Source organism: Halictus rubicundus, chromosome 14 (assembly GCF_050948215.1).
Source record: "Halictus rubicundus isolate RS-2024b chromosome 14, iyHalRubi1_principal, whole genome shotgun sequence".
NCBI lineage: Eukaryota > Metazoa > Arthropoda > Insecta > Hymenoptera > Halictidae > Halictus > Halictus rubicundus.
In genome coordinates, this window is record NC_135162.1 from 7,562,248 (window position 1) to 8,582,486 (window position 1,020,239).

The 1,020,239-nt window shown below is 45.5% G+C and overlaps 27 protein-coding genes and 2 long non-coding RNA genes across 58 annotated transcripts in view; 18 read left to right on the forward strand and 11 right to left on the reverse strand.

Moving 5' to 3' along the window:
• Eh (Eclosion hormone) overlaps window positions 1-4,708 on the forward strand; it is a 5,953-nt gene extending 1,245 nt beyond the window's left edge. For 3 of the 5 annotated variants that reach the window (XM_076800327.1, XM_076800330.1, XM_076800329.1), the window contains exons 2-3: window positions 2,867-2,965; window positions 3,356-4,708. In XM_076800327.1, the coding sequence (XP_076656442.1) occupies window positions 2,869-2,965; window positions 3,356-3,522 (264 nt within the window). In that variant the 5' untranslated portion in view covers window positions 2,867-2,868 and the 3' untranslated portion in view covers window positions 3,523-4,708. Of the gene's footprint in view, window positions 1,530-2,866; window positions 2,966-3,355 lie in introns of all 5 variants that reach the window. The other 2 variants (XM_076800325.1, XM_076800326.1) reach the window with 2 other exon arrangements.
• On the reverse strand, window positions 3,522-15,659 carry Cep290 (Centrosomal protein 290kDa). 2 transcript variants are annotated; one of them, XM_076800324.1, is made up of 24 exons: window positions 15,407-15,659; window positions 14,921-15,005; window positions 14,502-14,548; window positions 14,347-14,421; window positions 14,102-14,237; window positions 13,891-14,027; window positions 13,586-13,824; window positions 13,351-13,483; window positions 13,095-13,285; window positions 12,605-12,746; window positions 12,294-12,534; window positions 11,682-11,847; window positions 10,156-11,496; window positions 9,504-9,801; window positions 7,988-9,189; window positions 7,361-7,559; window positions 6,893-7,098; window positions 6,520-6,667; window positions 6,038-6,433; window positions 5,771-5,937; window positions 5,500-5,701; window positions 4,644-4,901; window positions 4,472-4,552; window positions 3,522-3,648 (listed from the first exon to the last, which is right to left on the reverse strand). In XM_076800324.1, the coding sequence occupies exons 1-23, from the start codon at window positions 15,584-15,586 to the stop codon at window positions 4,484-4,486; spliced, it is 6,258 nt and encodes a 2,085-aa protein (XP_076656439.1). In that variant the 5' UTR covers window positions 15,587-15,659; the 3' UTR covers window positions 3,522-3,648; window positions 4,472-4,483. The 2 variants fall into 2 exon arrangements, with proteins under 2 accessions (XP_076656439.1, XP_076656438.1); XM_076800323.1 differs by lacking the exon at window positions 3,522-3,648 and having other exon boundaries at window positions 4,183-4,552.
• A 10,938-nt stretch (window positions 15,660-26,597) lies between these two features.
• On the forward strand, window positions 26,598-42,899 carry LOC143360893 (uncharacterized). 2 transcript variants are annotated; one of them, XR_013083366.1, is made up of 3 exons: window positions 26,598-26,823; window positions 31,107-31,245; window positions 42,283-42,899. It is a non-coding gene; the product is annotated as an uncharacterized LOC143360893 (long non-coding RNA). The 2 variants fall into 2 exon arrangements; XR_013083365.1 differs by lacking the exon at window positions 26,598-26,823 and adding an exon at window positions 27,034-27,302.
• A 5-nt stretch (window positions 42,900-42,904) lies between these two features.
• Window positions 42,905-58,517, forward strand: LOC143360889 (insulin receptor). The gene is made up of 6 exons (XM_076800061.1): window positions 42,905-43,380; window positions 43,931-44,342; window positions 46,305-46,458; window positions 47,011-47,188; window positions 47,317-47,485; window positions 48,211-58,517. Exons 1-6 carry the CDS (start codon window positions 43,106-43,108, stop codon window positions 51,253-51,255), a joined length of 4,233 nt encoding a protein of 1,410 aa, XP_076656176.1. The 5' UTR covers window positions 42,905-43,105; the 3' UTR covers window positions 51,256-58,517.
• A 1,534-nt stretch (window positions 58,518-60,051) lies between these two features.
• Window positions 60,052-64,058, forward strand: LOC143360892 (maternal embryonic leucine zipper kinase). Its single transcript, XM_076800072.1, has 13 exons — window positions 60,052-60,327; window positions 60,403-60,553; window positions 60,641-60,750; window positions 60,816-60,969; window positions 61,036-61,142; window positions 61,255-61,422; window positions 61,487-61,681; window positions 61,753-61,882; window positions 61,959-62,036; window positions 62,567-62,633; window positions 62,704-62,854; window positions 62,932-63,035; window positions 63,097-64,058. Exons 1-13 carry the CDS (start codon window positions 60,184-60,186, stop codon window positions 63,365-63,367), a joined length of 1,830 nt encoding a protein of 609 aa, XP_076656187.1. The 5' UTR covers window positions 60,052-60,183; the 3' UTR covers window positions 63,368-64,058.
• Window positions 64,059-89,731: 25,673 nt separating this feature from the next.
• On the reverse strand, window positions 89,732-90,888 carry LOC143360838 (uncharacterized). Its single transcript, XM_076799989.1, has 2 exons — window positions 90,777-90,888; window positions 89,732-90,048 (listed from the first exon to the last, which is right to left on the reverse strand). Exons 1-2 carry the CDS (start codon window positions 90,886-90,888, stop codon window positions 89,732-89,734), a joined length of 429 nt encoding a protein of 142 aa, XP_076656104.1.
• Window positions 90,889-125,850: 34,962 nt separating this feature from the next.
• Window positions 125,851-362,066, forward strand: Sv (paired box protein shaven). 5 transcript variants are annotated; one of them, XM_076800067.1, is made up of 12 exons: window positions 125,851-126,987; window positions 179,179-179,492; window positions 188,212-188,241; window positions 312,786-312,951; window positions 322,053-322,250; window positions 345,774-346,030; window positions 355,240-355,325; window positions 355,662-355,980; window positions 357,460-357,555; window positions 358,468-358,698; window positions 359,864-359,959; window positions 361,603-362,066. In XM_076800067.1, the coding sequence occupies exons 2-12, from the start codon at window positions 179,291-179,293 to the stop codon at window positions 361,833-361,835; spliced, it is 1,914 nt and encodes a 637-aa protein (XP_076656182.1). In that variant the 5' UTR covers window positions 125,851-126,987; window positions 179,179-179,290; the 3' UTR covers window positions 361,836-362,066. The 5 variants fall into 5 exon arrangements, with proteins under 5 accessions (XP_076656182.1, XP_076656183.1, XP_076656184.1 ...); XM_076800068.1 differs by having other exon boundaries at window positions 358,471-358,698; XM_076800069.1 differs by having other exon boundaries at window positions 179,179-179,465.
• A 5,066-nt stretch (window positions 362,067-367,132) lies between these two features.
• Window positions 367,133-377,090, reverse strand: LOC143361077 (cysteine-rich protein 1). Its single transcript, XM_076800338.1, has 3 exons — window positions 376,959-377,090; window positions 367,511-367,663; window positions 367,133-367,424 (listed from the first exon to the last, which is right to left on the reverse strand). Exons 1-3 carry the CDS (start codon window positions 376,996-376,998, stop codon window positions 367,381-367,383), a joined length of 237 nt encoding a protein of 78 aa, XP_076656453.1. The 5' UTR covers window positions 376,999-377,090; the 3' UTR covers window positions 367,133-367,380.
• Window positions 377,091-378,840: 1,750 nt separating this feature from the next.
• On the forward strand, window positions 378,841-383,507 carry LOC143361085 (transient receptor potential cation channel subfamily A member 1 homolog). Its single transcript, XM_076800344.1, has 9 exons — window positions 378,841-379,255; window positions 379,945-380,200; window positions 380,317-380,519; window positions 380,604-380,822; window positions 380,914-381,242; window positions 381,302-381,575; window positions 382,089-382,379; window positions 382,792-383,054; window positions 383,149-383,507. The coding sequence occupies exons 1-9, from the start codon at window positions 378,872-378,874 to the stop codon at window positions 383,324-383,326; spliced, it is 2,397 nt and encodes a 798-aa protein (XP_076656459.1). The 5' UTR covers window positions 378,841-378,871; the 3' UTR covers window positions 383,327-383,507.
• Window positions 383,508-388,573: 5,066 nt separating this feature from the next.
• LOC143360890 (protein pangolin, isoforms A/H/I/S) lies at window positions 388,574-753,555 on the forward strand. Of its 4 annotated transcripts, none has more exons than XM_076800063.1 (12): window positions 388,574-389,151; window positions 389,345-389,423; window positions 435,708-435,811; window positions 715,993-716,230; window positions 726,557-726,647; window positions 728,586-728,681; window positions 729,381-729,518; window positions 735,501-735,586; window positions 735,689-735,819; window positions 737,416-737,581; window positions 743,932-744,001; window positions 752,844-753,555. In XM_076800063.1, exons 1-12 carry the CDS (start codon window positions 389,002-389,004, stop codon window positions 753,310-753,312), a joined length of 1,818 nt encoding a protein of 605 aa, XP_076656178.1. In that variant the 5' UTR covers window positions 388,574-389,001; the 3' UTR covers window positions 753,313-753,555. The 4 variants fall into 4 exon arrangements, with proteins under 4 accessions (XP_076656178.1, XP_076656179.1, XP_076656181.1 ...); XM_076800064.1 differs by lacking the exon at window positions 737,416-737,581 and adding an exon at window positions 740,319-740,478; XM_076800066.1 differs by having other exon boundaries at window positions 715,993-716,140.
• Window positions 753,556-761,811: 8,256 nt separating this feature from the next.
• LOC143360839 (uncharacterized) lies at window positions 761,812-767,274 on the reverse strand. The gene has a single exon (XM_076799990.1). It carries the CDS (start codon window positions 767,272-767,274, stop codon window positions 761,812-761,814), a length of 5,463 nt encoding a protein of 1,820 aa, XP_076656105.1.
• Window positions 767,275-768,499: 1,225 nt separating this feature from the next.
• LOC143360904 (uncharacterized) lies at window positions 768,500-772,305 on the forward strand. The gene is made up of 2 exons (XR_013083368.1): window positions 768,500-769,554; window positions 769,684-772,305. It is a non-coding gene; the product is annotated as an uncharacterized LOC143360904 (long non-coding RNA).
• Window positions 772,306-774,719: 2,414 nt separating this feature from the next.
• Window positions 774,720-800,014, reverse strand: LOC143360902 (phosphatidylcholine:ceramide cholinephosphotransferase 2). 10 transcript variants are annotated; one of them, XM_076800082.1, is made up of 7 exons: window positions 799,041-799,309; window positions 781,228-781,486; window positions 780,665-781,038; window positions 778,329-778,539; window positions 777,803-778,077; window positions 777,099-777,274; window positions 774,720-776,768 (listed from the first exon to the last, which is right to left on the reverse strand). In XM_076800082.1, the coding sequence occupies exons 2-7, from the start codon at window positions 781,299-781,301 to the stop codon at window positions 776,613-776,615; spliced, it is 1,266 nt and encodes a 421-aa protein (XP_076656197.1). In that variant the 5' UTR covers window positions 781,302-781,486; window positions 799,041-799,309; the 3' UTR covers window positions 774,720-776,612. The 10 variants fall into 10 exon arrangements, with proteins under 10 accessions (XP_076656197.1, XP_076656198.1, XP_076656199.1 ...); XM_076800083.1 differs by lacking the exon at window positions 799,041-799,309 and adding an exon at window positions 798,678-798,939; XM_076800084.1 differs by lacking the exons at window positions 781,228-781,486; window positions 799,041-799,309 and adding an exon at window positions 799,862-800,014.
• Window positions 800,015-801,635: 1,621 nt separating this feature from the next.
• Window positions 801,636-802,780, forward strand: Elob (transcription elongation factor elongin B). The gene is made up of 3 exons (XM_076800039.1): window positions 801,636-801,920; window positions 802,011-802,104; window positions 802,296-802,780. The coding sequence occupies exons 1-3, from the start codon at window positions 801,918-801,920 to the stop codon at window positions 802,568-802,570; spliced, it is 372 nt and encodes a 123-aa protein (XP_076656154.1). The 5' UTR covers window positions 801,636-801,917; the 3' UTR covers window positions 802,571-802,780.
• Window positions 802,781-803,199: 419 nt separating this feature from the next.
• LOC143360877 (esterase AGAP003155) lies at window positions 803,200-805,163 on the reverse strand. Its single transcript, XM_076800037.1, has 5 exons — window positions 804,958-805,163; window positions 804,731-804,890; window positions 804,430-804,624; window positions 804,223-804,363; window positions 803,200-804,158 (listed from the first exon to the last, which is right to left on the reverse strand). The coding sequence occupies exons 1-5, from the start codon at window positions 804,976-804,978 to the stop codon at window positions 804,016-804,018; spliced, it is 660 nt and encodes a 219-aa protein (XP_076656152.1). The 5' UTR covers window positions 804,979-805,163; the 3' UTR covers window positions 803,200-804,015.
• Window positions 805,164-805,369: 206 nt separating this feature from the next.
• Window positions 805,370-807,004, reverse strand: Mora (cysteine and histidine rich domain containing protein). The gene is made up of 4 exons (XM_076800036.1): window positions 806,814-807,004; window positions 806,152-806,714; window positions 805,899-806,087; window positions 805,370-805,826 (listed from the first exon to the last, which is right to left on the reverse strand). Exons 1-4 carry the CDS (start codon window positions 806,890-806,892, stop codon window positions 805,635-805,637), a joined length of 1,023 nt encoding a protein of 340 aa, XP_076656151.1. The 5' UTR covers window positions 806,893-807,004; the 3' UTR covers window positions 805,370-805,634.
• A 632-nt stretch (window positions 807,005-807,636) lies between these two features.
• Window positions 807,637-811,424, forward strand: Tace (ADAM 17-like protease Tace). 3 transcript variants are annotated; one of them, XM_076800028.1, is made up of 14 exons: window positions 807,637-807,918; window positions 807,996-808,146; window positions 808,277-808,377; window positions 808,434-808,555; window positions 808,627-808,777; window positions 808,861-809,042; window positions 809,115-809,309; window positions 809,365-809,503; window positions 809,646-809,800; window positions 809,901-809,981; window positions 810,047-810,255; window positions 810,320-810,558; window positions 810,696-810,811; window positions 810,872-811,424. In XM_076800028.1, the coding sequence occupies exons 1-14, from the start codon at window positions 807,861-807,863 to the stop codon at window positions 811,178-811,180; spliced, it is 2,208 nt and encodes a 735-aa protein (XP_076656143.1). In that variant the 5' UTR covers window positions 807,637-807,860; the 3' UTR covers window positions 811,181-811,424. The 3 variants fall into 3 exon arrangements, with proteins under 3 accessions (XP_076656143.1, XP_076656144.1, XP_076656142.1); XM_076800029.1 differs by having other exon boundaries at window positions 808,864-809,042; XM_076800027.1 differs by having other exon boundaries at window positions 807,638-807,918; window positions 808,852-809,042.
• A 139-nt stretch (window positions 811,425-811,563) lies between these two features.
• Ilers (Isoleucyl-tRNA synthetase) lies at window positions 811,564-816,019 on the forward strand. The gene has a single exon (XM_076800026.1). The coding sequence runs from the start codon at window positions 812,091-812,093 to the stop codon at window positions 815,829-815,831; it is 3,741 nt and encodes a 1,246-aa protein (XP_076656141.1). The 5' UTR covers window positions 811,564-812,090; the 3' UTR covers window positions 815,832-816,019.
• LOC143360875 (transmembrane and ubiquitin-like domain-containing protein 1) lies at window positions 816,012-822,459 on the reverse strand. 5 transcript variants are annotated; one of them, XM_076800035.1, is made up of 4 exons: window positions 822,426-822,459; window positions 818,052-818,282; window positions 817,634-817,940; window positions 816,012-817,560 (listed from the first exon to the last, which is right to left on the reverse strand). In XM_076800035.1, the coding sequence occupies exons 1-4, from the start codon at window positions 822,442-822,444 to the stop codon at window positions 817,107-817,109; spliced, it is 1,011 nt and encodes a 336-aa protein (XP_076656150.1). In that variant the 5' UTR covers window positions 822,445-822,459; the 3' UTR covers window positions 816,012-817,106. The 5 variants fall into 5 exon arrangements, with proteins under 5 accessions (XP_076656150.1, XP_076656149.1, XP_076656147.1 ...); XM_076800034.1 differs by having other exon boundaries at window positions 822,399-822,459; XM_076800032.1 differs by lacking the exon at window positions 822,426-822,459 and adding an exon at window positions 818,685-819,199 and having other exon boundaries at window positions 818,052-818,401.
• Window positions 819,782-828,167, forward strand: Rod (kinetochore component rough deal). Its single transcript, XM_076800025.1, has 23 exons — window positions 819,782-820,055; window positions 820,439-820,680; window positions 820,754-820,855; window positions 820,912-821,035; window positions 821,108-821,259; window positions 821,334-821,530; window positions 821,606-822,078; window positions 822,146-822,334; window positions 822,406-822,830; window positions 822,895-823,063; window positions 823,128-823,223; window positions 823,290-823,481; window positions 823,557-823,687; window positions 823,760-823,865; window positions 823,931-824,171; window positions 824,244-824,388; window positions 824,454-824,605; window positions 824,812-826,795; window positions 826,889-827,074; window positions 827,136-827,367; window positions 827,441-827,743; window positions 827,824-827,907; window positions 827,974-828,167. Exons 1-23 carry the CDS (start codon window positions 819,918-819,920, stop codon window positions 828,019-828,021), a joined length of 6,111 nt encoding a protein of 2,036 aa, XP_076656140.1. The 5' UTR covers window positions 819,782-819,917; the 3' UTR covers window positions 828,022-828,167.
• LOC143360878 (uncharacterized) lies at window positions 828,164-829,197 on the reverse strand. Its single transcript, XM_076800038.1, has 4 exons — window positions 828,889-829,197; window positions 828,673-828,812; window positions 828,472-828,544; window positions 828,164-828,371 (listed from the first exon to the last, which is right to left on the reverse strand). The coding sequence occupies exons 1-4, from the start codon at window positions 829,081-829,083 to the stop codon at window positions 828,183-828,185; spliced, it is 597 nt and encodes a 198-aa protein (XP_076656153.1). The 5' UTR covers window positions 829,084-829,197; the 3' UTR covers window positions 828,164-828,182.
• Window positions 829,198-835,583: 6,386 nt separating this feature from the next.
• Window positions 835,584-839,574, forward strand: LOC143360840 (uncharacterized). The gene is made up of 3 exons (XM_076799992.1): window positions 835,584-835,595; window positions 837,959-838,067; window positions 838,312-839,574. The coding sequence occupies exons 1-3, from the start codon at window positions 835,584-835,586 to the stop codon at window positions 839,550-839,552; spliced, it is 1,362 nt and encodes a 453-aa protein (XP_076656107.1). The 3' UTR covers window positions 839,553-839,574.
• A 3,416-nt stretch (window positions 839,575-842,990) lies between these two features.
• LOC143360841 (uncharacterized) lies at window positions 842,991-847,899 on the forward strand. The gene is made up of 5 exons (XM_076799993.1): window positions 842,991-843,092; window positions 844,904-845,021; window positions 845,132-845,383; window positions 845,463-845,760; window positions 846,303-847,899. Exons 1-5 carry the CDS (start codon window positions 842,991-842,993, stop codon window positions 846,973-846,975), a joined length of 1,443 nt encoding a protein of 480 aa, XP_076656108.1. The 3' UTR covers window positions 846,976-847,899.
• A 4,024-nt stretch (window positions 847,900-851,923) lies between these two features.
• Window positions 851,924-854,435, forward strand: LOC143360905 (uncharacterized). The gene is made up of 3 exons (XM_076800092.1): window positions 851,924-852,014; window positions 853,483-853,558; window positions 853,677-854,435. Exons 1-3 carry the CDS (start codon window positions 852,003-852,005, stop codon window positions 854,093-854,095), a joined length of 507 nt encoding a protein of 168 aa, XP_076656207.1. The 5' UTR covers window positions 851,924-852,002; the 3' UTR covers window positions 854,096-854,435.
• A 15,260-nt stretch (window positions 854,436-869,695) lies between these two features.
• Window positions 869,696-880,531, reverse strand: Tll (nuclear receptor subfamily 2 group E member tailless). Its single transcript, XM_076799975.1, has 4 exons — window positions 880,453-880,531; window positions 870,970-871,206; window positions 870,645-870,868; window positions 869,696-870,367 (listed from the first exon to the last, which is right to left on the reverse strand). Exons 1-4 carry the CDS (start codon window positions 880,517-880,519, stop codon window positions 869,696-869,698), a joined length of 1,200 nt encoding a protein of 399 aa, XP_076656090.1. The 5' UTR covers window positions 880,520-880,531.
• A 20,834-nt stretch (window positions 880,532-901,365) lies between these two features.
• Window positions 901,366-946,061, reverse strand: LOC143360830 (uncharacterized). The gene is made up of 2 exons (XM_076799982.1): window positions 945,828-946,061; window positions 901,366-906,028 (listed from the first exon to the last, which is right to left on the reverse strand). The coding sequence occupies exons 1-2, from the start codon at window positions 945,882-945,884 to the stop codon at window positions 904,109-904,111; spliced, it is 1,977 nt and encodes a 658-aa protein (XP_076656097.1). The 5' UTR covers window positions 945,885-946,061; the 3' UTR covers window positions 901,366-904,108.
• Window positions 946,062-969,756: 23,695 nt separating this feature from the next.
• Cpr27 (cuticular protein 27) lies at window positions 969,757-974,119 on the forward strand. The gene is made up of 4 exons (XM_076800332.1): window positions 969,757-969,849; window positions 970,580-970,674; window positions 971,158-971,556; window positions 971,908-974,119. The coding sequence occupies exons 1-4, from the start codon at window positions 969,838-969,840 to the stop codon at window positions 972,167-972,169; spliced, it is 768 nt and encodes a 255-aa protein (XP_076656447.1). The 5' UTR covers window positions 969,757-969,837; the 3' UTR covers window positions 972,170-974,119.
• An 8,679-nt stretch (window positions 974,120-982,798) lies between these two features.
• On the forward strand, window positions 982,799-985,466 carry Cpr97ea (cuticular protein 97Ea). Its single transcript, XM_076799916.1, has 2 exons — window positions 982,799-983,103; window positions 984,289-985,466. The coding sequence occupies exons 1-2, from the start codon at window positions 983,086-983,088 to the stop codon at window positions 985,180-985,182; spliced, it is 912 nt and encodes a 303-aa protein (XP_076656031.1). The 5' UTR covers window positions 982,799-983,085; the 3' UTR covers window positions 985,183-985,466.
• An 8,328-nt stretch (window positions 985,467-993,794) lies between these two features.
• On the forward strand, window positions 993,795-1,015,414 carry LOC143360958 (uncharacterized). 2 transcript variants are annotated; one of them, XM_076800176.1, is made up of 3 exons: window positions 993,795-993,893; window positions 1,011,546-1,012,731; window positions 1,012,816-1,015,414. In XM_076800176.1, exons 1-3 carry the CDS (start codon window positions 993,876-993,878, stop codon window positions 1,013,229-1,013,231), a joined length of 1,620 nt encoding a protein of 539 aa, XP_076656291.1. In that variant the 5' UTR covers window positions 993,795-993,875; the 3' UTR covers window positions 1,013,232-1,015,414. The 2 variants fall into 2 exon arrangements, with proteins under 2 accessions (XP_076656291.1, XP_076656289.1); XM_076800174.1 differs by having other exon boundaries at window positions 1,011,546-1,015,414.
• The last annotated feature ends 4,825 nt before the right edge of the window (window positions 1,015,415-1,020,239 follow it).

Below are 1,020,239 nucleotides of genomic sequence, written 5' to 3' on the forward strand. Positions count from 1 at the left end.
GAGTCACGTCTGAGTCTGTAATTCGCGATTTAGTGGAACCTCTGCTATCCGAACCGACGATAAATATTCAATTTAAAACGATGCTATTACGATTTACTGTATCAATTAGTACAGATTTTAAATTGTTTTCGTAGATAAGTGACTGTTCCGTTATCTGACAGCTTGTCGTTATCCACCAATTGCAAAAAATAAGAATAAAATGAAAAGTTTGTTCCTTCTTTAATCATTTCTGGATAGACAATCTATTTGGATTCGCTATTCTCAATTTTCGTTCTACTTTACATTTCACTCAACTCTGTCACAAAATGTACAAAATCTCGAATCTACACTTATATGTCACGGATTAGTTCGGATAATCGAGGTTCTACTGTATCGCGGATTAAACAAACAAATGTAGTTCGAACCATGTCATGTTTGGGCTCATTTTAATCAGAAAATTGTGACGAATATGCTGGTATATGTTTCATTGAAAAATCATTTGGCACAAAGAAGTTATATCATTGAATTAGTACTTTCTCACCTACGAATAGTGTTTGAACATGATATCAGTGATATTTCAGTTCCGAATTGTTCGCATACATCGAGGCATTACTGTACTTCTGCGTAACCCCTGGCAAAACATTCTTTCGCCGTGCTAAATATATCAGTGATAGTGTTAATGATTAGCGTCACGCGATCAATTATATTATATTGGCTGAGAAGTAAGTGATGCTGTATGCAAACACGAATAGGAAGTATAGTGTGCCAGTCTTTATGCGAAATTATATTGTAACTTCAAGGAGATTCGGTTTGGTGCAATGAACCGACGATACGTTCATATAGTGATTGCATTGCTGCGCATGGAAAGACAATATTTATCAATTTTTTGGATATAATGTATAGCGAAACTTACACACTTATTGCGCATCTATTCTATTTAAAAGTGCACAGACACAGTTCCATAACAACACTGATTAATTATAATAGTCTCAATGGTAGTCTCTTTTACACCACCAGTGATTCAATGTAGAGTCCGTGCACTAATCGTGAATCTGTAGTGCACCTAATCCATCTGAATGTGCACGCCACATATGAACGAACTATAATGAGAGAATACTTTTCCGATCAATTTTGCTAAAAGCGAGGCTCGCAGCGAGTCTCGCGATAAAATATATATGTCCAATGAATGATAATTGTAAACCGGTTGATCCGTTTGAAGAATGCTTCTTGCCAGGGGGTTATAACCGACGCACACCGAAAGTATAATTAACACGTACCGCGATCAACCGCCTCGACGACTTCGACGTATCCGAGTTATCCCTGAAAGTTCATGGATTTCTCTCGCCGTCTCTTTCTTATCTGCCGCACGAGACCGGTAATTAATTGAGGAAAGTGAATATGATATCGATGCGGCTTCGAGCCATATACGCATCCTGCCAGAGGCTAGTCAGGCATGCTTGCATCCTGGACACTTTACCTTCACCAGGACTCGTGTTGCGTTGGGAACGCGCTCGCAAAGTTTTCCATTAATCTTAGCAGCTGCTAAACTGGTGATCAAAGTAGCTGATGAACTGATAACCTAAGTAGCTGAGATTCAAACTAGATGAACTGGTTATCAGAGAGGCTGATGAACTGATAATCTAAGTAGCTGAGGTTCAAACTAGCTGATGAACTGATGATTAGACTAGCTGATGAACTGATAAATAGACTAGCTGATGAACTGATAACTACACTAGCTGGTGAACTCATGATTAGACTAGCTGATGAACTGATAATCTAAGTAGCTGAGGATCAAACTAGCTGATGAACTGATGATTAGACTAGCTGATGAACTGATAAATAGACTAGCTGATGAACTGATAACTACACTAGCTGATGAACTCATGATTAGACTAGCTGATGAACTGATAATCTAAGTAGCTGAGGATCAAACTAGCTGATGAACTGGTTATTAGACCGACTCATGAACTGATGATTAGACTAGCTGATGAACTGATAAATAGACTAGCTGAGTAACTGATAACTACAGTAGTTGATGAACTCACGATTAGACTAGCTGATGAACTGACAATTTATGTAGCTGATAAACTGATAAGCTAAATAGTTGTAGAATTAGTAATCTAAGTAGATGATGAACTGATAATCAGACTAGCCGATGAATTAATGATCAAAGTAGCTAATAGCCAGAGCAGCTGATAATCAGACTAGCTCATGAACTGATAATCTAAGTAGCTGATAAACTGATAATCTAAATAGCTGTAGGACTAGTAATCTAAGTAGTTGATGAACTGGTAATCAGACTAGCCAATGAATTAATGCTCAAAGTAGCTAATAGCCAGAGCAGCTGATAATCAGACTAACTGATGAACTGATAATTTAAGTAGCTGATAAACTGATATTCTAAATAGTTGTAGAATTAGTAATCTAAGTAGTTCATGAACTGGTAATCAGACTAGCCGATGAATTAATGATCAAAGTAGCTAATAGCCAGAACAGCTGATAATCAGACTAACTTATGAACTGATAATTTAAGTAGCTGATAAACTGATATTCTAAATAGTTGTAGAATTAGTAATGTAAGTAGTTGATGAACTGGTAATCAGACTAGCCGATGAATTAATGATCAAAGTAGCTAATAGCCAGAGCAGCTGATAATCAGACTAGCTGATGAACTGATAATTTAAGTAGCTGATAAACTGATATTCTAAATAGTTGTAGAATTAGTAATCTAAGTAGTTCATGAACTGGTAATCAGACTAGCCGATGAATTAATGATCAAAGTAGCTAATAGTCAGAGCAGCTGATAATCAGACTAGCTGATGAACTGATAATTTAAGTAGCTGATAAACTGACAACTATTAACACTAGATTTCTCTATTTGTTGCAGCCATGAACGCATACATTCGCATCCTATTCGTTCTCCTCGCAGCCTCAGCAATGATGTTCGCACTTTCTGCTGGAAGTTCGCCGTTCGACCGAGCCATTGGTAAGCTTATAGTGATAAAGAAATTACACACTTGTTAATGAAAACTGATCACATAATCTACCGTCGTCCCTCATACGACCGGATTCAAATTTTCACTTTTACAATTAGCGAAGTCACGTTTTCCTAGAAATCGACTGAATAATTTTGCAAAATCGAGATCAATTGAATTTTAACAATTGTGGCGCTCGCTTCATATGTAGCGTCAGAGCCAAATGAAACAAACAAAAAATTAACAACGATTCGCCAACGATGCTGAATTTTGAACGCAAGCGAGCACAAAAGTAAACGAGTCCAAGTGAAAGTTAAACGCACCAGGCTTCCCTTCGGAGGGAATTCGCTCCACTTTTTTCCCGGTCGACGGAATCGTGAATTTTTTCGCATAATTTCCAGGCGTGTGCATACGGAACTGCGCCCAGTGCAAGAAAATGTTCGGACCGTACTTCCTTGGGCAGAAATGCGCCGATTCCTGCGTCAAGTACAAAGGAAAGCTGATCCCGGACTGCGAGGACGAAGGATCCATTCAGCCCTTCCTCCAAGCACTGGACAGCGACTATTAGAGCAATCATCGTCCGCGAAAAGTTCCTAGCAAATCTATGCTCGCGTCGAAAATTCTGAATGATGTCCGCTACGTATACTATCGCTGTAATCTGCAATGGTCAACGAGGATCGAAGACGCGATTCGCCTGCAACAGTATTCTTTTTTCTTTTATTTTTTTTTTTTTTATACAAGTATAGAGGCATATTTAGGTGAAATCTCGATGGGAATCTAACGCTGTGATTGATGATATCGCTTTTGTGACTGTGACAGATCGTGAATGTGTGTGTGTGTGTACCATGTGTGCGTTTCGAAATGATATTTTAACGCTTTGTCTACCCAAAGTGTTCAATTAAGAAACTATTTAATATACTGGGGGTATTGGGGAGGTCTACATGAGATGACTAAAATAGAAATTAATTGAAACTTAATTAATTGATAAAATTAATTCAGCTAATTGAACCTCACGGTATTTCTTTTTCTGAAGAAGTTTCTGAACCATATATCCCCATATAATCTACTGCTATCACTTCTGAACTAGAAAATTAGTCTTAGTTCAAGAAATTCTCAACTATTAATAATCAATTTCAGAAGACTCAGAATTGTTGGAAAACTGATTTCGAAAATCGAGGGTAGATAAAGCGTCGAAAGATCTGTTCTTGAAGATTCATTAACGCTCAAAAACATTCTAGAAAATCCTTTTATTTCGCATCGCATTTCAACGTATTTATAAAACATACTCTAATACACATACTCTTAAGTACGAAAATATTCTCAAAACGACGAATAGAAAAAGGAACGAGAGAGGGAGTAGTATAAAAATCTCGTTGCCGGATTCGCTATGAAAAAGTACCAAAAAAAGAAATAACACTATACAACAATCAACCAAGTTCACATAATCATAAAATCGTACACGCTAGATGTTTTGTTCATGTATCACTAGATTTATCAGTAGACTGCGGATTACTCACCGGAAGGGGATTTTACTCGGGAGTCGTCAGATAACATTCTGGTATTGCCGACAATGTTTGCCTCGATTCCAGTTGCTGTACCTGAAAAAAAAACACAATAATCGCACGAATTTTGTTATGTTCCTTTATTGTAGCCTTGTTCGTGTTTCTTCCTTCAAGCGTATATATTTACACGTTGCCGAAGAGTTTTCTCGTTGATGGCTGCTCTCGATAATAAATGTTTCACTTTGTCTAAGAGCTCGGTTTTGTGAATCAATTGTTCCTTCAATACCATAATCTCCCCGTTTTCATCGTCCTTCTGAACGTTTTGCAACGCTGCCAGTCGTTGCTCTGCTAGTTGCAAATCCGTTTCTAAGGCTACGACGCGCTTCTGCGCTTCTTCGTACTGTTTTTGGAGTAAACAATCATTTTGTTTACCTGACAGTTTTCCCTGAAAATGAAGAACACTTTCATTTAGAATAAGTAAAAACATTTTTTGTTTGATGAATTGTTTTAACAGCATAAATAATGAATTGCGTAAAGCAGCAGTGCCTCTCTGGGTGATACCTATTAGTCACACTTCTCAAGAAAGAAATAGTTGGATAAGTGGATAATTAGATAATAGAAGCCTGCAATCATTGAAAGAGAATGAAAATTACCAAGTGCTGTTTTAGTATTTAAAGAACGTATAGCGATCGTTCTTTAGTCCATTATAATTACACGACGCCATGTTCTTATGCAAAACGTAACAATGCTGCAATTATTCGCTGGTTTTCCAGTATTAAAAACTTCTTACTATTGTATAATAAAATATAATACATAACATTGCATTCACTTTATTTACCATCATAATAAAACTATTAATACAGAAACTTACGTATCTGTTTAGTTCTTGTTTGAAGAAATTGAAAAGTAAGTTTACATCTTTGAGATTTTAGTGACTAAAAAATCTTAACTGGTGAAACAGTAGAAACTATCGAGTATACTGCATCGATAAAAATTCATTAACTATTAGAGAGGCATTACTGAAAAAAATATCAATTCCATGCCTGATAGACGACGTGATTCTTCTTCGAACCCATTCGGAGCCGTTTGTTCTCCATCTGCAATTTTTCAATTATTCTTTTCAAAGTAAAGATTGTCTTCTCCATTTCAATGTTCGATTTCTTCACACTGTACTCTTGCAGCTCTTTATCTGATAATCTAGACGTCGAATCTGACGATTTCTCTACCTTCAGTAACTCTATGTACCTAGTGGAAAGAAGAGATTTTTAAACAAAATACACAATTAATTTTCTCAATTGTACAAATCAAACCTACTTCTCTAAATGTTCAACTTTCTCCCGCAATTTCGGCGTGTCAGTGTTTGTTTTTTCCATTTCGAGTCGGAGCTCGAAATTCTCACTTTCCAAAGCCAGGTTCATTTTTTCGAGAATGTCTTTGGTCATTTCTAGCTTTTCTAATTGGGTAGTGACGCAATTATTACCCTGCAGTAAATTTACAAACATATCAATATTGAAAAATTTTTTAATAATTTCTCTATAATGTCCTATCATATTAATGTGGAAGAACGCATTGCCATCTCACCTGAGAGATGATTTCCAAAGCAGCAATACGTCTCTTCTGCTCCTCGATCTTCAACAACAATTTCTCGTTATCCTCAGTCTCAAATCTATCAGTCAACTCCTTGATACGTTCCCTAAGAACTTGGCATTCCTTCTGGAGCTGCTCCACGACATTCTGTTGCGCTGTGGTCGCCGACCTAGCGGACAATCCTCCAATGATAGTGCCATTTTCCGTTTTCAGTTTGCTCTTCAAGTACCACTTCTCCCTTTCCATACAGGTCACCACTAATCGAAGTTTCTCGTAGCTCGAAAGCAATTTAGTATACTCCTCAGTTTTCTCTTTGAGCTTCTGTTTCAATTTTTCTGCAGTTTGCTGCCATTTCTTTTGCTTCTCCCATAGCAAGAGCTCTTCCGCGGTCTGAGCAAAAGAATCATTCAATTTTACTTTGTTCAATTATTGTAGAAAGATCGTTTATTATTTACTGGTGAAATTTTGAATTATACTTTAGCCTTTTTCGCTTCCTGAGCGAAATACTCGCGGTCTAATTGAGCTCGGGCTTTCTCCAAGTCTGCTTCTAGTAGTTTGACTTTGTGTTCAAGTTGGGTTTCGCGTTGGGAGGCTTTCCTTTCTTGGGCCTTTACTGCCATGTATCTGTGAGAAACATTTATCTTTATTTAGCATTAACATTCGAACACTGATCGAATTATTACTGTGTACTAGAAGAAATGATTAAAATTAAAATTGTTCAATTTAAAATGTAAAGGTTGAATTTTATTTTCAAATTTAATTTCACTCTTTCTCAAGATGGAAGTTAGAGGCAGGGTGCAATTCATTTATTGACCAACCGTCGCTCGTTTGTTTATAATAGTGTAGTACCTGCGACTAAGCTGTTGCTTCAGGTCAGAAATTTCCTGTTTATACGTTTTCTCCTTCTCCATCAACGACTGCAACTGTTTGCGAACTGCATCTGCATGTTGGGACTGATCCCGATGCAAAGTTTGTGTAACTTCATGCACTTTTGATTCCGTTTCTCGCTGAGTTATTGCTCGTTGCGACCTCGTCTCCATTAGTTCTAGCTCATTCTTCATAGAAACATAATAAAACATGTTCAACTTATGCAACAAGATGCGTTTCAATTGTTCAAAAAATTCTTGGACGTGCATTACGATATAACAATTGCTAAAATCTGAATAAATGCATTCCTGCTTTTTTCCTAATTTCATCTCGACTTTAAAGTCCATTTTTATGTGCTCGAAGGATCCAAAAAATCTTTTTATAACATCAACGAAAAATACGAATTCCTCCATAATTATTTATGCATTTCTCGGCAATAATTTGCCATACCTGAAGCTGTTGACAGGTGAGACCAAGCTCGTTAATTTTGTCGTCCTTCTCCTGCAGCTCCTTCATCAAAGAAATGTTCCCTTTCGTCACCAACATTCGATTCTCAGACAATTGTTTCCGCAACATGTCGGCCTCCGATTGCCACTTTTTCAGTTCGCCCCGATAACTTTCTAGCTCACTTTTATGCTGCTCTTCGAGCCTGATGAAAAGCAGCTTTATTCAAATATATGGACCGTCTATTTTGAAAGTGGTGTAAGTCCATTTTTTTTTTTTAAGTGAGATATCACATAATTTGTATATTTGTATTTTTTTTTGGACTTGCACAATTTTCAAAATAAACTCTCTCAAAGAAACTCTCAACCTCTCGTATTAATAATTTTCGAAAACAATATCGCATAAATCAGACAAAACTGAAAGCAAAAAGTCTGCAATCTAATTGAAAAAAAGTAAAAGTCAACAATTCCAATCAATACCAAAATTTAGTTTTTCTTTAATAAACCAATTCCTCCAACACGTTGGAAAAGTCTCGACTGATTTGGTTCAATTTTGAGAAAATTCTGCGATTTTTCGACGCGATCGGAATACTTTTTGCCGCGGTTTGTACAACTCCGCGAAGTAGCAAGTTACCTTTCCCTCATGCGATCCATATGCTTCAGCCTCTCCTCAGCCAACAAATGCCATCGATCACTCAGCTCCTTCGTAATATTCAGATCCGCTTCAAGAGTCGACACTCTCTCATTTAATCTCGCAATCTCTTCAGTCTGCATAATACTGTTCTTGCCATCAGTTCTTGTCTCTTCCACTTTATCAATTAAATTCTCCGTCTCCGCAACTCCATTGCCCCTTTTTACTGCAACCTTCTGAGCCTCGGCCTCCATCGCCTGAAGACGGCAATGCAAGCTTCTGATTTCCTCTTGCAACCGAGCTGCAGCTTTACTGTGCTCGTCCCGGTCCTCCTTCAGAAGACTCTGGTACCTGGTTATGGTCTCCTCTTTCTGTTGTATCAATTGTTGCAAACTGTTTATCGTTGACTTCAATGCTAGCTTCTCACTGCTCTCTGAGCTTGCCAGTTGCAATTGAGGAGCTAGCCTGGACTCCTCCAGGAGCTTCTCTTTCTGCTTCAATTGCGAATCCTTATTTTCTATTGTTCTATTCAATGTTTCTACTTTCGCACGATACTCGGACATCTGTACCTCATATTTAATTAACGTCGAGGATCTTTCAGAGGCTAATTTCAAGGCGTGGTTTAATTGATCTCGGAGCAAAGACACTTCTTCATCGTTTCCCCTCGTTTTCCTCATTAACTCTTCTATTAATTGCTCTGTTTCTTTACTCCCATTCTTCGAAGTAAACGATTTCTCTTTTTGCATCTGTTCCGTCTCTTTACTTTCCATTTTGTGGGGTTCTGATTTTTCTTTCTCATCTGTGTCTTTATATTTTTTTTCCTCCAACTGGTCCAGTTTCTTCTCTGTTAATTGTGATTCCGGGTCGAAATTAATGTCCTTTAATGTCAAGGTCGTCTGCACCTCCATTTCACTGGTACTCTTCTTCTCCAGGCAACAAGTGTACGGATCAGTCTGTACTTCCTCTGATTTTGTAGAAATTGTTGTTTGCACTGATTCTTGTTTCGTTGTCGATGGTACAGTACTCGTTCCTGTGTTTTTAGTATCGACTGTTAATTGTTGATCTTGACCCTTACCCCACGCTTTCTGGATCTGGATCATTTCCTGCTCCATGCTGGTTATGAGCGACTCGTACTCCATGAATTTATTGTTAGAAACTTGTAGCTCGTTCTCTAGTTGCGTCACTTTCCTTTTGTATTTGAATTCCTGATAAATCATTACTTGGATTGAGTACCGTTCACTTGTAGACGAAATCACGATAAATAAAATAATGGATTATAGAAGATTTGTGTAACGTTGATTCTTCAATCCTCTGTATATATTTTCTAAGAACTGAGAACTTATACAGAAAATGTTCACTTTATTTTTTATCAATTTATTAGTATCAATATTGACTGTCGATAGTTAAAAAAAAGGAAGGGTTGAATGAAAATAAAATAATATAAAGCAGTAACATGAATTGATAATTTTGAAAATTGGAGAATACATTCTGTAAAAGATTAAATTGATTATCAACGTACATTTAAAGTGTACTGCGAGTACTCTGAAAAACGCTGCATAATATCCTGAACGCTATTGCTACCAATTTGTTGCTCCAAAATATCTTTCAAGCTCTCCACAATTTGCAGTCGATTTACAAGCGTTTCCTGTTGCAATTTGGCGCTCTCGCGACTCTCTTTCGCGTTCGCTAATTCAGAATCAATACTCTGACGGTCGTCCTTCAATTTAGAGGATAACAGAGTTATTCTATCAAGAGCACTGATTGAAGTGCAACCTGCATATTGATTCTGTAGAAACCCTATAACGTCTACGTACGTTCTGCAATGAAATTGTAATTATTATCCTACGATTGCAATTTCGAAAGTTCCATTAGTTGAAAAGTGAAACTCCTAAGTGATTGAGAAGCAAATCATTTAACAGAACAATTTTGTCAATTGAAAATCGAATCTGTATTCCTGCTTTTGGTGGTTCTAAATTGTATATTTAAATTTTGCCCTGGACCCTTAACTTCCAAAATAAATCGAAAGCTTTCTGTACAAATTGATGGATTTATGTGTTCATGACGTTATAAAAAATATATAATTATATTTGGGAGGGTCTACAGAGTCGTTGTATGTAACAATTATTCGACCATCGCTTAGGAGAAGCTGGAATTCATAAAACTAGCATCACCTGCATCGATTTTCGCACTGTTTCCTACAGTCCTGAACATAACTGCGCAATCCTTCGCACGTAGCTCTACACTTCTCCAATTCCTCCTGCGTGCAGGCAACTTCCTTCTCAAGTTGTACTTTCCTAGCATTCAATTCCATCTCCAACATACTTTTACTCGATAATTCAAAACTCAGCCTGGAGATTGTAGCTTTGTCCTCGCTGGCAGCTTGCAAGTCAAGAATCTGGTGTCTCAGATTGTCCAACTCCATAGTCTTCATCGAATTCAATGAGTACTGCTTCTCAGCCTCTTCCTGAGACACCTCCAGCAGCTTCTTCAGACTCTCAACCTCCAGCTTCAACTCCTCGTTGTTATCCTTCAGTTCCTTTATTTGATTATCATCTAGTTGTTCATACTTCTCGAAAGATATTTCTTTCGACAGCCTCTTGTGAAGTATAATCAACTCCTCTTGCAATTCTGATTTCGCTGCGACGACGTCTTTCATATTTTCCTCGCACTTTGCTAATTGAACTTGCAAAATTTCGTGTAGGCTAGTTACATGATCAGCTCGTTGCTTTTCTAATAATTCATTCGCATTAGCTTCCTTCAACTGACGTAAGATATCCTGTTCATTTTCGCAAGCTATATTCTTCTTCATCAGATCCACGAGCTGACCCTTCTCTTGCTTCACTAGCTCCAGCTCATTCTTCAACGCCTGCACTTCTTTATCATTTTGCAAGGCGATGTTGTTCTCAAATAAATTCCTAACTCGTATACTAAGTTCCTGATGCTTCTCCTTCAGCTCGTTATAAATTGTATTACTGACCGAGTTCAGCAAATTGCTTCTCAACGTGGAAATTTCTCTCTCCATGATTTTATTATGTTTATTCACATCAGCGAGTGACTTTCTTAAATTGGTCTCATTCTTTATGGCTTCCTTTTGCTCCTGGTAGCCTTTCACAGTCTCCTTGTTCAACAATTGCTGAAGAGCATTGTTCTTTCTGCTTGTAACGAGAACTTCGCCAGCAGCTTCAACATACTCCTTAGTTTTAACAACAAATGCTTTTTTGACCTCATCATCACCCTCTTCCAAAATTTGTGCACTCTTCTCGTAAACTTCTAGCTGTAATCTCAACTTCTCAATGTCATTCATTAATTTGTCATTTTCCTGAGACAACGAGTCCTTTTGTCTACTCCATTCCTCGGCATCATTCTCATAGGCTTCCTGCAATTTCTTCATCTCGGTCAGATAAATCGCCGTCTTTTCATTATCTGATTCCTCTGCGTATATTTTTTCAATGTTCGTGTCTTTGTTTAGGGCCAAAGTTTGGAGTATGTTGTCCTTTCTTTGCAGTTCTTTTCTGCAATTAGTGTAATTCTTTGAATCGAGTAGCTCTGTTAATGTATTATATACACCATTTAGAGGCTACTTAATGATGTCATTCACCATTGGATCAATTGTTCAATGTCCTCGAGATATTGATCCCCCATTTTCTCCAGAAATAAGGATCAATATCTCAAGAAAAATTGTTATTTCAATATTTACCTCAATAATTTTACTTGACCTCTCAACTCTGTGTTAGTGCCCTGTACAACGTTTAGGTGTTCCTGCAACCTCATAGCTGGATGATACCAGCCAGCCAAGTGTCTCACGTCTAGAGCTTCTAGCAGTCTTTCTAATGTATTAGAGTGTATTTCGACTAAGCTTTTACCTGAGATATTAAATAATTAAATACTAAACTGAAATTGTTCGTACATGAAACAAACGACGAGGACCCTTATTCTACTGTATCTGTCTGAGAGAAAATCCTGTCGCAAAAATATTTGTCTCACTTGTACAGACAATAAATACAAGATAAATTATAAAATACATTTACATAAAGTCACAATACATCGTGCTCACTGCAGATTTACTTAAAATGCATTATATGAGTTTTTCAAAAGATGATAATTGTTCAAGTATTCACGACTTAACAATAATAATAGAAAGAAAGTCGACAGAATTTTCCACCAAAATTAATTTGTAAATGTGGTTAATATACGAGTGTCTCATAGCAATCGTGAGTTAAAGATAGCTGGAAATTAGAGAATTTTAGGGTGAAAAAGGGGAAGAAAACAGTGCATCATTAAAGTACCATTAAAACTAGTGAAAATTCACCATCTTGGGTACGAATACAATCCAGAATTTCGTGCATGCCTGTTCTCAAGGCCTCGTTTTCTTCTATGACTAATTGCAGATTCTGTTGCAATGTAGACATTCTTGATTTACTGTGTGGCAATTTTGTATCAGATTCGAACAATTTAGTTGAATGTAAGAATTCTTCGCTACCGTCTATTGTACTGCCCGAAAAATCAAACTCTTTGGAAGTTCTACTCAGTTTGTATTTTAGTACCCTCATCTAAAAAATATTAATCTTAATTTCAGTCAAACAATAGAAATTTATTTATTGATTAATGTCTCAGTCTCACGTCAGACTTCATATCCAAATTTTCTTGAACAAGCATTTTGTTTTGTTGCACGAGTTCTTTCAATCTTTTAGCTTCCTGGTTGCGTTTCTTTAAAATATTCTGTATCGATACTGATTCATCCTCTGGGATTCCCAGCCTTTCTCTGAGAGTTTCGATAATTACTATTATTATAATTGATTTATTTTTAGCATACACCTATCTCCCGACTTACACGGTACTTCCTACCAACCAAGAAGAAAAGATAGTAATTAAACCTTCCGACCAATTTTTTATGAATTTTGTATTTCTAGTTTCTATAAAATGAACTACACTTCTTTTATTTTGCGCCTTGGTACAAATAAATATAATTAGAGAACTGACTAAATTATGCGCATTTTGATTTTTTTTCTATTTATACAGCATTCTCAGGAACTGATCTTCCGTATAAATCGGGTAATAGCTGTAGATTTAGTTCTAGCATGTTTATAATTCTTAAGCAATGTATAATTACCTAAGAGTTATAATTTCCATTTCTTGATACGAATTTAACATTTCCAATTTATTGACAACATTAATCAATTCTCTTATGTGTTCAATTTTATCTTTCAAAGCAGTCTTTAATTCCTTTATTTCGTTTAGGGCGTCTGTTAATCCTTCATTTTCATCCTCATATTTTTTTAATGTAGCTAATACATCACACAACTAAATAAAAGTATGATTAAAAATTTGATTAACAACTGTTGAATGCTAATATATAGGAAACTGACTTTACTACTTCTCGAATTAGCATCTTCCTCTGCCTCAATTATCTTCATTTGCAGTTTCGATATCTCCTCATTTGCATCATGCAGCTTTTTCAACAAATCTTTGACTTCTCTTTTCTTACTACTCTTTCCAACTCTACACAAAATGTTAATGAAACACATATAAATCGATCAAAATAAATCAAATCGATTATTCAACTCTATCGTCAATATTATTTTGTAATAATATTGTACGTACTTCTGAGCATCTGTTTTTAATTTCTCAATCAATGCAGCACCTTCATTAATTTCAACTGCAGCCTCTTGAAGCTTCGTTTTTAATTCAATTATAATTTTATCACGACAATCTATCTCCTCATTTAAATGAACTATTTCGGATTTGTCCTGTTCTTGAACAGTAACTATAGACTGCATAACCGACTGTGATAAATTTTCTTGTAGTTGTTGAATTGTTGTATCTTTCTCATCCAGTACAGCCTAATTTAATTTTTATTAAAACGAGGATACAATTAACATTGAGTAGTCGATAAGAAAATCTTATACCTTCCATTCATTAATTCTAGTATCAATTGCTGCACCAAATTCATCTATTGCTTTATCCCTGTCTATTTGCTGAGCTGTTACTTCCTCAATTTGAACAACTAATGCAGCGTTTTCTTGTTCTAAGCAACGTATCTTTTCTGGAAGAAAGATTTCCTTCAGTTTAATTGAGAACGCGCGATTATTAACATTAAACAGAGTAATGTCTCGCTACCATTGTATTCTACAGATTTAATTTGTACCAAAGACAATTCCTCTGTCATCTCGTTCATCTTTTGTGTAGCATCTCTCATCTCTTGTGTCAATGTTGTTAATTGTTCTTTTAAAATAGCATTATTTTTTTCTAAACTCTACAAATAATACAAATGAAGAGTATTAAATTATATTAGGTCACGAACTTTTTTAATGACCTAATAATACTCTCTTTTCTCTTAATAATTTCTTTTCTATTACACTTACCTCTAATTCAGACATCAAAATTTTAATTTTTGTATTTTTGCCTGCTAATTCACTGTTTTCTGACCCATCCAAATGCTTAAAATGATTACGTACATTTTTTATAAACATACATTATATAAACATACATTTATTACACAGTTAGTAGAATATCTTACTTTAGGCAAATCATTGGTTTCGTCTTGTGTAATAGTAGCATCGTGCTCTACACAAAGAAATTTGCACATGATGTTTCACGATATTGTACTTATAAATTAAAGTAAATTAAGTTTAATACATAATTAACTCTTCGAGCATTTAAATTTTCTTAATCTGCCTCTTGCTTCAAATTGCACTTACTTATTTTTACCATAAATGGAAAAAATCCAAAGTCTAGTCATAATACATGATAATATATAAAATACTATTGCAAAAAATACTGAGCATCAGCCCTACAAGTATTACAAATAGAAGATACACAGAACCAAGTGATACATATCATTTATATACAATTCTCAGTGGATCGCTATAACCGCTGTACGCAAACAAAGGATTAAAAATATTAACAAGCAGCAGGTCTTATCCCAAATATAGTTACCTTTCTTTTTACGCTTAGCAGGTTCAGGTTTCATAGAGGAAATACTCTGTTTTAATTCACTGCATTCTAAAAGCAATGATTCTACCTAACAAAAAGAAAATATTAATGTATTAAACAATCCTTACCTTACAACTATTCTAGATAATCTGTTATAGTACTTCATTACAAACAAGAAGAAGTACAGTTACATATTGTCTACTGCTTAGTGTTAGGTTTAAGGAGCACTAAAAGTGACTTTATTACAATACTTTATGAAAATAACGAGAATGTGTCTACCCAAATTTTTAGTCATTTTTAAAAATAATATATACCCAAAGGAATAAATTTGTTGAATACATTTTTAATTGCAATAATCGTAATTCGAAATGTTATTTAGAACGCGTCATTTTGACGCGTACCTAGTGTTAAATAACAATGACGTGAGTAGCAATGGATATAATTTATCAATACTATTTCAAGAAAAAGAAATGGAATATTTATTCTTACTTGATTATCCTTATACTGCAGAATCTCTTGAGACAGCTTCATCAGAGTACGTAGGTTATGTACATCACTGATCTCGTCGACATCGCAGCTAATTAACGTAGGATAAAAATCTTCAATGTCATCATCGGTTAATGATGATGGATCTGACGTCAATATTCGTTCCCAATCTGTTCGACCCATTTTATCACTTTATTTCACCAGTTATTTCCACTGGAAATCACGTAACCTAATCACTTGTTTGACGTTTAAGGACGCCACCTGCTCCGTTGTCATGGCGACTGTGTTGTTTCGATGAATCTACTTGAAGTTAGCGTAATGATATCACCCCAATCCGCAATACGGATAAAACCAGTGAATACAGATCAAATTATATCGTGTTTAGTGTCATTTTAATCAGAAACACTCCACAAATAGGTTGATAGATGTCCTATAAAAAAATAATAAAAAATAAAGAAGTTTTGTAATTTGATTGGTAGTATTTTCACACCGATATACCTGGCTCGAAGCTGCTTATCCGAGCTGACGAAAATGATTCGAAATTCGGAAGAATTAGTCGTAGCTTCCGAATAACAGTACAGATAAAAAATGAAAATTTATTTTGAAGCTTCGAATATAAAAAAGTATTTTTATTCGTTGGATAAATTCTCATCTAATGAAATTATTTATTCGATACTCGTCCAATAAAGATGCTTTTTTTTTATTCGAACGTTTAAATAACAAATAAAGATAAAGTATCTTTTATTCGAATTTTATTTAAATAATTTTTTATCCCAAATAATGCCCAACTCTGCGAGGGCCGCTAGCAGCGTGAAAGATTTACTTAATATTTAATTTAATTTAATTATTGCAAAGAGTGTATCATGAACAAAGAGTATGCACTTGGAACTGTTACAGAAATACGTAATATCACCCTTTCGATGAAGTATCGAATGCGGTTTATGACTCGAGCGACTGGAACCCACCTCATTCTAGTAGTTTAGTGCACACTGCATGTTTAGCCTTCCTTTAATGTTTTGGTGGCAGGTCTCTGGAAGTTGTGAATGCATTCGCTTGTACGGTCTGACTTACGACATAATCGCGATTGTTAGCGTACCATAAAACTTCAGATGTGGCACAGAACACAGGTAAAGGACTGAAATGTGGAAACAGTTTTGGTTTTTCATTGATTGTCGCAAAAAATTGTTCTTCTTTAAGTATGATGGTACTATGGTATTGAGTTGTAAAAGAGTGTTAAACAGAGTTGCAATGCAGCCCATAAAAAATTAGTAGAACGGTGAAATAAAGAGTAAACTAGAATGTTTTCGAGTAAAATTATTAAAAAATAGTTCTAACATGTTTTTAAAGTCATCTAGTAAAAATCTTATGGTTGCAGAGGTGGAAAAAATATTCATTCATGAAAGAAAATTTTTTTAAATTAATAATAACAGTAGCTAAATATATGAAAAAATTTAAGATAGTGTTGATGATAATAGCTCATTATTAAATTAATATTCAGGATGGTCGCTTTTAAACTTCGATATGAAATCTGTTCTTTGGAATTGGCGGAATCGCGATTGGGGGGGTCGCGGAGAGCAGCGAGATCGAGGATCGATTGCCGGCTCGCGTCGTAATTGGCCACACCGACTAGACGGATTACTATCGATTATCTACGTCTCGCCGGCACTGATCTATCGGCCAGTTCGTTCCTAACGTTCGTCTTAGCAGCTTGCAAGTCGATCTCGATCTCTGTATCTTACTCGCTTGAACGCCTCGCGTCTTTTGACCGGTCTCTCGAGTAAGCGCTATCTCCGGATCCCTGAAATACGACGGGATAAATCTCTGTGATCTAATTCTAATTACGTTGTTTGGAGTGTTCATTATACCAGCCTAAATACATAGAGTTTTGTACAAAGTTACTGTTACAGTCGACGATCCCTACCGGGAAATAAAGTTGTTGTTTTACGTGAAGGGGGCCGGCAGGCATTTGGCCTTGACTGTCACGCCAATCCTCGAACGGTCCTCGAACGGTCAGTAGGGAAAACTGATTGTGGAATGGTTAAAATTTTTTCGTGGAACTACGTCGCGTCACCGACGAGATATATATAAAGACTGCCAGCCCCCGTGTTAAACTGCGAGTCTCAAAGTGGGTCCCAGGTGGGTACTGGGAGCGGTCGGTAACAGCCCCAATGTCGAGATACTCTCGTCGGTTGTGGAACTAAAAGAACGTGGAACTATCACTGATCTCAAATACCAACATCGCTAAACATGCCGCGCTCGCTACCTAAATAGAACATTTGCTCGTGAATTACGGAAAAAACGACAGTGACAGAGGCAATAAATAAACGTATAATGCGTAGAATGAAAATAATTATTTTTTATTGTATAATTTCATTACACTCTTATGGCCTTCTTATTTTCCATATTGTTCACCACTGTAATCATTCTTTTATAATCGATAGTTTATAGGTGTAGTTAATTAATTTGGAACTTATTGCGATATTTATAAAATAATGATTATTCAACAAAATATATTCTGCAATAGTTATAGAATAAAAAAAAAGAATAAATACTATATTCAAGTATTGACAAAATTCAATCGTTCTTATTGTGATCCGTAGTAAAAAACAGAAAACTAACTTTTTACTTATTTAATCGATAATACCACTTCTAATGCTCGACTGCATTGACTGCAATTATTCAAGTAGAGGTAGTAACGAAATAAAAGTGTTAAAATTCTATCAGCAACAGCGCCATTGTAGAATATTGGTTCCACAATATTAGTTCTGGATGATATGGTAGGATGTGACACGGAATGGTACGGTGGCTCTAGACGGCTCTAGAGCCCCCTGACCGTGAGACAGGAAAATACATTGGGTGATTGGTCTATCCTATACCTCGTCTGTGATAGAATACATTGAAGTGAAAATCAGAGAAAAGAAAGAAGATCGTTGACCTCTTGACCTGTGAAAATTGAGAATAATAAAAATTTATAGAAGAAGAATGGCCGAGAGTAACAGTAAAGACAACCAGCAAGTTCCCGTGGACACGATGGAAGATTGGGAGGTTTGGCAGATGCTTTAATATTTCATTGTATCAAATATGTAGGCCCATAATATGTATATCAGTAATATTTAGGGAAGCGGAGAAACGTACGACCCTTGGAGAAGTACGGAAGATAAAGATATTATACGCTCCATATCAGGTGTTTCTAAATCGAAAAGAAGAGCGTTCAAAATAGCTGAGCGCAAAAGATTAGAGTCTATTAGGAAGAAAATTAAATTCAAACAAGAAGGAAAACCCTGATCTGGAGAACGTTGATACTTTATTAAAGGAAAGAGTAAAATGAACAAACTCGAAGAATTACATATCGCAGCTTCCAGAAGGGGTAAGTGATGTCATTTTACGCTTAAAAAAAAATAATTCAAAGTAATAATACAACCCATTTGACAGATGTTGACACAGAAGCTGAAGGAATTGGTGTTTAACTGTAAGAAGAAAGAAGAGCAGAAGAAACAAAAACCATATGGCCAGGGCTGCTTAACTTGTTTTCCGCTGGGAGCCACACAATGCTCCCACCATTCCCCCTCTACAATCTCTTTGGAATGACAGCAAAATTCTAAACAAATGCCGGGAAATCTTGTTGTCTCATTCTGTCACGCTTCGCCTCGCTTGCTTTCTTCTTTGCGCCCAATCCCCTCCACCAACATCCATCGCGTAGAGAAGCACATGAGTGAAACGGAGTGCAGCAGAATGAGACAGCTACGATTCTCCTTTCCCCTGTGACTGCCTAGCTTGTGGGACGACGTCGTATGCAGTGGTGGTTTCTTGTTGAAAAAGGAAGATAGGGGAAAGAGCCAGGAGTGGCTCATGAGTAGACTGCAGATGTTTATGCAAATGCATATTTATATAGAAAACTGATAAAGCAATAGGACTTAAACAGAAATATGTTTTGCGATTAGAGGGTTCTAAAAATATGTTTTTTATTTTGCACTTTTTGCATACTGCATATGTTTTTCAAAGAGAAATATCTAAAACATATTATTTTTCGTGTATATGCATATCTCATGCTCATATGAATCATTTATCTTGTTAAAATGTAATCCAGGGCTGCTGAACTGGTGGCTCTTTCCTCTATCTTCTTTTTTTAACAAGAAACCCCCACTGCGTACGACGTCGTCCCACAAGCTAGGCAGTCGAAGGGGAAAGGAGAATCTTGTTGTCTCATTCTGCCGCACTCCGTTTCGCTCATGTGCTTCTCTACGCGATGGACGTTGGTGGAGGGGATTGGGCGCAACGAAGAAAGCAAGCGAGGCGAAGCGCGGCAGAATGAGACAACAAGATTTCCCGGCGTTTGTTTAGAATTTTGTTTTCGAGGAGATTGTAGAGGGGAAATGGTGGGAGCGTCGTGTGGCTCGCAGCGGAAAACAAGTTAAGCAGCCCTGTGGTATATCCTAGGCTACTCTGCTATATTCTAGTATATTCAAGTATATTCTAGTGCCTATATATTCCTCTATATATGCCAAGTATATTCCTCTATATATGCCAAGTATATTTCTCTATATATGCCACGTATATTCTACTCGTATAGTCTAGTATATTCCATTCAAATACTCCGCTAGTTTCCATATACGTCCATATACGCATATATCATTATATAGATCTCGAGATATTTTCAAAAAATGTCTTTATTCGGAGAACACGTACCGTGTAAAATCAGGGCACAGGGTAGAATAAAAAAAAAATATTTGTGCAGAAACAGGAACAATGTACACAGAATATTCTGTGTGCAAACAGATAAAAAAAAAAATAAAATTAATTTTTTTTTATTTTTTTCGCAGGACTCGAGAAATCGTCAATGAAATGTGATGTGTGTAATTATATCATGTTCGGTGTCATGTTTATCCGAAAAACGCCACGATTGTATTGGTGGAAGTTTCAAGAAAAAATAATAAAAAACAAAAAAATATTGACACTGCATTAGTGTTGTCTCCCCGATAAACCTGACCCCGTATCACGTTACAGTCTCGTCTTATTGTGACGAGCGAATTGATGGGATTTTCCTGATGAAAATGAGTTCAAATTCGAGTTTAATCGAACAATTTTCATTGATACGTAATGTTACGATAAAAATTACAATCTCATTGAAGCTAGTCCAAATGATGTCGTGTTTGGACTCATTTTCATCGGAATAAGCTCTACAACTTATTTGTATTAACAATATTATTCTGATTAAAAATATAAAAGTTTAAATTGCCAGTAATGCTCGATTCTCCATCTGTTTCCATTGTAGGCTGTTGGTCGGTCGCTGGTCTTTGACGTTCCGAGCTCGAAGAGTCGCGAAAAATATGTAAGAGGAATTCTTATAATCGTTAAACAAGCAAAGACAATAAATTTATCAGTGTACATTTATCCATGGTTCAAAAGTTATTCTGTACCTTGAGTTCTATCATCTATCTTTACTAAAAAAATTAGATGACAAGATGGTCAAGGGAGTGCTTGTCGACATCATTGGCGAAAGGAATTGTTGTAAACATTAAACAGCCAGAAATAATAAATATTACAGTGAATTGTATACGACAAATTAATGCGTACGAATGTTCAAGGTTTAAAAGTTATTCTGTATCTCGAGTTCTATTAGTTATTTTTACTAAAACATTAGATGGCAAGATGGTCAAGGGATTACTTGTTGATACCATTACCAAAAGAAATTGTTATAAACATTAAGCAGCCAGAAATAACAAATTTATCAATAATTAATATCGCGGCGATCGAAATCTAGCGAAGTTAGTTTGGGGTGGGGGAGTTGCGCACCGCGCACCTGATTTTGGCGGCCGCGCTCAGTCCGTCAGTCGTGGTGCGCACTCAGGAGGGAGCGGAAGGGCTCCGGGACCAGAAGGACGAAGGACTTTGGAGTTGACCAGAGGTTCTTCAGAGCTGCCCTGGCCCACCTTGACCACCCTAGCCTACCCTCGCCTACCTTCGAGTGGACCAGGGATCCTCCAGAGCTGCAGTGGACATCACTGGTCAACCCTGGCTCGCGGTCGGCCCGCGGTTCCTGGAAGCCGTCTCCGCTCACCTTGATCAACTTTCAGCAGCTGGTAAGTAACAACACAAATATACATTTTCTGTTTTGGAATATTTCTGTATTTTTAATTCGAATTTGCTTCGGAATTTTTCACAAGTTCCTTTTCTTGAAATTACATTATATTATATTTTTGACATAAAATTGGTATTCCTCCGATCGGAGGTCCCTGAGGGGTCACTCACGGCCCGGGCCGATCCCGGGGGTAGCGAACCCGGGGCGATCCGAAGCGCCACCTCAATAGATTGAAGTTCCGACTTCATCTACTCTTCTTAGTTGTTTGTCGGTTAGGCCGTACTTGTGTACGGGGTTAGTTTGGCTCTCGTGAGCTGGTCGTAGATTGGCTCTTGTGAGCCGGTTAGATTCGCACTCTTGTGCATATTAGGTAGGCCGTACTCGTGTACGGGGTCATCATTTCTTCATCGAATACTTCGGTGTTCCTTCATTTTGTGTCTAATTACACTGTCCAACAAAATTAAACTTTTTTCGAATTTTGCAATACCTGTTGGGTGATTCTTATACACTTTGTCATCCTAAAACCGAATCTGAAAGTAGAATTGCTCCATCACGCAACGTTTTCGAAAAATTTTGGTTTTTGTAAAAATGCCCGATTTTGATACGAAACGACGTGTTACGCAAAAACTAAATACGCGAGAAAGTTCAAATTTGAGTCAAGAGATAGAGGGGACTCTCCTCTACATATTCATATAGTCAATTATATTTTTATGTACTTCCTAATAGTTGTAAATGGTTGTTAAAGTTTGAAAATGTGCCGACGCGGGTACTTTGTACGCTCTATTTTTGTATTTATGTGAAAAATCCTTTATCTAGCAGGAATTTACTATACAGGAATGCATTCTACAGACATTTCTGGTAAAGAAACCATTCACGAAAAGTATTTGGTTCCCTTAATGTACGAGAAGGATCAGAAAATGTTAATTGACAGCGTGTGCGCGACGCGTTCGCGCCAGACGGCCATTGCAGCCTTTTCGCGACTCGCCAGGGCCGTCGCTATGCGTAGTCGACGTTGGTACCACTCAAGTATGTCTTTGCTTACTATGCTCGGCGATCCCACCGAGTACCCGAGGTACCCGAAGCTCGTATAGGTCATTGCGTCCACATTTCAATAGCTTTAAGTTCGATTTGAACTTAAACTAGTTGGTTTAGGGCGCACTTGTGTGCAGGGTTAGTGTGCGCGATGGGTAGGCAGTACTCGTGTTTACAGTCGTATCTTTATCAGTTATTGTAGTTGTGTGGTCTAAGCTTCTTGTGGATCTAGTTGCTACATTTATCGTTCGTCAGAGCAGAGGGCGTAAGATATCTAGTTGTTGTTAACGATGTCGGTATTTCAGATCGTGAGACACGAAACCCCAGATGGTGATTGGTCTTCTCCTATTAGGCCTGCAGCCAAGCTCGCATATGCGAGCCGAGCTCGGGTCGAGTCGAGCCGGGACTCGCTTTTCGAGTCGAGTCGAGTACTCGCACGATGCGAGCTGCTCGCACCGATGCGAGCTACTCGCAACGATGCGAGCTACCCGCACCGATGCGAGCTATCCGCACCGATGCGAGCTGCTCGCAACGAAGCGAACGGCTCGAAATAAAATCAGGCGTAAAATGACATGATGCGAGTTACAGCGGGAAGATCAGCACATCGATATTATCAAGCATTTTAGTATATTGACAATGCTAAATGTTTGCGATGTTTTATTATATATTTTGATAGTGAAATGTTGATTCAGAATTTGTATAACCCTTATTGAAAATAATTATGCAATAACAACTATTTCCTAGATTTATGTAAATAACTAGATGTGAAGAACGGTATTTTATATATTCCTTTATATTATACTCCGGTTCAGTGTACAGTCGTAAAAATGTATTGTCGCAAAATTGTTTATAATGTTGAAAATTAACGTTAAACTTCGTTAAATAGTTTTTGAAAGGAATGGATATATAAATATTGTATAATATTGATATATATTTGTACGCATTCGTGCCAATATGTGCCAGTATACAACCTTTCACACAAGTTGGAAGTTCCAACAGCCTGTCATTCGGTACTGTGCACGTATAGGTGATAAGATTTAAAAGGGCATAGCCGATTAAGATGGTCAAAACAATTGGAACCGCAAAAAGATTCCATTTCAAACAGTATTGATTTCTTGATTTTCTGGAAATGACAGAAGTGGATTTCAAAATTCTTTTGACGGAATCTTACCAATTTTCACAAGCAATTTCATATCTGGCGGAAATCGTGGACGAACACAATAATATAAATATTCATTGCCTAATCAATGTTACTTCAATATTTTTAGAACATTAAAAAAATATTGTTAAAATCACATGAATAAATAATATAAGAAATTGAAAAAATAAAAATGATGTATGGGAAAAAACATTTACCACCGACGGGATAAGAACCCCAGCATATCCGCTCCTTAGTTCGACGCGTCTGGCGATGTTACAAAACTTTACGAACATTCTGGTATATATCACACAAAATACAATTTATTCTTTCTCTTAAATCACATTTCTTAGGTCAAACAATTACTTGTTTCAATTTAATAATGCTAAAAATTACTTAATATATATCTGCGATAAAACCAACAAATGTAACTTTCCTCCTAATAGCAAAAACGTCGAAAAAATTTGGTTTTTATTGTTTTTTGACGATGATGTCTCACAACAAAAAATCTAAAAAAAATTGACGACACTGCCTGTTATAGTACTTTAACAAGGAACTAAACAGTAGAATAGTATGTTTTCACATTTTTGAAGAATCTGCATTTTTCCGATTTTTTGGAGGTTTTTCATTTTTTTACGACCACAGTTTGTAACAAAAAAATCTGAAAAAATTATCAAAAGTCAGCCTTAGAATCCAAAATATGTCACATTTTTTCAGAATTTTAGGAAGCATCAGAGTGCGGAAAATACGCGGAGAAGCGCGAAATCTAATTTACCCTGTAACCAACCTCATGGGCAAGATAGGGGGTTGAAATTTTACTCAGAGGGGTTTTTCTTAGTCAGCTTTCGAATTGTTCATTAATCATTGAAAAACCTCTAAGGGCAGTTTTGAACATAAATCGGCTAGGTCCTTTTAAAAGGATCTGATGTCTACGTTCAACACTCGTCATACTTTCTGTTTAGTTAATATTTTAATGTTTGTAAAAAGTTTACCGATTTTCATCTCGAAATCATTTTTCAATTTGCAATTGTTGGCTCTTCTCCGTGGATAACAGTCGATCTTTTATACGATGGTCCAAAATCATGCTAACTACCAAATAATTCGTAGTGGCAGCAAAGTTCAATCTACTTCCTAGCTAGACAATTAACGCAATTATATAACGCAATTTTTCCTGAGTTTTCATTACATGTCATCTAGTAGCTGTCACGCCGACCAAAGATCACGCCGATCAAAGAGCACGCCGACGAACCGCCAGCATACATTGTAGACGCGGCGGCGACCTCGTATAAATACACATCAATATTATACAATATTTATATATCCATTCCTTCAAAAACTATTTAACGAAGTTTAACGTTAATTTTCAACATTATAAACAATTTTGCAACAACAAATTTTTACGACTGTACACTGAACCCCGGAGTATAATATAAAGGAATATATAAAATACCGTTCTTCACATCTAGTTATTTACATAAATCTAGGAAATAGTTGTTATTGCATAATTATTTTCAATAAGGGTTATACAAATTCTGAATCAACATTTCACTATCAAAATATATAATAAAACATCGCAAACATTTAGCATTGTCAATATACTAAAATGCTTGATAATATCGATGTGCTGATCTTCCCGCTGTAACTCGCATCATGTCATTTTACGCCTGATTTTATTTCGAGCCGTTCGCTTCGTTGCGAGCAGCTCGCATCGGTGCGGATAGCTCGCATCGGTGCGAGTAGCTCGCATCGTTGCGAGTAGCTCGCATCGGTGCGAGTAGCTCGCATCGTGCGAGTACTCGACTCGACTCGCACAATCGAGCCGAGCTAAGCTCGGCTCGCATTTTCGGGTACTCGCACAGCCCTATCTCCTATACCTCATCTGTGATTCTGGCTTTAGGACAAAGTTGGCCCAGAAGCAGAGATATGATACAAAAATATATAAATGATTTGATGACTTAATTGCACTATTGAACTTATATACTAGCTTTGTGTCACAGTTTTCCAGTTTTTCATAGGAAACCGACTACCGGTAATTTTGACCAGCTGTCGGTAAATTTAACTGCCAGTTTGAGCGTTTTGCCACTACGACGAATGGCGCTATTTTCAAATTTTACGGAGCAGATGATTCGTGTCGCCAATTACATGGTGTCTTATGAGGTATTTGACAAGAATCATTCGTTGTAGTTATTAACTACCATTCGTAAAGCAGGTAATCGTGGATTACATTTCTACAATGATCACCTCCTTCATTTAGACAATTAGGGGAGAGGGTAAATAAACCGATATGAAGAGGCAGACAATTTGCATATAAACGTTCCATCTCTGAAACACGCTAGTAAATCGGCCGCACTACATTCGACACTCCAAGCTTTACCATCTTCATTATCGGACTTTATTATCGGGCGTCATCGTCGAATGTCATTCCAAGTCATGAAAAATATCATTGCAGACATAAATTTGGCGTACGCAAAGCCCGTCAAAAGTAGCGAAAACAAAAGAAACGGTTTCGTAATCATTTTGAAAAGCAATAGGGGGTGGTCAGATCCACTCACCACCAATAGTCTTCAGGAATGAATGCGGACGTAGGCTGTAAAATTTGAAAGCATCGGAGGGACGGGCATTGTAATTTGCAACAATTAAACAGAAAATCAGAACGTTCAGGTTACATCAGTATCATTCCCATTGACCATTTCGAAAAATCCTATCTTCTTGGCCTGTGGCGGACGGATTAGAAATCGGGACAAGAATGATAGAAGCGAAACGCTAACAGAGGGCTCTCTCGAGCTGTCTACGACCCTGAGATTAGTGTAGGCTTTCGCACGAATGGCGGCGTCTGTATCGGATTTTGGTGGGGACAGTTGGGCTCACGTTTCCTGTCTAAGCCGTGGCCAAGTCAGCGGTTGCGATCATGATGGGGATCAGTACCAGCTGACTCGTTCGTCGGGATGTTGGTGCGCGTTCGGTTCGCGTCGCGTCTCTGAGACGTTCGCTATCGTGTTTCCTTTGCCGCGGTTATCGACCACCGAATTGTGCACGGGTAGTCGGGTCTTGGCATAGTCTTCGAGCTTAGGATTGCGCAGGATGGAACGCCGCGTGGCTACGGTGACGAGGACCGTATTGTTTTGAAGGGGACACGTTTACCCACGTGGAACGCGGTGCCAGTTTCATTCGGTGAGTCGACGTTGACCTCGGTGTACGGTGATAAGTGAAGAAGCGTATTATACTAGACTGAGAAAAAAAAAAGGAAAACCGTGTCGACGTGTGTCCTCCTCTCTTCCTTGGCGTGCGGAAGAGACAGGAGAGCACACGTACTCACGACGATGCGGCGAGTGCTCGTGTGTATGCGTTCGACTCTGTGTAACGCGTGCATGTGTGTGTGTGCGCGCGTAGAGACGTGTCGCGTGGAGGGATAAAGAAGTCTAGAAAAGATAGAGCGAGATAGAACGCAAACGGTAACGGAAGAAGGGACAAGGAGAAGCGGAAGGGAGAGAAGGAATAAAGAGTCGCCGGCGGCCGAGTGTGTGTATGTGGAGACGAGAGGAGGGACTCTGTTGTGTTTGATCATCGTGGAAACACGTGGGGTGCGACGTGGGAGAGGGTACCTCCCCCCGACACCATTTAACGAACTTTTTCCTTCCTTCGACAAAACGGTAGGACATTTCCCAAAACAGTGTCTCTCAATCTTGACGATCGATCGTTTCCTTGCCGGACGAGAACGGACCAGTCAGCACTATAGAGAGAGAGAGAGAGAGAGAGACAGACACACAGACACGCGAGGGAGAACATGGTGTGTCTGGGCATCATCCTGTCACGCAAGAATATGCGTGAACGGTAAAAACATGCTGCGCATATACTACATAGCTGTTGTGGCTTGGCGCGCGCGTGCATTGTCGGGCCCTCGTATACGGCAGTGGTAGTGACACACGTTTCCTGTCAGCACGGAAAGGTCGGGGCCGAAGTTCTCGATGGAAAACAATCGTTTCGCGTCGCAACAAACAAACGTTTCTAAGCTGTGGCTTTCCGTCTACGACGCTTCTACCCTCTCGTGGCTGTGCTCTCTGCCTCCGGCTCTGACTATGGGTTCTCTGCCGCGCGTGACGTAATCCATTCAACCGTTTACTACGCAATACGACCGACGATCTTCTCCGTCTCTGTCCCGCCTCGGCCCGATCGCGTACGATCCTCTTTCTCTAGTCTAGTTTCGTCCGTCTCGCTCGATCCCTCTCGATCCCACTCGATCTCGCCCGCGACAACCCTTCTTTTTTTACGATAATGGCGACTCGAGGCACACTCGCCCACGACGTTGTTATTGTCGTATATACTTGGACGCGTGCGAATCCGATCCCTCGGCGGCACATTTCGTGCACGGAATCGACAATAACTCGTCGACCTTTTCGCCAACAGATATGTATGGCGCGTCCTCCGTGGGCGCGCCTTTTTTTCCTGACACGTGGTGTCATACTTTGCGGAAGACGCTACGCGAGCTGCGTCACGCGTGTTTACGAAAATTAGACTCGGGCTTTGGTGGTACGACCTGCACCGATTTGAGGAGAAATTGTTTTAACCCTTTGCCCTCGAAGCCATTTTAACTCTGAAACGAAACATTTCTTACGACCTAGAATATTTTCCTTCTATATATATTTTGTTCATGGTATACATACGGGAATGGTGAAATTTACTCGTACAGTACTGTAATGTTTAGTAATTTATTAAATACGAAGAAATTTAATAATGTGAAAAATATTTTGAAATGTCCGACTCATGAGTTAGTGAAACTTAATGATGCAATGGTCGGGTGTCAAAAAATGATTTTCGATTATATTGCGTCAGAAGTCGTCATACTCGAAACACTGCGTGCGCCATTTTCATAGAATTATGAAATACTTCGAAATCGAATAGCTACTATACATTATAGACATCACTGTGTTCTTGTGTTATTGGTCAAAAGTGCTTAGAATCGGCCATCTTTAAAAACGCGTAATTTTTGAACCAGTGAATTCCTCGCATTATAACTTCGATTTCCGGCATTTTCTCGTCCAGATCTACGGGATTGTATTGAAAAAGATAAAAAATTTTGGTCCCAGAAGGTGAAGTTTAACTGTATTTAAAAATATGTTAATTTGAGTTGATTAAATCCATTTAAGAAAGAATCAAATTAAGAGAATTTAAAAATGTCCGATTTCTATTGGGCTCCAGTTTGGACAATTATACTGCGTCAGAAGTCGGCAAACTCGAAAACTTAAACACTGCGTACGCCATTTTCATAGCAATTAGAAAATACTTCGAAATCGAATTGCCACTATACATTATAGACATCACCGTGTTCTTGTGTTGCCATCCAGTGTCTCCGCACTACGGACGGTACCCTTATTTGTCAAAAATTATTAAAATCGTTGATCTTTAAACACGCATAACTTTTGAACCAGTGAATTCCTCGCATTCAAATTTCGACTTTTGGCATTTTCTCGTCAAGATCTATAGGATTGCATAAAAAGAAGTTACAAATTTTTGGTCCCAGAAGGTGAAGTTTAACCTTCAACTTTTGTAATCGTTATAATTTGTGATCATATTCTCATTACATAGCAAAGAAAAATATTCTAATCATTTTCGGGGGTTAATGGTAACCCCTTTGACTGAATTTGGCAAAAAGATAATTTTTGTACGCTCTGAATGTTTCTAAAATCTTATAATCTTCTTTCGAGTCGGAAGCTTGTTCTGTGCGATATCGTAGATTTAACTCTGCTCCGCGCGGAGACGATTCCAGATCCGCTTTACAATTCAAACCGTTATTATCTTGTTCCCTCGGAACATTCAGATATCCCTAATTAAATGGAGAAAAGACAAAGCCCTCTCTTTGAGGTAGGATAATCCCGTTCGCGGGACGCGCACCAACAACCTGTTTGAGGTGCGATAAGGTAAACACTCGCGGCGCGTGGTCTGCAGCCGGTATAACTCGACGGTTTAGCCTTCGACGAGCAGTTTCCTCCTTCATTGAATTTTTTACTCGTCGTTCGATCAACTGCGCCTCGCAAACACGCTCGAATTATCTTCTTCGCAAAATACCCGTTCATCTTCGGCAAAAATCGATCGAACGTATCTCATAAATATTCTTTCAGTTAATGTTCAGGAACATTTCTAATACGATCACGACTACACTGCGGATTGTAAGCATTCATAACAGAAATTCATAGAAGAAAGAGAAAACTGTGGACTACAGTCCTCTTAAACAATTCTTCCACCACGAAATTATACAGGCTTTTGTACGGTGGTGGAGCGTCCATTTGCATTTAATTTCTGTTTCTTACGATCGACTTAGGCAACTTTCATTTCGCAATCGACCTCAGTCGCTTAGATCCTTCTGATTTTCGAGTCTCTCGATGTCGTTTTTGAGATTCTGGTCACGTTCTAAATTTAAAAAATTAAAAAGAAAATAAAATTATTTTAGGTCCAGCCAAGCCAGGAGAAATAATATTTTTCATCTGAGACGCCTCACCTGGCTTTAAGGGTCATTTTAGGATCAATAGTTTTATGAAAACATTTCTCATAAAACATTTGTTTAGATTTGTATCAGTACCCATGATTTTTTTTGTTAACAATCGGATCACTATACTTTATTTTTCGTTCAAGAATTTGGTATTTTCACGAACTTGATGGTCGCTTCGCTTCAACTCGTGAGTAACCAACTGAACCGGTCAACCGACTACTGCCGATAACAATTATGACGCGCAGAGTCTCCTTCCGAACAATGGAAGTGAGACTCGTAAACAAAATTCAAACTTGCCGTAAACTATCGGCCTTCGAAAAACACATTCGCGTAATGTCGAATATATTTGAGAAAAACACGGAGAGGGTCAGGTGTCCGAAACAATCCCCGGGGCGAATTAAGGGGTACAATTTTCGACTTTGAAAAATGCGTTCATTATACGCCGAATACATTTGACAAAAACACGGAGAGGGTTGGCTGTCCGAAATAATCCCCGGGGCGAAGTAAGGGGAAAAGAACGGGATTCGGAGGGACCGCTGTCGCGGCGAGACACCACGAGGTGTCTTGTGAAATCCTCGAAGCCTTGAAGAAGTACCGGCTAAGCGACGACGAGGAAAAAGAGAATTAGCGTGTTGCGTGTTTTGCAATCGACCGCCGTGATACGATACACAAAAGCCACGCATCGATCGCGCAGAGAGGCGCTCTCCTGTTCCCCTTGCGACGCACTCGTTCAATTACACGGAGAAAAAGTTATTATAGCTCCTCCACCGCGCGATTTCATTCGAAAACTAACAATTTTTGTTGTGGTTGTTGTTTTGGTTTGCATAGCAAAAGTTCGACTCTCCGCGAGAGCACGAAACGATTCGGATAGGAACTTTTTCAATCAAATCGAAAATTGGCGCGAATAGCTTTCATCAATTTGTTGAAAGTCGCAGAATTTCAATGGGAACGATTTCTGATTTTTCAACAGATCGTCCAGCTACGTATTCAGGAGTATGCCGACCGATCTGGGATGTGGCAGCGGTGCTCCCATAAATGATTGCGCTGCCGATGTGTCATCGTCGCGGCACGAATCCGCTGCCAGGAATGCTTCTCTATCTGTGAGACATGTGAGTAACTCTATGTGAAAGCTCCAGCATGTAAAAGACCGAGACCAGCTGGACAAAACTGTATTTTGTCGTCCCGTTGTATTCCCTTGTTTCGAATTTATTTCAAATTATTCGAAAATCCGAAATTATTTCGAATGTAATCTGATTAATTTTGACTGTACCGGATACCGTAAAATACCTGATCGTTATGTCAATATTAAACTGCGGATTGTATGCATTTAAAATTATTTTACATTATCTGTCAAAAACGCTTAAAATCGCTCATCTTAACGCATAACTTTTCAACCAGTGAATTCCTCGCGTTACAACTTCGATTTCTGGCATTTTCTCGTCAAGATCTACAGGATTATATTTAAAAAAGTTCAAAATTTTCGGTCCCAGAAGGTGAAGTTTAACGGAATTTAAAAATACGTTAACTTTAGTCGATTAAATCCATTGAAGAAAGGAGCAAATTAAAAGGGGATGTCCAATTTCTATTGCCCGTTTTGTACACTGTTTTTATTTCGCACAAGCAGCCGGCTCATTATGTTGCAGCAGAGAGTAATCAGGTGTTTCAATGTATCTGGAAGCGGAACGAACGAATTTCCACCGGCGCGGCATACACGACCGGAGCGCAGCGTCTCGGAAATATGTCTTGCAAGTTCCGAGTTAATCCGAGCAAAATTGACAAAGTTGCAAGCGTTTAATGGCCTCGAAAACCTCCTTCGCAGTTTTCGAGCACTTCGCCGCGCCTCGTCGGGGCTGGAATTGTTCCTATCTGATGATGCAGAGAAACACGGCGAGCAAGAAATAATTCAGTTTTTAATTTGATTTTCACCGTTGATAAAGCGCGATTGCTGGCGCAATCGTTCCGAGGCTTTTTGGAACCGTAGAAAATAGAACTGAGATCATGACCGATGCATTTTTGATGTATTCCGAGCGCATTCCGACCTGGCACTTGACATCGTTCGGCGCGGTGCTTCGAAACCGTACCCCTCGTTTCGCACGGGCAATAACAATTCAATTTTTCACCGCGAAAAGTCCCGGACGGCCCTGCCGTTTTCGATTCGCGAAACGATTTGTCCAGAAATAATTTCTCGCGTCTCTTCGGCACACTTTCCTCCTCGGTTTGCTTTCGTTGGCTCTGCCCCGAAGGCTATATAGTTTGATTCGGGAAGCACATATATCAATCACGTGCTCGAGGACGGAACCACGACGTGTCGACTTTGTATCGCTTCTTCTGCGTATCGCAACGACGTTTTGTCTGGCGGTGATTTTTTGCACACATGCGTACCAACTCGCGCAATCAGAGCTCACTATCTCTACCACGTGCGCCAACAACTGTGACATCTCATTCTTCAGGACACAATTCTCTTTAATCACTCGATCCGAGCTTCCATTTGAAGTTTCATTACCAATGAAATTTTCGTATTACGCAGATTCGGAGATCTTTATTCATAATAAAATGTGTCTGCATCAAGTGCAAGAGTTAACACTAGGCTATTTCTAATATTATTAATTTACGATTATTGGAAAGATGCATCCATGAGGAATTATTCAACATATTAATTTCTTCAGATGTATGTTATTTTAAAAAATGGCTAAATTTCTTGTTATTTGTATAATGTGGAGTAGTCACTTCTAGTGCTGCAAAAGTAATATATTGATAATATTGAATGATCACTAGGCTATTTCTAATATTATTCATTTACGATTATTGGAAAGATGCATCCATGAGGAATTATTCAACATATTAATTTCTTCAGATGTATGTTATTTAAAAACACGGCTAAACTTCTTGCTATTTTTATAATGTGTAGTCACTTCTAGTGCTGCAAAAGTAATATATTGATGCTGTGAATGATCACTAGGCTATTTCTAATATTATTAATTTACGATTATTGGAAAGATGCATCCATGAGGAATTATTCAACACATTAATTTCTTTAGATATATTTTATTAAAATGTATGGCTAAACTTCTTGTTATTTTTACAATGTGGAGTAGTCACTCCTAGTGCTCTCCTAGTGCTGTAATATATTGATGCTATTGAATGATTGAAAAATTTCTCTTGGTTTAAATCGCACAAACTCGTTTTTGTGGATTTCGGCTGATCGAAGACAACGAACGCGCGAATTTCGCTACAGCTAATCAGCGTTTGATAGCAGGTTACTCGGTTTATGTAACGCGAGTCGATTTCGAAAAATCAACGCAACATTCGCGTAACAGATACCTTGGTCGCGATAACGTTATCGTGTGCCACCGGCCGTGCAATCTCTCGGCTCTTCGCGATGATTTGTTGCTCTTCTCATGAATGAAATTGGACTTCGTTTTCTTTCATTCGTGACTTCGAACCGCGCGAACGTAATCGCCCCGACGTTCGCGCTAAATCCACGGAAAGCCTTCTTACAGGAGGATAGCCCTCTAACTCTCGGACGGCGGGAACATTCTTATAACTATAATGATTGATGATGTCTAGGATCATTCACTGCTTCGTTTAGCAATTTTTTAAAACGTATTTTGGACGGCAGAAACATTTTCGAGGATACGCAGGAATGTATAACTTGTGTAATTTTGATTATTTTTATTGGAAAAAAATCAGACTTGTACTCCAAATACCCACGGACATGCGTGAAAAATTGTGATGCAGAAGGTTCGACAGTTCTGCTAAAAAAAATTCCCAAATATTGGGAAACTTGGCACTCGAAGTTTCCCTGAAAACGTGTTGTATAAAAATATTTATAACTAATAGAATTTTTGTTGTTTCCACTTTAAAAAAATCACGAATGCACCTCCAATACCGATGAACACGTGTGCAAAATCCCAATGCAAGAGGTTCGTTAGTTTCTCCGAAAGAAATTCCCGAAAATTGGCAAACGTGGCACTCGAAGCCATAGTACCCCCTTAAAACGTGATCTATAGAAATATTTACAGCTCATACAGTTTTTGTTGTTTCTATTTTAAACAAATCACGAATGCACCTCCAATACCCCTGAACATGTGTGCAAAATCCCAATACAAAAGGTTCATTAGTTTAAAAAAAAAAAATTGCCCAAAAATTGGCAAATGTGGCATTCCAAAGCCCCCCTTGAAACGTGATCTATAAAAATGTATATAACTCATGCAATTTTTATTGTTTCCACTTTTGAAAAATCACGAATGCACCTCCAATACCCCTGAACGTGTGTGCAAAATCCCAATGCAAAAGGTTTAACATTTCTCGAGAAAAAAAATTGCTAAAAATTCGCGAAAAAGCGGCCTTGAAAATACGAATGCCCCCTTAAGGGCTCGTGTCGCGGCGACGAAACAGAGGCGCGTGGGTGGTCGATTCTTCACGCATTTTCTCACGGTGATTCTTGCTAGACTCGCTTCCGCATTCCCAACGTCTGAAAATAGATCGGCGATCGATCCATGGGGGTCGGGAGAAAATGGGAGGGAGACAGACAGACAGAGAGAGAGAGAGAGAGAGAGAGAGAGAGAGAGAGAGAGCCTCCGCCTTTGATTTACGATTTATATCGACAGAGGGGACGTGTCCAGGTTCCTCATCGCTCCAGACCAAATCCCAAAGTCATTAACCCCTCGCGCGTGCATTTAACTGGCCACCTATTGTGCGCTGGACGATCTCTCAAATCAGCATTCCGGTTATGTAGATGCACCGCGTACGCAAAATCTCGGGTTCGAGATTTGGTGTCTGGTTTCGGGCGATTATTGGCGAGAATAGGCTCGTTTTCCGACGTCCGTTACCCTCAACCCGACACAATGTTGCTTATCGCATCTGCCATGCACCTGGGACAGCTTTACGCGAAAAAAAGTCGACCAGCTTTCGTATAATTATTATCCTCGGGCATCTCCGATCTCCACTTCGAGTGTGATTCGACACGTTTTCCTCGTCGATACTCTTTCTAACCAACCTTCATGCATAATTCCACTATAGATTCCTGAGTAACGTTCGTCCATTGTTGTTTTACTCTGAACAATGAAGCATTCCCTCCCTTTTTATTTCAGGCGGTGGTTCATCTGATGGTACAAGCTGCAGAGGCGAATCCACGTGACAAAACAAGTCGAGAAAAAAGAATAATGTTTTCTCGTTTGACGCCTCGTTTTCGAGAAAATCGAGTTCGAAAGTTCAACGAGTACGCGCGTCTGGGCATGACCGACTGATTCTACTTACTGCAATTACGAAGGCTCGCGAACCCGTTAATCTTCAAACTCGTCTGTCTCGAAAACCAGGCGTCATACAAGAAAATGCTATTCCTTCTCTTCGACTTGTTTTCAAATGTACAGTCATCACACAGCTGCTTGTACCATGATTTCTGTAGAAACCTGTATAACGCAATCACGGCCCCATAAGTAGCTTAGCTGGCCCATGTGGAATAGCTTAGAAACAGTGCGGTTACATACCGGGAAATCGTTGCAACGGTTAAACTTCACCTTATGGGACCAAAAATTTTCTACTCCTTTTTATATAATTCTGTAGTTATTGACGAGAAAATGGTGCCCTGTCCCGCTCTACGGGCGGAGCCTTTATCTGTCAAAAACGCTTATAATCGCTCGTAACTTTTGAACCAGTGGATTCCTCGCATCAAAACTTCGACTTTGGCCATTTTCTCGTCAAGATCTACAGGATTGTACAAAAAAAAGTTACAAATTTTTGGTCCCAGAAAGTGAAGTTCAACCCGCGTACATGTTAATGAAGCGTGTAATGCATAGACAGCGGATCTTTGTGCAGAACAGAAATGTTCTAACCGAATTGAAACAAACTGGAGTGAAATAGAAATTATCTAGTGTTTTTATTGTTTTATCGTTGTTGTCATTGGTGCACTGTCTAGCGATTTATACATAAATTTCGACGTTGCATCGAGTGTAGCCAATTCGGTTAGTATCGGCGAATAGGTTCAGAGAACGCTTTGAGTGTCGTAGTGACTTTTTAACTTTTGTTTCACTCTCGGGGCGGCCGCCTGTTAATCAAAGCGTTAATTTCGTCGATTGCGTTCCGGAACTTGGAACGAAGGGAGGAGAGAACGGCTCGGGATCGATTCGCCGGTGGATGTTTAAACAAAACCATAATTTCAGTTCGTTATCGCGGTTAGCAGAGGATAGAGGCAGGTTCATAAACATATCCCTCCGCTTTCAGAGCTTTCGATTTGTATGCTCATCGTTCGATTGCCCGGGAATCGATGAACGGTTCGCAAACAACTCGAGATGAGACTCCGGAGCCCCATGTGTGCTCTCCTCCGTTCTGCTCTTTTTTGACCGTTTCTGCTTTGTGGAATCCTGTGCCACATTTTCGTAGCTCGTGCCACATTCCTCGCGACAGCCGAATGAATATTCCACGGTGAGTTCGTTTCGCTAAAATCATGGGTCTACCGAGTGGAATTTGATCAGGTTGTTCGTTTCGCCTGGGAATACCCGAGTGTTTCGCATTAGTCGACGAATCTTTCTGCATTTGTGGCAAACTTACAAAGTACTAGTAGTGTCGTCAAGGTCACCTTCATTCTTTCAAACGGCACTTTGTATTTTTGACTCGACAGTATTATAGCCCGTATCAAGACGAATTTGGCGACCCAGTATACCATGACCTTCGGATGACCTTGAAGGCAGAGAAATGAACATTTCAACAAGAAATGACAGTCTTGAATGGGTGACAGTAACTTGCGTTTATTATTAAGACACGAAATTACATTCAATTCAGGAACCTTGACTAAATGAGTGCAAAACGATTTCGTGAAAAAGTTGCATCAAATGTTCGAAATGTGATCCATGTTGTTGTAGACACAATCCCGTTCTACGTAGTCAGTTTCCATTGGTTGCTCTTACGATACTGTCGTAGCGAAGTTCTTCGCATCGTGTACGAATTCGCTGCTTTAAATGTTCCTTATTTTTTACTGGAACAGCATAAACCATCGACAGTAAATGACCCCGTCAAAAAAATCCAGTGATGACAAATCAGGTGATCGTGATGGCCAAGCTAGAGTTATTATCACCCATTCCAGCAGACTGTCATTTTCTGTTGAAATTTTCATTTCTTTGCCTTCAAGGTCACCCGAAGGTCATGGTATGCGTCTCGACACGGGCCATAATACTGTTAAGTCGAAAATACAAAAAATGAAGGTGACCTTGACAATACTAAAACAAAAAATTTGTTTTCGAACTTTTTTTATTGCGATCTACAGCCAATCGAAAACTGATCAACTTTTGTTGAAAATATTTGTTTGTCAGATTATCGCAGGTACTTGAGAAATCGTGGGACACCCTGTCTAATAAATAAACAAATAATAATGTAAATAAGGATCTGTAGTTTAATCCCTTCTGCAGGCTAACGTTGAATAAGGCTTAATAATAATTAAGGCCACATAATTCTTCGAATCAGCGAAGCTTTACGATCGCAATCGGATCCGCAATTGTACAGTGCTTCGCCATTAACGTTTACAAATTGATCCGCAACTGTGTCGGATTTGCGTTTCCGCAAAAATTTCAGCTGGTTCGCAGCAGGTTTTAATCCGCGGATCGGATCGGATCTGATCGGCGGAGCTCTGAAATGACGAGTGATTCTCGCGGCGTTTGTTAACGAGACGATTGTGATTCAGTTGAATCCGACGGATCGAGTAGTCTGGCGGTCGTTATCCCATCGAAATTTTCCAACGGGTCAGACGGAAAATTCGCTCGAACAGGGACACGGTCGCGTGACGAAGAGGAACGCGAACGCTAACGCGGCCACGGGGGGAAGATAATACCGGATTATTTCTAGATGCGTAAATTATATTTGCCCACGTAAACAACAACGCGACGCCGACGCCGACAGAGCCAAAAATTGCATCGTGTTGCGTCAGCCTCAACCGCTTGCGTCACCAGGCTTGTTTGCTCCTGGAAGGGCTTACGGTCATAGTCGCCAGATCGAGACTCGTGTCCCCCACTCCAACTTCCCCTTCTACCGCGCTACCCCCCACCACGTTTCCGCCCAGTCACGTGACGCGTTCCGTCGTGCATTGGTCACGTCACGAGACTGAACCGGTACTGGCAGGGAGAGGGGGTAACCTTTGCCCCTCGTGCCACCTCCCCTCATCTGCCGTCTATGTGTCGTCAGAACCTACTGGCTGGACCACTATCAAATTATGGCTCACTGTCGGTTATTCTTTTTTGACAAACAACTGTGAATGAAATTCTTCATTTCATGGGGGTTTTTATTGTTTGCATGGACGGAGAGCCCCCCCCCTCCCCCTCACGGTTTCTCGCAAGGGGAACGAAGTGTTTCCTCCTGTTCTCCGACGTCGTCTCGAATTCCTGTGCAGAGTAAGCGATAAGAGAAAAGGGGCCAGGCACGAGCCAATCTCCCGCTTATCCGCTCGTTATCAGCGCCGCGTCGAATTATGAATGGGCGGAATCGTGCCAGTTCGAATTTAAGATCCTGCTGCACAGCTTGTCGTATAAAAAGGAATCTCCATAAACTGGAAATCCGGTTCTCTCTAATTCACATTTTATTAACTCTGCGATCGCGCGCTTGTTTGCATCGCGTGCTCGGATATCTCGCAATGTTCGGTGCACGAAAAAATTTTAATAATAAATAAAAAAAGAAAATATCGTTGTGTAACGTGATACATATCTGAAATCGCTTTCGCTGTTGATGTGCATCAAGAATTCTTTTTCACGGAAAGTCGAGCGAGTCGTTTTAGCCCTTTGCACTCGAAGCTATTTTAACTCCGGAACGATACATCTCTTCCGAGCTAGAATATTTCCCTTTTATATATATATATTTTTTTTCATGTTGTATATATGAAAATGGTGCAATTTCCTCGCACAATACTGAAGCGTTTAGTAATTTTATTAAATACAAACAAATTTGATAATGTAAAAAATATTTTGAATAATGATACAGCAATTTTTAGCGGCGCCTTGCAGTCGCCATTCGAGCGCAAAGGTAAAATAGATAAAATAAAAAAAGAAAAAATAGATTCTCGAAAGTTACGTTTCCACGGGACCCCCTCGAGGTCTCCCCCTTGTAATTCGACATGCCTCGGACCGTTTCAATAACAAATTGAACGACGGATACCAGGAAACACGTTCGTTACCCGTTTCCTGTTCACTCCCCGCCTCTCGATTTCACCGATTATTATTGATTGCCGTCGGATAATGAAGAGAACGCGGCGGAACATTCAATAACAAGACCAACCGCAATTCATTTTCTCCTTCGCCGCGTTCGTTTAATGGCAGCCGAGCGAATGGGTCCACGATCTCCCGAAATATTCCCCGTTGGTCCGTTAACGCGCAATGAAACTCGCCGCGTTCCACGTAACGAAGAACATTAACGATCGTGTTATTCTTATCAAAATGTACCGGCGTCGTCTTTCTGTAAAAATGTGCGTACGCAAGTCAACGGCCGACTAATTAAGTCTACGGGTCCTGTTAACCCTAGCACTCCCAAGCCGTCACGCGGATTCCCGGGGGAAGGGGGGGGGGGGGTTCCCCGAACCCATACACTTTACTCATTTCACCTAAAAAAAAATTGTTTTCTAAAGAAAAATTTTGTGATATTTAAGTGTCTGATACTTTATGAACGTTTTACATTTAGATGAGTATTTATAAAATAGAAAGTAGATACAACGAGTGCTCGATATATGTCAACAACACGGGTCTTGCCAGCGACGTGTATCGTACAGGAGACATACCCGAGTCATGCTTACACTCCTCGGCGTCCGAGGCCTCTCGACCTTCGCGGCCCTTCACAAGGTATACCCCGCGGTAGTGGGGATAATTCCGCGACGTTTATCATCCAGGCCTCGGCGACATATATAGAGAAATCACTGCATATCGTGTTTAGTGCCATTTTAATCAGAAAAATGTCACGAATAAGTTGGTGGAAGTCCCATAAAAAAATTAAGAAATTTTGTAATTGGATTAGCAGTGGTGTATAACTCACCTCTCTCGGAATGAAAATTCTGTGATTTAATTCTTACTTCTGGGATTATTTGTTATTCTTTGGAGGTAACAGGAGCATTGGGGTCCGAAAATGCCATACATCTAAGGGAAAACTTTGGTTACTATTTGTTAATTATTTATTAATTAATCGCACCCCTTTGGAACTCCACTGTCGTACAATTTTATATCATTTTTTGTTTTTATTATCTCGATATTTAATTACGATTCAGTCACGAGTGACTCAAACATAGCATACGGTTAAAGGGAACATAGTTATGATGATTGACTGAACAACATTTTATCGAGCATTTTTAAAGGATCGTGTCGATTCGGGGAGCACACTTCTTCAAATATTTTTAAATTCTGGAATTGTTTTCACCGCGTCGGTCGGCAGCTGAACACCCGTCAGTTGCACGTACAGAAAAAAATTTGTTCCGCTGTCGGTGGAGCCACATAAAAATCATAAAATGATCGCAATAACGACTCTAACTATGTTGCTCGTATTCGGGAATCGTGCGCACGCACGTTCGTGACCGACACCGGGACGGAAACAGTCGCGGTCTTTTTGGAACTTTCTGTGAATTTCTCAGGCCCGGGAGACAATATTTTAACTTCAACTTCGTTCCCGGAATTCGTTTCCTTCTCCGTTTGAATCGCTTGGGTAACATTCACTTTCGATATTCTGGACCCCGGGGGAGGGATAATGATCATGACTGTTAGATTCCAAGGACTCTGACCGTTACAGGCGTCGTACGCCGTGTGGTGTCCGACATTTTTCATTCATGAAGTGTAGGGTTTGAGGATGAGAATTCATTCAGAATTTTGTGGTCCTTCGTAAAAATATTTAAACTGGTTATTTAGACCTCTGTTTCGGGATTGAGCAGTGTTTGTAAATGAAGCGACGACAGAGAGCACGCATCATACGTCGTGACACACGTATCCTACCGATTATTGAAATTCATTTTGTGTCTAGCATTTGTCCAAGACGACACGGCGTGTTCCACAAATAGGTCGTCGGAATTTAATGGGTTAAGTGATCGTTTAGTGCCACGGGTCTGACAATGACTACTACGGTCACAGGGAGTGTGACCTAAAAGGAATATCGCTCGAGCGTAATGCACCCATTATAATGCAATTTACATGCGAGATAGTTTCTAGAAAAATATTCGAGGTCATTCGTATTTTTAAAGCAATCAACTCTTTCGTTGGAATCCCCATCGCGCACAGATTACCCCAGCGAGCAATTTCCTACGAATTTGCCGCCACAATTTGTCCACAAATTCCGATCCATCTGCTCGGTATTCGAGTGGAAAGTTTGCACGCAGAACTCCATGCCAAATCAAGAGCAAATCGATGCCAAACCTTGGCTTCGTTGTAGAGGGCAGGTCGGTCGCACTAGGAACCTAACCTTGCTCTGAGAGTAAACCTTGCTGTAGGAGGGGGAAACGGAATTAAATTATTGAAAATGTATGGAACTTGAAATTATATAATTTAGAAGTTTAAATAAAATTCTGTTTTTCTCCTGCAGCCAGGTTTAATTCGATTTTGCCCGATGTGGAGTCGTGGAGCAAAGTCTTAGTGCTGCCCTCTACGAAGCCAAGGTTTCGCCTCGATTTGGCATGGATCCTTGGCACCGAACTTTGCAGCCAAATAGGAATTAAATTCTGCTGCTCCTAAGCAGGTTTTGGTACCAAATTGACCGCCTTCTGCTCGCAAACTACGATGCGAACGTTGCGCAAAATTTTCTCGAAACAGATTTGGCTAACTGGGACCATAACGACATTTATCTTGGCAGAAGAATGCTGTAGACCGGGAACCTTTACGCGAAATCAAAATTATTATATTTTTAAATGTGTTCAGTAGCTTGAAAATTACGTAACAATATTTTTAAATTCTTCGGATATTTTCACCGTTTTAAATTACAGTCTACTCGTTTTTGTCGTGAACGCGTAAAACCCCGTCTAATAATCACCCAATCATAAAAAATAAAAGCTGGATCATTTCGTTCATCATAATCACGATCTATATAATTGCCAGTGGTCTGCCATGTTCACTGACAACATTCCCGTAAACGCGCAATAGATCTTTTAGAGCGAGCTTTCACTATCGACAAATCCACCAAACCGTCTGTTCGTTTGTTTCCAGGCCGACTGCAGCCATGAGGGCCAAGAAGTTCTTCATCTTCAACAAGAAGCTACTCTGAACGATGCCGCGATGTGAGCATCGGTGTTGCTTCGAGAAAGACTTAGCTAGAAGTCGTTCGCGTTTCTGGAGCAATCGAAGTGTCCCTCGGCAGGACTCCGCCGGGATCCTGAGGAATCGTTCGATCCACCACGGTCCACGGAAGGAGAGGAAGAGTTACACACGAAGAGCTGCATAAAATCTACAGGTCCTCCTTAGACTATCAATTTCTGTCCCCTTCCAGTGGGGAATCGTCAAATCTCGTCACTTAGCAACCTCGGTTCACGGGAGAAGAGGAAGTGTTAGACGCGAAGAGCTGAATGACATCTAGAGGTCAAGGACCTCCTCAGGGCGTCACTTTTGCTAGATAGCTAGATAGTCAAGATCCTTGCGAAGAGGTCAAGGTCCTTGCGAAGAGGCCAAGGTCCTTGCAAAGAGGCTAAGGTCCTAGCAAAGCTTGCAGGGTCCCTTCCCTTGAGTAATCGTCCACGGCGCACAGAAATCTAGAGATCCCCTTGAAGCTTCCTTCGCGAAGGGTTTCTTTCGCAGAAGAAGGAGAAGCTTAGGGGATCGGGGTAGAGGTCCGCAAGCCGTACCCTCGAGGTTGGCAAACACAAGTGGCGCGCCGTGGCCCGTAATAGAGGTCTGCTCGGACAGCCAGCCTCGGTGACGATCGATCGGGTCCGATTAATCGGGAGTGCGGAGGTGGAAGCACCAAGGGGCGGGATAATTTAGGAAGGTTTGACGATAGCCTCGTCAATAGGAACAGTGTCGATGAGACAGGGAGATGAGGATGAGGTGGTCGCTGCTGATTGTCTTACTCCTCTGCTGCGTCGCGTCGCGGCTCACGCGGCTGGCCCATTGCCAGGGCACGGCCTGGCTCAGGATGCCGGAGAATTACTGGGGCGAGGACCTTCACGGCAAATACGATCATACCGATCATGCGAACGGGAAGGACGAGTGGAATCCACGGTGGAACGGAGACTCCTTCGGGCCGGACGATCCAAGGTTTTACAGCCGGGTCGTTAACCACAGGAGTAACAGGGCCATCGATGCCTCTAGGTACTTTCATATCCATTAACGATTTCCATATGGAACGTCCGGCATTTGAACAGTATAACGGAATCTCTTTCGAAATAAACATATTAACACCAGGTTCACGGTCCAAATAACGCGCTCGAAGATTTTTAACTTGCGATTATTGAGAGTGTAAACACGCATTCTTTGGGGATATATTATTTTCAAAAAGGTAGACTCACTAAAAAGAAAACAGTCACTTTTAGGGCTCCGTGAACCTGGCGTTAATGGGCCCTTTCTTCGAACCAGTGCCCAAAATTGCACGCATTGTTCAACTTGTATTTTTAAAAACTCTGTAAAACGCTCGAGTGGTAGTCGGTTAAGAATGCGCAGAAAATTTTGCAACTGAGCCATTCGATGCAAAAGTGGGTGTAGGACTTAATACCATGACTGTTTTGACCTGCACCATTTTTTGTCAGACAGAAGGAATACAATACTTTGGTCCTTCTACGCGCAGCTCGAACCGCTCGATTTTCTCGTCAGGGCCAATTGTCCTAATTCCAGTCGTCTAAACGTTTGTCCGGCATTGACACAGATCGACAGAGGCGGAGACGAAGACGAACCAGCAGCCAGGACAATTGACCAATCTCCCGAGGCCGATCACGAAATTCACGGTGAGGCCGAAGAAATTGAAGAACGTGACGATCGCGGACGGCATCTGCCAGAGCATCGATATCCGGAACAGCGTGCAGTATTTCCCAATCCTGAAGGGCTGCCGGGTAATAGAGGGCTACCTGCAGGTGGTCCTGATCGAGAACAGCTCCGAGGGAGAGTTCCAGGACATTCAGTTCCCCGAGCTGCGCGAGGTCACCGGTTACGTCCTCTTGTACCGTGTCAACGGCTTGAAAAGCCTCGCCAATCTATTCCCGAACCTTGAAGTGATACGCGGCAATATTCTCCTGACCGACTACGCCTTCATGGTCTACGAGATGCAGAATCTCCAAGAGGTGAGTCTTCAGAGTTGCAAACGTTCTGTCTAAGTTTTGATTATGTAGTAACCAGTTCGAATTACAGTGTTTACTCTGTATATGTCCTAAATGTCTGCTGGATAAGTGTCCCAGAACTATACCCACTGCTGCGAGGCCCGTGAGGGTCCAAGAAGCTTGAGAGACCTCGGTCTCCGAGGAGTATAAAGTCGCCTAGACACGTGTTTTGGACATATATCGAGTAAACACAAAGTACGTACAGAAATATGTCAGGGGCGTGTTGAGAGGGAGAAGGGGCCAGTGGCGGCCCCTCCATTAGCCCAGGTGGATCCTAGCCCCCTCCTATTAGCCTAGGTGGATCTTGGCCCCCTACCATTAGCCTAGTTGGATCCTGGCGGCCCTCCTATTAGCCTACGTGAATCCTGGCCCCCCTATTATTAGCCTAGGAGGATCCTGGCCCTCCTCCCATTAGCCTAGGTGGATCCTGGCCCCCCTTGTATTAGCCTAGGCGGATTCTGGCCCCCCTGCCATAGGCTAGGTGGACCCTGGCCCCCCTTGCATTAGCTTAGGTGGACCCTGGCCCCCCTCCCATTAGCCTAGGCGGATCTTGGCTCCCCTCCCATTAGCCTAGGTGGATCTTGGCCGCCCTGCCATAGGCTAGGTGGACCCTGGCCCCCCTTGCATTAGCCTAGGTGGACCCTGGCCCCCCTCCCATTAGCCTAGGCGGATCTTGGCCCTCCTTCCATTAGCCTAGGTGGATCGTGGCCCCCTCCCTTTAGACTAGGTTAGCCTAACGCGGTGGATTGTGTGGCGATACTTGTTGCCCCCGGACCGTCCCTTCGGGCGTCCTAGGGCCAGGCGGAGTCCCACAAATCCCCGCCTTCCCCCCATGGGGCGGGGAATCCGTAATCTCAATTACCATCTCGTAAAAAATAAAAAAAAAAGCTATGAAATCATCGATAGCGTCCGCCTTTGAAGCCATTGAAGAGGGAGAGAAAGAGAGTGTTCTCGTATTATTTCAGATTGAATAATCATAGGGCAATATTTTCGCCGGTACGTCGATGGGAAAAATGTGAAATAAAAGTCCTGTTGACACTGCAAATATTTTACATCCATCGGGAAGCCGCCGCGAAACGGAAGGGTTGTTTAACCTGCGGTCGACGGGATTTCAGTAGCGCGGTTGTGTTGTTCCTGAAAATAAACGTGGATCAATATTCGCCTGTTGGATCGCAAACATTTGTCGCGCGTCACTTTCTGTCGTTCGCGGGAACGACGCGTGGAAAAGCAAACTTTCCCGTTTCTTTGCACACGGTACGTCAGCGGAATATGTTCCGTGCGAAAACTGAATCGTTTCACGAGTTAGCCTAAGGATTTCTCGTTGATTTGAGGTGCTGCATAAATGAGCGATTAAACGCGTTTGTTTATTTGCATATCTCGTGGCGAAAGTACCGTAGCAACGAGCCGATCCGTTTACTTTGACACCGTTGACTGTCGTATCAGTCATTGCACGTTGTATGTCTCCAAACGTCTCGTTAAGCTGTGTCCACACCGAAGCATCAAACTGCTTCTTTTCCTTCACTAGAAGTAGAAGAATAAAATTACTTCTAATTTTATTAACTTCCAATTTTATTTTTTTTTTTAACAAGGGACCACAAAAATTCGCTTCAGTGTGTACGCAGCTTTACTCTCACGCGCGCAATACCGGGTGTAACGTAAGAAAAGTCACGGAGAATCGATCGGCAAGCAAGCCGATCGGTTTGCGGTGGATCGAACGCTAAATTTCCGGATCGATAATTCCCACGGCGGGCTCCGTGCCGGGAGATCTTTGCCGGTCTTCGTGGTTGTGTGCTCCAATTCGTCTGGCTCGGCCAGTTGACCCCGCCGGTCAAGTGACGTTAATTAGCCAATCGAATTAACCGGTCGTTCGACCTCTGGCTGCCAATATCACGTCTGAATCGCGTCCACCCGGTCTTCTTCTTGCAGATCGGCCTGAGGAAGCTGATGGAAATCTCCAGGGGCAGCGTCAGGATCGAGAAGAACCCGACCCTCTGCTACACGAACAACCTGAACTGGGACCTGATCGTCGCCGCTGGCGAGAACGTCATCAAGGACAATCGCGAGGAATCCTCTTGTCCAAGTACTTGTCCAAGTTCACTTGCTCTCTTTCCACCATGAAAAATGTCGTCCCAGAAATGTTCATGACAAAATCAGTAACAAGAGATTTGACCATTTAACTCCTCCGGGATACTTCTGTTTCAAGTGGACGCGGCTTGTCTCCGAGTCAGACATTTATTTAGAACAAAACACGTTAGATTACTTTTATTGAATAAAATTACAAAATGTTGGAGTTGTTTAACCTGGTTTAGCTCCATGTCCAGCAAAACCTTGGTAGCTTGCACCCAGCGGTAGAGGTTACTGGAATATAAGAAATAAAAAATTGTTGTATTAACTTGAACAATCTCCACATGGTACAACCTCCATTTTGTAATTTGTGCCATCAAAGAAATATGAGAATAAAGCTAAAATACCTCCTTAGCGGGTTTCTATTAGGAAACTAATGTAAACGCAATAATAAATAAGGGGTTTCGTCAAGGAAAAGAAACGTTAACCGCGATGATCTGTCATTAAAGTATAGTGTCTGATGACGGTAGCGTGCATAGTGTGCTGCAGTGAATGCTTCGTATTCCAGGCTGCTCGCACTGTCCGCAAGGTCTTTGCTGGACCGCGCAGCACTGTCAAACTTTGGAGAAGCCAAAATGCCACAAGCAGTGCCTCGGCGAGTGTCGTGGTCCAACCGAGAGCGACTGTTACGTCTGCAAGCATTATCGACACGAGGGAAAATGCGTGGAGAACTGTCCCCCTCATTTGTGAGTAGTACAATTATGTGCACCAGGTCGGGGCGAAAGTTCGTGCCCGATACCTTGTTGTGTTGTAATACGTTTAACTGCTTCAAGCAGCAAAGAGCACTTTCTGAGTCGCTGAATCGACGTTGCAGGTACTCCTACCTCTCGAGACGTTGCATCGCCAAGGATGAATGCTTGAAGTTCAATAGTCGTCTGAGGAGGATGTACATGCTGGAGGAGGGACTGGCTTGGAGGCCGTTCAACGGATCCTGCTTGACCCAGTGTCCCGAAGGATACGAGGATGATGTAGATAAGTACAATGTAAGATCCCATTCGAGGTTTTCAGTTGTTCAATTTGTCATTCATCCACGAGAAAAAGGCACGAACTTGTAGGTGACGATGCGTCCCGCTGGTCCTCCTATTATGCTAATTCCCTTGCTCGATCAGTGGCCCGATAAACATCAAATCGACCCTGGTAGTTCTTACGTATCCCACCTATCTGGGCCTGGTAGCAAGAGGGTTAAGAGATCTCGGAGGCCATTTCGCCTGTGCCATCTTCTCGCGAACGATACCTGGATTGCAAGGGTCCGGGATTCCGCAGACCATTTCTCAATAACATGGGCCCTTTCCGTGGGGAAAAGCGCTAGATAAAAGAAAAGTCTACTTTCGAATATAGGAGTCAAGAGACAAGGCTGGGCTCTCCGACGATCGTCACGCCATGAACGGCCGCTAGGAGAAGCTCGAGTGTCGAAACGCTGGAATATTGCAAATTACGAATAGAAAACGCAAAAGTAGGACTGTTGAGGGGTCAAGCGCTCCAGATTTAGCTTTCATCTAGCGTTTTTCACCACGGGAAAGGCCCATCTTTGCGTTTGGGCCAAGATTCCGTATATTCGCGATAAGGTAGAGTTACCACGTTACCGACAGAAATAGGTGAAAAATGGTTTCTAATCCTGGACCCTTGCAATGAGTGTGTCACACACTCGCTCAAGCGGCAGGGGAACGAAGCCTTGATAACACGTATGTCCCGGCGATCCCCTTTGCAGATGACCACGTGCCGAGTCTGCGTGCGCCAGTGCCGCAAAGTGAACCACGGTGCCCTGATACGTCACATCTCGGACGCGCAGATGTTCCGTGGCACGACCGTGGTGAAGGGAGCTCTGGAGTTCCAGATCCGGAACGGCAATCCGAACATCATGAACGAGCTGACCGAGGCGTTCGGCCAGATCGAAGAGATCACCGAGTACCTGAAGATCACGCACTCGTTCCCGATCACGTCGCTGAACTTCTTCAAGAAGCTGAAGGTGATCCGCGGCGAGAAGCTGGACATCAACAACGCCAGCCTGGCGGTGCTGGACAATCCGAATTTATCGAACCTGTTCCCCCCGGAACAGAAGATCTCGATCGACAACGGCCGACTGTTCTTCCACTACAATCCGAAGCTGTGTCTCTCGAAGATCGTGCAGTTCAGCAAGATGGTGAACATCACGAACTTCACGGACATGGAGGTGCAGCCGGAGTCGAACGGCGAGAAGGTCGCCTGCAACGTGGTTAACATCAACATCACGGTGAGGGACCTGGGGCCGGACTACGCGGACCTGGTCTGGGACAGCTACAAGCCCACCGAGGGCCAGCAGTTGCTCAGCTACCTGTTGAACTACATGGAGATCGAGAACGAGAACGAGAACATCACCTACGAATCGAACGTCTGCGGCGGCTGCTACGCCTGGCAGATCCTCGACGTCGACATCCCGAAATGGAAGAACAGCGTGTCCAAGTACATCACCGACCTGAAGCCGTACACCATGTACGCGGTGTTCGTGAAGACGTTCAACGCCCGGAACAGCAACAACTTCGTGATGAACCAGGTCGGCCAGTCCGAGATCATCTTCTTCAGGACCAGGAGCACGATACCGTCACCGCCTGTCAACGTTCTATCCAGTTTCAAAAGCGACTCGGAGATCTTGGTCACGTGGAAGCCGCCAATCTTCCCGAACGGTCCGATAGGCTACTACATGATCTCCAGCTCCAGGATCCTGGAAGAGGAGGAGCTGATCTCGTGCCGGGACTACTGCAACCACCCTCTGCAGAACGAAATCGAGGAGACGGTGCCCGAGGTGACCATCAAGGCTCCCGCCTTGAACACCGATGTCTGTTTCACGAAGGACAACCAGAACGTGGACATGATAATCTCGAAGAAGTTCGAGATCTTCTGCCACGAGAACACGACCATCAGCTACATCTCGCCCGGTTGGAGGGACTATTGCGTGTACAACAACTACAACTCCGTCGACGAAAAGTTCTACGAGCTGACGTCCTCGTTGCAGCAGAACTCTGAGAAGCCCGAAAACCCGAACACCGCGGGCCTGGTAGAAACGGCCGCCGTGACGTACAACGTCAGCGGAGGGAACAACTCGTTCCTGATCAGGAACCTGCGACACTTCACGCGGTACAGCATATCCATCGCCGCGTGCGGCGTCAAGGTGAACGAGTCCCAAATGTGCTCTTCGATCCAGTACACCAGCGTCAGGACCAAGAAGCTGGACCACGCGGACGACGTGCAGAACGTGAAGGTCTACGTGACCAATAACACCATCGTGGAAGTGACCTGGGACTTGGTGAAGAACCCGAACGCGATCACGGTCTCGTACATCATCGAGTACATTAATCTAGACGTGAAGGACGCCAGGAAGATCACCGAGTGCATCTCCAACACGGGCTCGGGGGAGAGTTTGAACAGCTTCTTCGTGAAGAACCTGACACCCGGCAGGTACAGTCTGCGCATGAGATCCACGTCTCTGGCCGGCAACGGCCTCTTCTCCGACATGGTTCACTTCTCCATAAACGTGTCGAACACCGCCCCCGTCACTCTGATCTCGTTGCTGACGCTGGGTATTCTGTCCGCGATCTTGATGACATTCTTCGTGTTCCTGCGGATCCAGAACAAGAAGAAGAAGCAGGAGCGGCTGATAGCCAGCGTGAACCCGGATTACATCGAGACCAAGTACGTGATCGACGACTGGGAAGTGTCCGCGGAGAACGTCGAGATCGTGGAGAAGCTGGGCCTCGGTAATTTCGGCATGGTGTACCGCGGGATCTACGACAAGAGCACGCCGGTGGCCATCAAGACGATCTCGAAGACGTCCAGCCAGAGGGAGAAGAACGAGTTCCTGAACGAGGCCTCGGTGATGAAGAACTTCTCCACGTACCACATCATCAAGCTCCTCGGCGTGGTGTCCATCGAGAACCCGCCGTACGTGATCATGGAGCTGATGGAGAACGGCGACTTGAAGACCTATCTGCGCAAGATTAGGGACAGACCGGACCTGGTCCCCGACGCCTGCGGTATCATGCGAATGGCCGCGGAGATCGCCGACGGTATGGCTTACTTGGAATCGAAGAAGTACGTGCACCGGGACCTGGCCGCGAGGAACTGCATGGTGTCCAAGGACTTGGTCTGCAAGATCGGCGACTTCGGCATGGCCAGGGACATTTACGAGACTGACTACTACAAGATCGGCCGGAAAGGCTTGCTGCCGATCAGGTGGATGGCCCCGGAGAACCTCTCCGACGGCGTGTTCACGTCCGACTCGGATGTCTGGTCGTTCGGGGTGGTTCTCTACGAGATCCTGACCCTGGCCGAGATGCCCTATCAAGGTTTCTCGAACGAGGATGTGCTCAGACACGTGTTGCACAAGGGGACGCTCAGCGTGCCGCGGAACTGTCCCGACAATATTCATCAGATCATGGAGAAGTGCTTCAAGTGGCGGCCCAACGATCGTCCCACCTTCATGGAGATCGTGGGCGACCTGGAGCCATGTCTCAGGCAGGACTTCTGCGAGAAGTCGTTCTATCATTCGGCGGAGGGCGTGGAGAGCCGCAGGTCGGGCCTGAAGAAGCCCTACCACCCCGCGGCGCCGATCAGGTTCCACTGGGGCAACGAGACCGCCAGATGGGTCAAGGAGTTCGAGGACAACGTGACGCTGCTCGATCAGACCAAGGCCGGCACCAGCCGGGGCCGCATCTTCAGGAACGGTTTCCAGCATTTCGGTAACGTAACCAACCTGGAGAACGTGCCTCTGGATCGGTGAGACCGACCTCGGCCTACCAACCCGCCTGTCGAAGACCTTGTAAATAGTTGAGATTCGCCCGAACTCTGACCTTGATATGGCGAAGTTTATCGACACTACCGCGCGCAAGAGGAATGCGCAAACTCGGCGCATCAAGGCTCATCTATACATATCTCTACGAAGTCTCTCTTTCTCGGTTGGAATGTTGTAAATAACGCAACGGACGTCGTTGCTTCATCTTTTAGAGACAATTTTTGTTCCTACTTCGGGATTACCAGAGAAACCCACCGTTCGAAGATGATTTTCCTCGAAGAAGTGGTAGCTTTCCCACGGAGCCTAAGTATTCGAAACGCGTAGGAAAATCGGTAGCAGACAATTTCGAATTGGCAGACGCTTGTGCGTTTGGCACACGGGAATTCACGCATACATATATATACACACACACACACATGTCAGAGTTCCTTATCAATAGACTGCGGACCTTTATGCCAACCGTGCATCAATCCTGAGAAACGAGTAAAAGTTGTTTAATAATTTAAAGTGACCTGTACACAAAGATGTCATTGAATTCTCTTATGTCTTTTTACCGTTCGAAATGGCGGCGTTTTGTTCTTCGGTACGAGTGCATAAAATCCACAGTCTACTCATTAAACGTACACCGTTCGCGCGGGCCGCAATCTCCTGCGCCAGATTATTAATTAGTGGACATTGTTCTACGGGAACGGCTCCGGCGAGGTTCGAGCTCGCGCGAGTATCCAGGCAAACTCGCAATAAGTAGGGCAAAAATCTTTGCAATAAGTATAACTTAAGGTAGACGGTTTTGAAGCGGGGAGAACCGGAGAAGAAGACGAAAAAGAGAGTATCCTCTATTTGATAGTAACGGTTGTCCGGGATAAGTATTTTTCTTGGCCGTATTTATTCTTAATCGATCGACTGATGCAACGGGAACGTACAGGGGTGACGGGATGCAGGCGAGCAGAGAACGGGTCTCGAGGGTGGAATCGATTCCTACCCCTCCACGGTTTTGTCGAGGTGTCGCGCGGACGAGAGAACAATCGTATCGAACCGTCGCGTCGGTTCAATACTCCGGAAGCTTTCGATTATCTGGAAACCATATTCGATTATCCATTGGACGATTGCGAAAGTTCGTGCCCCATTCTGAAAATAAAATACAAGCGAGTCGATTTTCAGACGAACGGTGTTTGTTAGTCGGTGTGCGCAGTCACCGCCATTTTCTTTCACGACGTTTTGCTGGCTGGTGGATTTCTTTCTTGTGAAAAAACTGACTTCTTCTTCGAAGAAAGTCTTTTGGGGTCTCTGAGTGAGTTAGGTGTCACGAGATGTCCGCGATCGTCCAACATAGTTGCTACGTTCCTCGTAAATTATTGCCCCCGTCCGCAGTTTAATTATTAATGTCTGCTTAAGTCGGCTAGAAGTTCCTTTGGTTTAGCAACGTGGCTGTTTCCTTCTTTCTCTTTCGTTTCTCTAGAAGGATACTGACTTGCAGCAATCCTATGCCTTGCCTCCTTCCGGGAAAAATGCCATGGACAGTTAGGTTTGCACGTTCAGTGATTATTAGACTGCAGCCCTTAATGCAAATGAGAAATGTTCAGCATCGATCGCAGGAGACAGGAACCATTCTTTCTTCGGTCGCCTTAAGAAATTGCAAATAATGAATGGACGAGTTTAAATTCTTGACTGTTTTTACTCTTTTAAATCGTAGCTACTCATTTTTGTAACGAATTCATAAAATCCGCAGTCTAGTAATTATCGTGAACCGTAGCAGTCAAGATCTGTTTACAGGCCTGGGCAACTGGTGGCTCGCGAGCCAGGCGCGCGTCCTCTCCCCACTCTTGAGACCCCCCACCATGCTCCTATGGAGTGTGGGGGAATGGGGCGGGGGCTAGGAGCATAGCATGCCCCTTAGGGCATAGGAGGTTTTCTCCAGGAGAGATAAAAGCAAGGGTAATGCGAAGTGGCCAGTGGTGGGGGTCATTGAGAAGAAGTTGTCCAGGCCTGATCTATTATAACCAGTACAACACTTCCGGAAGCAGTGGCGGATTTATACTTCTGTGCCAGAGGGTACCTCTAACCTCTCCTTAAAGAGCTAACGCCCTCCTCTCCCCCCCCCTACTTTTTCACCCCATGGGTTTATCAATAGCACAAAGCACAAAATCATTAATACTACTCTAATTTTGTTCCAGCTATTTTTCAGATATGGGGGAGTTAGGTGTACCTCCATTTTGCATTCTCCTCCACCCGTTTCTCCATCCCCTTCCCTTCTTAACATTCTTATTTATTTGTTTCTATTGTTGTCACTTGTGACTTTGGTATTTTTCCAACAATTTGCCCTTCTGGGCTATAGCTCCTATAACTCCCCTCCCTCCGCCCCTCCCACCCATAAATCCGCCCCTGGCCGGAAGGCTTATCGTCGAGTTCGCGGCAGCAGTCTATTCAATTGAACGCTGACGGTCCACGTAATCGAAAGTCCGACGACACGCGAAATCGATTTTCTTGCCCAGACGGGCGACAAGTGGTTGAGAATAATGGCGGAGGAGAGCGTTGGTGTACAGTAAACAGTCCGTGGTATTAGAAGACATTACCGCGGTCGAATAGTAACAGAAAAAAGAGATTAAGCGTAAAATAGCTCTCGTGGACTGGGCTTGTCTAGGACGGACGACAATTCCCAGAAACTAATTATCGAATTAATACCGATTCGTTTCTGCCTGGCTGTCTACTGAAAATTCTGGACCATTGATTGAACGCCGTGTTGGCCACCGTTGCACTGCGAGTTTTATGCGTTTAAGATCGAAATCGGTAGGTAAAATTGTCTAAAATCTCGTTTTAAATTGCACCTACTCACTTTCGCAATAAATGCATAAAATCCGCAGTCCACTAATAACGAAAGGAGTCCTAATTAATTTCATTTCGACGGGAAAAAATGCGTTTCGATTCCGCAGTTCTCAGTAGAGAGGACCCCGCCCCGCGTCCCGGGATGTTCGACGATCGCACACGTTGTACATATTGTGTAACGATAGTAGCGTTAACGACGAGAAAATTAACAACGCCCAGATAGAACGGGGCTCCGGCATAGAGACCGTTGGCCCGAGGTAGCTCGCGATAATACAAATTTCGGCGATCGTGCGGATCGTAGACCACTGACGAATTTAACGTGGACTCTGTGTTTCGAAGCTTCCCGGTAAGCAAAATTCCGCCATGTTGGCGCAAGATCGGCGCCGGACGACCGCGGTCCGTTGGCGCCGGCTTGCCATGTCTAACTTGCAACTGAAATGGCTGGGGTTGCAGTCGCTGAAAGCGTCGCTAGATGGCAACACCAACACCAACGTGACAGGCACCAATCTGCTGCCTGCGTCTGCTAGCGGATTGCAGGTTTTCTGTCATGGCGGATTTTGCTAACCGGGTTGATATTCCGAACGGAATGGGAATCTTTTTCCCAACCGATTCGGTGTTGTTCGTCGACCAACACGCGCGCTAAAAGAATGATTGGATTTCACCGACGAACGCGTAAAATCGGAGAGGAGAGACTGGAAAGTAGAATATTATACCGAAATCAAAATACTCTTATGGGCATTAACGTATCTTCCGCGAGCTTCGAGAGAGGGGGGGGGGAGAAAAAAAAGAAGAAAATACGAATATTTTGTTACTGTGGCAATAATAGAGTGTTAAATCGTGTGCGTGTAAATAATAAGGGTGCGCTCGTTTATCCGGGGTCTAATAAAATAACGGGCGGCGGGGAATTATTGAACGATATTAGGCGATATAATCGACAAAAGCATAACCGAGTGAATCTTCGGGCGAACGGCGCGGATCGATCCGTCCCGTTCTATCTGGGTTGGTTAATTTAGTATTTATTGTTGCCGTCTGAAGGCAGGAAGAAAGTCGTTCGGAGAAATATTATTTTTTTTTCGTTGGCGGTGCCGAGTGCCGTAACTAGAAGGCGTTTCCTCGCTCGCTAAGTCACTAAGATACATACTTACTAGTTTTTATTCTGTTTTATTTAAACGAGAAACAACAACCGACCTGTATATAACACGCGTGACAAGTACTTGTACCGGTTCGTTCATTGTAAACGCTGCATAAGTGGTCCAATCGCGATATCGCAGTGTTTACTCTATATATGTCGCAAATGCCTAGCAGATAAAAGTCCTAGAACTATCCCCCCTTCCGCGGGGTACACCCCTTGAGGGGTCAAGAAGCTTGAGAGACCTCGGTCACGAAGGAGTGTGATATATCTCCTGTCCGATATATGTCCCTGGCTAGACCCGTGTTTTGGACGTAAATCGAGTAGACACTGTACACATATATTAATATATGTACTCGTCGACCCCCGTGTACATACAGAGAGAGAGAGAGGACCTGAGGATTCCGGGATTGCGAGGAACACGGTTTAAATCTTTGCGAACCGTAAACAAACTCGCGCAAAAAGAGAAATTCATTATTGCAAAATTCGAAACTGCGATCGATTCTATCGGGAACTCGAGATTTTAAATTAGAAGCGTAGACAGGCCATCCGGGTTGCAGGGGAACGCCCGGATACCTCGCATAGTTCGCAAAGAGTTAAATCACAGCTGTCGATAAGAGCCGTGGAACTCGTTCGCACGGTTCACGGTAACGTAATTTATTGAAACTCCCCGAACCGTAGCTTTCTTCGCTACGATACCTGTACAGCACCTTAGTTGCCTAAGTGACTAACCTAAGCAGCCGTGCCCAACTGAGACGAGTGGACCAAAGTCACGATTTATCGAAACAGATCTCATACCGCGGGCAAAGCGTAACTTCAGAAATTCATAATAAACAATTTGACCGTTTCAAGCACACACGAGCTCAATCTGAAATTGAAAACGATGAGAAACTCAACAGCAAACCTACGCTAGTTAGATTGCTATTTTCGGGAAAATTCAGAATACTATTACTCGCAGAGAACTCTGTCCCTCGAAAGTATGGCTTCCGTTGGCAGAGTCGCCAGGTCAGGGGAATTGACTCGAATTGAGGGGAATACGGTTACCCTCTCCCTGCCAGTACCGGGTTGGTCACGTGACATTGTGACACACGCAGAGGCGGAACGCGTCACGTGACCGGGCCGTGGCAGAAGCGTGGGGGAATAGCGTCGTGGAGGGGGCAGGTACTGTGCGTCCATCTGAAGATGACAATGGTGCGCAAGCAGGTTTGCGAGGCTCCACTCTTACGCTTAGACTCTGGCGGGAACGGTTAGGTGCTGAGCGCCGAGTCTAACTTCCCCCACTCTAACTTCCCCTTCTACCGCGCTATTCCCCACTCTTCCGGTCACGTGACGCGTGTCGTCACTGCACACTCCGGCACTGGCAGAGAGGGGGTAACTTTTTCCCCTGAATTCGTGCTCCCTCCCCTGATCTGGCGACACTGCCGCGAGCTCCTGGTTGGGCACGACTCGACTAATCGGTTAATTAGCTTGTAAGTGTCCTGTCTAGGCACACCACGTCTTCGTTTCCCATTCGAAAATAATACGCCATGGCTACTGAAATATTCCCGTACATTATCGCATCACACACGACCGTATCACCGATTCGTTCTGAATTTCTGTTACATGATATTAGAGGGTTTCGAGCGTAGTGGTGGCGGCTCAGGTATACTGTATAAGACAGACGAAAACTCGTTGCAGACCAATTCCATTCAATAATTGTTCTAGTTACGGTACTGCAAGCGTGGGACGTGCGCTCGCGCGTACAGTTTCGACGGACTGACAATGAAGACTTAGTTTTTAATCGGGCGTGTCCTCTCGTTTCGTTTCGGTAGTCTCGGTTTCGCTCGATCCGAGAACCAGAGAGCGATCGCTATTATCGAATTTATTATGCGTTGCAGAGTAACAACATGTCGGGGGAACGAGTTCGGTGTCTGTTCGATGCTTCTCTCTCATCGATTGCCGACGATGCTCGCGAGTGGACGGATTTTATGCAACCGCGACCAAAACTGGTACCCGTAATCTAAAACAGTAGAAACGTTAGGCGAATTGTTGTTATCAACCTACTATCACTCCCTTGCACTACGATTTATTTTACGAATTTAAATTTATTTTTACTGCGAATTGAAATTTATTTTTACTACGAATTTAATTTTAATTTCTGTGGTTTTCAATAATTCCCTAGAAAAAGAGGTACAGCAACAATAGAATTTTATTTCGGTTTAAAGGAAATTTGTAACATACATGTTTAATGTATTCTGTTTTCCGCTACGAGTCCGTAAATATCCGCTGAACAAGACTTTCCCCTCAGAGACGCGATTCTTAATGAAAAGAAAAAATCCTGCCATAGCGTGTCTCCCAAGACAGAGAATAAGCGAGTTAGTTTAGTATTTGTGTGGTCGTACGTCGTCGTCTTTGCGCCTTTTCTCGACAGCGATGTCTTGTTCCGATATAAATTGGGAGGGACGCGACGACGGAGTACGACGCGATACCCCTAACCCATGCTAATTTGAATAAGTTCCAGTTTCACCCTGAGGAGGAACGCGACCGTGTGCGAGCATCGAGGGCATCGATGAGGCATGGAATCGGGAACGCCGGTGACTGATCGATTGGAATCCCTAGCCCCTAGTGACTTTTCGAAAAGCTATCGTCTGGCAAAGGAGCACAGATGTTTCCGTCTGACTCGTTTTGTCCGATAACGTTGAGAGTCACTGAGAGAAACACGTGCTCAACTTCTAGGGAGAATCAAACGATTTTTCCACGGCGAACGACATTCATGCACGTAGATTTGTCAGATTGTTTATAATTGTATTTTCATTGAGTAAACACATATCCGAGAATCGAAATGAGAACGAAGAAAAAATGGGCCTATATTTGCTGATCACCGTATCTAAATTCGGCGTAAACGATTGGTAATTGAAACGACGATAAAATCTCTGAACGGTTCTTTATTGTAAAGCGTTAAAAGCATTGTATATAGTCTATGATAAACGATCCCGGTACAAAATCGACACGAAAGTCAGACACACATGATATTGCTTCGTATACACTATATAAGGATGTTCATGATATTTGAATTGAAAAAACATTCGGTCGCTTGTTACATGTGATCCACTGTCGCTGGAAATCGTTCGACTCTTTCGATCCGTCGCCACGGCCTTCACCGCGCTCGCCACATCTAATTATACAAATGTACATACTTACATTGCACTAATTTAGTATTGCCGCTGAGTATTACAACTAGTCACATAAGCCAAAAGTTTGTTACTCTCGCAAAGTTTTCTTTTTTCTCAGTTTTGTAATAAAGAACGATGACAAAAATCTACGAGTTCTATTTTTTAAATCGATTCTCTCCCTTTAATTTTAGCCCAAGGAAGCTCAGCAATTCCCACGGGAATACGTTCTAAAATCATCTGAAAGAATCCCTTTATCGCGACGATTTCGTAACAAGCGCGGATGTGACGTTATACACGAGGTTTATTCTAGTACGAATGATTCTTGCCGAATTTCTCATAAGGCGCTGTGTATCTGGCGGCATGAATCATCTGCTTCGTAAAATCTCCAAATAGCGCCACTTCACATAGTGGCGAAACGCTCAAACTGGTAGGCAAACTTACCGACAGTCGGTATTCCATGTCGGACGACAGATGGCGCTACCGGTGATTTTCAAAAGAATACCGACTGTCGGTAATTTTGTCTACCAGTTTGAGCGTTTCGCCACTACGTCGAGTGGCGCTATTTTCAGATTTTCCGGAACAGATGATTCGTGCCGCCGAATACACGGAACCTTATAAGAGATTCGGCAAGATCATCTGTACTGGAACAAACATTTAATATTTTCTACTTTCTAACATAATAAATTGATTTTTTAGAACACTATACATGTATTAAAGTCTAATAAACGTTCCATGATGTGCAAAGTATCTTTACATTGAAGATTAAATGAATTCTCGATGACTCATGATGCGTGTATAACGTGCATGCATTGCACGCTCCTACGGAATTTTAGAAAGTATTCTGGTAGGACTTTTGAAGCGTTTGAAGGCTCAAATTAAAGGTGGAAGACTCCACTGCGTGATAGGATCAGTTTCATTAAAAAAAGAAATACGAAACTGCATCGAAAAATTGATGAAACTCAACAATTAGTTAGGACATGTTACTCGATTTTGAGGGGAATCTTTCGAGTCTCTTAGAATAAATTCCTATTGAAATTTTTGGGCATTGAAGGGGTCAAATTAAAGATGGACGATCACATTTTACGATAGGACTATTTTTCTTACAAAAGAAACATGAAATCACATCGAGAATTAGATATAATCAAGCCGTCAGCTCGCATGTCGAATATTTCTATCCTTGAGAAATGATTCTTGCCGAATTTCTCATAAGGCGCTGGGTATTTGGCGGCATGAATCATCTACTCCACAAAATCTCCAAATAGCGCCACTTGCCGTAGTGGCGAAACGCTCAAACTTGTAGACAAAATTACCGACAGTCGGTATTCCATGTCGGACGACAGATGGCGCCACCGGTGATTTTCAAAAGAATACCGACTACCGGTAATTTTGTCTACCAGTTTGAGCGTTTCGCCACTACGTCGAGTGGCGCTATTTTCAGATTTTACAGAACAGATGATTCGTGCCGTCGAATACACCGAACCTTATGAGAGATACGGCAAGAATCATCTGCACTAGGAGAAACATTTAATATTTTCCATTTTCTGACACAATGAATTGATTATTTCGAATAGTACGGATGCACTAAAGTTCAATGAATGTTCAGGAATTAGTTGATGAGGAATCAATTGTGTTCTGTTTTAATCCTTTCCCTCAGATTGGTAGCATTGACGATCGGAAGTTGCCGTGTAAAACGCTCCGTGCTGATTGGCTCCGAAAGGATATTTACGTTAGAAATTGAGAGTTCAAAAGTTATGTGATTAGCAGCACGTAATTAAGTACAGAGTTATTTGTATATTTGCTTGGAGGATTGTCACAATGGTGCGATATGCTGCGCTTAAGGGTTTGTACGAATTGGAAAAGACTATTGGAAGCGGAGGTTTCGCGAAAGTTAAACTTGCAACGCATGTTGCGACCGGCGAAAAAGTTGCTATCAAAATAATGGACAAAACGAGACTGGGCGTGAGTAGTTTTAAAATTTAATATAAATGTCTAAACCCTGTTCGATTCGATCGGAACATTTGTTTGTATTCTTAGGACGACTTGCCAAGGGTTAAATTAGAAGTGAAAGCACTGAAAACATTGTTGCATCAACACATTTGCAGGCTGTATCAAGTAATAGAAACAGAGAGTCACTATTTCATGGTGATGGAATATTGTTCAGGAGGAGAATTATTTGACCACATAGGTAACATTTAAATCACAATACTTGTTTGTTCTTCGAGCTTTAGTTTAGAAGGTAAATTAACAATTAGAATATAATTTTGATTTGCAGTGGAAAAGAATAGATTATCCGAAACAGAATCAAGGAAATTTTTTCGTCAAATTGTCTCTGCTATAGCGTATCTACATAGTTTAGGATATGCACATCGAGACTTGAAACCGGTAAGCAAATAGTTTCCTGGTCTGTGATTATATATAAATGATGAATAATATTATTTTGTACTTAGGAGAACGTTTTGCTGGACAGGAATGAAAATTTGAAGCTCATAGACTTTGGATTATGTGCAAAGCCAAAGAATGGAATAGAGTCACATTTGCAAACATCTTGTGGCTCGCCGAATTATGCTGCGCCAGAACTCATATTAGGAAAAAAATATTTAGGCATGTATACCTTTTCATTAATGTATCCTTTAGCATGTTGAAAATAAATTAATTCTGTGTTTATAGGTTCAGAAGTAGATATATGGAGTATGGGGATACTTCTTTATGCGTTACTGTGCGGTTTCCTCCCCTTCGATGATAACAGTATAGAGAATCTTTACAGAAAGATTCTTGTAAGTCTTCTGCTTCATAATCGATTAAAATTACAATGATTGATTCAAATCACACGCATTGTACTTCAATGATTCCACAATGTAAAGTATCGATAACATTTTAATTCTCCAGAGTGGCAAATACGATGAACCAAGTTATTTATCAAATAGCAGTAGAAGACTTATACGAGCAATGTTACAAATAGATCCAAAAAAGAGGATAACTATACAAGAATTATGCAATCATGCGTGGATTACATCTGGATTTCTCAATCCTGTTTCATTTGTGCACAAAACCAATGTAAAGAGCTTTTATTGTTTAGTGGTATCCATAAAACTATTTCATAAATGTCCTACATTTACAGTTCGAAAAGGATGATGATGTGTTGAGCACCATGTCTGCAATATGTGGAGAACATTCGTTAGACATATGGAAGAAACTTCTAAAAAGCGATCGAACCGATTATAAGACTGCAACATATCTTTTATTATTGGACAGAAAACTTCGTGGACTCTCGCTTCGAATATCATCTTCGGCAAAGTCTCATTTTAAGTCAGAGGTAAAGCTGTTGCTTTACATGAAGTAAATATATTTTTCAAGCTGTAATATTGCCTTTCTTACTGTTTACAGAATGAGGGAGGAATGAACAATATTATAACAAAGCTCGATCATTCTCCAAGGAGTAAGCATAACAGGAAGTCACCCATATTATTAGGAACAACTTACAATGTTTTGCCAAAAACGCCTGAAACAGTTAAAAGTAAATTGTTATAATTTTTCAGCGCATCGTCGGTATACGTGTAATATATAGTTCGTGTTTGATTATGTTTTCACAGATGACAATATCAAGGATTCGAATTTGTCTGGACGAAAAAGACTTCGAAGTAAAGAAGTGGACGATGTATGCTCTCCCGGTATGTTAATGAAAATTGTAATTTTTTTTCTACTATTTTTTTAACGATTTACATGAGAACCTCGAATTATAATCCATCGGTTCTCTTATGTTCGTGATAAACACTTCACACCAAATAAAACTATCCTTATCCCCTTCCATTGAAAGTTAGATGTACTTTTGTTCTATTACGACCACGGCACTTAGTTTTGTAATATATTTTCTAAAGTTTATTTCTAATTAGGTGATGGTAGCTATCTAATTAGAAACTTTAATGAAAGTTCCCAAGTGCCATTAATTGCTGTGGTTGTGTGAAAAGCAGATAATTTAGCGAATAAGCCAGCGGAGAGCAACGACTTGTGAACAAACACAATTCGGAGTTACAAATACCTATCTGTAAGAATTCTTTATCCTGTTCCTTTCTCAAAAGGTTCAACACCTTTCACGCGTCTACTCCTTATCCGATCTACTACAGTCCCTTCAAGCTCGCGTGTCATTGCGTATTTCCAGTTAACTAAGTTTCGCGTAACTTAATAATGAAAATGTTTACAGTCCCTGCTAAAAGAACCGCAACAAAGGATCGAACAGTTTCCACTAATACTCCAGTATTAGAAAAACGGTAAATTTTTGCGATACATAAAATAACGCAATTGCTATTCCGTTAGTATGAAGGGGGCAATTGTTTTTAGGGAAACGCAGACGTCCACACCAGGAAGTGCAAGAAAAGTAATGATGGGTCTAGAACGCGGCTTGAATCGAGTACGGTGCGTCCTCACGCCTAAGCGGCACATTAAGAACGAGAATATCGATCCTGACCAACCCAACGTTCTCTCCGGCAAAGTTTGTATCGAATAGAAGCGTAGTGTAAATTTTAAAATCCGTTTCACTGTGTAACAATTACTTCGTCATTGTTGCAGGGTCTTTTTAACGTATCGTCGACGTCCAGCGACGATCCGAAGTACGTGCTCTCGCAACTACGCAGAGCGCTGCGGCGCAAAGGGATCATGTGCCATCAAAAAGGGTAACTAAGTAATTCATTTTAAGAATCTCGAAAGTCGAATTACCCTCGAACATTCCCGCAGGTTTATCCTCCACGGCGAAACGGAGGATAGTGCAGAAGCGGTTAAAGACACAACGCGGCCATTTTCCTCCAGGAACGCGTGCTCGTTCGAGTTGGAGGTTTGCTTGTTGGAGGGTGTGTCGAACGACAAATCGTTGGTCGGAATTCGTAGGAAGAGGCTGAAAGGTGACGCCTGGGTTTACAAGCGCGTGTGCGAAGAGGTTCTCGCTCTGGCAGCGAAAGATCTATCCACGGAGTCCGAGGGTTCCACAGAATCGAAGTGTCCTATTTGAAGTGTTACTGTTTTCCGCATTAGTGAACAATACAAACGTTTGTCCAAATTTGTACGGCTCGAAAAGTCCGCGGGATGATTTCACTGTCCTTGGACGTCTACTGAATAGATTATACGAAACAAAACCAAAAAAAGAAGATTGTCAAAGTAGGGCAAGAGGAGAACTTCACAATTTTTCCGAGTACAAACTTTCGGTAGATATCTTCCACGGCAGCTATGCGACCAGTAACGCGTGCGCGCGAAGAGAATACTCCACTGCCATTGAAATATTTCTTCGTAGAAGAAACAATTCCGGGAGAATGATTGTATTGATTTCAGTTCCATTGAGAATTCGAACCGTCCATTATGTAATATTATTTATACAGTATGCCGCGGCTGAAATAGGTGTGAAAAGGTAACATTTTCGTTCTGGGCTCGCTAGAGGACCCTGCCTCGGGCGCAGGGATATTTGAGGAACAGTCAAGGACGGTATATACATCTATGTGTATAGAAACGGGCGACGGAATCGTGTAGCAGCGAATGTTGGGAGACAGTCGCCGCAAATATAAAAGAAGTAGAAACAAATTGTATACTACATCACGTTCTCTGTATCCGATATAGTCTTGCGATAATATAAATATTTTCTATTTTTCTAGAGTGTATATCATTATATTTACAACGAAACTGAAGCAATAAATATGAGAAGCATATTTTCACAGACAAGACCGGCCTTTTTCATTAACGCATCTACACCGACGACTCGATCAACCACCTCCGAACGTACCGAACACAAAGAAACGGTTTTTTGAAAAATCGCGAGACAGCCGATCCTTTTGCCCCTGAATATGTAGAGCTATATTTTGCGTTTACACCGCGGATATAAAGTATCGCGGCTTGTTTGAACCGCGGCGTCTTCGCAAGAACCAGCTACGGACAGGCGAAGTTATAAAATCACCACAAATCGATCAGCATAAAGTGAAGCCGCGTGCAGTTCGTTTTATGGGAGCCAAACCTTTTATCTCTGCCCGCTCAATAATCGGCGGGGCCCTTGCTCGTTCGTAGGTATCCTTGAATAGCCTATTCCGGCTGGGTTCGATCGGAACGGTCCTTTTTTCTGGACATCGATCGAGACAAAGCGGATCCGCAGAAAGCCGAGGCGTTCCGCTGAAAGACGTAAACCGAGGAATGAAGATATTAAGACGTCAGGCCCCGGACATTTAACGCCTGAAACCGCCGTGCACGTTGCAGCATTGTTAACACGTCGACTGCCGGCGTCGGCCATCGTGGCGACGCAATTCTTCCTGTATTTTTGCGAATTAATTTTCCTCTGAAAGGATCCAAGAAGCAATCCCTGCGATAAGCTTAAAAAAAAACGCAAAAATGTTGTTTTATGCGAAAAAGAGTAAGGTAATTGCACCTACTTCGCTTAAATTTTTTCGGGTCAGAGGAAATATTGTCTAACGAGTATATTCTGTTGTATTTATTAGGTTGGCAAGAAAGTAATTTCGGTATTTTTAGGTGAAATAAAATCCAATTTTTTTTGTCAAAGCAATGAACTTTAATCAATAAAATATTTTCCATTTTGTTCTATGATCTTTTGCCATCTTTCTGGTAGCTTGATAATTCCGCGCTCATAAAACTTCTGATCCTTTTCGGTGAAAAACTGATCCAAGTGCGATTTCAGATCATCATCATTAGTGAATGTTTTACCATTCAAAGAGTTTTGTAAACTTCGGAATAAATGATAATCTGATGGTGCAATGTCAGGGCTATATGGTGGATGTGACATCACCTCCCAACCAAGCTCCAATAACTTTTCACATGTTACCAAAGATGTGTGTGTCCTAGCGTTATCATGGTGGAACACGATTCCTTTGCGATTTGCCAATTCTGGCCGTTTTTCTTTGATTGCTATGTCCAGTTTTGATAGTTGTCGATAATAAACATCTGAATTGATGGTTTGGTTCCTTGGGAGCAGCTCAAAATACACAATACCTTTGTAATCCCACCAAATTGACAACATGATCTTCTTTTGGTGCAATTCAACTTTCGGTGTGGTTTGGGCTGATTCATCACGCTTGGACCATGATCGTTTTCGAGTTGTGTTATTGCAAACAACCCATTTCTCATCACCAGTGATGATTCGCTTCAGAAAAGGGTCGATTTCATTTCGTTTCAGATGCATATCGCATATGTTGATGCGTTGCGTGAAGTGAATTTCTTTCAATTCGTGTGGAACCCAAATATCGAGCTTCTTAACGATTCCGAGACTTTTTAAACGATATTCTATAGTTGTATGCGAAACATTTAACCTGTCTGCAATCTCTCGGACAGTTATATGACGATCCGATTCAATAATGGCTTTCATTTGGTCATCATCAACTTCAGATGCTCGACCAGAACGTTGGTCGTCTTCGAGTGAGAAATTTCCAGAACGGAATTTTTTAAACCAATTCTGGCACGTGCGTTCTGTTAAGCAATCCACACCATAAACTTCACATATATATTTGTAAGCCTCTACAGCTTTTTTACCTCTACGGAAATAAAAAAGCAATATGTGCCTATAATGTTCGTTTTTGCACTCCATGTTCAAATCGACACAGAACTAACAATTTTAATCAAAATTACGTGTAATTTGCTCCAAAAGTAACCTAAAAGATGCAGTTATGAAATGTCAGAAGGAAAACAAACGCAACGTTAACAGAAATCAATAAAACAAAACATAAAGTCGTCTATTAGTGAAAACCGAAATTACTTTCTTGCCAACCTAATATATAGAAAATTGCAGGTGTCGCGGGAAAAAATCGTTTTCATAAACTCGACTTAACTCGGGCGAGCGCGCTAAGAGGTTAACTCGGCAATTTTGATTACAATGATTAAATGATTGTTGAGATTACTTCGGATGGAAATAGGACCACAGGTTTGTTCGCGATCTCGTTCTAGATTTTGCCAATCCGCGAAATGCCCTGATATACCAAGTTTGTCTCTAGGATTTGTTGACCATCCTCGATAACAATATTTCAGGTGTTGGAGCTAGGTGGGGCATCCGGTGCGAGAGAAACCGTAATCGAAACACTGCGCTGGTCGGTCATTAAGTAAATCTGAGCAATCAATTTTTTACGGGGAAGGAGGAAGCCGGCACTTAACGGAGGAGGTGCACAGTCCTCGCGTTTGGCTAGGCAACGCGAGAGAGGTGAATAATGTCACGGCCGGGGCACGGTGTTTCGCGAGTTAGTCGCCGATTAATTAAACGGGTTGTTTCGCGAAATTAATCAAACGGAGAAAGCGGGGACAAAAAAAAGCGCGTAGAGTATATAAATGAAGTAACCGGCGCGGCGCGAGATGTAAACCTAAGTCGTTGCCGAGCATAAATTACAATTAACCGTAGCATGCGTGGCTGTTGCGTGTGCAACACGCGCGTGCACGTTACGGTATTAAATTCATCCTGCGTTTTATCGGTAGGAAGACGTTAGAAGAACGCCACGTTCGCGAACGTTACCCGTGGAGCCTCCGCGCGTCGTATAACATTTTTTCCCCGTGTACAATCGGAGACGTTTATCCAGGCCAATAATTAAGCTGTCTAACGATTATTACGACTATGTTTGCATATGGAAGGGGAGGAGGCCCCCATGCAGCAACGTGTAATTTCTGTGAAAGGGAATTTCGAAATGTTCGATTTACTATATCGGTTTTTCACGGAAAAATTAAACCAGTTTCAGCAAACGCCGCGTTAGATGGACGACGACTGTAATTGCGCTTGCTCGTTTGCTCCTTTGTTCTGATATCGAAATCGATTGCAGAGCTCTGTGAACTCCTCTGTGCAGCCTAACGTATTATTAGACCGCGGACCTTATGCGCTCGTGACAAGAACCAGTTGGGACAATTTAACACGGTAGGAACATTAAAAGAATGTCAATTCATCATCCGCAACTTATTTAATTCAGTTTATATATCTACGACTAATTTTTTTTACTGTTCTAGGCTTCCAACAAATCGAAACAAATTCTCGAGCGCGCGTTCGAGTCCCTATTTCAATATATAATAACGTCAAATATTTGAAGCATCATTGGGAAAATATAAATATTGGAAGAAAAGTAATTTCACGGCCGGCGATCCAGATTGCCAACGGAGAACTGTTAAACAAAGAAAGACGAGACGGAGAATTTTTGTTTTACATAATAATCTACACGTTATCGCATAGAAGGTGGCCGGTATTTTCAGCGCGATGGAATGCTTGTAGCGTCGAATTTGTCACAACTCCCAATCTTATCGAAATACCTGGTCCGCGCAATTACGTATCATTCGAGCCATTAAAAATGTTGTAGATGTCCGCACGCAGTGTGTATCGAACGTATTACAAGGCTGAGCCACGTAATTGTACACGAGGAAAGGGGGTAACAATTTTGTTATCTGGAGTTACTTAAAATTCCGTCGTTACGCGTGTTCGCATAAATAAAGCCCACAAAGAAACAAACGTATTCCGCGGGCCTGTACGTGTACGTTATTCACCACGTGCCCTTCGTTCTCGCCAATGGATCGAGTGTCGTGCACCGGCTCGTACCAATTATCGTCTGGCCGCCAGTTAATTAAGGATTGGGGCAATGAGGCCCGGCGATGCAGTTTCCGCGATAATGATTATCTGCGATGGTAATTGAGCGAGCTGTTGCGCTGGCAAGCAATGCCGGCGGCGGGGAAGAATGAAGAAGACTGCCACGGTCTTCTGTATTTTGATTGCGTTCGCGTTGTCCTGCGCCCTTTCTCTCCGTTTACTATGGAAGACGCGAATTGCAATTGGACATGAAGCCAAGCATTTTGCATTGTAGACATTTATTTTCTTAATGTGTTCGGTAGGTCAAAAATATTATAGGGACCGGAAAGTAATGTCGTTTTTGCGTATTTGACTGATAATAACAGCTAACTTCGTACACCTACGTTGTTCAGTACATGGCTGCAGGTTCAGTTGGTACTGTTTTGTACAAAAATATTGTTTTTCTAGAGGCTATGCTCGAAATAAAATATCAATAAAACATTGTTCTACTTTAATTTTACGGAAAATACATTACTTTTCGGCCCCCCTAATTCTACCATCCAAAATATTTGTTAGATTATTATATATATAGATACTTTTATTTTGCCTCCCCTAAGGGTTACAATTTCTTTTTCCTTACATCACCTTCTTCTTCTATCGCCGTCTTTCCATCTTCACTTAACCTACCTTAATCCTTACCTATCTTAACCTAACTTAACCTAACTTATACTTATACTTAGCTTATACTAGACTTAAATACTATATAGCGAGAAAGAGAGAGTTTATATACAACAGACCTTATATTTATGACTTAACCTATCTTATACATAACTTAACTATGCTTATGAACTATATAGAGAGACAGAGAGAGAATTCTATATACAAAAGACCTTATATTTGTTAGATTATTAAATTTGTGTTTAATAAATTACTAGGCATTGTACGTGTCACAGGAATGGAACGAACAAACTCGCGTGGAAATGGAAATATTCCGGAAGGAAGATTTCGTTTTAGAATGACAATAGCTCCGAGTGCAAAGGGTTAATGATCAGTGTTGCACGCGTTGGGGTAACTACCTCCAAATAGCTGTGCATTTGAAATAGTTCCCAACCCCGTTCTCTCGAACCACCCTCATCGTTGGAATAACGTTGCATGAGAAATTCCGCCACCGTTTTCGTTCTCACGTTTCAAAGAATTGATGTATTCATGTTTTAATTGAAGGCAAGGGTATCGGGTTGATAGGTGGATAGGGGATGTTATGCTAATCGGCATCTGCGTGTTTTGATCGCGGTAGTATTAGCAGTCGGACGGGAAGGGCTACAAATGTTAACATTTCCAGCAAATGGTGTAGCGCAACGCAGCAAAATAAAAGTGTTAATAAGCCGCGAGGCAAATCTAATATTCATTTCGCCTGGCTACGAGATTTATCGTGAGTTAATGAGCATCAATCTAAAATTCCGTTTTCCGTAATTAGAAACATGAATTCTCTTGAACATCCGCAATGTACGCGCAATTTACAAGACACAGAGGAACTTCTACTGACGCGTTTCTCCCCACGTTTGTAGGGTTTCGTAATACCTTATCAATAATCTCTCGCGAAGTTTCCATAACGTTAGATTACTTCAAGACCTGTAATCTCCGATGAAATTACAGAGCATATCTGTTTGCATTATGCTGCTATCGTTTCACAAGAATTTTCATCTCGAATGTATCCGGGTTTCGAACGCAGACGTCTCGGGATTTCATTGCTCTTTGTCCTAGATTAACAACTTTACATTCAGCTTTTAACACTTTATTTATCTATCAACGCGTTCGCCGCCATAGTCGCGCACGTGTGGCGTTCGCAATCACGCAATTTACTCAATTACAGTCAAACTAATTATTTTAGATTTCAGTACACAGCAGAATGTTCAGACGCTCCAAGAGTGTGTTCTATCAAATTGTTTTAATATTTTGTGTTTCAACCCTCGGACACAGCGGACCTTTCTCGCAATTATAAGGTTGATTGATATTTACCAATTTTTGTAAAAAATATTTTTAAAGATGTTATTACATTTCAATTTAATCGCTAGGAATTGAGTAGACCCGGGCAGCGCTGTCGGAGGGTTAACCCTTTGCACTCGGCACTATTTTCAATGTAAAATTAAATTTTTCTTCCGTCTCACAATATTTTCAATTTATTCAAACGAAACTGATCCGATTTCTACATATAGTATTTGAATGTTTAGTAATCTATTAAATACAAATATTGTAATGTAACAAATGTTTTGTAATATTTTTTGTAATTTCTTTGAAATAATGCCACAACAATTTCTGGTGGTGCTTCAGAGTCACCATTCGAGTGCTAAGGGTTTATCAAATATTTGAACAATGATGCCAAGCAACGAAGCAAATGGCGAACGTGGCTGAAAGGCTATTTAGCAACCGAAGAGAAGCTTAAAAATCTTGTACACAGTAGTCCCAATGCAATAATCCGGATGACGTTGTTGAGGGTGAGTTGTCGGCTTATGCTGGAAGTTTCTGTCGCTGTTGGAGGATCCAAGAAATCCTGGATTTCGAAAAATGATGGAACAATGCCGTGAGTCCTGCTGATCAATGTACCGAGCTGATTTGGCATTTTTCTCCAGGTGAAGCGACGTTCGGCAGTGGCGCCGGGGCAGCTTTCTAGAAAATCGAAAATCCACTGTTAGGCAAGAGATGATGATCATAGTAGAACCTCCGATTCCGTTTCTTTCGGCGTCCAGTTTTCCTCGGTGTCTAAGAAAAGCAACGCGCCCGCTCGCTCGCTCGCTCGCTTGCATTAAAGAGCAATTAGCCGCGGTTCGCGAGCACGCTGATGCCCGGAAGCGATAGAAGCAGGCCGCGCGTGCCACCCTTACCTTTTCTTCGTCTACCGCGAGCACGTACACAGCTACAGGCACAAGCACATCTTCGGATACAGGCACAGGCGTGTCCGTGTTCGCACACATTCGCGCATCCCTGCCGAGGCGAGGCGTCTTACCTGCAGGCTTGCCTCGCAGGTACCAAGACTTGCTGCCTTAAACCTGCCTCGTGGAATTATTCACCAGCGTTCCCGGCAAACCAGAGAAGAAACTGTTCTCGCAAGCTCCCGCTGATTTCAATCCTCTTCACTTCAGCATACAGTCGGCGACAAAATTCACTATTGCTCCAGTAGACACCTGAAGCGTTGCTAATATTCTCTTCTCTAAATGTTTTGTAACATGGAGACATCAGACTGCCATATTGGGACCGAGGAAATCGCTAATTGGCTCATTCCGCTGCAAATCCTTCTACAAAATGAAATGTTTATGCAACATTTTTCCAAAAAGAAAGGAAATTAAATAGGAATTTATTTCTTTAATGTGTTTCCGTTATATTATTAGGGGGGCCGGAAAGTAATGGCGCATTTTTCGTAAAATTAAAGTAGGATGACTTTTTATCGACATTTTATTTTTAATCTGTGACATATAAATGCTCTTGCATGGTTGACCAAGCTTCTCCGAGAGTCCTCCAAACGTCTGTCGTGGCAAGATGTGCAACTTTTCTGGATTTGAATCGGTCATTTCGAACATAACCTCTAAAGAAACAATACTTTTGTACAAAACAGTACTAACTAGTCTCCTGAACCTGCAGCCACGTACTGAAAAACGTAGGCGAAGGAAGTTATTATCAGTCAAATATTGACTTGCGCGAAAACGACATTACTTTCCCCTAATATAACAATTTTCATTGGCGCCTCAGAGTCCCCCCCGAGTGCAGAGGGTGGAGTCATTAGCAGACTTTGCGTATGTTTCAAAAAATTTATAAATGAAGTAGCGAATGGTCCTGAACAGTATGTATACATAACTATGGTTATAAGAATAGTTAATGATAGTAGTTATAGGAACCCCCGGTCCGAGGGTGATGGCTGCCCTGCCCCGCCCTGTGTCAGACTGTCTTCGACACCGTTCAGGCAGAGTTACGAATACCTGAAGCAACTCGAAATCGAGCATCGTTATGCAGCTTGCACAAGGAAGGAAGGAAGGAAGGAAGGGGGAAGCGAGCAGTGCTAATCATCCGGTTTGCCCACCCTTTTTTTCGGGGTCAACCCTGTTGTTTGTTTCCGTGGAACAGGGGAGGGGAGGTAGACACGGGGCCAGCAAGAATAAAGGGCAGAAAGCTCGCATTCGCCGAGGCATGACGAGCCGAGTCCACCAGAAGCTCATACATATGTAGACGGACTTCGGCGGACACCGGGAACCGTAGGGAGGACTTTCCGGAAAAATGAATATGCAGCCCCGGTCGAGGGTATTATTTTATAAAATTTACTATTGCGGCCCGGGCATTATGTGCCTTCCCGCCGTCCATTCTCCTTAACGAGGCTTCATGGTGGATGCGCCGACGCGGAGAACTCAACTTTTAGTCTTATCTCCCGCTGCCTGATGACTGACATTATTTTTCCATTTTCCACGCGTGCTACCTCCCCTCTCTCAGCGTTCCGAAGTGTGCTGGTTACAGAGCCGAAAATATTCTCGAAGTAATACATGCGTTTATGGCAAAGATGGCTAGGTACAATACCTAACAGTCTCAATAGAACTTAAAAATATCAATGCATTATTTTCAGCTAGTAGAATTATCAAAGGAAGACCCCTGACTCCTCAAATTGGGACACAAAATTTTTATTTTGCGCATACAGTGTTTACTCTATATATGTCCGAGGTCGCTAGAGCTTCATAGAATAGTATCTCCTGGCCGATATATGTCCCTGACTGGGTCCGTGTTTGGGACATAGAGTGAACACTGTACTAGGAATTTTGTCTTGGTTCCACTTTTAAATTGCAGTGACTCCGCGGAATTGTCTCGTTCGGTTTCTGGTCAATGTGTTCACTCGTTTTGATTTTTAATCCAGTCGTCCGGGTCTACTTGGGTCGCGGCGTTGAGGAGGGTCTAATTGCGAATCGTGCGGGCGCTCTTCCTTTTATTTTGGAGTCAGGGCGGTTGGTTCTATAAAATCGTAGCCCCTTATCGTCGTAGAGGAAACGAAACATTAAATCGGTCCCGACGGAGAGGGGGGGGGGGGCGGGCTTGTTTCGGTGGGTGCGTCTGAGATTTCCTGTGTGGACTCTGGATGCTAGGAAGGATGACTTCCTACCTAGTGCACAGGGCGCGTCCATCGTGCACGGTGGCGTCATCGAGGTAGATTTATTCGATATAACGAGGGAACAGAGCAGGGATCTTGCTGGTCCCCCTTCGAGCAGCGTTCGAATTGCTTCGTCTACAAATTTGTCCCGGATTAATGGTCTGAGGACGATTACGCGAGTCGGTGATCATCGAAATAGAAAAGAATGAAAATTAATACAATTAAAAATTAAAAGAGAACCGAACGTACGTACGCACTCGAAAACGCCGTCGAAATTCGTTGGATCGAAACATGTATGATATTTGAGAACGATCTGTAATATGGTACACGAATGTTTTTTGTAAAATAGCGTTTCTCTTTAGCGGTAATTTCACCGGGGATTACAGCTTTTGCAGTGACCTAATGGCGAGCGTTTCTTTTCTCCTTCCTTTTTTTCAGAAATAACTGCAATTTAATTCCGCTTGATAATTTCTGTTATATTTCTGTACAGCTCCGAGAATTCGTATCTCATTTTTAATTACACCGCTCACGTGCGAAATTGAATACAGTTTAATTCACTGCAACGCAGTTTCTCCTGTATTAATTAACAAAGAAAGTTCATTTAAATTGTACCCTCCTCGTAAATTGAACAGAATACACGTTCCTCGGCAGGCCTTGTTTACAACCGGCAGTTTATCATTATACACACCGTATTTTTCAAGCCGTGGAATATACATTTTAATGGAGTACGGTTGATATTAAAAATCATTCGAATACGAATACCTTAACGAGAACGTTTTCGACTGAAATTATGATCGCAATGCTGCTTGAAGATTGATCAAACTTGTACCATTTTTCGTCAATTTGCCCACAAACGTGTCCTGGCAGAATCCAAGAATGATGTGGAGACTTGTATTGTTACAATTTTGGGTCCTATAGGGAGTGTGCGTGATGATTGCAGCACTGCCAGTAGATAAAATGTGAACTATTGGCAGTGAAAATCGCAAAAACCGCAGCAATATTCAACGACATTTAAAACGTAGCCTTACGATTCTCTGTAACCTTCAAGCTCTACTGACCGAAACCCAAATTTTATAATTTGTTCACAATTTCCCAAGAACCGCATATGCTGTTTTCGCTGCCAATTGTTCCAAAAAATAACTGCAGGCGTCGCTAAGAATACTATTCGCAGCGCCGTCTATAGTTCACGCACGTTCCCTATGTTTTCCCGCTTTTCCATCGCGCTGGTCCGCGGATGTCCCCGTAACATCACAATATCGGGACAACTTTATCATTAATGCAGCAGTAGTGCCGCATTACTAGGAATTTGTATATAATGGTGCTATGTACATATGTAATGCACCGGCCCACACATAATGGCGATATCATAAGATACGAACCAATAGCGGCAATTGTATGGAAATATGTATCTATGAATGAAGACACTTTCATTTATGAAACCAGATACTTATGTACCGGACACGGGCGTTGTAACATCCTGCTATTATGTGTCCTTACCTACTCGTCCCATCCTTGTCTCTCTCCCGGCAAACCCCTCCCCCCTCTCTTTCTCTCTCTCTCTCTCTCTCTCTCTCTCTCTCTCTCTCTCTCTCATTCTTTGTCTCCTCCTTTCATAGAGCTACCGTTTGGCTACCGTCATACATTTTTATAGATCGATGCTCGCTACGGGCCTGGATCATTATATCGATGACTCGCCGGTTCTTCATCGACAGAAATTACAGACTTGAAAAGTGGCGATTAGTCGAATATAATCGCTGTCTTGCCGAACAACTTTCTTGCCTATTGTGTCCGGAGGAGGAAGTTCCAGCTGCCCGGTCTTTCGGATCACTGTGAAGGGTATTGTTGTTCCTGAAACGCAACTCGTGAATCTACTTGTTCTCAGAATTAGTATATGCATCTGCGAATTACCGTATCTGTTACATAATTATTAATTTTGCAACCTTTCAGAGTCTTGAGCACCCGATGCCTGGTTAACAATCCGGAAGGACCGTGATCTTTAGGAATTTTTTCTGGAAATACGAGTGGAGCCTTTTTAAAAATAAATACCCTATCTAAAAGTGTATATATTATACAACTTGTAGGAATTTCTTTATAGTAAAACCTTACAAAATGGCCGGGTGGCAGCTTGCCTTATAGGAGTTTGATTACCCACTGCTAGGTAACAGTCTGGAAAGATGTGATCTTTAGGAATTTTTTCTGGAAAAATGAGTGGAGCCTTTTTGAAAACAAAAACCCTATCTAAAAGCGTATATGTTATGCAACCTGTAGCAATTTTGTTATATCAAAATCTTACAGGATGGCCGGGTGGCAGCTTGTCTTATAGGAGTTTGATTACCCACTGCTAGGTAACAGTCTGGAAAGATGTAATATTTAGGAATTATTCTGGAAAAATGAGTGGAGCCTTTTTGAAAATAAAAACCCTATCTAAAAGCGTATATGTTATGCAACTTGTAGCAATTTTGTTATATCAAAATCTTACAGGATGGCCGGGTGGCAGCTTGCCTTATAGGAGTTTGGTTACCCACTGCTAGTTAACAGTCTAGAAAAATGTGATCTTTGGAATTTTTTCTGGAAAAACGAGTGGAGTCTTCTTAAAAATAAATATCCTACCTAAAAGTGTATATATTGTACAACTTGTAGGAATTTCTTTATAACAAAATCTTTCAAAATGGCCGAGTGGCAGCCTGCCTGATAGAAGTTGTTTTCCTGAAGGTGTTATGTCGTTCCTCGGAGTAGGATCATCAGAATAAAAAATTCATGAAGATTCATACGGACTGGTGAGTTGATGCACGGCCGCAGGACTGTTTTGGTTTGCAGGCTTTCGTTCCACGAGCCATAAGGGACGAGAGCAACCCTTCGTCGAAGGTGGAAGAAGGTTGGCAAAAGAGGCGAAGCTCGAGGAGGAAGGGAAAGGAAAGAACGAGGCTGAAAGCGGTGACTGTGACGCTTTCCGGTCAGGTGCCGCCCTGGGCGATCCGTCTCTTTCCAACTTCCAGTTCGATCCACTCATTCACTTATTTTTACCCTCCTCGCTTCGTCCTCCCTCTGGCTATCTCTTCCTCCTTCGGTCGCATCCTCTTTGTCGAAAGAAATAGAAGAAAAACAGGAAATTAATGCCTGCTATATTAAGAAACTGGGAAGAGGGAGCATCGGGGCTGATAACTAATAATTTACGAACACACTTGCCCTTGGATATTTCCACCCTCGAAATGGTCATCGCATGAGAAACTCGTTGCACTGTAACAGAATGCAAAATTAATCCTGGTAGTAACAAGAACTGGTTCAAAATCAAATCATAATTAACGCTATTGTCAGAACTAGCACTTAACAATATTAAATTTTCGTCTATTCGGTACTTTCAGTTTTATAACAATAGATGTCTTTAAAAGTAGACGACAAACGCCGGACAAGTTTAATTTCGAACGGTCAGTGGAGCAGGATTCGATAGCCAGCGTCTAGAAGAAGATAGCCAGCGCTTCTTTCTATTTTGCCGTGTTATTACCGGCGTAATTATCGCGCCGCCGCGGGAGGCCATTGTCACAATGGGCGTCCGGAGTTTCCCTACGATTATCGTACCGAAAATCTCTTCGTGGCCAACCTCCTCGTCAGCTTCCTGCCTGCGACGGACAGCGATTATTTGTCGCAACAACACCGTAAATTCTTTCAGAACGAAACCAGTGGAAGGAAAGCTACCTTTTCGCTGTGGCCATTTCTACAATTAACGTTTTTTTAAACCGGTCCCCCAAGGAAGTCGGCTACAACTTCATAATACCCAGACATTTTTCAACATAAATAGTACGAGGTACTAACTACCTGAACATTCTTAATAATCAAGATAATCACTAGCTTATATAAAATGAGAACGCACAGCATGGCACTCGGTGGACTGACTTCACTGTGACCATTTTTATTTTATATATTATCGATTCTAAAATGAAATTAGAGACGAAAGAAGGAGATGAGATGAAAATCAAATTACGTTTGTGCTTGTGCTTATTTATGATTACAACGCACAGGATGGCACTCGGTGGACTAACCTCACTGTGACCATTTTTATTTCACATATTATAGATTCTAAAATGAAATTAGAGAAGAAAGAAGGAGATCAGGAGAACATCAAATTAAGTTTGTGCTTGTGCTTATTTATAATTACAACGCACAGGATGGCACTCGGAGGACTAACCTCACTGTGACCATTTTTATTTCACATATTATAGATTCTAAAATGAAATTAGAGACGAAAGAAGGAGATCAGAAGAAAATCAAATTAAGTTCGTGCGTGTGCTTATTTAAAATTCTAGCGCACAGCATGGTACTTGGAGGTTTAAGCTCACTGTGACCATTTTTATTTCATATATTGTAAATGGATACCTTGCAGTTTGTAAAATATTGTGACTATGAACCGTCTCGCAATGTCTTAAACGAAACTAATGTCATCTACAATTATTTTTAGCTCGCAACGAGATGACGAGTTACTATAATATAGAGGGTTCATCGAAGCTAGAGGACTCGAGCCGGGGATTTGACGGGAGCTGGAGTCAAGAGTCATCGTCCTGTCATCGTACCCAGTACGATAATCGGCGGTCGATAGTTCCTCCTTGATTATCCTACCGAAAAATCTCTTTCTCTGTGTTTCTGCCCCCTCGGTGTCGGTCGTCGTCGACTTCCTGTGTCCGCCGGTGGACAATGACCAGCACTTGCTGCAATGGCAACGGGGCAGACGCGCTCCTAATATCTGCTCGGCCGATCTAGTTCGCGGAAGCCAGCAATACCTGTGCATAAACGTACGTGCACGCGCTCGAACGTTCGCCCCGTACACACATGCACCCTCGTCCATAAGCATCTTGTCCGTGTGCATGCGAGCAGTTGCTGCTTTTTCTCTCTTTCTCTCTCTCTCTCTCTCTCTCTCTCTCTCTCTCTCTCTCTCTCTCTCTCTCTCTCTCTCTCCTTCTCTCTCTTCTCCTTTCCTTCCTGTTCCCTTTGATTCACCCTATCGGGCCCCGTGGCTTTCCATTATCTTTTCGTGACCGTGAATTTTGCACAACATGCCGAACTCAAATGTTATCTTCCGTATCTATCGGGTCGTCTTTAAGTAACGATAACTGCGAATGGTGGCAGGACCCTGTTGGTGGTGTGCTTGGAAGGCTTGCCAATCTGCAAAAGAATTAGCACAGTTATTAGTGCAATTAGTCTTAGATTCGTTATTAAAATAAAATATTGAAGCAGTTTGGCAAAAGATCCTCGCAGGATCCCTGAATATTCTGCGCATTATGACTGCAATTGCGGACGTCACATATCCGTGACGTTAACCAGTTGGCTGTTGGGACCTCTTTGAAAAATGTGTACCTCAGTTGCGTCGCAAAAATTAACCGCTGTTTGAATTATACCTTGACGAGTATACTCGTCACGACACAAACTATTGCCGTTTCTTCATGACGAGTACACTCGTCAAACACAGTTAACTGGTTAATTAGCAACTAGGTTTACGGGACGCGTTCTAATATTTTTAATCCATGATTATTCAGATTCTGAAGGTGAGATTTCTTTGGGTATTATTAAAAAGAACGGCACGGACGCGTTAGTTTCACGTGAGCCTGGTAGTTAAGGATGCGCTAGCTGGCGCGAGGGTCTAGCATTTTCAAAGAGGATCTCGTCCCAGCTTATGATAGATGTCTAACAGTCCGGTGAACTTTTCTTTCCTAGACCCGCGTCGAATGGCCGTTTGCATGCGAGTTTTTTTTTTCCACTTCCTAGAGGCCCACCCCCACACGGAGCATGATCGTGGCACGGACACGCGTGACGTGTACACGTTCGGAAGGACTCGTGCTCTACAGCTCTTCGGCAGAGGCAACGGGGGAAAAGCTGTTGCTCGAACGAACGGAGAACGGCGAACGGGGGACGAGGAACACCTTCGCGGAGGGTTTCTGGAAGGAGGATATGATGGCTCGTGGCGTTATGCTCCGCGAGCTGTTATGCTCCTCGGGCACCACCGGACCATAAGCGAGGCTACTTCGCTCCCGTACGCTCCGCGCAACAGCCGCCGTGTTTCTTGTTATATTAGCGCAGCGGCGTCGCCCGGGCAAACCTGGCCAATCCATTTTGCAATTTGATTCCCCGACGCTGTCAATCCTTGCTGTCCTGGATCAGTGAAAAAAATCTGATACACCATCCCTTCATCTTCGTCTCACTTGGTTTTCTTTCTTCGGATAAAAATGCTTGGGTCCTCCAAAATCTTACAGCTTAGGCGAAGCTGGCCGAAGCATTGTCCCAGGATCTTTCGTGCAAGCATTTCCAAGGAGGATTAGTACAACTCTAAGAGCTGTAATTATTCTGCCACGGAGGTGATCCTTCCAAGACCGAGCAGTTCAGGACCCTCTTCTTTCTCACGCAAGCTCCTGATGCGTTAGGACTCTGCAAAAGTTACAGATATTTCAGAGTTATTGAAAAATTGTAAAAATCCCTTCACGGGAACGTAGAGAAACTGAATAGATTAAATGTTGTTATTTTTATAGGTAGTGGGTCCCTTGCCCTTCAGACGTCCCCTGTGAAATTTGATGGAAGTTTGCGCGGTTCTTTCGAGAATATTCGCAGCTGGATTTCGCGTGTCGGACGCCAATGGATCTAGGCACGAGCCACGAGTCTGCGTCGAATATGCCTCGCAGTCTCTGACCCGCAGTTCCTCTCGGGGTACAGTCTTCCGGGGAAGCGGAGGTGGAGGAGAAGACGAGGAAGAAGGAGGTGGAGAATATGTAGGAAGAGGAGGAGGAGGAGGTGGTGGTGGAGGAAGATGGGGAACGAGCGACGAAGCGGAGGAAGGGGTGTATTTGGCCGTTCAGCATGCGTAAGGAGCGCTGGGGCATTATGCACGGGCCCCGTAAGGCTGGCCTGAAACGAGCGAATAAGAAAGTAGTTAAGACTTCGGCTCTGGCGGAGGTGGTTGCACGGATGGAGGCATTAGGCGTCCCTCGAGAGGAGAGGAGAGGAGAGAAAAAGAGGAGGAGAGAGAGAGACTGCCAGCTTCGAATGGGGGAGAGGCCTGCCACGCGCTGCCTGTCTCTCCTCTTCCTCACCTCTTACCTTCGCCGTCACTTCCTCCCACCTCCTCCTGGGGGCCTACGCTCTTTCTAATATTTTTTCTTCTTTGATTATCCAACCCGCCGGTCCTTCTTTCTCTCGTCGACCATCTTACCGGTTGCGGCCGACTTTTTTCCCCCTGGAGGTTCCATCGAAACGGCTCCTTTTGCTTCCTTGCACCGTGCCTTTCCACCATTTCTTCGTCGCTTCCCGCGGAATCGGAGATGACGAATCGGAAATATGTTTTAAATACACTCTAGTCCCAGTCTTACGAGGGTACCTTGTCAGTACAGCAACTTGTCACTGTGTTGCAATACCTCGCGTCTGTGCGCTGTGTCCGTGACTCTGGAGAGTTCTCTTCTCTTTTTAATTTGAGCACTGCGGACTGGAACCAACTGAAAATTTATTTCCCTCCGTAGTATGTTTCACACTAGGTTCACGGGCCACTGGAAATAACAAGAAAACAATGACAATTATTATTTTATGAAAATAACGAGAATTTATCTGTCGACATTTTCAGCTACTCCTTTTTATAGTTTACACCCAAAGAAATATATCTGTTGAATCATTTCTCATAGATGCATCTTTGCAATCTCGGTAATTGTTAATTAACAATATTAGAGCCCGTCATTTTCACGTAAACCTAGTGTTAATAGATTGAAAATGGCATTTTTTAATGCTACTAATGTTTTTACCGTTTTAAATTACAGCTACCTGTTTCTCGCTGCAGCCAAACCGCAGTTTGTTCATTCCACAAGATCTCTGGAAGACGGCTATGAACAACGTGCAGAAGCATAGTCCAGGAATTATGGTAACATCTGCAAAAAAAATATATGCACAAAATAAAAATATGAAAAGAATATAAAAACATAGATACGTAGTTAGAGTTAATATTTTAGAGTATAACATTATTAATGTCTAATTAAATCCTTTCAAGGTAAACATTGCTACTAGGTCGTCGTTCATTATTAAACATTGTACACGTTTGCAAGGTCTGCAAAGGCAAAACCTCACGCATCAGTGCAATCGGAGAAAGAAATGCAAAGCTGCAGGTGACCAAGCCGAGAATATTGTTAAACAATTTGTCATTCTTGGCAAACGCGAGGACCATTGGAAGCAACGCGGCGCGATGATCGAGTCGTTTGAAAACGCCATGTTCGCGAGGCGGCGGCGTCGTTCGGATTTATTTGCTGCGCAGCGAGAACAGCAACATTTGCGTCTGAAGCATCGGCCTAATTAGTCGTTCGTGACTCGGCGGCTATCGCGAGCGCAGATGGAAAAAAGAATCACAAAATAATGGGGTATCTCTCGCGATCCAACACGGAATGGCTCGTGCGGTTCGCGACGGAAAATCCCCAACCCCTATAATCTGGCTCAATTTATCTCGCGGGTGCGTTTAATTCCCCAATTACGGGAAAATTTTCATTACACATGATAATTACGGCACCGGCCGGCTAATTAAACCCCATTAATCTCTTATTACGTAGACTGCCCGTTGAATCATCCCCGGTTTCGTGGCCCCCACCCCTACGGCGGAGGAGGAGGAGGAGGAGGAGGAAGAGAAAGAAAGAAGATCGGTAGATTAATAAAGGAATCACGTGCTTATCTCTGGAGAGAGGCGTTCGAGCCAGGACGAGCAGAGAGAAGAGCCGACAATTGTGTGTTCGTTCGGAGCCTCTAAACCGGAACAATGGCCAGCCGGATAATGAAAAAAGGCTGAAGAGAGAAGAAGAAGAAGAAGAAGAAGAAGTAGGAGAAGAGAAGGGCTCGATTCTGGAGGGTGGAAACGCTGGGAGAGGGGAGGGCAGAAGTATGAAACTGCGTATGGTAACGCGACAGAGTTACGATCTTCGCGCTCGCGACCGTACACATTTTTTCTCCATCCTCTACGCCTATTATCTTCTCCCCGCTTTTCGACTATGGTTCTAACCGCCTCCTTCTTCGTCTTCGCTCGTTCGTTCTTTTACCCGGACGCGCCTCCATCCTTATTAATTCGCGCTCGCGAGCGCGTGCACACGTTCACGTGTTCCTCTATCGCGGCTCGATCGACGCGCAGGAGGCGGCAGCGCTTTTTAAATAATTATAATGAGGGCAATTATCGTGTGCGCCGGCAAGCAGAGTGTGACGAGTCGTTGTTACACATTGCGGCACGGAGGATCGTCGCTCGGGCTGTTCACGGAGGAACAGGAGTGTGTACCATGATTCTACGCTCCAGACTCTAGAACCATGGTGTCTAGACTTCGGGCGATCCTGAAGAAGGGATGGGAGGGATCGGGAGAGGGAATACGGAGAAGAGGAACAGGCCAGAGTCGATAGGATGAAGATCAGAGAAGGTGCTGGCGAGCTGAAGGGAAGGGGATTTTCAGTTCAGTGATTTCTCTATATATGTCGCCAAGGCTTGGATGATAAACGTCACGGAATTATCCCCACTACCCCGGGGTATATTCCGAAGCTCGAGAGGCCTCGGACGCCAAGGACTGTAAACATAACACGACGCTGGCAAGACCCGTGTTGTGGACATATATCGAGAATCCAGCGCAATTATAAAGTAACGACACCGTAGAACTATGGAGCTACAAGCATCCACAATTACAGTCCAGTGTCGCATTAATTAATGTTGGGATACAATATTTCTTTTATTTGATTATAGGATACATGTTGAAGAAAGAAATTGTCGCAACGGTGCTGGGGCGTTTCACGAAAAATATTTTACAGAATAGCAAGGTGAAGAACGTCTGTTCTGCAGCTTTTGCGGAAACTGCATCGAGGGAGAGGCGAACCGGGCTGAAAACGCACGGCAACGGTACCGCGGCCGTCCGTTATATTATAAATTAGACACGAATGCAAGATCCGCTTGAAGAACTGCGCGAATAATTTATGCGTTGACGTTAAAGATCGGGGGGCCAGAAAAATCGCCGGACGGTTCAATAGCCTATCGAATATCGCGTTCTAAACGTCAATTATCAGAACGCATGCATCAACGTTCTGCGCCCTTTGCCGGCCGTTGACAGTGAGAAACCTATCGTGATCTAGTCGGGCACAATATGGCCGAAGTAAATCGTCTGCCGGAAGCGGATTCGAGAAGCGGCCGACGAGGAAATCAACGCGCCTCGACTAATCCAATTAAGCAAAATATAAATTTTAAAAGGGAACAGGGACGGCCAGAGGCGCGCACCGTCCACGAGATAGTTAATCTTGCGATCAAGATGTGTGCACGGTAAAACGAAAGACGGAAAAGTTGACCTGACGATAACGTTTAATTATCCGTTCGGTATATAGAATTTTGCTCGGGCTTGTTTTACCGTTACCGGTGCTCCGTGTGTACATACGGCACGGCTCCGTGGTTCGCGAAACTGTTAATACGCCGACTGTTCAAAACTGCTACATTTTGCCACCATTGTAATTAAATTATTTTAAACGGACCGTGAAATCGGAGGCATTGCCGAACTTATGATCCACGCGTTTCATTCGGGCTGCTGCAGTAAACTCACGGACGCAAGCAAACTGTGCAAGCCCGCGAAGGTCCATGCAAGCCCGGGTAAGCCCATCCAAGCCCATTCAAGCCCGTACAGAATATGCAAGCCTATGCAAGCTTATGCAAGTCTATGCAAGCTTATGAAAGTCTATGCAAGCTTATGAAATGCTATGCAAGCTTTTGCAAGCCTATGCTAGTCTATGCAAGTCTCTGCAAACTTTTGCAAGCTTATGCAATTCTGTGCAAGCTTATGCCAGCCTATGTAATTCTGTGCAAGCCTGTGCAAGACTATGCAAGCTTATGTAAGCCTATGCAAGTCTATGTTAGCTTATGGAAGCCTATGCTAGTCTATGCAAGTATATGCAAGCTTATGAAATTCCATGCAATCTTATGCAGGCCTATGCAAGCCTATGTTAGCTTATGTAAGCCTACGCAAGTCTATGTTAGCTTATGGAAGCCTATACTAGTCTATGCAAGCTTATGAAAGCCTATACAAGTCTATGCAAGCCTATCCAAGTCTATGCAAGCTTATGTAAGCCTATGCAAGTCTATGTTAGCTTATGTTAACCTATGCTAGTCTATGCAAGTATATGCAAGCTTATGCAATTCTATGGAAGCTTATGTAAGCTTATGCAAGCCTATGTTAGATTATGGAAGCCCATGCTAGTGTATGCAAGCTTATGGAAGCCTATACAAGTCTATGCAAGTCTGTCCAAGTCTATGTTAGCTTATGGAAGCCTATGCAAGTTTATGCAGGCTTATGGAAGCCTATACAAGTCTATGCAAGCCTATCCAAGTCTATGCAAGCTTATGTAAGCCTATGCAAGTCTATGTTAGTTTATGTTAGCCTATGCTAGTCTATGCAAGTATATGCAAGCTTATGCAATTCTATGCAAGCTTATCCAATTCTATGCAAGCTTATGTAAGCCTATTCAAGCCTATGTTAGCTTATGTTAGCCTATGCTAGTCTATGCAAGTATATGCAAGCTTATGCAATTCTATGCAAGCTTATGTAAGCCTATGCAAGCCTATGTTAGTTTATGGAAGCCTATGCTAGTCTATGCAAGCTTATGGAAGCCTATGCAAATCTATGTTAGCTTATGTTAGCCTATACTAGTCTATGCAAGTATATGCAAGCTTATACAGTTCTGTGCAAGTCAATGCAAGTCTATACAATTGTATAGAATCATGTACAATCTTGTACAATCCTGTACAGTGGAGGTGTAATATATCCAAGGACGAAATTAGGACGACTATTATTTATATAAATTGGAGCTTCAGACCGTAATGTGATGGTGGAAAGCAGCAAAATCGGTTATAATTCGTGAAAATGGAGAGCAAAGTGTTCCCACGAAGATGCAACGACTTAGATAGCCGACAAATGGCTTCTGAGCGTTACCGTTTCCGCCTATAAACGGTCATGCGTTTCGTTCAAAGCTTATCCGGCCGTCATCGACCTCACGATTTCGACAGAGACGCGCGATACATTTTTACAGAATCCTCAGCTCTTTCGGAAGAGCGGAGAATTTCGCGTGAAAAATTTGGACAATTTAAACGAGTACAATTGTACGTCATTGGTCGATGTATCGGGAATATTCGGATTATATTCGCCAGCGATCTCCGGGGTGTTGTAGTTTGCTATGCCAGTGATACCGAGCTAATTCGTAGAAGCCCGAAGGACGATTCCTCCGGTAAAGGATTTTTCCGGTAGGGCAGGCGGCCCTTCGATTGTTCGCGGTGAAACGGCGCAATGAAAGCTCGATAGTACGAACAAAAAGCCGTGAGGTAGACATAAATAAATAGGTGGTGGGTGTGGTTGGTAGGCCGCACACATGGCGTCGTGACCCGTCTCTTCTCTTCGTGAGCTCGGGGCTCGCTTAAGTTATGCCCGCCGGAATGCTGCTGCTCCCGCTTCTTTTGGTGTCGTGGCTAAACGTTGTTCACCGTACGTTTACTCCCGTCCACTCGTCTTTTTATGCCTCTTAATCCCCGCAGATTCGAACTATTAACATGAACACTCTATGCTAAACTTGGCGAAAAACTGCCCGGGTCTGATAGACACACAACGATTCGCTCCAACACTCGAACACCCTTCCATCAGCTGATAGATACAATGATTCATCTCAATGTTCAAACGCTCTTTAAAACAAAACTTTTCTGAGACTGTATCGAATAGAGATCATCTGACAAGTTGGGAAGATCTGTGCTCACCCAAAACCTGTGCCAATGACTGAACAATAAATTTTCTGATAATGGTCCACCAAGCTCCTCCACTTAAGTATTTTAACGCTAAACCTACCGAGCCTTAAAAGTAACTGGTTGTCTTATAAAAATGACGAGACTGAATTTATTTGGATTTAAAAGCATCTTAATTTTCAGCAATTGTAAAATAGAAAATCTGGAACAGGTCATTCTGACCGGCGGTGGTAGGTTCAGTGTTGAACCATATTTAGGATTCTTTTGAGTGACTCAAACTGGGGGACACAGCATCTTCTGAACGGAATCCAGGATCGTTTTTTCCGGTACAGTTTCGAGGGTCAGATCCTCCGGTTATCCACCGCAAACCCGACGTTTCTCTAACCTGTGTGTAACGCCGTTCATGACTTAACACGGTGCTTGGGTTCGGCTGTGCTTTGGCGGTTCAGGCTGCCGGGACAATGCCGCATTGTTTCATCGTCGTAGGCTATCTAGTCGGCACGGTAGCAGGCCCGAACGATGTTTATTATCCTCTTGCGCAACAAAACAAAATGCCCCGGTGTTATATTATCCTCCGCTTCGTGGTCGAATCAGTTTCCCATATAAAATCCCCGGACGCCGATGTTCCGTCGTAACTTCGAACCGTGCACGACGCTTCTTCAGGGTGTCCTTCGTAGCCTAGAACCTGTACCACCGGGTGGACCTCGTGGAAAATCCGCTCCAACTTGTAATTCGTTCCGTTGCCTCCCAGCAGCTTCTCGGTTCTGCTATTTTGTGCGGGCCTATACAAGCTTATGCAAATCTATGCAAGTCTATGCAAACTTTTGCAAGCCTGTGCATGTCTATGCAAGCTTATACAAGTCTCTGCAAGCTTATGCAAGCTTATGAAAGCCTGTGCAAGCCTATGCAATCTTATTCAAGCCCATGCAGGTCAATGCAAGCCTATGCTGGTCTATGCAAGCTTATTCAAGCACATGCAAGTCAATGCAAGCTTGTGCAAGCTTATTCAAGCCCATGCAAGTCATTGAAAGCTTATGAAAGCCTATGCAAGCCTATGCAAGCTTATTCAAGTCCATGCAAGTCTATGCAAGCTTATTCAAGTCCATGCAAGTCTATGCAAGCTTATTCAAGTCTGTGCAAGCATATGGAAGCTTACGCTAGTCTATGAAAGCTTATGCAAGTCTGTGCAAGTCCATGCAAGCTTATGAAAGCCTATGCAAGCCTATACAAGCTTATTCAAGCCCATGCAAGTCAATGCAGGCCTATGCTGGTCTATGCAAGCTTATACAAGCCTATGCAAGTCTATGCAAGCTTATTCAAGCCCATGCAAGTCAATGCAAGCTTGTGCAAGCTTATTCAGGCCCATGCAAGTCAATGCAAGCCTACGCAGGTCTATGCAAGGTTATGCAAGCCTATGTAAGTCTCTGCAAGCTTATGCAAGCCTATGCAAGTCTGTGCAAGTCTATGCAAGCTTATGAAAGCCTATGCAAGCCTATGTAAGCTTATTCAAGCCCATGCAAGTCAATGCTAGCGTTTGCAAGGTTGTACAAGTCTATGAAAGCTTGTGTGTTACTGTTGTGTACCGTGCAGAGATCTTCAGTTGTCGATCATCCAGAAACTGTATTGATGTGTTATTGTAAACGATGTCGTAGATGAAGCATCGTAGAGAAAATTAGGTGATGCTGGCATCCTAGTTCTCTAGTCCTCATGCTGTTGATTTTATATAGCTATGATTTCTATGTGCTGCGATTTTAAATAGCAAGGTATATAAAATAAATTTGACTGTGTATTGCGGGGTTGTGGACGTCACTGATCTGTGACCAATGGTCAGAGACGTGCTAACAGAAATGTGAAGATGAATGTAAGTTCTGTAAATCCGAGTGCGTAATCCTCTTTTGTCCTGAAACGAGCATATTGATCATCGACGCGATTAGAAGCAATGGCGATGATCAGGGCGCGTGGCAAGGAAATCTGCCGCTATCGGTCGAGGAATCCGATTGTCTCTCTCACTCTGTTGTCGACAGGCAACAAAATTATTCCGGCTGACGTATGAGTCAGGCAGACGATCCATTGTAAAAGCGGCATGGGCTCATAATCTGGCGATGTAGGATCTCCAGGCCGAGCTGACCGGAACTGCGCCTATGCTCTCTCACCGGAAGTGCCGCTGCCACATGTAGTAATATAAATTATAATGCCCTTACGGTTTTTCCTTTCGCGGATTTGCATTTAAAACGCCGGGATGGCCATTGTCGTTGAAATCGGGGCCCGGCTGATTTTCATGGAAATAAGAAAATGGCCACCTCTTTCTCTCTTTCTCTCTGCGGTGTTTGCACACCCCTCAGCTTTTTTTTCGCCGCGTATCAAAGGTAAAATCCGGCGAGAAGCGAAGATAAAAGTGTGTAGTAGCACGAAGAGGGGCTCTACCCCAGCCCCGTTCGTTGATTTCCATCGAATCGTGCCAAGGCTAATCGGAGATCAAATCTGGAAACGGCTCGCTTTCACCTACTCGGACACAATGGCCTCTCAAGCTTTTCTAACTCCTTTTTACTCTGTCCCAATTCTTTTTCTCCCGTGTTCCATCCTCGATGCCGAAGATCGTGTGCGTCCGAGGATCCGCGAGACTGTTGCACTATTTCCTTAATTAGCTCAATCGCAAAACGGAGAACGTGCCGGGGAGAATCCGTTAACAGTTTATGACTTGTCAGAGGCGATTCTGAACGAGACTTTTCTTTCTATACCTGTCGCCTTCGTTCACAGCAGACGAACAATCTGTCCCTGCAACAAAAAGAATGCATATTTTTATTAGTCCCATTCGAACGAAACTATACTTTCCAGAAATTTTTCGAACCAGTTTGAAATCCTTTTAACTCCTTCGGCACTTAACCTCTTAAGTACTGCACGCCACTATAGTGGTTCCCGTGGAAAGCATCAGTTTGAACGGTACGGACCACTCTAGTGACTTTTTTAGTGGACGAGCGCCGTCCTTAAGAGGTTAAAGGAATTATTAATTAAACAGCGTTACATTAATCGTTCCAGTAGCCGATTAGACGTAATTGACCGGCAGAATGTTTTGCTCTCCGTGCTGTTAAGAAATTAGCGGAATTAATTTTGCGTACTTTCTACCACGTGCAACATAGTCTGCACAAATAAACCCGTGACCGCTGATCAGTGTTTCTCAATTGCAGCAATTAATTCTCGTGGACCGAATTTTCCGTCGAACAGGTTCGGCATTCCAGTCGCCGCTGTATACTAGTTAACTTTCTTTCGCAATTTCATTATTTTTCCTACAGGCTCGCTCTACTAACCCTGCTGCGACCCTCAGTTTAAAACTTCGAGCTAACGACATTTCTGATTATTATGACTGTAAAACTACTATTACTTATTACTATAAAATGTGCGTTAATGTTCATATAACATGTACAGTATAACTAGTAGTACATATTATGTTGTATAATATTTAGAGTACAGTGTTTACTCGATACATGTCCAAAACACGGGTCTAGCCAGAGACATATATCGTCGAGGACATACTATTCTTTGATCCACGCGACCTTACACTCCTAGGCGACCGGTGTATACCCCGCGGAAGTGGGGATAGTTCTGGGACTTTTATCGGCTAGGCATTTGGGACATATATAGAGTAAACACTGTATATGCACATATTCCTCGTAATCATTCTCGTACATTTTTAGTAGTGTTACAACAAATTACAAGCATTCTTTTCTAAAGTTAAATTGATTCAAGTTCAGTTTATTCGAACAAAGCTTTTTATTTCTCCTGACTTATATTGCAATTAAAATATGAAACCGTGAACAAGAGATCATGAATAACAATTTGCTGAATTAAAGTGCAGAGTTAACTGGGTGAAGCAACATTAGTGGATCCCCTCTGATTTCATATTGTCAAATAATATCTTTACTGTGAATAAAATCGTCAACAATGGCAGTAACGTAGAAATCTTGACTATAGAGTCACGTCCTGGATCGAGGATCGTTCAGACCACGAACTGTCCGCGCTTTATGAAGTCCACGATCCTCTGCACGGTGTCCTGGAACCTGAAGAAGTTGGTTCTGGCTTCTACAGAGGTCTTCGACTTGTAGATCAGGGTTGTGTAGGCTGCGGTCAGCTCGGTGACCAATCGTTGAGCCCTTCTAGCGGCCGCGTCGAGGGAACCCGTCGGTGTCTTGATACTTTCAGCTGTCCTAACGATCTCGTCCTTCACTAGATCAACCAAACGATCATCGTCTTCCTGGGTGGACTTGCCGCTGGAGATCGTGCGGAAAATCCCCTTGATGGCCTTGTCAGCTGCTCCTGCAAATTGGAATTAATTGGTTATTGGAATGTCGATTAGACAATACAGACGCATTATAGACAGCACTATTATTTATTAATATTGTTATTAATGTTGTAATGTATGTAGGAGTTATTGTCTTTTATTATTCCTCCCTTTGTCTCCATGAAACCTTTCTGGTATTTATATTTGCTCCATAAATACATTTGTTACTAGTTATTGTGTAAATATTCTGCGTCAATTTTGTGAAATATTATTTTGTAGTAAAATATTGTTGCAAAAGTTCGTGCCTGATTCTTTGTTGCGTTTCAATGCGAAATCGGGCAATGGACACCTGGTTCGATCGTTTATCTATGCGATACTCGAACTGAAATTATGCCATACGCGTGCAATACAGTAAAGCCTCGATCTAAGCCGAACGAAACCACACGATCTTAGTTCGCCTATCCCCTCCACTGGGGGGCATACTCGAGCTGCGAGCAGCGTAAAGTGTAAACATAATCCGATACCGGTCGGGTATATCGGTGTGAACGACTACTAATCCAATTACAAAACTTCTGTATTTTTCATTATTTTTTTATGGGACTTTCACCAACTTATTCGTGGCATTTGTCTGATTACAATGACTCGAACTTTTGTACTGACGTGTTGGACATTTTTCTGAGGACTATCTCTCGCAAAGCTTAGAACTTGCTTGACTATGTTTGACTATGTTTGACTACAGGACGAGTTAGTGTGTTTAGTTCACCTGGCGCCGCTCCTGTCCTCCTCTGGATCGATCCCCACGGATCGTTCTCGCGATCGATCCCGAGCGATCCAGCAGCCAGAAGGACGATCGCGATCGCCTCGAGTATCGGCATCCTTGTACGTTCCATCGGGTGAAACTGTCGGTCGTGAGCCCGCCGATTTTCTCTTTTTATACTACTCCTTTTATGCTAGTCCGTGGACGGGGACCCCGAGGATCGCGCAGGGACATTATGTAAAATGTAATTTGTCGTGCGGGCTCGCGCACCGATCATTACGAATGATCTTGATGCGTGTCATTAAAATGAAAAGACAGAAGGGAAAGTGGAACAGCGTGACGCGCACGCCGCAGGAAAGTATACTGTTTCGTGGATCACTTTGATTTTCACGTTTCGACGTTTATGGGAGCATCCACGGCCGCCGGGAAATTGCATTGTGAAAGTGCAAACCCATTTTTCATACTCGGTCGAAATGTAAAACAATTGACATTCGTGGACCGTTTGATGATGTTTGTGCGTGGTCATTTTTGGCCACTTATGCCGAATAAATAACATGGAATAAGTTGTTCGTTATATTTATTAATTGATTCAATTATCATGTTGGGAAATTATTTTTCACGTCAGGAAGGTATCACGTTTCAAAACAGCAGAGCATTGCATAAGAGTGCACAAGAGAGTTGCACATTGTACTTTCCATACGATGGTGAAATTTGTTGGAGCAAGGTGATCAATAATGTAGGAAATGCTGATGATGATGATATCTTAATTTTATTCCTAACCTCAAAAATTGCTAAGAGGAATAGAATAGAATGGAAAATATGCTACTGAACAAATCTGTGGACAAATATTTTATTTTATCTTTGAATTTTTATTTGAAAACGCTCCTCAAAAACTAAAATTTACATCCATTGCAAATGACCAAAGGACAAAGAATTTTTCTCCATCAAAGGTCAAGGGATTCAAACACAACACTTATCAAGAACTAAAATTTAAATTTATCGCAAATGACCAAAGGACAAAGAATTTTCGCACCATCAAAGAGCAAGGAATTCTAGCATAATGCTTCTCGAGAACTAAAATTTATATTTATTGCAAATGACAAAAGAACTTAGGACATCTCCTCAAAAAAGGGCAAGGGTTTCCGATTTTTGCCACCACAGCAAATCAGCGTGCTGTTGTAGCACCGAGCGGATTTTCTGGAGTGTTTCCCTCGGATCCTTGCTTCCGTAGGAACACAATGTATATCGAGCGATTCATGCGATTCTCTTCGGCGTAACAACAGGCTCAACAGGTCGTCGCGTCGCTTTGGTTCCCCCTCGAAAAATGGAGAAGCGACGCCGATGCTGGCCGCCGGTAAAAGTGCGTGAATATAGGGAGGGAGTGCATCCAGCCATGATTCCTCTTCACCGATTTTTACCCCTTTCCTGTCCCCTGCACCACGCTCCCTCATTCAAACACGCCGACCCGATGGTTCGCGATTAAAGCCCGACAGAGGTTTCCAGAATTCGTGTTTCGCAAAGGATGCGCCCACTTTCACCGACGGTACACTTCAGGGAACGTGCCTCGACCGTCTTTACACGCTCTGTTATGCGATCGACCCGGTCCATTCCAGAGCAAAACATCTCTCGAATTACTCCACATTGTACATTGTATTTCTCGCGAGTGTACCGTTGACTTAGCGAGCTCAACATAACCTCAATGTTGTCGGAGCAGAATTCTCCTTTAAAAATGTTAAACCTACGGTCAAAATGACCGGTTTTACATTTTATAATTGTTAAAACTATAAAAATTGTAAAATTGTAAAATAGAAAAATAGAAAATAGAAAATAGTAGAGTAAATTTCAATAAATCCCAATTTTAGGCTTGCCATTTTTACAAAGCCCTATTTACCAAATACTGTTACCGCTTGGTAGGTTTAGTATTAATCTCTTTCCGGGAGTTTTGCCGCACCCGAATGTTAGTTGAAACTTTTGTTGGGCAACTTTTTAGCTTGAGAGGTTCGCTGGCAGCGTCGAATTTGATCGGTGGAGAGCAAAACGGGGGAACGCAAGAAGCGAGTTTGCTCGTCGCTGTTTTTCCCGAGTTGTCCGAAAGGATTCGCGATTCCGAAGCATTCGCCTCGGCTCGGTTTTTGCGCAACCGCCGGACAATTCCGCGGCTTGGTGGGAAAAGGCGAAACGCGGGGCGCACACCGTCCCGATTAGCTGTCGCAACCGAGCCCGGGCATCTAGGAAAAGCGGTGTATGCGCGAAAGGAGACGGTGCCGCAGGATGTCGGGATAATACACATTATAGACCGGCCATTATTACGCAGAAGCTCCGCGGCTGCCTGTTCCTCAGCCGGAAGGCCGACTCCCGCGTGTCTGCTTTTCCTGCATGAATGAAATGTAATTTAAGCTTACTCAAGTACCCGTATTTCCATTCATCCCACGAGTGAACGTGCCCGGGAGACTCCTACGTCTGTCTGTCCCGGTCGCGTCGCCGATTTTTCGAAAAAGTCAAACGAAAGTCGGCGGAAACCATTTATTCGCGAACGATACGATTTAATCTCCCGTGGATGGGTATATCATTCTTGTCAAGCAACGACTTAAGGTTACTTTTTAACCAACAACTCCAATTGGATTACTCATTCGAGATAAAATTTTTTTTTGTTTTTAAATTGTTGAAATTAGGAAAATAGCCTTTCGGATTTTCACACACAGTGTTTGCTTAATTAATTTGATTTCAACACGAGGCGTGAGCTCGCATATAGTATAAACAGTGAGAGATTACATAGAGTGTGAATAATAGACAGGGGACCTTGTCTGTACAAAGAAAAGAGCCCAAAAGAGCGCCATCTCTTGGGTCATGAATAAAGTGGGGGCGTCGCGATTGTTATTCCAACATCAATAAATGGATGATGGGGATGTTTTAAGAATATTCCATAGGAAATCCGAAAAAAATTATTTGTCCTCCTCCACGACCCACAGGAGGCCGGAAAAGTTCGAGTTAAGAACGTGAAATTGTCTCCTTTCACATGATTTACCCAGTGTTCAAGTGCAATTTAAAGTAAAACTATTAGGAATGGCTGAGACGGGTTTAGACAGTACGAAAGATTAAGTCTTCTAGGCTTTAAAACGATGTTAAAACAAGTAATTGATATTACATTTTGAAAATTGTAGTTTTTTCAAGTGAGCACAAGTTTTTCGCCTGAATTTGAACTTCATGCACATCTCAGCCGGAACCGAATAGAACCTAGCACCGACTATACTGTGATAAACTATGACTGTGTTCATTCGCGATAACTTGCAAAAAGGCTACCAGAAATTACAGATTTACTTCAGGAATGTTAATGCGGAGGAACAGGTATATTAATTCCACTTATCCTACAGTTATTCTATAATTTGATTTTTATTGTAATTTGAAGCTATAAATGTTACCTTCTAACCTATTAAATTTCGTTCAATTATCTCTAACGGCTTAGAAGTTATTATTTTAGAACACCAAAATGGCATTTTCGCCCACTGTGCGTCGCGGTGGGGGTAAGCTCGAGCGACATGTACAATTTTATTCCGATATAAGAAATACGACGAAAGCCGGTCCCGAGCCGTCGTCTTATATCGAAGGAAACCTGTGCGTTCCTAAATCATTTTAAAAGTGAAGATAAGCAGAATACTTCAGCGCAGAGAAATAAAATGCTGACAAATAAATATCTGAGAAAATAAATAAATATTTTTCAGGAGAATCGAAGAAAAAGTGTTCGAACTTCCAAAAACACGAGGGAAAGCTCGCAGTGCTGGAACGGTCGAAGACCACGGTGCTTCCTGTAATCTTAATGGATTCGCGCGAGAGGGAGTATCAATTAATCGTTTTTCCCGGGTGAATTAACAACGGAATGCCAACGGAGGAAATTTCACTGCTCGCCCGTCAAGCTGTTGTAAAACCAACTTTGATCGAACGTGCAGCCCGATGGACAGCAAAGTGGCTGTTCGGCCGATGGAAATTACAATCTTACGCATTATTAACCGCCGATTAACGTGTCGCGATGCCGAACTCGATGTCTATCTGGCGAACCAGATGAAATCTGCGTTGCAAAACACAGGCAAAAGATAACGCGCCGAGAAAGACGCGTCCGAGGAATAGAGCAATTACGGGCCAAGATGGAAAGTGGTTCTCCCGGGGCGGACGAAAAAGAATGGCCACTTAATGTTATTTTATATGAGAAATAATATCGCGATATCGTCGCGGCGGTAACGGCTGCATGGAAAAAGGAACGGGACGAAGGAAAACTGGATCGGATCCAGTTCGACGGAAAAGCGTTTTGTCGTAAATGACATCCGCGTTGCGGCTCGATCGTCTGGTTGAAAATCGCGGCGCCGCGCACGGCCAACAAATCGACGGCATTAGGCACCCAATTAACGACTATTAGGTGGGACAAATTCTGTTAGGCGAACCATCCTTTCGTGTCGAGAAACCAGACTTTGTCGCACCGCATTGGAATCCAGTTGGACACAGTCTCCTCTTGAAAAGTGGGTAAATTCAGCACCGTTTATCATCCAGGCCTTGGCGACTTATATAGAGAAATCACTGTAATTAAGGAGCTTGTGGAAGTTAATTAACACGTGCCGAGTAGCAACTGCAAGAATTACCACAAAATCAAAATAATCAGTTAATGGAACCGAAAATGAAATTAAAATTTATCATAGTGGACGCTATTTTGAGTTTTCTGCATGCTAAGAATTCAAAAGTGGCCCCAAACCAAATTAATTTTTGGTCACACCATTCGACAGGGTTCCCAAAGAAACCCCTCTGTGACAAGTTTCAAGTCGCTACCCCCACCACGAGGGTAGTTACAGGGTAATCACGGTTTAGTGAACTATGCTTCATTTTTTCTACTCGGCTCAACAAAAAATTACGAAAAAATTCACGAAGATTCTGTCTAATAGCACACACGACAGTGAATAATTTCAGAATTTTTGGTTATAGAATCGATTTTTTAAAAAATCCGGAAGCCTAAAATTGCCGATTCTATTACTATGTCAGTTGTGTTTCCTCGTGAATTTGTGGAATCTTTTGAGCTGCTAGTGTTAATATTGTGGTCCGATGTTAGACAACGTCTTTTCGGATTTGTGTGTGCACGGGGCGATCGCCTGATCGTGATCGGGTCGGAACCTCGTCGATCGGAAACGGTCGATAAAAAGGCAGCTCTTTTTTCTTCGATTCGGGTTATTTACATTGGCGCGGTCCGCGCAGCTTCCGGCAAGAAGTTACTCTTTCAATAATTTCTTTGGAATCCGGTTAATTTTTCCGGCGCGACGGAGAACTCGGATCGTTTTCTGAGCCACGTCCACGTCCACGTAATCTGGTGGCCAGGCTTCTTCCTGTAAGCATCGGAATCGGGCGTCCCCGCCTTTCATCTCGCCACTTTCTTGCTTGCATTCCGCTCCGAGACGGGACGATCGACAAAACCGATCTTTGCGAAGCCGGACGCATACCAGCGTGACTCGTCCTGCGAGTGGCGGCCTTCAAAAAATCTGATTGAAAACCAACATTCAGCGCGGACGTGCCTGAAATCCGCTCGTTAAACTCGTGTCATTAAAATATTAATATCTGTCCGCGTTAACTTTCCCCGATATTAATATACTGCCACTCCGAGTCTTCCTGCTCCGATTTATACAGGGTGTTAAATTAATCTCCGAATATTGTCGCAAAATCGTCTGAATTAATTCCGAGAAACGGGAGTTACAAAATTTTATCATTAAACTATGTCCTAGCCTCTTAAGCACGGCGCGCTTGTCCGCAACTCTGTTTCTCAGGGACGGCGTGCCTGGCCGCGAAAGGTACAAAAGCCACTATAGTGGTTCGTTCCGTTCAAACTGATGCTTTCCACGGAAACCCACTATAGTGGCTTGCCGTTCAAACTGATGCTTTCCACGGAAGCCACTATAGTGGCTTAAGAGCTCAAGAGGTTAAAATTAACTTGTGCATGTTATAACAACGAGCAAAAGTTGTTTAGCACAAAGGGACAAGCATCCCCAACGTGGAAGCTTGACGCTAGGTTTACTGTCAAAATGACGGGATAGAATATTTTTAATTTATTGAAAATGTAAAAATGCTTCCACGAGGAATTATTTACCAAATTTATTTCTTTGAATATATAATAGTCAATATATATTCATTTGAATATATAATACCTTGTATATACTCTCGAAAACATTGCTAAAAATTTGGACGCATTCTTGTAATTTCTATAAAGTAACATAACCTAGTCAAGTGTTGGTGTTAATGTGTCCGAATGTTTTTCAGACTTCCTCTCGGTTGCAAAATCTGAGGTCTCCGAGGTCGCAGAAGGATCCGCCGTCATTCGCAGCAAGTTATCTGTGTCAACTCGAAGCTCTCCAAGCATTGATACAGCCTGATAGTTCAGCTCTGATTCGCAGTGGTTCTCGGTGCGCCAGTGGTCAGCCGACTCTACAGGAGGCTGTAATACACTTTCTCTTAATTTATAATACAAAGACGACTGATAAGAGTACCGACCGGCGCGGCTGCGAGATACTTCGCTTCGTTTTCAGTTTGCCAGGCGGATTACGTATCGAAAACAAGAGTCGACCGACTGACCGTTGATCTACAACTCGTTCCATCTCCGGCATCACTGGAAATTAGTTAACACACTTCCGACATCTGGCTCGATCGTTTATCTGTTCGATACTCGAACTGAAATTATGTCATTCGCACGCAATACAGTAAACTCTCGATCTAAGCCGAACGGAGCTACATGATCTTAGTTCACCTATCCCCTCCACTGGGGGGGGGCATACTCGAGCTGCGAGCAGTGTAAACTGTAAACATTATTACTAATCCAATTACAAAACTTCTGTATTTTTTATTATTTTTTTATGGGACATTCGCCTACTTATTCGTGGCATTTTTCTGATTACAATGACACCAAACACGAGATAATTTGGACTGTACTCAGTGGTTCAATTGCTCTACACGATCTATGTCACAGATCGGTCCCGAGGACCACTGAAACGTGACATAATTTCGTCGTAGGTTGAACGTTACGTTGAAGCATAGGGTTGGTGTCATGCACATGGATTGCACTAATGAGTGGCACAAAAGTATACATTCTAAGCTCAGCCATTCCCAGATAGTGGTAGTGGGGTTAATTCCGCGACGTTTATCATCCAGGCCTTGGCGACATATATAGAGTACTAGATTCACTGTACTGAGATTGTAAATGTGCATCCATGAGGAATTTTTTGACAAATTTATTTCTTTAGGTTCATATCATAAAAAGAATAGCTAAAATTATTTTTATAAAGTAATGCAAAACAGTCGATTTAAGACCTCCGTCAAGCTGGTGTTAAGAACTTTCTATTTGAAAGAAAAAGTCTGTGCACGACTGTCTGCTTCCACTTCCTCTATTTCCTTTCCTTCTGGAAAGGAAATGTCAATCAGCCAACCAAATAAATTCGAAAGTGACACACTCGCGATTCGGGCAGAAAATGAAAATCACGTTCAGCAAAAATTTCGAAATTCGTCCCCGTGGAAGACAGCGAAACTATCGGGCATTTCAGCGGTAACAACATGAAACCCATTGGACTGAACGCAGCGAGAGACAGAGAAACGTTGGCAGTAAAGTAGCAACGACAAGCATTAAGGTGTCGTAAAAGCGATAATTCAGGGGCTTTATCAACCGATGCCGAACACGGTCGCACACTGTCTTTACGACTGATCGATATTAATACCCATTGTTAAAAACAAGCGGCGATACCGATCAACGAGCCTGAACACAAGTTGCCGGCACACCACCGTTCCCCGGTTTCGACTCGAATTAATATGGCGTCATGGTTGACCGTTTCCCGAATGGTTCTCTTCTCGAGTCGATCTCTCGCGCTGTCTGCTAAATAATCATGGCTATCAACGAGACCGCGTACGTGTGACTCCGTTTCAATACGTTTTGAACATTTCTCCTCGAAAGATAGAGACAATCAGATATAAACGTTTTTTAATATAATTGGAAATTAACATTTTGGACGCAAAGAGAATCTTTTCAATGTTTTGCGAATGTTTATTCCAAATAAAAATTGTTCGCTTCTATTGCGGGAGACAGGAGCCAGATCTGATTTTAATAATTTTAGCAAGTCGAAACTAGCGCGTTTAATGCGAATTTTGATTTTCTGACTATTCTATTTTTTAAAAATAATTTGAAATAGCCAATTTTAGCGCTCCGAAGGTAAACCCTGAAATTAATATTTTTTGGTCACCCGGAACGGAATGGCGTGTGCACCGAAATGCAAAACATAAAATGGAAATTGGATAGAAACCAGTAGGCAGTTTTATTTCGCATCTGACGCGGTTAAACTCTTAACAGAGGATATAATTTATTGGAGAGAACTCGCGTCCGATAATTTCCAGCCTCTTCGCGACGAGATTAAACGAAGCTGTATCGCGACATTGATGAACAGCTTAGAAATCGGATCAACGGGACTTCGTAGGCGCACGACAATATTTCGCGATCGCAAATCACTGGTTCGCGGATGCTTTCTCGTCCCAAAGAGACCGCGACGAAGGCGCGAGAAAAAAGGGGGAGGGGAGATGGCAAAAAAGGGGGCAAATAAATGTCAAAATATGATACGATCGCGGAAACCAGTCGAGGGCGCGTATACATCAATTTCTGTCAGGGCTAATAACATAGAATCGGCTAGATAAGACCAGAAGCTGTATTGAAAAGCTCTTATTTAATCTGCCGGAGCGGGCTCGTTTACGAGGCAATTCAGGGGCGAATTATGGGCGTGTGTACGGGGATTAATCACCGACAGCGCAACCCGTGCTGGTCCACCGACACAGACACACCAACGCGGTTGCGCCGCGTACAGATAGAGAGGACAGACAAGATGCAAGACACGGGAGAGACAACGCAGTGTAACATGTCCGTGTTCCTCGACACTGTGATTTCGCGCGGCTGTGCTCAACGCACTTACGCGGCACGTACATTGATCGACCTAATTCTCCGATTTGTCACGCCTCTTATTGCGCACCTAGCTTTCACTGCTTCCGCAGGGATAGGGCGCTGAATTGTTTGCACCGTTCCAGAGGCCAGTTTCCAGAAACGTCCTCAAACGTCCTCAAACGTCTGCGAACGTCCTCAAACGTCCTGAAACGTCTGGAAACGTCCTCGCACGTCTACGAGCGTCCTCAAACATCTGCGATCGTCCTCAAACATCTGCGAACGTCCTTAACACGTTGAACGCCACATCAGCCATATGTGGCTGACGGAATTATTTGTGCAGGTTTTAAAATGAATTTTTACGTTGATATATTCATTTTACTAAACTTAATTAGGATCTGTAACGTGCAAGAAAGTTGGAGGATTACTCAGTATCGTACATTTAATTTTTTGCAATTTTCATTTCATTAAATAACTTACTTTGATTTTATGGAATTTTTTGGGTTTCTAGTTTGGCGTTCAAAGTTTTAAACGTCTACGATCGTCCTCAAACATCTGCGAACATCCTCGAACGTCCTCAAACGTCTGCGAACGTCCTCGAACCTCTGAAAACGTTCTCAAACGTCTGAAAATAACTCCAAACTTCTGGAAATAACTCCAAACTTCTGCAAACGTCTACAAACGTCCTGAAACGTCTGCAAGCATCCTTAAACGCCTGGAAACCTCCTGAAACGTCTGCAAACATCCTTAAACGTCTGCAAACATCCTTAAACGTCTGGAAATGTCCTCAAGCGTCTGCAAACGTCCTCAAACGTCTGCAAGCGTCCTGAAACATCTGCAAACGTCTGCAAACGTCTTGAGACGTCTGCATCTTTTCGCAGCGCTTGAGTAAAGTTAGAATGTGCGATCCTAGAAAATGTGAGAAGAGCTTCGACAAATAAATGTGTGAAGAATGACTGTAAGAAAATGGTACGTGAACAAAGATCAGCTATAAAATCACAGAGAGTGAAACAGCCTTGTAATTCACAACAAACGGACTGTACGCGTTTATGATAAAAATTGGTTGGTGCGACTTAAAACAGGAGAGGAATTAAGGACTATTTGGAACGTGATGAAATTATTCGAGAATGAATTGTCACGATCGCGCTTGGTCTTTCGGAAAAGGGCAAATGTACTCGTTCATTTGTCGAGTTTCAGGAACGCGAGTTTACCCTGGAAACACATTTGAACCGCGATCATGCTGTGGGCCTGCACGAGTGGCGCATTGTGGCGCACATCATAGACAAAGCCGGATTATTTTTCACGGTTGCAAAGGAAGCGTGCAATGGCATTGTGCCGGTATACCTGGTAACAGGAACTAGTAACAATGGTTGTGCTTTTTGCCTTCGTTCTTCGTGTTACACTGGTTTGACTAGAACTCTTAAGAGAACGGCCTATACGAGATGAAGGATGGCCGGGGAAGGTGCAGCCGTCAGATTAAGCAAATTTACGTCGCTTCGTTTGTTAGACCATGCTTCTAAATCACTTGTTCTCCTTTCCGGAATTCACTACCTTCTTGCTCGCAATGATGGTTTGAACATTTTCATTTAATCATCGGTCATTTTCGAATTGTCATGTGGAAAAATACAGACCCCATTAGGACCATTCGGGAATTTTTAGGCATAGGTGAACAAACGGTTTAGTTTAACGTTGCTCATGATTATAGGGTTAAAGATTACAATTAATTAGAAATAGAATGCAATTCGTTCGTAAATACTTTCATCTGATCAAATTCGACTGTGTGTCGATGCCTCCGCAATTCAGCATTGTTTCCGAGTTTCGCCACAGGTTCTAATAAGAGAGAACGACGACGTCCATAACGAATGCTCGCCGGTGTGCATCGAGGTACGTGAAAACCTTCCAGATTGCACCTGATGCGACGTTATTAATTCGCAACGTACGAGACGAATCCATCGTTGGTTATCGAACTGCGCTAACAAACTCCGGGCAGACTTGAATTGCTGACACAGTGGAGTCCAGTAAAAATTTCCTGAACATTCTTCGGCCCCCGTGTTCGTAGCAAGCGTTGCCCGATGTGAATACTATAGGATCGATCTGGTTCTGCGGAGAACAAAGATTTCTACGCCTAGGAAATCGCAGCAGCTTTCGATTCACCGTGAAGCAAGCAAAAAACCCAATGACTCAGCTCCGCAAAGAGAAATCAGGCGACAAATCGATCCGTGGACTTAATTCTGCGGTTTCGTACACCTGCTGCCATGATCCGTTTTCTTCGATTTGCTGCACTCGTTCGATAACTTATTCCGCCGATTCTAATAGCGATAACTTATTTATTGCTGGTCTTCGTACAATCCATAAGACGCGACGATTGCGATAAGCTGAGCGTAATAAAGAGCGTCACTGCGTAGCAACATGGCGGCGCCCTTGCATGTCAAAAACACCGGACATCGCACATATTTGCACACGCATAACTTTTGAACTGGTGATCTCCTAGCATTGAAACTTGGATTTTCGAAATTTTCTCGCCGAAATCCACGGGACTACATAAAAAAAAAGGTAGAAATTTCTGGTTTTCCGAGGTAAAGTTTAACCGATTATTGGGCATTACTTTGGAAAAATAACGGAAATGTGTTTATTCAGATTTCTAGCGATTTTTGTTGTATGCTTAGTGAATAATGGTGAATTAAATTGGTTAAATTGCATGTTTATTTTTGTCATGAGGTCTAGTAAATAATGACAGAGGAAAATGTAATACTACTAAAAAGCAGAACTGTCTATTATAATTAGTAGTAGGTTTCAGTCGACATTTATTTGAATTTAAAATTCAAAATGGGTTCCTTCCATTTAACTTCTATTTCAGCTTTCCATTTAAAATTGGTTCCTTAAAATTTCTAGCATCAATACGCTACGCATAATTGATCCGCCGCTCTCGATAAAGTTGCAGCAACTTAGGTGGGCAGGAGCGAAACAATTTCACGAATTTCACACCGTGTTTTTTCTCGTCCCGTGGACAGAGAGTTTTTTTGTCGGGATTAGGCAGCAGTCGATACCCATGCCGAATCTCGTCTTCCTGTCCCACTATTTTGTATTAACTCGGCAAAAGTCCCGTTTCTGGCGGGCATACCCCTACAGCCGCCGTTCGTTCCCCGTTCTAATGCCTCCCTTTCACTTCTAAATCTCTCTCTCTACATTGTTACGTAATCTATATTGTATAACCGGTTATCCAACGTTCCACAGAATTATGAATATTAATCGTCGATGGCTCATTTGCGAAAAATTAAATTACGCGCCCCGAAACGATCGTCCCCGCGATTACGCGTGCCGCATGACTGGCCAAGTTGCGCTCCCGCAACACTTCGGAGTCGCAAAATTGGTTCGGAAAAATCGGCTCGCGATTATTTCGAAGAACCAGCGCGTCAAACGGATTTGATCAAGCGCCGCTTAATTTTTCTTCAAACTGTCGAAAAACGGAGAAACCTAAACATGGCTTATATAGTCACCTCTATTTTCTCAAATTCCAAAAAATCCGCAACTGAACATTGACTTCCGTACCAATAGTTCGTTACTTATAAATGTCACAAGTAGACGGTACGCGGACAAAATTGTTTCCCGTCTGCTCTGGATATGTCAACAGCGACACCTATGGAAATATAGTTGAACTAAATAATTTGATAAGCAAGTTCTGAAGCGAAACGGTTAATCACGATTTCCGGGGGACGAAATGAAAAAGGACGAGCAGGAAGAAAGAGGAGTCGGAACGGAGGAATGAGAAAATCGGCCGACGGGGTCAAGCCGGCCGAGGAAAAGAATGGCAGCATTTAAACGGGGCTTAAAGTCATCGCGGACGTAATCGGCCTTGTCGATCTTCGGTGGCCCTCTCCCGGTGCCATAATCCCAAAGAACAAGGGACGTCCCTCTCGATTCACCGCCGCTGCTCAACGCCGCGGTTGGCATTGATCATTGTGTCTCACGCGATCGGCTCATAATAGGCCACGTCGTCTCCGTCGTTGCCTGTTGCCGATACCAAAGAATATAAAGAGTTGGCCAGGTAGGCCCCCTCGTTTCTCGCCTCTTTACTTCCCTCGGTCTCGCTTCTGCACAATCATTGTGTCCACCGATCGTGGATCACCAACGCGTGGAACGCTTTCCTCGTCATCCAGCGCCTGCAACCCGGGCTCCGATAAGATCGTGATCGATGGTACGCGAGATCGATATTTTGTCTGTCTTCGCTCGCCAGGATTTGTCGGCCGGAGACAACGATTTTCGGGCCGACGCTCGATCTTTGGACACCGCGGCTCCGCTCAAACGCGATGCCCTCCTTAAAATCGCATTGTTCTCGCTTTACGACCTCTCGTTCGCTGCGAAATTCGTCCCCGTGTAAAAAATCTCGTGGTCTGTTAACCCTTTGCACCACGAATTATTTTACAAGTGATAAGAACTTTTTCGTAATTCGTAATTTCCTACAAAAAAGAAGAAAATTTATATCTGTTATAATTCTGCGTCATTTATCGTCCAGGCCTTGGCGACATATATAAAGAAATCACTGTACAGGGTGTATAAAAAGTAGTGGTCATCCGTCCTAGGGGTGAATCCACCCCTCTGGATCGGTGGACATTTGTCAAAGAAACTTGCCGCAAAATTGTTTATAACAAAGAAAATTGTTGTTGAAGTTTTTTTACATCAACACTTTCTACACATCGAAGTTTTTGCAAAATTTGATTGTGCGGAGTTATACGTATAGACAAAAGCCTACTACTACAGTCCGCCTGACCGTGTCGATGACACGGAACATAATCGTGTGCCTGCCTCGAGGCAAATCATTGTCACCCTGCCCATTCGGGTCATAAACTTGAAGTTGCAGAATATGAAAGAAAACCTTGTGTCCAATGTTATACACACGAATACTAAGCCTACATTATAAAATACTAATGTAAAGTACATATACAAATCTTTCAGAATCATCTGTTCCTCTGTCGGATCCACAGCACACTATTATTGACTCATGCGAATACGTCCGAATAATTGTGCCTGTCTTTCGGAGCCTACACTACACAACACAGTTTAGGAAATCGCGACAGCGAACGAGAAGTTACTCCGACCACGGATAAAATAATACTGTGATTTTAATCGCTTCGCTCCCGCGGACGTGTTAGGGTCAGGTTATACTTGGCAGGTCAGACGCTGTGGGTCTATAAACACTAGATACAAAACCAAGGTAAACAAATTCTGGCGGCAGAGTTGCCGACCCTGTTTCCCGGAATTCCCCGTTTTCGTATCTAGCGTTTATAGACCCACGGCGTTTGACCTGCCTAGTATAACCTGACCGTCACACGTCCGTGGAAGCGAAGCGGTTGAAATCACAGTATTATTTTATTCGTGGCCGGAGTAACTTCTTCTCGTTCGCTGTCACGATTTCGTTAAGTGTGTTGTGTAGAGTTTAGTGATTGCGGTCCAATTATTCGGACGTATTCGCCTGAGTCAATAATAGTGTGCTGCGTATCCGACGGAGGAACAGATGATTCTGAAAAATTTGTAAGTGTACTTTACATTAGTATTTTAAAGGGTGTCCCAAAATGACCAGACATTTTAAATTGCGCGCCATTTTTTGTGGCGAGCACAGAGTACTAATCTTTGACAACCGGCATCAGGAAGTATTGAGGTTTAGTCATGGAGAATTACACGATCGAGCAACGCATAGAAATTCTGAAAATTGACTACGAAAATGGTGAAGACTTTGCAGAGACGGTTCGAAAAGTCTGTTTTTAAAAAGAAATCCGCGGCGATGTGAATTGGCCACCAAGATCGTGCGATTTGACGCCATTGGACTTTTTCCTTTGGGGTCTTCTGAAAGGAAAAGTGTATGCCAATGATCCACAGACCATTCCGGACCTCGAGGAAGCAATTGGAACCAGCATTACTGAAATTAGTCCGCAATTATGCCAAACTGTTATCGAAAGTTTGACCATTACTTTTTATACACCCTGTGCATCATTACTCGAAATATTTGTACATTATTAAATTTGTGTGTGTAATAAATTACTAAAGATTTCAGCATTGTACGAGCAAATTGCACAACTTTCGTATGTATAACATGGAAAAAGTAATATATAGAAGGGAAATATTCTAGGTCGGAAGAAATGTTTCGTCTTGGAGAGTTTGATATCAATACTTTACAGAGGTCATGGTTTATTAAAAAGCCCAAGATTATTATATTTTATAGGATATTGCGTTACACAAAATTGTATAAGAGCGAAGAGAAATACATAATAATATATTAATACCAAACGAAATAATACTTTTTCGCGACAGGGAAGGTCACATAAATGTGTAATCCGTTCCTGTATGCGTTAATGAATCAACATGACGAAAATTCTCCGTCGAAAATCATTGCGCGGACACAATGCCTCGCTTTTAAAATTGGTTAGCTGTTAAAAATCGATTGCCGCGTTCGATGGATCCTCCGTCGAGCCGCAAGATCCTCGAAGAAGCCACGAGAAGGCCTTTAGGATCTGTTTCGATCCTTTTATACCGTATTTCCGGTCGCGCGGGGGCCGCGCGTGACTTCGATACTCTCCGATACTCTTCGCTTATACCTTTCTCAGCTACCTGTCCCAATTTAATCTACCCCGAGGTGGTGGCGATTATTCGAGCTACGACCACAGCCCTCGGCCCCTCTCCGTCGTCGTCGTCGTCTACACGTGTATAAATAATACACCTGCAGGCGAGAGGGGAATGCTAATACACGGCCCACAGTCAGTCGGCTCTCATAGTAGCGCTCCGAATTATACCGAACGAGGATCCCGAACGAACATCTCACACCTGAAAATCACTTTCGGCCCTGCCCGCGTAATTCGTGATTCGATCAGCATCCCACCCTTTTTTCTCGGTTGGTTTCGGTTACTTTTTACTACAGGAACTGCCCTCCCCTCCCCTCCCCTCCTCTCCCTCCCCCCTCGCAGCAGTCTTCGATCGATGCTCGCAATTTTCGGCGCGCCTTGATGCGTTAGCTGCGCCGATAATCCGCCGGCCAAGGATTTTTCAAATATCTTTCAAACGTCCTTGATTTGTCCTTGAATTTATATTGCACATTTCAGTCCACAGATTTACAGATTCGGAGCTCTGGATTTAATTTTCTCAAATTTGTTTCGACTCTAACTTTTGTGCACGATGGGGTTCTCGGTCGATGCGTTAAGAAGGAAATTACAAGGTTCACGGGGATCCCGGAGCGTCTTATGACACAGGACCGTTTAATCACTATGCCGGACCATCGTTTTCACGGGCGCAAACGCGATTCCTTTGATCGCCGCTTTAATTATCGACCATCGATTCACTACACCCTTTTTGCAGCAGGCCTCGACAGGAAAACAGGAGTAAGACAACCGGACGATTACCTTGTGTGGAACACCTGTTGCACAGTGTCATTAATAGACTGCGGATCGTCGTGCCAAATAGACGTTTTATTTTAAGGTAAAAAGTTCCCTCTAATAATTTTAATAATTCGAAAAATTGATGTTTCTACATTCTCATAGTCTATTTTAACAATTTAAAATATATTTATTGTACCATTCCATAAAATCCGCAGTCTCAGACTGGAGTACCATTTTTTGGGAATTATTTCCTCGAGAATTACAAAACATCACCAAATATATTTCCGTATTTACAAAGGACCACCATCAAAGGAATTTCTGAAAGCCACAGGACACCCTGTATAAATGGGAAGTCGACTGGAGGACGTCACACAGGAAAAACGGCAACCCCAGGAAAAACGGTACCATTACGTTCCCGCAGGTACGTATTAAAATTTGATCCGAGCGTCAGTGCAAAAATTCGCTCTGATTCTCGTTCGATCGGGAAAAATGGCCGAGGAAGATCGTTTATAAAGGACGGAATATTATAATTTTCCGCGGACCATTTTTCCCGTTGGAACGCGGCAGGCCCAGCCGGACACATCCCGCGCATATCGATACGATCGAAGTCGATCCGTTAAAGATGATTATGCAATTTGTGGCGGGGCAATTTACATCGAGAAGCCGTTTAGCCGGTGGCAAGGCAGCAGGGATAACGGTACGAGAGGACGCGCGGTGTCGCCGTGGGTCGTGACTATGCTAATGACAGATCTCCGAGCTCATTCATAACAGAAGAAACGCGTTGAATGAACAAGCGAGATTGAATCGGTACTCTCCGCGCAGAAAAGAAAAACCCGCCTTGTTCGTTCGAGCACCTCGAGTGTTTAATTGTCTTCGACGTTTACGCGAATTTGTAGTTTTTTTTTTTTAGAGTACTATGGACTGATCGCCGGCTTGGCTAAAGACTCCATTTTCTGTTCGCTCAATTCCAACGGTTCCAACGTGTCAAGCTTCGGATGAAAAGTAAATTGAAAAGACAGTTTCGGGATTCTTTAATTGCCAAGTTTCTGTTCATTTTCTGGATGATCAAGCAACCGTGCCGTGAGACTTCAAGCTAATTTCATGGTGAAATAGAGACATTACCAGGTACCAATCGTCAAAGCCCGTCTAGAAAATAGAGTTCAATTACGTCGGTTTGATTATGCAGATCAGAGCTGTTCAGCCTCTGCCCTGGGCATACACAGAACGGCGGGCACGAAGCCACGCCCTCGCGGGGGCGAGGCCACGCCCCTGCGGGCAAGGCTGCCTGTATTTGTCGCACGCATTGTCACGGCTACGTGGGCAGCTACGGCCGTGCTACGGCCTACCCCCACTCCGCTAAGTTCCTTGCCCGAAGCTGTGCGCAGTGTTGCCGGATCAAGACTTGTTCCCCCACCCTAACCTCCCCACGCTTGCGCCGTGGCTTGATCACGTGACGCGTGCCGTCTCTGTCGTGTATACTCCGGTACTGGCGTCACTGGTTGTGCCTGCTGCAAAAATCTACAACTATCAAGTAGGGACATTGTTGCTATTACTTTTTAGACGTATCTCCAGTATGCGAAACCGTCGGTCGGCATTTTCACAAATGCTCCCATTTATCTTCACGGTTTCGAGCACACGTTGCACTTGATGGTTCTTCGGGAACGATATCGAATTTCCCAGAATCCCGATAGAGGCACCCTTCACGGCAGTTTCGAGATCGTTTCGAGCATCGATCGCGCGTATTCGATCGTTCTCCTTCGCAGGGTAGGATCATGACGTCGACAACGTTTACCTAGAAACACCGAGCGGTTCTTCATGGTCCAGAGATCACAACCCCCGGTGCTGTGGCCGCGGAAACAGCGAAACTGAAGACAGGTGTGACCAGGTGCGTTGCACAGGCAATTTCGTTTCAGACTTCATCGTCCCGCAGACACTGGGAATCCCCAGTACCACCTGCAGATCTTTTTCCATAGATCTTCCGTCCACAGTCGTCCCTGTGATCGATCAACGAGAATTTCTAATTTGTTCTGCATCTAGTTAGAAAAAATTAGAAGACAACAAAAAGATATTTGTAAAGATTGTTTCAAGGCTGAAACGAAGCAGTTTTGTTTTTGGTAAAATTTTTAGTGTTCCCAGATAATTCGGGCACGCAGTATATGCACTCAGTAGACTGCACGGTGCATATTTACCCTGATGCATAATTACCCCTTCTGTTCCAACAGCAATGAACAGTATAGATGACCACGATTATCAATGCAAACGTTCATCTTCCATCATTAATGATCGTGGCTAAGGGTGCAATTCTATAATGCAGTTATTCAAATCGGGAAATTCGAATAAATCGATATAACTCAAATAAATGATCGAACATAACGAAATTATAAAGCTTACCGCACAAAAATGAGTCCACGATTCTAGAGGAGCTTCGAGATTACCTGATCTATCACTCGAGAGCCACACACTGAAAACTATGATTGTCTAAAAAAACCCGAGAGGCTACAGTTATGTTAATCGTCGTTCGTCGATACAGATCTCCCAAGCACTATAATTAGAACGTATTACACCGGAGCAACGTCTACCAGACGTTCGATCGATTGATTGATAGAAATCTGTAACGGCCGCATTGACAATAAAACTGAACGTTATGCCGGTATAGAATGTCGCGTTCAAAGTTATTATCCTATAGGTATAAATTAAATACGATGATTGCCGATAGGCCATGGCCGACATCTGCTCGATCTCCACACAATAGTATCTCTTTACAGGACACTTTGATCGCAGACATTGAAATCTCCGAATTCGATATCATCGATATTCCCGCTAAACAAATACATCTCTTTCTGTGAAATTGCTTTCTTCGGGGGCATCGTTGACGTGTCCCGATCGTATCAGCGCGGGACAGGTGCGACCAGGTGCATGGCTTTTCGGAAGCGTGCCGACGATGCTTCCTAAACTCTATCTCATTTAAAAACGAGACCGCCGCGACGATCCGAACGATCGCTATCGAGACTTTGTTGCAATAGCCCTTATCGACCGTCCCGATCCTCGATGCACCCCTTCGACAATAACTTTGGCCCCTTGAAAACAGAGTTACTACGTTGCACTAGCCTCGTTTCATTTCACAAAAAAATTACAGATTCTTTTGCGTAACACCGTTGTTGCTAGATTGTGGATCTTTGTGCAAAATTGTATCTGTTGCACAATGCAACTCCCACTCTGCTAAGTCACTTGCCCATAGCTGTGCCAGTATGTGTACCCGTACCTGTGCCTGTACCTGTGCCCTTACCTGTGCCCTTACCTGTGCCTATAGCTGTTATGCCCGTACCTGTGCCCGTACCTGTAACTGTGCCCTTACCTGTGCCCTTACCTGTGCCTATAGCTGTTATGCCCGTACCTGTGCCCGTACCTGTAACTGTGCCCTTACCCGTGCCCATAGCTGTTATGCCCATACCTGTGCCCTTACCTGTGCCTATAGCTATTATGCCCGTACCTGTGCCGGTACCTGTAGCTGTGCCCGCACCTGGGCTTGTACCTGTGCCCGTACCTGTGCCGATAGTTGTTATGCCCATACCTGTGCCCTTACCTGTGCCCTTACCTGTGCCTATAGCTGTTATGCCCGTACCTGTGCCCATAACTGTGCCCTTACCTGTGTCCATAGCTGTTATGCCCGTACCTGTGCCCATAGCTGTTATGCCCATACCTGTGCCCTTACCTGTGCCCTTACCTGTGCCTATAGCTGTTATGCCCGTACCTGTGCCCGTACCTGTAACTGTGCCCTTACCTGTGCCCTTACCTGTGCCTATAGCTGTTATGCTCGTACCTGTGCCCGTACCTGTAACTGTGCCTTTACCTGTGCCTATAGCTGTTATGCCCGTACCTGTAACTGTGCCGCACCTGTGCTTGTACCTGTGCCCGTACCTGTGCCCGTACCTGTGCCCGTACCTGTGTCCACTGTATAAATTGCAATTGTTACCCGAGTGATGGCTATCGTAATCTGGAATTAATGAAGAGTCAAGCTTATGGGAACAATCCTGGCACAGGCATGACTCACGTTGAATCCTGATGGACTATTTTCCTAGTAGAGGCAATTCGGTCGGCGAGCTCGGTCTTAAGTAATTTTCTCAGATAGGCAATAGGACGTCTGTCGATTTCTCGGTACGACCATAACCACTCGGTTTTGCATCATTGTTTACCGGTTTGTCGCGGTCATCATCCGTTAGAGGAATTACAATTCGCTAAGTCGTCGCGCCGCCACGCCGTGGGAGAATCGCACGATCCGGATCGCCACGAGAGAAATCGCTCCAGGTGAAGAGCGATCCTCTTCAGCTGGTACCGGGCAAGCCGGTGTCACGGTCACTTGGCCAACAAAACGTTTAACGCTCGACGAAATCGATGAAAACACCGTCGATTGTGTTCCCGAAGTTGTCGGCCCTCCGAGCCGGAAAGAATAGAACAGTCGATCTGTCGTCATTCCGAGAAATTAATCAGTCACGATCGATTCCCGCGTCTTTATCGTGCTATTACGCTGAAACAATGGTCCACGGAACCTTTGAATAGCAACAGAGAAACCATAATGCGCGAGAACTCGTTCTCTAATTGGAGAAACGATTAGGGACGATTGTTTGGGCTTTGAACACATTCTACAGATTTTATTGCTAACTGTTCCTCGTGCTCTTTGGCGCTATGATTCAACAAATTAATTCAGTTTGCATGTCGAGGTTCAATTGTTGCCACTTAACACTATACTTTAAACATTCCGTAATTGTATTCTCGGTACTTCAGACTACAGTGCCATTTTAAGACATTTTTTGGGATTTTTTTTTAAGAAATGGAAAGCTTGCATTGCCTTGCCTTTTTCGCACACATATTCACCATTGTTTGTGGTACATACTGTATTTTTTCCAAGCCAAAATACTTAAAATTGTAGCAGCTGCAGTTTCTTGAACGAAACCCTTTTTGCTACCTTTTGAAATCATTGAATCCTTTTTGTAAAACCATTCGAAACAATTTCGAACTTAAGACATTTTTTGGGATTTTTTTTTAAGAAATGGAAAGCTTGCATTGCCTTGCTTTTTTGCACACATATTCACCATTGTTTGTGGTACATACTGTATTTTTTCCAAGCCAAAATCACTTAAAATTGTAGCAGCTGCAGTTCCTTGAACGAAACCCTTTTCGATACCTTTTGAAATCATTGAATCCTTTTTATAAAACCATTTAAAACAATTTCGAACATTGATATTTGAATCGTGCGACGCGTGGAGCACTCTTTATACAGATAATAATTTTGTGACAGAATCTGCTTTCGCAAATTCGGTCGCGTTCGCAAAAGTGTCTGGATTCGATTACCGGTGGCAAAATTCGAGGTTCGGTTTTTTCCTCGGTTGCGAAACGCCAGAAAATTTCGTTCGAGTATTTTCCAACGGAGAGAAACAGAGAGAGAGAGGGGAGAAGAGAGAGAGAGAGGGAGAGAGAGAGAGAGAGAGAGAGAGAGAGAGAGAGAGAGAAGGGGATAGGAAGTGCGAGGCGTTCGCGAGCTGCGAAAAAATTCGCGAGTTTTGCACGCTTCCGCCTGAAACGAAAGTAGGGTGATGCTCTAACGGCGGGGCTGGCTATCATTTATACTGAAACGGAGGCGCTCGCGCTCGCGACCGCGTAATTTTCACTTCGTTACGGGAGTGAAATTCCGTTTGCATGCGCCGGCCATTCCATGGAATCGCGTGCAAAAGAGTCGCGATGCGACCCGATAAATCCGCAGACGCGAGTGCCGTAACACGAACACGCGAGCACCGGACGCAATTTCACGTACAGACCATCGAACGTATTTTTATTTATTTAATCGCTCCATATGCGCCGAATAATACTGCTTGATGCGTCGATATTAATGCCTAATAGGCGATGTTTTATCGTGCGAATACGAGATTTGCAAGAGTAATCGGGGAACGCAAAGATTCATGTACGGGATTGCTATCGAGTTGAATAGGAAATTATTTCCGTTAATAATCATTTTCTGTATTGTCATTATTAGATCTCTACGCACTTATGACAACAATGATTAGAAAGAACAGAGAATAGTGAAAATCGGAGAATTAAAAATATCTTTATACTATTCTCAGTCCACGGAAGAAATGAATTTCTATTTTACCCCAGTTTGTTGCAATCGCAGTAGAAGATTTTTATTCCGCATTTATGCGCGATCTAGTTGTTGGGCTCAATAATTGCTATTGTATTTAAACCTTTGCGATCTAGAACTTCCTTTATTTTATTTTCAGTAACAGACTCGTAAAACATATCCCCCTTTTGATATTGCAGTTTGTTCCTTACAGATTGTTTTCACTGACTGAATTTTGTTTTAAATGCATAATTCCGCAGGCTAGTGATTAGTCACGGTAAGATCGTACGCGTTTAACAACGAGCCACAAGTATGTTATTATTATAATGAGAAATTCTCGTTCACGTGTTCACCACAGATGCTGTTGGTACTCTTCAGGGTTAAGTCGACTGCCTAAGAAGTTTATTAACACTAAACCTACCACCGGCGATCGAACGAATGGTTTCATGGTTCCTATTGTATAATTATTGAAATCATCAGGATGCTTCTATTGGAAACGATTATGCGGTTTATGCAGGGAACGTATTATCATAAAAATTGCGTACAATCTGAATAAATTCAATCGTGCCGTTTGCAGAGCAACGTCCTACGTGGAACACGTAATAATTCGAAGTTAAGAAGGTAAACCAATTTTTGTTTTCCTGGAGTTTGTTGCAACCGAGATAGAGAATTTTTATTTAGCACAAAGATCCGCAGTTTGGTAGCAACAGCTAAACGAAATATTGTTACTGATGATTTAGATTTACCGCGAAAAGGACCTAGACGACAGCAGCGAGGACAACTATGCAGATTTCGGAGGACGGAAAGGGCACATTCGATGCTCGTGGCAGACGAGCAAATCATGGCAAAGCGGAAGCGGAGGGCGGCCATGGCAGCGGGGTCCAACTCGGCGGGCCCCGCTGACAAAAGCGAGCCAAGGTGAACGAAACTCTGTCGGAAAGAAAGTAGAAAAATGGTCAGCGCCGATGGTGAACAGAGGACACCGAGATACAGCCGGTGCTGCGGAGCGACGGGAACGCCGCGCCGGTGCGTTGCCCAGTGAAAAAAGACAAAAAACCGTTTGTGGAGGGGAGAGCAGCGCGATTCTCAAAAGCGAGACGGATAGAACGGGGGGCCTTGTCGGAGAGGAGAGGAGAGGAGAAGAGAGAGAGAGAGAGAGGCGATGAGAGGAGAGGAGAGGAGCGAGAGTGTGCTGCGTGTCTCGGCAAGGAGCCTGGCCAATCGGAGCACGGTGGGCGCCGCGGGTAGGAGGAGACAGTTCCGCGCCGACAGGCGACGTAATCACCCGCGGCCGTGTCTCGGGCCCCTCCGGGCCCTCTTCCCTCTCTCTCTCTGCTAGAGACCGGGTGAGTAAGGGGTCCCCCCAGGTACTTGCTGGCTTCGGGCCCTCGAGTGACCCCACCACGCAGCCCTCAGCCCTCGAATAACCCTATCACAGGCCCGAGTACTCATTCGGCTTTCGCCCCGGGCGTCTGAGGGCGTCATTGGAAGATTTTCCCAAAAAGAAAAGGCCCCCTACACTCGAATCACCCCACCACAGGGCCCCGAAAATTCAAATGACCATATCGCAGGCTCTAGAAAACTAGAGTGGCATCACCACGAGACCTGAAAAATCGAATGACCCTGATACAGGGCCCCCTGCACTCGAATGACCCACCACAGGGCCCCGAAAATTCAAATGACCCTATCGCAGGCTCTAGAAAACTAGAGTGGCATCACCACGAGCCCTGAAAAATCGAATGACCCTAATACAGGGCCCCCTGCACTCGAATGACCCCACCACAGGGCCCCGAAAATTCAAATGACCCTATCGCAGGCTCTAGAAAACTAGAGTGGCATCACCACGAGCCCTGAAAAGTCGAATGACCCCGCTACAAGGCCCCCTGCACTCGAATGACCCCACCACAGGGCCCCGAAAATTCAAATGACCCTATCGCAGGCTCTAGAAAACTAGAGTGGCATCACCACGAGCCCTGAAAAGTCGAATGACCCCGCTACATGGCCCCCTGCACTCGAATGACCCCACCACAGGGCCCCGAAAATTCAAATGACCCTATCGCAGGCTCTAGAAAACTAGAGTGGCATCACCACGAGCCCTGAAAAGTCGAATGACCCCGCTACATGGCCCCCTGCACTCGAATGACCCCACCACAGGGCCCCGAAAATTCAAATGACCATATCGCAGGCTCTAGAAAACTAGAGTGGCATCACCACGAGACCTGAAAAATCGAATGACCCTGATACAGGGCCCCCTGCACTCGAATGACCCACCACAGGGCCCCGAAAATTCAAATGACCCTATCGCAGGCTCTAGAAAACTAGAGTGACATCACCACGAGCCCTGAAAAATCGAATGACCCTGATACAGGGCCCCCTGCACTCGAATGACCCCACCACAGGGCCCCGAAAATTCAAATGACCCTATCGCAGGCTCTAGAAAACTAGAGTGGCATCACCACGAGCCCTGAAAAGTCGAATGACCCCGCTACATGGCCCCCTGCACTCGAATGACCCCACCACAGGGCCCCGAAAATTCAAATGACCCTATCGCAGGCTCTAGAAAACTAGAGTGGCATCACCACGAGCCCTGAAAAGTCGAATGACCCCGCTACATGGCCCCCTGCACTCGAATGACCCCACCACAGGGCCCCGAAAATTCAAATGACCCTATCGCAGGCTCTAGAAAACTAGAGTGGCATCACCACGAGCCCTGAAAAGTCGAATGACCCCGCTACATGGCCCCCTGCACTCGAATGACCCCACCACAGGGCCCCGAAAATTCAAATGACCCTATCGCAGGCTCTAGAAAACTAGAGTGGCATCACCACGAGCCCTGAAAAGTCGAATGACCCCGCTACATGGCCCCCTGCACTCGAATGACCCCACCACAGGGCCCCGAAAATTCAAATGACCATATCGCAGGCTCTAGAAAACTAGAGTGGCATCACCACGAGACCTGAAAAATCGAATGACCCTGATACAGGGCCCCCTGCACTCGAATGACCCACCACAGGGCCCCGAAAATTCAAATGACCCTATCGCAGGCTCTAGAAAACTAGAGTGACATCACCACGAGCCCTGAAAAATCGAATGACCCTGATACAGGGCCCCCTGCACTCGAATGACCCCACCACAGGGCCCCGAAAATTCAAATGACCCTATCGCAGGCTCTAGAAAACTAGAGTGGCATCACCACGAGCCCTGAAAAGTCGAATGACCCCGCTACAAGGCCCCCTGCACTCGAATGACCCCACCACAGGGCCCCGAAAATTCAAATGACCCTATCGCAGGCTCTAGAAAACTAGAGTGGCATCACCACGAGCCCTGAAAAGTCGAATGACCCCGCTACATGGCCCCCTGCACTCGAATGACCCCACCACAGGGCCCCGAAAATTCAAATGACCCTATCGCAGGCTCTAGAAAACTAGAGTGGCATCACCACGAGCCCTGAAAAGTCGAATGACCCCGCTACATGGCCCCCTGCACTCGAATGACCCCACCACAGGGCCCCGAAAATTTAAATGACCCTATCGCAGGCTCTAGAGAACTAGAGTGACATCACCACGAGCCCTGAAAAATCGAATGACCCTAATACAGGGCCCCCTGCACTCGAATGACCCCACCACAGGGCCCCGAAAATTCAAATGACCCTATCGCAGGCTCTAGAAAACTAGAGTGACATCACCACGAGCCCTGAAAAATCGAATGACCCTAATACAGGGCCCCCTGCACTCGAATGGCTCCACCACAGGGCCCCGAAAATTCGAATGCCCCCACCATAGGTCCCCAGGGAACTACATTGAACTCACCATGGGCCCAGGTCGTCGTTGGAAGATTTTCGCCTAAAAACAATGGTCCCAAAGGCTGGGTGACCCCGCCTCAGGCCCTGGGCCCTCGAATGACCCCACCACAGACCTCAAGAGAGGAATCTCGGTCTGGCCACGCGACAAACGTGTCCGCCGCGACTTCCGCCATCTACTCAACGATCTATTCAACCGACTGGTTGGTCTACCGTTCTGCTGGGACCACTGGGACCACAGGGGGATGGCTCGAGTGTGGGTATCTTAATGGCGGGTCAATGGGTTTGGTACTACGGTGGGAGTGCTGGGTGTCTTGGATGTGTACACTCCCTGCCAAAATGCCTCTGCGCGTGTTCGCTGTCTTTGACACGTTCACAGGCGGCCTGGAGAAACATTCTGCAACAGCGTTTTTTTTTTAAAGAGACATGAATCATTCACAGAAAGTTGCTTCAGTCCGAACACCACACAACCAACGATACGCTAATAATGAGAGTGTGCAGATCACTGGAAACCAGTCGCTGCAATATCTCTACTTTTTTTCTCGGGCAGAACAAAGAGAATAGCACGTCTGCTTCTAGTTGCGACTCGAATTTTGCAGCAAACAATACGCAATAAAATGTAACAATTAACATACGATAAAATGTACACAAAATACATTGTTGGACTGTTCTAAAGCACATGAGCAATCGTTTAACGTGATTTCGGAGTAGCCTATCTGGTTCGTTCGGTTCGTCAGCGGGAACGACGTCTGATAGGACGATCAAGGGGGCAGTTTAGAGTCATGAAGACATACGCTTCTTCGTGTACGTCTTGTTGTCCTGCGAACCACCCGAGATCACTGGCAGTGTCAACTATAAACACAGCCGCAGGCTCCCGAGTGTTTGGACGATACGGTGAAGCGGTAGACCGGTTGAGTAGCCGTTAAGAGGCTAACAACTTCTTCGTGTTTGATCCTTTAACCGGGATAAATAGACGAAGATCTTACGAAGACGGTGTCATCGATAAATTATTCAGAAACCGGCTATTACACGGCTCTGGCAAACAATGTTGGATGACCCGGAACAATCGTTTAAACCGTCCCCCTTCAAGGTATAATCTGTGGTCTCAAAATCTTTTAAGAGGAATTTAATATTTAATAAAACTGGTGTGCCATCCAGGTTTAAGATTTTCCCAGTATAGATGAATTTAAACAATTCATAGATTCAGAATTATTAACCCTAGCACTCCTAGGGGGGGCTCCTCGAACCCATACTCCTTTTCACTCATTTCTCCTAAAAAAATTGTTTTTCCAAAAAAGTTTTGTAATATTTAACTTGTGATACTTTACGAACATTCTACGTTGCATTTCGATTATATTTATAAAACAGACAGTAGATATATAACTCTCTTCTCTCAGAAGCGAATACAGTGAATTCTCGATATATGTCGAAAACACGTCATATACCGTCGAGGAGACATACCAGAGCCGTGTTATGTTTACACTCCTCGGCGTCCGAGGCCTCTCGAGCTTCGCGGCCCCTCAAGGGGTATACCCCGCGATAGTGGGGATAATTCCGCGACGTTTATCGTACAGGCCTTGGCGACATATATAGAAAAATCACTGTATTCACTTCTGACTGCATTGAACGCTTGATTATACCTAAGAATACTGCATCGTCCCTTGCCAATCGATTCGATCCTTAGTTCCGGGATTATTTTTCTTATTCTTCGGAGATAAAAGGCGCGTTGGGGGCCGCTTCGCCGTCATTGTCGCTTTACCGTCGCCGCGACGCGTTGTCTGTTTTTTTCTCTCTGTGCACTGTAATATTTCCTGCAGCAACGGAATATTGAACTTAAATGTACAAACTACGATAAACAAGTTTTTGAGAATGTATTTAAGGGTTGTGGAGGAGCTGGCGTCGGAGGGCCGCGGTTGGCCCAGTATTGCTGTTCGAAGCGGCTAGGATACACCGCAGATTCGTTTGACCTTCCACAACTTCCTCCTGGTCGTGGCGGTTCGAATTGAAGACCAAACGTGGCAGACCGGTCGGGGCACGCTCGGTCGGAGTGTGTAATTTCGTGTTATTTTCTCATTACATTCAACGGCACGATGAAGATGGGATGTTGCCGGCGGCTGCGTAATCCGGTGCCGAAAGATACCAATGAAGGCGTTGAAACGATAAGTAGCGTACCGTCGGATGGGAGCATGAAAGAACTACGCGCGCCCGTTGCCGATACGTTCCGTTGAACCCCTTCACCGGAGGATATTGTTTTCTCGATCGAACGGCCCTTATCAATCCCGCACTCGAAATTCCGCTACCGTCCCGATTATCATTTCAGAGAAGTCGCTCGACCTCGTCGGAGCAACAGCACGCGACAGAAAAAGGCAAAGTGCAATTAATTATTCCTTGATAGGATCATCGTTTAACCCCTTGCACTTGTCGCCTCCCGCTAGAAATTACTATGGGGGGAGGAAGCAAAGTAAGTTTGAAAAGTATTATTCCAAATTGACGAGTTTTTAATTTTTTTGTTGTTTACATTGCCCAGAGATGTGGTAGTCGAAGATATCTTTTTATAAATTTTTCCACTTAGCTGGATATGAAACTACTATTTTGTTTCATTATACTCAAGTGACCGTCATTACTCTATCCTAAATGTCGTTCTGTTCTGACCCTCAAATGTATGTACAATTTTATTTCGATATAAGAGGACGCCTTTTGTTTCTAAATAAGAAAATATCCGCTCGTCTAAAGTCGCAAAAGTTCGATATAAGACGATTTCCGGAGTAATCGTCTTATATCGAAAGAACACTGGTGACATATCGGCGTGGGTCAGAAATGACTCCGGCATGGGCCTGCAACTTGCATATGTCCTTAATAAATTGCTGAACGTTGAATCGAGGCACAAATAAATACTGGATCTCGACAATATGGGGAAGGTCATACGTCAAGTTGACGAAGGTCAAAAACATTCGAGACGAAACGTCCGAATTCTGGAGACGTTTTCTCGGTAAGTCTTCCCGATCCGAATACGGAAATTTATATCCAAGGCGGTATCAGCGTCCAATTATCAGAGCTAACCGAATTATGCCGTGAAACAAGCATAATTAATAAACGCGTCCCGTAGAGAGCCCTTCAGATCTTGGGATAAGGTTCTCGCGCGCCGGCAGACGTAATGAACACACGCGCGTCTCGAAAGGTAGGACAAAAAAAAACAGAAAGAATCGAAGGGGAAGGGGAGTGGGTTGGAAAAGGAGCAGACCTGAAAGACATTACCTACCCTACGTCCGGCGGGGCTCGAGGAAACCTGCACCTGCTGGCGGTGCTATATTTGCTGACCTACGATTACATCGACATTTGCTGCGAAATCGTTTCCTCGACCGATGATACCTATCTATCAGCCGCGATCACCGTCCATTTTCTATTGGTCAGCTCTGTCCCGCATTTTCTCGAGCCGTGCAACGTTCCAGACGCTCGACGTCCATCTTTGCTGCGTTTAAAACAATCAAGATTCTCGTCTCAGCCCTTGACGTACGAACTCAATGAAACTAATGGTACCATTTATTATTTAACACTAGCTTTACATTAGAAATGACCATTTTATATTTCTGAAAATAAAACTTTTAGCCACTTTCAAGAAATGTTGAATAATTGAATGCATCTTTACAATCACAATACAGTGTCTACTCAATATATGCCTAGCCGATAAAAGTCGCGAGTGCGAGGTCGCGTGGATCAAGGAATAGTGTCTCCTGGCCGATATATGTCCGTGGATAGACCCGTGTTTTAGACATATATCGCGTAAATACTGCAATCGTGAATTAACACTAGGTTCACGGAGCACTAAAAGTGAGTATGTTACATTACTTTTCAAAAATAAGAAGAATATTTCTATCCAAGTTTTTCGCCATTTTTGAAACAATATATACCTAAAGAAATCAATTTGTTGAGTGAATTCACGTAGATGGATCTCCACAATCTGAATAATCGTAAATATTAGAAAACGTCATTTTGGGTCCCGTAGACCCAGCGAATAATTTTTCGCATAATAATTGCTATTGATGTTAAACATGGCGTCTCTGAGACGTCTTTAACGTCAAGGGATAATTCAAGTTAAAATCCAACGCGAACGAGAAGCAGTAAACATACTGTGCTTTTCATAATTGAAAGAATTTTCGAAATTTTGAACAATGATCTCGAGCCACCAGGTTTCTAAAAAGCCGGAGGAACTCGTGCATCGTGCAAGGCAGAGTCAACTGCAAGAAAACCGAGCGGTTCGCGGGCCGTGACTCGTTCATTAAAACTGCGGTAAGCCTCCTGGCAAACAAAACGGTTTGCTTTCACTCCAGTTCGTTCGTCCATTTTCTATTTTCTATTTCTCGAGTTGCAAGCCGTTCACCACTACGACCGTAAACTACGCTCTCGAGGCGCATTAATCGCGCACCGTCTTTCGTCCCCAGATCGCAGTCTTTATCATAGTAATCAGGACAGATAAGCCGGAGTCCTTTTAAAGTCCCCGAGGTTTGCGTTATCGGTCGATTTTCATGGCCGAGAAACGACACGTTGCGCGTGCGTTTTCTTTTTTCACGGTGTCGCTTAAATTTTCATCTCTGGAAGAAGGTTCGCTCTCGGCTGGCAATTCGCACTTGCCGGTTTCGCCACAGGCGTTTATTTCGATCCTCGGGATCGATCCCTTCGGCTTATCCTGCCGCGTTCAAGCGGGAATTACCTTCTCCCCGTGTATTATCTCCGCGATGTGCCGTTTAATGGATACGCCTAACTGGTTAATTTGGTATTCGCGCTCGTACCGATTCGATCCATTACTCGGGCCGAGGAGATTTACACTTTGTAAAGCATCGGGATAAACGCGCATCGGGCAAGCATATTGCTCGATAAGTGGTCGCGCTCGCCCCTCTGTTTGTTTCCTTAAACCGTAAATCTTCCTCGAAAACTCCCGCTGAAATCCTACGTTCCTTTTATCTCTATATTCTAGAATCATTCGTATTTTCGAGATCATTCTCTCGAGGCTCTGGTCGGCGAGGTATGCTTCATAAATACATTTCTCGCGGCTCAAGATGACTAACCGCAGATTTAATGTAAACTTCACCTCGGCAACCCAGAAATGTTCAACTCTTTTCCATATAATCCTACACATCTCGCCGAGAAAATACCAAAAATCCAAATATTAAGGCGAGGAATTCACTGGCTGAAAAGTTATGCATTATGTACAGAAGACTGTACAGTAAAAAGTTGACAATTTCTCGGTTGGCAAGGTGAAGTGTCATGTGACATGTAAAAAATATTTTTGCGCCAAGAACATTCTCCCGAGGCTTTCTTTTTCCCGATCACCGAGGTACGTTTTACAAATGTAGAAGCAGACAATAAAGGCAATTCGTTTCCACCGAATTGCAGCAAATTGACATTTTCCATGTATCATGGGGACAGTGTTACCACGTGGCCCGTACAAATTGGCGTGCAATCTTCGGGGCAGAAATGGTTGATACGGCCGTCATAACTCTCTCACGGGCTCGTAAGGGCCGGGCATAATTAGCTCTTAACATATTCAAGGAAACACTGGCCTCGTTTCTGGCCCCAAACTCGCAACGAACGGTGCGTTCGTTGCCGCGGAGAGCTGTTTAACCGTGCAGGAATATAAAAGCGTCTTTGGGGAGGCTATTTAACGATAGCAGATGAAAAGTCGAGCGCACGGCATCCTGTCCGGCTGGTTCAACGGTCGTGCCATAAAAAGGTATGCTCGCAACACCTTCGCCCCTTTTGCTCGCATAGCTTATGCACCCCTTTTGCCCTGGCCCGGCCCGGCCCGGCCCGGTCGGCACAGCAACAGTTCTAATAGCCGAGTCCAAGTGTGTCTGTGTCTATCGTTCGTTGCACTTGCTGAAACAGCTGTGGCACCTGTTACTAGCTGGTGGTTCTCGGTGGCGTAAGGTGCAACGTTCCTTTGACTGTACCGCATCAGTTTCGTCCACTCCACACGTACCTGACCCTATTATCTCCGCCCCGAATAGATCATCGGACCTGCTAATCCTTTCCCCGCCTACTTCTTTCCGTTCCGAAAATTCAACACTCTCTAATTCATTAATAGGGCCACTCAATAACCCCTTAGCTCTACAGCTCAATTATTAAAGAATTGAAAATTGATAGAAAATTCAACCATTTTCCCAGTGGGCTTTTCACAGGAATTTTAATTTGTCGAGGAAATGGTAATTAGCAGACTGCCAAAAAGCAGAAGGCAAAAGGAAGGCTCTATCTTTGTTTAATAGTTTTAATCAGCTGGAGCTAATGCGTTCTCAACATTAGGTTTGCGGAGCACTAAAAGCGACCATTTTGCGTTATTTTATAAAAATAACGTGCTACCCACATTTTTAGCAATATTGTAAAAATAATGTATATCCAAAGATATAAATTTGTATCCTTAGAATCTTGATCATTTTAAATTGAAAATATTAGACCCCGCCATTTTGACTGGTCCCATGTGTTAAGTTCTTTTGATCTGCCTACTGCCTTCGATTGTAACGCATTAATTCCGCAGTCTAACTGTTCTTGTCTTTGTGATTTTTGTACATGAAGCTTCAGGGTCTCGAGGAACGGCGTGGAGCGTGGAAATCGTCTAGTTTCACTGTGCGAAGCGATCGAGCATTTCGGGTATGTCTGACCAATAACGGAACGAGATCGTGGCCCGAAATTCCACGATATTCCGAGGTCCACGCGGACTCGTGTTCACACCGTCACCGTTATGGGCGGAACCGAGCGGAACCACGCTTCCTGCACAGAACAAAACTGCCCTCCCCCACCACGGTTAAATTGGAGTTTGGGCAAAGTTGTTGCTTCTCGTTTATATTCCAGCACTTGACTATAAATCAACGCGGTCGCCCATCGAGCCTAACGAAGCGCGTGGGCGTGTGAAACAGATCGAACAGGAAGGCCATTGAATTTTTGTAGAAATTTCCACGTTCCGTCGGACACGGACGTGACTCGCTTCGACGGCGGAAGGACGACGGAGCGTTTCTATTTCTCATTCGGTCGTCTAATTTGGTGCCGCCATTTTGGTACAATTCCTGTGCCACTCGATGAACGCCATCTGGTGTTTCGGGTAATTTTTATTTCAATACCTGCGGTCTAATAATAAAATAAATTGATAAAAGTCCATAGTATTTCTCTCGCTCACAAATGATCGAAGGATCCTTTAGCGGCGCCAGAGCCGATCGACGATCCTTTATCATCGGCGGGTATCGGGCACAAGCTCGACAAGAAGCGAAGAAGCTACCGGAGTTGTCTGGGCCGTGCCCGGGCGACGTAATCGTGACGAAAAGGCCGGAGAAGGGCCCCGCCTCTGGCACAGGGGCCTTCGGCAAGGGCCCAACTCGTTACAAGGCGTCAGGTGCCCGGGACCGTTGACGCGGCCGTTACTACCATCCCCGTAATAATGTATGCCATTAATAAGAACACGGCCGAAGGAGGAACGTGCGTGTCTTCGGAGGAGCCCCGGCGTTCCCTTCTTCGTGCGGGCCATGTGCTCACCTTCGCGAAGGGTGAAGGGTGAAGGGCGTTTAACGGTCGAACGTGCACGAGTTCTTCATATCGACGACGGACACCAGCTGATCCGCGTTTCTCCCTCGGTGTTTCGACCATGTGTTTCCCGCACTTTTTCCCCCGTGGCCTCTCGACGAACCTAATCGGTGCCGTTTCGCTCTTTGTTCGCAGTCGCATGGACGCTTCGCTAAACATCGGTCTGAATTTGTTGTGTCCACGGATTGCAAATTGCAGACGGTGCGGATTTTATGGATTTATGAGAAAGACAAGTTGGCGCAATTCGAAACAATAGAAAGATTCACACAATTTTTCCGAATGGCTACTACGTCTCGCAACTGATGCAGACAATTTTTATTTTGCAAGATCCGCAGTCTGATTGCTATAGACAAGTGGATAGGGCTCTCCAGAGGAGGCAGCGTCCTAACTCACTTGTCCCAATGCTAGGCAACTTAGAATCTCTGTATCATCTCTGTAGCCAGTCCTAGACACAGCTCCATAAAATCTGGCAAAAGGAAGACACCTCGTCGACTTCAAAGCAGTGACTCCCCGAGTGCCTGCAGTCTTTATTATTATAAATAATGTAGTAGATGGTGCTCTCTAGACTAGGTAGAGCTAGCACCCTACTGTCCTAGTCTCTATGCCCAGCAACCTGCGAACATTATCATGCACAGCCCCCTAAAATCTGGCAACAGGGGGACACTTCGTCGACTTCAAAACAGTGACTCCCCGAGCGCCTACAGTCTGTATTATTATAAACAATGTAGCAGATCGGGGTCTCTAGAGGAGACTAGTTAAAGTTAGCACCGTCTTTTACGATCTCAGTATCATTGACAGTCCCCTAAAATCTATCGCCCCGTTCGTCACCTCGTCAACATCGGAGCAGTGTCTCTCCACACCTCGGAGCACCGTGGGGGCGTCGTTACTCCCGTGCACGAAAGCACTGCCAAGAAAGTCAGAAGAGTGGGTCCCGTGTTCGAACTCTCCCCGGTCCCCCCGTAGAACAATCTCTCTATCTATCTCGATTCGCTCTGTCTGTCCCTCTCTCTCATTTTCGTTCTCCTCGTCCTGATCCGCGTGTTCTCCCCCTCTGGGCTGATATCAGGAGAGGTCGGTCGCGGTAGAAGGGGAGAAGCAGAGACAGGTAAAGCCTCGGTTGCGAGGCTTAGGAAGGAACGTAGTGCCCAGGTGGAGAAAGAGAGAAAGAGAGGGCCAGGCCTGGCCGTGCTGTGCTGTGCTGTGCTGTGTGCTGCTGCTGTTGCCGGAGAGTGGAGGGAGGTCGGTGAAGCGGAGGTGAAGCGCGACCGGCCCTCTCTACTCCAGGGGCCCAGGCTAGTCCAGTCCGGGACAGCACGCCTCCTGCTGCACGCTCCACGAGGTAGAACGGCGAACCGTAGACACCAAGACGCAGGACGTAGAGGCAAGGGGTCAGGCTCGCTCGTGTGCTACCACGGTGGCTGCTCGTCCTCGGAAGGATAACCGTCATCCTTCATCGAGATTCTACAGTTCAACGGTTCCTGGTCGAACACGTGCCACTGTGTGACCAGGGGAAACGACCAGGGTGTACTACTCGGTAGCCTCGCGAAGCCTTCACGCGACACGGTACACGGAGATCACGGATGATCACACCGGACATCCACCGGGATCTGAAGACCACCCGAGGATCCGAGGACCACTGTCAAGACGCTCGCGCCAACCTCTGCTTCACGCGGACATTTACTCTTCCGGTTCTCTAGCTTCGGCAAAGGATCAATGAAGACGCACACCGTCCGATCCGGTGTTCTGGGATGGTAGAGCTGTGATCGAGGATCCCCGAGGATATCTCGCCGTAATCTTTGGCGTCCAACACTTCCTCTTTCACCTAACCACCCAGCCCCCACCCTTGACATCACACGCGTCCAGCCACGCGATCAGCGGGACCAGCGATCCGGAAGGTTTCGCGCAGCGGTGACCAACGAGCCGGTTAGTCTTAATGGACACCTGATCCACGGTGACTGAGCATCTCTCTCGCCTAGATGCGTCTGTGAAACGTCCCCGGTGTGCCGTCGATGCTGGATAACCGCGGGACCATGTTCAGGGTGCATCGTCTGAACATCCGATCCGAAACGGATTAGGGCTGGTCGCAAACCGGGCATGAGGATTTCGAGCTTCCGGTGAACCGGGACCCAAGGGATTCAGGATTTTCCAAGTGAGATTCGTTTGCGAGGTCGTCGAGGTCCGAGGATCCGAGGGATTTCGAGGTCCACGGGTAAACTGAGGTGCACGGTGACTGGCGAAGTCGATCGCGAAGGGGTTATTATTCTGTGACGAAGAAGATCGTGCGGTTATGATAAGGCACTGTGAACGGTGCGACGGGATGCTCGAACGGTGAAGTGTTGCCTGTTCAGTGAATATTCAGAGACTTCAACGCGCGGACAAGCGGTGATCGAGGGATATAGGCAGACGACGGCGGACAAGGCCGCAGCGATTCGTTGCGAATTCGGGTGAGTTTTTAGCCTAATCCCTCCGTGCTCTCGGAGCCATTTCCACCATTCCTCTGCGTGTCGAATTTCGGGCGAATTCGGCCATAGATCTCGCGTGAAACAATCGTCGCTGCGCACAGTGTCCCGTTCATTAGACATTCCCTCGCGTCGTTTTGTCAATTTTCCCGCGAACGAAATGGTGTAACAGTTCCATAAAAAGTTCCTCCAGGTTCTCCAGGGTTAATGGTTGCACGCGACGGGCTTGAAACGATCGCCTCAACGCACAGTGTCTGGTTCATTAGCGATTGTCTGGATCGGTCAGTCCTCTTCCAATAAAAAGGTGTCATCCGATAAAAAGCAAAGAATTCTCGCGCAGCAGCAGAGATCTATCCGCGCACAACAGGCTGCTGAATGGTGTGACGATGGTTACGCGCACGCAATTCACACGCACACACAAACCGGCACACGCTGTGTTTACATTCGCCAATTATAGACGACTGCTCGTACGTAATAATGATAGATACGCCGGCGGAGTTAATGACTGGCGAACGGCTCGCAAAAAGCGGTAGGAATAATTTTCGAGGTGACGGGTACGGGGGCGTTGTTCCGGAGGCACCATTCGCGGTATTCCGACGGGATTTCGTTTAATTTCGCGAACTTGCTCCTCGTGATCCACTGTAGGATCGATTTCCAACCTGTCCGACGGCGATCGGAAGCTTCTTCTGAAATACTTGATTTTAACAAGGAGACAGGGAGGTCTCGCCAGTGAAATCCATCATTTTATCCAACAACTGGCGTTCGCAACCGATTTCTTCACTGGATATATGTCACAAATATCTGGCCGATGAAAGTCCCAGAACTACCCCCACTGCCGCGGGGTATACCCAGTGAGGGTCCAAGAAGCTTTGTTCTTCTTTTCTGTATCAAAGAATAGTATCTTCTAGCCGATATATGTCCCTGAGTGTTCGGGACATATATCGAGTAAACGCTGTATAGGCGTCGCACGGGTTTATCCAAAGATCTGCTCGAATCGTCATTATAAAATTCATGGGTTGCATGTAGAAACAATCCTTCCGTTTCCTGTGACAAATAACGCAACATCTTCGTTATCTTTTGATCGAGCTTGACCGATCGACGGACTGATAAGATCGGTCTCGTGCAGGTTAGGGCTAAGTGGTTCTTATTATTTCGAGAAATTCGTTTCTAATCGCGAGCTACCGGCATCTGCCCCTTTTCCACCCTTACCTGCTGCCCTAGCCTTGCTTTTGAAGACAACTGCCATCTCGGGGCGAGACAGTTGTTGCGTCAGGTGGCGGTCGCCGCCGAAAAACGCGCCCGAAATCGTCGGCAGCTAAGGGAACAAGGGTTGACAGACGATAGGGCTGAAGGGTTCGGCCACTTTCGATGCACCGGGTTCCGGGCAAATTGATAACAGGAATTAACGGTGATCAGCGTGCCCGGGGATGATCGATGCTTCCTCCGTGGACGCCATTACGTCTTTAACGCTAGGTTTACGTTGCTCAAAGATGATTATTTGACATTACTTTATACAAAATTACGCGAACGTATTTATCAAAATTTGTCGGCATTTTTTAAAAAATAATATTATATACCCAAAGAAATCAATTTGTTAAATAATTCCTCATGGATGCATCTTTGCATTCTCAATATTCGTAAATTCAAATGCAGAATGAAAATTGTCGAGGTCGATTGTAAGCAGCCGAAGTTAAATGGAGATATGTGTTTTCTCATTTAATTGTCTTGAAGAAAATAATGCATCTTGAAATTCCTCTAACCTCTGAAATTCACTCTTGCGTTAGACGTTTTTGTCATGCGTTCATCAAATCTGCAGTTTAATGATTAAAAGACTGGAGAGAAGAGGGAAAGAGAAGATTCGAAGTATGGAGGATTGAGAGATTATTCAGAGAATTATTCGGAGCTTCGAGGCCGCTGTTCCTATTCAAGGAATTCGTATTTGCTCGGGAATGACAAACTATCGCCATCAATTTTCGGAGTCCGGGGCGTTTCGTTTGATTCTCTTCGCGACTGTTGAACGCTCGTAATAAATAACGCTCGTCAGCACGGTGGTGCGCCTTAAGTTGCTGGAAACTCGAACCTATCATACGGCAAACGTTCGCTTGACTCGAAGACCATTATCTCAGCTGGACATCCGAGTCATTTTCTACTGTCATTTCGCATCGAACCGTACAATTCAACCTGGCCAGTAATTGATCGATCGGAGGTCGCTGCCGTGTGTATCTACCACTGACCCGAAAGGGCTAATTAGATTCCTTAATCGCCGTTGTCATCTTGGTGGGCTCGGACAGATCTCGAAGAAAGCAAACAGATGTCCCATTGGTATCAGCGTGGAGCACGCTCGTTTGAAACCAGGAATAATTTCTTCATGAACTTCAATCGCTTTCTTCGACTGTACGGTAGTTAATGATAATTGCACGTCGCCGCCTGTGAAGAATATTTCCGTTCCGAGCGGATTGGTTAAACAATCTCTGTTTTAATTGATCGAGCTTGGATCGCCGTTGAGATTTGATAGAGATAGAGAGAAAAAAAAAATTGGATCGATCGGACCAGGATCGGTGGATCCCGGTAGCGTAATTCCTCAATAAAAGTGGATGCCTGAAATTTACAACGCCGCCGGAAGGCTCGTTCTCGCGATGGGACGCGACTCGGCTTGACACAGCCCGATCGTTATTAGAAAATTTACAGCTCGGCTCTGCCGTGCGCCGGTTTTTCCCGCGCGTCTGTCTTTCTCTTAACGATTCGAACAGATCTCCTCTCCAGAAATCTCCGGCTGGCCGGCGAGAATTACACAGAACGGCTTCACCATGGTATTACGCGGCTATTACGTGTCGTGCACGCAAACAGGAATGCGGTCCCGAGCTGGCAAACCGTTTCGAAAAGTTCGACCCGATCTAATCTAACGCCTATCAGAGCCGTTCGTACGGCTCATTCATAGGCAACAAAGTGATATTACGCGGCGCGGCTGGGTATGCGGTTAAAGAAGCGATCAACACCGAACAACGGCGGCCGTTGCGCTCGGTTTGCTGTTCCCGTGTCTTCGATCGGTCGCATGATTAAACCGAGATTAAAAGCCCTACGATGTATACTGACACGGTTTATCGCGCGAATGATTGCCTGCCGGGGCACCGCTTAACTGTCCCCTCGTATATCCTACTTCGCGAATTCTTTTCAACCAGTCGTTTTGACTTTGTTCGGTAGTTCCGGTGTCGATGTCCCATCTTCAGGTTCTAATTAGACGATCGATCTTACGGGTAAAATTTACTTCAATGTCGTCCATACTTCTCGTGTCAGACTTCGTGGAATTAATTTGCTTCTTCAGCTACTTGCGACGAAGAGTAAAAAAGGCTAGTTAGATTTGCTGTGCGTATCCTCTCGTTCTGCATGCTCGTTTCTTCTGAAAGCATCGAGTGAATGGATCTGCTCTTGAAGAGAAGATTGCAAAATTAAATTGACAAATTAAAATTAAACATTGACGATCACCGCAATCACGTACAGATTTGCTATGTCCGTCCTCTCGGTCTGTAAGAAGCGTCGAGTGAATTGGTCTGCTTTGGTAACCTGCAACGGAGATTGAAAAAATAAATTGAGAAATTGAAATTAAAAATTGACGATCACCACAATCAGCCAGCTAGATTTGCTATGCCCGTCCGTCTCGTTCTGCAAGAAACGTCGAGGGAATTGGCCTGCTTTCGTAACCTAACCTGCAACAGAGATTAAAAAATTGAATGAAGAGATTAAACTTAAAACTTGACCATCACCAATGTAGGACTCTTCCGTAAGATTGTAATCGCGACATCTATTGGCAGTTATTATATTCTAATGAGCATGCCACTCTATATGGAGAGCATGCTAATTCGCGTTCGCGTTGTATCGTATCGTCCTTCTCTGATAGACCTTCAAGCTGAACACACATTGAGCTCACTTATGATAAACATACTGTATATCCAGATTCATTATGTAGTTATTGAATATATATTATATAAAATGGCCTTTGGTTTGCTATGTCCATCCTCTCGGTCTGCAAGAAGTGTCGAGTACATCGGCCTGCTTCGGCAACTTAACCTGCAACGAAGCTTAAAAAATTGAAAGAGGAGATTAAAATCAAAAATTGATCACAACCAAAATGACCTCTGGTTTGCTATGTCCGTCCTCTCGATGTGCATTCTCTTCAGTTCTCCTAGAAGCGTCGAATGAGTCAGCCTGCTTTGATAACCAGCAATAAAGATTAAAAAATTAAATGAGACTAAAATAAAAAATTGATCACCACCAAAATGACTCTAGGACTAGCTAGATTAGCGGTCACCCTCTTCCGCGTTCGTTGTCCCCCGGAAACATCGTCGTTGGGGATAATCGTTGAAAGGATCGATCGGACCACAGGAAACGAGGTATCGTCCGATCCTCCGATCCCGAGGGCGTCGATCTCGTGAATCGTCACCGTGGATCTCCGGGTTGTCACCGTCGGATTGGAATGCGGTCTAGGTGGTGGCCGATCCGATCGCGGCCATGTCAAGGATGCGGCGCGGGTGAATAGCTCTGGCCGCCGATGTCCTCCTCCTCTTCTCTCTCGCGATCTTCTTCTTGCTCTTCTTCTTCTTCTTCTTTCGTTTATTAGTTTGCCGAGGGACCGGCGTAGTTGTCCGGTGGTTAATTGCGGTGTGCCACGCCGCGTTGCTTGCACGCGGTTATACGGTTAACCATAGCTTAAGCTCGTCGCGTGTACTCTCCGCATGTGGCGTGGTACGCTGGTGCACCGCCTAGCTCGCAACTGTACCGGACCCGACGAACGTCTACAGGTATCTACAGGTAGCTCGAATCTATTTACAGGCGGTCGTCCGCACCGGTGGTCGCCGCACGCTAATCTAACCGGGCGCTTTGATCATGCTTTTTCCTCCGTCCGCCCAATTTCCCCTTTCCCCGGTTCGCATTGTCTCGAGAAAGGTCGCATCGGTTCGCGCGGTTACACTCCGCGTAGAACGGGAACCGCGCCTAGTCTCCCTTTGCCTGATTCGAAGATTGATGTACCATTTTGGCGGCTCGTGGCTAAAATTAGTGCGCTCCAGAAAATTTCGGGTTCCTATGTGAAGCGCACAGTTCCATACTTTTTACTATATTAAGTGTTATCGATAACATCATGTGGAAATAGGGGGCGCTGCAGTTCCAGAGTGCTTATACACGAGCCGCCACTGGGTTTTAGACATATACTCTAATTCTGATAGTGATTTTGCTTTGCTTCGCGGGAATTGCGCCATTGTGCGCGGGGAGGACAGTGGAGCGGGAACTCGTTCAAAGATCTATGCCAAAAAGGACGATAGCGATCGGAGATTCAATTGTGCCGCGTCTTGGGAGGATGAAGTTCGAAGCGGTTTCGGTCGGAGGCGCTCGGCAATAAGCGCTCGGTGAGCCGAATGAGCGGCGGGGTACCATTAAAACCTCATGATTCGTCCATCAAGCTACATTTATCTCGCTCGGGCCCGTAAGAACAGTAATTCCGTGCTGAAAACGCGCTCGCATCCGCGAAGAAAAGTTGCCTGGGCCGAGCTAGGAACACGGCGAAGAAGCGCTCCACGGAGAGAGAGAGAGAGAGAGAGAGAGAGAGAGAGAGAGAGAGAGAGAGAGAAAGAGGAATCTAATTGGTGAAGAACGTGGCAACGAGGCGATCAAAGAACGGGGAGATAAACGGCTCGTTTTTGGAAACGATAGTAAACACGTTTTATGGGGGAAAAATCGTTCCAGGGGGGAAATACTGTGCGCGGCGGCTACCGGCGCGGCGCAGCGATCGCCGCTATCTTTCACCTGTCCCGTTCGAGGGAAGTTAACGACTCGGAAGAGGGTGATCCGAAAGAGATGCCTCGAAGTTGCTCTCTCCGGCGGAGAGCGCCAATAAAACCGATCGTGCTCCGCAGTAAATCCATCTGGTGTACTCTCCGCGTCGCAGATACCGCGAGCAACCGGCGAGTACGCGACCAGATAGCCTCGGCCAGCTGCCTGAACGAGCGCATAGTTGAGGAGGTTTGCAAGTGGAATAGATATATAGGTGGGACGCAATCGGGGCCAGGTGTGGCTCGGCCTGATGCTGATGCTGGAACCGGAGAACAGATAACGCCGGAGCGTTTCTAGCCTCGCTTCATTTCTGACGCTGTTCAACTCTCGCACTTAGCTACCTCCGAACCGAGCAAAAATCCGTTCCCGCATGGATCAATCTTGCGAATCCTTTATTCTTTCCTGGGTGGGACAAACGGAAAATGTTGCTCAGCCACAGGATTCGCAAATGTCAAACGGCTCGTCGACGATGGTGTCAAGTAACCCTTTGCATTCGAAGCTATTTGCACTCCCAAACATTTCTTCCGACCTAGAATGTTTCCTTTCTATGTATATATTTTTTTCATGTTATACACAGGAAAATGGTGGAATTTACTCGTACGAAATGTTTAGTAATTTATTACATACAAATTTAATAACGTAGAAAATATTTTTAATAATGATATAGCAATTTTTTGTGACGCCGTGATGTCGTATTTTTGGTAAAATTAAAGTAGACAAATTTTATATTGACATTTTAGTTTTATTCCGTGATATATAAATGCTTTTGTATGGTTCACTACGGTGAGCTGCCCGTAAAATGTCGTTATCGAGTGCCACAGGCCTTTCCGATTGAGGTGCGTCAAAAAGACAGAAATTGCTCAATTTGAATTTAGCAAACCATCGTTGGCATTTACGTACAGCCAATGCTCCCAGATAATCCGGACAATAAATAATAGAATGCGCAACTTCTCTGGATTCGAATCGATCATTCCGAACATAACCTCTAAAAAAACTAACCAGTCTCCTGAACCTGCAGCCTTGTACCGAACAACGTAGGTGTGCGAAGTTAGCTGTTATTATCAGTGAAATGTTGACTTGCTCAGAAACGACATTACTTTCCGGCCCCCCTAATATTGTGGAGACCTCGAAACGGCGTTGTTTCCACGGAGCTCGAATCGAAGCTGCGAGCGATCGCTCGACAGGTGGCTTTCGAGCCACGGATTTTTCCGATCCGACGGTTTTCGTTAACGCTCGCTAATGTCACGGTATTACAGATCATGAATCTTTATTGCACTGGTTTCCCGCTGACTGAGCAGACTCGGCTTAGAGGTTTTTTTCTCTCCGGCGCGGGAACCCGTTTTACCCTGAAAACAGTGACCGGTCCCGGCTACGACCGGCCACCTGCACAATATGTAAATGCGCGACAGCTAATTTCTAATTCGCGACCGATTCGATTGCGCGCGGCGTCCCGTATCGTTTCTCCCCCCATCCCCGCCCCTTGTACCTGATAAAACGGTACAATCGCGCAACCTTTACCGTCTTCTTCGCCAGATAACGATTCCCCGGAGGCCGGATACCTTGTTGTAATTTCTCTGGCTACTTTTATATGCGAACGTGATTTATCGGAGACCTGGAGAAAAAATGCTAGGTATCCGCTGGCACGCACTTGCGGATTTGCTGAAATAATCGATCACCCATGAAGTTGTGTGCGTTTATATTTTTGAGACTGCGGATATCTGCGTGAAAATTGTCTTCATCAATTGCCGGGAGCTCGAATTGAATAGGAGATGATTTCTTCTGCTAATTTTAATAAATTGGTTCTCTTTTTTTTAACCCACGGTCGTCCGATGAAATCTGTAGGGAAATTAGGTGAGAAACAACAGGGGTCCATTCAAAGCAAAGCAATTTGATTTAATGGGATGCTAGCACTGTATTATAGCTTTTAGGACTAGAGAAGACAACGTCGCCAGATCAAGTCTTGTCCCCCACTCTACCCTTCCCCTTCCACGACGCTCTTCCCGGCAGATCAGGGGAATTGACTCGAACTGAGGGGAATACAGTTACCCTCTCTTTCCGCCAACACCGGATTAGTCACGTGACATTGTGGCACATGCGCGACAGAGGCCAAACGCGCGTCACGTGACCGGGCTGTGTGCGTGGTAGAAGGGGAAATCAGAGTGGGGGAACGAGTCTCGATCTGGCGACTCCGCCTCGCACCTAGCGTGCTTGCGAATACATATAAAGTTCCCCGCAGTGCAAAGGTTAAACGAGGGAATTAATCGGTTGTCTGAGCATGGCTGACACATACCGCTGCGACATAAAATACCCTAACACCGGTGCATCACAGAACAATGGCGCCTGATTCCCACGGTGCAGGTAATATATTTAAATAAACCTCAACATGTGAAAAACAGCAACCTGAATGCTATTTTTTTGTGTCCCCCGATGAAGATGAATATTCAAATAGCAATACCGTGCACGACCGTAACCGTGCAACGGTGGGAATAGATAAAATAACAATTATAGGCGTAACGATCCGCATATAAAGTTGTTGAATTTTCCAAAGTTCTCGAATTTCCATTGCAAATTCGGGATCCAGAAAATGTTGGAAATCTGTCGCGTCGGCGAATGAGGCGAAGCGAATTTTCACGGACGTCCACGCGAATGCGAGCACTGTCAACGAGACGTGACAGCGGGTCGGTGTCATCAGGCGGTTTTTCCATGGTTCTCGGAGGATTCGCGGGAATGTTTAAACCTGTTCTCGGGCGCCTACTTCTGCCGGGGCCCACATATCACTCGGATGTAGTCATCTGTATCAATCAGGGAGCCGGTACGAGCTTATACACTTTCTTGCTCCGGCTCGATATGTACACGCGCGCGGCGCAGTTAACTCCAATCAGGCTCGATTGCATCGGACAAGTGGAATAATTGTTGCCGCGCGTCGCTTATTGAATTATTAGGAAGCGACCGTGCGCCGCGCCGCTTCGTAAATAAGCGTCCCCCCCCCCGGTCCCGATATCTTTCGCGCGCCGCCATTCGTAATTTCCCGCTGATCGATCCTGGAAAAACCGTCCCGGGACTAATGAGGCGGAACAGGACACCGATATCACGATATGGGATTTCTTTATCAATCCGTATCATTTTTCTAATCGCCTCCGCCGCGAATAGACGATCTTCATCGCTGAAGTTACGGTAGTTTTAATCGAAGTAGAGCGAAACGTTTAATATTAAAACTTCGTCTGATGTTTAAAAAATAGGTTACGGTATCGTAGATTTTTCAACACGTCAGCACGTTCAACACATATCCTTCATTCATCATAAACGCGATATAAATATATTTATAAAGAAATTGTAAGCATATAAATTGCGGCGTGCTTTGTATAACTAATGTACACGACAATTAACCCAGTATCGAAATAACCACAAATTATTTTACAGTTGGTTTTACACAATAAATCAAAATTGACTATTTTAGGTTATCTTCAAATGGCGCTACTCTAACATTTCTTTTTTTCGACTTATGTCACTTTTCTTAGGATTGAACGGTATACAGTGAATTCTCGGTATATGTCCTTCACGGGGTGTACTGCGCGGTAGTGGGGATAATTCCCGCGACGTTTATCGTCCAGGCCTTGGCGACATATATATAGTTGGATTATTTTCAGCTCGTTAAGATTACTCAGTCGAGATACAAATGTTTATGTAGCTCCTGTACCCTGAATTTGATATAGACAATTTTTATTTCCTGTAAAATTCCGCGGTGTAGTTATAATATTTTATCAAATAAGTATCTGCTTCAAATATTGTCATAGAGAAGTTAAAAACTTCTGACACATCATTCATGATTCGATGAATTTTAATCGTGATCCAATAAGTCACCCCCGGTATAATAATCTAATAATTTCGTTTGGGGTTATTTTGTGGAAAAATTATTTTGTAAGTTTCCTTTTGGCACAGTTATTGAAAATCCCATTGATAGGCTACCTGGGTGGGTAAAGTGTTGAGTAACGATGTGCACAAAATTAATGCGATTTTCTTAACATTAAGTAGAAAATCGTGATCGTTTGATTGGGAACGAATTCTGAATAGCACGGAGAACGATACTGATTGCCCGCTATTACGGCACACCCAATATTGCGAACGCGAAATAAATCAAGAGAGGGATGCACCCGAAGCTTCGGCTCTCATAAATCACAGTCTAATGCGACAGAAGGCTAATCTTTCATCGAATATGTAATAACTAATTAACCGGCGGCGCTGTGGCACGAGTCGCGACGATTTCTTCGGAACGATCATCAAGCCGATACTAGATCACCAGAACGAAGCGTCGGGTATAAATCTACCACTAATTTCTCGCGGATTTAATTGGTTACGGCTCATTGAGTGGTAATGAGGAGGTGTAGAGGCTTCGCAATGGATTTAGAGGCGGCGAGCCTCGCCGCCATCTTTCAAAACGGATGCGCGAGAACGATTCGCGTCGAATCGGCGATAATGCGAAAACCGATTCATCCGTCACAATCCATTCGGCTCGCTTAATTTTCCACCGAATATATTAAATTGTCGGGAAATATTGCAACAATCTGTCGGAATAATTTAATCGTATTCTTACCTTCATCATTAGCGTAAATTATGAATAAACGCAACGTTAAAATATTCCTCAAGAGTCATAATATCAGTCACAACGACCAGCATTTGTTTTAATTATTCACACTAAACGATCATTAAAAATAGTTGATATCTTCTGCCTTGTGAAAATGATGCAATTGTATTTAAATACATTTCCTACGATTTTATAATTGTATACAGTGATTTCTCCGTATATGTCGCCAAGGCCTGGACGATAAACGTCGCGGAATTATCCCCACCACCGTGTACTATACCCCGAGGGTCGAAACGCCTCGGACGACGAGGAGTATAAACATAACTCGGCTCGAGTATGTCTCCTGGACATATATCGTGTTGTTGGCATATATCGAGAATTCAGTGTAATCATTTCCAGTGGAAGCATCTCTGTGACTTCAGGAATTGCAGAACAAACAATTTGGATCATTCGACGCAGTAGAGTTGGTTAGCATGAGTTTAGCGTCAGCGTGAATAATTACAGGTGCAACGTTAAAATAAATAGCATGAAGTTCTTTACTTTCGTTTCTGTTCGCTTGAACGTCGATGGAAGTTTACAGTGAAGCGCGGGATTTTCGAGGGAAAAAACGGACGATCGCCGGGGCTGGCATAATCGAGTTTACTTTCCCGTGCGGCGCGCGTTATTTAAGCATGACAAACTCGCAGCATAAAACCAGCGATGCGTGTCAGAAGTCTCGTGAGCCGGCATGGGATTGCGTTCTCGTGCACATCGTCAAAACACGAAAATCGCGCTAATTTTAGAGTCGCCGCCGGTTTTAATTAATGTCCTCTCTAACTCGAACTCGCGGTCGCGCGAGAGCACGCCGCGCCGGTCTCGCAACGTGCAGCGAGGTGCAGCGCGCAGGGCCGCGCGGTGCAGCATGCGATGCAGCATGCGATGCATCACGCGGTGCAGCATGGAATGCGTGCGCGTCAAACGTGATATATTCCTGATGTTTCGATTTAAAACTGTTTACCGCGCCGGGATAGCATGCTCGGTGCCCCCTTGTTGCGCGCCACGGAGCGCTTCATGTTGCATCGCGTCGATCGGGTCAGTCCATTAGGAATCATAAAAGCGTGTCAATCATCTTGCGTGTATTAAAATCAACTTCCTGCGCGCCACGCTATGCCGCGCCGATCGCCATACCGATCCTCATGCGAAATTCAAATTCTCCGCTTGCAAGAAACAGGACCCTCTTTACGAAGTCGCTTCTCCGCCGTCCGAATCTTCCAACGATCGGTTCGGATAATAGAGGCTCCGCTCGATCGCCGATTACACGAGCAAACGAGATCCGAATCGGGTCGTGTTGGGTATCGTTTTAATCGGGAAAACGTCGCGAACGTTTCTGCACAGGTTTCACACAAATAATAATTAAAAATGGAAGCGTGACGTTAACTTTTTTACAAATGTCGAGGCGTTATTGGAATAAAATTAGAAGACTAAGAACTTCGAATTGAGGAGACTGTGGATTTCATGCACTTATGGCAAATACGAGCGAGCATAACATGGTAAAAATGTTGGAGAATTTTGACACTAAACCTACCACCGTCCTAAATGACCGATTTTATATTTTACAATTATGGAAACTACAAAAATTCATTTATGGAACATAGTATAATAAATCTCCTTGTCCAAGCATTTATTATATTGATAAATTTAGGGTTACCATTTTTATGGGGCAGTATTTACTAGATACCGTTGATGTTTGGTAGGTTTAGATTAGACATTAAAATTATTTAGAAACGATATAAATTTCTTTTAGAACAGTCCAAAAAAATTACTATAATTCAAACACTACACAAAATGACTATAATTTAAAGAAGTGGATATACTAAAAAGATTTAGTTAGTCCCAGCTTGACAAGATGATTTGTGGTGTGTGTGTGTGTGTGTGTGTGTGTGTGTGTGAAGAGGTAAGAAATTTTGATTTAGCGCCGGTGTCCTGCAAACATTTTTCAGGGGCGCAGGCCAATGACGACCGGGTCGAACAATATTGCAACGAGCGCTCGCAGAAGTAGCACGTAATCGAATATCCCAAGCAGTTGCGTCGCGGGGACAGTTTTCTGAGGAGATCCGATCCGGTTTGCTTTGCATATCCGTGCAAACAGCGATAGGGTATCGTTTTTCCCGTGCATCGAGACGAGTCCCGGTCACGTGCCGTGGTCGATCTTTAACGGCCCGTACTCAACGTACCATGTTCTTCCAATGGTGCATGCACCTGATACCTACGAGTCGCACTTGTTGCACGGCCCCGGCATTACACCGCACTAATTCGTACTGTGACCGTTTCCTACGGTAACGCACGTACCGACATAGAAAATATCCGGTCATTTATGGGGGTGAACGCTACACCTGCCTGTCGGGGCTACAAATGGGGGTTTCCGAACGGAGACGCGTGACCAGGAATGTAAATTATCGCTTCCTGCTGCTGCGAATAATTGCACCCTTGCACGCACGTTTTTTTCTTCTCCGTTTCTTTTTTAACGCACGATCGTCCGGTGAAATCCCGGACTGTTATCCTGCAGGGTAATTGGGTGAGAAAGGGTCGTTCGATTAGTCTGATTTGACGAAATGACAGCGCAACGTTCTAGCTTTGGAAGTAGAGAACGGGGAGACTTGGGGAAGGGGAATAAGCAACAGAGGTCAATTTAGCACTAGGTTTACGGTGCACTAAGTATTTTTTAAATAATATATACCCAAAGAAATAAATTTGTTGCGTAATTCCACGTAGATGGACCTTCGCAAGCTCAATAATTGTAAATTAAAAATATTAGTTATTTTAATGGGTTCAGTAAGCCTACTGTTAATGGAATCCTAGCACCGTGTTATAGTTAGCTTTTGGGGCTAGAGAAGACGGCGTCGCCATATTAAGACTTGTCCCCCACTCTAATTTCCCCTTCCACGACGCTATTCCCCCACGCTTCCGCCACGGGCCGGTCACGTGACGCGTTTCGTCTCCGTCGCGCATGTGCCACACTGTCACGTGACTAACCCGGTAGTGGCAGAGAGAGAGGGTAACTGTACTCCCCTCGGTTCGAGTCAATTCCCCTGATCTGCCGACACTGGGAGAAGATAGAGTGGAAGGAGAACGAGCAACAGGTCGCAAATAAAATATAGATGTTATCAATAGCAGAGCCCTTTGTTACAGCAATACTATAGCAGCCCTCCGAGGCTAGAGTACAGTGATTTCTCTTTATATGTCGCCAAGGCCTGGGTGATAATGCGGGGTATACCTGAGGAGTGTAAACAAAACACATTTCCTGGCAAGACCCGCGTTGTTGACATATATCGAGAATACACTGTACTGTGTAAGTCGTAAGAAAACCAGACGGCTGCGTTATTTGACGCGTTCGACAGAACAAAAGAATCAGAAGATTGACATGTCGCGAAACGTTTCTGGCACTCGGAGGCGGTTTTTCGACGACGGCCAGTTGGTTTTTCGAAGACGGTTAGTTCAGCAGGTTTCGAAGCCGGTGCAAATGGCCGGGAACTTCTGCTACATATGGTACGTGCGAGCAACAGGAGGTTATTTGCTAGATAAATCTTGACCCGCCTCCTTGCATGCCGCGCGATATCCGATCGACGTTCGGTCCCGATCGTGTACCGGCAGTACGTTAGAGAGAGAGAGAGAGAGAGAGTGGGCCTCATTCACGTGTCTCGCCGATGCAACGGCTGCATTCGCTTTGCATCGGCTCGCATAGGCTATCCTACGCCCTGCACCTGATACCGTAGCCGTTCAATCGGCCCCGCTCGCTCTTCTGTAACGCCGATCATCGTTTCCGCACTTCAGCCTTATCGGCCCTCCTCATTCCGGACTGCTAAAACTGTTGCGTCAATAATTACGAGCGCGATAACGGCCAGGAGGCGGTCGCTACTATATCAAACCCCTCCTGCGGTTTTGTATGCAATCGCTGCGCAATTTTATGCGTTTCATGCACTCTGTCCCCCCGACCTGGACACTTCTTCGAAACCATAGTTCTGCATTAACCTATTACAGTCGAGGAACGAGTCTGGGACATTAATCTGGAATATTAATAAAAAATATTAAAAATTGCTACATTATTAAATTACAGGTCTGTATTAACCCTTTGCACTCCTATGGCGACTCAAAAGGTACCCAATTCCGCCATTGATCAAACCCCCACGAATTCTTGTCGATTCAGACAGTCTGCGAAGATTGTACAGTATAGTCTTGATCTAAGCAGAACGGAGCCACACGATCTACTCGGTTCGCCTATCCCCACCCCTCGGGGGGGGGGGGGCACACCCAGCGAGGGGCCGAGAAGCTCGAGCTCGGTCCGTGTTTACACGCGCTGACCTCTTCTACGTGCACAATACATAGTCATAGACATAGCTACAAGAAGAATAGTAGCCCTACACGATCTATGTCACAGCACGGATCCGAGGATTAGGCTTAGATCAAGACTGTATTTTACATTTTCGATTCGTCGGTCCATTAGGTTGAGGGGAACGCTTCCATTTCTCGAAAGAAGCATACTGAAGCGCCTCGAGAAAGTGTTACGACGCGTCGTGCGACCTTGGCACGGCGTGGAGACGCGCGTCGGAACGTTTCGCAAATTGCCGGAAATTTCCGTGGGAAAACTGCGTGCACTTCGCCTGAGAGTGTATGGCGACGTACCTGCCGCAGGTAACAAGCGCCGACTATCGGGTGCACACCACTATCCGTCGTATCCTCCTACATGGTCCGCCACTTACCACGACTAAATACTTTTCTGCCGATTTCTCGGACACCTAGACATTCTCACGTCTCGCCTAAGAAAAGCCATCGACAATCGTCGATGGGAGCTGTTTTGAATTTTTTTTTCGGACCAAACGTTGAACTTGGCGCGAACAATTGAGAAAAAAGGGGCTCGATTCGTGGAGAGGAGTCGTCAATGACGACTATACATAGGGTGTTCCAAAAATATCGGATGACCTTGAGAGAGGTGGCTACTGAGGTCATTTGAAGGAACTTTTTCCTCAGCGAAAATTTCCGCTTCGGCTGTGTTGTGGAGTTATTAACGGAAAACACGGACCAATCGGAGCGCCGCTATAGCGAACGGTCCCACTGGGCGTGGCATTGCCGTTGGCCAAGCCGTGTTCTGATTGGTCCGCGTTTTTTACTAATAATTCGTGAACTAAACCGAGGCGGAAATTTTCGCCAAGGAAAAAATTGGTTCAAATGACTTCAGGAACCACCCCTTCCAGGGTTTCCCGACATTTTTGGGACACCCTGTATATGTGACGCGAACGCGTTATAGCATCGTCCCGAACGAAAGTGCAAGGACGGTGCAATTAAACAACCTCACAGGCAAATGATCGCAATCGTGATCCCATCATCGAGGAGCCCTACATTCGTGGGAACATTTTCCAAATGGGTCATCGCCCGATCATTGTGCTAACAGTGGAAGCTTTTCGCGGATCCCTGGCAAGATCGCGAAAGAAAGCGAGAGCGGGAAATTCTCACGGGGCGGATTAACGCCGGTTAATTGGAAGTGCACGCCTCGATAATGCGATGGCCCCGATAGAAACGCTCCTCCTTTGATGAAGACCGAGGACCCAACCGAGGGGACCCAATAATGACTCGCGAGTCTTCGATACGATTCGATCTGGTGCAATGTCCCCTCGAAGAGACCGACAGCAGTCACGGCGCACAGGCTAAAAGGGAACCGAAAGCCAGATTATCTCTCGCTGCTATATTAATTAAGATCCTTTGTTCGGCTCTCTTCTTACCTTGTCTCTTTACCTCGTACCATTCAGATTAATCGTTCGCGAACTCCAGCAGGCTAACATGCCGGGGAATCCAGTTCCGGCGTAGATAGCCAATCGACGGCCACTTGCGATGAATTATGGTCTTTCGGTGAGCTGGTCGTTTAAAAGTTCGCCAGAGGTACACTGACAGTTCGAACTTTCGGTGGACGAATTCATTGCGGCCCGCGCAATTAGCGCCATTCTCTTTCATGAAAATATAAAATCAAAAATGGAAATATAAAAATGTTGAAAAAATATTTTTGCAAAATATTCTGGTGTGTCAATTCGTCATGCTGCTACTCGGCTTAAAGTAACGAGAATAATCTGAAAAATAACGTGAAAGGAACAGCATCATTCTCATAGCGAAGCTAATTCCATATTTCAAGGGCCAAGACTCAGATTTTCGATAAGGTAGAGCTACCATGTTACCGACACAAATAGGCGAAAAATGGTTTCACAGGAGGAAAGTTTCCGTCCTTGTATGACAATATTTATCGCCGGGGAAGGGCTCATTAGTCACGTGCCCTTAATCAGGCTTGTAAATGCACAGCCTAACAAATTAGCATCTGAATTCTCAATTCTCGTTTTCAAAGATTTTCGATTATTATTAGTAAGAATTAGAAGCCAAATGGGAAGTTTCTTCCTGCTTTAATACTTGCGATCGATAGAAAATAATATATTCACATTCCTGAATTCTTTTAATCTCACTTAAATTTCATCCGCGCAATTTTTGTGGATTTTACTAATCACCGAACTGATCTTGTTCCACAAGCTAGGAACGGTGCAACTTTTTGGGGAAAAAGGCGTGCGGTTTTCGTTAACTGTAAATTATCTTGGCAGTCCCGTTGAACAAGGCGTTCATTACTGCATTATTAATATTCCAGCAGATTCCCGGCACGCGTGGGTGATCTTGCTCGGCAGAGGGGCGATAAGCGTTTCCTTCGAAGATTTTCTGAAGCGGTTTTAACGAGGCGCGATCTTAACAAGGTTGAGGGAAAATTTAGTGCTTGTTGCACCGGCAGCAGCCGGCACATGCAAACTGCCGCCGTCATCGTCGTCGTCGTCGTCGTCGTCCGGATTGGCAGCGAGAATCCTCCGACGCTGCCTTCCTCTCGCGACTCTGCCATCATTAGAACGTAACTCGTTTTGCAACCTGCCGTTCCGTTCTCATTTTTTCCCCCGGTTGCTCGAAACGTATATGCCAGACGTATAGACTTTACCATCTAACCAGTACCTCGCCATTTCCTTCGCAACGCTATTTCGCGGTTTGCGCGCCTCGCCGAGCCAAAAAACTGGATTGGTTAATTTCAATATCTCAGTATGCCGTGCACGGATTCGATCTGCTTATCGGCGAGAAGCTGCCGGCTATCTACGGAACGGGCGGATAAATCATCCGTCTTTAATCCGAGGTTATATGAATAAAATTAAGATTGCTATTTATCTTCGTTCGCGATCTGCGCGACACGTGTCCAACCGAATATGTATACACGAAGAAAAGTGTACGTTTAATGGAGGAGTATAACCGTGTAGCTTATCGACACGACGATCTGTATCGTACCGTTTCAATTTCGATAAACGTTCGATCGATTAGTGTGTATTCCACATTGAAATTCAATGAGCGAACTTGGTGTTTTTCCGACGTCGTTATTAATGCGCGACGGTACGTGTATCGCGTCTGTGAATGAAGTGTTACGGATGTGACCGAAGTATACGGAGACTTCGTATGATCATTCTGATCGGTATACATTATATGCAAGATTTTTTGATTCAAGGATTGCTAATAAATAAGGACTTAATCTAATCTGGTGACGTTAATACCGGTCTCGACGCTTCCCGTATTTCAATGTTTCAACATGTTCTCCGCGAGTTCAAAATGTCAGACTGGCTGCATTCAGGAAAGTCTACGCATAAATTTTGCGCGAGTTAGAACCGTATTACGGTAAAGCCTCGATCTAAGCCGAGCGGAGCCGCGCGATCTTAGTCGCCTATCCCCTCCACTGGGAAGCTCAGACGCTCGAGCTGCCTCGGTTCGTGTTTACACGCTTTATTCTTTTCTATAGTAGCCCTACACGATCTATGTCACAGCACGGACCCAAGGATTGGGCTTAGATCAGGACCTCACTGTAATATTGCCGTTGAAGCGTGAGAGGTCTTGAAAATTCTTTTTAAAACTCGACGATGTAGATTCAGCGGATTTTTGTGCGAAATAAAAATTGTCCGCATCAATTACTAAAAATGGCAGCCAAAAAATGAATTCATTGTTCCCTTAACGATTTGAAAAGGTCGAAAATAGTCGGGAAATAATCGTCCTAAATTCTCGTATTGTTTTTCCTGTTCTCAATTTTTGTCATAAAATCCGCAGTCCTACTTATCGCAACGGAAGAAGAATTATTGCAGAATTTTGCACACGGTTACCGAGAAAGCGTAATGCGAGTTAACCAACAAGCTTCTCCTCCTCCTCCACCTTGTAGGGGGTTGTATATCTTTCGCTGGAAATTCTGTAGCGGTCTTAACGAGGTGCCCGCTCGACGGAACTTTAGCACTTGTGGCACGCACCATTGCGCCAAACGGCCGCGTATAGAACGCACCGCTTGTTTAACAATCATTATTTGCGAGAGCCCGTAGGTATCCGACGGTATCGCGGCCAGATCAGATCGAATCTCTTTGCGGCTCGATTCGACCGTATTGTGTTCCTCTCCGTCGTCTCCTCCCCGTGGACGACAGCCACGGGGTCCGAGAGAGAGAGATCGGCACACATAAACCACCCTGGGCAACTTTTCGACACGACTATTTTTCCCACCACCGGAAATTCTCCGTCGCAACGGGAACACCCGTTACTCAAACGTTACAGTATTAATCGTTTGCACTCGGAACTATTTTAACTCGATAATCACACATCCTTTCCTTTCCTTGAATATTCCCATTCTACATGATTTGAAGAAACAAATTTAATAATCTGACCGCCAGTTTTTAGTGGCGCCAGGGAATCGCCGCTCGAGTGCAAAGGGTTAACCCTTGAACCCTGAACTTCCTCCTCCTTCGTTCCCTACAACTCTCTATCGCTTCGAGTGTTTCATTTAAAATCCACTTCGAAAGAGAGTTCCATCGTTTCAGAGCAACTACAGTGTTTGCTCGATATATGTCCAAAACACGGGTCTAGCCACGGACATGTATCGTCCAGGAGATATTATTCTTTGATCCGCGCGATCTTACGCTCACGGGGTATACCGCACAGACGTGGGGATAGTCCTGGGACTTTTATCCGCTAGGCATTTGCGACATATATAGAGTAAACTACAAATTTTTCGTTCTATTTAAAAAGTTATCGTCTTCTTAAAAGTGTCCGAGTATGAACAGTGTTCTCAAAATTTCGGTTCTGTTTCAAAGAATGGTCGCAGTGGGTTCTCGGTGCAGAGAAAACGCGCTGCAAACGTACGGATCGCGTTTATCCCCGACCTTCGACGCTATCACGACGTCTATCATCTTCCGCGACAATGGACAGCGGCGTCACGCCGACGAAAACCGTCAAAGCGACCTGATTTTCCCTCAATTACCCTCGGTAGCCCCCGGACACCGGGCGGATGCAAGTCGAGTGGAAAAAAAAAAGGAAGAGGAGTTTGACGTCCGTTCGGTGCATCCGGCACACGGGGAACCCGTGACGCAACCGGGCCCGAGAGTGAAAAGGAAAGGCAGGACGAGGGTTCGACAATGCAGAACCGATTTGCACGAAATGGTTCCGAGAAAATCGGCCGGCTCGAACTGGACTGCGACTCGTGACCTCCAATTTTTCTCTTCGCTCCGACACTGCAATTTTTGTCCTTGCTCCAACACCAGATTTCTCCTATGGACTCTCAAATTCTTCTTCATCTGAAACTATGAATTGCTGGAACGGAAAAATTCATTTCAGAAATTCTGTTGTGACTAGAAGAGATATGAAGTAGAATCTGATGAACTAGACCAAGACATTTTTGTACCAATTGAGACAACACCGTCCCCACCATAGCGCCCACTGTCCCCGTGCAGTGGGCCCCTTACCGCGGGACAACGAAGACGCGAGACACCAGCGAAAGAGGAGTTGGTGGGGAGAGCAGGCGTTTGAGGGGCCCCTACAGCGCCCATCGCTGAAGCCGACTATAATAACGATACAATTAATCCGTACAGCATTTGCAACTTTTAGCACTCGTGACTGTAAGCTGTGAAAATTGTTACACATTTTCTAACCCAGTATCTAAGAAATTGATAAAAATTGAAGTGTCGTAAGTAATGAAAATTGTATATATAAAATAAGTCATGTACAATATTCAAGGTCGGAAGAGATATCTTGGTAAAGGGTTGAAATCTGCAGAAATGAAATATTTAATATTAAATATCGTTTCTCGGCTGATTCTGTATAATTTTTAATGAATTTTTGCAAAGTTGGAGCCAGCTCTGGGACATTTGAGGAATCCAGGGCGACCCGTTTGGTCGTTCGCTTATTAGCCTGAGTAACAATGACTGTCGGGTACGATAAAAACCTTGTCGACTTCCTGTGCCACCCGCTTCCGACCAAGGTCGCCTTATTACGTGTTAGATACTCGTATCTTCTGGGCTAATCAACCGGCCAAGGCTACCTGAAATCTATTCTTCTTCGAGTGGGTATACCGTACTAAACCAACAGAAAACAAGTCCTGTCGAACCGTGTGTATGTTCTCTAATCCGGTAATGGACGCCCCGACGATTTCTAGTACGAACTCTCGAGTATAGAGTCCTATTAGATAGTTGCCGGCGAGGTACGTATAACCGAGTAACTTTTCAACTGAAAATGCTTACGGGTTGAGTCACGCCACTTACGTTGCGTAGATCGAGGTGTATACGATCGGTAATTACCGCGATCGAGATCAACGCTATAACAAAATGTTCGAGCAATAACGGAACTCGCGAAGGAGCAAGAAACTATTGATAAATTCTTGCGGTACGAGTGTGTCTTGTTCGAGCAACTGCGCTCCTCCGGTCTTTGTGTCATCCAAACCCATGTTAGGTATCTCGACTGTTCGCAAAGGCACAATGTTTTGTGCACAATGTTTCATTTTTCCTATGTCCTTGCCGTAAGCCTACATTATAAAATACTAATGCAAAGTACACTTACTTTCAGGATCATCTGTTCCCCCGTCGGATCTGCAGCACACTCTGCAAATTCTTCACCATTTTCGTAGTCAATTTTCAGAATTTCTATGCGTTGCTCGATCGTGTAATTCTCCATGACTAAACCTCAATACTTCCTGATGCCAGTTGTCAAAGATTAGTACTCTATGCTCGCCACAAAAAATGGCGCGCAATTTAAAATGTCAGGTCATTTTGGGACACCCTTTAAAATACTAATGTAAAGTACACTTACAAATTTTTCAGAATCATCTGTTCCCCCGTCGGATCCGCAGCACACTATTATTCACTCAGGCGAATACGACCGAATAATTGGATCGCAAACACTAAACTCTACACAAAACACTTAACGAAATCGTGACAGCGAACGAGAAGTTACTCCGACCACGAATAAAATAATACTGTGATTTCAACCGCTTCGCTTCCACGGACGTGTGACGGTCAGGTTATACTAGGCAGGTCAAACGCCGTGGGTCTATAAACGCTAGATACGAAAACAGGGAATTCCAGGAAACAGGGTCGGCAACTCTGCCGCCAGAATTTGTTTACCTTGGTTTTGTATCTAGTGTTTATAGACCCACAGCGTCTGACCTACCAAGTATAACCTGACCGTAACACTTCCGCGGGAGCGAAGCGATTAAACTCACAGTATTATTTTATCCGTGGTCGGAGTAACTTCTCGTTCGTTGTCGCGAGTTCCTAAACTGTGTTGTGTAGTGTAGGCTCCGAAAGACAGGCACAATTATTCGGACGTATTCGCATGAGTCAATAATAGTGTGCTGTGGATCCGACAGAGGAACAGATGATTCTGAAAAATTTGTAGATGTACTTTACATTAGTATTTTATAATGTAGGCTTAGTATTCGTGTGTATAACATTGGACACAAGGTTTTCTTTCATATTCTGCAACTTCAAATTTATGACCCGAACGGGCAGGGTGACAATGATTTGGTACGGGCCTGGCGACGAATGTCCCTTTAAATTCCGTTTGGCTCGAGGCACGCACACGATTATGTTCCGTCTCATCGACACGGTCAGGTGGACTGTAGTAGTAGGCTTTTGTCTATACGTATAACTCCACACAATCAAATTTTGCAAAAACTTTAACAGATTATATCTCGATAACTATTTGTTTGCGACATATGGTTCCTTTCAAACTTTTTCGTTTCTCGATGCATAGAAGGTGTTGATGTAAAAAAACTTTAACAACAATTTTCTTTGTTATAAACAATTTTACGGTAAGTTTCTTTAACAAATGTCCACCGATCCAGAGGTGTAGATTCACCCCTTTTTACACACCCTGCACAATGAAGAGCTCACTGGGCTATGTTAAATAAATGGCTCTAACGCTTCCACTTTAATAGCACTAATCGTCTACAAGTCCGCTCGCGACATCGCTTATGCGAGCATTGAAGTCACCGAGTCACCTCGTAACGATGCGAATTCAAGAACATTCCTCTGTGCTCGAGCAAGCCACACCTCGATTCAATAATTCATTTCTACACTTAATACAGTGATTTCTCTATATATGTCGCCAAGGCCTGGATGATAAACGTCGCGGAATTACCCCCACTACCGCGGGATATACCCCTCGAAGCTCGAGAGGCCTCGGAGACCGAGAAGTGTAAACGTAACACAGCCCGGGTGTGTCTCCTCGACGATATATGACGTGTTGTTGACATATATCGAGAATTCACTGTACGCCGTACAGTTACAGCGTCGGAATGGTATTTTTAGTATCTTTTTTTCCTGGAATGTCGACGTTGATGCTCGCTAATAAATTGTTCGATGCGACCAGCGTGCGGATCAGTCCCGATATCATCGTTTCGCGTTGCACCGCGACGATGCAACGAGCGTAATCGAATAGTAATTGCTGTCTCGATGAACGGTAATCGCGTGGACCGAGCATATTGTCAAGAGGACGAGACGAGATCTCGTCTATCGATGCCGAGGACCATTTCCTGGTGCCGACGGCGAACAGAACACGGGGCACGTGCATTCACGCATTCGTGCATTTGTACGCGAACCGATCGGCAACCCATACTGAAACGCAGGCGTGTTGCCGATCTTCTCGCATCCGTGTTCCTCCGCGTGTCCATCAACCGGCTCGTGCGTACGCCGACTCTTGTCCTTAGATCCTAATTGGTAAATTGATCGAGCGATCAGGATAATCGAGCCAGGATAATATCATAATTCTCGGAAATTTCATTTTACGCCTCGTTTCCCGTGTTCAATCCAGAACAGTTTCAAATAAAGTTCCTAACAATGAATAATAAGAAAAAATAAATAATAGATAATAAGAAAATAGTGAGAAAATCTTTTGTGAAATTATATTTCACGTAGACTTTATTTCCAGGATGTAGAGAAAATTAAAATTCTAACTACGCGGATTTCTCCGTATATGTCGTCAAGGTCTCGATGATAAACGTCGCGGAATTGTCCCCACTACCGCGCGGTATACCACGAAGCTCGAGAGGCCTCGGACGCCGAGGAGTGTAACGTAATACGACTCGGATATGTCTCCTGGACGATACATGTCGCTGGCAGGACCCGCCCTGTTGACATATATCGAGAACTCACTGTATACGATGATTAGAACGGGTTCGAACGACACAGAAAGACACCAGCGAAACCAGTCGTTTTCCGCAGCCGTTCCAAAAAGAAATCTGAATTTTGAAAGTAGTGCGCCAAGTATATCTTCGGCCGCGGCCTCAAAGTTGTCCTATAAACGCCAATTATCAGTGAAAACTCGTTCGTTATGGGATTCTCGCGGGAAAGTAGCTCAAAGAGAGAAATTACCGGCGGAACGCCCTCGCAGCGGATAGAAACACTTAGTTTAGCCGCGTCTCGCGCTTCGGGCTGTCAGACGCAGTACGAATGGCAGTAAGGAAAGAATTGAAGAAGATAAAGAAGGCAGAGAATGAAGATGGAGAAGGAGGAGAAAGACGAGGGCGGAGATAGTGTGTCTGTAACTAGGCTCCGAGTCGAGTGAACGGACGGACGGACGGACGGACGTGATCACAAAACATCCATTATTTTTCCGCTTTAAAAAATGGAACGCGAACGACGCAAGTGACTCCCACTAATATTCGGACGCTTTTAAAAGTCGTATAAGTTTGTTAATATTGGACCATACGACTTGCATTTTTTCACAGAAAGTAGCACAATTGGTTTGCTACATAAACGGGAAAAAATTGTTACAAAAATTGCAATTGGTCGAAATTGCAGGGAAAATACTAATAGTTGTATGTTGCAACTTTTTAACGTGGACTTGTATTGAAAATTTAGAAAGTAGGAAAATATGAATTATGCATATTCTGAGAATTTCATCAAAATTTTTAATATGAGCTCGCATGAAAAGGTTGCAAAATTCAACTTTTAGTACTTTTCTGCAATTTCGACAAATTGCTATTTTAATCAAACATTTTTTGTCACGTTATGTGGCGAACCAATTGTTCTAACTTGTCAAAAAAATTCAAGTAGTATAGTCCAATATTGACAAACTTATGCGATTTTTAAGAGCGTCCGAATATTAGTGGGAGACACTGTATATTCTTTTAATAAATGCTCGAGCTGGTTCTGGGCTCGGAAAAAATTGAAAAACGATGTAATGTACTCCCTAGAAGTTTAAAATGCAGTAACGAAATTGTTGTAAAATCCGGAAACTACCTGACCCCTCAAAATAAAAATTAGGAGTAATATTTGTAATTTATGGTTTAATTTAACCTAGTTTTTTGGTAATAAATCTTGCGCTCTATATTTATTTTCTTCTGCTACCATTATTATGAGACCGAGGGAGTACATTTTTTGAGAAAATGCTCGCGCTGGTTCTGGGCTCGGAAAAAATTGAAAAACGATGTAATCTACTCCCTACAAATTTAAAATGCAGTAACGAAATTGTTTAAAAATGCGGAATTTACCTGACCCTCAAAATAAAAATTAGGAGTAATATTTTTAATTTATGGTTTAATTTAACCTAGTTTTTTGGTAATAAATCTTGCGCTCTATATTTATTTTCTTCTGCTACCATTATTGTGGGACCGAGGGAGTACACATTTTTTGAGAAAATGCTCGCGCTGGTTCTGGGCTCGGAAAAAATTGAAAAACAGGACGCGAATGATGTAAGATTGCGTAACAAGAGCGTTGATAATCGCGACGTTGAAACGTGCGAACCGCAGAGCAGCTCTTTACAAAGGTAACAAAGGTGTTGAGTTTCAAGTGTACCGACTGAAGACTTTGTCGTCCGAGTAGGTATAGTCGGACAACTATTCCGAGCCCATTATACGACCCGCGTAAATTTATCACGCGAGAGGCGAACTGCCACCGTCGCCGGTTTCCTTCCAGGTGACAATTGTTCCACATACGTGTTTTATATCAACGTTACCGCGCGTTATCTGATCGCGTCCCCTTCCTTCTTTTTCATTCTACGATTCGAATTCCATTCTATTTTTGCCTGTTCATTGTTTACCACTGGAAATAGATTCGCATGCTAAATCTCCGATCGTTTTAACGAGCCATCGACTGACAGGGTATTGACTCGTTTTATTGTTGCCTGCGAATGATTCTGGATCTTTATATACGATAACAATTGTCTGCATCATAAGCAGAGTGCAATTATACTTTCATACAAATTCCTATTTGGTTCCTGCATTTTTCCTATTAATGCGAACAATTTTTATTTTCCGTCAAGATCCCCAGTCTAGGGAACAATAGACGCTTTTGTTCGATTCTAGTACCTTGTAATTGACGCAGAATATTTTAGTTCGATTCTAGTACATTGTAATTGGCGCAGAACATTTTTGTTCGATTCTAGTACCTCGTAATGGATGCAAAACATTTTTATTCGATTCTAGTACCTTGTAATTGACGCAGAACATTTTTGTTCGATTCTAGTACCTCGTAATTGACACACAACATTTTCGTTCGATTCTAGTACATTGTGATTGGCGCAGAACATTTTCGTTCGATTCTAGTACCTCATAATGGATGCAGAACATTTTTGTTCGATTCTAGTACCTCGATATGGATGCAAAACATTTTTATTCGATTCTAGTACCTTGTAATTGACGCAGCACATTTTTGTTCGATTCTAATACCTTGTAATTGACGCAGAACATTTTTGTTCGATTCTAGTACCTCGTAATGGATGCAAAACATTTTTATTCGATTCTATTACCTCGTAATGGATGCAAAACATTTTTCTTCGTTTCTAGTACCTTGTACTTGACGGACAACATTTTCGTTCGATTCTAGTACCCTGTAATTGACGCAGAATATTTTCGTTCGATTCTAGTACATTGTAATTGGCGCAGAACATTTTCGTTCGATTCTAGTACCTCATAATTGACACACAACATTTTTGTTCGACTCTAGTACCTCATAATTGACACACAACATTTTTGTTCGACTCTAGTACCTCATAATTGACACACAACATTTTCGTTCGACTCTAGTACCTTGTAATTGACGCAGAACATTTTCGTTCGACTCTAGTACCTCATAATTGACACACAACATTTTCGTTCGATTCTAGTACCTGGTAACTGACACGAACTGACAAGTTCATGGTGAGATCGATCGCATTGGATCTATAGTTGGTGAAAATGCGAAGGAACGCAGGAGTGTCGCTGGTCGCCGGTTCCCATGGCCGCAGCCCAGCACATCCGGCGATCGAATAAATCCGAGAATAGTCTAAACGATCGATAGAGCGGAGTCGATATCCTTCCTGGTGCCGCAGGAAACGATCGCGGTGTATCGGCTGCCCTCGAAGTCGGTCATCATCGTATCCATCGGCGAATCCAGTTACTTCTCGCTCGGGACTGACAGGCAATCGATTCGTCTCCGTCTTGGCATAACCGATCTGCCAATATCGGTCTTTCCTGCGTTTAGGCACGTCCAACGATTTCACCTGTACACACCTGGGCCCGGAGTGATTGTCGCCGCGGCTGTCCGCCGTGATCCGTCGATTTGCGAATGAGACGTCTGAATTTGTCCCGCTCGCGACTATGCTCCATTACTCGCGAAATTGCATGCGACGCGGTGCAACTATAGTGTTGCAACTGTGGTCGTTCGATAAGCGCTCGAGATCGGGGCTCTAGGGGCGGGGCCTTCGAATTGAAGTCGTAGAACGGGGAACGAGAGCATTCCTGGAGATTCTAGCAACCTATTTTTTTATCCAGACTTCTGCTTATGCTACTGGCTTCTGTAAAAGGATAAACAGAGGTTAGAAACTTTTTGATGGCTGAGTATTTTTTAACACTAGGTTTACGGAGCACTAAAAGCGACTATTTTGCATTACTTCATAAAAATAACAAGAACGTGCTACCCACATTTTTAGTAATATTTTTAAAATAGTACATACCCAAAGAAATAAATTTGCTAAATAATTTCTTATGTATGCATCCTTAGAATGTTAATAATATTTAATTAAAAATATTAGAACCCGTCATTTTGACGGGTCCCGTAAATCTAGTGTCAAATAAGAATCTCAGATGAAGTTGTTACGTTATATTAATTCTACAAATATGTTGCATCTTGAGTGAAATTGCTTTTGAACAATTCACAGTGATTTCTGTATATATGTCGCCAAGGCATGGACGATAAACGTCGCGGAATTATCCGCACTACCGCGGGGTATACCGCGCGAGGACTGTAACCATAACACGGCTCGGGTATGTCTCCTGCTGACATATATCGAGAACTCTCTGTATTTCAATTGACTTGAAATTCTAAAAAGGCTATTAGAAATTTTGCTGTTGCAAATTGCTACTTCGTTAGCTCGATTCAATTCCTAGTTGGTTAAGGAATCGAATGGCGATTGTCATGATCAATCTACATTAACCACGCCACGGGGATCTAATTCCTAGTGCGTGTTTCTTCAAAAGTTCGAGATGTTCCAGAAAACAAAAAAAAAGAAAGAAAGAAAAAGCAGAAACCGTTTTCTCGAGGCACACACACGAGGATTCGACCTAATTAGATTCCGTCGGGTTCTAGATTTCACAGTTGTTACTAATTCGCTTCCAGTATCCACAACATCACAGAAGGTACCGCTTTAACATAATTTGCTCGAACCGTCACGCGAACAAATAAGAATTTTCGATCTCCGCATACCGTTCGCTCTTTCTCTCTTTTTTTCTTCAAATCCCCCCTCCTTGCTCTATATATAATCTGCTCGAACATTCTCCTAACGAAAAAACCGAAATCATTGGTGAATTCGTCTCGAGAACAGGACTTGTTAATTATTTGTCGCGGAGACTCTGGTCTATCCCGATAGAAAGAGGCTTCCCTCCGATTGTTAATTGATTAATCTCCGCGTGAATCGGAGGGAACGGTACATGTCTCGCTCGACATTAGGCTCGTCCGTCGAGGGGGGTATTTCGAAGGTTTTCTCACCTCGGAGCGAGAAGAGGCGGACAAGAGCACAAAAAGCGACGGAGGTCTGCCGGTGGACGACTTTCCCATGAAGCCACGGGGCAGGATGTGCCAGGACCAATCAATTGTACACGCCGGTCTCCTTCTTCTTTCCCCCACCCAGCGGCTTTTCTATTTTTTCCCCCGCCTTCGCCGTTTCTTTTTCTACCGACGATTCGACCGGAGCGACGCCGTTTGGAACCAATCGACCAAATTTTCGCGAGAACAACCTTGAAGAGACGTCCCCGAGAGACTGACTCACTAATTATCGTCCTTCGAAAGGAATCTGCTTCGATTCTCAAAGACATTCCTAAATCCCGGATGCCCGATTGTCAGTGGTGCGTTGATTATTCCGCTAACTCGAGTGCATTATTGTTGGGAGAAAGTTAAGGAGAAATTACACGATAATATGGGGCAGGCGGAAAGTCTTAAATTTTTTAGCAATACGAGCGGAGCAATAAATTAGTTGCGCGATGGAAGTAGGGTACATCTGGTAACGCAAAATTGAAAACGGAGCAAAGAAAAATTGCAGAGACTTCGGAGAAAACATTTAAAATATTTAAACTAGCCTCGAACGTTAGAACAGAACGAGACTATACTGATTCAGTGAAGTGGCTCTTCTGTTTTGAATTATTTCGTTGGAAAACTTTCGACAATAGATTCCCGACATTTCGCCGATCAAAATCAGCCCAAACACGACACAATTTAGATCAGATTCGCTCGTTTAAACCACGGACGCTAAGATACCACAAATTTTCGCAGATATTGTGCACATCTTTTGCACAAGTGTCGAAGCATTTCTGTGCTTTTCCCAATAGATTCCCCGCATTATGCTGATCGAAATGAGCACAAACACGACACAATTTAGACCGCATTCGCTCGTTTAATCCGCGATTTAGTGGAACCTCGATTATCCGAACGCACGATTACAGAGCTGCGTGTATTTGCAGACGGTATAATATACTAGTATTTATCAGAATAGCCTTGGATATACCAGAATATACTTGAATATACTAGAATATAGCAGAATAGCCTTGGATATACCAGAATATACTTGAATATACTAGAATATAGCAGAATACACTAGAATATACCAGAATATACGTGAATATACCACAATATAGGAGAATACACTAGAATATACCAGAATATACTTGAATAAACTAGAATATAGCAGAATACACTAGAATATACCAGAATACACTTGAATAAACTAGAATATAGCATAATACACTAGAATAAACCCGAATATACTTGAAAATAGGAGAATACACTAGAATATACCAGAATATACTTGAATAAACTAGAATATAGCAGAATACACTAGAATATACCAGAATATACTTGAATAAACTAGAATGTAGCATAATACACTAGAATATACCAGAATATACTTGAATATACTAAAATATAGCAGAATACACTAGAATATACCCGAATATACTTGAATATACTAGAATATAGCAGAATACCCTAGAATATTCCAGAATATACTTGAATATACTAGAATATAGCATAATACACTAGAATATACTAGAATATACTTGAATATACTAAAATATAGCAGAATACACTAGAATATACCAGAATATAAACTAGTATAATAAAGGTAGCAGCTGAATAAAATTTCCGTGCGCATCTTTTGCACAAGTATCGAAGCATTTCTGCGGTTAGGGGCCAGTCCAACGTGTTCTACGCACAGTCGAGTTCATTTCGCACACGTCCGTCAATGTGTGTTCCCCGAGCGTACGGTAACGAAGGTCCCGGGTATCTCACAGTGAAACGAAATCTTTTCCGCCGGAGGTCGTGGATCAGCTGACGATCCCTGTGACAGGGATCTCTCTTCTCTCTTCCGACATTCAACGTTGCGTGGCGCCTGTGAAGAGATCGGGCCCTGCCACGGGACACCGTGGCAAGTCTTGCCAGTCCAGTCCGCAAGTCCAGTTCAGCCGCCTTCTACTCGCTAGTCCGCCCACCCTGGCTGCTTTGCTTTCCTCGCGCAGCCAGTGAAGGTCCAGGCCGCGTGCCACCTTGCATTTTTATCGATCCCGGCCCGATAACCGACGCCAACACCGGTGGATCTCGCGCCGCAGTATCTCACACTTTCACGATCCTCAAACTCGGAAACTGGACGACTGTGAATCGGCCCTCGCATACCAAACGCTTCCCGTCGTTCTTGAACGATCACCGATTGGACAACGGCCCGTCAATGCCCATAGAAGCCGGAAAACGCTTTACGGTGGTCTCAGGGCCCGCTCTAGCGGTTACGACGCCCCGGGCAAAAAAAAAACAAATTGCCGCCCCTTTTTAAGCACTAAGCACCGCGCTGAACAAAATGACCTTTTTTTTTAGCAAAATTGTCTGGCAAGGGTAGTCTGAAATTTTCTATTAATTGAATATTTAAAACATCATTATTTTTCTCACACTTACAGCCAAAGCCAAAATGGCGCCCCTAAATTTTGGCGCCCCGGGCAAATGCCCGGGTTGTCCCCACGCCCTAGAGCGGGCCCTGGTGGTCTGGATTCGACGATTCAGTGAAAATAGTTTCCATTCTGTCGAAATGGCAAAATTCGGATCGATACGCACTGGATCTCCATTGCTGTAGCACACAATGGACAACATTTCACCTGGGAAAATTGTTCATCTTCTTCCGGGTGCTCTGATCGTTTAAATATTTAAGCAACATGTCGGGTATTTATTGCGAAAAGCACAGAAATGCTTCGATACATGTGCCAAAGATGCGCACGAAAATTGATCTTAGGTACTACCATTTGACCGCTCGGCCGGTTCGTTCGGATAATAGAGGTTCCACTAAATCGTGGATTAAATGAGCGAATGCGATCTAAATTGTGTCGTGTTCGGGCTCGTTTTGATCAGCAAAATGCGGGGAATCTGTTGGTAAAAGTACAGAAATGCTTCGGTTTTTGTGCAAAAGATATGCACGATATCTGCGAAAATTGATCTCAGCCACCATTATAAATCGTGGATTAAATGAGCGAATGCGATCTAAATTCTGTTGTGTTTTTGGCTCGTTTTGATCAGCAACGTGTCGGGAATCTATTGGCAAAAGCACAGAAATGCTTCGGTTTTGGTGCAAAAGATGCGCACGAAAATTGATCTTCTACTAAATCGCGGATTGAACGGGCGAATTTGATCTAAATTGTGTCGTGTTTGGGCTCATTTTGATCAGCAGAATGTCGGGAATCTATCGTTAAAAGTTGTCCAGCGAAATAATTAAGAACGGAAGAGCCACTTCACTGAATTAGTATTGTGTCGTCCTTTTCTACGTTCCAGGCTATACATCAAGGAATAGTACACGCTCTGATCGTACTCCCGAGACGTTACTCTAAAAATGCAACTGCTTAACGTTTCTGTTTATTACAACGTTCGATTCTCACGCGTCGAAGGGATAAATTTAGTTGAAGAAAAATCGTGGAAACTAGATCGGTCGGCCGGCGAGTAATTAACTTGGAAGGATTTATTCCGTGGATAGGCGTGTTAGGGTTGCAACAGAGAGGCTGCTGTTGAACGAAAAACTAGGTGGTTGGGCGACAGGTATCGAAACGAATCGCGCAGTCCCCGACCCTCTCATTTCTCTCGAGCTAGATACGTAGTCCGACCGGCGCGGCGGCGAGCCGGAGCGGCCGGGATAGATGCGACGATCGTGCGTGAAGATAGAAAAGTTGTAAAGCTGGTCGGGTGTCTAGGAACGGGTCGATTTGTTGCGTGCAGAAACGCGGCGCTCGCATTAGAATATTTCAATCTCTATCGAACGGCTCCGCCTTGCTTGTGTATCTCCGGGCAAACGCGTTCGTTGTGTCTGTGCGATCATTTTCATCGGCCTGGTATCGTCCGCTGTCGAGGAAGCAAGGTGTCAAAACATTTGCGAATACGCTAGCCAAAGTCTCCGAGCAAGCTCCTAAGTAACATATTAACTGCCAATAAAATTAACAGTGGAAATAAAATGCTCGACGATGTCAGTACTTCGATAGGGATCGGCAAAAGATTGCAAAATGGACTCCAGTCACGGTGATCCAGGTATCGTGACACGGATTTTTTCGTTTCCCCGTGTCTCGCGTACATTAACGGTAACACTCCGCTACAAATTCATTGTAGTCCCCGGGGAGGCTTCGATCGGCAGAGAATACAATGCTCGATCGGCCGGGGATCAGGTGGATAATCACAGATTATACTGGCGACTAACTGTATACTACTGTTTTTTTTTTTCTACCGTCGAAAGACTGCTGGTATCTGTAATCTCCTTTGCTCCCCAGAATTCGCCCGAAGTGGTAGCCGCCTCTTGCGAATGAAAGGATGTCGGAATAAAGGCGGCCTCGCCGCAGTGCATAAATCATTGTACGATCGGGGGCTCATTGTCTTCCGTTCAATGGCGAATTTTAAACAGAATTGGAAACAGCGGGACACTCCTCTTGTAGCCTCCTCGTGCAATTCCTCTGAAACGCGGAAACGATGTACACTCGTACAATGTACGATGCACGTTCTCTCGATATAAGTCGCCAAGGTGTGGATGATAAATGTCGCGGAATTATCCCCACCGTATACCCCGTGGGGGGCCGCGAACCGAGGCCTCCAGAGCTTTGCTGTCCTCTACGATACACGTCCCTGGCTGGACCCGTGTTGTGGACATATATCGAGAGAACACTGTATATCGAAATTGGATTGATTATTACACAAGATCAGTGGTGAAAAGAGTAATTATTATTGCACAATTACACCGCGGATTTTATTTTAAATTTTAATTTATTTTTATTTTAAAGAATTATAAGAAGATCTGCATATTGCTGCTGTCTGCTGCAATTGAGGAGAATTTTTATTTCTCTTAAAGATCCGCAGTCTAACTGTAATAGAATTAGTCCGTGGTGAGATGAAAAATGGCCCGGGGTCCGGAGGGGATCCCCAAGCTTCCAGAATTGGTGCAAGGTATTGATTATTCCCCCCACCTGTTCCTCGGAGGGTCCTGCTTCCGATTCCGGTTTTCTGTGAAATGAGAGAGAAAGAGAGAGAGAGAGAGAGAGAGAGGGGGAGAGAGGGAGCGAAGTGGCCGAAGAAGGAGGCGGATAAGTAAGTTTGAAAGAGCCACCTGTGGAACCCATGGCACGCGCCACACTCTGTCTAATCCCAAGATGCTCCGTTCGGTCCGGTCCCCATCATGCAACGGTTGGTTGCAGGTAACAGGTACAACCGAGGTGCATCCCACCAAAGATCAGCAGCCGCAGCAACTGGTTGAGGCCACGGGCCCGGTCTCTTCCTCTCGGTCCTCTCGCCGGTGATTATATCTACATTCTATATAAACGCCGGTTCCGTGATTATCTGCTAGTCCATCTGCCGATTCCTTGACCCCGAACGTTTCTATCTTACTCACGGACACTGTTCGATCCTCTTTTTCGCGAGCCCCCGGTAGCCCCGGATGGAGGATCATCCGATGGAGTCGTTGAATTTATTGACGGCTCTGGAATCTTCTGATTCGACGCCGGGCATTCTGACGGTTTACAATTTTGCATGCTGCGTGTCCGTTCGATTAGGATTCCGGCAGTTTTGAAACCGCTACCGGTGGAACCTCTGTTATGCTGACTGGTCGGCTGGAACGTTGTGCGGCAGCCAAAAAAATATACTAGAATATAATATGGTATATTAGAATACAATATAGTATACTAGAATATAGTATAATATACTAGAATATAATATGGTATAGTAGAACGTAATATTAGAATATAATATATTACAACATAATATTTGAATATAATAGAATATAATATACTATACTAGAATCTAATATTTGAATATACTAGTACAGTAGAATATAATATACTAGAATATAATATTTGAATATAATAGTACAGTATAATATAATATACTAGAATATAATATTCGAATATAATGGAATATACCAGAATATAATATTCGAATATAGTATAATATACCAGAATATAATATTCGAATATAGTATAATATACTAGAATATAATATTCGAATACAGTACAATATACTAGAATATAATATTCGAATATAGTACAATATACTAGAATATAATATTCGAATATAGTATAATATACTAGAATATAATATTCGAAGGTAATATACTATAGTAGAATATAATATACTATACCAGAATATAATATTCGAATATAGTATAATATACTAGAATATAATATTCGAATATAGTATAATATACTAGAATATAATATTCGAATATAGTATAATATACTAGAATATAATATTCGAATAGAGTATAATATACTAAAATATAATATTCGAATATAGTATAATATACTAGAATATAATATTCGAAGGTAATATACTATAGTAGAATATAATATTCGAATATAATATACTATACTAGAATATAATATTTGAATATAATAGTACAGTATAATATAATATACTAGAATATAATATTCGAATATAATGGAATGTACCAGAATATAATATTCGAATATAGTATAATATACTAGAATATAATATTCGAATAGAGTATAATATACTAAAATATAATATTCGAATATAGTATAATATACTAGAATATAATATTCGAAGGTAATATACTATAGTAGAATATAATATTCGAATATAATATACTATACTAGAATATAATATTTGAATATAATAGTACAGTATAATATAATATACTAGAATATAATATTCGAATATAATGGAATGTACCAGAATATAATATTCGAATATAGTATAATATACTAGAATATAATATTCGAATATAGTATAATATACTAGAATATAATATTCGAAGGTAATATACTATAGTAGAATATAATATTCGAATATAATATACTATACTAGAATATAATATTTGAATATAATAGTACAGTATAATATAATATACTAGAATATAATATTCGAATATAATATTAGAGTATACCATAATATACTAGAATATAATATTACAGTATAATATAATATACTAGAATATAATATTAGAGTATAATATAATCTACTAGAGAATAATATTAGAATATAATATAATTTACTAGAACATAATATTCGAATATAATATAATGTACTAGAATACAGCAGAACGTCATACAGCATACAAGTATTGCATGCACCGCGTAAACCAAAGAAGGTCCATTGCAAAACTGCAGGTATCAATCATTGTTATCTCTTCTTTCCGAACGACATCGGTTTCTCTCGGTGCAATTAGTCCCGACATGATTGAAATTCGACTCAGAGCCGGTTCATGGGTTAATAGACCAAGTTTCAGCTTCCATTCCGGTTTCCGTAAATCGGTCCACGAAGATCTGTACTCGCATAAACGTCCGTGTTGCAGTATACGGGACATTACCTAATAATTTCCGACAAAGTTGCAGGTTATTCCCGGTGACATGCGAACGGTTTTACGGAGGCGTATACGGATCAGAATCGGAATTATCAAATTTATTAAAAGGCATTTCAACTTTCTAACTAAACCGTTTGATAAACGGCAATTAATTTTCTTCGGGAGCGAGATTGCAGCGAAATATCCGATAAATATTTAGGAATACTTGTCGGCGGGGCAAGACGCAGGAATCGGAATTAATAACTCGTTAAGCGGGCACGTAACGCGGGTGCGAGGGAAAGTCGAATTAGCAAAGGCAACAGTCGCCCCGGCGTGTCACTTAACGTAACCAGAAACTAGTTTCGCTAATGGAACAATAATTAACGCGATCCGTACGGTCGATTAAGCCGGTGGCCGGCCGATTTTGAGGCCGATCGGTTTCGATAAAAAAAAGAAATTGTACATATTGAATCACCGTTACGGGTCACGAATGACCCCGGCATAGCATACGGAGAGTTAATCAAACGCGAGCAAGTTCACCTATTTTAGCAGTATTAACACTAGAACAACACTGAATGCAACTGGCACACATTGCCTTATAATAACAACAAAATTGCATTTGTTTAGATTTGTCAGCAGTTTTGTTTAAATATCTACTTCGATAGAGAAGTTTATTAAAAAATTTTCTCATGGACACGTATTTATAATTTCAATATTTCTAAAAGAAAAAATTAGGAGCAAGTCATTTCGACTAGGTTCTAGTGTTAATTTGCAACAGATCCAGCTTTCTCTAAAATTATGTAGTCGAATGCTGTCACTGTGTTACGGTGGTTGGAGCCAATTTGCTATGGATTTGCCACCAAAATTTGTCTACAAATTCCGATCCATCTGTTTCCGCGTTAGGCTCGGTATTTGAGTGCAGAGTTTGCAGCAAAATTCCATGTCAAATCGAGACCAAATCGACGCCAAACCTTGGCATAGTTATAGAGGGCAGGTCGGTCGCGCTTATAGCGAACCTAACCTTGTTCTAAGAGTAAACCTTGCTTGAAGGAGGGAGAACGGAATTAAATTATTGAAAATATATGAATCTTAAAATTATATAATTTAGAAGTTTAAATAAAATTCTATTTTTTCTCCTGCAGCAAGGTTTACTCCGATTTTTGCCTACAAAGTTTGCTCTCAAATTCCGATCAGTTTCCGCATTTGGCTGGGAATTTGTCGACAAGTTTTGGTGCCAAATTGATACAAAATTGGGACCAAACTCCGAGCAGGGCTTGTACCAAATGGACAAGCCTTTTGCTCGCAAAATAAAAATAAAAATTGCAAGAGACTCAGACCGAGGAATTTCATTCTTTATTTAACAATTTCAATAAGCAATTCATCGTACACTGTTTTAATCTTTCCACTTTTTTTAAATAACACCTACTCGTTAGTGATGCACTTCAAATTAGAAATGAAAGAAAATAAAACGCTGGAAAGAGTGTTAGAATAGGAAATAAAGATAAAGAAAACAGACATGATCTTACAGTAGCTTGTTATGTCTGCTCCAGTGTCCAGTGATGGAAACCAAACTCTTGACAGATGAGAAGGGTTGTTGCTGTTTTGTATCCGCTTCATTTTACCTGGATAGATGATTAAAATTGTGATCGAGTAATTAGAATGTAGTGGGATGGAATGAGAGTGCGTTGAGTTAATGTGTAATTATTTCTGATCGATAGAAAACGAGGTGTAAAACGCGCGGTGCACTCTGATGGCAATTACTCGATCGTTGATTGAATCTTTTAGCCTGAAAAATGCTCCGCTTCGAATTAAAAAAAATGACGTTCTTTGCAATCACTTCTTATCGTCTCTTTAACAAATCAATTTTAATTCGTAGCCATTCGCTGTCATCGTAAAACTGTAATACCTAGATCATGGTTTATCTGTGTGGTCAAAGTGCAAATTAGAAAGACAGCTAAAGGTTGAAAATAAAATCTAGACAAAATAAAAAATTGCAGTCACCAGATTATGGTTTACAACAGTGTTGGCAAAGTGCAAATTAGACTGACAGTTAAAAATTGAAAATAATGTCTAGAGAAAATAAAAAATTGCAATCACCAGATTATGGTTTATATCAGCTGTCAAATTGCAATTTAGACTGACAGTTAAAAATTGAAAATAATATTTAGAGAAAATAAAAAATTGCAATCACTAGAATATGGTTTACATATACCAGTGGTCAAAGTGCAAATTAGAGAGACAGATAAATATTAAAAATAAGATCTGGACAAAATTATAAAATGGTGACTACACAAGAAGAAACAGGTTTGTGTCAGTGATCAAAGTCAGAATTGGAGAAACAGTTGAAAATAATTGATTAATATTAATTTCTTTTGGTGCGCAGGGGTAAAACAGACAATCTTCAGGGTTCTGCCGACAAACTTAGAGGATCACTGACTTATGCACCGCGACTAGTGTTCAAACAAGGCAAAACCACGATAAATCGAGCATCGCTGCACGGTACAGATCCCATTAAGCTTGAATAATTCCTGGAAGAGCGTACAAATCGAGTATCCGAGCACCTCTACAAGCACTCTGTTGCACAAAGCGTGTTTCCGGGCAAAATGCGCGAACCAGTTCGCGTAACCCGACATCATATTTAACTCCGCGAGACTGGGACAGGTACCGTGTTACGATATCACAGCGGTTTATTGATAACGCGGTGAACGTAGGAAGTGTTCCCGGTCGCTTATAAAATGGCGGACACATTAAATTCCTCGAGTTCGCCGCCGACGATATATAATCGAACTGAAAATCCCCGAAAATGTTTCACAACTAAATTTTAATAAAACTCTAAACCATCTAAATATCAAAATATGCATTTTGTGTTTGCCTAATCAGAAAAATCTAAAAAAATACACAATAATAAGACCCAACTACAATATAGCAATATAACATCAGATTTGACATGAAATCGGCAATTTTAGGTTTCTACAATTTTTTACACGTTAATTTACAGGTCAAAGATTCGGAAAAAATTCGCAATGGTGTGTGTTAATGAGTAGAATGTTCCTGAATTTTTTCGTAATTTTTCGTTGAGCAGAACAGAGTGGAAAGAGAGCATTAGAACCATGTTCACCCTATAACTACCCTTGTGGTGGGGGCACGGCCTCGGGACTTGTCACAGAGGGTTTTGTTTGATCGGTGGAAGATAAACATTTGATAAGCTTATCCTTCACGCGTGCGGATTTCCCGCGGCTACTCTCGATCGTCCAGTTTGCTTATTACATAACGACGTAACGGTACACAATGAAGCACCGTGTAATAATGTCGGCTGCTCTCGCAGGGGTCGCTGATTTCTTCTTCTTCTTCATCTTCGGGGAAAGAGAGAGAGGAGAGGCGTTTGATCGGTTGATTGGCTGGCCAAAGAAATTGGTCTTCTAAATTCCAGTTTTCCTCGGAGAAATAAAACGAACACACTATCCCCTCTCAAGAGGGGAACCCCTATCCCCTCTTCGAGACAGGTAGAGATACAGCTGCTTGTAATAAACGAACCGCGTGCCGCTTATTACACGCCGCGTCCGCGAAAACATCCGAGATTTCATTCCAGACGCGGAAACGGCTTCTCGAACCGGCCAGCGCAGCGCGCACGGACGCATCAAAGACATTACGCCCCGTCCTCGCGCGCACTCGCCACGACCGTGAAATAATTCCCTCGGTGATTAATCGCGTGGATTCCCGTCAAACCCGTGCAACTATTTTCCCCCGGTTATCGCGCGAGCCGAGCTGAATACTTTGTGACCGGGATTAACGATCGTAACCGTCGCCGTTCCCTGTAATAGCGTTCTACACCGCCGTTCCCGATCGAAAGGCTAATCGCATTCCGTTTAATTAGATAGACGGAAAAAACATATTTGCGGGGAAAACCTGCTCGCCCTATCGCCGTTCGATTTTAAACAATTTCTGTGCCCGAAATGTTCGAATCCCGATCACTGTACCGCGGAACCGTCTGCGACATCCTGGGACTGTGCTGACAAAATGAAAAGTGAGGTGGAACTGGAAGTGGGGATAGCTCTGGGACTTTTATGGGCTAGACATTTGGGACATGTAACGGCTAGAGGATACTATTCTTTGATGCATTGCCGAAAATAGAAAAGGACAGGGAAGGTTCTTGGCCCCTCAAAGGGTATACCCTGCTGCGAAGTAGAAGGTTCTTTGTTCTTCATAGGGTATACGCTGTGCCAGTGGGGATAGGTCTGGGACTTTTATGGGCTATATATTTGGGACGTATTTCGGCTAGAGGATACTATTCTTTGACACCCTGCCGGACGTAGAAGAGGACAGCAAAGCTACTTGGCCCCTCAAAGGGTATACCCTGCGGCAGTGGGGATAGTTCTGGGACTTTTACGAGCCAGGCGTTTGGGACTTATATAGAGTATACACTGTGCTTTCAACTCGCCGGGCTGGATTATGCCACTGAATCGCTAGGATGAAACCGTCTTTCGGTGGTATAATGTAGCGCCGCCAAGCAAAAGGAGACGAGTGATCAGGATCGTCTCGGAAGCGGTCGTAAATCACTGGATCCACTTTGCAGCTGGTTTTCCGTGAACGGGGGCCCAATTGACCCCGGCGTCGGTATCGTTCGGCAATCTGCCACGTTCGCGGGTTTATCACGGATCGGCTCGTAAATCGTGGGCATCGTTATCGGGCCGTTGTACGCGCGTATACACGCTTCTGCGCAGAACCGACACAATCCTCAACAATCCGAGGCGGCCTGTGTCTTGTTAATGAACAAAAATCGCGCGAGCCTACTGGAGCGTGACCGGCCCACGTACGGGATACGGCGTTCTTCGTGGCTGACGACGGGTTGTACATATCTGACGATGTAACTGTTGCGCAGTGTGTTTGACGAGGATCGAACCGGGCCTGGGTCAAGTAATTCCAGTTCTGCGTTCGGCATCGATACTTCCTATCAGGCCAGTCGGGCCGAGTAAATGGGAAAATACGCGCGAAGAGTCGCGAGAGCTTCGATGAGCCACCTGTGCCACGTGCCATTCACGGCCGTTCTTGCGCGACCGACAATTCTATAGTCCCCGTTCGAGGTTAAACACCGTGTAGAAAGTCGAATAAGAAACGGTGAAAGGATCAACGGGAACCCGTGTGGGTGCCTCAGGATGTCCTGGGACACCTGTGACACGCTGCCGGATGATCGACGCGCAGTTCGATCCGGCGCTCGTCACTGCCCCATCGGTAATTCCCGTGTTTGCGGCTACATGTGGCCGACAGGTGAACGATTTCATTGCACACACTCCGCAGAGTGTACACAGTCCACAGCCGAGCTGTTCAGCCCGTACGGGCAGCGATTTTTTTCCCCTGGGCGTACACAGAACGGCGGGCACGAAGCCACGCCCCTACGGGCAACGCTGTGTGTATTTGTTATACGCACTGTCACAGTTACGTGGCCAGTTGTGCTATGACCTAACCTCGCTTCGCTAAGTCATTTGCACTGTAGCTGTGTCCCAGGGAATGTAGACTTCCGTATATTTTCTGGCACTGTTTAAGGCGCCCTCTCAGCTAAAGAAAACCCTGTCAATATAGCGAGCAAAGATAGCCTAGTCACACATATAACACCTAACCTCGCATGTATGTGTAATCGTATTCTTCGCTCGCTATTGAATTAATGAATCTGTTTTACCTGGAAGTGAGGAAACCGACGCTGGCATATTTTTTTCAATTTGTTTAGTATGGGATGCTTAGTGTGACTAAACTGAACGACGCCAAGCGCAGCCAAGCGATAGTAAGTGGTCCAAAGTTTACGAAAGACGCGATCACGGACGCCATATTGGATCGTGCGCATGCGCGGGGCGCTACTGTGCTGCCACCATACCTAACGATGGAAATCAACTGTAATTCGGGTACACTTTTTAACAAAGGAGTTGACACTCTATACTGTGCCCGTAGCTATGCCCAGTATCGCCAGATCTAGACTTGTTCCACCACTCTAATTTCCCCTTTTACCGCGCTATTCCAGATAGTTCTGCCACGGCCCGGTCACGTGACACGTTCCGTCTCTGTCACGTGACCAACCCGGTTCTGGCAGAGAGAGGGTAACTTTTTCCCCTCAATTCCTGCTCCCTCCCCTCATCTGGCGACCCTTTGATAGGTATGTTGAGCAGTTCTGGTCTACAGAATTGGAAGGACCAGTACATGTTCAATTTCAATGATCTTCTTCAACATTGACTCCATCGAGCATTAAAAAAGAACAAGATCTCATCATTGGACATTTTTCATTTTTTTTTTGTAGCTTTTTTTTCGCCGCCTCCGATCCGTATAAAGGACGAATGTAGTTCAATCTTAAAACTAAAAAAAAAAAGACGCGGGTCCGCATTCTTCAGATGCATCGTTTCATTTACGAAGGGGAGGACTATAGCCATTCCGACTGCATTGCTCACCTCTTCTGTAAATGTACATTTAATAACTGACGCATTAAAACCGAACTTTTATATCCGGCAGCATTCCGCGAACGAAAAGATTCGAAATGGGAATCGAGTACATAGAGGTGCACGTATAACAGGATAATTCACTTTCAACTGCTGAACAGATTAATTCTTTCCGCCCATAATAAACATAGCAAGTACCCAATAAATACTTAAAGACCTCTAAACGCACTACGAATAACTCTGTCTTGCGTTTACGACTGTACGCGCGGCTCGCACCGTGCGTTCGTACGTTCGTTCCTTCGTTCGTCGGTCTCTGCATGTACAAGGCGAGCGAAGAAACACAGCGCCCACCACGCATCGATATCTCCCTTGCCGGCGCCACGCAAGGTCCATCCAATAAACATAATAATTTTCGTCGTTAAACTCCGTTAAATCCTTGCCCATTGAATATTTCGACTCGATTCCCAGATTGACTCGATTGCCAATTGAACAGTAAGTGGCAGATGGGGACACCTAAGCTTCTTCGCAGGATACACCTACAATAATTCTATTGAGCATATTTTATATGAAAATAAATGAATTTTTTAACACGTTTACCGTTTGTTCAATCGTCTGCCGGCGTTCAAGAAGTTTTCTCCAAGCAGTGTTCATGAAATAGTAAAACAATTTAGCAGGAAGTCCTTGATTCTCTGAATATTATCTCAATTACAGTGAATTCTCGATATATGTCAACAACGCGGGTCTTGCCACCGACATGTATCGTCCAGGATACATACCCAAGCTGTGTTATGTTTACCGAGGCCTCTGGAGCTTTGGGGCCCCTCACGAGGTATACCCCGCGGTAGTGGGGATAATTACGCGACGTTTATCGTCCAGGCCTTGGCGACATACATGGGGGAATCACTGTCTTATCTGAACAAAATTCGTTTGACTGTCTTCAAGCGGGCCGTGGGTTTGTGGACGTGTCACGCGTACCTGCGACGATGGCAGCGAGCGTGTTAAAGTAAAAGAGACTTTACTCGATATACGTCCCAAATATCTAGCCCATAAAAGTCTCACAACTATCCCAACTGCTACAGGGTATACCCACTGAGGGGCCAAGAACCTTCGTTGTTCTCTTCTACTTTTGGGCAATGTATCAAAGAATAGTATCCACTATAGCCGATATACGTCCCAAATACCTAGCCCATAAAAGTCCCATAACTATCCCCACTGCCGCGGGGTATACCCTGTGAGGGGCTGCGAAGCTTTGCTGCCTTTTTCTACGTTGGGCAGTGTATCAAAGAATAGTATCCTCCAACCGTTATATGTCCCAAATGCGTAGCCCATAAAAGTCCCAGAACTATCCCCACTGCCGCGGGGTATACCCCGTGAGGGGCCAAGAACCTACCCTGTCCTTTTCTACTTTCAGTACTGTATCAAAGAATAGTATCCTCTAGCCGATATATGTCCCAAATATCTAGCCCATAAAAGTCCCACAACTATCCCCACTGCCACAGGGTATACCCACTGAGGGGCCAAGAACCTTCGTTGTTCTCTTCTACTTTTGGGCAATGTATCAAAGAATAGTATCCTCTATAGCCGATATACGTCCCAAATACCTAGCCCATAAAAGTCCCATAACTATCCCCACTGCCGCGGGGTATACCCTGTGAGGGGCTGCGAAGCTTTGCTGCCTTTTTCTACGTTGGGCAGTGTATCAAAGAATAGTATCCTCCAACCGTTATATGTCCCAAATGCGTAGCCCATAAAAGTCCCAGAACTATCCCCACTGCTGCGGGGTATACCCTGTGAGGGGCCAAGAACCTACCCTGTCCTTTTCTACTTTCAGTACTGTATCAAAGAATAGTATCCTCTAGCCGATATATGTCCCAAATATCTAGCCCATAAAAGTCTCACAACTATCCCAACTGCCACAGGGTATACCCACTGAGGGGCCAAGAACCTTCGTTGTTCTCTTCTACTTTTGGGCAATGTATCAAAGAATAGTATCCTCTATAGCCGATATACGTCCCAAATACCTAGCCCATAAAAGTCCCATAACTATCCCCACTGCCGCGGGGTATACCCTGTGAGGGGCTACGAAGCTTTGCTGCCTTTTTCTACGTTGGGCAGTGTATCAAAGAATAATATCCTCCAACCGTTATATGTCCCAAATTCGTAGCCCATAAAAGTCCCAGAACTATCCCCACTGCTACGGGGTATAACCTGTGAGGGGCCAAGAACCTACCCTGTCCTTTTCTACTTTCAGTACTGTATCAAAGAATAGTATCCTCTAGCCGATATATGTCCCAAATATCTAGCCCATAAAAGTCCCACAACTATCCCCACTGCCGTGGCGTATACCCCGTGAGGGGCTAAGAAGCTTTGCTGTCTATTTCTACGTTGGGCAGTGTATCAAAGAATAGTAACTTCTAGGCGATACATGTCCCTGGGTAGACCCGCGTTGTGGACATATATCGAGTAAACACTGTATTCTTTGTTCCGAGGCGAATTTGACTGGGAAATCCCGTGCCCATGGGAACGTCGAGAGCCAGGGAAGCTACTCGGATTTCCGCGGGAATGCAACGGTCCCCTTGCGTGAACAGTAATAGTCCGAGGGCGATGCTGGTCAGTTTAACTAGTCAGGCAGTCGATGCGGTAGCGATGCGCCCGGTAGCTGGCAGAACGTGCAGCTACCTGGTGCATCCTCCGCGTCTTTCTCCGCAGGTCGGTGCATCGACGCGGTGGGACTCGGACGCGCCGTGGTTGCAGCGCGGATCCCCGGGTCCCGGGCCCGTAATGGCGGTGCTCTCGGGGCTTAACAACGCGTGACAATATGCATCAGGAAATTGCTCGAGCGAGGAACAACTCTCCGGCCGGGTCTGCTCTCGGTGGTTGTCGGTGTGGCTGCACACGCCTCGGAACGGCTCGCCTCCACAATGGAATTGGTCCTTGCACGGACAGACGGCCCCGGAGGACTTGTGTTCGTCCGGAGATAACACTCGAAACCGCGCGCGTCCAGTCTCACGCGAAAACGCCGATACATTATGCAACGTTCGACGGGCCATAAAGGAACGCGTTCGGTATTTTCTGATGGGATCCTCGGAAAGGATTCGCTTCCCCGATCATCGGTCCCCCGTGGGATTTCGAAGTCCCGTGGAATCCTGCGGCGCGTCTTCTTTTTCTTCATCTTCTTCTTCGTCTTCTTCTTCTACTTTCCTTTCCCCCTCCCGATTCGGTCATGTTTATTAATTTATTCGAATCGGCCGGGCGGAATGCGAGGCATCCCGGTGATGATCAATATGGGGAGCGTAGCGAGGATTTTCCAGCTTCCGTGTTGCATTCTTTCTCACGTGGCCGGCTCCGATCGTAAAGACGGAAACCGGGAATATCGTTGTTAATGGTGATCGTCGCTCTCGCGTACCTTCGCTCTTTTTCCATTTAAACGGCCAGCGCGTGTATCTGTGTGTCCCCCCCCCCCGTTTTATTCGCGGTCGGGGGATTTTAGTGGCGATACAATTCTCGCGGAACGATCTCCCCGCAAAAAGATTATTGACCGACGGAGGCGTGAGTTATCCGGACCCGTATGGACTACGCGTATCTATATTTACGAGGGAAATTATTCGAATGTCTCCTAACCTATACCGGAGAGCTTTCTTCAAGGACAGCTGCGCAGACCATCGAAAAACGTTGAACACACGAATCGCAAAAATTCGAGGAACGTTGGTAATAACACGGTCTCGCGGCGCCGTTACAAATTACACTTTCCGCAACATTGTCAGACCTTTATCACAGCCCTGCCGGCCTACCGTTAGGTTAACGATAGTTCATCAACACGCTAGTTTCGACGGCTGTTGGCCGAACGACCGTGTGGATAAATAATTCATAATAATCTGTAGATTCGCGGACCGACAGGTCCAGTTTTTCCCGGCAATCGACCGGCAATTATCGCGCCCGACTACGTCTCCGAGCCTCCTCGGTCCGCTCCGTTCTGCTCCGGTCTGCTCCGCAAGCACGCGAACAGATCTCCGCATGAATATTCAACCTCTCCCCTTCGTCAACGCAATCGGCGGACCGGGGATTAGCATCGGCGCTCGATCGGAGCTTTCAGCGAACAAAAAGATCACTTACGTTGCTCATTAACCCCGTTACCCGTACTTGGCCACCGCGTGAGCGCACGTGGTACCGGTACCACGAGCAATTCACAAACGCATATATCTACATTAATAGGAGCCGAGCCGCGCGGTGCGTTGTCTACAGAACGAAAATGAAAAAGAAGCGTTCCTCTTGGTACTTGAACGCCGCTCGGAAACACTTCGGGTAATTAAAACGGACGTTAACGGACGAGCCTCGGACTCAACCCGAGAAAGGGTGTCCCAAAATGACCTGACGATTTAATTTAGTAATAAAACGTATTTTGTTTTGAAAAGTATGAACGTTTCTATTTTAATAGAACGTGCAAACATGGAGGTTATGTGTGGAACAGAATATCTGATAAATGGCCGCCTCGTCCCTGTTTGCAAACGTTCACTCTTTTGAGGAAATTTTGGAGAACTGTTTCGCATAATTGCGGACTAATTTCAGTAATGCTGGGTCCAATTCCTGCGTCCTTGAGCTGCAGAATGGTCTGTGGATCATTGGCGTACACTTTTCCTTTCAGAAAACCCCAAAGAAAAAAGTCCAATGGCGTCAAATCACACGATCTTGGTGGCCAATTCACATCGCCACTTCTCCAACCCAAAATCCGCACCAAACAGTGACTCGTAGTGGATGCATGGGAAGCTGTTTGTGGATTTTCGGTCCCCCAAATACATCACTCATCGCTGAAAATGATTTTGCGAGATGGTGCGATATGATGACCAAAATCCATGCTGACTTTTCGAACCGTCTCTGCAAAGTTTTCACCATTTTTCTAGCGAATTTTCACAATTTCTAATAACTAAACTAATGACAAAATCTAATGACTAAACCTCAATACTTCCTGATGCCAATTGCTAAAGATCAGTACTCTGTGTCCACCACAAAAAAAAAAAATGGCGCGCAATTTCAAATGTCAGGTACATTTTGGGACACCCCTTAGAAACGTCGGATCGATGCCGGTTTATCATCAAATTTTAATCCTGATGTCGTCGGTACGGGACGGTCGTTTTCGGTATTCTTCATCTGTTTCTTCTTCCATGTCTATGTCGAAATACTACGAATTCTCGATATATGTCAACAACACGGGTCTTGACAGCGTCATATATCCTCCAGGAGACATGTTTACACTCCTCGACGTCCTAGGCCTCTCGAGCTTCGTGGCCCCTCACGGGGTATACCACGACGTTTATCATCCAGGCCTTGGCGACATATATAGGGAAATCACTGTGATCCCTTTTGCTAACTTCGAACCAGCTTTCTGAGGAATCAGCGACGTGTTTCGTTGCTGTTCTGAAATATTGAAACGATTTAGAAGCCATGGAATATCTCTGAGTACAGTGACTTCTCGTGGGGATAATTGAGCGACATTTATCGTCCAGGCCTTGGCGACATATATAGAGAAATCACTGTATCATGTACCACAACTTTAGACAACGAATTGTATAGAATTAATTGGACTTTCTTTGAGTAGCTAAGTAGACTGCGAGCTTGTGGACTGTCGTCACTTATCTGTGACGATGGTAATGGAATGAAATGAAGAGTAACCGTTAACAACAGAAGAGGGAGAAGACGAAGACGTTTCAGCCTCGCGCATCAAGTGACACCCACTACAATGAGTCCCTTTACCAATTTGATTTGACCGAGCAAATTGCTCCGATTCTGTACAATGACCAGGTTGCTGGGATCGTGCTAAGATTGAACGGTTAACCGTCAACAACAGAAGAAGAAGAAGAAGACGAAGACGTTTCAGCCTCGCACATCAAGTGACACCCACTACAATGAGTCCCTTTACCAATTTGATTTGACCGAGCAAATTGCTCCGATTCTGTACAACGTCCAGGTTGCTCGGATCGTGCCAGAGCAAACAAAGAACCCTGGGGAGTCCCCAGACAGAGCTAATCGCTCGCCCGCGAAAAACTAGTTCCAGAGCGGAGTCTCGGACCTGGTTCTCCCCGCAGTTGCCGACCACACGCGAGAATCCTTCCGGCCGCTTACGCAAACAGCGGCGCGTCGGCGCGGCGTGTTCCCGCGGCCGACTCCTCGGCTCGTTTCCTCATCCAGCGCTGACAGTTAGCTCCGGCCGGTCTCTAAACAGCATCGGGCACCGGGAGGGAGGCTAGTTAGTAAAGTACGCGAACGTTCAGCGTTGCCATAAACAATGGTTTTAGCGAGTGCGTACACAGAGAGCTGCTCGGGCAGACCGGGGCCCGACTCCCACGGTTCTCGCAGACGGAACCAACCCGGAGAGTTTCCGAGTCTCTCTCTCCGGCGGTGAAGTCTCCTCTCTCGGAACGACCGAACGCCGGAGCCTGGTCTTTACGTGTACTTTGCCCGTCGACGACTCACCCACTTTGCTTTACTTAAGGCCGTTCGGAGTCTTGCACCGGGCCGCCTCCTTCCTCCCCTCCCGCATCGAATTATCGTCCGGCTTTTACCTGACGTTTACTCGGCGTTCTAGCTACATTCCAGGGTCCATTAGGGAGAGCCCGCCGCTCTCTGGTAGCACGAGCCCCCTTTCGACTAGAATACTCCACACCAGAAGCGAACAGAGACAGACCTCGAACGTGAAGCTCACCCGGCTTCAGGAAGAACCGCCGGGTGGGGGGTTACGAGCTAAACAATCATCCTCGCTCTCATTTCCGATAAGTTCCCGGCTTTTTGCTAAACCCACGGGATCGCCTTCGCTTTCCTTTCTTGCTCCCTCTCCGTGTCGTTCCGCCGGTCCCCCTTTCGGTTTTTACGGACGGTGCAGCAGAATAGACAAGTTCCTCCAGCCTCACGAGCTCCCAGGTCTCGCTCAGTCTGAACTCTGAATTTTGGAGCTGTTCATGTATCAGATCTAGAAGGTGCAGTCTTCACAATATTGTCCACCGCTTTGCTCCAGCTTGCAGCTGAGTGTAAACATTCAGGGGTGTAGATGTTACAATTTTTATGGAGTCCTCAATTAAATTGTTCCTTTTGACCTGGCCTGTCTTCTCCTCCGAGGAGGAAATCCTCTGCGAGGAGCTACGGCACAAAACGGAAACAATTAGAATTTAGTATTGATTAAGAAAATTGTATCCCGCTTTGCTCCAGCTTGCAGCTGAGTATACAAATTCAGGGGTGTAGATATTACAATTTTTATGGAGTCCTCAATTAAATGGTTCCTTTTGACCTGGCCTATCTTCTCCTGTGAGGAGGAAATCCTCTGCGAGGAGCTACGGCACAAAACGGAAACAATTAGAATTTAGTATTGATTAAGAAAATTGTATCCCGCTTTGCTCCAGCTTGCAGCTGAGTATAAAAATTCAGGGGTGTAGATATTACAATTTTTACGGAGTCCTCATTTAAATTGTTCCTTTTGACCTTGCCTGTCTTCTTCAATCCTCCGAGGAGCAAATCCACTGCGGGGAGCTACGGCACAAAATGGAAACAAAAATTAGAATTCAGATTACATGGAAAATTTGTATCCCCCACTTCAAGATTTCTATTATTCGCTAAACTCGTAATGTCTCGCAAAAGGAGTGCAATGGCGCCCTTTTCAGCGGAGCCCGCGAGTGTAAAAATACCTGAGCTCGCGAAGCAGCCTAAGGAGACGAAGAAGATGACTAAGAGCGGTGTCTTCACTCCCACAAGGGAGGCCTGCGAATTTCCCGCGGAACGCGGGAGCCACTTCGAATTTCACGGATGACCGGCGAGCGCTCAATGACGATTGGCTCATCCTCCGATACGCCCGCCCGGGAAGACATTATACTTTGGCCGTTCCTCTCGCGCAATTCCGGCCGCGGGAACGGAAGACTCTGCGGTGCTTACCGGCCCTAACTGTGCCGTAGTTTTATTAGTTTTATTAGCGCAACATGGTAAATCGGCGGGCACTCGGGTTCCCGCGGAGATCCAATTCTTAAGTAAACACGCGCTTCAACGGCGCCGAGTCCGCCCGGGAAATATCGGCGTAATTTGCGAAGAATTCGCCAGCCGGGATCTGGGCTCGTTCGATGCAGCTCTTAGTTCGACGGTTCGCATCTTATCACCAGAATGCCAGTAATTTCTGCAATATGAAAATTGTTTGGGTCAGTTCCACGATACTGAAGCGGAATAGAAATTTGTTTCCTCCTCTAACAACTTCTCAAGTTGAAGAGAATGTATGCCTTGAAATATATTCAATCCTAAAAATTTGTAAGAATAAAATATCAAATTTTTAACAGTGAAATTAAGGACTGAGAGAAAAGGTCCAGTCCTTAGTTTATTCTTAAAATATAATAATATTTTTGCTCCCATATTAAAGACTTAAAATTCTACTTTGCTGTTAATGTGTATTCATCTAGGCACACAATAGGCATACATTCTCTTCTTCGTCTAGGAGACTATGAACTACAAAGAAGTTCTAATCACTGCAACCATAAAATAAATCGCAGTGCAGGGGTTGAAGAGGTTCATGAAGGGTTGCAACTTCTGTATAAATTCCGGAATGAACATAAAGTGTACCATAACATATAGATGGAGCCACGAGAATACTCGGACTGTGTACCCAAGGTGCCAGAATGATTTTCCAAGAGCAAATAGCCGGAGCAACGAGCTCGGATGGAGGAATTCAATTTAGGTCCGGCGGATGTACGAATCATCGGTGGGAATCGATTCCTCTGCCGGTCACCATTAAAAAGAGACGAGGAGGAGCATCTGGGTCGAGAAACCAGACTATCGTAGCCCGAAATGACGCTCCATTCATCCTTTCATTCATCCGGGAATCGCTCGTGGCTAGCCTCGAGCCTGTTCTCGCGGCGTGGCGGACTCCTCACCGGCGTAATAAGCAAAAAAGACCGGGCCGCCGGGCCATTACGTAGAAAGGAACGAAGAAATCATCGACCGCGGGCGTAAAAAGCGTGGCAAAGCCGATTCCACCATGGCTGGACCACCGAGACTTATTTTTCTGTCGCTCTGCACGCCCGCGATACGCCGACTTTCGTCGCTGCCTGCCAGAAAGCCCGGGCACCATTGTCTGCGGCCATTCTTGCGCCATCTCCGAGAATCTCGACTTCAATCTTCACATTTTCTGAACAGAAGGAAATTCAAGAAGAGATTAATAGGATTTCCAATAATTGTGCTAAAAAGAACCTCAAAAATTCCCTTTTATATACAGGGTGGGGCATTTATAAGCGTTTATAATTCGTTGTAAGCGTGTTTACAGTCTTTAGTCAAGGTTGAAGAACATCTCTTGAAACCCTAGTGGGATCGTGTCATCGTTATTTCACTGTTTACATCGAGTGTTCTGCTTTTATGAATTTTTCGTACTCGGTCACGTGAAGGTCGTAATAAATACAGATCGTTGGATTCGTCTTGACGTCGGCTATCACGTAGCGATAGTAAAAAAATATGATTCCATTTAAAAAAATATCGATGACCTTGAAATCTTGTAAAAAAATGACCTTGAGAAAAAGTTTTCACCATCATCAAATTCGCCCCTTGTAACAGTACAACTTTATTCTGTGGAGATTTTTTGTACGACTAATAATAACCGAGATAAATATCTAGGTGTCCCCATTTAAATGCCCCACCCTGTATATTAACTCTTCGGGGTTTGATCAGACAGTTTGCTACCTGTTCTTCTCTATATTAATGCGTTTTAAAATTTTTTGATTGCAGAAGGAGACGGGGGGGTTGATCAGACGCCTCGTCCACAGCTCGACGGGGTGTTATCCTCGGCGGAGGAGGGTGGAAGGAAGGACGACGAGGGTTGGAAGAAGGGTGGCGTGCTATGATCAGCATGGAGCTTCCGGCACACGCGACGCAGCATGGTGCTCTTCACCTGGGTGTCGGGGTCGCGGTGAACCCAGGTGACCCAGCCGGAAGTGCCCTGACCGCCATTCATCCGCATCCTCAGGACCCCCTGGCGCTCCACCACCATAATCACGGAGCTGCAACTCCCGGAGGTATGCACGAGGACTCCAAGAAAAAACGTATGTTTCTTCTTACGAATCCAGTGGGTAATCTAGCCTAAGAGCCTCGCAGGGAAGAGTCGCTAAACGATCTGTGCATTACAATTAAACTCAAGTCTGACAACAGGACAACTTCACTCTATTGAGACACTAAAACGATGACACTTTCCTGCGGTCCTAGATTTATATAACATACTACTTATCCCGTGACACTAACAGAAATCTAATGAAGCGAAAACAATCCATCTAACTTGTTCGTAATTGCTTCTAAAAATTGCGAAAGCACGGGAGCGACCTTTTAAAATATTGGAAATATTTCAGAGTACAGTGAATTCTCGATATATGTCATCTTCTTATGAATTCTCGATATATGACATACCTGAGCCGTGTTATGTTTACACTCATCGGCGTCCGAGGTAGCTTCATGACTTTGCTACTTCATGGTAGTGGGGACAATTCCGCGACATTTATCGTCCAGACCTTGGCGGCATATACAGAGAAATCACTGTATTCAGTTCTAGGGCACAACTTGTGTCCCTACAGTAATTAAATTATGCAACTAGAGAAATTAAAGATTATACGCTTAAAAACTCGTCGAATCGACATTCCGACGAAGTTGAAAAATTTGTGCTTGGTCCTTTGGAGTGGCGTTCCTGTATTAAGGCGCCTAATATTTCCTTTTCTTCTTTAGTGAAAGTACTTTTCTAGCAATAGCAATTTCGTCGAGTTAATTAGAGCCAGATACATGGATGTTGCGAATGTGACGGGATTCGTCCTTGATTAACAATTTCCTAGCTTTGTAGTCCCGATACCGGCCGTCCAATTGTTCAGCGTTTGCAGAGTGTACTGTGGTGGGTAGGTGAATTATGCGTGTAAATGATTGATGGACGGACCGAAAATTCCGGCGTGTCCCGGCAATTTCAATCAGCAGGTTACCGGAACAAACGAGTTTCGGCACTCGGCATCCGATCGGTGTTTTGTCACCGTAATTGATCTTCTTCTTGTCCGCGTGGTCGGGCCGGTGTCCACCTTGTAAAAACGATCCACTGACGATGCCGACACTTGTTCTTCGCCGCTCGCCCCGTGTATCAGCACGCTTCTGGACATTCCACGAATTCTTCTTCAGCTTCTTTCTTCTCGTTCGATGCTAGGCTATTTGATCGATTCACTTCCATGCATCTGACTCGCGTGCCACCATAATATCCGTGACTAGAACAAGAAAAATTACCTGCATCGGTTGCAACACGGAGAAACTGTACAGACATTTTTCTGTTTTCTCAACTATTCTGACCAGCTGAAAATTATACAGCACTTTTAAACCCTTCTATTTCGCATTTGATCCACTCTTACGCTGTCTAGACAACTAGACTGTGGATTTTTATGTGTAAAATAAAAATTCTATCCATTAATTTAAGTGGACATATATAGACAGATTTCTTTCTTTCGGTAATGCAATTCTAACCAGCTGAAAATTATACAGCATTTTTAAATCCTTCTATTTTGCATTTGGTCCACTCTTACGCTGTCTATTCACAACTAGATTGTAGATTTTTCTTTGCAAAATAAAAATTCTATCCATTCATTTAAGTGGAGATATATAGACAGATTTATTACTTTCGGTAATGCAATTCTAACCAGCTGAAAATTATACAGCATTTTTAAATCCTTCTATTTCGCATTTGATCCACTCTTATTACACTGTCTATTAACAACTAGACTGTGCAACAACTCCTCTGCATTAATTTCAAGCTACTGCAGCTACATAGACAGATTCATTTCTTTCGTTAATACAATTGTAACCAGCTGAAAATTATACAGCATTTTTAAAGCCGAAAGGTTTTGCTCATTTTGAATTTGGTCCCTATTTGACTACAAAGTTTCATGCCAAATGGAGGCCGAACGTTGGCTTCGTTATAGAGGGCAGCACTGAGACCTTGCTCTACGAGTACATATCGGGCAAAATCGGAGTAAACCTTGCCGTAGGAGGAAGAATAGAATTTTCTTCGAATTTCTAAATCATATAATTTTAAGTTTGATGTCAGTATTTTATAGTTTCAATAATTTAATTCCCTCCTACAGCTAGGTTTACTCCGATTTTGCCTGCTATTTACTCTCAGAACAAGGTTAGGTTTTCTCTCAGCGCGACCGACCCGCCCTCTACAACGAAGCCAAGGTTTGCTTCCAATTTGCTCTGGATTTCGCACGGAATTCTGCCTGCAAACTAATGCGGGGACAGACGGATAGGAATTTGTAAACTTTTCGTGCAAATTCATTGCTTACCGGGTCAGTTTTCGGATCTCTGTAATTCTGCCGGCGGTTTCTGAACAAGTTTGCAGAGAATCGAAGGGTCTCGGAGGCTCGAGGTATTTCTAAATTCCGAGTTGACTCAGCGAACACGATGCACCGTCATTGCTGCAGGTCGTAATGGAAGCATCGGCGAGCATGGACGAAGATTTATCGTGGCTTTCCGCGAAGCACGTGCCTCGAGCTTTTTGCAGGTGCAACATTCCTATTGGGATCAGGTGAAAAATATGACAGCGATATTAGCTGTCACCGAGTCCGCGGACAGCGAAAAATCTGCCACTCTCTCGCCGGTGGTTTTGCCAGTAATTATCGACGGTCACGAAGATCGACGATCTTAACATTCTATTTTCCAATCCTGCGTTTATACGGTGTTCTGCTCTCTTTCGCTCCTCCGCCGCCTTTATTAACGCATCGGTTTTATGCGTCGCAAAAATGACTGGATTCCCGCAGCAACCGATAAAGTGTCGGTGTAAAAAAGCCCGATGACATGTTAATGTTTCCGAAGCTTAACGAAGCTCTGGCCAATCAACTATCCGTTTAAATAATCTACAGAGAATGCAAATAGTTTCCTCCGCTTTTTATTTGATACCGTATCAGGTGGCCGTAATATTGACACATTTATCCAGGAGGGAAAGATTGCTGCGGTTTTTGCGCAGCTTTATTATCGAGGAAAAATGTACTCTACATTCCTCACGCACACCCTACTGTTAGGGTTCTCGCACGGAGATGATTTATGAGGCGTGCGAATACCTTCTATCGCAATATGCTCAGAGACAGCATGTGCAATCGCAGGTTCTTCTGAAATCTCTTCTTTTCTGGTACTTTTTATATCTCCTAGTACTTTTTCATTTCTTTTACAATAAATATTGAGAAAGTTCTGCCGAGTTTCGTGTTCAACACTGGCACTACCCAGCCCCTCAAAATGGCGGATCTCAGACTTTTTCTTAAATTCATTCCTGTTATTATTGTAAAGGATTATGTGTCGCGCTTAGGGCTCGGTCGTTCTAGTGTCAAGTAGCGGTGATTAGGAGTGTTCGGTGGCTGTGATGGCGAACGAAAAATGCGGAAAAATCGGCGGCCCGTGACGACGAGACAGAAACACTTTCATACATAAAATTTCATCGTTAAACCGTAACGATACGCCTGGCGTATTGAGGAGCCTGTTATCCACCTGTGCTTATCGTCGCATCAATATCGACTTAATTGAATCTTATCCTCGCGGGACATCAAGACAGGCGATACGTGCTGATCCTTCATCAAAGACAGAACGAGAGCCACGTGAAAGGCCGCCTTGTTCCGTACGGAACAATCGAGTTAGCTGAAGTTGCTCCGAGAGTTTCTCGTCGACGATCTTTTCGAGCGTGCGTACACGGCTACATAGTGCTCTTGTCTGCCAAAGTTCACCTACTTTGTGGCCATCAAGTTACCGCCGAAGACCTAAACTGGCAACCCATGCATCTTCCGGGAACCGATCAGCAATCTTGCCTGGTGAAACTTTGAAAATGATCTGCAAAGAAAACGCCAAAATTAAAAGATGTGCATGAAAAAATCTGTAATACAAAAAAATTATATTGTAACATGAAAATTGTTCCGTAGTGAATTATTTTGTTGTATTTCTTACAGTCAAAACGAGTTGGGAGCTGTTCGAAATATCATATGATCATTGAAAATAAATATGATTCGCTCGGAAATGAAAACATTATACCTCTAAGGTGTCATAGATTACTATCAATGTAATCGGCTGATAACGATCCCGGCGTCCATTCCAATATTCCAATTACGATTCGAGTTTCATTACTTCTTAGACCGCTCTCGCGGCACGGTATCAACAAGACGCTGATTGAATATACCCGTAAACGAATCACAATCATCCTTCAATAAATTCGCCGGAATCATGATCATCGAATAAATGGACAGCAGCCGCGTATCGAGTAATGAAGACGTTTCTCTCTCGTGGCGATCGTAACGGAATATTTCATGGTAACAGTCGTTCATTAGCATCGCTGGAACAACGGATGAAGAAGTATCTCATGAATACGTATGCTTGGACTTATTATCATTACACGTGAATCGCCCGACGTAAATTCTAATCTTCGATTAGGAAATTATAGCTCTTCGCGATCTTGAAAATTGTTGATCTTAACAAATTAAGCAGGTCCTTGGACTCTTGCGGGTTCGGAGTCAGTTCTGATCCACACCGATATTTCACTATAGTTTTCTTTCGATATAAGACGATGGTTCGGGACTATACTATACTCTACATGATTTCACTATACTGTAGCGATTTTATTTCGAAATAAAGAGCGTCGTCTTATATCGAAATAAAATTGTACATATCGACGGTCGCTCGAGGTTATCCCCACCGTTAAAGGTCACAAATGACCCCGACATAGCATTCGGAGAGTTAATCAAACGCGAGGAAGTTCGCATATTCTAGCAGTATTAACACTAGAATAATAACAACAAAATGGATTTTCTTATGGAAACATATTTATAATTTCAATATTTCTAAAAGAAAAAATTAGGAGCACGCCATTTTGACTCATCCGGTGGTTCTAGTGTCAATTTGCAACAGATCTAGCTTTCTCTAAAATTATGTAGTCGAATGCTGTCACTGTGTCATGGTGGTTGAAGTAAACCACCCAGTAAACAATTTGCTATGGATTTGCCACCAAAATTTGTCTACAAATTCCGATCCATCTGTTTCCGCGTTAGGCTCGGTATTTGAGTGCAGAGTTTGCAGCCAAAATTCCATGCCAAATCAGGACCAAATAGACGCCAAACCTTGGCATAGTTATAGAGGGCAGGTCGGTCGCACTGAGACCGAACCTAACCTTGTTCTAAGAGTGAACTTTGCTTGTAGGAGGGAGAACGGAATTAAATTATTGAAAATATATGAAACTTAAAATTATATAATTTAGAAGTTTAAGTAAAATTCTATTTTTCCTCCTACAGGAAGGTTTACTCCGATTTTTCCCGATATGTGCTCGTAGAGCAAGAAGTTAGTGCTGCCCTCTATAACGAAGACAAGGTTTGGCCCCAATTTGGCATGGAATTTGCCTGCAAACTTTGCTCTCAAATTCCGATCAGTTTCCGGATTTGGCAAGGAATTTGTCGACAAGTATTGATCCTAAATTCATACAAAATAGGGACCAAATTCTGAGCAGGGTTTGGTACCAAATGGACAAGGCTTTTGCTCGCAGAGTGTCACATAAACTATTGCGCAAAATTTGCTCGAAACCGTTTTGATCGTAACGTTTGACCGATCGGTCATTTATTTAATGACAATCGGAGCGCCGCGATCCGTACCCATCATCCGGACAATATATCAGGAAATTGTATCACAGTCGGTAATAATTGCATTTGCCGACGTTAACGTTAATCAAACCTAAGCCTTTGTTAATGCAATTCTAAATATTTGTCGTCTCACGCTGAGCGACGTCCGGCTATTCGAATTAAATTGATTGCGCAGGACCACCTCGGGGCATTGTGCCTATATCTCGATCGTCGGAGATCGATAACGTTAGTCTTGCGGCCGATGACGAGTGCCGGGGATGATCGAGCCGATACCGGGGAACAAAGTCTATAATTCACTGTCGATCCACGGGTGACGATCCACACCAATTTCCTCGATCGCTTCTCTTCCCATACAAGAGAAGGTCTACGATGCGTTTAACCTCTCGTACACGATAAACAAATCGACGTGCGTTTCGGTGTGACTCGAAAAGCACAATGTGAAAGTATTTTCGATTTTCTGCTGTCGATCGTCGCGACGGTGACGATGCTCTATTTGGTGAATCGAGAACTCGATTGCGGCGCGTAGTTATCTAGTCGCATTAATTCGTAATTAATACCTAGCTGAACGCGGTGACCGCCGACGACCATTCGCGTAATACCGTCGAGAATTATACGCTTTACGTATCCCTTCCGATACTATCATTTCGCCTGATGGAAGCTGTCGTTCGGTCTCGTGATTTTGCAATCACTATTGCCCGGTTCCCCTCGGTCACTGCAACCTAGGAAACATTAATACGATAAATACTGGAAGAGAGATTTTAAAATAGTACCGTAGATTTTTATGCAGAATAAAAATTATAAAACAAAGATATTGTTATGACAGTGTTACTGTGCCAGGAAAAATGGCACGGGCAAGCAGTGTTGCCAGATCAAGACTTGTTCCCCCACTCTAATTTCCCCTTCTACCGCGCTGCTCCCCCATTGCTCGGTCACGTGACGCGTTTCGTCTCTGTCGCGCATGTGTCGCAATGTCACGTGACTAATGCGGTACCGGTAGAGAGAGGGTAACTGTATTCCCCTGATCTCGATGCTGTTACCCTGATCCGGCGACACTGCGGGCAAAGGAATATTGAATCTGATTAGGGCAGATTAATTCCGTATGCATCGAAACTGTCCGGCAGTGTGAACGAACGCGACGATGAATGCAACGTTGTAAAACCTGCCCCGTGAAACTCGCCGTCCCCTGAAATTAACAAGTTCATTTCACAACTCGTGCTTGAGACGTACTCGCACTTTGTCGGCTGGAATGAGAAATTAGCGAGCGGACGTATGTCAAAGGAGATCGGGAAGAACGTCCTCCTTTCAAGCTCGGGACACGCTTGCAACTTTTGCGGAAAGAGTGTCTAATCCTCTTTGGTTTACCACGTTGAAAACCTCGATGATCTTGACGTTTCTCAATTGGCCTGAGAAAGATTGCTTGCCTTGTCGTTTCAGTGATCATTTTCCTTACATATTCTTTGGTACTTGAATATGTTGAATAAATTGATCGACGAATATTCTTGTAGGTCTCAGATAATTGATGCGGTACCCATATTCCTTGCCTATATGCCTTTCCCATTTCGTGTAGGTGCCTTTGTATAGTTGACCATGTGGACCCAAGGCTTCTCGATAATTCTGGTATACTTAATTTTGGATCAGCTTCCACTAGAGATTTTAGGGTGTCATTATCAAATTCAACTGGTCGTCCGAAACCTTTTGAACCAACGTTGACACTTGTCGACCTTCAATACGTCTCCATAAACATGGCAAATTTTCTTTGTTGTTTACGTTGCATTAAATCCCGCATGAAAATGATAAAGTATGCAACGACGAATATGATCCTCGGAAGGTACGGACGCCGCCATTTTGTTACAGGGTTATACTTATACATTTTAGAATATTTTGAACACAGGCTGCTTTACCGAAAACTGTAAAAGAATACGTGTTTCCTCTTCAACGATCGGTACAGAACTAAAGGCAAGACAAATTCTTTGCAAACAATTGATTACTTACGGGTACCCTTAATATTCAAACTGATATTTGCTGTTCATCCTGTGCAGGTGTAATGTTCCAATTATAAATTGTGGAGTAATTGAAATGGAAAACAGGAGCACAGGAAGGTCCAGTAAAATTGAGTTTAGGAACTCGTTCCGTGAGTAGTGGCGATTTTCAAAAAGAAATTGTGCGGTATCTGAAACAGAAAACGGAGCACAAGAAGGTTCGGTAAAACTGAGTTTGCCTAAATGTAGGCATGTTTCAAATCGTGATTTTTCGCGGCTCGGCCGAGATTCCGGTTAACCGATACTAACACCCTAAAAAGAGTATGATAACGAGGCATTCTTTCCGTCGGCCGGGCTCACGGATAGCTCGTGGGGATTCCCATCGTGGCAACCCCGTAGCTGAGTGACTGGCAGCACGTAATATTTCGTTGCGCTCGTCTGTGTTCGTCTTTAGCAGGAAAACGTTCGGGGTTGAGATAGCGGCGGGTTATTTATAGGGTTAAATAAAGGAACACAGTGCGATCCAGCGATACCGGGCACCAGTACAAATAGGTTGCAGCCTAGCCGTTCGAGAGAGCCTGCTATCGTTCCCAGTCGCGGAGTCGTCATGATCCTCAACATTAGAACCCCATCCTTTTTTCTTCGGACGGATCGCAACAGCGGATCGACGATTGAGTATCGGGTGCTCGATCGATCTCCGAGAAACGATTGCCACCGATTCTCCCATCGGACAGAACTAAGTAGATGTTGCCGCGGATTTTTGCTACTGTCTCTCGATCCATGGATCGACCGGACGGTTTCGCCAGTGTTCGCGCTGTTGCTCCTTTTCTGACGATCCAGCCGTCCGATTTCTATTTTTCTAGGTCCTTTTGGGACGTCCCTTATTGAACCCGACTCGAATGGCAGCCGGCGGAATGTTGATTTATCTGAGAAACTTTGTTCCTTTTTTTTTGTTATGTACAATGTAGATAATCAGTTATTTTGACAATTGATGTATCGAACCGAATTGCCACGGTGGGAGTAATAAAACGAGGTTCTCAATGTTCCGATAATCGATGTTCGTCCGATAAATAAGATCGATACGTTGAAACGGCGATCATTGACTCGGGTAACGATGTCGAAATTTGTTTGTAAACACTTGTTTTCTCTTTTCTGTGCAGATGACGGCGGCCACGGAATGAATCAGGACGGTAAGTGGAACTATCACAGTAAGATCATGCGCGGTCGCTGCACCAGACTGTCGGTGCAACTATACCTCTCTAGAAGCTAGTGGTATGCGACTGATAACGAGCTCGAAGCGACTTTGTCTTCGCAAACATTCCCATCAGTTATTTCACAAAAATAAAGAACAGGACGACAATTCTGGGTAATTATTAGACTGCGGTTTTTATGCGTTCATGGCAAAAATAAGTAGGTGCAATTCGAACCAGTAGAAAAATTAAAATTGAAGAAAACCGGTGTATTCTCTTTGAAATGATTAAAGAATGAAATTTCTATCTGGCTCTTGTCAACACTAGAAAGACTTGTTGCTTCTGTTGCAAAAAGTCACTTAGACATGTTTTCCCTTTTTTAATCATTTTAACAGGTCGAAGTTTTTCCACTGTTTCCAATTAGAGCTACTAAGTTTAATGACAAATGCATGAAATCCGCAGTGTACTAATTAGAAAGCAATACAGCAGCTAACTAAACGAACCTTCGGAGCACACTATTGCCACCAGAAGTTATGATCGGAGAAAACCAACCATTGCAGAAAACCGGTGAATGTCGGGTGGGGAGGCGACCTTGGGCACTCCAATTCGCATCGTCGCTAAATCATCAGCTCCGTTAACGCGAATCCCGTTACCTTTGATCCCGTTATAGTTAAACGCGCGGCTAATCGGGAAGCTTATCCAACGCGTCGATTGCTTTATCAGGCCGGCGATCGATTGCGAGAAATAACCAATTATCCCAACACCAGTTCTTATCGGCGCGTACGCGTTAGGACGCGGAGCTTCCGCGACGATCTAATTGGCCCGACATCCCAGGCGAGCTTTATTTTCAGTTCGCTTCCTGGCAACACGGTCTCCCCCGATGAATTATATCGTTGCTCGTTCCCGATTCGAAGAACGCGGGCGTTATTAATCGTTCCCGCGACGATCGTTCGTTTTTTCAAGAGAACCGCCCGCTCGGCACAGCCTCGCGGATCTGTCGCGGGTCGTATCTTCGACCGAGATCGATACAAAGTTATCTTACGACCGTGGAACAATTAATCGAGGGCCTCGACACACGCCTCCGTCGAGCGCAACGCGATAGGAGCCGCGATCCCTCAAGGTTTCACTCGGGGCATGGATCCCGAGAGTATGTAGATCCGTTTGTTTGTAGATCAATCGTTTGCTGGTTTCCTCGTGTTCCGTCGAGGGGAGCCTCTGATCTAGAAACTGTTCTCCGAACGATTTGAGTTTTGACCACGTCTCCCACAATTCGACCAGACCTACAAAACAATTCTGACGTTATTACGTTGAACATTGTGCGTTTGGTCAGGGCGCAATTGGGGTTACATGTCCCAATTTGAATCACTTTAATCTTACGGAATTCTTAGGCTATTCAGCTGGCAGGAATGCTCGTTTTCCCAAAAGGGCCTAAACGAGCCACCGTCCAAAGTAAAAGTTGAGGACCTGGAGTTAAGGCTTGAAGCCTTATCTGCAGCCTTCAGCCCCAAGCTCCAATTGCTAAGTACTACAAAGATCTATCGGCGAAACACAAATGGTCGATCGTTCTGCTCGATCGCATTCCGCCAAAGTCCGCAAATAAAGGAGCAACCCCCTCTCTGAAAAGAAAACGGAAAAAAAGTGTAGGGTCGTGCGAACCACGGAGGAATCACAGCCGAACAAGTCCAGAACAAGTTCGCCATTTTAAATGTGCCAGGCGTGTGGGAGGGGTAGGGGAGGGGGGAGGGGGAGTAAAGGGAGGATCTCTCACGAGTTTATCGAGGCTCTCGATCGGCCGCGTGGTTGCGAATCGCGCGAGCCGGACGGATAGGTCTGCGATACACGTCTCGTGGATCCTCGCGCCGTGGCAGCACAATGTTCGCATAATTTATGCCAATGACGTCGGTCGGGTGGAGAAGAGGATACACCTCTCGGTGTGTGTACACGTGGTTCGCCGCGGTAGGTGGAAGGTGGTGGATGTAATCACAAGTTTAAAGGGTAAACGGTCGTAAGGTGTGAGGCCCCTCGAGGTCTCTCGCTCAATATTCAACAGGTATTTACATTCGCAAATTGTTTACGTCAGCCCACGATGAAATCTGTCAGGATTTCGTTCCCTCGGCAGCTTAACAGCCTCCACCTTCTCCGCCTTCTTCTTCTTCTTCGCCTCCACCTTCTCGCGGCAACCTCGGACGTCCTCTGCTATCTCGCGCGGACACGTTTGCACGCTCTCTTCGCCTTCGAAGCGGCGCGGAGCGGTGCGGAGCGGCGTGAGCTGCGAGCTGCCCATTCCTCTCTCTCGCGCCCACCCTTTCCTCCGCTTCCTCCGACCAGTAATTACATCTGGGTATTAATCAACCGTACGTCGGGAACGAGAATCGCGAGATCTTGATTTTCGCCACTCGCCCGCGCCAACCCCGTCTCACGTAATCCCGAGATCCGAGCGGTTATTAATTTATCGGAGACGGCTGGTTAGCCAATCGACGAGCCCTCCGAGCCCTTCCCGAAATAACTATTCACAGCCATTACACAGGGCCGAACATCCAAACAGTCAGCGGCCGAGTCCTCCTGGAAAAATAAGAAGACAAAGCAGAATAATATTTGTTCATCAACGACCTCAAATTCGATTGCTGATAGGTACACTAGTGTGAAAATGGGTGGGGGGAACATTAGAATTTGTGGCTATTGTTATACCATTTTCAATCTATCGAACCGACCAACACTTTGATATGTGTCAACAACACGGGACATACCCTAACTGTGTTGTGTTTACACTCCTCGGCGTCCGAGGCCCCTAAGGGGGGAAACCCCGCGGTAGTGGGGATAATTTAGGCCTCTGCGTCATACATAGAGAAAGCGCTGTATCGACAGGAAAGAAAAATAGAATTTTATTCCGGTGTATAGGAAATTAATAACATGCACGGTCAATTAACACTGTTCGAGATCTTCATCTCGAGTCCGACTCGATACTGCAGGACAAGGGGTTGAACGGTGTCCGAAATGAGCGGAACAGCAATTCCATTCTACTCCCATTACGTCCGGGATTTTTGAAGCCGTAGATGCCGGAGGCGTCGGGGAAGCAATGAAAGCAGCCGGCACGGGCTACTTAACGATTCGCTAATAAATACAAATGTGGCGAGATAGGAAACTATCGTCCGAGGAAGACGTTCGAGATGAAGCATCGAGTTGCACAGTCGCTGATAGCGGTCCCGGTAAATGATGATCGAGCGAGGAGACTAATGATCGACGATTATTCCGAATGCATTCCGGGTCGGGCAACAAAATGACGAAAACCGAGATGTTTATTCTTGTTCCTCGAGAGACGTGAAGATCGCGAGAACTAGAGAGAGAGAGAGAGAGAGAGAGAGGGAGAGGGGGTAAAATCGTGGCAGAAGGGGGGAGGAAGATTCATGGTTGATTTTACTGGGATTAACTATTTTGTTACCTGTAGGCTGGCATGCCTACCGTATCTGTTAGACCACGCCACCGGGCTCCGAGACGATTCCGGAAGCCAGGTCTCGGCCAGTGCTGTTTCTCTCTTTCGCTCACGCTGATTAGCAACAGCATCCTTGATAACATCGATCTGACCGACGACCCGTGCGATAACGTTCTTATCCCGAGGATCTCTCCGCCGCGATGAGTCATCGAACAAGCACCGGGGATATCGTGATGCTTCTACCGCGTCTCCGGTGCACGCGGAAATTTTGTACACCGAAAGATCGTTTCGAGGTTTACGGCTGGATATAATCTTCCCAGATATGCCGTTTACGAGGTTCGTAACATATTTTATCCATTTATTTATTTGTTTGCCGCTGCGCCCGGTTCGAAGGACGAGCGGCCGATAGTTTGTTGTCCTGAGTTGCAAAATGCATCTCCTCCCCGGGCTAGACTCTGTGCAAATATTGCTCGTTTATGAATCAATGTCGAAGCTCTGCCATCATCATTAAATTGCAGATTTGATGCGCTCGTGGCATAAACGTGTGAGCGCAATTTAATTATAACTAAATTATCAGGAGAAGCAAGGATCTTCGGCTCCTGTTCATTGTAATCGATGCAAATAATTTTTACTTAAAAATCCGCGGTCGTCTTGGGTAACTCGATTAGTTCAACAAAATTTCTTCCTAAGTGGCAGCCTCAAAAAATCTATAAAATCAAAGTAATTATTTAGCGAAATAAAAACTGAAAATCTCAGGTATACCGAAAGTACTCTTCCGACCTGCTTGCATAGATCCTAACCGTTCAGTCCAAAAAATAGAGAATCCGAATACATAACCTCAAAAACATGTTCGCCTGCGAAACCTTAGACTAGAAGACCATCTGAACAATAACAACGTCCAAGATGGCCGACTACGGGCCGTAACAATTAGCAGGAGACGTTATCCGCCACGTTTCGAAATCGTCTGGAACTTTTTCGAGCATTATAGACAAAGTAACCTCGCAGCAGGAAATGTTGGGAACAGTGCCTAGTAGGAACGTTCGTAGAAATTCTCGATCGTGGTCTCATCGCGTCCCGTCGACTCCTGCCGCTTTCCTTATCGATTTTCCGGGGTTGTTGCATGCGTTCACGGTCTGATCTAATCGGCGGCAGGATCTGGCGGTATCGAGAGCCAGCGATATTTTTACGACCGCGCGCGAATCGTCGTGGCCGATATCATTATCCTAGGCGAGTAGATAATGTGGCTCGCGAATGCCTGCATCGGCAGGCGAGGCATGCGGCGCAGGAGCTCGAAGCCGCATTATCGTGAGATTACGTAAGCGCGGCGTACAGTACGCTTGTGTTACGCTATAATTAGGACTGGCCTGGCATAACCACGCCGCCACTACCATCTCGCCGACGACGACGACAACGTCGCCGACGACGACGACGACGAGTAACGCAAATACACGGCCGACGACGCCGCGCCGCCGTGTAATTCGCGTTTGTATTAACGACCAACGATAAACCTTGACGATGGGTCCTGGCCCGAACAAAAAACACCGGCTCGTTCGAGATACTGCCACGCCGAGAGCCACGCCATGCTGTGTAAGAGCCACGCCGTCCGGTGAAAGGGCACGGGGTTTTGATCGGAACACGCAGAACGCCGCGCGCTTTTACTTTCCGACGTTTCCCGAGGGGATTCCAGCTACCTCGAAACCGAGAGGAATTCGAGTACCTAAGGATTTTGCTGGCTTGCATACTCATTTAATGCTTAACTCGCTTCGCCGTTCAACCCACCCTCCTTTTCTTTCTTCTCACCTGTTCGACCAGAGTCGCTTCTGTTTAGAACTTTTTAAGTCCCCAAATCTTAAATCTTCAGTTGTCAAGATTACTTCTTTAATTTTAGACATCGACGCGAAAGTTGGTTGTTGATATTCCTGGTACGATTTAAATCAACTTTATTCATCTTAATGTGGCAATACAAACAGAATGAGGTGTTCCTGAACCTGTGCGATCGCTCTCCAATAAGCGAACATAACCTTATCTCGTTCTTCCCAGTGCCGACCTCTATGACCAGTAACGATAATTGAATAAGTCTGCTAACTCTATCATATATGTATGATCTATTCTATGATAATTGATACTATCATTATTACTTATTTCCATAATTATCATACATCGCAATTACGTATCTATGTGCTCTAGGTCTTCTTCGGTCTATTTCAGTCGAATCCAAAAAATTCGAGAAACAAGGCGATTTAGAATAAAGTAGATCGTTCGAATAGTAGATGTACACTGCCTATAGTACACTATAGATGTAGACTACTATAGTACACTGTTTAGGGCTATCTGGGACTACAACAACTTTTAGGGTTGAGCGAAGAGTATGTTAGGAAAGAAAGGGTAATTATTTTTGTCTCCGAAATTCTTTATTTATTCATCAATGTTGATATTGTCTTCTTCAAAGTTATCCCTCTCGGATATAGTACACTTGCGCCATCTTTTTGCCAATCTTCAAAACCAGTGTTGCCGGATGAGGGGAGGAAGCACGAATTCAGGGGAAAGAGTTACCCTCTCTCTGCCAGTGCAGGAGTAATCAGAGACGAAACGCGTCACGTGATTGGGCCCCGAATAGCGCAATAGAAGGAGAAATTAGAGTGAAACAAGACTTCCCGAACGCCCCCTTTACATGGTTTTCAACTCTTGCTCCAATTCTTGTTTTATCATCTCTATGGTGTCTAAACGTTGTCCTTTCAATGTTCCTTTTATCTATGGAAAAAGAAAGACGTCGCAAGGAACTAAATCAGGCTAATAAGGTAACTGCTGCAGCACGAAGGTACCGTTTTTGGCCAAAAGTGAACGAATTAGTACTGGAGCGTGAGCCGGTGCGTTATCACGGTGCAAAATCCAATAGTTGTCGGCCCACGATTCTAAATTCTTCAAGATAATACTTCCAATTGACCGTGCGGACTGTTGGTAAGAATTAATGATGCAACTTTGTGACCAAAGAAAAAGTGGACCTTCACATTCGATTGAACTCGACGTGCTTTTTCCAACCTTGGCTCATCAGGGCTCTTTCATTGGGAAGATTGGACCTTTGCTTCAACGTCATTTGAAGGCGTATCTAGGTTGAGAGCAGTTCTAGTTCGAGGACGTAGCTTAATTATTACACTGCGGATTGTTTACAAGAAACATGAGTATAGGCGCAACTTAAAACAGTAAAAATATCTAAAAAATTCAAGAAGGTTGACATACTATTTTCAACACGTTAAAATCATTAACATTAAGATGCTTAAAAATTTTATTTTGTATAAGATCCGCGGTTTACCTAGCCAGTTTGAGGACGTAGCTGGAGTAAGTTTCGATCACGGACGCATCAAGGATAAAAATCGAGTACACGAGTAACGATCAGGAATATATAATGATCACTTAGTGGAACATTCTGCGATGGCCAACTTGCTAGCGATCAGCAACGGCAACACCCAAAAACGTACACGCGTCCGACATTGGCAAGCGCGTTTTCACGCAGACCGGCGGCCGTGAATCGTCCCGCAGGCCCATAAATTGCGAAACGCACGAGCCCCGGCATGTAACTATGCCGATTCCTCCCCCTACTCCAGTTTTCCAGGAGTAAGACCGAGTTCGCGAAAGACCGGCTACAAATTCCCGCTCTCGAACGGTCTCTTTTGTCTCGCATAAGCGCCGCGCCGCGCTCGCGCGAAGCCGCGATAAAGCGGCGACGATATTTAAGTCTCCGATCCGCCATAACTCTCGCGAGCTCAGCGTTTCTGAGATTCAATAAAGTAATACGGCCGGTTCAACGAGCCCGCTAATCAACAAAACTGTTTCTCCCGGTCGCCGGCTATCTGATGCATACCGTCGCGGCCGGTTGTGTACCTGCACGCGTGTTGCTCGCGTGTCTGTACACATGCACGGGGTGTCCCATTCGAAGATTCGAACGCGATTGTTTTATAAACGTCCAGGTGATGTAGGAGTTCTATGATAGGCGGCCGTGCTGTCCGGGATTTCAAGGTACACTTCAAGGTATCCTTTATGCAGGCTGTCTCGAGAGGGGTGGTGTGAACAAGGGCACAGGCTGATTGTAATTGCAAAAATGAGTCGGAAAGAGGGAATACGATTTTTTTACAAGACGCTTCGTTTTCGAGAAAATTCAGTTTGAGAGTTCGCTTGGTACGCTGACCAATGAGGATCGTGTCTGGCGCGTCTGATCGTGGCTGATCGATCCTGCTACTCGCGAGCACGCACGTAGACGTTTGTCATGGTGATCATGCCGCCGAACATTTATCCAGCCACTGAAAATCGTAATTAACATCCTTTCTGTAAGTGAAAATTTCCACGCTATTATTTCAAACAATATTTACACCGCTAGGAAACTGCTAAAAATTCAAGCGTTGCCAGTGAACATAACAGGAAATAAATCATGTACAATGGAAACATTCTAGGCCGGAAGAAATGCCGTGGACCTTACATTAAAAACACTGGAACCCGCCATTTTGGACGAGTCTCGTGAACCTGGTGTTGCAACGGCTCCGAGCGGCAAAGGGTTAATTGTGCGCACGAAGAGGTACAGTTTAGCGGCTAGACGTGCGCGAAACTTGAACCGGACACCCAGTATAGCGTGTGTCGGTGTGTCCGTTCGTTTCTCGCACGTAAGTGGTACGTACCACGCCCGCGCACGCGAGAACCCGCTTGGAAACGGTCCGGGAGAGAGAAGGAAGGAGCGGACAGACGCGACGCGACGAGCACACAGAGATAGCGCGGCCGCTCGCGGAATGATTTGTATTGCTAAATAATCAGCGGCGGTTGTCTAGGATATACTGGTTTAATGACACTCTCGGGCAGAGGGAGGAGGAGGAGGAGGAGGAGGGGGAGGAGGAGGTAACCGTGGCAGAGGGAGAAACGCGTTCAGGCGTCCCTCTGTTCTCTCGTGGGGAGAGCACACAGCCGGCTCAGCAGCCGTGCCAATTTCGACGGGATAATCGTGTAATTTTCTGTTACGCCGTTCGCCTCGATTTTCTACTGTCACGAGCCCGTAAACGTAAATTATTCGCCGATGCAAATCGCGGACACGATCGAACACGCTCGGCAACCGCGCCGCTGACTATTATCATTTTACGCCGGGCCTCGGCTGACGTGTGCGAATTCTTCGTATCCGCGGATTCCCCTATACTATCTCTCTCTCTCTCTCTCTCTCTCTCTCTCTCTCTCTTTCTCTTTCGTTACGCTATAGATTCTTTCGCGAATTTAGAATGCTCGCGATCTCCGAGAGGAACCGGCGCACTCGCGGTCCGGAATTCCATAAGGATCTTCTTACCCTTTCCACCGGGGTCTAGTACCGGAGATACAATCGGTACAACGTGTGTGGAGACGTGGCCACGTGTGTCTGCCTCTGGTTCCATCGACTATGTACGGATGACCGTGTGGTAGAACGAGGGTGTGGCTCGCGGTTCGCAACGGGATCATCGGAGGTGCATATCTGGCCATCGAGAACGAATTTCCTCGGGATTTCGACGATCCCGGGATCCGAGCTACTGCTTCCAATTTTGCCTGTAATTGACCCCGTGCAATAAACCAGGTTGCAACCAGCGGGGTCCTACTGTACAGCTTCCCAAGTAAGTCTTAACTTCACTAGGTGTGCTACCGAGAATTCAAGGTAAACTTTGTTACAGACTGTGTCTTGAGACGGGTGGTGCGAGCAGGGGCATAGGATACAGTGTTTATTCTATATATGTCCCAAACGCCTCGCCGATAAAAGTCACAGAACTATCCCCACTGCTCCAGGACATACCCCGTTAGGGGCCAAGAAGCTCGAGAGACCTAGGTCGCTGAGGAGTGTAAGGTCGCGGGGAACAAAGAATAGTACCTCCTGCCCGATACATGTCCGTGGCTAGACCCGTGTTTTGGACATATATCCAGTAAACGCTGCAATTAAAATAGCACGGGCTAGGCTTAAATCTTGGATTCTAAGAAAACTGTGATGTTTATATGTGTCCCAAATGCCTAGCCGATGAGAGTCCCCCCTGCCGCAGGGTATACCCCCTGAGGGGCCATGGCCCGGGGCCTCTAGAAAATTCAGATTGAAAATGATCACGACCCACCTGAGGTTCTATTTCTCGCTAGGACGCTTCGCCTACTTTTCAAGCTCGATTTTCCCCGAAGCAGAGCCTCGAGCAAAAGATCGTGGTCCCACATGTTCGATTCGGTTTCTCATGTGGAATCCGCCGGCAGCCGATTTTCCCGCCTAAACTGAAACACCCGGTAGCAACGGAGATCAGAAGGTCGAGTGGCCAGCTTCGAAAAACAGTAATCGATGCTGGCCGATACTCCGGCAAACGGGGTTCGAGCCATTACAACAGCGGCAGCAAGAGCAGCGATCAGGCGAACTCGTTGCAGCAACTGCACTTCCTCCGACTGTTGTTTGCGCAAGTATCTGCGTAGCGACGACGTTTACATTGGCAGAAATGCGCAGGTACCTCTCCGAGGGAGCTTGTTAGGCTCCGCGATCGCACCCGGTGCTAACGCGGGTTAAACGCGGAACCCTGTTAGAGACCGCGGGCCTCGAATTAAGTGGAACTCGTTCCGCGAGGTGAGGTGCGCGCACCGTGTAGCAGGCCATCGTAGATTTCGAGAGAGAGCCCAACGGGATTTACGAGCAGCAACTTTATTCCCTCGATCGCATTGTTCTCTCTCGATCAACAGATTGCCGACCATCGTCTGCAATGTTCGATTCTTACTTCATTCCGAACGCGCCCTGAGGCGATTAGGAAGACCCTTGTAATTTCTTCGGCGACGGAAATCAACTATCAACATTCCTGTAGCCGGGGGCCTAAGCCGCCACGGTGTTTGCGTTGTTCATTACTTATTCTATTGTTTAACGAGCAACCCGTTTCCTCAGAGCTTCTCGTCGAATTTTTACTTTCAATGAGGCTGAAGCCGTGTTGCCAGATTCAGACTTGTCCCCCACTCTACTCTACCCCTTCCGCGCGCTATTCCCCACGCTTCCCCCACGGGCCGGTCACGTGACGCGTTCCGTCTCTGTCACGTGATTAGTCCGGTACTGGCAGGGAGGGGGTAACTGTATTCCCCTCAATTCCGCCAGTGTGGCGACACTGGGCTAAAGTCACTGTCTTGAAAGTGAGAGTACAGGGAATATTAGAGAATTTTTTGAGATTTTTCTACAACCCAGAGCAATAAAAAATCCAGGCCCGAAATTAATAGACTGGATTTTATATGACTGAACAATTATCGAATAGGGAACTTTAATTAAGAGAAGAAACACATTGGCTCGCGTTTGCCGCAATCGGTTTAGGAAATTAATCGAGTCGGTTACAGCAGACTCCGCCGGGATTCATGGGTGAAATTTCTAATGACAGTGCCTAATCGAAAGACAGTGTCGGTCCACGCAGCAGGATTTCGCGAGCGTCAGCTGCGTTTCGCGTCCGCGGTTTAATTGAAAGGAGATTCGTTCTGTCACGTTAGTGGGAAAGATACGGCGCGTTAGCCTCGTTAATTACAGAAAGCGGCGCGCGAGTGAATTTTCAATCAGAGAGCATCGTTCCGCAGGATCTGGCTCGCCTTGAAGAAACTCGCGCGCATCGCGCTGTCCCGTTACGAGAGGAGCTGACCGGGAGAGGAGAAGCCTCGGCGAGAGGCTCAAACTCGTATGAGTAATATGAGAAACTCGAGGCAAATCGATGACACGCAGTCAGAGGCGGTGTCGTTGCCCACCGCGACCGTCGACCATGCAATTAGTCCCGTCTCGATGTTACGGCTAATTACATACGCGCTCGGCTGTCCTTTTTCTTTTCGCCTCGCGCGGTACACATTATTATTAATAAGTCGGTCTTCGACGACGGAAGTCGACCAAATCGGCTACCTCTGTTGCGCACCTTGCGGACCATATACAGGCAGAACGGCTGCCGCATTGCTAACCCTTTCCACTCGAATTGTTTCTCCATTTTTCTACCAACTACTCCCCATTGTTTTCGCTTTCTGGTGCAACTGCGAAAAGAAATCAATTTCTTCGTGACTGCGAAGTTGCTACGTTACTTGGAATTAGCAGAACAAGTATTTATAAATGAAAAAGAATTCCTTAATATATTAAGGATTTCTACAGTAGTCACACATATTATCTATTATCTCATATTTTATTAACAGAATATTTTTTTACTGTCCATGGCTGAGGATTGTTTAACGGATCTTTCAACAGTAACATTAAAGTGATCTCGTTTGGTATGGTACTATTATTAACACTAAACCTACCGAGACTTTAATACAGTGAATTCTCGTTATATGTCAACGAGCTGTGACATATGAGCGGATGTGCTGTGCTCATATGAGCCGTGTTATGTTTACACTCCTAGGCGTCCAAGGTCACCCAAGCTTCGTGGCACCGCACGGGGTACAAACCGCGATAGTGGGGATAATTCCGCGTCATTTATCATCCAGGCCTTGGCGACATATACGGAGAAATCACTGTATATGTTGGGATTGAATTTATTTGGATTTCGTGCGGTTCGTATTATAATGCATGCTCTACTAAATATATTCATTTAATTGTAAAATGAAAAATCTGGAGCCTCAAAAATCTTATTCATACGCTTCCGGTGGATGAAGCGTTCGGAAAGAATTAACATGGCGGAAATTCGATTGATGGACAGACACAGCTCCGTGCACGGTTAATTGTGTTGTGTCAAGTTGCTCGATTGGCGCTATAAAATGCGATGCATACTTGTAAGGTCGTTTGAAAAATGTCGACGAGTACTCTACGGAGGTATTTAATGTTTCAGCGGCAGGATGAAGCGGTTCGTTGCGAATTTCGTTGTGCGTCGGTAGGATCGATCGATCGCGACCATGGAGTCGGTTAATAATACAGATCTCAGAGCCGGCTGCCGGAGAAAGTAGTCGGTGGTCGTCTCTAGACCAGGCCAAGTACCTAAGACGTCGTATTACCCGTTAACGATCACGATCGTCGGCCAGGGATCAGCGTGGGGCCTCTCTCGACGAACGAACCGTCCTCGGTATCGATCGCGGCGAGCCGATATGGGAAGCCTCAATTAGGGATCGAACTTTATGTTTGCTCTATGGAAATAATTCATGTCCCCTTGGTCTCTTTGGTGTGCGCGTCGGGGCCCCGGCCACGGCTAGGCGCTCGTGGCCGGACATTTTCATGTCGTTGAAAATTCCACGGTATAATTTAATGTTTCGCGTGGCTATGAGTTTCACGGCGGCGATGTCCAGCCGATAATCACCGATGCCTACTCGCCGGTCAGTTCCGCGATTATTTTAATTATCCGGCGAAACGGTATCGCCGATGTAAATGTCCCGATCAATTGGATAAGAACGTCTCTCTCGCGGACGGATCGTTTGTTTATGGGCCGTTTCTGGGCGGTCGCGGGTTTTTCTTTTTCTTTTTTACCGGGCTGCACCATCGGAGAACGTTGAATTTTGCCGGATCTACGTGATTCGGTGGAACTGCTCGCGGGCTTCTTCTTTGGCATGTTACGGCGAGTTATTTAGAGTGGCGGCCGACGCAAAACAGCATGGAACTAAAACGCCCGGCTGTTCGAGCGGCGTTTCTTTCGCAGTTCAATCGCGCTTTTTGCTAGTCCCGCGATCGGAGTTTGATGAACCATTATTTTATAATTGTTGCCATCCTGCCGTAGAAACTGGCATAAATTTCAATTCTTGTTGCGAGGAACTGTTACCAAGTTCTTTTCTTCTTCGATAACGTAATTTTTCCAATCTTTGCAATCTCTCGAGTTGCACCTGTTTATGCTAATTATCGACTCCTCGGGATTAATTCTTCTCCGAGAAGACCGCACGAGGTTCGCTTGTCGCTGAAAGCTGATTAAAAATCGACGCCGCGGGCCGAAAAATCGTGGTGCAATTCGGAAGCTCATCCCTTGCGGCGTCTATTACCGCAAACCGAAGGGTTCCATTGACTCATTCGAAGCGGGCGTTGCTTGTCAGACCGACTGGTCCGTAGAGTAGTCTGTGGGGCGCCGGAGCATGACGCCATTAACGTAACGAGGCTACACGTTGCACCCTCCCGAGCATTCGACTATATCAGCCCCGAGTTGTGTTCGCAATAGACTCCTAGACCTAGACCTCCATCCCGTGGCCAATGTCTCGCAATTTTCCCCTGATCGGACGCGAACCTTTCGCTCGCTTGTTTACGCACCGTTGCGACAGTCAACAATCAATTCTATCTTTTTCCAGCAACCGGCACTATGATCACGGTGGACCACTTCCCCATTCGCTTCACTCGCCATTTTCATTATTCGACAAAAGTCAAAATACAAGACCGGAGGACTCGTTCAGCGAAAAAAGATTAAAAAATAGTTTAAACATAGTTAAAAAATGTTTTTACAGTGGTGTAACAACAATCATACGGTTAGAAATCAAAGAAACATCTGAGATTGACCTCGGCGGGATTCGAACCTGGTCCAAAAAGCCTTCAGCGGTTTCGAATATACCCTGCATAGTATAATTTTCGTTTTTTGTACTACGCAGTTTTTAGTCTGGACGATGTTTCTCTGAACGAATAGTACATAATATATCTTTACGATAATTATAACTTAGTTTTTCACGGAAAAAGCGACCAGAAAAGGGGTTTTTATTTTTTTCAACTATGCCGCGCCAAACTCCGGAATTTGAAAAAAATTGATTATAATACTTAGCACAATATCTCATTGCTAAATTAACTCTGTTCTAGTGTCTCGTCAATTTCCATATGAAATCTGCATTTTTTCGACTCTTTTCGTGTTTTTCGCTTTTTGCAACCAGAGTTTACAACGGAAAAATCTGAAAACGATTCCAACTATGTGGCTTGGTATCCGAAATGTGTCAGATTTTTTTCAGAATTTTGTATTGTCATTAAATGGGGGAAATGGGCCAAAAACTGGATTTTCGATTTTCCTGCGTAACTACCCTTACAGATGAGGTATGGGGATGAAACTTGGCTGAAAGGTCTCTTTTTTGGTAGGCTATCGAATGGTTCAAACTAGGTTGAATATAGGGCCGGGGGCGAATTTGACCCCCAAACCCGGCCATAGCCTTTACGGAGATAACGGCTGCTCGATCCATCGGGGAATTGGCGCGAGTTGCGAGCGTTCGCTGCAGTTTTCCACATTTTCCAGACGGAATGTTTACGTTTACGTTCGGCGTGCACGTGCACACGCCACGTGAAACGCAACGGCTGCCCCCCTCCCCTCCCCCCACCGCGCCGGTTTTCCGGTTGAACTGATTGCGAACTGGTTCTTGGCCATCGAACCGTTCGATTAATGACCGACGCGTTTCTTCCGCAGTTCGGTTGTTCCGCTCTGTGGCAGATTAACGCACACGATCGTCCCGAGCGGACGCGTCGCCCGAGCGCCAAGATTTCCCATGCAACACCTCCGAGTTAACCGAAATCGTGCAGTCAATCGTGCGGAGTGCAAAATTGGAATACGTGAGAAACGAAGATGTTTCTGAAATCCGACGGGACCATCGAGGACGTCGAACACAGTGATTTCTCGACATATGTCGTCAAGGTCTCCACGATAAACGGCGCGGAATTATCCCCACTTCCGCGGAGTATACCCTGTGTGGGGCCCCGAATTTCGAGAAGCCTCGAACGCCGAGGAGTGTAACCTGTCTCCTGGACGATATATGTCACTGACAAGACCCTTGTTGTTGACATATATCGAGAATTCACAGTACTCCTTGAAATTTTTCAAAAAATCTGATTTAAAAGAAAACTTCCTATTGGTTATGTTCCTAGTGGCCCGTGAGGGGCGTCGAAGCTCGAGAGGCCGAGGACGCTGACAAGACTCGTGTGGTTGACATATATCGAGAGAATTCGCTGTACTCTATTTTGGCGGCGCGCAGAGGAAACAGGATGGATTTAATAAAACCATGAAACTGGAGACGGTCGATTTTATGCCGGATTGAAGTTTAACACTGCGCCTGAACAGCTTTTATCTGTCGATCTCCGCCGCTCGAAATGTCGAACGGTTTTTTCTTTTTTTCTCGAAGCGGAACGAGCAGGATTAACTAGCTAATACAGGCAACAGTGCAGCTAGGAGATGCAACGTAGCAGAAACGGAAGATAGTATCGCGGCAAAAGGTGGACGACGAGTATACGCCGATCGTCGAATTCCCTGGGGACCGTTGTTCTCGTTTTATAGGACCGTTGAAGTGCCACCAGATGATCTTTCGGATCTCCGGGATCATCGAGATCGATCTGCGAAAATGCTCGAAGGCGCTTCTCCCGGCGGCTAAATTAAGCGGGCCCGTCGACGGTGCCGGAAGAACGTTTATTATTTTACACGCGCACGAAAGCGTAAATTACGGGCCGGACAGAAGTCATTAGCGAAAGCGGCGAAGACGCGTGAAATGAGGGTCGCGCGATCAGATAAGCGATCCGGACATCATAATCGGGGGCTCAGCGTGGCGAACAGCCTGGCGATTCGACCGATCGATTGCTGGCATCGATCGCATGCTAAAGCGGCGCCTCGCTTGGATCGTCGAGTCCGGTGCGTCGGGATGTCGTGCGTTCGGGAAACGCGAGTCCGAAGGTGAACATGAAATTGTAGCCTGGATTGGCTCGGTCCTACAGTGACGACCAGGTCCTTAAGATTTTACGAGACCACGGCAACCTGTTCGCCAACTGTTCAGCTGATCTAGCTGATCCAGCGAACCTGCGCGCCAAGGTCAACAAACTACCGTCTGCTATCGTCCGAACGGAATCGCCGATAATGGCGAGCTATCTGCAGGCTGTTCAATCTCGCGGATCGAATTCGTTAATGCGATCTGTTTGATGACTTCCGCCGGCCTCTCGCACGAACACCCGTCTTAGGACTGGCTCAGAAATTTGGATTCATTTGCACAGGCTGATTCGGCTAACACGGGGAGCACCCTAATCTAACGAACTTGCGCACAGGAGGTCATCGAGTCGAGTATCGGGTGTTCACGATTTTTTCAATTTTTTCTCTATTATTTCAATTATAATTACGGTGGAAAATTATGTATAGCAAAATGTCAGCATTCCCATGAAATCCTTGCAATCGGGCCCACTGATCATTTTATGCCGTTACAAACATGTGTACCACCACTGTGCAAAAGTACATCAAAAGTCCCTTGGAAGTGTGCCAACTGAATTACATGCGAACTATTCGATACTTGACAAAATTATTGAAACGAAAGTTGTATGGCTTCAACACCAGCGTACATTGTACTAATCAGATTTTTCCGGTTTCGCTTTTGTGCCGAGATACGCAGGTAACCTTGAGATTCTTTATCGTGAAGGGTGAATGTTAATCTTGTGGTTGGAGAGAGAACTGAATCCCGAGTAAAAAACTATAAGGGCATATGAGATGGGAAACAAAGGGTAACTGAGATATTCTCTGTACACGATTTTTAATGCAAGGAGCCTCTCGCGGGGTATGCCCCGCGGCAGTGGGGATAATTCCGCGACGTTTATCACCCAAGCCTTGGCGACATATACAGAGAAATCACTGTATTCCTCGTACTCCTGTCCTGTTCAGTTTGTACGTCAGGAACTTACGAACTCTGTACGGTACACACGTTTGCACACGTCGAAACGTAACGAATTGGCAAACAAGAAGAGAAATCATTGGCAATCGTCACCGAGATCGGTGGGGTCTGGCTAGTTGGCTCCTCGGAGATGGTATCGGTACTCTGACAATACTCGTTTGATATTCGCTGAACTATGTAATGCAGGAACAAAGATTAATAATTTGCAGTTCCCACCCCGGCATTATCGGGGCACGAGGCAGGCGGATTGCGAACATCATGCACCGAGAGAGCAAGCGGTGTGTTCAGCAGCCGCGGCTGCAGGGTCGACCGGTCACGATGGCTCGGGTAATGATAGCCTGCCCTCGCCTCATAATCAGTCCCCCATCTTAATTTATGTTTGCCCCCGCCCGTCCGTCCATCCGTTCGTTCGTTCGTTCGTTCGTTCATCCGTCCAACTCTCCTCTCTTCGATGTAGGTACCTGCTGCTCACCGTTGCCTCTTTACTACCGCTAATTTACCGTAATTCGACCGCGGGACAACCTACGTACTTTTGATTCTGTCGCTGATTTGTTACCACCGGACAACCTCGGGGAGACGACCTATTCAACGATTCTCGTTTCCGGCCAACGGTTCGTTTTTTGTCAACAGGACCTGTACCATCGCGACAATCGTTCATGTTCTCCCGGGGTCTTCAACCTTTTAGGGCTGCATGGCCCTCTGGTCGCGAGAGCATCAGGCGTTAAAAGTAACCAGGGTCCGGAAGGAACAGTGACGCAAATATTTTTCTAAGAAAAATCCGAACCTTGATTATTGTCCTAGTTCAGCATATTAATGCTACCGTCATAGGATCCAGCCTCCATAGGGCCCATCCTCCATAGGGTCCTTCCTTCATAGGATCCATCCTCCATAGGGTCCTTCCTTTGGGGGATCCTTCCTTTTGGGGATCCTTCCTTTGGGGGATCCTTCCTTTGGGGGATCCTTCCTTTGTGGGATTCTTCCTTTGGGGGATCCTTCCTTTGGGGGATCCTTCCTTTGGGGTATCCTTCCTTTGCGGGATCCTTCCTTTGGGGGACCCTCTCTTCATAGGGTCCTTCTTCCATAGAATCCTTCCTTCATAGGGTCCTTTCTTCATAGGACCTTTCCCTCATAGGGTCGTATCTTTATACCACTCATTTTTCATCGTCTTCTAATAGAACTAAAACATTTTGAGGAGCCCTGAGCTCCACAGTCTAGCTCCTATAGTGAAAATTTCCTGAAATATGCGCACACAAATTCCACTCCAGTCCAGTCCACTGACCTCCATCTATCAACATTTACCGAAAGGCATCCTACTGACAACGCAGTTGCAGGTGTCGTTGGATAGTATCTCGCCCGAGCACAATAGCTCTGTAACGCCGGAATAACTTGTTCATCCTCTACGCTCCTCAAGATTTTCCCTTTACCATTTCCCTCGACGTTGCTCGTTGCTCATGACTCATCCACCGAGCTCCTCTATCATAACCACTGCTCGGAGGATTCGCGATGGCCGGGAATTAAGGTCGAATTTCCTCAACAGCTGATCCCGTGGACGAACTTTCATATCGCAGCTGCTCGAAGACCGCGCAATTTCCCCGACAATACCTCACAGTCATACGTAGACCGTGATTAATCCCTCGAAAAATTGAATCGCCGGTCGTCCTGTGTGTTCCCCTATCATCAGACCGTTCGGCGTTTCGCGAAACCTTCCATTTGTTTGTTGCTTGAGAGAGGAGCTGGTTGCCAGTAGCTGTAAGCGGAATTTTTGTTTAATTTTGGTGGGACCAATTTTTGGACATTTGTCAAAAGAATAATTTTAGAGAATTTTAACTTATCGGTTATACTTTCTGAGAAAAGGAACATTGAATGGGAATTTGAGGGGCTACAGTGTCCGACCCCTTAAATCGACCGAATTTAATTGGAGCACCGTAGCTGCAAGTTTGGCCTAATCCTCCCCAGGTAGCCTCTTCTGCTGGACTGTTCGTGAACGGTAGCTAACAGGCGAATAGCCGAAGTCGCTATCGGCTGGAATGGTGGTATTCGCGAATTCCGTGGAACGGTGCACGGTTCGCGATCATTGTGCAGCAGGTGCGAGCACGCCCACGGGACGAGGTCGCGACGAGGACGATCGGAAAGGACTCGGTCCGCAGCGTTGGTCGTTGGCATAGCTTCGGCTCTCCGTGGCTAGACCCACGGAGAAAGTCTCCCGGTATTTCCTTCTCGGCAATGGCCGAACCGAACCGAACCCGAGTTGAACAGAAGTGAACACGCAGAGAGCAAACCGAGCAAACCGAGCGGCAGAGACCGGCTTCTCTCTAACTTGTCCAGGAGGCGATCAGGGGGACAAGATAAGGCCCCCGCGAGCCCACGCAATTTCTACGGCTACGGTATTGCTTCTTTTTGGTCGGCGGCAGCGCCTCCCGCGGCGACCAAGTAGGTCGCTGCTTCCACGTCTGGCTATCCTCGCAATTTCCGGTGAAACCCAATTACGTTACTTTGCACCTGAACGCCGGTAATTGGAGGAGGATGCCGAGACAAGTTTGACGGAACAGTTCCCCCTGGAATTCGACTAGGCTCCCCGCTTCTCCCCTAACTGGAATAGATGCAAATCCAAGCTCCGGGAACCTGCACATCCTATTCGACGGGTAACTGTACAGGTGGTTATAGCTCGTGTTTTAGCTTTGTTTTCGCTCTTGATAGAACCCGTGGTCTTGCGCGCGCAGACCGAACGATGTTAGGTTATGTTTTGCTGATGCGCGACATCTGAGGTCGAGATCTTACCGAAAGAAGAGGATTTTGATCTATGGTCAATCTCTGACGAAGCCACCAATGAAATTGGGGGAAATTGTGATCATTTGAGTTCGACAGCTTACCCAAAGAAGAAGACTTTGATCTATGGTCAATCTCTGACGAAGCCACCAATGAAATTGTGGGGCTAGCAATCATTCGAGATCGACAGCTTACCCAAAGAAAAGGACTTTGATCTATGGTCAAACTCTGACAAAGTTACCAATGAAATTGTGGAATTTGCAACCATTTGAGTTCGACAGCTTACACAAAGAAGAGGACTTTGATCTATGGTCAATCTCTGACGAAGTCTCCAATCAAATTGTGGGACTTGTCCTATCCGATGGACAACTGTGCAATGCAATCATGCGAGTTCAGAAGTTTGCCAAAAGCAGAGGAATTATGTATAGGACATTTTCGTTAACAAATTATCTACCTTGGTCCATCCTACATTCCGTTGAAGTGATTCAGTATGAGGTGGCTTTTAATTGCTTAGGGCCTCTTAATCCGGCACTGGATACCACGGAAACAAACGGGGAAAGCGAGACAGCATCGAAACAGAGAGAGAGAGAGAAAGGCAAAGGGAGGGGAGGGGGAGATCGAGGTTCGATAGGATCTTTAATTGTTCGCGCAGCCCGGCGAAAAATGGCGAACTGAATCAGGGGACCCCACACAGGGTCCGGTTACGGTTTCGCGAGTTAGGCTCACGGGGTGCAAGGTGAAGGAGGTGAAAGATCATCGAGCTACCACTCTCGAAGAACCGACGCGACGGGCGGGCCCGACTTTGTTTCGCAATAATCGGGGACCGGTGCGCGGCTGCAACAACGCCCTGCAAACGCTTTGCGGACTGTTCGTATGCAAACTGTTCAACCCATGTGTACGCGCGTGTGCGCGTGTATGTGTGTTATGGTTGTATGCACGCGTGTTGAGACACACGGGCTGTGACGTACGCGAGAACGTGACCGCGGCGAGCCGCGAGCACGCACGGTTGTTACCGGTCTGTCGAACGCCACGATCGATCGATCGATCGCTTTGTCGATCTTTGAATGTCGATTGAAACGTTCTTTCTTGTTGGTGGTAAAAGTGGCGTGGCCTGGTAACGCGCCGGCACGGTCGCCTGGGACTTTGGTCTCTCTTGCTGGTCAAGTTTCGCGGACTTGAATTGTTCGCTGTACCGCATAAATAATGATTTTTCCCGGCTGTATGCTTCGGCGGAACGATCTCTAGATCGCGGCAGAATTTCTGCATATTTGAATAATTGCTCCTCGGTGCCGGATCTTTCTGCAGATTTAACACTAAACTTACCGTTGTCAAAATTACCGGTTTTCTGTTTCATAATTATTGAAATTGTAAAAACGATTCCATGAACACGTATTCTCCCTCCTATAAGACGTTCCAATTTTACATGTTTTGTGCTTGGTACCCAGTAAACAATTTGGTTTGAATATGGCACCGAAATTTTTCTCCAAATTCCTATCCGTATGTTTCTGTATTAGGTATTTGAGCGCAAAGTCTACAGCCAAAATTCCGTGCCAAATTGAAGCCAAACCTTGGCTTCGTTCAACTTCGTTATAGAGGGCAGGTCGGTCGCACTAAGAGGAAACCTAACCTTGTTCTGAATGTAAATATCGGGCAAAATCGAAGTGTAACACATTTATACACATATTTTATATTTATAACACATTTTTTATGACGCTTTTGCGGGTTTTGGGAAACTTAAATAAAATACCTCTTTCCACCCTACAAGAAGATATACTTCAATTTTTCCCGATATTCACTATTAGAACAAGGTACCTAACCTCACCAAGGTTAAGGACCTGCCCTCTGTAACGAAGCTGAACGAAGCCAAGGTTTGGCTCCAATTTGGCATGGAATTTTGACTAGAAATTTGTCGACAAACTTTGGTGCCAAATTCGTACAAAACGGGGACCAAATTCTGCTCTGCGCAGTGTTTGGTACCAAATGGGCAAGCCTCCTGGGTAGTTTAAGTCAAATGTTTAAAACAAACATTTAAAAACACAGTTTCTTTTATTGTTTAAAATTCTCTGAAAAGTTTGTGCTATTGCTTACCATAGAGGATGTACGTTATTTTTCAAACAGTTTTTTCATCCTGTCGAAACTGCCCAGCAACACAGAACAGGATTTATTAGCATAATTATTTGTAGCAAAAACGTCGGGCTCATACCAGTCCGCCGTTTGATGGATCACCGGCATAAAAGCGAGGCTAACAATTTAATCAGGAATATTCTAGCAAGTCGGAAGACGTAAAGAGGCTAATTACGTGTAAAATACAGTAACATTCCGGGAGATCGGTATGAAATACCGTCGTGTAGGTCCAGCCGGTCGCGCCGGCATAAAAATGATGCTAACGACCGAATCAGAACTAGCGAGATAGGACAATAAGGCATAAAACCGGGCCCCGAATTCGCTAATTGCGCTCGCAATCGTGTAAATTTCCGTAAAGGGAACGAGCCAATCGGGATTCCTCGAAGGCATAATGGCTGCGGGTATGGCGGAGCCGCTACCGGTATCGTGCTCGAGTTTTATATTCAGATTACACGTCCATAAGAGAGGAACTCGATCTGACTCTCTGATTTTTTATTTCTTTTTGGCTGCCCGGCGGTATCACGGCTCGAAAATGCGTTTTACTCGGAGCGTGCCGAGGCGTAACGAAAAATCTAACAAAGAGCGACGACGATCATGCTCGACGGACGAGTCCCTGGCATCATCGAGTCGTGATCGGTCCGCGCGGCTCGTGCAAGATTTACGTTCCTGCGGTTTTCGCGTGGCCGAAGCAGGTAGCGACATTTATATGCACGTTACATCCTCAATTATAGTTATTAGCTCGCTGTTAATGGACGATAAAGATTTTATGGGATCTCGCAGCCGCCGCCGGTCGTGGCTGGCAAACATTGAGAGTGGCCACGCCAATCGGCGCTGTCCCGTTAGCGTACACGCGCGAAAGTATTATGCTCGCCTGCTTTTATAAAAGCTGTGCCAAAAAACAAAGAAAAAAAAAAAGAATTGAGACTGTAACGCGCTCGCTAATCCCCGCGCGAGCGTGTCAGCGTTAATTGGCGCGAAGATGAACGTTCCACCGAACTATAAATTCATAATCATACCGATTGTTCGTCAGCGAAGTTATTGACTTCACCGAAAATTCGAAGATGCCTAATGTTTGTTGAGCTGAGTAGAATAGTACGCATCTTGGGGACCGATAATCTGGAATAGGTATCAAATTATAGAAAGTGGAGCGTCACCTATAAATAGATGTTATCGGCACCGCAGATCTGCAGAGTTGGCAGACATATTTCCCGGGGTTGATATATAGATTAAAAAATCTGTCTCTATCACGCCGAGATACAGGAAATTATCATAATCTCGCCGTGGATAATGCGGCTGATTTCCACGAATGCCAGGAGCGATGCATCTGCGTAGTTCCTCGTGGGCGTCTCCTTCCGGAAAAGTGCCGTAAGCCCGTTAACAAATTACCTACCCCCGTTAGCCGAGAGTAAAATTGATTTTGCGATGGTAACTGCAATCCTGTTGGCACAACAAATCGAGTAACTCAATAACTCGAATAATTCTGTCTGAGAAGTTCACTCAAATGAATTAAAACTCAACGATCGATACACAATTGATACGCACACGTTATTCCGAATCGGTAAAATTCGGTAATAGCGTGCTCGTTTGCAGGTATCGAATTTTTCCAGCGGCAATTCATTGTTTCGTTTCCGCGCAAAAGGGTCGCTAAGACATCCAGGAAATAAGTGACTGGGAGGCGAGCATACACGTTCTAAGCCCACAATCGTTCCGTCTAATTCGACTTCGCTAGGCTCGAGCATCGCGGCCATATGTTTAAACGAGACTGGTTGGCAGAGGCGTTCGCCAGAAGGGCCTTACGGTAAGGCCCAGCCACGCCGTGAATGTTTTCTCTATAAAAAGAATCGAACCAACGGATGGAGGAAGAGAACGCGAGCCAGGCCAGCTGGAGAAGAGACAGACAGAGCGAGGGTGAGAGAGGGAGAGAGAAAGAGGTCTATTTGCATAACCGCCCCGACTCACAAAAGTCTATGATAAGTTGGCCCGATAAAGACGACCACTTGTAATCCTCGGCTTCCGCGCTCGCGGGACCGTGCACCAAGTATATATCACAATACTACGAGCTCGTGGCTATTCCTGAGTTTGTTTCGCGTAACGATTCGACACAAACCTGTTTCATTCACTTCGGCCACGACCTATTCGATTTTACTTACCGATGGAACCAATACTGGAACCACCCGGTTGACCCATTTCTGTGGTCGTGTTTTATCGTTTCAAAATTTCCCGGGCATGCTGTTCCAATATACACAACTGTTGTTCATCGGGTTGGGCACACGTGTGCTCTTTTCATTGGGCTCCTAGGAACACTGCGCAAGCCTTTGAACTTGCTTGTGACTTCATCTTCGCGTTTAGCACACAGTTGTGCTATTTCTGTTGAGTCCCTACGAGCACAATGCAAAGTGTTCTTTGTTGCATTAAGTACCAACATCTTCTCTTTTAGTAAGTCGATGCTTGTGAATTGATCTCGATGTTCAGCACACAGTTGTGCCATTTTTATTCAGTTCTTATGGGCACAATGCAAAGTGTTCTTTGTTGCTTTAAGCACAAAAATATGCTCTTTTAGTCAGTCGATGCTTGTGAATTCATGTTCAGCACACAGTTGTGCTATTTTTATTGAGTCCGTATGAACACAATGCAAAGTGTTCTTTGTTGCATTAAGTACCAACATCTTCTCTTTTAGTAAGTCGATGCTTGTGAATTGATCTCGATGTTCAGCACACAGTTGTGCCATTTTTATTCAGTTCTTATGAGCACAATGCAAAGTGTTCTTTGTTGCATTAAGTACCAAAATCTTCTCTTTTAGTGAGTCGATGCTTGTGAATTCATGTTCAGCACACAGTTGTGCTATTTTTATTGAGTTCGTATGAACACAATGCAAAGTGTTCTTTGTTGCATTAAGTACCAACATCTTCTCTTTTAGTAAGTCGATGCTTGTGAATTGATCTCGATGTTCAGCACACTACTTCGTTGCATTAGTGCAAACATGATCTCCTTAAATAGTCGATGCTTGCGACGATTTGTGGTAACAATTAAGTACAATTGGAGTCCACAACAACGAACGAACAGTAACAATATTATTTGTAACGATCATTGCGACTTCGTATGCAATATACAATTGATGTGACTTGACTCCACGAATGAATTCGAGAGGCTTCAAATCGGGACATCATCGTGGTGAAAAGAATGAGATTACGGGAAGAGGTTGGTAACAAAAATGGCTCCCCGTACTGTGACGTATCCGCGGGACATAGTTGTGGTTGGTTCGAGCCTGTGCCTCGTCGAGCGAATTTTCACCGAAGAAAAGGAGCGAACCGCGGTGGTATGCTCGCTACAATCTCTGGTGAACGGCCGTAAAACAAGTCAGACGTTCGTAACAGCGGCGAAGCGGCGTTTATCATGTGAACACAAACGAGATTGTCACCTGCACACGCGTCAGCACGCGCCCCCGAGTTCCCCGCGTTCCTTCGTTCCTTTTCTCCACCAGATGTCCACGATTGCGAGATGGAGTCTGAACGGACTGTCCCATCAAGAACGAAACAACCGAGATTTTGAATACCGATCAAAATGGGACTATACCAAACCTTCATGCACTACTCTTCTTTCTTTCTGTTGGAAACAGCAATATCCAAAAATACTTCTAGAGAATCATTCAAATACAATGATTCCTCTATATATGTCGCCAAGACCTGTATGATAAATGACGCGGAATTATCCCCACTACGTATACCCCTCGAGGGGCTACGAAGCTCGAGAGGCCTCGGACGCCTAGGAGTGTAAACATAACACAGCTCGGGTGTGTCTCCTTGACGATATATGTCGCTGGCAAGACCCGTGTTGTTGACATATATCGAGAATATAGTAATCGTAAATAAAGAGAGACTGTAATTAAACTCACTTGGAGCCGATACTTCACTAATCCAGATACTTCGCACCGATATTTCACTAATACAGTTTTATTCCGATATAAGACAGTGGCTCGGGACCGCCTTTCGTCGTATTTCGAATGTAGCGGCAAATTATACAGTGTCAATGTACCATACGTTGGAAAAGGATGGAATATAACATACCCTGTGGCACTAAACTGTGTCGAGTGAACAACTTCAAAAAAAAGAGGGGATAGCGATCTTCTTATTTCGAAGTAAGCAGTATCGTCTTATATCGGAATGAAACTATACATATTGATGGTCGCACGATCTTATCCCCACCGCGACGGGTCACGAATGACTCCGGCATAGTACAGGATTGTGAAGAACGCTTACCACACACGTACGCCGGTGGCACGGGACACGCAATTACGCAGCGAGTTAATTAAACCGAAGCAAGTTGCGAATATCGCTCGGTTATTAACCGGATCGAATAATCCGCGGATTACATCGTGCTAATTTCATTGTTTACGATATCGGTTAGGCGTGCAGATCGCAATACTCCGAACTGGTTCCCCGGGGAAAAATGCGCAACGGTATGGATCGTCAGTTTCGTTCTCGGTTTTGCTTCTCTTTGATGCGCCGCTCTCTCTCTCTCTCTTTCTCTCTCTCTATCTCTCCGGGGCGAGCATGAGCGCGAGCATGAGCGTGAGCACGAGCTCCTCCCTGCGCCACCGAGTTTTACAGCCAACAGATCCGCGTTCGGTCTGTCGTATTAACAAACAATCTCGTAAACAATGACCACTGTGTTTCGACCGGTAGGTGATAGGTGGTCTAGACGTGGTAGCCGCGTATGGAGAACAAGGAGAACACATCCGCTTAGCAAATGCATCCGTGTGCAGTGTGCAGCGTGCAATGCGCAGCGTGCGCTGTTACATATGTACCGGGTGACGGAATGCGAGCCCGCAGGAATCGCAACAAATGCTCCACAACATCGAACCTGTTTAACTCTGCAATAGTGCCCCGGGGACTCTCGTCGTCCCAACAAAATTACACTAAATTTTGCCACTACTACTGCATAAAAATTCCCAATACCAAATTTAACAATGAACCAAGGTCGACTGATTTATATTCCAGAATCATCGAAATTATACAAATTCATTTATGGAAAATTGTGGAATAAATTTGTCCAATATTGCAAATCCCGGAAAATCTTAACAAATCTTGCCATTTTTTAAAAGGCAATACAGTGAATTCTCGATATATGTCAACAACACAGGTCTTGCCAGCGTTGTGTATGTTGTGTTTGCGAGAAGCCCGAGGCCTCTCGAGCTTCAAGGTCCCTCACGAAGTATACCCCGCGGTAGTGGGGACGAATCCGCGACGTTTATCATCCAGGCCTTGGCGACATGTATCGAAAAATCACTGTACTTTCAATGCTTGGTAGGTCTACTGTTAACTTCTATGGGATTTTGGTGAAAGGAGTCTTTGTTAATCTTAGTAAATTTTTTCTAGAAAAGCCTATGGTCACTTCATAGTCTGTGTGAACATGGCAGCACCCGTTAACGAAATAAAAGCCGAGAAATCCCTACCAGAAAATTGCCTGCAGGTGTTAATCTGTGATTGCAATAAAATAGCAGTAAGCACAGTCCGAGAAAGCACAGTTTTCAGAAGCGTAAAACGATTTTGATCGTGCGATGCGTATTAATCACGCCCCCGTCGTTCGCCTCGTTTTTGGCTTTCGCGATCTGCCAACGACCGGTCTGGATCGACGATTTTCCGGCATCTATGATTCAGCGGATTCGAATCTCTCCGGGTATACTCGTTCATTAATAAGATCGCGTCCGTTCTTCCTCGCGGACTGTCGATCTGGCGTAACGGTAGCCGCGAAGCAAATCGTCGATAAGAGATCGGCAGGAGTTTTTCTCAGCATCGGGACACAATGTCATTAATCGGCTGTCGCCGGAGTGTCCTGGCACGATCAAGCATCCGCGTGCTCTCGTCGAAGAGATTAATCGAAATCTTTCGACAAAGAAAGCCTGGGAGCGAGACGCGTTGCGTCGATCGGAAAACGTGCGATTTCTACTGCGCAAATGATCGGTAGTTGGTTACCGGTATGTCCCTAAATAAGGGGAACATGTGAGCCTTTTATTATAAAAATATTGCAAGTCAATTAATCAGGAATTCAGGAGAAATCCTCGGGTCCGTGCAGTGACATAGATCGTGTAGGACTACTAGCTAGCTACAAGGGGTTACTAGGTAGGGCTACGCTCGAGCTTCTTGACTCCTTTGTATATGCCGCCCCCCCCCCAGTGGAGGGGATAGGCGAACTGACTAAGATCGTGTAGCTCCGTTTATAGCTCCGATCAAGACTTTTCTGTACATTGATTTTGTACAGTGCCAGGCGAAAATTATATTGCAATTATTTTGTCTAACCTCTTGCACTATATCAACAAGAGAACAGAATCTACTAAATAGTTATTAATAGTTATTAATTTCCCTGAACCCACGTAAAATTTTATTTTTTGGTTGTCGATATACAAATTGGAGAATATACTATTCAATGAATATAAACCTCCTCGTTCTAAGAAATTATGAACGGCCAAGAAGTTCCATTGCAACCAACAGAAGTTCTACTAAAACACATCGTAGTGGTCAACAAATATTTAAACAAAAATATTTTTGCATCGAATGGCTCACGCGTAGAACGACGCCGTGATCATTTTTAATTTTCATTTTTTCGAAATTCCAGTAGGGTATTACGACATTCGGATCTTATCCAAGAAAAAGGACATGGCGGCCAGCAAAATTGTAAAATAATTGCCAATCAATGGCGCAAACAGCGGCGGAGATATCGAGCGGCCAATCAGGCTCGCATTCCTCCGGCATAGCTTGTCATACCTCCGCGTAGCGAGCGAAAACGAGTATGGCGATTATCATCCCCTAGAGTATCGGCATCCCTCGGTCTGTCCGTGCTGTCGCGGCCGGTTTTTTCTTTCTATAGTTCCCGATCGAAATGCCGATAAATCGCCAGGCTCGAGGCAACTATGGGAATCGCCTATGGGGAACCCTATGGGGGAGCCCCGGGTCTGCGAATTCCGCGATCGTCCGAGTCAAAGGACGGACCGACGGGTAGAGGTTCTCCTCTCGCCGATAGGACGTTGCGCCGTTGCGTGTTCACCTGGGGAGAAGAGAAAGAGAAAGAGAAAGGGTTAAGAGGCTCGAGTGGTATTCCGGATCAATTAACCGAACGGCGCCGAGGTTAACGCGGATATGAAAAGGGACGACGGCGTTACTAAGCCGGGTGAACGAGGCCTCAGGTATGCGTGTACGCAGATGCCACAGGCCGCTTGCTATAGCGAAACATCCGTAATACCCTCGCCGGTTGTTTATCGTGTGAACACGCACCCGGAGGAAACGAATTGTCAGCTTGTTCCCTCATTTTACTACCGACGCTTTTCCTCTGATTCCCTCGCGAAAATGGTAGCCCTGCTCGAGACACCTAACTGTTTCCTTGCGAAAGTAGAGGGCAGAGAATTTGGTTCCCCGAGCATAAGCGTCTCGGAAGGCAACGAGCCACGCCCCCTTTCCATGGGTCAGCCTATGACAATATTTTTCCCGCAGCGTCACTTGCCCTCAGCTATGCCCGCGGGCGCCGTTGCCCGAGGCTTGCCGAACGGAACTGGTATATCAAGACTTGTTCCCCCACTCTAATTTCCCCTCCCAGCGCGCTATTCCCCAAGTTTCCGGCGCGTTTCGTCTCTGCGTACTTAGGTACCGGAGGGAGGGGGTAACTGTTTCCCCTCGATTCGTGCTCCCTCCCCTCATTTGACGACACTGGTACATGGTAACACCGATAACTGATCACTTCTCTGCATTCTAGTACACTTAATATTCCCAAATACAGTGAATTCTCGATATATGTCAACAACACGGGTCTCGCCAGTGACATACATCGTCCAGGAGACGTACCCGTGTTATGTTTACACTCCTCGACGTTCGAGATCTGTCGAACTTTGTGGTCCCTCGTGTGGTACACCCCGCGGTAGTGGGGATAATTCCGCGACGTTTATCGTCCAGGCTTTGGCGACATATACAGAGAAATCACTGTACTATTCTTTGATCCGCGCAACTTTACTCTCCTCGGGGAGTGTAGGATCGAGGACTCTCCAGTTTTTTGGCCCTCCTCACAGAGTATGCCCCGCGGTAGTGGGGATAATTTCGCGACGATTATCGTCCAGGCTTTGGCGACATATATAGAGAAATCACTGTACTATTCTTTGAACCACGCAACTTTACAATCCTCAGGGAGTGGAGGACCGAGGACTCTCCAGTTTTTTGGCCCTCCTCACGGAGTATGCCCCGCGGTAGTGGGGATAATACCGTGACGTTTATCGTACAGGCTTTGGTGACATATATCGAGAAATCACTGTATCTCATTTTCATTTATGACAGAGAAAGTGCGATTTAACACTTTGAGTGTTCTCAGAAATGGAGAACCGAGTTTTTGAACGAACTTAAAAATCGATTTTCGCATTGATACATCCGGAGCACGAAGTTAGGTTAGAATCTGCAAAACGTAGAAGAGGTTTGAGTAGAGTAAGGGACCCAATTACTGCGGGGGTACCAGTTACTGTGCCTATATTGACACGTTAAGTGCCAAAATTCTATCCCAGAGATTCTGACAACATCAGTGTAATTTAATTAGTGAAAACGAAACTAGAAATTTAAAATGTATTACTGGGGAGGCTGTCTTAACCCTTCTGAATTCTAAAGGTCCTAACAAAATTCGGCTTATCTGGATATGTCGCAATAAAAATTCATTTCTAAACCTAGTCAAAAATCACTGTCAACATCACTGTTAACGTGTTAATTACGCTTATTTTAAAGCATAATGAATATTAAAACAGAGATATATATATATATTAACTGATTTTAATGAAACATATCTCCTTTTTAAGATTCATTATGCTTTAAAAATAAGTATAACTAAAATAGGCACAGTAACTGGTACCCCCACAGTAATTAGGTCCCTTACACAAAAATCATTCAATTTTTATTTCACGAAATAAAGTTTCTGTTGGCGTCAGTAAGAACCGCAGTCCCACGGGTGTCTTCGCTCCGCGAACTATCATAAAGCGAGAACTATTTCCAAGGTTAGAAGCTGATCTATCGGGTAAAAAATGTTCGGCAAAACTGTGAACGAATTCTTTCGTAAAAGGCCTCGTTTGATGCGGCATTAATTCGAGCGGCTATCTCGCGGTTTTGTTCTTCCTCGTTCCATTTCCTAGGGTCCCATTATTCAGCCGATCCGAGGGCCCGCGGATCGAAGAATCTCGGAAGATCTCCGTCGATCCTTTAAGCACCATACGCTCGGACCACTCTGTGACCGGTCTATAAATCTAGTAAATCTTTGCGCGATAGCCGTTTTATCGGGCGACGAGCAGGTTACTAATGCCCCGTCCGCCAATCGGAGGGCTCGCGTGACGCGTTGCACCTCTCGCGATGCACTCTCGTTGCACTTCTCCTCTTTTCGGGCCTGTTCTTCATTTTTTTTTTCGCCTGTCCGTCTTTCCAGCGCGTCCACGCAGGCCTCCTAATCTGTCGACTTTCGTTTATTGACGCCGTCCCCTCGGCTAATTAATGCACGCCAACGAAGAAAGTCCGGTTAGGCGATCGATCGTGTTTATCGGAGCCGCCCGATGAATTTCCATGTAGATTGGTTGTTAATCGGGCCGCGGATACATTACGAATGATGTAAACAGCGCGTAATTGCGGCCGTTCGCGTTCTCCACGAGAAGAACCTTTTATACGTGGCACAGTTTATGGTCCCTTGAAAACTAAACGTTACTGACGGACGATCTCGCGAGCCAGTTTATTGCGATGCTTTGCCCCTAATCGGCTGCGACGTATTAAAAATCCTATCGGGACATTCGTCCATGCTTCACCAGCAAATTGCCAATTTTACGGGTTTATAACATACCGGAATCCGTGATAGGTAATAAACTAGAAATCATAGTTGAAATTAATAATTCAATTTGTTATGGGGATGTGTAAGGGCGCGCGGACACGTATGCGGTGGCTGGTCGCGTTTATAGGATCCCATGACGTGTGAAATGCGCGTAATAAGGAAAACATTTTAATAAAATCGTTAATAGTTTTACGAGCGCGATAAAACGCGGTAAATGAAATCGCGGTCGCTCGATTTTTCCGAATTCATTTTCCAAGTGGCAACTTCGCCGGGGAATTGCCGTCTAGTGTTTATATTATTTGGAAATTTCATTATGACGCGCAGCAGAGTAGATTACGGAGAAATAACGAGCGTGTAGCTGGCGGCCATTAAACCCGTGTCGTAAACAAGTGTTATTCGAAAAGATAGAAGAAAAATGATCGGCCAGTTAATAATATTCTCCGCGTTAAAAATATTGCGGAAACATGCTAAAAATCTTTCTAAATGTTCAAATTGCTTCATAAAATGGAATCTGCTACATTTTCGAATGAAATTATTTGCTCTGCTTTGTTGGACACAAATACATTATTATATACATATATACATAGATACATTATTTTCAACACCGTAAAACGATGAATTTTTATCTTGCAGAAAGTCTAATTATGGAGAAAATGATGTCTAGGTTACACTTCACCTTGGCAACCCGGAAATTTTTAACTTTTTATTATATAATCCTGTACATCTTGACGAGATAATGCCAAAAATCGAAGTTTTGGGGCGAGGAATTCACTGGTTCGAAAGTTATGCGCGCTTAAAGTTGACCGCTGGCATGGCAGCACAAGCACGCGCTGATGTCGATTACGTACGTTCGCCGGCGTGGTCTCTCCGCCCTCCAAAAGACCTAATCCCTTATATTAAACAAAGTGCAATCGCTCAACTTTAAACACGCATAACTTTTGAACCACTGAATTCCTCTCCTTACAAATTCGATTTTTGGCATTTTCTCGCCAAGATGTACAAGATTATATAAAAAAAAGTAAAAAATTTCTGGGTTGTTTAGGCGAAGTTAAGCCAATAAGAGTCCTGGGCGGATAATTTCGCAATACTCAGTGGATTTGGAAGCCGCATAATTCTGATGTCCGGCATGAGTAATCCCGAGCACACGACGATTCAATTACTCGTCATTATTTTCCGGTCAGTTAAGTATCACCGCGAGGAAATTGCCGCTGAGAATATTTTGAGCAGCTCGTTACACTTTGTGTACGGATAATTGCGGGTATTATTTAACGTCTCGCGCGCAGGATCACGGTTAAGCCGAGGGCCGGATAAAAATGATCGAGCCGAGCGATCGATTTCCGGCACGTAGCTCGGCAAGCGTGTAGGTAATCGCCTAATTATTAATCCCCTTACGGAGGCCGGGCTGCGATTTATCGCGACAATTAGTAGAGGAACGTGGGTTTTATGATAAGCAGCGACGGTGGCCGGCGGGGGATTCGTGCGAAATTGCAGCGCGACAACTTTTTCGCGTCGGCGAAACGCAGCTTGGAAAATTCATAAACAAAAAACCTGTACCAGAAGCTGTTTGGGAAAAGATGCTCGTTATTAAAAATTCGCCCCAAACTAGCTGAACCACTATCTAATTTGACCCTTTGCACTCGAAACCGCTTCGCCTCCAGGATTCGGACATTTTATCTGAATATTTTCTTATATTTAATAATTAAACGTGTTCAGCAATTTATTACACACAAAGAAATTTAGCAATGTAGAAATTGTGTTTAATTCTTGTAATACATAAAAAGACATGGCACATGTTATTATAAAAATTGCACGAGGATCTAAATAATAATTGAGTGAGCACCGGATCGTCCGGATAATCGAGTGTGCGGTGCGCATGGGGGTTCAGGGGTTGCGAAAAAAAGTAACGTGGCGGGGGGTAATTACGAAGGTATCAGATTTAAATGTTCATGGTGTTCGGCGGCAATTGGACACGGGGTTAGTGATCGTAGTTTAGAAACACTTGACCGGACGTGGATAATGGCTGGCGTGGCCACAGAGTCGAGTCCACTGACCCATCCGTACTGGTACGCGGGTGTACAATAACCGGGATTGCGGTTTCAGGATGATAGGCTGTCACGCCGCGTTGCAAATGATTTTCGGTGGAAGCCGCTGCTGCATTCTTCTTCCACCCAGGAAGCCGAGATTTTCGCTTGCGCACCGATCCGACCGGTAATTCGTTCGCGCGATCGATTTAACGAGATCGTCCCGAAAACGGAAACGCCAAACACATTCAACACAGATTTCACGCGTTTGTGCCGAAAATTAGTAGGGGTCATTTAGAACAGTAGAAACATAACAAGAATTTTAAAATACCCTTACATTATTTTCAACCTATTGCACATTTCCTGATCTTATGAATTATATTATGTTCGAACTTTCTACTTTATTTTTCAATGTACCTAATGTAACTATTTTTCATGTTAGAAACGTTTATCAACTGAACAGCTAAGTGTGACAGTTAAATGGAAGACAACAGTGTTGAATAAAAATTTGTTGTACATATTTGTGTTAAACTTTCCCTCAGGAAACCAGAAATTTTTAACTTTTCCTTGTGTAATCTTGTAGATTTTGGCGAGAAAATGCTGAAAATCCAAGTTTTAAGGTGAGGAATTCACTGGTTCAAAAGTTATGCGTGTTTAGAGTCGAGTGATTTCAAGCGTTTTTGAGAGGCAAGGGCGCCGCCATGTATTCTAAACTGTATGCTGTGCCAATTAAATGTCAGAGATTGTATAATATAGCAAACGTACCCGAGATTGAAATTATGGCAGACGAAACAGGAAGGAACGATGACCGCGCGATAACGAACACTTTCCTGACAATGATCGGCATACGAATGTACGGTATTCATATTCGAATGATTTCGAAAACACGCTGTGAATGAACGAACGTCACGCTGCTCGTCACGGTCCCGTTGGGCACGTGCCCCGAAACAATCGCTCGCTGCCGACCGCGCTTGTTAAGCCTCCGTGATCGGTCAATTATCATTCTGCTTGAAATAATGACGTTGCGCGGCATTAGAAATCAAGTAGCATCGTTTCTGCGTCAAAAATGCCCCACGGAGCGAGCCGTCGCGTCGTTTAGAACTTGCGGATTCAGCGGGACTCGAAAGTTACAGGTTCTCGAAAGTATGTGTTATCGAATGCAACGCAAACCCTTTACGAAGACTGCGACTTTACATAACAAACTCTATAAAATTAATTTGACCATCTATAACTAAATTAAGAGGTCTTTCGTGCCACGTGTTTGTGTGTGACGGTAGTACTGAACGTGTTGAAAAAAACTGCAAAGTCTGAGAATTGCAAGGTTTGAGAATGGCAATGACTGAAAACTGCAGTGACTGAGAATTGGAATGATTGAAAATTGCAAGATCTGAGAATTGCAACGACTGAGAATTGGATTGACTGAAAATCGAAATGACTTACAGTTTCAATTACTGAAAATTTCAATGACTGAGAATTGCGAAGTCTGAGAATTGCACTGACTGAAAATTGCAATGACTGAGAGTTGCAGTTACTCTGAATTGCAAATTCTGAGAATTGCAATTATTTAGAATTGCAATGACTGCAAACTGCAGTCACAGAGAATTGCAATCACTGAAAATTGCAAGATCTGAGAATTGCAATGACTGGGAATTGTATTAACTGAAAATTGCAATCAATGAGAGTTGCAATTACTGAGAGTTGCATTGACTGAAAATTGCAATGACTGAGAGTTGCTTCGTCTAAAAATTGCAATCACTGAGAGTTGCATTGACTGAGAGTTGCTTTGTCTGAAAATTGCAATTACTGAGAGTTGCTGTTACTGAGAATTGTAAATTTCGGGAATTGCAATGACTGAGAGTTGCAATTACTGGGAGTTGCATTGACTGAAAATTGCAATGACTGAGAGTTGCTTCGTCTGAAAATTGCAAGGTCTGAGAATTACAATCACAGAAACTGCAGTGACTGAGAATTGCAATCACTGAAAATTGCAAGATCTGAGAATTGCAATGACTGGGAATTGCATTAACTGAAAATTGCAATCAATGAGAGTTGCAATTACTGAGAGTTGAATTGTCTGAAAATTGCAATGACTGAGAGTTGCTTCGTCTAAAAATTGCAATCACTGAGAGTTGCATTGACTGAGAGTTGCTTTGTCTGAAAATTGCAATTACTGAGAGTTGCTGTTACTGAGAATTGTAAATTTCGGGAATTGCAATGACTGAGACTTGCAATTACTGGGAGTTGCATTGACTGAAAATTGCAATGACTGAGAATTGCAATTACTGAGAATTGCACTGACTGAAAATTGCAATGCCTGAGAGTTTACCGAGAATTGTAAATTCCAAGAATTGCAATTACTGGGAGTTACAGTGCCAGAAAACTGCAACGCCTGAGAATCGCAGTGACCGAAAATTCCAAAGAATTACAAGAAGAATGCAGAATTTATTCAGCAAGCAGCAACGAATCAGAACGTGGATATAACAATGATAAAGGGCTCGTCAAAGTTACTTTCGCGAGCGTAATTGTAGAATAATAAATTCTAGTTGAAGTGGACCTTTTGTTGTAGCTGGTAGCCATTCCAGCAAGGCACTGTCGGTAGAGGAGTTAATCCTTCAACGTGATGTTTTCGCTGTCATAAATGTCGCGTGGTCCGAAAGGAGGAGCAGCGGGTAACACGGAGATAGTGATGAGCACGCGGTGTAGTTCGCTGATAATTCCGCACCTTGGCAGAGCGAACAAGCCGTACTCGTAAAAGACAACAGGAGCTGCACCGAGAGAGGCTCGTACACGGACGTAAAAAAACCCCCTGTGGAAATAAAAACCAGCCGTAATTGTGTTTACGAGCCGCCGCTGCGACAATAACCGGTGGAAAGAGGGCGACAGAGTCGAAGGATGGCCGGGCGCAAGGTGTTGCGCCGCCATCTTTCCTTCTCTTTCGGCCGTCTCTCTCGCTCTGTCCCTTTTCCCGTTCGAATTGCTCGATATTACCGGCGAGACAATAAAAATCGGCGCTACGTTGTTGCCGCGAAAAACCGATCGCTGCGAATCCGTATGATTTACGAGTTTCATGTATGCCCTTGAGAAGATTGGGATGATTCAGGGCTGAAATTAATGGAGCGGCCAGGGCGGGGGAGAGATCCTTTTGTCGAGGGATCGATATATACAGCGAGGCGTGTTCGGGGGAATACTTAAAACGGCAATTCGGTGTTTTATTGCGGTCGTTACTTGCTCTTTGCCGCGACCCTGAACGAGAACCTTTCGAAATAAGGCGATCGAGATCGATTCCCTTTGTCTCGGCGTCTTTCGCGACTCCGCCGGTTTTCTGCGATACGAGTAATTGCTATTGACGGGAATTAAGATCGACGGGCCACTTTGCCGGAGATTTATCGACGCCGCGAACATTTCTGAATCCCCCCCAAAATACCACAGCGTTCGCCAAAAATCTACTGCACACTTCTACTTCCTTCAATTACTTGCTTCGTTAGAGCTTCGTTATTCTCCGTTGTCCTATGGCATTTTGAAATGCAGTCAAATATTCTGTAAGAATCTAATACCTATATTGACTATTAATGCACAAAGATATACACTCTAACTGTAATCCTATCAAGTACAGCGATTTCTCTATATATGTCGCCGAGACTTGGATGATAAGTGTCGCGGAATTATCCCCACTACCGCGGGGTATACTCCGTAAGGGACCCCGAATCTCGAGAGGCCTCGAACGCCGAGGAGTGTAAACATAACATGTCTCCTGGACGATATATGTCGCTGATAAGACCCTTGTTGTTGACAAATATCGGGAATTCATAGTACTCCTTGAACTTTTTCAAAAAATCTGATTAAAAAGAAAACTTCCTGTAAACTGGATTTTATGCATTTACAGTGCAGCATAAGGCATTGGAAGAATTCAAGAACGTTGTTATATAATTTTCGACTTAGTGAAATTACCGAACAACTTTCACCGCGCACAATCGAATTGTAAAACTTTTATTTTCCACAAAACTCCGCACTCGTTAGCATGGAACAAAGCTTACGTAAAGCCAATTAATTGGAGCGATACATTCGCGACTTTGTTAGAGCATATCCCCAAGGCCGGACAGGATAATTGTTTCTGTTTAGCTCCCGTTTTCTGCGGTAACGTGTTTCCCTCGTTGCTGCGGCCGCGGCGTTTAGAATTCGTCCGAGTAGGCTCGTAAATCCTCGGTGCACGATTCCTAGACAGCTACCCACGAGCGCAGGTGTCGCAGAAGCCGTCATAAAGCGGCAGATCATAACGCGGGACCATAATAACGATCGGTGGACCATTGTTGGTGGCTGTTAAGGAGCCGTGAATGCGCGTCGTTCGCGTGGACTCAACGAGCCATAGCGAGAACTGCATGCGCTCGCTCTCTCGGCACACTTTAACAATCGGGAATGTTAGTTCTGCCGTCCGCGAACCGGCAACTATTTGTCTTCGATTTTTCCCGAGTGACCACGTCCTGTGCCTTTAACCAGTGTCAACTTTGTTACACTGGGTGTCCTGAAAATGTTGCACTTCCTCGAACTGGGCGATTCCCGAGGCCATTCGAAGTAACTTTTTCCTTTGCGAAAATTTTCTCCGAGGCTTCGTTAACGAGTTATTAACGAAAAACGCGGGCCAATCAGGGCGCGACAACAGCGGGCGGACTCCGCACCGACTGTGAGCGTGGCGTTGCCATTGGCCGAGCCGGAATCCGTCCGCTGTTGCCACGCCCTGATTGGTCCGCGTTTTTCGCTGATAACTCTTTAACGAAGCCGCGGAGAACATTTTTTCAAAGGAAAAAGTTTTTTCAAATCACCTCAGGATTCACATAACCTCATAACCAAGATTAATCGTAGAGATCTCATAACCAAGCCCACGTCGCTTTATTCAAACATAACCCCAACAGAGATAACTCGTAGATGGCGTCCTAGGCAATAACGCAAACTACGAGTTATCTCGTAGTTGGCAATCGACGTGTTAAGGATGAAGAAAAAAATTCAAAAACAACATTGGGCCGTGCTTGAAAATCCCCTTTAATGTCCAAGTGTTCCCCCAAGTGTCCAAACATAACCTCAACAGAGATAACTCGTAGATGGCGTCCTAGGCAATAACGCAAACTACGAGTTATCACGTACTTGGCAGTCGACGTGTTGAGGATAAAGAAAAAAAAATTCAAAAATTACATTGGACCGTGCTTGAAAATCCCCTTTAACGTCCAAGAGTTCCCCCTTGCGGTGCGTGGATCGTAAAGCATCGATTAATTCGAAATACAGTGAATTCTCGATCCATGTCACCAACACGGGTCTTGCCTGTGACATATATCGTCCAGGAGATATACCCGTGTTATGTTTACACTCCTCGGCGTCCGAGGCCTCTGGAGCTTCGTGGCGCCACACGGAGTATGCCCCGCAGTGGGGATAATTCCGCGACATTAATCATCGAGGTCCTGGCGACATATATAGCGAAACCACTGTAATTCCGGGGAAAGCAATATTATGCAATTATCCTTGGAGTCGTTTCTTTGTCGAGATATTACAAAGTTGCATCGTAGCCGCGTGCACCGCGTCCCGTGGGGCGGTCCGCTCGCTAAAATGTAATATGGCGGCGGCAGTTCGCTTCATTAAAAAGCCTTGGTTACGGCGGAAAAGTCTCCGTTGTCGAACGCCGACGACGCAGCGTAAAGCAGCCGCGCGGACTTTATAGTTCATTAAGGGTTAAGCGGTTGGCGGGGCCAGCAAATCTGCCCGCGCAAAATGTATTTTGAAGGGGGCACACGTTGCCCGCTGGTAATTGCTTCGTGCGAGGTGGGCCCCACGAGGAATTGATATTTCCCGAAGCGGAAAAATTCTCGAGCTGAAAATGAAGATTCGGGCCCGGTATTAATGAAAACGTCTGGCGAACGGCGACAGATGTTACCGACTTTACGGCATGTAAACGCAGAATATTATCGGAACGATGTCCGTTGCGTGCCTCGGAAAAGTTACGAGGATCTTACCGGCTGGATCCCCGGTCACTCTCGTAAATAACGTCGCGGCCGCGAGGCTCCGCGCATGCGCGGACGACACGCGTGTTTCAGAGCCAAGCAGAATCCGGAGGAAAACGCGAGGAAAAAGAGCGACTTCCGTGGTTACGCGACCCGTAGATCAGTATTAACGAGACCGCTGCTAACGCCTGCTTAATGCCGTCGCGTAATTGAACATTGGTCTCGCGGTCGACCTTCGGGGAATATTATGTCCCTAAGCCTCTTTAGAATGCGGTGGTCTCCGGAGACTTTCCTGGAGATTCTTCGCGAGCAACTGATCTACCCCACGGATTTTTACCATTCGAGAATGAACAAACTACAAAATGGAGATGACAATCTTGAGATTGAAATTCAATTTTTGACACAATCAATTTTAATGCAATAGAGGAACGTGAAATTCATTGAAAGAATACGCTGACTGCAATGGCGCTTACTAGCAATTGTTAACCTTTTAGGTTATGTACAGCGTTTGCTCGATATATGTCAAAAACACGGGTCTCGCCGGGTCACGGTCCTGGGACTTTTATCGACTAGGCATTTGGGACATATATAGAGTAAACACTGTACATAATACACCAGTAATATTCATCTGATGTTTCTTCTATTTTTACCTACTCATTTTCCCCATAATTGTACATCTGGTATTAGGTACAGTGGTGGCTCTTAGCTGAAATTAGTGAGGGTGCGCATGCGCACAACAGTCAAACCCCACGCCGCTGTAATAGTGAAGATCACAGCTCCATACAAAGATTTTTGTATAATTTTATTACATTAAATGTTATCGATAATATCGAAATAGGGGGCGCTGCAGTTCCACAGTGCCTGTACGCGAGCCGCCATTGATTAATTACAAATATTGCCGCACAAATTAATTTGTGGCCCCCACGATTGGCCAATTGTAATTTTGTTTTATATTCAAACTTTTTACTGGGTTCATCAGGCACATGCATAAAATGTATAAACCACGATGGGGATAATTTTTATTAGACGACTAACAAAATGAAGATCACGAATTAATTTGTACGCGTACTAATTATAATATATATCTAGTGTAACCACAGGGACAGATCATAACCATCTCGCTCGATCCATCGGCGTAACGTCTCACTCGATCATTCCCGCAAATCGATCGCACGATCGACGAAGATCGGGCCTGATCGCGCATCGTCTCTCTGCGGCGTATCATCAACTTCTCGCGACAAAAGCGATCCAGCTGTAGCAGATAGATCGTGGGAGGATAAACCAAGGACCTCCATCGATCTCGATCGATCCTCGCCACAGGAATTGCTCGTTGATATAGCTACCAGTTTCCTACACTTCGATCCTCGCCCACCTAAACGAAAATGGGGAAAGATGAAGAGACCGGCTGCTGCTAAACGTCGGTTGCGATCCTGCCCGCTAGATCGACGGATCGATACACGTCTCGGTATCGCGAAATTGGTATCGCGCGTCCGCGAATCATCTTCATCGTCCACGATTTTCCCAACGCGCCGACGAAACCGATGGACAATCTGATCGCGAGATAATTCCAGCCGGGCGTTACACTAATATGCAAAAAGTTACGACATCGAGAAAACATAAGCCATAAAACATAAGATTTTTATCTGGCGCGTGTATCGTGCGAAATTATTTCGGTTCGATGTTCCAACATGTCGCAACTCGACGAGAATCGATCGAAATCGGCTTCAACGAGTAAGAACGAAGAAACCTACAATTAATCCCCAGCATGTTTTTCTGGAGAACCAGAAGTATTCAGGAATCGGTTAATTATGTTCCGCAGCTTTCGTAATTGAGATCCGGAAAGTTTAATTAACTCCGGGTCCGTAATGTCGGCTACTGTGCATCGCGCGCGACGTTCGTCCAGCCGATCGGTAGGGCCGGACCCTTTCATGATTGTCCGGCAGCGGGCAATCATTTTGCAACCACCTGTAGTATAGGCGGGTAGGCATATAATCAGCCAGATACAGAGTATAGCGCGCATGTAGCGGGTAATAAGAACGTCGATAAACAACCGTTCTAACGAGGCGTCGTAGGCAGACCACGGCCCCGTATACAGAAATATCAATGTTATTTTATTGAACTGCATCGCATGCTAGGCGAGTTACCCTATGCCGGGGAAATATGCCGGAGCGAATATGCGTAATGCTTATGCTATTCACCGGGCTGGGCGATCCTCCCATCGTATCAGGTGGAAAACACTTCCGCGAACAGTTCCTGTGATTCGAAGTGGTCTGCTCAGATCTACTAAAGTCTAGATCTTATCTGCTACTTATCTGCTAAAGCCTAGATAAGTTGGCGCTCTGATCAGTCAGGATCTAGCTCAGTCAGAGCCTAGACCAGTTGGACCCTGTAGAAACGGGTTCAGTTAGAGCTTGTAGAGTCTAGTCCAGCTAGAGCTTATAGAGCCTAGTTTAGCGAGAGCTTATATAGATTAGAGCCTAGATCAGTAAGTTCCTAGCTCAGTGAGAACCTAGATCAGTTGGACCCTGTAGAGACGGGTTCAGTTAGTGCTTGTAGAGTCTAGTCCAGCTAGAGCTTATAGAGCCTAGTTTAGCGAGAGCTTATATAGATTAGAGCCTAGATCAGTAAGAACCTAGCTCAGTGAGAACCTAGATCAGTTAAAGCCTAGCTCAGTTAGAGCTTAGCTCATTTAGAACCTAGATCAGTTAGAGCCTAGCTCAGTTAGAGCCTAGCTCACTTAGGACCTAGCTGATGTAGAAGCTAGCTCAGTTAGAGTCTATCTCACTTATAACCTAGCTCACTTAGAACCTAGCTCAGTTAGAGCCTAGCTTATTTAGAACCTAGCTCAGTTAGAACCTAGATGAGTAAGAGTCTAGCTCAGTCAAAGCCTAGTTCAGTTAGAGCTTAGCTCATTTAGAACCTAGACCAGTTAGAGCCTAGCTCACTTAGAACCTAGCTCAGTTAGAACCTAGCTCATTTAGAACCTAGACCAGTTAGAGCCTAGCTCATTTAGAACCTAGACCAGTTAGAGCCTAGCTCACTTAGAACCTAGCTCAGTAAGTGCCTAGCTCAGTTAGAGCCTAGCTCATTTAGAACATAGCTCAGTAAGAGACTGGCTCCCATAGAACCTAGATCAGTATCTGCCTAGTTCAGTTAGAGCCTAGATCAGTAAGTGCCTAGCTCAGTAAGTGCCTAACTCAGTTAGAGCCTAGCTCATTTAGAACCTAGATGAGTAAGAGTCTAGCTCAGTTAAAGCCTAGCTCAGTTAGACCTTAGCTCATTTAGAACCTAGACCAGTTAGAGCCTAGCTCACTTAGAACCTAGCTCAGTTAGAACCTAGCTCATTTAGAACCTAGACCAGTTAGAGCCTAGCTCATTTAGAACCTAGACCAGTTAGAGCCTAGCTCACTTAGAACCTAGCTCAGTAAGTGCCTAGCTCAGTTAGAGCCTAGCTCATTTAGAACATAGCTCAGTAAGAGACTGGCTCCCATAGAACCTAGATCAGTATCTGCCTAGTTCAGTTAGAGCCTAGATCAGTAAGTGCCTAGCTCAGTAAGTGCCTAGCTCAGTTAGAGCCTAGCTCATTTAGAACCTAGATGAGTAAGAGTCTAGCTCAGTTAAAGCCTAGCTCAGTTAGATCTTAGCTCATTTAGAACCTAGACCAGTTAGAGCCTAGCTCACTTAGAACCTAGCTCAGTTAGAACCTAGCTCATTTAGAACCTAGACCAGTTAGAGCCTAGCTCATTTAGAACCTAGACCAGTTAGAGCCTAGCTCATTTAGAACCTAGACCAGTTAGAGCCTAGCTCATTTAGAACCTAGACCAGTTAGAGCCTAGCTCACTTAGAACCTAGCTCAGTAAGTGCCTAGCTCTGTTAGAGCCTAGCTCATTTAGAACCTAGACCAGTTAGAACCTAGCCCAGTTAGAGCCTAGATCAATAACAACATAAATCAGTTAGAGCCTAATTCAGACAGACCCCGTAGAGCCCATTTCAATTGGAGCCTGCAGAGCCAACTATACTCAAACAAACCAACGCTTTCCAATAAACGAATTGTCGATTTAGGCGTCTAGCAATTTGACACGTTTGACAGATTCTTTTGCCAACGATTGACCGCCAGTCTTGGCCAGTACGTTCGACCACCGTGACTCGAAAGGAAATCGGACAACAGCTCGATCGGCCGTTGTCAGAGAAATAATCATTGTCGGCGGCGGCATCATCTCCCGATCATTATCGTCGTACAGACAACGCCGACCAACAACGTCGAGGGATCTCACGCTGCGCCTCTCCGCGAGAATCGATCCTAGGAAATCGAGGAATTACGGAAAAGAAGCGAAACCAGGAGAAGAAGAGGGGGGGGGAGGAGGAGGAGGAGAACCAGCGGGAAGGAAGGGAGGAGATTTTGCCCCGGAGGATCTCTTCGTTCTGCCTTGATCCTAAGATGGACATCTTTTGCGGTCACAGCCGACTGTTATTGGTTATTGCGCCCCAGCTACGGAACTGTTCGGCGCTTCTCATGGGAACTTCTCTTCGCCGGCGATGAGAGATCATTTCCGCGTTTATTAGGCATCCTCGGCCCTAATCCTCTTTTCCGATCGCCGGACGCGGACCCCCGAAACCCCTCGAGCGATCCCGAAGCGACCAGAAGAAACCTGAACACTGAATCACCGGGCTCGTCGACAAATTAACAAGGCATCACGGGATGCGCGGTTTTTCATCGCGTTCCCGGTTCAAAGAAACTTATCCTCTCCGATACTGCAGCGTGATTAGGCGAAGTGGACTGCAACACTTCAACACATCTCCATAAACATCGCAAATTTTCTTTGTTGTCACCGTTGCATTAAGTCCCGCGTGAAAACGAAAAAGTATGCGATGACGAATGTGATCCTAGGAAGGTACGGACGCCGCCATTTTATTACAGGATTGTAAATGATACTTTTTGGAATATTTTGAACACAGGCTGCTTTACCGAAAACTGTAAAAGAATACGTGTTCCCTTTTCAACGATCGGTACAGAACTAAAAGCGAAACAAATTCTTCGCAAATAATTGATTGCTTATGGTTACCCCTAATATTTTACTCGGCAACTCAGTGCCACTTGTGTAACTGTGAGGATCAGGTTCCTTTAAGCGGCACGTTGCCGCTCAGTACCGGAATGCCACGTACGAGGGAAACCTAAATGAAATTTACTATTTATCGATCAACGAGTTCCAACGAGTTCTGCGGATTTTTGTTGCTGCACGAGATCAACGATATTTTTCCGTGAACGATACTGGACCGCGATTGAGGGACTTTGTGGATTTATTGGAAGAGAAAGTGAATGAATTAAAATGAGCGGTGCAGAATTAATCGGTATCACGGTGTCGAGTTATTTACGAACCTTTATGGGTCAATCTTGATAGAAAATCTTGTTTACACGGGACGATGTGACGCCGTGCTCATCTGGCAAGCTTCGTGATCATTCTATCCAGGTGAAAATCGACGGACAGGTTCTAGGAACGATCTCGTTTCGAATCGGACAACCGGGAGACGTCTAAATCGACACAGGGCAGAGACCAATGACCGAGGAAGAAGAAGAAGGACGAAAAAAGGATTCAGCTCCTCGCGTGACTACGTCCGAAGGAGCCGACACGTTAGGTACGCGTCTGGGCCTGTCCCGCGTTTATCAGCCATCACCCTCGGCGGAAACCGTGGACGAATAGCGGCCCTTCCAGGATCACTTCGAAACCAGTCGCCCTTCTCGACGACGTACGAGATTCTGCGTTTCGAGGAAACTCTGCCGCGTCGAAATCCAAGTCCGAGATAAATGGGGCGCTCACAAAAACAACACTCAATCCAACGAGGGCCTCATATGTGACGTCCAGAAGTGGAGCAGGGTCCCAGAGCTGCACCAGAATACTGATCCTAGGAACACACTGAAACTAGAAGTAAAAGATCAGAAGAGAGTTCCCAGAGTCTTACCTGGGCAGTAATCCTGGAAATAGAAGATGAAGAGATGATTCCCAGAGCTTCACCAGAGTACTGGTCCTAGGAATAGAAGATGAAGAGAAAATCCCCAAAGCTATACCAGAGCACTGGTCCTAGGAATAGAAGATGAAGAGAAGATTCCCAGAGCTATACCAGAGCACTGGTCCTAGGAATACAAGATGAAGAGAAGATTCCCAGAGCTATACCAGAGCATTGGTCCTAGGAATAGAAGACGAAGAGAAGATTCCCAGAGCTTCACCAGAACAGTAATCCTAAGAGCATACTAAACCTAGAACTGGAAGATGAAAAGAGAGTTCCCAGAGCTTCATCAGAACACTGGTCCTAGGAATAGAAGATGAAGAGAAGATTCCCAGAGCTATACCAGAGCACTGGTCCTAGGAATAGAAAATGAAGAGAAGAATCCCAGAGCTTCACCAGAACAGTAATCCTACGAGCATACTAAACCTAGAACTGGAAGATGAAAAGAGAGTTCCCAGAGCTTCATCAGAGCACTGGTCCTAAGAATAGAAGACGAAGAGAAGATTCCCAGAGCTTCACCAGAACAGTAATCCTAAGAGCATACTAAACCTAGAACTGGAAGATGAAAAGAGAGTTCCCAGAGCTTCATCAGAACACTGGTCCTAGGAATAGAAGATGAAGAGAAGATTCCCAGTGCTATACCAGAGCACTGGTCCTAGGAATAGAAGATGAAGAGAAGATTCCCAGTGCTATACCAGAGCACTGGTCCTAGGAATAGAAGATGAAGAGAAGAATCCCAGAGCTTCACCTCAACAGTAATCCTAAGAGCATACTAAACCTAGAACTGGAAGATGAAAAGAGAGTTCCCAGAGCTTTATCAGAGCACTGGTCCTAGGAATAGAAGACGAAGAGAAGATTCCCAGAGCTTCACCAGAACAGTAATCCTAAGAGCATACTAAACCTAGAACTGGAAGATGAAAAGAGAGTTCCCAGAGCTTCACCAGAGCACTGGTCCTAGGAATAGAAGATGAAGAGAAGATTCCCAGAGCTATACCAGAGCACTGGTCCTAGGAATAGAAGATGAAGAGAAGATTCCCAGAGCTATACCAGAGCACTGGTCCTAGGAATAGAAGATGAAGAGAAGATTCCCAGAGCTTCACCAGAACAGTAATCCTAAGAGCATACTAAACCTAGAACTGGAAGATGAAAAGAGAGTTCCCAGAGCTTCACCAGAGCACTGGTCCTGGGAATAGAAGATGAAGAGAAAATTCCCAGAGCTATACCAGAGCAGTGGTCCTAGGAATAGAAGATGAAGAGAAGAATCCCAGAGCTTCACCAGGACAGTAATCCTAAGAGCATACTAAACCTAGAACTGGAAGATGAAAAGAGAGTTCCCAGAGCTTCACCAGAACACAAATCCTAGGAATAGAATAAACCTAGAACTAGAAGTTGAAAAGAATATTCTCGGAGCTTCGCCAGAGCACTAGTCCTGGGAATAGAAGATGAAGGGAAAGTCCCCAGAGCCTTACCGGAGCCCTAATCCGCCAATGACCTAACTACCAGGGCTGATCATAACCTGGCAACCCGCCAGAGCCATCGTTTTGAAATCGTACGCATGGTCCTCAGCGCGAAAATAATATGCGGAAGCGTACGGAGAGCCCGGACGTCACGAAGAAGCTCGCGAAGGGCTAAAAGCTGTGAAGGAGGCATAAGTCGACCGCCTCGAGAGTCGATTCTCAATGGCCAAGCACTGTGCAAAGCGGCTACATGCGAGATCCAATGCGATCTCATGTTTAACAACGGCGTATCCGAGGCTCGCCACGCCGCGATACTGTTACGCTTACAAATTCTATGAGCCGTGCGAGAGGGTGAGCCTGGCATTTATATTATCACACGAAGCGGCGGCGAGCCCGATGGCTGGATTACCTCCGCGAAATTGATGAAAACCGTGCACAAACGAGTGGGAGGAATTGGCTATACCGGACCAAAGGAAACCCGCGAGATCTCGGATGGCTCGGAGGTGTTACGAAGATTCCATTAGCGATAAACCTAACGCGACCTTCCTATTTCGGTGATTTCGAATCTGTTGCGCAACCGGGATCGCGTAATCAGATGGTAGGCGAACCGGGTGGGCGTGTCTATTCGCACCGTCACTTTCTCGGAATCTCAAAACCGTTGTCGTTCAATTGCCCTCTCTATTCCAGCTCGCCAAGTGCTACCCAAGTGGGTAGCTTTTTCCTCCCCTACTTTCCCCCCACCACGAGCACACTCCAACGTCCCCCACTAACACCGTAGACTGGTCACGTGACGTGCCATAAGATGCGGCGCACAACTGAGGCGTCTCTATACGATTAATTTAATGAAGTAGGTAATAAGCACGACACGCTCCCATAACCTAAAACTTGCTACATGTCATGCCATTATTGCCGTCCCCATCGAGCACGCGCAACGCGTCATCGTTCGCTCCACTCAATCCCCGTCGCGCACGCGCAACGTGTCACATACTACTCTGGTCATCAGAGAAGGGGTACATTGTATTCCCCTCTCGATGTTCTCAACCTGGCGATACTGATCGGAGTAGTGTCGCCAGATTGAGACTTGTCTCCCCACTCTAGCCTTCCCCCACTACGACGCTATTCCCCCACGCTTCTACCACGGTCCGGTCGCGTGACGCGTTTCGTCTCTGTCATGCGCGTGTCACGTCGTCACGTGGCTAATACGGTACTGGCAGAGAGGGGGTAACTTTCTCCCCTCGATTCGAGTCCGTTCCCATAATCTGGCGACGCTGCGTCAAAGTAACTGTCGTCGGACATTTTTACAACATTGCTCCGTTTTGCTCTGAGATATAGCACGAACAATTTCTGTGAAGTCTTTCAATTTCACCCCTCCCCTCCAGACAATCAGCAGAAGAGGTCGACTCAAAATCTGCCGACGCTGAAGAGTTCAGGATCAAGGGGTGACCCGTAGATGCAATTATTCGAGGACGAGATGCAAAGTAGAAAGAAGAGCACGGAAGGCGTGGAAGAGTAGCTGAAGAGTCCCGGGAATCCGTCGTCGAGCGAACGAGAGATACGCTATTGCCGAGTTCCCGGTGCTCGGATTAATTGGCGTGTACAGTTAAGAGGAGGCATGGCGGCGGTTCTTCATCGATCGCCCGCGGCCCTTTCGCGATTAATTTATTGCGCCGGGCCACGGTGGACCGTGTCGCGGTTGTCTTCGTTGCGATCGCGACACCGTAAATGAAGACTTTTATGCTAAACGCCTGGGCAGGTGGAAATCGCGAGCGGAGAGCGTTCGGATCCATTAATTACCATACCCGGGAATGCTCGCAACAACCGGCTGTCCGTACAGTTTCAGAAAACTCTCGGGAATGCTGGAGCAAAAGGACCGAATGTTATTGCAAATCACCGGAACGATTCGGCGAAACCACTTATTGCAAGGTGACGCGTTTCCAACGGGGGCTGACCGGAAGCCATTTTGGTTTTACACGCACGCGTCCAGCAAAGGCTCTACGAAAGAACGGCACAGCTCTTCCTAGAGAATTACGATCACAACGGCAATCACTTTGATTTTTCAATTAGCTCACGCCTTGTTGCGTCCATTATCGCGCTTTCACTTCCCCGGCTATGGTTGCTCGTGAAAATATTACTTCGGCTGATCGATCCGCTATTAATACAACTTCTACCAACCGTTCTCACCAGCCATTATTATTTATAGTATCCCGGGTGCCAGTCATTCTCAGCTCGCAGAATGATCGCGCAATTATAATACCATTCTTGTCAATTACTGCGCGGCGATCGTTGTTTTTGCGCCTCGCCCCACCGCTTCTTTGCGCGTGCGATATTCGTTGGGATATTAACTCCTTATCCTACAACAACGAGGGTGACTCGTGGTAAAACGATTCGGCCAAAAACAATAAGCACGAGCCCGGCTCGTGGTACGTTATTCGTGACAAACATAAACAACACGAGTCACACCCGTCGTTCAGTTGTTCTCGATATTTTCCTATTTTCGTCGCGCCGAAATATATTTTCCATAAGACGCATACATTTCCCGGAAGTTCGTGCACACAGTGATTTCTCTATATATGTCGCCAAGGCCTAGATGATAAACGTCGCGGAATTCTCTCCACTACCGCGGGGTATATCCCGTGAGGGGCCCCGAAGCTCTAGAGGCCTCAGTTGCCGAGGAGTGTAAACATGTCTCCTGGACGATGTATGTCGCTGACAAGACCCGTGTTGTTGACATACATCGAGAATTCGCTGTACATGGCTCGACGCGTGACCGACCATCTTGTTTATTGTGGCCCGAGAAATCGAGAGACAAGAGGTGAATGCCGTGTAGATACATCAAATTGAGAGCCAAGACTCCGTAGATAAGGTAGAGCGACCACGTTGCCGACAAAAATAGGGGAAAAATGGTTCTAAGTGCGCCAACTTTTCGCCCTTATATGAGAATATTTTTCGCTGGGAAAGGGCTCGTTCGAAAGAGGAAGGTTCAATCTAGTTGACCACTGCATCGTCACGCTCGATCGGGCCGGCTGTGCAGCCTCGTATCATGCGTCCGGCACGAATTATCCGCGATTCCCGAGATCGGCCGCGAAGACGTCGGTGGAAACGATTTATCCGGCGCCTGTGTATTAGCATAAACGGTTTATTTTAGGCTCGTCAGGAGCAAGCGTAATGGCCCCGCGGTCGCCAGTTGGAAAGGTTCGATGGATTCGCGCTCGAGTGATCTTACCGCTCAATCAACACCCCGTGCACGCCTCCATTGAGTCACTCGGCTGAATCTTATGTCACGACATTGTATAATCCCATGTTCGGCCGAGAACACACACTCTCCCGCGTGTACATGAATAAGTAAGCGAAGCGAGGTGTATCTGCTCGGAGAGTGTCGATCGCGACAAGATCGCTGCGTTTCGCAATCGCTACCGCCTGCTTCCGCGCCCGATAACGGATATCCGCTTATCGTCTTCCGAAAACGATCCCGCCAACCGCGAAAAATCATGGCGAAAGGTCTCCGTTGCGAAAGGTATTGTTCGAGAGACAAGGAACAATGCTCGTGACCCGCCGGAGAATATTTTACGGCGTAGAGCCGGCCAGACGAGAGGATTTTGTACATGACACACGGAACGCGCGGCTCTTCTGTGTTGCTTGAAGTCGATTTCGAAACCAGGCTTCCCGTGGGAATTCCTTAATTGTTTCTGCCCCGGCCTTGGCGCTGGAAAGTGTCTGTTTGATGTCTGGCTAATAGACACCGTGATCTTTAATTCAACCGACTTATCGTCCGATTTTTATGCGCCCCGAGCTCGCGCCGTAGAAATTGCATCAAATTTTATTCATGCGTCAGCGTAAGTACGCTTATTGTATGGGAAAGTTGTGACACGGTCGTCCTTGCTACCAAGAAACTGAGTTTAGCTGGTTCGTTAGGAGACCGCTGATCTTTATGTGACAGAAATCGGTAGACCTGATACAATGAAAATATTCGAGCAACTTAAAAATGTTGTTGAATTAGTCACAAATTATTAAGACTATTAAGAAGCCTCGATCAATTTTCATTTTTCCTAAAACGATGCATTTATGACAAAAATGAGCTGGTGACACTTAAAACAATGGAAGGACTGACAGAATTTAAGGATATCGATGCACTGTTGTCAATCTATGAAAATTACAATGAGGAATTTAACTGAATTTATTGCGCTTGAAATCCGACAGTCTAGGTCACAGCTGCGCTATATGACTATTAGCGGACGTGGGTGCCCGCCGATGCCCGTGGGCACGCACGCGGGCAAAGCTCCGGGCAAGTGACTTAGCGGAGTGGGGGTAAGTCATAGCACAGAGCAGTAGCTGGCCACGGAGCTGTGACATTGCGTGTGACATGGGTCTTCCCCGTAGGGGCGTGGCTTCGTGACCGTAGGGGCGTGGCTTCGTGCTCACAGGGCGTGACTTTGTGCCCTCAGGGCGTGGCTTCGTACTCACAGGGCATGGCTTCGTGCCCACAGGGCGTGACTTCTTGCCCTCGGGGCGTGGCTTCGTGTCCGTAGGGGCGTGGCTTCTTCCCTTAGGGACGTGGTTTCATGCCCAGGGCAAGAAAACCGTTGCCCGTACGGGCAGACACTGCACAGCTCCGGTCTAGGTACTTGTTAATAGACTGCGGATCATTATGGAATTTCTCATTTTGATAGTTCACTCCATGAAAATTGAACTAAGAGAAAAATCTCCTTGGGCGATTGGAAGATTCATTACAGCAAGGCTGAACTAAGAAATGTTATTATATTTTAATCGACGCTGTCTTGCATTTCACGAATTTGCACTTGCCATAACTGCATAAAGTCTCCTAATACGGAATGCTGCTCTCTGTCTCGCGTTAGCGGGTAAAGAATTGCAGGGTCTATTGCATGCAATTGCAGACGGATTCCTGCGATCGGTTCGCAAGTGTCGTTCAATTACAGTGCGATTATCGGAAGGTCGAATGGTTCAGAATGGTGCATAAACGGTGCGCTGACATTTTCAGCGTATAAAACTTGAACTGAATATATATATCTGTCGTGGCTTTGCAAACGGAATGAACGCGGTTCGAGGAGACCTTGCCGGTGCGCACCAGGGAACGCGTTCCTTTATTTCCCAATAGCCGCAGCACCAAGTGCGGATATATCGCGTTACCCGTAATTTCCCGAGTGTCCGGTCTGCACGCGCTGCAAATCCACTCCCGAGGCACCGTGAGAGGTCAAGGAAATAGTTCGACGCGCGATAGTTACAGATACACGGCGATTGTTTCACGCGTAATTCGTGTTTTACGAGCGCAATTAATCCGGCCGAACCACGGCGGACCGCAGATTTTTAATTACTGCCCGCAGACACCGCTCAGGGCGGATTCCGTGAAAAATTGAAATTATTTCCCGTTCGAGAGAGAACCGGTGACAGGTTAAATATTGCTCTGTCTTAGAAGATATTAACCCTTGTATCGATAACCAACTACCCAGACAATTTAAATTTACTGTAAAGTCTTGATCTAAGTCCCTATCCTCGGGTCCGTGCTGTGACATATATCGTGTAGGGCTAATATTTTGCTTGCGACCGCGCCGAACGTAGAAAAGGACAGGCAGCTCGAGGTTCATGGCCCCCCGTGGGTTATGCCCCCCAGTGGAGAAGATATGCGAACCGACTAAGATCGTGTAGCGTCTTTCGGCTTAGATCGAGACTTTACTGTGCTTCTACCCACCGTTATGTCAAACCTGGCTACTAGGAGTTGGAACTGCTTAGCCCCTCTGTGGTATGCCCCCCAGTGGAGGGGATAGGTGAACCGACTAATACCGTGTAGCTCCGTTCGGCTTATATCGAGGCTTTACTGTACTTTCAAAACTGCTTTAATACTTTTGCTGAGAAATAGCAAGGTCGGCTGAGGTCCCTGAAGAGTTATGTCCACACTGAAGCAATATCTCTTCGCTTATTGTTCTCCTCTCTTTTTACCGAATAAAAGAGGAAGGATGTCGATTCAGTGTGGACATAGCTTTAAAATAACAAGGATATTTCCGGTGGGTCCCGCCGGTGTATTTTTGGGACCGTTCTTGGCGCTCGTGCGAGGCTGATATCGTGATGTCGCGTGGAATAGAGCCAGGTGAGGTTGGCCAGGTGGGAAGGACGAGAGGGAACGTGCTGGGAGGGGCAGGAGGATCGCGTAGGTAGCATTAGTCGGTTGGTCGGGTTGCTCTTGTTGCTGGTAATGCCGCTCGAATAGCGGAATGCGCGAATTCTTTGGAAAGCAACAGGCTGGTGGACGGCCGATGCAATGGTTCAGGTGGTTCAGGTGGTTCAGCAGGCAGAGCACGGGGCCAGAGCAGGCTATACGTGCAGGCAGATGTTGGAGAAGGTGAGGGAACTGCGGGCGTCCTTGCCCCAGGGGACGGGCACGCGAAGGACCTCGAGGGGTACGACCTCTTAAACACGCTCGTTTCATCCTCGTCCTTATCCTTCCGGGATGGGGAACCCATTTTACTTTCTCGCTCGCGCCCTGTCCTCAAGATGACCCCGTGACTCCTCGCTGCCTTCTCCCTCTGGCGCCACAAATCCACTTGCAACATTCATCGATCGATAAAAAATTGTTCAAAGCAGTCTGTCCAAAACGCAAAAAATTCCCACTCATTTTAGTGTAGCATCACAAATTTTTGATCCTACTATAGAGGCATCTAACTTTATACATTCCCACTCCAAGTCAGTCCCACTTGAAGTTTTTCCGAAGCGACTATATCCTGAATAAAACTTTAATAAATTGAGTAATCGTTGCAATAGAAACTACAGGGCTACAGCTGTTAGTATGGGGATTATAGTGAATTCTCGATATATGTCAGCAACACGGCACGCCTTGCCAGCGACATATATCGTCCAAGAGACATGTTATGTTTACACTCCTAGGGTTTTCGAGCTTCGTGGCCCCTCACAGGGTATACCCCAGTGGGGATAGTTCCGCGACGTTTATCATCCAGGCCTTGGCGACATATATAGAGAAATCACTGTATACTTTTCTACGATAAACGCAAAACATCTGCAGTCTATTAATCAGGAGCACAGCTCAACTTTGCGTCTTTTATTTCACCGAATCAGTCCCTGTGACGTCATGGGGTATTTTCGAGGCTGCCAGCCGAACCCTTAAAGTTGTTAACAAGATCGGAAGTTCTGCAGTTCTCGAAGCTCGCAGAAGAAGAGAAGAAGAAGATGAAGAGGCCCCCGATGAACCCAGGTCAGGGTTCCTGAAGACAGGTAGAATGGTAGCATGGTAGCATTTCGTCGAACCGGGTCCGCTATAATTTGTGCAGCGCTGCTTCGTCAAGGTATTCGTTCTTCCCAGAAAACCAGCAGGTTATACCGGCGGGTCTAGACTAGGACACGCGATGGAGAAAGCAAATAATTGCGTAATCGGATCTAATTAGCATGAGTGAGTCTCGCGGTTTGCAAGTTGTCGAACGAATTTTGAGCTGATTTATTGAAATTACATGGCCGGACTGGTCCGGTAATAACAGAGCCCGGGTCCCTTCGACATGTTTCATTTTAACTCGGGAGACGAACGTGTTGCGAAACTGGCTGCGACGTTGACAACGACGAGCTCATTACAGGGCACTTCTTCTATGATTTATTCGCCTGTAAAATCGACGATTAAAGTCGCACTGGAGTGTCGGTTTTATCGAAGTACGTTTCTCTGTATATGTCGCCAAGGCCTGGATGATAAACGTCATGGAATTATCCCCACTAGCTCGAGAGGCCTCAAACGCTAGTGTAAACATAACACGACTCGGGTGTGTCTCCTGGACGATACATGACGCTGGCAAGACCCGTGTGACATATATCGAGAGTTCACTGTACCAACAAATTCTTGGTTTATTCATTTGTAGCAGAAGTAGCCTTTCTTATCTTTCCATGAGCCATTTGTAATGTACAATGCATTATACTACGTACCCATTTTTGTCATAAATGCAAAAAGTCTAATTGTCACTATTAATATAATAGTACTTAAATGTAGATTGTTTATTCTGAAACGACTCACATACAGTACGATTTATTGTACAAGTCGGTAAAGATTTAATGTAGCACTGTAGCTAGGTATAATTCCTCTAAGACAGTCGTTTCACGGACCAGTTCGGATAATCGAGGTTCCACGGTATCATGGATTGCACGAGTAAATATGAACCGAACTGTATCGTGTTCGGGCTCATTTTAATCAGAAAAATGTGACGAATATGCCCGTGCAGTTTTCACAAAGAGATCATTCTGCACAGAATAGTCGCACATATAATTTCCTCCATCGTGCGCCATACAAGCGACGCGTCGATGTATCATTCATTATGAAAATCGAGGAACGTGTTACCCTTTTGTCTGTTGTCTTCCGCGCAGTTTAATAGATCAGAGTCGTTAGCCCGCGGGCGAGCGCACCGAAGAGCCTAATGACGATGATGCGCGCAGCTGGCGAGCGTGGATCGTGGTGTACGACCCCCGTTACGCGTGCGGCACACGAATCGCGCTGGCATGATTTTATTATCGATGGTATTGAATAGTGCCTCGACTGGTATAGAGGCTCGGGACCCGGCGAACCTTCTTCCGGGCTTTAAGGCTGACTCTCGACGCTGCGCAAACGCTATGCCGCGCCTTTATGTAGCGGATGCGGCTCGTTCCCGTTTCTGGAGCCTGGTTGCCGCAGAACTATGATCGAGATATGCAATCTGGCGTTATCGCGCGGTCAGACCTGAAATTCCACCGACTGATCCCTGATCCTACCTGTCCGCGGATCTCTCGATCGTCCCAATGCCGATCGTGTGCCCGAGCCCCGATAAACGCTAAAGAGACCCGAGGCCTTACACACCGACACCAACACACGGACCAGGTCCCCGGCTTCTCGGCTAGGCCCTCTTCTTGCCTCGTTATCTCGTAATCGCCGTGACGGGCTCACCTAACGCCCGATAAGTGCGTCGGGTATCTCTAACGGTACCGCTAATTACTATCCGATGGACGAGACCGACCATGGAAAACCTCGAAATGGCCCATGTCGCGCGGTCGATCGCGGGCGGATCCCCACACGACGTCTAGACGATTTCCGAGCGTCAGCGGAATATTTACGAGGCCTACGACCCGGTATCATTACCACCGATGCTTAATTGATTTTTACATCGGCCGTTCCACTATTTATACCCCACTCGAGATATCCGTACCGATCGTAATTTCATCCCGCTTCATGTCATTTTAATTAGCGGCGTTAGTGCTGTTCAAACACGTGCATTACACCAGCAGAAATTATTTATTTGCGCAATCAGCGAAATTTCGCTCGTTCTCTAGGTTAATAGACCTTCTCTACGTTAATAGACACTCTCCGGGCAGTGGCAAAATTTTTGTGAACGGGTTGCTGGATTTTGTGCTGTTCAACCGCGTGCATTACACCAGCAGAAATGATTTATTTACGTAGTTAGCTAAATTTCGCTCGTTCTCTATGCTAATAGATCTTCTCTACGTTAATAGACACTCTCCGAGCATTGGCCAAATTTTTCTGAACGGGGTGCTGGATTTTCTGCTGTTCAACCACGTGTATTATACCAGCAGGAATTATTTGTTTGCGTAACTAGCGAAATTTCGCTCGTTCTCTATGCTAATAGACGTTCTCTACGTTAACAGACACTCTCCGAGCAGTGGCGAAATTTTTGTGAACGGGGTGCTCGATTTTCTGCTGTTCAACCACGTGCATTACACCATCAGAAATTACTTATTTGCGCAATCAGCAAAACTTCGCTCGTTCTCTATGCTAATAGACGTTCTCTACGTTAATAGACACTCTCCGGGCATTGGCAAAATTTTTGTGAACGGGGTGCTGGATTTTCTGCTGTTCAACCGCGTGCATTACACCAGCAGAAATTACTTATTTGCGCAATCAGCAAAACTTCGCTCGTTCTCTATGCTAATAGACGTTCTCTACGTTAACAGACACTCTCCGAGCAGTGGCGAAATTTTTGTGAACGGGGTGCTCGATTTTCTGCTGTTCAACCACGTGCATTACACCATCAGAAATTACTTATTTGCGCAATCAGCAAAACTTCGCTCGTTCTCTATGCTAATAGACGTTCTCTACGTTAATAGACACTCTCCGGGCATTGGCAAAATTTTTGTGAACGGGGTGCTGGATTTTCTGCTGTTCAACCGCGTGCATTACACCAGCAGAAATTACTTATTTGCGCAATCAGCAAAACTTCGCTCGTTCTCTATGCTAATAGACGTTCTCTACGTTAACAGACACTCTCCGAGCAGTGGCGAAATTTTTGTGAACGGGGTGCTCGATTTTCTGCTGTTCAACCACGTGCATTACACCATCAGAAATTACTTATTTGCGCAATCAGCAAAACTTCGCTCGTTCTCTATGCTAATAGACGTTCTCTACGTTAATAGACACTCTCCGGGCATTGGCAAAATTTTTGTGAACGGGGTGCTGGATTTTCTGCTGTTCAACCGCGTGCATTACACCAGCAGAAATTACTTATTTGCGCAATCAGCAAAACTTCGCTCGTTCTCTATGCTAATAGACGTTCTCTACGTTAACAGACACTCTCCGAGCAGTGGCGAAATTTTTGTGAACGGGGTGCTCGATTTTCTGCTGTTCAACCACGTGCATTACACCATCAGAAATTACTTATTTGCGCAATCAGCAAAACTTCGCTCGTTCTCTATGCTAATAGACGTTCTCTACGTTAATAGACACTCTCCGGGCATTGGCAAAATTTTTGTGAACGGGGTGCTGGATTTTCTGCTGTTCAACCGCGTGCATTACACCAGCAGAAATTACTTATTTGCGCAATCAGCAAAACTTCGCTCGTTCTCTATGCTAATAGACGTTCTCTACGTTAACAGACACTCTCCGAGCAGTGGCGAAATTTTTGTGAACGGGGTGCTCGATTTTCTGCTGTTCAACCACGTGCATTACACCATCAGAAATTACTTATTTGCGCAATCAGCAAAACTTCGCTCGTTCTCTATGCTAATAGACGTTCTCTACGTTAATAGACACTCTCCGGGCATTGGCAAAATTTTTGTGAACGGGGTGCTGGATTTTCTGCTGTTCAACCGCGTGCATTACACCAGCAGAAATTACTTATTTGCGCAATCAGCAAAACTTCGCTCGTTCTCTATGCTAATAGACGTTCTCTACGTTAACAGACACTCTCCGAGCATTGGCCAAATTTTTGTGAACGGGGTGCTGGATTTTCTGCTGTTCAACCGCGTGCATTACACCATCAGAAATTACTTATTTGCGCAATCAGCAAAACTTCGCTCGTTCTCTATGCTAATAGACGTTCTCTACGTTAACAGACACTCTCCGAGCATTGGCCAAATTTTTGTGAACGGGGTGCTGGATTTTCTGCTGTTCAACCGCGTGCATTACACCATCAGAAATTACTTATTTGCGCAATCAGCAAAACTTCGCTCGTTCTCTATGCTAATAGACGTTCTCTACGTTAACAGACACTCTCCGAGCATTGGCCAAATTTTTGTGAACGGGGTGCTGGATTTTTTGCTGTTCAACCGCGTGCATTACACCATCAGAAATTACTTATTTGCGCAATCAGCAAAACTTCGCTCGTTCTCTATGCTAATAGACGTTCTCTACGTTAATAGACACTCTCCGAGCAGTGGCGAAATTTTTTTGAACGGGGTGCTCGATTTTCTGCTGTTCAACCGCATGCATTACACCAGCAGAAATTACTTATTTGAGCAATTAGCAAAACTTCGCTCGTTCTCTATGCTAATAGACGTTCTCTACGTTAATAGACACTCTCTGAACATTGGCTAAATTTTTGTAAACGGGGTGCTGGATTTTTCTATCGTTGGTTGGTAAAAATGATTCCACTGACTGGAATAAAAATAGTTTGCAAAAAAGAAGACTAAATATCCCATGTGTTCCATAGCCCCCATTAATTCTCGCCGTCTCATTGGCTGTCAACCCGTTCACACCAAATAGGGCTCCCGATAAGCGGGCTTTCGATAAAGCCGGAATAACGGCGCCAGTAGAACATCTTCAGGGTCGTAAAACACCGTATCACGATCGAAAACGATCCCGAGATTTTAGGGCCGAAGATATTATACCGAGTGGTCCCCGTTTCTCCCGGATCGTCGCCTCCTGTAAGACATTCGAAATATATATATATATATCGCGGGACAGGCTACCGTGCTGAACGGGGCCCCGCGCATTCAAATGGGAAATCGCGGCCTGGCCCGATATATCATGTAAATAAGCTGTTCGAGCGGTTATTAGCGGGGCTCATAGTGACGGGGAGAAAAATCCGGTTGGCAGCGGTGAAATACCGCGTCGGCGTGCCGTTCGACCGCGGTTTCGTAGCGAAAATCGTGGAAAGGACGGCAGAGAGGCCACTTAACGCGCGCCCAGAGATTCGCCTAACGAGCCGCCGCCGCCGCCGCCGCCGTTGACAATTCAGTATTTCTCGCGACCCATATCCAAACGGCCGTTTAAGGACTGGACCCGTTTATGGCGGTACGCGCGACGCGTTTTATTCCTGTTTTCGCGGCATCAACGGGAGCGTTTTCAGCTTGAAACCTGTCGCCGCCTAACTTATAACTTAATCCGGCGACCGGTAGCCGACGACCATTTTCTCCTTTCCCCTTGGAGATCGGATCGGCGCGGACCTTTTGATCGACGAAGAAAATTTTTGTCCTTTCCCCCCTCTCCGTCATCAGTTTCGATAATTCAATGAGTTGGCTCCTGCAGGCTGACCTATCTAGATCGCCGAGTCTGACCAGAATCTGTATAGAGTCTGTCTAGAGCCTATCTAGAGCTCATCTCAGGTCTAGAGTCTGTCTAGAGTCTATCTAGACCCCATCTGAAGTCTAGAGCCTGTCTAGAGACTATCTAGAACCTATCTAGAGCCTACCTCAAGTCTAGAGTCTGGCTAGAGTCTATCTAGAACCCGTCTCAAGTGGAGAGCCAGTGTAAAGAGTATCTAGAACCTATCTAGAGGGCAAAGTCTATCTAGAACCTATCTAGAGCGCAAAGTGTATCTAGAGACTATCTCGAGTCCATTTAGAGTCGATACAGAGTATAGAATATATCTAGAGTCTATTTACAGCCCATATAGAGTGTACAGTCTGTCTAGAGTTTGTCCAGAGTCTATCTAGAGCCTATCTCAAGTCTGGAGCCTGTCTAGAGTCTATCTAGAACCCGTCTCAAGTGGAGAGCCAGTGTAGAGACTATCTAGAACCTATCTAGAGGGCAAAGTCTATCTAGAACCTATCTAGAGTCCATTTAGAGTCTATATAGATTTTTGAGTGCATCTACAGTTTATCTAGAGTCAGACAGACTCTACACTCTATATAGACTCTAAATAGAGTTTATCCAGAATCAGTCTAGAGTCCGTCTAGAGCCTATCTAGAGCCTGTCTCAAGTCTAGAGCCTGTGTACAGACTAACTAGAGCCTATCTAGAGCGCAAAGTGTATCTAGAGACTATCTAGAGTCCATTTAGAGTCGATGTAGAGTGTAGACTCTACCTAGAGTCTATTTAGAATCTATATAGGAGTGTAGAGTCTGTTTAGAGTTTGTCTAGAGTCTGTTTAGAGTCTATATAGAGTGTAGAGTCAATCTAGAGTTTATCTAGAGTATACCTGGAGTCTATTAGAGTCTATATAGGAGTGTAGAGTCTGTTTAGAGTTTGTCTAGAGTCTGTTTAGAGTCTATATAGAGTGTAGAGTCAATCTAGAGTTTATCTAGAGTATACCTGGAGTCTATTAGAGTCTATATAGGAGTGTAGAGTCTGTTTAGAGTTTGTCTAGAGTCTGTTTAGAGTTTGTCTAGAGTCTGTTTAGAGTTTGTTTAGAGTCTATATAGAGTGTAGAGTCAATCTAGAGTTTATCTAGAGTATACCTAAAGTCTATTAGAGTCTACATAGAGTGTAGAGTCTGTCTAAAGTTTATCCAAAGCCAATATAGAGTCTGTCTAAAATCTATCTAGAGCCTGTTGCAAGTCTAGAGCCTGTGTAGAGACTGTCTAGAGCCTCTCCAGAGCACAAAGTCTATCTAGAGTCCATTCAGAGTTTATGTAAAGTGTAGATTCTACCTAGGGTCTATTTAGAATCTATATAGCAGTGTAGAGTCTGTTTAGAGTTTGTCTAGAGTCTACTTAGAGTCTATATAGAGTGTAGAGTCAATCTAGAGTTTATCTAGAGTATACCTAGAGTCTATTAGAGTCTATATAGGAGTGTAGAGTCTGTTTAGAGTTTGTCTAGAGTCTGTTTAGAGTCTATATAGAGTGTAGAGTCAATCTAGAGTTTATCTAGAGTATACCCAGAGTCTATTAGAGTCTATATAGGAGTGTAGAGTCTGTTTAGAGTTTGTCTAGAGTCTGTTTAGAGTTTGTGTAGAATCTGTTTAGAGTCTATATAGAGTCTGTTTAGAGTCTACATATAGTCTGTTTAGAGTCTATATAGAGTGTAGAGTCAATCTAGAGTTTATCTAGAGTATACCTAAAGTCTATTAGAGTCTATATAGGAGTGTAGAGTCTGTTTAGAGTTTGTCTAGAGTCTGTTTAGATTTTGTCTAGAGTCTGTTTAGAGTTTGTCTAGAGTCTACTTAGAGTCTATAAAGAGTGCAGAATCAATCTAAAATTTATCTAGAGTATACCTAGAGTCTATTAGAGTCTATATAGAGTGTTGAGTCTATCCGGTGTCTGTTGCTTGAATCTACGTAGACGTACACTTGGTTAAAGATCAGCGCTGTGCAGCCATTAGGAGGCAGTTGGCAATTAGCGCAGAAGAACTCGTCAAAAGTGTAGCGGAAGCATCGAGGTCCTTCTCGCTCTTCTCTCTCTCTCTCTCTCTCTCTCTCTCTCTCTCTCTCTCTCTCTCTCTCTCTGTCGAGGATCGATACCACTTCCTGATCGTACTTCTTCACCGTCTTCTTGCGGCCGAAGAAATCAGCTCGGAGAACCTCGGCGATGGTGTTTTCACTGTGTATTTACGGAAATTGCGGAGCCCGCGGGCAGCTACTTTTCTGCCGACAGTGATTCGTGTACTACAACAACTGCAACGGGCCCCGCCGGGTGAACGATTACAGTTCTCTTGCACTTCTACGAACCGTTGTCCTTAAGGACTCTTCGAGAAGTTCGTCTTCGGTACTTCTTCCTCTTCTTCTTATCTCGCGCCGGGATTGCCCCGTACCGAGTGCTGCAGCCTCTTCGCAGTCCCGTCCTCTCGTCAAAAGGACGATATTCGAGGCCAGGGGAAACAATGTTGACTGGCGTGCAACTTCTATTCTCGCAACATCCCTATAGGCGGGAGACGAGCGCCGATCGTTCGCCGATGCGAGGGCAAATTGCCGGCTCTCGTAAATTCATCTACTTTGTTAAGCTGATTATCCGAGTGTAGGTAACGACGACCGTGAACGCCGATTCCTTCACGGTAATATTCCGTAATCGTCCCGAGGATCGTACCAGAGGGTGGAGTGCTGCGAGGTTGCTATACTCTGTCCGCGATGAAGCTACAAACAGCAACTCTTCGGGGCCCCCATGTTTCTGGAAGGAATCTTTCTCCAGAACGACTCCGATGTGAATGGGATCCTTAGAAAACGAGACAGTGTTTACCCGATATATGTCAAAAACACGGGTCTAGTCAGTGACATATATCGGCGAGGAGATACTATTCTTTGACCCACACCAAAAGGAGAAAAGGTGGCATAGGTCTTGGACTATCCCCCCTGACTATTATCGGTTAGGCATTTGGGACATATATAGAGTAGACACTGTACCACAATTTTCTTAGAATCCAACATTTACCAACCTAATATAGTCTGTGCTATTTTAATTGCAGTGTTTACTCGATATATGTCCAATACGCAGGCCTAGCCAGGGACATATATCGCCCAGGAGATACTATTCTTTGACCCACACCAAAAGGAGAAAAGGACAGCTAGAGGCCTCGGTTCATGGTTCCTCACGGGGTATACCCTGCGGCAGGGGGGATAGTTCTGGACCATCCCCCCTGACTTTTATCGGCTAGGCATTTGGGACATATATAGAGTGGACACTGTACCACAGTTTCCTTAGAATCCAACATTTACCAACTTAATATAGCCTGTGCTATTTTAATTGCAGTGTTTACTCGATATATGTCCAAAACGCAGGTCTAGCCAGGGACATATATCGCCCAGGAGATACTTTTAATATTCTTTGACCCACGTCCGAACGTAGAAAATTATTTTTCTTAGAATTAGAAAAATTATTTTCTTAGAATCCAACATTTACCAACCTAATATAGCCTGTGCTGTTTGAATTACAGTGTTTACACGATATATGTCCAAAACACAGGTCTAGCCAGGGACATATATCGGCCAGGAGGTACTATTCATTGATCCCTGCGACCTTACACTCCTCAGCGACCTAGGCCTCTAGAGTTTCTTGACCCCTAACGGGGTACACCTTGCGGCAGTGGGGGGGGGGGTAGTTCTGGGAGTTTTATCTCCCAGGCATTTGTGACATATATAGAGTAATCGCTGTAGTTTCTCTTTCTAAGTATGAACCACTCTGTCCGTGAAGGCTACCGTTAAAGGAGAGGTGGTGACGTAGTCCGCATATGATCCGGGCGTTACAGTTAAGTGTCCACCGGCGGACCGGTTCGGTATTTTCGCGGGTACGTCGGGTGTCATCTAGGGCAGCGTAATTTCACGCGATCGTCGTCCGAGGGAACCTGTTCATTTCGCCATGTGCGGGTCGCGTGGCCCACGCAGCGCAACAGATCGTCGTGAGGAAAGTTTTCGCCGGTCACGATCGTCACGGAAGCCAGCTTCCGTCTCATTGGGCGGGCCGGCATTGCACTTCGCCAGCGACAAGTCCGCGGGTCGAGAGCGTGCACCGACAGTCGACGTATGAACGATAATTTATTCGGAATGGGATGCAAGGCGAGCGGCGCAAAGTCGTGCAGCCTGATCGGCGACCGTATGACTTTCTTGCTCGGCGCCGCTCCACTCCGCTTCACTCCGCTTCGCTCCGCTCGGTTCCGCAGACCGAGAAATCGTTTCTCGGATCAGAGGAGAGGAGAGGAGAGAGAGAGAGAGAGAGACGTGGATGCTGGTACCGGCCGGCTGCCACGACACGTGGACCGATTCCTTCTTGAATGAGCTGAAGACTCGATCGAGTCCTCTTCGTGGAACGCGTCTTTATCTGAAATTGGCAGTCAACGGCCAGAACACAGCCAACAAATTGGACGCCTATTCGTTCACACTCTCTTTCGGTGCACAGTTTGATAAGCCGTGAAATATAGGGGTCCGCGGAAACCGGAGATTATTATTTTATTGCCGGGGAAACAGAGAACCCGGGAGAGATGAATCGACCGCGATCAATCACTCGAGCGGCGACGAGAGCGTAACGAGGAGAACAATTAATCGGTGCGCGCCCGGAGAAAGTGTACCTCTCGCGAGACAGATGTGTTAGAGGATGAACCGAGAGATTTGTTCCAACGATGCAGTCCATTGTGGCTCTTGTTAAGGGTGGACCATTTTACACGGTTGCGAACTCCTGCAAAGTCAGGGCAGGACTTAACACTACCGATCTTCATGCGACATTTTCTGCTTTTGTTGTGAAACTTGGGAGCCACTCAAACACGTTTCCCCTTCCTTTAATAATTTTTCCAGCTCGACAGTAACAGACGTTTGTAATTCTTGTCACAAATCCATAAAATCTAGCCATTTATAAATCTTTTTGTTGAAATTTTCATTTCTTTGCCCTCAAGGTCATCCGAAGGTCATGCTATGCTAGGTCGTTGAATGCTTCTTGATACGGGCTATGATACTGTTAAGTCATACATACAAAGTGCCATCTAAGAAAATGAAGGTGACCTTGACAATGCTAAAACAAAAATTGTTGTTTCCGGACTTTTTTTATTGCAATGTATAGCCAATCGAAAACTGATCAACTTTTGTTCAAAATATTTGTTTGTCGGATTATCGCAAGTACTTCAAAAATCATGAAAAGTGCACATGTATTTTACATATGTATAGTATGGTAGTATAGTATAGTATATATACATAGTCTGTGTTACAGGGTCTGCTTGTACGGGGTGTTCATCTGAAGACTTTCCCGCCGAATATCTCGAAAAGTATGAAATCTATTAAAAAAGCGTACTACACGTGTCCAACTATTTCGAGGATGAAAGAGGGTCGCGTTTTGAAGGTCATTTGAAGGTCAACTTTGTTTTTCCAAATGGAAACCTATATTTTTTATTATGGGATATTATTGTACGCAAAGAGACCATTAATTTTCCTAGGATACTTTTTTTAATCTGCGCACTAGTTTCGGAGATATTTAAAGGGGGCCGGCAGGCATTTGGCCTTGACTGACACGCTATGTTACGCTGTGCCTTTTTTTCTAGACATTTTACGTCTTAAATAAGTAAGTAATCAATGAAAAATGCATACCACCGTGTTTGCACATCTCTTTGCTACGTCTGTATAGAGCCTCTTTTTCTATACGAACACTAAATCTCTCGAAATTAAGAGAATCTCTCAGCGGCAGCCATCTTGTGACGTCATAGTTGCTTCAGAATTCGAATTTTCTGCCGAATATTACAAATTACTCCACGACGAGGTAGAAATTCGCAATTTGGGCTCCATACAGACGCAGATTGGACTTTTAGGAAACACAATTGACCACTTCTAAACTGTTCATTGCAATATTGAAGCGACAGTTTGTCTAGATTTTGACCCTTGCATACGTATATGGATTTCAAACCATGCCGGCCCCCTTAAAGAGAGAAGTATAGCGGGTCATACTTATACTGCGGGAAAGTTTGTAATTTCTTTCCAACTATAATAAATTTTCCAAATCTTCTCCGCTCGACGCCAAGCGACGTTTAATCAAATGATGCATGATCCGATCCGTAAACATAATGTTTCAACGCTGTGAAAAAGGAGCGACGATGACAACTGGATCGTTTAAAAGAACGGACACATTCAATCCCGCGAGGTGATAAGAAATCTGGGAGTGCGAGACACTTAAACCGCCGATTACGGATCAGACAGTCATTAGCGGATGGAAACGGGTGGAGGAAGTTTAATGACGATCGGTTGTCTCTGTGGGCCGGTTCCGGAGCACAGAGAAACAGCCATTAGTAGGGATCGTTGTCGTTACGTTGTTACGCGGTGAATTCATCTGGTTTTTGCCGGCGATTGGGCGGGATCAGCGAGCCTGAATCCAACTAGCTTGTTCGATCGGCCCCGGTCTGCGGGCAATGACTAATGATGAAGGATACCGCTTTCAGCGAGCGGCAAAACAACGGCCAATCGGATCGGCCGTGCGACAAAAACCGTCTGAAATTGCTGCCGGGGCTGCGAATCGTCCCCTCTGCGCCGAAACCTGTCGAATAACTGTCCGCGGAAACTGCACGGAAAATGTCGCTCTCGCAAACCAGACGCCTATATTCTATGTTAATCATCAGTAGACGTCAGTCAAAATAAGCTTAGACACATCAAGAGAAATTAAGAACATAAATAGTAATAACTCATTACTTACTAAGGTGGTTGAAGAACAAAACAACGATCCACAGAAAAGTCTCGATCTAAGGACCTACACGATCTTAGTCAGTTCGCCTACCCCCTCCACTGGGGGGCATACTCCGCTGGGGTCCTAGAAGCTCGAGATGCCTCGGTGTTTACACACGCTGTCGCGAGAAAATAGTGGCCCTGCACGATCTATGTCACGGTCCCGAGGATTGGACTTAGATCAAAACTCTACTGTATATGGTTACCGTTTCTTGCAACGGATGCCAACAATTTTTATTGTGCACAAACTTCCGCCGTCTAATTATTGTACTAAATATTTAGATTATCGATGGTTCATAAGGTCACGGGCAAGTCATCAAGTTACAGAAATCTTCCGATGGGAGGGGTTGCCGTTCGAGGGGCACGATTCGCCGTAATCGAAAAATAGATTACGTCCGGCTAACGATCGTGTAATTTCTTTGATTGTGAAACCGCGCCGATAAGGCAACGGCCGATTTTTTCGGATCGCATTTCACGCCATTTAATGCCGAGGGGAACATTAGCATAGGCGGTCGCCTGTTGAATGTCACTTTTTCTGGCGTGGCCACGTGAAACGTAGCCCGGTGAGATCTTGTCGTGCACCGGCTCCGACAACGATGGTGTCTTGGGCGCTGACTTCACACGATTAGCATTGCCATTAGCATAAATAGTTTATGGGATCAAAGTGCAAACAAACCCGGAGAAAGGGCAGAACCCGATTCGACCGAGTTCGTTCAGGGCTCGGCAATGACACCGACGCGAGCACTATGATCCGTGCGTTTGCCGCGACACGCGTTCAACTATACCGATCTTGATCCTCGGGAAGGTAGAAAATCACCTAATTTATCGGAAGTGTACCGAGTATTTACAAATCGTCGCAGACGATGCTGCATTGCTTACCATTGCAGCAGACCTTATACTGTTTTCGCAGTAAAACAGAGATTGTTAAATGACCGTATAATGATTCTCAAACCTCCAAGATGCAAGAGGAATAATAGTTAAAAATCTTAATCAAGTGTACGCGGTGTCAGTGTCGTTAGATGAGGGGAGGGGGCACGAGTTGAGGGGAAAAAGTTACCCCCTCTCTGCCAGGGTTAGTCACGTGACAGTGACGGAACGCGTCACGTGACCGGGCCGCGGCGCAAGCGCGGGGACTAGCGCGATGGGGGAAGTTAGAGTGGGGGGACAAGACTTGATCTGGCAACACTGCGTAGTGTGTACGTCCTACGATGGTCTGACTTAGTCTGTCACATTCTACTTCAGCCATAACTGAACTCGACTACTACATATTTGATAGTATTGCTAGCCGAACCCACGTTCCCCTGCGTTCTCGCACACACGAAGACGACTACCTGAAGACTCTGAGCGCTATATTTGTCCCCCTGAAAAATGGCAGCTCCTCCATTGAACTTCGTGACGCTTGTATCGAAAATTCATCTCCTCTTTTCCTCCGACTTCAAGGCAACCTGCGAAGCCGAGGAACTTTCTAAGACAGATCGAAAGTGCCCTCTCATCTGGCACGGTCTGGCCAGCAATTATAACACTTCTGGGACCGCCACACAACAGGGACAGTTACACAAAGATAACGCACCAGAAACGCGTGCCAGTTAGCTGTTCCCACTTAGTCACCGGCGGTTTCTTGAAATGCGCAAAACATTGTGTATCGAACAATGAGCACCGTGGCCAGGTTTCAGCCAGCATTTTTCCACGCGCGGCCCCTAATCGGCGAGCGGTATCACAACGCTTTTCCCTCGTGCGCAATTGAGCCTGAAAGATACCGATCGTCGCCGCGCCGCGCCGGTACGGGGAAGAGAAATGCTGGAACGAGATCGGACGTAACACGCGCGCTCGCTTCGTATCGTGACGTCGCCTGTCCCGGGAAAACACGGGATGACGACGACGTGGGATCGTCCTTGCGTTTGCTCCCGCGGCCCCCATTGTTCCCTCCTCGCTGGCTCATTTTGCTTGCAGCGGGCCGGCGCGATCATCGAAAGTGTCTTATTTTTCTCGGGGAACTGCTCAAACGACTCGCAAGGCAACTAACATCGTCCGATCCTCGTCATCATCCCTGCCACCGAAGCAATCTTTCGCCACGTACCTGTGGACAGTTGAAAAATTTTTTTTTACATAAAATTATGTCTCTTTTGCAAAGCAATATATCTTATTTTACGATGTCAGAATACTGCAGCCGAATATTGATAGCAAGGCGTTGTGGCACATACCAGTTGGGTCATAAGAGAGTAATTTTGTCTGTATACGAAATTGTTTCTTTAAACAATCAAGATACACGTCTAATTCTGCGATACTTGAGTAGTACGTCCTGCAAGATTGAATAAAATATCTCGAACTGGAAGGACGTGGCAGCCATTTCTGCAGGACATTTTGACACACACCTTTGAACGCTTGGATCATAAAAGTGGTTCAAAAATTGTTTCTATGTACAAAATTATGTTTCTTGAAAAAGTGAAGATATACGTCTTGTTGTACTATGTTTGAATAGTATTTGCTGAAAATTTCAGCTGAATATCTCGAACTGGTAGGACATGGCAGCCATTTTTGCAAGACATTCTGGCACACATCTTTGAACAGTTGGATCATAAGAGAGAATCAAAAGTTTTTCTATATACAAAATTATGTTTCTTTAAAGAATCAAGATACACGTCTAATTCTACGATATTTAAGTAGTACTTCTTGCAAAATTTAATAAAATATCTCAAGCTGGTAGGTCATGGGATCGATTTCTGCAACACATTCTGGCACACATCTTTGAACAGTTGGATCAAAAGAGAGATTCAACAATTTTTTTTTGAAAGATAAAATTGTTTCCTGAAAAATCAAGATACACGTCTAATTCTACGATGTTTAAATAGTACTTCCTGCAAAATTGAATAAAATATCTCGAGCTGGTAGGTCATGGGATCGATTTCTGCAACACATTCTGGCACACACCTTTGAACAGTTGGATCAAAAGAGAGATTCAACAATTTTTTTGAAAGATAAAATTGTTTCTTGAAAAATCAAGATACACATCTAATTCTACGATGTTTAAATAGTACTTCCTGCAAAATTTAATAAAATATCTCGATCTGGTAGGTCATGGGATCGATTTCTGCAACACATTCTGGCACACACCTTTGAACAGTTGGATCAAAAGAGAGATTCAACAATTTTTTTGAAAGATAAAATTGTTTCTTGAAAAATCAAGATACACATCTAATTCTACGATGTTTAAGTAGTACTTCCTGCAAAATTGAATAAAATATCTCGAGCTGGTAGGTCATGGGATCCATTTCTGCAACACATTCTGGCACACACCTTTGAACAGTTGGATCAAAAGAGAGATTCAACAATTTTTTTGAAAGATAAAATTGTTTCTTGAAAAATCAAGATACACATCTAATTGTACGATGTTTAAGTAGTACTTCCTGCAAAATTGAATAAAATATCTCGAGCTGGTAGGTCATGGGATCCATTTCTGCAACACATTCTGGCACACACCTTTGAACAGTTGGATCAAAAGAAAGATTCAACAATTTTTTTTAAAGATCAAGTTATGTTTCTTTAAAAAATCAAGATACACGTCTAATTCTACGATATTTAAGTAGTATTTCCTGCAAAATTGAATACAATATCTCGAACCCTACGTACGCGGCACTCATTTTCCCAAAGCCAATTCCGCAAGACCTCGTTTGTGGCGCGTATATCATCGTGGGGTTTGATTTTTCGAATTTTCCATTGGACTAAAGCAGCCGGGGTTTTGTCGGAGGGACAGAGCAATTTCGCGGCTTTTAATTAGCTTTGGTTGCGCAACGTCTGTCGAAAGAAATGGAGATTCAGCCGGCAAAGAGGATATCCACCTGTTGCGCAACCGGCGCGGCGCGGCGCGGCGGCCAGATGGATTTATTGGTCAGGAGGAGATGCAACGTTCGATTTATCTTCTACGGCTTGCTCAACGCCGAGACAATGGCCCCTGGAAATCGATATCTAGCGCGATCGGTCCTACGATCGATAACACTCATGGACTGTGTCCAACGACGAGCGCTTGCTTGCGATTAGGTTCGCGAGCGTTTTGGTTAAATGGGTAGTCACCGGTGGCAGCGGCGGCGGCTGCACTCTGTCATTAACAAGGAATTCCCGGGTCGGCAGACAAAGGGGATTCTCATACGATTTTTCCCTCGCACGTGTATTCGAAACGAAAACCCGGTCACGTGTAATCGCCATTATGATCATCATACGCCGGCTTGTGTATCACGGCTGCTACTTATCGCGCGACATCGATTTCGCAAGGCGTTCCCAAGGAGAGGCGTAGATTGCGCATCTACTTTTCGCAATTGTTTTGCGTTCGAAAAAAGGATGTGATGATTCAACGCCGCGAAACGCATGAAAATCGTCGGGAGCCGAAGAAAGCCGCCGACTTTTTGCTGGCAAATCTCGGTGTCGCCTGTACGCATCTCCTGTTGTCGACGTTTCTTCATTCGTTAGGGGTAACCATAAGTAATCAATTATTTGCAAGGAATTTGTTTTGCCTTATTTAAGCAGATTTCTTTTAGCATTATTTAAGAAAGAAAACATTCACTTCTGTAGAAGATGTAAGGAGGCACCTCGAGTCATATTTTGCGAACCCTGGATTTCTACTAAAGGGGGATTTGAAAATTTGCGGGAAAGATGGATAACTGACCTTGATAATGATGGAGATTATATAATAAATTATATAATAAAATCCTGAATTTACTATAAGGTTTATTTTAGATTTTAAAATATCTGATTACTTACGGGACCCCCTAGTATAAAGTAATATAAAATAGTCACTTCTAGCGTTCTGTGAACCTGAAATAAATATGAATGCTACTGTACTTTTATCGAGCCTTTGATGCGTTAATGTAGATGGCGCTGAGTCAAGCAACGAGTGTGGAAAGAGAGCGACATTGAAATTATGATTCGTGCAAAAATTATATAAGATTATATAATAGAGATTATATAATAAATTAATAAATAAAAACTTGAATTTACCACAAAGTTTGTTTTAGATTTCAAAATAATTGATTACTTATTACTAATATTACCGTGCAGTTATCGCAGCCGTGTCGGACGCAAGTTGAACATGCGGACCAAAATGGCTGCCACGGGCCAGGCTCCATGGTGTCACCCTAAGACCGAGGAAAGCCGACAGGAATGCAGTATCGTCGTGAGAACAAATTCGGAAGAACGGCCGAGACTTCCTAAATAAGAGGCGGCGCAAATGAGTATGAATGCCTCGACTTCCCTTGGCGGGGGCCCTCCCTCGGTCGCCGAGGTTTCTCAAGGGGGCCCAGGGAGCAAAAGCGAGAGTCGAAGCCGCCACCGGCGCGATGGGAACCGCGAGATAGCCCTCCGCCGCACATTGATTTTCAAGAACGCCAAATTGCAGGAAGCGAGAGGTCAGATCGGCCCGGCGGCGGTGCAGTGTGCAGGCCGTGGGGAACGGGCCGAGCGTACACCTGTATACACAGCTCCTAGGGAGGATGCACGGATGCACCTGTGCACCTGCAACCGACCCGTACCCGCTCGACCTCGTCCGGCCGTCGAAGAACGCGAGACTTCCGGGAGCAGTTCGTGAGCAGACTATTTTTCTGTCCCGGCCCACCTAACCCAGACCCTTTACCCGGTCCGACTCGGAATTGTGACAAACGACACCGTGCGCCGCCATTAACGAGCTCGAGACGCTGCACGCGTCCTGACGAGCCTCGCCGGCAACGGGATCGCTTCATCCGAGTTCCATGATTTTCGATCAAGATAGAACCGAGGGAGACTTTTATCGGCGTGTTCGTGACAATTTTCCGATTAAAACGAGTACCAACATGACATACTTTGGGTCGGATTTGCTCGTTTAATCCACGATTTAATAGAACCTCCATTAACCGAACCAATCCGTACGATACGAGTCTCTTGAGACAATAGAGTCTCCAAATCTTTACTGATTTGGGCAATGAAAAATGGCTGCTGTTTGAAATATTTACATAAAGGAGAATCCAAATATCCGTTCGGATAATCGAGGTTCTATTGAATCGTGGATTAAACGAGCAAACGTGGTCCAATTGGTGTCGTGTTTGGACTCATTGCACTCGGAAAAACGTTGGGAATGTTTTGGTGACGTTGCAGGGCTAAATTGTTCACAAGTATTGTGTACAACTTTTTCGCATACACGTTATGTTTTTCAGTTGTTCGGATCTGACGTTGCGGTTGTAATAAACATTGAGCCCGATTCGCATAACGCGTCGCAAAGGCAAATCGAGAGCAAGATTGCCGAGGGCCAGCGGGATGGTGGGGCACGAGGACGAGTGGGGGAGGTCAGATGAGGTTGCGGCGCGCGTTGTGTAGCGAAAGTGTACATAACATGCCCGCCCTAACCGCGGCCGTAGACTGCGGAGCGCGTGCTACCACCACCAGCTATCTAATTGCATTAGCCAGCACGAATGGCAGCCACGATACGAGTGACACCGATTTACTAGACTTCGGCGACGATACGATCTCGCGGGTTTCGCAAACCCGTGCGCCGCCGCTTTGGATCCAAACTAGAGCCATTTTCAGACCTTGTCGGATCACGATATCGTGCCTCTCCTGGCTGGCCTAATAAAGGACTAAAACGCCCCGGTGATAATAATAAACCGGTACACTGTTACCTGACCCGAGTCCAAATACTAACAGCTCCCAGGGTAAATGCGCCTTACTCCAGCCCCCGTAATCAGCCTTACCGAAAACAATCTGTACTACAATCTGCAGATACGCGTCCCGGAATTTGAAAAAAACATTTAGAAAATGCGAGTAACAACGTCTGAGATGGCCTCCAATTTCTTCAAACTGGTGCCATGTCCTCGGCTGGTGGACAGTCCATCGTAGAGTACTCCTAGAAACAAATTATCAAAGAGAAAATTAACAGTGGATCAAACATTGTCTACATTTTGGAACCACAGTGATTTCTCTATATCTGTCGCCTTGGCCTGGATGATAAACGTCGCGGGATTATCCACACTACCGCGAGGTATACTCCGTGAGGGTACGCCGAGGAGTGTAAACATAACTCGGGTGTGTCTCCTGCACGATACACGTCGCTGGCGAGACCCGTGTTGTTGACATATATCGAGTACTACCAAAAATAGTGATTTCTACTAGATTATGATCCTACCACTTTGATTGACTCTGCAAACGAAACAGCTCGGTTTTATTAGACCCGGTGGACCCGACCGAAGCGAGGGTATTAACCTAATCGTTCCATAGAAGCGAAAATCGAACCCAGTGGCATCGTTAGATAATAGTCCCATTGTCCCGGGTGGAAGGAAAACAGCGGCGCGTAATCAGCGAAGGAACAGGGTCACGAGAGCGAGCGCTAAACCCAGTGATTATTAAAACAATCCTCCAATTACCCGGGCTCGCCTTTCATTACCCTAACGAACTAATTTACTTTTTCCACGGAGACGCTAAAGGATTCCTCTACGCGACGCGTTGCACGCATGCCGGGAGACGCGGAAAGCGAAATGCGAGGAGAGAGAGAGAGAGAGAGAGAGAGAGAGAGAGAGAGAGAGAGAGAGAGAGAGAGAGGGAGAGAGAGAAAGGAGGGGCAGACGTGTACACTCTCGGTACACTCTCGGTACACTCTCTGTATACACACCGGCTCTCTGTGCAAGGCTCGCTTGGGAACCCGACGCGGAGCACGTCCTTGACCGGGTCTATCGTGTGACCGATCTCTGCACATCACAATGCTCTGCCCCTTTCCTCGTGGCCCCTTCTTCGAGCACCTTGGCCGACCCTCTGCACCACACCGGACCCCCTAACCGCGCCAACCGTACGCCACTTCGTTTCGGTTCGAGCGCAACCCTGCATACGCTCGATCCTGCCGCCGTGTGCCCGGACACAATGCTGCTGATTTTCAATTTACACACGATTTTCTTGGCCATTGTTCTAACCTCACCCAAGATCCCAAGCTAGAACCTAGCTTCAATCCTATTGGAAAAAATCATTCAAGAGACAACCATTTTCTTCTTCGGCTACAGTTGCCACCAGTATCATTTTGCTGAACACCAAAGTATCAGGGACGGCACCTGAACAAATTCACATTTACTGTTGGAAACCCTTGAACTCATCCTAACTTTCATCTTAACCTAGGTGATTATCCCTAGGTGATCATCGATCGGTAATGTAGGTAATTTTAATAGAACCGAGTGGACCGCATTCCAAAATTGTGAAAACGTTTGACGATTTAAGAACGTGTGTCATCTTCGCCTGTTTGGAGTCTAAACAAATAAAAATCCTACCACGATGGACGTACCGAATAGACGACGGCACGAAGCAATTAAACAATTACACGTGAAAATTCCCCGGCCACGAAACAGCATCACCTAGATACGCGTCTCTGTTTGGCATGCGACGCGATGGAACGTTCGCGGGTAATGGTTGTGTCCGATGGTCGTCGCGTGCTTTGACGAAACAGCAATCATAAAACAGCGACACAGAGAGTGGCTCGCTGTTCTCTATGACCAGGCTGCGGCCCAGTGTCCCTCTTCGCAGGAACTATTATCTAGCGGTGACGTATCCGCCGTAAAGTGTTTCCTGGAACGTGCTGCGTAGTAAATGAAGATAGGATCATCAGAGAAACGAGGCCGGCATTCGCAAAAAACGGTGAAACGAGCCTTTAGAGATTTTAGCGCGTAACGACACGGTATCGGGCGCGATGGCACGACAGTGTTAACGCGCCGCGGAGAGGCGTTGATATTCTCCTGTGCAATTAGGGTGGAAATCGGTATACCGCTCGAGAGAAAGAGAGAGAGAGAGAGAGAGGGCTACAGTTTTATTTTCCTAGATGATCACCGAGCAGAAAACACCGTCGAATGAGAGCCGCTGTCCATAGTTAAAATAGTGGGAGTAAACTGGGAGTAGTACGGTCCGCAGTCAGAGTGGAGCTGGGGGGAGGGGGGGGGGAGGGAACCGTAGCTGAGACAATGGAGCATTAAAGCCACGGCGTGGTTCTCTAGACAGGAAATTACAGGGATCACGTGGAGATTGACAGAAAAACGGCTCCGGCGAGCTCGTAGATAGCAAGTGCGCGCGAGCGCACACCGATAAACCCCCGTTCCGGTTTCCTTTCGGCCCCGTGCACACGTGAGAACTACCCCTCGAGCTTTTAGGCGAAGAGCCCCGGAGAACTCCGACATCCCCTAACCGCTCCCGCCACGGTTATGCAGATACCCTATCTGGTCTGTTCGATTTTGTCTTGTAACGCATAAGAGGAAACATCGGATCTGTCAAAACTTGGTGCACCTGGAAATATCAAGTCTGCGCACTCTCTTCAGCAATTTTGGCCCCCACAGACAATCTTCAGGCTACTGATACACTTTTGGGAACTGAGATGGCGGTCTTGAGCTAAATCGCTTGTTGCACGGACTATAGAAGCTCCGGCGCAACGTGCTATAGCGTTTGCCCATCAGCTCGGGCAAAAAGCAATACTTCGTTTCTTTACGATCATCTTGGCCCGACGACTTTGGCCTAGATGCGGACGCCATTAGCGACAGACTCATCAAAAGGACGACCTAGTCCGGTTGCACATATAGATCACGACATCGGCGACACGAGACGGTAGAATGGGACGTTCACAGATGGACTTCCGCTTGGCCAGTCTACACACTAGCGCACGGAAACGTTAAGAATGATTGTCGGTACACGGTGGATTAAAAATTCGAGAATTATTAATAATTAATAATTAATTATCATTTCGAGTGTCACTGGTCAGATTTTTTGAGCCATTATTAATTAATGGCTTGGTTGTATTTCAACCAAGAAAACGAACCTGGAAGAATGAGAAGAGTAGCCAATTTTGCCCCCTTTTCGGGGAAGAGGAAGACGAATGTGCAGCACGAACGAGCATGGTCGTTCAGGGTTGGATCAATCAGAATCATTGGCCGATCCTCGAACAGGTGTACAGCTATTTCTAGACCAGGAACCGTGCGCAGCGGTTGCAAGGAAGTTCCGATAAGTAAATCCTCGTGGCAGCGGGGTCGTTCAAGGTCACAGCCAAGCCGAACATGCCGAACATGCCGACTGCCGACGTGCCGTGTAGAATTCGTGCCGAGGGACCTGGCAGTGATGTAGTTTCATCCTTCATGTGGATCGTGCTCGTCCACTTTGGGTGATCTCCACGCTTGATCCTCTAACAGCGCTGCAGCGCGCTCCGGCTAGGATACGATTCAGGGTATCCCGAACACGGGCGGGATATTCTCTGCTCGCCGGCATTATCACCGTATAACCTCCGGAATGAACGTTACACTCTTGACCGGGCGATAAATCCGCCGGCAGAGTTTAAATCATCAAGCCGATTCTACGGCACTGGTAATTTGAGAGCTGCATCTCGGGAAAGAGAGGAAGAGAGAGAGAGAGGGAGAGAGTCTGTTCCTCTCCTGGCAAATGGGTCTACCGAATCCTCCACTTCCGGTAAACCACTGCTTAAACGATGCGTGGTCCGTTTTGAGTGTCTTCAGGACTCTGGATGAGAGAGACATCCAGGCGACATCCGTTAAGAGACTCAAGCATGAAAAAAACATCATCAATTATTTTAAACATATTTTCAATGGTATTTTATGTGAATCTTCATATTGCACCCAATTGCACTTTAATTGAAATTCATCACCAGAAGCTGAATAGCTAGACCTTTAAAATGCTGGGTCCAAATTCTCGATACATGTCAACAACAGGGGTCTTGCCAGTGTCTTGTATCGTCCAGGAGACATACCCGTGTTATGTTTACGCTCCTAGGTCTCTTGAGCTCCGTGACCCTTCATTGGGTATACCCTGCGGTAGTGGGGAGAATTCCGCGACGTTTATCATCCAGACCTTGGCGACATATATGGCGAAATCACTGCGTCATCGGCAAAACCATTTCCTAGAGAACTGTCCTCCACCTGCCAAGAAGTTTGACCACATCATCGAATTTGAGATTGTAGAAGATGAATATTGTCCTCTGACTTGTTCAGCGACTCCTGTGGATAGCCTCGGAATGAGATTGAGGATGCCAAATGTGGGCAATGAAGAGGGAAAGGATGCTGTCCGGGTTGCAGGATCTTGATCGGCGAAGGATTTTAGCTGAACAATCTTGCACAAGGCTTCGATGACGTACGGCATCGTGGCTATCCATTACCCAGGAGACGATAAATTCACCCTCGCCAGGGTTGACCGGGTGAACCTGAAGAGCAGCGTGTCGTACTCCTCTCGATTCCGCCGGGTGGTGGGTCTTTCGGCTAATAAAGAAAGCGAAGAGAGAGAGACAGAGTGAGAGAGAGAGAGAGAGAATGGGGAGGGGGGTCAAGCGGGATATTGGCAACATTAAGTATAAATGCAACCTACCGAGATTTATGTTCACCGAGGAGAGGAGAGAGCGCCGGCGAGAAGAAGAAGACTATGAGAAGGAGGAGAAAGAGGATGGTCGTGGTGAGCAGAAGGGATGAGGTCGCCGCGAGGCGTAGCGGAGACCACACGGAGAGCCGGGCCTGCTCGTGGCTCGTGGGGGGCCCTTCCTTCCACTTTCCTCCAGCTCTCTTGCCAAGAACTTTACTCCCTCTTACGCCTTTTCTGGCCTGGATGCGACTTTTCTTCGCCGCGGTGTCCGAGGACCCTACTGAAACCCCGAAGAAATCAACGACACAACTCGTCTGGGTCCTCTGGTTACTCTGTTCCTTTGAAGCACCAAAAGAAGCTCGAGGGTACCCTGATAGCTCAGAAAACAGTCTAACAGGCCCCTAACAGTCTCAGTTAATCATTTACTGTCCAGATCTTCTACCCTCTTCACAAGATGAAGAGATCTAGAAGGATTTAGAGCGGATCCGTATACTTTTTTCCTCGCATCAAGTGAGTATTGCGTTGAGCTTGTCTTCAGCAGGTCAGGAAGCGGGCCCAGCATTTTGAGTCCCCTAACATTTTAGGAAAAGGCTTCACGGAAAGGCTAGGATCCTTAAAATGATGAGAAATTGAGAACCTTGGCCTTTTGAGAACAGAAGCCTAGCGTTTTGAGAATCCTAGACTTTGAGATACCCCTAGCCTTTTGAGCTGCCCCTAGCCTTCTGAGACGTCCCCAGCCTTTTGAGAAGTGCCTTTTGAGAACAGAAACCTCGCCCTTTGAGAATCCTAGACTTTTGAGATGCCACTAGCGCTTTGAGAAGCCTGACCTTTGGGAATCCTAACATTCTGAGAATCCTAGCATTTTGGGAAGCCTAGCCTTTTGAGAAGCCTAGCATTTTGGGAAGCCTAGCCTTTTGGGAAACCTAGCCTTTTGGGAAGCCTAGCCTTTTGGGAAGCCTAGCCTTTTGAGAAGCCTAGCATTTCGGGAAGCCTAGCCTTTTGGGAAGCCTAGCCTTTTGGGAAGCCTAGCCTTTTGGGAAGCCTAGCCTTTTGGGAAGCCTAGCCTTTTGAGAAGCCTAGCATTTTGGGAAGCCTAGCCTTTTAGGAAGCCCAGCATTTTGGGAAGCCTAGCATTTTGGGAAGCCTAGCCTTTTGGGAAGCCTAGCCTTTTGGGAAGCCTAGCCATTTGGGAAGCCTAGCCTTTTGGGAAGCCTAGCCATTTGGGAAGCCTAGCCTTTTGAGAAGCCTAGCATTCTGGGAAGCCTATACTTTTGAGATGCCCCTAGCACTTTGAGAAGCCCAATCTTTGGGAATCCTAGCATTTTGCGGGAATCCTTTCGAGAAGAGAAGCGAACCAGAGCTTACAATATTTTCCAGCTCCCCCATCAGACAGCTTCATTAAATAATAAGGGACCCCCTGAGCCATATACTTTCCCACTTCTGAAAAAGGATCAGCCTCCAATAAATCGTCGGAGGTTGCTCTAGCAGTTCTATTCGATAATTGCAAATTGCGCGATCGTTCGACGATGCTCGGGCCCCGTACGAAGGTCGCACTGGATTCCTTTCGAAGGTACTGCAATATTCGCGGCGGCGGCGGCGGCGGCGTTGCGACGCGACGGTGGGGATAATTACTCCGACCACATCGGGAAATAAACGTTCTCTCGAAAAGCTGCGGCGAGATGTCCGCCATTAATGAAATCGTTTTGCAAAAGTCCCGCGATCGCCTCTACCCCGAAGGATCTCCGCGATATGATTTCGTTCGTGGCCGGGGACTATGGTTTTGTCCCGTTCTCTTTCGACAGGCGGATCGACGTCGAACGGGGTCGTAAAACAGTTCTATCTCGGCGGTCGACATCGAGCGCTCTCGTGGCTCCAGGGCCAGGAAGATCATTAGCGAACCGACTACTTCGCGATCTCCCCTCCCCTTCTCCCCCACCCCCTATTTTCATCTCTATTGCTCCGTTTGCCATTAGATCTCTCCTGCCCGTTCCATTGAACGGGACACCCGGCGAAGCCCATGTATGTCAAAGAAAACGAAACACTGGCCAGGCTCTCCCGGTTGCTCAACACTGGTGGTAGTACCTACTAATAAATTCCGCGCATGTTTATGCGCAGTAAAAGTGACTGAAAACAGGATGGAAAGTCTCTGTTTACATCGACACCGAGCGGATCAGGTCTCAGATGCATCTCTCCGGACGATCTACGACGATCGCTTGCCGGATCCGATTTTTCAAATGTACACGAACATGTTACCCAATCGGTGTTCGATGGAAAATGGAAATGGTCAATGAAATATTGAATTCCGTTGGTTTTAATGCGGCTTTATATTAGACTCAATTTACTGGGTCTATTAATGTAAGCAGGTAATAATGTTTCACTCGGTCTCGGCTCTAGAAGCTTATCACTAAACTTGTTTGTGTCGAGACCTGCAGCTTAATCGTAACGGTATCGGCTGGTTTCTTGAAACTGCTTCGATTGGAACGCGCGTACCATGCAAAAATGCGAGAATTAGCAGTATTTAATATTCCGATATTTTCTGAACTTTTTTCAAATTCATTTAGGTTTGTCTATTGCGCACGTTGTATGACTCAGTCTGAAATGTATTTGTTTCTGCACTGTTTAAATAATTCGGGGTACGAGCATGTAGCGGGGGTATCTGTGTGACAAGACCGATCAAAAATGTAGAACACAATTTTATTGTCAGAGGCTTCTGTTTCGAGAAAATCGAATTTCAACGTCCCCCGGGTCCGCTTCTTGCAGACAGTAGATTTGGCCAGCCATAACCAGACATGGTTATGATATAGCCAGACATGCTAGACACAGCAAAATTTTATAACATTTCTGGCTGTAGCTCTGTATTATAAACACCTTGTATAATTTTTAACAATTAAGTAATGGATTTGCAGGATTTTATCCGTTCACGACAGGAATGAGTGTGCTTGTTCGTTACAATTGACACAATTTTGAACAAATCCACAGTCTAGTAATAAAACTGCATACTTACCATTATTATTGTAACACTGTGAGTGCCAAGCGATCAACCTCGGCAATTCCACAAAATCAAAGTAATTTATTTAACGAAGTAACTATTGAGTAGTGTAGCATTGTTACACCATATTTTCAACCTTGTTGGCGCATTCTAAGAAAATTTGGTACACCGAATGCATTAGCATAAAAGTTTATTTTCAGATCTAAACAATTCTGTCTCCCAATTTTTGGGAGATACAAATGCACCGTTTATCTTGAAAGTGATGTAAGTCCATTTTTAAAACAAAAACGTGATATCACTAGACTGCGGATTTTATGTATTTATGACAAAATGGGTAAGCACAATTTAAAGCAGTGGACATATTAAAAACATTTAAGGTCACCAGCGTATTAGTTTTAGCTTAATAAAATAACTAAAGGAAGAAAGAAATCTTTAATTCGCTCCTGTGTCTCGCAATCAATGCAAATATTTTTTGCATAAAGATTCGCAGTCTAGATGTCACATAATTTGTATACACTGATTTCTCTGTATACGTCGCCAAGGCCTGGACGATAAATGTCGCCGAGTTATCCCCACAACCGGGGGGTATACCCCGTGAGGGGCCCAGGAGTGTAAACATAACACTCGTCTCCTGGACGATACATGTCGCTGGCAAGACCCGTGTTGTTGACATATATCGAGAATCCACTGTAATCCGTGTACTAACAGCTGTAGCCGTGCAGTTTCTATCGCAATGACTACTCAATTTATTAAAGTTTTATCCGGGATATAATATTGTACTGTATTCTTTTCTGATCAACAAAAATTAATTTGCACCACTTTCAGAATAAAAAACGGTCCGCACACGTATCTTGAAAAATGCGTTAAAGCCAACGGTGAAATATCCGCGGGACCGAGATTATGAATCGCCCGGTCGAGGACCCTGACGAAAAATCGAAGAAACAAGGACCTGCTGCGAAACGAGCTAACCTGCCCGCTTATGCGTCCGCGCAGAACGCGCGGGACGTTACGCAACAGTTACAGATATTGCGTCTGGTGATGCCTGCTCGGAACGATATCAGCTGTGGACAGAATGCGATCGTTTACGGGAGGCGAACCGGTTTCTCGGCTATTCAATATTCCTCCGCGATCCAGCGTGATCGTTCAATTTATAGTACCGGCGCGGCGGAAAGCCGGGAAAATGGAGCGTCGGCCGGCCGAACGATTCCTTAAATAATCCTCGGGGAAGCCTCCGATGGAGCGTCGATGTTTTCCGCATTTTCCGGAGGACTCTGAACAGGATAGGACAATAAAAAACAAAGAAAGAAACCCAAAGCGGATTCTATATCGTCCGACGCGTGGTCCGCGATGAAGACATTTAATGGGTCCCATCAGCGATCCAGATGCCGTCGGGGCCACTCCCACCGGAAGCTCTTCAAAAACCGACACCCTCCTTGCTCCTCGCGTGCCTAGCTTCTCCCCTCCTCCCCCTCCCTCTCTCTCTAGATCTTTGGATCGATCTGGTTCTCTCGGTTTCTCCCGGTGAGAGCCGCGAGGAAAGCATTCCTCATCCCGCCGGTACCAGGAGACGTTTCTTCCGTTATAATGCACCGCCTCGACATAGTCATTTTATCCCCCGCGACCGGGCTCTATCGTGGGCAGCCCCGGCTACTTAACAACGAGCGTTTTAGCGTGTAGCCTGCATACCGGCGGTCGTATCAATTAGATTAGAGGATTTATTCGCGGTTAGGAGCCGGGCGCAAAAGTTTTCTGTATCGGTATGCCTACTCGACCGGTACCTCCTGCAATAGTGTGTTGTGTTGTGTTGTGTTGTGTGCATGCTCTCGCGTGTGCTGCCACAAAGAACCGCCGCGCCGGTACGTGCCAGTATCTTATTAGGGAAAGGTCCCTTCCCCCCTTCTCCCCCTCGACTATCCTCTCCTCCCTCGCTCTCTCCTCCATTCGTTGTCCTCTAACGACCCTCCTCCTGGGGAGGAGAGAGAGAGAGAAGGGTCTCCCTCTCTCGTTCTTCTTCTTTTCCTATCCGCCTTGTTCCGTACGCGTAGAAGAACGGCACGTATCCTAAGCTCGACGGAAAAACATGGAACGGAACGCGTGTGCGGACGGTGTGCAATCATGTCATTACACCGAGCTGTCCGCCGAGGGGAAGGGACGCATGCAGACACCACCGGTGGTTATTTATATGGGACACCGTGGGCCGACGGCCGCGGTGCCCGCCGGGATGAGGGACACTTCCTCGAGAGCCTTCCCGGCTTCGCCAAGCGAATTCGGAGGCGATTGTGAGAGTACCCTAATCTCGAAACCGAAGGGCGCAGGATGTAGCGGAGGAAATATCGGGGACCCTCCTGGCCAGCTCAGAGGGTATAGCAGATTCGGAACAGGCTGCAGAAGTATGACCTTGGTCCCAAAACAGAAGAATGCTAGCGGGATTTGTAAAAAAAAATATTTCGAAATTTCTTGGTGAGCTTGTCCACCTTGGTGAATGTGGAACAGGATCAACGAAGATCTAATTGTCGGGGAGAAAAATATAGTAAGTTTTTTGTGTATATGTCGCCAAGGCCTCGGTGATAAACGTCGCGGAACTATCCCCACTACCGCAGTGTATACTCCTCGGCGTCCGAGGCCTCTCGAGGTTAGGGGCCCCTTACAGGGTATACCTCGCGGTGGTGGGGATAATTCCGCGACATTTATCGTTCAGGCTCCGGCGACATATATAGAGAAATCACTGTACTAACCCGGTTAAAATGCAGTAAGGGAATTATTGAAAAGTCCAGAAACTATCTGAACACCCAAAATAAAAATTGGGAGTAATATTTTGTAATTCAGTCTAGTTTTTTTATAATAAATATTGCGTTCTATATTTATTTTCCTTTGCTACTGTTATCATAGGACAGCTTAAACTCACCAACCGCTACTATTTTCATGGGACAGGGTGAGCAGATAACTGTTAACGCGGTTAACTGGTTAAAATGCAGCAGGGAAATTATTGAAAAATCCAGAAACTATCTGAACACCCAAAATAAAAATTAGGAGTAATATTTATAAATCAATATAGTTTTTTTTATGATAAATTTTGTTTCCTATTTTTTATTTTCTTTCGCTACTATCACCATGGGACAAATTCACCAACCGCTACTATTTTCACGGAACATAGCGAGCAGAACAGAATCATTGGATAAACTAGGAATCCATAACGAAATTCCTGAAGTTGATTCCTACTAGAAACCATACGCACCTACGATTCACTCAATAAAATGTCCAAATAAAATTCAATACTCAGTGACTCCGAAAGATAAGATTCCCCCGTGAGTCGATAAAAAAGGAACCTGTCTAATTTCGAAAGAAAGTTATCACCACCGTCGAAAGATCCCGTAGTTTCTATCGCGTGGGCATTAAAGCGACCTGCAAACTGCGGAACAATTTTCCCCGGATCGGCCATAAAAATACCCAACATTAGACCGCTCGCCCGCAACATCGAGGTACGCAGGTCATCGATGCCTCCGCACGCACGCCATTATAACCGACGCTAAATTAAATTTAATAAACGCCCGCGGAGCTACCCGGTGGAAAATAAATGTCCCATGAGAAACCATTACCGCGAGCTCCGACGCGCGTATTCGGTACCCGTCCTCCACATAACTGTCACCGGGACGACCGTCGCTTCTATCACCAGGCCGTTCGGCCGAGCATCGCTGTTAACAGATCCTTCATAAGGTCCCCGGAGCGGAGCGGGGCTCTCTCGGTCGATTTGCATCGGCGCGAACCGGAGAGATCGTCGAACGTTCCATCGGGAACAGTCGAAACGGCTGCGACGCGGGAATCGTTGTCTCGCAGCGCGTCCCGAAACGGAGCCGACTTCATAAATTCGCTTAATCTCCGTGGAGATGCGAATCTCGGAAGAGGAGCAAACAAGAAGCCGGGCGAGTTCGTCGTCGTCGTCGTCGTCGTTGTCGTCGTCGTCGTTGGGGAAGAAGCAGCGTTTTATAACTTCATAAAGCGAAGCAATGAAGCGTGCCGCGTCTCCTTCGACCGCGAAGAATATTCCGCGACGACGAGGGACGCTTTTAACGTATCATTGCGGCCGCTGGATACATCGCTCTCGTGTGCGAGAGAGACCCTCTCTCTCTCTCTCTCTCTCTCTCTCTCTCTCTCTCTCTCTCTTTGGTCTCCGAAGCAGAGTCCCGCGCTGGAATGCGGAGCCGCCCGTGGAAAAATAAAATCGAACGAGAGAAGCCTCTCGGCAACACGGTGAGGAGAGAGAATCCGACGAAACGTAGCGTGTCCGTTATGGAAAACGAGCATTCCTGCGGACAAACAAATTGGCCGATACCGGGGACAGGTACGCGCAACCTAGTAATTAATGTCCGCGAAAGGATGATCGTCCGCGGAGGAAGCGATTCGTTATTGGGGCCCCGTTATCGAGCACCATCGCTTCCTCAATATAATTGAATTAATAGAATCGAGACACGGCCGCGCTCGGTCCACGGATATATCAGCCACCTCCCCGCCGCCATTTTCCGCGCGCGGAGACCCGCCGGACACTTCAAGAGGACAACGATCCCGAACGCCTTCGCGCAAAATACGGAAATGTTGCGTCGGCCATTTTGGTCCCCCACGTGGCAATCGATGATGCACGGCTCTGAATCGAATGGCAAAATACGAATTTTCTCTGTTACAAGACAGAGGACCCCTTTCATTCCCGAATCGTTTCAATAGTAGCAAGATTGAACCAGCTAATCATTTTTCTCATAAATCTCACAATTATGAAGCACATACCCCGGGGAAAGTATTCAGAAAAAATCCCCCATCCGTGGAGAGGGTTTTCCAAAGTACAGAGTGACTTCTCGATATATGTCACCAACATGGATCTTGCCGGCGCCATGTATCGTCCCTCCCATGTTAATCGATGATGCACGGCTGTGAATCGGACCTTTATGGCAAAATACAAATTTTCTCTGTTATAAGACAGACGACCCCCCTCTTTCCTGAATCATTTCAATAGCAACAATATTGTACCAGCGAATCATCTTTCTCATAAATTTCACAATTATGAAGCACATACCCCGGGGAAAGTATTCAGAAAAAATCCCCCATACGCGGAGAGGGTTTTCCAGAAGTACACAGTGTCTTCTCGATATATGTCACCAACATGGGTCTTGCCGGCGCTATGCATAGTTTCCCCCATGCCAATCGATAATGCACGGCTGTGAATCGGACCTTTATGGCAAAATACAAATTTTCTCTGTTATAAGACAGAGGACCCCTTTCATTCCCGAATCATTTCAATAGTAGCAATATTGCACCAGCCAATCATTTCTCTCATAAATCTCACAATTATGAAGCACATACCCCGGGGAAGGTATTCAGAAAAAATCCCCCATCCGTGGAGAGGGTTTTCCAAAGTACAGAGTGACTTCTCGATATATGTCACCAATATGGATCTTGCCGGCGCCATGTATCGTCCCTCCCATGTTAATCGATGATGCATGGCTGTGAATCGGACCTTTATGGCAAAATACAAATTTTCTCTGTTATAAGACAGAGGACCCCTTTCATTCCTGAATTATTTCAATAGTGGCAATATTGTACCAGCCAATCATTTTTCTCATAAATCTCACAATTATGAAGCACATACCCCGGGGAAGGTATTCAGAAAAAATCCCCCATACGCGGAGAAGGTTTTCCAGAAGTACACAGTGACTTCTCGATATATGTCACCAACATGGGTCTTGCCGGCGCCATGTATCGTTTCGCCCATGTCAATCGATAATGCACTGCTGTGAATCGGACCTTTATGGCAAAATACAAATTTTCTCTGTTATAAGACAGAGGACCCCCCTCTTTCCTGAATCATTTCAATAGCAACAATATTGTACCAGCGAATCATTTTTCTCATAAATCTCACAATTATGAAGCACACACCTCGGAGAAAGTATTCAGAAAAAATCCCCCACCCGCGGGGAGGGTTTTCCAGAAGTACACAGTGACTTCTCGATATATGTCACCAACAGGGGTCTTGCCGGCGTCATGTATCGTCCAGGGGACCTACCCGAGCCGTGTTATGTTTACACTCAGGGTGTGTAGCTCGCGGTAGTGGAGATAATTCCGCGACGATTATCCCCCAGGCCTTGGTGACATATATATAGTCACTGTATTTTGGATCGGTATAAAATTGTTTAAAGAATTTGTGTGCAGCGAGATACGCCGTCCAGGCTCCTGAGATCCCGTATCTCTGCGGCAATAAAAGTCCCGGGCCGAGAGAGGGCCGTTTAACGCCGGTCGATCGACAAATTAACGCCGACAGATCGAGCTACCGATATACTCTGCGAGAAGAGAGACCCCGTCCGTCGATCGGCGATGAAGAAGCGCGAACATTCGACCCGATCCGAGGAAAATATTACACGACCAGACGCGGAGGCCTGTTCGAGAAATCGCCGGCATCTATTAGCCCGAGCGCCTCGCGTCGTGTTCTTAACACGGCCGGCCGGGACGATGAAGAAATTACGCTGGAAACGCTCCTGGATCGACGATTTATTCAACGGCAACGGTATTCGCATAATAGGACGCCTCTGAACGAGTCCTTTTAATCTTCTGTTTTCCGAACGATTTGCTTGCATTTGTCATTCGTCTGCGTTCTAACGTCTGCGCTTTTCACTTGACAGGTCCTCACGGGCACGGATTGTGCGTAATTATTTTCGGGAAGGGGAAATTTCTTTCGATATGAGACGATAGCTCGGGACGGTTTTCGACGTATTGCGGATCGGGGTGCCTATTCGGCTTGCCTTTGTTCTTGAGTGGCCCGAGAGTTTATGGGTCCCGTAAAATTTGTTGGGACACCATAAGTTGTGCAACGATGTATTTTATTGGCAAAGGGTCTACCCTTTCTGATATATTAAGTACTACCCTTTCTAATATATTAATATTCTAATATACCCTCTCGTTCTGGCACTAAGCGGGGATAGAAATTTCCCATTCTGAAAACGAATACAGTGTCTGCTCGATACATGTCCAAAATGCGGACTGGCCGGGGACATAGATCGGGTAGAAGATACTATTCTTTAAAGGACAGCGAAGCTGTAGTGGCCTACATGTTTACACTCCTCGGCGACCAAGGTCACTCAAGATTCGCGGGGTATAGCTTGCGGTAGTGGGGGTAAATCTGGGACTTTTATCGGTTAGATATTTCTGACAGATATCGAGTGAAGACCGCATCGGTACCGTTTTTCGAGGCAGGACTGTATTCATAAATTCAAGACAGCAAAATTAAGTTTGATATATTCTCTTCAATCCATTAAGATTAATAAATAAGTAGGGAGCTTTACATGTGAGTTGAATTAACAGATTTGCTGTTAAAATCTTCCGAAAATATTTGAATCGCAGACCTGGCTATCGAAGTCTAAGAATCGAATCGCGGAATTTCGCGCGAAACCTGGCCGTTCCCGTTGTGAATCACGCACGCACCGGAGGCGTGGATTTATTTTGCGAGTCCATTTCGTAGCATCGGCTCGCAGAGGATGAGTCATGGTGGTATTGTTCGGCCGGACGGGGAGATACAACACAAATCATTTCCTGCCGTATCCCTATCTATCTGCCTTCGCGTTTACGCGGCTGCGGCCGTGTGCGTATCCGCGTGTCCCGTGCACACGCGTACCGATATTCGCGAACCTCCGACCACGTAGGCTGTACGTGCACACCTATACAGTTACCCGGGGCACATAGGTGCAACGACGCACAACGCATCTCACGCTCGAGTGCGCGCGTCGCGCAATCGTCTAGCGTCGGACGCGCGTGCACGCGACGCTTTGCGAAAACCGTTTTCTTTCGCGAACGCGATACGCCGGGGCCCCCGAAGCTTTTTGTTCGATTTAAGAAAACGCGGCACGCGCAACGCTACGCAACGTCAGCTGCCCGCCCCTCTCCTCTTCCTACAAACGTCCGTCTGTCTCGCGCTCTTCCCCTCCCTTGGTCGCTTCCTTCCGCGTCCTCTGTAATCGATGCATGCGAATGACGCGGTACGCAGAAATTGAGGGCCCCAACGGCTTATTAGTACCACGATGTGTACAACTCTGTCTGCTGTCGCTCGTCCTCTGAACGCCGTTTCGTTCGCGACGCTTCCCTCTTCCGTCTGCATCTTCATATAGGTCGCGCCAGTCCCACTCGGAGTTTCTCCGAAGCGACTATGTCCTGAATAAAACTTTAAAAAATTGCGTAGTCCTTGCAATCGAGACTGCAGGGCTACAGCTGTTAGTCTAGGGATTACAGTGAAGTCTCGATATATGTCAAGAACGCGGGTTTTGTCAGCGACATATATCGTCCAGGAGAAATTACTCGACTCGTGTTACGTTTACCGAGGCCTCTCGAGCTTCGTGGCCCCTCACAGGGTATACCCCCCGGTAGTGGGGATAGTTTCGCGACGTTTGTCATCCAGGCGACATATACAGAGAAATCTAGAGTTAAAGCTAGACGAACAATCGGGACACCTACAACTGCAGCATGGCGACATCGAAGCCCCAGCAAGTTAGGTCCCCGGCTAGCGAGCGAGGTATCCTCAAAGATGGAAGTATTGTTGGGAGGGGGAGGGGGGGGGGGTATCCTCTAAAATCGGTATGTTCTGCGGTCCGGTCGTTGCACGTGCGTCGGTCGGGCTCGGGTTTTTGCCGGGCCGTAGGAGTGAAATCGTTCTCACCAAATCCTTTGAGTGCGGTGCCACCGGTTTTTGCCGGTCAGTTGAAAATCGGTGGACACTGGAACCGGGTCGGTCCGCGTATCGGGAAGCAACGCAGCGTCGGCCGGGGAGCTCTGCGGTCGTGTTCCGGCCAATAATTGACCCCGACGCGTTTCGGTCCCGGCGCGTACATTATAAATGCGTGCGCGGCTACCAAGCAGCAACCAGGTATCCGTCCCGGCCTAGCGGGTAGTTAAGAAGTGGCTGCAGCTTCGACGTGACGTGTTATGGCTTTAACCGCAACAACGCGCCTCCGACCGCAGGAGCCCTTTACTTTGCTCTTTACTCTTGGCCCTCGCAACGCGCCGTCCTCTCTCTCTTTCTCTCTCTCTCTCTCTCCCTCTCCCTTCGTCTCCTATCCTCTGTGAGCCGAGCCGCATCGCGGCGGCTGCCTCGCCCATAATTACTCCGCGATGATACCAATGGTATCGATCATCATCCGGCTACCCCTTCGTTCTTCGATTCCTCGCCCGGTTGTAATCCCCATTAGCCAGCCGTAATTACGACCCCGTATTATGTACGGATGCTGCGCCGCGTTTCTACGGACGTCACTACCGCCGGCTCTTCTTGCTTTCTTTCTTTCTTTCTTTCTTTCCTCAGCTCCTTTCTTCCCTTTCCTCGACAAGAAAACTGGATCTAGGTCGACCATGCCTCGCTTCTTACAGACACACAGGACTCTAAAAACATCGACACGAATCTAGTCAGAATATGTACAGTAAAAGAAACACATCTGTCTGGGGATGATATTGTAGGTTAGGATGGGCGATTGCAAGAAGGATAGAAAATTTGCTGGGATAAAAGAAAAATAGTTTAGTAAACAGAAGGAGAAATACAAATAAGCCCCATGCAGTCTCTCATTATCGCACACACATACTCTCTTGGCAGCTCCGCTAGCACACACAACTCTCGACCTTCTCATGCGACTCCCAGTTCCGAACTGACTCTTCCAAAACAACTCGAGTTACTTCTCCCCTGTCCCTTCCCCTCGGACCATCCCGACTACTGCCTCGCACTTCCGCGAACCTAGAAAAAACGGACAACGAGCGCAGGTGTCCTCTTCGGCTCTCCTAAAAAACGGCAACAAGCGTACATTTCGACACTCGGTGACGTCATCGCCCGATCGGCTGTTCCTACAGTCAGTGTCGCCTGATGAGGAGTAGGGGGACGAATCGAGGGGGAAAAGTAACCCCCTCTCTGCCTACTGGCTACCGGGTTAGTCACGTGACTAAGCGTCACGTGACGAGCGTGGGGGAATAGCACGGTGGGAGGGGAAGTTGGAGTGGGGACGCAAGTCTTGATCTGGCGACGCTGCTTACGACATAAATTACACTGCGAATGTGTATGCTGAATAATAATTTTCTTTGTTATAACTGTGGATATTTATGCAATTTTTGTGGACAAATTTTCGAGAAGGTACCAAATGTCTATTTTCAATTTCAAAATGAATAAAAATCGTACTAAATTCTGTCGAATTTGATGCTCCATCATTTTTCGAAAATTTGTACGAGCCACAAGTACAGCAGTACAGTTACGAGACGGAGGAGCCATTAAAGAAGGTTTTCCTTTTAGTCATTTTCCGGGCCAAAATTCGCGTAGCATTTCCGGCGGGAGGAAGGTTGCGCGTTTCTAATACGTGTAATTACAATGCCACCGAAGTAAACCGTGGTTACGACGGCAAAAACTCGGATAATCGGCACCAGCAATCATCACAGTACGTACGCCTCCCGGGTTTCCGAGAATCGTTCGCAATGAACTCGATCTCCGAAGGTGTAGAAATAAAGAATCGGCCGTCGGTTTTCCGTCGAGAGGAGTCCTTGCGATAATCGATGAAACCGCGTCCCGATTTTTCTCGATTCGTCCTCGCCGCCTGTCCTTGCGCGGTTCGAGTGAAAACAGGCCGCTCCGTTCAGAGGTTCGATCGATTACCACGTTTCCTCGGGTATTTCCACATTTTCTTTCGAAATTTTTCGCGAAGGATTCCCTACGTGCTTACAGATTTTCTAGATCCTTATCCTTGCGTGGTGGGGATAAGCTCCAGCGATATTAACAATTTCAATTTCGAAATAAGAAAATCGTGATCCCCCCTTCTCCTTCATCCGAAATACGGCGAAAGCCGGTCCCGAGCCATCGCTGTGTATCGAGAGAAGACTGCAGTGAAATGTCGGCGTGGGTCAGAAATGACCCGGGCATAGGAACTCGCACCGTAGTTGAAACTTCTTCCGTTGCTCTGTGATTACTAAAGACGATCAATAAAGTATCTTGTACGGTACTATCTTCGGCGAGAAATATTTCAGATTCCTGACCGAATACATAGTTGCATTTGAAAAAACAAATAATACGTCCTGCATGCAAGTATATCATGAGAGATAGGATCGATTAAGATCCCAAGTAATCGACAATTAATCTCCGTTATTAATTCCCCGGTTCCGTGTAATTCCAGACCATACTCCGCGTCGTTTAAAACAACACGTGTACGCTGAATTCAGAAACAAAAAATAGTCGAAGCCAAGACAGGAAACGATTTACCGAGCATGCGTTTAATATTAGTTCAATTCATCGCGCGGATAGCTCGTTCGATACTGTACTCCATTCGAAACAAAACGTTCGAGTCTGTAGAATCTAATTAAGCCTTGTCTTCTGATAAGAAATCTAGCAAAAAGGATGATTACTGCGTCGGGGCTGCTGTTACATAAAGTGCAGTACGGAAAATCAACTAACAAAATTGCGTTTTCTACATTGGAGGCCTGCTCGTTCGATCCTTTCCCTATCCGAAGAACATTTTCACAGAGAAAAATTTCGTTTTCTCGACGCAAAACCCTGACGATTGTTTTCATCACGGTGTAATTACAAAACCTCCAACTTTCTCAAAACTGGAGCACAATAAAATATTGAAATAATCGGTAAAGAAGTGAACCATGTTTAACGGCACGTCAAAATGACGGGTTCCAATATTTTTAATTTACGATTATTCAGACTGTAAACATTCCCGAGGAATAATTCACTCACTTCTGTAGAAGATGTAAGGAGGCACCTTGAATCATATTTTGCGAACCCCGGATTTGCTGAACCCCGCAAACTGTCCTTGATGACGATGGAGATTATATAATAAATTAAGAAATAAAAACTTGAATTTACTACAAAGTTTACTTTAGATTTCAAAATAAAAGATTAAAATAAATAGTCACTTTTAGCGTTCTGTGAACCTGAAATAAAAATGACTGCTACTGTACTTTTATCGAGCCTTTGATGCGTTAAAGTAGATGGCGCTGAGTCGAGCAACGAGCGTGGAAAGAGAGTGACATTGAAATTATAATTCGTGGAAAAATGGAGCTTTACTCGCGAAACTCTTTGGCGACAACCCTCTGCTGCCATCTGTGCCACGCCGGCACGGTGGCTCCGAACTTTTGTCGCCGGTAGCCTCGGTAGGTAAGAACGGGACCGAATCGCTGCACCGGAAGCCGCATCGACTCCCGGAATACAAGATCGATGCGTAAATCAGCCTTAGACATCGAGCAAGCTCGATGATCAATGACCGACGACGCTCGCTTGTCGAAGTTCAAAGGCGGCGACGCGTGGAAAAACGGGACGGCCGTGTCGACGATGGTCCGCCGCGTGTTCTCGTTAATAACGCCAATTAGGCGAGGGGCTACACCTACTCGACAGATCGAGGAAGCTTTCCACGATCCCATCGTCGATTACGGCTAATGTTGTGATCGTGCTCCCGACTTATCAATCGCTGCTTAACCTTCTAGCCAGCGAGATTTCAATGGTGCACACCGATCTTGTCCTTTCACTGATCGTTTAGAAAGTTATGCGTAAACTGGGAAAGAATGTGGTATTATGTATATAGATATAGCACACCGTGGACGCAGTTGTATGCAGAGATTCGATAAACCTGCAGCATTATGGCTGTGGTAATGGCGAGCACCGGCGAAGGTGAAGCTGTGACGAAATTCGTGCTGATGTATGTAGGGTGTGAGTTGTTATAAATATTTCCGTGGCGCGCGGTCGCCGTTTCACAACAAACGAGCGTTTATCGAAACAAAATAACTCGGTGATAATTCCTTCGTGTTTGTCAAATCGCAGCGAGGGGAATTCTGAAAGCATTTTACTCGTAATTCCAATTGTTTCAGGAGTCTTCTTTATTATATAATTCTTTAACGGAATCTGGAAATATTTTCACAAAAATGAAACCATTGAACTACAGTGAATTCTCGATATTTGTCAACAACACGGGTCTTGCCAGAGTCATGTATCGTCCAGGAGACATACCCGAGCCGTTTCATATTTACATCTTTACTTTTATGCTGTGTGGCCCTTCACGAGGTATGCCCCGCGACAGTGGGGATAATTCCGCGACGTTTATCATCCAGGCCTTGGCGACATATACAGAGAAATCACTGTACTCTGCAGGGCCTAATTCGCACGGGGTCTCTTGAATGCAGTTTGGCCTGGCAAAAGTACCATAGTCGCCAGATCAAGACTTGTCCCCCCACTCTAATTTCCCCTTCTATCGCGGTATTCGCCCACGCTTCCTCCATAAGCCGGTCACGTGACGCGTTTGGTCTCTGTCGTGCTCACGTAGCAATGTCACGTGACTGATCCGCTACTAGCGGTGGGGGAGGGGTAACTTTTTCCCCTTGATTCGAGTGAGTTCCCCTGGTCTGGCGGCTCTGGACCATAGTACTTAGAGAGTTGACTTGGAGGGTCTACTTTCGGCAAGAAATTTTTGTATTTCGTGCCCTAACCGTGATAAACGAAGGGTTTAGGTTCGCGTTCGACGTTTGATGGCAATGGTGGAGGATTCGCAGGAATTAGAAGGAAATCGGCGGCTGTTGACTAGGGATCCAGCAGGCTCGTTGCCGTTCGCCCGGCATTTCTCGATCGTTTCGAGAGCGATCGGGACACGGGCGTGTTTGTGTCGACGTGTGTTGCACGTGGGCGGCACGATATGAGAGATCGCCTCGTTACCTTCTAGCGTCTATACACCCGCTTCCAGAACAGGGCACACACCGCACTGCACAAAACCGTCCGGGGGAAACAGGTTAGCCGGATACACGGTTTATAAATGTTTCTGCGTGCGTTCTGAGATATTGCTTTTCCTGGTTAACTAGTTGGGTGTCCGAGATATCGGCCGCGGCCGCGGAAAGTTGACGTCGAATTGCCATCGCGTCAGGCCCCGGTAATTAAAATGGCTTTTCCCGCGGGCGGTGCGTATTTCAAACGCTGATAACGAGAAAAGAGAGAGAGAGAGAGGGAGGGGTGGAGGGAGAGGAAGAGAGAGATGCTATTTATAGTCCCTACGGTAAGTATCACCGGTCGTGTGTACACACTGTATATGCGTTGCGCAGAATCTATCTAGAAAACACGGTTCCACGGGTAACACGATATCGGGCAATTCCGGCCCGCGCCGGCCGCTTGCGTCAATCGCGAGAAAAACACGATCGGCGTGGGCCGTTTCGCGGATCGCCATAGTGAAAGACAGCATCGAAAATCGGATCGACTAGTTATGCCTGCGACCTACAATGCAGCACGTCCGAACCCACTGTAACCGAGGTGATCAGTGCCCTTGCGCTAATCCGATTGACAATTAACCGATCTGTTCTGTCCTTTTGAAAAATCAAAAAGTGGAGGACCGGTTAATTGTCACGGAATCGGCCCGCGAAAAGATTTGCACGGTAGTTGGCGGTGGTTCCTGGCGAAACGAATCCGCGAAGAAGCTGGATGGGGCTGGTCGTCGATTAATAATGGTTCCCAGCGTCTAATTCCAGCCCTTCGGGAGGTATGACGAATAGGCGCGTTATCCACGCGAGTCCGTGCTCGGGTTTCGGCTTGGTGAGACCAAGGGTTTAACCTATCTCTGTTTCTCTCTGCTCCTCTCCCTCTCTCCCTCCCTGTCTCTCTACCCTTCGGTCTCTCTCCTCGCAACAGAGAAGGGGGTTGAAGGGGGTGGCAGATTGATCCGTCACGGAGCGCGAGCACAATCACCCCCATTAGACATTATGTGCCTCCCGGCCACACGTACACGCACTTACGCCGAGCTCACCTACCCTGCGGAACACGCGCGTTTCGGTGTGAGCGTGTGCGTGCGTGAAGCGTTACCGTGCCGGCCACCGAAATGCATCCACTCTGTACAACAGCGGCTCTGAGCTATGATACTAGTTCTGATCTACGGTACTGGCCGCAACGGCGCTGCAACAAATCCGGGATTCAGGCTGGTTGCCGTCTTTAACGCCGGATCGCTTGTTCCAACTCCTACGCCCTCCGGGGCTAAAAAGCAACGCGTTTTCTTCAGGGGCGCTTAACCCCCGCACCTCATTTTAAAACATTAAATGAAACGAAACGATAAATTGACTCTGCTAGAATGAATCTATTGTCAGAATTTTTCCAGGATTTTTAGTATGCGCTCAAATGGGGAAGACAGGGGCAAAAACGGGTTTGCCACCCTTACGGACGTATAGGTACCGAACATTCCCAACCAAAATCGACTGAAGCTCGCTAACCGGTTAGGCGCTTTGCAGCGTCATGTCCGCTTTCGATTCTTCTTTGCTGGGAAGCCACAAATCACCGTTCTCCAAAATTCCAGCGGCGTGTCCACGCTGGCGGCGCGCGGCCGCGTCGGAGGATACATTGTGGAATAAATTCAGGACGGGGCATCGGAGCATCCTCTCCAATCCAGCGGAACATTCGTTCGATTTTGCGAGGGGGAGGGGCCGGGAGGGAGAAGAGCCGCGCGCGGATTCTATACAGGGTCCCAGATACGCGGTTGTTCGAATTCAGCCCGCATCCTCGCTTGATTCTGAAAACCGAACGACACGAAAGCGCGTGCGGCGACACGGAGCGCTGCTCACCATTTCCCGCGACTGGGCGAAGCCACCCACGTAGCCCGACGCTCGTTTGTCATCCGACAAATAGCCTTTCTGCCGACCGCGTTACACGAGAAGAGTCAAGTACGTGTGTCGACACGAGCGCGAGAGCCGCGCCGTACGCGTGTCCCCCTCCCCCTCCCCCTCCCGAAGGATTCGCACTCGTAAGATTATTATTATCTTAACGGCCACGGCCGGGCCCGGCCCGGGCCGACGATATTTCTCCGCAACAGAAATACCTTCCTATCCCATTAATTCTCGCCGGGCAGCCGCGAGCGCACTGTCGATCCTGAGCCCTGTATCCTAAGCCCCATTACGACAACAATGCCGACGCAAGACTAGCAAACCGTTCAAACTTTTACTTTCGACTGAATAAAATTATTAAAGGAACGTTCTTGACGCTAGGTTTACGGGGCACTAAATATGCCTATTCTACGTTACTTTATAAAAATAACGACAATTTCTTTTACAATATACAGTGAGTTCTCGATATATGTCAACAACACGGTTCATGTCACTGTCGTGTATCGTCCAGGAGACGTACCCGAGCCGTGTTATGTTCACACTCATCGGTATACCCCGCGGTAGTGGGGATAATTCCGCGACGTTTATCATCGAGGCCTTGGCGACATATATAGAGAAATCACTGTATTCCCAAAGAAATAAATTTAATTTCTCATTCTTGCATCTTTACGATTTTCGTAATTGTGCTGTAAACCTAGTGTCAAGTGGCTCCCACGTCCTATAACAAATACGGAAAATTTTTAAGTTGCATAAAAGTCCGCGGGCCAGCAGTTCCACTCTAATTCGTGATTTCTCGCAAGAGAAGTCTAAATTCGTGTAGGGAATTCACGGAACAGTGACACGAGGGTGCCACGGCGAGAGGTAAGGGTGAAAAGTAGGTGCCACGTGTTTTGCTGTTCGTTTTTCGTCGTCGAGATCCTGCATCGACGCGCTTGCAACGTCTGGCCGAGAAGCAGGGCGAGGTGGCAAAGTCGCGCCGAAGAAAAAAGCAACGTGGTAAGCGATACGAGAATTCACTGATGGATTAGACGCTATTCGAGGAATGCTTGAACGGCGACCCCGGCATCCGGCTTGATTGATGCTTTCTTCTCCGAGTGGTCTGCTGGCAATTATTCCTGCCAACGGACGAGTCACCGGTGCATCCGTTTAAGGGTGGATCGCAGGGTTCCGAGAGACAACGGGGACGAAGGAAAATTGGTGGAAAGTCGCGAGAAAACGCAAGAAATCCCAAGCTTTCGCAGAGAGCGGCAATTACTCTTCAACCCTTGCATCCATCCGTTCCTCGTCCAGTTTCTCTTTTTGCCTACGTGAAAAATCTCTTGACACGTTTGGTTTCTTCCTGATTATGTTCTAGGACGTTTCTGAGATTTTTATAAAATAGTAAAAAACCCCTTCAAATTTTGTTATATATATAAGTGACAAAATCACCCCCAAATCACCCCCTCTTTTTATTCTCCCTCCGCAATCGATTTTAACTTCTCGGAGGTTGTAGACAGTCATTATTCGACCGCAGATATGCAAAACAGGGAGTCAAGTAAAAAATAATTTCCTTCTCGAACAATTTTAATACGTTGAAAAACAATGTTTTTAAATTCTCGTAATTTACCATTTGAATTTCCATTTCTTCCAACAAACGCATAAAATCCGCAGTCTGGTAATTAGCCGGACTTTTAATCTGTACGAGAATCAGTACGGCCCCTCCCGAAGGACACTCCCGTAGCTTCGGCTATTAATCACGGCGACCACGGGGCCTTCGAAAATTTTTTTCCAACCCCGTAAAGATGGAAGCAGCCGAGATTTTCTGCGCGGGGGATGAAAGGGCGCCCGAGGAGAAGGGAGAAAGAGGCAGGGATGGAAGGGAGGAGCAAGGACGAGGTGAGATGAATAAATAAGAGGGTTTTGAAAGGCGCTCGCTGTGGTCCAGGAGGTTATTACGTGGCGTCACGCGATGATGTATCCGCGCTGGTTCAGATTGTCTCCGCGAGATGGGACCACCAACCGTGAAATATGCACCAACCCCCGGGTTAAACCCCCTTGAGGCACAACCGCCCACCCCCTTATTCACCACCACATCACCACCTTCGGATGCCGAAAGAGATCCTCCTCGCGTCTTCTTGTCAGAGGCAATCTGCGTTGTATCCCCTGACCGAATTTCCATATTAATCTTGCCGAGGCTCTGTCCCGAACACAATTAATCTGTTATCAGCCCGACCGTGCAGTGCTAATTTTTACAAAACTTGCAAAAGTAATCATTCTGCTTCTTCGTTGTGCTATCTGTTCCCTCCTCAGCAGATGAGAGTATTCCTTCGACTGTAATGTTACAATAAATATTACAAGAAATATGTATGTTAATAATTTCTCTTTAAGCCGAAATACATTTTTTCTTTAACATTTTCAGTCAGGAAACTGGCGGCCCATGGGCCGCACACTTTCTTTCCCCCGTTCTCAATGCCTACCAGCGCCCCCCACCATTCGACTGGTATCCTATGGAAAAATTAGCGTGCCGCCCGCGGGACCCAGTTCCCCGGCCCTGGAGATAAAGTCAAGCTGGGAGTGGTGCTGACGAGTGGAAGAACCGGCTAAATTAGATCGTGTCTAGTCTCATTTTAGTCGGAAAAATGCCACGACTAAGTTGGCGAAAGTCCCATAAAAATATAATGAAAAATAAGGAAGTTTTGTAATTGGATCAGTAGTGGTTCACTACCCATATGTCCGACTCGCCTACGCTTACACTGCTCGAGGCAGCTCGTGGAATATGCCCCCAGTGGAGGGGATAGGCAAACTGACTAAAATCGTGTAGTTCCGTTCGGCTTAGATCGAGGCGTTACCGTACTATTATTTCCCGGGGAAAGCGCGGAAATGAATGCTACGAAAATATTGTTGGCAACGTTTCGTTTGTATTAATTGGCTGTCATGCCTGGCTTCGCGAGGGAAGCTGCACAACTGGTGAACATTTTTACCATAGACGAATGACTCTCGCCATTAAGGGTAGACCGCCGGTCGATAGCTTTTAAAATGTTTTGGCAAATCGAAGCGGCGACCCTCCTCCCAAACTGGAATATCGCGATGGTACATTAGAAGGGATATATTTGGCCGATGTAGCAATAATTTCCATACACATATACATATATAGGTACGTAGGTGGTACAGTGACGGCACATAGATCACAAGGGCTCGCCGACACGCGACAGCACGTGCCCCATCTCTCTCTCTCTATTCTCTATTTCGCTCTATCAAGTTCCACGTGCCTCTGTACTTAGGGTGAACTTCATGAGCTTTCCACCCACTACAAACGACAAACCACTCGAGTGGATCCCCCTTCGTTTCGTATGTGGCATAACCCTTCTTCCAGCCATTATGCTGACGCTATTCATGCTTAATACAACGGATCTCCGGAGTATCCGCTCGGCCCGTGGAAATTCCAGGATGCGGCACGCTTTCTCGGAAAATATCGTCCCGACATTAGTGTATCCGGGGAAACCGAAAATTTGCATGAAAGCTTCTGGAACGCCTCGATAAATTCCCTAAAATCTAAATCCGTTTATGTCTCGTCACGGCTGTTAATCTCCTTCATATAATTCAATTCTGTAACATGCTTCGCGTTAGAAAAGAAATGTTATTAATCTGAATTTAATAATGCGACTTAATCATAGTTACACAATGCTAATCAACGTAGGCCTACGTATAAAAGTTGTGAAAACTCAATTTTTGGTACTTTGTCTGCAATTCCGGCCGGCAATTTTCTAAAAATGTTTGTTCACGTCATCCAGTAAAATAATTTCTCTATTTTCTCAAAACATTGGCATGGTCCCGTGTTCGAAAAGTTATCGTCTTTTTAAGAGTGTCCGAATATTAATGGGAGTCACTGTATGTATGGGAATGTACGTTTGTCTTGACTTCTTTTTCTGCAGAACACAAGTGCAAGGTTTCTATAAAGGCAATTATATATTTTTCTTTTGTGATTAAATATTATATTTATGTTTTGAAACCGAGGTGTTTCCTTTTTTTTTTTTTTTTTTTGGAAATGCTACCAAATACAGATTGTTCACTGGTGCGGTATAATTGTAAGAATTTGTCACAAAACATTAGTGACTTATAGAAATTTCGATTACCGCAGTACCGAAACGCGGTCGCTCGAAAGACGCAGAACGTAAATAGTAAATATCATTCAGGCTACGATCTATTCATCAACGGACGCCGATCAACGGCTACAACAGTCGGAGGGATTAATCGATAGTAAACAGCCGTGAGGATCGGTCGTCTCGCAAGATTTTTCGGGCTGTGCCGAAGGGTGATCCGGTATTTTAATTTATAACAGTGACAGGCTTCCGTTGAACGGACAGTGACATGTCGGTGATACTGGACGTGATTGATTTGTGGACCAGCGATTATGTGACAATTCAATCGAACTGCGGAAACAAACGAAGCTCTGAATCGCTGCTTACACAATACAGTAAGTCCATCCTTTTTCTGAGTTGTTAAACAATTCGTAAAGCTGAAATTGGCATCTTGGTAGTCTTGGTTATTTAAGCAAATTTTTGGAAACTCAGAAAATATTCGCAGTTATTTCTAAAAATAAATTTATATTTTACAAATAAACTATTATAAATTGTCTTGACTTTTTAAATAATTGATACTTGAAATATGGTACTGGGATCTTTAGGAAAATCGGTGCAAACTCTCAGAAAATATTTACAGTTATTTTTAAAAATACTCTTCACTATTTAAATAATTGATACTAGAAATATGGTACATGGATATTTAGGAAAATAGGTGGAAACCCTCAGAAACCAATTATTTCTAAAAATAATTTTACATTCTATAAATAAACTATTATAAATTCTTTTGACTTTAATAATTGATACTGGAAATATGGTACTGGGATCCTTAGGAAAATTTTTGGAAACCCTCAGGAAATATGCACAGTTATTTCTAAAAATAATTTTATATTCTATAAATAAATTAGCATAAATTCTCCCGACTTTTTAAATAATTCATACATAAAATATGGTACTTGAACATTTATAAAAATCGGTGGTAACCCTCAGGAAATATCCACAGTCAATTCTACAGTAAATATATATTTCTCGGTTTGTTAAACAATTGGTGCTGGTGCTTGAATGTTCCGGAAAATTAGTGGAAACCCTCAGGCTCCGCGTCGCAGGTGTTTTTCTCGATATTTCGATGATATCGACGATCCGCGCGTTCCCGGTTAACGAAACCGCGATCGGTGCCGGATCATTCGATTTAATTAAGCGGCGAAACCCGACGGTGCTCATTAAGCTCCGCGGCTGACGGAACAGGAGGTAAACCAAACTGTTCACCATCTCGTAAATTCGTCGACGAATTGTAGCCCCGTGCACGCACAATAATCGCGTCTAAACAAGGGGATGACGGACAGCGCGTAATCATATTACGATGGCATGGCCTTTAGCTCTCTTGGGGATCGAGGAGGGCTGCGAGTTTGACATTTAGCATTTCCCTGTAGAGAGAGAGAGAGAGAGAGAGAGAGAAAGAGAGACTTCGTCTATCATCAGGAGGATCCCACTCTCGTAACATTTGCCAGATATATGGCGCGTTTTCCCGGCTAGAAGGAGAACACGCGCACGCCAGTCGGGCTCAATTTGATTCCCGGGCTCGTATTTTCATAAGAACAGCCTTGCGGGACATTTCGAACTCGAGATCTAACGATTTCCTGCTGTACAAACTCGTTACACAATTGAAAAGCACGTCCCTCGTTTGCCGCCTTTTGTGCGCGAATATACAGTACTTACTCGATATATGTCGCTAATGTTTACTCGATATATGTCGCAGAACTATCCCCACTTCCGCGGGGTATACCTCGTGAGTGGCCATGAACCGAGGCCTCTAGAGATTCGCTGTCCTTTCCGATATTTGTCCCTGGCTAGACCCGTGTTTTTGACTTATATCGAGTAGAGTGTATTTCGCCTTTTGTACTTTTACATTTTTTAAAGTTCTCCACAGAGGACTAGTTTGTATATCAGAGTCTTAAACAATGGGGAAAACGAACACTTTTCCACCTAGATTGTAATTTTTCCAGTAGCCAATTTCCATCGTTAGCTATTTGCATTAGGTAAGACGAGGTAGCATAATTAGCGTGGTTGATGGAAAGTTGGCACAGAAAATCGACACACGGAGTCATCGTTCCCCGGGACCAGCAGAAAACCGGCGGATAATTGATCATGTCTGCGTCCTTAAATTTCAGCCGATCGATCAATCTTCCTCCGGGGTTCCATTAAAGCATTGACATTCGTCTTTTCCTCTCGATTGCCGAATCTATCTTAATCTTAACGCACGCCATTCAATTTCCACGGTTCCCCGACATTCCTGTCAGAAATCCGAAAATGCTTCCCGACGTTTTAACACTTTTTCCAAAAAGCTGTGTCAAAATTCTGCCAATTTTCTTGCGCGTGTCGTCATCAGTGCGCCCGTGCAAGAATTCGTGCCCTACACCTGATTGCATTTTAAAAACAGGAAAAATAATGGGACACAAACTTTTGCGCTGACCTAACCTGTTAGTATCGGACAAAATTTGTGTACAGACTGTAAAGAAACGTTTGGTCCGTAAAATCCGTACAAAAGAGTTTCCGCAAAATTGTCCTTGACTTCGCATTTCAAGGTCAAATTAATTTTCATTGCATTATATTCTGCGCGTCACGACAGTAAACACAAAAATTTTCCTTCAATTTCAAGGTCAAATTTCTTCTTACTGCATTATATTAGACGCGTCAAGACAGTAAACACAAATTTGACCTTGAATTGCAAGGCCCAATTATCTTTTTACTGCATTATATTCTACGCGTCGCGACAGTAAACAAAAATCTGACCTTGAATTTCGAGGTCAAATTTCTTCTTCCTGCATTATATTAGACGCGTCATGACAGTAAACAAACATTTGACCTTGAATTGCAAGGCCCAATTATCTTTTTACCGCAGTATATTCTACGCGTCGCGACAGTAAACAAAAATCTGACCTTGAATTTCGAGGTCAAATTTCTTCTTACTGCATTATATTAGACGCGTCATGACAGTAAACAAAAATTTGACCTTGAATTGCAAGGCCCAATTATCTTTTTACTGCATTATATTCTACGCGTCGCGACCGTAAACAAAAATCTGACCTTGAATTTCGAGGTCAAATTTCTTCTTACTGCATGATATTCTACACGTCACGACACTAAACAAACATTTCACCTTGAATTGCAAGGCCCAATTATCTTCTTACCGCATTATATTCTACGCGTCGCGACAGTAAACAAAAATCTGACCTTGAATTTCAAGGTCAAGTTTCTTCTTACCGCATTATATTCCAGTCATGACAGTAAACAAAAATTCGACCTTGAAATTGAAGGTCGAGGACAATTTTGCGGCAACCTCTTTTGCGGATCTTCATGGATCCGAAGACGTAGAATAGCGCCTAAACATTTCTTTGCACCCTGTAGATCGCGGGGCAGCAATGATTGAAATTCGGGGAAAATGAAGTGCTCAAGGGCTGCTCGAGCAACCCCACGATAAACGAGATTAATGCAGCGGTTGGCCCACGGATTAGGAAGGATAGGAGGTCGTCTAGGCTACTGATTAGGGAGTCAGGAGCACGATGCAGCCGCATTAGCCCAATGATCGATGCACCCGGAGAAGCGGGCTCATCTGCATCTGCCCCCGCCGATTCTGCCACCGCTACAGAGTGAGAGTGAGAGAGAGTGAGAGAGAGAGAGAGAGAGAGAGAGAGAGAGAGAGAGAGACGTCTCTGTCTCCCGAACCCTCGCAGATAGAAGCCACGGGACACCGCGTCCACCAGAGCCCAGAGCAGCAGAGTAGCAGAGTGCGTCCCCCATTCCCCATTCGGCTTGCGAATGTGTCTCGCGTCTAGCGCCCGGTGCAGTCATGTAGAGGACATATTGCCCGTCAACGCGGCCAGAGCCGGTCGTTCGTTCAGCCAAATGATATGCCAAAGTGTAATCTCGCCCGGATCCTCCAGAGATTAGGTCGCCCGACGCCGTTAATGACGAATGATCCTCGCGATCTTGGCCTTTGTTCAGGCAGGTGAACCCCCCACCCCACGAGAAACCGAATGAAGAATCGTGACCAGAAACGAACTCGTCGTTGCCTCGTTATTCTCATTGCTGTGTACATCCCTGGGCAAGATTATGCCTTGGATCATACGCGACAGCTGCTCCCAGAACAAAGTGTAGACGCTCGACTTTGAACACCCGTCACTTTTGAACCGGTGAACTCCTCACCTTGAAACCTCGATTTTTCGCATTTTCTCGCCAAGATGTACGGGATCGTGTAGCGAAGAGTTAAAAATTTCTGGCTCGCCAAGGCGAAGTTTAACCACGCTGCGAATTCCAGTTCCAACACAATAGATCCACGAACTATAGTAGGTCCTCGTCCACTCAAACGGATTTAGATTATCCGATCTTTTGAGGATTGCACAGGTACGATAAACGTTGTTAGAATTTCTCGGAAATATGTGGCGGAGTGTTCGACAGTCCCCGGAGAGAGAGATGATCGTTCGATAATGAGAGAGAGAGGGTCGTCGTCCGAGAGACGTATCGCGCGGCCTCGCAATTTATTTTTGTATCAAGCGGATGTGTCTAACTAGTTTGTCCCGGGCGAAAGTAAGAGCCTCTCCTCCCAAGATTAACGATACTTTAGTGCTGTTTTAAAGAGGTCCATCCCCCTATTCCCGGACTTTCGCTCGGATACTTGCACCCCCTGCAGAAAATGCTCAGGATCAACCTGCTCCACCTCTCGCTGGTTTCCTCCGGCATTCTCTCTCTCTCTCTCTCTCTCCGAGAGAGATCCCACCCTCCCCCGGCTCCTCCTGAACTCACCACTTCGTTATTTCCTACCGCCGCACTACCCTCGAATGGCAGGGTGACTCGGAGAGGTCAGAGAGTGTGCGGTGGGAGGGGGCTCGGAGGAACCAGGAGAAAGAGGGGAAAGAAGAAGAAAGAAAAAAAGAGTAGCAATCGTCGGAACTTGAAAGCAGGGCATTTTATGATGACTACAAAAGTGGTCCGGCCACTGTTAGGGTGGCGAGAAAGAGGGTGGCGCGAGGCGAGAGTGAGTTACTACCCCTACCCCCGCGTTTTTTCCGCTCTTAGCTGGATCGAGGTGAGAGAGAGAGAGAGAGAGAGAGAGAAAGAGGAAGAAGTTGGAGCGCGATTCTCCCTTAGCAAAGGACGCTATAGCCGGGGACTTGAATTGATTGCTTTCATTACGCAAAAAAGTCACTTCCTCTCCGTCTCCTTCTCTCTCTCTCTCTCTCTCTCTCTCTCTCTCTCTCTCTCTCTCTCTCTCTCTCGCGTCTCTTGGCTGTTCCAGCATCCTTCACCTTGGCCTCCGTATTTTTAACTTGTGCCGTGCGACATTGGCGCATAAGTAAGTGTGCTATTTACATCAAATCCCGTAAGTTATCGCCGTCCCTACCCCCTTCGTCGCTCCATTTCCCCCTCCACCCCCGGTAATACGGTTAGAGGGTAATCTTTTGCGGAACAGTTCCCGAATTCCGCACTCGTCGGGCTCGCGGTTTTTGCGAGCGGGAGCAGCCAACGGAGGGATAAATTCGTCCGGCGTGGCCGCATTTTTGTTCTCTTTCTTTCTTTTGTCGTTTTTTTCCCCCCCCCCCCCCTTTTCTTTTTTGTTTTTTCGTTCGTCTCGCCACGAGTGTTTTGCCGCGAACGAGATTTTCATCAGAGACCCATTATCCCCGACCGCGAACGGGCAAACAGAAAAATAATTCTTGCCACCGTGAAAAATGCGTCGCCCTGCTTTCGAATCCGCTAATTGATACTCCACCCGATTCCCGGGCCAATCATATTTCACGCGATTTTCTGCACCGCTGTTCCACATCGGACTACACGATGATCATTGTGCGCCGTGACGTTTCCCGGCGACGACTCGACGCAACATTTTCACAGCCGAACCTGCCACGGTCAAAATTACCGGTTCCAAAATTTTTTTTTTTAAATTACTGACATTATAAAGACACTTTTGTGGGAAATGATTAAATAAATGTGTTCGGTATAGCATGCATTATAGTACGAACCGCATAAAGTCCAAATACAGTGATTTCTTTATATATGTCGCCAAGGCCTGGACGATAAACGTCGCGGAATTATCCCCACTACCGGGATAGCGCGACCCGTGTTTTTGACATATATCGAGAAGTCACTGTACATTCAATCCCGTCATTTTTAGAAGACAACAAGTATCAGTTACTTTCAAGGCACTGTATTTTACGTTACTTTATAAAAATAACAGGAATGTGCTGCCCAAATCATTTTTAATAACATATATCCGAAGAAATAAATTTGTTGAACAATTCCTCATGGATGTATCTTCAGAATCTTAATAATTGTAAATTAATGAATTAATTATTAGAAGCTGTCATTTGGACGGGTTCCGTAAACCTGGTGTTAATTATTGTGAAATGTATATACAGGGTGTCGTCATAGTAGAAACTAGAAGTAAACACTCTGATAGTGAATGATCTGATTCGTATGAGTAAGGAATACTTGTAAACACATTGTTATGAAATATTCAATGTGTTTCTTCCATCTCTGACCTTGCATGACCTCGAAGGTCGCTGTGCAGTACACGGATGAATTCGTCTAGACACACGCTTCGTGAGATATAAAAAAAATATACAGCATTTCATTTAAAAAATTAAAGGTCACCTTCGTATCAAACAAAATAGTGTAAATACAAAGAAAATTACATACGCCATTGTGTTGCGTGTAAAAAACTGTACTACTTTTTCCTCTTTCATTTTTTTTTTACTATTTATAAGAAAACATTTAATATTTACTATTTACAAGAAAAACGCCGGATAGTGATGGCGCGAACACCCTGTGTAGTGAAAATAACTTGTTCTCAGCAATAAATCAACTAGGGTAAGGGACCCAATTACTACGAGGGGGGCCAATTACTGTGTCTATATTAGTTGCTCTTATTTTTAAAGCATAATGAATAATAAAAAAACAGATATTAAATTTTTTCATTAAAATCAGTTAATATACAGGGTGTCCCATGTAACACTTGTCACGATTTTTCAAATACTTACGATAATCTGACAAACAAATACTTGAAACAAAAATTGATCAGCCTTCGATTGGCTATACATTGCAATAAAAAAAAAAGTTCGAAAACAATCTTTGTTTCAGCATTGTCAAGGTCACCTTAATTTTTTTAAATAGCACTTTGCATTTTCTATTTAACAGTACTATAGCCCGAATTCAACGACTGAGTATATACCATGACCTTCGGATGACCTTGAGGGCAAAAGAAATGAAAATTTCAACAAGAAACGACACATCATACATCTCTGTTTTAATATTCCTTGTGCTTCAAACATAAGTATAATTAACATAAACGCAGTGACTGGTACCCACACAGTAATTGGGCCCCTTACCATACCCAGGGGTGCGCATCTGATTCCTCAAGTTCCAAGCAGGCGATTCAGTTGTGCGTCGAATAATTTCGCCTCGCGTAATATTAACATTATACGCAACGCGTTTGTTCGCGTTCTGAGGGGTTGGAAGGGATCCTGTAGGAACAGTTCCGCGAGCGCAGACGACCGAGCGTGTTATCCTGAGCGGCCAGGTTTCCCAGAGACCGTGGAGTCGGTCGAAAAGGATGCCGCGGCGCAACAAAGTCTCGCCTCCGCGAAGGCTGATGTGTAGCGGCGTAACAGGATGCGGTGTCAGGTGGAAATCGATCTCTCTCCCCCGTCAATTGAAAACGCAGAATCGGCCGGCTAGGAAATTACAACGAGAGGACGGACCCCCTCCCCACCCCTCCCCTCCCCTCCCCTCCCCTCTCTACTCACGGGTTGCGAGTGTCGGGTACACGTACACCGGTTGCGCAACGACGCGGCCCGTTTGACGACAAGACGCCCGCGCGTCGTTTCCCGATCTCATGTATCTAATGTCACCGTGTTCCCTGAGAGGGGCGGAGGGGTGGGGGCCAATGGGGGAGGGGGAGGGGGATGGTAGTACGAAGCGCGGAGGAGGAAAAGGAGGAACGAAACGAAGAAAGGAGTCATGAAAGAACGCACTCGAATGTAAACCGGACCCTTGTGAGATTCGCGGCCCGGCGACGGTCCCACCGACGCCGATGGCTGACCGCACCTTCCGGGCGATCCGGCCGATCCAAGTCTCTCTTCGAACCTTCCCAGTGCGACATTTAGATAGGTGGGGGACCCCACTGTGGTCTCACCGGGAGCCCCCACAGGGGGGCACCAGCTTTTTTCCACGGATCTCAACACACCTTCCGTCTTTCACGGGGCCCTCGCGCCGAATTGTGTATCTATTTCATGCACCATTTGAACAGGCCCACTTTTTTCGCCGTTCACGGCCCTTCGCGGCCCTAGCATCGTTGCCATTTCGACTCCAGACTAGCCTCATCGTCACCATAACATATCGCTGGAGCGTGGATTTTATGCGTTTATTATAACAATGAATAAACACAATTGAAAGCAGTGGACGTATTAGGACATTGAATAAGTTCTCGCTGTTTCTTCAAAAATGACAGTAGCAGTACCCCGTTCGTGGAATTTCGAATGGTAACACACATGCAAGGCAGTAGTGTATCTAACCTTAAATTTCAGTGTACGGTAGTTCACTTTAGTGTAAACAAAGTAATTTTTTCTTAGCTCTGAAAATGTCTACTTTTGTGCCAAATCAAGTGTATTTGCAGGGAATTTTATTGCACTACTTTATTCAAAAGAAATCTGCAGCTGAAGCACATAGAATTCTTGTTGAGACTTATGGTGACAATGCTTTGTCGGATACGACATGCAGAGACTGGTTTCGACGCATCAAAAATAATGATTTTGAACTTGAGGATAAAGAACGTTCTGGCGCACCGAAAAAATTTGAAGACGAAAAGTTGGAGGAATTACTCGATCAAGACCGATGTCAGACGCTAGCAGAACTTGGAAAAACATTACAAGTAGATGAGTTAACTGTTTCATAACGTTTAAAAGTTTTAGGAATGATCCAGAAGCAAGGACATTGGGTAAAAGCTTTTATTTTGTAAAAGAAACAGCGAGAACTTATTCAAGGTCCTAATACTAAAAAGATTTCAGGATATCAACGTATTGGTTGAAACTTAATAAAATAATTGAAGGGAGAAATAATTTTTTATTTACTGCGTCTTGCAATCGATGCAAATATCACAAACACACTTATGACAGCAGTGAGCAAGTACAGTTTAAAGCAGTGGACGTGTAGAAAAGATTTAACCACGCAGATGTATTGGTTCAGCTTAATTACACTCGAATAACACTTCGACCTAGAATATTTCACTTCTATATATATATTTTTTAAATTTTATACCTACGAAAATGGTGCAATTTACTCGTACAATACTGAAATGTTTAGTAATTTATTGAATACAAACAAATTCAGTAATGTAAAAAATATTTTTAATAATATTATAGCAATTTTTAATGACGTCTTACTTTCGCCATTCGTCGGCCAACAGTTAAAAGATGAACCGCATTTTCATTTGGCTCTTGTGTCTTGCAAAATACAGTCTTTACTCGATGCAATGTTTTCTCCATATATGTCCACAACACGCGTCTACCCAGGGTCATATATCGGCTAGGAGATGCTATTTTTTGACACTTTGAAGTTTACCTCGCGGTAGGGAGGATAGTGCTGGGACTTTTATCGCCCAGATATTCGGGACATATATCGAGAAAAGACTGTATATGTCCGCAAACGGGCCTACCGAGGGATATACGAGTTTCATAAAAAAAATACGCGGAATATGTAAATTTCACGGGCTGTATAAGTCCAATTGCTACAATGTTTACTTGTTGTGTCGGTATAGTTGTCCTTCACGTATGTTGACATAGGTGGCCATATTGGATGCTTAGTCTGTTGTCGGTTGTCGAAAAGGTTACACGTGTTTACGTGTGTTCGGCGATTCTTTACTTGCGAAGAAAATTGAACAAAGAATTTGTATTAAAGTTTGCTATAACAATGGTACGAAGTGCAGCACCGTATTGGAAATGTTGAATATTGTTTTTGGCAAATATTCTATGCATAAAGCAAGTGTTTACAAGTGGTGCAAACGTTTCCAAGAGGGCCGTGAAGACGTTGAAGATGACGAGTGCCCTGGACATCAACAATCGATGACAAAATAAAAAAAGTGAAGAAAAATGATTACGGACAATCGCCGAATCAGTATCAGAGAGGTTGCTGATGTCGACATATCATTTGACTCATGCCAATAAATGTTACCGGTTGATAGTGACTTTTGTCGCCAAAGTATTTGTGACATATATCGAGCAAAGTCTGTATTTTCGCACACCTCTCATTCAAAGCTCCATAGAACGACTCCAAAAAGTCGCAGATCAATTTTCAAGGTCCCGTTGCAAAGGGGAGGCTTCAATCTCCAAATCTGTGCTAATTTCAGTCACGGAAAAAAAAATGTTTCAAAATTCCCACGGACGTTTGAATGCACACCATGTTCCAGCAGAAACGGGTCCTCGGTTTCCCACTTGCTGCGGCGAGCAAAAATTTCGTCGGCAAAAATGAACAACGGGGTGCGAAAGCAGCGGCATCAAGCTTCGAAACGAGTCGAGGTTTATTGGCATACGACTTTCCTTCCCGAAATTACGACCCGCCGAGCGTCGACAAGTTCGCGAAAATCGTTGCCAACTTTCGGGAGCGTTGTACGCGAAGCGGAGACGAATTCGACAGCGAATTAAACGCGGGGAGTCGAATCGGACACAGAGTTAATACTCGCTCCGGCCGTTTTGCGAACTGTCTCGCAAATCGCCGTCGATTCGCGTAAACCGCATCGGCGTTTCCGCAACGAGCAGATACCGCGTTCCGCAATCGGGTCCGCGGATCCTTTTGACACAGTGCCGGTTTTACGAGCGAAACTTGCCGACGCGGGATTTTTTGAGCCGCGATCCGAAAACTTTTCCATAAATCGTCGTGCGAGCTTCCGAGACTTTATTGCCGGGCATCGCCATAATCCCGGGACGAATGTACCGCCGCGATCGGGAACGCGTAATCTCGGCCGGCCGCGGAGGGCCAATTAGAATGCATCGGTCGCATTGCCTAACTTTCTCGTGGCCGCGGTGCTCCGCGTGTACTTACATAAAAGTGATAAGTTTCTTCCGGCGAATGAGCATCCATGGATCAACCGTGGATGTTTATGCCCTCCTCGGGATAAGTTTCCCAAGGAAAAGTATACCCGGTGCCCGGCAGTTTGCAAAACCAGTATATCCTCCCCACCTTTCTCGCGCCCCCTCCCCCCTCCCCGCCACCGCGTGACACGCATAACTTGCCCGGATTCCTAGCCCTTTCCTCCCTCGTCCACCTTGGCCGTCCCTCCACCGTGTTCGCGGACGGTCGACACTGCCGACAGGTAATCAGTCTCGTAATTAGCCGCGACCCGGCCTGATAGGCCGCCCGAACTCTGCAACTCTGAACATTGCTGCAATTTTACGGGACGAGTGACGGCACCCAAATTCGAGAATTTCAAAATCATAGAATTTTCGGGGGGAAGACAAAATCGGCGGATTGTTCCCGGGAATTTGTGACATACATCGAGTAAAGTCTGTATTTTCGCACACCTCTCATTCGAAGCTCCGTAAAACGCCTCCAAAAAATCGCAGATCAATTTCCAAGTGCTCGTCGCAAAGGGGAAGCTTCGATCTCCAAATCTGTGCTAGTTTCAGTCCCGGAAAAAAATTTTCCCGGGAAGATAAGTGACGCGTGAGCTGCAAGTGGCCGAGGAACCTCGGAGGCCGAGGATCTCGTGGATGATCGAGGAGGAATGGTTCCCGGGAATTTGTGACATATATCGAGTAAAGTCTGTATTTTCGCACACCTCTCATTCGAAGCTCCGTAAAACGCCTCCAAAAAATCGCAGATCAATTTCCTAGACCTTGTCGCAAAGGGGAAGCTTCGATCTCGAAATCTGTGGTAGTTTCAGTCCGGGAAAAAAATGTACCGGGGAAGATAAGTGACGCGTGAGCTGCAAGTGGCCGAGGAACCTCGGAGGCCGAGGATCTCGTGGATGATCGAGGAGGAATGGTTCCCGGGAATTTGTGACATATATCGAGTAAAGTCTGTATTTTCGCACACCTCTCATTCGAAGCTCCGTAAAACGCCTCCAAAAAATCGCAGATCAATTTCCTAGACCTTGTCGCAAAGGGGAAGCTTCGATCTCGAAATCTGTGCTAGTTTCAGTCCGGGAAAAAAATGTACCGGGGAAGATAAGTGACGCGTGAGCTGCAAGTGGCCGAGGATCTCGTGGATGATCGAGGAGGAAGATCGGGATCGCGAGTGACGGAAGAAGCCGGCCACGCGAATGGTTCCCGGGAATTTGTGACATACATCGAGTAAAGTCTGTATTTTCGCACACCTCTCATTCGAAGCTCCGTAAAACGCCTCCAAAAAATCGCAGATCAATTTCCTAGACCTCGTCGCAAAGGGGAAGCTTCGATCTCGAAATCTGTGGTAGTTTCAGTCCCGGAAAAAAATGTACCGGGGAAGATAAGTGACGCGTGAGCTGCAAGTGGCCGAGGATCTCGTGGATGATCGAGGAGGAAGATCGGGATCGCGAGTGACGGAAGAAGCCGGCCACGCGAATGGTTCCCGGGAATTTGTGACATACATCGAGTAAAGTCTGTATTTTCGCACACCTCTCATTCGAAGCTCCGTAAAACGCCTCCAAAAAATCGCAGATCAATTTCCTAGACCTCGTCGCAAAGGGGAAGCTTCGATCTCGAAATCTGTGGTAGTTTCAGTCCCGGAAAAAAATGTACCGGGGAAGATAAGTGACGCGTGAGCTGCAAGTGGCCGAGGATCTCGCGGATGATCGAGGAGGAAGATCGGGTTCGCGAGTGACGGAAGAAGCGGGTGGAGGGGGAGCGAGGTCTCGCGACAAAGGGGGACTCTTAAATAAATAAAATCGATAAGGCGAGACATCGTATCCAAGGAGCAAGGTAGAGAGTCTCCGGTGTGCTGGGGACAGGGACAGGCTCATGAATAAGCAGTGCTCACGGGGGTGTGCGCCGCGTGATTTCGCGTGGGACTGTTGGCGGTAGACCAGCCGGCGAACGTTTATTTCGCAACCTTTGCCTCTTCCATCCCCGGATTCCGCCTCTTTCTCTCCGGCGTGCCGGCGCGGCGTCTCGGTCCCTCCAAAACCCCGATGCCAATAACGACGTTATCCCGCGCGACGCTGTCGCCGTTTCCGTAGAAACCCCGCGTCGCAGTGGCCGCCCCACTACGGGCTCACGTGACCCGCGACCCGACCAATCGCCGGGCAGACTCGGCCCGGTTAGGCGACCGCCGAGGGATGAAAAGGGCGGAGCCGTCCGGGCACCGCGTGGGGATGAAAGCTCGCCGAACGAGGCGGGGGTCGAAAAGCTTCGCGAAGTCACGTGTGCCCGCCGTCAGAAGCCTCGTTCGTGCTTCCACGTCGTTGTTACCCGCACCGGCCGTGCCGCTTTTTGGGGTCCAGCCACCGTGTCACCGCCGCTGATAACGATAACGAGAGTTCGACGTGACCGACTACCACCTTTTTACCCTGCATCGCTGACGAACGCACACCGATTGTGTCCCTCTACCCCCCCCCGGTCGCAGCACCGTTCGTTCGTCCTCGAACACATTCTTTCGCACCGGGAATCACGAGCGTAATCGGTGTCAATTACGGGCGATCGTTCGCGTGTGCATTTAAAAGGGAGTTGTTCAGTGACGGCACGATCGCGCGCCTCTTGGATACGGTGAAGTGTGCACAGTGAACGGGTGACTACCCTCGAAACTGATCCCCCAGAAACCGACGAATCCGTTGGCCACGAGGAATTCGGGGAACGGTGAACAGTGACAATTAACGAGTTCCATCCGGTCCGTCTCGTTCGCGTTCGGACATTGTCGAACTCGGGACCACGGTGCGAAGAATTCCGGGAACAGTGGACAGCGACGATAGTTTTTGTTTATCGAAACTGGTGGCCCGGAATCTCCTCCAAATTTAGGGCCGGGAGAATTCTGGAAACGCTGACAGTTAAAACAGTGACAATTAATTTCGGTTGAAACCGACCCCCGCGAACCGAGTTCTTTTCTTTTGCTTTCTCTTTGGGAGCTGTTTCTCGTTGGGGAGTCGTGAAATTCCTGGAGGAAGCATGAGGAATCCCGTGGACCATTCCCGCGTCACGATTCGATTACGGTGGATAACGTGCGAAAGTGAGTCGTGAGAGTCGAGTGTGATGTGCGCCGTGAGAGAGGGCCGAGGATTCTAGCTGTCCCATAGATAGTTCCCGCGGATTCGGTTCTCCCAATTCACGAAGATGAAGAGACGGTCGACGACCGGGTGCTCGAAGCCACCCGTCGTCCGGCACAAAGACGTTCCTGATGACAGTCATTGTACCGCGTCGCCATAGACGTCGGCCGACCGCGTTAAAAAGAGACGAGAACCACTTTCTGGAAGCGTGCAAGAGGTCTTCATCGGCGGTCAATAGGGCGGACCGTCTCTCTTGGATACTAAGAAAATATTATATACATAAATATATATATATATATATACATATAAATCTGTGCGGCGGGAGGAACCACCTGGATTCGCACAGCCGACGGCCGTCGGCTAGGATCAGCGATGGACCTCAGCACTGCCTACCGATACAATCAGAATATGATGGAATATTACACCTGTAAGCCCTTCAACCCTTCTTCTAAAGAACCGCCCAGTAGAATCGCCGATATTCGTTAAATTAGCTCCTCGAATTTCCGAAGAATCTTGCCGCCCCTTCCGGAAACAATGATCTCGAATTTACGTCTCTTGTTAGTCAATCCTTTGCGCTGTTCATTCCGAGGGATGGGCTAAAAATGACCACACTACGATTCAAAACAATTGTTAACCCTTTGCCGACACACGTCTGCTGATTATGTTTGACTACGAATCGTTTCTAAAGAAATTTTTACTAAACACTCCCCCATTTAATTATTATCCCCTGCTTTTCATGACGTAATTCGGTTTCACAGGGAAAATTCGATCCATTGAGAAATATGATAACTAGACATTTATGACAAACATTAGTAGATAACATACAAAATAGTACGAATACCTACGGGACTGTTGTTTTGCTTCCGACTCATTACAATTATTGAGAAAAGAAACAAATGTCTGTGCAGCCTCTGTACCCTGCAATTAATTCAGCGCGAACATCAGCAGTACAATCATAATTTCCGTCCGCAAAGGGTTAATAAATTCGTCGAAGTATAATTCTTTAAATCAAATAAAATACTCTAAATACTCTAAATAAAATAGAATACTCTAAATCAGATAAAATTACCGAGTGCATCAAAGCAGCTCCGAGTGCTTCAGAGCAGTTTCGAGTACTTCGAAGCAGAATCGAGTGTTTCAAAACAGAATCGGATGTTTCAAAGCAAAATCGAGTGCTTCCAAGCAGCTTCGAGTGCTTCCAAGCAGAATCGAGTGCTTCCAAGCAGAATCGAGTGCTTCAAAGCAGTTTCGAGTGCTTCGAAGCAAAATCGAGTGCTTCCAAGCAGAATCGAGTGCCTCGAAGCAAAATCGAGTGCTTCCAAGCAGAATCGAGTGCTTCAAAGCAGAATCGAGTGCTTCCAAGCAGAATCGAGTGCTTCAAAGTAGCTTCGAGTGCTTCGAAACAGAATCGAATGTTTTGAAACGGAATCGAATGTTTTGAAACAGAATCGAATGCTTCAAAGCACCTTGGAGCACTTCAAAGCAGCTTCGAGTGCTTCAAAGCAGCAAGGAGTGAGTGCTTCGAGTGCTTTGAAGCAGTAAGGAGTGAGTGCTTCAAAACAGCTAAGAGTGCTTCGAGTGCTTTAAAGCAGCTATGAGTGCTTCGAGTGCTTTAAAGCAGCTATGAGTGCCTCGAATGCTTCGAGTGGTTCAAAGCAGCTTCGAGTGCTTCGTGTGCTTCAAAGCAGCTTCGAGTGCTGCGAAGCAGCTTCGAGTGCAAACACTTAACTCCTCACTGTCCAATCCTCGCACATAGTCATCTTCTGTCCTTCGAACGTAACAATTGAACAGAAAATTGAAGCAAAAATGAGTGTCTTCACTCCCCTTCTTCCCGACTTGAACAAAGTTAGTACAAGAAGAATTGCTGAAGACAACAACAACACGATTTCCGTGGCTATCGATAAACAATGTGAAAGACATTGAAACGACTCTCCCCGTAGATACATACATACGTTTGAGAAGTCATAATTATCTCTCTCTCTCTCTCTCTCTCCCTCTCTTGGTGCAATTGGTACGATTCAAAACGATGGTACCGTGTCGAAAGGGTTGATTCGCGGCGTACATTCTGCAACTGGTTGACGGGCTCGCATTTTTTTCGATCGGCAAGAGTTCTTACAGCCTCGGTGTACGCCGAGCAGTCGGATAATGGGTTTTCGAGCGGCGACTCGACTGGCTGATGAAGAACGAGAAGCGAAACAATTCGCTCATTTCCCCCCTTCGGATCGTGAGAGCCGGGCTCTCTCGGTGCCGTGAAGATCGATTTCTCTCACACTTTTCTGCCGATCAACCGGAGCGTTGAATAGATAGGAAAGTCGATCGTCCGGAGACAAATCTGCATTGTCCGACAAACTAGTCCGCCACGGGCAAGAAACGCGAACGACCTTCATTCGCAGTTCGATCCGGTAGCGGTACCGTGACTCGAGGAAAAACCGAAACCGCAACGGTGGCAGGCCTCTGTCTCTCTCTCTATCAGTCTCTCTTTCCCTCCGTCGGTTCCCTAAATTCGCAGTGAAACTCGACGGAAATTTTCCGCTGAAAAACAGACGCAATCCTCCGCACTTTCGTTTTCTTCCACTTTCTTTTTCTCCCCCCCGAGTAAAAACCGCCGACCGGTTTCTCGGTGAAATTTCCGGCGGTCCCGATCCTCCGGTGGAGGGGGTAGAGGGAGGAAACGTGTATGAAAATAATCTTGGAGCGTGAAATTTGCGGCAAACCTAATCCGATTATCCGCGCGCGGCGATCGCGTTCGGTCTCGAAGCGGAAACCTGTAAAATTAGAAAGAATCTGCGGCAGCGAAAGGTCCGGGCTTCCTGGACACCGGCTCTCCGTCTAATTACGCGAGCTGACTGTATTAATTAGGCGGATCTGACGTATTAGAGTAGCAACGATCGAAACCGCCACGCGTCCCGCACGCTCGTTTACCTGGCACCGACGCGGTCCCGCTCGGACTAATGGGACGATAATAATTATGATACATTAACAAGAATGGCGCGGTCACCGGGTGCAACGTAGTTGAATCGTTTTGCAACCGGGCACGTCAATCCCTTTCCCAGAATGCACGAAATTACCGGCGAAATTGGCGCAATTGAACGCTGCGCTCCCCGCTCGAACGTTTTAAATGGACACTGTTGCGATTTATGACGGAGGGTCTGCGTTTCCGATGGTAGCCTGATTTTGGGGACGTTTAATTGCTAAAAATCGCCGCAACTAGCCAATTTTTACGTCTACGTCAATTTCAAGTCTTATTGAACATACTATACCAAGTTGCATATACTGTACTGTACCAACATGGCAATTTTTGTGCTTAAATTAATTTTTAAGTCTTGTTGAACATACTATACCAAGTTGCATATATTTTACTGTACCAACATGTCAATTTTTGTGCCTATGTCAATTTTCAAGTCTTGCTGCACATACTATACCAAGTTGCATATACTGCACTATATCAACATGTCAATTTTTGTGTCTGTGTCAATTTTCAAGTCTTGCTGCAGATACTATACCAAGTTGCATATACTGTACTATATCAACATGTCAATTTTTGTGCCTATGTCAATTTTCAACTCTTGCTGCACATACTGTACCAAGTTGCATATACTGTACTATATCAACATGTCAATTTTTGTGCTTATGTCAATTTTCAAGTCTTGCTGCACATACTATACCAAGTTGCATATACTGTACTATACCAACATGTCAATTTTTGTGCCTATGTAAATTTTCAACTCTTGCTGCACATACTATACCAAGTTGCATACACTATACTATACCAACATGTCAATTTTTGTGCCTATGTCAATTTTCAACTCTTGCTACACATACTATACCAAGTTGCATATACTATACTACAACAACATACCAATTTTTGTGCCAATGTCAATTTTCAAGTCTTGCTACACATACTATACCAAGTTGCATATACTGTACTACACCAACATGTCAATTTTTGTGCCTATGTCAATTTTCAAGTCTTGCTGCACATACTATACCAAGTTGCATATACTGTACTATACCAACATGTCAATTTTTGTGCCTATGTAAATTTTCAACTCTTGCTGCACATACTATACCAAGTTGCATACACTATACTATACCAACATGTCAATTTTTGTGCCTATGTCAATTTTCAACTCTTGCTACACATACTATACCAAGTTGCATATACTATACTACACCAACATACCAATTTTTGTGCCAATGTCAATTTTCAAGTCTTGCTGCACATACTATACCAAGTTGCATATACTGTACTACACCAACATGTCAATTTTTGTGCCTATGTCAATTTTCAAGTCTTGCTGCACACACTGTACCAAATCCCATTATATTACGTGTACCAATTAACTCGCGTCACTCACAGTTAATCAATTGTAATTTTACAATTCATATCTTTCGTCCACCAGATTGAAGATTCATCTGAGATTATTTTGCAGAAGGTGTTTTAGTTGTTCGTAAATAATTAGCGAATCCAACAGAAAATCACGCAACATTAACCCTCTTCTCTCCAAATATTCTACTGGTTCGGCGTGTCGGTGTCGCAACGAACGGGATTTGGTATCAACAAATTCCCGGAAACAAGTAGAACAGGGTCGAATTGTTCGTCGATTTTTCAAACTGCCGGAGTAATAAAGCCCGTCGTGTGCCGGAGCAATACGTAACGCCCGGATCGTAATGCAATACAGAAACAAAGCTGGTGGAGAAATATCGAGTGACTGCACGGGGGAATCTATATCAAAGTTCTTGGCTGGTGATGCTCGCCCGCGATCCTGTGCGAACGGTAAACTTCTTTCTCGTAACAGAAACACCGTGTCTTCTTCGGGGTGGGAGTTTCCCTTCCGGCGGAAACTGGAACGCCGTCGAACGAATTCGCCGTGGCGTTTCGCTCGAATGACGCGCCCGCGCGATTAACAAATCGACGATTTCTAATTGCTGCGAGTCGATTGTCTTCGACCGCGAACTATCCGTACCAATACATCGCGAACTCTCCGTACAAATTCACCCATTCCTTCATTTCATGGTCTTTATTAGATTGCGGATTTTGTGCATTTAGGACAAAACAACATATTTAAATTATCAGGGAGAGAAAGAACTTTTTATTTGCCAACTATTTTTAATAATCGATGCAGAATATTTTTATTTTCCATGAAGATCCGCTGACAAGGTGTTAAAGGCTCCGCGGCCATCTTCTTTGCGACTTGCATATAACTTGTGATTAAGATCGGAATGTTAAAAATTAAATTGTAGTAACTTAAAAAATTGGATGTAGCTGCGTCAGGATAGTAAGCAGAGAAATTCGTATGAAACGCGAAAGAATTGGAAGAGACATGTATAAATTAGTGAAACGCAAGCAAACGTCGATAAAAATGGATTTTAGGGTCCACCAATGGACAAAAGAAGTTAATGCTTGTTCTGATTCGTCAGAGATCACTTCGCGCAGTTAATTCGCATAAAAGTTCCCAGCCCGGTCGTCAATCCCCGTGTCGAATTTTTGTTTCGTTAAACGAATCGGTTCGATTCCACGGGGTTTTTATGCCCGCTATTCGGCAGCGAACGCATTAACGGATATCGTAAATGAAAACCGTGGCATCCCGGAAATGAGTTCATGCCAGATCGCCTAGCCAGGTCACCTTGTTTCGCATTGTTTTTCTCGCTGTCGTTGAAATCGCGACGAATTAGGAAAGAGTCGTAAGGCTTTCTCTGTCGTGAAACCGAATCGAATCGCCGATAAACAGTTCGATCCGGAAACGATCCGTCGATCGATACGCGCATATCCAATCGGCGAGTAAATAAATCTGTCGTGGGAAAGAATAGTGATTCCGAAGCGAAACGTACTCGGTCACTATGAAACCTCCGAAATTATGGAAAAGATTTTCGGTCGAGGAACAGTCAAATGAAAATGCTACTCCCGTTTGATGATATTTAAATCATTTTTAATATCATATTTTTAATTATTTTTAATCAACACTAGGTTTACGGGGCACTAAAAGTGGCCAGTTTGGATTATTTTATAAATATATCAAGAATATGTTGATGCAGATTTTTAGCAGCTTCTACCATGATATTTGTTCCAAGGAATAAATGTGTTAAATAAATTTCCTGTAAATCCATTTTTAAAATAATTGTAAATTAAAGAATGTAGAACCCGACATTTTGACGGGTCCCGTAAATCTAGTGTTAATATTGTCAATTTAAAATTCAAAATTTGTCTCAGATTTCTATAAAATCAAGGATTCTAAGCGACATAAAAATCGAAAAATTGAAAAATGACTGGAAACCCTGTCACCCTTTTAGCACTTCGCTGATCGAATTTTCTAAACAATTAATTCTATAAAATTAATTTATTGAACGACATAAAAATCGAAAAACGATTGGAAACCCTGTCACCCTTTTAGCACTTCGCTGATCGAATTTTCTAAACAATTAATTCTATAAAATTAATTTATTGAACGACATAAAAATCGAAAAACGGCTGGAAACCCTGTCACCCTTTTAGCATTTCGCTGACCGAATTTTCCGAACAATGAGTTCTATAAAATTAATTTATTGAACGACAAAAATTTGTTTGCGAATATGATTAATTCCGTCTTGCATTTTTGAAAACCGTGGCACTGAAATGTGGATCATTTCAAAAATCGTTTCGGGCGAGTTCAATGGTACATTCCCACGAAGATCCGATCGAAACAATCGCTGCTAATTACCGCGATGATCCGGCCATTCGGATCAGAAGTTTCATTGTCAATGTCTGTTTTTTTTTTGCGCCGTCGACGTATCGCATTGCGATCTCTCGGTTGGTCCGTCGCGTCGGCAAGACAATGAGGGATCCGCGATCATTACTAGAAACGATACTCGCTTTCCGGTCGCAAATCAATTCGGTCTCGCGTTTATGGTCGCATCCCCGCGGCGCGGCCGGTAGTCAGGGGGATACTCGGTTGGGAATCATGGTGGCTCTGCCACCGGCAAAAGCACCATGACTAGCCTGCTCGCACACACGCCGTCACGCCTGCCTGACCACAACTATACGAGAGCCCTGAATCCAGGACCACCCCCGGGCCGAATTCGGAGCTACTAGTGCTACGAATCGTCGTGCCCGTTCCTCTACCCACCGCTGCGTCAACGAACCTTATTACTATAGCCAACTATAGTCCACTATAATCTTCCTCGATCGCTGTTCGCCTAATCGCCACACGCGTCTCTTGCCGTTTCTTCCCGGGAACCTCAAAAGTACTCTCCTGGAATAATTTTCCACCCTTTCAAATTTATATAAAATTTATCCATCAGCATTGTCTTCTTAATTTCTGGATTACAAGTGGCAGAAGTACTATCAAAAAGCATGAAAATTCATGCACCATGCAATCTACATTGTGTCCCAAAAATGAGTTTCCTTGAACGGGGTAATTCCTGAGGTGATTCGAAGAAACTTTTTCCTTTGCGAAAATATCCTCCGCGGCCTCGTTCAGGAGTTATTAACGAAAAACACGGACCAATCAGGACGTAGCTAGAGCGGCCGGCCTCGGCCAATGGCAGCGCCACGATCAGCGGGACCTGCCGTCGAAGCAATACATCCGCGCCCTGATTGGTCCGTGTTTTTCGTTGATAACTCCTTAAGGAAGTCGTGGAGAATATTTTCGCAAAGGAAAAAGTTAGTGCAAATCACCTCAGGTATCGCCCATTTCAGGGAAGTGTAGAATTTTTGGGACACCCCGTGGATTTTATGCATTTACAACAATCGGTAGGCCACACACGAGACAGTGAAGGTATTAGAAGAATGTAAGAATATAGCCACGGTATTTTTATAACAATGAAATTATTAACAGGAGAAATAAATTTCTATTTAACTTCCCCTTCTTGCGAGCTATAACAATTTTATTTTGCGTAAAGATCCGCAGTCTAATCATTTAATATTTTAATGTGCCGGGGCGGAAATGTTCGCTAAGACAGTTATAAAAAAACAATAATTTTAATTTTAAAGATAAAATTGTTTTAATTGTTCCCGCAGTTTGAGTGACTCTAGTAGAATAGCTGCGCACACGTCAGACACAAAAAAGACGTCGAATCGGTCACACTCGATCGCATAATTAACCCACGCCGAATCTAAAATTATTATAGCGATTCCTCCTTTTCCCAGCATCTCGGACACTCTCGTCTGCATTATGGTTGCGGAGGATGTTGATTGAGAGGAAACACAGACGAGCGGGGGATGAATCGCAGGCTTTTGTCAGGGTGTTAGAAACAACGTCGATCATCGAATCATCGACGCACTGGCACGAACACGAGGACATATGTCGTGGTCCAGAACACCCTCCATTACGATATTAGATCGAACTGATCGAGTTAGGCTTTAACGCGCGCAAAATAAACGAGACACTCCTCGAGAAAATTAGGCGATGATGGGGTGAAACTGAATGATGCGAAACACACTTCCATTATCATCAGTCCACTAATCTAATTAACGAATGCTGGAAACACTATAAAATATTGTCGATAAACGAGAGGTATGGAGTCTGTCGTGGGTTTAGAATTAAAAACTGGACTGCAGTTATTGTTTATAAATGAATAATAAAATATGAAAATAGAAATTGATTGAATGATTTCCTGCAAATGCATCTTCAATTGGACTGCACATTTGAGGATGACGAAAATTAATAAAATATTCCAAAAATTTTCAAATACTGTTTTTTGGACTCACTGCAACGATTGAGAAAATAAATGAATGTGTACCTCCCGTATTGTGCGACAATTTTTATTTTGCATACAAATTCGGAGTCTATAACAATCGTAAAGTGACTGGTATTGGATATATGTCGCCATATTTACTGAATGACACTCGGGTGTCAGACCTGTCAAGTCAAAATATAATTTAACTATTTAAATATCAAGTTAGCAGTATGCATCATTGAGTCCTGAATGTGCATTTAATTTTTTGAGTCAAAAATTTGAAAAGAAACCTCGTTGTCAAAGTTCGTAGTTTTTTTTTTATATTAAAACTCAAAGCTAAAATTGAGATAGTTCCTCATATTCGATGAGATATTTTCCATTCTGCTCTACTACTTTTTGCTATTTCTTACGTATCTTATTCCAACCCAATACAGTGAATTCTCGATATATGTCAACACGGGTCTTGCCAGTGTCAGATATCGTGTAGGAGACATACCCGTGTTATGTTTACAGTCCTTTTCGTCGGAGGCATTTTGAGCTTCGTGGCACTTAGTGAGGTATACCCCGCGGTACTGGGGCTAACTCCGCGACGTTTATAATCGAGGCCTCAGCGACATATATCGAGAGAACGCCGTATTTCGTCGTTTCTATTCCAAATTCGACTGATGCGAGGCCTTCGCGTTGATTCTATGAATTAGGGGAGGGAGGAAGGTAGTGAAAGTATCAAGAAATTCGGGGAAAGAGCCGAAACAGTTAATCGTCCGAAGTTGTTTCGCGAAAGTGGCGTGGAAGCGAGGGGGGTCGGGATCCACGCGACCGAATCACGATTTCGCGATTTCACGGCGGAAGATCGTCGCTCGGGTCTCTCGCCCTCTTCCTGCAGAAATGTTTTCTCTCTCCCTCTCTCTCTCTCTCTCTCAGTTCTCTCTCTCTCGGCTAATGCACTATCGATTTCCATTTTCCAGGCCACGGTGGAGTTAACCAGCTCGGCGGCGTCTTCGTGAACGGAAGGCCCCTACCGGATGTAGTCAGGCAAAGGATCGTCGAGCTAGCGCACAGCGGCGTCCGACCGTGCGACATTTCCAGACAACTCAGGGTATCTCACGGCTGTGTATCCAAGATACTGTCGAGGTGAGTACCGACACCGTTCCGGCGCCATCCTGGTCTCCACCGTATCCGTTACAACCGCAGCCCCTGGTGATGTCTCCGTCGTCCGACGGCAGGCAGCAGACAGCAACAGACTTCGCCTGGCTTTTCCCTTTTTCTTTTTCGGACCTTTTTCCATCGTTTGGCGCTCCAACGATTCCCGCGATTGATTCGCTCTCGGCCCCCGTCGGCCCGGGGATCGATCCCAGACATAGATCCGGATCGAAGAGATCATCCTACCGCCAGCTTCCACTTGCCGTAACTTCAGAACGCGAAAGCATCTTCGTTAAGCGGTCACGGACATTTAGATTTCATTCTCTGGGAAACCCTTCACCCTAAACATGACTGAGATGTGCTGCTTTATGGGAATGATAATGTTTTATCCGGATATTTTGCAATTTTTATTATTGGCGATTTTTGTGCGTTTAGTAGATGGAACACGAAACAGTGAAAGTGTCAGATTTGAAAAATTTTGTATTTGTCGTAGCTTATTATTGTCAATATGCACAATTTTATTCCGATATAAGACGACGCTTTTTATCTCGAAAAATCTCTGAAATAAGAAATAAGTAAGTCTCTGAAAAGACATTGTTCCTGAAATAAGAAAATCGCTATCCCCGATTTTTCTTCTTCGTCCGAAATAGGGCGAAAGCCGGTCCCGAGCCATCGCCTTATATCGAAAGCCGTAGTGAAATATCGGGTCAGAAACGACTCCGGCATAGGCCTAGAACTCGCAGGGGTCCTACGATTCCATCTAGAATTAAAAAATTCGTTGGGTCATGTCCGGTGAAATTTATAATTCCAACAATTCCGAAATAAACGATCCGTGACCGGTTCGAAACAATCCTCGAAACTCGATTGCCCGTTGCAAGTTGGAGATTCTCAAGTTCAGCGGCGGTCGAACTCCCCTAAATTTCCCCGAAGAAACGTTTCACCCTCGGGGTCATCTAAATCACCGATTCGAGACGAAAATCCGTGACGCGGAAGCGCGAATGATTTAGTGGAAGATCAAGCTCCTTGCCAAACGTAACACCGTAATTTCCGCGCGCTCGGCAGAGTGGTCGAGGCAATCGGGGTGGCAAGAAAAGAAGAGCACGAGGAAAAACAGAAAAAGAGAGGGAAGAGAGGAGTGCTCCCCCCCCCCCCTCTCTCTCTCTCTCGGCGCGGACAAAAAAGGAGACTATTCCTGGCCCCGGGAGTGATTTAATTAAAGACGCTGTTAGGACCACGGAGGCGAACGAAGCAAACGAATATCCCGGCACCGGGACCCCGGGATATACGAAAACTGCGACGCCGGAAGGAAGGAACCACCCTTCTTCCTCCCCGTGGCAGGGGGTGCCAGCGGGTGCGACGATATGCGGTTTCCATGTTTTTTCCAGCCCTCCACCCCGCGTTACATAACGGGTGGCCTCGTGCCGTTTTGATGGCCCGAATGTCATACGTACCCCCGCGTACGTCCCGCGCCCCTCGAATATCATTGTCATACGCTGCACACTTCCACGAACTGCCCCGATCCATAATAGAACCCGACGGATTATTTACTACTTTGCCGCTCTCCGAATACGGGGGTTGCATCATTTTCCACGATGACGTCCACTCGTGGGATTGTTATTCAGATTCGCCTCTTTTGCAATTCGAGGTTCCTTTAAACTGCACGCTGGAATACAGTCATTTCTCGATATATGTCGCCAAGGCCTCGATGATAACTGCCCCGATCCATAATAGAACCCGACGGATTATTTACTACTGTGCCGCTCTCCGAATACGGGGGTTGCATTATTTTCCACGATGACGTCCACTCGTGGGATTGTTATTCGGATTCGACTCTTTTGCAATTCGAGGTTCCTTTAAACTGCACGCTGAGATACAGTCATCTCTCGATATATGTCGCCAAGGCCTCGATGATAACTGCCCCGATCCATAATAGAACCCGACGGATTATTTACTACTGTGCCGCTCTCCGAATACGGGGGTTGCATCATTTTCCACGATGACGTCCACTCGTGGGATTGTTATTCGGATTCGACTCTTTTGCAATTCGAGGTTCCTTTAAACTGCACGCTGAGATACAGTCATCTCTCGATATATGTCGCCAAGGCCTCGATGATAACTGCCCCGATCCATAATAGAGCCCGACGGATTATTTACTACTTTGCCGCTCTCCGAATACGGGGGTTGCATCATTTTCCACGATGACGTCCACTCGTGGGATTGTTATTCAGATTCGCCTCTTTTGCAATTCGAGGTTCCTTTAAACTGCACGCTGAGATACAGTCATTTCTCGATATATGTCGCCAAGGCCTCGATGATAAATGTCGCGGAATTATCCCCACTACCGCGGGGTATAGCCCGTGAGGGGCCAAGAAGTTCTTGAGGCTCAGGTATGTCTCCTGTACGATACAAGACGCTGGCAGGGCTCGTGTTGTTGACATATATCGAGAATTCACTGTAGACCGTTCTAGGACAAACCTTGGCGCGTTGAGAAAAGGTTTTGTTTTCATCCCTTCCACCTTCGGACTCCTGCGAGAGTTCTAGGCCTATGCCAGAGTCTTTTCTGACCCACGCCGATATTTCTTTCGATATAAGACGACGGCTCGGGACCGACCTTCGTCGTATTTCGGATAAACAAGAAGAGGCGATTTTCTTGTTTCGAAATAAATTGTTTTCATCCCTTCGGTTCAGGGGTGAAGTATTGTTTCGAACGATAAATATCGTGTAGATCGTGTGTACTTGGATTTTGGGTTTTGAAAATGTTTAGTGAAATCTAATGAAATTCAGGAACAGGCTCTAATCGAACGCGAAGCTCCAAGGGTTTACTGTAATTCGACGGTCTGACAATTTATGATGGCAGGATATTAACAGCAATGTGTTATGGGCAGAAATTAACAGTTCTATTAATTGCCGCATTTATTTTCGAATGAATTTACAACCAGACCATTTGAACCGTGCTCATGCGCTTTTATTGCTACGCGCAATTGAAGTGCAGTGGAAAAAGTGTCGTTCCATGATCGATTTTTTAACAGTCTATTCAGAACCGTTTGCGTGAATAACTTCACCTAATCCCGATTTCATGCTTTTAGAACAAAAATTAGTAGACGGCACATAGGACAGTAAAAGGATTGACACTAATTACGGACAAAACGAAAATTACGGACAATCTCAATCGATTTAGGGTTTCCATTTCTATAAGGCAATATTTACCAGATACAGTGAATTCTCGATATATGTCATCAACACGGGTCCTGCCAGCGACAAATATCGTGCAGAAGACATAACTGTGTTATGTTTACAGTCGTAGGCGTCCGAGACCACTCGAGCTTCGTGGTCCATTATGGGGTATACCTCACGGTAGTGAGGATAATTCCGCGACATTTATCATCCAGGCCTTGGCGACATATATAGAGAAATCACTGTAGTATTAGTGCTTGGTAGGCTTAGCGTTAAAAATATCAATATATTATTTCAAGCCTATTATTGCAGAAAGAGTGACAATTTCAGCTCCTGTTATAAATATTAGATATAAAAAAAAATTATTATTAAAAAAATGCTAGAATATAAAATTCGACAGAATTTTTACGATATTTTATTCAAGATCTCCAAAGGCTACTGCCACTAAGAATAAGATTTTACATGGTTCAACTTTCGCAAAATTTGTCTACAAAACCTGAAAATTGCATAAACATCCGCAGTCTACTCATGACTGTTTCTGACAATTTTTATTTTGCACAAAGGTCCCCAGGTAAAAAAAATAAATCCCCCATCCAATAAATTATCCCCAGGTTAATTCACAAAAATGTAGTTGAAAACCAGCCCGGAACCCCATTTGTCCAACAAAGTGGTAAATTTATTTATTCTCGGACAAATGGATGTTGCGAACCAGCCAATGAGCGAGCAGCAAAATTGTTTAGAGTCTATTCGAACAGGGTGCCGCGTGTTCGGTGGCCGGAGAGCCGCTGATTGTTCCGATCATCGAGCGACCGTCGCAAGCGAGTACATTGTCGCTATCGGAGCTTTACAACCGTTAAGTTTACTACCCGAAAAAGCGAAACTGTGTCGAAAACGGCGCGATACCTCGACGACGAGACGCTGTTAACGCCGCGGCGAGGTTTACGCAGTCACGCGTCGCTGACACGCGGCGACGGTACGCGTTCCTTCGCGGAATCGCGACGATTCCGGCACGCGGCGGATGCGAACGATTCCGGCGAGTTCGTAAACTCGTGAAAGACGCCGCTGAAAGACCCTTCGAACCTGGAACCTTCCTCGGCCCTACGGACGGCACAGAGAAGAGTGCCTTTTCGGAAAGAAGTTTAGGGGAGCGTCCGGAGAATAGCTCTTCCTTCGCCTTTGTTCCATGTGGGATCTCTGCGCGTTTGGACTCCTCGTTCTCAATTCCTCCGTCTTCAAAGTCTCCCGAACGTGTAGAAATTTAAACTGCATACCAGCTTACAAAATTTGTTAATTTTTTAACGATATCCCGTCTGTCGAAAATCGCAACATAATCTATGGCAGTTCGATGGTGCCCTGCTGGACTTTGTGCGTACGCCCCTGGATATTTATGCGAAATAAAAATCGTCCGCGTCATCAAAGACTAGAAGAGAAACAAAAGATTCTTCCGCCCTTTGATAACTTTAACCCTCGGACTCCGAGTTCCAGTGGGTCATTTCTGACCCACGCCGATATTTCACTACACTTTTCTTTCGATATAAGGCGATGGTTCCGGACCAGCCTTCGTCGTATTTCGGATGAAGAAGAAGAAAAGGTGATTTTCTTATTTCGAAGAAACAAGCCTTGTCTTATATCGGAATAAAATTGTACAGTGATTTCTCTGTATATGTCGCCAAGGCCTCCATGATAATCGTCGCGGAATTATCCCCACTGCCTCGAGAGGCCTCAGACACCGAAGAGTGTAAACAGTTTATGTAGCTCGGTTGTGTCTCCTGAACGATATATGTCGCCGGCAAGACTCGAGTTGTTGACATATATCGAGAATCCACTGTACATATTTACGGTCACCTTTATCCGCGCCGCTACGGGTCAGGAATGACCCTCCGGCATACGGATTTTATAATTTTATTTAATTAGCTCATTTATATTCGAGATTAACCAATTTTATATTTAAATTTTAATAACTCCTAATACAAAAGGTGCAAAAATTAATTTTATTAACACTTTGAACGCCAAACTAGAAACCCCAAAAATTCCATAAAATCAAAGTAAGTTATTTAATGAAGCAAAAATTGCAAAAAATTAAATGTACGATACCGAGTAATCCTCCAACTTTCTTGCATGTTACAGATCCTAATTAAGTTTAGTACAATGAATATATCAGCGTAAAAATTCATTTTAAAACCTGCACAAATAATTCCGTCAGCCACGTATGGCTGACGTGGCGTTCAACGTGTTAAATATCTTTCACAGTACTCACTTTACGAAATATTAATTTATTTCTTAAATAAATACTGAAAATAAAAATTCTTAAAATAACGTTCGGAAATTTTCCAAATTCTTCGATTAGTTCTCTTTCTATGGATTCCCCATCTACTGTGATTCCCGATCGGAATCACAGCAACCCGCAATAAAAATGATAAACACGAACCATATTATTGGTAACACGATTCGGATTGGTCCAGCCGTCGGGGAGCCGATTTCTGTTTTAGCCCGGGGCCGTTTAAAATCGGAATTAATGCACCGCGTATGAACGATGGCGGGTCAATTTAAAAAATCGCGCGGGCTTAATGGCCATTTCATGGCGGAGCACGGGGGCGGAACAATGGGGGCGAAATATCAACGGGTGAGCATCGACATGTGGACCGGGAATATGGTGTTTTACGGCAGATATAATCGTAATCATTCCGGGATCGGGGTGACACGGCCTGTTTAAGGAAACCCTTCTGCTTTCGGCTGCAGGTTCGACTGTTTTTTTCCCCGTTCGGGCTGTTATGCGACTATTGTCGAACGGTGCATTGTTCGCGCCCGGTAACGTAATTTAACGCGTTCGGTCAACGCCGTCGACTGGTGCAGTTTCGGGAAGCTGTTTGCGACGGGGAAACTGCGTTAACCCCTCGCAATACTATTTATTTTGTGATTATGACGATTAGAAATTCTTCGTCGGCTAGAATTTCATAGAAAAAAAAAAGATAGTTTATGTCCATTACCGATGATTATTTGTTGGCTATTCTTTCCTATTAATTTTATATACCGTTAGATGAAAGCTACATCTGTATTTAGGCATTCTACAATATTTATTTGAATTTATAGTATAAAGGGAATTTTAAAAAACAATGTACATTAATTCATCGCATGTCTCTATTTTTTGTTTTATGGAGTTAATCGATTTGTGCAATGAACGGCTCATACATCAACTACAATAAAATAGAATTTTATTTCGGTTGAAAGGAAATTAATAACTAGACTTTAGATCTTTATGCATTTATGGCTTCGGGAAATGTTCAAAAACTGCTATAGTATAAAATTTCACAGAATTTAGTACGATTTTTATTTATTGCAGATCTATAAAGAGCGACGCTACTGAAAATTAGATTGCATTTGTTTCCACTTTCCTAAAATTTACCGACAAACATTGAAAATTGCATAAACATCCACAACCTATTAATAACACACATATTCAAGGACAAGGGGTTAAGAACACAACTGCGTGTACAACAGAAAATGACTTTTGTGGACTCGCTAAAAATTGTCAAAACCAGTGAAAATAACTGGTCCCTGATTTGTTTCTTTCACAATTACTGAAATCATAAAAATATTGTCATCCGAATTCTTTGAACGAACTTTTTCATCGAGGCACAACATGTTACAATAAAAATGGTACTAGGTTTGAATAGATGTAGTCTTGTCGTTACAACAAAGCAGTACACACCAGTAATTCTAGTGCTAAATAATTAATAATTTCACACGTTCGCTCGACCTGCATTTATTTACCCCCTAGTTGCAATATTAAATGTAGATTTTTATTTCGCACAATGACCCGCAGTCTAATCGTTAATATTACTATAATCTCTAAGACAGTGAGAGAAGGGTGCACCTACAATGTTTAAGTAAATCGGTACCGGATGGGCCAGTGCCGGATTATGACCTTCAAACGCCCTTTCGCTCGCTCGACACTAATTTCCCTCGTGCCTGCTGTTCGCTCACGCGTGCACATAAACGCACAGCAATAATATCATTGTACAAAATTCACAAAATCTCTAGGTGCCCTAATCGCGTGGTTCCTTCGCGTATTGGTTAGTGCAACACCGCGTTTCCTCTAGAAAGAGAATGTCAACTGGAGTCGAGACGGTGGTTATACAACCAAATGGAAATACGATTCCCGCGTATCGTTCTCAGACACGTCGGCTTCCGGCGGCTCGGTCCCAAACATGATATCGAAAGGAGATCTACGTTTCCATCGTGCGTGGATCGTTCGAACGGGAATCAAAGGGAAAGGGGGGGAACGAACGGGTTAAAGAGGGACACGGTAGCGATCGTTTTTCCCGCGGTGGGCGGCCAACGTCGGAATAACGAATCGCCGTCCAGCGGCGCGTCAACGACCGGCTGTTTTAAAACAAACGGGCCTGTGCCTCCCCCCCCCCCCGTCGTTGCCCCCTACTATTCTCTCTCTCCCTCTCTCTTTGTCTCTCGTTCTCTCGCTGTCCGCCTCCGAACCCGTACGTGCGGCGTCTCTGGCACAGCCTCCCACCAGGTTTACGTGGTGTGCGCGCGCGATGGCCAATCGCGATTGGCCCGCCGTGAACGCACCCTTTGTGCCTAATTAGTTAAATAATATCTTCGCTCGTGCTTAAATTCAATTACGGCAGAAAGCCCGCAATAATGGCGCGCTTGTGGGCCGCCTTGATGGATGTGGGTCCGCCGCCACCGCCGCGCCGCGCCGCGCAGCGCCTGCTCGGGATATCTCGCCAATTTTGTACGCGCGCTCAACGCCGTGACCGCTTTGCCGGCGGATTTTAAATCACTTGCCCGAAACGATGGATAATCGAGGCCGTCCTCCCTTTGACTCGGATCTTGGACCGAAACCCCGGTCACCCCGGTTACCTCGCTCGTCGTGCACGCGTTTGATCGAACCCCGTGAAGCCGTCTGTCTGTCCCTGCCCGGAATGCTAGATCCTACGGCTCGGCGATCGACATTGTTTCTATCATTATTTCAACAGGCAGTTTCTATTTCGCGTGTCTCGACAACGAGCCGGACTCGTCGAAACGATAATCGAGCCTGTTGTTCCTTTGAGTCGGATCTTGATCGGACGGATCGTCCCCTACGCGTTTGATCGAAACCCGTGAAGTGGAATGCTGGATCCTTAGGCTCGATGATGGACATTGTGTACACGGTTGTTGGTACTCGTCCCATTTTATTTCGTTACTGCGGATTTTTATGTATTTACGACCAAATAATGAATTTATTTATGCATTTGTGACAAATTATGAATGTTGAAAGAATTTCAGAATTGTCAGTACATTGCCCTCGGGTTGTTAAGATTGTTAACAGTAGAACAACCGAGCGATAAATGCGACTGACGTGTATTGCTTTGTAACAGTGACAAGACTGCGCCCATTCAGACTTCATACAACTTTTATTGTAATATGTGCTTCAATGAAGAGGTTCATTAAAAAATTTCCGATGAAAACATTTTTACAATTTCAGTAACTGTAAACGAAAAAATTAGGAAGCAGTCATTTTGACTGCTCCGGTCGTTCTAGTGTTAAGGAAGAAGAAATGGGAGGTCTACATGGAACATAAAATTGAATTAATTGCAAGGCATAGACGACCACGTATAGTAATCTATCTGCCTCTGTATTGGTTTTGTCAAGTGTGAAACGTGTTGATATTTTTAAATTCTTTTAGTCTCTCCATTGTTTGAAGTTACACCCACCTATTGCTGTCACGAGTCTATTCATTACGTTCGTAAAAACATTGTTTAATTGTTAGTGGAGGAACCGAGTGTACTATTAGGTAATGTGTTAAGGAGATGAAGACGCGATAAACGACGCCGCTGGTGTAGGGACCCTAGTTCCATGATCCCAATCGTGACAGAATCTTTTCAACGATCTATCAGTTTGATCTTTCCTGTCCGCAGGTATTATGAAACCGGCAGCTTCAAGGCCGGCGTTATAGGCGGCTCCAAGCCGAAAGTAGCAACTCCGCCAGTCGTCGAGGCGATCGCGAACTACAAGAGGGACAATCCGACAATGTTTGCCTGGGAGATTAGGGACAGGCTGCTCGCCGAAGGCATTTGTTCTCAGGACAACGTGCCATCCGTCTCCTCCATCAATCGGTAAGTTCAATCATCGTACAAAAATTCTATATTCGTGTTAGTAACCAAAGCAACCAACGCTGAAGATAAGGTCTTCATTAGTTTTTATAGAAACCTTCTACTGTTTCGATATTACGTCAATTTCTTTTTTAAATTAGGAGTTCAATGTCTGAGTGGTGCGTCTGAAATCGCATTAATTAGATCTTATGACGTCTCGCTCCAACGTATGGGAGTCTCCGAAAGCTTAGTGTCTCCCAAAGCTTGGAGTCTCCAACATGCAGGAGTCTCTGAAAGCTTAGGGTTTTCAAAAGCTTGGGGTCTCCGAAAGCTTGTGGTCTCCCACAGCTTGGAGTCTCCAAGATGTAGGTGTCTCCGAAAGCTTGTAGTCTACGCCATCTCGGAGTCTCCGAAAGCTTGGGGTTTCCAAAAAACTTGGGGTTTCCGGAAGCTTGAGATCTCCCAAAGCTTGGAGTCTCCAACATGTAGGAGTCCCACAAAGCTTAGAAGGTCTTCAAAAGTTGGGAGTCTCCGAAAGCTTGAGGTCTCCGAAAGCTTGAAGTCTCCGAAATTTTGTGGTTTCCCGCATCTGGGAGTCTCCGAAAGCTTGAGGTCTCCGAAAGCTTGAAGTCTCCGAAATTTTGTGGTTTCCCGCATCTGGGAGTCTCCGAAAGCTTGAGGTCTCCGAAAGCTTGAAGTCTCCGAAATTTTGTGGTTTCCCGCATCTGGGAGTCTCCGAAAGCTTGGGGTTTCCGAAAGCTTGAAGTCTCCCAAAGCTTGAGGTCTCCCAAAGCTTGGTGTCTCCGAAATCTTTGTTTCTCCGAAAGCTCGGGCTCTCCGACAGCTCGGGGTCTCTGAAAGCTCAGGGTCTCCGAAAGCTTGGGGCCTCCCAAAGCTTGGGATCACCAAAGTTCGAGGTCTCTGAAAGCTTTAGGTCTCCGAATGGAGCTTAAGGTCTCTGAAAGCTCAGAGTCTCCGAAAGCTCGAGGTCTCCGAAAGCTTAGGGTCTCCCAAAGCTTGGGATCACCAAAGTTCGAGGTCTCCAAAAGATGCTTGAGGTCTCCGAAAAAAGCTTGAGGTCTCCGAAAGAATCTTCATGGTCTCCGAGTTCTTGGGGTCCCCGAGAGTTTCGTTTGCTTTCTTCCTGAAGCAGTTCTTACAATTGGAGCATAAGCAAACGGGACGTACAAGTGTCCGCGTGCCATGTGCTCGTGGGCGAACGATGCTCGATGATTTCTGTGGGATCGTATCGATCAATCGGCGTGAACAATCACTTAGGGTGCAAGCACGTTTTCCCGTGAAGCGGTTTCCAGCGCGGAGGAGGATCAGCCGTCTCCTCTATCCATTGCTCGCCGAGCGGAAATACATTTACGCGCGCGCACAGACACGGGCGTCCAGAAGGTTGCGGGTTCGGTGTACGTGAGTGGGTGAAGCTAGGTTGGATAGGTGAGCATGTAGATAGCGAGGTGGGTAGGTAAGTATCCGCGGGGTAAGTTTTTCCAGGCGATCTGTTCTCCGGATTCAGATCAATACCCGCCATCTGGGCCTTCGGTCGGGGGATACGGCCAAGAAGGAAAAGGAGAAGGTAGACGACGGGAGGGAACGAGAGGAACGCTAGCCTGGGGAAGAGAGCGAGGGAGAGAGATAGAGAGAGAGAGAGAGAGAAAGAGAGAGTGAGAGGCTGTTCGAAGGTGGAGGAGTCACTCGAGCAACAAGCCACCGCCGCACCCTCCACTGCAATCCTAGACACATCGAAAACCTCGGCCAGAAAGCAATTCCTGTAGCTACATACGCCCACGTTTCACGCTACCGTACCTGCCACGACACTGCTTCATCTGCTCGAGATACTAGGAATTCGCGTCAGATGAATTGTTCGGTCTACATACTTTGTCTGATCATACAGGAGTTCTTCACCAGAAAAACCTATCGCTTAAAGACACTGAAAGCGACTGATGCGCGCCGCTTCATGAAAACGACAAAACCGAACGTATTTAGATCTATTTAGAAATGAGAATCGCGACACGAACGCGAGGATCAGCGTGATACTTTCTGCGGGCGGGGGCTAACTAATTTGCGTGCGTTTCCATTAACGCGGTGGCCTCCGGAAATCACGTTAGCGGATTTCACTTGCAGGCCAATCCGATCCGCATTACGCTCGATTACATTATCAGGCCTGCGGCCTGTAGGGTTGTCGAGATGAGGGAGGCCGAAGTAGGTGCGTACAAGGGAACTAAAATGGGAGATAAGGTCTTAAGTAGCGACTGATTAAATCTCGGGACATATGTGAGTCGATCAATGGATTCGCTCTTCTCCCACTCTGTCTACCTCTTTGTCTCACCAGCGTTGCTCTCCTTTCGAATGCTCTTTCTCTCGTTGGCTTTTCTGTCGCTCGAAAGGGGGATGATCCACTCGTTCAGTTTGTGCGGTGCTGATACGCTGTAATGCTGTCCCGTGGGACCTCGTGCTCCCTGTTAGAGCATCCCTTTACCGTGGATATACTTGTGTTCTAGCCCTGTACACTCTGCACCCCTCCCCGTCGCGTCGGTTCGATCTACCGGGCGACGTAAAAACACTTGAATTAATCGGCCCATTCCCGGAGGAACCTGCGAAAGGTCAATGGGATCGGGGTGTCGCCGGGTGTGCACTTATCTCGATGCAAGTGCAGGGGTGTGCCACCACGTCTCCTGCTCCGCTGGTGTTAGATAACTAATCGGTCCCATTGGCAATTGGTCCCAGCATATGCCGGGAGCACTTAATTTCTTCAGTCGTTCCTCACGATAGATTTCGCTCGTCCGACTACGCGCACAGTGAGACGCGAATAGCCGATGATTGATCGGATTGATCAACGGTTGCTTCACGAGCGACGGACGTACAGATCTCGTTGCCAGACAGAAGTTTACAAGACCTCCGAGTCCATTTAATAGATAGATTGCAGGGTTCAATCACTGATCACAGAAAAATAAGAAAAACATCGATTACTTGGTCGGGACGAACTTATCGGGACGGAGACCTCAAGCTTTTGGAGACCTCGAGCTTTTGGAGACGTCGAGCTTTTGGAGGCCTCGAGCTTTTGAAGACCTCAAGCTTTTAGGGGCCTCAAACTTTTGGAAACTTGAAGCTTTTAGGGGCCTCAAACTTTTGGAGACCTCAAGCTTTTAGAGGCCCAAGATCTATGAGCCCCAATCTTTCACAAACTCCCAAGCTTTCGGAGACCTCAAGCTTTCAAAAGACCACAAGAACTCGAACGCCCTAACATCTCGGTGACCCCAATATTTTGGAGACCTCGAGCTTTTGGAGACCTCAAGCTTTTGGAGACCTCAAGTTTTTAGAGAGCTCAAGTTTTTGGAAACCTCAAGAGTTTGGAGACCTCAAGAGTTTGGAGACCTCAAGAGTTTGGAGACCTCAAGAGTTTGGAGACCTCAAGAGTCTGGAGAGCTCAAGCTTTTGGAGACATCAAGCTTTTGGGGACCTCAAGCTGTTGAGGACTTCAAGCTTTTGGAAACCTCAAGAGTTTGGAGACCTCAAGAGTTTGTAGAGCTCAAGAGTTTGGAGAGCTCAAGCTTTTGGAAACCTCAAGAGTTTGGAGACCTCAAGAGTCTGGAGAGCTCAAGCTTTTGGAGACATCAAGTTTTTGGGGACCTCAAGCTGTTGAGGACTTCAAGCTTTTGGAAACCTCAAGAGTCTGTAGAGCTCAAGAGTTTGGGGAGCTCAAGCTTTTGGAGACATCAAGCTTTTGGGGGCCTCAAGCTGTTGGGGACTTCAAGCTTTTGGAAACCTCAAGAGTTTGGAGACCTCAAGAGTCTGGAGACCTCTAGAGTCTGGAGAGTTCAAGCTTTTGGAGACATCAAGCTTTTGGGGACCTCAAGCTGTTGAGGACTTCAAGCTTTTGGAAACCTCAAGAGTTTGGAGACCTCAAGAGTCTGTAGAGCTCAAGAGTTTGGAGAGCTCAAGCTTTTGGAAACCTCAAGAGTTTGGAGACCTCAAGAGTCTGTAGAGCTCAAGAGTTTGGAGAGCTCAAGCTTTTGGAGACATCAAGCTTTTGGGGGCCTCAAGCTGTTGGGGACTTCAAGCTTTTGGAAACCTCAAGAGTTTGGAGACCTCAAGAGTCTGTAGAGCTCAAGCTGTGGAAATCTCAAGCTTTTGGAGACCCCAAGCTTTTGGAGACCCAAATTCTCGTAAACCCTCACACCTAATGCTAGCGAATAATAATCCTAATCGCTCGAGACGTTCGATTATTTCGATTCGCCAGAGAATCCGAAAATGCCAAAGAGAGAGAGAGATATTACGTTTAAAAGTAAGACAATTCGAACAGTCTGGTCCGAAGGAGTCCGGTCGGTTGACGCGAAACGACCCGACGTCGAGATATTGGGCAAGATTTCTCTGTGTGCTAGCAGGAACCGGGAATATCAGCGGCGAGGCCGGGATTTCTTCCATTATGAGCGTGTCTCGGTTTTTCTAGCTCCGGGGCTGGTTTTCGGTGCGGAGAAATAATGATACGGATAATATAATGTATTGTCTCGCTTGGCCGGGGCACTCCGAAATGGGACCGTCCGCGAAGACCAGAGAGACAGAAGCCCCGTCGGAGAGAGGAAACGGTGAGCCGGTAAAAAAGACCGCGGCGATGGAGGGCGAAATAATGGAGTGGCTTTCGCGAAAAATAACAGTTATATATCCTGAGCATGAGACACAGGATCGAGGATGGCGGAAAAACAACCGGAGAAACGGGGATAAGATTGGACGCTAACTGGTCCCGGGGCTTACATTCTGCTTTCGGGAATCGCTCCGACCGGGCAACCCTTTCCAGCTCGTTTTTCCCTGGTCTTTAATGAACGCGGACGCGTCGAATCCGTGTCCCGGTTCATTCGTTCCGGAATCTGTACCTGGAACCACACTTATGCGAAGATCACGCTGCATTTTGCTGACGCACAGTCGTTTAATCCTGGCCGCACCGCAGTCGGCGCGATTTCAAACGCACAAATATCCTAAATTGCGTTAATAGCGTAAATTGGTTGTGCTATATCTAGGCATTGTACCTTTCAGACCAGCTTTAACCCTTAAACCGAAAACGTTTTACGGCGCCCTCGAACTGTAAAGGTAATTCTCCGATAATCTCGGATAATACAGTGATTTCTCGATATATGTCGCCAAGGCCTGGATGATAAACGTCGCTACCACGGGGTATTACTTCCGAGGGGCCAAGAAGCTCGAGAGGCCTCGGACGCCGAGGAGTGTAAACATAAGACGCGTCGTTGACATATATCGTGTTGCTGACATATATCGAGAATTCACTGTAGTTCGTCCGTCAAAATGGCGGACTCGAAATTTTCAAATTTACAATTATTAAGAGTGCAAGCACGCATTCGTGAAGAATCGTTCAATAGATTCGTTTCTTTGAGCGCATATTACATTAAAAATGGTTGAAAATAACTACAATTTTGTTATTTATACAACACAATGAAGAATAAGTCACTCTCAGTGCTCCGTAAACCTAGCGAAAAAGTTTGACGAATAATTTATCGAAATGTTTGACATTCCAAACGAAATACGTGATATTTGCAAACATGTTCGTTGAACATTGAACGAGCCGGTTTACGGTCTTCGTCATACTCGGTGTCTAACACTGGGCAAGGCGACGGTTTAGAAGAAGGAGAAATCGTGGCAGCCATCTACAAGATTGTCCAATTAGCAAAGACGAACGAGGAGCGTTCCCGCCATTCGTCAGGAGCGTAAAGATGGAGGCCAACGGGTCCAAAGAAGTGGAAAATAAGAAAAGAGAAATTGCCAATGGTACCGCGGCGGATTTCGGGAGGAAATATTGATAGGCTCGGCTTCGGCTGCGGAGTCACGCTCGAGTAGCCGGCTCTCAGTCGAGGTCTATCTTACACGTACACAAACGCGCGAGGTTCGCTCTACTCTCTGCTTCATGAGTCTCTCTCTCTCTTCCTCTCTCTCCCTCTCTCTCTCTCTCTCTCTCTCTCTCTCTCTCTCTCTCTCTCTCTGGTCGGGTTTCCTCGTCGCGCTCTCGGCTTCTTGGTCGCACAAGTCTCAGGGGCAGATCGATAAGGAGCGAGGTTCGCCGAGGGCTTTACGCCGGGTTCACAGCCTCCTTCTTCTCGTTTCCTCGACGCAGCCACCGAAGTAACGGTCTCGCGTGTGCCTAGGCCCTTCTTGCGGCTTCAATGAAGTCGACGGGGCCAGGGGAACGATCCCCCCACCCCCCACCCCCCTCTGAACTTCCCCGTCGTTCAACTTCCGAATCCACTCGCGATTCTGGCAATCGATGCAAAAAGTCTCCGACCGATCGGATTGTCTCTTCGACAATGTTAGGAACCGTCGTCCGCGTTGTCCGCAAGTTCATAGAGAGGGCTCTTCCACCTCGACACGTTCCTGGAAGGTCCTCGACAAAGTTGCGATTCCCTCCCTTACAGTGATTTCTCTATATATGTCGCCGAGGCCTCGATGATAAATGTCGCGGAATTATCCCCACTACCGCGGGGTATACACTGATTTCTCTATACAGGTTCAGTCACATAACATTTTCGCCTCAGATATTTTTGTTGTTTTCAAAGATACATTATATGTCTTGAAAACAAAGTTGGCCACGATCGTCTTCCTTACAGTGATTTCTCTATATATGTCGCCGAGGCCTCGATGATAAATGTCGCGGAATTATCCCCACTACCGCGGGGTATACACTGATTTCTCTATACAGGTTGAGTCACATAACATTTTCGCCTCAGATATTTTTGTTGTTTTCAAAGATACATTATATGTCTTGAAAACAAAGTTGGCCACGATCGTCTTCCTTACAGTGATTTCTCTATATATGTCGCCGAGGCCTCGATGATAAATGTCGCGGAATTATCCCCACTACCGCGGGGTACACAGTGATGAGTGACACTCTTTTTTAGACACCTACTGTGATAGTCCCTTTCATTAGGTATTCAGTGACTATAATTACTCAAGGTCATTCAGGGTCACGCGCAGGGGAAACGTATAAGATTTAAAATATAAGAGTAGAATACCTGTATTTCATAAATGTTCGAAATTACGGCTGTTTACATCGATACATTTTTATAAACACTATATATGTACATATGTACATGTACTCTGTATTATATATGTACTCATGTACTATATATGTATTCTGACAAGCACATGCTGTGAAGACACGCTAATGCATATTTGCAACTGTTGTTGGAGCACTCATCTGTACGCTATCTTTCAGCAAAAATAATCTCTTTAAATTTTACACGTTTCCTCTGCCCGTGACCTTGAACGACCTCGAGTAATTATAGTCATTGAATTCCCAATGAAGAGGACTATCATTGTAAGTGTTTAAAAAGGGGTGGTCCCGTTTGAAAAAAATGAAGGTGACCTTGATATCCCTAAAAAAAATGACATAAAAACAAAAATCCTTTTGGTATCGCGCGAGCCCCATATTACCATGCAACATTGTCCTCAAGACATTCACAATATATCTTCGAAAACAACAAATATATTCGAGGTGAAAACGTTAGGCGACGCACCCTGTATATGTCGCCGAGACCTGGATGATAAACGTCGCGGAATTATCCCCACTGCCACGGGGTATATACCGTGAGGAGCCACGAAGCTTGAGAGGCCTAGAAGTGTAAACATAACACGGGTATGTCTCCTGGACGATACATGACGCAAGGCCCGCGTTGTTGACATACATCGAGAGTTCGCTGTATCCAAGATCAGTGAAGTTCACCGCGATTCATCGGGTCCAGGCTGTCGGTATAATTCGCCGTAATGATCACCGGAGCAACAACAGTTGGCAGGAAATCTGTCGCGCGGCGACTCTCGACGGAATTGTATCAATCTGTCATCGCTCTGTCCGGTGAACAGCAACGACTCGATTCTCGGCTCTCTCTCTCTCTCTTTCTCTCTTCTTGTTCCACAATCGCAAGGGTCAATCTTCTCGCATAGGCGCAACCGGGTCTGCTTCGCTCTCTCCATTACTTCCATATCATTTCGCACCCCCGGAACCACCACGGCAGGCAGCAGGAGCAGAAGCAGCAGCAGCAGCAGTAGCAACGAGAAGCCATATGGCCGGCTGTTCTCCAGCATCCCGGCATGCCAGAGGCAGAGGGGGACAGCCAATAGGACGACGCTGCTACTTTCATGCCACTTTCGGCTTTCCGCTCGGCGTCACTGCTATCTCTCCCTGTTCATCTTTCGGTTATTAAATTACATCCCCATAAATAACGCCTGCCTACCGACTGCCTTATTTACCATTCCATCGACTCCGCGGGAGGAACCTTGCCTTGGGGATCCTCATCTCCTTCATCGGGGTCTGACGAATCGGTATTCCGCGTTGGTCTCACGAAGGGATGAGGACCGGAGGAGACGGCCCCTTTCTCTTTTCATGGTGGCAGGACGGTTTATGAGTGCGATGCACCCTTTGAAATATCTCTTCTAGCAGCCAGAGGAAATCTCTTCGCTATTTCGAATGGAGGTTCGATCGATTCGGTGTTATTAAATAGACCTGTGGGAGGCCAAGAAACTCCTCAATGCCAATTCCAAATGTGAGTCTCCTGCTGACTTAGCGGTACCTCGCAATCAGCTTCTAGGGATTTTTCATCTGGACAATTAAGGCGTACGGTGGTCCTGTAAAAGAAACATCCTTCGCAACAGAAAGTTGACTCAGTGATTCAAGGTGACAGTTAAGTAGAGCTATCTCTATATGGACCACCCTGTACATATGAGAGGGACCCTCTGTCTTGAGGACTATAGGTACCAAATTGGTAATCACTAGAAAACGTTACCGAAGAAGCCAGTTAGCTGGCTACCATGACCCTAACCTGGACAATTAAAGTGTACATCGGTGGTCTTGTAAAACGAATATCCCTTAAGAAGGATACGAATATCCCTGAAGGTCACAGTTAGGTTGCTACAGAGATTTCTCTATATATGTCGCGAAGGCCTCGATGATAAACGTCGCGGAATTATCCCCACTACTCCGTGAGGGTCCACGAAGCTGGAGAGACCTCGGTAAACATAACCCGGCTCGGGTATGTCTCCTGCACGATGCACGACGCCGACAAGACCCGTGTTGTTGACATATATCGAGAAGTCACTGGTAGATCAGTGCACCTTGCGCCTGGGCATCATTGGCACCCCCTTGAATCTAAAAATGAGTTCTCGCAGCCTCTTGAAAAGTGTGTTCTCTATTTCTTTCTTTAGAAAATTATTTATGCATTTATTATCATTGCAAGATAATTTATTTATTGAGAAATAAATTTTCCACCGAAAATTTCGAAACGAAGCACCGCTCCAGACCACCCTGTACAAATAAGTTTTCGCCTAGAATGAGAAATGTCTATCGCCATAGAATTTTTCTGATCCAGTTGAGCATTGATCGCGTCTATCAAGTGATTATAGATGAAGAGGATGATGAAGATGGGAGGACGAAGAGTGCGGGTGTTGCCGCGGTGGTTAAAAGGTGCACACGCGATTGGAGGGGAACAATATGGTGCACGGTGCCGTTGAAGTTTCGTTAAAGCAGCCATATTTGTAGAACGAGGAAGCGAGAGAGACAAAGAGAGAGAGAGAGAGAGAGAGAGAGAGGGAGAGAGAGAGGGAGAGAGAGAGGGAGAGAGCGGATAAACCCCTCCTACCTTATCGTCGAGCACCCTCGGGGGTTGGTAGGAGGATCCGGTGGTGATGACGCTCCGCGTTGGGAGCAACGACGGTGCTGGTGGCGGCGGCGCGTATCCATAACCGTCCTTTGTCTGGATAACACAATTATTACCGGGTTTCATCATACCCCTCGGCCGAAATTAGCCTCAAATGAAGTTACAATTACGGGTCCTCCGTATCCCTGTTCCTCGGCAAACGGAGGGGAATGATACCAACGAAGCCGCAGACTGAGACAGAGTCAACTAGAGACAGAGAGAGAGAGAGAGAGAGAGAGGAAGAGAGAGAGAGAGTAAGATAGAGGTAACGAGAGAGAGTATAAAAGGGAGGGGGGTTGGGGGGGGGGGGATGAAGAGAAGAAACCGGAGGGAAAAAAGACATTCAGAGGTTGAACGTCGATTCGACAAGCAGGACGACGACAACCACAACAATGACGGGAAAGACAACGATGAGGACAACCACGCCGGCCGAGATACGCAATCCAGGTTGCCGTGGAAACGTCAGAGGACAGACAGAACCGCAATGAAACCGGATGGCCGCCTACTCTGCCGGCCTATAATACTCCATCCCCCTTTTGTTCTTGGCCGAGAGCTAGAATACCGAAGTTACTCGGCCAGCACACCGTCAAAATCATACCGTCCCGTCCCGTCCCGTCCCGTCCCGTTCCGTCCCGTCGGGCGACCGTCAGCATCGATTCCGCTGAATATTTCCAAAGGATCCTCCAGAAACTGGAGCGCAGAAATTCCGATTCATTTCCATACGATTGTGTACCGATTCGAATATTCTGTAGCATCTTAGACGAACCGAAACAGGAGCCAGCGAGAGCTATCAGAAGTTATTCTTGTTCCGAGCAATTTTCTACTTGCTTTCTGGTTGTAACAGAAGTGTGCCAGATAGTGTAGCATACCAGAATATACTAGAAGATACCAAAATATCCCGGAATATTCTGGAATATACTGGAATATACCAGACTATACTTAAATATTCCGGAATACCCTAGAATATACTAGAAAATACCAGAATATAGCAGAATATACCAGAATATACCAGAATATACAACAATATATATGAATATACAAGAATACACCAGAATATACTAAAATATACTGGAATATACCAGAATGTACAAGAATATCCCACAATATACTAGACTATACTAAAATATACTGGAATATACCAGAATGTACAAGAATATCCCAGAATATACAAGAATATACTAGAATATACTAGAATATACTAGTATATACTAGAATATACCAGATTATACTAGAATATACTAAAATATACTGGAATATACCAGAATGTACAAGAATATCCCAGAATATACAAGAATATACTTGAATATACTAGAATATACTAGAATATCCCAGAATATACCAGAATATACTAAAATATACTAAAATACTATACTTGATAATTGAATATTTCAGAATATACAAGAATACACCAGAATATACTAGAATATACTGGAATATACCATAGTATACAAGAATATACCACAATATACTAGAATATACAAGAGTATACTTGAATATACCATAGTATACAAGAATATACCAGAATATACTAGAATAACAAGAGTATACTTGAATATACCATAGTATACAAGAATATACCAGAATATACTGGAATATACAAGAGTATACTTGAATATACCATAGTATACAAGAATATACCAGAATATACTAGAATATACAAGAGTATACTTGAATATACCAAAATTTAATAGAATATACGAGAATATCCAAGAATATGCCGAATTTTTAATTTTTGTAGACAAATTTTAGGAAAGTGGAATCACGTTAACTCTAATTTTCAGTGGTAGTAGTCTTTCCGGTTCTGAGATAAATAAAACCAGTTCCAAATTCTGTGGAATTTCACATTCCAGCATTTTTCGAAAATTTTCAGGAGCCACAAATGCACAAATATCAGTCAAGTATAGTATGTCAGTGGCAGTCCACGGTGTTAATTATATTTTGCATAGAGTCCAGTTTCATCGGTGAAAGATTGTGCGCGTATCACCGCGACGCAACAAACGCTGCAACTAACAAGAAGGACGATCCCGCGATGGTTAACGATACTACTAACGAGGGAAAAGACGTGACTTCTATACGGCGCGCGATGACTCGCTGGAATAGGCGTTTAATAGCTCGATGACGCCGGATGATTGACAGTTAATGAACCGACGAATATTCGAAGATTAATCGGCGATCTGCAATAAAGTAATCACACAGAGAGAAGTTTAATCGAATATTATTGTGTAGCGCACAGCTAACGCGATATGCCTAGTAATCGAGCGTGGCACAAAATGGCGACGTCAGCGGCCACGGCTCATACGCCGCCGCAGATTACGCCATACATAATCTCGCAACGGTTGCCATCTGGGATTGCTAAAACTCCTGAACCTTCGACAATCAAAATACCAGCGGACATTATCAGCTAGCATCAACATAGTGATCGCATTAGCTGTCGTAAATTGCGTTGGCGCTCTTTCTAAAAATTGCTAAGTTAATTGCGACGTGGTTTCGACTATTTCGCGGCACACCACGAGAAAAATATTTTTATTAGTTGGAAAACACAATAAAATCACTCTGTGTGTGTGGATCAGAGCTCCACGACCGTTGTGTTAAATGACAACAAACCTGACCTTTGTTTAACCCTTGGCACTCGAATGGCGACTGTCACCAAAAATTGCTGTATCAGTATTCAAAATATTTTTACATTATTATTATTTTCATTAGTTTCATTAGTATTATATACAGCATTATTACATTTTACATTATTATTAATCACATTATTAAGTTTGTTTTGGAAATTAGTAAATTTCGAGTGAAAATAGCTCCGAGTGCAAAGGGTTAAAAACGAAAATTCAGTGAAGACCGAGAACCGAACGATTCGAGTGGACGTCCCGGGAAAAGTTCGAAGGATCGATAGATCCACGGGAGGATCGGTGCTGGCATAAATCTGTTCGTTTCGGGACGCATAATGGTTAGTAGATAGCCTACTCTCGACTCGATCCGAGGGGTGGTAGGTGTCGGCAAAGGCGATATATTATAAATCGCGTGTTACATTGTGCTTAGAGGATCCTCGGTGACTGTTGACTCGCCGGTATCATTGTTCGGAGGGCATCTTTTGTTGTTGGTTCGCCGAGAATCGCAAACAAACACACGCATACACGCGCGCACAGACTGCGAACGGTGCACGTGAACAGTACACTCGCAGGCAACGCGTTATGCTAGCGGCTTCGTCGCAGTTAATATAGTTGTGTGTACGAAGCAGGCAGCTGCTGTTTGACAATGCGAACTACGTCCCCGGATATAATAATGTACTCGTCTCTGGCACTCGAGAGCGAGGAGAAAGAGCGAGAGAGAGAGAGAGAGAGAGAGAGAGAGAGAGAGAGAGAGAGAGAGATCAGAGTGGGGACACTTCATCAAAACGTCTAGGATGCGGTCCTGGGGTGTGATACCGTGATGCTCTGCTTTAATACAACTTCTACCTGGCTTCCTAGGGCGCATTAGACACACCCTCTGTGCCGGGGAAAGCTTTGACACGATGTTCTCCTGCTCTGCGGCCCGACAAACCTAACGAAATAATCCTACAACTGTTATTCCTCTATTTAGGCTGGTTCGCCGTTGCACAGTCGACTGGAAATCCGTTTTTCGTGGGGCCGAAATCGAAATTTTGCACATTTTATATAAAATTTGTACATAACCCCCTCCGAACCTTCAAAATATCGGCCATTTTATTTTTGCAAGTGTTCTGCCATTGTAAGCGACCCCACTCCAAAAATTCAGGAACTCTAAGTGAAACCGAGAACTGATTACAGTGATTTCTCCATATATGTTGCCAAGGCCTCGATGATAAACGTCGCGGAGTTATCCCCACTACCATGGGGTACACCTCGTGAGGGGCCACAAAGGTCGAGAGACCTCGGTAAATATAACACGACTCGGGTATATCTCCTGGACGATATTTGTCACTGGCAAGACCCGTGTTGTTGACATATATCGAGAATTCTCTGTATTGAGCATGAAATAACAGGTTCGAATTGAATTAACTCCTAAGCACTATATTTCATCCGTGTACAAATGTTTGCACCGATTTAACACTAATGCAAGCGTTAACAGTGTCTGGTGAATATTGCCTTGTAAAAATGGCAACCATAAATTTATCGAGATTGTCCGTAATTTTCAATACAATAAATGCTCGAACAAGGACATTTATTCCCGTATTTTCCATAAATGAATGTTTATAGCTTCAATAATTCTAAAATATAAAATCGATCATTCTGACCGTGGTAGGTTTAGTGTTACACTTTCGATTTATGGCAAAAATGGGTGGACGTAGTCTAAAACAGTGAAAACATTAAAGCAATTTAGGAACACCCTCACTTTCAATTTATTACAATTGTTGAAGATGAAACGAGATTTATATATGATCCTTGTAATCGAAGAAAAGTTTCATTTTGCAAAAATCTCCTCAGTCTGATAATTGACTTTACAATATGATATTCGTAAAATAATTTTGGCCACGCAAAAGATAGGTTTGCAGCCCCCGTGTGCGCTCGCTGAAAAGTGCGTTCGACTGTTCGGAATTGGTTGGCCCAGCGGTCCAGTTGACGCAGGATGTTTTTAATTGATGATTAGCCCGCCGGGCGAGGATTTACGGCAGGAAAATAATTAATCCCAACGCGAAAGACAACGCGGGGGCAATGGTAACGGTCGGCGTTTCCTCGGGAGCAGCTTTTGTTCAAGAATCACACCGTGCTATAGCGAGAAGCGGCAAGTACAGCACGCTCGGGGTATATTACAGCTTCTCTCGAGAGGTGGTGGAATATCAGGATACACCTTTTCCAGCCATTGTGTGGCTCTGAAGGGCGTACAATGGCCGTGGAGCGAGTCCCGTATTGTGTCTACAGCTCGACAGAATAGTTCTGCGAGTCTCTCTCTCTCTCTCTCTCTCTCTCTCTCTCTCTCTCTCTCTCCCTCGCGCCCTCTTTCTCTTTCCCCTTCCCTCTTCTCCGCCGGTATTCGCAGGTTCGCCTCTCTCTTTTCTTGACTTTGGGTTCAAGAGAAAAGGGAGCACCGACTCACTGCTACACGCTCGCAGCATCTGCCCCCGAGAATGGTAAATCCTGGAAAGCCACCTGAAAATCCCCCCGCAATCCTCCTCGGGACGTATAATGGGACGTAATAACTTTAAAGTCCGCGTTAGCACCGCGAATGAGCCGGATTAACGTGATCAGACCGCGATCGAGCGCGCTACCTACAGTACGATCCTGGACCGGTGAGGGGTTGCTCCGGGACACCCTATCGCATCAGATGTATATTCTATGATTTTTTAAACCGTATCCCCCCACTTTGAAAAATCTAAAGAAATTATATGCTAACTAAAACTGTAAAAATGTAAACTCAATACACTGAATTCTCGATATTTGTCAACAACACGGGTCTTGCCAGCGACATATATCGCCCAGGAGACATATCCGAGCTGTGTTATATACCGGAGATAATTCCGCGACGTTTATCAACCAGGTCTCGGCGACATATACACCGAAATCACTGTATCTCGGAACTTCTGCAAGAAATCGGCATTTCAAAACTTCTTTTATTTCCTAAAATTCGATTTCGAAGCTAAAAATTCTGAAAAAATTCATGGATGTGCATTGTAACAGCTAAAATATGCCTGATTTTTTTCAGAATTTTTAATCGAAGAGGGTAGGAGAAATTCCGGAAAAACCAGATTTTCCTCCTTACCCCGTTACTACCCCCCATGTCGGCGAACAGGGTTGAAAATTGGCACACAGTATTTTCCTCGGATAAGCTATCGAATGGCAAATTCAATTTGGCTATGGGGGCAGTTTCCTCATCCTGCTACACCCTTTCTGTACACCAATTGTCTTAGAATCGAACTTTCCCTTCTGAGGAGCTCGAAAAATTAGGGTTGCCGATTTTCTGTAATCGTGACACCGAAGCGTACAGCAATAAGCGTCATTTCACCGGGAGCGTGTCATTGGAGCCCGAGTACAATCGTGATTTGCCGACAAGCAGCTCCCCCCGAAAGACAAGAACTACGACGCGATTGGGATCTCGGTATAATATCTGAGAAGACGTAGGAAAAAAGTGGGGGGGGGGGGGAACAAGACGGGCGCTTAATCCGCGGAAATTAGCCCGGATCCAGGGTAGAAAATTTAAGTCGGCGTCACCATCCCCTACGCTGAACTGTCAGAGGGTGGCCGAAGCCGGGAGGAGTAGTCTACCGGGCGAAATGCGATAAAGTTGGCGTAGAGGTAATTTGAGTATAAAGTTTTATTCGCAATAATTTAGCCTCGCGTTGGAACGGGGGAGTGTAAGAGCGTGATGGTGGGGGGGGGGAGGGAAGAGCAAGAGAGAGAGAGAGAGAGAGAGAGGGAGAGGGAGAAGGTGCTCGGCCCTCCCGGGAAGCGTGCAGGAGCGCAGGTCATATATTTGATGGGATACTTGGCATAAAGTCGCGCATAAAAGTAATGCCAACATTAAAGTTTGTGGTTCCAGAGCCGTGGCACGAACCCACCCCCTCTCTCCCTCTCTCTCTCTCTCTCTCTCTCTCTCTCTTTCTCTCTCCGGCGACTATTCTGCCCGTACACTGTGAACGTCTTCTGCTATTCTGCTGCTCGACGCCGCGATGGCCCGGAGAGGCAACGAGACTCGAGGAGTGTCTTCAAGTATCGACCTGAGATGTTCGATGGTCGTTCATGCCTCGGCGTCGCGCTGAACGTCGCGACCTCGGTGACGAAGATCATCGTAATGAAATGACTGTTACAATTGCACGGTAAGCTGCTGATCCGCGCCCGCGAAGGTGCGCACGACAATCGTTGAATATTCACAGGTTCAGCTTACACGGGAAATTCATTTCGCAACGGAGCCGACTGGGCAAGCCCGGGGAATTTGTGGAGCGTGAATCGAATCGCATTCGGAACGGACGGAACGTGAAAGAATGTTGCATTCATTCGGATTAATTATTGTTTTATGAGCGACATTTGCGCGCTCGGAAGGACGCCGGCGGAAGGTCGACTTCGCCGGCCGGATTGGTGGCACTTCAGGGTAGATAGTCGAGCAGTTTAGTTCAGGAGTGGCCGTTGGGGAACGATCTGATGGCGCCAGGGGAGGCATAGCTTCTTCCCACGTGGCACCCTCGACACGCTCTACCCTCATAATTCTGCCCAGCCATCCTCCGGGCGCCACCTCTGGCTTCTCCGAGGCGTTGCAACCGTGAGAGCGACACGGCAAACCCGAAGGAGAGACCTGCGGGAGAAAGAGAAGCCGAAGGAGGATTCTCCTCTTTCACCCCCGCGAAGGATTGGCGAGGATCCGAGCCCATCCCCCTCGTGAATGGAAACCGCCATGTGATTTTCCAGCAGCGACAGTTTCACCCTCTTTCTGTTCCACGAGCGGCCGCGAACCCGCAATAAAATCCACCGTTGCTCGGAACTCCAGGATCATGTTTAAAAAGCAGTCGAACAAAATTCCCTAACTGGGACCGCTGAGACGTCTTCGAGACTTGTGGTCAGAGATTATTAATTACTAGAAACCTTCTGTGTCTTATAGCTTCTTATTCGGTTTATTCTCTCTGGTTGTTTCTTTGATAGGTCTCTGATAGTTCTGTTTAGTGGTTTCGAGCATTCTCGAGTAATTTTCGAAAGTCGCTGTTTTCACCGTCTCCTTGTTGATTTGTCATGTGAACAGTTTAATTCGTAGCCGTTCTTTCTTGGATTTGGACGATTTTAATCGTAGCCCTTTTTCTCGAATTTGTGCAATTTTATTCCTGGCCCTTTCTTGGTAAATTTTCTGCAATTTTATTCGCGGTCCTCGATACATTTTGTGCGATTTAATTCGTAGCCTTTTCACCTCAAATTTTGTGCAATTTTATTCGTAGCCCTTCCTTTTCCAATTTGTGTACAATTTAATTCGCACCCATTTCCTTTTGAATTTCGTGCACTTTAATTCGTAGCCCTCATCGAATTTTGTACAATTTCATTCGTACCCCATTTTCGTTAAATTTCGTGCAATTTAACTCACGGCCCTTTCTTCTCGAATTTTGTGCAATTTCATTCGTAACTCTTTCTTTTCGAATTTGTGTACAATTTAATTCGCAGCCCTTTGTTCTTCAATTTATGTAATTTACTTCACAGCCCTTCTTCCTGAATTTTGTGCAATTTTATTAGTAGCCCTTTTTCTTGAATTTTGTACAATTTAAATCGCAGCCGTTTTTCTTGAATTTTGTGCAATTTGATTCGTAGCCCCTTCTTCTTGAATTTTGTACAATTTAATTCGTAGCCCTTCCTGGTTAAATTTTGTGCAATTTATTTTGCAACCCTTTTTTCGAATTTGTGCAATTTATTTAGAAGCCCTTTCTTCTCGAATTTTATGCAATTTAATTCGTAGCCCTGTCTTGTTCAACTTTTTGCGATTTAATTCGCGGCCCTTGTCAAATGTTGCACTTTACATTTGTAGCCCTTTCTTGTTAAATTTCGTGCAGTGTAATTCGTAGCCCTCGTCGAATTTTGTCTAACTTCATTCGTAGCCCTTTCTCGTTAAATTTCGTGCAATTGTATTCGTAGCCCTTTCTCCCCGGATTTAGCCCTTCCTTCTCGAATCTTGTGCAACTTAATTCTTACCACCTTCTTTTCTTGTTAATTTTTATGCAATGTAATTCGCAGCCCTTGTGGAATTTGCACAATATAATTCCTACACCTTTCTTCTCGTATTTATGGATCACTTTTCCAGCATTGAGTGTAAACGTGCGGGCAGTAAGAGGTAATTTTTTTTCGAATATGGTTCGTAGAAATGGCCGTACAAGCCCGGCGAAGTGAAATAGAGTGTGTCCGGTATAAATTTCGCGGGGTTGCATAAATCATGCAACGCGTTGCGCCGAATCGGCTAACGGTCGGTTAATACTTATAAATGCATCGATAACGAACAAGCACATCGAACGCGATGCTAATTAGAAGAGGAGGTACGAGAGGCTCTGCTCGCGACGCGCGACCGTCTTCAACGAAATGCTCCCGTTTGTTCGAATACGCGCCGTATGGCAACGGTTCACACCATCTGTACGCTGATAAAATCTGCACCTGTTGTACGGACACTCTCCGCACGTTGCACTTATTAGACCTGCTGATCGTGCTCATTATGCTCGACCCGTTACATTCTGCAAAATTTCGCGGAAACCATGCCTAACCTAATTTCCAACATCCCGGCTCGGTTTTTGGCGAAAACTGCAATTCTTCTTCGCCCTATTATTATTAAAAAATCGTTTTATTCGTCAATCATTTAACTCGCCAAAAAGATACGGCAAAGATTCAATCTAGTCAATTGTTTATTTATTTTACGTCGATTTATTTTACGGTTTCAGTAATGAGAACCGTTTCATTTAAAATATATATTTATTGTATGCCTATATGTTCTTCAATAGCTGTACATTACCAGCGCCAAAATAGAATTTTGTTTCAGTTTAAAGGAAATTAATAACATAAATATTTGTTAGACTCTCTTCAGAATCATTATCACGAGTACGACTCGATATTGCAGGGCAAGGGTTTAACATTTATTTTTTCAATCGTAAAACTGTGACTGCGAATGGTTTATAAAACACTGAAAAACGGGGAAACAGGTTTAAAATCGATCCAAATTTCCGAAAATATAATCGAGCCAAGTGTTTGCGCAAGGGGTAGTTATTTGGCTAATTATTCCGGTATTTTCGATTTGCTGCTAATCAGCGTTGCGGAGGAGCAAGAGGTCCGAGATGGCCGGGCAGAACAACGATTTAGGATCCCCGGGTATCCACCCACCCCAGAGCCCTGACCCTGATAAGGATCGTTGCTAATTGTTGCGAATTGGCGAAGGTGGCGAACGAGCCAGGGAGATTGGGCAACAGGTGTCATCTGATTGATCGCCGTAGCTCACACCCCCACGATTACCTAGCCCGCAAACACATCCACGACAGAAACGAAGGACTTAATGTCGATCCGTTACGCGCCGGCTCGTCCCGATGAGAAATCACTCCCCCATTGCACGTGTACGTAGGTGGAGCTCGCCGAAGAGTTACCACTGGGACCACTAAATCCAGAAAAACGGCAAACATACCGCAACATATTCCCACCGATCCTCCATTTTCAACTCATCAAACAGGAAAAACAAATTCATCAATTGCCCCGAACCTGTATGCATTTGTTTCACATTTATTTATTTATTTCTCTGTCTATTAACACGTCGACTGCCGTGTCACCCATATGTGGGTCGCGGAATTATTTGTCCAGGTTTTAAAATCCTGTAATTGTTTAATTGCAAGAGCCACAAATTCCTTCGCAAACAATTTATCGCGTTAGAATTGGCCCGAATGAAGCACCGCATATTGAACCTAACCTCTTTTCATTTTAAAGATCGTCCACCCCAGAGCCCAATGAGACAAATAGAGATTTTTAAAATAAAATTACACTCAAGTAGCGCCAAACATACTTTTGCACAGTTATCAATTTATCGCGTCAGAATTGGCCCCGATGAAAGACCACATATTGAACCTAACCTCTTTTCATTTTAAAGACCGCCCACCACAGAAAACCAATAAGAGTTTAAGAGACCAAACCAATAAGAGAAATAAAAAATTGCTAAAATAAATTTACAATTAAGTAGAGCCAAAAATTCCTTGGCACAGTTAACAATTTATCGCGTTAGAATTGGCCCGGACGAAGGACCGAATATTGAACATAACCTCTTTTCATTTTAAAGATCGTCCACCTCAGAGCCCAATGAGACAAATAAAGATTCTTAAAATAAAATTACAATTAAGCACAGCCACAAATTCTTTTGCACAGTTAACAATTTATCGCGTTAGAAATGGCCCGGATGAACGAATCGCATATTAAACCTAACCTCTTTTCATTTTAAAGACCGCCCACCACAGAACCCAATAAAATAAATCAAAAATTCCTAAAATAAAATTACAATTAAGTAGAGCCACAAATTCTTTTGCACAGTTAACAATTTATCGCGTTAGAAATGGCCCAGATGAACGAATCGCATATTAAACCTAACCTCTTTTCATTTTAAAGACCGCCCACCACAGAACCCAATAAAATAAATCAAAAATTCCTAAAATAAAATTACAATTAAGTAGAGCCGAAAATTCTTTTGCACAGTTAACAATTTATCGCGTTAGAAATGGCCCAGATGAACGAATCGCATATTAAACCTAACCTCTTTTCATTTTAAAGACCGTCCACCACAGAACCCAATAAAATAAATCAAAAATTCCTAAAATAAAATTACAATTAAGTAGAGCCGAAAATTCTTTTGCACAGTTAACAATTTATCGCGTTAGAAATGGCCCAGATGAACGAATCGCATATTAAACCTAACCTCTTTTCATTTTAAAGACCGCCCACCACAGAACCCAATAAAATAAATCAAAAATTCCTAAAATAAAATTACAATTAAGTAGAGCCGAAAATTCTTTTGCACAGTAAACAATTTATCGCGTTAGAATTGGCCCAGATGAACGAATCGCATATTAAACCTAACCTCTTTTCATTTTAAAGACCGCCCACCACAGAACCCAATAAAATAAATCAAAAATTCCTAAAATAAAATTACAATTAAGTAGAGCCGAAAATTCTTTTGCACAGTTAACAATTTATCGCGTTAGAAATGGCCCAGATGAACGAATCGCATATTAAACCTAACCTCTTTTCATTTTAAAGACCGCCCACCACAGAACCCAATAAAATAAATCAAAAATTCCTAAAATAAAATTACAATTAAGTAGAGCCGAAAATTCTTTTGCACAGTTAACAATTTATCGCGTTAGAAATGGCCCAGATGAACGAATCGCATATTAAACCTAACCTCTTTTCATTTTAAAGACCGTCCACCACAGAACCCAATAAAATAAATCAAAAATTCCTAAAATAAAATTACAATTAAGTAGAGCCGAAAATTCTTTTGCACAGTAAACAATTTATCGCGTTAGAATTGGCCCGGATGAAGTTTCGCATATTGAACCTGTGATGCGAGAAAGTTTCGTCGAAGCGTCGGCGCTGGAGGACTTCCGGTGCAACCCGGAAGGGTCCCCAGCATCTTCCGCGACTTCAACGGATCCTACCTCCTGCGAGATTAACAACGGCACAGTGAACATTCGCCGGGATAATTGATACCGACGTCCAGCCGGCTGACCATTGAAACCGCACGCACAATATATCATGGATAATAAGCATAGTCGGTGCACGATGTGCCGGATGGCGGCTTAAAGGGTGAAGGGAGATGGACTTGCGGAACTTCGTTATAGCTGCTTGATGTCCGCGGACTACTCCTTGATGTGATTATGATACGCGACCGTTCCGCAAAGTCACGTTAGGCTATTCTATATCGGAGGCGGGGAGGCCTGTGTCCCGTAACAATGGCGAGAGAGGGGGAGAGAGAGAGAGAGAAAGAGAGAGAGAGATCCTCTATATACACTGTACAACACTATACACAGCGAGCACTCGCGAAGAGTGCTGATGCGTACTCGAGTGCGTGGCCACTACAGTAAGTGCACTGCCCATAGGAGAATGATTCGGCGCGAACTGACCCGCGTAATCGTAATTAATCATCCCGTAACCCCTGACTCGAGCACCGAAGTCTAATCATTCCAGAACAGGTTCGGAATTGACTACGACACGAAAAACTGCCGGCTTGCCATTTCTACTCGGCAGTTCAATCGAAATCCAAGCGATCTTCTCTGTGATCCTTGAAACTTTGTACTCGATCATCCTGAGGTGTGCAGAGTCGTCCTCGTATGCTGCGGTGTGTTGGTCCGCAAAATGATTCCTGTGTTATCGTTTAATTTGAGGAGTTGGTTGCTAAGCAACGGTGAAGACGGAGAACCTGACTTTAAAATGATTCCATTTTGTAGATAATCATGATGTAATATTTTCTTTTAGTTCGGGCCACATTTATACTAATTAACGAACAATTATCCTTGTTTTCCGATCAGTAGAAAGACCGGAATCGTGGCGACCGTCGGGCCATATTTTTCTGAATATGCTCTATATAAAAATGTATAACTCACGCAAATTTGATTATTTTTACTTGAAACAAATCACAAGGTTACTCCAAATGCTAATGCATATGTGTGCAAACTCCTAATTTAAGAGCTTCAATAGTACTCCGGAAAAAAATTCCGCAAAATTGGCAAATTTGACACTGAATAGAACATGCTCTATCAAAATGTGTATATATATAACTCATGTAATCTTTATTACTCACACTTATAAAAAATCACGAATACGCCTGAAATACCCATAAACGTCAGTGCAAAATCGCAGTGCAAAAGGTTCGATAGTTCCCTCGCAAAAAATTCCCAAAACTCAGCAAACTTGGCACCCAAACCCACTGAATACCGCTGGAAAACAGGCTCTACAAAAATATATATAACTCGCGCAAATTTGAATATTTTTACTTGAAACAAAATCACACTTACACTCCAAATGCTAATGAATACGTGTGCAAAATCCTAATTTAAGAGCTTCAATAGTTCCCTCGAAAAAAATTCCCAAAACTTCGCAAATTTGGCACTCAAACCCACGGAGCACCGCTTGAAAGCGTGCTCCATAGAAACGTATATAACTCGCTCAAATTTGAAAATTTTGACCCGAAAAAAATCACACGCGTGCTTCAGATACCGGTAAACACGTGTGCAAAATTTCAAAACAAAAAGTTCGACGATTTCCCTGGAAGAAATTCCCGAAGTGTGGCGCGGAAACGTCCTCGAAAATAAGAATGCCCCGTTAAGTGGGAGCGAACCGTGAGCCGCGTTTGGTCGTTTTTCCGATGACCGGTAACTGTATGCAGTGTCCTGGGCCATTGTTCGCAGGATCGTGAGGAACAAAGCGGCGGAGAAGGCGAAGCACGCGCATCAGCAACAGCAGGCGCAGCAGCAGCAAGGTCAGCAACAAGGTCAGCCAGGATCAGGCGGTTCCGTGTCGGTGATAGCCCATGCACCTGCAACGGCGGCGGGTCATCCTGCAGCGACCGCTCCCAACGCTTACAGCATCAGCGGCATCCTGGGAATCCCTGCCCACCATCAGGACCCGAACGGCAACAGCATCAAGAGAAAACGCACCGACGACGGTGAGTCATTGAAAATCCTCCGGTGTCGATGATCCTCCGATAAAACGTGTACACTCTCTTCCGCCGTAGGCACCGACGATGACTCTCTTCGCGATCAGAAAACGTCACCGCGAAAACGGACACGGTCTTTTAGCTAGGAAACGAGAGAACCGTGTTCGCATCGACACGATAGTGGAGGGGGCTAGAAAAAAAAAAAAAAGAAAAACCGCCGTAGCTCGCGCTTATATAAACCCGAAGATCGGATCGGATCGCAATGCATCGCGGCTACATTTCACTTACAATAGTTAGCGCGCGGCGTTATATAAAGTGAGGCAAGAAACAAGATATCACTTGTTGGATCGGGCCCGGTCACAGCCGAGTAATCGGCACGAGTTTCGCCGAGCAGCCCGGAGAGGATAACAATGGAAGAGTTGAACCGTTTTGCCGACGGAAACCGGGCCGACGATGCTCTCGTCCTGCTGAATTTCTAAGATCTCATTGTCCCGGGATTTTCGTCTTATTTAACGGGAGACAAAAGGGCCGCGATGATCGCCTACCCCCCACCCTCGGTCTCTTTCTCTACCGTGCAAAGATACGACCCATCGATCCCCAAACAATGCTGTTTATTTCAATCGGTGGTTAGCTTATCGCTATTATTCCCGGGGTAAACAGTTTCTAATCTGATCGAAAGGACGCCCGTACGATCATCTTATTTGCCAGCGATCGAGCCGCCTCGAGTTCTCCCTCTACTCTCGATCCGACCAAGATTAGCCACACGCACGGGCAAGGTTATCAGTCAAATGTCGGGCAGCACGTGCCGCGATTCATTCTCCTGTCGTTGCGTGAATAACGCGGCCCGAAATATTCCCGACACGTGCCGCGTACACGTGACTGCGACCGCCGCGAGCCCGAAGCGACCGAGGCTCTAGATTTTCTGCAGCGCGAACCTGACGCGATCGGCTATTAATTTTTCGAGGTGCGAACGGGTCGCGAGGGCTGCTTCTGCGACCCGACCGTGGCCAATTCACTTTGCTTTTGTTCTTCCGTGAACCCACGACCCGTGGCTAACCCGGGACTCGAATCGTTCTTTTGCGTCTAGGGGAGAATAGTCTAGTTTGCCATCTAGGTTCTAGCATCGGCATATTTTGAGAGAGAAAGAGAGATACAGCGATTTCTCTATATATGTCGCCAAGGCCTCGATGATAAATGTCGCGGAATTATCCCCACTACCCTGTGAGGAACCACGAAGCTCGAGAGACCTCGGTAAACATAACACGGCTCGGGTTACGTCTCCTACACGATACACGACGCTGACAGGACCCGTGTTGTTGACATATATCGAGAATTCACTGTACTTGCAGATATTGATGGTCTCGATTCTTTAATAATAGGTTTACGGAGCAGTAGGAGTGGCCGGGTTGGATTGTTTTGTAAAAATATCAAGAATATATTCAGCCAGCTTTTTGTCATAATATATGTCCCAAGAAATGAATGTGTTAAATAATTTTATAATAATTGTAAATTAAAGAATATAGCACCCGTCATTTTCCCGTAAATCTAGTGTTGAGAATTCTGCCCGAGCCTGGTCCAGCTACAGTGAGGGCTTGATCTAAGCCCAATCCTCGAATTTTGTGACATAGATCGTGTAGGGTTACCGTTTTCTTGTGACCGAACGCAGAAAAGGACGTATAACCGCGGACTGAGGCAGCTCGAGCTTCTGGGCACCTCGCGGGTATAGTGGAGGGGATAGGCGACTAGAATCGTGTAGCTCCGTTCGGCTTAGATCAAGACTGTACTGTACAATTCTTTCTCGCGTTATGCAGTCGTACCTTAAACCCGACCTCTGCCACTCCAAAAATAAATTTCTCCTATTTTGCGCCAGTAGTAATATCCAAAAGAAACTGGAGTGATCAGAGAAAGATAGTGATCAGCAACAAGACTGCTCCTGGAAAAAGAATGAGACGCGTGCGCTGAAATACGGTGAATTCTCGATATATGTCAACAACGCGGGTCATGTCAGTGTCATGAATCGGGCAGGAGACATACCCGAGAGCTGTGTAATGTTTACGTTCAGAGCCCAATATTCAGAGAAGTGCTTAATATTCAGTAATCAATATTCTTAGCTCAATATTTAGGGCTCAATGTTCAGGGCTCAATATTCAGGGGTCAATATTCAGAGCCCAATATTCAAAGAAGTGCTTAATATTCAGTAATCAATATTCTTAGCTGAATATTTAGGGCTAAATATTCAGGGCCCAATATTCAGGGCTCAATATTCAGGTCTCAATATTCAGGGCTCAATATTCAGAGCCCAATATTCAGAGAAGTGCTTAATATTCAGTAATCAATATTCTTAGCTCAATATTTAGGGCTCAATATTCAGGGCTCAATATTCAGGGCTCAATATTCAGGTCCCAATATTCAGGGCTCAATATTCAGAGCCCAATATTCAGAGAAGTGCTTAATATTCAGTAATCAATATTCTTAGCTCAGTATTTAGGGCTCAATATTCAGGGCTCAATATTCAGAGCCCAATATTCAGAGAAGTGCTTAATATTTAGTAATCAATATTCTTAGCTCACTATTTAGGGCTCAATATTCAGGGCTCAATATTCAGAGCCCAATATTCAGAGAAGTGCTTAATATTCAGTAATCAATATTCTTAGCTCAATATTTAGGGCTCAATGTTCAGGGCTCAATATTCAGGGGTCAATATTCAGAGCCCAATATTCAAAGAAGTGCTTAATATTCAGTAATCAATATTCTTAGCTGAATATTTAGGGCCAAATATTCAGGGCCCAATATTCAGGGCTCAATATTCAGGTCTCAATATTCAGGGCTCAATATTCAGAGCCCAATATTCAGAGAAGTGCTTAATATTCAGTAATCAATATTCTTAGCTCAATATTCAGAGCTCAATATTCAGGGCTCAATATTCAGGACTCAATATTCAGAGCCCAATATTCAGAGAAGTGCTTAATATTCAGTAATCAATATTCTTAGCTCAATATTTAGGGCTCAATATTCAGGGCTCAATATTCAGAGCCCTATATTCATGGAAGTGCTTAATATTCAGAGAAGTCCTTAATATTGAGTGCTCAATATTCAGAGCTCAATATTCAGGGTTTACTATTCTTCTCGAACTGTGTGGCTCCTCGCGGTGTATACCGCGCGATAGTGGGGAAAATTCCGCGACATTTATCATGTAGGTGTCGGCGACATATATAGAGAAATCACTGTGTGTGGTTTCCTTTTCTGGGAGATTTTTGCTGAGCGGAGTCTAATAGAGTATAATAGAGTCCACCGCAGTAAAGAGTGATTGCTCGTTGAAATTCCAGCCGGTTAAAAGGTGCTCTCGCGGATACATCGATGATCTCCCAGGAGGACACAGGGAGACTAATGTGTCGTTGGGTTCGGTATATAGAAGCTTGCTGTGGTCTGTGAAGTTTATAATCTAATACGCGTACCCTCCGCGGCCGCAAAACACTGAATGCTCTCGCCGCGAACGCGACCACTTTTGCGACCGCATATCGCCGCTCTCATAATCCGATTATATCGAATTACTCGTGTACCATCGGCACCGCTCCACTCGCCACGTACGAATCGATACACCTCTCGACACGAAACGCCGTCCATGGGTCTCCTCTTTGATCGAGGACACGCGAACGATCCACGGAGCACCGGTTTTTGCGAACCTCGCGGGAACCATGCTATTCCAACCACGCGAAATTCGCCCTAACGTACGAGTCGCCATTTATTTTATTTCTTCAATCGCATCGCTGTGCCACATTCTTGACCAACCAAACCTGATATTTTTTGCTTGCCAGACTAATCTTTCATTTCATTTGGCGTTGGACTGTACAGCTTAGTGCAAATTCATATTTTCATAAAGTTTTATGAATGCTAAATTCAAGGAAAATTGCTTTCACTGTTCAAAGGAAATATATTTCATTTAATTTGCCATTGGACTGTGCAGTTTTGTGCAAAATTCGTATTTTCATAAAATTTTGTGGGGAGTTGTAAAATCAGGGAAAAATTCGTTCCATTGTCCTAAGGATTCGTCCACTATTTAGTTTAAATGTATTTAATTTTTTTTTGGTATTGGACTGTGCAACTTTGTGCAAAATTCCTAATTTCATAAAATTTTATGGAGGCTGGAAAAGTCAGGGAAAAATTCCTTCTATCGTCCCAAGGATTCGTGCACTATGCAGTCCACAGGATCCAAATATCATTAATTTTATTTAGCATTAAACTATATAGTTTTGTGCAAATTCGCAATTTCATAAAATTTTATGGAGGCTTGAAAAATCATGGAAAAATTCCTTTCATTGTCCAAAGGATTCGTGCACTGTTCGGTCTACAGGACTTAAACATCTTTCATTTTATTCAGCATTAGACTGTAGAGCTTTTTGAAAATTCCCAATTTCATAAAATTTTCTGAAAGCTTCAAAAATCAGGGACAAGTTCCATTAATTTTCCAAAGGATACAGTACGCAATACTGCTTCGGACCTCGTTGATGTCCGAAGTCTTGGAATTCGGTTTTCGAGATTTTCCCTGGGAATGATCTAAGACACGGAGTGGATCGAAGGATCCCCAGGGCTTATTACGAATTTAGCTCCCGAGGGAAGCATTGCAATCTATCGGGGCTGTTTGTTGTCGCGTTACATCTGCGCGCTTTTGCCCCATGCGGAATCCAAAAGGCCCGGCCGTGTCCCACCCTATATTCGTGTACGGGGTGTAGGGGACGCACGCACACAGGCACACCGGGACCAGATTCACCCCAGAGTCCATTATTACCCGTGTATTGTATTGCTTAACATTGACTCAATTGCTTTCGAATAACGCGGATGCTCGGTTGCCGGCGCGCGTACGCTTTTGCCCTCTCGGGCATCAATCGAATTATTCGATTTACTGCTCTTTTCGGAGGGGGAGAATCGCTGACCTTCCTTCCGCCATAACTCAGCCTCTGTCAAATCTGTCAAGGACCAGTGACTGGTCGCGGAAACTACAAGAATTTGCATTAGACAGCACATAACCCCGAATCGATACACCGATCCCCCTCTTCTAATCGATTTTTCCGATGCTCCATCGATTCATCTTCGTCGTCGCGTTTTAATTACAGAAACATAACCCACCGTGATCGAAATACTTCGATGCGGTCACGTATACAGGGTGTTCAAAAGAAGCCATTCAATATTTACTTGGTATACAGGACACACTGTGCTGAGTAAACAAAGCTGTGGTGAACATAGGTCAAAAGGTCAACCGTTTCGGAGATATGAACATTATTGTTTGCTAGCGGTATGATCAACTTTTACAGTGTTTTCTATATATATGTCGTCAAGGCCTGGACGATAAACGTCGCGGAATTATCCTCACTGCGAGAGGCCTCGGACGCTGAGGAGTGTAAACAATGTCTCTTGACGCTGGCAAGACCCGTGTTGTGACATATATCGAGATGCTTACTTCAGTGTCTATAAACAGCGTTCTGAATGTCATTCAAGTGACAATAGATTTCATCCGGAATCAGTCAGTTGTGTATCGAAGGAAGAGGGCCACATGGAGAATCTTCTGTAAATGTCAAAACGCCAGTAATAAATGAATCGTGATGTTAGTAAACAAACATGTTTGTATCTCAGAAACGGTTGACCTTTCGACCTATGTCTACTAAGGCTTTTTTACTCAGTACAGTGTGTTCTATATAAATATTGAATGGTTTTTTTTAACACCACGTATGTTATGACAAAAATTACTAGATCAAAAATACAAAATTAACATTGGAAAGAATTCAAGGACACTGTTGCCCCAAAAGGGAAAACACACCTTTGTTTATTTTCAGCTCACACAATCAACTTGGACAATTTCTACACAAATTTGACTAATTATTAAATTAATTTTGTGCGTGCCGTGATTTTTTATTCTACCGTGTAGTATATTTGGAGGACCTGTAACTTTATTTTACAAGTTACATATCATTTGACAAGACAGTTACCGGGACTATTGAAATAAATGCGAACGATCCGGCATTAGGCGACACTTAACGCAATCGACGGTCCACCCGGCCAGTTTTCCGTGACGCGTCTCGATCGTCGCTTGTCGATCACAGATCCCACGGGGATCCCGGATGATCGAGATATTTCGAGTGCGCGGGAATTATATCGGGTCGCCGGTAATTCCGATTCTCAGCTATTAAACGAACTCCGGTGTCCTAAACTCTAATGAAATCTGCGCGTTACACGAGAGCCAGCCATCGCCCGGCTAGGTTAGCTACCAGAGAGCACGATTAACTCGGCCGATCGAATCGTAAAATTCAAGCAAGTTCATGGAAGCGGGTACACCGGTGCTACCGTGTTTGAAACAGCGAGGAGGGGTCGGGGGCGAGGGGAGGGGGTCGGTGGTGCAGAGGGGGATGGACAGAGGGGGTTTATAGCGGTCCAGGAACAAACCCTGCCGGTCGAATGGTGCCGGGACCGTCGGCCGGCTGGACAATCACAACTGGACAGGGAGGTTTAACGAGCCCTATGCTAGGTACTCCACCCATCTACCCTCGGATGGTCATTTAATTATTCGAGATACCCGAACGTTGGCCCATCTACCCCCACCCTCGAAAACTCGTTCTCTCCTCCTCCTCCTCCTCCTCTTCTCTTCCGCAACCCCCGTGCTACCCTTCTCTCGAAACGTTGGTCAGTTTCCATCCTTTCCCCTAACCGACCACCCCCGCGAGTAGCCACTAAAAGGGTATAGCGGTGTGGAGCGTCCACCCTCTCCATCCCCCACTCCCCCCCTCCCCCGACATACCGTCACTCGTCCCACATGCTTGTTTCTATATTAAACCGCTGGGATGGCCGAGAGATAATAAAGACATATAATGGAATCGAAATTGTTTCTCTATCTATCAATGCCATACACCGGCGTCTACGGCCGCGGACCCGCGCCACCGTTCAACCCGTCCGGACAGATTCAATTTAGCTTCATCCGGCCACGTTTAATTTGTGTCTTGATTCGTGGTCTAACACGCCGACGTTTGACCATACACGTATGCTACACAGACACCGATAACGCAGATCGCGCTGCGAGATAACACCGGCCCTGTGTTTTCACGTTGGACCCCGTGTCCACGATTATTCCAGGACACGATATTTCAAGAGGACCAAGGCCAGGCTCGATTACGCCACCCTGGGGAGGGCATGAACGTGTGCGAACACGCTAGCAAGAATTTGCGAGATTCGTTCTTTTATTTTGCAAGTCGAAGTTACTAGCGACAGTTGCTCGCCGGTCAGCGAAACGATGTACGGTGACTTCTCCGATATATGTCAACGACACGGGTCTTGACAGCGTCTTGTATCGTCCAGGAGACATTGTTTACACTCCTCGGCGTGCGAGGCCGAGTAATCAGTAAGAGCGCTCTTTTTCTCTTCCTCGAGATTGACGTTGGTCTTATTGGATCTGATCGAAATACGACACTAATTGGCTCAATAGTCACGGCTCAATATTCAAAGCCCAATATTTAGAGAAATACTTAATATTCAGTCCTCAATATTCTGAGCTCAATATTCAAAGTTGAATATTCAGGGCTCAATATTCAGAGATCAATATTCAAAGATCAATATTCAGAGCCCAATATTCAGAGAAGTGTTTAATATTCAGTACTCAATATTCAGAGAAATGCTTAATATTCAGTACTCAATATTCTCAGCTCAATATTCAGAGAAGTGATTAATATTCAGTGTTCAAAATTCCGAGCTCAATATTCAAAGCTCAATATTTAGAGAAGTGCTTAATATTCACTACTCAATATTCTGAGCTCAATATTCAGAGAAGTGCTTAATATTCAGTGCTCAATATTTTGATCTCAATATTCAGAGCTCAATATTCAAAGCTCAATATTCAGAGGAGAGCTCAATATTCAGAGCTCAATATTCAGAGATCAATATTCGGAGCTCAATATTCAGAGAAGTGCTTAATATTCAGTGCTCAATATTCAGAGCTCAATATTCAAAGCTCAATATTCAGAGGGGAGCTCAATATTCAGAGCTCAATATTTAGAGCTCAATATTCGGAGCTCAATATTCAAAGCCCAATATTCAGAGAAGTGTTTAATATTCAGTACTCAATATTCTCAGATCAATATTCAGAGAAGTGCTTAATATTGAGTACTCAATATTCTGAGCTCAATATTCAGAGCTCAATATTCAGAGCTCAATATTCAGTGCTCAATATTCTGAGCTCAACATTTAGAGAAGTGCTTAATATTCAGTGCTCAATATTCTGAGCTCAATATTCAGAGCTCAATATTCAGAGCTCAATATTCGGAGTTCAATATTCAAAGCCCAATATTCAGAGAAGTGTTTAATATTCAGTACTCAATATTCTCAGCTCAATATTCAGAGAAGTGCTTAATATTGAGTACTCAATATTCTGAGCTCAATATTCAGAGCTCAATATTCACAGCTCAATATTCAGTGCTCAATATTCTGAGCTCAACATTTAGAGAAGTGCTTAATATTCAGTGCTCAATATTCTGAGCTCAATATTCTGAGCTCAATATTCACAGCTCAATATTCAGTACTCAATATTCTCAGCTCAATATTCAGAGAAGTGCTTAATATTCAGTACTCAATATTCTCAGCTCAATATTCAGAGAAGTGCTTAATATTCAGTACTCAATATTCTCAGCTCAATATTCAGAGCTCAATATTCAGAGCTCAATATTAAGAGATCAATATTCAGGGTTCAATCCTTTGCATTCGAATGGCGACCGTAAGGGGCCACTAAAAATTGCTGTATCATTATTCAAAATGTTTTCTACATTAATAAATTTGTTTGTATTTAGTAGATTACTAAACATTTCAATATTATACGACTAATTTGCACCATTTTAGTATATATAACATGAAAAAAAATGTATAGAAGGGAAATATTCTACGTCGGAAGAAATGTTTCGTTTTTGGAGTTAAAATAGCGTCGAGTGCATAGGGTTAATATTCCTCTCGAGCTTCGGGGCCCCTGAGGGGGGGAGGTATACCTTGCGATATTGGGGATAACTCCGCGACGTTTATCGTCCAGGCCTCGGCGACATATATAGAGAAATCACTGTATTCAGAATATTTGCGAACACATGTACACGCGAACTGCTCTCGTGGAAAACGAGCGTTGGGTTTGAGTGTATGCGAGGATGGAGAGAGCCTATGAGCGTACCGCATCGTGATCATTGTTTGTGTGATTGCAGACGACAACCGAGACCTGAACGACCACCCCGAGGACGACTTGAAGAGGCAAAGGAGCACCTACAATGGCGACCAACTTTACTCGAACGTAAGCATTTCGATTTCGACGTGACAGTCTGTATGAAAATAAAAAGTAACATTTTTTGTACAACCGGTAAACAATTGATTGTGACGCAAACAAATTGGGTAGCCTAAAATAATGACTATATCACTGATGACTATATGATTGACTAATCGTAGAAAATTTTGGTTATTGACGTAGCATCGGAATCTTTCATACTAAGACATGAATTTTCTAGGGGTGACGGGGGTAGCCTAGGGAAAAATGGAAGTGAAGCCTAAGTCAATCGAAGCTGTTCGGAACAAGTAGCCGGTTCTCCGGGCACTCGAACTTTGCCTGAAGCGTCTCCACCTTCTGTTACAGCTGTGGTCGAGTAAATGGAGCATCAAGGACGAGCACAAACTCCTTTCGGAGCTTGGCGGCGGAGGCGGCGGCACGAACGGCGCTGGAACCGGCGCTGGAACCGGCGGCGGAGGTGGCGGTGGCGGTGGAGGAGGTGGTGGAGGCGGCGGAGGTGGTGGAGGTGGTGGAGGAGGCGGCGGAGGTTACTACGAACACGGAGGATTCCCCGGGAACGCGATTGCCACCTCCGCCGAGCTCTACGACTCCCTGGGCACCATCAGCACGATGACGCAGGCGCAAACGCCCCATCTCTACACCCCGCCCATAGGGGGCACCATAGGTGAGCAGGCGGTTGGATCTCTCTATCTCTCTCTCTCTCTCTACATCTCTCTCTCTCTCTCTGTCTCACACACACACACACACTTTTCAACCCTCTGGCACCCTCCTTTCTGTCAACCCCTCCTTCGGCACAGGACTCTCCGGACACTGTGCACCACAGCCTCTTGTATATAATGCCCCGTGTACCAGGACTCCTTTCGCGTCGTCCTACCAAACCACCATCGTCTCCCTCTCCCTCTCTCTCTCTCTCTCTCTCTCTCTCTCTCTCTCTCTCGACTTTTCCTCCCCTTTCTCTCTTCTCTCTCCATCTCGTTCTCTGTCTCTCTGTCTCTCTCCACCGTTTTCTCCACCTCTTCTCTCGGGCCCGACCCTCTTCCCTGTACGCTTATTATTGCGGCTTACGTCTGGCTTTGCATACCCATATCGGCTAAATACATGGCTTTAATAATGCATGAGCTGTGCTGAGCAGCGGCAACGACGCCAGAAGAGGTGGCGGATACACACCACTCGGTGGTCGGTCTACTCGTGGACTCTTCAGGGTGTTCTCTCTCTCTCTCCACCCCCTAGGTTATATCCTCACTGTATATCTGGTCTGTGCTCTAGACCTCTCGGGGACATAATTTCTCGCTTGATCCTTGCGTAGTCTGGTGGTTAGGGTATCCCCCTTGGTGTTGTCACCTTCTTGGTCCAATTCTCTAATCTCTCACCGGTCTCTTCTCCTTGTCAATCTCTCGCAAGGTTCTCCTCACTTTCTCAACTCTCTTTCTTTGTTTCTCTCACTCTTCCTCACTCTCTCTCTCTCTCTATCTGTCTCTCTTTCTCTATCCTCGAAACGGCGGACGATCAACGGCGGAACGTGGGGAAAAGACGCACCGAGAAAATAAGCATCGAAGCAACACACACACACACACACAGACGCGCGCGCGCACACACTTGGAGAACTTTCTCCAGAACGGCGGGCACGTGTTGCGAGCAACTCGGTCACGCCGTTCCGCGGATTCTTTTCGTTCGGTGCTTCTCGGAATGGACGAAGCGAGGCGTGTAACGGCCGCTTCATCTCATGAAATTCAATCGGCGGATCTTCGGGCGAGATCGAAGAATTTTTGAAGGACGACCCGGGGCCCGGGCCAAGTCGATTCCACGGCTTGCTGGCTACCCGTTAATACGTACCGGGAGCCGGCCATCCCGACGTCGAGATTCTTTGATCGAGTTTCCCCCCCGGAGAGTCTCTAAACTGTTCCGGTAGCAAGTCTCTGTGAAAGATCCGACGACAACAACAACAACAACAACCACCACCCCTGAATTCCCTCTATCCGATCGAGCCGATAGAGGGTTTTCAAGCCGAGTCGAATAAAATGGACAAGTAGAGGTCCCGCACAATAGAGCCCGCGAATCCGTGCGCGCGAACGTTCCGCCTTGACCGCCCAGCCAACGATACCAGAATCGCAATAACGGAGAAATGGGGATCCCTTAATGGCAGGTGGTACTTTGACGCCGCTCGCTCCACTGACGATGCAAGAAGTTAAATTTAGCCAAACATTGGACGGGGCTAACATGTCTCCTTACCACACCAGCGGTGAGTTCGCCACCTCTTTAGTTCTCTTATGGCAGGACACTGCCGGGCAATACGAAACCCCCGCCATGATCCAGACTTAACCATCGATCAATGTTCTCTAACCGTGTGCGCCCCACTCGCAGCAAAAGCGTTCTCCTCTCCGCACTCCATCGAATGCTTCTCGAACAATTACACAAATCGAATCTACGAAGGCCCGATTAACATCCAACAATATTTAACGACCGACATATACAACATAGGACGAATCCATTTTCCTTGGTTGGAGCGCATCCGCTCGCAATGAGAAGGTTATCCCGATCTTCCTGTCCCGGCTCTTACGGAATAGACTGCGAGATGGTCGATACAGTGTTTTCTCGATATATGTCAAAAACACGGAGACATATATCGTCCAGGCGATGCTATTATGTTTACACTCCCCAGCGTCCGAGGCCTCAAGAGAGATATACCCCCCTGTAGTGGAGATAATTCCGCGACGTTTATCATCCAGGCCTTGGCGACATATATCGAGAAAAGACACTGTTCGATTATCACGAGAAGATTAACACCCTGGTTCGATTCCGAAGAACGCGCGCCTAGAGCGTTTTAAGAACAAAAGGAAAAGGCTGGTGTCCCTCTCGCAACGGTTCGAGAAAGTTCAGATTCGTACAGCCTAATTGCGGCGATTATCCTCGTTCGAGGAATCGCATGTGGGTAATTATGGTCGGGTGAAGCAACTCGCCGAAGAAAAAGTCCGCGCGTCGCGTGTCGTTGGGTTTCACCAGCCGAGGCAAAATTCCGTAGGATCCTCCTTTTTCCCGCCCCACCACTCGTCGTCCAATCCCGACGAAGAATTTAATTAAGCTTTAGACGTAAGGCGCTGATCGTTAGCTAGTGCTTGACTCGAATGTCGTGTTGTGTTGTGCATGGCCATAGCAGAGAGCAGTACCGTCGCAGTGTCGTATGTGGGGGTGGGGGCCGGTGGGGGCGAGCAAAGTCCCCCGATTTCGTTGCAGAACGAGACAAACGCCACCCCCGCGGCCCCAAACACCCCCGGAGGCGATCCCGGACTGACGGTCTTGCAGCCGCCAGTTTCCCAGCCCCAGGTAGCGTCTGCGATACCACCGTACTCCACGATGCTTCCCAGTTTCGGACATTACGCCACCGGTGAGTACCACATGGAAACACTGCTCTCCACCACCACCGCCATCCCCTCTCCCATCCCCCAGATCTGAGTATTCCAAGTCTGCCGAGCAAACGCACCCCTTTACCAAAGGGGCGAGTCTAGCTTGTGACCCTCCGCGGGACCAGCATTCGCAAAGGGTAAGTCAGAGCTCTGCACAAAGGCTCCTGACTTACCAGCTTCGCAGCTAGTTCGACTCCTGAGAGCCCTGTCGATAAGCGGCAAGCGGTCGCTTACCGACCGGGGAAATCACTTTTTTAAATTTCTTCTATCGATCCAGCGGAAATTGTAATGTTCATCGGGTACTAAAGGAGCTGGCTTGAAAATGAAGGAGTTGTGTATAATTTTAATAAGTTGACAATACGTTTTAAACTCCCTTAGTCTCTTTACTATTTTAAATCGCATCCCCCCATGAGTGCATAAGATCCTGACGAAAAAATTAGTCGGCTGAATCGTGTCTTCCACTTTCAGAGATTTGTGCAAGCTGCCACTCTTTTAGAACACCCTCTACATTACAAACTACACTTTTACAAAAAGGAGTGCCATTTTATTTCACTTGTCAATAATATATACAGGGTGTCCCGAAAATGGTGTTCTCCCTCGAAAGAAGTGATCAGTGAGATTATTTGAAGTAATCTTTTCCTTTGCGAAAATGCTCTCCGCCGCTTTCTTACGGAGTTATTAACGAAAAACACGGACCAACCGGAACGCGGCTACAGTAGACAGACTCCGCCTCGACCAATGACAACGCCCCGCTGGGCGGGACCCGTCGGCGAGGCGGAGCCCGTCCGCTGTAGCCTCGCTCTGATTGGTCCGTGTTTTTCGTCGATAACTCGAAAACAAAGCCGCGGAGAACATTTTCGCAAAGGAAAAAATTACTTTAAATGACCCCAGGAATTACCCCTTCCAAGGAAATACCATTCTGGGGATGTACATAATGAACGCACTCGCTAAATAATTAACACTCGAGGAAAATGTTCGCGACTGTTTCGACACGCTGTGAATCAGCAACCCAGCGATTCGGCTTAGAAAGAATAATTCAGCGAATACCAACGGCAATGATAGAATCAACCTGCACTTTCTAATTTCGCGGCTAGTCCGAGATACCATATATTCTAACACGGCTACTATCAATATTTTTTTTTGTAGGTGGCGGTGACTACGCGTACAGCGCGGCGTACTCTCAATACTCGAGCGCGCCGTACAGCGGCTACGGTTATGGAGCAGCGACAAGCGGGTTGCTCAGTAAGTAAACAGTGAGTATGAGTGCCGATTAGATTAGGGTCAAGCGAAAATGTCAAGTGTTAACTCATCGATACCCGCGAACACCGTTATACAATATATATATGTGTACACACGCCGATCGCCGCGTTCAGATAACGGAAACGCTTCCGATAAAAATCGAATCGGACTTTCTAAAAGTGAGGAAACCTATTTCGTTCGGTTTCGAGACAACGAGGATAAGCATCGATGCTGCAAAAAGCTCGCGGAATCACGGACAGACGCCCCCCCCCCCCCCCCCACGCGATATATAGAACACGTCTTTCATAATGAAGGATTGCGGGTATACTCCCCCCCCCCCCATAGATCGCGATACCTTCCAGTGAAATGTGCTCCGCCGCGTAAGAATGAACGGAATAATAAACAATTTTTTATCGGACACGCGATACGTTACCGGGCTCGTTCCTGGCGCGTGACGTAACGGCCGACGTTGGTGGAACTGAAGTTTCGCAGCAAAGTAACTTTTCCCCTTTCTACTCCGCGATTTCGCAACCGGCGAACACGCCGCTGCCGGCCCAAAAGCGGTCTCGGTCTGCAAAAATTCGAATCGTATCCTAAACACTTGAACCAACAATTCGAGATAGCATAATTGCACTGGTTGAGTCACTTAACTGTGCCGCCTAGATTGCAGGTAAAAGTTGCACGGTTTCAAGTCTTCGTAAAAGGTAAATTTCAATCTCATGCTTCAAGAGGCAAATCTCGAGTAAAAAGAAACGGGGATATGGGCCGAGAAACTAATTGATAATTAGATCTTCTCCGTTTCTGATTAAAGTAATGCTCAACCTGTGCGACTAAGCGTGGAGCCAAATTAAGATTTCGTTTCCGAGAAAAACGAGTGCCCCAAAAATGTACTTCCTTGATAGAGGAGATGCCTGAGGTAATTCGAAGTAACTTTTTCCTTTGCAAAAATGTTCTCCGTGGCTTTGTTTTCGAGTTACCAACGAAAAACGCGGACCAATCAGAGCGCGGCCACAGCGGACGACTCCGCCTCGGGGACGGGTCCCGCCCAGCGGGGCGTCGGCATTGGCCGGAGCGGAGTCCGTCTGCAGCGGAAGCGTTCCGATTGGTTCGTGTTTTTCGTTAATAACTCCTTAACAAAGACGCGGAGAGCATTTTCGCAAAGGAAAAAGTTACTTGGAATCACCTCAGGAATCACCTCCTTCAATATTCGCGGCTCAATATACAGAGTTCAATATTCAGAGAAGTGCTTAATATTCAGTACTCAATATTCTGAGGAGCTCAATATTCAGAGCTCAATATTCAGAGACCAATATTCTGGGTTTAATATTCCTCTCGAGCTTCGGGCCCATGACAGTGTATACCCCGCGGTAGTGGGGATAATTCCGCGACATTTATCATCCAGGCCTCGGCGACATATATAGAGAAATCTGCAACCGGTTGCTACCGAATAGAGTTTACGAAGCGAGGGTTAAAACTTGAGTCTAGTGTCCGCCCCATTGTCGCGCCAACTGAAAAAAATCGCGGTTTCACGGGTACATGATCCGCCGGGATGACATGATTAGCACACTTGTTAGTTAAAACCGCGAAGTAGAATACGGTGGTGTAGCACGAGATTAAGGGTGTCGCGTGCGCGTTGTTTGTTGCAGACTCGACGTACTATTACTGCAACGGGGACACGCTGGCGTCTTCCCACAACAATTCGCAGCAGGGCAACAATCAATGCAACAACGGTGGGCCAGACAACAGCACGGACGTGGCTAGTCGCTCGCCTTTGGCGGCAACCAGGGCGAGCAGCGGCGCGAGCGCGGCCTCGCCGACCGGAAGTGCGTGTACCAAACCGGATCACACTTCCACGCCGACGGATCTCTATCTGGCCTGATTGATCGACGACGAAGACGACGACGAAGACGATGACGACAAAGACGGTACGGAAGACCAGCTCCGAGCGGAGTGTTCTCCTGGAACGGGGACATCGACCAGCAGGAAAGACGGACGCCATATTTCGAGGAACCACGCCGAGGACAAACAATGATCTCTTTTTCTACGGGCTCGAGGACGAATTCTAAAGGAGGATCAGAAGGACAGACGCACGCACGGTACACCGTGTGAAGTCCGCCGGTGTATTACAAAGCGAGTGGCCAGACACACGGGGTGTGCGACACTTTGCAAAACGATCGCACAAATTATCTCCTGGACAAACACGATCTCGCCGAGACGCGTTCGATTACACAATTGTCGAGCACGACAATCCCGAGAGAGATAGAGACTTGGACCGCTTCACTCGACGGTATTACGGACGACTCTGCGTGGTGCGCAGCTGTGAACGCTCGGTGGACGACGATCGGGTGTATGCATACATACTGTATTGAGAACTATCGGCGACGGAGCATCCGGGATCGCATTGTCCGGAGTCATTGGTTAAATCGGCACACAATCGGGGACTATCGTCCGACCGCGACGATTCGATACGAACGGCGACTCGACGAGTGTCTGGCCCGGGACTGTTCGAAGGACGACGCTGTCGCGACTTGCTGTCAGGTCTGAACAGACAGTGTCGATACTCTGTAGAGTGCGCGTTAAACCGTAGGTAGATTAATTTAACGATCTTCGGTTAGAATAATTCTAAGAGTCGGTCGCCCCTCCAAATATGCCCGCGCATTCTACGTGTTTTATTCCTTGACAGAGAGAGAGAGAGAGAGAGAGAGAGAGAGAGAGAGAGAGAGAGAGAAAATGGAGACGGTAGTTGGTGAAGAGACGATGCAGTCGGGCACATTTGTCGTCGACGGTATTTAGAACGTGTGTGTGTGTATATATATATATATAAAAAAAAAGAAATTGAAGAATCACATATATATATATACATATATAAATATATAAATAATACTATATACTCGCGTAAACAGACAGAGTCAACTGCCGGAAAACGATGGCACATTCTTTCTCCTAAATAAGCACCAGCCCTACCACCACTCTCCCTAATTACCCCAAATCCCCACCCCCCCCCCACCCCCAAAAAACGACATAGAGTATATGGTAGATGTAATCGATAAGTTTATTGAGACTTTTAAATCAGGAATCGACGGAACGATCATTAACTGTTAAGGATATTATATATATTTTTTGTAGAAACCAAAGACCACAGACACTGATTGCCGATATGATGGTTGCGTGCGTTGCGTAGCTTAGACGGGTGCACAGTTTTTAAAATGGCGGTTTCGAGCGACACGTTTACAGATGTACAGGTCCGAGATATACAGTGAGCATTTTAAACGCCACCGTGCGAAGCGTACCACATTCTCTTCCGGTTCGATCAAGCGACTATCGTACACAGACGAACGTTTTCCGCGCGACACTCGGTGTACGCAACCGTCGAATCGTTTCGGATTTATTCGACGGGGTTTGCCGATCAAACGGCGCGAGCAATGGTACCTTGAAAACGGCGCAGAGATCTGTGCAATGTGATTCGAGGAACACAATTTTACAGGTCAAAAGACGCGAGCGACGTACCTTGAGGACAGCGCACAAACCTATGAATTGATTGCAGGCAATGTAATTCGAGAAACACAATTTTACAGATTAACAGACGCGACGAAATTTCGCGAGCAACGTACCTTAAAAACGGCGCACAAATCTGTACATTGAACACACAATCACGCAGGTTAAAAGACGCGACGAAATTTCGCGAGCAATGTACCATCAGAACAACGCACCATTCTGTGCATTCATGGCACGCGTGTGATTCGAGCAACGGCAACTTTGCAGATAAAAAGACGCGGGACCGAATTTCGCGCACAATGTGCCTAACAGCACAGAAGTGTGTGCGATTTGCGCGCGTGCCAGAACTGCAGTTTTGTGCTCGCCTCGCGTGTGTGCTGAAACCCAGACGAGCGCTATGCAGTGATAGCACGCGTGCGATTTGAGAAACGGCAACTTTGCAGATGAAAAGACGCGGGACCGAATTTCGCGAACAATGTGCCTAACAGCGCACAAGTGTGTGCGATTTGCACGCGTGCCAGAACCGCAGTTTTGTGCTCGTCTCGCGTGTGTGCTGAAACCCAGACGAGCGACACGCTGGATCGACGAAAACAATGAAGGGAATTTAAATTTTGCGATCGGGAAAGCGTGAAAGGTGAAACGGAATAACGAGTCTCTCGATCGGTTAGGGGGAAGATTAATGGCTCGGAGAGGAGTTAAAAAGAGTTTTCTATCGCACGTTCGCCGGCTGACAAACATTTTCATCTGCGGCACGATCTCTGAAAAGCACGAAACGTATACACAAACTAATCGTGTTTCTAGCGTTCCGTTCGACGCCTCCGACGCGAGCACGCCGGAAGTGGCGTTGCTTCCGGCATAGCATTATGCGGAACGCTCGAAAAACGCGAAAAAGAAGAAAAAAGTACGAGCCGCGAGAGACCGTAATTAACGTCCGGCGAACGGCCCGCTTTAATGAGAAGTTACGTGCTCGCAATTTCTCGATGATTAACGGGCGAAAATGTTAATTTGTAACCTTAATAAGGAAATTTACGCGCAGGCGAGCCGGAGCGCTCGAATTCTCGGCGAACGACGAACGACGCCTCGTCTTTTTGCAAATTGGAGCCAAATTGTGTTCTCGTCTTTTCTTTTTCTTTTTTTTTTCTCTTTTTAAACGTGTATTTATTTATTCGGTGTAATTTATTCGTCGGTTTGTCGGCGAGCCTGACCCGTTCCCGGTGCGAGCAGTGCAATTTTCAGCGCGTCGAAAGACGGCGGCGATTTTAATTAATGATTTTCATAATCAGCGCAATCAATTAGAAGTACTCGGTCGCGTCCCGCGTTCAAGAGATTATAAATGGATCTGCGCGCCTCGCTTGAGAAATTCACCGTGAAATGGGTTTCCGAGCTCTCGCATCACAGTTATCTCATAATTAGCGAATTATTTTCGAGCGCAGCACGCGTGAACGATAACAGGCCGTTGCTCGACATTCCCTGTTGTTATATTATTTAGTTTAATCGCGACTTCTTTTTTTTTTTTTTAACAGATTTTTATCCGTGTACATTATTTATTCGCGCGTTCTCCGGATCACCTGGACACGGTATCCTCATCTTTTGCAACGCTGTGCTTCAATCAATAATCGAACAACGTCGATCCGAAGCGTGCTCGCAACGATTATGCGAAATCCGTTGTTCGTCGCAGCGATCGCGAAATTATAATAGTTTGCCTGTTGGTCCAACGGTCGCGATGTATGCAGCTGTTATGGTCCCGTTACCGGTGAATTGCTGATCGAAAGATTGTCGCGTCGAAACGTTGCGTATCGCGAGGAAACGTTTGCGGGAAAAGGTTGGTGTGTGTATAGCAAAGTGGCGGAGAGATGCGAGCGAGAATGAATGGGAGAAACAAATTGCAATCCTGTTGGATACCGGTGTCGCCAGATCAAGACTTGGTTCCCCCACCCTAATCTCCCTCTCCACCGCGCTATTCCCCACGCATGCGCCGCGCTGCCGGGTCACGTGACGCGTCCCGTCTCTGTCGCGCATACTCCGGTATTGGCAGAGAGGGGGTCACTTTTTCCCCTCGATTCGTGCTCCCTCCCACCCCCACCACCACCCCCCCCCCCTCGTCTGGCGACACTGATTGGATATCCTCGAGTCTGCGAAATCCGCTGTTTCGCTAATCGTAAATCGCAGTCTATGCCCTATTGCAACGAGGAAGCAATGGCCGTTCCTCGTTCGAAAGGCGTTAACTCATAGGAGCAAAGCTCAGCCGGAAGTAAACTCGATCCGACTCCGTTCTCAGTACGATTTACGATCACCGGGATTGTAATTGTGACTAATGCGTACTTTCACATTGTTACTCTATTACCTATTATCATAACTGATGATTCTTATTATTCTATTTGCTATTATCGCTACTTTCATTATTATCACACGATTATTATTATTATTATTATTATTATTCTAATTATTATTATTATTATTATATTATCATCATTATTATTATATTATTATTTAATTGCCTTTATTATTTATTAATTTTAACGACGACCTATGTGTAATAAGTTTTGCCAAAGAAACCCATTGAGAGAGCAATATCGCAGTAAAACGTTTCCGAGTTCCCCCCATAGGATGGGGGCGGTATTTTTTTTTCTTTATGTATGTTTTTTTTTTTTTTGTAAACGAAGCGTAACGAGGAACAGCACGACGATGTAATGTCAATTCGTAAAATGGAGAAAACCAATGCATCGTTACGAATGGAACTGAAGCACATTTTTTTCGCGCAGCATTCAAACGAAGGGAATGTTTATCATCCCCGTCCCCGTTCCCCCTTCACACACACACACAGAGTACATACATACATACAAACACGCATACGCTCGTGCGCATACGAACAACCTGCGAAACGGTTGCGAAGAACACGTACATACGAAATCGAGACTTCGGCTTGGATGCTGCGCCCCGCGGACCTTTCTCATCGAGACAACAAACATGTTTCTGCCTATTATTTCTCTTTCACTTCGTACACGTGTGATATTCTTGTTCCGTGCGCCGCTCTTGCCGAGTCTCGCTGTTGATACTTGCAAACAAAACTCTGTACATCCTTTTTAAATAAATATGAGGTTTATATGAATGTTACTCTTGTCATTACTCCCAGACTGCGAAAAGAGGAAACGCGGGGCTTACGATGAGCTCGTAGAAAACGAATGTGGACATTAATGTGACAGAAAGAGGAATCACTTGAACTTTGTTCAAGTTCGAGATGTAGAAAAAGCACTGTTTCTTCGCGTACTTAAATGCAAAATGATTTAGGAATTAAACGTTTTCAACCCACGAAGAAAGATTTAATATTTTTAAGAATCACTGCTATAAAGCCTGAACTCACTGGATACTAATTGTAACTTGCAATGTGTACACCTACTAGGTGTCACCTAGCGATCTTGCGCGATGCAATCAGTATAGTGCTGCAACCTAGCAGGAAAGAGCCCAACTATTTCCTCTGTAGCATAAACTAGAACCACACACGAGGTATAGGAGTAAACCGGAGCACTGACCGCCCCCTATTAGTCTTATACCTCGTTTGTGCTGTGCCCCGGTATAGTGCTGCTCCCTTTCAGCCCGGATGAGAACCTCCATCTTTTTAGCATGGATCAGAACCTAAATTAAGCAAATCAGTAGCAGCTTTTATGAAGAAAAGTGACGTAATAAGATGCCTACTTTTATTCAATGGCTCATACGTAGTAACAATATACATAATACAATCTTATAAAAAATGGAATACTTGCATTATTGCATATGTTTCGCATTATCTACGAAGGCATTGTACTTCGTACATATAACATATATATATATATATATTCTTAGGTAGTCTGTTAATGATTTAGTAATTCTATAGCACAGGTAACGCGGTCCAACTTAGCAATAACTTGTCGCCTTAAATTATTAGTTGATGCTCATTTCTTGTAAACGTAGCTCTCTGCACCACCCCGTCCGAAACCTGCAACGAAAGCAGACAAAATTTGTTAGTAAAATGTGCTTGAAAATGGAGAACGTTTCATAGTATTTTCCACAATGATCGCTCACCTCCAGGGCCGAAAAGGGCTGCATAACACGGATGATTGCAGTAAGGTTTGCCTTCGTGTTCAGAATGGCTACCGGGTGTCAATGTCTTGTTACACTTCTCGCAGCGTAGGCAGGAACCGTGCCAGTCCTTCCCCAACGAAGTTTTCCTTTCAGCTGCAACCAACAAATAGACAAAGCATAAATACTCCATACGATTCTTGGATGTACAAAAAATTGACAATTAATCAAATTACGTAATGGCTCAGAAAAAAACGACAGATCAGGTTTGTGCGTATGACCTGAATCCCCCCTGGACAAACGCAGTCGCATTCTGGGTAAAGAAGTTAAAAGAATTTTCATCAGGGCCCTGCTATATTTTGTAGAAACCATGTCCCTATCGTTGAGAGGTAATGAGTTGGCCCAAATTAATCTAAACCCTCCACCGCAGTGTGAAACAATCGTTTAACGGCGAATTAACACGGCTAATGCCCCTTGTCAGCCCTGAAAGGGTTCAGGACGACGCCATCATCGACGAGACCGGATCGATCCCTGGGAACAATGTCCCACGCTTGGTGGTTCCGTTTAAAAAAAAATCCAGAGTTGATCAAAATGCAGAAGAGCATCCCTCATCCGGGACTGCAACTCGTCGCAAGCATCCTCGCAGACGTCTCCCCCGCCCCCACTCCGTTGACAGCTCCATTAGCAATTTCGTAATTATGGAATTCAATGGGCTATCCTCGGAGGAGATCCGATCGGTGATCTTCATTCAGGCAAGGCGCGAACGCGATGCACCCTCCGGACCGTTCGCGTCGACGCAGGAAAATAAAAACAAAAAGAAGGCCGTGTCGCCGCTTTACAAAATTCCGTATTCCGACGCAACACTGTATTGTTCGCGACACCCCGATGAATTCCCGCAGGCGGACGAATCGCGCCAGAGGATTCTCCAGGAACGGCAAGAGTGAATGATCGCGGCAAGGGACGCGAAAAGCGCGACGCTCCAGACAAGAAGCTACACGCTTTTGTTCGAGGTTGCGAGTGAGGTGTGCAAGTTGCTTGATTAACCGAAAGCATTTCGATCTCTGCTGGCAGAGGACACCCACTGGCGCGACGATTCCCGGGGATTTTTTCTAAACGTCGCAATAACTAACACACATAGTGTTTACTCCATATATGTCCCAAATACCGAGTCTATAAAAGTCCCAGAACTATCCCCACTGCCGTATACCCCAGGACCTCTAGAGCTTCTCTGTCCTTTTCTACGTTCGGCGTGGATCAAAGAATTTCCTTGCCGATAAATGCTAGACCCGTGTTTTGGACACATATCGAGTAAACACTGCATTTAACATCGAACAACTTTTGAGTGCCCCTTATTGCCTACTTCCTCATGTACAAAGTTTCTAGATGTCGCTTCGGTATGGACACGAGCTTTACACGTTCTAACCTCGCAGCTCTAGCTCTCAAACCCTTTTTGAGTACGTTTTATGGAGGTAATCTTCGTCTTATGGGGGTAATTGATGGAAGCCTCTGGAAAACAAGGTGGAGCATGGATGCACCAAAGATATTAGTGCCCCCTCGAGTGTCTTAACCCCTCGGGCCCGACATCGATCGACTGCCGATCCATCGTGGTCCCCGAAGTGTTAAAATGAAGTTATGGTGGGACAAGCGATGATCGAAATTCTGAGTGGTCCGGATGCGAGGAATAATGCGAGGTAATGTTTAGTGGGTTTCCGGTGGGAAAATCCGAGCAGCCGCGGCGGATTAACCCAACGGCCGGGCGAGGGGCATCGACGTCGTAAGTTCGCGTTAACCGTGTATTCATCGGATTTTCCTCGGCGCGGTGGCACTCGGATGTCGCGCCGCGCCGCGGCGCACACGCTCGGCCGGAAAGTCTACAAAAGCGAGTCGAGCTCTCGGAATCAGAGGAGCGCGCGTACGTTTTTCTTCTCCGTGGGTGTGTCGGGCTGTGCGTCATGCCATTACGGCATATCAAACCTCGCGGGGAAGACAAAAAAAGCCACGGACCGTGGCGGGCTGGCGGTTGGCATTCAAACGTTCCTCCGCGTCTAAGAAGGAGCACAAAGGACGCTGGTGCCAGTGAGGGGAATTGGAAAATGACGAGAACCGGAGAGACAGAAAAGGGGGGTCTAAAGGGGTCGACAGTGACGGCAGGGAGGAGGAGGAGGAGGAGGAGGAGGAGGGTGTGTGGACGGACACAAGATGGAGAAGGAGCGGAACGGGGGGAGAGAGCGAGAAGGGAACGGAAACGAAGAATGGAACACCGGAGCCGTAGAAAGAGGGAAAGAGAGACGGGGGCGCGGTGGGCTACGGTGGGCGCGGAGGCAAGAAGGGTACGGGTATAAAGGGCCATTAGTTAATTAACTCCTAATTATCTGGCGGCAGAGAAGCGAGTGCATAATCGTCAAGCATTGCTGCTGTGCAGTGGTAACGCGAAAAAGGCAGACAGTGCTGTGCACGGATCGTTGCGCTCGGGCGCCAAACAATCGGCGGCTGCTGATTGCATAGGCTCGGTACATCATCCCCCTTGGTCTTTCCTGTTTCTCTTCTCCTTCGTCTTCTTTATTTCATCGGTAGACCGTTTTCCACCCTAGCCGCCGACGCCGCCACCGCCGCCCACTCTTCATCCCTTCTTTCAAAACTGCCGACCCAACCACCACCAGCACCACCACCACCACCACCTACCCCCGACTACACAGAAAGTCCCAAGCGAAAAAAGAAAACCCCTCATCGTAGCTTTCTTCCGGCAGCATCCTGCGTTACGATGCAACGAAAGAGAAAGAGAAAGAGAGCCTCGACGTTCTTCCCCTCCTCCTTGGTCTTCCTCTTCGCCTTCCCGTTCGCCAACGCGATCCGGCCATTCTTCTGCAAACCTGTTTCTCCTCTCGGTTCTTCTTATTATTAATACCCTCCCACTCAACCCCCACGGCAAGGCTTGTTGTCGCTGTCCCCGACGCTGGACACTTTATTGTTGTTCCTTTCGATGCAACGCGACTCGGTACCGTCCCCGCCGACGACCCCTCGCCGCTTTTTTCCCTTTTCGCGCGGCCGACCGTAAGAGCACGAAGCGAGCCCCGTTGCATTCAGAGGGATGACTGGATCAAGCTGGTTACGCTGGGCTTATTACCCGTCTTTTTTTCTGTCTCTCTTTTTCGACGAAAAAGATTAATGACTGATTACCGTACAAACAGCCTCCCCCCTCCCCTCCGCCCCATAGAAACGCTTCCTTACGCGAAAGAATTTCTGCGTCCCCTTCGCTGCAACGCTTTTTTTTTCAGGTCATCGTCGACGGAATAATGGCCGCTTTGAAACTCGCGGAGATATAAGTGGGATGCGGAGGAACACGATAACATTGGCACAGTGAACGGTATTCAGTTCGTTCCTCTTTCACCGATCGAATCGATGCACAACTCGATCAACTCGATGCACGACTCGCCCCTCCCTTGGAAAATGCTAGGTAGAAAATCGACGCGCATTGTTTCGAAAGTTACTGTCGCTTTTTGACGTTGTGTTACATCTTCTCCTTAGAATACAGTAAAGTCTCGATCTAAGCCGCACGGAGCTACGCGGTTTTAGGCGATCCGCCTATCCTCTCCACTGGGGGGCTTACCCCGCGAGGGGCCCAGAAGCTCGAGATGCCTCCTGATCTTTTCTACGGTCGACGCGGACGACGCGGCCGAAGGAAATAGTAGCCCTACCCGATATATGTCACAGGAGGGAACGGAGTATTGGGCATAGATCAAGATTTAACTTTCCTCTCTTTTACGGGAGCTTATGGTATTAATATTAATTCTTTCTCTCTCTCTCTCTCTCACTCTCTATCTGTATTGTGTGCTGTATTATTTCCCGAAAGATCGATTTCAACGTTCTCGTTCCTCGAAAATGGGGTTGCCCGTAGCAAATCTATTGTTTTTTAAATTACTGTCGCTTTTAGTCGTTGCATTAGAATATAGTGGTTTAATAAGATTGAAGGGTATCGTTGGAAAGGCAAAGTTTCACAGAGCATTCGTAAAAATTAAGAGAGCATACCACGCGCTTCGGCAAATGCTAAGAAATCATTTAAACGCGGCTTATTTCAAAGCTTTCGGTTCTCATTTCTCAAAGGGTACCCCGGGATCTCTTGCGACCGGCTCAAAAAGCACTCGGCTTTGCGGCGTGCACCCGTTGCTGCGGGTGTACTCCGGTTCGAAACAAAGAAAACGCAAGGTGAAAGCCACTGGGTGGGTGCCTTCTTCGCGAACACGGCCTCGCGATCCAGCGCACGCGTTCCTGCAAAAATTACTTTGCTCGAGGAAACGAGTCAAAGATCCGCGTCGGCGATTAATTAAATGCGTCGATGAAGTCGAGAATTCCAATTAACCCGGTTAGCCTGTACGTCACGCTAACGAATATTAGCGGTAAGCGTGTGCGATGGTGGTCTTTGATATTCGTACATATTCTATTGAACGTGTAGTGCGGTTGAGAGACCGTTCAATTAAGACGGTGTAACATAAATCCTATACAGGGTGTCCCAAAATTTTGTATTCCCTTGGCAGGGCGATTCCTGACGCGATTTCAAGTAACTTATTCCTTTGCGAAAATGTTCTCCGCGGCTTTATTGACGAGATATTAGCGAAAAACGAGGACCAATCAGAGCGCGGCTACAGCGGACGGACTCCGCCTCGGCCAATGACAGCGCCACGCACGGCGGGTCCCGCCCTCGAGGCGGAGTCCGTCCGCTGTGGCCTCGCACTGATTGGTCCGTGTTTGTCTTTGACAACTCGAAAACAAAGCCACAGAGAACATTTTTACAAAGAAAAAAAGTTACTTGATATGACCCCAGGAATTATCTCTTTCAAGGAATTACAACATTTTTAGGACACCCTGTATAATATGATCTTGTGCTTTTTAGTAAACTATACCCACTACAAGCTATCAACTGATTTGAAACAAAACTGAACTGAAAGAGTTGTAGAACTTAATTGTATTCCATTGAAGAAACCGGTTTAATTTTGTCTCATTGTTCTGGAGAACAACAGCTGCATTGGGATGAAACAGCATCGGAGGAATCGATAAGTCAGACAAGTATCGAAAGGCAGTCGATGCCCCCGAGTCGAGTAATGTACAAAAATAGCAGCAATCGTATCGCATTAACGACGCGAGAGCCTCGAGCGGTTTCCGTTATCGTCGCCGATTTCGCATGGCTTGCGAAACGATGTACGCCGCACAACGAAGATTGAGGGACTAAAATCCACCCGATACCTTCCTCGAGTATCACTGTATCGTACCACAAAATTCCGAAACTCTCGACCGTCTGTACTTCCGGGAATCTGACCAGGCCCGACTCGGCCCGCCCAGGCCCGAGTTCCTCGCGCGCCACGAGTTTTCTCTACAATTTTCCGCCATGCAGACGCTGCGACCGACGTGTCCAGGAATCTATCTTAGAATCGTGCCTGACTAGGTTCCCCGTCGAAATTATGCGAACGCGAGGCCCGGGAGCATCGGCAACAGCGTTTCCCTTCGGCGCGCGAGTGTAGGCTCCGTATTAAGAGAGGTTCGCTTTTAATTGCGCGCTTCCTCTTTCGAGCAGCCTTTTAGACGGCTGTTAAAGCACTATTAGTGCTGAAAGCGGATTTTTCTGAATGTGCTGCTGCTCGCTGTACCCGGTTCCCGGTGCTCTTTTCCGCGTGCGCGCACGCGAGCGAGCGAGTCCTACGGTTGCGTTACACGGGGCTTTCAGATCGATGCAAGTAGGCGTGCGAGAAACGGAGATGCCGAGGCTCGGGGGCGAATTAGAGGGACGACACTCTCTTCTTCTTGTATGTATCGCGGCAAAAAAATGTCGCAAACAGGAAGGTGACTGACCTCTAAACGCCGCCACGGAAGCGCGGGCCGCGTTTAATCCGCCGGCGGGACCCGCGTTAGGGTACGTTCAATTGTTGCAGCCGCGATAAACGATCGGAGCGACGCGACGATGAGAACGCTGCCTGAAAATACTCTCCATTATGCTAGAACGAGAGCGTTCCGGGGCAGCGCACGGCGGACTGGAAAGCCGTTCTTTCCGGGCCAACATTGTTTTAGCAAGGTTTACAGTAGGTCGTCGAATTCGTCTTGACAATAGCTAGAATGCTGTGGAGTCAAAAATATTTAATATTTAAAAGAACGGGATCGCCCCCACTTTTCATGATAAAAATTTTCTCTTTCAATCCGTAGAATGGAAGACTTCATTGGGACTTTGAAGTCCACTTCTATGAAGTTCGTTCTTCAATTATTGGATGGCAGCACATGCTCATTTATACTTGGAAGCGTGCTAGAGACGAGCATATAAGATGATGAGAAGCCAAGATGGATGCTGGGATAGATTCTAGATGATTGAGAATCGTCCTTGTGTTTGCTTATATAAAATACTTATTTGTTTTGCATTTTGGTGAGCTGTTATTACTAATTATATATAATTAAAGAGAAATAAAGTAAAAATAAAATAAAATTGAATAAAATATTTTTAAAAAATTATATATCATAAAATATAAAATTTGATATGTTATGAACGGACATGTTATGAACTTCGAAGTCCCAAATTATTTTCCATGACATTGGCGTTGACTTATAATGAAAATTGTGCTACAGGGAGTTCACTTGCACCTAAATTAAGTATATAAAGAAGTTAGCACAAATTGACAAAACTTTTACGAAATTCAGTAAATGAAGGGTTAACTGAGACAATGCTTCAGTCAAATTTATATTTGCAAATAGATATTTGTTTAAACAAATACGGACTGGATTGGTGGAGATCCAATTTGAAAATCATTTGAGGATTTTGGTACTGAAATATCGAAATATTTGGAGTTGGGTTATTTCGAGTTAACAATGGCGGTTTCGCGGGAGCTTGGAATAGTTCGAAAAAGGGCGGCGGAATCGAATGCATGTTAAAATAGTCTGGAATATAAAGAGACTACTTTTCAGGTTGGTGAAACCGGGGTCACGTGGAAGGTAATCAAGACCGCTAAAGGTTTCTTTGTAAGTGACGACTGAAGTTAGTAATAATAATATTCATAAGTGTTTTAACGTTGTTTTACATCTTCGCCATTGTGTTATTCAGTGACCGGCGGTGTAATCAGCGTGTCTCTCTCATGCGAGTTGATATTCTGCAACGTGTACCTACAGTGCATCTACATAATCACGACTGCCGTGCATGCACGAAAAAAAGAACAGCAAACTGATGAATATATTTCTGAATAATCGAATGGATCGGACTTATCAGGCATACTGTCTAATGGACACGTGATGACTTGAAACTTTGGAAAAGCATCGCGAACATGAAAATTTGTTTTTGAGTAAACTATTCGGAAACTTAATGAAAGAAGTAAATACGTAAATGTCCTCGCGATAATTCGCACGATGGCAAAATATGTATCTCAGCCATTGCAGTTTTACTAATCTTTATCGTCTGCAGTTCAACCATGAACGTACCAATTTTACCAAGTTTTGCTTATCGCTGGTTCGACCGTGACGGCAATGGCTGCCGATTATTATTGTAATCAGCACTGTAGTGCACGTTATTGTTACCAGGAATTTAGAAAAATGGCTGGCTTTTAACGCGACAGATATTCCGACTTAATAATTGGAGATACACGCAAGTCAATTATATAGATCACGTCTACGCGCTATAGTATAAAATTTCCTTCCTTGCGACTCGTATTACTATACTTGTGCCGCACAGCCACGCCGTTTGTACACAGCCGAGGCTCACATAATGTTTGTCAAGGTGGACCACGAGGACGCACAATGACATCATTAGTGTCGTCATTCGAGAACTCGCCGGTGACAGGTTGTCGTTGCGACACGAATTTTCTGCAACATACGCGAACCACTGCCCCGAAAAAATTGACTAATACGCTTTTTTATCTTAATCCAGTGTCAGATTCGTCATCTTAACACTAAACCTACCACGGTCAAAATGGCAGATTTTCTACTTCACAATTATTGAAAATGTAAAAACCGTTTCATAGGTAATTACTGAGTTGGCTTCTTCATCTAAGCACATGTTATAATGAAAATCGTGCAAAGTTTAAGTAAATGCAATCTTCTACATTTTATAAGACGTTTCACTTTTATATGTTTTCTGCTTGGTAGTAATGTTAATCCACTGAGATGAGTTAGAAACTAATTTTGAACGAATCGTGCGGTTCTAACGTGAGAATTCCACTAATTATCTATGTAACTTTGGATTGTCCAATTTTTAATAATAGGGTAAAGAACCAATTACTGTGGGGGTATCAATTACTGTGCCTATATTAATTCTACTTATTTTTTACACTAGATTTACGGGACCCGTCAAAATGACGGATTATAATATTTTTAATTTAGGATTATTGAGATTGCACAGATGCATCCGTGAGGAATTATTTAACAAATTGATATCTTTGGGTATATATTATTATGGCTACAAATTTTGATACATACATTCATGTTATTTTTATAAAGTAATGTAAAATAGTAATTTCTAGTCCTCTGTAAACCTAGAGTTAATTATACTTATTTTTAAAACAATAAAAAAAGAGATATATAACATGAACTGACTTTAATGGAAAATAATTGGATATCTCTTTTTTAATATTCATTAGGCTTCAAAAATAAGTATAATTAATATAGCCACAGTAATCGATACCTCCACAGTAATTGGGTCCCTTACCCTAGGAGTTAATTATGGACTCTCAACGGCAGTATTAAATTGAAAGTAAGCCGAGACGTCTGCGGTGCAGGAAAGTATTGAGTAACGCAAATATCTGCTCGAATGATTGAATATTTATCCGTGTCTCGCCCGAACGAAATCGACACGCCTCATGTCCATAAACGGAGTAGCATGAATATCTGCAATAACTTTTTGTCTGTGTCCCGATTCAATGAAAAACAAATGTCGAAGACGAACAACGGACGACGAAAATGTTCCCTAGGTGTGTTCATGGTTTCCCTTGCGTTTCTGATGTTATTCTCTGTCGGTTCACAAAGTCATGGTGAACGTATGAATATATGAATGACGTGGCTGTTTGTGTACATCGGGCAATAAAAAGGAAAGTACAAAAACATACACGCAAATCGAGTACTGTCAAAATCAAATTCTTCGCCATTTCGACTAGAACTTTGAAGCGAAAATGTTTCTGAATTTTCTTACAGCAGAAATATAAAATTGTCCAAGGTCATCGCACTGCTCAACACCGGCAACAGTCGAAACATTCGCACCGGAGCGTTAAATCGTCGGCTAATTAAACTACCCACCAATTATCACTCGACGAACACTGGACGGATGATTTGTTTGTAAATAAAGATGTCTACGAATTTAATTTTTTCACCGCAGCCACGTCTGCCCTAAAAAAAGTATGACCGAATCCGCTAGTCCCAGAAAGAGTAATCTGACTCGAATAATGGGGAGACGTAATTTCCAGTGATAAGAGGGGGAAGGGGGGGTTTCACTCACCGAAATAAACGGGCTTATCGCACTTCGGACAGTTGGGCATGATGAAGCGAGGTTCCTAGTCCTTCGAACGGTTCGTTGAAGCCACGAAGAAGATCCTCTCGGCTGCGTGGTCAAGCTCGTACTGAGCCCGAGTTCTGCAAGGTAACGCGATATTATTCTCCAGTTGATTGAGCATGCGGACGTGTCTTCAACCGGCCTTACATGTGTGTGCGCGCGCGAGCAACCCGCGTTAAGGTCGCGTTACCTCCGGACTGGTATCCAGAGTGGCCTACCTGCGCACACCTGAACTTTCAGTCGAAATTAGGACGGGAAGATCGTTCTTTTTGAGGGCTCGGAATAGTCACGTGACTTTTTCAGAGTCAGCAGGTCGGTAACTGCTGTATAATTTTCATTCACAGCCTTCGGACGTTGATTTAAGATCCGTCTTGGTCTTGATCCGACGGGTCTTAAGTCTGTGACTAAACTTGTCACATTTTTTGCTCTGTATTATCGACATTATGAACTCTGACGCCAGAAACGTGCTTCAAGTTTTTGTCAATTTGTAGCCGGAGATATTTTCTAGCACGCGCTACTCTCGATTTCATCCAAAAAACTCATCCAATGGCATAAAAATGCTTGGATTCCACGGCATGCACACCGTCAATTTTTGGCCTACTTCTAACGCTTATATCACCAAATATCTGCATAATCTCGTCAGTTCATGACCAGCGCGCGCTAGATTGAACCTTCCTCTTTCGAACGAGTCCTTTCCCAGCGAAAAATATTCTCATGCAAGGACGAAAAGTGGAGGCACCATTTTTCGCCTATTTTTGTCGGTAACGTGGTCACTCTATCTTATCGCGAATCTACGGACTGCCAAACCCGTGGAAACTCAAAGTGTCACCGAGAAATCCGAAATATGGTCCATCAATTTTTATCTCACAATTTTTAGGTTAGCTTTCACAGAAAGATAGTTCCATTCGAACGAACGAGAGCATTACTCATTGATCGCAGCTAATAAGATTACGCGCGTCAGCAAAGACACTGGATTCGTGTCAAATCGCGTGGGTCAAGGATCCGTCTGCGTTCTCGTCTGCGATAGTAACGGTGGTCCGATGACAATGAGAGCTAACGAATCAGTCCCTGCCGACGCCCGTGACGAACCGTTAGCCATTGTTGACAGATGCAACGTCGAATGTGCATACCCAAGCGCCGGCTCCTTCATGAGTATTCAGCACGATAGGTTAGCACGCAAGTAACGGAGCAGCCCGCGAAGATGCAAATGCCGCACCAAACGTAACAGGATAAATACTATTATGCCATAAATAGTATTATAAATAATATAGATAAACAAGTACTATACCCGTTCAGGAGCGTGGGATAACAAATGAGTTCATTGACAACAATCAGTAATGTGATAGCGGTACAATAACAACAAATGGAAAACTTAATAATATTAAGAACAACAATGGTAACAAACCTGGGGCAATGATCTATATCTGTAATATATGTATATCGAAGATATGGAGGTCTGTGCATTTTGATGCTGTACCGATTCATGATGCAAAAGGTGACCTTGTGTCTTTCAAGGTGACCTTGAAATCCCCGAAATGCTACCCCGCGCACAGAAAATGTTTACATCACAATATTTCCCCGTGTACACCATGCGACTTTTGTCTACGTCATTTTTCCATTTTCTTTTATTTGTAATGAAAAATAAATATTCGAGGTGGATAAACCACCCTGTATCAAAATGAGGACAAGTCTGCAACGAAATGACTAACACGGAACACGTCTGAAACTGATAAAGAGCCTGTTGACGTGCAATTAAACCGACGCCACATCCTGCCATTTTTAAGTTCGACGTTATCAGTTACCGAAACGTCGTCGCGACGAAAGGATCCAACGCCTGCGAGCTTATTAACTGAGTAAAAATGAATCCTCCCGATCAAAATCTCTACAATCTGATTAGCAACATGGTGGACAACGACGTACAATCGGTGATGGACATTCTGACTACAAGATTCGATAAGAGACTGTTGCAACCGTTCGGCCGTCTGCGAATCATGGTGGTCCATATAGCAGCTTGGCGAGGTAGAATGGATTTACTGGAGCTGTTCCACAGAAACGGGGCCGACATTAATGCGACGGATGCGATCGGAAGATGCGCATTGTTCTACGCCGCCAATCGAGGAGACAGCGAGATGGTGAATTGGTTGTTGAAACAAGGGGCGTACACCGAGCACAAAGTTCGTGTCGAGAAGTGGTACCGGAACATCGGCAGTTTGTTCTTGGCTGAGTGTCCTATAGGCAATAATGTTAGTCCTCAGAGTTAATTAAGCGTTATGTGTACAGTAAAGTCTCGAACTACACGATCTTTGTCAGTTCGCCTATCCCCTCCGCTGGGGGGAATACCCACAAGAAGCTCGAGCTGCTTCGGTCGCTAAGCCAGTGTCGCCAGATGAGGGGGGGGGGAGCACCAATTGAGGGGAAAAAGTTACCCCCCCCCCCTCTGCCAGTACTGGAGTATGCATAACAGAGACGGAACGCGTCACGTGACTGGGCCGTAGGGGACTAATAGCGCGGTAGAAAGAGAAATTAGAGTGGGGGAACAAGTCTTCTTGATCTGGAGACACCACAGTCGCCAAATGAGGGGAGGGAGCACCAATCGAGGGGAAATGTTACCCCCTCTCTGCCTGCACGACAGAGACGGAACGCGTCACGTGACTGGGCCGTGGGGTATAATAGCGCGGTAGAAAGAGAAGTTGGAGTGGGGGAATAGTACGGTGCAAAGGAAAATTGGAGTGGGGGAACAAGTCTTGATCTGGCGCCACTGCGCCGAGCAGTATAGAGTGTAAACACGCCATGCTGTTTTTTTCTTCGGCGCGGTCGACGCGGTCACCAGAATATGGTAGCCCTACACGATCTACGTCACAGCCCCCGAGAATTAGATCAAGACTTTACTGTATCTGTTTAGCACCGATTTACCCGAGCATGCTTTTTCCAGCTACCTTCTCCGGAGTGTCTAGACAGAACAGCTCTGCATCAGGCTGCGAAGAACAATCATTCGGAGGTGGTGAAATTGTTGGTGGAAGTTGGAGCCGATGTTAACGCCAAAGACGAGCGTGGATGCACCCCGTTGCTTTTGGCAGGCTCTCGCGAGGAGATTCGAAAGGATGCCACTGAGATGTCCAAGTTCGTCGATATAGTCAAGACTCTTGTGTCAGCGAATGCCTCGGCGACTGTCTATCGTCCAAACACAGGTGCGAATTAGTTAAAATAATGGGCAGGGCCAGAGTCAGAAGTAACAATTTGCCTCTGGGCTAGCAATTAGAGATTGCGAGAAGGAGAAAGAAAGATAATGAAAATTTTTCTAAAGGCACCACCATGTTGCACCTCGCAGCAGAACTGGGCAACGCCGAGGTGGCAAAGATACTATTGGATGCTCGCGCATCTCCTATTGTGCCATGCAGGGTCTACGGCAACACTCCTCTTCACACGGCTGCCTCGGCTGGCAACCACGACGTTCTGCTACTTCTTCTGGAAAAAACGCACTCTTTCAAAGTAGACATCACCAACCGCGTACGTACGCGTACCTTCCACGTACCCTGGAAGATAGCCCATTTGAAAATTGACTTCCAACGCTCAGTTTTTTTCCTTAATCAGATGAAACAGACAGCTCTTTATTTGGCCGCTTGCGAGGGCCACGACAAGTGTGCCAAAGCTTTGATAAATCACGGTGGCAATTTGGCCGCGACAACCGATTACGGGGAGACCGTTATGGACGTGATATTCACGCACGTGAGGAGACCGGAAGTGTTCTTGACCGACATCTTGGACTCGGGGGTGCAGATAGTGAGCAAATCGACAGGCAAAAATCTCCGAGTAATGAGAAAGAACGCACAGGAGTTCACTCCTTTACAGAAAGCTCTGAATTTTCTGTTGTTAATTGTCTGCTTTGTTGTTCTCTTCACAGATTATAGTAAATTTCAACGTCCTCACGCCGGAAGTCGAGAGGCAAATGGCGGTGGTGATGTCGCTGATCGCTGCAGCGCCCAACGTGGATCAATTAGCAATATTGCAGCATCCTTTATTAGAAACGTTCCTGTTCTTGAAGTGGTCAAGGCTCAGGGTGTTCTTCTTCACCCTCATCTTCGTCCACGCCATGTTCGTCTTCTCGCTTTCCGGTTATACGATAATGTTGCTGCAGTACGAGATGGACTATACCCCATTAAAAGTGATCCTGACGTTCACTTCGTCGACCCTTCTTCTTCACAACATGGCGCAGGTGTTGATGGTGCCCAAGTAAGCATAGCGAAACGATCGATGCCAAAATGGACGCTGAATGTTCACTTTTATTGCAGATACTATTTGAGACAGTTCGAGATGTGGATGTCGTATGCGTGCGCGACCGTGACGCTGATGATCTCACTTGGCGGCGTTCCTACGGGAGAGTCCCAGCCCGGGGAAGAAGTATTAAAAGCCCCTGAGCATCCTGCCCACTCGGAATGGAGGCTGCATTCCATGAGCGTGGCAATCCTACTCGGCTGGATACAAATGATGCTGATAGTCGGCCGTCTGCCGATCTGCGGATATTACGCGCTCATGTTCTCCACGGTGCTCAGAAACTTCCTGAAGGTCAGTCCAGGATCGAGACGCGCGGAGGATATCCGACGTTAACGAGTATAACGAGCGCACCTCGAATCTCTCCCTCCGTGACGCGAGACGCGACGGAACAGACACCGGGTGAATAAAAACCAGACGCATTCGAGCCCGTAAAACGTTTTCACGACGAGCCCCTAACAGGGACAACGTTAACCCTGATTTAATACCGGCGGGGGTGGGTTTTAATTCCCGTCTCTGTGCGACGGGAAGATCCGCATTTAGTCGAAAGGTAAGAGGGACGAAAAAGAACTCGTCCCTTCGACGAATATCGTTAGAAATGAAAAGCTGGAGGGACCAACGGGGTTCTAAATGTCTGCTCTCTCTCTCTCTCGCGGCGATACTCGGGCTCCCATCAGGACCCACTTGCCTATCTCCGACACGCAAGCCACCCTCTCTCACTCTCTCTCTCTCTCTCTCTGCCCACTCTCTTTCTCTCTTGCGATTATGACAACGCGCATCCGCGGGGGCTTTTTACTTCCTTTTCAGGTCCTCGCGGCGTTCATCTTTCTGATTGTCGGATTCGCGTTGAGCTTCACCGTTGTGTTCCACCAGAACGACCAGTTTCAGGATTCCTGGACCGCCTTCGTCAAGACCTTGGTAATGATGACGGGCGAGTTCGACTACGAGGATATATTCACGACCGAGAAGGGTGGCACCTCGCCGCTACTATTCACGGGCAAGGCCGTCTTCCTCGCTTTCATCATGCTTGTTAGCATCACGCTGATGAATCTGATGATCGGTCTGGCGGTCAATGATATACAGGACCTCGAGAAGCAAGTGAGATACTCTATCAAGCACCCGAACAATTAATCTTCCAATTGGAAATCTATCTAGAGGCCACAGTAAAAATGCCACGGAAAATTTGTAAATTTGAGCCTGGGCAACTTCTTCATTATCCCCACCACCATATTACCCCCATATTACCCTACCGTGCTTTTATTTCTCCTGGACAAAAACCTCCTTTGCCCTAGGGGGGCGTCCTATGCTCCTATGGTCCTAACCCCATGCCCACTTCCCCCACACTCCATGGTGGGGGGTGTCAGGAATGGGAAGAGGACTCGCATGTGGCTCGCGAGCCACCAGTTGCCCAGGCCTGCACTAATTTATGCTGCCAAATTCTTGAAAGTTATACGCCTCAAATTTAGTTAGAGCTAACCATTACATTGGTCTACGATGATTTCCATTGCAGGGACACATTGATCAATTACTGAAGCAAGCAGAGTTCGTCAGTCATCTAGAAGGGTTGATATCGCACCCAATCTTCCACTGCAGTTGCCTCCCGCTCAGGATTCAATCGTTCCTCAACTTGAGACGCAACATTCCCAGCACATTTCACTTCCATTATCACAAATGCAATTCGAACCGTTCGAATAATTTGTCAGCGGACATTTCGGCGTACCAGAAAGAGACACTGAGCTTGTTGGCTTTCAGAAACTCGCGCGACAATAAAAGGTGGGCAACCTGTCGGCGAACCAGAAACACTTTGCGCATTAATTAATGATTCCGCCTTAACGACAAACTCTAAGGGAGTACCTTTTCTTTCCAGTTTGATAACGAGCGACAAGTACAAGTGCAACGACAGTGACGGGGAGCTGACATCGTTGCTCAAAGAAGTGTTGTCACTATTAAGATCAGATTACGGTCCTAAAGCGATGGGGTCGACATTTTCGAAACCTCCGGAAAGGAGAAACACGCTGTATCGGAGGAAAACCATGAATGTGTAGATTATTGAAAAGGTAAACGATGTAATTAATCGATATTGGCGAGATTACTTTGAAAAGTGTGCTTGAAAATTTTTGATAAATATATATTTGTACTCTGATAAGATACAAGGCAGATTCTGCTCGAGCTTAAGCCAATTTATTTCAACATTTAATTTTGATTATCAGTAAAATTTATTGCACCAATTACGCAATTTTTTACGCTTTCACAAAAATATTTTACGTTTTAATTTATTGATGGTTGCAGGTATGGTCGCCTATCTTTCGAGTCTTTGTTATCTCGGTTAAATATTCGAGAATTATTCATTTTTTATTTTATATTGTTGTCTAAAATAGTAGTAAATATACAGAGCATATTGTTTAAATAACTCTTCAAGTGGTTGAGGTCTTCAAGGTTGGGCCGCTGCAATCAGTCTAGAACTTTTAGCTCATAATCTGTTTGGGTTGCAAAACTGAATTTCATCTATTCTCAAAATTCATCTATAGGCTTCGTTCATCTACCCGTTTACAAAATTTCATAATTTTTACAATTTACACATGACATCAAGTGTTGATAATATCGGTCTCCAGCAGTACCGACGCAACACGATGCAGATTTCACTACACAATGCACTAGCGACTCGATAGATGTCCCTGCAAGATCGTTTTCAAAAAGTACTCTTCAAACTAATATTTGAAAAACGAAATACCAACAACTAATTTAACATATTCACTAAAAACAATGCCATATCTTTTATTATCGTATTAAAATATTTCTCCTTTCTTTTAAAATCTTAAGCCTTGCTATTGTATTACATTAAATTCCTGTTTATATTTTAAACCTATTTTTTGTTATTTATTCGTACGCTTAAAGTTATAAATATACTATTTCTCTGTTAAGGATAGTACTATCAATCTACAATATTATAATCTACGATCAATATACGCATTTTAAGTACTGATAAGTATGACGGGAATGGGCGCACATGTTACCCACATTGTACCGGTGAAATTATCAGTTTCAAGAGTATCCATTTTCAATGACTTTAATCCGTTTTCAAAGATACACATTTCTAAATTTACTTTAAAATAATAAATTCAGTAATATCGAATACACTAGTACATAAAACAATTGTACTTTCATAAAAATCAATATGCAGTGGCAAAAACCTTATGATAATACAATATCTACTTTAAGCAAGATTACTTTTATTTTATAACAGATTGTTCGAATAAAATGTTACACAAACGCAACAAACTATAAAATTCGTTATTATTCGCAGATTTTCGAATCCGCAACATCTAAAACGTTTTCGCGCGAATACGGGTACTATGTTTATTTTGTGTCTGAACACACCATTGTAATTCCCCTTCCACGTGTTGCCATACCTTGTACGGTTCGCCCTCTCTTATTTTCTTCGTTTAGTTGATTATTCCACAGTGACTGATAACGACGTGTTTCGCACATAAGGATGAGCATAATCGCAATTTCTCCTCAAGATGGGACACGTCGGATTCGCGGACAACAAATTAAACTCAACAGAGGTACATCTATCTATCAAAATAAAACTGGAACAAAAAGCAACCAAATTGCAACAAAGATACGATTTATATTTGTCGATAAAAATCTCAGTCAATATCAGTGACTCGTTGCTCAAAACAATAGTAGTGTGGACTTTAATGGAAGCCTTCGCTCAGTTAAGAACAATAAGTGGATGGAATTGAAAACATTAAAAGAATTTAAGAATTTGCCTGTACTGTTTTCATCTCGTTGAGATTATTGAAGAAAAAAATTACAATTTTCTTTGTCACATATTTCTTACAATTGACGTAGACAAATTTTATTTTGCATAAAAACCTGCAGTGCAGCAATAAGGTTGCTTTTTGTTTGCAAGTAGTTATGATTTGACAAGATGGAATATTTTTACAGTTAACACCAGCCCCTGTACCACGAGGCAGCAACAGTTTCAGTGGAATTATGGTAGCGCCATGTTTAGTGGTGGCAACAGGGTCGTAGTAGCGGCAAGTTTTGTGGTGGCAGCGGCGATAGCGTTCACGGTAGCGGCGGGTGTTGAGGTGGCAGTAACGACAGCGTTAATGGTAGCGACAGGTTTTTTTATGGCAGTGGCGGTAGCAACAATATGCTTCACAGGGTGCACAGCTTGTGGAGTATTGGCGATAATATCGTTGACGTTAGGATTGGCAGTAGCGTTGGCAATAGGGTTGACAATTCTAGTCGGAGGGGCATGTCTAATGGGAACGATAATGATAGCGTTTCTAATAGGAGCAACAATGTTAATCGCAGGGGCGGTAATGGTAGTCACAATGGTAGCGCTAATCATAAGTCCTAGGAAACACGTTAAAGGCAACGCTCAGTATTACCTTCGCGATTCCACCCACTAGTAACCTAACCTTTCTAACTCTCCAAAAGTATATGGTGCACCAAAAGGAAAGTATTGATGGTACAATCGTGAATGCGGGCGATTCTACAATGAAAAAAGGAGTCGAAAATATGGGATAAAGTTTTCTCATTTGACGCCACGTTTTCGAGAAAATCGAGCTTGAACTCGAAATCGAGCTTCATGACCTTCCGTTTGTACTTGCAAATACTAGAGCACGCGAACCTCGATTTCCTCGAACACGAGGCATCAAAAAATGGTATTCCCCTTTTCGACTTGTTGTTGCATTTGGAACCACCATGCGCTTGTACCGTATACTTTCAAAACGTAGGAAATAATCGCTGTTAGATAATGCTTTAACCCGTTAGTATGTACAATGACTCCCACTAATGTTCGTACGCTCTTAAAAATCGCATAACTTTGTCAATACTGGACTATACTACTTGAATGTTTTTGAGAAGTTAGAACAATTGGATCACTACATAACGTGAGAAAAATGTTTGGTTAAAATTGCAATTGGTCGAAATTGCAGAGAAAGTACTAAAAGTTGTATTTTGCAACTTTTTTATGTGGACTTACATTGAAAATTTAGAAAGTAGGATTTGTAGATCTGTATCAATTATACATATTCCGAATATTCCATCTAAATCGGCCAACATTGCACTGAGCTACAAACACATAACGATGAAAACTTAAGGGCGAAAGTCGCAGAATTTTGGCCTTCTCAGGAAATTTCGCCCTTATGTGATCGTTTTGGAACATCTGCAGCTCATTACAGCGTTGACCGATTTTGATGAAATTCTCAGAACATGTATAATTCATACAGATCTACAAATCGTACTTTCTAAATTTCACAACACAACTTTTAGGATTTTCTCATTTTAGACCAATTGCAATTTATGTAACAAAATTTTTCTCACGTTATATAGTGATCCAATTGTTCTCAAAAAAATTCAGGTAGTCCAATATTGACAAAGTTATGCGATTTTTAACCCACTAACGCCCAAGAATTTTTTAAAAATAAAATTAATAAAACACACACACCAGTACTTAGATATTTATTAGAAGTAAATCCATATATGACAGTAATAGAAAAAAAAAGTAACAGGAAGCGATATATATGCACACACATATATATGCTCAATCGAGTACAATGGGCTTATGAATGGTGTTGGACGAAACAGTCTCTTTCAGTACACAACGTAACCTTAAACTTAATGCATGCCCATCTCACCCTCATATGACTATCGTTCCTACACTGTACTGAACGGATATCAACATACCGGACTGCAGAATCAAAATAAGTGCTAATATCTCGTTTATGGTCGGTAAAAAAGAGATAACCATTAGTAATACAGCTTTCCACGTGTTTAGCGAGTACTTGCAAACGATGGTCAAAACATCTAGTCAATCTCAGATGGCGCTAGAAGCAAACAAATACAATCTTGTTATCCTGTACTCATGCGAGTACAATGGGCGCTAATGGGTTAAGAGCGTACGAATACTTATGGGACTGAGTGTGTACATAGACATAGAAATTGAGCACGGGGCAGGAAAGGTAACGGGTCTGTAGGATCGGTAGGAAATCGGGGCCAGGAAGGTGCATCGGTTGCGGGGTGTGTGATGCGATATTAGGTAGCGTCGGCGGTAGCGATGTGCGTGACTGCGAGGATAGGGGTTGCCGGTGGTAGCGGCGAGAGAGTTGACAGTGGCGGTGAGGATGGCGGTGGTGGCGAGGATGGCGGTGGCGCGGTAGCACTGTCGGTGTAGTATCTGCGAGGCGACGAGGAAGTCTGAGCCAACGACGGAGACGAGGCTAAGAGGTTCGGGCAGGGTCGTCGGAGCTCGGGCGTCGTCGTATCTCGCCGCCTTGCCTGCCATGACTGGCCGGCCTCGGCCTCGCGGGGGGTGAGGTGCCGCGTCTACGAGGGAAGCATCGCCGGCGAATACGGCGCGCTGATTGGTCGGCGCGTGGGAGAGCCGCCCGCCCGAGCTCTCTGTGGCCGGCAGTCGGCACCGAGCATCCAGACAGAGCACATCGAGCCATCGGAGTCGGTGTGATAGACGGAAACACGCACCTCGGGACCTTATCACGGGCACGATGGCCGTCCGGCGCGTGCACCGTCAACATCAACAACCGACAAACAACAACGTCGTCACCGTTGTCGGGGTGCGGTACTTGTCGCGCGTGTAATCCCCATTAATACATCTCGTCCATTAACACATTACACATCTCACACGACACAGACACACATACACATACACGCACACAACACGAAAAGAAAACACACACACACACAAGGGATATATAACATAGAAGCCGCATTATCGTGCGCGCTGCCCAAAACGACCGTGTGTGGCCTACCATCGTGCGGATACCGTGGCGCGCAGATGGTGCACGCAATAAGAAACGAAAACAGAAAACGAGATCGCGCGACTCACGGGATACTCGCGATTTTCGCCGCACGCTACGACCGCATCACGTTCCACGACATCACCTCCTTGTTGTTGCCCTCTCGTTCCTATTGGCCGTGAACGCACACACCTATCCTTCTCGCGCGTCGGCCTTCCCACGCGGTCCTCTCGTATCTTCGGCGAGATTACGGTTTCGGTCAGAGTATACGAGGCACGAAACGCGACGCGGCCCCGTGTTCGAAAGCTGGTCGTCTCGTCGAAACGCGTCGCGTCCGTTCCCCGTTGTGTTTTGACTGGTGGTGCATTTTATTCGTTGTCTCGCGCGCGCGTTCCTCGTCCGGTGCAACGTTCTTGTGTCGTCGTCGTCGACCCCCGTCCCCCCTTCCGGAAGTGTGTTGCCTTATAATCTCCTCTGTCAAAACGACGACGGTGGCGACGGTATCAGTGCGAAGGCAGAAAAGTGACAGTGACGGTGAACCATTTGTATAATTTGCTCTGTGTTTCGTTCGATCGCCGAGAAATATTGTCTGTGCGGCTGAATCAGTGAGACAGAAAAGGGCCCACTGCCACTGGTGTGTCTTTTCTGACGGTGGTAGCATAGCATTCGCGGGGTCCGACGGATCGCTCTATCTCTATCCTTCTTTGCGGTAGTCGACGCGAAACACGTCGTCGTCGTTCTATACTCTTTGTCACGGTCCGTTGACGAAACGGTGGCAATAGTCTCGCGGCCGGTCGCGGATCCGGGGACCGGCATTCGAATTTCCCGCGTCGGCCGGCCCCGGCCGCCTAACCTCTCGTTAGTCCGGCGGACACACCTCTCGCGTTAAATCAGCGGACAACGAGAGAACAGAGAGGAAGACGGTGGCCGTCGCTCGGCCAGCAATAATGCCGCACGTGAGCAGCAGCGGCGGCGGCGACGATCTCGGCAGCGAGGACGAGGTCAAGGTCTTCAAGGATGAGGGCGAGGACGAGAAGAGGTCCTCCGAAAATCTCACGGAGGAGAAAAGCTCCCTCATCGACCTCACGGAGTCCGAGGTGCGTCTCCAACCCCCCCTCCCATGCAACATTGTTTGTTTACCCGCCAATCTGGTCGTACGAGTTTTGCGAACGCCTAGCGTCGCCTACACGCGACCAATCAACGTCTTCCTTTATCCGACCGAGGCTTCTCTACGTCTTCCGTGTGACAGCCTAAGGACGTCGCCATTAAGTGCGTGCATGTGTGTTGCAGGAAAAGGGCTCGCTCGCCGGTGGAACTTATGCGACGACAGGCAAGACATCCACGAGATCCGATCTCAGCCCCGTTTTCGGTGAGTACCACTATCTTTTTTCCCCTCTATTGTAAGCCTTGTTCTAATCGGGGACCGACAGGGTCGTTGCGCGTCATCGATGCTGATGACTTCCGGAACACGCCGGAGACTGCGTGCGTGCGTGCGTGCGTGGTTCATTCGGAAACGTGTAGTCGTCAATGAACTCGTAGGCATACGTGTGCACTTGAAACGCTCACGGATTTTTATGAAATTACATGTTGACGGGTTGATCTGTGAGCCAGGTTATTGCACATTGCGTTCAGAAAGGCGTCATTTTTAGCACATGCGAAGATCCAAAAGTCCCAGAGACGACTGAATCTAGTCGTCAATGAACTCGTGGGCATACGTATGCACTTGAAACGCTCACGGATTTTTATGAAATTACATGTTGACGGGTTAATTTGTGAGCCAGGTTATTGCACATTGCGTTCAGAAAGGCGTCATTTTTAGCACATGCGAAGATCCAAAAGTCCCAGAGACGACTGAATCTAGTCGTCAATGAACTCGTAGGCATACGTATGCACTTGAAACGCTCACGGATTTTTATGAAATTACATGTTGACGGGTTGATCTGTGAGCCAGGTTATTGCACATTGCGTTCAGAAAGGCGTCATTTTTAGCACATGCGAAGATCCAAAAGTCCTAGAGACGACTGAGTCGGGTTCACGTAATAAAAATCGCTGTAGTTTTCTGGATCTTCTGCAATGAAGACATTTACTGATTCATTTCTCATAGAACCTTCTTTATAATTTCGATAATTGTACTGGGGGGTGGTATTAGATATGAAATTAGGAAATAATTGAACACCTCCGTACACATATTCACAAATGTATTCTCACAGCTTTAACATTCGGAAAACTGTAGAATAGCGTTCGGGTAGCATTGGCCACGAAATGTATTCTTCAATATAAATATGCAATTCGTAGTTGGCAGACCAATCAGAAGTGCAAACAAATAAAACTAAATTGATAATTGTACCAGAAGTTCGGCAGTATCGTGGCCCGCGTCTGTAACGGTGTTCGTTGCATAAAATCGGGAATTTTTTGCACACGCTTGGCAAAGAAGTCCGCGGAAAATCGCGATAGCAGATAGTCGATGGTATCGCCGATAACGAGATCAGAAAAGTCGTCAAACGTACATATATCTGCCGTCGGCCGTTTATCGTTTGGCTCGGCTATGAAATCTGATAACGTGTTATGATATCGTATGCTCGTCGCAGAGGCCAGCTCTGATTCATATAAATTAACGTCATTGTAGGCGGTTATCTTATGATCTTGTAACATAATCTACTCATGGCAAATCGCTTTTATGTCCTAATGATAATTTAGACGGGTCGCGTCGGGTTCGATTCACCGTCGTTCCAAAACGTTTTCCCTTCCCCGCGATCAATGATGTCGCACACCGACACACACGCACGCACACCGTGAATAAGATTATCGGCATCGCGTTATCGTTTGTTGCACCGTATCTCTCTTTAGAAAACAACGGTTTTCCCGCGTTTTTGTCGATTCCGATTTCGTCTCGGGCTCCCGTCGAAAACGCAGCGCCGGCTGCAGCTTCCGGTTGTTCGACTCTCGTTAAACACACGCCCATTTATCGCGGCGACAATTATTCTACCCGTGTTGCGACGAGTAATTGGAATTTCGCGATGGAACATCGATAAAATTCCGCTCTCGTATAGTTTTTTTATCCCCCTCGTTGTTCTCTTGTTCCGACGGCGTTACCTTGTTACCGGCATAATATTTTTGCCGCCAGAAAGTGTTAACCGGGAAGAGTTCCGTGATTTTATATTGCAATTCGTTCGAATTTAATTGCATTTTTAGCGCGGGTCGCAGAAACGGTGTTGCAATCTTGTCGCATAATCGTTCGAACCTATCCGTACAACCGGCGAACCATTTTGCATTATTTTAATACAAAGTACAGTAATTTCGTCCGCTTCGTTTACAAAAATGTACAAACATTAGCAACTATATCATTAGGTGAAGAATGCGGTATTTGCAGTGAAGTTGCCGGAAGGACTCAATAGTTCACCGCGCAACTAACTAAATGAAAGTCCACTGTTTAAGTTGACGCGCGAATTGTTGCTCCCGGCGAGAATTTTCATTCATTAAATTGTAGTCGAATCGCACGGACGCGTTCCGTGGGCCGCGCCAACAGAGGTTTAAAAAAATGCAACAGTGTTTTCGATTTCCGGGAAATATCGCATCGGGGCGCAGTTCGAAGGTATTTTCAAAGAAAACTAGGCGCCACTGTGGTGGCCCCGCTTCTGCTTTTACAAAGGCACACAATACCGTTTCTTTCTGTCGCTTCCAAATATGGCGACGCTCGGGTTCGCGGAAACGGCAATAAAATGCTTGGCTCCCCGATGTATCGCTCACAAAAATTTCGAAGCCGTTTTATTGGCGTTCGAACTACAACGGTCCTTTCTGTTCCATTTTTTTCTTCCCCCCCGACAAGCTTTCGAAAGTTTCACGTTTCTTTATTTTCGGCGAGGTTCGAACGTCTAGGCATTTCGAACCTCGAAAGTCAACGGTGGTCGGTAAAAATTCAGTTTCAATTTTGCGTCGCAATTCAGGGGACGCGAATCATTTAATTAATTCAAGGGACAGTTTCAAATCCGGTGGATTTCGGTTCCCGGCGGGATAATGTTTCTTTTCGGAATTTTAATGCGAACTCGATTAAAAATTCCCGGACCGACGTGTTTCCGCTTTTGTAGCGTCGGGAAACATTTTCAAAATTCATCGTGACTCGCCACGGTCGTTTATTCGAACGGGGGGGGGGAGGAGGAGGAGGAGGAGGAAAAACAGCCGAAAGAATGGAAAAGTAATGGCGCGGGCGAGAGGAAAATCGAATTGGCGCGGTTAAAAGCGAAAAGGGTTTTCGGCGAGAAACCGCGGGTGAAAGTTAATTCCAATTTGCCGAGGGAAATTGACCGAAGTTTACGGAACGCCATTATTCTCGCGACAGGTTTGAAACAAATTGTAACTCGTTAGCGACGGGGCTATACAATGAAACACTCCGGATCCGCCGCGCCGGCCGCTTCTTCCTCTCCCCGTTGCCGACTTTGTCACTGACAAATCGATGTCGTGCCGGCGAACACGCTGTCACCGTGTTGCCAAAACACTTTAACAAGTTACGGACTGTTACGCCGACGATTTTCACTTGAAACGCACGATCTACGTGCTCGGAGGAGTACATACTCCAACGATGAATCAAAAACTCCTCCCCTCCCCCTTGATTGATCTTCGACTGACGCAAACCACAGGGTTAACCATTATCACTCGAATGGCCTCTAAAAATTGCTACATTATCATTTAAAACAATTTTTACACTGGTGTCTAAGAAATTCGTAAAAATTTCAGTGTTTGTTTAACACGTTGACTGCCATGCCATCCATATATGGGCGACGGAATTGTTTGTCCAGGTTTTTAAATGAATTTTTACGTTAATATATTCGTTGTACCAAATTTGATTAGGATCTGTAAAACACGACAAACTTGGAGGACTACTCAATGTCATACATTTAATTTTTTCAATTTTTATTTCATTAACCCTTAAGTGCATAGGTAAACTAAATATTAGGAACATGAATGCATACATGGGGTCCATTGAGGAGACCCCACTTATCTAATTCCTTGCTAACTTTGATTACAGCAACAATTTATTTCTGTAAACACATTAAACATAACCTAAATATTGACAGGAGCAAATAGTTGAACTCTCAGTTCACAAATGGCGCGGCAAAAAATGTTAACACAAAATCCAACGCTGGGGTCCTTTGCAGACCCCACTCATGCATTTAAGGGTTAAATAACTTACTTTGATTTTATGGAGTTTTGGAGGTTTCTAGTTTGGCAAAGTGTTAATAGACGTCATATGCATAGAAGGAAATAAATTATGCGAAATATTCTAGGCCAGGAGAAATGTTTTTAACACTACCACCTACCACCGCCGGTCAAAATGACCGGTTCCAGATTTTGATCTTACCATTACTGGAATTATAAAGATGCTTTCGTGGGAAATGATTGAATATATTTAGCAGAGCATGTATTATAATACGAACCGCTCAAAATCCAAATAAATTCAATCTCGCCATTTTCATAAGACACCATGTCACTTTTAAGGCTCGGTAGGGTTAGTGTTAAAACAGCTTCGAGCGCAGAGGGTTAACATTCGATTCAATAATAATTTTTCTGGCGGTTCGGACCGAGATAACGACTGTCGGAAACCGTGGACTATACTTTTAGACCAGGGTTCAGATAACAAGCCCTGTTCCGAGATTAGATCATCTGCCAGATGACGCTTGCGGGCAAAGTGCTATAGTCTGTTGAGAAGTTGCAGTGTTTGAGGGGAAAGGGGAGTCTCATCTCATTCTGTACAAATATTTTATTACTCGGTCAATTTCACTTTACTTTTATCATTTTAAATAACCCATTTTGTCAATTATAACGTGGAAAAGAGTTAAATTGTAACGTACATACGTAACGTATTACGCTTCTACCGTAACACGTGGTCCGTCTCGTGCACTATCCACCATTTTGGATTATCTTGTGACGTCAGTTGAGGCCACCAGATCACCGTTCCTGAGCACATACTGTACCTATGCTGGATTCTACTATGGTCCTAGGTCGGATAATAAAGTTTGAAGATTTTGAAGAGATTGGGTATTTCAATCGGAAACTGACGGCTGTCGACGGGTCATTCTGGACCCGTAAATTTTTGTCAGCGATCCTTTCACAGCATCAAAACTTTTTCTACTTTCCAAGCATTTTACACATACACGATTGCTAGGGAACTTATTTTCTGAATATTTTCAAATAAGGACCACAATATTGATGTAATGTTTTACAAGAACTAGGAGCGGAACAAAAAAGATAGCAGTTACTTATGGCAGAATCAACGCTGCGCTTGGACGCAGTCGCCTCATCGGTTAGCGCAAGAAATTGTTTGTCAGACTCGCAGCGCGGTCTCGGTTTTGTTAATAATTTTCCACCAATACGTTCCTCGAATATATTCGGAACCGTTTGTTCGACGACACGTTTGTCGCTGTTTCCGCAACATTGTAGCCTCCTCGATCATAAATTGCTGCGAAAGAGGTGCATCGAGCATGTTCGAGCGTCACGCGGTCGAAAAGGAAGATCATCCGTCTTCGAGCGCAACAAATTGCGCCGCGGCCTAAGTGATTCCCGACGATGTATTTTAGGAAAACCATATGTTACGTTAAACGGCGGCCGCGTACATTGTCACGTTCCATAAAAGCGTAAACGAAACCGCGGAGTGTTAAATTATTGTAATTTGTCTTGTCCCGGACGGTAGCCGGCCCGCCACGCGAAAATCACTTTCTGTGACGTACAATTACGCGCAAATAACGCGCGCGGATCAGAATTCGTTGCACTCGCCGTCGTGGGAGGGTAAACGCGAGAGAGAGAGAGAGAGAGAGGGAGAGAGAGAGAGAGAGAGAGAGAGAGAGAGAGCATGATGGAGGGGAAAGGTAGGGGGGAGGGAGGGAGCGTACAAAATATTACGTCGGGATCCGTCGTAATCGCTTAAGTGGTTAATTATGGTGCTTCGAGGAAGGCTAGAGGAGGCTGGAGGTGGGATTAATCTTGGCATCAATTACTTCACTGGACCCTTTTTTTATGCAGACTGAAACTAGTTTCCCGGCTAGCAGTATCCTGAATGGCGCGCGTGATACCTCCGATGGACCTTTTTTCCATTCATTAGACAGCCATATACCGCGCTACACCTCGTTAGTACCTAGCATTATTTCCCCGACGATTGTTCGGCGAAACACTCCGCTCTTCCCCGTAATAGTCATCTCCTTTCTAACCCGATGTCCTTTCAATTAAAACCGGCAACTCGCACAAATCGTTGCTGGTCGATTAAAACAGTCCCGCAAAACTCTCTAATAATCTCTACAGAAATTTCGAGTCTCGAGCTTGGACGCAAGTTTCAAGAAGTTTTTCGACGAAACACTCCGCTCTTCCCCGTAATAGTCATCTCCTTTCTAACCCGATGTCCTTTCAATTAAAACCGGCAACTCGCACAAATCGTTGCTGGTCGATTAAAACAGTCCCGCAAAACTCTCTAATAATCTCTAAAGAAATTGCGAGTCTCGAGCTTGGACGCAAGTTTCAAGAAGTTTTTCGAACTAACAATTTTATTCGATATTAATGACGTCATTTCGAAAGAAAAGAAAATCCCCGCTTTTTCTTCTTCTTCCGAAACACGGCGAAGGCCGGTCCCGAGCCTTATATCGAGAGGAAAGTGGAGCATCGGCGTGGGTCAGAAATGACCCGGGTATTGAAATTCGCTGCTTCTTAAAATTGGTCACAGTTTTCAGGGAATGTAAGATGATTTTCGCTTTGAATAGTGCACATTCCAGAGGATTTTTTCTCCTTCATCCAAAATACGGCGAAGGCCGGTCCCGAGTCTTATATCGAGAGGAAAGTGGAGCATCGGCGTGGGTCAGAAATGACCCGGGTATTGAAATTCGCTGCTTCTTAAAATTGGTCACAGTTTTCAGGGAATGTAAGATGATTCCCACTTTGAATAGTGCACATTCCAGAGGATTTTTTCTCCTTCATCCAAAATACGGCGAAGGCCGGTCCCGAGTCTTATATCGAGAGGAAAGTGGAGCATCGGCGTGGGTCAGAAATGACCCGGGTATTGAAATTCGCTGCTTCTTAAAATTGGTCACAGTTTTCAGGGAATGTAAGATGATTCCCACTTTGAATAGTGCACATTCCAGAGGATTTTTTCTCCTTCATCCAAAATACGGCGAAGGCCGGTCCCGAGTCTTATATCGAGAGGAAAATGGAACATAGGCGTGGGTCAGAAATGACCCGGGTATTAAAATTCTCCACACCTTAAAATTGGTCACAGTTTCCAGGGAATACAAGGTGATTCCCACTTTGAATAGTGCACATTTCAGAGAAATTTTTCTTCATCCGAAATACGGCGAAGGCCGGTCCCGAGTCTAATATCGAGAGAAAACTGCAACATCGGCGTGGGTCAGAAATGACCCCGGTACTAAATTCTCCGCATCTTAAAATTGGTCACAGTTTCCAGGGAATACAAGGTGATTCCCAGTTTGAATAGTGCACATTTGTTTAAAATATCACGGCCTAAGTTCGCACATTTCCGAGAATGTTTCGTTGGAGTCGTCTCCGGCATAAATATTCGGCAAGTTCTTCTTTGTAAGTACGCCCGTTTCGCGAGGGTCGAAATTTTCGGGCCATAATTTAGCAGCATTGCGTGTTCCGCACCGAAGGTGCACTAACGATGTATCGGTATAATAGCAGAAAATGCAAAGAAGAACGTGCTCTCTCTCTCTCTCTCTCTCGGGCGTCGTGACAGTGCGTGCTCCTCGCTGGCAAAGTAATTTCAAAATACACGAACGCGCCCGAAATTGCGTCTTTCGGCGATGCGCGGCTATCGACACGGTAAACCGTGCCCTCGGAGAAATTATTATTGCACACAAACGAGAGCTCGACGACGCCCCTCGATCCTCGTAAATTTCGTGTTTCTTAGAATCCCAATGGGAGCAATGTTTTCGCGTCATTATCGAACACTCCCGTGTGCGCCGCGAGAGCTTCCAGATAATTTCTAGAATTCTGACGGGGTATTAAAATGATCTCCGTTCGCCATAATGGCGGTGATACTTGCGCGGTTCTAGAAAGCCATCGGCAGACCGCGGACCTTATGCAGCTTCAAGCAGGAGATAAATTAAAATAACTCTCGAGTTATATATTTACTGCCGTGTCTAAATTTTCTTGTTAATTGTTCTGACTGCTGTTTGTCGTAATTGGTGCAAATCGTTTTCATTCTGCGTAACAAAAAATGTTGGAAATTTCTCCTGTACTGACTCTTGTTCTTTGTAACTGATGCAGATCATTTTTATTTTACAGAAATTTAGCATTTTCTTTTTTGTTGAAAGATTCTTTTTCTTTTTCTTTTTTTTTGGTTTCCATAAAAATCCGCAGTTCAATTATATGTGCAAATTGTCTGCTTCGTGGACGCGCATAGTCTCCTGAAAATATGTTTCCGGGAATTCTCGTGACTGGCCGCCTCGAGCCACTGACTTGACAAACGTTTCCAATTATTATACTTTTCCGCAGTCACTCAGATTCGCCAGATTAGCTTGGTTCGTTGCGCTCTCGGCACAGGGGTCTAACAAACCACTGATAATTATCGGACATGCCAGGTTTGACGCAACGATGGGTCCAAGCGCATGTCTTGATCTGAGCCGAACGGAGCTACACGATCTTAGTCCACTGGGGGAAATACTCGATGGTCATCACTCGAGGAGCTGCCCCAGTCCGTGTTTACACGCGCTGTGTTTTTTTTTTGCGGTCGACGCGGTCACAAGAAACCAGTAGCCCTACGCGATCTATGTCACAGAACGGACCCGAGAATTGGGCTTAGATCGAGGCTTCACAGAACGTTCGAAATCAGAGCGTACCGTGAGAAAATCGTCGTCAAGTATCTTCTTTAGGATTACGAAAGATCGAGAGAAAATTCCGCGGTCTGTGTTATCTGCATTGACGACACCAGTAAAATAAATATTAGAGAATTACATGACCGGGTAAACTTCCGCCAGTTCTAAGCATATGCTTAGCGATTCCTTCTGTCGTGTTTCTCGAAGCTCGCTCTGGCACTAGAAAAGAAACCATTAGCCTCAATGCCTACGTACAACTTCGTAATTTATCAGTCGTGCATTGTTTCGTAAGCAACAAAATACGATTCCCTCGAACTTTGTATTTTCTGATTCTTACTTGGAAACGATTGTGGTTAATATTCTCCGAGTTAAGAGTCCGTAAGAGTCCGTATAATGAGAGCAACTGAATTACTCAATGACGGATCTTTATGCAAAATAAAAATTGTCTGCACCGGTTCCAAGACGCGGGAGCCACTTAGGAATTGTTTCTCTGCCTTTAACAATTTTCAAAGATTGAAAATTACGCGGATTTGGCATACACAGACCGGCGGGCACGAAGCCACGCCCCTTCGGGCACGAAGCCACGCCCTTACGGGCAAGGTTGCGTGTATTTGTCACAGCCAGTGTCACCAGATGAGGGGAGGGAGCACGAATCGAGTGGAAAAAGTTACCCTCTCCCTCTGCCAGTGCCGGAGTATGCTTAGAAATGTGGAAAATAGCGCGGTAGAAGGGGAAATTAGAGTGGGGGGACAAGTCTTGATCTGGCGACACTGGTCACAGCTCCGTGGCTAATTATGGCTGTGCTACGTCTTCCCCCACTCCGCTAGGTCAGTTGCCCGTAGGTTTGGCCGCAGCTGTGCCCACGGGCAATATTTTCTCAATAATTAATTTTTGAAATCTAACTTTCTGGATAAATCGTCTCGAATCTATAAATACTAACAATTGAGAAATAAAAATTAGTTACTGTTCCTCCACCGTTTGAAATTAAACGCACAAAATGGGTCTACTAGTTACAGGTTCGATGTTGATCGACTTCGACAGCGAATAGCGTAGCTCGAGGATGCAACGTTCTCGCAAGACTCGCATAATCCGAGGGAAACCGTGTAAATAATGAACGCCGCGGGTACAGCAGCGCGGATTAACGCAGACTTTCGCGGGGGTTCGCTGCTCGTCGAAGTTCGCTAAATGAGATTTTTAACAGCAGCATCCGCGCGTGTTCGCCGGAAATTTCGCGCGCAATTTCAGCGCGGGGACGGGCGTGTTGTGTTCGGGCTTGAAACAAAAAAAAAAAAAAAAAGGAAAGAAGAATTAAGTTCGAAAACGCGCGGCGGCGTATCGCGTCGGGACGCATTCGCAAGTGGGTCGCTCGTTTTCCGGAAGCTCGAGCTCTCGGGAGCACACGAGATTTTCCGTGCTCTCGTGTATCCCTCGCAATCCTCTGGTAGCAGCCGAGCTGGCAAAAGCTTGCTCGCCGGCCTGATATACACTTTGTCGCTACTTGGAAAGTGCCTCCGCCTCCGGATTGCACCTCGCCGCAAATATCCTATGCAACCCGGTCGCGTCGACGACGCACACTGGCCTGTGGAAAACCCGTTCTTTTTTTCCTGGCGAAAATTATTCTAGCGTTATCTCAACGTTTAAGGTTCTACCATAGTTGGCCATTCGACTCCAGCTAAGAATGTTATTACAGATGTTTATTAACGTTTCCAAAATCGAGGTGTCCTCCATTTTGTATAGAAAGGAAAAATTGATCTTAGAATTTGCAGAACCAAAATTTTGAAATTTTCCATTCGACTCGAGCTAAGAATATTATTAAAAATATATATATTAACGTTTCAAAAATCGAGGTATCCTCCTTTTCCCATCGAAAGAAACAATTTATCTTAAAATTTGCAGAGCCAAAATCTTGAAATTTTTCATTCGACTCAAGCTAAGAATATTAGTAAAAATATATATTAACCTATCAAAAATCGAGGTATCCTCCTTTTCCCATAAAAAGAAACAATTTATCTTAAAATTTGCAGAGCCAAAATCTTGAAATTTGCCATTCGACTCTGGCTTATTAAAAATATATATTAACGTTTCAAAAATTGAGGTGCCCGCCATTTTCTATAAGAAAGAAAAAATTTATTTTGAAATTTGTAGAGCTAAAATCTTGAAATTTGCAATTCGACTCTAACTAAGAATATTATTAAAAATATACATATATTAACGTTTCAAAAATCGAGGTATCCTCCATTTCCTATAAAAAAAAGAAAATTTATCTTGAAATTTGCAGACCCAAAATCTTGAAATTTGCCATTGGACTCGAGCTAAGAATATTCTTCAAAATATACATTAACCTTTCAAAAATCGAGGTAGCCTCCATTTTCCATAGAAAGGAAAAATTTATCTTGAAATTTGCAGTCGACTCTTCAATTTTTATTCGGTACATTTTCTTGCCAGATCATAAAAAAATTTTGACGAATAAAGAAATGCTCAAAACAATAACTGAAAATCATACAGCTCTACTATTTCAGGCATCAGTTCCTTGAAAGTGCAAACTAAAAAGTCGCAGGTTGTTGCACTTGAAATTTCCGGTTCATGAAATTTCTTATTTCATGCTCTATAATGAGCGGACTGCGGATTTTTATACAAAATAAAAACTTCCTACCTGAACTGCAACAAGCTGGTATAAAATAAATATTTAAAAAGTTAAAAATAATATAACACTCTACTTAAACTCGTCAAATGATTTTTTCTGCCTCGCATTAGACCTCAAATGTTTTATTGAGTTCTTAAAACAATTATTATCTATTAACACGTTCGCGGACGTGAATGCTATAGCATTCATTTTCATAGTGATGCAAAATGACATGAATGCTATAGCATCCAAATTTTATACAACCTTAAGTTTTTGTAATTAATATACATTTCAAAGTAATGACCAACTGTCATTACTAATGACAGTTAACTTATTATTATTGTTTATGTCTAATCAGATTTCGGATAGTACCACTAGTTTCAAGAAAAATTGTCGATTTTTGCAGCTCACTGAAATTTTTACTATCCGTGAACGTGTTAATAATAATATTGGTTTTCACTTCGAATTTCTGAATTTGGTCTTCGGAGCGATGTGTCCTCGCAAGGCCTGGTTGAAAATGTCTGTAATTTTGGATTTTCGAATATTTGGGGGCCTATCGATGTGTACAAAATTTAAGAAAAAATTCAATTTTGGCCTTGGCCGTTGTAAAGAGGAGGATCAAGGGAAATAGAGAGAGAAAACGTAATGACAAGAGAGAGAGACAGAGAGAGAGAGAGAGGAGGGGCAGGGGGATATAGGGTTGGTGGTGGGGGATTAGAAGGAACGAGGACCGTAAAGGAGGGAACGTAGGACCGAGGGGAGAGCCATAAACGATGTGTCTCGTTGTGCGAAGTAATTGACGAGTTCGCGTGTAGGCGGTTGGGCGCCTAGATCGCCTCGAGCATACCGTAGGCTTATCCTCGGAGACGAAAAACGAAACGAAACGAAACGAAACGAAATGAGCAGCTCTGATACCGGGCGAGAGAGGAGCCCGAGAGCTGAACCGAGCCGTGTCGTGTCGGGAGAAGCGGAAAGGGCAAGGAGGCAGAGGTTCGGGTCGACACATACACTATAGGCTACACTATACGCTACACTCTGAACGCGCGAGGAAACGAGACGAGAGAGAGAGAGAGAGAGACGACGGTGCACGTCCGTGGAAAGGGGACGGAGAGGAATTGATAGAAGAGTTGGTTAGCGGGCGAGAGAAGGAGAATAGAAATTGAGAGTGGGTTAGCGAGGAGGTGGACGAGGAGCGAACACGAGCGTGTGCGCGCGATAGAAAATTAGCGAAAGAGACGGACAACGGAAAAAGATAGAGCGAGAGAGGAGAATGCGAGGGGCGAGGGAGGGGAAGAGAGCTGCATCACCCTGAACTTGCCCGAATACCTTCCTCCCTCCGAACCTTACAGTGTGTATCCGCTCACCAATGCACATGGCACCCAAGCGAGTTCTTCTATCGTTCCCTCTCGCTCTCTCTTCCCTTCTCTCCTCTCTCTCTCCTACCCTCCTCTTCACGCCTTGTCTCCTTTCTCTCTCTCTCTCTCTCCCTCGTTCCTCCTGGTTCCCCGGTCCGCTCTTCTCGCTCGTTCCTCGTTCCTTCGCCTCGAATCTCGCTCTCGCCCTTTCAGACCCGCTTCCTTTTCTCGTCTTACTCTTCGCCTTCTCTCGCGGAGTTAACCCACCCATTTCTTACGCTCTGCATCGTATACCGGGTGTCGCTGTGTAATACTCGGGGATATAGATAGCAACGACGCCCGGCTACTTCCGGCGCGATGTCGACCAGACGCCGGTTATTGCTCGTCGACCCTATATCGTCCTGAACCCTTCACCCCTCCCGCCGGTAGGTCGACGATTTAACGAGGATACCGGGAACACGTCGAAATAGACTCGTTGCCACATTTTTCGAACCCTTTTTCCAGCCGCATTGCGCGCTCGCGTCGGCGAAATTTCTCGAAATTAACGCGCACGCGCCGCCATTTTTTGCCGCCGTCACGGAAAAACTGTGTTCGATAGTCCGCCGGAAGAAGCAGGCCCAATTTATGGCAAATAGACCGTTATGGATCTTGACCGTCCTCCGTGCACGTTTCTTGTTCTCAAACGTTTTAGAATGGCCCCTTTGTCTCGCCATTTCTGACGTCATTGGCCGGAACGCGGTGTGTTAGGGTTTATCTGCCGGAGGAACTGGCCTGTATGTATTTTAAATGGATTGAGCATCTTCGTGCGAGTAGAATACACTGATTTCTCGATATATGTCGCCAAGGCCTCGGTAATAAATGTCGCAGAATCATCCCCACTACTCGGACGCCGAGGAGTGTAAACTCAACACGGCTCGAGCATGTCTCCTGGACGACGCACGACGCAAGACCCGTGTTGTTGACATATATCGAGAATTCACCGTAATTGTCCATTCCACTCAGGAATTTCTTTATTTCTTGTGAACCATTGATCTTCGATTTTAAAAGGACTATAGACCCCCTTATACTGCGGTCAAGTTATTGAATGGAAGCCTCGAATACTCATTCGAGGGCCCATTCAATTATTTAAAAAAAAGACTGTATGCATCTTTGTAAGTGCATCGTCTTTTTAAACAAGCTTTTGCACAATTACTGCCACATTGTATACTTTTTCATACAGCGTTGTGCGAAATTGCCGGTACGGCAAGTGTTGAAATATTTGTATAGTTTTCTTCCGAGTCTGCAAAGCCCATTTAATATTAAAAAAAATATTTGGATTAGACTATACAATGAATCAATCGAATATATGCTAATTTTCGGTACGCTTGGAATGTAGCTAGAATGCAAGGAAACACTCTAATTCCGTAGATAAATAGTCTAAGGAAATCGGTTGGATGCGTCGACGAGGAGGACGTTTACGAGGAACGCGTTAAACGGGATCAGGATAAAATAAATATCAGGCAAATAGAGATAGAGAGATGGAGAGAGAGTAAACGAAAGTGTCCGCTGAAGGTTTCACGGGAATTGTGGGAACACCCGGTACATGAATACAGACACACCGACTACAGTCAGCATTATACACCTACCCTGACTCGCCTCTACCTACCTACCTGCTCGCTAACGAGCCTACCTGCCGGACTTCTTGCATTCGAAGAGGTTGCCCAAGAAGAGGGCCCCAACCCTGGCCCCCATCTCCTCCATCCCCCATCCCCCATCCCGTGTATCCCCCATAGGGTCTCCGGGCAAACCAACTACACCCCGCGGTGGTGCTTGCGCCTTCCTTTAGAAACGGTTAAACAAATTTCCTCTGTAAAACGGGCGCGTTCCTAGAAAAGAATACGAGAACTGTCCAGAGGAGGAGGGAGGGGGAGGAGGAGGGGGGCGAGGGGTACGGAGAGGAATACACGAAAACCTCTCGAACGGTGGAGACAGCCTCCGCCAGGAAATATGTTTGCTTTTGCCACGGCGTGTTTGCGGTCATGCTCGGGTTCTCTCGCGAGAGATCGGGGATTTTCGAAATTTTATAGCCGAGCATAAATTGAATTTATTGACACCGAATTTCGGTGCTCTCGTGCTGGCGTTTACGATCTATTTTCGTTCGACGATAGCCGTCGTTTCCTCGAAACGTATGGCGTTTGTAGGTTTCTACGGTGACTTTTAGAATTGTTTATAACGCCCGGACCCGGTGAACGTTGCCCGTCGAATCGAACGTGAACGCTCCGTTCGAACGCGGGTAAAACACGCCTTTTCGAATCTCCTGCGAATGCCATTCGAACGCGTTGCTTATGCATTTCGAATCATTCGTTTCGACGTGGGTCTGCCGATCGTGGACCGCACTGCGGTCGAAATCGGCTGGAAACTCGCAGTTGCATGATGCAGAAGTTGTTGCGACTCGCGGCTCTTTAGAATGGATGGCGACGATTGTCCTCTCAGAGCACGACAATTTGCAGAACTTGGAACTTTGAAGTACAGTGTTTACGCGATATGTGTCGCCAAGGTCTGGACGATAAACGTCGCGGAATTATCCCCACTACCCAGGTGGCCTTCTTGGCCCAAGGCAGTGAGGAAAGCTCTGGGATTTTTATCGGCTAGGATTTTGCGACAAATATAGAGTAGGCACTGTAGTTACCATTTTTCAGAACTCTCAAAAATTTACGGGACTTTTGTAGCACTTGGGGGCCATTTGTCTCCTTTCGACTCAAATTTGAAAATCTTCCTGTTTCTGCTCATCTCCAAATTTTAGCTCATCTTTCAGATTTAGCTTATCTTAGAGATCATAACGCTCTCCAAAGTTTAGGGCATTGAAATGGTCCAAATCGTTTAGAAATTTGACTTCTCGCAACTCTAGAAAACAAAAATTGTTACCACTTTCCAAGCCCACAACGCCTTGCACAATTTGGAACTTTGAAGTCGTCTAAAAGTCTGACAGCAGTTCCATAAAACGGAAATACAGCCTTTACACGATATATGTCGCCAAGGCTTGGACGATAACCGTCACGGAATTATCCCCACTACCCCAGTGGCCTCGTCTCTAGCTTCTTGGCCCAAAGCAGTGAGGAAAGCTCTGGGATTTTTATCGGCTAGGATTTTGCGACAAATATAGAGTAGACACTGTAGTTACCATTTTTCAGAACTCTCCAAAATTTAAGAGAATTTTGTAGCACTTGGGGACCATTTGTCTCCTCTCGATTCAAATTTTCAAATCTCCTTGTTTCTGCACATCTCTCAGATTTAGCTCATCTTTCAGATCACACGCTCTCCAAAGTTTGGGGCATTGAAATGGTTCAAATCGTTTAGGAATTTGATTTCTCGCAGTTCTATAAAACAAAAATTGTTACCACTTTTCAAGCCGACAGAGCCTTGCAAAATTTGAAATTTTGAAGTCGTCGAAATTGTCTAAAAGTCTGACTGCAGTTCCATAAAATGGAAGTACAGTGTTTACTCGATATCTGTCGCCAAGGCATCGACGATAAACGTCGCAGAATTATCCCCACTACCTCTGGGACTTTTATCTGTTAGGCTTTTAGGACATATATAGAGTAGACCCTGTAGTTACCATTTTCCAAGCTCCAGAACTCGAAAAACATTACTAAACTTTTTTGAAATTTTCTGGAAATTTAAAATTGTTCAACACTCTGACTGCCAAACTAGGAACCTCAAAAATTCCATACAATCAAAGTATGTTATTTAATGAAATAAAAATTGAAAAAATTAAATATATGATATTTAGTAGACCTCCAACTTTCTTGCGTTTTACAGATCCTAACCAAATGTGGTACAATCAATAGATCAACGTAAAAATTCATTTCAAAACCTGGACAAATAATTCCGTCAGCCACATATGGCTGACATGGCAGCCAACCTGTTAAAATAGGAAATGTTCGAAATTTAAAATTTCTTGAAATATACTCAAATTTTCAAATCCCCTGTTCCCGCTCATCCCTCAGATTCCGCTCGTCTTTCCCCGACAGCATCGTCGTCGTCCCGCTCGAAAACGAAGAGCAGCAAGATCGTGCAGTCGCAGTTAGGTTCGCGCGGTGCACGTTTTCGCCTATCGGCCATGAATCGGTCAACAGAGTTATCTCGCGTTCCCTCGGAGTGCGTCGACAAACATGTTGAACATTCGCGGCCGTTGATAACGCGCGACGATACGCGCGCCGTGGACAAACATTCCGTAGGAGCGCATGAGGATCCACGCGCCGGTTTCACGCAAGAAGATCGGTGTCGAATCGCTAGAAAACCCGTGCTAGACAAGACCTAACGCTTTGCCAATGCTTCGCCCCGACGATAATCCCCAGACGCGCGACGGTAATCGCGTGATCCGATCAACGCCGATAACAAGATAAGCTCTCGGATACGCTCATACGTCGGCTAGCCGCCGTACGGTATCGTGGCTGATCAATCTTCTCGCGGAGGGTCCGATCTTTGACCATCGGGTCACGTAGGGACGTGATTTTCCTGGTTTCCGAAGGGATTTGCCGCCGATCTAGCCCTAACCTTCGTATGTGACCTGGTAGCGAGATCTGGGAAGATCTGGATCCTCTGCCGTACTTGTTTAATCCTTGGAGAACTTGGGCAATTTGATCTATCGGATGCTTGTTGCTATTGTGTTGTACAAACACAGTAGAACAGGAACTGAACGAGAAATTAATAATAATTTATTGATAATTGATTTGCTACCTTTTCGGTCGAGTTTCTTCGGGTTCGAATGTCTTCCACTAAATTTCGAAGTGCGATCCCCGCGATCGCGTGGTTATGGTCCAGGATATAGCGTTTAATAACGTTGAATAGCGTGATCTCGCAATATCGCGTCGCGCGACGCACGGCACGCGCTGTTTACACGCGATCGGTGTACTTTGACAAGATTAATAATAGCCGGAATTGAATAACTTATTACGCGAACGCGTACGCGCACCTGCGACCGCCTAGTTACATCACGGATAAACATTAACGTTATTTAAAGGTCGAGATCCATTCACTGTTGACACACGCGCGCGCTGCCACGGCGGCGGTTCCCGGTTGACAGTGAAGTGGATTCCTGTATGCGTGTGTGTGACGTTCGTCGATCATTTTCAAAATTTCCTCCAAATAGTAGAGGTCAGTTGGAAAGGTCGTTATTAAGATACGGGACATCGGGTCACGAACTTTCGCACCAGTTTGTCGCGAATTGGCAACCGTGGACTTTTATGGTGGAAGAAAAATTTTCGCGATTGCGAGGAGCAGGTTGTAATATTTTTAATTTAGGATTATTAAGATTCTAGAGATAGAGCCGTGAGGAATTGTTCAACAAAGTTCTTTCCTTGGGTAAATGTTGTTAAAAAAAATGGCTAAAAATTTGAGCAGCGCATTCTTGTTATTATTATAAAGTAATTTGAAGTAGTCAGTTTTAGTGCTCCGTGAACCTAATGTTAAATAACAATCTGCTTATTTTTTTAATTTTTTTTGAAAAGCCGAACAGAGTGTAACAGTGCTCTCAAATTCTCCTGTCTTTGCAGTTATCTGTTATGCTGTTTCAGTATTATTATAAATTTTTAGCCACGAGTTGGAATGCAAGATCCCAATATGATCCAAATATTAAGTTTCCTCATAAAATAATTAATACTCTGTCCCATAACAATAGTAGCAGCTGCTGAATTTAATTTTTGTCCCGTAACAATAGTAGCAAAAGAATCGTCAAGAAGCTAGATTAAATGAAACAATAAATTAAAAATATTACTCCTAATTGTTGTTCCGAGTGTGTGGTTTCTGGATTTTTCAATAATTTCAACAATTGTTGCATTTTAAACTTGTACGTAGGTTAAAGGAGCTTAAAATTATTCGAACCATTGTTCTTCAAGTTCTCTTTTATCCATCTTACTTTTACAACTGGTGGATGTTCAACAGAAATGAAACAATTGATTTCTATCAGCGGAGGAGATTACAAAAGTAGTTACAATTCGTAATAGTTAGGTTAACCTAAAAAAATAAGTACCACTTAAATATGCACTTGTTACTATTATTGTGGACCAGGGAGGAGGGGGAGTACTTAGAAATTGAAAGAAACATTGTCGTTGAAAAATTTCGCCGTAAAACAACAAGAAGGATTTACAGTGCCACGAACTTTTGCACTGACCTAATCCACTGATAATTCCGGCGAATCTAATTCTAATTGATTTTAACTGTAGCGACAAGTGTTTTATTATACACGAGCGGGACGGAGGGGAGGGAGGGGAACGGGTCTCTAAAGAGCATCGTCGCGTGTCGTAAAGTTCTATTCGCGAGGCCGATGATGACTCCCCTTTACGCTTTTATAATATCCGCGATCATCAAATTGCCGGCTATGGTACCCTAATAAACGTATTAGCGTTACGATCCGCGTTTTATTCGAAACACCGTGGAGAGAGAGAACACCCCGTGAATCGAAGCGAGTCTGTGGAACACAGAGAAACGCAGGGAGAGTGAGAGAGAGAGAGAGAGAAAGGGAAAGAGAGAGAGAGAGAGAGAGAGAAAAAAGGGGAATCATGCCAGCGCGCGCAAAAGAATGAAAAAGCAAAGAGGCGCATATGATAATCAGGCATGCCCACCGAAAATACCGGTTTCCCTCTCGGACCCGTGGTTACGATTCAGGTTTGTCCCGGGCTGTTTCCGAGGCTCTGTCGAAACGATTTTCGTCAAACAAAATCGTTCGACCGTACGGCTCTTCAGTCAATTAACGCCAGGAGACCGTCGTCGACCTGTTGTCCAGCCCCGGGACGACCAGCTTCTCCCGAGAAACAAGAAATTTCGGAGGGACAAAAAGACCGGGAACGCCCGCGTTCTGATCAATCTTCGAACGTTAATTGCTCCACTTCCGTCGCTCGACGGTCCCCGCCGTTCGGTAATCATCGAAACCAACAACCGCCTGGAATTGATAGTCGCAGAAATGTACCTTGATGTCGACGGGGCTCGTGATTTTCACCGAGTTGTTGGCGATATTATTATGACAGCAATTTTCAAAAAATTCAGATATCGAGCTTCGACGTGGTCTGCATAGAAAGACTGATGCTAGTGAGAGGACTAGCATCGCTGAAAGGAGGACTAAGTTTGACAGAATTTTGGTACTCAGTTGATAGCGATGTTAGAAGCTTCTATTGCTATTGAAATAATTTTTGAAAAATTTGGAGATGGAACTTCGACGTGGTCTGCATAGAAAGACTGATGCTAGACAAATTACTAGCTCTGCATAGAAAGACTGATGCTAGAAAAATTACTAGCTCAGCATAGAAAGACTGATGCTAGAAAAATGACTAGCTCTGCATAGAAAGACTGATGCTAGAGGGAGGACTAGCTCTGTTAGAAAGAGGACAAACTCTGATAGAATTTTGTTACTGAGTTGATAGCGATATTAGAAGCTTCTATTGCTATTGGAATAATTTTTGAAAAATTTGGAGATAAACTTCAACGTGGTCTGCATAGAAAAACTGATGCTAGAAAAAGTACCAGCTCTGCATAGAAAGACTGATGCTAGAGAGAGGACTAGCTCTGTTAGAAAGAGGACTAGGTCTGCTATTATTTTAGTACTGAGCTGATAGTGATGTTAGAATCATCTATTGTTATTGGAAAAATTTTCAAAAAATTCGGAGATCAAACTTCGACGTGGTCTGTATAGAAAGAATGATGCTAAAAAGAGGATTCAGTCTGTTAGAAAGAGGACTAGCTCTGCTATTATTTTGGTACTGAGCTGATAGCGATATTAGAATCTTTTATTGTTATTGGAATAATTTTCAAAAAATTCGGAGATCAAACTTCATCAACGTGGTCTGCATAGAAAATCTGATACTAGAGATAGGATTCAGTCTGTTAGAAATTGGACTAGCTGAGGTATTCTTTTGGTACTGAGTTGACAGCGATATTAGAAGCTCCTACTGTTATTGGAAAAATTTTCAAAAAATCCAGAGATCAAAATTCAACATGGTCTGCACACAAAATCTGCTGGAAAAGAGGGAAAAAAGGATTCAGTCCGTTACAAATAGGACTTATCTCTACTAACATGTTGATAATAAGTCGATAGCAACACTAGAAGCGTCTAATGCCCCACCAGAAATCTCGACGGTGCTAAACATTTGATTATGGTTGAGCTCCAGCGTGTTCCAAATAGAAAGGCTGCTCCCAATATGGAAGACAACCCGAAGAAGAAAGTAATTCGTCGAGATTGTCACCGCTACTACAAAGATAAGCCAGCTAGAAGAAGAAAGTGATCGAAATGGCTGTCGCTTGAACCAACAGCAAATTTCTGTGCTACTAATAGACAAAAACTGCCCCATCCGCGAGGACTTGCTTTCACTTATGAAGACTACTCGAGTGCAATATTTTTGCGAAGATCAAGGTTGACCATCGATTGGGGAAAACACGCCGAGCCGGGGCTAGAACGTCGGAGCGTGGCTGAAGAAACCCGAGGCAGTTGGAGGCAGCAGGGACACACAGGTATGGTTTAGGAGCGGGCAAGAGGAGCCCAGCAGAACGGAACAAGGAAAAAGGAAAGAGGCGAGAGTAAAGGAGCCCGTTGGATGGAAGAAGGAAGCACGGGCACAGACGCTGGAACGAACGGAGGAACACCGAAGATGACTGGCGCGGGAGGAAACAAGACGGGGAGGGAAGAGCCGGAGAGTAACGAGAAAGGACTAAACGAGGACAGTGAACGAGCCTCGGCATACACGAGCGTAGAGCGAACAAGAGAGAGAGGGAGAGAGAGAGAGAGAGGGAGAGAGAGATACAGAGAGCGCGCGGGCACCCGTTGAACGAAGGTTAGCAATCTGCGTAGTGTTTTACGACAACTATAAATATGGCTGTAAAGCTCTTTGTTTAGAGCAGCTAGTCCGGCTTTCGAAACTGTGCCCTTCTCGCGGCCATTTAGGCTTCTACGCCTCTCAGACCTCTGTGTAACCGATATTCGCCTTCGATCGGGAGATCCATCCTGGAGAAGAAATTCGTTCTAGCTGGAGAATAGAGCTTCTGGGTGATGCAGGAAGCTCCTGGATGAAGGAGAATGCTTATAGATTAAGATGAGAACCTTCTAGATGAAGAAGAACGCTTCTAAATGAAGATGAAACACCTTCTATATTAATCTAGCTGAAGAAGAGAGCTTGTAGCTTAAGAATAAAGCTTTTTACTGAAGAATAGAAAGTTTCTAGCTGAAGAATAAAGATTCTAGTTGAAGAATAAAGATTCTAACTGAAGAATACAAATTCTAGCTGAAGAAGAGAGCTTCTAGATTAAAAGTAAAGCTTCTTGTTGAAGAATAAGAAATTTCTAGCTGAAGAGTAAAGTTTCTAGCTGAAGAATAAAGATTCTAACTGTAGAAGAGAGCTTCTAGCTTAAGAATAAAGCTTCTTACCGAAGTATAAAAATTTTCTAGTTCAAGAAAAGAGACTCTAACTGAAGAATATAATTTCTAGCCGAAGAATTAAGCTTCTAGCTAAAAAATAAAAATACTAGCTGAGGAATAAAAATTCTGGCTGAAGTAGTGAGCTTCTACTTTAAGAATAAAGTCTCTAGCTGAAGAATAAAAATTTTCTACCTGAAGAATAAAAGTTGTATCCGAAGAATGGAGGTTCTAGCTTAAAAATAAAACTTCTTGTTGAAGAATAAAAATTTTCTAGCTGAAGAATAAAACTTTCAGCTGACGAATAAAAATTCTACCTGAGGAAGAGAGCTTCCCCAGCCAACGAAGACGGTTGCCAACGGAACAGTAACGTCACTAACTATGGAAGATGGTTTCAATCCGAAGCTGGGCACGTTATCGAAAGGATTCGAGCGGGAAAGATTTGCACAGGGATCCTCCCGCGGCGGTTCGCGGAGAAACGCGCCGCGTTTACACGTGAAAATTATCGACGACTGGTCCATTAAAAAGGAGGAAAAGAAGCTCCGGCTCCGTCCAGTGGCATCTGCTAACCATATGCTAAAATGACTGAGCCCGGATAACACCCTGTCACGCTAATGTCAGGTTAAGCGGCGGGAATGATTTACAAGCGGCGAGTCCGAGCGAACCGGCAACGTTACACCGTTCTTTCGGAACGCTGTGGTTCGGTCGTTCGTTGCCTGGTTGGACGCCGGTGGTGTGTTGGCTAGGCCGGGCTCTAGCTCGTAGCCCGCGATAGTCGTTACAACAACGTTATTGCCCGGGCGCAATTAACGTCCGCTAGATACGCCGCGCAGATAGGTTAAACGCGCGAGACATGTCGCGTGGACGCGACGCAACGCGACGCGTTGAAATAATTTATGTCTTCTCCGACCCTATCGATCCCCCGGCCCCCGGATACGCCTGTTTGTCGATATCGTACGAACAGGATTCTGCCGGTCGTTTCCTTTTTCAGTGAAAAATAATCTCCTGGAAATCGTGAAACATCCTAGCATGAGAGATATCGGATTCGTTCTACCACCAGAGCGAAATAAATCCTGCGAGATCTAATTTTGTCTCGATCTACAGTGTATTCTCGATATATGTCAACGACACGGGTCTTGCCAATGTCCTGTATCGTCCAGCAGACATACTCGAGCTGTGTTATGTTTACACTCCTAGTGGCGGTAGTGGGGATAACTCCGCGAAATTTATCTTCCAGGCCTTGGCGACATGTATTCAGTAAACACTTTGTTCAGAGAAGAGCTCAATATTCAGAGCTCAATAATCACAACTCAATATTCAGAGCTCAATAATCACAGCTCAATATTAAGAGCTCAATATTAAGAGAAGAAATCAATATTTAGAGCTCAATATTAAGAGGAGAGCTCAATATTCAGAGCTCAATATTAAGAGAAGAGCTCAATATTCAGAAAAAATTCAATATCCAGAGCTCAGTAATCACAACTCAATATTAAAAGAAGATCTCAATATTCAGAGCTCAATATTCAGAGAAGAGCTCAATATTCAGAGCTCAGTATTCAGAGCTCAATATTCGGAACTCAGTATTCAGACCTCAATATTCGGAGCTCAGTATTCAGACCTCGATATTGAGAGAAGAGCTCAATATTCAGAGAAGACCTCAATATTAAGAGAAGAGCACAATATTAAGAGAAGAGCTGAATTTTAAGAGCTCAATATTCAGAGAAAAGCTTTATATCCAGAGCTCAGTATTCACAGCTCAATATTAAAAGAAGATCTCAATATTCAGAGAAGAGCTCAATATTCAGAGAAGAGCTCAATATTCAGAGAAGAGCTCAATATTTAGAGAAGAGTTCAATATTCAGAGCTTAGTATTCAGGGCTCAATATCCGGAGCTCAGTATTCAGAGCTCAATATTTGGAGCTCAGTATTCAGAGCTCAATATTAAGAGAAGAGCTCAATATTCAGAGCTTAATATTCAGAGAAGAGCTCAGTATTCAGAGCTTAATATTCAGAGAAGAGCTCAGTATTCAGAGCTCAATATTAAGAGAAGAGTTCAATATTCAGAGAAGAGCTCAATATTAAGAGAAGAGCTCAATATTAAGAGAAGAGCTCAATATTAAGAGAAGAGCTCAATACTCAGAGCACAGTAAGGCTAAAATCTGCTGCTGTTGAATCGATATGGACTACCTGAATAAACGAATAAAAAGAAAGAAAGAGAAAGCTTCTAACGAAGCTCTTGCTTTCGATAGCTTATCGAGCCGTCTGTTTATCATGGAACGGGAGTTATGTGGCGGCGCAGGGTATCGTATATCATAGTATCCAACACCCGGAAGATTCGGCGTGCATCGGAACCGCGTTCCGAAAGCTCGGAAAGCATCGGCAAGGAGTATAATAAAGGGTCTGCCGGTAGGATGTTCCGGCGCGAAAAAGGTGATACGTCGGGTGGAACAAAGGCGAGGACGGTGAGGAGGGCCTGATCAATCGGATCCTGTGCCATCCGGCGGTCAGTTAACTAGGACTAAATAAGGTAGCCGGCCGGTCTCGGTAAATAATTGTATCTCGTAAAGCGACTAGGTAACTGAGGATTTATATGGGCGTAGCCGACGGGGCCGACACTTGCTACTTCGGTACACGAGGCGCACACAGCGGCCTTCTGCTCCTCCCCTCTTCTTCCACCTCCGCTTCTTCTACCTTCGGCGCGTTGCTCTTCTTCCCTCCGTCGTCTGCTCCTCCTTTTCTTTCCTCCTCTCTTTTTCCTCTCCTCCGGTCAAACATAACCTGCGAGTAGCACACGTGGCACGAGACGGTTGCCGAGGGGACCTGTTCTCTCTCTCTCTCTCTCTCTCTCTCTCTCTCTTTCTCTCTCTGTCTCTCGGAGCTCCTCTCCTCTCCGCTGAATGTTGTATCAAAGGCTTAGCTTCACTCATGCAAATGAACCGACGATAACCGAACCAACGGCTAATTATATTTGCGAGATTTTATCGTTTTGTTGTGACTCGCCGATTTCTCAGCCTGGCCCCGTTACGCTCCACAGATTAGATCAGGTGGGGGCGGATGTTTCTCGTTACCGGATTGGAATTCGCCCGATAAGTGTTGCTAGTTGCATGGAATTTCGTATCGGTCGACGTGTTATGTTTGCACGGGGTCTCGGAACTTCTGATCCAAGAGTTAAACCGAGGAAAATCACGGGATGTTCTTCTCTTGTGTCCCTCTGCTCGACTCGGTAACGAATTCTGTAGAACCTCCCGACGACTGTGCATCGTCGATGGGGTTGTGTTCGTCCGAGCACACCTGTCCTTCGTTACTCGTGCATTTTAAGCAGTTTTCCATTGGGAGATTCGAATAGTCATTCTTCGTCTACTTTATCATAGTGTTTCTAAGTGGACCGTGCGCATGCAAGGGGATTCTTAAGTCTCGATGCATTTCTGACCGGCGGTTCGGAGAAAAAACCAGTCGGACATATATCGGCCAGGAGATACTATTCTTTGATTCACGCCGAACGTAGAAAAGGACAGTTAGAGGTCTCGGTACTCTGAGGCGTTTGGGACATATGTTGAGTAAACGCTGTGTTCAGAGAAGAGCTCAATATTCAGAGCTCAATATTCAGAGCTCAATATTCAGAGCTCAATATACAGAGCTCAATATTCACAGGAGAGCTCAATATTCAGAGCTTAATATGCAGAGAAGAGCTCAATATTCAGAGCTCCACAATCAGAGAAGAGCTCAATATTGAGAGTTCAATATTCAGAGAGCAATAGTCAGAGCTCAATATTCAGAGTTGAATATTCACAGCTCAATATTCAGAGATCAATATTCAGAGTTGAATATTCACAGGTCAATATTCAGAGCTCAATATTCACAGGAGAGCTCAATATTCAGAGCTTAATATGCAGAGAGGAGCTCAATATTCAGAGCTCCATATTCGGAGAAGAGCTCAATATTCAGAGATGAGCTCAATATTGAGAGTTCAATATTGAGAGCGCAATATTCAGAGCTCAATATTCAGAGCTGAATATTCGGACTTGAATATTCAGAGGTCAATATTCAGAGTTGAATATTCAGAGATGAGCTCAATATTCAGAGCCAATATTTAGAGCTCAATATTCAGAGATCAATATTCAGAAAAGTGCTCAATATTCTGAGATCGATATTCAGAAAAAAGCTGAATATTCAGAGCAATATTCGCAGTCTAACACGGGTCTAGTCAGGGACATATATCGTCCTGGAGATACTATTCTTTGACCCACGCGACCTTACACTCGTCTGCGAACTAGGTCTCTCGACTTCTTGGCCCCTCACGAAGTATACTCGGCAACAGTGGGGATAGTTCTGGGACATTTATCGGCTAGGCATTTGGGACATATATACAGTGAACGCTGTACAACTTTATTCCGATGTAAAACGACGCTTTTTATTTCGAAATAAGAAAATCGCTATCCCCTCTCATCCGAAATAAGACGAAAGCCGGTCCCGAGGCACGGTCTTATATCGAGTGAAAACTGTATTACTGAAATATCGGCGTGGATCAGAAATGACCCCAGCACAGGAACTCGCAGGAGAACTGAGAATAGCTAAAATCTTCAAGATTGCTGTCTTGTCAGGGAAGTGTCTTCTTTTCATCCGAAGTTTAATTTCTCGAAAATTTTTTTCTTCCATCAATTGCAAAACACTAAAATCATTTAAAAAATTTAGAAATACTGTCGCGCCATTTTGGACTCGTCGGAATGTTTAAAAAAAAAAAACGAAATAAACGCGTACGCAGCTCGTGTATCTTGCAATTCCCGCAGACAATTTTTGTTTCGCATAAATGTCCGCGGTTCGAGAGGACTAGTGGTCAACACTTTCGCAATGAGTGATGGGAATTGGCTACCTGCGCGTCAGGAGCTAAGCTCGAAGCGGTTGTAAAAGCGTCGATCACGAAGTTCAGGAAACTTGAAGACGTCGAAACGCGGCAATTTATTCTGACAATTTTATTTCACGATCTTCCTCATCTCGAGGCTCGGATTGATCCGAGGCTGCGTCATTATACTCTTGCTTTCGATGCACGTTGCACGCGTGCACATCGGGGGCCCGCATCAATTTCTTCCCTGAAATGCAACAAAGTGAAAAAGGTAGGCTTCGCCGCGCATCGTTGCGCCCTTTACTCCCACGCGTCGGCAAAAAATAGCTCACGCGGGAAAAAGAACTGCCCCGATCGTTGATCAACGATCTGGGAAATTAATTATCGTACACGAAGAAGCCACCCGGAGATTATTAGTCACGGCTTGTCCGCGATCCGCTCCGGCTGCGAGAGGGTCCTTCGCGTGCTCTCTCGCCGGTGAGTTCACGCTCGTGGATCCGCTAATCTCGTCTATGTCCAGATAGCGTCCCATTCCGCTGATAATCATCGCGGCCCTCGATCCCTTTTAAAGGTACGTCGCCCCGCCCCCCTTTTCCAGGAACGTTAATCTACCAGGCTGTAGATCACGGATTTTGCAACCGGCCGATTTATTCAGTGGAAATGTTACGACGCCTAGACCAACCGGAAGTCACGCTTGTGCGTGTCCTGTGCCACGCGTGACCATCCTCTTTTCTAGCTTCTAGCGGCCGATTATGTTTCCAGTGTCGTCTTGATCACGCTAGGCAGAAAACAATGGTTCCGATAGGCAGAGTAAGAATTTTCGAAAATTCCCTGGGTATATCCTAGGTAAACGTAATTTTACAATTAGTGAGAATTATGTTTTTAGTGCTTTGCCGCAAAAAAAAAAAAAATGTCTCCACTCAAAATCCGTCTAGCTAGACGTTAAACATGAAATGTGCGCTGTGCATGTCTCCGGTTTCTCTGTGCAGTACGCCATTGAAGTTTTTATCTTTACTATGTCCCGACAAGGTAAAAAATGTCAAAGGAAAGAAATTCATTGATTATCGCGGCGGTAAAGGCTTGAGAAGATAGGTGAATTGTTTTATAGAAGCGAGTAGATATTGCGAAATCGTTAGCGAGACAATGGTGGTGGTATCGTCGGAGGCGCGCGAACCTACGCGCATTCGAAATTCCGATTGGAATTCCTCGGGCCTCTCCTCTGGAAACTGGTTAATTCTAATATGTCCATTCCCGAACGGTTCAGAGCGGAGGAGAGCTGTGGGCCCCGGGGGAGTCCGCGGCGCCCGAGGAAGGAGGCCCCTAATTTGGGACTTTATCGTCTTGTTATCCTTGCACCTTATGATGCTGATGACCGAGCTCTGGATACCGTGGTGTCACTGTGCTCGCCACCTTTTGGTCCCGACGGTCGACGAGGGGCCCGGTGCTGCGGGCCCCGGGAATGCACCGATACACGACCGGCTACTAACGCGAATACGTACGCGTGAAACAGGCCGAGGAGGAACGGAGTGCGAGGGAGGAGTACACAGAGATCGAAAGCGGGAGTAGAAGAGAGAGAGAGAGGGTGGGAGAAGGGGTGTGAAGGGGGCCCCATGAGAAAGAGAGAAGAAACGGAAAGTGAAGCGAGAAAAGAGGGAACGAGAGAGGAGTATTCTGGTAAGAGTGGGTGCCCGTGTGTCTCCTTGCCCCTTCCCCGGCACACTCGGGCCCAGTGGGGCCCACTGGGGCCCTAGCCCCGTGCCCCCTCTCTCCGCAGGCTGCCCGAGGCCAAGAACGCAGGGCCGTAGGCCCCTGCCTTGGCACCGCCGGTTACTCGGTGCTTTGCAACGTTGCCGAGTCCTCGTGCCCTCGCACTCTCCTCTCGAAGGGCCCACTTTTGCATAACTTGCTCCACCGCGAGTCCCACTATTCGCAAGCATTTTGGCGGGAAAAGCTCGTCTCGCAGTCGACATTCAAGATCTACATCTTCAAGACTCCACTGCCCTCGCACTCTCGTTTCGAAGGGCCCGTTTTCGTACAATTTGCCAGATAAGGCCCAATATTGGCGACCTTTGGCGGGAAAAGTTCATTGCACAGTGATCATACGACCTAGTTGTTCAAGACGTTTCAAGGGAACCCTCTCAAGGGCCCACATTTGGGCAATTTACTCCACCATTAGTCCCAATTTCCGCGAGCCTGGGGGGGGGGGGATTCGTCCCAAAGTGACCATTTTTCCGATTCAAGGGAAAACTGTTCAGTTCTTCATTTCCATCATTTGTCTTCGCGTTCTCGGTTTCAGGGGGGCCCATTTTTGTATAAGTCGTTCAGTCGTGAGGCCCGCAGATTTTGGCGGGAAAAGTGCGCGTTGCACCGGGGAGAAGAGCCGCTGGTCGGAGACGTTTCGAGGGAACGTTACCACTTCTCGGAACGCTTGACGCGTGTTTTCTTAGGGAATATGGGCGGACGCTATAGTATCGCGAAATTTATCGAGGACGATCTTGTCACGAGACCCGGTGGCGCACAGCTGCCAGCTCCAGCAGGTGGATTTGTGTGCTCGTTAGCTCGTAATGGAGATTGCCACCTTAGATTTCAACGACCACCCGGGCTTCCCTCGAATTCTACGTTTCTACGGACTCTCTTCGACTCGATTCCGTCACTCTTCCCGAGAACTGCACCCATCCCCTGACAGTTCGACCACTGAAGTCAGTGCGCACGATCATCCGAAGTTGCTCCCACCACTAAACTGCAATTCTGACGTATGAATGATCTCTGATCACTACAAACCATCTCGAAGTCAACACAGTACGCGAGGATTGTGAAATCGACGATATTCGAACTGCCGTAATTTCGTAAAAAACAATCGTACGACAATAAACTCGGACTCATTTTAAAGCTTGGAGACTCTACTTTCGCTCGCCGCTATTCATTCTCCTCTAGGATATATGCACACGATGCAAGAGACGAGAAACTGAAAACCGTTTTCTCCTGAAAAATGCTAAAAACTCAAACATTTGTAAAAATGTTGAAAATATTTTTTTCTGAACGAATCTTCCACAGATTTGAAGATTGAAACCTCCCCTTTAGAACGCCACTTTGAAAATTTATGTGCGATTTTTTTTCACTCTTTTATGGGACCAAAAGGAGGACCAAATTCGGGGGTGTATATCATCTCTCTCTCTCTCTCTCTCTCTCTCTCTCTCTCTCGAATAGATTATTTCTTCAGATCAAACACACGCTGTTGATGGATCTAACTGTCGTCGAACGTATACAGTGAATTCTCGATATATGTCAAAAACACGTCATATATCGTCGAGGAGACATGCCCGAGCCATGTTATGTTTATACTCCTCGGTGTCAGAGGCCTTCACGGCCCCTCAGGGGGTATACCCCGCGGTAGTGGGGATAACTCCGCGCCGTTTATCATGTACGCCTTGGCGACATATATAGAGAAATCACTGTACCAACCCCTTCAGGAAGGCTGTCTATCATGAGCAGTCAAAATAAGATATTTCGGTGCTTACAGTTACGGGAACTTATTATTGCATGCCTTATAAAACTGCGCAATTTTTGTTAAAATGGCGCCTTGCGAAATTAGGAGGATTTCTTTATTACGCGAGTCCCGGTCGTTTTATCAATTTCGTCAACCGAGTAACGCGACGTCTCCAACAAATTTGGTGACGTTCGAAGGGATATTTTCTTAGCAGTAATTTTTCCAGCGACCAAAATTCAAATAAATAAATAATTCGGGCACTGGTTGGTCGAGATCCGAGCGGATGCGGGTGCGCGCTACTCCTTTCCGGAGGGAAGGTCGTCAGACCGAAAATATCGCGCGTGCACGGCCCGACGGGAATTCCTCGGTCGGTTTATTTCTTTCTGCAAAAATTACCGTCGGTCGCGTTTCTGCACGGACGCGTTCGCCTAAACAAGAAGACCGTGCGCGCCGCGCCGCGCCACCCTTTCGCGCGCGTTCTTTCTCTTTTTAGTACGCCCACGAGGCACCACCCCGGTCGTTGGTCGATCGGCTTCGATCCGCGTCCCGAGGCTTCGTTTCACGTTTCCTGTCAAACTCCATGCTCGTCAGACCTGGTAGCCCGCTACCTGCGGCAAAAGACGATCCGAAGAGGGGGGGTCCTAAGAGTGGTTTGACGCTCTTCGGAGGTCCATATTGTGAACCGGATGACACGGATCCGTATAGTCGCAGAAAGTTGAATCGTTTAGCGCCGATCTTTCGGGCGGAGGAATGCTGGGGAACTTCGGGGAACAATCGGTGCCACCTTAATCGGTGTGTATCGACACTCGAAACCTTCCCGAGATCCCGTTCCCTTTTTTTCTTTCTTCGATTTTGATTGTTCGAGGCCAGACCACGATCGAATTACCGATTTCATTCCCGCGCGAGCGAAAGCTTTCCTGTTGGCGGCTCGCGCCGGAAAATAAGGAAAACTGTGAACCTCCCCCGCCCTCTCTCTCTCTCTCTCTGGCTCTCTTTGATCGGCGGACTGTCCAAAGAGATCTCGCTCGATTAAAAACTCATCGCCGAGCAATAACGGACGCGGGCACCGGCTACTTTCCTTTTTTAACCGTTATCACGGATAACGTCTCGCTCTCGCTTTCTTCCCAAGGCATCCCCCCGGTTATCTCGGCTTTATCTCGCCCCATTACCATCATAAAATTCTCGGCTACGGGAACGCCGGGAAGAAAACGATTCGCTTTCCGGTGTTGTTGCTGCGCTCTCCTTCTAGATCCTCTTTGTTGCCGAGAGTAGGCGCCTTAGCGAACCTGGCCCGCGGACTTTCGTAGACTTTCATCCCCGACCTACGTTGAATCCTCCCCTAAAAAGGATTGACTAAAGGTCGAACAATCAAAAACACGGGTGGGATCAATGATGTGTATTCAAGCTGTCGAAATTGTCTTATTGTTAGTGCTAAGTGATTGCATTTTGAGGTACGAAATCGTTTTGGGACATATTTTTCACCACTTCTTTATTAATTCGCTTAGAAAAGCGAGTTAGCATATCCTAGCCTATCCTAGCCTAACTTAACCTATCCTAGCCTAACCCATTCTAACCTAGCCTATCCTAACCTAGCCTATCCTAACCTAGCCTATCCTAACCTATCCTAGCTAACCTAGCCTAACCAAGCCTATCTGTTTGTCGGTACAAATTTTGTATAACCTAACCTAACCTAACCTATCCTAGTCTATCCTAACCTATCCTAGCTTATCCTAGCCTAACCTAACCTATCCTAGCCTATCCTAACCTAGCCTATCCTAACCTAGCCTATCCTAACCTAGCCTATCCTAACCTAGCCTATCCTAACCTAGCCTATCCTAACCTAGCCTATCCTAACCTAGCCTATCCTAACCTAGCCTATCCTAACCTAGCCTTTTCTAACCTATCCTAGCTAACCTAGCCTAACCTAGCCTATCTGTTTGTCTGTACAAATTTTGTATAACCTAACCTAACCTAATCTATCCTAGTCTATCCTAACCTATCCTAGCTTATCCTAGCCTAACCTAACCTATCCTAGCTTAACCTATCCTAGGCTAACCTAACCTAACCTAGCCTATCTGTTTGTCTGTACAAATTTTGCACTTGATTTTAAACTACCTTCCCGACGAGCTAGAGACTTGAAAGTTTAAACACAGCTCAGAACTGCACGCCAACACACACAAGACTGAACAGCAGGAAATAATTATTTAAATAAAAAGAAATTCTTAACACAATACCTACCAAGCATGAGAAATATCTGGTAAATGTTGCTTCATTGTAGAAACGACAACACAAAAATTTATCGAGATTGTCAGCAATTTTTTACAAGTAAATTGCAAGATTGTCGTGTATGTACACTACCGCTCAAAACTATTCGGACACTCGGATACGTCGATGAATCTCGTATTTAACACTAGATTTAAGTACGGGACCCGTCTCGTTCGAATATTTTTAAATTGCGAATATTGAGATTGTAAAAATGCATTCATGAGCAATTATTTAACAAATTGATTTCATTGGGTATATATTATTAAAAAAAAAAAAAAATGGCTACAAACTTTGATAGATAGATTCATGTTATTTTTGCAAAGTAATGTACAATCGTCATTTTTAGTGCTCCGTAGACCTAGTGTTAATTTTAGTGTAACATTGGTAAGTTCCACATACGTTTCATTTCAAAACGTTAGCTATTTCATGAGAAACTAATAAAAATCGACAACACCTTTTACGCAATGCTAATATTTCGCAAGTGGTTACTTTTGAGCGGTAATGCGTGAAGCTATACCCACACTGGAGCAACACGGAGCAAATTTTCGTCGCCTCTTATCGCAAACAAAGCGACCGGGAGCAAACGTGGAAGTACAATTAGATGGGTCCGTAGGGTCCATTGAGCCAGCAAGGGATTGTTAACGTGGATTTCAGTGTAAGGGACGTGTGGAACGATTTATGGTTGAAAGGAATCGGTCAGAGAACCGCGTTGGTAAGGTGCCGTTTGATTGGTTTTGCGATCCATGGAATCCCGAGGAAAAGTTTAGGGTGGATTCCGGTGGGAAGGCTCTGGCGTTCGAGGATTTAGTATGGGATTGGTGAGAGGCTGGAAATATGCAGGTTTGGCGGGAATTGGGCGATTCCGGCAATCGTAGATGGTGTTTCGAAGCTGCGTGGACTGGCCCAAGCAGCCTTGGCAGAAGGCGCTGGCACGGCACCCATTGTCCGCGCCATCTCTTGTTACGAGACGAGACGAGCCACGCGGGAGCGACGGAGAGAACCGATTCGGAAAGAAAGGGAGAGAGTGAGAGACAGAGAGAGAGAGAGAGAGAGAGAGAGAGAGAGAGAGAGAAGGAGTCTCTCTCTCGAGAGAGGCAGTCAGGCGGCGGTCAAACAGGCAGACCCAGGCTCTTTCCTCCTCGTTCTCTTCCCTCTTGCTCTTCTCCTTTGGTCCTGCTCGTCCTCTCTTTCTTTTGTTGCTTTCCTTCGCGCGGGTCTTGCCAGGGGACCGTGCCGAGTCAAAACCACCTATGTGTGCCTGGCGAGCAGGCCCCCGGCAGTAGGTCTGCTGCCTCGAGGGCCCTGGCCTCTCTTCCTCTCTTGATTCTCTCTTTTTCCTACCTCTCTCTCTCCCTGTTGGCTCGCGGTAAGATTGCAACGAGGCCCCGACGGCCGGGCCCCGAGACTTGACCTCCGATCAACCCGGGGCCCCCTCGACTTTTCGTACGCGCGCGGTTTCGACGCGGGGAACGCCGATGACAGAAATTGAAAACTCGAAGGCGAGAGAGAATGAGAAAGAGAGAGAGAGAGAGAGAGAGAGTGGAGTTCAATTCCGCTCGGGGCCCACCCGAAAATTTATGCGCCCGCTTGTCCGCCGCGAGTGGGCCCAGCCTCAAGGACCCCTTCGTTCGATTTATGGAAATCGTCCGCGTTTTGTAATTCCCCTGGAATACGAGAATCGTGTTTCTCAACGTGTCCCGACCGACGCTCCCTCTTTCGGCTATCCTTCGGGCGAATCTCGCCGGGGATTTCGTTTCGCTCATAATCCGCCGAACGACTTCCGGTTGGCCCTAACCTCTCTCTCTCTATCTATCTCATCGTGCACGAGAATCTAGAAGGAATTGCTCCGGACGAAGCAAACGCGTTTGATTGCTTTGATTTCTCTCTAGGATCGCAACCGGGCACGTCGGCCGCTCCGGGTCCCTCGTACGTGACATCGGGGACCGTCGTTCGGGGCCCGTCAGGAATCTACTCCGGGGCCCCATTACGAGGGTGCGCCTTTTGTACGGAGAAAACCCGTCCCGTTGTCTCGACCGAGGCTCGCTCGCACGTGCACGCTTTTCCGACACCGTCTTTCATCCCGTCCTCGCCGGGAACTAGTTTTCGCGCCTTTATATTATGCTAATCCCGTTCGCCGCGATAATGGGATTCCAGTCTGCGCCTCGCCGAATAAATAATTGCCCGCGCTTTCTAATGAACGGCCCCGGCCTGGCAATCGCCGCGCCATTGTCCCCGGCTGGCCCAAAAGTTTCTCTGGCGATCTGCATGCCGAACAAATTCGATCGTCGCGTTTTATTCGAAATCTCTTTGTTCCGTAAGTAAGCTAGATACACAGCGAATTCTCGATATATGTCGACAAGACATAAGACATAACCGAGCTGTGATATATTGGGTACAGTCCCCCCTCGGTAGCGGGACAATTCCGCGACATTTATCGTGCAGGCCTTGGCGACATATATAGAGAGATCACTGTATTCTTAAACGCTTTTCGCCTTTCCGCTGAATTTCTACTCGCTTTTGGAAAACTAAGTAAGGGATTTAACGAAATTGGTTACGGAGCGCTAAAAGTCACTATTTTGTGCTGCACACATTTTTAGCAGTATTTTAAAAATAATACGTACCCGAAGAGAAATAAATTTGCTAAATAATGTCTCAAATATGCATCCCTGGAATCGTAATAATTTTAACCCTTTGCACTCGGAGCCATCGATTCTGGCCTCATAATGTCCCCTTAGAGGGGACATCCGAGTACAAAGGGTTAAATTAAAAATATTAGACCCGTAAGAGCCTAGCCTGTTAAAGTCGTTGAGAATTCTATTTTGGTTTCCATTTCTTGCGGATAATTTTGCACAAAAATTCGCTTGTCGTAAACCGTATTGGGACCTTTGGAAATCCAGGCTCCGACGAAGGGCGACAGTTTTCCGAATATTTGTACTTTCTAATGAGGCACCAAGGAAAACGGCGTGGCCATTGTTCCCATAGCGTTTTCCTCGGTCCGTCGATCCATCATGGTTCAAGTGTACGGGGGAGGGGGGGACCCCTTCGAAATGCTCGGCTCGAACGGGGTGGGGGTACGGACAGATTTCCTGGGAAATTCATCAGAGTCAACAAGCACGCCGTGACCGCGACACTTGTCGCAGAAACCAGCCTGTCCGAGGAGCCGAGTCGTCCGAGTCCCTTCGGGTGCCCCCTCGGATGTCTGTTCTCGAGTCTTCTTCCTCCGCCTGGTACCCTCTAATTTCTCGTACACGGACCTCCCGCGTCGAGGGTCACCAGGTTACACGCCGCCGCGCATTCCCATTTCGGTGTTTCACCAAAAGCGTCTTCCGCGCTAGAAACCCGACTCCTGAATTTCTCGGAGCCACCGCTCCTCCGGGCCTCCGATCGCAGAGATACTCGGGCAAAAAATTCCAACGCCCGAGACACCCAGTCTTCGCGAACCGCTCAATGCCACCGCAGGCTTGCCACCGAACTGCTGCCTTTCGATTTCACGTGTACACCGAGCTCTCGCGCTCCAAGTCCCTTGCGCCGTTCCGGCGAGGGACATTTAGATGAAATCTGCGGTTCTCGTCGAATTCGAAACGCACAGCGCACGCTCGAAATGTAAATGACCCTCGCGTTTATATATATGCTGTACGTGTCCGTATACCTCGCGGGGATCTGAGTAGCCAGGGACCGCAAAACGCGAGGCTTGTAGGGACTTATAACGGAAATTCGCTGTATCGCCTCTGCTGTTGCGATTTTTAGAGATAAATTGAGGAGTATGTTACATTGGACCACACCGTGCACAGGGCGTAGAGAAATGTTTGGCCTAAATGTTACACCTCGGATCGATGAAGATTTGTAAAAAAAAAATTAGCAGTATAATTGTCTTTGACCTTGAATTTTAAGGTCAAATGTTTCTATCGACATGACGCGTGGAATACAACACAATGGAAAGAAATTTGACCGTGAAATTGATGGTCGAGGACAATTTTGAGGTAACTCCTTTCTTCTATGGCAGCCAGGACCAAAAATTTATAAAGGGAAAATAATCGTCGTGCTGTGAGCAGAAGGGGGATTTTTTTACGAAACAAAAATTTTTTTTCAAGAAATACGACCCAAATTTGATTGTACCCTTAATAATTTTAGTGGGCCGCAACAAATGCGAGGATATTTACATTGTTTTAATTTATCTGTCGTTCTTGTTAGAAATGTATAATTTTCAATGAATTTTGTCGCCGATTTAAAATTCTTCGTGGCGTTCTCGCCGGCAATGGCAGCCATTGCAGCAGCGAGCGTTCATGAGACGTCGGGGAGATTGTTTGGCGCAAACATCTGCAGCCAAGACGAGGCACTTGTTGCACAAAGGGTGCCCGGGGGACGAAAATTCCTGCCCCCCCTGCCCTCTGATTTCCGTTCGACCAGGAACAAGGCCCCCCGCGTCGAGGGGTTACGGAAACGGCCCTCGCCGAGAGACATAAGTACAGATTTCTATTGACACAGGCCGATAGGTCGGCTGGCCTTCGGTCCTCGCAGGAATCTGTGTCCCTTTTCGGGGGGGGGGGGGGGGGTACTGGTAATCCTCGGCCCTTTTTCCTTCGAACGTTTTCTCCCGCGGGGAACTCGTAGAATCGTCGCAAAAACGTTGGGGAAATCGTATTCTCGACGCGTAGGCGAATAAATCCGACGAGTTCGCGGAGAAATGAACGTCGCTGGGAAATTGCATTGTTGGCGCAACAATACGAGCGTTCAGACTTTGTATAATATTCCTGTATAATATTCCTGATTGCGATGTATGCAAAATCAAAAGTTCTTTAAACCTTCAAAAATTGTGAAATTGTTGGATCTATATTGTCTCAAAATTTTGTTCACGGCTTAAATTGCACTGATTTTTGTCATAGACATAGTCTTAAGAAATTTTTATTAGTAACCACGTTTGAATAGAACAAAATAAAAGTCCTCCGCGTCAATTTCAAGAGATGGGAGCAAGATGCAGTGAATTCTCGATATATGTCATCAACACGGGTCTTGCCAGCGTCATGTATCGTCCAGGAGATATACCCGAGCCGAGTTGTAGGTGATAATATAGGTGATACAGGAGATAATTTCGCGACATTTATCATCCAGGTCTTGGCGACATATACAGAGAAATCACTGTATGCATTTAATTTTTTTAAAATAATTTTAACACGTTGAAAATAGTATATCTTTACTCCTCAATTATCTTAATTGGTCTCCCGTTCTAAATAGTACCAATTTTTAACATATTCTTAACAATGCGATTCGCCCTCGGACCGTAGCAACAATTTAACGGTTCACCATTCCAGCTACTCAAAACAATTGCAATGCTGGTCTCGAAAGAATTTTAGGATGCGGTTAAAGGGTTAATTTGATATTTTTCCCGCCATCGTCGAATCGATTGAGATTAGGGGAAAAAGTATTATAGCGATGATTTGGCCGGGTAGACTGGAGAACCCGTCGGGCTGCGGTGTCGGCAGGTCGGTAGGCAGGCGTACAGCGTTGATGGACCAGAGCTAATCTAAAAATCGCCGGAACTTCACAATTATAGTAATTTACCAGCCGACAACAAGCTGTACACACAAGCTTGCCCATAATGGCATTAACGGCACGCTCTTTCGCTCCGTGTCCTTTTTAGCTGGAATCCAGCCCTGATTCCAGGCCCGAAACCGACCCGACTTTACGATCGTGGGTTCGACGGGATCCTTGATCCTCGCGCGACCACCCTAAATCCTCTGCCTCGTTCCTTCTAGATCCTCGCGGAATATAATCGTTTTCCCCGTAAGAGGCGTCGTTTAATCGGGGTGGGGTGGGGGGAATTTTGCTCGGTCTTCTCGGTGACCATGATCGCGAACAAAAGTGACTCGTTATCCGCGCATTACGATCGCCGCGATCCTCTCCGAGGATTACAAGAGCTGAAGCGAGAGACAGCGGATGGATCTATCGTTTGTAGTTCGGTGCGCGGGCGAGTTTTCGCGTTCCCATCAAACGAAAACGATCCTCGGCGAAGCAGACAATGCTCTCGCCCGTCGTAACACGCTCGGCTCGGAAGCCACTCGCCAGAGAGCAATAATAATCTCTTCGCGGCTTCCGGCTCTTCGCAGGACCTTTGCAGAATCTGCTCGGCTAGAAGGATTTAATTCAGCAATGATATATGTACAAGACACGGGTCTGGCCACGGACATATATCGGCGAGGAGATACTACTCTTTGATCCGCGCGATCTTATGCTCGTCGGGGACACCGAGGTCTCTTGAGCTTCTTGGCCCCTAATGGGGTATACTATGCGGCGGTCGGGATTGCTCTGGGACTTATATCGGCTAGGCATTTGGGACGTATATTGAGTAAACACTGTGATCAGAGAAGATATATTTAGAGCTCAATATTCAGAGCTCCATATTCGGAGCTCAATATTTGTACCTCCATATTCAGAGCTCAATATTTCCACCTCCATATTTGCAGCTCAATATTTGGAGCTCAATATTCAGATTTCAATATTCAGAGCTCAATATTCACAGAAGAGTTCAATATTCAGAGCTCAATATTCAGAGTTCAATATTCAGGGCTCAATATTCAGAGCTCAATATTCAGAGCTCAATATTCAGAGCTCAATATTCAGAGCTCAATATTCAGAGCTCAATATTCAGAGCTAAATATTCACAGAAGAGTTCAATATTCAGAGCTCAGTATTCTCAGAAGAGTTCAATATTCAGAGCTCAATATTCAGAGCTCAATATTCACAGAAGAGTTCAATATTCAGAGCTCAATATTCAGAGTTCAATATTCAGGGCTCAATATTCAGAGCTCAATATTCAAAGAAGAGTCAATATTCGCAGCTCAATATTCAGAGCTCAGTATTCAGATCTGAATATTCTGAGAAGAGCTCAATATTCAGAACTCAATATTCTGAGAGAAGCTCAATATTCAGAACTCAATATTCTGAGAAGAGCTCAAAATTCAGATCTCAATATTCAGAGCTAAATATTCACAGAACAGTTCAATATTCAGAGCTCAATATTCAGAGTTCAATATTCAGAGTTCAATATTCAGGGCTCAATATTCAGAGTTCACTATTCAGAGCTCAGTATTCAGAGCTGAATATTCAGAGAAAAGCTCAATATTCAACTCCTCGGCGACCGACTCGTACACCCCGAGGCAGGCGGTATGATTCTGCAAATTTTATTGGCTAGATATATAGGACATATATAGAGTGAACACTGTATATGAGTCGTTCAGTGCAAAAGTGCTGCAAATCAAAACAGTTGAAAATGCTTCTATAATTTTAGGAATTGTGAAAGAGAAAAATGTGAAATCCGTGAAATTAATAGGTTTGGCAGTGTTAACCAGTTGCGACCTCCTTGAAAAATGTGTATCTAATTTGCGTCGCAAAAATTAACCAGTTAGCTGTTTTCGACGAGTATACTCGTAATACAAAATATTGCCACTTCTTCGTGACGAGTATACTCGTCAAAAACGGCCGACTGGTTAATACTAAACCTACCACGGTCAAAATGACTGGTTTTCTGTTTCACAATGATTGAAATTAGAAAAACGTTTCCACAGGAAATTGGTAAATTAATTTCTTCATATAAACACTTGTAATGAAAATCGTACAAAGTTTAAGTAAATTCGATCTTCACCCTTTTATAAGACGTGTTTCACTTTTATATGTTTTGTGTTTGGTAGATATTATTGTTAAATATCTGACACGTGGTGTCAAGTGAAGCAGGAAAATTTTGTCTCGAATCCGAATGTTTGAATGAAATTTTTCACTGGCACCACTTTTAAACGGCTCCAGCGCCGTAATGGTTCGCAACGTGGAAGCTTCTCGGCAACGATCCTGACGCATAGAGAATTCGACGGGAAGGCAAGAGCCTGACGGGGGTATAACAACCTCCGCAGCCTTGAACCTGCTTCCTAAATCAATTAGCTCCGACGGGTGCGCGGGTTTTCGCGCAGTTTCTCGGAAAGGGATCGCACCGAACGGTTCGAGCTTGTAAAAAGGAGGCCGTGAAACTCTATCCAAAATTCGGCCGGCCAGAAAAAGGGAAGCGTTGTCTCGGCTGCAACGGACGGAAAGGCGGGCCTCTCGTTCCTCTCTTTCCGAATGCATATCCTGAGCGCGCACATGTGCGCCACACTCCTCGCGCCAAAGTTTATTGCCAGTTCTCCCCCTCTCTGCCCCCTCCCCTCCCTCTCCGTCCTTTCCATCACGATCGTGCGCCTCCTCCTCCGCCTCGTCCTGCTGCGTTCCATTGGGCTTTCATGCAACACGCATTCGCATTCGACTCGAATCTTCTCGTGTTCTCTCTCTCTCTCTCTCTCTCTCTCTCTCTCTCTCTCTCTCGTTCGATTCTCTCCTGCAGGTTTGTTTACTTCGCAGTCTTGTTGGAATAATACTTCACCACGGTAATTATAGACACCCCGGGCACACAATGCGAACTTCGGTCGCGCGACTCGACTCGAGCCCGAACTCTTCTTCGGGTTGTTCCTCAGGGGAAGAATGAAAATTTCTATTTTCGACGCACGTGTTCGCGGGAAATCCGCTCGAGAGTCTCCCGCTTTCCATTTCCGGTGGAAGACCCGAAAAGATCTTTTTCGCGAGGTTGACACAGAGCTTTTATTGCTTGCCTGACTTGTTGAAACGTTCTCGTCCTTCGTGAAATGTCGGGTCCATCTAGCAGAAGAAAGGAACCTCCGGATAGTGCGCCGAGTACCATAACTTTGAACGACACGATGCGTGCGAAATTAATCCAACAATCTTCTCAATTCTCGATAATTGTCCACAACACGTCATATATCGTGTAGGACAAACTATTCTTTTGATTCAGGACAGAGAAGCTCTGGAGGCTTCGGTTTCCCAGGAGTATGTACTTACAAGAACAGAAAAAGAGCAAGATTTGTTATAGTCAATATGTAATTATAGATTTGTTTATAAACAATTTTGCTTCGCTACATGTAGCGAAATTGCGTAGCAGAGGTTTTCAAGTTTGATTGCTAAATTGTCCAACGTGGCAATATACAATCCCCCAACGAAATGATCTATTTATGACTAAAAGACGCTCGGCTGGAGACTGCGGAATGAAATAAATGAATAAATTTGTTAAATAGATTTTCATTTGTAACGATGGAAATGGCTAGAATCCTAGTAAACGCACTCATTTGAGCCACACTTGTATAACACATTAGCAACGAGTTGGTTTCAATGTCCGTTCTAGTGTTAACTGGTGGACAATTTAATAAATCGTTTTATGATTCAGAAAATAGCGCGAAATTGTCAGTGCACGCAGTGCGATAAATCTTCATTCCCACAGTTTCTTGGAGATGAGGATTTAGTATTCGCTGAACCTTCTGGGACACGATGATTTGCTGATTTGCGTTGAGTCAAGTTCACTGCGAGAAACGCATCCTCTCATCGCCAGACTCGCTTCTGGCAGCCATTTTAATTTCGGAAACATGGCTCCTAACTTATAATGCTCGCAATAACGTGGATTGGTCCATGAGGTATTGCCGACCGCATGAGCGTCGGGCTATGAAGCATTTCGCGGCGTTCGATACAGATTTAAAGTCGATACAGTGAATTCTCGATATATGACAAAATCACTGGTCATGCCAGCGACATATATGGTCTAGGAGACATTCCCGAGCCGTGATTTTTTTGTTCACACTCCTCGGGGTCCGAGGCCCCTAAAGGGTATACCCCGCGGTAGTGGGGATAATTCCGCGACGTTTATCATCCAGGCGACATATATAGAGAGGTCACTGTACTATTCTTTGACCCTCGCGGCCTTACACTCCTCTAACACTGTAGGACCAAGGTCTTTCGAGCTTCCTGGCCCCTCACGGGGTATTTCACGCGGTAGTGGGGATAATTCCGCGACATTTATCATCCAGGCGACATATATAGAGAGGTCACTGTACTATTCTTTGACCCACGCGGCCTTACACTCCTCTAACACTGTAGGACCAAGGTCTCTCGAGCTTCCTGGCCCCTCTCGGGGTATTCCACGCGGTAGTGGGGATAATTCCGCGACGTTTATAATCGAGGTCTCGGCGACATACATAGAGAGGTCACCGTACTATTCTTTGACATACTCGGCCTTACACTCCCCGAAGAGTGTAGGACCAAGGTATCTCGAGCTTCAGGGCCCCTCGCGGTAGTGGGGATAATTCCGCGTCGTTTATAATCGAGCCCTTGGCGACATATATAGAGAGATCGGTGTATTCCGTGGCTCGGGTCGCGGAATCGCAACGACACTTTTATCGCGCGGCGTCGTCGAGCCGAGCGGAGCCGAGCCGAATCCGCGGGGCGTCGACTCATAAACAGATAAAACTTTCATTAAATTGGTCGCCTATTTGCTCGCGGCGCGGCGGTGTGCGTCGCGACGACCGCACGGCTGCTCCGGCTCGCGGTTTTCATCGGCGCAGCTCGCGATTAAACGAGGAACGCTCGCGATTCCGGCGAAACTCGACGGAACCCGGTATGCGTGCGTGTGTCGCGTTATTTATAGAGTCGCGTAGCTGACAATTTAATCGTCCGCAGTCGTGTGAATTGCGCCGATCCGTACGGTTCGTTCGGCTACGAAGGCGAGCGCAGATCTCGGCGTGTTCGTGTGTTCGTGTCTTAATAAGTTGAGCGAGAGAGCGAGAGAGAAAGAGAGCGGCGAAGAACGGAGGCGCTTCGACGAGAGACAGAGAGAGAGAGAGAGAGAGAGGTGGTATGTGTCTCGCTACTCGGAAAAGGTCAATGGTCTTGCGTCGGGGGACGATCGAGATCATCGCGGAGGAGCCTCGAACGGAGAATTAACTCTTTCATGGTCGGTGATGCTCGCACGATTCCACTCGAGTCGCAGAGTCTCGCGGTCAACTTCCATGCACCCGCGCGCGTGCAATCCCCCCTCCCTACCGCTCTCTCTTTCTCTCTCTCTCTCGCTCTTTTTCTTTCGTTTCGTCTCTCTCGTCCCCTCTTTTTCTCTCGCCGCCGAAGTATTAATTAAGCACGCGGCTCTCCGACTGATTTATCACCGTTTACCGCTAGCATCGGTCTCGCGTTGCTTTTGTTGCGGTTCGTTACGCCGCTATTACGACCCATTTTCGAGACTCGATAAGAAATCAACCGATGCTCGCCGAGGAATCTCCGATCGGGAGAGAGATCCCGGCCGAACAGAGAAAAAGAGGAGATCGGAAGGGAAGAGGAGAGCAGAGTCGAAGAGACAGAGCTGCGGCTGAGAGCTGGGAAGGGAGGAGAGCAGAATGAGAGGAGATCCAAAGAGAGAAGAGAGTAACAGCGAGGGAGTACAAGGAGTGCTGAGAGTAGAGAGAGAGAGAGAGAAGAGTGAGGGAGTGTGAGATTAGAGACAGGAGAGCAGAGAGTATAGAGCAGGGAGTATAGAGCAGGGAGTATAGAGCATAGAGTATAGAGCAGGGAGTATAGAGCAGAGAGTATAGAGCTAAGAGTATAGAGCATAGAGATAGAGCAGAGAGTATAGAGCATAGAGTATAGAGCATACAGTATAGAGTATAGAGCATAGAGTATAGAGCATAGAGTATGGAGCAGAGAGTATAGAGCATAGAGTATAGAGTAGAGACTATAGAGAGAGAGCAGAGAGAAGGGAGCACAGAGTAAGAGAGTATAGAGAGAATAGAGGGAAAAATGCAGAGAAAGAGAGAGAGAGAGAGAGAGAGAGAGAGAGAGAGAGAGAGAGAGAGAGAGAGAGAGAGAGAGAGAGAGAACAGAAATAGAGGGGGAGAGTAGAAATAGAGTGGGAGAGTAGAAATAGAGTGGGAGAGTAGAAATAGAGTGGGAGAGTAGAAATAGAGTGGGAGAGTGGACATAAAGGGGAGAGTAGAAATAGAGTGGGAGAGTAGAAATAGAGTGGGAGAGTGGACATAAAGGGGAGAGTAGAAATAGAGTGGGAGAGTAGAAATGGACTGAGAGAGTAGAGAGATGAGATTCTCAGAGAGAAGAGAGCAGAGAGTATAGAGAGAGTAGAGAGTAAAGAGTAGAAATAGAGTGGTCGAGTAGAAATAGAGTGGTCGAGTAGAAATAGAGTGGTCGACTAGAAATAGAGTGGTCGACTAGAAATAGAGGGGCCGAGTAGACATAGAGTGGGAGAATAAAAATACACTAAGAGAGTAGATAAATGACATTCTCAGAAAGAAGAGTGCAACGGGTATAGAGAGAGAGAGAGAGAGTAGAGAGAGTGAGAGAGTAGAAATATAGTGAGCGAGTAGAAACACAGAGTGAGAGAGACGAGAGATCCCCGGAGACAGAAAGAGATGGCGGCTTCCCGCGTCAGGTGTGCAGGATAATGCTCAGGCGTGGCTTCGCAGAATCGCTTATCGTGTGCACGCTGTGTTCCCCCTCCTCTCTCGCTCGGAATTTTTCGAGGTATCGAGACCACAGTTGTTGCATTACTCCGAGTTCTATAACGTGATTGCGGCATTCGATCTATCGCGGTCGAGCTTAATAGCCGAGACTCGACCGCGAAAAACCCGCTACCGGCGGCTCTCTCTCTCTCTCTTTCTCTCTCTCTCTCTCTCTCTTTACACTCTCTTTCTCTCTAACTCTGTACGATACTTCACCCGCCGGAATAATGGCGTTGCCGATCACCTAAAGATCCTCGTCGGCAGGTGATAAGATCTAGACCCCGGGGGTGGTGGGAGTCGCACGATGGCTAACCTGGTTGGCCAGATCCGGAGACGATACTTATCAGTTCGAATCCTGAAAGCAGGTTTCTGCCGCTTGAAACGATCGAGTTTCGCGGAACGGACCGTCTCCTCTCCCTACCCCCTACCCCCTCTTCCCCCCCTCTCTCTCTCTCTTCTCGCTGCTCTTGCTGGTGGTTCTCTAGCGGGACAGGATCCGCCTCGAGTAGATCCGAACGACGCTAACCGAAGATGATCGGTATCACTCGGAGCTCTTCTCCATGCGGATTCTTGCTGATCCAGTTTGGTGAACAAACTCGAAAGATTTCCTCTGGATGACTGCGTTCGTCCTCAAAGTTGGAGGTCGTTGCCGAAGAATGCGTCGCAAGACACTGGGACGATCTGTATCGCTTGCTGTCCGACGATTTATCGACACAAATCGTGTCTTCGTCGCCACGAATTCTCGATATATGTCAACAACACGTCATATATCCTCGAGGAGACATAACCGAGCCGTGTTATGTTTACCGAGGCCTCTCGAGGTTCCCGGCGGCCCCTCACGGGGTGTGTACCCCGCGGTAGTGGGGATAACTCCGCGACATTTATCATGTAGGCCTCGGCGACATATATAGAGAAATATTTCTTTTTACCTTGATAGATCTAGGCTGCGGATCACGATGCAAAATAGAAATCTCCGGCATCAATTTTAGAAAACAGGAGCCAAAAGTTCCCGTTTCCTTAAATAAGTTGAAAATAATGCATTTTTGTTAAATTCTCTTAAACCTACTACTGTTTTAACTTGTACCATTTTTGTCATAAATTCTTAAAATCCACGTTATTGATAACAGCGGATAATCTTGTAAACATTCCATCTTGTGGACATTTTATACACTGCATGCACGCACGCACGGTAAATACATGATCCGCATGGATTGAATAGAAAATTATGCGAAATTGGCGCTCCGCTCGACGTAATAAAGGGAATTGTGTTTAACGAGGAAAATTGAATGACGCGTACCAACGCGAACTGTTCAATACCATTTTTCGAAAAGTTTGTTTAAGAACAACTCGAACGAGCAACGCGAAGATTTGTTTAAATAATTGCGGTGTGCTTTCGCGAGCGAGCGATTAATAATAACGGTGACGCGATCCGCAGTATAAAAAGCGAAGGAGAGCCGAGTGACTGATATTCTTTTTTGATTTTTCGATGAATGGGATGCTTGACGTGTTTTCTTGTTGGTTTGATAGGTAAGGTGGATGCGGCGCCGCATACTTCGTCGTTCAACATGGGCTACCTCGTCTCGCCGTACCCCTACACGAATGGCGCCGGAGGACCCATTCCTGTTTCTATGGTGAGTCGATTTTTTCCCTTTATTCTTGTTCCGAAATTCTCGCTTTCTCGCTAACGAGGATACATCTGGAATTAGGTAATGCTCACCTTGCTACACGATTCTTTTCGAATGCAGAAACGGCTCCGAAATTCAAAAGATATGGTCGCTTTTCGAGGTTATAGGCTCCTACGTGTGAGCAATTTTAGGGACTGAGATAATTTTAAAAAGTTAACGCAATAATAGAACTGGATTTTTAAACCAATTTTCAACGAGCTTCTGAAAAATTAAGGAGAATAGTTTCAACTTTTAAGTTGAATTGAAACTTTTAAGTTTAAGTTTAAGTTGAAGTTACAGTGGTTACTCGATATATGTCCAAAACACGGGTCTAGCCAGGGACATATATCGACTAGGAGATAGTATTCTTTGATAATGGAAAAGGACAGCGAAGAGACCTCGGTCGGGACACTCCTAGAAACGTAGGGACTTTTATCTGCTAGGCTTTTGGGACATATATACAGTAACCACTGTAGTTTATTTAAGACCGCGTCAACATTTTAGGTTATTAGCGACCACGTTACATTACGTTACCTAATGCTACGTATGTTTTGGGTGGTGTACTTGGGGGTACATTATCAATTTTTGAACTACAGTAAAGTCTTGATATAAGCTGAAAGGAGCTACACGATCTTAGTCAGTTCTCGTATTCCCTCCATTGGGGGGTATACCCTGCGAGGAGCCAAGAAGCACCTTTTCTACGCGGTCACAAGACAATCGTAGTCCTACACGATCTATGTCACAGCACGAGAATTCGACTTAGATCAAGACTTTACTGTACCTACTAGTCCCTTGCAAAATGAATGATCTTAAAAGAGAAAAATAGAAGCGAATGAAGATAATAGAGAAGTTGGAAACATTTTCGTCAAATAACTAGGTTCGTTTTATTATTCCAAAAAAGTTGAATACCCATCCGTGGAAAGACAGTGCGTGAAAACAGTCAAAGGAAAATGGTTGAGCAACTCGCTTATCGTTAACAAGCTTTCAATGTCCAAAGCACGAGCAGGCAATTCAAATTCCACGGTGGAAGATTGTCGCGCGATCGAGGACGATCCATTAATCCTTTCACGAACGATTCGCGGCGAGATGAGCAAAGTATTCGCGAGGTCCTATTAAAATTTTAATTGTGAGGATCGTTTTCGAAACGGTAGAGCAAGAGAGAGAGACCGCGCACGGTCTCGCGATCACTCTTTTGTTTGCGGAGAGAGTCCAACTCTCCGAGGCGTTCACTCCGCACCCTTTGAATCTTGATTCCGGTATTGATTTATGATGCCCGCAAATTGGATTCACGATTTATTTACGAGCGAGCGTTCACGCGTTCGCGCTCGCTCGCGCGCGCGCGCCGCCCCATGACAAAGTGCCGCCTGTGGAAACTGCGCTGGAATTGTTTCTCTTTCCGCGATGCTCGCATCCGCGAGCTTTTAAATAATTAACCGCCTTGCGAGAGAGAAAGAGGAGCTTGGCGCCTCCTAACAACCGGGCAACCGGGATTCCTCTTTGATATTTCCATTGCGCGCGCCCCTTGTTAGCGGGGGCGTCGAACTTTCCGTAAATTCTGGCCGATTTTTACAACGAAACCTTCAACACCCTCCTGTGTACAGTGTTTACTCGATATGTGTCAAAAACACGGGTCTAGCCACGGACATATATCGGCCAGGAGATACTATTCTTTGATCCACGCGACCTTACATTGCTCTCGAGCTCCTTGACCCCCCACGCGGGGTATACCCCACTGCAGGGGGGATAGTTCTGGGACTATTATCGCCTAGGCATTTGGGACATATTTTGAGTAAACACTGTGTTCAGAGGAGGGCTCAATATTCAGAGATCTATATTTAGAACTCAATATTCAGAGCTCAATATTCACTGTTCAATATTCAGAGAAGTGCTCAATATTCAAGGCTCAATATTCAAGGCTCAATATTTAGAGAAGTGCTCAATATTCAAGGCTTAATATTTAGAGAAGTGCTCAATATTCAGAGGAACTCAACATTCAAGGCTCAATATTCAGAGGTGCTCAATATTCAAGGCTCCATATTTAGAGAACTGCTCAATATTCAAGGCTCAATATTTAGAGAAGTGCTCAATATTCAAGGCTCAATATTTAGAGAAGTGCTCAATATTCAAGGCTTAATATTTAGAGAAGTGCTCAATATTCAGAGGAACTCAACATTCAAGGCTCAATATTCATCGGTGCTCAATATTCAAGCCTCAATATTCAGAGGATCTCAATATTCAAGGCTCAATATTTAGAGAAGTGCTCAATATTCAGAGAAGAGTTCAATATTCAGAGAAGTGTTCAATATTCAGAGAAGTGTTCAATATTCAGAGAAGTGTTCAATATTCAGAACACAATATTCAAAGCTCATTATTCAGAGAAGAGCACAATATTCAGAGAAGTGTTCAATATTCAGAGCTCAATATTCAAGCCTCAATATTCAGAGATCTATATTTAGAACTCAATATTCAGAGCTCAATATTCAGGACTCAATATTCAGAGAAGCGCTCAATATTCGGCGCACAATATTCAGGGAAGAGCTCAATATTTAGAGAAGTGCTCAATATTCAGAGAAGTGTTCAATATTCAAGCCTCAATATTCAGAGATCTACATCTAGAACTCAATATTCAGAGCTCAATATTCAGGACTCAATATTCAGAGAATTGCTCAATATTCGGCGCACAATATTCAGTGTTCAATATTCAGGAAAGAGCTCAATATTTGGAGAAGTATTCAATACAGTGTTTCCTCTGTATATGTCCACAACAGGAGTCTACCGAGGGACATGTATCGGCCAAAAGATACTATTCTTTGATTCACTGCCTAACGTAGAAAAAGACGGTCGATGTCTTTCGACTTCTTCTTGGACCCTCGCGAAATATACCCTGCGGTAGTGGGGATAGTTCTGGGACATTTATCGGCTAGGCATTTGGGACATATATAGAGTAATCACTGTGCCTCATTCGTAGCTGAACGATGCATTTCTTTTGTCCAAATTTAAACATTAATGTACACGTTGATAGACAATTCGTAGAAAATCAAAAATAGGTTTGCCTCAATAGATCTGATCGATACGGATTAATCAGGGAGTGTGCAAGTCTTCAGCTTCTGCGGTATTATGCTATTTGTGAACAATCATTCTTCCTCTGTGATCATTGTCGAATTTAGCAACGTTGCGAGGCGAATCCCAGTAAATATTAGTCGAGCAAGATTTTATAATACTTCGGTACTCGCGTATACACGAAGTCGTCATACTTCCTACATAGCGTTCACTCGTCAAAGCAAGCTATTTCCGTCTCGCACATGGTAGCACGGTGTGTAGAGACCGTGAGGAAGGAGGAGGGAATGTGAAATAGAGGCTAGGCTGCCCCGGGGTTCACGGTGCTCAAAACCGATCCGAGGAAAGTAGACTATCGCGGCGTGTCAGCCGCGCAATTAGCGCCATTAGCGATTACGCGAACGGAATTCGCTCGGCGCTCGAGCGTAGCCCACCTTCTTCTTACACTTTCCATATCACCGACCAACAAAGAACGAAACTGATCGCTCTCTCGGAATCGGCTCTATAAAAAACTTATTTTTGCGAAAGATTTTTACCATGGCTGAAGGCTTTGCAACTGCAACAGCAATTTCAATAGTGAATAGTCTCAATAGTAATAATTTCAATAGTAGAATAGTTTCAATTTTGAATTAACACTTTGACCGCCAAACTAGAAACCTCAAAAATTCCATAAAATTTTTAGTGAAATAAAAATTGAAAGAAATTAAATGTGTGATATTGAGTAGATTTGGTGCAATGAATATATTAATATATTACAAAAATTCATTTCAAAACCTGGACAAATAATTCCGTCACCCACATATGGCTGACATGTTAGCCAACGTGTTAATAGTTTTAATTGTGAATTAATAGTTTCAATTATGAACTAATACCATCAATTGTGAATTAATAATTTCAATTGCGATCCCTGTAAAGTGAATACACTGTTTACTCGATATATGTCGCTAAGGCCTGGATGATAAATGCAGCCAACGTGTTAATAGTTTTAATTGTGAATTAATAGTTTCAATTGCGAACTAATACCATCAATTGTGAATTAATAATTTCAATTGCGATCCCAGTAAAGTGAATACACTGTTTACTCGATATATGTCGCCAAGGCCTGTATGATAAATGTCGGGGAGTTATCCCCACTACCGCGGAGTAAGCCCAGTGAGGGGCATCCCACGGCTCGGGTATGTCTCCTGGACGATATGTGTCACTGGCAAGACCAGTGATGACATATATCGAGAATTCACTGTAATTTTCTTCGAGATTTTGTGACGTAATAGATTTCTGCCGGCGTTGATAAATAGTGGAAAAAAGCAGGTTCATGCGAGGCGATCTCTCTCGTAGTATGTTCGGTCGCGGCGGCACCGCATGAATGAAATTTGCAGATTCACGTGCACGCGTTCCGCGAAACGAGCCGCATTGTCGCATGTGCGCACATGCGCCGCAGACCCGTTTCGATGGACGGCTAATTTGGCTGCGGTGAAGCATGGCGTTGCTAAATAGTGGGCAAAATTGGGCCGATCCGGTGTTAAAGAGAGTGTGATCGACTGCGCTGTCGCGCTGTGTCCCTGTTTGTCGCTCTTGCGCGCAATTTCCTGCGCGATTCCATCCAGAAAGAGAGAGAGAGAGAGAGAGAGAGAGAGAGAGACAACATTCGCACGGGTTCACACTCTTCACGGTCGACGAGCATTTATCTTGGAACCGGCGTCGATAGATCGTCGAAGTTCCCGTAGATCGGATCCGGTTCGGTGCAATTGATCGTCACTCTCTTGCATTCGTAGCCGCTCATAAATTTGTTCGCACGTTATGTCAGAATGAAAAGTAGGTGTACGTGTATCTATTACCGAGCTAATAGCTTAATTGGATGGGTGGTTTTATGCAATTACCCGCGTGTTGGCTAATAGAGCGAAAATTATTAACTGCTTCGACGATCCTCCAAGACGAGGAATTTTGCAATCGGGAATCAATTTCGAAAAATGCATAAACACTGTTTACGAACACTGAACGCGTTAGGCGATTGTTCCCTAATTTTTCGAAAGCTAGGGATTTTCTAATAACTCCCCCGGTAATAGGTTTGCTTGGGATTAGTATGATTTTTAAGCTTCCTCTCGGCACAGCACAGTTATCGAAAATCCCATTAGGCTTCCGATAAATAATGTCTTGAAATTCGATTGAAAAATCTCTGGACTTTAGTTAGATATGTTTACCCCTTGCACTTTGCGGTAGTAAAAATTTCCAAACCATTCAAAACAATTTTTGTACTGTTAAACTCGTCTGTATAAATTGTTAAAACTGCGTTGCATGCAAAAACGGGTTCAATTTCATGTTCAGAAAAAAGATTGAAAAAGGTTGAAAGAAATTCCTTGACTCCGGAATTAAAATGGCTGTAAAGGGTTAATAGCCCTACGAGGGCGTATGTAAAATTGCAGTCGAAGGGTTAAAAATAATACTAAAAACAATCCCACCTCGGAGGGAAGATAGACGCACAAAATATTCGCAAAAAGGAGTCTAACACGAAGCAATAAAAGTAACCACAGTGTTTTCTCTATATATGTCAACAACACGAGTCCTGCCAGTGACATATATCCTCCAGGAGACACTATTCCTTGTTCCAAGGTGAACGTCGTATCGTGTTTACTCTCCTCGGCGTTCGAGGCGTGTACTTGGCGGTAGTGGGGTTAATTCCGCGACGTTTATCACCCAGACCTTGGCGACATATATAGAGAAATCACTGTATTCGAAGAAATAAATTAGCTAAATTATTTCTCACGTATGCATCCTTAGAATCTTGATAATTTTAAACTAAAAATATAAAAATCCGCCATTTTGAGGGTTCCCGTGAACCTAGTGTTAACACATCATTTCCAACGATAGTTACGAATTTTGAGATGCACCCCTGGCTGTAGATTAACAGTCGGCAAACAGCAATATTCAGAACGTAGTGTACAGTAGAACGACGTCGACAGGCTCGTCCGGAATTACCATTTCTCACAGCCGATAAATCCCGGTGTTCCAGTCGAAAGGGATCGATTCGGGACGCGTGACGTAACGGCCGCCTGGAACCGATTAACCCGGGGCCCCATAAGACAGATTATCCAATAAACTGCATCAATAAGCGTGAAGCGTCCTGTGCTGGCCGCTCGACAAAAGTCACGCGAGTCTACGCGAGAACCACGGTTACGGATATCATTCGCAATCTTATAGGATAGTGTGTGCGAAAGTAAGCATAATTGCCGGTGTAGAGCCATAGGGAGGGGGGGGGGGGGCAGCTCACGGTGGTGTGTGCGCATCGGTTCCAGAAAACCGGCAGCCAATGCTCTTTCCGCGAATTTTCTAATGGAATCGCAGACCGATCGTTGGCGGACGGTAATGAACCGTAAATAAAATTAGACCGCGTTGCCGATAAAGGGTTGCGTGACGTAGCCGAAGAACTCCGGAGAGTGCCTATTGAGGCTCTCTTCAACTCCTCGGGACTTGATGAACCACCGACCTACCCGGGATGGTCAACGCTTCCGACTCCGGTATCCATTCTCTCTTTCTCTCTTATCCTTCTCTCTTTCTGCTCTCTTGGATACATCCTACCCAAGACAGGTTTCTCTTTCCTTTGTCCTTTTCTCCGTTTCTCTCTCTTTCTCTCTGAAGCTTCTCTCGCTCGCTCGTCCCGTACCTTACCTCGGATTTACCTACCTCGGGCACTCATCTTCTACCATGTCATTATGTCGTTATTTCCGACAACGAGCGTGTCTCGGCTAACCCTCGTACGCTTACCTCCAACAGAAATGGGCGCGAAAGCAGTTTCGCCCGAAATCCGACTACAAACACGGCTCCGTGAATGAACCCCGCTCTCTCTGCCCGATCTTCGGAACCACGGGACCACGTCAATGGGAACGGCGATTATTCTTTTTTCCCCCTTTTTTACCCTCTTCTTCTTCTTCTTCTTCTTCTTCTTCTTCTTCTTCTTCGTGGTCCTCTTCTTCTTCTTCTTCTTCTTCTTCTGCTGCTTCTTCTCGTCTTTTTTTGCCAGCGACGCTAGAAACCGTGCTTCTTGCCTCGCTAAGAGGACCCCATTGTTCTCGCGAGATTACTCGCCCGCCCGGTTTTTTGGCTTGGTAGCTCCTACTCCTCGGTAACGGACTGATAATTCCTCCTTTTCCCTCGGCGAAAACCTTTCGCACCGCGAAAACCCACCGCGCAATTTCGACCGCGCCGATTCGCCGATTTTGCAATCTTCGCGTTCACGCTCTTCGGCGTCGGTCGCGCTGCATCGAGCTTTTATTTGCTGTTTTGGGCGCTCGTTTATGTGCGTTTTTATTCACTTCGATTCGAGGAACTATGTTTGTAATCGGAAATACGTATGTGCAATTTTGGGACCCGTACCGATCTTGCGATCTTCAAGATCGCGCTTTTCAACGGCCGCCGCGTTACGAGGTTTTATTTACCGTTTTATGCACTCATTCATTCGTATTTTTATTTACTTCAATTCTTGAAACACAATTTGTAATCTAAAACAACACGCATGTGCAATTTTGAAACCCGTACCGATTTTGCGATCTTCAAGGTCAAGCTTTTCAACGGCCGCCTCGTTACAGCGCGCTTTTATTTACCGTTCTATGCGCTCATTCGTTAGCAATTTTATTTACTTCAATTCCTGAAACAATATTTGTAATCAGAAACATGCACATGCAATTTTGGGACCCGTACCGATTTTGCGATCTTCAAGGTCAAGCTTTTCAACGGCCGCCGCGGTCAGACAGCTTTTATTTACTGTTTCATGCGCTCGTTTATTCGTAGGTTTGTTTACTTCAATTCTGAGAAGAATATTTGTGATTGGAAACAACACGTATGTGCAATTTTGGGACCCGTACCGATCTTGCGATCTTCAAGGTCAAGCTTTTCAACGGCCGCCGCGTTACGAGGTTTTATTTACCGTTTTATGCGCTCATTCATTCGTATTTTTATTTACTTCAATTCTTGAAACACAATTTGTAATCTAAAACAACACGCATGTGCAATTTTGAAACCCGTACCGATTTTGTGATCTTCAAGGTCAAGCTTTTCAACGGCCGCCTCGTTACAGCGCGCTTTTACTTACCGTTCTATGCGCTCATTCGTTCGCATTTTTATTTACTTCAATTCCTGAAACAATATTTGTAATCAGAAACATCCACATGCAATTTTGGGGCGCGCAACAATTTTTCGATCTTCAAGGTCAAGCTTTTCAACGGCCGCCTCGTCACAGCGCGATTTTATTTACCGTTCTATGCGCTCATTCATTCGCATCTTTATTTTTCTTCAATTCTTGAAAGAATATTTGTAATCGGAAACACGTATGTGCAGTTTTGGGATCCGCACCGATTTTGCGATCTTCAAGGACACGCTTTTCAACGGCCGCCGCGTTACAACGAGGTTTTATTTACCGTTTTATGCGCTCATTCATTCGCATTTTTATTTACTTCCATTGCAACAATATTTGCAAACGGGGCACTCGCTGGCTCCGCCCATCCAATGTTTAGGTTTTGACGTCACACGCAGTATAGTATGCGCGACCGCTGTAGCCAATAGAGCAGCTGGAGGCGTGCCCCCTCCACTTTGACCAATCAGCTCCGGCATTCCTTTCACGGGACTCCTTGTGCGGCACGCACAGTACAATTTTATGCGCTCATTCATTCGCAGTTTTGTTTACTTCAATTCTTGAAAAAATATTTGTAATCGGAAACACCTACTGTCCGTGCCTCAGAAGATGTCTCGCGGGACGGCTCAAGGGCAAACGGGGCACTCGCTCGCTCCGCCCATCCCCACCGTTGACGCTCTAGCAGTCCAATGCTTAGGCTTTGACGTCACACGCTGTATAGTATGTGCGACCGCTGCAGCCAATAGAGCAGCCGGAGGCGTGCCCCTTCCACATTGACCAATCAGCTCCGGCATTCCTTTCACGGGACTCCTTGTGCGGCACGCATTGTACGTGCTATTTTTTTGACGCGCACCAATTTTGCGATCTTCAAGTTCTATGTGCTCACTTGTTCAACCCAGATATGGAAAGTAAATTTACTACATTGCTCACGGATATAGAAAGTGAATTTACAAAATTGCTCACGGATATAGAAAGTGAATTTACAAAAATGCTCACGGATATAGAAAGTGAATTTACAAAATTGCTCGCGTGTATAAAAATTCAATTGAAAGAATTTTCTCCCAGATATAAGAATATCCGTCGTTTCTACAACAAACGAAATGAATAGTTTAAAAATTGTCCGAAGCATCATTGCGCATCGATCGGGTGTTTGCGCCAGATGTGCATTCGGTTTCGCGACTTGTTGTTTTTAGTGGCGAAGCGCGTCGCCGACAAAAAGGCAACGAGCCCGCAGCGTGGTCACGAGGAACTAGCATTTCTCGGATGTCAGAAGCCGAAGTTAGCATTCCGTGGCTGCGAACAAGCCCGCTGGCTCGCTCCGCAGGCCCGTAGCAGCCGATTAAAAACCTGTTAACGATTCGACGCAGCGATTCGGACTTGTTTCGCGAAGAATGTTGGAACACGCGCTATCTCGACCACGTGCGCTGCTGCTTTTGACCGGAGTTTTGTCACGGGAGGATCCCGAACCGTTTCGAACTCGACTATCAAACAGCGTGGTGGCGTACGGGTCGGTGCTGCAGGTGCGATCTCTCGGGGCTGATTAAGCGGACCGCGGGGGCAACGACAATTTGCTAAACAACGCGCGTGTCCCGTGGCACCGGTGCGTTCTTTGCGGAATACAAAGTGCCTTGGCAACGCCTTTGAGAGTGGCATCGCGGGGGCATCTGAGGTTTAGTGGCCGGGGGCTTTCATGATAAAAGACCGCGCGTGAAATGGCAATTAGGTGACCAAGAATCTGCCCGCGGATTCTTGGGAAATCGCGCACAAATTAGACGCTGCGGTTTTCCCTCGGACGTGGGTCTCCCGCGCTTCGGTCTTTTTTCTTTGTTTGCGCGCTGCACAACTCTTGTGGTCTCGTTACTTCGGGAATTTGCAGATTAAACTGTTTTAACGACGCTAATCCTCTTCCGTGCTTATCGCGTTCGTTTCGACTTTTCCGACCCTCATCTGAAACCATAGATTTTAGTTCTCGACGAATTTGTGGTCAATTATTTGTGACTGCCAGCACTGTGTAATTTTAAACGATTTTTATTTTATTTTATCTTAAAATCCGCGGCGCATCCATCACATAAAGTGACAACACGCTATACATATACAGAGGATACTATACTTGTATATCTCAAAAATGAGTTTCCTTGACAGGGACGATTCCTGAGGTAATTTGGAGTGACTTTTTCCTTTGCGAAAATGTTCTCCGCCTCTTCGTTGACGAGTTATTAGCGAAAAACACGGACCTATCAGAGCGCAGCGGGTACAGCGGGTACAGCGGACTCGACCAATGTCCAACGCCGGCGCTCGACGGGCCCCACCCCCGAGGCGGAGTCCGTGCGCTGCGCTCCGATTGGTCCGCGTTTTTCGTTGATAACTCCTAAACGAAGCCGCGGAGAAGATTTTCGTAAAGGAAAAAGTTGTTTCGAATGATCTCGGGAATCACCCCTATCGAGTACAACATTTTTTGAACACTCTGTACACATATTATTTGACAACTAATTATAATTACAGTTTATTATTGACTGCAATTCCACCAGTTTATGGATACTATTTTCAGTTCTCACTGATCTCTGTCTGTGGACACTATAGTTTTCCCGAAGTTATTCCGGATGTTCTCACCGATCTTCCGAGGCTGTTCGGCGTGCCAAGCTCTCGGTCTCAATGAAAGAAACGATCGCGTAACAGGTTACTTAGCGTGTCGATCTTCTCGCCAACGATCAACTATATACGGATACCGATTCTCCCCGGTGACCGCACCGGGGCGGCAATAAAACGATCTCTCAATCGTTTCTCGAGGGTAATCGATCGGAAATGGGCGACGCTCGCGGGGCGGGGCTGAAAAAGCGAGAAAATAAGATAGCCGAGTGGATTCTCGGTGCTCATCGAGGACGAGGTGGCGTTATTCGATAAAACGTGTGGCGCTCGCCACAACGTTCTCTCTCTCTCTCTCTCTCTTTCTCTCTCGCGACACCTTTTTGTTGGGATTCTTTGACGCAATCATTGTCGGGGACAAAAACCGGGCAGCCTGAAACAATTGATCCGAGAAGAGGAGCGCCCTGTATGCTACAACGTGGGGACATGCGGGGTGTGGGGGGTGAGGGGTGGGGGGTTCCTCTCTCCGCCATTAACGCGCGCCTGCATTCCGAGTTTGTCGAACTCCCGAGCCTCGAGAATCGACGAATGCTCCTCTGCATCTCCGCCTCCAGCTCCGGGGGGTGGAAGAGTATAGTTGCATGCTAGTCCCGGGTGACAAAGGAACGATGCCTAGAATTCGTGCAGCCGCCGCCGCCGTCGAAAAAACAACGGCCTACAGAGAGATAAAGAGAGACAGATAGACAGAGAAAGAGAGAGAGAGTGAGAGAGGGAGAGAGAGGAGCGGGGGGTAGCTCTCCGCGGAGAGCGCCAGGAAGAGAAGGGCGGAAACGAACACGCTTGTACACAGAAAACGAGAAAAGAGTAGGAAAAAAATCGTACGGACGCCGGGGTGTATGCGCACGGAAACGCGCAAACGTCCCACCAATTAAAAAGAACTCGATTCGACGGGGTTGCTGAAAATAACAGGCGTATCGGAGCGCAGTTTCGCGGGAAACGGGAGAGAAAACGAGAGAGAGAGAGAGAGAGAGAGAGAGAGAGAGAGAGAGAGAGAGAGAGAGAGAGAGAGAGAGAGAGAGAGAGAGAGAGAGAGAGTGAGAGAGAGAGACGAATAGAAAAATGGAGGAGAGGTGAAGCGAGCGAACGAGCGAACGGTGGAGGAAAGGGGTGAGTAAACAGAGAAAGAGAGAGACAGCGGACAAGGGCTACGAACGTGACGACCTATAGGGCGGCGAAGGGAGAGGAGCAAGAGGAGCAGGAGAAAGAGGAGTAGGAGGAGAGGTTTGGGGTCGGTGGATGCACGTGAAATCCAAAACCCTTATATTAAAACACAGCCCAGCCAACCAGTCACGGCGCGCTTAATTCAAAACAATATAATGGGCGCAGCAACATAGCTGTTGTCGCTCCTCTCTCTCGCTCTCACCCTTGCTACTCTCCTTCTCCTCCTCCTCCTCCTCTTTCTCCTCTCCTTCCCACCCCCGTCATCGTTTTCTCCGTCGGTCGTGCGTGTGTGTGTATGCGTATGTGTGCCCGCGAACCACCGGCGAAAATGTTCGTATTAAGAGAACGCTTATAATGCTCTCTCGGGTTGCTCCGGGGATTGGTCCGGTTCCTTGGCCGGACCCAGAGGCCCGAACTCCAGGCAATGAGGATGGCGACGACGATATGGTGACGATGGTTTTGTCGTGTTGGAACCACCCGGGCTTTGTCTGTCCGTTCCGGCGGAAGACCAACGCCATTGTTCTCATTGTTTCGTGACACGAGCGAGCCGGAGAGAACCGGGAGGGTTTGGCCGGGGACTCTCTTTTTCCCTCTCTCTCTCACTCTCTCTCACTCTCTCTCTCTCTCTCTCTCTCTCTCTCTCTCTCTCTCTCTCTCTTTCTCTGAGGACGGTGAGTTAGGGGGTAACTGCAAAGAGAGGGGGGAGAATAGATGTCCGCGTGATACACACGCCTGTCCCCGTGTTTAGTACTTGATCGTGCCCTTCTAGCACCGTCAGCACCGTCCTCTTTGCTAATTGTTTGCCAATCAGTCCTGCGAGTCTAGCTCGTGGGAAGAGAGCCGAGGCCTGGCTTTTCTTAGCCATATTGGGTAGCTCGTTTTCTGCCAGCTCTACCACTGACGACTAGCTTTCAAAGAACCACGGAGCGGCTGCCAGGGATTTCCACGGGGTCGTCTATGCCTTTCTCTCTTCTTCGCTCGATCCTTGTCCTCCTTAGCCTCCTCTCTTGATTCAGCTCGCAGCGCATTGGTCGAACGGCTGTCTTGATCTGCGAAATTGCGTCCTCTTCCCTTCGATTTTGGGTATTGGACCCACATTGAACCCGGTATTGGCCTCACACTGACCTTGGGTAGGTCAGATCCCCCCTCTCTCTGTCCTCCTTTGCTTCTCTTGGACTAGCTCATGGTGCATTGGTCGAATGACTATTCTGTGATCTGCGAAATTGCGTCCTCCTCTTCTCTTCTTCGGGCACTTCCTCTTGAGTTCAATATTCAGAGCTCAATATTCGGAGCTCAATATTCAGCGCTCAATATTCAGCGCTCAATATTCAGCGCTCAATATTCAGGGGTCAATATTCAAAGCTCAATATTCGGAGTTCAACATTTGGTGTCCCATATTCAGATCTCAATATTCAGAGCTTAATATTTGGCGGTCCATATTCGGAGCTTAATATTCAGAGCTCAATATTCAGTGCGCAATATTCAGAGCTCAATATTTGGAAATCCATATTCGGTGCTCAATATTCAGAGCTCAATATTTGGAGGTCCATATTCTGAGCTTAATATTCAGAGCTCAATATTCAGTGCGCAATATTCAGAGCTCAATATTTGGAAATCCATATTCGGTGCTCAATATTCAGAGCTCAATATTGAGAGCTCAATATTGAGAGCTCAATATTCAGAGATCAATATTTGTAGCTTCATAATCGGAGCTCAATATTCTGAACTTAACCTTCAGAGCTCAATCTTTAAGGTTCAATATTCAGAGCCTAATATTTGGACCTCCATATTCAGAGCTGAATATTCAGTGCTCAATATTTGTAGCTCCATATTCGAAGCCTAATATTCAGAGCTCAATATTCAGTGTTCAATATTCAGAGCTCAATATTTGGAGGTCCATATTCGGTGCTCAATATTCACAGCTCAATATTCAGAGCTCAATATTTGGAGGTCCATATTCGGTGCTCAATATTGAGAGCTCATTATTCAGAGATCAATATTTGGAAGTCCATACTCGGTGCTCAATATTCTGAGCCTAACCTTCAGAGCTCAATCTTTAAGGCTCAATATTGAGAGTTCAATATTTGGAGCTCCATATTCACAACTGAATATTCAGTGCTCAAAATTTGGAACTCTATATTCAGATTTCAATATTCAGAGTTCAATATACAGAGTTCAATATACAGATTTCAATATACAGAGTTCAATATTCAGAGTTCAATATTGAGAGTTCAATATTCAGAGCTCAATATTCAGAGAATTTGGACGCGACCGAACGTTGGACGCGAGCAGCCGGCCAAAGTTAACTAATAACGTAAACTACGAGTTTCACGGAGTAAACAGTGAACCGTAGGAGGAGAGTATGAGCCGAGATTTCGAAAGTCGATATCCGGCCGCAGGATTTGCCGGCGCGAAGGCGCCATTAGGTTTCAGTGTTCGTGTGGTTAAGTACTTTTGTGTTGGAAGGGCCTGACCAAGAGAGCTCCTCCATCCCCCGCGCAGCTTGAAACCCGTGGATTGTCCTTTTCCGAGGGATAATACCGCGTGGCCCGTTAATGCCAAGATGGCTGCGCGATACGCAACTCCATTACGCACGGCTACTACCTAGCCTTCCATCTTCGGGACCCTGCTAATTGTTCTTCTGTCCGTTCATTTAACGTGGGAATATCTGCGAGATGCGCGATCCCTGATGCCAATCGCTCGACCGAAAATGGCCCGCGGGGCACTGTGAAATCTGGGGAGATCTGCGATTATGCTTTTCGGTAAGCTGACATTTAAAAAGGGTTGGCGGAACGCGTTTCACAAATATTTGTTTCTAACCCTGACAATTTATTTATTTCGTGAACTGGTCAACACTTTGTGTGCCGCGTCTCCGAAAAATTACGGAATTTGTTATTCTGTAATTTTTTAAGTTATTTCGTTAAATAATTTTATGGACGTTTTTAGGTCGATTAATTTATTTGTTCCAACGTTAAATCTGGCGAATCCCGAAAAGTGACGGAATTTATTTAGGTCCTATAGAATTTCAGGTACACGTGCTCGAAAATGAAATTTATTTTCCGCGGAAGCGCGTGTTCGCTTAGAATATTGCAAGGCAACGCGATCAAAGACGAGGAAATTACACGGTGTGACAACTAATGTTGCCATGCGTGAAACAAACAGCGTCATTGATTGCTCCCGTGCGAACATGTAAAATATTATTTTCGGAATCTCAGGACACGCTCAAACTATCCGGCAAACTTATTTCCTCTCCGTTGCATACCTCCGTCATTTACGCAACCAGTCCACGAACCGAGCAGTTCAAAATACATTCTACGGGAACCGGAAGTCGCCGGTGAATTTATTTAACTTCGCCCCGAGTTTATGTTTCGCTGCGAGTGCCAAATTCTCCGCGATCTCCAACAACCAATAAACAACGGTACGAAACAAAACTGAATAGAGAATGGTCGGGGAGAGTGAAGATCGTTTACCCCCTTCCGGGGATCGTTCTGATATCGTGAGATTATTTTTATTCGTGAAACCGTGTTGGCACCTCGACAAATCTCTGTCGTTACCAGCCGAAACTTGACCGTGGATATGCTGAAACAGTCTGCCAGAACTTGTTTCGTTCCTTTGCGTTATGCTCGACACTCGTACATCTCGCCGCGAAATTCTCCGCTCGGCTAGAGGTCGTTTGACATAATCGGCGAGTCGGATTTCAGGAATCTCGTTCGGTCGACGATATTATGCAAGCTTCTCGCGATCTTCCGTCTTGGTGGCTGATCGTTCATCTAACCGAGACGACCTGGCTATTACTTTCCACCGAGTTTCTCGATCTTCGAGCGACGCTTCTCTTTGACGGTCCTCTTTTGACTGCCGGCAGCCGAGCATTTCACCAGCAACCACGCGACTCGGAAAAAGAAACCGCGTTTTCGGTGCCGAGCATTAATCCTCCGATCATGAAACTCCTCGTGGTAGACAGACTTCCAATACGACTTCATTGCCCTTTCAAATCACAAATATTCCCTCGCGCAGGAGAACTAAACCAAAGGTACAGTGTTTACTCGATATATGTCACGTACGACATATATCGGCCAGGAGACACTATTCTTTGATCCACGCGACCTTACACTCTTCGGCGACCGAGGTATCTGCAGCTTCTTACTTTCTCGCAGGGATAGTTGTGGGACTTTTATCGGCTAGGCATTTCGGAAATATATTGAGTAAACATTGTGATCAGAGAAGAACTCAATATTCAAGGCTCAATATTCACAGAAGTGCTAAATATTTAGAGCTCAATATTCAGAGCACAATATTCAGAGCACAATGTTCAGAGCTCAATATTCAGAGCCCAATATTTAGAACTCAATATTCAAGGCTCAATATTCACAGAAGAGCTCAATATTTAGAACTCAATATTCACAGAAGGGCTCAATATTCAGAGCTCAATATTCAAGGCTCAATATTCACAGAAGAGCTCAATATTTGGAGCTCAATATTCACAGAAGAGCTCAATACTTAGAACTCAATATTCACAGAAGAGCTCAATATTCAGAGTTGAATATTCAGAGCTCAATATTCAGATCTCAATATTCAGAGCTCAATATTCAGATCTCAATATTCAAGGCTTAATATTCACAGAAGAGCTTAATATTTTGAGCTCAATATTTAGAACTCAATATTCAGAGAAGAGCTGGATATTCAGAGCTCAATATTCAGAACTCAATATTCAGAACTCAATATTCAGAACTCAATATTCAGAACTCAATATTCAGAACTCAATATTCAGAGTTCAATGTTCGACATATATCGAGTAAACACTGTAAAACGGCTGGGTAGGTCTGGATTATAAAAATCAGCGATCTTTTCTAAGCCTTATCCTTCGGGACCATAATCTATTAGGTTGATGCAGAAGTTCCGGGCAAGCACTTTCTCGTTGTCAGCTTCCGACTTTTCCGATGGTATCTTCTCCCCAGAATTTCTGGACGAGCGGATTCCAACGCGGCGTTAAAGACGTGCCCCACTACACGTTTTTAGTTAACACCTGAGGCCTCCCCAGCGATTAGGCGTGTTCGCGAAGGGGTCGGAAAAGGTTTGCCTCGAACCGAGACTCTATCCCTTCTCTCCCTCGAGGGACAAATGAGCCAGAATAAATAGCCGGGGTTGGCTCTGGTGAATATCGGAGAATGTCCAGAACTAACCAGCTTGAAAAACGGAAGCTGAAATGTTTGCGAAACGCCGGGGTTACGGAACACCGAGGGCAAAGGGAGCGAGAGAGACAGAGAGAGAGAGAGAGAGAGAGAGAGAGAGAGAGAGAGAGAGTGAGAGGGGGGGAGAGAGGCGATCGTCTCTCTTTCCCCGGTGACTTTTTCTTTGTAAACGGTGACCGGTATCTCTCCGCAAATAGATCGTTCCTCGCGTTTCCGTCCCGATGGATTCTTTGGATCCGTTCCCCTTGGCCGATCCTCGAAACGATTTGTGACAATTACCGGGTAAATCACGCGCGAAGGACTTTCTTCAGACCGCTACAAAGCGGGCCCCTCGGCGAGGATGATTTTGCGAGAGAAGACACCCTCTCGGTTCTCTTCCGTAGATCCACGGTTGAAACAAATGAGCAGCCGATTGCCCAATTTCCAGACTGCGGTCTAACCTCTTCCTGCAAAATAATAATTGTTGACATCTTTGACAATCTTAATAAGTCGAAGACAGTATATCGATTGCTGAGTTAATATTTTTACTGTTACAAATTGCCCCAATTTCTCTCGCAAACGCATCTAATCCGCAGTTTACTCGCCCCGTTCGATTTGATCTCAATTCCATTATTTTCTAAGGCGCCAATATTAATAAATTGTGTAGCAAATTTTCACGGAAATGTCCGAGGGTTTATAACGTCGACAGAATCCTTAGTTTAGCTAGATTATAGACGATTCATTATGGGAACAAGCAAGCACAAATAAAAATCCAGGGGGTACAAAATCGCGAAGACACTGTCACAAGAAGTCGAGGGGTGGGGGGTGAGAGTTTGGTGGTAGAAGGAGAAAAGAAGAAGAAACTAGTGTATCTAGATAGTGGACAATATATTCTAGGGACACACAAGCTAAAATAAAAATCCAGAAGGTACAAAATTGCCAAGATTATTCCACAAGAAGTTGAGGGGTTGGGGGTGTGAGTTTGGGGGTAGAAGGAGAAAAGAAGAAGAAACTAGTGTATCTAGATAGTGGACAATATATTCTAGGAACAAACAAGCTAAAATAAAAATCCAGATGGCACAAAATCACAAAGATTATGCCACCAGAAATTGAGGGGTGGGAGTGAGAGTTAGGGGGTAGAAAAAGAAATAAAGGAGAAACTAGATTATCTATATTGTACTCGATATGTCCCAAGGACTTACAAGCTAAAATAAAAATCTAGAGGGTACAAAATCACAAAGATTATGTCACCAGAAATTGAGGGGCGGGGGTGAGAGTTTGGGGTAGTAGGAGAAAAGGAGAAGAAACTAGTGCATCTAGACCGTGAACAATATATTTTCTAGGAACAATCAAGCTAAAATAAAAATCCGGGGGGTACAAAATCGCGAAAATTATGCCAGAAGAAGTTGAGTGGTGGGGATGAGAGTTTGGGTGTAAAAGGAGAAAAGAAGAAGAAACTATTGAATCTTGACAGTGGACAATATATTTTCTAGGAGCAAACAAGGTAAAACAAAAATCCAGAGTATACAAAATCACGAAAATGATGCCAGAAGAAGTTGATTGGTGGGGGGTGGGTGGGAAGAGTTTGGAGGTAGCTGATAATTCATTTATTGGCCCATCTACTTAGCCGACGAATTCAGAAGCATGGTCTCCCGACCGGACATTATAAAACTCGTTCTATCGGGTCGGGGGGTGCCTGGGGTATGCGCGTTCATTTCCATTTAATTGGGAAATCAATCTAGCGCGAGGCATCGTTACGGAATATTTATAAGGGCCGAGGTATGCGGGTAATACGGGTTTCAATTTCGCGCGCTCGTTCTTCTTCGGCCGATCTTTCCGCGGTACTTCTTTAATCTCCTGCGCCGGGAACACGTTCGCGCCCTTTTGCCGTTTTCTGATTAATAATTCAACATACGATGAAGAATTACCATCGAGACGACGCACACGGTACCGCGTGCCCACACGGACAGAGGACACGGCGAAAGAGATACGCTGTGTTATCCGTCGTCTCTTCGGGTTCTAACACGCGACGCTATCTCTCTCTCTCTCTCTCTCTCTCTCTCTCTCTCTCTGTTGCTCTTCGTGCACGTCGTCATCGATGCGTATGCATATTAGTCCATCATAAAGCTCCTCTCCCGGGCCATTATATCGGGTCCGCTTCAAAGCGGCGAGCCCCTGCCATTATTGCCGGCCGATACGTGTATCACACGACGCTTGGCCGTTCTGCGTTTCGCTCCTTTCCACCCGAAGAAAATAATCGTAATTCACGTGGTGGCGCGTTTACGCCTCGTTAACCGGTGACATACAAGCTACACGCGAAAAACTCGCGTACGGTTGCCCGCAGACGAGAGATCCACCGTAAATCGTATTGTTGTCGCAACGTTCGCCAGAGAGGAGAGAAGGGAATGCATCCCCGTTCGTCGGTGTGTCTCGTTGTCGTCGATCGAATCTGGGACAATGTCGACCATAATTTCAACGCTCGCCTGACATAGGGAATGCACCCGTCTCGTTCTCTTGTCGCTCGGCCAGCCCGTTACCGCTTCGATCCGCGCCTGTACACCGTTTATTTATTAATCGATCCGGCTGTCGATCGGATCGATCCACGGGCTGCTACCACCGCCGCTACCGTTACAGACCACGCGTTATAGACAGGATCAAGTGGGTCACGTCACCCGTGGAACTTGCCGCCACGTGACCGAGAGATAATCCGAGATCGACAGCTGCGAGAAACACTGTCGACTCGATCGTGCCCCCGGTTAGGCTTGTCTCATTTGGCGCCATGTCACTCGAGCAAGTCGCGTTTTTCGAGGCCCCTTTCGCTACCGATGGTTTGCGCTAGTCTTCTTTACCGTTTCGTCGATTGTTCTATCAGTTATTCGATGTGCAACGTGCCTGAGGATGTTGGTTTAGCAATGCACTTTGGGTTTTCAGTCTCTTGGACGAAGTCTAGTGTGTGGCAAAAGCATGGGACAATTTGTTGATAGGTGAAACTGATAAGGATAAGTTCATTTTGGAAGACTAACGTGACCTGGACGTGTGCTCGATGGGTCCATCTTCAGGAGATAGACTTCAGATACAAGTTTAGCTTTCTGTGCTTAAAGAAGGTTTAGAATGGTCGCACGAAAAGTAAGAAGAATTCGAATGGACAAAATATTGGGATTAGAGAAATTTGCCTTGAACACCAAGTAGGAATTCTTCTTGGGCTCAAGCCGAATCAGGAATTCTTATTGGGTTCAAGTCCAAGCAGGAATTCTCGTTGGGTTCAAGCTCAAGTAGGAATTCATGTTGGGTTCAATTCCCAGAAGGAATTCATGTTGGGTTCAAGCCTAAGTAGAAATTCGTCTTGGGTTCAAGCTCAAGTAGGAATTCATGTTGGGTGCAAGCTCAAGTAGGAATTCATGTTGGGTTCAAGCCGAAGTAGGAATTCTTTTTAGGTTCAAGACAACGTAGGAATTCTTGTTAGGTTCAAGCCGAAGTAGGAATTCTTATTGGGTTGAATTCCAAGTAGGATTTCTTGTTGGGTTCAAATCCAAGAAGGAATTCTTGTCGGGTTCAAGCCCAAGTAGGAATTCATGTTGGGTTGAATTCCAAGAAGGAATTCTTGTTCGGTTCAACCGGAAGTAGGAATTCTTGTTAGGTTCCAGCCCAAGTAGGAATTCTTTTTGTGTTCAAGACAACGTAGGAATTCTTTTTGGGTTCAAGCTCAAGTAGGAATTCCTATTGGGTTCAAGCCCAAGTAGGAATTCTTGTTGGGTTGAAGCCGAAGGTGGAATTCTTTTTGAGCTCAATTCCAAGAAAGAATTCTTGTTGGGTTCAAGCCTAAGTGAGAATTGTTGTTGGGTTCAAGTCCAAGAGGGAATTCTAGTTGGGTTCAAAAGCCGAAGTAGGAATTCTAGTTGGGTTCAAGCTCAAGTTGGAATTCATGTTGGGTGCAAGTCCAAGTAGGAATTCTTGTTGAGTTCAAGTCCCAGTAGGAATTCTTTTTGGGCTCAAGCCCAAGTAGGGATTCCTGTTGGGTTCAAGCTCAAGTTGGAATTCATGTTGGGTGCAAGTCCAAGTAGGAATTCCTGTTGGGTTCAAGACCGAGTAGGAATTCTTTTTGGGTTCACGTCCAAGTAGGAATTCCTGTTGGGTTCCAGCCCAAGTATGAATTCTTTTTGGGTTCAAGCCGAAGTAGGAATTCTTGTTGGGTTCATGCTCAAGTTGGAATTCCTGTTGGGTGCATGTCCAAGTAGGAATTCTTGTTGGGTTCAAGCTCAAGTTGGAATTCATGTTGGGTTCAAGTCCAAGTAGGAATTCATGTTGGGTTCAAGTCCAAGTAGGAATTCTTGTTGGGTTCCAGCCCAAGTAGGAATTCTTTTTGTGTTCAAGACGAAGTAGGAATTCCTGTTGGGATCAAGCTGAAGTAGGAATTCATATTGGGTGCAAGTCCAAGTAGGAATTCTTGTTGGGTTCAAGACCGAGTAGGAATTCTTTTTGGGTTCACGTCCAAGTAGGAATTCCTGTTGGGTTCAAGCTCAAGTATGAATTCAAGTTGGGTTAAAGTCCAAGTAAGAATTCCTGTTGGGTTCCAGCCCAAGTAGGAATTCTTTTTAGGTTCAAGCCCAAATAGGAATTCTTGTTGGGTTCCAGCCCAAGTATGAATTCTTTCTGGGTTCAAGCCGAAGTAGGAATTCTCGTTGACTTTGACCATTTCTGTACACGACTGTTACTGTATATTTGTGTACATGTTCTCCACGATTATGATGTTTATAAAGAGAATATATCTCGCTGCACTGCCGCTGTTTTCGGATGCAAGAGTATCAAATGAAATGGATTGGCACGTAACAAGGAATAGATTTGTCGCCTGTCGCGTTTCAGACAGTCCTCGGCGGAGCTAACGAACGACGTACATCCGAAATAGAAAAATTGTGCGTCGACTGATTACCGGAGGGACACGTTTCCCGTTTGAAGAGCTGCTGTCTGTCTTCTTTCGTGTCTTCCCACTCGGGCCCGCCTCTTCGTGCCCAAAATCGTGCCACGCTACAAACTTCCTGCGGCGAGCAGCTTAAAATAGCCACCTTCAGAAATGTAGAAGCGGAAAGGGCGAGTCTGGATCGTTCTCCACTTCGATTAAAGGGTTCTATCAGGGAGTGGAGATTCATTATTCAATTACACGCATTACTCCTAACCTGTTTCATTACTCAGAGATTTTTCTCGTCTCAAGGATTTTTCTACTCGACACGTTTCCTACCACTGTCACGGATAAGTGGCGTACAGAATCACAGAATTCCCTTAAACTTACTCAAGTCAATTTTTATACATTTTGTGTATTAATCGCGGTATAATGTTTCTAGAGATTCTGTGGCTTCGTTTTGTTAAAGTCGTGAATATTTTATAAAAAATTCAAGAGAACATTTCCACCAAAATTCCACCGGGTCCGTATTCGTTTAAATTAGGCTACGAAGAGAAATGCACCGAGAAGGGGAGAAGAGCTGGTAGACGAGAACGAATCCGAAAGCCGAAAAAATTTCCGAGACGCCTGCAGTTCAATTTGTTCGCGGTTCACGCTTCGTTATTGGCTTTAAATCACGAACGGCAATTTCGATCTGCGGGTGGTACCAACTTCTGTAAACAGGTTTCCTCTTCCACCTCGTTTTGCTTTTCTTAGCGGACCTGTCCCGATGGGAGTAAATTGAATTTTCTGCCCGAAACAAAAGCCCACGCGATGCTGTAAATTTTCTTATTAAACGTCCGCAGCCACCTGCCGAACGTATTATCTTCCGTTACTTTATGTTGCCTCGCTTGTACTCGTTGCTTTACTTTTATAACTGTCCTCGAGGACAAGCTGCAAGCTTGAGAAATCGCTTCAGGATTTTTTGGGCGACCGTTGGGAAATTAATACCTCGCTTGGACGGAATTTTATGCTGCTATTGAAAAATTCAATTTTACTCCAAAACCAATTTCTTCTAGAACTTTTCCATAAATCTATTTTACGTCAAGTTTGTTACTATTACTCAAATTTTTATGAATTATTTCGATACAAACATAGGGATGAAAAATTGTTTTAGAAAACAGTGTGGCGATTTTTGGGAAGAGTTAAGAGGGTTAAAAATTGTAGACTGTGGATCTTTATGTAAAACTGTTTGCAAAATGGTAGAGAAGCTGCTCGGAAGATTATTTATTTCTCCAATAATTGTAACAGGTTGAATTCTTTTAATCCTTCTCAACTCGTTCATCGAACTTGTAGCTTGCAGGAAAAATTTCTTTTGTTCAACTTGAACAAATTTGATCAATTCAATTGTTTTTATCAATCTCCAAAATTCTGAGAACCAGTTTTTCGCTTCAAAATTGGACCTACGGCACGCAGGCAAAATTATTCTAGTTCCACTAGAATTCGATCAATTCTCAATACAGTGAATTCTCGATGTATGTCAACAGCACGTCATATATCGTCGAGGAGACGATACCCTAGCCGAGTTATGATTACACTCCTCGAGGCCTCTCGAGCTTCTTGGCCCCTCGCGTGGTGTATCCTATGGTAATCCGAATAATTCCGCGATGTTTATCGTGCATGCCTCGGCGACATATACAGAGAAATCGCCGTACATTCTTGGACTTGTAGCTTATGTTTTGAGAGTCGATGCCTGCAGTCATAACGTGTCCAATCCCGCTCTTATGCCTCAGACCTGCAGCTATTATGACTGCAGGGGTATCTCTTTCAAAAAAACCAGTCGGCAGTTGGGATCTCGAGACACCTAACATCCGAACACGAATCGCATTCGTTCCTGGGTTCCAGTGAAAAGCAAACAAGAGTCCTCCCCTCGAACATCAAACATTGCAGCTCGTGGCCATAGATCACGGTCCGAGGATCCAGAAGGTGGTTGGCTCGTTTCACGGAAGCAACAATGTCCTTCCCGGTGGATTTCTTCACGGTTCATCGGGAGCCTCGGCGAGAGAGAGAGAGAGAGAGAGTGGGGGGATGGATATTGGTCAGTTTCGAGAAATCGTAAAGCAGAGTTTTTACGATGAAGGGCAGGTGCGTGAAAAGCGACGGGTAGGTGGGTGGTAGTCTCGGGTTAAAGGGAAGGTAGGGGGAAGAGGATTGCCAGAGAGGGGGTGGGAGTGGGGAGGGGGGAGAGTAGGGGTTTTACGCGAGGCTTTGGCATTTTGCCTTCTTTAAATTGTCGGCCGACCGTCGATACCTAGCCGGTGGACACAAAACATGCTACTCGCTTTTTCATTCGAAAGGACAGAAAAAAACGACGTGGAAGAAGAGAAGAATACAAGAGAGAGAGAGAGAGAGAGGAGAGGAGAACCGGGAGCAGTCTCGTCGGTGGAAATGCTACTCGACAAGTACACAGGGAGGCGGGGTTGATTCCCTCCACCCCCTGGGCGCCTCTCTCTTCCTCCCCGGTTCCTCCTTCTTTTTCCCCGGACGTTTTGGCTCCCTCTTTCTCTCTCTCTCTCTCTCTTGCTCCCTCTTCATGTTCCTCCTTCTTTTTCCCGGACGTTTTGCAATGGAAACGGCTCCGACGAGGCTCGGTTATTACAGCGCGAACTCCGAACAGGCCGTTTCGACTACGCGCCTTGCGCACAGAAGCGGTTTAAGCCGCAGACACTCCCGAAGAGAGGAGGCTTAAGGGGCTGTCGCGACCTGCAGGAATTTCGAGGCGATACCGGGCTGTCGGATCGCATGATCGATCATCCTTTACCCAACCGGAAAGACCGGGCACAACAGACAGACAGACGAGAGAGAGAGAGAGAAAAAATGGTGGTAGTATCCTCCCGTAACATAATTTCAGTTTTCCTTGTCGCTCGCACGGACCGCGACGAGCATAGACGGAAGGGGTTCGGAAAGTAAATGGAAACGACGCGTTCATTATCTCGCGGGACGGAGATTAAGTCGTTAGAAAGGCGGGCTAATGAGCCACGTTTCTCCTCCGCCCGGGTGTGATTAATCGAATACGGTTTTATCCGTCGTCGCGACCGGTCGCGTTCGCGCGACGACCGGTCGCCGTTGCGACTCGTCGCGATTAGATAAAAATAGTGTGTGTGTGTGTGGCTGTCTCTTTCTCTGGCTGTGTACGTGTTTGTCGTTTGCGTTTATTGGGCACTCTACTACGCTCCGCGCGGCAGAAGTGAACGGATGCAACGAGCCGCACGCGGGCTGCAAAAGACCGTCGACCGCATTGGCATTTGCATCATTCACCTTGAGAAGTGAATATAGTACGGTGGAAAGCCTTGTGTCGCGCACCGCGGATTACGTTTGAAGGAATTTATTGTGCGGTTGGTAACGGCCGCGACGTTTTCCCCCCTCCCCTCCCCTCCCTCCGCCTCTTCTCTCTTTCTCCCTGCACTATCTCTTTATCCCTATCTCGTAGGGCCGTTGCTCGAATCCTACGCTGACGCTTATGGAATACGTCGAACGGAGCGGAGTAATTTGAGATCAACGCTCCTCCCGTCGACAGATACGTCGGATGTATCCTGGATTCCGAGTCGACGACCCTGACGACACTAACCCGCGGCTGGATTTAGCGAAATTTTCCCAGCGGTTCTCAGCTCGAGCTTCTCCCATTGACTCGCGACCTTCGAATAATTGCTCTTCGGGAACGAGTTCGCGTCTACTCCGGTACCTCTTAGGCAATTGCAGATTTTCCCACTCGTTCGAACCTCGCGGGGGATGCGCACGACGATCTCGTGCCCGCCACAACTAAGTCCATTCTAATTCTCCTGCAAATTCTACTGTGTGTTCCGGAAATGTATTTCCTTCAGAGGAGTAATTCCTTAGGTGATTTGAAGAAACTTTTTCCTTTGCGAAATTGTTCTACGCGGCTCCGTTGAGGAGTTATCGAGGAAAAGCACGGACCAATCACGGCGTGGCTGCAGCGGACGGATTCCGGGCTCGGCCAATGCCCAATGCCGTGCTCGATGGGACCCGCCCCGCCGAGGCGGAGTCTGAAGGCATTTGTTTTCGTTGATATCTCCTTAATCATCTCAAAATCACCTCAGGAATCTCCGATTTCAAGGAAGCGCGACATTTTTGGGACACCCTGTATAGTTTCCTGCTTCCTCGAGATTGACGTTGATCTTCTTACTGGATCTGGTAGAAATACGACACTAATTGGCTCAATATTCAGAGCTCAAAATTCACAGAAGAGTCCAATATTCAAAGCTCAATATTCAGAGCTCAATATTCACAGAAGAGTTCAATATTCAGAGCTCAATATTCAGAGCTTAATATTCACAGAAGAGTTCAATATTCAGAGCTGAATATTCAGAGCTCAATATTCACAGAAGAGTTCAATATTCAGAGCTCAATATTCAGAGCTCAATATTCACAGAAGAGTTCAATATTCAGAGGTCAATATTAAGAGGAGTGCTCAGTATGCAGAGTTAAATATTTAGAGCTCAATATTCACAGAAGAGTTCAATATTCAGAGCTCAATATTCAGAGCGCAATATTCGCAGAAGATCTCAATATTCAGAGCTCAATATTCGCAGAAGATCTCAATATTCAGAGCTCAATATTCACAGAAGAGTTCAATATTCAGAGCTCAATATTCAGAGCTTAATATTCACAGAAGAGTTCAATATTCAGAGCTCAATATTCAGAGCTTAATATTCACAGAAGAATTCAATATTCAGAGCTCAATATTCACAGAAGAGTTCAATATTCAGAGGTCAATATTAAGAGGAGTGCTCAGTATTCAGAGTTAAATATTTAGAGCTCAATATTCAGAGAAGTGCTCAATATTCAGAGCTCAATATTCACAGAAGAGTTCAATATTCAGAGGTCAATATTAAGAGGAGTGCTCAGTATTCAGAGTTAAATATTTAGAGCTCAATATTCAGAGAAGTGCTCAACATTCTGAGCTCAATATTCAGGGCGCAATATTCAGAGAAGAGCTCAATATCCAGAGCTAAATGTTTAGAGCTCAATATTCAGAGAAGTGCTTAATATTCAGTGCTCAATATTCTGAGCTCAATATTTAGGGCTCAATATTCAGAGCTAAATATGTAGTGCTCAATATTCAGAGAAGTGCTTAATATTCAGTGCTCAATATTCTGAGTTCAATATTCAGAGCTCAATATTCAGAGCTCAATATTCAGAGTTCAATATTCAGGGCTCAATATTCAGAGTTCAATATTCAGGGCTCAATATTTATAGAAGAGATCAAGGTTCAGTAGTGGAGCTCAATATTAGTAGACACTAATTGCCCGTAGCAACGAAACTAGAATTTAGACGGTACGTGTCCAATACTGGGGTCAAAATTGACCCCGCCGTTCGCGGGTTAAACCACGGCCACATTGGGGTTGGCGGTGGGGGATTTCGTTTGTATTCGTTTCAGGGTTAATTGAAAACGGTCCGAGGATTAAAAGCATCTGAGAACGTTAATTATTTTTAACTCACCGAGAATCAGGGGAAAAATCAATTCGCACGTCAACGATTTGCAGAGTCCGACAGGAGTTCAGGTTCCGGCGTTATCAAAATCAGGTTCTCTCGCGATTTTTAAAAGAATCCGCGCTCTCGTTTGCTCGCTTTGTGGTCCGGGATAAAGGCGCGACGTTTGATACCGCTCGAGTAATTTCATCGCCGCGCGCCGTTAAAAAACAAAGAAAGACGAAAAAAACAAAGAGAAGACGAAGAAATTGAAAACGTGGACGCACATGCTCTCCCATACGAAGAGAGAGAGAGAGAGAGAGAGAGAGAGAGAGAGAGAGAGTGAGAGAGAGAGAGAGGGATGATTGTCGGGCGGTAGAAATAACGGGGTTGCGTGGAGAGGGTTGCGATGTCCACTTTGTTTCCACGAATCGCCAGATACGAGACGCGGGTGCGCGCTCGCGCGCGCGCACGCACGTCATGCCACGCCGGAATTATATAAGCGGCTGGTAATGCAATCGGGGACGATCTTCCAATTAAAATATTCTGCCTGGTGGCTTTAAACAGTTTTCTGGGAAGGGGTTGGCCCAGCGTTGGAGTCGTCGCGTTGAAAACGGCGGCGCGCGGGCATTACCGGAGGCGTGTTTCGCTTCCACGCAAGAGCAGATTCTTTTTGTGTTGGCCGCGGAACCGAGGAAACGGAGAAAGAAACAGAGAGAACACTATCGCCGGTGTCTGACTGCTGAAAGAGGAGGAAGAGAAAAAGGAGAAAAAATTCCGCTGCTCTCGGCAGCCCTCTAACTACGGGAACAAGTTTTCCCTCGCTGCCTCTGCTACCACCCACCCCTCTCCCTCTCTCTCTCTCTTTTTATTTTTCTTTCCGTTTCGCAGAGAAGAGCGGGTTTGCGGCGAGTAACGTTTCAAGATCGGGAAAAGAAACAGAAAAATGCGCGGGACAGAAATTTCCCCAGCTAACGGGTTCGTGGGGTGGTAGGGGGCGGAGAGGAGGGGAGGGAACACGGATTAATCCAGAACCCCGGGTGATTTAAAGAGTTCAAGTCATTTAGTCGCGTAACTACTTGCTTAATAACTGTGAAATTGTCCCGGGGGGGGGGGGGGGGGCGTTTTTTGTCCCATTGAAAATTACACGGTATCGGGAGCGCGACAAAAAGCTGGCCCGGGCCGGGGGCCGCGATAGCGAAAATTATTCAGTGTCGGGCGCGGCCGAGTGGCATCAATCCAGTTAAATGGTCCTCGATACGCGTTTCATCGGACCTGTTTTTATAAGCACTCCGCGGAAAACAAAATCGGCTACCCGGAACTATACTGTTCATTCACCGTGTCCACTGGATTTCGGTCCACGGCTAGTTATCTGTCCGCTAATCGACTCTACGCGACCTTACGCAACCCGGACGTTTTTCTACGCGAACGAGAATCGCGTCAAAACTCGTCCGACCTGTTCGCTCGATTCTTAACCCCTTGACGCACAATGCGCGAAAATCTGCGCAAAAACCGACGCGATGTAACGAGCCAGCACAACACGTCGTTCGGTATTCGATTCTGCTCTTTAAGCACGGAAATTAATTACGAAAATTCGTACAAAATGGTACTGCAGTAAAGCCTCGATCTAAGCCCAATCCTCGAGTCCATGTTGTGACATAGATCGTGTAGAACTACCATTTTCTTGCGAACGTAGAAAAGGATAGTGGAGGCAGCTCCAGCTTCTCTTCTCCCTAGTGGAGGGGATAAGCGGACTGACTAAGATCGTGTAGCCCCGCTCGGCTTAGATCGAGACTTTACTGTAACTTCTGTTACTCCGAAATAAGATTCGCGTCGCTAGCCTTCAGAGAACACATCGACATTTTCTGGTTCTTCTAGGAAATTACAACAGAACTATAGTCACTGGAACAGTGACATAAATCGCAGTGGGTTGTATTCCGTTCCACGCTCGTGAATTCTAGATTTTAGTGAATACGTGTGCGTGTAATTTGACTTTCCTACAGATTTTGATGCACTCATTTCATCCGTGTACAATTTTTATTTTTATTTGATCACGAAGGAATCAGAATACAGTGATTCCTCTATATATGTCGCCAAGGCGTGGATTGTAAACGTCGCGGAATTGTCCCCACTATCTCGTGGTATACCTCTCGAGGGGCCACAAAGCTCGAGAGGCCTCGGATGCCTAGGACGTCTTCTGGACAATACACAAGACCCGTGCTGTTGACATATATCGAGAGTTCACTGTACATGTCTAGCTTTCAGAACAGGTATCGAATTTTTAACGAAACATTCCCCAGTAGAGATCAATGTGTGTTTTGAGCAAGTCTCACACCAGGGTGCTCCGGTCTGTCTTCGAAAGTCGAACGAATAATATATCGTTTACTCTGTATATGTCGCAAATGCCTAGCCGATAAAAGTCCCAGAACTATCCAGAGATTCGCTGTCCTTTTTTTTACGTTCGGCGTGGATGGAGGAATCTCCTGGCCGATATATGTCAGTGGCTAGATTTGTGTATTGGACATATATCGAGTAGCAAAAATCCAGCAGTTTAATTTTTGGGACTCGTTCGAACGCCGTTCGAGTGCGTCGCAGCTGGCATTTGTTCGTGAAAAAGAATTAGCGAGTTCGTAAGGTGCAGGGGTAAAGGGCGAACAAAGAAGGAGAGACGACGACGGTGAATGGGAAAGAGCGGGAGACGGATATAAAGAGAGGGAGAGAGAGAGAGAATGAGCTAGCGGAGAGAAATGTATTAGCGTGGTGGTGAACGATGAGAGGGGCGTGCCAGTCACGGTAATAGCTGGTAAGCTGTGCTATTATGAGCAGCCAGCAAAAAAGTGACGTCACGCTAGGCCACTCCTGTGGTTGGCCAAAACGAAAAAAGTGTATTACAATTCGTCGCTTCTTATTGTTTACCGCAATTGGCTGGCGCACCGCTCGCTCTCTCTCTCTCTCTCTCTCTCTCTCTCTCTCTCTCTGTCTCTCTCTCTCTCTCTCTCGGTTATTGTTTAGGCCGCGTTTTCCGTTTATTATGCCCTTTGTCCGTCTGCGGACCGCTTTCCGTCGTCTCTTTAATATTTATTCCTTCATGACGCATCCTCCGGGCGCATGTGCTGCGCTCTCCACAGCTTGTCACCGTTTCTAATAAATTCCAAATTTTGTATACTCAACTTACCCGAAACTTACGAGTGAAAATGAAACATCACTAGACTATTGTGCGACATAAAAGTGTTCCATTATTCAAAATGCAGAAAAATAAATTTCCTCTCAATAATTTTAACATGTCCAAAATGGTTTCAAACTCTGCTTTCTATTTTTTTTCTTGCATCATCTACTAATTTTGATCGTACATACATAAAATCCGAGGTAATAATTTCGATTTATTACATTAATTAAATTTCAATTTTATTCCGATATAAGACGACGCGTTTTATTTCGAAACAAGAAAATCGCTATATTATATCACTTATTCGAAATACGGCGAAACCCGGTCCCAAGCCGTCGTCTTATATCGAAATTGTGAAATATTGATGTGGGTCAGAAATGACTCCGGCATAAGTTTAGAACTCGCAAAAGTCCTGGGGTTAAACAGTGATTAATCGAGTCGTTACAGATTAGGATTAGGCCAACGGATAGTCGATCGTTTCCACTCGATAAGAGTACGCCTAATTGTCTTAACTTGGTTGACGCATCGCCTCGTCTGAACCATTCGCGTAAACGACCCGCGAGACTCGCAGACGCCCGATAACTATTACACACCTGCACCTAACTAGTTCCGCTCGGGTTAGCCAACTTCAAATATGTCACGCGGAAGTTTTCCGAGAGTTGTTTCGCTTTCAGTGAGTTGGCTGACACCGGTGTGTGTCGTCTACGATCATTCTCGTCGCATCGTAAACTTCTCGATGGAAGCGAATACATTAGATAGGTCACTGTAACTAACTTATAATCCCATTTAAATTCACGTAACTTCGCATCGGCCTCTAGGAATTGATTTTTTACTTCTACCTACTCGCAGCTGTGCCTTTTCCTAGGCCCTTGGATTATTCACGTTTGCTTAACCCAAAAAGATGCTGATCCGAATAAACGCGCTTCTGAGCATATTCACAGAAGAGTTCAATATTCAGAACTCAATATTCAGAGCTCAATATTCACAGAAGATCTCAGTATTCAGAGCTCAATATTCAGAGCTAAATATTCACAGAAGAGTTGAATATTCAGAGCTCAATATTCACAGAAGATCTCAGTATTCAGAGCTCAATATTCACAGAAGAGTTCAATATTCAGAGCTCAATATTCAGAGTTCAATTTTCAGGACTCAATATTCACAGAAGAGTTCAATATTAAAAGCTCAATATTCACAGAAGAGTTCACTATTCAAAGCTCAATATTCACAGAAGAGTTCAATATTCAGAGCTCAATATTCACAGAAGAGTCAATATTCAGAGCTCAGTATTCAGAGAAGATCTCAGTATTCAAAGCTCAATATTCAGAGCTCAATATTCAAAGAAGATCTCAGTATTCAAAGCTCAATATTCAGAGCTAAATATTCACAGATGAGCTCAATATTCAGAGCTCAATATTCACAGCTCAGTATTCAGATCTCAATATTCAGAGAAGATCTCAGTATTCAAAGCTCAATATTCAGAGCTCAATATTCACAGAAGATCTCAGTATTCAGAGCTCAATATTCACAGAAGATCTCAGTATTCAGAGCTCAATATTCACAGAAGATCTCAGTATTCAGAGCTCAATATTCACAGTAGATCTCAATATTCACAGAAGATCTCAGTATTCAAAGCTCAATATTCAGGGCTCAATATTCAGAGCTCAATATTCACAGAAGATCTCAGTATTCAGAGCTCAATATTCACAGAAGATCTCAGTATTCAAAGCTCAATATTCAGAGCTAAATATTCACAGATGAGCTCAATATTCAGAGCTCAATATTCACAGCTCAGTATTCAGATCTCAATATTCAGAGAAGATCTCAGTATTCAAAGCTCAATATTCAGAGCTCAATATTCACAGAAGATCTCAGTATTCAGAGCTCAATATTCACAGAAGATCTCAGTATTCAGAGCTCAATATTCACAGAAGATCTCAGTATTCAGAGCTCAATATTCACAGTAGATCTCAATATTCACAGAAGATCTCAGTATTCAAAGCTCAATATTCAGGGCTCAATATTCAGAGCTCAATATTCACAGAAGATCTCAGTATTCAGAGCTCAATATTCACAGAAGATCTCAGTATTCAAAGCTCAATATTCAGAGCTAAATATTCACAGATGAGCTCAATATTCAGAGCTCAATATTCACAGCTCAGTATTCAGATCTCAATATTCAGAGAAGATCTCAGTATTCAAAGCTCAATATTCAGAGCTCAATATTCAGAGCTCAATATTCAGGGCTCAATATTCAGAGCTCAATATTCACAGATGAGCTCAATATTCAGAGCTCAATATTCACAGCTCAGTATTCAGATCTCAATATTCAGAGAAGATCTCAGTATTCAAAGCTCAATATTCAGAGCTCAATATTCAGGGCTCAATATTCGGAGCTCAATATTCACAGAAGATCTCAGTATTCAGAGCTAAATATTCACAGAAGATCTCAGTATTCAGAGCTCAATATTCACAGAAGATCTCAGTATTCAAAGCTCAATATTCAGAGCTAAATATTCGCAGAAGATTTCAATATTCAGAGCTCAATATTTAGGGCTCAATATTCAGGGCTCAATATTCAGAATTCAATATTCGGAGTCTTCTATTAAATTGTTTTAGCATAAACCAAGTGCTCTATATTCAATGAAACATTTTGAGGATGGAGCCAGGCAAAATATTACGGAATGTGTTCGAAACACTTTAAAACAGTGATGGGCAGGGTAGGGGCCCCTCAAACGCCTACTTTCCCCACCAGCCTTTCTTCGCTGGTGTCTCGCGTCGTGGTTGCCCCACTGTATGAAGCATCGGAGCAATACGCCTCAGACGAAGCGCATCCTTTTTCCAAGGTAACGACGCTTACTGGAAGGGTACAGAGGGCGCTATGGTGGGGACGGTGTTGTCTCAATCGAGACAAAACTGCCGATCCCTGTTTTAGAACATTTTTGACGAAGTTTGTGCTCGTTTTCGAATAAAACGGACCAGCGTGAGGGTGGGATGAAGCTGTTTCGTCAGAACGGATGACACAGTAAAAATTCTTCTTGCGTCGCGTTGCATCTGCACCGAAGGGTGCGCGCTATAGCGGAGCGTTCGCCCACGTAAGTCTAATGTTAGCCTCGGCAAAAATTAGCCATTTCTTTGAGACGCTTACGCGTTCCTTAACGACGCCGCGGGAGAAGATTATGATGGGCTCGGGCTCGGAAGAGGCGCGGGAATTAATATTTATAGAGTACCTCGTCAAGCCGATCTCCTCTCCTCTCCTCTCCTCTCCTCTCAGCGTGCGTGCACGCTGTGTCCCCCTTTCTTTCGAGAAACCGAACGCGCGCGCGACAATGTGTGCCACGTCGCGGGGAATATAAATCCCTCGGTCATTTCTTTATACTGGAACGGATCGGGACGCGGCCTGCGGCCGGGGATCTATTAAAACTGAATGTGCGAAAAATCGATCGACCCGAGCGCGCGCGCACGTTTCGCAGTCCCGCCACGATGTGCGACCGAGCCAAAGAAACGCGTCGACGACGACTATGCGACCAGAATCTCCGGGGGCTTTCGATGCATCGGCGTTCTCGGAGCTACTGGAAAAATACGATTTTCTTCCACAGAAACGAGTCTCCCTTATTTATTCCGACAAAGGTGACGCGGTACAGCAAGCAAAACAGTACGGCACACTGTTCTTTCAATCTGATCGAATTTTTTGGCAATAACTGGACCGTGGATTTGAAGAAATCGCTGCTGCTTTCAGGGCTGCCGTGATGTACAGTGATTCCTCTATATATGTCGCCGTGGCCTGGACGATAAACGTCGCGGAACTGTCCCCAGTTTTGGGGTCAGTTTTGACCCTAGAGGGGCCAAGAAGCTCGAGAGGTCACGTGGAAGAAAGAAGAAAGAATCTCCTGCGCGATATGTGTCAGTGGCCAGACATATATCGAGTAAACAGTGTACATGGATAGTACAATTGTGAACGAGATGAGAACAGGGCAGACTGTCCAGAGTGGCATTAATTAAGTGGAATTAGGATTGGCGCAGGTACTCGGACCACGAAGCGACCGACTGGGGGCTTTCCGAAATTCTGCAAAAATTTTCTGAGACACTTTTTAAGTACAAAAGGGAGTAAAGGTAGCTTGACATTTGCAATTATCGCGTCAAATAGCGAAAATTAGAGTAAAGAAATTTGTTTGTGCCCAGGATGGATCCCAGGACACCATCCTAGGATTAAGTGCGAGTCCGTTTCGATCGCGAATCGGCGGACATTGGAGTTCGATTATTAGAGAGTCGGCGGACAACGCGATCGTCGAGAGGAGAAAGATGGGAGGTCCTTTAAGCGGTGTCCTGGTCGCGTTCATTCATGAATATGTATCCCGGGCAAAAGGCAGGTGCGAAGTATCGCGAGGCCTTCTTCCTGGTACGGGATTCGCCCTTAATGGCCACTCTCTCGCTATTATCTACGCCCCGAAAAGCCATACTCCCTCCCGTTCGGGGTCGGTTCATTCGCTCGCCTCATCCTCTGTTTCACTTGGACAGAAGATGGGCCGTAGTGCTTCTGAGCATCAGACTAATAGCGACCATATCGGTTGCTCATCGGGAACACGCTCCGAGAACCATGGAACGATACACCACCACCACCACCACCACCAACATCACTCTAGCATCATCACCATCACCACCAGTCACCGCTACGCTTGTCCAGGAATATTGCTAAATTTCAGCAATAGCTCTTATCTCCGGAGCCGCGTTCCCTCTCGGAATAGAGGAGCCGCGGCGCAAGGTACAACTTAAGTATCGATAAACAATCTGAAATGAGGGGTTTCGGGGGAGCGAGATTTCTTTCCGAGGCGTTTAACTTCGCGTTACCTCGAAGGTAGAACGACGCTGAAGAGGGGAGTCTCTCTCTCTCTCCCTCCCTCCCCCCACCCCCCGCAATATACGCCTCGGTTTCAATATTCCGCCGGCAAAACGGAAATTAAGACGCGCCCGGACACTCGCATTCTAACTCCCTTTTCATTAGGCCCGACCCCACGTAATTATCCCCGCTGTAATGACTCCGCCGATTTGCATACGGCGACGATAATTATACCTCTCGGCGTGGAGGGGAGGGGTAGGTAGAACGGTAGCGAGATCGCTAACCGTTTGCTAATGCGAAAATCCGATTAAACACGAATTTATAATCGAACCGCACAACAACGGTGTGTCTGTGTGTGTGTGTGTGTGTGTGTGTTCCGACTGGTTCGAGCGACACCGGAAGCTTCGATCGAGCGAAATACGCGCACGAAGAGTTTATTAGAATTTATTAGAGCACCTCCTCGTGCCTCGGGATGCTCGTGCCCGAATACTCCGGCGGATTTTAGCGGGAGAGTATGCAAATTCAAATACGAAGGGAAGTAGTCTAATTGAGACCGGCTCTCAGACCGAACCTAATTTGTAATTTCTGATTAATTAATGCCGACCAACGCTCCCTACGGAGACGCTGCACCAATCTCGGAACTAACTCCGAAATTCTTCCTCGGGCGTGCCAGTGGGTCACCGAAATATTTGAACGCTACATTTGTTCGTTTCGAGAGGATTTTTCGCGATGAAGCTGGGCAACCGAGGGGTACCTCTTTTCTCGAACACGGGCGGAACTTTAAACGCCTGGTGAGAGACGTTAAAAATTTTTTCCGGGATTGAATGTACCAAGGACTTGAAGATCGAAGCTTCCTCTTTGCAACGATTGCTTAAAAATTGTTGTACGATTTTTTCTAGTCGAGTTATCGGGCTTTAATGACACCTGTCCATTTTGTGACGGTGGTAGAAGGTACACCGTACGTCAAACTTGGCTCTCATTACTGTTGCATAAAACTGTCAGAAAAAATCGTAGATCAAGTTTTAAGGGCTCGTTGAGAAGAGGAGACATTGATCTTCAAATCTATCCTGGATTCATTCCCGGAAAAAATTTATTAACGATTCCACAGACGTTTCTATGTGCCATAGTTTGTACGGCCCTACTGACTTTAAGTGGCGCACTACCTTGCACTCAAAATTCGATGGATTGGACAAAAAAAAATCGTAGATCGAGTTTTAAGGTCTCGTTGCGAAGGAGAGACTTTAATCTTGAAATCTACGCGGGATTCATTCCCAGAAAAAATTTATCAACGATTCTACAGACGTTTCAATGGGCCATAGTTTGTACGGCCCTACTGACTTTAAGTGGCGCACTACCTTGCACTCAAAATTCGATAAATTGGGCAAAAAAAAATCGTAGATCGAGTTTTAAGGTCTCGTTGCGAAGGGGAGACATTAATCTTCAAATCTACTCTGGATTCATTCCCAGAAAAAATGTATCAACGATTCTACAGACGCTTCAATGGGCCATAGTTTGTACGGCCCTACTGACTGTAAGTGGCGCACTACCTTGCACTCAAAATTCGATAAATTGGGCAAAAAAATAATCGTAGATCAAGTTTTGAGGTCTCGTTGCGAAGGGGGCGCTTTAATCATGAAATCTATTCTGGATTCATTCCGAGAAAAAATTTATTAACGATTCCATAGCCGTTTGAATGTAGCATAGTTTGTACGGTCCTACTCAATTTAAGTGGTACCACACTTCGCATTCAAAATTCGATGGATCGGCCAAAAAAAAAAATCGTAGATCGAGTTTTGAGGTCTCGTTGCGAAGGGGAGACTTCAATCTTGAAATCTACGTGGGGTTCATTCCGAGAAAAAATTTCTTAACGATCCCACAGGCGTTTGAATGTAGCATAGTTTCGGGGGTGCCACGCGATCCATAAAGAGATCGTCGCGGAAGCGGGCGCAGCGGCCGAAAGGAAAGAAATTCGAACCGGTTACGATTTTGCGATACCGCGAAGGGGCGGTTGTCACGTGAGGACACGTAAAATAGTCGCCTAGATGGCCGCAAAATAGAGGTTCGAGTCACGCGACAGAACCTAACCCCTCGCAAAACTTGCCCCGTCCTCGTCGAGGCCCTCCCTTCGACTCGGAGGCGGTCATTAATTAAACACGTCCGAGTTGTCATCTTTGTGTGACGGGAACGGCTATATATCAAGCGTTTAGGCGAAATTCTCATCGCTTCGGGAAGAAGCTACCCGAGCGGCTTTACCCGGCTACGAAAGCTTCTCGATTCTTGCGGCGCGGCTATTCAACACGGGTGCGCTCGCGCGCGCGCGCGCGCGTTCAGGTCATTTGTCAACAACTCGCTGGCATTTCAGTAATTCAGCAATGCGCACCGTTGAAACTGTTTGTAGCAACGTGTTGAGTCGCCGGGCCCGGCGATTTACGCATCGCAAGAAAATATGCCGCCGCACGCCCTTGGTCTCCGCGAGCGTTTAATTTGTCAGCGGCCGCGCGGAATTCCCCGGTTCGCGCACGTATCGGAACCTGCATTTGTCTGGCAGTTGTCTGCGCGCACGTTCGTTAAACGATCAACGCGAATAACATTTCGAGAATTTTATTGGTGCGCACTCTTTCCTCGATTTCAACGCTGAACCTGCCATCGCCCGTCAAAATGACCCGTCCCAGATTTTTTATTTTACAATTACTCAAATTATAAGATGCTTTCGTGGGGAACAATTAAATACATATATTTAGTAGAGCATGCATTGTAATACGAACCAGTCCCCTCATTTTTATGTGACAACGTGTGTCACTTATGCGTTGATACACTGAATTCTCGATATATGTCAGCAACACGGCCATTGGACGCGGTAAATTTTTATTTTGCATAAAGATCCTCAGCCTATTTATTATTAGAAGATTTCATGGAGCTTTGATGAAGGTGCAATACACTTTACATCTTACTTGTGATTAAAGAAAATTCGAAATGATTAGACTATTAATTTGTAAATAGTGAGAGGATAAGAAGAATTTAGTGACATTAACAAGGAGTAACAATTGTTTCTGACAATTTCGCCTACAGGTCCGCAGTATAGTGATCGGTATACAGTGAGTTCTCGATATATGTCAGCAACACGGGTCTTGCCAGCGTCTTGTATCGTGCAGGAGACATGCCCGAGCCGTGTTACGTTTACACTCCTTGGCGTCAGTGACCTCTCGAGCTTCGTGACCCCTCGGGGCTAACCCCGCGGCAGTGAGGATAGTTGTGGGACTTTTATCGGATAGGCATTTGGGACAAATATTGAGTAAATACTGTGTCCAGAGAAGAGCTCAATGTTCAGAGCTCAATATTCAGAGAAGAGCTCAATATTCGGAGTCTAACACGGGTCTAGCCACGGACATATATCCACTAGGAGATACTATTCTTTGATCCAGGCGACCTTGCTCGACGACCGAGGTCACTCAAGCTTTGGGAGCCCTGACGGATATACCTCGCGGCAGTGGGGATAGTTCTGGGACTTTTATCTGCTAGATACAGTGTTTACTCGATATATGGCCGAAATACGGGTCTAGCCACGGACATATATCCACTAGGAGATACTATTCTTCGATCCACGCGACCTTACACTCCTCTCGAGCTTCTTGGCCCCTGACGGGGTATACCCCGCGGCAGTGGGGATAGTTGTGGGACTTTTATCGGCTAGACATTTGGGACATATATAGAGTAGTGTACCGAATCGCACAGCTCTTAATTTCGAATGCTAATGCCGGACCTTCTGCGGGGCTCTCCGAGTGGTCGAGAATAATGATATTATTGCGGAGCCGCTTACGGCTTACGGCAATTAAAACTTTGGTAATTGCTGTAGCGAATTACGTAATTACGTAATTACTACGTCCCGAAGTCGCCGGTATGCAGTTACAATGCCGTGTAATATCTCGGTTTTTGCTCCGGTCTCTCTCCGCGGCCGTCTCTGCCGATGCCCATTCTTGATTACCGGCAACGGTCAACGATGCCTCTAATTAAGACCGGCCAGCGGGCGGTTTTACAGTTCTGACAAAATGAGATTTCGTCGTTTTTCGCGGCGCGGTGTATGGCTCCGCTCGATCGTCCGCGCAACGCCATAACCGGCAGCCACTTTCGACCGCCGTTTATTCCCTCGGCCGCTCCATTTCGTCCGGATTAACGAGATCGCATTGTCGAACGGGCCACCGTTTATGTCGAACTTCCCCCACCTCGGCTCGACCTGCAATTTTTTTTTCGGCTTCAAGGCCACAGACGAAATCCTCCTGCGACGGTAACTAATCCTAATCTACACGACAATGAATCAAAATTATAAAGGGTGTTTCGAAAATGTTTTATTTCCTTGAAGAGGGTGATTCCCAAGGTCATGTGAAGAAACTTTTTCCTTTACGAAAATGTTCTCCGAGGCTTCGTACAGGAGTTATTAACGAAAAGCACGGACCAATCGGGGCGCGGCTACAGTGGACGGATTCCGGCCCGGCCAATGTCGACGCCGCGCTCAGCGGGACCCGCCCCCGGGGCGGAGTTCGCTGCATTTCCGCGCCCTGATTGGCCCGCGTTTTTCGTTGATAACTCCTCAACGGAGCCGCGGAGAACATTTTCGCAAAGGAAAAAGTTGCTTCAAATCGCCTGAGGAATCTCGGATTTCAAGGAAGCGCGGCATTTTTCGGACAAATTTAAATAATTTCCAACGGAAGTATCATCCTGATTTTGATAATTGCAAAATTAGTGAAAATTAGGAGAAACTTGTAGAACAGAAATGTGCAGTTTGATTACTACACCCGCTTAAAAAATCCTCGGGATTAAATATTATCGTAGAAAAATCTAATCGCCGTTGCAGTGTTCCGGTTTCTTTCCCGATACCCCGAGAGCTCCGTGGCGCTCGCATATTCCCGCACGGTCCAGTTTGCCCGAGATCATCCAGTTTTCGCTCAATTTCCATCTAAATTCAACGATAAGCGTGTGTACCCCGGCTCGAATTTCTCGTCTGGTTCGCCGACAATGCCGAAGAGGGAAGACAACGGTATCATTGTTATCAGGAGAACGTAGGACGTGTGCCCTCTGGCCGGTACGTCATGAAACGCCCACAGCTTTAAATCGCCTCGCCTCGACGAGAGTCTGTTAAGCCCTTCATGGTTAACCGAGGCTCGCCCTATACAGTCGCCTCTTTGTCGATTAGTGCGGCAACTCGCGCCGGGGATATATCGAGACCAGATTTCTGCCCTGTTCGAGATAGCCTTTGCTCCTCTTCTTCTCCTTTTTTTCTTAAATTGCAAGAAACGCAATTCTTCCTTCTTTTTACGAGGTGTGGGGACACTCATTTCTCATTCACATTCCTCGGTGTATTGCTCCGGAATTTCATCGACCTGCCCCTTCCACTCGGAATCATCGCAAACCACTGCAAACCGCTCTGTAAAGATATTTGTGTGATTTATCATTACTTTTCTATGAACGATTTAAAAAAATTCCAATTTATTAACGCAAGATATTCTCGACGTCTTCGGGGCTTTAAATGTTGGATAACGCTTTCACCTTTTTGTCAATGTCTTTTTATTTCACAAGTCTTGACCGTACTGTACAATGGATGCGAATACAGTTTTCTCTCGATATAAGACGATGGCTCGGGACCGGCTTTCGCCCTATTACGGATGAGGGCACCTCTTCGGCTTGACATTGTCCCAGAGTGGGCCTAGAGTGTACGGTCCCGAAAAATTGTCCGGCAGACCATAAAGTGGAAGAGGATATGACGCGTCCTCTCGTTCTGGCGCTGAGCGGACAATTACGAAAGAAGAGGAGGGGACAGAGAAAGAAACACCGTCGTCTCATGTCGAAAGAAGACTGTATACCAAGTGTTGTCGACTTCTAAAGTACTCGGAGGTGTGATAGAGAAAATTGAAAACAGAAACACAAACGTTGAAGGTCATCTGGAAGGTCATCCGGAAACACACGTTTCGGGCAGCCCAAGCGTCAGATGTATTGGAACGCTTCGTGATCGCGATCGAAAATTGATCGTTTGGCGGTGCGCGAGGCGGAGAGTGGGTTCAGGGAAAATGGGAGTTGACCGGAGCGGGTTGTTTGAGGCGATTCCGAAGGAAATTCGCGCGTCGATTCCGTGGCGAGGATGGTTCGTGTCCACCGGGCTCCCAGAATAGACCTCGACCGGCGACTTTCGACCTTCGATTCGCGTACGCGAACGGCCTACCTATACCCTAAGGTAACAGCCGTACAAAATCGTCTGCGAGGCACACGCACGCGTGCATGATGCGTGTGCACGCGGAGGTCTGTTTATATCGGCGCCCGGCGAACTTCCCGGCCACGGCTTTATCATTATCGGATGTGACTAATGTGGCGTTTAACGCAACCTCATGTTAGTTATTATTATAGCCCTTGGCAACCGGGCCGCGACTCTCTGCCTGCCTCTCCGTCACCCCTGCCCTCCCCCCCTCTCTTCTTCGTCTCTCTTTGGCTCTCGGTTTCTCTCTCCCGGCACCCCGCACGCACCGGGCCCTTTTCCGTCCCATCGCGGACGAAACGCTCTTTCGAGCCGAGGCCGCAACGGGCCCCAGGCGGCTACGACGGTCCCCGAAACTCTCTCCTGGACTCCGGACACGCTGGTTTATTCATTCAGTGAACTAGGGACCGACCGATCCGCAGGTTTCGGTTATTGTTTCTCGGGTTCCGAACACGGGGGACCCGAAAAAAAAAAGAACGAACCTCCTCGGGGCCCAGGCATCCACGAAACCATCGGGCCCCCGGGTCTCCGTGTTGGTTTTCGACGAAATCCACCGAGAGAGAGAGAGAGAGAGAGAGAGAGACTGCTCTTTGTCTTTTTATTTTTATTCTATCGGCCCGGGCAGATCGTTCCCTCAACCATGGTTCCGCGCGCGGTCCCCAAACCTGCGGAAACCGAACCGATCTAAACGCCGGCCATTTTCATCTGTTAGCTCGATCTTCGACATTCAGCTGGTCAAAAATTTCACACTTATGTCAGGATGTTCCAACATGTTCCCCTCCGAGAACTGCAAGGTCCCCACCATTTCGTCAAACCACTCCCCACCACTATTGCGTTCGACAGATGAGGGGTGGGAGCACTAATTGAGGGGAAAAAGTTACTCTCTCCTTGACAGTAATGGGGTACGCAAGACAGAAACGAAACGCGCGTCACGTGACCGGCCAGCTTTGTCAATTTTTTTTTGTCAATTTTTTGATCACGAAATCCGAGGGTCCTAAAGCTGGCCCTGAACCTAATTCAGACCCTGAGTTGCTAGATGAGGGGAGGCGACTCAAATTCAGGGGAAAAAGTTCACCCCTCTCTGCCAGTATGTACCGGAGTATGCGCGGCAGAAGGGGAAATTAGAGTGGGGGAATAGCGGGGTAGAAGGGGCAATTAGAGTGAAAAATTAATTTTTTCTTTCGCTAATTTTAACAAATCGAAGCTAGTGTGGCAATGTTCTTCGCAGTTTCGTATTTCATCCATTAATTGTTAATGTAAATGTTGAAAAACATTGCTACACTATTTTCGACTGATTAAAATTACTCCCTTTTACTTAATCTCTGTTTTTCTCACAATTAACCTAGACAATGTTTGTTTCACATAAAAATCCAGATCGCCCAAGAATATAGAACCTACGATAATCTTGCCAACAGAATCATTAAATAATTTTTAAGAAGAGATTGAAAGTGTAGCTCACTGATGTTGCTTATTGTTAACCCTCGTGCCTCGGTAAACATCTTTAGAGCATCAACCATAGTTATAGTCTCTCGAACGAGAAATCGCTAGGTAAACAGTTTACGAAGAGTTACAGATAATACCTGTTCGCAGTGTAGGGCTCATAACATATGGATCGGTTGATTGGAGTGCACAAGTGCGGCGGTTATGGCTTTTTCAAGAGAAGCCATGGTGGTCGCGTAGGTATTCTTTTCGCTGATCGACCAACATCTCGTTCCCCGCGACAGCAAACTGTGCAAGCTAAATTGCAATAACATGCGGTTTCTCCATGCGACGGGGGTAATAATTGAATATCCAAGAAACACCTGGCGGCTCGTCTGACGGAGCTCGACCTGGTTCCCACTGTGCATCGAGCGCTCGTCGTCGTCGTCGACGACGGAGGCTGTTTGTTCGACCGCGCAGACGTCGGGACGTCGCTGCGTTATCGAATACTAGCCGCTACTGTTTACGAATATCTTCCGTGTTATCGCCACCGGGTACGAAACTGCGACCGCTTATCTCCGAGACGAGTTCTTCGAACTTCTGTCTCTCTTTCTTCTCGGTCTCTCTGTCTTTTAGGCTTCTTTCTTCGTACTGGCCTATCTCTCTCTCTCACTCTCACTCTCACTCTCTCTTTTTTAGGTTACTCCCTCTTCTCTCTTTGCTGGGTTTCCCTCTTTTCTAGATTTTTCTCTTCTAGGTTTCCTTCTCTGTTAGATTTATCTCTTCTAGGTTTTCCCCCCTTTTCTAGATTTTCCTCTTCTAGGTTTCCCCCTCTTTTCTAGATTTTCCTCTTCTAGGTTTCCCCCTCTTTTCTATATTTTTCTCTTTTAGGTTTCCCCCTCTTTTCTAGATTTTCCTCTTCTAGGTTTCCCCCTCTTTTCTATATTTTTCTCTTTTAGGTTTCCCCCTCTTTTCTAGATTTTCCTCTTCTAGGTTTCCCCCTCTTTTCTATATTTTTCTCTTTTAGGTTTCCCCGTCTTTTCTAGATTTTCCTCTTCTAGGTTTCCCCCTCTTTTCTATATTTTTCTCTTTTAGGTTTCCCCCTCTTTTCTAGATTTTCCTCTTCTAGGTTTCCCCCTCTTAGATTTTTCTCTTCTAGGTTACCCTCTCTTAGATTTTTCTCTGCTAGATTTTCCTCTTTTTAAAATTTTTCTCTTCTAGGTTTCCCTCTCTGTTAGATTTATCTCTCCTAGGTTTCCCCCTCTTGTCTAGATTTTCCTCTTCTAGGTTTCCCCCTCTTTTCTAGATTTTCCTCTTCTAGGTTTCCCTTTCTTAGATTTTTCTCTTCTAGGTTTCCCTTTCTTTTAAATTTTTCTCTTCTAGGTTTCCCTCTCTTTTAGATTTTTCTTATCTAGATTTCCCCCCCTTTTCTAGATTTTCCTCTTCTAGGTTTCCCTCTCTTAGATTTTTCTCTTCTAGATTTTCCTCTTTTTAAAATTTTTCTCTTCTAGGTTTCCCTCTCTTAGATTTTTCTCTCCTAGGTTTCGCTCTCTTAGATTTTTCTCTTCTAGGTTTTCCTCTTTTCTAGATTTTTCTCTTCTAGGTTTCCCTCTCTTTTAAATTTTTCTAATCTAGGTTTCCCTCTCTCAGATTTTTCTCTTCTAGGTTTCCCTCTCTTTTAAATTTTTCTAATCTAGGTTTCCCTCTCTCAGATTTTTCTCTTCTAGGTTTCCCTCTCTTTTAAATTTTTCTAATCTAGGTTTCCCTCTCTCAGATTTTTCTCTTCTAGGTTTCCCTCTCTTTTAAATTTTTCTAATCTAGGTTTCCCTCTCTCAGATTTTTCTCTTCGAGGTTTCCCTCTCTTTTAAATTTTTCTCTTCTAGATTTTTCTCTCTTCTAGATCCCTCTCGCTTCTAATTTTCTCTCTTTCCTAGTTTTCTCCGTCGCCTAATTTTCCCTCTCCCTCCCTCCGGCATTTCTCTCTCCCCTCTTCCGGCCCGACGTTTTCGTTGCGGACACCCGGTACACGATCAGCGAGTCCGAGGCAGCGTGAAGAGTCCTCACGCTACCGTGACTGCTAACACGGGTTAATCTTGCTTAATAACACTGGCAGCGCCGTGTGCGCTCGCCTCGCCCTTTGGCATTGTTCATTATCGTTCGCATAATTTTTTACGGTTCTGCCTCGAATAAACGATATTAATAATACCGGTAATTAGACCAAGATAATCAGCCGTGGGGAGTATTTGTTAATTATCGATTGGCGTCGTGTGATAACGAGGATGGCGAAAGGGGAGGAAAAGCCGTGGAGGCACGGTTATTTGTTTTTCCTTTATTTATTTATTTATTTCTTTTTTACGGGTCAGGTTGAAACTCGCCTCCCGCCGGCTACCGTGTGGGTCAAGTTACATTGTAAATGAATGTTAATTATACGGAACGGCCGGGTCCGTTCACCCTCGCGTTATCTTTTTCAATTAACCTGAAGCGAGCCACCTTGTTTATTTTCAACGCGATCCCACGCGTTCGATGTCGCGTCAATTTATGTTAGAAACCATGATCACATTTATCCGCAGGCTTGGAACATTCAAATTTGTGTTACGAGATCGTGTAATGCTTTCCATGTGGAAGTGCAGAATCGTGCGACGCATTGTTTCTCCTCGCAGCGCGCAAAAGAATTTCCTCGGAAATCGTCGGTGACAATGTAAACCACACGCCAATTAGTTGAAATTACTGCAAATTAAACCTTGCGGTCGCCCATTTACTTCGTTACGATTGTTCTAGCGCGCGCGTAAGACGCGCTACTGGCAAAACGTACGACAGGAAAGCTATTAACTCGATCCGAGGATGCTCTAGGTTTCACGACCTTATTGATGCAGGAAATTCCACCGGCTACTAGCCAAAAAGTATATCCTCAAGATTGTGCGACCAGAGACTAATTTAACGAGTGAGGATATGTACAATTTTATTTCGATGTAAGACAGACAATCGCTATCCCCTCTTGTTCTTATGTCGACAGCAAACTGTAGTGAAATTTCGGCGTGGGTCAGAAATGACCCCGGCGTAGCCCTAGGACTGACAGGAGTTTCAGGGTTAAAAGGGGACCACAAGCAATAATCCACATTGCAAGCATTCAGTGGAAACTGAAGAAGTTACATTCACTAAAATAAACAAAATGGAGAGAGAGAGAGAGAGAGAGAGAGAGAGAGAGAGAGAGAGAGAAAGTGAAAGAAAGAAAGGGGGAAGAAAAAAGGTTTGTAGTAAATAAGAAATGGTGGAATAGTGAAATTTCGGCGTGGGTCAGAAATGACCCCGGCATAGGCCTAGGACTGACAGGAGTTTCAGGGTTAAAAGGGGACCATAAGCAATAATCGACATTGCAAGCATTCAGTGGCAAATAAATTGTTCGGTGAGCAATGAAAAAGATACATTCAATTAAATTAACAAAAAAGGGAGTGAGAGGGAGAGGGAGAGAGAGAGAGAGAGAGAGAGAGAGAGAGAGAGAGAAAGTGAAAGAAAGAAAGGGGGAAGAAAAAAGGTTTGTAGTAAATAAGAAGTGGTGGAATAGTGAAATTTCGGCGTGGGTCAGAAATGACCCCGGCATAGGCCTAGGACTGGCTAGATGAAAGGGGACCACTAGCAATAATCAACAGTGCAAACGTTCAGTGGAAATTGTTCGTTGGACAACGAAGGTGTCGCATTCGATAGAACAAAGAAAAAGGACAGAGGGAGGGGGAGAAAACGGGGGAAGAAAAAGGGTGACTAGTAAATAATAAATCGCGGAGGGTTTATTAGCGGGCGCGTGACCGCGGCCTAACGCGGTTTATCGATATTGATTTATTCATAACGAAAAGCGAGTTCGTTTTAGCGTCTCGTTAATCTTGGTTGCGGTTGATTACCGGCGCGGCGCGGCGCGGCCGGTCTGCGAAAACGTCGAACCTCCTACACGGGCTTCATCCTTAAGCCTTAAATCACCACCGTCCCGATAATTGAGGGGGTCCTTGCGCTCTGCGACGGCACCTCGTTTTAGGCGCACCCCGCGAAATTGGGAGAACGACCGGTGGCCGCGCCCTTGTCCCGCCCTTCGTGCGTCGGCGCCAAGCTTCCGTGATGCCGGACCTTTCGCCATCATCGCCATCGCCAAATCGCTCCTCCGCGTTTCTCCAGACGCCCACTGTCCCGTCAGCATCCCCAAAACGTCCACCACCTTCTCGTTCGATAAACCCCTTTCCAAATCGGACAATTTTACCCTTGCCCCTGGGGGTAGCTTATGCGATCCGTTAACACTTTGAACGGCCAACTAGAAACCCGAAAATGTGATAAAATCAAAGTAAGTTATTTAATGAAATAAAAATTGCAAAAAATTAAATGTACGATACCGAGTAATCCTCCAACTTTTCTGCATGTTACAGATCCTAATCAAGTTAGTATAATACAATGAATATATCAACGTAAAAATTCGTTTTAAAACCTGCACAAATAATTCCGTCACCCACATATGGGTGACGCGGCGACGAACGTGTTGAGCTAAATATTAACCCTTAGCACTCGAATAGCGACTGCAAGGCGCCACTAAAAATTGCTGTATCGTTATTCAAAATATTTCTTACACTATTAAATTTGTTGGTATTTAGTAAATTATTAAACAGTTCAGTATTTTACGAGTAAATTGCACCATTTTTGTATGTATAACATGAAAAAAAAAATATGTAGAAGAGAAATATTCGGAAGAAATGTTTCCTTTTGGAGTTAAAATAGCTTCGAGTGCGAAGGGTTAATCTCTCCTTCATTTCTCCTGACAAAGACTGTTCCAAGAGGATCATGAAAAGTAACTTCTTCTTCGATTATACGATATTAGACTGCACGTAATTTTATATTACTGTACAAAAATTGCAAGAACGTGCCCATACACATTTTCACCCGTTTTAAAAATATTATAATATAAAAATAAAGTTGAATAATTCCTCGTCGACGCATCTTTACAATCTCGATATTCCCAAATTAGAAATATTAGAATCCGTCGTTTTGACGGGTCCTGTGAAGCTAGTGTTAACCCTGCGTGTGCTGTGCCGGGGTCATTCGTGACCCGTCGCGGTGGGGATAAGCTCCTGCCGACTGTCAATATTTATTCCCATACAAGACGATGCTTTCTATTTCGAAATAGGAAAATCGCCTCTTTCTTCTTCATCCGAAATACGACGAAAGCCGGTCCCGAACCATCGCCTTATATCGAATAGAGAACTGCATTAGTGTGATTCCGGTGTGGGTCAGAAATGGCTTCGTATTAATGTCACGATATAAAGACCTACATCCATTTAGTATCTTACTCGCTCTAACTAGTAGAAAATAATATTTTTAATTATTTGCTATCTTTAAATATTAACCCTTTAAAAAGTTCCCTTGGAGGGGGACATCCGAGTGCAAGGGGGGTTAAATATTAAAAAATTTTACACTCGATCCCCCATTTTTCTATGAAATAAAATCCAGCGATGGCGGGGCACTCTCGAGAGAAAATCCAATCGTACCGAAAAACAAAATGGTTCCGAACGGTTGACGATGACTCCAGCGCGAGTTGGGACGCTTCAACTTGTTAGTTGTCGACGCATGTGAACTGCTAAGCAGCCCGGGACAGGGGATCACGGGGTGGGAGGTTAGCCGTGGCAAAGTGGGAACGGAGCGGAGAGGAAACGGGGAATCGGAAGGTCGCGACATAATTATAGTGGTGGCAAGGCGCAGAGAGGCGCACGGGTTCCGGTGCGCGGTTCTCCGCGCCTCGCATTAGCATTTAATGCGAGAGAAGCCCGCCTGGTAAATGAAGCTTTTTCTGCGTCCGAGTCATCCGTCTGTGGTTGACGGGCGCTCGCGCTCGCGCGGGCTTTTCGAGCGGGTGTGCTTCTGCTCGCATGCTCGGCTCCTCGCATGCTCGCGACCCACGTGCCGATGGGATCGGCAAAAACCGACGAGGGAAATGCTCGCGAGGAAGAAGAAGAAGAAGAGCACCGGGGGACCAACGATACGAACAAATTGCGAGGGGCACCGATGCCATTAAAGGAGCGAAAGCGGCAAAAATGTCTGCCACGCGGTTCTCTCTCCCTCTCTCTCTCTCTCTCTCTCTCTCTCTCTCTCTCTCTCCGGCGGGGTCACTCTCTCGCTCGCTTAGCATCTTCCTGCTCGAGCAACGCTCCCTCTCGGCGAGAACCCTCCTTTCGCAATTTGTTTCCGCCTCGTCCCGACAGCCGCGACGGCGGCAGCGGCGACGGCAGCGGCGACGGCTGCGACACCGGCTGCGACACCAGCCGAAGAAACGCATCGCCAGGTAATGACACGTGAAATTCACCGGTACACAATCCCGCGTGTCGTCCCGTCTCGTCACCGTTGTATTATCCGTTCACCGAGTCGCGGAAAAGGGGGAGAAAACGCAGCCCAAGAAGAACGAGAACCGCTGAGAGAGAGGGGGGGGGAGAGGGGGTACAAGTGGTGATCGTTATCGGGATGATATCCAATTCAGCCGGGCGTTTAGCGACATGCAACCGGAGTAATTCTGCCCTGCTCCGATGAACGGGCCGCGGTGAGTGAGGACGGTGCATTAATTGTACCTGCTAGAGAGCAAAGAGAGAGAGAGCTTCCTCGAACGACTCGCGCAGGATGTATCGCCGCGTCTGCGATACGCGCGCGCGTTCGTTCCGTCATTGCTAGGCTGCGGATTTTATGAGAAAAGAAATGGTTGAGCACAGTTTGAAGCAGTGGTTAATAAGATTTAACGGCAGCAGCGTATTAGTTTAATCAAATAATTGAAGAAGAAAGAATTTTTATTTCGCTCCTAGGTCTTGCAGTCGAGGTAAATAGTTTTTATTTTGTATGAAGATCCGCGGTATAGTTATTACGGTATGTGTAATTACTAGACTTTGGGACTTTATGCAAAATAAAAATTTGTTTGTATCGACTGCGACAAACAAGGGTCATATAAGAATTTGTTTTATTCTTTAATAATAAGCTGTGCAAGTAATACATTGACGTTCTTAAATTTTTTAAATTTTATCTACTCATTTTTCGCATAAACGCGTAAAATCCGCAGGCTAGCGATTAATTTAGGCTGCGGATCTTTATGCAAAATAAAAATTGTTTGTATCGACTGCGACAAACAAGGGTCATATGAAAATTTGTTTCATTCTTGATTAATGTTCAGAAGCTGCAAGTAATATATTGATGTCCTTCAATTTTTTAGTCTGTCTACATCCGCAGGCTAGTGATTAATTTAAACTGCGGGTCTTTATGGAAAATAAAAATTGTTTGCGTCAACAAACAAGGGTCATATAAAAATTTGTTTCATTCTTTAATAATAAGCTGCAACTAATACATTGACTAATACATTGAAAATTTGTCTACTGTTTTAAATTGTGTCTGCTCATTTTTATCATAAATGCGCGAAATCCGCAGGATATTGATTAATTTACATGGCGGTTTTTTATGCAAAATGAAAATTTTCTATCTGAATCGCAACAGACTGCAGTGAAATTGAAATTGATTTGCTTTCGTGATATGTTTAATAGGTTGAAAATAATGTAACAGTATTTTAAAATTTTTCTGATGTTTTTACCGTTTTAAAATACGCCCACCCATTTTATGCATTTATGAGAGAAATGAATAATAAATGTGCGTATAAGTACGTGTAATATGGTGTAATTTGAAACAGTAAAATCATTACAAGAATTTAAAAATACTGTTACTTTATTTTCAAATATATATTATATTTAAAACAGTGAAAGCATTAGAAGAATTTCGAAATACTGTTACTTTATTTTCAAATATATATTTAAAACAGTAAAAGCATTAGAAGAATTTAGAAATACTGTTACTTTATTTTCAAATATATATTATATTTAAAACAGTAAAAGCATTAGAAGAATTTAGAAATACTGTTACTTTATTTTCAAATATATATTTAAAACAGTAAAAGCATTAGAAGAATTTAGAAATACTGTTACTTTATTTTCATCCGTATTAAACATATTAAGAAAGAAAACAAATTTCTATTTCACTCTACTTTGTTGGGATTCGGGTAGACAATTTTTATTTTGCAGTTTATTAATCATTATTATTTCCTAAGCTCCTTTATTCGACCGCTACACGTCCCCAGTGCAACAACTAGTTTAATTTGTACTATTTCCTCATAAAATAATTTCCGCATAAAATCCACAGTGTAATAATTACTCTGTCGATTTCTATGCAAAATAGAATTATTATTCTTCCCTTTAATAATTTTATCAAGTCGAAAATAATTCGACAGTATTTTTTAATCCTTGGTTTCTTTTCTCTGTGTTGAATTTGACCTATTTTTTGGCCCGAGTGCATAAGATCCGCTGTCAAGTAATTGTTCAACACTAGATACACAAAATGACGGATTCTAATATTTTTAATTTGTGAATATTGAGATTCTAATAATGTGTTCATGACCATGTCCATATTGTCAACACTTTGACCTAAAAAATTCCATAAAATCAAAGTGAGTTATTTAATGAAATAAAAATTGGAAGAAATTAAACGTACAGATATTGTTCCCCAACTTTCTTAAATTTTACAGATGCTAATCAAATTTGTTACAAAGAATACATCAACATAAAAATTAATTTTAAAACCTGGACAAATAAATTCCGTCACCCACGGGTGTCATAGCAGTCAACGCGTTAAACAAATGGCTACAAATTTTGTAAAATAGTAATTTTCGGTGCTCGGTAAACGTAGCAGTGCCCGACAGATCGACTAAACGATCATCACAGTATCGGCACGGTTAGGGTGGTCCGTTGATCGTTGAACGAGTCAATTCGGCGCGTCGGGAGCGATTCGAAAGTTGAAATCAGACTTGGTCACGCTATAGCGATAGATGCTCTCGGTCCCGACGGTGAACCTTTAATGCGTTAATGACAGGAAACGAGTTGACTATGCGAGCGGGCTCCGGCGTCCGTTTATGGATGCGACCGGCAAATTGTCTAAGGAGGGGCAGGAATCCTAAAGAGTCCACCGGTTACAAAGGAACTGGGGACTCTTCCAGCAAAACTTTTTTGCGAGCCGTAACGCATACAAATGGCCCTGGGGACGTAGTGGACGAGTTCCGCGCGCGCGCGCGCGCGCGCGGGGGCTTTTGCTCGGACGATCGTTGAAATCTAAACTCGACATCTTCGTTCCTACCGTTCTCACATTTTTGCCCGAGCAGATAGCGATCAATTCGAGCGAATTCACGCACGGATCCACCGGTATCTATCCATGTATGTATGTATGTATGTATGTATGTATGTATGTATAATTCGAATACAGTTCGCATCTGGGTGTGCTCGACGGATCGAGCTGATTACCGCACGGCAGTATCGCGTAAGATCATCGGGTTAGGTAATACTAATTGTTCAGCGAAATTCCGGGGTCGGGACGCTAATTTCTTTTCGCTCTAATTAGGAAATGTTAACGCCGGTATTACTCGGCGATTACTATGCTCACCTGCTTTCCTTGTACGTTCGTGGAAACGCGAGAGAGGATGCCTCTTGTCGCGACTTCCTGTTCGCCGACGACGCGGACGCGTTTTATCGTATTTTATCAAACGACAGTGGAAGACCTGTTTCTTGAATGTTCCGCGCGCGCGCGCGCCAGGGAAAACGAAGAACAAAGACGTTAGACATTATCATACTCGTTGACGTTTGTGTTAGGAACGGCGCGTCGGTATTAAAATATTATCCGAACGCGTCGCGGAAGATACGGAAAGATAACGCGCGGCATAACGATCGCCGGCGATTTGCATATATGCATGCGAATGTTTACATGTGTCCGACGTGTCGGGAACGTCTCTGTCCTCGTCGCCATGCTGACATTCGATACACCTAATCTAGCCTTTTGCGGATCCGACGGGATTCCTTTCGAGCATCTTTTTTCCCAAACGAGGGACTGCATCCTTTTATTTGTTGTTTCTCTCGCAACGCTGAAACGCTCGTTTAGCTTTTTGTTTGTAATTATCGTGAAACGGTGATACGGGAATTAGTGGGACACCGGTGGGAGTCTAACGTTTCGTGAGTGGGACACGCGGTGGCTATGGGGTCCCAGGGATCCTAGAAGATTTAGGGATCTCGATCGCACTGGGACCTCTAAAAATTCTTAAAAAATTCACTGGAATACTCGATATAAGACCGCGAAGGGTTAATTATAATTATAGAGACCACAAAGACTCTATAAACACCTCCACAAACTAGTTCGGCTCCTCAGACTATGGAGGAGCTTAGGGGTCCCAGGGATCCTAGAAGATTTAGGGATCTCAATCGCATTGGCCCCTCTAAAAATTTCTCAAAAATTCACTGAAATACTCGATATAAGACCGCGGAGGGTTAATTATAATTATAGAGACCACATAGACTCTATAAACACCTCCACAAACTAGTTCGATTCCTCAGACTATGGAGGAACTTGGGGGTCCCAGGGATCCTAGAAGATTTAGGGATCTCAATCGCATTGGCCCCTCTAAAAATTTCTCAAAAATGCACTGTAATACTCGATATAAGACCGCGGAGGGTTAATTATAATTATAGAGACCACGGAGACTCTATAAACACATTCACAAACTATTTCGGTTCCTCAGAGTACGGAGGAACTTGGTGGTCCCAAGGATCCTAGAAGATTTAGGGATCCCAATTGCTCTGGGACCTCTACAAAATCCTCAAAAAATTCACTGAAATACTCGATATAGGACCGGGGAGAGTTAATCACAATTAATCATAATTATAGAGACCACAGTGTCTATAAACACCTCCACAAACTATTTCGAACGTCAGCCTATGAAGGAGACACTTAGGGGTCCCAGGGGTCCTAGAAGATTTAGGGATCCCAATTGCTCTGGGACCTCTATAAAATCCTCAAAAAATTCACTGAAATACTCGATATAGGACCTCGGATGGTTAACCACAATTAATCATAATTATAGGGACCATAGTGTCTATAAACACCTCCACAAACTATTTCGAACGTCAGCCTATGAAGGAGACACTTAGGGGTCCCAGGGGTCCTAGAAGATTTAGGGATCCCAATTGCTCTGGGACCTCTACAAAATCCTCAAAAAATTCACCGAAATACTCGATACAGGACCGTGGAGGGTTACAATTAATCATAATTAGAATTATTTTTCAACAGCCTGTGAGGGAGAAACTTAGGGGTCCCCAATTTAGGCACACAATTAGGTAGCACAGATATTCCAACGAAGCTACAAATAACTTCATATCTACAATGACACCCTGCAAGGCTGGTACAAAGGTCACTGTACCCACAGAAAATGTCCCTAGGCTGGTACAAAAATTAGTGTTCCGGAAATTGTGGGATCATTAGGGGTCCTAGGACACCATTAGAGGGCCCCCATCTCGAGGACGCAGAGACAAGGTGTGCTCATCTCTAGATTCATCTCGATCCACCAAGACCCTATATGGGTAATCAAAATGGCGCCAAGAGCAAGGCGATGACGCCTCACAACAATGATCAATGGGGTATCCTTAGACACCTCCTAGTCCCAGAAACCATGCAATAAAATTCTACAAAACCCCAAAACAAGTTCCAAAAAATGTCCTACGGTCTCCGGGACACCAGATCTGAAGAATGAGGAAATGGGGGTGTCTTGAAAAACCGACGGGGAAAATGGCGACAGTTCGAGAGGCGCCGCGAGGATAGACTTGAAGTAGACGCGCGGGAGTCGCGCGGCACGGCTCGGGTAGCTTTTCGGCGTTAGAAAAGCAACTAATTAATTAGTTTGCGTGGCGTGGCGTGACGGTATCGCGCGCAGCGTGTATCACAGCGGTGGCGGCGGCGGTGGCGTCGCGTCGGAGGTGGCGGCAGGACGCCCGGTGGGGTTGGTGTAGAAGAGAGAGAAAGAGAGAGAGAGAGAGAGAGAGAGAGAGAGTGAGAGGGAGAGGGAGAGACGTGGCGTGGCGTTGGCAAAACTGTGCGTGCGCGTGTGCCCGCGTATCGGTGTGTACAGTGTGTACGATCAGATGGAGGCCGTCGGAGTGCGCGGCGGCGTTGCCATACCTCGCGCACGCACCAAATATTTGACGCTAACCATCGGTGAAACACGCTCTCGGTCCCCGGGGCTTACTATCCGGTACGAAAACATCGCCGCCTCCTGTTATTTGCATTCCTATATCCTCCGCGCTCCTCTGCGCACTGTGGCGGAGGCACGGCCGTGTCATTGTCTCTCGGTCTGACCGTCTTCTTCGGTCCTCTTCCTCCGTTTCTCGCGAGACCCCTCTTCTTCTTCTTCTTCTTCTTCTTCTTCTTCTTCTTCTTCTTCCTCCTTGCTCTATGGCTCCGTCCTTAACTGGCCTCTTCCCGAGCCACGGGTCTCTGTAGAGCACGCCGGAGAAGGTTTAACCATGAATCAGCTACCTCCCGGAGACAATCAGCGGCCCGCAAGAAAGTTCGCTGTCTGCGAAAATTTGTTGCTTCGACCGACTAACAAGGGACGTCGCTTAACCGCCCCCCCCCCAGCACCTCCTCGATTTTTCGGGATTTATGGGATAAACGATTTTTGGCGTAATCATCTAACCGTCCCTGCGACATCGTTCTCGCTTCACCGTGCTCTTCAAGTCTGAGAAAAAGTTGTCAGTCCTCTTCTTATTCTCATCTCTGCTGAAAGTTAGAAATAAAATTTATAAGAATATTTTTGTTCAATTTATGGGGTAAATTTAAAAGAATTATTTGGGTGTGAAATTTATGAATAAATTGTATTTGTAAAAGAAATTTTATTGAAATTGGGAAAATTTATTTGAATATCAAATTTGCGAGTAATGAAATTTTGAAATTTGTCAGGAAATTTGTAAGGAAATTTTAATTAAATTTATGGGGTAAATTTAAAAGAATTATTTGGATATGGTATTTATGAATAAATTGTATTTGTAAAAGAAATTTTATTGAAATTGGGAACATTTATTTGAATATCAAATTTGCGAGTAAGGAAATTTTGAAATTTGTCAGGAAATTTTAATTAAATATATGGGGTAAATTTAAAAGAATTATTTGGATGTGGAACTTATGAATAAATTATATTTGTGACAGTTTATTGAAATTGGGAAAATTTATTTGAATATCAAATTTGGGAGTGAGGAAATTTTTTAAATTTGTCAGGAGATTTTAATTAAATTCATCGGGATAAATTTTAAACAATTACTTGGATATGGAATTTATGAATAAATTAAAGGCTATAGCCGGTTTTGGGGGCCAAATCGGCCCTGGAAGGGATTTTATTCCAATTTGCGCCATTCGATAGCCTACCAAAAAAGATACCTTTCAGCCAAGTTTTAGCCCTATAGCTCATCTGTAAGGGTAGTTACAGAGGAAAAACGAAAATCCAGTTTTTGGCCCATTTTCCCCATTTAATGACAATTTAAAATTCTGAAAAAAATCTGACACATTTCGGACACCAAACCACATACTTTGAGTCGTTTTCAGATTTTTCCGTTGTAAACTCTGGCTGTAAAAATCGAAAAATACGAAAAAAATCGAAAAAATGCAGATTTCATATGGAAATCTAAAAGTGACCCAATCAGAATTAATTTAGCAATAAGATATTGTCCTAAGTATTATGCTCAATTTTTTTCAAATTCCTGCGATTGGTGCGTCATAGTAGGAAAAAATAAAAACCACTTTTTTTGGCGTTTTTTCCGTGAAAAACTAAGTTATAATTATCGTAAAAATATATTATGTAATATTAAACATCTCTAAGTTCAGGGAAACATCGTCCAGACTTTAAAAATTGCGTAATACAAAAAACGACAATTATACTACGCAGGATATATCCCAATATTTCGAAGGTATTTTCAACGGCGCCGGTTGGTGCAGTAGCTATGGTCTCCGACTGTGGAACCGCTGAAGACTTTTTGGACCAGGTTCGGATCTCGCCCCGGTCCAATTTTTTTTTTTCTTTAATCACATGTTTTTTCGATTTCTAACCGTATGATTGTTGTTACGCTGTTGTAAAAACATTTTTTAACTATGTTTAAACTATTTTTTAATAATTTTCCGGAAAAATATTTTTGGAGTACTTTCGGCCTTTAGTCATCTACGGGCTGTATTACTTATCTACTTAACATTTTTTTACATGGAATAAGGAATTGATTATTTTTGTGACAGAAAATATATACATGAAGTATTATTAGGAATAATCTGTAATAATTATAGGTGGATTGGTATGCAGTGGAATCATGTATGGCGTTTTCAGTCTTCGTCGCTATCTTCGTCAATTGTCGGTGTTATTTGGTCGTTATTGAAAATTCTGGTGAGCAACTCTGCTGGCCGAACTATGTCTGTGTCGTATCGAGCATAAAATAAATATTAAATGATAGCAGCTACATGTGAGCAACATCCAATAGTGCGATTACCATTGGCACATTCACAACAATACCGTTTTATACCGGAATGACCAGTTGTGTTTGGTATATAATCTATGTAGCATTTGTACGTTTTGCGGTTGATATGTCGCGATTTTACTTCCAATTTTACAATATTATTATTTTCTATTAAATAACGGACATTAATTTTATTATCGTGTTCATCCATTATCTCGGCCAAATACGAAACTGCTTAAGATAATTGGTATGATCCCGTGAAAAGTATCTTCAAATCGTCTTCTGTCATTTCCGGAAAATCAAAAATATCGGTGGAAGATATGTTTTTAAACGGCGTTTTTCTGCGACAGCTGCTCGTTGCTTGTAAAAGATATAATAAAAAACAGCAAAGACTATTGGAACACCTCAATAAAGCAATGTCCACGGCTCGATTGTTTCAGTTAAATGCCCAAAGTCCTGAATCGAAAATGTCCTTCATCAGGAATTTTTCCAGACAACAATGGTTATAGTTTTCCGAAGCATAAACATCGTTTTCATAATATCCCTAATAATATTTTTACTTGACAGAAACAGATACAACAATACCTCCCGACCCCAATATAACACTAGATTTATTATTAACAATAAGTAAAGTACCGACTAAAGATAAAAGATTTAATAGACAAGTCAATGCACTTATTCTATGTAAAAAAAATGTTAAGTAGATAAGTAATACAGCCCGTAGATGACTAAAGGCCGAAAGTACTCCAAAAATATTTTTCCGGAAAATTATTAAAAAATAGTTTAAACATAGTTAAAAAATGTTTTTACAACAGCGTAACAACAATCATACGGTTAGAAATCGAAAAAACATGTGATTAAAGAAAAAAAAAAATTGGACCGGGGCGAGATCCGAACCTGGTCCAAAAAGTCTTCAGCGGTTCCACAGTCGGAGACCATAGCTACTGTACCAACCGGCGCCGTTGAAAATACCTTCGAAATATTGGGATATATCCTGCGTAGTATAATTGTCGTTTTTTGTATTACGCAATTTTTAAAGTCTGGACGATGTTTCCCTGAACTTAGAGATGTTTAATATTACATAATATATTTTTACGATAATTATAACTTAGTTTTTCACGGAAAAAACGCCAAAAAAAGTGGTTTTTATTTTTTCCTACTATGACGCACCAATCGCAGGAATTTGAAAAAAATTGAGCATAATACTTAGGACAATATCTTATTGCTAAATTAATTCTGATTGGGTCACTTTTAGATTTCCATATGAAATCTGCATTTTTTCGATTTTTTTCGTATTTTTCGATTTTTACAGCCAGAGTTTACAACGGAAAAATCTGAAAACGACTCAAAGTATATGGTTTGGTGTCCGAAATGTGTCAGATTTTTTTCAGAATTTTAAATTGTCATTAAATGGGGAAAATGGGCCAAAAACTGGATTTTCGTTTTTCCTCTGTAACTACCCTTACAGATGAGCTATAGGGCTAAAACTTGGCTGAAAGATATCTTTTTTGGTAGGCTATCGAATGGCGCAAATTGGAATAAAATCCCTTCCAGGGCCGATTTGGCCCCCAAAACCGGCTATAGCCTTTGTAAACAAATTTTATTAAAATTGGGAAAATTTATTTGAATATCAAATTTATGAGCAAGGAAATTTTTAAATTTGTCAGGAAATTTTAATTGAATTTATGGGGATGAATTTTAAGAAATTACTTGAATGTGAACTTAATGGGTAGATTAAATTTGTACTAAAATTTTACTGAAATTAGAAAGAATTGTAAATATACATTTTTATATAGAATTAATTTTTCAGAATAAATTTGACGTATTTTAATTAAAAATAATACTTTTATAAAACGTATGATAATGTCTTATGTGATAGCAATGTAAAATGCTCACTTTTAGTGTCAAAATGAATTTTGAAAAGTGCCTGTAAAATGTTTTCGTGGGTCTCGAAGGTGTCTCTGACACTGTGGCTTGAAATTGTCCGAATTGACGAAATTATAATTGGGATTTGAACAATCTCCTTTCCAAGAACGATATCGAAACTTCCGCCGAGTTTCTCTTGAAAGTATGTTCTTAAAATTGCCCGTCACGGTATCTCAAGATCTACTTATCTGATTGACTTGATCCTTGGCACATGCCGTCAGTACACCTGTCACTGTGGCCCGTATTATAATGAAGTCATGAGCCCCTGCTGCAATTCCTCAAGCCATAAAAGCGTCCCAAAGGGCCAAAAAACGTTATCTTACAAATTAATTCATTCATTCATTCTTCTACCATCCACAGTTAACAATTGGAAAAATTGTTGAAACATTATCTTACAAATTAATTAAATAATTCTTCTACCTTCTATGATTAACAATTGGAAAAATTGTTGAAACATTATCAAGAAGTTTAACAATGTCGATATACCATTTTTAACATATCAAAATTATTAATGAACGAAATAAATTTTTACTTACCTCCTACAGATTGCAATTGCTGTATAAAATTTTTATTTTGCATAAAGATCCGCAGTCTAGTTATTACAAATCGTTGAGAGAAGAATTCGACGTCTACGCCTCTGCATGGGATAAATTTGAATTTTTCATAAAAATCCGCAGTCCAATGATAACGAAGATAACCGATCCCCGAAGAAGCGGTGATTAATGGGAGTAAACGCGTTGATCACGGTGGGGGTTCATGCTGTTGTACTTAGATAAAGACCGCGATCATTTCGTTCTTAACGTCTACGAGAGACTTAGCCTTATCAACTCGGCTAACGAGTATCTCGAGCATTACAATATTTACTCGATATATGTCCACAACACGGGCCCACCCATATATCGGCTAGAAGATGCCTCGACACATTGCCAAATATAGAAAAGGGCAGCTTCACAACCCCTCACGGAGTATACCCCGCGGTACTTGGGGATAGTTCCGTGACTTTTATCGTCTAGGTACAGTGAATTCTCGATATATGTCAACAATACTGTTTACACTCCTCGGCGTCCGAGACCTCTTCGCGGCCCCTCGCGGGGTACACCCCGCGGTAGTTGGGGATAGTTCCGTGACAATTATCGTATAGAATGAATTCTCGATATATGTCAACAACACCGTGTTATGTTTACACTACTCGGCGTCCGAGACCTCTTCGAGGCCCCTCGCGAGGCACACCCCGCGGAAGTGGGGATAGTTCCGTGACTTTTATCGTCTAGATAGAGTGAATTCGCGATATATGTCAACAATACTGTTTACACTCCTCGGCGTCCGAGACCTCTTGAGCTTCGGGGCCCCCCATAGGGTCTGCCCCGCGGTGGTGGGGATAATCCCGCGACGTTTATCGTGGAGGCCTTGGCGACATATATAGAGAAATCACTGTATTTCTATAGTAAAGACTGTATCTCGCGCAGAAACGTATCTCCGTCTATCCCAAGATCCCAGAGTGCCGTGCGCAAATCACATTCGAGTGGTTCGCTCGATTCGTTCCTGTTCGTTCGATTGCACATCGATCCCTCTCGATGCGTGCTCCATCGAACTGCATCGTCCCACTTCGCGGCTCATCGTCTCAAAGATCGAACCTGCCCTAACGACGGCACCGGCGAGTGTTCGCCGTGGTTCAGGTGTTCAATCAATAATCGTCACGCGCGTTTTCCCTGGCTCCCGTCCGCGAAGACCAGGTGTGTCCCCCGCGCGACAACACACACACGTACACACACGTACGCACATACACGCACGGGTTTTTGATTTCCGTTCGATTGCACGCCGGGCGCGTTTGATTCAGCGGGGCTGTCGACGCGTTCTTGAATCAAGTGCTGGCTCAATTAAGTATATTCGCGTTGGATATTCGCGAGCAGATAAGCGAATCGATCCCCGCGTGTTCACCACCGCCGGGCTGCCCCGTGTCGTTTCGCGTCAATTGCTCTCCGGGGCTCGTCGAAACAGCCCAATTAGTCGTCGAACAAAGTTGTTACGTCATTATCGCGAAAACGTCAAGTAGTCATTTACGACTGTTCGGTGTATCGCCGCCGCCGGGCAAACTCAATTTCTCTCTCTCTCTCTCTCTCTCTCTCTCTCTCTCTCTCTTTCTCTTTCTCTAACGTGTCCCTCGCGATTCTTCTCTCACCATCCATAGTAATCTTCGAATAGTCTCCGTCCTCCTCTCAACACGTCAGATCCGTGTGGTTCAAAGAACGAAAAGGTGCAACAGAGGCCGGTGTGCGTGTGCATCTCTCGATGCACATCAAGGATTCGTGTGGCCGCGCGCGCGCGCGAGAGAGTGCGTTTTTCGGTGGAGAGTGGGAATATTTCGCGCGAGCACACGCACACACTAGTGCGCACACGCGCACGTTCGGAGGCCCCGGCCCTCTACAGTAATTTATGAGCGATCGTTCGTCGAATTCCCCGATGATATTTTGCCTCGCGGGGCACAAGCGAGGCACAAACTCTTGCTCAGCTCCGGCGCAGCTGCATCGCCGTATATCGCCCGGCTCGCCGATTTCGACACCTTTCGGCGATCGTTCAGCTTCTTCCTCCGCTTCGTACCGATTCCCCCCCGTAAAACACCGGGGAACCCGACCGCGGGTTACCGATCGGAACGATACCGAGCCGATATCTTCTCGCCCGTTCCGTAAACTCTCTTCCCATGGACGCACAACGTTCGGTTACGACGTCGGTGCTTGCCCGGGTTACGTGTCAAGTACCGCGAATTCTCGATATATGTCAACGACACGGGTCTCGCCGGCGTCGTGTATCGTCCAGGAGACATAACCGACCCGTGTTACGTTTGCACTTTAGTCGCGGCAGTGGGGATAACTCCGCGACCTTTATCGTCCAGCCCTTGGCGAGATACATTGAGACTGTGTTCACTGTGTTCAGAGAAGAGCTCAATATTCAGAGCTCAATATTCAGAGAAGAGCTCAATATTCAGAGAAGAACTCAACATTCAGAGTTCAATATTAAGAGAAGAGCTGAATATTCAGAGCTCAATATTAAGAGAAGAGCTCTCAACATTCAGAGCTCAATATTCAGAGCTCAATATTCAAAGAGTTCAATATTCAGAGCTCAGTATTCAGAGCTCAATATTAAGAGAAGAGCTTAATATTCAGAGCTCAATATTAAGAGAAGAGCTGAATATTCAGAGCTCAATATTTAAAGAGTTCAATATTCACAGCACAATATTAAGAGTATAGCTTAATATTCAGAGCTGAATATTCAGAGGAGCTCAATATTCAGAGCTCAATATTCAGAGAAGAACTCAATATTCAGACTAAAATATTAAGAGAAGAGCTGAATATTCAGAGCTCAATATTAAGAGAAGAGCTCTCAACATTCAGAGCTCAATATTCAAAGAGTTCAATATTCAGAGCTCAGTATTCAGAGCTCAATATTAAGAGAAGAGCTTAATATTCAGAGCTCAATATTAAGAGAAGAGCTGAATATTCAGAGCTCAATATTCAATGAGTTCAATATTCAGAGCACAATATTGAGAGTATAGCTTAATATTCAGAGCTCAATATTCAGAGGAGCTCAATATTCAGAGCTCAATATTCAGAGAAGAACTCAATATTCAGAGCTCAATATTAAGAGAAGAGCTGAATATTCAGAGCTCAATATTCAAAGAGTTCAATATTCACAGCACAATATTAAGAGTATAGCTTAATATTCAGAGGAGCTCAATATTCAGAGCTCAATATTCAGAGAAGAACTCAATATTCAGAGTTCAATATTAAGAGAAGAGCTGAATATTCAGAGCTCAATATTAAGAGAAGAGCTCTCAACATTCAGAGCTCAATATTCAGAGCTCAATATTCAAAGAGTTCAATATTCAGAGCTCAGTATTCAGAGCTCAATATTAAGAGAAGAGCTTAATATTCAGAGCTCAATATTAAGAGAAGAGCTGAATATTCAGAGCTCAATATTCAAAGAGTTCAATATTCAGAGCACAATATTGAGAGTATAGCTTAATATTCAGAGCTCAATATTCAGAGGAGCTCAATATTCAGAGCTCAATATTAACCCTTTGCACTCGAGTGGTGACTCTGAAGCACCACTAGAAATGGTTGTGGCATTATTTCGAAGAAATTACAAAAAATATTACAAAATATTTGTTACATTACAAAATTTGTATTTAATAGATTACTAAACATTTAAATATTATATGTAGAAATCGGATCAGTTTCGTATGAATAAAATGAAAATATTGTAAGACGGAAGACAAATTTAGTTTCAGATTGAAAATAGCGCCGAGTGCAAAGGGTTTAGAGAAGAGCTTAATATTCAGAGCTCAATATTCAGAGCTCAATACGTTTACACTCCTCGGCGTCCGAGGCCCCCGACTGGGTACACCTCCCTCGACGTTTATCGTCGAGGCCTTGTCGACATATACAGAGAACTCACTGTACATCTATGTGGTTAGACCGTTTTAAATTGCGCTCGTTTTTGCCATAAATGCACAAAAGTTTCCGCTCCTCGGCGTCCGAGGCCTCTTATACCGCGCGGTGGTGGGGATAATCCCGCGACGTTTATCACCGAGGCCTTGGCGACATATACAGAAAAATCACGGTACCGATGTAAACCCGGGGTGACGATTGTCAATTGTATTGGCTCGGATAATAACTCCGCACCTTCGAAATAAACGTAATCGAAATGGTTTTTCCTGGAGCAACGCAAGTTCTTGATTTCGCCGCGCGAGAACAGTGGCTAGGCTGCTGCACAGCTGCATTTTGCTCCGGTGTTTCGGCGCAATTACGTCTGTTAATGGCATCTCGCGGCATTATGGCGTCACACGGCTCCCCGCGAGAGCACGCGAACTGCTCGGTGAGAGAAGTGAACAGAGAGAGAGAGAGAGTGAGTGGTGGAGTGGGGCGAGGGGGAGGAGGGAGAGAGGATGCCGCATAACGAAAAGTGCGAAGGCACCAAAGTTACAAGAGGATAAAAGGATGCATGCCTCGAGCTTTTATGGACGGCCGATGGTGAAGTGTGAACAGAGACGGAACACGGACGGAGAGAAGAACAACCGTGGACAGAGAGAGGGGAGACGCGCACGCATTATCTAAATGCACGACACTCTGCCGGTACACGCTGCCTCGCACGGTGCACACCTCCTCCTTCGCTGACAGAAGCTACCAGATTTCCCATCTCTTTTTCACCCTTTTCTTTTCTTCTCCCCTCCTTTTTCCGTTTTTTCTCTCTTTCTTTCTTTCTTTCTTCTTTTTTTGTATCGTCTCCCCCTGGCACTCGTGTTCCCCTGAAAAACCTCGTTCCCTCGTACCGACGGACTAAGAACCGCTTTCGAGTGCTGTCCGACGACCGTCAAGTGGACAATCTTCCGAGTTGTCCTGCGGTTCGGACCGGGAAACAACCCTCTTTTCCATCCCCCGACCGATCCTGGCGTTCACGGATCTCCGGAGGATCTCGACGGCCGCGAGCTGGCAGTCTGTCGCGGATCTGCCGCGAACTTGACGAGGATCTGTCGCGGATCTGCCGCGGGATTCTCCACCATTTGGTCCCATCGGTCTTTTCGGACTCGCAAGTTACTCTGGTTATACTTTTGGAACTGGGAAACGAATTTCACGCGGCCACTTTCGAACCCCTGTTAGTTGTTTCGGATAACTCCGTGCGAATTTTATGTTCTATTAAACAGTAGCCGATCTTCACAAATTTGCAACCGAGTTGCCTCGGAAAATGAACTGCATCCTGAAAGCACAAGTTTCGACGCGCAACCGGTAGGAAACTTTTATTCCCCTCAGGTTTTCCCCTTCCGCAACTCTGCACGAGTTGCGAGCGATGCACACAATTTTCCACTCCCGTGATTTACAGCAGACTTCTAAATCATTTAACGATATTTCTTTCTTCGGGAAACTCTGAATTCCAGAATTTCTAATTTTCCTTCGCGAATAGTTTACATCTCGTTCCCCCTTTTTTATTTATTTTATTGAATGTACCTTTTTAATTGCCACCGAACAATTCATTTGCCACTGAATGCTTGCAATGTTGATTATTGTTCGTGGTTCTATTTTAATCCTGAAACTCCTGCCAGTCCTAGGCCTACGCCGGGGTCATTTCTGACCCACGCCGATATATTACTATTCCACGATGTATTATTTACTACACACCCTTTTCTTCCCCCTTTCTTTCTTTCCCCCCTCTCTCCCCCCTCTATCCTTTTTGTATATTTTATCGATTGTAACTTCTTCATTTTTCGCTGAATATCTGCACTTGTGATTATTGCTGGTGGTCCCCTTTTAACTCTCGGACTCCTGCCAGCCGTAGGCCTATGCCGGGGTCATTTCTGACCCACGCCGATATTTCACTACAGTTTTCCTCCGATATAGGGCGACGGCTCGGGAAGAAGAAGAAGAAGCGTTTTTCTAATTTCGAAATGATAAGCGTTGTCTTACATCGAAATAAAATTGCACATATTGACGCAGCGACTTCGTTAAACGGACAATATTTAACACTCGCGAGAGCAGTCCAATTACCGGGGGATTAACATAAAAATACAATTCGCCGGGTCGTATACACACGGCCAGCGTGTGCTTATTAAGGTGAAAGAGAATCGGATTTAAAAGGTTCGGGAACATTCGTCGGAAGCGTTTCCCAGCTGGCGATGCTCGTCTCATTATCCGGTGCCCGGTTCTATAAATCGGATCCCTCTCAATTTATCTGTACTGGTTCGACGGGGCGAACTTGTCGCCGATTCGCTTTTTGCGATCTCGATTAAACGTATCGAGGCGGCGCGGACACCTGGACTCTTTGTGCTCTCTGCCGACTCCCTCTCTCACTGTCTCTCCCTCTCTTCGGTGCCTCTTCGATACGTCGAAAAATTTATTCGCTCACCTCGCGAAGACGAATGCTACCTCCGATACACCCCGAAGAGAATACGCCACGTTTCGCTTCTTATTTCGTGCGGCGCCGATGCCGGTCGCCGCGGCCACGAGAGTTCAGCTCTCCTTCGACGTTGTCTTCAAAGTTGCCCGGCTTGTTACTCGAGGGAGCGACCTCGGTGAACGGCACGATTTACGATGGGTAATTACCGACGGCAGTAGTCCCTTTACTAGACTCTCTGCCCAGCTTGTATATCAGCCCGACCAGCCTCGCACCGAAACGCCTCGATAGTCCTCACCATTGTTTCCGCTCGATGTGCTCTGGTCTCTCCCGGCCTTGAACCGGCCTGCCAACATCCGCTAAAATACGCTCGGACGTCCCTCAAATTTCCTCACGATTTTTCGTCCTACGAACCTACTCGAAAAGCTTTGCGAAGCCCCCTGCGAACGGCGATTGAGATAGTCAAGTATACAGGGAATTCTCGATATATGTCACAAACACGGGTCTTGCCAGTGACACGTATAATACAGGAGACCAGTCCGAGTGTTACGTTTACACTCCTCGGTGTCCGAGGCGGGGGTAGCGGGTAGCGAGGATAATTCCGCGACGTTTATCATCCAGGCCCTGGCGACATATATAGAGAAGTCACTGTGCTTCCTGAAACCTAATTGACCTTTCATGATACCTTGCGATAGAGTCCCCGAAGAAAACCCTGTGCGGTGACCTCCGAGTCCGGTACCCCTCCAAGGGTAGTTACAGGGTGATTTCTTCTCCGTTCTGCTCGACAGAAAATTTCGAAAACATTCACGAACATTCTATCTAATGGCGCACAACGACTGTGAATTTTTTCAAATTTTTCCCACTGTAGAATCCATTGTTAAAGAATTAGAGAAAGTTAGAATCGGATTTGCCATGAAAATAGCTAGATGAAAAGACAGAGAAAATATTTGAACCGTTTCAAGGTGTATTATTTCCAGCTTGTTGAAATTGTCAAAGAAAGAGATGGACGTCTATGTGGTCCCCGTATCTTACAATTAATTCAGAAAGTTTTGCATAAAAATCTACAATCTTCTTATCGTGATTACTAGACTGCGGATGTTTATGCAATTTCCAATTTTCGTAGACGAAAATCGTACTAAATTGCATCAAATTTTATGTGATAGCATTTTTTTCAAAATTTTCATAACCCACAAATGCATAAAGAGCCGCAGTTTAATCATTACTGATGCTTTTCCTGATTTTTCTCATAGAAGTTTCCCAGTTACCGGTTTTCTAAGAACTCGGTAGGGGGACGCTGTTGAAAGCGTACCGACCTCTCTATATATGTCGTCAAGGCCTGGACGACAAACATCGCGGAATTATCCCCACTACCGTGGGATACAACGAGTCTCGGACTCCGAGTGTAGACACAACACGGCACTGTTGTGTCTCCTGGACGATACGTGACACCGTCCAGACCCGTGTTGTTGACATATATCGTGTATTCACTGTACCGAATTTCAGCAGGTTCTGAGAGTTTAGCGAAAATCGGCGGCAGACTGTGCGACGGTTGCAGCGGGATTTGACGTGGAATGGCGTTCCCGGTCGATTACCGGGCAGGCTCGCTTCCTCCCTTTTCGTTAAATCCCCGGGCAAAGAAAATACGCGTCGTATTTCCGTGCACCGATAAATCCCGTTTTAACGAAGTAGTCTCTCTCGGCTTTCCTCATTATCCGCGATCGAGTGGCGGCCTTTCGATGCAGATCGCGCCGGATGAAAAGCGGCGGTATCTCTAAACATGGAATAAAAACGAGCTGCCCTCTCTCTCTCTCTCTCTCTCTCTCTCTCTCTCTCTCTCTCTCTCTCTCTCTCTCTCGGTGAATACGTATCCATTATCGGGGCAAAAGGAAAACGGATCTTTTCGATCCTACAAAGACAGAGAGAGGGAGAGAGAGAGAGAGAGAGAGAGAGAGAGAGAGAACGGCTCTCAATTATATCGGGGCCGTCTACTTGTGGCTCGGGCAATTGCGAAGACCACCCTCCGTCTCGGAATCGTCGGATTGTTAAACTTGAAGAGGTCCACTTTTGCCTGATCCTAGGAGATTCTTCGCGGTGATGTTCCGACTCTGTCGGGGAGCCAGGACGCAGACCGGCGCGGAACGTTAACCTCCCCGGTCCTTCAGGAATTTCGAAATTGTTCCGACGTACCACCTGCTGGTCCTGCGAGCATCCCGACGGACGACTCCATTAATCCTCCGCAAACAATCGCTCCGTTTTATGAAACCGTGGGCGCGCACCGGGAACCTGTCTTCTGTCTCGCAATAAATCCACGGATCCCTATGCGAAACAAAAACTTCCCCGCTCTTCGATTTTCAACAACTTCGATCGCAACTTCGAAAATATTCCACACGGTTCGATGTGACAATACCGCGTCTTCTCGATACGTATCGACAGTACGGATCTTCCCAGCGACATATATCGTCGAGGACATACTATTCTATGATCCACGCTGAACGTCCTACGGCTTGGACCTATGGCTTGCAGGCAAAACTAGTCTTGTTCTACTTGAATTCGATCAATTCTCACCCGGTACAGTGAATTCTCGATATATGTCAGCAACGCGTCATATATCGTCGAGGAGATACTATTCTCTGATCCACGCTGAACGTCCTACGGCTTCGACCTATGGCTTGCAGGCAAAATTAGTCTTGTTCTACTGGAATTCGATCAATTCTCACCCGGTACAGTGAATTCTCGATATATGTCAGCAACGCGTCATATATCGTCGAGGAGATACTATTCTCTGATCCACGCTGAACGTCCTACGGCTTGGACCTATGGCTTGCAGGCAAAACTAGTCTTGTTCTACTTGAATTCGATCATTCTCACCCGGTACAGTGAATTCTCGATATATGTCAGCAACGTGTCATATATCGTCGAGGAGATGCTATTCTCTGATCCACGCTGAACGTCCTATGACTTGGACCTATGGCTTGCAGGCAAAATTAGTCTTGTTCTACTTGAATTCGATCAATTCTCACCCGGTACAGTGAATTCTCGATATATGTCAGCAACGCGTCATATATCGTCGAGGAGATACTATTCTCTGATCCACGCTGGACATCCTACGGCTTCGACCTATGGCTTGCAGGCAAAATTAGTCTTGTTCTACTGGAATTCGATCAATTCTCACCCGGTACAGTGAATTCTCGATATATGTCAGCAACGCGTCATATATCGTCGAGGAGATACTATTCTCTGATCCACGCTGGACATCCTACGGCTTCGACCTATGGCTTGCAGGCAAAATTAGTCTTGTTCTACTTGAATTCGATCAATTTTCACCCGGTACAGTGAATTCTCGATTGATGTCAGCAACGTGTCATATATCGTCGAGGAGATGCTATTCTCTGATCCACGCTGAACGTCCTATGACTTGGACCTATGGCTTGCAGGCAAAATTAGTCTTGTTCTACTTGAATTCTATCATTCTCACCCGGTACAGTGAATTCTCGATATATGTCAGCAACGCGTCATATATCGTCGAGGGGACATACCCGACCCGTATTACGTTTAAATTCTAGGCCCGTCACGGGTCATAGCCCGCGATAGTGGGGATAGTTATGCGACTTTTATCGCCGAGGCCTTGGTGACATATATCGAGAGAAGAATATATTCGCAATTTTCTGTTTCGTTTCAAACTCGTGTTATCCCGAGACTCGTTGAAACGATTAGGAAAGGAACTGCACTTTTGTTTGACTCCCGTCGCGTGCAATCACGGTGAATTTTTCTTCCGCGGCCGATCGGCACGCTTAGGCGACCAGGATGCAGAGAGGCACACTGTCGCGGCCGGGTACACTTCGGCGTAATTGCATTTCGCCGGGCCACACCCTCTTTCTTCATTCCCTTTAGATTTCTCGACCTCGACTCGCCTAATGGTAATACACGCGGGGTCCCGCGCGCGCGTGATCATGCTCGTGGATCGGCGCGGCGCGGCGGCGCGCTTAGGCTCTCCCCGCGTCGGATCGTTCGTGACGCCGCGCCGGGGATTGCGAAATCGGTTCGCGAACACCGAAACCAAGGTTACCGACGACAGCGACCGGTAACGGCAGCCATGACAGCAGCAACGGGGCAACCGCTCCCAGCGCAAACGGCGTGTGTTCCCCCGGAGTCAAGGTTGCGCGCGATCGAAACCCGAGAAACGAAAAGATCTTCCCGAGATACACCGGGGGATTCGGCTTGGTAATGGAAGGGATCTCTTTGTCAGGGTCCAGGTACCTTTTTTATTCGGACTCGTAACGGTTAAATGATTTATTGCCCCGCACGGTTATGGGAACGTCTTCGAACTGTCCCTTCCCGCCTCGTCCCATCGAGCCTCCGAGAGGAAACGTTCATTTCGAAGTGTAGTTAATTAGGGACTGGTCTACCGACACTGTCCACGTATTATTACGAACGTCGCTCGATAATTCAACGTTTCCGAAAGCGGTTTAGACGGTGGCGCGCACCTCAAGATTTATCGTTTTAGTATGCGGTATTGTGTACAAGTATCGTGCGGGCCGATGGAAATGGGTTACCACGCAACTCGATTTATCCAGTGAGAAGTTGCTCGGAAAACTGAATACAGTTCCATGACAAAATTTTAACGAATTCAGAAAAAATTTTGAAAATTTTAAAGGAAAATCGAATCTCTGTCTTCGTGTCTGCCTATTTGTGCCTGTCTCTGGATCGACGAGAATTTAAAAATATTTTCAGAAAGAAGTACAGCAATTTCTCTATCATATATGTCGCCAAGACCTACAGGATAAATGTCGCGGAATTAGCCCCACTACCGCGGAGCATACACCTTGAGGGGCTATGAATTAAAACATAGTACAGGTCGGGTAGGACGTTCGGCGTGGATCAGAGAATAGTATCTCCTTGACGATACATGTCACTGGGAAGATCCGTCTTGGTGACATACATCGAGACAACACAGTATGCCGCGGGGTATTACCCTTGAGGGGCTAAGAATTAAAACATATTACCTGTTGGGTAGGACGTTCGGCGTGGATCAGAGAATAGTATCTCCTTGACGATACATGTCACTGGGAAGATCCGTCTTGGTGACATACATCGAGACAACGCTGTATGCCGCGGGGTATTCCCCTTGAGGGGCTAAGAATTAAAACATTTTACCTGTTGGGTAGGACATTGGGCGTGGATCAGAGAATAGTGTCTCCTTGACGATACATGTCACTGGGAAGATCCGTCTTGGTGACATACATCGAGACAACACAGTATGCCGCGGGGTATTACCCTTGAGGGGCTAAGAATTAAAACATATTACCTGTTGGGTAGGACGTTCGGCGTGGATCAGAGAATAGTGTCTCCTTCACGATACATGTCGCTGGGAAGATCCGTGTACATATATCGACACAACACTGTATTGTCGCCATCGAACCGTGGGGACTATCGAGAAGTTGCAAGGTAACCGACCACAAGGAAACATGACACGGCTCGGGTATGTCTCCTGGACGATAAATGACGCGGACAAGAGCCGTGTCGTTGACATATATCGAGAACTCGGTGTACTAATGCTTCGCCGGCAATATTATGACATATCTGGGTCCCCGGGCCGGGACCACCGGTGTCTGAATGAAAGCCCACCTGGACAGTCCCAATTTCCTAGCGACTGGTTCGGATGAGTGACGTCGACCTTGTCTAGGAATGGCACCTGCCTACTCCCTCGATTTCCTATTGCGTAACACGGAAACTGGAGTAGAGTACAGGTGGACGAACGTGGCAGGGAGCGAGTAAAAGGGGGATGGGGCCATCGGTGACGAGAGTCGCAGAGGAGGAGAAGAAGAAGATGAAGAAGGAGGAGGAGGAGAAGAAGAAGAGGAGCGTAGGTGTCTCGTTTCGGGACGAGGGGCCCCACCGGTCGAACACTATTATTTGGGCCGAGGGTCGAGGGATTCGCGTTATAAGCGAGAAAGAAGCGAGGAAGGGTCCCGTTAGCAAAGGGTCAAAACTCCTCCGCCCTCTTTTTTCGAGGATACATACCTTCCTTCTCGTTCCTCCTACTTGTACGGTTCTCTCCTCTCTCGGGCGAAGAGGACGGCTCTCCTCTCCGCGCGGTTAGAGGGCCGATGCTTTCTCATCTCGTTCTCGAAGGCGAAGACTGAAGGCCCTAAGGCAGGTATAATATAACCTCGGTCGTTCTTCTCTTCTCTTCTCTTCGCTCCCTCCCCTCCCGTCCCCGTGTGTTTCCATCGCGCTTCTGCCCTTCTTTCTCCGCCTTGCGAGCCTCGAACACCGTCTCTCCGCCATCGACCGGCCGAGAGGAGGTTATTTATTACAGGTTTGGCGTTTATATTGGATTTACACAACTTAAATACCGAGCGCGCAGCGCCCACGAAAATATTGTATTTCCTCCGCGATGGATCCCGATCATTTTTTCACTATTTCGAGAACCCTGCCGCACAAATTCTACCCCGTGACCCCTCATCTGGCTCTGCTCATTCATACGTCGACTACATAACAAATTAAAAAATCTTCATACTTCCTCGTTACCGGAGGATTTTTACAAAAATTGGCTGAACTAGATATATATTTTCTCTGTTTTGGTTTCCTGTCAACTACGGTGAATTCTCGTTACGAGTCCCTCCTCCTGTTCTTTCTACTGACTCTTATACGAACTCGGAGGTTCTCGCCGAGCGACGCATTTGAACTACACTGGCCGCGCTGGAAACCTAAGAGTCATATCCGTCTACAGGTCATAAAAAGCCTATGACCTTAAAGAAAAATTTGTTTATAATTCTAATAAGTTGACAATACAGCGAATTCTCGGTACGAGTCAGTCTCGCCGTTCTTTTTACTGACTTTACTTTTTACTGGGTTTTTCCACTGACTCCAAATTGTAAGATTGGCACTGACTCGTAATGAGAATCTACTGTAGACCTTTATGCAAAGGCACTGGAAGCGAAGAAAAATTTCTTAATAATTCTAGTAAATTGACAATACAGCGAATTCTCGGTACGAGTCAGTCCCGCCGTTCTTTTTACTGACTTTACTTTTTACTGGGTTGTTCCACTGACTCCAAATTGTAAGATTGGCACTGACTCGTAATGAGAATCTACTGTAGACCTTTATGCAAAGCCACTGGCACCGAAGGAAAAATTTCTTAATAATTCTAATAACTTGACAATACAGCGAATTCTCGGTACGAGTCAGTCCCGTCGTTCTTTTCACTGACTTTACTTTTTACTGGGTTTTTCCACTGACTCCAAATTGTAAGATTGGCACTGACTCGTAATGAGAATCTACTGTAGACCTTTATGCAAAGGCACTGGCACCGAAGGAAAAATTTCTTCATAATTCTAATAAGTTGACAATACAGTGAATTCTCGATATATGTCACCACGGGTCTTGCCAGCGTCGTGTATCGTCCAGGAGACGCACGTTGTGTTTACTATCACGGGGTATACCCCGTGCGGATAATTCCGCGACGTTTATCGTCCAGGCCTGGGCGACATATATAGAGAAGTCACTGGATTTTGTTTCGCCTACCCAATTGTGTCATAAATCCATGAAATCGCTAGTAATTTTCGCGTGATCCCAGGCCAAATTTTCGACCCCCCCTCTTGTAATGGGGGTCCACCCAGCTATGGGGGTTGGCATAGTCCCGCACCCCAACGCTATGTTTCCCGTGGTCGATCCCGACAAAGGCAGCCGGCTAGAGTCCTCGGCGAAGATCGGTCGAGGAGGATTCTGGTCTTGAAGCCGGGCAGCCCTTAAACGGCTCCGCTAACATATTCCACGGGGGCCACGAAGCGTCGCGTCGCGTCGGATCAGTTTTTGCGATAAGTGGTAACAACGACACCGGCTACCGCTGCCGGGGGACATCGTAGTCAGTGTAGGAAGAACAGAAGGCGTCGTCGTCTGGTCGGCGGCGTGGCACGTCGTCGAAGCAACCGAGCAACCCGGCAAGTCAGCAAGTCAGCCAGTCATCCAGTCATGCAGCTGCAACGAGACCGCTGCACGGCGGACTCGAGAGCGTGCGCTCGCTCAGGCGCGCGCGCGCGCGCGTGCACGCCAAGAGGGCAGCAACTCCCCTGGCGCGCGTTTAGAGCAAACCAGCCGCGTATAGCAATCATTCGTCTCCTTATCTAGCGATGGAGGCAAACGTGTAGGCATTCATCCATCATCCAGTAGCGTGGAAAGCACTCATTTAGCTGCTGCTCCGCTTTCAGTGGCCCCGAGTCCCGCGAGGGTATCCGGGCACGAGGCGAGCGCGCGCGAGCTCGCGAGCTCGCATTCAACGCATTTCATAGGGCCGCCGATGCGATACGCGCGCGATATCCTCTCCGAGACGAACCCACGGGAGAAGAAACACTCTCTGCCACACCGATAGAACCGACCGAGCGAACGATCCGACGTACCGTTGCCTGCCGACGAGCTCCCTCGCGCGATTACCAGATCGCTAGAGCTGCGAAACTTCTGGAACCCCCCACCACCACGTCCCCCAGCTGTACCGATCCTCTAGGATTTCCCTATGAAATGATTCTCCTCTGTCCAGAAATTTCGAATTACAAGGAATTCTCGATGTATGTCACCAAACATGTCATATATCGTCGAGGACACATATCCGAGTGTTTATGTTTACCGAGGCCTCCATACCTCGTGGTAGTGGGGATAGTTCCGCGACCTTCGTCATCCAGGCCTTGGCGACATATAGAAATCACTGTACCCCCTAAAATCTAATTGATCTTTCATCATACCATGCGGTAGAGCCCCTGAAGAAATTGCGGCGACCTCCGAGTCGGCACCCCTACAAGGGTAGTTACAGGGTGATTTCTCCTCTATGTTCTGGTCGACAGAAAATTACGAAAAAATTCACATACATTGTATCCAATGGCGCACAGGACTGCGAATTTTGTCAAATTTTTTCCCACTGCAAAATCCATTGTTAACACGTTAACTGCCACGTCAGTCACATATGACTGACAGTGATTTTCGAGTGGGCTTGGAAATTAATGTTTGTTATAAGATAAACCGAATTTTAGTGGACTCTCTCGAATTCAAAAGGGTTGAGACACCATCCCCTATAACACACATTTTAAATTTCTAGTTGTGGTTTCATTAATTAAATTACTCTGAGCTTGCAAGAATCTCTGTGGTTGATATGCGGCACTCGTTAAACAATTCGAGAATCTTAAATCGCCAGATCGGGGGAAATAGTTACCCCCTCTCTGCCAGTATCGGATTACGGTGACATTGCGACACTTACGCTGTAGAGCGGGGAGACTAGAGTTCGACTCTCGATCATTTTCTATCGTTTCCGAAATCTATTAAACTAGGGAGTCCGATGAATGAACGCTTAATCCCTTCTGCGCCTACTGCTACCCTCTCCACCCCCATGAACGCATAGTTCCCGAAGTGTATCGATAAAGTATTATAACAGGGCACGTGTCGTTTGCTGAGCAGAGTCGTCGCGGCGTCGGCGTGTACAGTTGTTCATTGTTTCCCGAGGTGACGTCGCAACGAACGTACGTGCGCAAGGTGCACGCACACGAGCGAGCGCCTAGCGGTCGCGCGCGCGCGCGCGCGCACGACAGTCGGTCGCGTTTTCGAGAGCGGCGTTATCGACGTCGGCCAAATAAACCTCGGATTTATTTATCGAGTCGAGTAACGTGGTTTCGTGTTCCGATAAACTGTTACGAAGTGGCGACGCCCACGCAGAGAGACCGGCCACGCTGCATCTGACGCTCCAGAAACTGTTCGATGCCCGCCGCCGGCCAACTACTGTTCTCCTCCGCGGTTCGATCATGCTCTCTCTCTCTCTCTCTCTCTCTCTCTCTCTCTCTCTCTCTCTCTCTGTCTGTCTCCGTTTCCCCGCGATCCCGCCGAGAGCGCATTTTCGCTAGAAAATGTAAATGAACTTTAACCGTTACTCACTCGCCCACGAGTCCAGCCACGCGAGTTCCGCCTCGGGAAACGATCATCGACAAAGGACTGTCGCATCGAAAGAATCTCGGACGCACGTGTATCTAATGATAACGTCCCTTGGACGGCGCGTGGGCGCCGCGGATTTTTGAGTGTCGGCCTTAATGGACGCCCGGATCAATTGGATCGTTGGCTGATAGATTCCTCGTTTCCTCTGGTTGCGGCGTAGGAAATTCTGTAACACGGTTAACCCTTAGCACTCGAATGGCGACTGTGAGACGCCATTAAAGATCGCTGTAATCTTACATTATTACATTTGTTTGTATTTGATAGATTACTGGACATTCCAGTATTGACGAGTGAATTGCACCATTTTGGGAAATTGATTGAAGGGAAATATTCTATGTCGGAGGAATTGTTTCGTTTCGGAGTTAAAATATTCGGAGAGGATCAGTTCTGCAGAGGAATATTTCAAAATTGATTAGTAGAAAAATGAGTAGGCGTAATTTAGAACAGTAACAATATTAGAAGAAGTTGTAGGTGCTGTTGTATTATTTTCAATCTATTAAACATAATAAACAAGAAAATGAAATTTTTATTTCAACCCAATTTGTTGCAATTCAGATAGATAGTTTTTATTTTGCATAAAGATCAGCAGTCTGTTGGTTACAGAAGGTGTGGGCTAGGTCATTATTCGATCGGCCGAATGATAGTTCGTTGGGCGATAGATTCTCCGTTATCTCTGGTTAACAGGTTAAATGTCTACCAGAAGTTGGGGAATTATTTATCGAGATTTGTAAATTAATTTTGAGCGCTTGAGCATTGGGTGTAATTTGGTAAATATCAATAAATTCCCAAAAGAGTATTCTCAGTGTTACTCTTTAACTTTCTCATACTAATATAATTTTACGTAAACTATTGCCTAATATTTACAACTGAATACTAAATTTTATAACATTTTCACGGTAAATTCGAGGTAATCAAATTAGAGCAATCAGAGCTTTATGCAAACTAAAAATTGTCTCGACAGCAAGAAATAGGAACCAAATTATTTCTTCCCTTAATAACTATATTAGCAGCGCATTGGAATTAACATTCTCGACGCGGTCACAAGAAGCTAGTAGCCCTACACGATATATGTCACAGCAGTCTCGGATTGGACTCGGACCAAGACTTTACAAGTTCAACAGATGTAAATAGATGAGTTCACAATTGCTGGGGGTGGCAATTTGTAAATTGGTCAAAATGGTAATTGGTAAAGGCCGTTGCAGGTTAACCCTTAACGGACCAATGCCACGTGCATGGCAGCAAAAATAAAAGAAAATATAAATACATATATAAAATAAAATATAAATATTTTACTTTCTATACTTGATGTAAAAACGTTGACTCCACAGTTTCTCTTCGTATGAAAACTATCTTGGCCCTGATGGGAAGTAAACTTGAAATACTTCCGGACCGTTAAGGGTTAATTGAAACGGATCTTTACGCAAACTAAAAATTGTCTCGACCGCGAGAACCAGAAACCAAATGATTTCTTCCGTCAATAACTAATATCAACAGCGCATTGGAATTAGAGGTAACTAAACTACAGGTAACACGGTAAATTACAGTAGGCAATTAGGAGCGTTGCGCACAAAAATGCGTTACTTTCTAAAAACCAAAGATTCCTATGAAAAATGTCAAATCCATAAAATTGTCAAAATCCAGGTCCACCAATCCCCGGCGCTTCTCGAATGACTATGCACGTCGAGGCAGTGACCGGAAGATTTCCCCTAATTTTAATGATCCAGATTTGACGATAGGATCGCGCGAAGAGGCCGATCCCACCGATCCATCGGAGACGACACGTCCGAACAAGGGGGACCGGTCCGTGTATGGAGCGGTCTCGAGACGCGTTCACGGAAGAAACTCGCCTCGGTCTGGTGTGTCTGTGTCCCGCTCTCTTTCTCTCTCTCTCTCTCTCTCTCTCTCTCTCTCTCTCACTCTCTCTCTCTCTCTCCAGCGGCGGAGCTATTCAATTAGCCGCGCGAGCGCAGGCGTTGCAAATCGCGAAGCACGCGACGAATCCGTGAAGTGGCTCTAACGGGCTGCATATACGCCCCTGGGTTCGCGGCGGTGCCGCTCGTCCGGACGCGGCAACATTGTAAAACGGGTAGAGTATCGGGCCGGTCTCTCGCGGGCGAGAGCAAGATAGGGAGGCGTAGAGAGCATAGAGAGAGAGAGGAGAGAGAGAGAGAGAGAGAGAGAGAGAGAGAAAGACGACAGAAAGAGGAGCGAGAAAGAGGGCTTCCGGAGAGGAGCGAGGCAGAGGAACAGAGCCGAGCAAACCGGAGAGAAGAGGACCTCAAGGGCCGCTCGCGCGCGCAAGCGGAAAGAGAGAGAGAGAGAGAGAGAGAGAGAGAGAGAGAGAGAGAGAGTTCGCGATTTCGCGAACGGGGCGAGCCAGAAATGAGATAAATGGTAACGTACGAAGAAATATGGCTAGACCGCGCGGAAGATGCTCGACGAGCGAAAGAAGGGGACGAAAAAGGAGAATGTACGGGAACTCTCTGTGCCACGCTGAGTCTGCGACGTGTGCGCGCGCGAGGTTGCGAGTATGTGCGGTCACACACATACGCGCACTCACGCGTCGTAGTGGGTGTCGCCTCCGCCGCCGACGTCGCTGCCGTTCCTCGTTACCGACGCAGTTGCCGGACGCCCTCCGCCAGCCCTCGCGACATGATCTATCAGCCTTTTCTACAACTACTCCCCTACTCTTCCTCTCCGCCGCCGCGTTCTCTTTGTCCTCTTTCTTGCGCGCGAGAGTGTGTACGCGCCGCTCCAGGCGGCGGCGGCGGCGGCGGCGGCGGCGTGTGCTTCTCTTCTCGCCTCTAAAGCACGAGCTCTAACGCACACACACACTCTCTCTCTCTCTCTCTCTTCACTCTTGGGCCAGGAGAGCAGCCGAGAATAGGGAGAGAGAGAGCTTGATAAGCTCCCTCCACTTCGAGATTTTTTTCGGATCTTGGGAACACGCCCGGGGATCCCTCGGGAGAGGCCGTAATTGGAGTCGAGGACCGGGGAGAAGAAGCTGGGGATTATGAAATTAGTTCGATTTCGGCTCTGATTCGCGCGCGACATCTTGCTCCGCGACGGGCCCCCTCGGCTGACAAAAGACACCTGCACCGTTCACTTCGGCCCTCTTCTTGCTCTTCTCGCTTCGTTCTTTCGCGTGCGGCACCGATTGTGCGATGCACCACCGAGCGATTTAATTGGGCGATCTGTACTGCGCATTTCACGCGCTGAAAATTAGTTGCAGTTGGAATCGGGGGAAAGATTGATCTCTTTTGCACGCCGCGCCTGTCCGCAACTCCGGCTGCCAGGTACGGTGCGCTTGTCCGCAACTCTGCCTTCCAGGGACGGCGCACTTGGCCGCGGGAGGCACAAAAGCCACTGTAGTGGCTGGTACCGTTCCTACTGATGCTTTCCACGGAAAGCCACTATAGTGGTGTACTGTTGAAACTGATGATCCCCACGGAAGCCACTATAGTGGCTCACAGTGCTTAACACTGGAACGACCGGAGCAGTCAAAATGACTGCTTCCTAATTGTTTCTTTTACAATTACTAAAATTGTAAAAATGTTTTCATCGGAAATTTTTTAATGAACCTCTTCATTGTCTTGCACAGTCTTGTCACTGTTACAAAGCAATATACGTCAGTCGCATTTATTGCTCGGTCGTTCTAGTGTTAAGAGGATAATATAGTACTGATAATATAGTACTGGATAATATAGTAATCTCGACCTGACAAAATTATTACTGAAAGGAGGAAATTCCTGGGTGACTTCTATTACAGCAAACAATTTTTATTTCGCATAATGATCCGCCATGTCTAGCCATCAGCGGTACTTCTGAAAAGCGTCTTCATCATTTTCAATCTCTCAATCTTAGATGCACATTTGTCAGGAATATTTTTAGAAAACGTGTTGGATCAGTTCGGATGCTCTTCAGACATATTTCTTTGCTATTCTGTGTCATTATATTTGCAATAGTTTCACGGACGAAAACTGAAGCTGTGGGACCACAATTGATTGACCGATTCACGAATATTTGACACAGCGTATGACTCAATTCTTCCCGGTATCTTCCCACTGTCTCTCGAGCGCATCGCTGTCCCAAACGTAAACCCGGCCAATTCCGAAAATAAAAACCGCAGAGTTTAATTCTTCTTAAACCGAACTGATGACCGTGGTTGCTGAGAAGAATGCCAATGACGCCGGCCGTTGTCTTCGGCAATCCAGCCGAACGGGAAGTTCGAGTTCTAGGAACGATCGCCCGTTTCGATTTCACGAGACCGGTAGGCGAAACCGCATTATATATCCTCCTGCCGATGCAGCACAGTCGACGAAAATTAACCCTCTGAGAACAAATTGGCTCGATACTCCGCAACCTTGGACCGCGGTCTCATACTTCGGCAAAAACGAAGTTCCGAAGATTTTCGATCTGCCGAGGAAATTTGACTCCTTGGCCGCCGGACGGATTATTTGCCTTCCAGGATTCCCGGTGTCCCCATGAAACTTCATGTAAACGTAGAATATTGTTCAATGATTAAACGTGACGGGACAATTATCTGAAAAAAGTTCGCTTAGGCTTCCTCAAACTCGTTGATTTTCTCTCGGTCACTGGGGACCATGTGCCTCGGAGACATAAGTCAGCAAAATCAGTAAACATATTAAATTAATATCAATATCAATATCAACATCAACATCGATATCAATATCAATATCAATATCAATGTCAATGTCAATGTCAATGTCAATGTCAATGTCAATGTCAATGTCAATATTAAGCTGAGCTGATGAGGGCTCGCAAAATTTTTGTGCCTGTCGAAATATTAAATTAATATCTCTCACAAGAAGTGTGAGCAGGGAAGAATTCTCGCAAAAATAGTTCACTTCCTGTAGAAAAAGTCTTCCAATTAATAGTAATATTAATATTAACATTAATATTGACATTGAAATTAATATTGATATTAATCTAATATTTTTTCAGCCACACAAATTTTGCGAGACCTCATCAGCACGGTTTAATATTAATATTACTATTAATATTCATATTGACATTACTATTAATATTAAATTAATACTTCTCTCGCAAAAAGTGTGAGCAGGGAACAATGCTCGCAAAAATAGTCCACTTCCTGGAGAAATAGTCTTCCTATTAATAGTAATATTAATATTGATATTAACTCAATATTTTCACGGGCACAAAAATTTTGCGAGCCCTCATCAGCTCGACTTAATATTAATATTTCTTGTAATATCAATATTGATATTTCTTGTAATATCAATATTGATATTTCTATTAATATCAATATTGATATTTCTATTAATATCAATATTGATATTACTATTAATATTAAAATAATATTACTATTAATATTAATATTTCTCGCGCAAAAAGTGTGAGCAGGGACTAATTCTCTCAAAAATAGTCCACTCGTAGAAAAGTCCTCCTCCGAGAAAGGGCGAAGGGAAGCCAGAACGTCCGCAAAAATAATTCCTCTGAAATAAATGTCGCGCGCAGTAAAACTCGCGTTTCCCGCCGAGGAAGAAGGAGGGAATGTTGGAGGCTCGCAAAAATCCGGGCACGGCCCTGCCGGCTTCCTCCCGCGTTGCCCTTCCCCTCGCCCGTCGTCCTTTGCCCCTCCGCCTTGGCTCCCTTTTCCCAAGCCCTCTCCTCTGTTGCGCGCCGTGAACGTCGTCTCCTTCGTCCCTGCTTCGTCGCGCTCTCCTCTCCGTTCCCCTCACGCCGGACACGAATCTTTCAGCGGTTCTCAAACCGGGCTCGTTCCGTTGCCCTCGGAGAGAGAGAGAGAGAGAGAGAGAGAGAGAGAGAGAAAAAGGGTGTCCCTTCAGGCTCGCGGAGAAACGGGGCCCGGCCGCGTTTAAGGTCTCGTGCGTCGGAGAGATCTCGAGCGCAACGAGGCCGATCGTGTCACGTGCCGGCGAACTCGTTAACTACCCTAACGACCAGGAATCCTCCACGTGGCCGGCGTGGTCTCGTCGATAATTGGCGGTGGGCCGGTAGATTGCCGCCTTTTCGATATATGTTAGCGGGCACCGGTGGTACACCTCGCGACACGCGAATTCGCGGACGTGTCCCGACGCTCGAAAAACCTTGCCTCCAATTATCCCTAATTGAGCTGCCACGCCGTGGGGAAAATGTTACTCGAGACGACGGATAGTACGCGTCAGTTTTAGACTCTACCTTCGAACATAGAATACACCGATATATATATATATATGTCGCCGAGGCCTGGATGATAAATGTCGCTGGAACTACATATCTCCACCATCTCGGGGTATACCCCGTGAGGGGTCAAGAAGCTCGAGTCGACTCAATCCTCTCTTGTGTATCAAAGAATAGTATCTTCTAACCGATATATGTCCCTGGGTAGACCCATGTTCTGGACATATATCGCGAGGACACTGTGTTGAGCTCTTCTCTGAATATGGAGCTCCGAATATTGAGCTCTCCTCTGAACATAATGTTTGCTCAATATATGTCCCAAATGCCTAGCCGATAAAAGTCCCAGAACTATCGCTACTGTCGCGGGGAGTACCCCGTGATGGGCCAGGAAGCTGAAGAGACCTCTAGAGAGTGTAAGGTCGCGTGGATCAAAGAACAGTATCTCCTTGCCGATATATGTCCGTGGCTGGACCGGTGTTTTGGACATGTATCGAGTAGAAACTGTAATCTTATTCGCTCGAAATTCACCTCGTCCGGTCCCTTCGTGTTCTCCGTTTCATTTCCGTTTCATTTTCCGAAATCAAGTTGGCTCGACGGTGACGAGAAAATGTGATGGACAAACGCGCCGCAAATCTTTGAAAATGTAGCAATAATTGAAAATTCGCGCAGTCGAGTCGAGTCTGGTTTTGCGGGAACGGTCGGTTTTTGAGGCATCATGGTTGCGAGTATCCCCGATAGTGCGTCTCCAGGCAACGGGTAGTATCGGTGCGAGGTCGCTTATATTACATATGCGAGACGCATAAATCTTGCAGCGAGGTAATACCGGCGACGCCGGCATACTATGTCGGTGAGTTCTCTCTCCCTCTCTCTCTCTCTCTCTCTCTCTCTCTCTCTCTCTCTCTCTCTCTCTCTCTGTTGCTCTCTGCGACGTTCTCTCGGTCTCGTTGCGCAGCCACCGACACGGAGCAAAATCTATGGCGCAGGCGTGTTAATTCTTAATGCTTAATCAGTGCACCTTATCGCGAGGCGAGCGAGCGAGAGCCAGCTAGGCGTTCTCGCGACCATGTGCCCGCTTACGCGCCGCGTATACCCTCTATCTTCATGGACTGGCAAGTCTGGCTGGTAAATAGAGGAAACGCGTTCGCCGCCTATCTGACATCAAAGGGGCCCGACGCCGCGACTGTTTTATACACTTAATTTACGAACAATATATATACCGATGTCGACCTACCTCGATTCTGGCACCTCTCCCTCACCCGTTCCCTACGCCGTTTCCTTCTCCCGTCGTCGTCAAACACTTTAAACCGTGGAGAGACCCGTGGCGGCTGCCGATAAGAAATCCTACCCTTTATCATTTAGCGGTGTCCCGAGCGGCGCGTTATACCAGGCCGCGTTATCTCGCTGTCTGCCGCGTTCCTTTCGTTCGAGCGTGGCCGATTCGATTGCCATCGCCACGCGCCCCGACAGTCCTTGACCGCCCCGCGTTCGCCGCCGTTCAGGCTCCGGGATTTCTCACAAGTTTGACCCATTTCTTGAAAGCCCCGAGGCGACCAATTAGCTCCGTCACTCCGGACCCAGAGACATTTATAAAATAGGAGTCCCTTAGCTTTGTCAATTTTTCGATCACGAAATCCGAGGGTCGTAAAGCTGGCCCTGAACCTAATTCAGAGCCTGAGTTGCTTGATGAGGGGAGGGGGCACGAATCGAGGGGAAAAAGTTGGCCCCTCTCTCCCAATATCAGAAGAAGGGGAAATTAGAGTGGGGGAATAGCGGGGTAGAAGGAGAAATTACAGTGGGGGAATAGCGCGGTAGAAGGGGAAATTGGAGTGGGGGAATTGCGCTGTAGAAGGGGAAATTAGAGTGGGGGAATTGCGCGATAGAAGAGGAAATTAGAGTGACGGATTTGCGCGGTAGAAGGGGAAATTAGTGTGGAGGAATTGCGCGATGGAAGAGGAAATTAGAGTGGGGGAATTGCGCGGTAGAAGGGGAACTTAGAGTGGGGGAATTGCATTTTACAAGGAGAAATTAGAGTGGGGGAATTGCGCGATAGAGGAGGAAATTAGAGTGGGGGAATAGCGCGGTAGAAGGGGAAATTAGTGTGAGGGAATTGCGCGATGGAAGAGGAAATTAGAGTGGGGGAATTGCGCGGTAGAAGGGGAAATTAGTGTGAGGGAATTGCGCGATGGAAGAGGAAATTAGAGTGGGGGAATTGCGCGGTAGAAGGGGAAGTTAGAGTGGGGGAATAGCACTTTAGAAGGAGAAATTAGAGTGGAGGAATTGCGCGGTAAAGGAGGAAATTAGAGTGGGGGAATAGCGCGGTAGAAGGGGAACTTAGAGTGGGGGAATAGCGCTGTAGAAGGAGAAATTACAGTGGGGGAATAGCGCGGTAGAAGGGGAACTTAGAGTGGGGGAATAGCGCTGCAGAAGGGGAAATTAGAGTAGGGGAACAAGTCTTGATCTGGCGATACTGCTCAGACCCTGAGTTGACAGATCAAGACTTGTCTCCCCACTCTACCTTCCCCCTCTACGACGCCATTCCACCACGCTTCCATCACGGCCCGGTCACGTGACGCTTTCCGTCACAAGGTCACGTGACTAATCCGGTACTGGTAGAGAGGGGGAACTGTTTCCCCCCAAATCGAGGCAATTCTCCTAATCTGACGACTCTGTTCAGACCTTACCGAGACCCTAACTGGTGAAAAATGTTAGGGGACCAATCAGCCCCGTAGCAATCTACTGGTACCTTTACAATGATCGATCTTACCCTCTTTGGATCTCAGTGTATCGAGATCTAGATTTCTTTGGAACCTCGGACAAGTGGACCGAGATTTTGTAGCTTTGTAATTTTTTAATTTCGAATTCTACGAGTTCTACGAATCAATCCGTTTGGATCTCAGTGCATCGAGATCTAGATCTACAGTTTTGCAATTTTTTCATGTCGCACTCGTTCAGACCAATCGCGGAGGATTTCCGAATTAATCCGGGAAACTTTTGGATCTGAGTGCGCCGGAATGTAAATTTTGCAACGGCGGAGACTAGGATCAAGAAGTCCCCTAGAAGTGGGGATCTTTAGGATTTTTTTTTTTTACTTCGTAACTCGACGAGTCCTAAAGTGAACGCCGACGAGCGGATTAATCCGGGAAATAAAATCACGTTGAACTCCCGGTTCAATTTCGCGTCAAACGCTATTCGATCGTCGATTTTATGGCAAAAAAAAAAAAAGGACTCGGATCGCAAACAGCGTGGCGCACGCACGCACACACGCACACACGCGCGCACAAGCGCCACGCACCTATTCACCGTGTCTCTGAAACTCCGTGTCAGCATGCTTTGCGATATAGACGATAATTGGGCTTAATTGGAAGGAAAAAAGTTTTTTCCACGGTGAAAAAAGGGTCGGCGGGACACGCGAGCAACGGCGGGGCGCGGGCGCGGGCGCGCGCCATTTAAATCTGCACCGCGGGATAATTAATTAATCTCGTATCGTCATTTCCATCGGTGCGCGTAAAGCGCGGCAATGCATTATTTTAAAATTCTGTTTGCATAATTTTTCAAACGTGAATAAACGAATTCCACGCTAGACTCGTTTTTTCCTCGGTAAAAAGCCCGCGCGCGATGCATGCTGGTCGGCTCGCTGCTACTGCCGCTTCTGGTGCTGGTGCTGATGCTGATGCTGCTGTGCACTCCGTGTGTGTTGCAGTCAGGGGCCATCGCGATTTTTCCCTCTGCCTACGCCATTGGCTTTTATCAAGGGGCCGCGTCGACTAACTGGCTTTTTGGAGCATTTTATTATATCGTGTAATGAGTCCCTGCGCCTCATCACCGTTGCTGCCCCGCATCTCAAAGGGACGCTCGCCATTCAGCTCTCGCAAAACGAACATGAGCGGGGGGCGCGGGCACCTGGGTAATGACGACGATAAAATGTGACGTGTCTTGCACGGATCCTCGGCGCCTAGCCTCGCATCACCTCCGAAATCCTGGTTCTACGCGTACCTAACCTAACAGGCTAAATCACGTGACGTCACAGGTCCTCTTCTACTTCAGCTTAGCGCTAGCTTCCGTTCGATATTCGTCCTTCAAGGGTCATTATTGAGCTGTAAATATTTTTCATTTTCTCCGGGCCACTTCGCACTGTTACTGAATATTTTATTGCAAAGGAAAGGCGTTAATACTCCACGTTATGTGCACGGTATGGTTGTCCAGAATCAGTAGAAAAGAAAGGGTTGTTCAGACTTTTTGTGCTGCAGCTCAGGGCCCCGAAGGACCCCCTCCGCGATGATAAAAATAATTTTAATTGAAAACTGGAGAAGAGATAAATTATTCTAAAAATAAATAGAAATGATAAAAATAAAAATTGTTGGTACTTTAGTTAATATGGGTTAATTGTCCAGGCCCCTAAACAGCGTTAGCCCAGGGCCCCGAAGGACCCCCTTCGCGGTGAAAAAAATAAGAATAAAAATAATTTCAATGGAAAACTTTGGAAAAGATAAATTATTATAAAAATAAATAAAAATTGTTGGTACCTCAGTTAATTTGAGTTAATTGTCCAGGCCCGCAAATAGCGTCAGTCCGGGGCCCGAAGGACCCCCTTCGCGGTGAAAAAAATAAGAATAAAAATAATTTCAATGGAAAACTTTGGAAAAGATAAATTATTATAAAAATAAATAAAAATTGTTGGCATCTCAGTTAATTTGAGTTAATTGTCCAGGCCCCCAAATAGCGTCAGCCCGGGGCCCGAAGGACCCCCTCCGCGGTGAAAAAAATGAGAATAAAAATAATTTCAATGGAAAACTTTGGAAAAGATAAATTATTATAAAAATAAATAAAAATTATTGATAACTCAGTTAATTTGAGTTAATTGTCCAGGCCCCCAAACAGCACTAGCCCAGGGCCCCGAAAATCAACGGTCCGCCACTGCATATAACTCGTGAGAGTTATTTGCTGTGTGAAATAATTTTTCAAACACATGTTGCGCAGTTTCCAGAGGGGCGTAATCTGTAATCTGTTTTCCGTTGCCTCGATTTTTCATCGAGATGCGAGGCAATTTTTTAAAACAGAAAATACTGCGTAAAAACAGTATTCTGTCAAATATTGCTAGTAAAAATGTTTCGGGGATCTCCGAAATTGCTGGCGTCTTCGTTAATAATTGCCACTAATCATTCTTCCCACTTTGACGAAACTAATGATCTGCCCACCTGTCAGCTCGAACCCGTCGAACACCTCGGCCCACAAAAATGGAGCTCGATCGCAACCGGAGAGATTAATCGATCATTCCCGAAGTACCGATGAATCCGGTTGTGCGCCGAGCACCATTTTTCAGGGAGATAATCCTCGAAGACGAACGAAACGATACAACGCAGTCCCATTAGTCATCGGACGCGTCTAGCAACGGACCATTATAAATTCCATTCATAGATCTTAGCCAGTATGGCACGGAATATAAACTGTATTTGTGTTTAGCTGTTAAACAATTAGAATTAACACTTTACACAAAGTCAGTGACGTTTGCACCTCAAATAACTTTGTTGTTTTTAAAGACACATCAAATATCTTAAGAACAAGGTGAATGTTTCAGTGCGGCTCACGCTATGATATAAAGACATTCGTTTATGTTATTTATTTTTTTTTCAAATCTCAAGGTCACCTTCACTCTTTTTTTAAAGGGGCCCCCTTTTGGGACGTCCTTTCAATCACCTACGATGACAGTCCCTTTCCCTAGCAATTCAGTGACAGTAATTACTCAAGGTCACTCAAGGTCACCGGCACAGGAAGCGTGTAAAATTGAAAATTTTATGTTCCCTTCGGTGTGTGTGCCGTATGCACTCGATAATTTTCTTATTAAATTAACAATGTCGGAAGAAGTCGCTGCACCATATTAATTCCAAAGATTTCTTGATTTACGAATGGAGTATGAGGGGAAACGTTCTGTTTGCGGGTATGTAGTGATTGTACAGTGTCTTTCGGATGGCGTCTGAGGACTTGTGGACGACGGTGCACGTGGCGTTCATAATTTACGCGTTGCGCAACGGCAGTCTCTGAGATCTCCGAGTCCCAAATGTTTACCTACGTATCGCGTGCGTAACGAGCCGCTCCCAGCAAATAATAGAGCCGACGGGAAGAGCGTCGTTACCGTGGCTTCCAGATGATCGTGACGGGGAAGGAGAGGGGAGGGGAGGGGAAGAGAGATATTCGGTTATCCCACGACGAGAAGAGAGAGAAAGAGAGGGAGAGAGAGAGAGAAGGGTATTAAAACTATAACCGTAATACGACTGTGGGGGCCTTTGTCCAAGAGTCGATGGACTCTTACTTAGCCTCGATATAGGTTCGTCAGACCATAATAGAATGAGAGGCCACGAGAGTGTTGGCCGAAGCACGGGTTGTGGGAAGGGTGCATTAGCCTAATCCGACGATCCTCGTCGACTGTGAGAAGTATCGTATTCACCCCACCGAATCAATCAGCATCTATCCGTAACGTCTACCTTCGTGGGTGGCCCAGAGTGAGGAGGGTAGGGGGGGGAGTAGAACGGGTAGTTTTCTGCGGACTTGCTGTAACGGCCGTTAAGTGTAACCTACTGCAGTTACGAGCCCGTGTTCCGTTTTCTGTGCACGAGGCGCTCTCTGCTCTCCTCCGAGGCTCTACGACCCGATTTGCATTCACCGGTCGCTCGTATCTTCAGCGAACACGAGAAACTCGCCGGCAGCTACAGCCGGCTTCCGGCACGCGCGTTCGTTAATCGATTTCCCGATCGATCGACCGACCGATTCCTTCCGATTTCTATTTTTACCGTAGCCACTTTCGTGCTCCGCTCGATTTTCAGCCCCCGATCCATTATGGACGTTCCAGTTGCTGCAGACGCTGCAGCACGTGATCTACTTTTTCTTGTCCCCGGGTCGTTCGCGTTAATTGTAATTAACACTAGGTTTACGGAGCACTAAAAATGACTATTTTACATTTCCTTCTAGAAATAACATGAATATGTCTGTCAAAATCTGTAGCCATTTTTTTACATAATATATACCTAGAGAAATCAATTTGTTAAATAATTCCTCGTGAATCCATGTTTGCAATCTCAATATTCGCGAATTAAAAATATTAGAATCCGGCATTTCGACGGGTCCCGTAAATCTAGTGTTAAAAATTGTTGAATTTTTATTCAAAATATTCTTCACGTTACTCAATTTAACCCTCCGCGTTCGAGAAAAAATTGTTGGTTTTCGAGTGCACAGGGTTGACAGCGTGTGTGCCTCGTTTCAACCCCTGTCTGATCATTTTTGTTGGATTTGATGCACTGGAAAAATGCAAGACAGTAAAATCATTTTAAGTACTTTCGGATACAGTGTTTACTCTGTATATATGTCACACATGCCTAGCAGATAAAAGTCACAGAACTATGGGACTGTCAAAACTATGGCAGTCCCACTGCCTCGGGATATACCCCCCGTGAGGGGTATGTAGCTCGACTGACCTCGAGGAGTGCAAGGTCGCGTGGGTCAAAGAATAATATCTCCTGGCCGATATATGTCCGTCCTGTCTTAGACTCAGAATATTGAGCTGTCCTCTGAATATGGAGCCCTAAATATTGAGCTCTGAATATTGAGCTCTGAATATTGAGCTCTTGAATATTTTGCTCTTCTGTGAATATTGACATCTGAATATTGAGTTCTGAATATTGAGCTCTGAATATTGAGCTCTGAATATTGAGCTCTTGAATATTTTGCTCTTCTGTGAATATTGACATCTGAATATTGAGTTCTGAATATTGAGTTCTGAATATTGAGCTCTGAATATCGAGCTCTGAATATTGAGCTCTGAATATTGTGCTCTTGAATATTGAGCTCTGAATATTGAGCTCTTGAATATTTTGCTCTTCTGTGAATATTGACATCTGAATATTGAGTTCTGAATATTGAGCTGTGAATATTGAACTCTGAATATTGAGCTCTTGAATATTTTGCTCTTCTGTGAATATTGACATCTGAATATTGAGTTCTGAATATTGAGCTTTGAATATTGAACTCTGAATATTGAGCTGTGAATATTGACATCTGTATATTGAGTTCTGAATATTGAGCTCTTCTCTGAATATTGAGCCCCAAATATTGACCTCTTCTTTGAATATTGACCTGTGAATATCGAGCTCTTCTCTGAACACAGTATTTACTGAATATATGTCCCAAATGCCTAGCCGATAAAAGTCCCAGAACCGTCCCCACTGCCGTGGGATATACCCCGTGAGGGGCTAAGAAGCTGAAGAGACCTCGCCTAGGAGTGTGGATCAAAGAATGGTATCTCCTGGTCGATACATGTCCGTGGCTAGACCCGCGTTTTGGACATGTATCGAGTAGAAACTGTACTTTGTTGGTGGTTCGAACGGATGATAATTGCGACAATTTTGTACGAAGAAATTGCTCAGACAGGGTGGTCGGTGGATCCACCCCCATAGCCGGTGGTTTTATATTGTGGATTGTGGCGGGTGAGTACAAAGGAGGGGATACATATATATATATATATATATGTGTGTATGATAGACAGCGTGCAATTGATGGGGTGCAAACGGGGTCGACCGCGCTTCACGGCCTTTCCTAACAGCCGTATTACGCTTGTTATATTTATTTAATACACGCATCGGGGGCCGACGGGGGTTCCGTGGCCGCGCGAGTATTACACGAGTTATTATTTCTGCTTGTGGCGAGGGGGTGCGTTCCTTCCCCCATGGCGTGGTTGTGCCATGGTGTGCCGGAGATGTGCGGCCCCATTGTGCCGCAGCCGAAGTGGGCCGTTTTCACGCCCGCTGGGGCGAACACGATACTTCTCACAGTCGGTCGAACGGGAAACGATACACGTGGGGAGGGAACGATTTGCTCGGATTAGGACAAACTGCCACGCAGCCCGTGGAAATGACGAGCCTCGAATCTGTCGATCGCCGAGCTTCTTCAATTTAACGCTCGTTATACGACTGAAGATGGGCTTTCGTTAGTACGATCGGGGTGGGGCGGATGCTGCAGGGGTCGATGGAATTGATACGTCTTCCATTGATTTAACCCTCGGACTCCTGCCAGCTCTAGTCCAATGCCCGAGTCATTCCCGACCCACGCCGATATTTCGCTACAGTTTCCTTTCGATGTACACTCTTTACTCGATGTATGTCGCAAATATCTACCCGATATAAGTCACAGAACTATCCCCACTGCCGTCGGAAAAGTATACCTTTACCTTTACCTTTGCCTTTTGAACGTTCTGTAGTGCATCAAAGAATAGTGTCTTCTAGCCGATGTATGTCACTTGGTAGACCCGTGTTCAGGACATACATCGAATAAAGACTGTAAGGCGATGAAGACGAATTTTTATACCGAAATAAAATTGTATATGTTGACGGTCGGCTCGGGTTCATCCCCGCCGCGACAGGTCACGAATGACCCCGGCATACGGAGGGTTAAATGTCATCTTTTCTTCAACACCCACACGCTCCTAGACCGGCCTATTCATTTTCCCGTGTACAATCAAAATGTGTCTTTTCGTTCTCTGTGATTACACTGCGGATTTGACGCATCCACGAGCAGATTGAATACACATTCCAATTTCACGCGGTCCCTGTCACAGATACGTGTCACCCGCAATCCCGGAATTTACTTGAAGCTAATTTCACGAATTTTCTTGCCTCGTAGTATAGGGTACTATGCGATATAGTGTACTATGAAATTCTTTCGATATTTTATGAAGGAGGTACATTTGATAAAATATTTTAATAAACAAGATGGACGCCGAAAGACGAGGCAGCGAACGTGTTAGTCGCATTACTTTCAACTGGTTACGATCATAATTAATTAATGTTGATCCTATATCGTGCAATTTACTCGGACAAATTTTTATTTTAAATAAAATTCCACCGTCTCTTGCGACACATGGACCAGGACAGTGGTGTACAATTTACTTGCTTTATTTTTAATATTTTTGAATAATTATTTTAATAAACAAGATGGACGCCGAAAGACGAGGCAGCGGCCGTGTTAGTCGCATTACTTTCAACTGGTTACGATCATAATTGATTATTGTTGATCTTATATCGTGCAATTTACTCGGACAAATTTTTCTTTTCAATAAAATTCCACCGTCTCTTGCGACACGTAGACCAGGACAGCGGTGTACAATTTGCTTGCTTTATTACGTGCCGCGCAGGTTAGGTTGATCTTCTCCGCCCGTGGCGCATGGTGCACCGTCTCTCAAGTCCATGGGAATTTCGTAGTTCCGAGTAGCTTCGTTGCGGCTGTATATTGAGGCTCGCGTGATTAGAGCTGTGGTATCGACCGGGTCGTTGACATGTCGCTTGTGATGTATGCCGTGGGTGATACGAAAGGTCGATACGTGTATGGGTCGCCGTTCTTATTTTGTCATTCGCGCGGCGAGCGCTACGCCAACGTTATTTATCGCAAATCTGAACCGCGAATGTTCTTGACACTCCCCAACGTTCTTCCCGGTATAAAACAATATTTCAACATTGCAAAACGGTACGTGAAGCTTTAATTGAATTTCAGCGGACGGTTAAATTGTAGTTGAATTTCACTTCACTTGAAATTTATGAGAAGCAAAAAAGTTCTCTTCCAAAAATAAATATTTGTCATACCAGCTGATTTTTTCAATGTTGCATCGATTAAATTTTATTCAGTAATTAATAGACTGTGGATTTTGCATTTATGGGAACTTAGAATTAGAAGTTACAGTAACTTAACATTATTAAAATTTAAGGATATTTCTATACCGTTTTTAATTTTTTTAAACGATTAAAGGAGAATTCTTGTCAGCCTTCTGCCCGTGATTATTTTAGTAGCAGCAATCATGTTCTAATTGAAGTTTTCGTTTGTTTCCCGACTACGGGAGTTGGAGAGGCAAGTCAATGACTATTACGAAGAATTAATTGGTTTGAAGAACGGCAGTTCCGGTGGCACTTAGGGGAGCGAAGCGGGCCGGAACGGTGGCCGAAAATCATCGGGGCGCAAAATGGCGATTGTGTGTTGTGTAGCTGGCCCATTCGACGCCCGTCACGATTATTCTCGGTGATCCGTGATCCATGATCCGTGAATGGGAGTCTCTCGGTAAATATGGCGTGTCGGGGTGATCCACCGGTCCCGCCACGACGAACCGTGTGGTTCCCCTCTCTTGCGTTATAGTATGAATATGATATCGCACCCCGCCACTTACGAAATGATTTATCAATTGAGCACCAGCAACCCCGGGGTACTGGTGTTGAAATATTATAACATCGTCCCCCCACCCCCCCTCCTGAGCTCACCCTAATATTATCCCCCCGGACCGTCCGCCATTAACATAACAATGGTCGACCTAATTGCGGCCTAATCGGCGCCAGGGGCTAAACCCTGATCGGCTACACTCGAATCCTCTTATTCCTTTTCTCCGTCTTCCCTCCGCAATTTTTCTAAACTGATTTTCTTACTCTCTCGTTCCTTTTTTCATTTCTTTTTTATCTTTCCATTTGGTCGGGTGTCAACCACCAAGGAACGCGTGTCACGTCTAATTATGATTGCACGTGCTCGACACCGGGTCTACCAGTTTCCACCGACAGAAAACTGCCAGTGTTTATTACCGGTTTGATAACGACAGCTGATCAACCAGCGATTTATGCAGTCGCGTTCTTACCTGTGCGCAAACCATAGCTCGTTTCTAGTACTCTGCGTTCATCGTCTACAGAGCAGCCAAGGCACAGCGAAGATCTAAGCCCGATCCTCCGGTCCGTGCTGTGACATAGATCGTGTAGGACTACTATCTTCTTGCGACTACATATTGCGCACCACATACCGCCAATTAAACCACCAAATGCAGTCCAAATAATACCGTGTTTAGTGTCGTTTTAATCGGAAAAATGCCACGAATATGTTGGCGAAAGTCCCATAGAAAAATAATGATGAATAAAGAAGTTTTGCAATTGGATTGGTAGTGGTTCACACCGATGTACCAAACCCGGTATCGGATGACGTGGCACGTTTACACTGCTCGAGCTTCCGGGCCTCTCGCGGGGTACCCCCCCCCCCCTAGAGGGGTTAGGCGAACTAAGATCATGTAGCTCCGTTCGGCTTAGATCAAGACTTTACCGTAGTTCGGATTTTCTGCACTTGTGACAGAAACGAGTACGCAGGATCTTAAAATTACTATGGAAAATTATAATCGTGTATGCAGCTCCTGCGCTTTGCACTTAATACTAGCCTGGGGATTGCTTTTATGGCAATAGCGAAAAAAATAGAAAATTGTAGACATTATTATATACAAATTATAAAAAGGAAGAGTACATTTTTGTTCAACTTCCGTTCCCCAACAGTTGATCTCGAACATTTTTAATTTGCATCTGTTCATCACTATTGACTTTGAATATTTTCGGGAAACATTTGTTTAATCGCACAGGGATTGTTTGTCGCGTGAAAATTCTAGGAGAATTTCAACTATTCAATGTGATCTTTTTTCAACTCACCGTGACAGTTCAGAAAAGAAGTAAACGTCAATTTATTATTTCTACGATAAAAATCGGCGGTCTAAGTCTGTCGCAAAAAGGGATTCGCAAACCGTGGCGGATCGTTAGGAGCGGCAACGGCAACGGCGGCGCGGCGCGGCGCGGCGCGAGCGTTACTTTGCAGATTAACGTTTAAATTGATTATTTATTGGACACCGTTGACAATAGCCGCAATGATTACATGGCCGCTGCCCGCTCATTTGTCCGTATGCATATAGTATATCTCTCTGTCCATCCGGGGCTCTTGTTCAACGGACACGGAACTGTTTTTATTTGCTCGTTCTTTGTGCAACTGAAGCGGTCAATGAACAAAAAAACCCCCGGGGGTGGTGGAATGGGGGTGGGCGGGGAGGGGCGAGAGAGAGAGAGAGAGAGAGAGAGGGGAAAGAACCAGAAAAAATAAGAAAAAAATCGACGAGAGGCGAAACACACATTGGTGATCACTGGACAATAATTAACTTAATGACGTTGCTTTGCCGGCCGCTGCGCTTCGCGCGCCTCGCCAACGGCCGGCGCGGCCCGAAATTTTCTGCGCTGAATTATTCAAGTGTTTACAACATAAACGCGCTCCGTCGGATATGCGCGCTACCCGTTTCCGCTCAGTATGAATTTTACAGCGATTTATCGAGCGTAAAGTATGCCGTACCAATGAGCTTTGTCTTCGCTAATGAGCTTTCCCGTCGAAAGGTATCGCGAAATCGCTGAAAAATTCAACGCTGCCACCGGCACTTCTACTTCGCAAATTAACTATACCTACACCCACACGCAAACCACACCATACTTGTTCCCCGGTCGATTTCAGTCCCGGCTCTAAACGAGATTTAACAAGAACAATTTTTCTCGTTGACAAGTGGCAGAATTTTCTGTTTAAAAAGCTACTTGAAAACTCCTGCTATAATAAAATACAGTGATTTCTCTGTATATGTCGCCAAGGCCTGGAAGATAAACGTCGCGGAATTATCCCCACTACCGCGGGGTACACCGACGCCTCGGACGCCGAGGAGTGTAAACATAACTCGGTTATGTCTCCTGCACGATACATGTCGCTGGCAAGACCCGTGTTGTTGACATATATCGAGAATTCACTGGATTGTACTCGGGAGAGTCTACAGAAGCATTCTATGTGAACAGCACTCGCACAGCTTTTACAGTTAGGTTAGAATAAATTGTCAAGGTTGAGAATTTGATCCTTTTCTTCAGAATTGAATTCCTCGAATAGTGACATGATGGCGAAAAATGGCGTCCGGTACGAGACGCGTCAAAATCTATAAAAAAAAATTATAGTTAGCTGGGCTGCTAAAGTTGTCAATAATCTGGTGCTTATCGAAACGCAATAATTGAAGGTGGATTATGTTCTTTTCGAAGCTGTCGGAGGGGGGGGGGGTCTGTTTCAATTAATTTGCACAAAGTTGATCGTTCGAAGACCAACGAGACCAGATCAGGATCTGGAGGAGTTAGTATCGGCATTCCAGGGATCGAGAAAATCCGTACGATCGGAAAGCGGGCTTACCGCAGTTACCGAGTCCCGGCAAAAAAGCAGCAGAACCTGGCTGGAATTATTACCAGCCAGATATCTATCCGGTGGCGGGCAAACCGAGAAAAATCCGAAGTTATGATTGTCGACCGAGAGCCTAGGGAAAAAGGTTTCGCGGCGATGCCAGCTGGAATTGCGGTAAGTGGTCTCCGGGGAGCGAATAAATGAAGAAGAAACGCTGCTCTGCCGGGAGTGGACGAAGAAAAGGGCTGCGAAAAGATTCTTAGTCGGCCTGGCCGCACCGCGAGCGCAGGCGACCGCAAACTCGTGCCGATGCTCGCGAAAGATCGTTACACTGCGTTCCATTTGTTACCGTTTCGCCGCCGGAGATTCGCGAGATACTTCGTTCCTCTACGAGCTATCAATAACGACGTTAACTGCGCGTTGGAATTAACATTAGAGCCCACTACGGTAAAGCCTCGCTGTAAGCCGCACGGAGCTACAGGATCTTAGTTTGTTCGTCTATTCCCTCCACTGGGGGACGTACGGGCCGAGAAACTCGAAAGTAGCAGGCCTATACGATATATGTCACAGCACTCGAGGGTTGGACTCGGATCAAAATTCTACAGGTACAGCAAATGCAAATGGATGAGATAGCAAATTCTGGGGATGGCAATTTGTAAATTGGTCAAAATGGTAATTGGGAAAGGTTGTTACAAATTTATTGAAACGGATCTTTATGCAAACTAAAAAATTGTCTCGACTGCAAGAAATAGAAACCAAATTATTTCTTCCTTTAATAACTGTAGTAACAGCGCATTGGCATTAACATTCTACAAGTAACATTCTCGACGTGGTCACAAGAAATTAGTAGCCCTACACGATCTATGTCACAGTGCTCGGGGTTGGACTCAGATCAAAATTCTACAGATTCAGAAAAAGGAAATAGATGAGAGCGCAATTGCTGGAGATGGCAATTTGTAAAGTGGTCAAAATGGGAAAGGCCATTACAAGTTCATTGAAACGGATTTGCCGCGGATCTTTATGCAAACTAACAATTGTTTTCGTCGACTGCAAGAAATAGAAAGCAAATTATTTCTTCCCTTAATAACTATATTAACAGCGCGTTGGAATTGACATTCTCGACGCGGTCATACGAAATTAGTAGCCCTACACGATGTATGTCATAGCACTCGGGGTTGGACTCAGATCAAAACTTCACAGGTACAGCAAATGCAAATGGATGAGATAGAAAATTCTGGGGATGGCAATTTGTAAATTGGTCAAAATGGTAATTGTGAAAGGTTGTTACAAATTTATTGAAACGGATCTTTATGCAAACTAAAAAATTGTCTCGACTGCAAGAAATAGAAACCAAATTATTTCTTCCTTTAATAACTGTAGTAACAGCGCATTGGCATTAACATTCTACAAGTAACATTCTCGACGTGGTCACAAGAAATTAGTAGCCCTACACGATGTATGTCATAGCACTCGGGGTTGGACTCAGATCAAAACTTCACAGGTACAGCAAATGCAAATGGATGAGATAGCAAATTCTGGGGATGGCAATTTGTAAATTGGTCACAATGGCAAATGGGAAACGCCGTTGCAAGTTAATTGACACGGGTCTCCCGCGGATCTTTATGCAAAACAAAAAAAAAAAAATTGTCTCGTCTGCAAGAAATGGTTACCAAATTATTTCTTCCCATATTAGCAGCGCATTGGAATTAACATTCTCGACGCGTTGACAAGAAAATAGTAGCCCTACACGATCTATGTCACAGCACTCTCAGATTGGACTCGGATCAAGACTCCACAGATTCATCAAATGCAAACACATGGGATCGCAATTGCCGTGGATGGTAATTCGTAAATTGGTCGAAATGGCACCCAGCATGTTTTTCAACAAACTATCATCGCATGGTCCCAGAAAAATCGCCGTCTCGTTAAACCGTGGCGGGATCGGCACGGGGCAGATAACGTGCGTCGAGCGGTCAGAATTTCCAGAACCCCGTTCGGCCGAGCGTCATTAAATCACGTGATACACCTACGTGAGCGGTCCCGCAACTATTACCACCCGTACGGTATTAATCACCGGCATCATTCTCATCAGTATCCGCGCGGGCACGCCCAGTTTCTCAGGACGAACGAGCCGAGCGTCGCGTTTAATCTCACTTAGCGTGCATCCCCGTTGCAGCTCGCTTTCGCGGCCATCATGGTGGTTAATCCGAGGTCCGCGCGCTCAAAAGAGACAGAGAGAGAGAGAGAGAGAGAGAGAGAGAGAGAGAGAGAGAGAGAAAGAGAGAGAAAGAGTGAGCCGGTCCGTCGTCGATTCCAGTGTGCCAACGGTGGATAATCCCCGATCGTCGATAACTCGATTAATCCGGCGTTAAGCAGCCCGGTTTGCGCAACAATCGGGCTCCTTGAGCCTCCTACGAGAGCCGTGGCTCTCCGGTAATTCATTATTTCCGCGCGGATGCGCAGCAACCGCGTCTACAACCAGCAGCAAAAGCTTACACAGCCGCAGCAACAGCAGCAGCGAGCGAGGTCCCCCCCGACATTTACGATGACCATTCGACGGGATCCTAGAAAGAGGGCAAGGGAGAAAGAGAGAGGAGAGACAGAAGGCGAGGCCGAACGCGAGAGCACGTTACGCTCGCATGATGTATCCCCGGTATGTATGCAGATAATGGATGTGGGGGAATACAGTTGGACGTATAAAGACCCCACGCAGGAGATACGACGGAATGGAGGCCATCTCTTCACCCTCCGTCTCCTCCTACACGCTCCCAACTCTCTCTCTCTCTCTTTTTCTCTTCTCTCCCAGTTTGCTCTCTTTCTCCTCCTCCTCCTATCTCCATCTCTCTCTCTCTCTCTCTCTCTCTCTCTCTCTCTCTCTCTCTCGCGGGCGCAGCAGCTCCCGTGTTTATATATAGGAAGCAGAAGATCAAAGAGCGAACCTTCGCTTAGCTTAGCATCAACGCCGCTCCGCTTGGGGAACCGGCCCATCGTCACCGAGATAGCTCGGGATGATGACGATGGGTGGTAGAGGCTGCTCCGCGCGACTCCTCTGCCTTCTTCCGAGGGGTCCGCAGCGACTGAGTTACCGATATAAATGTTATGCCGGCCGCGGCGGAGCGAGCGCGCAACTCCCGCGACCCAGCGCCGAGCGAGCCCCAAAGAACCACGGGTAAATGGACGCGGGCGAAACCCATTGATCTAACGAGTCGCGTACGTATTTACGTCCGAGAGCCAGCGCGGAATTGAACGCCCGGGCTCGGGATACCCGCGGCGGCGGCGGCCACTTCGCCGTTTCTAATTTTCTTCGAGCATCGACTTCTAGGCGGCTATCGGCCCCGGGACTCCTCTGATCTTCCGGCGATTCTGCGCTGTGGTGCCGTCTCGAAACTCCCTCAAGTCGGATGAAAATTGTGCAAGGGATTTTTTGGCCACCCGGTAGTTACCGAAGATTGTTGGTAACTGCGGAAATTGTTGTCCAAGCGTTTCTCTGCGAGGTAAAGCAGAGATGGCAGTTTCTCTGCCGAGGTGGCAGTAAATACAGTGGTTTCTCTTTATATGTCGCCCCAAGGCCTCCGTGATAAATGTCGCGAAGTTGTCCCCACTACTGCTGGGTATACCACGAGAGAGGCCACCGAGCTCGAGAGGTCTCGGACCCCGGGGAGTGTAAACATAACACGGCTCGGGCATGTCTCCTAGGCGATGTATGACGTGTTGTTGACATATATCGAGAATTCACTGTATACAGCTTGGTTGAACCTGCCATGGTCAAAATGACCGGTTTTGTATTCTACAATTATTGAAACTAATAATGATATATTGCTTTATTCAGGCTTACAGCCAAGAATTGGCAATTATTGAAACTATGAAAATTCATTTGTGGAAAATAGTGGAATCAATTTCCTTGTCCGAGCATTTATTGTATTGATAATTACGGACAATCTTAATAAATTTGTGATTGCCATTTTTGTAATGCTATACTTATCGGGTACTGTTAATGCTTTGTAGGTTTAGTATTAACAAGTCGCGAGAATTAGGGTACCGTGTACAGTGAATTCGCGCTATAAGTCCCTCGCGGGGTTCTGGCGAGGGACATTTACACGAAATCTGTGGTTCTCGCCCGAACGTTGCATTTGGAATGCACAGTATATGCTGGAAATGTGCCCCTCGCGTCTATATGACCAAGACCAGGGACATATAGACGGATAGGGACAAGAACGCTGAGGAAATGTCTTTCTCTGACAAAATGTTGCACGGACAGCGAAGCTGAAGAGCTTGGTATACCTCGCGATGGCGTGGATAGTTCCAGGGACCGGAAAACGCGATGCTTTTAGGGACTTATAACGAAAATTCACTGTCCTAGATTGCTAGACGGAGCGAGGCTGACATACCTCTGCGAATTTCATTATGACTTGTGAAACAGGGTGTCCACTGTGACGAACTCCAGCTTTCTAGTTTCAGTTTCGTCGGATATATTAGTGTTTACACGATATATGTCCAAAACAAGGGTCTCGGCACGGACATGTATCGGACAGATGTCAAGTGTGAGTGGAAAATAAAAATTGCGCTCGATCTTGTTTCTAATTCTTCTGCAGGGTACAATGCTGTAAAGTTACGACCCTGAGGGCGAAGCGTAAAGTTATGGATCGTTCTTTGCGATGGCGTCGCGCACAGTGATTATTATGCCGTCGATGCGGTTTAACCGTGTGTGAATTTCAGCGGGGAATTAGCTTCCCATCGCAGTTGGATTAGCGGATAATAGGGTTGTAATACACGCATTCCTGCCCTTCCATTGTTTATGCAGATTGCCCGGAACGGTGTCGGTTACGTAAGTTGGAAATTAGCGTAAACTTGCGCCGGGTCATAATCGGCCTTCCGCGGGCTCGGACAGTAATTCGACATCATCGAATTGTCGACTGCGCAGCGTTTTTCGCGTTATCCCGAAACCCAGAAAGAGAGAGAGAGAGAGAGAGAGAGAAAGAGAGGGGGGTATGGTGGGAGTAAATCAGTAATTCGATTCGTCAATCCAGGAGAAAAATTCATTTACACCTGCGCCCGCAAAAATGATTAAACCAGCTGGACGGGCCGTGCTCGCGAAAGCAAAAACTACAAAAACGGCCGGCCGGCCATGAAATTGAAAATCAACGTTTTAAATCACTCTGCAGAGATCCGGCTTTTTGTCCGTTAATCTCTTCACGCCGGAAAACATTGACGTTTCTCGATTTGGACAGCGGCGAACACGGCTTTTTTTTCCTTTTTTCCTTTTTTCCTTTTTTTTTTTTTGTTGTCGCGATTTCGCTTTTACTGCGATTCGTTGTCTTTAGAGTCGTTTTAAAGGCTCGAACCATTTTTCAGCCGCGCGAGTGATTAGAGAGCCGGGATTTCTAAACGGATGTATTCGAAAATTCCGGTTATCCTAATTAGCCGATTACGTCAATTTGACGTAACGCCGAAAGCAACTAGCATGTGTGTGTGTGTGTGTGTGTTGCCCTATGGAAACGACAAGATTGATTTTATTTAGATTTCGCGGGATTTTGTGCGAATGATCTTCATTATTCTAATGCTTGCGAAACAGAGTACACACTGAATTCTCGATATATGTCAACAACACGGGTCTTGCCAGCGACATATATCGTCCAGGAGATATACCCGAACCGTGTTATGTTTACACTCCTCTGCGTCCTAGACGTATCACCGGATATACTCCGCGACACTTATCCTGTAGGCCCTAGCGACATATATAGAGAAACCACTGTATATGGAACTGATTTTATATATTTACAACAGGCCCTAGAAATTATTTAAATTCTAATAAATCAGACGTCCACCAATAAGTGAAACAATTGTTATTTTAAAATGCAACTGCTTGTGTTTTATTCTCAACACTAAGTTACCTACAATGTAACTTGTACAATGACTCGTTTCTAAATTGTCGCGACAGCAATATTCTAGTTTGACAACTCGAAATTCTGGAAACAGTACAGTGATTTCACTATATATGTCGCCAAGGCCTGCACGATAACTGTCGCGGAATCATCCCCACCACGGCCTCGGGTATGTCTGCGGGACAATACTGTCGTTGCGTTGTTGACATAAATCGAGAGTATATAAAATTGCGCGGATCGACGTCAAATAAAATGGTGGTGATGGGGGCAGGTTCTAGAAAAATGGATCCACTAATTCGAACGTGGAACGGGTGTTATCTTATGGCCAATTAAATTCGGCTAAACCCCAGGAAAGAGGTGGGAGAAGGCAGGCCGGAATCTGCAGGTCGGTGCAACATCAAAGGATTCAATTATACCGCATTTCCGATCGAACCGCAGATCAAGTTGCACGGACTCGCTGGTGGCAGGGGAGGTGCGTATCACGCACCCGACCAAGAAAACTGCATCGGCGCGTCAGTTTGGCCGATAATCACGTTAACCCTCCGCCGTGTGCTATGCCGGAGTCATTCGTGACCCGTCGCGACGGTTATAACCTCGAGCTGGCCTCGAAATCAGTGAAACATCGGCGCGGGTCAGAAATGACTCCGGCACAGGTCTGGAACTCGCAAGAGTCCGTCCAGTGAAAATATTGAAACTAGAAACGGACCTCCGGCTACCTCGCAGGCTGGTCGGAACGACGTTACACCGATCGCGCCTGCGTCGCCGGCTAATTAATGTAATCACGCTGAAAAACAACTCGATATCGAATTTGACGCAGCGCAAAGAGGGAAGCGTGGCGTGCGCGACGCGGAAAGAGAAACAGAGAGAGAGAGAGAGAGAGAGAGAGAGAGAGAGAAGAAGAGGGAGTACGGGGGTGGAAAAGCGAGAGAGGGTGGTGTCGGGAAACGTTGCAAGCGACGAAGAGGGCGGATATGCGGGGGTGTGATCGCGAACGCCGGCAACAAAATACGAAAAGTTTGATCGGGTCACGCACACACGATGACACACGGCGGGGTACGCACACCATTCGCTGTAATTCGATATCGTTAAACAATGACTATCGAATTCCGTTTCCCCGCGTGCCGCGCGCCGTTAGCATTGCGTTTTTGTGTCTATCTCGGCGGTTGCGGTTTTCAGGCCGCAAAAAATTAATCGACCAACTCTATCGAAACCCTGCACTAGCCTCCTCTAGACCCAGCCTCCATACTACGTTCAACAGAAATCAACTGAAACCCACGTGAAGAGTATAACGCCCCGGTGTATTGGTCCGATGCGGATCAACTCGAAATCTACTTGTGGCGGTCATGTCATTTTTTGGGGCCGTAATAAAATTAATTCAGCAACTCTACGGAATCTAGGCTAGATAATAGCAGAAATTAGGTAGGATCTTCGTAAAGAGTATAAAAGCCCCCGATGTATTGGTCCGATGCAGGTCCACCCGTAAATCTTCTTGCGGCGGTCAAGTAAAGTTTTTGAGCCCGTAATAAAATTAATTGACCAACTATACAGAATCTAGGCTACCCCCCTAAAAATTCCTGCAATTCTTCGCTCGCTAGAAATTAGCGGGGACCTTCATGAAGATTGTAATAATCCTTGGTGTATTGGTCCAATGCAGATGAACCCGTAAATCTATTTACAGCGGTCAAGTAAATTTTTTGAGCCCGTAATAAAATTATTTAAACAACTCTACAGAATCTAGGCTGGGTACCTAAATGTCCCTTCAAGTCTCTGTACATCAGAAATTAGCTGGGACCTTCGTGAAGTGTATAACAATTCCCGGTGTATTGGTCCGATGCAGATCAACCCGTAAATCTACTTCCGTCGGTCATAAAATTTTTTGGGGCCGTAATAAAATTATTTAAACAACTCTGTAGAATCTAGGCTAGGTACCTAAATGTCCCTTCAAGCCTCTGTACATCAGAAATTAGCTGGGACCTTCGTGAAGTGTATAACAATCCCCGGTGTATTGGTCCGATTCAAATAAACCCGAAATCTACTTCCGTCGGTCATAACATTTTTTTGGGCCGTAATAAAATTATTTAAAAAACTCTGCAGAATCTAGGCTAGGTACCTAAATGTCCCTTCAAGTCTCTGTATATCAGAAATTAGCTGGTACCTTCGTGAAGAGTATAACATGCCGCGGTGTATTGGTCCGATGCAGATCAACCCGAAATCTACTTCCGTCGATCATAAAATTTTTTGGGGCCGTAATAAAATTATTTAAACAACTCTGTAGAATCTAGGCTAGGTACCTAAATGTCCCTTCAAGTCTCCGTTCACCAGAAATTATCTGGGACCTTCGTGAAGTGTATAACATGCCGCGGTGTATTGGTCCGATGCAGATCAACCCGTAAATCTACTTCCGTCGATCATAAAATTTTTTGGGGCCGTAATAAAATTATTTAAACAACTCTGCAGAATCTAGGCTAGGTACCTAAATGTCCCTTCAAGTCTCTGTACATCAGAAATTAGCTGGTACCTTCGTGAAGAGTATAACATGCCGCGGTGTATTGGTCCGATGCAGATCAACCCGTAAATCTACTTCCGTCGGTCATAAAATTTTTTGGGGCCGTAATAAAATTATTTAAACAACTCTGCAGAATCTATGCTAGGTACCTAAATGTCCCTTCAAGTCTCCGTTCACCAGAAATTATCTGGGACCTTCGTGAAGAGTATAACATGCCGCGGTGTATTGGTCCGGCGTGTATAGATCGCCTCGCGGATTGATTCGAGTGAAGTAGCCGTGAGATTAATTTCGCGCGAACCTCCCGCAGCTCGTTAGGATCGTGTCGGCACTATTCCGGGGCTGGTTGGGAAAAGGTCCGAAACGGTTGCGGAGGGCGTGGGGGTTGTGGAGTGTGCGGGGGTTGGTTACTAAAGGCTCTCGCCGTTTAGAGCATCGCGGTGCCTGAAGAGGCTGTATTCGGAAGATAAATGATTACGGAAGGGATCCCGGGGCCGGGGGGGGGGGGTGGCCCGGCCGTTTTCCTACAAAATGGAGAATAAAATAGTTACGCGTTTGTATTTATTCATCCCGCGCGGCACGCGGCCTCCGGATTCTATTCCGAGTCGATTCTCTAGTTGATGTATTCACCGGGTTCCGCCGCCGGAATGAATGGCCGTACACATTCTGCCGCATGAATCGGCCCTTTTACCGACCGCTGAAACTTTTCTCGCTTTCACGGGGCCGCGAGTACTTTTTCGCACGCATCTACGAGCCCGTGGCTGCGAAACCCGCTCGGGCCCGCCGCGGTGCCTCGCTCGGCACGTCGTTAAAAATACCGTTCCAAGCGGTATTCATTTAAAGACCTCCTCCCGCACCACCACCCCCACCCCTCCCATCTCTCTCTCTCTCTCTCTCTCTCTCTCTGTCAATTGTTCGATCCCGTCGTACGTTAATAATACTTGACTAATGAGTACGAGAATGGGCCGGGCGGGAGCTAAACGCACGCACGGCTTCTACGCGATCCTTCTGAATAGAGTCGCGAAAAATGTCGGAACTCGTTCGCTGTACGTCTGAGTTTCTATGAGCCGGCGTGTAGTAACGATCCCGACGAATTAGTCGCAGACGCGATTCGTAATTCGCGCCATTAACAACCCCGTCGCCGACGGAAGCTTCAGTTTCAACCTCGGCGGAATTCTAACCCCTTCTTCGGCCGACCTAACGATTCTCTGTTTTAATTGCTCGACTGTTCCCCACTTGTGGTCCTACAGCAATCATTTCTCCCAGGAACTTTTTCGTCGAATTAAAAAAAAAAAATAGTTCTTCTCTGATGGCCCCTTAAGACAGAATGGTAACGGAATAAATAATTGTACGGGGTGTACGAAAATTATATGTCACCACCACCATAGCGTGATTCATACACCTTTGGACCGGTGGAGATCCAATGCAGCGCACAATTGACCTTGACCTTGATTTTTGGACCACGATTGTTGACGCACAGGTCTTGAAAAATTTTGTTCCAACTAGGCTGCAAGCATTCGTGAATTTTGTCAAGTAAACTACTTTAAGTAGAAATGATGTTGCTATTATTATTACAAAGGGTTAATTATTGTGGACTGCATACTATAAAGGCGCTAGAAAAATATGTCTTGCGGTCCCCATTAAATTTGCAAATAATCCCCTTGGTGATTAGCAGACTGTGATGGTTTGTGCAGTTTTCAATTTTTGTAGACAAATTTGAAAAAGGGGGTAACAAATACAATAGAATTGTAGTAGACCCAAAATAAAATACAGATCTCATAAAGATCCGCAGTCTAGCGAGTACTGCGGATAAATACAGTGATTTCTCTATATATGTCGCCAAGGCCATGTCGATAAACGTCGCGGGATTATCCCCACTACCGCGAAGTATACACCGTGTGAGGTCACGAAGTTCGAGAGGCGTCGGACGCCGATGAGTGTAAACATAACAGTCGGCTCGAGTATGTCTACTGTATCTGTTAAAAGAATGCAGCGCACAATTGACCTTGGCCTTCAAATCAAGGTCAAAGTGTCGAAAAATATTTTCTTACTGCATCGTATAGTGCTCATCACTCAAATACTTTTCGACACTGTGACCTTGATTGTCAGGGTCAAGGTCAATTTTGCGGTGCATTTTTTCAGAGATGCAGTATCACGCTCTGGAGGTCATGACACATAATTTTGGTACACCTTGTAGAAACATACAACAGTAAGGAATCCATGCAGCGCGAGAGTCGCCATCACAAAGAGGACCTGGTCTTTTCAGGGCCGAATGGCGCTAACATATTTTCCTTGCAATTTTCGCCTAATTCCGAACGATCCCACACACACACACACACACGCGCACACGCATGCACAGAAGGGCGTGCGAAAGTACGCGTGCGCAGGCGGACGCCTCGTCTAAAGTCCCCGGATCGCAACGACGTGCTAATTACACGATGTTCCGCGTAACGAGATGCGGGTCCCGAGGGGGTTGCCCTTTTCGAATTAGATGCCAGGCAGACGGAAGGAGGAAGGCCAGTCAGCAGCTCTAACAGTTCCCGGTATATATCTCCCTCTTTCCCCCTCCCCGGCGAACCTAGTCGAGGAGGACGCGCCTCCTACGTCTTTCTCCGCTGCGAGCAGCCACTTAGCCGACATCCTTTTCCTGTGGTCCAGGTTTCTCACCGTGTGTTCTCGACCGTGGCTGCCGTGCCGCCAAAAATTCGCCAATTCCGGACCACCGAAATCACCGGCCGGGGCCTCCGAAGATCGACCTGGGCCCCGGGAGAACCCCGGGCCCCGCGGGCCCCCACGGGATCCTTCTCTCTGTCTCGTAGTCGTGTAATTTATAGCGGAAGAGGCGGCTGCTCTCTCTCTCTCTCTCTCTCTCTCTCTCTCTCTCTCTCTCTCTCTCTCTGTCTCTCTCTCTCTCCTCCGCCTCTAGGCTCCGCTTGTGCCTACATTCTCGATCCTCTAAAATGCACAATTAATGCTGCCTGTCACGACTAGTTTCGTGGCCTGCCTCGAACCGTTCTCCGTAGATCCGATTCATCCGATCTCTTTAAGATCCTCCCTCCACTCCGTCATTCGCTATTGCCTTTTGCCGTAGATTGTACCGAAAATATGGCCTGCTGGAGAGACGGTCGCCTTCGGACCCGAGATATAACAGTGTTTAGGGTGTCTTTATGGTTGTCGGATACTCCACGGTAGTCTCGTTTCGTCCTGAGATACGTCGGGAACGATCCGCTCCGAGATCTCCGTCAAGCCGTTTGTAATATCTTGGTCGAATGAGCGCGAACAAAAATTAATTAACCTTGCGGTGAAATGATAGGAAAAATGAGGAATTGCGCTGTTACGAACCAGCTTGGTTGCTCAAAGTCCTCGGTCTGGTCATTGGTCGATCCAGGATTGACTATGCCACATATGTCGCCAAGGCCTGGACGATAAACGTCGCGGAATTATCCCCACCGTGAGGTATATTCCCCGTGAGGGGCCTGGGTGGCTGAAGAGGCGCACGCTAATCCAGCTGTTTTACTCCGCAAATTCAGTCTCTACTCGATAAATGTCACAAATATCTACGCTATAATTGTCCGAGAACTATCCCCATTACCGCGGGGTATATTCGCCGTGAGAGGCCTGGGTGGCTGAAGAGGCGCACGCTAATCCAGCTGTTTTACTTCGCATATACAGTCTCTACTCGATAAATGTCACAAATATCTGCGCTATAATTGTCCGAGAACTATCCCCACTACCGCGGGGTATATTCCCCGTGAGGGGACTGGGTGGCCGAGGAGGCGCACGCTAATCCAGCTGTTTTACTTCCCAAATACAGTCTCTACTCGATAATTGTCACAAACATCTACGCTATAATTGTCCGAGAACTATCCCCATTACCCCGTGAGGTGCCACGAAGCTCGGGAGACCTCGGACGCCAAGAAATGTAATGTGTGTCTCCTGGACGATATATGTCACTGGCAAGGCCCGTGTCGTTGACATATATCGAGAATTCAGTATATGAACCGCAACTGTGCGACTGCCCGGTTTCAAGAAACGTTGATTTTGTGGAGAACGTGGTTTTCCCACGATGTTGTTGAACGTGCGTGCAACTATTCGAAAGGCAGGCGACTTTTGGCGCGGCAGGGTCCTGCATGACGGATCGTCAGCCGCGAAGAAGCCTAAGGATGGCAGCGGAGGCCCCTTTGTCCCGGTTCGGGGGAATTCTTCGAGCCGATTAATCGGCGATACCTATCCGAGACACCGGGGCGCTTCCGTTCAAAGCACCCCCGGCGTGGGAGAGAATATCCAGCGAATCGGTTCAATTAAAAACGGCCCCGTCTCGTCTGCAACGCGGTGCTCAAAGGAAACCCGCAACGGTAAAGGACGCGATTCGATCGGCGGCATGCAATTTCCCGTCGCAACGAGATTGCTTTTCCCGTTGGATCCAGGGAGAGAGAGAGAGAGAGAGAGAGAGAGAGAGAGAGAGAGAGAGAGAGAGAGAGAAAGAGAGAGATAGGTGGCCGGAGAAAGGGAACACGGAGGAGAGGGTAACAGAGTAGCAGCGATTCCGAAGCCCCGGGAAGAGGAAGTATTTTCGGGGGGACCTAGAGTCCGGGAGGAGCCCTAGGGGACCGACGTACATACACGATACATCGTGTGTACGGCCCTGGCCAGTCCTCTCTCTTTGTCTCTCTCTCTCTCTCTCACTCTGTCTCTCTTTGCCCTCGCATCCCTGGGTGCCGACAAACAACCTGCTGCTACCGACGCTCTGCCGATGGAGGTCGTGTATTACCCTCTATTAATATCATAATATAAACATAACTCGTATGTGCGAGTCAGCGAGCCCAACGAGCAGCCCGGCCCTGCACGATGAAGCGAGACAACGTTACCACCGCAGGGAGACGAGCGTGTACAGCTTGATTTTCTGGGGTCGATCCCAGGGGCTGAAGGGGCACAGGAGGGGAGCAAGTGGCGCGTGATGAGTAGGGTGTGTTACACGCACATTATGCGAGGTCCTGGCTCTCTATATGTCCCCTGCCAACCCGCCGTAACCCTGATCCTGCATACGCCTGTACCCCTTCTCTCTTTCACCCGCGCCCTCGCTGTACCGCACGCCCCAGCCCCACTCGTGTGTCGGCCCTGCATTTTATATATCGATGAACCGTCGAGGGTTACAACTATATCGGGTAATCGGTTCTGCGTAGCGCCAACCCTCGAGAAAACCGGTCGTCGACTTCCCGCTTCCGGGGTAGCCACGGATTCTTCGAAACCGTCGAGACACAGGCCCCTTGTTCACTTGTTCTATCGCGAACATGTCTAGGAAAGCTACGTTCTTCGCCAAGGAAATCATCGTTTCTTGAAACCAAGAAATTACACAGAGGTTGCTACCGGTGAATCATGCGCCGAAGATACTGTACTCAAAGTGGCAAGCGCTGGGCCAATCGATGAGGAAGGTACGTGCTTTGGGCATCAAGAGAACGGGACACATTCGGCGGGAAGAAACGATCTTTGAAGAAAGAGTCTAGGAGAACGATGGCTCCTTGGAGTCCAAAGACTGATGGATCCCCACGTAGCCAGGCACGACGGACCCTAAGCACGATGGACCCTAGGCACGACGGACCCTAGGCAAGACAGACTCTAGGTCCGCAACTTTGGGGACAGGATTGCCGGAGGACAGAGTGTAGGAAGACGGTGGCTCCTTGGAGTCCAAAAACTGAAGGATTCCCACCTACCTGAAGCACGACGGACCCTAAGCACGATGGACCCTAGGCACGACGGACCCTAGGCAAGACAGACTCTAGGTCCGCAACTTTGGGGACAGGATTGCCGGAGGACAGAGTGTAGGAGGACGGTGGCTCCTTGGAGTCCAAAGACTGAAGGATCCCCATATACCCTAAGCACGATGGACCCTAGGCACGACGGACCCTAGGCAAGACAGACTCTAGGTCAAAAGAAAGAGTCTAGGAGAACCAAAGCTCCTTGGAGTCCAAAAACTGAAGGATCCCCACGTTCCCTAGACACGCCAGACCCTAGGCATGACAGACCCTAGTTCCCTAACTTTGGGGACAGGATTGCCGGAGGAAAGAGTCTAAGAGAACGATGGCTCCTTGGAGTCCAAAGACTGAAGGATCCCCATATACCCTAAGCACGGCAGACCCTAGGTCCGTGACTTTGGAGACAGATTGCCAGGGGAAAGAGTCTAATAGAACGAAGGCTCGTTGGTGTCCAAAAACTGAAGGATCCCCATACTTCCATAGACCGTAAGTGTCCAAAAACTGAAGGATCTTGGCGTACCCTAACCACAACAAGCCCTAGGTCCGTACTTTTGAAGAAAGTATTGCCGGGGAAAAGAGTCCAGGTGAACGAAGGCTTTTCGGTGTCCAAAAACTGAAGGATCCTCATATACCCTAACCACGACGGACCCTAGGTAGCCTTTTCCGTTGGCCAAAACAATGTCCCCGCGGGTCAACGGTATCGTTTCGATCAGGATAATTGCTTGGGGCACTTGTAGCGCCAGGACTGACGTTTCCAGTACCCAAATAAGAAAACACAACGGACAACACGTAGTATGTAGTGGCTCGATTCGCACGCAATCGCGTGTCGCCAGCGTTGCTCGCCTTTCCGATTCGATGTCCTTCGAACAGCGTCGAATCGAGCGCGCGCGCCACTCCAAGATCGTCGAACAATCACAGTCAATTAAAACTGGCAGTGAGTGTGCGCGGGTGCGAGGACATATGTATACGTAAGACAGAGAGAGAGAGGGAGAGCGAGGGAGAGAGCGTGCGCGCGTAAGCATGAGCACGAGTCACGTGCAGAAACGCACCGGCGTAATTCGCGCGCACGTACGAGCCGTGACACGCACATGCTAAATTGCGGAGCCGCGCCGTCGCTTTTGAGATAACCGGAAACGTATCTCGACGGTAACGATCGTCTCGTCTCAAGAACCCTGAACGAGGGGATTTGCTCGACGCTCGCGCGCGCCGCAACGAGCGAGCATAATTCATTATAATTAACTTCGGCTTCTCTTTAGGATGATGGCCGTTCGACCGGCGCTTTTTGGGCTCTGACGCTGATAAAATGCCGGCCGCTCCTTCTATCTTTCACGGGGCCACTCTTATTAACGACTGTTTTCGAACCTCATCTATTGTTGCATCTTTTGGTCTTGAAAAATTTTGTTCCAAATTGAGGCTGCAAGTATTCCTGAATTTTTTAAAGTAAACTTTTAGAGTAAAAATGGGTTAATTATTGTGGACTGCGTACTATAGAGGTGCTAGAAAAATGTGTCTCATAGTCCCCCTTAAATTTGCAAATAATCCGATTAGTGACTGGGGATCAGTAGACTGTGAAGATTTAGGCAGTTTTCAATTTTTGTAGAGAAATTTGAAAAAAGGGGTGCCAAACAGAATCCTATTTTCATTGGTAATAGCCTTCGTTGACCCGAAAGAAAATAAAGATCTCATAAAGATCCGATGTCCAGGGATCAGTATACTGCGAGTAAATACAGTGATTTCTCTATATATGTCGGCAAGGTCTTCACGATAAACGGCGCGGAGTTATCCCCACTATCGCGAGGTATACCTCGTGGGAGGTCATAGGTCTAGGACGCCGGAGAGTGTAAACATAACACACGGCTCGGTTATGTCTCCTGTACGATACACGACACTAAGATGACCCGAGTCGTTGACATATATCGAGAATTCACTGTATTGTCAATTCCCTTTAAATTGAAATGAAGTTCTATTTGATCGTAGTCAATATTTCGCGATCACAGAACACGTGGTTATACAATAAACATAAATTTTCTATTTTTCCTAGCAGACTATAGTCACCAAAGAAGTTGTAATCATTGTAATCATAAAATAAATTATAGTACAAGGGGTTAAACTGCGAGCTTGGTGAAGTAGCTCCAGCAGACGGAATTTTCATCAGACTCCTGACCGGTCCGCGCCAACAACAGGTTCGCGGTTGTTTTGGACAAGTGCGAATCACCGCGAAAAAACATAGCGATTCGTTCGGCAATTCCTCGTCACGTTTCACAGCGTTGTGTCGACAGTTCTGGTTGATCCGCCATGGCGGATGAAACAGTACGCAAGTAATGCAACCTCGCGTGTCTGTGTTGCAACTGCGAGAAGTATCATCGAGGGTCCGGCGTTCCCGCAACGCGCCCGTTGTTGCACACACTCGACAAATTTTTTGATGATCCTCCCGCCCCCCCCCTGCCCCTGCCCCTCACCTCCTTTCCCGCCCCTAGCGCGTGTGTGCCACCCTGTCCGCGAGGCGCATTGTTTTAACGATCCTTTAGAGTCACCCGGTACATGAGCTCGCGCAGTGGCGCACTTGACTGTAGCACGCTCTTCATGCACGCAGGGGTTGAGGGTTGCATACGTTGCGGTATGGATTAGTTAGGCGGACACAATAATTTTGCCAGCACCCACCGGCGATATTCTCCCTCTCTCTCTGCCCTTCTCCCTCTCTCCTCGGTCCCTCTATCTTCTCTATCACTCTCCATCCCTCCGCCCTTCACCTCTTGGGCGGTCTCTTCGCGTAGCAAAGCCACAATGTTTCGAAAAGGGTGTTGCGAATCTCCTCTGCGCCGGCTTGTGCAACACTCCGCGCCTGGTCACCGACAATCCCAATGAATACAAACGCGGCTAATCGCTGAAATTCCCATGATTCCACACATTAAAATCGCGGACACGTCTTGCGACGGTCATGTAATTTTTTGAGGCCGTAATAAAATTATTTAAACAACTCCACAGAATCTAGGCCAGCTACCTAAATGTTCCTTCAATTCTCCGTCCACCAGAAATGATCTAAGACCTTTGTGAAGAGTGTAACATCCTCCGATGTATTGGTCCGATGCAGGTCAACTCGCAAACCTACTTGCGGCGGTCATATAATTTTTTGAGGCCGTAATAAAATTATTTAAACCACTCCACAGAATCTAGGCCAGCTACCTAAATGTTCCTTCAATTCTCCGTTCACCAGAAATGATCTAAGTCCTTCGTGAAGAGTGTAACATCCTCCGATGTATTGGTCCGATGCAGGTCAACTCGCAAACCTACTTGCGGCGGTCATATAATTTTTTGAGGCCGTAATAAGATTGTTTAAACAACTCTACAGAATCTAGGCTAGCTACCTAAATGTTCCTTCAATTCTCCGTTCACCAGAAATGATCTAAGACCTTCGTGAAGAGTGTAACATCCTCCGATGTATTGTTCCGATGCAGGTCAACTCGCAAATCTACTTGCGGCGGTCATAAAATTTTTGAGGCCGTAATAAGATTGTTTAAACAACTCTACAGAATCTAGGCTAGCTACCTAATTGTTCCTTCAATTCTCCGTTCACCAGAAATGATCTAAGACCTTCGTGAAGAGTGTAACATCCTCCGATGTATTGTTCCGATGCAGGTCAACTCGCAAATCTACTTGCGGCGGTCATACAATTTGTTGAGGCCGTAATAAAATTGTTTAAACAACTCCACAGAATCTAGCCTAGCTATCTAAATGTTCCTTCAATTTTATGTTCACCAGAAATGATCTAAGACCTTCGTGAAGAGTGTAACATTCCCCAGGTGTATTGGTCCAGTGCAGATCAACCCGCAAATCTACTTGCGGCGGTCATACAATTCTTTGGGTCCGTAATAAAATTAATTGAGAAACTCTACAGCATCTAGGCCCGCTATCTAAATGTCCCGTCAATTCTCTGTACACTAGAAAATAGCTGAGACGTCCGTGAAGAGTGTAACATCCCCAGATGTATTGCTCCGACGCACATAAATCGCCTCGCGGATTGATTCGAGTAAAGTAAAACGACAGGAGTCCTCGGGCGATTTCTAGCGCCAATATTCTCCGATCTAATCCCCTGATCTGTGTTCGGTGCTCGGCATCAGCGAAGCTGAAGACGCTGCTCGGTCCAGCGGTGGTCGAGCCAAAAATACCGTGCGGCAGAGACAGCAGCTGCGGACATTTGGTCATATACGAGACAAAACTTCCGCTTGATAATCTTCATCTGGCTGGACGTGTTCGCGGGTAGAAAGCGGGTAGGGGAGGGGGCGGGAGGGAGGGGGAAAAAGAAGGACTAGAAGGTGGTCGTCGGTGGAGAAGGGCGACAGTAGTCCCCAACGAAACGCGACTCGGTAGAGAAGGGAGCGTAAGGACACGGTTAGCGGTCGTGGAGGAGAGAAAGGAGAGAGAGAAGAAAGAAGAAGCGGGGGAGAACCCCTGGCCACCCTTATTAAGATTCCAGCTGTGGAATTCTACCTGCGCCGAGCTCGCTACTGGTCTTAAGTAAATAAAACACGACCGAGCCACGTCGCCTCCGCAACGGCTCCGCTCTCGCTCGACCGGGTTTGCGTAGCTGCTCTTCGTCGTCGTCGTCGTCGTCTGTTCCTTCTCTTCTTCTTCTTCTTCTTCTTCTTCTTCTTCTTCTTCTTCTTCTTCTCCTTCCTCCTCCTCCTCGTTCCTCCTGGGTTCTCCGTGTCTCCCTTTCACCTTGCCCTTCCCGTCCCGGGTGCCCGGGCTTCTCGTTCCTGTTGCTCTTGCCTCTCTACCGGCTCGCTTCGACTCGTCCACGTCTCGTTTTCTCGTCCATTATTACGGCTGCTTTGCCTACGGTTTCGCTGCAGCCCCCACCCTCCCTCCCCTCTACACTCCACCGATTCCACTTCGCGTCCTCTTCCTACTTTCATCCTGCCAGCCAACCAGTCAGATCCTCCTTTTTCGTTCCCCTCGGCCCTTCTCTCGTTTCTTCCACAGTTCCTCCACACCCCGAACCGCGAGAGCGCGCGCGCGCGCGCCCGTGTGTATGCTCGACTCTGACTGGGAATTCGGGACTTCGATTCGGCTCGATCGGCCCTCAAGGACATACCGGAATTCCTCGGGATCGACCTCGGTGCGCCGGGGGAACCGTCGGAAGCATTTTCGGCGACCCAACCTTTTGAACCAGCGGAACCTCTGAATATTAGAACGCGAACCACTACGTTCACCCCTCTCTACACACTGAGCGTGGGTGTACGTCGATTTCGCCGAGAACAAACGAATTTGGGCGGGTTTAATTTCGTACAGTGGTGGCTGGGTCTGTCTTGACTCAGGATTTCGAAAATTATCGGATCCTAAATTGCCCAGATCCGACGACTCGTTTTAATTAGGAGCTGCATCGAAGGAGACTCCTGGTTAGCCTCTTAAGCACCCTACGCCACTATAGTGGCTTCCGTGGAAAGTAGCAGTTTGAACGGTACGCCATTATAGTGGGTTCCGTGGAAAGTAGCAGTTTGAACGGTAGGCCACTATAGTGGGTTCCGTGGATAGCGTCAGTTTGAATAGTACGAACCATTATAGTGGGTTCCGTGGAAAGCGTCAGTTTGAATAGTACGAACCATTATAGTGGTGTCCGTGGAAAGCGTCATTTTGAACGGTGCGCCACTATAGTGGGTTGCGTGGAAAGCGTCAGTTGGATCGGTACGCCACTATAGTGGGTTCCGTGGAAAGCATCAGTTTGAGTAGTACGAACCATTATAGTGGTGTCCATGGAAATTGTCCATTTGGACGGTACGCCACTATAGTGGGTTCCGTGGAAAGCGTCAGTTTGAATAGTACGAACCATTATAGTGGGTTCCGTGGAAAGCGTCAGTTTGAATAGTACGAACCATTATAGTGGGTTCCGTGGAAAGCGTCAGTTTGAATAGTACGAACCATTATAGTGGTGTCCGTGGAAAGCGTCACTTTGAACGGTGCGCCACTATAGTGGATTGCGTGGAAAGCGTCAGTTGGATCGGTACGCCACTATAGTGGGTTGCGTGGAAAGCGTCAGTTTGAATGGTACGCCACTATAGTGGTTTTCCGCGGAAAGCATCAGATGGACGATTTCCACGGACACCACTATAATGGGTTCCGTGGAAAGCATCAGTTTGAATAGTACGAGCCATTATAGTGGTGTCCATGGAAATTGTCCATTTGGACGGTACGCCACTATAGTGGGTTCCGTGGAAAGCGTCAGTTTGAACGGTACGCCACTATACTGGGTTGCGTGGAAAGCGTCAGTTGGATCGGTACACCACTATAGTGGGTTGCGTGGAAAGCGTCAGTTTGAATGGTACGCCACTATAGTGGTTTTCCGCGGAAAGCATCAGATGGACGATTTCCACGGACACCACTATAATGGGTTCCGTGGAAAGCATCAGTTTGAATAGTACGAGCCATTATAGTGGTGTCCATGGAAATTGTCCATTTGGACGGTACGCCACTATAGTGGGTTCCGTGGAAAGCGTCTGTTGGAACGGTACGACCCACTATAGTGGTTTTCCGTGGAAAACGTCTGTTGGAACGGTACGAACCACTATAGTGGCTTTTGCGCCATACGCGGCCAGGCTCGCCGTACCTGGGAGACAGTGTTGCGGACGGGCGCGCCGTACCTGGGAGATGTAGTTGCGGACGGGCGCGTCGTGCTCAATCCCTTGCACTACGATTTATCTTACGGTTTCAGTGCTAGAACTGTTTTGTAATTAAATTTTCTAAAAAAGGAGAAAATTTATATCTTTATTATTGATATTTATTAGACTCTGTTCGGAATCTTCGTCACGAGTATTACTCAATATTGTAGGGGTTAGGAGTTAAATATTCGGCCAGTCTTGAAACTTCTTCAGCATCACCAGTTTTCTTTGAGAAGTCAGAGCAGTTGCTCTGGGGGGGAGGGGGGGGGGGAAACAAAAATTGTTCCAAAATTGCAATTGGTCGGAATCCCAGGGAAAGAGTCGTGAAACGCATTTTCTCCGCAATCCATTTTCCGAAAAATCGTGATCGTGTCGGATCCGGTCCGAACTCCCCGGTGCCCATCGGCAACTCGAAATACCGTTTCGAACTCGGGCGAACCGTTTAACTCATGGCGCGAACACGCGCGCATCAACTTAGCCACCTCGTGCACCGGGTCCGGCATCCGTTTATCGGTCCCCCGGGAGATTGGCAGTCTGGCGCCTTCAGCTAGGAAGTCCGCGTGAACGCGTCAGGTGGGTTCGTTAGGCGAGTACGACGACGGACGATGAGGAGGACGACGGGGTTGGGGGGGTGTGGGGGTTGTGTGTCCTATCTCGTTCGTCGCGGGGAGTGGTTGTTGCGAGCCGATGGGCGATGACACAGAACCCGGGGGCTTGTTATTCGTCATGCTTACGCGGATGCCAGCGTATCCCTTCAGCCTCATACTTCTTCGGGCCGACAGTGTCCCACGGAACGTTTTTAATATTCCCCGGGGCGGTGTTTGCGCCCGTTGTCATTCAAGGTTCTCCTCGGCGCGAGCGAGAATGACGTCTGCGGGGAAAGAGAGAGAGAGCAAGAGAGAGAGAGAGAGAGAGAGGGGGGGATAGGTAGGAGCAACAGACACGTCCTCCGCGCACAATGCATCGGTCCGTGACGGTGACGAGGCGGACGGTGACGACTGTTGCTGATGCTGAAGCCCTCCAACAGCTTCCACCGCTACCGCGCTCTGATGCTCTCTGCCATGGTCGGTGGTGTGGTATCCTTTAGTAATGCGCCGGTTGCTGCCGGGGCTCTTCTCCTAGGCTGATGTGCGTGAGGATCGGTGTGTCCCGATCGCTCCGGGCTGCGTGATAACCACGCCACGCCACGCCACGCCACGCCACGCCGTTTCGCGTCGTCCTCCTTACACAGCCCGCTGCTGCTACCGCGCTCTCTGCTAGCACTCGCGTCCCTTCTCGCGGAATCAGACACCGAGGACACACGAATACCCGGCCCGGAGATAAAGAGAAGACTTCCGGGCATAATCCGAAGCGTCGCGCGGCGAGCCCAGGCGCTAGAACAATCAAGCCGCTTCATTGTTCCCAGCCCCCGAGCTTGCTTCTTCCTTCCTTCTTTCTCTCTCTCTCTCTCTCTCTAGGTTCTTTTTTTTTTCAACGACGATTGGCGCGAACGGGGCTGCTCTCCCAACCACCACCGCACCGCCAACCGTGTCCGCTCTTTCCGCCTGTTCGTCGACGACGAGAAATTTCGCGCTACCCGTTGTCTTCGCCTCGGAACGCTTGACGCCTGATTTCGTTCGATTCTTTGCCCCTCGGCTCGGTTGCGCACGAAATCAATCGACTGAAAACGAAATTAATCGTTACACTATTAATCGTGGCCCGTTTGCGATCTTAAGACGTTTAGTCGCGTTGCCAGAGAATTAAACCGAACCGGAAACCCGGATTACGGTCTTTTACAGCGAATTCTTGATATTTGTCAAGGACACGTCATATATCGTCGAGGAGACATGCTCCTGTCGTGTTATGTTTACACTCCTCGGCGTCAGAGGCCACTCGAGCTTGGTGGCTCCTCATAGGGTTTACCCCGTGGTAACGAGGATAACTTTGCGACGTTTATCATCGAGGCCTTGGCGACATTTATAGAGAAATCACTGTAGCACCCCGTGCGAGCTTCTTCATTCTTAACCCCTTGCACTGCGGCGCACTTTATGGTTGTAGCGATCGGTGGACTGCGGTTTTTTAGGCGGAGTACAAATATTCTGCATCGATTCCAAAAAATTGTAGCCTTTTTCGAAAATTGTAGAATTTTCTCTCATCCTTTAACACGTTGACTGCCAAACTAGGAACCTCATTATTTTGCATAAAATCAAAGTAAGTAATGAAATAAAAATTGAAAAAAGAATTAAATATGTAACATTGAGTAAATTTGGTACAGTGAATATATTAACGTAAAAATTCATTTTAAAACCTGGACAAATAACTCCGTCACCAAATATTTATGGGATGGCAGTCAACGTGTGACATGGCAGTCAATGTTTATAATAATGATATTGGTACGTTAATTTTATTTTTTTAAGTTTCTCTTGTCTACTGCTTTTAATCCGACCCACTCATTTTTGTCATTAATCTACAGTCTATTAAGGTCGAGAACTGGATAATTTAATAGAAAATTTATATGTGTATATTCTTGCACTTTGCTCTGCACTCTGGAGTTCTGCATTGAGCCGGACTGAACCGACTGCGTTGTCTTCTAGCAACGCATCTCCCGCAATAGATTACGCATTTATCCTTGACAGAAAGAAGAAAGCTGAACGCACAGATTGTGCCCGGTCGCGTGCAGTTTGCGCAGCAGTTTTTGCATACACGTCTGGCGCAGCGGTTTTTGCGAAATCACTGCGCCACCGGTCCGAAGAAATGTCGTTTTCAGAAGAACAAGTTCCGTTTTTCTGGCCATTAGTCCCCGAATAAGAACTTCGGACATAATCTTTGCAGGTCCATCAATTTTACGAACTCCGCCGCGATATATTGCGGACACATTCCTCGGATCTTGTACGCGATCAGTGAACGGATCTTTGAATTAAAAATTTGTAAAAGCTAGGATCCAACTAATAAATTCGTCCTTCAACAATTTTAATAAGTTGGGAATAATACTCTTGAATCTTTCACTATTTTAGACAGCACATTTTCGTCGTTAGACTGCGGATTCTATGCATATTTAGAATTAAATTGTAAATGGAAAAAGAATAAAATGGAATGCAAAATTGCGAAGACAGTGAACGATTTTTGCCCGTACTTATTTCAACCATATTTTAATATTAAAAGCGTTAACAATATTTCACTATTTCAGTCATTAACCCTCAGAGGCCCGCGAGTTCTAGGTCTATGCCGGGGTCACTTCCGACCCGTACCGATATTTCAGTTTTATTCGAAGACGATGGCTCGGGACGGGATTTCGTCGTATTTCGGATTAAGAATAAAAAGAGGGGATTTTCTTATGTCGAAATACAGTATTTACTCGATATATGTCCCAAATATCTAGCCGATAAAAGTCCCATTACCGCGGTGTATAGCCCTCTATAACTTCTTCTAGGTTCGGCAGTGTATCAAAGAATACTTCTAGCCGATATATGCTCCTGTGTGGACCCGTGTCGTGGACATATATCGAGTAGAGACTGTATATCTACCCGATAAAAGTCGCAGAACTACCCCCACTGCCCCAGGTGTACCCCGTGAGGGCGTAAGAAGCTGATAATGTATCAAAGAATATCTCCTAGCCGATATATGTCCCTGCGTGGACCCGTGTCGTGGACATATATCGAGTAGAGACTGTATATCTACCCGATAAAAGTCGCAGAACTACCCCCACTGCCCCAGGTGTACCCCGTGAGGGCCTAAGAAGCTGATAATGTATCAAAGAATATCTCCTAACCGATATATGTCCCTGCGTGGACCCGTGACGTGGACATATATCGAGTAGAGACTGTATATCTACCCGATAAAAGGCGCAGAACTACCCCCACTGCTCCAGGTGTACCCCGTGAGGGCCTAAGAAGCTGATAATGTATCAAAGAATATCTCCTAGCCGATATATGTCCCTGCGTGGACCCGTGTCGTGGACACATATCGAGTACAAAACTATAAACAGCGTTTATCCTGCCCGCCGACGGGTCACGATTGACCCGTCATTACGAACGAATCAAAGAAGGAAACGCATCTGGACTTCCATGAAAAAATGTCTGTTTCTTGAAATTGTTATTGACAATATTTATCTCGCAGAAATTCCCCCAGCCTGTGCCTCGTAAATGCGTAAAATCCGTAATCTAGTAATAAGAAGATGCGCAAGGATATCGGATCCGGCGCCTCGAGCGTGTCTTCGACTGGCAGCAGGTCGGTAGGTGAAATAAAGAAGACAGTGTTGCGCCGGAGTAAACGATGTCCCTAACGACTGGTAGAATTCGCCACGGTGCGCGAGACGGATGATAAAACCCTCGAACGCGATAAAAGACGTCGTCGCAGTCTCCGGTTCAGCTCGGACTTGGCCGGATGCGAAATTTCCTCCTGCCCGACGTTATTATCCCATTAAATCCAGCTCGGGAAATATGCGATGCAGATTAGAAGGATTTATTTAAAATTCCCCCGTGCATTCTCTCTCTCTCCATCTCTCTCTGCTTTTTACCTTTTCCTTTTTGTTTCCCTTTCGCATGCCGGATAATAGCCGAGGGTAGAGCGAGAGAGGTGAAAGAGATGAGAAATTTCCGGAGATTTATTATAGGGAGCAGAGCGGATTGAAGCCACGCAAGGTGATGCCCAATCAGTCTCCGGCGCTGCTCCATCACGATCGAGGGTGATCCTCTCTTTTTCTCTCTCTCTCTCTCTCTCTCTCTCTCTCTCTCTCGGCTCTCTCACACATACAGCACGGAGGACAATAAAAGTCTTGCCCGGCCCCGACGTATCGTGATTCCTTGTCGTACGAGAGACCCCGGCACCCTTGCTAGACCATCTCCCGAGGAGCCCCGCCTGCCTACTTTTCTGTTTGTCGCGATTCATCCTTAATTCATAATTGCACGGTCTACCGTCCCGCTCCTCGTCGTTGATTGAAGATTACAGCCGTCTTCTCCGAGCGTTTCGCTACCCTAGTCCTTATTAATCACCGGTTCTTCTCGTAGAACGGATCGCCGGGGGAAAAAAAAAAATAAAGAAACGCGCCAAACGATGCCAAACGACATTCGACCAGAAACCGGAACACCGCTCTCCGCTCCGGCCCCTCTCACGAATTCGCCCTCGAAAAACAATTCCCAACATGCCCCACTACTCGTTTCAATTTCACGTAAGCGCTGAACGCACGGGCACATTATTTCCCGTTTCTTGGTCTACTCGGATTTTTAAAGAAAAGTGTGTCCATTTCAGAGTTTAAATTAAATCTGTCGAATTTACTGAACTTCCAAATTAAAATTATTGAACATATTTAAATTAAAATTATTCAACTTCCCAATTAAAATTATTGAACAGGAGAGATAAATTTTTGGTGAAAGTCCGTCTCTCGGAATTTTTATTTTGCAGAAGTACCCCGCTGTCTAGTTTCGTCACTGACATCAAGGTATAAATTTTAATACGGTAGTTCTCGATATATGTCGACAACACGGGTCCTGCCGGTGACATATATCGTCCAGGAGACATGTTATGTTTACACTCCTCGGCGTCCGAGGACCATATGCCCGCCAGTAGTGGGGATAATTCCGCGACCTTTATCATGCAGGCTCTCGCGACATATATCATAGAGAAACCACTGTATCGGCTGTCCTCGCAGAGGAATGCTTGGAGAACAATATAGAGCTGAGGACCATAATTCGGGTCTAATTCCGCGACGTTTATGATCCAGGACTTGGCGACATATATAGAGAGATCGCTGTACTCTCTGTCTGCATCGGTGATTCTTAACCTGGGGTCTCCTTGGGGGTGCGAGGAAGTTTCTAAATTTTCGATTGAAAAAATTGATTTCTCGATAAACGAAATATCTTGCAATAAATTAAATTTTCCAAATGAAGAGATAGAGACATATTTTTCGAGGGGGTGCGTGAGCTTGTGTATTTATCGATTCGAGGGGGTGCGGATCACAGAAAAGATTGAGAACCACTGACCCACATAATTTTTGTCTCTTGTTTTTGGTTTGCATTTTTTTCTTTTTTTAAATTTTTGTCGCCTGATTAATTTCGGGAGCAAATGTGCGCGCAGTTCTGAGTGCATCGTGGGTTGTTTGGTCTTCGGAATTTTGCGATAGGATGCGAGGTTCGACGAGAGTGTGCAGTCTTTTTCTAAAGTTGTTTCCCCGGGTAACTCGAAAGCCCCATGTGGTAGTTTTACGAGGAATTACCAGTTGTCCAACTTGCGAGTCGCCGTTTCGAGTCTCCCGAGCATTACGTCGCGATTCCTAGAAGCCCCCCCCCCCCCCACCGAACCTTTTGGTCTTCTTCTTCTCGGCCCCGCTGGCAAGACACAATGCATGCCGGTCCCTCCACGACCGACTCCCCCACTGTTTGGCAAAGTCCTTCGTCCTACGCATTTTTTACGAGACAGTTAGGCAAAGGCTGGCTTTCTCCCGGCTCGGAAAGTCCTGGTCTCAACAGGACAGTCTCTCCGATCCTCGATAATAGCTTCGCCGAATCCACCGGACAATTCTACCAATCGATTCATTCGAACCGGCTTCTGTGGAAAATAATCGAACTTGTTCACTTTTACTAAAATTGCAACGGGAACAATTTGAAACTTAGTTCTGTTGGTACGGTTTTTAGTTGAGTTGTGTTGGTACGACTGACCAGTTGGTACCGTTGCTCGGCAAGCCCAAAATTTTTAATTAAACTTTTATGCATTTATGTTGAAGACAACTGCAATTGAAGTCAGTCTGACCACGTCGATAAATTATGTCCAATTTGTTAAGATTAAGTGTGTCGGTTTAATCGGTTGGCACCCTTGCTCGGCAAGCCCTAATTCTTAATTAGACTTCTGTGCATTTATGGCAGAAACGAGTGCTATTTAACCCTCCGTATGCCGGGGTCATTCGTGACCCGTCGCGGTGGTTATCCCCCGTTTTTCTTCTTCATTCGAAATAGGACGAGAGCAGGTGCCGAGGCATCGCCCTATATCGGAATAATCAAATATCGGCGTGGGTCAGATATGACTCGGGCATAGGCCTTGAACTCGCAGCATTCCGAGGGTTAAAACGGTCTAACCATACTTCCAATAAATTAAAATTAAAATTCATGAAAATTCATTGTGCTCGTTTCATCAATTGGTGCCCTAGCTCAGCAAGCCCTAACTCTTAACCAGAGTTTGGTGCATTTATGGCAAAAACGAGTGCAATTTAGAACAGTCTAACCACGTCGATATACAGTTCTCTGTATATGTCGCCAATGGCTGGGTGATAAACGTCGCGGAGTTATCCCCGCTACTGTATACCCTATGAAAGGTCTCGGACGCCGAGGAGTGTAAACATAACACTGCTCGAGGATGTCTCCTCGACGATATACGACGCAACAGGACCCCTTGTCAAGGTCATTCAAGGAGAAAACGAATTTTAATCTGCCTTCTGCTTTCTGCAATTGATCGGTACCATTTTTATTTTGTGGAAAGATCCACTGTTGCACATGTTTACCGCTACACTGCGGTCGTTAATGGAAAAATTGTTTGCATCGATTGCAACGAGCAGGGGCCAACCGGAGACATCTTTTCGGAGGTCTGAGACGAAGTTGAGCGTACGCAGCGACGAAGAATATCGAGACAGGATACGTGCTTGTCCATTTGCTTGCGTTAGAGTCCGCCTTATACAGGCCAAAGAGAAGTCTACGGAGACTTGTCGCAGGCCTCTAGACAGAATGGCAATTAGCTCCCCGAGAAGAGACACGCATTACTGTGCCCCGGCCTCTCGGTTCTATCGCTTTGAGCTGTCAGGCAAGGCCCGTGCGTCGCGGACAACGCTCTCGGTGGACAGGTCCGATTGACACTGACGAACAGTCCCTGATGAGCTATTCGCGGAGACTCGAGTGACTCGAGTGACTCGAGTTTGTTCTACGAACGTCTGTAAAAGGTTCATCGGCTGGCGCTGCTCGGGGAGAAACATCTCAAGGAACCTACACGATTAACCCTTGTCTCCGATGAAACAGCAGCCGGCAGGAGGAGGAGGAGGAGGAGGAGGAGAGCGGTGCCCTGGCTTCTCTGAATTCACTGTTTGCCTTCAATCTTTGTCACGCGAGCTTGCTTGCGAGCTGTTGCGTCTGCGAAACGATCGGGGACACCAACAGAATTCCATTGTGTCCCGGTGTTCGCACCGTCGAATTCATACATGCGAAAACGTTGCCGATGAACGTTGATCAGCCGGTCTATGAGCTTCCTCAGGGACGATTTTACGCGGAAGCTCGTGTTGGCACTGCAAATCGATATTTAATAGTCGAGTCTTCATTCAAGAGGAACCCTCGGGTCCGTGACGGGACACACAGTGATTTCTCTATATATGTCGCCGAGGCTTGCATGATAAACGTCGCGGAGTTATCCCCAGCACCGTGGGGTACCCCGTGAGACCACGAAGCTCGAGAGACTTCGGTGAACATAACACGGTTCGGGTATGTCTCCTGGACGATAGGCTGGTTGATGACATATATCGAGAATTCACTGCAGATCGCGCAGGGTTATTATGTTCTCGTGACCGCGTCGACCTCTCCGAACGTGGAGAAGGACGGAGCGTGTAAACACGGACCGAGGAGGCTCGAGCTTCTTGGTCCGTCGAGGGGTATGCCGCCCAGTGGAGGAGTTAGGCGAACCTACTAAAATCGTGTAGCTCCGTTCGGCTTAGATCGAGGCTTTACTGTACTCCCAATAACCACGTTCCATTCTACGTTTTTGAACCTTCGGAGGATCGGTGTGGAACGTTCACGGACGTCTACTGGCCTCTTCGAAAGTCAAAAGGTGAAAAGGTCATTGGTATATAAATGTTTCATATAAAATCGTGTTCGGCGAGTCTTGCCAGGCCAGGAAGGAAGGATTATCATCCGTTTAGGTAGTAGAGGCTTGGTATAGTGTGTCGACCAGTGGGGCCAGTATTTTTGCCGGACCACGGGACTTCGGGCATCAGTTTTGAAAATCAATTCCGGCCTGCGGCTCGGATATTGTGTAACGAGCGCACACAAGGGTGGAACAACGTGGTAGAAGAAAGACGTTGGTGGTGTGTTAGGGGGCACGGCCGGGTGTATATCGGGCTTGGGGTACTCGAACGAGAATGTGCACCAATGGCGGGAGGCTGGGTCAGGAGGGGCGAGAAGAAGAAGAAGGAAGGAAGGAAGGAAGGGGTTGGCAGGTCGTTGAACATAAAAGTGGGCACGGAACGAGTCACGTGTACCGGGCGCATTCAGACGGATCGACAGGAAAACCGTGCGCGACGTTGGCAGCGGTAACAGAAGCTCCTGCACACCGGTAGCTATGAACGAACCTAGGCTAAGCTGGTTGACTGGTTGGTTGACTGACTGGCTTGCTTACTTGCTTACTTGCTCGCCGTTAACTTCTCTCTCTCTCTCTCTCTATATTACCCTCCCTCCCTTATTTCTCCCCTCTCTCTCTCTCTCTCTCTCTCTCACCTCTTCCACCTTGTCCCCCCTCCCCGACCTCCCCCATCGCCTCTTCTGCAGCGATGTTTCTCTCGCTCTTTCCCTCGCGAGACTCACGAGAGTCCCCCTCCGGGTTGCGCCACCAGTAATTGCTTCCTTTGAGTAGCTCCGGAGGTGTAATTTAGTCCCCGACCAACAACCTTAACTAATTAACACACCGAGTAGCGAACGAGTGACGGAGAACGAGCCGCGACGGCTTGACTGACGGACTGGCTGGTTGACTGGCGGGTTGGCTGCCTGACTGATTCCTTCTTCTTCTTTTCCCTCTCCTTCTTCATCGACTACCAATCCCCCCTCTCCCCCCTCTCTCTCCCTCTCGTTCTCTCTTCAGCAGGTTGCTCTCTCCTCGATAATCGAACCCAGACGAAACACCGTCGCCGACCGCCCGTGTGTGTGTGTGCACCTCGGCTTTGCTGCCACCCTCCTCTTCCTCCGACCGGAGCCGCCTTCAGGGCTCCTCTCCACGCTACTCACCACCTTTTCTTTCATAAGCGAGCCTCGTGACCTCGCGAGTCGCCTAACCGTGCCACTCGAGGCTAATCAGTCACTCGTCGGCCTCCGATCGAACCGGCAACGCCAACGCGCTACCCATGCCCACGATAATTATGGCCGCCCAGCCCCGGGTGGCTTTTCATTCGGACTCCGCTTTCTGAACCTGCTTCCTTCGTTCAGGGATCCGCTACTTCTCTCGGCCATTCAATCAGACCGGGATCCGGGCCCCGGCAAACAACCCGTGCCCACCGCTGTCCATGAAAACAGCTCTTCGGGGTGTAGAGCTTGAAGAAATGTCGAGCTGTGATTTTCGTTGTCACGCGTAACGGCGTCGCTTACACAAATGACTTTCCGAAGAACACTCTAGCCACGGATGTCCGAATTTCTAATGCCGTTGACAGTCTGTCATTGTTAACGACTGCAGTGACTTCTCGATGTATGTCAGTAACACGGGTCTTGTCAGCGACGTATATCGTATAGGAGACATAACCGTGTTATGTTTATATTCCCCGGCGTGCGAAGCCCCTCACGAGGTATACCTCGCGGTAGTGGGGATAATTCCGCGACGTTTATCACGTAGGCCTTGGCGACATATATGCAGAGAGATCACTGTACTCTGTATCTACGTCGGTGGTTCGTAACCTGGGGTGCGTGCCCGCTCGGGGTGCGAGGAAGTTCCTAAATTTTCGATGGAAAATTGAATTCTCAAGTAAATAAATTGTCTTGCAATAAATTTAATTTTCTAAACGAAGAAATGGAAACATATTTTTCGTGGTATGTTTGCACTCCTCGGCGTCCGAAAGTTCTGGAAAATGGTAACTACAGTGTAAACACTATATATGTCCCAAAAGGCTGGCCGATAGAAGTCCCAGAACTGTCCCCACTGCCTTGAGCCAAGAGTGGGGATAATTCCGCGACGTTTATCGTCCAGGCCTTGGCGACATATACACAGAAGTCACTGTGCCTTTAGCAATTAATTTTGTCCATTGAACCGAACGTCATTGGAACTTCTACGATCTAAAAGAGGTCAAGAAGTAATCCCTGCGATGAGCTGTGACCCTGAAGTTTTGATTAGATCGATTGAATTGCTTCGATCCTGTGGGACTTTTGGGGGACGATGAAGACCGAGGACGGATCTCGGTGCAGTTTGGTGAGCAAACGTCATTATCTCCGGCGATCATTTGCAGTGGCCAGAGCGCGCGGGAGCAGTTGTCCTTTTCGCGTCGAATGTCACACCTGTCGCCCAGCATCTAAGTCTCTTCTTCCTCTGTCTTCGGCAACGAGTTCTGAAGTTGCTCGGTTTCGTAGGAAGGTGTGTGCGCGTCAGAAAGTCGAGCGTCCGAAGGCTGCCTTACGTGGAGAAGGAGGATAAGAAGAGGAGGATAGAAGATGAAGAAGAAGAAGAAGAAGAAGAAGAAGAAAGAGAGAGGTAGTACACGGTAGAGCCGTGGCCGATACGTCGGTGGTGGGAATACCGAAGGTGTGCAACGATGCTCGTATTTAACACCTGATTAAAGGTGGGAGAGAGGGGTAGCGTTGGCGTGACCAAAGCGATTGCTGCGAGATGAGCCTTGGTCCCCCACCATCGGGGCCCCGCAGGCCCACCGGCCATTTCGTCTTTTACCCGTCGTCCTCCTCGCACCTCGCACAGTCTCCCGGACTGCTCGTCCCTCTTCACGGTTTGAGGACATAAGGTGGTCCAGTCGGTTCATCACGGTGCTATAGTGTGAGGCCCCCCCCCCCCGTACGTACACAGACGTGGGGCCCCGTACGTACACACACGCCGGTGCCCCGTGTTCGTTTCTACACTGGGATCCTGTGGCGAGACCAAACGGGATACGAGGAGAAGTAGAGGGGCGGTGAAGGAGAGGGGGCCCGAGGGCCCACGGGGGATGGGACGAGCCCCGAGCGACAGCGTAATCACCTGGACGAACTACCACAAGGCACCGGTGTGGGCCCCGGCAGTGGCGTAGCTGGAACGAAACGGGCGTGTGTGTCACCTGAAAATTGCGGGGCCCCTTACTCTCTCTCTCTCTCTCTCTCCCCTGGGCCCGACGATTTACGAGGGGTCCACAGGATTTCGTGGCCGTCGAAAACGCGACGGGGACACGCCGCGCGCGTGATTCAAATGTAAATTGGACGTCGATCGTGCGGAGACAACAGTCTCCGGGGCCCGTTTGGTATGACGTCGGCGCCACGTGGATCGTGTTTCGACCGACGCCTCCGGCAAGAGTTATCGGCCGACGTTTCTTTCTTGCTTTTCCATCGGGCGTGGGTGCAACACCGCGCGGAATGGCTGCCGTCTCTGACGATCCACGTCCGACGAATAGCAATCCTCCGATTCGTTGGAAACCTGCCCTTCGAGCTGAAACGACCTTTTTTTCGTAGAGACGATCCTCCGGGACGAATTTTCAGCGTTTGCTGTCACCAGATTTTTTGATTTTTGGTTCTCGATTGTTTCCTGTTACCAAATCACCGGTTGCATATTTTTCATTTCACAATTGTCGGAATTTTATTTTATTTTTTCCTCTGTCATTCTCGTGAGTAGACTGCGTCACACCCTGAGTCAAATCCAAAAAATTTAAGAACAACGATATACTTTCGAGAGGTTCGAATTATTAATGAAACTAGTACAAATTAATTTTCAGACCTCGCAGATCTATTGGCAGTAACTTTATTGTAGGACATGGAGATTATTCCGTAATTATTTGTGATATAGCGAAAATGCAGAGAAACTGGTGGGGATTATTTCTGCCAGTTGTACTTTGTAAATACAGTGAATACTCGATATATGTCATCAACACGGGTCTTGCCTGTGTCGTGTATCGTCAAGGAGACATAGCCGAGCCGTGTTATGTTTACATTCCTAGGTGTCCGAGGACTATATGCCCCGCGGTAGTGGGGATAATTCCGCGACCTTTATCATGCAGGCTCTGGCGACATATATAGAGAAACCACTGTATCAGCTGTCGCCGAGGAATTCTTGGAGACCAATATAGAGCTCGGGACCACTCGTTCACGGAATATACTCCGCGACCTTTATCATCGAGGTCTCGGCGACATATATAGAGAAATCGCTGTAATCAAGAAATTGATGGACAGGGGGCTACGGATTAATTTGTACACCTGACAAACTTGTGTCTAACCCCTAGAAAACCCTAAGCCCAAGCCTAAAAAATAATTAAAATCAATAATTTCCCACAAAATGGATTCTGTTTTTGAGACGAAAATTCGTAGAATTCCGGGAAAGTTGATTTAAGCGCGTAACTTCGCGGATTGGAGGCAAATTCGAAAAGTGTCGGGGAGTTGCGCGCGCGGTTTTGCCGCGGACTATACCTCCCATTCAAGCCGTAATCCGTCGATCGCGATCGTCGACGCGTCGCGTGGTCGTTTCGCATTCGCGTTAAGCTTTTCGCACAGAAGCGGCGTTAACCGAAGAAAGTACGTCGTTAACGAAGGTGGGGCCCCGCGCGGCGGTGTGGCATACTTGCGCGTGAAAAATTAAAGGCTGAAAGCAAACGGATTTCCCGGGTGGCGTGGCGCGCGCGGGCGCTTTGACGAGGCGCGGAAGGACACACGGTCCTGGTTTCGTCGTCGTCGTCGTCGACGTCTCGTGTCCTTGTGTTTCGCGTATTTTTCCCCGACGACGCTTTTCTCGCGGAAATTAACGAGGGAATATTTCATTTTCAAAGGATCGGGTGGAGCAGCGTGCGCAATTCCGCCCTGCTGCTGCTGCTGCTGTACGAAAGAGAGAGAGAGAGAGAGAGAGAGAAAGAGAGCGAGAGAGAAGGAAACGTTGAAGAGAGAACGAGAGAATGGGGAAAAAGGTTTTCGAGCGAACGAGCGGTTTGCCACTTTGTTCGAGGCTCTCCCCTCCTCCTCCTATCGCGCGTCTCGTCTCCGTTTTGTAATCATGAATTTCGTCGACGACGTCATTAACGTGGATTAACGCCGGCGTTAAGGGAGGAGTGTGTGCACCCTCCTGCAAGATGGATATGCATCATCGTAATCGTTTACGAAGACGATTCTCGAAGGGTGCGTTTCTCCCACTCGTGTGTCGCCGGATCCTCGCGAGTATAATGATGCAACGACGGGCTCCTAGCTCTCTCGAGAACCCTTCGAAAATACGGAGACAACAACCCCCTTTCGGAATTTCACTTTTCTAAAAGTTCCTCCAGCTACGACAGAGCGGATTGTCCTGAACGTACGTAAGCTTCCCGAGGAAGATGCAGCTGGCCTCTTCAAAATACAGTGTTCACTCTGTATATGTCACAAATGCCTGGACGATAAAAGTCCCACAACTGTCCTCACCGCCGCGGGATACACACCGCAAAGGGGTTGTTAACCGAGGCCTCTAACTATCCTTTTCTACGTTCCGCGTGGTTCAAAGAATAGTATCTCCTAGCGGATATATGTCATAGACCCATATCTTGGACATATATCGAGTAAACACTGTAGTTCGGAGGGGGTAGCTGTTCGAGTCACCGCACAGTTGCACAGTGCATACTGCATAGAAGTTATAGCAATTTTTCAGCAAATAAATTACCGCTCTGCCATAAGTCCTTCGAAGCTTGAAGGTCGCCTCGGCGTCGGTTTCAGTGTTGCCAGATCAAGACTGGTCCCCCCACTCTAACTTCCCCTTCTACCACGTCATTCTCCCTCCTTGGCGGCGAGAATCCCCACTCCTCCGGCCCGGTCACGTGACGCGTTTTATGTCACGACTAGATTACTTGTGACTATTCCACGATAGAGAGGGGGTAGACGTATTCCCCTCAATTCCCCTCTGGCGGCTCTGGTTCCGCTTAGAGTCGCCGGATCAAGACTTGTCCCCCCACTCTAACTTCCCCTTCCACCGCGCTAGTCCCCACTCTTCCGCTACGGCCAGGTCACGTGACCCGTTCCGCCTCTGTCCTGGCAGAGAGGGGGTAACTTTTTCCCCTCGACTCGTGCTCCCTCCCCTCATCTGACAATACTGACCCAGCCCTCGCCTTTGCTTAACTACACCTACACTTAGGACACTTAGTATGGTATAATAAATGACTCAACTAATAATGAAATTAACCGTTTGCAATTTAAAAATTGGTAAAAATTTCGTGAACACGTGTAGTGACAAAAAGGAAGTTGGGTTTGGGTTAAGTGGCATCGGTTCGGGCGACGGCAGAAAAATCGTATAATTTGATTCGTTCGGAGGCTTTGTTTTTCCTCGGCTTGATTCCGGGGGAGATTCAATTATGGTCGCCGAGGGGGTCGATAGTTATCTGTCTGAGCGATCGGGCCCGTTAATCCCGGCGATTTCGAGTTTTATAATTTGTTCTTATCATCCGATGGTGGTGGTGGTGGTGGTGGTGGTGGCCCCGACCTTCGTCCGAGGCTAAACTATCAACGAAACGAGGCAAGAAGACGCATTAATAATATGATCTCGTCGGTCATTCCACCGGGAGACGGACGGATGGACAGACAGACGGGAGGGACGGTGTTAGGAACCACATTTTTCAAGTCATGCCTGTTAATGCAGTGAACAAGGGGCTGAGAGAGAGTCCGAGGGCCTCTCTCAATGGCGTACGCATCGAGGGGCCCCCCCATGACAGACGCGACCGTGAAGAAAAAAAAGAAAAAGAATTAATTACGCCCTACTCTCTGACTCTATAATTCCTGATAATCGATGATTGACACCTCGGCCGAGTAAGACTTCTTACCGCGCTTTCGTTACTGTCTGATCAGGGGAGCCCCGAGGGCTGTCCTTAGGCACTGGCTGACTATGCTAATTAATAGTCTTCGGGATCTGTTGATCTAAACGATAATAAAAATAAGAAGCCTTGCTTGCTCGAAAGTTCTAGAGATCATGAAATATTTTTAATCGACTCGCAGGACATTTAGGAGAGGAGGGGTCTAGTTCTAAAACAATTGTTCCGAAGATTCGAAGACCGAAGAAATTGTTTATTAAAGTAAAATTGAATTGTTGGAATTGTTTATTATTGTTTGTTAAATTGTTTATTGTTTTCATATTTGAAAGTGTTAACAGTTGTTATCTTCGGTAGATCATTCTTTTCCTCATTCAAAGTCCAGAATGTCTTGAATATTTAATTCGTACAGTTGCTTACTCGATTCATGTCCAAAAGACGGGTCTAGCCAGTGACATAGATCGGGCAGGAGATATTCTTTGAACCACGTAGACAAGGACAGCGAAGCTTCTTGGCTCCTCACGGGGTATACAGTACTTACTCGATATATGTCCACAACACGGGTCTACCTAGTGACATACAACGGCTAGAAGATACTATTCTTTGACAAGCTTGTTCTTTATTCGATGAATACTTCAGTTTTCACTCTTCTGTCTATAAAAGAGGAACACGGTTTACAATAATTGCGCTATTGTCTCGCACACTCCGTTGTTCTCGATTAATTAGTCGCGAGCGGAAACGGTTTAAAATACATGTAGAATTTTCTAGTACTAATTTGTTCATTTCAACGGTACAGCACACACCCACTGCTCCTCTCAGGAGCACGGAAATGATAGAAAGTACGAATACGATGATCGCGCCCCATTGTCTTCCACTCTCCGTTGTTCTCGATTAATTAGCAGCGAGCAGAAACAGTTTAAAATACATGTAGAATTTTCTAATACTAATTTTTTCATGTTAAGGCTCCGGCACACACACACACACACACTGCTAGACTCTTCTCAGGAGCAGAGAAATGATAGAAAGGACGAATACGATGATCGCGCCATTGTCTCGCACTCTCCGTTGTTCTCGATTAATTAGCAGCGAGCAGAAACAGTTTAAAATACATGTAGAATTTTCTAATACTAATTTTTTCATGTTAAGGCTCCGGCACACACACACACACACACTGCTACACTCTTCTCAGGAGCAGAGAAATGATAGAAAGGACGAATACGATGATCGCGCCATTGTCTCGCACTCTCCGTTGTTCTCGATTAATTACTAGCGAGCAGAAACAGTTTAAAATGCATGTAGAATTTTCTAAGGACCCTGGAAATGATTCCGTTATTGTCTCGCGCTCCCCGTTATTCTTTAATTGGCAGAAATGGATTAAAACGCACGGGAGACTCTTCCGGTACTAATTTCTTCGTTTCGCCGGATTTCGCGAGCATAAAAATGATGGAAAGGACGAGGGGAAATGGGTAAAATATTAATCAGATTGCGCGCGAACATGGTGCGCTTCAGCCCCCGGTTTGACCTTCTTTCGGAGCATAAAGGAAACAAAAGGACAGCGCACAGAAGTCCAGGTTCTCTTCATTAATTCTTTCACGGGGAACAAAGGCAGATCGATCCGGCCGTCGATCCCCTTATCGAACCGAAAGAACCGCCGAACCAGCTTTGTTTCAGCACAGTGCTCGGAGACCGAGAGACCGCGTCCAACTAGGCGGCGCATGGATCCCATTACGTTCCCTCCCGTAATCTTTTCGGGCAACATCTGTCGCGGCTTGCTGGCTTGCTCGTGAATTCAAGGTCGCCGCGACAAAACCCTGCAAAAATACTCGAAAGGAAAACATCGAAGGGACACGATGAAACTGGGGCCGAAAACGATCAATTTCCTCCGGGCGACAAATATTCGTACGCTACTGACATCTGTCTTGAAGCTGAATAAAAGATTTACCTTCTACGCCTATGCCGGAGTCATTTTTGAGTCGCAACAGATCGGGGGAACTGACTCGAATTGAGGGGAATACGGTTTCCCTCTCTCTCTGCCTGTACGCGGATTAGTCACGTGACCTTGCGAAGAGTGGGGGAACGTTAGAGTGGGGAGACTAGGCGACTCACGCCAATATTTCTCTAACCATATTATTGGACGCCTTCTCGGGCGCAGGCGCGACCAAATCCAGCACTGTATCTATTTATGCTGTGGAGAAAGTAGTGGATATATATGAAATTTAATATACACACATACACATGGTATATACTCATTTTTCAAAATCAAATTATAATAAATTTTGTTCCTTGCTGATGCAATCTTGTTGCAATATCTCATCGTAGGCGTATTTTAATACAATAAACACATAAGAAAAATTTTAAAATACCGTTACATTATTTTCAACCAATTGAACGTATTAAGAGAGAAAATAAATTTTTGTCGTACCCCAGCCAGCTGCAATTCAGGTGGAAAATTTTTATTTTGCATACAGATCCGCAGTCCACTCATCACTGGTCCCGACCGCTCCGGGTCACGAATGACCCCGGCGCGGCGGAGGGTTACTCGAGGTACTCAGAACCGTTAAAAATTGCTTGGAACAGTTAAAAATTTCCGTAGAAGCGTGAACAAAGACCGTAATCTCAATTATTACTATTGCTTAATATTGCGTTAGAATAGTTGTCTCTGTTTAACACCAGGATTTGTTTAAGCCACAACCCTCATAGTTACCGTGCAGTATTGTGTTTTAAACGCGAGTCCTGATTAAACGGCACTCCCCCTCGTAAAGTATGAAAGAGAACATCGTCACAGAGTATCGTTGCAATTTCAACATTCGCAATGTGACACTAGGATTTATGTCAGCAACAACCTCCACGGTTACAGTCCCCGTGCAGTGTTGCACTCACATAAACGCGTGTCCTGATTCGCGTCGCGAATTTCGAATAACTGCGCGAAATAAATTTAATAATAAGCTGGTGGAAAAGCGTGGTCATCGGGGGTGGGTTAAAAATGGCGGAGCCGAGGCAATGAACTTGTTCCGCAATTTCCGTATCGCGATCCGGGCACGGGATGATTTACGACCCGGCAACGAGGAAACGGTTAAGTATCTGGGACGAATATTCGCGCAGCGATCCCCGGTATTGTTTCCCGGAGATGCACGATCGATTACTATCCGATGGCAAGGGGTATAGTGAGGCCTGGCCTCTAGCTCCCCGTGGCAGACCTTGTCCGGAGACAATAACCGAGGTCGAGGCGGACGGAAGAATAATCCGGTGCAGCAGCAACGGAGCAGCGTGATCTCCATTTCGAGGCGAGGCAGAGAGGCGAGGCGAGGCGAGGCGAGGCGAGGCAAGGCGTGGGCCTCTCTCTCTCTCTCTCTCTCTCTCTCTCTCTCTCTCTCTCTCTCTCTGTCTCTCTGTCTCTCTGTCTCTCTGGCCCGGTGAAACAATGCATCGCGTGGGATCTCGTTCCCCGTAGATCATCGCCGTGCCACTTAATACTTCTCATTTGTCTTCGCGGCCCGGAGCAGCGACGCTTCTTCTTCTCTTCTTCTTTGTGCACCGTCGTCCGCGCTACTCTGACCTTTTCTCGTAATTAAGGATCGGTCTCGCGCTCGTTAGAGATATTGCCCCTCTCCCGAGAAGACACTGCGCTCTTCCACCGGCTACCAAACTCTCCCCGGCAAAAGCTTCGCGTAGCTTTGTCCGTTTTTTTTTTTTTTTTTGTTGTTTTTGTTTCGTAAGCTGAGGATCAACGGTGCGTTTGAAGCTGCTAAAGCTGCTGAATGGTCACAAGTAATTATTGTTAGTACTCGCTCGCTTCTAACAGGTGTACGTGGGACGACGGCTTTAACAGGTTGCCCGTGAACAATCCCGAACAATCCTGTAAAATAATTCAGTTCCCGAAAGATCCTGTAAAAGTTGAAATAATTCTGTTCGATCCTGATTTGGCCGTTTTCGAAGCCGAGCTTTTGTGCTTAAAGGTATTAATTGTTAGTGACCAGTAATTATTGCTACTCTGTTCTGACTGGTTCCAAAATATTCCCCAGAATCAAAATAATTTTCAGTTCCATCCTCTTAAGGCCGTTTCAAAGCTAGGTCCAATTTTTTGAGGTTATGGAAGCTGCTGAATGGTCAACAGTCATTTTTGTATCACAATTCTTCCTTCTATCGGGCGTGCCTTTTACAAAACAACGACTCTGACTGGTTGCAAACAATTCCACACAATCAAAATAATTCAGTTCCATCCTGCTCGGGCCATTTTTAAGACTGGGTCCAATTTTTGAGGTTACCGAAGTGGTAACTGTTGTAAATGGTAATAAGTAGACTGCGGATCTTTATGCAAAATAAAAAATATTTGCATTGACTGCAAGACACAGGAGCGAAATAAAAATTCCTTCCTTCTTTTAATTATTTTATAAATACCTTTAAATCTTTTTAATATGTCCTCTGCTTTAAATTATGCTTATTCATTTTTGTTATAAATGTATAAAATCCGCAGTCTAGTAATACGTAATTTTTGTCACACTTTTCTCTTTTCTATCGGGTGTGCCTTTTACAAAACCACGATTCTGACTATTTGGCAGTGAAAAACCGTCCCCAAAAAATTCCCCAGAATCAAAATAATTTTCAGTTCCATCCTCTCAAGGCCGCTTCTAGACCTAGTTACAAATTTTTGAGGTTATGGAAGCTGCTGAATGGCCACCAGTAATTTTTGTCACACTATTCTCTTTTCTATCGGGTGTGCCTTGTACAAACCCACGATACTGACTATTTGTCAGCGAAAAATCGTCCCCAAGAAATTCCCCAGAATCAAAATAATTTTCAGTTCCATCCTCTCAAGGCCGCTTCTAGACCTAGTTACAAATTTTTGAGGTTATGGAAGCTGCTGAATGGTCACCAGTAATTTTTGTCGCAGTATTCTCTCCTCCAACCAGAGTGTCTTGTACAAAACCAGGATTCTGACTGTTTGGCAGTGAAAAATCGTCCCCAAAAATTCCCCAGAATCAAAATAATATTCAGTTCCATCCTCTTAATACCGTTTCTAGACCTAGGTCAATTTTTTGAGGTTATGAAACCCGCTGAATGTTCGCAAGTGATTTTTGTCACACTATTCCCTCTTCCATCATTTTCGCAGTGAGCAATCATCCCCAAACAAGCATGCTCTTATCTCCGAGCGCGGCACCGGGCCAGATCGATTCGATTTCCATTTGCATCGGCGAGAAAAGCCAGCGGAAACCTGGCGGGGGGGGGGGGGAGGAAGCCTAAGCGTCGAGAACGGCGAGAGGTTGTTCATCGTGCCAAATTGCGCGCTGAATAATTCACGGTCGAAGGTTATGTGTTCGGTTCCTTTCCGGGTACAAATCCGTCTAAAACGGCTTCTTCGAGTCGCGCGGGGATCCGCGAATCGGATTCGCGGCGGGAAAATAGCCGGTGCGGGTTTCCGGTCTCGGCCGGAGAGAGCGAGAGAGAGAAAGAGAGAGAGAGCTGACGCAACTGTGGCGGCGGCGGTTTTCCACCGTGGAAAAAGCGTCCCCGATAATGGCAACGTTCGCGCGTAAGAACTACTTAAAGTTTAAACGCGCTCGCGGCACGGAATACGGGTTCGCTTCGATCGGGCATCCATTATTCAAGCCGACCGATCAGGCAGAATTTTCCCCGGCGTTGAAAAGTCGTCGTCGCCGCGGAATCGCGGACCCGTTTTCACGTCGTCCCTCCTCGCGGACGATCGTTTCATAATAAATGCCGCATAGCACTGGGTCTCTCCCTCCAATCCCATCCCCCGCCCCTCAATCGGCTTACGCCGCGCAACCCCCGCGGTATCGAAACCATGATGCAAATTGTCCGAAGGGCAAACACAATTCTGCAGTCGTCGTCGTCGTCCTCGTCGTCGTCGTCGTCGTCCTCGTCGTCGTCGTCGTCGTCGTCGTCGTCGATAAGGAATTCACGGGACTCTGCACGAGCACCACGGCAAGGTGGCAACCTCGATCCCGGGGGGCAAGGGCAGGTCAGGTAACAATACCTCTTGAAAATGTGCCCCGGTGACTACCGGGACTGCCTCAACGCCGGGGAAAGAAAGAAGAGCTTAACGCTGTTACTCGAACCGGCAACGGTCGTTCCGTTTCCTTTGCGCTCGCGAATTACCCTCGCGGGGCTCAAAGAAGCCGAATTACCGTTCCCTTTCTTCCGGAAACGGTGGGCTTAACACCTACGTGGCCCCAGGCGCGTTTAAATCATCGTTCCACGACACACACGCCCCACAAGAACCGGCGGCAGCCGCAATAATTACTTGTCAACAGCGTTTAGCTACTTCGAACGTGGACGCCTGAAAAACGGGAACTAAATTATTTTTCTGTGATTCGTTGCGATTCTTTGTCAGATGCTGTTGACACTGGCCTGAAGACAGTAGCAGGATTGAAATTGAACTAACTTGAATCAAACTAAATGAACATTATATTAATTAAATTGAATGAAATTAAACTTATTTTTCTGGGATTGGTCGCAATTCTTTGTCAGATGCTGTTGGCACTGGCCTGAAGACAGTAGCAGGATTGAAATTGAACTAACTTGAATCAAACTAAATAAAAATTATATTAATTAAGTGAATTAATTATATTGAATGAAATTAAACTTATTTTTCTGGGATTGGTTGCAATTCTTTGTCAGCTGCTGTTGACACTGGCCTGAAGACAGTAGCAGGATTGAAATTGAACTAACTAGAATCAAACTAAATAAAAATTATATTAATTAAAGGAATTAATTAAATTGAATGAAATTAAACTTATTTTTCTGGGATTGGTTGCAATTCTTTGTCAGCTGCTGTTGACGCTAACTTGAAGACAGTAGCAGAATTGAAATTAAACTAAATTAAATCAAATGAAATAAGAACTTCATTAAATTAATTATTTGAATTCATTAAATTAAATGAATTAATTAAATTGAATGAAATTAAACTAAAATAAATTGTTAAGGGAAGGAAGACATTACCAGCTCTTGCTTCTTGCAACAAATAAGCATAATTTGTATTTCAAGATTTTAGTAATAGAGTAATCACTCGATATATGTCGCCAAGGCCTGGACGATAAACGTCGCGGAGCTATCCCCACTGTCACAGGGTATACCCCATGGCGAGCCATAAACCAGAGCCTCTATCTGTTCTTTTCTACGTTCGTTGTGGACCAAAAAGAACAGCATCTCCTGGACGATATATGTCCCTGGCTAGACCCGTCTTTTGGACGTATATCGCGTAAACATTGTACTATGTATTATCACAGTGAAACTAATGTATTTCTTTTTATTGTTGTTTCAGGTAAGTGTCAAGGCTGAGCAGATTTCACAGATTCCACCAATGTTTATATTCTACCTATTCTGTAAGTACTGAGAAAATAATAACAAATATTGATTTAGCACCAATTACTTCAACAGCTTGTAAACGACGCAGGAAATGTTCACTTTGCACAAAGGTCCATTAAGTTCGAGTAAATCCTTTCCACAGAATTGCATTTGAATAATTTCCAAACACAATTCAACGTAACTTATTTTGATAAAAATTTTTTAAACAAAATTCACTACAGTAAATCTTGAAAACGCAAGCCTCATCTTCCACGGTATAACATAGCAACCACTTAAATTAAGCGTATATATACGCTAATGATGCGAATGGGTTAATACAGTTCATGGATCTACAGGGACTGAAATTCGTAGCGTGGTTGAACTTCGCCTTGGCAACCCAGAAATTTTTAACCTTTCGCTACACAATCCTGTACGTCTCGACGAGAAGATGCCAAAAATCGTAGTTTCAAGGCGAGGAATTCGCCGGTTCAATAGTGACGCGTGTTCAAAGTTGAGCGACTTTGTTCTGGGACCAGCTATCACGTATTACAATCCAAGCCACAATCTTGCCCAGGGATGTACATAGCAATGAGAATTACGAGGCAACGACGAGTTCGTTTCTGTGATAGTGACCTGGAAAATTGAGCGTATATATATACGGTAATGATGCGAATGGGTTAAGGGTTAAATGGCAATTCTCCGAGACAAAATGAACGAAAGCTGTTCCTCCGATAAGTCGGAACGCGTTGGGTGCTTCAACGGTGATTGATTGTGGCCGTTGGATTACCCGAAGGGATTCCACACCGCAGGTGGAGAGTCGGTTCGCCGCGGACCTTCCGCAGCTTTTATTTCCCGTGTGTGCGTTTCCCGTCCCGCGTGTCTGTACACGTACGTGTGCACTGTGTGCACGCGCGCATCGGCGCCAGCCCCCGCGTGTTTGTCGTCGGCGCGCATCCTCGAAACGTTGCCGTGTAATCCGGGGCTAGGAGCATTAATGTTGCATCGCTCGCAGGGGATGACTTTGCGTCCGCGGACAACGCGACAACTAAATGGGCATTATCCGTTGGTCCCCGACCGAATCTCGACGCTTGCTTCCGTGAAAGCTCGCCACCACACCACCCCTACCCTGTTTCCTTTCGTGCGTCACGAGGCCGGTGATTTCTTCGATTTTTTTTCATCCACCCTCCATCCCTGTGCTCCCTTCGACCCTTCGTGTCTCTCTTCAGCGTCCTGGATTGATCTTGCAAAAATAACGTATACGGCTTTTCGTGGAATATATGCAAAATATATTTATTGTTGCCACGGTACTCAGATTTTAGACTCCATTTTTTTTTTAATAATTTTAATAAAGTCTATTCCGGATCTTTGTGCAGAGTAAAAATTGTCTATACCAATTTCAGGGAACGGTAGCCATGTTTCTTTCCTCCTACCTCCAGAAGTTTAAAATAATCTATTTTTATTTAAAAAAATGTTTGTTTTTCATCTTTTTACTATTTTTTTATTTGAGTCTACTCATCTTTGTCATACACGCATGAAATCGATAATTATTTCATTTCCACTCGAGTGTTTTTGTGAATCAAACGGTTCAATAATTGGTCCTGGTAACAATTATGGTCTTGAGGCCTCCTTCAATTTCAAAGCAGTATGCATAATTGTAACTGAAAGCGTCTTGTGTCAAGTATTAACTATAAGGCGTCACTAAAAATTGCTATATCATTATTCAAAGTATTTCCAAAATGTTACGTTATTAAATTTGTTTGTATTTAATAAATTGGTAAACATTTCAGTATTGTACGAGTAAATTCCGCCATTTTCGTGTGTATAAAATGAAAGAAAAATATATCAGAAATATTCTAAAAATATTCCAGGTCAAAGTAGCTTCAAGGGCAAAAGGTGAAATGTCAACAGGATTTTTCTTCTTGTCGATGTAGAAATAATTTTTCTAATATCGAATACGAAACGATTTTTCTAATATTGAGTAAAATCTTGGATCTTCTTAATTTTTTGATTACTCATTAATCCGAGAAGATAGGTCCAGGGGTTGCCGTAATTTTTCTAGATCCGATGCCGGGATTCGTAACTCGCGAATCGCGCATACTTCCCGCCACGTTAGCGTTGTTTGCGTTCATTAGTACACGGGGCATGCACGACGTTAATCGTAACCTAACACGGGCCACGCTTCTGCCAGTAATTAAATCGTCAGCACGCGGACACTCTGCGCTTTCACATTAATTATGTAACTTGGAAATTGAATCCCGCTCTGCCGCGAGTTTTGTTAATACCGGTTACAAAGTAACCGGCCGTAAAATTATTCCGCGACGCCAGCTGTCATTTGAAATTCGACCGTGTTTGCGTGCGCCGACGAAATTAACGGCCGACGGACGCGCGACGATTTTTAATCCGACGCTTCATTTTCTGCCGTGCGAAAATCCCCGATACACCCGTGCCCCTCTACCTGCATCGTCGATCCGATCGATCCTCGATCTTCCTTTTCGATCTTTGTATCGAACATCTTTAACAATTTGCTCGATACAATTTGTTCGGGTAGCTCCATCTTAAAATTATAGTACCGCCTTCTATTTATACTGCTCTATAAATCATTTGGGACCTATAATTTGTTTATTTGGTCGAGGTGCTTGTACATACAATTTAAAATTATGATTATTTTCTGTAAATAAATTGTTTAGGATAATCTCGTATCGTTGTACTGTGGACCTTCATAAAAATTGTCTGCATTAATTACAAGGTACAGGACACTCGTAGAAATCGATTCCTTTTGTTAACAATTTTTGCTAGACCGAGAATTTCTTACATTTTTCGATTACTTCCACGGCTTGGTCTCCGATCTACTCGTTTCTATCGAGAACGCATAAAATCCGCTACTTATAATGCACAGGAAATGAAAGAAGGTTAAACTTCACTTTGCGAACCCAGAAATTTCGCAACTTTTTACTATATAATCCTGTCCATCTTGACGAGAGAGTGCCAAAAATCGGAGTTTCGAGCGGAGGAACTCACCGGATCGAAAGCTATGGGTGTTTAAAGTTGAGCAATTTTAACAGATTAATCGCGGAGCTAAGCCTTCGCTTATCTATTCCTGCAAGCTTGCGCCTAAAGAGAAGTGAGAAAGCCGAGAGGAATATCGGAACGAAAAAGTACAAAACGCGACTCCCTTAAAATTTCTTGACCGTTTTAAATCTGGGTCCTCGGGGCAAATCGGAAGCGCGGGATCGATCGGCGCGTCGGATGGATCGCGTCAAAGGCGGCCGGTGTCATAATGCGGTCGGGTAAATTACACGGCAGAGATCGGCGGGTCGCGTCCGAAGGAAAAAAGCTGCGTTTGAAGAAGCGATGGCGGCCGGGGAAAAGAAATTACTCGTCGCACCGGCCGGAGGTCGCGGGCAAAAGACAGAGCTCCCTGCCGGTGAATTAAAGGTGAACGATGGAGGTGTGCCTATGTATGTTTAATCGCGATCGAGTATTCCGTTTGGAGGGCACACGTTCAGGCCCCCTCCGGTGGACAAGGGACACGCCGAGGCAAGGGTGGGAAAGGGAGCCGCCGGGGGGCCCTTGGTGTGTCCTGCGAGCTCGATATGTAATTTTCCCTCCTGCACCCTTATCTGACTCTCTCTCTCTCTCCCTCTCTCTTTGCATCCCTTACTCGTCTGCTGGCCCCGCAAGGGTGCAAAACGTTCTCCACACCCCCGACCGACCAGTGTACGGTGTTTATCAGCTACTGGACTAGGCGGACAAGCCTAAACGCCGTCGCTTTACGGAATTAAAGTACCAGATTAGATCTGGGCTACAGGGGTACAGTAATGGCGGCTGTGAGTAATGTCTTCAGCTGGCTGTTATGCTCCACACTACAGTTTTTAACACGTTAACTGCTACACATCATTCCCAGAGATTTTTACAAAGGTAATTTAATTAATCAAAGCGAAACTAGATATTTTGAGTGTATTATAGGGGATGCTGTTTTCACCCTTTTGAATTCTAGAGATCTTAATAAAATTCGGTTTATCTGGATATGTCGCAATAATAACGAATGCTTAAACCTAGTCAAGAATTACTGTCGGTCAAGCTTCAGAGTTAGGACATCTGAATCTTAGGGTATGGGTTGGCCAGATATGGGTGCACAAGATGGAGAATTTATGGGAAAAATGAGGGGGCGGAATTTAATAGGACAGTGAAACGAAAACGATTTTTAATGTCAAAAAGAATACAGTGAAAATTATTTCTGGCTTGTTGAAGTTGTTACTAGACCACGTGCAATTTTTAATTTTTGTGGACAAATTTGGAGAAAGTGGAATCGTGTAAAACCTTGTTTTCGCGGTGGCGGTAGTCTTCGCAGTTCTGAAATGAATAAAAACCACACTGAATTCGGTGGAATTTTATATTCCGGCATTTTTTGAAAATTTTCAGAAGCCATAAATGCATAAAGTTCCGCAGTCTAGTTATTTCTGAAATAATGAAATTTGGGCCCCTGTTTCTTGTAAATGCGGTGGAACATCTTATGTGCTTTTTATTAAACTAAACCTAGAAAAAGAGTTTATTCAACTTTTTATTTACCAACTTTATTTAACTAAAAAAGAAATTGCAATGATGGTCGAAGCAAATCAGGTTCAGTGGCCTGTCTTCAGGAAACCAGCGCAATTAGGGAGAGGTTAAGTAAATTGCTGTACTCTTGCGAGATTTTCTTAACACTAGGTTTACGGAGCGCTAAAAATTTTACATTACTTTATCAAAATAACATGAATGTATCGATCAAAGTTTGTAGCCATTGTTTTAATAATATATATCCAAAGAAATGAATTTGTTAAATAATCGCTCATGGATGCATCTTTACAATCTCGCAATTTAAAAATATTAGAATCCGTCAGTTTGACGGGTCCCGTAAATCTAGTGTTAAGCTGCTAGTGTCTAATAAACGGTAAAAAAGATTTGCAACGACCGTCGAAGCAAATCGGGTTCAGCGTTCGGTGATCTCTTCGGGAAAGGGGAACGTTCGAGGTTTAGTAGATTGTTGTTCTCTCGTGGGCGGTTCTTTTGTTTGTTGGGCCAACAGTCGCAGAACGAAACGGGAAAAGTTCGGAAGGAAATCGTTGTTCTCTCTTCGTTTCGCGGAAGGGGGTGGCGGGGGTACAGCAGTTCAGAAACCAGGACAATTGGGTGGCAGCAGGCAGGGTTTTGCGAGGCAAGAGGACCGTAGTCAGAAGCGTGTGGCGGACAAACGGAATTTTTGATGGGGAACGATCCGTTATTCACGGATCTCTCTCTCTCTCTCTCTCTCTCTCTCTCTCTCTTCGTGCCATTGTATACGATCGCCATGTCGGGGGGCACTCTTGGCCAGGCGAAGCAACCTGTCCTCCAGGGTTGATCGATGCTACCTCCCGGAAAAAGCTCGTTGGAAAGGGAAGGCTGGCTCTGGCTAGTTAGCTTGCTCCAGAACTAGCTCCACAGGGCTGATCATCAGGATTTCAGCACGTCGATCCCGGGGCTCATTTAGGAATTCTCGACGCTGCTGTTTCGCCCCTGTGCCAGAGAGGAATCTTTGTCACCTTTTAACGATCGTTAGGCTCCCGGCACTTTTAGGAGCCTTCTTTTTCTTTTTTTTTTTCGACGTACTCTCGTGGAATTCGATCTATCGCGAGTCAGAGGCGTCGTATTCGCCCGATCGGCCCGACGCGCGCCGTTCTTTTTCTTCGCTTCGTGCATTATATTTGAAATTTCGAGTGGCCGTTCAGTCGAAAATTTTGCTCGAAAGGCAAACGGAGAGGGGCTTGGAAAACGGCATTTTTATAATTTTATAGTGCCACTTTGGATCTTCTTTCGGGCTTCTATCGCGTGTAGTTTGTAGAGTGCGCGAGCTTGTTTCCAAAGGAATGGCACTTTTGGTACGTCGAAAAATAGGCACCCCAGATTTATTAAAAAATTCGGATTCAAATTTCAGATTTGAAAAATATCGCTTCTGAGCGAGGAGCAGTTTAGGGGAGAGCGTTTTTGAAGGTTTACGCGGAGAGCGTTCAGAATGGCACTTCTCGGACCATTCATTTTGATTCGTTCGGTTTAATTTAGGTGAATATTTTTCGAGATTGTTTGTTTTGAGCGAGAAGGAGTTTGTAGGTGAACGTTTTAGAGGATGCCGTAGCCTGATGTTGATGAGTCTGTAGGAATGGCACTTTTTGGACCATTAATTTTGATTTATTCGGTTTAATTTTGGTGAATATTTCTCGAGATTGTCCGTTTTGAGCGGGGAGAAGCTTGGAGGTGAGCGTTTTAGAGGATCGGGTCCAAGCCTGATGTTGATGAGCCTGAAGAAATGGCGCTTTTGGCCCGTTAAAAAATAGACCTCCCAATCGAAGTAAATAAATAAAAATTGAGATCCCCTTTTGAACAAGGAGGAGTTTTGGGGAGAGCGTTTTTGAGGGTTTGTTTGAGAGAATGCGCAAGCCTGTTTCTGAAGGAATGGCACTTTTTGGACCATTAATTTTTATTTATTCTGTTTACATTCGGTGTCTATTTTTCGAGATTATTCTTTCTGAGCGAGGAGGAGTTTGAAGGTGAACGTTTTTGATGACGTCGAAGCCTCACATTGACGAGCCTAAAGGAAATGGCACTTTTTGGACCATTAATTTTTATTCATGTGGTTCAATTTTGGTGACTACTTTCGAAATTATTCTTTTTGAGCTAGGAGGTTGGAGGTGAGTCCGACGTCCCTACAGAAATGGCACTTTCTGACCATCTATTACCTTTTCACTTCAATTTAGGTTTGCACTTTCGAGACTTTCCAACTCTGAAGTTGTTATATCGTACAGTGTCCAATCTTTTTTACGGTACTAATGCTGCGTTATGGGGGAGGGGGTGTGTGCATCATATTTTTCACCTAACACTAAGTTTTCCATTATGGCCCCGGAAACGTTTCCCGACGGCTGCGAAACGATTCGCGGAATCCTGCAAACGCTTTCAGACACCGTCGAATGGTTTTCGCATGGCATCCGCAATCAATATTTTGCGCCGGGCTTTATCAAGCTCCGGCTCTCGAATTCCGCGTATGTAAATGGCAAAAATCGTCGGAAAAAGAGCGGACAGAGGCGACAGAGAGAGAGAGAGAGAAAGAGAGAGAGAGAGAGATAGTAGAAGAGGAGAGAGAGAGAGAGAGGTGATCATCGAGGAGAAATAAAAACGTCGAACGGTTCCCGAGGAGATTTACGGGCTTGCCGTCGACTTCCTCGATCGCCTGGGCCCGAAAGAACGGAGAAAGGAGGCCTCCGCGTTCGAGGCCGCGACTCGTCGTAGCTTTTCTGGAAATCCTCGAGGCGTCCTACGTGGAATTTGTAACGTTGTGAAAGAAACAAGCCCCGGCGGAATACTCGGGCCGCGGCGGCAACGCGGGAACGCGAAGGAATGGCGTTGGGAGCGGCGTCCGTAGAATATTAATAATGATCGAGCGCCTATCCACCAGCCACGGGGACACGGTCTCCCCTCCCCTCTCTCTCTCTCTCTCTCTCTATCTCTGTCCCTCTTTTTCTCTCTCGCGTATACACACGCTAATCGTCCTCCATCCGGACCCCGGAGATCGTAATCACGCCGCATAATTATTTCATCGGGCACCGCTTTTTGTTCACGGCCCCCGCAACGACGAGCAGGGCGCTCCTGGAAAACTTTTCATACCACTGCACCGAGCGCGAGGAATCGTTCAACGAGACGCCTGCGTGAATCATTTTTGCCACCACGAGTTACGAAAGAGAAAAATTGAATGCGAAAGATGATTCGATGTAGATCTCGCAGAACTTTTCATTTTTGTAACGTTAATTGACCGGGAGCGTGCAATGAAATGTTCAGCAGCATATTCGTCACGTTCTTCCGATTAAAACGAGCCCAAACACGACACCGTTAGTTTCGCGTATGCCCGTGTAAAACGCTATTGAATGCCCTCTCCATTATCCGAACCGATGTTGTCCAAACTCTCCACAAACCCTATACAATACAATCCGGCTGTACAAATCAGCGAAGACTTGATCTGATTGTTTTCACAGCCAGGTGATTGTTCCACTATCCAAAAGCACTGATATCTCACTAGTTCGGATAATCGAGGCTCCATTGATTCCTGGATTAAACGAGCAAACGCGATCCAAACTATATCGTGTTTGGGCTCGTTCTAATCGGAAAAATGCGACAGATATCCCAGAGTCGGTTTCGTAAGGAAATTAAAAAAAAAGAAATTAAATATTGTTAATTATGGGCATACATACAGTGACAGCTCGGAGAGCGTTCGAGTTCAGAGCATCGCGGACCGGTATTTATGCCAACGACGCGGAGCTTGCAGACCGGCTAGTTAGCTTTCTCGCAGGGCCTGTACATATCGAGCCGCGGCTATCCGAAGCTGAAATGAGCCTCGCCCGCGGTTCCAGATGTGTAACAAGAGAAAAAGGAGAACCGCGAGGTCAGCCGAAGAGGCTGGGTGTCAGCTGAACGAGAAACGATCACATGCGACGGAACACGTTTGCGTCGCGCACCACCATTCAGGATATTTGTCGCGGTGGGGTGCCCCTCTACGGAAACCGTACGAACGTCGGCCGGATTTGATTTTCTTTCTGTTCGACGGTTGAACGGATTAACGCTTGCGGGGACGAGCGAGTACTCTCCTCTCATCTCTCTTTCTCTCTCCCCTCCCCCTCTCTCCTCTCTCCCTCGGGATCGGCCGCGTAAAACCGGTACACACACGGTCGGCGTGTATAATCCGGTGGTTTTCTTTTCCGTCGGCTTGTCCTTTCCACTTCCTCGACGCCGGCTATCCTCCGTGGAGAATTTTAAGCCGCGCCTTTAGCAGCAGCTCGAGTTTTTCCCGGGACTCGGTTTTCTTGGATCAGCGAGAGAGAGCTGAGCGAGCTCGCTCTCTCTCTCTCTCTCTCTCTCTCTCTCTCTCTCTCTCTCTCGTGCTTCGCCGCCTCTCGCGGTGCATGCTAATGCAATCGATGATCGCGCGTCACGCCGAGCATTTCACGGGACGCATTAGCGATGCCTGCCGATAAATAACGAGCAACGTAATCGGTCGACTATTTTTAGCGTGGTGTGTGCGGATTCCATAACGGCCGAGGTGCCAGAGAGAGAGAGAGAGAGAGAGAGAGAGAGAGAGGGAGAGAGAGAGAGAATATTCTGTTGTCACCTTGCGTGGGATTGCGCCCATGATCGCGAGGGGACGAGGGATCTATGGAAGGCTAGGAAAATAGTAGAGGACGTCTAGAGATGGAAAGATAGGTGGGGAGATCTAGGGGAGCGAAGGGGAGGTGAGGATTTAGGGTAGAGGAGCAAGGTTCGAGGAAAGAGAACGGGAAGGGAGATCTAGGGACAGGTTTGAGATTTCTAGGGAACCTAGAGAAGGGGACGATCTAGGGAAGGGGTATCTAGGGCAGGCCTGGGCAACTGGTGACTCGCGAGCCATAAGCGAGTCCACCTCCCACTCCTGAGACTCCCCACCATGCTCCTATGGAGTGTGTTACAAGTGGGCTAGGCTAGGAACCTGTATATGAGGTTACCTTCAGGACAGTTAAATGCACGGTAGGGTAATATGAAGTGGCAGTGGTGGGGGAACCTGTGCAATGGTGGTGGGAGTCGTGAAGCGTCGGCGGGGAAGAAGTTGGACAGACTTGATCTAGGGGAAGAGGGCTCTAAAAGAAGGTGGAAAGACAGTGGGGGATCTAGAGGAAGGAAGGGGATGGAGGCTGCAGGAGAAGGGGAAGAATGGGTGGGCATCTAGGGGAAGGAGGCTGTAGGAGAAGGGGAAGAATAGGAGGGGATCTAGGGAAAGGAGACAGTAGAGATAGGGGGATCTAGAGGAAGCAGGCTCTAGGGGAAGCGGGATGTTGTGGGTAGTGGACATCTAGGAGCAGGGAGGAGGAGGGTGAGGGGTCTAGGAAATGAAAGGGCTGATTTAGGAGTAGGGGAAGAGGATCTAGGAGAGGAGGAATGTAAAGGAGGGGATCTAGGGAATGAAAGGACTGGTTTAAGAGTAAGGGAAGGGGATCTAGGAGAGGAGTAAAGGATAGGAGGTGATCTAGGGGAAGGAGACAGTAGGGGAAGGGGGATCTAGAGGCAGAAGGCTCTAGGAGAAGGGCGATATTGGAAAATGGACATCTAGAAGCAGGGAGAAGGAGGGTGGGGGATCTAGGAAATGAGATGGCCGATTTAGGAGTAGGGGAAGAGGATCTAGGAGAGGAGGAATGCATAGGAGGGGATCTAGGGAAAGTGGGATGTAGGGGAAGGGGGATCTAGATCTCTCAGCAAACATGATACCGTAATTAGTTTCCGATCTTTGACTAATAGACTATAGATAAGTCTATATCCGACTTCAGTGAACTGTACGACTAATCCTCCCAGCAGATGAACAAGTAAGAAAGCATCGGCACCTTCAAGTTCGTCTGATTAAAATATTGAACGTGTTATTAAGAAATCCACGGTGCAATTCTGGCTGAAGACAATAAACGCTGATGGCTCGGAGCGGTCGCAAGGTTAAAGGTAATCGCTTGCCGCGCCACGAGGAGCCTCATTATTTTCTAATGCAGTTGTTAATTGTCCAATCGCGGAAACGCGCCTCCCACACCGAGTGGGAGGCCTCTCTGCCGCTTCCTAGTGTTAACCGGGGCCGGAACAATTTAATGATCGGCTCCCGTTACCCTTCGCCGCTTCGTCGGAGATTATTACGACGTGCCCGAGCCTAGCGCGCGCGCGACGGTTTCTCCTATACGGTTATGCTCCTCGGGCCCAGACTTCTGCACGGTCCTCATGCTCGCACGATTTTCTCTCTCTCGAGAGAGAGAGAGATCTCTCGCTCTCGCTCTCTTTCGCAAGACGACCACGGGCAGAGCCTTTAAAAAAATTCAAGCTCGAATCGTCCGCGGGAACGCGAAGCGGAATCGAGCGAGTTCGAGGCCGGATCACGAGAGACGGTGCGCTGACGCCCCTTACCTGCGCGCATCATTTCATTCGAATGGCCGGGAACAGACCGGAACCAACCACTCCGGTTTTCTGTACCACCATTTCGAAGTAAATCACCGTGATTACCGGCGGACTGGGTTTTCCCTTCGACCCGGTATTCGAGAGGTTCGTTTTTCCTTTTTTTCTTTTTTTTCTTTCGGAGGAACCCGGGGTGAGCCACGACTATTTCCTCAGGTGTGTCCCGGGATCCCAGGTTGCACCGTCATTTTGCCCTGTTTAGCAGTCACGCGCCGATTACCGTTACCAGATCGCGATTTTTACCGATTCGCGAACGAAATTAGAAAATTATGATATTAATTAGATATAAGATGATATGATATATTTTGAAATTAGATTTTTGGATGGTTTGATGTAAAGTTGCAATTTTGGGGGGGGGGGATATAAAATGTTTCAGTCGGGACGAGCAAGCAATTTTTTTCTTCAGTTCAAGGTTCAGATCGGGAAGAACGGAGCCCGAGGATTTATTCGGTGGAATGCAGTTGTGGCTGCAATCTGCGTCCACTTCCAAGATCTCGCTCTAATGAAACGGGAATTGAAGTCGGAGATTTACGAGAAAGATTTCCCTTCTGGGAACTTCTAAATTAATGTTAGATGCGGTGATAAATGCCTGCTAGTTAGACCATTCTCTCCTCTGACGTGTTCGATCGCCTACAATGGATAACGCAGTCCTCGTAACCGATGGAGTGGAATTTTATATTTTTATGATTTTTATTATTTAGGAAAATAATCGTATCTCTCATTTGCGCGGTCTTAATTTCGGGCCTTAATTTCCGGCGCATTCATTTCTTAATGCTTGTAATGACTAACCGGCGGATTTTCTGCATTTACGATGACAATCAACCGGTGAGATACAAACACTGAAAGAGGATTATACTCGTGAGAAATTCGACGCTACTTCCGCAGAAGTGTTAAAATCATTGTAATTTTTATACCGCGGATCTCTCTCCGCGGATTACGAAGAAAATTAATTTAGAGAAATTCTAATAACATTTTAATCTTGACTTAAATTTTAGGGGGATTTTCAAGTTTCAATTAAGTTTTAGAATTATTATGGAGAGAATTAATTTAGAGAAATTCTAATAACAGTTTAATCTTAACTTAAATTTTAGGGGGATTTTCAAGTTTCAATTAAGTTTTAGAATTATTATGGAGAGAATTAATTTAGAGAAATTCTAATAACATTTTAATCTTAACTTAAATTTTAGGGGGATTTTCAAGTTTCAATTAAGTTTTAGAATTATTATGGAGAAAATTAATTTAGAGAAATTCTGATAACAGTTTAATCTTAACTTAAATTTTAGGGGGATTTTCAAGTTTCAATTAAGTTTTAGAATTATTATGGAGAGAATTAATTTAGAGAAATTCTAATAACATTTTAATCTTAACTTAAATTTTAGGGGGATTTTCAAGTTTCAATTAAGTTTTAGAATTATTATGGAGAAAATTAATTTAGAGAAATTCTAAAAACAGTTTAATCTTAACTTAAATTTTAGGGGGATTTTCAAGTTTCAATTAAGTTTTAGAATTATTATGGAGAAAATTAATTTAGAGAAATTCTAATAACAGTTTAATCTTAACTTAAATTTTAGGGGGAATTTCAAGTTTCAATTAAGTTTTACAATTATTATGGAGAGAATTAATTTAGAGAAATTCTAATAACATTTTAATCTTAACTTAAATTTTAGGGGGATTTTCAAGTTTCAATTAAGTTTTAGAATTATTATGGAGAAAATTAATTTAGAGAAATTCTAATAACATTTTAATCTTAACTTAAATTTTAGGGGGATTTTCAAGTTTCAATTAAGTTTTAGAATTATTATGGAGAGAATTAATTTAGAGAAATTCTAATAACATTTTAATCTTAACTTAAATTTTAGGGGGATTTTCAAGTTTCAATTAAGTTTTACAATTATTATGGAGAAAATTAATTTAGAGAAATTCTGATCACATTTTAATCTTAACTTAAATTTTAGGGGGATTTTCAAGTTTCAATTAAGTTTTACAATTATTATGGAGAAAATTAATTTAGAGAAATTCTAACAACATTACAATTTTAACTTAATAATTTTTCTAGCAAGAAAATGGCGTGGTTAAGGAAAAGAGAGTTTAGGAAATAATAAATCTTTGAACGAGCACATGCTCGTCGCATCTAGTAACACTCTCAGTAACGATGCCAGAGAAAAATATCTGTGTCGATCGAACAGAATGACCTCGCGCAAAGCGACCGTTTAGGCTCTTCTCTGACCGTTCGGTTTGCCGAAAAGGTGAGCAGGTCGCGGAGAGATTCTTTCGATTCTGATCACGGGCTGTCGACCCGTGTGGCATTCTCCTAAGCCGTGAAACAGAATCGTTTCCCGTCGTTCGTCATCCGTTGATTCGCGGAATGGTACGAGCCACGATCGAAAGAAGGAACGGTAGGAACGGTAGTGGTCGCGAACGGACTTAAGAGTTAGCTGCGCGACAGACAGCGGATGGAATAATGACCCGCGTCCCCCAAATGACGCGAGATGCATATTTAATGGCTCACGAAACGGCCGGCTAACGAAACGACGGAAACGGAGAGGAAAGACGGCTGGGAAACGGTGCTGGGGACGTTGTCGCTGCTCTACGATGAAAAACACACGATTCAGGATGAAACAAAAATCACACAGAGGCCCTGATACAGTGAATTCTCGATATATGTCAGCGACATATACCGTCCAGGAGACATATCCAAGCCGAGTTACGTTTACACTCCTCGGTGTCTCGAGGCCCCTCGACCTTTGAGTAGGGGGGATAATTCCGCGACATTTATCCTCGAGGCTCTGGCGACATATATAGAGAAATCACTGTAATTGATAGAGCTTAGGACCACTCGTTCACGGAGCCCCCCTTGCGGTAGTGGGGATAATTCCGCGACATTTATCCTCGAGGATCTGGCGACATATATAGACAAACCACTGTATATCCTAGAAACGTTGCGAACAGTGCGCAGAAATTAACTGTCCTTTTATTGTACTGACTGGGAAATTCAACGCTACTTCCCCAGAAGTGTTAGAATGATTGTAATTACTATATTTAGGATTTTATGCATTTATGGTAAAAATCAGCTGCTGAGATATAAAGACTGAAAGAGGATTATACTCCTCAGAAATTGAATGCTACTTCCCCAGAAGGGTTAAAGTGCTTGTAATTACTACAGTGATTTCTCGATATATGTCGCTAAGATCTGGATGATAAGCGTCGCGGACTTATCCCCGCTACCGCGAGGTATACACCGTGAGGAGCCACGAAGCTCTAGAGTCCTCGGACGCCGAGGAGTGTAAATATAACTCCTGGACGATATATGACGGTGGCAGGACCCGTTTTGTTGACATATATCGAGAATTCACTGTATACTGCTGATTTCATGCATTTACGACAAAAACCAGCTGGTGAAATATAAAACAGTGAGAGAATGAAAAGAATTTGAAAGCATTGTTAGTTTCAACTTATTAAAATACTTGAAAGAAGAAGAAAATGTTTGTGTACAGTTTCTCGAAATTAGTGCAGCGTTTATTTTGCGCAAAGATCCGCAGTCCAGTAATTAAGGATTTGGAAATGGCCAGGAGCAGAATTACCGATTGTAGCAATTACCAGAATTGATAATGTCTTTAATTGATTCTTTCCAATTGTCCCAGTAAGCTGCACTCGTTTCTGTTCTTTCTGGTGTCTATTTTTTGATGTTTGACGATGTCGAAAATTCCGAGAATCAGTTTCCTAATTCCGAGCGATGTAGATTAGCTGCAGATAACAGCACGATCCGTGAAATCGATTCGGAGAAAGAGATTTAGTATACGATAACGCAGGTGTATCGTTTAACGATCCGAGATTACTATAGTCGCATGATTAAACCCGGGGGATCTAGCGTCGAAAGTGGTGCTTTATCTGGGTGCTCGATAACGAGGAAATCAAAGTGTGTATCATAGTGTATCAAAGAATTTGGGGGTCTCGCTGTGTCAACAGTCCTCAATATGTCTAATCTCATTCTTAGAATCTTCACACTCTAATCTGTGGAAACCTTTGAAGAGAATTAGCGGTAATGGGTATAGCCAGATAAGGAGGTCAAAAGTGCCCCTAAACCAAATTGAATTTGCAATAGGCCATTCGATGGCTCATCCAAAGGCAACACTTTGTGCCAATTTTCAACCCTATTTGTCGACGTGGGGGGTAGTAATGGGGTGACGAAGAAAATCAGGTTTTTCCGGAATTTCTCTCGTCCTCTTAAATTGAAAATTCCGAAAAAAATCAGGCATAGTTTAGCCATTAGACTGCACATCTATGAATTTTTTCAGAATTTTTAGCTTGGAAACCGAATTTAAAAAATAAAAAAATATTTGTTCCCCCCCCCCCCATTATTTTTGTCTCCTCGCTTTGAAAAATCTGAAAAAATTATATGTTACCAACGAGATGCTAAAACTGTAAAAATATGAACTCAGTATTTCATAACTTCTACAAGAAATCGGCATTCCAAAGCTATTTTTATTTTTTAAAATTCGGCCCCGAAGCTAAAAATTCTGAAAAAATTCACAGATATGCGTTCTAATAGCTAGAATATGCCTGATTTGTTTCAGAATTTTCAATTGAAGATGATAAGAGAAATTCCGAAAAAACTTGATTTCCTTCGTTACCCCATTACTACCCCCCATGTCGACATAAAGGGTTGAAAATTGGCACAAAGCACTTCCTTCGGATAAGCTATCGAATGGCCTACTGCAAATTCAATTTGATATGGGGGCACTTTCGACCTCCTTATTATTAAATCAATTTTCCATTAAACAAATTATCTTAAACAACTTCGTGCAGAGCCAAAGTAACTGTGCTTCTTCTGAGCTGTAAACTTCTTGGCTAAGCTTTTTCAGAATTCCCAGGTGATAAAACTGTTTTGCACGCACCTGGGGGGGGGGGGGAGAACTCTCGTCCCTTGTCTGTGATAGTGCCGATTTGTTTCTCGTGCACACACACACGTACACACAGAAAGTGGTCTTGTGGAAAGGGCTCTGGCTGTCGGTGTGGGTACATCGTCACGCTTCTTTCCCGCAGCGTTCTTTTCCCTTTCTTTCTCGGTGCCGGGGGGGATATCGAGTGGCCTTAAGTGGTTTATCGCTCCCAGGCCGTCTTGTTTTTATTGAATGACGAGTCGTGATGCGATTTCGCTCCAGCGAATAACCAATCGATTTACCCGAAGACATTAGGAGGGCGTCTTCCGGTAAACGTCTTTTAATTTCCTCGATCGTTCCGGTCGGGGAATCGGCCCGGAACCAATCAGAACCTAATTCCTCCCTGTTCATCGATTACTCTGGTCCATTCTGCTCCATCGAATCCTGCACGAAGCCTAACCCTTCGGCAACAAACCGCCCGCCCATCTGACTCGCGCACCTGCTTGCTTCGCGACAAACAAATCTCAAAATTGGGACCACGGTGCACGAAAGGTTTCCCAATACACAGAAACAGGTACTGGACAATTTGAGTGACCTTCCTTTCGAGGTCGGCTCGGAAACGAAAAATTTCATTGTTCAGCACGGTTAGTGTTTAATTTTAGTTGGATTTTAGTCAGAACTTGATTAGCGACCCGTAGAAATATGGTTAGAGGAATATTAGCATGAGTCGCCCTGTCTCCCCACTCTACCGTTCCCCCACGGGCCGGTCACGTGACGCGTCCCGTCCCAAGGTCACGTGACTAATCCACGTACTGGCGGAGAGGGGGTAACCGTATTCCCCTCGATTCGAGTCAATCCCCCTAAGCGACTCTTGAATAAAAATTTCTTAGTTAACTCTAATAAGCTAAAGACAGTGATACAGTCCGCTGCTTTAATCCTAGGACTCCTGCGAGCTCTAGGCCTATGCCGGAGTCATTTTTGACCCCCACCAATTAAGAAATTTTTATTCGGTTTCTATTTCCTACGGTTGACGCAGACAATTTTTATTGTGTAGAAATATCCGATTGTGAATCGAAAGTCGATGAATCTGTATGAGATAAATTCTTCGGTTACATTAATTTTTGCGAAGATTCCCGGGCAAAAATTTGAGGCTCGAAACGGCATTTAAGATCGGGGAAGGAGGACTAAGGATTAAGTTGCGGCTTCGAGGATCAATGAGAGAGCCACGGGAATTACAATGGGGGTTCCTTTCGGTGGTGGTGCTCGACGGTTCATGGTGGAAGGCGGCAATACGATCTGATTTTTGCGAAATCAGCGAAAAACCGAGTCGAATTTGCAGCGCAGAGAGAGTGTGAGAGAGAGAGAAAGACAGAGAGAGAGTGATGGCTTTGCGTCGAGGATGAGCTGGTTTTATTAATCTGCCTGACAAAGAGCTTTCGCTTTTTTCGTAAATACTCGCAATATCGGTAACTCCCCGCGACCAGGGTAGAAAAGAACCCGTCACCCCCGTTCTGCAAACCCCATTGTTGTACGCGCCAATATATCTGAAGATGCGTCGCGGTCGTCATTGCGTCGACCATGGGGGGGATAGTATTGCGCAGAAAGTATTCCCATAGAGAGCGTCCTAACGACAATGACTTACGTATTCACGTGACGAGCGGTTAATATTTTTCTCAGCCGGCAACGTCCCTGTTAAATGAATTTTATTGCCTCAGCTTTGTTGCGTTCGGTCATAACGCGTATTGTGCAGAAAACCAATCACGTTGTTACGTTATCTCTGATATTTCGCAAAGAAAGATCGATGCATAGTGTTACCACGAAGAATATAAAATGGTGGTACCGAACCAGTTAATTATTAATAAATCGTGTAATAATCCATTGTCTTCTCCGTTTGTTCCAGGTGAGTCCCGACTATCTTAACAATTTGCGTGAATCCTACGATCTAAATGTCGTAAGTACCTATTGTATGCTTGAAAAGTTTCTAAACACAAAGAGAATTGAGTGTGCTCAACTAGGTAGCTATAGTTGTAGCCCAGTGTCGCCAGATGAGGGGAGGGAGCACGAATTGAGGGGAAAAGGTTACCCCCACTCTGCTTGTACCGAGTGAGTCACGTGACTAGGCCCTGGGGGACTAGCGCGGTAGAAGGGGAAATTAGAGTGGGGGAACAGGTCTTGATCTGGCAACTCTGGTTATAATTAGTATTCAGTTAAACATCGACTACTCAAACAGAATTTCACCTATACAGTGAATTCTCGATATATGTCAACAACACGGGTCTTGCTAGTGTCATGTATCGTCCAGGAGACATAACCTAGCCGTGTTATGTTTACTCTCCTCGACGTCGTGTATCGTCCACGTTTATACCTCGCGGTAGTGGGGATAATTCCGCGACGTTTATCATATATGCCTTGGCGACATATATGGAGAGATCACTGTACTGGTGACTATTTCATTAACTCCTGACGAAAATGAGTGAAAGGCGTGAGAAGATGAAAAAAATTTGAAAAATTTCGTCAATTTCAATTTACCGGGACTATCAAAAAATGAAATTTCGATGCGTTCGCGGAATGTATAGCCAAAAATTGAAATGCAGATTAAAAGAATTAGAAGAATACCCATGAATTTCAATTTATCAAGAGAATGACGTTTTCGTTCGCTTTCAATTTTCCAAAATCGACGCAGACCAGTTCGAATTCGTTAGAATCTCGATTTTGACGTCAGTCAGGTGCCTAAGTGGCCTGTCGCGATACCATGCTCTTCTTTAACACCTATTTCGTGTTTCCCTCGGTCTCGCGTGTCACAACGACGACTGTCGAGGTTCCCGTTGACAATGAAACTCGTGTTCCCCCGTCCCCATCGATGAATACTTGATGGCCCGGTGTCAGCGTGCCGCCGCGTACTCCACCTACAAGATTATGCGGCAGCGACGACGATTTCATGCGTGACGAGGCTGCAATTTGCGAAATGCCACGTATCGAAGGCGAATGACCGGCATTTGCACACTTCGAACCGGGAATGATGGACAGGTTCGACCGACGGAGAACACCAACTATTCCGCCAATCCACCTCCTCGGATCGTTCCTGCAAGAAATATTTTGGTCCTTCGTTTATAATAAATCCCTAAATGCCGATAATACCGCGTATTTTCCGACGGTGACTGCCGCGTTCTCCGCAGAACCGAAAGTACCTGCTTCGATCGAGGCGACACGATGGATATCATCAGACTGCGAATTTTTATGCAAAATACAAAAACTTCTGAGTGGTCAATAGAAAACAGAAATTTAAGTAGATATAGATTAGAAAGTAATATAGCAATATTTTTAGTCTTCGAACGTCCTTGAAAATTTTTCGAGGTACCCCTAATGTTTCGTTAAAAAATGGTAAAAAGTAATCTTAAAAAAATAATGTTTAATATAATTTAATATAGCAATATTTATTAATATAACAATATATAATATGTAATACGCTGGAGAGCAAAACTGAGTCCCCACTATCTGAAACAACATAACTTTTTTAAAATTAGATCAAATTACTTGAATGTTGTTGAGAAGTTAGACGGATTAGTTTGTTAGGCGAGGCGAAAACGATTGTTGAAAAAAAAATTGTATCAGTCGGAACCGCGAAAGAAATAGTAAAAATTGATTTTTCCAACTTTTTCATCCGAGCCTGTATTGAAAATTGAAAAAAGTTTGAAAAGTTTGTTCGTTTTTGAAAAGTTTTGTATTTAATTTTTTTTTTTTAAATTTCACGAATTTTGGATAATTCGTTTAGGAGTTATAAACGATTAAAATTGCGATTATTAACGGCAATTTTTCTCACTTTTAATCGTTTATAACTCGTAAACGAATTATCGAAAATTTGTGAAATTTTCAGCATGGATATAATTAATTCGATCGAATAAAACATGTTTTAAATTCTCAATATATATTCATTTATAATAATATGTAACATATAATGCACATAATCTAACATTTAACAAATTGAAAATAACATTTAGTAGTGCAGAATCGAGGAGAGACGAATTAAAAAAAGCCCAGAATGATAAAATTGTTGACTCGAAGCACAAAGCTCGGTCTGCGCACAAAGATTTTCCAAAAGCTCGGTCTGCGCACAAAGATTTTTCGAAAGCTCGGTTTTCGATCGAATGCGAATGTTTACGAAACGCTGCGGAAAGTCGCGAATAAAAATGGCCACCCGCGAGCGTCGCCGAAAACTGACGATTCGCTTCGGAAAAGTGAAACGAAGCGTTGGCCAATCGGAGTGACTGTAAAACGGCGGTTAGCCGTGCCAGCAGCGGGCTAGCCATTCAATAAAATCGAAGTCACCAAGCACGAAGCGTTCCTGAAAACGGTCCGAGCCTCGAGAAGAACAGGTGGCACTAGTCATTTCGCCGAGGCAACCTGTCAAAAGCGTCTCCTCACGAGCCTCTAGAAGACGCACGGCTGATTAGTCGAGCAAGAGGCAGTACCCCGGTGCGTTTGAATCGGGAAAATCCCGAATCCTGGCGCACGCATCGTTGCTTCACCATAGCGGGTCCTCGGCACAATGGTGTCGGACCAACCGGAACGACAACGCTTTTCTACGAGGGTTCGAAGACGGTGGAGAATCTCAAGAAAAAGAGAGAGAGAGAGAGAGAGAGAGAGAGAGGAGGGGGCTCCTCGTCTTTTTCGCACGGCTATGCGGTTTATAAATTGCGGGAGTTGTGCACACAATGGGGCCAGGGTAACTCTGTTATCGCGGTCCGGTAAGCCGCCGGACAATGTCCTTCTGGCCAAAAGCCTTCTTCTCCTTCATGCACGTCCAAATATTTGCCCCGAAATCTATATCGCTCCCCTAACTCGTCGAAAGATCGTGGGAGTCTTTATTATGCCGGAGTAATCGCTGCACGCTTCATCAGCTCCGCGAGAAACCCCGAACTCAGTGTACGGTAAAGTCTTGATCTAAGGCGTACGGAGCGACACGATCTTAGTCGGTTCGCCTAACCCCTCCACCGGCATACCTCGCGAGCGGCCGAGAAGCTCGAGCTGCTTCTGACTGTGTTTACACGCTGTCCTTTTCTAGGCTCGGCGTCGATGCGGTTACAAGAAAATCTCTATACGATATATGTCACAGGACTTTACTTCGTTTATTCTGTACCTACCTCGATGCACCTTGTCACAGGATTGATTATTCATTGCTTCTTCGATTCGAGACGCCGATGGACGATGGATTTATGGAAATTATTTGATTCGAGTTCCGTTCTATTCTTGATATTTTATTCGTTCCTCTCTGAGATTTCGCACGGGGTGTAATTGCTGTATAATCTCTGCCGATCAAAGAGTTCTTAATAATTGTATAGAGGGCGGCAGAAAATTTATATTTATTTTAAGCCTGTATTTAGTTGAGTGTTTCGACATTGACGACAGTGGGATCAAGTTTGATGCAAATTTAGAAGATGTGAGTAGCATTCAAATTAATTAAATACACAATTCGCGTGCTTCTTTTGTAAGATTCTTTTATAAGATTATTAATACTTATAAAAATAACAAGTACGTGCTACAAGAACATTTGCAGCAATATTTTAAAAATAATATATACCCAAGGAAATAAATTTGGTAAATAATTTCTCATGTATGCATCCTTAGAATCTTAACAATTTTAAAAATAATTCAGAACAATTTTAGATAATTTAAACGATTTCAAATAATTTTTATAATAATTTCAAAAATATAATTTCTCATGTATGCATCCTTGGATTCTTAATAATTTAAACAAGGTTTAGAGAATTATAAAAATAATTTAAAAAATTTCACATAATTTTGATAACAATTTCAAAAATATAATTTTTCATGTATGCATCCTTAGAATCTTAATAATTTTAAAAATAATGTTAAAAAATTTTAGAGAATTATAAAAATAATTAAAAAATTTCACATAATTTTAATAACAATTTCAAAAAGTTTTAAATAATTTCAAAAATATAAGGACCCGTCATTTGGAGGATTCCCTTAAACCCAGTGTCAAGGACAAAGTGAGTTTCGTCAGAAGAGGTGAACGGGGTCCCGAACGGATTAAAAAACTAGAAATGCGTTCAACTCGCATGCATGCAATAAAAATCCGTGGCGATTAGAGTCGGTGGAAGGCAGGTTTGTCTTTCCGGAACTATCGAAGAAGAGCGGTCCTCGGATCAGCAAGAGGCGTTTCGACAAAGGCGTGTGATATCGCGCCGGTGAAAGTCGATTGAGAGAGGCCCATATATCCTGGCCAACGACCGTGGGTCTAAATATTTATACGGTATGCCCATGCGTCGGTTCGAACATCAAAGACGAGCCTCCGATCCCTCCTGCATAGTTCGTAAAAATAAATTCCCGGTCGGTCTGCACGCGCTCTAACCCCAACGCGTGCGCGCGCGCGCTCGCTCGCTCGCGCGTTCATCGGGGTTCTCTCGCTACGTGATTCAACGTCACGGGGTCGTTGTCGATGCTCTGTCGTCAAACCTTGGGCGCTCGTCGTCTGTGGCCCCCCCCCCCCTGCTCCGATATTCAACGGGACCGGGAGGAAAGATCCCCCCCACCCCACCCCCTCAGGATAAGGGTGCCTAAAAAAGCCCCACGGCAGAGAAACGCCGATACCCACCGCGGAAACACAAGTTGTGTGCGATCGGCAAACACCGCGGAGGAAAGAAGTCGAGGAATCCGCTGAGACGTTAAAGCAAACATCGAGTCACACGTTAGGGTGGTAGCGCGTCCTGGGGTACTCTTCTCTGTCCTGAGCTCCTCTTCGTCGGCGTCCTCTTCTTGGGAGGGGTGGTTTCTCGCGACCACCCCGCACGGGCAACGAAAACGTTTGTTTCCGAGAAACCGCGAAAGAGTGGTGGGGGGGGGGGGAGCCGCGCGGCTACTCGGCAGCCATTGACTTATGGAAATGATACAAATGATAGGCTCAGTCGTGAGCGGAAATGATACAGGCGTGGGTAACTTCGAGAGTGCAATTAACCCGCGGTGGTTCACGCCTCGAGATGCATTTTCCGTCCCGATTCCGTTAATAAGCGTGCATTAGGCGCCTGTTTCCGGTGTTTCTTGCAGACCCGAGACGCGTTCAATTCCAGCTCTCGTCTTTTTGCGTCTGCTGCCGAGCGAAAACGGTCTTCGCGATCCCCGGCGTACTGCCATTAACACTCCGGAAATCCAGTTTTGCGTGACCGTTCGTTTGTGCTGCGATCTCTGCCATTCCCCTAACGACTCGCGAAAGTGTTCGTACATCGACCTTGCCTTACCTGCGCGCGCTCCTGTTCCTCCCGGGAATTTTGGCTACAGTGTACAATTTCTTCCTCCGGAAAGATCTACGGAACTTCAATGATAAGCGAAGCGAAATACAGTGGTTTCTCTGTATATGTCGCCAAGACCTGGACGATAAATGTCACTGAATTGTACACTCCTCGGCGTCCGGGGCCTCTCGAACTTCGAGGTCCCTCACGGGATATACCCCGCGGTAGTGGGTATAATTCCGCGACGTTTATCGTCCAGGTCTTGGCGACATATATAGAGAAATCACTGCATGTCGTGTGATTCTGTTCGATTTGCAGACAAGGTTTCCCTTTCTCCCCTAACCCGTCACCGTTGGTCGAATGACCGATTTCATGTACAGTAATTTCTCTATAAATGTCGCCAGGACCTGGACGATAAATGTCACTGAATTGTACACTCCTCGGCGTCCGGGGCCTCTCGAACTTCGTGGTCCCTCACGGGATATACCCCGCGGTAGTGGGTATAATTCCGCGACGTTTATCGTCCAGGTCTTGGCGACATATATAGAGAAATCACTGCATGTCGTGTGATTCTGTTCGATTTGCAGACAAGGTTTCCCTTTCTCCCCTAACCCGTCACCGTTGGTCGAATGACCGATTTCATGTACAGTAATTTCTCTATAAATGTCGCCAGGACCTGGACGATAAATGTCACTGAATTGTACACTCCTCGGCGTCCGGGGCCTCTCGAACTTCGTGGTCCCTCACGGGATATACCCCGCGGTAGTGGGTATAATTCCGCGACGTTTATCGTCCAGGTCTTGGCGACATATATAGAGAAATCACTGCATGTCGTGTGATTCTGTTCGATTTGCAGACAAGGTTTCCCTTTCTCCCCTAACCCGTCACCGTTGGTCGAATGACCGATTTCATGTACAGTAATTTCTCTATATATGTCGCCAGGACCTGGACGATAAATATCACTGAATTGTACACTCCTCGGCGTCCGGGGCCTCTCGAACTTCGTGGTCCCTCACGGGATATACCCCGCGGTAGTGGGTATAATTCCGCGACGTTTATCGTCCAGGTCTTGGCGACATATATAGAGAAATCACTGCATGTCGTGTGATTCTGTTCGATTTGCAGACAAGGTTTCCCTTTCTCCCCTAACCCGTCACCGTTGGTCGAATGACCGATTTCATGTACAGTAATTTCTCTATATATGTCGCCAGGACCTGGACGATAAATGTCACTGAATTGTACACTCCTCGGCGTCCGGGGCCTCTCGAACTTCGTGGTCCCTCACGGGATATACCCCGCGGTAGTGAGGATAATACCGCGACGTTTATCGTCCAAGCCTCGGCGACATATATAGAGAAATCACTGCATGTCGTGTGATTCTGTTCGATTTGCAGACAAGGTTTCTCTTTCTCCCCTAACCCGTCACCGTTGGTCGAATGACCGATTTCATGTACAGTAATTTCTCTATATATGTCGCCAGGACCTGGACGATAAATGTCACTGAATTGTACACTCCTCGGCGTCCGGGGCCTCTCGAACTTCGAGGTCCCTCACGGGATATACCCCGCGGTAGTGGGTATAATTCCGCGACGTTTATCGTCCAGGTCTTGGCGACATATATAGAGAAATCACTGCATGTCGTGTGATTCTGTTCGATTTGCAGACAAGGTTTCCCTTTCTCCCCTAACCCGTCACCGTTGGTCGAATGACCGATTTCATGTACAGTAATTTCTCTATAAATGTCGCCAGGACCTGGACGATAAATGTCACTGAATTATACACTCCTCGGCGTCCAAGGCCTCTCGAGTTTCTTGGCCCCCCACGAGATATACCCCGCGGTAGTGAGGATAATACCGCGACGTTTATCGTCCAGGTCTTGGCGACATATATAAAGAGATCACTGTATCTGAAGTCGGGCATTCGATCAACGGGTTTAGAATGAAAATCGAGGATCGTGTGATCGCGCGTGGCGTGTCGGCAAGTTCGAAAAGGGGGCACCGGTTCTAGTAATCGCCGGTGGCCAACCATGATCGGCGAAATCGGCCACCGCGTCGTGTTTCGCGACGATGCACACGCAGGAATCCTACTCTCGGCAAGAATACAAGGGGGCTAGGAAGGCGATAGAGCCCCGCGGAGGGGAGGAGAGGGAACAGAGGGACACGGGTCTCGTGTATGGAAAGTGAAAGAGACACACACAAGCGTCTCTCGCCGGCTAATGCAGCGCGGTGAAATATTCATCAGTCTGCCTGCCTGCCTCGGTGGCGCGGGCTAACCCACCCTTTATATTTCGTAATTACCCTCCCAGCCCCGTTCTTCCACCTCGAGCCAGCCGCTCTTCTCTCTTCACCCTCCTGTTCCTCCTCCATCACCTTCTACACCACCGTCCTGAGCCCCTCTTCGTCATCGTCGTCGTCGTCGTCGTCGTCGTCGAACTACTCGTCTCCGGGGCCCCCTCTAGCTTTTCTCTCTCCTTGCCCCTTAAACCCCCTTCCACAGAAACATCTCTCTCTCTCTCTCTCTCTCTCTGCCTCGTTTTCTCCGGTATTTCCAATCCCTGGTCTTCCGCCACCTCCCCAATGAGCGACGCTCTAATTTCCCCGCCGACAAATATGGACCATGTGCCTGGAAACTAACTCTCTGGGCTAGGTCTGGATTTGGGCCGCCATGCTCGTACGCGATTCTTCCGCCGGTTCTACCGTAGGAAAATTCTACGGTGGAAAAACCAGCCGAAAAGAGGAGCACAATATCTTTCGGTCGGGTGCCCCGTTCCCGAGAAAATCGAGTTTTAGAGGTCCGTCGATTTCCCCTGCGCTGGTAGAAGTAGAAACGGTCAGCCAGCGTCAGACGCACCGGCGATGACAGCACGAGTGACAATATTGTGTTGAGTAAATATTGAAAAAATGGGTTCAAGATTTCACGCGAGTACATCTTATGCAGACTGTACCGCAATAACATACTTGTCGAACTGCTTCACTGCTCCGCTCAACGCTTTGAATCAGCTGTGAAACACTGTGAAACACCTTATCAACACTGTTCAACACCATTAAACGCTGTGCAACAGCTGCTCAACGCTCTGGAACTGGCGTTCAACACTGTTCAACGCTGTGAAACAGCTTTTCAACACTGACCAACACCATTGGACGCTGTCAAACACCTCTTCGACACTGTTCAACACCATTCTACGCTGTGAAACAGGTGTTCAACACTGTTCAACGTTGTGAAACATCTGTTAAACAGGTGTTCAACACTGTTCAACGTTGTGAAACATCCGTTAAACGTTGTTAAACCTATGTGAAAGAACTGTCCAACACTGTTCAACGCTGTGAAACACCTTTTCAACACTGTTCAACGTTGTTAAACCTCTGTGAAAAAGCTGTTCAATAATGTTCAACGTTGTTAAACCCCTGTGAAACAGCTGTCCAACACGGTTAAACGCTGTGAAACAGCTGTTCAACACTGTTCAATGCTGTGAAACAGCTCCTTAACACGGTAAAACGCTGTGAAACAGCTGTTCAACACTGTTCCACGCTGTTCAACACGGTTCAACGTTGTGAAACACGGTTCAACGTTGTGAAACACTGTTCAACGTAGTGAAACACTGTTCAACGCTGTGAAACGTTGTAGAACGATGTTAAATGTCGCCAAACGCTCTTCAACATCTCTTGAACAGCTGTTCAACATCGGTTCAACACTGTTCAACGTTGTAAAACAGCTGTTCAACACTGTTCAACGCTGTTCAAGGCTATAAAATGTTGTTCAACGTTCTCCATCGTCGTTAAACAGTGTTCAGCTGTTCCACACTGTTAAACGTTGGGCAACGTTATCGAACGCAGTTCAGGGCCGTTTAGCATTCTCGAAATTTGTCTTTCACGAGGGGCAGTTCACCGGGCACAATACGCCGGAATCCGGAAACGTCTTGGGCTGCGTCGAAGCAGCAGAATTTGAATAACTTCGAGACGGCGCGGGTCCCGATGGGGTGGGTATCGGACAAAATTCCAATGTTCGCTGGAGGAAGGGGGTTGAGGAGCTGTCGGACAAGAAGAGGGAGGTGGTGGGGGGTGGGAGGGTGGCTCCATTTTCGACGGTGGTTAGTCGTCGAATACGGAGCGACCCCCACGGTACCTGGCCCTCTTCACCGCTTCGAATATAAGCGAGTAGGCGCACACGCGCACCCATACAGCCTCCGAGCGGGGGTAACGCGTGCACATCACCCTTTTGGCAAAGCCCTAGCGGAGCAACGGGCGAGCCTATCGACGGCAAACGGACTACCACTTCACGTCTGGCGACCCTTCCGTCGTGCACATTCGAATTTATTGGCGCGTGTTCGAATATTCATAAAAAAAAAAGGGACTCCGTCGACGGAGCAACCGGGTTTCGTGCAACCCCCTGCGCACCCTCTCCGCACCCTGTCCCGGTTCCTCTGTCGATCTCTCATCTTTTTTATTTTTTTCCCACCCCGTATTTGGTCCGGTGGTGCTCTCCCTCCACCCCCTCGCGTCGCCCGCCCGCCCCCCACCCCACCCCCTGTCGCCGCGACGAATATTATTATACGGATTTTTTAAGTGGCGGGAGACGGTTGGCTGCGGTAACTGCAACCGGCACTCGTTGTTATGATCGAGAAATCGATTGTTCGCGCGGACAAAGTGCTCACTGACTTCGCAGTCCCCGCTGAGGGCTCCTCTCTTCTACGCTCGCCGTGCTCGACGCTTTCAGAGCGAGCCACGCTTATACACCCCTGCGAGTTTTCCGTCTGATTATCGGTGAATGAATCAATTTTCCAAAATCTGCCCGATCCCATTTGCTCGATCTCCCACTCTCTTTGTATTTATAACGCTTTGAGGGGCTGTTTACGTGTCACTGTTAGGCCTTTCAGAATTTTTTCCAGGAAACTAGAACGCTGCTTTGAGTTGGGTTTTTGCAAATCTATTCACTAGTATTCGAACTGCATTGCATACTTTTTATATGTCAGAATACTTAAAATTGCAACAGTTATGTTTCACTGCTGCCATTAAATGCTGTTCAATGTCGATGGAACGAGTGGCCCCGAAGTCTAACAATTACAGAGTTTTCTCTATATATGTCGCCAAGGCCTGGATGATAAACGTCGCGGAATTATCCCCACTACCCAAAGCCCGAGAGGCCTCGGACGCCGAGGAGTGCAAACATCGGCTCGGATATGTCCCCTACACGATACATGACGCTGGCCAGACCAGCGTTGCTGACATATATCGAGAATCCACTGTATACAGTTACAAGAAAAATTTTGATTTTCTCCCCGAGCGTTCGCGTTTCATGTTCACCCTTAGTTCGACCGCTATCAAACTTTTTCCGCATTTTGCCAAAAAATAATCGACGCCACTCAATCTGTTATTAATTCATTAACAACTCTACCCCCCCCCCCCCCCCTCTCTCTCCGCGTGTTTTCGATAACGATCTCTCGGTCGACCCTTCGGCGAAAGGGATTGAAAAAGCAACGAGATACAAAATTGGCAAACGCTGAATTCGTTTAGAAGAACCGCGGCCCGTTTTTCGGCTTTTGAGCCAGCTTGGCCGTGAAATTGCGACCGGGTATTTTTTCTTTGGACGACCATACGTCGATTTATACGCGAGCGAACGTGTCCCTCGTACGTGTTCCGTATTGGTTCTCCCTCTCTCTCTCTCTCTCTCTCTCTCTCTCTCTCTCTCTCTCTCTGGCTGTCTGTGTGTGTGCGTGGCGCGTGTGTACGTTAGAGCCCGAAAAATACGAGCGGGCCCATCTTTATAGTTTGCGAATTTATATCGTAACCGGGGCCGCCACTCGTGAATGATCACGAGTCAATTACTGTCGCGAAACCTGTTCTTCCTTTTTCCCGAAGGTGTACACGCGAGCCGACGCCATCACCGGCACGTCATAGCTTCAAATTAATCGACCTGCGATCATGTTATGGCGATTACGCCGGGCAATTTTGCAGCACGGTTTTCGCGAAGTTAATGGGAGGATGGTATAGTGTTTACCGGGTGGTTACATTTTGTCGCCTGCGCAGCTACCGTCGCGATCCTTTTGCATTCTCTTTATGCTAAAACGTGCACTCTTCTTTTTTTTTTTTTTTTAAACAATTATTCTTCAAAATTCGTTTTAATATGCAGAATCAGCCTGTTTATCATTTATGCAAGTTACGATATGACAATCATTCCTGTTGCATGATAATGTTGCAAATTATTTGCCGTTGCAGAGATTTTTGCCATGTAGCAATACACGTCTTCAAAATTTGTTTAACACGTGTGTCTACAATTTATAATGAACAGGTGCGAAGGCAGGTTGTTTAATAGTCGTTTGAATCTCATTTGCAATGTCCTTCAAGTAAATTTAATTTTTGAAAAATGTCCTCGCGAAAGAAGCACTTCTTTTGCTATAGAATATGCACGTGTACGTACCATTTCAAATAACTTCGACTATTTGCTATTTTAACACTAGGTTTACAGACCTCTACAAATAAATATTTTACATTACTTTATAAAAATCACATGAATGTATCCATCCAAATTTGTAGCCATTTTTTAAATCATATATATATCCAAAGAATTTGTTAAATAATTCCTCATGGATGCATTTTTAGAACCTTGATATTCATAAATTAAAAATATTAGAATCCCTCATTTTGACATTTCATTTGCAATGTCCTTCAAATAAAATATAATTTTTGAAAAATGTCCTCGCGAAAGAAGCACTTCATTTTCTATAGTACATGAACATGTACATACCATTTCAAATAACTTCGACTATTTGCTATTTTAACACCAAGTTCACGGAGCACTAAAATTCACTATTTTAGATTATTTTATAAAAACAACATGAACGCATCCATAAAAATTTGTAGTCATTTTTTAAATAACATACACCTAAAGAAATTTGTTAAATAATTCCTCACGGACGCATCTCCACAATCTCGATATCCGTAAATTAAAAAATTTGCATCCACTTTTTAAATAACATATACCCAAAGAAATTTGTTAAATAATTCCTCACGGACGCATCTGCACAATCTCGATATTCGCAAATTAAAAAATTTGCATCCATTTTTTAAATAACATATACCCAAAGAAATTTGTTAAATAATTCCTCACGGACGCATCTGCACGATCTCGATATCCGTAAATTAAAGAATCGGACATTTCGTCTTGTCAAGATTAAAAATGGGGACATTTTACCCATTCCCTCGCCGAATAAAATAAAACCGATCGAATCGAGAAGAAGCTTCTGGAACAGCGGAGAAGTTATTGTTGTTCGAGTATCGAAACAATTCGATTCTCGCGCGGAATTGCGAGAGGCTGATCGAAGGTACACCAAAAGATCGGATAGACGAGGCCGTCTGGTTTCGGGCTGAGGCTGCTTACGAGTGTTTGAATAAGGGCGTGGAAGGGTGCGTGTAAGGGCACGCCGTGGAATAGGTGTGCTCCTGGTGCTCGCGTGTGTTTCTCCCCGGTGCGGCGGCGGTGCGCGTGTATGCGAGCGCAAGCTTGACGGTGAGTCACCTAGCGCCCGTATTTTGCCAGTGGAATTCAAAGGCGAGCAGGGTATTGTTTTTGGCAAAGATCAGTGTGATCGGTTCGCTGGTCTTCCGCATGGAAAGCCCGACTAGGCTCTCCTGCTGCATTATTTGCTCCGCTAAACCTGAAGAGGTCCATCCCTGTGCGACTGCCTTCTCTCTCTCTCTCTCTCTATCCCTTTCGCACTCCCTCCCTTTTCCCTTTTCCTCTCGCACACACGCTACCTCCATTTCTCTCTTTCTCTCTCTCTCTCTTTCTCTCTCCCGTCTGTTTCTATCCACCTTCTTTGCCTCCTCGAATAAAACCACTGTTCCGTCTACCGCGTCTGTTCCTCCGCGTCCCTAATCATTCGTCTCACCGATTAGTACAATCTGCCCAGGGAGATAGTAAACGCCGATGGCCACGGGAACACGGCGAGCCTAGAAATTTTAGCAGTAATTATTTTTCCACCATCGTTTACGCGTCCTCTCTTTCTTTTTTTTTCTCCCCTCCCCTCCTTCCCCTTCTACTCTTTTTCCCCCCACCCCCCACGGGTTTCTTCCCTCTTTCGCCGACAACATATCCTGCGCCGAGAGCGGTTCAGAGGATTACGCCCGGGAAAAATCGTCGGACCCGTGGAAATTTAAAGTGTTTGACCAAAAACAGTTTCATTCCGATGAGCGGCTGAATATTCATGCAGATCCTTCTGAATTTGTTAGCGCGGCCCCAGCCGACAAACCGATCTCCTCACAAACGGATTTTTGTGATTTTAAGCGAGCGTGTCTCGCGTTCCCGAGGATCCTGTGATCTTCCGTAATTTTTCGCTAATTCGTTATTCTTCCGTGATAGCGATTCAGCTTCATTTTTATGAAATAGCTTTTCGCGCAGTCGGCAATTCTGTCTGCGTTTCCTTACGATATACGGCGATTTCGCTATATATGTCGCGAAGGTCTCGATGATAAACGTCGAGGATTTAGCCCCACTACCGCGGGGTGTACCCCGCGAACGAGTGGCCCTGAACTGTATCAGTTACAGTGACTTCTCTGTATATGTCTCCAAGACCTGGACGGTAAACGTCGCGGAGTTATCCCCACTTCTGAGGGGTATACCTTGTGAGGAGCCACGAGGCTCGAATACGGCTCGGTTATGTCTCCTACCAGCAACTAGGAAAAATTAGGAAACGGTCATTTACATACAGTGACTTCTCGATATATGTCGCCAAGGCCTAGAGGATAAACGTCGCGGAACTATCCCCACTACCACACTAGAGTGAACATAACACTGCTCGAGTGTGTGTCCTGGACGATACATGTCGCTGACGAGGCCCGTTTCGATGACATATATCGAGAATTCACTGTAGTGACTTGATGTAGTTGGAAGCGCCGAGGACAAATTGTTTCGTTTCAATTTAATTTTCAGTCAGCTCAGCAGCCTCGGAAATTGCATAAAAGTAAATTATTGAGGGAATTAAAAATTGAAATACTAAGATTGCTACCCAACTCGAATGTTCATTTATAAATATAGAAAACTAATTTCCAGAAGGTGGATTTTACACTTTTGTGAGAGAAGTGGTCGAACATAAAGACCTCAGAAGAATCAACTAATGTTGTTCTACTATTTTCGACTTTCTAACATTATTAAAATGCATATTTCTTTAATCTCTGTTTATAACAATTGGGATATTTCTTGCGAGGTATCCGCAGTGCCAAGGGAGAAATTGCAAGAGGGCTGAAGGTGGTTGAAGGTTCCTCCAGCTCTAGCCGTCCAGCAGCCTGTATACTGGATTTTCTCGATATTTTAGCACGGCTGCGATTCGGAGAACAGTAAAGTGATCGATCAACCCTAACCTTCACGGTGTCCAACGGCATCGAAGTTTCTAGTCGCCGGCAATTACCCAGCCGAAAAGCTAGATCGCCGTTGAGAGAAGGGGACGGCCGCGCAAAAACTACCGGAAGTGTACTGGTCCACGTAATCGGGCTACGCTCGAACAAGAAGACGACGAAATTTGTCGGTGGACGATAGCCGTTTCTCTGGAGCAGGGGTGTATAGTTTGCGAGGGGTGGTGTCACGGGGTTTGAAAAGCTCGGTTGACGTGGAAGGGATGACGAAAAGGTGAGGGGGTGGGGGTGGTGGTGGTGGCAGGGTAGGATCCGCGAGAAGCGTGGAAACGTGCTGCGGCGGTGTTCCGCGCGGCCTCTTCGTGGCCGGTAGAATTCTGTAGCGTTAATATAGCGAACGCTGAGCCGAACTGCCGAGCTCTTTGCCACTCCACCGAGCAGAAATTGATAGGATAAATTCCGGGTCTGAATTGGCTCCATCGAGCTGGAAACCCTCCCTCTCCTACGCCATTTCTCTGCTCCTCTTCCGCTTCGTCCTCCTACACCGACGCTCTTTCTTCCCCCTCGACCCCTCCGCCAGCACCCTACACCCTCCGCTCTCGTCTCCGCCTTCTCGTCCTCTTCCAGTGCGCGGCTATAACACATGCTGGACACTGAACGCGTTCGTCGCGTTGCGATTTCAAACGTTACGCCACCGGAATTGGGATGGAAATTCTAATTTAGGGAAACGGTGACATTACCTAGGTCTGTGCCAGGTCGCCATCTTCTGATCCTCTTCTGGAGCCCATTAGGGTCATATTGTACCCGGAATTCTCGATGTATGTCAGCAAGATGGGTCTTGCCAGTGACATGTTTCGTTCAGGAGACATACTCGAGCCGTGTTATGTTTACACTCTTTGGAGGAGGTGCCTCATATATATTCCGCAGTAGTGGGGATAATTCCGCGACATTTATCATCCACGTCTTGACGACAGATATAGAGGAACCACTGTTCTAGGCAGGTCAGACGCTGAGGGTGTATAAACGCTAGATACAAAAACAAGGTAACCAAATTCTATCGACAAAATTTGTTTAAACTGTTTTTGTATCGAGCAAACTCGGGATGGGAATTCCAATTAGGTAAACAGTGACGTCACCTAGGTCTCCATCTTCTGATCCTCTTCTGGAGCGTATTAGGGTCATATTGTACCCGGAATTCTCGATGTATGTCAGCAAGATGGGTCTTGCCAGTGACAAGAATCGTCCAGGAGACTTACTCGAGCCGTGTTATGTTTACACTCTTTGGAGGAGGTGCCTCATATATATTCCGCAGTAGTGGGGATAATTCCGCGACATTTATCATCCACGTCTTGACGACATATATAGAGGAACCACTGTTCTAGGCAGATCAGACGCTGAGGGTGTATAAACGCTAGACACAAAAACAAGGTAACCAAATTCTATCGACAAAATTTGTTTAAACTGTTTTTGTATCGAGCAAACTCGGGATGGGAATTCCAATTAGGTAAACAGTGACGTCACCTAGGTCTCCATCTTCTGATCCTCTTCTGGAGCGTATTAGGGTCATATTGTACCCGGAATTCTCGATGTATGTCAGCAAGATGGGTCTTGCCAGTGACAAGAATCGTCCAGGAGACTTACTCGAGCCATGTTATGTTTACACTCTTTGGAGGAGGTGGCTCATATATATTCCGCAGTAGTGGGGATAATTCCGCGGCATTTATCATCCACGTCTTGACGACATATATAGAGGAACCACTGTTCTAGGCAGGTCAGACGCTGAGGGTGTATAAACGCTAGACACAAAAACAAGGTAACCAAATTCTATCGACAAAATTTGTTTAAACTGTTTTTGTATCGAGCAAACTCGGGATGGGAATTCCAATTAGGTAAACAGTGACGTCACCTAGGTCTCCATCTTCTGATCCTCTTCTGGAGCGTATTAGGGTCATATTATACCCGGAATTCTCGATGTATGTCAGCAAGATGGGTCTTGCCAGTGACAAGAATCGTCCAGGAGACTTACTCGAGCCGTGTTATGTTTACACTCTTTGGAGGAGGTGCCTCATATATATTCCGCAGTAGTGGGGATAATTCCGCGACATTTATCATCCACGTCTTGACGACATATATAGAGGAACCACTGTTCTAGGCAGGTCAGACGCTGAGGGTGTATAAACGCTAGACACAAAAACAAGGTAACCAAATTCTATCGACAAAATTTGTTTAAACTGTTTTTGTATCGAGCAAACTCGGGATGGGAATTCCAATTAGGTAAACAGTGACGTCACCTAGGTCTCCATCTTCTGATCCTCTTCTGGAGCGTATTAGGGTCATATTGTACCCGGAATTCTCGATGTATGTCAGCAAGATGGGTCTTGCCAGTGACAAGAATCGTCCAGGAGACTTACTCGAGCCGTGTTATGTTTACACTCTTTGGAGGAGGTGCCTCATATATATTCCGCAGTAGTGGGGATAATTCCGCGACATTTATCATCCACGTCTTGACGACATATATAGAGGAACCACTGTTCTAGGCAGATCAGACGCTGAGGGTGTATAAACGCTAGACACAAAAACAAGGTAACCAAATTCTATCGACAAAATTTGTTTAGACTGTTTTTGTATCGAGCAAACTCGGGATGGGAATTCCAATTAGGTAAACAGTGACGTCACCTAGGTCTCCATCTTCTGATCCTCTTCTGGAGCGTATTAGGGTCATATTATACCCGGAATTCTCGATGTATGTCAGCAAGATGGGTCTTGCCAGTGACAAGAATCGTCCAGGAGACATACTCGAGCCGTGTTATGTTTACACTTGTCGGTGGCGCTGGCTCATATATACCCAGAAGTAGTGGGGATAATTCCGCGACATTTATCATCCAGGTCTTGGCGACATGTATAGAGGAACCACTGTTCTAGGCAGGTCAGACGCTGAGGGTGTATGAACGGTAGATACAAAAACAAGGTAACCAAATTCTATCGACAAAATTTGTTTAAACTGTTTTTGTATCGAGCAAACTCGGGATGGGAATTCCAATTAGGTAAACAGTGACGTCACCTAGGTCTCCATCTTCGGATCCTCTTCTGGAGCGTATTAGTGTCAGATTACACCCTAAATCCTGGATATATGTCAGCAAGATGAGTCTTGCCAGTGACAAGAATCGTCCAGGAGACTTACTCGAGCCATGTTATGTTTACACTCTTTGGAGGAGGTGCCTCATATATATTCCGCAGTAGTGGGGATAATTCCGCGACATTTATCATCCAGGTCTTGACGACATATATAGAGGAACCACTGTTCTAGGCAGGTCAGACGCTGAGGGTGTATGAACGGTAGATACAAAAACAGGGTAACCAAATTCTATCGACAAAATTTGTTTAAACTGTTTTTGTATCGAGCAAACTCGGGATGGGAATTCCAATTAGGTGAACAGTGACGTCACCTAGGTCTCCATCTTCTGATCCTCTTCTGGTACTACGCATTATACGGGCAAACTCGGGATGGAAATTCTAATTAGGTAAACAGTGACGTTACATAGGTCCGGGGCAGGTCCTCATCTTCTCATCCGCTTCAGGCACTCGCCTACATCGCATAGGTGGACAGTGGACTTGTTCGTGAAGCTGCGTCTTTAGGCATCATGCGATTGTAGGAGGTTCTACCATAATTGAGTAAACAGTGCTGCCATCGATTAGGCGGTTCCATTAATTCCCGCTGTCCGGTGGTTGTAGCTCTGCGTACTGTGCGATTTCTGTATACTTTTCTAAGAGACAGATTGAATAAATTAATAAATAAAATAAAGTTTTAAAATTTTTATAAATTCTTTTCTTCATTTAGAGTTTAGTACAATTTTCACACTAGAACTACTAAATGCAACTGGCACACATTGCCTCGTAATAACAACAAAATTGCATTTGTTTAGATTTCGTGTCAGTTTTGTTTAAATATCTACTTGCATAGAGAAGTTTATTAAAAAATTTGCTCATGGGAAACATATTTAGAATTTCAATATTCCTAGAAGAAAAAATCAGGAGCAAGTCGTTTTGACTCATATCCAGTAGTTCCAGTGTTAATCAAAAATAAATTAGTTAATGGAATTAACATTAAACCAACCACAGTGAAAATGCCCGATTCTATATTTTACAATTATTGAAACTATAAAATTTCATTCATGAAAAATAGTGGAATAAATTTCCTTGTCCGAGCATTTATTATATTGACAATTACGGACAATCTCAATAAATTTAAGGTTGCCATTTTTATAAGGCGATATTTTCCAGATTCTGTTAATCCTAGGCGGGTTTAGTCGAATTTTAATCGATTATGCCAGTGCCGGTAGAGTTTAGCACGTTGACCGAAACTGCGGATTTCAGATCGATTTGATCCTTTCGGATCCATGCCGGATCCAAATCACGAATCTCCGACCAAACATCGAACGTGTTCCACGAGGTCCACGAGGAAACTGTCGTCCATTACGCCGCGTAGAACACGCTCGATCGTGGTGGAATGATTGAGTGAATGAAGCGATCATCGGCATGCGACACAGAGATTTATTTAATGAGCCGGCTCGGTGTTAAACTGGTTTAAGGCGGTGCGCGCATACATTACGCGAATCCAGGAGAGGTTCGGCTATTTTTCCTTTCGCTGAACCGCCGGGAACGATCCCCCGTTCCCGATCGACGTCAGAGAGCGAGAGAGAGAGAGAGAGAGAGAGAGAGAGAGAGAGAGAGAGAGAGAGAGAGAGAGAGAGAGAGAGAGAGAGAGAGAGAGCGAGAGAGAATAAGTCGACCGGTGCTCGTCACTGTGCCCGACGTGAATAGAGATTGATCGTCGATTCGGTGACCGATAAAAGCCTCCGGAATGCCGAGGAAACGCTTGTAAACCGTCCCGGGTACCGAGCGAGTGACAGCCGGCTGACGTTGTCTCGGTTACTCGATACTCGGACAAGTTGTTGCTGCTTGTAACCACGATACGGTCGCCCCTTATCAACGGAAAGCTCATCAACACCGTCCCGTTAGGCGCGCCCTGAAAAACGATTCTGGTGGCTCTGCGCCTCCATCACTGCTCGGAATCCACATGCTGTACCATGTGTGTCCGAGGACATAACGTAGGTAGCGTCCCTCGGCAGATAAGCTGCGATCTTCAATGACAACATTGACACAAAAACCTGAAGAACAACACCAACTCCGTCAGCCTTCGACGTTAGACGTTCTCCCCTGAAGAACACTCACTGACAAGCGCCCGAAGAACACGACACGCCATTTTAATGAAATTGACGCGGGATACACAGTGGTTTCTCTATATATGTCGCCAAGACCTCCGTGGTAAATGTCGCGGAATTATCCCCACTACTGCGCGGAATACCCCGCGTAAACGTAACACGGATGTGTCTCCTGGACGATATAGGTCGCTGGCGAGACCCTTGTTGTCGACAAATATTGTGTCATTGACATATATAACAACGACGTATATATATATACATTCACTGTAGTTTGTTGAAAAATATTTGACACGTATTTTCTTTTTCATCTGCAATGATCCATATCCAGGGGGTGTAAAAAAAAATCCACCAGAGATATTTGCAAAAATGGGGTTTTCACCGCCATCTTTTAGGGAAATTTCCACCTGAGTCATTGCAGGGAAGAGAAAAGTACGTGTCACCTATTTTCCAACAAACTACAGTGATTTCTCTATATATGTCGCCACGGCCTGGATGATAAACGTCGCGGAATTATCCCCAGTACCGCGAGGTATGCTCCGTGAACGAGTGGCCTAAACTCTATCAGTTACAGTGATTTATCTATATATGTCGCCAAGGCCTGGATGATAAATGTCGCGGAATTATCCCCACTATACTAAAGCTCTCGAGGCCCGGGACACCTAGGAGTGTAAACACAACACGGCTCGAGGTATGTCTCCTGGACGATATTTGTCGCCGGCAAGACCCATGCTGTTGACATATATCGAGAATTCACTGTATGTCCGTGTCACAGTTTGATGATGTCCCATGATCGAGCAATTCCATTTACCACGATTTTATTTGTCAGGTTGGTCCCCAGACAGGGTTCGATTTTTCCGGTAGAACGAAGGACGTTTTGAAAATGTTGAGTAGGCCCGTCTCCCATTGGTCGCAGGCCCGTCTTCGTGGTCGGAGTCAGCGCGAGCAAATATCGCGCGCAGTTTCGAGTATTCGAGAAGCCCGCGACAGTTTCGTGCAGGAAAGGGGATGATCCTGGTACAATGCGGCCAACTGTCGTGCGTCCATTATGCGCACTTAATTAGGCTACGGGCGTGTCGTGCACGGAGTATTAACCGGGGGGACACGCGGGCTCATCCGGAGAGACATCGGTAGAAAGAGAAGAAAGAAAGAAAGGGACAGCATATTTGTTAGGGGGTGGGTGGGGGGGGGAGAGGTAGGAGACAGTGTTGGTTCGGTTAGTCAATAGCTGAACAAGATACACACAGTCCGGGTACCTAGCGTGTACACAGATAGGGTGAGAGCAAGGTGAGCCGAGGACACGAGGCTAGACCGAGGATGACACGGGACACAGGGGTGGAGAAAGCCTCTACCCCTAGGGGGTAGACAAGATTATAATCGGCCCCATTATTGTGCCATCGACGTCCCGGGGGGGATTTTTCCATTGGACAATGCAGTTACACTTTTGTGCATTTAACATCCCGGCGTGCACTGTCCCCACAGCCCCCTCGATCGGGCCAGTTTTCACGGTGCTCCTCTCCCCTCTTTCTTCAACGTGGCCTCGTCTTCGTCCGATCCACGATGATCGAATCTCGGCCAGCCAGGGGCGGTGGGGAGGGGGGACACACAGAATGGAGATCGGGACGAGTCAGGCAGAAGTTCATCGGGTCGCTAGGGTGGCTCATCATCATCCTGCTAAACCGAAAAAAGGGGTCGCCGGCTATAATCCTACCTGCATATGATGTTCTCAGCTTTGTTTGCCACGGCGGACATGTCAGTATGACATACGCGGACCCAGAAGGGCCACCCGCCCTCTCTCAGTTGACAAAATGTGCTTAAACGGCGCTCGCATACTACCCTTAGGGGATCAGGATCCACTCGGGGATGACCTGTCCCCGAGTGCACGGTGATGTTCTTACGATCTCGAATTCGGCACAAAATGGAGGAACATTTTTGCCCTTTTAACACGTAAAGGGTCAAGCAAATTTTTTGGATTTTTAGTGTCACCGTGATTGCGCAACGCGCAATTAGCAGAGTGGCGTTCTGAGCGTTTCGAGACAGGCGATGCTAATCAGAGTCGATAACATTGCGATCGACAAGATCGACGTGTATCCGGTATCTATGACAGGACGATAACCCGCGGTTCTACGACACTCCGCGTGCATCGGAGACACGTATACGCGGCTGGCACGCATGTATGCGCGCACGGTCTCGCGCACGCGGCTTGTATGTCGCCCCTATTACACGCTACATTACCACTGTCAACATACGCACGCACGCACAATAACGGTTATTAGATATAGCCTGGCCGGTTACGGGGTTTGCCCTACGCATTACCCGCGTCACCCACGGAATCGAAGCGTCTGAGCGAGTTTCCTAGGAGCAGAGCGCCGCGCGTTGCCTCCGTCGGCCATGCGGGCCCACAGGTGTTTACTCGAGTTTGGTTTACCTTTGAGAGGAACAACGGGGAAAGTTTGCCGGGTATCTGGGTCGTGTGCAACTAGTAAAGCGATTTTGTGAATGGGATTTTACAGCGGCGGCTCTTCTTCACTCGACAATCGACGCCCGGACAACCATAGACTTAAGATATCACATAGATTTAAGGCGACACTCTGGTTTCAGACATTTTTTTTTCGGAAAAACTGTCGTACCTTTTGCATTGCGATTTTGCACAAATATTCGTTGGTATCTGAGGTACATCTGTGATTTTTTTCATGTCAAAATTATCAAAATTGCGCGAGTTATATTTTTTTTTATAGGCCATGATTTAAATCATGTGGGCGGTCTGGTTTTCAGTGCCAAATTTTTCCAATAGTTAAGAATTTTTTCCGGAGGTACTGCCGAATCTTTTGCATTGCGATTTTGCAGGAATATTCGTTGGTATCTGAGTTACATCTGTGATTTTTTTCATGTCAAAATTATCAGAATTGCGCGAGTTATATTTTTTTTTATGGGGCATGATTTAAATCATGTGGGCGGTCTGGTTTTCAGTGCCAAATTTTTCCAATAGTTAAGAATTTTTTCGGGAGGTACTGCCGAATCTTTTGCATTGCGATTTTGCAGAAATATTCGTTGGTATCTGAGGTACATCTGTGATTTTTTTCAAGTAAAAATTATCAAAATTGCGCGAGTTATATTTTTTTTATAGGGCATGATTTAAATCATGAGGGCGGTCTGGTTTTCAGTGCCAAATTTTTCCAATAGTTAAGAATTTTTTCGGGAGGTACTGCCGAATCTTTTGCATTCGAATTTTGCACATATATGCATCGGTGTCTAAGGCAGTCCTGCGATTTTTTTGAAGTAGAAATTACCGAAATTATGGGAGTTATATGTTTTTTTATAGAGCCCGTTTTAAGACAGTGGTCTGGCTTTGAGTGCTAAATTTGCCAATTTTACCAATATTTAGGAATTTTTTCGGGAATAACTATCGAATCCATTGCATTCGGAGTTTGCACATATATTCGTCGGTATCTGAAGTACTCCTGCGATTTTTTTGAAGTAGAAATTACGAAAATTACGGGAGTTATACATTTGTTTATAGAGTCTGTTTAAAGGGAGTAGTCTGGTTTTGAGTGCGTTTGCTATTTTTCTCAATATTTAGGAATTTTCTCCAGAAAAAGTATCGAACCTTTTCCATTTGGATTTTGCACATATATTCGTCGGTATCTGAAGTACTCCTGCGATTTTTTTGAAGTAGAAATTACCAAAATTACGGGAGTTATATATTTTTCTATAGAGCCTGTTTTAAGGGAGTGGTCTGGCTTTGAATGCCAGATTTGCTAATTTTCTCCCAATATTTAGAAATTTTTCCGAGAAAAACTGTCGAATCTTTTGCATTCGAATTTTGCACACATATGCCTCGGTATCTGAAGTACACCTGTGATTTTTGCCAAGGAAAAATAATCAAAATTACGCGAGTTATATTTTTTTTTATAAAGCCTGTTTTAACGGAGTGGTCTGGTTTTGAGTGGTAAACTTTCCAATTTTCCCAATATTTAGACATTTTTCCCGGGAAAACTGTCGAATCTTTTGCATTCCAATTTTGCACACATATGCCTCGGTATCTGAAGTACACCTGCGATTTTTTTCCAAGTAGAATGAGAGGCTGGTAGGATATGCAGAGATTCTTTCAACGAATTTTTCTCACGGTGAAACAAATGTCTTGACCATGTTCGTCGCAGATTGCCCAATTAGCGATCGGCGAAACAGGTGTTCGCAACCGGAGCAGGTCGGGTTGTGGCGCAACGCTAAATCGCGACGACGACGCCTTTGGTTTTTCGGATTTCGACAGTAATGGATACCTGGCGGCACGTGAGGACAGATGAGGGCCAGTCGGCATAACCTGTATTTTGCGACGTAACTGCCACCTATCTACGGTCGGGGGATGAAAACAATGGGACGTGAAAGGGAGACCTGGTCACTCCATACGGAGAAAGAACTTATGATTGTCTCGTTGATCGTTGCACGCTCTGAAAGCCGAGTCCTCGGTCCCTGGAACTGCGATTCGTAATCACCGTGTACGTGTCGGTCTTGTTCGCAGAGAAATTTAGACTCCCGACGAATGATCTTCCTGGAAACATGACTGATCGTTCTTACGATTCAAATGTTCCTATCTAGAAACATTAATTACAAATCGACTGCCGCTCTCTAAAACAAAAAAAAAATGAAATAAAATAAAATTACAAAAATCACAATTGTACGTGTGCTACGTGTAAAAATGTAATTACATTTTTCATCAGTACTGTCATAAACGCATTTTTCTCGAACCCTGGCTCCCCGTAATTGACAATAACAATTTTCCCGTAAACCAAGACGTAAGAACCAAGCAGGAATTTGTCTCTCTCCTCGGCGGTTTAATTATTTTCCAAAAATCTGTCTATGTCTTTTCGCAATCTAATTATGAAAAGAATTATTTCATTGCCAGTAGCAGTCGCTGCTGCTCTAATTTCGTGGTTGGAGGGAAAATGGAGTCGGAAGAGTTCGGTTCCCGTGCGATATATTTTTCTTCGAGGGGAGGAGAGCGACACGATTGGTTGGTCGGCTAATGATCCAGCCAATTAATCTCTCGCCGAGCACTTGGAACATTTTGTTCGGCGGGGGATGACACGGGGGATGACAGCTTTATGGATACACGGGGCAACGCGGCGGTGGCTCTCGCATGGTGCAGTGTAAACCGGCCCATACGTGGGCAAATATAAACGTTTCATCGTGCTTAGTCCGAGCGTAGAACGCCTGTCAACATGGGAACGGTAAACACGGGATCGGGCCACGGATATAGATAGTATTGCAGCCGAGTAAATAATCGGAAACTCACCCCCCGTCTGCACACGCGTGTTATGTAAGCCCGAGCACGCGAGACGCTCGAAGATGACTCCCCTTTGGCCATCGTTGCCCTAACCGGTCCCGGACGTGAGCCCTGCCCGCAAACGTCCCGCCGCTCTCTCGAAACTGTCCCACACAATTCCGGATTTATTTCCCGCGGAAATGGTTTATACGTAAAAATTATTAACCCTTAGCACTCGAATGGCAACATTATTCGAAATATTTTTTACATTATTATATTTGTGTGTAAACATTTCAGTATTGCACGAATAAATTGCGCCATTTTCGTATGCATAACACGGGAAAAAATTTATAGAAGGGTAATTTTCTAGGTTGGAAGAAATGTTTTGTTTTGGAGGTGAAACAGCTTCGAGTGCAAAGGGTTAAAACCATCTAGGCTCACCGTATACGGTTCACTAAACAAAGTTTACTCTATTTACAAATTTACTCTCAAAATTTAATTTATTTTCGATGTCAGCTCACTGTACCATACGTGGGACTCTCAGTGACCGTTATTTAACACTTACGGAGCACTAACAGCGACTATTTTCACTTTATAGAAATAACAAAAATGTGCTGCCCAAATTTTTAGCCGTTTCTTTAATGACACATACCCGAAGAAATAAATTTCTTGAATAATTCCTCGTGGCATGTATCTATAGAATCTTCTGTATTTGACAGATCTACATACTGAATTTCAAAATGTACCCCTCTATCGATAACTTGTTTATAACATTCTTACGTTTTCCGTATGTATGAAACAAGTGTGCATAATGTATAGTAAGTTTTCTGTATTCTGTATTCAACAGATGTACACACTGAATTTCAAAATTCTATAGAATCTTAACAATTGTAAATTAAAAATATTAGAACATTTTGACGGGTCCCGTAAACCTAGTGTTCAATTAATTATTTATCTTGTATTTTTCCGTACAAGCACATTTGTTTGTTCGATCGATGCCCAATCTCGTTCAGTAGAGTCGATTACGCCCGGAGCGTTCGGATAATAGAGGTTCCATTCAACCATGAATTACACAGGCAAACGTGATCCAAAGTGTATCGTGTTGGGTGTCGTTTTAATCGCGAAAGAGCGAGGCCGACGAAGCTTCTGTTAAACATTAATTAAAACCAAAGACAGAATTAAAATATCCGACTCGGTACGGCGTATCCGTCGGATCCGTGAAACAGCGACGGATAACGACTGCCGCATCGTCGGATCTGTTTTTTAATAAGAAAGTAGTGACTTTCATTTCGAAAGTAGAAAGTGTCTCCCTCGAAGCTCGGCGCACGGGGGAGACCTAATCACGAACCCTATTCACCAAGATTTTCCGCGTCGAGCGATGTTCTAACGTTGGCTTTCGTCTGCTTTTCAGGTGAGTCCGAAAATATTATCTGAACGAAACTCCGAGGCCAGGTAGCCACGTAAGTAATTCATACGGCCCCGGTGGAAGGGTTGCATTCAACGGGCGCGCACGGTATAGTTTTATTTGCGCGCACACGTGGCTCGGCGGAACGCGGGTATCAGCAACACCGAGCCCGCGCTCGACTCGTCGCGGAATAAGAGTCGATAAATCCGGCTTTGCCCGCTTAATATACAAATTCCAAGCGGCGACCAGGCCTGAATGGCCCCGGCGCCGCGATTAATATCGTTGAACCCGAGCCATCTGCGATACAGAGAACTATGCCGCCCCCCACCCCACCCCCCTCCCAAAGCAACGGGTCAAAGCAACCGGATTAACACGTCGACTTTCGAGCGCGGTTTCTACTATTAAGGTAATTCACCGCGGGTTCACGACCCGCGACGGCAGTCGCGTTTCGATTTTCACGGTGATTTCGCGCCGGGCAAATTGCGAGCACGGTGCCGTGCCAGAGACCGACGCTCGTTGATTTAACGCTATCACAGGCGCCGGTCGCTCGGGAATACAACGATTTTCTCGATATACGTCGCCGAGTCCTGCACGATAAATGTCGCGGACTTATCCCCCCTACGTGTTGACACACAGGGAGCACGTAACACTTCGCACGATTTTTCAAGTACTTGCGATAATAATCAGACAAAGAAATATTTTCAACAAAGGTTGATCAGTTTTCGATTTTCTATACATTCTAATGAAAAAGAAAGTTCGAGAAAAATTACTTTTTAGCACCGTCCAGGTCACCTTAATTTTTTACTTGTATTATATCATTTGTATTATAGCTCGTATCAAGGCGCGTTCAACGGTCTAGCATAACATGACCTTCGGACGACCTTGAAGGCAAACAAATGAAAATTTCAACAAAACTTGACAGTCTGCTTGAATGGGCGATGATAAGTTAATCGATAATAAGTTGTTAAGTCAGAAATAAAAAGAGCCATTTAAAAAAGATGAAGGTGACCTTGACAATACTGAAAAAAATTTTTTTTTTCCAACTTACACCCTGTATATCGAGAATTCTGTGTTCCGGAACTGTCGGCCATATTCTCCGGCTTCTTCATTATTTCTGTTTATGAAACACAACATTTTGAGTACATTAGTAAAATTTCGGATCGCTGCTATTGTCGATTTCCGGCTTATTAAAATGATCTAATTTAACTCGAGAGTAGTGAAATGACAGTGTAACATGAAATTTGTGTTTTTATAAAACTCGGACAGCCTGACCCACGAATTAAATTGTGTTCGTGTGGAGCAGGTTCCCAGAAGCATAAATTATTACGAACGGCTAACGTCTAATTTCTGAATGACACTGGGGAGAAGTTATTTTTGAGGATCCTTTCCCGTGATTCATGGTCAATCTCCGAGGTTAGAAACGGAAATAGGATACTGTTTAGGGAGGGGCGAGAAGACAGTCTGCCCCTATATACTATGCCGGACCACCAGCAATTTTGGGCCCCACTAATTTGAAAGGATGATGGGAGAACCAGGAAATACCAGTTTGTTCACATTCCCGGGGACCCAATAATTCACACTTCATTCACGAGAACGGTTCCACGACGAGGAACGAAGGAACCGGTGTTTCTAATCTTTTGACTTAGGTTTTTCTCGGACCCTCTGGTGATTTGAACCCGCATCGAAAAGTAGGGTAATAAATTGTATCTATTGGAACGCGAAATAGCTCGAGTGGCAATTTAGAGTTCATTGATCTTACAGTCCAAATAACTAGATCTCGGTGATCAATAGGATTTTATGCACTAATGGGAAAAAGTGGGCAGGTGTGATTTCAAATAATAAAAATATTACCAGAATTTAAAACTATTAATACGTTTCTCACAACTCAATGAAAAGAGACAGAAATAAATTCCTATTTCAATTCCTGTCAATATTTAGGAATTTTCTCCAGAAAAAATATCGGACCTTTTGCATTCGGATTTTGCACATATATGCACATATTGCTAAAGTACACCTTCGATTTTTTCCAAGTAAAAATAATCAAAATTAGGCGAGTTACACATTTGTTTACAGAGCCTGTTTCAAGGGAGTAGTCTGGTTTTGAGCTAATTTTCCTAATATTCAGGAATTTTTTCGGAAAAAACTGTCGAATCTTTTGCATTCGAATTTTGCACACATATGCATCGGTATCCGATGTACACCTGTGATTTTTTCCAAGTAAAAATAATCAAAATTAAGCGAGTTATATACTTTTTTACAGAGCCTGTTTTAAGGGAGTAGTCTGGTTTTGATTGTCAAATTTGCTAATTTTCCTGATATTCAGGAATTTTTTCGGAAAAAACTGTCGAATCTTTTGCATTCGAATTTTGCACACATATGCATCGGTATCCGAAGTACACTTGTGATTTTTTCCAAGTAAAAATTATCAAAATTACGCGAGTTATATACTTTTTTACACAACAATTTGGAGTTCATAGATCTTTCAAATAAATTCCTATTTGGCCCCTGCGTCTTGCAATTCAATTAAACGTAGGTTCACGGGAAACTCGTTTTTGTCAGTTATGGGGAGCCAAGCTTCGAGAAAAATGCATTTACGACAGAATCGACGAAACACAACACTGCAAAGTCATAGGAAAAATTTTATTACATTGTTACAAGCATCATGCGTCCGTCAGATGGCGGTCAGAAACTTGTGTGTACCACGTGACGTCCCCACTTCGCGGCCACACGTGCTATTGGCCGAGTCGTTCGACGAGGACAGCAAAGTATGTATCGAGAGTGACAGGAACAGAGCGATATGGTGACGTTGAGCACCTATGTCTGCCGTTCCCGCCAAGCCTAATCGTAAGAGTGGGGTCCGCCGCCTGGCGTCGAGAGTAGGGTCTCGCGGCCTCCACTGTCGAATATAGTATACATTATTTTCCTTCAGAAAGTAAGTATAGTTTCGTAGAGAGAACCTGGGCAATTTTTATCGGAAAATTCCGTTCGAATCTTCAAGATGTAAAATTGAAATTTAGAATTGAATTAGAATCTATTAAAATTATGGAAGCAAGATGTTCTAATTTCTCTTATAACGAGAGGTCCAGTGGCCGTAGTCCAGTCCACGTGGCGTACGCGAACGAAATAAACGCGGGCACGCAGTATCCGATACACGTATGCGACGCCTGCGTGGAACCGACGGGGGCGTACCGAGTGGCAGCGCAGGAAGGACGCCACGCAACTAGTCGCGATTCGCGATTAGCGTGGCGGAGGAAGAGCGAAACATAGCGACAGAGGGGAAAAGAGAGGACGCGGCACTGGTAGCTGCGCCGCCAGCACGATAATGAGCTAATGAGCGGTGTCTGGCGCTCCGCGGCGCCGCAATTTTCCGCTTGCAAGGACGCTAGATCGTTTCCAACCATTTACACCGATGTCTTTTACGCCTTGTCGTCGATCCTGTTGCCGTTCAGTTAGTCGATCGTGCTTCCTCGCTTGTCCTGGGCTGTAGCGGATTTCATGCGAGTTTAACGCCACGCCGCCGCGAACAACTTGCCGGTGGAAAAGTTCGACTCGCTCGGGAGCGACATCTTTAATTGGGGAAACGTGTTTTCGTCGGATCGGTCGTTTTGGGTTTTCGATGGCGCGAGCTCGTTTTAACGCTCGGCTATAGCGATCGCAGATTCTGGGGAACCTTGCGGTGTGTACATCTTTATGTAAAGTCACCTTTAATCGCGAGAAATACGAGCCCGTTTCCTCTGTTAATGACTTTAACAAATACTGTGAGAATCGCGCTCTTCGCGCTCTTGTATTTTCCTAGCGGTTGTTACATTTGCATAGAGTCCGCTGACACGATTAGGATTATAATTAGAGGTTCGATCGGAACGCGTTTTCCATCTTCGATAACTTCGAATGGTGTTGCAGTATCTCTGGAAATGCTCCATCCTGATTACAGCGAGTAGGAGCTCAATGGAAATGTATTTTCTGCCTTCGACGATTTTAATGTCTAATATTTTTAATTTAAAATTATTCAGAGAAATCATTTAGCAAATTTATTTCTTTGGGTATATATTATGTTTAAAATGTCGTTACAAATATGGCTAGCAGGTGCTTGTTATTTTTATAAAGTCATGCAAGAAACCTAGTGTTGATAGCCTGGAGATAATGTAGCAGCCTCTGCAGAATCTTCTGATATTTTTACCGTTTTATCCTCTACCGATTTTGTTCTAATTTAACTATGTCACAGTCCACGTGAAATTAGGGGCGGTTTAAGTCATCATTTTGCCGGTTCAGAATTTGTTTAAAAATTACAGGTCTTCGAAGTTTGCAATTTTTGCCCGCTTAGCGAAAACTGGGCTTCACTTACGAATTTTTATCTCCGAAACTATTTGTCCGATCTAGCTAAACTTTTTTTTCATTCATTCAGAAAGGATTGGGCTATCGTAAAATAATTTTTCCAACCTCGATAATTGACTTTATAATGTCGAATGCTCCTCGGCGACCAAGGTCACTCGAGCTTCTCGACTCCTCACGGGATATACCCCGCGGTAGTGGGGATAATTCCGCGACATTTATCCTGTAGGCCTCGGCGACATATATCGCGAATTTCTCTGTAGTATAGTCTTCGAGGAACCCAAAAGATTGTGCGAATTTTCAGGATCGTTTGAGAATGAAGGAATTATAAGTTGAGAATATTCGCTCGGTGTTCGACGGGATCCCGCGACGACCAGAGTGGGAACAGGTCGCTCGTTGTTCTTCCTGGTATGGAGGCGTGTAACGCGTGGCATACCGTACAAGTATACTGGTTCGCCGGGGTAAAAAGCGTTGTTCGTCAGCCACGAACGTTTCCCTTCTTCGTGATCACCGGCAGGCAAGAAGCCCGCGTTGCTCGAGTTGCGTGAGAACAAGTCAGGCCCGGGACACAGGAGGCGAGGAAAGAAATTTTATGGCTCCCCAGGGTCTGCCGATTGGCATCGCCCAGAAAAACCAACCCCTTCCCTTTCGCGTCGTGTGCCCTCTTCAGCCACTTAAATTCTGCTGGAAACGGGCCGAATCATGCTCCCGCTTCGTGCCGTCCGACACCGACGTGTACCATTCAAAGTCTCCACAAGGTGAACAAACAACCTGCAATGTCGACAAATGAATTAACCAACATTTACCAGAGATATGGCCCTTTCCAACCCCTCTGCTTTGAAAATACCTTTCCTCAGCTTAGGACGACGGTATAGATTAGAAATGGTACCTTTACCATCGCAGGTGGGGAAACGTTGAAAATAAGTAGACAATTATTTATTACCAGGGATATTATGCATTCCTGGTAAAAATAAGTGGATGCAATTTGGCACAGTAGACGAATTGAAAGAATTTGGGGATCACGGGTCCCGTCAAAATGACGGATTCTACCATTCTTAATTTAAAATTATTAAGATTCTAGGGATGCATAGATGGGAAATTATTTAGAAAATTTATTCCATTGGGTATATATTACTTTAAAAATATTGCTAAAAATGTGGGTAAACCTAAAATTATAAAGAGAAGAATGGAGCTTCTGTTTCTCGCAATTAGTGTAAACAATTTCGGATAAGGATCTTCAAGGATTTCCAAGAAACATGTCCAACAAAATGGTACCGAAGAGAAGAACCTGCTACCGGGGGACGCGGCAACCTGGAAATTCTATTTCCAGAACCGTCCGAAGAGAATCTGAAAGACGTCTGGTGGTCGGTAAAGGAGAGCTCGCGGTTACCAGCTCTAAAAATGGCACGCAAATTGCGCGAGAACAGCGGGCGAAATTCTATTCGCGGCGGTCCCAGGAACGCGATGAACGTTCCTGAAAATTCTCCGGGGTCTCGCGAGGTAAAAGCGGTGGACGGTCAGGGTGGTGTGGCGGTTAGGGTATCGCCGGCAAGAACTCGAGATTCTCCATATACGCGGGCAGGCTCGTTTTTACCCGGCTACCGGTCTGCCCGGGTTCCGAACTGGGTTGACCCAGTTGTTCATCCCCGACGATGGAGTCTGCTTTTCACCTCTCTTGTTGCCGATCTCTCGCGTGATGACGAAGAAGAAGACAAGGCAGGAGCGATGTATGTGTGTGAATGTGTGAGCGAGTGTGAGTGTGGAAGAAGCAAGCCCCGCCGGTTGTTGGGACTCGTGGGTGGCCCACTCCGCGTTCGCGGCACGCCGCCCGTAATTATAGGTTCCTTATTTACCGCCTGTTACACACTTCGTTAGCACATCACTTATAAAGTGGTCGTGTACCACTTAGTAGGATCGTCGTCGCTCTTTCTCGCTTTTCGCCTCTCCTCTCGTCCCAGCCGCCGAGCTGCTCCTTCGAGCAGGCGACCACCCCGAAGAGAACAACGAGATCACGCTCGGACAATCATTTTCCTCGCGGAATGACCGATCGTCTCGCTAATCGAGATTTTTTTGGGGAGATTCAACTCTTTCAGGTAGAAACTCAACGTTTTCACCAGGACTGTACACGCACGGTGAAAATCTTCACCTATGCTTCACCTATGCTATGGGCCCGCCTTGTGACATAGATCGTGTAGGGCTACTCTTTTCTTGTCACCGAACGTAGAAAAGCACATCTAAACACGGACCGAGGCAGCTCGAGCTCGGGGCACGCCCCCAAGTGGAGGGGATAGGCGAACCGACTAAGATCGTGTAGATGGAGACTTTACCGTTAATTCTTGAACTTGCAAATCAGTTTAATTATGTACAGTTCATTTTTTCCAGTATTGAAGACCTCGATACGTAATCTAGTTCTTTGAGGTATTTGACCTTAGTAGTTTATAAAATCCTCCTCGGGCAAGGGTCAGTCAATAGCAGGCAGACTATCTTTGCAATAGAAAAGGAAGGATTAGTTTACCAGATAATATGAAAATTACATTTTTTAGAATCGTGGAGAACATAGTTTCGACAAGTCCTTTCAGCGTATTTGGTATTAGTACTTTCGTAAAATTCTGTAAGCATTGATAAAAACTTTCTTTTAAAAATTTTATTAGAGCACAAGATAAAGGGTTAAAAACGCTATGAACAAAGCCTAGCTACAAATCGACTGATAAGGGTAATAAAATTAAGTTATAAAAGTCCTAGAGGCCTAATATCTTGAAGGATACAGTGAATTCTCGATATACGTCAACGAGGGTCTCGCCAGCGTCGTGTATCGTCAAGGAGACATGCTCGAACCGTGTTATGTTTACACTCCTCGGCCTCTCGAGGTTAGAGAGTTCCGCGACGTTTATCATCGAGGCCCCGGCGACATATACAGAGAAATCACTGTATTATGGTCGAATGTTGCTCGTGCCTACAGCGTTGAATATAAGCGGGCAGTATTCCCGGGACGGATGGTCCGAATTTAGGGTAGTTCTTCGACCGTGGACAAGATCGAGTGTCCCGGTTGGTCGAACGCGATCGCATCGATTGGCGCGGTCAAGATTCCCGATTATCGAAGGCACGGCTCGACGCGGAATGCGATCGAGTGACGCTGCTAGAAAGCTGATTTGAATAGAATGAGAAGCGTTCGGTGTCTTGTCGAAAGGGATCTGGTTACGTTCGCGGTGGCCGAAACGTTGGCCGGTGTCGATGGGACAGGCCCCGTGCGTCATTCCCAAAATTGTATTCCGTCCGAGCAATCCTCAATGCCGCGTCGTTTCGGCGGATTTGTATTCCTCGCTCGCAAAACCCATTTGGCCGGACCTGTGGCCAGGAATATTCCTTCGATTCCAATTGGGGGCCGGCTCTTTCACTGTCTAGAGGTCGCTGGTGCCATCCTAGGGAATACTTTTCGTCCTCGTCTATTCATTACCCCGTGTCATTTGTTCTCGCAATAATTCATTTTATTTCGTTTGAGAGACACAGTTCAAATTGTACCGTGTATAGTGTCGGTTTGATCAGAAAAATGCCAGGAATAAGTTAGGAAAAGTCTGGTAAAAAAATAATTAAAAATAAAGAAGTCTTGTAATTGGATTAGTAGTGGTTCACACCGATACACCAGACCCGGAAACGCGGCATGTGTACGAGGTATGCCCCCCCAGTGGGTAGGCGAACTAAAATCGTGTAGCTTCGTTCGGCTTAGATCGAGGCTTTACTGTACATACCTTGTACCTTGTGCATATACCTGCTCGTTACCAACGAATTCCGATGAGTAGATTGTACTTTATGAATCTATTATATAAAATTAGGTGCAATTTCACAAAACTTCTACAAAATACTTTTACAAAACTTCAACGCACTAGTTTTAGAATATTAAAATCGACGGACGTAATTTCTGTTTGGCTGCTGTTTGTCGCAACGGACGGAAACAATTTTTATTTTGCACAACGACCGGCAGTCCAGCGATCGGTCCGGTGTGCTGCGAGTTTGTACAGCGACGAGTTAGGTCCGCCATGAGTGTCTCGGAGTGAATTTGCTCGACGTTGAACTTGACGGATGCACGGTGAAGGTACGGGTGCATTCGATCGAGGAACGTTGCACCGTCGCCTCTGGACTTTATGAATGAATCGCGTGCGTGCCAACTGGCCTATTAGTGGCGAGACCCTGCCAACGGTAGCCAAGTCGTGTTCGAACACGAGAACGTTTCTCAATTACTCCGCAAAGCCTCGCAATAGGTGTATATACCTACCGCCGTGATTATTACCGAACCGTGACGCGCCCTCTCTCTCTCTCTCTCTCTCTCTCTCTCTCTCTCTCTCTCTCTCTCTCTCGCTCTCGCCACAAGCGCAAGGCTTTACGAAGGTCTCGGCCAAGGTGCACACACCAACCGCCATCACGATTCGCTTTACGCTTCTGCCGGATATTTTCTACGGTACATGACGCCCGAACAAATTCAGATTTTATCGACGATTTTAATATCAGCCTCGACGCTTCTTTAACTTAACTTTATTAACCCTATCGGTTCATCTCTGGTCTTCGGCGTACCCTCGTAAATCCAGGAACAACGCTTTCCGTCTTGACAAGCCTTGTCGAGAAGATTCTTCACTCTTCAGCTTCTTCTCACCATGAAACCTGTGGGAAACGTGTCTGCGAATGCGTGATTTCTCTGTGAAACTGTTAGCTGGGTGTTGGTGACATTTTTCTGAGTAAAAAGAGCCCAAACACGGTTGGATTTTGATCATTTTTGCTTGTAGCAATTGGTAATTTAATGGCACCTCTGTTATCCGAACCGACGAAATTGTTGCCTGGGTGGTGGTGACGTTTTTCTGAGTAAAATGAGTCCAAACACGGTAGGATGCTGATCATTTTTGCTTGTAGCAATTAAATGGCCATTTTTACTTGGTGCAATTTAATGGCACCTCTGTTATCCGAACGGACGAAATTGTTGCCTGGGCGGTGGTGACGTTTTTCTGAGTAAAATGAGTCCAAACACGGTACGATTCCGATAATTTTTACTTGTAGCAATTGGTAATTTAATGGCACCTCTGTTATCCGAACCGACGAAACTGTTGTCTGGGTGGTGGTGACGTTTTTCTGAGTAAAATGAGTCCAAACACGGTAGGATGCTGATCATTTTTGCTTGTAGCAATTAAATGGCCATTTTTACTTGGTGCAATTTAATGGCACCTCTGTTATCCGAACGGACGAAATTGTTGCCTGGGCGGTGGTGACGTTTTTCTGAGTAAAATGAGTCCAAACACGGTACGATTCCGATAATTTTTACTTGTAGCAATTGGTAATTTAATGGCACCTCTGTTATCCGAACCGACGAAACTGTTGCCTGGGTGGTGGTGACGTTTTTCTGAGTAAAATGAGTCCAACCACGGTACGATTCCGATAATTTTTACTTGTAGCAATTGGTGATTTAATGGCACCTCTGTTATCCGAACTGACGAAACTGTTAGCTATCTATTGGTGACATTTTTCTGATTAAAATGAGCCCAAACACGGTACGATTCCGATCATTTTTACTTGTACTAATTGGCGATTTGATAGATTCTCCATTACCCTAACCGACGTCATCTGAATCCTCATTTTCTGACTGACAATATTCCAATCTCAACCTAGACAAATTACTATACAATACAGACAAGATATGCTCTATCACTAGCTAACCAATCCAGCTCCAATCTAGGTAGCTAACTGTATAATCGCCGAAACACCGACGTCCCGCCGATTAGTTCGGATAATCGAGGTCCCCTACTATCGTGGATTACGCAGCCAAACGGAAACCGAACAGTATCGTGTTGGTACTCATTCTACTCGGAGAAACGTCACCGACGTCCCCATAACACTTTCCCAAACAAACGATCCGAATCCCGAGCACCGGAACCAAAAATCCCGATTGTGTCGCGGTTGTCGCGCGCGTTGCCGCCACTTCCGGCATCGTTCGGACAGAAATGAGTCTCCGCGGGGCACTTGATCTTCCCCGGGCGTCAAGTCAGCGCGATGTCTCGAGTCTTTTCAGACATCGACGGGGGATACCGCTCGATCCGAGACCTCCGCGAGCGTTTCTTTCCGCTTCCGTCGCCGCTGTGCCTAGTGTCCTCCTCGCCTTTCTTCCCGGGGTCCTCGCCGGCTTCCGTCTACCGGTAATGAGGTTTCGAAAAAGCGAACAGAGACGAAGGAGGTGAAAAAAAAAACAAAAACGGAAGAGGGTTGTACGCGGTGGATTAGACTCGCGGACGCATGGCACGAGAGCCTGCATCAGCATCGTCGTCCTCTTTCTCGTCTCCGGGGCCATTTGTCGTCGTCGTCGTCGTCTCCGTCGTCGTCGTCGTCGTCGTCGTCGGTGGAAGGATGATCACCGACGGGTAGTACGTGTCGTCGGATTGTTAGTCCGCGGGCATTCAGGCAAAACTTTCTTGGGGGGATAATTGCGATTGTAATTAAAATTCTCCGGGGTGAAAAGAAGAGAGCCAGCAGCCGCCCCGTCGGTTGGTCGGTATCCGCGCAGAAATGAGCAAGAGAGGAAGCAAGAGACGGAGCGCGAGAGAGAGAGAGAGAGAGAGAGGCCGGGCTGCTCTGGCTTCTGGGGGATGAGAGTGGAGAGCAACCCGGTTCGAGGCTCGACAAGCCGGAGTGCCATAATTGGAACGGTCGCGTGCGCCTGCCGCAGGACAATGGACTCGTCCGAGTGCAAATTATTAACGCGCCCCTCTCTCTTTCTCTTTTCGTCTGTCTCTTCGAAAGCCCCGGTTCCTTCTTCCACCAGGCCCGAGAAAATCTCATTCTTCGCGCCCGAGATGCCGGAGTTCTCTCTCGCCGATAGAAAATATCCGAAGGTTCAGAATGATCAGCGGGTAGAATGATTTCCAACCGGGGTGGGCGGAGGGGGAGGGGGTGGTGGTGTGTATATTGTACGTATACTATAGTCGTAGGGGAGATATGTAGTGAGCTACTTGAGGATCGAGTAGGGTGTTGACATGCTCATTTGCAGCCTGTGTGGATGATTCATGCGCACCGGATACGGCCACGGGGATGCGGAGCTGATTTGAATGGGGTGGTGTGTATGTGTGGATGTGTGTGTGTGTGTGTGTGTGTGTGTTCGGAGATCCGTATTTACATGGGGAAGCGGTTTCTTTGTACAGGAAATGATCACATTATGCGAGCGTAATAGCTGCGTTATTGCGACAAACTGATATGTCCGATATTGTCATCCACTTTCACGATGCCTGTTCTGCGTCTGCGAATCGTGACGGACGCGTTAGGAAAAATTTTATTATATTTTTGGAAATGTAAAGACACTTGAAAATTGCAACCTCGCGCCGTGTCGTTCGATGCAAAGTTGTTCGGGCGCGGAACTTTCTTGCGAGCACAGTGATTTCTTTATATATGTCGCCAAGGTCTCGATGATAAGTGACGCGGAATTATCCCCACTACTCGAAGCTCGAGAGGCGACATGCCTGAGCTGAGTTATGTTTTCTCGGCGTCCGAGGTGGTCTACACGAGGTATACCTGGCGATAGTGGGGATAATTCCGCGACGTTTATCGTCCAGGCCTCGGCGACATATATGGAGAAAACAGTGTATATTGAGAATTCACCACTGCGGATTTTTATGCAAAGTCGATCGCTTTATGTTCGAAGTCGATCGTGAAGACCTGAAGTTAGGTACAAATATGTCATTTTTGTTGATAACTTTAACGTGTCGAAAATAATGCAAGAATATTCTTAAATTAGTGCAATGTCTTGCAAGGAACTGTTGTACATTATTTACAAGTTAGCGACCTAGATCAGCAACTAGGAACCAACAGTTGCCCACGCGATCGAACCATTAAACAATCAGAAAATATTGCATAATAAATAAACCCTGCGCCAACGTCTCGCGTCTTCAGACCTCGATCTCTCGTTGTTCCGGCCCTCGAAAAAATCGGAAAAAATCCTGAAGTACTCCCTGAAGTCCGTGCTTCAACGTCCAAGCGGTATTCCCTCCCAATGTTTATCCTCTTCAGCAACCAGCATAAAAATCCGCCAGATAATGCACGGAGACAACAAATGCTTCTCCTCAAATGAATTTTCCCGTGGAAACGCGAAAATGAGTCCGCAAAAATTCTGAAAAATCCAGCGATAGCTATTTCATCGATATCTAGTGCTCAATCATTTCTGATAGGGGCGAGTCGGGTCGGGTTTCCCGAAAATTTCGAGATTCTCGGAATAATCGGGTTTCCCGAAAATTTCTAGATTCCCGAAAGAATCGGGTTTCCCGAAAATTTCGAGACTCCCCAAAGAATCGGGTTTCCCGAAAATTTCAAGATTCCCGAAAGAATCGGGTTTCCCGAAAATTTCGAGACTCCCCAAAGAATCGGGTTTTCCGAAAATTTCGATTTCCCTTTAGGGAATCCCGATTATTTCGAGAATCCCGACTTTTTCGGGTGCCCGTCCCGAACCCGAAAAAATGTCGGGTTCCCGCACACCCCTAATTTCTGGGCATCACGGCGCCTTCGGAGAAAGGCGCTGGGCGTCCGCGGGTTAATTGTTTTCGCTCGATTTATTAACATAATCCCAGGCCCGGCGCAAAGGCGAAGAAAAAAGGCGCGGAAGGGGCGGGTAATTGGCGTCGGCGTTCGGTAGGGGAGGAGATGAAGAGTATAGGACGAGGATGACGAGGACGAGAAGCAAGGGAGGGAGGAGGAGGGGGGGGGGCGTCACGCGTGTGCCCGCGCCGCGGTTAATTCGAGCCGGTCTGGTTCGGTGGCGAGGGTAGAGGATATTATGAACGCGTTCGCTCACGCAGGTTGTGTGTCTGGGGAAACGCGGTAGGCGAAACGCAGGCGCGTATACACACAATGGCCCGCGAAAGCCGTAATTTTTTCATTATATCCCGGCGGCGGAACAAATAACGCTGCCGCGCGCTCCGTAGCCGCGCTCGCGAGCTGAAGCGTCCTCTTGGCGCTCTTCCGTCCCATCGCCGGCACTGCCATACTCTTTCTCTGTCTTCTCCTTCCGTCTTTTCACTTTGCCCTACCCCCCCTCCCCCGCGCAGTTCGCTTGAACTTTTCAAATCCTCTTCCTGTTCTTCGCTTCGTTTCTCTTTCCCTCTCTCTCTCTCTCTCTCTCTCTCTCTCTCGTTTTCATCCTTGAACGGCACCTCGAGGACAAGCACAATACCCGGTGAGGCAGAGAAGAGGCTTCGGGCCACGGCCCATTAAAAACTTGCAATTAGCATTTAAAATATAAACCTTCCGCGAGCCGGGAACGGGGGTTGCTAACGGCGCACCGGCCTAAGAGAGAGAGAGAGAGAGAAAGACAAAGTGAGATTTCTAATGAAAGAGAGGAGGCTTTTTGGATTGGCTAAATGCCTTTCAGCCGCGGCTGAGCACCCTGAGCCCGCGGTTTAAATGGAACTCACCCCTGATTGGCCACCCGCAACCACCGGGGCACCATTAGCTTACCAGCGTCGAAACGGGCGCCTACGGTTCTCTAGGCTCCTCTCTCCTCTCTCTCTCTCTCTCTTTCTCTCTCTGTCTCCTCTCTATCCCCCGGTTAGTTTTGCTCCTTCGCATTCCTTCACCTTCGCCCAACGCCATTCACCCGCTTCCTGTTCAACAGAGAGAGAGAGTGAGAGGGACGCAGGGGAGAGAAAAACGTTCTCATAAACCTCGCTCTCTCTCTCTCTCTCTCTCTCTTGAGCGCGCGCGCGTGAGAGGCCCGTCAAGGGATCAGAAGGATTTTCTGCACTTGGATTCGTGCCGCCATTTCTCCGCTTCGTCTCTCTTTCAGCGCTCCTGGCCCTCCTATTTCCTCCCCCCTCTCTCTCTCTGCTGCTGCTCCATCCCCCGGGTTTCTTCTCTAGAGGCCACCCCCGAGCTTTTTTGCGCGCATCCATCGCTTTTCTCTCCTCGCCGTTGATCCCGGATAAACAAAGGAGCGGCCGTTTCTAAGTATCGAGAACGCGCGCGCGCGCGCCTCTCTCCGGTATTTTCGAGCGAAGCTCGTCGACATTTTTTTATTTTTTTTTTGTCCACCCCCTCGCTCTCTCCCTTGCCCCGTTTCGTTTCGTTTCGTTTCGTTTCGTTCGGTTTGCTCTCGCTACGTCTTTTCATCGAGGCAACGGATACACGCGCCACGCGCCCCGTATTCAACGGTGGCCGCGCCACGATTTCCGGGATTACCTTGGATACATTGGGAATTTTAAGTTCCGGGCCGATGCTATCGGACCCGCGGAATAATCCGAGTGCCGGTGATCGGGGGCTCGCGAACGCGAACTCGGTTTCCTCGGGCTCGGGCTCGCCGGGCGATGCTTTGAAAAGAGGTGGTGCGCTTTTCTATGACAGCAGCGCGCACCAACACTGCCGCGATTTCCACGGGATTCCTTGTTCTGTGGTCGCGTTCGGGCTGGTTAAGTTAAGCTTGCTCATTTAGACGTATCTTTCAGAAAGAATCGAGACCTTGGAGTGACCTCGAGAGACCCTGTTTGTTACTTTCCGGGTTCATCCGTCAATTTTCTAAACGTATTTTTTAACCCTTAACGCGCCAATGCCGCGTATATGGCGGCAAAAATGAAATTTCAATCATCTTGTTACCCTATTACTCTGAATATATATTCAGAATATATAAATTCTCTGTCTCTGAATATATAAATTTTCACGAAAATATGAATATTTTCGTTTCAATACTTGATATAAAAATTCCACAAAAATTGAGTCCACAGTTTACGAAGAATAGCTTGGACCTGGTGGGAAGTAAACTTGAAATACTTCCGGGTTAATTTCCGTGGACCTTTACATCTTATTTGCCAATCTCTCTGTTCATCAACTCATTTGATTTAATCGTCATGCATTCAGTGCAATTGCATAACAATTTCTATGCCGGGTCAAAATGGACCCGGCCACCGCCCGGGTAGAAGGTAAGGTCCGAAGGGTTAGAAGGTAATGAAACTAGTCAGACAGTTGTTCTAGTGTCTTCAAATCGCGAACGTCTGATACAAACGCATTCCGACGGGGTTGTCTGAGGTTATTGAATTTAGATAAAAAATTGATTATGGCACGGGGTGTGTACAAAACCCGATACAACCGACAGGGGATGATTCTACGTGTAAAGATGCGTCGAAAAGAAAGAATAAAATTTTTTCATTTGACGCCTCGTTTTCGAGAAAATCGAGCTTTAAGTTCGGAGTAGAATAGGTTGGCCATGACCAGACACGCCAGCCACTCCTATCCGTACTACTTGAACTTTCAAATTCCATTTTCTCGAGAACAAAGCGTCCGACAAAGAAATATTATTCTTCCTTTTTCACTCATTTTTGCATATAGATTCATCGCCTAACCGCTTGTTCCATGATCTCGAAGATAGTCTGTGTTTTTGTCTATTTCTCCGTACAATACCGAACAAAAATGAACAAGCTTCGATTCTAAACTCTGAAACGACACGATGGAACTTGTAAAATACATCGGACCTCGACGAATTCCTACAAGCATTCGTATATGCATTTATGGCAAAAATGGTACCAATAAATTTCGACTTAAAACAACTGTAAACAATTATACAGCGGAATGAATACTTGCAACCAATACAACTTATTATTTCGCATAAAGCTCCGCAGTCTACCCATCACCCAAATAAACAAGCCTCCAAAACAGAGAAGAGGGTCCCCAGCAGCGATAGTAATTAATTCCAGCCACAGCCCAACCTAAAAATCTCGAGTGCGGCACGTCTCCCGCGATCATGCTGCACGTTTCTTTTCACGTATCACGCGGACGAGTCGAATAGAACTGCAGAAGACGAAGAAGAAGAAGAAGAAGAAGAAGGAAGCGACGAAGAGAAAGAAGTAGCATGATCTGAATGGAAGGAGTAGAAGACGCGAGGAGGAGCAAGGGAGCGGAAGTCGGCGTAGGAAGCTCGCGAAAAAAAAAGAAAGAAAAAGAAAAGAAGAACCGCGGAGGACGGTCGCATTATTAGCACGTCGAATGCTCGGAAACTTTAGTTAGAAAAGCACATGCATATTTCAGGCTGAATGGCATTATGAGAGCGGAGGGACAGGGCCGCGTGAGCTCACGATAACGAGGTTGTCACGACGTTTCCCGCTCAAGGAACAGACGACGGGAGAAACGAGATGAAGAGAGCGAGAGAGGGATGAGATGATGGGACACACAACGGCGTGTGCAAGAGGCTTGAAAAAGAAACGAAAGAGAAAAAGGACAACGACATTGACGCGAACCACCGGCAACGACATCGATGGAGCAGGAAAAACGCCGGGAGGAGGAGCAGAAGAGAGAGAGAGAGAGGCTTCTTCAGGATCCTTGGTACCACCCCGCGGCACCGGGACGCACTACTGAAAGGAACAACTCGCCGTCGAGGAGGAAGAGGATTGAAAAGTGCCGCGGCTGAAAGCCCGATTATTTTCCGCTCCTTGTCGTTCCCGCCTAATCAGCGAATTAAAGCAAGCCTGCGGGGGCTAGCTCTGTCTTCGTCGAGACGAGTCTTCTTCCTTCCTCCTCTCCTTCTGCGACCATCACGGCGAACACGCAACCGACCCTATAGACACCGACCCCACCCCCATGGAACGGGAGGAAGTCGATTGTGTCCGTCTCCGCAACGAGACGGATCGACTTCGGAGGAAACAGGGACGCGACCCTTCTTCGGCAAAAAGTCACCGAGGATGACCATTGTCGGACCATGAACCTACACTCCAATTTCGTTTCGGCGCCGGATGGACCAGCATCCTTCGACAGCTGCAGCGGTCTTCAGGGTTTTCGAAATTATATCCAGCACCCTGTTTTAACATTTTAGAGGACGCACAGCGGAACAACTGTCGCCGAGGATCACCATTGTCGGCACGAACTCTGATTTGCTTATTCTTGAAGAAGCGGATACGACTTTTTGGATTTTCGAGAGGATCCCTGGCGAGGTAGATTGTTTTTCGGACCTTGAAGAGGATCCTTGGACATTCTTGAAGACCTGGATCGGCTTTTTTGGATTTTCAAAGGAATCGTTGTTGAGGTAGATCAGTTTTCAGACCTTGAAGAGGATTCTTGGAGAGGCAGATCGTTTTTCGGACCTTGAAGAGGATCCTTGGACATTCTTGAAGAGCTGAATCGGCTTTTTTGAATTTTCAAAGGAATCCTTGGAGAGGTAGATCGGTTTTCGGACCTTGAAGAGGATCCTTGGACATTCTTGAAGAGCTGGATCGGCTTTTTTGGATTTTCAAAGGAATCGTTGTTGAGGTAGATCAGTTTTCAGACCTTGAAGAGGATTCTTGGAGAGGTAGATCGTTTTTCGGAACCTTGAAGAGGATCCTTGGACATTCTTGAAGAGCTGGATCGGCTTTTTTGGATTTTCAAAGGAATCGTTGTTGAGGTAGATCAGTTTTCAGACCTTGAAGAGGATTCTTGGAGAGGCAGATCGTTTTTCGGACCTTGAAGAGGATCCTTGGACATTCTTGAAGAGCTGGATCGGCTTTTTTGGATTTTCAAAGGAATCGTTGTTGAGGTAGATCAGTTTTCAGACCTTGAAGAGGATTCTTGGAGAGATAGATCGGTTTTCGGACCTTGAAGAGGATCCTTGAACATTCTCGAAGAGCTATATCGGTCTTTTTGAATTTTCAAAGGAATCCTTGGAGAGGTAGGTCGGTTTTCGGACCTTGAAGAGGATCCATGCGCATCCTTGAAGAACTAGATCGGTCTTTTTCGAGTTTTAAAAGCATCTTGTTGAGATAGATCGATTTTCGGACCCTAAAGACGATCCTTGGATATCCTTGAAGAGCTGCAACGGTTTTTTTTTGGTTTTCAAGATAATCCTTGAAGAGGTAGATCGATTTTCGAACCTTGAAGACGTAGGTCGAGTTTCAAACCTTGAAGAGGTAGGTCGATTTTCAAACCTTGAAGAGGTAGGTCGATTTTCGAACCTTGAAGAGGTAGGTCGATTTTCGAACCTTGAAGAGGTAGGTCGATTTTCGAACCTTGAAGAGGTAGGTCGATTTTCAAACCTTGAAGAGGTAGGTCGATTTTCAAACCTTGAAAAGGTAGGTCGATTTTCGAACCTTGAAGAGGTAGGTCGATTTTCAAACCTTGAAAAAGTAGGTCGGTTTTCAAACCTTGAAAAGGTAGGTCGATTTTCGAACCTTGAAGAGGTAGGTCCATTTTGAAACCTTGAACAGGTAGGGCGATTTTCGAACCTTGAAGAGGTAGGTCGATTTTCAAACCTTGAAGAGGTAGGTCGATTTTCGAACCTTGAAGTGGTAGGTCGATTTTCGAACCTTGAAGATGTAGGTCGATTTTCGAACCTTTAGAGATAGGTCGATTTTGGAATCTTGAAGAGGTACGTCGATCTTCAAACCTTGAAGAGGTAGGTGGATTTTCGAACCCTGAAGAGGTAGGTCGATTTTCGAACCCTAAAGAGGTAGGTCGATTTTCGAATCTTGAAGAGGATCCTTACACATCCTGAAAAAGCTGGTTCGGGCGTTTCTCGGATCTTGAAGTTCATCGGAAGACCTTGAAGAGGTATTTCTGCTAATTTTTCTTATAAATGCATACTCCCCGCAGTCCAGGGATGCCTGCAGAAATTGCTGAAGTTGGCCCGTGTCGATTTCGAAGTAGAGTGACTGGCATACTTGGTGAAACGTGAGAATCCAGCGAAATATGGTTGTAAGAAATTGCAGGACTGCGTAGATTTTTTCATGGATGAATGGAGGAGGCGCAAAAAGGAAGCGGAGGAGACCTGCGCAATTCGCGAGTGGATAGCGGGCTTAACGGCTCGTGGGAGTTTTCGCGCGATAGCCGGGGCCACTCGTGTTTAATGTAAATTCGCAAATTGGAGGGGCCTGGGTAATCAACTAACCGCCAACGAGTAACTCCGGTAAACTCATTGAAATAGTTCATAACTTCGCCGCTAGTTTTGGAGTTCTGCCCGGGCCAACTTCCGCGGAATTTCCCACATCATACCAACCGACCGACTGGCCCGGCATTGTTACGACGTTCCTGCCAACTTCGCCGCACCGTTTTCGCCACAGTTCGACGATACACTCGCGAAATCTCGGGGAAAACGCTCCGAACCTTCGATCGATCGCGTGCCGTCCTTCTTATTGCGTTACCGGTTCGAAAACAGCTCCCCTCCGCCCCGGGACGCTGCACCATTTTTAATACGTAGATAAGTTTATTTTATGCTAAATAAACATTCCTTAACAATTTCACAATTTAAGGTATAAAGATCCTATAACAATTTTAACAGATATTCTTAAACTCCTTCGATGACTCCAAGTTTCATCTGTCCTTGGAAATGCATAAAATCTATTAACGAGAACACACGTTTTTTTTTTATTAGAAAATTAACTAGTCAGGAATGTGTACTTTTAGCACTCCTTACTACACACACGTGTGAACAATGTAGTGATTTAATATTGTTAGCCGGGTAACTTTTTTAATCTCAATTTAATTGTTTCAAGCTCGGTCCACCGAGCCGTTCGGATAATCGAGGTTCCGCTTTATCGTGGATTAAACGAGCGTGTGTGATTCAAATTGTATCGTGTGGGGTATCATTTTACTCGGGGAAGTGTCGCGGATATTCTGACTATAGTTTCATAAAAAAGTAGTTAAAAATAAAAGAGTTATGTCAATAAAATTGATAGTGCCTCGTCGATCCGCCGATATCGATGTTGCGTTTTCTGGCGATATTTTTCCAACGATCGGTGCGAGCAATGAGAGATCAATTAATACTGTTTGTAGATGATATTAGCCGCATTTTGATCCAGTATACGTGATATTCAGAACGGCGTTCCCGAATAAAATTCATTAAGCTGTCCCGGGGAGGGATTAAGCGTGCGATTTCGGGATATCAATCAGGATCGTTTATTGGTGGAAGGAGAGAGAAAGATATCGGTGGTGTCGGGACACCTGACCTCGGAAGCGAAGCCAATCGAATCGATTCGCAATGCCGTCGCGAGATTCCTGGCACGGATCCAACCGGGCCCGAGAGAAGAGGAAGAAGAAGACGAAGAAGAAGAAGAGCAACCGTGTAAATGAATAAAACCGTGGTCTGGATAAAGAAACCGAACGCCGCGGGAAAACAAGAAGATCGGGAGGTGTGTTCAGGCATCGCGAATCGACCGACGGGAAAACAAACGAGCCAGCGGTGTTCCGAGATCAAATCGAGACGTTCGAGACCCGTTCGACTGGAACTTCATGATCATTCATTCGTTCATTGTCCCAATAGAGAAACAACTGAACGGCGCCAGAGGGGGCAGAGAACATTTCTTCAACGAGCACCTATTTTTATTTTTGACATGGCACTCAATTTCCTTGGGACAAGATCTTCAGTATTCCAAAAATCCTTTGTTACACAATTGCTCAACCTTGAAATTTGCTGTCGTAAAAATCCTCACGAAATTTTATGCGTTGGCAAGAAGACGAGTTGGTGGAACTAAAAAATATTATTAATGAATGAAATTTTGAAATGACTACTAGAAATCGATACAAGTTTTATTTTGCATCAGCCTAATGATCCCTGTAGCAGAAGGCATGACTCCCGGACTGGAGTGGGGCATGGAGGGAAATTTGGTCCAAGTTTGGATTTTGAAAAGGATTTTTGGACAGGTCGATTTTGGACCTTGAAGAGGATCCTTGCACATCCTTGAAGAACTAGATCGGTCTTTTTCATTTTTTAAAACCATCCTTGTTGAGACAGATCGGTTTTTGGACCTTGAAGAGGATCCTTGCACATCCTTGAAGAACTAGATCGGTCTTTTTCATTTTTTAAAAGCATCCTTGTTGAGACAGATCGGTTTTTGGACCTTGAAGAGGATCCTTGGATACCTTTGAAGAGCTGGTTCGGTCTTTTTGGATTTTCAAGAGGATTCTTGGAGAGGTAGATCGATTTTGGACCTTGAAGAGGATCCTTGCACATCCTTGAAGAACTAGATCGGTCTTTTCCATTTTTTAAAACCATCCTTGTTGAGATAGATCGGTTTTTGGACCTTGAAGAGGATCCTTGCACATCCTTGAAGAACTAGATCGGTCTTTTTCAGTTTTTGAAAGCATCCTTGTTGAGACAGATCGGTTTTTGGACCTTGAAGCGGATCCTTGGATATCTTTGAAGAGCTGGTTCGGTCTTTTTGGATTTTCAAGAGGATTCTTGGAGAGGTAGATCGATTTTGGACCTTGAAGAGGATCCTTGCACATCCTTGAAGAACTAGATCGTTCTTCTTCATTTTTTAAAAGCATCCTTGTTGAGACAGATCGGTTTTTGGACCTTGAAGAGGATCCTTGGATATCTTTGAAGAGCTGGTTCGGTCTTTTTGGATTTTCAAGAGGATTCTTGGAGAGGTAGATCGATTTTGGACCTTGAAGAGGATCCTTGCACATCCTTGAAGAACTAGATCGGTCTTCTTCATTTTTTTAAAAGCATCCTTGTTGAGACAGATCGGTTTTTGGACCTTGAAGAGGATCCTTGGATATCTTTGAAGAGCTGGTTCGGTCTTTTTGGATTTTCATGAGGATTCTTGAAGAGGTAGGTCGATTTTCGAACCTTGAAGAGTTCGGTCGATTTTCGAACCTTGAGGAGGTAGATCGATTTTCGAAATTTTGAAATGACTACTAGAAATCGACGCAATTTTTATTTTGCATGAGCCTAATGGTCCCTATAGCAGAAGGCATGACTCCTGGAGTGGAGTGTGGCATGAAGGGAAATTTGGCCCAAGTGATTCTTTGGATTCGCTTTTGCTGTCTTCGCCAGGATTCGGTGAAAACACCGATTCGCCTGAACGTATGTGGCACAATACGTTGCGAGGTACAATGGGAACAACCACTTGCGATCAGTATGCTGCCGGTCCATCAGCATATTAGTAGAAATATCCTCCGGAGTGGTCGAGTGTTTGGTGGCAGAGCTGGAGTGCGCCCGACAGAATTAAGGAAACGGAGAGCAGCCGGCTATCTCATCAGATTAAAAAGTTTCAGGAACGTAAATAAATGGGCTGCCGTGCACAATGAGAGGACGCATCCTCAGGGATACAGAGAAGAAGAAGAAGAAGAAGAAGAAGTAGCAAACGAAGAGGAGGAGGAGGAAGTGTACGAAGAACTGGTCGCAGAAGAAGAAGAAGAAGGAGAAAAAGGGGAGCTAGAGAACGTTGGTTAGAGTGGCAGAGAGGCAGCAACAATGGCGAAGCAGCACACCAGCGACAGGCGGCAAGCAACAACGATGCCAAACAGCGGGGGACTGGCCGTGGACTCTTAGTATATTGGAATCAGCTTCCCTTTAGCATCCATACCGTGTTCCCTGTCGTCTCCGCTCGTCGTCGTCCCTTCCGTCTTGCCTTACCATTCTCTCCCCCCTCCCCTCTCTCCTCTCATGGTTCCTCTCCCGGCCCTCTTGACAGGGCCAAACTCATGCCTCTGCTTTTGGATTCCCCCTACCACCACTCTCTCCTTTTTTGTTGGTCCTCTTCTTGCGTCGTTTTTCGTATTTCATTATGCGGTCCCCTCTCCTCTTTTTCTCTTCTTGACTTCTCCACCAGCCCCCCCCCCCTCTCTCTCTCTCTTTTGCGTTCGCCTTTTTCTTCCACGGGACGTTTTTCTGCCCACCCTTTATTGCCTTTTGGTCTTATACCTTCCACTCATTTTACCCTTAGTTACCGTTTTTTTTCTATTTTTTTTTTTTTTTCGAGCTTGTGACCGCACTTCGGTTTGCGATGGTTTACTGTGGCCCGTTCGAATGCTATCTTTTAATCTTTTTAGCCCCGTGTTTGCCGAGCTGCCCTAACCCTTCCTCGGGATGTATGATCAGCTCGTGTCACCTCTCCTCCGCTGTTTTTTTCTTTTTTTTTTTTTTTTTGCATTTCCTTCGGCATTGCCGCTCGTCTTAATTACTTTCGGGGCCTGGCTTCTCGCCGCCGGTGGATCATTGAAAATGTTCGTGCTTCGGTTGATTTTTCGTGTGACGCACATTTTTCGTGTGGGTCGGATTTTTAAATAATTATATCGATCCACTGTGCAAGCGCATTCTACGATTGTCTGTCAACGTTTCGCGAGCTGACGGCGCGATTCTCGAGCCCTCCTTTCTAAGACTGCAAGGGTTTTCTTCAAAGGGCTCGAGGTCTCTGAATATCGAGCAGCAGTTTTTGCAATGCAATAGGTTTTGGGAACAGTAGATCTGGAATTTTTTATGGAAAATCGTTGTGTGGACTGAAGTCAAATGAAATTGTATTAAACTTTGCTTCAGGAAACCAGAAGTATTTAACTGCTTTTTATGTAGTCCTGTAAATTTTGGCGAGAGAATGCCTAAAATCCAAGTTTCAATGTTAGGAATTCACCGGTTCAATAGTTATGTGTGTTTGAAGTTGAGCGATCCTAAGCGCTTTTGACACGTAAGGGCGCCGCCATGTTGGTTTGTAATCAGCGACAATTGGAGTCGCTAGATGGCAGCATAAGCTCACGGTGATGTCGATCACGTAGATTTGGCGGTCGTACCTGTCAAAACTTTTGCATTACTTTTGAACTACTGATCACCTGGGATTAATACTTCAATTTTCGGCAATTTCTCGCCAAAGCCTACAGGCTTGCATTAAAAAAAGTTAAAAATTTCTGGTTTCCTCAAGTAAAGTTTAGCCATATTTCCCTTTTAACGACCTTTAAAAGTCGAAAATCCACAGCCCAGTTATGAAGAATGATTCTTGCATCACAAGCTAGTACATTTACAATTTCACTAATAAATAAATGAAGACCGTACAAATTTCAACCGGGACTCGTTCCAGGGTGGAATAAAGTATTCCGACGGAAAAATGCTACCACAATACCAATTTACTTTCGCAAGAGCCACACTATAAACACAAACAGAAGATAAAAGGGAGGAAGACGCGGAATGCCAGAGGGCAGTAACATAAACGTAATTATCGACACTAAAATTCGTCGGGGAATTTATAGGACGACCTGATATAATTTCTCGGGGTTCTCCGCCACTCGATACACTTCCTCGGCTCTTCATTAAAATTCTCCGCTCATTATTTGCAAACCGCTTGTCTTCGTTCTTTTCTACCGGTGTGTGTGTGTGTGTGTGTTTGTGCGTGTGTTTCTGCGGTATCTGTTTCTCATTTTGTATAGTGCGTTTCCGTTCGTTTCTCCGCAAGACCTTAAATATCTTTTGGTCTCCCTGCTCCCGTGTCCCCTTTCTTTCCTCGCCCCTGCCCCGAAGAGCTATCCAGGACCCTTGGCCACGTACACAAAGCCCATCGGGTCTCCGGGCTTATATTATACGAGGAGAGAGATACGGGAGATAGCCGAAGACCCATCCCTCTGCATGTTCCTTCCAGCGAAACTCGACGATGTGACGTTCGAACGCGCGCGCCACTGTGCAAGGCCTATTGGCAAACTTTGCGAATCTTGGATCACGACGGATTAGCTACCTACAGCAATATCCTCGAAGCCCGTGGAATTCTATGAAACGGGTCCTCCCCCATCGAGAGCTCTCTTTTCTGCCTCCATTCAGATATTCGCCGAACACGCGCGATTCTTACTCCTTGGTCTCACTAATTTCCTGAAAAGGAAATATATAAATTCGAATTAATAAGTAAACTGCGGATTTCTTACTTAAGCATTTGAAAGTGAAACAATATTTTCAGGTTCTTGGAATATTTTTATTTTGACCCGCCCATTTCGATCATAAAATTCGCGGTCTGTTAATAAGATATGTCCCAAAAATTTTTTACTTCCTCGAAAGGAATTCCTGAGATCATTCCGAGCAACTTTTTCCTTTGCGAAAATGTTCTCCGCGGCTCCGTTCAGGAGTTATTAACGAAAAACACCGGCCAATCGGAGCGCGGTTAACAGTGGGCGGAGTCCGGCTCGGCCAATGCCAACGCCACGCTCCGCGGGACCCGCCGCCGAGGCGGAGTCCGTCCGCTGTAGCCGCGCTCTGATTGGCCGGTGTTTTTCGTTAATAACTCCTGAACGGAGCCGCGGAGAATATTATCGCAAAGGAAAAAGTTATTTGAAATGACCTCGGGAATCATCCTTTTCAAGGGTACAACGTTTTTGGGACATCCTGTGTATTTAGCAGGTGAAATTTCAAGGTTAATTTTTGAACTTTTGAAAATACGAAGTCGTGCCCGATTTCTCCGCAGACTTAAATCGATTACGGGATAGCTCATGAGATGGGATCGGGTATGGGAATCTGATAAAGCAACGAGATTGGATAGAATGGGAAGCTGTGTAAAGTGGATGAGAGTCGAGAGCACACGGCCCTCTCGTGCCCCCCCGTGAGAATGGGCTACGAGAACTTGCCCAAGTAAATTACACTTTCCTTTTTATGCGATCCACCGAAATATCTGATCAATCCATTCCTTAAAAAATCCCTGAGTGATTCCCTCGGCATTCAAAAAGGAATTCGTTAAACATTGGAATCGAGAAACGAATATAAATCTCTTCCCTGCATACAAATCTCCTTCCTACAATGATTTTAAAAAGCAGAAAATAATTGGAGAACTCCAGTAGATTTTTTTCATCTTTGTAAAATTAAAATAATGAAAATAAAAATAATTTGAGAACTCCAGTACACTTTCTCCAACTTTTTAAAATGAAAATAATGAAAATAAAAATAATTTGAGAACTCCAGTACACTTTCTCCAACTTTTCAAAATTAAAGTAATGAGAATAAAAATAATTTGAGGACTCCAGTACATTATTTCCAACATTTTGAAATTAACATAGGAAGGAAAAAAATTCTATTTCAATTCTAGTACGTGGAAAATTTTTTTTTCTACAGAGAAAAATTAAAAGAATTTAAGAACTTCAATATATTCTTTCGATTTTTCTACTACTTTAAATGACACCAGTTTCGTCACAAATTGGCAGTGATGGTTGGACAAAGCAGTAGCGACATTGTAAGAATTTAATATTACTAAACTTACCAAAATTATACAGAAAGAAATTCATTTTTATGCAACTCCCCTTTTTTGTAACTGTTTACCTAAACATGGTTAGTCTAGCGGTGACACTACAGGCCACAGACAATTTCTGAACAAGAGGAATTGTTTACCGTACCGTTTGAAGCTTGCAGCGAGTACACAACCACGGAAGGACTACGAGCGACAGCAAAAATGGCGGACAAATCTTCACGGGCCGCACTGTTCCGAACGGTTCAGCGACGTTTCCAGCACCAGTCACCTGTAAATAACGACACACGGTCGCTCACTTTCTATTTACATAGTGCTGTTCGTCAAGGTGTACGTGCTCGGTGTGTGTTCATCAAACCGTCTCTCCTTTGGAGGCCGAAAACGGTTCGAGCGCGCGACCGATACGAAAACGTCGTCGCTACGTAAAAAATTCGATATGCGGTTTTCAGAAGTTCCTCGTGCAATTTTCATGGGGCTAGGGACATAGGTGTGAACAAAGAGGGATAGAGGGAGGGAGAGGGAGAGAGGGAGAGAGAGAGAGATACAGAACAAACACGGGAGGTAGGGAAGAGTTCGAACGCGAAGCTGTCGGGCGCGAAAGCCAAAACCGCAGAATGAAATTACTCCTGCTCAATCGTTTATAACTGTAGGATAAACGGATTAAACTGTCGGCGCACAGCTCGCAGTTTATTTGTCATCGTGCGCAGAGTTCCATCCGGTGATCGTTTGTTTGTGCGCCGAAAGTCCCGTGACCTTGACATCGAACTGCACATTCGATAGTGTTTGGCCGAGCACGGTCCATCATTCTTTCGACATCCGTTCGTGACAATTCGCTAATTCAACTCAATTAAAATGTTTCGAGCCCTATCAAAAATTGCATTAGAAGGAAGCCTCCACGGTAATGCCTCGATCTAAGCCGAACGGAGCTACACGATCTTAGTCGGTTCGCCTATCCCCTCCTCTGGGTAGCATAGGCTGCGGAATACAGTGATTTCTCGATATATGTCGCCGAGGCCTGGATGATAAACGTCGCGGAATTATTTCCACTACTGCGGAGTATACCTCGTGAGGGCCCACGAAGCTCGAGAGACCTAGGATTGTAAACGTAACACTTGGCTCGGGTACGTCTCCTGGACGATATATGTCGCTGGCAGGACCCGTGCTGTTGACATATCGAGCATTGACTGTACTATGAATTTATGCGTAACTTATGTGCACTTTAGTCGGTTCGCCTATCTCCTCCACTGGAGGACATAGGCTGCATCATTGCTAGGAATACAGTGATTTCTCGATATATGTCGCCGAGGCCTGGATGATAAATGTCGCGGAATCATTTCCACTACTCCGGAGCATACCTCGTGAGGGCCCACGAAGCTCGAGAGGCCTAGGATTGTAAACATAACACGGCTCGGGTACGTCTCCTGGACGATATATGTCGCTGGCAGGACCCGTGTTGATGACATATATCGAGAATTGACTGTACTATGAATTTATACGTAACTTATGTGCACTTTAGTCGGTTCGCCTATCTCCTCCACTGGAGGACATATGCTGCATCATTGGTAGGAATACAGTGATTTCTCGATATATGTCGCCGAGGCCTGGATGATAAATGTCGCGGAATTATTTCCACTACCGCGAAGCTCGGGGGGCCTAGGAGTGTAAACATAACACTTGGCTTGGGTACGTCTCCTGGACGATATATGTCGCAGGCCCGTGTTGTTGACATATATCGAGAACTATTACATTTATGCGTATTAAATTTATGCGTTATCAAATTCATGCGTAACTTAGGTGCACTTCGAAGACACTGTTGCATTATTTGGAACCCGTTAAAATTGTTAAGAAAATTGATGGTGGATTTTCGTTTCGCATAAAAGTCCCGCGGTTCATTGGTAACTGTCCCGCTTGCATTCCGGATGGTACGTGAAAAATTGTGCAAAACGCGGATCGGCGGTGCGCATCGGTGTAAGTTTAATCGTCCTTTCGGGGGACATTAAGCGTCGCGCATATCGCCGGTTATTTTCGTTAATTACTCCTTAGACCGCGGTTTCCTGGGATCTCACGGCATTCCTCGGATCTCCCCGTCCGCGCCGTTCACGAGAAAGGAATCATTTAGCCGGCGGCCGGTGAAGTATTGAAGGCATTACACGTGTACGTAACGAACCTACCGGCTGAAGTGAAATATTACAAAAGCCGGCACGAGGGCTTTTTCATCCCGAAGGGGGAGGCTTTCCGTTTGCGAGCCACTTAAATGGCCGAGGAGAGAGAGAGAGAGAGAGAGAGAGAGAGAGAGAGAGAGAGAGAGAGAGAGAGGGCGGTGGTATATGCATTACAGAACCCCACTCTGTGGAAAGAGTCCTGCGTACGATAACGAAACCGCGGCAAGTTGTAAATCCCCAAAGTAATCACCGCGAAGTGGCGTGTTCGTGCGCTGACGCGACTATAGCTTGCGACGATTTCCGATTTCTCCTCGACGTCGATAGTGATCGACCAAGTATTCAAAATCTCCCACCTCAAAAAATCCCCCACACTTCCAAGCGATCGAAAGCGGAAAATTTCGGTCCCGGTCAGAAGGGTACGGGGGAACGTCAATTGAAATTAAACAAAAAAAAAAGAAAAAATCCGAAAATTGGTTGGTTCTTGGCGTTTCGGATTTCCGCGGGTCGCGTGTCGCTGCTCACTTTCTCGAGCCAATATTCGCGCGCCGGTAAAGAAAACTCGTCGGCCCTTTCCCCGTGTAACAACGGGGCGCCTCGGATGTAGTAATGAAAAACGCCACGAAGGGATGGCTGGTTGATACGAAAAGGTTGGATAGACAGCGGCAGAACGGGGACGGCGATGCCCCTGGACCGGGGCGAGACACGGCGGAGGGGTTGCGGGGGGGTGGCGGAGAAACGTGGAAGCCGAGGCGCAGCTAGGTGTTCATATCTGCGAGGGGGCCGCTGGAACAAGGGTGCAAGAGTAGCCTGGCTATTGTTTGAAATGCGAACACTTAGTAAACCGGCGAGCGAAAAGAGACCCAGATGAGAGAAGGAGAGACACGCTTCGAATACGTGTGCTCTCTCTCTCTCTCTCTCCCCACCCCCGCTCCTGAACAGTAGCAAGAGAGAGGAGAGATAGGGGTAGGGGGTGGGTGGTAAAAACGAGCAAGAAAAGTACCGTGTGTATCCCCCCATCTAGCCGCCCCCCCCCCCCACCCCCAAAACGAGTGGCCATGGCAAAGGCTTTTGCTTTACGCATTGCAATTTTCCCGTCGGAGATTCCTCCTCTTTCTCTTTCGCTCGCTCGCCCTTCCTCTGGTTTTCCCTGAAATGTTGATGGACAAGCGTTATCGCGAAATATCTGTAATGCATCATTCGAACGGTTGCCACCAACCGCGAGGCTCGACCTCGTTGTCGCTGCGGGGTGCGATAACCGCTTCGTTCGCAACCGTCAGTGCGATCCGAGCTGGGTCTCCATCTTTCTTGGGAATTTTTATTTGATCGAATTGGGACAGATTGGAATTTAATCCTCTGCGATCCTTGATCCCATCTGTCGCCGTTCGTTGCACCCTTGAGCATGAGCTGGGTATCTAAAGTCTTGATCCAAGCCCAATTCTCGTGCTGTGACATGTATCGTGTAGGGCTACTATTTTCTTGTGACCTCGCCGAGCGTAGAAAAGCGCATGTAAACACGGACCGAGGCGGCTCGAGCTTCTCGGCCCCTCGCGGAGTAGGCCTCCTAGTCTAGGGTTAGGCGAACCTACTAAAATCGTGTAGCTTCTTGCGGCTTAGATCGAGGCTTTACTGTACTCGCTTTCCAGCGATCTTCGAGCAGCCTGTGTTCTTGGATATTTTTGAATTGAAATTCTTTGCAATTCTTTCTCATCTCACTGATTTATTGCTCGATGGACAAAAAAAGGAATTCGTTCGTATAAAATTTTAGGTACCACTACAGCAACCCCTCCCGTCAGATTGTCTGTGTTATTTCATATTCGAACAATGCATTTTATTAACTAGGAAGGTTGAAAATTGCGGTATCCTCGACCTCTCGCGAGGTATGACTTCTCGCGAGGTATGACCCCAGTATAGTAGGGTTAGGCGAACGTACTTAAAATCGTGTAGCTTCTTGCGGCTTAGATCGAGGCTTTACTGTACTCGCTTCTCAGCGATCTTCGAGCAGCCTGTGTTCTTGGATATTTTTGAATTGAAATTCTTTGCAATTTCTCATCTCACTGATTTATTGCTCGATGGATAAAAATGGAATTCGTTCGTATAAAATTTTAGGTACCACTACAGCAACCCCTCCCGTCAGATTGTCTGTGTTATTTCATATTCGAACAATGCATTTTATTAACTAGGAAGGTTGAAAATTGCGGTATCCTCGACCTCTCGCGAGGTATGACTTCTCGCGAGGTATGACCCCAGTATAGTAGGGTTAGGCGAACGTACTAAAATCGTGTAGCTTCTTGCGGCTTAGATCGAGGCTTTACTGTACTCGCTTCTCAGCGATCTTCGAGCAGCTTGGGTTCTTGGATATCTTTTAATTGAAATTCTTTGCAATTCTTTCTCATCTCACTGATTTATTGCTCGATGGACAAAAAAAGGAATTCGTTCGTATAAAATTTTAGGTACCACTACAGCAACCCCTCCCGTCAGATTATCTGTGTTATTTCGTATTCGAATTCGAGCCTTTGCATTTTATTAACTAGGAAGGTTGAAAATTGCTATATTCTCGGCTCCTCGCGGGGTAGGCCCCCCCAGTGTAGGGTTAGGCGAACCTACTAAAATCGTGTAGCTTCTTGCGGCTTAGATCGAGGCTTTACTGTACTCGCTTCTCAGCGATTTCCGAGCAGCCTGTGTTCCTGTATATCTTTTAATTGAAATTCTTTGCAATTTCTCATCTCACTGATTTATTGCTCGATGCCCAGAAAAGGAATTTGTTCCTATAAAATTGTAGGTTTTACAATTCTATTAACCATGAAGGCTGAAAATTGCGAGTGGCCCTAATGTTTGTTACCAAGGGCTGTATTCGCACTATGCAACCACACTAATATAACCTGCTTAAAATTTACATTTTAAGTGAACCGTAATAAAATCACCTGTTCTGAACAACAAATTCTATTGCAATTAAAATACGGGCAAGCTGCAGAGGGGCTAACCCGTTCGCTCCAGATTCGTCGATGCGTGGCGAAGGGCGGCGATCGAAGAGAGGGTTGTCAACCCCTTAGGCGAACCAGCCGACGTAGCGAAAATCCACGTTTATGGCTTTCGCAGGCAGACGAGTATGGTCCTCGCGGGTGGGATGGGAGGGGTCCATCGGGAAACGTCTTGCGAATCGAAAATTCGCGACTCTTTCCACGGCTGCGCGGGACGAGCGATCCCGTCGTCGACGCAGACGATCGTTTTAACAATAACTCGGGTTCCTTAATATGCCGGCCGGTACGCCGGGGCTGTTCTTCGCGCACGCACATGCAAACGCATGGGATTCTCTGGGAAATGAAAAGAGCGAAGAAATAAGGAGCTTGGGGAGAGAGGGGCCAGCGATCACAATGGGGGACCTAAATCGTTGGACGGCTTAACCGCTTTGATTTTCATCCTGGAGACAGCATTGTGAATACCGGATGCTCTGCAATCTCGTCGTTGCCGATATTGGATGTGCCAGCGAATCGCTTTTAAGGTTTGATCCGCGGATTAATGGGATCGAAGGGGATAATTGTGGGGGGGATGGTGTTTTCAAGGAAAGGGGACTCCTTGGAAGATTCGGAGGAACGTAGAAACCTCTTGATTAAATTACCTAACGAGTTAGAGTGATTTCTCTGTATATGTCGCCGAGGCCTGGATCATAAATGACGCGAAATTATCCCCACTGCCGCGGGGTATACGTGAGGGGCCACGATCCTCGACAGGCCTCGGACGCCGAGGAGTGCGAACATAAGATCGGATATATCTCCTGGACGATATATGTCGCTGGCAAGACCCGTGCTGTTGACACGTATCGAGAATCCACTGTATTATGTGTTTGTGCGTAACTTATGTGCACTCTAGTCGGTTCACCGATCGCTTCCACTGGGGTGCATAGGCTGCGGAATACAGTGACTTCTCTGTATGTCTCCTGGACGATATATGACGCTGGCGAAACCCGTGTTGTTGACATATATCGAGAATTCACTGTATTATGAATTGATGCCTAACTTATGTTCACTTCAGCCGGTTCGTATCCCCTGCACTGGGGCGCATAGGCTGCGGAATACAGTGACTTCTCTATATGTCTCCTGGACGATATATGACGCTTGTGAGACCCGTGTTTTTGACATATATCGAGACTGTATCATCACGGTATTTGGTCCAGGGCCCTCCTCTTTGCGTCAAAGCGTGATCTATTAGAAATTTTTAGTTACCGAGGGAAATTTTGTTTTAAATAAGATTGCAAAACTGAGGAACTCGAAGCGAATAATTCTGATTGGTCCCGATTCGTGTCGGACTCGGTAACAGTCGCTACCACAGTGATCTCGGCGAAGGGGGCGTGCGTGAGGCTGCGCGGGCAAGCAAATCATCCCCTAGCAGAGGGTGGGAAAGGAAAAGCAACATATCGCACGTCCCCGAAAAATAAAATGGCGTTCTCGATGACTCCGCTCCTCCGCGCTCCCGCGATCTCCTTCTTCGATCCTCCGTTCGCCTGTGCCTTCTCTCCACGTCCCGGAGCACACTTTGCTATTAATCCGCGACGCTTCTTTGTCTCCTTGCTGCTTCTTCAGCCGCGTCGGTCCCTCTCTCATTCTCTCGTTCCCTGTCTCTCCTCCTCTCTCGCGCCCGCGTCTCTTTCTCGCGGTTAAACGGGTATGTAAATCGTGTGTGAGTGCGTGCGTGCGACGGAATCGTGTGTCACGGTGAATTTAACTTGAGCACGACCGGGGAGGTGTTTTCGAGGCGTCCCATAACTTCGTTTGTAACGTCGCGTGAATGGGAAGAGCTACGAACTTCTTTTTTTTCTTCTGTCTCCCCTCCCCTCCCCTCCCAGACATTTAGACGAGGAGGAGGAGGCGACCATTAATTTCTGTTCTATTAGGCTCGAAATTCGAGGAGATGTCCGCCCTCGTAATACACGAAACCTGACGGTCATAATATATATATATATATTTTTTTTTAAGTCACTGAGATCGCTCATTATATTATTGAATAACGAGCAACCTAATGGCCGTCGTTCGGAATATTTATCGGTGCATTCTCGGAATTAATCGAACCTGATTTCGGATATGTGGACATCATTAGTTATTATACTAAACATATATTTGCGACGTGCAATATTAATATTGCAACTGTTTGCCACCGTGATGTCAACACGTTCGTGCAAACGGTTAAATATTAGACCAGCTATTCCCGAGTTTCGTTCACGGCGAAACCTGACGGTCGATTTATATTTACCGTCCATTGACATCCGATTACAGTCGATTCTCGATATATGTCAGCAACACGGGTCTTACCAGCGACCTGCACCGTCCAGGAGACATACTCGTGTTATGTTTACACTCCTGGACGTCCGAGGTGTCTCGCGCTTCGAGTAGTGGGGGTAATTCCGCGACGCTTATCATTCAGACCTTGGCGACATATATCGAGAGATCACTGTACCAATGTCTCGAAAAATATTTTGCATCAACGGGTGCGAGTTTCGGACATATATAACAATTTTTCAAGCACCCCTGGGACGAGGGATCCAACGCATTGGCGTAACAATTTGCAAACTTCGTTAAAGACACCAAGGTTTTTCAAGAAGAGCGTCCGGGCAGAAATCGCGTTATCCTCGAGCCACGGTTTGAATCGGTCGCCTAATCGTTCGGTCGCCGGAAATTCGCGAGTTGGCCCGACATCGGCGTCGGCCGAAAGGTTGCTAGGATCAGCTTGTATCCAACGCATTGGCAGTGACGTAGCCAGAGAAAGGGAGGGGTGAGGGGGGAAGGAGGGGGAAGCCGCGACGGCGGCGTCGCTGTGTCGCCGCTAATGAGCGGGACTTGCAGACACCCACACCACCAGCCCCCGGTAGCGTCGAAACAGCGTCGTCCATCGACCCGAACCGGAGCAACCAACCCTTGGAATATGAAACCACCTGCCCGACCATTTGCATTTGCTGCCAGAGGATTCAGGTTCCCGCTAATTCGGCAAACGGCCGCTTTCTAGCTCGGGCGTTCCTCTGGCCAGAAACCGGGCGCTGATTGGGGATTAAGGCGGGGAACCAGGGAGAGGAACGATCTGTCTAACTCGTCGAGGATACACGGGACGGCGCGGAGCGGCGCGACTCGACGCGACGCGACGCGACGCGGACCGGCGGCGAGACAATCAACCGGATACGAACGCAAAATCTCCCTCCGCGCGGACGATGCTAACTCTCTTTTGTACCGAGATCGACGAATCACTGACAGCCAGCCGCGACAGCAAGTACCAGCGAACGAGACGATTATCTGTTTCTTTGTTTTCGGGGGATCTGCATCGATGGGGATGCTGGTGGAACCGTGGGTCCCGTGAACCTCGCGATCCTTATAGATTCTGTAGAGTATTCTTTAGCCTCTAGACTATTATAATATTTTTGAGCTTCTAGATTTTTGTTAAGCCTCTAGACTCTATAGATGTTTCTTGAGTCTCTAGATTCTTCTAGGTTCTCTAGATTCTCTAGATTCTTCTAGGGCCTCTAGATTCTCTACATGCTTCTAGGGCCTCTAGATTTTTCTAGGGCCTCTAGATTCTCTACATGCTTCTAGGGCCACTAGATTTTTCTAGGGCCTCTAGATTCTCTACATGCTTCTAGGGCCTCTAGATTTTTCTTGAGCCCCTAGATTCTTCTTGATCCTCTAAACTCTTCTTAAGCCACTAGAGTCTCTAGATCCTTCCAGAGTCTCTAAATTTTTCTTGAGCCTCTAGGTTTTCTAGACTCTTCTTCAGCCTCTGGATTCTCCAGATTCTTCTTGATCCTCTAGATTCTCCAGATTCTTTTTGAGCCTCTAAATTCTTCTTAAGCCTCTAAATTCACTGGATTATTCTTGAGCCTCTAGATTATCTAGACTGTAATTTCTCTAGATTATTCTTGAGCCTCTAGATTCTCTAGACTGTAATTTCTCTAGATTCTTCTTCAGCCTCTAGATTCTCTAGTTTCATCTTGAGCCTCTAAATTCACTAGATTATTCTTGAGCCTCTAAATTCTCTAGACTATAATTTCTCTAGATTCTTCTTGAGCCTCTAGATTCTCTAGACTGTAATTTCTCTAGATTCTTCTTGAGCCTCTAGATTCTCTAGTCTTTCTTTGAACCACTAAATTCTTCTAGATTCTTCTTTAGCCTCTAGATTCTCTAGTTTCATCTTGAGCCCATAAATTCTCTAGATTCTTCTTGGGCCTCTAGATTCTCTAGTTTCATCTTGAGCCTCTAAATTCACTAGATTATTCTTGAGCCTCTAGATTCTCTAGACTGTAATTTCTCTAGATTCTTCTTTAGCCTCTAGATTCTCTAGTTTCATCTTGAGCCTCTAAATTCACTAGATTATTCTTGACCCTCTAAATTCTCTAGACTATAATTTCTCTAGATTCTTCTTGAGCCTCTAGATTCTCTAGTTTCATCTTGAGCCTCTAAATTCACTAGATTATTCTTGAGCCTCTAGATTCTCTAGTTTCACCTTGAGCCTCTAAATTCACTAGATTATTCTTGAGCCTCTAGATTCTGTAGATTCCTCTAGATCCCCTAGATTCTGTAGATTCCTCTTGATGCCCCAGATTCTTCTTGGGCCTCCAGCTTCTCCAGATTCTTCTTGAGCCTCTGGCCTCTAGACTCTTCTTGATTCTCCACTCCCTTACGATACTCGCAACAGAGTCAGCCAGCTCTATTGTCAATTTGCTTGCTTCTTACTTCGTTCGTGGGCAGTAGGAATCCTAGCAGCAGCTCACATAAGAAATGCCAAGTGAAATGTTCGATGACACTAAGTGAACATGCCACTCTACGGAAACAACAGGTCGCAAATGGATTTTACGAGGAAATTTGTGAGTCAGAACTATTCCGAGACTCGCCACAGTGAGCCTCGCTCTAGTGTCAAAATTCCTCCTGTACGATCGTCCGAAGAAACCTTGATAGCTGCAGCAAATAAAGAAAGAGAACGATGAGAAAAGAAGAAGAGACAGAGAGAGAGAGAGAGAGAGAGGGGGGGGGAGAGAGACGTTGTGCTCAGTTTCAAACAAATGGTTCGCCGAGGCAGTTTAATACGCGAGAAAGGGGTAGGGTTAACGACCCGCGGTGGAGGACTGTCGTTTAATTACCGGTCGGAATTAAATATGGCATCGATAATGGGGGCCATCGTTCCCCGGCAAACACGCCTCTCCTTTGAAGAATCGCGAAGCACTACTTGGTGACCAACTCTGCGGGGGTTGTTCGTATACTATACATACCGGAGAGAGAGAGAGAGAGAGAGAGAGAGAGAGGGAGAGAGAGAAGAACGAAGCACCGCGAAATATGCATCGTTCGCGGCCGTGCCGGGAGAGAACGTTCCGTTTGACGGTACGACGAATTCTGCATTAAGAGTAAGTCAATTATGCCGGGGAATCGATAATTACCGAACTAATTGAACGAGCCCTTACCGGAGGAGGCCTCTGGCCGGGTTATATTGATCACCCGGAGACGGAGAACTCGAAGAGAACGCCCACTGTTTTTCCGCGCGAGTGTCCTCGTCCATAAAAACGCTCCTTAATCTTTCCCTTTTCTCCATCGAGACTCTCCACCCCCACCTCCTCTCTCTCTCTCTCTCTCTCTCTCTCTCTCTCCATCTCTCTAGCCTCATCGTCGTGTACAAGCTGAAACTGGTGGTCGCGGGCAGAAAGCGCGGCAACTTAATTGCCAGGCCGTATCAAACGTGGCACAACGTTCACAAACGCAGGCACACCGGGATCGTTCATAAAGGCTGTGCCAGCCGCCGTTGCTCGGTCGAGAAGCTGAATTCAATAGGCGACACGAGGAAACGGCTACGGCGACGGCGGCTACGGCGACGGTGGCTACGGCGACGGCTACGTTTCACCGTAGCTATACTCTCTCTCCCTCTCTCTGTCTCTCTCTCCCTCTCTCTCTCTGTCTCTCTCTGTCGTTATTAAAAGATTCGTGAATAGGGAAATACGTGGGCGCGGGGGGCGAAAGGAAATATAAAACGGGCCCATTGTAGCCAGCAATTAAAGTAGCTGCGGCTCCGCCCCTCCTCTCCTCCACAGCCCTCGACATCGACGTTATTCAGCTGAAGCCACTAATTTGTGTTTTAACGCCGCGAAATACCCGGTGAAACAATCCGCCGCTGCCATTACCAAGCTCTTTCGCGCCCCGGGACCCTTTGTATTCGATGCGTTCGCGTTCGCGCTCCCGCGACACTCCGCACCGTGTGCTCTCTTTCTTCTCGATAATGCGAGCATTATGGCGGCAATCGTTCCTTCTCGTCGCTGGTTAACTCTCGGCTGCCTGGCGGCTTTCGGCGTGCTCGTTAGAGCCATCTCGATCCGTCGCTGAGAGATTCGGAAAATTAATGAAACCAATGCCGTTCGGTCAAACCGCTTCGGCGAGAATCAATGAAATCAATGGGGGTGTACAGGGTGTTCGGAAGAACCTTTCAATAGTTATGTGGTGTGTAGAACACACTGTGCTGAGTAAACAAGCATTGGTAGACGTAGGTCAAAAGGTCAATCCTTTCTGAGATATACACATTTTTTATTTGCCTATTTCCGTGGATTTTTACAAACCTCAGATTTCTACACCCCCCGGATTTCTAGACTTCCTAACCTCCTGCAGCCCCTAGTCACAACGCCTCTTAGTCACTACGCCCCCTAGTCACTATACCTCCTAGTCACTATACCCCCCAGATTTCTACACCCCCCGATTTCTACAATTTCTAGTCTCTTACACCCCTAAGTCACTATACCCCCAGAGTTCTACACTTCCTAACCTACTGCACCCCCTAGAATCCTACACCCCCTAGTCACTACGCCCCCAAGTCACTAAACTCCCTAGTCATTATACCCCCTAGTCACTATACCCCCTGGTCACTATACCCCTTAGTCACTATATCCCCTAGTCACTATATCCCCTAGTCTCTGTATCCCCTAGTCACTATACCCCTTAGTCACTGTATCCCCTAGTCACTATATCCCCTAGTCACTATATACCCCCTAGTCACTATACCCCCTAGTCACTATATCCCCTAGTCACTATATACCCCCCAGTCACTACGCCCCCTAGTCACTATACCCCCACATTTCTAAACTTCCTAACCTCTTCCACCCCCGAGAACCCTACGCCCTCTAAAATCTTGAACCCCCTAGAATCCTGAACCCCCTAGAATCCTAAACCCCTTAGAATCCTACGCCCCCTAGTCACTATACTCCCAAGATTTCCACACTTCCCAACCCCCTAGAATTGAATTTTCGGACGTCGCAGGCCGGACGTCGCCCCGGATGTCGCCTCGGTCAAAATAAAACGGGGACGTCTCCGCGAAGAAGAAGATCAAAATAAATCGGCTTTCGCCGAGGCTTCCGGGAGCTGGAGGCCACGTAGGGTGGACGTCGAGGGGTTGTTCTTAATATTTGTAAGGTTTTCATCTCGAGGGGGTGGGTCTCCACAGTCTCCAGAGAGGGTAGAACGGGGGTCGCAACCCTCGAACGTCGCTCGAAATACGCAAATCCCGGATTAGAGGGCCAGGAGGATCATCTTCTCGCGTTCGGAGCGTTTCAAACATTTGTTACATACGTTTCCATCAATTCGGTCGAACTTCTCTGTGGTGGAAAGAGGTGATGACAGTGACGATGATGACGATGATGACGATGAGGCGAAGGTCGAAGGATGATCTTCTCGTGTTTCAATCATTTGTCCACACGTGTGTCCCGATCAATTCGATCGAATTTTTCTCTGGTGGAAGAAGTGTGCAGATGATGATGACGATGACGATGACGATGATAACGACGATGTGCAGCGACGGAAAGAATTAATTAACGGTCTCCGGGGATGTTTGATCCAGCTCTGAAACTCGGCGATTCTCCCGCACTACTTTGACAATTCGAACGTTAATTCGTGGGAAACCGGATTGAATAATTAGCGAGGGTCGCGGGATCACGAGATCACTCGAGATTACTATATTAGTATGAATTAGACCTCACGGTGGCAGGTTCTATCCCCAAAGCACCTTTCTTCCCTTCTCTGTGCACGATTGCGTTCAATAAATGACGTACAGCGATTTCTCTGTATATGTCGCCAAAGCGTGGACGTTAAACGTCGCGGAATTATCCCCACTACCGCTGGGTGTACCCCGTGAGGGGTCACGAAGCTCGAGACGCCTTGGTAAACGTAACACGGCTCGGGTATGTCTCCTGCACGATACATGACGCTGGCAAGACCCGTGTTGTGGACATATATCGAGAAGTCACTATATGGAGCGATCAGTGGACTTCGGAGTGTGCAAAATGAAAATGTCGCACGTCTGTTACAAACAAAAGCTATGTAAGCATTTTTTGTAATCATACGACTCCGTAAATTTTTGTTAAAATAATAATTGTCTGAATTAATTGCACGGCGCAGGAGCCAAAAATTTATTTCTCCCTTCAGTGGTTTTATTAAATCCTGAGGAACTTGTTGACATTGTTAAATATTTTTAATCCTTCCACTGTTGGTAATTGCTCTCAGCCATTTTTGCCACGAATGCAGCATTGCAAAATGAAAGCGTCTGTCCAAGAATTTCTTCTGATCATTCAATTCCGTAAATTTTTGTCAAAATAATAATTGTCTGCAATCATTGCACGACGCAGGAGCCAAAAAATGATTTCTCCCTTCAGTGGTTCTATTAAATCCTGAGGAACGTGTTGATATTATTGAATATTTTTCTCTCAGTCATTTTTGCCACGAATGCAGGAAATCTATTGTAGCGACAACTCCTGACAATTTCGTGGATGTTAGACGATGTTCTTCCAGACACGTGTCTTTCGGCGACTTTCCGAGGGGTCGTACGGTGCGCGATCGATGCATCAGAAACGGTTTCGGTTAGCATGATCTCCGGGGGTGGTGGTACACGGACGATTTTCCAGGTTGGGGGTGGAAATTTCGTGGACGGGGGTTGAACGCTTTGTAGCGGCCGAGTCCGCGAACGTGACAAATGGAAACCGGTGGCTGTTGGCAGCTCGTTCGTCGGTGCCTCGGCTGCCCGAGAATGACGCCGGTGGTTGTAGTTGCCGCTGTTGCTGTTGCTGTTGCTGTTGTTGTTGCCAGTAGACGAAGAGGTTTTCGGCTGCCCTGGGCTTGCTGCCGCACACGGCTCACGGCTACGTAACTAATTACTTGATCCTACCGTGAACAAGTGGGCGAGTTCATTGGCAAGAGAAGGGAGGAAAGAAAGAGAGAGAGAGAGAGAGAAAGAGAGAGAGAGAGAGAGAGAGAGAGAGAGAGGAGATTTCGCCGAGGGGGAGGGAAAGGGGCGCATTGGGCTGCTGTTGCTGACACCAAAGACTTCTCAACTTCCAACCGACGCTCGACTCTCTCTCTCTCTCTCTCTCTCTCTCTCTCTCTCCTGGTGCCAGCCATAATACAACTTCGCCACGTTATACGAATATTTCGCCGGAAACCACGGTCGACCTCGACGCCCCCCGGTATCTCGATCCTGATGACCGCCGCACCGGGGAAAACGAAATAACTCCACGTCCGTTTGTCTTCCTTTATGTTCAAAATGCGAATGTTGCCCGACTTTTTTCCTGGGGAAGTGGAACCGGTAATTAAATGCTCGAAGAACAATCGCAATATTGCGGCGCATCATGCGAGCACGTTATAGAACATTTGCCTCGTTGCAAGCCACTTTTTGATCGACCCTTCGAGCCGCCCCACGTCCGAGTAAATTAATTTAGCCGAATGGTCGCAATCATTAATTGAGTGGACGCTCTTAACACTGACACCAGCGAGCACGGAACGTATGAAAGTGAAACGTCTTATAGAATGGGGAAGATCGAATTTGCTTGAACTTTGTACGAGTTTTATTATAATATGTGCTTAAATAATGAAGTCGCTTCAGTAAATTCGTATGAGAACGTTTTTATAATTTCCGTAGTTGTCAAATAGGAAACCGGTCATTTTGACCGTGGTAGGTTCAGTGTTAAAAGTCGCATAACTTTTTTAAAACTGGTTCAAAGGCCTTGAATTTTTTTTTTTTAATGTTAGACCGACTGGTTTGGTAGAAAATTAGTAAACAGAAATATCTTTAAATTGCAATTGGTTGGAATGATGAACAAATTAACGGGTGATGATTTTACAACTTTTTTTATGTGAGCCTTTAAGGACAATTTAAAAAAACGCGTTTTGTAGATTTCGGTGACTTATACGCATGCTGATAATTTCATCGGAATCATCACGCACCGGTATAGTCATAAACGCATAAAATCTACTGATTGAGACAGATCTGACTCAAAATTTGAGACAGATTGCTGCGGAGTACAGTGAATTCTCGATATATGTCAACAACACATTTATTTGATCGAATCGGGACAGATTGGAATTTATTTCTCTGCGATCTTTCATCTTATTTGTCGCCGTTCGTTGCACCCTCGAGCGAGATCAAAGATGGCTATCACTCTACACTAAAGTCTTCGTCTAAGCCCCGTGACATATATCGTGTAGGGCTACAGTGAATTCTCCATATATGTCAACAACTCGGCGTCCGAGGGCCCCGAGCTTCGAGGCTTCTCCCGGGGTTATACTCCACGGTAGTGAGGACAATTCCGCGACAATTATCATGGAGGCCTCGGCGACAAATACAGAAAAATCGGAGAAAAATCAAAAAATCCCCGAGAAAGCGTTCTCCATCCAATTTCTCCGTCCCCCTAACCCAAAACGAAGCAACCCCGAGACGTTGTCGTAGCCGTGTGTCCCCGCAGCACCGTTCCAATCTTAAAAAACAAATCCTCGACCTTCCCGCGGGTGAACAAAAAAAAAGGAAAAAGACGCGAAAACCTAGCATCACGAGCTCTCAGGCCCCGATCCCCAGAAACATCGTGGGCTTCGCGGCAAGAAGCATGATCGGGCGCGGCGATTCTTCTCCTCGTTTCACTCTGTCGAATTACTACTGGGACACACGGCGGAGGGGGGAGAGGGGATGCCGTCGCGTCGCGTCGCGTCGCGCGAACGGTAATTCGCGAAAGCTTTCATCCGTTAAACTCCGTGACTCGTCGCGCGGGGCTCTTACAGCGGGAAAGAGAAGAAGAAGAAGAAGAAGAAGAAGAAGAAGACGAAGAACAAGAGAGAGAGAGAGAGAGAGAGAGAGAGAGAGAGAGAGAGAGAGAGTTGGCAGTCGTCCGGTGTGTAATCACATCACGCTCTCCTCGAGCGAGCGCGAACGAGAGGCGAAACGGCGTCCTTAAACCGGAACGCCGTTTGCCACGGATTGAAATCACCGCAAATGGATCCGCGGCAAAGGGAACCGGTCTGCGAACCAGGAGAGACCGAGCTCGCGCGCGAGAGAGACAGAGAGAGAGAGAGAGAGAGAGAGAGGGTAGGAGGGGTGGGTGTGTAGAGAGAAGGGGATGGAAAAAAAGAGCAGCAGGAAATTCCTTTTCAATGACAAAACCCCGTCGGTGGCCGCGCGCGATGTATATGGGAACTCCTCGTTTCTGGCCACATCAGACTGACGTGTTGTCATATCGACCTCCTCTCCCTCTCTCTTGCTCTCCCGGCAAGGTATTTATACCGAACAGGTCAGAGAGTCGAGGGTGAGGACGCAAGGACTGCAGGAGGTGGTCGGAAAGGACGGAGAACAGGGAAATACAGGGAAACGAACCAGCGGGACCAGCGGAGGTTTGGGGAGGGAATGGGGATCGATCCAATTTTACAATCTCGGGCTCTCCGAACCACCTCTCCACCCCCGTATCCTACCCCTCCTTCTACCTCGTATTTGAATTCCAATGCAAGCCTTCTCGCGGTTCTCTCTCCCTCTCTTGCCCGTTTCCACGTCTCGCCCTCTAGCTGGACACTACCCTCTAACCACCCTATACCCACCCTCTAGCCACCCCATAGCGTCGTGTACCTGTCCGGACGTTTCCTAACCCCCGGCGAATTTGTACACGACCGTGTCGCGACAACCTGCACACGGTAAATGTTTAAGGTTGTCGCCTAACGATCTGGACCAATGTTTTCTTAGCTCCGGCGCTAAGCTAAGACGTTCCGTTTGCGGACCGTGGAGGTCTCTGACGTGCGTGGACAGGGGATGTTCCCGATGTTCGTGGACAGAGGGTGAATCCGATAGCACAGGTCTGTTGCGGATGTACGAATTTTATTGGCAAAGTGTCCATATATTTTACTTGTCGATGTGTATGTCGCCTGGACGATAAACGTCGCGGAGTTATCCCCACCGCCGCGGAGTATAGCCCGCGAGAGGCCTGGGTAAACATAACACCGGTATGTCTCCTGCACGATGCATGACGCTGGAAAGACTCGAGTGGTGACATACATCGAGTGGTGACATATATCGAGAATTCACTACGCGACCTTTTCGTGGACGTATAATATGTCCTATGGAATATACCACCCTCGAGCGTTTCAGTCCAGTTACTGTGCAAACATTACCCCGGATAGCATGATACTCGCCATCTCATCAGCAAATAAGAATAAATCGTACCCACCCTTCGCGCTCGGAGCTATTCCGACTCCAAAACCAACACATCTCTTCCTGGGACACCTCTATTGTACATGACGTCACGTCCTTTTATGAAGTTCATTGCTGCCACTTGTGCAATAATGTTTAGAAATCTCTCAGATTAATCTCTAAAAAAATTCTTTTAATCTTACGTTCGAGGAACCCGCAGAGAATCCTCGGAACATCATCACGGTATTCCTCGCATTAAACCCGAACCGCAAAAAAAGCCGACTAATCCCGCTTGCTCATCTCTTCAGTCCCAGAACAATCCTCCAATCTCTCAACATCATGATTCAACGATCCCCTACTACCATCCTGTACGAACGCGTATCCCGGCCAGCCCTCTCGACCATGAGAGAGAGAGAGACAGAGAAAGAGAGAGAGAGAGAGAGAGAGAGAGAGAGAGAGAGAGAGAGAGAGAGAGAGAGGAGGAGGAGGAGAGGAGCATGTTACGTAAAGCTCGCATCGCCGTCGAACCGTCAAGGTTCCTCTATCAATCCGCGCAACGCGATATATAGAAAGACTGGGGAATAAGAGCGAAAAGAAAAGAGAGAGGAGGCGTTCGACGGACGAACGGAACGTAACGGAAAGCAGAGGAGGAGGTGGAGGAGGAGGTGGAGGAGGAGAAGGTTGTTCGGGAGGAGAGGGTGGGATGGATCGATCGTATTTTCCAATCTCGGCGGAAACCTATCTAGCCTGGAAAGCCCCGGCGCAACCCTCGCAGTCACTCTCCCCGACGACTGTATTTGAATTCCAGCGCGTAGCTTGGACGCGAGGCTGCCGAGCGCGTACAGAGCATAGAAGCTGCAGCAGCTGGTTACTCACCCTGTCGACGTTCATCCTAGGGGGGAGGAGGGGGTGGCCAGGAATATCGGCGGTGGCCGTGGCGTGTCAGACCAGCCGGGATATCCTGGTGCCCGAGCTTGCACCCCCTAACCTCCCACACCCCCAGCATCCTACAGCCCACACTCACTACACCCCCTAGTCCTCTATAACCCCTAGCCTCCTACACACCTAGATTTATACGCTCTCTAGCCTCCTGCACCCGCTAGATTTCTATTTCCCTAGATCTCTGCAACCCACTGATTTTTACACCCCCCAGATTTCTATAATTCCTAGTCTACTATACCCCCAAGTCACTATCCCCCCAGATTTCTACGTTTCCTAGTCTCCTACACCCCCAAGTCAATATACTCCCATATTTCTACACCTCCAAGTCACTATACCCCTCATATCTCTACACCCCCAAGTCACTATACCCCCCAGATTTCTACGCTTCCTAGTCTTCTATACTCCCAGATTTCTATACCGCCCAGATTTCTACAGTTCCTAGTCTCCTACACCCCCAAGTCACTATACCCCTCATATCTCTACACCCCCAAGTCACTATACCCCTCATATCTCTACACCCCCAAGTCACTATACCCCCCAGATTTTTACACTTGCTAATATCTTACACCCCCAGATTTCTACACTTCCTGGTCTCCTACACCCCCAAGTTACTATCCCCTCAGATTCCTACGCTTTCTAGTCTTCTACACCCCCAAGTCACTATACCCCCCAGATTTTTACACTTGCTAATATCTTACACCCCCAGATTTCTACACTTCCTGGTCTCCTACACCCCCAAGTTACTATCCCCTCAGATTCCTACGCTTTCTAGTCTTCTACACCCCCAAGTCACTATACCCCCAAATTTCTACACTTCCTAGTCTCCTACACCCCCAGTCACTATACTCCCCAGATTTCTACGCTTCCTAGTCTTCTATACCCCCAGATTTCTATACCCCCCCCCATTTCTATACCCCCCAGATTTCTACATCCCCAAGTCCCTATACCCCCCAGATTTCTACACTTCCTAGTCTTCTATACCCCCAGATTTCTATACCCCTCAGATTTCTACACTTCCTAGTCTCCTACACCCCCAAGTCACTATAACCCTCATATCTCTACACCCCCAAGTCACTATACCCCCCAGATTTCTACACTTCCTAGTCTCTTACACCCCCAAGATTTCTACACCCCCTAGATTTCTACACCCTTCAGGTTTCTACATCCCGAGATTTCTACAGCTCTTAGCCAGGTGTATCCCCTAACCTCAACATGGACAACTCATCTCCGCGTCCTCCAACCCCTGTCCCTCAATCTCTACCTCCAGCTCTCTCTCTCTAGTCCTCAATCTCTACCTCCAGCTCTCTCTCTAGTCCTCTATCTCTCGCTCTCTATAGCTCTCTCTCTCTCTCTCTCTCTCTTTAGCCCTCTGTCTTGCGCGCGCTCTCTCTCTCTCTCTCTCGCCCGGTTCCTCATCCCCCCGCAACCAGTCCTCCCACCGGCTTTATGTGGGTAACTGCGGCCGGTGCTGCGATTGAATGCTAGGAATTTCATCATGAGTTGAGTCGTGGAGACGACGGCGGCGGGGCACGACGTCGGCTAAGCGAACGGAGGATGAGAATCGCGTGGATGCTGGCGGAGAACCGCCCCCGGGGGTTACTACCAACCCGCTCCCCCTCCCTCCATCTCTCTTGCATCTCCTCCTACTCTTCGTCCCCTGCCCCCTGTTCATCCCTCGTCCACCACCCCCGCAACAGCGGCAGCAGCAGCAGCAGCAGCAGCACAGCGGACACGAACCAACGGGGCCAAGCAGCAGCCCCTTGCTTAGCAGCCGGCCGGTTCCAATCATGATTCCACGCTCCACCGTTTGAAGTCTCGATTGAAAAGGGGTGGAGGTTTGACTAAAGAACGAATGCTACGGCTATCGTTTATTCCTGAGCTATCTCTCGCGCGCGCGCGCGCGCACACGGGACACGTGTGCGTTAGCCCTTCTCTCTCTCTCTCTCTCTCTCCTTCAATCCCTGTGTTTCTCTATCTTGTTCCATCTCTCGATGCGTCCAGGTCCGATACACATCGACCTGGCTCGTGGCTCGGCGAGGTAATACACGAAGTAGGTCCTGATGGATCTACCGCGATGGATCTCTCTCTCTCTCTCTCTCTCTCTCTCTCTCTCGCCCTCTCTCTCTCTCTCTCTCCCCTGAGCGATCAGCGCGCAATGGACAGTCTCGTTAATGAGTTCGCGATCCTCTAAGTTCGTGTCTACCGTGGAAAGTGGGCTGGCGCGATTCCGTGGCTCTTGTTTGCGCCTCGTTAATTGGAGAATGTTATTGATGCTGTTGCGCGCAGGCGATGGAGAGAGGGGAGGGGGAGGGGGAGGGAGTTTGTTACGCGCCCAGGGAATTACGGAATGAAACGCGGGTAATGAAGAGAGCGCGAACGTTATTAAAAGTGGGTAACTAGCCGCCGCCGCCGCCGCCATTGGTCAAAGGAATATCGTTGGACTTAGTGTTTCGTGACCCCCCGGAAATGAGATACTTCCATCGGCCGGGGTTGGAGAGAATTAGGTGTACCTGTTACGCTGGTTTAGGTGGAATAGAAATGTTAGTAGTGAAAGACAGCGACGGAGATCTGGTTGAGTAGTGGCAGACTGCCTGTGGTCAGACCTGATGCTTCCTCTCTTTCCACGTGCGATATTAAATTTGAAATTCGAACTATACTTGTGCAATTTGTTCCACGTTCAACTTGTCCTGTTGTTTATAGCTGATCAATCAACTTTATCAATTTAGCGGATCCATACTTCGAGCTATGAGTCAAGATAGTGTGGACATTCTCTGGACCTTTGGACAATATTAATATTTTGTAATTATAATTTTTAAAAAAATTAGGTTAGAAGATCTTTCTTTAATTTATATAACTCGAGAGCAGAATTTCCTTTCGGAAATTTTATTGCTCATTGAAGTTTACTGATAAGTGAAGTTATCAGTATAACAATTTAAATCATTTGAAAAATTATTGAGATATTGAATTCATGAAAAATTAGATCAAATTTTATTGACAATTTTTAATATCATGTATTCACTGATATATTATATTACATGATAGTATATTAATGTACTTTATATTTATCATGTTGTTACCAATATTCGAAACGATACTTTATACGGGGTGTCCCCAAAAAAAAACGTATACACCGTTTGAATCTTTGTCCACTCATTATTCCGAATTACTTACCCCCCGAAAAGAAAGAAAATTCAGAAACTTCTGACCCGTTGAAAAGTGTATACATTTTTTGGGACACCCTGTATCACTAATTCATATTTGTAACGTCCAGAAGATTTCCGAAAAAAAAATCTTTTCCACCCGTAGACCGATCGGTTCAGAAGAATTACCAAAATAAACATTGTCGATCCTACAACTGTAAAAACAGTCCGTTTCAAAGGGAGCAAAAATGGCGATGTCAGTCGACACATTAACATAATCGACTTTCAGCGTTCGCAACGCCAACGTTCGAGCATCTCTCGCAGCCTTCGCGAGTCAATCGCGAATCGAAACGGTAGTCTCGGTGACTCGTCGAACCTGATCACGACCATGCGAGCCGCACAGTATCAGGCCCGTAATAACACTGGCCGTGCAAAAGCCGTGTGCCACCCCATTACCGATCAAAGGTCAAATCAATCGGGCAGGCTTGCTGCGCGAACGTTGGCATATCAGTGAAAGCAACGAGCGAAAAAAAAAAAAAGAAATGAGAGAAAAAAAGAAAGAAAGAAAAACAGAGGAAGAAAGTGGGAATAAAAGGGATCGCAAAGCTGGCCTACGCGCTCTGGTTGGTCGTGCAGCTCATAACATCCGGAACCCACTCTATTAATCACCCATACCCGGAAGCGAATCAGTGCCACAGTTTCGATCATGCTAGAGACCGGGGGGGGCGATTCTTCCGCTTGACCCGGTGCTGCTTGTTCGCGATTCATAAAGCGAACGCTCTCTGGAACGCCTTATTAGCGAAATGGGCTTGGCCAGAGGAGTCCTTGGAAAATAGGGGGGGTCTTCTGGGGGGGACCTGTACACACTCTCTCTCTCTCTCTCTCTCTCTCTCTCCCCTCCCCCCTCAATCTCTCTCTCCATTGCGCTCCGAACGCATCGACACAGAGAAGCGTGTATCATTGTACCGGATCTCATCACAAAGAGTAGCGATAGCATCAGGCCTGCTGTCGATCTCACGTCGCGAACCCTCCAGAGTCCGACAACCCCTCAACACACACCCCCTCCTTCCGTTTCTCCTTCGAGCATTCAACCACGTTTCGGCGAACCCTGCCCCGGCTCCGTTCTCGCGATCGACGCGCACCTAGATCATCTAGGGGCTGACTCCGCCCCGGTAATCCCTGCGAAATTACATATTATTATGACGTGTTATTAAACGAGTAATAACCGGGCCGAGGACCGATTGCGCCAGGTGGCCTAGAAACTCCGCTTGATGGATCTCTGTTTACCCGGGGTCCAGATAAGATCTACGCTCGGACGCGCCGGATTTAGGGTGCCCGAGATTCGCTGAGAGGTCTCGTCCCGGTGAGAACGAACTATGAGAACGGCGAACATTCAATTTTTCCGTCACCGTGACGATCGAGATCAACTTTTACCGATCCTCGAACAATGCAGCGAGCTGGCTCTGATCGAATTTGATCTAGAAACGGGAAGAGGATCGCGAAAATAATCAGTAGATGACGTGGACGAAACATTTCCAGAATTTAAGCGAGAAAACACTGGCGTAGCAATCAGGCCAATTTTATTAACATAACTTCTCCGCTCCGAATGATTTTGTTGTGAAACTTTGGGCAACATATTCCTGACGTTCTCCTGATTAAAATGACCCCCAACACGACATGGTTCCTGTAAAGATCGTGCAGGACCCTTAGAAAGGCCAGTGAGAATGCGAATTTTGTGCGATAACTTTTTCATTTAGAATGATTTCGCGACGATACCTTCACCAGGATATTCCTGACACTTTTACGCTTAAAATGATACCCAACGCGACCCAGTTTGGATCTCGCGTTCTCGCGAAATCCACGATTTAGTGGAGCCTCGATTATCCGAACCGCAGGCGGTGCCCGATTTTGTGTCGGCGCGTTGCAATTAACGCGGGCAATAAAAAGCGAACTTATTTCTGCGACGACGCGACTCGAGAAGAAAACTGAACAAGAAAACGAGTCGTTCGCGTTACTTGCCTTCCCCGAAGAAGGACAAGAAGGAGGAGCGGGAACGGAGAGGTGTATCGAGGGCCACACAAAGTGCCGGAGCTAGTTTGCGCTATAATCTACTATCTCGTCGTTTGCAATTAACTTCTCCTGATGATGTCACGTTTCGTTCGCGCCTCATTTCCAGCCGTGCCGTATAACAATCTGCCCGGTCCCCCTCTTCTCGGGACGATCCTTTTAACGCTCGCTTCTAAATTTCGTAATCAAGTTTTTCCTCGTCGAGGAAATTTGTGAATTTCTCTCTCTCTCTCTGTCTCTCTTTCCGTCAGGTTCTTTCTCTCGCGCTTGCTCTCCCTTCGTTTCTTTTCGTCTCTTTTCTTAACCGATCTCTCTGTCTCTGACGCTCTCCCGCCGTTACCTCCCCAACGATGAATACCCCCTCCCCTCCCCAACCCCTCTCTCACTCTCTCGTACTTTGATGTCAAGCCGTGAACGTCACCAGCCGACCGTTTAATTTATCGGTCGATGTGTTTGAAAGACCCTCCTCCCTTCTTGACGCCCATCCGACATCCGTTTTTGGATCGTCGGACCGCCTGTTCCACTTCCTTCTACCGTGTTTGTCACCCTTTCGACCTTTCACCTGAACCGCCACCTGCCGAGAACTCATTTCCCCGGTAACGATTTCCAACCTGCAATCTCCGTATCATTTCTTCTCGAAATTCATAAAGCCTCTACCAACTGCGCGAACGTTCCTCCACATTTTTGTACGAGTTAATCAGCAGAAATCTCCGCGAGCTCCATGGCAAACCCCTGTGGACGCATCACTGCTCCGGACTTCGTCACGAAGAGCCATCCTTTACCTTCAATTCGAGCCCTCGAACGTCGAAAAATTCCTACCGGAACACATTCTAAAATCGTCTCGAAGAACACCCTCGAGACCGACACTACCGGTTCGGATAATCGAGGTTCCGCTATATCGCGGATTACGCGGACAAATATAATCCGAATTGGGTCGTGTTGGGTGTCATTTTAACCGGGAAAGAGCGAGTCATGTTCCGGAAAAACTTCCATTAAAATATCATTACGGACCAAGAAGTTATGTCAATAAAATCGACATTATATCACCGATACGGTATCGTCGATGCGTTTATTTTCTCTATTCACGCGTTTCTCCGACCTAAAACTTGAAAATTTCCTTTACGATCCTACAATGCAACGTTTACTTAAAATTCTCAATTATTTAGTAGCACGAAAGAAAATTGTTTAAACGTCAATCGAGTGCAATTTCTTTCGACGGGTTTCGAGAATCGAGGGACTCGTTGCGGATGGAAGTTGGCCGTCATCGGGGCCTAGATAAGTGGTATCAGAAGAACGAATCGAGCGTGGAGGGCTCGTCCGCGCGCATCAACAACGGCGTCAGGATCGCAGCATCAGCATGGAGCGTCCGCGGGCGTCAGGCGAGTGGTCGTAATTGATTTCCACGGCGCGTCGTCGCGCGTCGCTCGTTAATCATAAATCCAAGCCTCACGCCTATCCGAGTAAATTATACGCCGGTAGGACGAGCCGGAACGGACAGGCGAGAGCCTAGCTGGCCGGTATCATTGATTCCTCGGACGCGGATGAATGGCGTGGCGAACCGGCGACATTGAAAAGTTTCGCAGCCAGTTATATATCCTCCGGCCTGTCGACCGCGGCTACCTGCTAATATACCTGTTCTGGACGCGAGTAAGTGATTCCCGTTCGATGAATGGATATATCGGTCGGCTCCGGATCTTGCCAACGTCGCCCTACCTACCTGTCGTCGAACCTCGAATGCCGAAGAACATGCTGAAGACCCTTCCACCTCCTAACACGATCGATCCTGGACTCGTTATGTCCCCTCAGAGGGGACATCCGAGCGCGAAGACTTAAAATCAGTTAATAATTTCAATTTTGGATGTCAGAGGTCACCTCAAGGTCGTATTATCAAAATGGCCGGTTCCAGATTTTTCATTTCACAATTATTGAAATTATTAAATGAATAGATTTAGTACAGCATGTACTGCAATACAGACCGCACAAAATCGAAATAAATTCAATTTTGTAATTTTTATAAGACAAGATGTATTGCTTTTAAGGCTCGGTAGGTTTAGTGTTAACACTAGGTTCACGGAGCACTAAAAGTGACCATTTTACATTACTTTATAAAAATAAGAAGAATGTGCTCCCCAAATTTTTAACCATTTTTCTTTTTTTTTTTTAATAAAGAAATAAATTTGTTGAATAATTCCTCATGGATGTGTCTCTAGCATTTGAATAATTGTAAATGAAAAATATTAGAACCCGTCATTTTGCCAGGTCCCCTAAACCTAGTGTTAAGGATATGTTCTGATCTAGGTCTGGACTCAATAATTGAAATAATTATAAGACCGAGTAACAATGTATTCTCGACTAACATCGCAATTATTTGTTTGTTTCAGGTGAGTTTTTCCCCGAGCCAGTTTCGTTTCCACGCGGTGATTGTTGTCGCTACGTACCGTGAGTAATTTTCACGACACAGTGAACTCTCGATATATGTCACCAACGCGGGTCCTGCCAGCGTCATGTATCGTCCAGGAGACATACTCGAGTCAAGCTATGTTTACACTTCTCGGCGTCCGAATAAGTTATACCCTGCGGCATAAATGGGGATAATTCCGCGACGTTTACCATCGAGGCCTTGGCGACATATATCGAGAAATCGCTGTACCTTCAAACATAGTCAGCGGGGCTCTAACCAGAGTGACTTTATACCTACAACAATTCCTTGGGGACTGAGATCGCGGGAGTTGCTTCGTGAAAAATTTGTTCGGCGGCGCCGATCGGGCAAAATCGATAGTAAAATTCATTATCCAGAACCTATACACATTTCTTCTTTTTTTTCCGGTTCGGTTTAATGGAACCGTTCGTATCTGTACAAGAGTAACAACGTGAACGAAGTTTAGCGTCGAAACTTCCGCCAAAGTGACGCTTCCTGCCCTCAAACGCTTTGAAATTTCATCGAGTCGTAGTTCGATAGAGTTTAGATTTAAAAGAGTTAGTTCGACGAAAAACAGTTCGCCCGGAGTATTCGATTAAACCGTGCAGATTAAGATGATAATGGAACACACACACACAGAGAGAGAGAGAGGGGCACACAAACACACGTGGATAATACGGTATATCGATGAATTCGAGCTGTCGAAATCGAAATCCTTTTCCGATTCTTTTAACGCGCGATAATAGACTTCGATAGAGAGAACAGAGCGGAGAGAGAGAGAGAGAGAGGGAAGGGAGGGAGAGAAGCTCTCGAGTTTTATTAACAGATTCTGTATCCTTGATCGGCCTGGGAATCGCGCTTTTTTCGTCCCCGATTGGATGGAGCTTTTTAATTTCGTTTTCGATGGTTCGCCCCGGAAGTAGCGTCGTCGTGTCGGGATACTCACGCGGAAATTGATTTCCCGTTAAGGGCCGTATAATTCGTGCGCGAGATATCGGTTCCATTTCGATTTCCAATAATTAATCTGTGGCCTTATTTGCCCGGTGCCGCGATTTAACTCTGCTTCAGCGGACGCGCCCGATTGTCAAGAAATTAATACCAGACCGCCTCAAACCGAACGGTCTTGCGACGCTTCATTTTTCTCGCCGAAGTCGCCGAACTAGAATTTGTTTAAACAATATTTTCAGAATGCGGCACTCGCGTTTTTAAATATCTGTAGATATGCAAAGTACTGGATCGTGTTGTGAAACAAATTCTTTTTAGTGAGCACTCGTTCTTGTGATGTTAACACTAGGTCAAAATTGACGGGTTCTGATATTGTTAATCTAAAATTATTAAAATTCTACGGATGCATACGCGAGAAATTATTCAGCATTTCTTCGGGTATATGTTATTTTTGAAATGTTGCTAAAAATGCGGGTAGCACGTTCTTGTTATTTTTATAAAGTATTGCAAGAGAGTCACTTTTCCGTAAAACTATTGTTAAAGCGACTGTTTTATTAGAAAGTGTACAGGCGGCTTCTCGGTCTTGTCAGTCACGAATTTTGATGAGTAGGATTTTTGTGGAAAATAAAAATTGTCAAAAAAAGGGGAGTTACATAAAAATTGATTTCTTCTCTTAATAGTAGGTTTTAAATGAGGTACCGGTAATATTCAATATATTTTTGTCATAAATGCAAGAAAGTCCCCGTCTAATAATAAATAGACTGAGGACGTTTATGCAAAATGCAAGTTCATTGGAGGGGGCAGTAGCTAAACGAAGATACACTTCTTCTTTTAATAATTTTGGGGCGTTGACAATAGTGAAATTAAAGAAACAGTTTCACCTATTCGTCTTTTCGCCACGCGTGGCCTAGCTCCCACGCGAAGTAGAATCAGTCGATCATGATCAGACGCGTCAGACTTCTATACAACGGCGCGCCTAATTTGGATCTAGAATTTTATTAAATGTAATCTGTTATATTCAACCCTTCAGGGACGACGAGTGTGCGAATGTATTATTTTATTTATTTCATTCAGTTTCCAAGATGAGGAAATATTATTTATTATTAATTCCATCCCCCAAAAAATTACTTGATTTACAATTCCCCAATGCTCAACCCACTTTTCACCCTTCCATTCATCACACACGTACATCTAATACTCCTCTTTCACTTATAGGACCGAGTTTGCCAAAAATTTGATTTTCCAATTCGATTAATTGTTTTAATGCCCCCCCCCCCCCAACTTCAGCGGATCCAAATTATCGCAGCATTTGCAACATCGTACAACGTTTCTACGAAAAGAAACCAGAGGTGATCCTCGAAGTGTTGAGACACGGCGACACCTTTTCTGCTCGCCGTCAGCTGACCTTCAGCGCGACCTTCGTCCTGCGGATCCAGGTCTGGCGAAGATGCTAACACAAACCGGAGAAAGTTCGTCGAAGTTTCGACATCCGATGTAGCTCGATATGCATCGGGGCTTGTGCGGCAAAGTATGCCAAAGTCGAGGGCAAGCTGGCTAGATAGAGGAACGAGAAACAGAGAGAGAGAGAGAGATAGATAGATAGATAGATGGACGAGGAAACGACGACGGTGGCTGCGGAATCGGCGAGGAAAAGCGAAAGGCGGATTACTGGCTGGGAGGTGGCGGATGGAGGGGTTGGGAAAAGAGGGTGGCGAGGCAGGCAGGCAGGCCGGGGACCCAGAGGCATAGCAAGTGGAGCGAAAATCAGATTTGCTCGTTGTCGCCTCCACCCACGAGCATCGCCACCCACCCACCTCCGGTCCGCCGGCTCCATTCGAACCCCCTACAACCCCCGTGCAACCCCGTGCGCCCCACCATGGCCCCGTTACCCCCGTCGAACCCACGCGTCCCTCGCCACGAAAGCTCGAACGAGCACCGCCCTTTGATCCTGCCGACAGCCACCCTCCTCGCCACCCTCCGCCGCCGACCTAACTCCATCCCCTATGGTCCCCAGGCCCTCGAACCAAACCACCCTTCTTCCCCTGCGTCCTTTCGCCTATACTCTCTCTCTCTCTCTCTCTCGCGTTCTCGCTATCTTCCTCTCCCTCCGATCGGACATTCTTTCTCCACGGTTGATTTTCCAAGCTCTCGCCGAGAGGACTTTCTTGCCCGCCTCGTTTCCCAGCCGATTTTATCCAACCCGCCCCCGCACCCACCCCCGTTTCCACCCACGCACCCCCACGCCCACAGAACTTACTTTTCGCGCGAACCGTAATGGAGATCGCTTGGGGATGACGCCGACTACCGAACGTATGCTCGCTAGTTTCGACGATTTTCCGGGGCGGGGGTGCGTTTAGGTTCGTTGCGATACTCTGGGCCGAGGTGTCCTGCTGTCCGGAAACGCCTAATTGTACTTCTCTACCGGCGATTATCCTATGATTCTTATTCCAATATTTTCTTCCCAAAAATAATGGAAACTTTAACCCTAGGCACTCCCAAGCCTCGAGCCGTCATTTCCAATTTTGGATTCCCAAAGGGGAGGGGCTGTCCTCGAACCCATTTTCTTTACTCATTTCTCCTAAAAAAAAGTGTTTTTTAATCAAAGTTTTGTAATATGTGTCTGACAGTTTATGAACATTTCACGCTGCATTCAGATGCACAGTGAATTCTCGATGTATGTCAGCAACGCGGATCTTGCCAGCGACATATATCGTCCAGGAGACATGCCCGAGCCTTGTTATGTTTGCACTCCCCGGCGTACAACGCCTCTCGGGGTATATCCCGTGGTAGTAGGGATAGCTCCGCGACATATATCATCGAGGCCTCGACGACATATATAGAGAAACCACCGTATATTTACGAAACAGAAAGTAGATATATAACTCTCTTCTCTCGGAATGAATATTCACTTTTGACTGCACTGAATGCGTGACTGCAACTGAAAATTCTAAAAAAGGAAATCAGTTCTGTGATTAAATTCTTAGGTCCGTGATTATTTGTTATTCTTTGAAGATAAAAGGATTGTTGGCGCCCGCTTCGCGTCGTTGCCGGTTTCTCCTCTCGTCCAACGTCAATAAATAATTGTTTGAGAATTTTTCCAAGAAAAATACCAAAGAAAAATGGTCCTAATTGAAAGTGTTCCCTAGGATTAATCATAGCTTACCCATATCACTTACCCTCGATAACGTAGTCATTTCGCGTGGGATTGAATAGGTTACCAGAGAATATAAATTATAATTATTTGTTCCGAAGCGAAAGAGACCGAACAGAGATGCAGAAATGGCCAAATTTCGGAGTCGGGAACACAGCTGGCCCGATATTGGTGTCGGTTTAAATTTCGATCGGGCAAAGACTCGGGGGAAGAAAAGGCGGGCGAAGTTATTTGCGCCGCAGGTCGCGTCAAGGAAGTCTCCGGGCAAACGAAAGTGCAGCCGGTCCTGCGCCGAGCCCGTAATTGCTACGAACCTCTATTAACTCCCGCGTTTGATCCGCGCGGCTCCACTCGTTCTTTGTGCAAACTAACGCGAAGTTCGACGGCGCGGGCGCAACAAACATATTAAACTTTTCTTTCCGCCGTGGCACCGCACACCACCGTGCGACCCTGCCGCGCCGCGATCTTCATGTAAATTTTACGCGCACGCGTGTGCGTGTGCGTGTGGGACCTTGATTAGCCACAATTTCCCACTTCGGCGGGACACCCGAGATATCGAAACTTGGCACGTGAATCCGACATTTTGTGAGGTCCCTGCGAGTCACTGAGTGGGAGGTGCAGTTCTCAGTTGTTTACAATTTTATTTTTAAAAAATTTTGTGGGACTAAGCGGTCGCGTGGCCCCCCCCCCCTTCTTTTATGTTAAGTTTATGAGAGCAACTTCTATTTCTAACTTTAATTTTAGGGCCCCCGAGTTTTTAACGCTCGGGGCCTCCCCTTGACTTGAGCCGTCACTGGCTCTGTTCTGCTTGTCTAACTCGGACCTCCGCTTCGTTGGCTGTCACGTTTACAAATGTTAATGTTTGTTCACGAAACTTTAGGGAAACTTACTTTCGGATGTGTGCTATAATATTGCTATAAAGAATTTTTGTAAAAAAATTCAATATCGTTAGAAAAAATAGGTTAAAGTTCGATTATCAGTTCGATTATCACCAGCCAGACTTTCTGCGCAGAGATTTGCCAGCAGATTTCTCGCATTCGCAACCACTTCGGGACAGAGAGGGATGGAAAATTCGGTGGGAAAAACCATTGTTTTTTCCCCGGCAGATTAGCCGACAAACAGAAAGTATCTGATAATGTTTTAAATGCCGGGAGTTTTCGGTGGTTTCGTAATGGTGCCATGTGATTTCATCACGCGGATCGCGCCTCTTCGATTCACGGCAGCCCGTTTGCTCTCACCCTTTCTCTCTCTCTCTCTCTCCCTCTCTCTCTCTGGTCTGCACTCGATCGTTCGATCACCATGCCTCCCTCTCTCTCTCTCTCTCCCTCCCTCCCTCTCTCGCTCCGTCTCTCTCCCTCGGCTCTCTGCACGAGCGGTATTGAGTTTTCGCGGTAACTCGTTTAACTAAGCAGCGCACCGATATCGGTAATCTGCCAATGGCCATTTAAATACCCGTGTACTCCCGGACCGCCCCCGCCCTTTTTTTTTTTTTTTCTCGCGCTCGCATTTTCACCGGCAAATGTCATTGTTGACTCTGGCGGAACGTTTAAAAACCGGTCACCACCGGTATTAAAAGCTTCCCACCGGGAAAAGAATGAAATTATTCGGCCACTCGTGGCCCACCCCCGACGAAACTTTAACACAAATTAAAGAAATTATCGTGTCCGCCCGGCACGTTGATCTCCACTCCTTTTTTTTTTTACCATCACATTACTCTCTGTGTGTGTGTGTGGCGTAAAAAAAGAAGAGAAAAGAGTGTCACAGAGAGACGAGAAAATTCGAACGCGCAACATATTTTCGCGAGAACGCAGCGCGTAATGCTCGGCATAATACGCGCGACGACTATGGCGACGGCGACGACGGCTGCTGCTCGCGACCCTCCGTAGTTTTTCGCCGGAGCCGTGCGCGCGCGACTAAAGGCCCGTTTTATATTTATTCGAAAACAGAATTAACGTAATTTGTTAAACGCGACGGTTCCCCGGGCCGTTTCGCTGCTCGTTAAAAACCAGTTAATGCGACGCGCGCCAAATTAATATTCCCTCGGCCCGGCTTGCTCGCGAAATTGCGGATCGCGTCGGCCGAGATTCGAATGGGAAACGTTTTAACGGTGGAAATCGGTTGTAACGGGGTTAATTTTTGCGATGGGACGAGGCAGAACGCCGGCATATACACTACATATATATATATATATATATATATATATATATATATATATATATATATATATATATATATATACACACACACATACATGTATATACATACATATTTGTTTTAGTCATTTCGCTCGCCGTATGATAATTTTATAATTACGAAAAATCTATCGTCGCGTAATGCGAGCCGCTCGAACGAGGACACGCGCGCGTCGCGAACATTATCCGATATATATTTTTTGCTCGTTCCCCTTCCATTTAATTGTGTCGCAAAATTCAACGATTCCGTTCACTTCCGTGAACTTCATTTGTATCGCCACACACGATCTCATCTTTGCAAATGCTGCAAGTCGAAACGGTAGTCATCGATGATTACAGCCTTTTCTCGATATATGTCGCAAATACCTGCTTGATAAAAGGCGTAGAACCATCCCCACTACCGCGGGGTATACCCTTCACGGAGTCCGCGAAGGCCACGAATATGGGTCGGGTCCATTGTTCAGGATCAAAAATAGTATCTCCTGGACGATATATGTCGCAAATACCTGCTTGATAAAAGGCGCAGATCTGTCTCCACTACCGCGGAGTATACCATGCGAGGTGCCATAAATACGGGTCGGGTACGACGTATAGGATCAATAATAGTATCTCCTGGACGATATATGTCGCAAATACATGGCTGATAAAAGGCGAAGAACTGTCCCCACTACCGCGGCGCATACCCTTCACGGAGTCCGTGAAGGCCACGAATATGGGTCGGGTCCAACGTTCACGATCAAAAATAGTATCTCCTGGACGATATATGTCGCAAATACCTGCTTGATAAAAGGCGCAGATCTGTCTCCACTACCGCCGAGTATACCATGCGAGGTGCCATAAATACGGGTCGGGTACGACGTATAGGATCAATAATAGTATCTCCTGGACGATATATGTCGCAAATACATGGCTGATAAAAGGCGAAGAACTGTCCCCACTACCGCGGCGCATACCCTTCACGGAGTCCGTGAAGGCCACGAATATGGGTCGGGTCCAACGTTCAGGATCAAAAATAGTATCTCCTGGACGATATATGTCGCAAATACCTGCTTGATAAAAGGCGCAGATCTATCTCCACTACCGCCGAGTATACCATGCGAGGTGCCATAAATACGGGTCGGGTACGACGTATAGGATCAATAATAGTATCTCCTGGACGATATATGTCGCAAATACATGGCTGATAAAAGGCGAAGAACTGTCCCCACTACCGCGGCGCATACCCTTCACGGAGTCCGTGAAGGCCACGAATATGGGTCGGGTCCAACGTTCACGATCAAAAATAGTATCTCCTGGACGATATATGTCGCAAATACCTGCTTGATAAAAGGCGCAGATCTGTCTCCACTACCGCCGAGTATACCATGCGAGGTGCCATAAATACGGGTCGGGTACGACGTATAGGATCAATAATAGTATCTCCTGGACGATATATGTCGCAAATACATGGCTGATAAAAGGCGAAGAACTGTCCCCACTACCGCGGCGCATACCCTTCACGGAGTCCGTGAAGGCCACGAATATGGGTCGGGTCCAACGTTCAGGATCAAAAATAGTATCTCCTGGACGATATATGTCGCAAATACCTGCTTGATAAAAGGCGCAGATCTATCTCCACTACCGCCGAGTATACCATGCGAGGTGCCATAAATACGGGTCGGGTACGACGTATAGGATCAATAATAGTATCTCCTGGACGATATATGTCGCAAATACATGGCTGATAAAAGGCGAAGAACTGTCCCCACTACCGCGGCGCATACCCTTCACGGAGTCCGTGAAGGCCACGAATATGGGTCGGGTCCAACGTTCACGATCAAAAATAGTATCTCCTGGACGATATATGTCGCAAATACCTGCTTGATAAAAGGCGCAGATCTGTCTCCACTACCGCCGAGTATACCATGCGAGGTGCCATAAATACGGGTCGGGTACGACGTATAGGATCAATAATAGTATCTCCTGGACGATATATGTCGCAAATACATGGCTGATAAAAGGCGAAGAACTGTCCCCACTACCGCGGCGCATACCCTTCACGGAGTCCGTGAGGGGCCAAGAATACGGATCGGGTCCGACGTTCAGGATCAAAAATAGTATCTCCTGGACGATATATGTCGCTGGCGGGACCCGAGTTGTTGACATATATCGGGGAAACACTTCTCGCTGCTTCTACTTACGACACCGTGTACATCAGAGTCGAGTTTCCCTTCGCGCGGGTTTTTAGCAGCCCCGGAAGCGTCGCGCGCGACGCAAAGGGGGTTTCGCGCGTTTTCGCGCGTTTCAAGAACGGAAAGAAAGCCGTGCGACATCGACGACGCGACGGTGGCCCGGATGCCGGAGCAATCAGCCACCTAGCGCGGTGCGTTTGATCTGCGAAATCGCGGCTCGTCGTAAACGAGGTTTCCATCGTGCCAGTTTCGACCTCCCTCAACCTTTCTCCCCCTCCACCCGCGTTCCACCGTGTTTCCCTCGCGCGAATTTCTCTCCGCTTCCTCTCGCCATCGCGCCAACACCACCGCGCGCGCACCGTCCTCTTCTTCTCTAAATCCGCGACGGGAAATTTTTGCCTTTGTTTCGCGCCTCCCGACTCGATTTTTTCGCACCTCCACGATCCTTTTCCACGAAGTTGAATTTTCCTTTCGCGTTCCCCGTGTCGTTTCGCGCGACTCGAATTTTTTTCGTGGTTTTCACTGTTCCTTTTCTGCAGCATCATCTGCTCTTTCTTCCGCTGTTCCCTTTTCCAGGTTTTAAACACTGACTCCCTTAATTCCTCTTCTCCCTATTCTCTCTTTTCTCTCTCCCCCCTCTCTTCTCGCTCGGGTTTCCCTCGTTCGCCCAGTTTTTCCCTTTTCCCGGAAACCTCCCTGTCGGCTCGTCTACCGGCTCCTTTAGCGGCGCGAGTAAAGAGCCGTGGCGCTCGAAAAACCGAGAGAGAGAGAGAGAGAGAGAGCCTCCGCGTGTATCTGCAACGCGCGCAAGGGCGCCAGTCGAGAAAATCTCTGTAAACGAAAATGTATTAAGCGCGGCCACCTAAGCCCGTAATTGCCACGAGGCTCAATTAACTTGCGCGTTTGATCCGGGACTCCTCGTTGCGCCGCGCCGCTCCACGCGTTTTGCGATCGCGCGTTCCTTCCTTTGGAACGCCCGGCGTCGAATCTCGCGGAGAGACTCGGAAATTTACAGGAGAAACCGCCGATGCAGATTACACCGACGAACCTACTCGACTTTGCCCAATTATCGGCCGACTCCGAGTCCACGCGTTTATCTGGGACACTATATTCGTCGACAGATCGCGAAACTTCGCCCTATCAATTTTTAAGCCATCCGTGTTAATCCCGGTTCACTGAAGTCTAAACTTTAGCTGAGGAAACCAGAATTTTCTCACTTTTCTTTATGCAGTCCTGCAGATTTCGGCGAGAAAATGCCGAAAATCCAAATTTCAATCCTAGGAGATCAGTAGTTCAAAAGTTATGCGCGTTTTAACTAGGGAGAGGGCCCAGCGAATCAGTGTCAAGCACAAGCGTTGCCATCTATCGACTCCGCTCGATAAACGACGCGCAATGTTGAGCACAACATGGCAGCGCCCGGTCGAAAACGCTGAAAATCGCACATTTATACGCATAACTTTCGAACTACTGATCCCCTAGGATTGAAACTTGGATTTTCGGCCTTCTCTCGCCAAAATCTACAGGATTACATTAAAAGAAGTTGAAAATTTCGGGTTTGCTGAAGTGAAGTTTCGTCACATTGAGAAATAAGAAGCAATAGGAAACAATAGACACAATTTTCACCATAGTTTTCACAATGGAATTTTGTACGTCTGTTGATATTGCAAATTTGAGACCAAAGTCAACGTTAAAGGTGACTTCATCTTGACACCACCCACCGTTCTCCAATTTCTGTTTCCGTGGCGCGCAGCTTGCTCCGTTCTTTTCGGAAGATTTCCGCGTTCCCCTTCCGCTTTCTCTGCGTCGGGACCAAAATTGAGAGCGAGCAAACCGGATTGTTTGTCGCGGGTTCGTGTTCCTTTGCTTCACGCGCGACCGGTCGCGCGAAAGAATGGAATAAACGCTAGGATCCGCGGGATCCTATCTTCCTCAATTTATCCTCTTCCCGTCCGTAACGAACGACGAAGAACCGCGGACCGAACGGAGGACACAAAAAGACAAAACGACGAGCCGGGGACTTCGTTTCTCCCGCAGAGAAACATCGTAGCGATAAAAATTTATGCGCGTCGTGTCTCCTTGTCGCTCGCGTTCGGAACGCTACGAATGAAAGAAAGAGGGACAAATGGGGGTGGGGGGTGGAAAATGGCTGTAGCAGCCAGGGCCTTTGATGCCATTCTTACTCATCATTCTCTCTTTCTCTCTCCCTCCTTTATTCGGCCAAATAGGTTTTTCAGATTAAATAAACTGTTTGCACCCTCGAAGGCAGCCCACTTTTGCCCCGGAACACTTACCAAAGTGAGCGAGCCGCCACGCCCGGTGGCCGAATAAAAAGCTTTCTCCGCGTTTGAAACCGCGCGCGCGGTGCACGCCCGGAAATACCTTTTCACCCCGGCTACTTCCTCTTTTTCTTTTCAATTAAACCGTGCTATTGCCCTCCCCCTCCGCCCCTCTCTCCCACACCCCCCGCCGCCACATCTCTTCCTCGCATATCCAGAAAGCTGCAAGAATGCGTATGACATTTCATTTAAAACTGAACGGGTTACATTGCTGCCCCGCTAAATGCGAAATTTCTTACGGAATACTCGCTCTAGTATCACGTGATTGGCTATTGAATGTTTATGGTATCGCTGGATCTCTGTGTAAATGCGGATTTTTGCAGAGAGAATTGCACTCGTAACCCCTTGCGCGTATTCTTTTAAGCACGTATGCGAAAGTACATTACATATACTTTTTCTTCATATTTATTACATTATAGTATACAGTAGCAGTCTGAAATTCTATATTATTATATCTATGCTGTGATCGAAATCGAAATCTCGTTAAATTCAATGACACTGACACTTAATGTACAATTTTATAAAATACGACATAAAATAGCTAAAGAGGAGAAATAATCTGTATTCGTCAAGGTGGCCGAAGTTGCAAAATACTAATCCTAAGATATAAGATACTATTAAATAAAGTAACGCCGACAAACGTCTATTATATAAAATAAGCTTACCAAACTTCTTATATTTACTTAAATATACTCAATTAACGTGAAATAGGAGACACACTCGTTATACACGTGGCGTACAAGAACAAAGAAAAAGAAGAACAACAGATGCGTGCGCATCACTCACATGCAAACTAGCGTGCATGGCGTCTTACAATGCTTTGACAGATACTAACGTAAAGTACACTTACAAATTTTTCAGAATCATTTGTTCCTCCGAGGAATCCACAGCACACTATTATTGACTCACGCAGTTTTCGAAGTAGGAATTCTTGACTCACACTGTTTTCGAAGTAGGACACACCACAGTTCTACACAATCACTAAACACTTTACGAAATCGTAACAGCGAATGAGAAGTTACTTCGACCACGGTAAAAATAATACTGTGATTTGAACCGATTCGGTTCCATGACGTGTTAGGATCAGGTTATACTGAGCAGGTCAGACGCCGTGGGTCTATAAACACTAGATAAGAAACCGAGGTAAACAAGTTCTGTCGGCTGAATTGCCGACCCGATTTCCCGGAACTCCCTGTTTTCCTATCTAGTGTTTATATACTCGGCGTCTGACCTGCCTAGTGTAACCTGACCGTCACACGTCCGTGCGAGCGGAGCAATTAAATTCACAGTATTATTTTGTTCGTGGTCGGAATAACTTCTTCTCATTGGCTATCACGATTTCGTTAAGTGTGTTTGTGTAAAGTTTAGTGATTGTGGTCCAATTATTCGGACGTATTCGCGCGAGGCAATAATAGTGTGCTGTGGATCCGACGTAGGGACAGATGATTCTGAAAAATTTGTAAGTGTACTTTACATTAGTATTTTATAATATAGGTTTAGTATTCGTATGTAGAACATTGGACACAAGGTTTCCTTTCGTACTTTGCAACTTTATATTTATGATCCGAGTGGGCAAGGAGACGATGAGAGGGGATAGCGATTTTCTTATTTCGAAGTAAATATACATTGCATGCGAAGGGTTCAAAAGAGTATACAAATATTTTTAAAACGGCGTTTTTAATGTTTTCCCCTTTCAAACTACAACTAAAAATTGTTGCAACAAATGTTCGAATTTCTCCTGCGTCTCACTCGACAAAAAGTACCTTCTAATAAATATGGTTTTGGGTAAATCGATGGGTTCGTGTCCGCAACAGATTGGCAGCAACTTGCCGAAATTTTAATTAGCAGCCGGTCATCGCATTTTCAACGAATTAATTACGCGAACTTGTGCGTCGCTCGACTCTCCCGCGTGCGTGCGAATTATTGCAATTAATTACATAGTTGCCCCGTTCCTTTCCCTTTTTTTTTTTTTTTTAATTTTCTGAAAGCGTAAAATAAAAATTCTGTCCGGTGAAACGGAGGATACTTGGATCTGCTCGGAGTGCGTTCGCTAAACGGATAACTTGTTACCTCTCTCAGGGTTACGCGGATGGTTGATGCACGTCGTTGTAAAATGAAGCATAAAGTTGTTCGTGGAGAGCGGGGGCGGCAACGAGAACAGGAAGCGAAGTGAAAGTGGGGAGCCCGAAAGTTTCTGTCCGACGCCGACGCCGACGCTCGTGGAAACGCGATCCTCGTGATCTGTTTACGATCGTTTGAGAGCCGACGACGATATTTGAGCAACCATTTATTCGCCTCTCGGTCGATGGTCACGTTTATGCAGTTTCTGCACACTGGAATCCACGAGCTATTGTCAAATATAGTATTAAGCAATTTCGCCCACTCGTTTGTTCATTCATACGTACATCCGTTCGAGCATTCATTAATCAACCGTTTATTTACTTCCGAGTACAGTGATTTCTCTATATATGTCGCCAACGCCTGGAGGATAAACGTCGCGGAATTATCCCCACTACCGCGGGGTATACCTCGTGAGTACGCCGAGGAGTGTAAACATAATATGGCTTGAGTATGTTTCCTGCACGATATAAGTCACTGTCAAGACCCGTGTTGTTGACATATATCGAGAATTCACTGTATACGGCTTTCTGTAAATTTCTGTCCACAAGAAAAATATACACAGCTATTGGCAAATACTTTACTAAGCAATTTTTCATTCATTCAGTTACTCGTTGATTGTTATTAGTCTGAGAGCCGAAAACGATGTTTGAACAATAGTTTACTTCTGAGTAGACGGTGGACGTTTAGGCAGTATCCACGGAAGACTGTGAAACTTTATTGTAAAGTAAAAATTGTCTGCATTGATGACAACAAGCAGGAGCAACATAGCAATGTCTTTTCTTCTTCAATAATTTTGAACTGTTAAAAATAATACGGTCATATTCAATTCTCTTAGTTTGTTAACTGTTTTGCATTTTATCTACTCGCTTTTGTCGTAAATTCATAAAATCCGTGGGCTAAATATACGACATGAAGTACGGCACAGTAATTCTAGGTTTGTGGAAGTAGAATGAGACCGCTATGGTCAGACCAAGAAGGAACTAACTGCGTCTTCGTCAGAGCTTATTGAACGGACGAAATATTGTTTTAATGCCTATAACTATACTGCTTATAACCCAGTCTATAGTCTATAGTATATTATATACCAGTCTTTAATAGTTTATAATAAAACTAATACAATTCCTAATACAATTCGTTTCGTCTACTGAAACAAAAATACTGTTCACGTTAAATTCGAATGAAAAATTCCAGACAGTTTCTGCAATACTATCAGTAACGAAAGAATAATATTGTCTATTAGCAGTGAATTAATAATATTACTGTCAATTTCAAGCAGAAAAATTTTCAATAGCAGTTTCATCACAATTTTTATTTTCCCAAGGGTCTATTAAGATTTTTAATAATGTCGATAAGTGACCGAATATTGTTTTCTGACGTTGGCTTTTTAGTTGGTCGATTTTTCTAACAACCAGCACGCCGCACAGAGAAGGCACATTGCATAATCCTCGTGTTTAGGGTTAGCAGGCAGCACAATGCGCCTGCGCTGACGAGGGAGTGTCCGCCAACCCTCTGCGAAAGAGCTCTTTCCCCTAAATCTTCTCAGACTGGCATTACGTAATTATATATTTCATGGAAATGCAAGGGCAAATCTAATGGCCCGCGCCATTGTTCCACAATTGTCCAAGGCCTGGACGTTTGCGGAACCCGTAATTTTTCTGTTTTCACTTTCTCGTGGCGTTCATTGTCGGGCATTTACGGCGATGACATATCCAACGTTTATGGGACAAATGCCGTGTTATTAACGTCGGCACACGTTCCCTATTAACAATTCACACAGGATTAGGACGCAACACAATTATACCGATAATTGTACCGACTTATTAGCTTCACAAGTAGCTCAACTCTGCGACTTGAGTTTATGCAAAATCAACACGTTCCTGTTAATATTACAAACTAAAATAGTCCCCCATTGAATTCACATCAATATTTCACTAATGCACCCTTATTTCGATATAAGACGATGACTCGGGACCGGCTTTCGTCTTATTTCGGATAAGCGTATTTCGCCGTATATCGGAGAGTCAATAGACTGCGAATTTGATGCATTTATCAGGGACAGACAAACTGGTGTAATTTAAAAAAATAGACACAGATTTAAACAATTTAGTAATGCTGATATGGTTGAAAAAATTTTTTAAATTAAAATTGATGAGATGTTTATTTTTTACTTTCCGCCATTTCTGAGGCAACCTATTAAATAAACCTGTGAACAAATATTTTATCTTTGTATTTCAATCTCAAAACGCTGTTTTGCAGGAAGAATGGGTCTGATTAACTACTGAGCCTCGCTACTGTATACAAAATGGTCGCTTTCTCAGTAGACCCAGTCGAAATAACACCGCCAGCAGGGGCAGCAAAGCGGAAAATTCCTTCGAGCCAAATTTCCACCGAACTCGAAACAGTTAAACTTTCGGGACGGGTGAAGGGTGGGGGGGTTGTGACCCATATTCGGTGTGGATGAAGTGGGGCCGATAAATCCGGCAAATTCGATTGTTGACGTTCACCGAGGGCAAGGAGAGTCCTCAACAAAGCGATCGAGACCGTCTCTCTGCGGGATCGAGCCTTCCGAAACTGTCGGCCGCAATTTAGACGCACTTATCCTGCTACTTTCCGGTGAATGGGCTTCTTTTGTACTTCGCGGCGAGAAGAATAGGGGCAAAGGGAAGGTAGAAAGGGAGGGGCAGAGGTTGTTGCCGGTGCTTCTGCTGCCGGGCAAAGCAGAAGAAGAAGAAGAAGAAGAAGAAGAAGAGAACCGCCACCGGGTAGAAGCAACAGCTAGCTCTGTGCTGGCAGTGGCGCGGCTGTTGGCGCATTCGGTTTTAAGTTTGTCACAGTTATACTCGTCCCTCTCCCCCTCCCCCGGAACCACCATCCCCCTTCCCCGTCGGGCGAAAGTGGGTTAAACGAAGTTCCATGATACTTCGCGGTGGCACGGTTCGTCGAGCAGAGCCGCTGATTCAGTTCCTGTGCCGCGCGAGAGGAAAGAGATCACAGAGGATCCGAGGAGATCGTCGATTAAACTCTTTCACGCTCCGGGGAGAAACTAAGGAAGCGAGCGTTGCTCTTTTCTGTTTCGCTCGCTTCTATCGGCCAAACGACCCGCTGTTATACTTCTCGTCACACCGAACTCAGAAATCTCTGCTCCAACAGCTGATGCTGGGACACTTTGTTCAGGAACCTCGGGATCCTCTTTGTGGGCAAATTATTTTGTAAAACTGATTTTGAAATGTTCTTTGATTTTCGTGACTGGGACAAGCTCGAGCGACCGTCGATGCAGTGTCTACTCGATAATTGTCACAACACGGGTCTACCCAGGGACATATATCGGCCAGGAGATATTCTTTGCTCAGCTTCTTAGACCCTCACGGGGTACACCTGAAGCAGTGGGGATAGTTCTGGGACTTTTATCGGCTAGATATACAGTCTCTACTCGATATATGTCCTAAACACGCGACATAAATCTGGCAGGAGATATTATTCTTTGATATACTGCCAGCGAAGGACAGCGAAGCTTCTTGGGCCCTCACGGGGTACACCTGGGGCAATGGGGGTAGTTCTGGGACTTTTATCGGCTAGATATACAGTCTCTACTCGATATATGTCCTAAACACGGGACATAAAACCGGCAGGAGATACTATTCTTTGATATACTGACAGCGAAGCTTCTTAGGCCCTCACGGGGTATACCTGGGGCAGTGGGGGTAGTTCTGGGACTTTTATCGGCTAGATATACAGTCTCTACTCGATATATGTCCTAAACACGGGACATAAATCCGGCAGGAGATACTATTCTTTGATATACTGACAGCGAAGCTTCTTAGGCCCTCACGGGGTATACCTGGGGCAGTGGGGGTAGTTCTGGGACTTTTATCGGCTAGATATACAGTCTCTACTCGATATATGTCCTAAACACGGGACATAAATCCGGCAGGAGATACTATTCTTTGATATACTGACAGCGAAGCTTCTTAGGCCCTCACGGGGTATACCTGGGGCAGTGGGGGTAGTTCTGGGACTTTTATCGGCTAGATATACAGTCTCTACTCGATATATGTCCTAAACACGGGACATAAATCCGGCAGGAGATACTATTCTTTGATATACTGACAGCGAAGCTTCTTGGGCCCTCACGGGGTACACCTGGGGCAGTGGGGGTAGTTCTGGGACTTTTATCGGCTAGATATACAACGTCTACTCGATGTATGTCCAAAACACGGCTCTACCCAGGGATATATGTCGGCTAGAAGATACTATTCTTTGATAGAGTGCTGAACGTAGAAAAGCACAGCGAAGCTTCTTGGACTGTTATCCGGTAGATGTTTGTGACATATATCGAGTAAGAACCGACACACACACACACACACACATCGGTATACATCGGTGTATGTCGTGTCTGTATGTGCAATTTTATACCGGTACAAGACGACGCTTTCTATGTCGAAATAAGTCCCCTCTTCTTCTACTGTGGTTGTCTACGCTGTCTACAAACGAATTGTTTAAAACTTGTCAAGAAGCGAAATCCTGAAGAAACCGAAAGAATTCGGAGAGACCATCTGACACCTTGAACAGTAGCCTACAGGGAGAACTAGGTGAAGAGACATAGCCTCGAGACTGCGCGGAGATCGTCGACAGAAATTCGCAACCCTTCGAGGATGCAGCATCGGGGAGGAGAAGTCTGAGAAAGAAAAGCTTCCGAGAGAGAATGGTTCTAAAGCGGCAAAGATAAATCGCATTAACGCCTATCTTGCGGCACACAAATCCGCATGCACGTTTATATACCTCGCATTCGGTGCACATGGTGTGTACATAAGTGGCCCCCTATGTAAACGGTACGTGTACCCGATGGGGGGAGGTGTGCGAGGAGGGTAGGCAGGTGTAGGTGTACGTACATCAGCGCACCCCATATGTACGAGGTATTTGCACATTCCATAGGTGCACAAACACGGCGATGGTTCTCGTGTGCTCGCGCGCTCGTCTACTTGCTATATATTTAAATACATAGAAGCGCGCGCGCGAGAGAGAGAGAGAGAGAGAGAGAGGGAGAGAGAGAGGGTTGTGCAGGTGTGGGAAGAGAGAGGGTGGTGTACGTTTGTGCGGAACGTCTGCGTGCAACCCGGTGGACGCAGGCGCCGGTAGCCATGGCGACGATTCCTTCGGATTGGCCGCAGCTTCCACTTGAATCCCCGGCGTCGACCCCCGCAGCCGGCCTCCGGCTCTGACGTACTATCCGCCACCATCGATAACCCCTCTGGCTCGTAGCTGTGCTCTCGTCCACCCCCGTTGCTAGTCGAGTCTACGAGATTCACCCTCTCCCTTTCCCCAGCCCCGTTTCCTCTCGAAGATATTCGGTGCTGCTTACTCGCGCGAGGCTCCCACCAACTTGTCTTCCACGTTGTCCCCCCTCTTACGGCGTTCTTCCTCGTCGAACTGGTCTTGAACTTCCCCCCCCCGGGGGGGGGGGGGGGGTGATTGCAGTCCTCTTCCGGTTCTGATCGACCAGGATTTTCTTCCGCTCTTAGCCGCAACGATTGGTCGTTAGGCTCTTCGTGGCAAGATACCTGCTACTGCTACTGCTACTCATCACCTGGGGTGGTCTTGTCTTGTCCTCCATTCGGGGATGATTTTGCTTTCTTCAACTTCTTGTTGTACAGCGAAGCACTCTTCCGGTTCTGATCGGTTAGGATTTAGGCTTCACGGGTTTCATCTCCGTGCAGAATTGAAGCACACTAAAACTGCTACTCCTCAATCTGATGATCTTCTCTTCGGAGGAGCTTGTGCTTTCGTCAACTTCTTGTTGGGTGGAATCCCCGTTCAAGTTCTGATCAGTTAGGATTTTACGTGGGAGGATCTGTTGGTAGCTTAAGGGGTTCCATCGCCGTGTAGAATACAAGCACACTATGCCAGAACAGCTACTCCTCCTCTGATGATCTTCTCTGTCCTCTATTCGGAGGAGCTTCTGCTTTCTTCAACTTCTTGTTGAGTAGCATCCCTCTTCCAGTTCTGATCAGTTATGATTTTACGTGGGAAAATCTATTGATAGCTTAACGGGTTTCATCTTCGTGCAGAATAGAAGCACACTATGCCAGAACTGCTACTCCTCCTCTGATGATCTTCTCTGTCCTCCATTCGGAGGAGCTTGTGCTTTCTTCAACTTCTTGTTGAGTAGCATCCCTCTTCCGGTTCTGATCAGTTAGGATTTGACGTGGGAAGATCTATTGGTAGCTTCACGGGTTTCATCTCCGTGCAGAATAGAAGCACACTGTGCTAAAACTGCTTCTTCAACTTCTTCTTGTGTGGCATCCCCCTTCCGGTTCTGATCGGTTTTGGGATCCTGTTGCGTTTCCATGGGAAATGGTTGGTCTTCAGGGCCGAGGGAGATCTATGAAGGTCTAACGTTCAGTAGGTTTGACCCCTGTGTAGAACAGGGTAGTGGTAGTGGTACTGGGTTAAGGGTAGTTCTCGGACCATCTACCAGCCTCGACCCTTGTCTACCTCGGTCCGCTCTTCAACTTCTCTTCTGGTGACCTTCTCCACAGTCTCCGGTCTTGAACTTCGTTTTATGGCTATCTTCTTTTCCCTTTGGCTAGGATTGCCCTATTTACTTAATTGGGTATCAATAAATCACTTCACTTAAGTGATCAAGTGACTCGTGTTCCTTGCAAGTGTAGCAGGACATTTTTGCATAAAAATCCGCGGTGTATTCGTGAGCAGCCCGCGTGTTCGTTGTGTGTGAGGGTAGTTGAACAGATTCTACCCTTGTGTAAACTAGGAATGCACAGGGCCAGGTGCTCGAGCCCTCGCCCTTTAGTCTAGTCTTGGTGGAAGTCACTGTTAAATTGTTTAAACAAAAAGCACGATTGTCGTCCAGATGGCTGGTGATTTAATTTCTAAATTTCACTGGAATAATAATACTGCTGCGCAGCACGGTTACTCGACTATATGGTCTAACCGCATATGGTCGCGCCGTAGCCACAATCAATTAATTGGCGAACCACTTTCCAGCTGTTTTGCAGAGGGCGTTCCAAAAAACCCTGGGTTCATTCACCGACCGAAACTTATCAATATCCACTGACAGAAATAATTTCGAAAACGAAAGATAAATTCGGAAAGAATTTTGCAAAACATAAGCACAACGCTGGAACCCTGGGTCACTCATGACCCTAGTAAAATTAATATTTTACAAGTACATTCTTTTTATTAGTATTTCTTTTAGAAGCATAATTTGAAGAAACAGCATACAATTTCAGGGTTAATTCACAATAAACAGCGCCCACTTTGGCTCGTCAATATGAATTGTTACAAAGGAACTTTCTACACTATACTAACCGCGATTTGCAATTTCAATGTGCTGCGATCTTAATAACAAATTACCCCAGTCGGCGGGAAAGAAAGCATTACAGCAGTTCGAAAGGATCGAAGCCGGAAATAAAAGGACAGTTGCCCCCCCCCCCCCCCCCAACTATCCGCAATTAATTAGCTTCCCGGTGCATTACCAACGTTATTAGTGTCCTGCATCCACGACACAGCGGCTGCCACATAAAGCTAGAGATCGCTTCCGCATTTGCGGGCCACGGCTAGCACGCGGAAATGCGTGCCCCCGACCAATTAGTATCCTATTTAACGCCGAGATATCCGATTCGCTTCTTTCCATTGTCCCTGATCGTCGCTCCCGTAAATCTCACGCCCGTCCATTCTGTCGATGGACAAAACTTTCGCCCGTTGCACGCTCGAACACAATTAACCGCCGCGCGCCAGGCAAATGCCGATGAAACAATACTACACCGTTTACTCGATATATGTCCAAAACACAGGTCCAGCCAGGGACATATATCGGCCAGGAGATAGGTACTGTTTTCTGATCAACGCGACCTTACTCGGCGACCGAGGTCTCTCGAGCTTCTTATAGAGTTCTGCGACTTTTATCGGCTAGGCATTTGGGACATATATGGAGTAGACACTGTATAGCATAGTTGTTCATACATTGTTAACCCTCGACTCCTGCGAGTTCTCTGGAGTCATTTTTTACTGACTCCAGAGTCGCCAGATCAGGGGAACTGACTCGGATTGAGGGGAATACAGTTACCCTCTCTCTGTTAGTATGCGGATTAGTCACGTGACCGGCCCGTGAAAGCGCAGGGGAATACCGTTGTAAAAGGGGAAGGTAGAGTGGGGGGACAAGTCTTGATCTGGCGAGTATGTTCAATGCAGTGTCGCCAGATGAGGGGAGGCAGCACGAATCGAGGGGAATACAGTTAGTAGAAGGGGAACGGTAGAGTGGGGAGACTAGGCGACTCACACCAATATTTCACTAATCATATTGACGGCCCATTTCACTAATCATATTGAGCTTCTCCCGTCCGCTTCTGCGACGGGTCAGGAATGACCCATTGATAGCACAAAGAGGGTTAAAATAGATTGGTAGAAAGAGGAGGTGGTTTTAATTCAGTGCACAGATTCTTCTAACAAGTACCTCGCTTCAGGTACCTTGTAATGGGTACCTTATTAATAGTTATAGCTAATAGGTACCTCGTTTCAATTAGGATTTTTTAATTAGTAGTAATTTCGTTAGGGAACTAAAATGTGACAGTTACGTTATAAATTGCAAAATGGCAGATAATGACTGTGGGTTAAAAAAAAGTCCGTCCCTGAGCTTTGTCTGAAAATTGGACGATTCCCGTTCGGATAGTAGAGGTGATACTAAATCCTGAATTAAACGAGTAACAATGCTCTCAGGTATGTCGTGTTTGGTGTCATTTTAATCGGAGAAATGTCAGCAATCGAAAAGTCATTCACACATTACAAACCAGCGAATATTTAAGAATTTTTAAACATCTATGGTCTGAAAAACTGAAGACTTTTTAATGTATCCCTCAACAGCCACGGCAATGTTAGTTGTGAACCACCGCGTCACAACGGGGGATGACGTCATTAGATGTCGCAAGTGACGTGTTAAGATGAGAAAAATTGTGTGAAACATTGTGTCATAATCGAGTAGCTTCTGGCGAGGACTGTCTCGCGGTGAAACTTGGACACATGTACCGGTGCGTTACTGTAGTTTGCAGCTGTCGGGCCATGAAACTTTGCAGAAAGATTCGGTTTCTTGGGAATTTTCGACCGGCTATGCTCTAATTGCAGTTCCACCGGGCCAGGAAACTGCCGCGGCAATTTTGCGGCACTCGGTCTCGGGAACGGTGACAAAGAAGCGAAAGAGAGACACGCTGTCGCGGCTGTAAACGTTTCGATGGCGATGAACGTTGCTCGTTAATGAACGCGCGTGCAGCCGATAATTTCAAGGAAGGGAAGACACGGAGCGAACGTACGAACGGTTTGAAACCAGTGCGCTCTCTCTCTCTCTCTCTCTCTCTCTCTCTCTCTCTCTCCGTGGCTCTCGCCCGAAAATCGAGTTCCCGTTCCGAGGAACGACGGGAACGAAATTTTCCCGCATTTCGGGCATCGCTCGCGATTCCGCCAACCTTGTAACGCGAGCTCTAACGACGTTCGTGGAACGGGAGCGTAACATCCTCGCTGATTAGAAAATTAATACGCCATACCCTCGATTTTTACTTCCATTTCTATTTTTTTCATTCTCCCTCTGGGAAAAATAATTCACCGTTATCTCCGTTTAAACTTTAACCCACTCCCGTTTGCGAAATGTCGACGCAACAAATCGGTACAGTGATTTCTCTATATATGTCGCCAAGTCCTGGAGGATAAACGTCGCGGAATTATCCTCACTACCGTCAAGGGTAGGGAGTAAGCTCGCCAGGTTTAGGGTCGTCTCATCTTCACGGTTTTCGAAAATACAGTGATTTCACTATGTATGTCGCCAACGCCTGGATGATAAATGACGCGGAATTATCCCCACTACCGCCAGGGGTAGGGAGTAAGCTCGCCAGGTTTAGTGTCGTCTCATCTTCACGGTTTTCCAACATACAGTGATTTCACTATATATGTCGCCAACGCCTGGATGATAAATGACGCTATCCCCGACCGTTATCCCCACTACCGCGGGGTTGGCCACGCGAAGAGCCACGAAACTTAAGAGGTCTCGGACACCGAGAACTGTAAACATAACACGGCTCGGGTACGTCTCCTCGACCATATATGACCTGTTGGTGACATATATCGAGAATTCACCGTACAGAGGAAAATAAGAGAGTTTGGAGCTTAAGAGGCTGGGAGCAAATGCGAGGTCCAAGTCCAACTGCAATCTTCCTGCAAGGTCCTCCAGCTTTCTCGCTGCACTCTTTTCAGCATCCCAACAATATGATCCCTCCCCCCCCCCCCCTCTCTCTCATCCTCCTTGGAAGAACACGTTCGTCTTCCGTTGAATACGGCCCGGTATCTGGGAGACACTTTCACGCTGATCGGCAGCTTCCAGCATTGGTGGGCCGCGTTCTCCACTCTCTTCAGGTATTACGAGCGAGCCAGGGAGGATTCTCATTTCCGGTATTGAATATTCTCGGTCCCTGGCAGCAGCGCGCTCGTGTTACACGATTACCGATTCCCCGGCACGATTGTAGTCTCTCTTTCCTGCTCGCTCTACGCGGATTGGATTGGATTACCCGGGCACGGTAATTCTAGAAGTTTGCAACGCGCTACCGGTTTTCACGAGGAACGCGCACCGATGATCGATAGTTTTACTGGAGACGAGCTGCGACGGCTCACCGACCGTGGACGGTTCCGGCTCGAACTGTCAGGAGCCTGCAAGCTTGACAGATTTTTGGGCATGGTTTTTAAACGTGGGGCAGCTGCAGCGGCTCCCGTTACTCTGTTATTTCACTGTACAAATTTTTTGGACTCGCTTTTGGCCGCGAATGCAATGTTTTAATGGTGACACTCCGCACAATTGCAATAAATTGTACAATTTTAAAATATGCACAATTTTATTCCGATATAAGAAAATCGCTATCCCTCTTCATCCGAAATACGACGAAAGCCGGTCCCGAGCCATCGCCTTATATCGAAAGACGTAAGGACATATCGGAGTGGGTCAAAAATCACTCCGGCATAGGCGTAGAACTCGCAGGGTTAAAAAATCGATGTCCACAAAGACTCAATGCACAATCTACAGTGTTTACTCTATATATGTCCCAAATGCCTAGCCGATTAAAGTCCCCATTGCCGGGGGGTATACCCAGCGAGAAGCAGAAGAAGAGGAGGGAAATCTTTTTTATTTCGATATAAAAACCAGAATAAATCTGTCTTATACCGGAATAAAATTGTACATGATATATGTCCCAAATATCTAGCCGATAAGAGTCCTTCGCTGTCCTTTTCTACGTTCGGCGTGGATCAAAGAATAGTATCTCCTTGCCGATATATGTCCCTGGCTAGGCCCGTGTTTTGGACATATATCGAGTAAACACTGTAGCTTGTTTAGTAGAGCAACGACGCTACAAATGTTGATTCCTAATAAATATAGAACGACAAAATTGACAATGAGATCTTCCAAAGGGGTTCAACGCGATTTTTTTCTACGTTCGGCGTGGATCAAAGAATAGTATCTCCTTGCCGATATATGTCCCTGGCTAGGCCCGTGTTTTGGACATATATCGAGTAAACACTGTAGCTTGTTTAGTAGAGCAACGACGCTACAAATGTTGATTCTTAATAAATATAGAGCGACAAAATTGACAATAAGATTTTCCAAAGGGGTTGAACGCGATTTTCAAATATAGTTTCGTTGCAACCATGACGACTGTCACCGACGTAAACGGAGGCACCGAGTGTGTCAACGATGATGTAAATGGGTTAAGCACCGATGCCCATGGATCTCAGAACAATAGGAACAACTTGTAGCGGACTATTTCCTCCTCTGCGATTGAAACCACCACTATGTCGCCACTATTATACCAACCAGCATCGGGAACACGAACATCATCGATACCACTGTAACGATTGCACACAAACAGACAGAACACGACCGACTTTCAAACAATTGATACTTTGACACACTGAGATCGTTTGCAGCTGATCAACTTTGTCAGAATTATTGTTCCTGTTGCTTTTGGAGCCGTCGAATTCGATCGTACCAACCCCCGACTATTATATTCGATTGTTGCATTCGTGCAACATTTAATTCACCAATTTCAATATTTTCTGCGTATTTATGTCACCTTTCACAAATAGCGACAATGTTACACAATTACAATATTCCATATTGCCCTTGTTGCGCCTATATTAATCTTTTCAACTGGGGAAAACAAATTATTCCTTCCATTTCAACAAATACTTCTGTCACCAAATAATATTTTGTCTTGTACAGTGAATATCTCGATATATGTCAACGACACAAGTCCGGGAGACACACCCGAGCAGTGTTATGTTTACACTCGAGCTTCGCGGCCCCTCACGGGGTATACCTCGCGGTAGTGGGGATAATTCTGCGACGTTTATCATCCAGGCCGTCGCGACATATATAGAGAAATCACCGTATTTTCATAAATTAATGTAAAATAGTGATTTTTGGAGCTCCGGTAAAGCTAGTGTTAAACTCCTTCAGACTTTCCGCAATTTTTTATTACAACTACTCACGCCATTCGTTCAATGCCCCCCCCCCCCCGCAAAGGAGTCTCTATAATTTCAAAAATTATGAAATACAAGTTTCGCGTTGAAAAGGTTGATTTAGCAGGACCGCCCGGCGCAGTCGATTTTTTTTTTTGAAAATTTTTTCCCGGAGCTGCAGCTTCGGGGTTTTATGCACGGTCGTTAGTTTACTCGATCCGTCATCGACTCTGCGAAAAAGGTGGTGTGTCTGCCTCGGAGGAGGATAGGCGCGCGGATGCATATACAAGTAGGGAGACGCTGCGTGGGCGGATTGCACAGGTGGGCGGCTGTGCGTACGTGTGCACGGTCGAATACGTATGTACGACGGTAAATATGTGGGCCGCAACGAGGAAGCCGGTGTGCACGCGCGGCAATCGTGTCCGGGATAGTAGTCGTCTTTAAAAATGAAAAACGTTGGATGCGCCGCAGAGCGACGAGACCCAGGCCTGATGCTTTAAATATGAACGCTCGATTATTTCTCGAGCTGCGCCAACATCAAACAGTGACGAACAACTTTTCGACCGACCCTGTATACATCGTCCCGGAACAATTTTTCGAGCCGGATTGGATAAAGTTTGCCGCGTCACGCTGTCGAGGAATGCCAGCCCCTAAACTGCACCGAACTCCGTACACCAGTCAACGAATTCAATTAGACTCAATTTCGATCAATTAGAGTCTCGCGAACGAATTTTACGAAAGAACGAACTTATTTTCCCGGGAGATTTCCGTTCGAAACTTTCTTGCTTCCAATTGGTCGTTTGTGAAACTTTCACTGGCACGTAGGCGACGCTTTTCCGATTAAAATGATACCCCACACGATGCAGTTCGGATTGTAATTGTTCGTTTAATCCGCGATACAGTGGAACCTCGCTTATCCGAACTGCCCGGACACGATGTTTTCGAAACGGTTTTAGAATCACTTCGAGTAGGAGTTTTTCAATGTTCGAGGGCTTAAATTAAAGGTGATGAACGGCACTGTGTGATAAAGGTAATCACGTTTCGATAGAACAACCATGGAAGTCGACAGAGGCTGCCCATTTTTCGAAGTGTCGCCCAATTGGAGTATCAATTTGCAGACCGCCACAGGGAGTAACTTAAAAATTCGCGGCGGTTTCGCGGATTGGATCGATGCTCAACTATGATCGTAATACCGTGAAAGGACCGGGCCACAGGTGGACGCGCGATTAATCCTTTCTGGGTAACCGGTTTTCCGGCGAAACCAAGGATTTGTGTGTCCCTTTTTTCGATATATATATATATATGTGCTTTTTTTTGTCGATTTCTAGTGTCCCTTTTTTTTTTATTTTTCCGCCGGTGATATACGGCGTGTCCCGACTCGATATTGGTAGGGAAAATCGCTGCGGGAAGCGCGCCTCCATTGTTGATTTTGCAAAATCCTCTCGGCGCAGGGGAACAGCTGTCCCAACCGGCCGGGCGCAGGAAGGGATGAAAATACTCGATGGATCCCGGCGAGCATCGCGGTGCCGCTGATAATTATTTATTTTTCCGAATTTAGAGCGCACTGCATTTTTGCGCGAATTTATTAAAAGGGTGCGGCGGGAGGGTGGAGAGGCGCGCGTGGCCCGCGTTTAATTGAAAAAGCTGGCCGCCGCACGGACCCGTGGGTTCAGCGTTAAATAATTGTTGTGTTTCCCAACGCGACGGAAGAACGTAATTTCGAGCGCAGCGCGGCGAAAAAATGCACTGCCCGGGTCTGCATAGCTCCGCGGGATGCGGACGTGTCGCCATAATAATTCCAACCCCTAACTTCCAACATTCACTTGCCCTTCGAGATCCAACCCTTCCGGGACGAACTTTCTACAATTGCAAATAGATTGTTCAACGTGTCAAGAATAAAATGCGTTTTCCCCACCATACGAACCACTAATGAATCTCCAACATGGTGGTCGATAGATTTAATTTCGAAATAAAGTTGCAATTGTTTAACTGTCACAAATGAATTTGTACACCTAATATTGAAGGAATAAATAAGTTCCAATCTAGCTCCTGTTTGCTGCAATTGACAGAGAATGTTTTGCCTAACGATCCCCAGTCTACTCATGATAACAGCGTTTACTCGATATATGTCCAAAATACGGGTCCAGCGACTGACATATATCGGCTAGAAGGTACTATTCTGTGACACTACCTGTAAAGCTTCTTAGGCCCTCACTGGGTATACCTGGGGCAGTGGTGATATTTCTGGGACTTTTATCGACTAGATATACACCATTTACTCGATATATGTCCAAAACACGGGTCCACCCAGGGATATATGTCGGCCAGGAGATACTGCTCTTTGATACACTGCCAGAAAAGGACAACGAAGCTTCTTGGCCCCTCACGGGGTATACCCCATAGTGACAGTTCTGGGACTTTTATCGGCTAGGCAATTGGGACATATATCGAGTAAATACAGTAAATACCTGATATAGGGGTGAGATAGAGACACAGGGTGGAAAGAGAGAGGGTGGTTACTGAACGATGATATTCGCAGGAGGGTGTCCACGTCCGGATCGATCAAGGAGTCCCAGTGTCTCTGAAGTAACAGTCATAAATACCTGACATAGGGGATGATACGGCGAGAGAGGGGGGTGGGAGGGGGTAGTAACAGAACAATGATATTCATAAAATTGTGTTATCTAAATTTGGATACACGAACGGATCCCAATGTCTCTGGAACAACCGTGTGGATGAATACCTGACGCGAAAGAGAGGGTTGAAAGAGACAGAGGGTAGTAACTGGACAAGCAAACAAAGTACGGGCACGATGTCCGAAGTGTGCGCCGATAGCCGGTGGTTCTGGAACGGTCTAACCAGTTGTTGCACCCCTCCTCGGACTTCTTGCACCCCGCCACCGAGTCGCGGCAACCACCCCCAGGCTCCCTGGGAAGCTCCCTCTCTCTCTCTCTCTCTCTCTCTCTTTCTCTCCTCTCTGAACCCTCGTGGCATGGCCCTGGTCGACCGAACGAACGAACACGAACGAACCCTTCCTCTCCCTGCTCCGGGTAGAGCGCCTACGCCTCCCACGTTGCCCCGGCAACCCCAGCTTGGGGTTGGCCACCGCCTCCTCCGTGCACCGCGGCTCCATTCACCAGCAACCCCCTCTCCAACATCATCAGCTTCTCCTCCGGGTTCTCCTCATCTACGTCGGAGAAGCGTCGTCGTCTCGCTTCCTCCTCTTCTGCCTCGCGCGCTCTACCTCGCCTCCCCCTCCCCCCTCATCATGGTCTCCGCTTCTCCTAGCTTCTACTCATCTAGCCTCACCTGGCCCTCCACCCTTGCAGAGAGCTGCTTCTCGATTCGACCCCCACTCTCTCTCTCTCTCTCTCGTTCTTCGTCCTCTTCCTCTTTCTCTTCAGCGTTCCTCTTTCTCCCTTTCGACGTGTTCTCTCGCGAAAGAGGGGGAGGGAGAGAGTGAGGGACCAGGAGGAGGACAGGCTTTCGTTCGTTCGTTGCTCTTCTACTACCCTCCTTCCTCAACACGTTCCGAGGACCGAGACGGAAGATCACTGTCCTCCTTGCTCTTCATCTTCTACCGTCCTCTTTCCTCCTCCTGGTGGTCCATCTCTCTCCAACTGTTGTGACCAGGTTGGAGAGAGAAGGGACCAGGACAAGCATTCGTTGCTGAAGAGGGTGCGAGGAAAACAGCGTCGCGGAGGGTGGCAGCAGGGGAGGAAGGTCGATGGAGGATTTCGGCAGCGCTGGAAGCCAACCGGATTAACGTATCTCGAATAATTTATGCACATTCGCCGAGAAACGAACAACGCCACGGAAGACGTAACACGGTGGACCAACTTCAGCAACACCCCTGACCCTCTGACCCCCGTCCGAAGGACGTTCTTTTAGGGACGTCGACACAATTGCTCTGTATTGAGAAAATAATATCGATCCGTCGAACCCCACCCCCCTACCCCACCCCCCGGACACAGAGGTGAGAATTTCATGTACTTCTCTGCCACCGTCTCGTTCCACTGGCACGGTTGTCTCTTCCTCCACGGTTGATGTCGTTCTCTTCGGATGCGCAGTTCGGGGGCGAGTCGTGGGGAGAGGGGGATGTCACTCGGGGAAGAAAAGTTGAAAGGGCAAATTGAGATTGTTAACGTGCGACGAATGCGTCAGTTGGGGTGGTGTTTTTCGCGGGGGTGGAATATGTTCCCGGGGTAGTAATGGCAGTTTTAAGGGTGAGTCCCGTAGCTGCGCAGACGAGGAACGCTTTCTTCGGGGTGCTCGAGGCGTAATGCGTTTATCGCGACACTCGGCCGCAAGAAAAATTGATTCTGCGGTCGGGTATCTCGTTACGTTATCAACAATTTCATTCTGTAATTCCTTCGTTAGTCAGTACTATATTGATCGGGGCGCAATTGGCAACAATTGTTTACCTAAAGTCTTCAACATTCGCGTGACCGATATCCAGTCTTGTATTGATTCGTTGTCCAATTTTTTACCTGAAATCTTTCGTACTCGTGCGACCGTCAATTTACATAAATTTTTGGGTAAATAAATATTTTTGTTAGGGTCTACCAGATGCGAGGATGTTACAAAAATTATTCACTTTTATTAGCAGCGGTGTGGCACTCCTTAATGCTTTGTCGTACCGAACAGAATTGTATACAGTGAATTTTCGATCTGTGTCAACAATACTGGTCTTGTCGGCGACATATATCGTCCAGGAGACGTACCCGAGCCGTATTATGTTTACACTCGGCCTTCGACGCCTCTTCAGCTTCGTGGCCCCTCGTGGGGTATACCCTGCGATAGTGGGGATAATTCCGCGACGTTTATCGTCGAGGCCTTGGCGACATATACAGAGAAATCACTGTAATATTAAACCGCAGATTTTATTTAGCGATGAATTTATTTTAGTAGGAACTTGGGTTCGATATTATCGGTACATTATTTATAACCTGCTGAACCTATTAAACAATCAATTTTCATGTAACTACACGTTGTAATCAATTTTTATTCTGCACAAAGGAGTCTACGTTTCTTAAAATAAAATATGTTAACCCTTGGCACTCGAGTGGTGACTCTGAAGCACCATTAGAAATTGTTGTGGCATTATTTCAAAGAAATTACAAAAAATATTACAAAATATTTGTTACATTACGAAATTTGTATTTAATAGATTACTAAACATTTAAATATTATATGTGGAAATCGGATCAGTTTCGTACGAATAAAATGAAAATATTCTAAGACGGAAGAAAAATTTAGTTTTAGAATGAAAATAGCGCCGAGTGCGAAGGGTTAAAATATGTTCGTCCCGTAGCCTAAACTCTCAAACCTGGGCCCGTGCGCGATGATACTTCGCTATAGCAATCGCAAACTCTCCCACGGAAGTTGCTCGACGCTTTGATTCGTTCGATTGAGCGCGGCGCCATTGAGTCACTTAAAATCCGACACTTCGACGTGTCCGAATCATTTCGAGCGATCAAATTCGAAAACAGAAGAGTGTGTCAACCTTTCGATTCTCCAATTCGATTTGGTTAAGCAACGGTGTTTCCGCAATCAACTGGACAAATTAAATTAATGCAAACATTTCACTGAAGTCGTGTAAACATGTTTTCTTTTTCGTCTGTGTTACAATGTGTGGCTAGGTAAATAAATTTATCGAATCAGCGAAAATGCGTTGGTGTGCAATTTAATACAGTGAAAATATCTGAAAAATAATATATTGAAAAGAGAATTAATATAACCTCCCCCTATCTCTCGCAATTAACGCAGAAAATTTGTATTTTTCATTTTAATTCAAAATAAATTTTTATTTTATTATTTTTTCAAATGATAAAATACTTTTATTTTGCATCCGCAGTCTGTTCGTAAAAGATAGCGTTCACGGTTGCTAAGTCGCCTATCCCCGTCGCTCTTGCTCCCCCCCCCCCCTCGTTATCTCAGAAACTATCGTGCCGGCTCGTAATAATTTCCCTCGTGAAAGAAAACTCCGTTCCGCGAGAGGAAGAAAAAGAAAAGAACAACCGACAGCCCCTGCGCGCGTTTAGCAAGCATGGCCTCAGAAGGAAACTGGCCGTACCCGTTTCTGACTAAACTATTCGAAACCGGGGAAAGTGGTAAACGGGAAACGTTCTATCCGAATGACGTGTTTTCTTTGGGCCGGTGTGCACGGCCGTGTAACTTTTAATTGGGTTATCTGTCCCGGAACGCCGTCAATCCGCCCGCCACGGTTATAGCCCCGATACATAGAGAGCTTTTCCATGTACCGCCGCGCCGGTGACCCGAATAACAACGTTTTAAAGACGGCAATCGCGTATACAACCGGCTGAGCCGAGCCCTTTTCCCCATTCTGTCATCGACAGAGAAATTAATAACAGACCTAGCTAAATAATCCAGCATTACTTTGTTTGCAACGTTCACCTTGCACAGACTCGTCCTACAATCCCCGATTACCGTGCTAAATTGCTTCTGGACCTGCTATAACACGTGTGTTACATCCGGTCCTTAAACTAATTTATTGACATAACTTTTTTCCTTTCAATTATTTCTTTACGAAACCTTCACTGGCATGTAGGCGACGCTTTTCCGGATAAAATGATACCCCACACGATGCGGTTCGGATCACGTTTGTCTGTTTAATCCACGATTTAGTGGAACCTCGATTATCCGAACCGGCTCAGACCCGATGTCTTCGACACGATTTTAGAATGTGTTCCAGTAGGACTTTTGCAATGTTCGAGGGCTCGAATTAAAGGCGAAGAATAGTACTTTGCGATAAGGGAGATTAGGATTAGAAAGAACCGCGTGAATGTGTGGAAAAATCAACGAAACTCTGATGGCTGACGTCTGCATCGTAAGAAATCTTGTCACTTAATTTTCTCTTCGACCAAAGCCTTCAAAAATGACCCACTTGGTACCGATTTCTTGGACCATGGACTCCCCACTGCTTCAGGATCGCAAAAAGTACAATAGCAATTTTGCAAAGGATGGCCGGAGGAATTTGCGCGTTTGAATAAAAATCGTTTGACGATCGAGAATGTACTTTGAAGAGGCTCCAGCGAGAGAAACGGTCGCCGTAACTTTCCACATTTTTGTTGTCCACGGGCATTGTTGGAACCATCGCCGTCAGAATGGTCTCGTGTGAGGCGGACGGTTTTGAGTCCCCGTTTTATGGAGTTTCCCGTCGAATTAACCCCCTTCGAAGACGAAGACAACGTTTCTCTTCCTCGGACGGAGAGTCCTCCATCCGGAAGATCGAATCTGAACGTTCAGCCTCTTACGCGGCGTCAATTCGATTCACCCTCTCCTCGGAGATAGAAAAATGCGTCGACGGCAGCCCAGGTTACACCCTTCCGAGGCTCTGCCAGGCCACGTAACATCGTAAGAGACTCCACGGCGACGACTAAGAGGGTTGTCGCTTTTTCGGGGCTGGGGGGAGCAGGGGGGTGGCGGAAAACCCGCCCTCTTTTCGCTTGCAGTCGACGCACGTGGAAACTCAATTCCACTCGGGTTGGTCCGTCGTCGCTGCATTCGAAACTACTGTCTACGATTTTCCCGTAATGTTACGGGTTCATCGATCTTCCGTTAGGTCACGGCTTGTACAGCAACGTCTCAAAAGTTGCGACACTCATGTCCTCTACAGACGCCGGGCCTTTTTATTGATCAAACTATGTTGCTCCCAGTTATTTCTTTACTAAACTTTCACTGGCGTATCGGCCACTCTTTTCCGGTTAAAATGATACCCAACACGACGCAGTTCCGATCATGATCGTCCGTTTAATACACGATACAGTGGAACCTCGACTATCCGAACCGATTCTTCGAGACGATTTTAGTACGTGTTCCGGTAGGAGTTTCTCGACGTTCGAGGGCTCAAATTAAAGGTGAAAGGTGGCACTCTGTGATAAAGGTGATTAGGTTTCAGTAGAATGACGAGAACGTGTGAAGAAATCAAGAAGAACCCGGACCGTCAGCTGGCATAAAGGATTCAAAGCCTGCTAAATAGTCATGATCGAATTCAAGCTAACAGGAACATTTGAAGAATTTCAAAATACCGCTGCAGTGTACATGGGAATTAATGCAGACAATGTTGCACAACAATCCGCAGTCCAGTGACGAATGTTGTACGTTTTTAGCATGAAGACTCGCCTATATCTGGCATGGCGCGTCATCCTTCCGGGACGTGTAGCGTCCAGGTTATTAGCCAAGCTTACGAAATGCCCCTGTTCGCCGGTGAAACGAGGTTCCATATTCCACGGACCTCAACAAGGACGAGTTCTATGGGGGTGGGAGGGGGAGGGGGAGAGGGGGCCTCAGATCAAATCAACGCCGAGGCCCGACGGTATGCGAGCCTCGAATTCCGGACGCGGCGGAGACAATGTGCAACCGGAAAGTAATCACGCGTACGGCCGTACAGAGGACCCGATCGATTATCCTGCATCCGCGGTGTGCACGGTGCACGGGGATGATGGTGCATAGTGTGCTGCACTGCACACGGTGTATACGGTGTACGTACGTAGGTACGTACGCGCGCGCTGCCGCCGCGCACCGCAACTACGTGACAAATATTATCGCGATCGACCAACCAGCTGCGTTTGATGTGGACGCGTTTATGAAATGCCGACACGCCGATAATCATGCGCGACCAGCGCCCAAGGCTAAATCCGATTTGCAATATTAAGCTGCCCCCTATCCGTCCTCCACCTCCTCCTCCTCTTCCTCCTACTCCTACTCCTCCTCCACCCTTTCTCTCCCTCCCCGAACCTCGACGACGCCATGTTCGCTCTCTTGCGCAACCCGTGTAAACCAGTCGATCATTTTTCGGCCCTCGCCTAATTAGCACGCTCGATTAAACCGGCACAACCAATGCCGGGGAACTTACAACCTCCTCTCCGAAGTGTTGATCAATCGGGAGCTTCGACACTGACCTCTAAAGCATTCGTAGATCCTCAGGCGTAGGGACTAAGTTCCCCAGGTTTAGGGTTGCTCAGGGTTCTTTTTTTTCTTTGTGTCATTTTGGGGGAGAGTGAATGGGCATTGGAGCCCATTGAACTTCATCTCATCTTCACGGTTTTCCCAAATACAGTGGTTCTCTCTGTATATGTCGCCAAGGCCTGGACGATAAATGACGCGGAGTTATCCCCACTACCGCGGGGTATACCCCGTGAGGGGCCAGGAAGCTCGAGAGGCCTAGGAATGTGAACATAACACACGGCTCGGGTGTGTCTCATGGACGATACTTGTCACTGGCAAGACCCGTGTTGGTGACATACATCGAGATGTCACTGTATTGATCAATTGGGCGAGCCTACAGACTGCCTGTAAGCTTTTCGAAGATCGTTAGGGGATAAGCTCGTCAGGTTTAGGGTCGACGATGTCCAATCTTATTTTGCGGAGGACGTTTTCAATTGGGACTACCGAAATTGCCCAGAAACTCTCGCTCGTTAATGTTTAGCATACAACGTTGCACGGCACGGAACGGAACCTATTCTAAAACTCTATTTTCAGTCCCATTTTATCATTTTCCATCGAGCATTTCTGTTCCATGATCGACAATGGTTGAGCGCAGCATCTGTTCCGAATCGTTCCCAAACGGCGTCTGATCAGTCAGGTCTTATTCCCCTGAAACAACATTACGGGAGACACACGTCTACGGGGGCGCTCGGGGCGCTGATCTTTCGCTCCAGTTGCGAAAAAAAGTCGAGTCACATGCATACACACACACACCCACAGACACAGGCATACACACACACACAGGTGAAGCGTGCCTCTGTCCCGTGCAAATTGAAACACCGATAGAGAGAACACCGTGGCTCGATCGTCCCCCTTTTCCAAGGGGAACACGTCTATTCCGGTAACTGCTCGTCCCATCCTCGACGAGGTACCCTTGCCGGAGCATTCTCGAACAGAGAGAGTGACGGCACCGTCCGCGGTAATGATTTTGCCAGCGTTTTGCTATCTTTTCCGACGTAAAACACGTTTCTGATACACGCCTTAAAGGCGGGACGTGCTGTCCTATACTACTGACCCACTGCACCAGACTTTAGGCGTCAGTAGTATAAGAAGACGTTTTCCCCAGTTGGAGTTGTTCGGTGCGATAGCGGGGATGATGACTTGAACAGCCAATGATCATCAGCGGGATATGCAAAATAAAAATGTACATCGATTGTAAAAATTAGGAGCCGTGTGAACAGTTCTTTCTATTTTTGTTAGCTTTATTCAGTGTAAAACGGCACATCGGTGTCTCTACACTCTGTTAATCTTGTCACTATTTCGTAAATGTCACTACGTCATAAATGTCTACTTGTGAAAAAAAAAAAGAAATAGAAATATAAAACTGTGAGAACATTCACGAATTTAAGAATGTTCTGGTATCGACACGTTGGAATGATTAAGAGAAAATATTTATTTATGAAAACTGAAATATTTATTTTAACCTAGAAAATATTTATTTAGCCCAAGGATCCTCTAATCACTTATTGCCCCCGACTTGTTCTAAATAAGGAAATACAGCTGTCCACTCCTGGCCGATATATGTCCGTCGCTAGGCCCTTTTTCGGACATATATCGAGTAAACACTGTATCTAGCCGATAAAAGTCCTAGAAGGCCCTAGAAGTCCGTGAGGGGCCAAGAAGGTCGAGAGGAGTGTAAGGTCGCGTGGATCAAAGAAGACTATCTCCTGTTCGATATATGTCCGTACCTAGACCCGAGTTTTGGACATATATCGAGTAAACACTGTATTTCGCATTTGCTACTTCCTATTATCCCTTTTCATACCTCCATGTACAACCGTAGAAAGAAAGAAACAAGTATGAAACATTAGGAAGTGACACCAATCGATGTCACAACAATCATGTTACGAAGTTACGTCGCGTTTTGAAGTCACATAAAGCGTATTCCCATTCCCAGGACTCATTCTCGACGGATCGCGGTACGCATAACCTCCAGGCGAATTTTATCTTACGCGGAGGACTCTGTGACGCATAGTCATCGCGCAAGAACACTCTCCTCTGACCTTGACTCGCCGCTCCAGGTACTTATCTCGCCGTTTATGCGACTCCTAGAAGTTCGAAGTCTCGCCGTTTCGGCAATCTCTAAAGTACCTCTCCGCGCTCGAACAGTTCTCCGATAGCTCGAATCGAGCCTCGAGATAAGAGAGGACAGTGAATAAAGTTTTAAGAAGCCGATATCAATCGATGCCACCGCGCGGCGTGCTTGTTTTGATGCATCCTCCTGAACCGTGCGGAGCCGCGGCGCGGCGCCTTTCATGCTGTCACACTTGACATTTTTACGACCGCTTTGAATGAGCCGCGTGCCGATCATGACCCAATACAGTGCCATCAATTCCGATCATATTAATCGCTCGGCGAGAGATGACTAATGAGAAACTTGCGCTTCGATCCTCGAGCCCGCAGCATCGCCGTACGCCCTTAACCCCTTAACGCACAATGACGTGTCTTACATACATCATGCCACTGCACCATTGTGCACGTTCAAGCAAAACATTGTTCGAACATTAACAACAAATATTACCAGCAACTTGTCACATCATTCATCATTGATGTAACGGGAGTCTGTAAAATTTGAGACTCGGGTACGTGTGCCTCATTGCGCCCTTAACCCTTTAACCCTTGGACTTCGAGTTCTAGACCTATGCCGGAGTCATTTCTGACCCACGCAGATATTTCACTAGTTTTCTTCCGATATAAGGCGATGGATCGGGACCGGCTTTCGTCCTATTTCGAATGAAGAGGAGGAAAAGGGGGATCGCGATTTTCTTATTTCGAAATAAACAGCGTCATCTGATTTCGGAATAAAACTGTACGTATTGACGGTCGCTCGAGCTTATCCCCACCGCTACGGGTCACAAATGACCCAGGCAGAACATACAGAGGGTCAACGTACCAATACATCTCAGATGCAGCATATGGTTCCTGGTCGAACCAAAACATTGTTTGGATATTAACAGCAAATATTACCAGGAAAAAAACGCGTAATTCAACAGTGTACCATCATTGGTATAACGGGTGTCAATAAAATGGAGGACTGGGGTAAATGTACCTGATTTCGACCTTGGCGCTTTATCGAACCAATACATCTCAGATGGAGCATACGGTTAAAATATTGTTTGAATATTAACCACAAATATTACCAGGCACATGTCTCATCATTAATCAGTGTACCATCATTGGTGTAACGGGTGTCGATAAAATGGAGGACTGTGGTAAATGTGCCTCATTTCGACCTTAGCCGTTTATCGTACCCATACATCTCAGATGCAGCATATGGTTCCTGGTCGAACCAAAACATTGTTCGAATATTATCAACAAATATTGCCAGGAATACCGCATCGTTCGTCGCTGTGACATTATTGACGAACATAGTGGGGGTCAATGGACTGAGAAACCGGAAGAATATACAAAATTGTATTTTTGTGGAAGGGCTGCGTAATTGCGCGGATTTCAGTTCTACAGTGCGTGCCCCCAACCCCCGCGTGGTTCGAGGAAGCGGTGTATATCGGTCCGGTAATGGAGCCTGTCGTGTTGCGTGGACGTCCTCGAACCCGGTGACCATACGTCCGTCGTGATACGTCATCTCCTTCCATCGTTGCTCTCCGGTGACGCTCTGTTTCTCTCCGGGATTTCCTCTCCTTCCCGCGTCCCATCGGTGTCTGTCTCTGTTGGTTACGGGTGGCGCTTGCTTGGCCGTGTTCCCGTTCCTCTCTCTTCATCCCGCGAATCCCTCCTGCCTCTCCTCACTCTCTCTCTCACTCTCTCTCTCTCTCACTCGCACTCTCGCGCTCTCTCTCTCTCCGTGGCATGCCAACCAACGAGTCGGGTCCGCTTTCGTTTTGTGCGCGCCGGGGCGGCGGTACATCAAAGCCTTCTAGTTCCCGCTCCGGCCTTTGACGGCTGCGTCGCGGCCGTTCGCTCAGTCATCGCTCGGTAGGCGAAGCCGGCACGCCGTGGATGAGCGGTCGCACGCGCGCGCGAATCCTCCCCGAAATTCGCGAGACACGTCGTCACCCGGAGAGTCGGTCCCGGGGACACGGAGAGGCACCTTGAGGACGACGGAGTCACCGGGTGGTGATTCGTCGCTCGCGAAGGGCCATGTCCCCCCGCGGCAAGTGTACCTGCGGCGCCAGCAAGCTCGCGGTTCCAAAGAGGGGCGGACGCCTCGTCGGAGGACACAACAACAACAACAACAACAACAACAATCATAATCATCGTCATCATCGATTCGCCGAGGACCCGTCACGGAACCCGTCCAGCAGAACGATCGCCAACAGCACAGCCAATAAGTCCGTGGCGGCGTGCGAGGGTCGATCGTCGTCGGAGCCGCGCATGCGCCGCACCGAGATTATTCAGCCCCGTGAAAACGGCTTCCGCCAGCATAGATGCCAGACCAAACGCTGTACTGATCACGCCAGCCCGTCCAACGACCGGGTCAGAGACACGGCACCATGTCTCCGCCAGAACCATGGCGACGTGTCCTCCTCGACGCATCTGTCCTTCTCGTCGGACGCGTGCTTCGGGGGCTGCGCCTCTCCGCCTTCGACCGCCTCCTCGCCAACGTACGACACGGCGTACATCGCCCGGGAGAAACCAGCCTCCGACGAACCCAGATACGAGGTCAGGTTCGAGGCGAGTCCCGAGGACAGGTCCGCGGAGTCTAGACACAGTGACCAGGACAGGCTAAGGAATCGTAGGCTCGAGGGACAGCGTGCCACCAGGTCAAGGTTCGACAGAGACTCCCCGGAAAACTGTTCCGCCATCTGTGCTCCCTCGTCCACCATATCCTCGTCGTCCTCATCCTTCTCGTCGGTGTCGACCACGTCGGAGACGATCGCCGACTCTGCTCACGCGAACCCCAGAAACTCCTCCCAGGTCTCGGAAGTCGAGGCTCTGAGGAGCGTCCTGGAGGGTTACAGCCGTGACCGCATCTACCTCGCACATGTGTCCTTCCTGGATTGGCGGGACCTGCCGGGATGTCATCGGGGCGCCACCGTCGGCCCAGCTGGCAACGCCGAGAGAGTGTGGGTGGTGGGGGCCGCTGATCACGAAGGACACCATCGAACCAGACTGCTGGTGACCGGCCGCCACTGGCGGCCCCGTTGCCTCAGACGTGTAAACATGCTGAGCCAACCGGTTATCTACGCTGGCGGCGGAAGAGGCTCCCTCACCGTCGATCTCTTCCTATGGTGGTTCCACAAGGAGTTCGCGGTGACAGCGATGGCGATGCACCCGGACGGCGCGGTCCTCGTCGCGGAAATCGCGGACTACTTGCCCCCGGAGGCCGACTGCGTCGCCGCCGGCGGGCTGGTCCGGTTGTTGATCGTGCCGAAGGATTACCTGGAGACGAGGATCGTGATCAAAGAGCTGAGAGTCAGGCTGGCCACCGGTGTCCTCTCCAGGGCCTCCTACGGTGTCTACCAGAGAACCGAGGACGAGTCTCTGTTCGCCTACCTGAGACGGTTCACCCTGAAGGAAGCGTTCGCCGACCTCCACAAGGCCTGGCTGAGCGTACGCTCGGAAACGTTCGCCAGGAGTTGGATCCTGGAGGACAATTCCGTCGGCTGTACGAATCCCGGGCTGAGTTTGTCGCCGAGGGTCCAGGTGTTGGCCGACCACGAGAAGGATCGGTTGTTGTTGATGAAGTTGCAGAGCCTGGCGCGGGAAGTGGGTCTGGAGGTCAGCGAGAAGGAGTTGGCCAAGTGGATCCTGGACGAGGAGAGCGAGCTGGCACGTTCGCCGAGGATCAAGGAGCTCGAGGAGGATCGTTGCTGCGTGAAGATCGAGGCTGAGGAGAGGTCGACCGATTACGAGGACGCCGACGAGGCCGAGGATGAGGACGCCGAAGACGAGCCGACCGCGAAAGAGACGGTCGGTCTGCTGTCGAGGGTGCTGACTTGGATGGAAAGGGAGCCTCTCGATCCAGGACTGTTACTCGCCGTCAGATCGATGCGCGATACCGCCGCACTCATGGTAAGCACCGACTGATAAGAGACAACCACTCGGGCTATCGATCGCAACCTGGAAGAGGGGGTAGAGAGAGAGAGGGGACCGACCTTGTCTCGGCGTGGTGGCCAGATTGAACTAATTCTCATCCGTCGCTCAGACTCTCAGGAAAAAGGTGGAAAGGGTCAAAAGGACCCGGGAGATGGGTCGCGCGAGAACGCTCGAGGGTCACTTGAATTCGGCGATACACCCCCGCAGACGGAAAAGCCGAACGAACCCCTCGAACCGGTTCGAGGAGCACGCGCGCCGCCCGTCTTTGCAAATTAATGCTACCAGGCTCCTCGTCCTCGATAAGCTCCCCCCAACCCCCACCCTCGAGGGTTTATTGAATTGTATAATATATCTCCTCTCTCCCGAGGGCTTTTTACCCTGTCTCCTGATCCTGGTCCAGGCTGCGGAGACCGGATGGAAATGAGGCTAATGTCTATGTTAAACAGCCCCGAGGATGGCGAACGGTACTACAACGCGATCAAAGAACTCGATCCCGTGGCAGATCGTTAAATCCGAGTCGCTCTGTTTATTTCACGGAGATTGCTGTCGTTAACGTTTCCGTCTAGGATAGATGACGTCTCCACTGCGACAGGCTACAGTTCCCGTAGACGTTGCATAATCGTCTTGTCGTGAAAGCGGATTGCGATCGAGTATGACATGTAGACATTAGAAGAATCGAACGATGTCACATTGAATGATGGTACAAGATGAGCTGTTTTAATTTGGAAAAATATTTATTTTTTTGCCTGACGATTCTATTTCGCGTGAATACTAGTCGAATCCACGGTCTAATTAATAATGAAATACGCCTAGCAACTTAGGTTTTTTGTTTTGCGAAGCCCCCAGGGTGTCCCAAAAATGTATTTCCTTGGAAGAGGTAATTCCTCAGATGATTTGAAGCAACTTTTTCCTTTGCGAAAATATTCTCCGCCGCTTGGTTAACGAGTTATTCGCGAAAAACGCGGACCAATCAGAACGCGGCTACAGCGGACGGACCCCGGCTCGACCAATGCCAACGCCACGCTCAGCGGGGCCTGCCGGCGGGGCGGAGTCCGTCCGCTGTGTCCGCGCTCTAATTGGCTCCTGTTTTTCGTTGATATCTCCTGAACGAAGCCACGGAGAAAATTTTCGTAAAGGAAAAAATGATTCCAAATGACCTTAGGAATGACCTCTTTTAAGAAAATACAAAATTTGTTGGCCACCCTGTATGAGTACGACTAGAAGATTGCTGGTTAGTGAGAAATAATAATTTGAACGAGTGCACGCAATCATTCTAATGAAAATACGATCCGATTGTCAGTGGTTAGCTCTGATGAATATCTCGGCGCCGAGCGAATTAGAGGCGGTTTTATAACAACGCTATCGATCATGCTGCAGAAGGAAAATATTAATTCGTGTCACGCAAACACCTGTCGACGCCGCCTCGCTCCGAGGCTTCCGAGGCATCCGTTAATTAATTGATAATCCTCGGCGGACTGCTAATTAGCTGGTCACATTAACGGAGCATTAATAAACGTGTTATTAATTACTTGATAACGATAATGCTAGGCTATCACGCGACTCTATAATGTCCGAGCTATTCACCTACGGTAGTTAAAACTATGAAAAATTGTTGCAATCTATAGCCTCTCCAAGACAAATATAATGAAGAAGACATCAACATGCTTCCTTTGTTAACACTGAACCTACCACGGTGTCGCATTACCGGTTTTATATTTCACATTTATTGCAATTATACAAATTCATTTATGGAAAATAATGGAATAAATTTTATACAGCAACATTTACCAGTTACTTTTAATGCTTAGGTTTAGTGTCAACTATGTGGCAAATGGAACTCTGTAGCACTAAAATGGCTACCACGTGCGTTTGTTTACTAATAGCGAATAACTTTGATTCAAGAATCTCTGTAAATAAATCTTCCTTTAATTAAAAACTTGTAATCATCAAGTTTGATATACATAGACTGCGGATCTTTATGCAAAATAAACATTTTCATGAATTGTGAGAAACAGGAGCTAAGTAGAAAATTGTTTTTTAATCATTTTGACTAATTAGAAAATTGATACTGATGGTATTCTCTTCGAGTTTCTGTGATGAATTGTTATAAGAAACTTCAGTAACATGTCTAAGTGGGTTGCAAATTTACAGTGATTTTGATAGTACTGTCGCCTTCATTTATGACAAACTGCGTTCTCTTTAAACTTCTAGGACCCTGATAACCTGCGGATTTTGTTATGCAAAATAAAAAGTCCCTGGAACAAAATAAAAATTGATCTCCCTCCTTAATAGATTTAACAGATGGAAAATAATATTCCATAAATTCTGGTATTTTCACTGTTCTGTATGTCTCCTACCCATTTTGTACAGTGATTTCTCTATATATGTCGCCAAGGCCTGGATGATAAATGACGTGGAATTATCCCCAGTACCGTGGGGTATACCCTGGGGCTCCGGACGCCCAGGAGTGTAAACATAAAACGGCTCGGGCATGTCTCCTAGACGATATATGTCACTGTCAAGCCCCGTGTTGTTGACATATATCGAGAATTGACTGTATTATGCTGACTGAACGCATGGAAAATATATGAGTTCTAAATTCTGGTATTTTCACTGCATTTCTCCCACCGATTTTTGTCATAAACGCTGTCATGAATTTATTAGACGAAGAGAGGGGGGATTGGAGCAAGGACTGATGATTATTTTGATTTTTGTTCGCAGGCGAGCAAGATGGGCCTCGCAGGGACGCATCCGAGCGGGTTGCCGTTCTTCTGTCCAAACGGGGACCATCTGACTCAACCACCACCAGCCCATATGGGGATTCCACCTTATGGGACGTTGGATGCGGGCAAAGCGGCCGCAGCGGCCGGTGAGTACTGGTCATCAGCCACCCCTGGACAACCATCACCCACCCACCCCGAACACTGGAAACGTCTTCTAGCTGCGGCAGCCTCCACAGGTTAGCTCCTCCCCGAGGTTCCTCGATTGGTCCTTGATCCTCTGATGTAACGTCCTGCTCTTCTCCGCGGTGATCATCCCCCTTCCCTGTTGAGCCACAAGGATGGAGGACACTCTCTATGGTCTACGATCTTTTCGGCGAAAAACCTGCCTCTTTCTCGGAGATCAATCTCGATTATCGTCCACCGTTAATCACTATACTCAGACCTCTAGACTCTAAGGAGCATTCAAACGCTTCGCATTCTTGCTCGACAGACTTCGTGTTATTGTTTCTGGTTTTTTCTTTTAGCCCCTTGTTTTTCAGATGGACATTCATTCGTTGATTATTGATCGATATTCATTTTTGGGGGAAACTCCCTCGGGCGATTCCAAAGTGCAGCAAAGTCTTGATCTAAGCACAGTTCTCGGTGAGACGTATTCACTCAGTGACATACATCGTGTAGGAATACTATTTTCCTGTGACCTCGTCGAACGTAGAAAATCGGGGTGTGCTCCCAAACGGAGGGGATAGGCGAACTGACTAAGATCGTGTAGCTCCGGTCGGCTTAGATCGAGGCTTTACTGCAAATGGTTACTAATTTTGGAAGTCTCTTTCCCCCCTCTCTCTCTCTCTATCTCTATCTCTATCTCTCTCTGTTTTTCTCTCTCTCTCTCTCTCTCTCTCTCTCGCTCGGACAATTTAAATGGTTGAGTATTATTTGTCTCGGATGTCTTAATTTTGTCAATGACTGCTTCGAGCGCAACGGAGTGTGTCTTTGTTGTAATATGACTACAGAAAGAGAGAAGAATTGGTGACACGACTTTTCTTATTGTTGCTCATGGTTTCTCGAATTGCTCGTGTCCTACCTGTTCTGTTAATTTAATTATGCATATAGGTCTAGTGACGATTTTATGGAAAGAAGCATGTTTTTCAGTGGTGTAAGGGTTGATTGGTAAATTTAATTGGTACACTTTGAACACGCGGGTTGGCTCAACAAATGGTGGTAGTAGCTAAGGTGGAGGTTGCTCTCGCGTTCCCTATGTTGTCTGCGCTGACATGTACAGTGAATTCTCGATATATGTCAACAACACGGGTCTCGCCGGTGTCATGTATCGTGTAGGGGACACACTCCTAGGCGTCCGAGGCCACTCGAGCTTAGTGGCCCCACACGGGGTATACTCCGCGGCAGTGGGGGTAATTCCGCGTCATTTATCGCCCAGGCCTTGGCGACATATATCGAGAGATCACTGTACATTCGACTTTCAGATGGACGAAACGTGCAAGGAATCGAATACTCAATGTTCCAATCGAGTGAAAGAGTTGTCGGAAAGCGTGCCTTAATTTCGACGAATATTGTTGCGATGAAAATAGCTGAATGTCGAAACCTGCCGACGCGAATTCGAACCTCCCACGCGTTCTTGCGAAAATTCAAACAACGAGATCAAACAATAAAATCAGTCGGGATAAAATGGCGAGTGTACACTCGACATTCCGATATTTTCCGTCCACGAAATTGATCAAAATGTAAATGTTAACGAAATGAATCTTAAATATTGGAATTCATCCGGGGTATTACTGCGCCGGGTGCCGGTTTACACTTTAATCGATTATGATTGCTCAAAGGGTCCAACGCAGTTCGCGTATGTTTCTGCAAAAAATATATGCGCGATACGTTTTGCTCTCTCCCCTCCCCCCCGCCTCCCCCTCTCTCTCGCTCTCTCGATGATATCACGTTTGAATCAATAATTCGTTCGGGAACTTGAGCCGCTGGTGTCGGCGCAAATATTGACAACCCTCTCGAATTGTAATTGATGGAATACTTCTGGTCTCTTCTGGTATCGTTTCACCGATCCGCGCAAATATCAACACCCACGTCATATTTTATACATGCGAGGAATATCAACATGATTTCGTCTATGGCGGAACAACGACCCACTGCAGGAACGTTTCCAATAATTCGGAATAATCGAAGTTACGTTTCTCTTGCTACGGTAGACGTTCCAAAATACAATTCCAAATTTACACAAAAGAACGTTGGATTACATAATTCTGTGACGTAGTCCTAAATTTTTTAGCTTACGAGGACATCCTACCAGCAAATAGAAAAAATTAGGAAACGGTCATTTAGATACAGTGATTTCTCGATATATGTCGCCAAGGCCTGTACGATAAAAGTCGCGGAATTATCCCCACTACCACACTAGAGTAAACATAGCAGCGCTCGTGTGTGTGTCCTGGACGATACTTGTCGCTGGCGAGACCCGCGTTGTTGACATATATCGAGAATTCGCTGTAAATGACGACCGGCGACGGTATAAATTTTCATCTGGTTTCAGCGTAACTCGAGTAATCCCGGGTTCAAGGGTTCAGCAATGCTACCTTGGTCTTGAATAAGCGTTTCCATTGACCGTGCTCTCGCCGCGAATTAAAAAAGAGTCCTCGGTGGAGTCCGTTGTTGGTAGCCGTGCAAACATTGATATTTCAGCAGGCTCCTAATTGAAGGAATATTTCTTATCGAGTCAAGGGTCTGAGCCGATGCCGCGGCTCGAACGAGGGATGTGAAGAGGCCGAGGCGTCCCCAGAGGGTAAAATACAGGGAAAACGAAGGAGAGAGAGAGAGAGAGAGAAAGGAGAGGAGAGTGGCGAGGGAGGGGAGGAGGGCGAGAGAGAGAGAGAGAACGGAAGTGGCGGTGGGATAAGAGAGAGAAGAGAGGCTCGCGAACTGGCGTCAAGTAGGAGAATAAGAGGAGGACTCACCATTAGGCTAATCAGCCAGGCATGCAGCCTCCCTCTGGCGCCGGGTCAAGGGGGTTTCAACCTGCCTCTCTATTTCTACAGCTTCTCTCCTTCCTACGAACGTTGCGCACGCCTCCGAGACCATCCTCCAACCCTGAGGAAACCCCTGACTATCATCTTTGTGCGTCGGTGTGGATTAACAATCGATCGACGATCCGCTTCGGCGATTCATCAGCCCGGTACCGTGACAGGTCACGTGGACCCACAGTCTTCATTATCCTCATCTACGCGAAAGCCGGACCGTAATTACTAGACCGCGGATCTTTGTGCAGAATATAAATTTTCATAACATCCACAGTCTAGTGATTACGTTGACGATTGAGATAGACTAGACATCTGTACAAGTTGGAGAAAGCAGCTGCAATCATCAGCAGTAACACGGAGCTTATAGATCCGGACCAATACGACTTAAGTATCTAATGACAAATGTTATTTAATGGCAATACTCTCGTGGTTTTATTTATTTCTTCGTGAAACTTGCATGGGAATGTTCCTGACACTTTTACGATTAAAACGATACCCAACACGATACAGTTTCGTTTACGAGTGTTTGTGTAATCCACGGTATAGTGGAACCTCTACTATCCGAACTTATCGCCTCGATTTTAAGGAGATTCTTGGAGACGCTTTTAGAATGTGTTCCGGTAGGAGTTTTTCGGCGTTCGAGGGCTTAAATTGAAGGCGAAGAGAGGCACTTTCTGATGGGGGCAATTAGGTTTCGATATAACACTGCCTGTCTATATTTTTCCGGCGAATAATACAAATTGGATTGAAAAATTGGGCTACACGACGAACTAGTGTATGCCACAATAAACACCGCTGAGTCAGCCGACAATTTTTCCAGCGAATAATAAAGATTGAATTGACAAATTGAATTGGTGTCTACCGTCTGCCGTGTTGAAGAGGTAGCTGATGAACCAGCGTGTGCAAAAATAGGCACAGCTAAGTCAGGCTAGATCGTTTGCAACTGTGCGTTTCGTCTAAACTCGTCGCTTAGATAATAATTCGTGCCGCGGACGCAACAAAGGGACATCCTCATCGTGGAAAGCCGTAGTCCCCGTCGACTTTCAAAGATGTCCGCCGTTTCCGGCGTCGATAACTCTAATTACGGTCCATTAATCCGCCAGGCGAAGGGTCTCACAATAAAATCCTTGAAACTGAAGAATTCTAATTCAGTTCGGGTGGTGTAGTCGTCGTCGGAGCTACTTCTCGGAGGGTTCGGGGTATCTTTTCACCTCTGCGGAGTCACGACCAGGAAGAGAGAAAAAGAGAAAGAGAGGAATGGAGAGGATGAAGAAGAGGGGTAGTTGGGACGTATTTGCGCGCGCGCTATCTTTCTCTCCTCTCGTTCTGCCTCGGGCCTGGCCGCCCCCCGCCCCCCTCGTCGCCCCTGTCCCTAGAATATGTAGATGGGGTTGATAGCGTTTATGCACAACTACGAGTTCGTACGGCGGCTCGGGTTCTTTGTCTTGCAAACGAGCGAGCATTTTACCCCCACCCGTGTCCCGCGGACCCTCCGGCTTCCTTCCTCCATCCCCCTCGGAGTTTCACCCTCGGTTTGCATCCCTCCGTCGCTCTCCGAACGACAGTCTTCCCTATCTTTCCCTCCTTCTGCTACCCCTCCACCCCTTCCCCAGAGAGCAGAGGTGGCGGCACCGACTTCCATCCCTCTCTCGTTCAGACCCTCCCCTAACTTCTCCGCCTATTCATCTTCTTCCGTCTTTCCCGCTCCAACGTCCACCTTTCTCTCTTTCTGCTCGCGATTCCGAATGCTTCTCTCTCCATCTCACCCTCTCTCTCTCTCTCCCTGTCTCTCCGAGAGTTTCCACGGTGGTTCCAGCCCCCTCGTGTCTACCCACCCCCAACCCCTTGGTGCCGCGCACGGATCTCTCCCGCTTCCACGAATATATTTCTAATTAGCTCCACTTTTCGATCTCCGCCGCGTGTTTATTTCAGGATTCCGTGGAGAAGAGCAGACGCGAGAAGGGAGGAGGAGGTAAGGGAGCGAGAGGGAGAGGGAGAGGGACCGCGATTCCCGGTATGAAACGCCGGCAGTCCGCCATTGATCCGCTTAATTTTTCTCTTCTCTAGTCGGCCGACCCCCCTTCCCCTCCTCCCCACCCCCCTCCCCACCGCCACCCCTACGAAGCCCTCTCTCCACAGCCCCCGGCGATCTCCTTTTTTCGCGATTATGAGGCGTTCCTCCTTCTCGCCGATTTTGCTGCGATCCCCCCCCCCGCCGTACATTTTTTAATCTACCCGCTTTTGTGCCGGCTCGGTTTCCCTCGAAAACACTTACCAATTACTGGAATGCCTCGCTCTGTGTCACCGAGAAACGGAAAATTTGTCCCCCGTACCGTAGGCCCGCGAATCTCGAAGATGGCAGCTTGATTGCTGAGCACCGGAACGCGATCCGATCGCGAGACAATAGTAATTTAATGACAATGCTTGGTTTTATTTATTGCTTTGTAACACTTCGCTGAAGAGCGTAGACTATCCTACGAAAGAGTACTGCTGTATGCCAGCCGAAACTTGTAGACGAAGCTTTGAACATAGAGAGAAATGGGTGTCAATATTTTCGAAAATGTCATAGAACTTTTTTGTTTATAATTATCTTTCGATGAAACCTTTCGTCAGCATATGCCTGACACATTTCCGGTTAAAACGACACCAAACACGATACAGTTTGGCTCAGAAATGTCCGATTAATCCACGGTAAAGTGGAACCTCTGCTATCCGAACCGACCGTCTCGATTTCAAGGAGATTCTTCGAGACGATTTTAGAATGCGTTCCGGTGGGAATTTTTCGATGTTCGAGGGCTCAAATTAAAGGGGAAGGAGAGCGCTCTGCGATGATTGCGATCAGGTTTGAAAAGCACGACGAGAACCTGTGGAATCTGCGTTTCAAGCTGGATCACTCCCTCGGGCGTCCGAATGGAACACTTGAATGTATCTTGATTATCACCGGTACCATCACCATAATTCGAACTTGACTTTCTCCCCACGTTGCCGTCGACGATCCCACGATTACACGGCTCCCCGTAGATCGGTTAAAGTCGCCAATCTGGTTGAACGATGATGCAACAAATTCCGAAACAGAAGGGAGGACGCTGTTGAGGGTGGCAATTTCCCAACGCGTCGAGGTCCAATTCCAGATCAATCGTCCTTGGGGAAACGGGCCTAAAGCCACAACCGTCCCTTTCTCAAAGGGGTGCAACAAATCCCGATATTTCTTGAACAACTTCTCTCCTCCGGGAGGAATTACTTAAGACATCATCCCCTCTCGGTTCCCCGTCGTAGGACGATTCATTTACATTCTACCATGAAAGGGGTGGCACAGAGAAGTCTCGGGGTGGGGGGGGGGGGAGTATCCCGAAGTAACTAGGAAGAATCGAGGTCCCGGAAGAGGAGAGAGACGACGAGAATCGATATCGAGAGGGACCGGTTGCCGGATCCGCGACGGTTAGACGAGGGGACGCGGACGGGGGGGGGGGATGGTTTCTGAAATGCTCGCAGGAAAGGGTCGTTATCTGTCCAATATCGTGTACGAATAAGGTAAGGGACGAGAATTAGAAGCACGACGATCCCACCGTGTTGGATGGTAGGAGGAGAAGAAGGTGGATGTAAGGGAGAGGTAAAAAGGGGGTGGTCGGGGGTGGGAGGGAGGGAGGGAGTGAAGGCAGAGAGAAGGTGGAAGGACGGCGGAGGTGGATTGAAAGGGGTGGCTCGTAATATCCTGGCGAGTCCGCGGGCTCCGTCATGTGTGCTTAATCACTTTCCAGTCGACTCGGCAGTCTGCAACCCCATTATCGGGGTCTCACCACCCGGAAAATTACTCTTTTATTCTCGAACAACTCGAGCTCCCGGTGTTCCGTACACCGCGATCATTCTCTGTCTTTCCAACCTGCAGCCTTCTCGTCCTTCATCATCCCTCTGCTCCGACGACTTCGATGGTTTTCGACTTTTTTCCCTCCGAGGGAGAGAGAGAGAGAGAGAGGGGAGGGGAGGGGGGAGAGAGAGAGAGAATCACGGTTCTGTGTCTATTTCGCTCTATTAGAGACTATCGTTAGCATTTACTCGGCCGTGGTTTCTCCGACGTGCGTGTCTCGATGAGGGAGGAAACGCGCGCAGGATTTCGACAAAGGGATGCTCCAACGTGAACACGATTCACCGGGCGGCCCCCGACTATCTTCAAGTTTTAATTGGTCTTCCGATTGGTCGCGAAACCGGCGCGGTTTTTCTTAGTTCGGGGAGTGGTTTGCGGATTTTTAGGGAAGCCATATTTTTTATTCGGTCGAGCGGGTTCGCCGGTTTTTTCTTTTTTTAGGATTAATTGCACGTTTTTATGTCATGGTCGGGTGACTTTTTTAGACCGGTTGACGCGTAACCGATCTTCCGACTCCAGTCCGGGTAGTCGAGAGATCGAGAGAGATCTCTTGGCTCGATTTCGGCCGATAGATTGATCGATAGGCGAGCTTGATTCTCGCTTGATTTGTGTTTAAATGGCGGATTTGAAGTAAAAATTGTTTGCGTCGATGGCAAGTGTACCGGGGCCAATGGGGCGAACAGTTTTCACAAGTGGCAACTAGACCGCGGATTTGAAGCATTTATGACAGAAATCTGGTTCGAGCTTGTCGACATCGTTGAAGGAGGAAAGAACCTATTTTCGGGCGCCTAACTCATTTAATCCTCTGAGCACGGTTCGAGTGTCGGTTGTGTCAAGAATGTGTATCGCCGGGAGCCTTTCTTCCTCCTCAGAGAATATAACCTGGAATCCTGTGTTCAATCTGGCCACTCGAGGGACACTCGAGATACTCTCGCAAGGAGGACACGTTCGAGTGGTATTTTAACACTCGAGCCGACGGAAAAGTGTGTTTACGAGCCACCCGATATAAAGATACCGCGGGCTGTCCCCCTTATCTGATTGCTCTGTCCATGCAAACCAAAATCGCGTTTATTTGAATCGATTATCTCGCTCGGGGACCGTTTTATCAGCCGAACTGTTGAACGCCACCGAACCGTTCGGATAACAGAGGTTCTACTGAAACGTGTATTAAACCGACAAATAAAACCGGACCTGTATCGTGTTGGGTATCATTTTAATCGGAAAACTGTCGGGAATACGATGGTGGAAGTGTCGTTCGAAAATAATTAACGACAAAAATGTTATATAACATTTTCGAGAGTGTTGTCACCGTTTTCCCTCGTTTTCTCTGTTTTCCAAGCTTCGTCCACAAGTTTCAGCTGGCGGACAGCAAGATTTAAGCGTTTCGCAACATAGTGTACAGTTTTGAGAGTACGTCACCAAAATTCCATCGAATTTGAAGGAGTTTGAAGATTGGATTTGCCAACTTTTGGCAATTTCGGTCCAGCGCGGAACACGTGCGGTGTTGTTTCACAAACAGAGGGTCGTAGACGGGGTATAGCGATCGGCTGGAGGCCGAGGACCGATCTCTTTACGGTCCAGGAACAGAGACGGTCGTTATCCATGGGGGTTGGGGAGTGGCCCTATCGCGGAAAACCACGCGTTGACCGATTTCGTGCAGGCGAACAGAGCCGAGGCTGGTGATTTGCGGAGAAACACGCCTCCCGGACATGTTCAACCGCGAAAAAGGAGTCTGAAGAGTAGTGGGTTCTGGGATAGGGTGGGTGCAGCAGGCGGAGGGGGCGGGGGTGTGTTGAAAGTGAAAAAAGAGTCCATCTATCCAGTCCATACGCCACAACGAGGACGATATAGAAAGAGGTGGCGGCGCAGAGGGGGCGGTCGAAGGGGGTAAAGTATTGGCCTCGTCAAGCGGTTTCAGGCTTGCCGATATTCCGGGCCGCTTCTCGTCGACTCTTATGAAGCCAATTACACTTTGCCTCGCCAAAGGCACCCCACTTATACCAGCCAGCCGACGTTTCTGGGGTTCTTCGGGGCCGATTCCGCAGCACGTACCCGGTCCATATTAGATACCGCTACTATAAAAGCTGCTGCCACCCCCTTTTCAATCGCTCTGCGTGTGTCTCCTTGCGTAATGACGATCGGACGCGCCGGGGTTGCAACTATTAGTGATCTTGGGTAATCCTGCTGCTGGAATTTGATACAGACACTGAACAAACAATGACGATGATCACTGGCAGCTGGGAATCCTCGCGAAGGCGATATTAAAAGGGGCTACTTTACTTGGGACATAGGCTGTCTTCAGATGTCCTGTTCTCAGAATCCACAGCAGCTACCAATTTTAGATTTCTTAAGCATTCGGTATCATGCTAGATGTGCAGTTTAGCCAAAGAGGGTCCTGACACGAACGAGATATCGAGCAGAAGAAATTATGCAAACCTATCAATGTCCTTCTTTGCTCAGCTTTAGCCTGCTGACAAAATGCTGTGCCAATCCGACGGTAGCGCAAATTTCAAAAAACCCTTTGGCTAAAATACGCGTTACCCTCCCTACTGAAAGCTGAAAAAATTCCAACCCTATCGATCCACTGCTTACCGAAAAAAAATGATCCATGTCTGTGAATACGCATATGACTTCTGGGTACGCATATCTTGAGCCTGCTGACAAGATACTGTGCCAATCGGTCTGTAGCTCGAATTTCAAAAAATCCTTCGGGTAAAATACGCGTTTCCCTCCCTACTGAATGCTGAAAAAATTCCAACCCGATCGATCCACTGCTTACCGAAATAAAATCATCCGAGTCCGTCAATACGCATACGACTTCTGGGTACTCATATCTTGAGCCTGCTGACAAGATGCTGTGCCAATCGGGCTGTAGCTCGAATTTCAAAAAATCCTTCGGGTAAAGTACGCGTTACCCTCCCTACTGAAAGCTGAAAAAATTCCAACCCGATCGATCTACTACTTACCGAAAAAAAATTATCCTAGTCCGTCAATACGCATATGACTTCTAGGTACGCATATCTTGACCCTGCTGACAAGATACTGTGCCAATCCAACTGTAGTGCAAATTTCAAAAAACCCTTTGGCTAAAATACGCGTTACCCTCCCTACTGAAAGCTGAAAAAATTCCAACCCTATCGATCCACTGCTTATCGAAAAAAAAATTATCGAAGTCTGTAAATACGTATATGACTTTTTGGTACTCTTACCTTGAGCCTGCTGACAAGATGCTGTGCCAATCGGGCTGTAGCTCGAATTTGAAAAAATCCTTCGGGTAAAATACGCGTTACCCTCCCTACTGAAAACAGAAAAAATTCCAACCCTATCGATCCCCTCCTTACCGAAAAAAATTATCCAAGTCTGTCAATAGGTATATGACTTCTTGGTACTCTTACCTTGAGCCTGCTGACAAGATGCTGTGCCAATCGGGCTGTAGCTCGAATTTCAAAAAATCCTTCGGGTAAAGTACGCGTTACCCTCCCTACTGAAAGCAGAAAAAATTCCAACCCGATCGATCCACTGCTCACCAAAAATGAACGAACACGAATTTGCCCAATTTTCAATGTACCCAAAACGTGTGGCCGTTTCTCTCGGTCGTTTCGATGAAAATGTTTTACAGCCGATCCAAGGTGTATATTCAACGAGCATCCTGATTTCTGTTACAGGTCTGACGAGGGCGCCGATGTATCCCTTCTCCGCGGGTCAATATCCGTACCCCATGCTTAGCCCGGAAATGACGCAAGTCGCCGCTTCCTGGTAAGTTCAATACACGCTTTCGCCGATTGAAAAACGTCACCGGCAAACAGCTCCGATGATGAATCTCATCTTTGTCTTCCGAGAGGGTTTTACGGGGATCGATCTTCTCCCACCCGGAACGCTTCTTCTGCTCGGATAAAAGGAACGATTAAAACCCATACACGTGCACCGGCATCAACTCTCTTCCTTTCCTCTCTCTCTCTCTCCCTCTCTCTGTCTCTCTCATGCTCGCGCACGTGCAGACTCGAATTAACGATTCCGCGAACCGTTCCGCCGGTGGGAGTTCATTAATCTCGTTACCGCGAGATAATCCGGCAGGTTGATTGGAATTTTTATTCCGAAGGCTAGACACCGATTAGCCAGATTCCGCGATTTTTTGTATCGGGAAAACTGTGGAACGAAGAACAAGTATTCGGACTTTGAGTGGAAGGGTAAAAATGGAGAAGCCGGGGGGTGGGAAACGGGGGATGGGGAACGTCACAGGGCGAACCGTTCTGATTTCAATACACTTTTGCAGTAATAAAGTCCGCGATTGGATGCCAAGTGCCCCGATTTGCATCGTAAACGCTCGGTTTTGCGCGCTCAGTCGTTGATCCCCCCCCCCCCCCCCCCCCACAAACTAACGACTGCTACCATCTTTGGCACGCGATTTTTATTATTTGGCCAGCGGTAATTCTTCCTCCGTCAAAGTTCCCTTCCTGTCGCGTCGGGAAACCTGTGGAATAAATAAATACGCAATTATTCTTCGGTCAAGCGCACGTAAAAATCGTGCAAGCTCTAATAAATTCGGTCCCATAATTCCTCTTCGCCTTACACGTCTTCAGCAGTTGGTCAGACGTTACTTTCCGAATCATCGTGTGCGCTCAGACTGCGGATTTATGACAAAAATCAGTGGGTGTAATTTGAAGTAGCAAATATACAGTGATCTCTCTATATATGTCGCCAAGGCCTGGACGATAAACGTCACGGAATTATCCCCACCGCGGGGTGTACCCCGTGAGGGGCCTCGGACGCTGAGGAGTGTAAACACGGCTAGGGTATGTCTCCTGGACGATATATGTCGCTGGGAAGACCCGTGTTGTTGACATATATCGAGAATTCACTGCATTCGAAAAATTTAAGCGTACTATCGTATTATTTTCAATCTGCTAAACGTAATAAGAACGAATACAAGTTTCTATTTGTCAAACAATTTTATTTTGCATAAGGGTCCGCAGTCTACGATTGAGCAACATTTGGCACGCGTTTGTGGCACAAATCAAAAAGCTTCCGAAGTGTCCAAGCGTCTGATGGCCGAGGGTTAATAGCCAGGGGTGGGATTCCCTATTCGTATCCCGTTTCTTCGAGGAAAAAATCAGAACGGCCATCCCTCTCTCTGATTTGGCCGGCCGGTCATCCTCTCAGTTCCGGTCTATTAGAGCTAACCACCGTCGTCGTTGGTGTTCGGAGACGCTATATAACACACGCCGGCCGCAGAAAATTCTCCTCGAGCGAGAGCGGATGGATCCCTCATCCTGCCCTCCTTGTTATTTGCTTTCTGCCCGAACCGCCCCGAATTGAGATTTTCCACAGATGATTAAGCCCGTTCTCCTCAATTAGGAGGGCGGAACCGTGGTTTTTTCTCCGGCCGGAACGGGGAGTGTGACGAAACCGCGTATCATTTGCATTCGTCCGAAAAAAATATTAAATACGTCTCTTCCACGAACGATGCTTTAACCCTCGCGTCAATAACCGGGGGCTATCCGCTTCCAATTTTTTAAATATTTTTTTCGAAAAATGGCAAAATTATTCGTGCCGATTTCCTGGTAAAATGCAACAAGGGGTCAGGCAACCAATGTTTGCACTGACCTGCGATTTTTCTGTTCTTGGACAGTTACAGATTAATTACTGGTTCTTGCCGTAAGTTAGGGTGATTTTGACGGCATACTTTCGTTTCAGGCATACACCGAGCATGTACCCAATCTCCCCGGCAAGCGCGGGCTTTCGAAGTCCGTATCCGACGAGTTTGCCCATCACAAGTTCTAGTTTACCAAGGTTAGTAGGTGATCGAAGTCGAAGTTATCCACCATGACACGAAAATTCGAGTTACATCGCTCGAGGATCTATCCGAATCACCGAACGTTCCAACGTTGACCTCGTAACGCCCCTGAGAAAATGTGTACACTTTGTCTCTGGTCCTAGTACGGTAGAGTCTCGATCTAAGCCCAATTCTCGGGTCCGTGACATGTATCGTGTAGGGGTACTATTTTCTAACGACCGCGCCGGGCGTAGAAAGGACAGCGAGTATAAACACGGACCGAGGCAGTGTGGTATGCCCCCTAGTGGAGGGGATAGGCGACCTTGACTAAGATCGTGTAGCTCCGTTCGGCTTAGATCGAGACGTTACCGTAGTTTCTACAACGCTTAACTTTTGAGTTAAAAAGTGTATAAAGGCTTGCCTCAAAATGGGCACTCGAAAGTTTTCCGAAAAGAAGCACTTTTTTACAGCGTTTTCCGAATCGCCTCAGAATTTGAGTCCCAAAAAATTCAATTTCCAGTGAACGCAAAGAAATCAATAGGTCTGTCTATCGTCTCGGATGTTTTTCAAATTGATCTGATCTGGAGCCTCAAAATAAAATTTAAAGGCTACGTATTTCTTCAGTAATTGTGGTGCCATTTTTTCGCACCGCGTTGGAACGTTCGTAAAATGATCTGTTGCGACGCGAGAGTTCTAAGGAACGCGATTATTTCCAGTGATCTCTACCGGTTTTCGCCGACGGGCCTGATGCCCCCGCATCCGGGCCTGAGTCCGCACGCACACGCGCTGACGTCACACGCGCTGGTGCCATCGACGCCGAAAACGGACCATTCTTCCTTGGATCACAATCACAGGTTCGTTACTCTCCCCATTTTCTGCCTATTAGCGACACCTGAATCACCGATTGCGAATCAAACGCCGTTCTCGTTCAGTAACTCGTTCAGATTTATTCGGAATTGTCCCTGCGTGCACCCCGGAGTCCACGATTTACCATCAACCAAACCGTCAGACCATCAACCACCATCCAATGGACCGTTTACTCTAAAAACGGTGCAAGTCCATTAAAAAAAAAAAAAAAGAAAGATATCACATAATTTATATATTTATATTTTTTTTTTTATCAACAAAAAATGGACTTGCACCACTTTCAAAATAAACGGTCCAAATGTCCCATTATGGTACACCCGGTACCGGCGTCGAATAAATTCAACTAAAAGAAGTCATTTGCAAATTAATTAATTCTTTATTACGTACACGAAGTGTAAGAACAGAAAATGGAACACACTTTCGAATGGACAGAAAAGTACAATTAATAATCTGTAACAATGGCGGCACAGTGTTTGTATACACACGTGGTAACGAAAGTACAATGCTCCTACACACGTGACAATAAAAGCACAATGTTCCTGCACACGTGATAATGTCAGCGCGCGTTCGAGTCCATCGAAAGTGCCATCAGTTTGTTGAGTGTGCCCAGCTTGTGTCAATAAACGTGTATCATACGTGCACCGTATATGACCACAACCAATCGGACGGAACCGATTGTGATTAACAGAAGAAACGGATCCTGAAGAAACACAAGAGGCTAGAATTGCTGGAATCAATACTGCGCGTCCACCTACAGTGTATAAGTCACAAACTTCAACAAACAAGCACACAGCAAGAATGTACACGTGATAATGTCAGCGCGCGTTCGAGTTCATCGAAAGTGCCATCAGTTTGTTGAGTGTGCCCAGCTTGTGTCAATAAACGTGCATCATACGTGCACCGTATATGACTATAACCAATCGGACAGAACCGGTCGTGATTAACAGAAGAAACGGATCCTGAAGAAACAGAAGAGGCTAGAATTGCTGGAATCAATACTACGAACTGGATACTGCACGTCCACCTACAGTATATAAGTCACAAACTTCAACAAAGAAGTACACAACAAGAATGGGCAGTAGCTGCGTACAAAATTCGATATCTATTGCTAGGTCTTTATGCAAGACATGCAAGCTATACAAGCTAAAAATTAATTTTTCTATTTTTCGAAAATCGTATATATCGAGATTAAATTTTTTCACTGCTTCGAACCGCACCTGTACCGGTTACAATTGCACGAGAGCAGTGTAATATCGTCGTCGGTCGATTATTCGGACGTTTGTGGAAAAATCGTGTGCAAAGATATTAATGAACAGTGGCCGGATAAGAAAAGTTCTATGATTCTGATAAGTTGGTGACGCGGGAATCCGACGGCAAAGAGGAGCATCTGCCGGGGCGGACGGATCGATCCATCTATTGGATAACGAGCCACCGTAAGAGGATAATAGAAAGTCGGAAACGGCTTCTTTCGCAGCCGGGTGGACGCGGAAGGAGTCAGCGACGGTAGGCAACCGAAAAATTGCAGTGCAGTTAGGTTCTGTTTTCTCCCATCGATAAACCGTCGGGAGTGTCGTGCTCGCGTCGCGAGTCATCGTCAGCGGTAGATAAAGAAGGCTCGGGTGTATCGGGCGACGGTTTTGACGGGCTAGTTTCAGGGCCGACCATAGGGGGTAGCACGTCCCTGTGAACGGTGCTTTCAAGCCCGTCGTTGCCAGTCGTGTTTCCCCTTCGGCGTTGCGTCGCGTATATAACACTTATTGAATGACTCTCTTCGCACAGCGTCTGCGCCTGTCGGCCGCCACCGCCGCCACCGTCGCCGCCGGTTATGTATTGATCATTACCCTCTTAAACAGATTTCTAATTTGCATTAGTAGCAGGCCGATCGGCTGGCCCCCGAGAGCACGCCGAGAGAGTATAGTATACACAAGAGCCGCCGCATGCACGCACGGGTTGTTCGAGGCACGCGTCGAACCATGGCCGATCAGCTGGCCCGTTCTGCTTCTTCTCGCGAGCCGTGCCAGACACGGGACTATCGGACGACGCTGACGACGGCGACGCCGACCACCACGTAAACGACGTAGGCGACGCCGAAAACTACACGGACGCGACCTAGACAACGAGGGCCGCCTTTCTCGAGTCGTTGCCACCCAGACGATCGTATTGACCTTCGGGCGTTCGGCCACGTGCTCAAGACCTAACCCAGATGTGCGAACCCGAAGAGCATCGAGGATTCCTGGGGAGAATCCTAGCGAATTGAAGCGAGCATAGTGTTCCGGACACGTGCCGGTCACAGCCCGAAGACAATTATCGAGGGAGGTTTCCGGTCAGAGCATCGCGTCCATAAACTGTAGAGGATCGTTCGGACCAGAATTCGGAACGTGCGCCAGCTGATCGAAGGTTTCTGACGCGAGGAAAGAGCCGGAAGAGGGTGAGGGGTGCAAGAGGTTAGAGTATCGCGGACGTTAGGGGATCGCTTCGGGGTGCCTGGAATCGCGAACGTGGACCAGCTGATCGAACGGTGCTCGATGGTGTCCGACGCTGTTTAGACGTGTTTGAAGGGAAGACGCCGGGGACGGACGGCGGGCGACGGCAGCGCCGCGCAGCCCGCCAAAAAAAAAAAGGTCCGCCACGCAGGGAAAGCAGAGAGAATGCAATCTTCACCCCCCACGCGCGAATTATACATCGGCGGATGGTAGGGTGTCGTTGCTGCGGAGCCATGAATCGCGATGATGGCCCCACGGTGCAACCCTCCTCCTCCCCGCCGCCCCTACCACACTCGCGGATAATCAATCGTCGTAACACCGCTCGGTGATTCCGCCGACGCCGCGAACGACGCGTTTTCCGACCGGATAAGGAACAACAGGGTACACACGCAGGCGAATTTTCATACACGAAGAGATCCCACGGTTTTTATTCCTCGAAACGGGAAGTTGCATTTCGGGAGGAAGACGGACTGACGACGACGACGACGACGACGCTTCGGTAGAGACGTGTGCCGCCCCTGGGGACATTTTACGGGCGAATTGGCCATGAATCTTGAAGAACGTCCAACGATATGGAGCCATTAAGATCGAACAGGATAACCGCGGACAGTGTCTCGTCCCTCGGATACGTGTCCACCGGCGTCCAGCTTCTATGAACGCTCGCGCTCTCTCTCTCTCTCTCTCTCTCTCGTTCCGAATCGTGCGGAAATCGCGCGCGCGTGTCGCGCGAGTACGTGCGAGCACTCGCATGAGCCCACGGTGCGCGTGCGGGTGTGCATGAGCCTGTCCGTGTGAGTGCCAGATTCGTGCACGCGCTCGTTTCGTTGTTCGTGGGGACTGGCACGAGATGATAGAGCACGATGAGTCCTCCGAGAGTTCCCGAAAGGAACGGACTGCTTCCGCGAGAACTGCCCTAGGGCTGACACCGACCTTCGAGGCCGAGGACGAAGACGTCGGGCGGAAAACGAGGATCGGCACGGTGTGCGCGAACACGAGTGTGTCGATTAGCTACCAACAATTGTCCTGAGAGGAAACTGGTCGAGGGTTTCCTAGGTCTGGAACAGGTTGTAGGGTCCAAGGTTTCGCAGCACGAGGACACTGTGTGAGATTAGCTACCACTTGTCTTGAGTAGTCGAAGCGGAGGAAGTAGTTCTTGAGGAGAGGATCCCATAGATCTGAAGGTGTGCTCGGGGCCCTGGGTTTGCAAGATGAGCACAGTGCGCGAATTAGCTACCGAGCTGAAGAACCTGATCGAAGAGATTGACACCGTGGATCCGTCCGGATCGTGCCTGTTCGCGCCAACATGAGGCCACCAGCGCGAAGATTCTCGACGAATTGCCTGAACTAGCAGGACCGAACGATTTCCGAGAGTGATTCCATGGATCAGTGGGTGTAATTGGGCCCACATAGCGTGTGTGCAAGCACACGTCGACCTCGCGCACCGGCGATGGAGCCCGAGTGTCTGGAGCCACTGAACCTGGTGATCAAGAAGGACGACGCCGCGGGGATCGAGGGCGCGACGATCGAAGCTTCGAACAGGATCGAGGAGACCCTGACCGGCATCGACGAGGAGAAGACGCAACAGGAGAAGCTGGAGGACAACATGACGATACTCCAAGAAGCTGTGAAAGCCGGCGAGGCTGGATTACCCACGGCTGATCATAAGATCCTCACGGCGCTCTACATGAGCAGCCTGATGCAGATGTCGAACATGAACGTGCCGAGGAGCGTGACACCGCCGCCGTACGGCGCACAGCATAATTTCGTGCAGTTGTTGGCCATGGTGGAGGCCAGACATCGCATGTGGCAGCAGATCAACTGGCCCATGCCGCAGAATTTTCATAGGAACCCGCTCGCGATTCCGCAGCCGTATTTTGATGGACCCGGCTCCAATCTTGCCGAGCAGCTGTGCAATAGTCAGAACTCGGCGACCGGGTACTCTATGCCCTGCGCGAAGCCCGAGCAACCGCTTAATCATGAGACCAAGCAAGGCTACTTCAAACGGTAATGAGGGTGATTCATGGTCTGATCGGGGGGAGTCCGGTCCTGGACCATCCCGAACGACTCTGATCCTCAACGACTCTGATCCCGAACGACTTTGACTCTGATCTGGAAAGCACTTTGATCCTGATCCACTCTGGCCCTGAAACACTTCTCATCCTGAACGATTCTGATCCTGAAAGGTGTCTGGTCCTGAACTACTCTGATCCTGAAAGTTGTCTGATCCTGAACAACTCTGATCTCGAATGACTTTGACTCTGATTTGGAAAGGACTTTGATCCTGATCCACTCTGGTCCTGAAACACTTCTCATCCTGAACGACTCTGATCCTGGAAGGTGTCTGATCCTGAACAAGTCTGATCCCGAACGACTTTGACTCTGGTTTGAAAAGGACTTTGATCCTGAACCACTCTGGTCCTGAAACACTTCTCATCCTGAACGACTCTGATCCTGGAAGGTGTCTGATCCTGAACAAGTCTGATCCCGAACGACTTTGACTCTGGTTTGGAAAGGACTTTGATCCTGAACCACTCTGGTCCTGAAACACTTCTCATCCTGAACGATTCAGATCCGGAAAGGTGTCTGATCATGAACGACTCTGACTTTCAAACACTTCTCATCCTGAACGACTCTGATCTTGAAAATATTCTCATCCTGAAAGGTGTCTGATCCTGAACAACTTTGATCCCGAACGACTTTGAATTTGATTTGGAAAGGACTTCGATCCTAAACGACTATGATCCTGAAACACTTCTCATACTGAACGAGTCTGACCCTGAAAGGTGTCTGATCCTGAAAAACTCTGATCTTAGAACATTTCTAATCCCAAACCGCTCTGACCCTGGAACAGTTCTGATCCTGAAACACTTCTCACCTTAAACAATTTTTGGTTCCCATCCTGGACCACTTCTGGTTCTGAAAGATTCTGATCCTGAAAAATTTCTGATACTGCAACATCTCTGATCCTGGAACATTTCTGATCCTGAACGACTCTGACCCTGGAACATTTCTGATCTTGGAACATTTCTGATCCTGGAACATTTCTGATCCTGAACGACTCTGACCCTGGAACACTTCTGATCTTGGAACATTTCTGATCCTGGAACATTTCTGATCCTGGAACACTTCTGATCCTAGAACATTTCTGATCCTAAAACATTTCTGACCCTGGAACATTTCTGATCCTGGAACACTGATGATCCTGAACGACTCCGATTCTGGTATATGTGTGATTCTGGGACAGTTCTAATCCTGGAACATTTCTGATCATGAACGACTCTGATCGTGGAACAATTCTGATCCTGCAACTCCTTAGAATGTGCTTAGAATTTCTTTGTGCCTTGATCATGAATTTACTGATTCCATGCTAGAAGAGGTTGAGCGAACTTTAGAGCTGAAGGACTTCAGCTAGGTTGCGAAGAATTTCAGCTAGGTTTGCGGTTGTTTTATGCGACTTGATGACTAATCGTTGTTCATTCTCGGCAGGTCTACGGTGGAGCAGAAGAACTCCGCGTCGCTGGTGAACCCGGACAACGGGAAGTCCGTGGACTCGTCGCAGCAGAATAACCAAGGTAAGGATCGTTTAATGAACCTGGGCATCCGTGATCAGTTTATCCTATGATTTTCACTGTAGAGGCCACCTCTCATACCATACATCGATGATGTTTGCACAGATAAAAAGAAACCCCATATAAAAAAGCCTTTGAACGCATTTATGCTGTACATGAAGGAGATGAGGGCGAAGGTCGTCGCTGAGTGTACCTTAAAAGAGAGCGCTGCGATCAATCAGATATTGGGAAGACGAGTGAGTAGCTGACATACTATTTCCATCTGAACTTATTATATATATATATATATCTATACAAATCTTCTAGTTTTCGGACGCTTCTGCTACCGGGCTGCCAGAGACTATTCCCTCTTTGCCATATTCACCATAACTTTGCCGACGCCGAGTTCAATGACCTTGTTCAATTATTAAAATTGATAAGAGTCCGAGGTGTCAACAGAGTATTTAACACTAGATTCACGGAGCACTGAGAGTGACTACAGTGAATTCTCGATATATGTCAACAGAACGGGTCTTGCCAGCGACATACATCGTCCAGGAGGCACACGATAATTCTGCGACGTTTATCATCCAGGTCTCGGCGACATATATAGAGAAGTCACTGTATTCCACTTAACAAAAATCAGGAATTTCTAGCCATTTTCTAAACAGCCCAGAGAAAGATATTTAGAGGCCGTAAACCTAGTGTTGAAGTTGCAAATAATTTAATCAACAAAAACAAAATCAGTGCGTATTCTCAGGTTCTCCTGGAACCGAAGTTCTTCCCTGGTCGAAATGTTTCATCCGCAAAGGGTTAATTCAGTCTTTCCGAGACACGTTGTTCTCTTGTCCGGTGATCTTCGCGATCACAGAGTTCAAACTAATTTGAAAATGTAGAACCACTGCACAGCCCGGACGCAAAAGCGACAGACACATGCCAAAGTCAAGATTTTCTTCTGTTTCACCTTTTTTCTGTTTTCAAACGCGTTGCCGTCGTTCGATGGATTCAGACTTCGTCGACAGAGCCACTTCCTCTGTGATAAGTCACGCGAACTCGTGCCTCCGCGGGGGCGACGATTAGCTTACGCATTGTGACGAGCCAGTGGCGTCGACCCAGTCTACGAACATTCAAGACAAATCTTTGAGACGAAGGATTCGAGGAGCTAATCGACAAACTGCGGACCTTTATGCGAAAATCAAACTCGAAATTCAATTGTAAGATCCTTCAGGTGGTACATGCGAATGTATACCTACATTCTTGTGCATTGACAATGATCGTGCAGTCGATGTCAACGAGAGAAAAGAAGAATCATAAAATCCGCAGTTCGCCGATCAGCAATCCCAACCGATCCAAAGGACCATTCCTCGGATTGCCTTGACGCTCGGAAGCAAAATGTTGACTTGGCGCCCCTCCACCCCCGAAACTATAATTACTTCTGATCCCCCCAGCCCCTCTCCAGATGTGTGTATAATCTGTATATGTATAAAAGTTGCATGCGTTTCAAGTATACGATTCGAGGCACTGCGAGAATAAACAGAGTAAACGAAAAGAGAGCATCGATAGGTGGGATCTATGGAAACCGAAAAATCGCTGATAATCGTAGGAGGGTTGGGGCCGTCGATTAAAAAGAGGGTTTTACGGCGCCGTCCGGTCGAGAAATAAGTATCGTTCGTAACTTGTTTTCCGGAATGATAGAAAACATGCTAATAATCGACGGCGAGAATAGTAAAGAGCGGAAATTAACAAAAAAAAAAAAAAAAAAATAATAAAAATAAAAAAGCGTGGATAAGGGACACGGTGCACGGCTGGAATACTGTGAAACTGAGTCTGAATTTTGGGGGTATGACACGCAGTGGCACTCGCTAAGCCGGGAGGAGCAGGCGCGGTATTATGAGGCGGCCAGGCAGGAACGCCATCTCCATCAGCAACGATACCCCGGCTGGAGTGCCAGGGATAACTACGGATACGGCAGCAAGAAGAAGAAGAGGAAGAAAGAGCGCTCCGCAGATCCCACCGGAGGTACCACTTTCCAGTGCTAGAACAGCAGGCCCTTAATAATTCATTATCAATATACATAAAAATTATATATATATATATATATTTATATATATAATTATATAGATCACACCTATACAACTGGTTTAATATTTGAAACGATCAAAGTTTCTTTGTGCGTTTTCTTTCACTTTACAAATATTTTGTGTTCATCTATTTTGTTGATTTTTTTTTCTCACATAGATTTTGTTTCTCTTTTTTTTTTTGGTATACTTTTTCGTTTTTTTTTTTCTAATCTCATCCGTTGTTCGTTACCGTTTGTTGCCTTTTTTTTAGTAAAATATATATATACGCTAGTCACTTGTTTCTCTCGACGATACAACATATATGTATGAATTCTTTTTTCGTTACGTTCGCTCGGTTCCGTCGTCACTGTCGTTGATTTGTCTTTTTGTTTGTTGTTTTTCAATTTTGTCGATTCTGGTCGAGGTTCTCGAGAAAAGAAAAGAAACGAAAGCAAAACGGAACATATAATTGTATGTAGAGGAAAAGTAAAGAAAGAAAAGGAAGAAAGAAAAAAAAAACGAGACCGCTTTCTTGGCGCGTCGAACAGTTGTTTTGTCCGAGCCAACAGTGCCGCGCGCGTCCTGTACGCGCGTCCTCTGTGACCTCTACGCGTACCGCGCGCGTCGCACTGCGGCGTTCTCTTGTAGATTGTTTCCGATTTTTTCGATCTTCGATTTTTGTACCATTGGATTGTCTGTTGGGGAAAAATGCATTGTCGTTAAAGCACTGCGGAGACGATGCGTCGGCCGCAGGGAGAAACGGACTCTGACCGCGGTTAATCCATAATGCGAGACCATCGTTTCACGATGATTGATATATGATCAATTTTTTTGTTTGTATTTGGCCAAACTCCCTAAAGCGGTATCCGTTCACGTATTTTTGAAAAAAGTATCGTGCATACGAAAGAAACGATCAAGTATACGCGGGGCGAGAGATATATATGTGCTTCAAGAGCGACGAGTCCTGCGACGACTCGATCAGAGACCCAAGAGTACCGAATGTCTGATAGAGCGAGATCGAGGATCGCTCGCGACCATACTCGGGACCGCTGATTCATTCTGATTCTCTGATTACATTTTACAGTCTGACGAAAAGCCTGCGTCGATTTCTTTATTCTTTGTTTTTTCCTTTTTTTAATGCTTTCTTCTCGATGTGACTTTGCGATTTTTAGCGTCCCCTAAAACTTGACCTTGAAGGGTAAGTGTGATCGATGCAGCTTTCTGTCGACTGTAAATCGCCGGTTGTGAGCATGAATACACTGAGAAATATCTTACTGTAATTATCTGAATCGTCTAAGGATTTAATTATCTAAGAATTTTTTCACTAGACCTCACCACTGCACAGAGATTTTGTGAGCTACCGAGCACCTGCAGACCGTGTTAACACGTTCGCAACCAGATTCGTTTCAGCGGTAATAAAATGTCACGGAAAAATTATAAATTCTAGTTAAATTATAATTTTGAAATGCGCATAATTAATTTTATTCTGTACGCGACACTGGTGGCGAACGCGTTGACGTAATATAGATCTAACAGACGTTGCTGTGTATTATTATAAGTAGACTGTGGATGTTTATGCGGAAGAAAAATTGTCCAAGTCAAGTTTAACAATTTTAACCTCTAAAGCACTGAGCGTCAGTTTTAACCTCTAAAGCCACTATAGTGGCTTCCGTGGGAAGCGTCAGTTTGAACGGTTAACGCCACTATAGTGGCTTTCGTGCCTTTCGCGGTCAGACGCGCCGTCCCTGGGAGACAGGGTTACGGACAAGCGCCGCCGTACCTGGGAGATAGTTTCGCGGACGAGCGCGCCGTGCTTAAGAGGTTAACAACATCTTTCAATTAATTAATGCATGAAGATCCTGCAGTCTAATTATTCTAAACAAGTAGGTGTCTCTGTTGGTAGCCGTTGTACAGTTGTTCTTCAAGATGCTAGGCGTCTCGTACTTGCAAAACTCTGTGTCGCCAGTTTGTCGGAAGCCATTTTGTAGTCTTGCTGGAGATGCTGAAGACTTGGTTATGAGAGTGTGTAACGTGTTTCGCAAGGTACCGATGCGGTTGATTTCTATTTAGCGATGCATTTACAGTATATTTTTCCAGTGTATAGACAAGCCAAGACACCAGACGGCGGTCCTCCGGGCGACACGGCCGCCATAGTAGCCATGCTAAGAATACGTGCGACATAGCGATCGATGGATCCTCTATCAGACAAGCTGTACAAAATCGAAAGTTCATTTGATAAACGACGAATAGCGGTGCGACCGAGGGGGAGGGGAGAATCTAGGCTGTTCTTCTAGCACTTTAAACGGAAAGTAGGGACCCCAGTGTTACCGAGATGCTAAACAAAAAAAAAAAAAACTATGAGAGAATGCGTCGAACGCATCGATACGTTGTACCATGCTACATATATACGTATATAAATATAAAGTAAAGAAAAATAACCGAATTTTTATATTTATATATTTATATATATATATAAGAGAAAGGAATATATCTTTCGAGTAATTCCGAGCAAAAGCAATCCCAGGAAAAAAGAAAATAAAAAAAAAAAAATACACAGAATTGTTCGAGTATATCCAATTAGGGTGGCGGCAGTAGCGTTTAGTGAAACTCTCTTTTTTTTTGTCTTCTTGATTAAACTGTTGTTTAGCCCACGGTTCATGCACAATTACAAATAGTGTTTGGTTCTCTCTCGGTAGTGGCACGCGCTAGGGCGAGAGGAACAGGCCAAGTATTATGAGTTGGCGCGACGGGAGAGACAGTTGCACATGCAGCTGTACCCTGACTGGTCTTCCCGCGCAAATACCAACCGAACTAAGAAGAGGAAGCGCAAACAAGACACAAACAGTGATCCTGGAGGTACCCACATGCCTCACATCCACACATTCTTACAGAAAAATACTCCTCCCCCCCGAACCCCCACCCCCCAATCACCCCCAGACCCCTTTTTAAATTACAACAGCAACAATCAAGAGATCTTTGTCGACAAACAACCCCCCTCAGCAGCCCCCCCTACCCCCTCATTATTACATATACTATATTATAATTATTATATACATTCTTATATTGCTACACTACATTATGTTGCATGTTTTCCCCCCGTCTTGGGGTTTTGGGTCGATATTATTATTATTATTATACATATATATATATATATATTCTATATATATAAATTGTCACATGTTACTATCATATACGTGCACATACATATATATGTATATATATATGTATAGATATATATATATATATATATATATATATATATATATATATATATATATAGATATATATATCAATATATGTAGACTGCGGATCTCTATGCAAAATTTTCTGTCATTATTTTAATTATATTGAAAATAATATAGTGATATCTTCAAGTTAATTTAAACTTTCTATTGTTTCGAGTTTCACTGAAACTATAAAATGCAGTAACCATGAGCGCATAAAATCGGCAGTCTAAATATAAATATATATATATATATATATATATATATATATATATATATTATATATATATTATATGTATGTATATACGTATACGTATGACTATATCTATTATCCGTACTTTTTCTTTTGTTTCTCCGTTCCATGTGTGTGTATATATATATACGTATATATGTGTGGATATATGTATGGATATATATATATATATACCTTTTCGTTTTACTTTTTCTTTTTTGTCAAGATAAAGAATATCTCGTGGCTGAAGTACAATCGACGAAAGAAGAGAATAATTTATTTCGTATATATATATATATATATATATATGACGGCGATAAACGAGAAAAAAAAAGAATCGCGCGGGCGTGCACGTACGCATGCGCACGTGCGTGTCCCGATGTGCTTTGTTCAGAACAGATTTTTTCCATTATATGTATAGATTTCGAGGATATATATATATATAACGGGAAGCATCGAAAAACACGAGCGCGCGTATTCGGTACACACGTACACGCACATGAACACAGCATTTATTAATTATTAATTACGTATACAACTTTGGGGACGCTGGCCATCTTGCATTTTTACAGGGACCTACTCCGCAATCAGACAATCCTGAGCGTTTTTAATTTCCACTCAGTCTGTTTCTGTTTTTCTCTCGCTTTCCTAGATTTTTCCATTCCTGTCTTTCTCTCTCTCTCTCTCTCTCTCTCTCTCTCTCTCTCTCTCTCTCTCCATTTCTCTCTTTACGCGTGCGTGTGTGTATGTGTGTATGTTTGTGTGGGCGAGTGTGCGTATGTGTGTCTCCTTTCTCTTGTCAACTTTTCTATTCTTCTCTTTTGATCATTTCACTCTGTACTTTTCCAATTCTTGTCTCCCCTCTCTTTTTTCTGTACGATGCTGGTTGGTTTTCGAATTTATTTCTTCACCCCCTCCACCTTTGATCGTTTCAACGTTGCCTGTTTTTCCCACATTGATATTTTTACTTCTCTGTCTCGCTATTTAGTCTTGTACGTACCCAATTTGAAAAAAATTTTTTTTTAATTATAATTTTACTCTTTCTCTTTTTCTCTCGACTCGGATTACTCATACAATTATTCTCAAACTCCCCTATAGAATTTCCCCTTCCCCCCCTCTCATTCTCTCTCTCTCTCTCGCTCTCTCTCGTTCTCTATTTCTTCTGATTAGTTTGTTTTTTATTTTCCTCTTTTCGTTTTTTTTTTTTAATTTTTTTCTTCGACATTCGTCTTCGATATTTTTTCTAGAGGCTTGCGTTTTAATACAGAATCACGACATTAATTGAGTAGATATGATCTTTGATCGTGTTTTTTATACGCCGTTTAACGTTTTTACGCTGCATGCCGTTTTATTACTCAGCTTGACAGAATATATATATCTCTTTCTTTTGTTTCATCGAGGCGGCGGACCCTTCTCGGAAGCCCTGTTTCTCGGGGTTATCGGAGGGAGATCGTTTTCTAATCGTTAACAGTGTTGTTTAACCCTTCAGTGAACAATTAGCGCCCCACTGAAATTTGTACCGTTGGTAATACAACTTTTTGGCGGATTTAGTTTGGAATTTTGCCATCTCACTATTCAACCGACGCAGGCGATTATTAAATATGCAATTTGTTTGCATTTTTTAAGTAGATTTTAAAATTATTTTTCACGGTCCGCTTAAGGGTTAACGAGCAGAATTAATTAAACCAACGTCGTCTTCCGAGAAGGTCCCTCGTTTCGTATATATTGTCAGATTTCCGGACCGTTTGAGCTTGGACACGGGAATTTGTTTAAGAACAATGTTTAGAAGTTGCGCTCCCGCAGCGGCCATTAATTTACCGCGGAAACGAGCCCGACAGCCGCGTGGAAATAATGTTTCCGGTGAGATGAGAGTTCATCGGCGAGCCGGCTGTCGTTAATCGGAAAAATCACCGGCCGTCATTAATCAGATCAAGCTCAATCGGTCGCGATCGTTCTGTTACACGCATGACTAGTTGACAAACGTCGAAATGCGCCCCACGTTCTCAGTATTGTCCGTCCGATGAACATTGCTCTTTTCCAAAATAGCTGATTTCATACAGTCCTGTACAACTTGACCAGTTTTTCTGTCATTAGCAACGAACCAGTCCAAAAAAGTCCATAAACAATTTATGACCGTTGTTTAGGAACAGTTTCATAATTTATTTTTTTATGGGAAAAACAATTTGCCACCATTTTGGAACAGGAGAGCAATTAAAACAATTTAAAGACGTCGGATATGCTATTTTCAATTAACAAATCGACGTCAATAACGTTGGAGAATAATAGAAAAATGTCTTCCGGTGTTTGCAATTGATCCAGATGATTTTTATTGCGCATATAGATTCACAATCTAGTCGTAGATCATTTTGAAAAGTTCATTTCCAACATAGGCGATTTTTAACAAATGTGACAATAATCCAGCAGTTGATGTTAGAACAATTCGATCAGGTTGTACAGGATTAGTATAGTTGATTGACCGGTGGTTCTTAACCAGAGTCGCGTGCACCTCCGAGGGTGTAAAGTTTCTAAATTTTCGGTGGAAAATTTATTTTCAATAATTTCCTGAATAAACAAATGGATACATATTTTTCAAAGGGGTGGGAGAACTTATTTTTTGAGATTCAAGAGGGTGCGGATCACAGGAAAGGGTTAAGAACCACCTGGCATTGACCGGTTTCTCAAGTTCAAAGAAATGATGAAAAGACGACGGTCCTCTTCGGGGTCGATGTTTGTCAATTATTCGTCAGACAAAACGAGTGAAACGCGACAATGTATGGACGTGTATTCGCCACTCCCCCCCTCTTCCGAAACACGTATGCTGGAGGCTAATCGACGGAATTTCTCGTTTTCTAGGTAACAACATGAAGAAGTGTCGCGCCAGGTACGGATTAGATCAGCAAAGCCAGTGGTGCAAGCCGTGCAGGTACGTGTGCATCGTGTAGAGGGTTTGACTCGCTGCTTCTTGAGAGGAGAATTACATACCGTCTTGTCGACAAGCTGAGCACGCTGTTCCGGTCGCGTGTATATACGTATTCGATCTTGAGAAGTGTTGAGAAGGACCTAGAAGTCTCACGTCAGTCATGTAGTTCCACTAGAAGAAGTTACTTTTTATATGTGGTGAATGATTGGTCGACTTGCGAGATAGTTGAGCTGCTCGATCCCCTTCCTTCCAAACGATTCGTTCCAATTCTCGAACTGGACCTTCGAACTGGATTCAAACTGATACCAACCTTGAAGGATCAAACAAATCGTCTGGGGACTCTCGGACCCTGAAGTGCTGTCAGAAAATGCTACAGATTTTCTGCAGATCAAACTACTCTCTGCACAGGAACTGCAAATGTTTCCACGCAAGTTTAACACTAGGCTTACACTGTCTACTCGATGTATGTCCAAAACACGGGTCTGGCCGGGGACAATTATCGGATAGAAGATACTACTTTGAGCTACTACCAAACGTAGGAAAGGAGTGTAGACATAACGTCAGTTGGGTGTATACTACTAATCCAATTACAAAACTTCTTTATTTTTCATTGTCTTCTTATGAGACTGTCACCAATATTTTTGTGGAGTTTCTCTGATTAAAATGATACCAAACACGGTATAAAACGAATCATACTTACACTAATTTTCGAAATTGTGTCATATTAGGTATCAATGCCATTAGAAAAATGCCACGGTATGTTGGCGAAAGTCCCACAAAAAGGTAATGAAAAATAAAGAAGTTTTGTTATTGGATTGGTAGTGGTGTCCTGGTCTCACACCGATATACCCGAATTATGTTTACACTCCTTCAGTTCTGGGACAATTATCGGCTAGATATTTGGGACATGTATCGAGCAGAGACTGTATTTATACTGTAAAAATACACAGCCACGAGGAACTATCCAATAAATTTCTTTCTTTCGATATATATATTATGAAAAAAATAAGGAGAATCTAAATTGTTAACCAAACTGATGTAAAATAGTCACTGTTAGTGCCACGTAAGCCTAATGTTAAGACGCAAGTATGAAATTTCCTGAACTTCCTTGGGACATTTGTGGTTTCCAGTCTTAAAGTACAACGGTTTCTCTATATATGTCGCCAAGGCCTGGATGATAAACGTCGCGGAATTATCCCCACTACTCAAAGCTCGAGAGGCTCGGTTTCCTGTACTATACATGACGCTGGCAAGACCCGCGTTGTTGACATATATCGAGAATTCGCTGTACATGCTTGAAGCTGGCTCAGGGAATTTTAGAATGCACCGATATCGTGCAGTGATTATGGCACCATTGAAGGGTCGAAGTTCACTGAGAGAATGTTTGACGAAGGTGTTCGAGCAGGCCAAGCGACCGGATCAAAATGTAAAATACGTGGTGAATCGGGCCGTCACGTTTCGAAGTAAGATACTTGCAACCCGGGCACGAACATAGTATTCTCCGATGATCACCACTTCTTTTATTGTAATCGTCTACTCCGTTCCGTCATCCACATGTTATCGTGGAACTTCTGCACGTGTACAAATATACAGTAGCTGAGAGACTGTCTCGAGAGAAAGGTCGTCGAGAGCGCAAGATAATCAAACGCCGGAGCAATCGATAATGATTATGCACCGTTCAGAAAATGTGTCTTCCAAAAAAATGCAGAGCGCAACACGCGTTAGGAACAACACCGTAGAGATCAGAGAAAGAATTCAGGAGGAGGATCCTCCTCTTCCCGTTGGAACGAAGTCCAATTATCCGCTGTACTTTGCTTGTAAATATATATCTATACTCATTAGATGAACCACGCTGTAGTGTTTGCCGTGGCGGCGTCGAATAAACAATTTTGTTCACTTTGTACATTGCCGCACTTGTGCGCCCGAAACGCCCCGACTCCTGGGTTTGTGAATCACATGGACCTCATTAAAGGGGCGAGAACGAATCCCAGCCATGATAATATAGCTGTCCACCATTGGCTAACATTCATCTAAACCGGTGACATTATTCCTAAGCTTGAAAAAACGCTGATGTGCTCCGGGATACCAGATCCTGGTTGGACTGCGGATTTTAATGCAAATTAAATACTGTCTTCATTGATTGCAAGATGTAGGAGTTGCATAATCTTTTCTCAGTGAGTCTAATGAGTTGAAGATAGCACAGAAGTATTTTTAAATTCGTTGGACGGCTTGCTCGATATTGTACCTATAAATGCATCAAATCCACAATCCAACCATGATACTATATTCTACTATTGATTAATTTTTACGAACGTTAATATTGAGCATATTCTTGAACACTGAAATACAACGATGTTGTTATTGTTGGCTGTCTCCGCTGTTAGAGCTTAACAGAATCCATTCACAGTCACCAAATTTTCAAGTAGAGTAGCTCTTTGATCATTTGCGACACAGCGGCGTGCCGGGGAACGAACATTGCCCGGAATCTGATAATTGCGGACATTTGGGAGACATATTTTCTGATACCAGAAAGACCGTGAACACGTTCGGTTACGGATCGGCCAGATTTCTCTGATAACGACTCGACGTCGTGCGACTAAAGGCACCAGGAAGATCCCAAACCGGAACTGGACCGGTTCAGTTCAAGCTAGATCAATCAAACTCAAGCTAGATCAATCCAGCTCAAACTAGATCAAATCCGACTGAAGATGGACCAGTTAAACTCAAGCTAGATTAAATCCAACTCAAGCTAGACTACTCAAACTCAAGCTACATCAAATCCAGCTCAAACTAGATCAATACAGCTCAAGCTAGACCAATCAAACTCAAGCTAGACCAAGTCCAACTCAAGCTAAACCAGTCAAACTCAAGCTGGACCAAATTCAACTCAAGCTAGATCAAATCCAACTCAAGCTAGACCAGTCAAACTCAAGCTAGACTACTCAAACTCAAGCTAGATCAAATCCAACTCAAGCTAGACCAGTCAAACACAAGCTAGATCAAATCCAACTCAAGCTAGACTACTCAAACTCAAGCTAGATCAAATCCAGCTCAAACTAGGTCAATACATCTCAAGCTAGACCAATCAAACTCAAGCTAGACCAAGTCCAACTCAAGTTAGACTTGTCAAATTCAAGCTAGATCAAATTCAACTCAAACTGGATCAAATGTAACTGATGCTAAACCAGTCAAACTCAAGCTAGACCAGTCAAACTCAAGCTATGTCAACTCCAACTAAAGCTAGACCAAATTCAATTCAAGCTAGATCAAATCCAACTCAAACTAGACCAGTCAAACTCAACTTAGACCAGTCAAACTCAAGCTAGGTCAAATCCAACTAAAGCTAGACCAAATTCAATTCAAGCTAGATCGAATCCAACTCAAACTAGACCAGTCAGACTCCAGCTAGAGCAAATTGAACTCAAACTAGACCAGTCAAACTCAAGCTAGACCGAATTGAACTGAAGCTAGATGAAATCCAACTCAAGCTAGACCAGTGATACTCAAGCAAGATCATTCCAAGAACTGCAGACTTCCTGGTGCCTGGACGTGACGAATCGTTCATGTAAGATGTTGATGAGAGTTTGCTAGAGGTCCCTCGAAGATGATCGCGATTGCGTGTGGGTGACGAGGACACGGTTGTGGGATTGAGGTGGGATTAAAGTGATAACGTCGATGCGACGAGCGCCCCTTTAATGGCTGGTGGTTGGTTTTGGCAGCCCAGTGGAGCATGGAGCGGGGATGGGCATCCACGCGAGCATAATCCATCACGGTGTGGGAAGTAGCGCGGGGGCAGGGGTCGGGGCTGGAGGCGGTGGAGGGACGGTTGGGGCACCGACTGCCCCCCCAAACACCAACACTGCCTCCAATGCCTCCTCGCCTCAGCAAGAACCCACTTATGTTAATCTCTAGTCAAGCCTATCGCCTCCCTTCTACTGCAACACTTCTTCTTAAACAGTGGTCAGTCCCGACTTAAACCTACGGGGTCGCTAGCCCTCGCTATCCCAAGCCAACTCTGCTCGTTGGCCCCCGTAAAACTGTAATAGTCCTCGAAAAGGAAAAAAAGAAAAAATAATCAAATTGCCAATGGCGGAAACTTAGCAAGCTTGCAATCTAATAAAATTTAGCAAAATCTGTAACAACTGAAAACGCCTACTGTACGCGAAATAGCGAATAACAATCGAAATCTTGAAGAACAGTTGAAACAGAGGTTTTAATAGGGACACCATTTTGACAGAGACAGAGGCAGAGAAAGCGAGCGGGGATGGCATAGTGAGCGGCCCAGCGACGCCCTAATGCTCGCATTGTTTCTCATTGTTGTGGCTCTTTGCAGCTTATTATTGTTCTTTGATTTACCCTCGTTTAGTTGGACTTTACTCAGTGTTGCCCTTAGCATGGCTGGTCTGTAATACATATATATGATCTATATGTATATATTCTATATATACCGTGTATGTTGTTTCTATATATAAAATATATATATATATATACTTTTTGTTTAAATATGTATGTATATATAAATATATACATGTCTTTTTACGTACGTCTTATATACATTATACTGTTTAACGTGTAACCAGATTTGTTCTCTCTTTTTCTTTCCTTTTTTTTTTCGTTCATTTTTCTTTTTTTTTTTTTTTTTGGTTACATTTTACCATTTCAGTTGCATTTTTTTCTCCTCGGTTCGGAACGTTTGGCATACGTATATATATTATATTACATAGTATTGAACGATTAATATACATTATATACTTTGTGACTCTGATTTTTTGATGGCATGGCAGAGCTCGTCACGGTTCACGACGACCAATCTATGTGTTGTAACCGTTTATATACCTTTTTCTCTAGTAACGTGGACATTGTTTTTTGATTTTTACGTTTTCCTTTCTTTGTTTTCTTTTTTTTTTTTTTTTTTGTTACTCTATTTCTTAATTGTTTGTTCCTTTGATATTCGACTATCTGTCACTATACGACTTCTCGTTTTTGGTTTCGCTGGCAGTTTTTTGATCATTGTGGTTTTACTTGTAATTGTTACCGTACGTGGCCGGGCGTAGTCGTTGAAAATCAATGGTACCTTCCAATGGAAAGGAGATCTTGACCTTGGTCAGACCAAGTCTCGGAGGAGCTCTCATAATAAGTTGACAGTCTTCGATTACATCTTCCCCCGCGAATTTCGCTTTGCAGAGGCTTGGAAAGTCATCGCGTTGATTCGTGCTGTTCTAATCAGTAGAGAGATAGAGAGAGAGAGAGAGAGAGAGTTTATGCTAGCAATGGCGTTTGTCCTAACCATGATCGCAAAATGACCAAATTAATTGTGAACAGGATACGTGCTTATTTCGGTACCATTTTTATTGAACTTTGCTGGATGGAAAAGTAAGAGAATATTTAAACCCTGTGCAATTTATTTCCAGCATTCATCACATAATTTTAGAAATGTTTAATGTTTAGGTACTGATATATAATACGTTGTTAAAGGATAAGCATTAATTGCGATGATACAGTAAAGTCTTGGTCCAACATCCCAGTCCTCGAGTGCTGTGACATAGATCGTGTAGGACAACTATTGTGACCTTGAAAACCAGCTCAAATTGTGTCGCGTTTAGTGTCATTTTAATCAGAAAAATACCATGAATAAGTTGGTGAAAGTCCCGTAAAAAATTAATGAAAAATAAAGAAGTTTCGTTATTGGATTATTAGTATCGGACCTGTATCGTAGGGTAAATTAGGTGAACTAAGATCCTGTAGCTCCGTTCGGCTTAGATCAAGGCTTTACTGTACTTGTTTGTTCCTGCAGACCCGACGCCTGGGATCCAAATCGATCAAGTAAAATTACTCGTTCTGCCCGCAATTTTCATTTCTTTTGAACCTATCGATTTTGTAATCCTGCCAAAAGAAAGAACAGTGTACTTTTCAAGATCTTTGCATACTCTTTCGTCTCACGAATTCGCAGATAAAACACATTTCTGGGACAGATTACTGTTGAAATATTCCCGACAAACAATGAAAGATATTCTATTAAATTATTATCATAGAATACTGCTCGTCCGAGCAGTAAGGTACGCAGAAGAGGTTGCGACCGTCAACGCGATTAACCCTTTGCACCCGGCCCTATTTTAATTCTAAAAATAAATTTTTCCGATCCGATTGCCACATACAATATTTAAATGTTTAGTGATCTATTGAATACAAATATTTAGTAACATTTTTTGTAATTTCTTCGAGATAATGCCACAACAATTTTCAATGGCGCATCAGAGTCACCACTCGGGTGCAAAGGGTTGAAAAGGGGTGACCTCTACCGACGGATGTCGAACAGCACGAATCATTTGCAGTACTCGAAGTTAGCATCAGTATAACGGGACAACCCGGTGGAACCTTCGAAAATCGACGTGTGTCCGGGGAAACCGTGTTCCACGATAACCACGCAAAAAGACAGTCTACTAATCACCTGGCTAAGAGATGAATAATGAGAGCCAATGGCAGAGCGATTGAATGTCTCGACTGCGATGGCAGTTGCCACACGAGGTCGGTCGGGAAAACACACTTTTCGGGAACTTTGTGCAGTAGCTCTCCTTCGTTTTTTCTCGCGATGAACCAAAAAAAGAAAAAATAGAAAAAGGATAGAACAATCGTCACGAGTCTCTCGATTTTACCCCAATTTATTTCTACTCAATTCGGCCATCACACCAGAAGAGAGAGAGGAACTCTTTTTTTCCGAATCAAATTCCACACGTAACATCCAAGTCGCAAATCGTTTCCAAAAATCTTTCACACCGATCGAGTAATTTTTTTCACAGGCCCGTGACTTCTTTTTTTTTTTTGAGTCTTTTTTTTTTTTGTTTCTCGAGACACCGTGTAGTTCTCGCCTGCGGAACATGATAATGAACAACGTTAATTAACACCCTTCCACAACCACCCCCCACCCAGCCCACCTTGTGCCCCGGCATACATATATATATATATATATATATACATATAAATATATATATATATATTTCAATTGTTTTGATTCAGACTTTGGTTTTCCACGTATACGTTTATTACACAGTTATTATTGCTTGTTACGTCCGAACGTTTTGAGCATGGCATTTGCAGCGAGTGATCCGTGTCGAACAAGTTGAACCGCGCTGGTTGTGCAGAAACACTTGAAACCGATTGCTATGGCGGAAGATCGTGGATTTCACTATATATGTCGCCAAGACCTAGACGATAAACGTCGCGGAATTATCCCCACTACCGCGGGGATGCGCTGTGAACGAGTGGCCCTAAACTCCACCAGTTACAGTGATTTCTCTGTATATGTCGCTAAGGCGTGGACGATAAACGTCGCGGAATTATCCCCACTACTCAAAGCTCGAGAGGCCTGTGTAAACATAACACGGCTCGAGTATGTCTCCTGGAGGATACACGACGCTGGCAAGGCCCTTGTTGTTGACATATATCGAGAATGCACTGTACAATCTTTACTTCTTAATTGTCCACGCGAAGCATTAATCACCTGGGAGTTACCATTAGACCCTTGCACTGCGATTTGTTCTAATGTTACAGATTTATTAATATTAATTTACTCTACCGTTACTGTTACGATCAATTCATACTTGTCCATAGTTTTCGACAAGAACAACTGTTACAGATTTACTCTACCGTTACTGTTACGATCAATTCATACTTGACCATAATTTTCGACAAGAACAACTGTTACCGATTTACTCTACTTTTACTGTCACGTTCAGTTCATATATGTCGTCCATCATTTCCTACAAGAATAACTGTTACAGATTTACTCTACCGTTACTGTTACGATCAGTTCATGCTTCTTTATTGTCCATAATTTCCTACAAGAACAACTGTTACAGATTTACTCTACCGTAACTGTTACGATCAGTTCATACTCCTTCTCCGTCCATAATATCTCACAAAAACTGTTTCACATTTACTCCGCTGTTACTGTCACGATCACTTCATACTTGTCCACAATTTCCTACAAGAACAACTGTTACAGATTTACTCTACCGTAACTGTTACGATCACTTCATACTTGTCCGCAATTTCCTACAAGAACAGATTTCCTCTACTTTTACTGTCACGATCAGTTCATACTTCTTTATTGCTGACAAATTCCTACTAGAAGAACAACATTCACAGCACACGCCTATGTCTTACAAACACCGTCAATATTTTCGTAAACGAAATTAGTAATCAACATAATCGGTAGATTCGTTAAGAGACCCGCTCAATCGCGACTACTCTAACTGCATATCACAGTGCAAGGGGCTAGAACGGCAAAATGGCCGCGCGCAAGAGTACACTCTCCCTCCGAGTTTGCGTACACTCCAATGCGAAACCACGCCAACCGGCGCATGGCTCCAATGATCACCCGGTGACCTAGAACACCGGTAAGACTTCCGCCACGAGTTCCCCCAAAGACGACGATCTCTTCAGCAAGTGCATAGATTCGCAAGCGATCCATAAGCAAAGTTTCAAGTAGCCACCTCTGCGCAGCCAGGCTTGCAACGACTCCGAGTGAAAGCATGTTCTTTTAGTTGGTAATCATTCTGAATGTAACCTTACTCGTCGGATGGAACGTTGCTCCCCGATCCCGCGCGATGAAGACTCCCGAAACCCTACCACGAAATACCCCGAAATAAGAGCTACAGACTCATCCTCGGCTGATCCTCCATCGGCCAGAGACGCTAGATGTCCCTGGTCTTCACCTAGTCTAGGGGTGCGGAGTCTTCATGAACTGGGGAACGCAGGGGTGAACGTTCACTCCCGCTAACCATCAGCTGAAATAGATGTAGGGTTGAAGTGGCAGAGGGTCTAACTGTTCACCGCTTGTTCGCAGACGTAAGAAGAAATGTATCAGATACATGGGGGAGGGAGGAGACGGCGATGGCGAAGGTGACGGCGAAGGCGAGGACGATCACTCGGAGGACAACCTGGGCAGCGTCGGGGAGGCAGGCACTCCCGAAGAGGACGAGTCTCTGAGCAGTCCGGGTGGTTTGTCAGCGTTGTCTAGTCTGGCTAGCCCGTCGCTGGTGTTACCGTCGCCCTCGAGCCTGGCCAGCCCCTGTCCGTGCCCTCTGACGCCCCCGGTGCCGCCTCCGCCGTTGTCCAGCAACCCTAACAGCCAGCAGTCGATGAACAACCAACAGCCGGGCCAGCTGCCGCCGCCGCACCGCAACCCAGTCGGCACGAATCCCCACGACATCAACAATCCCCTAAGCGTGAACCAACTGACCGGACAGTGTATAAAGAGTGAAGTGGTCCCAACACCATCGGGCACCTCGAACCCGGCGATCAGTGTTACGTAGCCCCGGCCGGACCCACGTGACAAGACTGTTGCAATACACCGTGTCATCCGCAGGGTCCGTGTACGTGTACAGACGGGAATTACGGTGGTCAAGGCCATTTGGGGAACAATGCCGAAGAAACTCGCGGTGGCCTGGCGGCTGGTCCTCCTCCTCGGGATGTCCTGGACGCGCTGAGAGAACCCGAGGAACTCGTCCACAGTCTACCTCCTGACCTCTCACGGTCCAAAGGAGTAAACCCCCCCCCCCCCCCCCCCCCAGGTCGTCTAGAGGCTGCAAGGAGAGCTGCTGCACACTTCCGTGTCCTTGAAGAGGCAAGCGACCGAAGAACGAACCGGACCGAGGTCCCGAGGTTCTCAAGACTGGGAGAGCCGGTCGACCGGAAGAGAGTTAGGGGTCCAGGACACAGTGTCAGAGCCTCGCCGCGCTCGTTCGCCAGGTTTTTACGGGCCGGGTAGCCGGTTTATGGCTGCCCGGGAGATGGACGTTCATGCCGTGTGACGAAGAACGAACAAATACGAGAAACACGAACAAATTCGAAGATGAGAAATACTCAGGACCAAGTGTCTGGCTGTAGTCACCCGCTCGAGGAAATTCTGCGTGCTAGAGGATGCGCTGATGATGATGATGACGATGATGATTATGATGATGATGACGATGATGATAGTGGTCCGGTTGCGTGGATGATCTTGCGCGATTGAAAGAGAGAATGAAAGAGAGTGTGCAAGACAGAGAGAGAGAGAGAGAGAGAGAGAGTTAACGAGAGAATGTTAGAGAGAATAGGCCGACGAGAAAAGAGAAGGTGCGCGTGACACAGCTTGTAGTCCTTGTTACGTTGTGATGCCAATGACTGAGAGGTCATGTTCCTGTGCCAGGTACTATATTCTATAAAGTAATTATACCGCAGACGTATAAGCTAAAGGTAACACGAGCAGAATACAAGAGAGAGAGTGAGATCGTGAACATGTGACGCATGATAGGGGAGGAGAGAAAGAAAATGAAAGAGAGCGTGCGAGAGAAAGAGGATCGAAGACGATGATCAGTAGACTGCGGACCTTTATGCTCAAGACAAATTCTCTGCGTCGATTCTGAGTAGCAACAGCGAACATTTGTTTCCGCTTCGAATCATTTCGATACGGTTCTTACTCGATACATGTCGAAAAGTCGGGTCTAGCCACGGACATATATCGTCCAGGAGATACTATTCTCGAGCTTCTTGGCCCCTGACCGGGTATACCCCGCGGCGGTGAGGATAGTTCTGGGACTTTTATCGGCTAGGCATTTGGGACATATACATGGAGTAAACACTGTACATCGAATGTCATATTTGTGCAAAATTGTTTGCATCCGTTTGCAAAATAGGGGGAGCTATACGGACACGTGCCTCCTTAACGATTTTCAACAGTTGTAGATCATACAACGGCGTGTTTGAAATTCTTGAAATGTCTTCGCTGGTCTTTCCATTGGCATAAAATGTCTTCGTTTAGGAGTGTCCTTGCCGCTCGGTCGCATAAAAGCCGCAGTCTACGACGAGTCGCGGAGCGGGACATTTGATTGTCATTCATTTATTCGACCTCACGGTGTCAAGATACCTATCTTCTGTATGTAATTTGTTATTTTTTTAAAAGTCTATACACAGTGCGATTAATTAGCGTGTAAGATCTCTTTCGTTTAAGCCCCCCTCTCCCCCCAGCCCCGTCCCCGTAACTTTGAGATCGCGACCCCTTGCCCGCTACCTAAAAATCCTCCAACGTGTCGTTGATTATACTGTCTTCGTTCGACGATCATGATCGCCAGGGATCGGACAAGTCGTCGTCGTTCTCATCGCAGCTTCCAGAGAAGAGGCGATGAAAAGACGGTGACCTTGAGGATCTCGAATCGAAGAACGATCCCGGGTTCTTTCCACCGTGCATGATCAACGAGAACGCGATCGTGCAGGATCTAGGAGCTCCGCGATCTTTTCGAGGATCATGGATCTCCGTGGATCTCCGTTGCATAATAGACTGCGGATCTTCGTGCAAAATGCTTTCTGCGTTGTAACGCTAAATCTACCGGGTCCTGAATGCGACTGACTTGTACAGTGATTTCTCCATATATGTCGCCGAGGCCTCGACGATAAACGTCGCGGAGAAATGTAAACGTAACACGGTATGTCTCCTCGACGATACATGTCACTGGCAAGACCCGTGTTGTTGACATGTATCGAGCATTCGCTGTACTTGTGAAAATTAAATGATTCGATTTAGTCGATCATCTTAAAAAATGTAATTTCTTTCTGCAGCGATTTTAATCAGATGAAAGCGACATTCTCAAATTATTGTAGACCCTCTACTTTTTTTAATTTGACCCGGTGACGTTTATTACGAGCGCATCGAATCCGCAGTCTATCGATGAACGTTTTTAGGTAAAATCTCAGGAATAATCTGTCCAAACTCGAATTCTTTCGTGAACGATCACCCTATCGAAAGTAAAATCCGGCGATCCTCGTTTCGTTCTTCCCCGCTCGATCGACGACCCGAGAGAACGATCGAGGGGCGATCGAGACGAACGTACTTTCGATCGAGGACAATAACCACGGGGAAAAAAAAGAGACTGTTCTGAAATCCGAGCGCAATCGAGAGCTTCCATTTAGAAATCGTGTGCGTGCCGCGTTCGATCGGATCCGTCTTCGTGATCGTTCACGATCGAGGGAATAAAATCTGCATTATTTATCGGGCACGATGATACGCTTTTCTTTTTCCACGGCGGTATCACCTCCCCCCCCCCTTTTCATTTCCTCGATCTTCCCGCTGTAAGTCCGTCTAGATCGCCGAGAAATCTGGATAGATCTTCTCTATAAATTCCTTCTTTAAATTTTCTCCTAAGATAAGATCGTTAAGACGCGCGGAAATGGGCAAAAAGTCTCGAATAGGTGGAGCAAAATATTTTATGTAAATAAAAGGAAATTGTGTTTGTATTGAACGTGGAAATTCATTCGTAGCCGTCGAATTTATTGATTATTTCAAATCAAAATAATCTCCATAAGTTTCTATGGATTTTCTGTATGTTACAATTGATAAATAAATCTCCGATATAGGGGGTGAAGCGTATAAAAAATTGTTTGAGCTACGAATTAATTTGTACACCTAACGAAACGTTTCGTTTTACATATGTTTAGTTGAAAATTGCATGCCTAGATAATTACCTATGCGCGTATGAAATTGTTGTAAAGGAGCATATTCGAGCTGTTCAACTTTCTGCCCATATCCAGCTGTTCAGAAACTTTAATTTGTCAGAAGCGTGCGAAGCGTGTAGCGAGGAACGAGACGAATCGGACTACGGATGTTCATGCAAATCGAAACGAGCGTTATTTTTTTTATCGAAGTGCAACAATTTGCCGAGATGTTATTTTCAACCGAGAAATTCGATTCCATTTTGAAAAGGTTCTGTTCTGTTGCACGCAAGAGCCGACGCGTTAGAACTGTTAAGATTTTAATCGATGTTTTACGTTATCCTTGCGTAAATGTCCGGAAGTCCAGCGACATTTGGCGATTTCTAAACATTATGAAAATTCGGAAAGAACAGCGCCTCTGGGAACTCGAAGAATTCGATTCTTTTCCAAGCATGGTCCTTCGACTTATCTTTCCTTTTGTTTTTTATTTTTTTTTTCCCTCTTTTACGAAATGTTCATTTATTACTTCGCCCTTTTAATCGGCACGTCGCTCGTTTGGGACGACCTTGCAAATTCAACCGGAAGCGGCAATACCGTTATTATAATAAGTCGGAATCGATTTCAATTGTCCTTTAATGTGCATTTTATTTTCTTCATTTTTATCTTTTTTTTTGGAACCTTGTTGCTGTAAAATAAACGACGAATCGGAGATTGTAGTCGCTACCACGGTTTCTTTTTCAGTTGATCACTGCAAAATTTCGTTCAATAGAAAATCGTAATTGTTGCGTTGATTGTTCTCTAACCGTCTCTTTGCCGTAAATGTCAATTCATCGGGGCGTTGAAGAATATTAAATTTCGGCACTTCGTTTCTATTTTCACGTTTCAAGGACGTCTCAAGGAGAATCATTTAAGGAGAAAGCGCGCGCAATTTGAATTGTTCAAGAAAATTAAGATTAGCATTCTCCTGCGTCGTTTAAACGAACAATTGCCGTTTCGTTGCACGACTCCGGCGGTTCACCCCCAACCCCCCAACCCCCTCCGTTCCTCAATTAGTTGATCGACCAAAAATCAGCCCCACACAATGAAAGAAAGAGCAAGCAAAGAGATCGAGCAGTCGTGAAACCCGAGAAGAAATCGTTTTGGTGCGTTTTTGCGTTAGGGTGCAGCTTTTGTACATAAAATAAATACAATTTTAAGGTGCATTTGTTGCGTCGAATGGGAAAGTGCAATGGAGGACTTTGATAACGATGATACGCTGACGGGAACGATGTAATTGTCGGAAAAAAGGAAAGAAACAAACGAGCATGGAATAGACGCGAAAGAGTATGTTGTAAAACGCGAGAGAGAATGAGAGAGAGAGTGTGAGAGAGAGGGAAGAATCAGAATGAAAGTGACGAGCGGATGCGTGCGTGAGACAGAGAGCAAAGACAAGAAAGAAAGAACCTTCTTCTTTTTTTTTGTTTAGCGATGCATTTTCCTCTTTATTTCATCATAGTTTCTTTCTGTTATCTCTTTCATCTTTCGAGACGTTCATTCACGACACCCTCTATCCCCCTTCCCCTGAAAAACCCCCCCTCACAAACACGACTGAGCTAAACCACGATGTCTGTATAGCGAGAAACTTAAGATAAACCTGTAAACGCGTCAATGAAACAGTAAACTAAACGTGCCATAACGACATCATGCCAATATTATTGATAATACATATTTTTTACAATTAACGCTCTGTTCCCGAGTTCGTTCTGTCAGCGACCACGGCGTACCGAGATTTACGCCTATTGTCGCCTGGTTCTTTCGCCGTGTTTTTACGTGTTCTCTCCTTCATTTGCCTCGGCGCGTCTCGATCGAGGACTCCATCGATGACGTCATCGACGATCATCGAACAGACAGTCAACGGAACCATTCCTGAATCGCTCTGATAAACGCCGGGGATAGAACAGAAATTAGGGGAAGACGAAACGCGGGAGAAAATTATTTAACACTCTGCACTCCGGAATTTTGTGAACACCTGTTAAACGTCGCCTCGACATATAACTGCGAAGGGTCAAAGTAATCTTCTGTTCAGTTAGGTCCAGTTCACAGCAATCTTCTAGCTTTTCTCTGCTAATTTAGAGTATCAATCGAGGACACGTTCACCGCAAAATATTTAAACAAATGTAAGCTCCGGAGTCTGCTGGCTCGACAAAGTTCTTCGCAAAGAAATTCATTATAATATTCTTGTCACATTTTCCAAGATATTCTGCCAAGTGTATGTCATTATATTTTTGTGAAAACGTCTGTTTATTAAACATTGTTCCAAGACGGCAAGTGTTCAGCGACCAATGTCCTAATGCAAAATACTTGAGGAGCACTAGATCGGAAATGATTTTCGAGACACCCAAAACAAATTCACCAGAAATATGAGAAACATGATTCATAACGAAATCTCCTTAAAGAACTTACCAATGTGCCCCACGGGCTTAGAACTGTCCTAATTTGTAGAAATCTCGAAAAGTTATTGTAAATCTTGCGGAAGCGAAATTACTTGTTCCACCGCCATATTTGATCTCTGTGGAGAGTCTTCAGGAATCGTTCGCTGCTAGTTAAACGTCTAAAAATTTCCGGGACGATACGAATGATCTATCGATCGAGAAGCCGAGGCAACAAACGAGTAAGTACGGGGCAAGGACGACCATCGGTTTCGCGGAGATGAGCGCGAAAGACAACAAAAAAAAAAAAAATAGGAAAAAGAAACGAAAAGAAGGACTACCGGATAGTACTGACAGACGTTAAGCCACAAAGAAAAAGACTCTTAAAGCCGTGCGATGTATTATTCCGAGTGTGATTTTGTATGCGTGCGAGTGCGATTGCAGGTGTGTGCATGGGACACGACGATCACTGTTGTACGAGGATTGCCGGGTTGCGAGGGCAGAGGTGCAACGCCGAGTGCATTTAAACGCATTTACGCTGCCGGCCATTGCTTCGAGTTGCCGATGAAGAATAGCAATAGAAAGTTCGACAGAAACTTCGCTCGACCTTGTACGTCTCTTCGACAATTTTACCAACGTATTTTCAACCGTGTCCAAGCCATTTGCAAACCAAATACTTTTTAGACGAGTCCTGACCTTCCTTAGAGGATGCTTGCAATGTTGTAAAAAGGATTCAGAGGTTAGAAATGTTCTACAATTTTTGTTTTAATTTGTGCGCCATTTTGGAACCTTCAGAGTTCATCTTCGTTGATGATGACCCTAATTTAAACCTGGAAGGATGAATTCTTTCACTTCTTCCTTCAATCTGAATAAAATTTAATTTTCTCTAATACATTACAATTTATAATAAGTGCATCAATTGTTAATATTATTTGAACTCCTTACATGGTTCAGAGCAATAAGTAAACAATAATAGTATTTGAATTAGAATGAGTAAATAAGGGTCCAGACTCGTACATTTCGAGCTTTTATATTTTTTGTCCCAAAAATGTATTTTCTTGAAGAGGATGATTCCCAAGGTCATTTGAAACAACTTTCTCCTCTACGAAAATGTTCCCCGCGGCTTCGTTACGGAGTTATCAACGAAAAACACGGACCAATCGGCGCGCGGCTAGAGCGGACGGATTCTGGCTCGGCCAATGCCAACGCCGCGCTCGGCGGGACCCGGCAGCTATAGCCACGCTCCGATTGGTCCGTTGTTTTTCGTCGATAACTTGTGAACAAAGCCACGGAGAAGATTTTTGTAAAGGAAGAAATTGTTTGAAATGACCTTGGGAATCACCCTCTTCGAGGAAATACAACATTTTGGAATCCCACGGCTTGAACAGGGTTGAAATGAATTGGCAACGGTACAGGGAGTCCACCCAGAAGTGGAGCCATAAAATCAATAAGTCAATTTTTATCAGATCAATGTTTAAAATTCCCTCTTCTTCGTGGCTCCAGGGCCTCCCGTATCGTCGCGTACGCGTAGTAGTCCAAGTTTTTATTGTTCTCGACAATGTCCAGCTTCGTTAACAATTCCCAACCGGATTTTGAGTGTCCTCTGCCCTGGCAACTCGGCGCATTAGTTCACTTTTGCGAGGAATAAGACGACGTCACGAGGGTGGTCCGTTTCGGTCCCCACCGATGGTCAAAAGAACGAGGAAGCTGTTCTCACGATCTCCGCGAAATTGTCGTGCGAATTTTCATTGTAGATGAAACAGTATAGACGAAGAAGAAGAAGAAGAAGAAGAATAAGAAGATGAAGACGAAGAAGAAGAAGAAGAAGAAGATGTTATTCAGCGTGGTACAGCTTCCGAGATCCGGTAAACACGGCCTACAGACCGCGCCAGACGTCATCGAAATGTCGCTCGAGTATATAAGCCTAACCGCGACTGATCATCGCGAAATAAAAGTAAACAGAAAAATCTATGTATCTTTTGCAGGACGACAAAGTGCATAATAATAAATAAATAAATGTTGCAGTCGCGGCCGGGCTCGTGACTCTTGTCGAAAGGGAGTACGCTTGTAACATATTGTAAAGTATCATCGACAGTTTTCAGCTGCGTTGTACAGTGTTTTCTAAGTATCTAGTTTATAGTGTGTAATTGAAGACACATTGTATTTACACTAAATAAGTGATCTGTATCAAATTCATTCTCGTATAACCTGTATCTCCTACTCATGTAGATGCTAAAAGTGATTTGTGTCATAAAGAAACCTATAAATAAAATTAGCAATTTGAGAATGTTGTCGAGCGCATCCATTCATTTCGCACACACGACCATCACCCCAAAATGACGGAGGCTGAACAACAGTTCGCATGGAACACGGTAGTCAGCTCACGAAAAAAATCAAAACTGGTACGCGAACTCTTATTGTACGAAACCAAGGATTAACACGAGACAGTAGATTAGGTTTGCGAGAGCTGACAAAAGTATACTGGATTCGTTCATAGCTAGCATTTCCGAGGACTAAGCACTCCTAGTTCCATCAATAAAAAGATCTACGTTCAGAAAATGCAGCTTCAATTATCCCCCTACTATTCGATCTTTAAGGTACAATTTTTTAACCTGCGGCTAAACCAGTGAATTCCTAACGTTGAAACTTGGATTTTCGGCATTTTGTCGCCAAAATCTGCAGGATCCCATAAAAAAAAGTTAAAAATTTCTGGTTTCCTGAAGTAAAGTTTAACCAAACATCCTTTTCAACACGCTTTACAAAGCTGGCCAAAGATACAGACCCAGTTTGCTTAAATACATGAGTATATATTTCCAAAACAGCTTGTTCATCCAACAACATGATGCACCAAGAACAAAAGACATTATCGAATAACACCATTATCGTTTAACATCATCCTTAGTCACTCGGTCTTGACAACAACGCACAGAACAGTTATGCTCGTTATTGCTCGCACTTCGGTGGGCAGCCAGTCTTAGCGTCAGAGAAGAAGAACAGGCTCAAGACGTTGACAGCGTTCAAGGTGTAAACGTTCGGGGTCTTCAAGTTGCAGTTGGTCACGAAGACCTTGGCCATCTTCATGATACTCTCGCACTTCATCACGCAGGCAGCCCCGTCGAAGTTGGGCCGCCCTTGGTCGTCCCTGGCGCAGGGGTCGAAGAGATAAAACTTCCCGTAGTGCTGCATCACAGCAACGGCGATGTTCGTCGTATGAAGAATCCCAGCGCAGTTGGACTTGAAGAACATGGCCAGCGACTCCGCCAGGTCGAAGGTGAGAAGGAGACCAGCTGCGGTATGGTTGTGGACGTGGATGGTGGCTCGGAAGTCTCCTACGATGAAGACGGTGAGGAGTTCGCTGGGCGAGAGGTTCCTGGAGCCTGGTCGAGCAGCCCTCACGGTGTCCAGATGCAAGAGGTTGCCGTACTTCAGTATGGCGTCGATTAGCTCAGGTGTCCAGGTGGAAGGGACATGGAGGAGGCCAACGACGATAGCAACAGCGGCTATGGCAGTGCTCTGGTAGCCTCTGCTGGTGCTGCTCCAGGTACGATGGTTCATGTGCAGGGTTCCACGCAGGACGCTCAGCTCCTCGTCGACGTAATTATACTCCGTCACAGTCTCCACGTCCAGGGTGGTATTCTTGTTCCCGTGTGTGACCGGAATCGGAGGAGCGACGCAATCGAAATGGGGCCTGAACCCAGCTGGACAAGGCAGAGGCTCGATGTTAGCGGTCTTGATGATCACCCTACAAATCTGGTAGCGTCCATACTTCTCCTGCTCGTCGATATTCGTGAAGAGAACCTCATACAGCGGCTCTATACAAGCAAACCACATCACGCAAGAGGTCCCATAGAAGTCCGGCAGGCCCTGGTCACTGCGGGCCCTGGGATCGTACATGAAGTAGATCCCCATGTCTTTCCAGATCGCCACAGCCCCCCGATCAGTGACCAGGACACCCGCTCGATTGTTCTCGAAGAACTTCTGAATCCCCTTCTCTAACAGGATCGGTGGAGGAGGTGGTGGACGGACTCTGGTGGGTCCCCTAGCCTTCTTCGACCTCCTGCCACCTTTGGCCCTTCTGGCTCCTCCTCGCCTCTTCTTCTTCTTGTCCTCAGGCTGTGGAGGTGGAATAGCCACTATACCGGTCACCGTGCTGGCCTCTATGTCAGCAGTTAAGATATTCACGCCCACATAAAACACCCGGATGATGTCCTTAGGCTTGATCCTGACGATGGTGGGCTTGGCCTTCTGGGTCAGTCTGTGCACGTTAGCTCCAATCGCGAGAATCTCATCCATGGTCCTCTTGGTCCAAGTGATTGTATTCTTCACGACGGACATGCCGATAGCTACCACGCAATTTGCTGCCGTCTGCTTGTTCCTGAATGACTCCGGGAAGATCCTGTCTCCCTGATGGTAGGACCCACGCAGGATCGCTCTGGCCTCGCCCTGGACTCTTCTGTAGGCGTTCAGGGGAGGAAGATTAGAGGGTCGAACAGCCGCACTGGGGTCAAACTTCCATGGGGGAAACTTGTTCCAGTTGAGGACGTCTATGACGATCATCTCGTAATCGCTATCGGTGCCCAGGTGCTCTATCAGATACTCCACCAGGATCTCCGTGTTAGCAACCCTGAGAACCTTCGAAGCATTCGACGACTCCTCTCCCGAGCTACCCAACAGATCAGGTATGACGGTGTAGTAGAAGTTATCGAACTTCCAGACGGGTATGTTCCTATTCCCGCTGACAGTCAGCGCCCCTGAAGAGTATCTCGCGAAGAACTTGTCGATCCCATCCTGCAACCCTTGGACCTTGGGCGGCTTGGCTGTTAGGCTCCCGGCTTCGACGCAGTCCTTGATACTGAGGTTGATGCGTCGGGTGGAGAGGAAGAACTCCGTCATGATCTCGTTGATGCGGGGAATAGCTCCCTCGCCGAGTCTGTCTACGCATTTCGAGTGCAATTTGTCCCCGGTGACGATCACCTCGTCCAGGACCGCCTGGGTCCAGTACCTAGGCTCGTAGACCTTCGCGAACACTATGGTCATCACCGCAACAGCGGCGGTCTGCTTGTTCCGGTTCTCCTCGTCGAACCTCTCGTTGTCCATTCTGATTGTCCCGTCAATTGCCCAGACTCCGTCCTTCACCTTGACGAAGTGGTACCAAAGACTGTCCCCTGAAGTCAGCTTGGCTGCTCGCTCCTCCTCGGCTACTCTGGTCTCGTAAGCGTTGCTCAACGTGACGGAGTCTATGATGAACTCGTCGCCAACCGCGACTTGGGCGATCGCTGCTGCCAGCGACGGGATATCTGTGAACCACATGATCACAGCAGCGCCATCTTTCTCCCTAGGCTCGCCTCTGGAGTCCCTGCCTTTCGGGTCCATCGTGAAGAACGCCTCTCCCTCTCGCCAGAACGGCATCATGATGTTCTCCTGCCTGAAGATGCCCATCATGTTCGCCTCGAAGAAGGTCTCCAGCTGGTTCTCCAGATCCGACATCCTGCCGCTGGAATTTTCAGGTTCCAGCTCCACGTACATCCTGTTCACCCCCACGTTAAACTCTTCTCCAATCTCATCGGGTAGCAAATACGTCCTGGGTGTCTCCTCCTCGTCGGTCTCCTCCACTGGGATGTTCTCCAAGTTCTCGGTAGCAATCTTATCCCCTATCTTCAAGATGTCGTCGACGACTTCCCTGTACCAGAGATGAGGATTGTACAGTTTGGTCATGGCCAGAGTGGCCAAGGCTGTGGCGGCTTGCTGCTTGTCCCTGGTCTGGCGTTTGAACATGGTCTCGCTGGCCTGGTTGAAGCTGCCCATCAAGATCGCTCCGGTCTCCCCTAAACTCAAGTAGTTGTTCAGATCAGGCTTCACCGGGATCAGCTTGTCAGCTTCGATCTCCTCCTCGGTCAGCTCGGTGCCGATTTGTATGCTCTTCATGGCGTGAATAGCGAACTCGTCGCTCGTGGGAGCCTCTTCTTCATGTTCCGCGTTTGCTTTGATCAGTTTAGCTAGGACGGGAAGAGTCAGGGTCCTAACCACGCAAGCCACAGGGATGTCTTCTTCATCGGTCTCCGATAAACCACGCTGGTTCCTCGGGTTAGGGTCGAAGCAATAATAAACAGGCTGCTGGACTATCTCCTCCTTCTCCTTGACGTCCTCCTCCATCTTCCACACGGCTACGCTCATGTTCTTCACGTCGACAATCCCGTACTGGTAGTCCTCGAAGAACTGCGCCAGGGCTCTGTTCAAGTTCAGAAAATCGCTATCGTCCGCCGCGGACAGGTTCCCTATCACCGTGCCCTCCTCTATGTCGATCTTCACTTTTCTGTTCTTGTAGTACAAGTTCTTCTTCAAGTTCGTCACGAAGAAGTACCTCGTCTCCTCCTCCTCGACGTCGATCGCCGGGTTGCACCAGGTATAATAAGCGTCGCCTTCGTGAAGAGCAACGTCGATGGTCTCGCTGGTCCACTTAGTAGGCGGTGTCTCCTTAGCGGCGATCAGGCCAACCACCGGCATGGCTAGACCCTGGTTCCCTCTATTCTCATCCTCGAACTCTTCATCGTCGTTCGCAGTAGTGCCCCGAAGAACCCAACTCTCTCCCGCTGTTCCAGGCTGGAAATCGTTCCAGGTCCTGGTCCCTGGAACGTCATCGAGTATGGTGATGTGCCTGATGGTGAACCTATCGTTCTTCTTCAACAACTCCAAATCCTTCCAGAAGAGGATGGCGAGAGTCTCGGTGCTGGGGAATCTCATCACGCAGCAATTCCCTTTCTTCTTGTCCTCCTCGTTCCCTTTCCCCTTCCCCTTCTCGTCCCGAATCCTAACGCCGTTAGAGTCGCACTGTCGGGGATCGAACATGTAATAGCAATCGTCCTGGCTCCAGATGGCGACAGACATCGACGAGGATTCGATGATGCCTTCGGTATTCACCAAGAAGAACTCCTCCAGAGCCTGTCTCAAGTTGAGGACTGTGGGGATCTTGGAGCTGACGGTCCCGGTGGCAGTGATCAGATCCACGTCGATCACCAGCTTACGACCCTCCAGCTGAATCTTCACGTCGGACAAGTCCGAAGCGGTCATGGACTTGATGGTCGGCTTCTCTGCCTTGACGTCAGCGTAGAGATTGTCCCCTAACGATAAAATCTCGTCCAGCTTCGGCCTGAACCACGTCCTCACCGGGTGGACCTTCTTCATGGCGATCGCCATCACGCAGTTGGCCACGTTCTGCGCCCCCTTCCCCTTGTAGACGTCGCTGCCTTCGTGAGTCAGACCATGAAGAATCGCCATGTAGCCTGGCAGCTCCCGGAACGTCGAAGGGACGTTCGCGTGCATGTTCTCGTAGGTGTACCCGGTGTCGAATTTATTCTGATCCACCAGAGGATCGGTGGCGAACTTCTTGTCGATGCTGTAGTTGGATATAGTGATCGATAGAGGTTCCCTGTGGATCTTCGCGGTCGTCGTGCTCTTCACCTTGTCCCCTTTGGGAACCGGCTTCGTACAGTCCATCTGGTTCTCGTCGATGTCGACGGGATTGATCGCTCTTAGGACACTTTTGTCGACAGTCAAGCGACCGCTGCTCGGAGTCCGATCTATGTATCCTTTGCCGACCTCGCTGACCCGTTGAACGGTGACCTTGTCGATGCAATACCTCGAGTCGTATCGCTGGTCCATGCTCTTCAGGAAGTGATCCCGGAGGTCGTTCATGCACTTGAACCTCATGGCGCAGGCCACCCCGCTCGCCTCGCGGACGCCGTCTTCGTCGCATGGCGCAGGGTCGAAGTACAGAAAGCCCACTTCAGGTTGTCTCCACATGGCGATCGAGGTACCTTGAGCAGTGATCACCCCAGCGTCGGACGACATGAAGAACTTCCGTAGACCATCGGCGAAGTCCGGACAGCCCACGGTCTCGCTGAAGAGGTTCCCGTAGATCCCAGTCTCTTCGACGCACACCATCACCTTGTAGTTCGATATGTAGAACTCTGGGTGGATCAATCTGGCCTTCATGTACTCGTCGTCCTTCACGCGGTTCCTCATGGCGCTCGTGCGGTACACTTTGTCCGCGTTCTCCAGAATCTGGTCCACGTAGTCCTTGATCCATTCTTTCGGCTCGAACAGCCGACCATAGACGATTGACACCACCGAGGCCGGGGCTGCTTGGCGACCTCGACTTCGGTACTTGAAGTGGGGATCGTTCATCGCGAAGGACCCACGGAGGATTGCGGAGTTCGCCGTCAGGGCGCGGAACTTGTACCATCTCTTGCCGAAAGATCTTGTGGGGTACCTCTTCGGGACATTGTCTCCTTCTCCGACTGTCCCTGGAGCGTCTTGCATTGATGCGTTTTTGGAGACATCCTTTTTAGGACCTTCCTTTTTAGGACCTTCCTTCTTGGGGACTTCCTTCTTAGAGGTGGTGGCCATGTTGTGTCTGGGCTAACAGCATCGTCGCGGAGAATTAGGTTAGGTTCGTTGGTGATTTTGAAAATTAAGGACATTGTTTTGGGAAGTGGGGGGCATAGTCCGGAAAGAGGATGCAATGCTGAAGAGAAGGATTTCTTTGGAAAATTTTTAGCCTCAGATCATTATTGCCCAGATTTGTTTATTTCTATGGGTTTTAGAGTCAATAAAATAATTTTGTGAATTGGGAAGCATACAATTTCATCCGAAAAGAGGATACTACAATGCTGAGGAGGAGAATTTCATTGGCAAATTTACAGACTCGCGTCGTTGTTGCCGAGGAGAATTGTTTTCATTCTATGGATTTTAAAATTAAGAAAATTGTGTTGTGAAGTGGGGAGCACACAGTTTCATCCAGAAAGAGGATACAATGCTGAAGAGGATTTCTTTGGCAACGAAAATTTTTGGACACTTTTTAGTAATTGTTTGGAGAAGAGAACTCTAGAATAGATAGCCTACATGCTTCTTTCTCCAATAAGACGCGTAATTTAGCATTTCTTTAATAATAAAATAATGTTCCTCTAATAATAATTAGTTTAGAATGTAAAATATATATACTTGCCTGTTGCTTTCAGTAGTTGCAAATTCTAAACCATTGTTTCGGATAATCGTAGAGATTCGGATATTAAAAATTCCCTTTTCCTTTATTCACTTGTAAAATTTCCCACTCATTACAAAACTTGTATTAAAAATTGTCGTCCCTTTTGTTCACTTGTAAATTTCTCTACCCATGTATGAAAATTAACCAAACGAAATGACAATTGATCTTAATATCGATACATTGAAGTTTGTCATCAAATTCACATCACTTTAATTTGATTTGATTTTGCAAAAGCATCTGAATGTTCAGAGAAATTGTTTGCTCAACGATAAAATGTTTATCAAGTTATAACTTCTAAACCAATCAATTTTCGACATAAGTACTTCTCAATACTTTTTTAAAGAGAACACAGAGATGCATTAATTTGCATAAAAAAAATTATATGATTTCATAACAAAAGTTGTAGTCACCTTTATTTTTTATTGAATAGAAACTTTTATACAAATTTTCATAAACATAATTTATTGCTAGCGGAATACTGAGTAACTTTTGTTGGAAATATTTTCACAACAAATAAAAAATAATAGATCAAATAAAATAAACGTTTTATTGTAAATCTATGTGAGAAATAACGAATACATCCCACAGACTAAAATTATTTGATTAATATGTTTAATATTGCGTTCATTACATTAGGTTCATCACTAAATACTTTCTTAGTATGAAATGATCGAGTCAATAACTTTACTTACCTGGCAAAACATCACCAAAGTTTTATTTAAAACACAAATTATACACTGATCATATATATATAAGTACATAGAACCTCATAGCATTAACTAATATAACATAAACTATAAGTAACATACCGAATAAACAATAAGATACAAACAGACAAAATATAAACTGCCGGGTTAAGAGAGGCGGACGCATTGTTGCAAAGAATAGCCGTAAACTTTATTCCATCAACATATAAAAAAACGTAATAAATATTATAAATATAAGTATAAAGTAACAGGAGTCGAATATATAATAACTTGCTATTATGTCTTTCATTATGCAAATCCTTTGAACGAAATTAATATTAATTAATCGCGAAGATCCTTATAAGTGAAAAACAATGACAAACGAAACTGTATGCAACTTTGTTAGCCATCCATCGACGATTAGGAATAGTGTAGAGGCGCGAATTATCGAACAATCCTGTTTATATATACTATATCGATACAAAGTGGTCTCTACAATTTTTCATTAATTACTTTTTAATTACTCCTCCTCTCTCATTTTCTCTCTGAAACAGTTTTGACGAGGATCTCTACCTGGGCGACGAAAAAGCACGTTTCGCCGTATCTACACTCGTATTTACAACACGTATTTATATTTATACATGTATTGCTCAATTATTGCAACAATTTGCCAAAAAATATCTACACGTAAAAATATATATAATATGTACATATAAACACACATACACAGTATGTCGCTCGTGTATACGTGCGTGTGCCACGAGTTCTCTTCGTTCATTTTCCCTTCGCCATTTTTCCATTAATTACAACAACGAGTCTGCAGGGAATCGAAACCGAAATAATTACTTTACCGACGCTGTTCGAAATTTGTTAACAACCAGAAGTAATTATATACTCGGTGAAAATATTTCGGTTTCCACTCCCTGATCTGTTTTAGCTTCTCGTTTTCCAAATACAGTGATTTCTCTATATATGTCGCCAAGGCCTGGACGATAAATGTCGCGGAATTATCCCCACTACCGTGGGGTATTGTCCCCGTCTGGGGCCACGAACCTCGAGAGGCCTAGGAGCGTAAACATAACACAGCTCGAGTATGTCTCCTGGACGATATATGTCGCTGACAAGACCCGTGTTGTTGACATATATCGAGAATTCACTGTAATGGATTTTTCACGCAAACCGTCGCGTCATTCGTGGTACAAACGACTAAAGGACGATTCTATGTGCAAAAATAATCGCTGAAAGTTCATCTGCAAATTCGAAGTTCCAAAAATTCATTAATGAATGTATTATTTGTCTCGACTGATTTTTAAACGATCTACTAATTCCTCCAATTTGTATTTACTTGTAGAAATTATTAACTCTATTGTTACTCTGTTTATTGCGAATAGAAGATGGATGAAAGAACAATTTCAAAATTGTTCATAGCAATAAACACTTTAGAAGCAAATCATGAAACAGGCTTTTAAAATATTCACCGTCCACGAATTGGCAGAACAACGATTGTTTAAATAATAAAAACAGCTTCCTTCTAATGCAATATTATGGCATCGACGACAATTTGTATGACTCGCCAACAATTCATCAAAAATGTACATGTAAATAAATCATGGAACAGTGGACGATGAACTGAAGAATTATTAAATTAATTAATTAATTACAATTTAGCTCGAGGGATGAAGAAAACACATCATCGACTGTACAAATCAATTTTCTTTCAATGGCCATACAAGCGACATACAATCACATCTGTTCGACAAAATCTCAAACTCGTTCAACAAAACGAAAAAACAAACAATTGTTTCCTACCGATGAAGACAATTTCATTCTCTATTTTCTTTTTTTTTTTTTTGGTTTGCTTCCGCAATGTTACCTGCTTATATACCACGAATAACGCTATCTCCTCTATTTTACAATGTCCTTCCGGTTCATGGAAGAAGCGTAATTCTCCCTTCGTCGTGTGCGTGTGAATTATGTTCCCCACGTGCGTGCACGCGCGTGTGTACACATTGGGATGACGACATAGCGAATCAATTAACAAGGGTTTCGTTAAAAAACGATTTCTAAAATTAGCAGAAACTGTGTTAGAACTGATACATCTTCTAGAGACAAGCGCCGAGTTGTTCTGTCGAATTACTATTCAAAATGATCGAAAGTTTGGATTGATGACGGTGGGACTCAAGCCTGCAAAAATGCTTTTTAAAATTCGTAGAAACTGAGTTAAACTTGACGCAAGCTCCACAGACTAGCACAGAGCTGTTCGTTGAAATTTCTGTGAAGAATAGTTGCTAAACAAATTTACAAATTTTATACTAAATTCAGTATGGATATCGAGCTACCCAGAAGAGATCAAACTGTCCACAATACCCCAACACGAGTCCCAAATCCTGAATTTCTAAATTGATAATCACTACAGTGTCTACTCGATAATTGTCCAAAACACGGGTCTGACCAGGGACAAATATCGGCTAGAAGATACTGTTCTTTGATCCACAGAGTAAATATCATCGGTATGCTGTCATATTTGGTATCATTTTCATTAGAAAAATCCCATAAAAAAATAATGAAAAATAAAGAAGTTTTGTTATTGGATTAGTGGCGGTCTCCTGATCTAACATCGATTATGTTTACACTGCTCGGCGACCAAGGTCACTCGAGCTTCGCGGACCCTGACGGGGTATACCCCGCAGCAGTGGGGATAGTTCTGGGACAATTATCGGCTGGATATTTGCGACATATATCGAGTAGAGACTGTATGTACCTGCACAACAGAAAATTGTTTCTACACCAGTTCGAGAATGTTTGTTATGGCAATTGGTATGGCCCCGGTGGGTTCTCTATATTATTGCTAATCGTTACCCCGAGGTGTACATGGTACACAAATGTTTATTGTTCATTGTTCATTCGCTGGATTGAGTATATATATATATCGATCCATCGCGTGAGTACACGGTACACGACGCGCGTGCATATTTGCACCGTTCGTTTTTTTTTTTTTCTATTTTTGGCTCGAGCTCGCCGCGCTTTTATTAACATCTCACTGGCAGATTGTGACAGGTTCACTGACAGTTTTTGCTAATGGTTTCGACGTCGTCCCTAAACGGCAGAATCGTGCCGGTCACCGTCAAAACCAATCAAAGGAATAACAGCTACTTTGTTACAGATACACGGTAAGCGTTCGCGCTTGATCTAACCGGTTTGCTCCGATTAATTGGTAATTGGACTGCGGACTTCGCGTTTGACAATAATCGTACAGTAAACGAACGGTCGGGAACGATCCACTCAGCGAGCATGAGCGCAACAACAAATTTCTCACTGTGCTCAACAACACTTCGAACGGTTTAAAATCATCTCAATTGCTCTTCGACCACTGCCTTGAGAATCGCGGATATTTATTTGCTGATCTTATACACAAATACAATAATAAAAACAATTTTATACAATCTTTCTTTCTCTCTCTCTCTCTCTCTCTCTCTCTCTCTCTCTCTCTCTCTCTCTCTCTCACACGCAAACACATTCGCGTCGGTGATCCACGGATTCGAAGCGAAACTTAAAAGTCCCTAATCCTTTGGCTTTCCGTCTCTCGGAATACAATGAAAATAAAGGTACAAATACACATGCGATAAAATATAGTATAATTCGTGTATAAAACTCCGGGGCTGGTAAGATAAGACAGCGTAACAAAATTGTTCATAGAAAAAACAAAAACGAGCCAGTTGATTTCTTTTTTTTTTTTTTCTTTCAACTAACGGCGCAGTCGCATCCACAGTCCAGTTATAGTTATGCGCTACATGTACTTGTTCTATTACACGCACATCGAAAAACATAGTCGGACGATCCGCGTTTACACTGCGTCGCACAAGAATCGCTACGAACCACATTTAATCTTAATAAAATATATCGGATACACGCAGCTGAATGTTAACCGTCTACGGGCCAATCAGGATGCGCTCCGATCACGGTGGTGATTCCATCAATAATGTTGTCTCCGTTTCCGAAATTTTTCTCATATTTTTCAGCGTACAGACCAAGAAATATTTTCAAACAATCGGTAATTTCACTGAAAAATCAAGATTCTTAAATTCTTTCAGTTCATACTGATTAGTGAACTATATAATACTCCGCAAAACAAAAATACATATAACCCAAGTAATTTTTATTTCTCCCGCTTATAAAAAATCATGATTGCGCCTGAAATACCCAGAAACGTGTATGCAAATCCCCAACGCAAGAGGTTCGATAGTTGTTCCGCAAAAAAATGTTTAAAAATTCGAAAATAAGAACGCCTCCTCAAGACTGACCTTGCGAAGGACGCTACTAATAAAATGACCCGATTCGCGTTGATTCGCGCTTTCCGTTCTGAGTCACGGTAGGATGATCAGTCGACGTCCCGGCGTCCTTGAGAATTCCGATTCGGCTGTGAATCCTGTCCCCACCGCGGTATCGATTAGGTCAGCAGAGGGAACAGCAACGCGGTTGGTCCGTAGAGAGTTACGAGGAAATATCAGTGGTCGTGTGTCGAGTACATGGATCGTGTTCAACGATTTATTAATCGCGCGACGACAACTCGTTCTCATCTATCATCACAGACGGAAAAAGACTTAATTATAATATGTAGCGAAGGGTCGACGAGTTCCGTCCACGTGTTCGTCTCGCGTGCCTTTCTGTACAGTTCGATGAAGCTCCCAAAAGCGAGAAACGCAGTGCTCGCACACACCGAGAGACGCTCCGTTTCGCTTCCTGGTTTCGATCCAGACAGTTTTACGCTCTTGCCATTTCTCGTTTATAATGTTTCAACTTTGACCGGAACGTCGAGACGGATGCCGTGAAACAAGGGCGTCCATCGGGACACTCGCGCGACGATCAACGGAAAAGATTCTGCACGAGCACTCAACAACAATAAACCATGTGTGCAGAGGACAACAAATCGCTGGTTAACGTCGGTTAAACTATGCACGAGAATACGCAATTTCTAAAACCGCCGAGTCGTTCCACGCTCTTCTCTCTTTCTCTCTCTCACACTCTCTCACTCTCCATTGTACTGGACAAGTTCCATCGTATCCGCGCGCGAATAAACGGAATTCATTGAGATTCACTGAATGACCCCCGAAAGCGTTTGTGCTAGTAGCTCGATGATGAGATGAAACTGAAGCTCATTGACGTCAGAGCGGGGCAAGAATCGCAAGGAATCATTGTATCGCGAAATAACGAGATGCTAGAAGACCCGGTGGATCAGCGAACCGTGCGGAAAAATCCGTGTGCACAATACAAAAAAAGAGCACCGTTGATCATTCCTCCCTCTTAGATTTTTCTGTGAAAATCTGCTTTCAAACATTGCAAGCTGTACCAATGAATTTGCAATGCCAATCGAAAAGGAGTCGCTAGACTGCAGGCGCACAGTTAATGCAATTTTGACCGAATTGTGCATCCTGTTTGGAAGCTAATAAATTTTATAATCAATAGACTGTGCATCTGTATGCATTTATGGTAAATTTATATAATTCAAAGGAACGACAGCCCAATGGCAATATCATGAACATTTTTGATTTACGGTTATTGAAATTGTAAGGATGCGTCCAGTACAGTGAATTCTCAATATATGTCAACAAAAATTCCCTGAAGTTAATCATCCAGGCCTTAGAAATGACTGTATATACTATTTAAAAAATTGCTAAATATATGTACAGACTTGTATGATCTAAAAAATAGTAAACCGTAATGCTAATGCTCCGTAAACCAAAATAAATGTTTGACTATCTAGTTTCATCGTTGCGAAGAACATAAATTTGCATGAAGACCCACAGTCTACTATACTATCGATAAACTATTTCTTCGTAAGTTTGTACGTTACGTGTGCTTTTCTATTGGCAGAGATAGAAGCGTCCCGAGCCCTGAACAATGGCACATTACGGTGTTCGCACATCATGCTTGCTCGCACGGTTCGCATCTCCATGATCGTGTACGCGTGACAACATTTGGTGTGTATACAGAATTCAAAGACGTCCTTATTCCGAGGAATCACGAATTTCGCAGTTGCGTAATTAGCATCTTATCACAATAGATCAAAGTGATCGGAACCGCCTTGAAGCGTCGGTTGTGATTTTTTTTTTTTTTTGTTGTTGTTCGTAAGCCCTTCGAATAGAACACATTACAGTCTCTCCGATCGACAACGTTTTAAAAAAACTATCATCTAAAAGAAAAGCTAGAGCAACGGTGTCTTATTATCGTAACACTCTGTTCATAAGGAGTCCAATGGCTACTAACAGATCCTCGAATTACTTTCAAATCGGTTCTGTACGTTTTTCTTTTTGTTTTGCATTTTCTTTTTTCTTCTTTTTTGAGTGTGTATGCGTGTATCTGTTCTCTGCTTGGTCCCACGAAAATTGCGCGATCGCTCGAGAAAGTACACAAAGTGAGCCAATTACCGGTGATCTCTGCGCGAATGATCAGGATACCAATTGTCTACGATCATGTTACGAACTAGAGAGAAACGAATACAGTAATTGACCAATCAGAAATGCGGAAGATTCTAATACGCATTCAGTTGACTTTCATCGGAATAAGGCATGCCGCCGTTTTCGTTTTGTCTCACGGTAATTACAAAAAAGAACGACATCGTCTTAGTTAACTTGGAAGTCGATTGAGATTAATAACACGCTGAAACGTAGCTACCACAGGAAGGTCTCGCGGCATACTAAGCAGACCAAGGCGCCACTCAACAATACAATTAGTATTTAACATCGTTTACTTTTCATCTATTAGCTCAGGCAGATTAACACCAATTTATTTATACTTTGAAACAGAGAGAACGTTCTTTAAGAATATCTTGAAGGGCATCTTTTACCACTATCAATTGTGCCGGTACTTGCGAAAGTGCTGTGGAAAAAAGATCGATCAATATTCCTATAACATGGAAGAACTTTTTCCAAATAACTGTCTACCAAGCAATCAATAATTTCATTTTCATATTTATCCGCGGAAACTTTACGTGTGCGTGCGTTGCGAGATTTCCGAAACACTTCGCGCATAATGGAAAAATATATTCAAACGCAAAAGTCTAAATATCTCGTAAAAAAAAAAAGAAATATGTACGACTTACGCCACTTTTATAATCACCGGCACAATCGACGCAAAGTACAATTCGCTAATGTTTATTATGTATCGTTCAGTTGAAATAATCGACGCCCAGGCCTGAAAGAAGACTGCGTCCCGCGTACATCATCGCGACGCCTCTGAATAATATTCTCGAGTAGTGTCGTTGTTCGAAAGTTTACAAAAGAGCCCGCTATCTTGCGACATGATTCTATGTTATTAACAATTAGTTATACAGTTTCGCGAGTGGTAAACACGCTGGATCCAGCGATTTAATCCTAAGTATCATTCACATCTCGGAGTATCTGAAAATAGAGATATCTAAGCATTTGTTTTTTGTTTCCTTTCTTCTTCGTTTTATACACTAATCTGACCGGTAACTCTTTGAAATACCCCCTCTCTCTCTCTCTCTCCCTCTCCCCTCCCTCCCTCTTTCCAGCTCGTCGTCTAATATGAATTCTCCTGATAAAGGACTAAACGTCAGTACTATCGAGTTGCCTATCCCTTACATTTATGTATAAGTCGTATCAAAATCAAGGAAAAATAGGTTTCGCGATTGGACGATAACGAACGTGATAGTACGAGCGTGTCTCTTCCGGATGGTGAATGCTTCTCTCGTTCACGTATATTTTTACTGTTTCTTTTCTCTCTCTCTCTCTCTCTCTCTCTCTCTCTCTCTCTCTCTCCCATTTTTTTTTCATTTTCTCGTGGCCTATCTGTTCGTCTCGTTTATAATAGTTCTCGAGGAAGTGAACACTGCTGAAAACTTCTGTCAAGACCTCGGCACGGAAGCTTGACGGAAGCTTGGGCGCATCTCTTGTACCACATTTCTAGTAAAGCTTTTATATATGTTTGTATATATACAAATACAACAAAAGTAACTCTGTTGTCTGAGAGCCTCTATCGTACGATCACGGCGAACATTAACTGTCCCGGTTCGGGTGCTTGGCAAGGAATCGTCGAGGCCAGGGTAGAGGCCAGTCGTATTGTCGTGGCACCGTGCCGCCCACATTTTTCTCGAAATACTTGAACATACGAAACCACCAGAGCCGGGTCAAAAAGTTGTTTGGTTCGTATTGCTGGAAAAATCAGAATGCGCCCATTAGTACAGCTGTCCTGTTAGGTCGGTGCCAAGGATCTATACCATATTGCACGTATTAATACATGGTTGTAAAATTTAAGGATAATGTGGTTAGGGAGGTTTCACTGTTTTTTAGTTGGAGAATGCATGATACTGGAAAAATATGTGGTTCCGTAGCTGTATGTGTATTTATACGTGTGGTGCGAATGCTTATGAAAGTGGTCCAAGTCCTTAGCACCAACAAGATACCGTTTCAATCATTTCCATTAGAAACATTCAGTCATTCATTCAGTCATTTCCGTGACTCGATACGTTCACGTTCACTTACCTTGAGGTGAGGATTATTGGCTAACGTATGATAAATATACCATAAGCGTGTGGTTACGTAGTAAGCTATGAGGACGTCCACTGTATAGTGTCCGTGGGCCACCAAGACCATAATTACCCCAACGAGAACCGTGATGCCTGCTAGCCAATGGATTGGTTTACACCTTTTTGGCGAATCTGAAACAGGAAAACATCCTAAATACTCTCCGTCCACATCTCGCGGTTTTTAAATCGCAGATCTCACGTTCGTTACGTAAACTTTCAACAGGTTTGACAGTGAAACCTCGAGTAAAGTGATCGTATGAGTTCAGACCATCCAAACGAACTATCGATTAGCGTTTCATTGAACTAAATTGGGGACAGTGTCAAGGAACTTGGTATTTAACATTCGATTTGCGGGACTGGTCGAAATGGCGCGTTCGAATGTTTTTAATGTACGATTATTGAGATTGTACCAGATGCAGCCATGAGTCAGACATAGACAGATCATAGGCATACAATGTACATAAACCTCTTTGTTCTTCTAGGAAATTATGAACGATACAGAAGTTCTGCTAATCACTGCAGCATTCCTGTTATTTTTATAAAAGTAATGTGAAATAGTCACTTTTGGTGCTGCAAAAACCTAGTGTTAAGGATTTACGCGTAGTAATTGTCCGGAGTTCAGGTAACAATAGTTTTGTATATATATATAGAAGTACGTACACTCCTCGATAATCAGGTAACTAAGTACAAGCACGACCGTGTGACCGCTGTAAATGTAATCCCCGCAGTAAGTATGCTTGCCGTTTATAGACAAGCCGAAGCCAGAAATCAGCTGCAGAACCCTCTTCATAACGAGAAGCGGACTCGTGTTGTTCGCTTTGGGGCTGCAGAAATACGTCTTACTGGCTACCGGCAGTACTGTCACGAACATTGTGACGCTCCTCATCATGTACAACAATCCCATCAAGAGAAACACTCGCCTAACAACGATAAACCTGCAACAAACCGAAGCACAATTACTCAAACGATAATCATTCTTTTTCAATGGACCGGAAAAATAAACCAGGGATCTTTATGCAAAATAAATGTGATCAATTGAAGGAAACAAATAAAAATTTGTTTCTTCCTTTAATACCATTAACAAGAGCAGAGATACTCTTTGATTCTGTCAATGTTTCTACTGTTTGAAATTGCAGCTACCCATTTTTGTCATAAACCCATAAAATCTTGTGGGCATGTTACGTACCTATGTTTATGGAAAATAATAAAAACCATGGCTAAGTTGGACAGTATCATAATCAGAACTTCCGACACATTAAGGGCCCAATCCTGAGCAGCAACGTTGTCCAACACCACATCCGGTAGTGGTCCGTACGTGTTTCTGTCTGGGACCCTTTCGTGCACCATTGCAAGGGACGCTGTCGTTAATATAAAGTTCACTACCATAAATAAAAATGCTGCAACAGAAACCATGCAATTCGTTAAATCATCGTTCAATCTCTCCCACTGTGAAGCGAGAAATTGTTCGGTAACTAACTAAACAATTCTGCTGCTTGCACAGATTTCACAGTCCTATTAACTGAACTATCCGAGTACAGTTTGCCAAAAAAATATTAATGTTAGATCAGTGCAAAAATTGATGTCCGCTTTCGGGCTAAACTTTACTTGTCACCTAGCGGCTCCGCTCGTCAAACAAACATGGCGGCGCCCTTACCAGTCAAAAACGCTGAAAATCGCACATCTTTAAACACGCAGAACTTTTGAACCACTGAACTCCTAAAATCAAAACTTGGATTTTCGGAATTTTCTCGCCAAAATCTACAGGCTGGCATAAAAGAAAGTTAAAAATTTCTGGTTTCCTCAGGTAAAGTTTAACCCGAATTCGTATTAAAATACAAGTAATCGGACACGAGCTTCTCCACCGACCTAATATTTTCCGCATTGTTAAATTCGCCTTTGAATGCACTATCAAATCTTGGAAAAACGTACAGAATGTTCTACTAAAGTTTTGATTGAAGTCGATAGATGTCACTTCATGTTCTCCTATTAAATCCTCGAAGCACGTATCTAGCCGTACACATGATACGAATGCATTCTTTCCGGGAAGTACATCCAACATTACTGAATCATCGATTAGACCACGAAGTATCACGATAGACGATGCCCTTATGGCATAACTGATCGAAATGTAGCTACCAGGAAGCGAAGAGCTCGAAGAATAATGGAAACGGATGTACAACGCAGCGAGGAGATAACAACAAATTGTGGAATACGTTATGAAATAACCGAGTGAGTCAACGAAGAAAACGCGATAAGCAGAGGCGCATAAAACAGACTGTAAAGAACATCGATTATGTTACAAAGCGCAATTGCAACTTTGAAGCAAAAAGGTGCTGCATTATACATAGGATGTATACCTGATGTCAATTCGCAAAGACAAGAATGTTCTTCAGTAGACCAGGTTGCGTTTCTAAATATTTAGTGTACTGTCCAAATATTTCTAAATGTTAATAACCATGGAGAAAATGTATTTCTTTAAATATTTACTGTAAGAGACTTCTAAGATCATCAGAAACGCCTGTGCGTCTATTCGACATTGTGCGTTTCTCGCAGGTTCGTCGAAGAAGATTACAAAGCGACCAATTAAACCGGAGAACCAGTCTCCTCGTTCTAATGAATCGGTCGCATCCGATTCATCGCTGAAGAACGCATTGAACTGCATTGAATCAGGCGCTCTCTCGGTGCAGCGGAATACCAGACCACGCGATGACCTCGATCTCGATCGACACCCCGTCGTGCGAACGAATCGCGAGCAACTCTGCCCTAAAGAGTTCATTGCCGGCAAAATTGCAGGAAAAGTTCGCCACCTACCTTCTCACAACCTGTTTCGTAACACGCCGGCATAACTCCGAAGACAAACAAACCCGTTCTACATATTTTTCTGTACGCGACACGAATTATGTATGCGAACGGAGGTGGTCGAGCTTCTGGATGCTACAACAATACTAATTTGTTGATAAAACTCCGTTATCCCTGATCATTTTTCCGTGGAACATCTACCGGCACACTGGCGGCGCTTTGCCGATTAAAATGAGCCCCGACACGGTACAATTCGGTGCGCATTTGTTTCAGCGATTCGCGATAAATTGGAACCTCTCTTATCCGAACTAGATAGTGTGGATTTTATTGTACACGCGATGAGAGTTCAATTTGAAACAATCCCTATAAATCGACGGAGATTCGAACTGGTTATCAGCTGAACAGGGTCCGTTTTCCCTTTGAAGTGGGAAAATGTTCAGTTCGGATAGTAGAGGTTCCACTAAATGGTGGATTAAACGGGCAAATGCGAACGGAACTGCGTCGTGTGGGGTATCGTTTTAATCGGAAGAGAGTCGGCGACACGCCGGTGACGGTGCAATGTCAAAAATCATTAGAGATAAGAGAGTTTCGTCAATTTTTCGCTCGGAGCTAGCGGCGAGAGGTCGAGAAGAAGCGATTTCGGTCTGGATTTTCTCGCGCGTCTTGAGAGATTGCTGCGGGAGGTTAACGAGGGGTTCATCGGGGAGGCGTGGCGATGCTCACCAAGGAAGGTTTTCCACTTTTCCTTGGGGAACCTGGGCTCCTCTCGCAGAGGCGCCGGTATGTCCAACTTGACGATGCCGTTCCCGGAGCCGTTCGGTAACCCGGGATGCCGTCCGAGGCCGTCTATCTTCTCGTCCTCGTCGACATAATAATCCGAGCTGGATGCCACCCCGGACCACTTGTCCTTCCCCTTGGCCGGTGCACCGGGTAACAATGGCTGCCGTTGGTAAACGTCGCTGGACTGTGCCATTCCGTTGCTACTTCCATCAACTGCCGCCTCGACGTCTCTCTCGTGACCCTCGCCGGCGCCCAATGGTCGATCGAAGCTTCCGTAATCGTTATGCAGACTTGTGACCTTGGGGTCCACTATCATCCTGCGAACAAAAGCCGATCGGCCACGTGAGACACAACAGGTAGCGAGATCCGCCCGGCGCCGATCGAACAAAGAACACACGATTTTCCAAGGAAATCGAACGGCCCCGCGATCCTCCGGGTTCCGGAGGATCCGAGATCGCGAATTCCATGGAAAAATATTGATCAAAGGAGACCTAATGCACACGGACCTTCTTCTTTCTCTCGAGGAATCGGAGCAAAGTACGTTGCAGAGAGAGAAGCACGCTTTTTGTCTGTCGATCATTTGGAGACTCGAGTAAGTTTCTCCGTTTCTTTGTCTTTTTCTTTCTTTCTTTTTCTTTTTTTCTTTTTCCGGTAGTAATAATCGATACCGGTCAGAAACCGATCAGAATGATCGATCGTTTCGGATCAATGCGAGTTTCGGCTGGGTGCCATCGGAAGTATCCAATCGGTTTGGCGAAGTCGTTTCTACGAGGACAATGATCAGACTGCATACTTTGCACAAACAATATATAAACGATCTGTCGATTTAATTTTATATTTTTCTAGAGGTCTATCGTAGGGAACATGTTTCTAATCGTTATCTTTTAGTTGTTCCAAGCAGTCGCAGTCTAATCACGATAAAATACATGCGTCTAAATTGTTACTGATGAGATGAATGTATTGTTTAGACGACCATGGCATTGCAAAGTGTTCAAAAAAATTTTTAGGGACTAGCCATTGCCATTTAGCACAGTCTTTTGGAAAATTGCTTACACTTTTCTCCGAACTATAGCTCAAAGCTGGAACTAGCACTGAAAGTCTGTGACTATAGTGACATATAGAAGCGACTATAGTCTGCTTCTCAAGAAAGAATACAGTATAAGTAAACAAAGAAACAGTAATTTATATGATTAATTTATGCTATGTACAAACAACAAAATTATATTTATTCTAATTATTCGGTAATTGTTTCGACGAAATTTCTTTCTTTTTAAAAGGATCTTGGACAACCATAATCTCCTCATTTTCACGGAGCCCGACAGGCGACGTTAATTCTGCATCGTCATTTTGATTCTTCGCAATGCGCAGCCGGAGGATTTGACGTAAGTACGATGAAAACATTACGGAATTATTAATGAGCATGCAAAGAGTATCTATTTATAAGAATTGTGAACGAACTATATTTCATTATCGCATGCTGGAACACAACTTCCAATTGCGTTATCGAATCTCACCTTGTGCTCTCATATCAACAAATTATTTCCAATAAAACTAAAATCATTTTCAGTGCATTCAAAATTTGGTTCGCTCGAAATGAAAATATTGCAGAAGTCGACTGGTTTTTTTATAGTACATCAATTTAATCCTACACTACAGTAAAGTCTTGATCTGAGCCCGATCCTCGGGTCCGTGATCGGACATAGATCGTGTAGAGCTACTACAGTGTTGACTCGATATATGTCCAAAACAGGGGTCTAGCCACGGACATATATCGGCCAGGAGATTCTTGGCTCCTCGCTGGGTATGCCCCCCAGTGATAGGCGAACTGACTAAGATCGTGTAGACTAAGATCGTGTAGGTCCGTTCGGCTTAGATCAAGACTTGACTGTACTTTGTGCAATAAGACTTTGTTTATTCCGTTTATGTAAAAAGAGAGAAATTTGTTTTCATGGGAATTAATGGGTCCCGACAAAATGGCGGAGACTGTGAAACAAAATAATACAATTCCGTTAAAACCACACGAACCTTTCCACTCGCCGGATAAAAATCACAAATAAATTGTTAAACACTCTAAACGCTGCAAGTTTGGACGAAACAATTTAATCCTGTTTGCACAACATAATTGATACAATCGTAAATTTCTACGGACGTTCACAGCCTACTTCTCAACCGGTCCAATTTTATTAATACCATTTCCCCGGAGCAGATAAGTGTAACATTTCGTTTCTAAATTAAACATTATCTCTAACAAGCCAAGTACTCTAACGGAGTCAATTGAACACAGTGCTTCTGCGGTATTTACCTCCGCTATCTGAAACATTTCTGCGCGTGTCAATATTTTCAATCGATACGCCCGATGGAAGAAATGAGTTTTCCGGAAAAATCTGAATTCGATAGATATATATATATATATATATATATATATATATATATATATATATATATCTAATCTCTCCGGGACGATGTCAGCTTAGGTTTTTATCGTTCCACGAAACATGCAGCCCGCATGCAGCCGGCTCGTTGCACGCTCAACAGTGCATCTCGCTGTTACAACGTTCCGCTTTTCAGTTATCATCGCAACAGCCAGCGAAAGGTTATCGTGTTAAGGATACTTGTCGACCGTTCTCAGGAACAGGCTTCCACGAGATCGCGGAAGGGGCGAGGCAAAAGTTATCTGGATGAAGGAAAATGTCCGCGAATAGCAAACGAGGACGGATCGCGAACGGAGGAAACGGATACTGCAATGTCGCCGACACGCAAAAGCAATGGAATAAACGAGAAACGAACTATAAAAATGTTCCCGATTAAGTTCCCCCTCCTTATTCATTTTATCGCGCCATTTAAACTCGTAGGACTGCTAACAGTGAAGATAAACAGAAAAGCGAATGCTGATTGCCCAAAGAAGTGATAATTAAATAATTATTTTTACTAAAAAGATAATGAACAGAGTGGGTACTTGATGCATTTATAATGAAACTGGGTAGCTCAAATGTGAAATAGAACAATTTTAATAAAATTTCTCTATATATGTCGCGAAGGCCTGGACGATAAACGTCGCGGAATTATCCCCACTACCACGTGCTATACCCAGTGAGGGTCCCCGAAGCTCGAGAAGCCTCGGACGCCGAGGAGTGTAAACATAACACGACTCGGACATGTCTCCTGGACGATACATGTCGCTGGCGAGACCCGTGTTGTGGACAAATATCGAGAATTCACCGTATTATTTTCAATCACCAAGAAATAAAGGTCGACATCGGTGCAATTAATGCAAATTATCGCGTGTAGATCCTAATAATAAATATCGTGAACCGGTCACCGCAAAAGCATAGTGAGCGAAACCCAAGAGAAGCGTCCAAGAATGAGTCGCAGAAAAGGTTTCCCCGGTTAATCGAATTTCCCGTGGCGCTCTATGGCGCGTTTCACGGAAGCCTAACTCCGTCTTGGCGATTTTTTTCTCAACGCGATAAACTTGTCCGAGACGCCTTGATTCGCAAACTTTGCGACAAGGGGTTCTTTCCACCCTATACAATAGACTCCTTTTTGTGCGGACCCTTTCTTTGCCCTCTGTTTTTCATACACTCATTTCTTAAATCTCACTGTTTATATCATTAATGTTAATTTTGTACTCGGAAATGCTCATTATATTGTCTCAATCCTAGTTTTTAAATCACCTATGTAATGTAATGTTAGCATGCACAGCCATGTGCATGCTGCTAAAAATCCCATGTGGGGTTCTATAGCTTAATAAAAAAACTTGTCCGAAAAATGTTCGGAGCAGCCAACCAGGATGCCTGACCAGTTCGGGTTTAATTAACTCGAGCCGCGTTCGTTCGCAACGATTAACTCGAATCGTGGTTAATTGCTGATTTATCTTAACACGCCCGTGCGAGCATAACTTCGTTCCCCTTGCGTACAGAGGCGGTGAAAAATTATACGTGGGTGGACAGCCGTCTTCCACGTAGGCGGATCCCATTGCATTTTGCACGCGCGATAAATTCCGCGCAGATAATCCGCGACCGACGATAAGTCCGTTTATGCGAATCAGAAGAGGGGAGATCGCTATCGGCCGTGTAGGTACGCCAGGTACGCGTTTACTATAGTGCAGTCCCGGCTCGGCTATCGCCCGTGCGGGCAGAGAATTTGCTCCCACGGGCGTAATCGACTCGGCGGGCAACAAGCCACGCCCCCTTTCGATGGTTCAGCCTATGAGAATATTTCTCCCGCTGACGTCACATTGCCCTCAGCTCTGCCCGCCACAAGGCTTCAGCTATAGTGAGTTTAAAATTGAATCTTTTAGCCGCAAGCTTCGTGATTTTTTTTCTCAGATCCTACTGCGGCTATCGACTTCAAATTTTTTGAGCATCTGGTGTCATGCTAGGGGTGTATTTTAGCCAAAGGAAATTTTGGGATACCGAACAATTATACAACCCCACCAGTGAGTTGAATAAAAACAATTCCGCTACCCCACCGACCTAAATGATTTTACCGACCCGACTGTGGGTCGATTTTCGAAAAATCCTACGGCCAAAACGCCCATCATTTCTGCTACTAAAAGCACGACAAATTTCAACTCGAACGGTCTAACAGTTTTCGAGAAAAGGGTACCTCGAGTTGCCCCGTTTACCGTGCACCGCAAAAATGGTGGACATTGCTGCATTGCCAAAAAGAAATTATAAAAATTTGTGTTATAGTGCCGCCATTGGCATGCAGGACATTTACCAAAAAAGATTTTCTAATTTTGGCGGCCGGGGCGTTTTCGACGGTGTTCAATTTCGCGCGGCAACTTGAACTCGATAATCCGTTTTAAAAAGGGGTCGCGTATCGAGCCGCATCAAGTATAATTTTAGAAGCACTTCAGCCACAATAGCCGCGCGTCGTCCTTAGATTAGGCGTCCGTCATAACGCGAAAAGCTCGGAAAGCGGGCCGGCCGGCCGGCCGGCCGTTCGCATAAACGGATCAACGGGACTCTATTTATTTACGGGAGGGTACAGATCGACTGTTCGCGTGCAGTTTGATAACCGCGATCGTACGAATTCGCGACAACGGCGGGAAAAGAGGCTTAACCCTAATTCCGCTCGTATCGTTATCATGCAAGAACTGCCCGCGGAAGCCTCTCATCGGCAGACAATAAATTCTTTGTTGACCAGCGAACTGCGTTCGCCCGGTTTAATTATAAACTTTGCGTCATCGTGTTATTCACGTACTGGCGAATCGGTCGTTCGCTACCGTGCCGACAATTAGCATGCAGTCTCATAATTGATGGCGCCCACGCTAAATCAGAACAATTGAATTATTGTCGTCAACGAACGATAGAGTTTCAAGCTTAGGGCTTAGGTTACAAACTAAAATGCCAAATCATCGTAAGTAAAACACGGGATTTGCGCGATTGTTCACGTACGATCAAAATATACCAAAAATGTTGTATTTCCTTGAAAAAGCTGATTCCCAAGGTCATTTCAAACAACTTTTTCCTTTACAAAAATGTCCTCCGCGGCTTCGTTAACGAGTTATTAACGAAAAACGCGGACCAATCGGAGCACGGCTACAGCAGACGGATTCCGGCTCGGCGACGCCTCCCGCTCAGCGTAGCGTTGGCATTGGCCGAGCCGGACTCCGCCCACTGTTAACCGCGCTCCGATTGGTCCGCGTTTTTCGTTAATAACTCGCTAACAAAGCCGCGGAGAAGATTTTTGCAAAGGAAAAAGTTGTTTCAAACGATCTTGGGAATCACCTCTTTCAAAGTACAACATTTTTGGGACACCTTGCATAAGAGATTCGCACGTATTACGACGCACTGGTAAATGTTTGTTCAACGTGGCGGAAAAATCTTTTCAAGCTAACGCTGCGGGCTATTATTTTTGCTATTAAATTGTTGTTACCTCTGAAAAATTGCCGGTGAAGGATGCTTGCAGAGTATTCGAATTTGCAGAGCAGAGATTCGCGAAAATGTTCCGCGTTACGTGGAAGGACGAGCCATTATCTGTTTACGCAATAGCTTTTAAAGAACTGCTTACTCAATGTACACCATGTCCGCGAGCTGTTTGTGTTCGTTTCCTCCAAATAACACGAGTTACGACAATGCCGGATGAGGAAGACCACGGTCAAACGTCCGCTTGACAAAAGGTGAGTAATGTTCTCAAAAACCACAGTTTAAAATGTTTCTTCTGTGGACAACAAACGAATGATGAATTTATCGGTTTTTAGAAAAGTTTACTGCCGTTGCTCTCATCGATTGGTGGTTCAGCAACAGGTTAAAACAGCGTGGGTCCTAAATTAACTCGAGATGCGTTTTTATTTACTCGACGGCAGGGAGATATATTTACACTATTTATATCACTATTTATAAGTCGGATATAGCGATAATTATTAGCAGACTGCGGATCTTTAAAATAATCAGTTTGTGCCTCAATTGCAAGATATGACTAAATAGAAACGCACACCGTTCGTTAATAATTTTAATATATTAACACTCTCACAGTCTTTTAATTTTTCCACTGTTTCAAATCACACCTACTCAACTTGACCTTGCGACGACCGCTGTGCCTTGCAACCGACGCAAACAATTTTTATTTCGCAAAAAGATCCGTAATCGTTGCTATACACTCGGAAAACTGAAAATTTGCATTAACATCGACGGTATACTCGTGCAACATTCCCTCCCCATAGGCTTCCAGTTATAGTCATCGTGATATGAAATTGATAGTGGGCGGGACTTGGCCGGAGAGAAAAAACATCCTATCGATCGGTGCACACAGTGGACCATTAACCGATTGTAATTTTTAGTTTGACAGAGTGACAGATGCTGACAATTATAAAAATGAATCGGCGATTGATCCAGCCGATCGCTGTCGATCAACGTTGCCGGAGGTCGATCAATTTGTCGCAGCGATTGTAATAGCAGGCTTCCAAGAGATTTTAGCGAAGGCGAGATCGAATGGTAAGTTCTATAAAATATTTATTCGAGCGATTCCCACTTAATATCCGCGGAACGATGCACTCAACACCGGCACCGAAATAAACAGGTTATAGGAAATCGATGGAATTGCGCGTCCCGCAAATCGAAGGACGGCGTGACGCCACGCTAACCGCTCTCATGCTGTTTCCGAGCGATTTTTCGAAAGCGCGGAACACGATCCGTCGCGATCGATTTTTAATTAGTAAACGCGCGCGCGCCGGTGAAAGTCGCCAGCGAAAAGTTCGGTCGCGTTGTTGCATGCAACGTGCGCTTCTCTGTTCGCATAACGCCGGGGGATTACAAAATAGAGAAAATGTAAAACACTGTTCGAGAATTAGGGGAAAGCCTCCAAGCGCATACCGATGGCTAAATCATATTTCTACGTCAATTAAATTGCCTGTATTTTCAATTAAAGATTTCGTAAAGAGACATTTTTATTTTTTTTTTTTTACTTTTATTTTTGTTTATACCATACTACTTTTTTTATTTACAGTGAGGTTTCCTAACTCGCCGAAGCCATTAGATTGCAACATCATTTATTTGAATACCACCTGCACGTTAATTGACAGGTATCGCAGAAGGAAAATGGCAAAAGTGGACACACATGGCCGCCATTAGAGACCATTAATTTAGTGCTGGGAACTTTGCAGTGCGACTGCACTTATCGGACCCGGGAAATGTACATGCACCGGTTACACAACGGGAGGGATGCTAATTACATGCAATCAATTCGGCGAGTGTCTTTTTTGTAACGCGTAGGAGAAACCCGTCGAAGCGTCCTGTATTTTTACCGAAACCGACAGACAAATTAATGATTTTTTCTGTCGTAACAGCAGTTTTCACGTCCTTTTTGTCATTGTTTTCTAGTGAACGCGAATAAATAGAAGATCAATAGGGACCCCATTACTGTGGGGGTACCAATTACTGTCCCTATACTAATTATAATTAAACCTTCTTTTTAAAGCATAATAAATACTAAAAAAGAGATGTGTATATTAACTGATTTTAATGAGAAAAATTTAACATCTCAAGTTTAATTAATATGGGCTCAGCAATTGGTACCCCCACAGTAATTTGCGTCCCTTACCCTATTTTTCTGTCGTAACAGCAGTTTTTGTCATTGTTTTCTCGTGAACACAAATAAATAAAAGAATAATAGAGTAAGGGACACCATTACTGTGGAGATACCAATTACTGTGCACATATTAATTACAATTAAAGCTTATTTTTGTAGCATAATAAATACTAAAAAAGAGATATATATACATTAACCGATTTTAATGAAAAAAATTTAACATCTCCTTTTTAACAATCATTGTGCTTCGAAAATAAGTTTAACTATGGCCACAGCAATTGGTATCCCCACAGTAATTTTGCTTCCCCCGCCCGAGTAGCTGTCACGCCGTTCAATTCGTTCTCACACGAGAAACGAACCAGATTAAAAATCATTAGATCAATTGCACGGTACAACGACAACGCGTCGGTGAAAGGAGCAAGCGTGTTACGAACTATGTCGAAAATAAACATGATGCCAGAGCGTCACACGTGTCCGGCCACTGTGTTCGCTGTGCCCGTGCTTCAACATGGACTACACACGAATTGTTTGATAGCTGCCATCAACGAGCAACAATAACGGTTATCTAAACGATCATCAGAATCGTCTCCGTTACGTCAAACGGCAAGTTACGTTTACGTCTCGACGGCGGCCGGTTATTTATTATCCCCCCGGCTGATAATTATCGTCGAGACACGATCGATGAAAGGCGTCACGTGAAATCGCCGGGAAACAACCCTCGAACAGGATCGATACTCTACAACGCAGATACTGCTGAAACGGTGGTTGATTTCGACGATAATTCAATTACAACACGGTTGCAAAACGGTCACACATATTCGCGGCCATACAGGCTTCTTTGAAGGGGCAATGATCGAGATCGGCAGAAAAATCGTTTCCGGTTGCACTCAAGGTTACTGCCCTCAACAGAATTTATTTATGTTACAACAATTGTTTCTCCGATTCAAGCGAGAATCTAATTATGGAATAATTTCAAAATGGTCCCGGATGTTAGCGCGATTTTTGTCCGAGCTCCTTGGAGGGGGAAAAGAATTGTTAGAAAAATCGTTTCCGGTTGCCCTTAAGGTTACTGCCCTCAATAGAATTTATTTATGTTACAACAATTGTTTCTCCGATTCAAGCGAGAATTTAATTATGGAATCATTTCAAAATGGTCCCGGATGTTAGAGCGATTTTTATCCGAGTTCCCTCGAGGGGGAAAAGAATTATTAGAAAAATCGTTTCCGGTTGCCCTCGAGGTTACTGCCCTCCACCGAATTTATTAATATTACTGCAACGGTTTCACTGATTAAAGCGAGAATTTGACCACGGAAAAATTGCAAAATGGTCCCGGATACTAGCGCGAATTTTATCCGAGCTTCTTGGAGGGGGAAAATTATTATTTGAAAAATCGTTTCCGGTTGCCCTCAAGGTTACTGCCCTCAACAGAATTTATTTATGTTACAACAATTGTTTCTCCGATTGAAGCGAGAATCTAATTATGGAATAATTTCAAAACGGTCCCGGATGTTAGAGCGATTTTTACCCAAGCTCCTTGGAAGGGGAAAAGAATTATTAGAAAAATCGTTTCCGGTTGCCCTCAAGGTTACTGCCCCCAACTAAATTTATTAATATTACTGCAACGGTTTCACTGATTAAAGCGAGAATTTGACCACGGAAAAATTGCAAAATGGTCCCGGATACTAGCGCGATTTTTATCCGAGCTCCTTGGAGGGGGAAAAGAATGATTAAAAAAATCGTTTCCGGTTGCCCTCAAGGTTACTGCCCTCAACCGAATTTATTAATATTACAACTGTTTCACCGATTCACGCGAGAATTGAATTATGGAATGATTGCAAAATGGTCCCGCATGTCAGCGCGAATTTTGTCCGAGCTCCTGCGCGAGAGAAATAAATGGAGATTTTTGAAATCAAAAATTGTTTTGCTCTGAAGTATGCAGCATTCAAGTTCGCGACTCCCGGCGTGGAATTGCGAAGAGGCACGAAGAACCGCGTCCGCCTCGCATTCCCTCGGCACGGTGTACACGTCATACATGTCGTGACGATTCACGGTAAAGCCGCGAAAACGCTGCACTCGTTACAGAAGCAGTGTTTACGTCACAAATAATCGGACCCGGCTCGTGACTCACTTCCTCTTTCCCCGTATAACTGATTCACTGCTCCACCTACAACGATTGACGCACTACGCAGATACCTCGGATCGGCGAATCCTTGATTTGCGAAAGCCTCGACTGTTTTTCCTCGAAACGTTCCCGCAGTTCTCGAAGCTTGCCCAGGCCCGACTCGCACGAACGTGTTTGGAACAGTTTTCGCGAGCCGTGAAAACAATCTCGGAAGAGTCAACAGACACTCTTCCGATCGGGGCAAACGTGCGCAACGTGATCCCAGTGAAGATACTACTTAATAGACTGCGGATTTCCATAAATAAAAATTGTCCGTAGTAATCGCAAAGACACCTTTTCTTAACAATTTGAAACTAGTATTTTAAACGCTTCCACTATTTTGCATTTTTGTCAGAAATGGGATCCGCCGTCTACTAATTAAAACACACTGTAGATTTTGGAGAAAACGTGCACAAAGTGATCCAAGCGAAGACACCAATTAAAATGCTAGAGCAATCGACACTTACTAACGAGTTAAGCATTGTAGATGCTTGACGATGCTCAGAACGGATTCGAAGACTTCCGAAGACTCGAAGATCTTCTCTTCGACTACCACAGTGAATTTTCATTTGACCTTCGACGATTCCTAATCGGAGGGGACTGCTCTTTCAGATACCTGTGCTCGTGTGCCGTCGGTTCCAGATATCTTGGCAGCGTATAAATAAATATCAAAAAGTAGCGTGACACGGACCGTCTATTATCGCGACACTAATCACGATCACGTGACGAACTGTCCACGTTCAGAAAACAAATATCGATAATCTCTAGCTCGCCGTGTCGGATTTGACCGGGTCTGCGCGATAAAACAAGCCCGAGATTCTCCGAACCGAAATAAAAGAAACCTGAGCTTGGAACTCTTTTGCGAAACTGTCACCCAATTATTAACATTCTGCGTAAATTATTCTCAATTTTTCTTGATGCAAGTTGCAAAATCGATTCGCGATGATCCTAGCATTGTTAAAGTATTTGTTAGCGCAGACAGCCATGATTCACCGAGTTAACGCTCTATATGCCGGGGTCATTCGTGACCCATCGAGGTGGGGAAAAACTCGAGGGGCATTTATTTCGAAATAAGAAAATCGCTATCCCCTCTTCTTTATCCGAAATACGACGAAAGTCGGTCCCGAGCCGCCGTCTTATATCGAAAGAAAACTGGAAATATCGGCGTGGGTCAGAAATGACTCCGGCATAGGCGTAGGACTCGCTGGGGTCTGAGAATTAATATTCACACTTCGTGCCCCCTATCAAGAACAACTTTTTCAGTACGGTAATTTAACAATCTTTTGTTTCTCCTCCATTGTCGAGCCGACGTCTTATATCGAAAGAAAACTGGAAATATCGGCGTGGGTCAGAAATGACTCCGGCATAGGCGTAGGACTCGCTGGGGTCTGAGCATTAATATTCACACGTCGTGCCCCCTATCAAGAACAACTTTTTCAGTACGGTAATTTAACAATCTTTCGTTTCTCCTCCATTGTCGAGCCGACGTCTTATATCGAAAGAAAACTGGACATATCGGCGTGGGTCAGAAATGACTCCGGCATAGGCGTAGGACTCGCTGGGGTCCGAGAATTAATATTCACACTTCGTGCCCTCTATCAAGAACAAGTTTTTCGGTACGGTAATTTAACAATCTATTGTTTCTCCTCCATTGTCGAGCCGACGTCTTATATCGAAAGAAAACTGGACATATCGGCGTGGGTCAGAAATGACTCCGGCATAGGCGTAGGACTCGCTGGAGTCCGAGGATTAATATTCACACTTCGTGCCCCCTATCAAGAACAACTTTTTCAGTACGGTAATTTAACAATCTTTTGTTTCTCCCCCATTGTTGAGCCGTATCGATTCGTTTTCGCACTGTTCCACGGTGGAACATTGTGCTCGAGATATTGTTTCCCGGCGAATGGGAAGCCCGCCGAGGTCACGACCAATTATTACGTATTACCAGAACAAACAAATCGATGCTAATAATTTCCAACGCGGAGAATTGTATTAACTACTCGGGCAAACAGCCGGCGATTAGGCTAAAGTCGGAATTACACTCGCTCGCAGACTTTCAACGGCCTCGTTCGAGGTACAATTGCGAAGTTGCTAACATTTTACTCGAGACAATTCCGAGTTTCACATTGTTCATCAGGAATTTATTATTTGTAGTTTCGTTCGTTTGGAACACCGACGACAGAAATAAAATTTATTTTTGGAATGAATTTTTTAAAGAATTTGTCCGTGAGAGCAAAATTGTGTAAATTTCTGCAGTTTCATAATAAATAAAACGCCGCTGGCATCAGCCAGTGTGCGATATTGAATTACGATATTCATTTTCGTACCATAGTAATTGAGTGTCTCGCATTGTGCATGTCCTTCGGAGGCTTTATTGCAGAAATGAATTGAGAAATACCTTTTTTCAGACACCGAGGCTCCCCGAGGCAACAAATGAAATTCCATAGCGCCGAAACGGTTGTGCGAAGTGAAATTTATTTATTTATTAATTAGCGTCGATTCAATCCCTATGCTGCCCGTCAACAAACCGCCTTTTTGATTCGAGGCTTCTTGTCCCGGTGTAAATATCAATGTTCAACACCGGTGCACAAATTCCTTTCAACTCCGCGGCACCATTGTTCCCGCTGACTCAACATGCTCGATTATGCGTACACAATTTTATTTTCGGCCGAACGCGATACAGTCGGTGAAATACGATTTCCGGTCGAGCACAACGCGAACGGCTCGCAATCATGCCCGATACTGAGGCACTTCGTTAAACGGGCGACCAGTTAATTTGTTGCAAGGAGCAATTTGTTACTCGTTCGGAAAATGTCTCCGTCAACTGGAATCGGCACACGTCACCCGATAACTCGCAGCACGCCCGCATCGTTTGTCGCCTCGCTATGATATACTTGTTTCCCTCCTTTTCTACTCTTTTTCTTTTTCTTTCTTTTCTTTTTTCTTTTTTTCAAACGTGGAAAACGTCCGCGGAGAGCGGCGCGAACGCGCGGCCGTAAACAGAAAATAATTGCTCGCTTACGTAAGCCTAAGCAAACGTTTCCCGCGAAAGGGTCTAGGAGAGAGGAAAAAAAAGGGGAACCAACGCGTTAAACCATTGTTCCACGGTGAAATTAAAAAGAAAGGCAAACACTCTGAAACGCTTATTTGAACACCGTTAGGTTCGCTTAGATACTGCTTATTTCAGTTAGATACCACTCGTTTCGTTTGTCTAGTTACCGCTCGTTAAACGTCACCGTAGGACAAAAGAGAAATCAATTGTTGACTGGAGTCGTTCAGGTTCAGAGGTCGAGTTTGATCGCGGCACTTGTTTATTTTTAATTGTTGCCTCATGGAACGTTTACTGGCCTGTTCCTGACACTTTTCCGTACAAAATGATACGCAACACGATACCATTCGGATCACGCTAGCCCGTGCAATGCACGATTTAGTAAAACCTCTATTATCCGAACCAACTGCCCACTGTTTCACACGAAAAATTTGATCCGAAATGATTCGTTCTCGTACAGAACGCGATTCGCCTGGAAAATCGATGAAGACGCTCTCTAGCAGTGTAGCTAATTCCACCCGACTAGTTCGGATAGTAGAGGTTCCACAATACCGTGGATTACGCAGGCAAATTTCAACCCAAGTGTATCGTGTTTGGTGTCCTTTTACTCGGAAAAGAGTCGCGAATATGCCAGTGCGAGTTTCATACAGAAATCATGAGGCATAGAAGAGTTATAGATCATTTTCCACGAGCAGTGCCAGCGGAGAGAGATCAAAGAAGAACGTCTGTACGCGATACGAGAGATATTTCAGTCTGGTTTTCGACAGTGAAGAAATATCGAGGCGTCACTGCGTGTTCGCGAGAATGATTAATGCCGCACGGATGCTCTGTTTGTCGCGGAGTCCAGCAAAGCGAGAAACACGAGCTGAGAAAGTCTGTTCTCCGGCGGAATCTTCTACTTACGCGTCCAGGAAAATAACAGTTTGCACCGGCTTCATGTTCGCGCTGAACGTAAATACTACGGGCCACGGAGCTCTCGGTAAGTAGGCAGGGGAACAGGAGGAAGACGGAAAAGGAGGCCGAAGCGACGACGACGAAGAAGAAGAAGAAGAAGAAGAAGAAGAAGAAGAGGGAGCAAGAGAGCGAGAGACTGTGCTACGGTATGTGACCGGTAAAGAGCGGCGCGACCATATTACTGAAAACAGCACTATAGTCGTCCTACATGCGCATCGATATGCACTTCGTTGGCTCCGTGCGAGCAGGCCCCGAAGACCGAGCGATCCCGATCGAAAAATCTGACCCCAAAATATTATCGAACTGGGCCAGAACGAACGGAAACGGGCCCAGTCGGTTGTCTCGAAAAGATTTGCCGATTTCTGGGAGATCCGGAGGGAGATTGAACGACAAAGGAACTTGGTTCCCGAGCTTCGTGGTCGCGACTGTTCGATCACGTTTGCGACCCGTGGTCCGTCTCGCGTTGTTGGCGCCTTGACGAGTGGTATCAACGATGTCTATACTCGCGTAACGACACGATCGATCTCCGATGCAATCCAGATTCCGACGCTGCCATACGGTGTTTAGGCGAGCAATCCGGATCGGATCTGTGTGTGTGTGTGTGTGTGTGCGTGCGTACACAAGGTCTCGTGAAAGGCAACGCGACGTCGAAAAACTGGCGGCACCGAAGGTTCCCGGCACGATTTACGGCCGCGATTCTCAAAATACTCGACGCGTCGGGAATATTTCTGAAAGGTAGCATACTCGAGGCTGTCGGACATCCCGAGATCGAATGACCGTAACGGTGCGGTCATTATACTCGTTGGATTCGTCTCTTCGTGCTCTACACGAGTACCGAAGAAGTACCGTGGTGTCCGGATATATGGCCACGAGCTATCCCACGGCAATCGTCGGAAGCTTCCGGATATAGGGGTCCCTATAAAAAGAAAACACCGACGACCTTGAAATCTCGTTAACAAATTGCCGAACAATTTACCCTCGTGAAAAAGGTTACCCACACTATTGCGCGCGCCTATCCCCGAGATGGCATAACTTTCGAATTTTCGTTCATGCAACGGCGAACGGGGCGGACGGTCGGGTGATTCAATTTCCCGTTGTTTCGCGCGCGTGAAACCGAACGAATTTTACGCGAGGCCATCGCCGCGACTTTGATTCACATACTGAGGCGAGCGCGGCAAGGACGCCAAAAATACACTACGAAATCGCGTTGCAACGTACGCGGGACGCTCGGCGTCGAATCGAATAGCCCGCGCTTCTATCCGAGTCGGGGCGGCTCGGTGCACGTGCACTCGACGGACCACGAGGGCGCGCGCACTCGGAACACACGTACAGGTGGTTCGGACTAGGTCGGAGGTTTGCGCCTTCGTCGCCCTTCGACAGAGCCGACCGCAAACGATCGATCTCGTTCCTCAGAACCAGCCGATAATGAATTTCCGTTCCTTGCCTTCGAAAGTGATAACGCGCTTCGCTTCGGATCAACTTTGTCCGCTCACCTGACTGTATCCACCAAGCAAAAACGCAACGTGCAAATCGCACCGTTCGAACCCGACGCGAATTTTCGAGGGATTTATGCAAAATAAATGCAGTCACGTCTGTATTTCGAAATAAAAAATTCTGCGACCCTCCCCCACCACTGACCTGTAAGTCGAACGACGGGGATCTTTCCCTATAATATATCCCTAGGACCAATGGCGGATATCTGGCTACCTCTGCACCTCAGCTCTCCTTTTTTTTCAACATGGTGATAATCGCATTACGGATTCTTCGCCCTGCCTGAGACGGGGATATGTGGGACTCCCCCCGAAGGTGTATACCCACTAACTCCACCACGGTGACACAGCTCTCCTTTCTTTTTTTTTCCGTGAGGAAAATGCTTTTCGCATACCCAGGCTCCCTGGGGGAAGCCGGCGTTATGTGGGACTACCCCTGGGCAAATCCCCAAAAGGCTACCCACTAAAAAACCCACGCCCACCCAAGCTAAAGGGGAGGTGCCTGGATCACGCGAGTACTCAACAGGACACTCCCAGTTATCATCACACCCCGAGGGAGGGGTTAACCTCCCCCATTGCCTACGCTACAAGCCCCCTTTTACGCTTTCTTCCCATAAGTTTCTTCACAACACGAAGCACAAAATTATTAGTACCACCTCAATTTTGTTCAACCTATTTTCCCGATATAACTGAGTTGGGCACACTCTGCGTTCCCCTCCCGTAGGCTTATGTAATTTCTTGTAATTTCAAACATTTTCTAATTGGCTATTTATATGTTTTGATTGTTGTGAGTTTGGTATTTTTCCAAAAATTTTCCACGCCTATAGCCCCTGTTGCCCCCTTCCTAAATCCGCCACTGAACTGGTATTTCACGCGTCGCCGCTAGAACCACTGTGCCCGTGCGATTTTCGAACGGTCAGATTCGAGACTCACTTGAATGAATCGGGAATTATGGTTGCGAGAGGCCCCCCCGGGACAACGCGTGAGCCACCGAGCTGGCTGTCCGCAAGGAAACTACGCGAAAGGTTCGACGTATTCGCTGGAAACGAGAAACCGGATGGTAGGAGCGTTGTATGTATAGAGATGGACAGGAGCATGCAGCTTGCATTAGGTTTTATGACTGTCAAGGCCATTTGCTTTCCATAAGAATGGCGGCGTAAGCGTCTTAACGTTGCGGCTCAATTAACCGGAGAAGCACAAGCATTCAGCGATCGTCGGAACAACGAGCCCCGCCTTCTTGTGCGAACGGTTAGCGAAATACCAGCTCCATTCTCTTTTGTCATGGTCGCATGAAATGCAAGAGATTTACCGTTTGGTAAACATTTCGGTCCGATATCTTACGAGCGGTTCAACTAATTTCGCGACGGTCAACGACCAATCGAATAAACGACGACGGGAGACCAGTGTCGCCAGATCGAGACTCGTTCCCCCACTCTAATTTCCCCTTCTACCGAGCTATTCCCCCCGCCGGCCGGTCACGTGACGCGTTTCGTCTCTGTCGTGCATACTCCGACGCTGGCAGAGAGGGGGTAACTTTTTCCCCTCGATTCGTGCCCCCTCCCCTCATCTGGCGACACTGCGGGAGACCATCGAATTCTTTACCACCTGTAAACAAATGAAGTATCGTCGTTTACGTTCGTCGAAGTATATCGCATAAACTAATTATTACACTTTGACCATCGTAAAATTAGCGGCTTGTAAATATCGGTTCTGGAATGATCAGAGCGCGTCAAGATTCACGATTCAGTGAACTCTGATACCTGAATAGATTAGACGATGAGTAATGCGTTCTCGCGTTCATTTTCAACATATGTTACGTGAAAAACAATGTATAATACAAACCTTGGAAATACGGCGCAGATATGCGCCGGATGTTATTCAAAAGTATTCTAGCTTGGCGAATTAATAAGAACGGATAATGTCACGTTTGAAGAGAAGAAAAGGAGCCGCCTAATTGTTCCAACCATGCAGCAACGATCCTCTATGTCGAACAATTACGCTGTACAGCGATTTTCGCGCGAGAGGACGGAAATAGATTCGAACTGCGTATCCGAGACATAACCGCGTGTCTCGTGCAACACATTTACAAGAGAAATGCGGACCGTCTGGATTCCATTCGGCCATCATTGTAGCACGGTTGTTTACAATCTGGCTGCGACGAGCTCGAACGGCACCATGCCAATAGAGAATCATTATAGCGTAAGGAAAAATCGTGAGAGAGGTAGGAGCAACAGTATCGATACTCTCTAGATCAAATATCCACCATACCTTGTTATAGCACTGGGCAATTCGACCTTGACAGGCAATCTTAACTTGTGCATTTTACTTTGCTACGTACACGCACTACTTGTATGTATATCGTTCTAGTCTCTCCACTACTCTCGGTACGTGCTAGAGAAGCGTGCGATTTACGGCAAACGGACTCGTAATAGAGAACATAACCAATAAATGGCAGAGGGACAACCCGAGAACTCGAGGACCCATTCGAGACCAATGGCCCGTCCACGAGTGTGCAACAGGAAGGCGAGAGATTAACGAAACAAAAAAAAAACACATTTAACAAACAACACATAAACTAACCAACAATACTTCAAAGGGGGAAGAGTTTTTTTTCTAGTGAATGAGTTTTACATGGACACTTGGATGGCTAACGACTTCTTTATGGCTCGCAATCTTTCAGGGATGTAGGCTAGAGTTACGACGACGCGAACTCATATCGCGTTTTCACACAATCATCGTTTCTCGGCCCCGGACGAACGGTTCAGCGTTCGTTCATGTCGCACTTTCGCTGTCCGCACTCACAACACCCACGATTCACTTGTACTTCGATCGTGTGCAATTCCGAAACGTTGACACTTTTAAACAACAAAATAACAAAAAAAAAGAAGAAAAAAAGATGGCGTCAGCCGGACAGCCACGAACGAGAAGACCGAGAGGAACGGGTCGAGAAACCCGAAGCGTTCTGAAACATCGTCAAGCTTTGCTCTCGCGGTGTCCATCCGATTCTTCGAGCGCCATGAACGTGGTGGCAATCGATTCAAGTTCGACGAAGTCGAATCAGCTTCGTTTACCGACCGTCGGTACACGCGCTACCTTACCGACCGGGAAAATGGCGGTAAATTCGAGTCGATTTTCCCGAGAGAATTCATGGAAACAAATAAATCCTTGAACTAGTCACTTATTCTATAGACGCTAGGTCTCTCGTTAACGGCACTGAGGACATTTCGTGACAAATGCGTCGAACAATTCGTGAAACGAAGATCTACAAGATGAAGTTCAACAGATGTACTGATAATCGAATTATTGAGTAACTGTGTGTTTGGAATTATGCGATGAACCATTGAGAGATAATAACATGACGCGATTACGACTGCACGGTGAGTATCGGCAAACAAGCTTAACGGGCAAGTGCTAAAGACATAAGCAGCTTGGTGAGAATGTTGCCAGCTTACCTAAGCAACGCTTTCCTCCAGCAGTATTCCGTTTCGATAACAAGCAGCTGTAATTTCATCATATACGCGAACGTGGATCAGAGGCATGTAAGATCGTCAGATGCGTCGTTTGGTGTTCTCGCTCGAGCACACCGATACAAGCTCGAATCTCTTCAGCTTTCTTCAGGCTTTTACGTATGTTTCCACAATTCGGGGCGCGACTCGTGGACGACCTAGTTCACGGTGTTATCGATCAATCGAAAGTGAAGCGTGCTCGTGCACTCGGAACGTGATCGCACCGAACAACAATAACACAACAAACGGAAACGATACCTTTCCTTTAGCAAACTTTTAGCTTCCGTATCGAAGACCGCAGCACGGTTATGCGAAATTTCGATCACGATCCACCCGTGCACCAGGATATGCCGCGACGGAGTGACGAGTATCGTAATACGACCGTCCCCTTTTTTGACGACGCAAGTCTCACGGGCTCATGGTTTCGCTCGACTCTTCTGAGGAAGATGTGGTCCGACAACAGGTGCCACACGGTCACATCTCGTTCTCGTCGCAGGGGAACTTCGAGCTGTGACCGAAAAGGCACCGGAGCCTCCACGGAGTCTAACGAAAAAGCTCGCAAGCGCCGCACAGGGGTCGTCCCGAAAAGCGCAAGCGCTTCTTCATAGATCGCGCTTTTCTCATGGACGAACCTGTGTCGGGCCGATGGTAACCAATGACGTCATTGCGGAAGGGAAATTCATTCACGAATGTTCGACGCTAAGGCCAAGGACCTTCCCTTGGAAACCAACGATACGCGTGAATTAGCCTCCGCTTACACCCCCACGGATCTTATCAACTTCCTGCACGAATATCAAGAACCCAAAACACAATACCGATGCTAGAGCGTTAAAAGATAAATACGCATTTCCTACTTCATGAGCTGCATAATTATCGTCACCGTCGCAAACGCAATACGCATTGCAATCAATTTCAAAAATTAATCTTCTCAAGATATCATACGTAGGCTCAAACTATAGGATATCATTTAACTCTTTACGCTCGACTGTCCCTCACATTCACACCCCTTTCACTTTCACACCACTTCGCACCCTCTGAGGCACCGCTAATCATCCAAAACAGATCGTACACATTATTAAATATCCTTGTATTTAAAAGTTCCTGTGTGGTACGAGTAAATGCACTCGTGCATATAAATGCACTTTCATAAGGTCGTATATGTAACGAACATACCGGAAATGACCGAATTCTGGCGTCAAAATATATATAGCTTCGAAAAGGGTTTAAACTTTCGAATTTCGAAGCGAATGCACAGAAATACCTCGCGAGACTTAGCACACTTTGAAAAATCCAACAACATCTCGTTTTTGATATTTACCTTTTGCACTCGAGTGGTGACTCTGAAGCACCACTAGAAACTGTTGTGGCATTATTTCAAAGAAATTGCAAAACATGTTACAAAATTTGTATTTAATAAAGTACTAAACATTTAAATATTATATGTGGAAATCGGATCAGTTTCGTACGAATAAAATGAAAATATTCTAAGACGGAAGAAAAATTTAGTTTTAGAATGAAAATAGCGCCGAGTGCAAAGGGTTAACATGCAAATATTTAATGCAAGCCGGTTTCTTTTATTTCAAAAACTGGCTTGTATTAAAATCTCGCATTCTGTCTATCTCAATTTTAAGGGTTTGCAAGGATTGTCTATATAATATTGATATTAATCAACTTAGAATTTATCAGTTCGAACAATCAGCGCATCGTCGCGTATTATCTGTAATTCTTGATTTTACCATTTCTGATAAGATTGAAAATCAGCGCGTAATTGGTTGAAAAATTGGGTAATTCACTACATGTAAATATCGCGTATGCAGTTGAAAAGACGGGGCCAATCGTAAAGCTTCTTTTATACGACACAGATGCCCATGAATGTCTCCCTTACTTAAATTTTTCCCTCTAACCTGTGAATCAGCAACACAACAACAATCGAAGGAGGCTTGTCAAACGCTGCTTAACAGTCGTTCTTATCAGTGTTAGTTGTAATAGTATTAAATATATAATGGTAAGTTTTGATTGATATTCTATTATTACTAATAATATTTAAGCAATTTATTTCAAATTTACATAACCTCAAAAAGAATCTTCGTTGTAGGATGTATTTCTTATGGTCCGACGAAAGAATATGACTATATTTACTAATGCGACTGAGCATACCTCGGTTTTGGAACTTAAGAGTATGATCGAAGGTAAAAATGCATGATCTATATATCCGCAAATAAATGAAACTAAATCTGACAATTCTCTCAAGTATGACATCACTGTTCAATCAATACTGTCAGTTTTTTCTTCCTGATGTATAAATCTTTACGTATTTTCCTGTCAACCAAATATAAAATTAGAATTCGGAATAAGTAATAGATTAACCATTGTCTTGTAGGTATAATAAAAATACCACCTGCGAATCAACAGTTGTACAACAAGGACAATATAGTGATGTCAAATGGATCGAGCTTATCAGCATACGGAATAACATCGGCAACAGCAAAACCACAATGTCCTGCATTAGTGGGATTGGCTATACGCGAAGAAAATGGTCGATTCGAACCCTTATCAATGACTCCTTACTCTTTACCTCCTGATCTACCAGATGTGATGAAGTCTCAAGAAAGCAGTGATTTCGAACATTTGCCTAGTCTCATTCCTAAGCATTGAGTCAGTTGACAATAAGTTGTTTAATTGAATATAATTTTATGATTGTCAGCTTGAGTAAACATGAGGCAGATCTTAGAACATAATAACATGAATCTGTTATAACTTGATTGCATACTCTCAAAATATTTTCTGAATATATTTTATTTAGTATTACAAATTTTCAGAAATTTCCAATGGAACACGAAATAAATGATGAAATTTTACCAAGTATCAATAACATTGATATTTATCGTATTCATGCAATGAAAATACACTGATCATGGAAGCATTTAAATATTAGTTTGTATAATCATTTACGTTTTATAATCTACTTGATAAACAATCATTTTGATAGACGAAGAATGTGATTAATACTTCTATTACATAGAATTATAAATATAAAATTTCTATGCCATTTGTATCACAAAAAAATGATAAAACATCTGAAGATAAAATTGGATTTAAATTATGAGTACTCTGAACTGAATTTAAGTATTCACATAATATGTATGTCAATTTGTGTACACTTAAACACAATGGTGTAGAATTCATTGAATGAAGATCACTATTATCAGCATTACTAAGGACATTTCATATATAACGCCAATAACATGTATGTTTTTCTGCAATAGTGGATTATGCAATAAATCTGCATATTTTAATTCAAAAAATTATGGTGAATTACAGTATACAAACCAATACAGTTAATATTTGCTCGTACATTCAATATCTGATACTTACATGAAACGTATATGTATCATCTTAACTACAAAGTAATACTCCTTTCACGAGAATATGCATGATCTGAATAATGTAACTAATGTAAGAAATTAGTTTACACTGCTCCATTGAACAACATAAGGTATGATTTACTACATTTTAGTTTGTACACATAATCTTAGGTTGGAAACCACGAAACTTTCAAATTAGTGTAAAATAGTAAATGATTATGTTATCGGATATGTTCGTTGTAATTTATTGCATTCGTGTTCTTAGATTGATTGCTATATAAAAATCTAAATACAAACGTTTAATGATTTTTCTAATACATATTTTATGGTGTTTGTATTTGATTGTTTAATATGAATCAAATCTACTAATATTACGAATTTATAATATTTAATGTTTTACTAATGATTATAAATATTTTAGACTCCACGAAAATCTTTTGTTGTACACTAAATGACAGAACAAATGGTATACGTTAAAAACAAATAAAATGTGACTATAAAGAGAGCTTGGGTTTTAACAAAATTTAAAGATTCATTTTGTACACATGTGATTCGTAAACTATAAATATTTAAATATAGATCAACAATAAACTAATCAATTACAAAACTTTCTATGGTCTATTTCTTGAAAAATAAACTTAAAATACACTAAATCAGCACCTGGTACCAGTATTATTGTAACATTATTACGTGTTGTGGTAATTTTTAAATATTCTCTGGTACAATAAGTAAACATTAACAATTATTTTTGCTTTTATTCAATAACATTTCCATAATAAAGTCTTTGTAAAACTCCTTTTTGCTTGGTATATAGTGACCACCTTCATGCTTTATTATCTTCTTATTTATGAATAATTCGTGAACTTTTTCTGCCATTTCTGTAAAACAACAATATTTGGATAGTATATTGCTAAAATCTAATTTAATAAATGCAAAACTGACCTGTCGGGATAACTTGATCAGTTTCCCCATAAATATGTAAAGAAGGTATATCTAGTTTGTCATTGTAATATGTTGCATGAGGTGCACACAATGAATGGAATCCTGATATAATAATTGCAAAATTAAATGCAGCTTGCAGTACTGAAACATAAATGCCTTTAATTACAATTTCTTTGCACAGTGTATACTACCAAAATATTTGTTTACATTTTTTCTGTTGCATGTAACAAAGTATAGTAGCAAACGCTGCTCCTTGCGAGAATCCCAAAATACCGTCGAATGGTCCAGATTCTTGAAATGTTTTTTCAATTGAAGCTACACTATCTTCAAAACCTACACATAATTTACTTGGTACAGTTGCTTTGAATACATGGTCTTCTGTATTGAACCACCATCCATATCCTAAAAAACAATATAAACTACTGTTTAAAATCTATGTAGCCACTCATAGTTGTATAAAAACTCAGTGGATGTTTACTTTACAAAGGCAATATTGTTTAAATGATACCTTCCTCTGATTCATCGATACCAAAGTTAAGTTTCATTGGAACATTATGCGGTGCTCTCAAAAACACAAACTCCACTTCTTTTTTTAATCCTTTCCTTAAGGAGCCCAATTTTGTGTAGAAAATAGTATCTGATTGAGCGTATCCGTGAATGGCAAGTATCTGAAATGTACATTTTATGAAGACGATGTATATTTATTTATACTTGGAATTGGTAACAATTGCTCACCCTTAATTTTATATTTGCCATAGCATTGATGGATATGTTCGGTGATTTGATTGATTAGAGAATAAGACTGGATCACAACTGCTTCATAAGTCATTCATACATTTTGTATGCATACAATATAAAATAAAATATAAGTTGTTTGGATATTTACTCGAACGATGACACGATAACACTAGTCTCGACTGACTGACTGAGCGCGCACGCTAAGCTCAAGTGGAGCTCAAACTAAAACCGGAGAGGAAGGTTCTGATCCATGCTAAAAAATGATGTATGTAGGTTCTGATCAATGCTAAAAATGTTAAAAATTGTAACGCAAATAGGAAGCTTTATTATTTTAAACATCCACGTTAGACTATTTTCTCGTGTATAATTAAACTTTTATTTACATGTTACATGTAATGAAACACAGATCAAATGGAAAATGATTTATTGACTTTGGGAGAATCATAGATAAAAGAGAACGCATTAAATATGAATGTTTAATGATTTCTCGAGTATCTTTCCCTATGAAAATAACAAAGTAAATAGGACTTATACCAATTTTTCTTTTCGGAAACGTAATTCCGACAGCGTTAAGAAAATAATATTTCTATACACCTTAAACTTAAAGTATCATCCTTAAATATAATATAACACGTGAATCGTAATGGTATCCTTAGCGAAACATATATTTATGCTTAAAGATCACTGAGATCGACAGCTTCTACTTGTGCGCTACTGGTCTCATCATTATCGACACTTTCTTCGGTATTTATCTTATTTTCTCTAGGGAAATATAATTTCACCCATGAGCCGGGCTCGGCTTTCCTCAATTTGATTTCTACTTTAGTAGGAAGCATACTAACACTACTCTGTGCAATATCGACAACCTGCAAATTTTAAAGTATGAATATGTAGTGTGATACCTCGTTGAAAGATTGTTTAAGACTTCAAATACCTACCCCTCTTAATTCTAAGTCGCGAGAGTATCTAGAATTATCTTCTGCGAAAGATAAATCCACAGTTAAACGAATAGGATTCAACTTAACTGTTGACAAGTCTGGCAGATACTTCTTAGCAAAAACAGAAACCACAACGAATGTTCCTGTTTGATGCCAATCCAATCTGCATTCTTTCGTTTTACCAACAGTCTGAAAAGGAATCAAATTTTTAATATATTTTGCAAGTACGGAATAATTAAAATTCTCATTTTACCTTAGAGATCCACGTATGTTGTCCTTGAGTACACCCAGGTTGTTCTAAGAACGTAGAGAAATCTGTAGTCTTCTTCTGACAACATGACCAATACTTCATGCCTTCGTGAAAGATAGGTGTGCCAGGATGATGATTACAGATCTCATTGTTAGATTCTGGCCCGTTATACGTAGCTTTACATGCATTATTTGTACAGGACTGTCCAATTTGAATGTTAGCTTCAGATATAGTTCCTAGTTCTAATGACTTTAATCCCTTAATTTGTTCTAACAACGCAGGCGACACAGTCGGTATTAAAGTAACTCGTGGAGTGTCTAAAGGAGGCCTTTTCAGAACAGGTATGTTATTAAGAGGCTGAGCAATGACTTCTATCACTTCGTTGGCCTTAGACTTATCCACCGCAGGTTTCTCTGGCTCAGGTGGTTTCACGTTCGAGTGGCACGATTTCGTACAACCCTTAATATTTAAGAATTCAGTGAAATCCGTACATTTCTTGTTACAACAAGACCAGCCTTTGTAAGCGTCGTGAAACACCGGGTGGCCAGGATGATGAACACAATCGTCTGAAAGTAGAATTATAAATTATGACAGGAAATAATTTGAAATCATTGTTTAAGTAGATATATTTTCAAGCTTTTGTCATACGAAATTGAATAAAATACCTTCTTTGTTGTTATTGGGATCGAATTTCTTCCCACAACCACGGTTATAGCAGTGTAACAGTGTTGCTTCTTGCGACATTTCTATGTAATTTGATTTGAATGAAAAGGGAGGCAAGTTTGTTTAAATTAATTTTGCTTGACACTGTACGTCACAGGAGAACTCGAGTCCGTCAAATTCAAGAGAGAATCGTGACACTTCTTGCCTCCGATAGATCAAAACTGAATATATCGTCGTCTCTGAACCTGCAGATCCGAAAAACTTCTAGCACATTCTAGAAGATCTATACACGATTTCTAAACGCGGCATACGCATAATATGTAGCAAAAATCCTCCGTGATCGCGGGGTCAGTGCAAAATTTGGAATCGATTCATTTTTCATTTAACTCCTCCATCGTGGCGAATGCAATATTTAAAAATAGACACATTACCCTAATAGTCCTGATCCTAAGGTTTTTTTCAAGAAAGTTAAACAATATTTTACTCTCCTATTACTTACACTATATAAATACTATATGTAATTATTAGAACGTGAAATTCATGGATATAAATTCACATTTTTGTAGACTTGCAATTAAATAAACATTGCGCCTTCTTTAAGGTTTCATTTAATTACGGATAAAATATATCAAATTTTAATTAATTTATCGTGCACCAATAATAAACTGAATTTTATAGTTATATTTCCGGAACCAAAAATATACTAGAAGCAACATTTACGGAATTTTAGATGGTCGTGTTTCTAACTGTTGCACAAGCGATAGTAGTGCACCAAGCGGTTAATTGACGTAATTAGTATTAACATTAGTGTGTACGTTTACGACTCGGTGCAGCACTATACTTGATGCACAGAAACCATAAGCGCGTACACTCTCGTTTCTGGTATCAGCTGATATCAGTATGACTTGACAATGAATAATTTGTTTGGAGAACCTATCTGACATAATCTAGAAAAATAAGAGAAACAATGTGTGCAACATGAACTAGGATCCCTGCAATAAAACAGGAATGTGTCAGTATTATAATCGTATTATACGTCTGTGTGAAACATGGAAATTCAAATTACTCTGCTTATATACTGCATGTGTTTTGTTATTCACCACAGTAGTAAGTATCCTCTATTCCCAATGTATTATTATTTTATTATATAATTAATCCTAATTCGGTAATTTATTTTTAAAAAGATGTCATTGTCGACGGACTTCATAGAAACTTGAGATACTACGAAACTCTTCACTCGTCTCATTGGCAACACAAAATTGTTAAGCGGGGTATCCAACACAGTTATCATCCTTATAATAAAATAAGCGAATTAGAATTTTATTCCCATGGACGGTAAGGTTATTGTTATTTATCAATTACTATTTATCAAAATTTATAAACCCTAGTATATATTCCAAAATAAATGAATTAAACAACCATTTTCACGTAAAGTATTAGCCATCCACATTTTTCTCTTTTCTAGATACTTTCGTTTAATTTTAACACCGAGAAGGGAAGTCATTCACTCGAAATTCAAAGCGTACGAAGTTAACGGCGATGGAGAAGAGAAAACTGTTCATCTAGGTAAAATAATACACGTGTATTTATGCAGTACATGTTAACAAATTCTAATATTTCAGACCATGAAAGGTTTTATCATGGACGTGTATTCGGTGAAATTGACTCTCACGCGCAAGTGCATATCGATGATGGAATTCTTACTGCCAGTATTACAATAGCTGATGAAACATTTCACATTGAGGTATTACTTTCATCAGATTTCAATAAGAACGATTCATTCTCACAGTAATTACAACTATGTTGTATATTCAGCCATCCTGGAGGCACTTGCCTCATTTAGGTAATGAAACAATGATTGTTTATAAATCATCAGACGTTAAATTAAGTTGGGAGCATATTGAAAACGGAGAGGGACATACTCACGGTGCTCCTAAAACTTGTGGATATGTAAAAGAAGAATTAGGTTGGTCACTATCTGTCGTAGATACTTATTTAAACAATGCACTGCTTTTATTTATTCGTCTGTATATATTAAAGACATTCCAGTAGATCTCAGGGAAGAAATCAAAGAAGGAGTTACAAAAGACAAACATTCCAGGACAAAAAGACAAACAGAGACATACGAATATACACCTACGAAAACAAGATGCCCTCTGTTACTAGTCGCTGATTATCGTTTTTATCAAGAGATGGGTGGTAGTAGTACAAAAACAACAATCAATTATTTGGTAAAACTATATTCCTATAAGAATCTATTGCTGCGTCTTGTTTCACGATAATGTTCTTTATATCCTTCGTAGATAAGCTTAATCGATAGAGTTCATAAAATTTATAACGATACCTTGTGGCAAGATCGGCAAGAACAAGATGGTTTTAAAGGAATGGGTTTCGTTATTAAGAAGATCGTTGTTCATAGCGAACCAACTCGCGTAAGAGGCGGTGAAACGCATTATAATATGATCAGAGATAAATGGGACGTGCGCACATTACTAGAGGTACATCTTTTAATCATCGTTGAAAATGTTTCGTAATTAATATAGTTTCATTTAGGTGTTCAGCCGGGAATACAGTCATAAGGACTTTTGCTTAGCTCATTTATTCACCGACTTAAAATTTGAAGGTGGTATACTGGGATTAGCGTATGTAGGTTCACCTCGTAGAAACTCAGTGGGTGGAATTTGTACACCAGGTATATTAAAAGACGTTTTTTCTAGCATCAGGTTAGTGCAAAAGTTCGTGCCCAATTCGCATTAAAATACAACACTTTTGCATTGACCTAATATTTTTCATCCACGAATATTAAAACAAACTTTCAACAAACACTGTTGCAGAGTATTTTAAGAATGGCTACACACTGTATCTTAATTCAGGACTGAGTTCTAGTAGAAATCATTATGGGCAAAGGGTAATTACCAGAGAAGCTGATTTAGTTACTGCACATGAATTTGGGCATAATTGGGGTTCTGAACATGATCCAGATGTGACGGTAGAGCATCTATTTTTGATCATTATTTAGTAGAACGTTAGGAAAAACATGATTACTTCTGTGGATCTCTAATTGCTTGAAAATTCTGAAAATTTAATAGGAATGCAGTCCGAGTGCTAGTCAAGGAGGCTCGTACTTAATGTATACATATAGTGTTAGCGGATACGATGTGAATAATAAGGTAAACTATCATCAGACAGCGGATTTTATGCACTTATACTACTACTAATTATAGTATTCGCGCAGCGTTTTTCACCCTGTAGTTTAAGATCTATTCGGAAAGTTCTACAAGCAAAATCAGGTCGTTGTTTCTCCGAACCGGAAGAATCGTTTTGCGGTAATCTGCGCGTCGAAGGGGACGAAGAATGCGATGCTGGGTTACTTGGAACCGAAGATAATGATGCTTGTTGTGATAAAAATTGTAAATTACGTATTAGTCAAGGAGCAGTTTGTAGGTGAGTAGAAATATAATTTTTCAGTTCTCCTTGAAACGTGATAAACGTGAAAAATAAATTTCAGCGACAAGAATTCACCTTGCTGCCAAGGATGTGCATTCATGCCACTGGGTGTGAAGTGTAGAGACGCTCAATATGCTACTTGTGAACAAGAATCACGTTGCACAGGAGCGTCCAGTGAATGCCCTAGATCTCCACCTATGAAAGATGGAACAGGTTGTCTTGAGAGAGGCCAATGCAGACTTGGAAAGTGTGTACCATACTGCGAGACACAAGGCTTGCAAAGCTGTATGTGCGACACAAGTACGTTCACTTTTCATAGTTCCATGAAGAGGGTATTCTCATTTCCCAAGCTGTTTTTCCAAACATGGGTCGATACCCCATTAATTTGTTCGGTGTACTGTAAAATCTAGGTTTGCATAATAAATTTTTATTCACAGTTGGAGATGCATGTAAAAGGTGCTGTAGAATGAGCTTGAACGAAACATGCTTCCCCATAGATCCCCAAGATATTTTGCCTGATGGAACCCCATGCATTCAAGGCTTCTGCAATAAGGTAATATTAGTTAGCTACACTGTGTAAATGTACAAATGTAAAGTTTGAAAATATTTTTAGGGTATCTGTGAGAAGACGATTCAGGATGTGGTCGAAAGATTCTGGGACATAATCGAGGATATAAATATAAATAAAGTGATGCGATTTTTAAAAGACAATATAGTAGGTGCAGTTATTATTATAAGTGCCATCATATGGATTCCGACTAGTTGCGTTATCAGTTACATCGACCACAGGCGCGTCAAAGAAAGTGAAAAGAAATGGCGCTGGAAGCATACGGAAGAACTTATTCATCCTGACGAACACAGACAATCTATTTATATAGATCTACAAAGACAAAGAATGCAACAAGTTTCACAGCAATCGTAAATTATTTCTGCACACTGTACTATGTGTAATGAAGTTTCTAGTCATGCATGTTCTCATGTCTTACAGTGCATACATTTTTTATTTGTTATGTACATACAAATATTATTTGAACGATGATAAAGTAATATATATACATATAAATAATTTAAGTGAAAATGCACCAAATCAATCACAACATGTATATTTCATAAGTCCTACCGATGTACTTATTATATAACTTTATATAAACACAATTACATTTGTATTCAGTTTTACTTACAACCTACACAAAAAAGAAATAAAAAATCGAAAAGCTGATCAAACTGCAGCATTGCAATTTGTTTGAAAGGGTACGTATAATACATATAAAGGGTACTCTACAAAATTAGTGTGACTTTAGATTATATTTTTTATTAAACAGTTTAAACAATATGGAGAAATTGAAGATCGGAAATTGAGTTCTATATGGCTATGTGATTTTATAAAAGTCCAAGATTACATGTGTACGATCACTTAGTGTGAAACAATCTACATATAAATGAATCTACAGGCCATAGGTATGCACCTGCAATATTTAAAAGATTAACAATAAATAATCTATTGCTAGTTTAACTTTATCCGTTAGACAACGGTTAGAACGTTGCGTATTGCATGATACCCGTAATCTATATTCGTGTGATTTCGTTCAATAAGATTTAAAAATTGAACCTAAAGGATGAGGTTCTCAACCTTAGTATTATATCTGAACAGAGAAATATTACCTTCTCAGACACACGTGTTACGATTTATAACGCTAACCTCTCCGAGATAAGATTACGTGTGCTGCAGTAACGTGTCTTTCATGCATGACATTTTGAACCTTATTGTTACGTCAGTACCAGCCGGTACCGAATAATTTTGGGAAACATTCGAGTCGAGGATACCCCGAAAAATGATAGAAAAGCTGCCAGAAACGATTAATTTTCCAAAGGAGGAGGAAGCAATTTTGGAGTTGTGGAAGAAATTGGACGTTTTCCAAAACTGCCTGAAACAGTCCAAAGATAAACCGAAATATGCATTCTACGACGGTCCACCTTTTGCCACCGGTTTACCTCATTACGGACACATACTAGCCGGCACGATCAAAGACGTTCTAACCAGGTATGCTCACCAATCTGGTTATCATGTGGAGAGAAGGTTCGGCTGGGACACTCATGGTTTACCTGTCGAATACGAGATAGACAAAACGCTGGGTATCAAAGGTCCCGATGATGTCGCTAAGATGGGTATAGCAAATTACAATCAGGAATGTAGAAAAATCGTAATGCGATACGCAACCGAATGGGAGTGTATTGTGACTAGAATTGGTAGATGGATAGACTTCAAGGATGACTATAAAACTCTTTACCCTTGGTACATGGAATCCATTTGGTGGATTTTCAAGGAGATGTATAACAAAGGTCTGGTCTATCAGGGTGTTAAGGTAATGCCTTTCTCGACCAGCTGTAACACACCGCTCTCTAATTTCGAATCTGGACAGAATTATAAAGAAGTCGTCGACCCCTCTATAGTAGTCTCGTTTCCTTTGGTAGACGAGCCTGGTGTCTCCATTCTCGCGTGGACCACTACGCCTTGGACCTTACCCAGTAACATGGCTCTTTGTTGTAATCCTAATTTCGAATACGTAGAAGTCAAAGATCAAACTTCTGGTAACGTCTATATTATATTAGAATCGAGTTTGGAGCTCGTATACAAATCTAAAGACATGTACACTGTACAAGGTAAAAGGAAAGGGTCGGAATTAAAGGGGAAGGCATACGTACCTCCTTTCCCATATTTCCTACACTTGAGAGAAAAAGGTGCTTTCAAAGTATTAAACGATACTTACGTTACCGCAGAAACTGGTACCGGTACGGTTCACCAAGCTCCTTATTTCGGCGAGGACGATTACAGGTGTTGTTTAGCAGCTGGAGTCGTAACGAGGGATCAAGAAATGATATGTCCTATTGATAGCTGTGGATGTTTCACAGAACCGGTTCACGATTTCGTTGGGAAATATGTGAAGGATGCTGACAAAGAAATCATTAAGTATCTCCAAACGAATAAAAGATTGATTCATTCCGGTTCTATTAAACACAGCTATCCATTTTGTTGGAGATCCGACACTCCGTTGATTTACAAAGCTGTACCGTCTTGGTTTATTCGAGTAGAGTCCATGAAAGAGAAACTTGTCGCAGCCAACAGCAGTACTTACTGGGTACCGGAGTATGTTAAAGAGAAACGATTTGGCAACTGGTTGAGGGACGCCCGTGATTGGGCTATTAGCAGGAACCGTTATTGGGGTAATCCGATTCCTTTATGGATTTCAGAAGACGGACAGGAGGTCGTATGCGTGGGAAGCATCGCAGAATTGGAAGAATTAACGAATACAAAGATAACGGATATTCATAGGGAAAGCATAGACCACTTGACCATCCCTTCGAAACGACCTGGATATCCGCCATTGAAGAGGGTACCCGAGGTCTTCGACTGCTGGTTCGAATCTGGCTCCATGCCGTACGCACAGATGCATTATCCCTTCGAACGTAAGAAGGAGTTCGAAGAAAATTTCCCAGCTGATTTTATCGGTGAAGGTATCGATCAGACTCGTGGATGGTTTTACACTCTTCTAGTTATATCGACTGCTCTTTTCGGGAAAGCTCCGTTTAAAAATCTTGTCGCCAACGGTCTGATACTGGCCTCAGATGGACAGAAAATGTCTAAACGTAAAAAGAATTATCCAGATCCGATAGAAATCGTGAACAAATACGGAGCGGATGCTCTTCGTTTGTATCTAATTAATTCACCTGTTGTGAGGGCTGAGAATCTACGTTTCATGGAGGGAGGAGTTCGAGATGTTATAAAGGATGTATTTTTACCTTGGTACAACGCGTTCAGATTTTTAATGCAGAATATCGAGAGATTCGAAAGAGAAGAGAAAACTACTTTCGTGTACGATGATGCTAAAGACGTAACTTCTAGTAATATAATGGATAGATGGATTCTATCTTTCACTCAAACATTATTGCAATTTGTTAAGAAAGAAATGCAAGCTTATAAATTATACACGGTGGTACCGCACTTGGTCAAGTACATAGATAATCTCACTAATTGGTATGTAAGAATGAATAGAAAGCGCATCAAAGGCGACGGTGGTTTAGCCGATTGCCAGCAGGCATTGAACACATTGTTTTCTGTTCTTTATACTATGGTACGTATAAACGCCCCGTTCACGCCATTTTTAACAGAATTTATGTTCCAGCATTTGGTAAAATTACTTCCACCGTCTAAAACAAATATGGACAGTGTTCATTACCAAATGCTACCTCAGCCTTGCTCTCAAATAATTAACGAGAACATCGAGAAAGCTGTATCGTATATGCAAACGGTGATCGAATTGGGACGCGTTGTGAGAGATAGGAAAACAATGCCTATTAAATATCCGTTACCAGAAATCGTGGTAATTCATCAAGATGCTGAAGTATTGAAGGAAATAGTCTCTCTAAAGGCGTACATTCTCGAGGAGCTTAACGTGAAGGAATTAACAGTTACCACAGATAAGCAGAAGTATGGTGTTACGCTGAGAGCAGAACCAGATCATAAAATACTCGGAGCCCGTCTCAAGGGAGAGTTCAAATCTGTTATGCAAGCTATCAAGGAACTTTCCGATGAACAGCTGCAAACGTTCGTTGAAACAAAAGAAATTATGGTGCAAGGACACAAACTGGGAGAACAAGATCTACGTTTGATGTTTAGCTTTACTGGACCAGCAGCTGAACAATTATCAGAACAGTACGAAGCGCATAGCGAGGGAAATGTTTTAATTCTGTTAGACGTTACTCCGGATGAAAGTATGCATAACGAAGGAATAGCGAGAGAAGTAATCAATAGAGTTCAGAAATTGAGGAAGAAAGCACAGCTGGTCCCATCGGACGAAGCGATTGCGTATTACGATATTCAAGATAAAACTAGTAATCTGACGAAAGTGATTGTTAGCCATAAAGAGTTCATTGAGAATTCGACTAAAACGCCTCAAGAAGATATGTCCAAGATGCCGAAAGGAACAAGCGTAATTATAGAGGAGATGCAGAAGATCAAGGGAGTGAATATGAAATTGGTTCTGGTAAAATCTGGGCATCAGAATAATACGACAAATGCAGAACCATTATTGAAATACGTGAATGTTGAAGTCGTAGATATAAAACCGAGACTTGGCGCAACAAGTTCTGTTGGTACTATTTTATTAGAAGCTCCGAAAACTTTAACTCCTATTTCGTATGAACAATTAACGCGAGAGATTGAATTGCTGTTTGGTATTCATGGATGTCCTTATAAAATGTACATCGATAATAAGCCATTGTCGGGAATAACTAACATTTCCTTGTTACATAAACAAACTATACAAATATTGAAAGCTGGAACAGCTGCAAATCAATCGTCGACTATTTTATCAGTACCGGCTTGCAGATATGTTAATGTAGAAAGTTCTACAGCTAAAGGTACTATCTTCCTAGAAAATCCAAAAGAGAGCTTCTGTTTGGATCATGCAATGCTGAAACAACGATTAAAACTCTTTTTCGATAAAGTAACTATTTCCGAACCTTTACCGGCTGTGTTAAATCAGTTGCATGGCAAAACATTGAAGTTGAGTTAACTTAATTTCTTTTCCTCGTTTATTTATTTACCTAAAATATTGTAGTCCAATTGGCTAATTTTGTCTACGAACTATACTTATTTATTTTACATAGGATCAAATAATTTTTTTTTTGCGGGAGAACAATGTGTAATTTTAACAATTTTGTATAATAAAAAGATAATAAATGACTACAATGCGTACAATAAGTAAGTACATTTTTAATACTATTAAATATACATCCTTCAGTTTCCCTTTGCTGTACGCGAAAAACAAAAGCATTTACATTGTATATATACAGATTCATACACTAAAAAACATACGAATGCAGCGAAGTACTGTATAGATATTTATTCACATTCAGTAAAACAACCGCAATAATGTTGCGTACTTACATTTCTCTAGAAAATACTATAGTACAATGTACTTAGTACAGAGGTAATAAATCCTCTCTTCGAATTCCTTTGTTGACGCTATTCGACAGAAATAGTAATGAAATTTATTTTCTGGAAGTGATAAGAAGTGTATCTCACAGTAAAGTTACAATCATGATTATTTTTAATGCATTTATGAATTATGTATATATATACAGTTATTTCTCAGTAACAATGAATATAATGGTGCTTCAAAAATATCTTCACATTTAACTTCCACATTCTAGAATTGTAAGTTTCAATGTTTACAACTTTCTTGCGCTGAAATTAAATGTTTCATTCTAATAACTACAACCTATAATTATATAATTGATATTCATTGCTGAATCCAATAAAAAAAACCAAAAACTTAGAAACATGTAACAAAACGTTTTTGTTTGAAAGTAGTAATATAATACAGCACCATTGTAACCACAGTACATAATATTTATTACACAACTAATTCAACAATCGAATAATATTTATCAAAGAGTAATTTCACATATATTGAAACAAACAAGTATTGTCTACTCGCTAAAGGATTTCTCGGTACAAATTTCATGTGATAACGTACGGTTCTCTTAATCTATTATACCTTTATGTTAACTCAAAAAAAAAGCTTCTCTACAAATATAAATTAATTTCGAATATATTACAAATTCATTTTAACTGAAACGCAGCCGTACTAACTATATATGTATACATATGTATATATATATAGGGTGTGTTTTATTTCTTACTCAGTTTTGAACAATCAATAAAAATCACAATAGACCACCATGTTCTCTTCGTAATGTTAGGAACATATACGTTTAAATGATGTTAATATTACTGTTACAAAATCATGTTCGAAAAAGTACTTCTTGATACAGCTAATTTACATTTATTCAATGTTTCTGATACTATCATGGTTGGGAAAGTAATTGCTGAACAATGAAACCGTGAATATTGCAGTGAGCGCGTATAATGCAAGCGTAGTAGTTGCGGTAAAAAGTTGAGCATAGTGGTATCTAGAATACCAAGCTAAACATAGCATCAGCGTCAAAATGCTCACTAACAGTCTACTCAAATTCCATTCGTTATGTACTGAACGGATCCCTGTACCAGCAGGTATGTCCGAGAATGATTGAGGATTGAAATAAATCGACGATGAATTATTCAGCGTCGACGTCTGCGGCGATACAGAATTAAGCCCAGGCTGATGTACCAGGCAGTGAACTACACAGTTATTGTACAATCCGCATTGTTCCAATGTTTGATTGTCAGGCTGCAATACCCGACCTTTAAATATTAATCGCACCTTTTTCTGTGATTCAAGCTCTATTTGGAAATGTCTTCTGTAAGAGTATAAAACGTGATTATATTTTTGTAACATTTACATTCATACAGGGAATTAAAAAAAATAGTAACCTTTTAAAGTCTCCAAGCAGCTCTTTGAGGCTACCAGTGACTACTTTTTGATCATCGTTTATAAATATCAGCTTTATGCTAATTTCATTCGCATTATTCACTGAAAGATTTTCAGCTGGACATTCTATCGTTTCATTGTTCGTCGATGGTAGTACGTTACTTTCCCCTGCGGTGTTTACTTTAGTTTGCCTCTGCAGCAACGTTGTGTTATCATTGGTAAACGAGTCCATAGCTTCGATGAGCACTTCCTCTGTAGCAGTTGCCTCGGGTGTTCTGAGCGTTTCCGGAGAAACTCCACCGTTCGTACCTGTTACAACAAACGATTGTTAATATTACTGATTCTATAGCAGATAGAACAAGGAAGGAAATTGTTCATACGCTTGATACGTCTATTGTATAATTAAATAGGGTATATTACTTGTAACAGATGGTTCAGGATGACTTTGTTCATTCTCACTGCTCTCAACCGTGATCGGTTCTTCAAATTCTTCTTCTCTTATTTCCATGTCTGGATGACGATCAAAGAAGAATTCACTTGCATGAGTAGATCGAAGCTCGGCCAATTGTGTGCGTGTACGATGTTGCAAAATAAGTACTGTGCGTATTAACGGCTGATCTGTAATACTTGTAGAACACCAGGCAAGCCAGCCTATCAAGAGCACGACCACAACAATAAAAAAATCTGTGACTTCTTCTCCAACACCCTCAATAAGAGTCATCTCTATAATTTAGGATTAACTTGTGCAAGTAAGAAAATAGCAATCAATCCTAAAACAATAATAATACCACTGTGAAACACATAGTGACATATGTCTGTATGTGTTTATGTTTATTATCCATATATTTATATGCGAATTAAAATTCCAAGCATTTACATATTAGAAACAATTGGCTCTTCGTTAATTAGGAAACTGTACGAAATGTTGATGCTACAGGTTTCCCCAGAAAGTTTGTCCAGTTTGTAAATGTGAATTTACAGGTCTTAATTCGTGAAACTTTCGACATAAGACGAAGAAGACCGCAGCGATTAACCAAAATACATTTGTATTACTTTTTTCCGAGTTTCCCGATGTAGCAAATGGATGTTATTTACACGTATCAAAAAATCTGCGTGGAAAGAACGATCCCATATATATTTTTCCGTTACATTGCAAAAGAAAATTCAGATCGCCATTCTTGTCGTTTCTGGTCACTCATTTGTCACTACTCTCACCTTGGTTTATACGAAACACAAACAGAACGAAATTAAAACTGCATCAAAAAACACTTATAAAAATTTCATCTACAAATATCTGGAGATGACGCAAATAGTTTGTGACAGACAGCGATGTACGTGAACTAGTTCATAATTAATGGAAACATACACGTAGACGAAATGCGTTTTCTTTTAATGATTCGAAAACGAAATATTCATAGTCACAGTTCAATTATACAGCATTATAGTTTCTAATACACGAGATGGAGTGCTATAATAAAGGAGCCGATAAAATATATATTAATTTATTCAAATCTTTTGTTGGGAACTATATGCGTCATTAAATAAAATTGTAATTATGCTTTTTAAACGTTTACACTTTGGAAAGTGAATTAATAAAATGCGTTAATGTATGAACCATGTATTATATTGAACGCAAATTTTATCCCACGTATATACGTGTTTGTATACGCCTGTACATAAAATGTATATGTGCGTATAAGCACAGACGAAGTATAGACCTCGTCTGTGGTATAAGTGCATACATACTCTTAATTTCCTGTTTTATATATGTAATTACTATCAAAGATTGTAAATGTAATTCATACGGGACGTTGTTTTTAAAATTAAGATTTTCTGTGCATAATTATATAGGTCAACAATTTAAAAAGAACATACTGTAAATAATTTTTATTTTAAATCTTGTTTGATGGAAATTTAGATAGAGTTCCGTTTGATTTTCGTTCGTAATAACATTTAATAATTGAAAATATTAGTTTAATTCATTTCGAATGGCTTTGAATTATCGCTTATGGCAAATATCCAGAATATGCGAGTGCTGCGCTCTGGTGGACCAGTACCGAACCGGTTCCTGCGTAGCACGGACTAGAATCCATTCAGCATGGTACAAAAGTGATCTGCAATACCGATGTCAAATGAATGTCTGCAATTTCTGCATTTTGTCGATGGAACGCTACCATCGTGTCTTCCTGCAGCAACTTTGCTTTGCAACACTGTTTTAATTATTCTGTGGTTCAGTTCGCGCAGGCGTCAACATTTTCATAACTGGTTCGCGCCTTCGCGAGAAAAATGGCATTGTGGAACAAAGTGTCAGCAGGATTTGACAAAGATGAGGAAACTGTCAATTTTGGGACACGAACGGTCGCAGAGAATAATGGCTCTTTGTACGAGATTTTCACGATTGCTACCATACAATCCGATGGCCAGGTAATTTGTTTTATCTACTTTGTTTCAATCGAGTCTCGTTTGCCGGCTTGCAACGGTCACTTCAAATCCTACTGAATTTGACCAAAAAAACAACGGGACTGTGTTTGTTCAAATTTTTAGCCATTTTTAAAAATAATACATATATACCCGAAGAAACAGATTTGTTGAATAATTCCTCATGGATGCATCTTTACGATTTCAATAATCGTAAATTAAAAACATTAGTCTAAAAAATTGTCTAAAATGCTAATTGTTACAAGGCAGAGCGGCGATATCTTGACAATATATTCCAAGATCATTGAAATCGATGATATTCGGTCCCCCTTTTTTGTATTACCTTAATGCTGATTACTCACAATAATTATTAACAATTTTTTTTCAAGGTGAAAGAACAGCCAAATGTTACAGCATCTGTACAATATTCAAGGCTCTGTGTAGCAATCAATAAGTCGATTACTATATTCGAGAATGATACATGTGAGAAAATGCTACTAAGTGCAACCTTCGATTTGTCAATAGTAAGTTATTGTATTTCTGCTAATGGTTTGTATCTGTTTGTTGTACTGTCGAATGGAGTTTTATATTGTCTTCATCTATTAGCCGAAGAACAAGTAATCTTCACAAAGTAAGTATGGAAACCATATTAAAATATTACACATAAATTGTGAACATAATGGGTGAAACTTTATTTCTTTTAGAAATGTTACAAAAGAGGAGGATCCTGTAGTGACAATATTTCTGCAACAAGAATGCGATGAATACATTGTGTATCTCGTTGTGAAAAGTGGAGCTATCTATAGGTAATTATATGAGAATTTTAATACAATTGTTTATTACAGTCACTGTTATGTTTTAGAATAAAACAGTTCAATTATAAACTTTTCGAAGCTGCTATCTTGGATGGAAATAGTACAACAATAAAAGAACTCGCAGATCAAGTACAATGTACCCAATTATTTAAAGGGTTTATTCGCAATGAGGTTGGACCTTGGAACTTATCTTTAATTGTAACATAAAATGACACAAACATTAAATATATAAATATTTTATAGGTAATACATGCTGCTATAGGTACAATATATGGAGAAACAACAGTAGCTATATTGTGTTCGAATATGCTGTTCATGTGGCCCAGAGAACAGTATTCTAATTTCAATGGAAAGTGTTACAATTACACCAAAGTAAAATTTCTTAAAAATTATGCGTGAGTACCTATGAATTTTTGTACTATTATGCGAATTAATAATAACAGTATGTCATGAATCTGAATGATTACAGTGCAATGCTATGTTTATGTGCAAATAACACATTAAATATGGTATGTCCCCGAACTTTACTTGGTTTGAAAATATACAAAGAGCCAGTATCAGATTTTGCAATCATCGAAGATGACAGCAGCTTGTGTCAAATTCTTATTTTAACAGCAAACATTGATGATTGTAATATGCGTAAATTACGTGTTCTTTCATTTCCAGGTATGTAACACATTTATATCCTATTTCTTTTTTATCACGCTATCTGATATTCTAATTTTTTAACTTCTTTTGCAGATTTTGAACAAAAATTTCAAATAGATGTCCCTGTCACAGCGTATCTTGTAGAGACCATAGATCTACGTGATGAAATAATCTTATTTTTGGAAGGAATTAACAATTGTCAGAATGATACTAACTACACAGATACGATTAGAATAAAAACTGTATCGGAAAGTCTTCCAGAAGATCAGTTGCAACGTTTAATACGGAGAGAACAGTTCGAGAAAGCCGAGGAATTTGCAAGGCAATTCAATTTGTCAACAGAGCCCATTTACTTTGCAAAAGCGTCGTTGCTTATATCTCAATTTGGGCCTTGGGCAAAGAAAAGTTCTGATTTCATCCACGTAGACGAACTTCTGAATATACTCGATAAAATTACAAATGTGCAACACATAGTAGAGTGTTGTAGCAAAGTTCTCGTGCCACAGTACAATCAGATGAGGAAGATTTATTTGTACGCGAGGACAAGAATAACAGAGAACATTGCAGTAATTAACTTTTCAATACACATTGCCAGACGTTTTTCCGGATGCTTGATTATATTATTGATTTTAGAAAATGCCATCCGAGGATCACCTGAACTTTTTGGATTTAATTAACAGTATATTGCACAAGTTAGAAACATTCCACTTGATTTGGGGTTATAGAAAGAATTCCGATTGTTATGACGATGACACTATAAAAGAGTGGATACGATTTTCAAAGGCAAATTTGATGCAAGAGTATATGTCGCACCTAAGTTTGGTAAGAAAGACTCTTGACGTGGTACGATTTATTTACTAATAGATCATTAAACAAATAGACTTGCTTTCTAGGGAGAGATGGAAGCAGCTACCTTGATTTGGTCCAGGCATCTTCCAGACATAGCAGAACATTTATCTGTAGAACTTATAAAAGATACATTTTCAACTCTCCCGGAGAATGTTTCGCCAACTAAGCTTTGGCCGTGGTTGTCGCATTTTATACCCACCTTGCTATCTCTAATTCCGAGCGCGATATGCGAAATCATCATGTGGGGATGCAAAAAGATTAAATCGTTCGAACAATCGTATCGCAAATCATGGCCTCAGATCGGAATTGATTTTAGCAACAGATTCATAAGATTGCTCAAATTCGAAGAAAATCATCAGTTTGCAGATATCTATCAGGACTACGTCAACAAAGAATCGATTAATTTGAAGCAACTTGTTTCTTTGAGACAAGCTATGTCTGATATCAAGAAACTGAAAGATAATTACAGGTAATTCTTTAGATAATAATTCGAAGAAGCGCACATAAAAATAATATGTACATATAATTTTTAGATTAACCATATCTCTTTATGCGTATACTGGAGACCCTATCGAAGTGTCGTATATACTACTGGATAAGATAAATGTTAACATTATTCCGAATTTTGTGGATAATTTTTTAAAGCAGTATATGTTAAATAATTCTTTACAAAATGACTACATTTTTTCTTCGTATGTACAGGTATATATCTTATTTATCGAAGTACCAGAAATATTCAATTTTAATTATGATCATATTTTTATAGAAAATTTTAAAAAGTTCTAAAAGTTGGTGGTCCGGCGAAGAGGCTCCATGGGAGAAACGAGTTGTTACGATACTCGGTCTAATTCAGGATATAGAAGTATATTTACACACAATTATACATTACCTTCAGTTCATGCATCGTTCTAATTCATTTATATTCCAGACTCGATTGCAACAAACATTGGAAGTATTAAAAAAAGCTTCAGTCCCATGGAGTTCAACTATGGTGAATCTAGCAGAAATAAGTAGCAATCTCGATCATGCTCTAGCATCTCAAGTTAGGATAGAGCTTAGTTGTGTCTCGATAAAGCTTATATTGAAGAAGTATGGATATGAACGTATTGGCATAAACGATGTTAGTGAGAATTGAAAATACTCTGTGATATTTATCGGTTGAAGCTAAACTAAATACTTGTTTCTCTTCTTGAAGAAATTAATCTGTCGCATAATCAAGGAAAATCGTGAAAATATGATCTCGGATATTCAACAGATAACGAAAAATGATCCATCATCGCAAAAAAGAGCGTTTGCATTGTGTATAAATCACCACTTAACTAGAGGGTGAGCGATTTAAATTAATATACACATTTGGAGATGTATGTGCTGATATTAACGATAGTCATTATTTTGTAGAAATATTTCGAAAGTAATGGAAATATTCAATTGCATGGAGGCCAATACTTTATTATTTTGTTGCGAACAAATCGTGAATTATGTGTCTGCTAGCTTGACATTAAAGGTGAGCCATAACATTCTATTTCACGAAAGCTGGACTTGAAAATTATTATATAATTTGGTATTTAGACTACACCTAAATATATTGAACACTACATCGAGATGTTCGGTTGGATAAACTTACAATTGGAAGACATTTCGAACAGTTGCAAAGCCCAGTCTAATTATTGCAACAGTGTCGTTATTGATATGACCGAAGTGAAGTCACGATATCTATTAAAAACTGAATTCCAAATTCACATCACAATACAAGAATATCTGTTGGAGAAAGATAAAATATTGCAGGATTACATTGAAAAATTGTGCAACGGTAAGAGATAATCATTTTTCCACTAGGAATGATAATTGTTTAAATTTTGAATCGTTCTTAATCAAATTTTAGAGGATGTGCCAAAGGATGGTGACTTTATTACTGCATATAGAAAAATTATAAAAATTGCCGGCTTGCTCAAGTTAGAACGCTTCAACGCTGTATATATGTTGTTGGAGAGAACGAAAAATATAGGCATATTTAAATATTTCGCCAGGTAAATATATTCGCACACGTAAAAGTTGAGTGTAAAATAATTTGTTATTATTTATTACCGCATAGATCTATAGACGGGCAATCAAGTTTGATACCGGATGAGTGCCAGTACATATACAAGATGTGTTTGATGATTTTGCAGCAGGCCGAAGTGGATGAACACACTGCAATTGCTATGCAAAATTTAAGTTCTTCCGCGTTGCGTGTTTGTGGAGATGGTACGTTTCTTTCATTTAACACTATGTTTATGGGGGCGCTTTCTAACTTTATAATTTACGATTATTAAGATCGTAAAGATGAGGAATAAAAATTTCACACATTCTCATTACTTTTTATGAAGTAATGTGAAATAGCCACTTTTAGTGTTCCGTAAACCTGGTGTTTATAAAAGATTTCTCGTGGTAAGAATGAAATTGTGTTTCAGGCGAACTGCAGTCTATATTATCGTTGGTTGTTTGGGTTAATTTGTATCAGGAATGCTTCAATAAAGGCAACAAGTATGGCTTGCATCTCTTAGATGCACAGCAGAAAGAAACTTCGAATTGGAAATTATACGCAGTGTATAAAGATTTAGCTGTTGCTGCGGACGAATTCTTGTTAGCATTGTTCAGAGATATGATCTCTATGCAACAACTTCATCTGGTCACACCGGAAGCTTACGTTACGAATTTAACGGTGGTTGAAAATGAAAATTCTGCTCAGGAGCTATTGAAAAATGTACTATGCAAGATGAGAAAATTAACAGCGGAACATAACGATTGTTGCTTGCTAGAGATTATCAAGTCTCTATATTTCCATTCTTGTCTTATGTCGGAGAAAAATTCTGAAATTAAAACGGTGTATCACCACTTTGTAATGATACTGTTAAAAAAGGTAATCAGTTCGCGAACATTTGATCTTCATCTTGGACTGTCCTGTTTGTTCATGCTACCCGAAACGGATGCATGCAAATGGATTTCTTCTGCTTGCAAAGCGTACCAGTTGGATTGCACTCGACACTTTAGAATATCGATTCTTGCATACGAATACCATCGTTTCAGTAAAAGGCAATCGTATTTGAACATTTACAAGGACAATATAATGGTGCACTCCTGGGCGCAGAAACTATCGAAATACTCCATCTCGTACACAGAAATTTTAACAAGCGATGCGACGTCCAGAAGAGAAATACTGAAACATGTTATGCGCTACAATGGAGACAATACGATATCCTTGTGCCAAGATTTTTGTACCGATTTTGGTTTCGACGTCCAAGACTGTTTGCTAATCTACCTGCAAATACTAATCAAATCTTGGAATCCGAAATTAAACTTATCCAATTCGAACGGAAAGGAAGAGTTGCACATCGACGAGGATGACGTGAACGATCTGAGAAGAAAGTGCGCAGTAGTAGCTGCAAAAATTTCGAGCGAGGTCTCCTTAAAAAATTTCGTCGCCACTATTTTATCGGAAGTGAATTTTTATTATTACGAGATATTTATAATTCTCATGGATCTCGTAGAAGATAAGAATGTCGAGCATAGAAATTACTTATGTTTCTTGCAGAATTATACTCGGAACAGCGAACCCACGCAAGTAGAACGCGACGAGTGGATGCATCTCAATCCGGGAAACACGTCTCTGCCGTATATAGCAAATTTTCGATTACCTTTCTTGCCTAAGGTCGAGTTATGGACACTCATAACTCCGGAATTGAACTTGAAAAGTTACAACATGTGGTTGGATATAGCACCCATTTTGAATTTACAACCGCATATTATATGCACGCTGGCGATCAAGGGAGAAGTAACACGCACGTGGGGAAATAAACACAAAACAGATGAGTGGAGCCTGTGTCCGAAAAACAGCAGCTTGCTAAACGATATAAAGAAGTGCATAGAACGAATGACTGGGCCAAACGCATTGTACTATGCCACTGCAGCGTTATACTACGTTGTGAATCACACACCCCCCGGTGCTGATCGAGTAGCCGCTGTCAAAGAATGTTACAAGCACGCTCTGTTGTCGGTTCAGAAGTCTACCAAGATCGAAGAGGGAATGCTCGAGAAGATCAAATTCAAATATTTAGATTTTACGTCGCAACATATTTTACGTACTTACGGCTTGGGAGTCCCAAAATATCTATCGTTGATCGGAAACCCGTATAAATTAGTTCGCGAATTATACACGGACGAAACTATACCGCGAAGGTATCGATGTATTATAGATCACAGGCCTGATATCAATTCCGCAGTTAATGCGATCAATGAACTGTTCTCCATAAATATAGTGAAGCTGCGGATGGATTTATTGCAAGAATGGCTACAGCCGGACGCGAGATACATGAAATTCAACCAGAGTATTACGGATACATTCTCGATGATCTCGAGTTTAGAACCGAACTCGAATTCCGATGATAATTTACGGAGGTATAGAGTTGTATTTGTAATTAACAATTGTATTTGTAAAGCTGTGTGCTCATTTCTTTGAAGATTTTTAAATCCTGAATAATGTATTTCTAGGGCATGCTACATCCTGGAATATGGAGACATTGAATTGTCGGCGAACTTTTTAATAAATATAAGTTTCGGTGAGAATTACGAGGACAACAGTCCTGAAACGTGTTACAAAGCTCTCTACGTGTTGCAGTCCATAGTTGACACTGTTCAACTGGAAGACTTAACTAAACGCAATATTCAACAAATTAGGTTCGTACATGTACATTCGATTTCGATTGTTCGTTTAATAATTTCGATAATTATTTCTCAGGAAATATATGCACTTTCTGAAGTACATATATAGACTAGAATCATTAGGAATAATGTATAGCATAAATACATTCACAACAAGTTCCAAGCATGAACTGGTGCACATGTTAATGAAAACCCAGAGTCATTCGTCGCAAGCTCTCGTTCTTGTTGCACAAATGTGCGTAGACTTTAAAATATACGAATACACTTTGTGGAATCAAAATTTGACCAAATTAGCTAAGTTATTAATGGTAAAGTTGTACAAAGTTAACAGACAAATGCGGAAATGTCGGAAGTTTGTGTACTTATATGTTTCTTTTTTAGATCAATGAACTGAAAAGGATATTATTACAAGTACGAAACGTAAGTACGATTGTAAACTGCGATGGATACTTGTTAGGATGGCAAGCGATCATTTCAGAGCCATTCAGGAAAATGGATTTGAATCCCACTCAGGAGCAAATGGACAATTGCCTCGAAGCATTGCAATTGTTATACTCGTGCCCTGTTGTGCATATGTTACGTTTTAGTGACATTATAAAGTACTGTTTCCAGTGCCAACAGCCCCATTTAGCCGCTGCAATTTTACCTTTTCTAAATGGCAGTGACAAAGAATACGTTTTAGAGGTGAGCAATTTTATTTTTAATTCATCTTACGATTTTTCGGAATGTATAGATTATTTTTAAAAAACTGCATAAACGTTTAGAAAATCAAAAAAGCAGCGAATTTTACGAAAATCTTGGAAGACTTGAACAACTTATCATTAAGTGGAATACTTTGTGTGCCTTATGTAAGTACAATATTAGCAGTCAATTGTTTGAAACTTATGGGATAACTTTAACTGTTACTTTTTCAGTGTAATAAAATTATAGAAAATGCATCGGTAGGGACCGAAATTCAATGAGACATAAATAAAGTAATTACTTTCGTGTGTTGTATCAATGTAATAGGCTAAGTATTATTCACACAAATTATTTATTATCAATCCAATGAATTGTTAAGTTGTATGAAACTTTATTATTTGTACAGCAATATATACATCTTACCCAATGATTTTATGAAAAATTACTCGACTACACCATTCCATGGATCATCGTAATCTTCGATTAGTAAGTTCTTATTTCTAATTAATTTTATTTCTATGCTTTCCTCAGCTGGCTTAACAGACGTTAAAATGCAGCGATGCACTGTTATGAATGCAGGATTGCTATTACTCCTGCCGATTACTAAATCAATCTCATCTTCAACCTCGATCTAAATATAGTAAATAGTTAATAAAAAATATAAGAATTAATAAGTTCATTCATTGCAACTCCATGATGGTACTCTTTTCTATTTTGAAAATGATCCTCACCGTACTGCTCTTTTTTAAACATTTTTTCCCATTGACGCGAAGATTGCTGTTGTAAAATGCTTTGTCTATTTTGCTAGAATTAAATGAATTTAAAAGTTATACATAGGGTATAAATACAAGTGTGTAGAATTAATTATACTACCTTATAATTAAGAATTCAGTTACTTCTTTAAATAACGTGTAATAGCAATAAGAACCTACTTGCGTGACAAACCAAATCCCGCTTTGGCAATGGCATCTAACCGAAGGGAAGGTACAGAGGCATTTACCACTTTTGCACCCGGTGTCTGTAGATAATTATCAATCTCTATCGAATCCTCTTCATCGCTACTGTCTGCTTCCTATAAATGAACAGATAAATGCATTTCGTTTTTGTCCAGGCCAATATAAAGGATAATTTTATATCATTGTAATTACTTTACTCGAAACCTGCTTCTTGCTTTTGAATCTTTTCTGTGTAATAGGATCGAGGCACTGTCGTAAACAAGAGTAGGTTGGACGTAACTTATATTGTTGGCAACTAGATATCAGAGTTGTTTCGAATGTATGAATTATTCGTTTATTTTTGTATACCGTGTGTCGTACGAGATTCAAAGTAGTTCTCCACAACATCGTGTTTTCAGTTACAATTTACAGTAGAGAAGAAACTAGAGTACTCATGATTAGAGTTTCACGTCTCTGATGCTGCAACCCGGTTGTTCAGAGCTGTTCAGAGCCCAACTGATTTCAAGAATGATCACAGACGAGGTCAACGACTTGGTGGCGCCTGCTCGCGGCAGATCATCGAAACTTCTAATTAGATAGTATCGCTGATCGTCTGTCAGATGACGCCACCGAGTCAATTTTTATTAAAAAAACTACAAACAGAGAGAAGATATAATAAACAATATTTTTATACCTTATCTGTGATAGTATCTCGTTGGTGTCCAGGCTAAAGATGATGTAGGTTCTGATCCAAGCTAAAAATTAGATTAAGGGGCAGCACTGTCCCAGGACTATCTTTCTTGGGTTAAAAATTCTCAATAAGTTGTTTATTGTTGTTGGTACATTTAAATTTAATATTCCGAAGTCAGGATTCCATAGAAAGGAAGAACGCTCCTTTTATCTCCGAACAATAACAAATAATCCCAGAACTAAGAATCAAATCGCAGAACTGATCTGCGAGAAACGATGCAGCATTTGCAGTTGCAGTCGAGCATTCAATGAAGTCAGATGTGAATATTCATTCTGAGAGAAGAGAGTTGTGTATCTACTTTCTATTTCATAGATACACATCTCAATGCAATGGAAAATGTTCATAAAGTATCACACGCTTATATATTACAAAACATTTGTTAAAAAACAATTTTTTTTAGGAGAAATGAGACTCCCTCCACCCCCTGGGGTCTTCGAGGTTTGGGAGTGCCAGGGTTAAACGTAGGTCAAGGCAGATCAATTCTCCCTTTTCTGTGGCAGTATAATTATCGGCGCAGAAAAATGAGTTACATCATTCCGACGATAAAACCGAAATATTTATGCAACCGATGGAACAGTTTTATACATTAGACGCTCTGTAATTATGATCCTTTTACAAAACCGTACACTTTCCCAGGCATTATCGGCGATTGTAAATCTTGTTGTATTCTTTCTCCAATGATCTCATCAGGTCGTTCGTTTATAAATTATGCGATTATTACTCCGACGTGTACCGGGGAATGCGATAATATTATACTTGTGGAAACCAGGATATTGCGACAGCTACGAATTTATATGATTGGAGAACATGGGGAAGTGTTTCGTGTTAACGTCAGCATCCCTTCAACAAATCTTTTAGCAGATCTCGTAATAGAGTTCGTTAATGATGATCTATATCAAACTGGACAAACCTATTTTCAACATTTCACGTAGCACAGGTTTAATTAACTCTGATAGTAACCCGCCATTAGCAAGAGCCCGGCTTTGGGAAATATTTCTTGCAGTTCCGAGTTAAATCCTGGCAAGAAGAAATTTCGACATCGCCGATTCGACGTCATGCCGTTAATTGTAATTATTCTATTATTGCTTGCTCGAGGAAAACTAGAACGTGTTTATTACAATACTATCGCGTACATTTACCGTTTTATGATTCTTCTCGTACTGTTATTTGCGTAAGGGCCGGTTAATACGTACGCGCCGCAATTGTTCGGCAACAGAATTTCGAAATTTTATTGTTTTCGTCATTGTTGTACACACGTATGTACAAGTACTATGGGGGGTGCCAATTACTCTGCCTACATTAATTATACTTATTTTTAAAAAGAGATATATAACATATATATTAACTGATATTAATGAAAAATATCTCTTTTTTAATATCTGTTACGCTTTAAAAATCGTTAAAGTAGGCACAGTAATTGGGTCCCTTGCCCTAGGGAAATTTCAACAGGATATCCTACACAGTATAGGTAATAAAAGAGGCGAGAATGAAATATTACTACACGAGTAGAGATTTTTTGACTTGATCTTGAACAGTTTCTTCCATTTCGCTGGAAGCAGATAGTCGTTCATTTTTGTAATGATTATAATTAACATTCCTCTCGCCGGCGAGTCGTTACCTGCCTATCTTCTGTTCGCATTTTCTCGTATAACATGAGTCAGCTTGTTACTTTTACTTCTCAATACCATCGAATGCACCTTCCTGCAAAGATTCTGTTTCGCCGTTTTTTAATCAGTCGTTTAACATATCGGATTCCTGCGTCGATGAAAAACCGGGCTTCCGGTACAGATAGAATTGCAACGAAGGATTTAATTGCGAGGAAGTAATTGTGCTCGATTGCACACGCGAAGAAAAGTACGTCGCACGGTCGAACGTGTGTTCGCAGCTTGCAGTTTTGATAGATGGTCTTACGTACGAAGAGATAAACGGAACGGATAGCAATCGATAACGGCTCGTGCTTCAAGATCGCCGATCCGATTCGTGCCGATTCGAGCCGAGCCACGTTCTAATTTTAAGCGGTTCCGTGGAAACATAGTCTTCCTCGCGATGCACTTTCTCCGTCTGTTTCCGCGGAACGTATCCTTTTTTCTCATCGTGCCTTTCGAATATCATCGAGGAACTTTTCTTGGCCGAAGTCTCCGCGTTTTTGTTCGTTTAGTCTACACGGTCTTACACGGCCTTACACGACTCCCCGTTGCCAATTAATTCCGTACGGTGGAATTATTTATTAGTCCCTTTTCGCTCAGTGAAACGGCACAACGTCGGTTTTACCAATGGCCGTAAAAATTAGTTTCTAATTTTTATTTTGGCCGTAGAAAAAAATAATTTTTCTCTTCAGCTACATTTTATAAGCTAAATTTGTAGAGTCGTCCGATGTCGAAGTTGATACTGCGTTTGCTATAAAGTCGATTTCGCGAGCTCCCGAAACGTCGACTCGTTGCATCAACGTCTCGCGATTAGTCAACGTTGCTCGTAACGGAACGGTTTTGTCGCTACTTCCAAGGCATAAAGTGGCTGTCGTAAAAAAAAGCACGTAAATTAATTAGCTTAAACGGAAGCCGATGCGGAAAGTAAAAATTATGTACCACTTTCCTCTGCTCTGTACGGCGTCGTAAAAACTTCCTGCTTCTGAATTTTTCCCGGCGAAGCGTGTGTCGTAATGAACGTAACAAGAATCCGGTAATTTCCGAAAATTGCTGTGATTTTTTCTGGCCGATAAAAAGACCATGGTTGCCCCTTGAAACTCTGGTTTATGGGGTTTTCATAGTTCGTTTAGAACGATTACTCCACCCTTCTGCAATATTCTGCAGCTTCGATTATTTCGGATTATTTGTCAGTTTTCGTTTCGGCAACGAATTCCGGGAATCGTTCTTTCGCAACGATTTGAAGACATTTTCGGGTGCAGACTAGGCTACTATAGTATTCTATTTTTCTCAACTTGCCGGCATATTAGAGGGCAAGGGCGCCCGCCGATGAGTGTGGGCATAGTAGCTGTAACAAATAAAATAACTAAATAGGAACTATTTGAAACTTCGTGCTGGATCACATACACTATGTACATACCGTTTGTACATAAATTAGCATCGAATTATGGGTTCGTTCTCGAGCGGCGAGGATGCTCCCAGGGCCCGCTCTAGGGGGGTGACAACCCGGGCATTTGCCCGGGGCGCCATTTTGGCTTTGGCTGTAAGTGTGAGAAAAATATTGATGTTTTAAATATTCAGTTAATAGAAAATGTCTGACTACCCTTGCCAGACAATTTTGCTAAGAAAACAAAAAGGTCATTTTGTTCAGCGCGGTGCTTAGTGCTTAAAAGGGGCGGCAATTTGTTTTTTTTTGCCCGGGGCGTCGTAACCGCTAGAGCGGGCCCTGATGCTCCAGATAAATGATTTATTGTCCGTTCGATTGCGTTTTTACCAATTCGAAAATTCAGGGACGCTGCATGATAGCGCGACTCACGGTTCAACGCATTTTTGATTTTCATTTCGCCTAAACCACTTCGCGCTAAGTACCGCTTTCCGCACACTATTCCTAGACGGCAGAAAAACTTCTGGTGTAAAGAAGGACACAGTTTCACTCGTGTTATGTTATAATAGAGCACGGCCGAACTGTGTGATGCACGGAACAGGTTTCATTGGCTTCCAGATTTCTTTGACTTATAAAGAACCGATCGAGCAACGGGTTGGCTTGAATTTTGTGCTAATGGAAGTGTGGTATGCAACGGGTTACTTCTGTTTCATTCATCGCACGTGCCTCCGGTTCGCGGGAATTGGAATTCGAATATTCGATGTTCTCGCTATTACGAGCATCGTAAATATTTATCCGAACTCGTGCGTCAAATATTATAATTGGCTGTCGCATTGAACGAGTCAATGTATTGGCTTGTCCGGAAAGTTCGTGCCGATTTTTAACACGTCCGCGGACGCGAATGCTATAGCCTTCATTTTCATAGTGATGCAAAATGACATGAATGCTGCAGCATTCAAATTTTAATGCCAATTTTTATTCATTCAATTTTATACAACCTTAGGTTTTAAGGTAATTAATATACATTTCAAAGTAATGACCAACTGCCATTGCAACTTATTATTATTGTTTATGTCTAATCAGATTTCGGATAGTACTAGTTTCAAGAAAAATTGTCTATTTTGCAGCTCACTGAAATTTTTACTGTCCGTGAACGTGTTAAGGAAAACTCAAACGCAGTACATTTAAATTTCGATATACATTTATTGAATTACTACAAGTGCCATTTTGTTCCATAATCATTCTCCTTCTTTCAACTTGCGTTTTTCGGCGAAAAACTTTTTAATATGATTTTTTATGTCGACCAAAGAATTTTGCATTGAAGATTGCTTTCAGAAGAAAAAAGCATCAAATGCCTATAATGCCACTCTGTTTCCCTCCATATTTAAGAGCGTATAAAACTAACGAAAATTCATGTATCCTAACCAAACTTTTTCCTAAAAATGCATGAAATATCACCTTTCAGACTACGTACACATTTGTTTTCAATTATTCCGACATATTCAGACCTATCCTAATGCCACCTACAGAAAAACGGCACGAACTTTCCGGACAATCCAATACTTGCGTCCGCTGTCTACTTTTCTGATCTCTTATCACAGCCGATCCGTTCACAGCCGATCTAGAGAAACTGTATTTCAAACTGTACTTGCCGATTTCATCCCTCGCCCGTGGACCACGTTTCGTTTCTCCAACTTTTACTTTCATCGCCTAGAACCTAGAACGCCAAAAAAACAAGCATCGACATTTCACCGTGCGACAAATTCGAGCGCTTTCCTTCGATTTCGAAACATTCAAAACGAATGCATAAACGCACATTCCCCGAATTCGCGACACGCGGGCGCCTGCCACTTAATTGCATTCTAACCTCCAAGGCGTGAAACTGTGAAACAGAGCATGCCAGTCGTTAAAAAGCGCCATCTTCTGTTTTCTGTTTCCGGCCGCTCGGCGAGGAAGCGCTAAAAAGAGGACTAGAATGATCGCGCGAATATTAACGCTAGAACTACCGAGCAATAAATGCGACTGACGTATATCGCTTTGTAACAGTGACAAGACTGTGCCCAATCAGACTTCATACAACTTTTATTGTAATATGTGCTTCAATGAAGAGGTTCGTTCAAAGATTTCCGATGAAAACATTTTTACAATTTCGGTAATTGTGAAAGACAAAATTAGGAACCAATCATTTTGACTGCTCCGGTCGTTCTAGTGTTAAAGTTGAGCGATTTTTAGGACAAATTAATTAAAGAGAGATTCAAAGAATGTGAGAGTGTCAATACGTTTTTTATGCAATAAAACCACTGAGAGGAGAAGTGAGTTTCTATTTGGATCCCAGAGATCCACAGTCTACTGATCACAATCTATAAAAATGCATAGAACTTGAACAAGTACAATTTTCGGGCGAATATCACTTTCTGGGACCAAAAATTTTGCACTCTTTTTCATACAATCCTGTAGATTTCGACGAGAAAACTCCAAAAAATGCAAGTTTGAATGCGAGGAATTCACTGGTTCAAAAGTTATGCGAGTTTAACACTAGAACGACCGAGCAATAATTGCGACTGGCGTATATCGCTTTGTAACAGTGACAAGACTGTGCCCATTCAGGCTTCATACAACTTTTATTGTAATATGTGCTTCAATGAAGAGGTTCGTTCAAAGATTTCCGATGAAAACATTTTTACAATTTCGGTAATTGTGGAAGACAAAATTGGGAACCAATCATTTTGACTGGTCCGGTAGTTCTAGTGTTGGCGAACAATGGAGTCGAAATTTGTTGTTCCCGCGGAGGAGTGCACCTGGACACCTGGATGTCCACCAGCTTCCTAGTCTGCAATGGCGATGTTGCGCCAGCGATGTTTTCTTGCAATCGGCCGCGATAATGTCCCGCGGGCCCCTCGGCGGGCCCCTCGGCGGGGCCCGGCGTGCTCGGTGTTCGGTCATTACCGGAGGCAGAATTACTTTAAAAGTAGGCAGCCACCGGCCGTCTGCTTGGCTGGCCAATTACGCGGGGGCAACTCCGACTATATAGAAGAGCCGGCGCAGCTCCGTCGGCTGATTTCCACGCACAGACCCGCGAATCGAGCATCCACGTTCATCGCCTCAACTGCTCTTCTCGTCTCCGGCAGCCATGCGGTTTCGTGTGAGTGCATTCGATCCTCGAACTCCCATACGTCCTGACGGATTTCTCAGAGCCATCGGACCGGTCTCCGATTGTACAGGGTGTCCCACCCGATTTTGACATCTTCGTTTCGTCGCTGCTAGTTCGTCCCACCGAAAAGTGTTTCGGATGAGAATTAAATCGTGCTGAGTGGGGCATCAGTTAAGTGGGAACGCGTTGAGGTCATGTCAAGGTCAACTTCGTTTTTTCAAATTATATACTTTTTTTAATGCGTCGATCGATGCGGTTGGACGTTCTTTATAAAGAAAGTGTTAACCTATCTATATTGAAAAATTAGTCGTTTAAGAGATGTTTTAAATAATTCCATAGACATTACTGTCGCGCTAAGATGTTCGCTTTTATTCCTTGCAGAATAGGTTTAGCGTAACGACCATTTGTATCACGGCATTTTTGAAGTCGTTGGAGTAGAGATTGTCTTACAGTTTTTAACCGATCGGTTGATATTTTGCAACATTCAGCAACAATTCTTTGTTTCATATCAGCCACTGTAGTCGGAGCTTCAGCGTAAACTTTATTTTTACAAATGGCTTCATGGAAAAAAGTCGAGGGGACCTCCCCTTCCAATCCAACGATTTGAAAATACTCGCGTTTCTTGCAACTAAAGCGTAATGTGCAGGACATCCATTCTGTTGCATCCACATTGTTAGACGAATATTTAGTGTCACTAATAATATCTTAGTATTATTTAAATCGAAGTATTTCCTGAACGACTAATTTTTCAACATAAGTAGATTAATACTTTTTTACAAAGAATGTCCGATTGCGTCGATTGGTGTATTAAAAAGTATATAATTCTATTTGAAAGAAACGAAGTTGACCTTCGTATGACCTCAACGCGGTTCCACTTAACTTATGCCCCATTCAGCACCATTTAATTCTTATCTGAAACATTTTTCGGTGGGATTAACAATAGGGAAGAAATCAAGATGACAAAACCAAGACACCCTGTATATTACACTCTCGGTTTCGTTGCCGACCGGGCTAAAAAAATTTCGCGAGTGACGTTTAGGCAAACGAGTGAATTCGTGTTTTCGCTAGACCACTGAAACCGAGTCTTTTCAAGTGTTGAGTTCTCGAAAAAAAGTGATTTCTGCTCGTCGCGGCCACGATTAATTTCTCCTCGCTGCCTCTGCTTTTAATTGCCGCCGACGCGTTCGGTACCCCCTTAATTTTTCATTTGTGTATGCAATTTAATTCCGTTTTGCTTATTCGTCTTGCTTGGATTTGTGAGTTTGGCGATTCTGTTCGTTTAATTGTTATGAACTTCAATTCTGGTCGTAATTCGAGCATCTCGAACTTGGACATCGAGAATTGTAATAAACTTTTAAGCATAACGAAAGCCCGTCACGATGACGGATTTTGGTATTTTTAATTTACAATTATTAAGATTCTAAAGATACATGAGGAATTATTTAACAAATTTATTTCTTTGGGTATATGCTGTTAAAAATTGGACAGCACATTCTTGTTATTTTTATATGGTAATGCACAATAGTCACTTTTAGTGCTCCGTAAACCTAGTGGTAAAGGGCCCACTAAACACTAGGAATTCTACTAAAGGGTTTATCAGTAGCACAAAGCACAAAATCATTAGCACCACCCTAATTTTGTTCAACCTATTTTCCAGATATGTGGGGAGGGGGCTTTATTTTAAATCCAAAAATTCCAAAAATTTTCCACTTTGCGCTATAGTCCCTATAGCCCCCCTCCTAAATCCGCCACTGCCATGGTCCCAACTGAATCGTTTCCAATTTGGAGGCCCGGTTTCCGGTTCCCTCGTGGAGGAATTCCCAAGATCCGGTTATGAAACCGTTTCGCGTTGTTCGTGCGGTGGAGCAGCGGCTGTTTCCCACTATTAAACGTTACTTAAGAAACGATTTGCTCTATTTTATGGTTTTCGAGCCAGGCCGGGTTTAATTTTATGATAATATCGGTTCCGTAGAAGGAAGTGAAACGTTAGAGTCTGTTTAGAAACCGGGGCGGATTGTTGTTTCTGACGCGGCTCCTTTGTACAAGCAGAGCCTGTGTGTACAAAGTAACGGGACAAAGGCGGAAACACCGGCAGCGCCAGTCAAATGTTTTATCGTACGATACGATCGTAAGCGAATTCTCTTCCGCGTGCGACGTCCTCCGCTTCGGTTTCGAGTGTTCCTATTGGTCCGAGGTGAAGGGAAGACCGCGCTCCGTCTACCGTCTACGAGTCTCGAAAGATTTCGCTTTCGAACGGATCCCGTTACCGTGGCGCAGCATCGCTGCATTCATACTTGTCGATCGGGGTTCCCAGGCCGCGTGATTTATTCACGATCGAAACTATCTGTTCGCAGATCCTCCTCATCGCCCTGATTTCGACGACGGTCGCGCTCGCGCAACAAGAGAAGCCGCGCAGACCAGCGCGGACATCTCAAGCGCAGATCAAATACAACGACCCGAACGGTAAGCCTTGGACACTTTGCGTGTACAGCGATTTCTCTATATATGTCGCCGTCGCCTGGACGATAAACGTCGCGGAGCTATCCCCACTACCGGTATACCCTGAGAGGGGCCTAGGAGTGTAAACGCAACACTATGTTGTTGAGATATATCGAGAATTCAGTGTATCATATTCGTTTCCTGTCAGCTGATTCCATTTTATAACTATACCAGCAACGCAATCACGACTCTCCGAACATCGTTTCAGGTTCGAAGGTGGACTGGAAATTCTTCGCCCCGCAGAACCAATGGCGGGCTCATCTGGAAGCCTCGCAACGCACGCAGCGAGGACAGACGGAGTACGTTCATCCCCAGCAATCGGTGCAGAGAGCACACCAATCCGAGCTGGTTCAGCTGCAGCAGGAGTTGGACCCGTCCCAGTATAAAGTGCAGTATCAGCAAGCCCAAGCGACGCAGGCGGATCCGAGTCGGTACAAAGGGCATCCGCAGTCTCAACTGACTCAGCCAGGCTCGCACCAGTACAAAGGCTATCCCCAAGTTCAAGCTCAGCCTCAAGCTCAGCTGGAACAACCTGTTCACGTAGAGTACAGACCGTATCCGCAACCCCAGGTTCCGGTGGACGCTCAACCAGCTCCTCTTCAAGTCCAGTACAAGGCGTACTCGCAGGCCCAGACACCGCAACATCCGGTGGACGCGCAACCAGCCCCTGTCCAGGTCCAGTACTCGCAGCCCCAGTCGCGAGTGGACACGCAATCCCATCGGATACACTACAAAGCGTACCAACAGGCCCAGGCCCAAGCCCAAGCGGAACCGCAACCGGAACAGAATCAGGTTCAGCAGAAAGCGTACGCGCAAGCTCAGGCTCATCAAGAACCCGTTCAGCAGTACCGACCGCTGTCCGAAGGGCCAGCCTACCTGAAGCAATTGCTGTTGGAGAGCTTCAAGCCCCAACGCCCTTACGCGGATCCGTCCGCGTTCTTGTACACCACGAACTTCGCCGTGCCCCAGCCGCGCGATCAGCAACCGGCGAACGCCGAACTGTCGCATTACGAGCAACCGTCGGAGAGCTACGAGCAACCGGAACAGCTGAAGACCAGGCGAGAGTACACGGACAGTGGACTCCAGGGAAAAATCGTGTACAAGGACGACTACAAGCAACAGGAACAGCAGCAATCGCCGCAGGTCCAATACGTCCAAGTACCTATCGAGAAGATCCCCAATCCGTCTCCCCCGAGGCTCGTCTTCGACAAGAGCATGCCCCCGGAGATCAGGCAACTGCTCCAGTATCAAGCCCAGCTGCCGTACGACGTCACCGCGAACAGCATCACCTACAAACCGAAAACGCTCTTCATCCCCAAACCCCTCCCGTCGGACGCCAGCGGGCCGTACCAATACCGCAGCAAAGTTTACTATGTGAACGACGATCGATACGACCAGGTACCCGAATTCGAGACGGCCAAGCCTGTCCAAGAAGAGCAGAGGCATTGAGGAACGACCGAGAACACAGCAAAGCCTTGATCCGAGCCAAATACTCGGCTCCGTGACGTAGATCGTGTAGGGCAAAGCGCGTGGAGGCAGCTCCCTGGCCCCTCGTGGGGTACCCCCCCGGTTGAGGGGACAGGCGGACCGCCTAAGATCGTGCAGCTCCGTTCGGCTTAGATCGAGGCTCTACTGTACTTTCAATCTGGAAGCGGATTTTTTTCTATCGATTCTAGTATTTAAAGGCGGCTTTTATACCTGTTCGTTAAGAACCGACAAACCCTAGTGCAGCATCGTTTAGCATATTATAGCGTAGCGGTAACAAGTAGGCGATTGTTATAGATTTTTATACACGCCGGTGGTGCCATAGGTGGTACCGCTGGTGGCCAGGTTTTCCCTTATTCGTGGGGTTTCGAATCGATCGAAAAATTGATGAAAAGTGACTACTCGCTTGCTTCAAGGACAACCGAGCGTTAGCTTGACACGTTGACTGTCACACATGACTGACAGTGATTTTTGACTAGGTTTAGAAATTTATTTTTATTGTGACGTATCCAGATAAACCGAATTTTATCAGGACCTTTAGAATTCAGAAGGGAATTAAGACCCCCTATAATACATTTTAAATTTCTAGTTTCGGTTTCATTGATTACACTGATTTTCGGAGAATCTCTGGGATTGATTTGTTGGCACTTAACGTGTTTGCAGCTTTAACAAATAATTGTTATACCTATCGGTTGGCGTTACAGTTACAGTATTAAATATTGTTGCATTTATGTGAACACTTCAATGGCTCGCATTCGATCGTATAAGTATACCTAAGTACCATTTCGACTGCGGACGTTTAAGAAAAACTCTGTTGCAACGGCCATGGGTGGGCACCGTATACGTTCATGTTACATCCCGCACCACCGTCGGTCATTATGATTTTTTGTTCACACGATACATCGAACTGTTGATTAAATATTTATCGCTGTACGTAAAGTATCGTCAAATAAACGACTGGAACGTGTTGCGCGGCGACATTCATTTCCCATTTCCACGGGCCCGTTCCTTTCGCGCGACGGCGAGCGGAAGTGGCGCGGTGTGAACGGAACTTCCGGCGTAAAAGTAACCTCGGTTGCGGTTACGAAATGGTCATCGATCTATCGAGCGCCACTTCCGAGCTGAATTCATGTGGATCTCGAACGCAACCCGAGGAAGAACATTTCGAGCGAATTAACGGCCATCCACCTGGCCACGCAGCGCCGGTTAATGGACCTGCTCTTATTAAACTTCGTTAGAAAGTAAAAGATGGCTTCCACCTTTCTATTAAAGACACGTGCCTCGTTGGGACGGAAGTTGATGCGGCATCGCGCGTTCATCGGCAAACGGAAAGCAGCCGGTCACGTTTTATTTCTTCTTGGTTTGCAATATCCATTGAGAAAGTTAATGATACCTTGTCGGGCACACGTCGGGGTGTACAGGTTGACGTAAATTCGGGATCATGGGCTCGGTAATTAAAAGGGAACGGGAAACGCTGTGACCTGATGGCGGTAGAATTTACAAAAAAAAACCAAAAACACTTCTTTTTCGTCCAAAAGATCGAAATTTTCGAAGCTACATTATCGGTGAAGGGGGCGGAAGTGACGTTTGTCTGAAACGAGGAAGAACGTGTGCCTGGGTCTGTTGGCCTTCACGCATTCCGCATCGATTCGCGTTACTCTCGGCAATCGGGATTGTGCGCTGCGGTGTAACTTTCGTTTCTTCGTGGCTCCCTCGCGCAAATGCATAACTCACCCGAGACTTCTCGGAGTTCACCGAACTGCCATTGAAAAGACGGAGGAAAAATCTTCATCTCCTCGCCGAGAAAACCGAGGATCATTCCACCTATTGCGAAACCTATTAACTCTTTTCTCTCGTCGTCCTGCTCTTTATATATATATACTCATTTGCGTATAAACGAGATTGCGCTATCGCGCAGAGAAGTGTATTCTCTAGCGGGGAGATGAATTGTTTCCTGCTAGCGTTGCATAACGGTTGCTTTTCACGAGGATCCGCTTTCTTTTTGGATCTGTAACGTTAACTAATACCCCCACGGTTTTTCTTATACGAATTTTCAAAGATAATCGTCTCCCGACAGATTTCCGCGAAAGAGCTCAAATTGGGTGGAATCCTCCAGCGAGCACAAATGTTGTAACTTAATAATATACCTGTCGCCGTAATAAATTATATAATCGGGAGAAAACGCATTGTTTGTCATTTTACAATCACGGCGATCGCGCGGAAGTGGGGCATGGAGTTCAAGTTTTGGTGGACGATTATTGTCCCGCAAGTGGTTTACGGCCATTATTTCCTTTTACTCAAGTCCCATGCGCATCGGTGCATTAATTGCCGCGCGCGGCCATCGCAACGGTAACCTTTGAATAGGTGTTCTCTTGGGAAACGTATCGCTGAATCGCATTCCTCGCGGATGCATTCAACATTTTCCGAGGATGCAATCCGTAGACACTTCGAACGGGCAAGGAGAAACCGAGGTGTACGCATCGAGTTACACTTCGTGGCGTACCAATTACCTTCTGACATGCATTTAACCACGCGCCAATGCCGTGCAATTTCCGCGGATAAAAATGCTTATGCGTTCGTTCGATATTCCGGCGACCGTTAGTATCACCGAGATAATATATTTCTCGGAAAAGTACTGTCGCTTTTTCGATAGAGCGATTGTTCCGCGCCGCGCGGATAGAAACTGCGAATGATCGAGGCGTGCAAGAACGAAGGTGTAATTTCAAAAGGGGAAAACTTTCGTTAACAGTTTCTCGCCAAAGCTGCGGGCCTTGTTGTCGTTGGAACGCGGATCTTTGTGCGAAATAAAAATTGGAACCATGGAACCACGTAGAAATTTATTAAGCGGTGAAAATATTTTCACTATCAGATATTCTCGAGCCTTCACTATCAGATTTGCCTTAAGCAGATTTTATTTGTCCCTCCTTGACAATAGATTCGATGGAAATAAATCCTACAACAGGGAGTAGGATTTTCGTGGGGGCCAAGTCGTCGTAGACCTCCGGTAAGGTAGAGTGACTATGTTACCGACATAATTGACGAAAAATTGTGGAAGAAAGTTTTCGTCTTTATATGAGAATATTTTTCGCTGGGGAAGGGCTCATTCGAAAGAGGAAGGGTCAATGCAGAGCGCAGTGGTCATGATTTTTGATAAGATTAGGCAGACATATGTTATTATAAGTGTTAGAAGTGGGCCAAAAATCGATGCATATCGTGGAGTTCAAGCACTTTTATGCCATTGGATGAGTCTCCTGATATTTTCTCTTGATTCTCTGAGAAATAAAGCCACGTAAGTCTGAATAAGGTCCTTAAGTAAAAATTGTCTCGAAATTCCGTGCGCTCGAGCTTGAGAATGAAAATTCGCTAGCTGGAGTAGCTGTACAGTGCCGGCGAGCCGATAAGATGGAGGGCTGGTGTGGAGGTGGCACGAGTAGTCACATCACATCCCCGTCGCCGAATGCCGCCTTTTACGCCTTTTACGTGGCCGCCTATAAAATTGTTTCGGTGACGGCGCGGCCGCCTCAGAAGCGCTCCACCCTTGAACGCACAGAGCAGCCTGCTTTCTCGCCATGAATTTGCTCGTAAGTAAATTTTCCGCATTCGATAACTATACGTAGGCACGCCTAAAATATGCAGCACCATCTCTTCTGCTTCTTCGCTCTCTAACTCTTCGCCTTGTTCGATCTTTCGTTTCGCGCAACATCTTCGTGATACGTATCGCCGATTCTCTGTTCCCCGATGGGTTTTGGTTATCGGAAGCGCATCGCGCGGAGCTAGACGAATCGCGTGCGGTTAATTGCTGCTGAGACGTCACGTATTGCTCTTGGATTTCACCGGTACCGGATAATTAACGGACGTGCTCCGCGGATTAATTAATTGGGGGAAAGCACTTCGCCCGAGTGAAAACTTGGTTTTGAATTCGTTACGGTTTCATAATTGATCGTGACATTGTTTTGTTGCGTAAACGGTTGTTGCTGGCGTCGAGCGTCTTTGACTTCTGTTAGCTATCGTTTCGTTGTTGTCCATAAATAATTATTCCATTCGATGGGCAGAATTTCGCAAAACCGTGATCTACGGGAGCACACGAATTTCGAACACGGTCGTTTGATACAGTTCGAGCACACGCGACAGCTCCGGCACGAACTCTATTCACGCTCGGACTAATTGACATGATCGTAGATAAGAACGTGTAAGACAACGGTACAATCGATCTCGAGCGGAATAATCGAGCGAAACCTTTTTTTGTGCCGTACCTTTTTGTTTAGCGGTCGCTTATGTAAGGTGGGAAGGCTTCATTGTGCCGAACGGGATAAAGAAAATTTCTTCCGAATAAAGGACGCAAAAGATACCTTTCCATTCGATCTTACAAAGGCGCACGGTAGGATTTCTATCGACTCGATAAACCGGTAAAAAGGATAGAATAACTCGGGCACTTTCGATTCTATGCAAAACGGGTTCGAGAGAAATTGCAGTCCATGGAAGAAATCGTATTTTTGAGGCGTTAATATTCCGTGACCCGGCCAATTTCTCGCGTCTGTCGTTGCATTGGGGGGACACATCTACCAGAGCTGGGGCAAAGCTGTGGTTGTAAGTGCCCGCGAGCCGATAGGTATTTCTTTCTTCCTCTAATCGAAGCAGGCGTGTCTTGCGGGTTAATTTATATTTCACTTTCTACCGGCGAGCGAGCGTGTAATTCGTGCGACGGTGTGTGCTAGATCGTTGCACCGCGGTAACTTAGTCCCGGTTTCCAGATAGGTCTCGTTCCTTTTTCTTTGCCGCGATGCTGGAATGCGCGCCGGCTGTTCGGCCTGTTCGGTGGTAAAGGCGCCTTCGCGTCAACCTTTTCCCGATTACGGAAACCGCTCTTGCCGGTCGCGGTACGTCCCCCGTCCCCTCAAGTAGAATTCCATCAACGTCAGGCCCAATTAAAAGTGTTCGCGTTTCCTCAGTTGCAAAACCAAATCCCTTTTTCGCCAATTTTTGCGCGTTCGAACGGTTAGCAGACTTTCGAACGTGTGCTGCAACGAAATGGAACTCCCAAAACTTTCTTCTAAATAATAGACGAAACATTACCACTCGAAGCTACAACTTTCCCTGTAAGATGGGATTCCACTGTGGTGTGCGCTTGCAGACGTACCTGTTTCGGAATCGAGTTCCATTAGATAAGACCAAAATCCGGTATTAGGAGATTACAGAGGACAGGAATTATTTAATACCCACCGTTCGAAGTAATCAATTACACAATACCTTACGAGCTCCAACCCTAACCTCCATGAGATTTCTATCCATAGAAATGATTCTTTTGTTTTTTTCAGTTTCTATTGCTAGTAGCGCTTCCTATCTGCGTGGCGCAATTTCGAATACAAGGGCCCAGCGATGGGAACCGTGCTGCCGAGAGCTTATCGGTGGACGACTCGGGAAATGTCCAGTTCAGTGGACACACAGGTAAACAAGAAGATGTCGCGAGCAGTTGCTCGATCGATAGCTCGATAAATAGGATATTTTCAATATTTTTACTCCATCGATGCTGAAAAATCTTGCAGCCCCATCGACCGGAGGATTTACCATTCAGGGTGCCACCGATGGTCATTCGAATGTCCAAGGCGCCAGCGATGGTCACTCGAATTTCCAACTCCAGGGCTCCACTGCTGCCGGCGCCAACAGATACCTCCAACCAGCAGCGCCTGCTCCTCCGGCCTTCAGCATTCAGGGAGCTACGGATGGACATAGTCAGATCCAGGGGTCCTACGATGGCTCCAGTTCCGGGAAATCGTTGCAATACGACGATCCCAGTGGTAAATCTCGATAGTCTTTGCTCTATGCATTAGGCCCGCATCGGTACTAACCCGACGCATCGTAATTTCGTCCGAAAAGGTTACCGAGTGAATTGGAGATCGTACGATCGACAAGTGCGGCCACCGTCGCAACCGGAAGCGCAGTATTCGGAAGTGCAGGACAGTTTACCGCGAGCCCCCCAACGACAAAGGGCACGAGCTCGACCGCAACAACATGCCCAACCGCAACCGCAACCGCAACCTCAACGGCAACCACAATCGCACGACCCTCTATTGCCGCCGGCGCAGCCGTTGGAGAACGCCTCACCCGAGATCAAACAGCTTCTTCACTACCAACAGATGTTGCCTTATATCAACATCATCCCCGAGCCGTTCAGGTAATTTCAAGGTTTAGTTGAAGCTGGTCTTCTTAGGAAAATGATATGCACACCCGCTTACGATCTTCAGATACGAGAATATACTAGCGGCGCAGCAGCAACAACCTCAAGCTCAGTATCAAGCCGACGATCAGCCGCGACACATTCCGGAACCAAGACGTCCCCCATCCCGTGGGAAGGCGCGTATCCCGTCGAGACAGAAGCGACAAGCGCAACAACGGCCGCCAGCCGAACAGCAGCATCAATACTCCACTAATCTGCCTCCGGAGATTCGGCAGATACTAAAATTCCAGCAGCAGACTCCATACATCAACGGAATTCCCGAACAATTTAGGTGAATTCCGTTTTGTTTCATTAGTCCCTTAACGCTGTCAGACGCCCTGCCCCGGTGTCATTATCCAGTGAAATAGTTCCACGACCAGTAACCACGACCTTGACACATATCCTCAAGGACATTTCCTTGCAAAGTGTCCGGCTAGTCCTAATACCCCGAATTCCTATTAGCCCGGTATCGTATCTGTAACACAACGATGAAATTAAAGGTTCAACGCGGAGGCAGCGGTGAAGGACCAGGCGGACGCGGTCCGTGCTCACTTCCAGGAATTGGCGAACGCTCCTCCCGAACGGTACGCGCCGAGACCCAGGCAGAGAAGACAAGCGCAATACTCTCACCGGCAACAACAGCCTCAACAACCACCGGCAGAGCCTCCGGTGCAATACTCGACCAACCTGCCGGGCTTCTTGAAGGATCTGTTGAATTTCCAGGCTCAGGTTCCTTACACCATCCTGCCGAACCTGGTCGGCGTTACGCGCCCCGAGAAACCGTACGTGCCTCAACCTGTTCAGAGTCCAACACCATCGCCCGTTCCAGCGCCTCTTCCCGCTGCCCAGCCTCACTATCAGAGCCAAGGGAACGCCTATCAGGGTCAGCCACAGTACCAAGGACAACCGAACGTCGCGTACCAAGGCCAGGCGCAGGCGGCAAATGCGTATCAAAATCAAATAGGCTCGTACCAGAACCAAGCGGGCGCGTACCAGGACCAAGGGAGCGTGTATCAGGGTCAGCAGAACGTCTACAAAAATCAAGCGGACGCGTATCAACCTCAGCAGAACGCGTACAACCAAGTGTACCAGAGCGAGCTCAAGTATCCGCAATATTCTCAAGGTCAGCCTGGCCGAGGTGGCGTACGCCCGGTCACCGAGAATCAATATTGAAGCCGACGCGACGCGACGCGACGGTTCGCGCATTAATTTGTTATGTATGTTCATCTAACCGCGTAGATAGTAGCGAGGAGCAAATGATAGCGAGTAAACATATTGCTGCGATACGAGTACACACAGTTTGGTAAGAGAGACAGAGTCGATGTTTGAAACCGGTGGTTCTTAACCCGGGCTGCGAGAGAAGTTTCCAAATTCTCGATGGAAAATTCATTCCTCAATAAATAAATTATCTTGGGATAGGGAAACACATTTTTCAAGGGGGTGCCGATCACCGAAACAGTTAAGAACCACTGTTCTAAAGGAACATCGCGCGTGAACACGATACTAAATAATTTAATAGAGATAAGAATTCCGTCTCGATAATTTACTACATGTGATAGTTCGGTAATAACCTTAATCTGTAAGCTTTGAGTAAAAGTTCGCTTAACCTTCCGGTAAATGTGATTTCTATGTTACGACAATGGTTTTATTAAGGTGTGGTTCGCTCGAAATTGTTGGCATTTCATCGAGGATAGAGGTGTACGATCGATTCGATATCGTTGCAAATTAACCTATTCACTGCCGACTACGAGATGTCACGTAGTAAGCGGATGTACCAAGACGGACGACTACGAGACATCTCGTAGCACGCGTATGCAAAAGACGGACGACTACGATACATCTCGTAGTACGCGTATGTACCAAGACTGCCGACTACGAGACATCTCGTAGTAAGCGGATGTACCAAGACTACGTGATATCTCGTAGTGGTTTTTTAAAAATGATTATATTTTGTGAAATTCCGTGTTTCCTTGAGAATAAAACCTTGGCGTCCAGAATTTGCCTGGCAGCGAATGGGTTAAACGGTTCGTTGAGAATTATCGACGCGTGTCGGTAACGTTCGTACTGTTTGTGTGGTGTCAAGCGTCGATAAATTAGAATTTTGCTAGACTTGTATGTATCAAAATATACACTGTTTCAACAAGTGTTGTATATCTACGCATTCCCAACGAATACTTTTCATGGAAACGAAACGTCGACGGAGAGAGACAGCGGGAAAAGAGGTGAGTTTACGAGCGTGATTTCACAGGTTAGACAAAAATGGCAGAGGAACACCGTGCTCGTTGCCTTTCCCCGAACGAAATGCGAACGAGTTGGCAGATTAATGAACAAGTAAACGCGATTAATGCGATCATCCGAACAGCGCGAGCAGCGCGTGACCTCGGATCATTAAAGAAACTGCTCTCGGTCGCGCTACGTTGCACATCATTTTGCCCAATTACAGACACGGTCCACTTTTTCCTCTAATCAGCTTTTCTCCCGCGTAACGACGAGTTAATCGTCGTAACGATTTAATAGTTCGGAAAGCTGGCTTAATTGTTCGAACGACCGTACCCCGTTAAGAGATGTTATGGAAAATGGCCGTTTTGCCGACATTGTAACGCCGAGAGCCTATTAATTAACGCATGGAGTCGCGCTTAATTAAACGGTTCTGCAAAGTTATGGAGTTGATCGCGATCGATTAACAATCTGCTAACGAGATGCGTATGTACGCGCGTCGTGGACGTCGAACCGTCACTCATGGTGTATAAACTGGTCCGATTAAAACGGTTTTGCGCAAAGTACTAATGCGATCTAGTTAGGAATACGGAAGTGACCGCGGCGCATATGCTTCCTGAAACGATCGGCCGTACCGTTACGTGACTGGACATACGTGTTCAACCGCGTGTAGGCATTGACTCGTGATCTATATTTATATCGATTTTCGATACCATTCACTGAATTCTCCTTATCGAGTTACCATTTCGACCGTCCATTTCCCTCGCGACCATTTCTTTTTTCCAATTTTCCAACGCGATTTTCATTCCAACTTTTTCGTCGCAGGGACCCAATTACTGTGGGGGTGCCAATTACCGTGCCTATATCAATTGATTAAACAATATTTAAAAAAGAGATATTAAATTTTTTTCATTACAATCAGTTAATATATATGCACCATATGCTATATATCTTTTTTTTAAAAATATGCATTATGCATTAAAAATAAGTATAATTAATATAGGTACAGTAGTTGGCACCCCGCAGTAATTGGGTCCCTGACCCTATCAAATTTTGAATCGATGCGTGTCCCACTACTTTTTTTTTCGAATGAAAAGGGGCCCAGTTACTGTGGGGTACCAACTACTATACCTATATTAATTATACTTATCTTTAGAGCATAATAAATATTAAACAAGAGATATTAAATTATTTTGATTAAAATCAGTTAATGCTATCTCTTTTTTAATTATGCTTTAAAAATAGGTATAATTAATGTAGGTACAGTAATTGGTACCCCCACAGTAGTTGGGTCCCATACCCTAACGCTCGTCTTTTATGTTTCAAAGATTCGAGCAACGTCTAGGAAATTGTACGAGCTTCGTCGGGCGCGTTATCATTTGTTAATTTAATTCCTCGTCACGGGCATTGCTGTTAAAGGGAAAAGTTCATTTTCACGTAACTCGAATCGGCTTCTGATATAATACGCAGTCGGGAAAAGTCGTTCTGGTTTTTACACGGCGCTGCGTAACAACGACTTCGCTAGGAAAGTTCGTTGAACGGTTATAAATTTACTGCAACGAATAATATCAATTGGTAGCCTAGACGCTGGTGAAATTACTGTACGACCATAGCGTGTAGTAGGCAATCTTTCTTGACCTCAACTGAAACAATACGTAATAAAAAGTGCGTAGCGACATTTAAAAAATTAAGATGACCACCATTTTTATTTAGTAAAATAGGTAATTGGATTCGTCTTGACCTCAGCTTCAACAATACCTAATAAAAAACACGTAGTGACATTTAAAAAATTAAGGTGACCATAATTCTTTATTTAGTAAAGTAGGTAATTGGATTCTTCTTGACCTCAGCTTCAACAATACCTAATAAAAAATACGTAGTGACATTTAAAAAATTAAGACGACCACCATTTTTTATTTAGTAAAATAGATAATTGGATTCGTCTTGACCTCAGCTTCAACAATACCTAATAAAAAACACGTAGTGACATTTAAAAAATTAAGGTGACCATAATTCTTTATTTAGTAAAGTAGTTGGATTCTTCTTGACCTCAGCTTCAACAGTACCTAATAAAAAACACGTAGTGACATTTAAAAAATTAAGGTGACCATAATTCTTTATTTAGTAAAGTAGGTAATTGGATTCTTCTTGACCTCGGCTGCAACAATACGTAATGAAAAATACGCAGTGACATTGAAAAAATTAAGGTGACCATAATTTTTTATTAAAAAGCAAAAAGGTTTTGTAATTTTTTATTAAAAAGCAAAAAGGTTTTGTAATTTTTTTTTTCTATTGAGATTTATAGCCCACTGTGCGCTTGCGCGAACCTCTGCCGAATAATACGTTTTGCAAACGAGCTCGTGTAGGTAGCAGGGAAAGGGTTTCGAATGGCTGCAACTGCAGTGCTGCAGTTAGAAAAGCGCTGATATTAAAAGGACCATAGTCCGTTATGGCATAATATCGATTTCGTAATGTACCCCGCAAGAAGTAATATGAAACGCGTGAACCGCGAACGTATAATTACGTCCTGCAGTCGGCGTGTCAAGAGCAACGCGAAAAAAACTGTCTTTTTACATTTTACTTGCAACTTTCTCGCTTATCTAGATTATCACAGGCTAGCGGTCAATTAAAAAATAAGATACGTGCGGAATATGAAATTATGTAAATTACCTTTTTCTTCATTCTCGAGTGCACACAATTTTACAAATATTTATCCCGGTCTCCTGCGAGTTCCTATGCCGGGGTCATTCCTGACCCACGCCGATATTTCCCTACAGTTTTGTTTTTCTATACAAGGCGACGGTTCGGGACCGGTTTTCGTCGTATTTCGGATGACGAAGAAGTGGGGATAGCGATTTTCTTATTTCGACATGAAAAGCGTCGTCTTATAACGGAATAAAATTGTACATATTGTCGCTCGAGCTTATCCCCACCGCGACGGGTCACGAATGACTCCGGCATAGTATGCAGAGGGTTAAAATTAATATAGTATTTGCTTTATATACGTCCAAAATGTCTAGACGATAAAAGTCCCAGAACTATCCCCACTGCTGCGGGGTATACAGTGTTTTCTCGATATATGTCCCGAATATCTAGCCGATAAAAGTCCCAGAAGTATCGCCACTATCGCGGAGTATACCGAGGCCTCTAGAGTTTCGCTGTCCTTTTCTACGTTCGGCGTGGGTCAAAGAACAGTATCTCCTGGGCAATATATGTCCCTGGCTAGACCCGTGTTGTGGACATATACCGAGAAAACACTGTACACCGTGAGGGGCCAAGAAGCTCGAGGGACCTGGGTCGCAGAGGAGTGCAAGGTCGCGTGGGTCAAACAATAGTATCTCCTGGGAAATATATGTCTTTGGCTAGACCCGTGTTGTGGACATATATCGAGAAAACACTGTACACCGTGAGGGGCCAAGAAGCTCGAGAGACCTCGGTCGCCGAGGAGTGCAAGGTCGCGTGGGTCAAAGAATAGTATCTCCTGCCCGATATATGTCCGTGGCCAGACGGACATATATCGAGTAAACACTGTATGCTTAACGTTTGATGAATCTTCACGAGTTATCGGGGGAGTGCGATTGCGGGGAACGGGACAAATATAAATGACGATCCGATGTTTGGATTAATAGTGAGGGTTGAAACATTTCTGATCCGAGCGTCTCGAAGTAATTGGTTCGTTAAGTCAGTCACGGTATGGAGCCGAATTGTCGCGGCCTCAGATTTTCTAGCACAACCAGCCGAAACACTTCCTGGGTAATAGAAACTGAAACATTCCGTGCATACGGGGCTAGTGCGTTACGTGACGATCGAACGGGGTACCCTGTACGATCAAAGGAAAAAAGATCAGTCGAAATCGACCAACCGTGAAAGTTAGTGGTCGGCCGGACCATTTACCCTACATACGCTCGTCCATATAGAAGTGCGTCGCGACGCGGCCGCCAGTTTCGTCCAGCTACCATCCAGAAATCACCTACACCTTCGCCATGCAGTTCCTCGTGAGTTACCGACAATACCGATCACTTACCGATTACTTACCTATCTGTTCTTCTTTCTCGCCTTTATCTCTAATCTGCTTATTCCTCTCAATTTTTACGAGATTTTCACGTTCTTCGTTTTGCACTTATCGCGACTTCCTCGCGCGTTACGTGTTATTATGTACCGAGGCATTTCGCAGAATATTATGCGATAGAATCTGTGCTTCCTATGGAAACGATCCATTTTTATTTATCGCAGAAGTAATTTGTGCAACTTTCGTGTTTGCAATGTTATAGAATAGCAAAGACAGCAGAAGATAAAGTTTGATAGTTGAGTAATTGAAACAGCAACGGTGTCGAAAATTGTAATAATTGTGTCCGCATTTAGAACGTCCTGTGGCTTTTCGAATCACTGTAATTGCGTGTCGATTACCCGGCGGCCCGCGGGCCGCACTTGCCCCTTTAGTATACTACCGGCGACCCACTGGCATTAGGGACAAAAATCATAACTCGTAAACTAATCAATTTTCGACACAGGTATCTTAATACTTGTTTTAAAGAGAATACAAAGACGCATTGATTTGCATAAAAAAATTGTACGATTTCATAACAAAAATTTAAAAATCACCCTCATCTTCTATTGTATAAAAGCTTCCACGAGAATTTTCATTAACATAATTTATTGTTCGCTGAATACTGATTTTGTTGGAAATTACAATATATTGTCTAGTAGTAAAAAATAATAGATCAAACAAAAAAGTAACCAATACACCCCACAAACTAAAATTATTGTATCAGTATGTTATTAAGTATTTAAGTACTTTTACGTATTAGGCTTCCACTTTTGGCCCACTATAGCCCGCGGGTTGCTCAACTCTAGAGCCACTGAACAACATACATTTTACAACCTCGTATTCAAGTTCGCGATCGGCACAAATGAAATATTATTTGGCCTGCATTGTTCCGTAGAAAATCTCAATCTCTTATCAGCAGCGTAAAATCGCCTTGGCATTCGAAAGGTGGTGGGGTGTAAAATCGAGTGCTTTCATCCTTTCGCCACGCGAGATACGCGTTGCAGTAACTCTGTTTCGAGCGCGTGCGAATGCACGGACGTGCATACTAAGAAACCGTTAATGCAACAACGCTGTCCGACTTTCTCGATCGGGATCGATCTCGACGGCCGTAACAGCGTTTAAAAATTTCCTGAGAGCCGAACGGGCGTCCGATTCGTGACACACAATTCCACATAAACGATCGCACGAATCGCGCCGCCAGAGAAGAGGTGAAATGAAAATAAAGTGGGTCGCGTTGCACCGTCGGATCTAGGGAAATGGAGTGCGCGTGAAATGTTGCCGGATCTTCGAGATGCGCTTGCTCTCCCACTGTTTAACAACACTCCTGCGCGCTGGGGAAAAGGAAACCTTGAAGCGCTCGAAACTTTTTAATCTGTTCCGTTCCCTCGGCTCTAATTAACTCTTTTCAATTCCAGATCTTGATACTGGCTGTGCTACCTATTTACGCGGCGGGCGATCCCCTGGGAGAGGATAACCGATACACAAGTCTTGGTAAAGTACACTCTACATTAAAAAAATAAATTTTTAATGTTGACATAATTTGGTTGTACAACGTTTCGCAATACAAAAGTTTTTCCTGGACTCCGCTTGAGAATTTCGCAATTTGCAGGTCACCTTCGCGAGAAGAGGCAGCACCAGAACTACGCCCCGTCGAATCAGGTACCGGGTCACATCCAGCAACTGCTGCAAGCTCAAAACGCGCGTGCCCCGCTGGTCAACATCCCGCACCAGCCAGTCCCGAAGCTGGGACCGTCTCAGCCAATTAAGCCGCAGTATGTAAATCAGGCGCAGCTCTCCCAGTACCGGCCGCAAGTCACGCACGGGAACGCGGGCCAGCAGCCGAATTACAAGAAACCGATCATCCCCCAGCAACCGCAGTACCGTCCCCCCCAGCCCGCTAATTATCCCCAGCAGCCCATTAGATCTAATTACAACGTGCCGCAACAGCCGCAACAGCCGCAGTACAACTCCAAGTTACCGCCGCACCTCCAACAACTGTTGCAGTATCAGAAAAGCTTGTCCAATTAATCTCGGCTCTGTATAGCGGAACACAGTAGATTTTATGTCCATCTCTTCCATGGTATGATATTTCCAACAGAAACGTGTACGTTCGAAACAATAGCGGAAGTAGCGAATGAAACGCATACTCGGTAGGACGTGCTAGAAATGATAGTAACGTTTCGTTTCTTCCAATAGATTCGTCATTACCCTCGCCGCAGTGATCCCGTTATGCGAACTCGTGCCGTTCCTTCTTCTTACATTCCATCGCTTTCGTTTCCATCGAGCAGTCTGAAACCGAACCGGTAGCGACATGAATTTTTTGTTGCGAAATGTGTTTACCTTACGAATGTACTTTAGAAATTTATTGTATCTGGGATATCCTATTAACGAAGGTGTATATCGAATAATCTAACGGTGTTATTTATAGTATTTTATTTATTAGCCGATAGTTGATCCTGTAGCGACTTACCCCCACAACCGTTTGTCTTAAACGTCTACCCTTGTATGTCGATATTATTGTATTTTATTAAATACTTTACCAGTGTAAACGGTCAACGACGTCCACTGTTCTCCGGTTAACCTATTCCTATATTTCGGTCAACCGTAGTGAACGTATGTACCAAGATTGCCGACTACGAGGTATGTATCACATAGTAAGCGTATGTACCAAGATTGCCGACTACGAGGTATGTATCACATAGTAAGCGTATGTACCAAGACTGCCGACTACGAGGTATGTATCACGTAGTAAGCGTATGTACCAAGACTGCCGACTACGAGGTATGTATCACATAGTAAGCGTATGTACCAAGACTGCCGACTACGAGGTATGTATCACGTAGTAAGCGTATGTACCAAGACTGCCGACTACGAGGTATGTATCACATAGTAAGCGTATGTACCAAGACTGCCGACTACGAGGTATGTATCACGTAGTAAGCGTATGTACCAAGACTGCCGACTACGAGACATCTTGTAGTAGACGTACGTACCAAGACTGCCGACTACGAGACATCTCGTAGTAGGCGTACGTACCAAGACCGTCGACTACGAGATGTGACGTAGTAAACGTATGTACTACCTGATATCTCGTAGTGGTTTTTTCATTTTCAAATTACCGTAAATGCCATTTTAGTATAATACTGTAAAATGGAACTAAATATTATTAGACTTTGTGAAATTCCCTGCTATCTTTAAAACAAAATCTTGGCGCCCAGGGCAGGACGCTCTAAATTTGCCTGTCAGTGAATGGTTTAACCGCATCCGAAATAAAATGCAGCTATGGGTAGAAACGAAAACAATTACTATGAATGCCGTTTTAGTACTATAAGATGGAACTAAATATTATTAGACTTTGTGAAATTCCCTGCTATCTTTAAAACAAAATCTTGGCGCCCAGGGCAAGACGTTCTACGTGGCAGTGAATAGTTCAACCGCATCCGTAATAAAATCCAACTATTGGTAAAAATGAAAACAATTAGTGGGAAAGGCCAGCGATGATTTACGTTGCAGAGATAGCGGATCGACCCATCCGCCACGAAGGGGTTCAGAGCGACCCGGTATTACGTCAAATTACGTCGTTAAACGCGGCGTGGCGCATTAAGTGCATTGAATTCGTCACTCGAGAAATCAAGGTATCATCGCACCGATGAATCCGCACAAGGGGCGTTTCTACCGTTCCTCGTTTCTCGTGCGGATGCTACGGGGTAGTCATCGGACCCCCCCTTCCATTGTCGCCCACCCTGCGAACGACAATCCACGCGTTGCAGTCTCCGGTCTCCGGTCTCCAGTTTAGGGCCAGAGAACAGCCCTAAACTGTGCTCGTACCGCAGTCACACCACCCTGCCCCCCCCTCGAGTTTTACCTCTATGCATGCCCTGAATACGTTCCCCTTGTCCCGGATGGACTCACCGACAAACAGGGAAGAGGATTAGCGAGTCCATTAAAGTCGCGGACTCTATTATCCAGAGGACACGGCCATGGTGACATCAACCGCTTGCCACTGGCGTAGACATCCTGTTTGGGCCCCCCTATAAAAGAAAAAAAAAAAAATTGTTTATCGATGGTAATGTGGATCAGGAATTGTTCATCCCGAAATGTTTTGTGAACGCGGAAAATATTAAACTCTAGTAAAATTAAGACCGTGCCATATAGCGAACAGAAGAAATAATTAAACCTTATATTAATATTAAACCTTGGTAAAATAAAGACTGTGTCATATAGCGAACAGAAGAAACTAAAATGGAAAATATTGAACCCTAGTAAAATTAAGACTGTGCCATATAGCGTACAGAAGAAACTAACATGGTCTAGGAACGGAACTGACGTAATTGTACGGCAATATGGATCATATAGCGACACTTGACATAAATAGGTGAAGGAAATGCAGGCTATTAACCCTGGGTCATTTGTGACCCGTCGCAGTAGGGATAAAGCTCGAGCGACCGTCGATATTCACAATTTTATTCCGATATAAGACGACGCTTTCTATTTCGAAAATAAGAAAATCGCTGTTCCCTCTTCATCCGAAATAAGACGAAAGCCGGTCCCGATCCGTCGTCTTATATCGGAGTGAAATTAGTTCGATATCGATGCGAGTCGGAAATGACTTCCGGCTCAGGTCTGAAGTCCGAGGGTGAAAGAGATGCGTGGGTATAGTAATTTGTCAGCGCGGATGCATACGCGCGCACGCGAGCACCGTCTAACAAAGTCGGTGCGCGCGACGAGTGAAATCGACACGCTTCTTGAATTCAAAAGTAGAGCGTTATGTAAGCGTAACTCGGGGCAACTACCGCTGAATGACTTTTTCGGAATGATCGCTAGACGTTCGCGCGTTTGTAAAATTGTCTTCCATATATATGACATATGATATATGACATATGTATATACGACGGAGATTCGCAGACGCGACTTTCGCCACCGCTGTCGTGCAATTCTTTTCGAAAAATCGACGCCACTGGCTGGGTGGTGGGGCGATGGGCGAAGGGCGAAGGGCGAGGGGAGAGGGGAGAGGGGTCACGGAGGCAAATTACAAAGGGAGGATTACCGGCAGCTGGGCTACCAGGCAACCATCTCTTTTCTGGGTCTCGCTCGCGAGCCATCCACGTCGCTCGAGAGCCCTTTGTCCTTCGACGCATTTGTAACATAATTATCGGAGTTATAGCAAGCCAAAACCCAATCCGCATGTGAAGGGGGACGCATGCGACGCCCGGTTATGAGTTGATACCGCCGTGCAAACTGTGCAAACTGTGCGTGCCCCGCTTGCAACTTCGTCGAGCGACCCGTTTGCAAATTTCCGACGCCTACTTCAAATTTCATTCCCGCGATCGAGCCGATATCGTGGTTAGAAATGCGTCGGTCGATTACGATAAAACAGTAATTAATAGCACAGTAGTTAATAGCACAACGAACGTGTCAAGGCTCGATCCACAGACTGTAGGGTAAGGGGCCCAATTACTGCGCCTATAGTAATTATGCTTATTTTTAAAGCGTATGGAATATTAAGAAAGTGATATCAAATTAATTTTCTTAAGAATAAGGATAATTAATATAGGCACAGTAATTGGCAACCCCACAGTAATTGGGTCCCTTACCAAATCAAATTTTTAATCGACACTTGCCCAATAATTTGTTTCTTTGAACGAAAAGGGACCCAATTACTATGGGGGTGCCAATTTTGTGCCTATATTAATTGATTAAACAATGTTTAAAAAAGAGAATATTAAAAAAGAGATATTGAATTTTTTTCATTACAATCAGTTAATATATATGTACCAAATGCAATGTATCTTTTTTTTTTTAAATATACATTATGGTTTAAAAATAAGTATAATTATTATAGGCACAGTAATTGGGTCTCTCACTCTATTTCACGCCGAACTCCGCAACAGGTAGCCAGTTGAATATCGTCAAACTGCGAACGGTTCAATAAATAATTTTTACAAAAAAGGTTCAATTAGCACTAACACAGTATACCCGTGTTCGCACCGTTGGAAGGATATGCACACGGACACGGATATACCTAAATTGCTCGTTCATCGTTCGGAAATCCTAGAAAGCTTCCCTTGTTGTACAGAATGATCCCCAGATATTACTTCGGAGAAACAAGTTTCCGAAGGGACGTTCGAATTGTGTCCCCAAAAACCTACCGGACTCGGCAAGACAATATTGTTGTTCGATTTTTCCGTCGAGGAGCCGAGTCGATAACTTTCATAACAAGATATGGAGCGAGCGTGTGAAACGGGTTGCGGTTCGCCAGAGTGTTCCAATAATTGTGCTTAATCCTTAGGGTTGCGGCACGCGGCCAGTAATCGTTGACAAATCCTAGTTAACCCTCTCTCGCTCGAACCTTTCCTATCCAGTGTCCTCTACCGAGTCGAAAGTTTCGTCGTTCATCGTGCTCTTCCGAAATCCTGAAACAGTTTCGAGAAGATTAACTAAATCGAGAAACATTTCTTTAACGTATACCCTGATTTCTCTGTATATGTCGCCAAGACCTAGACGATAAACGTCACGGAACTATCCCCACTACTGTGAGGTATACTACGATATACATAAGATTAACTAAATCGAGAAATATTTCTTTGACGTGTACAGTGATTTCTCTGTATATGTCGCCAAGACCTAGACGATAAACGTCACGGAACTATCCCCACTACTGTGAGGTATACTACGATATACATAAGATTAACTAAATCGAGAAATATTTCTTTGACGTGTACAGTGATTTCTCTGTATATGTCGCCAAGACCTAGACGATAAACGTCACGGAACTATCCCCACTACTGTGAGGTATACTACGATATACATAAGATTAACTAAATCGAGAAATATTTCTTTGACGTGTACAGTGATTTCTCTGTATATGTCGCCAAGGCCTGGACGATAAACGTCGCGGAATTATCCCCACGCGGGGTATACCCCGTGAGGGGCCGCGAAGCTCTAGAGGCTTCGGACGCCGAGTGTAAACATAACACGGCTCGGGTATGTAATATTTCGAGAATTCTCTGTCTTCTACCGTCTTTGCTCGATATATGTCCCAAATATCTAGCCGTTAAAAGTCAGCCGTGGGAGCCGAAAACCTTCGCTGTTCTTATCTACGTTCGGCAGTGTATCGAAGAATAGTATCACCTAGCCGACATATAACCCTGGGTAGATCCGTCGTGTGGACATATATCGAGTAAACACTGTGCACGCTCGAATCGGTTACGTACCTGTTCTCCCCGGACCTTGCGTGTTTACCTTGCGCAGCGTTACATTTCTATCGTTCGCGTTCGATACAAAGAAAAGACGCGCGCAAAGAGAAAAGAAGAACACACACTAGGAAGACAGAGGGGTTACGGGGTGGGGGGAAGCCGTGGAAGAGTAAACAATGCCAAATTCGACGATGTACCGACCCTTTTTTCCGGGTACCGCGATACCATTGTGAAGAGAAGCTAGACCGGAAAAATCCAGCATGGCCGACGAAAGACTGGGACCAATGGTTGTGTGTCCCCGCGACAGCTGCGCATCCCTCGGCGATCAAGATTTCGGCTGGTATCCCTTCTCCGCTTCCGAGACGCCCTAGCTTTCTGATTTTTGCCTTACGGAGTCAGCCATTGTGAAGGGACCCGGTTCCCTTGAATATCGGCCGAGGTGTAGTCTTCGTGTGGTCTTAAGCCGACATGAGGGACGTTGCGTTTGCGTTTGCGTTTGCGTTTGCGTTGTTGCTCCGCGATTGTCTGCCGCTGCACGCGAGCTTTTTGTCGTCCCGATCCTGTCCCGAAAAACTCGGCCACGTTGTTTCCAAACGTTATTACGTCACGAGCACACGTATAAAAATTATATGTCGCGACCACCATAGCGTGATTCTACACCTCCGGATCGCTGGAGATGTGCGAAAAAAATGCACCGCAAAATTCACCTTGACCTCGGAAATTAAGGTCAAAGAAAATTTGTCGACTTTGTGGTGCAATTTTTTAACAGATTTGCACCGATCCAGAGGTGTAGAATCACGCTACGGTGGTCGTGACATATAGTTTTTGTACACCCTGTACACGACAGCACCGATAAAAAGAAAAGAGAAAGAAAAAGAAAAGAAAACGTAAAATTTCTAGATCGGATCAAGCGGAACAATCGGTTTCGTCCGTTTTCGTACAATCTTCGCGACAAAGGGATCGATACGTTTAAGTGGGCAGTGTCTCCGGGTCAGTACACCTGCCACGCCCGCTCCTTGGTCTCGCCTGGGCTCGTTCTGCCAATTTCAACAATTAAAGTCAATAATATCGGGGAAACAGATTACAAGCAGGGCGATGATCCCGGCTCGGTGAAGGGCCACCGGCCCTTTCTCTTCGACGGCCTCCGGTATAGTCCGGCGTGATCTGCCTTACGCTCGGGGGCCCTCTTAATCCAGCAACGAGGTAAGACCGCAAGATCTATAATGATCGACACCTGTGACCACGAGATTCTCGGCCACGGAACGTCGAAGGACGACCTCGGATAATGCCGAAAAGGGGTGTACTTAGATGGTTTAAGAAACAGCAGCGTCAGGTGGAGCGAGGCCCGGACCCCCTGCTGCACCCTAATGCACTTTCACGAGGTTAGCGTACTCGTCTTCGTGTTCGTCTTCGTGTTCGTGTTCGTGTACGTGTCGGTGTTCGCGCACGTCCACTGCCACCGGAATAGTTAACGCGAAACCTGTGAACCGATTAAACGGGTTCGTTAAGACGACCGACGCGCCCCCCGTGATAATTATCAAGAAATTACGGGCCGGTGATCCGTTGTATTAACATAATCACATTTTCGGTCGAAAGCAGCCTCGAGATTAAAGTAAGACGCTTCTCGGGGGGATCATCTTTTTTTCGTGGTAAGGCGGGCCCATTGTCCGCTAACGTAATTTGACCCGTTCGCTTGTGACGGCGATCATTATAATCGATCCGTTGTTCTGTGCCGGTAAAACGAGTTGTATGATATGGATCATCGGTATTATATCATTATTTGGAACGCCGTTTGTTTTGAAAACTGCCTTCGCGGTTCGTCCGATTGGTTTATCGAGTTTTCATGGTTCTTGACCTTGTACGACCTTGAGCAATAACGTTCCATTCGTAACCATCTTTTTCCGGAACTTTCATGGTTCTCGACCTTGTGCGACCTTGAGATTTAAATGTTCCATTGTTAGAGCTGCCGTCGTGGATCGGCCGGTTCGCTGTCGCGTATTATAGCGAACCGTGGACGAGTAAATGGCACGTGACGGCGAGAGCCGCGCGATCTCGAAAATAATGGAATCAAATCACTCGACAGCGGATACCCTATTTTTCGATCGGTGACATTTCACTCGGCAACCGGTAAGAGTAGTCAACGCGGGACACGATCCGGCGTCCGATATAATTTATTCGGACAATAAGCGTGCGCCCCTGTTCACCCTCCTTTTCTGCCTTGTGCGTTCGATGCGTTGTGCCGTACCCTGTCCTACCCTGCCGTTCTCGGCATCAGTGTCATGGCGGTGATGAGCCCCTCAATGACAACGACCAACATAATCTGTTCCCATCGGCAAGTAGACATAATGGACGCGTCGACGGGGGCTAACAATGGGGCGGCATTTTACAGGAGAGCGCCGCTGGAACTCGAAAAACCCCCGCGACTAGCGGAAAAAGTGGGACGCAACTGAAAGAAGAAAGGGGAGCGAACGCGAGCACTCTATTATGACGGACAAAATTGCTGTCTAAGCTGCGATCTTTTGGTTTACCGTTGGTGCTAATTCCACTTTCTTCCCCCCCCCCCTCTCGACCTCCTTCCCGTTCGCATAATCCATGCAAATCTTTTTGCCCAGAAGCGTTCCCATTAGACGCGTTACACCGTCCGCGACGGAACGGTGGAACCAGTGCAACTGTAATCTCAGCGACGACAATTCCATCGATCCGCGTCGAAATTTAAAGAATGTTGCTGCGAGGAGGAATTAGAAAAAGCACGTTAGCCAGGTAAATGGAGGACATTGCGAAGGGTAGGAGGCGCCCACCTGGCATCCCCGAGCGGGAAACGTAGCTGTGCGCCGCGCCGTTCGCTGCGATTCTCTCGAAACGGTCGGAAACGTACGTGCAGGCCAACCTCGGCGTTACTTTATTAAATTCCTGACACGAGGCGGCCGGGAGCACGTGCAAATATTCATTCACGACGAAAAACTAGGGTGTCTCACCGGCTCACGGCGTTTACGGCGAGACGAGGCGCCCGCTCGCGCGCTTCGACGCTACATTCAAGGCGTGCCGACGCGTGTGATTTAGCTGCGTTGCGTTCCCTGTAAATTTTAATACACCCCTTCGCCCCCTCCGTTTTCTTGCCCGGAGAAAGTTGAAATACCGCGGAATCGGAATTTTAATCGTCCTCGGGGGAAGGTCTTGTTGCGCAAAAATTCGAAACAACCAAGGAAGGACGCCCGGGAGAATCGACGAATCGCAACGGAGTCATTTCTCGTTAAGTTTCGTGGAAAAATGAATTTTCAGACGAGCCACCGACGGTAAAAAACGATCGCGACTCGACGGAACCGTGTCCCGGGAACAGAACGAAAACAATGAAACTAGTTGAAGTGCCGGGTCCATTCTTCAACGCCGCCGTCGCGATGTAACGAATCTCCCTTTTGGCAAAGAAGTTACCAAAATCTAGATCGGTGAAGTGCAGCGTTCCAGATCCCGGGTGCAGCAGGCCGGCCCTCCCGGTTGCTCCGCTAATTGACTACAATGCCGGTCGCGTATGGAGCGCATTTTCTGTTTTGTTACCTCAAAACAAAGCCGACAATGCGGCTGATCCGTGAGTGGCCACTCGACCACCGTCGCACCCTTTCCTCTCCGTCCCCTTCCTGGCTGTTCCCGTCGCTCCTTGTTGCTCTGCCGGCCAGCGATTTTTCCCGTCGTGCCCCGGTCGAAGCCTTCGACGGGACCGGGAGTCCTGGAGGACGACAAGTCGCTCGAGGATCGAGCCACGAAATCGAGATTGTAACATATAGTCGAGTGCCCTTTGTTAACTCACCGACGGAGAGCGCAATTACATCCTCGCCCCCATTGTGCCTCGACAGCTTTTTGTTACTGTTTCGTCCGGTTACCTTGTTCCGAGCGACAGCCTAGGGATGCCTAAGGGGCTCCCAGAAACAGGGAGAAACAGCGAGAGAGAGTCTGAGAGAGAGAGAGAAAGAGAGAGGGAAAGGAAACGACGCCTCGCACGTAGTATGTAGACCAAAGCTGTTCAGCGTCTGCCCGTACGGGCAGCGATTTTCTTCCCCTGGACATACATAGAGCGACGAGCATAAAGACACGCCTCTGCGGGCAAGGCTGCGTGCGTTTGTCACACGCATTGTCACAGCTACGTATCTCCACAGTTAGCACAGCCACCTGTGCTAAGTTACTTGCCCGTAGCTGTGCCCGTACCTGTGACCGTAGTTGTGCCCGTAGTTTTGTGCCTGTTGAAATAACCTTATTTGTTTGATACAGCTATACAATACGCGCCGGCGATACATAGGTTCATGAACGATCTACTCCTAAGCTAGACGACCACGCAATGCGCTTACTACGCGTTTATACACGTCGGACGTTCCGTCTGCTGCCGATGGATGGCGTCGTTGTATGTCTTGCGTGTATTGTTTCTACAGTGCTCGTAGTTTTGTGCCCGTAGTTGTGCCCGTAGTTTTGTGCCTGTTGAAATAACCTTATTTGTTTGATACAACTACACAATACGCGCACGCGATACATAGGTTCATGAACGATCGACTCCTAAGCTAGACGACCACGCAATGCGCTTACTACGCGTTTATACACGTCGGACGTTCAGTCTGCTGCCGATGGATGGCGTCGTTGTATGCCTTGCGTGTATTGTTTCTACAGTGCTCGTAGTTTTGTGCCCGTAGTTGTGCCCGTAGTTTTGTGCCTGTTGAAATAACCTTATTTGTTTGATACAACTATACAATACGCGCAGGCGATACATAGGTTCATGAACGATCGACTCCTAAGCTAGACGACCACGCAATGCGCTTATTACGCGTTTATACACGTCGGACGTTCCGTCTGCTGCCGATGGATGGCGTCGTTGTATGTCTTGCGTGTATTGTTTGTACAGTGCTCGTAGTTTTGTGCCCGTAGTTGTGCCCGTAGTTTTGTGCCCGTACCTGTGCCCATAGCTGTGACCGTAACTGTGCCCGTAGTTTCCTCGCGGAACAATTGAGCCGTTTATTTTGTTAGTGGCCTAACTCCATTTGTCAATTATTTTTCGTTGCCCGTAATCACGTGTACAACTTCGAGTTAGCTATCATAAACAACATTCGCGGTTAAGTATATTCAGAGTATATACGATAATTTTGGACACAAGTTTTCACAATAGTTAGCATATTTTTAACCAATTTATTGTTTCTCCGTTAGAATTCTTTAGCTTTTTAAAACTTGCGTCTCCAAAATAAAGTTATTACCTTTCCGGTACTTTTTGATAATGCCCGAGGGACATTGTCAAGAACTGATTAGACTTGGGTAACTTTCAAAATAAACGGCTCAATTATGCATGCAGCTTTGGGAATCGCAGGGAAGTACCGAGAACTGTGACCAACATAATCTCTTGCAAAAAAGAGAAAATGACAAGAACGAATTGTCCATAGAAGGAACAAGCACGCATTTACCATATACCTTCGTTGGTAATCTGTCGTCCGTTCGATTAGACGGGAACAAAGAATGCGTACGCATGGAATCATGGAGTTTCGAGTGTCGCAGAATCAATTTTCCAACGACCCTGTGCGGCCAGGCAACGACCCCCGGTAATTAAAATCGAAACGGGAGAGCAGAAAGAAAGCAATAAGACAAGAAAAGGAATAGACGAGCGTAACAACGAGGAGAAACAAAAGAGTACGAGGCCGCGGAGACGAATGGCATTGTGGGGGGGGGGGGGGATTGTTTCGCGAAATGAGCCGAGTGTTACGAATCCCATTGGCCGTGCTCGTGGCAAGGTGCTGATGTGCTCGACCGGTGGGAACCACTTGTCGATTACTATACAAGGCGGACGAGCCACGCATGGTTGCCGGGCGCAATTACGCCGTCATATCGTTGCGACTGACTAGAACGCCGACTGGGGAGGTCCCTTTTACATCGAGCGTAGGAATTCATCCTCTCCGGGGTCGAAATTACACCGGTGACGTCCGAATCGTCCCGAGTGCAAAGGTGACCCCTGAGCGCAAAGAGCTCGAGCTGTCGTCACTGTTGCCCGTTGTTTTCGTTGTGATCGCCGCCATTGCCCGCCGCGCCGACCCCGTTGTGAATTCTATTCGAGCGAAGGCCCGGGTCTCACCATCGAGATCGGGGATTATTATTCGCTCGGCCGGAAACGTTACAGTATTACATGCTGAAAAGCGCGCTGCCTCCTCGAACAGAAGCACCACTCTCGGAGAGTGGTCGCCGCGGACACTGCGCGCAGGAAACTGTAACATACGGTGCTCTCGAGGGTTTCATTAAATCGAGATGTTAATTGTGAGCCGCACGATGTGCTTTGATTCCTTCCACTCCTCTATTTTTCCCTGATCAGTCCGCCATTGTTTCTCCGCCTCTTGCGCAGCACCGGGGCTCTTGATATTCTTTCGAACTCCCGGTGCAAATTCCTGACACACTTTTGAAAAAATATTACAGATTCACGAAATGCCCGTCCCGCCCAAAAAAATTCTGCGAAACGTCGGCTCCCCCGCGGGAAACGTTCGCCGATACTTTTGGGCGGACTGTTTACCTGAGTAATTTGTCAGCGTACAATGTTCGAATCCAAAATCCTCGAGTCCTGAACCCCTGGGGCTCCAGCGGTCACCTTTTATCCGAGCTTTGCGGCGAGACGAATGGGTGCCCTCCGCAGCCTCCAATATTCGGACCGCTTGTTCGACATTTTCAAAATATGCCTGCCTTTCTCCTCGCCATCTCTACGTATATTTCCCCGCGCGTGAGTTTTCTAATTGCGCGCGATCCCGTATGTAAAATCCGCCACTGTGTCCCGCGTTTTCGCATTGTCGCCGAAAACGTTCCAACGAATTTTACTCCATTGTGGTTCGAGTAGCCGAGAGACCGAACCGGTGCCTATCGGTGTAAACAATTTTTCAACGGAGAAAGGCTACGGACTGTTAAGTGGCAACATTTCAGGGCTCGCTCATGCGAAAGGAGAGTCACTTGAGCGCGCTAGGTGTTGGCACCGAGACATCGTCCCGTCCCGCATCGCTCTTTCATTTGTTCGAAAGTGTTCGCGTGAGAACGCGTTTCCGGTTCCTCACTTGAGCGCTCGCGTTATTAGTAATATTATCAAGTAACCGACACCCGCTTCGGTTCCTCCGGCGAAAGTTTTCGACTAAATTCAATTACACCGGGCGAATAAATAAACATCCTTGCCGCCGGGGAGGATTGTCTCGTCCTGTGTCGCGGGGACAATCGATCTCGACGGAATCATTGATCCAGGATTATCGACAGAAATAACAGAACGTATTTTGCCGGGGTGTATGACGTTCGTCGGACAAAGACAGCTCGACGCAGACTTTGCCAGCAGACTTTGCCAGCCGACTTTCCGTTCCGATGTTTCCCGGTGCTTTCTCACCGGTCAACCAAGATGATTATTTACCCGTCTTAGTGATTACACCTTGGTCGGCTGCGGCAGGGGAACCTCTAAATAAACTGACAGCCCCGAAGAATTCCGACACGGGCTGCCTTTATACTGCGATTACCACTCAAATCACCGTGAAATTCCCGTGAAACGCGTTTCATTGTGCCGCGAAACTGCAGGTAAAATTTAGATGTTCTTGCTACCCCGAGGAAACCTCTCTTGCGGAGCTGAAACGCTCCGAAATGGACCGATCCGGACCGTGAATGCACTCCGTTGTTGTTTTTCTTTTTTTTTTAGACGGAGCTCCATCGCGCTAATTTCCCTTGGTATTTTTAAGAAAGTGACTATTTTGCGTTACTTTATAAAAATGAGGAGAACGTGCTGCCCACATTTTTAACAATATTTTTAAAATAATGTATACCCGAAAAATTAAATTTGGTAAATAATTTCTCACGTATGCGTCCCTAGAACGTTAATAATTTGAAATTAAAAATATTAGTACCCGCCACAATGACGAATCCCGTGAACCTAGTGTCAATAGTAAATTTAGAAATGCTTCTGCACAGTCGAAAAGGTCAAGGTCATGGTTGCCGAATTTGTGTTCTCATTTTACGATCCGTAACATTTTTATTAACATACTTTTTTACCCTTTTTTTAGACAGAGCTCCATAGCGCTAATTTTCCTCGGTTTTTTGTAACAAATTTTACATGGCTTTATAAAAATAAGGAGAACGTGCTACCCACATTTTTAGCAATATTTTACGAATAATATGTACCCAAAGAAATAAATTTGGTAAATAATTTCTCACCTATGCATCCTTGGAATGTTAATAACTTAAAATTAAAAATATTAGAACCCGCCAAAATGACGAATCTCGTTAACCTAGTGTTAATAGTAAATGTAGAAATGCTTCTGCACAGTCGAAAAGGTCAAGGTCATGGTTGCTGAATTCGTGTTCTCATTTTACGATCCGTAACATTTTTATTTACATACTTTTAAAGTTTTCTGTACAATCGCGTTATCGACACGATAATATCGTTCACGTATAGTCAAACTAAACATCGTAGAATCGTATTTTACATTTGTACAGGCGATCCCCCTCGTCTTTAGTTCGTTAAGCATATTACTCGGTCGCCGTGAACCCTAATTGTACACGCTAATTACTTCTACTTCGATCTCGTCGTGCCGACATCGGAATTTTATATTTCGTATAGTTTTATTATTTTTTGCTTTTTATTTATATTGCCACGAATGCGACTAAACGAAAGTACTTTGAGTAAACGATACACAGCTACACCCTAATCGTTCTAAACGTCGAAAATCAAAGTGTTCACTACCATCTGTTTTTATTTTCTCGGTACAACAAATCTTTTCCTCGGAGTACAACGGAAAAACTGTTGAAATGTATACTAATTAGCGCCGCTGCCGACGGCGGTCACTTATTCGATTATTGCGATTTTTTTTTTATTCGTACCTCGTACGATATTACACGATCGTACAAAAGTAATGGACGTGTGACTTTCTTCTCGCAGTCGATCGATCGCTTCGATATAATATCGAACATCTTTTTGTGATATGTTGCCATCACAGTTAAGTCTTACGTATCGTACATCCAACCGAGACCGGAATTAATAATATTAATCTTTGCCGGAGTCATTTCTAACCCAGATCAATACTTTACTAATACAGTTTTAGTCCGATATAAGGCGATGGCTCGGGACCGGCCTTCGTCGTATTTCGGATAGAAGAAGAAGAAGAGGCGATTTTCTTATTTCGAAGTGAAAAGTGTTGTCCCATATCAGAATAAAATTGTACATATTGACGGTCGCTCACCCCACCACTACGGGTCACAAATGACCCCGGCGTAGCATACGGAGGGTTTGACTTATCGCGTCAAAAGTACTAGAATTTCATATAGCTATTTCCCACAATTTTCCTGCTGCTATTTCCCTTCCCAATCTTGTATTATATTGTACATATTGATGGTCGCTCATCCCACCACTACGGGTCACAAATGACCCCGGCATAGATTGCGGAGGGTTTAACCTATCGCGTCAAAAGTACTAGAATTTCGTATAGTTACTTCCCACAATTTTCCTGCTGTTACTTCCCTTCTCAATCTTGTATTATATTGTACATATTGACGGTTACTCGAGCTTATCCCCACCATTGCGGGTCTCGAATGACCCCGGCACAGCGTGCGGGGGGTTTGACCTATCGTGTCAAAAGTACTAGAATTTCGTATAGCCACTTCCCACAATTTTCCTACTGTTAATTTCCTTCCCAATCATGTATTATCTGTTCCAGCTCAGGTCAGTTGAATCGTACGCTTTCTCTCGCTCTGTCTCTCTCACGATCTATTTTGTCCATTACACGAGTGTAAACTTAAAGATAACTATCACTTTTGCACATGATTATACAATCCCGTTTCAAGATCTCGAGACACGTCGGTTCGCGAAGTTTCGCGGACAGCGCGTCCTGCTACTCGAGTCTTCGCCGATATCCTAGAATTGCGAGTACAGTGAGTTCTCGATATATGTCATCAGATATATGTCACAGGCCTTGTCAGCGTCGTGTATCGTCCAGAGGACATACCCGAGCCGTGTTATGTTTACTCTCCTAGGCGTCCGAGACCTCTCGAGCTTCGTAGTGGGGATAATTCCGCGACGTTTATCGTCGAGGCCTTGGGCGACAAATATCGAGAGATCACTGTCCACGTTCGAGATAAGAAAGATAGAAAATCTCGTTCCAGAGGATCACAGACTCCCACGAACTGCGACAATGTACTCGACAACTTGCCTAAAGTTTCCACGCAAATTCAGACTATGTACACTCTTCGTTTCGAGCACGTCCGTCAACCGTGCGACACGCGTCAATTATAAAAATTAAAAGGCTCTTCTAGTATTCTATCCGACGACGAGTCAACGAGCAACGGATTTCGCAAGCGACATCGAATCGCTGGGTGTTCCACCGATTTTCGTCGTCACGAGTCGCGTTGAACTTTTCCATCGGAACTATCTCGAAGGGTCAAGGTCGCATCGAGAGGTGTCCGTGGTTCAAGCTGCCTTGTACATGTCGCATATGATCCTCTCGATCGGGATCACGCCGATCGTTCGTCTGAAGAACAGCTCTTCGATCGCGTTCGCGGACACCGAGCGCAACGACGGCAACAACAACAACAATTTGCCGAACCTCAGGGCTCCGAACGAAGCTCCGCTGAGCCTCTGGCCGAGGGCCAGTTGGGCCCCGTCCCTCAGTCTCGCGACAGCGGCCGCGTCCCTTAGTCTGCTTCCGGTGCTGGGCGACGTTGATCCGTTGCTGCTTCTGCTGCTGGGCAGTGGCTCGCTGTCCAAGCCGGCCTTGAACAGCACGATCGCACGGATGCACGCGAACTCGTGCTGGTCGAGATTCATCGCGTGGAAACCGGCCAGCGTCTCCCTGAACCGATTCACCTCGACGGCCAGGCCCAGGCCTTGAGGACCCGGCGGAAGTAGGGCAGTCGGGTCCAGCGTTGGCAGAATTTGCGCGGCGGCCAGCAAGAACAATTCCCTCCACGAAGACTCCAACAGCGTGAGCTGGTCTTCCATCGCCAGGTTCGTCCCAACCGCCAAATCTCGGGCCCAATGAACGTTCAGGAAGAGCAGCCTGGCGGCCTGCTCGCAGATCGACTCCGCGGTTATCGCTGGGATCAGCGGCACCGACGGCAAACCAGCAACGCTCACCGGAATCTGCGAGATTACCAAATGTTAGACTCTTTAGAAACTCGGTACAGTGATTTCTCTATATATGTCGCCAAGGTCTCGACGATAAACGTCGCGAAATTATCCCCACAACGGGGGTAACCCGAGCCTCGAGAGAACTAGATAAACATAACAAGGCTCGGGTATGTCTCCTGCACGATACATGACCGGCGTTGATGACATATATCGAGAATTCACTGTACTGGGGAAATACAATAGCCGAATCGGATATTCAAGTGAAGAGAAATCTGGGATTTCCCCGTACCTTCGACATGGCGATGCTGTTGCAGTAGATGGGGTGCGGGAGGGGATGATGAGGGGCCGGTGCTGCGACGGTAACTCGCGGTTCGGACGGTGGTTTAGGCAAAGCCAGATCCAAGGCCGCCGCCGATGTGGGTACCATGTTGGTCATCATTTCGGGCTCTTTAAAGTACAAAGCCATCTGCCTGCGCAGAGTCGAATTTCGTGGGCCACGTTCGTGCTGCACAGCTGGAAGGAAGGTTCGAGGATCGTCTCGTTAAAAAATCGTTTTGGCGCCCCAACGTGCAATCGTTGTTTTTTCTTTTCTTTCAGTAGAGCTGGAAACTTACCATCTTTGTTCATTCCAGCCTGAATGCACTTGGCCAAGCGACACGCTCGACATTGATTTCGATGCGTCTTGTCCACCATGCAGCCCCCCTCGGACTTCGCTTTGCAGACGTAATGACGATTTTTTCGTATCGATCTCTTGAAGAAGCCGGCACATCCGTCACACGCGAATATGCCGTAATGTTTCCCCGAGGAATGGTCCCGGCAAACCTTGCAGGGAATATCGTAAAGAATACGGCCTGAAACAGAGAAAAGACACCGGTTAAGTTCAATGAATTACGCGAGACGGATGATAAGTTCCGAATACTGTGAGTTCTCGATATATGTCAACCAGACGGGTCCTGCCGGCGTCATGTATCGTCCAGGAGATGTTCCCGAGCCGTGTTATGCTTGTCGAGATCTCTCGAGCTCCGTGGCCCTTCACGGGGTATACTCCGCGGTAGTGGGGATAAGTCCGCGACATTTATCATCCAGGCCTAGGCGACATATATAGAGAAATCGCTGTATATCAAATTCAATGTTATTGAAGACTGAGACTCTCTGTAGTAGTGGTAGTGGGGATAAGTCCGCGACATTTATCATCCAGGCCTAGGCGACATATATAGAGAAATCGCTGTATATCAAATTCAATGTTATTGAAGACTGAGAATCTCTGTAGTAGTGGTGGTGGGGATAAGTCCGCGACATTTATCATCCAGACCTAGGCGACATATACAGAGAAATCGCTGTATATCAAATTCAATGTTATTGAAGACTGAGACTCTCTGTTGTAGTGGTAGTGGGGATAGTTCCGCGACATTTATCATCCAGGCCTAGGCGACATATACAGAGAAATCGCTGTATATCAAATTCAATGTTATTGAAGACTGAGACTCTCTGTAGTAGTGGTAGTGGGGATAAGTCCGCGACGTTTATCATCCATTTCTTGGCGACATATATAGAGAAATCGCTGTATTTGCGTTCCAAAAATCGATACCCTGGAAAAGTTCAACGAGCAGAGTGACGTTGACAGTTCACTCTCGCGCGTCCGCCTCGATCTCCTTTTGTTCGAATAAAGACTCCGAGAAGAAATAGCTCGTCCGCGCGAATCGATCTCGGCCTGTGCGTCGGGCCATTGTTGCTGGTCGTGAAATCGCGAAGAAAACGTCGTTTAATCCGAAGAATGCCGGTATTTTGGATCGGAACCCGTTTACCAGCGAAAACACGGACCCGATGAATGGACCGGGGTCGATGAATGGATCGATTTGTCGCCAAGTTCGAAGGACCTCCTGGACGTACGCGCCTTCTGTATACCTGTTCGCGACGGTCTGCCGTGGCCAACGTGGGACACGGCAGGCAAGGGTGTGGTGCATCTATAATGGGGGTACACCAAACTCTCGTTGTCGCGGGCTCCGCCCACGCCATTGAACCCGCCGGGTCTCGTGAATGGGATTGAATGGACCGGATGTGGCTGCTGCATTCACCAGCCCTTAAGTGAGCAGCCCGAAACACGACACTTTGCGTCTCGTATCGCCTGATCTCTCTCTCTTGATCGGTTCTCCCTCGGCTCCCTTTATCTTACTTAACGTGTGGATCTTATTATGAGGGAAGATTAAACGTTTTCGAACTGGCCCCGGGTCGCTTGTTTCTTTTCACCCACGAACACGACCAAAACCAAAAAAAAAAAGGAAAAAAGGAGAAGTTTATCCACGCGGATATCGGGAAACAGATTCTGGGAATATTTGCTCGGAAAGATAAGAACAGATTCTGTTTGGACGAGGAAGACGCGTTCGGTCTCTGCCGTCGGCTTCCGTTCCGCCCCGTCGGCTCCTCTATGTTTGCACCCAATTGTTTTGTAAACATCTTTCCAGACACGTGGCGGACACTGACAGACTGTCGGACTTTTTCGAATTTACTCGAACCGATCGTTAGGCGCAAATAGAATATCGGATTCTACTCATCGGCAATCGGAAGTCGTACTTGAAGCGAGCGCAAACAACCTGTTGAGTGACCGCGACATTTAGGTTTTGTACCCAGTTTTGTAATTAGTATCTTCCAACAGCTCGAAATCGCAACGAAGATATGGGGAAAGCTTGTCTTTTTGTTGTATCACCGGCGAAAGCGTGAGCGAAATGCGAATCGCAGTGTATGCTTACTATTGCAACGGGTAAGAATAATAGGGTTGCGCCCTTGTACAGTCGGAAGACCCTTCCGCTGCGAGCATGAAGGGAAACTACAAGTTCAACTGCAAGTGCGGAGAATACATTGACAACAACGTTTTTTTTTTCACGGTATTATCGAAATTACACGGTAACTTGGTTTGACGATGATAAAGATAAGATCAAATATTAAGAGCCAGGACTCCGTAGATTCGCGGTAAGGTAGAGCGACCACGTTACCGACAAAAATAGGCGAAAAATGGTTTCACGTGCAACACAACTTTTCGCCCTTATGTGAGAATATTTTTCGTTGGGAAAGGGCTCGTTCGAAAGACGAAGGCTCAATGCAGAGCGCAGTGGTCGTGATTTTTTATAAGATTATGCAGATATTTGGTAATATAAGCGTTAGAGGTAGGCCAAAAATTGACGATGTGCGTGGCGCGGAATCCTTGGCCATTAAAATAACTGCTATATTTTTCAAACTTCTTTTATTCATTACTTTTTAATAAAAAACGAGCGACGGCTGAAACCTCCTGGGGGTTACTCAGAACGGTGACCTTGACAACATATGTCAAGGTCGAGGTCGAGCTGCCTCCCCCAAACGTAACAGAAGTATCTGTTTATCAAAATATCAGAGTGGCGTTGACTCTATTCAATAATCTGCTGACTTTGAAAAAGTCACGTGACTACCCTTCACATTTTAACAATTTTGCGGATCCTAACGGATTGTACCCTCCAATTTCCTCCGATAGGAAGCAAGAACTTCAAAGAAAGGTCACGCAATTTCCAATATATTTTCTGTATGTATGTCGCCAGGGCCTGGAGGATAAACGTCGCGGAATTATTCCCACTCGAGCTTGAGAGACCTCGGACGCCTAGGAGTGTAAACACAACAGGGTTCGGGTATGTGTCCTGGACGATACACGACGCTTGCAAGACCGTGTCGTTGACATATATCGAGAATTCATTGTACAGTAAACGGCCAAGCCTGTCCAAGAGGAGCAGAGGAATTGAGAAACGACCGAGAATACAGTAAAGCCTTGATCGAAGCTCAATTCTCGGGTCCATGCTGTGACATAGATCGTGTAGGGTTACTATTTTCTTGCGACCGCGCCGAATGTAGAAAAGGTCAGCGTGTGTAAACACAGCTCGAGCTTCTGGGCCCCCCGCGGGGTGTGTCCCCCCAGTGGGGGGGGGGATAGGCGCGCTAAGATCGCGTAGCTCCGTTCAGCTTAGGCGAAGGCTTTACCGCAGTAATGTGAACGAAGATCGCCGGGCAGGAAAAAGGCGTAAACGGAGGAACGCGGGTTCCAGCAGGCGAATCACGCGATGTCGTTTCCTGTGAGCCGACGTTCGCAGGTCGCATGAAATTTGCATTCGCGTGGCGTGGCTCGCGAGTCATCGTTTTCCTGCCGTTTTCCTTCCCGGCGCGTTGTCAATCATTCATAGAAGTTTTAGAGTGATCGAACTTGTCCCCTCGGCCGGAAAGAAAGAAAGAAAGAAAAAAAAAATACGAAACCGAGACGGAGAAAGTCAGAGGGAGGAATAGAAAATGAGAGGTGCGCGCAAGTGCACGCTTGCTTGCGATTAGTCACACGCATGTCGCGTGCTCGGACTTGAACTCGGTGGAGGGGCTGCGAAACGGACTTGCCTTCCTCCGGACTTTCCTTTCCCCGTTCGTTTCGCTACTTTCTCCCGGAGGAGTTCGTTGCTTCTTTTCGATCGAACCATTGAAATCGGCCGGTCTAACGTTAATTGGTCAACCTGTGTTTGAAACGAAGGGGACCTTGGGAATCGATTTCGTTGCGAGCCGCGTCGGAAAGATGATTGTAAAGAATAATGGAAACACCGTGGGCGCATTTTCGGTTGTTCTTTTGACATGTTCGAATTACAGGCTATCGATGCCTGCCACCCTAAAATTACGACGGTCGGCGGCAGAGGGGCTCGATTTCGGCGTGAATTCAACCGGATGTGATTCACTCTTACCGAAACGACAGTTGTATTCGGCGCATCTTTTCATGAAAATCTTATTAGCCGTGCAATTTTGATGACACCGGCTCGCCACGGTAAACCGGAGGGAAAAGTTCGGACGCAATTACAGATGCGCCGGTAAGGGTGAAAAAGGGTGACAGAGAGAGAGAACGCGCGCGTTCAGAAAGTTCAGCCATAACTTCCAGTCTCGAAAGTTCCCCCCCAATAGTCGAGCAACTTCTCGCGGTGCAATCATCGTTTTAATTTATTCAATCGCGAACCTAACCCCTTAAAGTCTCGTTTCGCGTTCCGCACAGTCGTCTCTAACCCACTTCTCGATACACGACTGCGCTGGCGACGGCAAAAGACAAATGAAAAAAAAAAGAAGAGAACGTTAAACAATTTTTTTGACCCCCCCCCCCCCTCGGGTTAATTTTTTCGTGACGCTAATTCCGAGGGAGCGTACAAAGCAAGTTTATGTGGAGAAGGTAAGCAGTGTTTAAAGAGGTCCGGGGATAATCTTCTTTTGAAACTACCCGTGACAAAAATACCTGAAGAATCTAGGGATTAAAGGGACTCCGCTGTTGGCGACATAAAGGCGGACGTTTCCCCGCACCGTGCAATTTCGCGTTGCGAATATTATGGATAATTCTGTAATGACTGTTTTACAATTCTGTAATATCGTCGTTCGTATCGTCATCGTCCATCGGGTACCCACGCTGATCGTTAGCGGGTCATGGGAATTTCGCGGCATGTGTCGGAGACCAGAAGCTTTCCATCGTTGCACGCGTAACGCCGTGCGTGGGTATAGTATACGCGTACACTATAGCAGTACGCATATACTATACCTATGCATACGTGCGTTCATCCGTCATCTGTTTGCCCCATAGCGCGCCGCGCGTCGCGCATCGTGCATAGCGCGTTGCCGTTCCGGGGGTTCCGATCCGCCCTCCGGCGAGATGCGCGCGCGCGCATGATTTTTCTCGATCTGCTTTTTTACCTTTCCACCACCCCTGTGCGTCGCGTTCTATTATTACCCAGCTCCCGATAATCGCACGCAAACTTTGCTTCGAATTAATTGAAAACAACCGGAGGCTTCTCTGTGTACCTTTACGAAACCTAACGTTCCCCGTTACACGTTATAAGTCAGGTCGAGCAAATCGAAATTTTTAGGCTCGTCAAATCATGCGAAGGATATAGGGCCCAATCACTGCGGGGGTACCAATTAATTTGAACGTATTAATTGTACTTATTTTTAAAGCGGGATGAATAGACTGCGGGTGTTTGGGCAATTTTCAATTCTCAGTTGGTGGGGGTACCAATTAATTTAACTGTGTTAATTGTACTTATTTTTAAAGCGGAATGAATAGACTGTGGATGTTTATGGAATTTTCAATTCTCAGTTGCCGGGGGTGCCAATTAATTTGCCGATATTAATTATACTTATTTTTAAAGCGGAATGAATAGACTGTGGATGTTTATGCAATTTTCAATTCTCAGGTGGTGGGGGTACCAATTACTTTGCCTGTATTAATTATGCTTATTTTTAAAGCGTAAGGAATAGAGTGTGGATGTGTTATGCAATTTTCAATTTTAGTAGACAAATTTTTAAGAAGAGGAATCGAATAAAATCACATTTTCAACGGGAACAGCCTTCGCAGATCCAAAATAAATAAAAATTGTACGAAATTCTACCGAATTTTATATTCTAGCATTTTTTAATAATGATGAATAATGAATAAATAATAATGAATATTAAAAGAGAGATATTATATATTTTCTTTAAAATCAGTTAATAATTTCAATTTTGGAAGTCAGAGGTTACCTCAAGGTCATATTAACACTAAACCTACTACCGTCGTTCAAAATGACCTTAATGAAATTATACAGACGCTTTCGTGGAAAATGATTAAATAAATATATTCAGTAGAGTGTGCATTATAATACAAGCCGCACAAAATCTATATACATTCAATATCGTCATTTTTATAAGGCAACATGTTACTTTCAAGGCTCGATAGGTTTAGTGTTAATATGTTTAAATTCGTTTTAATGTCAACTAGAATATACAAGGAAATAAAATGTACATTTACAGTAAGCAAAATATCGATGACCTTGAAAACACCGGAAGAAAAGACCTCGAGAAAAAAAAACATTTGTTATGTCATCCAAAATAAAGGAGATATTTAGGTGGACCACCCTGTATATGTTATATATCTCTTTTTTAATATTCTTTATGCTTTCACACTAAGTTTACGGAGCACTAAAAATAACTATTTTACATAACTTTATAAAAATAACATGCATGTATATTTCACAAGTAAATTAACTTTGCAAGAGAATTTTACTTAAAATTACGGAAATAAATTTAAAGAAATATATATACCGAGTGAAATCAATTTGTTAAATAATTCCTCCATCTTCACAATCTTAATATTCGTAACTTAAAAATATTAGAATCCGTCATTTCGACGGATTCCGTAAACCTAGTGTTAAAAATAAATAGAATTAATATACGCACAGTAATTGGCACCCCACAGTAATTGGGTCCCCTGCCCCAGCGAATTTCGCGGTACACGCGGACATGCCGAGGAAGTGTGTTGCGCGGAGCCGCGTTTAGGCGAATCAATGACGCGGAGTAATCAGTCCAGGTGTGTTCCGATACAATCCCCGGAATTATCGGAACCGGATGAGAATCGGGGGCGTTGATTTCTCGACGAACCGGCCGAAATTCGACCACCCGCGACAACCTGTTAGTCCGGGCATGGAGATTCATAGTTGCCGCGTTATGTTCCGGCCATCTGTTGTTATTTTCTCATGGACGAACGGCACGAGGGACGAACGGAATCGTTTAAATGCACTCCGGAGAGCCGTCTACCCCGTTTAAATGTCGCATATGCTATTTATTTCACACGAGATGAGACAACGCGATGAGGCGGCGCACCCTCTTCCCCCCACTTAATAATTAGCGGCGCGACCCCGTTCTCGACCTAATTGATACCGCGAACGTGAAGAACAACTGCGCCGTGTACATTTTTTAAAAGAAATCGCGTCCTCCGTGCAAATGCAAATCGAGAAGAATTTTCGTTGCGAGGGAAAAGCAACGGGGCTCTAATCCTCGGCACTTTTCCGGATTATCGTCGATCGTGCGAAGGTCTTCGCAGATGTCTTTACGCTAACCTGCGCGATAACCTGCGAGGCCCCGGGGACCGGTAAAAAAGTGGTAGAAGGGTTTTCGTGAATCGGTAGACCGTCGTCCAGGTACAGCGTCCAGGGTGGGTAATTATAACAGCCATCGACGGCGACACTAGGTTCCATGACCGGCGAACAAAGGGCTTTACAACTGCGGTTTCCGAGGCAACGAGTGTCGTAAACGCGGGTCCCGTTTTATTGTCGCCCGGCGAAAACGGCTACCGTTGTGCGCGAAGTCGAAAAACAAACATTTTCGGCCGTACCGACAGCAACGGAAAGAATACAGAGCTATTACGATAATCTCTTCGAATGACGCTACCTGAGACCCTCGAGGACCATAATGAACAGTAAAGTCAACTCCGCGTTGAACACGTTTTCCGTCGCGTCCGGCACTCTCGCCGTGAAAATGCTTTACCGAACGTTGTCGGAAACCAGGAAACTGTGTTACCGATCGCAATCGTAATCGCGACATCTTCGTTAGGATTTAGCGAAAACACGTGCGACGAGGTGTACGCGAGAGGAAACCGGGGAACACTCACTCTGTGTACAGCCGCGAGTGGGGAAAGTCGTTTCTGTTTACATCGTCTGGTGCTAAAGTGTAACGTTCGAAATATACGTATATATAGACTAAGAAAGGAGATTCAAATCACTGCGTTAATCGTACGAACCAACAGAACGAACCGAATCACCCCGCGACACGCTGCATACGCGAGGTGCACAGCGTAAGTGGAAGCATTCGAGTTTCGTCGAACGCGCGGAGAGACGCGAATTAAAAACGATAACTCGAATACAAATGTGCATATCGATGTCAGAGATGCGAGGCTTATCACTAGGTTTACGGGACCAAAATATAAAAATGACGGGTTCGAGGATTTTTAAAGCGCGATCGTCCGCGAATCTCTCCCCCCAGTACGGCGCCCTCGTCCGCGAATCAGTCTCCCAGGGACGGCGCCCTGCCGGCGGAAGGCATAAAAGCCACTATAGTGGTTCGTACCGTTCGAACTGATCCTTTCCACGGAAACCACTATAGTGGCGTACCGTTCGGACTGATGCTTTCCACGGAAATTGCTATAGTGGCTTAAGAGATTAATTCACAATTGTTGATAAAGATGCACGAATGAGAAATTGTTCAACAGATTTATTTCTTTGGGTGTGTATTGTAAAAGATATGGCTGAGAATTCGGACAGATACATTTTCGCTATTTTTATAATGTGGAATTTTAAACGGTGGAGAAATAATCGGCTAAAAAATGATAAACTAAATAATTTGAAATAATTTTTTTGTACGAAGCGACCGACTCCCCACGCTGTCCCGAATTGTAAACCAGGTGTAGACGTGTAGTAGCTATTATATTGCGTCGGTACAATGCTATTCCACCGTTTTCTATGGTCCCAAATATTCACTCAAGACACCGGCAAAACCATAAAATATTCTGAACCCATTATGACCGGACAAAGGACCGTTTTCTGACTTTTATTTCTACAATGATTACAATTGGACGCCCCTATTGGAAACGATGATAGACCTGCGTTCCGGCGTCTAAATAAATATCCCAGAAATCCAAATAAATTCGACCGTGCCATTTTTGCGGGACAACGCGTATCACTTTTAGGGGTAGATTCCAGCAATCTAAATAATTATTCCAACACTCTAAACAAATATTCCAGTAATCTAAATAAATTCGACTGTGCAATTTTTGCAGGGCAACGCGTATCACTTTCGGGGGTAGATTCCAGCAATCTAAATAATTATTCCAGCAATCTAAACAAATATTCCACTAATCTAAATAAATTCGACTGTGCAATTTTTGCAGGGCAACGCGTATCACTTATGGGGGTAGATTCCAGCAATCTAAATAATTATTCCAGCACTCTAAACAAATATTCCAGTAATCTAAATAAATTCGACTGTGCAATTTTTGCAGGGCAACGCGTATCACTTTCGGGGGTAGATTCCAGCAATCTAAATAAACATTCTAGAAATCTAAATAAATTCGACTGTGTCATTTTTTTGGGGATAACGCGTACCACTTTTGGGGGCAGATTCCGGCAATCTAAATAAACATTCCAGCAATCTAAATAAATATTCCCGGAATCCAAATAAATTCGACTGTGCCATTTCTGCGGGACAACGCGCACCACTTTAAGGGATAGTTTTAACGTTAATAGTTGAAGAGTACTTACTCGAAGAGGCGGGCATCTTCGGCTGCGGCACAGGCATGTGGCTGAGCTGCGGTTCCGGGTTTTGCATCTTCACTGCACAACAAACACCACCACTTCGCAGCGACTGAAGAGGAATCGTGGCTAGCCAGCCAGAGGAACTTCCGACGACAGCGTGGTGTGTAACAGTATTTGTATATATCACAGATGAAACACGATTCGTACGATGTCGAGAACGACTGTCATGCGACAAGGAAGGACTTTCGCGCCTGCACACCGAAGGACTACTCGACACCGTCTCCCTGGTCCCTGCCTCCCGATACTCGAAACGAGGGCTAACTTCGCGGCGAAATGCAACTGACAGTCATCGCGGCCGGGACTTCTTGATGGTAAGCACGGCTCCTGATCGGTTTCAAACAGGCAACGAGCAACGGCGTCGAGTCGCTTGATTGGCCAGCGGGTTCCCTACCCTCGAAAAAGGGCGGTCCTATCGAAAGGAGCTGGTTCGTCCCCGGCTGTCCGGGGGTTGAACGTCAGCCGAGCACGGCAGCGGGGAGAGGTGGCGAACTTTACAGGGTACGGGGACGTCAGATATCCCCCACCATCATCCCGCTGTCCTCTTCTATTCATCCAGCACCGAGGTGAAAACGGAGGCACCTCCACCCCTTCGCCGTATCCGTGTGCCGGCGCGCTTCTTTCATCCCGCGATTCTCACCCCCTCCTAATTTCCCTGCCACGATCACGCGAGGATCGGACGCAATCGACGGGCCGGTGTTAATTTTTTCGTTAACGTTAACCCTCTGCACTCCGGAATTTTGTAAACACCTGCTAAACGTCGAGTCACGCTCGCCAGCGGACTGCAAGGGGTTAATTATGCAATATTGTCTGCGACGACCACTAAAAATAGAAGCACAATAAAACGTTCTTTGTTTAACGCTGAACCTACCAAGCGAAAGTAGTATTTGGTAAATGTCACCTTAGAAAAATGGCAAGGGGTTAATTATGCAATATTGTCCGCGTCGGCTACTAAAAATAGAAGCGTAATAAAATGTTGTTTCTTTAACACTAAACCTACCAAGCGAAAGTAGTATTTGGTAAATGTCACCTTATAAAAATGGCAAGGGGTTAATTATGCAATATTGTCTGCGACGACCAGTAAAAATAGAAGCATAATAAAACGTTCTTTGTTTAACGCTGAACCTACCAAGCGAAAATAGTATTTGGTAAATGTTACCTTGTAAAAATGGCAAGGGGTTAATTATGCAATATTGTCCGCGTCGGCTACTAAAAATAGAAGCGTAATAAAATGTTGTTTCTTTAATACTAAACCTACCAAGCGAAAGTAGTATTTGGTAAATGTCACCTTAGAAAAATGGCAAGGGGTTAATTATGCAATATTGTCTGCGACGACCAGTAAAAATAGAAGCACAATAAAACGTTCTTTGTTTAACGCTGAACCTACCAAGCGAAAATAGTATTTGGTAAATGTTACCTTGTAAAAATGGCAAGGGGTTAATTATGCAATATTGTCCGCGTCGGCTACTAAAAATAGAAGCGTAATAAAATGTTGTTTCTTTAACACTAAACCTACCAAGCGAAAGTAGTATTTGGTAAATGTCACGTTATAAAAATGGCAAGGGGTTAATTATGCAATATTGTCCGCGTCGGCTACTAAAAATAGAAGCGTAATAAAATGTTGTTTCTTTAACACTAAACCTACCAAGCGAAAGTAGTATTTGGTAAATGTAACCTTATAAAAATGGCAAGGGGTTAATTATGCAATATTGTCCGCGTCGGCTACTAAAAATAGAAGCGTAATAAAATGTTGTTTCTTTAACACTAAACCTACCAAGCGAAAGTAGTATTTGGTAAATGTCACGTTATAAAAATGGCAAGGGGTTAATTATGCAATATTGTCCGCGTCGGCTACTAAAAATAGAAGCGTAATAAAATGTTGTTTCTTTAACACTAAACCTACCAAGCGAAAGTAGTATTTGGTAAATGTAACCTTATAAAAATGGCAAGGGGTTAATTATGCAATATTGTCCGCGACGACCAATAAAAATAGAAGCATAATAAAATGTTGTTTCTTTAACACTAAACCTACCAAGCGAAAGTAGTATTTGGTAAATGTCACCTTAGAAAAATGGCAAGGGGTTAATTATGCAATATTGTCTGCGACGACCAGTAAAAATAGAAGCATAATAAAATGTTGTTTCTTTAACACTAAACCTACCAAGCGAAAGTAGTATTTGGTAAATGTCACCTTATAAAAATGGCAAGGGGTTAATTATGCAATATTGACTGCGACGACCACTAAAAATAGAAACATAATAAAACGTTCTTTGTTTAACACTGAACCTACCAAGCGAAAATAGTATTCGGTAAATGTAACCTTATAAAAATGGCAACGCTAAATTTATTGTGATCGTCCGTAATTTACAATATCAACAGATGCTTGGACAAAAGAATGTATTCCATTAATTTCCATAAGTGAATATTTAAAATTTCAACAATTGCAAAATATAAAACCGGTCATTTGACCGTGGTAGGTTTAGTATTAATGATCTAAAAAGGCTAAAAATTGCGCAACAAGGCTCCCACATTTTTATAATATCCTACTATAAATGACACCTTCTCAGTTTTGTCATAAATGCGTAATTACACTTCTGCGAACGGATATTTGTCAGGGAAGTGCATCGAAAGCTCGCTAAAAAAATTGTTTCAAAGCTGTTTTCAAATCTCGCATTAATTTCAAAAAATACCGCATAATCCGGTTGGGATGCTCCGATGCATGGGCGAGAATGTTCGGGTGAAGAGGCCGCGAGACGAAAGGAGGGGATGCGGGGTGGAAAAGCACGAGAAAAGTGCGCGAAGGTCAAAGATCTCGTCCGAGGGATGAATGGGGGATGCGGAGGCGGTTGAGCAGAACATGGAACGCAGACCGCGGAATAATACTGGTGCAGGCAGATGCGCTGCTTCCTGACTCCCTGACTCCATCTTGAATTATCTCATGGCCGCTCCCCTCCCGGCGAGCGCTCCCCTCGAGCGGAAGCCCAGTTTAGGGTGCATGATACGCGCCTAGGTACTCTCGCCCGGCCGAGTGCACGAATTACGCGAGGAATCCGTCATAACCGATGCAATATCGTAGAGATTGGATCTTTCGATCCAGCTCCGTATCGCTCGACCCTGGTTTCAAGGGTCTTCTCGATGATATCGCACGGATGCGTGCACAGGAAACGAGTCTTCTTTGGTGCGTGTGCTGTGCACGGAGATCGGGTACGATAACAATTCTCGCTCGAGGGAGGGAGCAGATTCGAGTTAATCGAATGCTTAATTGGACCTCGACAAAGTCTGAATGAATTCGCGCGAAGAATTGCTGTCCGATAAAACTGTACGCGGCATTCTTGTTTCTGTGCCGGAATGAGCGGTGGGGGCCAGCTAGCGCGAATACGTAGAATTTTATTACGATATAAGACGACACTTTTTATTTCGACATTGAGAAAATCGCTATCCCCTCCTCTTTTTGTTGTTCGCGGAAAACCGCTTGCGAGAACTATCGACACACTAGTGTGTCGCGGCACAGCGGCTGCGGAGCGCTCATCTACATACATAGAGCTATATTATTGTGGTTTATATATAATAATAACATATGAGTATTATTAGAATTTATGTATTTGCAAGCTTCTACTCGTGGCGTGCCGCGGAATTGAGAAAACGTTGGTGTGCCGTCATATTCTATAATTTTCCAACAGAATGTAGTGCGCCGCTACTTTCTCGCACATTCCCAACAAAGTCAAGCCGCATGGGCACACACTCGTGCGAAATACGAGGAAAGCCGGTCCCGAGCAGTCGCCTTATATCGGAATGAAACTGTACTCGCGAAATAACGCGCGTGTGTCAGAAATGACTCCGGCACAGGCCTAGAACTCGCATGAGGGTTGAAGAACGTTGCGCGACGGGAAACGAATAAAGATGTTGCGGAGGGCAGATATCTTCCACATCCCCGGGTTGGTCCGAAGGATCCAACTCCGGCAAATGTTCAGCGGAGCGATCCCCGTTCCTGGCTTCGCCGCAATATGTCGAAAGAGAAGATTATCCGCGTCTGTTCCGAGGCGGGCATACAAAAACGCGGTCCATTGTCTGTTGCATTGGTGCGCGCAAGAAGATAGAGAGGGGCATAATAGGTTCGAGTCGCTTTGTCAAGAAGGCAAATGCGGCTAAACGAGCCGTAATAGGACCGGAATCAAAATACAGTTGAAAATCTGTACAATGCCGCGGCGGGCCCGTCGGATTTTTCCATTTCTGTCCGATTTCGCAGGGACTTTGCGAATGAATAGCTTTCGTTCTATATAGCTACAGAGTTTACTCGATATATGTCCAAAGCACGGGTCCAGCCGCGGACATAGATCGACCAGGAGATACTATTCCCTCGAGCTTCTTGGGCGCACACCCAGCGGTAGTTCTGGGACTTTTATCGACTGGTCACATGTATGGAGTAAACATACGTTTCGAATTTTTATTATTGGAAAAAGTAACCGTATCGCGAGACATGTTTGAGTCCCACAAGATCCAAATACCGTTGGTTTCCCGACGAGTGGAGCTTTGTACAGTGTAAAAGGATCTTCCCCTCTCTCTCTCTCTCAGGTTGCTCTCTGCTCGGCGTGGAGATAGGGCGCCGATAATAGGGTCAGTTCATAAGCAACACAAAGCCAGTTTAGTACAAGCTCCCGGGCTAATCGTGCCACCAATATTGTCGTTAATTCGGCCGACCATCGATCCGGACAAAGAGTTATATAAGTAACGAGCCGACGGGTGGTCTGGTTTGCGGTTTGTCGTTGAAAAAGACAGAAGGATGGTCGGGAGCTAGCCGAGGGAGGAAACACGGGAAGCTGGAACGAGAGGAACAAGGAAGACGGTGGTTTGTAAGCAGGGCCTGGAAGTGGCCCCGGTGCTTAGCGGTCTAAATCCAAAAACTTGCGAGGCCAGGTATATAGAGGAGGTCCCTGCGCCTCTCTGTCTTATATCGCCGCTATCTCCGCCGACATCTACGGTAGGCGGCTCGACGGGACCGTCGGAGGAACGATAATCCGCCGACGGAGGCTATTCACTGTTTGCGCCTTGTTTTACTGGTATTGCATTTAACGAGGTTCCGAGGAGGATCGTCCTTTTGGCGAGAGCAGAGCGTAAGCCGCAAAACACAGCGACGGCCTCCTTTTCACGGCGCTCCGCTCCAAGAAAGAGGACCCGTGCGCCTTCCCCCCTCAGCTCCGCCATCGCAGCGAGAAGCATCTCTTATCTCGCGCCGTCGCGGATTTCTATTGGCGTATCGATCACCTCCTTCTGTAAAAAAAGGGTTACAATGTTCATAAACTCGGCATTGCTCCGGGCGCGTTTGAAAATTCGGACATCCGCGTAATCTCGTAACAAAAACGCCACGGGTCCGTCCGTCGGGCATCAAAAGCAGCGTTTCTCTCTCTCTCTCTCTCCCGTTGAATGAATGAAAAAAAAATGCTAGACCCTCTTTAAGTCGTCCTCGAGATCGAGGAAGAGGTTTTGCAAAATTAGGTTGACATTTTCCTAGTCGGAGCGCCTTTTCGTTCGGGACCGTCGGAGCGAGCGCGGTAATCCTGTAGCAATCACACGGTCGACTTGCCAGACATTGTAGGGCGTCGTAGATTTCGGGTGAAAATTTCGAACGGGCCCGGAATCGAAAATAAGACGGAAGGTAGAGGCCCCGGGACCGCGTTAATGGAGGATAAGCTCGTGCTTCTGGACTGACTCTGTTTCTGTTCCTCGGATACCCCCGGGGAGGCTGCCTTTTACAGCGTTCACCTGCCGCTCCTCCAATGCCGCCCCTGTTCGCATAACAATCCTTAAATACTTCTTAAAGTATTCCGACGCGAGTTCGAGCTAACGTCGCGACGCTTTGTTGCCGCGACGGAATTCTAACCTAGAAACTACACGCGATTCGGCCGCGTAGAATAGTCGTCCGACGGAATTCTAACCTAGAAACGGCGAGCGACTCGGCCGCGTAAAATAGTCGTCCGACGAGATCCTAACCTATAAACCGCACGCGACTCGGCCGCGTATCGTTCGAAACTAATAAAGCGTGCTCGGCTCGCGTGTTATGTGAAATCGTTTCATCTTCGCCGCGATGTACGACGTGCGGCAACCTGTTGCTCCTCCGGCCAACGAAATAAGTGGAGCATAGTCATGCGCACGCGAGAAACGCTCCGACGTTATGGGAAACGCGAAACATATGGTCGGATCGATACCGTATACGCGGCGCGGGCATCGCCGATACCCCGGGTTTTACCTGAACAGCCGAGGCGAGGGTGGAAAGTGGCTGTCCTGCCCGATGAAACGCGGTAAAATCTACCATATGCGCGAAGTTTATGCTCTCATGAGAACGCTCGAGGCCTCTCCGGTTAAATGCAATTTGACATGGGAAATGATCCACCCTCGCGATCGCCGAAATACTACGGGGTGACCCACAAATTTTATCCTTCCTCCAAAGGGATAATCTCCGAGATCATTTCAAGCACCTTTTTCCTTTGCGAAAACGTTCCCTGCGGCTTCATTGACGAGTTATCAACGAAAAACAAAAACCAATCAGAGCGCGACTATAGCAGAGCGATCGCCGCGGGGCGCTGGCATTGGCTGACTCGGAATCCGCCTGCTGTATCCGCGCTGCGATTGGCCCGTGTTTTTCGCTAATAACTCCTAAACGAAGCGACGGAGAAGATTTTCGCAAAGGAAAAAGTTGCTTGAAATCGCGCCAGGAATCACCCTCTCTAAGAAAATACATTTTTGGAACACCCTGTATATTACTCGTCGATGTTTTTCGAGGGCCTCCAGGAAGAATTCGCCACCGGTTTTTCCCCGAAACCATTCCCAAAAGGTTGCTTCATTTTTTTTTTTCTTGCGTTTCAGGAGAGTTGAAGAGTCCCAGAGCGAAGCTCCACGAGTGGATTGTTTGGGCCGTGCGTTTTATCGCGTCATCTCGCGCCGTCCTCGGTAAACGTTCCTGAAAACAAGTCACGGGATTGAAAAGCGAGACACGTCGAACGTCTACGCCTGGCGACGTAGATGTCCGTTAGTCGGCCGGAAGTTCACTGTTATGAAAATCAGTGGTCGGTTGGGATCTCCTCGAGGCGGCCTAACGAACTTCTCACAGTTTTCTGTTCGGTCGTTTTCATCGGGATGGAAAGTGGGCGTGCACGCACCGGAGTGACAAGTAGCTGCACCGGCTACCAGATCAGAAATCAGAGACGCTACCACCTCGAGGGGTCGAAGAAAGGAGACGAAGAAACTCCTCGGGAGGTACCTTGCAAGACGCGGATCCATCCTGGGCGGGAACATCCGGCCTCGGGGGCCTCTGGTTACGCATTCAGCTATCCTCGAGCTACGAAACTGCTCCTCGTTATTGCCTTGTTGAAAAACCGGGACGATCAGTGGGAATCTTTCGGGATCGATTCCGTTGGTGCCCCCCTCCCCTCCCCGTCTTCTTTTATTTTTTCAAACAGAAGACGTTCCGATTCTTCAACGGACATGGCGGTACAGGAGAAATCCCAACCGCTAACGAAACCTTGTTTTGCTTTATAAATTAATTCTTTATGAATTGTCCGAATTTACAGGAGCTTTTGTAATGGAGGACCCGCCGATCGATCGGCCGCGTCTCGATGACTCGGAACAATCGAGCTTAATATACATTTTCCGTTGGTACATCCGATCTGGAATGGTGGAATCATGTTCCATTCAAGCCTTCCGAGCGTTTTCCACCATACGCGAACAACGTATTCACGATGGCGGGCCAGATTTCGGGAGCGGCCACTCCCACCTCTCCTATGAAAGGGCAAAGACGTCTTCTTGTCTCCCGCGCGCGGAGGAAAAGGATCCTTCTAGCGTTCTTGGCTTCGGCTATAGCTGGCGCTCTCCTGCCCGCACTGACTGTGAGCAAACTTTTCAATGGTCGCCCTGAAAAAGCACAATAGCCGGGCACAACCAGTGACGTAACTCGAGCCCGCTGTCAGTGCTGACAGTGCTGACGGTCGGTCCTTTGTCAGCCTACTTGCTGGCCTCACCTACTTCGGCTTCCTTTTCTCTCCGCTTCTCCCGATCGCCATTAGCTCCTTCCTCCCTACTGCTCTCCTTCTCTCTCTCTCTCTCTCTCTCTCTCTCTCTCTCTCTCTCTCTCTCTCTCTATCTATCTTTCTGGAAACATCCCCCGTTCCCCGGCCGCTTTCTCTCTCCTCTTCCGTCACGTTCGTCGCGGCGCATCCCGATGGGAACTGGACGATACGATTCGTTTCTCGTCGAATAGATTTCCGGACCCGTTCCCTACGAGCATTGGAAAACATCGGGGAATCAATTCTCCGCTTTGCTCGACGAGTCGTCTATTGTCGGTGCACAAAATATTCATGCACTCTTTGAAAACGAGTTTTTTAAAATTGGACCGAATGGCTTGAACTTTTTGGAGACGTTACAAGGATTAATTTACCGAGTAATGCATACATAATATTTTCTAAAAATTGCTACGAAAAGGAGAGCTCACGATTTTTAAGCTTTCACCTGCAATGAAAATTTAAAAGGTACCTTCTGTAGGTCTAAATAAGTTACATATGTGTATGCACAAAGTTTCATTGAAATCGGTGGACGCATGAAAGAACTATTGTGAGATGTAAAAATCTTTGAATTTAGGGTTTAAATCGCAGTTTCCCACAATTTTGGCTATTTTCAATCAATTATATTTCCTAGTAACCTTGATCGAGGTCATTTGGCCATTGCTCTTTGAGCATCATTCAAATTACACTGCCAAAGGACGTGGCTGACAGTTTCACATTCATAATTAAACCTGTAAAACACAGGGTGTCTCAATAATGTCGTGCTTCCTTGAAAGGGGAGATTCTTGAGGTCATTTGAAGTAACTTTTTCCTTTGCGAAAATGTTCTCCGCGGCTCTGTTAACGAGTTATTAACGAAAAACGCGGACCAATCAGAGCGCGGGACCCGTCGTCGGGGCGGAGTCCTTCCGCTGTAACCTCGCCACTGATTGGCCCGTGTTTCTCGCTAATAATTCGCGAACGAAGCCGCGGAGAAGATTTTGGTAAAGGAAAAAGTTGTTTCAAATGACCTTGGGAATCGTCTCTCTCAAGGAAGTACATTTTTGGGGCAGTCATACAGGTACAGCGTTTACTCGATACATGTCCAAAATACGGGTCTAGCCACGGACATGTATCGGCCAGGAGACACTATTCTTTGATATACCCTGTGGCAAATACTCACCAGGTAATAGTACAAGGTGCAACGGCGTTGCGTTACTGGAGTAAAACTGTTAACGTATGTGAGTATTATTTTTTTTTCTGAAAGAGATCGATAGAATGCTCCCTCCCTGCTTCCCAGCGGCGTCCTTATTATTCTCCCCGGCTGTTTTTGTCGAGAGCGGCCCGCGCTGCTGTCATTTCGCCTCGCCGGGGTCTCGAATTACGTCGACGCGCCGTTTTGCCGTTCGCCTCCTCCTTTTTATGCCGGTTCTCGCGGGTCGATTCGCCTTTTGACGAACTGCTTCTTTAGTTTGAAATGCGCGTCATTCGATACCCGCCCGCGCCGAACAAAGCGCTTCCGGAAGCGCCATGAGATTTAACTGCGTCGCCGCGACGCGACGCAAGGTAGATCATGCCGACTGATTCCTCGAGTTAACATCACCGTTTTGCGCGACATGACGCGCCGCGCAAATTTTTTTATTCACCAACGAACCTCTTAATTTCATGATCGACAACGAGTGTCGTTGGCGCTTCACCTACCGGAAGCCAAATGATACGATTTTTCCGTAATTGTGATAGTTGTAATCTACCAAAAAGAAAGTTTAGGAATTTTATTTTACATTGTAATTTTAAACGTAAATATTAACCCTAAGCGGGCGACATACAAGCGACATCATAATATTATTTATTAGGTCGAATGACGCCTCTGAGGCGGCAAAAATATTTTCGTTGCGTATGTCAGTATTAAATATACAGAAAAAATAAAAAATTTTCTTTAATATGTTGTAAAAAATTATTTGTTACAGCTATTTATGAGGTTTCTGAATATTTTTTTGTGCGGTTCCTTTCATGCGGTCCCTATCTACCGCACAAAAACAGGTTTGACTGTAAAATAATTTCATTGAACAGAATATTTTTAACGTAACCTTTAGCACTCGATTGGTGACTGTGAGGCACCACTAAAAATTGCTGTATCATTATTCAAAATATTGTTTACATTATTAAATTTGTTTGTATCTAATAAATTACTAAACATTTCGGTATCATACGAGTAAGTTGCACCATTTTCATATGTATAACATGACAAAAAAAAAATAGAAGGGCAATATTCTAGGTCGGAAGAAATGTTTCCTTTTGGAGTTAAAATAGCTTCGAGGGTTAAAACTTTCACTTAACTTTAAGTTAATAAAAAGGGTTAATACTTTTACTTAACTTTTCAGCACACATATTCTCGTTGTCTGCGAAAAATATGTTCGACCGAGAAACATAGTTGAAATAGTCCCCGACCGCAAAGTGTTGAACGACGCTACTGACTTGTCGGTTGACAATTGAAATTGTTGTAGCTATTAAAATAATCCTTAGCCCACGGACAATGGACTTTCAAGAAAGGATGAAATAATCGCCGAGTAGGTAATGCACTAAGAGGATCCCACTAAAAACGAAAGAAGGGTTAAGCAAAGACTGAGTGAAAAATTCCCACTTATCTATTCCTCAGGGTAATTATCGTTGCGAGGTGTTACAGAATGTTCATAGCTTATGGTTCCCCTTAATCGCGCTGCAGTGTCCACGGTTTATAGGCCCTTCGAGCTCGCTCGCCGATAAACCGTGATTGTTGCGGTGTTTTACGACGGTCGGGTATGATCTCCTCGGCGAAGGTGCAGTTAAAAATCGTAACAAGTTAAGGCAAGCTGAAGGCTGGTTTTCCCTGTTTCGGGACACCTTGCCCGACCCGACCCGACCCGATCCCTCCTATCCCCGGTTGGTCCGGGTCAGAGCGGGTCGTAATTTCCGCGCCGTCTCGCTTTGACCAGCTTAATTTATAGACGGCACACGACTAACCCGAATTCCGTGAAATCTCCACTAAACTGTAGCACGTCGTATCTCATTGATCACGGCACGCGCCCGCAAATATTACAGTGATTTCTCTATTGGCATAAGTAATCAATTATTCGCAAAGAATTTGTTTCGCCTCTAGTTCTGTACCGATCGTCGAAGAGGAAACGCGTATTCCTTTACAGTTTTCGGTAGAGCAGCCTGTGTTCAAAATATTCTAAAAAGTATAATTTTTTGTAACAACCCTGTAATAAAATGGCGGCGTCCGTACCTTCCGAGGATCATATTCGTCGTTGCATACTTTTTCATTTTCATGCGGGATTTAATGCGACGGTGACAACAAAGAAAATTTCCGATGTTTATGGAGATGTATTGAAGGTCAACAAGTGTCAACGTTGGTTCGGAAGGACGACAGGTCTCGAAATGGACGACCAGTTGAATTTGACAACGACACCCTAAAATCTCTAGTGGGAGCTGATCCAAAATTAAGTATACAAGAATTATCGAGAAGCATTGGGTCCACATGGTCAACTGTACAAAGGCACCTACGCGAAATGGGAAAGGCAATTAGACCAACAAGAATATTCGTCGAAGTTTGCACTTCATTGCTATCCAGATTTCGTAGAGATCCGTTTCTTAGCAGAATCGTTACCGGAGATGAAAAATGGATTCTTTCTGATAACATAAAGCGTTCCAAGCAATGGCTTTCTGCAAATCAGACCGCAATATCAACTCCTAAACCTAGCTTATCACTTAGAATGGTGTTACTGTGCATTTGGCGGGGTCATAATTCACTTTGAATTGTTGAAACCTGGAGAAACAGTTACTGCTGAGTTGTATTGTCAGCAATTACAACGGCTAGAACTATTGAAAAGGAGGGCATCTTTAGTCCACAGGAAAGGTATAATACTGCAAATTGACAATGCCCGGCCCCATACAGCGAAAGTCACTCAGGAAAAAATCAAAGAATTGCAATGGGAAGTTTTACCGCACCCCCGTACTCACCGTATATTGCTCCCTCTGACTATCATCTTTCCAGATTTCTGAAGCATTATTTAAGAAATAAAACATTCACTTCTGTAGAAGATGTAAGGAGGCACCTTTAGTCATATTTTGCGAACCCTGGATTTCTATAAGAGGGGGATTGAAAATTTGCAGGAAAGATGGCAAACTGTCCTCGATAATGATGGAGATTATACAATAAATTAAGAAATAAAAACTTGAATTTACTACAAAGTTTGTTTTAGATTTCAAAATAATTGATTACTTATGGGCCCCCCTAATATGTCGCGGGGGCCTGGATGCTAAACGTCGCGGAATTATCCCCACTACCGCGGGGTGTACTTCGCGAGGGGCCCCGAAGTTCGGGACGCCGAAGAGTGTAAACACAACACAGGTCGGTTATGTTGTTGACATATATCGAGAATGATTCATTGTTACGAGGACACTGCTGACATACCGCGACGTCTTGCGACGGGCCGTTTGTCTCCGGCACGATATTAAAATCTGTAGATTCGAATGCTAGAATTTCGAAGATTTTCATGCAGGTTGCCTGAAAAATTTTCTTTTTTTTTGTTTTTTACGTCCTTCACGCGTATTTGCCGGAACGCTGCGAATGCAAACCGCCTGCGATTGGGTATGGTGTTTCGGCTCGTTAATCCGCACGGCTTAACGCATCCCGGCGTATTGTCGGAGGCCGGGGAAAGGATCGAGAATTTGTTCTGTTACCGAGGCGAACGGTAAGGAGTTTTCGCTGAACTCCCGTGTTTGCTGTACGGGCCGCGTAAAAGAACCATGCGGAGGGTTGCGTGGTATCGGCACCGTTGCTCATCTGTGGTCGGCCAGAGATTGCTGGCTTAAAGCAATAAAAAAGAAGAAGAAGAAAAAAAAATACACAGTTCCTGCGGAGGTATTAACGATGGTCGGCGAACACCGTAGGATTAGCTACCTAACGATCCGCCATAAAATTCGGCGCCGCGGAGGGGACCGTGATCCGAATGGGGGGGGGGGGGCTTTAACCATAAACCAACGTGTACGAAGGTGTTGCTGTTAATGATCGGGAACGGTTGCGAACAGGCTCGATTGTTGCGCGCTGTCCCGATGACATAATGGACGTTTCTGTATGGTTTTATTATTTTCGTTTTGTTTTTAGGACATCGATACCGTGGTGGATACGTATCGTAAGACGATACGTGTCGCGCGACGGTCGTAAATGATCGCCGGTAATGGAATCGGCAATTTGACAGGTGGGTCCGAGAGAAATGATCACCACCGGGGGACAGGGGAGAGGATCGCGGGATCCGGTCAACGTTGTATTACGAGATAAACGGAGGTCGAACGAGGGTGAGATCCGCGCACGATGGGGCGTGATTCATGCGAACAACGCGCGACGTCTGACGCGATAGGAGAAAAAGATCGAGAGGGAACGCCGCCCCTGCAAGGAAAAGGAGGGAAAATGGAGCACGTGTTCGTTCTATGGGAGAGTTCACACGGGGACCATTTCTTGTCATCTAATCTAATCATTTGTCCGTAGGATACGCCGCTCGCACGGACCCGTGCCAACAAACGGTTGCGGGTGGGAGCACAATTCCGCGACCGCGAAAGGATTTTTAATGGACGGCTGCCGTCACAGGTTATTTAATTATTTTACTAAATTATCGTAGCGTAATGTAATGTGCTGTAATCGATGTAGACTGGACGGTCTTGTTTTCGTAAAAGGGGAGTGTTATAATTAGGTATATCGATATGGCAGTGGATGTGAATATGTAACATAGTCTTACTTTTAGTGTGTTTATGGTAGGAAGGTCCTAGAACGTCTGATTAGGTCAACGCGTGTGCGCTGTCCAGACGCGTCTCAGTATTGTGTTTGTAATTATACAGATGTCGTTAGACAGGTATTACATTGATTTCTACCTTATCGATAGCTTACAGTTACAAGTATATATATATATATGTATGTAAAGAAAGTATACTTTCTTTATTTGAATAGACCGCGCTATCTAGTTGGTATCTCGTGACGACAGATAGCGGCCGAGAGAGAAAAGAGAGCGAAGGCTACGTAACGAGCACGTGCGATAAATTCGGCAAAATTAAATTACATAAAAAAAGGATAGATAGAGGGAGAAAACTTTAATCGTCGTTTCTCTGATTACAGGTGAGATTGTAGATATTGTGAATACGATTAATCGAAGAAAATAAAACTTAAATTCTCTGATTACAGAGCAACAAAAAATTCGGGTTTCACTTCCTGAAAATCCTCAATAGAAAAGAAAAAAAAAAAGAAAATAAGATTATTGTCTTATATGTATATATATATATAACAGGGAGAAAATTAATTAAATGTTTGCAGAACTTCTTCGAGTAGATATTCGGATTGTATTTGTCAGGGCCGAGCGGACATCAAATAACCGATACACCGTGTGCAGATATGTTTGTAGGTACATACATTACAGATAGGAGATTACCACCCTCTCGATACATCCCCGTTGGCATCACCGCGACGTCGATCTATTTACCCCTACGGCACGACACTTCGCAGCCGTGTCAATGCGACCCCCGGTGAGAATTCCATTATCATGGCCACGATTTATGCTCGTCCCGCCTCGGCCCGAGTAAAAATGGAGCCTTTCCGATCCTCCTACGTTACTACGCAATCTCGCCGCTTGTGAGAAAACTAATTTTCGCTTTCTTAAACTGTCCACGGCACGTAATATACGGGGTGTCCCAAAAATCTATTTCCTTGAAAGGGGCAATTCCTGAGACGATTTGAAGAAACTTTTTCCTTTGCGGAAATGTTCTCCGCAGCCTTGTTGACGAGTTATTAACGAAGAACGCGGACCAATCGGAGTGCGGCTATAGCAGACGGACACCGCCTCGGCCAATGACAACGCCGCGCTCAGCGGGACCCAGCGTCAGGCCCAGCGGATTGGCCCGTGTTTTTCGTTAATAACTCTTTAAGGAAGCCACGGAGAATATTTTCGCAAAGGAAAAAGTTGCTCGAAATGACCCGAGGAGTCATCAATTTCAAGGAGGGGAAATATTTTTGGGACACACACAGGGTTATACAGGGTGAATCACGAATCATTGATCAGAAGAGATTACTCTGTTACTAGCAGTCCGATCGAAAATGTTTTTATCGGGTTTTGCATGGTCTTAAGAGAGCTTTAATGTGAATACAAAGAATTATTTGTCGACTCTTTTTTCTTATGATTTTTCAAGGTCACCTTGAATTTTTTGTTAAAGGATTTCAAGACGAATTCGGTAAATATTCACCACGTAGAATTCAAGTGAGACGTTTCCTTCGGTGAATTGATGTATTATTACTAGACCGCGGATCTTTATGCAAAATAAAAATCGTTTGCATTCATTGCAAGACATAGAATTCATTGCTCTTTCTAATAGTTTTACTAAGTTGTAAGAAATGTATCGACACTCTTAAATACCTGTAATCTCTTCACTGTTCGAAATATCACCCACCCATGAATCCATAAAATCCGCAGTCGAATTATTACAAATGAAAACTGTCGGTGGACGAATTGTCGACGAGCTCTGCCAGCGGATTTGCTAAATTTCCCGTTTCGCATGTGCCATTCGGTGTACTGTAGTGGCTCTAGAAATTCTATAGCTACTCTCTTCCTCTTTCTGCCATTAGCAGCCCCCCCTGCCCCCTCCCTCGGAATAAGCCCGTGGGGTGTTAAATGGTGAACGATGAGAAGGTGCTCCACACCTTGATAGAAGCAAGAGTTGCCGCGAATTTCACAATGGCGCAGCGGGCGTCCGCGATATAAATATTTGTCTCGGAAGAGGCTCGGGCAAGGCACTCGGCAAGAATCTCGGGGCGCGAGGCGACGCGTACGAGGGTCCGGAATAATGGTGACGCCGCGGCAAGGTGTGTGCGTTGAAACGCGCGCCCGTTCGTGCGTGAATGCGTAATGCCTCCGCCTGTGTTTGCGGGGAGTTGGTTCTCGTGCGTAGCCGGAGGAAAGCCCTCCGCCACTCGAAAGACAAAAAAGCTACCTTCGCCTCGTGGAGATCGGCCCGCATGTCTTCGCCTGTCAACAGTTTTGTGGGAAAGTTTCCAGGGAATATGAAATGTCAAACCTCGATTCCGTCGGCCGGGGATCTCCACATTGTTCGGGGGCCGTCGCTAATCGAAGATTCCGAACGCCGTATCGAGTATTTCTTGTTTCTCTTTGTACGAAACGAAATCGAACCTTTCGGTTTTGCGAAATATTTGCATGATTGATTCGCCTCCTCGCCTCGGTTGGAAGCGCCCCGTTTGACACCAATATCGTGACGTTGGCTCATCCAGACGGGACTAACAGCCGCCGCCGCCGCCGCCGCCCTCGCCCTTCCCAAGAATCGGACATCTACATTCGCTTCGCGGGATAATGGCCGCCTCCCTCGGATGGCAAGGACAAATCGCTTAACGCGATTCCGGCTGCCTGCTCGTTGCTCTTCGCTTGCTTTCCGCTCGCGCTTCGCGGCGTGACAAATTATTTTCCATTACCACCGTCGACGACGGCCCACGGATCGGACGTAAAATATGCGGCTTCCTTTCCCCGGGGACATATTTAATTAACCGGATGACGCGAACAGGACCGTGGACATAACATATTTGGAACCCTGGGCACAAAATTTTTGCGTACTTTCGACCCGGAGGAACACGCAAAGGAGCAGTTGTCGAGGTGACACGGATGGCTCGAGCGTTTCTCGAGAAAAAAAAAGATAAAAGGAAAAAGCGAGCGGAGAAAGATTCCTGATCGAAATTCACTGACACGACAGTCCAGACAACACGGTCATGCGTGCCCGTGCACCTCGTTGGATGAAGATGAAATGTCGTTTTCAACGTGTTTTCTAGGTCCCGCTATTGCCGTTGAAGGGCCACGGAAGAGAGGAGACGAAGGACGGCGATACACGACATGAATGGCCAAAGCATTCATCGTTTAATCAAGGATCTATGACGGCTGAATGCCTCCGAGGAGTACCTTTGTGCCTGTTCGCGTTACGAGGCGAGTCCTTTCTGAAAAATAAGGGCGTGGGAGGAGTGACGACTAGGAGGGACGGGGAGTATATACGAAGTGCCTCTTTCTCCGGACCCTAAACGTTCCGTCGCAGAAGGATAAGGCACAGGTGATCTCTTCGTACCTTTACGCACCACTAATTTCCTCGTCGTAATCTTCCGCAGCCGGTCATTCGAGCTTCCGAACTTCTTCCTCCGCATTTACCTATCCATTGTCGGCTACAGTACCATACGGTCGTGTCTCCCCACGTCCACTACCAGCGTCACGGATAAGTGGCGTCCAAAGCCTCGCAGTTTACTCAAAAATGCTCAAACTAATTGGATACAGTTTGTTGGTTAAAGTACAGAGTATAATTTCCAACGAATCCATGACTTACTTCTGTCGAATTGTTTTAATATTTCATGGAGGAACTACCTTGGATTTGATAAAACATTTTAACAGGGGAAAAAAGCAGAGAAATAAGCGTTAAAGGTAATAAACGCGATCTTTAAGGGCGGAGCTTGTATCTATGGACTTGTTTCATTCTGCGAATAACCGCGCGTTTGTATCTAAACAAAAGTCACCTCTACAAGTCGATCAACGCGTCGCCTAAACCAGGCCCATCCAACTTGCGGCCCGCGGGCCATATTTGGCCCGTTCTCTCACTTCTTTATTCCACTGAAGTCGAAATTAACGTTCCCCCACTATTTGACACGGTTATATCGCTAGAAGCGCATGATTTTGTTTCTATCGCGGACCTATTTCTATAAAGGAGTCTGTGAGGGAACGGACAGATCGATGCTGGGGACCGTGTGGCCCGCGACGGAAAAGAAGTTGGACAGGGCTGGCCTAAACGAAAAGCAAGGGCGACCAGATAATTGAAAAAATAAAATCAATTCGCCATCCGTCACGAATCCGTGGTAAGCGGTTCGAAACGCTTCGTTCGATCCACCCTGCGCACGATATTGTTAAACAATATTGTCCCGGTTCCCGCGCGCCTCGATACTCGCGCGATTACGTGAGAGAGCCAAGAGCATTCGCATGCAGAGTCGCGTGCATGCGCAGCCGCAGGCCGAACGCGTGTCGTGTTTGCTTTCCGCGTTTGCGGCGTGCATAGGCGAATCGTTTTCCGGGGTCACACCCTCTCGAGCACGCATCGCTAAACGTAGTTCATACGTCTCGATTAAGAAGGCTGTCACTGCCTCCGGAATGGGGATTAGCATTTCGATTATTTACTCAACGGGACGAGTTGCCCTGGTTTCTCCGTCCTGCACGCACCGTCTCGTGTCTCCTGCACCGGTCCCTCTGTGATCCATGTCCGCGTTGGACATATGCTCTTTGTCCATCGTGGATAACGTCGAGTGGCTACGTCACGTGGCGGTGTTTACTCACCGACGATTCAAACTCATCGAGAGCTTTTGATCGTGCCGACCGTGCGCTCGTGATCGGGCCGTACCGCACCATGGTAAGTCAGTCCTCCAGCCTTACCGACCCCTTGCACGGATGTATTCCGGGTTGCGGTACCTACAGGCGTCGAGTATTTTAAATCCGTACAAAAATATTGTTTAGCGAACACGACTGTATCCCCTACCGGTTCCCTTTGAATTTTATAATATTTCGTTGTCGCAACTTTTTGATGAAATGACTAATATTTGTATGACATTTTTGTTCTTATTCCAACGCATAGAATATTAAATCTGGAGTACCCTGTACGCGTCATTACCGTGCATAAAATTCGTTGGAAGGATTCCCGCTAAAGTTAAAAAAAATACACGGCCATAATACCGGTGTGGAACGGAGCATTCTCGCCAAGGATGCACTCTTTGAAAAACGTCGTTCAATTACAAGGACATTAAAGTGTTACAACGACATGGGAGAATCGATTCGCGTATAAACCTTCCATATCGAGTATGGAAATCGACATATGCGTTAATCAACGATTCGTATCGGCGAAGTGGGCGTTTAAAGTATCGAGGCAGCAGCGGCGAACGTGTCCCGAGGAGGAATGATCCCAGAACACCAAGGACGTTCACTGCCCCGCGACTAAAATATGTAGCGGGCCCCGATGGACCCCGATGGTCCCCGATGGTCCTGCCTGGCGCCAGGATAATGAAGCGAGCCGGCCAAGACCGACCCGGCGCGCGGCGATTAGCCACGGGGGAAGTTAGATCTCGATCGAACCGGATGAATATTTAAATTTGTCAGGAGTACCGTTTTTATAGTCTTCGAGCGAAGTTAACGGACCCGGCCGAATCAAGATCAGTTTATGGGCCCCATGACGTCCTAAAAACGGAGGTGGTATCGGTACTCGACTACTCAAGGATCGCGAGACGGACCGTGTTGTGGAGTCCGGCCAGAAATCGGCCGCCATGCCACCGGTTCTCACCGACGACGCGACAGGGGAGAGAATAAAAAAAGAAGGTTCAAAGAATTTGACAAATACGGCTCGCATTCGGGAAGACCCGTCCCAGCGTAAACAGGAATGTTCGTCCTGCTAACAAATTCGATTAGACTCCACGTACCGGGTGGCGCGGTACGATCCAGGGGGGAAAACCCATGTGTCCTTTTGAAAATGATTCGACCGGTCTCTTGAAAAACAACACACAAGATTCGTCTTGGATTAACCCTCGGACTCCTGCGACTTCTATGCCTACGTCATTTCTGACCCACGCTATACAGTTTTCTTTCGATATAAGGCGATGGCTCCTGACCTCCGTTTGTCCTATTTCGAATGAGGAAGAGGAAGAGGCGATTTTCTTATTTAGAATTGAAAAGCGTCGTCTCATATCGGAATAAAATTGTACATATTGACGGCTCGATCTTATCCCCATCGCTACGGGTCACGAATGACCCCGGCATAGATGCGGTGCAAGTTAAACGTTGGGAACGCGACTAAAGGAACAGAAGGAACAACATGTAGGATCGCAAGCAAAATAATATCCTCGCTGAAATTGTGACAATGGAATTTATTACAATGTTGCTTTCGAAAATAGTGACAAATGGTTGCACAGCGCTACGCATAATATTTCATACCAAACATTAGCTACGGATGTACGTCTAAACGTAATAGAGTCCTTATCGTAAACGATATCACTTGTAACATATCAGAATACTTTAAAATAGGGACAATGAGACGCGCACTTAGCCTAAGAGGATGAGCAACATTTAAACGAACGCGTTCGATCGATTCGATTTTCGACAGGCGCGCAGCGTCGATGGTCGCCGAACCAGCTGGACGAAATTATTGCCATTTACCGAAGAGAGGGGAGGATCGTGGTTCGCATTTGATGCTCGTTCGAATCTTGTCCAGCCGGATCGGCGATCCGCGACACCGTGCGTGGACGCGTCCGATCGGAATCGTTTTTCTCCGGCGCGGCGCGGCGTGCGGCGAGCAATGGCCCCGGGCGCCCCGCCGAACGGGAAAAAAGGTCCGGAGCGGACGCGACCGTATAATTTCAAAGCGAGTACGTGCGTGATACGTTATTTAAATGGCAGGAGGAACTATCTCAAAGATTGAGGTAATGAGGAAGAATGAGCTATTCAACTGTGAATAAAATAGCGTTGTTATCGTCTTAATACCTAAGAGCGTTCTCGGCCACGAACCCGTGGACGCGGTGCCGTCGAACGAGATACCTCTCCGACGCGGAAGACATTTTAAAACGCTAGGGGGAGCTTAATAGTTAGGGCGCGGAAAGACGCTGCCGTGACAAGTCAGCGTGTGTCCATCGCATCGCAGCGGCGGAGCCTTCGAGCAGACCCTAGTAGCATTTATGGTTGGCATTTTGTTGGGCCTTTGGTAGAAATGTCGCCTCCTTTGTTGCAGTTGGGCCTACACGATCACGCCCAACGTAGGGCCAACGTCACTGAAATACTGACAGCCAACTGGGCCTGGTAACATATTATTTTGAACTTCCCTTTTACTGTTGTTTTTACAGTATATTATAAATAATATATAAACAAAGTATCTCCGCAATAAAAACTGGAAAACAAATTTCATACCCACGTCGGACTCGAACCCGGACCCCCTTGCGTAGTAACCTAATACGCTACCGCCGAACCTACAGAACTGTCTTGAGAGAAGGTGCTATGATATGGGCTTCTAGATACGTCAAAAATTTGATATCAAAATAACAACGAAGGCCCATTCTGAAGAAACTCAAAAGGGTTTTATGATACTACATGAGCACTGCTCGCGCCCTCCCCTTGGAAAACGAAAAAATTAAAGAAATAAATAAATTCGAAGGCTGCAGCACACCGACTATAATAACTGTGGGCCCAACGTTGGACATACGTTGGCAAATTGACACAATTTTTCGTGGTGGGCCCTATGTTGGGGATCTGTTTGGCAAAACCACTAACTATATCCCAACAAACTCCCAACCGTTGGCCACCATAAATGCTACTAGGGGAGCGATCGCCAGTTGATTCGATTAGTCTGTCCCGGTGAATCAGGCCCAGGCAGCTGCGACTTCCCGATACGCTTTTTCATCGCAGAAGCGTCGACGCGACGAAAGCACGCGACGCGCGCGCGCTCAGTCAATTGTTATACATCTCGCGTTGCCTCCATCGTCGTCGTTCTATCGTTGGTACAGGTAGGATCACGAGGGATTCTCGAGTCAACGTCTTTCGTGAGCTTGGACGCATCGGGTTCGATGTCTCCGAGTATCAATTAATCCGTATACTTTCCTTCACGACGATTCTTAACAGGCGAATTTTGTTAAACTATAGGATGCAAAATTCGACTCGGAAAGAGTGAGGCTTCGTGTAACACGTTCAACGATACATAAATAAAAATCGATACAAAAAGAAGATGCAAAATTTCCGAGAGATAATTAAATAAGAGAACGAAGAAGCGTATAATTATAATAACGGTAATAATAATAATAATAATAATATTAATATTAATATTAATAATATTTAACATAATAATAATAACCATCGTCGTTATCGGTATCTTAGAACTGACTGAACCACAAGACTTTATCGTGTGTTCTCCCATTGCACGGTCGTTCGCCTATACATACAACGATCCACCATTTTTCATTTCCGTACATTTCCTGTTTTCCCGTATATGTATTGAAAACTGTATAACTAGACGTCTGAAATGATTCGTTTCGGTCTCGTCGATAACGGCCGGATTGCGAGACGGAATCGAAAATGGTGGACGACGCCATTCTCCGTTAATTACACGCGTACGCTGAGACGCTGACGAAGAACGTGAACGCCCGCGATTAACGGAATCACAAAAATCACGCGTTGTCGCGCGGAGCCGAGAGAGATCGAGGATCTCGTTCAGGGCGGGCAGAGCGATCGGTAGGCGAAGGAAAAAGAAAATGTCCCCTCTGACGCTGACGCGATCCTCAAAGGCCACCGAGTAGCACAGAAAAGTTCGTACTTTCGCTACCCAACGGAGCAACTTTCGTTCGTCAAGTTTCGCAAACGGGGCATCGGTTCGGACTCTTACGAGTTTCGTGGCGATCGGATCGTCCGGCGACCTTTCCGTCTTCGGATCGACAGAACGGCCAACGCACTTCGACGGCTTCCTTCGATCCTAGTTCCCAGGGCCGTGCTTAAAATTAATCGTTGAGGCAGTTTTGCGTGCGCGGCAAGAAGAAGCGAAACGGTTCAGTCGTTCCCCCTTTATCGGACGATTCGGTCCCGTCGAGTGAGTTGTCGACGAGCAGTCCTTAATTTCGTATTCTTCGTTGTAACTTCAACCTCTCTAATGAAAGACTCGATCGCGAAGCCCGCGAGAAGGATCGCTGTGACCTTTTCCAGGCCATAGAAACGACGGAGCGACGACTAACCGAAGATTAGCGTCGGCATTAACCAGAGCTCAACCTACCCGTGAAACTTAGGCGTACACCGTGCACGTGTATCGGTAATCGTTTACCCGCGATGCTTTTGACACCGAGTCGGACACGTTACGCATATCCTAAGTACAGGGTGAGCCACTTAAGGGCCAAGACTCCGTAGATTCGCGATAAGGTAGAACGACTACGTTACCGACATAATTAGACGAAAAATCGTTGCCTCAACTTTTCGTCCTTACATGAGAATATCTTTCGCTGGGAAAGGGCTCATTCGAAAGAGGAAGGTTCGATGCAGCGCGCGCTGGTCATCACCTGACGAGATTATGCAGATATTTTGTAATGTAACTGTTGGAAGTAGGTCAAAAATTGATGATCCACATATCGATAATACAGAGCAGAAAATGTGACAAGTTCGGTCACAGATGGCCTCTCCGTTAATCGTCTCTCGTGTTTCTGGAACCTGGACGCGATCGTTCGATCGACGGTCACGAGAGGTTTCTTAGATCCTAAACGGTCGGTCCTTAAAATTACTTTCTGAGGCAGTTGAGTTGGAGAGAGAAACGGGGAGAAGGAATAGTGGGGAGGAAGAGAATGAGAGGGAGAGATAAAGAAAGAGAGAGAGAGAGAGGGAGACAGAGAAAGAGAGCAAAAGGATCAGTCATGTCGGCATCTAGGTTCGCTCCGTCAACTTGGAGCTAAGTCGAGGGACCGTCGACTCGCATCTATATCGCGGTGTTCTCTATCACCGTCCGCGGCCCGTGGGTCCCTCATAGAGCGAGGAACTTCATCAGCGCGTCGTAAATGAGCCGAGGACTGATGGTGCCGTCGGCGGTGTACCGGACACCTCTTAAGGAACCGTCGTCGTGACTAACAACTCCGTATTCCCCGACAATGAAGCCGTCCGGAGTTCTCTCCTCGACCCTGTACCTTCTGTAGTTCCTGCCCTCTTCAACGAAGCCGACTTTGTGGCCGTCTTCGACCTCGGACGCGTTCGAAGGCTCCGTGAGCATCATCTGCGGCCCGTGAACGTTCCCGTTGCTGCTCACGCTGACGGACTCATCGACCTCGTAGTTCTGTTCGTCGGGTTCCTCGCCGCGTTCGTGGCTCAACGGTTGGCCCTCGGAGTCGTACAGCTTGCTGGGCTCGCCGTAAACTTTGGCCGGCTGCGAATAGACCTTCGCCGGCTCCGAGTAGACCTTCGCCGGTTCCGAGTAAATCTTCGAAGGCTCCGAGTACACCTTTTCCGGCTCGCTGTAGACTCTTGCGGGCTCGCTGTAGACCTTCGCCGGTTCGCTGTAGACCTTCGCGGGCTCGCTGTACACCTTGGCAGGCTCGCTGTACACCTTAGCCGGCTCCCCGTACACTTTCTCAGGCTCCCCGTACACCTTCGCCGGCTCGCTGTACAGTTTAGCCGGCTCGCTATACGGCCGTGCCGGCTTGTAACTCTTCGGCGATTGGGTGTAGACTTTGGTCCCCGGACGATTGTAATGGGAACCATCGTAATGCCTGCCCGCCTTTCTTCCCTGGGCCGGGAATCGTTCCGATTGGCCCTCTATCGGCTCCTCGTTGTACTCTTTCGGCTCCGAGTTCTCTTCCGGTAGCTCGTAATTCTCCTCCGTCGGAAGAGTGATCATATCTTCCGGGGAATTATGCGAGCTGGCGTTTGTCTCTCCACGGCGTTGCTCCCCGTCCGCGGGGGTGTGCCTGTTCAGGGGCCTCGGGGTTACCGAACTCTGTGGCTGCCAGCTGGTGCTGGGCGATTCCTCGTCCACCGAGAACTCGCTTCTGTTCGATTCGGACACGATGTTGCTGATGTCCTCGGTGACGAAGCTGGACGACGACCGTGGCGTCATCGTCAACGTCGTCTTGGGCGCAGCCGTGGTCCCCGTTGTCGTCGACATCGTCGTCGTCGTCGTTCTGGTCGTCGACGTGGGCGTGACGATTTTCGTGGTGTGCGATCTGGTGGTCGCGTTGTTTGACTCTCTAGAGGAACTGTTGGCTGCGCTCGGTAGCCGACTAACCGCGACAGCATCCGCGTTGTCGTAGTGCTCGACCCGAACTTTATACGGAGTCGCCTCGACGGTGGACGTCACGCTGACGCCGATCACCTTCTGCCGGCTGACCCCTTTGTTCGACGAGTTGCCGGTGCTGGTCGCGTTCACCTTAGTCAGAGATCCCTCTGGTGGACCCATCGACGTCACCGTGGTCGAGGAACTCTGCGACGCCAACCTTGTCGAGGATATCTCGCTGTTGGTGCTCAGTTCGTCGATCAACGATGCCAAGTTCTGTTGCCTGTTCTCCAGCGTCTTGTGACTGATCGGGTAAAACCGGACGACCTCTTCGCGGCCGTTCGTGTTGCGCCCTCTGGGGACCGTTTGTCTGTTGCCAGGGTTCCGAGATATTCGGTAGATCGACGCCTCGTGTTGATGCGATTCCGCTGTCGCGCTATCTCCTATCGTGGCCGTCCCCGACGACGACGATGACGACGACGACGACGACGACGAAGACGAAGAGGACGACAACGATGCTCCGTGTCCTCCGCGCCTGAAGCTCCTGCGACGCTGGGGCGGCGTGGCCATGGCGCCGTTTATGAAGACTGATAAGAATTCCGTGCCCGCGAGTATATCGTTCCTCTTCGCCGGAGCAGCGGCTACCTCGTCCCACACCAATGCCGCCTGCAGCAGTACCTGGAATATGTTCGGTCGTTCAATGGAATGCAGAAGCAATTTGCGATACGAAATAAAACGGTCGAGGGTAATGCAAACATGTTCTTAAAGTAATATCTCGGTCTCCGGTCATCCCGTGGTAAATCAATCACTATGCCCCGTTCATGAATATTGTTTCGAACTCTCGAGTTGGTCGCGAAAGGGCGTACCCGCCGGGTCCTCTATTAATCCCATGGCAATTCCCCGTCTCTTCGATCGCCTTGAGAGTTTCGTGTTCTTCGAGCTTAAACGATCCGAAGAGCGGTTTTTTCGCATGTTACCGAAGCCCAGCCTTGTCTCTTCCGACAGCCAAATTATACGCCTTGCTAATTTCCATCGTTTATTTTTACAACGTTTCCGAGACTGACATTGAATGCGCGGGTGGTCCGTCCGCGTTTCGATAAAAAGGATTCGTTAATAGCAATAAAACGTTGTTGGATGTTCGTCGACGTCACAGTACAGCAAAGTCTTCATCTAATCCCGATCCTCGTGCTGTGATCATGTGGGGATACTATTTTCTAGCGACCTCGCCGAACGCACTGAAGGACAGCGCGTGTAAACACGGACCGAGGCAGCCCGAGCCTCCCGGCCTCCCTCGCGAGCTTTGCCCCCCGGTGGAGGGGATAGGCGAGCTAAGATCGCGTAGCTCCGTACGGCTTAGATCAAGACTTTACCGTACTCGGGAATCGATGCGTGTCGATATGTCATTGAATTGGTTCCATCGCTAATGGACCGGTAGCAGCACGCGGAAATATGATAATTGGGCCTCATCGAGCTGTCGACAATGCGCGGCCGATCGAACCGGCTCGTTCCGAGAGCGGCCAATTAACCGATGGCTGAAATTGATTAAGCGGCCGATGTCTACGATCGGTGAAATAATGAGGATGGATGTGTCAAACGAGCGTACGAAAAACATGTCAGCGGCACGCAGCGCAGCCGTTTCGAGCGGCTGGTCTCGACGTTAATATACAATATTAACAAAGTGTTGAGGGTATCCGTTCGAGCCGCATGAGAACCGTGAACAAGTTCGTAAGTGCTTTGCGTCGCGAGGACACGCGGAACATGTCAGACCGGGTTTATTTTTCAAACCTCCGCGCGCACGATAAAACGTCCCGACCATTCTGGATGCACGAAGGCCGCGTCAGGTGCATCCATGCGATTTATAAATTACACTACAGCCGCCTTAAAGTTTTGCGAACGGGTGCAGCTTATCGCGTTCCGGCAGGCTCGCGGTTTCAGCATTGTTGCCGCCCCGTTATCTGAACATTTTATTCCCTAGCGCGGAGAGACTCCTTCGCAAAAATGGCAAATGGCAAAAGCGTACCCGACGCTTTCGATAAAATCTTATGCAAATCCGATCGGCGACTGTATACACAAAATGGCGCATCGGCGTGTAACCCTGTACAAATTGTATCATCGAAACGACCGTCCAAATGTATGTACACACGTGTGTAAGCTATTCGTGTTCGTCCAGGAAGACGAGTTAATACTGAAAATCGTTTCGGTCCCGCCTCGAATTAGCAAACAATGGTCGTCGGGACACCGTTTCCTGATGCGGTAGTCGAAAAAGTGAGAATCATTGCCGCTGTGCTAGCGGGACTATAGCAGGTGCGAAAGACGTTAAACATGACGCGAAGCGGTCAGCGTTGTAATCAATATTCATGTATTCGAGCGTTGTAAATTAAGAATAGGGAACAGCCTCGTGACTTTGGCCATGAAATTTTCTACCTTGCAAGCGGAAGCGGCCTTGCGAACAATTTCTCCGAAACTACAGGGTGTCCCAAAAATGAGCTTCCTTGAAGCAGGTGATTCCCGAGGTTATTCCAAGTAACTTTATCCTTTGTCAAAATGTTCTCCGCGGCCTTGCGAACAATTTCCCCGAAAATACAGGGTGTCCCAAAAATGAATTTCCTCGAAGGAGGTGAATTCCAAGGTCATTCCAAGTAACTTTTTCCTTTGTAAAAATGTTCTCCGCGGCTTTGTTTAGGAGTTATTAACGAAAAACATGGGCCAATCGGAGCGCGGCTACAGCGGAGGGCCCCACTGAGCGCGCCGTTGGCATTGGCCGCGCTGGGGTCCCTCTGCTATAGCCGCGCTGCGATTGGTCGGCTTTTTTCGCTAATAACTCGTTAACGAACCCGCGGAGAACATTTCCGCAAAGGGAAAAGTTATTGCAAATGGTCCGAGGAATCTCCCCCTTCGAGTACAACATTTTTGGGTCACCCTGTATATTTTCATTCTTTCGCTGTCGGTTTAACTTTCCGGAGGTTGCGGAGGATTTCAAGGGAGAGCCGAGGTCGTCGAAAGTCCGTACTATATTAATCGATGTCACAAAAAAGAACATATAAAATTGATTGTCTTTATTAAAGTATTTACGACTCGCGGACACTAAAACTTTTACGACTGGGTAACGCATGATTAAACGTTTAATGCGTAAACTATTAAATAAATTCGGCGTTTTAGTTATTTCAAAATGGCATATCGATATCTTAATTGCGATCGTACGAAAGGATCCGTCCGTTGTTGTTACGAGAAAGAAACGAGAAGCTGTAAATAACGGTTGTCGTTGAAAGGAACGTTGTCGGTCTGGCCGATAAGTGTTAAATATCGTGTGGTCGTATAACGAAAGAATTTCGAAAATGCATCATAGCATTCCTTTGTGTCCGTGTTCTTTCTGTTCCCGTTCGCGGGTATTTTTGCCGTGACAACATTTATGGACGTTCAAACGGAACAGCTTCCAATTTTTTTTTTCTGACTAACAGTCTCCTCGCTTAACGTCGCGAGATTGAAATTCTCTTCGAGAACCACGGCCGCGGCCGGCGTTTAACGAGTTAGCGGTTTTCTTTTATTTCGTTTGTCGTTGATGGTTCGACAATGCCCCCGGTGCCCGCGCTATTTTAATTGGAAGCCCTCGGCGGCGTAATTATTTCTAAATTTCCTGTGTTGCCTAGAATGTTACGAGCCCCTCATAATAACGATCCCACGTTGCCGTTCCAGAAGTTTGATTACACGGTACACGCGCCGCGCGAGCACGCGGACGATATTTCATACGCTAAATGGCACGATTACTTTCGCGAGCCACCGCGCATCTATCAAGAAATTACCTGTACGGCCGATCCGATCGCAATGATGTTTCTTAAAGAGACAGCTGTATTTTATCCCCCCGGCGAATAAAGATAAGAAATTGTATTTCAAGTGCGGCGCCCGAGCGTAAAAGTCGGCGGGATCGTTTGTCCGGCATGACGTAATCAGCGTCGGCGACCTTCCGCAAGATTGCAAAAATCCGATTCAGAGCGTTTTACGGCGGCCCAACGGCCGGATGACACGCTCGACGAAAAAAAAAAAAAAATCGACAGTAAAACCAGGCTCGAGAAGGTACGAGCCGTCGCTTTAAATTATTAACGGCATGACACTTTGCGATCTCGTATCGCGGGTGTACATTTTTACGTTTCTTTCTCTCTTCGTCGGCCCTACGTCTCCTTTCTCCTCTCTGCGTTGTCTTCCGATTGCCGCACCGCGCCGCATCGCGTCGAGGATCACATAATAACAGCATAAATTAAGCTCCTACGCTTCGTAGAAAGCGCACAACAATGGAAAAGGTCGTCTCTTTTCATCCCAAAGCAGAACTGGAAGAATTCCAATCACAGTTTCTGCAGCTTTCGATCGAGGACCACAGGGATCGGCATTTTTGTCCCAATTGAGACGAGACCGTCCCCTTCCAGTGGGCCCCTTACCGTGGAGCAACGAAGACGCGAGAGAACGTGTGCGCTGCATGAAAAAATGGTTGGAAGCAAGCGTTTGAGGGACCCCACCAAGAGGTTGGTGGGGGAAACAAGCGTTTGAGGGGCCCCACCAAGAAGTTGGTTGGGGGAAACAAGCCCCCACCAAAGCGCCCACTGTCCCCTTCCAGTGGGCCCCTTACCGTGGGGCAACGAAGACGCGGGAGACAATAGCCAACGCGACGAATGCGTGCGCTGCATGAAAGAGCAATGGGGGAAGCAAGCGTTTGAGGGGCCCCAACCGTGTCCGAGACTGGCGTGCCAATTTGAACGTTTTAGGCACGGGAGATTATTCCGCCGCGCCGCCGTTGTGTGTTCCGCTAGTTTTAATAATTGCAACGCGCGTTCGCGTGCGCACCTATAAATCGCATACACGCCGCGCCGGTCTCGACAGTGTTTAAACCGAGCAGGCCTCTAGAACGGTTTCCTGTTGAAAGGAGAACGCGTATCGTCGCGCGGACACCTCGGATGAGGTCATTCGGTGCACCCACTTGCTTATTACTCTCCGCGGATGGCTTGTATTTCTGCTGGAAGTTATTTCTTTCTTGACAGCGTAGAATGAAATACGCAAAACGATCGGTTACTTTTTTTTTTCCCCCGCCACGATGAAATTTCGTTACCCGTTCGAAGCGTCGTTTTTATTGGGAACCGTGTGTCCGATTCGATCCGACTCCGGTTGGAATTGCACAGCCGTCCATCCGAACGAACGAGGAGGCCTTGTCAGTGACCTTCTCTCTCCGATCATCTCGTCCTGTCAGCGGAGCCTTCGCGATTCCCGTCCGATCTAATTAAAATCACGCGACCGATGGGTGATCGAGGGTGAACGTACCTCGGTCGTTTGCGAAGTAGATCGACTGCCGAGCGAGACACGTGCCAAGTTTGGTACGGGTTCTCGATCGATTCGTCAACGATCTGGATCGCAATTGGCCGAGAACGATGTTAATAACGGCACACGGCGCGCGGTTGGTCGAATAACAGTTCGAATCGAGGTATTCGCGTGGGTTAGTGAGTATCTATCGTGCGCGTTCGGTGGATCGGGAGCGTTTATGCGTGTTTACAGGTGTGACAGTTTGAGAAAAGATAGCCCCGTCACCGGAAAGGAATCGTGCTTTTTACTGGGGCGTGAATGAGCTCACGAGTCCGACCGGGCTCCGTTGCTGCGTGCGCTTGATGAAATTAGATCAGATGGCAACGCTGCTACCGTAAGCCGACGGATGACTGTTACAGTTATAGTGTTTACAGGTTCCCCTACCACTGGCTACTTCATATTACCCTGCCGTACTTTCATCTCTCCTGGAGAAAACCTCCTATACATACAGTGTTTACTCGATTTTTGTCCAAAACACGGGTCTTGCCAGTGACATATAACGGCCAGGAGATGTTATTCTTTGATCCACGCCGAACGTAGAAAAGGACAGCTAGAGGCCTCGATTCATGGCCCTCACGAGGTACACCCCGCGGCAGTGGGGATAGTTCCGGGACTTTTATCGGCCAGACATTTGTGACATATATCGAGGAAACGGTGTATACACCTTTCCCAACGTCGAGACGAGAAAGCACCGAAAGCCCGGTCGCCGCGGGGTCCCGATTCCCGTTGTCCAAACACGTTGCGCAACATCTGATCCGACAAACTAGTTTTAAAAGAGTTATTAGGCCTCCCGCCGAACGCGGCGTTAACTAATGAGCTACAACATATCTACGACGATGCGACGCGTCGTCCTGTATCACAGGCGGTCGGTGTGTGTCCGGAGATTAATCAATACGGCGGAGGATTCAACGATTTCGATTACTTTCAGGCATTTGTAGGCTGGTGCTGACGTTGACGCAACCGACGAGCGCAATAATGTAATTAAAATACGATAGGACGCACGGCGGCGCGGCGATACGAATGACGATCCACAGGCGCGGCCGTTTTAAAGGTAAACTCATCGCGAAGGAATCACGGATTTGAGAAGATGCAAGTGGGCGCAAGTCAAGTTAATACTGTCGCCCCCGTTTCCAATGTCTTTTTCAACGCGCAATCCGCTGCGTGACCCACTTGCACGCCGCGCGTCTCGACACCGCGGTTGTTGTGTGCGCTTTGTCGACACTGACGATAAAGACTATGCGCGTTACAGAATTTCGGCGAAGTCGTGGACCCGAAGCATCGTGATCCGGGAATCGTCGGGGGAGGGGGGGGGTGGCAGCTAGAGCAGACGAAACGACACGAGCGTGCATCAGGTTCCGAGGGGATCTACAAAAGAGGCCAATCAAGGTTGCGACTGGGAGTGGTGTGTAATGCGCATGCAGACTACACACATACACCCGACCGATATTTCTTCCTCTCTCGTAGCCGGTCGAACCCGTTCGGTCCAATGTAAGCCAGTCTTTTTTCGACTAATTGTTTCCTTTGTGACGCACTGTCCGTCAACAAGCGCTTTTGTTCCGACAGCTACCCGAACGGATTCAGCGGATTTCATTCCGGTCGTTTCCCTTCTTACGGTGCGGTATCGGTGACGGTGCACTTCGCACGCTCAAGGTCAATGCTGTATCTCGCATGGTCTCTCTCCCATCGTGGAAAAAAATTCGTACCGTGATCGAGGGCTCGAGAGAGAGAGAGAGAGAAGCCGCGCATTCTTCGCACGACGCCACGAACGCGTTCGAGCACGCCGACGTGAAATATAATATATGTGATGTTCGACTCGAATTTTGTTCGTTCGGAACGGCGCTCCGTCGATCACCTTTGGGGCGATCAAAAAATCCCGATTAACAAGCGAGACGCTGTTGTTGTTGCAACCACGGGCATTTCATTGATCCGTCGAGCAAGCCGCGCGGAACTCTCCCGACCATTCCCACGCCTCTTTCGAAAAAACTTCGCGGAATGATCATCGAGCTAATCTAATCGCGTTCCTGCAAATGAATACCTTGATACACAGCCGCATATCTGTTCCGCGGTGTACGTACACCGCTCGTACGGGCGGCCTGGTAAATTATTATGTAGCAATGTGGTGCATTATTCTGCAACAACGAAATTGTTGTTGCGGCAACACCGCGGAAGGGTTTAGAAACTCCATTTTTTTCTTTCCTCTTTTTGGGTTAGAAGATCCGAACTTCGGTCGCCGAGGAAAGTTGGGCAACTTCTTCTCGAGTTACGCACACCGCGCGGTGTGACATCTATGAGAATAGCTCGGAACGCACAGAAATAGAGAACGCAAATAGGAGCAAGATAAAGGAGTTACCCTGTCTACATTTTTCTACAACATTCCGGTCACTCGGGGAGCGAAGACGCGTTAAATATATTTTGCGAAATACGAGGAAAAAGGAGATAGAGAGAGTAGGTTTAACGGCGGTCGGGACAGAAAACAGAGATTAGCCCAGTTCTCTCGGACACGTTCGTTTAATTAGAAAACGCCGCCTTTTATTTCCCCGACGCGACGCGACGCGACGTTCTCTATCTACGAATCGTACGGTTTCTTTTCTCGCGAATATGGAGTCGGAGCTATAACTCGCCGGCGGGATCGTTCCCTTTCCCGCGCTCATGTCAGAGAATTCTCATAGAACCGATTAGAATCGTGTCTAAGTTTTAGAATCGTGACGAACAAGGCCAAGGTGGCGGCGGCGGCGATTGTAAACTAGTCGGCCGACACAATTAACCAGACTATAAACGTGAACATCTGCTTCGGACTGTAGACAGAATGTTCGCGTTCCCGATGATCCTCGTCGGGCCAGTCTGTAGCTACTCGTAGCAATTTTATGGCTTCGTTGGCTCTTTGATCCCGCGACTAAAGGTACAGACACATTCCTGTCGCGTTACGCGAAAACATATCACGTTCTTAGAGTGCGAATCAACAGATTTTCAGTAAAGTCTTGATGTAAGCCCAATCCTCGGGTCCGGGCTGTGACATAAATCAAAGCCGGGCAACTTCTTCACCGTCGTCTCCCACCATTAGTTTGCCGGTTCTCCCACTCTTCAGCACCACTCCTAGCTTGACTTTATCTCCGGAGCCAGGGAACTGGGCCCCGCGGGCCGCACGCCATTTCTTTCATAGGATACCAGTCGAATGGTGGGAGACGTTGGTAGGCACTGAGAACAGGGAAAAGAACCAGTGCGCGGTCCAGTGTCGCCAGATCAAGACTTGTTCCCCCACTCTAATTTTCCCCTCTACCGCACTATTCCCCATGCTTCCGCCACGGCACGGTCACGTGACGCGTTTCGTCTCTGTCGCGCATACTTCGGTACTGACAGAGAGAGGGTAACTCCCTCCCCTCATGTGGCGACACTGTTGCGGCCCGTGGGACGCCACTTGCCAGGCTCTGACATAGATCGTGTAGGGCAGAGCTCGGCAAGAAGAGCACATTTCGGCCGATTTTCGAGGGCTAGGCCCCGTGACGATCCTAGTTCTCGAGCCACCCGTATCAATAGGTTTCCACATATACCGAGAAGATACTATTGTTAATGTGTGTTTCTTTTTGTTAGTGTTATCCCCTGTAGGCCTATTCCCCTATGTCGCATGGTAATTTAAAAAGCACGCAACTTAAAAAAATTCGATTTTTTCCGACCTCTGGTTTCCGAGATATCTCAAAAAATTTGGTTTGGACCTTCAACTTTGAGGGCTGTTTTCCTCCGTTTAGGTAGGCAATAAAAACACGTGTCAAATATTTTTCGAAGAAGTATGTCTCTGGCATAAGTTTCATCGAAAATCGGCTTGCGTAACGTGAATATGTTCCGTTGTTAGACCGAGACTTTACTGTATTATTTCCTCCATACGTAACGCCATAGCAATGTGATCGGAAACATGGTTGCACGCTCATTGTCAGCTATTTTGTAAAATGTCGAGGGTATACGTAAGCGATGTACCAGCGTGTCGCGTGCTTATTTCTTTTTGCGAGCTTCTCTTCGTCGAGAATGTAGCCGTGCAGGCTGAAACGAGGTTTGTCATCGATAAAAGTAAGGGTCAGTTTTCAATGTCTCTCGCCAGCGAAAGTTTAACTAGCATGCGTGTGCCCGGCAATGCTTACACAATGCACAGTGGCGTAATTTCGTACCGGGGGACACCGTAATAAATGTTTCAGTCCTCCCACACTCCAGTTCTATATAATTTACGTAAGGTGTGCAGGCGTGCTTTTATACATATATGCAAACAGGAAGGGAGCAGTTAGGCGGTAATTTTATTTTTTATTCGCCGATTGTTCTCGAATATGAAATTCGCTGGACACCGGACAACAAATACTCGATCGTTCGGACACGTTCCCGAATAATTTGCTCGGTTCGTGCTACAATACGAAGCACGTACCGATCGTCGTTCGTCCATACGTCACGAATCCTAATTACTCCAGATAATCGTGATTCGACCGCATCTAGAGCGGCAAACGAACATTATCCCGGGGAATGATCTCGCCTAGGGCAACGGCGAGCACGGCATGGCGCCGCGACGAACACCTACTCCGTTCCCCGAAGCCATCGATCAAATCGAAAACGCGAACAACGTCACTGAATCACGCACACGGGGTCGCGGGACCTTTCGCTCGAGCGAGAGAAAAGGTCGCGGCGAAGTGTGTCGACGAACGCGAATATCGTCGCGGCGACGAAACCGTTTCGTTTTCGTTCTGTTGCAGGGCCTATTTTAAAAGCAACCGGTACGACAGATACGATCTTCCGCCGCAGACGCATTAAGGACAGAGGTGAAAACGTTTACGTGCATTCTTTGTTCGGTATTGGATAATCGTGAGGTCACGGAGCCAACGAGCTGGATACGGGCTGCCCCGCTCGATCGACAAATACGAAACGACCAGGCGTATTTCTGTAAGAAAGCAACGGATGGACGCGCGATAAGTATTCAGGTCATCGAGCGGTCGAGAGGCATCTCTCGTATCGGATACATCATCTTAATGACTTCCTCGTGCGTGGGCGAGTGTTTGCATTCTTCGACGCGGTTCCCGACGGCCATGGCTAACGACCGCCGCGCCGCGCCGCGACGTTTTCGACGCCTGGCGCCACGGGACGCGATCTATCTTCGACTTTCGACACCGGGGACAACTCAGACGAATCGGGTCCCCGAACGCGACGCGACGCCCGCGCCCCCCTCGCCGGTACTACATACACAGCGAGTTTGGTAACTCGAAAAATTCCGATCGGACGTTTTTGAAACGTTTCGTCTGGATGTGTTTGCGCACACCGGAACGCATTGGAAAGCAATCCAGAAGTGTGTTTCCCGAGTGAACGGTGATGAAATCACCGGGTCCCGCGCGGAACGACAGACGTCGCCGATTCGATAATGAAGATATCGGTGCAATTAATCTCGCGGCAGAACGGAAACCCGGGACGGCTTGATTACAAGGCATTATAGACTCATCGAGTAATTTCTCGCGATACGGTTTCGCGTTACACCAGCCGAACGTTGGTTAATAAATCTGTCTAGCCTCGATGCAGGTGTACCTGTACGCGCGGCATGACTTCGTTGCAAAGCACGAAATATGATTGCGACGTGGGCCATTATTACCGGCAATCCTTGTTTAGAGCCTGCGAAACGCGGGCCCATGAACGGGCCCGGTCTAAGATCAGTCGCGTTCGCAAAGTTTTCCGCTCTCGCCGCGGAACAACGTTATGCTAGATAGTGTTCGTAATGTAACGTAAAGTATAGGCGCGCTCTAATTACGGCTAGACATACGTCAGCTCGAATGTCTGTCGTTAAAACCAGCGAAATATTTGTACGTATAATCGGTGACAATTACGCGAGCGAAAAAAAAAAAAAGAAGTTAAGCAAACCCTTCGCGTGTAGTTTAATACGGAATAATCGCCCGCGATAAATACTCATCGTTAAAGCTGATAAATTACAGACGGGAAATGTAACGGGTGGTCACCGTGTGCGCCGCGGCCGAGGGTCCGCAGTAAAAACAAAATGAACGGCCCACGTCGAAAATGACGGTGAACGTATGCAAATCCCAGTTATTATTGACGGTTCGCCGATTTAATCAGGAAACATTTCTGATAATTATACCGAAGCGGTCGCTGTCCTGTTATAATGTCGGATAATCGTCGCGCATGTCCGTTCGTTTTTCGATCGAATATTGATTACGACAATAAGTGCGGTGCAGCTTTATGCAAACACATTATTGCCAATTTATACGCTAATGAACCAGACACGCTCTCGTATAAGAACTCGAGACGGTACGTTTTACCCCCGAGAGCGATCCTCGTGAATCATTTCTAAAATTGTCTATTTGGAAAAATATTCCAAAAATTCGAGAATCGTTGCCGCAGGATTGGCGGAAATCTCGCGCCCGATATTGGTCGCAACGAATCGCGCGTGCTTCCACGGTTGGGTAGGTATAGTGTGTTGCGCGAGACGCGTACGGAGCTTCGTAGTTCGTGGCTGATCGTTATGAAATCAATTGTTCCGAGCGTCCCGACGACAAACCGTTCGCGTGTAACAGCTTCTTAGCGGCGGCCTTGCGATATTACGTCAGGAAAGCAGAGCAGAGTAGAACAGAGCCGAGCGGGAGAGCAGCCTTTATCCACGGACGGTGGGTCTGGGGTCTAGAATGAGAAACGTGAACCGCGTGCCCCGTGTCAGCTCGAACGCGGTCTTTGATCGTGTGTGATCGTGAAAGGCTTATTGGAGATAGGCACCGAGCGGACACCGTTAGCCTGCCGAGACACGAGAGGTGTCGTGGCTTTTCGAGTTCAACTACTGTAATATCACACTTTGTACTGTTCATTGCGTTCATCGGTCACAGTTTTTCTTCGCGCAATTATTACCGATCCGAACGCCAAGGTAGACGCTAAATCACGGCGAAGAGCGGAAATAATTACCTCGGCGGACGGGAGGTGATCGTTTCGCGGAGGGAATCGTCGTGCCAGGAAGAAGGGCATTGTTCCTTTGTAAAAGTCGCTCGCTCCGGAGCGGTGCGCGGCGGTTGTTCGTCAAGGCCATCGAAATTAATCGCGAACCATCTGTGTCCGAGTCCGAACGGACTCGTGAAAGGAGCGAAACGATCTGCGGCGGGAGCAAAGAGGCCTACGGAAAATAACCTCCTCTTGATTCCTGCCGTCCACGAGCTGGCAAAGTAATTCGAACGTCCGGCATTTTTCTTCCCGAGAGGGATTTAATTGAGACGTGAAGGCTTCGCACGGACAAACGGAAGGTCATCGACGGACGTTCACGGGGCTTCCGTCGTGCCGGGAGACGTCTCGTTACTGCAGATGGCGCACCCCGCGTCTCACCGGTTCGAAAAATTTCTCTCCCTGTCGCGAACCCTATCTCGGCGCGTATTTCGTCCGCGAAACAACCATGAGACGCGAAACGATACCGAGAAATCTGTTATTGTCCGACATAAAGCCTTTCAACTTGCGTCGTTCGTTCGGTCGACAAACTCGTTGGGCGCCCTCAAAATTACAGGAACGAGCGCGCTCTTTTGTATTCAGCACCGTCGAAACACAGCTGTTTAATTGTAATTGACGATAAATTAAACAAACGACTCGAAAAACGAACACATCCGGAGAATATTTCAGGGATATATTGAACTGAGACACCCTGTACAATTTCCGACCGAACGTTCAGCTCTGACGTTGCAGTTTCGTTGCGCTGTATCCGCTTCGCTGTCAGATATCGCTACCGTTCAACTGCCGCTTCTAATAGGGAACGGAAACGGTTAGACTGGAATTCGTATCTATTTATGGTAATTTCGAGAATATCTCCTCTCGTTAGAGTCCCGTCAGATATTGGAAATATCCATAACAGATTAATCGCTCCGGAACATTTGTGTACCGATTGCCCTGGAAATGCTCTGTGAAAGCGACGGCAGTAATTGGAAATACAGTACAGTCTTGGTCTAAGTCGAACGGAGCTACGCGATCTTAGTCAGTTCGCTCATCCCCTCCGCTGGGGGGCCATACTTGTGTTTACCTCGTCCGCGGTCAATGGGGTCACTTGAAAATGCTAGCTCTACACAATGATGGGATATTGGGCGGTTTTTCTCTCGCATGTGCGACCAAAACCAGTACCGTAGCTATGTTGTGGAGACCATAGTGGAGAGTGTTGTTGGCGGGAAAGCGCCGGAAGTATCCAGGACGGTACTTCAAGACGAGCATGCTACAAACTAATCTATATACATACATATACACATATAATACATTCGTTTTCAAAATCGAATCATAACAAATTTAGCAAAATTATGCGGGGTGACCAAGGTACCCCACCTTAGCCAATCTTATGCGCGACAAAAACCGTCCAATATCCCATCTGTAGCCATACACAGTGGCAGACGAGGGAAGGGAGCATGAATTGAGGGAAAAATGTTACCCCCTTTAGAGAAACGCGCCGGAAACTTGGGTAATAGCGGGGTAGAAGGGGAAATTAGAGTCGGGGAACAAGGCTTGATCTGGGTCACTACACGATCTATGTCACAGCACGGACCCGAGGGCTTATGGTGGGCTTAGATCGAGACTTCACTGTACAGTGCTTTCTATTGAGGTCTCTCGAGCTTCATGGCCCCTTACAGAGGGGATAGTTCTAGGACTTTTATCGGCTAGGCTTTTGGGACATATACAGAGTAAAAACTGTATTTCACCGGAGATCCGACTTACGTAACTTGTTACCTAATGCGTAGTGAACTTGATCGCATCCCGAGCTATCGCTATTAGGAAATAGCGTGCGCACGCGAGATCGCGAGCCGCCAGAGCCGCGGAAAATGACGTTCACGATGGTCAGCGATTTATCTTCGAAAACGGGTCAACGTCATCGGCGCGCATTTGATCTTGGCATTTGCAACGAGCAACGTGTATCACGGAGAAGTACTGTCGCGGCAGCTGGAACGGATTTCGAAGGAAACCGATCGCGAAGTTGCCATCGAGCGCAACTCGGCCCTTGCGCACCGAACAATCTTTGTTCCGACATTTCTCAAACAATGAAACGCACACCGAACCCGTTCGCAAAGTATCGGGCAGCGATAGCTGATCTATAAATGGCCGTCGTCGAGGAACCCGTGGAGGAGCGCTAAATATAACGTTACTCTCTCGACCGACTGGTAACCAGCAGAATCCGATCTGTCGAATTATTAATTGCGCTCGATCGATACCTAAATTAAATCGGAGAAAGTCGCGCCGCGGTACACGCGCTTCGAGCCGTCGACTATCGGCCGACTAATCGTCCAATCGCTTCGGCCGAACGTACATTATCGTTCGCAAAGTTACACCGCTCGGCCGACCTACCTATACACGCACATTATTTGACACGTTATAATATTCAACGAGCAACACCGTGCGCGCCGCCGCGTACGATTAGTTCCTGACAAATCCGCAAAGTTCACCTTATATAATCTAAAATCGAGTTGTTCCCATTCACGAGCTGACCATGGCTGCGGGTCTACGTGTTCTGTAACTGCGATCTGTCTTCTTCCACGGCCCGTCATCGATTGCACAACCGATAACCCGAGACAGAATTTCAATCGGTATCGATAACCGGCCCCACGTCGAGATTTCCTCGCCGTTTAGACAGAACATTCTCTTGGTTGTAATTTTTCATCTAGCCAACCGAATTGAGGGAACAATATTACGCTCTCCATATTTTAAAAAATATTCTCACGAATTCTGTTACAGGTTATTGGGCGCGTTGCAATCGGCGATCGAGAAGGACAAAACGCTCGACGTCCGGTCGATCGTTGCCATCGATCGTTCCGACCGGGATCGAGCGGACACGGACGCGCCAGTTGCTCGACCTTGATGCGCGATATCGTATCGCGAACGGGATGATTTTTCGACAAAAACGCGGGCCGTCCTGGCACGAAGTTATTACTTCGATTGCTCCGCTGGAATAGATAGGATAGATCTCATCTAGGAGGTGGGGTACGGAGAGCCGCGGCCTGGCATTTACTCACAGTTATGTGAAAGGCATATCGGCCGTACCAAGGTACTCCTACATACTTGCACAATACTTTTTGCACCGGCGTTATTGAGTCCGACCGTCGGCCGGGACGGCAGAATAATTGTCCAGGGTAGAGAAACTATGATTAACCAAAAGGTATCCCCATTTGCGGGGCATTTTTCTTTTCGATCGGATATCTCTTTATCCCGGCTGTCTCTCTAACCGCTCCACACAATGCCGTACTTCGGCTTCTATGGAAAAACTAATCAGGCGGGCCGACAAAGAGAAAACACTTGCGAAATGGCCCCCCTCGGGACACTTGTGAAATGGCCTACCATCGAAATGCATCGACGATCTTCGATTCAGAGAATCTCAAAGTAAACCACAAAGAAAAATCAAAGCATAAAGTGATTAGAATTTCGCTAATTAACAGTGATTATCGGTCTGCATCCGCTCGACACGGCAAGAATCATTGCAGCTGTACGTGCACGTGTAGCGGCGTGTGCGAAACGTAATCGCGATAATCGGTGTAATGTTTCTCGTTAATCGTTCGCTGTAACTCAATCGAGCCGGTCGAGCGACTCGTTACGAGCAGACTATGCCGATCTTTATGCGGAATAAATATTGCTCGGATTAATTGTGAGAAGCGAAAGACAGATTACAATTTCGTTTTTGTTTCAACGACCTTAAATTTAAAATAATATATAGGGAGCCCCAAAAATTTTCTATTTCCTTCCAAGGGAAGATTCCTGGGATCATTTGCAGTAACTTTTTCCTTTGCGAAAATCTTCTCCGCGGCTTTGTTAAGGAGTTATTCACGAAAAACAGCAACCAATCAGAGCGCGGCAATAGTGGACGGATTCCGGCTCGGCCAATGACAACGCCACGCTCGGCCGGCGTATCCGCGCTCCGATTGGTCAGCATTTTTCGTTAATAACTCCCGAACGAAGCCGCGGAGAAGATTTTCGCAAAGGAAAAATTTGCTTCGAATGACCTTGGGAATAACTCCTTTCAAGGAAGTACATTTTTAGGACACTGTATAGATGTCCCAGGACTCTTTTAATTTCTTTACCATTTTGAATTGCTCGTCTCGGCCATAAGGCGAGGGACCCAATTACTGTGGGGGTACCAATTACTGTGTCTACATAATTTAGCATCTTTATTATGCTTTAAAAATAAGTATAGTAAACATACGCACAGTAATTGGTATCCCCACAGTAATTGGTTTCCTTACCGTAGATGCATAAAATCGGTAATTATGAAAAATCGCTAGTTATGATAGACGTGGAAATAGAGGCAACGAGTCGTATATTCCTGATCGAACGGAAAAAGGAAAGAGCGGCTTCGACGCTCGACTGATTTACGGAGCCTGGCATTTCGAAGCTGCGGATTCCGCGGACGTACGATTGGCTATTAATTAACAGCGACATTGTAGACGAGCGTAGACGCGAATTGGGAACCGTTACGCAGCCTTCAGACCTTGGCATAATAATTACTTCTCGATTCGATTTAACTGGTTCTACCTGATCCTGCTCGATTGGTATGCGTGTGCTGACTACGAACACACACACAATGCTTACAATGACTTTAACGAGGTATACGCGGGCGCTTTGTTACTTAACGCTCGCACTTCCTGTTCCAGTCAAAATAACGATCGATGGAATTAACCCTCCGTAACCTGTGCCCTGGTCATTCGTGACCCGCAGGGGATAAGCTCGAGCGACGGTGAATATGTACAATTTTATTCCGATATAAGACGGCCGAGGAGATAACGATATAAGACGCCGATTTTGATTTGTGTACAGTGATTTCTCTATATATGTCGCCAAGGCCTGGAGGATAAGCGTCGCGGAGTTATCCCCACTACCGCGGGGTATACCCCGTAAGGGGCCACGGACGTCGAGGGGTCTAAACATAACCCTTTTTCACTCATTTCTTCTAAAAAGAATTGTTTAGTTAAAAAAGTCATGTATAGGTTAGTGTAATGAAACCGCATAGGCACCCTCATCTGAAATACGACGAGAGCCGGTCCCGAGGCGTCGCCTTGTATCGGAATAAAAGAACTGTGTTGGTGAAATATGATCGCAGTCGTCGATGGTCTATCGTCGAGTGGAAATATTAATTGCGACTCATTCTGATTCTAATCGACGTATCCTTCTGGTAATTTATGCGCGTCAGAATTGTAAGTTCACGTGGCTCGTTGCACTTTGTCCGCCGCTCCGGTGCTCGGCAGCCGAGAGCAAGCCGATTATTTCGCCGTAGGTCGGATCGCAATTAAACACTACAGATCGAACGTTATGATGATTACAGGTAGTAAGTTTAAGCGGGCCGACGGTGGAATAGCTGCGATCGAATGCACGAAGTTGCAGCGGGTCGAGACCTAACCGATACACCCGAGCAATGCATCGTACGTCTCCTGTTCGTTCGCATTCCCTCCTCGAAGACGCGAACGCCAGAAGACGTTTTCCCTCGAGAAACTTCATGCTCGCGCTCGTGTATTGGAAGAAAATTACGAGGGAAAATCAATTTTTCAGACATCACCCGGTTTCGCAATGCGATAAAACGCAAAATTGATTCTCGCATTTCAAACGGCGCGGCGTTTCCGCGACGAATGAAAAGGTGCCTGTCGAACGATAACCGTTAAACGGTTGAGTCATTCCGAACAATAAAATCTGTACCGGCTCAATAAAAACGGACGGTATATTTATTGTACACGAGGCGAGCTAATAGACCAGGCCCGGCAAAGAAATCGCTATTAAATGATCGTCGCGCGTCTCGCGTAAACTATAAAAGGCGAATAAACCGGCGTTGTTTCGTTAACGATCGCCCCGCTAGAATTCTCGAATTCCGGTAGCGTGAGTGTGAGCCGCCCGAGCGAATTCCATGAATATTTCCCGCGATGATAGAGCGATTCCGTGGCGCGGTGATTTCTTTCGCCCGCGGCCCGCCCCGTATAATTTACAATTCATTAGGCTATCATTTATTTCCATTATATCATTTTTACCGTCCGATTATAAATCGCCGCGTCGCGTTACGAATCGCTTCTGTGTCGGCCGGGCCCCCAGCTCCGGGCCCCGTCCCCGGCCCCGACCGTGACAAATTGCGTGAGATGCAGATCTGTTTAATACCGGGCATCGGGAACGAAACAACGACTGTCGCCGCGATAAGATCCGGCACGAAGGCCGGAACAACGGATCACCTGATCGACGACCGGCGGACGATCACACGACCGGTCCCCGCTGACCGCCGTCGAATTTTTCGATGACCGGGCTAGATTCGGGGGGTGACTGATGACAGGCCGCTCCGGCTATCTGCCGCGTAATGGATGCTGTTTCATCCGCGCCTGACCATGACACCGTCTCACGGATTCGCCACGGCAGTCCGCTTGTGAAACGGCGAAAAACAATGCACCCGAACGAATCTGTCTGGCACTCTGTCACGCGAGTTCGTTAGCTCGTGACGTGAATTATTGTGGAACCGCAGCGCCGCGCCGCGTCCCAGTACACTCCGCCGACGGCCTCCGACTCCCGACAGGCCACGGTGTTGCGCGAGATAGGGGCTAACTGGACAAAACAACTTACTCTTACTCTTTTGAAATGCGTACAAAAAGAGAAAGAAATGAAAATTATTTTCAATAAATCGCCCGCCACCAACAAAACGGAAACACAATTGAAACGCTCTCGTTCGGAGGTTCACTAGGACGCGAGCCGCGTGACCCAGTTGCGAGTACAGTGGATTCTCGATATATGTCAGCAACACGGGTCCTGCCAGCGTCCTGTATCGTCCAGGAGACATACCCGAGCTGTGTTGTGTTTACACTCCTCGGTGTCCGAGGCCTCACGGGGTATACCCCCCGGTAATGGGGGTAATTCCGCGACGTTTATCAAATCAATGAAGCCTTAGCGACGTATATAGAGAAATCACTGTATTCAGCTGAATCTATGGGACCACCTTATGGAAGCTGTGTTGTGTTTACACTCCTCGGCGTCGGAGGCCTCACGGGGTATACCCCACGGTACTGGGGATAATTCCGCGACGTTCATCATCCAAGCCTTGGCGACATATATGGAGAAATCACTGTAAACCGAACGCATTCCGAAAACGAATTTTCGCGGTACAGATCAGAAAATCGTAAATGCGGGCACGCACGTGCACGCGTGGAAATTGCATCGCGTCGCGTTGGTGCATCGGTGCAGTGGCGCGGAGGAGAATGAGTATAACGGGGCAACGGAGAGCTTTGTGCACGGTGCCGCCATAAATCACGGGAAATACGAGAAGACTTTAATGCCCGTTGCGATTTTTATCTTCTGTCGAAGTGCACCGCTTATTTTGCTGTCCTTTTGGCCGGGGAGGGACAAAACTGTGCAATTCGCTGGACGCGAAGCGTTGAAAGTATTAAATACGCGAGGCGAGCACCTCGCCGCGAATTACGTGAAATTTCATGATTTATGCGGCCCGAGATCATCCGTCCCACGAAAATCTTGTTTCAAAATTGCGTCGCGCTACTGGCAATCGCCTGCCCGATCTCCGGCTTTTCGAGCGTATAAATAAACGAGCTGGCCGATCGGCGGCCTTGTAAATGAACCTGAACGCGGTCCGAAACAGTAGTTGTAATGCACACGTACGAGCGTCGGGAGCTCCGTTGCATTGTGGGATTATTTCTGCTGGAATAAAATGTCAAACGAAAGAAGCTGAAACGTTGATTCGACGGGCGCGCTGGGAAAAAGAAATTCGTAAAATTTCGCAATACGACTCCGCTGGGATTACGGTAGCACTCGCAGCGCCGAGTAACAGGACTATGATACGTTTACGAGTATTAATGAAACGCTTCATCGCCGCGTTAAGTTTATTAAGGAAACCGGTGGAATTTATCGTGCTAGCTGGCACGAAGAGTTTTATGAAACTCGAATGCACGCGCGAACGGTATTCCGGGCGTCGTTGTTTGCGCGCACCAACAAGGAAACTGGGAGCCCAATAAAGTCGGATGCAGTGGTTGCAAAATATGACAACGCACTGTCTCGTTGATTATCGTTACGCGCGCGTTCGATGGCAATTTGTAACATAACCCATCTGAAATTATCGCACACTTGAACACGCAATTTATGAAGCAGATTTAAGCCCGCCATTGTGCGAAGGACGTGTCCAAGTGTCGAACGATAATTCAGCATCGGAATAATTATCGGAGCCTATTACGGCTTACGGCCGCGTCGCGCGTACGAAAAGTAAATCCTGTTATTCACTTTCGGTAATACGAAAGCCATCCCGACGCGCTTAAACCGCAGTTTTCTGCTCAAATTGTTAAAGGGTATAGCCGGATAAGCAGGTCCAAAGTGTACTTAAACTAAATTGCATTTGCAATACGCCACTGGATAGCATATCCAAAGACAACAATTTGTGCAAATTTTCAATCCTATATGTCGACATGGGGGTAGTAATGGGGTGGGAGAGAAAATCAGGTTTTTCCGTCATTTCTCTTATCCTCTTCAATTGAAAATTCTGAAAAAATTCATAGACGTGTATTCTAATACCTAAAATATGCCTGATTTTTTTTCAGAATTTTCAATTGTAGAGGATAAGAGAAATTACGGAAAAACCAGATTTTCTTTGTGACCCCACTACTACCCCCCACGTCGACATATAGGGTTGAAAATTGGCACAAAGTGTTTTCTTTGGATAAGCTGTCGAATGGCCTATTGCAAATTCAATTTGGTTTTGGGGGCACATATGACCTCCTTAACCGGCTATACCCTTTAAGGTTGGTGTTTGGCCCCTGATGGGTCATAGTGGACAGATCGAAAGTCCGTTCGACCTAAAATTTGACATCTACTTTTTACGTTGAATATGCTTTTCAATGTATCCCTTCGCTCAACGCGGGGATTATCGGCTCGAGACACGCGCTAAGCCGTCGCGTTCGTACGACTTATTAGAAGCAGCCCGTAAAGATCATCTAGCTACGAGAACCACGAAATAAAATATCAAGCGAGGAATAAAACGACCTTGTTTATTTCTCAGGTGTTCGAGATATTACGCCGTGGTCCGGAATATTTATCGTTGACATTTTAAACACTTTATGCCTATTTGCTTCGGGCCAGCTTAAGATATGGTTCAACTCTGACACCGACTCGTTCGTGCGCATTCGTTACTGTCCCTGAAGACGTTCAGTTTTGACACGTATACAAAGGGCACTTAGCTACTTTAACTTATGCGAGTCCGAGATACACATCCGTGTACGAAGGTCTCTACGATTTCGTTCGTGAACTATTTACACGCGCCGATACCCTGCCACTATTATCCCTCTTCCGATATACAGGGTGTCCCAAAAATGTACTTCCTTGAAAGGGCTGATCCCTGAGGTGATTCGAAGTAACTTTTCCCTTTGCGAAAATCTTCTCCGCGTCTTCGTTCAGGAGTTATTAACGAAAAACCGGAACCAATCAGAGCGCCGCTAAAGCGGACGGCTACCGGCTCGGCCAATGCCAACGCCACGCTCTGTCCGCTGTAGCCGCGCTCCGATTGGTCCCCGCTTTTCGCCAATAACTCCTCAACAAAGCCGCGGAGCACATTTTCGCAAAGGAAAAAGTTCCTTCAAATCATCTCAGGAATCACCCCTTTCAAGAAAGTGCATTCTTGAGACACCCGGTAGTCGAAATAGAAATCAAACCGAAAATAAGAATAGTGTGTTGCTAATAACTGCAACCTGTACTCCACAGAATAGACCAGTCTCGTACGCCATTAGAACCCGCCGCGCTGTATCGAAATAAGGATTCGATCAATCATTTCTTTATCTTGTCTAGAGCGTATCGATTCGTCCGACCGGTTGCCTTTATTCGCCTGATCGCTTCTTTTTTTTTTCGCGGGTAAAGCGAAACCCTGGACGCGAACCGTGATCCCGGCGCAATCCCGATAGGTCTAATCCCGGTTCGACGGTGGGTAGTATGGTCGGTGCGGAGTCGTGATCTTTCACGTGATACAGCGTTAATTAACAACGCGGCCGCAACACATGTTATTCGGCTACGCTTCTGGTTAACTCGCGGAGATACCCCGTGATTGCGACTCTCGCTGAATGGGACTGGCCGATTCGTTTCACATCCACGTTTTACGAGGTCAAAACTTATCGGCAACATATTGCTTTTCGTCCTCGTATACATCGGTCTCGAAACCACTGAATCGCAGGGAACTCCGTCCGACACCTTCTCCGCACCCTTTAATTACCACTCGCTAGAACTCGACGAAAGATTTATGGCAGCACGCTTATTCATCCTTTTGTGCTGTGAAGTTAGCTGCCCGGCGTCGGTAATTGTATCGCTCGTTTTCTTATGAAGATATACCCAGTTGCTAAACAATATCCGACTGCTCGTTTAATGGACAATCGCCCCTCTATGTCTATCTATTTCTTTCTAGAGCAACTCGTTTTACTGGACGAGGTCGCTATTAGACTAGGCCACTGGTGGCGCCACCGAATCGAAGAGCTTTAATTATTCGGCCACTGGTTGTGCCATCGTAACAAGAAATGCGTTTACTTCCGCTGTTGATGCGACACTGTGCTACTGTACGAGGAAAGTGGCACCAAACGATAGTTTGCTTCTGCTTGCTCTTTTATTAAAAAAGAGGAGGAGAAGGAATCGCGTATACTTCCAATGCTAGTTTCGAGGGAAGACAAAGGATTATATTAAAAGACGTGAGCTGAGCCACAGGTGGCGCAACACCGGGTGCAAACTGGTGGCGGCACCGAATCGGAGAGCTTTAATAATTCGGCCACTGGTGGTACTCTGTGCTGCGCTATTGCACGAGGAAAATTGCAACAAACGATAGTTTGCTACTCCCTGCTCTTCTATTAAAAAAGAGGAGGAGAAGGAATCGGAAAATACGCATACATACAATGCTAGTTTCAAGAGAAGACAAAGGATTATATTATATTAGAAGACGTGTTAATCGACAAGTGGAGCAACTTGGTTACGTCACCAGTGTGGCCTAAGGCGTTATTGTCACGTAAGTTTCCGTTCTAAGTCCATACAATTTTTAACCGTCCGAGCTTTCGTATTGTTTGAGCGTTGTAAATTTGATAGTCGTTGCGTGGGCATTCGCGACCGACTATAAACATTTTGGAAACACTTTTAAACGTTTTCATACGCGACGGGCATTTCCCGGTTTGAATTATGTCCCTTAGGATCGGCAAAAATGCTGCAGCGTACGCGGTAGCAGGGTTCCAGTAGATAGCGGGTATCCAGTTACGAGGAGGCTCGCGAGGAACGTAAAAATGGTCCCTGGTAGTGTGTTGTCGAGCGTGCCAGTGTGTGACGCGCGCGTGTGTGCGTGTGGCGGGTATGTGAACTCGAATTCGTGAAGGTCGTTCAATGCCGTCCGGGTCCAACGCCTCTAAATAATTCCGGCTGGTATCCCGTCTACGGGTGGCTCTAACGATTTACCTTTTTTAGGGTGAAACGCCCGAGAAAACGGCTCTCTCCCCCCTGGATTTATTAGCGGGTCAGTGTAAAACCGCCCGAGGGGGGGAATTTTATGGTTCTAAGTGATATTCCAAGTGGTCATTGACGCCACGGATAAGTGGACATTTTATCCCTTTACGGCGGACATCTTGCTACGGTTTTTTCGCCGGTTTTTATGGCCCTCCTATGACGCGGCACATTTTTTTACATCGAGATGTTATTAACCTTTGTGTGGTATCTTTTAGCGTCGCGGAGTGACACAGGAGCAACGGCACCGTGGAATTCGACTGGATCGTTCCTTTGTCCAGAAGATGATTTTATTCTTTTACACGGCAGAAATTGCCCTCCATTTCCATTGGGTTTTTTTTTTCAGCCAAGGCTAGCAACAATCTCCTGAATTCGTTGGTTACGCGGCGCATAGACGAAACGCGATGCTCATATTCGTTTTAAGCCTCGGAGACCACGGCTCGGGTATCGTAATCTTCGATTTCAAGAAATTGCCTGCAAGGAGATTTGCGTGAAACCGCAAAGAATTCCGCGGGGCCGAGGGAAATAAAAGTTCTGTCGACGGACGACGCGACGTACGCGCGTTTTATCGTCCTGTCGCGCACACCGTTCCCGCCTTCGGCCCGCGAAATTACGCGCGGAAATATGTTAGATTGTGTGCTCATAAAGACCGCTTAATTGCTCGTAAGGCTCTCCGGGCCCGCCCCGCCCCTCGCGCCCATAGGTTTCCCGTCCGGTTTAAACGAAGTCTCGCAAGCTCACCTTGGGGATGGGATCGATTTAACTTGTTGCTTCAAGGGAAACAAAAAACCATTTTCGTTGTCGCCCTCGCTTGTTCGTTTTACGCGGTTCCGCCGTCTACACGGGGAACGGGGGGACGCTCTTTGTTCTCAAATAAAGCTACCTCACGCGACGGTATCGCACGCGCGTAAGATCGCGAGTTAATGGCGAGTATTTCGTGTCCGTATCCAACGAGCGGATCTCCTTCGACTATCGAGGCACCTGTGACGCGTTCGTTCGTTGAATCGCCGCCGCCCACAGTGGGAAATCCAATCGCTCGTGGATGTCCGTGCACAAAGGCCGGAGGAGTTCGTCTACCGGCGAGAAATGGAATTTCTGAAATAGGATGGTTCACGCTTCTGTGTCATCGCCGTGATAACAAAAATTCCACGGACGGTGACTGTCAGGCTGGGCTGGGTCCGTCGGGCCGGGTCGGGCCCGACCATCGGCCGCCAAAAATTTAAATTGCCGGGGTAAACAGAAAGCAAACAGCGCGCAGGAATCCCTGGGGCTGGCGGTACCGGCGCGAGGGGATCGCGCCGCGTACACAAAACACACAGGACACGCAGAACGCAAAAGGAAAACGGGAAACGGTGGCGGCGCTGGTGGATGGGCCGGGACGCGTGGCTGTTTATCGAGCTGCTGGGTTCGTTCGTCCTTGCGGAGGTCCTCCAACCCGGGCCATGGGTGGCGTCAACGGCCCAAATATATGACGCAAGGTATAGCCGAGCCGAGATAAGAACAACCACCACGATCCTTTCCAAATTCTTGAAATCGGCGCGCGTACGCGAACGCGACAAGACTCGGACGCCAAGAGGAGCTACTAACGGTAGCAAAAATCCGCCAAATTTTACCTGCAAATCGGCCCCGCGACAACTTGAAAGCGGCGTTAAAAATAAAATCACAGCCGAACAACCATTGGCGCAATACAGTTTAGAATAATACGATGGAAGTCAGTAATATGTTTAAAGTGGAAAGGTGCATCTACTCTGCGCGGGTTTAGTCTACCGTGAAATTCCACGGCGTGGATTTTAGCTAACGCGGCGCAAGGAAAACTGTCGACAATTGCTCTTTTTATCAAATCCGCCATCATTCCGCGCGCGGTAAATAAGATTGCTTCAGGGAATCGAACGCGGCGAATGGGCTCTTGGGAAACGTTCGCCGCGCGCGCAAAGTGTGAGATTCAACGGGGTTCGATGCGAGGAATCTGAAAATCAATATCCATTTCGCGCGAAATTAATCTTAGTTTACTATCGCTATCCGCGAAAAGAACCGAAAAGAACCGCTTCGGTACCCATTCCGCTTCCGCTTAGTTAAAATTCCAAATCGTTCGTAACTCGTATTTGCAACTCCGATTGATTGCTTTATTTAAAGCTCGTTACACCAGATACTGTATTAACGAGGACCAACGCAAATTCCGATATTATGTGCTTCTAAACGATCTTTGATACGTTCCCGGTCGAAACCGGCTTCGTTTCGTCAATCAAACGGGTCTCCGTGTTTACCGAGGCGGTCAAACGGAACGCCAAAGAGTATGAAAAATCTCTTTACGCTACACACGTTTCCTCGAAAATTTTTGAAACAGTGCGGCGGCGGCGGCATAGCACGGTATCCCCGCAGAAAAGTTCCCAACGATTAAAGGGAACGATAGCCGCCCGAATGAAAGAAATTACACGGCCGATGCCGTTCGATTAAAATAATTGGATTAAAAGTCGAAATGGGGGCAGCCGTGCAACGCGAATGTGACACAATCTTCGATCTACTTTTCAGCCGACAAGACGATTTACAGAGTGTACTCCTACGCGGTGGCACGCCGCGAAACCTGTACCGAGATCGCAGAGGACATTTTTTTCACGACCTTCCCACCGAGGGGCAAGCAACTGTCCCGTTTCAACTGTCCTGTGACGCGTTTTAGGTGACTTTTTCCCCTCCATTCGTGCTCCCTCCCCTCATCCGGCAACACTGCAGTATACTGTAAACAGCCGATCGGGCGATGTGTCATCGAGCGCCGAAATGTAGACGTGCACTCGGTGCACGTTTTTTTAGGCGAGGCCGAAGTAAACACCTGCCCTCGGTGCTTGTTTTTGTTTTCGCTAGGTTTGTGGACGCGCGAGACAGTGGAGGAGCAACTCCAGTCGTTTTGTAGGATTCAGTTTAGCGCGAGGGGTCGAAGGAAAAGGTCAAGCGTTGTGTGTAAGCTAGCGGAGCTGAGAGAGAGGGAGAGCATGAGAGTGAGAAGCTTGACTTATCGAGCTTATTTGTATCTTTTTCCCCCACTGATTTATTCAATTACTTTTTTCCATCCGACCACATTCGCTATCCTTCTTGCAATCGGCCATACTATCCTACAATACCCTTGGCGGTTATCGTCTAAAAACAAGTACAAAATGTTACACTGGAATTGCAAAAGCGGTAGATGCAAATGCCCGATTGAAAACATGACAGAACAACTTTTCTTTATTAAGCAATATCAGATGCGAATCTAAATTAGAGAGCTCCGCGCCGCGGCGCGCCGCGCGGAATAAACTATCGGAACTATCTTTTCCATCCGTTTTAATTAATTCTCGCGTTCACAGATCGTCATTTCATTAATAACCTGCCGCGCCGAGCCGGTCAGAAAATTCTTTCTTCAAACAAGAGGCGACGGACACGCGGCGCCCGGCTAAATTGAACTCCGCCTAAAATGGATAATTCTAAATCGAACGAGGCGACGAACCCGGACAACGTCGATGCGCGAGAGAAATTACAACCTTGCCGACGGCCGGCCCGATGTCATAACCGGCAACGCGTTTTTATATCTTCCGCGCACGCGCGCGCAGCCCGCGTGTCAGCGCAATAATGTTTACAACGTCGACACGTTCCGATGGTGACTGAATAATTAACTACTCAAGATTTTATTGACGAACCGCGCAGTCGAGTTTTACGAACTAGCCGTCGCGTCGCGTCGTGTCGGATATCGTATTCATTGAAACGTATCGGTATGCCGACGAGCGAAACGTTGTCATCTGCAATCATAAAGCGGCAGTAAATTTTAGAACAGGAAGAATGATCGCGCGTCGCCGTCGGCAACAACGGAGCATTGAGTATTGAGCGGAGTATTGAGGGGAACAAGTGACCCCCTCTCTACCATGCAAGACAGAGACGAATCGCGTCACGAGACCGGGCTTTGGGGGAATAGCGGGATAGAAGAGGAAACTAGAGTGGGGGACAAGTCTTGATCTGGCAACAATGCCCCTGCCCATACTCGCAAGATGGGGGAAGGAGCACGAATTGAGGGGAAACATTTACCCTCTCTCTCTCTGCCAGTACCGGACTGTGCACGACAGAGACAGAACGCGTCACGTGACCGGGCCGTAGGGGAGTGGCGCGGTAGTAGGGGAAACCAGAGTGGGGGGACAAGTCTTGATCTAGCGACACTGTGAACAGTGTATTTTCCCAGCGAATCCTCCCTCTTTGGCTAGACCCGCCGGCTCTTTTTCCATTCCCGGCCATTAATTCCGCGGGCGAGTAATCTCTGCAATCTATCGCTACCTAAAATCTCAATACGTTAAAGATCCGGCGAGAGCGCGCGCGCGCGAGTCAAAAGAAGCCGCGCGGCGGAACCGCTTATCTCGGTTTCAACGCCTCTCAGCAGTCTCAGGCGGGCCGTCGACGTTCAACGGATTCATGGCTCGCCTTATCTCCACTCAATAAACTTGGGAATACTTTAACGCCCGGCGTGGTCCTTGGTATAAATTAGTCAGTCAAAAAATGGCCGGGTCACGCGTCTCACCGGAGAATTTCTTCGGGCCCTCCATTATGTTGTACGGGTACCAAAATTATGTTGCATTATGTTAATTCAATCGCGGCTGAATCGCCGCCTTCTATCTCGCTTTCCTGTTGTGGAAACGTTCGACGGGAATCTTCTCGTTGGGTAAACGCTTTCTCGATCGAGGAAAATAATGGCGGATCAAAGGGGGCCAGCCCCTTTTCGTCCGGCCATTTCGCGATGACCACCCTGTACGTGCACGCGTGCACGCGGGCGCGCGCGTCGTCGAGGCGGACGCTCATAGGACGATTGACACACACCATTCCAGAAAACCGGTACAAGTAATCTGCCTGCATGACACCCTCCGCGAAACTCCACCAACTCCACCCTACGCTGGCATTCGACTATATGTAGAAGCCGGAGAGATAACCTCAGTTCTATTAATAGCAGCGGGGATCTTCTGTCCTCCTCGCAGCCACCCACGTCTCCTTTCATGACCGAGTGGTCTGCGATCCCGCGTGGATCGCGTCGATCGCGTGGACCTGCCCTTTTGCTAGCACACAACCCCCCTCTCCCTCCCCCCGCCCTTGCGCTCCTTTTCTCTCTGCTATCGTCCCACAGAAAAACTGCTGTCACTCGCGAAGAACCGCGCATCGGTTCTCCGCATCGACAGTCCGCAACAAGGCTCGAAATCATTCCGAACTATCTAAGCCGAAGATCAAAGACCTCGGGCGCTGTGATCGCGCGTGCAACGAACAATGCCGCCTATACGTGTCACTGCGATCTACCCGATAAATTGCCTAATGATACGCGGCAGTTTTTAAGCCGCGGTTGATATATACGTTTGTACAAATAATGTGGTTGCCGGGGATCGATCCGAGCGGTTATTAGACTGGCGAGGGGCGGACAGCCGAGCTTTCTGTTCGTATGCACAAGCGTGTCGCAATCGAAGTGTTTACATCTTTGCTCGGATCGGTACACATTGTTTCTGGAAAATCCTTAATCCTTCTTACGCGTCGATTGATTCACGTCGATTCACGATAGAAATCTTCCAGATACGGTAAAGTGATCTAAGCCCAATCCTCGAGTGCTGTGACATAGATCGTGTAGGGCTACTATTTTCTTGAGTGACCGCGTCGTCCGCGCCGAACGTGTTGAAGGACAGCGCGTGTAAACACGGACCGAGGCAGCTCGAGCTGCCCCCCACCCCCAGTGGAGGGGACAGGCGAGCGTGACAAAGATCGTGTAGCTCCGTTCGGCTTAGATCAAGACTGTGCCACGGTGTTTCTAGCTGGTGCGATAAAAAGATTTTTACTTCGCAGGTCCAGGGATCTACCGAGAAATTCGAAAACATAATTTTGCTGGCGATTCGATCCAAGAATTGTATGTCGGAGGCACGAACGAGGCGACTCTAATTGCGAGTCACGTGGCACAGCCGCAAAACGTTCCGCGTGAATTATCGCAATACCGGGGCGTGTAGGCAGGCTTTTCTCTCGCAGTTGATGCTGAGAGAGATCAAAGAGTCGCAGACTACAGAATCGAGACGCGGGGGTGGCTGCAGGCGACGCGACGCGACGCCGCGTGACGATCCCGGTGCGACATGCGACATGCGGCTGCGGGGGATTTCGTAAGGTGGCTCGTTCGGCGGGGACAGTTATTCGCTTGGAATCCAGCCGGTCGTTCTTATCGTTCGGGTTTAAAAATACCTGGCGCCATCCGTTTTGGCCGGCACGAGCGCATCTGGAGGCGGCAAGAGGTGCGAGCGAGACCGGCTGCGCTCCACGTTATTTCCAGAAATACGCCCTAGCCGCCGCCGCCCTACCAAAACACGCGTGACATTCCATCGATCCTCTTTCGTTGTTCCCTTTTCATCCACCCCCTTCGACCAAAACAGCCGGAATCGCCCTCGCAACCGCGCAGCCTCTTCTCGCCATTTCTTTTCGAGAATATTTCCCTCGAGTGTTTTACAGGAAATTCTCGATATATGTCAACGACTTGTATTGTCCAGGGGACATACCCGAGCCATGTTATGTTTGTACCACGCGACACAGCGATTTCTCTATGTCGCCAAGGCCTGGGTGTTAAACGTCGCGGAATTATCACCACTACTCGAAACTGAAGAGCCTCGGACGCCGCGAAGTGTAAACATAACACTGGCAAGGCCCGTGTTGTTGACATATACCGAGAATTCACTGTAGTGGGGATAATTCCGCGACGTTTATCGTCCAGGCCTTGGCGACATATATAGAGAAATCATTGTACTGTGTCGTCCCGCACGAACGGGGCCCGGGAGAAGGGGGGTCTCTCCCAAGGAGAAATAGTTTCGTCCCCATGAAATGACGGCAATGGTGTACGGCGATGACTTTCGCTGCGACGACGATTCATATCGGGAAAGATCAGGGCGCGTTTTCAAGCAGGAAATATTCATCGAGGAAGTCACCATTGAATCAATTGATTGCGATGAACATTCGGCTGTGCAACGACAGGAACTTGACAATACGCCAAGCGGAATTAATGGTAAATAAAAGCACTTTGTTCTTGTTATGCAGCGACGTCGGATGTGCCTCGTTGCCGACAGAGGAAATGGGGATCATCTGCTATGATTCGTTCTCGTGCGGCAAGAACCGAGCGGCGACGCGACGCGACGCGGCGCGACGTGCGTTCCTGCGTGCCAGCTTCTTAATAATGCGCCTCTAATTGGAAACTGGAGGACAGGCTCGACGACGTGGCTCCTCGCAGCGAGAAAAATCCTAGTCATTGTTATTCCATCGTTTGCGTGGCTCGCTGAAAAACGCTTACAACTGTCCACGCTCGTCGTGCTCGTTACTTTCATATTTTTTGTATCGACCGCAGAGCACTATTACCCTTTCCAGCCGTTTTACATTGCTATCGAGATCGTTGATCCTTCCGTCAAAACTCGATCCGACGAAGTACCGTGTGTTCCATTGGTTTAACAGTAACGCGGTTTTCAACGCGAAACGCTCGTCCCATTGTTCGAATTCTGTGCCCTGCATACTAAACGTCGGAGAGCTCTCGGAACGATTCCTCGGTGCCGTTGCATTCTGCGTTCTGCATTCTCCGGCCTGCAGATAATCCGCGACCTCTTGGAAACGCAACCTCCTCCGGCCGAACGTAATCTCCGGCGAGCGCTATCATTTTTTCGGGCTTGAACAGCGGTACAGGAGAAATGGGCATCGTTCTCCCCGTTACCGTGTACCGTTACCAAACCACGACGACCTTACGTGCACCTTTTGCTACAATGCAACTCGTGAATTCCGCGCGCCCGTAATGCCTCTTAACGGTACCTCGAACCTACAGACCTATCTTCCCCCGTTCTTCCGCTTTTATTATCGAAAATCTACCGATTGCGTGCGTTTAACGTCAACGGTACTCGCGAACGCTAACCAGCAAGCTTACTTGCTTCTCTCGTTCGGAGATATATACAAGGTGTCCCACGAATATTGTATTTCCTTAAATGGGGGGACTCCTGAGATCATTTGAAATAACTTTTTCCTTTACGAAAATCTTCTCCGCGGCTTCGTTGAGGAGTTATTAACGAAAAACACCGGCCAATCAGAGCGCGGCTACGGCGGACGGACTCCGCCTCCGAGGCGGGTCCCGCTGAGCGTGCGGCTGGCATTGGCGGAGCCGGAATCCGTCTGCTGTAACCGCGCCACTGATTGGCCCCCCTTTTTCGTTAATAACTCGCGAACGACGCCGCGGGGAACATTTTGGTAAAGGAAAAAGTTATTTCAAATAACCTTAGGAATCAACTTGTTCAAGGACATTTTCGGGACACCCTGTATGTACGTTTGCATACGAGTCTTAGAAGTTGGATCGTACAGAGGCGCGATAGAGGCTTCCAACCTAGAATTCGGCGTTGGGCATTGCCCTTTGTAGAGGGAAAGACCGAGACAGTGAACGACGCTTTCTACATGCAAATCGAACAGAACTTTTTGGTCAACTTTGAATGCCTGCTGTGTCCTACATCATTCTGTGTAACCGTGCTCTGTGTTACGTTGTGACAGAAACTTTCGTAACGTTCGAGTTCCGGGCAATGCTTCTATCGATCTTTCATCGAGTCTTACGTTTGTACTTGCAACACTTTTTCTTCCCCGCTGGACGCCTGAATTGTATTAACACAGAGGAAATTATATTGAAATCGGAACGATACAATTGCGAAAGAGAATTTCGAGTTCTCTAGACGTTACGCGATACGTTTCTTTTATGGAAATCGTGCGTTTCGTGAGTAGCCCGTTTAGAGTTAAGGCGCGTCTCCATTTCAGAGTAAAACTGACACGCACCTTTACTCTAAACGGGTCACTCACGAATAAAGGCGCGTCTCCATTTGAGAGTAAAACTGTCGCGGGTCACTTCCGAGAGTCAAACTCGTCTGTGCTCTATTTCGCATGAAAGGTATAGCATTCTCAAGTGGTAAAATAGAACACTGACAAATTCGACTCTCGGAATTGACTCGCGACAGTTTTACTCTCACATGGACACGCACCCTAATGTTCGAGGATGATCGCCGATCGGACGGTGGTGTCCGGCCGCAGCGGAATCCTTTGTTTATTTTCTATCGCACCGTTGCAACCGTTTCGCGGAATATACAGCTCCGATGACAGGGCGACCACGATAAATACCATCGTAATATCGGTTGACCGGTTTTCACCGAACGTTTCACAGAAACAGCGTGTAAGCCCGCCACGTTTCGCCGCTCGAACGAAATGTGCATCGCCGTGAAACTGAACGATCGTTTCCGGCACGGTCGACCCGTTCCCGCGGACTCGGCTTTTTTTTGTATCGGCTGCGACCGTTTCGCGAAACGCTTGCCGATTCTCGGTCGAGATACGCCGACACCTGTTTTGTCTCACAATTGGATTGAAAGCGTCAAATACGAGGGAAATTTCCTCTCGAGAGTATTGCTTGCTCGGAACAACGTGCAATTCACCGTTGGATATTTTATTATATGTGAACAGTAAAGTCTCGATCTAAGCCCAGTCCTCGAGTGACCATAGATCGTATAGGGCTACTATTTTTTTTTTAATGACCGCGTTGACCGCGCCGAATGTAGAAAAGGACAGCGCGTGTAAACACAGAGGAAGCTTGAGCTCCTGGACCCCTCGCGGGGTGTGCCCCCCCCCCCAGTGGAGGGGGCAGGCGAGCTAAGATCGCGCAGCTCCGTGCGGCTTAGATGGAGGCCTTACTGTAAATATTTTGTCGCGGACAACGTGGTTGCTTTCGAGCGGGGTGAGCCCCCCCGTGGAGGGGGCAGACGAGCTAAGATCGCGCAGCTCCGTGCGGCTTAGATGGAGGCCTTACTGTAAATATTTTGTCGCGGACAACGTGGTTGCTTTCGAGCGGGGTGAGCCCCCCCGTGGAGGGGGCAGACGAGCTAAGATCGCGCAGCTCCGTGCGGCTTAGATGGAGGCCTTACCGTACAAATTTTGTCGCGGACAACGTGGTTGCTTTCGAGCGGGGTGCGCCCCCCCAGTGGAGGGGGCAGGCGAGCTAAGATCGCGCAGCTCCGTGCGGCTTAGATGGAGGCCTTACTGTAAATATTTTGTCGCGGACAACGTGGTTGCTTTCGAGCGGGGTGCGCCCCCCAGTGGAGGGGGCAGACGAGCTAAGATCGCGTAGCTCCGTGCAGCTTAGATCGAGGCCTTACTGTAAATACTTTATCGAGGACAACGTGGTTGCTTTCGAGCGGGGATTGCAATTAAGCGCGGGGCTCCGAACAATAGCGGCCGGGGTATAATTATCATGGTGTGGGATTGAAAAATCGAGCGTAGAAAAAATTCGTAACAGAAGTTCCACGCGATCTTTCAATGCCGATCGGGCGTTCGTGTTTCACGCAGGTGCAGCTTCGGGTACCGCACACAAGACAGTGGGGAGCCTGATAAGGAGCGCGGTGATTTATGCGTGAATTTCTCGCAACCTCTGGAACGCGCGCGCGTTACATGCTTACACGCGAGCACGGATGGATCTCCGTGATCGCGATTGTGATTGTTCCTACGAAACGTTGACCCCGAGCACGCGGTGGTTCGTTGTTTAAACTAACCGGACGATTTATAAACGTCGATGAGAAGAATCGCCGAGCTAGGAGCGACGGCGGGGCAAAAATTCGTGAAAACGCGACGCCTTAAAACGTGCTCGAAATGATTGTTCAACGGGGAAGATTTATGAATCCACGCCCCGATAAAAGTGTCTCGGGCACCGAGAGGACACGAGCGATGCGACGAACCATCGATTCCGTCCAACGTCGAGTAATTTATGAACTGTAGGCCAACGGGAGAACGGGGACAATATATCTCTGGCATTCCGACATTAATTACCAGGGCCCCCGGCACAATCTATAGCACCCGCGATTAATAATAATTCAACGGAATCCGGGGGGGCCGGGGGGGAATGTAAATTTCGCTTGTCCGTGTCGATCGCCTGCCAGGCTGACAACCAGATTGTTCCCTTTGACCTTGACCTTCGACCAGGATGACCATCCTCGTCGAAGGCCACGAACCGTTGTGACACGCGTTGCTAAAGGGTTGCCAGGTTTTATGCGAATTCATAAACATTCCCCCCTCCTATCGAGACGAATTTATTATCCACCCCTGCCGAGAATTTGTTGTTTTCTCGGTCTGCCATTTTCTACCGGCAAACGGTTAATTATCCGGCAACTTCTCGCCGCGGAACGCGTACTCATTAATGTCATTAAGGAAACGTGCACAAGCACGAAGTCCGCCATTAATACCAGCAGTGCGATCGAAGGGACTGAATTTTAATTTCGTTTTACGAGTCGCAAACACGCGTTCGTCGAGATTTCGACGAACATTTACGCACGCGAAAAAAAAAAAAAAACAGAAAATAAATTGATGTACCAACACGAACGATAAAGCTCGACAACATCATCCGCAGAAACGGACATTACGAAACAGGACACGCGGACTTTTATTCAGAGACTGCTTTATCAGCGGCGCGTCGACCGGGCCTTCTTTCAGCTTATTTAAACGATTTATCGCGAGCATCGATTGCTCGACACGTTTTGCCACCGACGGGACCAACGGCCGTCCCTCGTTAAAGCAGCAGGGTGTATCAACGGAGAGTATCAATTTTCGCGCGGTCTTCGGTGCCCTGTTGTTCCAGATGCTTCACAATTTAATTAACCGGGGACGGCGATCGCGCGCTCTATATCCTCGCTTCCACGTTGTCGCCAGCCTGCGAACCGCCGTATCGTCCGTTAAACCGGCCCCCATTATCCAATTATCTGGGACTCTTCGGCGGACCGCTGCGCTGCTAATTAACCATGCTCCGAGCGCTCCGGTGTATTCGCGAACTTGAACGAATTAAGAAACCATTCGAATGTGCCCAGGTGTTCCACTTAATGTTCCGATTGCATTGCCGCTTAACCGCGCTTAGCTTCTCATTATGCCGAGCCGCTTCCTGCACCCCCCCCCCCACCACCATCACTGTCAAAACAGTGTGATCGAATCTCGTATCTTGAGCGTTTAAGAAAAGAGTATGCATTTCATTAACCCTGGCACTCCCAAGCCTCGAGCCGTCATATTTTCTTTCTTTAAGATAAAAAACAATTTTTTTTAGGAGAAATGAGCGAAAAAACTTTTTTTCTAAAAAAGCAATTTTTTTAGGAGAAATGAGTGAAAAGAAGCGTTATGTTTACGCCTCCCGAGGTTCGTGGCCCCTCACGGGGTATGCCCCGCGGTAGTGGGGATAGTTCCGCGACGTTTATCGCCCAGGCCTCGGCGACATATATAGAGAAATCGCTGTATTCACTTCGGACTGCATTGAATGCTTGACTGTAACTGAAAATGCTGCATAGTTCCTCGCCAATCAGTTCTGAGATTCAGTTCTTAGTTTTGGGATTATTTTTGTCATTCTTTGGAGATAAAAGGAGTGTTGGGCACCGCTTTGCGTCATGGTTTTTCCTTTCCATGCATTGTAATTTGTTTCCTATAGCAACGGGACTTCGGAATATTAAAGTTAAATGTACGAACGACAATAAATAATTTTTTGAGAATTTTTCATCGAGGAAAAATAGTGCTAATTTAAAGTTTGACAAGCTATGGGATCGAGCAACCCCCCTCTTTGGAAGTGCTAGGGTTAATTTTAGAATTTTGAACATTTCTCTTGGAGAGGAGAGGGCTGGATCCGTTCTTTCCATGATCGCTGCCACGCACGCTTCGGCGATCAGAAATAGAATGATTTCTCGATATATGTCGCCAAGGTCTGGATGATAAATGTCGCGGAATTATCCCCACCAACGCTGGGTATACCCCGTGGGGGGTCATGAAGGTCGAGAGGCCTCGGAGGAGTGTAAACATAACACGGCTCAGGTATATCTCCTGGACGATACATGTCGCTGATAAGACCCGTTGTTGACATATATCGAAAATTCACTGTTTTCGTGACTCTAGGAATTGGTAGAGTCTAAATTACTTATCGGGCCCAATTTCAACCGACCAAGGGTGAAGGACCAGGTCCTCTCGAAGAATTAAAACCGCCGATTTGGCTGAATTAAAAAGACGCGCGAAGTCATAGAAAAAGCAGGCAGAAGAGTTCGATTTATTTACGAAACGTGCTTAGAAATTGATCTCCCCGGTTTCCGGCAAAGTTTCTCCGATCCGTTTAAAATTCTCTCGGTTCGATCGTCCCGTACAAGTCTCGGGACAAGGAGCGTGTCCCCGTCGTCGATATTCGCGCGCGTTCATTCAAATTCCTGACACAATGGCTCGCCCGTATCCTGGAATCGAATAGGAACAATCGAAAGCCAGAATCACCGCGTCCGGATCCCGAAAAAAATCGACGGAATTCGAGGTGGGATACCTCACCGAGATGAAATGGCCAAAAAGTGGAAAAAAATCCGTAAGAACCAAACTATACAATAAATATGTTTGAAAATTTGTGGAAAGCATGCCACAGATACAACGCTGTTTTGGGAAAAAAATTTTAATTTTGTTAAACGTTAATTAAAATGGGCTAATTGAGAACCTCTATTGTTAGAAAAAATGGTCTCAGTGCCAAATTTCCACGTCCACGCAGCTACAACTTATTTGGATATGGACTTGAAAGTGTGTTGCACAATTAGCAACAAGTTTTGCCTCGATGCACATTGACGTTAAAAAATTATGTCAAATTAAACTTCAATTCTGCTATTAAAAATACTTGTTTCTTCAATTTGTGTTTTTGGGAAATAAATGACACTGCCATTGACTATACCTATAAACATAATGAAATTATAATATTGTTCGCTTATTTTAACGTTTTAGATTCTTGTAGCTGCGTTTATATGTACACGCATTTATAAGTCAAACTCGCAGGTTTCCTATTTCCTAACTGTCATGGCATAATATTCCCAGAATTAATTAATATTTATGAAAAATTTGTATAGGTTTAAATACTCCAACCATCTAGTAGCATGAAATTGTAATGAAAAATCTACGTATCGAACATTCGAAAAAAAGATTTTTTTCCCCATTCGCACCAGTGTGCTGCGACGAAGAACGTGCATCGACACGAATGCGTGCACGTGCCGAGAGCTACGCACGGGCGAACTATGTTCCCAACATTCGCCGCATAATCATACACGGGCCGGTGCGTAATTAGCGGCTGCGAAACGACTCGCGACGCGGTCAAAGGAATTTCGAAGATTAATGAACAATCGTGGGCGATTAATCGTCCCCCCTGTTAAGTAACCATCGATGGATACTCGAATGCAATCTATCTTTAAGCAAACGCAAAAGAAGATTCTAATTTTTCGAAACCGTTGGAAGCTTCACTAGTCCCGCGCAGGAGATACAGTAATTTCTCTATATATGTCGCCAAGGTCTGCATGATAAACGTCGCGGAACTATCCCCACTACCACGAGGGCCACGGACGCCTCGGACTGTAAACATAACACGGCTCGGGTGTCACCTTGAGGATACAAGACGCAGACTCGTGTGTTGAGATATATCGAGAATTCACTATACCTCCTCGATTTTCGAGAGATTGTGGCCACATATCTAAAATCGTTGCTACGTTGCATAAAAAGGTTCGGGAGGCATAAACTTCCCGAAGGAATCGACAGGACTCAACATTCTACGCTTGCATAAGGAAGGCAGGCTCGGGGACCGCTTGCACCGCGTACGCGTACGCGTTTCGAACGTGAACGGGAACGAACGTTCGACCAGTGTGTGCGTGTGTGTCTCGCCGTTAAGTGTAAGTATAGCAATCACGGGCAAGATAACGCCTGTATCCTTGACTCTAAGCGCGCGCGTACCGCTGCGTGCACCCCACGCGCTGCGCCACGACACGACACGCCATACCACGCCACGCCGAGTCGTGTGCGAACTGCGAATGCCACCGAGTCCGTGCGAATCCGCTCACAGACTTCGCGAGAACCGGAAGAGAGATGCGACCCTGAACGATCGGACAATATACAGTACATTCTCGATATATGTCAACGACACGGGTCTTGCCAGCGACGTGTATCGTCCAGGAGACATAATCCAGAGACTCTAACTCTTTCAGTCGTTATCCTTCTCCACGTTCAGCATACTATAAAGAATGTAACATCTCTACTGTAACTGTCGCTTGGCAGACCCGATGATGCGACAGTTACTACTGTACGTCAACAACAACAATCGAGTTATGACTCCTCTGGAGATGCCTCTCACCGGGTATACTCGGCGACGTTTATCATCGAGACCTTGGCGACATATATAGAGAAATCACTGTACATGGTGACGTCGCGAAATTATTCTTACTACGGCGGGGGCGGGGCCACGAGGCTCGAGAGACCTTGTTGACATATATCGAGAATTCACTGTACTTTATTATTGGTTTCCTTTTCTAATGCGATTTCTACCTGGAGGATCCAGGGGCGGACTAAGGGCCGCGTGGTGCCCCGGAATATCATGGGTCCCTGAATTTCGTAGCATTCATTTTTTTAGTTTGGGGGCCCAAAATTTTTACCGCGCGGGGCCCCCACTGGACTCGAGCCGCCACTGCACAGGCCATGGGAATCGACATCGGATTTTTAACGGCCGCGTTTGAGACGGGCTTTTATCATCGTCTGGTTGAAAGGGAAACCGCTACTTTTGAAACCGAGAAGCCATGATCGGGGCACGGTGCGAGAACATTGATGAAATCACGGTGGAAAATGTCACGGTTTCTATGTATACAAAGGGTGGTGTTTTCTGAAAGTGTATGACGGCTCGCACCGAGGACGCAACAAAGGTTGAAGTTAGCGAATTCGTGACATTTATGCTTATGACGTAATTTCGAGTTATTTAGTATAGACGCCGGCCTCGGTCCTGGAATGAGGAAATGGTACCGGAGCATCAGGGTACTCTCGCCTCTCGCGTTTCCAGTTTTCTAGCCGTTGCATCTGCGGACACCGAAGTTCAAAGGAAATACCGATCGCAATGTTACGAGGAAAACGGCCACAGCAAAGGTTAAAGTCGGAGATCGCATCGATCGGTGCGACGGAATAAAACACAACGCGCGGAGAGCAACAAGTGGGTTACAAAGTGGAAGAAGAGTAGAGAGTGACGTAATATCTTGCACTACCAACGTCCTGTCAAACTCGAGTAATGTCGCGCGGCCTTTGTTCGCGCCGCCGCCAATACGAAACCCGCCCCGTAGGTCAGTTTATGGCCTCTGGGGGCCAAAACGGTGACTCACGGAACCGCGTGCGCGTTTCTGGAAGCATAATCGTACCGCTGACCGTGGCAGATAACGTTCGCATCGGCAACACTTCACACCTGAAAACCCCTGTCCTTCGGGCCTATCTATTCCGGGAGAAGGGGGATCGGTAAAAAGTGGGAAACGAAGAATCTTTCAACCAAATTGCAAAGATTCTTCGTTTCCCACTTTTCACCGATCCCCCTTCACCCGGAATAGATCGGCCAACTCCAAATTGCAGAGTTAGCCCGAGTAGCCAGTCCGAAGTTCAGAAGAACGATTCGATTTCGGCGGGATGCAGAAATCGGCAAGAAGAAAAGCTGACGGGATCGAAACGCGCGCCTTTTCTTGCAGGACATCGCGTAAAAAGTGAAAGTTCCAGGTCCCCCCTCCCCTCCTCGGGGCCCGGGGCCGGGGGCCCGGCGTATAGTTTGATCGGAGGCTATTGATGTGCGAAATCAGGCACGCGCGTCTAGGAACGCTGGGAAATCGGCGTTACTCACCAGGAGGAAAAATACTGTGCTCGTGGCGGTCGCTTCGAACGATATTCCGCACGCCATTTCTCGCGATCGGACCACCAGGCGCCTCCTCTACCAGACCATCCTGGGACTCGTCAGCGAGGCATGCGGCTCCCGGCTTCTCGAAACTCGAATCACTTTCCCACCATGAAAACCACCACGATATACTCGAACCCTCTGCTTCAGCGCCCGGACCGGCGCGGCGGTTACCGGCGGACGATCGGCTGTGCAATCGGCGATCCTCCTCTCGGGACGGTGGCGGGGCCGACGCACAGAAGTATGCTTCTCGACGGTGATCGATTCAGGCCGGGCTCATTTCGAACGGACGATCGAATCGCCGATCTTGTGTACCTCTCTCCCGTTCGCTGACCACTCCGGTCTCCGGTCGACGGTAATGGACACCGTTGCACGGGAATCCCCCTGGAACCGCGCGCGATTCCTCCGGAGTTGCGCGCGAGTCGCCGTCCGATCGGGCCGATCGGTCAAAGACGTGGCGAGGACTAGACGACGCAGCTGTGATAGGCAAGACAGCTCTCGGTCGCTCGAGGACAAGTACAATCCTTCGAGTTTTCTCTCTCTCTCCTCGTGGTTTATAGGTGATGATTGCGCGGTCCTAACCGTAGCACAGGGCTCGGGCAACTGACAGCGGGTCAGAGCCGCGGCACACGGCGCCACGCCGCTCTCACAGCTGATCCGAGAGAGCCGATCGCCTCTACTCGCCTCTCTACCCTCTCTACCCTCGCTACCCTCTCCACCCTCTCTACCCTCTCTCTAACACGCGACTCTCAACCTTCGCCACTGTTCGACTACCTACGATTTACCGACGCGGCACGCCAACCGGAACACTTTTTCGGATCGATTCGACCTCGTCTATCCTACGTTCTCGATCGGAGTCGAACGATAGATTTCTTCGTGATCGCCTACGATCGTGGGATTTCGGGGTTTACCGCGCGCCCTTGTACAGTTTTCTCTTTTGTTCGCTCCCGTTCGATCCTGTGGACCGACAGGTAGAAGCGAAGAAAGCGAACCGAGACCTTGGGAATCGACGGGTACTTTGGGGATGGAATCATCTTTGTCTTCTTCGTGCACCGCCATCGTACTCTTCGGGATCTCTTTGTTTGGGGAAATTGGCACCGCAGAGGCGGACGCGTTTGAGAACACTCGTATACAAACGCGAGGTTCGACAAATCGCCATATCGATTCGGCACGTAATTCTTTGTACACACGCTGGGACACGAAACCACTCGAACGCCCTTTGACACTAGATTTACGAGACCTGGCAAAATGGCGGAGTCGACATTTTTTAATTTAGTATTGTTGAGAGTGCGAGGACGCACTTGTGGGGAACTGTTAAATAGATTCGTTTCTTTGAGCACATGTTACGATAAAGATGGCTGAAAATGACTACAATTTTGTTATTTTTATAACGCTCTGTAAAATAGTCACTTTTAAACCTGGTGTTAGAACAGAATAAACTTTTTTAAAATCGGGCTAAGCGAGCTGACTTGTTCTTAGTAATTAGAAACATTGGTTTGCTAAATGACGTGCCAAACAGATTTTGAAAAAATTGCGGTTGGTAAGAGTTACATGAGAAAATAAAAATGGCACTTTCTAAACATTTTTTGTTTGGGCCCGTAATGAAAATTTAGAATGTGCGCTTTGTAGATCTATGTTAGTTATACATACACTGAAAATTTCATCGAAATCGGTTGACGCAGATAAAAACGGCACCCATTTTAAGCAGGCGCTGACTAAAAGTCATGAAAAACTACGATTTTCACCACTTTCAACTACTTATAGCTCGTGTGGACATTAATCGATTTTGATGAAATTTTCAGCATATGTACAACTGACGTAGATCTACAAAACGCATATTTTAAATTTTCACTGCGGGCTCAAATAAAAAAGTCGTAAAAAGTGCCATTTTTATTTTCTCCTGTAATTCCTACCAATTTCAAAATTTTTTTTGCACATCATTCGGAAAACCAATTCTCCTAATTAACCAAAAAAGTCAGATTTTGTTTGATGCAATTTAAAAAAAGTTATATTATTTTAACACTAGCTTTACGGGTCTCGTCAAATGACGTGTTTTAATATTTTTAATTTACGATTATTGAGATTGTGGAGACCCATCTACTCAACAAATTTATTTCTTTAGGTACACATTATTCAAAAAATGGCTAAAAACTTGCGTAGAAACATTCCTCTTATTTTTACAAAGTAATGTAAAATACTCGCTTCTAGTGTTAAAGGGGCATTTTATAACGGAGCCATTATCCAAAGGTTCCATTATCCGAATTGTACGGTAAACGTATTGTCGATCGAATTGCGTAAAATCCGCCGAAAGTAAGATCGTTTCACCACTCGAATTTAATAGTGTTAAAAATTCGAGTTTAAAGTGTACCTACGTTCGGAGCATCACGTTCGGCACACGCGGTCCGAATACACAAATTTCGAGTGAGAGTTTTTACCAAAAACGGAGATCCTCGCGCAACTAAACGCCCGGCGATTCCTTACATAATTGTCCCATGATCGATGAAGAATCTGTCCCGATATCGCAGGAAAAGTTTCATTTCCAGCGCACTGTACCTTTCAAGTCGCTCCTCTAACGACAAATCGAGCATAGTAACGATCTGATCGGCGTCGTGGCGCTTTTTTTTTTTTTGCCGGGGCACTAGTTCACCTCGTTTGTGCGCTAATGTTGTGACCGTGATATTCAAGTCGAAGTTTTTGTTACCGTAGTACATTGTAAGAGAAAGTATTGCGAAACGTGTATTACATGTTACGGCGTGGTTTTAACTGTAATGATCGAATCGCCGTCGACGGCGTTAATTTATCGACTTCTGATCGGTATAGAAAGGAAAATTCGACGTTGATGGATTATCCTCTCGAAGATATTACCCGGTGAGATTGTCAGCGTTTCTAACATATATATTAATACAACATACGCGTTGTATGTACTGTTTGCGAAAAATTCCGTAACGCGTCCTCTAATTGGTGGGCAGGGTTCACTAATCAGCACTGACATTGAACTGTAGTGAGACGGTCGAAGGTTTTTTGATCGACCGCACGTCGCGAGCGTGATCGTCCGTCACGAGGTCGCGTACGTGAGCAGCAACAATTAATACCGCGCGTATTATACATAAATATTAATGGACGGGGAGGGGGTGGCGCAGTCGCGGTTCGTTACGCACCGCGTTCCACATTCGTTTGTTCCTCGCAGCGGTTTTACGAGCTTGCAAAAAGATATTCGCCCGCTAATTAGGCGGATAACGCTGGTTACCGTGAATCCAAGGTCACGAGTGAACTGGCCAACTCGACGACGTTCTACGGTATATGTCCCGCGTCTCCGCCTTCGGGACATACCGCCCACGTGCCCTTAATGTCCGTCCTTTCGCAGTACCTTTCACGGTTCCGCAAGATCTCGGCCGCGGCGAATCGCCCGCGGATGATCGGTCATACCGAAAAAATCCATTTTTCATCTCCGGCAACGATTCCGCTAAGAAATGGATCTCTACGAAATCTATGAGATCTACGAGACCGACGAATATTCTCGTTGGTCTCAGATAATTGATGCGGCACCCATATTCCTTGCCTATATGCCTTTCCCATTTCGCGTAGGTGCCTTTGTATGGTTGACCATGTGGACCCAAGGCTTCTCGATAATTCTTGTATACTTAATTTTGGATCAGCTTCCACTAGAGACTTTGGGGTGTCGTTATCAAATTCAACCGGTCGTCCGAGGCCTGTCAGAGAGATCATAATCTCACTTGACACTTGTTGACCTTCGATACATCTCCGTAAACATCGCAAAATTTCTTTGTTGTCACCGTTGCATTAAATCCCGCATGAAAATGAAAAAGTATGCAACGACGAATATGATCCTCGGAAGGTACGGACGCCGCCATTTTATTACAGGGTTGTAAAAAGAATTGTACTTTTTAGAATATTTTGAGCACAGGCTGCTTTACCGAGAACTGTAAAAGAATACGTGTTTCCTGTTCAACGGTCGCTACCGAACTGTAGGCAAAACAAATTCTTTGCAAATAATTGATTACGTACGCGTTCCCTTAACATTAAAAGCAGCTGAACTTAATGGCAAAGGATCCTTCTCGCGAGGTAGCCGTAAAAATTGCCCGCGTTATTAATTGGTCTTGTTAACCGCCCAACGCCGACAATCCATAGATTCGGCCATTAAATTAATTCGCACGCAGATAAGATCAACGTAGACGTTCAAACGGTGAAATGTTCCGCGGTTTTACCGGTCCTTTCAACCTGACAAGGAACAAGTCAGTAATTCGAATCCTTTGTGCATGTGTCAGGGGACTCGAGAAATTCGCGAGAAAGGTAAGGACGACTCGCGAATTTTACCATACGAAGTGTCGACGGAAGGTCTTCGGGCCTTCGCGCAGAGTTCAGTTTCCCGGGACATGGTACACGCTTTTTATCGCAGCCGTAAATCAAGTGCCCGCGGAAATAAAGCTCAAAGTAAATTTCAATCGTAGTCATTTCGACGCGTAAAGTACAGGTTGTTCCAGAAATGTATCTCCTTGAAGAGGGTGATTGCTAAGGTCATTTGAAGTAACTTTTTCCTTTACCAAAATCTTCTCCGCGGCTTCGTTCGCGAGTTATTCACGAAAAACGCGGGCCAATCAGCGGCGCGGTTACAGCGGACGGACTCCGCTTCGGCGACGGGTCCCGCTGAGCGCGGCGCTGGCATTGGCCGAGCCGGGGTCTCACTGCTACAGCCGCGCTCCGATTGGGCCGCGTTTTTCGCTAATAACTCGTTAACCAAGCGGCGGAGAATATTTTTGCAAAGGAAAAAGTTGCTTCAAATCATCTGAGGAATTACCTCTTCCAAGGAAATACATTTTTGGGACATCCTGGGGGCTTCGCAAAACAAAAAACCTAAGTTGCTAGGCGTATTTCATTATTAATTAGACCGTGGATTCGACTAGTATTCACGCGAAATAGAATCGTCAGGCAAAAAAATAAATATTTTTCCAAATTAAAACAGCTCAGCTTGTACCATCATTCAATGTGACATCGTTCGATTCTTCTAATGTCTACATGTCATACTCGATCGCAATCCGCTTTCAAGACAAGGCGATTATGCAACGTCTACGGGACTAGGTGGAAATGTAAGTACGAATGGGAGACTCTTAACCACGTCCTTAGGTAGTGTGATTTGTATGATGCTGAAAGAGCTATATTATTAAAAAATCTTTTCAAGGTAAGATTTCAGCTGCCTCTGGACATTTCTACGTTTTTGGTTGGGCCAGGTGTCAAAGCCTGCGTCCACAGGTATGTGAATAGTAGTCTTTCTCGAAAAAATTGTAGCCTGCGCGTTTAAAAACAAAAAAGGAAAATATTGCTGCATGCCCTTAGTTGAAGTGTGTGCGTGTAACTCTCTTTCTCTGTGTACTACGATTTTGTTTGTTCCAAATGTAATCAATCTCTTGCGGGATTTCCTCAATGAAAGAAGAAAAGTATCGACAAATGTTCCAGAATGCCTGGGCACGATGCGAGTAAGTGAGTAGGTGCGTTGCGTTGATCTCGTGGGTATAGTGGTCGCAGGTTGCACGATCATCGTGTAACATCGATTCGGGCCACGGAACCGTTCTGGTATTTGGCTGGGCGTCACGACAGGCCGCCGCGCGGATGACTATTGGGGAATACAAAGCGATTTAACGAGATCCTTGTGCAATAAGCTCGGATGAATAACCGGCCTTGCGTATATAAGCGGCGCGACCTTCGTTAAGTTAAGAGCGTTAAGGACCCTGCCAGTTTTTCACGCGACGAGGGGAGTTGCCCGGAGTCTCGGGCAGTGTCTCCGGCTCCGGCTCCGGCTCCGGCTCGAATTCGCTCGCATCGTTCGCGACAGAGGCATCGAAATCTCCGGGAATGCCGGCGACGGAGGCTCGCTACGACAGCGTGTACGCCGCTCCGCCGTCCGGAATTTATGCCCGGGGATTTTATTTCTCGGCTACTGTTCGACCAGCGACCATATAGAATTCGTCCGACACATCCCGGAGCCTGTGCTATTAATAATGGGGCTCCCCTCGCCCCCCCCCCCAAACCACCGCCCCGGCTTTCCAAGGAAATATAACGGTGTCCCAGCGGCGTCCACGGACCGTTTAGAAACTTTGACACGCCGTGGGTGGATCTCCATTGTGTCCCCGTTGATGGCGTGTTTATCGACACCGAGAATTTTAGTGGGCTATTTAGCAAGAGAAGCAACAAGAAAATCAGAGATTGCACAATTGATCGTGCGGAAACTGCACCGGGCGCGAATGCGAGAATGCTCTTTTGGCTCAAAAACGGAAATCGTGTTGCGTTATCGCTCCGCAAAGGATACGATTAAAACCGTGGCGACGCGATGCAGCAGCGAGCCCGCACCGGATACCTGCTACCTTTTCTGCACTCGATCGAAAATTGATAATGTTGCTCATCGGCTCGTTCCGCGGGGCAATTAACAGAAATCCGATGACTTCGAGAGGTTTATCGGGGTTCGTTTTAAGTGGTATTCGACGAGCTTCGCGACGTCAGTATAGATCGGCAAAGGGACGTTCGACGGCGTCTAGAAACAGCGGACGCTCGGTTTTTTCCGGAACCACTAGATGGCGCGGTAGCAGTGAAGCGGTGTGCGCCGGGATTGTTTAGGTCGCGGATTTTTCTTTCTCGGCCGCAGAGAGGCGCATCGAAGCGGCCGTCGATCGCGGCGCTAAATTTTCCTTTTATCTGCATCGCTCGGATGCCTGGCACGGCTTCTCCGGGTCGCACGCTGGAATTCCTCCGGCTCCGGCGGCGTTGCATCGCGCCGCGCCGCGCCGCGCCGGCTGCGCGAACGAAGCCTTTAAAGCCGGCATATATTGGAAGGCCAGCCGCGACCTAGGCATATCTTCGGCTGCATTGTTCCGCCGGCCGCGGCATTGTTTCGTTGCCGGTCAAGGGGTCAGCGCCAGCACACGCTCGAACTCGGATACGTATCTTTCCCGAGGATTTGCTGCACGGTGTCCACCGGATAAAAACGAACCGGCGAACACCCCTCCGGACGCCCTTCCTTCCCTGTGTTATGGATAACATCGGTGACTTTCGTTCACCCGCCGCGGCTCCTCGCTCACTTTCCGATATAATGAATGCATTACGCTCGCGGTATCAGCCGGCAATAAATCCCGGCCGGCTGTTTGGCCGCGCGCGGACGAACACCGACACCGTCGCGCGTCGCGTCGCGCAGCGCAAAGACGACGCGACCCGTCGTCGCGAATATTACGGGGCCCGTTGCTGTGTATAGCGTATTCCAGATAAAGGTTTGACGAAGGACATGACCAACGCACCGTGGGCGTCTACTGCCTTTCCCCTACCCTCCCCTCCCCTCCCCGCCCCGCCCGATCCCCTTTTTCCTTCTTTTCTTCTCTTTTTCTTTCCCCGGTCGTTTATCGCGAGTATTAATCTGTCAAGCGAGTAATCGCTCGATCGAATCGACTTAATCTCCTTCGCCCTAGAAGGACGCTCGAGATACACGACCACGTTCGGTCTGCGACGAATCGACCAGAATTTCGGACGAAGTTTGTAGATTTTTATAGACGCTGGAAGTCGCGCGAAGGACAATTATCAATTAAGAACTGTCGTTCCTTTTTTTGAATAACGATATCGAGGACAGCTTGCACAGTCTTGTCGCGATATATGTCCCAAATATCTAGTCCATAAAAGTCCTAGAACTGTCCCCACTGTCGCGGGTTGTTCCCCATGAGGGGCCCCAATTCTCGAATGGCCTCGGTCGTCTTTTCTACGTCCTAGCCGATATATGTCCCTGGGTAGACCCGTGTTGTGGCCATATATCTTTGCGCTCGGATGCGTCTACATTATGGGTCATTACTTTCGCCGTGCAACTGACATACCAATTTGCGGATTCCATTGAAAAAGAATCCAGCGATTCTTTATTTATATACACATTCTCCCCCGGCGAAGTTTTTTTTGGATGTTTATAGACGGTAAAGGTCGCGCGAAGGACAACTTTGTTTTCTCGAATGGAATCGTGCATTATTTCTTTCTTTTTTTTTTTTTTTGAATGACGATACCGATCACAGCTCGAGATCCCTTCGAGAATGCGTTTCACCTATCGCGTTCGCGCTCTCGTTGTAATTCTTTGCCGGTGTGTTCGCGCGCGCATGCGCCTACATTATGGGTCATTACTTCGCCGTGCAACTGACATACCAATTTGCAGATTCTATTCGAAAAGAATCCAGCGATTCTTTATTTGTATACACATTCCCCCCTCCGGCGATACACAAACGGAGAAGTGCATTCCCGTATAAATCTCTCTGGCTGTATTTCTTCCAATTTGCCAAAGTGCATTCCGATGTCATGGGAGAAGATATAACAGCTCGCGTAACACATAATTTTTTTTCGTTCGTCGCGCCCGCCTGCTCGATTTTGTCGCGGCAGTTTTTGCGATCGTTATAACGTGAGATAACGTTTTTTGCCTGAACCGGCAGAATTAATGGATACCCCCCTCGCCTTTGTTCCACGCCGAAAAATCGCCAACGAAGTTCGTCGGCGCGCGATCGCTTTATCGAGACGTCCCGTCTTCTCTAATTTACCAGATTCCCCGGCGCATCGCGTGCGGTACGATCTCGATCAATTCCTCAGCCTCGAGGCTCTTCTGCCTATTGTTCCCTGCCGGTGGGAACGTTACGGTTGTCGCTTTTATTCCGTTGTTTTCATACGGAATTACGTTATATTGTAAATTGTAATAAATAGCCTTGATTTCGGACATCTGTGTATTCCTGAGGTAAGTATATGCACAGTATTTTGTACATAACCTTAAAATTTTATCTTATCATAGCTTTGTCATTTTTCTTTTATAAATGGAGCATGGCAGAAGCGAAAAAAACAAAAATACAGTGATTTCTCTATATATGTCGCCAAGGCCTCGGTGATAAACGTCGCGGAACTATCCCCACTACCGCCGGGCATACCCCGTGAGGGGCCGGGAAGCTCGAGAGGCCTCGGACGCCGAGGAGTGTAAACATAACATGGCTCGGTTATGTCTCCTGGACGATATATGACGCTGGCAAGACCCGTGTTGTTGACATATATCGAGAATTCAATTAGCTTCCAAATTGAACAAAACTTGTTTAATTTAATGGTGGTTTTACACGTTAAATAAAGACATACTTTAATTTACAAATAAAGAAATATTATAATTTACAATTATTAAGATTCTAAAGATACGTCCTTGACGAATTATTCAACAATTTCTTTGGATATATGTTATTAAAAAAAATGGCGAACAATTTGGGCAGCATATTCTTGTTATTTTTATAAAGTAACGTAAAATAGTCGCTTTTAGTGCTCCGTAAACCTAGTGTTAAGTGCCCGGATATTGGGACGTTTATTACCTCACACCAAAGATCTTTTTTGCCATTTTTACCATTCCTCTTTCCCTCTAATTAACCCTACACCTTTAAGAACCCCGCCTTCGAAATTATTAAAAGCTGCTTCGGGGATCGATGAGTCAATAAAATTTTGATACCGACTAATTCCCGAAAACAGCAAATTGAAGAAAAAAGTGAAAAATATTCGCAAGATAGGCAAGAGAGGGTAGCTTTGTCCGCGAGCATTCGAAAATTCCGACCGCACCGATTCAAATATGATTTAATCGTCGGCTAAGAGGTTTAGGCCCATTCGAAACTACCGAAATATTCTCGCGCGGAAAGAAATGGCGCCTCTTACCCTAAGCCATCGGACGCCGGGCATCGTCAGGGGCTTGATTTAGGCGAACGTGGACATATATATATATCCTATTATTTTTTTCGCATTTCGTACGATTTTTATTCGAATCGGCTACCGGATTCCACGGTGGAACGTGATTCCACGATTCTCTTTTTCTCTTCGCTCGGCGACTCGAAGTTCGAGGCTAAAACGCCTAGCGGCCAAAATTGTCGGCTACCTGCTGGGAATCCTTCTAATGGATTCGATGATGTTCCTACCGCTGTCCTTGTTCAGCATCCGTGACGTGTTCTCTACACCGAACTCGCGCAGTGACGACCACTGTCGCCACATCCCCCCTCCCCTCCCAGATCAAGTGCTCCCACTCTAATTTCCCCTTCTACCGCGCTATTCCCCCGTTCTAAGTTCCCCTTATACTGCGCTTACTCCCCCACTCTAAGGTCCCCTTCTACCGCGCTATTCCCCCACTCTAATTTCCCCTTCTACCGCGCTATTCCCCCACTCTAATTTCCCCTTCTACCGCGCTATCCCTCCACTCGAAGTTTCCCTTCTATCGCGCTATTCCCCCACTCTAAGTTCCCCTTCTACCGCGCTATTCCCCCACTCTAATTTCCCCTTCTACCTCGCTATTCCCCCACTCTAATTTCCCCATCTACCTCGCTATTCTCTACACTTCCGCCACGGCTTGATCCCGTGACGCGTTCCGTCTCTGCCGCGCATGTGTCACAATGTCCTGATGCTGAAGGAGAGAGGGCAACTGTATTCCCCTCGATTCCTGCTCCCTCCCCTCATCTGGTGTCGTCGATTACAAAGCAATTCGCAAAAGGATTGTACGTCCGAAGCTCGTTGGGCCAACAATTTGCTAAATATAGCGACTTTCTCGTTCGACCTTGAACGACCTTGAGCAACCTTCGTAATGTAGGTCATTGAATTCATCTCGGAACCCCCATCGATCTTTTCCAACCACCTTATACCTTGTACCGTTTATCTGAAGTTCACAAAGGGGAACACCAGCGCCCAGACCAGTTTTAGAAAACTAATTTATAACGCTTCCCGTAGATTCTACTTTGAGGACACGCACAACAGAGGGAACTATAATGGACGAAATTGATTGCTACAATCAGCTTTGTTGGCTGAAAATTCTGTTCGGTTGACACGGAAAAAGTGCACAGCGTCGGGAGTGATAAAACATGCTGCATGTACACTCCCGTCCATAAGTCCCCGGACTTATTCAGATTTTGATAAATTTGATAAATAATATTTTGTTAAAAGAGGACCAACATTGTGAAACAAAAATGGTACTCATTAATCAATGAAGAGAACATTTGAATCAAATTCTATGTCAAAGATCTGACCAAACTATATCAATTAATGTCGATCAATTCTTAAAATTTTAGTTGGACAATTATTTCCGAATTTGTCCTCTAGAGCTGTGACCGCCGTTTTGACTCATTCTAACTAACTCGTCCCACAATTCTCAATCTTTTTTTCCCCACCATTTATCCAAATTGCGTACATATATTTTTAATTTTGCATTCAAATATCCAAGCTTGTATTCGTGTTCCAATTACCAATTTGGAAATAAGCAAGCGTCCGGTGATTTATGGACGGGAGTGTATACCGTTGAAATTCTTGGCGACTCATCGATATACCGGGTGATTCAATACGATGTAACCTCGCTCGCTCTTCGAGAGAAGATACGTTGAAATCGAGAAATATGTGGAAAGTCCCCTAGAGATATCATTCGCAGACTCATCATCCTCTTAATCACGGGACCATTGCCTACCACAATATTTGAACCTTGGACAGTGACGATTCGATCATTCCGGTGCGTCCTCGGCTGAGCGAGAACGTCATTGACTGCTCGCTCCGTCGGCCATCGCAGGAAGAGTCGGGGGGATCCTCGTGATTTCATTCACGGCTCGTCCGAGACGGTGATTAACATTGCCGAGCAGAATTTAGTCTCGCGATTAGTAACATCGGGAATTTCTGGATTTGTTGCACAAGTCCCCGCTGACAAAGGTTATGACGCAGCTACGTGGGATCTCGACGATTCTGCGTCGGACCAATACAAACCGAGAAAATTTTCTTGGACGTTTCTACTGTTCAGATTCGTTCCGGATCGGTCCTATTTCGTTGGCCTGAGTCGAACGGTGTAATTAATCATGTTCCCGCAGAACCGGTGGCCGTTATTACGCAAACCGTGTCGAATCTATTATTATTGTCAACTTTGCACGACTACTGGAGCGGATAATGATGTCATAGAAACGTATAGTATTAAGTCGGCTGAGCGGGAATAATATTCACGGAACTGGGCAAAAATTTTTAATACTAATCTGGCACGCGCGCTACCGGTCGCTGCTCGGTTGGGAAAAGCGGGAAACGAGGGAATGCAAATTTTCGTCGAACGTAACCGTACCGCGGTGGTTTCCCAATTATGTTGACCATGAAAATGTCGGTTAATCCGCGTCGAACGCGCGAGCAGGAAAGGTCGTTCGAGAGGCTTACCTCTTCCGATCGCTCGAATCGGTTGCCGGTAAAGCGGCAAGATTTCATCGGGCCTTGTAACACCGATTGCGTTAAACGTTGCACGAGTGACGTACGAAATTCCGCTTCGGGTCGTCAGATGCTTGACGTCACAAGGACACGGGTGGGAAAAAATCGGCGAAAATCGGCGCGAGTAGAATCGTTTCTGGAAAAATCATATTTCCGCGGACGGCGCAATCGGAGCTTACAACACGTTACCGCGCTTGAGTTACGAGACAAAAGCGAGCGTTTTCAAGCATTTGAAAACTTTCGATTCGTTAATACCAACGATTGCGATACGCGTTGTGGTAACGGGTACCGATCCAAGGACGCTTCTTCCGATTTCATAGCTTGTTACCGGGACGGATCAGATCTAAAAATAGGTTTGCCCAATGATCTATAAAATTGAGACGTTCGTTCCGCTAACGATGGCTAAATGTTTTCTAGGATGCAACCCAACCCAGGCTAATTTTTCCACTGGTACACTATTATGTTGATCTCAGTCCTCGGTTACTATTTTGTTGTGACCGCGCCGAACGTAGAGGAGGACAGCGCGTGTAAACACGGACCGAGGCGGCCCGAGCTTCCCCGCCCCTCGGGGGGTATGCCCCCCAGTGTGGGGGGTAGCCGAAGCGCCTAAGTCCGCGTACCTCCGTTCGGCTTAGATCAACACTGTACTGTACTATATTTCATCATCGGGTCGGCACTTCCCACACCGTTCGATACCGATTTCCGGCTTCGAATCCGCATAGCAATGGCGATTGGCGATCAAGTACGCGTGAACGTTAACCCGCGAACAACGGATGGAATAAAACGCAATGACGCATGTGCGGGATAGGATTCCGTAAGGTCGACGCCGGCCGTGGGTTGTCCGTACCCATTAAAACGAGCTGAACGCCTTGCCGTTGCAAGTTACGCGGCGTTCGCACAATTAACTGACCGAACGGACGAAGACAGGGAAGCAGGCAGCATGAAGCATTCGATCGGATAACCGTGAGAAGCTGCGCGGAAATCCACCGGTGGTCGGTGAGCTTCGCGAGTACCGTTCATGGCAGGATCATGTTCGCGCAGCGTCGACGATTTCGAGCAGCAATGAAACATTGAGTTAAATGTTGTCTTATAAAAATGACGAGATTGTATTTACAGTGAATTCTCGAGCGGTGTTATGTTTTCCTTGGAGTCCGAGGACTCTGGAGGTTCGTGGCACCACATGGGGTACACCCCACGACGTTTATCGTGCAGGCCTTGGCGACATATACAGGGTGAGGCGCTAGAAACAGGCCACCTGAATAACTCGGCTGCTATTGGTGTTAGGAAGGAATGCATCAGATGGAACTTGCTTGGTTTCGAGGGGGCATTAATCTGATGTTAGTAGCTTTTTTGTAGGTGGACGCGTAAGGGACAGATGAAGGTCAACTTCATTTTTTCAAATGGAATGTCCCATTTTTTATACCGTCGTGGGGTTTGTGCGGATTGCATTTTCACAGTTTCTGCTTCATTCGGACCAGCCTGGCAATAAGACGCAGCGCGAGCGGATTTCTTTTGTTTTGCCGCGACCATTATGTTTTGATTTTATTGTGTGTCCCTTGCGCAGAATTAATTGGCCGGGCGGACGTTGTATCTGGGGGAAGGATTGCCGGGTTGGTCCACCGCTGTGATCAGTTTTCGTCGTTTGCGAGCGAGCGAGCACGTAAGACGGTAGCGCGGTTGAACCGGAGATTGACATTAAGATTGGGTGGCTGATATTTATAACGAAACAAACCGGCCCCCGGCCTGTGTCCGTTGCCCGCGCGGCCACGTATTATGGGCATCGCTTCGGGTAAATTATGATCGGATCATTATCGTGCCATTGAAATTTGATATTTTGTCGAACGCAAGAACGGGCGAGCGTATTTTCAAAGAACCAGCGCGATAGGATCTAACGACAACGTCGTTCGACGGCCCTCTGTATCGCGGTGCCATCGACGCAACAGAATCAACACTTTGTTATACGATAATGTGCGCGGTTTTAATGAACATACGCCGGCCATATATTACCATTGAAAATTCGCCGGATTACGAGCGCAATGCTTCTTGTATCGCATCAACCGTGTCTCATTAATAATTCCTCTCTCCCGAACCTGCAGAAATAAATGACCCCGCCATCCTTCTGCTTTGATCGAATGATTTACAAGGTAAGCGAACAGGATTTCACGGTTCGCCGTGGAACAGTTCGTCGCGTCGACGTTTTTCTCAAATAAATAACAACCGCGACCGATCGCGGAATAAATAACCCGACGACGCGTTCAACAAACTGATATGTTTAAATGAAACGCAGTTTTATCACGGGCCCAAAAGAAACGAGGAACGGACGCGCACGGTCGTCGCGAGCCGGCCGAAAAACATATTTCATTCGCAACGTTTATTTACGATTTTATCGTAATTGTCAGGATCATTTGTATCGACGCCAATTATTTATGGGAATAAATTATAACGTCCGCTTATAATACGACAAGATACATCATCCGCGGTCCCGTCGGGCTAACTTTTACAACTTTTCAATACGGATACGCGCGGAATACTTTGCGCGATCGTTCAGAATCCGCATACGTCACGCCAACAACGTACAATGAAGCGTTAATTGCCCGATTCCGAGGCGCAGCAGCGCGGGAAGCTCGATTGAGAAATGGCCGAGGAAAGTGCATACACACGTGGGACGCCGGGCGGCCGATAAGGGGGCCATTTCTTTGCCCGGGGCGCTCGCATGATCGACGGGACACGATGTTCCAGCGCGCGATCGATAAACGTCGACACATCCGCCAAGATAATAAATGCAGCCGGCGCAGAATTCCGGCAGCCTGATTAATTATGTGCGGGCCGAATCGTCGGCGAGCTTGTTTGTCGACAGGCGTCGATCAGCGATCATGAATATTCACGTTCCGTGGCTGGTTTCGGCAACGCGTTTAAAAAACGATATCGATAATGCACCGGCGATGATGCCCCTGAGGATGTCGAGCGACGTCCAGGCGCGAACGACGTTGTTCGAGCCGGATAATTGTGCCTACGATCTCGAGCAAACGACGACGTGCTCGAAACGATTTTCCGTGGGAGCGCCATCGTGTGGGGCGTGTCGTGAATTTATTAAATAGGAGGTAGTTAAAGAAGGTAACTACTTTCACGATAGATTTTTTTGATCACGAACGTGCGTACATGTTTGCGGTAATGCATGCCGGTCCGATTGTCGTGAAGGCACGGAACGAGAGAGAAATATTTTGGACGGACGTTGCTGCGTCGCGCCGTGCGAATGGAAGAACCCGAAAACAAAATTCCTGGGATTTTTCACGGAGATAGGGCGTCGCCGTTTGTCGCGCGCGAAAATTAACATGTCGTTCCGCGGAGCGAAGGATACAATCAAGAGGGAAACCGACGATCCAGTTTCTTGACGCCCGGTGTCTCGTATAATTTGAATCGTCCTTTGCAGGCGGGAAGAGGCACTCGGAGATTTGCATTTTTCGCAAGGTCAACCGGTGCTTACACCACCAAGACCGTCGCTCCGCACGCACGAATTCCCCTCTGTCAACCCGTTCCCGGCCCCCTATTCGGACACCCCCTGCCCCGCTGCAGGTCGAATTTCTGATATACAGAGCCAGGAATGATTTTTCAAAGTCATGCTCGTCGGAACAAGCGCGCCGCGCGCCCGGTGCCCGTGCGCGATTTGCATAATGCGCTCGAGCATGGTCCACTTTTCTGCTCGGGTCCCCTTTTTTCTTGGCCGCTTTTCGGAATTCCGTGTCCCGTGTCCCGTGACAGGGTAGTTCGCCGCGATATGACACGGTTGTTTGCCGACCGTCGGCCTGCCAAACCCTAATCTCCTCATCGTTCCATTGCCGGAATTCCAGCTCCTTTTAATTGTTCGTAGAGAACGATTTATTGGTAGACTCGGGAAAGTTTGCGGCAATGTAAATGAAAACCCACGGATTCACCCGGGATCGTTTGCCATTCTACGCGGAAATAATACACTGCGAAGCTGCGGATAATGGTTGGTATTTAACGAGTCTCGTTAGAGATAGTTGCGTCGAAAAGCGAACTCGTAAACGTCCCACTAAATAAACTCGCCGTTTACGGGAAAGGGAACATTCCTTATTTAAATCGGACAAGCGCGTTCGGATATTCATAAACTTCATCTCTTCCGATGTCCAACACGCATTCCTGCGTTAACGATCAATTATGCGAGCGCAAAAAACGACGAGACGGTAATTTTTCACGCGCGACACGTCGTGTGCATCCACTCGAACTTGTTGCCCTGTCGGACGAACATGTACAGGTTGGTTCATTTAGCGCAGCTCAATAAAATACAATTTTATTTATAACTTTTGCACCTGAGAGTGAATTCCTTACATTGAAACTTGGATTTTCTGCATTTTCCCGGCAAAATCGACAGGACTACATAAAAAAAAGTTAAAAATTTCTGGTTTCCTGAAGTACAGTTTAACCCTCATTTACATGCTTGTAGTAGTGGCTATGCGGTCAGCGGAAATTCATTTGAATCGATTACTTATTCCTCGTTCGATACCTGGAACAGATTCGCGGCACTCTTAAAATAATTTCGATGCAAATGTTCGATCTCGAAACGAATAACCAATCGATACACGGTTTTACTGCGACAGCGGCCTATCGGTTCAAGAGGTATTAACAGTTTCGCACGGAAATTCATTTGTTTGGGTCCATTGAAGTAGTCATCACGAAAAATCAACTTTTTCTGCATATCGCGCAGGTCGATGTTCCTCTCGTTTGTGGGCGTATCGCGTAAATAGTCGACCGAACTATGCGACACCGTGTTTCGAGGATTCGATTGAGCATCGGGCTGATGATTCCGCTTTATCAACTCGTTTCTTAACGCAGAAACTACCAAACCAGTCAAAACAACTGGTTCCAGATATTTTGTTTCGCCAGTAACGATGTTATCAAGCTGCTTTTTGTAAGAAAATATCCAATCTGTATTTCGTACATGTGCCCGCACAATCTGCCCGTACAATCTGCCCGTACAATCTGCCCGTACAATCTGCCCGTACAATCTGCCCGCACAATCTGCCCGTACAATGTTCCCGTACAATGTGCCCGTACAATCTGCCCCTACAATGTTCCCGTACAATGTGCCCGTCCAATGTTCCCGTACAATGTTCCCGTACAATGTTCCCGTACAATGTGCCCGCACAATGTTCCCGTACAATCTGCCCGTACAATGTGCCCGCACAATGTTCCCGTACAATGTGCCCGTAGCTGTGCCCGTAGCTGTACCCGTAAAATGTTCTCCTAGCTGCGCACGTAGCTGTGCCCGTACCATGTGCCCGTAGCTGTGCCCATACTATGTTCCCGTACAATGTACCCGTACAATGTTCCCGTACAATGTGCCCGTAGCTGTGCCCGTAGCTGTACCCGTAAAATGTTCTCCTAGCTGCGCACGTAGCTGTGCCCGTACCATGTGCCCGTAGCTGTGCCCATACAATGTTCCCGTACAATGTACCCGTACAAAGTGCCCGTACAATGTTCCCGTACAATCTGCCCGTACAATGTTCCTGTACAATGTGCCCGTACAATGTTCCTGTACAATGTGCCCTTACAATGTTCTCGTACAATGTTCCCGTACAATCTGCCCGTACAATGTTCCTGTACAATGTGCCCGTACAATGTTCCTGTACAATGTGCCCTTACAATGTTCCCGTACAATGTTCCCGTACAATGTTCCCGTACAATCTGCCCGTACAATCTGCCCGTACAATGTTCCTGTACAATGTGCCCTTACAATGTTCCCGTACAATGTTCCCGTACAATGTTCCCGTACAATCTGCCCGTACAATCTGCCCGTACAATGTTCCTGTACAATGTGCCCGTACAATGTTCCTGTACAATGTGCCCTTACAATGTTCCCGTACAATGTTCCCGTACAATGTGCCCGTACAATGTTCCCGTACAATCTGCCCGTACAATGTTCCTGTACAATGTGCCCGTACAATGTTCCTGTACAATGTGCCCGTTCAATGTTCCCGTAACTGTGCACGTAGCTGAGCCCGTACCATATGCCTGTAGCTGTGCCCGTACAATGTGCCCGTACAATGTTCCCGTAGCTGTGCCCGTACAATGTTCCCGTACCATGTGCCTGTAGCTGGACCCGTTCAATGTTCCCGTAGCTGTGCACGTAGCTGTGCCCGTACAATGTGCCAGTACCATGTGCCTGTAGCTGTGCCCATACAATGTGCTTGTAGCTGTGCCCATACAATGTGCCTGTAGCTGTGCCCGTACAATGTTCCCGTACCTGTGTCTCTAGGTGTGCCCACGGGCACATCTACGGGCATCGGTGGGTGACCTTGACGGCTAATAGGCACGTTGAGCAGCTCTGGCCTAAATTTCATAGCATCTCGAACTATCAAATTTGTTTCGCGTATTCGCGATAATATATTGATCGGTAGCGAGGGTAGATATTTACGTAGCGTTCTGAAATGTGCAGTAAAAAGCGTTCGGATTTGCATGAGAAGCTGATAAATGTGTCACAGCCTACGCGACATATAAAATCTCCGCGATTTATGGAATTAAATCGGTCCACGCCTCGAAATGGAGTATTATAACTGAAATTTCATTGCGCAGGACCGAGGTAATGATCGTCCGAGAGAGTTCAGTCATGAGTTTACGAAAAGCCAGCGAAGCTCATGAATATTCAGCGACGCGAGTGATATCAGATCGCGCTCGCGTTTCAGATACGGGGTAAGTCGACAAAGATGTCCCCTTAAGTACGTGAATGGTGGAAATGGGCGGAGCCGGTATTGTCCGATAGATATTAGATGGTATTAGCGGGCAGTGCCGTTGTGATAGAATTTGCGTCGCCCATTATGAGAATCGTGGGGGTAGGAACTGTCACGGAATGGCCCGCTGCCGGCAGGAAATAACGTTAAACGTCATTATAAAGTATCTCCCGAGTGGAACGGCTTTTCCTTAAGGTCGATGTCGTCTCGATCGTGGCTACTAGCTCGCGGCGAGATAAAAATCGCGCAACAAAAACGATGATTCACAATAATTGATCCATTAGCAGGAAAGAGATAAAGACTCCCTGAATCATCAAATTATAACCAACTTCGAGTTATAAACCTTGAATTAAGGCGGTCTGCTCGTTTCATTCCGCTCGCTATAAAACGGATGTGTCATTGATGATCGCTTCATTCACGTCCCACCCCGATCATCCACGATCATCATCGAGTTCATTCCGCGCTTCTTTGAAATTCGTGACTCGTCGTGAAATTTTTGTGATGCGTGAAACTACACGTTCAAATTAAATTGTCACGCCGTCGTGCGATGATTGAATTATTTATTTATTCTCCGCGAAGAGCATCGAAAATTCCACGCATTTTTCTCACGAAAGCGATACTCGCGTTACGCCGTAAAGCACGTTTCGTCTTCCCATAAAGTCTCGAAGGAGATTTGCAAAAAGAACGCTTTACAATCTACCGGTACTCTTTTACTCTTCAGCGTAACGAGCCGTAAGAATGAGATCTTTTTCGGCTACCAAGGAACCGCTAATTTCCGTGGCTTCTTACGCGTTTAAATCATTAAGGGGGCTGATTTATGCGCACACCACCGCATCGGCCGAACAAAGGTACATGCTTACACGCCTCGAAGCCCGACCGCATTGAATTGCAGGTGCAATTTGATCGCAATCTGAATATACTGGCGCGAACAATAATTGGCTTTCGATTATGATATACGGGACAAAATAATTCGAGCGAAATTGAACCGGTTGGCCAGCCCGCTCCAATGCCATGATTCATCCTTGATTCGAAAGCTAACCACACAATAATCGACGCTCCGGTTAGTACCATCATCACCGCGATGTGAACTCTCGCAAATAACGTCCCCTCGGCGAAATTTTTCGTATTTTCGCCATCGTTTAAATTTTTGCTACAGAGCGAATGATCTCGATAAAGAAGCAAGGAACTCGAGCAGCGTAGAATTTTATTTTTCCTCGCCGGTTTTCGACCCAGAGAAAAAGAGAGAAAGGTTGCCGATAGACCGAACGTTTGCGGATTGCGAAACTGCGAGAAAGCGCGAAAAGATTCGACTTTTCGACGCTGTTAAAGCGAAACGACGACGCCTGCCCAAAGGATATTCGGGTAAACGATGTTCGGATAGTCGAGTCTCTACCGCGTGTTAAAATCTGGTGAGATATTTTTGGCCAGAGGTGTCCCTACTTTATCAAGCCCTGTAATTGCCTGGGCAGAAGGTTAAACCTTCGACTGGTTTCCGTCGACGAAAAGAAACGGTCGAAAGGGAGTGGAGTCGTAAAAAATTTCGATCAGCCGGTCCTTTTTCTCTTCCCCTAACGACACCCACTCCAAAAATGGGTCCCTAACCGCATACCACGACCGCTTAACTTTTTAGTACGACGACGCATTGACATTTACTGCCTGGGCGTCGCGTTCCAGCCGAAAGAAATGCACATTCGAGTGCGCAACGATAATACAGGCGAAACGCGCGCGCCTCCACCATAATTGCCCTTTCATTATACGTCGCTTTAATCTGTTTTATGTGACGTTTCAATTTCGTATATCATGCGTGGGTCCGAGAGCGGTCGCGCCACTGCCGCGAAGAATACTTGTCGAGAGCCCGAATGCCTCCGCTAATCGAGATTTGTGAATTAACCCAACAAATGACTCGATTCATTGTCTACAGTCACGACAACTCCGGCATCTCAGTCCATCGATCCAGTTGCTTCGCAGAGGGCGCAAATCTGCAACGTGACAATCCCTTATTACAGTAACTGCAATGTCCTATTGTTTATCTTGTTCTCTCCTAATTTTTTAACATTATTTAGGATGTTACTGTTTCAAAAAATACTGATAGAAACACTGTCCGTGCTTCTCTAAGTTTATCTGACTATTAATCTATTTTCAAAAAAGGGCTCGGTAAGTCTCACGCTCTTATTGCACCTGTGCCCCTAATTAAATAATGTTCTGATAACAAATTAGGACCCACACAATTGATTTCCCTTGCGCCTAAATATAGACTACATCTACGGTACCGTAGCACGAATGCAAATGTGCAAACATGCATCAGGGGTCAGTACACGACCGACAATCGGTATAGTAGGGCTCTAGGGCCACCTTACCATTTCTGTGACACATCCTACCTTATCGGTCGCAGCTAATATCGTGGAACTAATCAGAATCAGAAATATAAGCGAGGTTCGAGTATCTTGTATACTCCTAATAATCATGCATAAAAGTTACTTTGACATGCTTCAAGACCTGCTTTAAAAGTTACTCTGTGTATCGAATTATCGTTTCAGTGCAACAGAGTGTCGTTACCTCCTTACGGTACACAAACTGAACAGATTTCAGACTAACCGACCGAGTCCCGCACCATAACGATTTATAACTATAAACTTAATGTGCACTGCACTTTCGCGGAACGATTTTTTGACTAACGCGCAATTACCAAAACCAAAAGTAGAGCTAACTCCTCACTGACTTTCTCTAACCGAATGCGACTACATTACCGACCTCTGGATCTCGTCTCTGTGGTCCGAACCACTGATTTAATATAATGTATGCTCCATTGTAATGTATGCTTACGACAGAGATTGTAAATTTCTAAGGCACGGACAATTATGTATACACCTCACAGAGGCACTAAGTCTTACAAAGAAATATTAGATCTAGTTGAAAAATCGAAAAAGCATGATCTGCAATGTTGAAAACATTGAACTCGAATTAAAGGTAGAGGCCGGTGCTTCGTCATAGGGGTACTTCGGCGTAAAGAGAAAATGAAAAATAAAAAAGTTTTGCTACTACCCGCGGTAGTGTGGGTAGTTCAGGGACCTTTAAACGTTAGGCTTGCAGGGACTTTTATAGAAAATTTACTGTACCTTCTTACAGCGCTTCTATTTATTTAAATTGAGAACATTCAGCCAGTATGGCCCAGCATACTCCTGAACAGCTCGAACGAGTTGGCACGATAGCGGAGGTGTAGTGGTTCGAGCGCGGTCAATGTTGAGACGTGTTCCGTATTAATTACGCGCAATCGTTGATACAATTATTTATTGGTTCTGGGAAACTAATCTACTGAGAGACTTTCCAATACAAGTACGCTATTTGTCTTAATTTGTTAGGTATTCCGATCTTAATGAACAGCAGCGTACGTACGAGTTAAAAGTCTCGCGTGCGAACGTACTAATAGCAGAGCGAGCTGTTGCAATAAAGTATCATTTGTATCTTTTTGCTGCGAAGAAATCCGATTCCTGGAACAATCGATCGAACACTTCTGTCCGGTAAATTCGCTTTCTTTTGGGGTCGACGACGCGAATCGCGGGTCACCCTGTATACATATAACGGGGAAGTCTGACACACACGAATCGGAACGCTAGAAATGTGTGACGCGTGGTCGCAAGCCGGTTGAACAATGTCAGTCCTGCTGCTGACTGCAAGTACGAGCGAAGGATGTTTACAGGCGACTACAACGAAAGTGAACGCACGCGTTACAGTAGCAGGGAACGTTGACGCTAATATCCGATCATGTCCCACGTAACGGGGGTTGCGCAAGCGAAACAAACCCGTGTCCCTTCGACGGACGAACACCGAGCTCTTCCGAATGCATCGTAACGAAAACATCGCTCTCCTCGATCGCCCCGTTTATCATTCCGTGAACACAAATTCCGGAGAACCGTCCTTTCTGACTTTCACTGCAACTGCGCCCGGGTACCTTCGCGACAAACGCATTTCAATCACGTCCGCTCGGAAATCGTTCCTCGACTTTACAACGTAAATTCGACGAGTCGAGTATATACATCTCGTTGACATTGAAATGACCTTCGTCGAGTATACGTTCCAATAGTTATCAATTATCCTTCCGACCGAGATCCGATATTTTCAGAAGCAGCCGTTGAAACTCCCAATTCGTTAAGTTAATGTGATTAACGAACACTGACAATGTTTTTGCTCGAGGCACTCGATACCTGCGAAGAAACGGAAAATGATCTGTTGCGCAACACGAAAGTATAGTTTCAAAAGATGTGTCTAAACGTGAAAGCCGTTTCTACAGAAATTGATTCTCACGAATCGGCCGCTCGAGTTGCAAGATTGCCAGGGGAGCGTATACTTCACTCAGCTGAACGCTATAACGCCCTTAATACTCGCGATAAATGTCAAGAAGTTCTCTTGTATTATCAGGTTTCCCGTTTCACTGCGTATTTGTGTAAATATAATTATAAAAATTTATCTGTTTGCTTTCCCCCACCCCATGAAAAGGGTTTGGGTTTGTGAAGGGCACATTTCCCCACCATTTTATCGAAAGGAAGAGCCCAACTTTCCTTTGACATTGACGCGTTCTTCCCTAAAATCGTCACGAGGTTTTACTAATAACTGTGTTTAATTATTTGCAGCCAGGTAAAGCGACAGTTGGTCGCTCGTTACGCTCGAGCGGATACGGCGCGTGCGCGCAACGAGAAACGCACCGAAAAGTCGAAAACGGAAAACCGGAGACAGGTCATGCTCCGCGGCGAATGAAAATTGGTGCGGTGGAAATGTTCAAAGTTGCGGTTCGGTGCGGTGAACTCGCGCAGTTAGATTGCCAGGAGGTTGAGGCGGTGGTCGGGCCCATGGGCGGGCCCCGCCGCCGCCGCCGCTCCCGAAGGGGACCTATATAAGTTGACTCGCGGCCGGTGTAACGCGATCCTATAATACAATCGCGTCTGCCTCATCAGCCACCAGACATGCGACTTCCCGTGAGTACTCCTCGACTTTTTTTTTACTCATTTTTGCACCTTCGAACCAAATTCGTTTTCGGGACGATCCACGGGCCGTTGCACCATTTCCGTAAACTCGCGGCGTCCACGCGTTTCTAAAGATCAGTTGCAGACCCTGAACCCCAGAGCAATATTTACTGAAAATTGTTTCATTGTTAACCAACTAAGTTGCAAAAATCGAAGACTTTATCGAATATAGAGTGACTAGATTTTTTCCGAGATATTATTGGAAGCACCGAAATTTACAATGAAAATTTAACGACGAAACGCGCGACTCGTGACGTGCTTTGTTTACCGCGTGACTGGATTTTCAAACAAAGTGAAAACGCAACGTTTTAGAATTAAGATCAGTGCCGGATAAACAGGCTGGGTCGCTCGGCGACACGGTTGAACGGAAGTGGCATTTGAGTTTTCTCGAACCGTCCATGCAAGCTTACGCCAGTGACGCGCACGCGGTGAATCGTAACGTAAATAAACATAATCGACGGGGACACAGAGATCGGTACATTTCGTGTGTAAACGAACGGTCTGTCGTTGTCCCCTAAAATTTCTCTTCTGTTTCGCGTCGACTCGATCCCGCCGCCGCGCCGCGAAGGTGGAAATGTCAAACGCGCAATCATGGCTGCGAATTTTTGCATTACGTGCAACGGACGAGGTTATTGGAAAGTGATTCGAGTGCCAACCGTTTTATGCAAACTTCTGTCGCCAGGTACTGTCTCTCTTGTTTTGCGCTGGCCTTGCGCTCGCTCAGCACAATCAATACGAAGTGACCACACCGGTGCCCATTTTGAAGCAAATCAACAAGTGAGTACCGTTCATTATCGTACCGTGCGATCATGCTTCCTTCTTCGTCCGAACATTTCACGCGGCTACAGCGTTTCGATCGCTGAGAAAATTGTGAAAATTAGTTGGCTGCGTGGACGCGCCGCCAGGTGGCGTAATTCATGCAAATTGGCCGTTGAGCAATCGGCGACTGCGAAAACCGCGTTCAACCCTCGAGTGGGCGTGTCGACGACGGTTTCGCAAGGGGATTCGTTTGTCCGCAATATCAAGGCCAAACACATGCTTTCGTTCGAGTCCGCGATAGGTGGGCCACTGTACTCTGCTTTCGCGCGATTTTGTAATTTCTCGGCAATCATTCGCCTGTGATGTAATGGCGTCGGGGCGTTAGCATTCCTGTGCAGAAGTGATTTCGAGATAATCTCGTTCACCGCGTTCTAGTAGCGAACTTTCGGCAGATTTCGAAACCTACCGCAACGAATTGCTGTTCATTCTTTACATTCCCAGGCACAACGAAGATGGCAGCTACAGCTACGGCTACGAAGCAGCGGACGGTTCCTACAAGATCGAGTCGAAATACGCGACCGGAGAGGTCTACGGGAAGTACGGGTTCGTCGACGACACAGGAAGCATACGCGAGGTCGAGTACGGAGCGTCTAGACGCGGCTTCGAACCGGCCGGGGCTGGCATAAACGTTCCTCCGCCGACCTTGACCGGGAACAGCATCGCCAACCCCAACGTACCGGAAGACGACGGACAATACAGAGAGGATCCTTCGGTTTATTACACCGATCCCCGATTCACCAACGGGGAACGCTACGCGCCTGTCCCCCGGCAACCGGTTCAGCAACCGATTCAACAACAAACGCCGCGTCCGCTTCCAGCACCGATTTACACTCCTCCCAGGTGGGTCTCGAACGTTCTACACTTGCGATTTATATTGTCACGATGGACTCTCGTGGGTGGAGTTTGAGTACTCTTATTTCCCACTATCGATGTCCCGTTTCCGCTTGCTCTTGATTTTTACTTCGAAACGGGCGCCCATGAAAATATAGTATAGCGAGCCGCAAAATCTTGAGTCCTAGACTAGAATATCCCCCCGAAGGAACTCTCCGAACGTCAAGTACACGAGTCTACGGTGAGCCGCGCAAATGTCAAGTGAATCCCATTCGAAAGGGAAGAACGTGACTTGCTCAACCTCGCTGGTTACTCTTTAACTCGCGGGAAATAATCGGGATCGGTTTGCCGGTGCTTCAGGTATCCTCCTCGAGTGCAGTACCAGCCCCAGCCTCAGCCTCAGCATCAGCCTCAGTTCCAGCCACAGCTCCAGCCGAGGCCGCAGTACCAACCGGAATACCAACCGCAGTACCGATCTCAGTACCAACCGCAATATCAGGGCCAACAGCAGCAGTCTATCTATCCAGCTGCTCCGCTACAAAGTGGACTTCAAGGTCGCCCGGCACCCAATGCTGATCCCAATGCCGGGTTAGCCTCTTACACGGTTAATTACAGGCGATAAACATCTCTCTCTTTATCTCTCTCTCTTGCGGTCCATTTAACGTAACCACGTGTAAATAATGCGCTGTTGTTGCGCACCTTTTCTCTGTAGATTTTTTAGCTAGGGCCAGTTAAAGCTAAGCATCTTTGTGCGATTCTTCGAATCTCATCGAAACTTGTTACCAAACTCGTTATCACCAAGGGATCTCTCTTTTATGTACTATGCGTCCATCAGGAGATGGCAGTGATTTCGACAGGGGCGCAGGGGGATTTTCGGGACCCCACTCTTGACGTCTGGTGGCGACCCCACTCCTAGGTTCTGGCGGGATTCGACCAATAGCGGAAGACGTGCAGCGCGAAGTGGGGATGTCACGTGGTACCTACAAGTTTCTCACTGCCATCTCCCGATCGACGCATAGCGTCAGGGTTGCCAGATCAAGACTTGCTCCCCCACTCTAATTTCCCCTTCTACCGGCCGGCGGCCCGGTCACGTGACGCGTTCCGTTTCTGTCGCGCATACTCCAAACCCGGCGGAGAGAGGGTAACCTTTTCCCTTCGATTCGTGCTCCCTCCCCTCGTCTGGCGACACTGCGCACAGTACTACGAGGACGATTTTGTCTGGCCGCAAGTTGTTCATTCAGGAGCTGTTTGATACCTCAACTGACGCGAGTCGGAGAACATGAATTTTGTTACAGCATCAGCCGCTGAAATGTTTAACCATTTAGAAGGTGAATTTTCATGGGTTTCGTGGCGGAACCAAGTCACCTCGCGTCTCGCATGCTCGCTACGCACACGTATAACGTAGTACACGCTCGTGACACTTATCTTGCACTTGTTGAACCTTAGTTCCTCCGTAAAGCTCTACCTCTCTTTCGCTCTTTTTACCTGTTTTTCTACCTCTTAAGCTTCCATAACTCGCTTGCAACTCTTCTAGCATTCTCTGACTTAATGCTCAAAACATGGCGTCTGAAATTACTCATTTTGCGGTAGAATATTCTAATTTATATTTCGTATGCTGAAATTTTGAACTCCACCTAGGTCTTAGGCCCCTGAAAAGAATTATCTCCGATTCGACACACATGGTACATCGTTAGAGATGGATTGCGTATTTTAATCGGTGTACTCGAACGACAATTGATCTCAATTTAGCACCAGGTTTGTCATTCGATTGCGGATCCTATGCGTCTACGAGAAAAATGACTAGGAGAAATTTAAAACGGTAGATAAACGAAACAAATTAGTGGGTGCCGATACGAAATTTTCAATGTTTCAAAATCATCCAAGAAAGAACAACATTCATAAGTGACTCCCCTGCAATTGACGCAGGCGATTTTGCATAAATGTCCGCGGTCCAGTTATCATGCTCGGTAGCAGCGAGACAATTTAAAAAAAAAAAAGAGATTGTTCGATCACGGAAGGGTTGGGACGCGCATAAGTTCTTCCGCGTAGCGGTCGACGGGGCGAACAATATGCAAAGCGCGCTCGCGAGAAGCGGAATGCCGATCGCCGTTAATCATCGCGTCGCCGTGCAATTACGAATGCAGTCATGGGTGAACTTGACTCGATGGGTAAAAAATCGCGCGTCGTTGGAATAACTTCGAGCGGCCTTCGCGGGCTGTCGATCGAACGATGCGAGTAAACGACCCGTCCCGACGCCCTGCGCCATCGATCCTGCGCGACGCATATCTCCCAGCCCGACCCCAGAAACGCCGAGACCAGTCTGCGTAATGTCGTTACGATTTTCCATCGCGACGAATCGATTAGAATTGTAAATACTTTCCGCGTCCGAATAGTTTCAGGATTGCGCACACGGCCGACCGGGGTGTAGCGATCGACAGCTGGGTGATGCAATTAGTTGATCATTGTAAAATTCTGAGGTTGGAAGTGGTAGTGTTGACACGATGTTACGTACCGTCCCCGTTACTCGACGATTATTTAATATAGGCTGTAATAAAGTACTTCTGAACAAAAATTCATCCGACCCATTATTTCCGGTTCAATGTCGAATATATTCATCGACAGTGTCTCTCAACCACGCGTCTACTCCGTGGAAGAATACTCCCCCCCCCCCTGTCCTGTGCGCAGCATAACCGTAAGTTTTTCACCGTTCGATTCCCACGGAGAAAGGAAAAGTAGTCCAGAGTTTTTAATGCCCCTTTGCGTACCGAAATGAACGGCCTTGTCCGCATGAACGAAAGCCTCGGACGCTGCGGATGCCGTACATACACATACATATTACACACACACACACCTATATACCGTGCCGTGGAAGTTTTTGCAGCGGTTGCCGCCACGCCCAGGAATTTCATCCGCGCTCTTTGACCATCGGATGCATTGTGCAATTATCTGGGCCACCTGCAGGTGAAACTTCCTCGCAGCGTTCCAGGACGTGCTTTTATCTTCGCGCCTTCGGATAGGCATCGTGCGGACGCAAGAAACCGTACGAACAGCCGATGCGTCATCCAGCGTCGAAATGTAAACACGCGCTCGCTGTATTTTTTTAGGAGCGTCGAAGCGGTCAGCTGCGCTCGCTGTCCGTTTTTTTCTAGGCTCGCGGACGTCCGAGGCGGAGGTCGGGACCGCTCGGGGAGAGGAGACGGGGGAGTAGTAGCTCGAGTTGTTTTGGTGGAGTCAGTTCAGAGCTAGAGGTCGAGCGAAAAAGTCGAGTGCTAGCGAAGAGAGAGAGTGCGAGTGTGAGAGATCTGCTTGCGTCGTGCTCGTTTGTAATTTCCCCTCCGTTTATTAAATTATTCTTTTCCACCCGACCACATTTTCTATCCCACAAAATTGACCCGGCGTCAGCAGAACTCCGGCAGTCGTGGACGAGCCATTTCGCGACGGTTTGACCGTCATTGTCGCCGGCAGAAAAATTGCTTACGGCCGCCTTCTATCGCGAAATGACTGTTTACGGCGGCCGTAATGCGCTTCTGTAATCGGCGCCGACCCGTAATCACGGGAAATGATCGTTCCGCGGGAGTTACGAAACCCTAAAGAGCACCGTTTGAACGTGAAATTCGCCTAACTTTCTTTTCCTTCCCGGTGTCCTTACCCGCCGAGTGCTCTTGAAGTTTCTCTATCTCGAGGATCTGAATGTCCGCTAATGTCGGCAGAGTTAAGGAAAACTTGGCACGATTCCCGGAGACGTTCGTAGATTCCAATCACCGATGGCTGTCTTTCCCCGTCCGTTTTATTTCGGACTCCACGTTGGAAACGGTCCGAGCTAGCTGGAATCAATTGTTCCAACAGGGCGGGGGGTGGGGGGTGGGGGGGGGGGGGGATCAAAGCGCACAGAAAGAGAAAGTAATATATCATAGTTGTGCAAATAGGGGAGCAACGGTCTCCGTCCCCGATGCAAAATGGAACGCTCGAGTCTTTTACAAATCACAGTTTCCTGTACGCTAAAAGACAACCCGTCCCTCCTCTCCCCAAAGATGAAGACCCTGGTGACTTCCTAGGTTCGCGCGTTTACATAAGGTTCCGCGCGTAACTCGAAGAACAGAACCAACCGTGAAGTCACCGTGACAGAAAACCCCGGCGAAATATCCAACTCGAGATCGATCGGCGAGCACAAAAGCGTGTTCGAGACAATCGGTCGATGCGTGTAACGCAATCGGTTCGCGCGGCTCGACTGTCTATATTTAAGTCGGCCTTGGGACACGTTTACTTTCTTTGTTCCCGGCGAAAATGCCGATTCCAATGAGCGGCTGACGTCAGAAACGGACAATCGACAATTATTCCGGATGCGGGGACGTAGGTATAACAGGAACCGTTCGCTGGCATCTTTCTCCAACCTCTTGTTCTAATCGCGAACTGTCCCATGTGGAATTGCACGTTACGCATACCTGATACGCGGAGACTGCCACGGACCACCGCCCATGCCCACCTTTCACAATACATGCTCGCGTATACGTGTCCTCGCTTCGGGCTTCGGGCTTCGGGCTTCGGGCTACGGGCTTCGGGCTTCGGGCTCCTCGATCGGGTTTGATCTGTTTCTCGATCGTTCCGCTGCCGGCTGGAACCGTGTCCTTATGCCCTTCGCCGAACTCACGCTCCTGGACGAAAACATGCTGCGTTATCGTTGGACTCTCTCGGTCACACAATTTTTTCCAGAATTTTTGTTTTCCTTTTTATTTATTCGCGCTGGCTTCGCAGCCTGTTTGAATTGCGGTAAATCACGAGATCGATATACGTAATTTTATGTAATATTTGAAACGCCTTTTTGCGGGCGCGCGTTATGCAACCCGAAAAGGAAAGTACGTTGATCTTGTCTCGTGCAACGGTTTCTTTAATTGGTTACGTTATTGTGGATTCTTGCAGGAGGTTTCGGTTACGTTTATCACGACGCTGAATATGGAATGGTATTCGCCCTATATACCGGCGACGCCTGGCGCAATCGAAAAATTCGTTATCGCCGATCATACTTGTGGGCCCAGTTTTTCGGTTGGCGGGCCTATTTTCGAAATGTCGGGAAGCGGCACGTCGATACGGGCGGACGCAACTTTTCCGCGATTCCGCGTTCACTCCCGGGACATTCTGATGCAAGGCGTGGTGCGACAGTTTGCCGAGCCAGATAAAACCTGCTTTCCTTTGCGCGCGCAATACACGCGCGCCTCTGGGTACTCGACTTTCATCTATGATGGCTGCGTGACTATAACACTCGCAATTACGGCGGACATCGATTACGTATCCGCCAAGACCGACCAAGAAACAAATTCGTTCCGATAACGCGGCGTCGCTCGTGTCGCCTGCAGGATTTTCACCGAGCAGCCGCCGCGCCGCCGGGACAATGTTGCGTCGCGTCGGTTTCGCCTGTTCAACGGATTGATGCGTATCAAACTTTCGCACGTACTCCCCGTTTCTCCCGTTTAATTACGCAAATGTTTTCGCGATGCGGCCGCGCATCAAGATGTCCGTGAAACCCCGGGACGTGAGAGACTAAAAAATTGAGACAAGTGTACCGTTTGTATTGTCATAAGAGGATCACCGGTGAATTATTCGCGTGATTAAGAACTCGCATGGCGCGGCCTCCCATAAATAACGGATAGCGATCGCTGTGTCGGATGACACCTTCATGGACGATGCTTTAGCCGGAGAAATCATCTGCGCACGATCCGCGCGTGCGTTCGCAATCGGGATACTTTGTACGGTAAAGTCTTGATCTAAGCCGAACGGAGGTACACGATTTTAGTCAGTTCCCTTATCTCCTCCACTGGGGAGCATACCCCGCGGGGGGCTAGGAAGCTGGAGCTCCCTCGGTCAAGCGCTGTCCTTTCTCGCAAGAAAATAGTAGCCCTGCACGATCTATGTCACAGCATGGACCCGAGGATTCGGCTTAGTTCAAGACTTTATTGTACTGCGTTTCAGTTTCTTGCGAACGGCAATCATCTAATAGGAGGTACACCGGATAATCTAAAACACAAGACCGCAAGAACACGTAAGAAAGATCGGTCTTTTCGGAGCAATGGAAATAGCCAACTCGTTAAACTCGATAGGAGCGTGCTATGTATGTAGAGCTGATATTGTGACGCGCGCAGAAAAAGTTGGTCAAGCCGAGAAAAGAATTTCTCAATCACGGGTGCAGTATAGTTTAATCACGTCTTTGCAATAATACTCCCGATTTGGGCCAGGTCAGCGCGATCCCGCTGTTAGTTGCGAATTAGATGTAACAACGTTTCGGATTGTTAGATAGAAATAGAAAGTGGGTTCGATTATAAAGAATGCTGTCCGTTAAAAAGAATGCAAGTGGACAAAAAAAAAACAAGACCGACACGGTAGACAATCAGAAAAATAGCACAGAATTCCTTTGATATGGTAAGATAACGCAGTTCCAATCTCATTCAGCTCGAACGAACGAGTTTTTATTCCATTTAAAAGTCTGATATACAGGAGAAATGGTAATGCAAGTGTAACGCAACGCTACTTTATTGCTGGCCGTACGAAGGCGAACCGACAATTATTTCAATCGTTCATACGACCGGTGAAATGTGCGCGAATTTAGAAACGACCATAAAAAAAAATACTGATCGAAGGTCACGCACTTTTAGTATTTTAAGCGTTCGTAGAATGTCGAACTATTTATGCCCGCAGGAAGCCTCGAATTAAACCTAATAGCGCGATACGGTGTTCTATATTCCTAAAGAGAGTGACACGTGAAAGGCAAGAGTTTGCAGTTCGAGTTAACCTTGCATACCTTCTACCAACTCATGTCATTCTACAGACGCGACGAAACAGTCTAATCCTTCGTATGGGATTCTACCGGAAGCGATGGTACAACCCTTAGACCATATAAACCCATAGACATGTGTATAGTGCGTGTATAGGACAAGCGAGTGAAGCAAAGATAACGGGAACATGTGACGTCACAAGATAATTGTCCAATGGTGTACTGTGTACACGACGCACCCGCTGACCCCCCCCCCCCCCCTCCAAGCTAACCGTTAGCACTGTTCTTATGGTCCGTGGCCGTGTCGCCAGATGAGAGGAGGGAGCACGAATCGAGGGGAAAAAGTTACCCCCTCTGCCAATACCGGAGTATGCAGAAGCGTGGGGGAATAGCGCGGTAGAAGGGGAACTTAGAGTGGGGGAACAAGTCTTGATCTGGCGACTCTGGTCCGTGGGTTATTGAGCATAGCTTGTACATCTTGGGAACCTGTGACGTCACGGTATTCCTTTATCTTTGCTTCAAGGAAAATTACCCGAGCCGTGTCTATAGATTTACATGGTCTCAGGTCCTTATGGTCCGTGGGTTGACGAGCATATCTAGTACATTTTTCGAACCTGGGATGTCACATGTTCGTTTATCTATGCTTCAAGGAAAATTATTTGTACCGTGTCTATAAATTTACATGGTCTAAGGTCCTTATGGTCCGTGGGTTGACGAGCATATCTAGTACATTTTTTGAATCTGGGATGTCACGTGTTCCTTTATCTATGCTTCAAGGAAAATTATTTGTACCGTGTCTATAAATTTACATGGTCTAAGGTCCTTATGGTCCGTGAGTTGACGAGCATATATAGTACATTTTTCGAACCTGGGATGTCACGTGTTCCTTTATCTATGCTTCAAGGAAAATTATTTGTACCGTGTCTATAAATTTACATGGTCTCAGGTCCTTATGGTCCGTGGGTTGACGAGCATATCTAGTACATTTTTCGAACCTGGGATGTCAAGTGTTCCTTTATCTATGGTTCAAGGAAAATTATCCGTGTTGTGTCTATATAGTCCAAGGTAGAAACGAACGAGAAATCCTGTTCTGTTACGATATAAAGCTTCGGGTGGATCGATAAAAAAGCAAAAATGAACTAGGTCGATAGCTGGTAGGCTTCGGCCTGCAACACTTTATACTTGATACAGCCGAAGCTGTATGTTTCGGGTTACGGCACCTTAAGAATGGCTAAGGGATATCTTGATGGACGCACGAAATTGACCAGTCGATCTACCTTTCACCGGGTGGCATTGAAACCACACAGCCGGAGACAGATTATCGGCGAAATGAAGCTGGTCGGAGGCGTAATTTCGGTCTTTGCCGGCCAATTACCGTGGCCCTTAGTTGCAACGTACACGCCCCTTGGTTCGTGGAAGATTTCGCTGAATGAGATCTTCCGGCGAGCCTTGGAAACGTCATTCCATCGCATCGCAACAGGCGAGGCGAACATTGTCATTCGTTATAGCGTCGCAATTACTATCTACGTCCACGTCTGCCTACATCCACGTAACAGAATCGTTGTTATAATTAATATGAGAGCCACGAAGGGATCGAAATGGGTCGCGTATGATGTTCACGTGGGAATTTCGGTGGAGGCCGATCTTTGTTTCGCCGCGGCGATCGTCAGACATTGAATGGCACGAACGTTGCCGTTAATAATTGTGCGATCGAGCCTGGCTTACTTCGGCATCCGGTTTTCCTCGCGAATGCGTTTTCCGTCCGACGACCGATCGCTATCGTGTTTTCCCGTTAACTTCGCAAAATCGGATCACAATTGGCATTCGTCGATCCTCGGCCGGACCGTTCGAGCGGGATCGAGCCACTTTCTATGGACACAAGCTGCTCGATTAATCCTACGCTAACGACGGAAGCATAGGCGCGAGACAACCTCGGGATTCGAAGAAAGTTAGAGAAACTGGGCCCGGGCGTAGGAAATATCGATCCGATAAATGTTGACCGACTAATGTGCCAATAGAAAGTTACAAAATGTCGATCGGACCGCCGGTTTTACGGTGGCGGTTGTTCGAGCGTTTCGCAAAACCCGACCGAAAACGCTGACCGCTCGCCGTGCCTCCACAGGTCGAGATCTGTTTCACCGAATCTCGGTTCAGCCTTGCGCTCGGTCAGTTTCAAGGTGACTAGCTAACGAGTCGATACGCTCTTCGTTCCTTCCCGCCACGCTGTTCGTTTTCGCGTCGACTCGAAAAATCGAGATTGCCTCGAAACATTTGTACTACATAATATTATATATATAACACAATTAATATTCGACTTAACGAAAAACTAAACGGAGTCTTTAACCGAGGTCTAGGCCTAAAATTGTACAGTGATTTCTCTATATATGTCGCCAAGGCCTGCACGATAATTGTCGCGGGGTATACCCCGTGAGGGGCATCCCGAGAGGCCTCGGACTCCGAGGAGTGTAAACATAACTCAAGACTCGTGTTGTTGACATACAGTAGTCTCTCCGTAACTGTCGCATCACCGGGTCTGCCGAGCGACAGTTACAGTAGAGATGCTACATTCTTTGTAGTGTGCTGAACGTGGAGAAGGATAACGATTGAAAGAGTTACAGGAACAAATGAAAGATAGCCCACGGTGGTGGGGATAATTCCGCGACATTTATCATCCAGGTCTTGGCGACATATGCAGAGAAATCACTGTACATCAAGAATTCATTGTACATATTGACGGTTGGTCTAGCTTATCCCCACGGGTCACGAATGACCCCGGCACACGGATGGTTAAATTCGTTTCTGAATCGAACAAAGCGTCGGGTAATAGACGTTGACGCCGTCACTACGGTTTCAAGATCCGTTCTGCGAAATGACTTTTTATCATTATGTAATCCCATTATCTCGAGGTTCGCAGACGTCCGACAATGCGCGTTCCGTTCGGTTGGCGGCTGTTCCATCGGTTAAATTAATTATATAAACGTTACTTAATTGACGCGATTATTCTTACGTCAACGAAAGTAAAATCGCAGACAACGCTATAATTAGAGTTTAAGCGCGTGCTGGCCGGCTCGTTCCGTCTCGTTCTACTCCATAAACGCCATGACCAGTCTGCGGACTGTGAACCGACAAAGTTTCCCTATCCGTTCTTAGTCAAATTCATCTCATCGATTGCGTGGCTCCCGTCGCAGTGGTGGAACGAGCCTATGCACGAGTTTAACGACTCGCAAACGACAGAACAAAACGGAAAATTCGGCTCGAATTGCGGTTTAATGTTCGCGCGAGCAGAGGGCCTTTTCATTCATCGATCGGCGCGCGTTAATACGTCGCTTGATTTCTATGGAAGCCATTATTCATCCGGCGCAGGAGTTTCTCCGCGAAAAGAACAGTCATCCATTAGCTGCAAGGTGATAAGCAACACCGGCAACGTTATTTCTAACGGTAGTTCGAGCCTGACATTTGAACTTTGAAGCATTCTTTTTTATCGACACGAAGGACAGATAATTATTATTACCACCGAAGCAATACATCGGTGGGAAGCGAGGGAAACTATTTGAACCAGTCAAAAACTCATTTCTCCTGCTGCCGTTTGGAAAAATTAATTCCTCGAATGTGCATGACTGTGACGAAAGTCGCAGAACCCGTTGAAGAGTTTTTAATATTTTTCGGGTGGCATTTCAGTGGAATAACTTTTGCCCCCCCCCCCCGGGCACCGAACAAGGACAAGATAAGATAAAAGTGTATTTGGTTCGGCGTTTACACAGAAAACACATCATCAACATTTCTCCTTTTACATAATAATTCCATGCGCAGAACAGTTGCGTTGAGTTTCATTTTTCCTTGATTTTCCCGTAAATTTTTCCGCGAAATTCGCGGAGTCCATAGATCCTCGCCGGGCGGGCGATATTTTACTTTGTTTCGGTCTAAAAACGGCGAATTTGTAACGTATGCCGCGTTACGTGCGCTAATGAGACATATACGGTGACCCGGTGTGCATGGGGATTGGACAGAGCATACAGTGAAAGGTTCAGGCGGGACAATAAAAATGCATCGGCTCCGGATCGGCAGTAGAATCGAGAGCATAAGAATGATTTTCAAGAGTGACGAGAAACTGGAACAACCTGCCCGGCGACCGGCTAACACCTATATGTACGCGCGTGTTACTGCAACGGTAATACAAGAGGACACGCAGACAAATTAGAGCCATTCTCCCGATCGAAGACTCGGCGGCGATCGTGTCCACCGAGTTACTCGATCTGCGCAAAAATAATCGACCATCTCGCGTGGAAAGATGGGGATCAATTGGAAAGCCCGAAAGGAGAGGTTAGAAAAATCGACGGTCGATCGGGAGACGAGCAAACAAAGGAAGCTCATGTACATGTACATGTAGTAGACACCGTTCGAACACGCAGGAATGCGAGGTCCGATTTCGCCGTTGAAACTCGTGCACGGGCCCCGCGTCAAAGTCGCTCGCGGGGTCCAGAACGGTCGCGATCGATTTTCCAGATTCCCGAGAAGCCGGGGACAGCCTGGTGGGGAATATTTAGGGGATATAAGGTGCTGTAACAAGACAAGGCGGCTGCATATACACAGGAGTCGAATAGATAGTGAAAGTCCCCCAGAGCTAACAGGAGCGTAGAGGGCGAGAGGGGGGCAGGGTAGGAACGGGGGACCCCAGTAAGGTATATGAGGGCCTCAGTTCGAGCAACCGCTGGTACTCTAGCCTCGCTGCCTACTTACATTCACACACACTAACACAACCCACCACCTGGAACACAATGCACACCGTCTCGACGGTACGTATACAAAAGTGAGCCCATCGTTAACGTCGTCGTCGTCGTCATCGTCATCGTTTTCGTGGTTATTGCGAAGCCCTTTTGTAAATTTTCGTCGGCTCTGAAACCCGTTCACGTCCGTCGTCTATCACCCGTAAAGCCGCCGGGCGTGATAGTGATCGTCGCCCTAATTGTCGTCGATGATCGATCGGTGCTCGGCCTGGGGCCCGTGGTCTCGCGTGTGATGTGATCGTTTCTCGTCGTGACAGACATTGTGCTTGTGACTTGTGCATTTACTATTTACCGGTACATCCAGAGAGACAGAGAAAGAGAAAGAGAGAGAGAGAGAAACTATTGCTGCGAAAGTATCGCCGCGGGCAGTCACGGAACCACGTAGACAGAGTAATTCGGCGATCGGTGCAAGCGGGTTCTCGTTACGCTAGATAGAGGTCCCTCGCGCCAGAGACAAACGACACGATCTCAAAGGCATCAATAGCGCGACGCGGATTAACACCACGAAACAAAAGCCGTGCGGTCGTGTACATATCTGGCTCTCGCGCCTTTCTACCGTCAGATCGTTATCTGCCCGTGAAAATCGGCCGGCTGAATTACGATTACGCGACCTCTTAGCCAACCGCCAGTCCGGAAACGCTTATTCCGTTCGGTATTTCTGCTGCCGAAAAAATATTACGAAAGCGGTTTTCTGCGCGCGCGCTCGTGCGCCGCCCAGTTTTCTCCGGCCGCCCACTCGCTCGAAGAAAGAAAATTATATAATCAGTTACGCCAAACAGGAACACGCTCGAGAATTATGTCGGCCAGAATGCGTAGCGGTAGAAACCGTTTTCTCGCTCGTGACCGTTCGCGCGGAACTACGGGAAACGTGTTGCGCAGATGGAACCGCTCGGGCTCGTGCCGATCTTCTCGGTACCGATCTCGAACGCCGATTCTCGGTCGCTCTCTTGGGCTTGGGGCGTGTATCGGTGACGTTCGAGGCGACTTTTAACCAGCGGCTCGCGATCAGGAATCCGGCGTCCTTCGAGTGCGGTTATCTCCTTCGTCGCCTTGTAATAAAGTCACGTCTGGCGGTTAAGGCTCCGGTGTCGCGGGAGGTCACGCACCGCCGCTCAATTGCAAATCGATAGGACGTTAGGTGGAATAGAATATGGATGTTGTTAGCACGTTAACACGTTTTCTCTTGTTCCGCAGGTAACGTTAATGGTAGCTGCCATACTCACGGTATCGGCTCAGCATTACCAGCAACCGGGTGGCAACTATGTGGACGACTATTCGCCGTACGAGACCGCGAGACCTGCTCATCCGACTCCAAGGAGTTACGCGTCGGACGCGGCGCCGAATCGGCAAGCAGCCGCGCCGACGACCCCGAAGCCGACCCCTGTAGCGATCCTGAAGCAAATCAACAGGCACAACGAGGACGGCTCGTACACCTACGGTTTCGAGGGCGCGGACGGCTCGTTCAAGATCGAGACGAAACTGCCGACCGGGGACGTGAAGGGTAAATACGGGTTCGTCGACGACACTGGTAAAGTCCGCGTGGTCGAGTACGGAGCGAATCAGTACGGCTTCCAACCGGCCGGGGAGGGTATCACTGTGGCTCCACCGACCTTAGTGGACGAGACCATCAACCCGGAAGCTGCTGACGCCCAGGCCTATCAGCAAGCGAACCAACAAGCCGGCAGGGGTGTGCCACTTCGGGCGGCCGCGCCTGCGCCCCAACCCGCACAGCTACAGTACGACCAGGAAGCTTATCAGCCGGCGCAAAGTCACACGCAAGCGGTCTACCCGGCGGCAAGACAACAGGCTCTGCCCAAGCCACCGATTTTCAGCCCGGCCGCTAGTATCCCCAGAGCCGAGGCTCCCAGACAATCCCCTATCCTCCAGCAAAGCGAAGAACCCGCCCCACCCTCCCAGTTGTACAACCAAGGACCCGCTCAGTTCGGTCCGGCACCCATTCAGGAACACCGATCCCAGCCACAACCTCGCAGCCAGAGCGGCGGCATCCTCGATCAGCTAGCCAGAGACTATGCTCTGCCACAGGGCGTCGCACCGCCATTGCACGACATCAGCTTCGGTTATTACTAAGTCTTCTAGTCCCTCCTGTGTTCTTCAGGGCGGCCCCCTCGTTCGGTTTGGTCTTTTCGTACGGTTTTTCAAGACGCGACGACCGTCCTTGCGTTCTACCCGTCTCATTCGAGGATGCCTGCCAAGGATCCAGCGCCCGGAGAACGAATCGGAAAGATTTGATAATGTACGTTTCACGTACGGACGTGAAACCGTTTTTTTGCCGTCTCTTTATTGTCGTAAGGTACAGCGAACTCTCGATATATGTCATCAACACAGGTCTTGCCAGCGTCGTGTACCGTCCAGGTGAGATACACGAGCTTCCGCGGTCCCTCACGGGATGTACTCCGTTGTGGGGATGATTCCGCGACATGTATCATCGAGCTCTTGGCGACGTATATAGAGAACTCGCTGTAGCAACGAGTCGGGGAAAGAAATTTTGTGATTTCGTTATTCTGCTTCTTTGAGGAGCTTCTGTATTCTTGCCATTTGGAAGCGCGCGTTGGGAAAATGTTGAACGGTTAAGCTATTTTGCGATAATTGTAATTTTGTCCAGATCACTCTCGAACGACGTCACATCTCCCGACGCGAAGACCTTTTGTTTAATCTTGTACAACTTTAAATACACGTTATGTTAAACATTAAATACTCGGAGAGGGTTATGGCACTTTTTTGACCCTGCGGAGGTTGCGGCCGAATGTCTTGTAACCACGGTCCTTTTTCTCGGTTGACTATACTGTTCTAGAAATATTATGTTATCGAAAGACTCGGAGAATGTTTAATTATCCGCGATCTCGCGGCGAGGTAATTATGTGTGCGTTTAGGTCCGCGGTCTCCGCAGGGTTAAACTGTTCGCACTGCGGTGAATAGGCGCGTGAAATCTGTATCGCGGCGAGAATTATTGTAAAAACGATGTAAATAAAATTTTACGAACCACGGTTGTCGCACGTGCTGGCTTTAATTAACCCGTTCGCACGGGTCGTTGCAGCGTTTGTCGTTAGAGTATCGTTTCAAGGAGAACCTCCTCGCGTTCTTCAGCCGCGTCTTCGGGTTCGCGTCTCGCGGGACTGCATAATAAAATTCAGCACGCTTACTATTGTAACTAGATTATTGTAAGGTGATTCAACTGAAATAATATAAGACCACACAACACACCACTGCAGTGAAAAGATCATTAGATTAGAATTTCAATTAAGTTTCAGTCCTCAGCCTGTTGACCGGTCAATTATTCGAACAACAAATAAAATTGAACAAACAACCGATCTCGTTTCTCCCCCGATCAATATGTCAAAAATTCATTTTTAGGTCGAACGAAATGGCGGATATTTGACAGAACTTTCGGTTTTCTGGAAAGATCAAATTCTTGACGAATTAAATATTAACCGATAGCCCAGTTTGATAGCGACGAATGAAAACGGCTTCTACAACTTTCTAACTGTTCCTGTTTTTGAGCTGGTCACCGACTTATGTAACTACGCCCGACGAACGACCTTTCGAATTATTTCCTCGCCGGCAAAAAAAGAAAAATGTTAGAGAAGGTAACGAGACCGCTTGAATTGTATCAATAGCTGTTCCGGAACTACGGCCGCTGGAATTTTCGTTACGAAATTTTAATGGCGACCTTCACGGCTGTCCGACAGAAAGGATACTAAATCAAATGCGTGAACCTTACGACAATGCTGGGTCCTCACAATGGAACGCAAATGAAGAATGAACCTGTACAATTGCGTGATACCAACAGTCGTTCGCTGTAACATTTCCCACAGATATTTAACAATTAAATATATTCTTTTATTCCCTCAAGACGCAAGGTAAGCTGCACGTACGCTCTCTTGGAGAACGATCTACCAGTGTGCAGCCCCCTATGCAGGCAACCACGGTTGCACTCGTGCACGGAGGACAGTGCAAGTGGGAAATGCAGGGAGTTGCATACAGGCGTGTTACCAACCACAGGCAAGTTTGCGAGACTGACTAAAAAATATTAAAATTTAATTAAAAACTCGAATTTCTGTTGACTCGCCAAAGATTCGAAAGCGGACGTACAATTTTTCCACGTGCATCTATTCTTCTGTATAAACTTGTCCATGTGTCTCTTAAGGTAACAAGTCGCTGTCAAACTGGCATACTCGGCGCGCAAATGGTACATGTCTCCTTTCAAGGAGTCGAACATGATATTGAAGCTAATAACCGCTTGACACATATTCGTACAAATTAATAGCGTAGACGCAACTGTGTAATTACTATTGCTCAAGCTGCCTCCTCGAGTGTCTGCGACACGATTTATGCTTCTCCGGCTCTCCTAACGCACGCGACGCCTCGCGCATCGTGCGCGAGATCGGCAGGCAAAAAGTTACATAATCCGGTTCAAGCAGGCCGGAGGACAGTGCGTATCCTGTTCTTTTCTTTCGAACGGTATCCTCCGCGCCGTTTACAAAATATTACGGACAGCAGCGCCTTCCTGAACCGCAAAATGGTGAGAGTCGCGCGAGCGCGCGCAAAAGAATAGAATTTGCGCACGGCTCTTTCACATGGCGAACAAGCTCAAAAGCGAACATCCATTTAATCTCGAGAGATCTCGGCCGCCGAAATTCTTATTGTTCCCAGGCACGACCCTTTGTTGCCACTTCGCAAGTTCTGCGCCGCGGCGAGGACGCTTCCTTCGGTGTCGTCACGACCACCTATTCTTCGGCCGCTTGAATTATATTTCGGTTTAGCTGAGCATAACAGATACACTACGCGAAATCCTGACGAAATCGCGAACACATTATATCCGCGGCTTTCGGCGAACCCACCGAAACGGGCAGTGAACACAATGGACGAATTCAACGATCTGATTCATCTCGAAACCCAGCCGTAAAATCGTGTAATAAAAAATACAGGTTCTGTGTCTGAAGATTTTAATTCGACCTTGGGACGACGTCTCAAGGTCACTCGAAGGTCAAACAAACAGGTCCATGGCATTAATTGGAAACATTTCTCCGTTCCATCCATATATTTTTTTTTCTTTAAATTGTTCATTGTGAAACGCGTTCCGCCTAACGGTCAATTAATTGCTAATGCAGTTGGGTGTACTGCGATTTTATTTTTATTCTTCCTCGTACGCTCGCAATGCGAGGAACATCGTAAAGTAGCCACGATTTCTTTGCGTTCGACGAACAATGGTTCCACCCAGAAATCAGTATGAAAATGGTGTTAAAGATTACAAAAGGAATGAGAAATAAATTGTGTTGGCAACGCGCCAAAGCGCAAGGGATCGCGTCATAGTGCACCTGTGTTCGGACTGTTCGAGACAGGCAGCATGTACGTTGACCTTCTTCGGTGGGGCACAAGGCTGCCGCCATCACGTTTGCGGCGCAGGTGTAATGTTATATGAAGAAGAGTCGCTTGCATAATCCGGTATAATATAATCCACGCGTGTTCAGAGTCGCTGACTTCGGGCCCGTAGAAAGCTGTGATTGTCGAAAGGATCTCAATGCTCTTCCGCGTTCCTTGCGATTGTTCATTTTTTTCGCGCCATAGGGCGCGGTCAAACGTCGATGCAGATCAGGGGGTTCTAACATGTGGCCTCCCCCACTCTTGGAGTTTTTTCGTTATGTAGTAGTGCGGCGAACTTCGTCCCTGTTCCCGTGCCGCTACTGCCGCCCAGTGTCGCCAGATCAAGACTTGTTCCCCCACTACAAGTTCCCCTTATACCGCGCAATTTCCCCACTTTAACTTCCCCTTATAATGCGTTTATCTCCCATTGTAAGTTCCCCTTATAATGCGTTTATCCCCCACTCTAAGTTCCCCTTCTACCGCGCTGTTCCCCCACTCTAGGTTCCCCTTCTACCGCGCTGTTCCCCCACTCTAGGTTCCCCTTCTACCGCGCAATTCCTACACTCTAAGTTCCCCTTATACTATGTTTATCCCCCACTCCAAGTTTCCCTTCTATCGCGCTATTCCCCCACTCTAAGTTCCCCTTCTACCGTGCTATTCCCTCGCCCTAATTTCCCCTTCTACCGCGCAATTCCCCCGCTCTAGTTTCCCCCTCTATCACGCTATTCCCTCACTCTAGGTTCCCCTTCTACCGCGCAATTCCCACACTCTAAGTTCCCCTCATACTATGTTTATCCCCCACTCCAAGTTTCCCTTCTGTCGCGCTATTCCCCCACTCTAGGTTCCCCTTCTACCGCGCCATTCCCCCACTCTAATTTCCCCTTCTACTGCACTATTCCCCCACTCTAATTTCCCCTTCTACTGCACTATCCCCCCACTCTAATTTCCCCTTCCACCGCGCCATTTATATATAAGAACAATAAAGGGTTAAGAGGACCCTCCGTCCAACGATTCGGAATGCGATGACAAAATCTGTTCGCCATTGTTGTGATAGGGGAAACAGTTCGACAATGTTTGTCATCGTCTAATCGAGTCACGCAAAATGTGCCGACAGGTTTCGACATTGCAGCCTATAGTTGCAGAGCCTGCCTACTTTACCGGAATTTATCGTCATCGCTGAAACCGTCGATCGGTTGATGCAAGCTTCCATGACCCAACTTACTTGGCTCCGGAGAAGCGATCGGAAAGGCGTTTGAAATTTCACGTTCCCGTTATCGACCGATCAACGGCGGATTGATTTATATAAGAAAAAATACAGATCGAAAGTGAAACTTTATCCAACAAATGCTAATACGAGCCGATTTATCTTACGGATATTGTTCCTTACGATGTGAAAACAGCAAGTGTATCGAGTAGAATTTCACTTTTCTTGTGTAGCCTATGCTGTATAACACTTTTTTCTGTCCGACTAAAAACAAGCCTGTGAATGGCGAGGGCAGCCGTGTTGCAAAGAACAATGCAAATGAACCCGGTCTGTTCATCCATCCGTTTCGTTCCTCCTCCATTGATGATGCTGGGAGTGCGTCTCGGTCGTTGTCTCCTTCTCGCGGCAATGAAAGTAGGTAAGTGCATTTTCTTCCGAGAAACCTGCTCCGCGATCGGGCATAAATCATGACCGATAAAGCAGGTTGTTCGCGTTACAGATTTCGCGTTGCGGGTTTTACGTCGCGCTGATATCATCAACTGATAAGAACCGATCCCCAGCTCGTTTTCCACGTTTCCAAGACAATCGAGCACGCTCCTGAATTTCCCGAATTATTTTCAGTGTTTTCTCTATATATGTCGCCAAGACCTGGATGATAAATGTCGCGAAATTATCCCCACCACCGCGGGGTATACCCCGTGAGGGGTCTCGAGGAGTGTAAACAACACGGCTCGGGTACGTCTCCTGGACGATACATGACATTGGCAAGACCCGTGTTGTTGACATATATCGAGTATTCACTGTGATTGTTCCCGCCAATTATTTCGTAGTTGGGAGTTCCGAGAGACGTCCGTCACTTTTACCTCGCGTAATTTTATTTTGAACTTGCAAACTTCGGCGTTGAATTAGATCGCAAAAGTACACTTTCTAAACACAATGCTCTACCGTTATTATCGATGGTGGGATAGTCGAACCCGACGTTTCGGAATTCGATAAATCTGTACGCGTATATTGTTGCACACACCCACAAATCTTGAAAGGGAAAGTCCATCTTCTTATTTTCTCTTTTTGACTGTGTAGACTGTTGCTTTTCCTTATAATTGCTTTTCAGTCTGGAATCCGAAGATTTATGGAATTTCGAATCTCATGCTAATTATATTGTTTGGGCGCGCGTTAGCTGCGTTCCTAATGATCTTCGCAATATTATATGTAAATTCATCCATTCGAATGGACTTGCTCGACTTACATGATTATCGAAGTTGCAATTAGAAACTGGGTGCACACTGCTTTTGCGCAGTGAATGAACTTGAATTTTCAGACAAAGACGTCTGTGTTTTTCTGTTCGTCCGCGTTTGGTACTGCACCGCGAGCGTGCGAACGAAGTTTCTACTTTAAATTTAACACACTCCGTCGAACAATGGCTTGAAACTAAATAATTAGCGACATTGTGTTTAACCCTCCGTGTGCTGTGCCATTCGTGACCCGTTTTGGGAACACGCTCGAGCGACCGTCAATACGTACAATTTTTGCTCCGATATAAGCTTTTTATTCCCCCCCACCCAAAAATCGCTATAGTATAGTCAAATCATGTATAGTATAGTAAAGTCAAACCGCATGGGCACCCTCGTCAGAAATATGACGAGAGCTGGTCCCGAGCCTTGTATCGAGAGAACTGTAGTGAAATATATCGGCGTGGGTCAAAAATGACCCCGCCATAGGCGTAGAGCTCGCAGGAGTCCGAGGGCTAAAAGAAGCCTACCAATTTCTTTCTTTTTTTTTTAATTTAATATGTTTGTAAAATATAAATTTGATCGTCGATTTGTTCGTTGCCTTTTAATGTTAAGCCGTAGGCAAGAATTTCTCAGTTTTGCAAGACCGATCAATCATTTTTTCGTACATCGTTACGTCTCGGATTCGAGTTAATCGAGTTAGCGAAAGTCTGAACCGGCCTTTCCGTAATTGAAAGACTACGCACGTTCCGTATGCGGCAACGTCAATTACGGCGACTCTCCCAAATTAAGATGCAGCATTTTCAAGGTGCTTTAGATACCGTCGACGATCGCTTCCCGCGATATCACTGTTACTTTCTTCTAATATACCAGTGGATTCACGGCGAGAACATTCCTCGCGGTTAAAACCCAATGAATTAGACATCGGAGCCACTCAACGAACCATCAAGCTTCCTATTTTCTAATAAACCTACCGACGTTCTGCTCACATTTCCAAGTAAATAGATACGGATGACATTATCCTTCCATTTAATCGTCATTCTATCTACACTCAAACGACAATTTCGCGCTTCGCCAATTAGCTGACATTACAATAGAAATCATAATCCTCGTGTGCATGCTATCCTATTGTTTGGAACTGTTCTTTATACGTATAAAAGCTGATCCATTTTCACTGCATACTTTCACGAAATCAAGCGTGAAAATATACTACATTTAACATATGTATGCGTTTAAAAACAGCTTGATAATATTTATGTGCAGAAGCAGTATGCGCATACATTGTTTAGAAAGCGTATTTTATTAAATTAATACGGTAATGCGTACACTTCTCTTGTTTTTAGGAAAATGCGCTTGTGCCACTTTTCCAGTCTGCTGACAATAGACACACGATTATCTTGCAATAATAATTGTGTTCATTTTTCTAGCGCAGCACGTAACTGTGCCCGTAGTTGTGCCCATTATTGTGCCCCTAATTGTGCCCGTACAATGTTCCCGTACAATGTGCCCTTAATTGTGCCCGTACAATGTGCCCTTAATTGTGCCCGTACAATGTGCCCGTAGTTGTGCCCATAATTGTGCCTGTATAATGTGCCCGTAACTGTGCCCGTAGTTGTGCCCATTATTGTGCCCGCAATTGTGCCCGTACAATGTGCCCTTAATTGTGCCCGTACAATGTGCCCTTAATTGTGCCTGTACAATGTGCCCGTACAATGGGCCCATAGCTGTGCCCGTACAATGTTCCCGTAGTTGTGCCCATAATTGTGCCTGTACAATGTTCCCGTAGTTGTGCCTGTACAATGTGCCCGTAGCTGTGCCCGTAGCTGTGCCCGTAGCTGTGCCCGTACAATGTTCCCGTAGTTGTGCCCGTACAATGTTCCCGTAGTTCTGCCCATAATTGTGCCTGTACAATGTTCCCGTAGTTGTGCCTGTACAATGTGCCCGTAGCTGTGCCCGTAGCTGTGCCCGTACAATGTTCCCGTAGTTGTGCCCATAATTGTGCCTGTACAATGTGCCCGTAGCTGTGCCCGTACAATGTTCCCGTAGTTGTGCCCATAATTGTGCCTGTACAATGTTCCCGTAGTTGTGCCCATAATTGTGCCTGTACAATGTGCCCGTAACTGTGCCCGTAGTTGTGCCCATTATTGTGCCCGCAATTGTGCCCGTACAATGTGCCCTTAATTGTGCCCGTACAATGTGCCCTTAATTGTGCCTGTACAATGTGCCCGTACAATGGGCCCGTAGCTGTGCCCGTACAATGTTCCCGTAGTTGTGCCCATAATTGTGCCTGTACAATGTTCCCGTAGTTGTGCCTGTACAATGTGCCCGTAGCTGTGCCCGTAGCTGTGCCCGTACAATGTTCCCGTAGTTGCGCCCGTACAATGTTCCCGTAGTTGTGCCCATAATTGTGCCTGTACAATGTTCCCGTAGTTGTGCCTGTACAATGTGCCCGTAGCTGTGCCCGTAGCTGTGCCCGTAGCTGTGCCCGTAGCTGTTGCCGTAGAATGTTTCCATACAATGTGCCCGTAGCTGTGGCAGTACAATACTCCCGTAGCTGTGTCCGTAGTTGTGCCTGTTGTTGTGCTCGTAGTTGTGCCCGTACCTCACCCGCTACCAGACATGTTGAGCAGCCCTGTTGTAGGTAGCGCGTGTTGATGTGCGTGTTGCAAGTTGCGTTGAGGTGGGGTTCCGTGTAATTTGGCAATGTCAGGCCCAAACGTTACGATTTGGCAATGGCCATGCCGTGGTCCGGTTCTCGACGGAATCTAATTTGCGGGTGTTATACGGCATCGAAAAGGACGCGACGTTACTATCTGCGGGGACCCCCACTATAAGCAAAAGCGTTCGTATAGGTTATAAAGGACCGAGCTCCGTACTATACGGCTGCACTCTCTCAGTGAAACTCTCGAAGGATCGTTCACCGACTACTCGTTACCTTACCTCCACGCCTGCGAAACGCGTGCACCATGAGGATTATATCTTTGGTATGTAGGCTGGCTTTTGTCTTTTCAATTTCAATTTCAATTTCAATTGCAATTCCGCTTCGGCACCGCACTCTTTCACTGTCCCTTTCTTCTGCGCCGGGTGGGTCGCGCACCATTCTTTCCATAGCGTACGCTGTACCCTATTATCAGCGGACCCAGCTATTAGACGCTCACGCGCTCTATCTTTAAACACTGTATAAACAATTGGGGGGCGTTTTTTAGTTACTTGATAGATTTGCGAAATTTTCTATTCCGTTTAACACTTCGAGTAGCGTTAGTGTTACAAACATTTTTCATTACTATTATATTCGAAGTTACATTTAATTTGTTCACATAAATCATGTTAGGAGGAACAATGAAAAACAATGGGGCGGTTTGTTTAGGGTTCGCAATTTTCATTTGGATCGAATAAAATATGTAAATTTCCGAACGTTACAAGTGTTACATCGTGATAGTCGAGTCGAAGTGTTTTATGTACAATTTGTGTTTCGCCTACAAATGCCGTGTTTGTGGTATCATCGCGCGCGACGCCTGTCGATGATTTCAATGCCGGGTCAGCAGTGACCGTACTATGCAGTGTGTTAGAAACAAGATCGTACAGTGTTCAAAAATTACGTTTACTATTATACGATGATAGGTAAAAGAATAACTATAGTATAGTATCAATTGTTTCCTTAAAAACGAATCGGCTAACGCTTATTTTACACCCTACACAATTACAATCATTGTTTTTCTCTGACTTGAATAAACAATTGTGAGAATCGGTCTATAAATAATACCGACTTCCTGAATAATTTAGTACACAAATTATTATTAATAAATCCCGTAGGTCATGCAAGTGTCTATTTCTTACGAGCAGGAGCTAGATTCTAATTAAACGAAAAATGAATCTATTGTTCTCGCAGTTGCTGCAGATAACTGTGTACCAGAGAATAATCTCCATCGGCATTTTTCCCATATAAATAACAATGTATTAAAACTCTTTGTACGCGTTGTACGACTCCTTGTGAATTTTACGATAAAATCAGTCGCAAACACGAGTGCCACCATTTTTTTTCCAAGAATAGTAAGATTTTAGACACGTTTTATTAAAAAAAAAGGGAAAATTAGAAAACAGCTCGTACGAATCTTTAAATCACTGCTCCTCCTTCACTTTCACTCGAGTAAAAAATATAGTATAATCCTCGCCTAATCAGGACAGGAAAAAAAAAAGTATAACCTAATTGGCAAAGAAGGAAAATTCGTTGAACTTAGATGGCAATAAAACAGAGTTAAGATTAATCTTCCCGAGGTAACGCGAACGAGGTATAGGAAATTTCATTCGGGGCTATAAAATTGAATTTATTAGCAGAAGAGGACCGTTGGTTAATTTCCGTTCTATTTACGCATTCCGGCTTGATGCGACCGAGGTTCGTTATGAATTAACAAGTATGTATGTGGAGCAACGATCGTGTCGCAATTTTGTGTCGCCTTTCGTACTGGCGCGTCGTCATTCATAGAAAATTAATCATAATTAACGATACGGTGTTTTCCGCCTGGTATACTCGAACAGCCGTTCTCTCCTCCATAATTCCTGTGGGAACTTTCATCAGCTGCGGGTTTCACTTATGAACTTCGCGCGCGTGAGATCGAACAATTAATTGTGTGCGAGAACACGTATAAAAAACGTGAGTAAGACTGTGATTTCTACGTATTTCTTTTGTGACGTTTGCTTGCTCAAGGGAAAACATTAATAATTCAAGTTCAATTCTACTTTTTCCACGACGTTTCCATTTCTATCGCGAACATTGTTTCTCCGATTGAAGAACAAATAAAAATTCTGTAAGAGACCCAATTATAGTGTGCCTACATTAATTATACTTATTTTTAAAGCATAACGAACAAGAGGTATATCATTAACTGATTACAATGAAAAAATTTAATATCACTTTATTTAATATTTATTATGCTTTTGAAAATAAATATAATTAATACAGGCACAGTAATTGGGTCCCTCAACGTATGGGTAGAGAATTATGACGAGTCGTTCAGGATGTTGTAATATTTTCCATAAATATTAATGTGCGCGATTACAACGCGTATTAATAAATTGCCTATAAAATTAGATTTATTATGTATATCTAATAGAGTAGAGTTCTTCGACGTTTTATCGGCGAAGACGCGTAAGAAGCTGTCCAAAGATCGACATATAGATTAACGAGTTTAGGTTGCAGTTGCTTTCACCAATTTAGTATAAAACCTGTTATTTCGGACGTTCTTTCGCGCTGATAAAAACATCGTTTAATTTCACTGTTGAAATTGCACCGTTTAACAGCTCTGTTAGATGCCCGTCGGTCACGAATGTTATAAACAAACAATGATATCGAAATCAATGTCGATATTGGTTTCTGAATTATGGGAACAATTTAACGCTAACCGTACCAGGTACAAAATGTGTCGGATATACACTTTTTTAATAAAAATTACAAGACTGAACTTATTTAGATTTTTCAGCTTTTATAATAAAATAAAGTCACACAATTTTTATAAAAAAATTATTATAAAATATAAAAAAATTGTTATGAAATAATTTATACAATTTTTATAAAGAAATTTATTAAATAATGTCTAACGGAGGCATCTTTGTAATTTCAGTAATTAAAAAATAAAAATTGTGGAACCGGTCATTTGTTAAAAAGTTGTCTTTATCGACTCAAATAATTTGTTTCTTACAATTTATTTAGATTGGTAATTAACATTTATTGGGGGATTCGCAGAATACTGTAAAATTCCAATTTTTTTCTTCCTCGAAAATGTAACTGTTTACTATACTCTATTTACTCTATACTCTATACTCTATACTCTATACTCTATACTCTATACTCTATACTCTATAATCTATAATCTATAATCTATACTCTATACTCTATAATCTATAATCTATACTCTATACTCTATAATCTATACTCTATACTCTATACTCTATAGTCTATAATCTATACTCTATGCTCTATACTCTATACTCTATACTCTATACTCTATACTCTATACTCTATACTCTATTCTCTATACTCTATTTTACTTTATTTTACCGTCGCTCTAAACGCGGTTACGTCATCGAGTTTATGGATCGATTTCTAGAGTGAAAATTGATCGATAGGCTTTTCACTTTCGTCTTACTTCGACTGGTCGATCGTAAATAACGGTGGATGGACGCGGTCGAAACCAATGCGCCGTTACAAGTTGTTATGAATATTTCATATATTCTTCCACAGTCCGTTTCAGCTAACCGCCGCAGTTTTATTCGACTCTGTCCATTGTACAGAGTTATGTCATTAATTTTTTTACACGTCGGTCCATAAACCGGACTTCATTTATTGCAACGTTCAACGTTCGTAACGAATCGAAACCGATGTCCGAAATGAATCTTCGATTTTTCGTTACGCGCGGTTTCAATGAAAAATTCATTAATAACGGGAAAAAGAATTTTACAATGTAAGCTCGAGAGGTCCGTAATTAGCTGCAGGCTGACGTAATAAACCTCGTAGATCTGTTTTATTAACGGAACTGCTGGCTTAATAGCGCAAAAACAGCGTTCACTGCTGAAACCAGTAAAATTAGAAACAATTATCACGGTTACACAGGTAACGCTGTTCTGGAACGGAGTAGCAGACACAATCATAGCCCATTAAATTCTAATTGCACGTATTAATTCTAATAAAGTTCACGGCAGAAAAATGTCCAATATATTTTGCAATCAACCACTGAATAAATATTCGCCGTTGATTTAATTTAACGTTCGATGAAATGAAAACGAACGCGATTCACCTTCCCTGGTGGATCGTGATCGAGGCAGCGGATCACACACCGGGCCAGGAACGTGCTCGGACGTAATAACGAGTCGTCGGTTTTGAACGCGTAGCGTCGTGTCGTGTCGCGTCGCGTCGCGTCGCGTCGCGTCGCGCCGTGTCGCCGAGACCCAGTTTCGTCTCTTGTTAGAAACCAATGGCGGTGAAACTGTCCGACGATAAATTGCGAAAGCGCGGCTAATACGTACGACTCCGGGGGTAAATCGCGGTTGCTTTCGTCGGGCACAAACGGCCATCGGCCATCGGCCATCAGGCATCTGCGCTCGCGTGCGCTCGCCTGCGCTCTCTACCTGTGCCGCGCGGGCACGAGCGTTTCCAGCGAGCCGCAAAAATTATCCCGAGCTGGCCAGCCGCAAATTAGTCGTTGTTAAAGCTCGGTTTACGATCGTTTTTCTGATTGCACAACGGAAAACGTTGCCCCAAGTCCCCTAATGAAATTCAAACAATTAGATCGGCGACGGCCGTTGCCACAGCACGGTGGCCTAATTGCTCGCGTCGGCCCATTTTATTCCGCCACGAGATTTTTGGCTAGCTCCACAAATTTATTTATCCCCTATCCCCAATGAAAATGGCACAGTATATAATTACAAACGAAATTAAATAAATGGTCACTTTCAATAATTGTATTTATCAATTATTTGTGTGACCACTTTTGTTATAAATCCATAAAATCCGCAGTCCGATTATAAACGAGGAGAGCATTAAAAATGATTTGGTTCGATTCCAACGGAGCAGCCAGTTTTTGTGATCATGGTAATCGCGTCCTCGTTTCTCAACAAGTCGACTAGAGACGGGACAAATAGGAAATGTCGAAATGTGTCCGGCGCGTTGCCGGCGAGGCTTTAGGAAACCGGTGTAACGCGAAACGGTACGTCCACCGGCACGGTGTCCAATAAACGGCATCTTTAGCGCGCGCGCTTTCCCATTTCAGCACACGTTCGCAGGAACAGGCTCATTAGACAGCCAGACCGAAGAAAAAGTGAGAGCGAGGATATTTAGCAGTGCGGGAAGATTCGCGATCGACACCGAAACCTATCGCACCGTGGCTCGCAACGAGTCATCGGCTCATTATGAACGTGCCGGCGTTAACAAACTCGCAACGCGGTCTTTTGCCCGTGGGTGTACAGTTATCCTAGAAATCGAGAGCGCGCGCCGACGCTGCTGTTCCGACGCGCTGCAACTCTCCGTGGTCCGCGGAGGTAATCTTGTAGCTCAATTAGATTTTAAATGAACTATAACTAATTGTGAGCGAGGCTTTCACGAGTTTATTCGCAACAGTAGCCCCCGTGGTTGTTCGATCGGAAATTATTAATCTCGGGCCAACAAGTTTGCGGTTCCTCTGATACAGAGAACGGGACCGATAAAATTTCATTGCGAGCAAATCAAATCGGCACACGGATCGATGCAATTACGCGTGAATAACAAACAAGAATAATTTCAGCTTGGTGTTGGAGGAGTTGCAGGATACGATCGGTTGAAAGCGATTCTAAATTTTCGTGCTCGAAAGTAAGAAGCCAACGAGCAGTTCGACGTGTTCAAATTAATTAATAAAGAGGCGATTCTTTATTTCGAATTGAAAGCCAGCGTCGACGCGCGATCCACGACGGGAGAAAAAGTACAGTAATCGATGGAGCGTGTTTCCGACTTTTTGCGTGGCGCGATAAGCTGATTCGCGTGGTTCTTTGTTTGCAAACGGTTGACGGCTTTCCTGGCAAAAAGAAGAAAAAAAAGCAGCCGCGAATTCTTTCGCCGTTGTAAAGATACGCATCGGCAGCTTCGAGGGCGTCGCGTTGGTGTTCCGTGCGCCGCGCCGTGCCGCGAGAAATTTTTGACACGCGTTTACCAGCGAAATGTGAGAAACCAGATACGAAACGGAGTGTGGGAAACCCGTGGAAGAAACGGCAAGAGTGAAAATGCAAGGCAAGGGTTAAACGTGGTCATGGTTGGTTGGCTCGCGACGCGACGCCAAGATACAACGTGCACGTGCAACCGACATCTAATTTTCCAATGCTTCCTCAATCGATGCCAGATAGCAACTATTTCTTTTTCTCCTTTCCCTATCTGTACTGGCCAAGTTTCCAGGCATCAGATAACAACGAAAACGCCTCGGAACAATGATTAACCGTCAATAAACCGCGTATCGTTTCCGTTGAAACGATCGAACCATCGATATCGACAACCTTCGCGTGGTTTCTCCGGAGTTTCTAAAACCGGCAGTAACGTTAATTTACTCCACACGGGAATATGGGCTATGGATTTAATGCACGATTAACGTACGCGAATACGCAAAACCATACTTATTACCATTATACTAATTATCATCGTACGTAATTGTTGCGAAAGTAATAGGCAGTTGGAAAACGAAGAACAAGATCACTTTGCACTGCTAACGCAGAAAGTTACCTATAACCAAGTAGGAAATTAAACTGGGTTTACTGTGTCTTTTATTGTGAAAATGGACGAGGGCATTACTTGGGGAGGTACTTATTTAACACTAGGCATACGGGAAACGTCAAAATGACGGGTTCTGATATTTTTAATTTACGATTATTGAGATTGTGAAGATCCATCTACGTGGAATTACTCGACAAACTTATTTCCTTAGGTATATATTATTCAAAAAATGGCTAGACACATTCCTCCAATTTTTATGAAGTAATGTATAATACTCACTTTTAATGCTCCGTAAACCTAGTGTTAACAATTAAGTGATTTTAATTCTTGTTAGTTGTTTCATTTCGGTATGATACTTCTTTAGTATGAGCGGTACAGGAAGGATCGTAGTGCTGGCTTCTAGCACCGATCCGGATGGAATGTACGAAACATTAGGGGGGATAGGACTGTGCGCATCGGACAAGGGCATAGCAATCCTAGTATACTGTATACAAACAGCACCCGACAGCCCCCCCCCGCACAACTGTCGGCACAGCACTGTTATGAGAACAGTTACAGTTACGGGCACAGCTACGGCACATTGCACGGGCACAATGTACGGGCACATTACGGGTACAATGTACGGGCACATTACGGGTACAATGTATGGACACAGTTACGGGCACAATGTATGGACACAGTTACGGGCACAATGTATGGACACAGTTACGGGCACATTGTACAGGCACATTGTAAGGACACAACTACGAGCACATAGTACGGGCACAGCTACGAGCACATAGTACTGGCACATTACGGGCACAATGTATGGACACAGTTACGGGCACATTGTACGGGCACAAGGTACGGGCACAGGTATTGGCACAAGGTACGGGCACAGGTACGGGCACATTATACAGGCACATTGTACGGGTACATTGTATGGGCACAGCTACGGGCACAGCTACGGGCACATTGTACAGACACATTGTACGGGCACAGCTACGGGCACACGGTACGGGCACATTCTACGGGCACAAGGTATTGGCAGAAGGTACGGGCACAAGTATTGGCACAAGGTACGGGCACATTGTACAGGCACATTGTACAGGCACATTGTACGGGTACATTGTACGGGTACATTGTACGGGTACATTGTACGGGCACAGGTACGGGCACAAGGCATGGGAACAGGTACGGGCACAAGATATGGGCACAAGGTACGGGCACATTGTACAGGCACATTGTACGGGCACAGGTACGGGCACAAGGCATGGGAACAGGTACGGGTACAGCTACGGGCACATTGTACAGGCACATTGTACGGGCACAGCTACGGGCACATTGTACGGGCACAGCTACGGGCACAAGGTACGGGCACAAGGTACGGGCACAAGGTACGGGCACAAGGCATGGGAACAGGTACGGGCACAAGATATGGGCACAAGGTACGGGCACATTGTACAGGCACATTGTACGGGTACATTGTACGGGCACAGGTACGGGCACAAGGCATGGGAACAGGTACGGGTACAGCTACGGGCACATTGTACAGGCACATTGTACGGGCACAGCTACGGGCACATTGTACGGGCACAGCTACGGGCACAAGGTACGGGCACAAGGTACGGGCACAAGGTACGGGCACAAGACGTGGGAACAGGTACGGGCACAAGATATGGGCACAAGGTACGGGCACATTGTACAGGCACATTGTACGGGTACATTGTACGGGCACAGGTACGGGCACAAGGCATGGGAACAGGTACGGGTACAGCTACGGGCACATTGTACAGGCACATTGTACGGGCACAGCTACGGGCACATTGTACGGGCACAGCTACGGGCACAAGGTACGGGCACAAGGTACGGGCACAAGGTACGGGCACAAGGTACGGGCACAAGGTATGGGCACAGGTACGGGCATAAGATATGGGCACAGGTAGAGGCACAAGGTAGGGGCACAAGGTAGGAGCACAAGTACAGGCACAAGGGCACAAGGGCACAAGGGCGAAAGGGATGCCCTCCTTAGGCTTTGCCGTCACACACTTTACCCACTAGTTCGGATAGAATCAAAATTGCGTGTGGAATGATCTAATCGGACAGCTCAGAGCTGCATTCCTACAGCATTCCTGCCAGGGACATTCGTGTCAACTCACCACAATAGCTGTGACAGTGCGTGTGACAAATCCATGCAACCTTACCCAGAGGGGGCGTGGCTCGGTGTCTGCCGTGGTGTGTATGCTCAGGGGAAGAAAATCGTTGCCCGTACGGGCATACGCTGAAGAGCTGTGGTGTAGACGAATGCCGAGTCCTCAACGCCCATACGAAATGAATCACGTTCACTCTCGCTGTTCCGCGCGAAGCCATATTTAGAGTCTAAACGGTTTTTCCCCTCCGTTCGTTTGGCCAGGCCCCGGTTTTCTCAACGGGAACGTTTCGCTCTTTACACTTTCAAATATTTGTTACGACCTTACGCGACGAACAATCGCTGCGCGCGCGCGCTCGCGAGCGCATACCGTTCGCGTTCGAATTCGCGGACCCTTTCACGTCCCCCTTTGCTTCCGGCGGATACATTTGGCCGGGAAACGGGACGAGACACCGTGTGTCATCTCGCATCCTCTTTCTCGTCGCGCCGAGAGCCTTATGGCTCGTAGATCTTGAGAAATGTGCCTCGAGTTATTCACCTGCCGCGGCTTTCGCGCACACGATTTATCTGGGAGACCGATCGAGGCTATGAATATCAGATTACGATGAAAACCGAAAGAGGAAACGTTTAGGAGGCTGCACGTTATTCTTGGAATACGAACGACAACTGGAAGAAAATTGTTGCCGTTTAAAAAATACGCACACAATTCACGTGCAAGTCGAGAGAAAGATACGGTGCACGTAGAAAGATTGATTCTGGACGCAGCCAGTAATTACACGTAACGAGGTGTTGTCGTACTAATCGCGCAAGAATCTTGAATGAAATATTCATTTCGTAATCCTCCTTGTAAACTTCGTTGCGATGTAAATTCGGAGGATATTCTTTGGAATACATGGTTGCCTTGTGTGCATGCAGGTTAAATCAATTGCATTAAAAAAAAAAAACGAGGAAAGGTTACGGGGACGTGTGCTAATGATACAGTGATTAGCATCGTTAATGAACGATCCAGAATGAAAATAGCTACCGCAAGGATGGATACGGATCGTATTCCCCGCAGCGTACGTGTGGTAAAATTTTATGGATCGACCACTTCCGGTTTCAGGATTTCGAGCACACGCTCCGTTAGCTAACAAGCCCGATAATTGAATAGTTTCCTATGGATGTTTGTTGCGCGCATGATCTGCCACGGACCGCTCTCCGTTTAAACGGGCCGAAGGAACGGCGGGACGTCCTTTCATTACGAAACTAATTAAAATACGTCGGCGAGTAAATTAATCTGACGGGAGTCATCGATCGTGCGCAGCTTCCGCTACGGAAATACTCGCGAGGAAAGTCTAGCCGAGACATTTTAACTACTTCCTCGCTTGAAACGCGATATAATCAAACGCACACGGTTCTCCTCGGCCGTATCTAGATCAGATATGCGTTACGCGTACGCCTAGTATGCGCCGCGGCCCGCAGACCAGAATGCAATTCGCAAAATGTGACCAGTTACCGGTGCCATGATTCTTTTTCTTTTTTTTTCTCTCCTCTGAAAGGCAACGGTTTACCTTCACCGTGAAAGCGGTCGTTTGTTGGCTCGCCGGTGTTGCCCACCCGTTGTCCGAGAATCGGTGCGCGCGCTATAGTTCGCCTAATATCGATTCGTTGCCCATTATGAAACGTCTCCAATTAATTAGATGCTCGTAACGCCGTTGGGATATTTTTAACCGACTCGTTCCCGTCGAGGAAGCTTTTGCGTTTCCAAAAATTGCAGTAAAAAAGGACTCCGTAACATATTTTGTGATAATGGTTTTCCCGATTGGCTGGAAGTCCGCGTGGCGGAAATAAATCGAAGTGATCGCGGCAAATAGGAACATTGCCCTCGGCTACTGGCTTGTTCAAACAATAGTCTCGCTTTTACTTTCGAAAGAGTAGTTCGGTACGTCTCGACCGGCCCCTCAACGTTGCCCTCTTTCTCTTTCTATTAATGTTAATGCGCTGCTCGAAAGGTTGTAAATTCACCGTGCCATTGTTGCGCAATGCGTATTTATATAAGAAAATGTTTGAGCCGAAAAGGTACGAGATCCTAATCGTTTTTTAGTCAGCCGAGCCGGAGCATGCTCGATAGCGCCACGATAAAATCGCAGCGATGCAACCTCATTTGCAAAACCAAAACCTCGTAAAACGCTGGCATAATGATCGCTAACTGAAGCTATCGCTAGCTTGTAATTAATAACCGCCCGACGAAAGCGCTTCCCCCTTTTCGTGGCAACAAAAATGATAGCTTCGATTAACCAGTTACACCACTGGCGGCGACTCGACAGCGAAAATAATTGCTGGTTCACCGCCGTTCGTTCAAATTGATCGACAATTTATGCGTTCTTGAGGGATTGCGAAATAAAATCGTTCCGACATTGTAGGCGGAATCTCGTTGATTCAGACACTTACATACCCACCTGGAAACAAGGGAACCGTGCTGAATAGAGTCTCGGAGAAGTATTTTAAGATAAGACAGGTCTACGGCGGCCGGCGCTGTTCTTCCTTTCTCTGGAAAGTCAGACCTAGAGGGCCTAGACAAGGCGTGGTAGAGCCTGGGCCGGGGCCTGAGTCGGGGCCCGAGTCGGGGCCGGGGCCGATTGCTTTCAACTAGATCGACCGAATGTGTCCGTACCTCTCACTGTATGTGACTGGCATGCTCTAACGCTGATTATAGGAGCCCTGCCTAGGCGTCACGATTTTCCCGGTCAGATGGAGAGTCATTAGACTATACACGCTTCCATCGAACCAGCCCGCTCCGTTCTCGGTAATAATGACGGACCAGGGAACTACCATGATTTCGTACGACTTTAATTGAGTCCGCTCGATGATCAACCACGATAATGCACCCACGAGAAACACTGATTTTTCCTTAACTACGGTAAATTCTCTGTATAAGTCCGCTACGCGATTCTGGCGAGCGACATATATCGGATAGGAAGAAATTATTCTTTGATTCACGCCGAACGTTGCCTACCAATTACACACTGCACGCTGGAATCGTACTCGATGGATGTCCCGAACATGGGACATACAGTAAATTCTCGATATAAGTCCACCACACCATTCTGGCGAGGGCCGTATATCGGATAGGAAAAATTATTCTTTGATTCACGCCGAACGTTGGCTAGCAATTACACACTGCACGCTGGAATCGTACTCGATGGATGTCCCGAACATGGGACATACAGTAAATTCTCGATATAAGTCCACCACACCATTCTGGCGAGGGCCGTATATCGGGTAGGAAAAATTATTCTTTGATTCACGCTGAACGTTGGCTAGCAATTACACACTGCACGCTGGAACCGTATATGAATGGAACCTACTCGATGAATGTCCCGAACATACAGTAAATTCTCGATATAAGTCCACTACAGGGTTCTGCCGAGGATCATATATCGGATATCTTTGATTCACGACGAAAGCTGCATGTGAACTACACACTGCACACACTGGAATCGTACATGACCCTAGTCGATGAATGTCCCGAACATGGGACATACAGTAAATTCGCGATATAAGTCCACTACACGGTCCTGGCGAGGGCCATGTATCGGATTTCTGTGATTCACACACAATTACACAATACACGCTGAAACCGTAAATGATCCTACTCGATGAATGTTCCGAACATTCAGTAAATTCTCGATATTAGTCCACTACACGGGTCTGGCGAGAGTCGTATATCGAATATCTTTGATTCACGCCGAACGTTGCATGTAAATTACACACTGCACGCTGGAATATTCCATGATCCTACTCGATGAGTGTCCCGAACATGGGACATATATACTGTTAGGGACAAGAAGGCTGAGAAAAAGTCTTTCTTTGAATATGATCGGAATGATATCGTGTTTGGTATCGTTTTAATCAGAAAAATGCCACAAATATATTGGTGAAGATCTCATAAAAAAATAATGAAAAATGAAAAAGTTTTGTAATTGGATTTGTAGTGGTTCACAGCGATATACCCGATCGTGTTATGTTACGAGCTTTTCGTGGCACCCTAACGGGGTATACCCCGCGGTGATGTGGGTCGTTCAGGGACATTTAAACGTTAGGCTCGTAGGGACTTATATCGAGAGTTCACTGTACTCGATTTCCTACGATGTCAGTCTAATCTCTTCGATGAAAATTTTCCAGGAATTGTGACCACCGATTCTACATTGCTTTCTCGCCACTGTGCAGAAAGAGAGAGAGAGGGGGGGGGGGTAAGAAAGAGTGATAGTGAAGTTTCTATCGATCAGTAGACCGATCGCAAACTTCCTTTCAGATCTCTTCTCTCGCCGGCGGTAGCCTTTATGGCAGTCGTTTGTAGTAAAGATCTGTTTCCTCGGAGGCTCGAAAAGTACACTGAATTCAGCGAAGCGCGAAACGAAGCGCGAACACTCGTTCTCGATTAGGTTCTTGTCTCGGATTTCTTCGACCGACAAACCGGCACTCTTCGATTCATCTTAACCTAATTACCGGAACCAGCTGTTTTCTAAATCGTCCTAAATTGAGAGAGCCTATCGAACGAATCCGATCGACGCTATCCGGGTTTTCAAATTCGGCGATGACGTGAACGACCGTGCCGGAAGGGAGCATACTTTTCTCGCGTAGCCAATGTCCGTGGTCGAGCGACCTTCGACGGTCTCGCGCGGTTACGAAACGCTCGTTAATCATGTAGAAGTCGATTCTGGACGTTTCGTCAGCGTCAGGGGAACACGCTATCCGATCCGAAGAAAGGATAGCCGCATTTTATCACGGGTCGGTTGGAAATTAATCGGCGCACGCTCGGGGAGCATGATGCATACGGTATCGTTCGAAAGTCCCGCGACGACGTGTACCTCCCCGTCTCAAGGACAAACCGTATGCCAAAGCCGTCTCGAATATTCCGACAGACTCTCGCGTTCACCGTCGTCGATCCGGCCAGGTCGATGTCGATATTATCGTCGTCATCGCGGAACTCGATATCGATCACCATAGCGCGCAACCGCCATCTATGCTGCGGTGCCATTCCGCTGGTTGAATTTTTCCATTTCGATACGAACCCGCGGAGAAGCCGAGAGAGCCGGGACTCGCGAACGTGGAACGTTATTAAACTGTTATAATTATGTCGGCCGTTACCGTAGCGGACGATTACCTAACGTCCCGACAACAGAAATTGAATTTCCAAGCGGCGGCGACGCGAACGAAAGCGTTCCATCGCTCGCAAGGTTCTTTCGCCCCGGGTTATTTAATGTTTAAATTACGGACCGAGCAAATAAATCGGCAAGTCCGCGGTGAAAATTCATACGTAACGAGCGGGAGTCACCGGAGCAGTGAGAAAGAAAGAAACACGACGGAATAACAAAGTATTCGTATACAGGGTGTCCCAGCTGATTCCTGAGATGATTCGAAGCAACTTTTTCCTTTGCGAAATTGTTCTCCGCCGCTTCGTTTTCGAGTTATCAACGAAAAACACGGACCAATCAAAGCGCGGCCATAGCGAACGGTCTCCGGCTCGGCCAATGTCAACGCCCCGCTCAGCGGGACCCGCCCCCCAGGCGGAGTCCGTCCGCTGTAACCTCGCCGCTGATTGGCCCGTGTTTTTCGCGAATAACTCCTTAACGAAGCCACGGAGAGGATTTTCGTAAAGGAAAAAGTTCCTTGAAATCACCTCAGGAATCACCTCCAGGTTTTCCGACATTTTTGGGACACCCTGTACAACGAAAGAATTGCTTCCCTTCTTATTCGTCATCTGGGAACGTAACCGTTCTGGTACGCGAGCGTACGAGTCCGAATAATTAAATCGGGCGTCGGTTTCCGTAGGCTTCTGCGAGGTGTGTGCCTCGGTTTTATGCAAGAATTTTCTCTTACGTCGTGTGCCGCCGGCTGGTTCTACGCCTGGTTCTATTATACGTACCGCAGCATTCCAAAACAAGGCATCGTGTAATCGTACACGCCGATATACATATATATATACATACATATATACACACACACACACACACACACGTCCCCCTGGAACGGAAACTTGAGAGAACCGCCGCGCCGCGCCGCGCCGGCAGACGCGAGGAAACCGTGTTACATGCTCAATAATATACGAACACGCATTAAGTGTGAAAAATGATCGCGGTCGTTTTTGCCGGTTCTCTCGTTCCACTTAGGGAACTTCGAAAGCCGAACAAAACATCGTGTTGAGAAAGAGGCGTGCAAGAAGGAGCGAACGCGATATACTATGCGATTTCGTCTTCGCGGAAAAAAAAAATCGTGATGTTGTTACGTGACGATGAAAGGGAAACACCGGGCGAAAGATAGGTCGTGGAAAAAGTGAAATGCAACGAAAGTGTGGGAACGATGCAATCGAAATTTTACGATACCGGTCAGCTAATTGCGGCGAGCTTGTTATTACGTTACTATAAAATTTGAGCATTCGACACAAAAACGCATGTCGGCGGGATCGCGCAATCATTCGGATCCGTTGTATGCGATTCAGCTGCCTAAATTACTCGCGAGGGGAAATTATCTGATCGCGTTTATAGGTAAAGGCCGTGCTCGTTAATACCCGAGTCTGCGAGGAATAAATCGAGGCAGAGATAGAGGCAACGGAAATCCCGTTATAGGTGCCTCGGACTCTGCGTAACCATCGAAAGTGATAGTTGAAACGACAGTGTTTCCTGCAAGTCGACGAACGTGCAGCGATTTTAACGAAGGAATCGAGTTCAGAGAAGCGTGGCTTATAATCACCGTAACAAGCAGAATTCCGCGGGCTGTGATTCAGTGCGTGAAATGGAACCTCGAGGTGCGCAACGTTTGTCCAAAAGATATTTGGACATCGGTGGTAACAGAAAGAAGATAATAGCGCGAGGGGACGATCGCCTTGTTCTTTGTTCAGCGTGCTGTGAACAGAGAGGCGACAGTCGGGAACTTTTCCTGTGGGGCGTCTCGCGAGCCGAGGTGTATTGGTACGGCGTGCTGCGGCGTGGCGCGGAGTTGTCTTTTGTGCGAGCATTTGCTCTCGGCTCGGTTCAAGGAGATCCAGAAGCGACGGTGTGGCTCGCCGCGCGGTGAAACAGCGCGGCACAGCGCGGCGAGTTACGACGCTCTGAATCTGAATCTCTCACGGTAAGCACGCCGTGCAGCCATAATCCTGCCTCGCCCCGTATTCGGGTCAACCGAGTAGTAGAAATTACGTAACACGTGTGCGCCGGGGCGGTTCCCACTGACAAGAGTCGCTCTACCGGAAGTCGGGAGCACGTCTTGCCTGCCATAAGGACACACGGCCGTTCTATCGGCCATGGGAAATCCTGCTTCCAATAGGAAAATCCTCTCGAGGATGAATCGGGCAGGACCGAAAGTATTACAAGGAAACGTCCGTCCATCGGCGGACCGTGCGCGTGGAAATCGAACAGCCTGATACGCAAATGATCCAACGCGGCAGAAGACATGTTAACCCGTTTGCATCATTAGCTTGTACAGGGTGTTCAAAAGGAGCATTCAATATTTATATGGTGTATAGGATACACTGAGTGAAAAAGCTTTGGTAAACACATAGGTCGAAAGGTCAACCGTTTCTGAGATACAAACATTTTTGCTTGCTCACTTCGTGATTCGTTTACTACTGGCCTTCTCATGTTCACCAGCAATGGAGGTTCGGACTCTCCTATCCGCTTCGCGTCGTTTATGAGAAATTCAGCTGGTTTGATTACGTTATAAAGATATCCGGAACTAATGCTACAAGGACGTCGTGCTTTTCTTCTTTCGCGTCCCGGCGCAACAAGTGCAGTTACAAGTCGTCGTTTCAAGTACGTTCGTTTCTCTTTTACTTTTACCTCGCGTAAAAGAGGAACAGCGAGTAATCGTGGAACTCGTGCGAATAGGTTGCGTGGGCATTCGGTCAAGATACGACGGACTTAAGGGGGCCGGCAGGCATTTGGCTTTGACTGTCGCGCTATGTTACGCTATGCCTTTTTTTCTAGACATTTTACGTCTTAAATAAGTAAGTAATCAATTAAAAATGCATACCACCGTGTTTGTACATGTCTTTGCTATGTCTGTATAGAGCCCTTTTGATGAGGTAGAAATTCGCAATTTGGGCTCTATACAGACATAGATTGGACTTTTAGGAAACACAATTGACCACTTCTAAACTGCTCCTTGCAATATTGAAGCGATAGTTTGAAAAGGTTTTGACCCATGCATACGTATATGGATTTCAAACCCTGCCGGCCCCCTTAACGGAGTCGATGAAAACGTTTTCAAATTGCAGCTCGTGTCCGAATTCTCGCGCGCACAAAAATCGAAGCTTAACATTGACACTGGTCGAGTGCAACGTTCGCATGCGACGGCCGACCTATACCGCATTCTTAAATGTTCAGCGGGCTCGCTTTACATAACAAAAGCGATACTCTCGGGCGATTTTTCCGGCGAACGGAACCGATCCGGGCGAAGTGTCGGTAATACCCGAGGTTCGTAGGAACATTTCACCGGCATCGCCATAACACTTTCCTTCCTCGGTACGTCTCGGGCCGGTCGGGCCTCACGGGTGTGCATTCGCAACGGTTATGAACGTCAGGCCTGGCTCGAGCGAGCGATAAGGAATTTCGAGCCGCGCATACCATTCGCGCGTACTCGAGTTCACCGATCCGCGAAACTCGCTCTCTCCTCGCCATCTTCTGTTTCCTATTGACTATAAACTGCGCGCCGATGCAGATCCGGTTTCGTGCCTGGAAACTAGAATAACGGGCTGGTCTGCCTCTGCATTCTATCGCTAATCCGACTATTTCGATTACGACTCGTGTGACGTGATAAAGGTAATTCCCTCTCCTGGCACGATCGGACCCTCTGACCCCGTCTCGTTCCGAGCGTCTGACATATGACGCTCGCTTCCACTGGCTCTTGTCCGTGCCGCACCGGAATTTTCCAATTGTCCGGCGATCGAACCAAGACACCTACAAAAAGAAAAATTGTATAATACTCGAGGGAAATCCCTCTATCGGAGTAGGGATCGACGACGAACTGAAAAGATCGCGTGACGCGTGGAATAAATAGAACCGCGTTATTACGCGCGTGATTTCAACGATGATTATCGAAATTACACGACAACATCGGTACACGCTTATTTGTGGAAAGTTCGCGTATGAAAGTTAACGATACCTTGAAAGCTCCGAATTCAATTTAACGTATCCTGAAATTACCCGAGCAAGATTTGCTAACCACCAATCGCTGACCGCTTTATGCTACTTGTGCGGATTAATATCCTCTGGCATTTCGATTGAACGATTTCTGTTTTCGCAGGTAATCCCGATATGCTTCCTGCTGCTGATAGAGGCGAAGCGAGCGGAGATCCGACCTCGCATAGCGGAACCGCAAGTGTACTACGAGGAGGATGACAGCCAGGCGGCCGAGGACGATTACAATCCGGCGGTGTATCAGCCGCGTACCCGTGCGCTTCCTTCGCCGAGATCGAAGGACGCCCTGCACCCATCGAAGCCACCACCGGTCCAGACTATTCGCAATTACAACAAGGTCAACGACGACGGGTCCTTCACTTTCGGCTACGAGGCGGCGGACGGTTCGTTCAAGGAGGAGACTCGAGGAACCGATTGCGTGGTGCGCGGCAAATACGGCTACATCGATCCCGACGGCAACAAGAGGGAGTTCACCTACGTCTCCGGCAACCCTTGCGACCCGAACGCGCCGAAGGACGACGATGACGATCTTGCCGACAAGCCAGAGGAAGAGGATTTGAACGCGCCGGCGAACTATCCATCGGTGAGGCCGGTGCCGAGACCGGTCAGACCGACCTATCAGCAGCCAACCACCCGGGCGCCACCGACCACGATCTTCCAAACGGAGTATCACCTGGACGACGACGCCAGCCAAGAATTGGGCGAAGGCGACTACGTGAAACCGTCGCAATTGAGAGGAGGTGGCGGCTATCGAACGCCCCAACAGCAATACGTTCAAGTTACGCCGTCGACGGCTCTGTACGAACCATCGCCCACGCCCAGTCCCAACCTCTACAGATTGGCCTCATCGACGACGCAATACCAGACGACGGCGTCGCCGATTCTACGGAACCAGCCCACGGTATCCTCGACGGCCTATCAGACCCTGGAAACGACGACCCGGCGTCCGGTAACACGTCATCCGAAGCCGCAATCGGTCGCAATCACTCCCCGACCCCACGTCGCACAGGTAGCCGCCCAGTACGTTTCCCCGAGTAGCACCGAGCGCGCATCGTTAGCCTATACCCGCCCCTCGGCAGTCACTGTATCGCCCAATCTACGCACCACGACACTAGCTAGCGCATCTCACCTTGACTTTGCCGCCGAGCTCGAGCGTTACGTGAACACCGTTGGCGTGCCCGCCAGTCCCAAGCACCACGCGCAACCGTCGCCCCAACCATCGAAAGCTAAAGCACCGGTCGCCGCCGCAGATCCCATCTACCAGTCGGAGCTCGTGTACGATCCCTCAACCGGTCAGTACAATACCCAACTATATCAGACACTACCCCAAACCGTGGGTGACTTCACCCTAAGTCACAAACTCCAACCATTCGTAGCCCAGCCCCAGTCCTACCTTGGACTGCAGCAGTTGCAGCAGCTACAGCCCCAGCAGGCCCAGCGTCAGTCTCCGCTTTATAAGCAACCGGTTGCCCAGCCAGCCCAAACCGTTCCCGCTGCTGCTGTCAACCAGCCGCAGGAAGTCCTGTACAGGAAACAACAGACACAGCTATTGCAGCAATCGCAGCAGCTGTACGCGCAACAACAGCGCCGCCAACAGCAGCAGCAGCAACAACAACAGCAGCAGCAGCAGCAGCAGCAGCAGCCGGCACATTCGCACAGGCTCCAGCTGCTCGAATCCCAGACGCAACCCCAGTCCTTCTACTATGTCGCACCCGCGAGGTCCTCCAACGGTGCACCCCTTACCGCAAGTCAAATCGATCACTACCTTCGAGCCAGCGCCGCCGGTTACTGATCGAAATTCCAATCGTGAGTCTTTTCTCAGTATACATGAAATTCACAGGGACACCCTACCTATCTTTTTGTACCGTTCAAACGCGTCGCCGTCGCGTCGGTAGGCCCCTGGCGGCAATTGGCAACAATATCCAGCGAGACTGTGCCGTCGCCGACGAGTGCCAGGTCCTGAAAATTTCGTTGAACGTCGCTCGGGAATTTTTATAGTCGTGCGAATCCATCGGGGAACGATGTTTCTTTAACTGTTCGCTGGATTCGACGGAAGGTTTACTTGGTATTCGTGCATGCTGTTCTTGCGCATATCTAACGTAATTATTAAAGTATTTATATCTATATATATATATATATATGTATCCGAGTATTACGAAGCTGGAGATGGGTGCCGTTCTTTTCAGAGATTTCGAACGTCGTGTCTTTGATCTGCTTTTATGGATAACGTTCGTTCACGGTACGAATCGATCATTTTGGGCAGACGTTCTCAAGTGAGATTGGAACATTTCGGTTTTGTAACGAAGGGTTTGAGAGCGCCGGGTCCGGGACGCGATTTCCAGAGCATTTTTCCAGTGTTTACGTTGAAAACGATTATCGTCGAGAGTGAAAGTCAATGACTTGACGCAACACTCGCGTACACGAGATACATTACCACGGCAATTTCTCATCGCCGTCGATCCGCACGGTAACATGCTATACCGCACGGATTCCACACGGATACGCGCGGGTACACGCGAATCCACACCCATACGACCGCGAGAATATCCGTCGTGTACACGCGAACGTTTCAGACACGATCCCGGCCCACGTATACTCGGGCTTATTTGATTACAAAACACAAATACGTAGGATCGAGCCGGATAAACATTTGCTGTCGTAACGATGACGGTACGTTTTAATCGGCCGGTGATAACTTTTCCCAGCCGCGCGGGTAATTAACGACAGGCTCCCGGGAAATTAATTAGAAAATACATGTCCGCGGATCGATGGAAGTTGTGAGTTGGAGTTCGTTGGTTCTAATCATTACATTGTTATACAAATCTTCGATGAAATTTTATACAATTCCAGATCGCGATAAAAGCGATTAGAAGCATAAAACAACGCCCATAGAGTGAGCGTATGATGCAGGTAGATTACTTTCTTCGATTTCATTTCTGGTATACCGAATATCCAGTTATACCCGGTTCGAAAAAATCCATTCGAGTAATTCAGGTTGTTACCTTTTCCGGTTGGATCGCAGATTTGTCTAGACACACGGAGGTTTTTGTATTCTTGAACAGACTCGAGTAGCGTAGCGGCCGCGATCAGAATTTGAATCGGAAGACGGTATCGGGAACGGTATCGGAGTTTCGCAAGCGAGGAAAATTTTGCAAGCCCGCCTGAAGTGCGATCGGTCCGGGGCCCCGTCCTTAGAGGAGTGACTGTAACTTTCATTGGCGTGGTCTCACCGCGCAGGGACATTCTACTCGACTCCGTGGAACTTTCTATTTGCATTCCCTGTCGCGAGTATGAGAATCGATTCGAATCTAATGCATCCTACGACTCGGTCCCGTGGCGAGCTGTACACCATGCGCACGTATGCCCGCGGAGATCCGTGGCGCGATCGTAAATCGAAAGGCGTGGACCGGCGATCACACGAAACAGATTTCACACGCACCGAAAGGTTCGCTCCGGCACGGCGCGGTGCGGAGCGGAGCGGAGCGGCGCGGTGCGGAGCGGCGGTGGACTATTATAACCACCGTTTTCTCCGTTACACGGTCGCTCGGGCTGCAATTGTTAAGTTTGTTTATGTGTACACAACGGAGGAAATAACAGTAGGAAAATCTTTGCGAACTTACGGCCACGATCGGTGCACCGGTGAATCTCGAGCTACTAGACATAATGGCGGATCTAGGGCATAACTTACGAGTCTAAAGACGGCACACTCGATGAAAAATGATTGAACCTGTGAAGAATCGGTACGACATTGCGAATCTAGATGGAATTCGTAACCTTTCGTCGGCGGTACCATGCAGAAGTGTCGACACGCACTTTGTCTACTCACATTGTAAATACTTCTTCGTTAGCATTATTGTTTAGCTATCTAGCGATTTGTAACGTTCTTTTACTGTGCCGGTAAGGAAAAACGTTTCTTACGTTTATAGTTGTTTTTATATTATTTGTAAACGTGATCAAAGAAAGATTGTATCGTAACGAACGCCGGTGTGTTATCTCATTGTTTCTCTACCGGTCATCTGATTTCAGCGGCGAGCTTCGCGAATTTCAGCCGCGAAACGAAGAAAGTAAAAGCGTCCGCGGAACCGGGTAAGTACAACGAAAACACTCGACGCGCCTCTTCCGGGATCCTTGTTTTTTTGCAATTCAATTGTGTGTTAATCATTTGACAACGGGGCTTTTCGGATGGTAAATACTTCGTTCGGTGGAACTTTCTCCTCCTAACGCTCGCGGTGAAACATTTCTCCGAAATTTACATGTTCAAAGGCGAGATGAAAAATGAACGTCTGAAGTACCGACGGGGGAAAACCTCTTTCGAGTATGAGTCGAAGGCTTTGTTTTAATTGTGGCTACACGGTCGTGCTAATTGCGCGCTCTTCTAATGAATCTCCTGCCATCTTGTGGGTAATGCTATTAATTATGTCGGTACAGAGTTTCTGCGGTTTCCAGATAAAACTATTTCTGATTTTAGGGACCCACCTAGGAACAACTACTGTGGGGGTACCAGCTACCACCTAATTGGTGGCTACCCATAATTAGTGCCTATATTAATTACACTTATTTTTAAAGCATAACGAATATTAAACAAGAGAATCTAGTACCTCTTTTTCAATATTTATTATGCTTTAATTTTATTATGCTGTAATTGACACCCCTATGCGTAGAAAATTACGACGAATCGTTCAGGATGTTGTAATATTTTCCATAAAGTATGCGATTACGACGCGTAATAATAAATTGCCTTTTAATAACAATAACCTTTTCAACAATGAATTGTTAATTTTTTATCGAATAACAATGTAATTCTTTCTCATTTTGTTTCTCGTCATTGGTTGATTTTAATTCTGCATCCCGGGGGTGGGGGGTTTGTTAAAATTAAATTCCGCAGTTAACTGGTTCGCGGACACGTAATTATTGAGAAGCAGAGTTAACTAGTTCTTTTTCTGACAACGCTATATTTTCTGTTCGTGTCCGACCGCAGTTAGGCGCACACGAAAGCCGTTTCCGTAAAAAGAAATTAGAAAAGTAAGGAAGTACGTCTCTGGTGTGCAGACCTTATTACGTCACGCAGAGATCTGCGTTATACAGTCGCTTTTCACTGATCGCTTCCTAATCGGTGGACGTATGTAACCTGTTTTGCCCAATTACGAACAATATTCGAGAAGAAACTGCGTTTCGCTGGTGGATGTGCAATGAAACGGTGTTAAAGAAAATCGAATATTATGCCATCAACAATGAATCGTTCGTATTACAAATTTAACGAGCAGCGTGTAAACGACTCGTTAATAGTGAATCTTTTTTCGTAAGAATGGGAAACCAAGACGGATGTCTAGAATTAAACAATGATACCAGGAAACGGCCGTTGAATGGAAGCGGATGTACAATTCGTTATAAACAATTTCGCGTTTGCGGTAAAAGCGGAATGCACCTACATCGGTGAAAGTGACTGAAAACGGAAAGTTCTAGTTAAAGCATTAAATCAAACCAGGCCAGCTATATTGTATAAGTCGCCAGTGTATCATTTTTTAGGCATCGCTTTGACACGCAATTGCGGAAGCAGATCGAATGATCTATAGTAAGCGGCAAAACTGAATACACACTATTCGAGACAGCATAACTTTTTTTTTAATTACACCGAATGACTTGAGTGTTTTTGAGAAGGATTAGTTATACGAGGTGTGGAAATTTTTTTAGAAAAATTTGAATTGGTCGGAATCGCGGAAGAAATAGTAAAAGTTGGTTTTCTCAGCTTTTTTATCTGAGCCTGAAAACTAAAAAAATGTGTTTTATTCACTGGAACAAATTATATCCATGCTGAAAATTTCACCGATATTGGTTAATTCGTTTACAAATTATAAACAAGTTTTAAAAATGCGATTATAAGTCGAAGATCGTGAAAAAAAAAATAAAATGAATGAAAACAAATAATAAAAAAAAATTGGTGAACAATTCAGAGGTAAACTTGAACTTCGTTCGCTGTTTATTAGCGACCTCAAATCCGAAGGTAGGCTACTTACCAATCATTCTGCAGTTAATGCTACCCACAGCATGGTAGTGAAAGTTGCAACTCGCTTTCTAGTGCGCTATTTTACCGATCGATGATTAACAATGATGAGAGTTTTGACGTTCTAACGAAAAAAAAAAAAAGAAAAATATATATTTCAAAGACAAACTTTCTAATTCGTGCCTTCATTAAGCATTTCTTTCGTTAGCATAAAAACGTATATCATACTGAATTTATGTTGACCCGAGACTCCTCCACGATACCGATTGTCAATACATGGAACTTCCAGTGAATTGTTTGTTCGCAATATTGTTTAAACAACATCTCTTTCGTCCAGACGTTCGCTTTGCAGGCGGCCGTAATTATAATTCTTCAGGTAAGAGAGTTAATTAACAATGACTCCCCATCGAACCCAGTCACGCGATACAGGATGAACTTGTGAAAATGCGCGACGTTGCATGCAACATCCTCCTTTTCAATCAAAGATTAAAATAACGACGCTCGTTTCCTCTTTAACTATCTGACGAACGCATGGTATGCGTACTGACATAATTCGCTGATGCTAATGCCGTCCGTAATAATAAGACATGGGAGCACACGCAAGGGAAGTGATTCGTGAAATGATTCAAAAATAGTGTCACGTTCCTTACGCATGAGGAACGTAACGCTTCTGCCTCAACGCGTTCAGCGGTGTCATCCCCACCGCTGAGTGTCTCTCCAGTGCGGCAGCACTCGGCCATAAAAACTCTGCCGAACGCAGGTGGCTGTCACGCCACGAAAACAACAAACAACTATACTAAGCACGAACAGAAAAACATGGAAAGAAGTTCCCAAAATAGATCTAGAAACGGCAATGTCAACAGAAGCCCTCAGTTGGTGCGGATTATAACCGGCACTATAGTCCTTCAAACTAGACCGCTGCGTACACACTTGCGCAGGTCTTGCAACACTATAGTCTACGCTAATACGTTAACGTAGGAAGGATTGATCTAATTGAGGTCCCACGAGTCCTGCATTCTTAAGCTACCACATTCCCAACCCGATCAGCCCCTTTTATTATCCTCGTTCTTCACAAACATATACACTGACACACAATATGTAATAACACACTATTTATCTAACTTTTAACCATGGAAAAATATAAATAATAATAAAAATATAAATTTACGCCATCCCAAGATCCCCAACCCGATCAGCCCCTTTTATTATCCTCCTTGTTCACAAACATATACACTGGCACACATCATGTAACAACACACTATTTATCTAACTTTTAACCATGGAAAAATATAAATAATAATAAAAATATAAATTTGCACCATCCTAAGATCCCATCATACAGTAGTGCGTAACAATACTCGATAATTGAGACATCACCTCGGTCAATAAAAACGCAATTGCGCAACTATCTAAAATAAGACAGTGATCATTTATAAATAGTTCGCGTGAGTAGTCATTTGGTTTCCTCGATTTTTCCTCCTCGTTGAGTATCGTTTGCACTGTCCCACAGTAATCGGTAGCACGCATTCAATGACGTCGCGTCGAACGGTCGTATGGTCAAGGCGTTTCTTACCATCAGTGAGTCATTAAGCGGTCGATATTTCATTAGAAATGATAAAATATGCGTCGAGTGTGGGAAACACTTTGCGTAAACGGTGTCACGAAGAAAATTACATTTGTCGCCCGGTTCTCGCAAAAATATTCAAATTCGAAAACATTTCGCTGGAATTCTTCCTTGAGACGCTACACACCCATAAACATTGGTGAATTTATAGTCTGCGCGAATGTTCCGAGAACTTTTTCGGGATTTCGAAACGTCGAAAATGAAACGGAATTGTCTGATTCCCAGGGGAAGAATGCGAGCCGTTCCGCGAGTAATGATGTAGGCGTGCCGAACGAATGCTGTTGCGTTACAATTAACACCGTGCTCGCTAACTCCTTCCGGAAAGTTGGATTCCACGGCGGTGGGTCCTTAAATAAACGGAGATCTCGCTTCGAACGAGCACGCTGCTATTATCCCGATCGATTAAATTGCACAACGAACAATTTTTTCGCACGGGCCCATTCAAATCGTTGCATCTTCGGGCCCGGCGGTCGGAGAGCCGCTTCCGCGTATAAAAATTACGAATTCCAACAAAGGAGAACTAACGTTTCTTCTCCCGTTCTTCGAATCAAAATTTCGAATAGCAGAATTTCTGTGGGGGAACGATTTGTCCCGGCACAGCGATCCTCCTGTTTGGTTGGGCAACGCGGCCACATTAAAATTATAAGCAACGTGTCGGAATCGCCCGAAGAAAAACACGACACAACGACCATTTGCGAGAAACGCAAGAACGAGGTATGCTGCGAAAGATATACAACCGATAGGTCCAACAGAAGGCGTATCAAGGTGGCATCAAAAAACCATGTACGAAACCCCGAGGAAATTGCATGATGTAATAATTGTCCTGTGGGAGTGTCTAGAATAGAACGAATACTACAATAAGAGTGTTGCACACTATGGGAACTATTGTTACAGATTTTACAGTCTACTACTGTTCTTGCCTGGCCGCGGACTCCCACGTGGCTTTCACTTGTGTCCCCGCAAGTCCAAAACTTCGTGTTCCATTCTGTCGTCGCTACTTCCTCTTCATCTCTGCCAAGGAGACTTCCGTTCTTTCTCGTCGACCATTTTGCGCACACTTTCATCCTCAACCACCACCACCAAACCACTTTTAACATGTCGATCCTTTCTATTTCGTTTGCTGAACACTCTCCAAGTCCCCTCAGCCCCACTTTTCATCAGATTTGTTATTAAAC

Excerpts from the sequence above, each read along its gene's own strand:
- Cep290 (XM_076800324.1), bottom strand. The coding sequence starts at position 15,586 with ATGGGTCGAACAGATTGGGAACGAATATTGACGTCAGATCCATCATCA. Across the intron at positions 11,848-12,293 it reads TTGTATTCGTACCCAAGATG|GTAAAAGCTTAGTCGAAATA; the intron begins GTGAATTTTCAC and ends TTAATATCTCAG. Across the intron at positions 5,938-6,037 it reads CTTTGGAAATCATCTCTCAG|GGTAATAATTGCGTCACTAC; the intron begins GTGAGATGGCAA and ends AATTTACTGCAG.
- LOC143360889 (XM_076800061.1), top strand. The coding sequence starts at position 43,106 with ATGAGGATGAGGTGGTCGCTGCTGATTGTCTTACTCCTCTGCTGCGTC. Across the intron at positions 43,381-43,930 it reads AGGGCCATCGATGCCTCTAG|ATCGACAGAGGCGGAGACGA; the intron begins GTACTTTCATAT and ends GCATTGACACAG. Across the intron at positions 44,343-46,304 it reads AGATGCAGAATCTCCAAGAG|ATCGGCCTGAGGAAGCTGAT; the intron begins GTGAGTCTTCAG and ends TTCTTCTTGCAG.
- LOC143360892 (XM_076800072.1), top strand. The coding sequence starts at position 60,184 with ATGGTGCGATATGCTGCGCTTAAGGGTTTGTACGAATTGGAAAAGACT. Across the intron at positions 61,423-61,486 it reads CATTTGTGCACAAAACCAAT|TTCGAAAAGGATGATGATGT; the intron begins GTAAAGAGCTTT and ends CTACATTTACAG. Across the intron at positions 63,036-63,096 it reads ATCATGTGCCATCAAAAAGG|GTTTATCCTCCACGGCGAAA; the intron begins GTAACTAAGTAA and ends ACATTCCCGCAG.
- LOC143360838 (XM_076799989.1), bottom strand. The coding sequence starts at position 90,888 with ATGCCGATACTCGAGGCGATCGCGATCGTCCTTCTGGCTGCTGGATCG. Across the intron at positions 90,049-90,776 it reads GAGGACAGGAGCGGCGCCAG|GAGCAGCTGACAAGGCCATC; the intron begins GTGAACTAAACA and ends TCCAATTTGCAG.
- Sv (XM_076800067.1), top strand. The coding sequence starts at position 179,291 with ATGATCAGCATGGAGCTTCCGGCACACGCGACGCAGCATGGTGCTCTT. Across the intron at positions 322,251-345,773 it reads TCCGTCTCCTCCATCAATCG|GATCGTGAGGAACAAAGCGG; the intron begins GTAAGTTCAATC and ends CATTGTTCGCAG. Across the intron at positions 359,960-361,602 it reads AGCGACAAGCGGGTTGCTCA|ACTCGACGTACTATTACTGC; the intron begins GTAAGTAAACAG and ends TGTTTGTTGCAG.
- LOC143361077 (XM_076800338.1), bottom strand. The coding sequence starts at position 376,998 with ATGCCCAACTGTCCGAAGTGCGATAAGCCCGTTTATTTCG. Across the intron at positions 367,664-376,958 it reads CGATAAGCCCGTTTATTTCG|CTGAAAGGAAAACTTCGTTG; the intron begins GTGAGTGAAACC and ends TGTTGGTTGCAG. Across the intron at positions 367,425-367,510 it reads AGCCCTTTTCGGCCCTGGAG|GTTTCGGACGGGGTGGTGCA; the intron begins GTGAGCGATCAT and ends CTTTCGTTGCAG.
- LOC143361085 (XM_076800344.1), top strand. The coding sequence starts at position 378,872 with ATGAATCCTCCCGATCAAAATCTCTACAATCTGATTAGCAACATGGTG. Across the intron at positions 379,256-379,944 it reads AGTGTCCTATAGGCAATAAT|CTACCTTCTCCGGAGTGTCT; the intron begins GTTAGTCCTCAG and ends TGCTTTTTCCAG. Across the intron at positions 380,201-380,316 it reads TGTCTATCGTCCAAACACAG|GCACCACCATGTTGCACCTC; the intron begins GTGCGAATTAGT and ends ATTTTTCTAAAG.
- LOC143360890 (XM_076800062.1), top strand. The coding sequence starts at position 712,396 with ATGCTGAGCCAACCGGTTATCTACGCTGGCGGCGGAAGAGGCTCCCTC. Across the intron at positions 726,648-728,585 it reads ACGCAAGTCGCCGCTTCCTG|GCATACACCGAGCATGTACC; the intron begins GTAAGTTCAATA and ends CTTTCGTTTCAG. Across the intron at positions 737,582-743,931 it reads CTCCGCAGATCCCACCGGAG|GTAACAACATGAAGAAGTGT; the intron begins GTACCACTTTCC and ends CTCGTTTTCTAG.
- LOC143360839 (XM_076799990.1), bottom strand. The coding sequence starts at position 767,274 with ATGGCCACCACCTCTAAGAAGGAAGTCCCCAAGAAGGAAGGTCCTAAA.
- LOC143360902 (XM_076800081.1), bottom strand. The coding sequence starts at position 797,542 with ATGGCCTTGACAGTCATAAAACCTAATGCAAGCTGCATGCTCCTGTCC. Across the intron at positions 778,078-778,328 it reads ATTATTTTCCATAAACATAG|GTTTATCGTTGTTAGGCGAG; the intron begins GTACGTAACATG and ends GGTTTGTTGCAG. Across the intron at positions 776,769-777,098 it reads CCAATAATCCTCACCTCAAG|CAATACGAACCAAACAACTT; the intron begins GTAAGTGAACGT and ends TGATTTTTCCAG.
- Elob (XM_076800039.1), top strand. Across the intron at positions 802,105-802,295 it reads ACTTAAGAGTATGATCGAAG|GTATAATAAAAATACCACCT; the intron begins GTAAAAATGCAT and ends ATTGTCTTGTAG.
- LOC143360877 (XM_076800037.1), bottom strand. The coding sequence starts at position 804,978 with ATGGCAAATATAAAATTAAGG. Across the intron at positions 804,625-804,730 it reads TATCGATGAATCAGAGGAAG|GATATGGATGGTGGTTCAAT; the intron begins GTATCATTTAAA and ends ATTGTTTTTTAG. Across the intron at positions 804,364-804,429 it reads TTACATGCAACAGAAAAAAT|TACTGCAAGCTGCATTTAAT; the intron begins GTAAACAAATAT and ends TTTATGTTTCAG.
- Mora (XM_076800036.1), bottom strand. The coding sequence starts at position 806,892 with ATGTCGCAAGAAGCAACACTGTTACACTGCTATAACCGTGGTTGTGGG. Across the intron at positions 806,088-806,151 it reads AACATACGTGGATCTCTAAG|ACTGTTGGTAAAACGAAAGA; the intron begins GTAAAATGAGAA and ends ATTCCTTTTCAG. Across the intron at positions 805,827-805,898 it reads GCGACTTAGAATTAAGAGGG|GTTGTCGATATTGCACAGAG; the intron begins GTAGGTATTTGA and ends TAAAATTTGCAG.
- Tace (XM_076800027.1), top strand. The coding sequence starts at position 807,861 with ATGGAAATTCAAATTACTCTGCTTATATACTGCATGTGTTTTGTTATT. Across the intron at positions 809,801-809,900 it reads AACATGATCCAGATGTGACG|GAATGCAGTCCGAGTGCTAG; the intron begins GTAGAGCATCTA and ends AAAATTTAATAG. Across the intron at positions 810,256-810,319 it reads AGTCAAGGAGCAGTTTGTAG|CGACAAGAATTCACCTTGCT; the intron begins GTGAGTAGAAAT and ends AATAAATTTCAG.
- Ilers (XM_076800026.1), top strand. The coding sequence starts at position 812,091 with ATGATAGAAAAGCTGCCAGAAACGATTAATTTTCCAAAGGAGGAGGAA.
- LOC143360875 (XM_076800032.1), bottom strand. The coding sequence starts at position 818,352 with ATGACTCTTATTGAGGGTGTTGGAGAAGAAGTCACAGATTTTTTTATT. Across the intron at positions 817,941-818,051 it reads TCCTGAACCATCTGTTACAA|GTACGAACGGTGGAGTTTCT; the intron begins GTAATATACCCT and ends TTGTTGTAACAG. Across the intron at positions 817,561-817,633 it reads CTGCTTGGAGACTTTAAAAG|AAGACATTTCCAAATAGAGC; the intron begins GTTACTATTTTT and ends ATACTCTTACAG.
- Rod (XM_076800025.1), top strand. The coding sequence starts at position 819,918 with ATGGCATTGTGGAACAAAGTGTCAGCAGGATTTGACAAAGATGAGGAA. Across the intron at positions 822,335-822,405 it reads ATATGTCGCACCTAAGTTTG|GGAGAGATGGAAGCAGCTAC; the intron begins GTAAGAAAGACT and ends CTTGCTTTCTAG. Across the intron at positions 827,368-827,440 it reads AATTAGCTAAGTTATTAATG|ATCAATGAACTGAAAAGGAT; the intron begins GTAAAGTTGTAC and ends TTTCTTTTTTAG.
- LOC143360878 (XM_076800038.1), bottom strand. The coding sequence starts at position 829,083 with ATGTTGTGGAGAACTACTTTGAATCTCGTACGACACACGGTATACAAA. Across the intron at positions 828,545-828,672 it reads GGATTTGGTTTGTCACGCAA|CAAAATAGACAAAGCATTTT; the intron begins GTAGGTTCTTAT and ends ATTTAATTCTAG. Across the intron at positions 828,372-828,471 it reads GTTTAAAAAAGAGCAGTACG|ATCGAGGTTGAAGATGAGAT; the intron begins GTGAGGATCATT and ends TACTATATTTAG.
- LOC143360840 (XM_076799992.1), top strand. Across the intron at positions 838,068-838,311 it reads CAAATACAACGACCCGAACG|GTTCGAAGGTGGACTGGAAA; the intron begins GTAAGCCTTGGA and ends ACATCGTTTCAG.
- LOC143360841 (XM_076799993.1), top strand. The coding sequence starts at position 842,991 with ATGGAGGGCTGGTGTGGAGGTGGCACGAGTAGTCACATCACATCCCCG. Across the intron at positions 843,093-844,903 it reads CCGCCTATAAAATTGTTTCG|TTTCTATTGCTAGTAGCGCT; the intron begins GTGACGGCGCGG and ends TGTTTTTTTCAG. Across the intron at positions 845,761-846,302 it reads ATCATCCCCGAGCCGTTCAG|GTTCAACGCGGAGGCAGCGG; the intron begins GTAATTTCAAGG and ends ATGAAATTAAAG.
- LOC143360905 (XM_076800092.1), top strand. Across the intron at positions 853,559-853,676 it reads TAACCGATACACAAGTCTTG|GTCACCTTCGCGAGAAGAGG; the intron begins GTAAAGTACACT and ends CGCAATTTGCAG.
- Tll (XM_076799975.1), bottom strand. The coding sequence starts at position 880,519 with ATGCAAAACCCGGAACCGCAGCTCAGCCACATGCCTGTGCCGCAGCCG. Across the intron at positions 871,207-880,452 it reads GAAGATGCCCGCCTCTTCGA|GCCGTATTCTTTACGATATT; the intron begins GTAAGTACTCTT and ends TCTCTGTTTCAG. Across the intron at positions 870,869-870,969 it reads GGCTGGAATGAACAAAGATG|CTGTGCAGCACGAACGTGGC; the intron begins GTAAGTTTCCAG and ends CCTTCCTTCCAG.
- LOC143360830 (XM_076799982.1), bottom strand. The coding sequence starts at position 945,884 with ATGGCGTGCGGAATATCGTTCGAAGCGACCGCCACGAGCACAGTATTT. Across the intron at positions 906,029-945,827 it reads GCACAGTATTTTTCCTCCTG|GTACTGCTGCAGGCGGCATT; the intron begins GTGAGTAACGCC and ends AACATATTCCAG.
- Cpr27 (XM_076800332.1), top strand. Across the intron at positions 970,675-971,157 it reads ATTTTGAAGCAAATCAACAA|GCACAACGAAGATGGCAGCT; the intron begins GTGAGTACCGTT and ends TTACATTCCCAG. Across the intron at positions 971,557-971,907 it reads CCGATTTACACTCCTCCCAG|GTATCCTCCTCGAGTGCAGT; the intron begins GTGGGTCTCGAA and ends CCGGTGCTTCAG.